We start from the raw sequence: 1,136,599 nt of genomic DNA, 5'->3' as shown, positions 1-1,136,599 counted from the left end.
CATCGTCCTTCATTGGGCAGCATGAAGGGCTCTTTGGATATTTCCTAGTCTGCCATCTGCAACCATGCTGTGAGGCAAAAGCCTTTAATTTTGTCTCCATACCCAAAATGCAATAGAAGGATTATCCAGAAGGCATCCTCCTGGGTCTCCTTCACTGATCCAGACAGTAGTTTCATAAACAGTCAAAAGACTGCAAGGTTTTCTAATTCATATTCTTCACCTGTCCACCCTGTTACATTACAGTACCTTCTTCAAAAATGCTTCTCACACTGTCTGTTTAGACCTCCCAACACCTTGAAAACATTACCTAAAGTCAGATACGTGGAAAACTTCCAGACTTCTTCCAAGGTTTTGAAGGTGAGGAGGAACCGATCCTCCTGTGCTTGCATACAGACCAGCCTGGCTGACAGCTCCTACACAGGGGAGACAAAGCAGGATTCAGGGACAGTCTGGGACTCTGACAGGGGGTCTAATGATATTAGACCCTGGAATGAGACTAGCACTCATGTATCAGCATAGTTGAGACTGAAGCTGTGTGAGCTGTTTGCCAGGGGCTAAGGTTGTTCCAGGCACTGAGTCCTTCCTAGTTCACTCCAGGGCAATCTGCATGATCCCTCAGGCAGCTCAGAGCCCCCAATACAAGGCTCCTACCATGAGGATCAGATCTGCCTCTCACCTGTTACCAGCTCATTCCCCCCATCCTTCCAATCCCCTCCAGAGTCCCCGTGTGCAGGCACACACCCTGCAGTGGCTTTGGAGAAACTTCTCTTTCTCAGCTAGGTTTGGTATCCCATCACACATCCCATCCTGCCAGGAGCATCCCAGGACATGCTCTGCTCTGCCAGGCTGGGGTTTCTACCTTGAACAGGGCACAGACACCTCTGTCGTCACTCTCCAGGGCCCACAGCTTCTTTCTGGCTGCTTCCTGGAGCTGGGAATTGAGGCAGCCGGAGGAGCGACTCTCAACGGAGAAGAAGAGTGATATCTCTTGAAACAAAAAAGTTAAGGGGGTTAAGGGGTAGAAGGAGCTCTGTGGCACCCAGAGCTGCCTGTGCCAGATCCAGCAGTGCCTCCAGCCTGGCTGTGATGCTCAAAGAACACAAACCCAGCTCGTCCTCCCCCTTCAGCCACCCAGATAAGAGACTCGAGGGATGGCAGGGGCTCTGCTACGTCTGGGAGATTCCACAGGCATCTTACCTGGTGGAAAGCCCTCTCTGACAGCCAGCAGCACCAAGGAGGTGTCCGGGGAGCCATCTCCTGCCTCAGCAGTGGGGTTGCTTGGCTCTGATGCCCCAGCCTTACCTGGCGAGGAGGGAACACACAGAAGAGCTGCTGACAAATGTTGTGGCAGAGGTTTAGGATAACCTGCCTAACCTGAGAGCACCTGAGGGCTCAGCCCAGGGGTTGCACTGCAGATCTGGCTGGGATTAGGTGAATCTGGTACCACTCTACAATCATGCTCAAGGTTGGAGGCAAGATCCATGGGATTGATGTGTCTTAACTACATGATATCCTTGATGATGGGCTTCTTTCCAGCGCTGGAGGGGCTTTGGAATGTCCAAGAGCTTTCCCTCCTTGCTCTTGGACAGACCCTCACTGAGCAGATCTGTTAGAAGGATGTTTTAGAGGAGACCTCAGAGCAAGAGCAATTCCCCAGCAGAGGAGAGTCAAGGCCTTGCAAAATTCTTTACTCATCAACTTTGACAGTCAAAATGAGATTTTCTCCCCTGCCTGGTTGGTAACTGATATCCAAGATGCATTCTCTCTGCTTCACACATTGTCAACTATTGCCATAAAGGATTCAGGAACTGAAACTTTAGCTGTTAATTATGTTAATGAAAGCTGAGGCACACAAAAATCCAGCTTGCTCTTCCACAGCTGTATTGGCTGTGGAGGGATAACAAGATTAAAACCCAATTTTTGTCAGTAATCAGATTGGACTTGTAAGACAAACAAGGACCCAGAGATCTGGAGTTGGAACACGCAGCAATTTCTCTAAATCACTTCTGTGACCATAACTATACTCCACAGTTCTTTTAATTCAGCCAGCTTTGCAAGCTAGTCAAATAAACTGTTATTTGCATGCAGAATTATAATCCTTATTTATAGTTAGCAAGTAAAAAAGAATGGCCCAAGGCTGCACATGTCATGAATGAGCTTTTCTTTGAAAGAAAAGGCTCTACATTTCTCAGCAGTTGATTTGAACACTCTTAACAAAGGACCTCATCTAGCAGCTCCATCCTCTTCCACATGTGGGGGAAACAGAGAAGGGGAAGTGAAAGGAGACACAGGCAGAACTAAATCCAAACTGGCTCCTGCCAGGCTGGGCTCGCCTACCCGTTGCCACTCCTCCCTCTCCTCCTCCCCTCCCTGTGTCCCAGCAGACCCTGCCAGGCTCCACTGGGCAGGGCTGGGTCCCAGTTCCCTGGGCATGGGTACCTGATGCCATGGTCCTCTCCTGACACCATTTTCCCTGGTGTTCAGCTGCTGTTTGGTGCAGATGGTCCCAGCAGGGCAGGAGCACAGGCGAGTGGGGACAGCAGGAGTCACACTCTTCACCTGGGGAAGACGGAGGGTGGGCAGAGGCATTCGGATCCCCAGCAAGATGCTCCCTGCCTGAGAGGTCTCTGTAGGATGTGCCAGTGGATGTGGCAGATTGGACATTGCTCTTGCCACCTCCATCAGTGGCAGGACAGAACATGACTGTGGGTCTCCAGAGCCGAGCAGGGATGAGGACTTACTCGGGTGAGCAGAGAAATGGGTTTGCTCTCACGGATTCAGTGTTTATTTTTGTTTGGGCCAGGCTCAGAAAAGGAACTGGGAACTGTTTTCAAGAGACCAATTGAAACTGCTGGTGAGGAGTCCTTCCCAGTCGTGCCAATGAGTCATTTACCTCCCTGGTGCTGAAATATTTTGTAACAGTGGGCAGGAAACAGCCCCAGCCCAGAGCTGAGTGCAGGTCCCAGTACTTGGGGCTGCACTCCTGGCAGCCACGGCTGAGTGCTCATGGCACCCTCTGGCACTGGCTCTCCTGGGGGACACGTGGCCACAGAAGCTGGCCCTGAGCCACCTCCCTCCTCCAGCCCTTTAGCACAGCCCCATGACCTCATTTGGACACACTGGTACAGGAATCATGTCTTGGAGGCTGGCAGCACCCCTTGGGCTCTGCAAACCTTGCAGTGCTTGGGGGACTCCTGGGCAGCAGTGGCAGCCAGACAGGGGTAGCAAGGGGCTCCTGAAAAGCCAACAGCGTGGGAACCTCCTCAGTTGTTCTCTCCCCTCCCCGGCCAAAATGTCCTGCCTCATTCCCCCCACACCCTAATCCAGTGGGCAAGAGGAGGTGGCACCAGAAGCCGCCTCAGGAAAGGCAGACAAGTAGCCAAAGGGGCCCGTGCTCAGCACTGGTGTCTCCCCAGAGGCCCCGTCCAGCAGGACAAGCTCCGCAGCCACAGGTCTCGCAGCCCAGCTCGGACAGAGCAGGGCTGTGGCATCCCCATGGACAGCTTACCTGTGCATCCCAGGGACAGATCCTGATGCCAGGGGGTCCCCAGGCAGCAGCCCATGTGTCCAGTGGCACTGCCAGCCCCGGGGCAGTGGGCTGCTGCTGCTGCTGCTGCTCCTGCCTGGCCAGCACCGCGGCCCGGCCACAATGCACAATGCGCCTTTTGACCGGGCACTGGCTGCCAGCACAGCGGGGGCGACGGGCACGGAGTCAGGGAATGGTTTGGGTTGGAGTCATAGAGTCAGAGCATCATTTAGGGTAGAAAAGGCCTTTAAAATCATCCAGTCTGACCCTAAGCCTAACAGTGCCAAGTTCACCACCAAATCATGTCCCTACGTGCCACATGTACGTGTCTTCTAAATCCTTTCAGTGATGGTGACTCCACCACTCCCCTGGGCATCCTGTTTTAATGCTTGACAACCCTTTCCATGAAGAAATTTTTTTTAGTATCCAATCTAAACCTCCCCTGGTACAACTTGAGGCCATTTCCTCTCGTTCTCTTGTTCCCTGGGAGCAGAGCCTGACCCCCATCAGCCTCCCTTCTCCTGTCAGGGAGTTGCAGAGAGCGAAAAGATCCCCCCTTGAGCCTCCTTTTCTCTAGGCTGAGACCCCCCCCAGCTCTCTCAGCTCTCCTTATAGGACTGACTCTCCAGACCCTTCCCCAGCTCTGTTCCCATCTCTGGACACACTCCATCCTCTCAATGTCTTTCTTGCTATGAGGGGCCCAGAACTGGACACAGCACTTGAGGTGCTTCACCAGTGCCCAATACAGAGGGACAATCACTGCCCTGGTCAGAATACTGCTGCTACAAGCCAGGATGGCATTAATCTTCTTGCCCACCTGGGCACACTGCTTCATCCTTCTTATTAGCCCCCTTTAGCTATTAAAAGGCTGCAATAAGGTCTCCCCAGAGCCTTATTAGCCTTTCTTCCTAGGAGAGAGGTTCCAGCCCTCCAGTCATTTTCATGGCTCTGGTCTGGATCCCCTCTGACAGGTACATGTCTTTCTTGTGCTGGGGGCCACAGAGCTGGATGCAGCACTCTGGGGGGCTCTTACCCCATCCACTGGCACTGCTGCCCTGTCCTGGCCCCCAGTTACCCTGGGCTCCACTCTGGCCCTTGGCTTTGGGATCCCATTGCCCAGCCCACATGGCACATTCCTCTCATTCCTCCCACAAGCTGCAGCATTGAGAGCCCCTCAGTCTGCCAAGCCTGATCGAGCTTCCAGCTGGTGCCAGCTTCCAAAGGAAATCTTATTACTCACACCACTGCAAGCATCTGCCTCACCTGCATGGATGCCCCACTGAGGCCCATCCAGCATCCTCCATCCAGAGCTGGCTGTGTTCCTGGGCCACCTTCCTGCCCGATGCTTTCCCTGTTTCACTGTGGGGGCAGCTGGCAGCACTGCCCACTCCTCACCAACCTCAGCAGAGCAGAGCTACATCCAGGCAAGCCACAGGTGGGTTGTCTGCAAGCCCAGACGCTGTGAGCTCCGATGGGGCTGGCAGGGCTCACCTCACCTCCAAGATCAGGGCTGTCTGAACCCTGGATCCAAACACCAGGAGGGACTGGTTTGGCTGCTGTGCAGGATCCCCTGGGCTACACAGGATGAGTCTCATTCCCTTCTCGCTCACATGCTTTGACCTTCCCCCTTTTCAGGACCAGGACTCAGTGCTGGCTGTGCTGTCTCACTGTGCTGTGGGTGGCAGATGTCTGCAGAGCATCTCTGGGGAAGAGCAACACAGCTCCTGCAAAATAAAACCCAAAAGGTCTAGGGAGAGAAGTTGCAGGTGGGGAGGTCTTTTACTGATGGACTTATACGTCAGCAACCAGCCAGTGCCACCACAGCAGTGATTTGTTTCCCATCCTTCTCCAGGAGCATTGATGGCTTTCCAGATCGCCAGGCTTCATCCCAATGCATGACAATGCCTTGAGTTTATCCAGAGTAGTGAGTAATTACTCCAGTGAGTAATTTAGCCAGATTGGATGCATCTCTGAGCAACCTGGTCTAGTGGAAGGTGTCCCTGCCCGTGGCAGAGGGGTGGAACGAGATGAGATTTAACGTCCCATCCCCTAAACCATTCTGTGATTCTATAATCCAGAGAGGGTATTTCTCACCACATTTCCGTGCTGTGACAGGGGCTCCCTGGCACCACTGTGATATCCCTTTAGGGTGTGCAAAGCATGAGGAGTACCCAGCTGTGGGACAGCTGTGGCAGGATGGAGTCCATCTTCATGGAGCTGGCTGGGAAATTTCAAACAGAAGTGAAGTCAAACCAAAAGGCTCTGCAGGGAAGGTTGCACTGAGTGATGCTCCTGTGCAGCCCTGGCCACCATATGCCTGCCCAGGAGAAGACTGAAAGAGTGGGGATTCCTAGTCCTTAACAGGAGAAACTAGATGTCAAAATATTGGGGTTGCCTGGAGAAGGGACCATCCTCTTGACCCTCCTCCTGAGCCCAGGGTGTCAGGGAGCTGCAGTGCTCTTCTGGCTCAACTGCAAAGCTGTGCAGCTGCCGGGACCTGCACGAAGGTGAGTGCTGGGACGGGCCAGCTCTGCTCTCCCTGTGGCAAAGACACTGTCTGTTCCCATTGCTCACTGGCCCTGGAAAGCTCCACATTTAGAAAACTCCCCCAGCTGACCTAGGCATGCTCTGAAGGTGCAGAACTGGAGGGGGAATTCAGATACAGATGCAGGTGTCAGCCTGCTTGTGCTCAGAGCACACAGTTGGAGTTTTGTGACGGAGTCAGTCACATCTTTACACAAAAGATGTTGCGGTTCTGGGCCCAGGTTGTCAAAGTGGTCAGTGCCTGAGCAGGGCAGCGTGCTTTCAAACAAAGCTTTTTGCTTCCTTCAGAAGGCTCTTGTGTTTAGCAATACCTACTCACCAATTAGCAGCAAATTCTCCTACACAGGAGAAAATATTATTTTACATAACCAGAATTTTTGTTTTCATTTTCTAAACAAAAATGTCTTCCTTTGTGGTTTTGAAATTTCTTTTTGCTTTAAAGTTTACCTTAATAACCTAGCAACCAAACCCATCCTTATACAAGCAAAGGTATCACCTCCTGTTTGACTTGAACTGGAATTTGCCTTTTGGCCAGTAACCTGAAAACCTCCTGTTCTGCTTCCTACCTCTCACCACAGCAATCCTGGATCTACTCTGGAGAGCCCCCACTGCTGCTGCTGAAAACTGTCAGCCTGGCCTCCCTGGAAATACTTCCTGATAAGTATGGAAGCAGTTTGCTGGGGTCTCAGCCTGTTCCAGCTGTGGGTCTCTGCCTGTGCCAGCTCTCCAGGGTCTCTGCTCCCTTTGTAAACCTGGGCAGGCTCTGCAGGCAGAGTGCCAGCCGGCCACACTTCCCTACCCATGGCATGAAACAGGAGGAGTGTGACTGTTCGGGCACCCTTTGGCTGGGGGACAGAGCTGCCACAGACACAGCAGGTCTCCAGGCCTGTCACACAGCACCACCCATCCCTGGGACCAAATCCACGTTCCTAAATCCAGCATGTCTGCTCTGATTTCTCCTGTCAGTTCCTGGGTACAAGGGACCCAAACCAAACCTGTCCTTCCCCAGTGTGCTCATCACCGTTGCACCCAAGCCTCAAATTCAGCCGGGACAAAAACACAAACTCTCTGCCCCAACCTGGATTTCCGCAGCCGTGTCCCTGCACTGGATCTCTCCGGACATCTGCAACCTCCGCGTCCCGGCTGTGTTTGCTCAGCTGGGGACGAAGGGCCCGGGCAGGCGACCAGCACCCAGCGAGAGACCCGGCACGGCGGCTGTACTGACCTGCTCCTGCACACACGCCCCTTGCTCTGCTTCCCAGCACCGCTTCCCTCATGGAGAACTCTTGGCCACGAAACTCCAGCCTCTCCAAGCCGGTTTCCCCAGGGGAATGCTGCCGGTGCCGGGACGCAGCGCGCACCCGTGCGAGTGCACAGGGCTGTGTACGTGTTTGCGAGGCGGGCGAGCGTGCCCTGCACCGCCACTCCCTCACACGAGGAAAGGAATTTCTTCCAAGAGCGGCTTATCATCTTGGGAACCTCCGCTTCCCAGCAGAGCTGCCGGCGCGGAGGTCAATGAGTTACCCAGAGTTATGCTATAAACAGCCCGGCGCTCCGGCAGACTGCCGGCTCCCGAAGGGAAGCACGAACGCCAAGGCACCACCTTCGCCCTGGCTCTGCAGTAAACAAGGGCTGGCGAGGGGGATGCCCGTGGGCACAGCGTCAGGGCACGGTGTCAGCGCTTGGCTCAGCCCCGGCGTGACCACCTCGGACACAGCTCTCTCCCACTCTCAGCAGCTGCTTTGCATGAGCAGCCTCTCCTGGACTCACCTGTCCGCTGCTCCCAGCCCCGGCGCCGCGTCCTTGGGGCTGGTGACCTTCCGTCCTCGCTGTGCTCCGACTGCCTCTGCGACAGCAAAGTCCGGGGAGAGGCATTCCCGGGTGATCCTGGCGAGGTGGCAGAGGCGGCCAGCTCTGAACCCCCCTTCTTCCCTGACAGAATGCAAATACAGGCACACTGAACAAGGGATCTGTGGACCCAGCAGTATTTGTGCTTCCTGGCTAAACTCCCCAACAGAGGAAAATACAGGGATTTTTTTTTTTCTGTTGGAAACAATTAGTTAATATCAAGCTTTCCCAATATTTCTGTTTCTTTCTGGGAATGCTCAGAAGCTGGCCGTTCCTTGGCAGGTTCAAAACGCAGCCTCGCTGCTTTTCAGCTTGTTATTTAAAAATGAACCTGAAAGAAAAGGAAGTCAGCCTAAACTCGACTTTGCTCAAGGAAAAAAAGCAAACAAACAAGATGAAACATTTTATTTCAGGCCAAAACCCCTCCTGTTTCATGGGTTTGATTCTCTGGTATGGGTGGGGGGACCCATTTTGGTGTGAAATGGAGCAGAGCTTTCCTTCCCTCCACGTCTGAAAGCCCACCCACAGCCCAGCACCCACTGCAGTGGGGGGGTTGGTGGGGGGCACTGGGACACTGGGAGGAATATGAGGGCCAGTGGGGACATTTCCTTGTGGACATTTCCTCGGGGACATTTCCTCATTCCTGCACTCTCTGCTTTTACTTTCACCCTCTGCAAAAGGACAGAGCAATGATAAGCACCTGCCTACCCCATGCTTCCAACTCTCTGGCAATCCAGGACCCCTCAGGCTGGGGTCATATCTTGGGGACAGGAGCATGGGGGACAGAGACCTGTCCCACGTACCTCCATTCACATCTTTGCATACCCAAGGGTAGCCTTGGGACAGCATCTTCCCTGCTGTGCTGGCAGCTTGGGGCAGCTGTAGAAGGGGAGTTCACGCATGGCTGCAGGACACGGGAAGCTCAAGGGTTTTGCAGCCAAACTGGTGTGGTGAGTCCCTGAATGCAGCCAGACTGGCCTGGCTTTAAGATATTTCTTTGCATTGATGGCCCTCACTCAGGAATTTTCTCCCACCTCCAAGACTTCTGTTGCTTTCCTCCACACATGGCAATCCAAAGCTGCAGCTGCAGCGGGAAATTTGGTCCATCCTGCAACTAAAGGGTTAAAAGGGCTCCGGGGCTGAACTAAGCTGAACTCAGCGCTTCATTTTCAGAAATGCTGAGGCCTGCTCCTCTTGCATTGTTTTCAGCCAGAGCTGGAGGAAGTAAGCGCTCTTGGAAAACTGGAAAACTGGCCGTGTGTGTCAGCTGTGCCCGGGTGGGTCAGGAGGCTGAGACCACCCTTCGGACACCGGGAGCTGTGTAGGAGCACCCAGGCTGGTGCTGTGAGGTCTCCTCCCTGGCACTTCGGTGTGAACCCCAAGCATCCTCCCGCTCCTGCCTCCAACCTGCCTTCAAAGGGAGCAGCACAGTGTCACCACCCAGGGGAGCCTCCAGACTGTATGGAGACAGAGCCAGGGAAGTGGAAGCCACAGATAAGGCATGGGAAGGAAGAAGGAAGGACCAGAGCCAGTCAGCTGAGCTCCAGGGTTGGAAGATCGCTACAGTCCCTGCCTGGAACTATATTGCTGAAAGGAGCCTTCTAGTTCACTCCTGTGCAAACAGCTGTGTTTTTTCCAGTTCAGCTTGCAGGAAGGTTTGAAAGTGTCAGGGAAAGCCCCACTGTGATACTCCATGTACAGCTGTCTCAGAGGCACTGATTTCACTGTAGAGAGCTTACTGATCATAGAATCGTGAAATGGTTTGGGTTGGAAGGGACCTTAAGGATCATCTATTTCCAACCCCTTGCCATGGGCAGGGACACCTCCCACTAGTGCAGGTTGCTCCAAGCCCCATCCAACCTGGCCTTTAACACTCACAGGGATGGGACAGCCACAGCTTCTCCGGGCAACCTCCGGGCAACCTGTACCAGTGCCTTACCACCCTCACAAGGGAGAATTTCTTCCCAATATCCAATCTAAACTTACTCTCTTTCACTTTTAAGCCATTCCCCTTTGTCCTGTCATTACATGCTTATGATAAGGTGTAGGAGAACAGCAAGGAATAGCAGTCACAAGCCTCTTACAGGCTTTTTGAGTTCTCCTGATCATTGTATAGTCACTGCTTCAGCACTGCTGCCTTCCTTGGATACCCTCACCCAGGCACAGGCAGAGCTACAACCCCATCCAGCACCACCACTGCTTTGGTAATGGTTGCAGGGGGAACAGCCACAGCATCACATGTCACGGCAGGTTTTAGGAACAGGACTACCAGTGAAAATCTTTCTGCCTCTAGAACAGCTTCTTCCAAGGTCGCAGAGCTAGCTGTCCTCTGCAAGATCTGAGCTAACAGATCATGAAACTGCTGTGCACCCTCAGGATACTCCTCCCAGCTCCTTCTGATTCCTGTCAGCTCTCTCCTGCCTGCACTATGACAAGGTTGCAGGGATGAGGGGTGGGCTGCCAGGCTCTCTGCCCCACAGCAACTCCATCCTGCTCAAGGATGCCTGAGCCCTGGCAGAAGGCACGAAGGGACACAAGAAGATGTGTCATGAGCTTCTGATGCTCACAGCTTGTCTAAGAACATCACACATCCCCAGGCAGCCCAGTCCCAGCCCCTGACTCTCCTGGGATGGAGCAGTGGCTGCTTTCTACATCACCTGCAGAAGAGGAGCCCTTTCCATCATCCCTCTAACCAGTGCCTTCCCTTTTACCCCCAATGCCACTTTCTCAGCTCTCCCACTGCCATGGAGCCTGGCCCTGTTGTGCACCCTGAGTAGATGCCCACCCATCCCAGGAATCAGCCCCACATGAGTGGACTCACAGCTGGCAGCCAGCTCCACTCGGTCTTCAAAGCAGAGGAGGGTCCCCCGGTGATGAAAAGTGTCTCCTGGCCACCTGATCTCTCTTGGCTGATGGAAGAGCTGATGTAAAAAGGTCCCTCAGCTCCACCCTTCCTGCTTCCCTATCCTTGGCTTCTCTCCTTGGCCTCTCATCCTTGCTTTTCTCCCAGACTGGAAGTATTGCTGCCCAGCACTGGCCAGAACACTGAATGTCCTTAAGTATATCAATAATGCAGGAGAATTGATGGCAGGCAGCTTGTAGGCAGCTACCAGCCTCTAAGGGCACTGAATGTGGCCAGGCAGGAGACTCCCACTGCATCCCCCAAGGTGAGTTTGGGATGCAGACCTTCATGCAAATTCTGCTGCTTCCATAGACAGCCTGATGCAGCATGAAGGGCAGGGTTAGGCCGGATATGAGGAAAAGGTTCTTCCCTCAGAGGGTGGTCAGGCGCTGAACAGGCTCCCCAGGGCAGTGGTCACGGCCCCAAGGCTGACAGAGCTTAAGGAGTGTTTGGACAATGCTCTTGGGCACATGGTGGGATTGTTGGGGTGTCCTGTGCAGGGCCATGAGTTGGACTGGATGATCCCTGTAGTCCCTTCCAACTCAGGATATTCTCTGTTTCATGGGTTTGCAGGGTGTGATGGTGCATTCATCCTCCACCAGGAAGGGCAGAGCTGCTGAGACCAGCAAACATCACCTCTGAGGAGCTTGTCCTAAGCTTTGCAATAGGAATGCCTGACTCCTGCTCTCCCCTCTATGCCCAGTGTCGCCATAGGGACGTCATGCTGTGTTTTGGGCTCGGTGTTCCCTCCAGCAGCCCTGGGGAGAGCTCATGGGCTGACACTACCCTGCCGGGAGTGCACAATGCAGCCGGACTCTCCCTCCTGGATATTAACTGTCAGAGCCATTAGATGGCAGCAGGAACCGTGCCACCAGCATCCCAACATCGCAAAAACGGGTTTGGAGCCAGTTCCCAGCCCTGCTGCCCCCAATCCTCCGCACCAGCAGCTGCACCTGCTCCGCAGGCTGGAGCATGGGGTGGAAAAACAACCCCAAGCGCTGTGGGGCTGCCGAGCTGGGCTTGCCAGGAAAAACGAGGGCAGGCTCCGAAATAGGGGACCAACATCTGAAGCAGCAACGGGGACACAAGAGCCAGGTCAGGAGGACATCTCCAGTGAAGATGACTTTGTGGAGCCCATCTGCAAAGGACTGCTGGGAGCTCACAGCTGGGAGCTGCTGGTTGCTGACTCGGTAGTGAGCAGTCAGTGAGGCCACGCGCAATTCCAGAGGTGATTTTATTGTTCCTGTATTAATGACACCCTGGGTCAGGTAACACGTCAGGCAAAGCCTGCCAGGAACATGCAGCCAAGGTTCATTCAGGTGCTGCCTCGGATAGAGCTGATTGAAAATCAGAAGGAAAAACTGCTCAAAACATCAAAGTTGTTCTCCTCAGAGAGGTTTCCAAAGGAAATGCGTTTCGCTTGGAAATGTCTCTAGAAAATGAGACTTTCAAAGTATTTCATTTTAATTTTCGATTTCCCTGTATTTCTCCCTTCTAGTCTCTCTTTGCCTTTATTATCCTCCCCTGACTCTGCTTTTACCCTGTTCCCATCTTGCCATTGAAACAGAAATAAACAGGACAAGGAAGGAGAGTGAAACATGACAAAGTGAATTCACATGAACCACTACATCTAATTCCCACAGCTCAAGCTCAAGCTTAACCATACAGTGAGGAGATCGTATTTAAAGAAATCTTTTGATAAATTGGAAAAAAACCCAATATTTTTAGACTTCCCTCTGGAAGAAAACGAGAAAAACTAATTAAGAAATTAATTGCTTATGCTGATCTAGGGGTTTTTCTGAAGCTCTTAATGATCCAAGCTGCTTGTAAAGGTGTTGGTCTTGATGCCATTTCCTTTCAGAAAGCAACAAAGCAGCTCAGTAAGGCTAAGTATCTTGTTTTGATATTTTCAGAGTGGAACATTTTGATTTTTCAACTTTCAAAGCTTTGCTGCTTTAATTTTTTGTTCATAAAGCTGAGGCTGAAATCAGAATGAAAGCTTTCAGTTTAAGCTAATTAATCCAAACACTTTGATTCAAAGCCTGTTGTGTTTGCTCAGTGGTGTTCTCCGGGAATTTATTTTAAGTGTCTGCATTCCATTTTTAGGCCGTGGAGAAAAAAAAAAAAGAGATATTTCCTAGAAAAGAGATAACCTGCTGCTTACCTGGGGCAAGCCATTCTGCAGCTTAGAATTGCAAAAAGAAATTATCTCTCCTTAATTACATCGTTTGGTCTCCTCCAAGGTCTGGAGACCTGGCCAGTCCCTAGAGCAAGGAGTACCATGTTCCAGGCTGAAGGTCCCCTAAATTCTCCTGGAACTAACCCAATTCTCAGTTTTCCCATGAAAAAAATATGAGGAACAAAAGGAAAACCAAACTATTGTGATAATGCTACTCCAGCAATAAGAAAGAAACAGCATTTGCCAATGTGAATTGCTACTTCTGAGCTCCCCAGGGAGCTCTGGGAAGATGGGAGGTGTGCCAGGAAGCTTCCATGAGTGCCAAGGTCCCAGGGCTGGGCTTCTCACAGGTGGCTCATGATGGGCAAGGCTGTCCATTAACAACATCTCGTGATCCTGACCAAACTGCTGACTGAAGGGAGGAAATTTCTTCTTCCATCAGTTCTTGCTGCTTCAGGGCAACTTAAAAGGGAAAACTAAAAATAACCCCAACTTCCCATGACCTTTAATGGGTTGAAACATAGTTGGCAATGGGAAAGCAGGTCAGGTACCTCGGGGCCAGAGCTGCAGCTGGTATAGAACTCCCTTTGCATTGCTTTGCTGATGCCGCTTGGCAGGAGCTGCCAGCTGGGCTTTACAGGGTGGCCGTCCCTGGTGTGTCCCCTCAGTGCACACAGACTCAGCTTCCCATGCGAAAGGGAAAACAACCCATGCAGAGTGTGAAAGGGAACCAAAGCAGCCCTGAGATGCCCAGCCTCAGGCAATAAGCCCAGATATTGCCTAGGAGCCTCAGCCTTGCTGCATGCCACAACAGCCTGCTCCTTGACTTTTCCTGTGCAGGAACATGAGCTCTTCCAAAGGGCTGGAGGGTGAAAGACTTGCAGGTTTTAGGACAGACACCAACTTTCAATGCCCTGAGGCCTTTGCCATCACTCCGTTAGTCTAGGTCATGCAGCACCTCCCCTCTCCTGCTGTCCTGATTTCCAGGAGGGGAGGAAAACACTCCTAACGTGCAGGGCGAGTCACTCTAGAGCTTCTTCAGCACTTGTTTTCAGTCATCTGCTGTTGGTTTGGGAAATTTGTTGCATTTGATCTAGAGACTCAGCCTTCGTGATGATAAGATGGATAATGCCAGAGGGCCTGTAGGCCCTCATGTGCAGGAAGATGTAGCCAAAGGATGTGGCCATCCCTTCCTGGCTTTGCAGGATTGCTACAGGTTACAGACGGGCTGAGGTGCATCAGCGTTGCCTGGACCAGATCCAGATCCCAACCATTCTCCACTGTCTGGGTATTTATTTTTTTTGCTGAAACTATTTGCACAGCACTAAAATTAATGACTGAAAATGTGAGTTTGCTTGAAAATAATCTATCATTTGATTATCACTTTAATGCAGGCAGCCTGGGGAACATCTGCCTCTGCCAGTCTGTGTCTCCTCCTGCCGATGCAGGGAATTGCTGGGAAGGGCTGTTTTGCTGCTTTGTAAACTGGAAGAAAGCCAAACTACTGGCAAATGACTTGGTGGTTGTTGTGACTGAGAAGGAGGAGTGGGGTCCTATACTGGATGAGGCATCAGGGTCCCCTCTTAAAACACTCACTGCCTAGTTCACTGCCTCTGGTCCCAGTTACTATGTGGTCCAGGGACTCATAAAGTAAAATGCTCATCTCCATCATGTGGAAAGTAATTCTGTCATCACCAGAAGAGTGAGGCTGGCTTTGCACTGGGGCACTGGGCAGCAGCATCTGACCACTCCTGACTTTACCTCTGCCAGATCTCACCTCATGGGGGATGCAGGAGAGAAGAGAAATATGGATGGGGATCTGCCCAGCGAGGCAGAATTGCCTCCATCCCTTGACACAGACCATACCCATTATGCTGTGCTATAATGGGGTCTCCAGACCCCTTAGGCTTCTCTGCTGCCTTCTGGGAACATTACAGCCCTGGACTTAAAGGTTGTTTTTGGAAAATGTCACCAGCTTGTGATGAGTCAGAGTCCTTCTTCTCTGCAGCCTGCCCACTGCTTCGTGCGAGGCGTTGGGCTGTGCCGCGCCGGGGTCCCCACGGGCGTCTCACTGCTGTTGTTTGGACTTAAATCTTCTTGCTGAGAAAGGAGAGCCTTTTGCTGCCAGTGCACGTGCAGGAGGTCTGCCGGGGGCTCAGGCTGGCAGGGATGTGTTTGGCCAGCTGGTGCTTCAGGGACAGACAGACACATTTGTGCTGCAGCACCCCGGGGCAAGGGCTGCAGCTGGGACCTCTGGCCAAGGCATTTCCACTCCTCCAGTGATTCTCAGTGCCCAGCAGCAAAGCTTGTGCACCAAAATGACTTCCAGTTGAAGGAGAAAGAAAGTGGGTGGAAAGCCTGGGGCTCCTACAGGTAGATCTCTGAAAGCTGGTCTATGTTTGCAAACATGTATGTGAGTGTGTCTGTACCCGGGTGTGCTGGAAGGGATGCTACGGCTTCAAATGAACCAGAAAAGCCAGAGCTAAGGCTGCTGATGGACCATCCCCCCGTGCACCTTGAGGACAGAGATCTTATGTGATTTTTTAACACTCTGACCTCTCCTAACCCTGTCTCTCCTGGCCTTGGGACCTGCTATCCGATATTTCCCTTGTAGCCTCACCATTCCTCACCTGGTCCCCAAGTCACACAGGAGTGAGGAGAGAGCCCCTTCCTTGGGGGTTTTCTTCAGATACCTTGCTCTGAGGGGGCAGGACAGGGGCTGCCCTCCAGCCCTGGGGACCAACATCCCCTCACGGGGACAGTGGCTGAGCACAGCCTCACGTGGGAACACACAGGTGGTGGCTTCCCAAGCCTCCAGCGGGACAGGCGGTGAGTCTGATTTCTCAGAATTCCTGCTGCTGGTGTAGCAAAAGATACATTTTGAGCCCAACTCCTGGTGATTCCCCATGCAGTCAGATACTTCCACCTCTTCCAGCTGGTGTTCCAGTCAGGCATCAGGGAAAGAAGGAACAGAGTTTCCCCCCCCGGGGGGGGAATGTTTGGTTCAGATGACTCTCAGTATCTCACAAGAGCACGGAGGCAGGGATAAGAAACCCAGTGCCCAGGGAAGCCATCAGCAAAATGAAATGAAATTAGCACTTTTTTTCCTTCTGTCCTCTTACTCTCATCACTACTGTATCTGTTTTCACTGAATGATGTGGGGTCCTGCAGGCAGCACCTTCCTCTTCCCAGCCTGAGCTCTGTGGGACATGCCAGGTGCTGAATGAAGCAGGCGCTTTGTGGGAAAAATACGCATCTAATAATTGCTGTGAAAAAGTGTGTTGCAGTGCACAGACACAAAGGGATGAAAGGAGGCTGCGTTAACATCCTGACATTTCCTCGCTTCTGAATTCTTGTCTCAGGCATCCCTAACATCCTTTTATGGCAGCTTTTGCAGCCAGTTTCCTCAAACAAAGAAAAGGAAATGGGATTTCCAAAACACCCTGGGACAGTGTTGGTGGTGAGGGGCTCCAGCCGTTGCCCCACAGCATGGACACGGCCAACTCCCTTCTCAGGAACTGCTGGCTGAGGTGGGGAGGTGATGAGGATTAGAGCTCCTTGTTGCCATCTCACCAGTACCAAAACTCAAAGATCCCACCATGGGGAGCACCTGAGACCCTGCCCACTGGCCTCGTTGGCAGTGCCCACTCCCCCTTCCCCACGGTGCAGCTCTGCAGAGCCAGGACCACCCAGCTGGGAGGGGACAAAGGAGAAGAGGTTCTGCACTGCCCCCTGAGCAATCCCAGCCTGTCTGTGCTTGAAATTTCAAGTTGTTCTGAAGGCAGCAAGTTAACAAGATTTGGAAACCAGGTCAGTGGAAGAAGCTCAATTAGTTTGCTGAACCGTGGGGACCAGCTCACATTGTGTCTGCTTTATTGACTCCTCGAATGGGCGTTATTGATACGAGACACATGAGCAGGGGGTCCTGAGCTCTCCCCTTGAGAAGGGGACACCTGGACAGTCCTCAGGCACAGGGAAACTGCACAAAGGGCTCCAAATCAGCACTGTGGGACAGCTCAAGCCATCCCACTGGACTGTATCATAGAATCATCATAGAATTATAGACTGGCATGGGTTGGAAGGGACTTACAGATCATCTCATTCCAACCCCTCTGCCATGGGCAAGGACATCTTTCACTATCCAAGGTTGGTCCTAGCCCCATCCAACCCAGTCTTGCACACTCACAGGGATGGGGCAGCCACAGCTTCTCTGGGCAACCTGTGCCAGTGCCTCACCACCCTCACAGGGAAGAATTTCTTCCCAATATCTAATCTAAAACTACTCTTTCAGTTTGAAGCCATTCCCCCTTGTCCTGTCACTACATGCTCCACCCTTCTTGTATCAGCAGCTCCGTTCCCCCCAGCCCTACAGGAACTTCCAGGCTCCCACCCCCACTGTTAGTCCTGCTCTTCTCAGCCACCTGACACCACTGGGGAGGGGACAGCCAAAGGGGACAGGCAGCAGGGCTTGCAGAGAGCAGGCTGTATCACTGGCAGCACAGGCGTAGCTCACACGACCAGCTACCTGTCTTGTCACGTCACCGCGAACATCTGCTGCCGCAAATAAAACAGCAAGAGAAAGGGAAAGCAAAAGGCCCTCTCTGAGCGGCATTCCAGCCCCAGGAGCGGGAGAGATGCGGCGCCTGTCATGCTGCATGAAAAACCTCTTTCATTAGCTCACATCTTGGAATCACAGCACAGCTTCTCGGGGGCTCCACAGGCAGGCGGGCACAGCCCCATCTCCGCAGGCGCCTGGGGAGCAGCCTGGGTACGGCTTTATACTGATAGAGAGCCGTCTCACCGACAAAACAAGGAGCTGAGGGCTTTGAAGCCCTTCCAGGAATCCTGATGCCAGCAGAGAAGGCTGCTTGCTGATATCGAGAGGAAAGCCCCCTCTCCATCCTGCAGCCATGCAGACACCCACAGCTCCCTCTCTGGTCCTGGCGTGGGACAGACACTCAGGCTGCCAGGAGAGCCATGAGTGCCAGCCTGGACAGCTGCGGGAGGGAACCCTTGCACTAGAGGAAATTCAGTTTTCTTCATAAACTGTATCCCTCCGCCTCCCCCCGCCTCTATCCTGGAACGGAATTTCTTGGATGCTGAGGCACTGCAGGGCCAAGAGGGAGAGTGAGCAGTGTGGTGCCGGCAGCAGGTGTCACCCAGGGCTGGGTGAGAGCCCTGTGACATGGAGGGACCAGCCAAGGGGCTTAAGAGCTGCAGGCAAAGGCACAGGCAGAACTACAGGCAGCGCTGATGGCAGGATTGAAAACAGGGCAAATGGAAGGGCAGGGAAGCAGGCAGGGCAGCAGGCAGGGCTGGACTGTGGGCCGGACAGAGCAGGGCAGGGCAGGGCAGCGGGCAGAACTGCAGGCAGGACTGCGGGCAGGGCAGTGGGCAGGACTGCAGGAAGGGCAAGGCAGCAGGCAGGGCATCAGGCAGGGCATGGCAGAGCATAGCAGTGGGCAGGACTGCAGGTAGGGCAGCAAGCAGGGCAACAGGCAGGATTGCAGGCAGGGTAGCGGGCAGGGCATGGCAGAGCAAGGCAAAACACGGCAGTGGGCAGGACTGCAGGCAGGACAGGGCAGGACATTGGGCAGGGCAGCGGGCAAGACTGCAGGCAGGACAGGCAGTGCGATCCCGGGTCCGCGCTCGGCTCCGTGTCCCGGTCCGTGTCCCGGTCCGTGTCCCGGTCCGTGTCCCGGCAGCCGCCGCCTCCGCAGTGCCCCGGTCCCCGGCCCGGTCTCGGCCGCGGGCGGTGCCGCCGGGGCGGGGCGGGGCGGGGCGGGGCGGGGCGGTGCCGGCGCTGCGCTGCTCCACACCCGCTATAAGCGGAGCGGCCGCGGCCGCGCTCCGCAGTGCATGGCCGAGCCTCGCCCGGCACCCGCGGCTCTGCCGGGGCTCCCGCCCGGGCCGGTCCCGGGCGCCCCCTCCCTCCCCGCCGCGCCCCCGCCCTGCCGCCGGCAGCCGTGACCTTGTCATCCCGCAGCCTTGGGGACAGCCCTGGGGACAGCCGCGCTGCATCGGGGAGCCGCCGTGGGATGTGATAGCCGGCGGATCGCACGGAAATATTTCTTCTGGGAAAGGAGAGAGGCAGCCTCCTCCCGCGGTCGGGGGCCGTCAAGAAAAGCGGATTTAAAGAGCATCTTTGCCCCTTTGTTGGATGAGAAGGACAGGGGAGGACCGGCAGGATGAGCACTAGCAGTGAGTACGGCTTCCTCTTGCCTTCGCTGTGGGAATGGGGCTGATACTGCGCCGATCTGGCTGGGAGGAATTGGAAAGAAAATGTCATAACAGCGTTGACAAGCCTAGTGGGATGGAATTTTGGTTTATTTTCCTGCCTGCGTTTTGCTTTCTGACAGGGTCTGGCTTTCCTGGCCTGTCTTTCATGTGGGCTGAGCCGTGGTGCTTATCTCCACTGAGTACTTTTCTTGGCTTGTATTTCTGGGGTTTGGAGGGCAGATCATCGACTAAAATGTCGATACGCAACATGGTGAGAGGGAGCCAGGAGCGCTCTGACAGGCAGCAGGCTCACTTGCTGCTGCCAGTGCCTGTGGACAAACGGACATGCGGGAAGGAGCCGAAGGGGAGGAGGAGCAGGGTAAGGAGGGACCCAGAAACCAGGGACCTGAGCAAAGCACAGGTGCAATACTGAAAAACATGAACCTTCTGCAGCTGGGGATGTGGGTGTTTCTATTGTGCGTGTGAGACAGGGACAGAGGCACTCATGCGCTATGTATGAATTTCTAAAGAAGCAGAGCTTGGAAATGTGCTGCATAAGATGAGAACTGGCACCTGGTACTAGTCTGGTCACTTCTGGTTTTGTGTCCTTGTTGCAAAGTCTGGAAGGATTGATCAGGTTTGATCAAGTCACAATCAATTTCTCTTTCCTCACTGATGTGATGTGTGACAGCTGTACCCACCTCGCTGGCACAGCTTTGATCCCTTCCTTTAAAAGCAGTGAGCCCATAGGCAAAGCAGTTGATGTTGATGGCCACCTGAGGGGCTTCATCCTGGGATAACTTGTTCAGGGAAGCCCCCCTCCCCTCTCCTGTGGGTCCTGGAGGCTGTGTGAAGAGAACAGCACTCCCCCAGGCAGAAAGCAGCAGAGCAGCAACTTCTCTATTGCACTGGCGTGTTGAGGTTTCTCAATCCGAGGGCTTGGGGTGGTTCCCAAGCAAAACACCGTGAAAAATGCCTTGGCACGCTGCAAGGCAACAGAACAGGTGATTCCAGCTCTGTTGGGCTGTGTCAGAGGCAAGAAAACTTTCCAGGTGCCCTTTGCACAAGCCACACCTGGGACAGGAGCAAGCCCCCTTCCCGGGGGACCAGGGCTGGCGCTGCCCAGGTAGGAAACAATAGGGACTGATTCTTTCTGAGCCTGCAGGATGCCTGATAACAAAGGGTCCTCCCTTTGCTCCTCTGGGTGATGAGCTCTGGTCCGCTGCTGAGAGGGCTGTGGTGTCAGTGTCGTGACCACTGTGGTCAGGTGGGACTGTTAAGCTTCCTCTAAGCCAATTTTGACAAATGCGTGTTGGTTCCTTTTGGGATTCCTTTCCAGCTCTTAATAGCTGGCTTAGCTGCTGATGGAGATAAGGGCTGTTTATGGCACTGGTGTGTTATAACTATCTGATTGTGCTGCAAAACTCCTTCAGCTGGGTCCTCCCACACACAGCAAGATGCCAGGGAACTAAAAGTGCTGCCTGCCCGTTGCTCTGACGTGACTCACGGGAGGAGGCCACTGGGCAGGCCGTGAGCACAGGGCTGGGAGTCCCTTGGGAGCTGCTCCTCCTTCTGCTGCTGCCTTGCTCTGTGGCCTTGGGCACCTCACTCAGCTGTGCCTCAGCTTCTGGATTTACCAGCAGCAGGCTGCTCCCATGGCTGTTGCCCAGCCCTTTGGATGGCTTTGCAGTCTTTACTTAAATATTGCCATTACCTCGTTCTAAGTAGCCATGTATTTTAGTAAACGTTTGGCAACTCTGTGGCATCTGATCACTTACTGTGCCGTGGGCTGATTATTTATGGATTATTCCTTGTCCCTTTGGGACCACACTAGGTAGAAGGGGTGTGCAAACCCTGCAAGGCAGTGGGCATTGCCCCGTTAGGCTTCCAGACATTTTCCCAGTAGCTGAGGTTCTCAAAGCAGGGCTTGCCATACCCAAATGCTGGCTCATTTCTTCTTAGCAATGGCACGATCTTCTCCCAGCTGGTTCTGTGAGCAGGGGTGTGGGGCCACCTCTTCCCGTCAGCATGTTCTGTGGCTGGTGTGAACATTGCTAAAAGCTGTCTCTCCCCTCTTGATGCTGCCTCGCCGAGCTCTGCACATCCCTTCCCAGCCTGCATCCCTCAAATCTGTCTCTCCATGAGTAAAAAAAACAAAGCCCAGGATCCTTGTGTCAGTGTTCTCTGTGCCATCTCTGTTCCACTCCACTGATGCTCCCTGGCTGTGACCTGCCATGCCTTTTGTACCCCTTTGGTACAAAAAGTGTCCAGTGGCTCAGGTGAGCTTGGTGCCACTTGTTGTCAGAGGCTTGCCAGCCCTCCCAGGCATTGCCAGCTCTGCTGCTCTGTTCTTTGACTTTTTATGTTTTTTACCCCCATCCCCTGTGGTGACTGAGGGCTCAGATGTGGTGGGATCCACCAGCAGGCTCAGGGACACTCCAGCCTCCCCAGTCTGGTCTCCCTCTGGTGCACAGGACCCTGCCTGTGCAGATGGGAGGAGAGAGGGAGGCACTGGAAGAGGAAGAGGATAGATGATGAAGCCAGACTGTGCAAGGCCTGATGATGTACAGATGTACCTGTGGCTGCAGCACTAAAATTTTGGGGCTGGCAAATTGATGAGATGCTGCAGCTGAGGATAAAATGCCACCATCTGATCTGTGAATTCCCACCACTCCTTTCCATTTTGCTTGGTGCATTTTCTTAACACTTCTCTCCTGTCTGAGGTTGATGTGAGGCAGGAAACCTGTGGCTGTGGGCCATGGCTGGCCTCAAGCCATGCTCTTGAGCAAAGCTATCTGTGAAGCCTCCAGGAGCCTTGGGCAGGATTTGCTGGGCTACAGATGTATCTCTGGAGATGCTCCATGCACAGCACACTTGCTGAGTGGACAGAGGTTTGCTTTTCACCTTGGTATGGGGCCCAGGGTTGGAGGCCCCATGTCATCATCTCTCCCATAATGAAGGCTAAGCCATATAGAAATCTTGCTTTTAAGATGAAGAGGAAAAAGCCCTTGATCTCAGGCATAAACTCATATCCCGAGGCTGCAGAGCAGATCAGATGGCCCTGAGGGTGCAAGGGGGTGCTGGCTGGGTGTGCAGTGAGCATTTGGAGGGCACAGTGCTGGTATGTACATTAGCTATGCTACCACTGCCTCTCACTCTGGTTAGCACTACTAATTGGTTGCAAATTAATTCATATGTTAGTAAACAGTCCTATCAGTGCTGCTTGGCATTTCCAGTGAAGCTGGAGCTTGTAGTACAAACCCTTGCCCAAGAGAACATCCCTTAAAATCACCCCCTAAAATCTCCTATGTCTGCATTCAACACCTCCCTTGGAATCTGTGCAGAGAGTTTAACAGGACTGATGCTGTGTTTGTGCTCATTAAAAGGCAAAGGGTTGAAGCTGTCATTGCCCAGAGGATTTAAGACTCTCTGAAGTGAGTGTGAATAATCCCTTTTGCTGTTTTGGAGGGAGCCATCAGTTTTGGGTGCTGCAGGTCCACGAAGTGACTGGTGTCTGTGAGAAGGGGTCATCCCGGTGGGCCCCATGGGATTTACACATCATCTCTTTTTTTTTTTTTTGCTCCAACTCTGTTGGGGTGGGAGAGGGGCTGCTGAAAGTCTTGGCACTGATCTTGTCAGGAGCAAGGTGCCCCTTTTTGTTCTGGGCCACACTGGTCTGAGCAACAGCATCACAACTCCTGGGGACATGAAACCCTGGAGAGCTCCTGGGTCAAACCAGGTTTGGCAGGATCTAGATCAGTGTGGCAGTGGGTGATTGGGACTGGCTCACAAACCAGAGATCTTCCAGATTCCTTTTTGTGTCCAGCATGCACCCTTGGAAAGGAAGGCCAGAATCTGTCTCTGTGGCAAACTAAGTCAGGGTGGGGTGAGCCAATACTGTTTATCCTCCATCCTTCTTCCTCTGAGCAGCTGACAGCCTGTCAGAGCGTGGAGAGCTCTTGCAGGGGATTTGGAATGCCAAGTGGAAAGTTTCCCCAGACCATCCCAATCCCTGGCACCTCTCAAATTCCTGCCGAGGGGCTCCCCTACTCTCAGAAAGCCAGGGAAGGAGACGTGAAGAAAGGCTGGACAGCTAAGCATTGGGGCAGGAAGGCTGCATGACAGCTACTGACGAATGTAGTGTGTTTGCCTGGTTATTTCTGTCTTTCCTAAATCATGCTCCCTGTTACATCGTGATCCACTAAGCATAATTACCCAGTAATCTCCAGGCACATGTGGTTACAAGGTGTTTACCAGCAAACTCTATTAAGTCCCTGTGTAATTAAAGAGGAATCACGTGGTGCTGCACATCTCTGGGAGCTCCAGCTCTGCTCAGCAGGTGGGTGATTCACCAGGTCTCCCCACCCTGTGGGGCTGGACCTGCTGAGGAGGACACGGAGGTTTTTTTTCTGTGCTCAGAAGTGCAGTGAATCCAGAGGGATCAGCCTGTTGATGTGATGAGTAGTGTGTTTTGCAGAATTTGGGCACCAAGGGAAACTCCCAAACTCTCTGCCCACATTTTGGTCCTCTCAATTAATGCCCAAGCCTGACTCTGCCGCCACAAACAATCAGATACAAATTGTCCCCTTGGTTCTCTTAGGCAGCCTAGCAAAGGGACAATCATCCATTGCATTTGCTTAGGTGCCAGAAAATTCAGATCCCAGGCAGCATCTCTTTGTCCTCGGGCTGGTGGATGGACTCTGTTCTCTCCCCAAGCTTCGTTCAGGCTCTCCTGCAAACCCTTTTTCTTGGCAGCTTGCCCTTTGAAGAGCAGAAGCCATGGAAAGTGGCCCTGCAGGCCAGTGGAGTGCGTGCTGTAAGATCAGTTGAAGCAATTGAATTATTTCAAGGGCCTACCATGCTCTTATAAAATAAACAGCACATTTTCTAGTGATAAAGTGATGATTGGTTTAGCCAGATAATGGTATTTGTGATGCCAGCAGGCTGGACTAATGACAGGCTGTCCTGGTATCAGCAAGGAGTCCGTGTGGTGCTGCCTTTGCTCTCTGCAAAGCTGAGAAGGAGGGAAGGCAAACCCGCCAAGTTGCTGCCAGTCCCTGCAGTCCTGTCATAATGGTGCCATAAGGAAGTGGTTGGAATGTATAATTAGATATTTTTAGTCTAAATACATCAGTGCCTCAGTTGTGAGCACTGCAGGACCTCCAGAAAGTATCCTGGGGATAAACTGGTGATGGCAAGAACTTGGGTGGGAGAAGGACATCTTTGAAAGATGAAAGGGATTGAGGAGTGACCACAGTGGGTATAGGGAAGGCAGAGCCCAAGTCCAGATGCCTCAGGCTCAGGGAGTTTGGTTGTGAGCCATTCAGGGCAAGGCTGGCAGGGTGACTGGCAGCCTGCAGCAGGGAAGGTGGTTCTTGCTTGGAGGACAGACTGTCCCAAGTTCTCCTGTGCCCAGCAACTCTGCTTCTGGAGTCTGTGGGCTCAGTACATCACTGGGGAAGTAGAAGAGCTGGAGTGCACTGCTGCACAGCCCCAGTGGACATGTCCTGCTTTCTAGGAAAGGGCTGTCTTAAAGATTAAGAGGACCAAGCTGATCTATGCACAGTTCCCGTTTATTTGGTGGTGGCTCAGGTGTTTGATAGCCCACAGTTTATATGTGCATTTTTCAGCTCAGGTATAGTTTTTCTGAGTGCTTTATCAGTATCAGCCATAAGCCCTGGCCTGGGAATTGATGTGCTTTCTCCATTGCCTGAGGCAGAGATCGGGGTAAAAAAAAAAGGAGCTGGTACTCTGGTTTCCTTACGCAGCCCGTCTGACCTTCCTTTCTTCTTGCCCTTTCTGTCCTGGCAAGGTCCTCTGAGCCCCAGGCATCATTTGCTTTTCTGTTCATGGACATTTTACTCCATTTCCATTTTGAATCATCTTCTTTCTGAGACTTGAACAAATGGACAACTTGGACAAGGACAATTCCTTGGGGAAATGTTTCTCTAAGGAACAGGACAGTGTAAGAGGGGAGCAGGTGCTTGAGGCTTTGAAGCCATCCCGTTGGCTTCTGTTCTTTCTTGGCAACAAATGGCACATCTTGGAGAGCACTACAGTGCTCTGGGGCAAGAAGGGCTTTGCTGGTACAATGCCAGTCCCAGAGCCCAGCTTGAGTCCGTTGCAATCAAAGTTTAAGTTTCAGGTTTTGACCTGTTCTCACAGCAGTGAGTTATGTGACTGTTTCTCAGGCACACATGGCCAGGCTGCAGAGATCAGACAGGCATAATGTAAACCAGGACTCAGTGTGAGCTTCCAAAGTCCACGTGCCAGGCCCTGTGGTACAGCCCCCTTCAGAAACACTTTTGTAGCATCTTGCTTGTGAAAGGCACGTTGCAAGGCCCTGCCTGTCCTTCCCAGCACCCCAATTGTACTACCTGGAGATCATAAATCACAGAATGGAAAGGACCTTAAAGATCATCCTATTCCAAGCCCCTGCCATGGGCAGGAACACCTTCCATGAGACCAGGTGGCTCCAAGCCCCATCCAGCCTGGCCTTAAACACTTCCAGGGATGGGACAGCCACAGTTTCTCTGGGCAACCGGGGCCAGGGCCTCAACAGTGTCACAAGGAGGAATTTCTTCCTAATACCTAACTTAAACCTACTGTCTTTCAGTTTGAAACCATCCCCCTTGTCCTGTCACTATGTGCTCTTGTAAATCGTCACTCTCCGAGATCTTGCTGCTTCTCTGCTGACATCCACCCCCTGCACCCCAGGGACCCTGTTGTGCAGAGGTGTCCCAGGGAGCCCTACCCAGCCCAGATGCACTTGGTGGTGAAGGGGAGCTGTTTTTAAAGTTAGTAGAAGACTGGGTGGGTCACTCTCTGGCTCAGCAGCAGCTGCTGGGACTTGTTGAGCACTGTGGTGGGAATCTCCCAGGCACAGCTGCTCCCCAGCCTGGATTCTCAGTGAAGGCAGAGAGGGTCCCCAGCAGGGTGGATGGCCCAAGGCTGTACTTCACCTCCTGCCAAGGACCTTTCCCTGCTAAAAGCATTAGAAAAGGAGGAGGGAAGGAAGCTGCCTGTGAAACTTGTTTCTATTGTGCTTTGGGAGCTGCAGCCCATCCGTGCCCCAGAGCTGCATGAGAGGCAGCTGCCTCCCACCAGCAACCCCTCTCTGAAAAAAGGGGCTTCCTTGCCTTGACCAAGAGGGAGAGCTGGGTCAGGGCTCGTCTGGCAGCTGCTGCTGCTGCCCTGCCTGTCTCCTGCTGCACTGGATCACTGGGGGCTCTTCTTGGTAAAATAACCTCTGGCTGCACTGGCTGCAGCAGTGCTTGGCTGGGGCAGTGAGTGACTTTCTCAGCAGGCTTTGGTGGCTGCAAGGTCTGCACCATCCAGGATGCTTGTGTGTGACTACAGGAGCAAAGAGATCTCTGGGCTCCCAGAAGGACCTACAGCAGGTACCCACAGTGAACCAGAGATCAGTGGTCAGGTGCTGAGTACAGCTAAGGCATGGGAAGGCTCTCCTTGAAGCCAAAGCCCACAGAAGTGGGGGCTGGAGCAAGCAGAGGTCCCAGAGCCACTCCAGGGGTGGTGCAGACCCCACTTGCTCTCATCACCCAGCCCAAATGCAGCCCACGTGGGGCAGAAACCTGTGCAGGGCCACGGGAGACAGGTCATGGCTATGCAGCTCGGCACCGGCTTCTGCTGCCTCCTGAGCAGGAGCTCTGCTCCGGATTTTCTCTCTCTCTGCTCGTATCGCAGCAGCCCTCGAGTGTGATAGAGTACAGGCTTCCCTGGCGCTCCTCTGCACTCGGATCACGGCTCGGCGCTGGTCCCTGCAGACCCTCCTTTCCTGTGCTGTGCCCTGGGGTGTCCCTCCCCATCTCCCGCTTTCCCCCTCTGCCTCCGCACCTTCCGCATCAGCTCCCGCTGCTCGGAGGATGAAGAAGGTGGAGCAAGGTAAGATGAGCTCCCTCTAACTTCCCGTGTGCTATAAATAGCCACGTCACCCGAGCATCGTCTGGGAGGGATGTGACCAAGTTCAGGCTCCTGGGGACCCGGTGCCTCCGTCGCGGGCACACCCAGCCCGTGGTGAGAAGTGCTCCCGCGGGTCCCGCCGGTGACACCGAGCGTGTCATCGCATTAGCGCGCCGCGGGACGCCTCTCAGGTTATGCACAGCCTAATCTCAGCTGGCAGCCGCCGAGGCTGTGTCCTGAGGCTGGGTCAGTGTGCCCACACCTCGCTGGCAGTGGCAGTGTGACAGCTTGCGCCGGGGAGCCTTCCTTCCCCTGCGGCAGAGATGCAGCAACCTGCTTTTGGCTCCTGCCAGGCTGCGCTGGGGTGCAGGTGGTGTGGATGGGGCAGGGTAAGGGGGTGTCTTTGGCATGTGTGTCAAGTTTCTGGCCAGAGTTTTAGGACAGAAGGGGAAGGCAGCTATTCTACAGGGAATGACCAGATCAAGGAGAGAAAAGAGGGATTCGTGATGTTGGTGTGGTGCTTGTATGGATCAGGAAAACCTTGGTCCTCCCTATCTGTCCAGACTCTGTGGCCAGAGACTTGGTAGTTGGGGCAGGCTGTGCCTTTGGAGACAGTTTTGCTGACATTTCCCTCAGCTCTTGACCATGAACCAAGCAGTAGAGCAGCTTCCATGTATGTGGGCATACAGGGAGAACCACAACCATCATTTCAGCGAGGAGGCTCTCCTTCATCTGGTGGCAGATGCTGAGGCATGAAGCTGGATGATCCCCAGCTTGGAGCCTCTTACCAGTAAGCAAAACCATCCCTTCATACACCCAGGTGCTACTTGAGAGAACTTGCACTGTTGCCACACCATCTGGCCCAGCTGCCACCTTGGGAGTGGAGTGAGCTGGACCTGATCCTTTCCTTCTGGAACAGGAGGTGCCTGGCAGAGCTGCTCTGGGTGAGCTGGCCAGGGAGAGCTGAGGAACTGAGTGGGGCTGTTCTCCCCTCCCCTGCTTTTGAAAAAAGAAAAGTCACTGCCTGCATGGTGAGTTATGTGGTGATGGCTCCTTGTGATGGGCTACATATAAAATCCCTTTCATCCCTGAGGATGCTACTCGTTGAAAGCTTTTATGGCATCTTAAAAATAGCCACGGAGGGGGAGAGAATGAGAAGATGGATAGGTAGGTGGATCCCTAATAAGGAGAGAAGAGGAAACAGCTAGAGAGGGAATGGAAAGACTTTAGTGAACGGCATGTGAGTGATTACTGAGGGAGGGGGTGGTGTGGTCATACCGAGCCGCTGAGCTGCGTGCCCAGCGGGAGCAGGAAACCCTATAAAAAGCCTGGCTGTGAGATATGTGCCTTGCACGTGCTGGGGAGAGGGATGGGGTGAGCATCAGCTTGGGCTGTCTCTCCTGCAGGCACTCACTACATTCTACAAGTAGCTGTTAAAAATAATCTGTGACTCTTGAATGGCTGGCCAGGGCTGGCTGCAGCTGCTGCTCCTGCGTGATTCCCCAAACAGCTCCAGGCTCATCTGTGCTCCTTTCTTGCCTCGAGGCTCAGACCGAGAGCCTTGCCTGGGAGCTGATGGATGAGGTCGGTCCTGGCCCTGGATTTCCCTGCAGTGGCCTTTCCCACCTGGGCTGTGCTCCAGGAAAGATGCTGAGAGCTGCCTCTCTGCTCTGTCTCCTGGCTTTCTGTTGCCTGACAGCTTGCAGGGCCCAGAGGGGAGATCTGATGGTGGTGGGACTGGGGCTGGAGCTCAGTGAGGGCACAGTTCCCCAGTGCCTGGCTGGAGCAGCAGTCCCAGAGCTGCTGGCAGGAGTCCCCTGGAGTGGGACAGCCCAGCTCTGCTGTGCGTCACTGCCAGCACAGCGTCTCCCAGGTCCTGGGAAGTGGCTCCAGGCCCTTTGCTGTGCTTGTGGCAGCTCTACCCATCACTCAGGGAAGATTACACAGAGTGTCTCCAAGAAATGCTAATTGTTTTGGCTTGCAGTTGGTACAGCAGAGCCACTGGGCACTCAGAGCTCTTAGTCAGCTTAGAGATCTGCCAGATTCTTCCCCCCTTCCCCTGGAGAGCTGGTGGAGGTCTGAGGTGGCCCTTGCTGATCCCCACATCCCTGGGCCCCTTCTTGTCCCCTGGCTGGCCCAGACCTGTGTCCCAATATCCAGTGGCACAAGGCAGTGTGAACTCTCTTCAGGATGCTGCAGCCTCAGGATGAAACACCCCAAGCTCAGCCTTTGGCAGGCACAGTGTGGAGTCAGATGCACCCCTTGTGCTGCAGGAAAGGTATCTGGAGAGATAACAAGAGCTTCCCATCCTGGGGGATGAGGATTGAGCTTGTCCTGTGGCAGGAGCCATCAGCACTGCTCCATCTGTCCTCCTGGGCCCCTGGAGTGCTGCTGCCCACCCCTGTTCTACCACTGGCAATAAAAGAGCCCTGTGCAAATGAACTCATTGGTGGAGGCTCTTGGGAAGCATTCCTTGGCTTTGCCACTGCTTGAACTGCAGGGAAAAATGCTGCTAACAAGACTCCTCTGTCAGACTCGCCAGTCTGTCATATCCAGGCTGTCTCCCTCTTGCTTTCCTGTCTTTTTTATTTTTTCCCCTTCCTCATCAGCTAGGCAAGAACCTAGGGAAGCAGAGGCTGGGTTGGGTTGGCCCTGCCTGGCTCCAGTCTGGGCAATGGTGAAGCTGGAGATTGTGTGCTGCCTGATCCTTGCATTGACCTCTCGCAAAGGGTGGATCAGCATGCTGCTGTGTGTGCTCATCTCGCTGTGTTTCTCAAGCCCACAGCTTTTTTAACACTGTGGCATGGGAGCTGAAGTCCAAGTCCAACCCCCCTCTGTGGATGCTGAGGTCTCTTCCTATCTCCTTTGCCAAACTCTGGGGCAGCCTCCTCCTTGGGAAGGGTGCAAAGGTGTCTCTTGCCCTGGTTGGCTTCTGTGGACTCTGAGGAGCTTTTCACCTGGTCTGAAATAACTTCTAGGGGAGCAGTGGGTGGTTTTGAACCAGCAGCACAGTCCTTGCTGGCGAGTGCCTGTCACCCTCCCCACCATGAGTGCTGTGCCCAGCTCTGGAGTCCTCAGCACAGGGAGGACCTGGTGCAGTGAGTCCAGAGGAGGCCACCAAGATGATTAGAGGGATGAAGCAACTGTGCTGTGAGGAAAGGATGGAGAATTGAGGTTATTCAGCCTGGAAAAGAGAAGCTTTGGGGAGACCTAATTGTGTCCTTCCAGTACCTGTAGGACCCTTCAGTAAAGATGGAGAGAGACTATTTACAAAGGCCTGGAGTGACAGGACAAGGGGGAATGGTTTCAAACTGACAGAGACTAGGTTTAGATTAGATATCAGGAAGAAATTCTGGCCGTGAGGGTGGTGAGGCCCTGGCACAGGTTGCCCAGAGAAGCTGTGGCTGTCGCATCCCTGGAAGTGTTCAAGGCCAGGTTGGATGGGGCTTGGAGCAACCTGGTCTAGTGGAAGGTCTTCTCCATGGCAGGGAGATTGGAATGAGATGATATTTAAGGTCCCTTTCAACCCAAACCATTCTATGTCTACCCCTGGTCCCTGCTTCCACCTCGCCTGCCCTTTACTGGGCTGCTGAGAGCATCCTGCAGGTCTCCAGAGTGAGGGGACTGGCCAGGAGAGGAAACTTGCAGCTGTCCCAGCCCTCACTGCCCGCTTGGCTGGTCAGGTGGCATAAAGGGTCCAGTTTGGGAGATAATTCTGTTCCTTGGCAGGCAGGTTTTGGCTCATTTAACCAAAAGCGTGCACAACAAAGCACGTGTTCATTTTCCCCTGTTGAAAAGAGACTTGTTCCCTGGAAAGTGCCAGCTCTGCTGGGCCCACTGATTGCCTGTTAATTGTCGCTAATGAGGAGCTGGGAGAAGTGGCTTCCAGAGGCTGTTGGGGACAGACTGTCGCTTCGGCTTGGGAGGGACATCTCAGCAGGGAAGGGAGCCGTGACCTCGGTGTGGGTGAGTTGAGCTGCATGAATGGGTTTGTTAACGAGGAATGCTCCAATTCCTGTGCCTACAGCACGGGAGGACAGCGCTTAGCCCTGACTCCGGAACGGAGAGCGTGGAGGGTTAAGAGGATCTCTGGTGCTTACTGTACACAGATGGATTTATTTATGCTTGTAGAGCAGGGAGGTGGGATGGGGAAGGCTAAACCCACCCTGTCCAGGAGGGAGTGTTAAATCTCTGGTCCGTGTCGGGGGCAAAGGGCTGCTGGGCAGCCGGACCTGATGCCAGGGCTTGGCCACTTGCCTCCAGCCTGACGGCTGAAGGCTGGTTTTTCCCCCAGCCCTGATGAAAGGCACCAAAGGCTTTTAGCAGGAGACAGCCGTGTCTGCCTGCCTGACGCTTCCCGCGCTGGCAGCCCCCCCCTCCTTTTGAAGTCGGGTTTCTGGGCGTGTGCAGGAGCCAAGGAGAGCACGAGTGCGGGAAGGAGGAGGGGAGAGGATTACGTGTGCCAAACCCCTCGCGCGCTCATGGGAGTTTATTGTTCTGGATGTACCTCGTCCTGCCACATCCCCCACTGCCCCCAGACTGGTTTTTCCTTGCCCGGCACCAAGACCTGACTGGCATCTCTTGACCCTGTTGCTACTCAACCCCATGTCCCACCAGCTGAGGCTCAGAATGTGGCTGAGGGGGATATTAAGCCCTCTTGGGAGTGTCACTCTGGTGCAGAGGTGTGCTTTTACCTGTGGAGACATCCCCATGCCTCAGTAGGGATAGGGCCTCCTCTCCCACAGCAACAGCTTTCTGGGTGCCCATCACCTGCACCAGCAGCTCCTGTGGCATCTGTGTCAATCACTTCAGTGGTTCCTCTCATTTTCCCATCGCTAAAATGGCTGAGCTGGTTTACCCAGTGCTTTTCCTGAGAGTTTTCTCATCTTTCTCCTATTCCTGCCAGGTTTCCATGTACAGCAAACCCCACTGACCACTTCCTGCTCCCTGGGTACCCACTCTTGTCCCCATGACTGGTGGGCTGAGGCACCACCTCAGCAATTGCTCTCTGCCTGCAAGTGGCTGTGTTTACCATTCAGGGCAGCTCAGCAGAGGGGGAGCTTCCCTCTGGGATTTGTTATTTCATTAGAATAAACAGCCAAGTGGGATGTTATTTTCCATTCCTGCTGAGAGAGGTTGTAGTTGCTGCTTTTGGACCCAAACTCTGATGTCTGTTTTTAAATTCTCTGCTTTTGAAGTGGGGCAGAGAAAGGAGAGTGGAGCATGTGGATGCAGCTCGTGTTCTTGCAGCACAAGGGCCAATGTCAATGTCTTTGTGGTTGCACCCCTGCCTTCTACTCTGACCTTGGGTTAGGGGGTCAGGTGAGTCCCAAGCCATGCAATTAAGTGTCCTGTACTTTGCCCTCCAGTGCCTCCAGGCTCCTTTCACAACCAGCCATGGAGATGGCCCACTGTTGTAGGCTTGGAACTGGCTGTTACTCTGAAGGGTCTTGGTATTCTGACACCTAAAATGCCTTCTTGGGGGCTCAGGAGATGCAGGCAACCCTGCTCCAGTTGGAAGGCAGCAGGACAAAGAGCTGGCACAGCTGGGCTGAGAAATGTGCCTGGACCTTAAAACCAGGGCAGAGTGGGAGAGCCCTGAACTAGCATGATGTATGTGGTGTGCTGTGGCCCAAAAGCTGAGCCAATCCATCTGTGCTGCTAGAAGAAGAAAGGTGCTGAATAACCTGGCCCTGGCATCCACCCATCCATCACCTTAAGAATCTCTTAAGTTTGAGGCTTGAGAGTTGCCTCAGGGTGTGGAAGGGCTCCTGACAGCCTCCTGGGTCTCTAGCAGGTGCCACCTCCTGCACTGTAGCAGGACCTCCACAGCACAGCCTCAGAACTGGGAACTGGCAGGGGGACATGCCATGTCCTGGAGGAATCCTTTGCTGGGACAGTGGGGCCAACAGAAAATGTCTCAGTCACATGGTCACCTGGGTCACTTGGCTGGAGGTCACCCCAAGGTGAGCAGCCTGAAGGCATGTCTCCATCTCCCACAACAGTTGTTTTCCCACTCCATCGCTCCCTCCTGCCCCAACCTTTGCTCCATGACTTTAGACTATTTGCTTTTCTTCCTTTTTTTTTTTTTCCCCCCTCCACCCCACCTTCCTTTTCTCTTCCCTTTCTCTGTTTCTCTGCTGTCAGCTTTGTTCGCCTGGCTGTGTACTGTGGTTGCCATGGTGACTGCCAGAGCATCTCTGCATCCCAGAGCAGTGGTCCTGCGCTAGCCCTGGCCATGGGGAGTGGCAAGACACCTTCCTGCCCCTCAGAGGGGCTGTCTTGCAACCTCCTTCCTGGGATGGAGGTCCTTGGGGACATCCCTGTGACATGTCCTCATGGAGAGGAAAGCATAGGGCATAGGGTGGCCCCCAGCAGCTCAGAATGGGGCTGTGCAGCACCTTGTGCAGGGGTTGGAGGAGGAACTAGCAGGGCTGGCTCCATGGCACAGCTTTATTAGCCTCTTTCTACCAGAGATGTTTCAATAAAATGAGTGATAAATATTTTTTAATGAACAAACACTACTTAAGGAAAATAGAGGAGCTGCTGCAGCACAGAGAGTCCCTTTGGGTTGAACAGGGCACTACCACCTCCAGCAGTGAGTTTAAAACTGTAGGAATCGTAGAATCACAGAATGGATTGGGTTGGAAGGGACCTTAAAGATCATTTCATTCCAATCCCCAGCCATGGGCAGGGACATCTTCCAGTACACCAGGTTGCTCCAAGCTCTGTCCAACGTGGCCTTGAACACTTCCAGGGATGAGGCAGCCTCAGCTTCTCTGGGCAACCTGTGCCAGGGTCTCACCACCCTCACAGCCAAGAATTTCTTCCCAATACTCAATCTAAACCTGCTCTCTTTCACTTTGAAGCCATCCCCCTTGTCCTGTCACTACGTGCTCATGTAAACAATCTCTCTCCAAATACAAATACAGAGCTGTATTTTGTTGCATGATATGTACATTTCCTTTGGGGAATAAGCTTCCTCTTCCATCCTAGGAGCTGTGCTGTTTCTTCTCTTGAGATTCTCACCTGTCATCATGCAAGTGACTGTGGTGACTTGGCTGGGCTCAGGCCCCTGGGGTGAAAACCTCCCTGTGCCTTTGGGCAAAGTCTGGATCCTGGATCTTGTCTTTGCCCATGACATGTAGAGGACTAAGGCTATATCCCCTGCCCATGGTCTGGTGTGGGAAGACACCAGTGGAGCTGTGGTTTGGAGGCAGAGTGCAGCTTGTGGCCTTCTGGTGCCAGTTTGCAGATGACAATGTATCTTTTCAGTATTTGTCAGAATTTCTGTGTCCCTTTCATGAGATAATTAGGATGACGTGTTATTAGCTGATTACTGGGGAAACATACATTTACTGAGGATTTATTCTGGAAACAACATTAATCTCCTGTATAGCTGCTAAACCCCCATAAATAATCTGATTTTGATAATCAATTGCTATTGCAACCCCCACTATAAATCTCAATTAAAAGCACATTTAATTCACATAAACTTGCCAAATTTGCTTGTTCATTTCTGTCCTGCTGTTTGCCTCAGGCAGATGTCTGTGTATGTGCAAGCTCAAGTCTGTTTATCAGACAGCCTGAAACCAGAATATGGTTTGCCAAGGCAGAGCAGTTACAGGAACAGCGACGTTCCCATCCTGTGGTCCCATGTGGACAACCCGGCACATCGTGGCTTCCTGCTGCCGGTGCTGCTCAGACACAAGTGCTTCAGAAACAGTGCTGTGCCTGGCCATTCCCAGCCCTTGTCTTTGTGCTGGGGGTGGCAATGAGGGCAGCAGGAGCAGCTGTAGGAGGCTGTGCCTCTGGAGCATCCTGGGCTGCCCAAGGCACAGGGCTGTGGGTGTGCAAAGAGGAGAGAAGCAGTTGCCAAAAACCCATGTGAGGGCTTTTAACAGTGTGTGCCTGGGATTGAAACCGAGGTTGTCTTGGGCTTGGTTGAGTCTTGACCACCCCTGGGCCAGCTGCCCTGACTTTCCAAGCCTTAGTGTTAGTGGAAGGGGAAAGGGAAGGTGGAGACATGCTGCAGAGAGGATGTGGCTGGCCCTAGACCAGTGGGGCATGGTGCTACCATCTTCCTTCAGAGCTGGAGGGAGATTCCAGACATCAGCTGGGCTTTGTTTGGTTTTGGGGCCACACTGATTTATCTTCTTGTTTTTGCAACTAGTATGCAGCTAGGGCACTCCAGGGAGGGCAGAGAGAGCTGGATCAGTGTGGCAGAGCTCTGGTGATGTGGGTCCCTGCTGGAGAGCTGGTGGGAGCATGGAAAACCTCCCAGTACCTTTCATGGAAAGGGGTTTTGGTCCTCACCTGTGCTGCTAGGGTGCTGGCCCTCACAGCTGCCAAGGCTGATGCTGTTTGGAATACAGCAGTCCCATCCCTGCTGCCTGTGCTGGGGAGCTGGGGGTGTCAGTTTGGGCTGTGATGATCCTGGTGATGGGACTGCACTAGGGGAGCCATAAAAGAAACGATGAAGCTGTTCAAATTGCTGGGAAGACATCTACTAAGATCTCCCCCTGAGCCTGGCTGGAGCCCAGCTGCTAATTATGGTGGTAGGGGAAATACACAAACATACAGATGGCAAGAAGAACAAAAACTGCTGTCTTTTAATAGCGAGAGCTTTTGTTTCCGGCCAACTGAAACCCACACATGGCAGAAGCTAAACATTAATGGCTTTGGGTGAGATCAGCCTCTGCGGGAGCTCTCGCAGAGCTCAGGAGGGATCTGCCCCTTCCAGGGCAGCAGGATGGACCCGAGCCTGCGGCAGCTGCCAGTGGAGGAATGGGGGTGCCTGTCTGCAGTGGTGGCTGGCTGTGCACACCTACGTGTGCTAGAGACACTGGCGGGGCTTGCAGGTACAGGCTGCCAGGAGCCCCACACTGGCTCTGCACTGAGGTGGGCTGTAACTACTCCAGTCTTCTCTGTCCCAGGGACTGCTTAGTGCATCCTTGCATGGCAGGGAGGGAGTTTCCTCCCTCTGAACCCACCTTTTACCTCTGGTAGATGGGTTGGGGCAGTGGCTCTCAGAGAGGCCTTGGATGGTGCTGCTGCAAGGAGAGTATCCCCTCTGAGGTACCCTTCTGTTGGCCCTCACAGTGTGTGCTTTTCAGAGGTTGTAGAAGATTCTCTGTCCCACGGGGTTTTACCGCAACCACCAGCACTAAGGATGGGGTAGGTGAGATGGACATTGGGCAGCAAAGGGGCTGGGGATGTGATGTTTTCTAGTACTGTCCTGAGAGTCAGCATCTCTCTCTGATGCCTTGTGCTGTCCTGCAGTGTTTGTGGTGCCTGAAACACCACAAGGACTGCCAAAGGGGGTGGTGGAGTCACCGTCCCCAGAGGTATTAAAGAAACGACTGAACATGGCACTCAGTGTTCTGGTCTAGTTGACAAGGTGATGATTGGTCAAAGGTTGGACTCTGATGATCTTGGAGGTCTTTTCCAACCTAAGTGATTCTGTGAAACTTATTGGTGGCCATTGGGCTCTCCCTGGCACAGGGCTGTCCCCCACTGCACCCCACCACCGGCAGAGCCCTGGTGCCTGCTCTGTTCCCCTCTCTGCCACCCATATGCCTGGCCAGGTGTCTCAAATAAGCTCCATGGGGGGTGAATACAATCTTTTTATGACCACTTAGAGGCTCCATTTGCTACCTTTAACATAATTAGAGTGGGGATCACAATAGATTAAGGAAAGCAGTAAACACACTCTGTGCCACAGGGACTCCCCAGGGGCAGTGCTGAGCACTGCTCTGGAAGGGGTTTGCACAGTTTTTGTGGGATGCTCTGTATTAGTGCACTGCAGGAGTATGTTTGCAAACCCCGTGGTTTGCAGGGGGTTTGATGGTTCAGCAGGGCTCCAGGGGGATGTGAAAGTGCCCTTCCTGCTGCAGCCCTGGGCAGTGTTGCCCCCGCTACCAGGAGCACAGCTGAAAGAGATCCCAGTTGTTTTAGAAATCACCTTCCCAGGATATAAGAGTTGATAGAGGAATTTGGAGCCTGCTAGCGAAGCTCCTGATGGTGTTTTACCACCAGCCCTGAGCTGTAATTCATCCTCTGGAATGGGACTGGCTGGGGGGCGGCTGGTCTGGAGCCTCCCATCCCTCTGAGCACGTGCTGATGGCATTGAAATTGCACTGTAATATATATCCCTTCCATGCATCCTATTTATGGGGAGATTGTCCCCTCTGTGACGCCAGGGCTCGCTTTGCCAGCTGCCACCCCTAGTCCAAATTCCCATTTCATTGCATTAATATCTATGCAGTGTCTCTGGATGGAGATCTGATTTCAGTTCACTCCCTGGAGTAGAAAGGGTTAAAAATAGCAAATCCAACACCCCTCATTCCCTGGCTATGACGCAGTCTCCCAGGTTGGAGTTACAATGCCAGCATGAATATGGTTTAAAATAAAACAAGTGAGTGTTCTGCACTCTGTAGAATAGGAGAAACAAGCCCCAGCCTGGAGAAATGACATGGAGAAGCCTCTGCTCTTCTAACCTGTGCTTGCAAAAGGCATGAATTTTTCTCCCTTGCAGTGCTTGTGTTGGCCAGATAAATGATGCTGCACACAGAGCGATTAGTGGGGTAATGCAGGAGGTTCTCAGCCCATCAGGGAATCAACCGATCTCAGAAGAAACCAGTAAGAAATGAGCTCAGTGCATTATGGTTTGGGGCTGTCTTTCCAGAGCATCACGTGCAGACCACTTTGCCAAGTATCGGCTGGACATTAAACTCAACAATCAGGGCAGGGATGTGCTGGACTCAGCAGCACTGAGGCCCCTTGGAAGTACCAGGGTGCAGGCACAGACTGACCGGGTGGATCCTCTCCCAAAAGTGGTACCAGACTATGTAAGCAACAGTCTGCTGCAAGGTGGCGGGTTGCCAACCTGGCTCTGTCTCATCGAATGGGGCTGTCTCTCTGATCTGGCATAGAAAATCCTAAATCCCCACATTTTTCACTCTCAGACGCTGCCCTAGTTTAAAAATGTCAGCTCCTGGCTCTCTTTGTAATATTTTAAATATAGCATCCTTTATGTTTTTGATGTATGCACCATATGTTTTGGAAACTGCAACAAAATCCACTGGGCTCATGGGTGGACGTTAAAGGGAAAAAGCATTTCCATACGGGAAGCTGCAAATACAAAACACAGCAGCAAACAGAAAATCCCTCCACGCATCAGCCAGAAATAAGCTCCTTTCTGTCCCGGCTGTCTCCGGCGCGTTCGTGTGCGTGCGAGGAACGAGCTTGAATGTTTCCATTGTGTCGGCTCCTGTCCCGGACACCCTGGCACTGACTCCACAGCCCCCTCCAGGGCCCGGCAGGGGATGCCACCGTGTCGGAGACCATCTGACAACTCCTTTGCCCTTTCCCTTCCTCAGAAAGCCCCTTTGCTGCTTTCTGTTTGGGGTTTTTTGGGTGTTTTTTTTCAGCTGGGATGAGTCCCTCCTGCTAAAGCTCGCCCAGGCTACTGCCTCTCTGACTGGTGGCAGTGGGTGGGCTTTGGCAGCGAGGGGAGAGTCCCCTGGGCTCCCAGCACTCCCACACAGCCCGGACTGTCTCCCAGCACTAAACACAGACTCTATTTAGCAGGAAATCTGGCCTCAGCAAAACGATGAGCTCAGGATTTTCATCTTTTGGCCACGACCTCAAGTTTAGACTCTTCTGCTACACACATCTGGCACCCCTCAACACTAGGACTCGAGAGTATCCCTTGCATGGACCCCCCAAACCTGTCCAGCCCAGTTAGAGCCAAAAATAGCATTGTGTGGGCTGGGGCTGGGTCCAGCCCACAGTCAAGGTCGCTCCTCCTGTGTTCTCACAGGCTGAGGCTGCTGGGTGAGTTGTTTGGCTGTGGCTCACCCACTTGTCACGCCTCATGAATAAAATCCGGGGGAGGAGATGGGCTTTGGCCGGTGCCTGGCTGCCAAGTGAGCTGTCTCCCTCGAGACCACCCTGCCAGGTCCTCTCCCTAGGTGGGCAGGAGAGAAGCTGGGGTGGCCAAGGGCAGCAGTAGAACTGCTGGGACTCATGGGTGGCCCAGAGTTCCTACTGGGAGTGGCAGCTCAAGTTTGGTCCCACGCTCAGAGGATGGGTGGGATACAGTGGCTGTGTGTACTGAGGCAGGGGGATGTCAAAAAATCATGGAATGATTTGGGTTGGAAGGGACCTTAAAAATCATCTAGTTCCAACTCCCTGCCATGGGCAGGGACACCTTCCACTAGACCAGGTTGCTCAAAACCCTGTCCAACCTGGCCACTGGGTGACCTCAGTGGAGGAGGGGACATGGGGAAGCCTTTCATATTTGCTCTTGCTCTGCAGCACTGAAGATTTGGGACTGGGACTGTGTCACCCCACTGGACATGTGTGCCCTGGGTATGGCAGGGTCCAGCAGCATGGACAGAGGGAAGCTGCTACCTAGGGCTTGGCTGTACACTGCAGTGTGGTGTCCTCCAGAGTGTGTCCTCAGGTGGTCCTGCTCCACCTGGGATTCACAGAGGGCTGCCAAGTGCAGCCATTCGTCTCTGTGACTGCTCAGGTGGATTTGTGCTCACCCAGATCCCTCTCCCAGGGTGGGTATCTCTATTCCCACCTCAGCCCTGCTTTGAGACATAGGCAGAGCTGAAGCCCATGGATGTGCAACGTGCCTGTGTACATCATCCGCCTCACGCCCCCTCGCTTGTACACTGTTTGTTGCATCTATAACAGCTCAGGCAAGACTTTTTAAGCTGAACCAGATGTAAGGATGAAATCCTATCTTCAGCCTCTCAGCAGGGTTTTCTCCTCACCCGTCTCAAATAAACCTTTTTGCAGCCCAAAATGCTGAGCTCAGAGAGTGCTGCACATCTGCTGGGCAGCAGCAGCCAGTAGGAGCAGTGGCAAATGCTGGCAGTGGGAGCAGCCCTGGCACAGTGCCCGCCTGCACACGGCAGGCTTGGGATACCTCTGGCTGCAGGTTGGGGTTGGGATGTTCCAGGGGGATGCGTGTGGGGTGAGAGGGCAGGAGTGTGTTTTTGGGCTCTCGCTGTGTTCCTGGCCATGTTGTCCTTGGCTTTGTGTGTAAAAGGCTGGGTTTTGTGCAGTGCCACAGGAGCCCAGTCTGTCCTCTCCTGGCAGGTGCTGTGAGGGTTCTGGACCTGGAGGGCTGTGACCCCCCCCTGCCCAGTGCAGGGCTGGGATAAACAGCACGTGGCTGGGGGTTCTTGGCAGCTCCCTGCTGGGTCCTGCATCTCTGTGTCACTCTGGGCTTTGCCCCTGCTGCTTATTGTTTCATCAGACTTCCTAATTTGCAGCTGACCCTTTGAATCAAGAGGCAGCCCTTCAAGAGGGACCTGTTCTGGCTTTCTGGGCCCAGATCCAGCATCTCAGCAGCCTCCTGAGTGCTGAGCTGATGTGCTTGTGTGCAGGTATCTGCTCAGGGTGTACAAGTGTGTGTGTCTTCCACCATGGTGCAGCATCTCCATCATCTCCTGCTGGGATGAGGGAGAGAGAGAAGAGCTCTGGGCAGTGCATGTGCTGTGGATTTGTCCCCTGGGGACACTGGTTTGCTGTCTGCATCCTCCATCTCTCCTTCAGCTTTCACACATACCTCTCACTCCCTCTCCCCCATGGTTTCACTGTTCCTTTTTTATTGAAAGCAAAGCAAATGGACAGCTGCCTGTGCTCTTGTGCTGTGCAGCCTGGTGTGCCACCACGGTGTCCACTCCCCAGCCTCACCACCGAGGCAGCTCCCCCATCACTGGGCTATTCTGGGACTCCTCTGTGAGCCTGACCTTGTGTCAGAGCAGGATGTGAGCGGCAGGGCTGGGACCAGCTAAAGTCCTAAAGCAGAGATTTCAAGAGGAAGAAGGAGAGTGGCCTCTTGACTTGCAGAGGTGCAGAGCATCCTTGTTCCAGCCTGGGAAAGTGGCACAGGGGGCTGCTCTCAGCTGTCCTGCTGGAGACACACTGGGGCAGGACCTGGCACCAGCCCTCTGGCACCTGAGGTCTGTCATGCCATCTCCTTCTGTTTGGCATAGCTCTCTGCTCTGGGCTCACTGTGGCTCCTGCCCTGGCCAGCCATGCATTTCAGCAATTATTAATTAAAATGCAATCTATCCTTTCTCTTCCTCTCCCCAAGACACCAAGAACTACTAAAATATTCTCAGGGATAATAGGGAGGGGAATTAAATAGTTGCTCTGAAATTTGAGCTGTGCCTTTTGGAGATTTACTGCTGTTCCTAGAGCCTGTGATTCCCTGTCGAGCACTACATCTCCAGCCCCACACTCAGTGGAAATACCACACCTGCTGGGAAGCCTGGGCTCTCCAGGTAGGATATGCAGGCAGCTGTGGCATGTTCAGTCTATGTACCCTATGGATAGGGTACACCAGGTACTGGGGGCTCTCTTTTCCACAAGCTTTCAGAGGGGCTGAACCCCTCATCCCTCCGTGGTTGTATGCAGCACTTGGTGTGTTTGGGATGCAGCCTGGGATCCCAGGAAGACAGGCACTCTGGATGTGTGTTAGGATATTGTGTTAGGATGAGGATGTGTGTGTCATATAAGGAGTGGCTGAGGGAGCTGGAAGGGCTCATCCTGGAGAAAAGGAGACTGAGAGGAGACTTTTTCACTCTCTACAACCACCTGAATGGAGGTTATAGACAGGTGAGTGTTGGCCTCTTCTCCCAGGGAACAAGGGACAGGACAAGAGGAAATGGCCTGAAGCTCTGCTAGGGCAGGTTCAGGTTGGACATCAGGAAGAATTTATTCACAGAAGGGGTTGTCAGGCATTGGAGGGGGCTGCCCAGGAAGGTGGTGGAGTCACCATCCCTGAAGTTGTCCAAGAAACAACTGGACATGGCACTCAGTGCTGTGTTTAGTTGACAAGCTGGTGACCAGTCACAGGTTGAACTCGATGATCTCAGAGGTCTTTTCCAACATAAATGATTCTGTGATTCTGTAAACATGGAGAGCAGATCCTGGTGCAAGCACTGTGTCAGGAGCAGCAGTCATGATTTTAGCTGCAGCACAGAGTGCTGTGCCCAGTAGGGTGACCATGGGAGGAGCAGCCCCAGCCCCTGTCCTGCCTGCAGGGAACACGGCTGGATCACAGCCTTCCTTCCCCTGCATCACCCAGTTCTTTCATGCTTCCTGCAAATGCTGCTGGGGGGACAGACACGACAAGGTGGGGAGCAGCTGGCCCAGCACAGCAGAGCTGAGCATCCCACAGACCCTTCTTGGAGGGGATCAAATGGGAGGAATTGCCTGGTGCTGTCTGTTAGTTGTTGCAAAAAATCCCCAAATCCCAGTTCCATCCTGGCTGAGGGGCAGCTTGGGCCTGGCATGGGAAGGCAGGCAGCAGCCTCCCTTGGGGGTCCCAGTTGCACCCAGTCTGGGGGTCTGTGGAGCCTAGAGCTCTGCTGGAAGGGGCTTCCATGATGCCTGCAGACAGGCCAGTGTGAGCACCAGGCATCCTGGCTGCAATTGCAGTTCAAGGAGATCTCGTTGCCATGACAAGCTGTACAAGTATTATGTGGGAAAAAAGATCCCAGCAGCACTTGTTGGAGATGGGAGAAAAGCAGCCGGTGTGGAGGGCACATGTCATGCCATGGGGGCCGTGCACTGATGTGGCTGCAAGCACAGGTATTCAAACACACACCTGAACTTCTTATCTTCCAGTGTTATACCTGCAATGCCTCCTCCCTTGCTTCAGCCCCCTCCTGAGCTCTGTGCCCCTGAGCTCCCACACGTGGGGTGCACAGCCTCACTCCTGGCCCTTCGCCCTCCTCCAGTCTCCATGCAGCCATCCTGGTAGGGTCCTTTCAGGAAAGGGAAGGTGTTAGTTCTCCCAGGCAAATAGTGACAGGACAAGAGGAAATGGCCTGAAGCTCTGCCAGGGCAGGTTCAGGTTGGACATCAGGAGGGATTTCTTCACAGAAAGTGTTGTCAGGAATTGGAAGGGGCTGCCCCGGGAGGTGGTGGAGCCACTGTCCCTGGACGTGTTCAGGGAAAGACTGGATGTGGCACTGAGTGCTGTGGTCTAGTTGACAAGGAGGTGTTTGGTCATAGGTTGATGGTCTTGGAGGTCTTTTCCAACCTAAATGATTCTGTGAAGGTCCCAGGTGATGCCACAGCACTTGCCAGGCAGGGGAGGCTTGTGCCATAAAGCCCTCCACTTCTTCATTTATTTAGTTTCTGTGACTGGTGAGTGACAATTTAGCTTTAAAGGATGGTTCTGCAATAGGAGGTGAATGCTGGTGAAAACCCTGGTGCCTCTGAGCAGGCACTGCTGGTGGAATGAGAGCAGAGATAACAAGGGATGCAACCCAGCTCTGGGCACCCTCCCATGGTATGGATCAGTGTGAGGCTGAGGATACTGTTGAGCCTGTGGCAGGGCACTCACTCTCCTCCTTTGCCTGGTGAGTGGCAAAAGGACCTCTTTCCCTAGAGGAATGCTCTGGGTGTGAGTGTTGCTGCAGCCCCGTGTGTGAGGATGCCATGTGTGGGCTGGTTCCTGTGGTGGCCACTGCCGAGGAGGGTGGTTGGGAATTGTTGGGACACAGTGTGCTTCCTGACTCACCGGCTCTGGGCAGCCCAGGGCGTAGCTGTCAGGCTGGGGAAGCTCGTGAACTCTACACAAGGTTTTCTGTTGTCAGGCTGCTCTGCACTGAGCTTGTCAAATTTCCCTGCAGCTCCAAGAACTAGAAGAGGCAACTTTTTCCTCTTTTTGTTGAGAATCTGGAAAAAATCACAGCTGCAGCAGTCAGTACTTTGAGCAAACCAGGCAGATCCCAGGGCCCCTTTCTCAGGACAGGCCATGGTGCTGCTGGAATTGGGACTGGGGGTTCCAGAGGGCTTGCAGGTTCCTGCAGGGGAGGAGGTGAAACCTGCTGCAGCCTCAGTCAGCAGTGGGGTCTTTGGGTTTTCCTGGCACGTTCTAGCCCTGACTGTGCTGCCCATGCTGGGAAGTAAACATCCTGCAGGCAGGCACAGGCAGCTGCCTGTGGCCAGGTCAGCCTGAGGAGACAATCAGTGCTTCCTCCATGCTCACATTTGGAGGATAATTTCCATGAACGCAGCCAGAAATGAATTCTGCTGTGCAGACAGGGCCCTCACTATTCACTGCTCCATCTTTTTTCCTTTTTCCTTCTATCCTCTTTATTTTTCTCCTTCTCTGTTTCTATTTACCCTTCTCCTTTGTCTCTCCCAGCTGTGTTTTTGACCTCCCTCCTCAGTGTTTTTGCAGTGGTAGCAGTGTGGCCCCCTGCAAAGCAGCTCCCACCCTGGTACATTGTCCTGCCATGCCCATGTACAAAGCTTTGGCATCCCTTTGGGCACCTTCCCATGTCACTGGCCAGCCACAGAGTCTGTGCAACAGTGACAGTTGCCTTGTCCCAGTTCCAGTTGGACATGAGCTCTGGGGAGCACCCCAGCACTGGTTATTTTGCTTCCAGAGCAGTGCTGGGAGCTTGGGTAGCAGAGCAGAGAAGCTGGTTCTGCTCACTCTGCTGCTCTGCCTGGGCAGCACTGCCCATGTGGTGCAGAGCACAGTGCTGCCAGCTCTTGGGGCCATGCCCACCTCCACATCCCCATCCTTCCCACCCACTGTCCTGACAAGTCAGGGAGTGAGCCTGTGAGCATCCTGAGGTCCAAATCTGCGGTGTGCCCAAGAGTTGGGGGCTAGAGTGGGATCGGAGCAAACATCTGAGCTCCTCAGAAGCCTGTGGCAGGGGTTTTGCCCAGCTGATGGCCCTCCCAGAAGAGGAAGTGGGCCAGCTGTGGCACATGGGGTGCAGTGAGGGTACTGTGGGATGGGAATGCAGGGCTGGCACCACTGCCCTGCATCCTTGACCTACCTCTGCAAAGGAAGGACTTGCACAAGCTTAGCTGCCTTTGTCCCCTGTGATATCCAGCCCCACTCATTCAGGTCCTCCCTGCAACACCCAGCTAAAGAGAGTTCCCTCCCTCATATGATGCCGGTACTGGCCCAGCATCCCCATCCCAGCCTTGTCCTGCTGCTGGCAGCCCTGTGCCCTTGCCTGTGCTGGCATCTGGCTCTCCAGCTCACTGGTGGCGTCCTCGCAGCACCCACAGCTTGTTTGTGTCCTGTGTCATGCCAAGGAAGATGCACAGTGCAGGAGTGACAGCGGTGGAGGGGGGGCAAGAGGACAGCGTGAGGCAGGTGGGAGCAATAATTGGTCATGATCTAATTAGGGAAGCCTACGGCTGGATTAGGAGCTGCGACACGCTGGAGGTTTTTAGCCATAAGCCGCAGATGGCTTTGCCTGTGAGCCAGGAGAGGAGAGGAGAGGCTGGCGTGGACTTGACGGGGGTTTGTAATCCCGCCTGCACGACACTCCGAGCTGACTAACAGAGCTGTTTTCTGATGGCTTGGAAATATCTCAGTGCCTGCTCTGCGTGAGGTCCCCACTGCTCCCAGCCCACGCTCCCTGCACTGCCCCACTCCCTGCCAGTGCCTGTCCCAGCCCACTCCTGTGCCACACACGTGGGAACAGCAATGGGTGCAATGTAAATGTTCAGAGCAGCAGCTGGAGCTGCTCCAGGCTCAAACTATCCCACAGCAGATCCATGGTACCTGTCCTCAACCTGTGCCTTTATTGGAAGAACTTGGCCTGCTTAAAAATGTAAATATTAAGTATGGAGCCATGCAATGCTTCTGGATTTTACTTAGGGGAAGGATCAGAAGAGAAAATATTTTGTGCAAAGGTAAATATATCATTCTCTCCTTGATCAAAATGACTTTTATCTGTGGAAGCTCAATGGGAAGCGTTTGCCTGAGCACCGAGATGGCCATGCAGATGTCACAGGAGGTGTCAGATTCACCACCAGAGCTGAGCATCCCAACTGCTGGACTCTTCACTTATTCCAGGCTGATCCTTCAACTGAGCCCCTTACCCAGCTCTCAACTATTCCCCACCATCACCTTCTCAGCAGGGAACTGTGGTGGACAAGCAGCCACGGTGGTTGGAGCAGACACATTTCCGCATGCCAGGGTCAAGGGCAGCCCCCCAGGACCCAGGCTGAGGCTCTGCCCATGCCTGCCTGAAGGACCAGCATCATTTGGCTCCAAGCCTATCTTTCTCTTCCTCCCAAGGCATTTTTATGGCTGTGGCCAAGCTCTCTGGCTGCTGCAGGACAGCAGGCAGGAGCCCTCAGCCCCGCTGCTGATGAGAAACCCATATCCCGTGGCTGCTGGAGGTCCCACCCTTCCTCCCTGGCCACCCCTGGGACGAAGCATAGCTCCTGCCTGGAGGGGAAATCCTCCCCCTCGCCCTCATCTCCCGTGGGGCTTGGAGCCAGCCAGGTCACCCTCAATCCCTGCTGCAGCAAGAGGATTTGAGGTGCAGGCTCCCAGAGTTCTCATATCCCAGCGGAGGTTTCTTTTACAGCCCCCTCGCTCTCTGCCCCCAGCCCAGCACACTGTGTCCCATCACCAGTGCTTCACCCCAGCCTCTCCCTCAGCCTCCAGTGCTTCCAGCAAAATTCCATTCTGACCAGTCATTGCCGCCCCTCAGCCTTGACGCCTGTGGGACTGGTGTGCTGGCAGGGCTGGGCTTCCTCTTCCTGAGCCGCCCCAGCCCCGCCACACTCCCGACCCCCTCCTCGCCTTCACCCAGTGCCATGGCACTGGCCCTTTCCTGGGGGCACGAGGGCACAGGGCCTGCCAGCTGTGCCCACCCCAGGGTTCAGGCACCCAGTAGGGGTGCCCAGCTTCCCTCACCCTCCCCGGGGCAGCCGCATCCCACACGGAGCCTGTGCCACGGTGGTCCCACCACCCCCAGTGGGTTTCTGTGAGAGGATGATTTACAGCCCCAGTTTGGGCAGGGAGCGTGCAGAGGATGACTGTGGGGAATCGCTCACTGCAAGGCAGCTGGGAGGAGTGGGAAGCAGCAGGGACGAGTGGAAGGCAGTGGCTTCTGGAAGGGAGCTCAGCCCCGTGGAGGTGTGAGGACTCCTGCCAACATCATCTGCCTAGCAGCACTGCTGCTGCTGCTCCCCCTCCCCTCCCAGCATCCATCCCAACTCAGGTCTCACATCCAGCATTTCTGGAGCTGGACCCCATGCTGACACCCACATCTTCCCTGCACACAGCCAACACCCACTCGTTCACCCCTCACTGCATGTGCCAACGCTCAGCCCCAGCATCGCCCCCTGGCACCCACAGTTCCCCTCAGTTTCCCACAGTGGCACTGCCTCTCCTTATTAATTTCAGGATGAATGCTTTGCTTTTCCACAGTCCCCTTCACCTGTGGCTCTCCCAGCATTGTGCAGATATTAATTACTGATAATTAATTAAGTCAGGCATCCCCATTCCCCTGTGGAGATGCTGTCTCATAAACAGGCTGACAGCAAACACAGTGTCAGGGCAGGCAGAGCTGGGTGGGAGCTTCCAGTTCCTGTTGCTAATGATCCAAACCCCACCTGCAGGAGCTTCTACCTGATAGACCTTCCTGGAGGGCTAATGGGCTGGGAGGGGGAGATAGGTGGGAAACCAGCAGCACCTGGTTTGGTCTCAGCAAGGTAGGATGGATGGATCTTTTTTGCCTCTGGCTGTCTCTGTGCAGCTTCTGCTCCTGGATTGCTACTAGTTTGCTGTGGCTGTGGGACATGGGGCTGCCTGGGTAGGAGGGAGGGGGGCCAAACTGCTGATGGAGCTTGTTTTGAGCCACCTTGTTATTTGCATTGGTGTTGAGCTGCAAACCCTCCAAGATAGATGGGAATTATCCTCTGTCAACCCTGAATGGTTCAGAGCGTTCCAGAGGCAGCATAAGGGTTCAGCATTTCCCCATCCCACTGCTCCTTAGTGGAGGGCTGGGACTCGGTGCAGGAAGAGGACAGGAAGACAAACAAGGTTGTTGACCCTTCTGAAGTGAAGGAGGGGGATTGCCCAGGGATGCACAGCAGGAACTTGCAGTTTGCTCACTGCAGAGTGGCTTGGAGGATCCCTTGGGCAGGGTCCCTCTGCTCTCCTGGGTGACAGGGCTCCTCTGGGCAGCCATGGGTGTTGTTTGGGGGTCTCTCCCCTGCCCAGGTCACCCACTCCCTCACTTGTGTGCGGCTGCCACTGCCTGACCCTGAGGCTGCACGGGGCACCAATCCCTGACCGGAGGTGCCACCTTAATCCGGATCAGTGGGAAATCTGTCGAGTGCCCACGCAGCCCCGTGGCAGCTCACTGCCATTCCTGGGGCTCTGCAGATCAAGAGCCAGCTGGGACATGGGCACAGCCCTGCGGGAGCCTGGCCCTGGGCAGCCTTTCTGTATGAGTGTGGAGCACAAATGCATTAACTGTTGGAGGGAGCCAGCTCGCCCAGCAGCCGCTCCATAAGCAAAAGCAGGAGCAAACCGGGGTGAGATTAAGGCATTCCTTGGGCAGCTCCCACCCCCTTGCCCTGGCCACTGCATCTCGGCCTGCAAGGCCACTAATGCTACTTACATTATTACTGGATTATTTGGATGTAATGAGCTTTGCCCCGCTCAGCTGTCCCTCTGCTCAGGGCTGTAGTGATGTGTAATACTTCCTGCGCGAGGCCACGAGGCGGGCAGCTGCCGGCTGGAAAACAAGCAGAGCCCCAACAACACAATGCGTTAATGTTCCCGGACAAAATTCCAGCATGGGCTGGAGGTTAATCACAAATCAGGGAGCTTTGGGTGTAGTGCTGAACAAAGCCAGCGGGCGGGAGGGAGATGGTTCCCTAAGCTGGGTCCTTCCCCGCCGCCATGGGCACAGGCGGGAGCGACCATATCAGTTCCATCTCCTTCTGTGGTGTAACACAGCTATAACCATCTCTTCCATCCTTGGCTCCTTTTCCTCTGCCGTCCTCCCATCAGACCTGCCGATGCAGGGGCTTGGCAATGTGTTGCTATGGACACCAGGAAGTTTTTCCCTAGAGACCAGAAGCCCGGAATAAGTGATGCCTGCATTTTCTGACATAGGTTATTATTTTTTTTTTGTTCCCCTTTTTTTATTATCAATGTTTGTTTAAATGTTAATTCCCAGCTTTTCCTCCCACCTCTGTCATGCTTTTCTCACTGAGCTTTGTGGATTTCCGTGGCTGTGTCCAGGGCTTGGCTTCTGCTTCATTCTGGGCCAGGGCGTGAGCACTGGGTGCGTGGGAGGAAGTTTCAGTGCTGTAACTCTTGCTCTGCTGGAGACCCTCACAGAAAAGATCCCCCATTTATTCCAGCCTCAGGAGATCCTGTTGGTCTCCCCAGGCTACTGCAGAGCTCATGGACACACACTACCACCAGCAGCTGCCACAGGAGGTCCTGGATTCCTGTTCCCAGGGCTTGTGCCTCTTGGGAAAACATGCTTGCGAAAGCGTGGGTAGAGGTACCCTGCTCCCTTCATTGTGTTTGGGAGCTTAAAGTGATTAGGTTTAGACTAGTTAGTGTCTCTACTGGTCTGAGCTCCAGGCCTGACTCCCATTTCATCGCTTCTCTGTTGGCACTTGGTATCCTTTAGTGCCTGTATTGGTCTCTGAGAGCTCTTCGCCTGCAAAAGCACGATCAGGAGGGAAGTCCCAGCAGCTTTTGGAAGGATGGAGCTTGAACTTTGCAGCAGGGCACTCACAGGAATGTACCTCAGCTTCCCTTGCAGCCCTCAGGTTGAGCTTGGTGAGGCAGCCTCTCCCCAGCAGCTCCACAGACCTGGGGATGGAGCAGTGGTCAGGGAGGGTCAGCCCATTTCCCAGAGGGAAGCAGTGGTGCATGTCTGCAGAGTGTATCTCTGGGCAGTTGGCATACAGAATGGGATTTTACTGTGAGACAGTCTCAATGTCATTTTGACTTCTCATTCTTTGCTTTTGAAGCCAATAATGGGCCGCTTCTGTTCCCGGTCACTTGATCTGCCCCTCAGTGACTGAGGAGCCTCTGATGAGTGATCTTCTCTGTCCTGCGCCCCTTATTCCCAGCTCTGGAGGGACTTCACAGACTGGCTTTCAATCAGCTCCTTCTCTTGTTCCTGGGAATGCAGTTCAGCACTGGGTCAGAAAATCTCTGACCCATTGAAATGCTGCCTTTTGCTGCTCAAGTTGCCCAAGTCGTGACTCCCTCTCGGAAATCTTACAGCAAATAAGCCCTGTGCTGCTTGGCCCCTGCCTGCAGGGGCTGGCATGGTGTCAGCCTGCCCAGACCTCCTGCACAGCCCAGGCACTTGCAGGTGAGGCAGGGAAAGCAGGAACTGCTCAGTACAATGTTTTCTGTGTGTGTTTGGGGGTTTTGTTGAGGCAGCAGAAAGATCCCCTGCTCCATATGGATCCTACCCTGGGTCATGGGGTGAGGCTGCTGAGCATCACCTTCATGGTGTTCTGCAGAGCTGCTGGAGGGGGATGAGGAGTGGAGGTGAGTCTCTGGACTCTCTGAAGCAGGAGAAAGATGGCTCTTGCCCACAGTTCTTTGGGAGCCATGCCACCCTCACCTCCCCTGTGGCCCCCAGCTCAGCACAGAGCCTGCACGTGCCACGGTGCCGCTCCGGAAGGAGCAGCGGGGCTGGGATGCTGCTCCTTGCTGAGGAGGTGAGAGTCCCACCAGGGCCAAACACTCAATTGCCGTGATGTTTGAAAGCTCCTTGAAAAATTACTTCTTCTTCCAGTTCCTAACCAAACAAATGGAAGCTCCAAAAAAACAGCAGTTCCTTCCCCTGCTGCTGCCAAATCGGTGCTCGCTGGGCTGTTTCTGAACGGGTCAGCAGCAAGCCAGGGCTGCCTGAGGGCTGAACAGAGCAGTGGGTAGCTGGTCCCTGTGTTGTCCTTCTGCACCTGCTTAGGAGACAGGAGAGCATCCAGGGAGGCATGCTTGGCTTTGGGGCAATGCTGCAGGTGACCTGGCTGTCCATGCAGGGACAGGGAGCAGTGCTTGGGCGCTTGCACTGCAGACCAGTGAGCCAGATATGGGACGTGGCTCTTTTGTGGGGCAGGGAAATCCCAAATCCAGACAGGAATGGGCACCCAGCTCAGAGTCGCTGGGTGCTGTCCTTTGCCTTTAGTGATGTCCTGATGTCCGGCAGCTGTGTCGCTGTCACCAGAGGGCTCTTTGGCAGCTGCCCAGCAGAGGTCAGTGCAGTGACACCCAGCTGTGTCCCAAATGCTAACAGACCCCTTCCCTCTCTTGTTTTCCCCTCCCTCTTTTCTGCCAGCAGTTCCCTATCAACAAAACCCCTACACCCCTGGGAGCAGCTCCTCCGTGATCCAGTGCTACCGCTGTGGGGACACATGCAAGGGCGAGGTGGTGCGTGTCCAGAGCAATCACTTCCACATCCGCTGCTTCACCTGCCAAGGTAGGTGGCCAGCTTGCCCCACAACCCTGGATGCAGTTTGGAAAGCAAAATTCTGGGGACTGACTAACCTGGCCCTCTGAGATGTGGTCACATGCCCAGGGGTGGCAGCTTCCTGCAGGGTGTAAGTGGCATGGCACAGGTGGGAGGTAACGGCACGGTGCCCCTGCCTGATGCCAGAGCCTATGAAGGGATGGCCAAGACCTGAGCAATGTCACTACCCTTGAGCAGCCTCAATGCCAGCAGTGTGCGGGTACAAACGTGCCCATGGCCCATCTGTGATGTGGCTGGGCCACCACCTCCTTCAGCTGCCTGCCCCCAGATCAGGAGGAGGAGGAGGGAGGTATTGCCAGCCTGGCTGAGAGGCAGTGAGGTGATACTTGGAGTGGCTCCTGGTGGGGTTGGAGCTGGGTGACAGAGCACTGCCACCCGCCCAGGAGACGCGACTGAGGTGTTGTGGGATGTCATGGGATGCAACTGGGACTCAGTGGCCCTCAGGGCTGCCAGAAAGGGAGGAGGGAGGTTGTTTGAATCCTCCCTGAGCGCCAGAGGAGAGCTGCAGAGCTGTAAAGCTAATGGTGCAGAGCTGTTGTGAAGGGCTCCTCAGCACCTTTATTAGAGCAGCTGCTCTCAGCCAGGCCAGTAGCTGCTTCTGTAGGCTGTAAAACATCCCATTTCAGGCCTTTTTAAAGGTCTCTGGTCTTCCATGCTCCCAACACTTTGTACTAAGCAGGATATAAATCCCCATCCCCGTGGCCATACTTTGCTGCTCTTTCCCAGAGAACAGCTGGTTTGGCTGCAGGGGACACTTCCCTGGATGGTCCCCACTCCTGCTGCAGCCCTGTCCCCAGTGGCATGGGCAGCCCTGGATCTCTGGGAGAGATGTGGGTCCCAGACTGCCCTCGGGGCTGACCTACACCTGCAGGGCACCGTGCTGAGCATCCTGCCCTTACCCAGCTCAGACATGGAGGATCCAGCAGGAGCTGAGCATCCAGACAAAGAGCTCAGACAGCTGCCAGCTTCAAAGGACCCAGGAGCCAGCAGGGAGAGCCTGGCAGTGCTCGCTGCCCGATTTCCAAGTGAAAGGGAATATATAATGAGAGGAAATCCTCCTGTCTCACCTTCCCTCACCTCCTGCCACCTCTGGCTGGCTGCTGCCAGCTCCCACAACTGCCTGTCCCTGCCATGTCTGCCGGAGCCTGGCATGGGAGTGCAGCCCTGGGACGTGCTGTGGGTCCCAAAGCAAACAGGGCATAAACCAGCTTCATTTTATCTTGCTGCTGCTTCCTAATGCTGTCCCAGAGCTGGTGACCTGTCCCTTGTTGCTGACAGGCTGTTTTGGAGAGCAGTGGGTGCTGGCCCTATGCCCCTCAGGTGGGTACTCACAGCACCAGGGAGCAGCTTGGCCAAGGGATGCTCCAAAGGAGAGGAGCTGCATCTCTGCCCCCATGGGCCCTGCAGCAGTGGGTCCAGCTGTCCCCTGCCACTCTGGGGAGGGTGGCTGCTGTGTGGGCTGGCCTGCAGGTGCAGGCAGGGTGTGCAAGGACAGGACAGAGAGGTGCTCAGGCCTGAAGGGTAAAACAGAGACCAAGGTGGGCTGTGCCAGCAGGTGCTCAGTCGCTCTGTAGTCCCCCCTCCACCCCATCACCCTGCAGGACGGGTGATGGGCATTGTGCAAAGGCTCCAGGACCTGGTCCCTGTGCCAGGCCAGATGTGCCCTCAGGGTCTGATGCTCTCGAGGTCTCTCTGGATGGAGAACTCGTGGGAGGGAAATGAGGCTGGGGCTGGCCACATCTCCTTGGATTACTGTGATGGGCTGTGCACCACCCACGGTTCCCACAGCAGGGAAGGAAGCGAGGTTGGGCTGGACACCTATGGAAAAACAAGCACTGAGATCTCCAACCCCAGTGTGTCCCAGGACCTGTACCCATTAGGGCACAGCTTCATGTCCAGGCCAGGGAATGGGGATGGCTCATCACAGAGGCAGCCATGCCCCAGCGCATGGAGAAGACCTCTCCCTAGTTGTCCCTAGGGCATTCCCAACTCTTTGCTAGTCCTGTTCTCAGCTTCCTGACACAATGAGAATGTCAAAAGGAGGGGCTGAGCCTCAGCCAGGTGCAGTGGGTCCAGGAGGGGATGCCACTGGCCCCTGCCAAGCTGTTTGTTCATGGTGTAGGGGGGGCTGCAGAGGTTCCCTCCAAGCCCTGGGATTTCCTCTGGGAGCACCCAGCCCTGCTGTCCAGGCAGTACCATCCTGCACCCCGCCACAGCCCAACACTGACATCTTGTGGTGCTGGGAGAAGGCCCCAGCCCTCTGGTGGGAAGGGAAACCCTCTGAGATACCTGCAGGAAGCTGTGTCCCCAGGGATGCCCTGGGACTGCTGCTGGAGAGGCAGCAGAAGTGGGCTCAGGGATCCTGGGCTGGACCTGCCCACTGTCCCCGTGACGGGTGCGTGTCCTCCCCTCCAGTGTGCGGCTGCGACCTGGCACAGTCGGGCTTCTTCTTTAAGAACCAGGAGTACATCTGCACCCACGACTACCAGCAGCTCTACGGGACCCGCTGCGACAGCTGTGGGGACTTCATCACTGGAGAGGTCATCTCCGCCCTGGGGAGGACCTACCACCCCAAGTGCTTTGTCTGCAGCACCTGCAGGTGAGTGGAAATCATCACCAAACATTCATGATCCCCTGGAGAAGCCTTGAGCAGCTCTTGGCTGTGCACCAGACAGAGGGGTCTTCGTTAGCCTGCAGCCCCTTGTGCCCCGTTCAGCATCACAGCAGGCACTTCCTCTGTGTTCTCTAAGTGGAAACCCTTGGGAGGCAATGAAATGGTTCCAGCCATTCCCTTTGCAGCCTGGAGACCTCCCTTGGTCCTCCCACCCCAGCACATGTGCACCCTCGCTGCCTCCTCTCGTAGCCCTTGCCTGGAGCCCCTCTGCTCCCTGGCACCGAGGGTCCCGCTGGCCCCTGGGGTGGGAGCTCCCGGGCAGCCCCAAGCACTGCATGCAGGGGAATGAGCAGCTCACACCTCCCCCCCTCTCCTTGGCCACAGGAAGCCCTTCCCCATCGGAGACAAGGTCACATTCAGTGGGAAGGACTGCGTCTGCCAAAACTGCTCCCACTCTCTCATCAGCACCAAACCCATCAAGATCCACGGGCCGAGCCGTAAGTTGACTGCTCTCCTGTTACGTGATGGCTACAAGGAGCGGGACCTCATGTCTGTGGACTGTGCTTGGGGAGGGTGACAAAACAGGCTTAGGGGCCACGGGTGTTCACAGAGGTTTCGGAGGAGGAGGAACAGGGTAGTCCTGTGGCTCCACCCAGGATTGCAGGTCACTGCTGGTTTCGGAAACTCCCTTGGCCTGTTTGTGACCTGGGCAGGTGCCGCCACCCTGGCGGGCGCTGTCTGAGGTCATGGAGAGGTTTTGGAGCTGAGTTTGCTCTGAGTCAGTTGCTTTGTGCTCAGCTGCACCAAGGTCTGTGTCCAAGTGCAGACCCTGGGACTACTCACCCGGCTGTCCTAGCGCTGGCATTCCTTGCTGCCTCTACAAGTACTGAAAGGCTTTTGACACTCATCCCCTTGCCGTGATGAACCCCTGCTAAAACTCTGCTTCAGGCACTGATCTCCAGGGCTTGCCAAGCATGGCATGAAGGGAAGGTAATCCCAACCTGAGGTCAAAAGCAAGGCCAAATCCACCCAAAAGAGCTTGTCCATTGCTGCAGCTGAGTCCTGCAGCCAGGGCCAGAACCAGGACTGTGGTCACTCTGTCACCATGGCAGCACTGCTGGTGGCTGTGTGGGTTGACTTACAAGTTGGTGCCCCTGGGAGCCCCCCCGTCAAGCTGCCTCCCCCCAGTTCTCACCATGGCCTTGATGGAATTAAGAGATGTGGCAGGGTTCAAATGAGCCTCAGCCAGAGGACAGGGATTTCTCCACCTTCCTCCATCACACCCTGAGCTGCCCAGAGCCAGGCTGTGCCTGACCCACAGCAGCCACTGTCTCCTGTAGCAGTGCCAGGGGAAGGGCAGCCACACGCTCTGCCTCTCGCCTTCCTCTCCCTTCCCATCCCACCCCCTTCCCACCAGTGCTCCTCCCTGCCGGGGTTACCTGAGGGCACCATGCTTTATTCATGGACAGCTGCAGGCAGATGTAGCCTGCCTACTGCATGTGTCACTCACAGCCCCAGTCGCCCTGGTAGTGCCACCCAGAAGGGTGGCAGGGGAGGTGTGTGGGCTGGAGCCCATGCTGGTGCATTCTGCAGGGATGGCATCCCTAGGAGGATGTTGAGCCTCTCTCTGCAGCTCCAATCCTATGAGCAACTCCAAACCAGAGAGAGGAAATGGATCTTGGCTCAGCTTGCTTTTTTCTAGGGGTCACAAGTCCTCCTCACTTAGCTTTGTCCAGTGGGTGGGAACTTGGCCCAGAGTAGCTTGGGATGGGCTGAGTGGAACAGCCTATCTGCTCCCACTGTGCAGTGCCATGGCAGGGAGGGGGTTAAGGAGAAATCCCATCCGGGCAGACCTGCTGCCCAGGGGGAGAAGAGGACAAGGAAGAGTCAAGGTCAGGCTCCGAGGCCCATGTGCTTCCTGCTCCCAGCCTTGATGGGAGCCAGGGGAAGCAGGGAAGGAAGGGAGTCTGGTAAATACTGCAGCGGGGCCGGACGTGGCTGCCGGAGAGCACAGCCCTTCCTCTGCTGCGCTCGTTGCCGGACACTTCCCACTGCTCCTGCCTCGAGGCAGCCCTGGGGACCTGCCAGGACAGCATAGCCCCTGGCCCTGGCTCAAACTTGTCACCCAGCAGGGAGACCCAGCTCTGTGCTGTGGCGGGTGCGTGGCTGGGTGCCAGCTGTACCGCAGAGGTGCCAGCTCCAGCCTTCCTCCTGGTTCATATGCTGGGAACAAGCACAGGTGGTGTATTTCCATAAAGAAATGATCCCCAAGAGGCTACCCCTGGAGTGGTCTCAGGAGCTGGGTGTTTATAACAGCATCATCCTTAGTGAAGTCCTCTGGGGCAGGGTTTTCCTCTGGGTGTGAGGGGTGTGCCAGGTTGGATGACTGGGGTGCCTTGGTGTGGGCCAGCAGATTTGGGTGTTCCTGCTGTGTCCCACACTCCCCCCCTCTTCTGTGCCCCCAGACTGTGCTGGCTGTAAGGAGGAGATCAAGCAAGGCCAGTCCCTCCTGGCCCTGGAGAAGCAGTGGCACGTCAGCTGCTTCAAGTGCCAAACGTGTGGGATCATCCTCACTGGCGAGTACATCAGCAAGTGAGTGCCACCTTCCTGGCAGCACTGCCAGGCTCTGCCCTGAGGGGCTGGGGCTGCAGCAAGGGACTGTCCACTCACCCACTGCTAACCCCTTCTCCTCCCTCTCCCACAGGGATGGCATCCCATACTGTGAGTCTGACTACCATGCCCAGTTCGGCATCAAGTGCGAGACCTGTGACCGGTACATCAGTGGCCGGGTCCTGGAGGTGAGTTCTGGGGCCACAGCCACCCCATCCCGGTCTGTAATAGGGACATGCCTTGGGGAGGTGTGGGAGTTGCCTAATCCTGCCCCCCTGTCATGCTACCCTCCATCTCTGGGGGCCATGGCTCGTCCTGCAGCAGGTGTGTGGACACACCTTCTCTGGAGAGTGGGAGTGGGGAAGGAGCACCAGAGCTTAAGAGAGGTGGCTTGGATGCCTGAGCTCTGGAAACAGCCAGAGTGGCCTGGATGTGATGAGATGTTTCTGGAGTCCAAGATGTGGGGACATTAGCCTTAAACAGCTGCTGCCATGCCTGGCTCTGGATGTCCCCAGCACACTCACCCCAGCCTGCCTTCTGAACCCATCCATGTGCCGGCAGCCTGCCTGTTGCCTTGGAAACATATCCAGCACGGCTGCCCGCTGCAGAGCCTGGGTGAGGGGCTGCAGCACCCTACCCATGGGCAGCGGTCCCCATGGCACACTCCTTTGCAGGGCAGCAATTGGAGCAGGGGGTCTCCTTCAGTGGTCCAAATCAGAGGGGGCTTTGCTCATTGCATTGCTGGACAGTAGGAGCTGCTCTGGCAGAGCCACGGAGAGATGCAGGGATTCCACAGGGATCCCACAGCAAGGCAGCTGTGGAGTGTGTTTTGGGTGATGATGGGGCTGCACAGCCGGTGAGGGGAGTAAGAGTTGCTGTTGGGGAGGGACAGAGAGGTCCATCAGGGCTGGTCCTTTCTGGCAGCCAGGTGGTCACCTTCTGCCTGTGGCTCCTGCTCCTGGAAGTGGCATGTCCTGTCATGCTTTCTGTTTATACCGCAATGTGTGCAGGGGGAAAAGAAATCCAGTCTGAGGGTAACCCAAAGGCTCAGGAGGCACAGAGAAAGATGTCAGAAGGATAACACTATGGAGCTGGGCTGTGGTGACACAGAGGCAGCAGTGCTGAAAGCATTCTCAATCACTCCTGCAACCTCCCCTTCTGCAAAGCTGAGCGGGAGGGAAGGGCTCCCATATCTCTGTCATCCCCAGATTGCAGCAGTAGGAAGCTGTATCCCAAAATCAGAGGTACCGTGACTCCACAATGAGGCCACAGGTGCTGTGGGCTGGGTGACTGACTGTGTTGGTCTCCAACCTGCTGAGGGTTGTTCCAGGACATCTCCAGCCTGTTTCACTCACAGTCTACCAAGAAACCATCACCCTCTCTGGTCCTGCCGGCTGGGCTGGCCTGGGAACACCCAGCCTTCCAAGGAACCTCTCTGAAGCTGGAGCCAGTTGCCAGGAACATTTCAGCATCTTCCCCCTCTCTGGGGGGCTGCCTCTACCTGGGAAGGCTTTCTGCTGACTCCAGGCTTCAGCAGCAGTCCCAGCACTGGCTGCTGGGAACATGAGCTCAGCACTGCAGCAGCTGCCAGGGGCCGGCTGCCCATCACAGGGTCACTTCATCAGCAAGTGTCTGAATGGAGCAGGGCAAAGCCAGAGGTTCCCCAGACATCAAATCCCTGCTGCTGCTCCCCTGGGAAGTCTGGTCCCTGATAGCCCCGTGCCGGGATAGAGCACCCTCAGCCACCCAGAAGTGTGAGCAGGGAGGGTGTTACGTGGTACGGGATGTTCAGTGTGTGAGGGTAGTGAGAGGAGTCAGAGGGGAACTGAGACCCCTGTCATAGAATCATAGAATGGTTTGGGTTGGAAGGGGCCTTAAAGATCATCTCGTTCCAACCCCCTGCCATGGGCAGGGGCACCTTCCACTAGGCCTGGTTGCTCCAACCCCTGTCCAACCTGACCTTGAACTCTTCCAGGGTTGGGGCATCTGTTCCAGGTTCAGGGGCCTTGCAGCCCACTCTCCCTACCCTCCCTAGTATGTGCTTGCTCACAGTATTGAATCATCTATAAATCCAGAGGCTTTAATTGTCTTTTCTGTCAGAGTGTGAAATGGAAAGGGTGCCTTTAAATAATTTTAGGCATTAAGGAGGCTCCTCATGCTATCCCAGCAGCCTTCAGGCATTCCCAACTGCTCCAAGCTGTGCAGCCAGGCTTGGATGATTAATGAGTCTTTAAGGGACCCAAGTGATAACAAGCAGTTATCCCTTGCAGCCTCTACCAGCCTTGTACAAGCTGTAGCATTAAACAATGCAAAAGGAACAAGGTTTGTGCATGGTTTGGAGGGTTGCTGCTCCGGAGGAGTGCGGGTGTTGAGATGTTGGGTGGCTTTTGGAGAGATTTATGATGAAAAGCAATTTGGGACTGGGGCTGGTACACACCACAGGGGAGCAGCCAGTCTCCCTCCACATGGCATCTTAGAATCATAGAATGGTTTATGTTGGAAAAGACTTTAAAGCTCATCTCATTCCAACACTCTGCCATGGGCAGGGACACCTTCCAGTAGACCCATCCAACCTGGCCTTGAACACCCACATCCTGATCTGTAAAGCATCCCCTTTTAGCACAATCTGACCTGTGACAGCAGATAGGAAAAGGTGGATATATATGGGGTTTTTTTTCCTTACTGTCAGCACAGCAAGCTGTTGAGGGTACTGATAGAGTCCAAGAGCACTAAACCCTTCCCAGATTCAGAGAGGGATGGGGGAAGGAGGAAAGGAGGAGGAGTCCAAACTCATTTCCTCTGCCTGCACTGAAACCTTCCACTCATTTTTGTTATAAACTGGAGGGGGAAGGCCACTGGCTGCCATTTGCACCCCAAGGACACTGAATTCCAGGCTGATTTCTATGGGCAACCCATGAGCAGGTTCTCAGTTATCCTCACAGCAGATTTCCCTGTTGATTCTCCCTGTTTCAAACTGGCTCCAGCCCCCTCTATCATAACCCCCCTTCTTTGTCTGTGAGAGCCTCATCTTCCCTCTGCCACCTTCAATTCTTCTTCTTCTTCTTTTGGATTAATATGGGAGTAAAAAGTTCTTTTCTGGGCTCCCAGCCCAGAAAGCGAACCTATAATTGAAATGCTAGGAGACACTTTGAGGGGGAGCAAGCTCCCAATTTAAGCTGTTATCCCTGTCAAAGAGCAAAAGGAGCAGCCTAGCTTCCTCTCAGCTGGGGAAGAGCATGTCACTAGCACTGAAGTTTGGGCATCGCTCCACCGAAGGAGAAAAGTGTCTTTCGGGAGGAGCTGGCAGTGGTAGCCAGGGATGGTCTGGCAGCAAGAAGAAACCTTTGCTTTGCGAGGTTTATCTTTGGAGTCCTTCTTCTCCCTTTACTGCTTCCCTGTTGTGGCATCCTGGGCCAAATTTGCTGGTTTTTTTCAAAGCTGTAGAGGAGGAGCTGGTGCAAAGCATGGCTGCTTAGCTGAGTGCTGCTGCAGAGGGCCTTGGCTATTTGCAGAGTGCAGGGATGATTGATTAGGGTTTGTAGGGTACCTTCTCTGGGGGTTTGGGATCTCCTGGTTCTGCTTTCCTGTGTGTTGGAGATCTCAAGGAGATCAGAAAATTCACAGTCTGACTTGTAGTCCAGCAGGTCAGAAACACTCGTGATGAAGAGGTCTCTGGTTTTCTCCATGTGATGTGAAGGTCTCCAAGGCCACTGCGGGCAGTTTTGTCCCATTCACCTTGTCATTGTCTGCAGCAGCGAGGGCTGTCAGGGTCACTCACCCTCAGGGACATGAGCAGGTCACCATGTCCTGCCTTGCTCAGGGGTCCCTGTTCTCTGCTCACCCCTGCAGGCAGGAGGGAAGCACTACCACCCCACCTGTGCCAGATGTGTCCGCTGCCACCAGATGTTCACAGAAGGAGAGGAGATGTACCTCACAGGTAGGGGTGAGGAGGGACCCCTGGCCCTGTGTTGGGGTGTGGACCAGAATGGCTGTGTGTGGGTGTCCTGGCTGGGGGGACTTTGGGGTTTGGGTCACTATGGCACTGAAAGGGCCTCTTTGTGCAGCAATACCCCCTCCACTGCTCCCCAGCACCTGCACTCTTCCTGGTTAGGGTGGCAATCATTTCTCTCCGTGAAACCTTCCTTGCCACTGAGCTGGAGGAGACTGTTCCTCATCAGAAGCTTTTTGTTCCCTGCGAGTCTCCCTGCACAGCTGGGGAGCACTGCTGGGCATGCCTGGATGTGTCCCTGGCCTTCTCCCAGTGAACAGAGCCTGGGGTGGGTGCAGGGTGCTTATCTCCCTGCTCTCCCCAGCCCCAGGGGAGGGTGGTCCATCCCCAGCTCCCCCAGTCCAGGTTAGCTGGCAAGCAGCACTGGAGGGGTAAGGCTTTCACTCAGCACAGATGGATGGTTTGGGTTTGGTTTTGGCAGGAGCTTATGCCCTTAGAGCTGTTTTAGGGGCTGTTTCCAGCACAGAGGGAGGGTTTCTTTTCTCTCAGTAACCCCTGCTTGCCTGTCACAGTTTAGTAGGTTTGGCCACTGTTCCTCAGTGCTTGGGAGCTGTTTCATTCCTTAGTACAGACAAACAGTCCCCAGTGTCTTGAGTCTTCCCACCAGGCATGTTCCTATGGCACTGCTGGAGATGGCAGGGACAGGATGGGATTCTCCCATGGCAGGGGAACCTGGATGATCCCTGGCAGTGGGGGTGAGCTGTGTGTGGAGCTGAAACACTTTCCCTTTGCTGCATTGCAGGCTCTGAAGTGTGGCACCCAATCTGCAAGCAGGCGGCCAGAGCAGAGAAGAAGCTGAAGGTAGGCAGCAGGGTGAGGGGCATCTTAAGAGGTGGCACATCCCAGGGGATGCCCCCAGGTCCCTCTGCAGGAGGGGAACTGTTGTGGCAGGGTCTAAGCTTGGAGTGGCTTCCCGAGGCTGCCCAGAGGATGGTGGGTGGCTATTAATGGACACCTGGTGGTGCCCCCAAACCAACTATTTGGCTTCTGTACCCAGCATGTGCCTGCTCAGGGGTCCCTCCTTGCCATGCTCTCACCTGCCTTCCACCTTTCTGCCTCCACAGCACAGAAGGACGTCGGAAACCTCCATCTCCCCTCCTGGTTCCAGCATTGGCTCCCCAAACCGTGTCATCTGTGTAAGTACAGCTCTGCCCCTCATCCAGGGCCACAAGGAGGGGATCAGCAGTTTCCAGAGCTGCTCTTCAGTGTGAGGTGTCCCCCAGGGACAAGCCCAGCATTTGGGGACAGCACTGACAAGCCGTGTCCCCTTGCCCCAGTGCCGTGCTGTGCCACCAGTGCAATTGGCACGGATCAGGAGCACTCAGAGGGGCACAGTCCTACCCTCCCAGCTCCTATGCCCCTACGCACTGCTGCCTCTCAGGCATCTCCTCTTACCTCTTCTGCTGCTGGGGTGATGGTGGGCTCTGCCTGCTCCACACTGTGCGTTCCAGCCTTCCCTTCCTTCTCTCCTCCTCTTCCTTTCTGTCTCTCTGTCTCTGTCTCTCCCTCTCCCTAGGCTAAAGTGGATAATGAGATCCTTAATTACAAAGACCTGGCAGCTCTTCCCAAGATTAAAGCCATCTATGAAGTGCAGCGTCCTGACCTCATTTCCTACGAGCCCTATCACAGATACACGTCGGATGAGACACTGGAGAGATATAGCTATGGGGAGGTACTGAGTGTTGATATGCCCAGTGCTGGGATGCACAGGGACCAGGCCCCAGTCTGGGGGAGAATTGTGTGTGGGTTTGCTCACTCCAGTGGGAATACTGCAGGGAGGCAGGAGTGGGGATAGGATCTCTCCCGGAGGCTCATCGCCACCAGGAAGAGGGCCTGGGCTGAAAATAAAGTGTTGGTGCTGCTGCTGTAGAGTAAGAAAGAAACCAGTGAGCTTACCAGTCACCAGTGAGCTTACCAGTCACCAGTGACCTTACCAGTCACCAGTGACCTTACCAGTCACAGACCCGACTGCAGGGATAGCACTGCGTGGGAGGAGTGATGTGGCAGGGGAGGAGCCCATCACAGCCCACAGCGGGGGAGGAGGAGGTCACACAGCAGCACATGTGCATCCCTCCAGGGTGGAGGCACAGACGATTCCCAGGCTCAGCCCAGAGCCTGGCCCCTGGCACACAATCCTCCTGGCCACCCAGCCCAGCACAGCACCCTTGGAGCACGGCAGGGCTGCCCTGTTTGGTGCCAGCCCTGCAGGCAGGAGCAGGGGCTTGGTCAGTGCGTTTCCACAAGACTGTGATGAGATGATGCCCCAGCAGCATGTGGCATGGGACTGTCCTGCCTGCCTAGGCAGGCTGGGACTGCTGGATGAGTTCAGTAAGTCCACGGAAGAGAAGGTCTGAGCAGCTCACACAGAGATGGGGCACCTGAGGTAGTCTTGGAAGGGGACTTGATGGCCAGCAGGAAGAGCATCTCTTACATCAGCAACCCCAAGGTTTTGCCCAAAGCCTGGCTTCCTCCAGCCCCCCAGGCTTGGTGCAGGCAGCATGGCCATGGCCCACTGTGGAGCACCCAGGAGCAAACAGCTGCCTTCCCCCCTTGCAGCTGCTCCACTGAGGTTTCTGAGAAGGGTTCTGCTGGTTCCTCATGCTAGTTCCCCTCTTGGCCAGGGGCTTCCTGCCCAGTGTCCTGTACCACCAGCCACCCTAAATGCCTGGCAGCTGTAACTTGGAGAAAATGAGCTGCTGTGGAATCCTGGTCTGTCACTGCTCCTCTTAACCATGTGCTGTCTCTCTCTCTCTTTTCCTTCCCACTTTGCCTCCTGCTGCCTCCAGTCCCTGGGGACCCTCTCCCCATACTCGCAGGTAATGCCCCTGCGGGCACTGGGAGGTCTGTCACCTACTGCTGCTGCAGGATGTCCCTCTGCCCAGGACAGCTGGGGCTTTGCTGATCATCCCCCCCACAGCTGTTGACTGCCCCAGGGTGGGACCCCAGGAGAGTCCTGTCCTTCAGGCCCTGAGGAGAACAGGGTGCAATCCCTCCCTGGCAGAATGGACCCAGGGTGCAGAACCAAGCACAGGGCAAGGAGACAATCTCCAGGGAAAGAGCCTCTGGCTGGACATGTCACCTGGTCTCAAACTCTAGGCTTTGCTGCCTGTGCTTTGGCAGCAGGGGAGGCAGAGCAGGGTGGGGACCCCCTCTAGCCAAGACATGCACTGCCCATAGTGTCACACTGCAGAGCACCCTCCCGGGCTGCCCCAGGCACAGGGATCCCTATCCGTGGGACACCTCCTGCCAGCTCTAACACCACTCTCTCCACACCTTCCCCATCCCCAGGACATCTATGAGAGCTTTGACACGCGGCAGAGGCGAGCCTCCAGCCCTGGCTACATCGACTCCCCCACCTACAGCCGCCAGGGCATGTCCCCCACCATCCCCAGGTCCCCCCACCATTTCTACCGCTCAGGTGAGGATTTCAGCTGCAACCCCAGGCTGAGCTAAGCTCAGACCCCCAGGTGGAGTGGGGATCACCAAAATGCCACTGAGACTTCTGTGGTCTCTCCTCTGGCAAGCAGGAGGGCTGGGGGGGGCATCCACCAGGGAGGCTGTGACCAACTCTGATCTGTGCATCCTCTGGTTCCCCCGACTCTTGTCTTGTGAGCAGCAAGGAAAGGCTGAGAAGGCTTTGTGGCTCAGACCTGAGCTGGGGCTCATGCAGGATGGGGTGGGGAGGCAGGTGACCTCCAGATCTGGTAAAGAGCCCCTCAGCTGCCTTGGTAGCTCTGGAATGGGTGTGCACGAGTGTGCTTGTGCCCAACCAGTGCTGTAAGGGAGGTCCTTACACGTGCACACGTGCATGCACGCACACCCCGGAGCATGTCGGGGGGAAGCAGAGTGTGTCTGTGCCATATCTCCTGTCCTTTGGAGCTGGGAAGGAATGACCAGGAAAACCTGAGGTCAGTAAGTCCAGAGGTCCTGCAAACCCCAGCGCTTCACCGCCAAGGGTCCGTCACCGTTTGTCTCTGCAGCACACTCGGCTTTCCTGTCACCAGCGGTGGGGCAGCTGGCTGTCCTGTACCAGCACCTGCACACGGGGTTTCCTCTGCATCCCATCTTCCTCCGGAGATGCGGGAAACCTCCCCCTGCTCCATCACTCCCTATCCTGGATCACGGCCCGGCTCACATCCCTGTGGGTTGCCCACAACCACATGGGTTGCCCCTGCTCTTCTAACACTGCTGCATTTAACACCCATTTTCTTCTGCCTCTTGTTCTCTCTCTCGGTCACTTATGGCTGCTTCTGCTCGGCACCGCGTAGGCACCGAGAGTGGGCGCAGCTCCCCCTACTATAGCCAGTTAGATGTGAGGTCCTCCACTCCAACCTCATACCAAGCACCCAAGCATTTCCACATCCCAGGTAGGCTCTGGAGCACCCCGGTCCCTGGGGAAGCGCCGTGTCTGTGGCATGCCCGCATGTGCCGTCCCCGCTGTGTCGCATGCGTAGCTCCGCCGCCTGCCTAGAGCCAGCTGGCAGCAGGATCTACCCTTGTTAGAGGCCATCCATAAACAGGACCTGCAGCTTGAACCCTCCTCCCTCCCCATCACCACCCGGAGGTCCCAGAGCCGCCCGGAGTCTGCTTGATCCTTGCAACATCCCTCTTCTCCCTCTTCCCTGACCTTCCTCCACTCCCCACACGAAGATGAGTCCCCTGGTGAGAGCCTGCCCCCTCCCCTGCCTCCCCCCAGGATCACCAGCCGAAGCGTGTCTGCCGGAGACCTTTCCGCACCCACCCGCTACAGATGACTATTTTATACTCCCCCTAGGGCCCGCTGCTCCCTCCCCCCAGATCTTCTGGGCTTGCCAGATGCCTGCTCCCCTTCTGCAGGGATTGCAGGGGGCCACCAGGTAAGGGCCACCACCCGCTCCCAGCCACGCAGAGTCCACGGGAACGGGGACGGAGCGGGCAGAAACGGAGAGTGGGGTGGGAAGCAGGCAGAGCTGCTCATCATCCTTCAGCACATGCAGGGGGGTCAGAACCACAGACAACCCCACTCAGCTGTAAGCATCTCCCACTGCCCTTGTCCTCCTTCAAAGCACGGGACTCTCCACTGTGCATAGCTGATGCCCTGGGATAGCACCATGAGGACACCCAGAGGCTCCCCACCATGTCCCCAGCTCCCATCCCATCCCTGCCAGGGTTTGGCCCCGCTGCCCGCCCTGCCCTGCCCTCCCGCTGCCGGTCAGTGGTTTATGGATGGCCCCCTCCCTGCTCCGCCAGCTCTGCTGCCTGGCCCCTGCGCGGGGGCTGCAGCTCTCGGCGCCAGGCTCCAGTTCGCTTTCCCTCCCAACTCGCTCTTTTCTCTCTCTGCTGCGGAAAGAGGCTTTGGCTGATGTTGTCTCACCCCAGGTAGCTCACAGGCGGTTCTTCTAGGTGCTGGCACCCCGAGAAACCGCCGCAGGGTGAGCGGTGATGCCTCGCTGCCGGCTGGCAGGGGCGGCCGGCGGCTCTGGCTGTGCCCGCCGCACCCGTGCATGCTGACGCTGGGTGCTCACTGCATGGCCTCTGCTCACCACTGCCCGCAGGCAGCCCGGGACCGCGCTCCTGCTGCCCGGCACGCCGGCCTGGAGCCGCGCTCCCTTGGGACACGTGGGCCCGGAGGCGGTTGTGTGATGGAAATGTGGTTGTGGGGGTAGTGTCTCCTGCAGGACCTCTGTCCTGCCCACTCTCGGCACGCCCACACTGACCTCTCCTTTCCCCTTCTTCCCTTCTTTCTTCCTTTTCTTTCTCTCTTCTTCCACCAGCCGCCGGCGAGAGTAACATCTACCGGAAGCCCCCCATCTACAAGCGCCATGGTACGATCTGCCTGCTGTGTGTCCATCCCCATGTCCCCGTGGGGACAGGACCAGCATGGGGCTCAGTCCAGCTGAGTCATGTCCAGGGGCAGGGTGGGAGGTGAGGGCAGGCGTCAGGACAAGATGTTTGGGCACTGGACTTTGGTGGTCTGATGTTCCTGCCTCCCCTCTGGGCAGCAGAGTGCAAGGTTCAGTGGGAGAAAGATGCTGCTTTGGACCACATCCCTACTATGAGGGATGGAGGAGAAAGCTGTCAGCAACACCAGGGTAGCTGTGGGAGGGTGAGCAAGGCAATGATGGGGTGGCAGAAGGTTCAAGGGTGGCCGTTGATTTCTGAGGCCGGGAGCCAGAGCAGCCTCAGAAAAGTGATGAAGAAGGTAATTTGTAGTTTCACATGGAGCCCTGGAGAAAAGTCACAGCCCATCCTGGATAGATGCTCCAGGGTGAAACAGGCCTGGCAGGTGTTGCAGGGTGGGGAGGGTGTTTGGTGTCTCTCAGTGGGGATGGATTGCACTGTCCTCACTTGCTTCTGCACATAGAGGGACACCAGCTCCCCCCAGCAGTAACTGTGTTTCCTCTCTCTCCCTGGACTTTCCCTTCCCTCCTGCCCAACTCCCACTGCCCCGCTGCTGGCTGCTCCTCCTGCTGTAAGTACCTGCTGTTGGCTGGGTCCCCTGTGCCTGCTGGAGGTGGTGGGATGGCCCTGCTACACCTCCTGTCCTTGATGTTCCTTCCCCTGTGAGTCTCCCGGCCTCTGGTGCAGCAGAACTCCCCTCTGGGTTTCTCATCTATGCTGCTGAGGCTCAATCTGTGTGTGTCCCTGCCATGGGGGCCAAACCCCTGCCAGAGCCCCTCTGCTCCCTCCCTCCTGCACAGCCCACTGCCACCTTCCCTTTGGCAGTAACCCGAAGAGCCCTTTCCCTGCTGGGACTGAGCTTTCCTCCATCCCCTCTCTCACTTACAGGTGACAGGAGAGCACAGGGAGGTTGGTGGCACTGGTGGGACTGGGATTGGGGTGAGCACTATGCAGGAGCCAGTGCTTGTGGTGCCGTGGGCTCTCAGCTATTTGGGTCCCTTCCCAACCACATCAGCGACAGCCCCTCTGCTTGTCACTGTCCCCACCATCTGCCTCAGCACCCTTGTCTCGAGGAGATGTCAGCAGTTTGATTATTCCCAGCTCTGCTACAGGCTGTCCCAGCCTTGAGTTGCTGGCAGTCACTGGCGGCGGGAGAGGATTTGCCTTCATCCCTGAGTGGATTTTTGCAGGCCCTCACTGTAGCTCTACCTGCTCCTTTTGCAGACAACCCCTCTGCAGCCACAAAAAGCAAAACCAGTGAAGACATCGCGCAGTCATCCAAGTACAGCCCTGCCTACTCCCCGGATCCGTACTACCACTCCGAGTCAGAGTACTGGCCCTTCCAAGGCTCGCCCAAAGGTAATAAATGCCTGCTGGACTGCGAGAAAGGGAAACCCATTCCTGCCCCCAAACCCAGCCACTTCCTAGGAGGGAACCTTGCTCTGAGTTGTGTCTGGACCCGAAGGTGGTGTTGGGCTGAGGTACCTGCCAAAGTGACCCTAAAATCCTGGGAGCCCCTGGGACTCAACTGTCCCCATGTGGTTGGGAATGTCTCCTCCCTACCTGCCTTCACTTTTGGCCCCATCTGACTCCCTCACATGTCTCCTTGCAGCACCCCGGGCCCGGAGGTTCTCGTCAGGTGGTGAGGAGGATGGGTACGACCGGGGCATGCACAAGGTGAGTGATGTCCCTGCCCACAGCCCAGTGATGGAGAGCTGACAGCAAACTGCCCCTGGTTGGCTTTGGGGAGGAGGCTCAGCCTAGTTCTCCCACCCAAGAAGGGGCCACCACTGTCCCTGCTGTCCTGTGCCATCTCTCCCCACCTTGGCCACCCCCGGCACAGGGTCTGAAGGAGGGGGAGCAGATGGGAGGTGCTGAGCCCATGCCAGGAGATGCCATGCCCTGTCATGATGTGCCAGGGGGCAGGGAGGGCTGGGCAGGGAAAGGAGGGGTGCGAGGTGGCTTTCCCTCCTCTGTCCAGATCCAGAGTGGCATTGGCAGGCTGATCCTGAGGGAGGAGATGAAGGCTCGGTCCAACTCCTACGCAGACCCCTGGACACCCCCTCGCAGCTCGGCCAGCAGCAGAGAAGCCCTGCACACAACTGGCTATGAGGGCTCCCTCAATGGCTGTAAGGATGATCCTGTCTGTCTGTCTGTCCCACCCAGTATGGCCCTGCCCCTCTGGGAAGTTTGCTGGGGTGGAGAGGGAAGAACAAGACTAGGAAGGGGAGGGGAGAGGAGAGGTGCTGGGCACAGAGTTGGCCTAGGAAAGCTCTTTTCGTTTCTGGAGAGCTCCATTCTTTCCCTGTGTCCCAGCTGGGAAGGGGCATCACCCAGTGGGTGTCCAGGCAACCTGGTGAAGTGCCTCGTGGGGTGGCTGAAGGGTCCCTTGAGAATCTGGCATCGCAACCACGCTGGGGTTGCTCTGACCTGTTTGGGCTGGCTGCACGTGTGCTTCACTCATGGCACCTCTGGGACCTCCTGGCACCCCAGACCTGCTGAGCAGCCTCAGGGCTGCCTTGTTTGCACTGCTGCTACCACACAGCACCCAGGGCACCCATCTCCTCCATCCCTGGGGCTATGATGGGGCTGGGGGTGCTTGAGAGCCTGGCAGCACAGATGGCCCTGCCTGCTCCATGGTCTCCATCTTCATGGCACGTCTGCCCTCATGGAGCTGGGACTGTTTGGAGGTGCTCAGGGAGCCCCTCAGCCCTGCGGGACTCCAGGGAGCCCCAAGGAGGACCCATGGGGTTGGGAACAGGCAGCACTGCATGGCATGGGGTGCTTGGTCCTCCCTGACAACTGGCTCTGCTCTCCTTGCAGCTCCCAGAACCCACTACCTGGCCGACAGCGGTGAGTGTGTGACCCTACAGCCCTCCACGGCTGGTCCCCCATGGCTGGGGGGTCCGGAACCCAAGCTGGAGGAGGTGCTGGGACCAGGGAGGGAAGAAGGGAAGCAAAAAAGGAGCCCTTGAAAGCCTGTGCAAGGGTAGAGCTGAACCAGGGCAGAGCTGATGGCAGCACTGGGAGAGGATAAGTCAGAGAAACTGAGAGAGGAGAATGTGTTGTGCTGAAGAGTGAAGAGGGAAGGCTGCCATGGGAAAGGCATTTTCAGGAGAGGAATATCAGCACAGGAGGAAGCCAGGCTGGAAATGAGTCGGAGCTGGAAGGAGACAGAGCTGGGTGACTGTGGAGCTGGGTAGTGACAGCTCTGTGGGAGCACAGAGGTAGGGTGGCCCAGTGGGTGCTGTCCTGGGATGTGAGGCTCATCCCTGCATTTTCTCTTACACATCTTGCTGGCTTCTTTGCAGATCCCCTCATTTCTAAGTCGGCCTCCCTTCCTGCCTACAGGAGGAATGGGCTGCACAGGGTAAGTGCCTCCTGCTCACATCCAGCTGCTGCCAGGCCTCTCTGTGCTGTTTGTCATTCTTCCCAGGCTCCTTAAAGCCCCCAGTGCTGCCCTTCCAAGACTAGGGTGTCCTGCTTCTCCCTTCTCTGCATCCCTGCTGTCCTTGCTGCCCTGTGCCAATCCAAAATGACCTTTATTGGTGTCCAAAGTGCCTTGTTCAGGCAGTGCCTGCCCTGAACCTTCCACAGGCATGTTTCAGAGAGATACTGGTGTTGCTTTCCAGCACAAGAGCTTTGCTTCGTATCCTGGGCTAGTGATTGCTTGGGACCAGGAGCTCTGGTCCTGCCTCTGTATGACTTGGGCTTGTCACTTCACCTCCTTCTGCCTCAGTTTCCCCTCTGCCAGGTGTGGGGAGCAGGTCCTGCTTTGGCATGGTGGGGTGCCTTCTCTCCTGGGAACATGGGAGATGCCATGCTGACTGTCTGGAGGAGAGCCCCTCTTACTCCTCCTCCCTCTGTTCCTCCCACAGCCTCCCAGTGCTGAGCTTTTCCACTACGACAGCACGAATGCCGTCAACTGGGGGATGCGAGGTAAGGGGCCACGGGGCCAGGGACCCTGAAGGCATTCCAGAGCCAAATCCTGTGGGGCTGCCACCTGCAGGCAGTTCTGGAAAATGAGGCTGGAGGGAGGATGGTGGGAGATCTTGGCAGCGGAGGGGTCAGCATGGCTCATGTCTCTCTTTTCTCTCTCCCCACAGAGTACAAGGTAAGATGCTTCTGCTGCAAGGTTTGGCTGTCAGCCAGAGGTGGGAGTCCCGGAGATGTGTCTGTGTGTCCCCAGGCTCTTCAGAGGGAAGTTTTGCCCTCTTCCTGCAATGCCCTGCCTTTGTCCCCCTCCATCCCCTACATGACAGCCCCATCCCAGGACTGTGGGGCTCGGACCAGAGTCCATCCCCTCCTGCCAGGGTCCCAAGCACTCGGATGAGCAGAATTGTCTCCTGGGTGAGGAACAGAGAAAGGTGGTTGTGGTGTGATTTCCTACTCACACTTGTACCTGGGTCACTCCTGGTTTCGCAGAGTGAGCAGGCTATTCCAGAGCCACCAAGGGGATTTAAGGTGGATCAGGATCACCCTGAGAGCAAGTCCCTCCTATGCATTGTCCCAACCAGTCGCTGGAGTCAGTTGTGCCACCCAAACACTGCTAGACTTGGCAGGAGGAGGTTTTGCCCTGGTGGTCCCCATGGCCTCATTCCCAAGTGTATCTCAGTTGTCTTCCTCTGTCTCTGGAGCTGCCTCATGGTCTTCCTGTCACTGTGCAGATATACCCCTATGAGCTGCTCCTGGTGAAGACAAGGGGGAGGAACCAGCTGCCCAAAGATGTGGACAGGACTCGGTTAGAGGTGAGAAGAGCCTTTTCCACTGGGGACATTCTCCTCAGGGCACGGAGGGACCTGATCCCGTGGGGTGTCCCTTTAGCCCCAGCAGGCAGCGTGTGGCTGTGAGGGGCTCATGGGTGTGTAGAAGCATCTCTATGTCTCCCCAGGAGCACTGTCACGGTGGTCCTGCTGCTCTACTGGCCGAGCAGAGCTGTTCCTCATGCCCACAGCACGATTGTGTTTGGCAGGGGCAGGAGGGAGGCAGGTTCTCCCCCTCTCCAGAGTGAGAAGTGCTGAGAGTTGTGGCACCCCATTGCCCCAAGCGGGCAGGAGATGCCCTCAGAGCCCCTCCAGCCTGGGTGGTTGCTGTTGGCCCTGGGTGGTGGCCAGAGTCCCCAGCTCTGGCCCAGCATCCTGTCTCTCCCCAGCGGCACCTTTCCCAGGAGGAATTCTACCAGATCTTCGGCATGACCATTGCTGAGTTCGACCGCCTGGCCCTGTGGAAGAGGAATGAGCTGAAGAAGCAGGCCCGGCTGTTTTAAATGCAGTGCACTATAAATATATACATACCTATAAATATATACATAGAGAGATCTCTATATTGCAGCTCTACATGATTCTCGGTGCTGTATGGGGCAGAGGTGCCCTCTGCGCCCCTGAGAGTGAATTGGAGTCTTGCAGATCATTTTATGCTCTGTGTTTCCTTTACTTTTCCAACCTTGTTTCTGTATCAGTCTGTGGGTTCTCCCGGGAGCTAAAGCCACATGGTTCCTGAAGCACTTGGCGTCTGTCACTGCTGCCCCACAGGCACATGATGGAGGGGGGGAGGATTTTCTTGCTGCAGCCACAGCACCCAGGGCTGGGGGAGAGCAGGGCTCTGGGATGGGTTTGGGATAGGGGTGTCCCATCCCCCTCTGCTCAGCTGCTCTGTGTATTTACTTATGGGTTGGAAAAGGCCCCGGGCACAATTGCAGGAAAGTGGGATCTCAGTAGGAGCTCCTTAAAGCCCTTCCTGCCTTTACATGCCATGACTGGGGGCACCTTCAGGATCAGAAATGCAGAGCTTGGGGCATGGGACAGAGAAGTGTTGAGGACCCCATGGGGAGCTGGGTGCACCCCCATGTCCAAGGTGAGAGCCTGAGCTCCGATGCCTCCAGGGCTGTTGGCTTTCCCTGCAAACCCCATATGACCAGTTTATCCTCCCAAGGTGCCGGAACGGCAGCTTTCCAGGCCATCCCAAAACCAAGCTCTTCTTAAATGAAATAGCCAAAGCCACCTCCTGCCTTCTGCAGTTTCTTGCTGTTCTTGAGGTTTATCCAGAGTCGAGAGGGGACACCCTGGGGTACCCAGTCCTGGGCCCCAGCTCCGTGGCTCTGAGGCCTCAGCACTCATGGGGGAGTGGTGGGGGTATTCCAGCTGGGAGCTGGGGGAAAGATCAGAGACAGGGAGGTGGGGATGCCAGTCCCACTAACTGCTGGACCTCTCCTGGGTTTACCTGAATTACCCCATCATGGATGCCTGAGTCCCTGATGAATCCCTCTGCAAGCCTCTGGGAATGACGGACATTCCCAGGGCCATTCAGCATTCCCTCCACTGCAAACTATTGGGTTGGGGGGGAGGTTGGGCTTATTTTTTTCATAAAACTAATAAGGTTGTTTCCACACAAACATTTTTCCTGGTGTCTGTGGTGCTCTGGTTTCCTATTTGCTTGTCCATCACAATTTTCAGGCATGTGACAGGACTGAACCGTTACAAACAGGCCAGGAAGCTGTAGGATATCTCTGCAGGAGCCAGGTCAGCAGGGTCCTCCGAGGGTACAGCAAGGGTTTTGCCTTCACTGTGCCAAGGGCCAGCTCTGCTTCTGCCTGTTCTGGTCCCCCCTCCTGTCCTGGTGTCTCCCATCGAGTGGATTGAATGCTCTCCTTGCCATCAAATGTTGCCCAGCTTGTTGCCCAAAAAGCCATCACAAGGTTCCTGTGTGAGGCAGCAGAGAGATGTGGGGCCCCTTGCAGGGGTTTGCCAGGGTGCAGGGGGCTCAAGACAGGAGATCTCCCTTAGGAGCAACCCCAGCTCTGGGAGCTTTACACCAACATGGAAGGGGCTGGGGACTGAGGTGGAGATGGCACCATTTCCCTGGTAACCACTCCTGTCTGCTTTAGAGCAGCACTAACTGAACCAATTTTATTTATAATTGTTTTACTTATATAAACTAGGGCTCCCTAAATCAAGCTTAACTGTTTGTGGCTACAGGAAACTTCCATCTCCAGCAGCAGTTTCAGTGATAAAGCCTGGAGGATATTATTAATAACAATAATAACAGAACAGCAGGAGTCTTTTCATTTTCAAATAATTTTATGGACAGTAACTAACTGTTCTCCTGCATGGCAAAGGTGGGAAAACTGAGGCAGGACACAGTGCTCCCTCCCAGAGCCAAGGCAGCCTCTCTGGCTCATACCATTCTGGGGCAGCAAACCTCATGGGTCACTCATGGGCTGTGCAGAAGGTACCCAGGTGTCAGCACCTGCCCTGGAAGCAATTCCTGCCTGAGCCCATCCTCTCATTTGGCTGCTCTGCAATTCCCAGCCACAAAGCAGCCCGAGCCTGCTGGTGTTGCCAGCCCTGGCTTATGAGCACCTCTGACCACAGATGACCCCATGTTATGAGAGAAAATCAGGGCTTGATCCAGACAGGAGGGACCAACAAACACCATCCAGGCAGGGAGCAGTGTCTGGGCAGGAGCTGGCTCTCAGCCAGCCATGGAGAGGTGAGAGAGGCTGCTGCCTCACAGCAATCCTGGGCTGTGTGCGCCCCAAATGGGGAATTTCTTGAGGCCAGTTGCTAATGCCCATCTAATATTTCAATTATTGCTTTCCCAAGCGATAACAGGGTATGTGTGATTTACATATTTCTGTCACAACCTGCTGTCCCCAGAGGGGTGCCAGGAGATGCTGTCCTTGCTGCCACATGTGAGGCACTCTCTCACACACCCCACAAGTCTCCCAAGCCCAGATCTCCCTTGAGGGGAGAGGGACAGTGACAGTGGCATGAGCACCGTGGCCCAGCAGATGCCGGGCACATGAGGGGCACCAGGAAGGAGCAGATATGGAAGGGGTTTTGAGGTAGCTGTGTTTGCTCACAGCATGTGTGTTTGGGTGTGGGAATTCGGTATTTTTTCCCCAAACCGAAGTTGCCCAACCCAACAACCCCCTCGGGCAGGTGAAGGTGCCCCACTCTAGACCCCCGCCCTTCCCAGGGGGGTCTCTGGGTGCTGCGGGGGATGATCAACGCCCGGTGTGCGGCAGCACCTGGTGGGGATGTAGGGATGAGGGAACCCGGGACACCCCCAGCCGCGCAAGGGGGGTCGTGGGAGGTGGGCGCTGCAGGGCTGCACACGGAGGGTCCCTGTCTCTGGGGACAACCCTTCCGCCCGTGCTGCCGGCGGGGAACCCCCCCCGGGCTGTGTCCCGGTGCCGTGCCGGGCCGTGCCGGTGCTCGGCGCTGCCGTGCACCGAGGGAGGGGCGGACGAAGGGATTGGCCGCTCCGAACCGAGACCCGGCCCCGCCGGGCGGCTGCTGCCCGTGACACTCGCCCGCCTGCGCCTCCCGGGGCGGCCGGTGCTGCCCGCGGCTCCGGGACCATGGACCGGCTCAGTGGTAAGAGGGGACGGGACGGGACGGGACGGGACGAGAAGGGAAGGGACGAGCATCCCCTTTCCCGGGAGCACGGCGCGGAGGAGAGAAGGGTTTCCCATCCCAGTTCCAGGCTGGGGATCGCGCATCCCATCCCAACCAAGCGGGTGCGTCTCACCGGCTCGATGTGGGACCCTACTCCCAGGGTGCCTTTACCCCTTACCAGTCTTGCGGCAGAGCCAGTTGGGGCACAAACTGGTGCCAGTTTCCCTTTGCTGGTCAGATGGGTAAAAAGCTATCAGCCTGCAAGGAAGTCTATAGGGTGTAAGCACTTGTTAGGGGAAATTGTGGTCGTAGAAAGGGAGGTGACATTTTGAGATAGAGCTGATCAGATTTAGAGGGTTTCCTTATCTGGGGAAGATACCAGTGGTCTCATAAAGCCATGGAGGGCCTGATCCCCACCCTGTTGGGAAGTGGCTGCGTTCCCACATGTGTGTGATTCCTGCTTGCAGCTTGTGGCATTGGGCTCACGTAGCTGTTAGGCTTTGATCTGGGATATGTATAAACCTGCCAGGGGCTTTGGGCCAACTTTGTAGAGAAGGTCCTGGCTTTCTGCTAGGGCTGGCAGGTCCCTGGAGGGAGCGGAGGAAAACTTTCAGGGGGCTTGCTGTTTGCTGCCGCTGAGCAGGGGCCTGAGGCTGCAGAGGAGGAGCAGGTGGTGACATGATGTAGTACGGGGGTCCTGGCCCTTGACCTGTCCTTGGAGGTGCTACAGAAGCACCAGCCAAAAACGATAACAGGGAGGCCAGGGGCCTCAATCTTGCTCTGCAGGCTGGGACCACGCTGAAATCCCAGGGTAGTTCAGGCACTGCTGTGTCTGCAGCTGTGGGTCAGCACCAGAAAGACCCAAGGGTCAAGAGTTCCCCTTCCCGATGTAAAAGGATGGGGTGGCGTTTCCGCAGTGGAAACACAGTTATGAGGAGTGTGAGACTTGTGGAAACACAGCTCATGGTGCTCAGAGAGCAGTGTCAGTGCCCTGCAGCCTGGGAGGGGACAGGGCTGGTGACAGGGACAGCCTTCCTCCACCTTCCCCTGTGGTTGCAGCTCGCCCTGCCTGCCAGCCTGGGTGCCTTTGCCAGCTCTGAAGGAGGGTGCTGTTGCAGGAGGAGTGTTGTCAAATGACGTGATGCCAGAAGTGCAGGATCCCAGAGTACATCACTAATGGGAGAGCAGAGGGTCTTGGCTTCCCTATTCTCCTGCTGTGCAAGCTGATGGGAGGTTACCCCGCTTGCATCACAGTCCACCCCAAAAATCAATCTTGGGACCTCGTGGCAGAGGATGCCCAGCATACTGTGGAAGCATGATGTCTGGGCATGATTTGGCCTCTCCACAGGTTGGCCTTGCCAGGGAAGAGCCTCTCTGCTGTTTCATCCCCCTCACTGGTGCCTGGTATGGTAGCAGCAGCAGCGCCTGCCTGCTTTGTTTTGAGTGCTTGTGATGAATTGTTGTTGGCACCTGGATGGCTCTTTGCTAATGTAAACCTCCTCCAGACCCTCCTGCTCGTCATCCAGAGCCACTGGATCCCTCTGGTGGGCTGTGACACATGGAGAGAAAGCAGAGGGTTCTCTCCGGGCTTCCTTCCCTAGTACAAAGGGTGGTGAGTCTGGTGGTGGGCAGGAGCTCTGTGCCCCATTCCCAGCTGTCTGGCAGCCCCTTTCTTCACCTGGAGCTCTGCTCAGGCCCTGGTATCCTGACTTTATGATCTGCCAGCTTCTGGTTGGTGTATCCTGACTTTATGATCTGCCAACTTCTTCAGTGCTTTCCATGTGCCAGCTGAGCCTGCTGCCTTCCCCAGCAGGCTGGGCAGCACCCAATGCAAGGCTCAGCTCTACACCAGTGGCTAACTGGGGGAAATGGTGCTGTGGGCTGTTGGGGGAGTTGTTTCAGGTTGTGCTGATGGAGAACACAGCTCACAGTGTGTGATTTGGGAGGTAATCTGTGCCAGAGCCTTTGCTCTAACAGGCTTGTGCTCACACATGGCTTCTCCTCATTAGTGCCTCTTCCATGACCTTTTGTGCCACCAGAATTTAGGTCCTGCACCAAACTTATCTGGGGTCTAAATCCAGCAAAGCCAGTGGAGATGTGTCAGGGATAAACTTGGCTCCAGCTCGCCCACAGGAATGGGGAGGTTGCAGGACTGGTGGGAGGGAGCCCGGATCATTCCTGACCTGCCTCCTCAAGCTGGCAACAGGAATCCCGCCGGCCCCGCGCCGGTGGAAGGGGAGCGGAGTGGGTGAGAAACACTGACCGGGCCAGCTGTTAGCGAGCCAGGCAAGTGCCGAGCTCTCCTCCGCATTGCAGCCATTCCTTCCGCTGGAAACTCAGCTGCCCGGGGCCACCGCCTGTTTATAGCCCGGCAGCGCGTGGGGAAGGGGCTGAGCCCCCCTCGGGCTGCCCCTTCCCCTTAGTGCTGGGCAAAGCGGGGTGGGAGGGCGGCCCCGGGGATGCTGATGCAAGTGGAACTGGGAAGCGCTGGAGTTGTTTGCCCCTCTGGTTCTTCCAGTATCCTTTGTGCAGCCTTGGTTTAACCAGGGAAATAGGTCTCGCTGGAGGTACTGGATCCCTGCTGAAGCCAGCCTGGCTGCTCTGGAGGGGCACAGACCTGCCTGCCCTGCACGGGCGCCTACTGCGGAGGAGCTGCTGGAGAGGGGAAGGAGGCTGCTGAGGGAGTAGCGTCCTCCATCCAGGAGCCCTGGGGACTGTCCTATCTGCCTGGGCTGTCTGGAAAACCTGCCTCTTTCCCGCGTTTGCTCTTGACCTGGAAATGCTGTTTTCCGGAGCAAATGTGCTGAGCTGCGAGGCTGACGTGCCCTTTGCTACGGAGCAGAACTGAGCTCCGATGTGCCTGCAGCTGGCAGGAGGTCCTTATCCCTGCCCAGGAAAACTTTGTTTAAGGTTTTTAAGAAGCTGTCTCATTCCAAACAGTGGGAAGCCTTCTCAGAGGAGGACAGAGAGAGAACACAGGGTTTGACCCAAGATGTGCCTGGTTTTCAGTAGCCAGATAACTTGCTGGGGACAGAAGATAACAGCAGAGTGGAGGCTTGAAGTGGTTTCTGGCATCCCAGACTTATGTCCTAACCCCTTAACCCTTCCCTACTATGTAGACTGGCACAGCTAAAGCTCTCTCCTGAGGAACACACATCTCCTGCATATAAGGAACCTTAAAATTAATGGCATAACTCTCCATCCTGTAAAATATCTATTAAATATCACTCTTTCAGGGCAGCAGCAGGACAATTGGGTTGGAAACCTCCCAAAGAGCTCAGCATAGTCTCTGCCCGCTCTGCACAAACAAGGAGCTGGCACCCCTGCCAGGGCACCCACGAGGTGAAGAGAGCAGGGAGGGCACCCTGGCAGCCAGCAGCAGCCTGTCATCACCCTAAGGCACTAAAAGCAGTGGCATTTGGGGATCTCAGGTCCCTGTGTGGATGCTGGGTTGACGATCTGCAGCCTCTGCAGTGGGAAAGGATGAAAATAACCTCTTTGGGCCTCCCCCCACGGCATGGCTGCTGCAGACCCTTCCCTTTCTGCTGCTGATATGCCTCCCATCGCATCAAAGCCGGCTCTTTGGCAGGCAAAGGAAAACACTGACATTTCGTAACAGTTTGGAACAAAAACAGAGCTTTGCTGCAAGGGGTTTCCATGCTCAAAATACTTTTTTTTTTTTTTTTTGAAGTGGGTTTCATGTGCATGTGATCCTGGAAGTGATAAGAGGGAGCTCTGGGCAACGCTGGTATGCTCTGATCACTGGCAATTAGTAGGAGATGTGAAAGGAGCAGTTTGAAGAATGGCTTTGGCTTTCTTCTGGGGTTTTTTGAACATTAAACCTACCCAACTTTGTGAGAGGGGAACAGCTCCATTTTGGCTCCTTGTCCGCTGTATTCAAGTGCCCATTTTATGTGGTCCAAAGTTTTGGGAAACACTTTGGGAATCCAAGATTGTGAAGGACAGAGTCAGGAACAGAAGTTATGTAGCAACAGGTTTGATAGCTGGCTGTGTGTCCTGGAGTTACAAACAGGTATGGGTGAACCAGTCCCAGCACTGGTGGAGCCATCGGCAACGACCAGAGCAGTCAGTCTCACCTTCCCCTGTGCTCAAGCTCGTCAGCATTCCCGCCGGGATAAACCGGCTTTCCTGCCCCTGCAGCCCTGCCCCGCAGGGGTTAAGCGGGTAGGAAGTGCTGTCGGATGGTGGCCTTGCTGCTGCACCTGATGCTCCCGGCGGAGCTTGGCAAGGGAAGGAAACGGAAGGGCTGTTCTCGGCTGAGAAAATACGCTTATCCTGCTCTCTGAGGGTCCTCCGGAGCAGCACGGCCCTGGCCCCCAAACAGTGACACCCTCTGCTGTGCCCTGCCTGGGAACATTGGGACAGGGCTGAGGTGGCCACTGAGAGGGTCCCAATCCCCATGCCATGCAGGGAGGACTCGTGCCCAGCACAGCTCCAGAACTCCTGGGCATTATTGAGGTCAGGGCAGGGATGCCAACATTGGGGGCTGAGTGCTGGATTTATATCTCCCTCCTCCCAGGTCCCCAGAGATATTTCCCCCACAGGAAGTCTATGGTTTCTCCTCCCACCACCTCTGAAAATAAGTGTCCATATCGTGCAATGCTGTTGAAATCATTTGGGAAAGTGGAGGTGGATGATGATTGATCCACCAGCTCCTTTCTGCAAATCCCACACCTGGCCTGCCCATCAAGCTGCTTGGTGAGGGTCCTGGACCCTCCTCTCCTTCTGAGGGTCCAGCCACAACCTCCTCATATGACTCTTCCTCCTAGGAAGATGTGTCAGCCCTGCTGGCCTTCCTGTGTCTCACTCCCGCAGGTTGGGTATTGCATCCGAGGCATTTTGGATCTTGGCTTTGGGGAAGAGGGATGTATGGGACACAAAGAGGTGTCTTTTGGGTTGCAGAAATCTTTCCATCGTCACCAGAGGGGCTGAGGTGCCCATTTTGGAGATATGGGGGCTGGATCTGGCCCTGGGTGGTGGCATGGCCATACCTGCCTGGGTGCAGGGCAGTGGGAAGGACATGCCAGCATCAGCCCCAGGGTGCTGAGTCACAGGGTTTCCCACCACGATGCCTACAACCAGCTGTAATTCCAGCTGTCCTGGAGGCTCAGGTTTGGTGGAGACCAAGGACTACACAGAGGTGAGAGCTTCAGGTCCCCGCAGCTCCGAGACAGCCACAGGCAAGAAGGTGTGACCCAGGGAGGCTTCCCAGTGCTCTGCCTGCTATGGAGGATGGTCACAGGGGTGGGCAAATGGTTGTGGCACCCATCCCAGGGCCTCTCCCAGTGTTGGAGGGGAGCCCAGGCCAACCTGCTGCTCCTTGCGCTGCGGAGTTTGTTTGGAAAAGGCCGACACCAAAATTTTGGTTGGAGAAAACACAGTTTATTCTGGGTTCTGAGTAATCCTAACATCTCTCCTTTGCCTGAAGCTTGTTTTTTATACATTACTCAGCAGGTCTTGCCCCTGCCTGACTATTCCTTTAAAGGGCATCTCAAACCTTTCTTTTTCATTCATTATTTAAATGTGTTTTCCAGCCAGGAGCCTCCGAGGTCTGCTCCCAGGCTGGCTGGGTGAGTGTCCTGCCATGTGCCTGCTGAGCCTGGCACCGAGTTTTGAAATGTAGTCTGGAGGTACTGAATCTGGTCTATGTGAATTTGCACAGCTGATTATGTTGAGCTGTGGCTAGAAACAGCTTGTATCTGGGGTTAGGAGCCCCCCAGGGCTCAGGGGTCTGGGGCAGAGCAGGCAGAGGGAGGAAGCTGCCCATGCCCTGCCTATGGACGCAGCAGGGTCACTCCAAGATATCTCACCTTGGTGCTTTTATTTGCTCACCGTCTTGCAGTGCTCAGCAGTAAGAAGGGGGCCACCCAGAAACCACCCACTCCTCCTCTGGGGTGGGGGCAGCTGCAGCCTCTTCGGGTCAGTGGGATAAAGTTTGCTTTTGGTGAGCTAAAGCAAACAGCCACTGACTTCTCCAGGAGGCAGAGAAAGGGCTGACAACCTGGGGGAACAGCCCCTGGAGAAGGGGTCCTGCTACAGCACAGGGCACTGGGGGATCATTACCTGCCTGGGTTTCAGGAGATGCTTGTGGGTAATTTAATCAGCCTGTTAATTATTACCTGCACCATTTGTGAAGCACCTGTGAGGAAGGACATACCCTGCAGCCCAACAAGGATTTCTCCCAGCAGCGATTCCATGCAGAGAGCCTCAGTCCCTCTGACGTCCCACGGCTCTGCTGGTGAGTCACTGCCCAAGGACTGGGGTGCCAAGTGGAGTGTGCAGGGTGAGGTGCTGCTGCTGAGGGGGAGATTTTCCTCTCGCAGCCATGCTCTGAGTGTGGGCATCACCAGGAGAGCCTGGGCTCATCCTGGGGGTCCACTTGCAGTCCACAACCCTCCCCTTGGGACATCCTGCAAGGGGTGTGCTGCTGGGCTGGGTGGGAAGGGAAGTGCCAGGATCCCCTTGTTTTTCAGTCTCTTTATTAATCCAGTTACATAGAGAAGAGGCTTGTCGGGCCCCACAGAGTGAGTGATGGTTCCTGCAGTGTGTGAGCTGGCAGGGGCATGAATGCAGGCGATAATCTTTGCCCTTTGCAAGCTCTGTCAGCCTGTAATTACATTTCCCTCTATTCAGGACTCCTGTTTCCTAGTTTAAGACTCTGGAGGGTGTGAAACTGTCTCTACTCCAGGAAAAAGTGCACTCAAATGGGGATGTTTGAAGTCTTGCTTCTGTGTCCAATTCCCTTGTGCCTGGCTGGGTGCTCTGGGCAGAGCCACAGCTCTCCTTGCTCTTCTCCCTCTTTTGGGAGGTGGTGAGGACTCTGAGAAACCCCTCTGCACAGAGGGCCAGGGAAGCAGAAGGGCTTGGGAAGAGCCTGGCTGAGAGGGCAGCTCTGCCACTTGGCCTGGGCTGGACTTGCTGCTCGTCTGGTCTCTGCTGGGGTGAGCAAGTGGCTGGAGCGAGGCCATGAGATAAGGGCTTGTGCATGGCTATTTATACTGGGGAGGTGAGCTGCTGCTGGCAAAGGCACTGGGACTGCTGAAAGCAGCTAAACTGGTGCCACTGGAGCTGTGCTGGGAAAGGAATACCCCCAAAGCTGCTGTCAGTGCTGAGGAGTGCATCTGGAGCAGATGGGGCCACCAATGAAGGAGGCTCTGGAGGCACAGCCAGACCACCCCTTGTGCTGTCTAACCTCTCTGGTTGCTCATCCACCCCTCTCCCAGGACTAGAGTGGGATGGAGGGGCCCTGAAACCCCTGTGGGCTCCTCTGTCTAAAAAGAGAATCCAGCATGCAATTGCACAGGGAGGCAGAGCCGGCAGGAGACCTTCTGCCCCCTCGAGCAAGCAGGTTTCATGTTCATCTCCCAAGACTGATTTTCCAAGGTTATCAGCTAAGGGTATGAGTTACTGTGAGGTCACGATGACGAGGTCCCCAGGAGATGTGTGTTGCTGCTCTGCCTGCTGCAGCCTGGGGGGGTGTGGGGGGTGCCCCACCCATGGCAGGGAAGGGAGTGGGGAGGCAGCAAGGAGGTGCCGAGAGTTTGGGGAACAAAATTTGAGCTTGCCTTGTGCTCCACAATGCTCAGGGATGCGTGGCACCCAAGCTGAGACCTGCTGGGGGAGCAGGGATGGCTGTCAGAATCCAGGGAGTTATCACAGCAAGGGGTGGGAAGAGGCACCAGCTGGGGCAGTTGGAGAGCCAGGGAGGGTGGAGGGCTCCTGGCCTTGGAGGAGCCAGTCCCAAGTGCTCAGCTCATGCTGACATTGTCGGATGCTGAGTCGGAGGCGCTCCCCCCATCCGCCCCACTCAAGGGGCCCTTGTTTCCAGGGAGGAGATGATTCATGAGCACAGAGTGGCCCCTTAGCAAATCTTCCACTGTTACAGGATGTTGCCAGAGCTCAAGTGTGATCATTAATGGTTGGCTTTTCCCTAAAACCCCTCCGGCCAAGTTGTTCCATAGCAGCACAGACTGGGAGGAGGAGGTACTTTCCAGGCTGCTGTTCCTGGCCCCAGCCAGCCCATCCCAGTCTGCCCCACACCCAGCAGGTGATGGCTGGCAGGGAAGCAGAGATGGATGGCAAGGGTGCCCTGCTCAGCCCTGCCATCTCCAGGGGCTGAATGCTGCCCCTCTTCTGCCCACTCGGCAGGGCACTCCTGTACACACCAGAGGAGCAGTGGCCACGGACAGGGTGCAGGCAGTGCTCTGTCCTCCTGTCTCCTGCACAAAGGAACAATTCTGGGAGCGCCATGACGCTCCCACCAAGGCACTTCCTTGCTGACTGTGCACCTGCCTCCTCCCTGTTGGAAAGAAAACCTCCTTGGGAATGGGAATGGGAACAGGAAGTGCCCTGAGAGCTCAGCAAAATGCTCAGGAGGCCATGGGCTTCCTCAGAGAGCAGCAGTAGGGGACAGCTGGCTCTGCAGGGATGGGAAGTTGCATGATGGGGCTGGAGGGGGCTGTCAGCACCCACTTTGGGCAACACCCCCCTGGTGATGCCCGTGCTGGGGCAGGCAGTGAGACATGGAGGCATGTCCTGGCGTTGGGTGTCTCTTGCAGGTGACTCAACATCAGCCCTTGGAGAGGTCAGCGTGGTTTGTGTGCTACAAACAGCTCCTTTGGCAGTGCTGGGTCTGTTTGTCCCACAGGGACCTCCTGCAGGGCTCTTCCTGGGGCGTCAGTGGGTGCTGGGACAGACCCTTCCTCAGCCCACACCCCACCTATTTATGGCATCCCAGGAGCTATAAACATTTGTTTACTGCCGGTGGCAGCTGTAAGGAGCCCTGTGCAGGCAGGCAGAGCGTCCCAGGGCCCTGCCTATGCCAACAGGAAGGATTTATTTGTGCTTGGTTTTTATTTTAGCTACAAACAATGGCTGTTACTCCCAGCATCCGATTTCCCCCCAGGCCTCCTCAACCCCAGCCATCACCTGGTGTGGGAGGAAGCCTGGCCAGGGGCAGGTCCCTGTGCACCTCCCACTGCATTACAGTGGTGTGATTCAGCATCTCCTCCAGCATCTCCCCTCCCCGGGGTTTTCTCAGGCTGCAGACTGGCTTTTCTTGGGATGAAAACTCCATGTGATTGTCTTATCTCTCCCCCTGCAAAAGCTGAGTCTGTACACCAGGAAACTCCTGCTTTGGCTTGGCTGGAGACTCTTCCTCCTCTTCCTCTTCCTCCTCTCTGCAGGTTGCTGGAGCAAGACCTAATTTTTGCTTCTGTGATGGAGCAGAGGCCAGGGAGGGGGTGACAGGCTTTGCAACTGCAGGCTATGTCCAAACCCTTATCTCTGTGCTGTGAAAACAGGTCCCTGAGGAGGGGGAGCACTTGTGGAGTCTAAAAATAGAGCTGGCCTGGGTGTAGGGTGGAGAGAGGTGGTGGGATGATGGACGGGATGCAGCTCCTCTGCCAGCACTGTGCTTGGTGCTGCTTCTAGGGCAGGATTTAGCAGCAGAGGAAATACTGTCCCATTGTCCTAAATGGCAGCAGTGTCCTAGTGCTGGTCCCCTGGCTCACCCTCTCCCAGCAAAGCTGCCCTGGGTCCCCCCAGCCCATCCAGCCCTCTTAGCTGATGTTAAAGCCATCTGCTGCCATGGCTCCTGGCCTTCCCAGGCTCAGAGATCTCATGGGCATCTCCCCATTCTGGCAGTGGGACAGGCTGCAAACGTGGAGAGGAGTGGGTTTCTGGGAGGGCAGGCTCCTCCAGGAGACATCCTGACATGGCTGTGCCCAAAGCCTGAGTGCAGAGAAGCGGTGTGATCCCACATGATTTCAGTTGAAAAGAAACCCCAGCAGAAAGCAGCAGGTGGGAGCCATTTGTCAGCACCAGAGGCAGGCATGGGGCAGGAGGTGTCCCCAGGCTCAGGGGGCGGGGGACACGAGGTCCCTTTTCGGCTGTGTCACCTGCTCAGTGCCTGTGGCTGATCTGGTATCCCACCGCCTCCTCCTCCTCCAGGAGCCCTTTGATGTCCCGCTGCCGCCTCTGTCCCCAAGCTCAGAGCCCCCAAGGCCAGAGTTGTGCACTGACACCAGCGCCCACTCTCAGCTCAGGATCCAGGTCCCCTGCCCACTGTGGCGTGGGCTCAGATGCCATTTGTGCAGGGTCTGTGCTCACTCCCACCAGCTATTGCAGGAATGATGTTCTGGTCCTTGCTTGCCAGGCTTGAGTTAGTCACATCATCCACTGCTGCACCCCTTGCTTCCTGCAGGCACCCCCTTGACCTTCTTTAGAGTGGAAGCCTAAAGAGCATAGGAAATTAATTCCTTCCCTCCCTCCGCTCCCCCAGGCAGAGGCTCGGCTCAGCAGGCCGTGTGCCCTCCTGGGATCACAGGCCTCTTTGAATACCCCCTCCCTCCCCCTTGTATTTTGGAGGATGTTTAACAAGGGAGACGGAGGGGACAGCTCAGCTGGGGGGAAACAAAGGCGCCTTCAGAGCTCGCTCCATGCCTGCCGTGCCGCGTGTGCCCGGCTCAGCGCAGCGCTTGGGGCAGTGCTGGTGAGCTCACCCCCCTGCCATGCCGGGCCACAGGCCTGGCTTATTGGGCACCCTCGGCTCCTGTGTGCTGTGGGGTCTCCTCACCCCCCTCACAGCCTGCTTTGAGACTATTAATAGAAACCCGCCTGCCCTTCTGCCCCCGGCTGGCCCAGAGCCCTGACACAAGAGCTGGTGGCCGTGATGGCAGATGTCCTACATGTGGCAGGGGATGGGAATGATGGTGAACATCCCTGCCTGGGCTTTTGTGTGCAGTGGGAATGGAGATGCTGGTGATCATCCCTGCTGGGCTTCAGTGTGCTGTGTGAAGCCAATGTAGGGAGTGTGCATGGCCCCCATCCCCTCTGTGGGAGCTCATGGCCAGGTGAGAGCCTGCTGAGCTGGGGCAGCAGGAAGATGGGTGACTCCCTAGATGGTTGCAGGTGCTGGGTGGACAGGGGATATATTGCTTTTTATCCCAGCTGCTTCCTTACTGGTCCTCTGCCTCTCCAAGCCCTGCAGAGGAGGATGTCCCACCCAGCCTAGAGACAACCACTGCATCGTCTATCAGGAGCCTGCTCCCATCCTGCCTGTGCAGCACTCTGCAAACCTCCCAGGGAAGATCTGCCCCTTTTCCCTCCCTTCCTACCTCTGCACAGGGGCCATGGGAGCTGGGTCCTCACCCTTGTACATTAAGCACAAGGCTCTCACATAGTTAGAGTGGGTCCCCACCGTGGGAGGTGTGTGCTGGAGAGGGCCAGTGAGCAGAGCATCAGCAGGACCTGGGTCTTGTGGCTGCCTGTCAGCTGTGGGATGTTATTCCAGCTCAAGGAGCTGGAGTCCCACTTCTCGTGGTTGCCCTCTCCTTCCCCACAGTCTGGGGGATGCTTACAGCTCCCCAGGCTTGCTTGTTCCTCCTGGAGCTTGGGAGGCTACCTGTCCTGGATTGGCCTGCCCTTGGGAGATGGGCACTGGCAAGGCTGCTCTGGCCAAAAGGGTGAGGCTGCTGTTTAGCTTGGCACTGGGGAGGGAGGAGGAAGCAGAAGGTCTGTGGAGATAGAAGCTGGGGAGGCAGGAAGAGACTTGTGAGGCACATCCTGCCTCCCATCCTGGGAAGGTGACAATTTGGGGCTGGACATACTGTCTCCTTGCCTGGGGGCTCATCTTGGCTGGGCACTGATCCACCTCAACCCATTCATGCTGGGCTCCTCTTCAGCCAAAACCCTTTGAATCACTAGTTGGTTTTACTTCACTGTCCCTGCTTTGGGCAGCAATGCCAGACTCGCTCCATACTCCTTACATGAGTATGGGGAATCCCATCAGCAACACAGCATCCTTCCCTTCCCCTGGGGAATATACCCCATGCCAGCCCTCTCTGCTGCCCATCTCTGCTCTGCCAAGGCCCTCCTGCTGGCAGAGCCTGGAGGGGAGTGGTGGGGACAGGTACAGCCCAGGCAGGGTGTCCCCAATGCTCTGTGCTTCTGGGGCACATGCTTTCCCCTCCCTGCAAGCCATCCCCATAAGTCAGCACATCCGAGCTGCCTCTGTGGTGATCCCTGGCCTCTCCTTGTGTCCCTGGAGACCCAAATCCAGCTGTGTGCCACCTCAGCTGTGCTGTGAGGACTTTCAGTTGCTGCTAAGAAGGGATCCTGCACTGGAAGAAACCACAGCTCCTTTTTCTGCCCTCAGTAGCCTCCAGAGCTCCAGGTTTGCTCGTGTCCCTGGGCTTGGCCTCCCCAATTCAGGCCATCTCAGGTGCTGGATCCTGCTGGAGCTGCCCTGGAGGCCAGTGGAGCTGTGTGGGTGTGTGGTCCTGGGTAGAACAGAGGCTTGGCTTTGGATCCAGCTCAGTTTTGTCTTATCCTGCTTGGAGGAGATAAGGTACAGGAAAAGACCTGGGATGAGGATGTTGATGCACGTGCAGAAATGAGGGTGTGGGAGCTCAGGAGTGATTTGGAGTCCAGAGCTTGCCTTGTCAAATCCTTCCCACCCTTGGCCAACATATTTTCCCAAAGCTGTTGGTCAGCTGCTGCCATCACTGTAAATTTTGCCTTCAGTGATGAATATTTTTGTACCCTGCTCTGACATTGAAACATCCAAGTGTTTTTGGGAGCCTTGACACATGGGTATCCCGAGCTGCAGTGTGTTTTGCTTTGTAAAAACTGATGGTTTGAGCACAGCAGGGGAATACGAACATCCCCCAGCAGATGGGGGAGAACATCTCTGGGTGGCACTGCCAGTTGGCTCTGGAGATGGCACCTGGCTTTGCTTTCCTTCCTTTCCCTCTGTGACCTCCCAGCGAAGGGGCACCAGCAGCAACGATACCTGGTGAGGAAGACAGGGGTGTAGTTTTATCTGCATGGAAAAAAATGTGTGCTAAGCCCTTTGACAGAGGTCCAGTAGCCTGTGGAGCTGGTGTTTCCATTCACAGACTGCATCCTGGACTCTGCGTGCAGGTGGAAGAGCTTGTGCATGGAAAGAGCATGTGTGCACTTAACTGGGAAAAACCCTCATCCTGGTCATACTTCCGCCTTGTCTTAATGCCAGCACCCTGATATCCCTTTGTTGATGGGCTTTTTCCTGCTCTCCCCAGTGCTGGACCAGCTGCTGCCAGAGCTCAGCATCTTGCTCAAACTGCTGGACCATGAGTACCTGAGTGCCACCACGCAGGAGCAGAAGCTGGCTGTCTCCACCATCCTGCAGAAGTTACAGCCATCTGCAGGTCTGTGTCCCTGTGCTGTGGTGCCCAGTGGCTGTTCCCAGGGGCAGGTCCTGACCACAACTCCAGCAGGGCAGGGAAAATTTTCTTAAGGGGGGATGAGCCCAGCGCCTGCTCAGCACCCTCAGGGCACTTTGCTCCCTGCTTTCACTTCCCAGCTCCCCCGTGCCCCAGGAGCGGGGCCTGGCATCAGCCCTGCCGTGGCTGCAGGGGGGGCTGCTCCCTGCAGAAACACCGCCCTGCAGAGCTCTTCCTGCCACAGCTTCTGCTGAGCACAGGGGTTTCCTCGGGAAGGCCAGGAGGACTGTGCACCGGGGGCTTCACAGCCTTCCCCCCTTCCTGTTCTCCTGCAGGGGCAGCAGCATCCCTGGGGGCTCCTCCACTCCCTGGGTGCCTGCACTGGAGGAGTGCCCGTGGCCTGTGTCCTTGGGCTGGTGTTTGTGGGGAGGAGGGTGCCAGTGCTTGCCCTGGCCACCCTGCCTGCCCCAGGCTCAGAGCATCCCCCTTGTTTCCAGGGAAGGATGTGGACTACATGTATGTCAACACAGCATCCCTGAGCAATGGCACCAGCTTCGTGGAGTCTCTCTTTGAGGAGTTTGGTATGTGTGGCTGACCTGGAGTAATGCCCCGGGGGGTCATGGTGGGTGGATGTAGTGCTGGTCCTGGGGTTCCTCTTGAAGTCCCTTCCCCCCAGGAAAGAAGAGTGAAAGCTGCATCCTTGTATCTAGGGTGGGCATCATCATCCCAGGCTCTTGCTCCCACTCCCATCTAGCTGTCTAGGGGCTGACCACAGGGAACCCATGCACCAGCTGTGTTTACCAGTGATGCCCATCTCGCAGCACCTTCCCAGTGAAAGGCCATGAGTGATTGCCTTGGGGATCCCTGGAGGGCACGGCTGGGGAGGCCAGCTCTGTTTTCCTGCTCCCTTCACCCTCTCCATTTACCCTGGGCAGACTGTAACCTGCAGGACCTCCAGGACATGCAGGAGGAGGAGGGGGATGCCAGCGATGGTGTTGGCTTGGAGCTGTCAAGGAGCCAGACAGCAAAAACTGTAAGTCCCTGAGTGCCCACCTGCAAGGTCTGCTCTGCACCTGCATGGGGACGTGGTGGTGGCCAGGGCTGGGATTCGTGACCCTCTCCACTGCCTAGATAATGTTGGTGGTGTTTCTGCTGTAGGTTCCTGTGGATCCTGCTCCACCACTGCCCACCACTCCCCCACCTGAGGATTACTACGAGGAAGCCCTTCCCCTGGGCCCTGGCAAGGCCCCTGAGTACATCACCTCCCGCAGTAAGTTCTGCTCCGTGCTGAGGCAGCAGGAGGGTAGGGGAAGCCCCACAAGCTGCCTACTGCATCCCCACACCTGCCTGCCTCCCTGGAAAACCAGGCAGCCTTTAGTGGGCTTGACAGCTCATCTTGGGGAAGGAATAGTCGCTGCTCCCACCAGCATTGCTCCTGTCCCATTCCCTTCCCGTCCCACTCCTTTCCTATCCCACTGCACTGTTATTGCAAGGAATTTTTTGCTTCAGCTCCACTGGGAATGGGGTGGTGGGGAGACGTCAGACCCACAGGGGACTGAGATGACCTGGGAGGGTGTGCTTGGCTCTGCCCCAGCTCACAGGCTCACTGCTTGGAGCATCGATGATGGGAAACCAGTGTAACAGCCCCAGCTCCCTCTGCTTCCTCTGCAGACAGCTCCAGCCCCCCCAACTCCATCGAGGATGGCTATTACGAGGATGCAGACAGCAACTACCCCGTCACCAGGATAAATGGGGAGCAAAAAAATTCCTGTAGGTATCTGGGTGCCCTTGACAGGGAGGGGAGAGCTTTGACAAATCCAGCCCTGAGGTGGGGCTTGAGCACTGGTGGGGTTGAGGCTGAAGAGTCACTCACATGTTAGAGACTGCTGGGCAAAAAGCAAGGAGTGTGAAGTGCTGTTTGTCACACAGGCCAGAGCCCTCGTGCTGATGCAATGGGTGCTGTGTCTGTCACCAGCACTGGGAGGGATGTCCCTGCCTGTGCAGCTCTTGTGCCCTGCGTGAGGAGCCTCTGCCATGGCAGAGGAGGGTTGGGGAAGGACAGCTCAGTTCCTCCGTGCCCTGTGTGGGACATGTGGGGCAGAAGGCCCACGTCAGCCTCCATTGCAGGTAGAAGTTTAATCCAGGCTTTCAAAGTCTGAGCCTCTGAAAAAAATAAGCCAGCCAAGGAGTCTGGGTAGACGCACCTGGGACTGGCGCTTGGCCCACGAGCATCCTGCCAAGATTCAAGGGGAAATGGAGATGTCTGGGGCCAAACGCTGCTGTTTCCAGAAGTTGACATGGAATCCATCTATCCTAGCACCCAGCCCAGGCTCTGTGCTGGAGTCCACCGAATGCAGGGAGCCCTGGCAGTGTGCTGGCAGTGCCCTGGCAGTGCCTGTGCCTGGCAGGCAGGGTCCCAGAGTGCCTTTTGGGGTGACTCCCCTGTTTCCTTCCAGACAATGACTCGGATGCCATGAGCAGCTCTTACGAGTCCTACGATGAGGAGGAGGAGGAGGGGAAGAGCCAGCAGCTGACACACCAGTGGCCATCAGAGGAAGCCTCCATGAACCTGGTGAAGGATTGCAGGATTTGTGCTTTCCTGTTGCGCAAGAAGCGCTTCGGACAGTGGGCCAAGCAACTCACCATCATACGGGACAGCAAACTGCTGGTGAGCTTGAGCTGGTGGGGGACAGAAACCCCCTTGGTGGGTTATGACAGTGGTTGGGCTGAAGAAAAATAGCACTTTCCAAGCCAAGACCCTTCCCCAAGGCTGCCACTGCCCTGCAACACGGGCAGCAGGCTGCCCTCACTTCCCTTGGAGGGCTCACAGTTTTGGGACACCATGGAGTGGGAGGGCACCCTGCAGTCCTCCACCACTGAGGCTGTTGCATAGCCTGAGCCACCTTCATCTGTGCCACCTGTGAGGGACCAGGAGGGACCCCCGGCATGACAGCCAGACAGACAGGTTTTAGCTGAGCCCTGTTCTGAGCTAAGCAGTTCTCTTTGCTTCCCCTAGTGCTACAAAAGCTCCAAGGACCGGCAGCCACATGTGGAGGTGCCCCTGGGCACCTGCAATGTCATTTACGTCCCCAAGGACGGGCGGCGCAAGAAGCACGAGCTGCGGTTCTCGCTGCCGGGGGCCGAGGCGCTGGTGCTGGCTGTGCAGAGCAAGGAGCAGGCTGAGGAGTGGCTGAAGGTACCACGGCTGCCCCCTGCTTCTCCCCAGGGGCCACTGACTCCCCTTGGCATCCTCCCTGGCTGAAGTGGGGAGGGGGTTTCCCTGGGAAAGGTCTTACCCCCTGGAATGGGAAGGGGGCTTTGCTCCTGTGTCTTATCGGCTGGAGGGGCTGACCGGCTGCTTCCCAGGGCCTGGGCGTCTCCAGCACTGATAGCCCCCGCGGGTGGGGATGTTTGCTCTCCCCCTCCTCTTCCCTGTGGCCCTTTCCTGCCTTTGTTCAGGGGCGGGAAGCGGGGGCTGCGGGGAAGGGGCCGCGGGTGGGAAAGGAGCCTCTGAGCACACCACAAATCCAGCTGTTACCCCAAATGTGAGAGAACAGGGTTATTTTACACAGCAGGGACAAGCCATGCTGTGTCTGCCTGTAAAACAAGGGGCTCTCTAAGTGTCCTGTGCTGGCAGAATGACTCTGGTTTGGGACCCAAGTCTCTCACCTCTGACATTTCCAAAATCCCTGACAAAATCCACAAAACTGGTTGCAGTTTTGAAGGGGGCAAAGTGTGTGCAATCCCACAGGCAAGCCAGGCTTGTGCCCTGAGCAGGGCTCTCTGCCCTGTACGGTGGAGATCAGGATCTAACCCCACAGCTCAGCCTGGCTCTGGCAGTGAAGAAGTTGAGCCAGGGAGGGCAGCCCTGGCCCTCGGGTCCATTTTCAATGACTGCTGGAGCTGTCTCTGCAGGTGATAAAGGAAGCCAGCAGCCCCTCAACAGGCGGGATGGAAGCCCCCACCTCCCCAGTGATGCCGTGCAAGATGGACCTGGATAAGGTGATGGTTTCTAAGGGCCCTACCAAGATGTTGCATGGGGCTGCTGCAGCCAAGCCTGGGGAACACAGGGCTGGGGGAGCCCCAAACTCCTGGGGAACACAGGGCTGGGGGAGCCCCAAACTCCCGGGGCTGCACAAGGAGAACTTCCCATTCTCACAGCAACTCTGTGGGGCTTCCCGTGCTGGGGAAGGGGGGCGAGAAGGGGGCTTGGTGATATCTCAGCCCTGTGCAGGGGGGCGAAAGGCTAACAGTGACCATTGCTGGGGTCTGCACAGGGGGCATGGCTGACAGGGTTCTGCTCCATTTCCCCCACAGCGGCTGTCTCAGGAGAAGCACACCTCGGACTCGGACAGCGCGGCCATGGGTGACACCAGCTCCCCGGCAGCCCGCAGGGAGCACAGCGAGCACGGTACAGCCCCCACCCCAGCCGGGGGCACCACAGCTGGGAGCACCCTCTCCAGTGAGGGGGGAGGCCAGGACATGCACCAGGGGCACACAGCTACCCTGTCCTTTCCTTCCAGGGAAAGGCAAAAAGAGCGGCTTGGCTGACCTGAAGGGCTCGATGAGCCGAGCAGCAGGGAAAAAGATCACCAGGATCATCAGCTTCTCCAAGAAGAAGCCTTCTGCTGAGGACACACAGACCTCCTCCACTGAGGAGGACATCCCCTGCTGTGGTTCGTGTGGGCCAGGGACAAAGATGGGGCTCGGGTCAGGTGGGAGTGGGAGCAGTGGGGAGTGACGTCCTTCTCCCCCACATGGCTGTAGAGGGTTAGGGGGTAGTGGGGTAGGAACAAGTCACCAATCTGCTGGAGGGCTGTGACAGTACCACAGGCTGTGAAATGCTGCCCAGTCCTGCTGTGCAAATTCCTGTGGTGAGTGGGGAAGGGGTGAGTGGTCACCCATGTCCCAGAGAGCAGGCTTGTGGGACTGTGTGGTACCAAGCTGGCACCTCACCTGGGCTCAGGGTGTCCCAGCTGGTTCTCTGTGGGGAAACTGAGGCACAGAAGGACTGAATGAGAAGGGAGCCATGCTGTAATCTCTGGGCAGCTATGTCTCATTAAAGCCTGCCTGAGGTCCAGCCAAGCAGGCCCTGATACCCTTCCCTCCCCCTGCCACTCTCAGGCTACCTCAGTGTCCTGGTTAACCAGTGCTGGAAGGAGCGCTGGTGTCGCCTCAAGGGCAACACCCTCTACTTCCACAAGGACCGCACCGACCTACGGACCCACGTGAACGCCATCGTGCTGCGGGGCTGCGAGGTGGTCCCTGGGCTGGGCCCCAAACATCCCTTCGCCTTCCGCATCCTGCGCAACGGGCAGGAGGTGACAGCGCTGGAGGTGAGTGACAGCGGGATGGGCAGGGTGTGCCAGGCCTGTGAGGAGGGGAGTGCCAAGCTGGGGGAGCATCCCTTCTGATGATCAACACTCCCATGTAAGCACTGCCTTGTTTTCCCCCGTCCTGTATGTTAAAGAGTCTCAGGGTATCATTTAGGTGAGCTCAGAGCAGCCACGCAGGTACTTGCAGGCTAGAGCAGGGAGGAGGCTGGCAGGGCTGAAGCAGGCAGGTTGCAGGGGCTGGCTGGGGGTTTGGGATTCCTGCATATGCCTGTGGGCTTTCTCTTGAACCCTCCCAAGTCTTGCACATACTCTTTGCGTGTGGAGGCTGACTCGTGCACAGCAAGGCTTTTTGTCAGGAGGCAGGAGCGAGGACAAGAGTCTGGGAGCTGGGGATGCACCCCAACCCTTTCTCTCTCTTGCAGGCAAGCTGTTCCGAAGACCTGGGTCGCTGGCTGGGTCTTCTCTTGGTGGAGACAGGCTCCAAGACAGCACCAGAGGCCTTACACTATGACTACGTGGATGTGGAGACGATTGCCAACATAGTGACAGCTGTGAGGCACTCCTACCTGTAAGGCTGTCCTCCTGCTGTGCCTGGGGCTGAGTGTTGGGCTGGGGATAGCGATCCTTAGCCCTATGGGCTCCCTAGAAAGAGGACAGGCTGGAATGTGGTTTGTGCTGTCATCTTGGGGACAGCCAATGTCCCAGGGGTTGTTTCTCTTAGGTGGTTTCCCCTTGGGCAGGATGGAAAGCAGAAAGTCTTTCATTAAAGCTGATGAAGGACTTGGGATGGGATGGGTAGGGTAGGGTAGAGTGCTCATGAATGAAGCTGGGAGAGCAATGCAGGAATCCCTCTGAGATAGAAGGGCTACCTGAAGGGCTGGCAAGGACATCCTGGAAAGGAAGACCCCATCTCTCCTTCTGCAGGTGGGCCAGCTCCTCCCAGGATCACCAGCCAGACTCCTCCCGTGTGGTGTATGATGACGTCCCGTATGAGAAGGTTCAGGTGAGCATGACTTCATGTCTCTCCCTCTCCCACTGCTGAAAGTGTCCTAGGGAGCCTCGGCCAGGCTGTGATGGCCCCATGGGTCTTTCAGCACGCTCTCCCTCCTGTCCCCACACAGGCGGAGGAGGAGCCAGGGCGGCCAGCGGGAGCCCAGGTGAAGCGCCACGCCTCCTCCTGCAGCGAGAAGTCACGGCGGGTGGACCCGCAAGTGAAAGTGAAGAGGCACGCCTCGAGTGAGTGGAGTCCTCGGCCACAAACCTCCCGGGGGGGCCTGGCCGGTGTGGGAGGGGGCTGTTTCCCAGGGGGGTCTGCAGCCAAGTTGGGGCCAGCTGACCCCAGCACACTGGTGATGGGTTTTGCCGTGCCAGCTCAGCTGGACTGTGGATGGCACTGGTGCATTCGGGGTCACAGCCCTCACTATGGGCTCCCCTTGTGCGTGCAGGTGCCAACCAGTACAGGTATGGGAAGAACCGGGCTGAGGAGGATGCCCGGCGATTCCTGACAGAGAAGGAGAAACTGGAGAAGGAGAAGGCATCGATCCGCAGCGAGCTGATGTTGCTGCGGAAAGAGAAGCGAGAGCTGCGGGAAGCCATGAAGGGCAGCGCGGGTAGGTTGGTGCCGCCCGAGCACTGCGGCTGCTCGAAGGGGCTCGGGCAGAGCGGGGAGGGGCAGAGCTGGGGTGGCACGGGCACACTGGGCTGGTGGTGACTATGTGGCTGTGAGCTGGGCTGGCTGCAGCACACTGCTGGGCTGGCAGCCCCATCTAGTGTCCCCATCCAGGAGGATGGGTGGATTCTCCATCCCCATAGCCTCATCCCCAGGCCAAGGCACTGAGCTGCGTGCGTTGTGCCAGCAGGGACAAAGCTGCAGGAGCTGGAGCAGCGAGTGGCCGCACTGGAGGAGCAGTGCCGGCAGAAGGAGGAGCGCCGCGTCGACCTGGAGCTCAAGCTGACTGAAGTAAAGGAGCAGCTGAAGCAGTCGCTGGCAGGAGGGCCGGCCCTCGGACTGGCTGTGACCACCAAGGCTGAGAATGGGGTATGCATCCCTTTTTCCCTCTCTGTCACGGCTCCAACTTCCACCAGCAACAGCGTGTCAGGGGAGCAGCATTTGGGGAAGAGGGGATATCCCTGTGGCTTTGTCCCATTGTGGACAGAAGTGTGTCAATAAGGTTTGGCCACAGCAGTTTTGACCTCATGACAGTCTGTGCTTTTTTTTTTATCTGGTTGTCCTTGCTTTCTGGGTCTCCTAAACCCTTCTCCTTCTTGAACTCCCTCCTTTCAACAGGAAGCTACAAACAAGCCAAACGGGAGCCCCCCTGAGCACTTGGTCCCTGTTAACTGTGCAGCTGAGCTGAGGAAGAGAAGTCCCTCCATCATCCCTGCCAACAAGGGAAACGTGCTGCGGAAGGCCAAGGTCCTGCTTTACTCTCCCTCTCCTCCCTGGCCCCACCGGAATTCTCAGTCTTTGTCCCATCCCCATTGCTTTGGCGACTGGGAGTGCTCCCTGCCTCAAAGCTGCCAGGGTCCCCTGCAGGCAGGCTGACTCAGTACAGCACACTCACTGCTGGCATGGGCCCGGATTGCAGGGAAATTTGGGAGGTGCAGGGCTGGGTGAGCACTGGGAAAGCATTGCTTCAAAAATGCCCGGGGCAGCAGCAGCAACCCCAGCACTGGAAAATGCTGGGATGGTCTAAAGCCCCCAGCAGGGAGACGTGACTTTGAAGGGCTCTGTGTTTCCTTCTCCAGCAATGTCTCCTCATCCCCTGCTTTTATTTTATCTTTCTCTGCAGGAATGGGAAAAGAAGCAGACTTAAGCCAGCCTGCCAAGCCCCTGATGGACACTGGAGCTCAAGGAGGAGCTACAAGCCCCCTTTCTCCAAGACACTGGGAGGGTGCTGGGAAGGCATGGTGGGAAGAGACATTCTCCCAGACCCCACCGCTGTGGCACTGTCTGCCTTGTGGGCAACACTACAAACCAGGGAATAGAGGGCGGGAGTGGGATTTGGGAGGCGGGTGGGGAAAGGGAGAGTCCCTTGTGGATCAGGGTCACATACTACTGGGAAACCCATCTCTGGGGAGAGCCTGCCCCAGGGCCAGGAGTTCGACATAAGGTGTGTGTGCCCATGGTGGTGCATAAGGAAGGAGGGGAGAGCCTGAGAGCTGGCAGTTGGCACTGCCCAGCGGGCTCTCTGATTTATCAGGATCAGCATGTGTCCAGGCTAACACTTTCCAAAGCAACCACGGACTCAGTGGGGATTTTTAGCTCCCTTAGTATTGGGATTCATGAGCTGCTCAGGACCAGACACTTCAGAGATGCTGATCATTCACCCTGCTCACTGCTCCCAGCTCTGCAGGGTCTCATCTCAGGGTTCCTCATGTCTCGAGCTTGCTGTGCCTCAACCAAGTGCCTTCGTCCAATATTTCCTTCTTGTCTTCCAGGCAGTAAAGGCGAGGGTGTGCTGCCTTCCCTTGGGAATGAAGGAAGCTCAAGTGTCAGCATTTGAAAGCAAATTAACAGTGGACACCTCTCACCCTTGCTAAACAGCTTAGAAGTGCTGCAAAGGGCTGAGGCTGGAGGCAGCCCTGCTCTCTGCCCTAGTCCTGTGGTTTTCAGGGGAGTGGGAAGGGAGCAGGGCTCTGTCCTGGCCAACAGTGCATTCACACTATTGCTGCCGCAGTCAAGACACAGGTTGCCAAGGCATGTGGTCAAAATGGAGCGATGGGAAGTTTAAAAAAAAAAAACAAAAACACAGAAGTGCTATCAAACGGGGGGATTGGAACAGAACAGAGAAATACAAGAAGGTCATTCAGCACAGGCAGAAACAAGGGACAGGAATGAAAAGGAAAGGCCCAGGCTTTTGCACTGGGAACAAGGGAGTCGGACCATCACCCACTCATGCTGTCACTGCCACAATTAACCTCTGGAGCTCGCTCTTTCAAAGCCCTGTGTTAGTAACTAGGTAAGCAGCTTTTAATAAAAAAACTGGCACTGGCCCGCTGGTTTCTCTGGCTGAGGGAGCATGGCAGGAAAGCTACTCCTGCTCACAGGGAAACAGGCCAGGGTGGGTCTGGGGTGAGTTCAGCACTCCTGCGGCAGCTTGGATGGGCAGGTTGGGGGAATCTTGTACACAGGATTAGTGATTGCTGTTAGCTCAGAACCCTGTGCTCAGCTGCCTGCTACCACAGCCTATGAAAGCATACCAGAGAATCTCAGAGTGATTTGGGCTGGAAGAGACCTTGAAGACCATCTCATTCCACCCCTGCCATGGGCAGGGACACCTTCCACTAGACTAGGTTGCTCCAAGCCCTGTCCAACCTGGCCTTGAACACTTCCAGGGACGGGGCAGCCACAGCTTCTCTGGGCAACCTGTGCCAGGACCTCACCACCCTCATAGGGAAGAATTCCTTCCCCGTATCCCATCCATCCCTGCTCTCTCAGTAGGAAGCCGTTCCCCCTTGTCCTGTCACTCCGAGCCCTTGTAAAAAGTCTCCCCCCATCGTTCATGGTGGCTCCCCGCGGGGTAGCCCCCAGTTGTGAGGCAGCCTTGGCCAAGGCTTTGGGGTTTGGTTAATGTTTATTCACCAGCAAGTGAGGACCACTCGCTGCCTCCTCCACCTCAGCTCGGCCTGGTCTCACCGAGCCTCTCGTAGTCCTTTACTGAAGAGGTGAAACCTGTCCCATTATCACCCCTTACACCGCGCAGCCAGTGGCGGGAGCCGCGTGTCCAGGGCCGGGGGGACCGGAGCTGTGTCTGGAGCCGAGCCCCGGGCTGCCGAAGCCGTGTCCAGGAGCCGTGTCCAGGCCCAGGGCCGAGTCCAGAGGGACAAGTGTTGTATGCCCCGACTCCACTCCCGGCATCCCGGAGCGGCGCCTCCGGGGCCGGGCGGGGCATCCCCGGCCCGTCGGGCCGCGGCACCGCCCGCCGCTCCCGCAGGGCCCTCTGGGATCTGTAGTTGTCGGCGGCGCCGGCGCATCGCGGCCGCCTCATCCCTCCATCCCGCCCGGCGCTCGGCGGGGCCATGGCCGCCCGCGCCCTGCGGCGCTTCGGGACCCTCCTGCCGGTCTGCGGCTCGGCGAGGCAGGGCAGGTACGTGGGGCGGAATGGGGCGGAGTGGGGCGGGCGGAGGGGGACCCGAGAGGTCCCGCTCCCGTGGAGGGCTCGGGGCGAGACGTGGCAGCGCCGCGGGGCCGGGCCCGGGCAGGCGCCGCGCCGGGGGAGGGAGCGGACCCGGACCCAGACTCAGACCCGGATCTGGACCCGGACCCGGACCCGGACCCGCATCCGCACCTGCATCCGCACCTGGACCCCGCCGCTCGAGCATCATCCCCCGGGAGGTCCCCGCATCACCGCCCGGACCCGCACGCTGCCGACCCCCGGCTACTCAGCAGGGCCTGGAGTAAAATTAGGCTCCAATAACCGAGTCCTTTCCTGTAAAAATATGACTTTTTGAGTAAAAAAAAAATTAATTTCTATGGGAGAGGGTTTCCGTGCTCGGTGAGTCACGTTGTGTGGTGGTTTCCTGCCACTGCGCGTGGTTTCTGTGTCTCGCCCATCTGAACCATTTATTCGTGAACTACATGTTTAATGCTCTCCCTGGTTTTTATTTTCGGTGGTGAGGCAGCACCCGTGCTATCAACGTGTTTTGGGTGGTCACAGGAAGAGAATCCATTTAATCGTGTCAATATTTAGGCAGAAAAACAGTGCCCGGTCATGTTTTTGGACATCGTGGTATATGGCTTATTAGAGGGAAATTCATAAAGGTGCCTTGGGTATTTGGGTGAAATGTGGACAGGCAAAAAGGAAGAAAGTCAAAATGCTTATTAGATTTTTTTTTTCTCCAGAAAAGAAACACCACCAAAAGACCATTTAAATGCAATAAAATAATTCTGCAGCATGTAATAGAAGTAAATGTGTTTGGGGCTAAATGGAAAGATGTGTGTCAGAAAATTCTTCCTCTTTTATGTTCCGTCATATGTGTGAAAACTGCTTTGCCCCTCCTAAAATGTGCACTGAGTGTGAAATAGGTGACTGATGGAGCTCAGCAGGCTTCTGTTGTGGAGGATCCTGGGACGTGCTGTTGGTGTGAAGCTTCTCTTTGTACACAAAATTTTTTGTGGCCCTGCCTGGGTCGCTCCCAATGGGAACAGCTCTGTGAGCAAGGCAGGGGTGATGGGGCCCAGGCTCCCAACCTGGGACTCCTTACCCTGGACTTGCTTAGGCTGGCTTAGGGAACCTCCTGCCCAATTTACAGCCATCCTGTGTGGAGGTGCACTGCACAAGCTTGTTCACCAGCTTCATTGAAGAAGAATCCACATAGTGTTATAGAATCAGAGAATATCCTGAGTTGCAAGGGACCCACAGGGATCATTGAGTCCAACTGCTGGCTCTGCAGAGGACACCCCAGCAATCCCACCATGTGCCTGAGAGCATTGCCCAAACACTCCTTGAGCTCTGTCAGCTTTGGGGCCGTGACCACTGCCCTGAGGAGCCTGTTCAGTGCCCAACCACCCTCTGGGGGAAGAACCTTTTCCTGATATCCAACCTAACCCTTTCCTGACACAGCTCCAGCTGTTCCCTTGGGTCCTGTCGTGGGTCACAGAGAGCAGAGATAGATGAGGAAGCTGCAGACCGTGGTGGGGTCTCCCCTCAGTCTCCTCTTCTCCAGCTGAACAAGCCAAGTACCCTCAGTTGCTCCTCATATGGCCCCTCCAGACCATTCATCATCTTCATGTCCCTCCTTTGGACGCTCTCTAACAGCTTTCTTACTTTGTGGGGCCCAAAACTGCCCCCAGGACTCTGAGGCCACCCCAGTGCAGAGCAGAGCAGGACAATCCCTGCTTGACTTGGTTAATCTCTGGTATCACTCCCTGATGAAACAGAGCAAAGGAATTGGGAGTAATTAGATTTCCTTCCAAAGCAAGCTCATCAGAGAAGAAACACTGATGCAGATGTTTCTATGTGTCTCAGCAGTTGTGTGCTTTGTCATGCTGATTTGGGAGGAGGAAGGAGTGTTTTAGGAGGGGTGGGGAAGGACCCTTGTGTTTAGAGGGAGCATGACAGTCACTTTGGGATGTTCGGGAATGGTGCTATCCTGCCTGTGCTCCAGAAAGAGGTGATACTATTTTATATCTGACCAGAGACCTGTTCTCATCATTTAAATTCTAATCTTTAGGGCCAAGTGGCTTAAACCATATGGCTGCAATCAACTTCTCTGCTACATCTGATCTGTTTGGCTTTCTGTGACATCCCTTTGTAAATCTTTTGGTATCACCAGCTTACTTGTGTAACCCCTTCACACGCCCTGAGACTTCCACGTGTCTGTCACTTAAGGATGTGTCAACTTCCTCCCGTGGGATTTCTGCCTACTTTTAGGGCAGCTGTGATCAAGACAGTGTTTAGGAGATGGAGCAGAGTCAGAGGACAGGCTGTAAATAGCACTTGTCCTTTTCCATGGAGTATTTTTTTTCATCCTGAAGGAAGAAGTAAATTGAGTGGCATTTTCAGTCCTCCATAAGAATCCTTCCTAGGAACTCCCTTTGGAGGCAGTCTGTGGCTCTGGTTTCTTGCCTACAACTTTTAAGGCAGGCTCATCTGAGCAGCATGTGATACCCGGGGCACGGCCCTGCACGGGGGAGTGTTCTCTAAGTTGGTTTCACAGGCTGGAGAGAGGAGTCCATGCAGGGAGCTCCCTGCTCCACGTAGGCAAGTCCCTGGAGCTGAGGCACCGGCTCATCCATGCCCCTCTCCTCCTACGCTCCAAAACACACCCATTCCTGTAGAGTAACTCTCTTACGGAAGAAAATGTCTCACTAACCTTTGCTTCTTGGGTGCAAAAGAGTTAACTGAGTTGCACAGCCTATTTTTAAGACTAATCTGTGAGAGGCCCAGCAAGATTTCTCAGCTGCATTTCAGGTTGCTTGGTTCATCTGTGGTGTGGCTGATTTCCTTCCCTGCAGCTCTTTAAATGAAATGTGAGACGATAAAGGACAAAGCTTGTAGTTGGTGCTCAGCGTGGACACACCTTTATGTGCAAAGAAAGCTTCACAGACTGATTTTGAAGGCTTGGTGAAGGGGGTCCTGCTCTCTCCTCCCCTCCAGTCTAGTCTACTTTTTGTAAATTTGAGAAAGTGCTGTGTTAATCAGTCAACAAAGTAAGTTGACATGCATTTTAAAAATCATTCAAGATGGGGTCTTGTGCCCCAAACAGATCTATCTGCAGCCAGGGATAAAATGTGGGGTTTTTTTCCTGTGTTAGCATTCCTGGAGCCCACAATAGCTGGGCAGCTTTTTGAAAGGAGCCCAGGGACAGCCCCTTACCTGGTTCTTTAAAGATTAATCTGAGGAAGGTCCTATCCTAGAGCAAGTGTAAGTAGCAGAAGCACTTTCAAACTTGTATTTGGCATGTAATTTGTTGAAAAGGAGTGAGCGGTTTAACATACAGATCATATTTTAAGTACCCACTTAATAAAAAATGCATATGCAGATGTCTTCAGGTGGGAAAAGGAAGTTTGTCATTAGTGTTGTGGGACTTTCAGCAACCTGGTGTTAAAGATTAAATGAGGGAGCATCTGGGCTGCTAAACACTGGGTGGTAGGAGGTACTTGGTGGTCTTTGGGCAGATACAGATCTCTTGAATTGTGCTTTGGTCCTATAGATGAGCCAGTCTGAACCACCTGCCGGCCACCCCAAGGGGGACACCTCATCCATTCCCCACATCTCACCAGGCTTCACATGTTTGTCTCCTCTGGTACTGGCACTTGCACTCATCTATCTGATCTGTCAGCAGACCTATTCAGGGACACAGAGAGAAAAGTCTTTTTGTTTGTAGGGTTAGTTTTCATCTGGTTTAACTCCCTGAAACTTAATTCTGCTCGACTCCAGTACTGGAATAAGAGGAGCAAACTGTAAGCTCAGCTGGACTGCTGAACAACACTGAGGTCTCTTGACTGGTTTGATAGACCCCAAAATAAACTCTGCACTTCTGTTACACCATACATGAGCAATATAGCCTTGCTAAAATGTAAAAAAGCTTAATGGAACAGGCCTGGTAATGTGAACTCAGCTGTATCGATTCTGGGACCTCACTTAGTGTCTGTGTGGTGTGGAATTGTGCTGTATAACCACAGGGGTGGAGTCAGTACCAGTGCAGGGATTTCTGGGCTTTGCTGAATTTCACAGACTGGATGTGCACTTAATGTTTGCAAAACATTCCATACAGGGGCTATAGGACATTGCATAAAGAGGATGTTGAAAGCCCTGCTGAGAGGAAGAGCCCAGGTGTTCCCAAAAAAGGAGACACCCTTGTAATATGTATGCTGAAATGTTTCCTGAGTGGAGGTGGTTTGGCAGTAAATTGTACTTTGTTCTGCAGACTCTTCCTGGTGTAAGGTGTGAGAGGGAGGCGTGGCTGAGGCTTTGGCCTCATGCTGGCAGGAATGGGCCCTGTCTAGGTCAGTTTGTAAAAGCAAGTGCAGTAGGAGGGAGAGTGAAACAGAATCAAGGAATCACGGAATCATTTAGTTTGAAAAAGATCAGAGAGGTGGTGGAGTCTCCATCCCTGAAGGTGTTCAAGGAATGACTGGATGTGGCACTCAGTGCTCTGGTCTGGTTGACAAGGTGGAAATCAGTCACAGGTTGGACTCGATGACCTTGGAGGTCTTTTCCAACCTCAGTGATTCTGTGATTCTGTGAGAATCTGACTCTTTTCAAGGTATGCCAGAGAAGTGGTGTACAGCCTCTGTAGTGCCATGTGAGTCTAAAATAAAAGAATTTAAAAACACCAGTCTGCTTTGTGTTTCTTTGCTAATTGTCTGTATTTTCTGAAAAGAGCTAAAATTGTGTCTAGAATCCTATGTATCTTCTTTAAGGGAGCCTGTTTTTAGTACCAGCACTAAACTAGAATTCTCAATGACCCTGATGATATTAACTTTCCTTCTTTGTCACTAGTTTGCATTTCAGAGGGTCCCCCTGTGTTTTCAGCACTGCAGCTCAGCAGAGAAGTACAGGAGATGAGTGTGGCCCAGAAGATCCCCATGACGAGCCCAAGCATCCCCTTTCTGACTGTGCCTTGGAGCACAAAGCCATCAAATTGGAAGAACAAGTCCGAGATTTGACTGTGAGTGTGGTGCTGGTGGCACCATGATGTCTTTGGTTCAGTCCCCTTGACTTGGTCTGTCTTTCAGCCCTGGACTTCTCCATAAATGCTGTAACACACACAAACAGTGTTGCTGTGCTGTGACAGCCTTCAGGGCAGCTGTGCTCTGAGTGTGAGAGGGGGAAACTCCAGTCTGCATTCCCCAAAAACACCATCTGTCAGTAGTACCAGCAGCAGGACACTGATAGCACAATCCTGGCAGGCAAAGCTGTGTGTTGGAGCTGGTCTGGTCAGTTCTTTCACAGCATTGTACAGAGCCAGTGGCAGTACTTTTGTGCTGATCAGGATTGTGTATTGTCATAGAACCACAGAATTGGTTGGAAGGGACCCACAGGAATCATCCAAGTCCCACTCCGGGCACAGGCCACCCCAACAATCCCACTGTGTGCCTGAGTGTTGTCCAAACATTCCTTGAGCTCTGTCAGCTTTGGGGCCGTGACCACTGCCCTGGGGAGCCTGTTCAGTGCCCAACCACCCTTTGGGGGAAGAACCTTTTCCTAATATCCAACCTAACTCTGCCCTGATACAGCTCCAGCTGCTCCCTCAGCTCCTGTCGTGGGTCACACGGAGCAGAGATCGGAGCTGCCCTTCTTGAGGAAGCTGCAAACCCTGGTGAGGTCTGACCTCAGCCTCCTCCAGCTGAACAAGCCAAGTGCCCTCAACTGCTCCTCACATGGCCCCTCTATACCCTTCACCATTTTCATGTTCCTCCTTTGGATGCTCTCTAACAGCTTTGTGTCCCACTGCGTCCAGATTGTCCAAGAAGGAATGTCCTTTTCAGTGACAGTGATGTGAGGGAAATAGTAGGGATCACATTACATATTGAAGAGCACATGTGACTAAGGAGAGAATTAAATACTGCTTCACTGGGCAATTCTTGACATAATCACCCTGAGAATCCTGCACTGAGTGATAAATCATGTGGTCACCGATCTGTGGCTGAGACCATCAGCTGCCTGCTGCAGAAAAAGGTGTCTCAATAGCCACAGTGAGTCACAAAAAAAGCAGCAACCTGAGAGCTGATGTTCAGTTGAATTCAGTCATTCAGTGCCCAGAATACTTCTGGCCTTCGCCTGCATCTTTTGAGGGAGTTGCAGGTTTTGGTTAATCAGTAGAAGGACTTGGTTTTGCATGTTATAAAAATGCAGGAGCCTGGCACAACCTTCTGACGTGAAGAGGGCTCTTTTTAAAGCATTTCTGAGGGGTTCACCACTGTCAGGAAATGGGTTTTACTTCCTTGTTTGATGTCTCCCCTTGCTGTTGTGGTTACAGGAGCGATACCGGAAAGCTTTGGCAGATTCCGAGAATGTCCGGAGGAGAACACAGAAGTTTGTGGAAGATGCCAAGCTCTTTGGTAAGCAAAAGAGCTGTGTTTACTGCAGTGGCCTGCCTGCCTGAGCATAAATTGCTGATCAACAGCTTTTCTCTCCCCCAGTCCTGCTCTCCTTTGTTCATTGTGAAGTCTGGCATGACGTTTGGCCTGGGCTCTTGGTGTCTGGGCTTACTCGCTATTCTCTCTGTATGTCCAGCTGTGTCCTGTCTATCAGGTTTACCTCAGGGACTGTTTTGTGACTATTTAAAAAAAAAAATAGTCCCAGTGCAGCTGAGTGTAGTTCTGCTGACTTGGTTGAAATTACAGGCTTGGCTGTATGCTGAGGATTGGCTCCAGCAGGGTGTGTTTCATACTCAGCTGTGTCATCAGGTTGTGATCTCCTTTGCTATATTAACAGCCTCTTCCCTTCTGCTCTAGCTTTTGGGGAGGTAGATCCTGCCTGGGACAACAATTGTCAATCCCTGTATCAAATATTTAAAATTTCTAAAAGAAGTATTTTGTTGTTGGTGAAATGAGCTGAATTTGTGGCTTTGGCAACAGAGGCAGGTGAAGGGGTAAAAGGTTCTGTTTAATCACTGGACTCTGTCAGGACCATCTCTGAGAATGAGAAACTGTTTTTCTCCATAATGCATGACTCTCATGGGGTTTATTGGTAGTTAACTCTAGTAACCTTGAAATTAGAGCTGCTGTATTTTCTTACCTTCTACCGGTGGAGCTACAAAATGGCTCATGAGTTTGGCATAATCGGTGGGATAATTGATATTGAGAGGGGTTTTTTGAGCCACAGTGCTTTTAACTTATAAATAAAATTGGGGATGTACTTTTGAATAGACATTTATTGTTTTTACTTCCCCACATTGTGTTTGTTCCCCGTGGCATTTGTGTGAGCTGCTTGGCAAAACAGTGAAGTCAGTGGGACTGTATGAGAGGGTGTAGAGCAGAGTCCTAAATGACAAGTGTTAGTTGCAAAAAACTGTTTGGAGTGAAATACTAATTTTCTACTTTGTCAGGAATACCTGGCATATAGATATCTGTATGTTAATATGTATAGGTGTACATTTCCTGCATATGTCTTGATTTGGAGAGTCTTTAGATTACTATTAATGTTAAAGCTTTGGTTACAGAAGACACCGTCTGCTCTCACTAAATTAACAGTTCAAATCAATTAACAGCTTTAGAGATGCTTTCCAGCTGCTGTGACTTTATGTCTGTCATTGGTACTGTAGCTCTGTATGTTCTGTAAACTGTCCTCCATTTACTTAGTGCTTCTTTGTGCCCGTAGGGATCCAGAGTTTCTGCAGGGACCTCGTGGAGGTAGCAGATATCTTGGAGAAGACCGCCGAGAGCGCCGCGGGAGAAGCGGAGCCCAGTAACCCAAACCCAGCCCTGAAGAAGATCTACGAAGGCCTCTCCCTCATAGAGGCCAAGTTGCAAAGCGTGTTTGCCAAGCACGGCCTTCAGAAGATGAACCCTGTTGGTGGCAGATATGACCCCTACGACCACGAGATCGTCTGCCACGTCCCGGCCGAGGGGATGCAGCCGGGCACGATCGCGCTGGTGACGCAGGACGGCTACAAACTCCACGGCCGCACCATCAGACACGCGCTCGTCGGCGTGGCAGTGGAGTCACAGGAGTGACCTGGGCTCCCCCACTGCCATCTGGGACCTTCCTGAGCTGGGGACTACCCCCAACACTCGGAGCTGCAGCTGCATGTATTTACTTATTTATTGAGCTAGGTTTGTATCGTACGATGGCTTCTTGATAGTGTGTGCGGTCGTTTTGCCATTGATTGGAAGGTACTTGTGTATTTAATAATACTTTCTGGGGTCCATGGAGTAGTAGGAGGAGTCCTAGTATTTGTCAGAAACGTGGCACTGTAGACCCTTTCTCCTTTGCTCATTTCTCCATTAAGATTTGTATGGGGAAGAGATATGGGAGAGAAAGGGAAATTCCCTGAGAGCTAAGGAATCTTGTCTCCCGGCTCCATCTCTGAGACAGACTCCTACAGTGGCCTTCAGGGAAGTAACTTCTCTGCCTTGGTTCCCATAGCTATATTAAGGGACTATAATAATACTTACTGACCTACCTCACAGGGATGTGGTGAGGCTTTTCCTTTGTAAAGCACTTGGAAAAGTCCAAAGGGACAAGTATTATTATCAGCTGGTTTTGGTGTCTTCCCTTGTCCCCAGGCCCCTCGGATGGGGATGAAGATGATCACTTGAAATGACATTTAGGGGCAGCTTTTTCTTATGTCGCTTCAGGAAAACAATCCTGAATTCATGGAATCTCTGTCATACAGCAGTTGAATAGAGATGAGTGTTTAAAGAGAATTCTGTTGTTAGGTCAGACTAACGTGTTAGTATTTCTTCTCCAGGTAAAATTTCACCTTGCCTCCTTGCCCAAAAGTAAAACAGGGAATAGTGATTTGTGGTGGGGGCAAAAAACTGTTCTCAAATCTCTTATTCTCCAACCAAAATGTATATTTTAGAGGAGAGTAATTTCTCTTCCCTGATGGGTATTTGTGCAGCTTTCAAGCATGATAAACTATGTGCTCTTTGTTGCAGCTGCTGGCAAAATGGAGATGTGCCCTTAAGCAGGAAATCTGGACTGCTCTATTTTCTCAGCTCTCCAGTAATGATCCTCAGATAACACTAACTTCCAGTTAGATTCTAACTTCCATTCAGATTCTACTTTTGCTTGGTCACAGTAAATATTAAACCTTTTGGGTTTTGGTGCCAGGAGGAAAATCTTCTCTGCTAAAAGTCTCAAGTGCCCTTGAACCAATTTTAGCAGCGGTGACAAGGAAGCAAGAGAAGCAGAAGGCTGAGGAAGCGAAAGCTGACCTCGAGCTGTCCTCTTAGTTGGAGGCACGTTGTTGTCACAGCATATGTATTTCCCAGTGGCCCTATTGCCTGGGAGTCCATTTGTCTCAGCTGAAAGGATGCAGTCACTGAGGAAGATCAGAGTTTTAACCCTTTGCAGAGCAGCGAGCAGTCAAATGACAGAAGAACAGATGAGCCAGCTATGGTCTGCACTACACAAAACCAGGAATGGTGGTTTTCAGGTTGTTTCTGCCTGATTTGTTAATTGCTGCCTTTTGACTTTTTGGAATTGGATCCATGGCCCGACAGATCCACTTCCAAAAAAGCTTTATTTATAGTGGATGCCATCACTGGTTTGGAAGAAAGCTTGTTCTTCTCCCATTCTTTGCAGGCTTTGGTTGCAAAACCCTTTTGTGGTGGACTTCAAGATTACTGCAGCTATCAACAGTCTTTGATCTAGGAGACTGTGTGCAGCTAGTGGGTTGTCATTCCAGAAATTTAAGGAAGATGCAGATTTCTAACATGCTCCATGCAACCTGTTTTAGTGCCAAGTGTGGAGTGACTTGGTAGTGGATACCTTTTGGAGTGTGGGTTTCTGCCTCTGCATAGTATGTTCTCAGGGTGGTACTTGAGATTTCAACCCTGAAACTGCTTCCTGGCAGCATTAGCTCACTTTGAACTAACTTCTTGTTTTAACACATTGTTGGGAATTTCAGAGATAAACAGAACTTCCTGTTCATTGTTTTGCTGGTGTCTGTGCTGACCAGGTCACCAGGGTACGCTGTTTCTCCAGAAAAGCATAGAAAAAATATGAAATGTGGCAATGCAAGTCTTGCTTTTCTCTCTCAAAACTGTCTCCAGCCTGTTCTGAGGAAACTCTGTCCTCAGCTGGAAGAAGCAATTGGGTTCTCTGCTGCCTCTTCAGCCTGTGGTATATCAGTTGAGTCTTTTTGCAATATGAGGGGAGAGCTGGTTATGGAAACTAACTTTGAATGTGAAACTTTAGTTATAAGGAACCAAACAAAACAAAGGCATTTTACACAACAGGTAGGTTTCAGTCATAGAAAGGCTGCAGCTTACCTGAGCCAGATTTAAAAGTAGTGTGTGACCAGAAGTGATGGGATCCAAATCTTCCTTAAACTCATCCATGAAGCCACTAGACTCTGAAATTATTGTGCAGCTACTCTGTCCAACGTGGGACTGTTTGCAAGTCCTGCCTGTCTCCTCAGCCAGTATCCATCCATTTTTGCCTTAAAGAAATATCCTAAAATGCACTCCAGACCTTCTGTCTGTACTAAGAGGATATTGATTCAGCTTGTATATCTGGGATCCACTTTCACCGAGGCACTGTTGTGGGGTGGAGCAGGCATCTGAGGGATCCAGTTCCTGTGCAGTCTTTCCTACCCTCACAGAAGCCCTGTTTAATTTTGGGCAAGCTGTTTTCCCAGTTGAACCTCTGGAACTTCTACAGGATCCTATCAGGCTTTTATGATTTCCATGAAATGTACCCATTGCTGAGAGACTCTTTCAGAGATATTACCAAAGAGATAAATCCTGTAGCTGTTATTGGTCCTAGTTTCTGCTTCCTTTGGATGGTGAAGTGAAAATGAAATAACCAAACCCGGATTCCATCACAGAATCCAGATTTCCTAGGCAAAATTTGATTCTCTTGCCTTTCAAGCACACTTAATGATCTCTTCTGTCATGGATGAGATTGTGTAAGGGTGGGTGTAAGAATTTCTCCTCTGTAGGTCGTTGCTGCCTTGTCTGCCCTGTTTGTGTAACTCTTGCAGAGAGGAGATTGATGCATGAGCTGCTTCTCTCCAGTCACTTTATCCAATGACTGATTGTTTAATAAAACACAGGAATACATTAGCAGGGAGGGAATATCAGAGGAGAGAAAGTGTCATGTTCTTCTTAGTAATTTCTGCTCAGTTTGCCCAGCCACGAAGAGCTGGAGCTGGGAATGCAGACTACTAGACAAGATGTGGTGGTGTGTGGACCTGCATTTCCACCCTTGGGAAGTGGGCAGCCACCCTGAACATGGGCATTTGCCACCTTCTGTGGCCTTGCCATGCCCTGTTGGCAGGACCTGTTTGAGTGGATCCCCTGGACAAGTCTCCAGCGCCACTGTCATGATTATGGCAATGTCTCAACTGACCAGAAGCAGTGCAGAATGTGAATGTCACTTTGTGAACCTTGACTTCTCAGTGCTTCAGCAGCAGAGCTTCTGTTGAAAGAGCTGTGATCAGTCAATAGCTATTAGCAGTCCCTTAATTAAAAAAAAAAAAAAAAGTATTTAAGTTTTATATTGTGAATATTGTAGTATTTTTTTATTTTAAAACTTTAGGTGTTTTGATATTACTTGCAAAGTCAAATGAACAAAGCGTTGCTAATCTCCAAAAATCTAAATCCATTTAGTTGGTGGGAAACCTGTAAATATTGTAATTTTTTTGTGTATTTCTGTGCTCTTTTTTTACCCAAAGGTTCTGGCTGCATGAAAGACAGAGACCGACATGTGGGAGAGGTGCAAGTAGTTGACAACAACATTTGAGTTAATGTTGGAAAGGGCTGATTTCCTTTAGATGTCCAGATACTGTCCATTTGCAAATAAAACAAAGGAATTGCAGTTGCTTCTCTTTCCTTTTTCCCTGTCCCAAACTGCTGCTAGTTCCAACTCCAACCATCTGGGGCTGCGCATTGGAAGGTTTCTCTCTATTCCTGATCCAGTTGTGATAAGGGCTGTGGTCCATGGCAGCACTTAGAATCATAGAATGGTTTGGGTTGGAAGGGACCTTAAAGATCATCTCCTTCCACCCCCCCCACCATGTTCAGGGACACCTTCCACTAGAGCAGGTTGCTCCAAGCCCTGTCCAGCCTGACACTTCCAGGGATGGGACAGCCACAGCTTCTCTGGGCAACCTGTGCCAGGGCCTCACCACCCTCACAACCAAGAATTTCTTTATAATATCTAATCTAAGCCTACTCTCAGTTTGAAGCCATTACTCACTATAGTTCCCAATGAAGAGCCTCTCTCTGGGGGGATTTGTTGGAGAAAAGAAGAGGCTTTCTCTGTAGGGTGTAACAGATCTCATTCTCCCTTCCTACATCCTCTGCAAAATAGCTGGGCCTCAGTTCCTGGCTTTGCCTTGAAAGTTGGTGCCATGTGGGTGGGTCTTGTTCTCCCAGAGCTCTGAATGCCCCTGGGCACTTCTCACTAGTACAAAAGCATCTGCAAAAGGTCATTTAAAAATGGCCTTTACAAGGTGAGATCTATATTTCTGTGCCAGCAAAGTCAGATGTGATGCAGAGGTGATGTCCCATTATAGGGTCTTTTCTTCATTCTGCCTGAAATACTCAGTGTTCTCCATGATGGCATTGCTTGTTGCAACCAGACTAGACCAGGAAATCCTGCTGCTGCGTTAGGTAATTTCTGGCTCTGCTGGTTTTTGTCTGCAGCAAGTGAGAGTTGGGAGTTCTCAAACCGCAACCACTGCCATCTGCAGAAAAGCATCACAGCTTGTGAGCGAGGGGCAGAGCATTTTGCTTATGGCACAGTATTCCAGAACGCCTGCAAGCAGGGCATGGGCTGCCATGAGAGGGAGGGGACTGGGAGCAGTGCTGACCCGGCTCCTCAGAGCCCTGCTGTGTGCACAGCAGATTTCTTGTCGCCCACAGCCATGGTGAAATCAGGCTGCTTAAGTAAGAGCTTGTTAAAACCTGAGGCATGCTGCAAAGATATTTGTGTGTTGCGTTTTAAGCTGCTTTGGGAGCATCATCTCCCCATCCTGGTGGGTCAATTCTGCCAGTTGTAATGACTCAGGTGAGCTGAGCAATGGTAGTTTCTGTCTCTGCTCCCCCAAAATGTTCATGCCCGAGTTTCAGGGTTGTATGTGTTCCCCCATGCAGGAACTCTGAAGTGGTTCCTGGCTGGGGAAAAGAGGGGGCCTGTGCTTGTGTTGTGTTTTCCTGAGACAAAGTTCAGGTGGTGTATTCTCAAACAAAATTTTGTTCCTTAGCAGGGAGCCAATTCTGGGTTACAGTAGGCTCTGGGTTTGTGATTACATGTCCAACCTGTTCTGGAGTTTTTGCTCAGCCTTTGCTATCCTTTGAAATCTGAGTAGCAGCAGGCTCCCGTGGGATCCCCTTGGCACAAACTGCTTGCTGTCAGGCTCCTTGTTTTGCCCAGGGCAGAAAGTACAAGCAAAAGCTTGAAATGCCCTTGCTGATGCATGAGCCATGCAGGCTCCAGCCTGCTCCGGGTACTGAGAACTGTATGCATCGTCCATGTGCAGATGGAGCACATGGAAAACGTGCTCCGGCAGCAGCGTTGCCTAAACACTGCCCTATGGTGCATGCCCAGCACACCGGCATCAGGAGAGAGGTGGTGCCGGGGCAGCTCCTGGGCTTGGGCCCTCGATGGCGAGCGGGACGCTGCCGAGCATCCCGGAGCGTAGGGAAGGGAGGATGCTCGCCGCGGCTGTGCCTGGGGTTATCCGTGTGCCACAACAGGCGGTTTGGGATGCGAGGGTTCTCTGCCCCTCAGTGCCGGTCTGCCGGGGGGATTAGTCATCCCAAGGCCCGCAGGGATGCCGTGCCCCGCATCCCCCCCTCCTCGGGCACACCGCCCGCCCCGCCTCCCCCGGCCGGGCTCCGAGCTCCGGGCTCCGAGCTCCGGGCCGGGCCGGGCCGAGCCGTGCCCGGGAGGGCGGGGCTGGGCGGTGGCAGGGGGGCGCGGGGGCCGAGCCTGCGGTGAGGGGCGGGCCGGGGCGGGCGCTGCCGGGCCCCGCTCTCCGCGCCATGGCCCCGCCGCCCGCCGCGCTGCTCCTGCCGGCCCTGGCCGCGCTCCTGGCCGCGCTCCTGGCCGCGCCCGCCGCCGCCCGCGCCGCGCCGAGATCCATCGGTAACGAGGGGAGCGGGGCAATGGCACGGGGTGGGGAGGGGGGCGCCCGGCCCGGGTACCGGCAGCAGCACCGGGCCACCTCCCGCCCGCCTGCCCCGCCGGGGCCGGGAGAGGGGGTTCCGCACCCCTGCGCGGCGGGCGCGGGGCGCGCTGCCCTGCATCCCTGTCCCCGCTGCATCCCTGTCCCCGCTGCATCCCAGCGCATCCCAGCGGCATCCCCGCCCTCGCAGGCGGTGCTGGTCCCTTCCCCCCGCGGCCGGAGAGCGCGGCCGGGGGCAGCGGCGGGTCCCCCGGGGCCCTGCTGACCCGGCCCCCTCGCCGCTCTCTGCCCGCAGCCGTGGTGGGCGCCGGGCTGGGGGGCTCGGCCGCCGCTTACTTCCTGCAGCAGCACTTCGGGCCGCAGGTGCAGCTGGACGTGTACGAGGCGGCGGGCGTGGGCGGAAGGCTGGCCACCGTCACCGTCAACAAGCAGCAGTATGAGAGCCGGGGAGCCTCCATCCACGCCCTCAGCCTCCACATGCAGGACTTCGTCAAGATCCTGGGTGAGCATGGGCATCCCAGCACTTGCGTGGCCTCCCTGAGCTGGGGGGCTGCAGGACCCCTGGGCTCTGTGCTTGGGGCAGTGGGGAGGGTTTCTGCCAGTCCCCCCCAGCACCCCAGGCATGCAGTGATCCCCCTGTTGTCCGTGCACCCCAGCCCTGTTGTGCCCTGAGGAGAAAGGGATCGGGTGGCCCAGCAGACTGTCAGGGTGAAGGGTCTGGTGGAATTAGTGTGGAGGGGGTTGTTCAAAAAATCCCACCAGTTTGTCCCAGTAGGCAGCAGCAACTCCATGGGACCCTCTAATGTACAGGATCCGGCTGGGGTCCCAATGCCCTGGGGTCTCGCACTCCCTGATGCTCCTCCAAGAGCATCTTTGCCCATATCCCTGCTGTGGAGGTGTTGGGCACTGGCCTTTCCCAGCAGCCAGCCAGCCCCAGGGAGCTGTATGAGCCCAGTGGGGCCGGGGTCCCTCTGCTCCTGGCAGGCCTCAAGCACCGGCGCGAGGTGGCCGGGAAGAGTGCCATATTCAGCGGGGAGCACTTCGTCCTGGAGGAGACCGACTGGTACCTGCTCAACCTCTTCCGGCTCTGGTGGCACTATGGCATCAGTTTCCTGCGCCTGCAGATGTGGGTGGAGGAGGTGATGGAGAAGTTCATGAGGTAGGAGAGCCTGCGGGGCTGGGGAGACACAGCGGGTTTTTCCCAGCACTGGCACATCACCGGTTGCCCTGTGCTCCTGTCCCCTCCAGGATTTACAAGTACCAGGCTCATGGCTACGCCTTCTCCAGCCTGGAGGAGCTGCTGCGCTCGCTGGGGGGTGATGCCTTCGTCAACATGACGCAGCGCTCGGTGGCCGAGTCCTTGCTGGAGGTGGGCGTCACACAGCGCTTCGTGGACGACGTCATCGCGGCCGTCCTGCGCTCCAGCTACGGGCAGTCCGTGCTGGTGCCCGCCTTCGCAGGTGAAGCCAGGGACCCCTCTCCTCCCTGTGTGACTCTCCTCAGCAACCCCTCTGCGGGCAGGCTGTTGAGCCGCCCTCCTCTTCCTCTTCACAGGAGCCATGTCCCTGGCAGGAGCCCAGGGCAGCACCTGGGCAGTGGAAGGAGGGAATAAGCTGGTGTGTTCAGGTCTGCTGAAGGTGACCAAAGCCAACGTCATCCCAGCCAGGGTGACGGGCATCTCCCTGCACAGCTCGGGTGAGCCTGGACACGGGCTCTGCTCTGGGTCCCGCCAGCCTGGGTGTGGGTCTGGGTGAGGGTCTGGGTGCACCAAGATGGGAGGTTGGTGGTGGCAGCATGGAGATGCTGGGACTGGAGGGCATCCTGGTCCTGGTAAGGCATTTGGGCGAGGGTGAAGGGGTCTGTCAGTCTCATCTCCTTGTCTGACCCAGTGAGGACCCTGTAGTGCAGAAATCAACCCTGAGGTTCCCCTCCCTCCCTCCCTCATCATGTCCTTCAGGTCTCCCTATGTCACCATCCTTGTTGCAGACTTGCTCCCCCATCAAGCACAAAAGAAGAGTGGGATAGCTGGGATCTGGGAGGTGGGCTGGCCTTCTCTGGAAACTTTCTCCCACAGTCTTGATCAAGTTTTTCTGGTGCCCTAAAGTGTCAGCAACTCATCCATAACCATCAGGTGCTATGGTCAAGCACTGGTGTGTACTGGAAAACCAGTAGCATGGAGGCCATGCTAGAAAAGAGAGGGCCAGGGCAATACCACTGGAGTCTCAGGGCCACTCCTAACTGTCCACTGTCTCTTTTCAGAGGGGAGAGCCCTGTACCAGGTACACTATGAGACCAGCGAAGGCCAGGGCTCAGCTTTCTACGACATGGTGGTTGTGACGACGCCCCTGCATCCCAGCAGGAGCAACTTTACCTTTGAGAACTTTGAGCCACCCATTGCTGACTTCCCTGGAGCCTTCCAGCCCTCCGTCACCTCTGTGGTGCACGGCTACCTCAACTCCTCCTACTTTGGCTTCCCCGACCCCAAGCTCTTCCCTTTCACCAGCATCCTCACCACCGACACCCCCGACCTCTTCTTCAACGCCATGGATAACATCTGTCCCGTCAACATCTCGGCAGCGTTCCGGCGCAAGCAGCCCCAGGAGGCTGCGGTGTGGCGTGTCCTCTCCCAGCAACCACTGGACAAGCACCAGCTGAAGACCCTCTTCAGGTCCTACTACTCGGTGCAGGTGACAGAGTGGCAGACGTATCCCCGCTACGACGCCGCCAAGTCCCTCCCGCCCATCGTGCTCCATGAAAACCTCTTCTACCTCAGCGGCGTGGAGTGGGTGGCCAGCTCCATGGAGATGATAGCAGTGGCGGCCAAAAACGTGGCCCTGCTGGCTTATAACCGCTGGCATCAGGACCTGGAGAAAATCGACCAGAAGGACTTGATGCACAAAGTGAAAACGGAGCTGTGACGCCCGGAGGGCGGTGGACCGGGAGCTTCGGTGCGGGGCAGCCTGGGGAGTATTTATTGCCTTGGGGAGACCAGAGGTTTGGGGCTGGGGGACAAGGGACAGGCTGTGTCCCAGATGACTGGAATGTGCATCACCTTCAGGAATACAGTTCCTGCCCAGTGTTGCTGTGTCTGTGCCATGTGCCTCAGTTTCCCTGTTCCCCCTCCACAGGCTTTACTGGAGAGGAGGCTGTGCCTTCTCCTGTGAAAAAGGGTCACTGTGCATCTGTGTTTAGGAGGTATCTCAGGGGGCTTCCAGGGGAGAGGCTGGCTGGCATTGGCAGCAGATGGGGGCCTCCTATGAGCTGCCTGGCTCCCACTGCAGTCCTTCCTGCCTTCCTGGCTTTGCCCCTGTGGAACTCAGTGGCAGGGCTGGCCCTGGCTGGAGCAGGAGGTCCCACAGCCTCTGCCATGCCATGTGTGCATGGAACTTAACCCTGCTCATGGGCTTGGTGCCCCGGGAATGGGCTGCAGGGTGGGCTGTCTCAGGTCCTGATGGGTGCTCTCTGTTTCTGGGGGTGTTCAGGCTTCCCTGAGCTCTGGGGGAGGCAGAAGAGTCTCGGTGGGAGAAGCTGGGCACCCCAACCCTGGGCGGGCAGGGCAGAGGGGCAGCATGAAGGGCCGAGACAGGGGCCAGCAATGCACTTTATTGAAGACCTCAGAAGCTGCCCAAACCACTGGCCACTCACCCTGGACTGCCTGGCTTGGGGCAGAGGAACTTGTGGGAGGACTGGGGAGGGCTGGGTCCTACCAGAGCTGTGGCACCAATGAAAGGAACGAAGGCAAGTGGGGACTTTGGGAAGGGAGGAGGCCTGATCCTGCCCAGCCAGAGGGACCAGCAGGCAGCTGCCTCCCTCTGTCCCCCAGCCCATCCTGCTGAGCCCTGGAGGCTCAGTGGCTTGGGGCAGTGGATGTCTCGCTGCAAGGCCACAGGACTGCATAGCTGGGGGACTTGCAGGGGATCCCTCTTCACTAGGTGTCCCCAAAGTGGCTGCTTGGGCTCAGGCTTATGGAGTCTGCAGGGGAATTTCAGGGAGCTCCTGGAGCTGCCATGGCTTTGTGCAGGGGCTCCCCCACCCTGATGCTCAGCCAGGTGACCCTCTCCCAGAGGGCTGGGCAAGCTCGGGAAGCACGAGCAAGCTGGTTAGATGCCTATGGGTAGCTGCAGGGGTTAGCTTTGCAACCTCAGAAGATGCAGGTGCAGCCCACGGCGATGGTCTCCATGACCATCTGGTACTTCTTGTGGCACTTCTTCCCAGAGGGCTTGTGCCCCACCTCTCCTGGCACCTGGCAGAGCAGCCGGCGGACAGGGAGCCGGCTGTAGATGGGAATGCTGGCCATGGTGCGGTCCTCCTGCATCGTGAAGGGGTTGATGCAGCCGGTGCAGAGGCATCGGGCCTCGGGGATGTCTGCTGGGATCCGTGTTGCATCATGGTTTATGCTGGAGGAAATGGAAAATGAGATGAAGTTGGAGAAACTGTGAGATGGGAGCAGTGGGTGGCTGGAGAGGGCAATGCCTCCCCAGGGTGAAGTGGGGTTCTGCATCACATCCTATTGCACCCTCCAGCAGCCACCACAGACTCGTGATGCTGGACCGGTGGCTGCTGCAGTGCTTTCTGGCACAGAAAGCATGCATGTCCCCAGGGTCCCTGCCCCAAGCTCACCTGTATGCCCAGGGGGACAGGCTCCTCCGGTTGGACCTCCAGAGCCTCAGGTTGACCTGGCACTTGGTGTCCCCTGGCTCAGAGCTGTTCCTCAGCTGGCGCACCATGTCCTGGATGCTGTGCTCGTAGTCTGCCATGGTGGTGTAAGGGTCATCCGGGGCCCAGGCAAGGGCAGGGGTGGCTGTTGGGGGCCGTGCCAGACCCCTTCTCCTGCCCTTCGCTGCCTTGCTTTGGTCCTTTGCCTCGGGGACCAGTACCATGGCAAAGGTGAAGATGCAGAGGAGAAGCTGAGGAAGAAGGAGGATGGTGTGTGGCTGCAGGACTGGCATGGAAGGGGAGCTCTCCCACTTCCCAGGGGTCAGCAGGTGATGGCAGGACTGCATTGACTTTGGGATAGTACGTGCAACCCCTAAAGGAGTGCTGGCCTGCAGGTGAGACCCATGGAAACATTGAGTGCAGTTTGCAGGGATGGTGAGCACAGGGTCATGATAACCCCAGCTGATGCATGTGGCTGTGAAGACCCTCGCCCTGCAGCTGGCAATTTGTGTTGCCAAAAGTGTCCCTGTGCTGTCCAAGATGTGCCCAGTCCCTTCGCTGCCCACCCAGCAGCTGCATGCTAGGAGGGATGGGTACACCCTCAACTCAGGCTGTACCTGGGCAGCCTTTAGTTTAAAAGGAGCTTTAGAGATGAGACAGTCAAGAATGGGATCTTTATCCAAACCTTCCTCTCCCTCCCTCTGTGCTCTGAGGACGGTGAGAGAGAAAAGATGCTTTTTCCTTCCCTTCTCCCTCCGGCTCGCGGGGCCGAGCTGCCGTGTGCTGACACCCGGCAGGCTGCCCAGCAGTGAACAAAGTTGCTTTCTGTAGTCCTGCTCCCTGCTATTTGTGTCCCTGCAGTCAGCCGAGGCAGCCCCACACCCTGCCCATGGGTGTGCAGTGCCCTGGGGCAAGGACCACTTGGCCAGGGCTGTTTTCCCCCTCCGGTGCCGGACGGTCCGATCGGACTGTCCCAGCTTTGCTCTCCGAGGCTGTTGCATCTTCACCATGCCAGGCATGGGAGCGATGGCCCTGGCGGGCTGCAGCAGGCATCTCCAAAGCAAACAAACCCAGGTAGCCACCCGTAAACAACCATGCAAATAATTATATTAAGGAAGGAAAATGAGGAGCAAGCCCTGAACCACTGTGGAGTCACCTACCAGGTTTGGAGCCCGCTCCATGGCCGCGGAGGGGCTGCCGGCCGCTGTCCTGCAGTGTGGCTGGCACCAGAGAGCTGGGGAGCTAAAAAGGGAAAGCCCCAGCCCCTGGCTGTGCCCCGCCAGAGGTGTGTCCGGTCCCCAAGGTGCCAGGGAGGCTCGGTGCCGGCAGGGCAAGGGGCCAGTGTGGTCTGGGACTTGGCCACCCTCCGCTGCTCTGGGCACTGGCTCCACGGTGGTGGTAGTGGCTGTGGTTGGTGGTGAGTCCCCCCTGGACCAGGCAGCCCAGAAGGGCTCCCTGGGCAATAACCTGCCCTGGGGAGGGGGTTTGGGCTCTGCCTTCCATGTGTCACCACCAGCAGCTCTGTCCTCAGGAACCCCCAGACTCTTCTGCCCAGCAGTGAGGCGATGACACCCATCATTCTCTGCATTCCTGGTCTGTCTGTCCCCAAACCCTTCCCCTCCTGCTGTCCTCACACCCGTTCTCAACTCCTGCCCCTGCGAACACAGCAGCTGTGCCCACAGCTGGCCGTGGGTCGGGTCCCCAGAGCTGCAGGGCAGTGGGTGTTAGTGGTGGGTGATGCTCTGGCTTCTGGGGTCAAGCATCAGGGTGCAGGGTGCTGCGGGGGAAGAAAGTGAGGCACAGGGGTGCCGGCTATAATGCCCCGTCCCCAGGGACGGGGGAGAGGGGGCTACCCTGGGCTGTCGCTGTCCCTGCGGTCAGGTACCACGCGATGGTGCTGTCCGCCACCCAACAGCATCCCAGTCTGCATCCCTCCTCCTCTCCATCCCTTCCTGCATTCCTCCGCCCCTCCATCCCGCCCTCCATCCCTCCCTGCATCCCGGTCTCCTCCCCTCCCAGCCCCAGCCGCAGGCGGGGGACCCGGCGCTGTTCCCCACGCTCCCGGGCAGCAGGCTCTGCCCTGCTCCTTTGGTGGCAGCACTAGGTGATGAGTTTCCCTCCTTCTCCCGACTCACTGCACATCCCCAGGGATTTGAAGGCCCTTGAGCTTTGTAGGGCAGTGGGAAATTTCCACCTCCTTTTCCCAGTCCATGAACTGGGCCTCCAGAAAACTCTGCAAATGGGGTAAAAGCCACTGTCCCTCTCCCCCTACCAGCCCCAGGAAACAGCCCAGCTGCTCCCATCCACCCCAGCCCATGTTAACATCCCCAAGGACAGCCCCAGCACAGCATTTTGCAGGCTTTGCTGTCCCCTGGGGTGAAGTCTGATGCTGTGCACTGAGCACAGTGTCCCGTTTGTCACCTTGGGACCTGGCAGAGGTGACCTGGCTGTCGCAGGAGCCCTGCAACCACCTGCCTGTGCTTCACCAGGCATACAGCAGCGCCCGGCCCTCTGCCACCAGCCTTTTCTGGGGTGCTGAGCCAGCCCCTGCCTGCACCCAGCGACTTCCCCCCCTATTCTGTGACCCCCAGAAGGGCTGGTGAAGCAGCCCCAGGCCGGGGGCGCCTGCGTGTGCCGTGGCCGCCTGCGTTGTGTCAGCGCTCGGCAATGCTGTTTACACATGAGAGAGGCGCAGAGGCATCTGTGCCGGCAGCCAATTACCCAGTTTTGATCTTTTTTGGTGAAAAGGAAACCAGGGCTTTTCAGACATGGCCAAATTTGATAAGCTGGGGGAGGCAGGGGCGGGCGCGGGAGGCTTTTCCCCACCGGCCTCGCGCGCGGGAAGGGGTTGGGATGCGCGGGCGGCTGGGTCATGGCCAGCCTCTGCCTCCAGGCTGGGACAGGCTGGCTGGAGCACTCTGTGTGCCCGTGCTGGCTGCAATGCCATCCCTGTGGGAGCAGAATGTGCTGGGGTTGGATGGCTGGGAAGGGCTGGAAACCCCACAAGGCTTCCCTGGGAGGGTGTTGCCTGGAGGGGAGAGATGTGCTTTTGGTTTTGTTGTGGGTGCTCACCCCTCCTACCTCCCTACCACATTGCCCTACTGCTATGGGAAACAGGTGGAAAGCAGAGCCTGGAGAGTGGGAACAGGCCCCCCAAAATGGGGCAGGAGGGGTCATGAAGATAGGGTCTACCTACCCCAAGGAAACACAGGTGCTTGTTTGCCAGGGTAACCATCATGGAACCCACAGCTGTGTCCCAGCCCAGCCGGAGGTCCTGGGGTAGAGGGATGCAGGACAGCTGTGTCCTGCCGTGCTCAGTGGGAGGGATGCACTGGACAGGGAGCATGTGGCAGAGCACACGACAGGGGACCATGGGTAAGGGAAAGGGGAGAAATCAGACCACAGTTCCACACTAGCAGAAAATAGTCTTTTGCCTTTTTCCATAAGCAGCAATGCCCCTGCCTGGGCAGGAGCCGCTGGTGTGGGGTCTGTGGTCCCACAGTGGGCAGCATCACTGCTGGTGCCACTCTGCAGGGCATAGCAGCTTCTCCGGGCACCAGGCTGCTCCCAAGCCTGGCTCCTCATGGGGTTTGTGAGGCCCCAGCACAGCCGAGCACACACCCACACCTGGGCCAGACGGATGGGTCTGGCGGGAGGCTCCGGCACGGCCACGGCACATCCTATCTCCACGTGAGCAACATTTTCCACTCATCAAAGGAAAGCGTGTTCCAGCAAGCTGTCCTGGCCAGAGCCAGCCCTGTGAGGAGGGCCAGAGCCGGGGGCCTCCTGCATCCCCCCACTCCCCCCGGCAGGTAGAGCCGGCCCAGCGCGGAGCTCACATCCATATTTGCACAACGGCCCACTCGGCGCGTGAGTGGCTCCGGAGACGCCCGAGCCAAAAGGGCTTATTTTAAGCTTGCTGGAAAAAGAACATTGTTTGGTGGGAATTAAAACTCCCTGTCCTCAAAAAAGGGAAAAAAAACGAAAAGTGCTTAATTCTGCCAGCTCCTGCCATCGCATAAACACAGAGACACGGCACGGCTGGACAGGGTGGCCAGGAATTCATCATTCCTCTCCTCCCGGCAGCTGTTGTGAGACAAGGACCCATGCCCTTCTGTGTCCCCACGATGCCAGCACTCTTCCCAGAGACCTCATCCTGGCAGGAAGGGCTTTCCCATGGCAGGAAAGGGGCATTGCCCAATGCAGTGCTGAGGTGCTGCGGGCAGGAGGGTGACCGTGTTGGCAGCCCGGGGTCTCGCCGTGCCAGGGCTCTGCATCAGTGGACAATATTATTTATATAGCCCTAATCCAGCTGTCCCGGCAGCCCTTCTGCCTCCCCGGGCGGGGAGCTGGGTGATGCTCTGGGCTGGCTGTAAATCACGCCCTTTGGATCACACTCCGGAGATAACAGCCAAGCTTCGGCGTCGGGAGGCAGAGCTGAGCAGGGTTGTCCTCTGGGGATGGGGCCAGGGGGCCAGCAGCACCCCAAGCTGCCCACCCCCCGGACAGGAGGTTCTCGGGGGTCCGGAGGCGTCGGGAAAGCGGCTGCAGGCAGCGCCGGGACGGCGAGGAGGGAGGGAAGATGCGTATCCAGCACATCCTGCCGCTCCCCGCCGGCACATCCATCAGCCGCCCAGCGTTTACAGCACGTCGCTGGTTACACGATCCAGACGCGCAGGTTCCTCCTGCCCCGCTCCTCTCCTGCCTTTTGTTTTCTTTTGCCTTCTGCTCCTGGAGACAGAGTACCTGATGGAAAAAGCCTGTTCTCCTGCTCCCCGTGCTGGAAACACCCTCTTCCTTCCGCCTCTGCCCCAGCTCAGCTCCCGGAGCGGGGCCGGCAGCGGCTCCCTGCCCTGGTGTCCCACGTGTGGCTCCCCGATGGTGGCACTGGGGCAGGACTGGAGAGGCTGGTGTGAGTGCAAGGCACGGACAGACCCTGGTCCCTGCGAGACCCTTTGGGTACTCTCTGTGAGGCAGCCCCAGCCCCTCATAGGACGGAGTGGGGCAAAGCCACAGTCTCCTCCGGGGCAGGGAGGCTGCAAGGACCACCGAGGCTACCCAGGCACATATCCCATCAGCCTGCTGAGCCCAACGGGCACCTGGCCCCATGCCTTGCTCCCTCCATGACCCCTGTGCTTGCCCTCCTGCCTTCCCTAGCCTTTTGGGCTCATGGGCTCAGTGCAGAGCAGGGACGGGCAATGCAGGGTTTCCAAATAGCTCAGTTTTCCTTTCTCCTGCACCTAAGCCAGGGATTTGGACACCAAACCCTGAGTGCTCTGAAGGGGTGGCTGCACTTTGTGCTGGATTGCAAAGGGGAGACATAATCTTGTCAGGATGCTCTCTGCATCCCAGCTCCTGGCTGCAGGAAGGGCTGACCCTCCAGCCCCATGTCGGATACACAGAGCAGCCTGGAACCATCCCCATGGCCTTCCCCCCAAGGCCACTGGGCTGGAGGATGCTCCCAGGCACATGCTTCCAGGGCAGTGATGCCCTCTGGGTTTATGAGGAGAAAGCCTCTTATTTTTAGGGCTTTGGTGACTTTTACTTGTGGGCAGGCATCCCAGCTCCCAGTTTCCCAGGGCAAGGCAAAAGGCGGAGGTAAATGGAAAGCTTGGCACTGATGACTGTCCTGGTGGGTTGTGCTCATGTTAAACTTCTCCCTGTGTCCTTGGGCATGGGACCACTGCAGCACATGCAGGGTCTCCTGAGCTTCTGGGTAATCATCATTAGACGGGAGCTGGTTGTTTGAAGTAAGGGCAGACAGTCTTCTGCTCTGGTCCACATTCCCTGCTCCTCCATGTTGCTGTTTTAGCAGTCTAGGGTGGGCAGGGATTCACAGAGCAGCACAGGCCAGTCCTGAAGGTCACCTTCAGAGCCGCTCCAGCCCAGCTCACCCATAAATCACAGAGTCTTGCCCTACATGGGGGTGAGGGAGGCAGTGGCTGTAATAATATACAGGCCGAGAAATGTCCTCCTGCCCCCCAGCAGCCTCCTCTGACGTCAGGCAGCAGATGAATAGGCTGTAAATTTGTTGGGTTTGGGTCTTAGCAGGGCTTGTAGGAGAAGGGTTTCTCTTATTGCTTGTAGGTGGGAGCAGCCATGCAGAGCCTGCCCAGGGGCTCCCTCTCCATCACTGCTCCGTGGCATCACTGCGTGTGCAGCTGGCAGCCAGTGTTCCCTCTCGGCCTGCCTGAGACCTGCTGCTTGACCCATGCCCTCACACCCAGCCAGGGGGCCTGGAGGTCAGTGGGAAGTGGGAAAAAAAGTCACTTTCCTGGAGATACTGAAACTGAATCTGTGGTGAGGAGGGATGGCTGGGCAGCATCTTAGCGAAGGAGTAACAAAAACAAACTCATGCCAAGGAATCCTGCTTTGCCCCAAATGTTTTTCTTATGGAGTTGTAATAAGACAAGAGCTGTAAAGATAGTAACCTCCTAAACATTACCTTATTAAGGCTTCTCAGAAACCACAGGGCACGACCCCTCTGGGTCATGGAACAAGAGAGCAGCATCCAGCGAACAAACAGAGGCTAACATTACATTTTTCACTTCATTTAGGAAACCTGCTTTCTAATTATAGGGTTTGTTTAATGACAGCCGTTAGTTGTGCCTCACTCAAAGCCAGCCCACTGAGAGGAGATGGGAGAGGGGCTGGAGGGTGGCGGAGCTGGGAGATCTCTATGCCGGCTCCTGAGGAGGCTGCTGGGCTTTCAGGGCATGGGATGGGGATGAGCTTGATACCCCTTGCCTGACACAGCAAGGGGTATGGGGTATGGGGACTGGAAGTGGTGTGGGAGGGCTCTGTGCCCATGGACAGCCCCACTGTGGCCTGGGGACATGCCACACACGCTGTCCTAGCTCTGTGCTGTGCACCAAGGTTATCTACAGCAGAGGGAGGAGGATAACCCTGCTGTGGGCTGTGTTCTGTGCAGTTCCCACTGCATGTCCAGCCTAGCCCAGGCTTGTTCCTGTGCTCTGGTGACAGTGGACAGACCTGCTGGGGACTGGCTGTCCCTGGGCCCTGGCAAAACCAAGGCTTGTCCTGCCAGGAGGCCACGGGACCTGTGTGTGTGCAGCACTCAAAACAAGGATTGGGTTTTTTCCCCCAGTCTGCTGCCAGCAGCCCTCAGAAAGTGCTTCATATTCCTGGCCAGGTCCCTGGATGGTGTCCCTTGCTCTTTGGAGGACACCTGCTGCCTCTCCCCCCTGCATCTGGCCATGCTGCTGGCAGGTCCAAGCACTGCCACTCCCGTTCCTGCTCTCCTGACAGGCACTGGGCATCCCTCGGGGCTGCTTTCTGGTGCCTTGTCCAGCACAGTCTGGTTCGCTGCTTCTCCTTTACTGCAGCTGGCAGAGTAGCACCCTCTGGGATGAGGGATGTCCCAGGTACACACACAGAGGTGCTGTGTTCAGCTCCTGTAGCAGTGGCTCTGATGGTGTGTAAGTCCAGAAGCGAGCTGGGGAGATGCCAAACACTCCACACCATCCCTGTACAAAGCCTGGTATGATGGCAGAGGGGCCCTGGCCCTGGCTTTGGGGCTGTCCCAACAAACTCAGGGGCCTGGAAATAGTAGGACCCCTCTCTTTTCCCAGCACCTCTGGGATGTGTTACTGGTGGAAGTCCTGCCCTGCCAGACTCTTACTGCACATTTGTCCCCACTGAGGTTGTGACAACACGTGCACATCCCCCTGGCACCAGGAGCACTCAGGAGCTGCCACTGTGCCTGTGCATGGCTCAGGATCAAGCTCCTTCTCAGGAACCAGGATCCTCCCAGGACATGAGACCCCAGAGGCCAGCTCTTTGCTTCTTCCCTCAGGGAGTGTCACCACCCTGCAGACACAGAGGAGAAGCTGGCAGTGCCTCCCCTTGCTCCCTGACACTCCCTCAGTTATTGTGTGCTGCTCTGCTCTGGATTCCCTGCCTGGGGTGTCCCAGCACAGCTCTGTATTGCCTGGAGGGGCTCATGCAGAGCAGCGGTGTCCGGAGCAGAGACATCCCTTCCTTGCCGTGCACCGATGGCCAGAGCAGGAGGATGAAGGCGCTTTGGTGCTGGGTGTTTCCCGCCTGAACTGCCAACTGGCTGCTCATTAAGGGGCCCCCAGTGCCGGCTGGAAGCCATACATGGACTCGTGGTCCACACAGGGCCGGGAGGGGCCAGGACCAACGCAGCCCCGCGGTGACGGAGCTCCCACACAGGCTCCCTGCACCACTGAAACCTGGGAAAGGTGCCACGTGCATCCAGCCCTGCAGCCCTGGCCTTGCCACCACCATCCCATGGGGGTCCCAGCCCTGCCAGCACTCGAGGATCTCACCCTGCACACACGGGCAGCCCTGCGAGAGCCCTGTGGCTGCTGAAACGCCTTTTTTTCCCAGGCCAGATGGAGCTTTTCAAAGTAATGGGAGTCACGAGCCACCTCCAGCCGGGCCAGGGAGCATCTCCGCTTCCTTCCCCCGGCCGGCAGGACGGACTCCAGCGCCGCCCCGGCCCCACAGCCAGCCCTGCTGGACCCCCGCCCCACCGGTGGTGGGATGCGCGTTCCCTCCGTGCACCGTCCCCGGAGGAAGTCGGTTATTGCAAACAACTTTCTCCGGGCGGGACAGCCCGGGTTCCCAGGCGCGTCGCTGGCAGCCAGCGCAGCCCTGGCCGCTCTCCTCCTCCCCCCTCTCCCCCCAGCCCTCCTTCCCTCGCTCCCCCTCTCCGACTTAATGACTTCCACATGGGCCTCTGGCATCCCAAGCCAAGCCTCCCAGCATTGTCTGAAATCTCCAAATTTAGAAGAAATATGAAAATTGTCAAGCGGCCCTTCCTTAGGGGGTAAAAGCAACACTGGGCCGAGCGGCGGCGGGTCACGGCGGAGGGGCCACGTGACGGCCCCCCAGCCAATGGATCCCCTCGGCGCCCCTGACAGCGGTGCCCGTCGGCGGCCTGGCCTCCTCCGGCAGCTCATATAAGGTAAAAAGAAAAAGGTTTTCCAGCTTCCGAGCAGCCTGGAAGGAGTTTTTCACCGAGGGCTCCCATGCCAGCCGCTTAAAACACCCCGGCTGGCAGCGGCGGGGTGCCAGTGGCGGGTTATGATGTGCCGGGAGGAGGTGTCGGGCACGTGGCCGTGTCCCCGCGGTGCCCGCCGCGGGCGCGGGGCTGCAGGTGGGTGCCCGCGGATGGAGGGAGCGGGAGGGTGCACGGGAGGGTGCGTGGGGTGGCGGGAATGGGGGGCGCTTGGTGCTGAGGCTCCCCGGCAGCCTGGGAACTCCTACTCTGTCTGCTGCCTGCCCTGGGCGTGGGCAGGGACAGGCAGGGCTCCTCCAGCATCTCCCTCTGCCAGCCCATTCTGGCGCTCTCAGCCCAGCTGGCTTCGGGGAGGTGGGCTGAGGTGCCCCCACTCCGGGAGGAGAGTGGAGCTCCTGCTGGGCACGGAGCTGGTGAGGAATGGCCGAAGCCACCTCAGAGCTAGGTGATCCGAGGCAAAGGGTTCCTCAGAGTCTGTCCCTACAGATCCATCCTGGCTTGGTGGGTCTCATCCAGCTTTTCAGATGTGGGGAAGGGCCCTCCCAGGTCTGGAGAAGGAATTGCTTTCTGCTCTGTGTATGTCTAGGATGGAAAAAAACGGGAAGCCGGAGGCAAGCCCAGGCGGGTGGGCTCCCCACACTGTGGGGAAACAGGCTGCTCGCTTACCTCCTCTGGATGGTTGTGCTGCTGCTGCTTTCTGAGGAAAACAAGCTGGGATGGGGCTGGGACTCAGTGCCAGAGGTTTGCAGGGTGTTGCCCTACCCAGCACCCTCACACTGACTGAGAGCATCCCATGGTCTGCAGCTTTTGGGACCCCAACTGCAGCCCAGCCTGTGCCACTGCCCTGCTCTGTCCTCCTGGCCATGGCCCCAGCTGGCCCCACTGGTGTTATTCCAGCTGCTGGTGTTTCTCTGGGTCCATCACACACCGGGGGAATGGTGGCCACATCCTCAAACACCTGGAGCTGCAGCAGCAGCTGGTGTGACCCTGTAGGAGCCAGTCCCTGAGCCCTGGCCTGGACACTGGGCGGGAGGGAAGGGCAGGGGGAGGGCAGCAGGTGATGGCAGGACAGCAGTAGCTGTTTCAGCAGTGGGTCACCTGGGGACACTGTGCCATTCCAGCAAGCTGCCGTGTCCCCCTGCCTCCTTCCTCTGCAGGGACAACCACCAGCTTATATTCAGGTTGAGCTCGAGGACACTGGGTCCAACCAGGGTGTGATGCCATCCCTAGGGGGGCATGTGTCCCTCTGCAAAGGGGCAGTGACAGTAACCAGGGCACTGCAACCTCTCGGGGCAGACATGGCCACCATGGTCCCAGTCTGTCCCCATCCCGCTGTGCTTCAAGGGCTTCCTGTTGTTGCTGGCTGCTCCTGGGGAAGTTGTGGCATCTTGACACTGGGATGCTGCACATGGGGTTGGGGAGCCACTGGTGTGACATGACCTGTGTCCCCGTCCCAGTGGCAATGTCCCAGGCACAGGACTACCCCCCCTGTGCCTGCCCTCGCTCCCCATCCCCTGTGTAGCATCCAGGGAGCCCTCAGAAGGGCAATGGCATGGCCTCCCTGCCGCTGGCCGATGGGAGAGAAGTTAACTTCCAACAAACACAGGCAGACGCTTCCGCCAAAGATTTCCCAAGCAGTTATCAGTAGGAATTTGGGGAAGGCTGTGTCTAGACAGGCTGCAGCTCTGGGTGGCTGCTGGATAGAGTGGCATTTCCCTCCACACTTGTCAAGAAGAAGTCTGCAGATAATTAAGGGCCCTTTTTTTACTCTTGGTCTCCTTTTCTGTCCGAAAACCAGCCTTGTTCTTGATCAGGCTTTTCCAAGGCTTGTTCCTCCAAAGCCCTTTGCTCATCCCTGGCATCCTGCTGCTGCTCCTTGCCCAGGGCTGAGTGGGGAGAGCTGGTGCACAGTGGTGTATCCTGATGCAGCTCCTGGTGAGCAGGGCCATAGTGAATCGCATCCTCAGCCCACGGCACTGCTGCCTCCTGGCCGGTGAGGGCTCTGGCTGGGGTGGGCACTGCTCTGTTGGTCACTGCCACGCCATGGCAGGGTGCTGGGCAGTGGCATGGCACAGCCATCCCACAGGCAGGAGCACAGGCAGTGCTGGACTGGGGACCCAGTGCTCCCCACGGTGGCCCCAGCACCTGAGCCTGTGCGCGGCAGAGGCAGGGAAAGCTTAGTGATGAGGCAAGAGGCTGGAAATCTGAGCTCTGGAGCTGTTTCACCATCCTCTGACCTTGGCCAGGAGCATAGAGGAGGCAACTGGAGCAGATCCTGCACAGGGGAAAGCTCCAGCTGGGAGGGATGAAGCCCAATGCATGTCCTGTGGCTGAAGGCCAGTGGGTGCTGGGGACTGCTTGCTGCTGCTGAATCCCAAATCCCTTTGCCTGCCCAGGACAATGTACATTCACAGGGTTCAGCTCAACCCTGCTCCATGCCTGGCTCTGGCCTCCCTAGGGCAGTGGGGACATCCTGCCAGCCTGCCCTGGGGATTTTGGGGGAGCTGGGACAGTGTGTGCCCACCAGCAGCACCCACCAGCTGGGCTGACGGAGGGTGCAGAGGAGTGGGGTCTCCTCTACCTCCTCCTCTAATAGCCACCAAGGGGGTCACTGGCCAGGAGGTGCTGGTGCTCCCCCAGCCCCCGGGGTACCCCAGCCCTTTGGCTTAGGGCAGGGACAGCAGGGACAGAAGCTGGCATGGTCAGGGAGACAAAGGACAGAGGCTGGAGTCGGACCCCATGCAGAGCCAGGGAGATAGTTACCTGGGGGGATCAGGGCTTTTCTGTCCCACACCACAGTAACACCAGACTGGGCAATGAAAGGGGCCAGTGGGTGACCTGGGCTGCTGCAGGGATGTAGGTATGGGCAGGGACCCTTCCCAGCAGTGACATCCAAATCCTCACTGCACACTCAGCCTGTGCAGCTGAGTGTGGAGCTGATGTGGCTGTGCCAGCACCATCCAGGGGCAGGGGGAAGCAGAGCTGGGCTCTGCAGAGCAGCATGGGGGGAGCCCATTGCAGGGCTGGTGCTCCAGGGATGAGCCCCCTCGGGGGTGGCTGCTGTGAGTGAGCGTTTTCCTACTGCTGGGTCAAGGTGAAGGATGAAGCTGCTTTGTGCTGGTGAACAAGCTGGGACAGCCTCACTGCCTGTGGGGATAGGGATGGGGCTTTTGGAGGGCCAGCAGGCCCCCAGGCCAGCCCTGTGTCGGCACTGGGTGCACACTGTGTGGCTGTCAGCTGGGCAGGTGACAGACTTGTGTGGGGTTGGGCTGAGCCAGCCTGCCCAGGCTCTGCTTCATGTGAGACATATGGGAGCTTCTGAGCTCCAGCATCTTCCCTGTCCTACTGTCACCAAAATTGAGAAGCCCAGTGCCATACAGTGCCAGAGCTGCAGGAGATGGTCAGGGTGAAGGAGGTAGCATCCTGGTGGGGCTGCCCAGGCCACAGCCAGCCCTGCAGGGTACCAGTGGCACCTGCCCCAGAGTGGATCTTGGGAGGCTTGGCCCCAGCTGGGTCTGTGATGGGATGTGATGGGAGTACACCAGCACTCTTAAGCCCCTTTCCCAGTGGATGCAGGGAGGTGAGATGTGCTGGAAATGCTGGAGGCTTCCCACCCTGTGGCAGCAGGATATGTGGGTGCTGGTTGGTGGTGTGGTCTTTGCCCTGAGACCTCTGAGAGGGAGCACATCTCCCCACTCTGCAGGGACATCCCTGGCATGGTGGGCAGTACAGGGCTGTGGGCAGCGCTGCTTCTCCCTGGGAGGTGCTGGGAGGTGGGTGAGCAGCTTCACTGGGACAAGGAATAGCAGCAGACAGGGCCTGGGGACGGGGCTGTGACATCCAATGTGCCATATGTGGGGCAGATGCTCTGTGGTGGCCAACAGGCCACCCTGGTGCTCACTGTGGGACCAGCTCACTGGTACATAGGGCAACGTCTCTCTCTCTCAACCTGGCCTTCTTACCTGAGATCCCTCACTGCAGATTTGTCCTTCCTTTTATTCCTCTCCCTTTTCAATCTTATTTTTTAAATGTCATGTTTACTACTCCCCACCTCCAGTGTCCATGGGCTCTGCCAGAGGCTCTGCTGGCACGGGGCAGCCCGGCTGCACGGGCATTGCAGGGCTACAGTGCCTGTTACATCAATCCCAATGTAACTTTGTGCTCCATCTTTTCCCACATCTCATCTCCTGTGTCATGGGAACTCGAACCATTTAGGGCATTTTATTTTAGTGTCTTTAACTGCTCAGCTGGGTGGGCAGAAGGCAGGGCTGGGAAAGCTGGGGCCTGTGGGGGACATGAATTACAAACTGGGCTCCTCTCATGTCCAGGCAATGCTGCACACACACCCCCACTCCCCCTCTCCCTTGCTGGAGCAGAGATAAGATGATAGAATTGGGATAAGCAGCCAAAGTTCTGGCAGCTTAATGAGCTCCAGCCACACCATGGCTGTGCCTCTGCCAGAGGAGAGGGAGTCTGGCTGCTCCCCGCCCGCTCCAGCTCCAGGTTCTTTGCTGGCCTGTGAGCTCCTGCATGCTCTCCATGCCTAGCGTCCCCTCAGCCAGCTCCATCTGGGAGCCATGCAAGAGTGAGGTGAGGAGCACACTCAGGAGCAAGGAGGATGCTGGAGCAGCCATCCCACACTGCTTGGGAACAGTGTCCACAGGGAGCTCTCCCTGCAGCGCTCTGGGTTCCCACCAGCCCTTTCCAGCGAGGGCTGGAGGCTTGTGACGTGCTGGCCTGTCCCCGCTGGGACTTCACCCCTGCACCACTTCCTCCAGACCGGGAATGTGACGTGTAAACAAAGCAGGAGGGCTGGTGCCGGCACCCGCTCCCACGCTCCGTGTGCCCCGGGGCCGGCACCAGGCTCCAGCCCTCACCAGCAGGGCTCCCCACACCCCCAAAACACCTTCCAGCACGGGAGGGGTGGGGGGCTCAGGGCTGTGCTGCCCTGGTGTGGGAGAGGCAGCTCTGGGAGGAGGAAACCAGCTAAGGATGGGGAGATGGTGCTCTGAGGGCTGGCGGCAGCAGGGAAGAGCTGAGGCCATGAGAAAAGAGGTGACCTGTGTGCCTTAGCTCTTCCTTAGCTTCCATGGCTTCTGCCAACCATCAGTCCCCATTCTGCTGCTCCTGCCCCTTTGGAGGCTCATCATCCAAAAGCCAGGCTCTGTTGCTGGAGGGTTTCAGCCTCTCATCACAGTGCTGGCACCAGTGGCTTTGCAAGAACCAGTGGGTTCTACGTGGCAGCACAGGACTGGGCACAGTGGTGGTCCCACAGAGACAGCAAGGTCAGTCCCCTGCCCTGGGGAGACAAACAGGGAGGTGTCAACAAGGAGGTGACAGAGGGTTGTTTGTCCCTGGGCTCTCTCCATCCATCCATTCCATGCCACCACCCTGTGCCTCAAACGGGGTGTGGAGGATCTCAGCTCTTCAGAGACACCAAATTAGGTGATTTCTCCCTCGCTCCGGCCCCAAGAAGAAGGAGCACAAACCAGATGCGCTCTCTCCTCTGCACCCATCCCCTGCTCTCAGCCCCCCAAACCTGCTTCTTTGTTCTTGGCATTATAATTTATCCCAGCAAAACCCAGAGAGAAAGAGCAGCATCCCCCTGGGCCCCCTTGGCTCTCCCCCAGCATGGGAGATGGGGGCCGCTCGGTCTCCAAATCTGCCTTTTTGACCATAAAAGGGCAGGCACGCAGCCCCGGCAGGAGGATGGGAAAGGGAAGGCAGAGCTATTTATAGCTGAGCATCAGGACCTCAGCCTGAACTCGGGGTTAATCAGCCTGTGACCAGATTAGGATCTCCCCTGGCCCCTCCATTTTCTCATAAACCTTTGATTTAATACCAGTGCTGGCAAGGGAGGGAGGGAGGGAGGAAGGGAGAGAGGAGGCACCTCTCCTCCACAGAGGCCACCATGGTCTGTGGGGGACGGGATGGAGATGCTGGGAGAGCTGGAAGGCCACAGTGCCCATTGGAAAGAGCATTGGAGCTGTTCTGCCACCAGCTTGTGCTGCAAAGTGCCAGGGAGCAGCATCCCTGTGTGATCGCTGCCTGCAAGGGACCCAACAGGCAGCAGGAGCTGCCCTGGGGTCAGTTCCTTAAATTTCTCCTTAAGTCAAATCCTTCCAGCAACGGCATGTTCCCCTACATCATTCCAGGCCTCCTCACCCTGGAAGGGGCACCCAAGGGGGTCCTAGGGCAGGATTTACGTTGCCTGGTGCTACCTCAGCCAACCGGAGGTGGCATCAGGGCTCTTTGGGAATCTGATGACCAGAGATGGGTCAAAGCTCATCTGGGGCAGGGATGGAGTTCTGATGGCTGGTGGAGATCACGATTTTGGGTGCTGAGAGGAGGGAAAAGGGGCTGAGCATCACCCAGTGCCTTCTTCCAGCCAGCGAGCCGGGAGCAGAGCCCTCCTGGCTGGGGGCTCCTGAGTCCCTCAAAAGGCCCAGTCTGGCCTTGCAGGGCTGGGGAATTTCGAGGAGGAAACAAATCCCAACTGCTATTAAAAAAGGACATTTCCTGCAGCCACAGCCTGCCTGGAGAGGGGAAAGGGCGCTGTGTTGTAACCGCGGGGAGGGCCGAGCTCTGACTCAGCCCAGTGCTGCCGGGGAGGCAGCTCGTGGCCACGGAGCACTCGCCTGCTCCCATCCTCCCAGCACCCACCGGCAGCGGCAGGGCGGGCACACAGGGACACGGCTCGGCAGAGGCAAAGGCTGGAGGTGAGCAGAGGGCTGGGGCACGGGCAGTGCCAGCTGAGCTGGGCTGACCGAGGAAGGAGCGGGGGGATGGCCTGGGCACGCACACCATGCCTTGGGCACCCTCTGGACAGGCTCGGTCCAGGGATGTGTGGTGGCTGGTGGACCCCCAGCACTGGCAGGACCACGATCCAGCCATTTGTTATTCCGGATTCTTCCGAACCCATGTGGCGTGTTCGCACCCACACGAGCGAGGGGATGAGCAACCTGGGGCTGTAGCTCTCCCCGCAGGCTCTGCTCAGGGGGCATTGGTGTCCCCCAAGGTGGTGGTGCCCAGTGTGAGTGTGGTGACCACGTGGCATGTTTGTGGCAGCTGTCCTTCATTGGGAAATTGGGAGAAAACCACAAGTAGAGACAAGGGGGAAAGCACAGGCCCAGCAGTGATGGCTTTTTTGCCCCACCTGGGGGAGATTGGAGGGGAGATAGGGGTGCCTCTCTGCCCTGAGACCTACTCTCAGGCAGGGGTGGGTGAGCTACGGCAGATGTTTTGCCTCCAACCCAGCGGGATGTGCAGCCCAGCACATTCCTCCAGCCTCTCTCGGCATTCCTTCCCCCACCGCCACCTCCCCAGGGACAGCAGCTGAGCTCTCCCAGCCCTACACCATGGGGGCTTTGTCCTGTCTTTTCCCACCAGGGCTGGGACAGTGGCAGGGAGAGGACAGGGCCCATCCCCAGGCCCACTGCGGGGCTCCCCACACACCTGGGGACCAGCCACCCACCCCAGGAAAGGAGGACGTGCTCCACGCCCATGGGCTTTGAGCAACAAAGGGAGGACTTTGAGTGTCTGTTGTAGGGTTTGTTGTGTGCACAGAGCTGTTGGCATTGCTCTCCTCAGTACCATGGGGTTGCTGGGCACCCAAAAGTGACCCACAGCAGCTGCCCAGGGTGGGACCCAAAGGCTTGTGGCTCCACACTCAGCTCTGTACTGCCGTGCTGACTGATATCCTCTGTGTCTTACAGGCTCAGCTGTGGGGGTCCCTGAGGACACTGAAGCTGCTGAACACACAAGAGGACTGTACAGCTCCAGAAACATGGCCAGCGGCGAGAGATGGGCAGAGCCAGCATGCCAGCACAGGCATCACCACGGGCCTTTCCCTGGGAAAACCTGCCCAGCCATACAAAGGGGGCTGAATCCCAGGGACTGGCTCCCAGGGTCTGGATCTCAGGGTTGGATCCCAGGGGCTAGTTCCCAGGGGTTGGCTCCCAGGGCCTGGTTCCCAGGCGTTGGATCCCAAGGCTGGCTCCCAGGGGCTGGCTCCCAGGGCACACTGCAGCGCTGCACATTGCTCCTGCTGATAGCACAGCTACCCCTTCCTGAGGGCTTGCACGGGGCTGGGAAGCGGCTCTGCAAAGGCACAGGGTGTCAGGAAGGTCCCTGCAGCACCTCCCCTGGTTCTGGGTCCCTGTGGCTGTTCTCACACTTGGCCGGGGCTCAGGGCTGGCCTGGCTGTGGCTGGTACAGAGACAACCCCGTGCTGGACAAGGCTGCTTCCAACCCTCGTTCCTGAGCAATGGATGCCACAAGCGTGGGGCTTCACGGGGCTCTTTCCCCCAAAGGACAAGAGGCATCAGACGGGAGAGCCCATCCCATTGCACGGGGTGGTTTGTGCCCCGGGTCCCAGCCGGGTGCACCCGGCAGGGGGGCCGGTCCGGATGCAGGGGCTCACGGCAGAGAGGCACCATCTGCTTCTCATCAGGCCGCTGGGAGCGCCGCGGCTGCCGGGGCCGCGGCTGTGATAGATGGTCTGTTTATCACGTTCCGGCTCTGCTCAGGATGTTAGTGTTCGCCTGCAAAGGACGTTTCTGGGCTCAGCTGCTCCCTCCAGCCTCCCTCGCCTCCTGCTTCCCCCCGGATCCTCGCCCTTGAGGCCAGATGATGGGCTGAAGCCTGTCCAGACCCGGGGGTGAAGGTTCAGGGTGTTTCCATCCCACAGCACCTGGTCCTTGCCCAGGGAAAGGGGTGGGCTCAGCTCTGCCACCCTGGGAACGGCTGAGGCCTGAGCCTGGGAGGCTGAGGTGCTGGCCAGCTGCAGGCTCTCCTGGGGACAGGGACAAGGACAAGGGTGGGGAGGGACAGCAGGAGTTACCACACGCTCCTCATCCTCCAAGGTGGAGAAGGGGCAGAGGGCAGGGATGAATGTGCTACGCGATACCCAAAGTCCTGTTCTCCCCTCCATGGGGGGACTCCCATCACCCTCACCCTCTTGCTCTCTGCACTGGCCCCATGTCCCTATCCCTGTCTGTTCCTGCACAGCTGGGGCCAGGCTGAGCTACCAAGCCCAAGTCTGTCCTGCCATCATGTTGAGATTGGGCACAGAACGGGCACTCAGCTCTGGAGGCAGGGACACCCAGCCGGGCAGGCAGACACACAGCCTTGCTGCGTCCCGACCTACGGACACACGTCGGCCGCAGCGAGGGTGACCACGGACACCTCCATGTCTCCCAGCCCAAGGTGCAGTGCTGCATCTCTGGTCAATTGGGAGTCTGAGATGAAGCACTGTAGCTCGGGAAGGGAGGAACTGCGCACCCTGGGGACCACCGGGACCCCCCACCCAGCGGGACAAGTGACACAAGGAGAGCTGAGCCCTGGCTACAGAAAGGGCTCATCCCAAAGCTCCAGTTCCCTGCAGAAAGCAAGGAGGGAGAGGAGGGTGAGGAGGTTTCTCCTCACAGCAGAGGAACCCCTGTGTCTGCTTGGGACTGGGCACAGTGGGAAGGGTCACACAGAAATGTGGGGGCACAGCAGGGATGTGGCAGAGGTTTCTCCCCGTCAGCCACATGCGGAGCCTGGACAGCGATGAGGATGCACAGGGCTGGCAAGGAGTCTGGGTTGCCGTGTCCTCAGGGTCCAGTTTTCCCAGGAATCCCTTAGGTGCTACGTTGGGGATTCCTGGAAATACTGTTCTTGGGGCCACGGCTCGGCAGCCCATCCCATGGGGAGCCACAGCCTGCAGAAGAGCCAGCAATGGAGGTACAGGGCCACCACAGGGGGGGCTGGGAGGGGGATTCTCTGGGTATCCCAAACATGGGGAGGTGGGTAACCCAGCCCCCCACACCGAGGGGTGATGGATGTCCCCGTTGGTCATCCTGCAGGAGGATGTGGCCCAGCCACACACACCCCTCCTGCCCTGCCCAGGCCACCCCAGGTCAATAAAGGTCTCAAATCCTGAGTGACTCTGTCCCAGCTGGTCCTTTGGGGCTTGGAAAAGGGTGGGAGGCAAAGGGCTGGTGCCAGCACAGTTTGGGGCAGAAAAGAGGGACAAGAGCCACCTGCAGAGCACAGCCTTGGGGACTGCTCTCTCCCTCTGTGCTGTCCATCAGCACATCCCTGCCATTCCCACCCCTGCTGAGCTCCTACAAAAGGAACTGATGTGTTGCCTGTTGGGCAATGACAGTAACCCAGACAGCAGCTGCCAGGGCTGGGGTATCTCCCTGCAGCCCCCAGGCACCCTGCACTGATCATGCCCTGCCAGCACCGGGCCCCACTGCCTGCACCAGGCCATGCCTGCATCGGGCCCTGCCTGCACAGGGCTGGGTGTGGGCAGGCACAGGCCAGAGAAGGAAGGAGAAGACAGGTGCAGCAGGCATGTACAGGCAGCAGGCAGACCCAGGTTCAGAGAAGCACAGGCAGCAGGCAGGCACAGGCAGATACAGGCAGCAGACGGCACAGGCAGATACAGGCAGCAGGCCGCTCAGGCGACCGGCAGGTGGCGCTGCTGCCCAGATGGGAGCAGGCAGGCCCATCCCTGCCCATCCCTGCCCTGCCCGTCCCTGCCTATCCCTGGGCCAGCCTTGGTCCTCCTGCCACCCCCATCCGCCTCGAGGTGGGCAGACACCCACCCCAGAGACAGGACCCCGGGGACAGCCCTGGGATGCCGACACAACCCCCACCATGCCGCCGGCCTGGCACACCCCGCAGCCCTGTTCCCACCCAGCCTGTTCCCGGCTCCAGCGGGGCCAACTGCCTCCACACCCGTCCCGCTGACTCAGCGGGCGCAGGCGGCACCCAGCCCGCCCCGGGGGATGCTGACGCAGGTGGGACACGATGCCCGCGCTGCCCGTGCCCAGCACCTCCCCACGGGCACCATTCCATCCATTCCCACATCCCACGGCTGCGGCGCTCACTGCCTGTTCTGCCGGGACCCAGAAACCGGCAGCTCCTTTGGGAAGATAGAATGGGCACCCCAGTGGGGTTTAGGAGAACCCACCCAAGACGCCACCCCAAACCCAGCCAAGAGAGGGGCAGGGATGGGGAAAGTCCTTTCCACCCCACATGAGAAGGAAAAGTGGAATTCACAAAAGCGCTCTGGAAATGGCAAGGCAAAATCCACACCCCGCTCCTCCCCCTGACAGCTCTGTCGGTTTGCCATGGCTCCAACCGCTCTGTTTCAACCCCTTCCAAGCAGTTTGTTTTGATTTTGGTTGTTGGGGGGTTACACGACATGCCGGTGCAGGAGGGAAAGCCATGTCTCTCACACACACCCAAATTAAAAAAATACGGCACTTAGTTCAGGAAATGCCAGCTCAGAGAGCTTTGATTGTTTCCTTCTTTCTTTTCCCCCCTTTATTTTCAGCCAGAAAATTTGTCAAGGGTGACCCTGTCCCTGAGAGAGATTTAGGCTTGGACAATATTAGCAATTTCTGGCCAAAAAAGTCCCTTTAATCAAAGAATTCCTGACCTGCCCCCAGCTTGCCTGTGAATCAGCTGCCCCAGACGCTGCAGGGACACACCAGTCTCCTCCCAGGCACCAAAGTAGGGCTGGGGCTTAGCTCCCCACCTCTACCAGCTTCCAGCTGGGTGGTTTCAGCCCCACTCCTTGCTATCTGCTGGGTGCATCCCCAGCTCCAAGCACAGGGGTTATGCACAGCTCCAGCAGCTCTGGGCATAAAGCCTGGAGTGCTGACCCAGATACCTGATAGGGAAACTGAGGCACACATCTCCTGCCTGTCCTTTGCCTCCAGAACAACCTAGCCAGGGCTCTGGTGGGGGTGAGGATGGCAGGGCAGTGTGGGATGGGAGAGCAAAGCCTCATCCCTCTCCATGGTTCAGCTGGGGTTGGCAGAGTCCAAAGCTGAGCTAGGGTGGGCACAGCAAGGGGAGCCCCACTGCCCTGGGAAAGATGCCACCCCGGCACCCGTCACAGGCACCACATGCTCCCTGCCTCAGTTTCCCCAGTGGTGAGACGACGTTGGCACAGGTCCCTGGGGAGGGCTCAGACACTCAGCACAGCTCAGCTCAGCCTCCCCAGCTGGCCCGGGACCAGCCACCCCGTGCCGCGGGCCTGCTGTGCCGGGAAGGGTGTTGTCCTGACTCAGCCGGCAAAACCTGCACCACCTGGGAGCAGCAGCACCCCCTGGCACAGCCCCTGCCTGAACACGGAGGAGGGAGCAGGGAAACGGCAGCAATGGCAGAGCAGGGCTGCTTTCCCCGCTCTTGCAGGCAGATGTGCTCATTCTTCCCCTTTTCCTGGCAGGATGAGCCCCTCATGTTCCCTGCTCTCTGCAAAGCACCAAAGACAGGAGGCCAAGCAGCCACATTCCCTTTTTTGGGAAGATTTTCCCCTTCCACCCCTCCAAGAGTCCTGCATAGTCTTTGCAAAAACTCAGCAGCCATAAATCCTCCTCTACTCACAGGGACTGCCTGCTTGTGCTTCCCTGCCTGCACTCCATCTCCTCCCAGATCTGTGTGGTGTTCCACATCCCTCCAAAAAAACTATTGGGGGTCTCTTACTGCCTAATTAAAGAGAGCACCGTGCTGGCAGCCAAACCCCAGCATCCACAGCCTTCCCTGTGCCAGGAAGGGAGCTTTGTCACTGTGGGTGCCCAGGGTGGAGGTGGGCAGGATGGTCCTGAGTGTCCCCCCTGAGCTGGGGCAGGACAGAGGAGGGTTACCCTCACTCCCAGAGGCACCAGGGCAATGTTTGCCAAAACAAATGGATTGGGGAAGGGGGAAATCCTCCCCCAGGCCCATGGTGGCTGTGCTCCCCCCGTGAGCCACCAGCCCACAGCCCAGTGAGTACCTCAGTGCTTCGTCAACGGCTGCAGCAATCGGCTTAAAACTAATCCCTGTGTCCTGCGCTGGCCTCGGCACAGGGCCCCGGGGGGGCCAGCAATGTCCCCCTGCCAGGGCCTGCAGGGAAACACAGGCATTTTAAGTAAGGGGGTGGTAGGTGCTGGTGTGCCAGCCCTTGGATGACCACTGGCATCCACATGCCTGGAACCCATCAGCTCACACTGGTACCCACAGCAGGGCACTCCATGCCCCTTCTCCAAGCTCCAAGGCATGGGTGAAATGTGCCTGGGTGCCAGCTGGAGTATCCAGCACACTCAGCATCGTGGCCCTCACAGCACTGTGCTTCAGTGCAGGGCTCCAAGGTGGTTTGGAGTGCCCCAGCTTGTCCCCTGCCAAGGGCTGGGGAAAGGCTCCTAGATTAGGGCTTTTTGCACACGCAGGTTTTCCAAGGGCTCTGCAGGGCTGGGAGCAGAGTGAGGGCATGCACACACACATGCACACAGCAGAGCAGCAGCCGAGCCCACCTGCATCCCCAGGGCCTTCCTGTGCATCCCTGCTGCTGCCTGCTACCCACGGCCCTCCCAGGGGCCCTCTGCAGTGCATCGCCCTGCCCCACACCTATCACTGGCTCCAGAGACCAGTCCCCCAGCTCCCTGAGCTATAATGGAAACGTGGGGATCTGGGCTTGGGCTGCTCCATCCTAGCAGGATTGTGTTGTTCAGACCCTGGGGGTCTTCCAGCACCCCAGGGCCCCCAGGACAGGAGCTGCCCCACAAACCCAGCCCTGCAGAGCTGAGCTGCTCTGGCTGCCGCAGTGGTATGGGATTAGCGAGTGCGTGGGAAGGTGGAGGGGGAGAGGGAGGAGACAGACACGGCCCCCCCCAGGAGCCCTGGAGTCACAGAGAGGGGGGGAAGTGTGGCAGTGGCTGCTAGCCCCTGCACAGGGCTGGGGATGTGGGTGGCTGTGCCTGCCACGGGGCTCATCCTTCCCAGCACCCAGGAGCTCCCAGCCTGGGCTCGCAGCCACCCACCCTGCTGAGTCAGCTCCCGGGAAGGTCGTGTCCCAGCCAGTGCTTGCCAGGCCTGCCCGGCGCGCCCCATCCCTGCGGTGCCAAACCCGCTGGGGCAGGAACTCGGTAGCCTTGTCCTGGCTGAGCAAAGCATGGGCAGGGCACTGCCAGCACCCGCCCTGCCAGCCGGGGCAGCACGAAGGGTCTCGGTGGGAGCCCCCCACAGCACAGCCCCGTGTACCCAGCCCATCCCCGGGGAGGGAGGCACAGCCCTGCACGCTCATCCCACACCAAAAGCCCCTCCATCAGCAGCTCTCGGCTCTCCCTGCGTGGTGAGCAGCTCCAAACCTGCTGGGCCTGGCCCAGCACCCCGGCAGGCCGGCTCGCCTGGCCCCACTCCCTCCTGGCAGCCCAGGAAAGCTGAACGCACCCAGCGAGGGATGAGGCAGCGCCAGCCCATCACCAACAGGGCAGTTTCCCACGTGTTTCCCTCCTCCCCGCATCCCCTTGGGGCCTGGAACCAGGACTGCCTTTGATCCTCCTCTGGCTGGCCCTGCCCTGAGAGCAGAGACCGCACACAGCTCTGCACAGGCTCAGCCCCAGAGGGCAGCCGTCAGCCCTGCTCCCCTCGTCGCCATCCCCCAGGGGTTGTCACGAACCAATATGGATTCAAGGCACACCCCCACCTCAGCACCACGGGCCTGGCTCCAGCTTTATCCCTCCTCCTCCTCTGGGGAAGCAGCCCAAGTGCTTGCACTGGGTCCCCAAACTGTGTTAACCCCTACCCCAGGTCTGGGGATCAGCTCCTGTGCAGCTTGAGGCTGGTGTTCTGCCACCCCAGACCATCCAGAGCAGGGTAATGACATGCCCAAGGTGGTGGGACCCTGTCCATGCCTTGTCCTGCTCCAGCAGACCCCTCCCTGGGCAGCAAAAAGTCCCATAGATACAAGATGGCTGTGACTGTGCTCCCAGCTGGACTTTGGTCCATGGAGCAGGGAAGGAGAGGCTGCAGTTGGCTCCCTCGATCCACACTTGTTTGCATGGAAACAAGCAAGGAAAGCTAAACACACACAGATAAAGAGCTGGGAGTCAGAGCCTGCACAGGGCAGGAGCTGCTGGGATGGGCCCTGTGAGATCCCCTTACAGCTGGGGCACCCCTGGGGTCTGCACAGCCCAGTAATGGCACGTTCTGAGGGTGGGGATGGCAAAGTTCACAATGCTCCCTGTTGCCAGCACTGAGTCTTTGCTGGGGTCTGCACCCCCGCTGCCACCTCCCCCAGCACCTGGTCAGGCACAAGTAGCCCTGAGCTGAGCAGTTCTCAGGGGCAGGAACACACACAGCACTTGCCTCCCCTCCACCATGGAGGATACAACCCCATCCTGCCAGACCAGGACTGCTCCCTTCCTCCCAACAGCCACAACCCAGACTTTTACTGTCCTCTTCCTGCAAACAAGCCAGGGTTGGGCTTTCACAGGGCCTTTGAGAGAGAGTCAGCCCCAACCTGCCCTGCCCAGCTTCGCACACCAGCGACCAAAGTCCTGCAGCTGCTGAATCCAGCCAGAGCTGCAGCAGCCAGCGGGGATTGCACCACTCAGCTTTGCCCCAGGTCTGGCAGCTCCCAAAGTGGGTCTGTCCGGCTTTGGAGAACTAGGAGTAACAGAGCAACTTTGTACTTGCCCTCAATTAATGAGTGACCTATATAGAAGAAAATCTGGGCTAAGTGGGATGAAGGAGCTGGAACTGGCTGCTTGGGGGTAGCAATGCACAAACCAGGCTGAGCCCAGCAGCTCCAGAGTTCAGAGCTTTTTAGGAACTGCCCTGAAAGTTTTTATTGCTGGGGGAAGAGAAGCCCAGTCTGGAAAGAACCTCACACTGCACATTGTTTCCTGAGCCCACGGGCCAGGGGACATTCTCTGCCACCAGCCAGGGCTCAACCAGCCTCAGGCCCCCAAAAGCAGGTGAAGGGACCAGGAAAGAGGTGCGGGGTGGGCACAAGGGAAGGGGCAGCAATGGTCAGGGAGCTCCCAGCCCCTCTCCTGCCAGGGCCACGATGATCTTCTGAGCTGGAAGGCGGGAGCAGTGCAAGAGGGGACCTTTCCCAGGGGGTGAAGAGCCAAAGACACGTTTGCCTTACGAAATCCTGCTGACAGCAGGAGCAGTGGTTCAGCTCCATGGCAGCTTTGAAAAGAAGGCGCTGGTCCTACCCAGCGAGCATGTTAAAAGGAGAAGTGCTTATCTGACAGGACGTGCAAGTCAGAGGCGTATCTCTCCTCCCAGGGAGCACTGCCTCCCGGAGCTGGCAGCCTCCTCTCCTGCTCCAGAGCCTGGGAAAGCCAGCTGTCCCGGACCAACCCCAGCAGGAGCTGACACTGCACCTGGAGGCCTCTCTGCAGGAAGGAGACGGGGTGGCAGCTCACACGTTTTAAGCCAAAGCACTTCCCACACTGAGCTGAGCTGCACTCAGCTTTCCATCAGCAACACCTCCATACTCCAGCTATCAGGCACAGCCAGACTAGACGCTACTGATTTATCACGCTCCTCCTGATGGGAGCTGGAGGAAGGAGTAGCTTATTCTCTCCCCCTCTGAAAGAAAAGTTTCTTTTTTCTGGAGCTGAACAGTGGGGGCCCAGAAAGTGGGTAGATGGGTTTGAGAGGGCAGCCAGGCTGAGCTGTGTTATTGAGCAATAACTTCCAATACTCCATTTAAAACTGACATGCACAGCACCACAGGCACTTGCCTACACCCCAAACAGCAGCCACAGGTTAGTCAGGCAGGCACACAGCTGACCCTGAGAGGATACAAGCCCTGACCTGGTCCTGCCATGTTCTGCCCATGCTGCCACCCACTTCCTTCAGGGGCTCTTGCAGTGGAGCTGTTAAGTCACTTCAGCAGCTGTAGCCTGGCACAGCTGCCCCTCCAGATCCACCTCTGCACTCAAAGTGCTGCAGAAAACCTTTTTCTTGGGGGCAAAAAAAGATATGGCAGGTTCCTCAGCAACTGTACCTCTAGGGGTGCAGCTCCATGGGCTGTCACAGCCCTGGCAGCCAGGCACAAGGATGACCTCAAGGCTTCAGCTGCTTTGTGTTCACCTAAGATCATCCATGGGGGTTTTAGCAGAACCAGACCTTTTCCCAGAGGCTGCTGGCACAGAGCTGCAGGTCCAAGGACGGCAGGGTAAGCCCTGCCAGGGATATCCCCAGCTTTCCCACTTACCTGAGCATGCTGGCAGGCAGGCTGGGAGCAGAAAGAGCTGCCACACCAGGTCCAGTGCCATCTCCACAGCAGCTGCCCACACAGAGCCAGGGTGCTCCCTGCTAGTCCCCTGCTTCAGGGTGAGGACCCACCCAGGGCAGAAGGGAGTAAGATGCAGCTGGGACCAAGCTCTGGGCTGGACCAACACTTTTGAACCCCCTCTAGAGCAGACATGCAGGTGTCCAGACCAGGGCAACACCTTCAAGTTGCCAGCAGTCAGCTCCAGGGCAGCTGGAGAGCTGTGGGAACAGGCAGGGAGCTGGGTCAGCCTTTAGCTCCCAGGATGTTGGCAGAATGGCTGAGGTCACAATTTCAGCCCCAGCTCTCAATTACCACAGCAAAAATAAAAGCAGCCATAGATCCATAGAGGAGGCTGCCCTGCCCTTCCAGAAATGGGATTTGGGCATAAACACTTCTTTCCTGGAAAGTGTATCCTGGTATATGGGATTCCTTCCCATCCCACAAAGCTCCCCTTGCAACACTGATCCGGGAGTACCTCACATTCCTGCAGGAACTCGGCTCAGCCATGTTAACAAACATCAGCAGCTGGCAAGCTATTTAGAGCAGCAGGATTGCTCCAAGCACCACTTCCCTCTCCCATTACCTGCCAGCAGCACAGCCTGCCAGCACTGGGGGTGATGATCCCACTGCAGCCCCACACACACCAGATCCACACAGGCTCACCATCACTCCCCATGCAAGCCTGGGAAGTGGCCTGGGAAGAGCTGAATGGGCAACAGGCTTGTTTGTGTCCTGCTTGCTCCAGTATCTTGTATTTAAACCTCTCCCTAGAGGTTACAGGGAAGCTGCTGGAACTGAGTGTTTGACAGCCACCACGGGGATGCTGCAGCTCTGGGACCCTCTGGCCATCCTCAGGGAGCCTCAGCACACAGCTGCTCCAGCAGCAGAGCTCCTTTGGGCAGCCAAAACGAAGGCTGGGATCAGAAACAAGCCACCTTCCACAGCCACAGCCCCCTGGGCTGGGGAAGGACTCCTGCAGAGGGTCACCAGCATGTCCCACACACCGGGCTGGGGCAAGGCAGGCCGAGGCTGTTCTCACCTGACTGGGGCTCACTGTGCCCAGGCACTGGGCCATCTGCCCTTCAAGGAGGGTCCCTCAGTGCCACCCCAGCTGCCAGGCTCCCCTGGCACAGCTGTGCCTGGTTCCAGGCAGGGGGTGAAGGGCACCCAGCCCCCTCAGAACTGCCTCTGCTGTGTTTACCAGTCACTCAGCAACCGAGGAGAGGAAAGCGGCACCGGCTCCGCTTTCATGGCCTGCCCAGCTGCTGAACCCTCGGGGAACAGCAAGGCAGGGGAGGCGGTGGGAGGAGAGCAGGAGGGGGGCACCAGGCTTTCCCTCACCAGTGGACAGGGGCTTCCCAAAGAGGGACACAAACCAGAATGCTCCAGGAAAGAAGAGGCAGATGCCTGCACAATCGTGGCACAGGGACAGAGGTTGTGCTGGATCAACTGCTTCCTCCCCCTCCTCCCCACCCAAGAAGGGCCATAAATACATTTAAACACACCCTGTGCTGCGTGTCCCATTGACGCCCAGGTGTTCCCTGTCACACATGATGAACTCCCTCCTTGGAAAAGCCAGCCCAGGAAAGAGCTGCCTGGCCACAACTGAGCCAGTCTGTCCAGTGCCATGATTGCACCTCTCCACGGCCACCAACAGCATCCTGCCGGCACAAGAGCTGGAATTTTGGAAGACACAGAACAGGAGTGGGAACAGCAGGCTGACAAACCCTGAGAGCCTTTCACTAGGAAAGGCTGAGTGCAGTCAGATCAGACCCGAGCTGTTTGCATGTTGGGAAGCAAAAACAAGCCACTTCCAATCAGCATCAAGTTCCCAAGCCTGCATTTCATCTCCTGGGAACTCACTGGCAGAGCCTGCTGGTTGCTGGCACGCGATCCAGCCCCATGCCCAGCTCACACCCACCTTGCTGCCCGCGGCCAGGACCCCCCGCCAGCAGCACAGGGAGGGTCAGGAGGCACAATGTTAAAAGCTGACAGTGAGAGGGAGAAAAGTCACTGAGCATCAGAGACTTACGGCCATAATCAGTTTATGGGATTTGTTAACAGCTCCAGGCAAAGCAGGCGGGAACGCGCTCCGACCGCGTCAGCCCAGCCCCGGCACTGCAGCACCTTCCCACGCCAGGGGTGCGGCACAGACAGGGGTTATCGACCAGGCTCCCCAGGCACAAACAGCACAGCACGGGCCCATCTGGTAAAAGCCATCAGTGAACACTTCCTGGGCAGCCCAAAGGAAGAATGGCCACAGCTGGATTCCTTACCTTTCCTTCCCAAAGAAGGGGGTCTTGGGAAGGCAGGCCGGCACCTCCAGAGCATGAGTCAGCAGGGATTTCTGGCCATACCTGCTCTTCCAACAGTGCTGTGCAGCAGGACCTACCTGAGGTTTGACTGGCACAATGGGAGTGCCAGCCCCAAAAGGAACTTTAACACACACACTCCACTGCGCCCACACTCCCGGTGCTGTTCACAGCCTTTGTCCCCTCAGGTGACCCTGACCCAGTGGCACCTGCTGCAAACAGCCCTGGCCCAACACCAGCCAGCGAGGAGGAGGAGGATCCCAGAGCTCAGCACAAGTCAGGGCTGTGCCGGGGGGAAGCCATCAGTGCACAAGAACAAATCTATCTGCTGCCTAAGTGATTTTTCTCAGCTCAGAGGACTTGCACCAGTTTCTAGGCTTACCTCTCTGCTCTCCTCCCCCACCCTCTGACTGTAGCTGGCAAGGCAGGAAAACCATTCCTGCTTCTCTCTGCCCGACCAGGGCAAAGCCCTGCCTGCAGCTCCACCAGATGAGGATCTGGCAGACATCAGCAGAGGTGACATAGCCTGGTCCAGCTGCTGAACACCAGAGCCAGCTGCAATCCCCAGGCTGTTCCCAGGGTCAGCCCACTGTGTGCACTTGGAGACAGTGGATTTGTGAAGCATCCTTGCAGAAATGGGCTCAGGGATCTTTAATTCCCCCATGGTGGTAAGAAGCACTTACCAGTTGGTACATAAACCTGTGAGAAGGAAGTGCAGCAGCTCAGGGGAGCCAGACACATCAAGGTAAGCTCTGCCCAGGAGCCCAGTCTTAAGCCCTGGGGATTCCCAGTTAAACACATGATGGAAAAGTCCCACCACACTGCTTTGGCATTGGTGTGTGCCACAGCTACATACGAAGGACTCAGCTGAGGTACAAGGAAGGGAAAGGGAGGATTTGCTCATCTGGTGGATGATGACGTCCCACAAAGCACAGCTGAGTCATCCAAGTACCACTGCCCCACCTTTGCTGGGGACCAGGTTATGCTGAGCCAGGCACTTGCCCTGGGCACTCACAGGGCTGTAAAGGGGAAGGCACGGATTTATCATGCACACAGGAGCTTTGACTGCAACAAGGAAAGCTCAAAAGCCAGTCTACCCTGTATGACAGCATGTACATTTCTTCAAGGTCTTCCAACCTTCTCAAATTGCTTTTATTCAAAAAAAGTTCAGAAAGTCTGCCACCTGCAAAATAGCTCAAGGCTGACTCTTTATTTCAAGGGTGACCAGGGAGCAGCACAAGGAGCTAAGAGTCCTGTGGCTGTTGGAAGATGACCACTGAGTTCTATAGCTTGACCTGCACCTCGGAAACAGCTTTTCTGCCAGCCATGCCCACCAATGGACTCCTAAACTCAGAGGGGGAAAGAAATAAGTTAAATAAGTTAATCAGCTATGTTTACAAAAAACAACCCACATTATCAACAGGAACAAAAGGCTCCTGGGTAGGGAAGACACAACAGTGAGGACTGACTGTGCTCAGGTACATTCAGCAGCAGTCCTTGGTATCAAAATGCCAAGCTGTTCTCTGAGAAAGGAGCTACATCACACCTTCACAGTTATTTATGGACAGAAATGCTTAGAAACCCAATCCCTTGAGTCCGGTGCAGGAATACTCCCTGGCTTCTTCCCCTTTCTAGCTACCAAAATTCAGCATTATCACATAATGTAAAAAGTCAAGTTAGCATCTTAAATTAGTCAATTTTACACCTTTGGTACTAAGCTTTGCAAAGCAGTTGAGCCCACTGTGGTTCATTTAAAACCAGGGACACAGCCCCGGGTCTGTTCTGAAAGGCTTCATTAACGCAGCTGGGAAGGACGAAGGACCTGTGTCCCAGCACAACCTTCCATCTCAATTCTTCACAGACAGACCCGGCACCACCCTCCCCCCCTTCCTGTTTAGCCCTGGCTAACAAGGATTACATTAAGAGCCATTTCCACATTAGAACACACCACGGACACAGTCCTTCCACTCAGGCTCTATTAGGAGGGTGGGCACTTCCTCTGTGTCATCTTTCCAGAGGCATTAGTGCTCGGAGCAGACAGCTCTTCCTCCCAGCCCACTTTTCCTTTTTGTCTGGAGCCTGCCCTGCTCACAAACGTGTATTATGACATCAAGCTGATATGAAATCATGATGATTTCACTGCAATTAAGTCAGGAGCAGATGGGGCTGACGGAGCTGGCTAAGCAACAAATCTTCTAAATTGGAGAACTCTGTCAAGAGAAATTAAAGCCTTATGCAAAAAGCCAACTCGGGATCACAGAAAAAATCCAGATGGAAAGGACTGCAGGGAGCCAACCAGCCCAAGCTCCTGCTCCTACGACTGAAGCAACTCCACCTCTGCCACAGTCCATTGCAGGAAAATCACAGCACAAAGCACCAAGTTCCCAACAAGTAACACATGAAAAAGCCAACAGACAGAAGAGGCATAACACTGTAAGAGCAGAGCAAGGCAACAGTTAAGCTTGAAAAATAACACCCAGACAGACAGAATTCCATAGAAATTAGCCAACCCCCCCCCCAAACTTAGGGTGGCACACGCTGGACAGACTTGAGACCTATCAGAAACATATCTAGTGTTTTCAACAGCCAGGGTGTGAGTTTGTCACTTGTTACCAACACCACACAGAACAGCAGGCAAGGCACAGAGTCTCATTACTAATAACTGAGACCCAGAGTAACCTGTTCTTTTCAGAGCCTTTGTGGGAGAAGAGAAAAAGGCTCTCAATTGCTTCTAATAAGGAATGGCTTAAATAGGTTAAAAATAATGAACCAGTATGCTGCACATGGGCACTCCGTGCTCCTAATTAAGCAATCCTTTAAAAGGTGGCCTTAGGAAGCCTCTCAGAGTTGGTATAAGGAGGTTAATAAATTGCTTTGAAACCCTGTACGCAGCTTAGTGAGATGACTCAGAACCTGTTGTCACAGCCTAATGTCATTACCCGAATTCTGGCACTTTCCAGGGAGCACGAGGACGCAGTTCTTTGCTTTACAGCCTCTGTTCCAACAATAATTCCTTGTAAAGGGCCTGTGACTGCTTGAAGAAGTTTTTCACTTTGCAGGTAAACCTCCCGACACCAAAAACCTTTGCAGAGTTGCGACTAGGAGTCAAGATCCACATAGTTTTTAATGCTTTCAGGTTGAAGTCTTTGTGACAAACCAGAGAACACACAGCAAATGGGTGTCTGGTACCACAGCGTCTTGTTCAGGAAGGCGGGCATCTCATTCACCACTCACAATGTCTGGCACAGCCTGTTGCTGCAAAACACAACAGCTGACACTAAGCCCACACTTCTGTGCAGAAGTAAACTCTACTAACATCTGAAAGGCAGACTGGACTTCACACTCCTCCCACAGGACTTGCAGCTCCAAGAACTACAAACCAAGGCATTTTGACACCCCAAGTAGACTGAATATTCTCGCTTACAGAGCTCATCAAGGGGAGTTTTGTTTCTAAAACCCTCCTCAGAGTCATGAGCAAATTTAGCGGACAGAGAAAATTATTTATTCTCCTGAAACCAAGTGATTTTCTCCAACTTTTAAGTATCTCATGTCAAAGCAAGAAAAGCAATGCCAAAACAATTCCAAGCAGCCACTCTGCTGCCAAGAAGGCATTTCATTGAAGCTTCTTCCCCTCCTGCCAAGGCGTGTTGTCAGACACGTTGCCTAGACAGCAGCAATCATGGATAAGGACATCGCAGAGTACTCCAGATACCAGTTCTTAGAAACATACCAGTTGTTATAGGAGGTATTGCTTGAAAACCATCCTTATTTGGATGGGGCTGTACCCAGCCTAGAAAATCATCCTAGCCAGGGGAACAAGCTACATTTCCTCTTCCACCTTCCAGGTAACACAGAGCCCACTGTGCCTCTGAAGTTTCCAAGTGTGCCGAGATATCTCTGAAGTCCGGCAGACTCTCTGCCTCCCTCTACTCTCAGATTATCTATACAAACGTTTATTAGCACATAATGTTCTCCACCTAAAGTTTCACATCTCGGAGCACCTCCTTCTCCTAAAGGAAGCACACAGTGACCACAGGGAACCTTGATCCAGATCACCACTCCGGGATGGCTGAGAGTGCATGGTGTGTTAAGATCCTGAAGAAATGGTTTCCAAAATGAAAGAAAGACCTTTTCAAACACTAAAAATATGAACTGTGAGCAGGAACTCTGCTACATGCGTGAAAACTGTCTAAAAAGCAAACATACAAACAACATTTACACAATAGGCATCTGGCAGCATCATTTTCAGACATTTTTTTAATTTATTCTGACATGCTATAAAGGAATAAATTACACTGTTAAAGAATTACCAGCAATAAAAGTATTTCTTTCTTTCAGCTGGGCTAGAATAGGAGTGAGAAGGAAGACAGCCTGGGGCAGTAACCAATGTGAACTCTGCATGGTGCGAGGCTGCCCCCAAGAACAAGAGTAAATCTGGTCATATCCACTTCACAAGAACTTGAAAGAAAATGCCTTGGTTTAAAACCATCCAAATTTTCAAACCATTCAAATTTTTCTCAAAACTAGCAATCACAAGTCAGTCCAGCCGATGCATGACATGGCGATGCTCGGGGGCTGCCAATACCGGGTCTGCAAAAGATGCCACTTCATTTTAAAAAAATCCAATCTTAGAATAGAGGGCTGGTCTCGAACAACAAGTTATAAAAATGCAAGACTGCCCCTTCCCCCTCAAGGAAAAAATACAAAATTTATTTAAAAACAAAATGAGGAAGAGTTACAACACTAAATCTAAAATGATTTAGAAAGAAATATGACTTCTTTTGCTTAACAAATGGCCTCAAAACTTGGTTTAAAAACAGGGTAATGTAAATTTCTTAAACTGAATTAACAAGGCAAATTAAAAAAATTTCATTTCCTTACAGAAACAGTTTTTTAGTTTTTAATGAACTTGTAAACAAAAAAGCTCCCGCTTCAAAATAAAAACAAAATCCCAGATCATATAGATGTTTACAGTGATTACATTTATCTAAGCAACTTACATACAGGTTCAGTTGTAAGATGTTAACTAAATTTCGTGACAAATATGCTGTTTTTCCTTTTACCAAGAACATTATAGAGTTAATGCAGAGTCCTAAAGATTATCTAGTAGTCGCTAAGTTTCTCTTAAGTCTTCACTTTAGATGCTGTTATTTCTAGCACAGGTAAGCAGGCAGAGTCTTTCATATGCTTAAAAACTGGAATCTTTGGTTACTACCATGTCAGCTGGCTTGGTATGTTGCACATAGAAGCCAACAACTTTAAGAATGTTTTAAGTGTACAACTTTCAAAACCCAGGGAGGAATAACCAGAAAAGAGTGCACAATTGTGAGCATTTACAATTATCACAACTGTTGCCGAAGACTGTTCATGCCATTCTTCCAAAACAATGAGATCTCATAAGCAGTGTAGTTCAAAGTAAAAAGGTAACAAAAATTGGCATATGCACAATTTTCTCCACTTGTGTGTCAACCATTAGTTAACTTTTCCACTTGAAAAAAATGCAATAGAAAACTGGACACCATGTTTCACTATCTCAGTAATATTCACAATTACAGCTGCTACAACTCAAAGTGCAGCATCACTGACACTGCCCAGAGCCAGTTTATACTGATATTAAGTTCTTTACACCAAGTAAATGGTTGCCCACAGCCACTGGCAAGTGTACGTATGAACTAAAATTTCTAGGATTTGGGGAGTGACAAGTCCTGCTCCAATCTGCTCTGCTTTGTCCCATCCTCGCCATGCTCAGAAACCTGCAAGATAAAGACAAGGGCAACTTACTGATACGGGATGAAAACGAGAAACAGCCTTCACAGCAGGAGAACTAAACATCAGTTATGGTCATTCAAAGGGGAAAATGCTGCTCCATCTTGGAATTGCAGAGTTCCTGGCGTCCATTTCCGAAGGTAATGATGTTTACCAACACCCTTTAGTTCAAACAAGCACCTCTCGCTCACACCTACTGCTGGCACTGGAAAACAGGCTTATGCGCCAGCTGGATGCCACATTCCTCAAGCGGGAATTCAGACCAACAGTTTGAAAACAAGACGTGTTATTGCCACTAGGAAACGGGATGTAATTTCATAGGATTGTTTTCTACTTGTCTGCAGTGTCTCATGTTTATATCCCTGAATGTCAAGCTGTCATCTGACTGCAGCGTGCTCTTCGGAGACACAGCACGGCCCTGTCACACGGACAGAAGGGAGAGGCATGGGAATGACTTACCTTACAGTAACTGGTGTCACCACATGCCCACATGCACCATTCTCTGGGCAGACGAAACAGAAGCCAGAACCTGTGACAGTGACCAGGGACCCAGCACACCTCTGTCCTTGGAAGGACATGTGAAAACTCACATGACAGGGTAGGTGGGGCATCAACAACAATTCTCTTAATGTGCAGCACTCCAAATGACAAATTCAAGACATTGTGGGATACGGAGAGTGAAGGAATACACACGAATCTCCAAGAACCAGTTACTGCAAGCTAAGCCAGTCTTCCCTTCGTGCTCATTCCTGGTGACTCAGGTGGCAGCACTGTGCTTTACAGAGGTAACAGGAGTCTCAACCGAAGATCACTTTGCCAAGCGAGTTTCCGTTTTGGATGCCCTCCAAAAAGGATGGTCTGTCCACGGATGAATTCAGCTGAGCAACAGCTCCTGAGTTTTTGCAACAGAAATCTCTTCACAGTGAAATACAGACAAAGCTGACCTCAGCTATAGCTTGTGCTGTCATCCAGAGAGGAGCAAGTGCAAACAAGTCTTAATAGCCTGACATTCTATCCCAAATGTATCTGGACAGCACTCAAAAAACAGCTTTAACTCTTCCAGAACAGGCTACAGGTCATTTAGAAGAGGCTCAATAGCTTTGCTTGCATCTTAATGCACTGAAGGACAATTCTCTTGATCCAGCAGTAGTCATATAAAAAAAAAAAAATCCTGCACCAGAATTAAGACAGCCATTCCCATTTGACAGCAAATTTGCACAAAAACCCCAGAGATTCCTTAGTTCCCTAACCCTTACTCGATGCATACAACCAAGAGTTACGCTGTTTTTCCATTTAGTGTGCTCAGCAGTGAACACTGATTCATCATTTGAACCACTTTCTCCATCCGAGCAGCCAAAACTAAGTGAACAAAGGAGGAGTGTGGGAAGAAACAGATCAACTCATTGCTTTAGAAACCTGAACGTTTCAAATGAAAAATGGGACCCTGAACCTGAGGACAAAGGATGTGCTAACAAACTATACGCTGCTATTTGTTAGAATACCTCAAATCCAAGGTATTACAGGCAAGAGAACATCCATCTACAGCTAGAGAAAGTAACAGGGAACTGGAATCAACTCACAACATCCCTTCCAAGTCGTGTTAAGACACAGCCCAACCACATCTGTCATATGAAATAGAGACACTCATGGAGCGCATGCATCACTGCTGGTATGAAGAACGTGCTGAAGAGTTTGTTGGCATCTCTTTAACAGATCTTCACTATATACAAAGCCAGCTCAAACCTGCACATTCATCACTGCTTGTCCCTCTCTGGGCTGTTACCCAAAACTTTGATAATCTCTGTGCTACGTGAGGGATACTCAAATTGCTTTATTACCATCAGAGCTGCAGATCTGATCGATGGGGAAAAGCAACTGTCCTGTCATACCCTAACAAGCTCCTCAACTTGAAGCTCTCAAGCTTTGTCTGTTCTGTTTCTCTAGACAAGCAGTGCAGTGAAAAATACTTAGTTGTCAACTGGCTAATTCTCAAGTAGAGAACCAACAGTCTGTGCTGAGAAATCCTGCCACGACCACGGGCGTCCAGCGAATGTTAATGACAGGCTCACAGAACTCTCCACTGACACGAACTAAAAACACTTCTCACAATGGAACTGGTAGACTTTATCCTGCAGATTGACTGCCTGAGTCAGTTTTATGATTGAGAAAAGCTGACTGTAAGCACTGTTACAAATCACACCTGAACAACGCTGTCAAGAGAGCAAGAGCCAAACTTCGAGTCAGCAAAGAAGCTGAGCCTATTCAAACAGTTCACCTCTCCCAAGTTCAAAACCAGCTGATCTTGCTGTTACAAAAGACACGGCACTGAGTTCCAGAGAGGGACAGGGAAAAAACAGAAGAGAAAAACGCCATGGACAGAACAGGTTACTCTGGAACCAGACAGAATATTCATCCTGAATAACCTACAGGACTCAGAAATTATTTAACATGGATCTGAGTTAAGGAAGCCAGGAGTACTTGCAAATGAGTAAACATCTGGAGATTGTCTGCTCACCATTCCCAGATGCACATCTTGAATAGTACTTGCACTTTATAAAGAAATGCATCTGTAAATTGCTATTTCTAGGACTTGTTGAACTGGATTTGGTTATCAGAGGGGTAGAATCTGACATCATGAAGCCTTTTAAGCCACTTCCACGCAGGCTTTGCTACAGCAACTAAAAGAGAATTTAACTGAACTCTGGAAAATAACCAGGTATTTCATTAATCTTCAATGTGATAGGAACACAAAAGCCACGCAGATTCCTCCGTAAGCTTAGGTTTTTTGGGTTCAAAACAGTCTTCTTTAATAGACAACATTCCATACAAAATGGCATGTAGGATTTTAGAAATCTGGAATCTTTACTTTGATGAAGAGATTAAGCATCTGAAGAGAAGTCTTCAGATGTTTGCCAAGTGATAATGCTTTGCTGACATTACAGCTTGATCGATTCAAAGGCCACAAGCCTTTCTTTAGGATGGGGAGGAAAAAAGGAGAAATACCCTTAAAAGGCTGCTACTCCACGCAAGAGCCAATGAAATTCTGCTAAAAAACCAGGAACTTCACCGTAGCTACAGCAATGGGTCTCGTTCCCGAAGGACACTGTGATAAGGAATGTCCATGAGGAAACAGAAAAGATCTCTAAGGCTCCATGGCAAGGCAGCTTCCCTGTTCCTCCTGCCTGTCACTCAGCTCAGCTTTGCACTCTGGCACCAAAGCACCACTACAAGGTGGAGGCAGATAATCATTTTAATGACCTTGCACTTACAGCACTCGGTCAGAGACAGCCTGAGCCAAGAGAGCAGCACATTAAACCTCAGAATACGTGAGTGAAACAGTATTTCACGAGGGCCCAACTTCATTTTCAGGGCAGCTTCTGCTTACAGATCATCACCTCCTGCAAGCCCTTCACTTTAAGCTCGAGCTGTTGTGAAGAATGTGCATTTTTTCTCAGATTATCTTCTGCTCTAACAGCCAACCTCTCCACAGCCCAAATTGGGTTGTGTTCTGGACTTCAGTCAGAGCTTCTGTATTGCAGCAAGCAACCTAAACCCAGATGCTTAATCACCCAGTCTGCTACATCCTGGTGTTTCAGCTGAAGGAACTGGTTTACAGCCTTCAGTGATGGATCATCTGTCAGCTGCAGCCAAACAACCTGGACTCTTTATGCTGAAAGTCTGACATTTAATGCAGCCTATGAATTTATTTTTTTTTTTGACCTCGGAAAGAGCAGTAGGTATTTTACTACATTTTTTTCTGGATGAAGTGTTACATTTTTGGATAGCTACTTTGACTAAAGACACCTGATAAGGTTTGAATGCTGCCACGATACATGAAAAACAATGTTTTGATACATTTATTGCAAACACTCCTGCGTTTCTTTGACTTCCAAGTCTGTCATGTTAGCTGAATATATAATTTTAATATATATAAATATGATAGACAAGATGTACTGAAGAGCAGCAAGTACTAGCAATACCTCAGTACAGAACTTAGACCTTGCTTTTCTAGTCTCACTCGTACAATCTCATCAGCTTTAATTTTATCTGCAGCTCAGCTTGAGGAATTGGTTTCATTATAAGACTGTAGCAGTCACTAGCTGTGGCAGTTTCATCTCAGTGACTTACCAGCACTAGCAGATTTACATCACAAAAAAAAAGTATTTTAAAAGCTTCTAGACTGCGTGGAAAAAAATTGTATGTGCCTTTTCAGAACTCAGTTTTCAGTTATTACACAATTACATCCTGAACATGTCACAACATTTCCCTTTGAAACCATAACCTAGAAAAATTTCAAATCATCAAGAAACCTGAAGCCCCACCCCAGAGCACCCAGATACCTCAGAAAATTGTGACTTGGCAGTCCACAGCAGTTTGGGGTTACTGCTTGATTTAGGCAAGACATTTTGAGCTCACTGGTCCCTGCTTTTAACTCTGGACCAAATGTCTCAACGTAAACCCACTGGAGGAAGCCAGATCACTCACAATTTTCTGTTTCCCACGTTTGATGCATACAGAACAGAAGCAAACCCACAGCATTATACCAGTTGCCACAGAGCAGAACCCAAAGTCTCTAGATCCTTGCCTAGTTAATGAGAATTATCCCTTAAGAAGTGTTAGGTCTAGGATTTTGGATTGCATTATATATTTATATATATATAAATATATATATATGTATATATAAATAAAATAAATTAAAATGTCACATTCCCAACACCAAGTCAGTTTCTTGTTTTTGGAAAGTGGTTAATGCGGGAGCAAAAGATGCAGTGGTTAAAATGACCCAAAAATCCCCAGAAGAAATGATATGAATAACAAGGACATTTTGGTATAAAGTTAGTAGTCAAATTCTCCAAGGACGTCTTTTGGTTTTGCTTTTTAATTTAACAGCCAAATGTGTTTTTTAAACCACCTCCTTGATCTAACACTTAAATTGCCGACATTGTCCAAATTAGTGTAATTTTTTTTTCCTGTAACGTCACTTGGTTCTTGGCTACTAACCTTTCATGTTACTCTTGGATTTGTCAGTTTGCTTGCCTGTGGGGGTTTGGGCCTGCTGCCCCTGCCCACTGGAAGAGGCTGCCTGCTGTGCTGCTTTCTGCTTTAACATTGTCCAGTCGAATGTGTAGTCATATTGGTGGTTCAAGGTCCTAAAAAAAAGGGAAATATTTTACTGTAACACGTCATATTGCTAATACCAAGCCTTCCCTGAAATACCAGAACTAGAGGATAACTCTTCCTATAAGCTGCTTTAGAGATTATGAATAGTATAGAAATGCTAAGTATTAGTAACTTAAAGGGATTCTTGCAGTAAGACCGAAAACCATCCAGCAGCGTTTCCTCACTGGTTACACAAAGGTCTGCACTTGTGGAAGCAGCACTTCCTCCCAACCCACCTTACCCACTGCCTGCACTGAGTTTCTGAGCTTTTTTTAATATATGTAATTTTAAGGGAGAGAATGCAGTATTGTACATTGCTGAATAGAAATTGCTTTGGATTCCAGACACCTAGAGGGAGACCTGAGAGATCAGTACCAGCACTTCTTTTGACAGACGCTCTTCACTCCAGAAGGCTGAGTTTATGTTCTGGTTGCTCTAACAAGCTCAATGAAGCAGCACTATTCCTCTCCACTGAAATCCATCTCCTGGGCACCACTGCTAGTCCCACCACCAATTTCCAAACATAAAAACCTTCAAACTTTTACAAGGGGTCAATTTTTTAAGCTACTTGCAACAGAATTTAAAGCATGGGCTCAACCCTCTACCATTAGTGGTTACATCACATAATGCAAAACCCAGAGAATCTTTCTCCTTTATGTTTAACACTGAATATTTAACATTGAACATATTTTTCAGGTCATTTAAACAGCTTTTCAAACTCTGAAAAAAAGGACCAGAAGAACTCCCTACACTACACACATACAGAGCTGCTCTCTACAGTGCAAGTCCCACAGAGCAGTTCCCAACTATTAAAGCCCTGACAAATTTCTGTACTTTTCCACCTTGAGACTGACCTGAAAAGAATACGGAATAATTGCCTCAGATACATGTAATCTGGTGCCTCTTCAAAGCGCAGGCCACGACAGTAGTTCAGATACATGGCAAATTCTGCAGGGAATCCCTGTAAATCAACAGTGTTAATCAAGCCATGGCTTGCAGAAAAAAGCTTCTAACAACCCTATAAGAAGGCAAAAAGATGTGCTTCTTTATGTAACAGCAGAGAAAAACTGGCTGAAGATTTGTAAAGTAATACCACTTTGCCCCTAGTTATTAATTTAATTCTGTATTTCAGAAAGTGGATTTGATCAGCAAGACCCCCAGGTACACATTCCTTCCCCAGAACTGTTACCTGATGCATGTTTTGCAGTCACAACTTCTCTGCTACCAAAACCTTCAACATACTTACTTATAAAGCACTTAGTTCATCCTAATTAAACCTCGTTCTTGTTAACGAAGTCTCTAAAATAATAAGAGGCAATCATCTCTTAAGAGATTCCAGTTGTTTCCTTGATAATCTACCTGAGCATACTAGAGGCAAGATCAGTTAATGGCACTAAGTGTGAAAACTTAAATCATGAAAACCTTTTTCAAAGATTTCCTGTCTTATATTTTTATACATTTAATGCTATATTAAAGCCTACCTGAAAACAGGTAATAGGATGCAAAGAAAATATGGGTATAGCATCCCTGGAAGTGTTTAAGGCCAGTTTAGAGGGGGCTTAGAACAACCTGGCCTAGTGGAAGGTGTCCCTGTCCCAGCAGCGGGGTGGAAGAAAGTGATCTTTAAAGGTGCCTTCCAACCCAAACCATTCTATGGTTCTAGGAACAGTTCAACACTTTGAAAGATACTGTCAGACTAAGGGTATAGATATGTGCAGAAGTAGAAAGTGCAATCCCTGGTGCTGCTGTTTGATGTGCAGAAACTACTTCACGTTCTCAAGGACCTTTGTTAACAAGCAGGTAGCTGCCACAGTGCAAGAAAAATCTGAAGACCCAAAGGACAATACTGGAAAAACATCATTCTGCAGCAGGGCTCTAAAAGCTCACTTGAATCCAATTCCACTACAGCCTCTACCTGAGTTAGAGTAGACAATATGAACAATCTTGAGGCAGAAACAACTGTATGTGGGCAAGCCAGAGAGCTCCACCCTGGTTATTTATTTACATCTACATGTAAAGCTTCCACTGTAGAAGGTGAAGAACTGAACAAGCCTGACTTAAGAGAGTTGGACAGCTTGCACAGCCAACAGTCAGCAAGAGCTGAATGATGGTGGCACGAACTACGCCAAGAAGCGGCAGCAAATGCCTGCCCTGTTACACTTATTCACAGTCTAGCTGGGTGGCCAAACACGAGGCACCCAGTGCCTGCCAGAGAATATTATTCAGCAGCAAATGCCATGTGAGACTATCTAATACTTTGGCTTTAGTTTACAAAAAAAATCCACAAACAACAAAACAAACAATAAAGGAATTTCCATTTCACAGTATGACATCACTTGGAAACTCTTACCTTACACAAAACCTCAACAGGAGTGGACATTTTCTTTTCACTAATCTTTTCATACTTTTGCTTCTTTGTTGCAGCCTGTGGAACATGTAGGTCACAATATAAGAGATATTGTGCAACACTGGATTAACAAGGACAGCAGTAAAAACAAAAAAATGACAAAAATCCTTTGGTCAACCATAAGTATTTTATGTGAAATCTCCAAGTCCCACACACTTATTGCAAAGAGAATGAAGGTCAATCTGGTATTAAGATTTGGACACAGTTTAATACCATTTGTCGCAGTCTAATGCTTCCATCACATGGCACAGCTCGTGTAGTTCTAGCTGCTGCTTTTGTCCATTAAACAGACCAGACTTGCATTTACATTTGCCAAATTTGTATTAATTCCCACTCAGTGCCCCATTCAGGGCTGCCTGGTGTTTCAGTAAGCACCCGTTATATTCATTTGCAGCTGAAGAGTTCCAGTGTCTCACAAGCTGCTGCCTTTTTAGAAAACTTGCAGCTGCAACACCACTGGAGCTACAAAACTCTCATATGGAGGAAGAAAAACAATTAAAACAAGGAAATAAATCACTGAAGTCTATGTAACAGAAATATCTGCCATGCCTGTAGTTGGCTCCCATACATGGAAATACTGGAACAAGCCTGTTGCAGCCAATAATCACTCAGTGGTGCCATAACCTGGACTGAAGATACCACTGAGGCTGAACTTGCCACGCAAGAGATTATTTCCATGCTCTCTACAGCAATTCAAAAAGCCACTAACAAATGTTATTTTCTATTTCCCAGAAGGGCCACAGACTACAACAGGACAATAATAATTGGCAAAGATGACGTAAGCTATTGTTTAGCATAAATTTTGAGACAATCAAACAATGCACATTTTGCCTGCTGCGCAAGAGGCAGAATCCACATTCTATAAATATCATGCTTTGGGAAAAGCTGCTTTGTATAACTGAAGCTAAACATTATATAAACCCACCTATCCTGATCAGCAGACAGAAGCATGATACCCAAACATGAAAAAAAAAAGAAAATCAAAAAGCAGGGTGGGGGAGAAAAGAAAAAGCAACACAACCTACCTTTAATCCTTGCCAAGGCAGACTGGTTCTGTTAAAGTACATCAATACATAGCCTAGAGACTCCATGTCATCCCGACGACTGCAGAAAAGAGGAAAAACACAATGAATTACAAATTCTGGCATTTCACACTTTACTCCAAATAGTGCAAGCGTTCAAAAATTTAAATTAAAAAATAATTGAGGGATAAAATTTAAGCTTTGATGCAAAGGTCTCTTTCTAGTACAGCTAAAAAACTGATGTGCTCACGATTCCACTGTAAAAAGTCTTCCCCAGCAGAAGGGGATCCTATTCATTTTTCAAGCAAGGAATACTCAGTAAGTATTGTGTGTTCTTTTCATCTGCAGTTACATTAATTTGGGAAAGAAAACCTTTGGAAAATTAAAGAAAAAGAAACATTAAATGTCTTTCCTGCTTTATAAAGTAGCTTAGATAGAAATGGAAGTTTTTCTTGTATGGAATGCATGGAACCATGGAATGCATTACTTCCTTAATGAAGATTTTTCCCTGAACCTTGTCTCTGGGATCAATTCTGAACATCCAGCCCCAAAAGGGCACAGGCTCCTTCCTTCACTTCCGTGAAAAAACTCTGAATTGTCTCTGTTTTTTTTAAATACAAGCAATATTGAAAGTGCATGCATCAATCTGAGAGGTGCCTTTGCTTTCTTCCCATAAGAGGCCTGTTTTGGGGCAGCTGGAGAACTCCAAAGTGACCCATCCACAGACTTCACTGAGAACTTGCACACCAACTCTCACGTAAAGGTTTCAAATGTTTTCTGCACATGCTCCAGATCCCCACGTCAGCCCCGCGAATACCACTGTACTTCACTACACAGCTTTCATGAGTGCTAAGACTAGTACAGCTCACTGAAGTGGAAAACACACTCCATGACTTTTTTTCCTCTTGGCAAAGTTGCCTCTTCCCAGCTGTGGTAAAATCAGATTCCTCCTGACTGCCCCTCTGCAGCTGACATCCATTTAACATGAGACAGAAAAATAACTTATTTTTCTCCTCCCAGCTCCCTTATGGAGAGAATCTGGTGGATATTGCTGCTGCTCTGCCATCCAGATCTGTGATAAAAGGATTTAAATGGTGAGTCAACTCTCTAACCCTTTGGGGAACGAGTTCAGGAAGCTATCCCAGAAGAAGATCACCTTGACTCTCTAAAGCTTTTACCACAAGGCCAAAAAAGCACTAATGGGTCAGGGAAGAGAGGATTGGTTCTCTCCCCTCGACAGCAGCTCGCTCTGAGATCATCTCAGCTGCAACATGAAACCACAAAGACAGAGGGACAAAAAATTATACTGAGACCACAAACTCCAGCCTGCAAAACTTGCTAATTCTATTAGAATTGCAGATTTTAGTCATCAACAGGATTCAGGGAACCTGTATGGGGCCATGACATAAAATTACGTTTCCTTAGGAGGCAGTGATAAATTCAGAAACAAAGGCATGAATAGTTTCCATCCCCCATCCAGCTCATTGTTTCAAGGTTTAATGTCATGATTCTGTTGCAGGAAACATTTAGTTTTGCACATCGCTAAGGGGTACATTAAATTTGAGCATATACTGATAAAAGTGATTTTCAGGCTTTGGAAAACAGGATAACACTCTCCATTACTAAAACAGATAACATTGCAAACAGCTCCTTGAGCACAGCTGTCACTACCTACAGGAAAACATGTTCTGCAACAGATAAAAGCACAGGACGAACAGCTGAAATATTCTGCCATGAACTTGAGAACTGGTTTCTCCTGACTGCAGGAATTTATTACTTGTCTCACCACTGGCTTGATCTAGATAGTTTAGCAGCTTTTAGCACGTACCAAGTCAGGTTTCTAATCATAACAGATTTCCCATTACCAGCAGATATGCTGTAAGACTCCAATTAAATTCAAAAGCAACAATCCTTTGCAAATCCCTCCTTCAGTCTCAGGTGCTTGCACAGCTATTCCCTTACCAGAGCTGCTTGAGATCTATGAAATGCACTTACTTCAGAAATTATACCTGTCATTTACTCTCCTTGACCCACATGTCAAGTAGGCTTAAATAATGACACTGACAGGTAATAAAATACCCTTAAGGAAATTAAAGCAAAAAAGAACATGGAACATTTTAAAGCACCAAGTATTTGTGGGTTGCATGCTCTGTTGAAGTTGACCACTAGAAATTCTGTTGTTCCCATCTTGATTAACATGAAGGTCAGAGTCACAGACATTCATGAAGTTTTAACCAACCAAGTGACATCAGCATCACGTGGTAAAGCAACACTATTACACTTTTATATTAGAATATTTAGGCACATAGGTAAGGAGGAGAAGAGAGCCATTTCTTTAATATCTCTTGAGTATCTAACACTTCCAACCAACTCAGAGAGCTCTCTCCACTGAACCACTGCTGGGATACTGAAGGAGCAGTATGTTTTTGATCTAGATGATAAAAATGTGTTTATGATTAAGCAAAGCTCAAACATATATATACACACACACACACACACATGTATACATACATTTAGACACATGACTATGACTATACCAGAAACTAAAATACAGCACGAATGGAGATATTTAAGTCTTGCTTTCAGGCAAAAGGAGAAATAATAGTTAACTGACTTGAAGAGAGTGAGAAAACAAGATATCAGCTTTAGAACACTAGTTACAAAAGCCATCTCAAGCCAGGCAACAGTGGTGTCAACAGGTACCAACACATCAGCAAAGCGCACCTTTGTGAAGGTCCTCCAACATATCCACATCAAAGTATGCCTTAGCCTTTAAAAAGCCAAAACAGTATGCACAACATCCACCTCATGTCTGCAAGACAGAGTCTCTTCAAGAAGCAAATTAGGTGCTTGGATTTTTCCCCGACCCTTGCACAGGCAGCCAAAAAGAAAAGCACTTGCAAAAGGGTGGATAAGCTTATTTATATAAAATTTTTTCAGACACTTGAGAAGCTTACAGAGATCACCTTGCAGCCTCCAAAGCACAGCATGAACACTGCACTCACCTCTGCTCAATGCCAAGATGTGCATTGATGCTGGCATATCGAGCTGTGCCAGTGAGATTTTTGTCTTCTCTGTATGGTATGTGTTGCCTTGTCCTGTTGTCCCGGTACTTTTTGGCCAAACCAAAGTCAATAAGGAATAACTTAAAGAAAAATGAAAATAGGTTATATTCCTATACAATTCAAGAAATTCCCAATTTCTTTCAGTGAGCATTAGCTACATTTTAAGACACCCAGACAATGTAACAGCCTACAGTTAAAAGAAGCAAAGTAACAGTGCAGAGGCACAACCAGCTTTAACTAGTCAGTTAAAAACTTAATAGTGAATTAGTTTAAGCCTTTTCTCAATCCACTGGAATAGATTAGATTGTGCTACTCAGCATCTGCAGCTTAGTTCTACAACTACTTTATGTTACTACTGCAGTTCCTATCACATGAGCTCGATGACTACAGTGCACAGTTGAGGAAGGAACTGGCACGGTGAAAGCACACCAGGAACCCCACTGGCACTGGAGCAGGTCACACACACAGAGTTAATGGCAGCTCAGCAGCTTAATGCACATGATGCACATCCTGCAACCTTCTGTCTCAAGGAACAGTGACCATTTTGCAGAGCACCAAGGTCAAAACCTTCAATAGCAAACAAGACATCTTGCTCTCAGCTCTTTGCTCAGTAAGACTGCCAAGACACTATCACAGTAGTGTGACAGTCACTAACGATTTTGTAACAGCCAGGAAGCTGAAGCCTCATAATTGAAGCTTGCTCAATGATTTGATATTTAGCAACACCTGAGTGTGTGCTACCAGTGAGCTGACAGCCAGCCCACATAAAAGGGTTAATCCAGACAGTACCTTCTCACAAGATTTCAGGACTAGGCAAAAAAAAGCTGAGGCAGAAGTACCTAAGGAACGTTTCAAACTCTAGCATTAGTCTTCAAGCTCCACATCATGAGCTCCTGAATCCAAGTCTGGATTAATGCTACAGGATCAAGGACTACAACCCCTACAGATTGATGAATGCTGCAAAAAGTAACTTGAGTGGGGGAAGGATGTGAGGGGAAAAAAGACATTTAAGGTTCGATAAAGTCTAGTAAAAAGCAACTCAGTATCAGCTTAAAGCTGATTAGAGAACAGAAGATGCAGCTTTAAAAGCAAACTGGAGACTATATGCAGGTGTACCAAGGCTGCAACAAAGAGTTACTCTGACACACTGGAAGTGCTGTGAATTATAAAGTGACACTCAACACGGAAGTATCAAAGATACTGAAAGTTTCTGAACTGCACAGTAGCTATGTTTTAGAATTCTGGTGTAAGAAGATAGTAGTCTAGACAGGGAGAAGAGAAGCTAAAAACCTTTTAACTATTGGTGTTGGAGCAGAAAACCTGGGGTTGAAGTCTTGCCATGATTTATATGAAAACACAAGGCACAGCAGTTCTACCTGTGCTGTTCTGGTGCAAGTCACTTTGGAAGCCCAGAATGCTTTGAGCGAGAGGCCATAAACCCAAGTTTTTCGAACAACTACACTGCTCAGACAGCTCAGCAAAGTGGGGGTCTTGGCTTTGTTGCACTCGCCACAGCTGCCACTACAGGTGAGCAGGGACATGATCTCGAGCTACCAGGAAATGATTTGATATACCAAGAAATACTTGATACGGAACTCCCAAAGCAGACAGTGCAAAGCTTTATGTGATTACAACACTGCAAATGTGACTTCTGTAGAAGCAAAGCCTGAACTCGAACACAATCCCTTATTTACTGATTTGGTCCAGAACACAGACCTGGTTTATGCTAGTCAAATAACTGGGTATTATTTTACAGCACCAATTTCCCTGGGGAGGTTTAATCTGTTCCCCCGCTTAAGATGATTCTGTATTTCCCTCTAGATGGGTGGAAGGCAAAAGAGTAAGAATTAAGTCAGAAGACACAGCCCGGTTTGGAGGAGCACAGAACATCCTGATGCCAGTCAGCAGAAACAGACGTGTTCCCGCAGATAACCTCATACCACCTTAACTCTGTTTGTTGCACTATCAGCAGGAAACTGGAGAAGTAGGGCACAATTTTTGCCAAGAGCAACTAGAGAAGTAGATCAAAGTCTCTGCCTCTGATAAGAAAGTTTCAGAAGCAGACAACAGAAGGCTGTCAGCTTGTGTACAGCAGCTATCTGCCTGGGATTTAATCCATGGAGACTATTGTGGAAAGCTACGGAACAATTCTATGGCCAAACTCCTCAGCTATGATTCACATTCAGCAATTTCCAGCTGTCCTGCTACCAACTGGCGTATGTCTTCCTTTCTCTCCAATTCATCTTCTCTTAAAGAGAAGAAATACCACATTTAACACTACAAGATAAGCTCATGCTTCTCTAAGACACAACTTGTTGGAGCAGTTTCATTTTAGAAGCACAATGGATGAAAATATTAGTCTTCATTACACATTTGGGGAGATTTTGAACAAACACTGTACAGGAAGGAGTCTGGCTGAAGCAATAACAGAATTTCTCCACGTGCATCCACAGACATTGCAGGAACCCTTTGGGAAGGCAAGCAGGAGCCCTGATATTTTACCAGGGTGGCATGTCTATCCTTCAGCACATTCAGTAGATTGCCTTTGAGTTTTAAAGGCCAAATATCAAACCTGCACCTGAAATCAAGCACGTACATTTAGCCCTATCAAAGTTCAGAAACAATTCCACAATTTAAACAAGCGCCACAGGAAAACATCTTAGTAATGTTACATGTTTGCCAAGTATGTCTGAATAATGCCAACATAAGAGGTGCTTTTGCAAGATCTACATTCTCCAGAAAAACAAAAACCAAAACAAAAAAATGAAAAAAAAAAACCAAAACCAAAATAAAGCACATGAATTTGGGGTTGAGGTTGGAATAGGAGACAGTTCAGACCTGGTTTAATCCTGAGAAAGATGGGTCCTGAGAAGTACTAACAGTCATGCTTCTTTTCCTCTTCCCCACTGGAGATTCTAAACACTGAACAAACAATAGAGGGTGGCAGTGCATCAAACAGTATTGCTTACATTGCAACATTGGCCGGCGCAGACAGGCAACACCGAGGCGTTCGAGAAAGAACAGGGTAGCCAAATGCCATCCTTCTTCCACCAAGCACTGTAGTTTTCAAAAAAACTATGTATATTTCCATCTTTTTTTATTATCATTATTATTATTATTTTTTTTCCAAGGAGAAAATTTGAAAGATGTGACAAAGTAAATTTCAACTGTGAGCCGCTCCAAAATGGCACTGCCTTGACCAGGGATAGCAATGGTGACATTTGGCTCTATTAAAAAAGGAAATTAAAGTTTTGCTTACAAAAGCAGCCTTTGGTTCCACAAACTGCCCTTCCCCCAAAAGACATTTAGAAAAAGTAAATCTTCAGTAAGGAAGAGGTAGAAGGCATTTAGTCACCTTAAAGTTTACTTTCATAAGCATGCAGGGCTTATTACTAGCAGAGCTGGAAATTCATCTTTTAACGTGGGAGCAAAATTTCTCCCAATCACCAAATTGGAATTTGGAAAAAAATCAATATAATTTTTTTAAAATATAACTGACAGGAAGCTACTGGAACAAGATTACCATGCTATTCTAACTCTGTGGCTGATTTTCTTTAACTGTGTATAGTCATCTCTAAAAACTCCAAAACTGTACTGAGTTAGAAAAAGAAACATTAAATACTGTATGGTGGCAACTGTTTCTTAGATAAAGCACTTGTTTCCAAACTGAAGTAACCTATTCCTAATTTTGCTCTGTAAAACTATCAATTTGCACTTGGATCAGGAACTATCTCCCTAATTTCTAACCCCCTGAAACATAAATGAAGCCCATGCCCACAGACAGTGTTTTACCACCATATCATTGTGTGACTCCCTAACTAAGCTACTAACGGGGAAAAAAAATATAATGGTTTACAGGTAATTTTGTATTTTGTTTCAGTTGATGCAAATCTAATGTGTTCCTCCTCTAAAGTAAGCACAGCAGCAATTTCTAGGCCATTAATCCACACAAAGATAAACTACAGTGCAGCAATGCCAACCTAGCATGACTGTGCAAAAGTATAGAAAAATGGCCCAAAAAAGAACAACTGGAAATCAGAAAACTAGAAAACTAGGAAAAAACAAAAAAAAAAAGTTTTCAAGTTATACTAGAAGTCATGCCAGAAAACTAAGGAGCCTAACTGCTCAACACAGCAGAGAAAAATAGAGCTGTACAGAGTGAAAGTATGAAACTTGGGAACAAGCAAAGTTTAACAGCAACAAGATTACATAAAGACTGTCTTTCAGCTGGAATTACAAACTTTTCCAACAATGGTTGTATCTAAACACTCAGTGCATTGCACCTCTTCAGACAAAAGCTGTTATCTCATGTTATTCAAGCTTTCCCCTTCTAATGTTCATGGCCCTGAAGTTGGCATTCATACAGGCAAACAAAGGTAAACATTTTTAATACTAGTAGTGCCTAAAGAGATGAGACATTCTCAGATGGCATATAGAGAAGATAAGTGGGAATCTTGCTTCCAATAAACAGCTTGATCACATACATTTGTCCTGAAGTTAATTGCTATTCAGTAGCATGCTTAATGCATTGCCAATGCTGCCTGTCTGCCCGAGCTCGACATATCAATTGCAGGGTTAAGCATATTTCACTCAAGAAAACTAAAAATAAAAAGTAGTCCTCAATGTAAGATTTTCAACAGGAAACATGCACTTCTGACTATGTTTAACCCAGCCCAAAAAGTGCAACAACCTCAGCCCACGCCCCCAGCTTTTTTTTCCCCACAAAGTAAATTTTAAAAAACTTTGTCGTACAACACATTCAAGTATTTTATAGCTTAACAGTTTTCCATCAACATATTTGCATAATTTCTTTTATTTATAAAGGCATCTAAATGTTGAGTCTTAACCTTATCCACAATTCTGATGGATGAAGTGTTCTCTTTACCAGTCTGTCACTGCAAGATTTAATGCCTTGATGAGTGGTGGGTCAGGAGCTCCCACGTTTGCACAAATTGTTTTCATCCCAGGAAGTCAGGCCCAAAGCCAAAGATAAGATTTGACTTTATCATTGAGGAAAAAAATTCTATTACAACAGTCATGTCAATAACAAAACTCCAGCAGTGAAAGGAGTAGCTAAGTATTCTATAGGGTTAGTTTACAGTCTTGTTGCAAGTCTAGAAATCATCTAGATGAGTCAAGAGACCCACATGTATGCCACTGCATTTAGAAGTGGGTATCAAAAAAACCAAGTTCTCACCTCAAAGAACTGTGGTTTAGCATCCAAAACATCAGCTGTAGCAATCAATTTTACAAAAGTTGCGCAGCTTGAATCAAATCACACAGGCATTCTCTTTGGACTTTTAAACAAAGAGCTTTAGACTAACCTTATTACAGTGACGCCCAATACCCATTAGGAAGTTATCTGGTTTAATGTCTCTGTGTATAAAATTCTTTGTGTGCACATATTCAATTCTACTGATCATCTGTAAAAAAAACCAGCAACAAAACACATAAGATTTCAATGAGAGAACACAATTCACTTAAACCTTTAATGAAAACATGAATTTTTAGTGTTACCTTCCTGTGCAACTTCAGTTTATGTATTTGCTTAATGAAAACCATTTTTTTAAAAAATATTGTTCAAATAAGTTTATCTTTCTTATATGTTAAAATTCCATAACCTTGGTTAGGAACTGGCAGATGAAATATCTGAACTATTTCCCAGATACCGAGGTTCATGTTTCTAACTATAGCATCCCATTAAAGAACCATTTCTTTCTCTTACTTCAAACACAAGACAATTTTAAAGCTCATTCCCTCCCCCACCCCAGTTACTCATTCATCTGGTTATTCATTCATCATCAAACGTCACTTTTCCAGGTAAGTTTTCATGGAGCAAGTAACAACTTGATTGTGGCCCATCCTGTCATATCTAGGCTACTGTGATCCCGGAATATCTGTCAGCAGTGGAGCCGCAGGGAAACTCTGGAACATCTGCATCATCAGACGAGGTCACACCACCTCCTGCCGTGAGAGCCCAGTACATGGGTCACATGGGTTATGTGGCACAGCTTCCCAGCTCCTCACACACTCCTCATGCAGCCTTTAACCATCTGAATTGCTACATAGTACCCCTGACAGTTGCTCTACTGGACTATGCCCTAAAAACCAGCTGTAAGCACCGACAGCACACATTCCCTCTCTGTTTCCCAGGTGACAAAGAATTAGTGTTTGTCGCCCGAAGGAATACTGCACAAAGTCCTTACAGATTCCCTGGAGATGCTGTAACCCCCAGACTAGAGCTAAGCGAGCAGGCAAGTGGCTCTCCAAAGCAAGCACACCACTCTCTTAGGGCAGCTGAGAACAGGGACAGCTGACCCCTTGTCTCCATACAAATGCCATGAGCTTCCTTGGCCAAGAGCCTGGGATTCTACGAGCATCTGGCCAAGTGACAGCTTGGTACTGACATCAATTACGTAATATTAGATGAAATTTAAACTACCATTGAAAATTCAACTCCAGAAACACTCATTGCTTTTCAAGGAGCTGAAGCAGCACAATCAAGCTACTCATTAAGTAGTAAGAAATAAATATGGCTGCCCATTTGAAATGCTGTATTCTCATGGAGAAGTTGGAAAAATATCAACTGCTAGAAAAAAAGGCTTAAGACTTCAGTTTTAGAAGCCTTGATTAAGTCTGAGAAGTGGCATCTCCACTAACAGCTTTAAGAACTGGTCTTTGAGGACCAAACAAGCAAGACAGTATTTATTAGCTCATGGTCTGGTCCTAGAAGTTACAGGAGAGTGTGAGTGCACAGGGACAGTCAGTAAGAACAAACCCCACATGTCCCCACAGCTGGCCAACACGTAACAGGTCCCACTGAATCAGACCATAACTGGAGACTGCTTCAGACCTTCCACCTCCATGGCTGATACTGGGAGTTAATCCGCCCTTATTAGTCTTGATACCTTAACGAAGTTACCCTTGTTAGGTCTGCAGATGAAGGAGCTGGTAGCTGCACTGTCCTCCCACTATGCACATTTTGTAGGCCAGAGCTCACAGAAACCACCATTATTTGGTCCTATATAAGTCAAGTGTTCACTTAGATGTATGAAACTCTGCATTAAACATTATTTAACCCATTTAAAAAGAACAACATTGCACAAAATCCCTTGGGGTTTTTGTCTTCCTCCCACCAAGGCTGTACATACCTGGTCTGCTAGCATAAGTACTGTTTTCATCGTAAACCTGCGAGAACAGAAGTTGAAGAGGTCTTCCAGGCTGGGCCCAAGAAGATCCATGACTAGAACATTGTAGTCCTTTTCTTGACCATACCACCTGCAACAAAGAAAATGATCCAGGATTAGCAGGAATCCTAATGCAGCCCAGGATACCACCAGCCCTCCTGGTTGCAAGGGCACATGGCTCACTAAAGTTCAGTCTTGAAAAGCTATGAGAAACTAAGGCCAGCAGTGTCTTATTTTTCCTGGAAACAGAAGTCTGAGCACAAACCAGAATACACAAGTTGGCAAGTGTGTGTATGCACATTTAATTTGCCCTTAAGAAAAACCACTACTAGGCTTCAGCAACCGAAATACCAAACAGCAGAACCAAAAGGCAAGCAAAGCAGCAGCCATTACGTGTCAGTGTCGTGAGGTGTATGTACAACATCTGGACTGAAACTCATCTGCAGGACGCCTTACACTCATTGTTTCCTGCATTCATTTCACTTCACAGAACCATCTTTACATGCTTTGTTTTCAGGTTTCAGTTCTCTGTTCAGACCAAAGCAGTTCGTGCTGTTAACTCATATACTATGCCTTAATTTATTTCCGAATTAAAAAAATGGCAATCAAGTTCTACTGTCCAATTAAGTAGAATATAAAGGCTCTTCATTATACTTTCAACATGATAAAGGCAAAAGCACTTAAGTGCCATAAAAGCAAAATACATATGTAACAAAACACTAATTGCAGCCAGACTCCGATATTCACCTTTAAGTGCCTGAGATATCAATTTTGGGCATAAAATAAAGGTTACCAATGCTGTGAGGACAAGCAGAAGTCCTTCCATGTGTATTTTTCTTCGCAATCCATGTCTAGCATTTCCATCATAGCATTGCTTTGTATCTGCAACTGGGGGGTCCTGGAGTTACAGCCTTCACTCCAGCCCATCTCAGCTGTGAATTTCCATATTTTAAATGGGCACTGAAAGACAGAACTTGAACATTCTCCTCTCCAGTCCTTCTGCATGTTCCAAATACCCAGTTAAGTGACAGCTGTATGTGAAAAGCTGTTTATAATGCTGACATGACACCTTATTGATCAAAGGTTGCAATTTTGCCTTTGCTAAGCACCTAGTCCTTATAACAAGGGTCTAGTGCCAGTAGCCCAGGGATAAGACACTGATTAGCTCCCTCCTGGAAGAGAACTGAAGTTTCCAACAACAGTGGCACAGACAAGATACATCAAGACTGTACCTCATAATAAGAGCATTCAGATTAAAAAAAAAAAAAAATAAAAAAATCAGGATTCAGCTCAAAGTAGCATCTGTGACTTAAATATCTGTATGGACACTGTATTTCCACTTTAGGCAACGACTCCGGTAGACTAATGCATAGATGTCTGGAAAATAGTTACCACTGATAAAGTCAACAAATTCCTTGGTACCCATAGGATTCCAAGCTTAGTTGGGGTAGTAAAGTAAAATGTTTACAAAGCACAGAGAAAAGATTCTATATTTGGATTTGTTTCAGGCCTGTATCTTCCCACTGTCAGGATTCTAGCAGAAACCATGCACTTCATGCTGCATTGTTATAAACTTGATAAAAGTTATATATGTGGTTCACACTCCTTGTTTTACAGATCAATCTAGGATCTTTATTCATTCCCTACATCAAAATGAGAGGCAGAAAATACATATTTTGCAAGCACTCATTCAAACTGAATGTCAACAGAACAGTTTTCCTCCAACATGTTAATGACCACACCAAGGCTGTAAGTGCTATTTATCAGTTTTTGCCTTCTAAAAATTCACTGAAAGTACAACAATGCACAAAAAGACCCCAAACTTACCAGTGACTCAACTAGGAACAAATGCTGATGGTATTATTTGATGAAGTTTGTAATATCAAAAAAAAGGTTAATATTTACACTGCAACCTGATACCAAGCCATGAAATGTATGTGTTTTAAGAAGACCTGCCTGCCTAGGCCCTTCTAAGGAGTGATCAGTAGCTACTTTCAACTGCAAGAGCAACCAAGTAGAGAATTTAAAATATGGAAAATGAAGCGTCAAAATGAGATACTGTGGAGAGAAGTTCTTAATGACCAGCTTCAGTTCAAGAATTGTTAATGAGGCCTACAAATCTACTTCTTGGTTCCTATCAAAGTCACCAATGTAAAAAGCTTTTGACACTGCCCTCCAAACAGCTCCACAGGTCACAGCTGCAAACAAAACATTATGGTCAGCTGGAATAATAAAACCTGGACCAAGTTACCTGCCTAGAGAGTCTGTCCCATGAAATTTAGGTTTGTTTAGGAAAAAGTCTAGAGAGTAAAGAGCTAAATTGAAGCATTCCAAGTAGTAAATCAAGATCTAAATAAAATTTTTTTTCAAGAAATGGAAATCCAAGTCAGATGCTGAGTGTAATTGTTCAGCACAGTAATGGTTCAGGGCCCAAGAGATGCAGTGTAAGGGAAAAGGATCAAAGATCAGCTTTCAACTGAGCTAAGAAAATTTAGTTACAGCATCACAGAAAAAGTGGAGCTGATTCAAAGTAAGCCCACCCTGGGAGGTACAGTTTAAAAAGCCTTTGGTTCCTCTACAGGGAGCTGTCTGCTGAGTTAAGTGCAGTAATTCAGGTTGATTGCACAACCTCCATTTGTCCTACTTCTACATAGGCACAAGAAAATTTTAATCTCCTGATCATTCTGCACTGGTGGAAAGCACATTCAGCTCTGCAAGATAAAGAAATAAGACAGAAGAGTTTAACATGTCATTTTCATTATTACCTGCCTGTGGTTCCTCACAGAAGACTGTGGCACCTATTCATTTCACTACTGGCAACTGGAACTTCTTCCAGAGTATTGGAGTAACTTCGTTGTATTTACTTTGCTAACGCTCCAAGTAAGTTTTCATTTCCCTTGGAACATTTCCAGGGAAAATGGGATTAAAAAGTAAGGCTACATCATGTCCATTCAAAATCTAGGAACTGCTACTACTGGCAGCTGTGAGTGTAAAAATAGTGGAAGTCTTGTCTCTTCTTGGGAAAAGCTGGATATTACGATATGTAAAAGCTGGTGTCCCAAAGAGAAATCTTTCAACTCCTAATACTGCATCAGGAAGGAAACTTGCAGTGAACTACCAAGGGAATGATCCATACAAAGCCCTGGGCAATTATTAGATGACACTGGCATTTCAGAACACACATGTCCCTATAAGGGACTCCATGGACCTTTGTTTTCCCCACACACACTTGGAAGTCCACCCTCTCATACTGAAGTTGAGGAAGCAACAGCAGCAATACATTTAAACAGGGAGAGTTTCGGAGGGGAGAGAAAAGCAGCAGCAAGAGACTTAACTACTTGAGAGCTCACTTTGGGTTTGGCAGACTTACATAAAATGGATTATTTCAAAAAGAGAAGCTAATTTATTAGACTAGGAAAATTCATTATTTCTCTAATTGATTCTCACAGTGCTTTACATCCCATTAGGAATATTTCCTTTACACAAAACATTCACGGGACAGAATTATGAGGAATAGTTCAGTTTACCCTTTAACTGGCAGTGTCACACTGAACACCTGACACAGCTGTTAGGAACCCTGGTCCACACTCATCTGCCAAGGTGTGCCCAAGCTCACAGGCAGGAAAATGCTTCGTCACTCTCCCTTCCCTCCTCTGTTTAAAGCTACTTATCAAATGACTCCAGATCACTCAGAATGCAGTAAATACCCTTTATGAAGCTTTCTATCAGAGCATGGTTCAAGGCTGAGCACAGAGACCTTCATTTGACTTCAGTGACTCCTCTGATGTGAAAGACCAACATTTGCCACGTCAACAAGCTTCCAAATCATGTGGTTTCAGAGGCTGATCTATGGCCCCAGCACATGCAGCAGCAGAAATTCTCTAACCTCCTGCATTTCAGTACTGTAGTCCTAGTGAACAACGAAGTCACGTGACACAGTGGTTTGCTCGGTTTCCAAATAATATACAACAGGTATGATGCCAGATCACATAAGTGGATGTTCACTTTAACTCATGGGGGTGGTTTTTTTGATTCTCTTGACTAATCCTGGGACAAGCAAGTGAAGTCATCTACTACTTGGTGGCAAATACTTTCATCAGGTCTCCCCAAACTTAAAATCCTTCTGCGCTTTCAGAGCTGCATCTTTCAAAAATACCATAATGTCCATTTCGGCAACTGCTTATTTGGTAAATAATGTCAAGAACAAAAGAAATGTTTGAGAAAGTGTTTGTTAATAGCTTGGTTTGGGTTTTTTATTTAACTACAGAAATACTTCATTTGGCTATTATAGTATTTTCTTCACATCTAGTGTATCCTCCTTTGGAAGGGTCAGAAATAGGTCAACAAGCAAAGAAAGGTGGGTGAAGGGCAAACAGAATGCAGGCACAGGCTCGATGTTACTACTGTGCCACCTACACAATTTTAGTTGATAACCAGCAGTTTCATCCACTACACTGACACTAGTAATTAAAACAAGGTAACAAACCCAGCACAATTACCAAAGATACGTGACAGGTCTAGCGATAAATAAAAGGATTCAGAAGATTCACATAAAAAAAAATCAAATTCAGACCAAGATGAACTAAATTAACTGACTTGCTAAATGACAGCTGTTAGTCACTGGTGAAGAAACCCCAATTCCCAGCATTCAAAAACCATGAAGGCAGTAAAGGCACTATGAGCATAATGGCACCTCACTTTGCCTACAGGTTATAATATAAAATATAAAAAAATCAATATATGATGTTGTGTATTAATATATGTAATATATTATAGCATATCATATAAAAAACCAATAGAACATGAGTTCAGTGTCAAGAAACTCTTCTCACCACCAGAGCAAGTGTGACAAGACTATTTTGTTCCAACTCAATAAAAGTTCTCCTCAATCAGCACCTGCTTTGCCAGGCAGCCCATCCTCCACTAAAGGCTTCTGTCAACTCCATCACTGACTATTCCACTGGAGGCTGTGGCAACCTGGAATTACAAACAGAACTGCAGGAGGTCATGCTTTTGTGAGACAAGAAATATCCCCTGGTGCCTCACTGCAGGGAAGTACAATGCTTCCAACACTTGAATATTTAAACTCAAACCTTTACACTTCCAGAAACCTTGATACTCACATTACAAAAAGGGTGATTTTGACTTCTTTGACACCACATAAACTTTTGCCACTTTCATAAATTATGGTATGTGACCCTATGATTACTCTGTGTAGTCCTATGTAATTAGTTTCCCAGCAACAAGTGGAAGAGTTCATGTGACAAAAACGGAGATTATCAGAAGAACTAAGGTGGATAAAAAAAGCTGTTAGAACAAAAATGTACAGTGAACAGGAAAGCTGGAAAGAACTTACTACTAGAATTACCTGAGATCACCTAATTAGCAAGTTTGACAAGTCAGCAGGCACATGAGGGGAACATGCCAGTCTGGAAGGCCTCATGAACACAAAGGATTCAGACATCCTACAGAAAACCAAATGACACTGAACTGATGAACACTCTGGAACTGTATCCCAGTTCTGCAAGCCATAAGTCATTTATACAAAAGTCTCTGAACAAGGCATTAGTCAGATGGTGTGACTAAAGAGACAACACTGACCTCCCTATAATCACAGAGCTCTGATATCACCGAAAAATACCAAGTAATCCCGAGCAGTAAAAGTGCAGCTGTTCTAAGCAGAAACTGAAGTAATTGGGATCAGTGCTGCAAACTCTGTCACAAATATTGAGGAAAGGAAACCCAAATCTCAACAAGGACAGAAAAGAGACCTCAAGAAAAATGAGAAGGTGGTGACCTCTGCAATCATGTATTTAAACAGCTCAGCAAGGCAGCTACAGAGTTATGCAACTATTCTTTATACATACAGGAGGACAGGAAGAGGGAGAAGGTTATTAACAAATAAAACCATTATGTTTAGGCACAGCAGCTCTCTCTGCCCAACAACACAATCATGAGCACTGCCCTGCTGGCCTAGAAAGTTTTGATGTTGCACCTGACTGATTCACAGAAAGAACAGCCCACTGTCCAAAACAGGTGCTGGATTTGGACCAAAGTGGTCCTTTCTGCTCTCATGTTCTAGACTGCTCAGCACAGACATCTCCTGACAAATAAAGACGTTGCAGACAAACTGGAAAGTATATCATGTCTGTAAAAATACACTAACTTCAGTCTTCAACAGACACTGAAGCAACACATAAAAGAAAGGTAATCCATCAAAGACTCATGTCTAAATTGACACATATTTTATATTTCTAACTTATCTCCCCTGAAACTGGAAAAGCACTTAACTGTTAGCCAGTTAGGAGTAATATAAATGAGCATAATATGGCATGACTGAAATACTGAAGTGGAATATTTAGCAGATGTCACCTAACGTTAGTTGCCATGGAGAGCATGAATTAGGCCACCCAAGTACTAAATAAAGACACAGCCATGAACACCCTACGCTATGGAGTTGGATACACTCTATAAATAAAATTCTGTATCACTTTTTGTACAGTTCTGAGAGCAATACGAACACGTCAAGTATGTCAGCACAACTCCTCTCCTCAGCAATAAGGTGGTTTCATCTGCCCAGTGTTATGTTGCAAACATGCAGCTGACTCGCTGTTTTGCAAAGCTCTTTAATAAGGTACATTAACACCTGGTAGGAAGTGAGGAGTCAAGTTTCTCCTGCAAAAGTCAGAAGTTTCAATTCAGTTCAGGAGGTGAGCCATTAATCCACAGTGGGGACAAGACACACTGCTGAGGAAAAAGAGTGTTTTAGTATTACCTCTGCTGTTTCAAACAGGAGTAACACTGACCTGAAACTGCAAAGGCTGATTTAAGGCAAGGAGAAAAAATAAAAATAAAATAAGACAGCTCCATTTCCTTTCAAACTGTGACCTCTCCTGGATGCTTCTACAGAGTCCACAAAGGCCAATTAAGACAGAAGATTGTTAGAAAACAGGAAATAGATTTTTTTTAAAATACATTTACTTGCCTCTACTTAGTAGAGGCACTTTAGGTATTCATTTAAAATACTAGCTTCCATTTTATTTCAAGCTACAAGACCAAGAGGCTTCTCCTTATCTACCAGAGTGGTTCTGCCCTTCAACATGCAGCCTTTAGTAATATTAGAAAGTTAATAGGAGGCTGTACTGATAGAACCTTCCTTCTTATTTCTGTTTGAGGGGTGGGGTTGTCTGTGGGTTTCATGGGTATTTTTCTGTTTTTCTGGTGGTGGTTTGGGGCTTTTTTTGGTGGCTTGCTCTGGGTTTTTTTATGCTGTAGGAAGTTACTGTGAAAACACTTCAAAATTAATGTGTTTGAGAGGTATATTTACAGGCTTTTAAGCACTGCTAAAAGATCAAAATTACAAGTGCTTAAAGCAAAATCGGTTGTGAGAACATCTCTTAAGATTACCAAACTTGACCACAGTTTTCCATTACATGTACTATTTAGTGAAGATGAATAAGGGACGATTCTGTTATTAATAATTATGCAGCAGCATGGCAGTAAGCAACCAGAAGCACAAAAACTGTAGATTCTTTTATACATTTTTTTGCTAGAAACTTTAAGATTTCTCAACTCAATTGAGAACTTCACAACATCAAAATATTTATAAGTACTGCACTGAAAAATTCAGAAATGTGGAGAATAATTTGTTCAGTTTGCAAGAGAATATTTGGAAAAAAACACCACTAAGTATTTTTTTTTTGTTTTTAAACTTACAAATAACTAAAGTCAAATATCACCTCGATTAGCTTTCAAGCAAAACCACATGCAATCTCTTTTTCACAGTCACTAGTCTCTCTTCCTGTTAAGTGCAACAATTCTAATGCCTCACCAGCCACAACTGGTTCCAGCAGAGCTGTTTTCCATTTAAAACTGATAACAAAAACAAGTTATCCCATGATATTGTCAGAAGTCTGAAGCCCACTTCTTAAATGCACATCTGAAAGAGTATTTAAAGCTAATCTTCCTGGAGGATGGGAGAAATAGCTGATAAACACCATAAATGGCAAAAAAATCAAGGGTGGCTGTCAAAAGTAATTTGAATAATTGCTTTTGTCAAGAGTGTTTTACAGTTACACTGTGAACAAACATCCAAAATCAAAACACACTCTGCTGCATTCCTCCAAGCCAGAACTAGGAATTCGGGAATAAAGGTAGATAGTCCAAACTAATAGGATCAGTGCCCAGTTAACAAGATTACAGCTCAAAATGCTTTGTCACTGAAAAAGAGAGGAAAAAAGCAAAGGACAGCTGATGAGTGAGAACAATAAGAGTAAGCCCAGCAGAATGCTGGGGCTGTGCATTGTGTCCTAAAGGCAGATCAGATTGTTACAACGTTAAGCTTGGCTCAAGAGTCTTTTGTGAAAAATTAAGGTAATAATTAACCAAAATTTGTACATCAAGAACAATACACAGCTTTAAAAATCTGTGGAGTATTTATGGAAGATTTTGTGACACTTCAGAGACGAGTTCAGAAACTTTGCTACTCTTCCAGGACACAACAATAAGCAACAAACTCAAAAGATTAGCAAATCTAAGAGGGTTTGGAATATTCAGAGAATATTCAGAGAACATTCCAATCTCATTTATAGTTATTTTCTGTGCAAACAACATGTTCTGTTACAGTGGAATTAAGTACCAAGGCCCCCTGTTCATCCCCCACGGGTGAAGGTTCACCCCTGACCCCACAGAAGCAATATAAAACTTTTAACTCCAAAACTCAGATGTTTTTTCATTAACTGTTTTCAAATCTGCCAGAAAGTCTATCAAATCAACCTTAAAGGCTATAAAAAAATGGCTTGGTTCCAGATAACTTGTGATCTTATAATTTCTAAGAACTTCTAATGACATCTAAAGGGCAGAACTCAGTTTTAAGAACAGCAGCCCAAAATGAATGAGCAATGCACAACTCACCTATTATTTCAGCTTCGTGAGTCACAAAACCACAGCAGAGACCACTCGAGTGAGGCAAAGTCACATAATGCAACTTCCAGGAAGCTGATCTTGGCCACTTCATCACTTAAGTACGTGAAAAATACAGAAGTCCCTCATTCCTAACTGAGGAATAGAAAACTCTGCCTCTGTGTCCAAGATGTGCAGCGCTGAGGTAAAAGTACTGCTGAGTTCATTTATAAAGTAAATGGTAATGGGAAAAGCTTAGAATGATTTGTTAATTTGCTATCAAATTATCTCTTTGTGCTGCTTTTGTTTAAAGGTGTCACATTACAGAAATTTTAACAAATGTATTGGTTTTCCTTCAGCTTGATTCATCCTTCTGAATACACTGAGGCAGGAACAGCTTATTCCAAGGTGACAGCATATTATTATAAAACAATGGTGGCACATGGATTATCAATGACATATGCAAAGTGACCTAAGTACCAAGTAAAACACTGACTTGGATACAGAGCACCACGGATTCTATTTCTACTAAACACAGAACATTTTAACACTTGACACAAGAACTGTGCTGAGTCCCTTCCTCAGCTTCCTCTTACAGAAAGTAAACCCAGGAATACTGGTTTAGATTTCCTCAAACATCACCAGCTGTCATACAGCAAGAAGACAACTAGGAACAGCAGCCCAAAGAAGCTGTCAAGCAGCATCTGGCACATACAGATTTAAAATTAATGCTGCTTCTGAAAACAAAAAGGGCATTTTCAAAAATTTCCTAAAAAAAACTTTTTTAGAAAAATATTACAAAGATTAACACTGTGAGAACCTGAAAGGCACTGACTGCCATTATCCAATACATCACACACCTTCAGCACAATGAGTCTATGAATCAATTTGAGTGCTGCCTCAGTGGTTCATTCTTATTAATTTTTTGTAACCTTGTATTACTTCTGGGAGTTACAAGAACATCAAATACAAATGAAAGAAAACTAGCTTCAACTACAGCAGTCATCTTAAGAAGCAAGTTTTTCAGCATGTAAGATTACCTTCAGTATTTCAAAGGCCATTTCAACCAAATACAAGGAAATAAATAGCATTTCACTTCTGTTACATGGAAAAGTCAAAAAATTTGCAAATTAGGCCTCATTATAACGCCAAAAAGTCATTTAGTTTTAAAAAGAGTAGTTTAAGGATGCCTGTTTTTCCAGTTTTGCAATGAAACACCTGATATCTGCTTGCTCTGGCTGTTTTCCCAGTTATCCCTGTTTTGGCGTGTAACTATACTGTGAGAGCTTTCCAAAATGTGATTCCTATTCTTCCAGTTGTGAAATAAAAGCACCCACGTCTGAGAAAAGAAGGGAATTGTAGTCTAAAAGAAAGACTGCATCTGTTTTCACATCACCAACTCTGCTGAAGCTGCAAGTATTCTGTTTAATTCAGGTATGTTTATTGTATCCCTGAGAAAGGCTGTAGTAAATGAGGACAGATGGCCTGGACAACAGAGTCTCCTCTGGCTCAGGATCAGAGCCAGTTGTGTTTTAGGGGAAGGAGGAGGGAGCTATTAACCTCAGAAATGCACATTTGTTCTATGCTTTGTTGAAAATAATAATACAGAATCTTGACTATGTCATCTTTATAACTTTAAAATAGCCACAAATGCCACGATTGATCCAGGTGCACATCCGAAGTCAGGAAGGGTTAAATTTAAATGGAATCCATAGTTTGACACAAAACATGAACTGAAATAGTTTCTGCAGCTCAACGAACAAAAGTCCTTTATGCCGTTGTGCAAAAGGAAGAAATACTAACTTTGAAAACAATTATTAACAAAGATTCAAAAAAAGAACAACTTGTACAAAGTCTTTCTGGAGAAAACTGAAGTTTCATGTAACTATTCTGATGTCCAGATCCAGGCGTTGGGCACTAACCCAGGGTAACACCTCAATAATCTCACGAGGAATAACTCCTCCTGGAGTCCTGAGCCAGAGTTTTTCTCCCAGATCAGGGAATTATTAAACCCTACTGAAAGTTTCTGATGGAATAGGAAATGAGGAGCCGCATAATGACCAATTGGGACAGATTAATCCTGGCACTTTAACCGTGCGGGAAACCCTGGTGACGCATCTGTTGCGGGCACCAGAAAGGAGCTGCCATTTCATTCCTGCTCCAGGTTCTCCGCAGCCTCAAGGCTCGCGGCTCATAACTATGAAAGGAAAAGACACAAGCCCGAGCACGTCCCTTGTCCCAACAGGAGAAGGGGGAGGGTTAATCACGTCCATCCGCCATTTTCTGAGCAGAGCAGGAAGACATGTTGGAACAAAAAAAAAAAAAAAAAAAAAAAAAAAAAAAAAAAAAAAAAGGCAACAAAAGAAAGCAGCCATTTCCAGGGCCGGCTCCCAACTCCCGGCCTCAGCTGGAACACGGAGTCTCGGAGAAACAGCCTCCTCATACTTTGTTCTAATCACTATAAGAATTTCTCACAGCTCAGGGACTGCTGGATATCTCACTTTCAAAGCACAGTACGTACGATAAAGACAGCGGCCTGTGGGGAGGAACCAGCGAGTTGGAGAGCTTGGAACGGAGCATTTTCCTCCCCATCAGCCCAATCCCTCACAGACAAATTTCCTTTTCATGAAGCTGCCCTACCTCACACTAAAAAGTATGTAACTACTAACTATACACCCTGAAAGGCAAGACAAAAAAAAAAAAAAAAAGTCGTACTAACACAGAGAAAAGTCACTGGCATATATGGACGATTCCTACCGTATATGTGGGATGCCAACTCCTCCCTGCAGGATCTTGTACAGTTTGCTTTCATACAGCAGCTGGGGATGCCGAGCCTTCTGAGACTCTAACTTCACAGCAACTTCCTGCAGTGAGAGGGAACAAGGAGTCAGAGCAGTGTCCACCAAGCACTGAGGTTTAAGGGCCACAGCACTTCAACACTCCCCACACAACGCTCTGAGGTATATATTTATTTATTTTTTTGCGGAGCTCGACGTGCTGCATTTTGTCGCGTCTTCAAATAAAATCCATATCGCGATGAGTTGTAACATAAATATCCATCCCAGGTCATGCAATTGAGCTGGAGATGTGGAGTCTTCAGAACCATTTAAGTGAGGAAGAACATACGTGGGTGTTTCTTCTTTACAGCTTAGAGTCGTGAGGGGGAGGAAGAAAAGAAAAAAAAAAAAACAACAAAGGAAAAGCTGGAGAAACAGGGGGATCTTCTTTGTTTCTATTCGTGTTGATGAAACCAGATACAAAGTGTTCCCCAGCTAAGGCAGATGGGGAGTAGATCAATGGCGGGCGAGGGACGACTGTGGCCGTTCACAAAGCACAAAATTCGTTTAAATATGTTTTCCTACAATGGATTAGTGTGTTTTCCTCTCCCTATGCTCCCGAGGGCGAGTAGACCCTCGGGGGTGGGTGAAGACCCAAGGGAGAGGGTGAGGACCCTCGGGGGGGTGGGGGTTGGTCCCCCAACGGCGGGTCCGCACCTCGCCCCCTTCCCCGAGGACATGGGGGGGCACAGCCGGGGGCAGGGGGAGCTCGGAGAGGCCGGGGCTGGTCCCCGGCTCGCCCCGAGCGGCTGAGGAATGCGAGCGGCCCTTACCTCCCCGTTGGTGATGTTGATCGCCAGGTAGATGTCCCCGAAGGAGCCTGACCCGATCTTCCGCACCAGCTTGTATTTGCCTCCGACAATGAACTCGGCCTTGGAGCCGCTGCTGCTCGCCATAGCGAGAGGCGGCTCTCAGGCCCTCCCGGCCGGCTCGGCGGGACAATGAGGCCTCTACAGCTGCCCCCTTTACAGGGGAAAGGGGCCAGGGAGGGGAGGGAGGGGAGAGCGGCGCAGCCAAGGACGGTCCTTGCGCTCAGCTCCAGCCGGGCCCCTCTGGCGGGCGCCCCCCCTGCGCGGCTCTGCCCCGCTCCCCGGCTCTCGGCGCCCTCCAGAAAGACGAAAAGCGGCCCGCGAGGTGCTTTGTAAAGGCGGGGGGAGTAGCGGGGGAGAAGGGGGCACTCTCGGGGTCGCGGCGGCCGCCGGCCCCTCACTCGGCCGCCGCCGCCATCTTGTGCCTGAGCCGCCGCCGCCGACACAAAATGCCCCCAGCGCGCGGCCGCCGCTTCTTCACCGCGCGGGGCGCGCTGGGAGCGGGGCGAGGCGGGGCCTCGCAAACCACGCCCCCCTCCCTGCGCTGCGCCAATCACAGCCCTCGCTCCGTGACCCCCTCACCAACCGGGCGCGGCGATTGGGCGCTCGGCGGGTGCGCGCGTGCGCACAGCCCCACACCCAGAGTCCGGGCGGAAGAGGGAGGGGAGGAGCAGACGTGCCCTCACTCGGCCTTAAAGGAGCAGGCGGTGGGATGGGGCAGGGGGCCGGGGGGGTGAGGTGTCTGAGGAGTCAGCGCTGCTCACCCAGGCACAGGTCCCTCAGCGCTTGGGGATCCTGGGCAGGGAGTGCGGGTGGCCCTGGGTCAGCCACCACTGTGACATACTGTCCACCTCTCCTATGGGGCTGTTCTTCTTGAGCCCTGGACCCCAACCTCTGTGTGCGTTAATGGGCTGGCTTGTGTATAAATAAATGTGTCTAAATAAATAAATGTATATAAATAAATGATTGTGTGTAAATAAATACAGAATAGTTTCTTTCCATGGAGGTGTTTAGGGAAAGGCTGGACATGGTGCCACGGTCTGGTCGACAAAGTGGTGATCGGTGGTGATCTCAGAGGTCTTTTCCAACCTCAGTGATTCTGAGATTCTTTCCATGAGGGTGGCAGAGCACTGGAACAGCTGCTCAGGGAGGTCATGGACTCTCCCTCTCCAGAGACATTCAACACCCACCTGGACATGTTCCTGTGCCACCTGCTCCAGGTGACCCTGGCTGGGCAGGCGGGTTGGACGGGGTGACCTCCAGAGGCCCCTTTCAACCCCAACCGTTCTGTGACTCTGTGAAATCCACAACCTGACTCCTCAGCCCGTATCCTCAGCCTGGCAGGTCGTGGGGCTGAGCCATCCGTGCTCCTGTGCACACACAACATCTGCTTCATTACCCTTCCCTGCTCCGCCTGCCATGGCTGGTTCATCCCTCGGCCCTCCAGCCTGTGCCGGCTTGGGTGCTGCACGACCTGGGGTTTATCAGTCCAGGTGAGGATCCAGGAGGAGCTTGAGGAGGCTGTGACACTCAGACAAGGATGACACTGTGATCAGAACCACCTGTCACAGCCACATCTCCTGGCCCCGCAGCCCCCACCCTCACGTGGCCATGACACCCATCTCCTCTCCTTCCCCAGGTCCCTCTGACCCAGCAGCTCGTGCTGCAGGAGCTGTTCCATGCTGACTGTCAGAAGCGAGATCTCCTCCGTTGCCCCCTCGCTCTGCGCTGTGAGTTTTCCCTTTTGCAGGAACACCAAACTGTGATTTCCCGGTGACTCATCGTCACTCCCTGTCACAGCAGCGACTTCTGCTGTGCAAGTCTACGTTTGGGAAATGATTCAGTCCTGCAGGAGAGAGAAAGCTCCTCCAGCAATGTGGCTCATGGATGTAGAAGGAAAGCCTACTCAGGGTGTCTGCTTTTAACGGAGGCAGTCAAAAACTGCTTTCCAGCTTGTCTGGTGCACCTGAAGCCATGCAAATAGTAGAAATATTGATTTTAAGGCCTGTCTGTGCACAGATTTTTTTTTTAATAGTTCACTGCTTTGGAGAGAAATGAGATTGAGAGGTCTAAGTTAGGATATATCAGTAGGAAGCTGTTCATATAAAGGTGGAGGAGTCCTCTCATAGAACAGCATCCACACAGTGGTAGAGGCTTTTCTTGTGCTCACCATGCTGCTTTCTAGCTCAGCAAAGGCACTGTGGTAAAAGCCCTTCTTGTCTGCACAAGTGCAAAAAAGTCCTGGCTTGTGTCCCTTTGGCTGTGAGGCAGTGAGGGAAATCTGTGATCTGCTTGTGTTTCTTCCTGTGGTGGACTCAGTCAGCTCCAGACGATTCCGTGCTGAGAGACTGGGAGGACTGGAGAGGAAAGATCGGCAGCCAGCAATGCCCTGCACAGCAAATATCATCTCCAAGTTCCTCTGGTGTTTCAGGGAGCTTAGATCCAAGGTTTTACTACAGCTCTCTCCATATCCCTGATAAAAAATGACTCAAAATCAGCCCGGGCTGTGCCAGATACACCAGAATGAAAACAATGCTCTGAGAACAAGCTGGGCTCCAACTCATTCCCACCTCGGTTCTGTCAAGGAGCATTTGTGCAGGCAAGAATATCCGCACTCCTGTCACTCACAGGGACTGTGGATCTTGTGCGGAGGATCTCGGATGCATCACACACTAGTTAAGGGGGCTGGAGTTTCAAGGGCAAATGAGGTATCTTTAAACATCACACCCGTTTCTAAAAGCAGAGCCCTGTGTCCTCAGTTGCCCTCTGTGATTTGCAGACAGCTTAGTACTGATGTGCTTCTATCGGCCTTTGGGGTTTGGTTGTTTTTAATGGCTGCTCTGGATGAGATTTGAGCAGTTTGGAGGCGTGGGACTTGAGTCACGTATCCTTGGAGGAGCTGGAAAAACAGGTCTGGAGCTCCTGGCCAATAAATAGCCCCATGCCTGAGTATGCAGGAGAACAGGATCTCCTGGGCTAGGCAATGCTGCCACCTCCTGCCTGCCGGGGGACAGTTCTGTGTCCGGGGGACATCTCTGTGTCCAGGGGACATTTCTGTGTCTGGAAGACGGCTCTGTATCCAGGAGATATCACTGTGTCCAGGGAACAGCTCTGTGTCTCAGGGACATCTATGTGCCCAGGGAACAGCTCTTCTGTCCAGGGGATATCTCTGTGTCCAGGGAACAGCTCTTCTGTCCAGGGGACATCTCTGTGTCCAGGGGACACTGCCAGAGGCATGGGCCAGACAACATCCCACAGGGATGCAGAGCCATGCAGTGCAAACACATCTCATCTTCCCCCAAACATTTTCAGGCCAGTTGGATGTTGTGCAAAATGATGACCATCATCATCATTCAGTGGCTTTTGTGTTGATTATTTTTAACATGCATTCAACTGATGTGTCCCTCAGGCAGGTGGGAATGGGGGAAGATCAGTGTAGGCAATGTGGGAAGGGCTGGAGGACAGGCTGGAGGACAGCACAGAGGCGGCAGAAGTCAGCCAACATAAACCAGGTAAAACCAGGACACAGAAGAGAAGAAAAACCTACCAGCACAGCTGCAGCTCCACCACCCCGTCCAGGAGCAGTGAGTATAGCTGTGAACAGCCTCCTGCACTGGAACCAGTGCATGGGGAACATTTACACCCCATCTCCAGCTCTGGAGCTCTGTAAGGGAGGAGCTGGAAGCCCCGTGTGCCTGTGTCACCCCGAGTGCCACATCGAGGTGACCTCAACCTGCTTCCCGTTTCCTCACTCCCGTGGTTGCAGACCACGTCTGTTCGTGGGCTGGGGACAACCACGTCGGATCCCACGTTCTGACTGTACATCCCAGCCCCTCTGGGCTCTGTTCATGTCTCCACAGCAGCCTGGAGAGCTTTATTCCATTCAGAGGACAGGGAAGGTGCATTTGTATTTCTGGGTGGGCAGAATTCAACCCATCGAACCAACAGCACTATTCAGAGCATGAGGGTGGAGGAGATTCATAGCCTGGTGGATCCAAAATGTCCAGAAGCTGATCAGATCTGGAGGTGGGTCTCACCTGGTGTGTTGTCCCCTCCTGTGTCAGGACAAAGTCCACTTGTGCAGGAGCTTTTGCTGGTTTTCACTTTGGCCAACTGATCTGTTCTGTCTTCATGTCACAGTGCAGGAAAATTCCACTCTGAGCCCTTTGTGAGAAACCACATCCTGTGACACCATTTTTGGGGTTCTCCTTGCTGAGCAATGAAGGTACTGATGGTTTGAAAGCAGTCCTGGCCTTGGGAAAATCCTACCATGGCCTCTTCCTTGGGGTCCACGACCTGAGTCTTTAGGAAAGCACAGAAATTGGTGAGGACAAACATGAACAATATGAGATCTACACAAACATAAAACTCACAGAGACACCGATTGGATTTGAAATTATATCAGTGAAAATCACTGAAAAATGTAACTGGGGGGAATTTTAGGCTGTGGTTGCTCAGCAGCTGACCTGACCTAAGGCCTCACTGCTGCTCATACAGGATAATCTCACTTCTGCATCCTTTTTCCCTCCTACTCACCCCACTCAATTCCCAGCTCTGGCAGCTCATCAGACCCTGCATGGTCGGCTCAACTCTTCAAAGCTACAGAAAATTGCTCAAGTGGTTTCTCTTGGTGTTTTCTCTGGGTTAATATTCTGTTAGACTGGTGATCCTAGTGGCTCAAAGAACTCCAGAGGACAGTGCAAGAGTTGTTCCCAGGTTGGCAAAACACCAGACAGGAGGGGTCAGATGGGAAAAATGAAGGAACATCCTCCGCTGCCTGGAAAGGTGCTCTGCAGACTACCGGGAGAGAGCATGAGAATCCATGAATTCCCTGCTAACAGGGAGAACACCAACCTCAGTACCACCACCGAAGGGGATGGGGTGAACTGCACAGCTAAAACACCCACAGGCTATTCTTTAGCTCTTGTAGAATCACAGAATCATAGAATATGTTGAGTTGGAAGGGACCCATCAGGTTCATCGAGTCCAGCTCCTGTTCGCTTCTTTCAGGGTCACTGAGACAAAGAAAACATCTTTATATCTGCATCACTTGATAGAGTGAAAGGAATAAATCCTCTCTCTTCTCTTTCCAAAAGGCAGGCCAGAAGTCCTGTTGCATGACCAAGCCTCCAGTGTGAGCAGCTACCTTGATGCCACTGTTGATCATCCTTTATTTGTGCCTGCTTTGCAACTGAGCATCCCCAAACCTCTCCATTTGATCCCAGCAAAGGAGAGAAGTGTTTTCAGCCTAAGAAATCAGCTGTTAGATGCAACACTGATAGAGCAGCATCCTTTGCATGTCACTGTGTCAGCAAATATGTACTGCTGTGAAGTTGGAGAGGGAGGGAACTGCTCATCCTTCTGGGCAGCAGGAATGTCCTGGGATCCTGTCTAAAAGCTCCTGGGGAGGGAGGAATGGTGAAATGACAAGCTGAGTAAAGTCATGATTGAAAAAGTCAAAAGGCAGAGAGTGCCTGCTCACACTCAGGTCAGGTTATAATCACAGAGCCTCTGTGGAGTGGAGATCCCATCTCCCAGGGCCTCCCTCCTGCTGCTGTGGGGAGGGCCTGGGAGCACCAGGGATGCACATGCTGAGTGACTTTGAAAAACAAACAAAGGGCAAAGTGACACGTCACAGCTGAGCTGAGCTGACAAATCCCATCCCCTGCCTGCTCCTGGCTCCAGCTCTGGCCCTAAGCCAAGCCCATGTACCTCCTGACCAGACAATTCCCTTGTTTTGCCAAGCCAATTTTCTGATGGTTTAGGGAATCAGACTGTCTCATGGCAAAGTCCAACAAAGCTGGAGTTGATGCAAAGGAAAAACAAAAATGGTATCAGAAGAAGCCCAAGACCTTGCTATCAAGCAATCTGGTCTAGTGGGAGGTGTCCCTGCCCATGGCAGAGAGGACTGGGACTAGATGAGCTTTAAGGTCCCTTCCAACCCTTAATATTCTATGATTCTGCAATCTTGAGAAATCAAACTCTTGTCTTCTGTATTTTGGCTCATCCCTGCAGCCACCCAGCATCAGCCCCTCTCCAGAGGGGCACATTCACCTTGTTTGTGTAGCCAAGAAAAAGCAAAATCTCTATCTTCAGCCCAAGGTCCAGTCTTCTCTCTGAAGTGTTTATTGTCTCAGAAAGATGGAGAACCCAAGGCAGTTTTGTCCTCAGTTTTCTCTATACGTTGGCAGAACAAGGGTGCAGATGAACACACTGAGACACCACCAATGGTTGTCACTGAGTCCTGGGCAGCCAAAATCATCTCAGAATTCCTTTGCTCTTTGGCAGGAAGGAAAAATGAGCTTCTGGCATGACCTAGGGATGTGTGCTTTCAATCAGATGTGGGTCACAGGTCTGCAGACACAGCAGGTCCTTGCCTGGGACACCCTCTCTACTCTGGCATCTCCTCACAGGCCCCGTGCCCACACCTTACACCAGCAGCATGTCCTTCACTCAGGGGCCTCTGCCCTCTATCCTGAGCCCCTGGTTCAGCTTTGAGCTGATCTCAGCTCATTCTCCATCCAGCTATTTTTAGCAGAGCTTATGGTGTTTGGGAAAATGGCTGCAGGGGAGCAGATTGTGCCAGTAGGAACCAAACCAAGTTTGTTCTGGGACCCCACTTGAGGTGGCTCACCTTGGGATGCTCCTGCTCAAGGACAGGTGACTTTGCCATCCATCTGGCCAAACCCTCCTACCCTCTCAGGTGCCTCTGGCAGAGCAGGCTGATGTGGGGCTCACTAGGACATTGCAGTGTGGCAGGAGGGATCCAGTCCCTCCACATTCCTTGGGCAGTGTCCTGCCTGACACCCACCCACGCCAAGGGCATCCACTGGCAGCAAAGAGGTGCTGTTGGCCATCCCTGCCAGGGCCACTTGTCCCTGCCCTCACATCACTCCCTCCCCTGCACTGCCACAGGGCTGTGGGGAGCCAGCCCAGGGATCTGCTCCAGACTGAAAATAACTCTGTTTTTCCGGAACAGTCTGACACTGGCTGCATTTGCCAGGCTGGCTCTCAGCTCAAAGCTTCAATGCCAGTGCTGGCACAAAGGCAAGAGGCACCCATTATTTTTGGCAAGAGTGACTGCTTTAAGTGTTTGCACACAACCCTCAGAGAGTTGTCATCCTTTGGAGTTACAGCCAGCACAGGCGATGCCTTTTTGCATCAGCAAAGATATGAGCAGCCATCCCATGTCTGCCCCAGAGCCTGGGATTTCATCTCCAGTGCTGCTCCAGGAGAAGGATGGCAGAGAAAAGCAAGGTTGGGATGAGCCTGCTCCACCTATGCCAAAACCTTATACTTGACCACATCATGTCTCCAGACAGATCCCACCATCCACAGCCATGGAGCATCGTGCCTTGCTCATCCTCAGGCAGGGAAGGGACATGGTGGGCCCTGGAGCTGGGGTGTGGCTTTGGGACAGAGCTTGGATCAGGGTTGGGGCAGTGGGACGAATCTCACTCTCACAGTGCTTGAATTGAACCAAAGGTGTCTGTGTCCAGGAAAAGGTGTCCATGAGCTAACAGTGCCATTTCCAAGCTTGAAAGAAGTTTGAGGGGAATTCTGCAGTCTGGGACATTCTTGGCTGTTTGGAGAGAGAGGTTTTTTCAAGTACTGCAGGAAAAGGGGGATTTTCAAGTAATTTGGATGATTCATAGGAAATGTTGTTAGTATACAGCTGAAGCTCTACCAGTGAACTTGTTCCCTGGAAGACTCTGTCCTGCAGTGTGTGAAGTTGAGGTGCAAACTTTCCAGTGATGTCAGACTTGAAATTGCTTTGAGTGCTTGAGTGGATGCACTGGGAGGTGAGGTAAGAGAGTCTGAAGGAGCTATGGGCCAGAAAAAGATGTAAATGGCAGCACAGCTGATTCACTGCATGTCAAGTGCTGTGGATAAGTCTTCAGCAGCAGTTTCTCTGGTGCTTTTGAATTAATTACCCTGCTGGTGCAGAGTTCTGGTATTTGGCATCCAAGGCACATTTCCTCTGTGACTGCTTAAATCAGTCAGGTTCAAATCACTGAGGTGAGTCTGCTCTAACACAAAGTAATTCAGCCTGTGGATGACAGCTGATACACCTGGGAGTAAATCTTCCTCCTAAGTATAATTTCTTGAACCATTTCAGGGAACATGGGTTTTATACATGTCATGTGCTGTGGTTTAGGATGCCAGGGAGGATAGAAGGAAAAAAAGTAGCTGTTGCAGAGTGTCTGCTGCAGCAGCAAAAGAAGAGCCTGGAGTGCAGGATGCGGCCAGCTGGGTCCTGTCTGTCCACTGCAGGTTTTGGCTGTGCAGGGTGGATATTGCTGCTCTCCAGTGGCAAGAGCCAACTGAGCTCAGTCTGTCCCAGAGAGCCCATCACCCTCTTCTCAGAGTGCTCTGAATTTCTTGAGACATTGGGGGAGAAATGACTTGGAGATGGAGCAGAGGCCCTTTCCACTGCCCCCAAGCCCCTTCACAGCAGGGATGCTCCCTCTGCTTCCCACCTCCTGAATCTCAAAGCACTCAGAGACTGCCCTGGGGAGAGGATCAGCAGTCCAGCAAATTGTAGATGAGGGGCCCAATCAAAGCACTGCTGAGGCCAGTGATGTTATCACTAACAGCTCTTCATGCTGTGGCTTTTATCAGCACCTCCTCAGGGGTCATGGAGTGAGTCCTGTGGAGTCAGGACATTACAGTCCCTTCCATTTTTTTAAAGCAAGTTTCTTCCTCCCAAGACTGGAAAGAAAAACATCTTTGAGAGCACCTCTGAGAACCTGGAGAGCACAGCACAGTGGAAAGGAGCCCTTTGCCTCATGGGGCTGTTTTGTAAATGTCCCTGTGATTTTTTAAACATGATATTTCCTAATCCATCCTCCTGATTTCTAAATCCAGGGGGAGAGTCACAGAAGACAAGCTCTGCTGGATGCTATGTGCTGGCCTACCTCCCAGAAGCCTTGCACAAGGGCTAGGAAGCTACTGGCAAGCTACTGGGCAAAGTATTCCAGGACTTGGACTCAGGCTGGACCACCTGATTCCAGACAAATTGTGTCTGGAAACCTGGGGCTCCAGCCCCTTTGTAAGCGAGTCCTCCCAGGTGTAAGATCCACCTGTACCTTGTCCCTCCCAACAGTCACCTGCAGGCCTAAGTATCTTCTCTACTCAGTGGATCAGCTTTTCGTGTCATTCAAAAGCTGGTAGTTGTTGAGATTAAAAAAAAACCCACAACACAATGGGCTGAGTGATGCTGTTTGATTATGCCTGAATGTTTTCTCTCCCCTCCTCCAAAGATCATCACGAGCTCCGGTTCATCAGCATTTGGGAAAAGCATAGGGAGGAAAGTGCCAGATAAGGGGAAAGGCTCATCACATGTTATTGTTACCACAGCACTGGAAATATCACTAACAAATCAATCAGGCCCTTGATGAACAAGGCCCTGCCCCACGTCCCCTCTGGAGCAGCAGTCACGGACACGTGGGTCCCACTCCATCATCTGAGGAGCAGAGCGAGCAGATGAAAAGGGTACGAGCTGTCCTGGTTGGGTGCACTTGAGAATGAGCTCTGTCAAGGGCTCCTTCACTGATGGGCCTTCAACTAATTTTAGCACCAATGATCAGCAGCTCAGCACAGCACAGGGGAGCCATGGTTTGCAAAAGCAGGAGTCCGTGTTGGACACACCAGCCAATATTTAGGCAGACACAGGAATGGCTCTACGGGGTCTCCTGGACAACTCTAAGCTTGCCATGACCACGCTCTGAACCAGACAGGGACACTCCAACTTCATCCCCAGAGCTGGGTGGCAGTGAGACCCTGTGGGGACAGCTGAACTGGGGCTCGGTGACACAAGGCAGCTTGTGGCCACGGTGCTTTCTGGCAGCAGATCGAGTTGCTCCTGTTGCTCAGAGGCACAACGACAGCCATTTGAGCACCCTGGGAAGCAGCTGGGTGCCCTGAAGAGCAGGGTGCTTCACTGATGCCCATGATGCAAATTTGGGAGCAGCACCAGCTAGGGACAAGCCTCCCTTCTCCTCTGCACTGACTGTAGCTCCAGCACACATGGCATAAGCTCCCTCTGCAGAGTCCTCTGCGAGGGGGAATGGGTCCTGGCAGGGACTGGTCTCTGCTACTGAACTGGAGGGCAGCTCCAACAACCCAGGATCAGATGCAGCTGCAAAGGGGATTCATGATGGGAGCACAGCTCTGCAGGTCGCTGCCCTGTGCCTGCTCTTGTTGGCTCTGAAACTGAGTGAAAATACAGATACTGTTATTTGTCACTGTGTGAGGCTCCAGGTGCAGAGCTCTTGTACCCATGCTCCTTTCTGAGCCACCTCCTTTGGGTCTGGGTGGTGGTGACTGATGCCTGGCACAGGAATGTCACACAGCAAGGACACCTCACCCTGATTACAGGTCCAAATCCCATTAGTACCTGCAGAGCAGATGGAAATCTCATGTGACTTAGGCACAAGGCTCATCACCTCTCTCCTAAGTGAGGAAGTTCCCATGCTGTCCCAAGGTCTCTTGTGATCCTGCCTCCAGAGGGACACAGTGCCCCAGGTCCCCAGAGCAGGGGAGGGTGTGTGGAGGCTGAGCAGTGGCTCCCCACAGCAAATCTGTGTCACCTGGGCTGATGGAGCTGGGCCCCAGGTCTGGGATCCAACCTGCCACCTGAGACAGGCTATTTTTCACTTTAAAGCTTCTCAAGAGAATTCAGATATGGGACCTGCCTCCGCTCTGTAGAGAGAAAAAAAAAAAGATCTGAGGCCAGCGAGGAAGAAAGGAGTGTTTTACGTTCACACAAGGGTGGACCTGTTGCAGCCGTGGGGTGCAGCAGTTGGCAGCATTCCTCAGGTGAGGAAGTGGTGTGCCATGTTCCCAGGAAGCTCCTGGTCTGTGGTTCCTTCTTAGGACAACACGTAAGAGCCACGTGGCAGCTCACCTGGGCCAATACTCTGGCTCCTGCCGTGGCCCAGGGCAGATGTTTACAGAGGCACAGAGTAAGGGCACAGGAAGGCTTCCCAAGAATAGTCCCTGAGCTCCCCCCAGTCCCCTAGCCTTAGGGAAGAGGTGGTGGTTCTTTGTGTTTAAGAACCCAAAGGATTTTTCTTCCATGAATTCATCCAGTTCCTGTTTAAATGCTTTGCATCTGTCACATCCTGTGGAGAGGAGCTCCACAGTTTAACTATACGTTACACCAAGAACCACTTCCTTCTCCTGGTTTCAAACTTCCCTCCAGGTAGTTTCATTTGGAGCTTGTATTCCTCTACTGGAAGAGATGGTGAGTAATCACCCCTCCATGCCCTCACATGCCTCCCAAGACAGTGCAGATCTGTATCACACCCATCACTGTCATCCCTTCTCCTGGCCATGATGCTATTCCTCACACAGAGGCAGCTCCAGAGCTTAGTGAATTCCTGCTTGCCTTCTCTGAGCCTCTTCCATATATCCCTCTTGAGCCAAGGCAATGGGGAGAGCTGGACACAGCATCCTTAGTGTGGGCACATCACCGGCTCACGCAGTGGCAATGCTTCCTTTCTCATCCTCTGTTTCTTTCCTACTCACTTCCACCATTCAATTTTCTGCCTTCTCTGCCCCAGATGATTTGGAAACACCATTTAGCATGACCCCCAGGATCCCTTCCTGCGAGGAGACACACCAGTCAGAGCCCATTGCTGGGCTACTGGTTTGTGTTTGCTCTGCCTTTGTCTGAGTTTCCTTGGCTGCCTGTCCCACCACACAGGGACACAGACCCAGCAGCTCCTTGCAGCCTGCCCTTGCCTGCTGTGCTCTGAAGAGCTCAGTGCTGGTGGCAAACATGATCACTTTGGCCCTTTTCCAGATAATTTGTGGGCACACTCAATGGTTCCCCACAGGTAACATCCCTTTCTTCAGTCCTTCCTTTCCTGCCTGTAACAACTGCTCTGTCTGGCAGGTCTTTCCTCTTTTTCTCCTGAACAACACCATGTCCCTGAGGAGTTGTGGTGGGAGGCCTGGCCGGACATGTCACAAACCAGGTTTCCTTCCCTGCATCCTTGCAGGATGGCCCCATGATCCCCCTCGGCCAAGAGCAGGACCCAGGCTTGGCAGAGAGGTCTCTGACTGGAAGATGTCAAGGCTGGTGACTCTCACCGTCAGGGCCTGGGGAGGAGACTTGGAGCTGGGGTGTAGGCTGGTGAGTCAGGGTGAGTGGAAGAGCTGGAGCTGGAACCTCATTAATAATGGAAACACATTAATAATGGAGACGTCCCTCTGATGCTGCAGTCATCCTGTGGCTGGAGGGAAGAAGGTGAAGCAATGGCTGCTGATCCACAGGGGAGCTCTGCTTTCAGCAGAAGCAGTTGATGGGCAGAGCACACCTTGGTCAGGTGCTGCCACGTTGGCAGGAAGTCCCGTGTTGCCAGAGCTGGGATAACCTGACAAGTACAGGGGATACTGAGCTGTATGGGGTCTCTGGCACCCAGGCTGAGCTGCCACACCTCAGTACCACCAGCACCTGCAATTCCTGCCCATCATCTTATATTCCATGGAATGAGCTGCTGTTTTTTTTCCACAACAAACTCCTGCCCAGTAAAACACCCTCCTTGCTAAGATGTGAAGTGGCAGGTAGCGGAGGATGTGGGCAATGCCATAAGCAGGCCCTGCAGCCTTTCTGCTGCTGCTGGGGCTCCAGGGACTTCTACACCTCTCCTTCCACCTCAGCCTCTTTTCATCTCTTCTGGGTTTGTTTAGCTTCATATCTCTGTCTTCTCAGCCTTGGCATCTGGCAGCCCCACCAGGGACCTTCATTACTGCCAGGCAGCTGCCCACACCCAGCCCTCTGAAGCCTCCAGCGATTATTTTTCCCACAATGAAGGGGGACCCAGGCATTAGGCTGCTCCCCTGAAAAAGCTCTTGGCCAGGGGCTTGCCCAGCCCATTGCACAAAGCTCAGGGCTGCCCACCCCTGCCCTCCTTCCCAGCAGGGCATAGAGCTGGTGACCTGCAAGGTCTTTGCTTCAGGTGTCCTTTCTGTGCTGTGAGACTCCTGGGATGGGTTTTTGCCTTTAGTAGTGAAACAGGCACCCAATGATCCCCTCAAGGGGCAGCTGATACACCTGCTGGTGGCAGAGACACAAGCCCTGTCGTGGCAGAGGCACTCCTGGGCGTGTCTGTGGAGCCAGGGAGGGAGAGATTGCACATGGACTGGCTTGGCAGCTTCAAGGGGCTCTCACCTCTCTCCCACCCTTCATTTGTCTCTGAAGCAAGAGAACTCAGCTCCTGCAACATCTCCTGTGCAGGCAGCACCTACTCTCAGAGAAATTTGCCTGGAGGAGCGGGTGCTGGTGGGACTCCAGAGGTGCCCAATCCCAAAGGAGAAGGTGATTCTCGAGGGGATGTGCCTCTGCTCATCTTCTTGTGCCCTCACCTTTCTCAGGAGAGCAACTACACCCAAGGGTGGGGTGTGGGCAGGGGGTACCCTGGTCCCCAGGTGTGTGGGGTGCCAGGGGGAGGAGGTGGTGCTCGTGTGGAGCTCCAGCTCCGTGGGTGGGTGGTTGTGATGACACAGCAGAAGCAGAAATTGTACAAACTCAGACAGGGAGAAGATGTTGGTTTGATCAGTGGAAACGACTAATCAGCAGAAACCACCAGAATTTTCTGAACTCTTCTTACCTTTCTCATGTCTCCTTTCCTCCTTGCTGCAGGCAGATGGTACTTGGTGGGGTGGTGTGCCCACGCTGTGGGATGCTTTGGGCAATGAGTGTTGTCGCTGGCACTGCCCCATGATGAGTGTTGATGGCCCCATCTCAGGCTGGACTGTCCTGAAGACATTTGTTCTTCCTCCCAGAGCTGCGGGATGCTGTAGACACCTCTCTCTCTCTCCCTGCATCCCGGCCCAGACGCCCATGGACTCTGGGCAGACCTCTGCATTCTGTTAATCCATGGCTTTCCAGGACAGAGTAGAGCAGAGGCAGGGACTAAGTGCCTGTCCTACTCATGGGTTTGGAGACACCACCCCTCAGGAAAGGCCTGGGGTATGTTCTTGATGGGCAGGGATGGGAGGTCATGCAGCCCACAGCCCTTATGAAACAGCCTGTTTGCTAACTGGGTAATGGTGCTCTCCAGCAAACTCTTATCCTTCACCAGCAGAGACACCAGCAAGAAAAGCAGCCACCAGTATTCCTCATTAAGGGGAGAAAGAAAGTGCTAAATACCACTACTGCTTGGTTAGCAGAGTGAGGGATGGCAGAGGGCTCTGAGCAGAGCACTTCTCCATGCTGGTCCTGAGAGAGCAGGCACCGCTGTCAGGGCAGAAAGATGGATACCTCGGAATTCGGTGCCCTCACACCAGCCTCTGGCTTTCTTCTTGAGTTGTCATCACCATCAGCTGGCTCAGCTGGTAACAGGGACTTGGGACAGACTGGTAAAAGGCCCAGAGTCACCAGCCCTGGGAGAGAAATGGGAATCTTGGGATAGGAAAAGCAAGGCAAGGCAGTAGAGTGGAGAGAGAAGGACCACAGAGGCTGGTGTACAGGAAACTTTAACCACTAAAACCACTAAATACACGAGACTTGGGCTGCTATAGCCTCAGAGAGGCCAAGAGTGGCTGAAGCCTCCTCCATGAAGGAGGTCTGCACAGGGCCCATAAATAACCCTCTTGGAAATAAAGAACTGACTCTTAATTTATTCTGCTTGGATCAAATCCTATCTGCTTATTTTTAGCCTGTGCCTCGTGGTGCAGGCATGTGGCTGACACCATTTCTACCTGCCTGGGAGCCCTCTCTGGACACAGCCATGGTCAAGTACGTGGATGGGATTACCCTGAGAAGGGATGCACAGCCCTCCTTCCCTCCCACGGGGGATTTAAGCACGTTAAATGGGAAGGGAAGAAGGAAGAGAAAGGAATGACATCTATGTGGTTTTTCTGGAGTTGCCCATGCTGATGGCAAGCTCAGCAGAATGAAGACCTTTCATTTCACAGGTTCCTTCCTCCTTTCCCGCAGCTCAAATTGCCCTGCCTTGCACAGCACACACAAACACTGAGGTTGCAGGCAAAGTCCACTTCCGAGCCCAGCAGTGTGGGAGGAAGTTTTGTGATTAGGATGCACCTGTGAGCACATTCTTAAGCTCCTGGGTTTTTTCCCTGTGTTTTCATTTCCACCATGAATGGCCGATAGCGGCGTGTGGTCACCAAGCCCTTTCAAGACGGGAAAGAAATCCAAAGAACAGTAATAATGGAAAAGATTAAATAGAGGAAATGTAACTTTCCTGTGCAAACCTGCTGCTGGGAGAGGAACCCCCGCCTGCTGTTGTTATTTGGCAGAGCCTGAACTGTCGTGCTTTGCATGGCTGGAGGCCTTGCTTGCTTTCTGAGCAAGCCCTGTCTAACTCAAAGCTTGTCTGGTGCGTTCCCACAGAGCCCCCTGATGGCTTTAGCTTTCATTCCAACAGCCTGCACGTTAATGTTTGGAGTAGCAGGAAAAGTCCCTGTCAACAGCAAAAAGCTTTCCTGGAGCCAGCAGAAGCTCGGGATGAGATGTAGGGGGGCAATAACCACCTCCTAGGTACCTCCTGGTGCCTTCTGCCTGGATGGTTGCTGGGCAGCCACAAGTTCCTGCTTCCCATCTGCCTCTCTCTTCCTGAGGCTTTCACCATGATGCCTATTTTTAGCTGGAGCCCAGGACTGTCAGGTGTTTCTCCAGCCTCTGGACTGAGCCTGTGGTCATTCACACAAGGAGTGTCATGGGGGATCTAGCCCCACCAGCCACACGGGGTTGATTTTTTTCTTAAATACTGCCAGAAGAGGGCTGGCAGAGCACTCCTGCTGTGGCAGTGGGTATGAGGAGGGCTGGGCAGTGCTGTGGAGGTGGCTCATCCCTGCTCTGTGAGAAGCATCCTGTGAAAACACTTTTGCAATGAGGTTGCACAAAGCTGGCTCTGTTGCAGGTGAAGCCAGTCCTGCCTCCCTCGGCGGCTGTGCAGTCCCACGTGTGATCCCACACACAGCCCCACTCCCTGACATTGCTTGCTGGGTTTCGTGTTGTCAGGCTGGGGGCACACCCACAAGGGAGCTGATGCCAAGACTGCCAGGGGACAGCCCACCCCGCTGGAACACTTTAACCTGGCTTTGCCTGAGCACAACACCTCACGCTGGGACACAAACACCTGTGCTCAACCAGCCAGTGCCTATTTGCTTTCCTTGTGTAAGGAGAGCCAGGCCAGGGCAGCCAGCCTACTTCCACACCTGCCTGGGGAGCCCTGGAGTGGTGACAGCATTGTCACACTGCTCCTGGTCCCTGAGCCACCCAGGTGAGGTGAGTGCAGCCACAGCCTCAGTCCAGGGCTGGATGAGAGGTGTGTGGGGCCAGCGGCACAGCAGGAAGGAAACGACTTGCACTGGGGGGAAGGAGGTGTCAGGAAGGAGGACGGCGAGGCCATCCTGCAAGGAACTCGTTGGAGCCAGGTTACACAGCCTCTGAAAAACCAGACTGCAATGGGAAATATGCCTGAGGTAACACCCACAGTGTGAGCTGGCGGGGTGGAGCTGGGCCTGGTGGGTCAGGGTGCTGACCAAGGAGGGAGCACTGCCCTGCTGGGACTCCCTCAGCAGCTCCCTTGGAGCATGGTTCCTGCCCTGGCGTGATCATCCACAATATGCCGATGAGAGCAAAGCAGTGGTGATGTGTCTCGAGGGCTGATGGCTTCGTTGGACATGGCAGTAAGAGCACCTGCCCAAGGACAGAGCTGGAGAACTCCTGTGTCAGTGTGATGACAGCCCAAAGGCTGCCTGGCCAGGCCTTTCGCTGCTTCAGAAAGCACCTGGTCATGGACTGAATCCCTGCTGCCACCTGTAAGGGAGGAAGGACATCTGTGTTCCCAAGGCCACAGCCAGGTAATGCCCTCACTCCCCAGCCACATGCGGGTCTCTCCCATGGCCACATGGGTTTCCCTAAGCCCATACAGCATGGATCAGCCTGGGAACAATTCTCCTGGGGTGGCTTTACCCTGATCACCCACTCAGCCAGGGGACATTGCTGTATGTTCGTTGGCCTCTCCCCCAAAGACCAGTTTGGGCTTCTTCTGTTGCTTGGCTGCCCAGCTTATCCACCCACAACTGCTCCTGTGTGCTCCAGCACCCCTTCAGTGCAGGGATGAAGGAGAGCAGTTTCACAGTCATTGCTTGGGGCCCCATGAGCTGCACCCAGCCTCTCCACGGGCAGTATGGGATGCAGGCAGGGCAGGCAGGGTAGGCAGGGGGGTAGGATGGCCCTCCTGGCACCAGCACTGGGTGGGAGCCAGTGGAGCAGGTGCATGTGGGTCCCCATGCTGCCCTGCCCAGCTCATATCAAAAATGGTCCCAGAAAGGGACCCAGAAGGGCTGGAGGTGCCAAAAAGCTTGTCCTGGCTCATGGGGAGTTTTGGATCTAGACACAGATGCTGCCTGTGACCTGTGTGAGTCACTGAAGGGCTCGGAGTCCTTTTTAACATGATGCTTTTTGCACACTGCGGGTCAGCGTGGAAAAACCCAGGTGCTGCTGTCCCCTCCCTGCGGTTGGGATGAATTTGAGCTCCCAGCTACGGGAGTTGGCTAAGGAACAGCCTCACTTCTCAATAGCTTGTTTATGAGGATGCAAACACCTCACCAGCATAAAAACAACTTCATGCCAAGTAGCCACTGTCTCCCAGTGCCCTAATCCTGGCAACCACTTCCTTGGTTATATTTTCATTTCTGTTTTCTCTGCCCCCTTTTCCGTGGCTGAGCAGCTGCTGAGCAATGGCAGAGCCGAGGGGCAGTGGCGGGGGGTACCATGGCATCAACGAAGGCGGCACACCGGAGCTGCAGCAAGGCCATGGAGACACCGGGGGCCTGGCCGTGTTATTTATGGCAGAGGCGAGGCGGTGTGTCCCCTGCTCTCCAGCCGCAGCTGCTGCCAGGGCACCGCGTTTCGAGGATGGACCAGGGGGCAGGGGGGCCTGGGGCAAGGGGGGCCAATACAGAGCCGGGCCCGGCGCTGGGGGCTCGGCTGCTATCGCAGAGCGGAGCCCCCCCGCCGCTGTGCCGCGGTCCGGTGCCGGCGGGGGCGGTGCGCTCCGGGGCAGCCGCTGCCACCCGGGCCGGCCGCCAACCCCCCGCCCCGCCGGGCGTGCGCAGGGACCGCCCCGCCGAGCCTCCCTCCGACCGGCTGCGGCTGCCGGGGCCGGGACCGGCGGGGCCGGCACCCCCCGGGAGCGATCACCCCCTGCTCGGGATCGATCAGCCCCCGCTCGGGATCAGCCCCCGCTCGGGATCGCCCCGTGCCGCGGACTCCGCCCGGTGCCAGCCCGGCTGCGGCTGCGGTGTCACCGCCCGCAGCAGCGCGACAGCGGCCGCGGCCGGGCACGGCGACCTGCGCCGCAGGTGAGAGCCGGGGCCTGGGGTTTCGGGGCGCGGAGGGGACGCCGGGGCTGAGCGGGGAGCGAGGGTGGCACTCCCGGGCCGCGGTGGGATCTGCGGGCCCGGAGCTGGGGATCCCTGCGCTCGGATCTTGGGGAGGGCCGGGGGGCGGCCGTGTCCGCGATACGGACTGGGATGCCCGGAGCCCCCTGGTTACAGACAGGGATGCTGGGAGCCCCTTCGTTACAGACAGGGATGCTGGAAGCCCTCTGGTTACAAACAGGGATGCTGGGAGCCCCCTGGTTACAGACAGGCGTGCTCGGAGCCCCGTGGTTACAAACAGGGATGCTCAGAGCCCCCCCCCCGTTACGGACAGGGATGCTGGGAGCCCGTTCGTTACGGACAGGGATGCTGGGATGGGACCCACTGAGGTGGCAGTCACAGCTCAAACGCGGGCAGTTGCCCGGGAGGAAGGGCTGGGGAAACGAAAGCCGCTCCTTCGTTCTCCAGCTGCTCCAACGCTGCCCAGAAATGCTGCGTTTTAATTTTGCACAGTTCCTTTACCCCTCCGATGCCTCAGGCCAGGGGGGTGAGCAGAGAGAAGAAGGTTTCCGCAGCCTGGGGAAAACCCCCCAAAGCAGCTGCGTGCTCTGGGGATGCTGCTGCGGGGATCAATGCTGGCATGCCCTGAGCTGCAGGACATCCCTCCAGAGCTGGGGGGGTGTCTCAGGTCAGGGCTTTCCACCTGCCTCCACCACAGCCCTTCCTCTGTGCAAGGGTTTTGCCTGGGCAGAGGACACTGAGCTTGTCCAACAGTCCTTGATGGAAATCCTTCTGCCTGGACACCTTGGAAGCATCCAGAGGGGTGCAGAAAAGTGCCTTCTACTTCCCATGTCATATAGGAGCCAGTGCCATGCCACAGGCAGGGGAGGCAGCCAAATTGCAGAGGGCAGGGATGACAGCTGGCAGGGTGACGTACCCCTGTCAGGCAGGTGGAGGTCCAATGCCCTCTCACTTGTGTTTGCTTGCTGTGCCAAACCCAGCTCTCCTCCAGCACAGCAGTGGGCGTATGCCAGGAGGGGACATTCGCCCTGCTTATTAACTGGACCCTCCCCAGCAGAGGCTTGGGCTGTCCTACCAGCCCCTCTCCCTGCTCCCACTGCAGGGGCCCGGGGCTGCAGCTTCCAAAGTGGGCACCTGGCTTGTTGCAATCTGGCTGTGGAGGTTGGCACTGGCTGGGCAGGCAGCAGAGAGCAGGGACAGAGCCGGCCTTCATGTGCTGCTGCTTGTGCCATCTTGCTTTTACTCTGCCAAGCCACCTCTGCTTTGCCTTTGCTCTTCACCTCCTCCACAGGCAGGTGGAAAGCCTGGCAGAATTCCTTCCCCTGGCTGGGATCTGGATCCAGCCAAGCTGTGCACTGTGCTGGTGTGGGCCGTGCCACATCTTTCTCCCTCAAGGCCTCCTGCCAGGAATCAACCACTATCTGTGATGCTTTGGGAGCTGCTCCATCCTGCTCGGTATCAGTTAGAGCAGAGCATGTTTCCTGAGAAGAAAACAGTCATGAATCAGCTCTGATTTTCCACACTCTCTGCAGGCAGACACAAGGCAGTGCCCCGTGCCAGGCAGGGCACAGGCATTGCATACCAGGGGCTGCCAGTGCATCTGGCAGAGGCGTCAGCAGTTTTGCCCACTTCTCCCCCCCGTCCCAGTGGCTTTTAAACCAGCTCTCGCTGTCACAGAAGCATCTCTTGTTCAAGCACTGCAGAAACACTCTTTGTACTTTGAACAGGGCCCTTAAAGACAAGGCAAGGTGCCAGGCGCCGACAGCCAGGGCAGGGAGGGAACAACTGGCCCTGGCAGCAAGGAGCTGGAGCAGAGGTGGCAAACCCCACTCTGCCCTCGAGGACAGCCCCAGCACAGTCCCAGAGCTGTGTGGGAGCTGCCAGGCCCCTGCCTGCACCTGGAGGCCTCTCTTGCCTGTACCCTGGCCCTGCATATGGTCCCTGGAGTTTGGGCACATGCATGTGTGTGTGTGTGTGTGTGGCAAGTCCCTGCCTGCCACATGTGGGTGTCTGCCCACGGCAGCCAGACTGTTCCTGCCTTGCAGCACTTCATGCTTTTATGGAGTGTCATCCATGCCTTGCTTGTAAATGCAGATGGATTGAGTGTCCCTGGGGATGTGCCGTGTGGTGCCCCTGGCACAGGGGAGGGAGCACGGCCACTGCTCTGGGTTGTGCACCAGAGCACCAGCCTGCCCTTGCCACAGCCTGTTCCTACCTCCTGCCACCCCTGCAGAGTGCCCTGCCGAGATGGCGAGTGCCAGTGGGGCGGAGCCTGACGCTGAGGATGCAGAGGAGGCTGAAGAGGCCATCTACGAGGAGGTGCTGCCCTGTGACAGGATGGAGCTGAGCCAGCGGCTGGCTGTAGAGGAGCTCATCACTACCGAGGCCAGCTATGTCCACAACATCCAGCTCTGTGTGTCGGACATCCGGGCACACCTCCAGAAGAAGCAGGTGACGTGGGGTACATCCCCCTGCCCAGGGGCTGGGCACTGTGGGGTGAATCTGTTGAGAGCCGCAAGATGCCCAAATCCCTGCAGGGAGGTTACCATGTGCTCACCTTCCACCTTCCTGCCTGGGCTCCCCCTGACCAGGCAAGGTATGGGGTTGGATGGGCGTTGGGTCTGACCAAGTACAGATATCCTACAACTGTAACCCTGTGTCTGTAACGTGAAAAGACCTCACTGCCCCACTTTGGAGCACAGACAGGTCTCAGCATTCCCAAAACCTCCTGAAACAGAGCATTGCTCCAGGTCCTGGGGTGTCACATGGGGCAGACGAGTGCTCAGGGGGGCGTGAGTGCCTCTGGAACACACAGCCCATCTCTGACATATTTGGCTTAGCCTGGGGCATCTTTGTTCCCTTCAGCTGCCTGATCTGGACCTGGAAGGGCTCTTCTCTAACACCGACGACATCCTCCATGTCTCCAGACGGTTTCTGAAGGGTCTTGAGGCCACGGCCACCCAGGGGCAGGAGCAGCTGCTCTGCATCAGTAAGTGGTGCACTGCCAATAGCTGACCTGTGCCCACCCATGCCTTTGCTGGTGCTGGAAGTGCCACTGCCCAGCGCTGGGCATGTGTAGATTCCATCCCCATCCCACCTGCCCTGACACCTCCTGCACCTCCCCTGGCTCTGGGAAGTGCTGCTGCCAGCACATCGGTGTCCGCAGGGAGCCTGCCCCACAGAGGCAAGGCAGACCTGCCCAGCCTGCAAACAGTGGAGGGGGAAGATCATCAGGCCCAGCTAGGCAGAGGTGCCTGGGTGCAGAGCACTGCTCTGTCACCCTCGGCTGGCACTGCTTTGCTGGCTTCACCCTTCCAGTAGGCTAGGGAAAACCCCCCACTCTCTGAGGGGTTTTCTCTGAGGCCATAGGAAAGGACCAAACTTTCCAGCCTCACTCTCCTTCCCCAGGCACCCTGTTCCATGAGTTCAAGGAAGAGATGGAGACTGTCTACAAGATCTACTGTGCCAGCTACGACCATGCCCTCCAGCTGGTGGAGAGCTACCGCAAGGACCCCAGGCTGCAGGAGGAGATCTTGGAGACTCTGAATGCCACAGTGTAGGTACCTGCTGCTGAGGCCACCACCTTCCTCTCCCTGTTTTACCTACTGGCTTTGCCCTTCACCTCTCTGGACAAGCTACCTGTATGGATATGTGTCCCCAGTCTGGGTGTAATATCATGGCCACTGCCTTTGTGGCATTTCCTGGTGTAATCCCTGGCAGCCCATCCTGGATCCTTGGGGCCACTTGCCAAAGGGCCACTACAGTTGGTGATTTTTTATGGTGGACCCCAAAATAAAGGATGGGTGTCATGGGCAGCTGCTGCCTCCCCCACTGTGCCCCATGAAGGGCACATGTTCCCCAGCTTGACCAGAGAGACAGGCTGCCCCTGTAGGACCTTCCAAACCCGTCCTGAACTATCAGGTGGGTCACAAACACTGTTAGAGCCAGGAGATGCAGGAGTGGCAGTGGAGAAGCTCCTGGGATTTGCTGCTTAGAGCATGGGTGATGTGATTCCTGAATGAGATATGCCTTGCCTTTGGGTCAAAGGGGAGTCTTGCCTGCACTTTGCTCACTCTCTCCCTCCCTGTTGCTCACAGAGCGAGCACAGATCCTGTGTCTCATAGCTAGACAAGCACAGCACTGTTCAGGGAGGCAGGGTGCCCATGTGGGGCTGGCACTGCCCTTGGGGCTGACGGGGACAGCAGTGGCCCCGCAGCTGGAAAGGAGCAAGGGTTCACAACCAGAAATCTCCTATGACTTTTGGGCTGCTGTCTCCCCAAAACACTTGCAGAGAAGCTGGCAGGAGCAGCGGGGCAGGAAGGCAGCTCTCCACACCAGCCTTGAGCAATTCCCCTCTCCATCAGGCCTCACACAGGCGCATCAGACCTCAGCTTCTTCCTGGTGATGCCGGTGCAGAGAGTCACCAAGTACCCACTGCTGCTGGAGAAGATCCTGAAGAACACCCCAGCCAGTTCCAGTGCCCACTCAGCCCTGCAGGCAGCTGCTCGTGCCATGGCCCAGGTCAATGCCAACATCAACGAGTACAAACGGCGCAGGGAAGTAGGTGAGCGGTCGGGGGGGCTCAGTGCAGGCAGGGGGCACAGCCCCTGGGAACCCTCAGCCCAACCCCAGTTGTCTCCCCTTGGTGTTGCACTAATTACCACTTAAATCAGTTCAAAGCTCTCCTGCTCTCCACCCATCCTGCCTGGTGGAGCCACACACTCTGTGCAGGCAGCTCCTGGAACTGCTCTGGTCCTGTAAATGCCACTCTGGGCAAGACCTGAAGGCTGCAGGAGCAGAGTGGCATGGGCAGGGGGGCTGAGGATAAAACCAGTCTGTCTGCATTCCTGGGTCTGGGGAACTGAAAAGAACACTCCTGCCCTTGAGACAGGAGAAATCAGGCTCTCCACAGATGGGAGCTTGGCTTCTTTCTGGTTTTCCTAGTACTTTCCTTCTTTGATGTGGGTTGTGCTTATCCTGTTGATCAGCCCCAGCCCCTGTGCTGTTCACCCTTGTTGCCTGCTCAGGCTGCTGAGGATGTTGCCATGAAGTCTCCTCTTCTGATCTTTTCCCCCCCCACTTTGTGTCGCCCCCACCCGAGGCAGCAACCAAATACAACAAGGCCGAGCACCTGACGCTGCGGGATCGCCTGGCGCGCCTCAACACCCACTCCATCGCCAAGAAAACCACGCGGCTGAGCCGGCTCCTCATGCACGAGGCCGGCATCGTGGCCAAGGTGGGCAGCCCACACCCCTCTGCCTGCACCCAGGGACCTGCTGCCTCTCCTCAGGTCAATTCTGGGGCTTTCTGCTGCTCCCGAGGTGCCTCCCCCAAGGAATGGGGAGTGTGGGGCCAGGGTGGGGTGGCTGATGCTGACACAGGAGCCACAGTCCCATTGTGGAGCAGCCTAAGGATGCCTCCTGGTCCTCCATCCCAAGGACCAGCAGGGCAGGAGGGATGCAGGGACACACCTCGCTCCCTTCCTCGGAACATTGCAGGGCAGAACTTTGGCCCCAAAGGACCTACAGGATCCTTGAGCATCCTAACAAAAGCAAAGACACCCTGTGTCCCCCAGCACCACGACCACACCAAAAGCCTTGTTGCTGCTTGCACCCCAAGCAACCCATGTCTTGTCCCCTCTCCAGATTTCTGGAGCCCCTCAGAGTCTCCCCTGCCTGTCCCCAGCCCTGTCAGCTTCAGGCAAGTGCCTGGCTTCTGTGTTAGCCCCCTACAATGGGAACCTGGCTGGTAATAAGCTGCCTCTTGCCTTGCAGACAGAGGATAAGGAGTATGATGACCTGGAAGAGAAATTCCAGTGTGTGGTGTCCAGTGTGGCCACCCTGAAGGAGAACGTAGCATCCTACCTGGGCCATTTAGAGGTAAAACCTTGACCACTGGCAAGGAGTTGGCCCTGTTCAGGCTTCAGGACCTGTTTGTTGGGATTGTAGAACACTTAGGAAAGCAATAGCTGCTGGGGATGTTCAGGGATTTGCAGCTCAGCTAAAGTGTCCTGTTGTGTCGGGGAGTTGCACAACATCCAAGGATTGCTCAGGTCCAGGGGAGCTTAAACCAAAGCTGAGGCTTTGACAACACAGTCTGAGCTGATGCCATTTGAGAATAATCTGTCCTTAAACTTATCATTATTTCAAGGTCTTAAATGACTGAAAAGGCCAAGTGTTGTTCAGCCTGGGGATTCTTGCTTTAATAACGGATGTAAGGCAGAAATGTCCCCATATCAGTCCTGACAACAAATTTCCCTTCTGAAATCACCTGGGTCAGCAGCTACTGTGATTTTCTCATAGAAATTCCTTGGGGCATCTGAGGGAAATGAAAGTATGAGCGATGGCAAAACATGCAATCCCCAGACAGTATTATCAGGAAAGCCTCAGGAAATGGCAGAGGGTTCAGAAAGCAGCAGTTCATGGGCTGGAAAGACCTTGTCATAAAAATATTGAGAAGGGCTCCCCATATAGGATTGGGCAGGAGGTAAGGGAGTCTGATGCTTTCTCCCTTTCAGGCATTCCTGTTGCCCACCCCACACCAGCGTGACCTGCAGATGGATGAAGGACCTGCCCAGCAGTATCGGCACTTCGCAGAATGCCTCCAGTACACTGTCTTCCCAGAGTTTGTGAGTGCTCCTTGCCTGCACATCTCCTTCAGCCAAGCATTGCTCTCCCCACCTTCTGCCAGGGCACAGTGGGGGCTGGCTGCTCACACAAGGCAGGGCAGCCAGGAGCTGAGGGGGACCCCAGAGCAGTGTCCTCACAGTCCCCTGAGGCCTCAAATTTGCAGCAGAGCCAGGAGCAAGGAACAGGATCCACCAGCAGTCCCAGACACATGAAGTGAGGAACCAGCTTCAGGGTCTATCCAGAAGAGAAGGGAGGGCCTGGACAGAGTCACAACTACAGCACAGCTCCAGAGCCCATCCAGGACTGGAGACAAGCTGCACTGTCTCTCTGATGGGTGCATCCAGGAGCTGGCCTACCTATAGCAGAGATCCAAGGACACAGAAACCAGCACACCCACAGTAACAGGCAGGGGCAGAGGGCCCTTAAATGGGCTGTGGGCAGGAGTATGGAGGGAGGCCCAGGTAAAACTGGTCCCGGCCATTAAGGGCTCCTACCTGGTCATTTGCATGGAGCACAAGTTAGGAATTGTGGCAGGCATGACTGCTCTCTACCAAGGGTTTGCTTTGCTTGGCATCCTATGTGCCTTCAGGAAAAGATGCCTCAGATGCTTCCCACTCCACACAAAGCCCCTCAACAGGTCCCCAAGCCTTTTACGCCCCATAAGACAGTGCCCCGTGCAGGCAGCTGGTCCCGTTTGGGGAGCTCACTTTGGGGTTTGGGTTCTCTCACCTCACAGAAGCGACGGCTGGACAGGCTGGTCTGCCAGCCCCTCAGCAGCCTCTCAGACATGCTGGTGGGGCCACAGCAGCTGGTCAAGAAGCGCCTGGACAAGCTGCTGGACTACGAGGAGATCCAGGAGCGGAAGAGCGAGATGGGCAGCGTGACATATGACGAGGAGGCAGCCATGAACACCTACCTCGCCATCAATGACCTGCTCATGGCAGAGCTCCCGCAGTTCAACCAGGTGGCTGTGCAGCTCCTGAGGCAGATCCTGTGCTCCTTCAGCACCCTGCAGCGGGACTTGGCTGCCCAGGTCCTGCAACAGGCAGACAAGGAGCTGGAGCAGGTGAGTGTGACCCATCGGCGTGTGTGCCCAAACAGGCACATGAGCTGAGCCAGATCTTCTGCAGGCTTGGGACATCTTAGACATCCAGGCTCTGAAGGTTTGCTGTGGCCCAAGCCCACCCTTGCAGACAGGATTTGTAAGCAATCTCTCCTCCTCCCTGCCTGGGGAAAGCCAAATTTTCTCTTCTGCACTGCCAGAAACTGTTGCTTTCTCTTTGCGGACACTACTGGTAATTTATTGGTGTGCTGCTGCCTGAGAGATCAGTGTTAACTCTGAGCTCCTGAGAGCTCTGTGCTAGGAAGGCAAGGAGGAGAAAGGCAGCTTCTGGCTTGAGGAACAAGGATCCCTCAACACCCATCACCTGGGAGATGTCTCCCAGAACTCCTCCCTGTGGTACTCTTGAGCCTGATGCAAACATGGAGGGTCAGGGCAGTGGAAAGCCCTGGGGCAGAGCATGGCTCTGGACTGATCCATGATCAGGATGAGAACAAGGTGCAGCCAGGTGCAGGTGTCCTCTCTGACACTGCTCATACCTAGTCAGGAGAGTGGGTTACCCTTGCTGAGTCTGGGCTGCTTATGCTGCAGACGTCTACCCTGGAGCTACACCTACCTGTCTCCCTTTATAGTCATTTGGGACAGGCTGTGAGGTCAGGGCTGGACAACAGGAGTGAGGGACTGCTCTGGTTGGCTGAATACAACCCAAGAGCCCCATGTGTGATGGTCCTGCCCAGAGAAAGTGGCTCACAGTCAGAGAGGTGCATCTTTATTAGCCAGGTCTGTTCTCTTGCTTTCTCAACCCTTTTCTTCTTGCTCCTTCTCTTCTGACCCTACCCACAGCTCTTCCTCTCCCTAGGGCCCTCTCTGATCTCAGAGTTTGTCTCCACAGATGCCCCATGGCCACATGCCTCTGCCCAGTTTCTGGAAGGTGGTGGAAGACACCTTGCAGCAGTCAGGTGCTCAGATCCGGACCTTCTGCCAGACCTTTGAGACCGTCATGCCGAGCCCTGTGACACAGGTAGGGGTTGGGAAGGGGATGTCTCAGGCCAGCTGGATAAAGAGATAGAACTCTGACCCCCCAGTGCAGGACATCCCCTCGGCAGGGAGGCTGGCTGAGAAAGTGACCCAGACGGTTGCCATGGCCACAGTATTTCCCGCTGACAGCAGCTGGCTGGAAATAACCAGGGATGAAGCAGCTCAGCAATTCTGGTTCTGGGCACTCATCTCCAAACCATGGGGTAGAGCAGATAGTGTGAAGGAGGCTAGGGGTCCTCTAACCTCTCACTGGGATGTGATCCTGCAGAAGGGAGGGCATGTGTACACGGAGGGCCTCAGTCTCCTGTGTGTTTCATCAAGTGCTCCCATGTCTCCTGCTCCCCGCCAGCCTCTGAACCCTGCTGAGGAGCGAAAGGTCCTCTCCCTTGTGAGCAAGCACGGCCCAGACAAACTTTACCAAGTGACAAGCAACATCAGTGGCAGCAAAGACTTGGACCTGACCTTGCTGAGGGGACAGATTGTAGCTCTTCTGCAAAGTGCCGACACGAAGGGGAACACGAGCAGATGGCTGGTGGATGCTGGAGGTACCGTGAGCACGATGGGCAGCCTCCCCCTGCCTTGGCACCGGGGTCAGGAACCAAACCCACACCACTTCCTCATCCTGAATGAAACAGCAGGCCATGGCCTCCTGGGTCCTCCCTTCCAGGCTTTGTTCAGCCCAAACCCACCTCAGCTTTACCAGCTACACCCGTTGCCATTAGCTGTGAGGTTCAGGCGTCCCGATTCATTCCCCGAGGGAACACTCATGAAGTGTTGTGGCTGAGAAAGGAGAATCCATGCACACAGAAACACATGGAATTCCTCTTTTGTGGGAGGGGGTTTCTGCTGGATATTCCCTAGTGATGGACTAGTTTGAGCAGGGCCACTGTGCCAAGCCAAGCAACAACCAAAGTGTCATTCCTCTCTCCTCTGACCAGTCCTACATGTGTCAGGTAGTGGGGCCCCATGACCTGTGTGTGTCCATGTCCTCCAGGTCCCCGAGGGTTTGTGCCTGCTGCAAAACTCCAGCCGTATTCCCCGGTACAAAGCCAGCAACGCGGGATGGATTTGCTAACCCCGGAGAGTGGCACAGAGAGAAGGAGACATTCCTATGCATTACCTGAAGCTCCCAAGCCCCAGGTGGCCACCTTCACCCCAACATTCCAGGTGAGAGTGGGGGACACCCCCAGGGCCATTCCTAGCAACACCACCAGCTCCATGCTAGTTCTTGTGTGGGTGGGAAGGTGGACCTGCTTTTCCAGCACACACATGGTCATACATGTGCAGCCACGTGCCCAGCAGGGAGTGTCACACCCCCGTGTGAGTGTCACATGAAGCTGATGTCCTCCTTGCTGGCACCAGGGGGAACAGAGCAAGACAACTGTGCTTGGTGGGTCCCCAGTGTCCCTCCATGCGTGTCACTGCAGCGCTGCCCTCTCAGAATGACCTGCCCTGCCATGTGTGTCCATCTCCCTTTGACTCTCATGTCCAGCAATGGCTTCCTCCCTCCTTCCCTGCCTTTCACAGGTGGTCGCTGGCTTCTCCTTCGCAGCCAGGAGTCCGCAGGAGGTGAATCTCCAGGCAGGGCAGCCCGTGGTGGTGCTGGAGCCACACGACAAGAAGGGGAGCAAGGAGTGGAGCCTGGTGGAGGTGAACGGCCAGAGGGGCTATGTACCCTCCAGCTACCTGGTGACTGTCCCCGTGCAGGAGCCCATGGGCTGGAGCTTGCCCGTGTGAGCATGGCCAGCCCACACCCAAGGGCACGGGCTTCATCAGATGGGAGCAGTCGGCTTGGTACCGGAGGACTCCTCACTGGAGATGCTGGAGGGAGGCAGCCCCAGTCTGGGAAGGGTGGGCAGAATATGGCCCGGGGGACAGGGGTGCGAGGATGGCGTGGAGGAGTGGTGGTGGGAGGCGTGAGGGTGCAGGAGTGGTGGCAGGAGGCGTGAGGGTGCCCCGTGTGTGTGTTTGCACAACGCAAAGCAGCACTGAGGGAGTGAGGGCAGGTGGCTGCAGTTATCCAGGGATTTGCTGAATTCTTTGTCAGTGACAAATGTGCCCCAGGGGATGATGAGGCAGCATCGTCCCTGGTTAGATCAGGACTGAGTTGCAAAGGTGCAGTGCTGCAGAGAGGCCCTAAGCCGGGCATGGGGCACCTGGGCACTGAGCACTTGGGCATCTGGGCATCTGCACAGCTGGACACCTGGGCAACTGGACACCGGGGCACTCGGGCACTTGAGCACCGGGGCACTTGGGCACCTGAGTGCCCGCGGCAGCGCTGGCCCCGCCCGGAGCGGCCACCAGAGGGAGCCCCGAACCAGCGCCCAGTGCCCGCTTGGCGCGTACTGGGAGCACTGGTGCGGGGGCCGTGGGGTGCGGGGGCACAGCCCGGTATGGGACGGACATCCCGGTTCCCAAGGCTCCCTGAGCGCCCCATCCCCCTACGACCCGGCGGTTGACGGAGGTCCCGTGGAAGAGGTTTTTGGGAGAATCAGTAAGTGCCAGTCAGTCCCTGACCTAAGGCTCGGTCTGAGGATGGAGACAGCACTCCCTCCTTCCTCTGCCACCACTCCTGAGGCTCCCCAGCTCCGTGCCTCAGCTTCTCTGCCGTCGTGCTGACACTGTTTGGAGATGCCGATGGGGCTGCGGGTTGGCAGCCGTGCCCACGGCAGCACTGCCATGGTGTCAGAGCCCCCAGGGCACCGCGGGAGAGCTCAGACCATGGGACCACGCTGACCACCCCTCGCCCACCGTGGGCAGTGCAGGCACCCACCGGTGCGGCAGCCTGGCGTCGTCCCGGCTGCCCTGGGCACCCGCATCAAAGGGGCGGTGTCCCGGCTGGCGAGCGCCGGCACGCCGGGCCCCGTGCCCTGCCGACGGACAGGCAGCACGCCCGGCCACCCACGGGCTCCCCGGGGGATGTGGGGACTGCATGCGTGTTCCCACGCTGCAGGCTGGGCAGGGGGGCAGAGGTGGTATGTCCTCACCCAAGCCTTGTGCCATGTGGGGAGGGATGGGGTGGATGCCAGGCAGGTGAGGACAGGCCCCAGACACTGTTGTGTGCACCCCACATGTGGGTCCATGTGCCTGGTTTGAGGCAGAACTCTGTGGGGTTCACTCTCTGCAGGGTCCTGGGGTTATCTGGGGGGCAGCTGCCTCTGCTCAGGAGCCATTGGAAGCCCCGAGCTCACCCACATGCAGGACGTAGTGAGGTGTCCCAAATCCCTGCTGCCTCTCTTGGGTCCTCACTCTATCTGCCTACCCAAGCCCATCTACTAGCACTTGCCAGGCTGACAGGCTTGCAGGGCAAGGTGGAAACAGTCCCTGCACATCCCACAAGCAGATGTACAGGAGCCACCCTCCAGTGCTCTGCAGGCGACACTGCACTGGGGACATGCTGCTTGTGTCAGGCAGCAGCTGCCTGTCCTCTGTCCCTTGTCAGATAAGGCAGTTGTGCTCCAAGCGAGGTGCAGCCCAAGCACCAAGAGGGTCCTGAGCCAGCCAGCACCAGCACCCTGCCCAGCAGCAGTGGGACTGGTGTCCTGCCCACCCCAAGGTCCTGGTGGCGGATGGTCCCAGCTAGGAAGAGGGAATCAGCTCATGGGGCTCCTCTGGTCTTTGGATCCAAAGGGGTGAGCTGGGCTCTGCAGTTGCCACCAGCCCTGCTGCCAGCCTGGATGCCCATGGGACCTTCACCATGTCCTCAGGACATGGCCTAGTACTTGACTGCAGGATGCAGGTGCCAACATCCCTCACTTCTCTCATGATTTCACCCAAACTCACTGCACTGCTGCTGCCCTGAGTCTGGAAGTGCCCTCTTGGAGTCCCTGGTGGGTACAGGGCTCTTCCAGCCTAAACATGACGGGGATAAAGGGCACAAGCGTGCCTTTAAATAGCCCGTCAAGGACAGGCTCTCCCAGGAGGAATGCTCTGGCTGGTCCGGTGGAACATGCCTGTGGCCAGGGGCATGGGGTGACAGCTGGGCAGGGATGGCTGCTCAGGAGGTCAGGTCAAGGTCAGGCATTGCCCTGACTGGGCACCACGGCGCCGTGGCTTGGCACCACGGAGGCAGAGCCATGCAAGGGGGAGGGAAACACATGACAGGCCAGTGTTTTGCCATGCCCAGGGGCTGATCTGTGAGGTGGCAGCAGAGCCAGGCAGGCACTGCTGCCTGCAACCTGCCTGCCAGCCTGCAAGGAATTTGGCACCGACACAGCCTGGCTGCCAGAGCAGCCTCTGAGGCGACTCCGGTTATCCAGGAGCGGCTGTTGCACTCCTGTCCGGGCTGATTCATATCCTGGACGTGAAGGCATTTGGACAGCGTCCACCTGTGGGGTGTGACAGTGCACGGCCATGTCCCCAGGGCATGGGGCGCCAGCACGGTGGCAGCTCAGACTCTGCTCTCTCCTGCTCTGTGGGGCGTGCTGGGCCCTGGGGACACAGGGTAGAGGGCCACAAAGCACATCTCCAGGTGAAGACACCTGGATTGCAGGAGGATGGCTGTGCCCAGGTGTCGATGTGCCCGATGGCTCTGCTGGGGCACCCAGGAAGCAGAGGGGGGCAAGAGGAAAGCAGCTGCCAGGGAAGCCCCAAGCCCAGGCTCCCAAACCCAGACCATCCCTTCACCACAGAAGTGCAGAATAGGAGTAGGGGAACAACAGAGCAATGGAGGGTGGGGAAGGAAAGGAGAGAGGGGACCCAGAAGGAGCAGGGCGGTTGCCCTGGGCTGAAGGGCACAGCCAGCCCAAGCGGGGCTGTGACTGTGGGCATGGAGCTTGAGTTCACCCTCTCTGTGAGGCTGAGCTGGCTCTGAGCAGAGCTAGCCTATGCTCCACTGTTGCCAGGCCCATAAGGAGCAGCCCTGGCCCCCATCAGCCCCCACTGGCCCCTCGTGCACCAACCATGACCAGCATGGCCTGAGGGAGGGCTGAGCCCCACAGAGAGTGGCCCTGGGGCTGCAAAGCAGGAGTGGAGGTGTGAGCAGCAGTGCTCGCTCCAGGCTGGTGCAGCTGGCACCTGAATTGTCTAATAAAGTGTGAAATTGCTTTCATGCTCTGCTACCTTTGCTGAGATGGACCGTCATTACGGCCCCCCCTTCCCAGCCCGCAGCCGGCTGTGCCGATGTCCTGCTGTCGCTGCGCTGCCAGATGAGCCCCGGGCTGGAGCTGTGCCTGGCACAGCCCCGCGGGACGGCTGTGCCGGGGGCTGCCCGTAGTCCCTCCCCTCCCTCTCAGCCCCTCTGCTGTGCCTGCCCCATGTAAAAGCACAAGCTGCTGCTGCTGCATCACCCTGGATGGGGGCAGATCTCTGCCGTGGGACTGGGGGCTGCCCTCCCACTTCCTTACCCCTATCAGATGCCCTCGGGGTGCTGGGATCAGCTCAGGTTCGAGCCCTGCCCTGGGGCTGTACCGCTGCCAAAGCCCTGCCCTTGCCCATCAGATACAGCCCTTGAGGAGACAGGGCTCCATTCGGAGATAGGGCTCCATCCTGCTGTGCCAGGAGCCGCCTCAGACCCTCGCTCAGGCAGCAGAGAGCTCCCACCTTGGCAGGGACAGAGGGTCAGCCTGGTTCCCCCTCACCGGTGGGTGACTAATTGCTGCTGAACCACCTGGATGTGCACAGAAACTGTTCTCCAGCTCTAATAACAATAATCAATCATCCTGCTCTGTGCAGGGGTTGTGGGAGGTTTTCCAGAGCTGGGGAGCTGGCGGGGCTGGTGGGGAGATTGTGGTGCCAGTGGTGGGGCTCCCCTGAGGGGACACGGAAGTCTCAGCTCCCGTGGTGGCTTTCCTCCTGCACTGCCTGCTGGGAGGGCAATCCATACCCAGGTACACCCCGCAAGGGGAAGTGCCATCTCCTACTGCTGGTGCTCCTGGGTCTGTGCAAGCTGTGATTTTGGAGGGAAGACCAGCTGGGAGCCCAGGTTGGGCATGGGACACAGGATGCTCCCTGCTCCAGAGTATCCTGCGAGTCCCTGTGCCAAAGGGGCAGACACGAGTGCCATGGAGCTGCTGAGTGAGAGCAGTCTGGGATTTTTGCAGGGATTAAGATACTTTGCCCCGGGGAAATGGTGCCACGTTTTCCCAGCCACTGATAAAGTTAAACCCTTGATCTGGTTTAAGATTTAGCCCACAAGGCAAGCCTGGGTAGGACAGCAACGCCGTTAGTGCCACTGGCTTGCTGACACTTGCCCAGGGGTCTGGCCCCACTGCCTGTAGCTTAGCTCAGCTGTTGGAGCACGTTTCTGCAGCCAAACCCCCCTAGCAGATCACATTCCCAGAGTCAGACCCCACTATTAGAGCACATCCTGGCAACCAGGCCCCGCTATCCCTGGGCTGCATCCAGGCTTCTGCATGAGGAATGGAGCTGGAGCATCCCCAGAGGCTGAGCTGAGGCTGGGCAGGCAGATGGCACATGGCCAGGGAGAGGAGCATCCCGCCTGGAGCTGCTCTTTCTTTGGTGTAACTTTATAACCCATGTCCTGCAGCCGCCTGCCCTGTCTGCAGTACCACCCCTCTGGGGGAGGCTTCATGCCTTTGGGAAGCCAGCCGGGTCCTGACATGAGTCAGCTGGAACAGCCAGGCAACACTATCCATCACAAATAGCTCATCCAGTCCCTACCCCCTGCCCCTGCCCCACCGTGACCCGGGGGGACCCCAGGCAGGATCTCAAGCTGGTGGTCCTGAGGCAATGCAGCCTTTCCCCTGGGGCTTCCTTGGCCCCATGGCACAAGGGCTTCATCTGCTGTGGCAGAAAAAGGCAGATCTCTGAGCGCTTGTCTTGTCCCCAAGGTCACCCTGCTGGCTGGAGAGCACCTCAGGGCTTTCCAGAGGCCACAGGAGGTAAGGAATGAGTGTGGTGGGGAGGAGGTGCAGAATATTCTCATGCCCTCCCTCCAGCCCCTGTGACAGCTGCCCTGTCCTGTTACCCAGCTCAGCAAAGGGGATAGATACCCATGGCCACAGCTCCCCTCAAATGGGCCACCAACTCAGAGTCAAGAGCCATTCCAAAGCCCTCTCCTCACATCAGGCATGAGAGGCAGAAAGGCTGCCTCATTCCCGCCTCACGTTCCCACTGCCAGAGCCATCCCATAGAATCATGGAATTATAGAATGGCCTGGGTTGGAAGGAAGCACAAAGATCATCTACCTCCAACCCCCTACCATGATCAGAGACACCTTCCACCAGTCCAGGTTGCTCCAAGCCCCATCTAACCTGGCCTTGAACACTTCCAGGCATGGGGCAGCCACAGCTTCTCTGGGCAACTCGTGCCAGGGCCTTGCCACCCTCACAGGGAAGAATTTCTTCTTAATAGGTAATCTAACTCTACTCTCTTTCGGTTTGAAACCATTCCCCCTTGTCCTGTCACTACTGGAGAAAACCAGTCACTGGGAGCAGCCAGGCGAGTGCACTCTAACCCAGCAGCATTCCCAAGCCCTCCTTCATTAGCATTCCTTCTCTCCCAGCCTGCACAGCCTGTTCCCAACGCCCCTAGTGTTAATTGAATTACTTCCCCCAGAACTGCCAATGCTTTAGGGACTCTGAGCATCTGCATACACCACCGGCAGCCTGCTCTGTGCCTGCCCAGCCCTTCCCGTGGGATGAGCCAGCTGCGGGGAAGAAAAACAGATCCAGCAATGGCAGGTCCAGGTTGGTGCGAAGGTGCAAATGGTTCCATTGAAAGGACTCACGGAACGAAGGGAATGGAGTAAAAGTGCAAATCAGGAGCCCCAAGGTTTGGGGAAGACCCCTGGTAACATCTGTAAGCATCCAGAGGGGCTGGAAAATACCCTGCTGCCACTCCAGCCCTCGCTGTGCCGGCTGCCAGGCAGTCCGTGCAGTTATCAAGCCGTCAACCCAAGGCTGTTCCTGCATCTCTACCCGAAGGAGAGGATTTGTGGATCTAAAATTTGCATTCGTTGGGCTGCACCCGACTATAGGTACAAGCTGCAGACACGAAGCCTTTTGTGTGCCCGGCCGCATCCTGGCTGGGATTTACCTAAAACAGCCCCAGGGAGGAACGGCTGGGCGGGGATGGGGGGGGAAAGGGAGGGAGGCTGCCTGGTGTTTGTTTTTACTAATGAAGCCCCATAATCAAATCATTTCAATTTTAATTGTAAAGCCAGCAGGCAGATTTCTGTCTCCAGATGGGACGTGATAGGAATAGTTGAAGGCTGGGCACGTTCTGCTGCTCACCTTAACATTTGGAGCAAGGCAGATGGGAGCAGTGCTGGGGAAGCTCCCACCCTGCCTGGGAACAGCCTGGACCCCCAGGGATCAGGATTTGAGGTGGGATCATACCCAAAGCCTCTTCTGCTTCTTTGGCCCAGGAAAGCTAACCCCATGGAGGATGTGCTGCACCATACCCAGATCTGAGCAGGGGAGGCAGGAGTCCTTTTCCCTGCTTTTTATCTCCCAGCTCTGCCAGGATACACGAAATCTATTTGTGGTTTCCACTTGCCATCTCATTTTTTGGGTTCTTGGACTTTGGGAAAGGAGAAAAATAAAGAAACTGGGTCATTTTCTATTTATTTGGAAGAGCTGAGATGTTAACCCTCCAGATGCAGAGAGCTCTGTTCATGTCTATGTGGGACTGACAAACTTGGAAGCAAGGGATGGGGAGAGGAGAAACCTCCTTCTCACCAAAGAAAAAGTGCCTTTTGCCCTTCTTAAGGCTGGGGGGAACTGGGTGCAGTGGGGTTGGGATTGCCCTCCCAATCTAAACCCGCTCACTCAGCCAAAACACACTGTTTGTATTCTCATGATGGAGAAATGGAGGTGGGAGAGGCTGGGTTGCTCTGGGACTGATTAACTCCCCCAGGCTGGGGGCATTCCCAGCTGCCTACCAGGCCTCAGCAGTCACCCAGGGGCAAGGGGTGGGCATAGAGGTTTCAGCTGGGGGTGGCGGGAAGGAGAATGTTTCCCATCCTCCCCATCAGAGAGGTTTGTTCCTCCCAGAACAGGACGTGGGGGGGTCCAGCATGACTGGGGCAGGTCACACCAAGTATAGAATACCTTGTGCTTCTGTGCCTTCACCACAGCCATAAAGGGGCAGAGCCCCTCTCTTATCGGGGGTGGCTGCTGCTGCTGCTTTCACCACCCCGAGCTGCTGCCCTCCCTGTCCCGCTCTCAAAGTTGATAGCATTTCTGGAATCCCCTGGAAGGAATCCAGGTGGGGGACACCAGGCACAGAGCAGCCACCAGCATCCCTCTGGCTGGGCCTCTTTGCTCTTATCAGCTCTCCCTTTTCGTGCCTGAGTCATCAGGGACAAGAGCATCAAATCAGAAATAAAGTCATTAACTCACTAAGCAAATGCAGATGAAAACCTCACTTTATTTTTTGAAATCAGAGCCCTGGCTCCTGGGGGCTTTACATGGCACCTCTCCTCCTCCAGCCTTCCCTCGGCCAGGTTTGCTCCAGCCCCACACACATCCCGGGATGAGGAGAGGAGGGAGACATAGGCATTCACCCCACAGGGCTTGGCTTGGCCCCCAGCAGCCCAGACACTTGCCATCGGTCTGGGTTTCCTGCTGGGACATGGGAGCCCTATGCCTGGTGCTGATGGGCTCCAGCTGCATGAACTGGGCACATCCATCAAGAGCAACATGTCCCTCTCGTCCCCCTGTGGCACCCATCCCTCCTGCCAGCACAGCACCCTCTGCCCAGGGCTCAGCACATCCCTGGAGCTCGTGCCTCCCACGTGGCTGCGGCTGGCGCATACCCATCCCAGCCAGTCCGTGATTTCGCTCTTCTTCCACTTTTTCGTTTTTTTCCACCATGTACAAATGGGAATTAAATTGAGGCCACTAAACTCATTTGCGCTCGCAGCCGTAATGGGGCTGCAGGCAGCATTTCACCACCAGCTCTTCAGAGCAGCTGCCAGTCTCTGGCTGGGAGCTGCCGTGTGCTGGCTCCTGCTGCCGGGCCCGGCGTGTCGCTGCCTGCTCGTGGCTGGGCCCCCACAGCAAGGCAGGACTGGGGTTAAACCCAACCGGACCTAAACATGTGCAAGAGCAATTTCTTCCTCATGTGAGCCGTGCTTGGGGCTGAAAGGCTCCGCTGAGCTCCTGCTCGGGCTCCTGTGGCTACGTCTGGCCTGAAGCCCCATCCCACTGGGTTCTCCCTGTGTCCCGGGGTGCACGCCAGCCTGCGCCCCTGCCCCGGGGAGTTCTCCCACTGAAGCCACGTGGTGAGGTGCTGGAGACAGGCTGGGCAGCCGCCCCCACAGCATGGCTCAGCCTCAGGGGGCCAGGCACCATCATGAGGAAATGGGAATGAGCTGGAGCCAGGGAGGCAGCTGTGGGGCACTGGGAACTGGTGTAGAGGTCAGGGGTGCCAGTGAGCACGGGGGGTTCCAGGGGAGAGCAGCTGGGTGACCCTACAGGACGCACTGCACCGGGGCAGGGAGGAGGCACCTTGAGGTGCTGAAGCCCTGGTGGATGCAGACTCCCAGCTGCTGCCCCAACAGATGCTTATTTTTATCAGGCAGGAGGAGGAGGAGGAGGAGGAAGGATGCTGGTCATGGGTGAACTTGCTGGAAGACCAGCTCCCATAGCACCCAGGGAAAAAGTCTCTGAAAGTGCCTGGGGACAGCAAAGGAGGGCAGACATGAGTGTGCTGGGAGGGAACAGCTGCTGGGAATTTAAATGACCGCCCGTGAATGCTGGTTTTGTTTTGTCCCCCATAGCTGTGCTCTGCTTTGGCCAGGCAGCATTCAAATCCCATTGCTCAGGGGGCTATGTGGATAAAGCTAGTTTGGAAAACACAGGGAGAAACCCTTTGTTCCCATCTGCCTAAAGGAAGAGCAATGGAAGGAGAAGAGAAGCTCAGGAATTGAACGAGATGTGCTTCCTGCTTGCTTCCTGCATACTTCCTGCTCCCCCTGCCTGATGGGACACTGCTGTGGGAATAGAGGCAGACTTTTCCATGGATTACCTCGGGATGAAGATCTCAGCCTGTCCGCCAGCTTGGACTACGGAATGCTGCCCCATGACCCTCCACGGCTCCCTGGGCAAATGGGGATGCCACCAGGCACCGTGGTTTAGGGCCTCAGCCATGCTATGACTTGGTGCGTGCTGCCAGATCCATGCCCTGAAAATCTAGTTTCATATGGATAAACAGGATTTCTTATTACTGTTGCTAATATGATATCAGCACATTGCAACACAGATATTTTAATAATACATAGTTCTTTTAATGAAGGGACTTAATAAACTAATTTGTTTCCCAACATTTGTATATGTCATATTTGCTCATTTAATCATGCAGTAAATGAAATTAAAGTTACTAAACATTTAGAAAATTACGAGTATACTGAAGAAGTGTGCCTGTGTATTAAAATAAAAAGCAGGAGCTGCTTTCCCTGGCACAGAGGCTGCCCAAGCCACATGCTGCCAGCTGCTTCCTCCCCTGCCCATGCAGCAGCACAGGCTGGAGGGGAGTGCAGCCGGGCACTGCCAGACCCCATTCCCAGGGATGCTGACAGTTGTGACAACCACTGCATTTTTATTTTTATCATCCCGGCAACGTCACTCTGTAGATCAGCTTTTATTAAAAATAAATAATGCTTTTAAAGCTGGTGCTGGGGCACCAAACTGTGACAAAGGCCAGGGAGGCAGTGCCGAGGATGATTAATGTGATTTTTCCAGCAAAATACTATAGCAGTTCTCTCTCCCATGTCAAGGGCTCTGCTGAGGGGTGTGAGAAGGACGAAGGCACTCAATGCCTCTTGCAGCCCAGTACCTGGTCTGCAGGGGCACAGCCCACCCTGGTGAGAGATCTGGCTGTGGTCTCACATGCTCCCAGGGCCGGCTTGGTGGGCACATGTCAGGCAAGGCAGGAGGTTGAGGCACAGAGCCCTCCATAGGGACTGGGCTGCATCTGCTGCCCTGGTGGGCCAGCCCCAGCGGTAAACCCCTGCCATGATCCAGGCATGAGGCTGGAGCCCTGGAGCCCTTGCTTGGATGTGCTCAACCCCTGAGCTTTCCCCCGCTACCCGCTCGCAGCAACCAGCGGGAGAAGTAACAAGCAAAATATTAGGCAAACATTTTGGGGATCCAAAAATCTCACTCTCTGAGCGCAGCTTGATGGAGGATGGTGGGCACTGGATGTACAGAACGAGGGACAGAGCCTCTGACCCACGGAGCTTGCAATTATCTGCTCCATCAGGGAAGGGGGAAGGCGCTGCCGCACATTGCTGCGCTCCTTTTATCCTGGTTCCCTCCCCTGCCTTTCCAGGCCAGAGCATTTTTCAAACTCTGCTTTATCCCATCCTTGCTGCTTCTTTTCTAGCGCTACCAGCACCGCTGATAATGACGGCTCTAAATCCTGCCCGCCTGGCGCGGAGCCGCTGCGACGGGCGCTGTGCAGCGCGGCCGCATCGCTCCCTCATCTCCGGCCGGGCCGGGGCTGTGCCTGCGCCCTTAAATACATGGAACGCGTGGGCAATGCCACACCGCTCTCTCCTCCCCCCAGTTGTGCAATTCGGGTGTTTGGATGCAATATCCAATCCCCCCGGCTCGCCGCTCCTGGGAATCTCGTGCCCGTCCCTGTGGCAGGCGGAGGAGCGAGGCGGTTGTGTTCCTTACCTCTCCACGGAGCTGGGAGTGCGGAGAGAGAGCTGGAAATAGCCCTGGCTGACACAGATACCTGTGCGGAACAGCAGGGGCCTGCACTTGCCGTGGTAATTGCATACTGCATGGAGATGAGTCACCCGGAGCCCGCTCCGGCGGGCAGCACGCGGCCGCCCTGCCTCCCGCACGGTGCGGGCAGCGCTCGCCGTGCTCAAACGGGCACCCGTTGCCTGGGAAATTGATACCCCCCTCCAGTCCCCGGGAAGGGGGGCCCAAAGCACAAGGCAAGGGGAGCGGGGAGAGGATGGGAATGAGAGCGTCTTGCAGCTTTTTAAGCTCTCGAGATGCTTTCAAGTGCTAGGAAGACTGTGTGAGCTGTGATTTGCTGCATTATTTCTGTTGCCATCCCTGCACGGGGAGCTCCTGTGTGCAGAAGAGCTGCTCACAGCAAGTCAGCATCCACGCACTGCCTGGGCTGGGGGCCTGAGCCCCTCAGCTGACAGCACCCTCAAGGGACGAGAGACCACCCTGGGATTAGCCCTCTGCAGTTTCCAGGGTTCCTGGGATGGGCCAACCTTACCCCTTTTGTGGTACAACTGCAACCAGAGCAGCCAGAGACAGATGTGATGTGTCGGTTCACCCTGAGCTCCTTGGCCACAGCAAGAAAGCCCCACCAGGAGAGCTCTCCACCCTCCTCATCCCCCTTCCCACGGTGTGGGGCTCAGAGGCTGCCTTGCTGCTGGAGATTGCACTGTCAGGAGATTAATAAATAATTAGCCAGCAAACTTCCACCGGGGAGCTTCGTTTCTTCTCCTGCAGCAGTGCCGCCTTTTCAGAGAGTGAAAACCAGGGGAGAGCAGCTATTTCTGGGAAGAGGGGCTGGAGGGGGTGGCATTTTCCCCACCAAGCTTGTGGCTCCCCAAGCTCCTCCACAGCTGACTTCACACACCAAAGGGATACAGGGGGGAGGAGGAATAGGTAAAATCAATGAGAACCTATTTGATGGGATAAAAGAACGTGGGTTTATTTATAGCGCTGGCTGGAGCTGGAGTGTCTCCTGCCCAGAGACACAGTGCTGAGATGCTGCGGAGCAGCAGAGTGGTGTCTGCACGGGGCTGGGAGATGCACCAGTGCCTGCTGCAGCCCGGCATCCAGCCCCACTGAACCCCCAGACCCCCACTCCCCAAAGTCCTGTGGGTGGCTTTGTTCACCAGCCTGCTAAGGCAGTAACACCTGTGAAGGGGTTTCTGCTCTAACGCCAGTGCCTGTGGTCAGGAGGTGCCAGGACCTGACCACCAGCCCCTTCCCAACACTAGTGCCCAGCCAGGGGTGTGGTAGGTGGGGACAGTGATGTCCAGTTATCATGGGAGATGCTCAGAGGAGAGCTGGTGAGGAGAGCAAGGGTGGTGAGGAGAGGGTGCTGCAGGATAAGGGCCCGGGGACAGACAGGGCCAGCCTGGCAGGCTGGCAGTCATGAGACAGGGAGATGCCCACAGATCCCTGCCAGCAACGGTTGCTTGAGGAACAGCAAGTCCTTGCTCAGCAGTGCTGGACATTCAAAACGTCTCCCTTCACTGCTCACCCCCTTGGACAGCTCTGCTGGTGCAGGGGGATCAGGACCTGCTCTGATGATCATGGCATGTCTCCAGGATAAGGCAGTTCAACAGAAAGAGGAAGAGATGCACCCAGACTCTGAGCAGCCCCCAGGGAGAGGCAGGAGGAGTTGCCCTGCTTGGAGCCAGGGTGAGCAGAGGAGGATGAGGTCAGACTGGGTCTCAGCCAGCCTTTCCCTGCCCCTCGCTTCTCCCAGGGAGCAGAACAGAGGAGTACCTGGCAGCAGGATGATGGGGATTGAGGAGATATCCCAGCTCCTGGTGCTGTCCTGCCAGGTAGGGATGGGCAGCGAAGGAAGCCCAAGCAGTACTACCAGGACAAGAGGCAACTTGTCAGGCAGGGATGAGGCAGGCGGGCCAGCAAAAGGCCAGTGGGGTGACATGGATGGGCTGTGACAGATGCTGTCAGTGCAGTGTGAGAGCCACCAGTGCTGTGGGAAAGCAGAGTTCAGCCAGAGTGAAGGAGTGAGCACGAGGGACACGTGCCATATGGTGCAGTTCCCTGTGGTCCCCACTGGTGATGGTGGCTGGTGCCTGTGTGCCAGGCTGCCCCTGGGGCAGCACGTGGGGACAGTGCCACAGAAACTGCTTGGGCTCCATCGTGGGATGTCAGGCACTGCAGAAAGAGCAGGGCAAGGTCTCTGATAGCACGTTCCTTCTCCTAGATGAAGTGAGGTACAGGATGAGCTGAGTGCCCTGGGCTGCTGCCAGGCTCTCGTCCCCAGGCAGAAGGGGCCGGCTGGCCCCGCTGTGCTGGAGCAGCTTGGGGAGGAGGACAGGCTGCTTCAGCTGCTGCGGGTGTACTGCTTCCATGGACAAATGAGTCACTGAAAACGCCATAAGGAGTCAATGGGCATCCTGGTCTCCTGCTCAGCCCACACAGCTGGTGGGTAGCATGAGCCATCGCGCAGGAGCCTTCCCAACCCTCCACTGTGCTGCCTGGCCTCTGCCGTTTGCTCTGGGAAATTCCCATCTGTTTCACAGTGCATCCACAGCCCTCTTCTTGCTCCTTTGCCATCACATTTCTCTCTTCATAGGCTTTCTCTGCAATAACTGTGAGGCTTTAGCTCCACAGCACGTGCAAGGCTGCCAGTTTTGAAGATGAGCAGGCTGCAGGATCGGGCAGGCTGGAGCCCTGTACTTCATCCTGAGTGTCGCTCAGTGCTGGCCATGGGCTCCTCTGACAGAGCTGGAGCAGCCCAAGGGCCTGTCTCTGCTCCAGGTGAAGAAAGCTGCAGCAAGCTTGGTTGGTGGCACAGGGAGGGGAGGGAGCCTCTGCCATCAGCACTCAAGAAAGGGGTCTGTGGGTCTCTGCCACAGCACAAGCACAGTGTCCATGGTTTCCATGTGTGACTGCATGAGGGGCTTTGCTGGCACAGTGGAATATCGCTCCTCAATGATGCCCAGGGATGGTGGAACAGGAACAGCAACCTCTGAATTGGCACATCCTCAGCCCTGCCCCCTGGACAAGCTGGATCTCAGAGCCAGGAGCTCAGCCAGCACCCACTGGTCCTCTGAAGTCACTCTCTTGTCTCCCAGGTCCGCTCCAGCCCCAGAGGCTGTGTCCTCAGCCCTGTGGCAAAGAGGACATCAGACTGAGAGTGGAGGGGCAATTTCCACCTGGGCTTGTGGGGAGAAAGGGACCATGTCACCCAGTGGAGCATTTCCAGAGGTCCAGTCCTGGATGACCAGTAAGCATAACAGAGCCCTCATGTCACAAACTGAGGAGAAGGAGGAGGAGGAGGTGGAGGAGGAAGGACCTTCCAGGTGAACATGGCTGATCAGGAGCCACCAGACATAGAAAGTGTAGAAGAAAAGTGACACTATGTCCCTGTGCTCGGTGACTTCAGGTGAAGGATAAGGCTGAGCTGAGTGCCGAGCAGGGCTGAGGGGAAGGAAAAGCAGAGCTTGTGGAAAGGAGCCAAGCACAGAAACTCAGTGAACCCCAGGGCATGGCACTGCCAACCACTGCTGGCCCGTGGGGAGTGGGGCCCCAGTGAGCAGGCTGCGTGAACGAAGATTGCTTTAGGGGAGGGCTCTGGGAGAGCCTCAGGGACACCTTCCCCTTCGGCTGCCCCCAGCTTACCCAGCTGCTGACTCAGAGAGCTCCTGCCAGCACAGAGCGCCTTTCCCCCGCGTCCCCATGGGAGCGGCACCCTTGGGGCTGCATTTAATTTTAGTGCCAAGGAGAAAGTGTCACATGGCGGGGGGCTGGCCAGGACCCACCGGAGGCTGGGGATGTTGTCACCCGGAGGAGCCCCATTTGCCGCTGCCTCTCACTGCCTGGTCCTTACCACATTTTGCCATCCACAAACAGAGGCAGCTGCAACGTGAGAGCGAAGGCGGGAGGTTGCCCGGCGCGGGGTGTCTCCTGCTCAGCCGCCGCTCATTGGCTCCTGCCCCTGTCCCACGCTTGGCCTTTGGCAGGCTAAGGGTACCTTCAAACCCTGTCCCCTCCTGACCGCTGGCCCAATGACATTACTCACTCGCTGTTGTTTTGAAAGGACATTTGCAAGCTTTTCCTGTTATATTTTACCTTGGTAATATTATCCCCAGCCCCTCCGGGCTTAGCATCGAGTTGCTGCAGCGCCGGCGCAGTGTCATGGGGCGCTCCAGCTCAGCCAGGGCTGGCAGCAAGGGTGGGCACAGGGGCTTATTTCAACTCGACTGTGGCTGACACCTCTATGAGTACATAAATACAGAGAGCAGCAGAAGCCAGAGCTCTGGCAGCTCCCCTGCTGACAGAGCTCAGGGTCTGCTTCAGGAGGAAAGCAGTGAGCACATGGTGAAGCCGGCCAGTCACTTTGTGAGCAGAGCAGGATGTGTGCACAGGGAATATGATGTCCCATTCACACCATAGCGCTCAAGTGCTGTGGATCAGACACCATCTCTACCCAGTGTGGATGTTTCTGAGGCTGCCGCATGACTGACTCCTAAGGAGGTGGAGACAACACCAGTTATAACATCTTGTCCTCCTTCACCTCTCTCCTGGTGCTTTCGAAGCCCTTTTTAGGAGTGTTATTCAACCAACCCTCCCAGAAGTTCCAGGGCACAGGGAAGTGATGTTATCTCCATTCTGTGGGTGAAAAAACCCAAAAGGCACAGAAAAACACCTGGACTGTGCAAAAATCCAGGGCAGTCAGGGGCTGAAGTTGGGCATGTTAACATAAGCCTGCAGCCACGTGAGCAACTGTACTTCATCCTCTGAGATCCCACTGGAACCCAGAAGCAGTGGAAAGTCCACTCCTCCAAGATGCCCCCATTTCTCTCCATCTCTTCTGTCCCCTGTCCCCCTCTCTGCACAAGGGCAGCCTGACCCCAATGTCCCATCCAGTTTTGCCCACAGGGCTGGAAGAACCCCTAACCCATCTCTATCCAGAGGAGAAACAAGCAGCACAGGCTGGGCTTTGCTTTCTTCACACTCTTCAGTGCCGGGGGGCTGCCTGGGTGAGCTGCATTCTATGGGTGGCTGCTGCCAGGGTGGGTGTCCTGCAGGCTGTGACTGCTGGGGACTGGGAAAGGCTCATCTCCTTGGGTTAGAAAGGAAGGGGAGAGGAACTGTGCTTGCACAAAGACCAGAAAGAAAAAGTTATTTTTGAAACACACAGCTATGCATAACTTGATTTTACAATGAACATTCACAAGTAATTCCCACGAATTGTTACTTCCTATTTGAGTACAGCTGGTTTAAAGGAAATCATGAGATACTCGAGTGAGAACCTTGCCTTTTGTGCAACAAATTCATCCCAAAAGACCACTTTAGTGGTGAGGCCTTCCAGTCCTGCTTTTTCCCTTGACAGGGCAAACATCCCTCTAGTTCTCAGCTCATCTTCATCACTCTGTCACTTTCATCACTTGCATATTCTGCAAAGGAGGGATGGGGGGAATGGACATCTGATCAGGTCAGCAGAATCAACTGGGAATTTGAGTCTTAATCTGCATGGAACTGCGTGTGCCCCAGAGCAAGGCAATTTCCTTCCCTGGCCCTTCCGTGCCAGCGCTGTGCTCTGCGCTGTGCTGGCTGTGAGCTGCAGCTGTGAATCCTGGAAGTGCATTTCTGGGCCTAGACCTCTCACCCACGGGAAGAGAAGTTTCATTGCTGGCAGGGCAGCTGGAAAAACACCTTGGGTAACTTTTTGGCACTTCGTAACAGTAATTAGTAATAGAGTGCACAGCAATGAGGAAGAGTTGCTTTGTCCCATCCCGGCAGCCAAACCACCCTGGCCCCAGCTCTCATCAGTATGACATAACACAAGCTGCACAAGCTGTTTGTGGACATCTCCCTTTGGTGCAAGGCTTGGGATCATCAGGGAAAACCCAGTGTTGCTACATTGCATGGTGTTCACAGCATGCCATGAACCAAAGGGAGGCCAGAGGGAATTAAAGACTGCCTGGAAACAGCTCTGCCTTTGAAACAACAGCAAGGTGAGAATGTGGACAGGCAGTGGGCCTTTCCAGCCAGAGGAAGAAGCACCTTCTGTTCACCTTCCAGAGCCTGATGCAGAGCTCCCCACCCAGATCCCTCCACTTCCTTTTGCTCTGTCAGCTCTTTACAATGACCCTGCAGGCCTGTCTGGACCGTCTGAGGGGATTCAAGGATCCAGAGCCATTAGGCTGCAGGTGTTGCCACTCAGTTGTGTATCAGCTAATTCAGGTTGCAGTGCCAAGCCCTGCTCTTTCCCACGTAATTGCTACGGGTAAGTAAATAGAACATTCATGAGATTTTTGGTCCCGTCATTAATTATTTCTGAAAGGGCTTTTAGTATACGCCTCAAAAGCCCAGACAGAAAGATGACGTGCGTGACATCAAGATGCTCGCAGCAGCAGCAGGATGAGCGCTGAGATGAAAACACGGGAAATCTGAAGATCTTTCACTCCTTGTTACTCTTTGCTCTCAGTCACCTGACCCCACTTCAGTGCAGATTCACCAAGCCTGGAAGTGGCCCTCAGCCCAAGACGCTGCTCTCAGGGTTTATGTATCTCAACATGGGGACTGTTGAGAGGTGCCTGGTGGTGCTGGGTGCCCACACTTTTAATAGCTGGTACCTTAAAGGTGTGCACAGGGGTGCTTAAATTGGGTTCCCTGGCTGGATGAGTGTCCCTGGGGAAGGTGCTTGTGTCCCAATGCATGGCTGCAAGCCCCTCAGGACACTCTGCAACTGCAGATGTGTGTCCTCCCAACCAACTAAGCCTGGATGTGAACCTCAGCCCAACACTCAGGCTGGGTATTAAACTCAGGGTTTATACATCTCAATATGAGGTGATCTGAGAAGGGCCTGGTGGTGTTGGGTGACCCCACTTTCAAGGTGTGCACTGCATTGCTTAAAGTCGGTTCCCTGGGCTGGTGTGTGTCCCTAGGGAAGGTGCTTGCATCCCATGTATGTCTGCAAGAACCATGGGGCACTCTGCAACCTTGGGTGAACCCCCAGAGAGTCTGGATGCGACACCCCAGTCTGACACACTGCACCCAGTGTTCATATATCTCAGCTCGGAGTGACCTTGGGGCCGTGGAGTGGCACTCGGTGACACTGGCAGCCCTGGCTACCCCCAGTTTTAAGGGCTGGCACTTCTAAGGAGTGTGCATGGCATTGCCTAAAGTGAGTTCCCTGGGTGGGTGTCTGTCCCCGGGGAAGGGGCTTGAGCCCCACACGTGTCTGCAAGCACCACACATCACTCTGCAACCGTGGGCGAACTCCCCTAGAGCCTGGGTGTGACCCCTCCTGTCTGACGCTGTACCCGGTGATGCTGGCAGCCCCTGAGTCCCTCCGCTTCTAAGGGCTGGCACTCTAAGGTGTGCATGGCACCGCTCACAGTAGGTTCCCTGGGTGCGCGCGTGTGTGTGTCCCTGGGGAAGCCTGGATGTGGGCACCCCCAACCTGACACGCTGCACCCAGCGTTTACATATCTCAACTCGGAGTGACCTGGAGAGTGTGGAGCGGAGCCCGGCCGTGCTGGGCACCCCCGCTCCTGAACGCCGGCGCTTCCACGGGACACACACACACACACACAGCGGTGCTCGGAGCGGGTGCGCGCCCCGCGGGACGGTGCTGGTGCCCCACGCGTGTGTGCGAACCCCACGGGGCGCTCAGCACCCGCTCCCTGGCGCTGCCCTCCCCGTGCCCGGCTCCCGCAGCCGGCGGGCGGGGGCTGCGGGCGCTCCGCCCCGGCGCTCCCCGCCCCGCCGGCCGCCCGGCTCCCGCCGCCGCGCCTGCTGCATGCTCGCTGCCGCCTCAGCCCCAGCCGGAGGTGGTGGAAGATGGCGGAGCCGGGGCCGGATTGCAGCTCTCTGCTCGATGAGGATCTTTCCTCCTTCGTCTTCAGTTACCTCGCTGACAGCCAGGTAGGGAGCGCGCGGGGGGGGCTCTGCTGGACGGGGCCCCAGCGCGCTGCAACTGGGCGGGGGGGGGGGGGTGAAGCCGGCAGACCCCCCCGTCTCTTCCCGAGCACCTGGGGGAAGAGCCGGTTCCGCCGGAGCGGGGGGTGCGGGGAATGGCTCCTCCGCCGGGTGCCCCGAGGGTCTGCGGGGGTCCCGTTTGCTCCGCGGATGCGGAGCGCTGCCGCCCACCCGCGGTTCCCTGCGCGCCCCTCCCCGCGGCTTTCCCCGCAGCCCCGCCGGCGCTTTCAGCACCACTCGCACGTGGACTCCCGCCCCCCCTCCACCCGCCACCCCCGCCATCTGCAGGGAGTTTGGGGGTGAAGGGGGGAGAAGTCGATGGGTTGATGGGTTTCGGCGCAGACAGCCCCCCCCCCCAGTTTGTTACAGTCCCCCCAAAGGTGGGGAGGGGGCGGCGCGGTGCAGGCGGCGGGGGACTGGGGGGGGCTCCGCAGGGGGCTGCGCGGTGGGGGCTGATAAGAGCCGGGCTGTGGGATGAGTCATTCCAAGCGTCAATTCCACGCATACGGGCTGGGATCTTGGGGGATGGAGGTTTGGGGAGGGGGGGTAGTGCGACAAGGGAGAGGGGTCTCGGTGCTGCGAGTCACTCGCTGCATAATGTGGATGGGTTGTCTTTTGGACGGAGCTGGGTATTAAAATCAGATTAAGGCTCCTTGGCAGCGCCGGCGGGATCACGAGAGTGAGCCGTGCTGGCTATAGGGCTCGCATGCTTTTCCATTTTGGGGGCTGGAAGAGAGGCGCTATACAATAAACCGGGCAGGAGCCGGAGCCGTGACTGATCCGGAGCACGGCCGCGCATTTTGCAGCCGGATTGATGAAGCTAGTGCAAGTGGGAAGAGTTTTCAGTAGTTATATGTCATCCCCCGACCCTTCACTTTCATAACCACGGATTACAAAATAGCTCCGATTGTGAAGCGAGCACATTCATCCCAACCCTTGCTCTCTCACCAGTTTAGCTCCGGGATTGCAAACAGCGTGTGTGTGGGGAACGGGACGAGGACTAATCCTGCCGTTTGGGTTCAAAACAAACAAGGTCTCGAGACTTGGTAAATCAGATTTGCCCCCGGTGCATGTGCCAGACAGAACCAGGCAGGTCTTGCCACCAGCCAGATTGATGTAGTCCCAGCACCTCTCCTCGAATGCACCAGCTCCAGAGCGCTCCGGCTTGGCACGGGACCCAGGCGGCTTGCTGGGGGCAGATCAGGGGGGAGGCAGCAGCTTGGGTTGTTAACGAAGAGCTGCTGACAGGTTGATTACAGCAGAAGGGTCAGGAAGGGTGAGAAGTGGGCCGAGAAGATTTTGTAAGCGGTCTGTGTTTTCTAGTTTGATTTGTTTTATTATTGCTGAGGGAGCCGTCGACTTATAGGAGAGGAGGCTGGTGGCATGGGATGCTGTCCCTCGGAGGAGGCTGGTTGTGAGGGATGTCATCCCTCGGAAGTACAGCAGAAAGGCTGCAGCTCCCGCCAGCCCCACTGCTCCCTGGGCAGGTGAAAGTTCCTGGCTCCACTTCCCTGCAATAATCCTCCTGCTCTCTGCATGCTTCCGTGAAAAGCCCGTATGATTGCAGCACGCGTCTGAAGCCTTGCTTCTTTTTTTCTTTTGCTTTTTGGTCAGCATTTGATGTGCCAGTTCAGGAATCCTATTCCAAAAGAGACTGCTACTGGGGGGAAAAAATCCTGTGAATTGTCATTGTTCTCTGGCGCAAACCCACCATGTTGTGAACATTCCCTGCAAAATTTGGGGCTGTGAAATGGCCTATGCTGAAATAAGACCATGTTTATGGCATCTCCTGAAATGCGGTTTGCTGTGCCCCTTTTTTTTTCCCTCTCCCCTACATGCACTCTGTTGGAGGGAGCTGTGCAGGGACGTACACAGGTAGTGCTGGTCTGAAGTCTGCAGGTGCAGAAAGTGAGGAGCAGCGAGGGGACTCTGCAGCCTGTGTGTGCCCTCCCCGTCCGGCGCCTGCTTTCGATAATTCCATTTCCTCTCTGTCCCCACGTGCGCAGAGGGGCTCAAGGCTGGGATGAAAAGAATAGAGAAAAAGGAAAAAGGAAGGAAAAAAGCCCCCCCCCAGCTATGATTTGCATGCATTTGCTTAAGAACTGCCTGAAGTTGTAAGCATGTGTTGTGCTTGTGCCTTAACCTCTGATGAAACTGCAGGGAAGGCTCCAGCCCTGGCTCTGTCACATGCTGCCTTCTAACTGGGAGCGGGAGGCGGGCCGGGCTGGCGCTGACGTTTCTCCCCATTACTACTGTACGAGCTTCTGCTTACAACTGGGTTACTGACTTCTCAATGGAGCCCGAAAGCTGCTTCTGCAAAGACCCCAGGGCTCCAGCACGAGATCAGATTATCCTGAGAGGCTACAATGTCAGGAGGCCATGAGATCATGAATATTAGCCATTTCCTTCGTGGAAATTTTGAGGAACTCTGACTCTCCCCCTCTCTCTGCCCCGTGCTCCTCCCCAGTCCTTGCTTTTGCAGTAGGTATAGAGAAAGGCGCAGTTGGGTGCATGCAGGTACCAGGTGGTCCATTCCTCTCCATGGAAGGAATCCTGAGGAAGGCTCTTGGGGAGATGCATGGTGAAGGTTTGACATGGATATTTGCATTAGTCCCTTAATTGTTAGGTTTTGAGCTGAGGGTGCCTGCTAACCTCTATTTACATATTGAGGACAGCGATGATTCACGTGGTACCTGCATTGCTACAGAAAGAAAATCAGGGTTTTTCACTTGATATGTACCTTTCTCCGGCCAACTCCTTTTCCCCTTTTTTGCAACAAAAAAAAGTGGTTTTGTTTTGCTGCGACTCAAAATGTGTCATTTGTGGGCCTGCTTAATCCATTTTGTGCAACTCTGCTGCTCAGAGGTGGGAAGCTGGTTGTAGCTGGTTTGTCTGCTGGCACCAGGCTCTAGGAAGTGCCAGCCAGGCAGCTCTGCCGAGAGCACCACGGAGCAGCCAGCAGCTCTCGGCATCCCTGCAAGAGGCAGGAGCACTGTGACTCTTACAGCTTCAATTTGTTTAAAAACTCCAAACTGCAGCAGGGGGGAAAAGAATTAAAAAAAAACCCAGGCTGCTTCTCGGAGAGATGCTTAAAGATCACATGAAACTGAAATACAATATTCCCTCTTTTAACTTCCCAGCCTCCTGCTAACAGCTTAATCCATCGGTGAGTGCAGGAGGCACAGGGAGCCCTCGGTGGGTTGGCACTGCAAGTAACGAAGTAGGGATGCATCCCTAATTTCTGATAGTCCTCACTGAGCAGACCAATATCCTGCTTTTTCTGCATGTTTTCTCTAAAAGATTTGGGGAGGGGGGGTGTTTGGGTGACTGAGACAGCCCAAGGGCCTGTGCAGAATGTGTCCTCAGCCTGGCTGCATTGCTGCAGCCTGTATCCAAGGGCTGCTGCATTGCCGGGGCTGGAGACCCCCTCGCTCCCTGGGAAGGGGTGGCTGTGTCCCAGTGGCTGTCACCGACGGAGGCCGTGCTGGCGGAGTGGGAGCGGCGAGTGCTGGGGATGCCGGTGCCGTCCCCGCCGCAGCGGAGGCTGCAGAGTCTGGGAGCACAGCCTGCTGCTGATCCCGCTGCTCGTAGCTGGGAGCGAGCAGCCGCTGGGAGCAGCTGAGAGGGAAGGGAGGGCTGGCCTGAGATCTGCCCCCTCAGAGAGCCCCTCTGCACACCTGCCTGCTTGTGACTGGTGTCCCAGGGGTGCCCCACGCCGTGGGCTTTCCTGCTGCCTGCCTGCACATCCCTGCCCCGATCTCATGCCGTAATGGAAAGGCACCTCTCCAACAGGTGAATAATTAAGATCTCAACCTAAGGCCTCCAGCAAAGGGAGCTTTGTGAGGGAGAGGGACCTCTCTCCCATTAACCTTTCCAATGTCAAAAGCCTCTTTGTAGTTAGAAACTCCACTTGCACCAGCTTATCAGCACGGTTGGGTTGTCCAATGAAAAATGCCCAGGGGATGCCACTTTCAGCCTCAAACCTCTGGTTTTGAGGAGTGGGTCCCATGGTCCCTGGTGCAGGCCTGGGGACAGGGATGTCACAGGCTGGCTCTTGGCAGATGGTTTGCTGTGCAGCCAGGCACTGCTGCCCACTGGTGCTGGGGCAGGAGCCCACCAGGCTCTGAGATCCTCTTTGGTGGGACTGGGGAACTGGCAGAGCATGGGAGCTGTAATACTGTAGTGACAGGACCATGGGGAATGGATTTAAACTGAAAGGAGTAGGTTTAGATTGGATGTTTGGAAGAAGTTCTTCCCTGTGGGGGTGGTAAGGCCCTGGCACAGGTTGCCCCATCTCTGGAAGTGTTCAAGGCTAGGTTGGAAGAGGCTCAGAGCAACCCGGTCTGGTGGAAGGTGTCCCTGCCCATGGCAGGGGGTTGGAGGTAGATGATCTTTAACCTCCCTCCCAACCCAGACTGTTCTGTGATTCTATGAAGGGCACAATTCCCCCTGGCTGGGGGGGAATTCCCCCCCAGCACTATGGAGGCTTGGAGACATCATCCTGCTGGGGCAGAGGCATTGTGGGTGTCTGTGCTATTGCTGCCCAGTGCCTGCAGGGCAAATGCCACCACTGAAGCCACATGTGCTCATGGCCTCAGGGAGGGGCAGCATCCCTGCAGTGTTCTCAGAGCTCGACCACCCTGTGGGGCTCTGCAGCACTGGCTCTGTGGGAGGAGGGAAGTGCTGTCCCCAGAGATAAGGCTCCACCGGGACCACGCACGTGGCACTCGCTCCCTGCCACCGAGGAGCCGGGACACGAGGTGCTGGCAGGGCCTCGGCCGCACACACGTCTGCCGGAGGAATCGGCTCCGGTCTCCCGCAGCTGAGCCCCGCTCCATGGCAACCCCTCGCGGGCTTATATTTCTCGTGACTGCTTGGCAGCCTGGAGTGATTTAGCAGGGGGGGAACTTTGTACGTGCCGGAGCCGCCGCCAGTGCAGCCATGCCAGGCTGACCACCACGATCCCGGCCCTGCAGGTCTCCTGCTGCTGGGGGCATGTGAGCTGGGCAGCCCTTTCCTGCACCCCAAGAGTGGGCAGCCGGCTCCCCTGCCTGGAAGGGCAGATTCCCACCACCTGCCTGATGCCTTCAGGCATCAGAACCACCTTCCCTGGAGCTCCTGAGCTCCTGGGAGAGGATGTTTTAAGCTGCCTCTGCTTGTAGTAATGAGCCAGAGACTAAAGGTTGAAGTTAATGGGGCGGATGGTCAGGTGAGGTAGTGACCTACTTCCAGGGGCACCGGCACCGTAGGCACTGGGTGATGGTCCAACCAATGTGTTTCCCTTCCCTTATCGCTTGGCTGTTCTGCTTTTCAGCACTTTTCCTGAACTCTGGCTCACAAATTATTATTTATTTATTTATGGCAGTTGGTTTTTTATTTTTTTTTTCCTAATGATGGGAACTTCCAAGAAATGCCGAAGGACTTTGCACAGATCTGGCTGTGCTCAGGGTCTTGTCAGCTCTGTCCTTATCCAGCCCCGTGTCGCTGCACTTCCCCAGGCAGAGGCAACAACCAGGGCTGAGCTGCTGCAAGCTGCTGTGTTAAACCAGTTCACTTCTGAATTAAGAAGACAGGGAAAAGTAAAAGCTGGAAATCTCTGGCGCTGAAGGATCTGGAGACCCCCCGGGGAGGGGCTCTCCATGTGGCAAGTCTGGTATCTGCTGGTGGGGGATGTGGAGACCGCTGTGGCTGCCCTGGGGACATGGCCCCATCCAGTAGCCAGACTAACCTTTGATCTCTGCCGGCTCCGGGCAGCAAAGTGGGGCTTAGGGAAAATACTTCACTTATCTCACATCCCGGCTGTCCCGAGGCAAAGCCTGGGTGCTGGATGGGCACCCCAGTACCAGGAGCTCCGAGCACAATGAGGGTCCTGCTGGAACGTTACAGGACCTTTTTACATCAGCTCACGTGTCCCCACTGTCCCCATGGCCCCCTGCCCATCCAGCGACGCCCCCCCCCTTGGCGAGGGCAGCCTGGTGATGGGGGCCGAGGCGGGGGAGCCCCCCGTGCGCCGCAGGGCTGATGTGACACTTCTCCCCTCCCCTGGGATGAGCAGTACATGCTTTATATGGATGTTTTTGTGCTGAGGTGGCGCCTCAGGCTCTTGCAGCGACTACAGTTGCAGGGCAGCAGAGTATCTTTACTGAGATGCATTTTCTAAATTCTTCCTCTGCGCCCTGTGGTCGCGGCCAGGGCAGCACCGCAGCCCCTCTGCTGAGCCAGCGCCACCGGCCAGGCTCCCCGGTTCCTGTTTCAGTTTGCAGCGAGTTAGAATCATAGAATCACAGAATAGAAGTTAACCAGAAAATAGAAGTTCATCACTCCTGTCCCTTCTGCTCCCCAGCCTTTGTGTGGGGAGGCTGCAGGACCCCGTTCGATCCCGGCACGTGTGGTGGCGGGCGAGGGGTGTGGGAGGTGTCCTCCTTTCCCCCCAACCCCCGCCAAAAGCTGCCTTCCCCACCTATTCCCCGAGGAACCCTCATTTCCTAACTTCCATGCACGTCAAGAGCAAGGAAATCCTGTGTCGAGTGGAGAGGGCAGAGCGTCCCGTGCGGGTGGGGGGCTGAGCCGGGCTTTGCTGAGCCGAGCTTTGCTGAGCCGGGCTGGGCTGAGCCGGGATGTGCCGCAGTGGAGCCGCGGGCTGGGGCAGCCGCCTGTGCCTTGCGGACGGAAGGAAGCCCAGCTGCCTCTAATCATGTTCCTTCTCCTCCCTCCTGCACAGATGAGGGGGGAGGGATGCAGATTTCGCAAATGACAGCTGGGGACCTAGTTGTCCTGCCACGAGGTGACCCACAGCTGGAGCAGCCCCAGATGTCACAGAGCTGGGGTGCAGGGGAGGTGCTGCTGGGAGCAGGCAGTGTGATCTCCATCCCCCAGCCTCAGCAGCATTTTTGCTGAGACCTTCTTCTTTCATTTTTAGCCAAGTTCTTAGGTAGGAGTGAGTTGTGTTATTTTATTATTTTATTTTTTTATGAAGAAAGTGCATCTGTAGCTGTGGGGTGTTTCAGGAGACATCCCCTTTGTGTGCACACAGGACTGACGGGGCTGAGCTGCAGCCAGGCTGGGTTAGAGCAGAGAGCAGCACTGGTCACACCGGGCCACAGCTGTGCATGTACCTGGGTAACAGTGAGGAGCTGGAGGTGTCAAACATGGCACTTGTGCAGCTCCTCTGGAAGGCTGAAGCAGGGACAGGCTCTGGCTCTCTTTCCCTTGCAGTTGCCAGTCCCTGTGCCAGCCCCTCTCCAGCACAGTGTGTGGACGCCGGTGGGCGCAGAGCTGGGGTGGCCATGGTCCTTTGGCTCCATGCACAGTGCTCGGGCAGAGCACACACTTCCCTGGGCTTGGAGCAGGGGGAGAACCACTGTCCGTGTGCTGGGATCGGGGCTTGCAGGCAGCGCTGGCAGAGGGCAGGGCAGGGCAGGGCAGGGGCTGCACGGTGGTTCATGCCAGGTGAGCTGGCAGCACCCGCTCCTGCCACACAGAGGTTGCTCACCTGGCACCCAGCACAGCGTGGCTGAACTTTGTCCAGCTCCAGTCCCTCTGTCCTGATTTCCTGGCGCTTTCACTGCCTCGTGCCTCGGTGCAACTGTTTGCAACTTTGGCTTCAAGCTAATTAAACTTTGCATTCCTGTTGGCTCCCTGCAAATGTGGGCTGCTGAGCTGCTTCCCTTTGCCCCGGGCTCTGGGACCTGCAGCCCTGCCTGTGCCAGGTGTGTGTGGCTCAGAGCCACCCTCCCACATCTTAATGCCGAGAGGATTTTTAAACCTTGCCTGGAACAGCATAAACCCCAGAGCTCTGCAGAGCTGGAGATTTAAACCACCACCACTATTTCTCCTTTCGAGCTAGCTTGCACACAGTCACGACCAAGCCATCCTGATAATGAAAAGAAAAAAATTGCAATTTTTTTTTCTTAAAAAGGAAGTTTCTGTTTCTGTGTGGGCCCCGCTGGGAGACTGGTGCATGCGGGCTTTGAGTTCTAGAACCCATTTCCCAGGTAACAGAGCTCAAGCCTGTGAGAACTGTGTGGTTTTCTCAGGCTGAAAGGTTGAATGGTATTTGAGCTGCTTTTTTTATTTTTTCTTGTGGCCATGTCCTTTTAGGAAGGAATAAATATGTCTATTTATATATATATTTTGAAAATGAAAGCACGTGGTCTGTGTCCCCAGAAACCCTCATGGTGCAAGTTGTCACCCAGCTCTGCTGGGGACGCTGCTGTGCCCACGACTGGCATCCAGCTCTGCCCGGCAGCTGAACTGGGGAGCAGGGGCAGCCCCTGCCCTGCAGCCCCAGCACTCCGGGGTGAGCCATGGTGGGTATGCAGGACATGCTGGTGCATGCGTGTCTGCTCTTCTCATGGGACCAGAGGCTTTGGGATGTGGAAGTGGATGCAGGAGGAAGGAAGTCGGCAGCTGACTGGAGGGGGATGTTGCGGGGGACTGTTGGGACAGGCACGGATGGGAAGGGCTGGAGCTGCTCAGTTTATTTACTTCTGTTGACTCCTCCTGCCTGTGCTGTGGGCCATGCTGCCTGGTCTGCCTGCAGTGCTCCATTCCTCTGTTAGTCCATCCGGATACCAGGGACTGCCCATGATGGTCTGCTTGCCCTGCTTGCCTCTTCTCAGCTCCCACCTCTTGCCTGCTGCCTGTCTGCCCCAGAGGAGCTGGAAACCCATCTGCACATCCAGCTGAGTCAAAAAGAAATGAAAGGAAGATTATCATGGGGAGATTTTTGTCCTCATCTCTGCTGCTCGCTTATGGCAGTGCAAGGACCTGGAAATACAGCTTTCAAGTTTCTCTCTGTATTTATGTAACCCAAACGAACTCTTTTTTGGAAAGAGCCACTCTGTCTCATTTAGATACCTAAATATAGCAGCCGTTCTGGAGGGAGGATTAGCCTGCGAGTGCCCTGGCGGGTATAGGACCTTTGTGGACGGGTGTTATGGGGAGTTTAAACCTCATTCAGTTGGGCCTGGGGTTATTATTCCCCTGCCATTAGCAGGATGGGTTTGTGGCCGTCCCGGGGCAGTGGGGAGCTCACAGCAGTGACTGAGCTGGGAAGCACGAACCTGTGGAGATGTGGACTGCAGGTCATCTAAATGTCTCGATGCCATTTGAGGCCAGAGCCCATCTATACCCAAACATGCTGTTTGCTAACATGCCATCACCTCCCCTTGGAGGGAGGATCCATGCTCCAAAGCACAGAAGCAGAGCTGAGCTATAGGGTGAAACCTCCACATCCAGCCCTCCCAAAGCCCTGCAGCACCTCGGCGTGATCAGTCAGAGCTGCTGGAGTGGAATCAGCCCTGCAGTGTGGGGTTGGGTGGAAAGGCAAAGGAAGGGCAAAGGTCCTTCTGCTCATAGGTGCACCACAGGCATCAAACCCTTTGAGTTCCTTTAGGGAAAGTTGCAGGACTGAGCCTCTGAAATGCCAAGCTGCAGGACACCCCACAGGTGCCATTTCCCCTTGCCAGGGGACATTCACTCCCCATCCTCATGGGCATCAGTACCTGTACACATCTCCGAGATGCGGGGGTTGGCATGATCAGGGCACTGTGCACATCCCATGGACACGCTTCTGCTTCTTCATACACACAAGATGCCTTGTTGCCTTTGGACAGAGCACAGGAGATGGGTTTGCCTGAGTGGTCTGACCACACGGTGTGGTGGTTCTCTCATATACCCCCTGGGATCAGCCAGGCTTGCACCTTGAACCAAGTGTTGATGGAAACTGAGTTTCTTGGAAGTGCACAAGGTGACCTTTGCTTTTGTCGCTTGTTATCTCCAACTGCCCTGCACCGAGGGTGCCATGAGTCCCTTCCAAGGAAGTGGGGAGCGGCTGTTTGTGTCCATATATGCTGGTGTTCCTGGGACTTGGGGACCCATGCTCCTTGATTCTTTGTAGCTGGCTCTTTATAAGTGCATGGAAATGACACTCTTGTGTTCCCTCTGGTCCCACCTGCTTTGCTGACAAGAGCAGCTCCCTGGCCTGGCGCTGCTGCAGGGGCTCCCTGATCTGTTTTGTGATTCGGGCCCTGATGGAGACATGCAGGAGCTGCCTTGGGTTTTCTACAGAAATGCAGAGGGTCCCTCAGCTGTTTGAGCCTTCATCTCTGTGCTTTTCATGCTGTTTCCTTTGCACACAGTGGCTCTGCCTCCCTGCACACCTCACCCCCCCCCCGCCCATCCCTGCCCCTCACTGTGCCCTCTGCCCAGCTCAGAGCTGTGCAGCCTCATGCCAGCACTCACCCTCACACAGTCCTCTGCCATCCCCCTGGGGCAGGAGCCATCTGGCTAAAGGGTGGGACCCTGGGGATGTGTGGGTGAACACCTGCACGCTGGCTTCACATGGTGCCCTTGTACAACCTTGCAAACCCCAGTGCGATGCCCCCTCAGCTCCCATTGCACAGGCAGGGACCAGGCAGGTGCTGCCCTGCTGGGGAGGTGGCCTGAGCCTGACGGAAGGACTGTGTTTTGGTGATGTGCTCCTCAGGTCTGTGTTATTTGGCCCTAACAAGGTGGAGGTGAAACACAGAAGGTAAAGGCTGTGCAGCGGAGTGGGAGGAGGCAGCGCAGTGGAGATCCATCCGGAGGGCTCGCAGTGTCCCCAGGATCCCCGAGCCGCTCTGGCAGATGGCTGCAGCCCTCCCGCCCCGCTCTAAGGAATACAAATGTGCGGCAGATACGGTTACCCGGCCTCGAGAGCGGTGTTGGCTTTCATCTAGATCGATATCCCTGCCAGCCTGTGTCTGAGGGAGCACTCAGCTGGCAACCCAAGCCTGGCTGGGAGGAGACACCCGCCGAGGCTCTGCTGCCCGCTGCAGACCCTGCCTGTCCGTCTGTCTGTCTGCCTCGGTGAGGATGCAGAGCCGCAGCGCCGTTTCCGTGCTGTCGGACTCCGTCATGCGTAAAATGTAATAAATAGGGCCATAAGCCTTTTACAAAGTCTATTTCCACTCTTGGATCCGGGATTTAATGCATGGCTGCTTAGAGAGGCTGAGGATTTCAGGGGTCAGCAAGGCTAATTGCACTGCTGGAATAAAAGGGCGCACGGGAAGGATCCTGCGCACGGGTGGGAGGGGGTGCCGGGGGTCCCGGCTGCCCCCAGCTCTGCCTTGGCCCTGTGAGCTCCCTGCCAGCAGCCTGGGAATGCAGCAGCCACGTGTGGCAGCTTGGCAAGGGATGGGGTCCCCAGGGAGTGCTCTTTAGGGGCTGGGGGGGCCGTGCCAGCTAGGGAGTCATATGCTGCAGGTGTTCGGTTCCCCACTGCTCTGCAGTGTCTCTGTGCATCTGACTGAGCACGTCTGGCTGGAGCACTTGATCTTAGATTACCTGTAAGCCAGGGAAAGCCTCTGTGGGGCCAAGGCCAGTGAGGATCAGGGCTGTCCCGGTGCCAGCTCGGCCCCAGCCTGCAGCATCTCCTTGAGCTGCAGAGGGGAGCTGGGTACCACTCTGCCGAGCTGCCTGTTGTGCTGGAGGGCCCTGATGCCACAAACTGGGATGTGCGCTCAGAGGTGGTGCTGCCGAGGTGACAGCCCCATCAGGAGTGGAAATGCAGTGCAGAGGCAAGAGCCCAGGGCAGAGCCGGGGCACAGACTGGCTGGATGCTCCAGTGCTGGGTGGCCAGCACAGGGCTGGGAGTTAGGACCTGGACTGCACTTTCCTGGAGAGAGACTGGGAGAGACTGATGGGATGGGCAGGCTCTGCTTCACGGGGACAACCAGCAGCCGACATGCGCCCTGCAATGAGAGGGGGACCCAGATGCCCTGAGGCTCCCGGGGCTTCGCCCTGTGCCAGCCGCTCACGCGGGGCTGGCAGGGCTGTGCCGCCGGCCACGGCAGACGGAGGACGCCAGCTCCGCTCAGTTACTTCCCTGGCTGATCCCGTCATCTCCATCTCGCGCCAAGCGCTGAAGTCGTCATGGAAACTGGCAGCAGCCTCGCCAGCAGCTCGGTGCGGGATCCTCGGCCTGAGTGCCGGGTCAGTGCTGGTCAGACGTGGCAGTGGCGGGTGGCTCAGTGAGCCACCGCTGCTGGCCCCTGTTCCTCGATGGCACCGCCGTGCTGTGGGCTCGGCCATGCGCGCGCACGGTCCTTCCCTGGCGCTGTGGCAGGGCCTGATCCATTAGCGCTCATCAATCCCGCAGAGCCTCGCAGGAAGCACAAAGAAAAAGCCCAATAGTATTGCTATTAATAGCACCTGCTCACAAAGTTATCTTTAGCAGCAACGCTCTCACCTTCATTCATAACAGCCATTGCATGGGCCTGACTCTTCTCCCTGCTGCTGGAGTGGCTTTGAGGTAACCCCGGCCTCCCAGGGTGCCCCAGTTGTCCACACTTCCACCAGTCACCAGTGTTTCCTTTGGCTGTAGAAAGGGATGATCTGCAAACCATGTGATGTAGTGGGAAATTGAGCTGTTTCTTTTTCCAGGGTTCATTTTTCTCTGGTGACCATAATTCTGAACTCTGTTTGCTTTTGCCTCTCCTCCCACTTCGCTCCTGTCCAGCGGGGCTGTGTCGTGCCAAAGGCTTTGTCCCTGGAGCATCCCTGCTGGAAGTCCATGCTGGTGCTGGGATTTTGCTTGATGAGTGGAGGAGGCAGTGCCTGAACTTGACTATTGGGGATGAAGTATTTTCCACTTGTATTTCAGTGGGTGTTTTCATAGGTTTCGAATTATGGTCCACCCTTCCCAGCATCTTTCATCTCCAGAGCTCACACAGCTCCTGGGAGGGTGCAGGGCTTTGAAAGGGCTTTGAGGATTCATGGGCTCAGCCCACCACTTTGAGGCATCATCTCCCACTGCTGCCAGGGAAATGCCTATTTTTCCTATTCTTGAGCTCTGCAGTTGCTGAGTTCCTCAGGTTCCTGGGTTAATCTGTTCCTGCCTTTAATGAGCTGCCTCATTAAAGTGTTTTTCCCTAATAACCAACCCTCCGGGCTGGGTGATGTTCTGCTGTAGACAACTGAAGACCTGCAGGCTGCAAAAGGCTTTTCCGACTGCGTGTGGGGTGCAGGATGAGCACCATCCCTCTTGTGTGTGGTGCCAATGAGGCTGTGAAGGGAGCAGCAGCCCAAAGCACCCCAAACCAAACTCCTAGGTTCCAGCACCCATATTACTGCACCCACAAACTGTAAAAGTGGGGATGGCATCTGGTTTTGGGGTGCAGCAAACTGGAGATACTGGGACTAAACCACACTGCTGCATAATCTTCCTACACAACGTCCTTACCCAGTGATGTGCAGCAGTGGGGCTGCTCGACAGCACCCTGTGTGCCAAACCTGTGGGTGCATGCTGCGGGCATGTCTGTGTGCCTCGGGCCAGGAGGTGTCTGCCCAGCCTTAATGAGGGGGTTTGAGCTCGTTGCTTTGGTGCCTGGGAGCTGATCCGGCTGGTTTCAATAAATGGAAGCAGAAATCTCCCTCCTGGGGGCTTGCTCTGTGTGGAGGAGTGCGCACACAGCTTGCAGCCGTGGCCTCCCGGGTGTATCGTCCAGCAGGCACTGGTCACACCTGGCCCCCCTGTCCATTTGGCATCAGTCCCACCTGGTCCCCCCACTCTGTGATGGCTGTCCTGGGCGAGCAGGGCAAAAGGTGTGGGCCCTCAGGGTGATGGTTGTGAAGGAGCAGATTCAGCAGAGCCTCTGGCGAGCGGCAGCGCTTCACGGCTGCCACAGCCCCTGTCTCCAGGCCGTGGTTTTTAGGGTGGCAATGATGCAAGGCAGGAAGGTGCCTGGTACCAGCACTGCTGGGGCTGTTTATATATAGCTGACCCACTTGCTGAGCGGGGGCTGCCGGCCCCTCCTGGTGCTGCACTTGGGGGTGCTGCGAGGGGATGCACCAGAATCCATCTGGGAGCGCGGGGCTGGGCTGCATCCTGCATCACCTGCTCTGTGGAAGGGCTGGGCTGTGCTGCTTGCCATTCTGGGGGTGCAGGGTCTGTAGCCCTCCTGCCCCTCATCACCCCTCCCAACCTCCCCTATCCACCAGCACCCCAGCTCCCACAGGGAAAGAGGAGCTGCTGCTGCCCCAGCAGAGATGGAAAGGCAGGAATTGCTGCTGGAGGGACCAGCCTGAGGCTTGCCTGGCTGTGCCTGGACTCAGGCAGGATCAGGCAGTGCTCAAGCCCCATACCAAGAGGCCTTCCATGGGGTTATCCTGCCCCTCCTACTACTGGTGGGGCAGTCCTGATGTCCAGCACTCCCCCAGCCCCAGCTCACCCCTCCAGCTTCCTGCTTCTGTCTGTGGGGGGTGCTGCCAGTGTATGAGGGGTTTGGGGGAACTCTTGGAAAGTGTTCAGCTGCCAAAACAGTTCACCTCAGTGCCAAGCACCAGGGACCCAGCAACTTTCCCGGGGCAGGAGATAAAAAGAAAATCTGTTAGGAAGGCAGGGTGGCCCTGGAGTGACCACGGGACTCAACTCTGCTAACCCTGCAGCTTCCTCCCCAGGATCAGGGCATCTGGCCAGGATGCTTTCCCGAAAAGAGCCACTATCCATGTGTAGTTGCTTGTGACAGGCTAGAGGGGACACGGTGTTCCCATTTGATGGCCTCCTGAGGTCCCTGTGGCTGGGTGTTTCCAGAGCTGTTGTGGTTGGCACACCTGGAGAAAGGCGAGTCCCCAAGGCAGGTCAGAGCAGAACACTTGCTGCGGAAAGGGAAATTAATTATGGGCACTTTGCTGCACTCCAAGTGACTGCAAAGGCTGATGTTTCTCCTGTTGGCCGATAAACTAATTGTAATGGCAAAACCTCAACAAAAGCCAGGCTCTTAAATGCTTTCTTAATTAATAATGCTCAATAATTACTTGACGTCAATGACCAATTAAAATTTCGGAGAAGGGAAGTTGCTGTTAAGTGCATGATACCTTTACTCCTCCAGTTGCTGCGTCTGGGTTCCTGCAGCTTTGATGAATCCCGCAGAAAAGCACCGGGAAGGCCAAGCCCGATGTTTTTAAAGGAAAACATTAGGCAGGAAGAACATGAATATTCACGTGCATGTCCACAGGGAAAAGAGGAGGGAAGCTCAGCCCTGCTGCTCCCTTTGAGGGATGGCAATGCAGGTGCCCAGAGGGGTGGCATCCATGGGTGTCCCTCTCCTGCCCCTACAGTGTGCTAAGTGGGGTCTTAGCACCCTGTGGGGTGCTTTCCCAGCATGAGTGGAAGGGCACCATCCCAGGGAGTCCATGGTCAAGCAGTCTTAGAGATCCTGCTGAGTGTCCTGCACCCATGGGGGTCACCTGCCTCATGCAGGCATCTGCTCTGTGCCTCTTCCCCCCCCCTCCCTCCTCCTCTTCCTTCTCCTCCTTCTTCTCCTCCTCCTTCCAACTACCTATCTGAGGACAGCATCTCCCAACTTGGCGCTGCCAGGCCTCAAAGCGTCACCAGTTGTATTTTTTGGGCTGGGAGTTGGGGGTATCCCAATCCATCTGCTGTTAAGCAGAGTCTCAGGAAACCTGCCATTCATCCTCCCCACAGTGCTCCTGGCTGCAGTGCAGTGCCGGGAGGGTTAATGTCCTCCTCCTCCTCCTCCTCCTCCTCCTCCTCCTCCTCCTCCTCCTTCTCCTCCTTCTCCTCCTTCTCCTCTCAGCTTCTCAGCCATCTTAAAACCGCTGGAGCTGGAGCTGTGCAGTCCCTGTTCCCACTCCTTTTACAGTATGGGCTGGCTGGCCAGGGAGCCCAGCCGGCTCCTCCATCCGTCCAACTCCTTTCCTTCTTTGGATGTCCCCTGTGCTGGCTGCCCAGGCACTGCCTCCCTCCCACGGGACCAGTGCCCCTGGTGAGGGGTGATGGCCGGGGCGAGGGGCTGCCCGGGGCTGGGGCCAGCAGTCACAGGGTGAGATTTTTGCAGAGGTTTCTCCAGGACAGCACTGGGTGTCTGCCAAGATGGATGCCAGCCGGCTCCCGGGCACCGTTAGCACTTTGTGAGCCCTTTATACCTGCAAATCCCTTGGCGGGCGTTAGGAAAATCCTTCTGCGGGAAAGGTGGGAGAGGGTCACAGTCAGTAGCTGGAGAAGGGTGAGGAGAGTGGACGAGGGGTGAAGGAGCCTGGTGCAAAATATCCCATCAAGTATGGGCACAGGACTCCTTCCAGTAGGACAGCAGCAAAGCCTCACTCGGCACATGTCACCATCCCAAATGAGCTGTGGTCCTGGAGTGGGGAAAAAGCAGTAGGAATTCCCCCAGCCCAGAAAGCTGAAGGCAGGGAGGGCAGAACTGCAGGCAGGGAGGGCAGAACTGTAGGCAGGAAGGACAGAGCTGTAGGCAGGCAGGCTCTGCTCCCCACTGAGCTCTTCCCCCATCTGCCACCCCTCACATCTGGCCTTGGGGGTCCCAGGGGTGTTGCTGGCAACCGTGGGAGAGTTGTTGGAGCATGCGCTGTCCAGACGGATGGACAGCCACAGCCACAGCCACAGCCACGGCTGTCTGTCTGTCAGGACAGCAACAGCACGTGCTCCCAGCTCTGCACCCCCAGTGCTCTGTGGCCTGTTACCCAAATACCAGCTACTGCCCAAGGGTTTATGCCCCTCGTGAACCTGGGGAAAGCAGGGGAAAGGCCTCTGGGGCTGAGGGGGGAGGCAGAAGGAGGGCGTCCCTGTGGCCCCTCTCTGCTGCTTCAGCAGATGTCAGCCCAGGGAGGAGGAGGAGGTCATCCAGAGATCACATTTGGAGATTTTTTTGGTTTCTGTAAGTCTTTGTGCATAGGATGGTGCCTGAAAAGAGAATGAGGGGAGAAGGGGGAGCAGGCCCCAAAGGCACAGGGAGGTTTTAGACATGCTCCCCCCCCATGCTGCTGCATGTCCCCATGGGCCACTGGCAGAAACAGCCTCACTGCAGCCCCCATGGACACTCCATGGGGGTCAAGGACCTGTTAGTTGGAGGATGGCTTTTTCAGCTGCCCTGCAGTGACCCCCATGTCTTGTCCTGCCTGTCCCCTATGGGGACACCAACCTGGGGTCTGAGACCCCTTATACCTGCGGACACTGAGCTGCTTCTGAAGCTACCCAGCTCAGCTTCCAGCCAGTGGCTGAGATGCTCAGAGCAGGCACAGTCACCTCTGCCCCTGCCTGGGGGATGCTCAGGGTGTCTGTGTTGCACCCTCCCTGTGCCAGCAGTGGGTGTGTGTGGTGGGTGGGTGTGCGAGGGTGGGTGTGCAGCAGGAGTGCCAGCAGATTCCCAGTCCCCACCTGAGCATTGGGTGGCACAGGCACAATGGGCACCACGTTGCTGCTCCCACCACTTGATCCCATTCTCCCCAAGGAGTGTTTGCTGCCAGCCCAGCTGCTGGCGGGATGAGGCAGCTCCCCACAACTTGTGAGACCCTTGAGTGGTCCCAGTACCAGGGTGTGTGGGGTGCAGGACTGCTGCTCCTGTGGGTGCCATGGGTCCATCCGCTCTCCAGCAGGGATGATTAATGCCTTAACCCCTCCTCTCCTGCTGCTTCCCAGCCTCCCACTTGGACAGCAGGGTGGCTGGAGGGGAAATGCCAGTGGACTGTGGAGCTGGAGGGCTGTGTCCTTTGGCCGTTGTTGTGGTGGTGGGGCAGGGTGTCCAGCAGTGCTGGCAGCAGGGTGCCCTGGCCACCCAGGGAGCAGGTGTCCCAGCGTGAACCCGCCAGCCGAGAGCCCCGGCAGCAGGAGGCAGGATGCCTGGAGTTCCCATCCTGCTTGGCCCTGTCTCAATGGGACTGAGCGCCAGGAGTGGGGGGATGGCTTCTGTGAGCAGCCAGCAGCGCCACAGCCCAGGCTGGCTGGCCTGGAGTGCATCCCTCTGTTTTACCCATTTTTCTCAGATGTGGTGATGGAGGCAGCAAGCACACAGCCCAGAGCTTGATGGCACCCAAGGTAGCATGGCTCCCTGCCCCTCCTGCCTCTCACACAGGCCCTACTGCAATATCTCCACTGGAGAGCAGCAGGAAAGGTCCTGGGAGCCTTCTGTGCCTGGGCAGGAGGCTTTGCAGGCCTACCAGTTCATGCCAGCCCTCATCTCCCAGAACGGCTCTGACAGCTTCACCCCGCTTGCTCCTGCCTGTGCCTTGGCCCCATGGCAACCACCTTCACACCAGGGCCCTGAGCTGAGCCTGGCAGGATTTTGTGCATTCCCAGGCATCCCACTCCATCCTCTCCTGCCTGCCCTGCTCTGCCCTGAGCATCAACTTCTTCCCCAGCACCTCATTTCCCATCTGTGAACAGGGTCTCTCAGAAGAACCTTGGCAAAGTGTCGCAGAGGCTGCAGGTCCCCAGCAAATTTTGGGGTATGTCTCCTTCCCTCCAGGATGTGCAACAGAGGGATAAATCCTGGTGTTACCCTAAGTGCTTGGCAGAAATGGTCCCTTGCCTGTAGTGCCAGTAAGTGCAGCCAGATCAAGCACTGGCTGGTTTGGGTGAGGAAGCATCCCTGCATTTTGACAGCAGGGAAGCCATAGGAAAGCCACTCATCCTTTGTCAGGAGGCCTGGGTGCTGCTGCTCCTCTCACCAGGAGCAGGGGGAATCCCATCCCACCCAGGCAGGACCTGCTCATGGCAGTGCATCTCTACACCCCTCTGGGATGCAGAGTGAGGGATTTGCACTCACGGCATTCCACCAGCAAACCAGCCCCATTTGTCAGGAGCCGCACAGAGAGAAGGCTCGTGGTTTTTCTATGCTTTGCACGCTTTTTGGGCCATTATGAGCCTCTGGATGTGTCCAGGCAGTGCCCAGCCATGGGCAAGGGGAGCATCAGTGCATCCCCTCGGCTCCTCTCACACCGAATCCAGCAGCTGCAGGATAATAAATGAGGAGTCTATATTTAGACGCAGCGTCTGGAGAAGCGTCACGGTGTTGCCAGCGGGTTTTACCATTCACCACAGGCAGGTTTTCCCGCTCCTCCCGCTTGATGCCACCTTTGCAGAAAAGCTCATCAAAGACATCCAGCACCAGCTGGAAAAGCATCCCAAACAGAAGAACCAATAACTACACAAGATCTCAGCACCTGCCGAGGGATGACAGAGCGGAGCATCCCAGGAAGCCTTGGAAGGAGCTGGCTTGGGCCCTGCTGCGTTTGGCAAAGGCCTTATTTTGTTGCACAAAAGTTTGTAGTAAAGAAACAGGAATGAAGCCATCCCTTGTGCCCCTCCTGGTACTGCTGTGGGTGCATCCTGGACGGCGTCTCTTTTCCATGTGCTGGACTGGCTGATTCCCGTCCATTTCCCAATGAGTGGAACAAAGGCTGCTCTGCAGCACTTCCCCCTCTCTACATTCCCACCCGGGCTCCCTGGGTTGGACACCAGCCGTGGCAGAAGCCCCACAGCCCTGGTGCAGGCGGGCAGCTGGCTTCATCCCACTTCATCCTGCCTGTCAGCACAGCTGCAGGTCTCATCCCACAGAGCTGCTGATCCATCTGGTGCCTAAACTTCCATGGCATCCCGGCTGCCCTGGCTGTGCCACTGCAGCTGCTGGGAGCAGCCGGGGGTGGTGAGGGAACATTTCCCTGATGGAGCCAGGGCTGCCGGGCGTCCGCTGACTCAATTGGTGGCATACGAAGTTCCCTGTAATCCATGTTGAAATTTAAGGAGAGGCCAGAGTGTTGTGCAAAGGCTGAAGAGCCCTGTGCAAAGCCAAGCTGCAGGTTTCCTGGCATTCCAGAGTGTGAGGTTGGTGCTGGCTTGGGAGTGCTGAGATTTGCATGAAGATTCCCGGTGCTTGGATCTGGGTTTTTTCCCTTGTTTTGCAATGTCAGAGGCTGTTTGGAGCAGATGCTGGCTCCTCCCCTCCTAGCCTGGGGAGAGTTTCTCCAGGCAAAGCCAAACACTGGCCATTGCCATGAGGTGTGAGTGTGGCAGAGCCAGCTGGTGATAGACATGGTGACCAGCTCTGGCAGAGCCCTCCTTTGAGGCTCACAACACTGTGACTTTTTTCCTGCATCCTTCCAAATTTTGATTGCAGCAGGTCACAGGAAGTCTTTTGCTTGGGTTCTTGCACTCCCCCAAGGATACAGACAGGGTGGGAAATGCCAATGTGGCCACAGTGCTGGGCAAAACTCACCAGCAGTGGGGCAAACAGCCCCTTCCCCCCTGCTGCACTGTGGGTCTTCCCTTCTTACAGCCGAGTGTGATGGAAACTGTGGCTGCCCCATCCCTGGAAGTGTTTAAGACCAGATTGGATGAGCTCTGAGCAACCTGGTTTAGTGGAAGATGTCCCTGCCCATGGCAGGAGGGTTGGAATGAGATGATCTTTAGGGTCCCTTCCAACCCAAAGCATTCTAGGATTCTATGGTGGGTATCATGTGGGCACGAGCTGCACATGGACAACATTCCCCCTGACTGCCTGTGGCGCCAGGACACTTGAGGACACCTCAAGGACTGTGAAAAGCTCGTTCACAGTTGAGCTGGGGGATAACAGCACATCATGCTGGAGGATGGCGAGCCCTGCCTGCCCCCACCCCCTGGGGCACCCTGGGGAAGGAGAGCCCCTTGCTCACAGCAGCTGTGGTGTGTTCAGCATGGGGACGGAGCCCAGGCAGCTGCCTGCAGGGGACTGGCAGCTGTTTCGGGAGGAGGAGGAGGAGGAAGGCACCTGACTAGCAGGCAGCCGTCCAAGTAGTTGAAACAGCTCCCGTTGTGGTTTGCATAAGCAAGCACGGCTCAGCCGGGTCTGGGTACACACGGCTCCACCTGCTCACCCAGGGCTGGGAATGGCACTCGATGGAGGCACCGAGGTGGCTGCTTGCTGTGGTGACGTGCCCACTGTGTCCTCTGTGCCCTCCACGCTGCCAGGGGCTGGGAGGTGTGGAGTGGCTGTTTGCAGCCAGCAGTGGTGGGAGGGTGCTTGCTCGGGCTGTGTGTCCCAGCAGGATCCCTGCCAGTCCCCCAACGGTGCCGTGCCGAGCGCAGCCATGGGCCCTGGTGCCCTGCCTCCTGCCAGACCCCTCCAAGGTGACATTGGAGCCTCTGCCCAAGGACACCTGGCCATGATCCCACATGGCAGCGTCTGACACAGGGAGCAGAGGCAGCCAAGACGGATGGCCTCTGTGGAGGGGAGATGGATGGATAAAAGCAAGGCACAGAAGGTGGTGGTGGGGCTGCTGACTGGAGCTGCTCACGTGACTGGGGAGCTGCTGCCAGGCATTGGGGCCATGCAGTGTATGAAGGTGGCACAACAAGCAGGAGCCTTAACTCCCACCAGCCTTGCACAGGGATTGGGGCCGTCTGGGACATGGCACTGCCAGGACAGAGATGGCTTCCTGCACACCAGAGGGGACCCCCAGCTCTGATGCTCCCAACCTGGAGGCAGCCAGTTCCTGGGCAGGTTGTCAGATCCAGATTTCGAGTCTGGATTTCAGGCCAGCCTGCCCTGGCTTTATCTGATCCCTGGTTTAGCTAGGGTCAAAAATAGGGGGGACAAGGCTTGGGAGCAGGCAAGCTCAGGGCAGGGTCACGAGGGAGCAGGCACAGCACATGGAGTGGGTAAAAGAGTCTGATTTAAATTAAGAAGTAATGCTTGTAGGCTTCACCCCAACTGGTTTGGGAGGAGGAGGAGAGGGGCCCCAGCCCTCAGATGCTGCAGCAGGGAGCGGCCAGACCCCTCCTCTCCTGCCCTGTTGGAGCCTGTCTGTGGGGGTTTTGAGGAAGGCAAAGGTGTGGTCCCCAGCAGGTGGGAATTTGAAACAGCACAAAGCTTTGTGTATGTGGGTTTGCATGTGCTCCTGAAGGAGCCTTTTGCCCTTGTAGCAATTTTTCTATCTGGAGATCTTGGAGCAGTTTCTTTCCAGAGTGAGTCAGTTGTTTGCAGAGCAGGAAGACCGGGCAAAGTGGGTTGGCAGCACCAGCTCCAGGCTGCGGCTCCCAGAAATGCTTCCTGCCGAGCCAAAAAGCAGGGACAGAGCCCTGGGCCCCTGAGGGCAGGTGGCCTGGCTGGGACGTCCCTGAATGCTCCGGTGTGGACCCGGACACAGCAAAGCCTTGTGCTGGCTGGTGCAGCACCAGGAAATCCCCAGGCCAAACAGGTTGTGCTGGTGAAAGCCCAGCGGGCGCAGGAGCACCAGCCTGGCTGGCCCAGAGGTGCTGCTCAGGGATCATACCTCCACCATCCATCCAACTGTGAGAGTGTACACAGCCTGTGGTCACAGACCTGCTGGGACCTGCTCTTGTCTCACCTTCCCTTGGCTCGGTTTTCCCACACAATTGGAATGGTATCAATACTGCCAATCAGCTCATATTAGTGGCATCCTAGCACGGATGATGCCTACCTGGAAAATACCCACCTGTCAGCATTCCCCTTCCTCATCGGCTTTCTGGGCAGAGTCGAGTTGGAGCAGAGGCATGGGGTGACCACACCAGGTGGTGACAGGTCTCCTCTGACCAGGACACCTCCAGGCACTGTGCAGAAAATGGGCAATAATTTAATTGGGTGAAGCAGGAGCAAGGAGAAGAGGGAGCCCCCAGTTCAGGGGACAGGGCGGGGGGACCCACTTCTTGGTCCCTTCTCAGGGGGCCCTGGTGATGGAGAGCAGTGAGGTGCAGACAGTATGGCCATGCCATGGGGTGCCAGGCCTTGTGCAGGGCAGCAGGCAGCAGCTGGAGCGGGCAGTGCCGCCTGTTCCCTGCAGCAGTGGATGGATGCAGAGAGGGGCAGCCGGCAGTGCTTGCTTGGCAGGGCTGGTGCTTCCACCCCTGCTGGGATATGGGTCTGGGCAAGCATGGACAGGCTGGGTGGGAGGGTACGGACAGATCCACGTGGTTTTGCCCTTTCCACAGTGGTTTTCACCCTTTGAGATCTCGTGCCTCCAGCTAAAAATTTCATTTTTCATGTGGGAGCTGGGCACAGCGTGGGGTCCTGCAGACCCCCCTGGCAGAAGGGCCAATGCAGGATGAAGGGTCTGTGGAGGATCGTGGTGGGTCGGGTTTGGTGGTGGTGCCCTGACCCCCAGCAGGGTATGGCGTGTCACCGGAGCATGCTTGTGGCGGCAGAGTGTCAGGGCTGGACTCACTGAGAGGTCAAGTTAATGCAGGAAGATCCTCCTTACGCCTTCTTAACCCCAGCTTGAACCTTCCCCGTCTCCTGCCTCGTCCTGATTAGCACTAAGAGGCTGCTTTGCTGCCGGTGGCACAGGCAGCTCTCAACAGTGCAGGGCACTGCGCTGTCTTCCATGGCAGGGAAGGCCTGAGCACCTCTCTGAGCTTTGGTACCAGACCTGCAGGCGGGAAGGCAGGCAGGAGACATGCTTCCCTTCCTCCCCTGCTGCCACCTCCCTGGCAAAAGGGACTGGGAGTGCTCCTGGCAGGGGCCCAGACAGTCCCTCCTCCTCACAAGGTCTGAAAAGGCACGGGAGGCTTGGAGAGGTGAAGGGCATCCTGCAGATGATGGTGACAGACCTGTCAGGGGGATGACATTGGATTGGAGTGTCTGGCAGGCAGAAGGTTCTTTCCACCCGCTCGTCAGATGTGTATGTAAAGGGGCAGGATTCAGGCAGGACATGGACTGGCTTTAACCTCAGCTCCTGTTTCACAGCCGTGGATAACACCGAGTGCCAGAATGCGCTGGGAATTATAGCTCCCACCAGGCTGCCTGCCGAGCCACTGCCACCCGGAGAGCCCTGTGTGTGGTGTCCCAAGCCAGGGAGGAGGGTATGTCAGTGATGACAGTTCTCTCTTCCCCGTCATTTCACAGCCTCCAGTCAGCAGCCCCAGAGCTGGTCACACTGTGGGGTGAGCAGATCCAGCCCAACTGAGATCCTGCCCCTCCAGTTGCTCACTCCCTGCTGCCAGCCCACGGGTCCCAAAAGCCTCCCGGCTTCCCGACATTGACTCTGCCAGTGCCTGGGAGTAGCTCAGGGATTCCCAGGATTACAGGCTGCGGCCGTGGCTCCTGGAAAGCCAGGGTGAGCTTTCCAAGCAGTGGAACATCCCAAGGTTGTGGCTGTGAGTAGGGAGCATGGCTGTGGCCGGGCTTGATGGTACAGTTGGAGTGGGACACAATGTGGCATGACGTGGTGATGTCCACCACGCTCCCTGCGGGCAGTGGCTCTGCCTTCTCTGAGGCTACAGCAGGTCTGACCTCACTCGTGCTGTTGGGAGCTGGAGGGACAGTTACTGCCTCAGACAGGGATTTGCTCTTGGAGCCAGCTGAGAGGGGTGAAGAGCTGTCAGTGCCAGGGTGAACAGTGCCCATGGAGCTAAGCTGGGTGTATAGGGGTAGGTCTGCTCCTCCTCTGGTCCTGGAGAAGGCTCCTTGCTGGCGTCCCTGTGCCCACAGCAATCATGTGGCTGCTGGCTGCAGGGACATGAGAAGAGGAAGGTCTGAAAATAATCACCCCCTCATGTTTTCCTTTCAAAGGGGGGAGTTGCCATCATGGGGAATTTTTGTGACCAGCAGAGCTGGCTAACAGTCAGCTCCTCAGTGAGTCAGGCACTTATTCCCTCCCATGGTGCAGCCTGGCCCCCTGTGCTGCCAGCCTGCCTGGAGCTCAGGGTACCCCCACTCATGGGGGTCCCCAGCTTGTCTCATGGAACCACAGCATTTCCTACCACCTCCAGCTGTGGGTCTGTGAGTGGAAGCAATCCCAAGAGTTTCAGGGTCTCGATGCCCCACTGGTCTCGGCCACGGTCCCCACTGCTCCCTGTCCTGTAGGGCATCTGTGCAGAGCCTCTCGAGCTTGTGGGGCTTGTGCCGCCCCTTGCTCTGTCCTTGCCCCACACAGGCTGTGCTGCCTCACTGGAGAAAGGCTACAGCGAGGTGAGCATTGTATAACCCCTGCCTGCTCCTGCCCTGCCTCTCTCCCCATGGCCAGGGGGTCACATGCCAGGGCTGGAGCCCTCCGAGCTGATGGGACATTTCAGTTCCCACTGTGCTTTGCTGGCTGCTGGCTGTTGGTCCTGCCTTTGGTTTTGGGGAGATTACAAGGCATTTCTTAGAAAACACCATCAGTGTTCTGGCCCAGGCGGGTGCCCTGCCTGGCTGATGCCATTGAGTGGTGCCAGCCCCACTGCCTGCGGAGCACCCGTCGGTGACGGGGACAAGGCTGGCAGCAGCCACTGGCAGTGCATATTTGGTGGTGCCAGGATCAGCGAGCAGTGGGTGGTGTTTGCCAGGCTGGCTGCTGGCAGGGTTGGCATGGGGTGCTTCTGTTTGGATCGAGGGATGCAAGATGAAGCTGTCACACTTGGGGAGACAAGTTACCAGCATGCTCTGTGTGCCCAGGTGTGCTGACACTGCCTGGACAGCCCTTTGCCTGGCAGATCGTATCCCAGGACACAGCAGCAGCAGCCTCTGGCACGGGGTTGTTTCCATTAGGTCGTGTTGAGAGAGGAGCATGGCTCTTTGGGAACAGCCCGTTCCCTGCTGTGTCTGCTCCTTGCATGGAGCACAACAACCACTTGCCCTTGCTTGTTCCTGGTGTTGGCAGTGTGAGGGTGCTGGATTTGGGGGGTGCTCTGAGCTCTATGCAGGGGCTGCAAGGTCTCCATGGGTCTGTTGTGGCATCAGTAGGTTTTGCAGTCCTGGGCTGGTCTGTCCTGGAGCTCAGGCAGAAAGAAAGTGGACTCTCTAGTTTAAAGCCCAAATAAATGGCTGCTGGGTACAGTGTAGACATGCAGCTTTGTAACCCGTGATATACTTTGCTGCTGCCCTTCTTCTTAATCCCGACACACCTTTGTTTAAAGTGTTCCAGTAGAATGTTGTTTATCCAGGCCATTACTACCAGTATCTCAGGCTCCTTTTTTCTATCCTGTGACTCAGGGACACTTTAGTGCAATTTCTTCCATCTTTCCTCCATATCAAAGATACTCCTGGCAAGTTCATGTTTATTGTTTGCAGTTAATGTTTAATATTTCCTATTACTGGCATCTCGTGGTTGATCTTAATTACACCCTTCTAAATGTAAGACAAAAGTCAGCAAGTGAGACTGTGTTCAGGCTGAGGTTGTGGCTCAGAGCCTCATCCTGCTGGTGCCTGGGGCTGGGTGCCCAGTGCACCCCCTGTGCCCTCTCGGCACGTCGCAGGCCATATTGGGAAGGTGGCTGCTCCATGTGTGCCACAGAACCACAGAATCGTTTACATTGGAAAAGGCCTCTAAGATCATCAACTCCAATCTTTGAGTCCAACCTTTGAGTCCAGCCTGTGTTGGCACAGTGTCCGGCGTGGGGCCCGGCACCGCCACGGCGGCTCCCACGTGCTGCACCAATGTGGACAAACAGAAGCTGGTTCCGAGTAGCTGCAGTGGAAGAAAGGATCAAGCTTCTGTTTGCTTTGCCCAGGCTTTAAATGTGGATGCTGGTTTTGCCTCTTGCTGGCTGGGCTGAATTGTTAAAATGGATTAGTAGAAATTTAAAAAAAAAATAAAAATTAAAAATTAACAGAGTGCAGAGGGCAAAATGCCCTGCTCCTGGAAGGACAGCGAGGTGTCACGTGCCTCTGTGCAACCCAGGAGCCTGGGAGATTCCTGTGTGCCTTTCCCCTCAGACCTGGGGAGCTGGATGAGGGAGCAGTCTGCCCCCCTCCACCGTGTCAGTTGGTGGGTTTGCAGGCAGGGTCCCCTCGCCTCCACTGCCCCTCAAGGAGGTACCACTCACCCTTCACTTTGGGGCTCTCTGGCTATAAATATCGTGGGGTGTCAAGGGGCAGCGGGGCCAAGTCACAACCTGACACCACCTCTCCCCCATTCACAGTGACATTTTATCAAATGCCACTCGGGAGGGGGGGGGGTTGCTTATCTGCTGGCACACACTGGTGACCTTCAGAGCTCTGGCCAGGTGGCTCCTTGCTGTATTTACACTTATTTATAGCTCTCTCCTCCATTCTCACCTCTGCCCTCCTCCCCAGTACTGGAGTGGGGCTGCCTGCCTCACATGGATCCCTCTGGGCTGGAATGGAGCTGACGCATCCCTGAGGGTGACGAGGGGCTGGCAGCACCCAACTTTGCCCCCTCAGGGTGCTGGTAGCCTGACTGCACAGGGACCGTGTCCCACGGGTGGCAGCTGCAGGAACAGCAGGGTGCACCCCAGGGCGGGTGGGGCTGGGTTTGGTCCCAGTGTGGGTCATGCCCCCAGTGCCTTCCCACTCCGGTGCTGGGACAGCCCGGGAAGGTGCCAGGGGTCTGCAGGAACCAATCCCGGCCTGCCCAAGTGGGGCTCCCCCTGCCCGAAGCAGCTAACTGGGTGAGCGGCTGTGCCCACCGTTGCACTGCCTGGCGAGAGCTCATCCCGGTGAAGCAGCCTGGCGGTGCCCGTCTCCCTGCACGGCTGTAATCCCCATTTCAAGCAGTCTGTGATTGCGGATTTCCCTGATAAGCCCAGACGGCTCTCTCCAAAACCCCTGCCCAAGGATTTTCTTTCCTTTTTAGAGCCAAGCCTGGGGTGAGGGCAAGGAGGGAGAAACTCCCCGTCCGGGCGCTGGGATCCGACACTGCCAGTGGGGCTGAGGGAGGGCTGGCGGGAGCTGGCACTTCATGTTCTCGGCATTTCTCACCTTCTGCTCGTTTGGGTCCCAGCCTAAATGCTACTGGCTAATTTGGGGCTCTGTCTCCAGCACGTGTGGATGTATATTTATCTCTTAATGCTTTGAGTAGGCTCTTGGCTGTGGGGAGGGAGGAGGCTCCGTGTGCGGCTGAGTCAGTGCTGCGCTCCTCAGGAGGAGGTGGGCTGCCTGTTTCTGGCTGGTTCCTTTGGCCCCTCCGAGGAGCTGCCACTTTCTTTCCTTTTTTTCCATACAGCAAAGTGGCACGTGAATGACAAGGCAATTGCAAAGCATCCTGGGGCTGTGTCTGCAGGCAGCAATGCAGAGCTGCCCTCCCAGGCTTAGGCAGGATTAGGATCCCGCGAAGGTGCTACTTGTGTCCAGCAGCACTTTCACGCCGGCAGACTTCAGAGGCTGAAACTTTTGCAGCCTGACTAAGCATGAGCACAGTGTGTGTGCCATCACAGTGTGCTCAGAGCTCACTCCAAAATACTTGGCCACAACTTCAAGGGATTGGACCCAAGTGTTTTGCAGATAAGGGAAATTTCTACTGGTGTTGTTGTCAGGGTGTGACAGAGGAGAGGACCTGCAAGTCTCTTTGTCACGGTCACTGCCCTGTCCCCAGCTCCCTGAGCCAGTTAAGCACAGCAGACAATGAGCTGAGCTCTCATGCTTGCCTGGCAGCAGGGCTGTGGTTCCTGCTCTCCGTGGGCTCAAGGATATGGCTGCTCCTGGGAGCCAGCAGCCCATCCCCAGCCAGCCTCTCCAGTCCTTCTGACTGGGGGATTTAGTTTGAGCAGCCCAAGTTGACACTGAAAAAGAGGAAAACATTCTCTGTCTCGTTAATCCAATATTTGAATTAGAGTTGGGCTTGGAGAGGAGCTTCATGTCTCTGCAGCGATAAGACCTCACATGCTCCCACACCAGAATTAACACTGCTCCAAAACAGGGGGAAGAACTGAAAGGGAAATGCCCCACCTGCTGTCCCCACAGCGTCAGGAGCCAGCACTGAGCTGTGCTCAATGGGGCATCCTTGGATGTGCCTCCAGCCAGGGACTGCCCACGTACCAGAGCTGCTGGGGACATTAGAGACAGTGGCCCACGCTGACCACCCTCAGAGTCAGGCAGGGAGATGGAGCTAACCCCCGGGCCAGCTCCTTGTCCTGCCTTGCCTTGCCACTGCCCCGGGAAGGACAAAAACTGGGGGCTTTGCAAAGGGGCGGAGAGTCAGAGCAGCTGGGAGTTCTTCCATTCCCTCCCGGGGATGACCAAGGAGACACCAGAAACTCTCAGGCTGATTTGCTCACACAGGGTTTCCAGGAGAAGATGGAACACAGGCTGGGGGGAACCAGCCCCTCCTCACCCGCAGTGCTCAGGCAGAGGCCCCACTGGCGCTTTATCTGGGAGCATTTAGGTGCAGTTGAGGCTCCCGGGGACAGGAGTGACCTCTGGATGTCCTTGTCTGCCAGTTTGGAGATGTCCCTTGTGCTTTCTCACTGCTGCCAGTGGTGAGCATGGACAGGGGCCTGGCAGTAGGGTGGCACAGCCATAGTGGCACGGAGCCCTCCTGCTCACCTGGTTGTCCTGGGCATGCACAGCATAGCTGCTGCCAGGTCCAGCAGCCTCTGCAGGGGCGCAAAGTGAGCACAGACCCTCTGTGTGAGGGTCCCTGGGGAACCCCTTCTTCCACAATTGGAGTGACAAACCCCTCACAACAGGCAGGACTATCCAAGCTCAGTAGCAGATAAATAAGTGTTGCTGCTCTGTCAAGCAAAGCCTCTGCAGAGGGAAGCTCTGTGCAACATGTGAGCGAGTATCAGCTGCCTCTCTGTCCTAGAATTGCAAATGCATCTCAGTTGGGGCTGAGGTCGGAGTTGGTTCATACTTTAAGGAAAGCAGAGGAGGATGTCTCTGAATGGAGGCTGTTCCTCAAATGTCCTTCACCTTCCAGCTTTGGCTGCCAGGTGCAACTGCCAGCACAGCATTGCTTCCAGAGAGGATGCCCAGGGTTGGGCTCCTGCTCCCTCAAAGGATGGAGGTGTGTGGCATGGGGGCACCTGTGTAGGGCATCTCTCCCCCCCGGAGCAGGGATTCATCAGACACGTCACAGTGAGCTGCCGGCAGCTTTCTGGTCGCAGCCTTGCTGCAGCACACACAGGCCAGGTGTCTGGGCTGGAGGATGCCTCCAAATTTTTGAGCATGTCTCCATGGGTGTTTGCTGGCTGCACACCAAGAACCCATGGCTGATCTTCCTACAAACTCCCGAGTAAAATTAGAACAAAAGTTCACTCCTCTCCCAAGGCAGCAGGAAATGCAAAGGGTGGGAAAAGGGAAAGTCAGAGCAGATGAGGTCCTGTGCCCGCAGGCAGCCTCCCCACTGCTGCTGCCACCCCCGACTCCGGGTGGGGGGCTGGGTCCTCCCCCACCCCCCGTGGCCAGCCCAGAGGGACTTCACTCTCAGCGCTCTGTGCTGGGCAAGCGGTGCTTGGAGTGATGGATTCCAAGCTCAGAGTGACGTATTCCCTCTGGAGATTCAGGTCCTTGGTGGCTGGGTGGGTTAAATGGCACTGTCTAGCAGAGGGGGCTGGCTGGAGCTGTGACCATGTGCCGGGGTGCCCATCCATGTACTCATGTGAGTGATCGCACTGGGCAAATGCTCTCCCCATGGTTTTTTTTGAGGAGGGGGCTCATCACAGGCCAAGCTGAGTTTTTAGGCATTCCTGACCTGTGCTAGCTGGGAGCATCCACAGAGTGGCAGTGCCGGGGCAATCCTGCCCCTGTGGTGCCCAGAGAGGGCAGCTCAGCAACATTAGATTGCAGGAGTTTATTTTTACCCAGCCCTGTTGCCAATGGGGACATGTCACATCTGTGGAGTTGATCAAAAGACATCCCGAGCACTGGTGTCAGCTGCTCCTTGTGATCTCAGCACCAGGATCTTTTCCCTTGTGGCATATCAAAAGGAGCAGGAGAATTTGACTGCTCTGCTATTTTTAATTGAACGCACACACGCACACACAGAGACACACGTATATATATGTATGTATGGCTTTTCTAAAAATAAAAGCCTTTGCCTGTGTTCCCATGGGAAGATTTGGGGAGAAGGGGGAGCCAAAGTTGTTGCAAGACTTTTTTTGGAGCAGGTGCTAGAGCAGAGGGAGGAAGGCAGGGACGGGCCACAGCAGGTAAGGGACACACCTGAAAGGCCAAAGGACATCTGATCCCAGAGCAGTCCAGGCTGCACCTGAGCAGAGGAGGAAGGAGAACAAGGGGAAAGGTCGCATCTGTGTCCCCCAGAGCTGGCAGGGATGAGAATAGGGACCAAAGATTTTTGCAGGGCAGGTTAGGAAAGCCCCAGCCTTGGGGGGCTGTGAGGAGTATCAGATCCTGGAGCCACTCAGGGGTGCCTGATATACTTTGTGGCACCACACTTGCATAATCTACCTGATCCACATCTCTCCAGCAGCAGGATGAAGGGAGGATACTGGGGAGAGCATCCCCCACCATGGGGCAGCTCCCAGGCCCTTGCAGAGCTTGGACTGGGGCAGTATCAGCAGCCCCAGCTGCCGTGACATGGCACTGGCTCACCATTGGGCCATGAAAATGCTCTCCCCCCTGTCCTTGCCTGTGCTTTCCCTGTCTCCCACCTCCCCTGGGACTGGTTGGGGCGGAAGGCAGGTGAGAAATGTAAAATGGGAGTGAGTGTGTGCATGGGAGTGCCCTTTGGGGTGCCCTAAACACAGTGGGGAGCACAGTAGACAGGCTTCTCAGCCTGTGGGAACACAATCAATAATCCCAGATTATCCCAATTTGACCAAAAAAAAAAAAAAAAAGAGAGAGAAAAGCTGTATTTTCCATTCCTCCAGCTGTGTTTGAAATCCCTTTTCCTTCCCGTTGAGTGAAGGAGGAGACCCTTCCAGGGAGCTTCAGGAGGAGGAGCCCCCGCATTCCCCTGCCCATGCAGCCTCGCTCACATGCTCAGATGTTTGCCTGCTCCAAAATCCATTTGCTCTGTAAATAAACTTGCTTCTCTCACTGCCAGAAAACTCCCCCTGGGCAGCCAATGCTGGGAGGAGTCGCACCAGACCTTTCCCCTGTGCGGTTGAACCTGGACATAGGCACAAAACCAGGCACCGTCCAAATGCCGGCACAGGCAGTGGGTGCCAGTGCCAGCCCTCACTCCGGGGGTGCTGGGTGCAGCCGTGGGGTTTTGTGGGAGGGCAGTGGCTGGAAGCCAGGCTGAAGCAGGGCAGGTGCCAGCTCCTTTCTGTAGTTGAATGGAGATTTTTAGCTGGGTTCCTAGAGCTCGCATCACCCTGTGTGCACCCGGACATCCATTCATTTCCATGCTGTTTTCTCATCCTGTACAACGCAGGGAGCGGGGTCTGGATTGCACTGGTGGTGCTCCTTCCCCAGGGTGACTGTCCCTGAGTGGTTCAGTGCCGTGTGGCAGGGATGGGAACAGGGTAGGGACCAGGTGTGAGGCCAATCACAGGAGTTGCTGTCCCATGTGCACGCAAGACTCTTGCCTTGACTTCCAGCTAGATAACCTGGATGTCACCCTTAGGTGGCACCAAAGGCAGGAATGGCCCCTAAGAGCTCCAGCAGCTGCTTTGCTACAGCTTGGGTGGCTGTGCTCTGCCCCGAGCGTTTGCTCACTGCAGGAGATGAGGCTCTTTGAATGCAGATGCTGCTGTTCTGACTCCTGCCACAGCTGGGACACAAGAGGGGGTTTGATGGAAGTTGTGGGGGTGTTCTCAGTAACCAGCAGTGCCAGTGTCAGGCTGTGCAAACCAATCTGGCAGGTGTGCAGTGAAGAGTTGCTCACCATGCTCCACACTGCCATGAAATTGCTCCTGGAGCCATGTGGAAAGTGGGTCTGAGAAACGGGCCTGAGCGGAGGTGGGAGCGCACCAGGAGACCGTCCGTCTCTGCAGGTGGATGCTGCTGCCCCTTGCTTCCTGTTCCCCTGGCACAGCAGTGGGTTCACCCCCTTTCTCTTCTCTGTGCAGTACGAGGTGTCTGGCGAGGAGCACCTCTACTCTGACTTCCCGGAGATCGATCTGTCTCAGCTGGATGCCAGCGACTTCGACTCGGCCAGCTGCTTCAGCGAGCTGCAGTGGTGCGGGGAGCACTCGGAGACAGACTCCAGCCAGTACAGCACTGATGACTCCGAGCTCTTCCAGGTACCCCCATCCTCCTGGCACAGGGCACGCGAGGATGGAGGCAGGGGGAGGAGGGAGGGAGGAGGGAACACGCACAGCTATTAATATCTCCTCCCCAGCTGATTAGTGCTCCATTAATTTGTGCACTGGCTCTAAATGGGGCAAGCGGAGTAAGGCTAATGAGGAGGTGGAGGAGCAGAGGAGGCTGCTGAGCCAGCCCTCCTGTGGTGTATTATTCACAGGGAATTACAGCCGGGGTGCAGTGCGTCCCGTTCGATTCCCGGAATGGCAGGATGTGCCAGGGCGGCAGTGCAGGGGTCTCAGTGCTGTGGTGTGGGGCAGGATTATTCCTTTCTCAGGAGCAGAAAGCAGCCCCACCCACGCTGGCTTCCCAGTTTTGGCAGCTCCCTCTGTTTGGGTCTCGGGTCCTTTTGGCAGAGGTGGCTGGTTTCTGTGCTTGGCTTTGTGCTGAGATGGATCCATGTGCCAGCATGGACTGCACAGTGAAAAGGGGTGCTGGGACAGAGGGTGCTCCTGGGCACAGGCAGGGCTGGTCCATAACCCTCAGCACTGTTCCTGTCTCTCCTTGGAGAAGAGCTGAGCATCTCGTGGAGCTGTGAGGCCAGGGCAGGGCTGTGAGCACAGCAGAGGCACGTTTGGAGACAGGGAGGTGCAGAAGCTGCCTGGGGATCGGGCACTTTGCCTTTATCACATTTCCTAAAGCTCATGCCATGCCCTGGATGTGCCTATCCTTGGGGGCTGGAGTTTCTCTGCCCTCCTGAGCAGCACCCAGGCCCTTACCCCTCGGACGAGGAGGTTGTGACCCACTAGTGTCAACTAGTAACCAACTCTGGGTTACATTTTGGGAGGGAGCAGGATTTATATTTAAACAAGGGGAAAAAAAACCAAAAAGCCCCAATATTTTCTAACCTGGCCGTAATAACAACCCTGTGGCTTTTATGCTGTGCTGATGCTGTGCTTGAAAATGGTCCAGTCCAGCTGAGGGACCTTCATCACGAGATGCATATTTTCCGCTGAACTTCCTGGGGAAAAGATAAACAGAAAAGAAATGCAAAAGACAGGCCCATTAGGAGCAGTGGAGTATGATGAAATGTATCCCACTGAACTTATATGCACAGTGCTCTCGTGCCAATAACAGGAGGAAAAGAAACGGAGCCAAAAATGGAGCATCCTGCTGCCTTTCCCTCGAGCCTGCTCTAGTAACTGAGAGCAAGGTTAGGGCAGGGAACAAAAGATATTTAATTTTCAAACAAGATGAGAGAAATACAGGAGGGTGTGTGCAGGCAACAGTCCTGCTTGCGAGCCTGAATTTACCCTCGTGCTAATTTTATCACTGATGGTAGCCTGCTTCTTGTTGGACATGGTTTACATTCAGAATGTGATGGAGGAGGACCAAAAAGAAGGAACTCCTGACTCACTCCAGCCATTCCTCAGCTTCTCTGTCCTCTCTTGGGCTTCTGCAGTGTACTGCCAGATTGGAGGGGAATTCGTGGGGCTGGGAGGGCACTGGGAAGAATGGAGGTGCATCAGCCAAGCCGAAGCCTAGATGGAAAGAGGGAGGGACCCAAGAGGTCGGGTCAGGGCAGCAAGAAGGGAGGAGGCAGGAGCAGCCCCTGGTCCTGACTGGCCCAGTGCAGCCACAGACACTCACAAATCTCCCATCAGCATCCCCACATCATGCTGTTCACCCAAAGAATAGGTCAGGGGAGCTGTAATGCAAGGCCTGTCACTCTGAGGGCTGTGCTCCGTGGACACAGTCCCTTGCAGAGCACTGGGTGCAGCCAGCTTTAAGTGTGAGGGCTTAGAATCCCTGTCGAGCTAGAGGTGCCTGAGTTTAGGGGCTTTTAGTGAAAACAAAACTCATACTGGTTGTTGTTACAAGCTATGGTGTTTGGCCAGCAGTGCAGCCCAGGCTGAGCTTCCCCTGTGCCCTCCCAACGGGCTGTGCCCTCTTGTCCACTGGGCAGCCCTGGGCTGAGCTCCCAGCTCCTCACATTTTCTCTGTCTTCCCTGTCAGGAGAGCTGCAGATTAACCAGCCATGACCTCTTAGGCCTCCCCAGCCCGTGGAGGGCAGGGGGCTGTGCCTGCCCCCTCCCTGGGCTCCCATCCCAGCTGGGGCACTTGCAGCCCGGAGTCAGGAGGATTTGGGCAAGGAGCCTTTTAATCACAGATCTTTTATCTTCTGCTGTTTGCATGATGGTGGGGGGGAGACAGCTGTTGGGAGAGAAGATGCTCTGATTCATTATTTTCTGTTAGAGGTGCAGGTGGACAGATTGATGCTCCTTTTCCAGTTGGGTCTCTCCTCCTCATCCCATCCCGGTGGTGTGCTGGGGAAGAGCTCTCACAGGTTGCCCTGCGGGATCACTGGGAAGTGGGAGCTGCTCAGTGAGAGCTGCTGTTGCACTGCTGGTCCCTCTTCCCCCACCCAGCATCTCACAGACCCTCTGCCCAGCCTAACTCCCCCTCTCTTCTCTGCCTGCTCATTTCAGATAATAGACAGCGAGAACGAAGCGCTGCTGGCAGCTCTCACGGAGACATTGGATGATATACAGGGAGATGACATGGGCCTGGCTGCCTTCCGAACTATGGAAGAGGGGGACACGCTCAACCATGCCTACACCTCACCTGCCCCCTCCCCCAAACCCACCGCCCCGGTCACGGGGGGGCCGTCCCCGGCCCCCGAGTTTGATGAGCTGTCTCTAGTAAGAACCCACTTCCTACTGTTTAAGGTGGATTTGGATGAGCCCCTGATAAGCCGGCTGCATGGGTATGATAGGAAGCAAAGGTCTGAATTTTTTCATTCTAGGCTTAAAACTCTCTTTAACCGTCAATACCAAAGCATATACTTGTATTGTATACGTATACATGTTCTGCATCATTGCTGTCACCTCCATCACCATCCTCACGGGAACAAGCTGTGTGTATACAAATATGTATATGAACGGGGTGGGGGTGGGTGTCAAAGGGGTGGGGGCTGCTTTGGCAGGACCCACACTTGCTTTTAATCGGACATGCAGATGTGGGGCTGCCTGGGGGTCTCTCTGGCTCATCCCAGCCCTGTGTCCATGGGCAACAGTGGCTGTTCCCACCCACCTCTGCCCCGGGCTGAGCTCCCTGCTGCTCTCGCAAGAGGGACACAGGAGCTTGGCCCGTATGTCATCCTGTGCCCTCAGCTTTCAGTGGGAGGGTTTGACCCTCCCTGTCCCTTCCACCAAAACCCCTCAGGGTCTGTGTGGCCTGCAGTCCCTACAGATTTGGTGACTGGAGTATCCCTCTTGGTTCTCTGCCATATTGGGGCTCCAGCCCCGCTCCCCATCCTGCCCAGGACTAACTGGGAGCATTTACTGCCATCCTGAGGAGATCCTCTGGAACATGGTACCCAGCCTGCTCCGTCCTGAGGCTCACAGTCCCCCTCAGGGACCCCTCAGCCTAGTCCCGGGGTCTCCCCAAAAACCCAAAAGGGGAGGAGTGACATCCAGTGGTGACAGCGTGCATTTCCACCGCCCACGCCCCTGCGCAGGGGTATATATCACACACGATATGTCTGTGTATATATAGGATGTATACGTTGCAGGGGTGGGGGGGAAAGGGTGCTGGTTGCTTCCACCAACAGGAGCTGCACACCTAAAGCTGTGGGTGCCCCGGTTGACATTTCCTGGCAGACCCTGACCTGGGCACCCCCTGTTTCTATCACCCCTGTACCCCCCCAGGGCTCTGTGCCCACCGACCAGCACGGGAGCCCCAGATCTGTCTCCTCCGTGCAGTCCCCCAGTGCCTACGCAGTCGTCTTGCTGTTGAGCTGTTGTCGCCTTCGGTTGTTAGCGCGACATGGGTGGAATATGAAATGTTGTTGCTGGGTGTGGGGTTGGTGTTTTTCCTCCCCCTGAGCAAAACTGGGTTTGAGTAGAAGAAAAATGTTATGCTGACCTTGCCATCAGAAGAGATGGCTCTGTGGGTGACCCAGGGAAAACCCCACTCCCACCACCCATGGGCTTTGGGGAGATCCTCGACAGGTCCCACAGGGGTTTGCATCTGCAAAATGCCTTGAAAGCTCATTGATGAGTCCAGGCCCTCTCTGGATGTTTTGGCTAAATGAGCCTTGCACGGGGGCACAAGTGAGTTGTCCAAACCTGTCACTCACATCAGCACAAAGCCTCTGTCACCTAAGGGCAGAATTGTTGGAGTAAGAAGTTTGGATGCCACAGCAGCTCCTGTGTATCTGACAGGAGTGGGGTTGCCCCTGGGAAGTAAAGTCTCTCACGTCTGCACTGCCCCGACCTGCTTGAGGGTCCCTGGGGACATGGGTGAGTGCTGTGGAGACAGCCCTGACCCCCTCAGGGCTGCACATGGCCAGGCACCTTCCTCCACAGCCATGGTGGGGTGGGAAATTCCTCCCTGCCTTAGATTTTTCTTGCCCCATTTTTGGGCACGTGTGAGCCAAGGGCTGCGGCCCTGCTGGCGCTTTCTCTTGCCCTCGCTGCCATGCCGACTCTTTTTCTTGCCACTTCTCTTTGCAGCTGAAGAAGTTGCTCCTCTCTCCATCGCATGTGCCTCCGAGCTGTGAGGCTCAGCGGGACGGGACCGCCCGGCGCCCGGGGACCCCAAAATCCCGACCAGCACGGCCCTGCACGAAGGTACTTCCTCATGGGCAGAGCTCGAGCCCGTGCACTGCCCACCTCTTGGGAGCTAAGAAAGGCACTGAAGGATGGTGTCAGGGAGCATGGGCAGCCTCTGAGCTGGGCAAGGGGCTGGGGACGGGCAGAGGCCATCACCTGTGGTGTAAAGTAAGGTATTCACAGGTATTTTCCCCAAAAACGCCAAGGCAGTGGAAAGGATTCAAAAATGTTTATTTTGGAGGCAAAGACACTGAAAACTTATGAAGAAAAATTCTGCACCAGCAGTGAGAGCGCTGGGCCTGAGAAAGTAACTCCTCCAGATCTTTTCCAGCTTTCTTATCTTCTCTGGCCTCCCTCTCCCAGCCTCAAGACAGGCGCAGCCTGTAACATCCTGAGAGTTTATCTCTCCTCAGACCAGAGAGACACAAGAGGGACACAGGAGGGAAAGAAACACTTCCCCCATCCTTGAAAAAATGTTTGTTCTTAGGCAGGTCTCCTTAAGAAACAAGTTAATTAAGCTTTAACCTTCCCGTTACAAATTCTTCCAAAAAGAATTCCTACATGTGGCGTTCCCATCCCTCTCTGCGTTGGGCTGAGAAATGCCTCAATCTCATTTGGACCCCGGGTGGTTCAGCCTCTCCCAGCTTCCCTGGGTGCCCATTTGTGAAAGCCCCATGTGCTCCCTTGTCACCCTCTCTGCTGACTCTCAGCCCAAGCCAGGGGCCATCACCAAGGAGAGCTGCATGCCATGCTGCAGAACCCACCCCTCACTTAAGCTGATCTGAAACCCAGCAGAAGTTGCCACCAAAGATTTTTCTACTTTTCTGATGGTTATTGTGCAGTGCATCAGGCCTGGCAAATTAGATTGCCTGGGAAGAGCAGCAGATCCCTCCCTGGAAGAAGGAGCATCATTGTGTGCGGCGCTTGGGGCAGGGGGCTGACCTCCACACAGGTTGGGGTGTTTCTAAGCCAGAACTGGGGGGTTTGAGGATGTGGGTTGGCGCTGTCAACATGGAGGGCTTCTCCCCCCATGCCAGGTACTTGTGTCTGATTTTCTCCTCTCTCTTCTCCAAAGGTGGAGGGTCCCCGGGACAGGAGGGCGAGTGTCCCGCAGGCACAGAGCCGCAGCTGCACTGAACTGCACAGGCACCTCACCTCTACCACCCCCTGCTCCCAGACCAAAGCCCCCCAGGCACCCGAGGAGTGCTCCAGTGGTGGCCACCACCCATCCCCGGGTGACTGCGCCCATCACGAGGACGACAGTGACTCCAGCGAGGACTCACTGAGCTCTGGTGACTCGGTGACGCCGCTCTCCTCAGCAGAGGATGGCTCTGGCAGCCAGTTGTCCTGTGAGGGGGAGATGCACTCCATGGTGGAGCTCATCCGCTACATGCACACCTACTGCCTGCCGCCGCGGAAGCTGCCCACCCGTGACCCCGCTGACACCAAGCCCCAGCCCTGCAGCAGCCCCTTCAAGAGAGCCAAACCGGACTGTCCCGCACAGCCGGGCCCCCCTGGCAGTGCCCAGAGCCGGCCGGGCTGTGCCTGGCAGGCAGCAGGGGGCTGCAAGAAGCCTGGAGCATCCTTCTCCATCCTGAAGGAGCTGCTGGCGCGGGACCTGCTGTGTGACGTGAGCAAGCCATACCGCCTGGGCAAGCCCGTGTACGCTGCCCTGGCACGGCCGCCTGGCTCCTGCTCCCCTGTGCCGCCGGCCCGCGATGGGGAGGATGCCAGTGGGACTTGCACCTCCAGAGTGAAAACAGCACCAGAGAAGGCTGAGCCACGGCAGAGCCCTGGAGCTGAGGCAGAGGCACTGCAGGAGCTGAGTGGCCATGAGGACAATGGTGGGAAGCAAGAGGGGACCTCAGGCACAGCAGTGGGGAAGGTGGCCCGCAAGCAGGACAACACTGTTTACGCCGTCCGCCGGTCCAAGAGACTCAACCCCGAGCTCGGGCACTGGCTATCCTTCCTTGATGGGCCACCCCCCGAGCCCTCCGTGCCCCTGGCCTGCAGAGAGGCTGCACCATGCCCAGTGCTGGAGGGATTCTCTACTGAAGAGCCTGCGGCTGAAGTGGAGGTGGGGGGCACAGCAGCATCGGCGGAGCCCCAGCCCCTCTCCCTGGGTTCCCCAGTGGATGGTGAGGTGGGAAACGGGGCTGAGAGCCGGCGCTGTGCCCTCCTGGAGCAAACAGGTGAGGAGGCCGTGGGCTGTCACTCTGTTCAGCCCTCCGTTGTACATCCATGCTGCCTGTGCCATCCCTGCTGTGGCCAAGCAATACTGGCCAGGCGCTGGACACTCAGCTGGCAGTAAAGCTGTGAGCAGCCCCAAGTACAGCCCCATGTGCTGGCTGGTTTGGGGTCCCATGCATGGGGAGCTGGGGGCCTGTTCTGATTTTGGGGTGCTGTTTCAATCCATGGGGGCCTTCTACTCCCGTTTCTCCATCCTTATATTGAGAGAAGCTGATGTAGGGTTCACCCAGCATGGACCAGGTTGCCCCATCCCTCCAGGTCCCTCTTACCCACAGGCTCACACTGTGCCTGGGCTCTGGGGTTCATTATGAGCCATGAATGGCTCAGCCCTGGCAGCATGAGCCCTCTCCTTCAGGGGGGCAAAGCCCAGCCCCTGCCAGACCTCGGGCGCTGCAGGGAGTACAATTCCACTGGTAACCGGCTTCTCTCCTGCCTTTCAGAAACACCCAGATGTCTCACGCTGTCCTTGGCACAGACGTAAGTGCAGACGGGGTTGAAGGAACTGTGCTGGGGCTGGAAACCACCTTGGTTTGTGTAGCTGGGCCAAGCCTCTGCTGCAAGCACACAAAGCTGCTTTTGCAGAGGAGACTGAGCCACCCAGCTGGGCACAAGGCTGTGGGGAGCCACAGCCATCACTAGGGTGCAAGGAGCCAGGATAGCCTCATCCTGAGGGCAGGGCATTTCTGTGTGTGCCCCAGAGCACTCGCTGGGACGGGAAGGGCACACTGCTCAGCCCACTGCCCTCACACCCCTCTGTCAGGCACTAGCCATAGTGGGAGGGCTCACTTGTAGGCAGCATTTTCTCAGCTTCCTTTCAGGTTTTGGGACTGTGGTTCACCTAAACACTTCCTCCCTCCTGATTTTCTGCTCTTCTCCAGTGACCCAGCCTTTGGGAAGAGAAACTTTGAGTCAATGCTGACTGTGGAGCTGTGTGGGACAGCAGGTAGGACAGGCTTTTAAGTTTTGGGTTTTGCAAAATTCCTCCATAGGAGAGGACAGATTTACCCTAAATTCAGTCTGGAGTCATCAGCTCCAGCCTACCCAGCCAAGGGAGTACACTGAGCTCTCTTCACACTATGAACACGGGAGACTCCCCTCCACATCTGAGCACTACGGTCACTTCAGGGGGATGTGTTTGGGGTGGTGGGAGCTGTTCAGAAGTCCCCTGAAGGAGCCAGGACGGAAGGGAGAGTCCTCTGGTCCCTGCTGGGATCAGGCATCCTTCTTTTTCCCCAAGTGCCACTGGATGGATGAGGCTGTGGGGCTGAGCAGTCTCCTCCCCTGCAATACCTGGTGCAGCCCAGGCACTGGGGTGGGACAGGGCAGGATGGCAGGGGCAGAGCTGACTCCTGCCCTTTGTTGGGGGGGGTCCAGGTCTCACACCACCCACCACTCCGCCATACAAGCCTGCTGAGGAGGACCTGTACAAGCCAGACATCCCCCAGGAACCAGGGAAGGAGGACGGGATGGCCCCCAGCCCTGGGGGTGCAGGGGATGTGGCAGCCTCCCGGAAAGCCCCCAGGAAGCACCCCGAGAGGACGGAGCTCTTTGCCCACCTGAGCCGAGCTGCCACCACACGCCCTGTGCTCCCTGAGCAGCAGGGCCTGCTCAAGAGGCCCTTCTCCCGCTCCTTCGGGGACCACGACTACTGCCAGGTGCTCAAACCCGAGGCTGCCCTGCAGAGAAAGGTGCTCAAGTCGTGGGAGCCCACGAGCCAAGTGGAGACGGAGCACAAGAGGAAGGTCCCAGCTGCCCACTACCAGGGACTGGACCTCGGCAAGGAGGCGGGCAGCGAGATGCTGTGGAAGGATGAGGTCAAGCAGCTGAGAGACCAGGAGATCAGAGCCAGCTTAACAAAGCACTTTGGCTTCCTGGACACTGCTCTCGATGACGAGGACATGGTCTTCTGCAAGACCCCCGAGTATGACACCGTCTTTGAAGACAGCTGCAGTGAGAGTGGCTCCCCTGTGGAGGAGGAGGATGAGGAGGAAGAGGAGGAGGAGGAGGAGCATGGCAACACCAAGCTGTGCCTGCGGAGAAACCCCCTCTCCAGGACCAGTTTGCATTACTGTTCCCGGAGCAGGTCCAGCTCGGGGTCTTCGTGCTGCCGGTCGCGATCGCCTGCCAGCAGACGCACCTTCAGGTACGGGGGCACGGGGACCTTGGGATCATTCTTGCCTGCTGTGTTTTTCCATGGTGCAGGGTAGCCCCAGTCCTCTCTGCTCTGCTGGCCCAAGTAGTAAAGATGTTAATTAATGAAAGAAAAGCTATAAAAATAATTGGTTCTACATCAGCCACTGCTGCAAAAATCAGCCATGGCCAGAGGAAGCAGCAGCGGGGTGAAGCAGCCAAGGGCTTCCGTGGCTGACAGGGCATGGGCAGGGACCTGAACCCGGCCTGGGAAGGGGTGCCTGCTGGAGACACCCCCTGGCATCTATCAGAAAAAGCTTTCCAGTGTCATTTCCAGTGTTTCTAGACCCCCATCTCTCCTTGGCTGCCAGTGCTCTGGAGTGTCCACCTGCTGCTGCAGCCACCACGTGCCTCGGCTTATCACTGATGTTTGAAGCTTTCCTCACCAGCTCCCCCCATCCTGGGCTGATCTCCTCTCCCTCGCTTCCCAGGTGTGAGAACGGCGAGCAGTGTCAGGGCGGGAGCGGGCACCGGGGCCAGCTGGAGAAGAGACGGGAAAAGGCCATCGTAAGTGGGGGGACCCCACGCTGGGACAAAGCAATCCCCAGCACTCAGTTCATCTCCCGCTCCAGAAAAGCAGCAGTGGAGCCCATTAGCCCTGGCTTCAGCATCCCTTGGTGCGAGGCCAATGTTAAACAAGGACATGGGGGTGGAGGAGGGAGAGAAAAACCCAACCTGGAGCGGAAGCCACCAGCAATTGGCAACACATGGAGTCCTTGGCACAGAAATGCCCAGAGCATCCTACGCTGGTGCTTCAGCACACTTGGCATCGGCAGTTTGGGGGGTGAGCTGGGGAATCCCTGAAGCTGCTCAGCCATTACAGATGTGGCCCTGCTGCATCCTTATGCACCAGGAAATGAGCATGTGCCCACGGGTGGGAGCTGGGACAGGGGTGGGGATGTGGGAAAGTAACTTGGTGCTCCGTACTGTCGTGCACACACACAGTGCACTCACACACAGACACACACAGACACACACACAGACACACACACACACGCCGCTTTGGCATTTTTCCCTGCAATACAATTGAATTTTGCCCCTAGCAGTTCTTGGGAATATTTCCCATGTCTTCAGGAGAAGCTGAAAGAGCTGCAAGAATGCAGCAGAATTTTAAAAGAGAAGAAGGGAGTGTGGCTGCTCCAGCCTGGCTATGGCTGTCCCTTGCAGCAGGGGTGTCCTGGGGATGACACCATGAGGGGGCTGGAGTGGAAACAACCAGATGCTAGAGATGTCAGGCCATGCCCACAGCAGTGTATCCCAGTGCTGGCTTACAGGGGCTCCTCAACAGGCCCACATTTCTAGTGCCCATCAGCACAGAGGTGTGAGGTCCTGGAGCTTGAAACCTTTCTCTTGCTTTGCCAGGGGGAAGGCCGAGTTGTGTACATCAGAAACCTCTCCAGCAGCATGAGCTCCAGCGAACTGAAGAAACGCTTCGAGGTGTTTGGTGAAATCGTGGAGTGTCAGGTCCTGTCCAGGACTAACAGGTGGGTAGCCAGTGAGCTGTGGTCCAGGGCTCCAGCAGCTACAAGCAGCCCCTCTCCCCAGTCCCCATCAGCACTGCCAGGAGGTGCCAGACCAACCTCCTTGGTCAACTGAGCCCATGGTCTTGGTGCTTTTGGCAAGGAGATGTGGTGTGTCCACAGATCCAAGGGTGCAGGGAGGTCTGCTGGGATGGAGGGACAGCAGGATGGAGGGACAGGGGCACGGTGCTGGGCACAACTGTGTCAGAAGGGCTGTGGGGCCCATCACATCTTGAATTCTTTCTCTGGTTGCTCAGGGGGGATAAATATGGCTTTATCACCTACCGGTATTCAGAGCATGCCGCCTTATCTCTGAAGAATGGCCCCTCCCTAAGGAAGAGGAATGAGCCTTCCTTCCAGCTCAGCTCTGGTGGCCTTGGGCGCTTCTTCTGGACCAGATATGCTGACTTGGGTAAGAAAACAGGAGTTTTATCAGCACAGAATGTAACAGCACTGCTGAGCCCTGGTCACACAAGGATCCTAGACATGTTTACAGCCTGCAGGAAAAGCCCACTGGCTTTCCTGTGTCTCACATAGCTGTTCGTAGCTCAGTCAGGTGGCTTGGGAAACTGGGGAGAGGGAAGAACAACTGGCATGAGGCCCCAGAGTGTGTTGGCTGCAAAATGTAGCATCACACCCCAGGGCTGCTGGGTCTCAGCTGACCACAGCCCATCTCTGCTGCGCTTCTGCACAGCCCTGGAGGCTTTCCAGCAGAAAACTCTCATCCCAGTTGTTAGAGAAGGCAGTCAGCAGCATTTCATTAGCCCAAGAGGTGATCTGGGTGGTTTGCTCACCACACTGCACATGCACTTTTGAATCGTTTGATGGCACTGAAATGTGCTGTGGTCACATTACCCCTTTCAGTGCTGTCTGAGCTTTGGCAAGGCCAAATGCTTTACTCAGTGACCATGTCTCCCAGGGTCTCACTGGACCCTGTCCCTCTGTGGGGTATAGGGCTGCAGCCTGAGCTGAGGGGCAGGAGCCAAACCCTGTGCTAGTCCTACAAGAGAAATGTGTCCCAGGCTTCGCCCAGCACTCCTTGCTGTGATCTTCAGGTGTTTCACCAACACTGCATGTTTATTTCTGTACCCTCTGTAGGGGCTGAAGGGTTCTAGGATTCCACTTCATGAGTGAGAGGCTGAGGCCCAGAAAATAAAGCCCCAAGTCTTACCTCCAGACACCCAGTCTGACACAAGCACTGACCAATCTTTCATCACATTGCAATATCTCCTCTGCTCCCTCCAACTTCAGTTGTGGGTACAAATGCCTGTTACTCATCTAAATAAATCCCAGAGCCTCTCATTTTGGGCACAGAGAATCTAGGAAGCAGACAGCAGCCCATGATGAAGGTGTTGACTGTGCAGTGCTGTAGGAAGGGAAGCCAGAGCTGCCCCTAAGCCTTGGAGAAGCCCCCTCATTGCTCTTCACCTGCTGATTTCTGCAAAGCCACCAGTCACCCCCTTCCTGCGCAGCTTGGCTTGTTCCTAAAATCCTGCTTGTCCTAGTACAGGACACATGAGATGCAGACCCCACAGGCAGAGGTGAATACAACCATGCCATTCAAAAATATACTCTTAAAAAGTTAAGCTGCTGTTAAATTAGGCAGCCTTATTTCTGGCATGTGCTGAATTCCCCAGGCTTTCCAGGGACTCTGTGTGTTCAGCTTCTGGCAGGGGCCTGGGAGCAGGGCAGGCAGGCACTCCCCTCCCTGCAAGCTGTTTCAGCACCTGCAAATTTGGCTGCATCCGGTAGATTTTTGCACACCTGGAAGATGAGGCCCAGCTGGGCCCTGCTGCAGCCCCTCTGCCCACAGCTCTCTTCAATGGGGAAGAGACAACACCATCCCAATCCCTTCTACCATCACTGCTGCATCCAGGCTGGCTCTGCGGTAGCAGGGCAATGAGCAGTGCCCTGCTGTGCCTCAGTTTCCCTCCCAACCAGACAGAGAGCACGTTGGTGCCCCACTCCCTGACCTGGCTGCCTTCTGTCCCTGCCATTCCCAGATTGCGGCACGGAGGAATCCTCCCCAGCTCCAGTGAAAAGCAAGTACGAGACCATGGATTTCGACAGCTTGCTGCAGGAGGCCCAGCTAAGCCTGCATCGGTAACAGCCTTAACCTTGGAGGAATACCTCAATACCTCAGTCAAGGCACTTCCAATATGTTTACGTTTTCAAAGAAATTATTCAGTCTATGGAAAGCGAGAGAGCGAGAGAGCGAGAGCACGCACGCGCGAGAGAGAGACTGCTGTCCCTTCTGATCGATGTTTACATTGAACAAAGCTGCTTCTGTCTGTGAGTCCCCATGGTGTTGATGTCTCACTGCCACACGTTAGTCCCTCCGCTTCTGACTGGTTGTTTTAGGGTGAGCCTAGGAGCCCCCCGGCCCCTCTCCCCCTCCCGGCCCTCCCCGTGCTCCCGCCGTGGAGTTGCAGCTGTGTTCACCATAACATTTTTTTGTCTGTAGTGTGTGATGATGAAATTGTTAATTGTGAATAGAATCAGGATTATAAACTAATTTTTAATAGAAGAAGAGAAAAAAAAAAGTATATACTTAAAAAAATGTATTTATGGCTCAGATGTACTGTAATTCAGATTTATTGTACCGCTTCCTTGATTTTTAACTATGCACTGTAATGAGGCACTTGCCACTCAGCAAATGGGGGGTCAGAGCAGAGTCCCGGAGCTGACATTCACCCACCTGCCCCGCTGGCAAACCGGGGTGCTCGATGGTTGTGCTGGGGTCATCCACTCTGCTGTCAAAGCCATTCTTCTTGCTCACGTGGCCTGAGCTCCGCAGCAGCACCCAGATGCTGAGCTGGGTCCTGGCAGCTTTGCAGGTGGGAAGGAGAGGGGTGGAAGAAGGATGCACTACTTCCAACCAGCACTGCTCCAGCCCTCTGCTGCCTTTGGAGCCAGGAGAGAGGGGTTGGGGGGCTGGAGCCAGCCAGGCTTGAATCCAGCGGGTCCTGCTGGCACAGCCTGAGGGGTGGGTATCTCCAGGTCAGTATGAGGGATCTGGCTTCTCTCCAGCCCCTCAGATGGCTGGGAGACTGGCTGGGCCAAACGGTTTGCTCTGCACTTGCTTCCAGCCCCTGCAAAGCAAGTGGGGTGAGAAGACCCATCTGTGACCCATCTGTGATCTCCACTGGGCAGCCAGGTCAAAATCCAGAGAGGCGGAAGGGGGCACAGCATCCTCACCAAGCGTCTGCCCACCCAGCACCCTGCCCGCCCTCCGCCCACTGCCTGATAAGCCATACACTTCCCAGCACCCACTTGGCACCCAGGATCCGTCCCCATGCCCGCCAGTGCCCCACGGCACGTTTGCCTGCTCTGCCTCTGGCCAGGGGCCTTCAGGACTGGATTTAAGGAATGCTCAAGCATGAAATTTGCTTGCGGACTTGCCCTTCACCTCTGGGTGAGGTGCGATGGGGAGAGAGCCCACCTCTGCCTGGAGCAAACCCCACCACCAGCTGGCCAGAGGCACTGTTTCCTGAGGGAGTGGGATTCTCGCTGCTCCTCAAGCCATTACCATTGTCTCCTTTTATTTTTCCCCCCAAAGACCACTAGGGATTCAGCCATCCTATGTAGATAGAATATTATAGCCTTAACTATGCCAATAGATAGATTAGAATCTCCTGGGGTCTCCCCTCGACATGACTTAGGGGTTTTATTCTCATTTCCTTGGCGTGGATATATTTCATCTTGCAGGGAGAATGACCAAAACCTTCGAAATTGCACAAGGTGCGATGCCAAGAGCCTGAGCCCTGCCGGGATGGCCCCTGGCTCTGGGGCTGTGAGTGCAGCTGGTCTCTGGTGGGAGTAGGAATGCCGGCAGCGCTGACACCAGCACAGTTCCCTGGCTATTTCTTTCGGGAAAGCCGTGGTTCTGACAACAACCAGCCCGGCAGCGCGAGGGCCCAGAGGCCACCGCGGGGTCCCCAATCCACCACCAGTGACGATCACTGCCAGGGAACAGTCCTTGTGCCATTTCAGCCTCACAGCAAGGTTTGGTGTCTCTCCTGCCACAAAATCCCCCCACTTCTCATCCCACCTTAGTGAACACGAGCAGCTCTGGCCGAGACTGAGCATCTGCTATTGGCAATTGCCTCATTGTAGCTTTGCCTTTTTCTGTCCTAGTATTTCCTCACGATGATGATGTTTACATGTGATTGCTATAGAGCTTATGTAGAATGTATATAGCGACACATTTAGGGTGGGTAGTACTGTCCTGTGCTGTGCTGATGTTTTTCAGAAAACGATCAATCCAAAAAAAAAAGCCAACAAAACAAAACAAAACAAAAAAACCACAAAAACAAAAACAAAATAGCTAAGTAAGTGGAATTCTTCCATCTCCCGCTCAGCCAGGGGCACCCATGGCCGGGCCCCTCTGGGGATGCATCAAGCGTGGTGGAGGGGAAGGGTTAGTGCAGAGCCGGGGGGACTCCAGCCCACTCCTGGAGGATCACTCAGTTGCTTCCCAAGCGTTGGTTTTGGTGTATCCAGATAAAAAATTTCACATTGTTTTCCTGCAGCTGGGCACCCCAGGTTGGCCCACAGCCCCTGCCTGTGCCCAGCTGCTGGATCCTGAGAGCAGTGCTTGGGAAGGGGAGGGCTGGTCCTGCACAGAGCTGATCAGTACTGCAGCCGTAGGGTAGGAAGAGATGCAATAAGTGGTCTTCGAGGTGCCTGAAGCCTATAAGTGGGGTTGGTTTTTTTTTTTCTTTGGGTTTTTACTTTTTTTTTTCATTAAATTGGGATGGTTTTCCCTCCTCCCCAAGAAATTTTTTCTAGATCTTATGCACTATGCTTAGAGCCCCATGGGCTGTGTGCTGCCTGCTCTGGTGGCTTCCTCCAAATTTTAGGATTGGGTGAGAGTGGAGAGAGCAGCTTTTCTGGGTTTAGAGTCCCTCATGCAGGGTTTGTGGTAAAAAGTAAGTTTCCACTTGATTTTTTTTGGGGGGGGGGGGGTGGTTCTTTTTACTATAAAGGTGTCTTTAACTCACAGTGCTCAAGTCTGCACAGGGGCAGGTAGGTGAGCTTGGGCACAGGGGCAGGTGAGAGCTCTGTCCCTTAGCAGCCTGTGACTGTTTTGGATGCTGACAGGGAAGTGGGGTGGGAGCAAAGCAATGCGTGGGCACTGTGTGGGGGGAGGCAGACAGTGCTACCAGGCAAGCCAGGGGCACACAATTTTGCAGGAACTGCCAGAGAGTGGGGATCCCCCTCTCTCCAAGGATTGCCTTTATGTCCCACCCAGCTTGTGGCATCGATGTGGGTGCCCCAGGGAGGATGCAGCTCGGAGCTGGGCACCCCAAAAAGGGAACCCTAACACCCCAGTCCCTTTGAGGGGGCTGTGGGACAGGTAGGAATACAGCTTCAAAGAGAAACTGGGAGCAGAAGGGTTTACTTTGGTAGGCAATAAGTCAGGAGGAGATTTATTTTTTTAAAAATATGTAATTATAGAATGTCCCTCAGTCACTTCCTGTGGCTGCTGTGGGGAAATGCTGAATGTGAAGAGTTTCGTGATAAAATGCCCCTTTGCTTGTTTTGCACAGGTTTGCCCCAGAAAAGCTAATTGTTCAGGGTGGGATATTGGATTTCTGGCTGGAATCCAGTGGGTCCCTGAGGCTCCGCAGGAAGGAGCAAATGTTTCTGAGTGTGTGGGCTGAATGCAGAGGACAATCCCAGGTTTTAGGTTTGATGCTGCCCCAAAGAAAATGTTTATCCCGATTCCTCAGCGCAGCTGGCTGGGCTGCACATCTTGAATGAAGCAGCTCAGTCACCATGTTACAGTCCTGTCTGATTTCAGCTCTGGTCCATGCAAAGGAGTATTGCAATTGCAGATCAACACGGTTTTATCCTTTCTTTTTGATTTTTTTTTTCCTTCTTCCTGGAGGTATGCTGAATCCTAAGATACATCGGTGTTCAACCCGACACCCTTTCTGTTCTAAGCATTGTAGTCCATCCCCGACAATCTCAAGCAATATAGAGCCCAAACACAGCCTTGGGGTTTCATTCCTCTTCCCTCACCCTCCCTGGGGTCAGGGACAGCAGCAGCTTGGCTGCAACACAAGAGTCGGGGAGGGAGTGTGTGTATGCATGCGAGAAACAGAGAGAACAGTTAAATTGATGCATTTCTTGAGAAAGGTGTAAGAATTTCACCAAAAAAGGGGCACATCTGCTTTGTTATTTATGAAAAAAAAAGGCTAAATTCTGTCTTTTTCTTCTTTATTCTCTTTTTTTTAAGTAAAAGGACACTGCTCATAATTATTAGGGGCCAATTCTGCCTCCCTTGCTCATGCTGAGTAAGTACTACTTAACTGCAATTTTCTACTTGCAGAGTAAGTAAAAGTAGCAGAATTGATCCCACTGTGCTAAAGAATCAAGTTTTTAGTATGTTTTTTTTTCAATTGGTAGTGGTTTTTTTATATTTCACTTAATTTTTTCCCCAGTTCCTTTCTGTTGTGTCCTTATTTATGTAATATACTTTAACCTTAAAAGATGGCATGGATTCTTATGCCTTTCCTTTATTATTATTGTTATTATTTTTAAAAAAAAGAGATTTATTTCTAGTGTGATTTAACTGTCTACCTTCTAAAATGAGAGAACGTTTTCTTGTATTTTTACATTGTCAGATTCTATAGTTTCATAGATAATTTAACCAAATCGCTCAATGTATTCTCTATATCTATCCAGTGGGTATAAAAGTTCTATTTTAAATTGTGTAAATACTTCAGAACTGGCTTCTTTTTCCAGACTCCCCTGCCGTGGAGTTAATTGTTTACATCAAAAAGACTGTAGAATCTCTACGCTCATGTACTGTAAATAGTGAAGTGATCTGCCTATAAATAAACGATAACATATATACTATAAAGTGGGAAAAAAAAATCAAAAGAACAAGTTTGTGCTGCAATATTTTAATTTGTTAGTGCAAGGCTGTTCGGGGAGGAGGTGTTTTGCTCTGCTGAAGGTGCTCTCCTGCATCTGCCTGGGCAGTTGGACTGTGGGGGCATGTCTGGGGCCATGGGGGTGGCAGAACCCCCCAGCTGGCTCACACCAGGGGTGCCAGGGATGCAGCTCCTGTGGGAGAATATCCCTGTATATTGCTATTTTAAGTGTGGCTTCTTCCAGTTTAATTCGTGCAGGAAAAGCCTGGGCTCCGTATTCTGGACTTTGGAGCAGTGCCGATGTCACAAGACCCATTGCAGAAGAAACCCTCCAGACTGGGGAGGGTTAAAGATGAAGTGGGGCATGCACCTCAAATTTGCTTGAGTGGGAGTAAGAGAGCAAGAAAAAGTATGGAAAAGACTCCAGATGGTGATGCAGCAACTGTACAGCTCAGGATGGCACCTGGACAGTCCCTTGGAAGCAGGAGAGCAGTCCCCTGGGAACCAGCCTGCTCTCCCAGGGGCACAGCCATTGTGTCCCAGCACAGGGTGTCCTGGTGTCCTGGTCATCAGGGGATTCCAGGCTGTGGAAGCACTGGGATGGAAGGCAGCTGCCCTGGAGCACCTGGCACACGGGAGCCTCGTGCCAGCTGTTACCCCTGTGAGGGCTCGCCAGGTCAGAGAGGCTGTACTGGATTTATCAAGAACGTGGCTCGGTGATGTGGCCGAGTAGGAAGATCCCAGCAGCCTGAGAGGAGCAGGTCTGCATGGTGCTGAGCTGTCCCAGCTGGTTTTTTGTGGGTGTGCACCAATTTAGGCAGCAGCTCTACACCTGTCTGTCTCCAGCACAGCTGGTAGGAGCCCAGTGTGGGTCCCCCAGCCCACCACAAAGCCAGAACCAGCTTCCCACCCCAAACCCAGCCCCTCATCCCTGTAACTGCTGCAACCTGAGTGGAGAACTGATCAGAAGCCCATTCCCTGCTGCTTTTCAAATCCAGCAGGCTTCAGGACCACCAAACCAGAAGTATTTTTCTGAAATACATCAGGCACAGTAACAGTGCCAGGATAGATGAAAACATGAACTTGCAGGGGGGAAACGTGGGGATGCTGCTGAGGCAGCTGGTGTTGGTGTGCCTAGGGTGGGTTCATGTGGGAGCAGAGGCATGGAAGTGGGTTCCCAGGCTGCAGCACATGAAGGAAAGGTCTGCAGGGAGAGAGAGACCCACAGTTTAGGTTTGTCCTCCCAGCCTGACCTGCGCCTCCTAGGCAGCTTCCTGGAAAATAAACAACTGATATTGTTTATCAAGCATAATTGCAAATTGGGATAATTTCTGAGAGCAGACCTAGAGACTGAAGGGAGCTGTTGCTGAACGTCAACATCATTTCAGCAGCTCTGTTAGTCCCAGCAATTAGTTCCAACCATTTGGAAAAAGCCAGTGGGAAAGTTTTCATTTTGGCATAACTTACTGATAAAAGTTAGTGATAAACTCATTTTCACACAGACAGGCACTGCTTCTGTAGTCACTTACAAGGCTCCTCTCCAGCTGCTGGAGGGGAGGGAGGCAGTGTTATTTATCTCCTGGACTAGGCACAGTGTGCCTTGTGAGAGGGGAAAATCAGTCAGTCAGGAGCTTTTGTGGATAGGACAGCTTTGGTCACTGCCATGGGCTGGCTAGCACCTGGCAGGCAGTGTGGGCAGCAGGTAGTGTGGGCAGCACACCCCAGGCTCCTGCTCCTGACCAGTGTGAAACACCTGCTGCTTGGACTTCATTTCACTGCCCAGTGAGCTGTCCTGGGCTGCTCTTCGGAGCTGCAGCTCCCACCTGTGCCTTGAGCTGCAGCTCCCCACTCCCTGACACAGACCTCAGCTTTGGGCCACTCAAAGTCTGTACAGGGGCTCTGGAGGCTGCACTTTAAGTAATGGATGCATTTGCCCACTCTCAGCATTTATCAGTCCCAGTTTGTCGTCCAGGTCCATCCAGGTGTCTTTGCAGAGGCGAACAGGGGCAGGTTTGGTTCTTTTCCTCCCTGCCAGCTTGGGGACCTCTCTCCCTGCTGGTCCAGCTCTCTGGACCTCCCTGCCCGCAGCAGCTGCCCCATGCCCGCAGGGACTCCTCCCAGCTTTCCTTCCCGCTCCGAGTCCTGGCTGCTGCATCCCCGTGTAAGCAGGGGTGGACTCTTTGCCCCGTTACCCTTGAAGCACCCAAGCTCCCAGCTCTGAGCTGCTAAATGGAATTCAGCTGTGACGAATTCACGTGGCAGGCGAGACGCAGGAAGCTCGGCGGAGGAGAGGGAAGACCCTCCCTTTAAAGGGGGAGGAGGCAGCAGCTTTTTGCCCGCAGAGCAAACGAGAGGTTTGTTCCACTCCTGCTTTCAGTTTCATTTCCCACCAGTGCCCTCCTCCTTGCTCTCAGCCCTCTCTCGAGGCTCAGGCGCCATGGCCGAGGCGGGTGCTGCGGCCAGGCTGAAGGACGAGCTGACCTGCCCCATCTGCCTGGACATTTACAGGAACCCCCTGTCCCTGGGGTGCGGTCACAGCTTCTGCGAGGAGTGCATCCAGAAGGATCAGAAATGCCAGCAGGGCCCTTCCAAGTGCCCGCTCTGCCTTTCCCCCACAGGCCCCATCGGGGAGCTGAAGCCCAACTTCCATCTCCGCAACATAGTGCAGAACTTTTTGGATGCTTGTATTCATCAAGAGGAAGAAAAGCAGAAAGTGCAATGCAAAGAGAAAGAGGAAAGGTCGGACCAGCAAGAGGAGGTGATCCTGTGTGATTTCTGCCTTCAGGAGCCCTATCCAGCCGTGAAGACTTGCCTGACCTGCGAGGCCTCCCTGTGCCAAGCCCACCTGAGCAAGCACAGCACAAAGAACACCCAGAACCACGTCCTGGTGGAGCCCTGTGGTGCCCAGGTTTTGGCTGAGAGGAAATGCCCCCAGCACGGCAAATTGCTGGAATGCTACTGCGAGATGGACAAGGTCTGCATCTGCATGCTGTGCTCTGTCCTCAGCTCCCACAGGGAGCACAAGATCATCAGCTTAGAGGAGGCTTTTGGCCAAGCACAGGTAAGAGGCTGCCGGGACAGCGGCTCGGGCATGGATTGCATTAGGAAAACCACGGGGGGCTGCGGCGCGGAGAGCTGCCCGCAGTACAGGGCTGGAGCTCCTCCCATGTTTCAGAACTGCAGACCCAGCGTGGGGTTAAATTCCCATTTTGGGCTTTTATTCTCAGTTTAGTCCCAGGTTCCCTCTGGGCTTAGCCCCTGGGATGTAAACCGAGATGTTGTAAATACTTTCTTCCCATCCTGAGGGGAGGGTTTGGGGAGAGTGGGACCAAGTGCTCGTGGCTTTGGTGCACTTCCAAGCCAAAGATTAGCCTGAGCCGCAGTTATGCAAAGAAAATTAATGAGAGAGTAACAGAAAGGAAGCTGCCAGCAGCAGAAGTAGCTTTATGTGTGGCTATTACACATGAACAGTTTTCAGTTTCAAATTGTTGTTCTTGTGCTAGTAATTGAAGCATTTGTTCAGGGATAAAATCTTGCAGTAAACCTTTCTGTATTGATTTGTCCTGAGAGCATGTAGTGAGCAAACCTTTGGCAAGTCTAGCTTAGCCCATGTCTATAAAATTGCTGGTTTCATGCATGTATGTGAGTCCTATCCTGATATCTCCCACTGGTTATATTTGTAGCGTGTTTTTCCCGAAACTGTAAAAGAGGTGAAAAACTATGAAGCTGCACTGGATCGAAGCATAGCAAACCTGCTGGAACAAGCGGAGGAAGTAAAGGTTTGTTCCAAGACCCATATCACTTTGGGGATGGTTGCATGCTGGCAACTGTTGAGATAAGGTTTTCTTTTGCGCTTTCCCAGATTATGGATTCTGAAGCTTTTTTTTAGATCCTGGGCGGTTTGTAGTGTATTTTTGAGGTTTCTTCTTTGAGGGAGGATTATGAACAGCTTTCTTATCAATCTGGGAGGTACATTCTTAGTTAAGCTTGAAAGTTGTTGTTAAATCCGTGCCTCCTGATGAGTGATTGGTGTGTGGCTTTTTTATTTTTCCAACCTTATTCAATTTTTAGTTACTTCTGTCATCCCAGAACAGAACAGGCCCTTTTCTGAGTGAGAGCTCGTGTGGAAAATGTCCCTACACAGTCCCTTACAGCTTTAAAAGTGTTTTCTTAATAGGTTAAGGAGGGTCTGCAGTGGCAACGGCTGGAGAGCCTATTCAAAGAGATCAGTCTGCAGCTAGAGAAAAAAAAACGTGAGATCCTGAAAGCTCTCAGTGACTATGAGAACCAACAAATTTCTCGGATTCATATGGAGTTAAAGAACCACAGAGAGCAGAAGCGTTCAGCCAGCCATGATGTTCAGGAGCTGGAGGCTCTGAGAAATCAGACAGATATACTTCTTTTCACCAGGGTACCTAACAGCATCCCCCTTCCCAGAGATACACAGCTCTTGGGCTGGCCTGAGCCTGTGCTATGCTAATTCTACTTTCAAAATGTCTTTACAGGCTTTTACAGCAATTCAAGCCAGGTAAGATCTTCCCAAGGTTTAATATTTTTACTGATGATCTGGACGAGGGGATCACATGCACCCTCAGTAAGCTGGGCGGGAGTGTTGATCTGCTGGAGGGCACGAAGGCTCTGCAGAGGGATCTGGACGGGCTGGATCGACGGGCCGAGGACAACTGCATGAGGTTCAATAAGGCAAAATGCCAGGTCCTGCACGTGGGTCACAACAACCCCAGCTACAGGTGGGGGAAGAGTGGCTGGAAAGCTGCCTGGTGGGAAAGGACCTGGGGGTGCTGGTCAACAGCAGCTGAACATGAGCCAGCGTGTGCCCAGGTGGACAAGAAGCCAGACCTGTACCAAAAATAGTGTGGCCATCAGGCCCAGGGAAGTGATTGTCCTTCTGCACTGGGCACTGGTGAGGCCACACCTCGAGTGCTGTGTCCACTTCTGGGCCCCTCATGGCAAGAAAGACATTTGGGACTGGAGCGTGTCCAGAGAAGGAAACAGATTTGGGGAAGGGTCTGGAGAGTCAGTCATGTGAGGACTGTGAGGAGTGGCTGAGGGAGCTGGAGGGGCTCAGCCTGGAGAAAAGGAGACTCAAGGAGGACCTTCTCACTCTCTCCAAATCCCTGACAGGAGTGTGGAGCCAGGTGGGGGTTGGGCTCTGCTCCCAGGGAACAAGGGACAGGATGAGAGGACATAGTGTCATGCTGTGCCAAGGGAGATTGAGTTGGACATTAGGAGGAATTTCTTCACAGAAAGGGTGATTAAACATTGGAAGGGGCTGCCCAGGGAGGTGGTGGAGTCACCATCCCTGGAGATGTTCAAGGAATAACTGGACTTGAGACTCAGTGCTCTGGTCTGGTTGACAAGGTGGGAATGGGTCACAGGTTTGACTCAATGATCTTGGAGGTCTTTTCCAACCTTAATGATTCTATGGTTCTATGATTCTTTCTGCATGTATTAGGGAACGGAAGCCTGTTCCTATCACGGATGGTGTGAAAGTGCCAAACCCACCTATTGCTTTGGATGAATCAAAAACACGCAATGTTCTCTCCCTTTTCCAGCAATTCCTTTCAAACATGGAGTCCTCAATTAAACCACCACCTGGTAAGTGATCATTTCACTATAGCAAAAGCAAGATGGAAAAGTCAACAAAACATCTTTAAGACAGGGTTGTAATACAAGACACCAAGTACACGAAGTACCCCTAGAAGTGTTGATTCCTAACTTTGCGTGCTTATTTGCATACAAATGTAAATGTGTGTACAGAAAGGGAAATTTGTCCTGGGTTTCAGTGTTTTGGGGCATGCCTTGGATAGACCCTGTTAAAACAGGCTCTGGGCAAAGAGGTGTGGAATTTCTAGGAGTTTTTTGTGAGGATTAAGAGAAGATAATGGCAACTCCTCCCCTGTCTGTGGCATGCCTTTGATTCAAGGGGAGAGTTGAGAACTCATCACAGCAGCAGCAGGTGGAGTTTGTTTACGACATAAATACTCTGCTCTTTCTGTGCAAATAATTCTGCTTTTTGGTAATGCTTGGTATGCTCAGCCTACAATCCCAGAGCTCTACGTGGTGGGGCATTTGTCCAACTGAATCGAAAAAATCAGGGTTCCCTTGTTACTGCTGTCTTGATGGTGCTTCAGCCCTCACTGACAGTGAGAGTGAGCCGTGGGTCAAGGCTGAGACAGCTGGGGTTGGAGCGTGTGTGACAGTGAGTGATGTGCACTCCTAACTGGCCACCATCTGTACAGCCTTGGGTACACTAAGAAGCACACTGTGCTAAAACTGAAAGAGCAGCATTTCCCAAAACGTGCTGTCCACCCACCTCAGAATTACATAGGAGCAGCTAAGAGAGTGCAGAAGGTGTTTCAGTTAACATATGTTTTGGGTGGGTTTGCGTTGGATGACTTGGATGAGTTGGATTGGGAAGTCCAGCTTTCATCAATGCACAATTATCTGTTAATCATAATGTGTTTTTTCTCTTTCTTTATGTTTTAAAGATGTGCGGTTTTCAACTCCTCACAGCGGTACAGGTGGACCCCAGCATCCACATTACCCACCTAGTTTTATCCCTGCCTCTGGCTTCTCTTTTGGCTGTAACTCCTTCCAAGGCAGCTCTTCAGATCCTAGTTTTTCCTCTGGCCCTGTCTTCTCCTTTGGCCATAGCTCTTCAAATTCTGCTTTTTCCTCTGCCACTGGCTTTTCCTTTGGCTCTAGCTCTTCAAATCCTGCTTCTTCCTCTACCACTGGCCTATTTGGCTCTAGCTTTTCAAATACTAGCTTTGGTGGGTTTCCTCAGAAATTCTGAAAAATTTGTAAAACCTGTGGGTTGAGATAAGAGCAGTTTTGATAACTGAAACAAAGCAAAATATAATAATAAAGATACTACTACTAATGATAACAGTAATAGAAAGGAGCAAAGAGACTGAGAAAAGCCAACTAAAACAAGTGATGCACAATAAAATTGCTCCCCACCTGCCCATTCCCAGCCAAAACCAGGACAGAACTCAAATATGTGCAGTGCTGTCCCAGACATGCAGAGTGTCCAGAGTTTCTGGGAGGTGAACACCAACAATGAGAGCTGCTGGAAGCTTGGAGTCATTTGTGCCCTGTCTGAGTGCTGCCTGCAAGTGCCTCACGATTACCTCTGCATGTTCCTAGACCAACAACCTGGAAGTGATGTGAGCAGATGTAGACTGCTGAAGAAACACCCTGCCTCAGGCTTATAGAGACAGTAAGCATCCCTTTGAAGTATCCAGTCCATGCTGGCATCATTGTGCCTGATGGCTCTTTGAAGCTCCTATTTTGATGTGGGGAGAAGGTGTTGCTTTGTATTTCCAGGCCTAGGAATTGGGACTGTTGCTGTAGGGGGAGGGTTGTTAAGCTGGCATATCGGAAAAGGGATTGTGGGTTGCTGTGAGGGCCTCTGTGGGGTACGTCACTGCCTCTTACTACAAGAGCTTCTCTCTTATTTGTTCTGTTAACCATGGTGGAAATACTATTAAGTTGCTCATTTTTGCTCAGCTGTATCAAATAAGGTGTTGGCAGCATGTTATTAAAGTAATTCAGTTTGCAAAAGTCAGTGGCAATTGATTTTGTCCTAAAGTTGAGAGCACAATAGGAACTGCAACAAAACTAAGCAGCAGCAATGCTGATCTTGGCTCTAAGGCAGCAGCTTTTGCCTGTGCCCATCCTGCCCAATCAAAGGTATCTGATGCAGAAGCAAAACCGCCTGTGCCATATGTGGTCTGGATTAGTAAATTTTTATGCTTGTCCAAACACCTTGGGGAGGAAGAGATGATATTCCTGCTGGTTGCTTGTGGTTCTGTTGCCTTCAGACACAGTTATTTGCATGAAGCAGCTGAAGCAGAAGCTCTTCACCCCAGCAGGGACAGTGAAAGACCTTGAGGGACGCTACAGGTTTGCATATGCTAAAATACATTCATGTTCCGTTTTGACAGCTCAAGGTTCCACCTGGAATGCAAATATTGTGCAATGTTTGATTTCAGATCAAATGCCTGCTTTTCTCTGCAAACGGTGAAGGAAAGGCAGACGAGGCTGGGCATGGCCCCTCCAGCCTAGAGATAAAATCAGAGTACCGAACAAAAACCTGGTGTTTTTAATACCGACATTGTCAGGGATCTTCTGTCCGTCCAGCTGGAATTACCTCCCAGACACACCCGGACACCAAAACAAACATCACGGAGGGATTTTGAAAGTCTAATTTTTTATGAATCCTTGTGGTACCTCAGAGGAAAAAGGGGCCCTGTCCTCTGTCAGAAACTGTTGCAGTTTCCCTATCTGCGGAAAGTTTAAGCTCACTTTTATCTCGCGTTACCAACCCTAATCAATCTTTCAACTTAGAAGCGTGAATGCGACTTCCCCGCCTGAAACGTGGGTTCCTCAACAACGGAGCGGGTTCCTCGCTGCAGGGCGGGTTTTTTCCCCGGCTACAGGAACAGGAACAGAACCGGGGAGCCACTCTCTGCAGCAGCCATCCCGCGGGCCCCTCCTAACTCGGACCACACGCGGCATCCATTCGGCAGCGGGGCAGGGCGGGCTGAGGGGCGCGGCCCTGCCCGTCCTCCCTGCCCGCCGCTCCCGGCCCCTCGCGGGGCGGTGCCGCCGGCAGCCGCCGCGCTCGGCCCGCCCGTCCGTCGGTCCGTCTGTCCGTCGGTCCCACCCGCCCGAGGTCTGCAGGAGCCGCCGGCGGCCCCGCGGTGAGTGGCGAGGGAGGGGAGGCGGGCCGGGCCGGGCAGGGGGTCGGGGCGGCAGCGGCGTCCGGCTGCGGACCCTCCTCGGCTGCTGCTCACAGCCCCCCTGGGAGCCGCTCCGCAGGGTAGGAGGAGGAAAGCGGCAGATGGAAGCCGCGGGTCCATAGGGAGAGCTCCTGCCGAGGCGGGAGCGGAGGGGCTGGATGTGAAGGCAGTGAAAGTGAATGTTGTATTCGGGACCCTGCGGGTGAAAGTGAATGTTGCTTTACAAACTAAAATGCTGCTGTGTCTTACTTCCCTTTCGCCCTCCCGGCAGCGTAAGTTGCTGGTTGGTTGGCTCCCAGAGCGACACGCGAGCTCTCAGCAAAACTTCGCAGTTTCAGGAGTGTAAACAGCGCGTGGGGTTCTTCTTGGTGTCTCTTCTTCTAGCAGGGTTTTGTTAACATAAAAAAAACCCCAGCCAGCTCAACAAACAGCATTCTTGTCAGCACGCCGTTACCCGGCACAGTCCCAGTGCGTGGGTTTCCGCTGGGAGCCGGGCGGGCTCTCTCCCTGCTGCCCTGCGGATGGAGCTGGTCTGGGGCCGTGGTGGGCAGCTGAGCTGGCGGCCACTGCCCCAGGAAATACCTTTGGGCAGCTCTCCCACCGCCCATCCTCCTCGCCGCCCAACACAGCAGCTCTTCAGTGCTTCACCTCTGCTTGCCAACGGTAAGGGCGGGAGGAGGGCCCTGACTTGGTGGAAGTACTTCTTAGCAAAGTCTCCGTAAAAAATCCAGTTCGGATGGAGCCTGCCGGAGCACTGTGCGAGGCTGTGGCTGGTCTGCAGGAGGGATCTGCTTCACACAGGGCAGGGCAGAGCAGCCAACACACTCGTACAGCTGCTCTCGGAGGTGAGATGACCTTCCTGGAAAGGCTGGCTGCCAGCGGGGCTGCTGATTCCGTGGGATCTTCCCCAGAGATGCTGGTGAGCAGCTTCGCTGCTGCTGCTGCTCAGGAGAACCGACATTTGAAGCAGGAGGAGATTACATATTTCACACAAGCGAGGTTTTGTTGTCCGGCTTTGCAGGTTTTCCCGCATGATTGAACGGCTGGTGGTTATTGTGCCAAAAGTAAGGTCGCTCTGCTCCCAAATGTATTGCTTAAACACGGTATGTCTTTTTTTGGTACTCACATTATTTTAAGTCCTTTGTTGAAGTAAATGTTCGTGGCTTGAATGTTTTGTTGGAGGATGTTAAGTGTTTTGTCAAATTCCAAGGTGCATACAGTGCTGTTCCAGTGCTTATCTCGGTGTTATCATGGCAGTATTGAATTTCCTTGTTGCTCCACAAGAGTTAAGACATTATTTGAAAAAGGCTGTTGTCCAACAAAAGTAAGGTCAAAGCTTTACTTGTCAAAATACTGTGATATGCTCTCCTTTTATACTCTTAGGGGGAGATTTTCCAAGGATCCAGAGGTAGTAGCCCAGCTCTGGTTCAGTTCATTGATTTCTGATTCACCTGCTTCTCCTTTACAGCTCTTTAAGGAATTGCTCATGTCTCTTTAGATCATGTGTTTATACATTCGTTTTTAACTTTTCATGTCTAGCAAAACAGGTACCTGAAAGTGGGTAGTGATCACATACAGTGTCAACTCGTGCACATGAAATGTAGAAAAATAATCTGGAAAACTGAGATGAGTGTAATAGAAGGAATACTTCTGATTAACCTTTGATTTAGTTTCTACTCTTAGATGCTCACATCTTCAGTTTAAGCTTGTAGTACATTATTTCAGTAGGTGAATGAGCTTCACAATCAATTTTTCCCTTACTGCCAAGTGACTGTGATCTGTGACAGAGGATTGTAGAAGCCAGCCCTGTGCTGCAGGTTGTGTTCCCCCAAAGACAGATGCCAGGCAGGTGGTAGCTCACCTCTGCTATGTCATGGGATCAGAAAGAAAGGCCCAGATGGGCTCCAAAAAGAGTCTGTAAAAGTCATCAGATCTCCAGAACTGCAGAACCTCCCCATATCTTTAGTCACTGATAAGTGACTGGCAGTCACTTATAACAGAGAGATACTGGAAAATCCCTCAGTTCTGTGTTGTAGTCTTTTTCTTTTTATCTTGAGTAAAGTTTGTGGCAAACAGACACACCCTGAAGACCTTACTCAAGCCAAAAGGAACTGATAAAAGTGAATTCTAGGCATACGAAGTTGTACATAAATAGCAGCTTTCAAAATAAAAAACACAGTGGCTCCTTTTCCCATCTAAATATACAGAATATCCTTCAGTGTCCTATCCATTAAACCAATGGGGTTTTCTATTTTTTTTTTTTATGTTTAGGAATAAAATCCAGTTTTCTTAGGCAAGCTTGGGCTAACGGTTATAAAAATAACACAGAGCAACACTGAGGGTGAAAAGGGGGGTTAGAAATTGTGTCATTTCCTTTTATCCTGACATGAGGAGAGGCAGGGACTGTGTGATGAAAGGCCCTTTTCATGCCACGTAGAGAAAGCCGTCATGCAAGTCAGCACAAAGACTCAGTATGTGCTCAGAGGTTCGTAGCCAAAGAGATTTTTACTTGGAACATTTCTCTGCTTTTTGGACATGACCAAAACCCAGGCATCATCTACCACACAAATGTTTTACAGCAGAACTAATCCAAGCTGTCTGGGTTTTGTGTTGGAGTTCCCTGGCACATTAGAAAACACCAGGTTTAAAAGAGCTGTCTACAAGTCCTGCATGAGGGAGAGTGCAATCAGGAGGATTTTCATCACTAAAATCTAGAAATCAAACTCATCCAAATAATTTGCTACACATAAAAGGTAGTGTGAGGTGATTTTTTCCCCCCCCTCAGCTTTTACAGTATTGATTTGCTGAGCTTTGAGTGAGTGAAAAGCTTTTTGATTTGTAACTCTGTGCTTGTAAAATGAATAAAACTTCTTGAGCAAATACAACTCTAGAATGTGTTTAAGCAGAGTAGAGCAGGCTTTTGTAATACTTCATTCTCACTGTGTGGTATTTGGGGGCAGTTTTGTGAGTGCTGTAAATTATCCCTGAGCACACTCTGGAGTCCTGTAAAGGTGGGTGAGATTAGATACCTGAAAGGTGGGGGGGATCTCCTCCAAGCATGATCATTGTGTCATTTTGAGCACGTAACATCTTACAGTGCATGTTTCCTCCTTGTAAAGATCCTGATTCTTCATATGGGTCTTCTGAGCCCCTGATTATTCTAAAACACATTTAAGATACTGAATTGGAAAGCATTAGACAAGGGAAGTTAGCTTAAGCATCACACAAATTCACTTCTGTCACTTCTCCCCTCCCATGTTTTTGAGAGACTCGCTGAAGTGATAGTAGCAGTGAGTGTTAGGAAAAATTTCTTCACTGAGGGGGTTGTCCAGCCCTAGCACAGGCTGCCCAGGGAACTGGTGGAGTCACCATCCCTGGAGAGATTTAAAAGATGTGTAATGTAGTACTTGGGGACATGGGTTATTGGGACTTGGCAGTGCTGGAGGAATGGTTGGACTCGGTGATCTTAGAGGGATTTTCCAACCTGAGTGACTCTACAATTCTGTGATTTTATGTCTAGTTGTGAAATAGTGATTAAGTGAACATATTTCGAGGCAGACTCTTTGTGGCATCCTCAGCACTGTTACTTCCAGTAGCAATTTGGTAATTAATTCAGTGATAAACACTGCACAGACAGTAGTTTGTTTGATGTTTGCACTGCACAGAGGAGACATAAGTAGCACATAAGAGGTAGGTTGCTACTGGCACTCTGGGACTGCAGTGGTTGAAAGGGAAGCCTGGCAGTGAGACTTTTCAGGGTTCTCCTGCTGTCTCTCACCTTGACTCCACTGTAGCACCAGCCCAGTGGGTTTCTGGCTGAAAGTTATCAACCTCAGAATGCTGGTTGTAGCAGGTATTGTGGCTGAAAGAGTTTTCTGGAGGATTCTGAATGCTTTCTGGAAATGGGAGTGCTGTATAAATGCTGACAATCACTTGTTACTGTCAACTTTCATTATAGCTTATCAAGACTGTGCTCTTTCACAGTCAGGCAATATGTTTCCAGTATTAAATGTGCTTTGGTATAAACACCCTCTTTTACTGTTTGTGGACAGCTTGGACAGAGCACAAGTTCTAGTGGTAGTGTTCCACTTATCTTTCCTTGTGCCCACTAATATGTTTTCCACTGGTGTGTGTTGTTTTAGTCGGTTGTAATTTACTTGAAAAACCAGCTTTTAAAAGGCGTGAAGAACATGTTTTCCTTCCAGTGTGTCCCTGGCTGAAATAATGCCACTTCTCAGGTAACAAGTCTTTACAGTATTTGGCAGGTGCAATCACTGCATTAAAAAAAAAAAAAAATCCACAAGAGATTTAGACCAAGCTGTACATTGCTAGCAATATACCATTTTTAGTTAATTTTCAGCAACTGTATTGAAATATCTGTTGGACTACAATAAACCCTGTGTCTGTCTTTGCATGGTGAAACAGGCTGCAGATAAAGATTTTCTCAAGGAAGACTCCCAGAGGAGCAGTGCTGCTGCATTCCTTTCCATTTCACAACATTGCCAGCAGCAGGTGTATTCTAGGGGATATCAGCTTCCCTCCTAGGAAAGGTCATTCTTTGATTAACAGGGATAAGATGGGGAGGATCTTTCCCAAATTGCTTGGAGATTGCTTTCTCTCTGCTGAACTAACACTTTCAGCCCTTACTTTCCATAAATAGTGTTCACTCTCTAAAAAATGTCTCACAGGGTACATTCATTTATGGTTTAATGCAGGTGGTCCTTCTTTGTGTTTTCAGTAAGTAAGTCCTTGCGATGGCAGCAGTGACAGAAACCAACAACATCCATGCAGTGACTGAGGGGCCGGAAGCAGATGATGCCAAATGCAGTTTCCATCACGGAATGTTCCTGGAACCCCAAGAGAAGAAGAGGAGCGTGAAGGCTCTGGTGGTTAAGCAAGCAAAGAAAACCTGCAGCTGCACTCCAGCCAAAGTTAAAGACTGGGTTTTCGGTTTCTTTCCCATCTTACAGTGGCTTCCTAAATACAAAGTAAGGGAGGATCTCCTGGGAGATTTAATGTCCGGGGTGATCGTGGGGGTCTTACTAGTCCCACAGTCAATTGCCTATTCTCTCTTGGCTGGAGTGGAGCCTATTTATGGCCTCTATACGTCCTTTTTTGCGAGCCTTATTTATTGCATATTTGGAACCTCCCGCCACATCTCAGTTAGCATCTTCGGAGTGACCTGCCTGATGATGGGGCAAGTGGTGGATCGTGAAATGGAGAGAGCTGGCTATGACGTGGAGCCAGCTGTGCTCAGCGTCCCCCCAGGTGCAGCAGCACGTGTGAACACCACCCTTTCACCAGTGAATGGCACATGGCAGGAGCTGCTCTGTGACAGGAGCTGCCACGCGATTACAGTGGCAGTCACCGTGAGCTTCTTAGCTGGAGTTTATCAGGTAAGAGGAGGTGGACAAACAGGTATGATGTGGAAACAGTTATAATTCTTCTTTAGGTGGTTGTGCCCGTGAACACCCTGCTGGGTTTGCACGTGTCCTCAGTCTGTGTCTCAGGGCAGTGGATGTGGGGAGGGCTGGAGTTACTGTGGTGCAGGAAACTCCTCTGGGTGCTTTCCATTTTTTAACAGCATTTTGGGCTTTCATTCCTTCTCTATTGTGGACTGCAAGGACTTGCACACCCCACCTACTGCTCTCACAATCTGCTCACCACCTTCTTTGCTGTGGCCTGAAATTTTATTTTTTTTTTTCTAGCTTATAGCTTATCCCCCCATTTCATTGGACCAAAACGTGCATCAGCTCTTAATTCCAGACTTCAATCATTTGCCTTTTAACAAAAAAAAAAAAAAGTGGATCTCCAGTTTCTTTTTATTTATCACTGTACTTATAAAACTTTGCTGTTTGCCCAGTTAAATCCAAAACAATGGCATTGTGTGGAAAGGACACTACTGAGAGGATACAATGTATTTGAAATGAAACTTTAAATTATTACCATATAAAAATATATTACTCAACAATATTTTACCAGTCTATCTCTACTTACTTCCTAAAATTCACTGCTTGCTGAAATAAAAGCAGGTATGTTTGTTTTAGAGTGTCATGCATTAACCAGAATGGGATTAGTTTTAATGGTACTGTAGAGCTGTGGTATTTGAGTTTATGAGTTCACATTCATTTGTTCTTAAATGTCCAGGGTGATAGCTAATTAAACTGTATGGGAGGGGAAAAGAAACACAGCTGTGATACTCTAAAACACTGGTTTTAGACACAACCTGGAACTTTTTCTTTTACTGCAAGTTCAAGTTGAGCAATTTCAGAAATATCCTGGACCTCCTGATCTGCACTGGCTTTTGTTTTTCATCACATAGATGAAGTTTTGGAGTTGTGAATTGCACTTAATATTCTTTGCAAGTATAAGTACAATTAGGTTTCTTTATATGAAGAAGTTAGATAACTTTATCTTCAGTCCCTCTGAATGTCAGGCATATTCTACTTGCTGTCTCCCTGAAGACCAACCAATAGGTCTTCACACCCTCAAATTTTTTTTTGAAGCTCCAACCGAAATCACATGTTCTTTGTAGCAGAAATTGTACAATCAAATCATAAAAAGCAAGTCTTCTCATACCAGTTGCCTACAGCATAATTAGGTTATGCCAATTATTGTTAATGTTTTACACTTAGAAAAACCTTGAATTAATTTCATTACCAAGGTTGTAAGGGAGTTGTGGTTTGGGTTTTTTTGTTTTGTTTTGTTTTGTTTTGTTTTTTTGTTTTTGTTTTGGGGTTTTTTTGTTTGTTTTGTTTTGTTTTGTTTTTTAGAGCTTGGCTCTGAGCTGATTTCCTGTCAGTACAGGTCCTACCTTCTCTTCAGTAGTACTTTATGGTTCTCATGGAAATCCCAGCCTTCTTTATTTTTTGCCTTAACTACCTAAGGGGATATATCAAGTTAACACCTCTGAAAGTTTAATACCTGTAAGTTCTGGCCTACAGTCTTGAGATAACAGTGTAGACAGCCCCATTGGCCAGCACAGGGAATTAAAATTGCTGTGAGAAGGTCCTTTCTCCATTTGGCATGAAGTGTGATGGGGAGGAAGGGACATTTACCAGGTGTGAAGAGGCATGTGTAGAGTAGGTATCCATAAAACCAGTCATTCCAATGAAAGACATTTGTCCATTCAAATAGCATTAATAAAGATTAATGGCAAGACACTTAAAAAATTATCTCTGTTTATATGATCTGCATCACAGGAGTTTGCAGCTCATATACTGAGTCAGATGCACTAAACCTTATGCAGTGCAAAGGACAACTGTTACACCATAAGCTGTGGTTTTATTGCAGGCTGTGAACTCCAGTGTAAGAGAGACAAAGACCACTAGAAAAGTTTTTAGATCCCTGCAGAGTTCACAGAGGTTAAAAGAACTGAGAGAGAAATGGAAAAAGCAGTCAGTATTTCAAACGTGGCGGTTTTTGCCAGGCTATCTTTTTTCCCCACCAGGATAACCAGCAGTTACTGCTGGACCCATGAGCAAACAATAAACACAGGTCCAGAGTGTGAAGACCCCCCCAAAAAAAGCCTGCTTTGGTTGCTGGAGACTCTTTTCTCCATGCTCAGACTACGCCTTGTCTTCCAGGGCTGTGCACAGTAGGTTTATTTTACTGCAGCTCCCTCCAGAGCCCCACACGGACAAAATCCACAAGATTTGTGTCCTAATCTGTTGTGTGTGATTGACTCCTTCCAGGTGGCCATGGGTTTCTTTCAAGTGGGCTTTGTCTCAGTGTACCTCTCCGATTCGTTGCTGAGTGGATTTGTCACGGGCGCCTCCTACACCGTCCTAACCTCACAAGTCAAGTATCTCCTGGGCCTGGACATCCCACGGAGCGGAGGCGTCGGCTCTCTCATAGTCACCTGGATAAACATCTTCAAAAACATACACAAGACCAACATCTGTGATCTCATCACCAGCTTCTTGTGCTTTCTTGTGCTTGTCCCAGCCAAAGAGCTTAATGAACGTTTTAAATCCAAGCTCAAGGCTCCGATACCAGTTGAACTGGTTGTGGTTGTGGCAGCTACTCTGGCATCTCACTTTGGGAAACTGAAAGAGACTTATGGCTCGAGCATTTCTGGGCACATCCCAACTGGGTTTCTGCCACCTCGCTCTCCAGATTGGACCCTCATTCCCAATTTGGCTTTGGATGCTGTTGCCATCGCTGTCATTGGCTTTGCCATCACGGTCTCCCTCTCGGAGATGTTTGCCAAGAAGCATGGTTACTCTGTGAGGGCCAACCAGGAAATGTATGCCATTGGCTTCTGCAACATCATTCCCTCCTTCTTCCATTGCTTCACAACCAGCGCAGCTCTTGCCAAGACTCTTGTCAAGGAGTCCACAGGCTGTAGGACGCAAGTCTCTGGCATGGTGACTAGTTTGGTAATCCTGTTAGTCCTCCTTGTGATTGCACCTTTATTTTACTCCCTTCAGAAATGTGTCCTTGCTGTCATAACCATCGTGAACCTCAGAGGAGCCCTGCGGAAGTTCAGGGACCTGCCGAAAATGTGGCACTTGAGCAGAGTGGACACAGTGATCTGGGGAGTTACCATGGCAGCCACAGCACTCATCAGCACCGAGATCGGTCTTTTGGTTGGCGTTTGCTTCTCCATGCTCTGCGTCATCTTCCGAACTCAGAGGCCAGAGGCACCTCTGCTTGGCTGGGTGGCAGAGTCCGAGACCTACGAGTCCCTGTCTGCTTACAAGAACCTGCAAACCAAGCCAGGGATCGTGGTGTTCCGTTTCGAAGCCCCGCTCTACTACATCAACAAGGAGTGCTTCAAATCCACCCTGTACAAGCAAACTGGGGTCAACCCAGTCTGGGTGAAGGCAGCAAAGAAAAAGGCAGCAAAAAGAATGCTTAGGGAGAAAAAGATGGGTTCTGGTGACAACCAGACCAGCATCTCCATGGATTTTGTGTCTGAACCTCTGGAGTTTCACACAATAGTGATTGACTGTTGTGCAGTGCAGTTTTTGGACACGGCAGGAATATGCACGCTCAAGGAGGTCTGCAAGGACTACAAGGAGATAGATGTCCATGTGCTCCTGGCCCAGTGCAATCCTTCAGTGAGGAGTTCCCTGATCCGAGGGGAATTCTTTAAAGAGGGGGAGGACCACCTTCTCTTCCACAGTGTGCACCAGGCTGTGGACTTTGCATTGGGCACCCAGGGACACGGTGGGACCAGTGCTTCTAAGGACTAGCTGTGAAAAGACAGCAAGTTGGAACAAAACCTGGGGAAAAAGTGTCTGTGGGTCTGTATATCTATGCAATCAATATATGTGCACTCAGATAAAAAGGGCAGGGTGGTTCTTAGCATGCTGGTTGCTGTGCAGTCTGCTTACATGCTTTAAATTTGCCTGCCAGGTGTAGTGATCCAATGAGCGGTACTGAACAAAGGCAATTCTTAGCTTGAATGTGGCTAATCTGTGACTCTAAGAGTTTTCATACGGTTGTTCATCTCATCTTTCTCTTCTCTCTTGAACTTTCGGTGTCTCAGTTCCCCTCTAAGGTTTAATCATCAGCATTGAAGTCTTTATTGCAACCCTTTCTTTATGGATGGGGCAGGATTCTAAAGTAGCCTGGTCATCCTGTCCAGCTGAAGAACGAGGCAGCTCATTTCTTGTCCCTCCTTCTGGCTTTGCTTTTCCATCTCCACACCCTTATGTTTGCTAAGGAATGACTGACAGGGACTTTTTGGTCTGGTCTTTACTGTGCAGTGTTTGATTTTTTTACCTGTTATTTACCTTCAGGAAGGTTAGATAAATCAAATCTAAACATGCATGAAAAGATCTTCATGAATAGCTTCTAACCACCTATCACCTCCAGAGGCTTTGGCACTGTCTCCTAATGCAGCCAGGCCACGGGGGCATGGTTATCTTATTTTTCCAGGCCTTTATGTACCTGTGCCTATGGAAATGTTACCTCTCCAGTTTGATTTTAATGATTTTTATTCAGAGGTGACTGCTTAGAAGTCTGGTTCATCTTTATGGTCAGTCAGTTGTTTTCCTAATATTTAGGAGCTCTTTAGGATTGTGGACATTAGATATGGAAAATATCTAGTTCTTGAGTTTCAACAGAAAACAGTCCCTTATAGGCAGTTTTATATGCCAGGCAAACAGCAGCACAGGCACCAAAATGGAAAGGGCCAAATAGATGATCCAACATCTATCCAAATGTGTTCATGTCACACAGGCTTCGTGTGAATGCAGGTTTTATTGGCCATAGACCCTTTGCACGTGCTCTGCCAGGGACTTTATGCAAGGGGAATACACAGACCAAGAAATACAGTCATTGGAAAAGGAGCCAAAAAGAGTCTTTACTGAACTTTGTTTCACCAGGTCAGTGTAAATAGAACTTTTTACTTGGATTTTAAATTATTCAGAACAGAGAACAGTGCCTGTTCTTCATGCTGAAATACAAGCACTGGGTAGGAAGAGGTTCTCTTTCCTTACAGTGATAGAATACAATTATGAAGGCAGAATGGAGAGATTAACAGTTTTTGCTGAGTACCAGTTATACACAGCACACAGTACATCTTTGGAAGATGGTACTTTCTCCCAGGGGAGTTTACAGTCTGAATTGTAGGTGCTTCACAGCTTTCAAAAGGGAAAGGTGCTGTTTACCAACGATATTCTCATCCTTAATCATTCCAAAATAATAAGTCAGGAGTCAAAAAAGGCATAAAATGCAATGTGAATTGTGAAACGTTTACTAAATAGGAATATATTTTGAGTTTAGACTGTTTTCTTCTTTTTTTTTCTGATCAAGGACCAGTAACTATTCTCTTCTTTCTATGAAAGCTGAATGTCATGTAACACTCTACTCTAGGAGGTGGGACCTCAAGAGAAGGACGAGACAGCAGGAAGATGAGTCCTCTATATGTTAACTGAACATGCTACATTTTTTTAGGACATCATCACAGCCTATAGAAATACTGGGGGAGGTGGGGGGTGGCTGTAGCACATATTGAAAAGGAGCATATAACTGAGATCTGTGCACTCCATGTCCTGGAACTGGCACTGTTAAGGAAAGAAGCCTCTGTGTATCAGAGAGAAAATCCTAAAGCTTCTGCAGTATTCAAACCCCACAATTATTGTTCTGTTCGAGGCTTGTTTATAAGGGGATGAATCCCAAATTCTGCTGAATTTTTTCCTTTTCTGTGTGAACTTTTTTATTCTGGGCTAAAAATCCTTTATGCAGCTTGGGTAATTGTAATTACTGAATTGGCATTACCAGAGCAGATTGGCCTGAGCTGTATAAAAGCAGTGAGTGCAGTTAGTGCTGGATGGAAGTTATGCTTTAGTTCCTAACCAAACCTGGTTTGTGTTGAGTTCTTAATCAGAGACCCTGGGTGGGAAGGTTTGTGCCCACAGGGGGCCATGGCCTGGGGGGGGAGTCCCTTTTCAACACAGTTTGTTCACAGAATCTCTGGAACTTTGAACAAAAGCCTCAGTATAATTTCTAAATGCTGATTTTAACTACTATATTGCCAGAGGGCAGAGCAGTGCTAGAAACACTTAAAGCCCTGATGAAAAATTACAGCATGTTGTTATTGTAATTTTCCTGCCTACCTGCAGCTACTTGTTCTCACTCCTTTTTCTCTCAGGCATGGGCAGGAGAGAGGGAGAGGAGGAAGGAGCCGCTGGCCAGGAGACTTCAAGGCAGGTCAGCCACAAGTGGGACAGAAGTCAAGTAAAAATTTCTCTGGGTGATTCTTTCCTCTTTCCCTCTCTCCCATACTCCTTCCATGCTGCCCAGGTGGAAATCTTCTGATCTGTGACCATGCACAGGTTTGTGTAGCCAAATTCTAACTGAGAAGGGGAAAACCTTTATTTATTAAGTGATGTTTTTTCAAATCCATTTCTACCTGTGTCAGGAAGGGAGGAATAGCAGTGTTAATTTTAATGTTAATACTTTCCACATCTAGCAGAATGGGTATTTGTAGCTCCTAGGTATTTATTTACATAGAAGCACAATAAAACAGCTGTGAATTGATTTTCCCAACAATTAAATTACATTATAGGTAAAAGATACACTGAAGTGATTTATGTTTAACTAGAGCACATTGTATTTGTCCTCAGTGCTGTTTGCACAGCCATAACTGGCAATGCAGCTTCCAAATTCCATAAAGGAACTAAAATGCAACAGCAAAACCAGCCAGGCAACCCAAAGAAAAACTTCTAATGTTCTTATTTAAGATAACATCCAGAGGTCATAGTATTAATAAGTCTATATTAATGCACACTACCCTGTTTAAAAGGGAACCAAAATAAATGCCATTTGCCAGACGGTTCAGTGTAATAGAATCCTTTGGAATTAACTGAAGATTAGAGCTTATTATGGCTGGAATTTCTTAGAACAGTGGATTTCAGCCATTTCCTTTTAGGCCTAGAATAACTTTCTAGCAGTGACATGAATCTGATTTAAGCCTGCTGGCAAGAAGCACATTTTGCTTGAATATGTTTATGGACCATTTAAAGTAATCCAATTTCATCTTTAGGAATCAGGGACCACTGATTAAAAGCTATTGCCCTAAAGAATTTGTTTTATAAAGGAATTTCGTATATATCCATACACACATCTGTATTTGTATGTATATATTTGTGTGGGTACATATATATATATGTATATATATATATATGTATCTTTTGCTGCTGTGTGATGGTTGCAGCAGCTGTATATATCCAGTTATGCTTTTGTGATACTCCTTCTTCTGTCCTGGAAAGGGCTCTTCTGCCTTCTGCTGTTCTAAATGAACAGTGGAGAACATGTACCAGATTTTTTAAGGGGAAATCTCACTGCCTTCTCTCCTATGCCTTCTCTCGTCCCTACCTCACAGCTGAATGTAAACTATGGGAAGAGGGACTCTCAGAACAATTGGTTTTGGGTTTATGCATCTGTCCAGAACTGGAATGTTCCTCCCAGGTGCAAACTTCAGAACCCCAAGCTAGACTGGAAGATGGTATAAATCATTTTATCTCCATTCCCAAAGGTACTAATCAGCAATTATCACTCTAAATGAAGAATTACAAGATCATTAGCACATTCATTAATGACAACAACATGGCATTATGGAAATTAACACTCCCAGCCTCAGCTGTACTAAAGACTCCTAGAAATGTCTTTAGCAATCTCCTGCTAAATGTCAGGCTCTTTTTTCCTCGTGTGTTGCTGCTATAGATAGTAGTGTCAGTTCCTCTTAACGTGGCAGCTGCACTAATAAATGTTTCACTTGTGTGAGTGTTTTGACATGAAAACCATTTTAGGTCCACTTCACAAAACAGGGAAAGGCATTGCAGTGGTGCTTATTTTTGGATTCATAATGACATTGTCAACCTTAGTCTTGTGTGATTTAGTGATCCTGATTTCCTTGTGAGCCATTGCAGTTCCACCTGCTCCTAATTCACTGCAAGACCCACCTCCAACTTCTTGATGCTTCTGTGTTTTGCTGCAAGACATTGCATATAGTTGACTGTAAATAGAAGAATCATTGTTTTTGTGTGTGTTGCTGTTACATGTGACCTGCTGCTCAGTTTTCATGGCAGATCTTTTGATAAGGCTAAAGCTCCTGAACAGAGAGAGGAAAACAACCCCAGAACCCCACGAATCCTGTGGGTGCTGGGACTGGAAGATAGGGGGCTGTGGGCAGCTGATAGGGGAGCACTTCTGTGTGTGTCCCCAGGCTGGAGCCTCAGCCTGGTTTGGGACTGGGGGAGGGTTTGTGTAACTGTTGGTGCTGTCCAGGAATGATAAATTAACCTTTAATGTCTTTATTATGGGGCTGCTGGGACACGGTGTTGTGCAGCCCTGTGCCTTTCTCCACAGGGAGTGTAATAACAACACGGGACCTGGTTCCTCAGTGCTCTGCTCAGTTCCTCCTCAGTCACTGTCCTGAGATACACATGTAAGGGATTTCTGGTTTCATGGTTATTTTTTTCGGTCTCATTTTGATCTCAGTCTCTCCCAGGCAGGGCAGCAGAGCTGCCACGACTGCTCCATGCCCATGGAAGGGTGTCTCTCTTGGGAGAAAGCTCACAGCCACGCTTTTGTCTCTGCTCACTCCTGCTGGCTTTTGTCAAGAGACATTAAAATCCACTGATGATGGGTTTGAAAAGCAGAGGTGAGGTACTGCAGGCAGGAAAACATCCTGGCTGCCACACTGGGGTTTTAAGCTCCTCCATACCCAACTGCCTCCCACAGCCTTGTGCTGAGGTTGGCCCTGAACCCTGCCTGTGCTTGGTCCTAGATCTGTTTGAGGGTGAAACTCTTCAGGCAAATAGTCTCTTTCAGGGCATTATCTTCTGTTGTGGGGTTTTTTTTTCACGTGCTTTAGAAAAGTGATTTAAATGCTTGAGGTGATTTACATTTTTAATTTTTTTTTTTCATTGACATGGCTAAGCCAGTGAAGCTGTGATGCAAATATTCATCTTCTGCTCGTGCCATACAAGGTACTTTGTGTAGCTTAGTTGGTTCTGCTGAGTCTCAGTGTAGGATGCTGTTGTGAGAATTCAATATTGATATAACTCTCCACATGAGAAGGGCATTCCATTTCTCTGCTGGCATAACCAAAGGGAGTCATGTCTTTAGTGCAGACTTTGCACTGTGAATGACCTTGGTAAATCCCAAGAATTACTTGCACTGGGTCATCATGTTCATAAGCCTTTGTAGGATCAACTGCTCATGTGAAAATCAACCTGATCTTTACCATTTCAGTCAAATTCTACCTGAAGTGCAAATAATTCTGAGTCTTGCTTTTTCATTTGAGATCCTTGCAATGCTAAAAATGAGGCCTCTCATTAGGTAAAATGGCAAATATTTAATATATATATATATTTAGTTCATAGTATAATTAGTGCCTTTCTATTTTATTTTCTAGAGATCTATAAGCTGAGGCATATTGGTATTCTTTAATATGCAAATGCACAAAATATTTCAGCATTGAATGGAGAATCAAATCTCCATTGAGGTAAATTTACTGCTAAAAATATTTGAATTGCAGCTCTCTCCAGCTCTGAAAGCACTTAGCTCTTAGTCCAGCTCCCAAATGATCCCAATATTCCACAAGAAGATAGGAAACAAACTTTGCTGAACTTGGGTCCAAGTTTTTGATATCTGATTTTTTACCTAAAGAAGTAAATTTTATGTATATTTGAAATGCAGCTGAAACATGGTTAAGGAGAGGTAAAATGTCACTTTTTCTGAAAAGCACGAGTCATCAGTCTTCTGTCCCTGACCATCATCTCTAGTACCTTGGTATATTCTGGGGTATGATTTGTTGAATTATTTTAAATTCAGAATAATTTTAGATATTTGTGATGTAATCTTTTACAGAACAAACGAAATGGCAAACTTTGCCAACAGGACCTCAGAACTGGAACAGATCACATTGGTCAGCTGACCAGTTTACAAAATAGTTTATGTGTTATTTGAATAAAATGTGGGAAAGTCATATAATATCTATAAAAAGTACCCTTATTTGGTGGTATCAGTTTTATTTTTTCAGTAGTCATCTGTGTTCTGCTGTCGTTTCTGGTGTCTGTCCTCTGCGTGGTGTTGACTCTCCTTTACAGTGTCTCTGTCTGAGCTGTATCAGTTGTTATTTTTAAATGCTAATGTGCCTTATTGCCATTGTAGAAGATTTGTTAGCATGAGAATTTTCTATCGAATATGGTAAAATCATTGGGTTTCTTTAGCACAATTAAAATATGGTATTTATGTTTTTTTCTGTTGTTGGATGTGTGCTTGATCACAGAATCACAGGATGGGTAAAGGTTGGGAGGGACCACAGTGGATCACCTGGTCCTACCTCCCTGCTCCAGCAGGGTCATCCCAGAGCACATGGCCCAGGATTGTCTCCTGATGGTTCTGGAATATCCCCAGTGAGGGAGACTTCACACCCTCTCTGGGCAATCTGTCACTTGCACAGAAAGAAGCTCTTTCTCATGTTCAGGTGGAACTTCCTGGGCACCAGTTCCTGCCCGTTGCCTCCTGTCCCATTGCTGGGCACCCCCGAGCAGAGCCTGGTCCATCCTCTGACCCCTCCCTGCAGACACTGACAGACATTGTTCAGGTCCCCTCTCAGTGTCTCCTCTCGAGGCTGAACAGCCCCAGCTCCCTCAGCCTTTCCTTGTGAGGGAGATGCTCCATCCCTTCATCATCTCCACAGCCTCTGCTCTGCCTGCTCCAGGAGCTCCATGTCCCTGCTGCCCTGAGGAGCCCAGACCCGGACACAGCACTGCAGATGTGCCTCACCAGGGCTCAGCAGAGGGGCAGGATCACCTCCCTGACTTGCTGGCAGTGCTCGTCCTAATGCACCCCAGGATACCATTGGCCTTGGCCCCCAGGACACACTGCTGGTCATGGACAACTTGTTATCCAGCAGGACCCCCAGGTCCTTCCCTGCAGAGCTGCTCTCCAGCAGGTCAGCTCCCAACTTGTACGGGTGCCCAGGGTTGTTCCTCCCCAGGTGCAGGTGTTTGCCCTTGTTGAATTTCAGAGGGCTGCTCTCTGCCTGTCTCTGCCTCTCCAACCTCTCGAGGTCCCTTGAAGGGCTGCAACAGCCCTCTGGGGGATCAGCCACTCCTCCAGCTTCGTGGCAGTGAACTTGCTGAGGAGGTGCTGACCCCTTCATCTGAGTCATTGATGAGTAAGTTAAACAATGCTGGGCCCAGTACTGAACCCTGATGGACACCACTAGTGACAGGCCTCCAAACTAGACCCTGATTACAGTCCTCTGGGATCTGCCATTCAGCCAGGTCTCAATCCACCTCGCTGTCCGCTTATCCCGCCCACACTACCTGAGTTTGCTGAGAGAAGGTGTCAGAAGCCTCCCTGAAGCTCATTAGACAATATCCACTGCTCTGCCTCAGAAGATGCTGCAGCTATAACTTTTGGAAAGAAGAGCCACACGTGTTTGGTGAGTCCTCAGTCCCTGTTTCCCCTGACAGGGTCCCTGTTGCAATGCACAGTGTACACACAGCTGTGTGCTCTGTTCTCCCACACCATGTTGCACACACACAGGCACTCAGGGAGGTTCCCTGCCCACGTAAACCAGGGCACTGATTGATGATTCGTGGCTTTCACCTTGTTCTGACCCTGCTGCTCTGTGCAACCCAGCTGTGGTTTGTTTCAGGATTAATAACAGGTAATCAGCACTGTGGTGACAGTGATGTGCCATGTACCAGGGAGCAGCATCCTCCTGTGGGTCAGGACCATATTCCTAAAATGAAAGAAATGACAGAGTTGGTCAAGTTTGATGCTACTTGTACTTTACAATATGTGTAGTTACAGGGCCTGGTATTACATACTCAGCCTTATGAAATTGCTGTCATGTATTTCACTGTTACTTGACATAATATGAAGCTGTCTCAGGGGAGGGTTAGGCTGGATATTGGGAAAAGGTTCTTCCCCCACAGGGTGGTCAGGCACTGAACAGGCTCCCCAGGGCAGTGGTTATGGCCCCAAGGCTACCAGAACTCAAGGAATGTTTGGACAATGCTCTCAGGGACATGGTGGAATTGTTGGGGTGTCCTGTGCAGGGCCAGGAGCTGGATTTTGATGATCCTTGTGGGTCCCTTCCCTTTGATTCTGTGATTGTATACCAGGTTATATACCTTGTTCAGGTCATGGCCAGTAAGAGTCAGAGCAAAACTGAGAGCAGCTCTGCATGCAGTTCTGAGCAGTTACTGTGAACATTATGTCTTGCATACTATGTGTCCTTGAATTATGGAAAAGACCCAGCATGGCTCAGCTTTTACCTGAGGATACCTTTTACCTTAGGAGACCTCAGAGCACATGCTGCAATTTTTGTGTTGCCAACATAGTAGGAGCACTCAATTCTGGGGAATGCCTGCAGGAGCTTTCTCTTGAAAAGCACAGGACAGGCATTGCCTTGAGCAAAATGAGTCTGGTTCCTGCTGATACAGAGCTGAGATGACCAGATTCAGTCAGCAGCACCCTTTACCTGTGCTGTTTAAAGCTCTGCCTTACCTGAGAATAACAAATTCTTGCCATACATGCTCCTGTACTAGATGGGACCTCTCCAGCCCCATCTTCAAGGTCACAGCCTGATTGGAGTCTCCTTGGGAAAAGTGTCCAGGAGCCCAGCTCATGCAAAGCCCTCCCAGCACCTGGAAAGCAGCGGGTTAGAAACCTCCTGAGCACTGAGACCTTTGTTAGAGCTTTTTCAGCACTTCTTCATGAAGCTTCCCAACCCCTTTTCTTGAACCTGTTGACTCCCACCACACCTTGTGACAGTCTGTCCCGACCTCTGAGCTGTGGGAAAAAGCTTCTCCTTCTGTTTGAAGTATCATAGCAGATCCAGTATTGTCACACAGCAGGTAGCTGGAGATTAGATCAGGTATTAGGAAAGAATTCTTTACTGGGTTGGAAGGGACTTTAAAGATCATCCAGTCCCACCCCCTGCCATGGGCAGGGACACCTTCCTCTAGACCAGGTGGCTGAGTTCAGTCCAGCCTGGCCTTGAACACTTCCAGGAATGGAGCAGCCACAACTTTTCCAGGCAACCTGTGCCAGGGCCTCACCACCCTAAATAATGCCAAATAGCCTGGGCTGAATGCCAGTTCAGTATGAGAGAGAAATGTGTCTCCAGTTTTTATTGCACTGTATTTATCTGTAATCAATTTAATCTGTTTGCAGATCCTTTATAGCATTCAATGATTAGTTTGATAACTTGGAAAAGAGTCAAAAGCACTGGACATTTGTTGTGCAGGGAAAAACATGGAGACAGCAACAAAGTGTTGCAGAAGTTGCCAAGGAATGTATTTCGTCCTTGTTACATAAATGGGGAGTGCTCCTTGAATCCTCTAGCTGATGTGGTTGGAAGTGATCTTTTTTTCCATCTTCTAGGAGCGAAGATGCTCTTTATCAGTGTTTATTTGTAGGTTCCTTGGTCCCTCTCAAATCTCAGAGTGGTGTGACTGCATTTCCACGTGCAATCAAAGGGTCAGTGACACTTTTGGCCTCACAGTATTTGTGTTTTCTTTGTCCTGCAAGCTCTGCTGTGCCCCCTGCATGGTAGCACAAACTGCCCTGCCAAATAACAGGTGGCTGCAAAAGCTGTTCTGTTTTCTGGGACGTGTTGTCTCTTGCAGAAATGTGAATAATCGCTTCCCAAGAAACTACTGGAGAGGTTCTCTTCAGCTTTTTTGTCCTCAGGTGCCTTTGTTGCATTTTGCCATATCTCAGCAGTGGGACCAATTCTGAGCTTGTTTCCTTTTCCTTGTTTTTTTCCTTAAAAAGGATGATGTTTTGCAGATGTCTACGTATTGAAAATACATTTCCAAGCAGAACTGAACCAACAGCCATCTGAAAATACTGTCAAGTCCCAAATCTGAAGGTAAGGAAAAGCATCAGTCTTAGATACCTGGCACCATTATTGTTTTTATTTAAATAAAGTTGCATGTGATCTGAATACTAGGGAGCAGTGGGGTGCATCCATGTACTACCAGTTTATGGCCTCTTTATGAAGCCAAGACATGTAGGATGTTACTCCAAAGGCTTTCAGAAGCCAAATAGTCATAGGGATATTTACAAACCTTAAATCAAATCAAAAATCCTTGTGCAGTGCAGTTAGCTCTGTTCCAAAGAAAACGAGATGCCAGCTTGTCCTGTAAAACAAAAGCGATGCATTGGCACACCAGGAGAGACTTGAATTTGGTACATTTGCCCACTGCAAAATGCCTGAATAACAATCACAGACCCAGAAAATTTCTTTCTTTTTTTTTTTTTTTTTAAGTTGAGGATAGAAAACTGCAACAGGCCACTACTACATTTTCCTTATACCTGGAGCTTGTTTCCACTGCTCGGTGTCCAACTGGCTGCAGTGGCTGTGGCATAGATGGGTGTTAAATTGGTCACATACCATGCCAGGAATGAAAACATGGATTTCATGATTCCTGTTTGAAAACCAGAGAGTGCCAGGCAACGTCCTGTCTGCACTTGCATTGTTCGAGATAAAACCACTTGTCCAGCCCAGCCTTGCCCAGGATGAAGCCAAACAGTTAGATGAGTTTATAGTGGCAACAAAGAATAACCCTGAAAGATGCATTTGCAAACAAACAGTTTCAGCAGTCAGCTGTAGTGACCTTACTTTGGAAGGCAGCACAACCTTGGCCAGCTCAAGGTCACCTGAAGTTCTGTTGTGGGTTTCTTTTTTTAAGCTTTCTGCTACACATTTTCCAGAGCAAATGTGAAGTGTTTGCAGTTTCTGCCCTTGCCTCACCTCATACAGTAAAAGTGATTTCAGGGATGTGCACAGTGTCACCAAGTGTGTTCTTACATCCTCTCTGCCAGGATGGATAACAGAGAGTGGCCTCTCCTCGGTGCCCACAGCTGGAATTTCCAGCACAGAGAGAACCATGCAGAGAGCCAAACACATTGGAAAACCAGCTGGGACAAGGAGCTTGAGAACTGCAGGGAAAATATGGAATATTTTAAAGCTAAGTATACAAAAGCAATGGGAAATTTACACGTAAGAAAAGGGAGAAAAAAATTTTAAAGAAGGATGGCTGGGGAGGTTTGGAGACAGAAGGAATGGGAAAAAGAACTGCTTACAAAAGCCTCTACCTTGGAGATGTGGAAGACCATGGCTATATCAAGGCTTACCAAGCTATATGAAAGGATCATCTTTTAAGGACAGGAGGAAAGACAAGGCCAAGGAAAGATACAGTCTGTTACTGGGAGAAGCAAAAGGGAGTTATCAACAATGCACCTTAAAATATGTGAGCTGTGGAGGAATGACAGAGAATAAAGAATTTGTATAAATAGGTAAATACATTGAGCAGCTGCCTCCTTGCCATGTGCTCTCATTTTCTCTGCTGCCAGAGAGCATGGATGTTTCTTATTTGTTTACTTCTAATTAGAGATACAGACTGCCACTGATGAGATAAATGTAGCTCAGAATGCTGGTCTTCCCCTTCTCTTCCCTCAGGGTGTCTCCCCAGCATCTCTATAAAAACCTTGTGAAAATGCCACTTCTCCAGACCCCACACCATCTCTCCAATGCCCTGGGCTCTCAGCCCTCTCCCCAGTCCCAGAACAGTCAGTGCCAGGAGCAGAGGCAGAGGCCAAGCTGCCTGACTTCCAGGCATTTATCCAGCTACATGGGGCAATGGCATATCCAACAAAATCTAAGAGACTAGGTTGGTGAAAAAGAGATGGAAAAGAAGGAGGGGAGCATGAGAGGAATGGGTGTGGATCTGATGTAGGTTGTTGGCAGGGATCATAAGGGCAGAACAGTCACAGCTGGTATTTATGAGGCTGCTGTTTCCACTCAGGATGATGGGACGTTCCCTTTTTTCCTGGCTGCAAGTGCAGTTGTTCACCTTTACATACAAAAAAAATCCAACCCTGCACTTTGCTGAATTGTGCTTATTTTGTGCAGTAAAATCCCTTGTTATCCATGCTGGTCTCTAAAAGGCATGAGAAAAATGTGGATTGTGCAAATTTCACACATACTGAGTCCTCCTGTCTGCCTAGAAATAACCTGTGTCACCACACCTTTGCTGTCTGTGCAGACAAACCTCTGTTTTACAGAGCCTCTGTGGTGGGTGCTGCGGAAGAACTACAAGGACAGAAAAGTCATTCTGGAACAAGTTTTGCTTTTTGGCACAAAAGCTTGTCCAGAATAGATGAAAACCTGAGTGGAGAAGCCCAGCAGGACTTGTGTTCATTCAGTTCATACAGAGCCAGAGCAGGAAGGTTTCTTTTCATTGTTCCCCTTGTTTAGCAAACACTTCTCCAGATACCAGCAATACTTTTAATCTGGCAGAAGCAATTTTGTCAACCCCTTCAATTATTCTTCATGACCAGAGTAAGTTTCTATCAAAAATACTATCTCATAATAATGTTTGTTTTCAAAATACAGCTCTCTTTGTCCCGCTGCACTGTCTTCATTGGCTGGAGCGAGATAAAAGGGCTTGGCTGACTAACTCAGACCTCAAGGGAAGCAGCACATGGTCCAGGTTCACAGTTGTCAGCCTTGTGCCTCCTCTGTTCAGGGTGTGCTGCAAGGTGGAGATAGGTCTGTCCACAGGGGGAGAAGCTCCGGGTAGTAAGAAAACTACCAGTGTGTCTCCTGGTAGCCAGAGGTAAGAGATTTGGGCTGGGACTAGTGGTGTGAAATGAATGTGTAGGGCAGGGGAATGAGATTTCTCATCATCCCAGTTCAATTTCCGAACTACAGTCACTCTGGGTCTCCTCTCAGGAGCATTTTTCTCTGTGTGTACCGTTCAGTTTTGACAAAAAGGTACATTTTGTTGCAGGTGCATTTTGGCTGGAAAGCTTGGATGAGCTCTGGAAAGTGTCTCTGTTACTTAACCAGACAGAAAAAGTAGGATGGTTTCATTCTGCAGATGGGAGCCCCTGTGATGTGCATGTTTGGTGCAAGCCAGCAATGTAATTTACAATTTTGTAATGTTGAAGGAAAAAATATTTTGCAAATTACCTCCCTTATTCACATGCTGCATTCCTGAAAGTATCACTTGGAATATCTCAACATTTTCAAAATAGTTTTTGCTTAAGTAGAAGTGCCACTAAGAAACACAGACTTCCTGAAGGAGTTTTAGTTTCAGTGAAATAATATTGTCTGATTTTAACCCATTCTGCTGTCCTGTTTCAAAACAAGAGGTATGTTAGGAAGGAGCACAGGGGTCTCTGTAGTTCTGCCCCTGATGTGGGCACCTGTGCCAGCATGAATGTATTTAAACCATAGGCTCAAGGTTGTGGTTAATCAGGTAAATGACTACAAATAAATCAACCAGAACTATGGGAAAGTGCTTTTCTGTTTGGTTTGTCTGAGGTTATTTTCCTTTATTTATTTATTTATTTATCTATCTATCCGTGCAATCTGCATGAGGTCTGGAGCTAAGCAAAGCAAACTGTGTACATGACTGCAGCCCTTCCTGACTGCCTGCTCTCCTGCCTAGCTCTCCTGGTGCCATGGAGGACACGTCCAGCCAGAAGTCCGGACCAAGCAAAGACACACTGGGCTCCCCAGTGCCACAGGAGACTCCTGCCCATTTCATCCATGTCAAGTTGGAGGAGTATGAGCCCACAGACTTCAGCACCAAGGAACTCATCCTAAAGAAAGCCAGAGAGGTCTGTACATGCAATCATCAAACCATCATCACCTTCCTGTGCCGGTTGTTCCCAGTGCTGGACTGGCTCCCTCGCTACAACATCAAGACACAGTTGCTTGGGGACGTCATATCCGGGCTCCTGGTGGGGATAGTCACCATCCCTCAGTCTGTCTCCTACTCCCTCTTAGCCAGCCAGGATCCCATCTACGGGCTCTACACCAACTTCTTCTGCAGCATCATCTACGTCGCCGTGGCCACTTCGCGGCACAACTGCGTGGGCTCCTTCGGGGTGCTGTGCCTGCTGGTGGGGCAGAGCGTGAACCGGCACCTGCGGCTGGCGGGGTACGGCGACGACAGCTCCGACAGCTCCCCACTGCCGGGCAACACCACCTCTGCTGGCAACGGGACGGGCGCCTGCGACAGGAGCTGCTACGCCATCACCGTGGCCCTTTCCTTATGCTTTCTGGTTGGCATTTACCAGGTACGAATGTTTGCTCCTGTGCTGTTTCCTCCCTGTCCTTTCCCTGCTAGGAATTTCTCTGAGGTTAAGATCTCTAAGCTCCAGTCTTGGTTTGGACTAGTAAGTTGTGAGAAACATTTCCTGGTGTGACTAGACCCCAACATCCTTGACTCCCTGTGAATGTAGTGATTTTAAAATGTGCAAACACGGCCGAGTGGGGAGTTTTGTTTCCCCCATGTGATAGCCCAGATCCTTGAATGTGTCTGAAACATCCTCATGATCAGACACAGCAAGGGAGAAGAGGAACTGTGAACCACCTTCCCACCACCCCAGTCCTGGACCTGGGCAGCTTAGAGCAGATTTGGGGCTGACAAGAACCACCCTCAAGGACCCTGCCATGCTCCCTGTCAGTGTCCCCACTGCCTGGGCTTAGCTGTCACTGAACAACTCCAGGCTTTTTCACTGGGACAGCTAAAATTTAGAGCATCACAATGGTTTTATGCCACTGAGTGATACTCAGAGCTGCTTTGGTGGGGCTTCTGCCTGGAATTTCAGTGTTAACCATGTACCCTTATTGCTTCTAAGGAGGAAGTAGCAGGGACCTCATAGGCTTCTTTGTATGGCATCCCTATAGCCACAGACAGGTGTTAGAGGTAGGTCTCTTTAATTTTTCATATGCCAGATTAACTACTGAAGACAAAGTCCTCTGCCTCACACTGAATGCTCATCAGACAGAGTAGCCAAAGCTGCTAAACTGGAAGCAAACTGACCTCTTCCAGCCCTTCTCATCCATGCTAAAGGTACGGCTGGTTTGCTTTTCAGATCCTGCTGGGGGTTTTACAGCTGGGATTTGTTGCTGTCTACCTGTCAGAACCTCTCCTTGGTGGCTTTGTGACCGGCTCCAGCCTCACCATTATCACCTCCCAGATGAAGTATCTCCTGGGACTGAAAATCCCTCGTCACGAAGGGGTGGGATCATTCATCCTGACCTGGGTTGACCTTTTCAGATACATTCAGAACACCAACATCTGTGACCTGGTCACCAGCCTGGTTGCTTTGGCCATCATAGTGCCTGTCAAGGAGATCAATGACCGGTACAAGGAGAAGATGAAGGCCCCGTTCCCCATAGAGCTGCTGGTGGTCATTGTGGCCACAGTCATATCTCACTACTTCAACTTTGAAACGCGATACAAGTCTGATGTTTGTGGGGATATCCCCACTGGTTTCAGGAAACCCACTCTACCAGATATAAGCCTGTTTCCCAGCCTGGCAATTGATGCTCTGCCCATTGCTGTTATTGGCTTTGCCATGACCATCTCCCTGGCAGAAATCTTTGGCAAAAAGCATGGCTACACTGTCCGTGCCAACCAGGAGATGATCGCCATTGGCATGTGCAACCTGATCCCTTCCTTCTTCTACTGCTTCGCCAGCTCTGCAGCCCTGACCAAGACTCTGCTGAAGGAGTCCACGGGGACCCAGACCCAGGTCTCTGGCCTGGTCACCTCCCTGGTGCTGCTGCTGGTGCTGCTGTGGATTGCCCCGCTCTTCTACTCGCTGCAGACCTCCGTCCTGGGGGTGGTCACCATCGTCAACCTGCGGGGGGGCCTGAGGAAGTTCCGTGACACCCCCCGGATGTGGCGGCTCAGCAGGCTGGACACGGTGGTGTGGTGGGTGACCATGCTGAGCTCCACCCTGATCAGCACAGAGATCGGGCTCCTCGTGGGCGTCTGCTTCGCTCTGCTCTGCATCATCTTCCGCACGCAGAGACCCAGGGCCGCGCTCCTGGGCAAGGTCAGCAACACGGAGATCTACGAGGACCAGGCCACCTACAAGCAGCTCAGCAGCATCGCCAACATCAAAATCTTCCGCTTCGAGTCGTCCCTCTACTACGCCAACAAGGACTATTTCAAGACTGTTCTGTACCAGAGAACTGGGGTAAATCCTGTTCTGCTGGCTGCTAAACACCAAAAGGTGCGGGCCCAGGCAAACACAGAGACAGGCAACAGCAAGAGCTTTTTGGGCACTGGGTTTGACTGCCTGAAACAGGCCAAGAAAAGGGCTGAGAAACCTCCAGCAGATGCCTCTCCTCCCTCCATAGATATGCACACCTTAATCCTTGACTGTGGGGCAATGCAGTTCATAGATACTGTGGGTCTCTCTGTGCTAAAGGAGACATATCATGACTATAAGAAGATTGATGTCCAGGTGCTCCTGGCCAACTGCAACCCCTCCATCCGCCACCGGCTCCGGGAGGGAGGCTGGGCTGGCGAGACAGGCAGTGAGGGTCAGCTGGCTTTCCACAGCGTCCACGATGCAGTGCAGTTTGCTGAGCGGTGGTACCATGTGCACCAGGAGGAAAGCAAGGAGAAACAGGATGCTCTCCTGGACCCCGAAGACCTGAACTTCCAGGTGTCTTTGTAGACCTGTGTGTGGGGAATGATTCCTAACGGGGAAGGGCTTGGTACGTACTCGAGAGCAGTTTCAGTCTTTGTGCAGTCAGAGCGCGCAGGAGAGACTGGTGATGATCTGCCAGCAGCGGCATGGGGCAGAAGGATGGGAGGAGAGATTTGAGGAGGGATTGGCAACAGGTAAATCGTCCGGGAGGCGTTTTTTGGGGTCCGTCGTGCCGGTGAGAGCCGGGGCGGCGTTTGAGGCGCTCCCGCCCTGCACTGCCCCGCGGGGGCGCGGGGGGGCGCGAGTGAGACGCGCTCGGGGCCGCCTCCCGCAACCCCGGCGGGCTCGGGGAATCCCGGGGTGGTTTGGGGGGGACAGAGCTAAAGGTCATCCCCTTCCAGCCCCCTGCCATGGGCAGCGACACCTTCCACTAGACCAGGTTTCTCCAAGCCCCGTCCAACCTGGCCTTGAACACTTCCAGGGATGGGGCAGCCACAGGGTCAAGATGGGACACTAAGACAAAGGAAAGAGGAGCTGCAGGCAAGGTCAGGAGAGACATGGAGCTCCTGGAGCGGGTCCAGTCGAGGCTGCGGAGATGATGAAGGGACTGGAGCATCTCTCTTACAAGAAAAGGCTGAGGAAGCTGGGGCTGTTCAGCCTCGAGAAGAGACACTGAGAGGGGACATCATCACTCTCTGTCAGTATTCCACAGTTGAAATTACAGATTTTCTCCCCCCCAAAAAAGGTACCGGAGATCACCAGCTGCTCTTCATAAACTGTAAATCAGGAGACCTGTACCACAGCCTGCAAGAGCCACAGTTCTCCCAGTGCCTGGCAGGATCTGTGCTACCTGCACTGCACATCCACATGTGTAGCTGGATCCTGCCTGCAGCAGGAGACGTGGAGCTGTCACTCCCAGCAGTGGGTCAGGGCTTTCTGACACCTCCAGCACTTCCAGGTGTACAACTGGAGGAGCTTCAGCTCCACATTGGACACGGGTACCTGTCCTTTCTGCTGGGCTGGGACAGGGACAGGCAGCATCCTGCTGGCCCTGATGCTGCACCCCAGGGGTGAGTGTGTGCTCTAAGCTCTGAAGGCTCCACAGCACTGCCAAGTCACAGAATAGCTTTTCTTCCACTAGCTCCATCTGTAAAAACACCTTCTATGTTGAATATTTCTTTGTGACTATTCCCCTGGCCTCATCCAAGCAATGCAGCACCTTCCTCTGAAGGGAACTGTAGCTTGGAAGCCCAGGGACAGGAGACTGTTGTAAATAAAGTATATGGAAAAGGAATCCTATGTCTCTGCTCAGGAATATGTCTTGTTATGCTCAAAAGATTATTTTGAATGTATTAAAGAGCATGGTGTGCCCAGCTGCTTGCAGGTCCTTGGGAAAAAGCTGTGTCAGGTGGAGCTGGATTGACTGAAGATCTCGGTGCAGGACCTTGCAGGGCTGGATGTACTCAATGAGCTCTAGGTGTGGGTGCAAGCAGGGTGCAGCCCTCAAGAGCTGCAGCATCTCTCGCCAACAGTCCTCTCAGGCCATCACAGCATGAGGCAACTCCCCAGGGAGTTTGCATTAGCCATGACTAATGGGGCAGTTTTGTAGCTGAACAGCAAGTTAGTAAAGAAGTCTTGTTACCTGCAAGGATTATGACTATCCTTCCCCTTTGGAATAGCATTGCCATAATTTTCTTTATAAGACTCTTTATGGAGAAAATGAATTTGTTTTAGTTAGACTTTAGATGCATTTATGGTCTCAGTGGGGTCATAAAGCCACAGCAGGGAATAAAATCAGTGCTGATGATTCCTGGGCACAGCCTGGTACAGTTCAGAGCAGATGAGATTACGGTAAGAGCAGCAGGTCCTGCAGCCCCCTGCAATGGGACACAGCTGTTTTATGTGAGCAGTTCCTGCTCCCAGCCTGCTCAGGGCTGGGAGAGCTGTGAAAATGACAAAGAGATACACAGCAGTTTTTATGGGATGCCTTCCCTTGGAAAGGAGAGCTGGGCTGACAACCTCCTTCCCTCTCCTTTCCAGCCCAGAGTAGCCAGGATCTTGCTGGCAGACCTTGCCCTGTCTGCTCGCCCATATCTTCCATCCCGTCAACTCCAGCATCTCCTTCCAGCCTACAGTTCAAACATCCCAGGACCAAGCATTACTTCATTCCCCACAGATTGCCAAGGGAGTTCAAGGATAATTGCTGTTTTTATATCAATGAAGAGACACAGGGTTGTACACGACACAGAGGAGAGACGAGGAGGGACGAACGACACAGTCCAAGGTCAGTTTATAGTCAGTGTTGTGGAAGATCAGGCTGCTTTCTCATCACCTGCAGCTCTTGGTGGAGGCAGATGTGAGCAGGAAGGTGAGCAGGTGGTGGCATTGGCCAAGTCCCAGTAAGGAAAGGGCTCCTGGTGAGGGGACAGGGCACTTGTGTGCCCCAGAACCCTGCTGCAACAGCCCAAGTCCCTCTGTTTGCCAAAGGGCCTCAGTGTCTCAGCTGGGGATGGACCCCCCACATGTCCCACCCGAGGACCTGCCTCTGTGTCCCACTGGGAACAGGCTGCACTCCAGGCATCCTGCTTGCCTGTCCCTCCTAAAGCTTCACCAGGGGCCAAGGAAATGCCATGCAGCTGAAAGCAAATGTTATCCCCCCCAGTAAGCAGCTCACCTTGCTGTGGATCTATAAATACTCCAGGAGTGTGATAAACAGAGGATTGCTGCTAAGGCTTTGTCAGCTGCAGTTGGAGCTGACTGTGCAACTGTTAATTATGCCTCAGCAGCATCTGGACAGGTTTAAATCCTTTTGATGCTTTGAAATGTTCCCTCTGGGGAAGTTTAAGGAGTAAAGATTGTGGCTGGTGCTGATTGCTTTCCCTTCTAGAAAGTGTTGGAGACACTGATTGCTGCATGGAGGGCTGTTCTCCTTGCTCCCAGTGCCCGTTCCTGGAAACACACACTCTGTATAATGGCAAGAAGTTGCTTCTGCAGATCCCTAACTGCAGTAAAGCAGTTACTGTGCTGCCAGCACGTGCTTATCTACCCATGTATGCTTTCCCTAGCAGACAAAACTGAGCTGGAAAGAGAAAGCAGTGAGCTGCAGGTGATGACACTGGATTTTCTGGGATAAAAATAAAGATTAGGGCCAGCATTAATGCATCACTGGAGATAGCCTGGTGATGGAGGAATCAGCAGGCAGTGGCTTGGGATAACCTAGTCCGGGTGGGGGTGAAGAGCTCCTGGAGAATTTAGCACGGGTCCCCTTCTCCCCCAGCTGCCGGGGGAACTTGTCACGCTTGTTGCACAGTCCAGGCTGGCTGCAGGTAGGGAGAGGGTGTCCTTGTACATCCCTGAAAGGGAAAACTGTGACATCACCCCACCACCTGCTCTGCTCCTCTGGGAACAGTCACATCACAGCCTGGTTCCCATAGGGAAAACAACAGCGCTCCAAAGGGAGAAGCTGTCAGCTCTCACAGAGGGAAGGAAAAAGAGAAAGGACAGGGATGAAATTATCTGAAGAGGAAAATTACTCTGGGCAAAATTCTTGCAATATCCAGGATCCTCACAAACAGCAGTAGCTGCTGGTCTCTGTGATCTCCTACAAAATAGTGGAGTCAGCCCAGTGCCTGGGAAATCTTAGTGCAATTGGTGTTTTGCTACTGAAGCAGCTCTACTCTTTGCCCTTTTTTCATCCTTATCTGGATGGAGACGATTTGCTCCACTTTGTGTCTGATCATTTTCTGACTTTTATTCAGAAAGTCTGTCAGGGAGAGGAGGCAGATCAAAGTCCCTCCTTTTCACTGCAGGCCGAGGGCCATGTGCTGCCCAGCCAAGGCTCTTGTGCCACAAATCCTGCTGCCCCCAGTCACTGCCCGGGAACAGCTGCTGCCCTTGCAATCTATGGCAAAATCCTGCAGTTTTGTCATGTTTCACAGTTTTAGGGCTCTTTGGTGGGTACCTGAACAACCCTGCCTCCTGGGAAGTTCATGGAGAGAGCTGTTGCATCTTTAAAAAAAAAAAAAAGTACATAGTCTGCATAGCTACGGGAAAAAAAGGTACAGGAAAGGTGCTTTTTTGAGTCTAAAGGCTGAAAAAAAGAGAGTCCAACGAGAAGAAAATGTTTCTTTTGTTTTCTTTCTTTAGTGACTGGGAAGTGTGTTTCAGCAGGTACAATTGTGGTTTCTATATAGAGACAAGATTAAATGTATTGTAAAAGATCTGCCAAACCAGACCACAGTTGAGACTGACAAGGCAGGCAATGGATAGCAGATACTAAAGTTCACTAAAGCAAAGGAGAAATAACAGTGGTGAATGCTGACAGCTCAAAGTTGTTTCTATTTCAGACCATTCTTGCCAAGGAATCTGTTCATCACTTTTCTGTGTTAAATTACTTTATTATTTTTAAAGAAAAGAACATTTAATTGAATGTTTGAACTTGCAATAAATGCTGGCCCTCTCTTCTAAGTCCCTATTTACTCTAAATGTGAGAGCTGGCAGTGTCATGTCTCCTGCCACCACTGCTCTGCCCTGTGAGCCAGTGGGCAGAGCGTGGGTGCTGGGCAGCTCGTGGGGACGGGGTCATGCAGGGACAGGGCAGCTCTGTTCGTGTCAAAAAATAAACAAAAAGCCACACCTAAGGCAGGTAGAGATTGTGTGGATGTGCCAAGGGGAGTGCGGGGCTCACCAGCCACTGGATGGCATCGTTGTTTCACATGGATCCGAGCTCTCGGGCTGCCCTGGCCCCTGCCCTGGAGCCGCTGCTGGAGGCTGGGCACCAGCTGGTTTTTGGGAGACTGTGGTTCCCCGGACGGTGGTGTGACAGTTCATGGCCTGAGTGATGCCGTGCGTTGGCAGATCTGCAGGGCAGAGGGCACTGGAAGATCGTGGTCTGTGCCACGCTCAGCTGTCCCCGTGGGTGCCACCACTCCGGTTCCAGCTCCCTGACCTTGGAGACCGGCTGGATGGTGACACAGCCTGGGGTCCCCTTCAGTCGGGGTGACAGGGGTGCCACCTTCCTGTGTGCCCTCTGCCATCCTGACACAGACCTCAGGGAGCTCACGCCACTGCTGAATTCCCCCCCGCCATGTGGTGCCTTTGCAAGAGGGAGGACTTGAGACTTGGCAGCTGAGCAGCCATGGCTTAGGTCAGTCAGGGCCCAGGGGCCAGTGGCATTCATGTGAAATATAGACACACTGGAGCCCTCCGTGTTTACTCAGGGCCTGTACTCACCTCATTCTACCTTTCCTTCCACCCACACCTGTCCAAACCACTGTGCCCAAAAAGCACAGTCCATGTGCAGGAAGGGAACATCTCCGTGGGGAAGAGTCAGCTCAGGCAGTGCAGAAGGAAGAGCCCAGCGGGTGGGAAAGTGCCTGCAGTGGGTGGGAACGTCCTTGCAGTGGGTGGGAAGGTACCTGCAGGGGTGGGAATGTCCTTGCAGTGGGTGGGAAGGTGCCTGCAGCAGTAGTTGCAGCAGAGGATGCCAAACAGGTAACAACTAAAGGAAGAGAGACCTGCTCCTCTCAGTGCATTGCAGAGGACAGAGGCACACAGCTCACACCTTCACATGCAGATTGGGAGAAATTAATATTTAAAAAGATGTTAGACTGGAGGGGTTGGTGATGCTTCCTTGGAGCGTGTAGGCAGCCCTACTGCTAATGCTGCTTTTTAACTACCTGCACAAGCAACTCCTGCCTCTCCAATTAAGACTTACACCTGTTTATAGGCTCTTAGAGCTGTCAAGCTCCCCACATTGAGTGCAGATGAAAAGAGGAGCATTTAGTGCCTCTATGCGTGTGCAAGCAGGGAAGGACCATTCCCACTTCTTTCCAACAAGGAGCAGAAAGCAGCAGCTGAAACAGGCTCCAGATATGCAAAAGGGCACATCACAGAGGAGAATTAATGCAGGAACCCCTTCCCCCAGATGCCAAAAATGTGTTTGTAATGCAGCAGGAGCAATTAATGGAAGAACAATGAATTGAGGCGGCACCATCCTCTCTGGCTGAGGGATTTGTTTAACTGCACATCACTGGAGGCTCGGAGGGTGTCCCAGGGATGCCTCTGCTTGCCTGACCCTAAATGACTCCCTCTTAACCTTTTCCTTAGATATTGACTAGTAGCCATTATAGGGATAAGATATGGGATTAGACAGAGCACTTTTATTCCCCAAGCACTACAATAACTGGGCTGACTCCTGTTGGGATGCCTCAGGCTCCTGTGGCCAGACCACAGGCAGCCAATTCTTTCTTTTCTTCTAATTTTTCCTCTTTTTTTTTCCCCCTAGAAGCCTTGTTCGTGCAAATAGCTGTGTGTGGCCTCGAAGAGGAAGCCCTGCTGATAAAAGGTGATTTCCTCTTGCTGAACCCTCCCACCCCTGTGCCCAGCCTGCCCTTCTGCCCCTTATTTAGCTATAAATATCTGCTGAGTTTGGGAAGCTGCAGAATGAATTTTCCTTCAAGGCTTTGCACACATTGCAATGCATTTTTCCAAAACCAGCGTGGAAACTGTAGAAAGGAGATGTGAAAGTGGCTGAAGGTTAAACGTGGCGCAACGACAGAATTAAATTTGAGTGGAGAATTTCTGGTGTTCATTTCTTGGAAGGAAAAAAAAAATTGTTGTCTTCTGCATTTATTAGACACCAGGCTAGTTCTGCAAATCCCAGCTGTGCCTTTCAGTCCCAGCCATGGAGAAGGACAAGCCACGTGTCTGTCTTGTCAAAGCCCAGCCCAAACACGGGGGGTATCACAGCTCAACTTTTGTTCTGCTGAGCTGCTGCAGGTCACTGAGTGTCATCCTGGAAACGTAAAAGGAATGTTTGAAAGCACCATTTTGGGAAGTGCCAGCCCAAACACAGGGTGCTGGAGGACAGGAAGCCCAAGGGGCTCAGCCACTTACTACCCTTGGGCACAGGTTGGTTGTACCTGTGTGCTGATTGAGCATGAGATGGCCAGAAAGGGTTTACAAACCACTTGCAGGCTCCAATCTGTTCCTGTGTCCGTGAAGAGCTCTGAATACAGAATTTTCTTCTTTTTCCTTTTGTACTTTAAGATTTTTTGATGGGGAATTAATGGTCAGAAATAAAGTTGCTCCACTAAGCAGGTAGTGCTTAAGAACTTAGGAACTTAAGAAATCAGTTTTGCATCTCCACGAAGAGCCTCAGTTTTCCTTCTTGAGTAGCCAAGAGCATCCTAGGGTCTCACTCTCTCCACTGGGACCAGCCTCCACTTGCTAAATGGCCTTGGCTCCAGCGGGCTCCTGTCTCATGCTGACCTGAGCTGACCTGGCTGTGTGGCTGAGGCTGTGCAGTGCCCCAAACACCACTGCCACTGCTCACACAACTCCAGCAGCTCCAGGGGAAAGCCACAGAGTCAGCCTGTGGTTTTCAGCATGGAGCAAAGGGTGAAGGCTCCCCAAAGGAGCAGGACAGAAGAACTCACTCTCAATCTTTATTTTTGTATTTTAGTAGTTGTGCCGCTCATAAGTGGAATCGTCTATGTGCTGCCATGGAAACAGCAGCTTTGGTCCCCAGCATGGTTTGCAGCCATCCACAAGGAACAATGGTTGGTCTGTTTGTGTAAAATCATCCAGGGTGGTGCCGGGTGGCCGAGGAAAAGCCGCGCTCAGACAGGACAGGATGTGCTTGTCACACCGAGTGATGGGACATACAAGTGCCCGCAGACAGGAGCGGGAATGTCCTGTCTAGAGATGTGCAAAACCAGTGGGAATCCAATGGTTTTGAGTGTTTGATTCCCAGGGGCTGCAGCACTTTGCCTGGGACGCTCACTGACATTCATGCTGCCAGCTTTTCGGTTCATGGGGCTCTCTGTGCAGGAGGATGTTTTCCTTCCTCTGCTAGGAACAGGTGAGGGTAGACCTGTGTCCAGTTCTGGGCTCCCTAGTACAAGAGAGACATGGAGTTCTTGGAGCAGGTCCAGTGGAGATGATGAAGGGATGGAGCATCTCCCTGACGAGGAAAGGCTGAGGGAGCTGGGGCTGTTCAGCCTCGAGAGGAGACACTGAGAGGGGACCTGAACAATGTCTGTCAGTGTCTGCAGGGAGGGGTCAGAGCATGGACCAGGCTCTGCTCGGGGGTGCCCAGCAATGGGACAGGAGGCAACGGGCAGGAACTGGTGCCCAGGAAGTTCCACCTGAACATGAGGAAGAGCTTCTTTCTGTGCAGTGATGGAGCACTGGAACTGATTGCCCAGAGAGGGTGTGGAGTCTCCCTCACAGGGGATATTCCAGAACCATCTGGGCACAGTCCTGTGCCATGTGCTCTGGGATGGCCCTTCTTGAGCAGGCAGGTGGGACCAGATGAGCCTCTGTGATCCGTTCTCCAACCTGACCCATTTTGTGACCTGCTGGCTGCCAGCAGAGGCCAACCTTTCCACCCTTTAGAGACCCTTCAAGCACCATCTGAGGAGATTTGGGCTTCTTCATCCTTGGGATCTGCCTGGAAGGCCCACAAAGGCAGTGTAGAAGCTCGGGACTTTGCCTGATTAGTCCATGGAGAAGCTGAATTCTCCTTGTCGGCAGAAAAATCAGCTCAAACAGCCTCCTAACACATGTGTGCATTGAACCTGCTGAGCTGAGCTTGTACACCCGTAGTCCCTCTCCCAACACTCCCCCAGCCAAGCACAGCCCTGTCTGAGCCCTGTCCAAGTCCTGTCTGGCAGGGCTGACAGTCATTCATTTGAGCAAACTGGTGAAACCCCTTAATTTCTGCTTGTGCCCCTGTCTTGAGCTCATTTTCCTCTGAGATCCCCATGATTACACTTCATATGTGTGAACATTCAGGAGAAAGGATTTTGAAGCTCCTGAGCTCAGATGCCAGAAAAGAAGGCACTCACTTTCTGGGAGAGTTTGCAAGGGTTAACCTGATTGCAAACACCTCATTCAGCCAAGCAAAGAAGAGAAAAATTACTTGGCTTTAATTTACTTTGTCTTCAGAAATATTTCATAAAAGAGGGGAAAATAATTTCAGGGGGGCTTGTGGGCATCCTGAGAGCAGAAAAAGAGGTAAAATTAATCCTATCAATAATCCATGATGAATGATTCACTCAGCTTTCTTATTCAGAGTTGCATATATTTATCCTTATTCACGCGGAGATGCAGAACTCATGGAATTACATACAGGCTCATATGCATATAAATGAGGAAGCCCAGCGAGGGCTCCATATCCCAGCAATTCATCCATGTGCTCTGTCGGGGTAAGGAAGGGAAGGGGCCTGTGTTGCCCTCCCTCCTGGCAAGGAACAGTGATAAGGAGAAGGGTTCCAAAGCCAGCCTGTCCTGGTGTCCGATGTGCTCCTTGCTGCCTGCAGGAGAGGTGACACCCATGTCCCCAGCCCTCAGCTGCCTCCACACAGCTCCCCTGCACTGAGGCTTTCCTCCCTTTTGCAGGTTTTTACCGGAATCTTGTCTCTGGTTTCAGTGGTGTGGTCCCAGCCTCCTGGCAACAGCAGCAAATGTCTCCTGCAGCGCAGAAGGACAAACCCCCGCTGGCCCTTCTCAGCACGGGGCCATGGCAGGAGGCAGGAGATGGATTTCTACCTGCTAGGCAGGTCTTTTTCTTCTAAAATTTCTTTGCAGGAGAAAAGAACCAAGTGGAAAATTTTCATTAGAAATAGGACTTTTAAAAAGCAGTTAAAAGAAAATTATGCTGTTCTGTCACATTTCTGTGGCCTACGGAGAGAGGATTGAAATGGCCTCTCCCAGGAGGAGTCTCATCCTTAAATTTCTGATGGATTGTTTAGTAGTTTCCAGCTCATGGACTGTAAATGTGTAATTTGCCTCCAGCTCTACCTCTCCAGCTGTGCTGATATGGTTACCCCTTTCTCTGGTTTCATCTTTGGTCCCAAGATAATAAATATCTCAAAGATTCACTCTGAGAGAGTGTTTCAATGCCTGCAAAATAATTTTGTGACCCTCAGATGAAACCTGAACTATGTCAGTATTATGAACAGTGGGAGTTACACTGTTAAAAATGAATGCAAATATTCTCCTTTAAGGCTAAAAGTCAGACCTGCCTTAAACTGGATTTTAGATCGTGTATCCAGGTAGTGTTATAAATAACATATGTTGAATAGATCAAAGGGCTCTGCAAATAGTGATATTTCATACCATAGGTGTCAGAGTTTGATTATTTGGAGGCCTGTCTGTTTCAGTATTATCAGTGTGACCCTCTTTTTGAGTGCTTCAGATTTGACCTGCTTCTCACCTTTGCTCAGCTGAGCACTTTTACCAGGAGTCTGGGAACCTGGATTCATGGCAATGCTGTGGCATCCAGGACGCTCTCTTGGCTGAATAATGTGCAGAAAGGAGCTGGTGACAACAGAGAGACATAACTCTATGTAAGGATGAGCATCAACTCGGCTGATGCTGTAAATCAGATGCAGACCGGAATTTTCCTCCTGCCTCACCTCTTCACAACGGTTTCCCTTGCAAAATGGACTGGGATCCAAACCACTGGGAAATCCCAGGTGTTTAGTGCTGCATCCAGCTTAGCTCTGGGTACCAGTAAGTGCCGTGGCCCAGGCAGAGTGCCTGTTTCGGGGGCAACCTCCCAGTGAGAGGGGGTAAGCTTGCATTTAAAATGCAATAGAAAGAAGGAAGTTCTTTCCTCATGGAGTGGGAGGGCTGTGTGATCTAACGGCGGGTATAACCCTAAGAAACTTAATTTATTCAAGCTCTCTTCTTAATAAAATCCATCCCACGCAGCTGGGCAAAGGAGACCATGCCGTGTTCACAGGGAACACACCGTGCACACCAAAAAGCTTCTCTGTTGAGTTGGTTTTATCTCCCTCTCAGTGCCTGAAAGTGCAGCTAGTGATCTAAAGCAGACACGGAGTTATACCCGCAGAAGTGAAAGCAGCAAATTCCACTGCAGAGTGACTGTGATTCAGTCCTGATGAATCACTCAGCCACCTTTTTTCTCAACTAGATCTTTGGATTTATCATTGTTACAGATGGAAAAAAAGGAAGAGGGGGAAAAAAGAGAGAAGAAAAACCCCACTGCTTTATCTCCCTCTTTAATCCTTTCTAATTTTCCTTTCTAAAAATTTAATTACATTTTTTTAGGCATCCCATTCAGGTTGAATAAACCTTTGATAATCCTGGAGTGGAATCTGCATTAAAGGGAGTAGGGATGGAATATGACCAAAAGTGATGACAGCACTGGGGTTTAGCATGACCTGTTCTCAGGTTCAGAACACCCAGCAGTGGAAGGGCCTGGAACTCTGCCTCCTTCACACTCCAAAATCCCTTCTCTACTTCCCGATTTGCACCTGTTAAAGCAAAGAGAGTGCCTGGATCCTGAGGCCAGGACTGCAGAGGTGCAGTGCCAGGCAACCTCACTGTGCTCAGGCACTGCCCAGTCTTGGGGATCTTTATGCAAAAGGCTCCCTTTTGTTCCAGCTTCTGCCTTGGCTCTCGATCCACCCAGACCACGTTGCAGACAGCAACAACACTCTGCTGCTCTAGGTTTTGCCTGGATGGAGACATGGCTCTGTTTACATCTTGTACTTGTGGTGTACAATATTGGCAATACAGACACCTCAAAGGGTCAGGAGGGAGGAACTGGGTGGGACCTGATGCTGGTGCAATGGGTGGGCACAGGCTGGGGTTGCTGCCCTGTCTTCCAGCAGGACATGGCCAGAGCCCTGCCAGCACAGTGTGGTTTAACCCTGGGGCTGGGGAGGTGAGTGCCTAAGATGTCAAGACCCTCCTCCAACTGCAAGTTTGGAATCTGCCTCCTGGCATCCAGGTTGCAAGAGTGTATTTCTCCAAGACTGCTGTAAGCACAGCAAAGCTGGGGCAGGGGATCACTGCAGTCCCAGCAGGAAGGGGATGCTCATTTGTCTTTTCTGTCACTCTCAAACATGACAGATGCAGGTGAGCAGCTTTAATCCTGACCCACAATGCTGCTGGTCCTCAATCCAGTGAAGCATTTAAACACCTGACAGGAAAGCACATAAACCCATTTGACTTCAGTTCACCCACTCATGCAAACTGCAGGATGTGCTTGGCTTAGGGCTCCACACTCTGGTGTTTCCCCTTTTGTGCCATGAGACTCCAGCTGCTGCTGGAGATCCCAACTGAGAACACCCATGAAGGTGAGTGGCTGCTCTGAGGACTCAAATCTTGTCAGAAAGAGCTACAACTGCTTGCTCCATGAAGAGACATCAGGCCACCTATATATAAACTCAGCATTAAAGCTGGAGGATATACTTATGAGTAGATACTACTAGTGTCTGCTATTAGTAGATACCAATAATGTCCAGAAAGCTCACAGTAATATGGAGGAGAAAATGAAGGCAAAACACAATTGTTTCAGGAATCCTTTAACTGCCAGTTTTAAAATGACCCATCTCAGTTCCACCCAGACCAGCTTCATCCCCTTTGTCCTCTGTTGTGCAAGTCTGAGAAATTCCAAACTATGGCAAGGTGTTTCTTCATGGATTTGATATGTTTTACTTTTTCTTAATGTTATTCTTTCTCCATCTTTCAGTTACTATAGTGATGGACAAACACATGAGCAAACACGAGGCCTGGCAGCCTGGGAGGGTGTGTTTGCCTGCAATGGCTGAAAATATCACCAATTTTTTGATAAATCCGCTGAAAAATCTTTGCCCAAAGCCCACAGATCTTCGAAAAATGGGTCCTATCAAACAAGTTGATAATAAGATGTGTTTAATATACTTTTCTTTTTTTTGAAACTTGATAAACTTCATGTATTTTGTCAGCAAGCAACATATATTGCAGTTCTGTGAGTGCTCTCATTTCTCCTCCATCTACACACCATTGGAGATGTCCCTTTTCCAGGTGCAAGGACCTTGGTTGTGGTTAAAGAGGATGGAACGAATAGCTACAAACCAAATTACTTCTCTTGTGTGTACTCTGGATCACCCTGTTCCACTGCAGTTCTGCTCTGACAAATCCCAGCCTGAAGATCTCGCAGTGACATCCCTCAGAGTGACCCCCAAAGCCCCAGAGGTGTTGTATGAGTGCAGAAATCTGCCTGAATCCATGACATGGAACTCAACAGACTCAGCCTCTTGGAGTCAAATCAGCCCACATTTGCAACCAGAAGCTCCATCAGGATGGAGAGGCCAAGCTGAAGAGCTTTGCCCTGTGAGTTGGGTTTCAGTTTGTGATTTACCCATCCCTGCAGTGGCTTTTGGGCACAGCATGGAGCCCAAACAGTGACAGAGAGGGAGGGAGGACCCAAGGCTCACGTGGACCTGGAGGTACTGGTGATCAAGGGAATCCAGCAAGACCCTGGAGCTGAAGCTGACTCTGAGTGCTGGGGGTTGGAAAAATATCCCTGCATTTCCAAAAGCAGGGCTGGTCAGAAACCCTCCCTGCAGCTTGAGTATCAGGCCTCATGTTTACGTGGGATGTTCACAGGCACTTTCCAAAGGAGAAATGGCACAAAGGCACTGTAGTTTGACACCCCAGACCCCCAAAATGCAGGTCTAGAAGTGAAAGGTGAGCAAACCTGGAGATGGAGCTGCTCAGATCCCTCGTTTATGCTCAGTCTAATATTGCAATGGGTATTTACAAAATCTAGATAATGAGCTGGTTGTAGTGTCCTCCTCTGCCAAGAGTGAGGTTTGTTAGGGGTCTCAGGGCCAGATTTCAGCTGCCAGAGCTCTAATAGTGTCAAAGGGGCTGGGCTGACACTGTAAGTGAAAAAGCACTTGCAGTATGTTTGGAAATATTGCCAATGTTGGTTTGTTGTTTTTTTTTTTTTTTGAGAAATACATTGAAAGAACTTTGCCAAAAACCCTGCAGGTCTTTAAAAATTGGTCCTATCAAACAAGTTGATAATAAGATGGGCTTGCTCCACTTCCCTTGTGCACACGAGCAAAATCACAGATCCCTGAAGTTGCTTTAAAAGCGGGAGAGCAAACCGTCAGTATTTGCCGGGGTGAAGGAAGATGTGCCCTGCCCACAGCGCTCACACGAAACCTGGGGGACACGGGCCGAGGGAGAAGCGAAGGGATTCGGCTGCCGGGGGGACGGACCCGACTTTCCCCAGGCGGGGCGGGCAGGGGGCCGGGCATCCCCCTCTCTCCGCGCGGGGCGGGCCGGGGGCGGGCGCTGCCCGCGGCCGCGGAGCGCCGGGGCGGGAGCGCAGCCCCGCACCTGGGCACGGCACCGCCACAGCCCCGCACCTGGGCAGCGCTCACCTGAGCCCCGCACCCGGGCAGGATTCACCTCGGCTCCGCCCCCGGGCGGGAACCATCACAGCCCCGCACCCGGGCAGGACCCGGCGCAGCCCCGCGGGCGGACAGCGCGGACCCCGCGTCCTGCCCCGCCGCCGCGATGAGGAGCCGCGCCGGGGGAACCGCGTCGGGCGCCGCGGGGCTCTGGCCCGGCCATGGTAAGGAGGAGGGGGAGCAGGCGGCGAGAGGGGGCAAAGCGGGGGCTCCGCTGAGATCGGTGACAAACTCGACCGGGCTCCGCTCCGGTGCGGGTTCGCCGTCCGTGTGCGCCCATGGGCATCGCCCCGGGGCTGCGCGGGGGGCGCGGGTGCGGGTGTAGTGCCCGGCATCCCGCGGGTACGGGCGTGCGGCGGCGCCAGAGCTGTGGGTGCCCTTGGAGGCAGCCCGAGGGAAGGTTGGTGCGGGTGTGATGTACAGACAGGTACAGGTGGAGCGGTTTTGGGCGGGTGTGAGCGAGCAGCATCTGAGACCGTCGGCTGCGGTGCCGCTGGGCTGCGCGACTCGGCGAAGTGCTGGAATGATCAGTACTGACCCGCGGGAAGGAGAGAAACGTGATTGCAGCTGGGAGGGAGCAACAGCCCGGTGGCATGGGAAAAGTCACCGGGCGGAGAGGCTCGTCGGGCTCTGCAGGAGTAGGAAACTTTGCTTAAGTGAGGATGAATGGCTGTCCCTGGAAGTGTTCAAAAAACAGTGTAGCTGTGGCACTTGGGGAACATGGTTAGTGGTGGCCTTGGCAGTGCTGGGGGAATGGTTGGACTCGATGATCCTAGAGGTCTTTTCCAACCTTAGCAATTCTATGATGACAGAAGGTGTTTTCCAGGACTGGAGCTATGGGGATTCAGGCAGCTCTGTGCTCTGACACTCGTGTCCCAGCGTCCATAGTGCAAAGCCTTCCGGTCATATCTGAGCTCTCCAAGCTCTGTATCCGTTCCAAGTTCGCTGAGGTCAAGCATTTTGTTGCTGCTGAGCCTTGCTCAGACTTACTCCAAAGCTGAGGGAAGTTTGCAGGAGTCCAGCTCATGTCTATGTGCTTTGATTCAGATGCTGGGAGTGGAGCAAGTTTGTGGATCCGATGGCAGGAGAGACAGAGATGTGTCTGTGAGTGAGAAACTAGTGTCACTTCCTCAAACCCCTGAGGCATCTTTCCTTGCTCCAAAACAAACTTCACACATAGAAACTTGATGGGAGGGTGAGTAATTAAACCATTACACAGCTGCAGTTTCTGCTGCTTCAGGGAGGCAAGGAAGGAGTCAGGTCCTGGTTTGCCAGGTTTAAGCTCCTAGGCAGTGGTGGTAGTTGGCCAGGACTGTGCTTTGATGTGTGTGATGTCATTATGACTTCATTTCTTCTTAAAAATAAAATACTTTTAATGGGAGTATTTCCATGTGTTTCTTGAAGGAGAACCATTTTCTCTTATCCCTGTTACTGCAGTTGACTGTTTTCACTTGGCAATGGCAAGGTGGAGTTTTTTAGAAGATTAGGTGGATTTTGTCATTGTAGTGGCTGAGGTCAGTCTCTGGGGAGATATCTTGGGCTGTACAGCAGTCTGTGCAGCACCACTCTTTGGGGGAAGAGCAGTAGTGCAGGAGCCATAGGTTCCTCCCCCCCTGCTTCCAGGCAACAGGGACCCCCGGACCCTGTGTCGTTCCCCACCAGGAAGGGGGACTGCTGCGATGGGCAAGGAGCAGCAGCAGCATTCCTCTCCTCTGAAGAGATCTTCACTGCTGCTTTTTTCCTCTCCCAGCCTGACCTTGGCACTGTCAGCACTGTCCAATAATGCCGTTGAAAAACAAACATATGAGTCAACCTGTGTGCTTGCTTAAATACTAAGTACTTACACACCAAGGTATGTTTAACTTATTTCCTTAAACAGGCTCTGACTGGGGATAGACATAAATACTTTAGTTTCCTCGGGACTTTGTAAACATTGATTTAAAAGTGAGAGGAGCAAGTGCTCTGACAGTGCTTCTTGGCTCATTAAAGCCTTCTAGGAAGTCTCCAAATTGTACATGCAGCTCCTCTGCACCAACTGTGTTCCTGTGAGTACCATCAGTGGTTCTCCCCCACCTCCTCCTCCCAGTCTTCTGGAGCCAGCTGGCATGTCTTGAGTTTTCCCCGTTTGCTCCCCTTTTCCAGGTATTTCCTATCTCCAGGAAATCTGGAGACAGGCAGAACAAAGAAAAAGTGCCTGCCAGCATAAGTCTAAGCCCCTTGGGTGACAACTGTCTAGACCTGGTGGAAGGGGTTGCCAGGTGAATGCAGGGGAGATACAGCTTGACATGGGACAGAGCAGGCAGAGGCTGTGTTATGAGTGGGGCTGAAGAGGAGGAACTGGGAATTCCTCACCTCTCCTATAAGGACACCTCAGGTCTGTCCTGCTTTCCACTGGAAACAGCAAGACACAGTGCCTGGGGGATGTAGAGGGCAGGGTGAGGACCACAGTGTCCTTTGTGGGGACTGACTGTGCTTCCTGCTGACTCCCACACTGTAGAAGCAGCAAACGAAGGGTGTGGAATGTGTGCCAAGAAGGTGCGAGGAGGTAAAGTATTGCCTTGCACATCCAACTGTCACACTACACAATATGGAAATATTCCTTGTGGGTTTGTGTTTGAAACCACAGCTGTCATTTGAGGGAAAAGCAGGAAAGTGCCGTCCTTCCAACACTTGCTGGTGTGCAGGAACAGAGAAGCAGAGTAGGGTTTAGGGCTGCTCTGTGCTTGGGTTGGTTCACAGAGGCACGAGTAGAAGTAATCTGAGTCATTTCACTGAGGAGCCGCGCTGGTTTCAGCTGCCTGGGGATTTAGCACAAGGGCTCAGGTTGTGTAAGGGGAGGTACAAGTTGGACATAGGAGGAATTCCTGCACAGAAAAGGTTGTCAAGCATTGGAAGGGGCTGCCCAGGAGTCACCATCCCTGGAGGTGTTCAAGGAATGACTGGACGTGGCACTCAGTGCTCTGGTCTGGTTGACAAGGTCGGACTTGATTATCTTGGAGGTCTCTCCCAACCTAAATGATTCTGTGATTTTTGATTCTATGACTGTAGTGCACGTTGGTATAAACAGTGAGAACTCTGTGGCTGAACATCGGGGATGACGGTGTGCCAAGTTGATAGAGCTCCTGTGTCAGGGCATGACGATCACTAAGCTCCTGAGGGTTAAAGAAAATCTTCCCTCATAGGAAAACTACTCATTAATTATCCACTTAGGGCTTCCCCAGCCCATTTGCTGAAAAAGACAGTAGTGAGTGTCAAGTTAGAGACCATCTTCTGTTCTGATGTTGTCATTCCTGTGCTTCATTCCTCACATAGCCTCTCAAAACCAATTTCCAAATCTAAAAAGACCTGTGCATCAAATTAAATGGTATTGATGTTTCTTTGTTGGCCTGGTTGGTTGCTCTAGGAAGCTGAATTTGTTTTACACTGACTGTAAGGTTGCTGACTAGCAGGGGGACCTTTTCTACGTGCCCTACACTGACCCCTAAAATTTTCACCCTCAGCCAGTAATGGCAACTGCTACCTTCAGGCCTGAACTTGTGGTCTGCACTTGCCCTCAGCTGTTGTAACATGTCATTCCTGCGCTGATCTAGGAAAAAAAAAAAAGTGTTGCATCATTTCTTGTCATGAATGAATGAGCTCTGGGGTGGGAAAGCAGGGCAGTTCCCTCAGGTCTCCAGAGGACTGAATGCCAGCGTATTTTCTGCTCCTGTCTCCCATGTGTAGGTAGGAATAAAGCCACAGGAAAGGTAAAATGCACATGTAGCTTAGGGCCAGCTGTGTGCGTGGGCATGTGTGGCTGCAGGTATTTGTTGGGGCAGGTGGCATTTAGTTGTGAAGAACCTCGTTGTGGTGCAGTTTATGGGCAAGAGGGGGACAGGGCTTCGTGGCTTTTGCATTTAGCCTCCTTACACTTCTGTTTCCTGGGATTCCCTGCTGCATTGTTTTGTGGGCTGCATTTATTCTGGAAGAGCTGATGGTTGTCTGCATGATCTAACCTATGCCTCAGCTGGGGCAGAGTGTGGGTTACCTCCCACTGAAGCCTTGATGATGAGGTCAGGAGATGGGAGAGGGATGAGCCAGATGCTTGTTCTCTCAGCTAACATGAAACTGAACCCAGTATTTTCGAAGCAGCTGACTTTAATCTGGTCTTGTTGTGTAATTCCATTTACTAGAACAAATAATCTAATTCGAGCCCCCCTCAACCCTGATGCGTTCGAGTGGCTGCAGACACAGGGGTTACAGGGAGAGACACAGCCAGCAGTGCACAGGGGAAAACAAATGACTCTGTAGGAAGGCAAATGGAACTTTGGCAATTTTACGTGATTAGGGAAACAATTAGAGAAAATAGCTGGAGGTGCATTTGCCCAGTGGATTTATGTGCTGGTGGAGATGGGTCGTGTGGTGGTACTTGCTCTCCAGGGTAAGAGTCATCCCTGAGCACAGGGCACAGTGGTGTCATGGTGCAGCAAAAGCTCAGCTGAGTCCTGTCACCGGACTGGGATGGGGAGATAAGGGTGAAAAGCTGCTTTCTTCCCTCTCCCCATGCACAGGGGATGCTGAGGTGTTATTCCCATGTCCTGGTGCAGATAGGAGGGTTTGCTTATTCACAGATGGTTTTACAGAGCCATGACTTGGTATTGTCTAATGCAGCAGGGGTTGAGTCTGGACCTGTTGCACAAAGTTGAGCAGGGAGATCGTTTTCTTCTGTATTCTCCCCTTTGCTCCCAAGATGCCTGGATCTGTATTTCACAGAGCTGAGGCAGCAGTTCAGAGCCCTGCCTTCTGTGTATCTCATCCCCACCTACTCCACCTTGCCCTCATCCCTTCCATCTGTAAAGGTTCTCACCCCCACAGTATTGTTTGAAGTCAGTGAGTTTGCGTAGGCTCAACGCCTCTGACAATCAGGCCTGCATGGTCCCTCTCACGCCCATTCCCACTGCCCCCCACGCTGCCACTGCCTTCTTCCCTAACTTGGTTCCTGCCTTCTGGTCCTGGCTGGGTGAGAGCCGAGTTCCACCACACGCTGTGGAGCCGAAGCCGTGTCGGTGGCTCCGTTCAGCAGCAGTGACTCAACTTACAGCACAGGCACAGGGCTGCTGCTGGGGACAGCACAGCAGCAGGGTCAGGGCTCTGTCCCAGCCCAGGGCCAGCATGGGGTGAGGGCAGGGCACCCACTCATCCATCTGCTCAGAATCACGTTGCTGTGAGGGTTGTTATTTGCTTTGACTTCCAACCCCCCCCGCCTTTGGTTTGAGATGGCACAGACAAGTTCTGCCCTTATTATAGTTCCCATGGAGACAGATTGGATGCCGTACATTAAAGGGGGGTGAGGCACAGTCATCTCTTGCCTGGGCCAGCAGCTCCCCCCATTCATCTGCACAGCATCTTTCCCAGTGAGAACCCAGGCACAGGTCCCTTTGTCTTGTGAAACCCTAAACCACTTCTCTCCTCACTTTGTCTGTGGAGCATCTGATTCTGGCTGCTGTTGGGCTCTGGGGATACCTGTGCTGTGGATAGTCCTGCCTGAGGGACTTTCCACCTTTATGCTTGAAAGTCCTCCAAATGAGTAATATTTGTCATTTTCCTGTTCACCATCTGAGCAGCAACTCTCAGAGCATCCAGGAAAACTTGCAATACCATCTTCAAGCACAGAAGGGTTAATTTGAACTGATGAATCCATCTATTTTATGGTGTGCCATGGCTGCTTTAACATGAAGAAGGTCACAGGTGCCACCACTAAAGCCTTTCTCAGAGGTCTCCCTGAGAGGACTTGAAGGACGTGGCTGAACATTTGGATGCAGGAAATGAACTTTTCCATGCATGAGTCCTTCCTCATTGGAGAAGGTTTTGAGGTGTCCTGGCTCTTGTGTGGCACCTCAGCTGAACAAGAGTGTCTATGGCTGGCACCTGGTAGTGAAGTGATTGGCAAGGTGAGATCCAGGCTGGTTTCATATGGACCAGAAATTTTTGAGGAGAATATTTGTGGTGATCTGTCTCTTTTATGGTGGCCATGACTGCTTTAACATCAGTGAAGTCAAAGCTGCCACCACTAAAGCTCTTGTCAGAGGTCTGTCTGAGAGACCTGGAAGGCTGCAGCTGATTTTAGATGAGCCAAAGCAGTGGAACATTCTTCCTTTTCATGGGCCCTCCATGGGCTTGTTACAAAAACATGTTTGTCCCTAACAGGAAAACCTGCCAAGCAAAATTTTTATCATCCAGCAGAGAAAGGAAAAAAAGAAATAAAACAGAAACCCAAAACCAGTCAACACTGTCCCCAGAAAAATAAGGGAAGGTTGTAGCAATGAATATAAATTAGGAGTTGGAACATGTAGGTGTCTGATAAGGGAGGCTAAAGGAATCGGTGAAATAGTAATGAGCAGGAGGGTTAAGGATGAAGGGAAAGCATCTTCCAAGGACATTAGGGATCAACAGAATGTTATGTTCAGTGTAACTGCTTTGCTGGGTTCAAATGGTAGAGTCATAACAGCAAAAGACAGAGTTAAACTCAACTCCAGCATAAAGGTTATTCTCCAAATCTCCCTGGCAAGAAGTACCATCTGCCATTGCTATCACCAGACTTCCAGGTGAGAAAAAGCACTGGCCATGTATTCAGGGGACAAAATTGTCATTATTAGAATACCTTGATCTTAACCTAGTGCATTTTTACTCAGTACACTTTACTGAAGGCAGCAATGTCATTATTTCATCCTTTTACACAGAGAGAGGATTTATCTAAATCAGTCTGTGATAGGACCAGGTATAACCCCCTGTTCTGCAGAGCCCCAGCTGCTTGTCTGTGCTTTAACCGTGTCCATGGCACAGGTCATGTGCCCTGTGTTACTGTGGCACTGATTTGTGCCAGTGAAAGGAGACTCATGTGGAAAAACAGATTCCAACAGTTGAAAATCTAGCCCACCCTGAAGCTGACAGTAATATTATCACTTATTTAATCTGTGTATTTTTAAAGCCAGGAAAGGGCTTCTCTGATTGTCTCGTCTGCTCTCCTAGCTACAGAAGAAAGACACAGACAAAAGAAAAACCACAGCTTCATGATCAATTCCAGAAATATCAGATGGGGAATAATAAAAAAGAAATAAGCCAGTTGTTTTCTTTAATAATGAAAGAAGACAAAAAAATACCCACAAATCCTGTTTAAATCCTCACTTGACTGCGTGGATTTGGAAGGTCTATAAGGACAAAATAAAAGGAAATTATTCCAGGCAGTGGTTTGACCCCCTCAATGGGGGATGATGGCTGCTGGAGACATGACCTTCATGCCACAGGAGGATATCTCAGATCTGTCCTGCTTGAACTTAGGTAAATAACTGGTGTCCTGCTACTGCCAGTGAGAAGAAATAGAACTTTGGTGCTTCAGTTTCTTGCTTGAAATGTGGCAGGAAGAGCAAAGTAGCCCTCTGGGAGTGGTGGGAGCTGCTTGTCCTGAAAGGACTCTGATGTGCACAACCTTCATGCCTGGAGGGGCAGAAGAGGGATGAAGTCAGAGGCTGAACAGGGCAGGTGACTGAATATTTGGGGCTTGTAGTACCCTTCTTAATTTTAGGAGATTTCTAGGAAAAGAAAAGTGGCTCGAGATTTTTTGAGAAGGGAAAATACAGTCAACACTCCGTGGGACTGTACAAGAGAGTCTTTAGGGCTGGATTTGCTTGTGGTGTGCACTGCTGTGGGTCTGGATGTCGCCCCTCTGCCCTTGTGCTGAGGAGAGCTGGTGAGAATTCAAAAGTAAAACATGACCTGTGGCAAGCATGTAAGAGCCAGTTGCTGCTGGTGGATGATGAAGTTCCCTTTCCCTCCTCCTCTTTGCCTTCATCCACTTTCCATTCTGGAGTTATCCATATTCTTGGATCTGACTTTCAGGTCATGCAGCACATGGACCCCCTCTCAGAGACTCAGGGAATTCAGCATCTGCAGCTTCCAAACTCTTTCAGCAGGAACCAGGCTAAATAATCCAGCCTGTCTTGTACCATAGGGGCATGTCAGAGAAGTGCAGAGTAAGCATCTCGTTGCTGGTGTAAGTTTAGGAGCCTTGTTGGTCAGCAGAAAATCACAGGAGCCGATAAAAACTAATTGCAAAGATGCCTTTTATGAGTGCCTGATTTTCCATGTGCTCTGCTTGGCTGTGTTATTTGATCGATCAGATCCCTTCTTTCATGGAAGAAAACAACCAGCCCTTCTGCACTTCTGTTTACACTTAATAAAATACAGCAAGCGAAACTTGCGCTGTGATGATTAAAACACAACCAGGAAAGCTGGGAATTGGAGGAAGAGGGGGATTTCCTCTCTTCTGCCCATTAAGTTCAGGATTTCCCTGATCCACTGAATAACCATTACCACTGCAGGAAGTAACTGCTGAAAGAGAGGAGAGAGCTGGGTTCTTCATGAGACACCACCCCGTGTCAGGGGGTGACAGTCTGTTGTGAAGTTAGGGCAATGTGAGCAAAAATATCTGTGAAGGTGGAAGCGCAAAGGAAATTCTTAGAGAAGAAAAGCATGTGAGCCAGACAGCACAGAAGGGTGAGGGAAAGGTTTGGGGCAGATGAAGGGTTTCCAGGAGCCAAGCATTCCTGCTGTTTCCCAGTCAGTTCCTATCTTTTCCACTACCACATTCCTCTTCTTTAGCAAACATCTGATCCTTCACTACTCTTTGGACCCCCAGACATTTATTATTACAGCTTTTGTTTATTTAAAAACAAACACACAGAAAATTAACAACGAGAGCCCAGATCAAGGATCCAAAAATGGGAAACCAGGAGAGACTGAAAACTCTAATCTTGGCACACAAACACATTTTTAGGTGATGAAGACTTAACAAAGCCCAGCTAAAAGCAACAAGAGCAGGAAAAGCACCCCAAAGATGTCTACAAAGAGAAATGGCAAACACAGTGGCACTGATTACCATCCTTCACTGGAGCTCAAACCCCAGACCAAACAGTGCCAGGCTGGAATGCTGTGGCACAGCTGGCACTGCACGAGGCAGCTCATGGCAAGACATCCCAGTCATGCATCCAGGCTTGATTATAAATACAGACAGTTTTCCTAAACAGATTTTAAGATCACATTGCCTCAGGGAGTCTGCTGAGCATTCCCTAACATGAGGCAGGGCTTTCCTCTGGGAAGTCAACAGTGTCTGCAGGAATCTGTCACTTCCACTGGTGTGTTGGCTGTGCAATGGCCTCTACTGTGGGATCCACTCTGCTGGAATTCAGTCATCGACCATGAAAATTTGCAGGAAGGCTCTTGGTGACAAGTTTTCACACCCCAGTTGCAGAGACACTGGTGTCCAATGTCAGGAACTGGGTGCAGAGGGTCTGCTTCCTCCAGGTGGGAGTCAACCTTATCCCACCCGAATGCCCACATCTCCTGAGTTGTTAGGAAGATGGATCAAGTGCAAAACAGGAAAGATGGAGAGAGACTAATTACAAGGGCCTGGAGTGACAGGACAAGGGTGAATGGGTTCAAACTGACGGAGAGTAGGTTTGGATTAGATATTAGGAAGAAATTCCAGAGAAGCTATGGCTGCCCCATCCCTGGAAGTGTCCAAGGCCAGGTTGGACAGGGCTCTGAGCAACCTGGTCTAGTGGAAGGTGTCCCTGCCCATGGCAGGGGGGTGGAACTGGATGATCTTTAAGGTCCCTTCCAACCCAAACCATTTTGTGGTTCTGTGATCGGTAATGAAGGTATTGCATGGGAAAGGACATGGATGTTATACACAGGAAACAGTGAATCAACAAACCCCACCAACTAATGCTGAAAAGGAGCAAATACAGCAGCTGTGCTTATACAGGGGAGTGTGATGTTGAAGGCAGGGGATGGAGTCCTTCCTCTCTGTGCTCTTTTCAGGTTTGGTAATTGCACTTCAGGAAAGCCATGGGAGAGATCAGGGTGTGCTCTCAGGAATCAGCAGGAGGGAGGAGCAGAGCTGGACAGGCTGGGCTCTGTGTCAGTGACAGTGTGGCCAGGGCTGATTCGTGGTGCAGCTCTTCAGATGCAGCAGGAAATGCAGAAAGGAGAGTAATAAATAGATTTCGGAGTCTGCAGGGGTTAGGAAAAGAAATCACAGCAATAAAATGCAGCAAGAAAGATTTAGGATAGACCCTAGAAAAATCCCTACATGTACTTCCCCTGGGAGACTGCATAAAGAGAATACGGAATCTCCATCTCCAAATGTCATCTACAGCAGGTTAAAATATAGTTGGGTCTGATGAAACAGCTCCTCAGAGTCTCTGCCAGCCCTTTTTCTCCATCTGATTTTTCTCTTCATGGCCTGAGAATCTGTTTTGCAGTCTGAAAAAAACCTGAGAGCTGAAACAACTAAATGACAGATCTAGCAGATTTTCTTCGTAGAGGGTTGTTTTTTTTAAGTGACAAATGGAAACTTCCCGTGGGAAAAGTTTGATTTCAGTGTAATCTGATTTTTCAGTGAAAAAGCGAAGATCACAAAGAAAACTTGTTTACTACCTGGATTTGCTGCCTTGATGGTGTTCAGAGGTTTTATTGGATTTGCAAAGTTGGTGCTGACAAAAGAGTTTGATGCTGTTTTCTGTTAGAATGTTCTTCCTTCAGATCAAAAGCACGGTTAAATGTAATAAACCAAAGGTACAGATAACAGGGGAGGAGATTGTCTCAGTCCAGCGTTTCCTGCTTCCCTGTAATCAGCCACTTCATGCTTGTTGCCACTGCTGTTTTTGAAAGGTATATTGTAAGCACAGGTACTCCTGCCCTCTTCCCGAGTGCATCCAGGATGCACATCCAGATATTTCTTGGTTTCCTGGCATCTTCCCCCTTCCTATGAACCCAGACCCACCTGTCAGGTAGAGAAACGAGGACAACCTCAGCACATGACAAGGGTTAATCTGAAGGGAGCCCATAAGAAAGATGGAGACTAATTGCAAGGGCCTGGAGTGACAGGACAAGGGGGAATGGCTTCCCACTGACAGAGAGTAGGCTTAGATTAGATGTTAGGAAAAAATTCTTCCCTGTGAAGGTGGTGAGGCCCTGGCACAGGTTGCCGAGAGAAACTGTGGCTGCCCCATCCCTGGAAGTGTCCAAGGCCAGGTTGGATGGGGCTTGGAGCAACCTGGTCTAGTGGAAGGTGTCCCTGCCCATGGCAGGGGGTGGGACAAGATGAGCTTTAAGGTCCCTTCCCACTCAAACCAGTCTGGGATTCTGTGCTTCTGGGATTCTGTGCTTCTGGGATTCTGGGATTTGTGCTGCTCCTCTCCATAGTGGGCTTTGGCAAAGCCATTCCTCATCCTGTGCTTAGCTGGCTCCAATCCCAAGGCCGGTGGAGACACTGGCTCCTGTGGGAGCAGGCAGCTGAGGAGAGCTGTGGGCTGCACTGCACATGGGACTGATGCAGGGAAAAGCTGGGGAGCAGAACCTGGGCACTATCTCTTCATCCCAGAGAAATGCCATGACAAATTACTTTCCTTTTTCTATTTCCCTGTAATTTTTTACTTTATGTTCACCATCGTTCACTAAATGGGGGATTTTTAGAACACATCTCTAATTTCTATCCTTAGCAACATATGTGCAGATGGAAGGTTTTGGGCAGTCACTAATCACACCACTTACTGCTCATTGTGATGCCTCCACACTTTCCCTCCTCCCTCACCGTCCCAGAGTAATTAAGAGGAAATTCAGCTGCTGCCTGAATGGACACATTTTCAGCAATCTTCCTTAATTCTTTATTTACTGTAAAATAAGCAGGAAAAAAAATGCAACATCAGTTCCTCTTCCAGGGATGGATTAGTTCTCTCGTCACATCTCAGACTCTCTCCCTTGCCCTTTCCCAGCTCTATCCCAATTTCTGATGAGCTGTGATGAAAAGCAGTGGGGAAAACATCTGATTGCTGCCCGTGAATTCCTCGAGTGAACACATTTCCGAGGTAACTAGTGTGACAAAAGCTGAGCTATTCTGGACCAGCACTTGGAGCTGAGTGTCCCTTCCTGCATTAGACAAGGACTTGTACTAAGTGAGCTGAAACTTCACTTCTGGATCATTCATAGCAGGACCTGATGTCATTTCCTGCCAAGCAAAAAGAAAATTAAATGTCTGTTGCTTTTAATAAGGAAGGTTTTTAACAATGGGGATTGAATATGGTGAAGAAGCAGAGGGACTGGCTGAAGCAGGAAGAAAGGATATTGGAGAGGGTGAAATGAGTTGGTGTCTGACCTGTACCTCCCTCTTTCAACAGAGCCTTGAACAACTGCTTCAGGAATAAAGTACTCTCTGCTGTGAGCACAGACATCAAACTCTGGCCTCGCAGTGAGGGGATCTCAGAGATCCCACTGACATTTCCTTTTGATGCTCTGCACAGTTGAACAAACAGTTCACAGGTCTGTGCAGCCTCAGAGTTACACCTGAGGGAGCACCTTCCCCTGCTTTTGGAAAACAAAGGAGGAGGGAAGGAAGATGTCTGTGTTGCTGAAAAGCTTTAAGCCAGCTCTGGATAAATGAAAGGCCCAGAGGGCTCTCCCAGACTTTCATCCTGACCTTGTCCCCCTCCACCAGTTGGAGCCCAGGTTGGAGCAGGAGCAGAAGGAAAAGGAGGGGAAAGAAAAGGAGGAGGAGGGCTGCACCACTGCACAGGGATGCACCAGAGTTGGGCTGCAGGTGGCACTGAGGGCTTCCCAAGGGCTCCTGGGGGAAAACTGGGGCCGTGCTTGTAATTCAGGCACCTCTGGCTGTCTCTGCTGAACAGAGGAGAGCATCAGCTCAAAATGTCATCTGTCAGTTTGAATCAGAATTATACAGAAATTATTTAAAAAAACAGTGATGAAAGCATGATGCACTGCCTGGGGTACAGCCCACCAGTGCTTCAGCCCATAACTGGAGTCTTCTTCACTTCCTTCCCCTCTTCCTTGCTCATTTTATATTTGCTTTTAGACATGAAGAAAGTTAGGTTCTTATTCCTGAGGCAGGAAAGAGTTGTTTTTCTAAACAAAGTATGAAATTTGGAGTTAAGCAGCTCTGATTTATCCCCCTAACTCTGTCTCAGCCTCCTTCTCTGAAACACACACACTCCTGGCTGCCCTTGTCCTCCCTGTTTGGCCAGTTCAGCAGAGTGCTCTGAGCTGTACTGTCCTAGTCAGGGGTTGCTGTTATCACTTACAGCTGACTAAAACCCTTCCAAAAGAATATTTCTTTTGTTACAGAAATGCAAACAGGCAGGACTTTTGAATAGCTGTTCTCTGCTCACTGGTGGCTGTTTAACAGGGTTGTCTTGGCTAGAGCTTTGTGTTTTTTCTGACCTATGTAACAGGTCCATGTGGGACTTCCCAAGAAGAGAGTTATTCCCTGGCATATTCTCATTTACTCTGAGGGTTGTGAGGCCCTGGCACAGGTTCCCCAGGGAATCTGTGGCTGCCCCAAGCCTGGAAGTGTTCAAGGCCAGGTTGAATGGGCCTTGGAGCAACCTGTTCTAGAGGAAGGTGTCCCTGCCCATGGCAGGGAGCTTGAAAGGAGATGATCCTTAAGATCCCTTCCAACCCAAACCATTCTATGATTCTGTATTCCTAACTCTCTACCAAATCAAATTCGTGTCCCCATAATTGGAGCAGCTGAGAGAACAGTGTGAAAAAAGAGGTAAATGGACCAAAAAAAGAGACAGCACAGAATTCTGAAGCTCAGACCATTCATATCTTTGACATCATTTAGGTCACAGATGTAAAACAGCTGGATAACTTACTGTGTATGAACACTTTAAGGATCCTATGTTCTGTGTCTCATGGTCCCCATGTAAAGACTGGGGGAGTAATTACCCAAAGCTTGTTACCTGTATGGCTTTTACCTGTGAACAAGAGCCACACAAACCTCCAGAGGTGCTGCAGAAGTGGAACTAGTTTGGGAAAGTTAGTTCAAATTATGCAAACACATCTGGGATCTCCAAGGTCAAGGATAGGGTGGATGTGGGCTAAGGTCCAAAATCCCAGTGAGACACATGCCCAGACTGTGATTTTTATAAATTCACAGTCCATGTGGCTCTCGGTCACAGTGAAAAGCCCTACCCATAACAAACTGCTCTGCAAGTCATGTAGTGACCTTGATGAGCCACTGTAGTAACAAATCCTGCAAAAATGCTTTTGTGCATCAGTATGGATGTTAGAAAAGATCTTGGAAGTCAGGTGTGCAGGCAGGTTTATTACAGAAGATCCAATCAGTTATAAATCCACATTTAACTTTAACAGCAAAGTGCAGACAGTGTGACCTTGCCTGTCCCTTCCCAGCCTCTGCTGTAAACCATATGCTCCACAGACTTTCTTTATTCTTTTTTTTTTATGATTATTTGTCCTTTATCACAGTTGTTTTAAAGTGTATTGTGTCTGTAGGAGCTTCCAGAGGTAGAGGAGAATGGCAGGATTGTACCAAGGCAGCACCATCGTGCAGCAATGTGCCAGGAGGGCAATTTTCTGTACCCTGGGCAGGAGGCAGCTGGTGGGCAGGGCAGCTCTGAGATGGCAAAGGGCCAAAGACTGCACCAGGGAGATGTCCCTAAGGCAGCTGAGAGCAACATCCCTGTCTTTTCCTCATCCCGAAAGTCAGTGAAGAACAATTTTGCTTATAGAATAAACAGGAGCATCTGATTCAGTTCACTGTAGTTACAGGGGCTGTTCTTCATGAGCATCTTCCAAAAATCTGGAAGTTTTATGTATTTGGAAGGATCTGAAAGGATTAGGTGTAGCAAATAGCTCATGTGCTGCTCAGGGACAGAGGTGATGGGAGATTTCAGAGAAGCATAATTAAACTTTAGTTGGCTCCATCTGGAGAAAAAGACAAGTCTCATCCTGAAGAGTTTTTCCAAGAATGACAAGTAGGAATGAAAAAAAGAGCAAAATGACAAATCATTAGTTTTGAGTGACTGTGAAGGTTTCCTTGGCTTGGGAGGCTGCCAGATCACTTTGGGGACCAGCAGCCTCCACTGATTTGCCTCCCAGCCCTGGGAAACATTTCCAGGGAGCGTGAAAGAAATGTCTCTCAAGCAGTCATCACTTTTTGTTTCAAGAGCAGTGACAATTCTTTTCTCATATCCAGGCTGCTTTGTGGACCCTTAAGTGCTGCAGTTTTGGGTGGAAATGGTCTGAGACACATCTGAAACTTATTTCCCAACAAGAACATTTACTTTTGGCTAATTTAGTACTTTGCAACTTCTTAGGGTAATTATTTTTTTTTTCATTTAATTTATGATGGACTGTGTAAGTATGAGTAAAAGTTGGATGTTTCACTAGCAGGGAAGAAAATAAAATATATTAAAAAAAAAGATCCTTTGGGAAACACCCACATCAAACTTTCAAAAAGCAGTCTCAAAATACTAAACTGCATATGTAGGCTGCAACTACTCCTTCCCCACCGTGTATCCCTGTATTCTGTAAAGGGAATACAAAATGACAGGAAATCACAATAGCAACTTTTAAAGCCACTTTTTGGTTTTTTATAAATAGCTACACTTAGACCCCAGCTGATGAATATTCATTGCAACAAGGGTTTGGCATAAGTACTGAGACCATGAAATAAAGGAGCTTAAACAGGTGAAAGTAAGGGAATATTAGTGAAAAATGCCTCAAAGTAGCTTGTGGATTAAGGGGATTTACAACCCTTCTGGCCAGCTCTTGCCCTGTGTCAGATTTCTGTCCCAAAATGAACCCCTGAAGGATGTGTTCTATTACATATTTTTCAGAGACAAAAGCTGAGAAATTTGAGGTCTTTCCTAAGCTGGTTTATCTGTTTAAAACTACAGAATTTCAAAATAAAGACCTTCATTGATGCTGCTTGTGCCCTGATGCCAAACTCCCTTTCCTGTGTCACAGACCATCCCATCCAAATATCCCATCGAGTCCAACCTATAACCAATCACCATCTTGTCATCTAGACCAGAGCACTGAGTCCTCTTGTTTTTTAAGCACCTCCAGGATGGTGACTCCACTGCCTCCCTGGGCAGCCCCTTCCAATTCCTGACAACCCTTTCCACAAAAAAATTCTTCCTGATGTCTAGGTGCAGGGGTCTGGCTAGAGCAGCTGGTGACACTGGGGACTGCTCACAGATTTGAGTCAAGGCTGAATGGGAAATCAGTTCTGTAAACACTGCCAGAGGAGAGTGGATATTATTTATTTAGTGCGATAATGCAACAGCAGTGGGTTAATCCAACAGTCATTAGCAACAGGTCATGCTATAATTAGGGAGTCTGGTGCAGTTGGCTACCTCTTACTGAATGCCACCAGTAAGACATCAAGTGTCTGGGGTAAGTAGGGGATTAATTTGGGAAGCAAGTGCTTTCAGGCACAGTTAGGACTGCATGCAGATCTTTTTCTTTGCCTCCCTTCATCCCAGCAATTAACATAACACAGGGCTCTGAAGTGGCACTCACTGCTCTCTTAGTTGCATGAAATCTTGAACAAAAGCTCTAAACAGCTCTCTTGAGTAATTAAATCTCATCTGAAAGAGCTTGACGTCTCAGGGGGTACAGAGGAGTAGTTCTTTTTTCTACTCTTACAGAAAGGGGAAAGTTCTGCTCCTCAAGCACAGGTTTATATTTTCAATGGGTGTTTTTTTCCTTCTTCGTGCTATTTTAAGAAACAAGTTTCCACAATTCTATTGTCTGAACATCAGAAGTTTCTCTTCCTTAGACAGGCAGTGAGATTCTGACACCTCATATGTGAAAGGGAAGAAAATACCTTGATCAGATAACTGCATTCAAGGGGTTTTGCTGAATCTTCCATTGAATGACTTACTCTCTTTAAAGAATTAAGGACTGAAATCAGTGACTAGAGGTGTCAGGTAACTACTGGAAAAATGCCACACATATCACTCTGGATACAGTACTCAACCTTCACACTCTTGGATGCTTCTGCAATGCCTTCACATTGCAATTCATCTTTTCAGTCATAACTTTCTCCTCCATCAGCCTGACTGTCTGAAGAGACTCCCAGTTCTGCTCTCTGTTCATCAGATCAGCTCACAGATCATCAAATCAGGGAATCACAGAATCACGGAATGGTTTCTCTCACTACAGTGGGTTTAACTAACCAAGAGTCCTATATGGAGTTGGTATAGTCCTGTATCAAAACCTCACGTAATAGCAAATCAAATGCTTTTCTGAAATCAGGGAATACAGCTACTTATTACAACAGTATTGTTGTTATCACTGAAAATATCAAGGTGGCAAACTCCTCTAATTCCCACTGATTTGCCAAATTCTATTCCCCTTCTTTAATTCCTGATGAATTTTATTTTTTATGAGCTATTTTATTATTGTGCTGGATTCAATCTTGGATTGATAGGCTTATAATTACCTAGATTATCCTCTTTATTCTTTCAAATTATTGTCAAAGGTTGGACTTGATGATTTTGGAGGTCTTTTCCAACTTAAATCATTCTGTGATGTCCACATAGAAGCCTTGGCTAAATGCACTCACACTAATTCTTTCCCCTACGTGATACATCTGATGAGGGAATAACCCTCAACCTGTAGAGATGATGCCTGGTCCAGTGTAACTACTGCTTCAACAATCTCATCCTCAGTGGGATGCACATCCAAGGGTCCCTCCAGTATCACCAGAAATGATGGGTGAAGCCTTCTGCATTCAAGTCCTGCTGTAACTTCAGTTCCTTCCTTCATTTGGGGAGCTGCTGATTCCCTGCAGAGCTGAAGTAAGCAGGGGAATTAGGGAACTTGCACTTCCCAGCAGTACAAAGCAGGATGCCATTACCATCCTTTCCCCACGAGGGAAGCAATGGCACTTGGTACATCAAAGACAGCCTGACAGAAACCAGCCTACAGACATTATTCAGGGAGTAGCGGCCTCCTGAAATGATCAGAATTTGAAAAATGCACTTGTTCAATGCATGTGTGCTGTTAGAAAGAACTGTTCTCTGTGAAACCATTGAAAATGAGCCACATGGCGTCTCATTGCTGCCAGGTGCCTGGTGCCAGGCACAGTTAGTGTCTGGACAGCTTGTTTTACCTGGAGAGTCTGGCTGATGAGAACTCACAGCCCACCTAAGCATGTCCTGTCATTCTTGCTTTGGAAATAACAGTTTGCAAGCAGCTTATCCTATGAGCTCATTTGCCCTTTCGCCCCTTCCCATCAGGAGCTCTGTAAGGCTCACAGGCTCAGCCCACCAAAACACAACCTTCAGGGTCGCAGCTCCAAGTTTATTTTGGTTCCTTCACTTTTAATGACCCGATAAGGATTCAGTAATTTGGTAATTTGATTTAAAATAACTTGAAAACATCAGCAGCATCTTGGAAGGTGCTGAGCTCAGCATAGTTTGGCAGGGAAAGACAACTCCTCCACATCCATGTGTCTTAAACAGGGAAGGACTGGACCCAGTTTCTGCTCAACCCCTGCCCCTACAGCTGCCCTGACTTACAAATACCTGCTCTGTGGTGGGGTCACTTATTGCTTCCACTTGGGATGATGAACTGGCAAAGCCTGCAGCAGGGGCACAGGCACTTGCCCTGAATTTAACTGCTTTCTCTCAGTAAAAGTTGTGTGTTCCAGTTGATCCCCTCTGACCATCACCAGAGCAAGTCATTGCTTTATTGCTGCAATTTGTAAGTATCTACAGTCATCTTTTAAATTCTTCCCTGGGAGGGTGATGAGCCCTGGCACAGGTTCCCCCAGGAAGCTGTGGCTGCCCCATCCCTTTGTGTCCAAGGCCAGGTTGGACAGGACTTGGAGCAACCTCATCTAGAGGAAGGTGTCCCTGCCCATGGCAGGGGGTGGAACAAGATGATCTTTAAGGTCCCTTCCAACTGAAACCATTCTGTGATTATATGATTTCAAAGTAGTTCTGTTACTGTCATGAAATATTTGGAGTGAACTCTTCTGTAACGTCAGAGCCTGTGTGGAGGGAATGTTTTATAGCACATTTCCTCTTGCATCATCTCAATCTTTTTAAAAAGTAATTCATTAATTAGCCTTTTGACTTTCCCTGATGGCATCAGCTTCTTAAGCAGAAAAGATGATGGCTGTGCACTTTATGTATTTTGTGTGGAACTGGAGGATCACATGGTCTCTTGGGGACTGTGATTATTTTAGCTTGATGCTCAACTAACTGATTTTTTAAGTGAGCCAGAGGCAGCTCAGGTTTAAGATGAACACTCTCAGCCAGTTTTCTCCTCAGGAGCTGTCATCCTTTAATGGAGTGTGAAGAAATGGCAGCAGAGGCATGAGTCAGTTGGGTTGGTTACAAGTATGTGCAGCTCAGAGCTCTGGCAATTTTGTCTCTGCTTCCTTTTCTAAAATGTCCTGTGGATCCACAGCATTTCCATCCCAGCACAGGGGCAGCAGAAACCTCCTGGCTCTGGTCTGCCTGTGGCAGCCAGGAAAGGGGATGAGACAAGTGGAATGTGATGCAATGTGTTAGACCACGTGGGACCAGCACCCTCGCTCAGGGATGGGTCTGCTGGCAGCAGCTTCACACGTGTGTGAGTTTATTTGGCTTAACCTCCCAGTGTAGAGAGTTTTGGGGGGGTTGTGTGTTTCTTTGTGCTCATGACAGCCTTGACAACGCTCATGTGGGAGCGGGTCTGTTGGCACACTTGGGCAGGAGCGGGGAAGGTCTGTGCCTGGAGGCTTTCACACAATGGGTTATAAATTTCCAGCTAAGCCTCTGTGACAAGTTCTCTGCTGCAAAGGTGTTCAGGCAGATGCACCCCAAAGCTTCCCATCAACAGTGAGTTTGGTCAGACAACAGTAACAAAGAATCTTTAATGCTTGAGATTTAAAGCTTCACCTAAACCTCTGGCACAGCTGAAAGCACAGAAGGTGTAATTCAGCACAACCCAACTGATTTCTTAGTCACAGTTACACAGCAAAGCAAGATACCCAGGCCAGGAGATACTGTTGTTTCTGCTGAAGTCCAGGTGTTGCAGAACTATGAACACACTGACTAGTGTGACTTGGCACCAGGCTTCAAACAGGAGCTTATTTCCTGCTTACATTTCACCACCATAAAACCAGCTTATGGCAGCAATAAAAATAAAACAGAAGAGTTTTATTCCAACACAATAAAGTTATAGTTATGCATGACCTGCAGATGGGGAGTGGAACGTATCCACCACACAATAACCTGTGTAGGAAATCGGGCAGGAGCTGCAGGTAGTGCAGAAGGTGGGTTATACTTGAGTCCTCCCATTGCCCTGTGGGTGAATCCCAGAGCCTGCAGTGCAGTGGCAGCCACAGAGGGCCCCTCTGCAGTGAGGAATCTTTCCTGGCTCGCTCATCCACTGTGACTCACATTCCTCTCCTGGGCCTGGGTGATGCAGTGCTACCCAAGTGGCTTTGCAGCAGGAAAGGGACCCAAACGAGGGACAGAAAGAGGTGAGAAAGGCCCCTCTGCACAGCTGGCAAAGCAAGGAATTCCTGTATTGAAACGTGGTCGCTGGGGGTGACTCCAGGCTCTCCCTGAGACGTTTCAGCTCTCTGCCCAGGAGGGAGATGGATCCTTTCCGTGCTCTTTCCCTCAGCTGTCCCAAGGTGGCAAGTGCTGGCTTTTGCTGATCAGCAGAGCCCAGAATAGCACAGCAGTGTATCTCTGTGATAAGATGGATGTCCATGGCAATGTGCATCTTCCACAGCTCATTTTCTGCTTGCTTTGGAGCAGGGAAGCTTTTAAACAAGAAGCTGGAGCCTGAGGCTGCTGAAACCAGAGGGTTGCCATTGAGTGTTCTGGTCTAGTTGGCAAGGTTGTGACTTGATGATCTTGGAGGCATTTTCCAATCTAAGTAATTCTGAGTGCCACGATCACTGCCCATCACTGCCTGTGACAGTCTTGCTGGGGTATGAGCTGACCACTGCCAGGGGAGCATCAGGACTTGTGCCTAAAATTTGTTTGCAGTAGGATGGCACTATTCTGGCTAGTGATTTATTATAGACTTGGTAAAAGCACAGATCCTGGATCAAGTGTAGACCTGCTCTCAGGGTGTGTGCAGCTGTCTGCAGAGGCAGAGCTGAGTCAGGGATGGTGCTGAGCATCCCATAGCTCTCCAGTGAGCTGTGAGTTACTGTCAGTACCACCACACCATGTCAAAGCTGAAGGATTTCCATATTTACTAGCATTTATAGTCCACGATCCTCTGCTGTGTAAACAACAGCGGTTTATTTGACTGCAGGCACAGAAAGCACAGCTGGTGCCTTTCTGGGGCAGTAGTTTCCATACCCTGTCCTGCTGTTAGAAGAAGAGAAACTGGAGAGTGTGTTTTTAGGAAGGGAAAATCTACAGTGAGTTATGGGGAAGTTTTATGACATGTGAACAAGAAAGCGACATGGTAGCCCTGCACAAATCCCCATCAAACACAGATGGTGACAAAGGATTCAACAATCCCTCTTGCCTTCAGTTGTTAAGTGATATCTCTTACTGTATTATGTCTCTTTTAAGAGACCCAGGATTCCGTGTGGGATGTTTCTCTTGGCTTCCTATGCTGAGATTTGATAGTACAGTTGAAGACTTGCAGTGTTTTGGTTACCAACTGGCAGTAATTGCTAAAGGTGAGAGCAGCGAGCTGTGAAATTTCATAACACCACTGTCACAGCAAATAACCCCTCAGGTTTTATGGCTGCTTTCTCTCCTCAGACCTCTTACACAAACATAGCATAGTATAGTCAAGGATCTTGTACAGATGTCTCTGCTTTGGAACAAAGTCACCCTTGAGCAACCCACAGAAACTTTACTGCTGTAAATATTTGATCCAGGAGAACAGGCAGGCATTGCTGCTTCCCCATGCCCTGGCAAAGGGAACAGCCCTTAGACTGTGTGGTCTGTTAATATTTTTTTGGTACTCAGAGATGGAATTTAAACTCTAACATTTGACAGCATAGAATACCTTGGTGCAAAGCTGAAAAGGCACAGAGGTTACAGCTCAGAGCTGTGAGGGCCAGACTGGCAGGAGGAAAAGCCCTTCTGTCTGCACACAAGGTCCTGGCTGCTGCTGTGACCCAGGTGCCACCCACTACTTCTGCATCCCTTGGAATCATGAACCCACTGAGCTCAGTGCCTGTGGTTTGGGTTGTCAAGCCAGAGACTTTGAGTTTAAAGAGCTGTTTTGAAAAATAACCCTTCAGCGAAAAGATATTTCTTCTGTATTTGCTATTTAAAGCTGGACTCCATTTTATTTTTTCAGGAGATGTGTCATGTCTATCTTTTAATTTTTCTGTTTAAGTAAAGTGCTACATTTTAACCTCCTAGAATGATGTTTGATTAAAATCAGACCAGTAATCTGTCTCTGCTGACAACTGAGGGACTTCTTATCAGCTTTGTCCTTCATGGAGAGAAAAGAGACAGCAGTGACAGAGGACAGAGAATGCCAGAAGTGCTGTGGGAGGGGGCAGTGCCTTGCCAGAAACGGGTGGTGGAAACGAAGCCATTTTATCTGGGAGAGAATAAAATTAATCACTCTGGTATTTCTTATTCCTCAAGTGTTGTCTTGGGCAGGATATTCTCTTACAACACTTGGAGGGTTTTGGGCTGCTCTGCAGTGATGATCAAGAAATTAGCTTTGGATTGAGGTGACTGTCACTTCATAGCATCAGTTTAATGTGGCCTGGGAAAATCTTTCCCAGATAGTCTCTGTTAACAACTTCTTTTTCTCTGATAATGGTGAAGATTGAGCAACGAGAAAAAACCACATCCCCAAATGTGAAATGTGGTGGGAATCAAGCAACAGCTTTTTTTATTCAGTCCCAGCTTCAAATTGGCAGATGTTCACTACAGAAAGTGAGGAGCCTCCTGAAATCACAGATTTAGATAGTAGTAGTAGTAGTCTTTATTTATGTTAGAGTGATTCTTCTTGCCTCAATCAGGAAATCACAGATAGTGGATGAGAGCTAAATGATTCCCTGTACTTCCAAGAACTTACACTCTGAGATGTGGAGGATGGCAATTTCCAGGGGAAGGCTAAACAAGCTTTCTAAATGTCTGCAACATCTTTTGCTCTGTGTTATTCAACAATGTGTGTCTGCCAGGCTGAAGTCAGAGGCTGCACCAAGTCATCATCACTGCACTCCACGCTCTGCTCTAAAAAGAAAAAGCTGGCAAAGGAGGGTGGGAATTTTTTTTTTTTTTCATTTTACACTTATAAAGAGAAGAGTGAAGTCAGAGAACTTTTCTTCACAGTCCAGTTCTTCACAGAGAGCATGAGACACTCAGAAACTTAGTTTATTTTTATATCCCCCTCCCTCCTCTGTGGTGCAGCAGAGCATGCACAAATGGGTAATTTAGATCACTTAAAAAGTCATCATACCAAAGGTATTAGCAGAAGTGGGTTTAATATGGTGTTGTAGAAGTACAACTCAACAAAATTTGATGGCAAGGTTCACTCTATTCTTTACTACCGGGATGAAACAGCCAAAGGAAAATCAAATTAAAATTGAGCTAGAATGATTCACACAGTGACCAGAGACACAGAAGGGTAAGGGAGACCCTTCCATGGAGTTGGGAGGTTCAGGGTGGATCCCCTTGCTCTTTAAACATCTGATGGAGCTTAGATGTGGCTGTGTCCAATCTTAGTCTCATACTTGGACAAAGGTTTATGTCTAATGGAATTGGCTACATGAGTTTCATTAGTATTAATTCAGCAACTGCCAGTCACTCACTGCCAGTCTGTGATGAATAAGGGGATCTCTCAGCCTTGGGTTAGGAAGGATCTCTTAGTCTCAGGTAAGGAATCTCAAGCCTTGAGAGGTATCCCAGCTCAAGGGGAGATCACCTCAAGGGAGGGCTCAGACAAGCCTCACTTAAGCTGTTGTATTTAAGGAATAATTTTGGCTTCTAGTCAAATTGCATACAATGGGAAAGGTAGGCATGAGACTCCGTGTACCCACAACCTTCTTTGTTCCTTGATATATGAGTCTTGGTAAAGCCACCCCGCTGTTCATGTGTTAATTGCACGATTGGTGTTCCAGGCTGAGATGCATCAATGCTCTGACATATGCTCATATGTCACTGTTCTCCATCGTGGGTTTCCTGGAGGAGTTCTTGGCCCAGCTCCTGCTCAGGCCTTTTACCTCCTGTGGAGCCTGTACCAACCTGCTGCTGGTTTGCTTAAGGGTTAGAACTCATCTGTCACAGAGCAGAAGGGACAGTGTGATATCTGTAGGTGAAAGGAAATGGGCTTTTCAGAGTGCTCAGTCCACCTTAGATGTGGCTTCATTTAGGGTGTCAGAAGTGGTGAAGCAGCACAATCCAGCACTGCAGGAAATGGGGGTGTTAAGTTTTCCAGAATGACTCAACGCTTCTGTTGTCACCAACTCAGCAGTGACAGAAAGTGGAACTTGATGGGGGTTGAGTGGGATGGAAATAAATTGGATTAAGAATGTGTCAGTGTCTCAGTTAATTGGTGCTTGCAAGGAAGATGGTTTGGCCACTGCTGTCATCTGATGGGACATTTTCATCTCTACAGAGCAGACCAAGGCCACCACATAGAGCAGGTGAGTTTGTGGTCCCTTAAGAGAGAGGGTTACCTGCTGGCCACCAGGTAACTCCTTATGGTCTCTGACAAGTGAATTTTTTCTCGGTACCTTAAAGCCACTGAGTGGCCTTGAGACCATCTTCCAGGATGTTCTTCCTACCTGTTTGATAGGCAGCTGTCACAGTAGCTTGTGGGGCATTTTGTACTATGGAAGAGCTCCAGAGCAGGAGCACAGGAGAGAGTGGGGTTTTTCCCCCAAATTAAAGTTGGAGGTCAGGTGTTAGGGACACAGAGGTGACTTGATCAGAATCTCTAGACCTCTCACCCTTGTATTTGCAATATACAGCAGTAGTCTTTAAGTCACCAGATTCCAGAGTGCCCTTAGAAACACCAGTTGAAGGCTGAAACTGCACATAGTGGCCAAATTCTGTGTGTTTCCACCCTCTGATAAAAATATCCCTTAGACTTGAGTAGGTTTTGCTGGCAAAACAATGCATAGTCTATACCTCCTGAATTACTGCTCGTGGTAAACACTGAGCCAGGTCTGGAGAGTGGGGGTTCATTTGCATTGCAAACCTGGCATGGTGTCTAGGAAGGCTGAGGCAGTGTTATTACAGGCTTCTCTTTGAAGCCAAGTAACCACAATGGCATTATTGCATCTGAGTTGATATTAATAGTGTCCTGGTGGTGGCATTATCCTTGGCTCTCTAGAGACTCAACACAAGGGGCAATCAACAGCCTGAAGTGAGCCTGTTTTTTTCCACTGGATTAACAGCAGCAAATGCACAAACTCATTATTAAGATGGTGCATTCATTTCTTTGGAGTTATGATGGAATCTTGATACAGTTAAAAACCCCATTAATATTTACATCACTTAGTGTTACTGTAAGTAAGTACATTTATTTTAACTAGAGCTGCAAATTGTTTAGTTCTTTGTAATTACAGTACTGCTATTAATTATTCATAAGGTTGTACAATATAGTGTCACAGGAAACCCGTTTTAATTTAGTGGTAAATCAATGTTTTAGTTTTGTGTAAAAACAGAAACTAATTTACCAGCCCTTCTTGCTTGTGTTTTCCCAGATGGGCTTTGCAAACCTTCCTCAGCTGCTTCTATTTAAACTACTTTTTGTAGTTTTGAAAGTTTAGAAGTTACTGGGAAAGTCTTAGGTGCAGTTTACATGGGTGCAGGTGATTTTGAATGGTCACAACAACCCTCTGCAGTGCCCAGGCTTCTCCAGGGAAGAGTGGCTGGAAAACTGCCTGGTGGAAAAAGCTGCTGGTTGACAGCTGGGGTCTGTGAGAGATCCTGTAACTTATACCTCTCCTTTCTAACTCTCTCCTCTGCAGGATGAGGTCTCTTCTGTGGACATTGAACTCCCAGCTACCTATGCCTATTGCCTGTGATGGAAGAACTGGATGTTAATGTGAGGTAGGATAAATGACACGGCTCCTTTTGTACCACATCTTGTAAAGCTGCTGAGCTGCAGAGGGGCAGAGGCCCCACGGTGTGTTTGTAAAGCTGCAGGATGGTATTTTCTGTTTGCTTGGAGATGAAGGTCTCTGCTCATGCAGCAATGCCTGGTTTGGGGATTCTTGGAACTTCTATGAGGATGTGGTGTCACCCTGGTATGTGTTTAAGTGTCAGATGGGACATAGACAAGTCAAGGATTTCCTTGTGGTAGGAAATGTTAGGAATTTTGCAAAGGCTGCAGTGTGAGGTTAGAGAAACATTCCTGGAAATTTTTGACAGTTCAGTTTGGGACTTGTATTTATCACAGCCAAGGGGGGTGGCAGACCTCATTTTCTCTAATTCTAGAGTAGAAAAATAAATGACCCGCAAGTATTTAATCTTTATATTTTATTGAATTTTTTAATTTCATGTGACTTGGTGATTACTATTGGGCACATTTATTTTAGGCAGTAGGTTAATGAGATGCTGTCAAGTGGTTTGAAATGAAAACTTGAAACCTTAAATTGGTTAGAGCAATCTGGAGAGGCCAAACTCTGCTTGTCCTGGGCGCTTGCCAGCGTAGGTTGCAATGGTACCATGCACAAGGTGTAAACAATGGCCTTGTGCAAGACTAGTAAAGCCTTCTTAGACCTTTGGTAAGACTTTCACTGTATTCCTACAGAGCATTTCCTGTAGCCAGGAATAAAGTAGAGCTCCCAACAGCATGAGAGCCCCTCCTTATCTTATAGCAGCTAAATCTGACTCCCTTACACTGTTGGAGCACAGGTGACTCTTATCTACACCAGTTCTGAATGGCATTGTTGGCTATTCTTGTGCATTTTGCCATTCCTTTCTTGCCTTTCCTTCCCATTTACTGCAGTGCATCATGTTGGGAAGTTGCAGTTTGATGAGTCTGAACATTGCTCAGAAGCTCTGGGCTGGTTTTCACGGGCTGGCTGGTGTTTCCATTGGACAAGCACCTTACTTAAGAAGTAGACTTTGAGAACTAGGTAGTTTTCCAATTCTCTCACTTACCTCTTTGTAGGTCCTTGGGCAAATTCACAAGGCTGATGGGTTCTCCCCACTCTGACACCTGCAGTCCAGCACTGGCAGCTCTTGTTGCTCTTCAGGTCCATAGCTGGGAGGGGAGAAGTGGCAGAGCAGCTGCCTGGCATTTACAGCCAGGACTGGGTGGACAGAGCTGTGGTTCTGCACCTGGAGCTCTTCTCATGCTCTTGGGCAACAAGGGGAAACCTCTGCTACGTGAGTAGGTACTTCTGAGTGTGGTCAGAGCTGTCCTGAGTACTTCACACTGTATGAAGGGTTTTTGCTTCCTTAGATGTTTGGGAGAGGTTATGCTCTTGAGAAACAAGCTTTTGAAAAAAATCACCAGCACATTCAGTGCAGGTAAATAGCTTTTATAAAACCCTCTTTATTGTAGCTGCTGGTGAAGGCAGAATCCCTTTGCTATATCAACTATGGAGAAACGATGTATTATTTGATTTTGTCACAGCAGTAATTGCTTTTTATTTTTAAGCTGAGCCCCTAAACCAGCTGAATTTTAGATTGATGTTAATTGCTTCCAAACTTGGCTTTATCAGCTTTAGTTTTCTCAGTTTGTTGCTGGAAGTATTTTTGTGGCTTGGAAACCTCTGAAAAGCGCAGAGCCCTCCAGCAGTACTGTGTGGGGCTCATTAATCTTACCTTGACTTTGAGAAATGAGAAGCAAGGTGAGGGAACAAGGAATCAAATTGGTTGAATTAGTTGTGTTTGTTTTGAAGCAAAGAAAAGATCCCATTTTTTAACCCAGCCACTGTTCTCAAAGCCCTTGTACAGAGGCACAGTGAACACTAGTTCTGACCACAGACGTTCTTGATCATATGCCCTCCTGAGTCAAGTTGCATGCTTGAGTGAGTCCTGAATCTGGAACCTTGCTGTGTTGGTCCAAGAGGCTCCTTTCCCTGTGGATTGCAAGAAGTGGAGCTGTTAGTGGCTGTCTCTAAGATGGATTTATTGCCTGTAGGTGGTACAGTGGCAGGAGGGCTGATGGCAGAAAGGGGCAAAGAAATTCTTGGGTATGCTCTCTCTATCCAAAGCTGGGGAGAAACAGGAGCAATAGTCATAGTGGGAGAGAGAGAGAACCAAAGACTCATCTGGAGCCCCAGGGATGTCCTAGGACAGGAGTCTGTGTGTGCCCTCGGTCTCCCCTTCACTGGGACACTGGCAGCCAGTCATGAGCCCAGAGCTGGGCTGGGAGGCAGGACAGGCAGAAAACTGGGCTGAAAGCAGATGTGACTGTTTGGACAAGGAAGAAGCTGTGCTGAGTGGTTGCAACAAAATACGCATCATATTTAATGACCCAAAGCATAGAAAATGGAAGGAGTTTAAGAAAAACCTTGTATGCTCCGAGTGCCTTGTCAGTGAGGACTCATGGATAGCAAACAGCTTAAGATTCCTCCACCAGGTTCCAATAGAAGTGTTTATTCTTAGATATACACAGGCTCTTTTCAAAACCTCTCCAACTTCTACACTTTAAGTCATTAAATCATTGTTTATCTCAAGTTCTTTAATCACATTCTTGTTTAGGTGAGAAATAGCAGGCTATCAAATGTCATTTAGCAGGCAAAGAATCAGCCTAGAGCTCTCTTCCTAGTCCCCTTTCGAAGGGAAGATCAACTCTAATCCTCCTGTAATACCTGCAGCATCCGTCCAGAAAGGGATTTGCTCTTGCATTTCTGCAGAGACAAATGTGCTGATTGAGAAGATTTTTGAGCCCTGTCTCCTCCACCTGGTCTCCCCAGCAGGGACAGTGCAGTGATCAGAGGAGCACGTAGGTGAGAGCTGAGTGCTTTCATCCCTTGGTGCACAAGTGATACAAAATTCTGATTCACTTACTGAGCTGATGTGGTTGAGTGCACCTGCTCCTGAGGATAATGGCAGGCAGTGCCAGAAAAGACCAAAGTAAAACGCTACAGATCCCTTATGAGGCAAGATTTAACAGTACTGATTTACATCAGCTGTAGATATGACCATGTATAAGCTGAATGAAATAGGGCACAGCTCTGGGCTCCTCACAGCAAGAAGGACATTGAGGGGCTGGAGCGTGTCCAGGGAGGGAAAGGAGCTGGGGAAGAGTCTGGAGAGTCAGTCCTATGAGGAGCAGCTGAGGACATTGGGGGTCTCAGCCTGGAGAAAAGGAGTCTCAAGGGGGACCTTCTCACTCTCTACAACTCCCTGACAGGAGGGGGGAGCCAGGTGGGGGTCAGGCTCTACTTCCAGGGGACAAGGGACAGGACAAGAGTTTTCCTCTTACTGGAAAGAGTTTTCCTCAAACTGTGCCAGGGGAAGTTCAGGTTGGACATCAGGAAGAATTTCTTCCTGGAAAGGGCTGTCAGGCATTGGAAGGGGCTGCCCAGGGAGGTAGTGGAGTCCCCCTCTCTGGAGGTGTCTAAGGAACAACTGGATGTGGCACTCAGTGCTCTGGTCTGGTTGACAAGGTGGGAATTGTGCACAGGGTGGACCTGATGATCTTGGAGGTCTTTTCCAACCTAAATGATTCTGTGATATGTTATAAGGAGCCAGTTGAAAGGTAATTGCTGGGTTTGCCAGGTTTATCCTCTCTGTGCCTGGGCGTGCTGGGATAGTCAGGTACAGCAGGGACACTTTGGAAGGAATCCACAAGCTGGGAGCACTAAAACACACAGGGTGTTTCTGAATCTGGAGCCATAGACTTTACAGAGCATTTCCCACCAGCCAACTCTGGGTGCAAGGAGAGAGGCAGAGCAGGGGGACACAGGGAAGCAAGGCACAGTAAAGATCCTCACTTTCACGTTTTTGGGCTATCAGCCAAAAATCCTCAGCAGCCAGAAGATCCTTGGAAAAGAAGTTTGCTTTGCTGAATGCCTGCTATAGCCCAGGCACTGCTCCACCAGAGCAAAAGCCGTTATCAGCCTGGGTTCATATTGTTCAACTTTTTCTCAGTTTCTAGGGAAACACTTTAAAGCACTATATTTATCGGAACGTCTTTCCAAACACCTCCGCCAACACTTAATTAATGGAATTTTTAAGCCTGGCTCCAGCTTCTGCAAATTAATAGCGTGCTCCCTTACGGCAGCTGGGGAGCAAGTGAGACACGGATACTCCCATAAATAAGTTGGAGGGTGCAGAGGCAGAGGGGCAGCTCCTATTTGTCTGCATGTGCTCAGCCCCTCAGGGAGGTAAGGCCGTCATACACTTCTGTGATGTCTCATCTGCTTTTATTACTGTGCCCTGAGGAATCTGTGCAGATGAAAATGTCCTGGATAAAAAGCTGGGCCATAAAAATGAGCTTTTTGGTGTCTTTCATCACACCTTTAGCGTCAGTGTCTCTGCACAGAGTGGCAGGTAGTGAAGAACTGGAAAAGGCTGTGGAAGGGTGTGAAAACCATCCTAAAAGACTGGGATATCCTGGAGCAGACATGGCTCTAGCACTTGGGAAAACAGGGCACCTGCCTTAGAAAGCAGCAGGTTACCCAGAGCAGGAAAATGGGCTGGACCTCATTGCCAGCTTTTCCCATGCCAGCTGCCTCAAAGGGCAAAACTGGCAACTGCAGTGCCAGGGCTTTCCAGGACACCCTCCTGGACTTCTGAGGGCTGACCCTCAGCATTAAGCAGGCAAAACTCAGTTTGTCTCCATGTTTGGGAACTCTTGAACCAGCAGTGCTCAGAGGTGGTGAGTAAGGAAGCTGGGAAGGGGGTATTAGGGTGTCTTGAGAGACAGGACTGCAGCAAAACTGGAGCTGTGCAGGAGATGCTGGACCAGATGTGTGGGGGTTCATAGGGCACCGTGAGTCACATCGACAGAGCTGGGGTTCCTTCAAGAACAAACATGATTTTATGTCTCAGAACCAAAGGGGATTGGATGTAGGGGGAAATCTAGTGGCTCTGCTCTCCTCTCAGTGAGTTAAAATTCCATGAGCTGCTTTTGGAGAAGTGCAGAAAGACAGTCCTGAGGTCCTGGTGAGATGTCTTTTCTGAGAATGTGGTCTGGGGAACAGGGCTGTGGTACTGAGTGCTCTGGTGAGCTGTCACCTGGTCCAGGTGGAATAGTATGTGCAGCTCCAGAATGAGACCACTAGCAGGGAAAATCATAGACCTATGGCACCCAGAAAATGAGGGTGTAATTTATTTGCAAGTGATCAATTTTCAAACCTAAACAGATTTTTAGAATCGGCCTGTGCTGAGACAGCTGGGAGAGGCAGAGTCAGTTCCCAGTTGTGGACTGGACTTCAAGCTCACAGAACCTGTGAGTGGAGTGTCCACAGCTGATGCCACCAAGAAACCTCTAAGTCATTTCACTCCTCTGTGGGGAAGAACTCTTCTCCCTTTGCATTGCTCTCTTCTCCAGGAACGACTGTTTCTAGAAATCTTTGTCAAGGGCTTCTGCAGATGAGCACAACAAGACATTCCTCCTGGAAGCTCTTGCACTTGTTTGCCACAAGCTAAACACAATGAACAAACACTTCCAGAGCTTCTTAGGCTGCCCTGAGAGAAATGTGCTGGTAGTGACTCCTGGGTGGGATCTGGGTTCCGTCTGGGCTGAGTGTCTGCACTTAACATCCTCAAAGCAGTCCTTTTTCCTATTGCTTTCCCAGGTTGACCTCCTTTCTTGTTTATTTGAAGTGAGAAATGTGATAAGGCTTTTGTGGAGAGTATTCAGAACATGCACTTAGCTGGAGTTGTGAAAGGAGGTTTAAATAAAACAAGAAATTTAAGTGCTCTGTTCTTGAATCAAGGACTTTCCGTGTCCTTGCTTGGAAAGGACACCTACCTGGAGCCTAAATACATGAGCAATGGTCATACAAAATGAGCTGGTGAACACATCCTCGGGGGCTGGAAGATTTCTGGCTGCCACCTCTGGAATTAGCTTTCAAAACTTTAGTCTTTATGGCAGAGCTCAAATTGAAGTAGCAGAGTTGGAAATACATAACATCTCAAAGATGACTTCTGTCCCTCCTGACTGATGTGTTTTGTGTCAGGGTACAGTGTTGGGCAGTTCAGAAACTGTTGCACTGAAGTGGTTGAGGAGACACAGCATTCCCTGGGGACACGAGGCAGCCACTCAGTCAAGTATTCAAGGGGCACACACTGTGGGAGCTGAACCCATGAACCCCACCATGAACCCCCAAAACTCCTTGGGACATACAGTTCTGTGTTGCCTTCAAAAAAGGAGTGAAAGTACCTCCTGCTACTATCTGATAACAAATGAGCTGGGAACTGGTTTCGTGTGGGGTGTCTCAAATAAAATGTGTTCCAGAAATCAATGTATTAATTTGGCAATGTCTGTGCCAAGTCTTCCATTAGCAGGGGTAACAGCAAGAAACTCTCTCATTCCTCTAGAGTCTTGAAACTGGGAAACTGTCCAGGAAATATTAGAAGTTAGACAGCCAATAGCTGTATTTGTCTTTTATTGTCCAGGGTGTAAACAAGCAGTGGGAAAAGTGCACAGCCTGCATATTTTAATATACAGCCTGATGCCAGGACTCTTCAATTGGCCTAAACTAAATGCCTCTCATTTAACAATATTTCCCTAACTGCAAATATTGCTTGGAAAAGCAGAGCAGGACCTTCATGCTTTCAGATTTGAAAATCTTGCAACTGCCGTGGCTTTTGGCAAAGATGGCACCAAAGGTTTTTCCTGGTTGGAAAATGAGACCTCAGTACAGGAATGCTGATAAAGAATTGCCATTATGGCATTTTGATAAAATGTTTTCATTAGGGAAACAAATCTGTGGACATGGGGTGGAATTTTTGGGGTTTTTATTACAGGAAAAGTTATAATAAGACAGGACAACAAATGCTTAAAAGCAGCAATCCCTTGAAGATTTGTGAGCTTTGAGATCAGTCTCAGTGCACCCCAATTTTGCAACTGGTTTTTGCAGGAGGTGTCACACAGATTTCTATGAGAAAATCTGGGCACTTGGAGTATGTTTAACATGAGTCTAAACCTTGATTTTTTCACAATTTTCTGCATCAAGTTACTCCCTGTTTCTAAACTACTGAGGTAAAGCTTGAGACTGTCTTGTGTGTAACACTGATGTTTCTTATACCTCTGTGAAGTAAAATTCTTTTGTACAGTAATCAAATTACAAATATTCTTGTTCAAAAGTACATACTAAACCCTGCCTTCAACATCCCTATAGAATAGGGAGATGAATGACAATTAATGAGAATACTGCTGGGAAATAAGGTGTTTCATTACATCAGCTCTTCTGAGTGTTCCTATGTGGTGTTTGTCATTGAACATGCAGCCTTCTGAATGACACGAGATAGGCAAGAGCCACTTAGAAAATAGAAGATAATCACATTATAATTATAGAATATACACCAAAAGTCAGGATTATTTTTGTGCTTCTTTCATCATCCTCTGTTTGTCACTAAACTGACATGTAGTTTGGTAGATGCAGTGGGTTTACTTCTGAGGAGCAATTCTAATTAGGAACTGATCAAGACATTTCTGATTAAAGGCATGTTTGATCTTTGGTTTTATTCTGCATTTACAAAGGAGAAATGATTGTTACAACATCACTGCTGCGCTTTGTAGTGTGTCTAAATCCCCAGCTATGCCTAAGTCAGAGATTTGCGTTTTTCGTCATTGCAGAGTATTTGAAATAATACTCTGTCCATTAAAATACTCTGGCCCTGAAGACAATCACAGAATCCAGGAATGGTTTGGGCTAGAAGGGACCTTAAAGCTTATCTTGTTCTACCTCCTGCCAGGGGCAGGGACACCTTCCACTAGACCAGGTTGCTCTTGAAAGTATATTATAAGGAACAAAGCATAGTGCCAAGGTGCTGCAGACTCCAGGTGGATGTGAAAGGGTGTGATCTGTGATTGCAGAACAGCTCTCCTTGGTAGTCGTTTAGTGGATACAAAACAAAGTAGTTGCAGCAGGGGCCCTTCGCCCATGTAAATACTATGCTCTTAATCTAATGCTAATTTCAGAAGTTAATTTTAGCTTATATTTAAGGTGACAGTCTAATGGGTTTTTAGGATTGTACTTACATACATCAGCCCCGCAGCGATATCTGTTCATATGTGGGTGTAAATTATGTAACTCTTGATCTGCTGCCTGGGAAAGAGCAGAGCCAGGGTTTTATCCTTCCCTGTAGGAAAAGTAGAGACAGACCTGTCTGCTGAACTGCCTAACTTCCCTGCAAGGGGAGAGGCCCAAAGGCTTAGGCAGCACCCAGAGGCTCACCAGGGCTGGGTTTATTTCCCACGTAACTGTGCAAACTACTATCTTGCTCTCTCTGTCTCAGACGTTCATCTGTATGAAAATCATGATAAAGCGTCACATTGTCCAGGATCAGTTTTCAGCCCCAAATGGAGTTTCCATCCAGCAAAGGCAAAAACTGCTGCTGCTGTCAGCTAAGGAGAGTGCATGAAGCAGTTGAAAACTCATTTATTTCTGGGTTTGTTACTTGGAGCCCTCATGCCCTGTGTGTCAGCCTGTCTCTGGGCTCTGCTCTGCTCTAGTGTGGCCTCAGAGTCCTGGGGGCAGTTTTTGGCACCACAATATAAAAAATATCTAAAGCAGTTAGAGAGCATCCAAAGGAGGGGCAGGAAGATGATGAAAAGGGTCAGGAGGGGAAGCCATAGGAGGAGTGGCTGAGGGCACTTGGCTTGTTCAGCTGGAGGAGACTGAGGGGAGACCTCACCAGGGTCTGCAGCTTCCTCACAAGGGGCAGTGGAGGGGCAGCTCTGATCTCTGCTCTGTGTGACCAGTGACAGGACCTCAGGGAATGGCTGGAGCTGTGCCAGGGGAGGGTTAGGTTGGATATCAGGAAAAGGCTTTTCTGCAAGAGGGCACTTGGGCGCTGAACAGGTTCCCCAGGGCAGTGGTTATGACCCCAAGGCTGACAGAGCTCAAGGACAACGCTCTCAGGGACTTGGTGGGATTGTTGGGGTGTCCTGTGCAGGACTAAGAGTTGGATTGAATGATCCTTGTGGGTCCCTTCCAGCTCAGGATATCCCCTGATTCAGTCTCAGAGCCTGAGGTACATGCAGAGATGGAGCCATCGCTCTGGTCCCCATGTCCCTGAGGTCCCACAGTTTTTGGCAGCTCCAGCACACACCTGCTCCCAAATGGGAGAGCTCCAAGCATGTACTGATTGACTGCACAGCCCCCACACAGCAATTTTTAAAACATTTAAATAGCCTGTCTTCTTTGCTTCATCTTGACAATTGGTTTTAATCAGTATTATCAGCTGCTTAAAACACTTAATTCTCTCAAGCACTATAACATTCAGCCTCCAGCAGATACTTGGAGTGGAGGTGCAGGATTGGGGATGTTATCAGGAGTTTTGTTTCAAACCAGCATAAAAGGAGAAGAAAACTCATCCTTTCCACCCCCCCCCCAATTTATTTGGTTTAAAAAAAAAAAAAAGGCACTCAAATAAACTAATCATATGACTGAGTTATTTTGATACATGGAATGCTGTTTATTTCTGGCTTGTCAATACTTTAATTAATTTCAATCTGTTTCTAAAACAGAAGTGAAGTGCATAATTGACTTGAATCCTTTAGGAGTTGTCCTGCCATCTGCACGGTCTGAAGCGAAGCAGCACAGGCAGTGTAGCATTTAAAGGCATTAGAGGAAATTATATGCTTCTGGATTAATGCTGACTTCTGATTAATATTTTTAGGTGGCAGTAGAAAAGAATATGGTAACAGCTGGAAAGCCATAGATCAAATAATATCTTCCCTATTGTCATGTTTCTATACTGAGACACACATTGTCAGGTTTACTCATAAAATAGCTTATCTTGATTTTTAAGTGTTTAAGACTCAGCCTCCAATTTTATGCCTAGGAACAATCAGTGGAGTAGAAAAGAGGAGAGGCAAATGACAGCTTATTTGTGGTTAAAGACCTCCATGAAATATCACGTCAGCTTGAGTTACAGAGGGAAATGCCATGGCTTGGTTGAAAACAAAGCAAAGCAACTCTTCCATGTATTGCCTGTACACTGAGGGCACTGTTAAATCAAGAAGAAAGCTCTTTCCTAGGCTACCCCTGCTCTCAGCTTTTAATCTTCTTCAGTGAGAACTGTGCACATCCCTTGTTAGAAAGTGCTCTCTGCAGTCCCTGGTTCCCTCCAGGAGATGCCCCAGGTTACCTGTGCAGGCAGAGTCATTGCCCTCCGGTTCGGAAAAGGGCCATCCAGCCACCTTTTCATCAGCTGTGCTCCTCTGCCCCCAAAAGCAGAGCATTATTTATCCAACCCTGACTCTCTTTCCCATCTCTCACTCCTGCAGGAGTATCTGTGCAGTGCCCGAGGTGCTCCCAGCACTGAGCTGGTTGTCAGTGCTTTTTCCTGCTGCAGTGGTGGGGAGGTCAGGGTGTGATGTGTGATGGAAACCAGAGCAATGTGCATGGTCTGACCAACATGACTTATCTATGCAGTTTAATTGCTTCACAAAATATGCAAAAGCACTTGAGTTCATTTAAGAAAGCTGGAGTGTTTACAGGAAAGTGGAAATTGAGCTTGAAAAAATAATTATCCCTTTTTTTCCCTTCACATTAATGGCTATGCAGAAGAGCCTTTTAAATATGTCCATATGTGTGTTTTAAGCATTCATTCCACATCAGTATTTCACCTTTTTCCTTAAGTGATTTCTATATTCCTACTAACCAACAATCATTTTGCCTGAAGCTCATTTCCTCGTAATAGCAAACCCATCAATCTCTGCTTTATTAAACAGGGAAGCAAGCTTGGAAACCAGAGCACTCAGATTTGATAAAAGATGTTATGCAAACCATTGATTTTAATTTACAGCAATATCCACTTCTTCCATTATTAACAACTTCGAATTACTAAGACTGAATAATTAACAAGTATTTCTACTTGATGATAGATTATCCAAAAGGCAGATGTACAGCAACACAGCCCAGATGAACATCCCTCCTGCACCCCCAGTGATGCATATGCCTATTTAATGTTCCCCAGGGGAGCAATGCAACATGGCATGAGAGAAATACTCTCTCTGCTTCCAAAACTATTATCAGAACACTGATAAGAGTGCCAGTGTGTTCCTGATCTGCTGGTCTCTGCTCAGAGCCCTGGGCTGTGGCCAGCCAAGGCAAGTGATGCCACTAGGATGCCACCACCCCCAGGGCAGGATCACTTGTGTGCACAGGATGGGAAATGTGGGCTTAAAACATGGCCCTGTTCCTGGCTGAAGTCAAAGAACACATCAGTCTCCAAGCAGGGCAACATCTGGTGAGATTTGGCTCAGGGCTAGGTATTTCCAGACATTGTTTTGATGAGTAAAGACTCAAAATCTGTGCACCAAAGAAGACCCAAGGGGGGTAATTCTCTTCAGTGTCTGTTCATGTGCACAGCTCTTGGCAGCTGACGAGGCTGGAAGGGAGGGAGGTCTCTGTACAAGGCAATAGGCTTTTTCCCTGGAGAGGATTTTCCCTTCCAGGGCACTGCCTGCTGGAGTGAGAAGCCCCATCCACACCTGATGGCCAGCTCCCCCCCAGCGTGGCTCAGGGATGAGGGAGCTGTCTCTCCCGTCTGTACACGCTGCAGATACAGATACAAGGTGCTCAAATAACACAGCGATAGGAATTGTTTAGGAACAGCAGAAGGACGGGCAAAGCTAGATAAGACAAAATATAAATCTAACTCAGCCTGGCTCTGTATAAACTAAGCCCTCATCATCCTCTTTGCTGCTGTGCCAGCATGTGCGTGCTGCCACGCTCACCTGGGAGGAAGAGGAACATCTTTTGTGGGTGCTATTCAACGTGGTTTGACATTTTGTTTCACAAATGCAGCCAGGCAGCAGTGTCAGCCTATTGTGAAGGTTATTTGGGCAGGTACAATTACAGCTCTCCGTGAAGGTGCCTTTGATCCCACCATCCTCATTGTTCCTGAGGCTTTTCATCCCATCTGGTACCCAGCTAGAAGGGCTGTGGCTGAGACCTGACTTTGAAATTGTTTCTTTTCCATTTCCCTTCAGTTTTCACAGTGTCTTTTTCAGCTGATGAACATCATTAATGAAGGCTCTGGCATTCAGCTGTGCCCAAAATACTGATGCTTGTCCAGTGTCTGGCCCTCCCCAGCTGTGCAGCAGCCCCTTGCAGAGGAGAGCACACAGTGGGCCCTGAGTAGTCTGTGTGTCCTGCTGTGCATGGTGCCCACCAGCTGCTCAACCTTTTCCAAAGGACTTTGCTGCAGTGCAGGTTCATGTGTCAGCAGCTCCCATCTTCCTCCCTCCCCAAACCTCCAGTGAAGGACTGAGGAAAATGAGATCTTTCAGATCAGATGTATGTGGAGATGGATGAGAGAGAAAGTGATTTCTAGAGAGGGGAAGGAGTGACATCCTATTCCAGGAGCAGCTGTGTGGCCAGTGGCCAGTTCTATTGGGTGACAACCTTGTAGAGAGGTGGGATACATCCAACTGTCCACTCTACGTGACATTTATTAATCTCTTAATTTTAACACAGGAGATTATCTGGAATTAAAAGGTACCTATGCTCTCACAGGTGAGAAAGCCTGACAGTTAAAGGTGCTTGGACAATGCTGTCAGGCACATGGTGGGATTCCTGGGGCTGTTCTGTGCAGGGACAGGAGCTGAACTTCCATGATCTTTGTGGGTCCTTTCCAACTCAGGATATTCTATGATTCTCTTTCTTATTATACCCATATAATTGCACATGGTTTGGATCCTGCACATATCTGCATAGTGCTGGGTTTTTCTGTGAAACTGGTGTGAATCCAGGGCCTCTCCTTTCCTCTTCTTTTTTTTTCCTCATAAACATCCTCACCTACCTGGATGAACCTATACCCAGTAATGTACTGCCTTGTAAAACATCAAAAAATAAGGAATTCCTACGATATTATTCATATTCCATATGAAGAATCCAACATCAGCAGGCTGCAGTCTGCCCCACTGGGGCAACTGGCAGTGGGAGGAGAAGTCATACTCTGAGTGGCTTTTAGGGACAAAAATGGGGATTAAGTGGGTGTTCTGCAATGCAGGCTCAGGGTAAAGTCATTCTCTAGAACCTTCTTAACATAGCACAGGCAGGACTTCAGCAGTCTCTAATCATTTTTAGCTTTGCCCAGATCAGGAGAATTCAGTGAGATAAAGTGTAAAAGCCTGGAATGTTATTTAGTAAATAAAAAGTGACCCCAGAGGCAGTTAAAGTAAAACAGAATAACAGTTCAATTTTTCAATTACCTGAACAATCTCTCAGCATTAATCCTGGGTGTCGAATATCAGCTCCGTATGCTGAGAAGAAATTTCCCTGCTGAATTAGTGTCAAGTGCTGCTCTTAATGCCAGTTTATTTCCAGCCACACTTGATAAGACGAACAAACACCCATTCTCACCTGGGTAATGTAATGGGGAAAGTTACACAAGCAGGTGAAGGTCTAGGATGCATTTCTTTCTGAATACATAATTACAAATAGTTTTAAGGGAAAAGTGGCTCAAACGTTTATAATAAAACCAGTTTTATGGGGAATTGGACACTTTTTATTGCATGCTGTGTATTACCTTCCTGCTTTGCAGGCTCTGAAAAAAACTCCACCAGTAATTTCTTTGAAACATTTAGCAAACTATTTCTAGAAATGCAGACTTAAAATATGTGTTTTAATGTTATCCTTCCTTTTTATTTTCATCATTAACTGAAAGAAATTTTTGATCTCAGGGTAGGGGGAAATTTGGCATGCATTGATAAAACATTTTATTTCCTTTCTCTTCTGGAAAAGTTACCAAGTGAAAAAGAGAAAAAAGATGCGGGGCTGCCTCTTCTTTTGTGGCAGAGTGAAGGAAGGAGAGAACAAGGGAAAATATTATGTAGAAGATTTCAAAATTTAAGATGTAAAATGCTCACTTGAGGAAAGTTTGAACCCAGTAGTTCTTGTCCTATCAACTCAGGAACTGTAGCGACAGAAGAAGGAGTGATGGGTTCAAACTGAAAGAGGGGAAATTCAGGTGAGATATATAGAAGAAATTCTCCCCTGTGAGGGTGGTGAGGCCCTGGCACAGGTTGCCCAGAGAAGCTGTGGCTGCCCCATCCTTGGAAGTGTTCAAGACCGGGTTGGATGTGGCTTGGAGCAACCTGGGATAGTGGAAGGTGTCCCTGCCCGTGGCAGGGGGTGGAATGAGATGGTCTTTAAGGTCCCTCCCAAGCCAAACTATTTTGTGATGCTATGATACTAAGACCTTGGGGACAAAAATGGAAAAACAACAGAAAAGAAAACCAGAATACTTCTACATGGAAAATAACATTATTTATTGGGGTGAAAAGAGAATGAAAACATTCTTGTCCAGAGGCTCTGAATTGGACTGCCAAAGATCAGGCACAGCTCACTCCAGATCTCATAAATGGGCTCCTCCACTGTGGTGGCTCATCCAGCTCTGGGAGCCATGGGCACTGCAGGCATCCTCCACCTGTAGCCTTTGTGCTGATGGATGGAAATGGATAGAAGTGGACATGGATAGAAATGCTTTTTGTTCAGGATCTTGGTGGGAAGGTCTCGCTGTGACAGGCGCGGGAGGCTGCTCTCACCCTCACCAACACCGGTGCCTGTGGCTGGCACCGCCTGGGCCATCCCCTCCCAGTGCTGCTGCAGCTTCTTTTCTTTTCTCTTTTATCTCTGTGTGCTCCCCAGTTCGAGTGAGGGCTTCGGCATAGCGGAGAAGATCGTGCTGCTCACCTTCATCTCCGCCGTCATTCTGATGGCCATCCTGGGGAACCTGCTGGTGATGGTGGCCGTGTGCCGGGACAGGCAGCTCAGGTGAGCCCACCCAGCCGGCCACCACCTGCCCTCCCACGGGGAGGAATGGGAAAATCCCCCACTAAAATGCCCTGTGCCTGCAGCTGAGGGCATAAACTGCAACGACAAAGGGTTTCTGGCCATTCGTTGCACCACGGCAGTGTCAGACTCACACTGGCCTTGCACGTCCCCCCTCGCACCTGCACTGTGGTGGTGGGATCATTTTAGTATCCATCCTCGGCATTTTTAACACTCTCAGTGTAGAAAACCAGATAAATCAGTGGAAACTGAGCTAAGCAGCAATTCCTTGGAGAAGCAGGTTGGCCTCTACCCCTTTTTTCCATCTCATAGTTCCCAACACGCCCATCAGAAAACCACGAAGATCAAGGTCCGGTTGCAGTTGTGCTGCACTGCCTCAGCTTGGCAAATGTTGCCCATGATTTTGGGGGGTCACAGACAAAATTCCTGTTTTCCTGTTTTGAGGTTACTTCTAACCCTGGGAATTGTCAGACCAACCTCAGGAGCAGAGTGAGATATTTAACAGCCTCTGTTCGTGTTCTGCGTGGGATTTTTAATGGATTTAATTCTATTTTATTGTTGTGATTTAAAAAGTACTCTTCAAGTTAAAATTACAGCTTCAGTCTAGATTATTCTCAGTGCTTTCTGGAAGGATTTTATCAATTTACAAGTTAAAATAAAATCCCCCTCTTCTACCCCAAACTCCAGCGCAAGCTGTGGGGCTGAGCCACATGCAGAGACCTGTGAGCATCTATTTGCCTCCTCTGTGTGAGCAGAAATATGTGTTTATACAGCGAACACGGTGGATATTTAGCTGTAAAGACCAGCAACAACCTAGAGGCGACTGTATAAAGTGAGGGCATGTTAGGGATGACCTTTTAGTGTGATGGAGCAAATTAGGCCCAAACTCTGTCTGAAGTCTCGGTGCAGATCAAATCTTCAGCTGCTGCACTGAAGTTATCCCACTCTAATTTTGTGATCTCTCTTACAGGAAAATCAAGACCAATTATTTCATTGTTTCCCTTGCCTTTGCGGACCTGCTGGTGTCAGTGCTGGTGATGCCCTTCGGAGCCATTGAGTTGGTTCAGGACAACTGGATCTATGGAGAGATGTTCTGCCTGGTCCGGACGTCCCTCGATGTCCTGCTCACCACGGCATCAATCCTGCACCTGTGCTGTATCTCGCTGGACAGGTACGAACAGGAGGGCACAGGGAATAGTTGTAGTGCTTTAGTTCTCTGCAGTGCCTTGGGTTAGCTGGAGTAGCCAAAGGGCAAAGATGAACCTATCTGGCACCACAGAGCAACAAATCTCTCCCAGTGGCTGATTTTGGAGAGAGCTGTCTGAATCCTGTGAGTGCAGAAAAACTTGGAAAGGAATGAGATATATGCTGAGATCAAGCTAGGGGCTTGGTTCCTCTTTTACTGTTGTCTGCAGTTTTCCAGGTTAAAGGGCAGAACTTCCCATACAGAATAGCAAGAATTTTTCACAAGATAAATAGTAGAAAACATTCTGACCAGCTATTCTAACAATATTTACAGCTTTTGTTTGAGTTCTGTGTGGGGATTTCAATATTATTAAAAATACTGTTACTGAGTATCACTAATATGGCTGAAATAACCGTAATCATTCTCATCATTGTGACAACTGATATTTAAAGAGCATCTTTCATCCAGAGAGTCTGTGTGGAGCCAGACTTCAAAAGATAGTTGATTAACCTCCTGTTGATGGGCAGCACAGCTCTGTGGTGGGAGAGGGGGCACCAGCACGGGCAGTTTTGTATCCAGAGGAAAGCTGATGTCAAACAGCTACGGCTTCTTCCCTTATCTGGATGTTTAGATGGCTGGAACACAAATAGGAAGCTTGTTATCTCAAAAATGTTGACAAATTGCCACTTTGAGCCAATTACCAGGAAAGCAGATGTTGGGCACTGTGCTCTGGATGTGACCTTGCTCTATAAAATGTTGGACTTTGATTCTCCAGGCTCTTAATTAGCTACAGGGGGTTGTGTAAAGAAGGGGGCATGAAGGGAAAATGTTATTTCACCCCCTGATCTCCAACACCTGCAGGGGATGAGGAATATCCCATGTGGGGTGCACAGAAAGGAGGCTGTCCTGTTTCTCCTGCCCTCTTGCAGACCCCCACCACGTCATGAGCTCTTGCTCCTGCTGCCTGTACCCACTGGTCCACCATCCTGAGACAGCTTTGTCTGGGGTGGCAAAGGGGTTGGAACAGCCTTGCCAATCAGAATGTGTGGCTCAGAGTTAATGCATTAGGGATACAGACTCCAGACTTGGGCTTTAAAGGTTGCTGGTAGAAACTTCAATTTCTTCCACAGTTTTTAGTTGTTTTGGGGTTGTTTTCTTCCTCAGTAAGAACCCAAAAAGTGCTAAGAGGACAGAATAGATGAGGAGGTAGAAGTGGATGGCCCTGAGAAGAGCAGAACAGGTAGATGAATGACTAGGTTTCTGTGAAGGGAAGGATGACTCAGCCCATTACTGATCTGTTCTCCAACCCCAGTGCTTCTCTGGTCCTGGCAGGTGGAGGAGCATTGGCAGCTCTGCTTCCTTCACAGGGTTTGATTTAATTTTTGCTGGCTGTTGCTCTCGTGTTCATTCAGACTTTATGGCAGTGTGCTGCTTCTAGTTGGTATTTTTTCCATGATTCATCTATTTCCTGCCTTCTGTTTTGTTTCAGGGCATACAACTGTGAGTTTTGAGGGGTTTTTTAAGAAAACTGGGTGGTTAATCTAATCCTCAGGACTCAGTTGGGAAGTCATTCCCTTTAACATTTTCACAAAGTTAAAAATACTTTTCACAAGTTGAAAATACTTTTATCTGATAATATCTTGTATCTATTTCCACTGCTGCTTCCGTAAAAGAAAGAAACAAGCCAGCATTCCAGCTTTAATTCTCAAAGGCATTTGAGAAAATCTGGAGAAATCACCACAGGATAAACTGATTTTACTGCTCAGGGAGCCAAGTACTGCAGAGACTTAGAGCCACTTTCAGTCTCAGCTGAAAAAGGGTTTTTCCAATGTAGCAGGGGTGTCTCAGGGCTCACTGAATCCAGAGTTTCCAGCCACTGTGTTATGCTCTTTCATCATCTCTTTGATATTCTAACATAATAGAAAGATTTATCCTTGAATTATTTATTTATTGCATGTTTTATGCATACACGTCCATTCTTTGTGCCTGTGCAATAAAAATAATTGCACTGCATATAAGCAGACCAAGAAGCTCTGATAGTCTCCAATACAGTTAACCCGTCAGGAAAGGCAATTTTCTTCTCCAATATTTGCAGTACAATTTGCAATAAGTTACTTCTCGAAGTCTTGGGTGGGAGGGGGAAGCAACAGAGAAACAAACAGAGAAACAAAAATGTCTGTGTTGGGCTCTCTGCTTCATCTACCCCCCTGGCTGTATCCCAGCCTGGGAAGCTTCCCCCAAAGGCTGTGTCTCTGCTGGGCACTGTTTGCCTGGTGTGTTCCAAACATTTGCCCTGACTGTGTGTGTTTGTACATCCAACGCTCGTCTTACCGGAATTCAAACATCCCCCATAATCACTGCTAAATAAGGGCTAAAGCAAAGCAGATGTATCCAAAGAGTGTTGGAGCACCAGAGTGACAGATGCTTGTTGCGCCGTTTACAAACATTAATTAACATTAATGTACTGTTCAGACATCAAATTAGCACAATCCCTTGAGAGAGATGATGTTTTAGAGACTCCCAAGCCCCGATGCTTTGCAGTGGCAGTCCCTGTGCAGAAGGAGCCCTCTCCCTGTGCCAGGGGGAAAGGAGCGTGGTCGGAGGAGCACGTCCAGGGGCATGGGGTGGTCACTCCCTTTGCCTGCTGTGCCTGCCCCTCCTGCTCCCAGGGCTCCAGCACATCACTCCATACTCATCTCTTCTGCACCGTGTCACAGACAAGGCACAAGGGATTGATCTCATAGAATCACAGAATATGCTGAGTTGGAAGGGACCCACAAGGATCATCGAGTCCAACTCTTAGCCCTGCATAGGACCATTCCCAAGAGCCTTTTGCTCCCCAAAGCATGCCCGGGCCATGGTGGGGCTTAAGGCTGGGAGCACAATGTCTTTTTCCAGGACAGGGAGAAGCAGCTGTACCAGCAGAACATCTACTGGCTGTCCAGGGGGACAGGGTGGTTGTTAGTGGGGAGACTTATTAGGCTTTAAATAGCTGTCAGTAAGTAACGATTAGGCAGTCGGCAATCTGATTATCTGACACAAATTCCAGCTAAAGTTCTGAGACTATAAATCCCTGTGCCTGTTTGGGTAAAAAGGCATCTGATCTTGTGCAGCTCCCAGATGCTCAGGTGGAGGAACAAAGAGGCAGCACGGGAAGGGGCTGAGCCCGGGCACATGGGGACTGTCCACGAGGCTGTGAGAGGTGACACGTAACTGCAGAGTTATCCCTGTTGGCCAGAAAACTGACCCAGGGTTTGCAGAATTCAGGTCCGAGAGCATTAAGAAAAATACCAGAGCAGATGGCCATGGCACAGTCTGAGGGATGCACTGTCCTTTATTAATCTTTACAAACCCTCTAGAAATCTGGTAATTTATTTTGCCACTGTTGCTGCCAATAACCCTCCACACACACCAGCCACACAGGGACCACGGAGGAGTCCTCTGTCTCCATTTGGCAACATACGTTTGTTTGTATTCCTGGCTAAATTTATCCAGTTCCAATTAACTGTTCTCTTTAGCATTTTTCTCAGTGTAATTATCTCAACACCAGCAGGCCGTTGTTTTTCTAATAAGAATTTAATTTTGTTAGATATAATCATTTTAGGACATTTTCTTCTTCTGGACCGGTGGTGCATAACTTTGTTTTATTTGGCGCAGTGAGAGCCCAAAGCTTATTTGCTCTGTGGGAAAAAGGAAAATAGAAAGAGCTGTTCTTTCCAAAAAAATGTTAAAATGTGGTTGTACAGAGGCCAGAACCTGGTTTCACTGAAATATCAGCAGCACCAGTAGTGCTGTTTTAATTTCACACAGGCACAAATAAATTGAGATTGTGGCTCCTTAGGTTCATCACTTGGTCAGGGTTCAGCTGGAGAGTTTGTCCCAGTCTGGATGCCCGTGTGGGCATGGCTGTTGTACCATAACTTTGGGAGAGAGCCAATAGCACCCACAGTTTTCCCATTCTTTTGTCTTCTTTTTCCTAGGCTATTTAAGGAGGGTAAACTAATATTCAGTATGAGTGTTCAGTAAATGTTCTCATTTTGGTCCCAGTGATGATATAGCATATGGTATGTATATAATTTTATATATACACATGACACCAAATGGTTTTAAATGTGGGCCACCCCCAGAGCCAGTCTGTTTAGTAAAAGTGGGGGCGTATTTGTCTGTCTGTGATATCTGAAGAGCTTCTTGCAGGGTAGTGTCTACATGCCCGTAGCTCAAACAAAATTGCACTGCAAACCAGGGAGATACTTAAATTTTTCTCCCAGGGCAAGGAATTATCTAATGCAGCTCAGTAATTATATTTCTGTAATGCCCAGAAGGCAAAGAAAGAGCGGTGTTGTGGTTGGAGCATCACTGGTCCTGAGGCAGAACCCGAACACTCCAAGACTGCTCTCTGGAGAGGTGCCCAGGGCAGCTTTTCCACTGACATGGGATTGAGGAGGTGCTTGGATAAATAAATAACCATCCTTGCTAGGGACCACAGCTGAATTATGCTGCTGTCAGTCAGATCCAGGTCACCAGTGTGTTGGACTGCAGTGCTGTTTCTAATTGTGGCCTGGAGGGAGCCTACAAAAAAGATGGAGAGAGACTGTTTACAAGAGCCTGGAGTGACAGGACAAGGGGGAATGGCTTCAAACTGATAGAGAGGAGGTTTGCTTTAGATATTAGGAAAAAAATACTTCCCCTCAGGGTGGTGAGGCACAAGTTGCCCAGAGAAGCTGGGCAACTTCCATCCCTGGAAGTGTTCAAGGCCAGGTTGGAAGGTGCTTCCAGGAGCAACCTAGTCTAAGGGAAGGTGTCCCTGTGCATGGCAGGATGGTCTTTAAGGTCCCTTCCAAAGTTTCTGCCCTCTGATTCTATGATTCTGTGATATCTGCAGTGGCCATGACAGCCATAAGTAAGGCCATCGGAGCCACGGATTTCTTCTTTTAAGGCATCTGTGAAATGTTAGCACTTGATTCATTCCTGTGGCAAATGTCTGATAGAGGAAAGGAGAAGTATTATAATAACCTTTGCTTTATGGTGCTACTTGGAAGATCCACAGCTCCAGGAAGGGATTCTTGTATTTCCCCTTCAGCAAAGAATGCTATTGCAGAGGCAAAGGAGAGGATGTGTTTCACATCATACACTCTACTGTAGGTAACAGGGAAGTTAACATTTTCAAGGAACTGCAGAAACATGGATCTTGACTGATAATAGTAAGAATTAATATTTAATTGAACCTGGGCATTGTATTAATCATGTGTATGTATTGCATTTTATATTCATCCATCACACTGTCATACCAACACATAATAGACATTCTTTATGAACCCAGGAAAACAGCTGTAGCTTGAAAGGAAGCAGAAATATAGAGTATGTCTTTATTTCAGCCTTTGACTGAAACTATTGATAATCCTAAAGTCATAATTACTTTTCTCCCAGTGAATAAATAGCTGCTTAAATGCTCAAACCATCACATACATCAAATCACCAGCTACTGCAAAAACTGGTGTGACTTCAGAGACTTCTATTGGCATACAAAGATTAATATCCGACTCCCCGGGCTGTTGGAGGGAAATCCTGCTGGGCTCTGGAGAAGTGGACATTGTCCTTCTCTGCTTCCCTCCCCATCAGCAAAATTGTCACCCACACTCTGATCACGGCACCTCGTTACCCCTAACAGTGACACTTGCTGAACACAGGGAAGCTCTGATGGCAGCACTAGCAGAAATGAAATAAAATAAAATCTTTTGACATGTAAGTGGAGGAAAATTGCTGCTGAATCACTGGGAGGGAAGAAATATGAGAGCTTAAGATGTCATTTTTACAGGCATAATTTTTACTCTAATGGCCTTTAATAGCGTGAACAATTCAGTGTAAGGCTGTCAGCTGCAGAAGAGAGAGAGGTACAGAAATGTGATAACTCAAACTGCCTGGAAGAATTGTTTTCCTGCTGTAGTTAATTAGCAATGTATTGTGGTTTTCCTTTTCTGTTTGCTTATCCAACTTGCGAGAGGGTAACTGGTGTCTTGGCTGTTCTTATCCTTTTATTGGATTTCTTTTTTTGCCCTTTCTGCAAATAAATAGAGTACCTTGTGACTTGCAATAACTTGCCTTTGATGTCCAGCGCTGGGCAGCACTTTCCAGTAGGTGACTTTCAGATAATAAACAATTAAATATGCCAGATGTAATTCCCTTGTGTTGAGAGAGGAGCAGCTGCATGTAATGCCAAGGGAAGCACCATCTGTCCTAATAAACATTGCTGAAAATACCTGTTTGAATTCAAAGGTCAGTTTATTTCCTGGGAAAAGGAAATCAGGGGTGCAGGGGGAAATCCAAATGCAATAAGCTGCAGTGACAGAGGGCAAGGTCACACAAACACGTTGTGGCTTTTATAGGGAGGGTCCTTATCCCAGGAACAAAGGAAAGGTTTATTCTGTCCTCTGAAATCATTTACATATTGTAATCTGACCGTAATGGTCCTCACTGTCTGATAGACTCAGAAAAATGTAGGTTGGAAAGGACCTGTGGAGGTCTCTGATCCAGCCCCTCTTCTCAATGCAGGGCCAAACTCAAATGCATCTTCCTTCAGTGAGGTCACTCAGGGCTGTGCCCAGTTTAATTTGGAAATCTTCGAACTCATGAGCCAGTGAAGTCAAGCTCCAAAACTAAATCCTGTAAATTATCCAACCTCTCCATGTCCCCCATGGGAGGGATGTGAGGGATGAGCCTCACTGGCTGCCGTAGCCAAGTTCCACAGGAGGAACATTTCACCCACTGATCTAAAAGAACAGTTCCTGTCAAACACACCATTTCTTTGGAAGTGAAACTTTTCAGAGGAACAGGCTGATTTTCATGCACGCACGAAAGCAGAAGAGAATGTAGGAATTATCAAATTGCAATAGTTGAATGCTTGTTTCAACATTTTTCCCCTGTGACACTTCGAATCTTGTTTCAAAGTGACTTTTAAAAAATGTTTTCTTTTGACACTTTGATATTATTTCAACCCTTTGTGTGGAATATATCACCTGATTTTATCAAAATAAAGCAAGTCAGCTGACTCCACATGACTTTAAAAAAAAAAGTCTCAGAAAAAAATGGAAATTCTTGTATTTTTGTGCCTGTTTAGGACAAAACTCTTGGTTCCCACTCAAATCTTGATTAAATAAATTGCAGATCTCAAAGGGCACCTCTCTAATAAACACACATAAACTGTGTGTATGTGTGCATTCACATATGTCTTATTTTAATGTGCTGCTAGCACTTAGAAAATCTCACAGGCATTTCCTGAGGTTCATAGTCCAGCTTTAGTATGCAGTTAATTTAATTTCTCTAATTCATGATTCTACTGACCTCATAAAATTGACTTTTATGGCCATTGAGCAGTGAGCCTCCCTCTATATACACATTATACCTTATGTTGAGGCTTGACTCAAAAAAAATCTCTGACAGATCATTCATTCCCTTTAGAAACAGTTATTGAAACTGTGGCTACTTCCTCAATGCAGGGCTCATTTCCTATGAGGCACCATATTGCATCATTTTTATGCTTCCCAAATGTGGAAAGTATATTTTCCAGCAGGTGACTTTCAGATAATAAACAATTACATCTGCCAGATATAGCTCCCTTGTGTTGAGATGATGATCATCTCTGGGATGATCATTATTCGTCTGCTAAGAAGATGTGTTCCTCTGGCATAGAGCTGAGTGATATGTTCAGTTATTTAGAAAGTCTGAGAATTTGTGGGCTCATCTTGTGTCTCTGGACCCAAGTCCTGTGGCAGGTCTGGGGACATCGAAAATCTAAATATCAAAAAAATTTCATTGGGAACCTGAGAGAGACTGTCTGGTCAGGACCACCAAAAGTCTGCAACAGGATGGTATTTGCTGATCTGCTCTGCTTATAAATATATAAGATTTTCAGAGCAAAGAGATTTCCAGTTTTAGGTTAGCTGCACCTTCCTGATGCAGAAATCCACCTGCAGGTGGGTGGCAGAGGGACCAAACAAACAGAAGAGTTGGTTTCTTACCTCTTTCAGAAAACATTTTTAGTTCATAGCTAGTTGTTATTTTAGGAGCGGGGACCTGTTGTACTTTGAATATGAATGGATCTGGAGGAGGAAGGAGAGTGCAAGGCACATCCCCCTGATGATGCAAAGACTAGAAGCCCCATGCAGATATTTCCCTGTCCTTGTGGCAGAAGGTTAAAGCCCAGCCAGACAAGACGTAGATTTCTGGGAGGCAGAAAGGGAGCTTGGTTATGGAAAAACACATTTCATTTTACTGACATTTTCACAGCTTTGAAAGACTTTGCAGTAACAGCTTTTAAAGCCTTGTCAAAATAAATGTCCACTGCAGTTAGGAAAGCCCCAACGCTGGCTCAGTAAAGGCTGAATGGAAGGAAGGGAAATTCCTCCATTGCAGTACAGAGGGTGAGGACTCAGTGACTCAGTGCAGGGAGTGAGGGGGGCTGAGTATGGACTCACTCCCTTGCCCTGCAATCTCAGACAAACCACAGCATTAACCTATGCCTCATCTTCCCTGGCTGGAAAACAGAAAACACTGTTTTTTCCTTGTAAGTCACTCCGAAACCTTATTTACTCATGCTGTGGAAATTTCCTGAGTTCCTTGTGTAAGAGGGAATCAACAGAAATAGGCTATAGACTCCTTTTTTCCCCTGTTTTGAAAGGCAGGAGAAAGAAGCTGGAGAAAAGGCTTTACAATTCTATTTTTAGAAGACTTGGAAGGCTCTTTTGATGGCAGTGGCTCTCTCCCTTTTCTCCTTGCAGGTACTATGCTATCTGCTGCCAGCCTCTGGTGTACAGGAACAAGATGACCCCACTGCGCATCGCTGTAATGCTCGGAGGGTGCTGGGTAATCCCAACATTTATTTCTTTCCTCCCTATCATGCAAGGCTGGAATAGCATTGGCATCATTGATCTGGTGAGTAGCTAAGGAGATACACCATTCAGATATCTTTGGTACTGTGTATTCTTCTTTAAAAAGCAATATTCAGGGAAAGGAAGGAAAAGGATGCTGGAAGAGAAACCTTGTTATCAATGCAGTGGGGCTGTTGTGTCTTTGGAGGATACCTTTAAGGGGGTTTGAAATTATTCTGTCTGAAAGGACTGACACAGGGACAGTGGTGACTCTGGGAGAGGATTTTACCCACCTCTACGAATCAGTTCAGTGAGTAGTCCCTTGAAAACATGCCAACCCCCAGCTGGCTCCTGATAAACACCTCAGGAGTCCTTGGTTCCCCCTGGCCTCTGCAGCTCTCAGGAAGTTCTGGCCCCTGCCATCACAACCCAAGGGTCCCTCCTTGATGTGCAAGGGATGTATGGAGAGCCAGGAATCCCAGACTGCCCCAGAAGGGATAGTGCTTTGGACCAGTCCTGCCAATATTCCCTGTCTTGGTGTAAGCCTCAGCAGGGGAAGAAGATGAAGTAAGAAGAAGACCTGTGTAAGTAATTCCAGCAGGAATCAATTTTCCCCACTGCACTCTGGCTTCACTTGCAGGTTCCTGCCTACAGAGAAAGGATTTCAGTTGCACATCTGCTCTTCTTCCAATGTAGAGTTGTAGGAATTAAAAATGGTTAACTGTGAAAACACCTTATTTAGAAGAGCTTGTTTAAAGAGATGTGGCACCTTCTCTACCAAGTGAAGGACCTATGAATACTTTTTGGCTCATGGAGAGTAAGAGGTGCAAGCTGCTGTCACAAGGTGACAAAGCAAAAATTGCTTCCCATCAAGCACCTTTAGGATGGGCAGCTGGTAGGAAAGGGAGGTGCATTTTGCTTATTTTACAAGCCATGCTAGGTATCTGATTTCGTTCACTGATATCTTACCCCACCTTTCCAGAAAAGACACTCAGCTGTCTGTACCAGCTTTTCTGAACCCCAATGCAAGCCCTGCCCTTCCTTCTAACTTGCTGGTGTTCACAGATATCAGTAGCTGCATGTTAAGAGGGAGTGCAGGGTTCCAACACCAACTGGTGTTTACTTCAGGTAAACTTCCTTACACGCCCAATTAAATAATTTTGATATTATAGTTTTGAAGAGGAGAAAGGATTATTCTCTTGTTAGAATAAACAAGAGCATGTAGTGACAGGACAAGGGGGAATGGCTTCAAATTGACAGAGTGGGTTTAGATTAGATGTTAGGAAGAAATTCTTTGCTGGGAGGGTGGTACAGAACTGGGACAGGTTGCCCAGAGAAGCTGTGGCTGCCCCATCCCTGGAAGTGTTCAAGGCCAGGTTGGATGAGGCTTGGAGCAACCTGGTCTAGTGGAAGGTGTCCCCAAGGCAGGGGGATTGGAACTGGATGATCTATAAGGTCCCTTCCAACCCAAACCATTCTCTGATTCCATGATTCTAAGTTCTTCCCTTCTTCCTTCTCCTTGTCCTTCCTCCTGCCACCCCAGATTCAGCAAAGACAGTTCAACAAGGCTTCCAACTCCACCTACTGCATATTCATGGTCAACAAGCCATACGCCATTACCTGCTCCGTGGTGGCCTTCTACATCCCCTTCTTCCTGATGGTGCTGGCCTACTACCGCATCTACATCACGGCGCGGGAGCACGCCCGGCAGATCCAGGTGCTGCAGCGCGCGGGGGCCCCCACGGACGACCGGCAGCACCCCCCGGACCAGCACAGCACCCACCGCATGAAGACTGAGACCAAAGCTGCCAAGACCCTGTGCATCATCATGGGGTGCTTCTGCCTGTGCTGGGCCCCCTTCTTTGTCACAAACATAGTGGACCCTTTCATAAACTACACGGTGCCGGGGAAGCTGTGGACGGCTTTCCTGTGGCTGGGCTATATCAATTCAGGGTTGAACCCTTTCCTCTACGCCTTCCTGAACAAGTCTTTCAGACGTGCCTTCCTCATCATCCTGTGCTGTGGGGATGAGCGATACCGAAGACCTTCCATCCTGGGGCAGACGGTGCCCTGTTCCACCACCACGATAAATGGATCGACGCACGTGCTAAGGTGAGTGTTTTTTGGATGCTGCAAGATGCCTGGAGTCACTAGAAAGAGGATTTTTCCAGAGTTTTTGTACTGAATTGGTTTTGCTTTGAAAGGTCTTGATCGATTAAATGTTTAGAAAGGGAGGGGGCAAGAGAAATCCTTAGGGTGCTCAGGCAATCTGGGTTTGTAGATAACAGGTACGTGCTGGCACGTGCACTTTCTCCAGGGGTGTGCTCAGGAAAGAGTTGGGAAAATGCAGGAGTCGTGTGTGCATTTTGGTGGTGTTGTTTTGTCAGAGGGGAAAACTTGACCCTACATGGAGCACCCTGGGGAGGCTGCCTACTTCATCTTCTCTAGGAAAGGGATCACAACCCTCCTATAGCCCCTTCTCAGGTTCTGCCTTTGTAGGCCCTCCAGCCACTGCTGCGTCCTCTGAACTGATAAAAGGCAAAGGATGAACTTCTGCAAGCACCCTGACTGTGAGCCATTCATTCCATGGCTCTATGCAAGGAGGGGTGTTACCACTTTGTCTTAGCAGCTTGGAAAATGCCTTTTACTGTAGCTCAGCCCCAGCTCACCCAGCCCTGTAGGAGCCCAGGGTGCCTTGTGTGGGCCATGGTACACAGTCCTGAGGGTTGGCAGTTTTGGGTTCCAGGGAATTTGAACCCCCCACCTCACATCCCCTCCCTTCTCTGATTACCTCAGTGTGTTCACTGCAAGAGCAGAGGGTGTGGGCTGTGCACTGGGTGGGTACAGAGGGGCTTGGAGGACTCTGGGATGGGACACTGCTGCCTTCCCACCGAGCACAGAGGTGGGAGGCAGAGCACAGGAGGAAGGGAGGGAAGTACAGTTAACTCCTGTAATATCAGAACAAACTGCAGTCTCTGAATAGAACCAGAGGTGTTTCTATACCACTGTCTAGAGGAGATTTTGTTCTTTTGGTAGATGGGTACTTGAGTCTTCACACCCGGATAAGGACTTGGTAACTGTCTTAGTGTTCAGAGCTGAACCCTCCCGGAGACTAAATCAGTCACAGAGCACTTCCCAGCTGGGTCTGATCTGCTGGTTTGCCCAAGCTCCCTTCTGCAGTGATCTCTGAAGTTTTAGAAAGAGTCCTGAGCCATATAATGGATGGGGGATGTGGCAGGGCTTGTCACAACCTTGAGACAGACCTCTCAAGCTTTCTAAGTCATGAAGGACATTACAACGTATTTATCTCCTGCTGATTAAAAACTGTTTGGTGACCATGATCCCATGGTCCCAGAGCTCTCTGTCAGTGATGGATGTGTGGCACTGTGCCGTGCTCAGCCTGTATTTCTGTCAGATGCTCCTCTGCTGCAGTTAGGAGTGAGAGAGCAGCCCTTGTTGGGGACAGCTCTCCATCCCACAGTGAGTGAGCTGGTCCCCGTGGCTGGGGAGGTGCAGGTGTGAAGGCTGAAAACACATCCCTGCAGGGGAAGAGAGCTCTTGCTCCCATCCCTGGTTCACCAGGGTAGCTCTGTGCTCTCAGGACTGCACCCAGTGGATGCAGGGACCAGCACAGTGGCTTAGGCACAGAGAAGGAGAGAGTGGTGTCTCTTTTGGATGGCAAACACAGCAACAGGATGGTTTTTGCTAAGTAGACAAGGCAGAGAGAGGGCAGGCAGCCTCTCTCCTGTGAGGGTTGGAGATGTAGAGGGCAGGGAGCACATCAGCCCAGAAACTGAATTGCTTTGGTCTGTGCAGGTGTTTGACGTCTGAGTGTTGCAGATGGCAATGCAGGTGACTCCTCAAGCCTCCAAGCTTTTGCACTGTTACCTCTCTGTGAGACTTCATTTTCCTGCCTTTGTCCCGGGAACAGGAAAGCTCAGGCCAGCAGAGAGCTGGGCTCCAGAAAGAGTGATCAAGCAGTCTCTGAACACCTCCAGGAGGGCTGAGCTGCTGCTGGTTTCCTTCATTCTCTGCTGAGTGTTCCTTAGCTGACAAAATCCTCATTTTGAAACTTTTTAAACACATTGAGGTCCCTGTGGTGGCCAAAGCAAATGTGAGGAGTTTCCTCTAAACCCAGGGGTGCCAGTGGTCTCAGCCATCCTGGCTGGCTGGGGAGGCTCTGGTGTGCTGCAGGGAATAGTGGATCCCACTATGGAGCTGACAGCACGCTTTCCTCTTTTCCAGCTTCTCCCTCCCACTTGTACCCCTTTATTCCCACATAGAATTTATCCATGGAAGTGTAGACAATCCTGCCAATCCAGGTGTGACACCCATTGCAAAGACTCAGTAAGAACCAAACCCACACAGGGCATTGTCCACTTGCAGCTTTTAAAAGTCTCATTACATATAGGAGGGTGTCAACTCTCTCCAACATACTCATGCTTGACTTAGATTATGTCCTGCCTTTCCATATCACTCCAGCCCTGCAGAAGGCACTCAGTTCCCACTGCTGCACTCCCTCCTCCCTCCGTGTGCTGGAGGGAGGCAGCTCTGCACATCAGCACTTCAGAGAGCAATTATGTTCTGTTTTCCTCAGCTTTGTAACTGATGAGAAAAGTGTGACTTCTTTTCCCAGTGCAGATTCTGCACTGATGATGGTGGAGGTATGGGGATTAAAGCCAAACCAACTAATTGTAGTCTGTGGATAGTTAATCTCACTTGAGAAATTTTTATTTCTTCAGTGCTTCTCTCTTAAATGCCAAAAAGGTTGGATCCAGCACGAATGGTGGAGGAATTTAGTAAGGCAGGTTCTCTCAAGACATAAGATACATTTCTTTGCTAGCTTTGAAATACAAGGGGTTTGTGCCCAGCAGCTGAAATATTGAAACCTTCCTGTATGGGCTGGCTTCCTACCAATCCCACTGAGGAGCTGCACTGGGGACCTGACTCACACACTTCTTTTCTAACCTCAAGTTGTTTCTTCCCAACCAAGAGCTTCTGCAGCTGGGAAGTTGTGCAAGTGGGATTTTACAGCTGCTTTTTGTACCCTGGCAGAGGGTGCAGTGCCAAGAAGGACAGACCTTGTGGGCAGAGTTCCTGTCCCAAAAGCCACAGAGATTTGCCATTTATATTAAGCTGACATGAGCCATTTATCCTGAGAGGGAGTCAGGAGTGCTTGACTGTAAGTCTGGGATTTCTGACTCCACTTCCAATCTTGAGAGGATCTAAACTTTCCTTCAGCTCTGCACCATTCTGTCCTTGCTCACACCCATCTCACTGGTGCATTTGCAAGTGCAGGAGTGTGTTTGTCACTGACAAAATTGAGGCTCTTGCTCTGGGATGTCTCTGACCTGGGAGTGCCTTCCAGGCAGAGAAAGCCTTTCTTCTTTTTTTCTTCTGATAACTTTAGTGTCAAAATTTTCTGACATTCCCATTTTGGGATTTTTCACATTTGTATTAGAATGGGGGGGGGGGGGGAGGGAAGGAGGAGCAGAGCTCAATAAAACACAGCAGTGAGAAGAGGCAGATGCCCTGACCACACACAGATTTTGACTACTAGGGAAGCAGTTCTCATTCCTTCTTTTGTTTTAATTTATTTTTAAGTAGTCTGTGAAGATTGTGATGTTCTGGCTGACCCAGGCAGAGAGAGACTTTTTACAGCACAGCTGGGGCCAGTCACAGCCCCAGTGGTGATGGGGCTGAGGAGCAGAGACTGCACAGTGGCTTGACCATGATATGAGGGTAATTACAGCTTTCTTAATGCCATGGCAACCACCCCACTTTATCCCTAAATTATGAACCAGAAGATGGGGAAAGAATTTCCTGTCAGTCACCCGTGTTGTTCTTGAACTCTCCACCAACTAGTGTGAGACATCCATTCCTTGAACAGGGCAAGACATGGTGCAAAATGTGTTTTGAGGATGTCACGAACAGTCAGGAGACAGATCTTGGTTAGAGCAGTATCTGTGTGTACAGTGGGAAAGTGTATAAGAACTAAATATTCAGCTTCAACGGAAGATTTTGATTTGCCTGTTTTCCAGGTTTGCTTTCTGAAAGTGTAGGAATTGCCAGAACCCCTATTTTTATCCCTGGATACTCATCTATTTCAACTCTGATCTGTACCATCAGAATTCAGGCAAGACACGTGCAAATGTTGAATTGAAATCTGCAGGGGTGGGTACAATCTGAAATTCATGCCCAATTCATTTTTCAATGGCTGAGATTGCAACTCACATGTCACAAAGGTTTATTTCTCTGGCTGCGGCACAAATTGCATAATTCATTTTAAATATTTGCAATTCATAGTTATAATAACCTATGGTTTGGAATGTCGTTCACTGAAAAGACTTGGGAATCATTCTGGAAAAATGAGTGAATAGGAGAATTTACAATGAGCACTCAGCTAATGTATGGCAGAAATTAGTACAGTAATGAACTGCAGTAGATGCAGTTTCTGGGTGGCTGTACCATGTGTTCAGAAGTTCTGTGCACCATGAGACTGAAAGAAAAATTCCAGAATCATCTGAAAAATGTTGTCTTGCCCTTTAAACAGATTGTTTGTGTATTGTTTGTCATGCGTAGATATTTATGCAACACAAACCAACAAACTCGTGCCTTCATGAATCATTGAACCCCGTTCTGCACAAGTGGGTGGGAACCCAGGCCAGCATTGCTTGAATTCTTGGATAAAACAAGTTTTGAAATTTTGCCGCAGCAAAGAGGATGACTTTGGGTGAAATGTATTTGAGCAATGATCAGAGTAGACAAACTCTGGAACATTTGGGTCAAGGAGGTCACTTTGGTGTGTTCCCTATTTCCTCTCAGAACTGCACTGCTCAGCACAGAGCACTGTATTAGTCTCTTCAGGGAAAGCTCTAGTGAGAGGTTTATTTACCACTCATTTTCCTCACAGAGAGGTCATCTCAAAATGTCTATTTTATTTCTCCAAAGTAAAACACATCCTGATTTTTCTCTTAAAAAAGCCCAAACTAACAAAGCTGGGAAAAAAAGAAACATGCACCTTGGGGCTGGAAGTTCATTGTCTGCATAAATACAAAATCAGATAAATAACCCCCTCGGCCCACACTCGTGTCAACACTCTGGAGGGGCAAAAACCCTGGGAGAAGTGTGCAGTAAATCCTGGTGTGCAGCTGGAGCACTGCTGTGCAGGGTTATTGGTCACTATAGGGATCAGGAGTAATTGTGCCAGTAAATCTCCCGAACTTCAGCCAGCTCTGGTGTTTCCCTGCTCTGTTTTAACAGGCACCTCAGCAACTCAGGTCTCTGGTTTTTAGAAATTTAGCAACTCCACACAGATCTGTGGGAATAAAAATAAATCCATGCTGGTTGTAGGGAAGAGAAGGTCAGAGCTGCTGTGGAGCAAAAGGATAACTGATTATAGAATCATAGAATGGTTTGTGATTTGTGGCTCTCAGCCACTCTTCCCCAGCAGCTGTGCACAGGGGTGGTCCTGGGGATGGAGCAGTGATCCCTTCCCACCTGCCATGGTGGGATTTCTTGGGCTCCAGTTGTGGCTTAACTCAGAAAACACACAGGTTGTTTATTCAGAGCTGCTTTCTGATGGCCCTGGCAAGTCTATTTCCAGGATTTGGGTTTTCAGGTAAAATATCTCCTCCTGTTCCTGTTCTCTCTGGTCCTTCTTTAGGCCCTAAGACAGAGATCACAGAGCTTCCCGAGGCAGAATAACCACTTGTCCTCCTCTTCCTCCTCCACAGCCTTGGGTGGTGCCAGTGAGGGGGTTTTCCCCTCCAGCCAAGCCCAGCCCAGTCAAGCCCAGTCCAGTGTAGTCCAGCCCAGCCCAGCTGAGCCTCCAAACCAGCCTGTCCTCTGCTCTCCTGCCTCTCTTCCATGTCTCCCGAGGCAGAGCCATCCCATGGTGTTTGACAAGCCCCAAGCTCTCCCAGCACAGATGTTTTTTGGCGAAGGTGCATGCCAATTGTTTGCATTCCTCATTCACTCTGCCAGGCTGCCTGGAGACTCCTCCAAATTAGTTGAAAGGGTAAAATCCAATATTTATTGGTTCTTCCAGAGTTTCTGAAAGGTTTTTTTTGTTTTGTTTTGCTCTTAAGGAGAAATAGGGAAGCAGCAGGTGGGCACCTGGGTGTACAAAACTCACAAACATGCCCAGCAAGGGAACAAAACCCATCAATAACAAACATGTTATTTGAGCTTGGTTTGACCAAATTTGAAATTGGAAGTGAATCTTCACTGTGACTCAATTTTTAAACACAAAGGATGCACATCTTCAATTTAATTTGTTTCTTTACTTTAGCTATAATTGCCAGATAAATGTACTTCCAATGGGTTTTCCCCCTTTACACAAACTGTAGATGTATGATTTTTTTTTTTTCTTATCACTAAGGTATCATTTAGAAAAGAATTTCATTGACAGGATGCTACTGCCCTAAACTATAAAGATCTTTAGTACAAAGCCATTCCATTAGGGTTAAACTTTCTGACTGGCTGGAACTGCCTGGGAATTTTAATGATCCTGCAAGATGGATCAGAGCTTTGATATATGTTAATGTCTTCTTTACTACAAGTTTGTTAGCCCCAAGACAGATCATTTGGACTTGGTCTGCTCTTCCCTTCATTGCCTCAGCCCTTGGTGGTTCACACTGGATTTGCACAGGTCATTTTTGGAGGCATTTTGGACTTGCTCTGCTTGTGGGACTTGGAGCAGGTCCAGGTTGCCAAGGTTTAGGGTCTGTGATGTCCTTTCTCCAGCAGTTGCCTTATTAATGGGACTGATAGGCAAGAACTGGCCCCCCTTTGTGAAGGTGCTGATAAAGCACATGCCCACTAAGTTCTTTTTGGGCAGTTTCTGAGCAAAACCTTGAGAAACACAGCAAATTATGCGCATTTGAAAATGGGAACTTCAGTGTTATTTCACCCATTTTGCCACAGCCCCAGGGCTGAGCCCTCTGGGCAGTGCAACAAGAGGCTGCTCAAGATATGTTTTCGGTTCAAGTATCAGTTCCTTGTGCCAGGAGAAGCAGCTCAGGACCACAGGCCCAGCACAGCTGTCTGTTTTCACCTGGCAAATGCAGGCTGGGAGGAGATCTGATTGCTGTCTGTAAATGCTAATATTGTTAACCTTATTCAGGAGATAATTTGGTTTTCACTTAAATTTCATTAGCTGCAAACCTGAGAAGGGATTCTGTAAAATATAGGAGATAATTAGACTCAAGAACAACTAAAAAAAGAGTTTTGTCCTTTTTTGACGGAGCTTTCTTGTAATTTTTGTGTGAAGCATTGCCAATATTTACAATCAAACTTATGTTCCAACTTCCCTGGCATGATTTTACAACTTGGCACCAGCCTTCTCCACAGTCACAGCCTTCTAATATTCACAAACACCATGACTGGAAGTTGTGAGGGATTGTAAGCAGGGCACAGAGAGCTATAAATATCAGTAGGTACATGATAGCTCAGACAGAAGATATGGGCTGAGTCAGGGAGTGCAGGGGAACATTATACAACCTGCTGTGCAGGATCCACGAGCAGAGGAGCCCTTGGGTCCAGCAGTGTAGATGTTCCACAACAGCTCAAGTTATCACTGTAAAATAGTTGCTCGTGTGGCAAAGGGCTTTGGCTGTGTGTTGTTCTGTGCAGCATCAACCAACCTACAAACTAAAAGATGATACATGACCCCTTCTGCACAGCTGTCTTCTTCCTTTCCCCTCTCCCTCATCCAAAGAAAGCTGTGTGTGTTTCTGTGTCTCCTGACTCCTACCAGTATGTGACTGCACAGGGCACTCTGTGGCAGTTGGTGGCACAGGAAACTCCTCCAGGTAGCTGATGTGGTGCCCACAGAGGCTGAATCCACCCTAGTCGAAAGCATTAGCAATGGTCAGGACATACTTGCAGCCTGGCAGCGCACATGGGGATGTGCAGAGAGCCGAGCAGCCACAGCTGGGTGGGTGGGAAGCTGCAGGGAGGGTCCTTTCCCTTCCCTTCCCTGATTTCCTGTGCCCACCTTCCACGTCCAGTCATTCCTTGAACACCTCCAGGGATGGGGACTCTACCACCTCCCTGGGCAGCCCCTTCCAATGCCTGACAACAATTTTCAGTGAACAAATTCCTCCTGATGTCCAACCTGAACCTCCCCTGGCACAGCTTGAGGCCATTTCCTCTTGTCCTGTCCCCTGTTCCCTGGGAGCAGAGCTCGACCCCCACCTGGCTCCCCCCTTCTGTCAGGGAGTTGGAGAGAGTGAGAAGGTCCCCCCTGAGCCTCCTTTTCTCCAGGCTGAGCCCCCCCAACTCCCTCAGCCACTCCTCTTAGGACTTATAAAGAAGGGAGGCTCCAGCAGAGTCTGGAAAATAACAAGCAGGATTTACACTGTGAATTGAAGGCAGAGAAGCTGTGAGGGGGTGGGAGCTGATGGCAAGACATGGCAGTGGGGAGCTGCTGCCAAGCTGTTCTCGCTGCCTGAGATGCAGCCCCTGCTCTGCCCCTGTTGTGGCTCTGGGAAGGCAGAGCCTGTCTATGCTCACAGAACCAACCACGACCATTCCTACATGCTGCACCTCCAGCTCGTGTGTGGGAGGACTGTTTTTTTTTTTTATTGTGGGTGTTTGCTGAAAGTATTGCTGAAGCCTTTCTTTGTATTTGTAAATGCAGTAGGCTCGTCGTTGAGGTGGGATTATCCCCCGGGCAGAAGTCGAGACACTAATTATTTGTCTCTCATCTGCCATCTGAGAGGTTTGGGGTAAGGTTCTTCCTCCTGCCCCTTCCCTGCTTTTTCTTTCCTAGGGATCTGTGCTGTATTTGGTAGCTGAACAGTTTTAAATTTTTTTTTTCTTTTGACACTTCAAAATTCTTCTGAAAAAAAGGTTGAAGAGTGGAGAAAGGGCACAGGGTAACCTTGGCTCCCCTGCCCTGCTCAGCATCCCTTTGGCTCCCTGGGATGGTGAGGCATTGCTGGCACCTCGCTGGGCTGTGTGTCTGTGCTGCACCCTGTGTCAGAGGAGCCTGGTACCTTTCTTCACCCAAAACCTGTCTGCCAATAACCAGGACACTGCTGAAGCCTTGTACACTGCTCAAAAGGTGCCTCACCAGAGGAAACCGAGAACTTCTGATAGGAGAAAAGCTTCTTGTAATTGTACTGAGTGAAATCAAGATATTTATCTTATCTGCTACAAAGGAAAGAGGGGATTAGGGTTTTAAAATGCCAGAGTTTCCTTCAATTTTAGTAAGATAATCTCTTTCAATATGTCTGTATATTGGAAAAAGAGATTAGAGTTAAGCTAAACCCCTTTTTGTTATTTGGCCTAATACAAGATTCAAGATCAGGACTTCTCTTCTGCATCAGTTTGTTTCTGGTAGGGAAGCCAAGGCACTGAAGGGCACCTTGAGCTTGGAAGCAACTGAAATATCAACTGATTTTTGTCTATTTTTTACTGCACGATTTGTGCTTTGGTAACAAAAACAAGGGTTTTTTTTCTGGTCTGAGATTTACTTTTGCTGTTGGTTGCTGTGGTTTCACTCTCCCTGTGGAATGGCTGACCCCTGGTTTGGTACTTCTCTGTTTGTGGTATAATTCTGGAGGTTTCCATAAAAGCCCTTTCTGCAGGAAGCAGTGGGGATTCTGTACTCCATGGGCTGTCCAGGGAAGCTGGGCTCAGTCCAACTGCCCCGGTAGCTGCCTGCCCACGCCACCCTGTGTCCTGCTCAGTCTTTGTATTACTGCTTACAGAAAATGGAGAGCAATCTGGTTTACAGAAGTTAGAGATGATCCAGCTCCTGGTAGCCCCTCCCATGCTGTCAGAGGATAATGCTGGAAGGAAGGATTCTGTTAGAAAAAGCAGAGAGAAGAAACCACAAGGATGGGATGACTAGTCCTGCTGCAGGCCAGCATTCCTTCTTTGTGCAATTATTGTTGGGTTTCACTTCACTTCACTGTCTTTCTGATTCAAATGGAAACTTTAAGTAACTTACATTAATTGTTGTCTTTTCCAATTAAACCTCTTCGGTCTCTGACATGCACGACTGTTTCTTATTTCCCTCTGCTTTGCATAAAGAACAGCATGTCCCCAGCTCTGTGCTGGCCTGGAACAGGAACAAGGTTCCCACAGGCAGCTCTGGAGAGCTCGCACTGTGCTCTCAAGGGCTTCAGAAACACCTCCCTTGCTGTGATGCCTCGGCACCTACTGCCCTTCTGCTTCCCTCTGCTCCAGCATCTGCTGCTCTCCTCAAAGTTTCCCTTCCTCATCCCTGCAAAAGGTAGTGCAGGGAAACAGCAAAGGGAGTGTGTGACAAAAGCAGGGAATTCATCTGCCCCGTGGGTCTCATTCAGTAAGGATGGGTTTGGTTTCCACATGTACTTTTTCATCCTTCCAGGTCTCCTGACAGTAAAAGCAAACAACTCCTGTGCTGCACAGAGTGATCTGAATGCTATTTTTCATTGCTTTGGAGGCCTTGATGAAAAAGCAGGACATTATCTGTTGGGAAAAGCTCTAATCTGATTTCACTCGAGTCCTTATCGATATGGAGCACCTTTATTGGACTGGCTAATCTAATCCCAACTTCCTGAATCAATGATATGATGCCAGATATTTACTCAGGTTCATACACCTAAAGTGGAAAGTGTCTGCTGAAAAATTAATTCTCTCTCATGGAATGATATTTGGCTCAGCTTCTCAACGTGTCCTGTGTTGGGAATATGGGACATGCTGCAATAGCTGGTGCTGGGAGTGGTGTGATGAGATGGACAAATAAGTGAGTCGATTCTCTGCCTTCCAGCTGTAATTAGGAGTCCACTGGCCAGAGCAGAGCACTGCTGGCCATAGTGCCATGCTCCCTGCAGCTGGAATGCCTGACATCTCCCCCGTCATGTGACAAAGCCCAGACCTGTTGGAAACATATCACGTAAATAATGGAATGCAACTGAAACAATGGCATTTAGATAAATACACACATCCCTCAGAATACATGTCAACATGCAGAATCTGATTCCAAGTCCTTTGGGACTTTCTCCATTCATTCCAGAGATACAGAATAGGGTTTAAAACTAATTTTGGTACCTGAATAAATTCTATTATGGATAGCAATTTGCTATCCACCTACTTCTCTTCTGTTCCAGCTGACCTTTGCACAGCTTTGATGAATGTGTTGGGCTGTTTTTCTCCTCTCCAGAGATAATATGTTTTATCAGTCAGAGTGTTTTCAGACAATGCAAATCAGCATTTGCAGAGAGCTCCACATGCCTTAAGGCCAGAAATGCTATATAAACCTAAGCAATTATTGTCATGTTCTATTATTCGTTGTGGCAGCAGACATCTCCAACTCAGAGCTAATTGTTTAAGTGCATTTTAATTTTAGGTTAACTTCTTTGTTCTTTTTCCTTTTTCAATAACCCTCTTCCTTTCTTATTGCTGTAGGAGAGTTTATTTAAGCATTATATGCACCACCTCTTCCTCTGTAAACTCACACTGTGTAAAAGCTTCCCCATTGCAGTAGTTAATTTTTTTTTCTAAGGCTTTTGGGGTGTCTGTGTCAGAGAAGAGCCAGTTTTTCTCAAGAAATTTTGGTCAGCTGTTTGGGATTTCCAGGAAAGAGTCAAGGACTTTCAGTACATCTGCTGGGATTTGATTGTCTTTTACCAATTTGCCACTTTTTGGATCCTTTTTTCCAATTGCTGTGTGTCTGCTGGTGCCATCCTGCCTGGGTCATGGGCTTCAGCAAATGTGGGTACCTGCTAACCCTGCTGTGACCGTGTCTGCAGTGCTCACCCATCTGGGATTTCAGTCCTTAGTCAGCTCTAAGCATCTTTTCATTTTAAACTGCCCATTTCAAAACAGAAAATTGGCCATTTTGAGGTTTTCGGTTTTATTTATTTGGCATAGCAAAGGTTATCCTTGCAAACATCTGCTGCTCAGTAAATATGTGCATCTTAAGGAGATGACCTGACCTGGGAATTGATACAGACACAGTAAAGATGCACTATTGCTTTAGGGATGCCTTTGGGAGCACATCCTGCCTTGCAAATGCTCCATCCCCCGTTACATCTGGCTGAGTGAGGCTATTCCTGCATTAGCTGGTGATTTCCAGGCCTTACTTCTGCATTACTCTGTCTGTTCTCTGGCCATGACAGGCAACTTCAGCCTTACTATCACCCGGCACACAACAAAGCAGCTTTAAAATTCAGGGAGCCAGATTTTGGAACCCTCCAGGGACTCCTTCCATGGTCTTCTGCTGGACTGCCTTTAAATTTGATTTCAGAAAATACAGATACATAGAGACACAGGCTTAGAAATGAGATTTGCACAACATAGCACTCCTTAGGATACAGCTTGACCAAATTACTTTTCCTTGCTCCGACAGTACTGTGTTGGGAAGGAGGAACAGCAATGTTCCACGTCCATCCTGCATTCTTCCTTTTCTCTGATGCTGCTTTCACTCATGGGAAGTAAAAATAACCACTTTGCTTTATTACATCTTTCTCAGCAGTGACTGAACCAGTAGTTTCAGAGTCAGTCATGTCCCTGAAGGAAGTGTGTGGATTCTGTCTGACACTTGGTGAGTGTCACTTGTCACGAACAGACTTTGCAGAGACATCCTTGCAGGCTTAGCAGAAGGGATGTCAATTAGGCTGTTGATTTGTGTTGTTCCATAGGCCCATCAAAGCACAGCACTTCAATAACTGAAGAGGCACAAGGTACTAAAGAGCATTTAGCCTTATCTCTCAAGTGCTTATGTTGTCATAGAATCACTTAGGTTGGAAAAGACCTCCAAGACCACTTAGTTCAACCTGTGACAGATCCCCACCTTGTCAAGCAGGCCAGAGCACTGAGTGCCACGTCCAGTCATTCCTTGAACATCTCCAGGGATGGTGACTCCACCACCTCCCATTTTTTATGCTTTACCTTGGTATTTATCACACACCAAATAATCTGACATCCACACAGGAGCATTATAATGCTCTGAAATCCTTACCTCTCTCAAAAGGAAGTATAGCAAGTCCTTTAGCCTTCAAGTCTTCCAAGGTCTGAGTCCTGGCAGCACTTTTTCCTCTGCTGAAGTGAATCCACCTCTGAAAAGTCGTGGTACAGCTGTTTAAGAGTCATGATTTTGGGCTTTTTTGTTAAAGAATTGAAGGAAACACAATATGTATTTGTCATTTTGGAAGGCTGCAGTGTTGCTCCATGAAACAGAGAGGAGCCAAACAGGCAAACTCAAGTACTAGTACCAAAGAAAAGAAAAATCAAGAAGCTGGTCATGTCTTATGTTAATAGTATGTATGAGTAATTTTATCACTGATTGATCTGTCATCTGCCTGGCAGTGCACAGAAACAGTCACAGTTTGCATTGATATATTAAAGGCACATGTCATGTGTTCAGTGAGATTCATGCCCTGTGGTGCTTTTTTGACAAGTTTTTATAGCACCGTAGTTAGTATTTATTAACAGTGGAAGCACTTTATAACATTTTGATATAACATTTGAGACAAGAACTGCACAGAGCAACTACTTCATAGGCAAGAAAGCAATTAGGAATGACACACTTCCAGAAGTGTTACCAAGAGATCTTCAAAGAGCTCCATTCTGAACCATTGGCAGCACGGTGCTTTAGCAGGGGGTATGGGAAGACTCGCTTGGCTTCATCCCAGCAGGAGTGGCACATCCACCTCCCCAGCAAGGAGATGCACCTTCTGCAGCACCTCAGCATCCCCAGAGCTCCCTCATTAGGCACAGCCCATTCAGCTCCATATGGGAGGAGGAAAACCAGGCACCTATCTCTGCTCAGTGTGACCAGTGACAGGACCCCAGGGAATGGCTGAAGCTGTGTCAAGAGAAGTTTAGGTTGGATATTAGGAAAACTTTCTTCCCCAGAGGGTGGTTGGGCACTGAACAGGCTCCCCAGGGCAGTGGGCACAGCACCAAGGCTGACAGAGCTCAAGGAGTGTTTGGACATCACCCTCAGGCATATGGTGGGATTGTTGGGGTGTCCTGTGCAGGGCCAGGAGTTGGACTCAGTGATCTTCTGCATCCCTTCCAGCTCAGGATATTCTGTGATTCTATAAAAACAGGATGCAAGAGAGTAGTTCATAAAAAAAAATCTCAAAGAACTCAGGGAAATGATGCACTTCAATGACATACCATTTCTTTTTCTGTTTTTGAAAGAATCTTTGTCCTTGATAAATTTTAAAACAAGCCCATAAACATCCTTTAAAATAAGCTGTAGGCTAAACTAATTTCCTTAAAAGCCTCTTACCCCTATGCATGGGTTCACATGGGTTTGCCTGGGAAGGTTTGGCTGTAAAACTGTCTATGCTCACCTTGGGCTTCTTATTGTCAGATAATTAATGGTTGAGCAGTACAGGCTTCTAGGCTCTCCTGGAGTTACCTGCTCCTCTGTCTTACCTTATGGGCATATCTTGTTTGCAGTCACAGGGCACACACAGACACACACACACGAGTTTTACATGTACACATGTCAGAGCACCTCAGACTCAACAGAAGGGCTTTGATTTTTCAACAGTGCTCCTCCCCTTGGCTTCCAGTGCAGACCTGCAGCACCTGCAGTGCTGAGAATTTTGGAGGCAATTAGATTCTCACAATCCACAAAATACATATATGAATGTATTGGGAAGCAGCAAAGAGGTGGTTAGACAGAGGCTGGTCTATGGAATATCACTCAGAAATATCAGGCACATTAAAGGACAGTTCTAATTTATACTCTCGTGACATATGGAAAGTTGTCTAACTCAGATGAATTTTTAGATGCCTGAAACTTGATTTCTTCACCAATCCAAATTCTCAGTTGTTGTTGCCAGGGTTTTTGTCCAGCTATGACAGAGATCGCACGAGCTCAGAGACAGCCCGTGTGGTTCAATTAGCCTTACAAAGCTTTCATGCTCAAGCAGGCCAATTTTCAGCTATTAATTATGTTGTCACTGCCATGATGCTACGTCACACCACTTCTGCAGTCTCCACAGCCAATTCAGTGGCTTTTAGTAGAGGAAAAATGGCCTCCACATCGGAAAATTTTCTTTTTCATTTACTGTATCAGGCTCTTGTTGGCTGGTCAGGAAAAAAGTCAGGACAAGGAAGGGGGTTATGGCTGGTCAGTGCATTAAGAGACGCTGGCAATTGTCTGTTACACTTCAGAGGGTTGATGAGAGACCAGTAGCACCTTGTTCACAGCCAACAGTGATATATTTTTAAAGTTCATACCAGGTGCTGGCTTGCAGCCAGGTACAGTTCCAACTTTACTAAAGATTAAATAGGAACTGCTGTACTCCTGCACTGCAGTCTGACAAAGTCAGAGAGCTCAACTATTGCTCCCCATTCTGTACTTAAAAACCCAAACTAACATTTCCAGCACACTAGGGCTGTCAAAAGGTTCAAAGATCACCAGCCAGGGATCTACAGCAGCTCTGCATTGCCTCTGTAAATCAGATTTCTTAGCAGTGACATGTCAGTTATCACATTTAGAAATTAAGTGGCCCAGGTGCTACTCCCTGGATTTTTCTTTAAGAGGTACAGGTGTCTTCCTCAAAAGAGGATCCTCAATCAGACTAAAGGGGCTTGTTGGTACTCATTAAATTAGCAGGAGGAAGGCAATATCTAGGTACCAAATCCCTTCCTAGAGCAATTCTGAAGAGGTTGTGGAAAATAGGCTTAACAGAGCATTCCTGCCTAAAACCATATCAGTGAGACAGGAAAGGGATATTCTTGAAAAGCAGAATGATTCCCAAAAGGACTGCACCTGATGCCTCATACAGTTCAAACACAGTTACCACCACTCCTCTAGAAATCAGCTTTCCTCTTTAGTGGGAGGTTTGGGGATGTAGCTCTGACACTATTGGAATACAACTGCTCAGTGTTTGATGTTGGGCTAGTGGCAAAGCATTTTCCGATTAACCATCTCTGTGTTTTTTCCTTTCCCCCCCTTAACTACCTCACTGTGTCTGTCTTTCCTCCTTTCTGCACTAAAAGTGGCTGTTCCTCTGTCTCCAAGCTCCTCCTGCTCTTCTGCAGCAGACCAGCTCCTGTCTAACCATGAACATGCTCTGTAAGTCCTTTCTTTTATTACTGCAGCTCTGTGTCTGTTCGCTATTTACTGCAATGCAATTTGAAGCCTCATTTGATTTATAGCTGAAGATTTGTGGGGTAGAGGCAGAAGCCCCAGCTGAATGGGGATGTTTCACCCCAGGACATGGAAGGTGGGCTCCTGGCTGCAGGATGCTGTGGACAGCAGGGATGCTGCTTTTTGGGGATGGTTGTTCTCACTCCAAAGACAATGGTATAGCACTGCAGGGTCCCATCAGTGGGCACCACACAGAGTAAAACAAGAGAGAGGGAGTAGGTTTAGATTAGATATTAGGAAGAAATTCTTCCCTGTGAGGGTGGGGAGGCCCTGGCACAGGTTGCCCAGAGAAGCTGTGGCTGCCCCATGGAATGTGTCCAAGGCCAGGTTAGACGGGGCTTGGAGCAACCTGGTCTAGTGGAAGGTGTCCCTGCTCGGGGCAGGGGGTGGAACGAGATTTAAGGTCCTTCCAACCCAAACCAGTCTGTGATTCTATGACAATAACAAGCTGGGATTAATTTCACATTAGAGCAGCACAACCTCCTCCTTATGTCACAGACTGTGCTCAGGGTAGGAGAGCTCTCTGTGGCCCTTGACTGGACCAAGTCTGATCCATGCATAAAGCATACAGGACTTGTAATAATTCACAGAATCACAGAATATTCTGAGTTGAAAGAGACTCACAAGGATCATTCAATACAGCTCTTAGTCCTGCACAGGACACCCCAGCAATCCCACCATGTCCCTGAGAGCGTTGTCCAAACACTCCTTGAGCTCTGTCAGCCTTGGGGCTGTGCCCACTGCTCTGGGGAGGGGAGCCTGTTGAGTGCCCAACCACCCTCTGTTTTGTCTCAACCACCCCCTGCTATTCTTAGAGTTTAGATACAGTCATGGGATGTGGAAAATTCCAGTACCTGTCTTTAGTCAGTTAAGCCTTGTGACAGCTCTGAGGCTTCCTCTTCCCTCAGGTGGTGTGCAGAGCTCCAGCTGGGTTCCTGCCACCATGGGACAAGCATCATGGGAATGCTCCAGGGGCCAGGCACTTGCAGACATGCAGCCCCAACATTAAAAAGATAAACAGAATATGTGTGAAATTGGCTTCCTGCTCAAGATGTTTCTGGAAAGAGGGCAGGAAAAAGGAGCAGTGCTCATTCGAGCCCTGAGAATTCTAGATCTGTTTCTGCTCACTAAGCTGCTGTCACCAGTGCCAGCCTGTGTGAGCTGATGGGATGGGGCTGCACAGCTCAGAGTCACTCAGACCCAGGTTAGGAGGCTTCTGAGGATTTTGCATGAGGCAGGTTCACAGCTCTTCTGGAGTCTAAGAGGCTTCACTGAGCCCTCTGAGCACAAAGGTCTAAATTGCAGCTGTAGATGTCTAACGTGCCTGTTATTCCTTCAGTTCTTTGTGTCAGGTGTTTGTGAAATGTCCTCGTGTGAGTGTTTCTGTCTGCTTTCATCCCTCTGGCAATTTCTCCAGTGTCATTTCCCATCATATGCCCACATGTTGTTAGCCCTACAACATCCCTATGTCCGTCACTTTATTGTAACCCTATCTTGGTTGCAGTTTTTCCAAAAAGCCCAGCTGAAGAGAGGAAGCAGATGTGCTCTACAGTCTCCATCTTTGTGTGCTGCTATCTCTGCTTTTCAGTGAAATTATTACCTCTGCCTGGAACAGTCCAAGCTGAGGTGCTGCCAAATCCTGTGACCCACTAACCCTTGAACATAACACTGTTCTCCTTGTTCTGCTAATCACAGGGAGAAACTTCTTGATTTTCCACTATATCTGTGCTAAAAAGTTACAAAAACCAGTCTGATCTGGTAAGACTTTTACATGATCTAGAGATAGAATTGGGGTGATAAAACTGCTGTTCTTCTGCTTCTCTCTTCATCCTTGTTTCTGTCCCTCAGTTGATTTTGTCACAGTTGTTATTGATGAGATACTCAGTGTGGCTGCAGGAAAGTTATTTGAGATCATGCTGAGGATTTTTTAAGGCTAAAAAGCACTGAGAGAAAAGCTGTCAGTACCTGTCATAGGAACACAGCTGATTCAAACACTCCAGGCATCAGAAAAAGTATTTTCAACTTGTAACTCAAACCTTTTCCCAAAATCATCCTTGGATACTGCAAGACGTCACTGCCAAGGAGAAGGAAAAGCTCCTTTTTGTCTTTCTTCCTACATTAACAATGCATTAGTGAGATGAGGATAATCTCTGGTGGGAATTATGGCTGTAGTCATACAATAGTTGTCTTGGAAAGATGTTTCAGCAACAGAAATGAGGGGCTGCACAATTTTCCAAAGCAGTGTTGAAGAATGGTCTCAAAGAACAACTGGAAATACTGAGCCTAGAACAGGCTTCCAGCTGGAAAGGGCAAGAGGAATGATCAGTCCTTCCTTGTAAGCCTGACACCAGGATTGACTGGGAAGTGTATGGCTGGCAATTTGCTCGGTAGGTGCTGCACGTCCTCCCCTGCGAATGCCATGTGCTTTTCTCCAAGAGAAATGAACTCCAGTGCTGGGCAGTATATCCAAGCTGACCCTGGAGGGGAGGGCAGTGCAACAGCTCAGCTTGAATCCAAAGGGAAGGAAAGTAAATGTGCCATGGGGGGAATCAGGAAAGAGAGGAAGACCTCCCTTTTTCTCCTGGGTAAAAGAGGAAACCGGCACATGAGTGTGTGTGCTCGTGTCACTGGATTCCCCTTGCACCACTGCAGCAGCTTCCTTGGCCCCTGCAGAGAATATCGTGCTGGGCTGATGCTTCCCCAACTGCCAGAAGCAGAAAACTGTGGAGCCAGCACCTCTGAAGGCTTCTCCTCCAGACAACATCCATGGGACCTCCAAGGATGCTCTTCCTTAGGATGGCAGGGATTTCTCAACCAAAGTCACACCTCCATCCTCATTTATTCCAGCCAATGACCCCGGAGTTGTGCTGTGTTTTAGCAGGACACTTGGAGACACAGGGCAGGGACAGGCCCTGCAGAGCCACGTCCTGGGATGAGCCGCTGCACCGTGGTGCAGATGGCAGCGCCATTTCCAGAGCTATAAACAGTATCATTGTCATAGCTCTTTGAATGGTACTGCCATATGTACTGGACAACCAGCATTTATGCTTGTGAGGGCTTTGGGCCAGCTGGATTTTCCCTCCATGGGATGAAGCCAATTCCTGAAGTATGAATGAAAGTTGCGTGCTTCTCTGGAGCAATTCCCCCTCAGTACTTATGTTTGAGTCTCCAAGGATCATCACACACTCATCAGTCTCCTAACTCACAAATTCCAAGTGTCCTGCCCGTGGAGAGATTGCTGATCCATCTGAACCTCCCTGATTGGTCCAAGAAGAAGCAGAAAGTTCATGGGAATTTTGAGAGCAAACCAGTCAGGCTCTGTATGTTTGCCTTTAGCAAGTATTGTACTTAAAAGTGAAGTGGATTTGACTGTGTTTGTCTGGGTGGGTGAGTGGAAAGTGTTCATCTCAAACAGTCGATCTTGGGGGTTGTGTACCTCACTGTGCTGCCCTCTGTTTGTATTGCTGAAGGAACAACAGCCATTTGCAGCAAAGAGAGAAGATCATTACGACACAAGTCACCACAAGTCAAGTTGACAAGCAGAGCAGAGCTCAAGGAGCATCAGGGCCATGCTGCCCTGGGAGCTTGGGGGCCACAGGAGGCTCAGGGCAGCCCCTGCCTTTGCTCTCCTCTGTCCTTGCTGCAAGAGTTTTGCTGCAATGTCCCATTTTATGCCATCCCAGCTTCTTTTTTTGGCAAAGAAGAGGGGGAGGCCAGCAGCTCTGAGCTTTGTTGGGCAAAGAAACCAGTATGGACACGTGAAGACACACAGGCATGTGTTAGGGGAGGGAGTGTCCTGTTTCCCATGGAGCCTTCACAAATACCGAGATGCTTTTCCAGGAGCAGTGGTCCTGCTGGTGTGCCCATTTTCCTGGAGTGTCAGTCCCTTTGGAGGGCTGGCTCAGACCTCAGACCTCAGGCTGTGGATGCAGAGAAGGGCCAGGTCAGAGGGGGTAAATGCTTATGGAACCACAGCAGAGCTGTAAACTCTGCTGGGCTGTGGCTGAGCCTCTCAGCGGACAGATGCCAGATACTCAACATTAGTCTGATTTCTACTTCAGAAGAGACCACAGAGATCTGGAAACCCAGGACCAGAAAATGTGTTTCTGAGTCTATGTGTGCAATATCAGTAATAGATTCCGATGACTAACGAGTCCAGGCATTTGTGACAAATATTCCATTTACTTGGCCACCGGTTTGGAGACATATTCTACGAACTAATTAATTCTTTCAGCTTCTGGATTAAACTATTGTGCAAAACATCCTATCAAACAGAGAACATTATATGGTATGTTACTGTAATTAAATAAAGAGATAACTGAGCTCGAGAGATGCCCACAACACTTAATTAAGATTAATTAAGCAACATGATTTACAGCTGGAGAAGATGAAACTGAGCAATTCAAAACTGGCTCGGCAAAGTGGCTGTGACGTGCTGGATTCATGAAAGCACATACTTTGTTTTTCAGAAGCACTGCAATGGCAGCCTCCCCAAGCAAGTTTGCTTAAAGAGGTTGGGTTTAGCCCCTGGAACACACCCATTCTCCTGACCAAACACAGGCATGTCTGTGAAACAGGGAGGAGTTCATACCTGGATGGCTGGAGGCTCAGTAGCACACCAAAATATACACAAGATTTCTCTTACAAGCCCTCTCCGAGACAACAGCTAGATTAGTGTGTTCTTAATTTCTTAGTCATAGAATCATAGGATGATTTGGGTTGGAAGGGACCTTAAAACTCATCCAGTTCCACACCCTTGCCATGGGCAGGGACACCTTCCACTAGACCAGGTTGCTCCAGGCCCCATCTAACCTGGCCTTGGACACTTCCAGGGATGGGGCAGCCACAGCTTTTCTGGGCAACCTGTGCCAGGGCCTCACCACCCTCACAGGGAAGAATTTCTTCCTAATATCTAGTCTAAACCTACCCTCAGTTTGAAGCCATTTGCTAAATCATTGGGCAAAGTGCATCTTAGGTTGCCTCAACTAACACACAGGATTGTAGGTAAAAATTGGGTTGATTTTTTAAGAGAATGGACCCCTGATTGTTGCAGTAGAGCCAAAATTAAGTCAGTTACATTTGAAACTTGATGGCTGAAAAGCAATTTTCTGTTCCATTTGCTACATGTATCATTGCTTTTCTTTTCCTCAAGAAGGAACAAACATAAATTTGAGCAGCATTTATTTACCAAAGCAGAGGCTGAGGTGGAGATTTATAGACTATGTTGTCTCCTCTGAAGCAGAAAATAGAGAGGCCCAGGGGCAACTGAGGAAAGGGGATGGCACAACCTTCAGAAGTTTGAACCTATTTGTTTGCTTCTGCACTTCAGATTTGAAGGCAATATATAAAACAATGGACAGGGAGGGTCTGCCAGCTGTTGTGGCCCTGAAAGATATTCATATCTGCAGAAGGACTAGAAGAAAGCACAAAAAACCAGAAATAGCCTCATGTTAACAGCAGGTATATACAAATAAGGGTTTTACATGCACGGGTACAAACACAAAGAGACACAGAGTGCTGGGTTCAGTGGTGTATCTGAGTTACTACACAGTGTAGGACTGTGGTGCTGTGGGCATTGGGTCCATAGGTTGAAGGCCTGGGGCCACCAGTGAGAGATTCATTATGTGAGAGGGAAAAGAAGCTACTTCTGTGATCAGCCTGGCCCAGGAAAACAGCTCTGCCTGAAAGAATCGACCTCCCAGGCAGCACATGCAGATATTCTCAACTGCAAACAGAACAAAAAGGCACCACCTGATCTCGGAAAAAAAAGTTGAGGTCCTTACCGGAATATGCCCAGCATGTTTTCACAGCTGTGTTTGACTGTCAGAGCAGCATTTTTCTCTTTAAACATCCTCCTTCAGCCTGGGAATCCCTTGGGCAGCCACAGGCTCTGAGATGCCATTAGTTACAGACGGGCAGAGCTCAGCCAGGTGAGCAAATGTTGTCAGGGAAAATGCTGCATGGACATGGGCCAGGTCCCGCCCTGTAAAGCAAACCTGACCAAGACAACCTTGTTGACTAAGGCTGAGGGACCTAAACCAGCATAAAATGAGGAAAAGCACAGCTGGGGTTTTGCTTTCTTTATGTCTGTTTTCGGTTTTACATTTTAAATATTCTTTGTTTAAATCAAATACCGATATTTCTTGTGCTAGGTAAACTCTAAAGAAATTCTAATAACAATTCTTGTGTAGGGAGAAGTTTTATCTGTGGATCCAAGGGAGATTCTGTACCTGAGGCTTGCTGGGACAGCCCCTCTTCTTTCCAGGCATGTTCTGGGTTCATGGGCTTTCTGAACTGCTTGTGCTGTGAGAGTGGTTGTACCTGTGCTTAGGAGTGAAACCTTGATAAAGCTGATCTTACAGAACAGAATTTGGCATAAGATTTGGTGACTTTGTGCTTATTTGTCCCATCTGAGCATATTGCTCTCTTGATTCTGAATTGTGATATTTAAATCATACAGTAACTGTTGCCACAGCACAAACGACAAGGATATTTATGATCTGTCTTGCCAGCATTCAGATTTAGGTGCCCACTGTTGGGGTTGTTCTCTGTCACTTGCAGGTGTAACTATGATATGTGACTTGAATGCCAGTGAAAATATGTATTCCACAGTCCCATTCCAACAAACTTCAGAGCTTCACATATGCTTAAAGGACTCAAACTTGGCTGAGTCAACCCAAAGACTCAATATTCATAAAATATTTTTGATTGTTTTCTGGCAGCATTTCATTTTATGTCAAGTAGAATAAATGACTGGTTTCACCTGAAACTTAATTTTCCCACCCTGTATTTCTGCAAGGAAACTGCAAACTTAATTGTGTCAGCAGGGGAAGGAATATGACTTGATCAGTGATTATTGTGTGCATTTCTCCCAGGTGATTGCCAGATATTTTGATTGCACAAGTTACCTCCTCCTGTGATCAAATTCAATACATCGATCAATGCAGCTCTAGAGTGTCATGTTCCAGTCTACAAGGCATTTCTCTGAGGAACAATCTCAAAAAGAATTGCTGAGGGCTGTTTTTACTCTATGAATCCCACCAGAGAATAAATATCTGCTTGATTATGATCCTTCATTTCTTGGGTTTCTCTCATCCTCCCCCCAAAAATATAAGCTGTTTGCAGCTGTGCAAATCCTCAGATTTTTCCTCTCCCGACACCTGGAGAAGCATCCTTGGACATGGTGTATTCAAATGTTCAGACTGAGCTTGACATTTTTCTTCTGCACATCTTCAGGAGAGATGAAGTTCTGCTCATTAGGATGCTCTGATGAGAAAATGTTTTCCTTAGGTCCTTGTTGCACACAGAAGTTCAGAGGGTCCCTGGGCCTAGAGGGGAGCAGTAATTGGCATCTCTTATATGAGATCCTCACAAGCAGATGTCCGGGAACAACTCCTGTTGAGATTGGAAAGGCTGAAGTCAGATAACAGGCTACGAGCACAGGATGTTTGGGGATAGAGCTGACAGAAAATGGGGACTTAGCAACCTCTGAATCACATCAAAATGAAGAAGCTGTCAAAGGCACCTCCTGTCCTCCCCAGTACACTCCTTAAGATGATCCATCCTGACTGTGAAATAGCTCTTGGCAGGGAAGGTGGATGAGCAAAGGAAGCATCATCCTTCCTGAAGAACAGGGGAATGAACACACAGCCAGCCAGCAATATGTACTTACTGGCTTGGCTTGGGACCTGGTTTAACCAAGCTAAAAATGAGAAGAAACTGTCTGTGAAAGTGATGAAGGGAATTAATGTTTGCAAGTGGAGTCAATATGGGGGAGCAGAGTAGGATGGGGGGAGCATGGAGGGTCTGCTGCCCTCAGTGCACCGACAGGAAACCTGGTGTGCATCGATCCCACCAGGGCTGTACGGAGGAGAATATGGAGATTTTACTCAAATTAAGCACCCACTTCCCATGCCCCCATCTGTGGTATGACTTTTATTCTTAATAGAATGCTTGCAAAATATGACTAGTTAAGTTTTTGCCATGTTAATATTTTTCATGATATGACGTGTAAAGTTTTATGAATTCGTACCCAGAGGAGAGGAACAGTCTGAAGTCAGGAATGTGCTACTTAATGTGTATCATAGAAATATTAATTGAAAAACCTGGAGTCAGAAGGAAAGAGGAGAGGAAACTTCCATTCAACACAGTATGGTTCTTGCTCTCTGAGCTGTCCTTCCCTGGGAGCATGATGGAAAGCTAAGGAAAGGCAGCCAAATAAACTTTACTTTAAGTTTGTACGACTTACTACAACTTAACCTACAACATCTCAACTAATTGAGATGTTAAAGGCACCAACAAGAATCTTTATTATTAATTTTGGTCTGGGTTTTTTTTGTTATTTGCTTTCACTGTGATTAAAGTAACTGTTATTTAACTGGGGGTTTTATTATTTAGTTTTTGTGCCATTACTACATTACCAGAAAATATATTTTTCAGCTTTTCCCCTTAGGTGCCTTAAGATATGAACACTGCACAAGGAAACAGCCCCAAGTGGTTTTTTCACTATTTCATTCCACAGTCTTGACAAATGGCTTGTGGGTTTTTTTCCTAGCAGATGAAAGGTCTTATTATACCAGTGGTGAGACCTCCATTTAAAAAAAAAATCATTATCTTCCATTTGAATATTATTAATTGATCCTGCTTGTATTTCAGTAATTGAAACACCTTACTTAAAACCAGAAGCCTATTATGAGCCATCCCATCTGTGGGTAGTTATGAACTGCTCTTAATGTGCTGCTGTGTATTTCTAATGTGTCTGAACACTTCCAAGTGCTCTCCTAATTATCAGATTTGAGCCTCTTATGAATGTTGCATTAATTACGGTGCAAAAAATGAACTGTAGGCCAAAATCTGTAGCTAATTAGAGCATATAATGTAGTGCCAAGCTTAACATTAACAAGAGAGAAATGGAAATACAGAGTTAATGTGAGAAAACGGGGAAAGTGCTCATTTTCCACAATGTGACACTGAATGGCCTCTCTCATGTGCTTACTTGTTTACCCTGGTGTTTATAATTAGCAAATGGATTTTGCTCACCGAAAACAAATAGCTCCTTAACTGATTTTAAAGTTAGCTTAATTTCTGTCCTTCAGTGCCCAAGTTGCTTTTTCTCATGTGGAAACACCAACTTTTACAACATTAACAAGGAAATCTATAATGGAAGAAGTTAGCAGCTCTGGACTGATTCCATCAGCTTGGTTGCTGTGTGGATCTGATGTTTTTCATCACCAGTTGTTGTCACATAATACCCAAGTCCAAGGCCTTTAGCTAAAGCTGAGCAGGACATCCTGCAGTGGGAAATAGGAAAATTATAAACATCATCCGGGTCAAGAAGAAGCATAAGGAGACTGGGAAAAGAGAAAACAGTGGTCAAATTCAGCAATCAAAGTGAGGGAGTTGGAAAGGACCACAGTGGATAATCTGAGAAATTCATTAATAGAGCCTGGCAATAAAAGGAATTAAAAAAAGAAAGATGAAAATGAGCACTTGCCGTTCCAGGGAAACAAACTGATCGGGTCAAATGCAGCAAATGTTTTCAGCAGGAGAAAACAAAAAGGAAACAAGATGCTGAAGTGTTTTGACATTTCATTTCAAAATCGTATTTCAGGTTCTTATTCGCCTGCACATTTAAACATGCTCCTTAAAAAAGATCTGCATCTACTTAAATACAAAACCAAAGGAACTGGAGGGGATTTCAGTCTTGGTTTGCCAGAAAGAAAAAGATGAACATTAGTTTTGTACATCAGCCTAAAGCAGCAGTGCTGGTGTGTCAGTGCAGTCACATACCCAGCAGGCACTGTTGCAGTAATCCCTTGTGTAGCTCCAGTGACTTCCCTGGATCTGTGTGGGAATGCTGTGGCCATGTGTGACTGGGATGGTCTGGGAACATGTCCTGGAGCTGCAGGTCATTAAAGCAAGTGGCAGCCAGAGCTGGTTTGTCAGAGTGGGAGAACAGGTGAGCTTCATCCTTCAGGGATGATGGAACAATGGAAAAAGAAAGGAGAGAAACAAACATATTGATAGGTGCTTTCTGTGTTTCCTGTGACTTGTCAGAGACAAAGAAAGTCTTTTTTTTTTTTTTTTTTTTTAATCCCAGTGTTATGTTTCTCTCATTCAAGGGCTTTGCCTACTTGGAGAACTGGCTGCTAATTTTAAATCTGAGGAGGCACGTAGAAGTTTTACAAAATATAGGGGAGGCTGCATTATGTAGGCTGGAGACAGATGTTTCTAAAACCTCAAACTGAAACTTAGTAAAAAATGATGAGGGCTTAATTCCAGCTCACAAGGTCTGAACAGCATTATTTGACTTAAAAATAATTAAGATATTCAGCATAGCTGCTCAAGAGTGGGAAAAAACCCCACTTGTCATGAGACAGAGACAAATTTGTATTTAGATTTGACTACAAAGGACTTTAAATCAACACTGCTGTCAGAGCCATATAAATAATTTAGCAATCCAAATGTTTTCCCAAGATCTGGATTTTTACCATTCAGCTGCAATGGGAAAATTGAATTTTGATGGTATTTCTGTGCATTTTACCCATGTTTTCTCCAAGGACTGCAGAGGTCCACTGATATTTGCTTCTCTTTATGACTTGTTGGTCACCTCTGGGTTGCAGGTTAATCCGATGCAGCACGAGGAAGGGACACGATGAGTTTAAACCTTATTGCTAAGAAATCTTGGAAGCACCTTGCTCATCTCAGAATAAGCGAGAAACCCACAAACAAACAACAGGAGCTCTTCATCCTCAAAGGATTAGATCTGTTGCTAATTTTGCAGCATGGCATATCAAATTGGTTTATGTTGTTCAGCGATGTTGATACACATTCAACCAAAAGAGTTTCTAATTTCTGGCCTATTTTGCCCCAGGAATGATGGTGAGTAGGTAGGGGCTATTCTTCTTATTCTGCTATAATGATTTTCTACTGATGGCCAAATGCAGAAGTTCACTTTAGTGGCTGGAATCATGACTCATTCAGCCCAGACTTTACAGAGTTACTGGAAAGCTTTTAATTTTATGGAGTCTATGAACCTGGTAATTGAGATAGAGGGAAAATTCTACACTCCTCTCATGAAAATTTAATATGCAGCTGTATTAAAAGCAAATGTTTTGTGAAATTACATTTGATTTGGCCTATGTGTATTCATTTTTTTCAACAGAAAATGAAAATAGAACAACGTATTTTATTCACTTTTCCTTTTGACATTTTGTGTATCTCAGGTTTTAAAATTTTGTTTTCTTCTTTTAAAGTGAAAAAATATCATAGATTAAAAGAGTGAATTCCAGAGATTCCTGGATTTTATGTTTACACTCTTCTCAATTTTCTGACTGTTTCTCAAGATTTCACAGTTTCCCCAAATGTCAAAAGTATCTTTTCAGGGAGACAATAGGATTGTTGTCTTTACCTGGAGCTCCTGTATCCCTGGAAACCACTCCAGGCTCTTTCCTGAGTTCTGAAAAACATGCTCACATTTTATTCCTGGACCATTGGGATTCAGTCTGTGTGATCTGCCCTGTGTGGTTCCATCACAGACATGGGGAAATAATGATGCCAACCAGACACTGTCCTGCACTGAGCAGCACCTCCATCATCTACAGGCAATAGTTTACCAGTTAGTGACTGCCATAAAATACAGAAATAAAAGACTCTTTTCTGCCTGCTGCTGAAACAGGAATAAAGTAAGCAGATGCATCACTGTCTGGGATAACTAACAAACAGTCATCTTAAGCCGTTCTCTCTTCCCCTCTCTTTTACAGTACATTTATGAATTGTGTTGTTTGCATTTGTAATTATGGAACTGAACAGATGGTGAAAGGCTTATTTCAGAGTGATGTGTTCATTAAAATAACCTGCTCTCCTCTGCCAAGCGATTGTTAACCCTAATCCCAATTTGATATCAAAGAGAGTTATTTGTTCTTTCTCTTCTAAGTTTGTCTGAAAGAAACGGAGCTTTGAGAAACAGACACGATATTGAGTGTGGAGCCACAATAGTGGTGCTGAATATATTCCAGAGGGGAAACCACTGAGGAGCTTTGCAGCTGTGAAAGAAAGATGCAGGGAAGGATAAATTGTGAACCAATGCAATGTCAAATCTAAGAAAAGTTTAAATTGGAAGCTCAGTTCCATGTAAAACGTGCCCCCAGCCAGTTTCTGCCTATGTGCAAACTCTAAGTTCTACCATATTAGGTGGTTGAGCATAATAATGGTAAATCCCATTATTAAAAATGGGACTCTCTTCTTTCTTCACAGGTTATCACATCTTACAAAATAACATCTTACCTCCTTCTATTCCCAACAAGTGTTTACTGGGTGCTCCTGCAAATAACAAGAGTTGCAAATAGCACCTGGCACAAACTTGGGAAAAGTTTCAATGCCATGAAACCTGCAGAATTATTTCTTTTCTTATTAGTTTAGATTTTTAAGAATGCCACAGTTGAAATTTGCTCCTTGCCTGACTCTGCCACGCCCAGATTCCTTCCATCAGTCCTGTAAGGTGTCACCAATGAATTGGCAACAACAAACCCCAAATCCCAGGACGGGGATGTCCAAGGATCACAGTTTCATTTCAGTTAGGTGTAATTTTCCTGCACTGTGTGAACATGGGACCAGGAGGAGACTCTCATAGTCCAGCTCATCCATGAGGTCACTGCTGCAGCCAGTAGTGAAGTGTGTTACAGGCTTCAAACAGTGTAATGGGAACAACTAAGAACAGCACAGAATTTGATACAAGGATTTTCTCTTCTATTCTTGCATTACCAGGGGTATTTATAAACTCTAGCAGTAATTAATTTGCATTTATAATATAAAATTATAAAAAAAAATTTGCAAACATAATGAAACTTGGTGCTTATCAGCTTCTTGCACAGTTCATGTCTAAACTTCCCCAGACTTTGCAGCCATTTGTGCACCCAGCTGAGACCCAAGATACCCTGGCAGTACCAGTAACAGACATATACACCATAAATTCACCCACCCATCCCTGCTTCTGCAGAAACACTGACTTCTCAGTGTCTGGACATGTCTGCAAAATCTCTTCTCTACCTATTGACAATGGGACCTTCATTTTTTGATCAGAATGGGAATGGGTTTAGTGGCAAAAGTCCCAGGGAGCAGAGAGTTAACAGCTCTTGTACCTCCCCTGCATAAAACCCAGCCCAGGGCCAACTGCAAGACCTCACCTCAGTCTTCAGTGAATGTCAGGACAACAGGAACCACCTTTTGCCTGTCCAAAAAAGGAAGCAATTAATAATGGAAACTGCTCTCTGTTTAAAAATCCTTTCCCTGTACACCAAAGGCAGCTGTGCACCTACAGCAGGTTTGGGATGGCTGTGGCTTCCTCCCATCACCCTCCTTCAGTGCAGCTGAAAGCTTTGCCCTGCTGGGGCAGTTGTGGGCATTCAGTTTATTTGTGATGGTGAGATCTTCCCACTGTCTACAACTCCCACAAAGGAGGTTGGAGCTGGGCGGGGTCGGCTCTTCTCCCACATAACCAGCTCATCGGGAGACCCCAGGCTCTGGGAAAGCAGTGAGTGGTTTTCATTACAGTTCAGGGAGCCAGAGACCAGCAATTTTTTGGCTTTGCTTTCTTAGTAAATTGTCCAAGTTGGTGTGAGAGAGAGCTCTGCAGGGAATGAAAGTAAGCAGCCACTGCACCCCCTTGGTGTTTTCTTCTTGGCTTTTGCTGAGTTCCCATAATAATGCTGGAGCTCCCTGTTCTGGTCAGGGGCTGTAAAATCTCCTGTGTTGAGAGCTAATCCAACCAGTTAATTAAAGAGTCCATTGGACTTTCAGAAACAGTGGGAGATGCAGAAGCAATTATCTCCAAATTGGCCATCATCACAAAGTGCCATTTGGCGAGTAGGGAATAGTCTCCAGCAGGTCCCTTTAGGGGTGGCAATTCCTATCCATTATTGGGTTTTACTGCTGGGTGGTGGTTGTGATCTGAGTAAAGCCTTGGGGGAAATGATTGGAACACTGTCCCCAGTTCTGGGAGGAGTCAGATGCAGAGGGCAGGGGCCGCAATTGGTAATTGAGCTTGGTGGTTTAATGTGCCAGCATGTAGAAATCCCATTGAAGGAGCCCATTAGAGGCAGGAAAGCTGAGCAACTAATTTGCTGCTGATAATTTATTTAACATATTTAAACCTTTTAACGTTTTTTTTTCCCTGCTCGCATACTATGGCTTCCTCAGATGTATTCATTACTCAAACCTACCTCGTTGTTTCTCTTGAAACATTCAGGTCACACATGGAGGGTTCGAGTGCTGTTTTCTCCTTGCATTGTGAGATAAATCCTTGGTGTCTCCATGGGGTGGGGGCTGAGGCATATCAAGTGTGTGTTTCTGGAGCGAGGCAACACTGAGTTTCAGGTGTAGCTGTGCCTTTTCTCTGAAACTTGCTTGCAGTAAGTCTGATGCCTGAAAAATGAATTGTATTTTCAGGGAGCAGATCAGTTAAGTCGTGGGGGTGTGAACAAAAGCAGGGCTGTTATAATCCCAACTTTTATCCAACACTAAGTTGGTGCTCTGCAACTGGCAGGTAGCTTTGAACTTCCATTTGAAGGGCAAAACTGCAGTATGAGAAAACAACCCGAGTAACACAAAAGCTCATCAGCAGAGGACTCCTTTAACAGATTCCTGGAGATTTTGGTAATGTTTTTACAAATGATGTGCCAGAACCTGAGCAAGCCATCACCCTGCAGAGCAGCTTTTCCACCCTGTGTAGGAATGCTCTTTCCTCCTCTCCTACCAGTCCTCTTTCCCCACAGGGTAAACAGCTGGAAGTGTTGAGCTAACAACTGCCAGAGGCTTCAGACAGACACTTTGTGCCACATGAGATCCCGGGACACCTTAATGACTTCTCTTTAGCTTAATGCATCTCTGTAACAAACGGCATCACCTGCTATTGCTGATCTTGCACCACTTTCTGACTGCTGCAGAAGAACAAGGAAGGTTTGGCTCTTTGGATATCCTGTATGAAGTGAGCTTTCAGTCTCTGTTACGCTGCTGAGCAAGTCCTGAGTTGCTCCGAGCTATGTCTGCCCTGTTGATGGAGCAGGGGGTCTCCTGGCTCTCATCCTCTGTATCCCCATTAGTAGCAGAGACTTTGCCATGCCAGAGGTCTCCTTGGTGGATCATCTCACACAGTGTCCCGTGTCTGACTTGGTATATCAAATTAAAACTACATTATGGCTTGTATTCTTCATGGTCATCTCATCGGAGTGTCTGTTCAGTGTTAGGCGCAAAATGTCTTTTCTTGTTTCTTGCATCAAGTCTGTAATTTGTTGGGAGAACGAGCACATTTTTAAAATTTATTATCCTTATTTAAAGTTGATTTCTAAATTTATTATCCTTATTAAAACTGGAGTGTTAAGGGTGCATGTTCAGTGGATACATTTGCACATACAGTGACTTGCAATAAATCAACCAAGCCTGGCTGTGTTGAAAACCAGCATCTAGTACATTAAAGGGTGAATTTCTGCAGGAATAATCACCAGAGCAAACACAGACAGGCAGTACAGTTCATACCCTGGCTTTCATTTTGAGGCCATGCCTGATCTCCTGGAGCTAATGGATACATAATTGGTAGGATATTCAAATCATCTACTTCAGACATTTCAGTGGCATTCCAAGCACCTCAGTTAGGAGCCTAAGTCCCAAAAATGCTCAGTGATTGAGAAAGAGATGCATCCTGAGTAATAACACCAAGTAAACTGATGTCACAGTATCAGTTTATGAACATGTAGAAAAAGTTCCTGGCTGCTTTTAGTGATTATTCAGACAAACCCTAAGGCTGATAGTACTTCACTCTGCTAACAAGAAGAGAACTGATATATTCCTCTATTTTCTTGGGCTTTTTTCTTTTTTATCTTTATTGTGATACAGATGTTTCAGGTATGTCTTGGATGTTTGTTACTAAGAGAAATAACATATCTACATGTCTAAACATTCAGGAGAAAAGTCTTAACAGAGACCTGATTTCCCTGATATGCATTTGAACAAGGGAAAAATATGTTTGTACAGTTATTTTTGCAGCTTTTTCCTTCTAGACCTACTCAGAGGATGGTTTAGTTCAGCTTTAGTTTAAATTAAACAGACTGCCAAGGGAAGATACTTGGCTTGCTCTGTACCCTTCAGAGGGGTTGAAAGCAAGAATGATTAGATGTAAAATTCAAGAAACATGTGCTAAATTAGTTTTACTCCAGTTAGCCAACAGTTTTGCTATCACCTCAGATCTGCTTATTCCTCCAAAGCACTGCACACCATTTAGGGAAAACAGTTGCATGTCACCAGCAGATTCAATCCACAGTCCTGTTCAGAGAGCCACATTGGGATGAGCAGCAGGAGATGGGCTGGTAGATGAGGCACAGGGTAAGAGATAACATGGAATTCTTACAGCACAATTCTGGTTTTCCATATCTGGCCCAAAGCCTGGAGAAATATCATAAAGGTCATGATACCTCCAAAGGACATAACACCCGAACAGCACTGGTTTGATAAGACATGCTAGAATTGGCCCTAGACTGAGATGACTGTCTTTTTTAAGTGGAAATGCCCTGGAATGTTGGTCTTGGTTTCATTTTAAGCAGCATTCCCTTCCCAAGCAAGTCTCAAATGATTCCTTAAATGCTTGAACTGAAGACATTAACTGAAGTGCCTTCAGCTCAGTCCACCCACAGGTGATCAGTGTTTTTTAGTTCCTTTGTCTGGATTCCTCTCATCCAGCTCACCTTAGACACATGAAACCCAGCAGGTTCTTGGTTTTCAGGGTTTGCCTGGACTGCTTCAAACCAAAGATTTGGTTTCCTGTCCTGGAACAAAGAAGGGATTTGCTTTGCTTTATGTGGGATCTGCATATTTGGAAGATGCTCTGTCTTAAGATGTACTTTGGGGTTTTCAAGAACTCATTTTACATAAGCAGGTAATCAGGTCCTTTTAATTGGCACTAACCAATTTCTGTGTCTCTCCACTTCCAGGTACACTGTTTTACGCAATGGGCATCATCAGGAACATGAGAAGCTTCCCATCCACAACGACCCTGAATCCCAAGAGTCCTGTTTCTAGTCATGGTCCTAACAGAGGAATGGTCCAGCTGAAAGAACTTTTTAGGATATCCAAAGGATTCACGGACAGCAGGACTTGTTGAAAAATCATTCATCTGCATTGTCATGGTGCCTCCTACACTGACTTCACATGGGTGTCCAGCTGTGAGATGGATGGAAGGTACAGGACTCCTGTACCTGCAGGGATGGCTGGACCATGGCTATGCCACAGCTTTATTCCAGGAGGGGGTGATTCCTGTCAACGTAAGGACACAAAACAAATACAAACCACTCAGTGAAAGGACTTCTGCTCTCCTTTTCCAGCTGCCCTCTGTGTACAAGTCATCTCTCTGTCCTGCAGTCTTAGAGATCACAAGGTCTGGCTGAAGCCCTATCAGGATGTGAGACTAAAGCCCTGCTTTATCTGTGCGAGATCCTGCCCGTGGTGACTGGATGGTCGGGGGAGAAACAGCACTATGTTTTCTTCAGCAAAATAAGGGGGAACATTTGCCCTTTGATTATAGCTACTGGTGAAGGGTCAGCACGAGCTGCTGGTTCACCCAAATCTGCAGAGCTTTGTAAATGCTTTTATTGTGTTTCCTGGCCACATTCACTGGTGGAAGCCTGACAAGCTGGAATGGGACCTACAGAGACATCTCACCTCTGACAGGGCCCTGCCAGCACTGCTCCAGTCCAGCCCATGGGCCCAAAGCCTTATCCATCCTCTGCCATTTGGAGGCCAGTGGACAGGATATGGCCCTCAAACCCAGGCAAGCTGCCAGTGCTGTGCTCACTTGAGCAAACTTTAGGCATTCCGACCCAAAAGAAAGGTTGGCCAAGAGACAGTCAGTCTGTAATAGATCACTAAGTGCCATCTTGAAAACTACACCATCTAATAAACTTTTCTAGCTACATTAGGGAGAGAGACTTCCACTTCCATTTTCCACCTTTATTTTTGTATTTGTTTCGGTTCCCTTCCAGTTGAGGCAAGAAGTTTCAAGATTTTCAAATATCACCATATGCACATCTGCTTGCAAAGATCTCAGTCCTCAGCTGCTTCCTGCATGTAGATGTTGCCATATTCCTTGTGAGCTGCTTCCACCTTTGCATGGAAAGGGTGAGCAAGGCTGTAGACTTCACAACTTTGGGAGAATGATCTTCATGCAGTAGGAAATATGCAGGATCAAGACTATGAGCCTCTACCCTTTTTAGATGAAGATCGAACCCAGAGATGCCACCCTGAGCCTAGAAAATAAACTTGTACTTTGTTATATTGTGTAATCATGTACAGCTATTTTTAATGTAAATAGAAAAGGTGACATTATTTATTATTTTTTATCAGGAACATGTGTTTTTTTCATTAAAAGCTTCTAGACCCAGGAGCTTAACATTATATGTATTATTATTTAGTAATATTTCTGTTGCTATGTGACAGGTATTTACTATAAACAGACAAATCCTGCTTTGAACAAACAAAAATGTTGCTCAGTAGGAAAAAAATTGTGCATGATAAAAACAAGTGGCTTCCCTGCCATGGTGTCTGACTTCTTTAAATACTTCTTCCACATAAAACTCACTGACAAAACTTCACAGCATTTTCCTTTAGGTTTCAAAAGGACTCGGGGGAGAAATAGCCCTAATTAGAAGACCAGACACTTACCAAAGTAGAGAAGTGCTGGCAGTTAGAAAGAGACAAACTGTTGGTGTTTTCATGGAAAGTGCTCCTGGTTCATCATTAGGACTTGTTTGGCAATTACCTGTTTTTACAGGGCTTTGTTTCCAAAACAACTCTACTGTGGACACCAAAACAGAGCAGAGAGTGAAAAAAGAAAGGTCAATATTTAAAGTTTGGAAAAAAATCCATCCAGGGCTGCTTGAGTCCTGTGATCCTCACCCTCTGTGGGACTGCTCACTTTGGTTATGTCGGGATTTGGGTACATGAGTCTGCAGAACAGGTTGTCTTGGTTTCAACTCAAGTGTCAAATTTCTTAGAGAAATCCTAAGCTTTTCTCTGTCCCCATTAAAAGGCATCAAAATATTGGTGTGAAATTTCTTGGAGTGATCTGGAATCAGCAGCATGGGGATGCTACAGTAATGGTGTTTTTTGTTTCTGCTGTTGTCCTTGAAGTGTTGTTTTCTCCTATGTTTTTATGTGCATTAGTAATATATCTCTTCTTAATTTAAAATTAACTCCTCAACAGGGCAATTTCCTCACAGGCAACATTCTATCAATGGGCTCTGTCAATGGGAGCAGTAGCTCACTAGCCAAAATGGTCAACAGCTGTGATGGGAAAAAAATTCCAAACACTGTATTTGAATGAAAAACCAAACACAAAATGTCCACGTTCTTGCGTCATTTCTGACAAACTGTTTGTTGGACTCAGCAAACCTGTCATGAACCACCTGGCAGCTCCTGCTTAGTAAGTCAATAATCTCAGCAAAGCTTCTGTGAACCCAGCAAATGACGTTGTCTGTCATCAGTAATGGTAGAATTTCTCTAGGAAAGGAGCTGTCTCACAGAAAGGACCCAGACTCAATTTCCTTTGCTAAAGGTGGCTGCTCCTTCAGCCTCTCAGTTTAGCTTCCCATTGACCCTCTTGGCTGGTGGTGTCAGAGCCTTTGCCTGTGCTGAATAATGTGTAATGCATTGGCTGTTTCTAAAAATAAAAAATCTTCTGTGTGCACTGAAGTGAACTCCAGCTCATACTCATTTCTTGGCTGTTTTCACTCAAAACACATGATGTGACCAAGTTACACTTTCTTGCCTTCCAAGACACTCTAACAGCCAGAACAGGGAGGGAGAATCCGGCCCTTCTTTGCTTTTTCTACAACTCCCTGACAGGAGGGTGGAGCCAGGTGGGGGTCAGGCTCTGCTTCCAGTGAACAAGTAAGACGACTAGAGGAACAGCCTCAAGTTGTGCCAGGGGAGGTTTGGGTTGGACATCAGGAGGAATTTCTTCACTGAAAGGGCTCCCACACATTAGAATGGGCTGCCCAGGGAGCTGGTGGAATCCCCATCCCTGGAGGTGTTCAGGGAATGGCTGGATGTGGCACCCAGTGCTCTGGTCTGGTTGGCAAGGTGGGGATCAGTCAGGTTGGACTCGATGGTCTTGGAGGTCTTTTTTAACCTTAATGACTCTGTGAAAATACTGATGAGCCCTTGGGCTGTAATACCCATTCCTAATTGTTATCTACCAGAACAATCCTGCCTCCTGCACCAAGTTCTCATGCACTGGCTCTTTCTCCCTACTGATTGTTTCTGAGCCCTCCCTCTCTCTTCTTTACCTGTGCTGTGCCCACCTGATCTCTCACATCAGCCCTGAGAGCTCTCACTGCTCTGGGCACCACGCTCAAGACAGGCATTTACAAACAGGGAGTGAAACATTATTTTGTGCAGCTGTTTCTCTGAGTTTCCCAGTGAATCTGACTAAAAAAGGAAGCTTCTTTCTTCCTTCCTTTCCATCTCTTTCCAGCCACCTTTCACAGATTCACTCTAATAACCATGTATTTATTTCTTCACATAAATATGCTAGTACTCATCAGTGAGTGATCACACCAGCACTTTATGGTCTGGGAACACTTTACATGTTTTGGAATGCAGCAAGCCTTGGAAGCATTAAGGATGGTGCCTGATGGAGCTGTTTTCTTGGATTACAACTCCTGACACTTCTCCTTGCCAGAGGTAATGTGCTGGCAGAACAGAGAGCTAATGAGAAATTGGCTGGGTCTTTGCTAAACTATCTTCAGGAGGCAGATCTGTCAACACAGTTGTATTCCCATATTTCTGCATTTTTGTAGGCTCCAGAAGCATTTCTAGGATCTTGCATGACTTTTGATAGCAGGGCATGGGCTCAGACAAGGAAATTCAAAGATGCATTTGGATTGCTTGTGCTGTAAGAGGGAAGCAGAGCAACAGGCTGGCTCCTTCCAAAGGCAAACTAAAAACATAGCCTAAGGCTAAATCTGTGTGCCAGTAGGCCCTGGGCAGTGTCAGGGTGCATATCCCCATGAGCTGAGCCATTCTTTCTAATGCCCAGCTTCCCCTGTTTCCAATACTCAGTTTACTCAGACAGAAAGAGTCATGCTGCAAAGTAAAATTCAGAGCTGTAATAAACAAGACACCAATGGGAAGCAGCGTTCACCAAACAGAAGCTCCCAGGAAGGGTGCAGAAGAGGCCATACATTTAATTAGCTGATGTTTAAGACTGTCTGGAGGGATGTGAAGCAATAACTGGATGATACACGCTCTGTAAATGTCAGTGCTTGAGGCAGGCAGCAGCTGTGTTGCTTAGTGAGATGTATGGAGATATGGCTGCAGCCCAAGAGTACCAGCAGGTCATGCTCATAAACACCATGCAGACAGCTGAATCCTTATGGGGAAACGTCCCTTCCACATTTATCCTTCAGTTTTTTCAACACTGAATATATCTTCAGTTTTTAATCTTGGAGAGGTCAATGGAAAAAAAAGTAGAAACTATCTCAGTAGAACAATTTGCAAAATGTTTTCAGTAAATTCTCAAAACCCTTTTAATTTAATGCAGAAGTGTACAATGTGACCTGCTCCTATTGCAGGATCTGATGCCTGTATACACACAGGAAAAAGTGAAAACATTTACCACAGTGGCTTAAAAATGAAGGCAACAGCTTCCATCTGCATTACACCCCAGTACGTCGTAGCGCAGTGTGTGAGCAGAGCTGAGAAGGGGCTCACAGTGGGATCTGAGGGATAGTTGTAGAGGTGTGTGGGAAGCCCTTATTCGGAATCACAGAATCATTAATGTTGTAAAAGACCTCCAAGGTCATCGAGTCCAACCTGTGCCTGATCCCCACCTTGTCAACCAGCCCAGAGCACTGAGTGCCACATCCAGTCATTCCTTGAACACCTCCAGGGATGGGGACTCCACCACCTCCGGGACAGCCTTGACAGCCTTTTCAGTGAAGAAATTCCTCCCGATGTCCAACCTGAACCTCCCCTGGCACAGCTTGAGACCATTTCCTCTTGTCCTGTCCCTTGTTCCCTGAAAGCAGAGCCTGACCCCCACCTGGCTCCACCCTCCTGTCAGGAAGTTGTAGGGAGTGAGGTCCCCCCTGAGTCTCCTTTTCTCCAGGCTGAGCTCCCCCAGCTCCCTCAGCCGCTCCTGGTGCTCCAGACCCTTCCCCAGCTCCTTTCTCTTCTCTGGACACGGACCAGCATCTCAGTGTTTCTCTTGCTGTGAGGGGCCACAGAACTGGACACAGCACGTGAGGTGTGGCCTCACCAGTGCCAAGCACAGGGGGACAGTCACTGCCCTGGTCCTGACTGTCCCTCTGCTCTTGCTTACAGAGGTTCTGTCCTATTAAGCTTATTTAATTTCTACTTACGATTTATTTGCAGTCACAGGAGCCCTACCTTGGCCTGGCACGTTACCTGAAGGAGGCCCAGGTTGGAGGGGGCACTGTGGTGCTGGTCTGGTTTGCAGGAACAGTGCAATCCAAATGGACTCATTTGAGCCATGAAAACCATTGTTAGAGTCACCTTGATGCTGAATAGCACAAATCCCTTGCTGCAGAGATCCTCTTTTGGCAAACTCTGGTCCTCCATGAGTCTCTGTTATAACAAAGGACACTTGGGGGAGAATGTATATTGGAAATGTGTTAGGTAACCACAAAAACCCTGAACATGAGTCAGAGCTGAGAGAGCTAAATTATACTCACCTTGCCTTTGACTTCAGCACACTTCAAAATGGTTTTTATTTTACCCTACATTCCCCCACTGTCCCTAAATGGGATCTGTGAATAATCAGTAACAGCATATTCATTGTACTTAGATGTTTTTGCACAACTCAAAATACCTCCCAATTTAGGTATTACTAACAAATATCTTCATCCTAAAGATCATCTCAGCAAAGGATTGTGGCTCTCAGAGTGGAATACACTCTAAAATGTCTTTGCTCAGCAAAGATAATGAAGAATCAAAAGATATTTAAGGCATTTATTGACGTCAGCCTGACTTAATAGTGTGCAACAGAACCAACCCATTGTGTCCAAATCGTGTCCATTTAATTCTTAGCACAGATGAAAAATACAGAACAGCTCCAGCCAAATGATGGTTTCTTGGAGCAGGCAGCCCACACACGGCAGACTCTGAGTCATTCTGAAGAGTTTTCCTCACCCATCTTTGTAAATGCTGAAGCCAAGGAGAGCATTTTCATTCTGTAACTGTCAGCTGTAAATCCCTCCATAGTTTAAGATCCCATCTTTTTCTCCACATTTGATTTCCTGAGCCCTCTCTGAGTACTACCATGACAAAAGGCGAGAAATCTGTTGCTTTCTTCTACTAATATGAACTCAATAAAAATATACAAAAGCTGTTAGTTTTTTCAATTTTTGTATAGATTAAATCTTCCTGAATAAAAAAAAAAACAAAACCAAAAGCCAGTTAATCTCCTCTCAGCACCCAGTGACTGTTAATGAGCTGATGGAAACCCTGCAGTGGATGGGCACTTGTTTTGGCTGTCCTGTTATCACATGCAGTGCACACATGTCCATACAATTTCCCTGTCGTCCCCCTGACAAGGGATTAAATTTGAATGGCTTGAACTAGCAGGAATCATGGTCAAGGTATGGAGTTTGTAGTTGCTTCTAACACACCGAAAAGCTCAGAGACCAGAGTGAGGGTAGAGGCAACATTCCTGTCTCTGCCATCAACTCCTTATAGCTTTTTCTTGAATAAAAACACACTTTCAAAATCCTTTAAAAGACCCAAACAGTGATTTTGTCTTTCTCCTAAATCAGAGAAAAAAAGCAAGAACCAGCATAGTGCCCACCTCTGAACACGGTGTTTCATGCTCCTCTCTACCCTCCCAAGCTCACTTTCTCCTTTATCTATTTACCTTCTGTACTCTCTGTTTAGATAACATTTCTCAGGCACTTGAGCATCTCCCAGCTGGGATCACTGCATCCTCTGTCAGGAGGAGCTGTTAACCCTCCTTGCTGTGGGCAAAGCAGTTCCAGCACTTGCCTGCAGTGGCACAAGCCACCTCAGACTCATTTCCCAATTAGTGGAGAGCTAATCAATACCTACCTTTGCCCAGCTGAATTAGGCCCTCTAAGTGCTCATTTCTCTTCACTGACTGTAAGAGGACACCTCTCTGACTGGTTCATCTGCACTAGAGGCATATAAATCCAACAAAGATATAACCTACCCAGGAAATGTGTTGTTGAGTCAGACCTAACCTAGGGAAGATAATCCTTCCTATTTAATCCTTTCCCTGAAGGCACATGAATGTGAAGCACATGTCAAGGAAGCAGGGGACAGAAGTGATACAGCCATATCAGAGTTTCCTTTATCATTTTCCATACCTATCAGATTCAATGTTTGCAAAGCTGCCTTTGAACTCTAGCAAACAGCTTCCTTATATGTCCAGATGCAAATATCACTGTTTGTTAAGTGGGCTCTAAATGGATTTCATAGTTCAGCCCAAAGCTGCCACACAGGAGCACAGCAAAGCTAAAAGCCCCAGCTGGAGTTTTCTGTGTTGCAGAAAGAAGAGCAGAGCAGGATCACTCAGTCACCTTATGTGCAGTGACAGCAGCCTGACCTCCTGCCAGAGAAAAACGAGAGGAGTCAGGCCAGACTGCAGTGTGAAGAGGGAAGCCTGTCACGCAGAGAGAAGACATCTGGGATGCTCCCTGAGAAACGTTAACAACTGGGCAGGCCCACGGAAAACCTCCCTTGCCATGGCAATTGAGCAACACACTGCCCAAAACAATCAAAATGCATTGACGGAGGAGCTCAGACACAAAATATCAAATCCCCTTATGACCTGGAAGCTGTACCCCCCGGGGTGTCCCCGTGTCCCCTGGGCTGGGGGCGGTCAGGCACAGCCGGGCCGGTGTGTCGGGACCACCTCTGTCCCCCCGGGGTGTCCCCGTGTCCCCTGGGCTGGGGGCGGTCAGGCACAGCCGGGCCGGTGTGTCGGGACCACCTCTGTCCCCCCGGGGTGTCCCCAGGACGCCCGGCCCGGGGGTCCCGCACGGCCGGGGCGGGAGCTCCCCCTGCCGCCCACCGAGGGGTTCGCATCCAGCCCCGCATCCCTGTGCGGACCCTTCCAGAGGGATCGCACCGGAGAACGAGCTGGAAACTCAAATCCGAGGGCCCCAGTCCCGCACAGAAGGGACGCGCGTGGCAAGTGACGGGGTGCTATGAAAAAATCCGAGAGAAGCACGTGGTCGGTACCTGGTTTCTCTGCCCTCACTCTTTGCTGACAGCTCTCTGATGTAGTTAAGCCTCTGCAGGTGACAAAATCAAGAAGTCCAGAGCAGGCCACTAAAATCATAAGAGGATCGAGAACTCTCCTGCCTCTGGAGACAGGCTAGGAGAGTTGGGGCTGTTCAGCCTGGAGAAGGGAAGGTTGTGTGGAGACCTCACAGCCCCTTCGAGTATCTGAAGGGGCTACAGGGAAGCTGGAGAGGGACTGTTCATCAGGAACTGCAGTGACAGGACAAGGGGGAATGGCTTCACACTGAAAGAGTAGGCTTAGATTAGATATTAGGAAGAAATTTTTCCCTGTGAGAGTGGTGAGGCCCTGGCACAGGTTGCCCAGAGAAGCTGTGGCTGCCCCATCCCTGGAAATGTTTAAGATCAGGTTAGATGGAGCTTGGAGCAACCTGGACTAGTGGAAGGTGTCCCTACCTGTGGCAGGGGGTGGAACTGGATGAGCTTCAATGTCCCTTCCAACCCAAACTATTCTATAGTTCTATAAGAACCTGCAAGAGAAAACACTCATAACACCCCCGCCCCACCAGCAAACTGGGGCTGATGTCAGCTCTTGGTGCAGGATCCACAGACCAACAAACCAGAAACCCAAATGGCAACTGCAACTCTTTGCTCTTCAGGGTGGAAAACAACTGAAGGCATTTGCAGCCCTTAGCCCTGGGGCAGCATTTCATCTGGAGCTGGCAGAGCCCTGAGGACATGCTCACACCCAGCACATCACCCCTGAAGCCAAACTGGTGAGCAAATTATAGTTTGTGCAGCAGCTCCTGCTCAGTCCAACTATACCCATCCAGGTCCCAGTAATAATTACTTATATATTTAACTAACAAAGGTTGTGCAGGAAAATAATTATTTTCCTCTGCTTTGCTCCTTTCCTCAATTTCAGATACTGAAGAAAGCAGATTCCTCGGTCTTATCTGAGATCCTCAAGCACCCCTAGATCTCAGGACACACAGTGAATTAAGTCACTACATCACCACTATGTGTAAAATGGGAGTAATGTTTTAAGAAGCTAAAACTACTGCAAGGTTCAACTGCTTACAGAAATATTGAATATAAATAAACATTATTTGTATAAATACTTCTTCAAAATGCTGAAGTTAAGAGATACCAGATGGAGATCTGGTGCAATACTCTAGAAACTCTGTAACATTTTCCTGTATTAAAATGGTAAACATGACTGAATCAATGACTCACATTACTTGAAACACTCCTAGAAAGGGTCACAATTATGTTTTGTCTGAATGTCATTGAATATATTATCTATGGCTAAATATGTTATAACTAAATCATTAACTCTGATCCTGCATTAAAGCAAACTGAACAACATTCACTCATCTGGTATTTAGTGCTCCACCTCCAGTTAGAGTAGGAAGCAGGTGTGAGAAAATGCTATACCAAATCTCTTGCTGCTCCCACCATTCTCTTCCTCTTATTCCATATATTTCAAGTTCCACATTACCTCAAGAACTTCCACAGAGGGACAGATGCAGAGAAAACCAACACTGGTTTTGCTGTGTTGAGCAGTTTTGCCTCTTCAGTTCTACAGAGCTAAATGTCATAGAAATCCCCATTAATCACATTTACACCAAAGTTCAGAGAATCACAATCATTATGATGTGCAAAATTATATAATGGTATAAACCAACCTGCTCTAGGGCTTTTACCACAGGAAGTGTCATTTTTTAGGCTGGTAACTCTGCAACTTTAAAAAAACATGGATGAGAGATCCAGCCAGAGTTGATGGCCTGGCAGAGCTGAGCTGCCTTTGTGTAGCCACAGCTGGGAATTCAAGGAGACACTTCCACAGGGAAGCAAATTGGCCTTTCAGGGGTTTCCCACCCCCTGGACACACTGCTAACAGCACAGCACAGCTAGTTCAACACTAATTTGTGCATTTTTATACCTGGACTCACAGCAAATTCTGGACATACACAGAAAACACCTATGGGACTGTGGGAACCAGAGGCATTTTCAATACACAACAAACACACATAATCAGGGGCAAATAGCAGCAGTTTTTTACTGACCATATGGAAAATCTGCATTCATGAGTGAGCACGACCCAGCCCGAGAGCTCACTGGTTGTGTCAGATGGATCCTGTGCTGATACAGCTGTAACCAAGCAATTACACACCCCTTTTTTCTGCCTGCCTGAAGCAAAAATTCAGCTTACAGCCAGCTAGTATGTGCAAATTCATGTTAAAGAGAGTGGAACCAACAATTAGCAACTTACTTTTCATAGTACAGAGTCAAATACACTATTAAAATGAAACTGAACAGTACAAAATGCTTTAGAACATATCTTCTGTTTCCAAGGTGCTAAACATGGGGGTTTTCCTTTCCCCCAAAATGTATTTGATAATTCTAGAAACTACCACAGATCACCAACTTTGCTACATTTTTTCCTGCTTTAGCCTTCTTTGCAACAGCTGTAGAATATTCTGTCCCTTTGAAAAATGCACACAAGACACAAAGATTGTGCTCAACAGGTTTACTCAGACTGGACTCTTAAATGCTCAAGAAAAAGGCACAGATTAAAAGAGACTCTGATGACTCTTTTGAACACAGCAAATGGAATTCTGTTTATAAGGAAAAAAAATACTGCTATGAATTGTATGGGCTGAAAAGTTCTGAAATATTCTTCCCTGTTCCTAATTATTGGCCTTCATTAAAATGGAATTTAAATTAAATTGTATAAACATATGAAATAAAGTCTCAGTATTAGGAAGGTTTTTTTTCTTTTGCTTCCTCTATGTACAAATCTTAGTATACAATTTTTACTTTTCATTATACATTTAACTACATAATCTTTTTTTCCAAAAATGAGTGAGAGCAACTGCAAAGTATGTGTTTCAAGAAAATGCTTTGCATTCGGAAAGGATCCACCTGCTTTCTTGGCCAGCAGTGCCAATGAGAACTGAGGGGGGGTGCCAGGCTGGGGGACACCCCTCAGATGTAGTCGTCCTCCACGGGCTCCCCGTTGACGTCACAGTAGTGGATGAAAATGGCCACGACGCGCTGGAACACCCCTTTCTTCATCTGCCGCAGCTCCGAGATCTCCTCCCCGATGGTCTCCATGCAGATGTCTGCAGACAGCTGGCCCTTCCTCCGGGGGGCATAGATAGTAGCTGGGAAGGCACACAAGAATAAAAGCTAGAATGTTTCCTGCAGAGAAGTTCACAAGCCAATCTGCTTTGCGTTAAGTCTTGGAAAGCAAAGCAAACGGAAAAATCTTCCATTGAGGAGCTATGTTTAAGGGATATTATTCAAGCAGAAGAGGTATTCTGCCTTCCCTATACTGAAACCTTTCAATAGCTCCCATACTCATTTAATGTATGTCAACTTCATGTTTGTGAGTGAAGGGAATCTCAGAGCAACACAAACCGTTCCCTGAGGCCTCTCTGACACGCTTCCATGTTACCCATTCCACTGATCACTTAAATGTTTTATAAACAAAAGCAATTAAGGATAAAGCAAAAGTCTCATCTTTATTTTTAGGGTTTTAACATCATGTTTAATCTAATTACTCCTTTAAATCAAACATATTTAATTTTTTTTGGTAACTCAGCCTACATACTGATGTACAAGCATTAAGTCTATGAATCAATCTAAAATAAAATTTAAAAAAGAAAACCAGAGAAAGGTATAGCAGAGAAAATCTCTTCCTCATCCTCTTGAGATTCATGCCCTTGAAACAGAGCTAGATAAGAATATCCAAAACAATGTCAATTAAAAATACCTCTAACGAAGGAGATTCCAAGATGTTCCTAATTAAGTAGTGGAGGAACATACTTTTCTCTGCTACCATTTGAGCCCTAGGAACTGCCTACTATAATATTTGAGAAGACAAGCTCCTAAATAGAAGGAGGCATATCTATAACAAAAACTAATCCACATCACCTGTTCCAGAGTTTTCAAGTCCAGTTCTTTCCTCTTTAATGCCAAGTTTGAGTTTTCACATTTTCTCTGCTAGACTCTCTTCAGCCTACCTTAACAACCTTTGCAAAGCAAAGCCAGAGGCAGCAGTTCAGCTGAGCCTTCAGCAGCAATGCCAGTAAACTCTACAGAACATAAATTGCTGGGACTACACACCACAGAATTAACTTTGTATATGTTTTAAATGCACCCAGATGTGACAAACCCATCACACTTTCAGGCTGAGCACCAGATGGGCTCTGCTTCTGTCAGTATTAGGGGCCCCAGCTGCTCCTTACACTGCTGTAGCACTGTTGCCCTCTCCTTTGCTGGACTCATCCAGCTCCCAACAGAGTCTATCAAAAATAGCCCAAGAACTAGAAAACTGAAAAATAAAGGTCAGCCTGGGACAAGCAACAAGTTATTTGAACACATCAAACCAGATTACGCACTTCTTTCATCATCCTCAAAGTCATATCTGGCATAGCTGTTGGGCTCTGCTGTTCTCAGGGACCTCAGCCACGGGAAGTCAGTGATCATGGAGTAAGGAGCACCATCCACAATGCCTAGGAGACAGACAGGATGAGGATCCAAAGAGCACAACGTCACTCCTGCAGCATCATCACTCTTCATCAAGTAAACTTGATTATCACACAGACTGGTCGCTCTAATGCAGGAGAAGCATCTCCTCATTTCATTCCCCCACTGTGCCAAGGTTCCTCCACTTTCCTCCCAAGAATTATTACCCATGTCTCTTGTAATGATGCAAAGCTACTTATCTCAACAAGAGACTTGTCACCAGCTTTCAGCTGTCTATGAACACTCACCTTCTAGAGTGTAAATATCTCGGCCCCAAGGGTACTTAGTGTATTTCTTCAGGTCTTCTTCAGTTCGTGTAGCTTCAGGGAAGAACTCATATTTAATAAGCTCTCTAGAGAGAAGGAAGAGATTATAGCCAGGAGTGATAGGAAATGGGAAGGTGGGGGGGGAAGGAAAACAAAATGGGAAATCCTATTGCACAACCTTTCCTTTAATGAGCCTGAATCCATAGAAGCACTTCTCCAAGACCCTCACACCAACTCAGAATCAATCCCTTCCCTTTGGAGAGCAACCACAGCCAGCAGGTACAGTTTGGGTGAGAAACCAGTGAAGGTATCTTTGAGCACACCTTTCTATCTGATTGAGGAACAATCCAACAGAGCTGCAACTAAACCAAACTTCAGAAGTAAATTTGCTCTCTTAGTAATTTTAGTGAAAAGCCAGCACAACAAAAACACTGGTTAAAAACAGCTGGATGAGAGCCACTCTATACAATCTCCTGTTGATGGGAATTCTAAGGAGTTCATACTGATGGAACATCACCTTCCACAGAAACTAGTTCTTGGAGTAAATCACTCTTTTTTAAAGGTAACTTGTTTTCAGATTTGAAGGTATTTATCAGTCTTCCTGACTACTTCAATGTACAATTGCATTATTGCTGCATGACTTATATGATGAATTCTATGGTTATTGTAGGAGAATTTGTAGTATTTTCCACATGGAAAGGTTTATAGTCTGTGTTTTGTATGAGTTGCATCTTGACACTGAAATTCTACATTGCACCATCTAGAATTCAAATTTCCCTAGTCACCAAAGCTTTTTTCTTTGATTTGGCTGACAGAATCCAGCAGGTCTGACTGAAGCTGCAGCTGCTCCCTGAGCAGTGAACACCTTTTCTGCACAGTCCCTGAAGGGCAGGTACTCACTGGTTGATATTTGCTATTGTGTCCATCCAGCTCCGAACTCGCACCTTGTTGCGGACATTGGGGGGGTTACTGAACTCATGAATGATGCAGATGTGGTAGGGATAAGGGCCACTAAAGATCTTCTGCTCCAGAGTCAATGTGTCAACCTGGGAAGAGCAGGAAACAAAGACTTGTGACCAACAGAAACAAAGAGGTGTGATTGTAGAGTCAAGAGCACACAGACATCCAAACACCCCAAATTCTAGGAGAATGTGTCCAGTAAAACGAAATTTTAACAACATACATAATTAAATACACAATTAAAACTTTCCTAGTACAGTTTTGTCAATGAATCTTCTCAAGCAGTGGAACTGGATAGGAAATGTCTATTTCCTGATGTGTTTCACAATTCCAATATGTAAGCAAACTTCATAAAATTACATAACGGTCTAAAACTACATTCACATCTCAGAATTTGTCTCTGGCTTAGGAGGAGGGCATTGGTGGTTTGGTTTTGGGTTTTTATTACCCCTTCATCCCTCATTGGGAGACCAAGCCAGAAAGCAGGAGAGAAGCAGCACCACAAGTACAATACGGAATGCTCTGGTAAGAGTGATAAAGTTAAAAACCCCCAACATTCCAGATCTTAAATTAAACCCTCTTAAATACATGTGAAATGACCTAAACTCACTAAATCACACAGCAGCTACAGGATGGACAAGGGATCAGACCCAGCTAACATGGGTTTAGGAGGGGCAGATGCTGTTTGACCAACCTGATCTCCTTTTACGATCAGGTGACCCACCTGGTGGATGAGGGAAAGGCTGTGGATGTGGTCTATCTGGACTGCAGCAAAGCCTTTGACACTGTTTCCCATAGCATACTCCTGGAAAAGCTGGCAGCCCATGGCTTGGACAGGGGCACTCTGTGCTGGGTCAGGAACTGGCTCGAGGGCCGGGCCCAGAGAGTGCTGGTGAACGGGGCTGCATCCAGTTGGCAGCCAGTCACCAGTGGTGTTCCCCAGGGGTCAGTGCTGGGCCCAGTCCCTTTTAACATCTTTATCTATGATTTAGATGAGGGGATTGAGTCCATCATCAGCAAATTTGCAGATGACACCAAGCTGGGGGGGAGTGTCGACCTACCGGAAGGCAGGAGGGCTCTGCAGAGGGATCTGGATAGACTGGAGAGATGGGCTGACTCCAATGGAATGAAGTTCAACAAGGCCGAGTGCCGGGTCCTGCACTTTGGCCACAACAACCCCCTGCAGCGCTACAGGCTGGAGACAGAGTGGCTGGAGAGCAGCCAGGCGGAAAGGGACTTGGGGGTGCTGATGGACAGGAGGCTGAACATGAGCCAGCAGTGTGCCCAGGTGGCCAAGAAGGCCAATGGCATCCTGGCCTGCATCAGGAACAGTGTGGCCAGCAGGAGCAGGGAAGTGATCCTTCCCCTGTACTCTGCATTGGTGAGGCCACACCTTGAGTATTGTGTTCAGCTCTGGGCCCCTCAGTTCAGGAAGGATATTGAGGTGCTGGAGTGGGTCCAGAGAAGAGCAACGAGGCTGGTGAAGGGACTTGAGCACAAGTCCTATGAGGAGAGGCTGAGGGAGCTGGGGTTGTTTAGTCTGGAGAAGAGAAGGCTTAGAGGTGACCTCATCACTCTCTTCAACTACCTGAAGGGAGGTTATAGCCAGGCAGGGGTTGGTCTCTTCTCCCAGGCAACCAGCAACAGGACAAGGGGACATGGGCTCAAGCTCTGCCAGGGGAGGTTTAGGTTAGATGTTAGGAAGAAATTCTTTACAGAGAGGGTTATCAGGCATTGGAACGGCCTACCCAGAGAGGTGGTGGATTCACCATCCCTGGAGGTTTTTAAAAAGAGACTGGACGTGGCCCTTAGTGCCATGATATAGTAATTGGAGTTGGATCAGGGGTTGGACTTGATGATCTTGGAGGTCTTTTCCAACCCAATCTATTCTATGATTCTATGATAAATGTCACTTCTTACAGCTCCCAGTAGCACAACTGTCTTAAAACACTGTTCAGCATCACAAGAGGATGCTGCCTTCAGCAGAGTTGTCTATTCCAAACTCTAACTGCTGTTACTAAAACTAATAGAATAGACTTAGATCAAAGATTTCAGATACCTGTGCCTATGTCATGCTTCTGCTTATATATAGCTATAAGCTGGTTTATAGTATCACTTAGCAGCTTATAGTAGCACTTAGGTTCTTACAGTTCCTTTGAGTTCTCACGGTTTCTTTTAGTTATTCAGTTTGAAATTAGTTCAGTGCATCACAATATCTTACAGTATCTTCTGATGCAATGAATACTGGAGGCAGTAAGATTAAGTCTTAAAACTCAGTACCATCCAAGTTCCAGATTCTGCAATAAAAGCCTTGATGGTCTAAAGTTTTAATAAGCAAGTTTCTCAGAGTTGTGTTACTGTAACATTTACATTTGTCGCATCAATTGAAAACCACAGGCAGAACTTCAGGTGTGTTCACAATGAAATCCAGGCTGGTTGTGTACCTGCTGCATTGGACGAAGATAAATGATCCTGTTTCTTTCTGGTGGCATCCTGAGAATCTGATCCAGAACCTGATCCATGTTTAACTTCTTGCACTGGGCATAGTCAAACCGATTGACAACTGGTGCATTTTCTACTTTCAAGTGTTTCAACACACGGCACCTTGTAGCTATAAAAGAGCAAACCAAATTATTAAAAGAAACAATACTGAAAAGACCTTAGGAGCCTCCTGTCAGAGATTTTCAAGGCTGACAGTTTCTAAAGAAGGCAAACAAGTAATGTAAGTACCAGAGAATAACTGAAGTTAAGGTGGCAATTTAAGTATATCAGAGAAATACACCAGCTGTTCATTTCTTCCATATTATGATCAAACTTGTAATTCTTGAACTTGAAAGAAGGATCCTTTTAAAAGGCCATGTCAAATTTCTTCTAACAATAACCTTTTTCTCCCTTTGTTTCCTTTCACAAAGCCTCCTGAAATGGTCTGTGGACTGCCACAATTGAAAACCACTGACTTCAAAATCAGATCAAATATAGAGTATTGTGAAGCCACACAATGGAAAATAAAGCTATTTCCTTTCTAGCAACACTGCTCATTTAACCAAAATTTGGTTCAAAATCAATGTATGTTCTGAGACGTACTCTGGAATAAAGAAATCATTTCTTTATTCTCTGCTAAGTAGATATATGTCATGTCAGAAGAAAAGGTCTTAAGTGTAGATGTTGCAGAAAACAGTAAATGATCCAGTACAGGAACAGTCACACGCCCTGGCATGTGAATGTAATGCAACCTAAGTGCTATAATTGAAAACAGATTTTTATCATGTCAAGGAGGAAAGTATCATCATGTCAGCTAAATAATCTATGGAAGCATGAAGAAATGAGAGAATAAAAACAAGCTACTCTGAAACTCATTTCATCAACTTCCAATTATTGTATTATCACTCTCCAATAAACTACTCATCTTCCTAATTGTCAGATAATTTCATCTGTTGATTTGCAGATATTAATCTTTATTAAACCTGTTATAAGGAAAGGCACTCAAACTGAGAAGCAGCAATATTTGGTGTTCTAAGCACCAGCCTGACAAGCAGCAATGCAGCTGATGAATACAAAATAAGCAATGGACTGACTTGAATTGTTTCAAGAATTCCTAATAATGCCAGATGGAGGAGACAAGCAAAACATGAACTACATACCATGTATGAACATCATTTTGGGGCAGTCTTTCAGTACCAAATCTGTTATTCCACAATTGGTCAATGTGATTCCTACAAGGTTTTTGGATTTCAAAGTCAGTACCTGGTGAAAATTTAACCAAAAAAAAAAAGAAAAAAATGTATGACAGGGTAAAAACACAAATAAACACACTGAATTTTAAAAGATACTGCCAGATGTGGAAAGATATTAACTGCATACTACTCAATATGATACAGCTTCAGTTCACAATGGGTATTTGAAGTTACAGAGTAGGTTACTGGTGATTTATCAGCTATAGCTGATAAACCTGTAGGAAGTGAAGAAAAAGCCCTTACTTGAACATGATCATCTTCAATAACTGGGTCACTTGTACTTGTGGATTTGTCAGCTGTCCTTTTCCGCTTGGTAGTTTGCCGTGGCTTTGGCTTGGCTACTTCTGGAAACAAAAATATGGAAAAATCTTTCCTCTGTTACATTTCAGGATAACAGTGGAGGCATTCCCTGGCTGAAAATGGTCAATCAGAACATACATTTCTTACAGATCAAAACATCTGTGTGGCTTGAAAACAACTTTATATCTTCTTGCACAAAACCTGCTTTCAGGTTTGTGCTCAGAATCATTCACACTAAATAACTTGGGGCAGGGGGGTGGGTTGTTTATAGATGAAAACACAGGAATGCTGAACCTACAAGTTCAACATCACTGAAAGATGTGGAGCCAAGAAGAGAACAGAAGATTAATTGTTAGGTTACTGCAGTAAACAGAACAACCTTGACAAATATGAGAACCAAAATAGCTTTAATGTTTGAATAGTAGAAATAATCTCAAACTACTTGAAAGTCTGCTCTTCATAACTGTCACTAAGTTTTTCATAATATTGCAAAGGATACCCAGGTATAAAATACTTAACATTCCCAAGTTGCTTCTTACTCCATTTCATGCACCAATGACATGAAATTCCTGCTTGATTTGAAGGATAAGTCTTCAAAAAGAAATGACCACTACCATTACTTCCAACAGCAAGAGAAAAAAAATGCCCTACAATTAATTTTCTGTGATTAACAGATCAAAATTAGAAGTTATTTTACTAACAATAAGCTTCCTTTGACTTTTTTGTTAAAACATATGTCATGTCCACAAAGATTCCCAGTCAAGAAAGATGTGCAAAATATTAAAGTCTATATACAAACTACTCATAGAAACATGGAATGGTCTGGGTTGGAATGAAACTTAAAGCCTAAATTCCACCCCCCTGCCATGGGTAGGGACACATTCCACTATCCCAGGTTGCTCCAAACCCTGTCCAAGCTGGCCTTGAACACTTCCAGGGATGGGACAGCCACAGCTTCTCTGGACAACCTGGAATGTACCTCACAACCTTCATATACTTCATGCTAAACTACCATTAACATTAAAAAATACCTCTTTTCTTACTTATAATAAAATTCCATCTCTCTATATATAAGCTATTATGTGGCATCCAGTGGGCTGTGAGCTCCAGAATTCTGGCCACTGCTTTAGGGGATCAGGTGGAGAGATGGAATATTAATGCTCGACTTGTGGCACCTGTGAATCATCATCCCCAGGGAACTTTCTGACAGTTCCTGGAGTATGTTCAGACAGTGAAATACCTCCCAGCCTGATTCTAGGAAAAATTTTCCCAATTTTGTGTAGAATTGTTTGAGATGCAGCCTTGGGCCAAGAAATCTTTACAGAAGGTTTAAAGTAACATGAGGTTTAAAATGTGAAAAGTTTCACTACAAATACAAACTAAAACAAGTTTAAAAAAAACCAAACAGTACAAGTGTGGCTTACATTTTGATTAAAGTAAAAATCAAAATTACACAAGTCATCCTCTAGCCAGTTAGTCTGTGGTGATAATGCTTTTAAAATTTCACAGTCTTTAATATTTGGCTTAAAGCACTGTTTAGAATGAGTAAATCATTTAAGAGAAAGAAAAAAATCTTTCTAATATTAAACACAGTTTGTTACAGAAGCTGAAAACCACAATGTCCTTTATGTTAGAATAGTAGAAAGCTGTCATATTCAAGGCACATTTTTAGACCATTTATGGAAAAAACATTTCCAACTGTGCAACAAAGCATTTTCAGGTTATACTCCAAGGAGCTGTATGTTCTGTCCTAGTAATGAAAAGCCCTGTAACACCAGGCAGAAACAGCCTCACTGTCCTATGTGTAAAATACAGATTTAAAAAATAAAAATGGCATATCAAGTCTCATATTCTGCCTCAGGCATCAGCTAACACCTCATGCTTCAAAGAGGAAAAGTGCATAAAGACATACACGTAACTGTATGGAGCTAGGAAAGCAATTCTTCTTATATATGCTAAATATAGCAAATACTCAACCATTTTTCTCCACAAGCAGAACAGATCTTTTTTCCTGACTAACAGCTGAAACCTGAAAACAGAGATACTCTCAGAAAGATACCCTAATTTAATACTGAGATCTGACTGACTTAGCTTCATGCATTGGTAATGGCTGAGGATAGAGAGGAAATATTTTCTTTTGATTTTTGCAGATTAATTATTACTCATAATGGGCAAGGTAGAAAACTGACATTTTAATTTAACAGGAAGCTCATCTCCCCAATCTGAGATGTGCCTAGCTGCAGAACAGCATCCCAGGTGATTCAGGTTTCATTAACACTTGGGAACATGAAGACAAACTGGAAAAACACCAGGACATACTGTGTTTGAATCATTCCATGTTAACAGAGGTACGAATTTGCTATCAGTCTTTTCTACCTCCAACACACACAGATTTTTCAGTTTCATTTTACTTGCCAGATATTCTCAACAAAGAATCCTGGATATATGAGGTGGTGCCAGACTAAGATCACTATTTTGGAAACCAAGTATATTTGAAAGAAACAGCAAGTTCCCTTCTCACATCTGTTCTTTTCTCCCTTCGTTCCAGCCCTTCAGGAGTTTTATTTTATTTTATGTAAAATATACAAACCAATAATGTGAAGCACAAACCTATTTAACAAAAGGACTATTTTGAACAAGTTTGATCACCGTGCCTTATACACTTGGAAGCAGAACCCAATATGCAGGTCCACAAGCTTGGCCCAACTATAATTACTGGTTGATAAAGTACCAGTTATTAACCTTTGCCTTCTTGCCAAGATGTAAGTGTACCTGCTGTCTTCCTCCTTTTGAAGGGAGGATCTTAATAGGGGAGACAGTCTTATGTTCCAATGAATAACAGCCTTCACAGAAACTCAGAGCTATCAACAGAAGTTGCAACTGCTTTTCAAATGAGTAAATCAAATACTGTTTAGAATGTATGGATAACACATACAGAAAGACTTGCATGGAGAAAAAAAGTCACTGGTGTTTTCAGAGAAATCTCTTATTTTACCTAGTCATGGCAGTGACATCAAGTAATTTCTGTTCCATCAGTATTCAGACCCTTTGACAAGCCACTTGGTTTTAAATTATTAACTAACAAATTTCATGTTTACCACCAGTACTACCTGTGGGTGTTGCAGCTGTTCAGCGCCGTCTCATGGCAGCACTGCAGCTTACTCAGACGTTACTATCTGTATGTAAGTCATACCTGGCTCTGACACCAGAGGGACGTGGGACAGCTTGCTCCTGGCTCTGGTTAGTGGTCGGCGAGGATACTCCTCCTTGTCCTCCAGCTCACAGCTCCTGGGCTGTGTGCCCGTGCTCTGCTCCTTGCTGGTAGCCCCGCAGGCACTCCCACTAGTCCTCTCCTCCCCTGTGTCTCCTGCAGCCCCACAGTTTGGCCGTGTCCTAAGTGCAAAATCTGCCCCAGCGCTGCTTGGTCCGTTCCTGCAGGCTCCGCTCGTGGATGGACATTCCCCATCACAACCCCCACTAGTCCTCTGCTGTGTGTCCTGAGGCTTGTAGGAGGAACACCTGGAACAAACAGAGCTCTCCTCAGTCTCTCTCTCACTGGAACCTTCCCGTTTACAAGGCGAGCAGACACACTGCCTGGATTCCTCTCCAGCTGCTGGGCTGGTGCCAGCACAGTGGCCATGAGCTGTCTGTGCACAGTCAGGGCTAGGAGAAGCAGCACTGCAGGAGCTGGATGTTCCCGTTGATCCTGTAGCATTACTGCAGCTTGCATAAGGATCTTTGCTTTTGTTCCTTTCAGGCATGTCACTTGCTGCTTTCATGTCTGCTTTAATCTGCTCACTGGTTACTTGACAGCCTTTTTCACAGCTGCTTTCCTCCGTGTGGAACTGCTTTGTCTGGCCCCCTTGGCTGGCACTGCATCTTTTCCGCAGGGGTGTCTTGCCTTTACCACTCACTGTGAGAACCAAGGAAGGGAGAACAATGAGACAAACCACAACACAGCTTAAATAAATGCTGAGTGCTACTCTGTTAAAGACTACTTAAAACAGAAGGCAGCCTAGAGGCCAATGACAAATCTCATCAGGACCATGCTATGTTATGGGAATTAATATTTCTAGCAGTTGCTGACTCTCGGTGATGTCCTGCAGCTATTTTTGTAGTGATGTGCTGGGGTGTTTGTCAGTAAATGAGATACAAATCTGCCAGAGAGGCTCATATTGTCACAGAGCAGCTCACTGTTTAAATAGGCCAAAGCACAAAAATATGAATGACACACTAAGAATAGAATCACAGAATGGCTCTAAGGGACCTTAAAGATCATCTATTTCCAATCCCTCTGCCATGGACAGGGACACCTTCCACCAGACCACATTGCTCCAAGCCCCATCCAACCTGGCCTTGAACACTTTCAGGGATGGGGCAGCCACAGCTTCTCTGGGCAACCTGTGCCAGGGCCTCACCACTCTCACAGGGAAGAATTTTTTTCTAGTATCCAATCTAAATAGGCTTTTCTTTTCCTAAATAGGAGGAATACAAATGAGGAATCAAATAGTTACAGAGAGTACTAAAGTTCTGCTTTCAGTTGCAATCTTCAGCTCCCTCTCCTGGGTATGGGGTGTGGTGTCAGTAGGTAACGGCACTCTCAGTTCACAGATGAATAAAAAAGCCACACCAAACAATGTACACATCACAACAGGAACTTAATCACAGAATCATTTAGGTTGGAAAAAACCTCCAAGACCATCGAGTCCAACTTGTGCCCAATCACCACCTTGTCAACCAGACCAGAGCACTGAGTGCCACGTCCAGTCATTCCCTGAACATCTCCAGGGGTGGTGACTCCACCACTGCCCTGGACAGCCTCTTCCAATGCCTGACAAACCTTTCTGGGAAGAAACTCTTCCTGAATGTCTACTGTCTTAATCCTCTCTGCTAATTACAGTAATCCAAGCACCAAATCCTCATAATTGACAGTACAAAAGTTTATGCAAATTCTGTCCAAACACAGGTTATTTCATCCTCAAACCAGAACTGACATTCACACTATAGGCACAGCACTCTACATGTTCTCAAGCTGGAACTGCCAGTCTTGTTAAAATAAATGCACTAAACGGGAGAGGGACTGATGTGTAGGGAGTATGCCAGTTACAGTAGGAAGAGCCATTACTGCTTTGCTAAGTCCTAGGCTTTGCAGAAATTAAACTAGTACTAGACCAGTATATTTCTCAGTTCTTCACAATGCCAGATTTTTCTGTTAACTGCTTAGCTAAATATTCCTTAAGGTTTAACACTATATTTACTTCATCTGACAACACAGCTGCAAATTTAGCTTCACAGACATGATAAATTCTGGCCACTTGGAAATCCAAAAGAGGAGCTGCATGTTTCTGATCAGTGCAGCACCACTATTTCTTTGTTCCCATACAGTATCTGTGATTGAAGCTCAGAGAAATAAATATGTCCTTCTAGATTCATAACAAAGCTAGACATAAAACTGAACAAGATGGAAAGACTGAAGCTCAAAAATAAATGTTGCTTAACAGTGCCCAAGAACCCCTCCATTCCACACCTGAAGGTTCTCTAGTTTCCACTGGATCTCTGCTTTTCTCTTCTCCATCTGAGTAATTCTGTGCAATGCTGTTGGAGATGCAGGCTCTTGAAGTCCCCATGTTTTCCTCCTCATCCTCACTGTCTGAATCGTGGATAGTAATAGGTGTTGCTTTTACAACAGGCTGAATGCCACTTGGTCCTGAAAAGTAGAATACCAACACTTCATGTAAAAAATAAGCCAAACATGGATTAAAGTGCTGAAGAACTTCTAAAAATGCTTGAAAAAATGGTAAGAAATTAATTTAATTAAATGAGCCAACCATTCTGTGGTTCCTCCATTAAAATCTAAAGAGAAGAAGAGTATTTCAGTACTAAAGCATTCTAGTTTGGAAGGGGAAGAGTGTCACAATGGAAAACAAAACACAAGTTTTCCGTAATGTTTCTCTGCTTCAGAACAGCTTAAAGGTTCTTCCACAACTGTATGAGTAAACTACATATTATAAACAATCCTTGAAACCTCCACCACAACGACAGAAATGTTGGCCAGAACATTGGCATTTATCCTTCTAAATCTTGAAAAACTGAGCAGATCCAGCATACAAGGATGTTACTTCGTGTTGTTGGCATATTCAGTAGAAAATTATGTTGTCCAGCAAATAGTGGCTATAAAAGAGATCAAGACTGCTTTGTGTCACTAACACAAATAAAATTAACACTGGAACAAGTTGTTCTGGCTTGAAAAAAAAAAAGGCAAAAAAGAATCCACATGTTGCAGTGAAATAAGTAAGGCCATCAACACCAGAGGCACAAGACAAGTTCACTGAGAACTCCTGTGCTCTTATTATACTGAGCACAAAAATAAGGCTTTAAGATCAAGGTATTTCACTCTATATGCAGAGAACTCTGGACTGTAAAACAGACTTTAAAACAGAATAAATTTCTTCACAGAATTGAGCTGTGCTAGCATCATTCCAAACACAACAGACAACGCAGCTAAAGAAAAGCATCCAAAACCAGACTCATATTGAAATATTTACCCCCTCGAGAAGGAGATACCAAAAGGTCATTTCTTTCCAAAGATGGAGTTACCTGCTTGCTCTTCATCCACCTCCATAGGAACAACAGCTTGGCTGTGAGCCGGGAGCTCATTCTGGCCCTGCCCAGCAGCAAACTCCTCTTCCTGTGCCACCTCCTCCATCTCATTCAGTGCTGAAAAGATGAAGACGAGGTCAAGAATAGGAAACAGAACAAACAAAGCCCACAAGCACCCACAGAGAGTCAGAATCACCAAGAAATAAGTAACAGCTGCCTTGATTCCCTCAGAGAGTCTCTGGGTTGCATAAAGTCGCTCACATATTTGCTCTACATCTCTTTAGCCAAAGCCCCAGCCTAACTTTTAGAGTTTAGTTAACCCAAATCTTCCACTCCTCCTCAGAAGTCTTGTTCTACCACAGTGAGCAGCATAACCAGGATTTGCATATTCATTCCCTCCAATGACTTTTGCCTTTGCTGGGAAATTTTAAAAATATACCATTTGACACTGTGATATTCTCCCAGCTCTGACCAGAGGAGTCTAGAAAACACTTGGCACTTCCCCAGAGGAGTCACACAGACTGTCCCTTGCTAACACCCATACTGACACACATCACTGCCCTGCAATGTGCCTGTAACAGCCATCAGACACCACACAATGACAGTTTTTATCACACAGGTATCAGAGACATGCAGACAGCCCCCACGAAGGATTAAAGCTACCAGGAACTGAAAGAGCAACAAGCTTTCCATATATATCTTCTCTATCACCCTATCTATGTCAGAGCAAATAAAATCACTTCCTACACAGGTTCACAAAGATTACCCTCAGCTGCAATCTGCTGCTCCTCAGCTTGACCATCTTGCCGCAGCTCATTCTCCTCATTCTGGTCATTTGGGTGTTGGTGATTGTTGTGGTGGATGTTTGGGTTATTGTTATTCTGGTGGTTATTGTTGTTATCATTGTCGTTGTTAGAGTTCTGATTGCTGACTAGGGCAGAGGAGACCCCAATTCCTGTGCCTGCACTTAGGCCCACACGAGCACAGCCCTGAGAACAAAAAGCAGCTATTAAGATTTGAAAAAACTGATAAGTTATCTCAACAACATTCCCTAACACCAACAGAAAAAGCATTCTGTTGGTAATGTCTGGGATAGCACAACACTAACAGGGAGACTGTCCCTCATATTTCCTTATGCATTGCAGAGGTCCATGTTCAGGTTGGTAACCCAGAAAACTTACACTCTGTTAAATTCCTACTGAAAGGGAATTCCACAAAGCACATAATTTTACTTTATTGTTTTCCATTTGCTAAAGGATCATATTACATTAATACAAACAGCAGATTATATATATAGCCTTCCCAGAACACAGCAGCCTCAAGATAGAACTAGTGACTGAAGAAAGCAGTTTTCTACGTAGGCAGTTTCCATTGCATTACAGCAGCTTAACAAGGATTTATGTTACAGTGTGGGAGGGGACAACACGAAGAAATAAAATTCCTAAGCTTTGAAACCACTCCAAGAGTGGAACAGTACCCTTATTTCACCCACTACAAAACCATAAAAACCTCTTAGCATTGTAAACAGATCCCCAAGTGTGAAAGAAATCGTATAAAAAGCAGCAGCAAAATGAAGTATCCACAAAGACCTCAACAGAATCAACATGAGTCTTATTTTCTGGTCACATATTCATACAAGATCATACCTTACCACTGCTCCCATTTGCAGAAGTATCATCATTCTCCCCAGTATATCATAATAACAACAGCAAACCAGAATAATTTTATTAGCAATCTACTTAATTACAACTTTCAAAAGAATGCATAGCAGCTGGAACACACTGTATTTCCAATGAGCTAGCAACAATAAAAAGCAAAACCATTCCCTGAAACTCACCTTAGGAGGTTCTCTAAACATCTGGTCCAGAGAAATGAATTCTAAGCTTGGCAATAACTCGATGAACTGACTAAAAGAATCCAGCTTTATGGCGTGGCAGCGCACCAGGGTGAGGTCAACCAAGCGGGTCCACCTCGAATGATCTGTGGGAGAGAAGGGAAGCATTTCCTGAAGGATTCCCCTCTCACTTGTTTGTCATTATACCCCTTTCAGATTTGAGAGGAGCATCCTCTGTATCTCCATTCTGACTGTTACCAGCACCATTATGGCTCCAAACCAAGCATCATCTACTGTACTTACTAAGAAATAGAACAAGCAGTACTACGAGCAGAGAAATTCTGGTTTACTAGCACAGTAATTCATATAATAGCTCCAAAATTTCAAAGGTGTGCAATACCTGTGATCCAATTATTTGGGTTATGTAGATGTGGGCAGTTGTAAATGACCAGATACTTGATGAAAGAAAAAACTTCATTTACAGCTTTCATACCAATATCTGTAATAATTCCTGGATTTTCAACCACATCAGCCAAGCCGTACCTCACCAAGTCCGTACTCGTCATTTTACCTAAGAAAAAGATAGTAGCAGACACAGCAGTAAATTTGCCTTTTATAGCATGATTTTCTAACTCCCTATTTTAGCCCCTTTTCATAAAACTGATCAGATTATTCCTTCAGTTCAGTAAAGCTGGGACTTTCCCAATTTCACTAAGAGTTTCAGGAAGTGAGGAAAAACATATATGGCTGTATGAAATCAGCACCCTCCATATGGGCAACGTTAATATTCTTTTTAATCACTCTTAGCACATGACTGAAAACACATAATTCACATAATCCTTATGTTTGTCAAATAATTTATGTATATAAAAAAATGTCATACACTGTAGTAAAAACTCATCAACGTATCCTAGATGAAGAGTTTCAAACTGTGGAAATTCCAGTTCAGCCATCTTCAAAGCAGAAAAAACACCATCTTTGGTCAAGGAAGGCTGGATCCGCACTTCGTGCAACCTGAATGTAATTAAGAATTGTTAATTGTAATTAAGAATTTCTCCTATTAAAATGCATGCCAAAAGACAATTGCCACAGAAAACACTCAAGGAGATGACCTCTCAAAATGAAAGAATTCTTTCAATCGTGGCAGGATTCAGAGGCTATCTGCTGTATCTTTATGGCAGTATTTGACAGTTACATATATTTTTGTATATATAAAATATATAGTATATATAATATTTATTATTTATAATATGATTTATGATGATATATTATTTATCGTTAATATATAAGAATATATTGTGAGACCAACAGCACCACACTTTTCAGATACAAGTCTTATGACACAAACAGACATATTCCAGTTGTTTGAACCACAGAACACTCCTGTTGAATAAACTTTAAATGTGCATTCCATAAACTTTTGACAGTTGTACTGCTTCTTGGACTGCATTACTAAGTCATTTATTTTGAAAAAGGAGAAGGGAGGCAAAGAGAGATCTGAAGACCAGTACCTTCGTGCAGCAGTTATGATGAGGTAGCCAAGATCCACTTCAAGTGCATTCTTGCAAGCTCCCAGAACTATAGTGTGCAAATTCCTAAAACCACCTGGCAAATAAAAAACAACCTTCTTTCACTTCACTCACAGATCAGAACCTTAAGCCTTATACATTTCCATCAGTGTTGTCTTGACAAGTGAATGAACAAAACACATCTTTTTTAGCAAATCAATAAAACCAATATTTGCACCCAGCTCTCCTCCAATCTTGGTGGTTCTGCTCACCAACAATTGCAACTGAAGGCAGGTCATCAGTCAAGAATTAACTGCAGTTAGAATATCAAAACAATACCAGATAAAAAGTGTATTTAGCACCATAACCATGGTGCTAACCATTCCAAACTTCAAAATAAGGATCAAGAAAAGATATGCTACAGACAAAAAAAGCTAAGCTTCACATGCCTCCAGTATTTGCTAATACTTTTATTTATTTACTTATTTTTGTTTAAGTATGAGGGACAAAAACTTTCATACCTGATCTCCAGCTATCTTCTACCACGTGCTGGATAAGTCCTCCAAGAAATGGAACACGAACCAGTTCTAAGTGCTCCAAATTTCGAGCAGAAGCCAGGCCTGTCACCAGGGGAACGTACTTCAGAGAATTTGTGGGTCCTACACAGAAAAGGCCAAAGACAAAGCAGGTTGCTCACTTGACATCATTGAACTGATGCTTTCAATGACTGTCACATGGAAGAATTAAAAAATATCCACATATATCCATCTAGATCAGGAAGTCAAGAGAACCACAAAGCACCAAATAACGTACAGGACAGGGGTACATTTCTGTCCAACACCACGAATAAAACAACAACTGCTTTCAGAATCTTGAATTCCAAGACTTCCATTTACACTTGGTGCCTGAGTAACTTTAACAGAATCAGATTTCCTACATGCTCTAACATCCCCTTCACATATGAATCCCTCTTACCAGCACAGTTCCTCATGACAAAAGCACGTAAGCTGATACAAAGGAAATCTTTAAAAGGCTGTGGTTTGGTGAGTCTCACCCACTTCAAATAAAGGTGCCTCAGCATTGGAATACAAGGAATCTCAGGGACATTCACCCCTAGTAATACATAAACAAAACAAACAAATATTTTAAACAAGCTTGAAACCACAAACTGTATGACAAATTTCTGGCTTTAAAAAGGAAGTTTTTCTTTACTATGTGGCACGTGAGAAAAGCTGTAAACACTTTAAATACAAGTTCTTCACCTCAGTTTGTCAATACAGTTTTTTAGAACTTGCCTTTTGAACCTGCTATCACATATACGGCAACTAATATCTCAAAGATACCACAACCCAAAGTCCCTTTCTTAAAAAGAATTACAATCTTGCAGAGTTTCAAAGCCTTTAAGTTCACCTGTGTTGAAGCCAACTACTTCATCATTACCACACTCACCTACTAAGTGCAAAGTCTGAATTTTAGCTCCTATAGGTATTTTCAGCTTGTTCTCAGGAGGAATTGGAAAAGCACCATTACGATTACGAAACTTCCCTAAAATGTGAACTTGTGGCATGTATGTCCAAATAGCTTCCACCAGCTCTAAATGAGAGGTCTCAACACCCTGGATAAAAGGAAGCAAAGCAAATGCTCTAACACCAGTTCAAGTAACAACATCCTCTTAACTACATAAACTTCTCAGTAGCACACTATACATAATGCGTTATCTCACTTTTAATTTCTAGCAAGACTTGTCCTTTTAAAAGCAGAGGGATCAGTTTTAATTCATTTCTGGACTTAAGAGCATCTGTGACTCCCACTGGTGCAACTAAAAATAGTACTAATTAGAAAATAGGGTCACAATTAGCTGCTCCTCTCTACAGCCAGGTCTGAAAACAAAGCCCTGTAAGCAGTAAGTCTCCATCACATTTCTTCTGCTCTGTTAACATGCACCATCTCTGCTGCTGAAGGAGGTTGTCTCTCGAGTCCAACCACTCACCAGCAAATTTGGACAGGCCTGCAAAGCCTCTAAAACTCCAGGAATGCTGAAAGCTTCATGGCCACGGACTCTGCGTCTTTCAAGATACCTGGGATGAAGACCATAAAGTTGTTCAATGTCTGGCATCTTCCTCAGCAGCGTTAGGAAACTGGAATCAGTGAAACCTAAGATGACAACAACAGATTTGGTATTTGTGTGACAGCAGACACTCAGCTGTAAAGGGAAAGCCAAATACACTGTTCTCTTTATGTGGCAGTATAAATTCTGTGGTGTTGAAAGCTGTACTCAGTGAAGCAACAGCTTGTCTTTTACTTCCACGTTTTAGAAACCATGGTCTACGTATTCTTGGCCTAGAATTTTGCAGGTTTGCTACAGTTTTCCTCCAGTAGAATACAAGGTAAACTATACTCTCTCCTTTCTCAGATGAAGGGCCTTTGCAGACTGTCAAGCTTTGTGTCTCTATTTTTCGTGGAATTCCATTTATCAACTACATGGCTCAAAAAAGCCCCAGCTGGATCAGTTGTATCTGTTCATCACTATTCACCACAGCTCACATTTCTCAAAGAAACAAGATGGTTTCTTTAAGCAAAGATTTATTTTAATCTAATGTAAGAGAACACATAAAAAGGATTTTAAACAGGTAAGTCACCTTAGGCTAGGTCTAACCACCTGCCTGGTATCAGCTCTTATAAATCTCAATTTGGAACTCCTCTAACTTTCAAATTCACTTGTTTAGTCTCTCCCCCAACAAATCCCAGCAGTGTGATTTAAATCCAACAGAAACCCTAATACTAGGTGAACAGGGTTCACCTAGACTGAGAAATTTATCTATTGATCTGAAGATGACTTGAGGTGTGACATCAAAACTTATTCTTACATTGTTAAGTGTTGGCAGATGAGTTGCTCTCTCATTCCATTGTATATTTTCCTGCCTGCATGCAAACAGCCTCTTCATGGAATAACCCTTGGATAAACTCCCTTACAACAATCAGACAAACACAGATTGTATTTACAGATGGCTACAGAGAATCCCCATTTCTGCTACAGTAATACCCAATATTTGTATTATACACAGAGACACAAACTTTCCAAACCACATACTCAAGGAAGCCACCCAAATAAGCCAAAAGGAACAAAACATCCAAGTACTTTTACTGCTTTTGCAAATTTACTTTGCATGTACAAATGTCCCTCCAAGTGGCAGCAGAGCAGCCAGTGATGCTCGGGGTGTCTCTCACCTGTGGGCATGTACTCCCACCAGCGGCCTGCACACAGATCCACAACCTTCACCACCCGCAGGTACAGCGTCACCGCTTCCTTCAGCTTCCGGGACAGGCATTCCATGCACATGATATCCTGCAAGGGAAGGTACCTTTGGGGGAGGAAAAAACACCCCTCTGATTTATCCAAGCTGGATCCTTTTTGATTTTTATTTTTTTTTAACTAAAGCATATCCCAAGCCTGACTGCACAAACTCATGTATTTCTAGCGTGTAATAACAGTCATTCAAACAGAATTTTCAGACTGTGCTCAAATAAAATGTGAAATTTTGCTAAGCAGAATGACTCATCAATTTTTGACACTGACTTTAGACTATTGAAGGTACACATATAATATTAAAACAGAGAGATGCTTTAGTTCTCTAATAAATTATAGAATTATAAAATGGTTTGGGTTGGGAGGGACCTTAAAGCCCATCCAGTTCCACCCCATGCCATGGACAAGGACACCTTCCACTAGCCCAGGTTGCTCTAAGCCCCACCCAACCTGGCCCTGGACACCTCCAGGGATGGGGCAGCCACAGCTTCTCTGGGCAACCTGTGCCAGGGCCTCCCCACCCTCACAGGGAGAATTTCTTCCTGATATGTAATTTAAACCAAACCAGATACTGCTGACCAAGCCATTTGCCACAGTACTCGCTACATGGTTTAATTAAACCTACTTTCATTTTTTAGTACATTCTACATGCTCAATTTACAAATATTTTGGAATGCTGTTGTTTTCAAAGAACTTGTTGGGAAAGCATTATGTTTTGGACACAATAGGGATGAGTAAACATTTTGGAGAAGGATTTTATTGTAGGAAAGATTAAATACTCATCCCAGTTCCCTTCTGCACACTGTGAAGCAGATGCAACAATTTCAAAACAAGCATCTCAGCTATGCACTACCTGAGATGTATCTCTGTTCTAAAAATCAATGTCTATACACTAGTGAACAGGATTATATCAATGATTTATTTCTTCTTTGTTCTACATTCATGACACTCACATAAATTAATTTTCTAAGTATCTAAATGAACTCTGGAACTGAAAAAAATAACATTTACCATCCCTTTTTATGCACCAGTTCCCTTGTGGTACAGCCACACTTTCTGAATACTATGTGTCACCAGCATCAATGCAGGTAAGACTAAAGAAATAACAGAAAACTGCATAACAATAAACAATAAATTGACTTCTAAAGAGCTGCTCACCTAAAGATGTGGCAAAGCACTTCATGAGAGAGTTGGTTCATGTAATCTTTTGGCTCATCAGCTTTGGTAGACTCAGAACCTTCCCTGTTTACTGAGCTTGGTTTCACATTTTTCCGCCGGGGACCCATGTTTGCACCAATGTCTGATGGAAGGAAATGTTCACAATGTTATGAAATTCAGTGCAACTGAAAGAGAAAAGGGACAGAGTAGAGGAGGACACACCAGTTAAGCTGCAAAAAACAAGTTGTAGTTTGTTTAGCACAGGTCTCAGACACAACCTGACAATGATTAGACAAATCAGACAGTTCCCCTAAGCAAAGGGAAATGGACAAAGAGGAAAATCACCTCAGGTTCAACTAGAGATCAATTCTTTTGCATGAATAAAAGGTCTTCAGAGATACCACCCTGTGGTCAAGACAAATCACGGGAAAGCTGTGCAGAGACTACAGATGTCACCAAGTCAACACCAACTCGAACACTCCAGTGAAAAGAAAACCCAAAGTCTCTGTCTAGCAGAAAAATTATTTATTTTTAATTCTTAAAAAAAAAAGGGCTCCTAAAATGCCTCCTCTCAAAAAATGCCCTATTACAAGTCCTCAAACTATCTCCTCTTCAAGGTTAGAACACCAAATAAAATATTCAGGTTGCTTACTTAAAGATCAAAGCTGCAGAAAAACTGAAAGTCATTGCCTCAGCAGCAACATGCAGGAAATCCTGTCCTCCTTCCCTTCACTGAACTAACATGTTCATGTCTACACTGCTCCTGCAGCACACATGGGCTGAAACAACAGTAATGTTCCATTTAAAAACACACAAAATTATCAAGAGAAATAACAAATAAGTAATTAAATATGAACTCAGTGCTAATATGAGAATAACATCTTATACAGATGTTGAGAGACATTTTCACAACTGTATCTAGCAAACACTTATTTTATACTAACATAAGACAATGTAAAACAACGTTAAGACGAGAACAAAAATGCTCTCTGGTGAAGAGGGCAAAGCACCACTAACTCAGTAAACCTGTTTAAGAGGTTGAATGCCAAAATTCAGTGGATGAGGAAAAACAACTTGTAAAGAAAAGACAGATTTTGGAAAACTTACAAGCAGAGACTGTGGTACAGCCTTCAATGTGATGTAAACACACCTCAGTGTTTGTACCACATTATGTGGAAGTGGCAACTGAGGAGAAAAACAAAATATCTCATGGAAATAGAAAAGAAAAAGTTTAGCCTTCTCCAACACAAATGATTTATACGCTGGCACAAAATTTGAAACCTTGACAGCCTCCCTGTGATCTAATTGTAGAAAGAACACATGACTTTACACATTTTTGTATGCATTTTAAGTTAACAACTGTATGCTGTCATGAATTTTAAACAGTGATATTAAAATAAATAAATTACCACCTTCTGCACGTGAATACCATGAAATATATCTCTGCTCCTTTGGATTGGTGGGAATTCTCCAGCCAGAAGTAAAGACACTGAGTTTGTTGCCTGTTCTTATACTGCCCTTCTTTTTGGTGCTCGCTGGAAGGGGTCAATTTGTTTGTAATTCTCTGTTGTAATGTTGATCAACTTCATGAAGCCCAAACCTGACTACTTATGACACTGGATTCCAAAGAAAACAAGCATTACATGGATTCCCAGTCACCTGGGATAATTCAATTTGAACAGAGAGCAGGATATAACCTAAAAAATTCCAGACTGCTGCAGCCACGTGCTGGGGTGCAATATAGCATTACAGAACAGTAAAAGGACTGTGACACAAGACAGGGAAATAAAGATAATATCCAACAGGGCAGGAAGAATCCTGTAAGACACAATTTCAAGGAGTAATACCTGCCCCAGGTTTGGCCCCTGTCATTAAGTAAAGGGGGAAAAGAACGACCTCATCCCTATGAGAACGCAGTTTGTGCACAATAAATGCTCCTCCCGGTAATATTTTGAGCTAACGAGCACAGCTTTAACATCTAAAGCTACATTACCAAGCTGATCCCACTTAAAAATTAAATAAAAGTTAAAAAACCGCACAATAAAAATCCCTTATATATGCAATCCAGCTGGCAAACGGAATTTTGCTGCCCCCACCTCAGTTAATTCACGAGAATGAATGCTGTAGGAAACAGCAGCTCGACGTGCAGTGTTCTTGATCAGTAGCTACCACACTGAACTTAAAAAGCTTAAAAAACCATGGGCAGACCGCACAGAAAAGAAAAATGTGGAGAGAGCAGCCAGGGACGGCCTGGCAAGCATGAGATAAGTAGGGGCGCTCCTTATGGGGAGGGGAAAAGAGAGGACAGGCTTGTTCTTGCTGAGATAAGCGATACAAAAGCAGGTTTCCCCGCAGACCAGGCGCCGCCGCTCCCTCAGCGCTGGTGGCTCCCTCCCGGCTCTGCCCCCGTCCCTCAGGGCCTGTCACAGCGGGCACGGCGCGAGGCCGCGGGGACGGGCAGCGGCGGCCGCGAAGAGGGCGGCAGCCTCCGGGTCACCGCCCGCCGCGCCCCGGGAGCTCAGCCCGGTTCGTCCCCCCCCACACCGCCCCGCAGCCCCTCACCTGCCCCGCGCAGCCCCGGTGTTGTGGCCGCGGGTGAGCCCCGGCCGCCGCTTCCTGCGCGGCCCTTTCCGCCTCCGCCTCGCCCCGCTCCCACCGCCCCTTCCGGGGGCCGCGACACCCGCCCCGCCGCCATCTTGAGCGTGGCGGCGCGGGCCGCGCCCCCGCCGCCATCTTGGGGGTGGTGCCGCCTCGGCGCGTCCCGCTCGGCGCCGCCATGTCGGTGGTGGCTGAGCCCTGAGGGCGGTGAACGCCCGCTGGGGCTCCGGGACGCGGGCTGGGCGCCCTGAGAGGAACTAATGAAACCCACTAAAGAGCTTGGTGGGGAGCTGTGGTACGGCAGCAGGAGCGCCCGCGCGTGGCGGCGTGCCCTTGGCGTGCTGTGGGTTAAAGCAGTTTGTAGGCTGAGGTTGCTCAGCACACACAGAGAAAGGAATGTGATTTATAAAAATAATATTCCAAACCACTGCTGTAGAATCATAGTATGTCCTGAGTTTGGAGGGACCCACAAGAATCACAGGCGATCGAGCTCCGAGCAACCTGGTCTAGTGGGAGGTGTCCCTTCCTATGACAAGGGTGGAATGGCATGGGCTTTAATGTCCCTTCCAACCCAAACTGTTCTGGAATTCTGTGATCATCTAGGTCCAACTCCTGGTCCTGCAGAGGACACACCAACAATCCCACCATGTCACTGAGAGCCTTGTCCAAACACTCCTTGAGCTCTGGCAGCTTTGGGGCCGTGACCACTGCCCTGGGGAGCCTGTTCAGTACCCAACCACCCTCTGGGGAAAGAATCTTTTCCTAATATCCAACCTAACCCTTCCCTGACACAGCTCCAGCCATTCCCTGGGGTCCTGTCACTGCTCACACAGAGCAGAGATTGGAGCTGCCCCTTGTGAGGAAGCTGCAGAGCCCGATGGGGTCTGACCTCAGCATCCTCCCAGAACAAGCCAAGTGCCCTCAGCTGCTTCTTGAGGGCCCCTCCAGACCCTTCACCATCCTCCTGTCTCTCCTTGGACACTCTCTAATAACTTTATAAGTGATACATTACCTGAAGAGGCTTTAACCTGCCCCAAGAGCTCTGAGAGTTGCCTTTGCCACAGTGTATTGAGCATTATATGGTTCTATTATTTAGGCCATTTATCTTCTGCTAAACAAAGAGGAAATTTTGCTACTTTCATGATTTTTTGCAAGGAAATTCATAATATTTGAAACTGAAGAAAGAGGAAAACAGTGGCCAAAAATCGATTTGTTAAATCTGTTCAGGTATGAGCCCAAAAGACCAGAAGTCATTAGGTGCATTAGCACAAGTAAGGAAGGTGTCATGATTTAACCCCAGCCAAATTTATTATAGCACTGGCATTTCTATTTTTTTTTAGGAACTCAACTATCTGATTTTCAGGCCTGTGTCTCATTCCTTGTCTTAGAAAGGAAAACAAAAAAAATTTAAAACCTTACTATGAAAACTCTGTCCTCCACATATAAATGCATCAGGTATATACATCACATATACAGATATATCAATGATATCAGTATCTTTTTGATGCAAAGTTTTGAAAACTCTAATCCTCCATGAGTGCAAGATCTTTTCTATTTTCCATTCAACACCAATATCTGGCTCCCTCTATTTTATTTTCTAGCAAGCAGGACCCGAGCTTGTTTTACCAGCTCACTAAAGCTACGTACATTTTTCCTTCCCCTCATTTCCATGTCATTGCTCCATCACACAAACTCGACTGTCCAGATTGTCCAGCCACTTCAGCATTTACTTCAAGTGTCATTTGCAGCAATTTGCAAATGGTGTTCTTTGTGCTGGTATGCGGCAGAAGCTGCTTTTCATTATCTGCAGCTATGGGCCAGCAGGAGCTCATAAAAAGCACTCAGTGTGGGAAAGTCTTGATCTCCAGCTGCCCTTGTCTCAGATAAATCACGTCAGAAATTATCAAAAACAAATTAGAGTCCCAGAAGTGTGGTTTAGACCTCTGACTTACAGCTTCTTGAATCATTCTGGAGGATGTGCGTAGGAAATTTTGCATCTTAGGTTTGGCCCAGAAGCACAATCAGTTAAATATCTCAACATACTAAAGCAGAGGGTGTGAATATCCACTTAGGCTCTAACTAGCTGAGCTAGAGGGCAGAAAGTATTCACAAATAGTCTGCTGGATTTTCTGACATCATGAGGAAAGCCCAGAGTTTGCCTTTGTTTTCTCAATTTGATCTTTCTTTTCTTATTTTTATCTTTTTTTCAGTCAAGATGAACTGTTGTGAGAACCTCTTTAGGTAGACTGTCCAGAGCCACAAGCCTCTGAGCTATGAGAAACTTTTACAATATTACCTTTCTCATTGCATTCCTGCTGCCTAATTGCTGGGACCTGGTTTCCATATAAACAGAATTCATGATAGGGATGGATTTATTCTGTGTTCAGCAGTTCCAAAATTTTCCTCCTGTGTAAGCCCAGTGAAGTCAGTCATTCATCAGTTTTAATTCTGGGAAAATGGATTCCCATGACAAACTATTCAAATGTAAAAGACACAAACTGGCTTAATAATGAAGAAAATAAGGATGTAAGGCAGAACAGAAATTTCTTTAGGTCTAAAAGCCACCAACTTATCAGAAGTGAAAGGAATCATTAATGATCACATTTAAATGACAGGATTTAACAGAGATACTACTCTGAAGCTTATACAGTCTTACAGTGTACTGGATTTGATTCATTTAAAGGAAAAAAAGAGGCAGATTGAAGGGTAAATTTCAGTAACATGAGGCCATCTAGTGGAATACAACTTTTGTCTTGCAGACTTGATTTTTTTACCTCTGGACTTAGTCCCTGCTCCACAATAGTTTTCTATAACTTGGGAAATACTTGTTACTAAAGGATGCAATAAACTTATTCTCTAGGAAGTTCACCATGGACAAAAGCAAAAGAGTTAATGTTTATTTTAATAAACATGCTAAACAACATAAATGAATCAGAATTGCACAAAGGTAAAGGAAAAATAAGCATTTAAAATTTAGCTACAAAACTGGAAGAGTCAAAGCACTACCTAAGAAAGCTGAAACCTTTGGAAAAAGGTATCTGCTAAAATTTCTGGATAAACGGAAGAAAACATTTTATCAACAAGGGGAAGAGAGGCCATGCCTGCACTGACTTGTGTCCACTCAGATGGGGTGGCGTCGTCAGAAGATTTGAACTTCAGCTTTGTAGACCAATGTATAATGAAGGGCTCATGTAAAATCAACTTTCCTGCTACAGGAACAGGAATGCTCCTGAGAATCCCAAGGAAGTGCTTTTCAGGGAGGACAGAAGCGTCAATCTCAGCACTTTGGAGTGGAGCAAAGCAGCAAATGAGAGAACACAGGTGAAAAGCAGACTTTATGCTTTGTTTGCCACCATCAGCACAGACAGGATGAATGAAATCCAATTAAGAGACTGTGGTAGGGCAGTGTGAAGCTGTTCTCAGCACTCCTCTGTCATGCAGAGCTCCTTCAGCAGACCCCTGCTTGCTTCACGCGTAAGGCACCTCTACTTCTCCTGTAAAGGAAGGGAAGAACATCAATATTGCAGATGGAAAGCTCAACATCATGCACTGAAACCTCTCCAAAGCCCTTTGCTAACAACTTGCTAACAGAGAAGACACCATAAACATTTGTAGCAGATGTGAGGGCATTGATCTGTAAACAACTTTCCTTTGAAAATTATATATTTTATCCATAAATAGCAAGGTATTTCCAGAACCACTTTTGAATTATATGACTCAAGCTAGGTCCAGGTACCATGTTCAGCCTGTGTTGCTCATTGGACTCTTCTCCTTACTGTCCAACTTCTACAGTTCCTGCTACAATAGGAATTTGCTCACACAGATATCAAAGTCATTTGTTTAGACCAGTTGGACCTTATAGGCAGGAGAGGTAATTAATCTGTAAAGATTAAGCAAAGGAACAGAGAAGTAGCGACCCTGAAAAAAAAAATGATAGCACTTAGGTGGAATGGAAATCCCAGATAATTCAGCTAACCTCAGATTTTGGCTAATTCAGGAGTAATTAGGTAGAGTTGTACTTACAGGACTGCTTTGCAGAAAGAACATTTGTTGTTATATGTTTTTCCATCAGAGCCGCAGAAGGGTTGATAGAGCCTTTCGCAGTAAATGGGTTTTCCTCTCTCTAACCTCCTGTATTCACTGCAGTCCACCTGCAAATAGAGTGTCATTTTTCTTTGAATCCATCTTTCTCACATTTTCCGTTCACCTACAGAAATAATGAATATATGACATTTTTGGACGCACTTGTCAGCTGCTCTAGAGCAGCACAGTCAATGAGGCTTCGCCATTTGTATTAGCTGAGCCTAAGCCTCAAAATAGAAATGTTCCTTATCACAGAGATGCGTGTGATGATGCCTGTGACACACACTGAGCACCTTTAAGGACTGTGCTCTCCATCTGAATAGCATTACAGTCACTGGAAAAAATATAGTTACAGAAAAGTTGAGTATTAGTTGAGTATTAGTACTTTTTTCTAGCTGATTGCAGGTGAGATTACTTCTTGAGGCTTTCTTTATTGCACAATATCAGCTCTTGATGCTTTTTACACTGGGGGAAACTTCTACCCAGGTGAAATTAAAGTCCTTTTCAAGTATTAGCATGAAAAGGAATTGTTGGAGGCCTCATCTGATAGCGGGACTGTATTCATTACAGACTCAGACATGAGAATAGGACTACAAATGTCCAGTCGTTTCTTGAACACCTCCTAGGATGGTGACTCCACCACCTCCCAGGGCACCCCCTTCCAATGTTTGACATCCCTTTCCATGAAGGAAATCCTCCTGAATTGTGCTAATATGGACCCAGCTCTGTGTGAGGGTGATTTTTCATTCCCCACTATTCATCACTGGGCTCTGAAAGGTCTTGTCCCTGCTCATCCGAGTAAGGATTTTTTTTCTTGGTGTCTCATTTCTTTCAGAGGTTGACCCCAGGATGACTCCAGCATAACCAGAGAGAAATTAAAACCTCCAAGTGCCAGACTTAGGACCTGAAAGTCATTAAGAAAGACTTGCAGCATCATAATCAGATAAATATTTTTAAAAATCTAGATTTCTCTGACTTAAAATTTGTCCTTGCCCAGCTTCTTGCCCAGAATATATAACAGGTAAAAGCATCTGGAAGTTGTCAGGGCAACTGTATGAAAACCACATATCTCAGAGTTGGGGATTTCTCACTGAAATCTCAATACATGGCTAGCAATTAATTAAAGTTTAACACGTTTGGTTTTTTCCTGACCTCATGTTGTTACAAGCTATATAGTTTTATCCAGAAATAAAGAAAATTACTCACTTCGTTCTCTTTGTCAGCATCTGCAATAAAACAGAATCACAAAGGATAAAATAAAAACCACAGTTAATGAACACTCAGTTTCAAATCAGGATGATTTCATTAGTCTCAGCCCTTCCAGCAACACCAAGTCTTTTAACTCCTTGAAATAAATACTGACAGAGCTTTTCAGTGTTTAATAAGACACAGGTGTCAGAACCTATTAAACAAGTGGACATTATTCTAGTATTTACCTCAGAAACCTCTATCAGCTGCTAGCACAGCCTCTGTTGTAGAAGCAACTGGAGCTATTGCTCCCCCTTTCACCACAAAAAGATTGAAGCCCGAGAAGTCAATATTATATTCAATGGCCAGTCTGTTCAGGATAAACTGGTTGTTGAACATGACTGGGTTTTAATTCCTAAGTTTGTAAAAAAAGTTGCATGTGGTTGTAAAAAAAATCACATGTTCCTTTTATGCTTTGATTTTCTGTCAGTAATGAGGATAAAACTTCATTAAACTATAATATTAAATATATATAATAATGATAATCCAATTTGGATCATAATACCACTTTAAAAAGTGACTTCCTTTGCTGGTCAGTACAGATTCTAAACTGATTGGCTCCTATTTTGTACACACATGGCATCTGATAGAATGGAACCCTGTTCCGAGGTGGGGCTTCAAGGAGCTGCTTCAAACAATGCTAATTACACCTCCCACAAAGTAATCAAGTGCCATTGGCATGTCTCCATTATGGTGACACATTTGTTACTTTCTTTAGGAATGTGTTTGTTCTCCTGTCCTGTAATCATCATCCTTGGGGATTCCAAGGGGTAAAAGTTATCAGGCAGAGACTTCTGTGCAGAAGGAGCAGGAGGAAAATTTGTTATGGCAATACAGCTCTAGTACTTTGGACTAAATGTGGCTTTTCCTGATCTTTAAAGCCATTAAACTTTCCACTGGAAGTTCCTTTCATGGAGCTGTTTACATTGTCTCATCAAATAAAGTTGTTCAACATAAAGAAAACTATCATAAATAGTGCTCCATGTCAAATTTCAGTTTGTGTCACCAGAGGTTTGACAGTTTTCATTATTCTGGAATTGGATTAGATTTAATCCACTTCCCCCAAAACATTAGGATGTTATTTTTTCTCCAGCTCCCTATTTTATCACAGAGCAATCTGCCCCTCAAAGCTCTCTGCAGCCTGGCAAACTAACAGTATAAAGAGGTGGTTTACAGCTGTGTTATGTGTCCAGTGCATAATCAACTGTCCCCTGCGTGGTCAGTTTGGCAGGAGAAGGACCTCATCAGCTCCAACCTCCCTTCTCAGTTAAAATTTAGAAATAAGTAGGTAAAACCAGCTGTAGTTCTGAGGCTTTGCAGTTCTTTTTAGTCACAGTGCAGAATGCAGCTCTGATTCACACCACCACCAAGGAATAGGTTTCATCCACTCAACTAGGCAACTGTACAGCTGGCACAATAGTGTTTGATAAATAGAACACAAGCCTAAAATTTCACTTTCTGTCTCCCACCCAGCTCCAGGAACCATTGCTCGCTGTCCCAATACAGTGAGAAACTTGCAGTCTTTAGACATAAGAACTATAATATATTATCAGGAAATACAGGAGGGTTACTCACTTGCCAAGCAAAGAACTGCCAGAGCGAGGAGCACAAAGACTCCTGTTGTCTTCATGGCCAGCAGGGGTTCTTGACCTGTTCCACAGCCGGTCTGCCCTTCAAGTATTCCAGCACGTTTAGCTCCAGTGTGTGTCCATGTGTCTGTGGGAGCAGATATTTATATACACACGCACAAGGTGCAGGAACCCTGGTGATGAAATCCTCTCACACAGAACATAATTAGAAGAAGGTGTTGCCCGTGTAGTGTCAATAGGATGTCTTCTGTATAAGGTGAAGGTCATGAGTGTCCTAGCATGGATTGTGTTGATAGAGCAGATGTATTGTTCCTTGGCTAAGCCCCTTGCCTAATTAACTGTTCCATCTCTATCAGCAAGTCCAATGAGTGACTCAGTATTGTGGTTACTTGTTGCTGTTGTGGTCTGTTATTGTTTGTTGACTCTTAAAGATGAACATAATTCCCAGGGGAAAAATAATTCTTACTGGGTGTGTTCTAAAAGATTCATCCCAGTGGAGCTGAAGTCCTTAATTCCTGTTGTCTTGATGCTTTGGAGCTGCCTGTAACCTCTGTTTAAGGGCAATGCTGATTACTATGGCTGTGCACTGAGCCCCTCTAGGCTGCTCTGGAAAAGAATGTTTCATTTGAACACCCTAAACTTCACAAAAAGCCCAGAGAATCCTTCAGTGTTCCAGTGTTCTCCTTCCTTTAAAATTCTGCCACTTTAGAGATGAGAACCAACGCTCTGTGAGAGAAAGAGCAAAGATACCACATGGCACTGCCTGGCAAAGAGCAGAGATGAGTTCAGAGCCACTGGGTATCCTGCTGAGTTACTGCCTGGTCTGCTGTCGTGGAGGAGATTCCTCTACCTACCCCTCTTCTCCTATTTTCCTATTTCCAGCACAGTAGGAGGGATTCTTTAAAAAAATCCAACATACCATTGTATTAGTGACTTAATCAATAGACATCATTTTCTGTCTTTTATAATATAGGTCAGGTCAGGGGGAGAATCACATCTGAGGCTTAATTTTCATAAAGTTCAAAGTAATGTGGAGTTTTGAGCCGATAGTTTGGTTTGAATCCATTCCTCCAAAATCGTCTTGTCTTAGTGCAGTTGTGCAAATTGTCTCGATAGGAAAGATCCCTGCACACTACTACAATTCACAGCATTTCAGTGATCACCTTCCCTCACTGCAAGGAATTGGGGCCATATGTGCTAATTCCAGGAAGACAGAGAGGACTGAAAGTTCTTACAGAAAAGGTTGTAATAGGTCAAATAGACCTTGGGCCCCACTAATATATCCCAAGAAGGATAAATATCATCTTGTCTTTAAGGATTATAGGTAGTTATTAAATGGCTAATTTCTCATCACTTCATGGGATGAAAAATATAAATGTCATCAAATTCAAGTTCCAGGATAGGTAAAGATCTAGTTTGAGCTGGAGCCCTGTAATTCAATACCTTTACTTCAGTGATTTAATATTTAATTTTCCTTTGTTCTTAACTTGGACACCTGTGCACGTTCCTTTGAAGTTGAGATCACAAGAGACAGGCTGTCTGGGACAGGCTGACTGGGGTCAGTCTGGATTCTGCTTTGGGATGTCAGTGAAGTTTTTGTACTGTAGAGTCCAAAACCTTTCTGAAGAGCCTGGCAAAGAGCATGTACAAACTCGTGGAGAGTATTCAGGACATGTTCATTGGTTGATGGACAATTACCAGCATTAGGCAATAAGAGCAAAACTCAAAGCAAGCCGGAAGTTACTCCTAATCTGAATAGTTTTGAGCAAACAAGACTCTTGAGGAAATCTTGAAACCGTGAAACTGCAGCTTGACAGAACACACCGGTTCCTTGACACCGGAATGAGGAAATCTGCCACTCTGGTTATGCTCTCTTGTTCTAATGCAGTGCTCCACAGTGTCCTGTCTGATGCAACCTCAATATCCATCCCATCCCGCCAGCAGAAGAGTATAAACATCTGCTTCAGGTCTGCTAAGTTGATGTAGGAATCTTTTCTGAGGCTAGTGCAGGAAGAGATGACTTTTGGAGGTGGGAGGGGACCAAAACCGGAGGCAGATTTTAAATGAGATTTTTCTTAGCATTTGAAAGTTCCCTTTCTATTGGAAGGCTTCCTAATGCTTATTCAGTGCCCCATATCAGGAAAGCCATGGGGTGAATGTTTTTTTCTGGTAATGTTTAGGTGTATTGTTAGAGCTTTTGAATCAAATAAAGATTTGTTTCCTGAACAGTGGACCTTAAGCTTTGTAGGGCTTGCCTAGACCACTCAGATAGGAGGGACATAGTTGTGATGAGAGGCTGTGATATATTGTAGGGTGTGCAAACAGCAGCTCACTCACAGCAGGGGCTCAGCTGAAATTCTGAAGATTTTTGTGTTTTGAAATATCAAAGCTGTCTTAGAGCTCTGAGAAGAAAAATGCCCTACTGAGAGAGCAACAGTCTGTTTCACTTTCTGCAGTGAGGTGTTACTCACATGCAGAATCTCAAACTGAAGCTTGGTAAATAGTAATGGCACAGAACACTTACTGCAACTTCAGTTTAAAAGGAGACCAAAGCCCCTGGATCTCTATTCCTCGCTTTGAGAATGGGCAGAATTCACATCAGCCAGCTAGAGAAAATAGTCACTATTTGACTGAAAAAATGCTTTATCTGAGGCATCTTTCTTGTCCAAACTTGTTGTTTGCCCTGGTAGCTCTTTACATGGAGCTGGTCTGACAACCTGAGGCCTGTCATCCTCAGGCAGACTGAAGGTTCACTTATATCAGAGTGCTGTGCTCAAGAACTTCCAGTGGCATAATGGGAAGAGACCAGTTTCCATGGTGTGCAAGTTGGACATGAGTCAACAGTTTGCCCCTGTACTGAACAAGTCCAGCTCTGCATGCTGGGCTGTATTAGTAAGAGTGCAATTATCAAGTTCAGCACTGGTGAGGCTGTATCTGGCATTCTAGGTACAGTTCTGGGCTCCCTGGCAGAAAAAAGGCACTGAAATACTGGATCAGAACCAGTGAAGGACCAACAAGGTGTTTAGAGGGATCAAGCATGTGTCATGCTAGACAAGCTTGAGAGAAGTGGTTTGACAAGGTTGGAGAAAGACAGCAAAGTCTCATTTTCAGCTGCTCTTTCAGGATGTGCAGAGAAGACAGGAGCCAGAGTCTTCTTGGAGGTGCACAATGAAAGGAAGAGAGAGAACAGTGCAAATTGCAGCAAGAGAAATTCTAATTAGATATGAGGAAAACAAATTTCACAATGAGAATAGTCAAGAATAGGAACAAGTTATCCAGAGATCATTGGAGATACTAAAAAATGGATCTGTTCTGAACTGGCCATAGTCTAGTGATGGGTGTGGGGTGTGGGGAACCAGGTGACCTCCAATGGTCCATTCCAAGGGAACTGATGCTGTGATTCCCACAGGAGAATGTCAAGTGTTGCTGACAGGCAGCTGCTCAGGGACTTTGTGGCATATTTGTCCTTAGGAGTTAACATTTGACAAAGCAGACACTGACAGTAGATTAGCACAATGGATTGATTTTATCTACTTGGAAAACATGTTGTTTGTTGGAAAACAAGTGTTCAGATCTGTTTAGGAATAGCTGCTTCCCAAAGCTGTGTCAGTAAGGCCTCTTCATCACACCTAAAACTAATTTAGAAATTTATAGGAAACACTCTGTATCTAAGATTAGTGAGTGAAATTTTGACCTAGTCAGCAAACTCATGAATACTTCTAGGTTAATTGTGGGCCTCTCATATTTTTCTACCTTTATCTTTTCCTACCTTTAGCTTCATATCTTGTCTTTTTATCTCTTCAAGTTGATCTTTAGAAGAAGAAAAAGTAATTACATGGTGTTACATCTGGTAAAATATTAGTGCATATTTTTCCGAGAGTAGGACAATTCTTCACAATTATTCATATATTGCTTTTAGATTTGGAGTGCTGAGTGGAGCACGAATGGGATGCCAAATATGCTGCTGCAGCACGTCATTAGTTAAGTGCCTGCTTTATTCTGCATGGGAGGGTGTTCTGTGGCTGCATTCCAGAACAGTAACCTGTTCCCATTCATCTGATGGAGTGCCTCCCATTGAGGACACCAACAATGGTGAAAAAATGGCACGTGGAACAGCTAATAAAAATATTCTCACGCACACCACATAAACCCCTGAAGAATGTACAAGCCAAGATAGACCCTGCCATGGTCACCCGCGTCGGTGATTCCAGCGCGTGTTTACTCGGGACGCGGCTCGCGGGCTCCCTCAATCCTGCTCTGGGTGGGTGGTTTGGGTTGTCCGCCCATGTGCAATTAACATATCAGACTTTTGAAGTCTTGCTCAATGGAAGGTTTGAGAATCAAGTGATGTGTTTGTTAAGGCATCAAACTGGGCCAAAACAGTATTTGCCTGAAGGAAGGTGAGTTTCCCATTTTCCACACCTTAAGAGAGATCAAAGGAGCCTTTCTTTAACACTGCAGGTGTCAAGGCAGGACAGATCCCTGCTGAAGGTTTTAGGTGTTATTTCAGAAAGTAAAAAATAAACCCAACACCTCTCTGCAAAGGCTGATGCTGAGCTTTACATTTTTCTTTGTATCTTCTGATATCTCTAAGATACAATACAAGGCTGTGATCCTGTTATCCTGCAAGGAACTTGTGGATCCTTAGAGTTACTTAGTGCCATACCACTGATGGTTCTGAATGGATTCTTCACAGGTAAAACAAAACAAGCATTAACACCTTAACACTTACACTGAATGTATTGAATAGGACTTATTTTAAATTGCCTTAAGATGCAATTCCCAGGTGTTCAGCCCTTTGAAGTTTGGTCACACTGAACTCAGTCAAAGTGACATGTTTGAAGCAAGGTTTCTTTTAAGGTTTTTCATGTCTCAGAACAAGGTTGGAGGATATACACTGGGTTTGCCTGTATTAAAAATACCATTACTTTTATAAAAGAGAATATACAACTTACCAAGAAAAGGGATAGGATGAAGGTCAGCATGGAAGAAGGGATGGATACCAAGCATTTGGACCTGAAATCTGTATTCTCCCACAGAACACTTAATTAGACATAAGCCTTTTTTCCCCCTTTTGCTGCTAGCAAGTGCCTGCCTGCCCAGCTGAAGCACTTAGAGGATAGCAAGTTCCTACTGTAACCAATTAGTGCCTCATTAAGGACACCAACTATTTGTCAAGCATTCCTTAAGATGAGGAGCTCCCACAAAAAGCCCTGAAGGGAATTAGTCAGTCTCTGTTCAGTGCAGATTTAGGGAGGTGTGGTAGGCAAAACCTAAAGCCACAGGTTGAGTGATGAGTATGAATAGAAAGCTGGAGGAGCTGCCCCTTCCCAGAAAATGGTGGGACACAGAGTCAGGAGTAGGTCCAGTATAAGACTGTTATCTATTTATACAGTTAATGACTCTCATACCTCAGGAACCTCAGGAATAAACTTAGTTCTATAATTTTATTTCAGAAGCTTTGATTTTGCAATCTAAAGTTTTGGGGGCAATTTTGTACATTGTGCAGCCTGACTGAGTCTGTGCATTGTGACATTTATCAGAAGGTGTCCAGATTATTTGCAGTGCAACAAGGAGAGGAATTAAGAAAGAGAAGTCCAAGGACTAACTGACACATCAACTATTGTGTTCCTAAATGGATGGAGTATGTTTGAAAATTGTCTCCAGTATATGGAGCCACCATAGGGAATATTTGAGCTGTGATAGTAACACCTTTTTATACAGTCTAGACAGTCCCTCAGAGATAGGAGACTGACAATTTTTAGAGGAGATATTCACAGGCACTTGGGTCCATATGAGGCCTAGGAAATCGATAATTAAGGATTAAAGCCAACTTTATGTCTTAGAGTGCAGCCATCTTATAATTAACCTGATTTCTGCAGAAAAAGAGGTAGTTTCAAGCTGCACTTTGTTATTTTCCGGAAGAATCTTAGCCAATTACTTCCCTCCCTGGCTCCTGATTCCCCTATAATCCATGCCAGAAAAGCTTCCTGTAGGAAGGTTCAACTCACCTTATGGCATTGTGGCACAGAAAGGCAAATTCCTCTGAAGGCAATAGATCAATGTAATCTTTGTCAGGATACTCGTAAATTTAGCCTGAGTATTCCAGAGAACGGAAACTGGGCTGGACCCAAGTTAATGAGAGGTTGCAGTGATGGGTTTCAGTGGTGCCAAGGTTTCAACCCAGTTGTCTGAAGAACAGGAAGGTCGGTCCTATGAATTCTGAGCACTGCACCGACAGGATCAGAGAGAAACCTCAAAGACCTCAAGATCTATTTCAAGTGGTTTCAGTTACAAACCTCCTGACCACAAAGGCCAGAGAACCTCAGTGTTTTCTTTGCCTGCAGAAGAGGGTTTAGGGGATCTGGCTAACTCACTGTTACCACTTTGCTGGATGGTCCTGCACACTTTTACAGGCCACGGATTTGTTAGTATTAATCAGTAATAATTACTTTGCCCTACAGACATTTTTGCAGGAGTAGTGTATAACATTCTGGTAGAAAAGTGAACAGTGACACAAACCATTCTTAAAAAATCACAAGTAAACCAAATTTTCTTGTTTTCAGATGTATTTATTATTAGCTCATTAAAAAAGCACAATAAATTGCATTTATAGTGGAAATAAGACACATAAACTTAATATATTACTAGCATTTGTAGCTAGATTGTCAGCAGTTTTCTGAAATATCAGATATCTCACACATTTCAATCTATAAATATCTGAAATTACCACCATGGCTAAGACTGGGAAAAAAGGAAGCATGGTTGCAATGAAAGTCTTTCTTTAATTTCACTGATTCTTTATCAGGGCTTAAAGTCTGAATCATCGGATATTTTACTCTTTTGCCTTCCTGTAAGTCAGGACTCAGGTGTTTTGACAAATGTTGCCCCATCTCTGGAAGTGTTCAAGGCCAGGTTGGACAGGGCTTGGAGCAACCTGGTCTAGTGGAAGGTGTCCCTGCCCATGGCAGGGGGTGGAACTGGATGGCCTTTTAAGGTCCTTTCCAACCCAAACCATTCCATGATTCTATGAAAAATACAGAGGCTTCAACACATGTTTCTGCTTTTTTCCAGACCTGGGGACTTACTCTGTGAGCAGTTCAGAGCCAGGACTTGAGGTGTTTTACTTAAGGTTCTGTGAAGACAACAACTCATGATACAGTAGTAGGGAGATACTTTCAAAATGAACTATAAAAATCTGTATTCAAAAACTCTAACTTTAATTAGATGCTTAACACCCATATATAAAACCTGTTAACAATTGGCCTCTGAGGTATCAGATACAGTACAAGTGTAATTTCAGCTGCCTTGGTTGTAGCTGCAGATTTCTGACTCCTGTGCCCAGTGCCTGTGGCACAGCAGGTTGGAATTCATTTTATTGTCAGTAAATTCCACTGCAGGACATGCACTGGATACACATGGGTCACTGAATAAAGGGCCTCCAGTGACCACAAACGTGGAGGAAAAGGAGGTTGTTTAGGAGGGGTTAAATTCAGGCACTGGCTACCAGTTCCTTTCATGTTCATGAGTGGTGGTAATAGGAATTAACCACAGCACTCATGCAGCCAAGGCTTTCTATGCTTACACATTCCAACAAAAATAAATAAAAATAAATAATTAAATAGACACATAATCAAACCATTAAATAATGGAATATTGAAACAGTTCTTTCTGGAATTTACTTTACAAATAACTTAACATATGAAATGGTTCGAATAGTAACTGCTATCAACTGCCCCAGCAAGTCATGTCAATAAATAAATAAATAAATAAATGAATGAATAAATAAATAAATAAATACATAAATAATGCATAAATAAATAAATATTAAATAAATAAATGAAATGTAATAATGTGAACCTACAATAATAGCTGACAGCAACGCATCAAATTCATGTTAATATAACATGATGTATGCTAAAGGTGTTACTCATATCTGGGGAATTTAAGAGCTGCCAAAATCAGGAACATATTCATATCTTACAAAAAAAGATGTTATGACTTCTTAATAATCTCAAATGCAGATTTTTCTTCAAATTGTGCTTATATTCTTGTGCTGGTTCATTCTTTGCTTTCTTTAAGAGTATTGTGCCATCCTCCTGGAATCTCTTATTAGTTATCTGTAACATAAGAGAAAGGAAATTTATGTAAGAATTATCTTAATTCTCCTCAGACCCAGATTTTTAGTCCACAGGCCCACACCATGCAAGGCTCAGGAGGCTCTGTGTCTGATGGGGATCAGGGATTCAGTTCAGCTGATGCATGTGAGGCACTGTAACCCAACCCATGTCCATGAACCTACACCCATTGTTTCCTCTCTGATTTAAATGGATTCTAATTGTTTCCTCGATTATTTTTGTAAGAGAATCACCATTTAGGCGGCCCAACACATTTATTCTCTTACAGATGTTTAATGAAAAAGAATATTCAGGAGACAAAAATGATTCCAAGGAAATGTAAAATCAATGATCGTTTAAGAATTAGAAAAAAAAATCATAGACTCCATACTCTTCTAGGTAAGGAATCATCCCTGCTTCTCTAGTAGAAGGTTCTTTAAGCCTTACCTGCAGAGTGAAGACCAGTCACTCCAGGATGAGTGGTAGTAACGATCCCTGGCCTGCACGGAAATCTCATCCTTTGGCCCAGTGTTTGGAAGGTGGAATGACTGTTCATCAGTAACATAGACGACCTGTGAACAGGGCACAGCTCCTTCAGTGGATTGTAAAGGTTGAGAACACAGCACCAGAAATGTTCCAACAAGCTCATGTCACTTAACCCCCCACTGGCAATCTAGTGTTTCACAGGCACCAGTACCACCCACAGGCAGCAAAGGCTTGTGAGAACTTGAGTCACAGCAGAAAACAACTGAACAGCTCATGTTCCACTGAAGTTGGTGCTCTAAAGTGATCCAAACTCCAGACTGAAACACGCATTAAGACAAAGGGGTTATTTATTTATCTGGGTTTTTCTCTTTTTATTTCTTCTCTCATAGTGAGAACCATAAAAGACAGAGGTTACTCCTTTTCAGTGTCATTGAAGTTCCCACTGAGGACCTGTGGCTGATACAAGAAGCCTCTGGAGACTCTCCAGTTTCTCCCCTGAAGGGACTGTAGGAGCCAACACTACTAAAATCAATGGGGGAATGGCCCCATCTGCTGGTACGGGCGAGTGGATTCTGTCCACAGAGGAAAACACATCCTCTTTGGATGTGTCTCTGGATTAATCCTCTGACAAGCTGGGATGATCACTACATTTGTTTGCTTTTCTGATTGCTGGACCAAGGCAGAGCAGCACTGCAGTTCAGGTCCTGCTCTGTGGTCAGCTGGTCTTCCCAGTTCTCTGCCAACCCAGGCAAGTCACCATCACCACTGTGTGCCCATGAGCATCAGCAATAGAAGCAAAACCATTTGTGATTTAAAACTGACACAGAGGAACAATGTTTAGATAATAATTAACTAACAAGGAATAGAGTGGCAAAGACCACAGACTGAACAGGAATGCTTCCAAATGAATCGGTGATTCCTTATTTCTTGTTCTCCTATAAAGTCTGAGCTGCCCAGGTACGAACAACACATGAGGAAAAATCCATGTAACAGATCTGAGACTTCTTGATTTGGAAAATGGGATTTTCACACATTAGGACCCACACAGCCTACTAATGAGTTGGTAAATACTTTTCTCATGCTGGTACAGCTATGCAATACTGGGCAGGATTTTCTCTCCTCAGTAACATCAGGGATCTTACTGCTCATAGAACTGGGAAGGTGTTTTCCTGCCAAGGCAGAACTTGCCACATTCGGGTCTGAGCACCCGTTTTTTTAATTTTAGTTCATGATTCTTACATACAAAGCTTATATTATTTATACTATCTGTTCAAGCAATAAAATTGTGTTTCAAATGTTGTGTTTTTACCTGGTTTTTGCGTTTCTTCGGGCTTTTAACTTTGACCTTAAAAGTCAAAGGGAAGTAGGACTTTGGGGTGCTCCATGTTTTGGGATATTCCCAGGTCACCATTCCATTTGTGGCCACATACTGACATTGGGGTGGGTCAGGTTTTACTGCAAGAGAAAATATAGAGGTAATTAATTCATATTAGCAACATAATATCGGATGTTGGTGTCCTACTGTTGATAATTTTATTGGAATGAGCACTGGGAGACTCTAGGAGATTAAGAGAGGAGTAGATATTATGTATAAGAACTGCCTTTTGTGCTTCTCACAGAAAATAAAGCACACTCCCATAATATCTCTGGGTAAGATCCTGGGGGTTTTTTCACCTGAAGGGTTGCAGAGGGCTATATTGGACATGGAGGAATATCTTCAACCTCTGCTGACTATTAGGGCATTTAACAAACACCTGTTTCTTTAGGATGCTGCCTCATTTTCACGTGCCCTGTGGCATCATGATCACAATTTACATCCTCTTATTCCTATCCATTTCTATTAATCTGCCCTGGATGCCCATCTGTAGGAATGGATCAGGAGGGAAGCATCCATAGCCTTAACCAGCTCTCAGAGAAAAGCCTGCTGGGTTATTGGTTGTTCTCTGACTTCTTCCACATACCCCTTCTGAAACATGCCCATCTACTAGAGGAGGCTACAGAACTTCTGGGACGTGGGTGTGAGAGGGTTGAGGTCACAAGCCAGGAAGATATTGCTTCTTCACTTCCTCATCCTCTTCCAGGCTGCTGCTATGTCATGTTTTCCCCTGTTCCTGTAACTGGGGGCTTGATGCAGCTTTACAGTATACTAGGGAGGGATTCCCAAGGCTGGTATGATCACCTACCCTCAGTTCCACTGTCGGCAGCAAGAATAAAGCTAAGAATTGATCATGATTCCTGGTCTACTCACTGATATCTCTGATGAAGAAGCTGCTGGTGTAGTTCTCATATTCCACCTCATCGATGACCTCCAGGAACATGTCAATGGGCTGGTGCTCTTCAGCAAAGGGACAGTAGTTTTCTTTGCGGCACTGGGACGTGTATTTGGTCACTGATCCATCGGTGTGAGCCACAGGGCTGCTGCAGGTCACATCTCCCTGAGGGCTGGACACAGAACAGAGTAAAGGAGTGGGGATGCTGGTTGGTTCTGAGAATGTGTTGCCACAACAACAACAACATGTAGTGTTGTAAGGTTAGGTAAGGTAATATTTTGATGTTGTTTGTATCATTTCATGGCTGCCCTTCATCTGCTGCAGAAAAAGCTCAGTGGGAGTTCCTACATTTTCAGTGCTGTAGGACATATTAATGTAAAATCACAACCACACCACAGCCCCTGCCTTAGCAGAAGGAATCAGTGTTTAACCCTAAAGCAGGGTATCACTGTTTTTATTACTAGTATCCCATGGCAAGCTCTAGTATCTTACTTCGTTCCTTCACCCTCTCCAAAGGAGGGAAGGTGGAGAAGTATCTACTGGGAAATAAATACCAAAACTCATCTATAAAATACTACCTGAATCTGGTTCTGTTTTTGCTTTCAGCTAAATAAAACTTGTTTCTTGTTGTTTCTTCTTTAATGAACTGAAGTGACTTTTGCTGAAGTACTCTATGCTTTGGAGAAACTCCCAGGAGTGGTGGGAGGCAGGAAATCCCCCCAAGGTTCCCATCACACATTTCCCTCACAGGTTTCTGCTGTGTTCCTCAGCAGAGACTTGTCAGTGGGCATGTGGCCTCTGCCGTGGGTGCAGCCTCCCACTCCCTTCATTCTGTCCCCTCTCGGGACTCGGAGCTGTGGTTGTTTCTGCTTTTGGCTCAACTTCCTCTCTTCCCTCCACAAACTGTTCTGCTATTGCTTAAGTTATTCTGTGGCTGAAACAGTCCACTGGGTGTCATTCCATTTTCATGTCTTTATTAATTTCTGAGCTATTTCCATGCTGTTATCAGTTAACTTATTCCCTGTGATGCCTCAAAATATTTTGCAGATATTCTGGCTCTGCAAGAGAAATTTCTTCCTTTCTACGTGTTCTAAACAGCCTAAAATCCAGGATCTCCTAGACAGAGTAACACAAAGGGCTGCTCTGGCCTTACTATGAGTTTGCTAAGGAAAGTACAAGCTCTTACCCTTTTAGACTTTTGATGGTGAACTTCACATTTGGATTCTCATTTTCTGTCATCCATGAACACATGAAAATTCCAGAGTAGTTCTTTGCCTCACATTTTAAAAATGTCCACTTTGGCTCTAGATGGAAAAAGAAAGAAAACATGATTTATTTATTATTCTTGCTGAAATGGTCAAAGCAGAGACAAAACAGTAGTTCGATGGACTTATATCTATTTTGGCAGGTGGGTTCATAGGCAGACACAGTCTGAGGCTGTCCCGTGGGCAGCCACGTGTAGTTACAGAGCCAAATAACAGGTAGTGGCCAAAGCCTACTTCACGTGGCACCACATCAACGTAGTATTGACAGAAGCCAGAGCACACCCAGGCTGTGGCAAAGAGCTGTCAGGAAGAGATTTACATGCACAAATCCACTGTTCCTTCCACAAAGAAATCCTGCAGCTGTGCAGTTGGCAAATGCCTGTGTTTGTTACCACAGAGCCACTGAAGGAATTATTTGCATTCCACTGTCAGTAAGGCCTTCAAGAGAACCCATTTTAAAGTGGGTATTTCTCACACATTTCCAGAAAGCTCCCTCTGGCCCTCAGTGGCCAAAGCTAAGCAAGGAACATCCCATCTTCCATACCTTTAAAGCTTTTCAGAATCGACCTTATCATCTGCCCGTTGGAGTCGATTTTGCTTATGAGGAAGAAATTATAGCTGAGGATTTCATGGGTATTCTCCGCCAGACAGGTGTAGTTTCCAGCATCTGGGAACTCCTTCACTTCAGCAATCAGAGTCTTTCCTTTTCCTTTCCATTCAGAGTCCTTTTTCCAGTAAACTGCTTCATTGGGTGAGTTACAGGTGAGCTCCACTCTCGTAGCTGGTGTCTCAGCATTCCACTCAGACTCTATGACATACACTGGACATAGCAAAGAAAAAAATTAGCAGCTACTCCTATGTGCCAGTGGGAAGGTTGGACTGAGTCCTTTTCCCTCAGCTCTACTGTCCAGGAGCTCAACACTCCAGTGAGATGTAAGTTCCAGTGAGTTCTAGGACCTTCTCACCAGAGCATTTCACTACCAGAATAAGAGCTTTAAGGCTTTACCACAAAGGAGAAACACTAAAAAATACCTGTCAAGCACAGAATCTTAACTGGCGGAAAACATTCAGCTCTAGGAAGTTTGGAAGTTTCCCAAACTGCTTATGGACTTGTGAAACACAGGCAAGGTGAGTCTTACAGACTTCAAACACAAAGTTTACTCCCAATGCTGACAAACAGATTTGCAGTTTTCAGCACTGTGGTATTGCCCAGAGAACCCACAGGATAAATATTTTTTTTTAAATGTAAATATATGGGGAAAAGTAATTTAATCCCTTTTTAGAAATGGAACACAATCGAGGATATTTTTTTCATGTTGACTTGGGTCCTTCTTTTTGGACAATTGCCTTGAAGGCAGCTTGGATTATGGAGCTACACTGAGTGAATAAGAACAACAAATTTTATTATCTGAATTTAGCCAAATTTTCTGGTAAATTATTCAAAAGAATTGTTTGTTTATTACCCTGTATTTTTACAAATGTATTTACATTTGACTTATTTGCCAGAAAAGTTGATAAACTATTTCTAGGTTTTAAGTTTTACTTAGAAATATTTTTTTCCACAATTAATTCTTCACTTGTTTGATTTTGGGCTGTTACCTAAGTCACAAGAGGCTGTTTCTGCCTCCAGGCTGCATGACTGAAACTTTTGAAACACGAGGAGAAGGAATAGGAAATAAGACAGTTGCTAATGCAAATATAGCAAATATGCTATTGTATGACATTTTAGGACTTCTAAATATTTCTTCCAATAACTTCAATTAATTGGCTAATTATTGACAAAGACATAGGAAGAACCTTGGCCTAAGATACTATAATTAACAAGTTCTGTGCATGTGGCCACAATTATAATTCAGAAATGGCCATGTTCTGAAGGCACCTGAAGGTCTCAGGAGGTGAAGACTTGCTTACCATTTTCCTGAAGTTTCCACTGCACAGCTTCCAGTAGGGCAGCAAAGGAAAACAGTGAAAGTAAGGCACAGAGCAGGTGAGGCATCTGGAAGGAAAAAATAAATTGCTGAACTTCATTGAGGTTGGCTGAGTGTGCATTGAAATCAGGCTCATGCTGGACAGAGTGACAAGACAGGGTCAGTCCCAGTGAACTAAGAGACATTCTCCTGTTCTAAAAGCTCTTGGACTATGTAAAAACTGAGTTTGTAACACTATTTTGATCCACTTGTTACTTTCACCACAAGCCAGACTAGAGAAGCAATCATGGACCTCAGAGGAAATTGTTGTGTGCATTGATCTGTCGGGAGCTCAGAAGCATTCTCAGATTCCTTGGTTAAATATTCCTCATGCAAGAAAAGTCTTTCTGATGGCAGTGAGGCCAGTTGTACGAACAAGGCACTGGACTAAAGGATTAGTGGACATTAAATTTCATTCATACAAAGCTTGTGAGCTAAACACATCAGCAGTCCTATTAAAACAAAAGATTGTCAGTAAAGGGAAGGGCCTGCTGAAGGGTTTTGCTGGACTGTTGTCTCCATCACGTCTGTGAGAACAAGTGACAGCAGGGTCAATAACGCAGTGTAGAGCTGGAGCCAACACTGACCATTGCCTAACTGTTCTAGTGTCCACCTCAGTTTGCACACACTAATTAAATTTTCAAGCAATTTCAGGCAAAATTCCTCCTGGATTCAGTGGCACAGCTCTATTTGCAGAAAGGGCTGGATACGTAGATCATTGTTGCTGTGTGTGTAGCTGTATTTACAATATATAAATGCATATTTATCCTGAACTTATTCAAAATACTGCCAGAGCTCTTTATGAAACACCAAACACCTTTATCAAATATTGTAGTAATCACTGGGTGCATAAAAAACTTTAACAACAGTTATTTAGATACACTTCCAGACCTTTTTTAGCTGTAGATTAAGCCAAATGAATAGGAAAATGGCTTAGAAAAAAGAGACTGGTGAATATAGCTTTCAAAGCCTATTCTGACTACAATATGAGTCCAAACGCACATGAAAAACACAAAATTAAGTGTTTGGGGAGTTTTTCCTCCCAAACCAGTCTTTTTTTAATAAAAGGGGAGTAGCCCTCCTGATTTCTTGAGAGTGTGTGTTCCTATGTGTGCCGAATCTGTTCCTTGCTGGCAGGTCCTGCTGTTATGAACCATCCTTAACCTTGGTCAGAAATCAGCTGTCCCTGGTCCAGTGCCCTTTGGATTTGTGCACAGCTAATAATAGGACCAGAAGCTACCAGCAAAGTATCTGGAGGGTGTTTAGGAGAGGAACCAGCTCCTGTTGCAGTTGCACTGAGAGCGGCACAAACCCCAGTGAAAAGCTGGTTACCATCAAGCAGCCAAATACAGAATCATTTAGGCTGGAAAAGACCTCTAAGACATACAATATCCTATTAGTAGTGTATTGCTTCATTACAAGGCAAACCCTCTTTGCTGATGATTTCATGTGCAGGCAAGACTAGCTGGAATTTCCAAAAGAAAACTACATTTTGCAACTTTCTGAAAAAATGTCGATTTCTGTCATTGAAACATGACATTCATCACTACACTTCATAAACCCAAAACTAAACATCAAAACACCAACTAAAACTGGAGGAGTGTGATACATGCCTTTCCTTCCATAGCAACCTTTTGGCAAAAGTAAAACCTCCAAAACATAAAAGTTTTTCTTGCTTTTGGAGGGAAGCTTCACATGTTTGTGATGAAAGAAGTTAACAATTTTAATGGAAATTATTCCATTTTTGAGATGGGGGGAGAACACTCCCTCCCCCATCTCAAAATTTTATTGAAAAATTAATCAGAAATAAACTCAGTTTCTGAACATCATTAATCAGTGCAGTTGCCTGAGCACTTCATAGATGAGGAGGGCATTCCAACATCATATGTTCAGAGAATCACAGAATTATGGAAAGGTTTGGGTTGGAAAGGACCTTAAAGATCATCCAGTTCCACCTCCTGCCAGGGGCAGGGACACCTTCCACTATCCCAGGTTGCTCCAAGCCCTGTCCAACCTGGCCTTGAACACTTCCAGGGATGAGGAAGCCACAGCTTCTCTGGGCAACCTGTGCCAGGGGCTCACCACGCTCATAGGGGAGAATTTGTTCACATACATTCAACCTAAACCTGCTCTCTTTCAGTTTGAAGCCACTCCCCCTTGTTTTGTCACTCCAGACCCTTGTCCAAAATCCCTCTCCAGCTCTCTTGGAGTCCCTTTAGGCACTGGAAGGGGCTCTAAGGTCTCCCCAAAGCCTTCTCTCCTCCAGTTTGACACCCTCGGCTCTTCCAGCCTGGCTCCAGACCAGAGGAGCTCCAGCCCTTGTAGCATCTCTGTGGCTTTCTCTGGACTTGCTCCAGCAGCTCCATGTCCTTTTGCGGGGACCTCAGAGCTGGAGGCAGCACTGCAGGTGGGGTCTCATGAGAGAAGAGGAGAGGGGCAGAATCCCCTCCCTTGGTGTTCCCTCCGTGTTCCCTGTGATATGCAGCACAAGGTGCTGTAAATCAGCACAGATTCCTTTGCTGAGAATCACAGAATAATTTCTGTCAGCAAGGACCTCTGGGCCTCATCTGGCCCAATCTCAGCTCTAGTCAATGGAACAGTCTGACCATAAGTACATATTTGTCACCGTTCACACCCCAGCAACACCAGTACAGTGAGATAAAGAGATTATTACCTGATAGCATAGATAACAATTCTGTGAGCTTTGTACATACGCACATTATATGCTAAACTTCAGGGAGATGAGTATAGAAATACTATCCTGAGAAAAATGTCACAAAAACTATTTAAATACACTTTAAAATAAATAATTATAAGTTCTCATTAGTTTTATCTGAAGCAGTTGGTACCAGAGTAAGAGAAGAAAAGAATTCTCACCTTTTCCTGTGACGGCGCCTTTAGTGAAGTTGTCAGGCAGGTTTGATTTGTGATCTGAAGGAAGCAAAGTGCTGGCTCCCTTATAAATACTCCTAAACTCTGAAAGGAAAGGGATGCTCTGTTTCACCGCAATACCACAGAATTGCAACACGTGGTTTGAGTTCCTTTTTTACATAGTGGCACAGCTAAAGCAAAAAAAAAAAAAGCTTGGGACTCCCAGGTAAACTTGAATGAGGAAATGAAATTATAAGATTGTTAAAATGACCTTTATAGTTTGAGCATTTCTTTTTCCTGTTTGATTCTCTGTCTCTCTCATACAGCCTGTTCATTATCTGAGGAAGAGTAAATACAGGCCAAATAAACTTCCAGAACTCTCTGATGGGAAATACATTATAAAGACAGAAAGAGAAAGTTAAATAAACTAAAACCATTTCTATCTGATAAGCATGAAAGAGATAATTACATGGAATACAATCCCAGCTACCACATCAATCAGAGGTAAAGGGAACATATATATTTTTTAATTAGTACTTTAGAATTGAGTTTGTTCTAAGAATTGAGACTTAGGTCAACCAAAAAATAAACAATTAGTTCCAGCTTAGAAATAAAAACCTGGTATTCACGCATTATTTTACGTTGCAGTTTTTAAATATAATCTAATAAACCTGATGTTCCTTTTAGACCTTAGGTATAAGAAGAGCTCTGTGCTCAATATGGGGTTTGAAAATTAGGAAAAAGTTTTCATTTTTTTTTTATTATTTGTGAAATAATAGAATACAATTCTCATTGTTTGTCAGGCAAACCAAAATACACGGATTATAAAAGCAAAAAAAAGTTTTGAAATTCAACCTGCTTAGGAAGGGACCTGACTCTATCCCATGTACTTTCCAGTGACAGTATTCCTACAGCCCAGCAGTCAAAGCCATAGAGCCGCAATCCAGCAGTAAAAAGATGGTGCCTGTAGAATCATGGAATAGTTTGGATAGGAAGAGACCTTAAAGCCTGTCCAGTTCCATCTCTCTTCCATGGGCAGGGACACCTTCCACTGGACCAGGTTGCTCCAAGCCTGTCCCAACACGGCCTTGAACACTTCCAGGGATGGGGCAGCCACAGCTTCTCTGGGCAACCTGTGCCAGGGCCTCACCACCCTCACAGGGAGAATTTCTTCCCAATATCACATCTAACCCTGCCCTCTGCCAGTGTGAAGCCATTCCCCCTTGTCCTGTCACACCAGGCCCTTGTAAATAATCCCTCACCATCTCTCTTGTTGGCTCCCTTCAGGTACTGGAAGGCCACAGTTAGGTCACCCTGAAGCTTCTCTTCTCCAGGCTGAACAATCCCAATTCTCTTGGCCTTTCCTCACAGCAGAGCTGCTCCATCCCTCAGATCATCTTGGTGCCTCCTCTGGACTTGCTCCAACAGGTTCATGTCCTTCCTGTGCTGGGGACCCCAAAGCTGGAGGCAGCACTCGAATGGTCTTTCAGAAGTCCTTCACATGGATGAAACCACACAAGCATCCTCAATATGTTGCATATTTGGTGCCCCCAAATATGGCAAGTACATAAAACAAGAGGAGGAGCAACCCAAATTAGCAGGGAGATAAACTTATCAGCAGGTGCAGTGCATGGGGTTCCTGTTTATTGCCACACACCTGGGAAGCAAACAGCAGAGGGGGTGGAATCCCCCGACTGGAGAGAGGGTAGTCTTGGGATTCTGGATTAACTGTGCTGAAAGCTTTACACAAAAGTACATAGTGCCAGTGGACTCCTTTCCCCTCCCCTATTCCAAGAAGTGTGGCTTCAGTAGGATCACATACACCTTTGGCAACTGAGCTGGAACTCCCTCCCATCTGACAGGACACAAAACTCAGGCACTGCAATCTCAGGTGGCCCTGATGAGTCCCTGCCAATCCCAAAGTGCCCAACCTGCTCCTCAAACATTGGCCTCAGAATTCCCTTTGCCAGAGCTCATAGCCAGAGCTGGGCAGGTGGAGCATGAGGGCTCCAGGTGGGAGGGCAGCCCTTGGAAGCCGGTTTGAAATGGTGCCTCTGACACAGAGAAAAACTGTTCCCTTCATGTCCCAAATGCTGAATCTGGATCAAAGTGGTTTATGGATTTATTCCTGAAACAGAATTGACCAGCAATCACTGAACCGTTCATTTGAGATCCGTATCAGTAATATAACAGAGAAGCCAGGGTTCTCGACACTTCCAAAATGTTATTAATAACTACAGAGCTCCACCCTCCACTTACCCCAGAGAGCTCTAATGTCCCTCTCCCACACGTACACACGGTCTTACCTGCACACACTGAGGGCCTGTGTGGGTTATGGGCCCATGTACCATCTGTGATCTGACTGGTGTTCGTCTTCCTTTCTCCCATGATCATTTGGGACCAATGTCTTCTCAGGCAGTTCTGGATCCTCCCTCCACATGGACTGTTTGTATTCCCACTCCTGTCTGAATGGCTGCTGTTATCCAGGACATTTGCAGAAGATGGGCCATGGGGACACTGACACTGCTCCTGCCATTGTTTTTCCCTGTTCAGAAAGAGAAAACGTCATCTGGAAAGTGTGTGGAGAAAGATGGGGCAGGAGCAGCTGGGGCACATGTGAGTGAAAGGTATCCAACCCATTCCAGGTGAGAAAATTGTCTCCTCCTGATCCTGGTGCCTGACTACCTTTGAATGCAAGTCAGCAGGAGCCTGGGCTGGGCACCACTGTCCCATTCATTGGCTTCTCCCTGGGGACACCTTGGAATGAGGGCTGGGAGGAAGCCTCAGGGAACAGTGACGCTCCTTCCCCTCATGGCCTCAGCCTGTTGTAACTGCAGCCTCAGTCAGCACTTGGGGCAGCTCTCCTTGCACAAGGGGCAAAGAGCCCAGCCTGAATCAAGGTTCAAAAAAAATTTGTTCCCATTTAAGTCCATTTCCAATTTCCAAAACTTCCTTTTGTTATAACACACAAGTTTAACAGCAAGTCAGCTGTGACCAGGAAAACTGGAGAGCTGCATTAATTGATATAAATAAATACATATTTTCAGAGTGTGTGCTTGCAGAAACACTTAATTCCCTTAGCTCAGTTCTTGTCACAGGACAAATGGAGTAATATGGTACCCAAGTTTTATGCCAAGAATCCTAGATATCAGCTATGGAGCACAGACATATTTCTGTGGAACTTCCACGATGGGATAGTTTGCTATGATCCATCAGAGGAATTTTTAAATATTAAAACATAGAGATTGTGAAAATATCTTCGATGACAGTCTGGTTTTCCATTATGAGCTCATATATTCTAAAGGGGAAATTCAGAGGAGAGCAGCTTCTCTCCCATCTTTTTATTCTACTTCCCCTATGACACTGAAAGAGAATGGTGGAAACTCTCTGGTCATGTTTTGCTTTCCTCTAATGCCAAGGAAATATTCCTTTTTGGTAGAAATGGGAGAAATGGCAGAAAACCTCCCCTTTGAAAATGGGGTTACTTTCTTATGAAGGACAGATGATTTTTGCTTCATGGAATGACAAAAGTTATTTTACCTCAATACTGGAAAAAATGCATAACATTAGGAGAAGGACAATTTATATAAAATGTATAATCAGTATTATTGCTTTATATGGAATTTCCTTCAGCATCTGTCTAGTTTTTCTGGATAGCAAAGATCAAGTTTTATTACTGCTCTTTCTGCTGCAATAGCAGTGAAAATGGAACTCTGTTCTTTATAATTCACTAAACAGTGACTTATGTGACTTCATTGGGAAACACTGTCATATTAGTATAGCAATGAATTTTCCTAAAAAATCCCTGTTGCAAGCTACTACATGGAATCATTGAACCAAGATCCAACCTTGAGAGAAATGTAAAACAACACAGGGGAAAAATACTTCTGTTAAAAGTCAAAAGTGATTCATTTGCATTCTGGTACAACCAGAGCAGCTGGCCGAGATGGGGACATTGGGTATCTCTCCCTCCTTAGGTGGAGAGGACAAGAAGATGGTTACCTCATTTACAGTAGGATTACTGAGGCCTGAACTAATTAATTGGCCAATACCATGCAAATGTAATTACTCAACTTTCAGTTAGAGCTGAGTGTTGTTCAGTGTAGGGCTGGATGTGAATTCAGTGCAGACATGGAGCATAAGCTGGTGCTATCCAAGAGAAGTGGAAAGGAAGGGGTTCATCTCTTAGTCTTACTCCTTTCTCCTCCAGTAAATCCACATCTGCCCAGTCAACTTGTAACTCACTGTGTGTTGGGTGTGTCAAACCTGCAGCCTGTGTTTACAGACAATATAGGAAATGTAAAAAGAATGTGATAGTACTATCCTGCCTAAGGATTTTTAAAAAGCCAAAAGAAGGTATGACGTTTCCAAAGAGTTTTAAGAACCAGATCACATTTTCTACAGCAAATGGCTCTCTAGAGTAAATGGCATTTGGGTACCTAAGTCCATGATACACTTTTGCAAATCTTTATAGGTGCTCAGAGAATATGGGGCAGAGATACAAAAGAAACTGGTATCTCTGTTAGATTTATCACAGAACTATAAAGACACCAATCCTCTGACACAGGAAGCACAGAAGTTCCTCCCCCAGGGCATGAGTGTGAAGAGGGTTCATTGCTATTTTAAAATGCACTGCAAATCAATGTTCCCTATGACATCAACCCTCTGTTTCCATCACAAATCTGACATACAGTTGATAAATCTGACAGACTACACCCAACTGCAGGAGCTAAATGCAAGTTTACTTGAAGTTCACTCATTTCTTGAGTGTGATGTTGCAACTATTTAAAATCCAACTATTTAAAGCCTAGAGACTCACACTGAGAATGGGACCCCATCTTATGAGGGATACCAGCAGTACACAGTAAGATTCAATGCCCAGCTCTGATCCAGGCATCTTGTTGCATCATTTTTTACCTGTCAGAAAATTCCAGTTTCCTGAAGGTGGTGAAAAGATATTTTAAATTATGTAATAAGAACTTTGACACCTCCCATGACTGTCATGGAGGAATGAGGTCATATTTGGAAAGCAAAGTTGTTTCACAAATAAACCACTGAAGCGTCCTTGAACTCCTGAAAGTCAAAGGAAACTCCTGAAATTACTCCAGTGGTTGCTTTTGGGACATGACAGTCACTCCTGTAACTTCTTTGCTGAAGTCACATTGTAATAAGTGGGACTACATGTTGGTAACCAACCCTGAATGCTTAAAATTCAGGACCTCTGATGTGGGAGGGTTTCCAGCAACCACAGTAGAAGAGAGGGACCGTGGACTGGCAAATCCTCCTGGCTGTGGCACCAGGTGACCTTTGGAATAACTGTGCCCAGAAGGGGCTGTAGCCCTGCCAGCCTTGCACAGTCCCAGATATTATCTACTTTTGTAAACAGTATTTCCTGTCACCTGCTGGTCTTTAGGATTCAGGGTGGAGCCAGGCCCCATTCCTCAGCTATTCTTTGCACCCACAATATCTAGAAGCTGATTGCAGGAAAAAATGTAAGCTGAGAATTCAACCTCGTGTGTTGTCATGTAAATCCAAGCTTTAACAGTTACGTGAAGAAAAGATGTGTCCCTGTAAAATGATGAATGTTATTAATACTATCATTAGAAAAATAATAAGGTTGTTTGATACTAATCTAGGACTAATGAAAACCAATTAAAACTATGTAATTCAAAACTTTATGTAGGTTTTTTGTCAATAAACTGCAAAAGGGAATCTGGGAGTGGCTTCTGGAGCTTTGCAGCACGCTCCTAAACGAAAGGTGAAAGAAAAGCCCTTTTTTTTTTGCTTTAATTTTCTATTCCTAATAGAACACAAACTTGAATTACTGCAAATTTTAAATATATTCTGTGCAACAGAGGTTTGCAAACTGGCCCAGAGCCAATTCTGAGATGCTTCTAAATGAGCTTTTAAGAGAGTAAGGCCACCTCAGTAGTCTAAAATTTTTAAACACACATTTGAAATTCCACTGGAAAATTTGAAGAAAAGTGAAACTCAGGTTTTTAATATCCACTTGAGTCATATATCACAGAATTTCAAGGACAGAAAACGAATATATTCTTCTCTCTCTCTTTAGTTGGTTTCATACAGGGAATTGTGCAGCAAACCTCAGGGGCCAGCAGCACATGAGCTTCAGCTGGAAATATGCCACGGAATTCACCTTCTTGAACTTTGTCCATTGAAAAGGTGTTCAGAGTAGATCTGAGCTCTAATAGGGAGCAAATAAAATATTTTAACAATTTCTTTGCAATTTAAAAAATGGAAGCACAAAAAGTTAACTTTGCAGTGCAACTTTTTTCAGTGCAACCCCACATTTTCTGTAGGACTGAAGTTTTTTCGTAGTGTTGTCAGTCTGTATTACCTTTTTGTACTTTTAAAAATTATTGTCCTTGTCCTTTATTTCAGTTACTAATTGTAGCCATAGAACACGAGATCCACATAGAATTTTTTTCTTTTTTCACCAAGAATGAGCTTTCTTGGTCAATTTTTAAACTGCTGGACAGTTGTTGTTACAGTGTTTGTGATATGAAGCAGTTCACTGAATTTATCTTGGAAGGGTTGAAGTCTTTAAGAAATTTATTTTATCAGTAATAAGATGTTTCTGCAGCCAAAAAGCATTAAACAAGTGGAGGAAAGAGACATAAGAGAGAGTCTTTGATTTTTAACTGTATTTTGGTTGTCTCATTCCCAGCTGCATTGACATATGGACTGTTGCAAAATTAATGGGAATTAATTTATAAGTAGGAATTGCTTCCTACTTAACCACAGCGATTCAATTTCTTACCACCACCCATTTCTGACTGAGATCTTTGCAGAAGGCTCCTTGTTCAAGGACAGGGGCAGGTTAAGGTGCTGATACACCATATCCTGAATGGAATAGCAGTGACAATCAGTCTCCTGAGCTCTCCCAGTGCCCTCCCACGTCTGTTCCTGACCAGGAGCACGTACATGTTCATGCAAACTCAGTGGCAGTTTGGTAAATAAATAACTGCCTTACACTAAACAATTCAGATGTCAGAGTCAAGAGAAAGCCCTACATGAGGAAACTTCCCAAGGACTTTCCCAAAAGAATGATGAAACTGCTTGCCTGGGGTGAACACATTTGTTTCTGCTTACCATCACACCATGGAGGATGAGGATGTGCCTTGAGTTGCTCATACTGGGAATTGTGTTCCCCTGCTCCTCCCTTGGCTCTGACATCATCCTGATTAAAAGCATCACAACAGGCCCATAGAAAAAGCATCTGTCACCCAGGTGAAATAATTGACTAATGTCAGTAAATTCCTAGACCTGAGCAAGGATGAGATCTCTCTTAAATTTGCCTAAGGAGATATAGGGACCAAAAAAAAAAAAAAAAGGAAAGGAAATGTTTCACATTTAAGATGCCCATGGATTGTACTTAGGGTTGGTTTTTTGCTGAAAACAGAACAGGAGACCTTTTTTGGGGATGATCCTCTACACAGAGCTCTTCAGAGCTGTGAGTGGGCAATGGATACTCCGTTTAAGTTAAAATTACTGGGTTTTGTACATATCAGAGCTCATTTAATCCTGTGTCAAAAGAGGAGAGTCTTTGCTGGGTTCTGCTCTCGTTATGGACAGAAAGTATGAAGGTATGAAACCAGAACCTTCCGGTTTACAGGGAGGAGAGGATGTTATCCTGGTCAGTAAATAAATCACCCCTGCAGCTCTCACACAGTGATTGTTGACTCTTCCGTGTCACTTCCTTACTCTGCTCTCTGGAGTTCACTGTGATTTTGGGGGGCAATCCTCACTCTGTGTAGTGATTTTGGGGGACAATCCTCACTCTGTGTAGCTGGAGACTGAATGAACAGGGTGGAAATTAAAGTCAGTCTCCAACACCGCAGGGCAGAGCTGCAGACCATAAAGATTCCTTGGCACCCAAATTCTACTTGACTTTGTAAACAATTTTAGCCAAGAGCACATCACTCCTTTTTTTACTTTACATTTTAATTGGCATTTCCTGTTGCCTCTTTCTATAGGCAAAATCCCCTAGGACACTCCTGAGAGTGGTGGAAATGAGAATTCAATTTCTCTGTGCAAAGCCCAGTGAGGTTACACAACAGGCACTGACGTAACCAACACACTGTGGAGTTTCTTCCTATCTCCACCAAACCTTTCCCCAGCACTAGAGAGTCAATCAAATGTGGTTCCAGCCACAAATGGAATTACTTCCTTGCCGTGGTAAGAGCGACTGCAGGGAAGCCCATCTGAAAACAGAACACCTGACACTCTTATCTCTGACTTCAGGGGCTGACAAAGGGTTTGCTTGCACATGTGACTTCCCACAACTGTGTAGCAAGGCTAACTTCAATTAGTTAAGGAATTTCAAAGGCAAGTCAGAAACGGCAGGAGAAATTCCTGTATTGCGGAATCTCTTCCATATTCATACATCTGACTACCTCAGACGTTAAACATTAATATTCCCATGCAACACCAGTTGTAATTATAATAATATCAATTTTAGATGTTCTGTTTCAATTTCCTCCACCTATAATTAATATCTGAGAGCAAGAATCACTTGAATGCTTTAGTCTAACAATCATAAGTCCCTTTGTCAAAGGAACTGTTGTTTGCCCAAAGCAAACAAGCTGTCAGTTGTAATTTCATAGAATCATAGAATATCCTGAGTTGAAAGGGACCCACAAGGATCATCGAAGCCCTGCTCCTGGCCCTGCATAGGACACCCACAGCAATCCCACCATGTCTGGCACTTCTGAGAGGTTTTTAAAAAAAGAGAGTATTTTACTAGTACTAATTAAAACAACCCAGTCTGAGGTGCTAATTTTGAGAATAAAACATCTGCTGGCATCAATTAACGATCCATATTTGTAATTAATTTGTCTCTGATGTGTTGACTAGGACTAGCATTTGTGTGCTTATTTTCTTGTAAAGAAATAGGTCTCAAAGGAACGATCTGCTAAAGATTTAGAGAGTTCAGCAGAAAACCACTTCCATCAGAGAGAGCAGCCCAGAATATGCCACTTAATGGTGTACAGAGATGGGATGGAGAGAAATCTTGCAGTGGCACACCATTTTTTTTTCTCAACCTGCTGAATTTAATGACCAAACTACTGAAGTGTTCCAAGCATCCTCATGGAAGGACACTTCCATCCGGATCTGCAGAGAACTTCCTGCTGGCTGAAAGGGCCGGTCACGTTGCAGGTTGTGGTCAGCACCGTGGGCCTGGCACTGCTCCATGGGCCTGGCACTGCTTTGTGTGCCTGGCACTGCTCCACGGGCAGCTGGCAGGAACGCCGCAGACACAGGATGTGGTCTGAAGTCCCTGGAGTCACACAAAGCTCTCCACAGAACTCTGCAACAAAGGGCGTCATTCTAAGAAAACAGGAACCTCCCAATCTGCAGCACAACTCTAAATAACTAAAAGCAAAGTTTATTCACAGCTGGTAGAGGGGAGGTGGCTGGGCACAGACGTGGTTTAGGAACAGTCGTCGGAGCTAAAATCCTGAGCAGCTGTGAGTTTCCACTGCACTGTCATTACCATTCCATTACAGGAGACTGCATTTGCATTGCCCTTTCCTTACAGTTAATTGTTCATGAAGAGGAAGAAATAGAAATGAGGAGAAAAGAACCCCATAAACATTGTAATACCTTAGGCACAAATGTCTCTTGAACACCTGTGGCTGAGCAGGTGAGATGGAACTTCACCATTTACATTGCAGTTTTACTTATATACAATAAATCCAAAGGAAAGGAAAGATGGGGAGAAAAATGCAAATTCTACTAAATAGCCTTGATTTCTGTTGAGAGGGTGAAAGTTATGCTACCTCACACTGCACTGCTCAGTAGTGAGCCAGAGGCATCTTTGTTGAGAAAGGTCCCATCTGACATGTTCAGTTGCTATGACTTGAATCAGAACTCCTGGCAGGGCAGGCAGAAATGTGGCAGAAAAGACATAGGTACATTCCCATTAACAGCACATATAAAACCATGTGGTGTGGATGAGGCTTCAGCAGAAAACACTGTGTGTAGCTGTATGTAGCTTTTGTCTGTTATAACCAATCCTTGCACAAACACTGAGCCATGAGGGTTTGTCCTGCAGACTCTTTATCTCCACTTCTCATTTTATATAAAAAAACCCCAACACTACTAGTGTTGACATCCAGCAGAATGCAAGGAAGTCTAATATTCCTCACAGACCACGTTAGCACATCAGCATTTGGGAAGGAGAATTTAAAAGCCGCTTCTCTTAAAAGAACCGAGTTTCTCAGTTGGTCAAAGTTAAAGGAAAAAAAAATAAAAGAAGAAAAATCCCCTTTGCTTAATCTTAGGGCAGTGTTGGAGTCACCATCCCTGGAGGTGTCCAAGGAACACCTGGATGTGGCACTTGGGGCTCTTGACCCAAATCCCAACAAAAGCCATTCCAGCTGGTGCCACTGCTGCTCTTTGAGGAGGCTGAGAAGCTGAAATCCCTCTAGGATTTCACTGCTATTGCTCACTGCTGGAGCACATAGGCAGAAAAATAGGCAATATCCCAGTAGTTACTTTGAAATTCCAAATGATACTCAGGCTGCTTACAAATTTCTAATCACTATCAATACCAGCAGGTGGATGTACAAATGCCCATGAGAACACTGTCCTTTCTAAAGGTTTGTGCTATGCTAAAAGGGAAAAGGGGCTAAAATCTATTCAAGTCAGTTTAGGTTTGGGCAGCTTGTGGGAGATGGATTGACCATGAAGAGATAAGAAGGTTTTTAGTTTTCTTTGGAAGTTTAAAGTCTTACTGTAATTATTAGGAAAGCATTAGGCACTCAGAAATTTGTCTTGATAGATTTGGGGAAGAAGGGTGGCAGGAAGAGAGAAAAACAACAAAACTGGTGAAACTAAGAAGGAAATGGAAAGTCAAGTGGAAGCATTTAAAGTGAAATTTCAAAATCTAGTTCTAGGCAATCTTAGTGTTGGAGACTTAAAAGAAAAACACTAGTACAACCCACTAAGTCTATTTTGCCTGTGGTCTCAGCCTTTTTCATTTAGTTTTGATTAAAAATTCTTCCCAAATTTTTGGATGTCTTTCCTCCTTACTGATGACTTTTTGAGGTAATGGCACATATGGCAAAAAAGAAAATTCCACCTTCATTCACAATTTCACTTAGAAGAAACTCACTCACTTTGAGTTTCGGCAACGTTTTCTTTTGTTTGTACAAACCTGTTATAGATGTAAGAATTGTGGTATAACCACAGAGGGAAAGAGGAAGGCTGGGAGCCCAGTATTTCCCAGGTAACTCCAGCATTTTCTCATTAAGAAACAGCTGAAAATTTTCTATGGCTTGGCAGTGTAAATGGTGTCAGTAATCACAGAATCATTAGGGCTGGAAAAGACCTCCAAGATCAGAGTCCAAACTGTGACTGCCCCCCACCTCGTCAACCAGACCAGAGCACTGAGTTCCACATCCAGTCATTCCTTGAACACCTCCAGGGATGGGGACTCCACCACCTCCCTGGGCAGTCCCTTCCAATGCCTGACAACCCTTTCACTGAAGAAATTCCTCCTGAATAATAAATACATGTTGCTGCACAAGGGCTGGAGGGTGGGACTGGAAGGTGGGCAAGGAGATGTATGGGTTCTATGTGGTGCACAGTGGATTTGTTTGCATGAGACACTCTCCTCAGCACAGCTCTCCCCTGTACAAACTCAGGCCTCCCTCTTTCCAGACTTTCAGTTTTGAAATACTGAGATAGTTTTCTATGTTAAAACTTTGCTGTTTCCTTCTGAGCCGGCTGTGGTGGAGTTCAAACTCCTTCATTTGCATAACCTCCTCCTTTGGCAAAGCTTCCAGTTGCTGAAGTGGTTGTCGAGGGATGTAAAAACCAGCTCCAGTCAAAACAACTCTGTGGTTTCATCTACATATTAGGGGAAATAGAAAAATACGATGAGTCAGAGGTGGTGCTCTCTATTATGTAATGCAATAGTGAGCCTTCCAAAGAAGACGTGGGTCTGTGTTCGCTGTAGTACTTCCCCCAGAACTGGCTGTAAGACCCAACTTGACCTCAAAACCCAGAAGCCTGAAACTGGCTCTTTGTTGTGACAGGAAAGTTAAGTGCCGTCACCCACCTGTGAGTATCAAGAGAATTCAGAGGAGGCCACCAAGAATAGAGCACCTCTGCTATCACAGAATCAGTTAGGTTGGAAAAGTCCTCCAAGATCACCAAGTCCAAATGGTGACTGATCCCCGCCTTGTCAACCAGACCAGAGCACTGAGTGCCATGTCCAGTCATTCTTGGACACCTCCAGGGATGGTGATTCCACCACCACCCTGGGCAGCCCCTTCCAATGCTTGACAACCCTTTCCATGAAGAAATTCTTCCTCATGTCCAACCTAGGCCATATTCTACATAGAAAAGCCAGTTTCATCTATTGCAGATCATGATAAAGGAGCTGGTTTTCTTCATTTGCTAAGGAAACCTTTTCAAATACAAATTTCTAATGCTTTTCTTTGATATAAAATCCTACCACATTACACTGGACATTAACCAATCAATTCTTGTGTCACATATTTTCCACGTCAATACACAGTCCTGTAGCTATGGATGGTGACTTCACACAATTTAGGAGTCAGGATTTGGCTGATGGTTTCAAGGTGCTTAAAAAACTGCAGTTATATCTCTGCTCATTTAAATAACAGAATATTTAACTCGAAAAAAACCCAAACTTGTGTTCAGTTCCCTGAGTCAGGATTTCACTCCTGGTATTTATAGCTGGGAAATGGACATAGGAATTAAAGTGGAGATCAAATAGAAACAAGGAGCATTTTAGTTTCATACTCTAGGTGCTGCCAAATAAGAAGAAAAGCTAAATGGACACAACTCAAAAATACTAATCAGCATTTAGCTGTTGGCAAAGTAAAACAACAGAATAAAGTATGAAGATAATTTTTGTCAATTGAGTTTCTGACTTGACAGAAAGACAGCGATTCTTTGATGAAAATTCCTTATGCAGCACCCACATCAGCTGTAAAGCTGTTTGACTGTCATGCCCCCATATCCACCCCATATCCCTTTGAATGGAAGTAATTAGTAATTGACCTGTGATTTCAGTAATTTTTTGGGGGCTATTCTGTCAGTACTTTTCAGTACTTACAAAGAGCAAAACCAAACTCAAAATATGGAAGTCCCACCGTGTCATGTCACGTTGTCACTGTGAAGGTCAACAGGAGCCTTCGGACACCCACAATCGAGGTAAAGCTGGACGTGGGGAGAGGAGGAAGGGCAAGAAGGAAACGTGACACACAATTTGAGTAACAGGTTTTGTCCCTGTTTGGGACAAATAAGGAGTCACATTGACCATCAGAGGCCTCAAGTTCCTTGTTTACTCCTGACAAGAGCCTGCTCCGACAACTGGACCATGGTTGGCATCATTCCTTCTCGACATTCTGCCCCACACTCCCCACCCTGTCCCCCTCCTCTCTCCTCTGCAGTGTCCCAGCTGCCTTCTCTGCCTGCCAGTTCCTGTGATTCCCTCTCCTCCACACACCTCTCATCACAGACAAGCTGAATTTCATTCTCCAGTCACACTGTGGAATATCCCAAATTCCCAACCACACTGAATCTCTTTTTCATTCCCTTCATACTCTCTTCCCTTTGGTGCATTTCAGCAGAATCTCTTGTGCTTTGAAGGTAATAAAAATAAAGTTGCATGAAATGCTTGACTTGAGTCATGTATATTGCCTGGAGTTTACACATTCCAGTTTATATGTTATACTCAACTCTAGCTTTTCCTTGTGTTTAATTCCAGGCTTTGGTTTGCTCATTTTTTTTATCAAGGAGTCATCTACAGAGTACATCTAAATTCTCAAAACTCAGTGATTTTCAAAAAAAATCCAATAGAAACTGAAGTTTATTTGGACTTCACAAACATTTTGCCTGAAGTCACACCTTGTTAACACTTTTGAAAGCACATCAGAAACTTCACTTGTATTGGTGACATTCAAATTGGGCAACTAATGTATTTTCCAATGTGACTACAAGTCTCACTTCTGGTGTGCCAACAAAGTTCATATGACCTATGCAAGTATGCAATGCCATGAAATGACATCAAAACAAAATCTTGCCAATGGCTTTTTTGGGAAATGAAAAATTGTTCAAGCTGAAAGCTTGGCCAGCTTCAGAACAGAAGAACTGCTGCAAACTGAACTGGTAAATTAAAAACCAGGAACCTGTCCTGAATATTCACTTTGGACAACCCTGCAAAGGGCACACAGTCGTTTATATTATGAGTTACACTGATCTCTGCATCACACTTCTCCTTATGCCACTACTCAGCTGCAAGACGGACCCGCCGCTGGCCGGGGCCAAACCCATCAGTGATGGTGGAGGTGCCCCTGGGATAACAGATTTAAAGGGGGAAAAAAACCTGCTGCAGAACAGCAGACAGAGAGAAAGACAGTGTGAGATAAACAATTCTGCAGACACCAAGATCAGTGCAGAAGGAGGGGCAGGGCATGCTCCAAGTGCTGGAACTGAGAATCCCCTGCAGCCCACGGAGAGGCAGCTGCAGCCCTGCCCCACATCCAAGGGGAGCAGAGACCCTGTTGGGGAATGTTATTCCCCCGGAAACAACTACCACGTTGTAAAAACAGAATTAGATTTTGTCTCATTGTTGCATACGTGTTGTTTTGGAAGAAAAGGCAAAAATGGTGAGAGGAATGGAGAGGACAGGAGAAAGGAAAGGGGAGAAGGAAACTAAAAGGAAAAGGTAAGGAAAAGGAGGATCTTACACAAGAACCATGGGACAGGTATTTTAAGGAGAAAATAAAAAAGATAATGTGATTTTGAGCTGTATGAGATAATGTGAAAGCAAATGACAGTGTGAAAGTTGGTTTTTTAAGTGAAATACTGTGCTGTAATCCACACGCTTTAAAACTGGAGTCTGATGTTCAGATATGCCCAAAGCAACTGCACTGTCAAAGTTCAATCCACCAAGAATTAGTTCATGACAGAAAATGTTACTCTGATACAACTTCTCCTTTCAATTTAGGATTTTGAAACTGCCTTAATTATTTTAATAATATTCAAGGATTTTCACTTTCCCTCTAATAATTTCACACACATTGATAGTTTTGACTGTTTCTATGGAACTCCTGCAGTATCAGGGGGGATTTACCATGGTGTCTGATACTGCAGAATTAATATACTGAAAGATTAAATTACCTGATTAAACTAACACAAACACACATGATTTGTTTCTGCCACATGTTTCAATTACAAGGTCAGTTTTCTTCTCCTTTTAGACAAACGACTTAAAAAGGGGAAAGAAATTGTATAAAGAATTTCCAACATAGAGAATGACAATGTGTCTTTTAACTATGAGTCAGAAATTCACTTCCAACCTTAATCTGCAGTGGCTGAGCTGCCTTGGGGAGCTTCATAGAAAGTTGAGTAGTTTCAGTCCACTTTCTGAGAGATAAATCCCCATTAAAGACTCATACCAGGGGTGATCTCACTTGCAAGACTTATGCTCACAATTCATCTCAGAATTAACAAACTCAAAAAAGATTCCTTAAAAAATGTACAGTCAATGATTTTCTTCAGTCTACTTCCTTTTTGTTATTTCTCCCTATACTCAGTTCATGTTTTTGGCTGAATCAGACCCCTCAGATGAGCTGTGCCCATTGGCAAGGTTCTGCTGTTCTACCACCCTGCTTCTCCTCCATGCCCAGAGCCAAAGGGCTACCAGGGCCCAGAGCCAAAACATGAGAGCCTTTGCTTTTCTCTTCCTCCCAGATATTAATCCTGTTAATTAAGGGAGGTTCAGGTTGAACATCAAGAAGAATTTCTTCACTGAAAGGGCTGTCAGGCATTGGAAGGGGCTGCCCAGGGAGGCAGGGAGTCACCATCTCTGGAGGTGTTCAAGGAATGACTGGATGTGGCACTCAGTGCTCTGGTCTGGGTGACAAGGTGGTGGTCAGGCACAGGTTGCACTTGATGATCTTGGAGGACTTTTCCAACCATAATGATTCTGCTTAACACAAAATATGTGAGCAAAATATGGTCCTAACTTAGTTTCTGTAAGAGAAACCAAGGGAACAAATCAAAAGGTCAGGCAACACCAGCACCTCCTCATTCTTCCAAAGACTTTTCTTATTAACTGGGATGGTACAAGGGCAAAGCAAGCACTATAATCTCCTGTTGAGAGAGGGGTTGGGTGGGGGGTTGCTGAAAGCAGGTTTTGAGGTCAGAGTACACTGGCCAAGGTACTCTGTGTGGTGTTTGCTGGGGATGGCTGCCCCCACCCAGGGTGGGTTGGATAAAGGACTGCTCCTACAGCAGGTCAGACATATTCCAGGCAGATCAGGCCCAGCATAAAAAAATTGCAGGCTCAGACCTTTGAATTACCTCTCACTGCTGCTACTCCCAGCATTAAACTGTGTCCCATGGACACGAAGTTCTTTGTCTGCAAGGGCTTGCACTGAAAATACTGAAGTCTGCATGGTGGTACAACTCTGCTGCCTGTTCACAGATAATTTATCACTTCTGCTAAAAAAATACCAAAAAAAATCCCAAACCCTGGCCTTTATTTGCAAACCCCTGTGTCAGGAGTTGTTTGTTTTTTCTAATCACCCCAGCAGCAACAGTAGCTTATCACAAACAAACATGCCTGAGGCATATCACCAACTCTGCAATCTTCTTACCCTGAATCTCAACCTTTATCTCTCATCTTGGCAAACAGGAACCCGCAAGTTTCCCTGGAGGTTTCACGGCTCCTGGAGAGGAGCTGGTTTGTGGATCCCCTTGTTAAAGCACTGTCAGAACAGCGCTGACACAGTATTCCCAAATCACACTCTCAGTTCTGCAATATTTTCTCTGTAGTTTTTCACAGTCAGACAGTTTTGACAACATCAGTGTAGTTTGAGAAAAAAACCACACACACGTATGCAAACCCTTATTTGGGATTGAGGAATGGCATCATCTTCTTGAGGTAAACAAAAATTCCATATTTGCTGCTAAGAATTTATGAGAAAGAGACCCTTTTCACTGAAAAAGGCTTCTTTGTTCTTGTGGAGACTTGTTTCAAATACAGATAGTGAAATAAGCTCTCAGTTTCTTAACACTCAGAACTGGGATTTTATCCCATAAAATTTCCACCTTGGAGATGATTCTCCAAGGCACAGCATGTCCTAAACCACAGCCTTCAGTCTCAGTATTGCTTTCTTTGGGGATCCCACAGGGTTCAAACATTGGCATTACACATCCTCTGTGCCCCTAACAACCTTTGATTATTAGGTATAACAACCAAAAGTGCCTTTAAAATATCAGAATAGTTTATTTAACAGGTTATTTTTAAAGCCTAATTTTCTTTACATTATTGGCATGACTATCTTGCCACTAAGTGGATAAATGAGGAAAGAGGGCGTTGCTGATGGGTGAATCTTTTCACTTAAATCTTTGTTTGCTTCTTACCATATTTAAATCCAGCCAGGCTTACCTGTTTCACATACCCAATTTGGAAGTACAGCTTAAAAAATCCCCAACTGGTACACTTTAAAGTGAACAAACCCAGGAAAGGAACAAGCCCCACTATTGCCTCTGTTCCTTAGGATTTCTCAAAGGGTTGAGGGATATTCCCAGCCCCAGGCAGTACCTTGTTTCCCTTTATCTTTCACAGGAGCTCTGACAAGTTTCCTTTTGGTAGATTCTGAGAACTGAGGGTGGCAATCAAATAAGAGGCTTTCTTTAGAAAAATGGCCAAGATTAGGTCCAACAGGAAGAGTTAGTTACACACAGTTGCAAACAGACCCAATCCTTTTTGGTGCTGTCTTACTGGACAAGAACAACCAGCACACAGAGCCTTGTAAGAGGTACATGGGAGTCTAGAAGTGGTGTTTTTCCAAAACAGCTTCCCTCCTGCCCCTCACCAGCTCAGGGCCAGAAATAAAGTGATTTCTATTTGATAAGAGAGATGAGGGGTAAAGAAGAACATCACCATTTTGATGGTGAAAGAAAAGCTGCAGTTTTAGCAGTGGTAGGTCATATTACCCTGTCTGGATGCCCAAAATTATCCCTTTCGTGAGTGAAGCACTCACATTTATCAAGGAAAACACTGCTTCTGTTAATGTGCCCAAATCTGTCTGCAGGACAAGCCACTAAAGCACAAACTAATTGCATTTTAAGGGCTTTGATTAAAGATATCTGGGAGACATCATTAGCTTTACTCCATGTTTGGTTAATCGAGTTGGTAAAAAGGCCAAAGGTCCACAAAGCACCATCCAAGTGTTTCTGAAATCTCATCTGAAAGACACTTTGCAACACTAAATGGAGTGGTGAGACCCAAAACTGTGAATTTGGGTCTTAATGACACCTCAAAAAATCAGACAGAAAAAAAAGAAAAAACAGAACATGCACACGATTCTCCTCAGGCTCCCAAAGGATCAACCTCCTCTTATCCCTGACTAAATTCTGCAGTTTCTAATTATTGAATTTTGCCTTTGAAACCCATGGGAGTTTGTAATTAAAGATTATAGAATTTGGGACCTTACAGGAGCATTTTCAAGGAAACAGAAACTATTTGCTCAGAAAGTTCCTAACTAATTATTTCTGGGCTCAAGTAGCAATCTTTTATTTATGAACTTTTAATTTGATGGAGTGACAAACTTAGTTATATATGTACATATATACCAGAGGTTGCAGAAGGAGGTAGGTTGCCAAGAAACAAATATATATTTCTTTAATCAGATTAGAAAATTAAAGGGAAGCATAATAACTTCACAGTATAAAAATATGGTGCGCTGAGGATTAATATTCTGAAAACAAGGTAATTGTCTATAAAGATGGACTTCACAGACTTTATATATAAAGTAGAACTACTACCACAGCCAGAAACAAATTCAGGTTGCCTTTACTGAGGCCTATACAACCAGAACAACAACATTTATGGGTCTGTGCACATCTCAGTGTCCCAGGAGAGCCTTACTCCTCTTCACACTCCCTCTCAATCTCTCCTTTGCCTACAAAACTGGGCATCACAGTAATTTATACCTTCTAAAAGAAAGGATGTGCTTAGGAAGGTGTGAGCACCTGTGTCCTGTTATCTCTGAACCTTAGAAGGAGGATTAGCAAAGCAAGGCAAGCAGGATACAATGACATTAAAGTGAAATATTTTACTAAAAAAATTCCATTTCTAAGAAATATTAGTCTGCACTGAAGTTGAATCAAGGGGATCAAAATCATTTCATAATCGGAATCTGAACTCAAGGAACATCAGGGCAACAGATCATGCAGCTCTCGTGGATTACTGGTAATTCCCTCACTGGCTCTAAGGCCAAAATCAAAAGGAATGGTAAAATCAGAGTTCAGGCCTCTTCTATACTGGCACTGTCTGACCTTATCGTGGGTAGAAAAGTTTGAACCTTGTGGTGACATTCTCAGCAATTTCATGTTCTCAACAGCCCTGCTTTATGTGCCTTTAACATATGAAAGGGCTTCAGGTATTCCTGTGTTCAAAATGTGATGTGATCATTCTCTGCAGTGAGAAATCGAAACACATGTTCACATGCTTGGAGTTCCAAGCTCTGTTAAATCTTGAATGAATTTCTAGTAATATGTGTTTATTTGAAAAGCCTTTGTCAAGAATGCCTGAGTTTGCTTTGCTGTGTAATTTTTTTGGAAAGATTTCCTAGAGGAAAATAGTGGTGTTAAATAGATCACATGGCAGGTCTAACTGTTGGGCAGTTATGTAAATGTGATTGAATTGTTTCTGTGAGTTACAATAAACAATACAACCACACTGAAGCAATGTCATTTCAAACTGAATAATCTGTTCTTATGTTCCCAACTAGCATAATGGTTATTTACACAAGTCCTCCTGCCAGCACAGAGCTGTTATCCCATTACCATGGCACTGCAAGCAACACATCATCTGTTCACTGAGCATTCCTAGTGCAACCACTGCCTGAGAAATATGAAATTTCAGGTAATTGTTCTGCAGGAAATACATGTCTGAATCTCTCTGTTCCTTTGTACTTTGCAGAAGTACTCTGTACTTTGAAAGGTTACCCCACTGCTTTAAGACTTTTTTTATTTCTTTGAGTGGAATGAAGCTAATAAGAGTCTGTTGATTTGCTACAGAGCAGACACACTGTTCTGACTGTTTGATAAATTTAGAATAAGAATTAAGAATGAACAAATGGAACAATGCAAGATGTTTTAGTGATTATCTTGGCTAATCCCTTGAGATCAAAATATGGATCAGTTTATGTTATATAAATCACAGAATCACAGAATCATTTAGGTTGGAAAAGACCTCCAAGATCATCAAGTCCAATCTGTGACCGATTCCCACTTTGGCAACCAGACCAGAGCACTGAGTGCCACATCCAGTTGTTCCTTGAACAACTCCAGGGATGGGGACTCCACCTCCCTGGGCAGCCCCTTCCAATGCCTGACAACCATCTCAGTGAAGAAATTCTTCCTGAAATCCTTTCAAACCCTTGAAAGAATTTGAAATTAGGAACAGAAGCTGAAATTTAAAGCCATTTTATTCCCCAGGAACCTTGAATGATTGTTCCTGCGTGACAGCCACAAGTGAAAATGGAAGTTTTTAATATATTCCTCTTTTCCTTAGTATTTAATATTTAAATCCATTGCCTTTGACATTCCTTACCTAGTCTGGAAAGATATTAGGGAAGATAAAAAAGGACCTCTAGCCATTTTTAGGGTCTATTTTTATCTGCACACTGTGTGTTCAGTGTTGAAGAGCATTTTTTCTGATTTGACAGGAAGATACTGTTTCTCACATCCATTTCCTTCAAAGATAAAAGGATTTGGATTGTTTTTTCAAGTGTTCTATTATTTTGATTTTTTTTTAAATAAAAGATAAAATGTATTATAAATGTAGAGCTCGAGTAATTTAACTTTGCCCACAGTTAAAGGGCAAAGCAAGAAAACCTCTAAATTTCCTCACTTTAGACGCTGATGCTCAAGGACTCAGCCACTAGAGGGTAATGTAAGATAAGAAAACAGGAAACTTAACACCCTCCAACTTGAGCTATGGCTTGTTTCAAAAACTTCAAAGAGCAGATTTCAGTAACAAAATTTATTCAGTTATTTTCTAGGACTGCTTGGTCGCAGTAAAGAGCTGCTGCTGCCCACACTGAGGTGACATGAGGAGCCACTGGTGCAAAGGGAGAAGGAGCATGACCTGGCAGTTTCTCTGCTTAAAAAGTTGCACTGATGAAGGAAATGCTTTGTAAATTCGAATGAATGTGGAAGTCTTAAATACGACTGCGGAAAGTTAACTCCAATGTTGCTCTCAGGCAGGTGAGCCCAAATTCCCCCGAAGCTGCTTTTTTTTCCAAAGTTAAATTTGGCCTAATGGAAATCTGGCCTGATGGATGATAAATGAGGTTTTCTAATGGAATCTAGAAAGTAAAGTTAGAAAACTCCATCCTATTTGGGCCTAAATAAATGCATCCAAAAGCCCTGGGAACTTTTCTGTGACCTTTAGAGGCAGATGGAAGGGCCACTGAATGTTTCCCAGACACCAAGGACCAGGTCAGGACTGAAGCCCCCACTGCAGAACTTACTGACAGAGTTTGTGACCTGAAGTGTGTCGTCCTCTCCTCTTTCAAGGTCTTAATTAAGGTTTCTCTGAGTTCCTTGGGGATAAATCCCCTGCACTGACTCACATAGGAAAATGCTGAGTGACACACTCTTACATTCTCACTCTTAATGCACAAGGCCAACAAAACATGTTCTGGGCACTGTACCATGCAAGCTCTTTGATTTTGGAGGGATTTAATTTCTCCATCTTTTCCTTCCTTTCATTTATTCAGTGCAAATGATTTTAGAGGTGTGGCAGATGTCAATAGGGTCAGCACTGAGAGCTGTGAGCTGATCAAGAATGTCTGTGAGCACCACACCTGACTGGCCTGCGTTGGATTCAGATCAAAGGCACTGGCAAGAAAAAAATCCATATATTGTAGCCATGGGCAGGGACACCTTCCACTATCCCAGGTTGCTCCAGGCCCCATCCAACCTGGCCTTGAACACTTCCAGGGATGGGACAGTCACAGCTCCTCTGGACAACCTGTGCCAGGGCCTTACCATCATCACAAAGAATTTTTTCCCAATATCCCATCCAACCCCACCATCTGTCAGTGGGAAGCCATTCCCCCCTGTCCTGGCACTGCAGGCCCTTAAATCTGGCTCTGGCCAGAGATCTGGCTTGAGATGTGGCTCTCCAGAGTGCATCATGTGTTTTATGTCATTTTTACCATGGTTTCTCCCAAAAAACCCCAACACGGTTATAACCAGATTCCACTAAATTTGTGAAACAAATGGAAAGATGATCCCTTTGATTTGCAGATCCTAGCAAAATGAAGAAAAGATAGACTTGGAAAAGCAATTTCGAAACTGGAAGTAAGGCAGAAAGGAAAAGCTAGAGGGGAAAGATGTAGTATAGTCAGAGCAATTTAAATTTTGCCTTTTAAAGTGGAGAAAGGGGAAGGATTTGCATTATATTAATCTTGCCAAACCCTGACAAGATTTAAAACAGTTGCAGAGATTGTCCAGCAAAACCCTTTGGATGATCTAATAAGTAAATTTTCTTGGCAGAATTAGGAAATAATTAACTGAAGAGAATCAGTGGAGACAGAGAAGGGGAAAAAATCTATTCAGTGACAGGTCTCAGTCACAATGTAGGAATTAATCAAAAGAGACAAGCAGTGTAGTTACCTGGGTCTCAGTAACTAAAGATGGCACTGTAAAAAAGACAGCACGTAGGATGACCTTTTCTCAGCTGTCTACATGAGAAGGACAACAATCCAAACTCCAAAGGACCTTTTTCCTCTCTGTGGTATGATTCAATAAATAGCTTTTAATAACTTGTTTTAACGTCACTAATGATACCAATCTAGGAGCTTCGCGTCACTGGTGTTTATTTGCATACCAGCCTTCATCTGAATTTGGCACAATTCCTATTGCTCTGACAAAACACCAAAAAAAGTGTGTGCTGATGAGGATGCACATTTTTGGGATGACTTCAGAACAGCTTTCTCCCCCAGTCACCACTGAATCCACAGCATCAGCATTGCTCCAGCTGCACTTCCAGCACTGCTACAGAACATATCCTGGTGCTGCACATCAGAATTTCAGATACCGCAAAACTGATGACACAATTAGCAACCACCTAAGGGAGTTTGATTTCAGGGGACTTGCTCAGCAACTCTCCCTTCTGTCCCTCAGGGCAGATTGCTGACTGACTCAGTCCATGACTCTCCCTGCCTCCAAACCAGTGCCTTGCTGTGGCAACCAAGTAATTAAGGACTGTATTGTAATGCATAAACGTAAGATGGCTGATTTAATGTTCATCAGACAAGAGTAGCTGTAGGGTTGCCTTGCTTTTGACACTCTTATGAATAACCACGTTGCTTCCAGTAGTTTCACATAAAATATACTCACCCATCCCAAATATTGTGGTCCAGGGTTCCTGCAGACCATCTCCAGAAGCTGTGTTCCATCACAGTTCTCTCCCCTGCGGGTGGCTCATGACCCCAGTTTCAGCCCTGAGAAGGTTTCTGATGGAACGCTGCTCCTCCATCTGTTGAACTTCCACAAATGACAGCATGACATGTTGATTCACCAATCCTGGGTTAGAAAATTGCAAAATTTGTGTTTTAAAACCACAAAAATATTATTTTTACATTTTCGGGATGGTATCTCCTGTATATAACAGCTGCCATGGGGAGGCTATTAGATGTTGTTCCAGCTCCTCTATTTGGAGAACTGGTTTGGGTCTAATATGGATTCCAAATCAACCACAGGGGAACATAATCTTTATGCTGCCCCTGTAGTGCCAGGACCTTTGAAGTTATTGTGTTTTCTCTATATCCCTCCTGGACCTGTCATATTCATATACTGGAACTAATAATATAAAGGAGCATATGGGGAGCACTCCTTCCTGTGTCACCCACAGCAGTGACTCAGCCTCTTACCAAAGCCATCTGCTTCTGGCAGTGAGGGCTTTGTACGCAAATGCAGTTTGCAGGTGGTCTCATCCAATGCTAAGAAGTGAAGTTTTGCTGCCTAATTTCGCCCATGAAGCCACATTTTCCTTAAGAAGAAGCCCTCCACATAAAGGGTGATTAGGTATTGGAATGGCCTGCTCTGGGAGGTGGTGGAGTCACCATCCCTGGAGCTGTTCAAGGAACAACCAGACATAGCACTCAGTGCTCTGGTTTAGTTGCCAAAATCAGGCTCTCCAAGTTGTCTTTCAGAGGAGCTTTTTTCCAGCACAGCCTGTGGAGGGAAACTTGAAAGCCACTCACCATAACCAAGACATTTAAAGCATTTAACTCCCCAAAGTACCTTTCACATAAAATCAATATAGCAAAGTCCCTACTGAATGGTACAAAGCTTCCAAGCTGTTCCTTTTAGGATAACATTTCTGCTCAGAATTGCATTGTATTCTTGATCAAATTTATTTTTGATCTCCTGGAGGGCTGCAAAAGAAAATCCGAGGGCAATTTCTACCCCAGAGAGTGTTTGCAGTGAACACTGAATAAGTGCAATGCCAGAATTCCCTGGATGGCTCTCTGTGGGCTCACAGGATGGGCTCAAGAAGATTGCTCTGAACGTACCATCCCTAAGACAAGAAAAATCCCCACAGAAAATGACATTATTTTTAGTTACCTGATTATTGTGTGCAACCAAAACACAATGAAAATCCATCTTTAAGACTGCAACAATTAAAACCCTAAATAGGCACAGTGTTGATGAGCTGACTCAGCCCTCCACTTTCCCATGTATGTATTCTGGAGTGGGTAACCTACAATTTCAGCTCTCCCTTAGTCCCACTGAGAGTCTCACTGTGTAAGAACCATGCTCAGTACCACACTGAGGCCCTCCAGAACCTCAGTCCCTGTCAGGTGTGAGCACAACCTGCCTCAAAAGCGGTGGCGGTGGCTCACACTGAATCACAAGGGGAAGTTATTTTTAGAACACTTTTTCACATTTTGGAAGAAAAACAAGAGAAATGCTTATGGCACTGAGGCTGTGATCAGCTCATGAAGCTTCATCCCATGGAAATTACTTCTTCACTAGAGCAGGAGAGGTATGGGCATGGATACCCCACAGTAGCCAGGTCCAGCAGCTCCAGATGGTTGTACCCACCAGGGTGAGAGGATAAAGCCATGCCAGGTGGGATGATGCATGGATAATGGTGAGAAACAGGAACTCCTGTTTACAGGAGCTCTAGGTTTACAGGAAAAGCTTCCTTCTCTCCCTGAGCTATGCAGTCCTGGGCTAGGGGAAGCACCTTGGGCAGCAGTGGTTGGTGGAGTAGGAAGAGGAGTGTGCTGGAGTTCAGGTGCTTTTCTATGGTCTCTTTTCACTATCACAAGCCCAAAGTTGGGAGAAGAGGCTTCAGGACCCACGTGGAGAAAGGACACCTCTAATTTGTGTGAAATACAGACTCTCTGTGCCTCAGCCTCCTTCTCCCTTGGAGTGGCAGTGAGGTGGAAATGAAGACAGGTGACACCTCACACATTGATATATCAAGGAAATTATCCTCCTGTGGACCTGAGGTAGGGCTGAGATGTGTTTGATGGGACCAGTAGTGTGCCTGACACCTCCAGACATGCCACACACATTTAACAAACAGAGCTTTAAGTAGAAAAATTTTTTCTTTAAGTTACGAAGAAAATTGTGCAGATACCCACCCTGTCACCTTCAGAGCTGACTCCATCAGGAGTGTGTTGGGACAGATAAGAAGTCATTTCCTATGTGTTCAATCCACTTATATAGCACTGCAGGCAGAAAATTCAACTTAATAAGCCTAAAAATATAATTTCTTTCCTCAAACAAGTTAAATCAGAAGATGAAATTGGAGACTGTAAATGGTGGCTGTTTAAAGTACAGTTTTGAGTTTGTTGGATCTCTACAACCCCAGGCCTCAAAGCAATGTGAGGGGTTTGCCATGACTGAGATCCCCCAGAACTTCTACCCCCAAAGCTGCTCTGCCAGCACATAGCTGGAAGTGATGTTTGATGTATAATCCTAATGTCAATTAGGAATTTCTTGACCTCTGGGTCAACCTTCATTAAAAGAAGGTCTCAGCAAGAGATTGAAGTTCTGGGGAAATGGTTCATTACTGGATTGCTATTTAGATTCTCTTCTGCTCAGTTTTTTCTCAGCAGTCTCAGGGAGAGCTCCAATAGGACATGGTACCTCAGGGATCTCACCTTCATGTCAGTTAATGTCCTGACTAACAGCAAAGACTGTTCCAGCTCAAATGGCTTCATCTGCAAAGTACAAACAAGCTCCTCAAACCCCACAGGCTGTTCCTCACCCTGCAGCTTCCTGAGCCAAGCTGTTAAACAATTTGCACATTACACAGTGAATGTCCAAAATGTAATCACCACTAGAAGGGAACTAGTCAGCTGGACAGAAATTTGGATCATTTGTTTTGCAAATGTGATCTCACTTGCCATTTTTTAATCAAAATCTTCAGAATGATCTGTTGCAAGATTAGGGGTTGGGTCAGGATGTTCAATAATTCTCACAAGGGGAGAGATAAGGTTGTTGGTGACTGCAGACATATTGGGTGCAGGAAAGGAGAAATCACAATTCTCTGTTCATACATTTTGTGCCACAGCCCCAAGCAGCAAAGGCTGTCCCAGTATTGAAGAGCCAGGTACACTTCAGCTCTGGAGTTTGTATCTTCATCCCCTTCCCATAGTTTACTGATGTTTTCACTGAACTTTCCCTGGAATATCAATGGCTTAAGTTGAGGAACACCTTGCTGTGGACTTATTATTCCCCTGCATAGACAGGTTCTTCCTTTTAACTGTGACTACAACACTGTTCACTGTTGTTACTACGGGTTGGTACTCAGCTGATACTCAAAACCCTTTTCGGCTGAAGAAGTTTTTAAAGTCTGTGCACCTGCTCCTTCTTAGAAGGCCAGAATAACATATGAGCCTCTGAAAAAATTTGTCTCTGTTGGTCAAAAGGGAGTAAGATATAAATCCTGAGCTCATTTCCCTGACTGAGGTCAGAAGAAAGGAAAAGTTTTGGCACCAAGCTCAAGACCCTTCAAGTCCATCCTCAGCACTTTTTATCACAGGGATGCAGCTCCATAGGGTGGAAATGTTTAGTTAAATATGTATGGAGAGAAACCTGGCCTTGTTTCTCAAGACACAAAAGAGTTACAACTTCAGCAGAGCTGCACCATCTCTCCCCGTACACCCTTCCCTTTGTGCTTGGCAGAGCCCCTGTTAGGAGGGACTCCTGGGGTGTGGTGGGACTTTATAAAAGAAAACTGATGTCCAAGAGCACAGAGTATCCAAAATAATGCTACTTGCTCCATGACAGTTTCCCTTTGAAGGAAACCTCTTTGGTCAAACTGTGAGTGACCCATGACTGAGCAGAGCGGAATGAATGTCTTGTTTCCTCATGCTCCCCAGAGAGCCTGTGTGCAGACAATTTCTGCCAAAATCTCACAGCCATCTGTTTTGTCTGAACATCAATTGCTGTGCTTTTCAAAGTCCCAGGAGTAGGGTGGAGTGATACAATTTGAATTGTCCTCAGTGCTGCCACTGGGAATGCTAAGGCATCCTATCCACCTGTCTGAATTTCAGAGGGAATAAACATAAAATTCCCATGGATACAATTAAAACCTCAGGTTTCATTAATGCAGAACCAGTTCTCTCACTTAATGACAGTTTATGGCTTGGCACTGCCCCACAAAGTTTTTCAGGAGTTTTGTCTCAGTCTCCCTTCCACTGCTCTCTAGAAAGTTATAAATAAATGTATGAAAGTGTTTCTCTTCTGCTTTGCTTCACACAAGAAAGACGTAGGAGCAAGGATGTTTCTTCACGTGGCTCCCTGGGTAAGACAGAGAGCCTTAAAGCTGTTTTGTTTGCAAAAAGCTGGCCAAGAACAGGCAAAACACAACCTCAGCCTCTGCACTGAAAACACCCTGGGGGAGCAAAAAATGCCGTGGGGAATATTTTCTGGTCTTATTGTGATGAGCAGAAAGTGCTGGGGCATTCCCTGGGAGGAATTTCCACCAGGTTAGGTGTGAAATGAAGTTGTATATGAATCGGAGTTCCAGAGTGTTCCCTCATTAATCTTTAGTCAAATGCACAAAGCTCCGAGGATGACATGTTAAGGCACGTGTGTTTTCTGCCTTGCTCATAGTGCTCTGTGAAGAATTCCTCTGTCAGAAAGCAGCACTGGTCCATTTCCCTGGGAAGCATTAAAGCCCTGGATAAATAGCCCACCATGAGCCTGGTACTCTCTTCTCTTTTCTTGAAAGCAGAGAACTAGATCAGAACCGGCAGCTGGCTCTGTAGGAAAGGGAGGGACCTGCAGCAGGAAAGAACTAATTTGCATTATCTGAACTGGAGGAATAGTCTCAGATGGATTAGTTAGATCCAGCAGTTGCTGTCCCCACAGGGCAGAACTGCTGAAATGTCTCTCCCCTGCTGGTCCCCTGCCAAAGATCCAAAGTACTTTTCACGCAGTGCAGTTCAACAAAACTGACAGTGCAGAGTGTGGGAAGACCAAAGATGAATGATAATGTCACAAGATCTAAAACCCACTTGGAGCTGTTGAATTCTCCCACAAGGAAACCTGGAAAAGCTGCTTCTGCTTATTCTAGTTGATTTGGTTCTGTATTTCATCTTCTTTTCCCCAAAAAAGCTGCATTTTACTTCAAGGCAAAACTGCAGAAATGGGAGGTGGTGATAAGCAATTCCTCTGCACTCCTTCTCCTTGGGCTCATTTCACTTGCTTATTGTTATCTCCCTTAGCCTGTGTCAGCCTCAAAGGGAGAAAATGCATTGTCATTTTTTAATTTCCTCACATGTGTACACAGGCACAGGGACTCACTCTCCTCTTCCAAAACAACAAAAAGCAGCTTGGATTTTAGAGACAGAAATGGCAGAAAGGGAGTTCTGCCTGTATGCAGTTGGGGTGGCTCAGCAGAGCCCAAATATGTTGTGGGTTCTGCTTTTGTACCATCCCTAAAGTGACCTATTTCTGACTAGGAGTGGTTATTACATGCTGTAACATTCTCCCTAATAGTCCCCTCACCCTTCACCAGCCCCTGCAGACTATTTTTCCTTGTCCTATTTTATTGGAAAGGCTTTATACTATTCCTAGTCACTTGAGAAAATAGTTGTTTGTGTATTTTGGGCATTGAAGTAAAAAGTGATGTACATTTTCCATCTCTCCGTTAACCCATACCCTTATCTTAGAGTTGTACAAGGGTTGCTGGTTCTGTCCTTTCTTCCTCTGCTGTTTATGGGATAGTCTAAAATTTTTATTTCGGTGAAGGCTGGTGATACCACTCCAAAAGCATAATTAAGTAGCAGATCTTGAACTTGTCTGCCACAGCCTCAGCAATCCTTGGGCATCTCTGCCCCCTTAAAGCCTTCGTAGTCACGGTTTAGTGAGTGCAGACTCCACACCCAGAAAGTTTTATACACATTTGTATGAGAAGGATCATGAAACTGAAACCTACTGGGTTTTTGTTTATCATGCAGGAGCAGAGCACATGTCATGTCGTGGCAAAGAAATTGTCCAAAGAAAGGCTGGGGATGATAAGTGGGATCTTCAACCTGGAAAGACTCCTATTAGATCCCTATTAGATTTCAGGGAAACAGTTTTAGCAGAGATCTTGTCAACGGATGCAAATTGTTACATCTTTCTATGCAGCCTCATTGCCTCTTTGTTTCATTTCCTCAACACAAACTCCTTATTAACTACAAATGCCCAGAAACATCCCTGCACAAGGAAATGAATCCCATCAAAGCAGCAGACAGGAAGTTTAAAAACATACAAAGTCCTGAGATCCAGGGCAGCTCTTGGCACAGATGGGCAGCAGCAGCAGGGGAAGGTAGAGATGGAAACTGAAGCTGAAGGTGGAGAAGGAACCGGCAGCGGTTGGAACACCAGTGTGAACTGATGGGAAGGGCATGCAAGGAGGACAATGAGAGGAGACAATGTCCATAGAGCAGATTTACAGCAACAATCCTTACTGGAAGCACTGACATACCCAGCACCAGCTGCCATCCTTTGCAGCCAGGGCAGGACATGCAACTGGATATTCTCTGAACAGACACATCCAGCTGGATGCAGCTGTGCTTTTGAGTTATGGTTTTCTTCATAGCTTCAACAAGATTTTTGCAGTCAAGTTGCTCAAGTCCATTAATAACTCCTTCTCTTTACCAGAACCTCTCCCCTCCTGCAGTAAAGTGACATTTTGCTGCAAAGTTTTATCAAGCAAATGCCACTTTGGTCTGACAATATGATTTATTTGTTCTGTTCATTTGCAGCAAACACATGCAGTGCTTGTCTCTCTACAAGAGATGCTTTTCCAAGCTATCTGTGGAGTTTCTCACTAGTCAACCACAGGTTACTAAACACTTTTTATTCAAAGGACTTTCTGTTTGATAGACTCCCAGTTCCACATCTCTTCCTTGTGTCAGTGCTTCCACACACAAAGGATCACCATTTGACAAAGCCTAAGAAGTGATTTTCTGTCAAGAAATGAGACAGAACTGAAGTTTTTTCAGGTTTACTCAGAACCAGAAACATTTTTTCTACTCAATAAAATTGTGCACAAATGACGTTAGAATAATTTCTGTTCATGATTAATGTGCTCTAAATAAAAAGAACTGTACCCAGGGCTCTGGACCAAGTGACATGGCCCTGCCAGTGTTACTGCAGTTCCTCCTGCCATTGGACTGGAATGGCTGGGATTGTACCAAGTGGGACACAGACCATGGTTCAATATAAACACAGACCATCTATCTACATCAAAGGGTTGGGATTAGACCTGCTCAGCAGTTTCTCTCTATTCAAGGATTTCTGTGGACTGAGCCATATTCAGAGCAACTCATAAAATGCAGGGTAACCCTCACACTCAAAGTTTTACAAAACAGCAAAGAAAAAAAAATACTGTTTTGCCTAACACGCTCCTTACCAAAAAGATTGATTTCTCTCTCTACAGGAACTAAAAAATACTAGGATATTGTGATAAAACCCAAAGTGTTTGTTCACAGCCACAGCAGTCAGCCTGTAGAGAAGGGGATCACCCACCTTGGCTCAGCCTGATCACACTCCAGGCACTCCAACTTTCCACTCCAGAAGTGCCTCCTCTTCACCTCAACACAGGCAATATCATCCTTCACCCCTAAAACCTGCTTTTGCTCTCCTCCAACCAGAACTAAAAGCAACAATCAAAGAAATATGTATTTAAATATATATATATATGTACTTAATACAGCAGGAATTGAAATTCTGCTTGTGCTGCTGGAATGGCTTTACTGTGACCACCATGAAAGTGCTGTTCAGGTCTGGTAAAACTCTCTGAGGGCAGAAACCAGTCAGTGCTACACATCATTTTACTCATGTATAAAAGCTGTCCATGCTGAAGCACAAATTGGAGTTCTGCTGTCACTGGAGGTTGGAGTCAGTAACTAAAGTCCTGCTGCTGTCAGCTGGAATTACATCCTGTGGGGAATAATCTCACACTCCATTACTCTGTTCTACATGGCAGCAATGTTGGCAAAGGCTGATGGAACAGGATTAAAAGTGCTGGCTGAGCAATTCCTCATCAAGCAGCTAAACCAGCACCTTCCTGGGATCTGTCACACTGCCTTTTACCCTGATGATAAAGCTGTTATTATTAAAAGAAATAAAAGGATTTAAAAAACGATGTGTTTTCTTTGCACACCTGAAAGATAATGCTCTGCTACTGTGTGTCTCTGTAGCTCCAAATACAATGGTATTTCCTTCTCAACAACAGCCAGCAAGATAATAAAACCCAAACTGAACCTTTCTGCTACAAATTCACCAACACATCCTTTTTTAGTGGATGCTGTACTCTTTCTGTGCCTAATTGAGGCTATTAAATTCCCACTCTCCCGCTCTGACTGGAATTTATGCAAGTGTTCCGCTATGGGATATGAGTTTCAAAGTCAAAAGTAGGAAAAGTATCTGATTTTTTTTTTCCCACTGGGAAGTATCTTGTCAAATCCAATGTTATTTTGATGGGATAGAACTTCATAGAGTGAAAGTGGCACTTCCTTCTCTTTTTAAATTTTCTCGTTCAATTTTCCCACGTCTCATGAAATATTCACTTATTCACAAAGTGTGGAGAGATGAAAAATGCTTTAAAAATTGAGAGATATGAAGCATTTTGAACCTTCTTTTAAAATCTGCTGTATACTGAGGTCTCATAGCCCCAGCTGAATTTAGAGAAAATTGAGATCTCTGAAAATTAAGCCTGTTTATATTCCAGTTGTTTCTTCTACCTTGCCTTTCAGTTCAGAAACAAAGAAAAGGTTGAACACTTTTAATCACCAGTGGAATGGGAATGTCCCATTTCAACCAATTTTAATCATATTTAACTATGTAAAGCATATACCAAAATTCAGTCTGTTCTTACATCAGACTCAATGATGTCTGATTGAAGTCTTAAATGCTTAAGTGCTTAAATGCTTTGCTGGATCAAGGTGTATCTCAGGATATTATTTGGCTGTGTGGTCAAACCAGTTGACTCTCTTGCACTCACTGGGACTCATATTCATAATCCCTCCAAAACACCCTTCAGTGAAACTTCAGTGTTCAGCTGCTGTTCCTACTCCTTTTACAAAGATTTCAATATTGTGCATTAGACTTTAAGTTTAATTGATAATTTCTCATTTCAGGACATCATTTTGTGTGGAAAAACAGAACACCAAAATCAGAGAGTTTGACATGTTCAAAGAACACGTGACTCAGCATGGGATTAAACCTGGATGGTAATCCCTCATCTCAACCCACTGCACTGGCCCTAAGGGCTGTTTGCTAATTTCTAATTACTTATTGGTCTTTGAAATGAAGAGCACTTGGAGACTGGATGGGATGCAGGGGTTCCCACTTTGCAAGTGGCCCTAGGAAACCACATTAATGCTGCTGATGGGAAAGCCTGATTCCCCTCTCTTTTCTCATTGTTAACTTGGAAAACCACTGTCTCAGTCCTCTCTGCTCCAAGCCCTCTGCACACTCTGAGTGGTGCCTCTGTAATCCAGAGCATCCAAGGGGAGAGAGGCCAAACACTCTCTGGTCTCAAACTGGTGCCTCAGGCTCATTGTAAAATGACACTGTCAGGGGAGGGTCAAGAGCAAAACATTTTCTCTTACAAAATCAAGAAGTCACTTGACCTCTATGACAGATTCCTTTTCTCTCAATTTGGCAATAGTCCACTGTAGCTAAAAATAACAGTCAGAAAAAAGAAAGAAAAATCAATAAGTAAATGTGCCTGGCCTCAGTGGCAGTGCTGTACAGCCCCTAAATACAGATGAGACCTGCAATGCAGCCAGGAGTGCTGGAATGTTTTTCTATTAAATTGAGAAGTGCAAAATGCTCACTGAGGAGGAAAAGCTGAATTGCTTTGCCTGTGTTGGGGCATTCATCCAATCATATACAAAAATACAAAAATATGACAACATGTAAAATCACAAGGGAACATTACATGTGAAACGTATTTTCACATATACAAAAATCAAATTAATCTGTTTCACTTCTTTTTTTTGACAGCATTCATAATTTCTGAAAAGAAAACTCTTATTGTTTCTCATTTTTAAATAGATGGTAATTTCACGGCTCTGCCTACAAAGATTATCTCTGAAGATCCTCAAAACGCCTTATGCACTACACTGGAAATTAGAAATAGCTCTGAACACTGGATCATTAGAAACAGTGGGGCTTGAGAAAATGCCAGAGGAATTCTTCTCTGCCTTCTCTTCATGCTCCAAGTTAAAGATGTATTTGATGGCAGTGCCCCTTCCATTAGCTTTGCCTGTTTGCAGGCAGCAATTTTGTCAAAGGGGGGTCTCCAGAGAATACTTGGGTCACACTCTTTTAGCACAGAAAAAATGTGCTTCAGAGGGAGAGAATATTTGAAAAGAACTTGTGTCTAATGGAAAGTTAGAGGAAATGCAAGGATATCTTTGCCAGCTTTGGAGTCAGGAGGAGATAGTGTTAATAGCAAACTTTTTGATTCTTCATTTAGAAAAGATGATGGATGAGCTGCTAAAAAATCTGAGCATCTGAATTTAGAGGTTATTAAGTAGTTTACCTACAATGGCACTGCAAGGAACTGAACCAGAGGTATGTCAAAAAAGAAGAAAAAAAAACATTAAAGAGAAAAAACATCTTTATCTCTGACAAAAGGTTTGTAGTGTCCTCCAAAAATCTATCATTTGTCCTCAGCCTGCATCATGGGCACATTCAGCAGAGGAAGGCACATCACAGCACCAACAGGAACAACTGTATCAGTCCAGATCAGCATCCTGCTTCAGTGATGAGCCACTACAAGTAACTAGAGAAAAGAACACAAGCAATCTCCAAGCTCATCTTTGCACCTTGCTGTCCATTTAGATGTTGCAGATCACCCTTTGAAAGTAAGGAACTTCATTTTGAGCCTGAGATGCTCAATCATTCCTCTTTACCTCCCTGTCTGTATTTGCAAGGCATTGACCATTCACCCTGTTTGAAGGTCACTTCCAAACTCCCTGCTATGATGTATAAAATAGGCTATTAACAATATTTCTGAATATGCTCAGACAGTCTCAGTATGTCTGAGATATAATACTAAAGCATCCTGACTCTTTACTCCTTCTGTTGTCTTGTGCTCACTGTAATCAAAATGTAGTTACTCAGTGCTTTCCTCCAGGGAGACGAGATGCCAACAGAGAGAAGGTGATTTATAGAAGAAAAATGAGAAAAGTGGAATAAATGTCTCATTTAGGGCTTGATTGTGCTATTGTTATTCATGAAGAATCGCTGTTTACTCCCACCAGGACCTACTCTTGGATTAGCCTTGGCCCTAGCAAAGGCTGCAAAAAAAGGCCTTAAAAAGTCACGGATTTTTGGCAAAAGAGCTGACCCAGCACAATGGCCCTGTCTGCAGTGCGGCAGAGCCTCCCTGAGCACTGCCAGAAGCTTCTGCACAGGGCACAGGACAAGCCTGGGCTCTCAGAATCGGGCTGAGAGCTCACTGCATGGCCTGGCACCTCCAGGAGCAATATAACAACTCAAAAACTCAAAAGGAAAATTAGAGGAGTTGATCAACCTACCATTTCTCCTAATGCAGCCTGAGTCATTATTGCAGTTACTAAGCCATATCTTCCTGCTTCAGTCAAACGATTGCTACCATCATCTATTACCTTAAAATCTATCACTATTAGGGGATGAAAGTTGGAAATTCAGGCTTCTCATTATCCTCAAATGCCTCTGCACTAAGTCAAAAGAGAAACATTTCTTTTTTTTTCTGAGCATGAAAGTGGGAAAGTTTATCTAGTAGCAAAGGCTGTTGCAGAGGCTCTCATAGAGCCCAGCCAGGCACCCATTCCATGGTTTTCCTGAAATCAAGGAAGCTGTGAAATACTCAAGGAAATGTAAAGCCCACCTTGCAAACACATCAACCCCAGTGTTAGTAGACCTCATGCACGTGGAAGGTGGAGCCAGGTGGAGGTCAGGCTCTGCTCCCAGGGAACAAGGGACAGAACAAGAGGAAATGGCCTCAAACTGTGCCAGGAGAGGTTTAGATTGGACATGAGGAAGAATTTCTTCATGGAAAGGGTTGTCAGGCATTGGAATGGGCTGCCCAGGGAGGTGGTGGAGTCCCCATCCCTGGAGGTGTTCAAGGAATGACTGGACGTGGCACTCAGTGATCTGGTCTGGTTGACAAGGTGGTGGTCAGGCACAGGTTGGATTTGATGACCTTGGAGGTCTTTTCCAACCTCAGTGATTCTGGGATTTTGTGATTCAGTGAAAACAAAGAGAAGTTTACATTGAGCAAAAATTCCTGGAAAATATGTGTGTGTGTGTGATCCCATGTGCTATCCCTGAACCATGGGTACTGACTCATCACTGGCTCATCCATAACAACACTTTGCCAGTACATCCCAGGATTGCTTTAAGACCTATTGGGTGTGGACAGTCTTTGACTGCTGCTGTGAAATCTCAGTAAGGAACTTGGAAGAGATGCCCCCAAGACCTTACACTGCCTCTGTAGAATTTAATCAGCTGTGTGGAGTCTCCCTCACTGGAGATATCCTTGAACTGTCTGGGCACAGTCCTGTGCCCATGTGCCCTGGGATGCCCCTGCTTGAGCAGGGAGGCTGGACGAGGTGACCCACAGTGATCCCTTCCAACCCGAAGCATTGTGTGATTCTGTGATTTTGTGGCTAGAGAGAAACATACTGATGTACAAAATGTTTTGGAGGTGATTTGAGCAGGTAAGGCTCAAGACAGGGACCACAGACCGAGTCAACAAGCTGTTGAAAGGGTTTTCAATTTATCACAGACTTAAAAAAACAAAACAAAACAAACAAAAAACAACAAAAAAGAAGTTTTTCATAGTGTGATTTCTTTGTTTCCTCTGCTGCTGCTCTGCTGTGACTTAAGAAGTTTTTAATCTCATCTCCTCAGTCTTCTCAGAGCCCCAGCAGTGGCCTATGACAAAACCAATCTGTTCCCATGAAAATACCTGTGACTGGAATGCAGAGTCAGTCCAGCCCCAGAAGGAGCAGGAAAGGACTCAGAAAGGCCGTGAGAGAAATCCCTGGTTAATGATTTGCTATTTCATTGCACTTTCATATTCTAATTAGCAAGAGGGATGGAAAAAAGAAAAGCCAACACCAGCTAAGACTCTGACCCTTGGTTCTCCAAGGGAAAAGATACTTCTTTGCTGTTTGGTTTGATATAAGTAGCAATTACTCTGTGATTACTGAGCTGAATTTTAGAGTTATGGGTCAAATTACTTGAGTAGGTGCATTCTAAATTATCCATCATGCAAAATCCCTTATGCAGGGCTGCAAAGTTATCACTAACTGTGCATTAAAATATTCCTTTCATTTTAGTCAGACTCCACCAACTACAGGTACACTTTCCCTCTTGTGAGGCAATTCTGCTTTCCTGGGAGATGGGCTGCTCAAGGAACCTCAATAGCCCCAGCCCTGGGGAGACCAAAGAGCACCCTGAATCATTCCTTAAGGAGAAAAAATGAGCTAATTTGCAGATCAAAAAGAGAACACAGATCACAACTAATAATCTCTGTATGCTAATAAGGAAATTCTAGTCCTGTTGGCGTTCAGAGGTAACTGGCTCCAAGTGAACTCTGTTCCTTCCAACCAGAGCCTTTGCTGAGCTGGACAAGACAAGCAGGAGGTGCTTTTTCCCCTATAACTGGTCAGTGCTTTGTGCAGTCACTGTGAAAACCCACTGTGTGGCTGAGCCATCTGGACATGTGTTTCCAAACTCACTTCAGAGGAATACTCATGCAGGTTTTGTTTTTCCAAATCTGTCTAGAGCTCATCTAAAGGGACAAACTTTGTGCAAAGGAGGAGGCTGGACTGCAATCAGAGCACCCTTGTTTACTGGTAAATTCAACACAGGGACCAGTGTAGGAACATCTCTTTGAAGGATAAAGGACTAATCTTTGTCAGTACTCCTTGCCAATAAAATTAGGAATGAGTTACTTATTGACTTAGTCACTAAGCAGACTGAGGATTTGAAATGCTTTCCTATTCTTAGATGGAAACTGCCTTAAAAATTCAAAATATTTTTTACTTAGGTGACAAAATACGTTTTCATAATAATTAGTCTAGTAGAGTTACCTTTATGCTATCACTCATAAGTCTAGGGGGCTTGAACTTTTCTTAAAAATTGCTATTTCCAGTAAAGGAGAGAATTTAAAGATGAACCACACAATTTTGACTATTTTAATCCTAAGAAAAAAAATACAGGGCCACATCGTGACATTGATGGAACTGTGCTGGTGATGCCATGGCAGAATGTGATTCATGGTTTCATTTTTTATCCTTTCATTCCCACTGTGCTTGTTTATTGACATTAAAATGTAGACTGGTTTAGATAAAAATGCAGCTGAAACACACGACTGAGGCAGTGGCCATTTTCCTAACTCCAGCAGAAGAGCTGTTCCTGGCTGAGCTGTGTGGAGCTGAATGTCCTGCCTGGCACCCAAGATATGACACAAGTCATCAGAAAAGCGATGTTGTCCTTTGGACATGGTCATAAATTAAACACGGGGTATTGTGACTGAAGGTAAGGGGAGGCAGAATTATTACAACAATTAAGCCCTGGATCATGTTGCCCAGAGAGGTTGTAGAGTGTCTGTCCTTGGAGGCTGCTTGGTCTTGTCTGAACAAAACCCTGAGCAACCTGAAGTCCATATTGACCCCACTGTGAGCAGGAGGCTGGACCTGAGAGCTTGGGAGGTCCCTTCCCACCACAGGAATTCTCTAATGCTGTCAGGCATGGTCAGGCTTTGCTGTTTATATTTGTGTTTAAAAATAAAGCCAGAGAAAATGGGTAAATCCTCCACTGAGAATTTAGAGCATCTTAATATAGTTCTTAAAATTTGAATTCAATCATTTTGACATTTTACCTAGATGAGAGCAAACACAGTGAGGATATTCAGGATATTCTATAGTGAACCCATTTAAGGGTGGGTTTTTTCCTCATAGGCTGTTGCCTTGAGGAAGGAAAAGGAACATCTGTTCTCTTGGCTCCAGTTAAGGATTTAAGTCTTCCCAGTCTTGAGGAGAGCTTCATAAACAAAGCCTGGGATCACTGGATGTTCCCACAAAGCTGTTTGTGTAATCAGGCTGTGATGGTTGCACAAGCAGCAGCTCCGACCCTGCCATGGTAACAAAATCCTCAGCAGAGTGCAGCCAGTCACTCAGAGATTTACCTTTTAGCTCCTGTGGACACTCAGGACTATAAATCAGCCCTAGATTAATTTTTTTCTTCAAAAAGTAAATTCCAAATTTCAGACACAATCACAAATGCACAAGAATTGCCACTCTCCAGTGGTAAACCTCCTATACTTAATCTAATAGTAATAAGTAAAATATTAACAATTAAGAAGAGAGGCATTGGAAGAGAAAAACTTTCTAACATTCCAAAAGAAACTAACAGTTTTATTTTCATTTGAGTATTGCACTTTTCTCCCACACACTATTCAGCCTGATTTCCTCTAGGACAAATTTTGTAGACAGTTGCAAGTTTTCAAGGCTGGGAAGATCCATTTCAGTTGCAACAACTAGTAGCCAATTAATTATAAAGTGATCCTGTCTGGGAGAAAACCCAAGTGCAAGTTCATAACCAAAAAACATTATTTCCTCAGCGTGTGCCAGAACAACACTGCTGGACTCTGTAACTAAAAGACCACCCATCCTTCCTGAAAAAGTAACAAACAGCAAAAGCCACCCTGCATCTCACTGTGAGCTGGCAATTGAGAGATGATAATGACACACTTCAGTACATCAACAACAACAGTTTAATGCTTGTTACTTCCAACATTTTCATTTAGGATACCCCTGTCCCTGGGGAACAGCAGGAGATGGTGTCCCAACTTCTGCTGTCTTTGAGATGGTGGACCACAGAATGTGATATAGAAAGCCCTTGGTTCTGTTTTCACTCCTGTATCACCCAGTTTCTCTGATTCAGAGACAGACTCACCTCTTGTGGCTCTGAGTTTCTGCTCCAAAGAATGTTCCTCCCCTTCCCAGAAGAGTCGGGCACCTCTTGGCTGTGGCAGAGTTAAGAAAGTCCCTCTCTTGGTGGTGACTGTGAGCAACCATGAGCCACATACTTTCCTTCTCCAGCAAACAACTCTCCACTCTGAGATGAGCCTGTGGGTGCAAGGATAACTCAGAATTACTCTAATGTGCACCCAAAGACAGACACTGCCCTTGTATTGAGTTCCTTGGAAATAAAACCAAGCTGAGTTCACAGCTTTGGTACCAAGGGAAAGAAATTTGTGCTCCAGATAAAGAAGAAAGGGAGGGGAGTAGATTCAATGGAACATTATTAAACTCCCATTTTTAACTAGCAATGTTTGAAATTGAATTAACGATTCTTCTGCTGTTCTAATTTTAAATATTTCCTTTACATCACTGAAAAGAATTCAAGGCTTCCATTTAGTAAATCCAGTATGTGAAAGGTCCTCTGGGCTGGTAATAAGACTTTTGAAGCTACAGAAATCAGCCTGTGAAAAGACAGTCCCTGGCTCCATTAACGTGTAGTGTATCTTCAAAAGGGAAGGCTGACTTGGCTGCAGGAAAGTAATTCCTTCTCTTGCTCAGATGAGACTTTGATCTTTTTATTCCAACCATAACCTTACAAAGCCATTTGTAGTAATTGCAATCCTTGAACTGTACACTGGCCTTTCATAATTTAAAGATGTAGCCCTAAAAATAACTTCAATTTTAGAAGTAGAATCACTGTTTGCAGTGCTGTGGCACTAACAATGTGTTTTGTTGCTTTGTAGTTCAAAATGTTTCCAGGATGAAGATGGCTTCACTGAGGAGGATGTTTGTTTCTCTTGTTTTACTCCATATCTTTTTTCTCTAGCAGCCTATCAAATCCACCATGATCATTTTTTCCTGCCTTCAAAGACACCCTACACTTGCAATTTTGGATAAGCATTAAGTGAAGGCTTTGAGAGCAGCTATTTTAGAAGAGAAATGCGTGGAATAAAAAAAAAAAAAAAATAAAAAGCTCAAAAGCCATAGAAGTCATCTTTTTTTTTAATTTGGGAAGGTATTAGATATGTCCTGACTATTGTTCATAGTGTTCAAAGAGCTCTCAGATGGGCTGGAGGGACATGGAGGGATGTCAGGAGGGATGTCAGAAGGGACATTGTCCCAGTGCTACCACTTTCACTGCAGGGAAATGTCCTTTGCCAGTGAAGGTCTGATCATGGTGGAGCTGATCTCCTTCAAAGCTCCTTTATCCAGCTTGTTTCCCCCAGAGCCCAAATATGACCTGGGTGGTAGAGGCTGAGGTCCAGACGGTGTCAGCTGGTCTGGCTGTTACACTAACTAATTTTAAAACTTTTCCACCATTCCCTGAAATACCTTATTCCAAGTGAACACCTCTGCCATGGGGTCATCTTCCTCTTTCCAGTCTAGGGGCTGGCAGCACCCCTGCCAAGTTTCCAAGCCTCCCTTCTATATATTAATGGTTGAAATGAAAACTGACAACGGGCTAATACTGAAATACAAGGCTAATACAAGGCTTTGTTTGAAACTCAGATGAATTTCACTCTTTGGAGTGGGACTTAGTTTTGGAAACTGAAAAACCATGTTTTCAAAAGCCCAGACTCCTTGTAAAATTGTATCAATTTCAATATTCATTAGCACCTTGCAAGCTCTGCAGATCCTCTTTGAACAGCTGTGATCACTAAAGGAAGTTTCAAGTATTTTCAGTAAAACTGTGTGGGGTTTCAAAAAGGCTGTGAACAATGGTAGTTGTAAATACTTTACAGTCACAGCAATGAACAAATAATAATAGTGTTGAACAAAAATGTCCCTTTCTGGAAGGAACCACACAGCAATTTTTTGTAGTGGCAATCATTTATCCAGCTGATGAAATGAAGTAGGTTTGGACAGGGAAAAGGAGGAGAAACAGCTTCATGTTTTGTGTGTAACCCAAAGCCAAGAGGTATTTTGGCAAAAGCCTGTGTATTTGTGTATAAAAAGCTTTCTGAGAGAAGGTCTGTATCAAATTCTCAAGGACTTTTTGCCTGGAGATAATACTGATTGCATTTATGGCTGTTACTGTCAAGAAATAAAATCATTTGAACACAAGGAGGAGGAGTTGAACTGAGCCCAGATGAAAGAAGGGCTGTTTTCAGTGCAAGGCACAGCCTCATCTGTCCTGGGGGACTGACATCCTGATGGGATGGGGAGACTGCACAGACCTCATAGAGACAAAGAAATGCTGAATGGAGACTAATTTCCCTCAGGCACTTCCAGAAGGAAAAGCTTCACATCACTTGCCACAAACTGAACGTGTCAGAGCCATCAGTGACCTCCAGCTGTGCTTAGTAAGGGAGGGCCAACCCCTCCTGCTGCAGCTGGATCTGTGCCACTGCACAGCCTGTCTGCTCTCACCCACTTCCCGGGAAACCTGCTGCATGTCCTCAGCCTGCTCCTTCTGTTCCTCTCTATAGCAGCCTTTGCTGAGGGCCCTGTCAAATGTTTTACATAAGTACAATTGGGAGAAAACAACTGCTGCAATAAAAGGACACATGAAGGGATGAGAGGCTGGGGAAGAAAGCAGGGACATGGAAACCACCAGGTCAGCTCCTGACTCAGAGAACTGCTGGATCCAGGCTGTGACAACCCTGATGCTCCAGGAGTCCAGGAGCACAAGACTGCAGCTCTCACCCCTCTGCCTGAGGCCCCATCCATAGCAAACACTGCTGCTTCTGGGGGGGATTTAACACAACAGCCATAAGCCGCTCTTATCAAAAAGCCACTATAGTGAGACTATGTGACAAGAAAACAAGGCATGAAATAGAAGCAGACACTGGTGTCAGGTTTTTCCCTGCATCTGAAACAGAACAACTGAAATAAGCTGTTTCTGGTACTTTCCAGTGGCTTAGATGGTTTAAACAACCTTCCCCCCCAAAAAATGAGAAACACGAAGTCCATTGGTCTCGTGGTCCAAAAACTTGTGGTGTTGCTGAAGATCTTCCTTTCTCTTGGTCTCTTTGGGTGCCCTGCTGTTTCCTACAGATGCCCATGTCACTGGGAAAAGATACAAACACATCTGGAACAGTCTCTTTTTCTGCAGATTAACAAGATTTACTTGCTGTCTCATAAAGCAGCCTGTAATAACGAGACTTGAACCACAGCCTTATCAGAATGACAATATATGGCTTTTCCAGATATATTTTGATATCCCCAGATGAACTCTACCTAAGCCTTGGTGTTACAGGATTAAGCCATTTCTTCTATACAGAATGACCTGCCTGCCTTAGGTTAGTTTATGTGTTGACTCTGTTGCCAGGAGACACAGTTCAGTAATGCTTCTATGGAAGTAATAATTCTAGTTTTCATCATTTGGTACTTGTTATAACTGTGACTGAGTTTCACTCAGGAGCTCTGTCATAAACCACAGCTAAAATATCCCCTGTATTTTCAAAGAAACATACCTTGCCCCGAATAGTTTTCCTGTTACCAATGTGCAAACAATTACTGTAGAATATTTAGTGTTGATAGTGCAGCATAAAGGCTGACCTGACTGTTCAGTGTGGAAAGACAAAATTGCCCTTTCTGTGTTCATTTTCACCAGTTTGTTCTTTCTTTTCCTTTATATGAACCAAATAACATTCAAAAGTCCATTGACATTTTACAGTCTCCTGCTTTGATTCTACCCCCAGTGTGAGATGACTCTGAGGGCTCTGATTTTAGCATACAAAGAATCATCTTAAAGCAAACAAATCTGGGACTTGAAAGAACACACAAGACTGAGAGAAAAGGTTGCCTTGGAAAAAAAAGCAGTAAACTAAACTGATTTTATGCACAATTAAAACCACCCTTCCCCATGACTACACCAGAAAGAAAATGCCATGTAAGAAAAACAACTTACAGAAAGATGGAAAAACATATCACCATGTGGCTGACAGCAATATCAATTATCCCTAAACAGTGATAATTCAGATGGTGACAACAGCCTGTGTGAGTCAGAAGAGTTTTATCTGAATACATCTAAATTAGAAAAAAACCCAATTAAATACAATAACAGGGAACTTAAGAGACTGAGCAAAGTCATCTGATCATATCCAAACTTTGGGGATATTTAAACTAGTTACAAAACTCTGGACACCATCTAGTTTCACACTTATATCATAAATCTTCACAGGACCAGAAGAAAAGAAAATTACAACATTCTGAAATTTTGGGGCAGAATATAAAACCAGTGTAACTGACTTGAAGGAAAGTTCAAAAGTCCAAATCTTAACTGTCAGCCAGACAAGAAAATAATTGTAGGGTACCAGATAATCAGAAAGGATTAGGATTATAGAAATGCCATCTGTTGACACCATCCTTTCCCTTGTACCAGAAGACAAAAATTATCATTGAACTCTAATCCCAAAATAGTAAAACCATTGCAACTAAAAAATCCTTTCTGATTGACACATTTCAAGCATAAGAATGGTTTTAGTTTGAAGAACTTCACTGAAGGTTCTCACACAATCAGCCACACAAGACATATTTCATTCAAAAAGGGTTAAGTTTTGTTCCCTGGGTGAGCAGCTCAAAGTCACCATCACTGTGGATTTGGGATTCCTGAGGTCACAGCACAGGAGAAGACAAATTGCATAGATCAGTTAGGAAGTTCTTTAATCATTTGAATTAATTTTAAGTTATTTGTAAGAATGAAACCATCTGCAGGAGAATCACACTCACAAACCAGGGACAAGTCAGCAGGGAATTGTTTTGAGCCCCACACTTCCCACAAAGTCTTTTTGGATGACAATTGTAACAGACCTTTAAAGATTTTTAAAGCCTAATAAATACCAACCATTTAGCTCCAAACATTTAGGATTCTTCCAGGATTAGTGACAGCTTAAGGCACAACAGTGAAGCTGCCTACAAGCTGATCTTTTCTAGGACAGTAGATCTTCATTAATGCAGCCAATTATCCTCGTCTGACTTTCATTTCAACATTTTTTACCTGCTTTTGCTACCCTCTCATTTCTTCTGGCCCAGAGTCTGTGGCAGCTCATACACATGGGTATGAAAATACCATGGAGAACTTTTGAAAGGTTTCTCACTGCTCTGTCTGCCCTTTAGGGATGGGGGCAACCGACTGGGTTGTAACAGTTTTTAATTACTAAGTAATGAATATAATTTCCAGATAATTTGTTCCACTCAGGTGTGCTTTGAGATCCTCTTAAACACACAATTATTAGCACACTGGACAACCCAGTCAGAGAAAGCTGGTGGGTACAATGTGAGCCTTAATCCCTAATTAGAGACATAATTTCTTTCTGTAAAAGAGTCCTTCTCTAACCTTCAGCAACCAAATTAGAATTTCTTTGTTCCCATATGTAAGGAGAACACAATAGCACTTCCCTACCTCAGAGGGGTGCTCTAAGTATCCAAACATTAAATAGTAGAGCTACACTGTAAAGTACAGTTAAGTGAGTATCATCCACTTTATATTCCCATCACTCATAACCATTGCAACTGCTATAAATTATAAAGTTACAAATTCTCTCTGCAGAGAGAGGGAAGCAATTTTCTGTCAATTATGTAGATTTAGTTTACTGTTTTTTGCTCTTCTGATATTCCCTTTTTTCCTAGTATGTCCAAATAACATGTCCAAAATAACAAAAGTTATTTGACTGTAAGATATTTCCATAGTTTGAGACCACATGACAGATGTAACTTGAGCAATTTCCTAAAAGTGCCAAAATATTTTAACCTTCACTTTCTACAAGAAAAACACATAAAATATTATCTCTTTCTGCATAAAAATCTACTCATGCACTCTCAGTGAAAATTACTATTTTTTCTCAAGGTCACAGAATAAAAGAAAACAAAACAACACAAGTTTTCATATTAGTGCAGTGCAGGCTTCTGTGAACTAATTAAGAAAGAGGGATTTTAAAATGTAGGTGACAATACAGAGAAAGTGAAATCTCAGACACAGCTACTCTTTTTCCACCCTATGAAAGCAGACAGACAGTCACAGCTCAGGCAGTCAAGGTGTCAAGATGATGGTGATGCTCAGCAGAAGCCAAAGGAGCTCCTTAACCCAAGTGACAGCCCTGCCCTGAGCCCCAGACAATTGCAGGAGTCCCTCCATGGCCAGCCCAGGACTCAGGGACCAGGGGATGACATGCAGTTGTTGATGCCACTGCCTTTTTTTATAATCATCATCTGCTTTGGAACAAGCTCATGGAAGCCCAAGGTAGGGTTGGAACTGGATGAGTTTCGAGGTCCCTTCCAACCCAAACCATTCCATGATTCTATGATATGGAAAGACTGATCAGGTACAAATATGCCTTTTTGAAGCCCACTTTGGCCAGAATGGAAAAGAGGATATTTAGTTCATTTTTCCCTTCTTCCCTGTGAATTTTTAACACCATCCCCACATTCATCTGCTCCCCTTAAAGCTGGGAACTCCAGCCTACAACATCCAAAGGGTGGTCTGGCACTGGAACAGGCTCCCCAGGACCGTGGGTTGGGGTGTCCTGTGCAGGGACATTGAATCCAGGAGCAGGATTCAATGATCCTTTGGGTCCCTTCCAAATCAGGTTATTCCATGATTCTGTGATAACATGGCAGTAGAAGAGCAGCACCCTCAGTGCCCCATGTGAAGGAGATGCTGCAGAATTCATTGACTCTAAGAACAAGAAACATTCAGTAAAGATATAAAAAAAAAACCATATAAAACTTTTCTAGCTGGTTTGGACAATGAAAACAGACTAAAAATAGTTTCAAGATGTTCTTAAAATGTACTTATTTCTTTAGTTGTAACTGCAAAAAGCTCTCAATAGATGAAAATTGGATACAGGTTAATGAAACAAGTCAGAGACAAGGAATTCTAGAGACAATATAGACATGTCTGCTTATTCCAGTCAGAAATAATTTTCTTGTTTTACTTTGATTGATTGAGGGTTTTTTTCCCCCGATCACAATTGAAGTATAGAATATGTTAGGCTGGAATTAGAATATATTGGCTTTAAACATCCATCAGTTCATTGTCAGTGAATGAGACTGTTAGCCACTTATTCAGATTGATGGGTTTGCAGCAGAACCTACAGTAGAAGGATAGAAAGAGGGAAAATAAGAAACAATTTTAAAGAGGAAGCATTTCTTCTAAGCAGCACAGCAGACAATACAGAAATAATTTAAATTGTTCCATATTTTGGAACTTATATTCCCTTGTAATGCTATTAAGAAAAACTGACAAGAAGAGCTAAATTGATTTTAATTATTTAAAGTTTCCCTTTGAGGATGTCATCTTTGCAAAGCACACAGCCAACACTCAGACAACGAGACATTGCCATGAGCCTTCTGTGAATGACAATCCTGAGGCAAACATTTTTTGAAAGTGGATTTTCTTGAGCCAAGTTTTCTTCCAGTGTCCCACAGTTTGGTGTGTTTCTGTTTCTCATCTCAGTGATAAAAAAGAGCAATAAATTAAAAATAAACACCACTTCCCTCGATCTCTGTTCCAATGTTGTTTAACAAACACTTCCCAGTATTCCTTCCAGTATTTCTTTATGCCAGTCCTGTGGATGCAGTTCCATTTTGTTTCACTTCCTGAATGACAGAATTTACATTATATGCCTTGTTTGTTCCTTTGCTCTTCCCTACATGTGGTACTAATTGGGCCAGCACATGTTCATCAGCCAGTGAGCACAGGACACAGCACATCCCAAACACCCCAGGCTCTTGGCACAAAAGAACAAAATCAGAAACCCCATTTATTGCACCCCACAGCCAAACCCAGAGCAAATACCACCATGAAGGCTGGTAGTGCTCATGGTTGCAAACAGATTAGCTGAACACAAGCTGTCCTTGTATTGTTGTTACATGTGCTGCAGCTTCAAAGTTCACTGAGCCGTAATTCGATCAAGATTGAAAGGTCATTCTCCTGGAAGTGAACTTGGCCGGGATTTGAGCAGCGTGTACTTGGATTTAACAGCACCCATCAGTCAGTCTGGCTCTGGGGAGACACCAGCATGCTCAGAACTGTAGAATGAGAGAAACAGCACTGCTTCAAGAAGAGAAAAAACTCCCAGTAGCTGATCACTCAAACACAGACTCTGCAGCTTCACCACAACCACTCTCTGTTTGGAAGTTGTGTATCAGCAGTCAGACAAACTCTCTTCTTTTAGGAAAACCAAAATCCCCACTTTTTTTTTTTTTTCCTTTATAGAGAGTACAGCCAGAAAACCCCCAAAGCAGTTCCCATCCAGGTTTTCAAGCTGTCATAATTAAAAAGTGTTGATGTGTGAACAATCACATATTTTGGTTTTATCATGTCTTGGCAGCCTCTTCCTCACATGGATGTTCTCTGTGGTGAGGGCAAGGCACTGACATCTGCATGTGTGTGGGACTTCAGCAGGAAAACAGCAGTGATATCCAGAGCACAGGGGCACTATTCCAGCTCCTACAGCTCCACGTCATTAATTCAACTTCATACATTTTAAGGGCAGTATTCTTTCCCATGCACAGTCTTGTGATTATACATTATACATATAGACTCGAAAAAAATCTATGCTCCCTTTCCTTTCCACTTCCTTCATGGTGGAGCTGATACAAAACAGAGGGTGAGGAAAAGATCAGGGCAGATAAGTTTGAATTTCCAGCTTTAGTCGCTGGAAAACAGCAGAGGGAAGCCAAACTAAAGCAAAGGGTTAGCTATGAAGATGATGAAGGGTTCTGGGATGATTTCATGAAGATTTTGCACACCTGGGAAATTTTCTGATATCAAACATTCCAGGACTCCTTAAGGACTCATGGTAAGGAAAGGTCTAAGCCTTTCAACTTCCAAGATACCGAAGGATTTTAAAATCAGCACTTTGCTTCCACATTGTCTTCATCTGAATTTCTAAAACACTCTCTAAACAGCCAGTGAGAAACCTCTGGGAAAACGCCATTTCCACTCCTCTTCAAGCTGTTGACTCAATATGAGTCTATCCTACATTTTCACTTAAAAATAAAGCTTCTGGGGCTTCCAGCAAAGAACAGTGTGTTTGTGCCAGTTTTTCATGCTGTAAGATCCCCACATAAGTGAGGAGGTGAGAGACTTGAGCTCAGCCTTTATATCTCTTCTCAACATTAATCTGTGGAAGGCATGGAGAGGGTTTTACAGCCCAGCCAAGTACTTGACAAATCAGCTGCCTGAGTGCAGTGCTAATGTGTGACCTGGCTCTGGTTCTGTTTTCTCCTTTGTCAAAGGCCACACACAACTATCACTGCTTGCAAAATGCCACAGAAAACTCTCAGTTGGAGGAGCTTTGGTTTAGATAGTTGGATTACTCAGGTCACCAGAGTATGTCTTGTTTTGAAAGTAGAATCTCCAAGCTGTGTATGTCCAGGAAATGTTAAAAGTTATCACATTCACACTCTCACTCTGACCCAGTGTTTCACCACTGAGAATTCGTGTGCTGTCTGTTGCTGTTGCAGTTTTGCCTCATTTGGGTTTTGCTTTTTTCTTTTACTTCCAGTAGCAAAGATGACAATTCCCTGTCCAGGCACAGAACCACCCAGCACACTGAAATGGGAAGATGGCATAAAATTTCCTCCGTGTGCCTTCCCTGCATTTTCTTCTGCTCCCTAAAGAATCATTCCCACTGGAATTTGATACATTTGTGCTAAGACATACTTTGAGTGGTACAGAAAAGGCCCAGACAGCACAAGATGTTGAGGCACTTTAATTCAATATACACCAACCTTCAACAGCTGCTCCACAGGACAGGATCTTAGATAAGTGCCAGTGGGCAGCTCAAAGAGGTATCAACATACTTCTGTCTTTTCAAATCAACACTTTGGATGGGCAGATATTTCCTTAATTTTAATTATTTTATGTTTGTCTGGCATGAATTTTACTGTTTATGTTACATATAGCATATTTCTCTTATTAATGCAGCATGGGGCTTTTTTATTTATAGAACTGTACTTTTCAGTGTGCTCCAACAAATATTTGTGGCAGTGAGTTCTCAGAGTTAATCACATGTTGTGCAACAAGTGTTTTTTTTGTTTCCTTTTTAAATTCAGTTAACGTTTCATTCCACTGACTGTCCTGTGACTGTCCCATCATTCCTATGCTACTGTTGTCTGTAAAAATATACACTTCTAGTATTTTTAAATCCTTCTAAAGAAATTTGTTCTACTCTCTCCTTCCAGCTGTTGTGAAGCTCAGACAAAGGTGGGAAGAGGGACAGACCTGTGTCAGAAGAGCCAGACCCTATGGGGATTGTTTCTTAGAAAAAAAATAAAAATAAAAATGGCTGTGCTGAGCTACCTTTGCCCTTTGTTTAATAAAATATTTCCTAGAGCCAGAAAAGTAGAACAAAAAAAATCCCAAAACAAAATGCAAACTATAAAAGCCCTAAGAAAGCTTGTTTGAGAAATGTTCTACCTTAGGAAATGTATTAAAAATTAATTTATTCAGTCATTCCTCTTGTGTTTTTTAAAAGCAGCCCAAGAATTGTAGTGCACAGACACAGCTCCAACCTGTGGTTCTGCCTACACCTGTTTCTATGTACAACCTATGGAGTGAGTTAATAGAAAAGAAGCACTTTTTCCACGTGGTTGTGGCACAACTCAATGCCTGGTGTCGTGCATCTTATCTTGTATTTCACTTCATTCATTCAACAGGCACAAATCTGTTTTTAACAGATACACATAAATAACCTTAATAACCAAACTAAAAAATGGAAGACATTCCCTAGAGTGAATTGGTTTGGCTGCTTTGTACTACTTGATCCTCCTTTCAAAACTACCAAAACTGACTGAAAACCTCACACTGGTTTTGCTTTTCCATCTGCCCTTCTAGTGAGTGTTGTTAGTATGCTCTGCAGCAAAAATAACATGCCTGGGCTACCTGATCCCATTGAAATTGCAAAGCTACTTGCCCAAAATGACCGACCTGTGATTGTCAAATTGTGTACAGCTTTTGCAGTTCTGCTGTACCTGATCCAAACTATTCACTGCATTTCAACACAGAAAAGAGGGAAGGGCATTGCCATGGAACTGGGGCTGACACAGAAACATGGTTTAACCTCTACAACCCTTGGGCACGGCAGAAGAGCAGGAAGGGACAGCTGAGTACAGCACCCTGTCTCTCTCTCTGCTTGTTCCATTGGTGGGGATACACAGAAAACCAAATGTGGAATGGGATCCACAGATAACTAGAAGGTGGAAAAGCTACAGGGAACACAATGTTGTGTGTAAAGTTTCACAGAACTGCTCCAGTCCGAGTTTGTCTAATTCAAGACAGTCCTTGATGACTCAGGATCTAGAGCTAAAAAGAAAACATCTGCTCCAGTCAAAGGACAAACCTCAGATTCACTTTTGCTGTGAACTACAGTGGAAACAGACCTGAGACCTTCTTTTTGGAATGAGGAAGGGATGTTAATGCCAGTGCATTACCACAACTGTGGTACCATTCATGTCCCTGTTGTCCTACCCAATCCTAGTCCCTGTTATCACTACAAAATTGAAGAAATTAGCACATCCAAATCTAATTTTCCAGGTTCCTAAGCAACTTTGGCATAGTGTTGCTGATGTTTTGCCATAGATTTTGGTAGTGGGAGGGGTAATTCCAAAACCATCTGGATGAATCTGGCAAAACCTTTTGAAAACACTGATCTGGCTAAAAGCCAAAATATTTGGCTCCATTTAGTGGACCAAAGAATGAATCTGAATTGTTGGGGTTTTCTTTTTCAACAATTTATGTGGAGACTCTTACCATTGAAAATGTTGACCTATATACTTCTTAAGTTAAACCTAAAAACCAAAAACTTTTGTAAAGTTAGGCTGGCAATCTATCCTTGCATGTCCAACTATGGGTTCAAAAGCCAGTTTCAGATCTGTTTCAAAGGGAAAGCAGACAGACCTTCTAGAACAGAACGAGCAGCTTTGCTTACAAACAAACACCACATGAGAGGCTTGTACATCCAGTTGTTCCCCCTCACTCCTACCTCTTTGACCTCTCGGTCACTCATTAATGAAATGCAGGAAGAAAGGAAAAATTACCCTTATCCAAATAGTAAACATCTGTTTTGCTTATTGCCTTAGCAATTCTCACTAGAGTTATACAGTAACAGTTCCCAGAAGAATAAGATTTAAAATGTTTTTCTTCCTTATAATCTTTTATTTTCCATCTAAAAATTGTGTTAATGGATTAAAGGCTAATAAATAAACTCTTCTGAAAGCAATGATTAATTAGTTACTCAGACCTTTTGGCTAAGCAACATTTGCTGAAGTGAAATCAAAGTCCTGTGGTGTCTGTGCTGATTTCTGTTACAGAATCTGAGTTACAAGAGGCTCTTCTGGCAGAACTGCTCATGGCAGACTGCAATTCCAACAACAGGAAAGCTGCAAAGTCCACAGAACCATAGAATAATGGAATCAATTAGATTGGAAAAGACCTCCAAGATCATGGAGTTCAACCTGTGACCAATTCCCACCTTGTCACCCAGCCCAGAGCACTGAGTGCCATGTCCACTCATTCCTTGAACACCTCCAGGGATGGGGACTCCACCAGCTCCCTGGGCAGCTCCTTCCAATGCCTGACAACCCTTTCCATGAAGAAATTCTCCCTAGAAAACCAGTATTTTTCTTATTCCTTTTCTGCAGAGTGGTTCAGCATCAGCCCGGGTGAGCTGAGTTTACAATTTCCATACCAACTGTGGTCACTTAGCAATAGTTTTCTTGATCTCTACCACACCTGGGATACGAGCACGAAAAAGAAAGGGATTTCTATGTAGGAACTAGTAGCAAAATGTGGGAACAAGCTCCTGGCACAGGTCCAGCTGACTTGGGAAGACACCTTGGAACCAGGATGGCTCGTGCTGTGGCTGGAAAATGCTACAACTGCATGAAGTTGGACCTTATTTCTTCCTCTAGAGTAGCCAGCAGCATGTGACACATCTTCCCCCCTCTATCAGGAGTTGAGGTGTCTCCAAATCCGAAATAGTGCTGACCCTCATCTTTACCACCTCCAGCAGACTGTTCTGCCTCCATCCCTTCTCCACTACCTCACAACTTTCTTATGGTGCTGATAACAGCTGTCAATATTTTGGGCCGACAGTTATATAAGGACAGGCAGGCTGTCCCAAAATGCATCAGAAAGCAATCCATAAAAGTCTATTTCAGAGGCAAAATCTCTGAAAGACGAGCATCACACAACTTTACAGAGGTATGAGCTGGACACAGGCACTCAGGGTCTCTCACAGAAAAGCCACTTTGGACAGGTGAAGCACATAACTTAGTTCACATGTCAAGCCTTAGTAATGTATGACTGCCCATCTATCAGTAAATATATCTTAAATATTAGGTGAAGTCCATGACCATGTGTAAAAAAAAAACCCCACAAACATATGCACAAAGTCACCTTTCTAAGTTATTGCATTCCTTTTCTGATCAGCAGTGAAAGGGGCTGATTAAAGTTATTGAACAGAATATACCACGTAAATGCACCAAGTTCTGCCAAAGGCAGAATGATTGGCTCATCCCCATGACTTGCTTTACAGGATAAACTTCCATGACTTACAGAATTCACTCTCTGTTTTCCATTCAACACAGGAGTCACAGTAGTTATGTATTTTCTATTGCTTTTAGATGTTTTGCCATTATACATCTATATATTCACAGAATACAGGAATTACTTTGATCAACAGAAACATTTACTAAAGATTATAAAAATGCAGTTTTCATTGTGTTATCTGTCACTCTCCTTGTTGCATAGAAATTACAGTTGGAAAGAACTTTAAAGCCAATGAGCTTCTCTCGTTTATGTCAATTAATCGAGACTTGCCCTTGCAAGATTTTTTTCAGCATTGTATTTACTATTATTTTATCCACAAATGAGATAAAGGCATCATAAATTACAGAGTCCCAGCACTTAGTCTGGTGCATAATTGCTGAAGTCTCCTATTGTTGGGAAGGTTTTCACAGATCCTGTGCCGAAATGTCTGTGGAATTAATCATTTATCAGCAGAGTAAATACTAGAAATGGAAACATACCAAGCAGCTTTGTTCCTTCTTTTACTACTTCTGTTGATGCTGCAAATGAATTGAGATCAGACTATTTTACAGACACTGATTCTTCCATAACCCCTTAGGGTTTTTATGGATCAATATTCCCAGTGAATAACTCTAAGACAAATATGAAGGCTGAATCTCTTAGGAAAGGCCTCACATCCTTCCCAATTGCCTCTGGCTTCTCTCTATCTATATCAGCAGTAAATATATTAGATTTCCTTAGTGCACACTGAAAACAAGCAATCCTGGGATTTTAAAAGACAATTTGATTTCTGTTTGTGATCCAAACATCCAAATGCTCTATTGAAAAACTCAGTGCATATGAACTCCTTACTGATCCAACCTAAAATAGAGAGGAAAAAGAACCCTAAGGGAGAAATATTTAGCAGAAAATGGAAGTTCAAACCCAGCAGAAGACTGGTTTGTGGAAATTACAATGAAGTTTATCTCTTACTGTTCCATTTAAAATCTTTGCCTTTTACTAATAAAACCTGGAAAATAAATTGTTTAGCAGAAAGGGGGAGGAAGGTGATTCCACAGAAAGCCAGGGTTTGTAGAACAGCTCAAGTGTGCTGTTGTATTGTCCACCTAAGCTGTGCTGACACTTCTGTGCTGTGATCACAGCCATACTGAGAAGGTTGAAATCTCTACTACAGCCATCCCAAACCATAAATGACCTTCAGGGCTTTCCTTCACAGTGGGATGTGGCCCAAATCACAGAATCACAGAATATGCTGAGTTGGAAGGGACCCACAAGGATCATCAAGTGCAACTCTTAGCCCTGCACAGGACCATCCCCCAGAGTCACACCATGTGCCTGAGGGTATTATCCAAACACTACAGCTCCCAGCTCTTCTTGTCAGATCCTTTGCACCTGAGGCCTGAGGAACAGGAGAGAAACTTTATCAGAAGACCTACAGTAACTTCAGGTGATTGTATTCAACCTGAACTACACAGCTATTCCTCTACCCCTGGCTCAAAACTGCATTAATCCTTGAACAGTGAAGGCCCCCTGTCACACGTGCATCCAAGTTTTCCACACATGGCCCAGCTTTGCTCTTTGCTAAGCTGATAAAACCTCAAGTTTGATCTCTCTTGAAGCAACAAGATGGGGGCAAACAGCAAGGGAAGGTTGAGGCTTGAGAAGGGACATTCTGGTGGGTGTTCAGTTCCATCTCACTGAGACAAACATCCCCTCACTGTTGTCCTGGCAACGCGGCGACAGCAACGAGCCCCGAACGGAGCCCTCTAAACTCTAAGGGAAGAGGCTTATCATCATGTCTAATGTGTAATTACACCACTCTGGAATAAAGCAATTCTTTATGTTTGAATAAAATGCATAATCAATAACAATCAGTCTTTGAGCTCGCAGCTCTCCACTTCCTACACTGTGCTAGTGAATAACAATGATGTGTCACTGCAGCAGCTCCAGGCAACGTGCTGAAATGCAGTTCAATAACATAAATTGTTCTGTTAAGTTTATTTTTTGGAGGATTAGTATGTTTGCAGGTTTTCCTCAATATGAAATTAACTATACTTATTGTCTGTACTCAGGTTTCATACGCAGGGTCTTACCAAGTGTTAAATCTTGGAACATTTACAGATGCAAAAATAGGGTAAAAGTTATACTAAACACTTATCCTCCCTTGTACTGTGAGATTAGACATAATTAGTCTCATAAACCAGGATTATTTCAAAGCTAGAAAATTTTAACCGTCCCTCTAGTAAGTAAAAACACATTTATTTGCTGATATTTCAAAGTATGTAACACCCTTTATTTTCATCACTAAAGGAATGAAAATTCAAAATTTGATAAGTTGTAATCTAGACTGTTAAAGCACAGCTGACATTGTTTGGCATCAAGTGCCTGATGAAACAATGCACAGTCAAGCTGAATAAATCCTGGAATCAGTAATAATACTAGAGAGTGCCTTTTGAAATTCACATTTTGTGTTTTGTATGTATTGATTTCTGGAGTGCTCTGGGCATAAAACGAGCTACAGCTCACTTATTTAAATTTTATATCACTGCTGCTTTTTTAGTAATTTTAAAATTTTTATTATAGTATACAAAATAAAAGTTATGATAAATTAAGCACAGTAAATAGTTTAAAACTAGTTCAGTTTTGGGCTCAGTGATCCTGGAGGTCTATTCCAAACTGAATGACCCTGTGATAAAATAGAACTGTTGAAGCATATGCATCCTGTATGCATAGAAGGAATAGCATAAAAAAGAAGCCTGAATAATGCTCTTGCTCAAATAAATGCAAAACAGTTCTCATCTATTTTGCAAATCTCTGTCAGGAACACTCACTCCCGACAGTTTCTCCATTTTTATGTATTTGACCTTGGAGCTTGGGATGAGAGCTCCTGACTCTCCGATTCCACAGCAGTTCATCTGTCTTTTTCATTGCACCACTTTAGGAAATGGATGGATCTGTGCAGGAGCAATATGTTACTAGAAATTCTGCAGGAGAAATCTTGTTCTGATTCCAAGGCAATCAGTTTGAAGCCATTCCCACTGGGGAGCTCAGGCCCCCAGTTCTCTCTGTGTTACCTGACCATGTCCCACGTTTTAGGAATGTGACTATTTCTGCTTTCCCCACTGAATTCATACATAAACACACTGCTGAGTAAATAAAAAGTGCCCATAGGGTGTCTATGCTGTCATATGTCATCACTTGAATATTATTAGCGTCAGGTTTGCTTTTTGTGAGCATTCCTAAGTATAAGCAGCTGGGAAAGGAAGAGATCAGAACAGCCAATAGAAAGAGCTGAATAAACTACATTTGTTGTGTTGGCCAGAGTATTGGATTGAGTGGCTGAGCTTCCTAAAGTGAGGCAGCTCGTTGTCACACCACCAGCAGTTCTCTTGCTACACCTGCAGAGCAGCTCCACAGAGGACCATCCCATACTTCCATCTCATGCTTGAAAGTTTTAAACTTTTCATGTTAAATTAAATGTCTTACAAAATCTGCAGAGTACAGGTAACCCCCCAGTATCCCCCAAGTAAAGCAGGATGAGAGACCTCACAGCTGACTGGGCTCTCAGCAGTGGATTCTGATGTAATAATTCTGAGTAAAATACCTACATAGTATCTCATCTCTAGGCTGAAACAAAAATCTAATGCATTTAAGAAATTGTATCTTTTTTTTTTCTTTAAAGGTGCATATTCACCCCATTAATTGAAGAGCAGACACGGGAAATAAAGAGGTAAATTGTTTCTGGCTGTAAATGATTTATCGAGCATTGTAATAAATGTAACAGCTCTTTCTGCTCTCAGGCCACTGCTTTCCTCACCCAGCTGCTGCTGCTAGACTAATTGGCCTTGCTTGCAAATATATTTGTACTGTATGAGGCTTTCTCTTAATGCTCTGAGATTAAATGTCATAAAATTAGATGTGTTTTTCAGTAACACTTGAAAATGTAGTACCTGAAGTGCTGCAGTGGCGCAGCTGTAAACATGAGATGTTGCCCTGAAGAGAGAGTCTGGAATTCTTTTATTGATCCTAAAAGCTTCCATGTGGTTTAAAGTTAAGTGTTATGACAGCAAGATCCTGCAAAGAATTTCGCCCCAAATCACTTCAGCATCTACAGGTTGTGCCAGAAAATGACCACAAACATATGGTTACCTTGACCAGGGTGAGCCATAGTGCACATATAAACATACATAAATATAAATGCTCACACAAAACAGCTTCTCAATTTTAAATTGCCGGTTTTCAACCGCACTACTTTTTACTGTCTTAAGAAAACAGAAAGGAGAGATGAAAATGTATCATGTCTCGAGAATGCATTTAGAAAATGTCTTTGCAGCTGAAAAACTGCAGCGTTATCTGCAAAATTCAGTGAGGCTCTTTCGGGGAGACAGGCGACTTCCAGGTGCTGGAGAAAAGGGACATTTATCCAAGAGAGAAAAGAAGGGGTGAAAATATGTATATTGTATTATCCAGCACATTTTTGACTCATCATTTCATGTGTTTTCATGAGTTCCTAGTAAGCTGTTGGGAAGTAGAGCACAGAGTGACACAAAAAGCCCACACAGCCCAGAGAGAAACATCCAAGAGGAGACTGAGGCCTCCATGGGCCAATATTCCTATAAATACCATCTGCCACACAAATCCCAGTGCCCAGTATGACTTGAGGGAGCCCAAGTCCTCGACAGGGACTTGGAGGTTGTCTGAACCTGCTCTCCCACACGGTGTCCTGAACAGTTCCCCTGTGCACTGCCTGACCACAACTCCCCAGAACAGTTTTCCAACTGTTCTAAAACTTTTTGGTTGTGTAACTTCAGATAAAAGATTAACGGTTGTCATTAAAAAAAGAGCAGGAAACTCATAAACACTGTTATGAATCAGTAATTCTGGGAGGACAAACCACAAGCCCCGACCAAACCTCTGTTGGAGAAGGACCTGGTTTCTCAGCCCAAGAAACGGTATTTGTCAGCTGAGTTATTTCATAGGAAACAGGAATACAAATATGCCATTAGCCAGGCAAGCAGATGTGTTTGGTGTATTTGCTGACAATCTTACAGCTGTAAAGGACAGTCCTGTAATGTGACACTTTTACAGTTCCTCCAGTTATCGCTTCCAGATATTGAAAACTGCAGGTTTGCACCTGGAAAATCACCAAAGCTGAAAGACTTTATTACCAAACTGTCTTTTTTTTTGCCTCTTTAATTTTTAGAATATGTTTAAGGATTTAGATCAGTCATAGTGAAAACCAAATCCTTCTGAGTCCCCCAAAAGCCACAGATGCAGCAACACTACTCAAGGGCACATATCTGCCCTGAGGGAATAAAATACTTTATCCTGGTCGTGGAGCTCCATGTCAATGGAGACTCCTGCAAGACCTATGAGTGTTGCTCTGCTGGTAGTCCCAAAAAAGGTCCTAAATTTGCAGGTTTTTTTCATGGACTGAATCACACAACTCAAATCATCTCTTCCTTCTCTTTCTCTGCCAGCTAGAGAAAACACCTTGAGGCCATCTATCCCTAATCTGACTGATTATAAATCAGTTCCAAATTAGTGAAATAAAAAACAACAAGAGGACAGGAACAGGACAGGATGCTGGCCCAGAAAACTATAAATCTATGAAAACCAGCACTGTTTAACAGCTGCCCGGATTTAATTTTAGAATAAAGAGTAGAACACATCACCTCTTGTTCTGCTTAGCATTGATTTAATACTCACAGTACTAATTTCAATCCTTTAATTTACAGAACTTTTAGGTCCATCATCTGTTCCCACAGCTCAGTCAATAGTGAGGCTCAGCTCACATAGGAATTGATCTGAGGCCACTCTGCAAAACAGATTAATTTTTGACAATTGATCGATTGGCCTCTGTCTGCTACACATACTAATTCTGGACCATTTAAAGCTCATAAGGCTTTATATTGAGATTCATTGATTTCACAGAGTAATAAAATGATGACTGAGTGTTCAGCCAAGAGGAGACAACAGATGCAAGCAAGGAGAGAGACCGAAATAATGGCAAGAGTGGGAAGTGCAGAGTTGCAATACCCCCTCTGCTTCTGCTTAAGTTTTCCCTAGGTTTCCTTCAGCTTACACTGTTAAAATGTGTGAATTATGTCTTCAGTTTGGTCTTGTGGCTGGGCAGTATCTGTGTCTTACAAACTGAAACATAGTAATGACCATTCTCTTTTCAGCTTTCCATAGTATCTTAAATTACAAAATCTGGATGCCTAGAAAACAAGCACCATCACAATTAAATAATAAACATATGAATCTGGAATATCAACCAGCCCTTGGACACAGGAATTTTGTCAAGCAGAGGGAAACCATCCATCTCTCTCTCTGTTGGAATCTATGGAATTATTTTGTTTCAGGGAACCTGAATCCAAGCCTCTCTTTGATCTCTGCTGCAGGTTGTAGTGTCAGGGTTGATTTTCAGAGAGCCTGTTAAACACTTGGTCTGCTCCTCACAGAAACCTCTTTGGAGGGTGATTTCTCTCTCTACACAGTTCTTAAGAGCATGACTGATTCACACAGCTCTCCACAACACGCTGCTTCAATTTCAGCTTCCTGTACCACATGGTTTTTGAACTACCACTCCAAATCCCATCAAATGGCTTCAAAGGAGATGATAAATGGCCAAGGAGAAAAAGCACTTCTGTTCTGAGCTACAGTTTGTAAATTATTCTGATTTCCTTGCAATTACTACGATTTCTGCACCAATATAATATCTGGCTCTTCATTTTCCTCTTCCATCAGAAAGTTTTGTATTTATAGATTGTGTCATGCTGAAAAACTTCTTCCACAAAACTTCCTGCTGGTTGGAATTTATTTTAAATGGAACTTATTAACTGGCACACCACTGGACTGCAGCCTTTCTAATTAAACAGTCATTGCTACTCCAGTTAAACTGTTAATTGATGTCATGGCCCTCAAATCACCAGCTTTTCTGGATACAAATGAAAAGCAAAAATACAGAAGATTCAGAATTAATAAAAAATAGCAGCAGGTTTCAATTTTCAGCCTGATGCTGGTATCTTTTTAGGACAACTATACTATATTGAGTCCCCAAGAACATATGTACTTATTCATTTTATTAATGCTTCCATGCTCTGAAATTAAGATATTTTCTCAAACAAAGGCTGTACAACCAAGTATTAACAAGACTCCTGAGTCTGCCTCAGAATCTGAAGCTAGAATTTCTTAAAGCCTGACATAAAGGAATGTTTCTCAACCTTTTCCCATAAAAAACTACCTCTTTAAAGGAAAAAAAAAAAATTTCATTTTCCTGTGCAGCATCAGCTTCAGAGTACTCATTTAGAAGAAAGTAAAAATTAATTTTTTTGTCTAGTTTATTTTTACCCATCTTGTTTCTCTGCTGGCTGCATGTCCAGAAATGTAGGGAATACCAAGAATGAGGTGGACAATGGATATGGATCATAAAAGAAGGTTCAAGATTGTGAAGACTTCTTTAATTGCATATATGTGCTATAAAGATAAGTTTCAAGAAAACATTAAAATTAATTTAGCACAAAGACTCTACTTGTGCATCAGGGTGTGTACAAATAGCTCAGGATCCTGCTGGGAAACTGTCCGAAGAGATTGGAGCAAAGGCAATATTGTGGTTCCCACCACAGGGCTCGGAGAAAGCTCTGCTCTCCCACCCTGGCTTTGCCTCTTGGCCTCTCCAATCCTGTGAGTACAGCTCCCTACTTTAAAAGGAGGATATTTAATTATAGCTGGATATTTTAAGTTCAGGAGAGAGGAAGAAGGGGAGAAGCAAACAGTTTTAAAGATAAAACAATGCCCTTCTGTTTATTTTTTTTATGAGGGAATTCTACTGCTTTGCTCTTAGTTACTCTTACTCTAATTTGAAGTCACATCTGTATTTAAAGCACACAAGCTAAAAAGAATCTGTAAACCAAACACTGAGGAAATAGAAAAGATGCAGACTAATAGGACCTTCTCGAAGTTCTGTCACAGACTGGGAAGTTGCTGGGACCCAGAGATTGTGATTTGCATCCACTTACACCACTGCTTTCCCCAATGGGACACATGGAAGCTGACTTATTTAGTGGATTACTTGGAGACCAATGGATGAAAATCAGATGAGAGCAAGAATATAATTAAACAAGGCTCCAGCATTTTCCTTGTTCCCTTCCCCAGCTCTCACACGAGGATGATTTGGCACTAGGCAAAGAGTGTCTCTCACTTGAAAACCCTGGTTAAACAGAATAAACCAACAGCTGCAAACCCTGTGATAAACCCACATCCTGTGTCACCAGCATTACCCTTGAGACAGAGGAGTGGTTCTAGTTGGAGATTTGCTGCCTGCAGCCCCTTCCTCAGCAGGGTGGGCTCCCTGCAGACCACTCCAGGCAACAATTACTGGTATATGATCCACAGAAACACAGAAACCCAGAATCATTTAGGAAAAGACCTCCAAGACCATCGAGTCCAATTCGTAACCAATCCCCACCTTGTCAACCAGCCCAGAGCACTGAGTGCCACATCCAGTCATTCCTTGAACACCTCCAGGGATGGGGACTCCACCACCTCCCTGGGCAGCTCCTTCCAGTGCCTGACAACCCTTTCAGTGAAGAAATTCTTCCTGATGTCCAACCTGAACCTCCCCTGGCCCAGCCTGAGGCCACATCCTCTCGTTCTGTTGCTGGTTTGCAGAGAACATCCTGGGACCCCACTGGTCTTGTTCATGCCATGGGAAATAATGGATTGACATGGAGTCTGACTGAAAGCAAAAATCCCATTATCTGTGGTGTGCTGGGGGTTAGGGGCTGTGACCACAGGCACAGGATGTGTGGTCTGGGAAGAGCAAAACAAACTCTCTCCATGGAAACCTCCCCAGTTCCTAGAGCAGAGCACATCAATCTGTGCTACTCCACTGCAACACTCCCAAAACATCCGTCCTTCACACAGGCGTGTGTAGAAAAACCTGCAGGGGCCTGGGGATTCCTTTTAGAAGGGACTGAGTTTCAGATTGAACACTTTAATTTCAAGATCTCTAAAAGTGCTATCATGGAAACATATGTATTGCAGTATCAGAGTGGAAATCACCCAAAGTTCACACTTCCTTTCCCTTTTCTAATCAAATTACTCTGGGGAGTTGCCTGTTTGAGACCTTCCTCAATCATCTCAATAGCACCCCTCAACAGAAGTTACTCTGTTGAAATCCACAAAACTGTCCTTGGGTTTGCATGCTGTTTAATAAACAGCATGACCTGAAGTTAAACAACTTTCTAACTGGTAAAAATGCTTTTCTTAGGTACAAACCTGTAGCACTGGGGAGTTACAGGCTGGGAACACAACAAGGACTATTTCACAATAGAGTTGCTGTTGCAGAATCATAACACTATTATTAAAATTTTATCTGGATGGTTTTATTCTACTCTCCTTTCACCTCTCCAACAAATGCATTCAATAAACCAGGAAAAATATTTATCACCTCCATTCATTTAACAAGATCTGGACATCACTCTTTTCTAATAAAATTACAATATAAATGTGATTAAGACTCAAGATAAAAAATTATGGAAACAGTGAGTGATATGTGCACAATGCTGGACCAGATAAGATGAGGAGAACTTAAGGTCTCGGAAGTTAAACCTGCGTTTTATCCAGGATTAATTTCCTCTAATCACACTCTCAGCAAGTACAGTTTGGTTTCTCTACAGCTGGGAGGCTTTGCTAGTCAGCTACAACTGTCTCTTGTATTGAAAGAGTGCAAATGGGCAGCTTCCCACACCAATAACAGAGCAAATAACTGAAAAAGCTGTTCATCAGGCTTTTTATAGTCAGAAATGCCACCAGCCTAACATCAAAAGCTGGTCTGAATAAAAATTACAATTAAGGAAACAGGTGAACCAAAATACACTGCAGTCATATTAAAAAGTACCTTCAGGATTGCAATTTTCAAAGATATTTACAAGACTGTGGGATGGAAGCTAAATTTTGAAAATACACTATTAAATAGGAGCAGTAATAAAAGGGTTGTTTATCTTGAAAACATAAAAAAATCTTATATATCGGGGTGTTCAAGTAAAAAGAAGAATACAGTATAACTATCATTAGATTGGAATTTCTTTCTTATTGAAATATAGTATGTCTAGCTTATCACAACCTCTAAAAATGAGATTAACAGAGACTGAGTACGTATGAAAGAAGGTTAAATTCTTGGGTGTCTTTAGTTGTGCCAGTAACAGCTGGTTTATCTCCACACTGAAAGCCCATTCATCTGGTCTGCATTTAGAAGCTGGCAAACAGATGTCAACATCTGAGTGAGTTATCCAGGCTCCCTTCAGTATCACAGGGGAGAAACTGGCATTCCTAGAGGGAAATTCATTCCATTTTATATTTCTGCTTTAGGAGAGGAATCATCCCCTAAAGGTGCTGCTTTGCCAGGGAGGATAACTTGGACAAAGAGCTCAGAGCTGATAACACATGACAGATATCTCAAGTTAGAGGAGATGGATTCTGCCATAAACCTCCATGTCCAACGTCTTCCTAGTACAGAAGATTAATTCTCTTTAAGGGGAGCAGTTGCAGTAGCAAGGGGTCCAACACAGGGTTTATGTACAGACATTGCTCTCAGAGAGAGAAGGAAGCAGAGCAAAGATCAGCTCTGTACATTACACAATTCCCTGTTCTGTGCTGTTCCTATGTAACATTTCACAAAACTTCTTCCAGGGTCTCCTGGGACCACAGTCTTCATTTTGGGTTGAAATAGTTCAATAAGAGAGGAGGCATCTGTGATTCTGAGCAAATATATGCTTTGGTTCAGAAACACTGGAGTTCTGGGATGCTGAGAAGCAGCACATCATTGCCTTTGGAGTCTGGCAGGTGTCACTCAGGAAGGAAACAAAGAAATGCTCAGGGCCTGTTGGCTTTGACAGGCAGAGGATTCAACAGAGCTGCCCCTTGGGCTCAGCTTATAGCAGGTTACAAATAGTAAAGTGCAGCCTAAGATGAGCGAAGTCTTCTTTGGGAAAAGCCTTCTGAGAACACTTTCATCAACACAGAACGTGGCTCTTCTCTACGTTTCAGTCCCACTGCTTATTATTCTATGGAACTTTGTAGCCAAAAATAACTACAAAAGGGTCAGAAGTTAAGCCAAAGGTCCATTTAAGCATGACTAACGTTTACTTGTTCACAACGTTTTCAAAAACATGCACATCACCAATCAGGCTTTGACAGTAAAACTTTACCATATGGAAAAGAAAATCCATTTTTCTGACCTAAAAATAAACACGAGATGTTTTGCTGCTTAATTTAACTGCCTGACTCTTTCCTTTTGCATCCTGTAAACACATATCTTAAATTTAGAACAAGGGTGACAGATAGATCAGGCTGGAGAAAAGGGAGGTCCCACGTCTCCTCCTTAACTTTGCCTCACATAATTCCAGAAAGCAGCACCAGCCAGCTGTTCCTGTGGGTAAATACAGGATGCAGGCAGCACTACCCCGATATGAAGTGTCCCTGCAGGCACATGGCCAGCTTCCTGCACTGAGGAGAGTGGAAAAATAATGAATTTCCCCTAGAAGACCTGGGACCTTCATAAACCTCACCTGAAGTACAAGGGATGAGTGTGGTAAAAGTCCTATTACAGTCTTTGTCTTCACAACACGTTCTTCCAGCAGGAAAAAAAGCCAAAACCAACTAATAGAGGAAGGCAGTAGAAAATACTAAAGCTGTCAATTTTGAAACAATCTGTATGGAAAAGGACACCTTTCTCCTGTGCTGCAGTTTGCCTCTACCAGAACAAAAGGTTATTTTACAGATGGATGGACTTGCCAAATGCAGTTGAACCTGATGGTCTTGGAGGTTTTCTCCAACCTAAATGATTCTGTAACCAAGAAAGCAGCACATTCCATATTGTTCTACAACAAAGGACATTCTCTAGTCACACATTTTGTCTCGCTGCCTGGAAGACGAAAGTAAGTTTTCTGATAGTGAAATCTTTGAATGGGGACATTTTTTACCCAGTCAATGAAATTACAGTGCCCATAATGAAATTACAGAATGGGAAAGTTTTGAGATGTAAAATTCAGTTCAGAATACTGGTCATATTCGAACAGCAAAAATAGAATGGAAAAAAAGTTATACTTTCTGAAACATTACCTGTATTTATAACACTCATCCCACTGTGATGGGACTGTGGCCAAAAGAGTTTTCACAGCAACTCCTATTGCCTCAGAGACAGTAGCATCAGAAAAGTAAAGTTAGATCCCTCTAAAATTCATGGAATTATTTTACTTCTTGTCCCCTTAAAGCAATCTTGAACTATTTAACCCTGAAATGTCTCAAAGTAGCTAGAAAATCTACACTTGCATATTTTGACAGTGCAATTATATTTATATTTAAAAGTCATTATTAATAATGCTTCTGATTGTTTAAGTATTATGTCAAATGGAAACTAAATTATTGCTATCTCAATTTTAATGGTATAAACTAAGAAAAATGCAGTATCTCTAAGAAATTGTTCTGGAAATAATTTTGGCAACAATTAATTAACTATGAAAGATTGTCTTCATCAACTTTGAAGTAGGGAACGAGTCTGTCCCAGTAGACTATTTTATGTTAAATACTCATGCACACACAAATCTAATTCCAACAGAAGATAATTTCAGCCTTTCTCAGTATTCAGAGTAATACAGAATTTCTACAGAAACATATGAAGCATCTAATGAAGAGCAGGGCATACTTTGCTTTTATCCAAAACATTTTATAACTGTCACTTGCAAATATTCAAACCCGTTCTGAGAGTGGGAGGGGGAAATTCTTTCACTGCTGTAATGGTGGATGAAAAATGTACGTGGTTCAGGGCAAAGGAAATAGTTCCAAAATGAACTAAGGCGCCTGAGGACAAGGGCAGGGGACTGTTTGTGGTCAAGCATTTCCTAGAAGACAACATCTATAAAAAATCTGTGTCTAAAACCACAAAAAGTAAGGTTGGAAAGAGTAGAAAAAACCCTCTGGTATTCAGATACAGAGTTCATCCGATATTTGGCAAATGCAACCAACTGAGACTTTTGTGCCAGAGATATTTTCAAAAACGTACCACATGGCATTGCAGTGAATTCAGGACCCTCAAAACCTACAAAAGGCCTCTCCAGCAGAACATAAATATGGTATTTCAAAGGGAGATGAGACTACCCAGGAGAAAACACATTCTTTAAAGCAACAGTCATCCATGTCGTAAGATCAACGTCCCCAGGCACAGAACAAACCCGGATGGGCCACATTTTGGGTTGAGAAGAAGCTCTGATTGTCCCTGGCCCAACCCCACCGCTCCAAGCAGGACCAGTCTTGGCTTTGAGGTCAGAATACAACTTCCAGGGCTGTGCCTGTTTTGGGTGTGATTCTCCTTCCTCTCTGGGCAACGAGTTCTGATTTAAATGCCAGTTATATGAAGTTGTATCTATCTGCACACCTCAGTAAAAGAGAAAATACAGCACTGCTGGATGAGTGGAGCAGTTTCACAGTTGTAACTATAAATGGAGAGAAGCTCAAGAGCTGGGATGTCCTAGCACGCATCTGTAGGAGAGGAATTGCCAACTGTGGCCTACCTTGGCAATGGAAGGCTCTGGCTTTATTCAGTCCTTGCATCTTCCAGATCCATTTGTGTCAGGAGACCTGGGAAAAATAGACTACTATTAGATAGGCAGACTTAGGAATTAATGAATAGGCAGCATCTTTTAATTAATGTAATATTAATTCTATTAATATTCTTTTAATTAATGTAGTATTAATGTGCAAAAAAAAAATCCAAATGAAGATCAATCCAAATTAAATGAAGATTAATCCAAATGAAGATTAATCGGCTTGTATCGTAAATAACTTCATATTTTACGGTCTACCCAGTCCTTGAAGGTTAAAGTTAAACAAAGGGAGAGGTCCCTGCACTATCCCTAAACTGACAGGTCCTTTGAGCCCCAGGTACCACAGATTCACTCTTATTTTATGCTCTCCTGTTGAAAACCAGGAAGGTTAGTCCAAAGGACAAACAGAAAGATTTATGAAGACAAGCCAAATAATAAACTTTTATCATAAGAGCAGGTAAAGAAACAGTTACAATGACTGGCAAGTTCATTTCAACTCCATTTATTTTTTTTTACTTCATTAGACAATAGGGAAGCAGAGTAAGTGGTGTGTAAATTAAGTACATTTATTTTAGAAAATTAATTACAAAAATCATTTTCAAATGGGATTATAGGTAGGTGGAGGTTTATCTGATTGAGACAGAGGAGACAAAAGCATTGGGATCATTCATGAATCCCCTTAGATTTAATTAAATTAAGACTGTGAACAAATATGCCAGGAAGAATGTAGAGATTTTGGCTTTTGTCCCAGTAATTTTCCTGGGGGCTTTCCTCTAAGGCAGTGTTTTTGCTTCTCTTCTGTTGACTGAATTTTTCAAAGTCAAGTTTTTTAGTGACCCTACACCCTAACATTTACTATAAAAGAAAAAAATAAGCTCATGTGAAGCTGATAAAAACGATAAAGCCACGGCATTTATTTTTGTGTCTGACTTCAGAGGTTAACAGAAAATAGTTAACCTGGAGACAAACAGTGGGAGGATGAAGGAGGAGATTTTTTTCTGCTCCAGAGTAAAGCACAATTTATGGTGACTCCTTCTTCCAGGGCCAGTCCCTCTTTATCCCACCCTTCCGGAGTTACCTCACACACTCGTTGTAAAACAACTTCAGTGGAAATTTTGTCAATATGTAAACTCTTTCGGGTATGTGTTGCCTCAAAAATTTTAAAAATCGAAAATAGAATTCAGCTCATACTCCAGGCCAAGTTCATTGTATTTTGTCCAATAATTCTTAAACAAAACTCCACAGATGGGGCTGAATTCAAGGCTATAAACAAACTGCAATTTGTAATTAACAGCCTACAAGGATGAAGAAACCACTAGATCTCTCAGAAGCTGTTTCAGCATCTCCTTACTCTCACTGATAACATTATTTGCATTTCTTCACTTCTTGATCCTTTATTACACAAGTGAGGAGGGGAAAAACAACATTTGATTTGAGCCAAAGGTTACACAAGTTGTTCTGGATTCACTGGCAAAGTTCTATCTCAGATTTCTGCCATGCTTGTAGAGAATGAATCATGGTCTGTGAGCCTCCAGTTGGCTTTTACTTTCTAGATAACACTTACTGTCTGACAGAGCAACCCAAGAGGTGCTGAGGGAGAAGGCTTTGTTCTAAAAATAGGTTTTTAATAATCTGTGAGCTGATAAAACTCCCATGTTACTATAGAGAAAGATGCAAGAAATCTTAATATGAAAAATTTTCTTCTTCCCAAGATAATTTACACCATGAAGCATGAGGGTTAACTGCTTTTTTGGACTTATAATAATTTTTTTAGTACGATGATATCATTAGTAACATCAAATACATTAATACAAGTCAAACCTTTGGATGCTGTATCTGATAGCACTAAAATTCTGAGGCAGCTGTATGGGCTGTGGGGAATAAAACAACCCATCAAGTCCAAACTTTTTCCATTAGATAACCAGAATAATATGTGCACAATATGCTTCTTTTATCAAAAACAATGACATGATGATCTTGTTTTTAACTCTGTGCTGAGCCAGATGTGAGCACACAATAAAGGATGATATGGAAAACTCTTTATGTTCCCTTTTATGAGCTCAGCTTTGTATCTAACTGAGTGATGCTATCCCAGGGGGGAACAAAGATACAAACATCATCAGGCCTCCTGAAATCCCCAGAATGCAGCTCTTTACTGGATAGCAGCTTATTCTGCCTTTACTGGCTTGTAAAGAGCAGCAGTACAGGCTGTCCTAATTGAGTCAGTGAGCCTCAGTTTAAATTAAGAAGTGTTAGTCTTTCCTGGGTTTTAGATTTAAGCTGGAAACTTTAGAATGAGCTGCAGCTTTGTGTGTAGGATGTGTCATAAACGTGTTTGGGGTCTGAACCCTTCAGCAATGATACACACCCATTTCTCCTACCCTGCTCCTGACACCCCAACACAGTGACCCCAAAGAGCTCCTGAGGGAGGTGGAAGAGGTGGAGCATCTCTCTGAAAATTTTTTTATTAGAGACAGCCATGATGAGGTGGCAGAGATTTCCATGACACCTGCTGGTACCACTTAGATCTTTAAAATCTATAAAAACCACAATAAATATTTCATAATGCTTAGTTTGCAGAGGCATTTTCATGGAAAGTGATGATATTTGAGTACCTTACCCTGCAGCTTTGTAAACAGTTCAAGGTACAATCAGATTAACTTCACAGGATGTCTGGAACTCACTTTGTACTCACATAGCAGATTTTTTTTGCCTTCAAAATGCATGTTCTTTCCCTCATTGATTATTTTAGGGCACCAATCTGGAATATTCTCAGGGTCCTTCTTTGCCACTGAGCACAACTAAAGTTGATTTATTCTTCCACCTTTGATCTACTTCTGTAGATAATTTTTCTGTGCTTGTTCTGTGCTCCTGACAGGAAAATGACTTGTTTGTACCTAGTGTACAGTGGCACAGGGACACCAGGCCAATTAAGCACTGGGTAAAGCTGCATATTTAAAATGTTTTTGGTCAATAATGTCTTATATGCAGGGTTAGGAAATAAAAAAAAAAAAAAAAAAAAAGGGAAGAATTAGACTAGTGCCAGCATCCCATATTAAATACAGAATATTTCAATTAGATCAAACGCTGGAGCTCAGGTGAGGCTGGTGTTTCACAAGACAAATTTATTCTTGTCTAGTGTCCACATGGGGCCTAACAGTGACAGGTTGGTGACTGCAGGCAGGATGGAGGGTGGGAGACAGCTTTGGAAACAGGGTTCAGGAATTCATCCCCTGCTTCTCACATTGCCGGGAAACAGAAAGTGCAGCTCAGTGCAAACATCCCAACCAGTGTCACAGATCTTCCAGGCTGCAGCTGACAGTACAAAACTGCACTCTGAAATGGCTTAGAAATGTGGCAAAACACGTGCTGGAGGTCACCACTTCCATTATATGGGAAAGTTCACAGGGTGCTTCGAGCACAGAACTGGGAAAACTGAACTGCTCAGCCTCCTTTGAACAACCACCAAACAAATAAGTCCTCACCTGCCCAGAGGCATTATTACCACAAGCAGTTCCAAACTATTAGATTTTGGAGCATATTTCTGACTCCCTGTAACATTCAGCTTTACAGTAAAAACTGATGCATGGATACAGTCACAGCTTTCATGACACTTGTTTCCTCTTTTTCAATTGGAGTCCACATGTACAGTGTTTAGTTTGCCATAAATGCCACAAAAACTGGTACTTCTAATTTTTCGTTAGAAAATACAGCATGGGCCTCAATTTGCCAGGTTTTTGTGTTTCTGTGACTGTGGCAGGAGATTAATCCAACAAAGCAGTGTTAGGGCTTCATAAAGATCAAGTTGATTTTAATGGCATCAACTCCCTTTCCTGTCACCAGCTCCAAATACTCAGAAACATCTTCAGAGGAGAGAAAAATGCTAGATGTTTCCTAAAGAGCAGCACTCAAGCCTCTGCTGTTCATGACGATAAATATTTATGATTTTTGAAATATTTACTGGAAAATAATAGTTGTTGTATATTTTAGTCACTCAACTTTAGGCGGGGGACTGTTTCATAAATCACTGATTTAGGCTTGAGGCTGGCTGGTAAAACATGATTTTCCAGACATTATTTGTTCTCTAGAGATACAAGAGCAACTGAAGAGGTGTTGAAAGACACTGATTAAATGGCAAAAATTTGTGTTTGGTCCTGCATATTCCCAAGTTGTTCGTGAGGTGCTGTATCAGCACAGGAAGGGCTTACCCAGAGCAGCACATGATCCCAGCTCTTGGATGGGCTCTCCAGCTCCTGGTTTTACTGCTCCAGCACAGATTTGCCTGAAAAATGAAAACAAAAGTGAAAAACCCACTTGATCCAGGAATATTTAACCCTCATTGCCTTAACATTTAGTTACTAATCGATCTTGCTTTAAAAGCAAAAAACTCATCAGTATTTTAGCAGTAGATAATGTCCTGGGATTGGACCATGGGAGGATAAAAATAAAGCAAGGGGATGACCATTTAAAAATATATTAATAACACTATAAACACCCAGTACACCGGAATCAGAGTGGAGAAAGCACTCATAAGCAGAGAAAAAAAAAGGGATTTAAAAGAGATATCAACTTGCTATGAAATCAAAGAATGCAATGTCTAGCAGTGGTGTTATTTCATTTTTGTAGTTTATATTTTACATATTTTAAAAATATAGTTTATCTGTATTAGTGTACTCAGTTTTGAGGCTGTAAACATTTTTCAGCTAAACTTTATTAATAATTTATTATTTTAAAAAAAACCTCTACAATTTCCAAAGCCACCTCCACAGTTGAGATGCTTAGTGACACCAATTTTAATGAAAAAAGAAAAACTCCAGCCCTACAAAATACAGCTTTACTTCAAACACAGATTGTGAAATTGAACATATTGTTAAATTAAGCCGCAGTTTTATGGAAACCTTAATAAGTTGCAGCAATATTTTTATTTTGTTCACAGCACCAATAACTGTAGCTCAGGCTCAGTTGGCACCTCCACACAGAGTGCTTGTGGTGTTCACCTTTAGGGAGTCATTACATTTGGATTGATTTTTTTTCTTCCCCCCCCCCCCCTGCAAATTTTTCACCAAAATTGATTTTTTAAATCATTTAGAGCATTGTGCATTTTAACAGACTTGCATTTTCTGGTCGAGTATGTCACCTGTGCCAGTTATTTCTCAATCAGGAAAATAAAATAAGAACAATTGAATTCGTAAGAACTTTGTAGGGCCCATATTGAACACTGCAGGGTATGAAATGCTAATGACATCTGTTTCTACACTTATGATCTGCTGGAAAACGTGCATGTTCTCTTAAGTTTTGGGGGTATTTGTTTTCTCCTGAAAAAAACGTGAAATAAAAAGCAGAAAATCTTCTACCATTTTTGTGTCCATGTTCAGCCTCAAATTCCTGTATTATTAAACTTGATATTTGTGACGTCTTTCTGAATCCCTATGCAGTTCAGGTCCTTGACCAGTCAAAACATTTTGGTAGGTTTCTATTCCTGCTCCAGACAAGCTCACAGCACTACCAAATTTCCCCCCCCCCAATTTATTTTATGTCCAGAACCTGATAAGCACAAACAGGAAGAGACAGTAAGGGAATGGAAGAAATTAATAAAAAAAAAATTTAAATTGCTTACTAGTGATTATTTATCAGTAATTATCATGTCTATGCTGTCATTCACACAGACCTGGCTATAAGTTTGAGGAATGAAAATGGAATTCCAGGGTGGATTTAAGAGAACAGGACGGTGTTACCATCAGATCAGAAGGATGTGTTGACTGAGAACACATTCAACTGTTGCTTACAGTATCTCCAGCCCAAACTGACATTCAAAGAACCTGTGGAAGTTCTCCAGGGGTTATTTTCCATCATCCCTGTGCCCATATTCACACATAGCCACCTCTTATCCCACCTCCCCAGGATGTTTAAAAGGCAGTAAAAAGGAAATACAGCTGGCCCCTGGGTGTTACTGGCACAACTGGTTCTCAGCTCCCCTGGATTAATGAGGTGCCTTGGCTGTGGAGCCAGATCAAGTTATTCTCTCACAACCTGCATGTTCCTCCTTAAAGCCCCAGTTGGGTAACTGTGCAAGAAAACCAGCAGCAGCTGAAAAGAAAGTTTCTAGGCTTCGTGTTTGTGGTGAAAAGTTTTAAAGACATGACGAGCTTATACCCTAAGGCTCAAAAAAAAGTCAGAGCAAAAAGACATCCTATGTTGTTTTCTTTTTGCTTCATGACTTAAGTTCATTTGCTGAATTTTCTGGGCTCTGAACTCACTTTTCAATGCATGGTTTTGGCATTGCTAATGTAAATACTCAGTAATTAGCACAAAGTGTCCCTTTATTTTGGGATCCAGTAAGTCACTAAGTTATGAGAAGTATTTCCCCATGTGAAAGTCTTCGTGTGTTATCACACTTGATGCTCCACCACTATTTCAGGCTCTCAAATAAGATCAATGTTATAAATTTTCAGTTTAAGGCACTATATTAAAATAATGACATAAAACCAGATAATGCTTAAAGGTCCATCATGGGCAAGAGTTTTTTCTAATTCCTAGAAAATAGTCTCAAACATGGATGCACTGTTGTTGTCCATATTTTGTTTGTTATATTGCATTAATAAGGAGAGAAATTGCAATTCACATTACCATGTAATTGTAATTCTAAGATATGAACTGCTTTTTATTGCAGACTGAGCCAAAATAATTGAACTGATTCCACACAGGCTGGTCTTTTGCAAGCTGGAAATAGTCTTTTTCTACTTTATCTCCTCTGCATGGTAGGACGAACACTGCTGCTGACTGATAGCATACACAGAGAGCCTCAGAGAGAAATCTCTCCTCTCAGTTTATACCCCATGTTATCTTACATCTGCCAAACATTATCCTTCCTGGATTTATCCTGAAAAATGCATAATAACTCAAATCACAATTTCCAGGCTGCTTTTTGGCACCCTGGTACATAATTTTGTGTATGGGTTTGAGCAAAAAAGTCAAATATGTGCATAGTTGTGTCTAGAAGTTTCCAGTTGGTGGGCACTGCAGACTGGGGATTTAGCATTTTGAAATCTGGATCCATTTTGTTGCATTGGATCATATTGATTTTTTGTACACAGCCACCCTTCCTGTACCAGTGAACTTTGTGCCTAAGCACAGCAAGAGAGAGAAGTTCATTGAGCAGTGGCAGAACACAGTCCCCCTCACCAGGGTCTCTGAACATTTAACCATAACACAAGTGAGATACCACAAACACACACCTGAATTACACAAAAAACTAGTCCTTTGACCTGCTTGAATTACACGTTTCTGAAATCATAGAAGACCGAGGAGGTTAAACTCAGCTTGTGAGTTGCCACATCAAACCAGCCTGATGTGACACACGGGAGCACATGGAAACACTGGGTAAATTAATTTGTCCCTAGGAATTTCCACATAACACCCAGGATGAAAAACCCCTTGCTATACAGCACATCCTGGTCATGCCCAGGAGATGCTCATGAAGTTGCACTTAATAATAACAGATTTTAGCCAATATCTCCATTAATTAGGCTGTCTTAACTAATTATTGATTTGTTTACTGTTTCTCCCCTGAGACACAGCTCCTTATGCCTGGAATACAGCCACTCCTATAAAATCAATTGATATGTGGAAATTTAAGCGTGGCTCCTGTACCATGACTGACCAACAGCAGCAAACAGAGCCACTTAAAAACAAGCCTTCAGCTCCAGTCCACTTTAGAGGGCAGATTTAACCACTTAAAGTTGGCTATCTGAATTTCTAAAATGAGCTTATTATCTGGACTCAGTGGAAAGGACACCTCTCCTCCTGGAAGTCAGAAGGGGCTGACTCTAAACCCAGTGCCTGCTCTCCAAGTTACAGCTCTTCAGTGGGCAAATGCTCTTCCCAAGGTAAAAGCTATGGATTGCATGACTTCAGTCAGAGAGAGGTCGCTCTGACTCCAGTTAAACTTCACTTAATGAAAATAGAAATATTAATTTTGTGGTAATGTCAATTCTTTGCACATAAAACACCAAAGAGGGATTTTACATGAAGTAGAAATCCCATCCATTTCAGCTGAGACAGTAATTTGGGTTCAGCATCACACTTCATACTGAAATTGAAACCACTGTGCTTTTACAGATATCCACTTGAATTACGAGCTGCAACTGAAAGGTCCCTTTGCATTCACGGAATTGATTACATTTAATCCACTCACATCCCATTACACGTTCACCAGCTATTCCCTTCCTTCAGGGGTCTTTCCCTAAGACAGATGGAGACCTGGGCAGGTGAGGGCAAGGCAGAACAAACTGTCACAGAGAAGAGCATGAGAATCTTTCTGGGATATCTCAATGTGCCAGTACAGATCCAGCCACTGAGGCAGAGTGAAGAGTCATGTTCATGGCAGAAAGCAGGAACACAATACAGAGGAAAGTTTACCCAGGAATACTGAACTCAGATGGGGGTGGTCTGTGCCAAGAGGAATATCTTTTATTCCACCATTGCAAGGCAGTCACAGAAGATATTCTTATTCAAATAGCAAATTTTAGAAAAAAGCTATTATTGCTATTTATGGCTTGTATATATGAACAGTAGAGTTTCGATTCTGGACCTTTATCTCTGGGAATTTCTTACCTGGTTCCACAGGATTTATAGAAAGGAAAATGTGCACCCTTCTAAATGTACAAAAGCACATTCTCTGCTATCCTCTGCTCCTTAATGAAATTGCGACTCTGACAGTCATCCCAAAGCAAAATGTGACCCTCTGGTTATGAACAGTATCTACAAGGCCTCAGGTAACTCCAAGACAAGATATGTTTGTTGAATGTGAAAGGATAAGCTGTCAGGGTGGGTTGTTGAAGGTCTTTTGCACAGTGTGGTGTAACAGCACTCGCCAGTTTCAAAGCAATTTGCATCACTTAAAGAAACCAATTTACAGTGCTGCAAACAGAGCCTTTCCCTGCCTTACAGGAGGTGGTTGGTCCCCTCAAGCAGACAGGCTCAAGGCAGTTTTTTAAAGTTGTTTCATTCAGAGTACATCATGTCTCTGCTTTATGCCAATGGCAGTAAAATACCCCCCTCATTTCTGAGAGTCCTCCACTCCAATTTACCCTCCCTTCTTCCTTATGTCCAGCTGTCCCTCAGTTCAAATGACATTGTTATTCTAGTTGTTTTAGAAGGTTTTCTAGTTATTTTAGAAGGGCAATACCAAAAAAGGTATTTGGTTTGGAAAATATGTTATGTGTTCTTGGAACTGCGTATAAGTGGTGACCTCATGACTTTAAATACAGACTCTGAAACCTAAGAACTTGTGCAAAGAAATCCTAAGATTCCATACTAATTTTATTAATCCTGCTCATTTAGAGGGATTTGAGGAGGTTTCTCATTTTGTTCCTATTTTCTTAGAATTTGTTTCTGGTCAGGGTTGAAGGCAGTGGGCAAATACCCACAGCATTCCCTGCTGAGCCTCTGACCCAGCCCCACCTCAGAGCAGCTCTGCCAAAGTGCTTCACTCTCCACCTGCAGCTCCTGACTCCAACTCTCTCCTCCTCTACCTTAGGCCTTGGCACTCACTCTGCTGCTGGGACACCATCCAGGACCACAAAACAGAACTGTAGCAGGGACACGGGTGACTTGTCCAGGAGAATTTCCACACTGAGCAAGATCAAAGGTCTCCCACATCCAGCATCTCCCAATGACAGCCTGCAGCACAGCTTAGAAAAGGAATATTAGCAAGACAGGCAGAGGAAGACTCTTCCTAGTCCCAAGGCCACTATCAGCATGTCTTTAACTCCTGTGCAGCTACACATTTCCTTATATCCATATTCTTAGTACAAGTGGGATCAGAAAAAAATTGTGACAGGGGACTTTTCTATTACACCTATTCCAAGATGGTCACTACCTGCATCAGCAGACATGGAGAGGAGAAGGAATAGATTTCACTTTATTTGAACTGAGTGGAGGAGGTTTTCTTGTCTCATCAGTGCTGGATGAAATAAATCCCTGCTGTCCCTATGCTGACACATCCCATCCCATAAATATCACAATAAAGGGTTTCCTGCTTCTTCCAGTAACCACTGTGTGGTTTAAAATATTTAATAGCTCCTTGTGTTTCCTAACTAGATTATTCTCTCTCTTTTCAGTTTGCAGTTGTTCAGTAAGTGTAATATGCTCCTTTAAAGAAATCTGGCTCCTTATAGACAATTTTTTTTAATTGCTTGGTCTCTTTGGTTCCTCTGGTCTTTTTTTTTTAACTTGTAATTTCATTTCCCATTTCTTGTTTATGTTGTTTAGTACACAGTCCCTGAACTATGCTTTGCCTTTTGATGAACATTCCCTCTGGTAAAAACAGTGGGACAACAGCCCGAGCAGCCACTCTCAGCCAGACTGATTCCTGTGGCTGGAAGCAGAGCCTCTCTTACTGGTGTAATTAACTTTTGTAGCTTAAAAGAACACGCACCCTCAGTGATCTACAGTATGCAGCTGGTGATTAAATTCTAAAAAATTCATTTCACTAAGACATTTTGTTCTATTTAATTCTCCAGGGATGATCACATGGTCATCAAAAAATTGTTGATGTGCACTGTTCTGTCACTAAAAGGAGCTGAGAAAACTCCTAATACAGAGACCCAGATTATTTCTTTTGAAGCAGACTGCAACAGACATTGTAAAAATAGCTGAGGAGAAAACAAGTGTTTTAACAGCCAAAAAAGTAAACAATAGATAAACCTAGCAGAGCAGCAAACACAACACATGCAAAAAAAAAATTCAAACAATCCCCTCAAACGATCAAAAAATCCAATCAAAGACTGGGAAATAGAATTTCAAAGTGTCACTGGAGACGGTCGTGAGGGATGGTGAAGTCAGAAGAGCACAACAACACAAACAGAACAATATCTTGAGCTCTCTGCAGTGCCTTCACTACAGGCTTTTTGACAGTTCACTCCAGGCCTTCAACTGCAAATCTTTCTTTTGCCTCTGTGCCTCTTACATTTTAATTTTTTTAACAGAAAAAACTGATGTTCCTGTGCTAAAGAACACTCTTACTCTACTTCATCCATGGCAGATTTCTGCATGTGTACTGAGATTTATGGCACAAAAATACTGAGTAACTGTAAATTGTAATTACAGCTCATGGTATATTCCCTGTTTCATTACAGTATCAATATAATCACATTACACTATCAATGAAATATCTGTCTTGCTGAACTTAAATACTACATGTTTTTGGAAACTTTCACCTCTAGCCAAATGTCAGTCATTGTGGAATGCTGGCTTGGAAGAGGGAAAGACCAGAGAAGCCAACAGAAATATTCTGCCCATTGGTGAGAGGTAAAATAAAAGAGCTGGTTGCCTTAAAACTGAAACTAGTAAATAAATTTTCTACACCCCCAAACTCTGCCTAAAACTGAAAATATCCTTTTCTTCATGTGTTAAGAGGGTTATTTATGACACTGCAGTACATTCTGTCCCTTTGCTAAAATACTGTAAATTCATGAATGATGAGTAAAAGTCTTAATTTGGCTGAAATATCTATATTTATCTGAAAAAGGAAATTATCAGCTTGCTTCAATGCTGAGACAGTCTTTCACTGACTAGCAGTACGAAGTATACTGCACTCCCCCCTGTGCCAGGGCTCCAGTTTGTAGCAAACTGTTAGTTCACTAGAGGATTTCAGTTCAGCTGAAGCAGATTTTCTTCCCTAACAGCTTCAAATATCTCTTCTCATATTCAATCTCCAGGCCTTGTTTTCTGATGCTTCAGCTTGTGAACTGTTCATATCCTCCTGCAGGGAGAGCTGGGTGTTAAACCCGCTCTCACCATCTGAGATAGAAGAGAGCTTCCTGCCCAAAGTGGTGGTTTTTCAGTGGACCAGGATGATTTGTGCCAAATTTATGACTCTCCATGAGCTACAAGGTGGATGGTGTCTGGGAGACAACAGGAACTGTGAATAAGCTCCATAAACCTGCCTCACAAATAAACCAGTCACACAAGATGCTTTTACTAACCCAAAGCATGTTTTGTTTCCTTCTCCAAGTCATAAAACAAGCATTTTATTGTTTAGGGGACTGATGATCTGACACCAGATGAATTTCTACAGCCAGTGCTACACCGGAGACTGCAAAGATCTCGTTGTCCATCTGCCTGTTAAAGCTACAACTCCATGAAACACTAAATGTTTACCAAGAGAGAGAGTGAACAACTCACACATGAGGGGTAACTGATCTCTGCTCTCTGAGATCAGTGACAGGACCCAAGTGAACAGCTGGAGCTGTGTCAGGGGAGGGTTAGGTTGGATATCAGGAAAAGGTTCTTCCCCCAGAAAGTGGTTGGGCACTGAACAGGCTCCCCAGGGCAGTGGGCACAGCCCCAAGGCTGACAGAGCTCAAGGAGTGCTTGGACAACGCTCTGGTGGGATTGTTGGGGTGTCTGTGCAGGGTCAGGAATTTGACTCTATGATCCCTGTGGGTCCTTTCCAGCTCAGGATATTCCATGGTTCTATAAAACAGCTGCTGTTTGAAAGGGCTCTCCTCATATCATTCTGAAGAGATCAAACAGAAGGAACAAAAGGACACCTTTAAGCTGCATCCCAAACACCTTCCGAGGTGCAGCAGAGCCCAGAGCCAACTTCTCCACAACAAACCTCCCTTGCATTTCAGAGATATCAGAACTGGACCCTAATTTTCTCCATTTTTGTTTTAAATCAGAGCATAAGAGCAGCACTTGGTGTTCATAAAAGCTAAATTACAAAATACTTCAGCAGTTCACCCTGAGGGGCAGATCCTCCTGGGCTCCCACAGACCCAGAGCCATCACAAAAAAAGCTGCCTTCATGAAGGTCCAATACTCCCTGTCCCAGAGAGTGGGGTCCAACCAGGAAGATTTTCCTGAAATCCCTTGTGACCAAACTGTTGTACACTTGAGAATGGAATGAGAAAAAGTTGATATAACTGAGTTTCCATTAATGGAATGTTAACCTCCTTGCTCATCAGAAAGAATGTGGATCGTGACTTTATAAATACATGTCTGTAATTATAATCATGATGTTTTATGAAAAAGAACAACCATTCTGGCTGGAAATTAGCTGTAAATTTCCACACAAACCTGAAATCTATTTTAAGCAAAGTGCACTATGTGACTCAACAAATGTTGATTTGATACATGGTTGCAAGAAATCAGATATAAATTTGGGTAATGCCTTCAAATAGTCACTTACTAGCAATTAATAAAATATAAAAAAAAATGGGGGGGAAAGCTCTCCCTGTGACTGACCACAATTCCAGCTCATTAAATTCTTCTTTTTTTCCTTAATGCAATGTTTGTCCTCATTATTTATCTTCAATTCATAACAGAACACTTGTTCTCATGAAAACATAACTCTGTTCTCACACCATTTCATAGTATGTGCCAAACTTTGTTTCTGACATATTTAGTTTTGCTGGTGTTCCACTACAACTTGGAAAAACTAGTTCCTGAATGACATGGGGGAGCCATAAAATTGAGCACAAGATGCTCATGATGCCAACAAGTTTTTTGTAGGATCTGTTACAAAGTCAGCTGAGCTTCCAAGCCTCTGAAAAACAACCATGGGTGAAATCTTCATACCCACACAGCAAATATTTACTGTTATTAGAAAGTCTTCACTGGTTAGACAGGGAAACAACTTCAAATTTATAAACATTTTCTCACAGTGCAGACCTTCAATTTTTACAAAATCAGGTACAGCCATATCTGTAACTTAGAACAGGTCTATCTGTAGTCATAATTTACACCAACCACAATTTATACCAATCAGAACAACTATTTGTTCATGAAACCACCATTAAAAGATGATGTGCATTGGCAGAGAGGAGGATTAAACCTCACTGATCATTTCCAAACAGAGAACTGCTGCTGTGCTTATCCAACTCTGAGTTTTGTAGGTCAGTATGAAGAGCACCTTTTTCAGCACTCCCAAGGCCAAATCCTAAGCAGGAATCTCTGAGAAGCTCAGTTTTCACTGCTCTTCCCAGTGTTGTTGCTTCTTCTTTTTACAGTTTGACAAATTTAGCCTTTTTTTACTTATTTATGGATTTTAAGCAAACAAGATTTCACCCACGCAAAGTGCAATACCCAGGAGATACAACTGAGACTAGTGATTAAGATAAGCAAGTCTAACCAATATATCATTCCTGACCTCCCATACATTAAACAAAACAAACAGAAAAACCTACATACAAACTAAAACAAACCCCTGCAACTTTCAGAGACTTTCACAGAGCCTTAATTTGCCACTTCAGAGCTCATTCTAAATATATTTTTAAGTCACTTCATAGCACCAAAAGGAAAAGCAACAACAAAGGTACCTCAAGAATTATCCCAAATGTTCTTATGTACCTGTAGAATTGCTTTTCTCTGCTGCCCTAATTCCACACAACAGGGATGCAGAGCAGTTGTGCAACTGGAGAAACATCAGTTATTTCTTCTATTCAGAAATAAACACAGTGGGGCTGAGCCAAGCTCATACTGCCAAGTGCCGCTGCTCCACACTCAAAATTGAATTCCTCACTGCCCTTTTTCCTCCCCCTCTTTATCTGAATCCAGAAGATGAATAAAAACTCTTCGTTCCCTAAAATTTGACATGTTTAAAATTCAAGTCTCATTCTTGTGTCTCAGCCCATTTCTAATTAATTTCTGGTTTGCTGTTTTCATGTTTTCCATTTCACTGAGCAAAACAGGCTGCTGAGCTGTCCATCTCCTCCTGAAACAGATATGAAGCTGAAAAACAATATGATCTCCTCATTTATTCAATCACCTGAAAAAATATGGCTCTGCACCCTATATTTAAGCTATCATTGAATTTTTTTCTGGTTGGAACTTTTTAATAATAAAAGATATTGAGATTTCTATAATCAGTGAATATTCATTAATGCAAAATCCCATAGCAATTCCTTGTAATTATATGAAGCATCCAAAGCATTGACCACTGAAGAAAATTATAAGTTATTAAAATTAATTTTAAAAGGAGATAGTAATTAAACTCCAGTTGCTAGAATGTAAAACTGCTCTGAAATAAAATAATATGGATGGATCCTCCATCAGACACACAACAACGTGAAAAATAAAATGTTATTATGTTCCCTACCATAAGCAGTGAGCCCTCTCCCTGAAGGGAGATGCCACTGGGTCCAAGAAACAGCATTTAGTCAATGAACTCCCACAAAGGTCATGAGATATCTGTGGGTTTACAGGCCAAGACCTGCTTCTCTTGCAATTAAGTGAGGGTTGAGGAAATCTCAAAGGAAATGACTGACATGTGCTCCCTGCAGCTATTTACTTGTACTGTTAATCCACCTCTAGTTGTATCCTTTCTCCCACAAAGCCTCCCAATTTTAGACAGAATTTTTATAGTATTTTAATCTCTAGGGATTTAATTCATTCAAATAAAGCCAGACTGAAGGCAGACAGCTCTGCTGGATAAGGAAGAAACATCCAGTAACTTGTAGCCACAAACAGGAGCAGAGTTAGGAGTTTTCCTTTCTTCCACTTACATTTCTCTTAAAAACCAAGGCATGGCTGGACCCTGGCATTTTGTCATTTTAGGCAGAGGTTTTTGGGTCTCATGGCAAGCATACAGAGGAAAGGCAGACACACATAAAAGGTGCTGGCAAAGTAGCAACAAATCAGTCAAAAAAAGTCACCCTTTTTGTATTCCTTGGTAACTTCAGAAATATATTCTTTGGTAACTCTAACAAACTGCAGCAAGTTTGTCCTGCCCAGGTCAGCTCAGGCCCCCCAAACCAATAAGTCTCTCTCTTGCCTGCAGGAAACATTACAGGAGCCCCTAATCACCCTCTCCAGCATCCATTATTCCAGGGGTATCCCAGTCCTTCTGCACACAGCTCATACAGAAAACGAAGTCAGCCTTGCAAAACCTACAGCAGGAACATGTAAAATACTTTGAATACACGCCACGCACTCAAATCAAAGAGAGACAAGACTTACCCTTCCCCATAAGAGAAGGCACACACAGCCCCAAAGCTGGACAACAACCTCAGGTACCAGACTTTCAACTGACTCCCCAGGTGAAGTGAATGTGAGGAAAATATTGCCAGACTTTAATTGACTCCTCAGGTGAAGTGAATGTGAGGAAAACAGTGCCAGACTTTCAATTGACTCCTCAGGTGGAATTAATATGAGGAAAATCTTTCATAATCCTCACTTGGGTTGTGATGAGCTGGAAGGGGAGGGGGGAAGTGGTGTTGTAGCATTCTAAATTTCTGCTTTTTCTTTCCAGTGTTTACTACCACTTTCTCATTTCCTATTTTCATTATACTCCATGTGTAAACATTGGCTAAAATCTCATCCATGGTGCTCTCATGTGTTTTGAAGATGTGAAAACTGCATGTGGGAACAACAGTGTGTGTCTGCTCTCAGCCCTCTCCTCAGTTTCTTGTTACATCTAGAAGAGAATCCCATTTCTTCTTGTCACTCTTGGCCCTTTATCTTGGTTGCCAGTGGAGTCAGTGCAAAACACGAGGAGGTTCTCACACCCCGAGAGCTTCACTTCACGTCCTTTGACACAGATGCTGTTCTGTGAAAAGCTCAATATCTACTAAACTGAAGTAGGGAGAAATGTGGGGACTTTCCTCACAGCTGCAAACAGCTTGTTTGATCCCAAACCTGACTCAAGTCCATCACAGCAATTGTTAGTCTGCTTTTCCTCAGCTTATCATAGATACACTTGAAAACTGAAGTAGATGAGGGTATATGCTAAAAGAAAATGTAGTTGCTGCCACAGAATTATGATACACATGATAACTTCCACTAGGACTGCAGGAACTGCATGTGGAGATACATTAAAGAGAAAAATCATCCCACCTCACCCTCCTTAATTTGTTCTTCCTAGGAACCCCTACTTTTTGTTTGCAGTGATCAGCCTGCCAATATTGTCCTGGAAACTTTAAGTGTCAGAAGGGAATTTGTGGGCTTTTTTACTGTTAGTAACACAGAACTGCCTGAAAGGTGGAAAGGTGCAAGGGCTCTCCACCCCGTTCAATGTCAAACATCATCTGCAAACAATGGAGATGTAAGAAAAGCTTTTAAAAAGAAATCAAATCAATCTGAAAGAAAATTTCTCTAATCAGCACTGTGAGAGTCCCCACAATGAGGGGCAGTGTAGCTGCCACTTGGATCAGTTTCTTTGGGAGCTCCAGTCCAGCTTGGACAGGGGAAAAAGTTTGGTTATAACCCAGGCACTTCTCTTCAGAGAGAGCAAAACACACCCTCTCTCCCAAACTGCAGTCCTGCATCCCCAATAAACTATCTCCCTGTAACACCGAATTGTACTTGGGTCATTTTCTTAAAGTCTCAAAATCCTGGAATCTTTTCCACTCGTCTCAGACACTGTCTTGGCATCAGCACAAGACTTCAGTGTGCTGAAATTTAATTTATCATTCTCAACTGATCAACAGTAGATACCAAATGTTATTCCTCACAATTGGCTAAAATTGTGCACTATATTCTCACTTGTAGAACAAACATTCAACTACATATGTGTCCTGCTGGCCTTATGTCATGGTGCTGAGAAAGAAAATCCTTTTCTAGGAAAAGGAAATTTGCAATGAACTTTAAGATATCCTGGCCACAACTCTGTAGACAGTTACTGCTCCACACAGCCACAAAACATTAGCTAAGTTTATTTTAATGAAATGTTCATTAAATTGCTATTGGATATAACCCAGAACATCCATACCTCTGTCAAAATACATGTCATAAGTCTGCTGAAAACTCATCTAAGTAAAAACCCATCGTACCCATTACTCAATCCATAAATGTCTGGATAAAAAGTGGAGGAGAATGATGACTCAGAACCAGAAGTGTGCAGAAATAGCAGTGCTCTAGCTGTGAGTTGCAGCAGCAGTCTCCTCATCAAACGTAAATCACTGCTGTGTTAAACCAGCTTGATGCAGCCACGACTTGACTGAAGTCATAGGAAAGAAAACAGGAGTCATTAGAGCACAGAGTGGGTAAAACACACAAATGAAACAATGTCTGGAGAAGTTCAACCTCGGGGGGATAATAAACTTGAACTAATTTCATTAGAGTTTGAAGTTTTAGGAAAGGAAGCAAGAGGCAGTTTATGAGTTACAAGAACAGAGGGCTGAAATTACACTGTCGTGGTGTTTTTCTGGCAGCAGTTCTTAAATAACCTCTGTTTGTGCCAACCTTTCATGGCCTCACAACTGCTCACTCCAGCACCAGCACTCCCAGCTCTGCTGGTTCTAGGACCTGTTGAGTCTCTTTGATGATTTCACCCAGAGTGCATCTGATTTTGTCAGCTGCCACAACCCCAGTGTGATCACAGATGCACAGAGGGGCCCAGGGCTCCGACGTTTTCCTCAGGAGCTGTGGAGTTTGGCACACCATGGTCTGACCTACACATACAGAGGCAGGTCATGGGAATGAGCACAACTTAGGAGGAGACATGGGTGGCATTTTCAGAGGATCACATCCTTCAGGGTACTGACCTGTGCAGATGCCAAGCTCTTCTCCAGCCCAATGTTCTGTGTCAGAAGTGCTACATTAATATCTTACAACCCTGTGAACCAGAAATACGAGTGCCTTTGCAGGGCACCTCTCCCAGCAGCATTGGCAAAGCTCTGGAAAATAACTCTCATTTTTGGCTGCCTTCCTCTGCAGTTCTAGGGGTCAATCAGCTGAAATCCCCAGCTTAGCAAAACCCTTGACATGTGAGGTGGCCCATAGACCAAACAAGCCCAGAGCAGCCTGCATCATATCCTTTGAACACAAATGAAACGAACCATTTTGGAGATATCCAATCCATAATTTCTCTTTCTGTCAAACCAAGTGAGATCAACAGCATGGCCACAGGTGACACAGTATGTTAGCACTGAAATGAGTGTAATGAACATTGCAGGAACAACAGAATAGCTGATAAAACATTCTGCAGTGAAGAGCTAAAGGGTTCACTTATTTCTGACCCTTTTAGTTCTTTTTGTTCAATAATTTAATACATTAATTCCACTAGATTTCCATGTACTTACAGGGCCAATATTTTACAAGTAAAACTGGAGTTAGACTCTGTAGTTTGAAAAGTCCTAGGAAAGACAAAGAATATATTTAAGGCTGGCTATCCATAACCATGAGATTAAGGAATATACAGGCTCTGACATAAATTCTCTAAATACAACTCTACATCTCAAAGCAAAATTAACACTGTGGAATTGTCCTGGTATCTGTGGGAATGTGAGGAACTGAATACACATTTTTGGAAAATCATTTTGGGCCAGACTGCTCTAAAGCATCACTGCCACAACTCTGGACTGCCATGTCCACATGACTTATCCAGCTGATAAACAAACAGCAGCAACCTTTGAGCTAAACCTTCACTCACCAAACAGGGAAGAGCAGTAATTTTTAACTGGACTGACAACTCCAGCATCATCTTAGCAGTTAAATCAGTCCAATTCTGAATATCTGCCAACACGGAGAGTTTACTTTCACCTGAACAGAATAAATAGCAAGCCAATCATAACAAGTTCACAATTCTCTCCTATGAGCCTCTATTCTTGTCTGTGTCCCAGAGTATTATTTCCTTTCTAAGCCTGTATTAACTTCAGGCTAATGCAGTCCTGTGTATTCACAATATGCTTAGTTTAGCTATTTTCACTTGTGTGAATTAAAAAACCCTCTCTCAAAAATATGTATTAAAGATAATATTTTGTGAATATATTCTTATTAATGTTTGCAAAGTAGTTTTCAACTCTTCATTAATAATGGCAAATAAGAACTTGGGAGATGCAAAGCTTCAGAAAATGGAATATGCTTTAAGTCATGAAAACTTAATGAGGTTCCTAATTACCACTTACAAAAATCTCTAAGTCAATGTGCAATATTTAATTATCTTTTATGTTACTGTTATTTAATGTAAGTTCTGACGTAGATCTGCAAATAATACAGTTTCTTCAGTCTAAAAGGAAAACAAAACCCTACTTTTCACCCCTAAATGTTGAACTAACCCGTATCAACTTGTGACTCCAACACTTATCTCAGGCTTCTGTTGGAAGGTGCATCTACCAGCCAGGCACTTGGCTGAAACTATTCAAAGAACAAAGCCAGCCAAGAAAAGGCAGGGAAAAGAGAAAACTGATGGATGGAAAAATCTCTTGACAACTATGGGAAAGGAGTGAAATATGAGTCATATGGGTGAGTAGTTGGGTGACCCATCTTGAGACAGGTAAAAGAGGAATCGGAATGGTTGTGACCCAGAATTCAGACGAATAACTTTGTCATGGAGCTGTCTCATGATGGGCCTTTACTTCCCTGATATTAATAACAACTTCCATCCTGCCACATAACAGTAAGAGAGACTACGGAAAAATCTTCAAGGTCCCATGGAAAGTCTGGATTACAAAATTCTGTACAAATTCATTTAAATCAAAAATTTGTAAAGATTTCAGAGAAATCAATGAAAATCTGTTTTACCAGAAAATTTTGATCCACATCTCTAAAATATTTGCTTACTGAGACACAGTTTAATTTCAGGCATTTGGAAGCCTCTTATGGTACAATCCAGCAACAAACAGTGAAAAAATCATTATTAGAGCCTACTTGGGAGGTACCTTCATTCCTTCTATGGCACTTTACATTCACCATGCAGCTGCTGCAAGCCAGGCTTGCAGTTGGAGATGCATCACATATTCGGCAGCACTGAGATCACAGTGACGTGCAAGGCAAGGCAAGGCAGGAGAATCACCCCTTCCAAATGATCCTTTCCAAAAATACTCCTGTCACAGCCAGCAGAGCACGCGCTGCAGCCGCTCGGCCACCACCAAGAGCACCCAACTTGTAATTCCCACCGCTCCGTTTTTCCAGGGCCGAAGGACATCCCAGCACCAGGTACATCACTGAAGTTCTCAGTGGCTCGTTTATTTGTAAGCTTTGCTGTTTCTTCTCTCTGTAACAGCCTCAGTCACACCCCAGCCGAGCTCACCCTGTTAGTATGCGTAAGAGGCTACAGAGGCTCTGTGAAAAATTCACTCCAGCAGGAGCACAGACACAGGAATCATGATTGTAAGTATGAACAGAAGAAAATCACACTTGTACTGAAGTGGCTCTGAATATATCAATATATATGTATGCATGTGGGAAGGGGGAAAGCTTGGCTGTTCACAATATTATATTTGTCTCACAGCTAGTAATAATATTTTTCTGATACATTGCTTTTCAGCTAAATGTCTGAAGGTGTTTTATTTAAAGGACAGGCATCATCATTTCATTGAAAGGTAGAGAAACTCAGGCACTGGGAGAGTGCATGATTTGCCTAAATTCACTCAGCAGCCCATTAGAGGAGCTCAGATTCCAATTCCCATCTCCTCAGGCTCAGGACAGTGCCCTGCCCAGTGCCAGCACTGCAGCTCACACTGGACCTGAGGTGAGCAGGGAATTAATCTGAGCAGAGGAGATCACAGCCCAAGGGCTGAGCAATGTGGTGGCATTTGGGATATTCTCCATGTACACTGTACTGGTCTTACCTTGACAGTGCCTTTCTGTTACATGTAGACACAGACAAATCACTCACATAAATCATGTGAGTCTCTGTTTTCATTAAATAATATGCATGACAGGAACTTTTCCCTTTTCCATCAGCTCTGGAGAAGTCCAGTACCTATTTTCTGCAGTTACTTAAGATTACAGTTCAGATGAGAGTGACAGACACCACATTAAGTCAGTCCGATTTTATCCTTGCAATTGTAAATACTTTTTGTCCCTGAATATATTTCATATATGAATATATTTCATTTATGGCAATATCACACCTTGGAGTGGGAGCACTTCAGACACAAAGGTGAGATGCAGACCATATTTGAATATTCTCCAGATTTGTAGCAGTTTTTGTCCTAGACAAAACCCACTGCATTGTTTAGATGGGGATAAAGAAAACACATTAAATTAAACTTTTCTGCAACAGATATTCCAAAAAGTCTTTCAGTGCTCCCCAGAATCAAAACTGTCTGAGCTCTTTTGCAGATTTACTTCCATAATGTGCTCACTTAACTTGTGATGGAAATGGCATGTTCAAGTTATCATTATCCATTACTTCAGCTTCTTCTACAGTTTCATTTGTCCTCCTGCAACTCTGTTGAGTTTGTTTAGGCTATAAATAAAAGTCTCTTGAGATCCTGGATCTTGCCTTCTGAACAAAAATTTCAGTGACTCATTCTCATACATATTTTCTTCCATTATCTTCATCATGGGTGAATGTTCCTGCTCATTCCACAGGGTCAGAAGGAATGAAGCTGTGACTGGCTTCTTGTCAGAAGTAGGTCAGGATGCTCTTTCCTTAGATGCCCTTAAAGGTGAGTTATTTTTTAACCAGCTACTGTTGGAGTAGTTTCTCATTTCAACCAAATCCCCTTAAGCCACAGAGATGTTGTGTGATTCCTGCCCAGAAAAGGAAAGTTTCTAACCAGAAGACTGGTGCCAGACTGACTGACAAGTCTAATGACTTCATTTGGCATCACTTACTTGTGAGCCAGTGCTGCCTTCCTGAGTTGTTTTTTCTGATGGATGTGTGTGGTGCCGGAGTCACAAATGTCGTTCTTAATTACAACAAATTACCATCAGTAATGGACTTGGAATGGACAAAGTCTGCAGAAGCACTGCCTGGTGGGGTCACAAATTATCCAGACAACACCCCATATATCAGCTCATCAACAGGTTCTTTCTAAAGGATCATTTCCTATTTGTTTGAAACATGTGTTTTGTGTAATTAAAAAACTCAGGGACCACAAATCATTTGCAATATCTCAAAACATTAATTTCTGAGGGTGCCTCGTCCTTCCTTATACACTGCAATGCACCACACCCATTGGTGTATCCAGCTTTTCCAAAGGATTGTCCCTCCCTGTGATTCTGACAGATCTATGCACAATTGCACTCATGGAGCTCTCAGGTATTTCTCTGCTCTTCCTCTGGACAGTTACTCACAGTATCCTTAGTCATTTAGTCCTTTATGCCACAGACAAGCAAGAGAGAAGATTTTCTCCAGGACAGGTGCTTATGACTGGCCATGGATCATGCACTGCCTGGTGCTGGTGGGGAACAGCTTGTTAAATGATCTTGCAAAACCTCTCTGAAAGAGAAACTATTCCTGATGGGCCAAAACTGCTGCCTTTTATTTCTGCTCACTTTTATTTCTGACTCAGGGTGACCTTCGACACTTTTAAGAATATCTCTTGCAATGAGTGTGTAAAAAATGTGAATTCCATCAAAATCCCATTCGCTTTCTCAGTTGAGCCAAGGCTTGGAGCAGCTCCATTCCACAGCACCACTGTGCTTTGCTTTTGGCCAAGGACTCCAAGGGTGGACACACTCAGTGGGGTTACAGGCTTTTTCAGGAAAAACCTTATCTTGTATGCCTGGAGCTACAGCTCAGTTGTTTGTGTAAGAAAATGACCAATCAATAGCTGTGTTTGATAAATCCCTGATAGCCCCGGGAGGGCTCTGTCCTGGAGTGCTCCCAGACTGCGCAATCCCTCCTTACTCTGCTGCCAGCAAACCTCCAGGTCAGAGCCAAGGTGCTGGTTACAGACTATAAAGTTCCTAATAGCTTGAATTCCATCAGCTTCCCTCCCCTGTCTTGCTGCACACTCTGAAGCTACCACCAAAATCCATAATGAACACTCAGACTGCTTAGGCACCTGCCAGAGCAGTTAAATAATCGAAGTGGGACCTGCAGAGGTGGTTTGCAGGTTTTCTGCTTTCTGTCTTTTGCAATAGGCAGGGATCAGGTGATTTCCCTGGCTTGAACCCTTTTATGCAGTGATTCCACAACCACCTGCACTCTCCTGCTTTGGACTGCCATAGCAGTCCAGCAGACACATCTCACATGTCCCTCTGTTGAACCACAGGAACATGGAAAGCAGCAGAGATCATTTTAGTTCTACAAAATAAGGCTGTTCTCATTGTTCTCTTACACTGCCATCAGCTCTCAGGCAACACACAATGCAATTCACTTTCATATCTAATGCACATAATTAGAATTAAATAGAATTAGGTCTTTTCCATCTTTAATAGTTGATATAATTATTCCAAATCTTGACAGGAAAAAGACAGAAACAGATGTTTCCTTTCACCTAATTTTCCCTGGAGAAATAAAGACTGGTTGTAGATTTTTATGGCTTCTCACAAGAAAAAAAAATATGGAAATAATAACAGATTCATGGATATTTAACATTATTCAAAGAAGAATTCAGTGTTCATTTTAACAGAAAATACAAATGAAACTCCAATTCTTTTCTTTGATGTTCTCACAATTCCACCTGTAGGAATGTGTTCTGGCTGATGAACTGATTAATATTGAAAAATTAAATTCAATTTTGAATTAAAAATTAAAAAAAAATTATTTTTTCTCTTGCACTTGTCTCTAAAAGACAGAGTAGCATGAGCCTCTTTAATTTACTCTGGGTAGTGTGAAAGCACTAGTGCATAATTTAAAGTATTATGAGATGTTTACATGCATTCCAAACACTGCTGTGGAGGAGAAGGATCAGTAACTCCTAAATACCTGGCTCAAAAGCTAAGTCCCAATAAAGTCCTATGGAAGAGGGAATATCTTGGTTCCCTCCTTAAACAGGAGGCTCAAGTTGTCCTCAGAAGAAAAGACACAAAAGGGACAGTTCCTCCCATCAAGTTCCAGACTTCAGGATCGTGCCAAATGTTTTCCCTCCTGTTTTGATTAACAGACCATTAGAACAGGCACATTTGGAGATATGACAGAAGTCACTGTTTCAGTTCTTTTTGCTGTGTTTTTCAAAAAGTTCTCTTTCTTTCATTCCTTTCTTGTACAGCAAAGAGCTCCTCTTGGTCCTCTGCTTTTTTATTATCTTAATGTTTTCAACCGTGCACAAAAAGCAGCTTCCTATCCAATTGCAAACCTTCTCCAAGGAATTCTGCCCTTTAACATTATTCTTATTTTTACTGCAATTTAGCAAAGGAATGACTGGATAATGACTGAGATATGGAGGAGAAATACAAGTTTCCAGCTTCTCTAGAAGCAGGGAAGCAATAAGACAGGAAGTCTAGACTTGCTTCCTTTTCTCAGAGATACCAACATTTTATCAAAACCAGTTATCAAAAACACTTCAAGATTAGAAAATTGCTTGATTCCAATAAAGATATCCTGAAATATATCCTGAAATATATTTAAATACAGATTTATGAAAAGGAACAAATGAAATTAGGTGATAGATTGACATCAATCTCTTTGAAAGAAAATCTAGGACCATATTTTAAGGCCTGTATTATTGCATGTATAAAACTCAGTCATTGCCTCTCCCAGGCATTTTCATCAAGGCAAAACCATCAGAATGGCTTTGTATATCACCCCAGCAAGATGCCTTTCAGTGTTTATCAGCAGTGAGTCCCCATCCATTTACTGGTAATAAGATATTTATGCTGCAATTCCAAATTCTAAATGTCATAAAGATGAAATTAAGTGCTGTGCACACCATGATCAGAACTTAGTTACAGGGAGAGAGGCGAAAAATAAGTTTATATTAACTTTTTTAGAGAAAATACTGGTCTTTCACAAAAATGTCCAACCTGGGAAACTAAAGTTTCAGTTTAAATGTCCCATTACTTTGGGGCGCAAATCGCTGTGACTGCTAGAGGCAGAATAAACCATCCAGGTACTTAAAATAAAGGAAGGGCTGTCATTAGGTACAGAAATAATCCTTGCTCTAGTGGACAGATCAGAGGGGGGTTTGCAGAAGTTTCCAAGGGCCAATAAGGTATTTGGTGCCTAAAGATGAAGGTCAAAAATATCAAGACAGCAAAATTCCCAATAAGTGCAACTACAGCTCTGAGCCAGCCCAGATAACTTTGAAAAATCCCTTTCCCAGCCACATTTCTGTTCTGTTAAAAACATTACTGTAGGCTCAATCCCTAATTCTTAGAGTGAAGGAATGATTCAGAAGGTGGCACAGAAATGAAACTAATTACTTATGACATCATCTACCAGTATGAGGAGCTTCTATCCAGCCTGAATTTACCTTCAAGTTTATTTCTTGAGGCGTGGAGATTTATAACACTGTGGTCACCTCAGCCAGTTTATCAGTGATTGTTTCATTAGCCACATAAACCTCTAATCTACTTCTAATCTCGCACAGCCCTTGGCACAATGTTATTTTATGACAGTGAGTAACATGAGTTATGTGCTGTTTAAAATGTTTTTCTTTTTTCAGCAGTTAATTACTGTCCTTTTAATGTCACAATAAATATTTTCAATCAAGAGGAACTTATTTAATGTAAATAAATACATCCAGCCGTGTGCCTTTTTTAAAAAAGACAGTGCTATCTGTATTAATTTGAATTTCTGTGATCTAGAACAGACCATAATATGCAAATTAAAGCCTCAAGTTCATTCCTTTGTAAATCTATTCTAAAAGAGTCATGTTATGAGATAGTTTAAATGCATAGGGAAGGAAAGGATCTTTTCAGGAGAGCCTGGTATCCTCCTCCTGCCTCGCCACCCACAATTCAACTGTTTTACCTTATCTGGTTCCCTTAAAAGTCCCCTATTTGGATTTGAATTCTGAAAGATTGCACAGTCAAAGATTTCACCCAGGCTTAGGACTCATCTCCATGTGGGATCAGGAAGAAATCCTCTTTCCTCAGTGCAGTTTAGCACAGCATTACAAGGGTGTTACAGTGTTATCTTGGACAGCTCCTGTCCGGGTTATCCCAGCCAGGACAACCAACACTTTCCAAGCTGAAAACTCCACCTGGAGACCTGCTCTCCTTCCTCTTGCTGAGGGGGGCTGTGCTGTTTCCTCTCTCCTTAAGGCAGGGACAGACTTTTCCCAGATTTCCAAATACTGATTTTTCTACCCCACCTAAATACATAGTCCATTATCCTCTGTCCAAAATAATGAGCCGGCATCATCCTCATGTTCCTGGCCTGTATCAGTAACTGCTCATTTTGGGGGTCTCTAGCACAGCTTTAGCAGAAATGCACAGATAAAGGAGTGTGAGAAAAAACATGGTTTAATGTGGGCAATGGGCCCACAAAACCTAAATATGAAAAAGGATTTAAGAGCCAGTGACAACACAAAAACAATAGTATTTTATTTAATTAACTACATTTTACTAGAAAATGGTCTTCAAATTCTATTTACATAGAAACAACAAGCACTGAATCACCACAGAAAAAAAAGATTATTCAAGACTGCAAGTGTTTGCAATCTTGTTTTGGCAAGTTCAAGCTAATAACCTAAGCTGTTAATACGAACCCATGAGATATTTTTCTTACTCTGAAAATAAACCCACGAGGCTTTAAATATCATTATTGGACAACTGAAAATTTGCAGTTTAAATGCATTTTTCTCCCCTCATCATGGAAATTCCCTTTCCTGAGGTTCAGGGCTTGTGTGTACACATTCAAAGGAAACATGTTTCTGCTTAATCATGAAATGTAAAGAAACTATAATCCTGTGTATTTCCAGTGCCTGTGGAAAGTTTTTACAACTCTGGCTAAGCCAAAGAGATCTTCCCTGAAGAACAAAAGTCTGCTCAGCAGCAGGAATGGAAATCAAATGTATATTTTCTGGATCACACTGTGATTTTTAATGTTGTCCAGTGGTGCTTAGAGAAAGAACAACTTCAGAAAGGGCACTTGTACCAACAGTACAATGGTGTAGTAGCAATTTCTTGCATCATCTGTAATTAATAAAACAAGCAATAAAGTGCAGCTCTGTAACTAACACTGGAGTTCCTAAAAAAGCAGAGAAGAGTTTCATCTTTTTATCAGTATGTTTTTAACGGCCCCATCAACAGAGAAGCCCTGTTATGAAGAAGATGATCTAGTGCCACACAGTCTCACATTTTCTCTGAGCTGCAGATACACTCTTTGTCACAGGAGTCTACATACCCACCACAGTCATACGAAAATACCTTCCTCAAGCCCACCTCCTCATTCTACTTCTTGGTAATGTTTTAGTTATCAGACACAGCAGCAGACAAGCGAGACAGAAATAATTAAGAGGAATTATATAAAACTGTATGTAGATATACTCATTTAAATCCTATATCAAGCTCATACTTCCATGCCCAATTAGGAGCAGCGTTGCAAAAGTGCCCTGGAAGTTTCTCTGCTGTGTGTCAGAAATGAAATCAAAATGCCAGCACGTATTTTTAACACTGCTTTGTAAATGAAGGAGAGAGAAGAGCACAGATCTGTACAAAACTGAGCCGTGCAAAAGGACTCCTTTTGCATTTATCAGCTTTCACAAAATACATCTTTAAAGTTCGGCATATTTGAAAATTTGAACTTATCTGAGAACACATGAAGGTCTTCTCCACATTTCCTCTATTGCATACTCCATATGCAGACTTTTGCTGTTCAGCAGGCTATCTGCAGATGCACATTGAACCATCCTGCCTTTCTATACATCATTATTGGAATATTATTGAGTAGAATCTTCAGGCTATTAAATTTACTTTCTCATTGAAAACTATGATTATCTGAAGGAAAGCAGCTCTGCAATGAATACAATCCACACTGCTCTGAGCAGGTGCTTTTAATTGCACTACCTTGAACTTGGCAGAAAGGGGAGCCTATTTCTCACAGTGCCTATTTAATCACTCATCCCAAGGCAGGTGAATAGTTAATGTTCATGGCCAGGTTTCAATATACTTGACTTTATTATGGCACCTGCTGCTGAAGATCTCAAAGCAATTTGTGAACATTATTCAGCTGAGTCTCATGACTATTCAGCCAGTATGTCATTACACAGACTGGTAAACAGGGATGTGAAAACACATCAGAATTCTCAGTAGGGCTGTGAGAGATGAGCAGTAGCTTTGTCTTCCTTTGACCCCTGGAATAGGATTTTTCTGTCTGTGGTTTCATCCAAATGGGCACAGAAAGCAACACTAGTAAGGGATGCAGATTGGTCCCATAATAAAGAAATATGTTTTAGTCTGACCACTAGCAGTTAGAATCTGTGTTCCCTTCCCTTCTGCTTTCCTGTCACTGCTTTTGGCACAGTGTCCCAGACCTTGCCAGAGAGCTGAAACCAGCTGACTCCTGGAAGTGGCTGTTGAAAGATTATTGAAAGATCTGGTTCCTTGGCTCTACAAAGCCTTCTTGTAGTGTGGCCAAAGCCAGGGAGTATTTCCAGGCCACTCTGTTACTCTTTGCAAACTGGGCATGTCCCACATGATGCCAGCTGCAAAATCAAAGCAGAGTAGATTACACCCTCACTGACCGTTTCTTATCCAAGCTCTCCCCATTTTGAAGTGATCGTATTTTCCTATGTGCCAAAGGCTCAAACATCATTATGTCTAGACCTAATGGTCTAATTAAATGAGCTTTAACGAATGTAGCTCAAACACCAAGAGGGGAAGATGCAGCAACTCTCTGTGCGCTCTGTGATACCCCAGTTCCACTGAGAGAAGTGTCAAGTCATTGCCTTGGCCAGGCACAGTTTTATCACACCTCTGGCAGCTGGGTCAGCACCTTCACAGCAGGACAGAGCTCCCAGCCTGAGGAATTCACAGCTAAAACAGACAAGGCAGAGAAACAAAATCAGAAAACACAAACAGAACTGAGTGGTTCCGTGGAGTCCAGCAGGAATGGCGAGTGTGAAGGGTAAATACCTGAAGTCACAGGCTGGTAGCTGCTTTTATTAGCAGTGGAAACTCTGCCTTGGAGAGAGCAGAGGCAGAAAAGCTGAGGTTAAGTTCATAAACTGAGTGTTTGTTCCTCTTCCCTTCAGTGACTCCGTGACATGTTATGGTGTCATTCTTGTAAATGTTTCAAAGTAAAGTTTCTGAACAACAGTGCTGTGCCATAGTCCTGTGTGGGGAGGGCTGCACAAACATCTCCTCGAGGAAAATCCAACCAGAGCTTGTGTTTACTTGGTTTGTCCTTAAAACCAGCAGTCAGCTGCAACTTTCAGCCATAACTCCCTTATTAAAAATGAACTTTTTACTTTAAACACAGTACATCTTGTAAAAGGCAAATCAGTAGAGTAACCCAGAGTACTGCAGGCAACAGCTGTAGGACACAATCTGACGGCAGAAAGTTGAGAACAGTATTTTGGCAGTTATATGATCAGCAAATCCTTCACTTTTTGTTACTAATGGCCCTGAGCTTTAAAGACTTGAGACTTCCCACCACCAGGTAACACAAAATTAAGAAATCAAGGAACCACTGCTTTCGACATTAAAGGCTATTACCTAAAAAATAAATAAGCTGTTTCATATTATTTTTTAAAGGCTACAGTAATAGGATAACTCTTCTCAGAGTTACAATGAGTTAACAATAGTCTCAGTGACCTCACAGCTCTTACTAAAGATATAGGAATATGGTTAAGCATAAAGAGTACCTGGAAAAGGTACTAAATATTTATCTCTGCCTTCCCTTGGGCTGTGGGTTGGGGTGCTCAGCTCTGTTCCAGGCTGGGATTCATAAAGCACCCATGCTTAGAAAGGTTACAGAGGGAGAAAAGAGGAGATGAAGCCACAGATGCTTCTGTTACACAGGGGTATAGAACAAACATAAAGATTTTGCTAATCTGTTACTATTTTTTATTAACAGAATTTTTACAGTTAGGAACAAACTTTATGCAATCACTAAGTACTGAATTTACAAATAAACCAGAGATTTTTGGAACCAACCTATTTGTCCTTATAAGATGACTAGTTCTCTAAAATGATGATCAGTTCTCTAAAATGACACGTGATTCACTTCAATTACAAAATAAACTAAAATATATTTTCTTAGCGGACAAAAGGGCAACAGATAATTTAGTACTGAAATTGCTGCTTTCACCACAGCCTGCCAAGTATATTTTCCCTCAGACAGTGCAAGTGGTTTTTTTAAAGGTTTTCCACTCCGGATTTGTGTGGCAAATGCTTTAATTAAGACTGATACATCGCATTTGTTTGGCGGTGACTGGTGGGAGCTGTAGGTTGGCCTGCATTGCCCTCTAGCGCTGCCGGCCCCACCGCAGTGATGTCACTGCACAGGCACGGTGACATCGGAGCCAGCTCACGCAGAGCTGGAAATGCTGACAAACCTTCCTGGAGCCTCACAGGGACATCCCTCCAACACAGCCACACACACGCTCCAGGGAAAACTCTAAAACCTGTCCTGTCTTCCAGGGGCGCCGTGATCGAAAGCGCTGCCTTCAGCTCCAGCCAAGATTTCTGCCTGCTCATTTGAGTTTCAACGAGTCCGTATGAGAAATTAAGCAAGTTTGAACAGCCTGCTGCTTCTGACAGGCTCCCGAGGACTCCACGCTGGGCAGCTTTTACGTGCTCAGAGCTGACAGCCCTCAGGGGAGATGAGTTCTCCACCTCTCACAGGCCAGGGCTCTGCAGCAACTTCTTGGGTCAAGAGATGACTTTGAACTGACTCAAACCATCGGCGTGTTGAGTGAGGGACCCAATCATAACTTGCTATGGAGGATGATTTTTAAGATGAATACCTACTTTGGCGATAAATCCAATACATCGATACCTGGATATTTGAAAGTGTCTGCACTAAATAATGGCAATTTTTCTGCCAACAACTCCAATGAGACAGCAACTAACCTGGATTCACCTGCCTTGGCTACCAGTAGGGCAATAATTGTGGGGCTGATCCTCGGTGCCTTTATCCTCTTTGCTATCATAGGTAATATCTTGGTAATTCTCTCTGTTGCTTGCAATAGACATTTAAGAATCCCTACAAACTATTTCATCATTAACCTCGCAATAGCAGATTTGCTGCTGAGTTTTACAGTCCTTCCGTTCTCTGCTACACTGGAAGTCCTCGGCTACTGGGTTTTGGGGAGGATATTTTGTGATATCTGGGCAGCAGTTGATGTGCTGTGCTGCACAGCCTCCATTTTAAGTTTATGTGCAATTTCTATTGATAGATATATAGGGGTACGTTATTCTCTGCAGTACCCAACACTGGTAACAAGAAGAAGGGCAATTTTAGCTCTCCTGGGTGTCTGGATCCTTTCCATGGTGATTTCCATTGGGCCTCTTCTGGGCTGGAAGGAACCAGCTCCCAAGGACGACAAGGAGTGCCGCATCACCGAGGAACCCTTCTATGCTTTGTTTTCTTCCTTGGGGTCATTTTATATTCCTTTAATTGTCATCCTCGTGATGTACTGTCGGGTCTACATAGTGGCCAAAAGGACTACTAAAAACCTGGAAGCCGGGGTGATGAAAGAAATGTCCAATTCCAAAGAGCTGACTTTACGGATTCATTACAAGAATGTTCATGAGGACACCCTAAACAACACCAAATCCAAGGGTCACAATCCCAGGAACTCCTTAGCTTTCAAACTTTTAAAATTCTCTAGAGAAAAGAAGGCAGCCAAGACGTTGGGAATTGTGGTTGGCATGTTTATCCTGTGCTGGCTACCTTTCTTCATTGTTCTGCCACTAGGTAAGTTGGAAATCAGGGGGTTGTGAGGGGAGGGGGAGGAAAGTGGGTTAGTTGGGTACTACAGAAATATCATCGAAAAAAGATCAAATGAATGAGAAGTAGATAGTGTTGTGGGAACTTCGGTGAACAGAGGAAAGGAAGGGAACTCCTAATGTGGGCTTTTGCAGAGTCCTGCTGAAGCTTTGTGAAGTGTGCAGAAAGCTGCTCACCTGGAGTCCTCAGTGATGGGCAGATGTCAAATCAGGGTACAATACCAACAGAGTTTATATGTTAAATCCCCCTTTTTTCATTTGAATTAGGTTTCAGAAACATTATCATAGGATGCTTTGCCAAAAATCCTACATAAGAACAGAGAGAGTTTCAGCACTGAAATGTTCTTGGTTCAGTTCACTGCTCAGTGTCTGGGACTTCTGGCATTATTAGGAGCCTTAAATGAAAATTAACCTGATCTAATGATGAGATGAAAAACTTCCCTGAGCTTTGGGAAGCTGAAAAATTCTAGTTCTCAGTTCAAACATTACGGATCAAATCCCAAAAGCAAAGACAAAGATCCCCACAGATCCCCACAGATCCCCGCAGGAAAGTTCTCATCGGTTTCTACAGGTCTTAGCTGAGGCACTTTGGGACATTGCCATGTGAGCTTTTGGCAGCTACTTTATGCACTTTCATCTTCAAAATATTATTAAAGTATTTGATGTGGCCTTAACACATTGCTCTGTGCTCCCAAATCCTTGTGACATTTCCTTGCATTGTTTTTAATGCTAACACTGCCCCTGAAGTGGAGAATCTCAAGACATTCAGTTCCTACACTCTCAGAAATATCTGTCCAAAATTCATTTCTCTGAGACAGTCTGACAGCCTAAATATGGAAAGAGCTGGGAAAAGAAAAGGGAGAGAAAGCCTTTATTAATGTTCTATGTTTGTGTTTACTTAGTTACCCTACCAAAACATTTCTGATTGAGTGGTAAGCGAATATTTTTAGAGACACTTTTAGAAAATTGAATTGAGTTCAGCAACGTGTTCCTGGTGAAGTGTTACAGAATGATAATTTCAGTGAACGTGTAACGTCATTTAGACTAAAATCTTTACTGCAGGACAACTAATTCAGCTACTGCAGTACAACTTCTCTAACTTATTGTACTATAGACTTTAAAATCTTTACAATTCAAGATCTGCATAAAGGTAATGTTAAGGATGTGAAAAATTCTGAAGAAGGAAAACTGTGAGCAAAGTTCTCTTTGGCTACTGACGTTTAAGTCCTTGTGCTGGCTCTTAAAGCAAGTTTATAACACAGAGCAAGTTTCCAATTATTGCAAAAATACTTACCTGTGGATAGAAACATATTTCCACCATATGGTACCAGTGGTAGTACTAGATATGCAGCTAGTAGGTTGTGATCCGATAAAGTAGATTCCCTCCTTGATTTTGAATATTTGAAGAAATAAAAAAGCAAATGTGAACTCAGCAGAGCATGTCTGTAGCTATCAGGAGCCAGTATAGCTTCTGAGACTCCTCACCCAACACAGATGCAGAGCAGTCCACTAGAAACATTATGGTCACAGGGCAGAAGCAATGTGAGACACAAACAAGTTTCTTTCTGAAAGAGCATCAGTTTTCCCTTTGAGAAGTTTCCAAAACTCCTGGGTTTCCCTGGCAGATTTAGTGAGTCATTGTTTAAGACACCTGAGGGGAGAATTTATTGCTTGACAGAATACAGTTTAATCTCCCTCACAAATTGTGCCCCATGGGGTGCCAGGCTGGGAGCCTCCAGCACAGCAGAGCATGTCTGGCAGAAGGGCTGGGTGGGCTGGGGGTTAAAGCCACTGCTGGGGGCTCTGACCCAACCCAGAGCGAGTGCTGCAACCCCAACACCCCCAGGTCAGTGCTGGGAGCACTTGGTACTCACAGAGCTGGGGGGCAGAGGGGGCTGAGGAGTGTGTGTCAGTTAGAGGAGTGAAAAAAACCAACATCTTAGCGTTGCAATACAGACTGCTGCCTTTCCCGGCCCCTGTCCAGAAATCCTCTGTCTAAAAAAAGGGGGGAAAGTATCCATAGTATCCAATGCAGCATAAAAATGCATTTAAATAGGAGATACTTCGCCTTTGTTCTGCGGACTAGGAACAGGGATGGTTTTGTTCCTTGTCCCTGATCTCTCTTTTTTTTTTTTTTTAATTTATTACCCAGCACACTCCAGAATCCAGTATTTTTTATCTCTGTGTCTCAGTGCAGAGTTAATTAACGATGTTAGACATGACTAAAGCATTGCTCACTAAAACAGGTAGGGAAAAGCCCTTTTCTTCACTTGCATAATGCAGCTGTCCTTACCTGCAGGAGAGGGTAAAGCAGTGCAGAAAGAATCCTTAAAGAGCTCTCTGTGTGCTGCACTCTTCTTACCAGAAACGTTTTGCTTTATGTCTTGAAGACACACAATTAAATGAAATGCTATTAAAGACTCTTTCAGAAAGCACCCAAGGGTATGAAATCAATTTCTGTGATAGGAAACTGTAGAAATCAAAAGGCACTGATGGTGTCCCAAGGTGTCTCCATAGGTGTCCGGGACTGTCCAGACTAGATACTCACCTCCACTCACTGCAAGCATAAGCTTCTTTCTTAGCCTCCACTTCTCACACCTTATATTTGCACCATTATCCCAAATCATACTCTCACACCTGCATCTTTCCTATTTATTTTTCTGCCCCTTGTTTCCCTCAGTAATGTCATGACTCTGCAGAATGATGTTAAAGAGCAGCTCTGGATTTCTGGGGATCCAACCACAAAACATTTGACAAGTTGGTGACTTAGTTTGCAGCATCCCAGACCCATGTATTACCAAATCTGCTTACATGCAGTGGAGTTTCCTTCGTGTTAAGAGTGTTCTCAGCTCTTCTTTGCCAGACAAAATTTTATTCTTCCATTCTGGCATTTCAATATACTCTACAGCTGCCCATTTTGATATTCCAGACAAAGGATTATTGCATCAGGTGGCAGATATGCACTGGGAACAGATGTGGTGCTGAAAGCAGCCGCATTGCTTGAATAAATATTCTGTGACAAATGAAAAGAAATAATATTAACGCTTACAGAGTGTTTTTCAAGCAAAAATCCAAAGGTTTTGCAGGGAAAGATCTGGCAGAGCCCTGTACACACTGCAGGGAGGAATTACAGCACTGACACCATGATGGACTGAGCACCATTAAACCATCAGCACGAAGAATTACCACCGTCTGGTTTTGTAGCACTGAACCATTCCATCTTCAGTGTTAAGCAACTGATGATGCAGCAAAACTGGTATCAAAGAGAGTCATGTGAGAAATTTTTTATTCCTGTAGCTACTGGATATTCTTTCCAGATAGCAGTGGAGCTGCAGAACATCCTTGTTGCACACATTCATAAACACTCCGTGGCTTTGTAAACAGTTATCCTGCCACTCAAAATTATTTGTGACACAACATAAAAAAATAAACTAAAGACATACGTGTCTTTGAGAGAACTTCTTATGCCATAAATTCAGTGACTCAGCTTTGAAAAGTAAATATCTTGCTTCTTTAAAATAAATGTTTCTTTTCATCCCCCTTATACAAACCCTTCCTTCGGCATCAGGACTACATTAAACATGCATTGCTGAAAAACACTGAGCAAAATAGATTCTTTTAATGACTAAAGCCCTGCAGAAATAAGCTAACACTCATTAAAACACTGGCCTTTAAACAGGGGAGTATCCAATTTTATTACAATACCTTTATTAAAAAAATTAATCCAAAATGAAGGATCATATGTTTCCCTCTGGCTACTAAGTACAGGTTTAGTCTCATTCCTGTCGAGATATGGGCTTGTCGGTCTTCTCTCAGACACATCCCACACACACAAAGGGAAAATTTCCCATCTCCACCACTTTCACCAGAGTACATTAACTTCCCCAGATACTGCTTAACTCCAGTGGAAATCAGCAGAGCAGTATTCACTTCCCATTTTAGAGCTTAAGTCCTCCTGCTCCCACAAAACCTGGAGTCTTATCCACTGGAGTTAGAAACAAAATTCATGTAACTTAACTGACAGTGGGATAAGGTCCCAGGAGCCCCAGGATGAAGGCACAATTGGTATGACCATTTTTAGGTATTAAGCTTTTGAAACCTTTTTATAAAATAATAAAAAAGAACATAAAAACATCTGCATGCTACAGGTCAGCCCACACAAAATTATTCTTAAAATGTTATTGAAGTACAAAATGTAGATTTATGTTACATGAGGCCAACCTCTGCATCTCTGTATCAAGAATACCAAATTAGGTCCCTTACTTTCCCATGGGAAGCACTTGCAGGCATTAGGTCTGTCAATGCTACTGGGTTCTGCTTTCTGAAAGGCTTTAGGCCTGGTTTGTCTTCCACCTCGTTTCAGTCTTCTCTCCTTTTGCCCTGCCTAACTGGTCCAGCTCTCTAGACTTGATGTCCTGAAGTTAATAGTTACACAGAATTCATATAAATCACTGCTATATGTGGCAATCTGCCCCTCTGCCCACTGGCAGGTCAATCTTTGTGCAAAGTTCAATGGCACGGGTGACAGCAGGGAATGTACAATTAAACATCATAAGGGCATTTACTGACCAGTACAGTGTGTTTTGCCACGTGGGGAGGACCAGATTATTTCAAGGTGATTCATTTTCCTACTGAAAAAGCCTCCCTTAAGCCCTGGTTTAATCCTTTTGCTTTACAAAGGGTGTCCATTACCAGTCACTTACAGACTTCTGGATTTTAGAACAAAGTTGTTTGTTATCAAAGCAGGTGAAACCACACAAATTCCTGTGTACTTCCTCTGTAAGGTTTTGATTTGCATGTCAGGGGAACAAAGGGAAATCTCACAGTGTACTGTCTTGCAAAAACAAACACACAAAGCAATACACACAAAAAAATACGGTGCAATCAACTCGAGTTGACTTCTCAGCCTCAGAGATTGCAGTAACTCTGTCTCAGGTGGTCAGAGAGCTCCAAGGAAAATCCAATTCAGGACTGAGCCACTGGGCAGCAATAGGAAATCTCAAAACTATTGAAATCAAAGACAAGAGAGAAGGGATAATTTCAGGGGAAACACTACTTTCAGCAAGGCAGTTGGAACACAAGGTCCTTGTGCCAGAGGCGTTGGCAAACACTTGTGCTATTGCTTGAGCTGGTGCTAATGAGGAAAGTCCTGAGCAAAGTTACACAGGTCCTAAAGCATCGAGGCCACACCTCAGGGTCTCAGGGGCTTTAGGGCACCTACCTGTGAAATACTGACATGAGCAAGAAGTGAGGAGTTTTTTCACATCTTTACTGAAGTGCTTCTCCACTGACCACTGCAAGATTTTGAGATATTTTGACAGGCTTTTGGATGATCCTTAGAAACCAGACAGCAATAACCATCTATGTCTGAGTGACAAAAGAGAAAAACTGCACTGGAAGTTCATACAGTACCTATGCAGTTGTGTTATTCAATTCCATGCTACAGGCTGTTATCTACTAACAATGGCCAAGAGAGATGTCTCTGTTATAAGTCAGAAGAGGAGAAAACACCAAAACATGTTTAGTAATTGTAGATATTTAAGTGTAATAAATGAAATGTCAGCAGACTTAGATTAGCTTTTCTAGACTCTCTCAATCATCTAATTTTTTGCAAAACAAGAATAAGCTTGGCCTGTGTTCTGTCTAGTTTGGAAGCTGCAGAAGTTTCTAATTCTTTTGGACAAAATAATAACAACATTAGTGCCATGTTTCTGTCCCTTACTACTGTCAGTTTTAGGTACCAAACAAGATTCTTATCAAAACTGATCTTGATTTCACACTGTTTGTGTGAGGGCAACACAATTTAAGCACAAGTGAGCTCTCTCAATGGTGAAAGTCAGCACAGCTATTCTGGACTGAGAAGTGGTGCCCATGTTAGTTTTGGGGTTAAATACACAGGCACTGTCCCCGTAAAAATGCAAATATTGCTGCTCTGCCTTGCAATTGCTTGTAATATAAGAAGGTGTAGCAAGTCTGGGGTTTAGTAAAAAGACCTGATCCCTCCCTGTACTCCTTGAAGGGAGGTAAAGTCCTGATTTTATTTTTGACATTCTAGATAAGTTTCTATTTTTTGGAGCCTTTAAAAAGCTCTCAAATGTGAATGAAGTTCCTGCTGGTCTGATACAAGTGATTTGTTCATCTGCAATATGAGGGCACTGCTGTAGGTACTCAGTTCTAGGACAGAAATTCCTCACAACCAGGACACTTTGGAGCAATGACCAACCTCGCCCAGTGGAAGGTGTCCCTGCCCACAGCAGTTATTCCTTATTTGATATTTCCCCTTCCTCAGAAGCAAAGTGCTACACATGCACACACACACACAAGATACCCACAAGCACAGGAGTAGTGTGTTGGTGACTGCTGGGTTCCTGGGACTGTCCTCCAGCCTGGCAGCCCAGGTACTGCTGGGATGTGCAGCACAAGGCATCCCACAGAGACACCAACATGCCAAATAACCACAACCAAACACTACCCATTGTTATTTATTTGTATTAGTTATAATTTAACCATCTTTCATCTTCTTTATTGAATTTTATTCTGTTGATTTTGGACGCTTTCCTATTTCTCAAGATCTATTTTCTCTGTTTTCTAACTGTTTTCACTGTTATCCTAATCCTCTTCTCCAGAAGGCCTGCACTTCATCCCAGCTTGATCAACTCGTAATTTTATAACCATACTCTCTATTTCATCCTCTACTGTTTGTAAACTGTGGGGTATTTTTCCTATATTAAATAAGTCCAGGGGAATGTAAACAAACACTGAATGCTGGAAGGGAAGGAATCAGGAGCTCTAGAAATCCAATTAGCTTTAAAACCTTGGCACGCTGACTTGGCGAAGCATGTGGTGAAAGGGACCACAAAAGCTTAAATAAAGGACAACCACATCCTTTCTCTAAATTTGTAATAACTCTGGGCAGAGGCAGATTATTACTTCTAGAGGGAGAATTTTACTAGCGGTGCACATGGTGGCTGTAACTCAGCCATGAGCAGCTTCCAGCAGTCCCGGCTGCTGCAGGAATCACAGCAGGAACACGGGGAAGAAGAGGAGGTTCCCAGACAGACCCTCAGCAGCCACCCAGAGCCAAGCACTGAGAATGTCTCTTGTTGGTCACAGCAAAAATCTGATCAGGTCACTTTCCATAGGAAGGCCAAGTTCCATCATAAAACAGATTTCTTGCAAAGCAATACTCATTTTTGCACAAGCTGTGTTCTGGAGGACAGATTGAGACAGGGTTTGATATTGGTGAAGCTTCCTGGTTTTCATGTTTCAGAACTCATCTGTTATCACTTGGTATTTTGCAATGCTTTTCCTCATTACAGCAATTTTTAAAACATTGGAATTTTTTCTTGTGGAGAACGTTGAAAAGCTCATATTTAACTCCAGTCAGAATGGCTCCAATCCGCACCAGAATGAAATCTCCCCTGAAATAAGAGGATGTGTTTGCCTTCCAAGGTTACCTTAACTATTTGAGTCTGATTAGACTCTGTAACTGAACTTCCAAATACTCCTTACCAATTCTCAAACTATTTCTATTTCATGGTGTTCAAACAAGAGGGGGATTTTCTCCAGAGTGGGAATATCCCCCCTCAGTGTTTCAAGTATGGAAACATTTCATTTTCTACCTGTTATCAGTGGGGACAAGAAGTTTCAAATTTTGTGGCTTTTCTTTAGTCTTCAGACAATGACAAAGCCGTGCAGTGGAGCTCTCTTGTCACCATCACTGGCATATCCACTGACACACAGCAAAGCACTCAAACAACTCCAGGCCATTGTATTGCAATAAAACCAGATGTTGTGTTTGTTCCAGGAAACAGAACACACACTCCCCCAGGTTGGCTCTCATCTAAGAAAAACTGGATTTAGAAAATTTTGAAATGTGACTCTTTTGTAACATGCAGAAAACAGCACCTGACTGCCCCAAACTCATCCATATCCATTTTTTCTCCTTAAATCCAGAGAATTCACAGTACTCCTGATCAACTATTATCTAGCCTAAGTATAAAATACTTGATTCTGAAGAAAACTGATGATTCTATGAGTAATTATAGGTCTCTTCCCAGGTCCACCGAAGTCCTTACGAGCCTTTCAAGGACTTCCACTGACTCCAGTGGAGTCTGAATTTTAATGTCTCAGTGATGCTCTGGGCAGATATTCTGCAGAATATGTGAGGACAATTAATATGCCAAATTGCTTCCCACAATGTTCCCTAATTTCATTAGGATGCTTTACTTACTTTCTCTGTAATAAAATATTCATTATAAAGAACCAGTCAGACTCGAAATGCAATTAGCTTCTACTAAATAAAATACTTCTTAATTTCTCTTTATGATATTTGCTATTGCTCAGTGTATTTCCAAACTGAACAGCTCTATGAAGTCTGGTGAGTGTGGTCAAAAAACTGATCAATCAAAACTCATCAAGTCAATTGATTTTCTGATATATTTCCTTTTCTCCATTTATTCTCCATGAGTAAAAGTCAGTAAAGTGCAGGAGTCATGAAGAACTGCTCTGAACCTTGTGATTTAAACCCTCCATTTTAACCCTAAAGGCCAGTGTGTTCCTTAGCTCCGAGGCAATGGGCAGACCCAGTTCTAGCTGGCACCATTCCCAAACACTGCCAGGGAAAAATCTATAGTTCTGGATTCACGGGACCTTCCCTGACTGTTAGTAGTGAGGAAGAGTCTTTCCGGAGAGCTGATACCAGCTCAGCATCTTATTTTCTCTCCTGAGCCACCTCAGGGAGCAGCTGGCACCCTGGGGAGGGCAGTGGATGTATGAGGAATGGCACAGACTCCCCTCTGGATTCCTGTGGAATGAGGAGGCTCCCAGCCCAGCTTTGCCATGCAGACACACTGTGCCGTGGCACGGAAGAGCTGTTTACCCAAGAGGATAGGAAGTGCTTTTGCATAGTTTTGAGGCCCAAGCCATGACCTCCACATTGCTGTGAGATGGGAAATATGCCCAGAATCACATCCCTCCCCACTCAGGCATCTGACAGCCACAACTGACTCAGCTGCTTTCACAGCCCAGTGAATCTGAAACCACTCCAGTGGAAAAGGTCAGGATGTGACATCCAGGCTGGGGTGTTGACTTCCATTTGAAAAAAATCTTCAAATCAAACTCCAGTTCTTGACATAAGAATTCTCCCCTGAATCCCCATTCCTTGATATACTTGAGCTAGACACAAAGGTGTTTACCCAGCTGGATAAATCCTGAATGCCTGTTTTGCTTTAAAAATGTCACACATTCTTTTCTACAGCCCCATTTGCTAAATTTAGCTGATCAATTGCCCCTGCTTTTAACACTAAAACTACAGGAAATGGATTTCCCAGTAGGGGTTTTTCATTTGGGCAGTCTCATTAGGAAAGTTATTTGGTTGTGAACAGAAGAGGAAGAACTCATAAAACAACCTCTTATTTTGGGTTACACCACTTTTATGAACACCTGAGATATGGGAAGTTCCACAACTAACTTCAGGTTTCAAGAGGTTTGTACTATGACAATAATCTGGATAAATGGAGGGATGTTTGAGGGCTGCCAGAGAGTATATTAGAAGCTATAAAGTATGTCTGGACACGCTCCTGGGAACATTTAGATATTTTCCTTCAAAAATGACCCTTGAAAGTCCTTTGCGGAATTATTCCATGTGTGTCTTGTACAACAGCTTGGATGGTGGAGTTTGATCTGTCATTGGGATCAGTACATGTTAGTGCAGCAGATGTGTACCCATAAACTGCATTTTAGTTTTTAATTCTACAGTAATTATGTGCTCCTTTGACTTTCGGATGATGAAGAGCATTTCATTATTAGCTTTAGAAATAACAAAAGTAACATTTTAGTAGCCAAAGACCAAAACTGAAAGCAACATGCATGAAAGATTTTTAATACACAGGTTCTAACAGCGATCTGATGTAACATTTGCCCTTCCTAGAGGCAGATAAACCAATTATCTCAGATGTTGTTTCTGCTTGTTTCCTGTGGACAGGATCTCTGTTTTCAGCTCTGAAGCCACCCGAAACAATTTTCAAGGTGATTTTTTGGCTTGGCTACTTCAACAGCTGCTTGAATCCCATCATCTACCCTTGCTCAAGCAAAGAGTTCAAGAGGGCTTTTATACAGATCCTGAAATGTCAGTGCCACCGTCGAAAGCAGCTGGGGTGGTGGCCCTACAGCTACAGAAACTGGAATCGGTGCTCCTTTGAACACCACAGGAAAGACTCTCTGGAGGACAGCACGAGTTTCCTGAGTGGCAGCCAGAGGACATTATCCTCGGCATCTCCCAGCCCCGGGTACGTGAGCAAAATCACTCACCCACAGCTGGAGATGTGCACATTCCAGGAATGGAAAAACTCCAGCTCCCTCCTGAGCCCTTTGCAGGATGGCAGTGGACAGAAGGAGCCGTGCCAGTTCTTCACCTTCAGCCTCTTCTCGGAGTGGAACGGACACGTCCCTGCCGGCAGCCAAGGCTCCAGCAACAGGGACTGTGAGGCCACCTGTGACACACTGAACTGCAAAGCTGCCTGTAGAGCAAACACCACATTGGAATGAACAGATCCCAACCAGTCTGTTCCCTTGGGACACCGACCTGTCTGACATTAGGCCCAGGTGAAGATGTGGACCTGTGCATGATTTCTCAGGATAGCACGGGAAGGACACCAGGGAGGAACAGGCAGATTTAAGTCACAGGAGTGGCCAAGTGCAGGGCCTAACCATATTCCCAGGCAGTTTCCAGAGAAACTACTGAAGCATGAAGAGAATGCAGGGAAAGTGCTGCATAAACCCAGGGAAGTGCACATCCAATTATTGAGCTGTCGTGGAAGTGCTGTGGAACGGCGAAACACATCTGTACATAGAAAGAATCCATAAACAGGGGGGTGGGCAGGGGCCATGTGTGAGTGGGTGGGTGTCCAGGTGTGCCAGCTGTGTGGATGGATGTCTGGAAGTGGCAGTGAGCAGTGCAGTCCTGATTGTTCCTCTCCAGGTCGCCCCTGACTTTGCCTGTAGTTCCGTATCGTTGCTGTACGTCACTGTACATTTGCACTTTAGAAACTGAAAACAATGTCAACCATTAAAGGAATTTCTCAACAATTTAAACACTTGCACCTATTACTGTAGGACTGGAATTCAGCCAAGTTTCCTTATCACCATTTTCACTTCAAAATAAAACACTCATAGCCTTTAAGTTTGCCATTGTGACTCCTAGGATGCAGTTGCTTCCCTGATCACCAGCATTTATAACTCCTCTATCCTTTACCAAGCTCTTCTTCGAAAGTCTGAAAATACCAGCAATGTGAGAGCTCACAATCTACATTTGAGCTCATCAGTAAGCATCCTCTAAACATACAGGCTGCCAAAGGATCTGATTTCTAAAAGCAACACTCATAAATCACTCCAAATACCTCATAAACAGTGTCGTGGGCACAGCACAAAAGAGCAGTGACCGCTGGAGGCCCAAAACAAGCTCCAGGACAAATATGCTCAGCCCTTGGTTCTTTTAGCAGGCTTTGAAAACAGTACTGGACATTTAGAGGCTTTACTTTACCTCTCAGATAAGAAGAGTCAAAACAATGGAGTAGTGTAAGTATCACTTCATTAATATTTTCCAGCTCAGTAATACAGTTCTTTAAGAGAATTCCTGACAATATCTTCTGGGACTTTTTAGGTCATGTTTGGAAGCTATTTTTATGCTTTGCAATTAAGTGTGAATCACATAACTGACTGATTTTTTTCACATGAAGTGGTACAAACTGTGACAATTAGTATTTACTCCTTTCTCCAACCGAGCCTTTCCTTACTAGGAATTGTAGTGACCTTTTTTAAAACTTGAAACAGGGAACAAACCATAAACTGATGTACTAAAAGTGCTTGGGGACAATTTAACAATGCTACATCCCAAGGGAGAGCCATTTCCTTAGTTTTTGTTTCCTTTCATGTGTATTCTTTCATCAAACAGCCAGGGGTGGATGTGGTGTGTGGTTAGATGATACATCCCCCAGCCCAGTGATAGGAAAGTCATGTTCCAGCATCTTCCCATGGTCCTATGCTATAGTAAGAACCACATAAGTATATTTTAAGTCCTATCTTGTTGCAGTATGGCCAATTTCCTACTTTAATAATTTCATTTTGATTGTGGAAAATGCAGTAATTTCCTCTTAAAAGGACAATGCTTATTAAATTTAAAAGTATTATAAAACAGTTAACAAACTCTTGTTGCTCACAGACTGATGTTGCCATAAGGAATATCACACCCAGCTGTGGTACACCAGTAGGAAGCTGTGCCCTTTGTGGCTCTGAAAGGCAGAGAACTGTGTTTCTGACCCACTGGTACACTTTTGGAGGGAATATACAATTGTCTGTCAAACACTTTCAGGTTTTGTAAAACTTCTTCCAAACTACAGAGAACTGGAAATGAATTTGTTTAATCTGACAGCACACTTCAGGTAAATTTTGAGTCACACAACTTGTATAGTGTAAAGTAAATTCAATATCTGTATTTGAGAAAGAAGTGATACTGCAAGGTTTGAGAATGAACAGCATTCTATTACTTTAAATACTTTAACTACATAGCTCTGAGAGACTGATAATTATTTTAATTAGCTTCTAGTCTTAACAAAGGCTGTGTGATCTCTGATCATCATTTAAGCTCCTTAAACAATGCTATAATTCTCTAATATAGATGAAATCAGAGAGGCTTTTATCCCATACTGAAGTACTTTAAGTACTTATCATCTTTGTGGATTTTTACACAAATGTTACAAAATGTAATGTTACAAAAACCACAAGGAAAGTTCCCTTACTGCTTCTTTCAAATGTATAAAAAGAGAATTTCAGCCATTTTAGCACTGGAAAAACCAGCATTCTGTAAACCTTGTAACTGATCAGGAGAAGACATGCATTAACAACACATTCAGTTCCTCAAAACACACAAATCAGATACCAAAATCGTCAGAGAGCAAAAGACCCAAAGACACATGTCCTGCAATACCTAATATATACTTCAAATAGAATTTTAATAAACTGTGTCTCGTTCTTAAAATTAAATTTCAATACTAGAGAGCCTACAGCTTGTAGGTGTAGCAAACATAAGATGGGAAGATTCCTAATATTTCTCTAAAATACATTTCTCCAAGCTCTTTATAGCCATGTGTGATACTACATGTCTTCTCTCTTCTTTTAAGCTCTTTACTTTTTGTCTCACGAATTCCCCTTTTGGTACAGCAACACTGTACCAGTGGGGTCCCATCCATACAAATATGTAAACTATGGAAGATTTCAAAAGTCCCATCACATTTGCTCATAAGTTGCCGACAATACCTGCTTCGCTGGAGGTACAGGCAATAAAATTGATTGTATAAAATGGGAAAAAAAACCCACATGGATCTGAAGGAGGGACTATGAAGGTTACAGAGGAGAAAGTCTCATATGCCACCTTAAAATATGAAACTTTCGCAGGACCACCTGACTTCTCCAGAACAAATCTATTCTAAATATCTTTATTTTTACCACTGGAATATTTTACGACCTCCACCAGGCAAGGCTAGCCCAAATGAGGCCATACAAAATCACCCTCTTCCTTTTGTTAGTCCTTCATTTGTTGCAATGTTTTCCTTTAAAGGAAAAACTATTTGGACCAGGGCATGATCATAAACCCTTGTGGGACAAGCCCATATTAGCCCATATTTTAGTACAGCCAAAATTATTTTGCCAAGCAGAACATCCAGGATCCAGTGCAGTGGCACATGATGATGGTCTGCCCAATGCAACTACACTCCATCATGGGTATTTTTTATGCTTATTAACAGGCCTTCTGATGAACCCCAAATAGATTTGCCTCCAAATAGGAGCTTTTGCCATTTAACACAGAAGGGGTTCATAAAACACTGTGAATTTCTCCAGGCTAAGCTACTGTGTGGAGCTTAATCCCTACCTAGGGGCTTGTCCAAAGCCATTCAGGGGAGAGCCACAGCTGTAATGGCTCAGGGAGCTTTGGTACAGCCCAGCTGCACACAAATTAAACCCATTAGGCTTCAGTGCACTTAGCTATCACAAAAGTGCTGCTTATTTTTGAAAAGTGTTATGGTAAAATCAATCCAGCTGAATGAGACTGACACTGTAAAGCATTCTACATTCTTTACTCTCTGGGAATGTAGTTTTCTATTATCTTTTCAAATGTGCCAGGGAGAGAAGAGGGGACATTAATATTATAAAGTACAGTTCTAGTTTGAAAAAATGTCAAAACAGCAACTTCTTATTCAACAGATGAGCTCTGAGCTCTCAGTTTCTGTGCTTGACTTTCCCCTCACAGAAATGAGCATAAAATTGCACAGCACAGTAGATAATCATCCACAGAACTATTGGTATACTGGCATCCACTTATTCCTTATCCCACAAATTTACCAGCTCATTCCCACGAGAATACACTGGATTCTGCTTTGATACATCCAACAACAGATTTGCTCACCTCCTTCCCAACCCCCCTGCAGTGCTCTGGCTCATCACTCCATAGGGCAGAACATGGTCCTGTGGGGATGGTGCATCCCACAAACACCAGTTTTACCCTGAAGTGCTCAGAAAGAAACACTTCAGAATAAGGACACACACTGCACTGGTTTATCTCACTTTAAAGGAACCCAAAAATGTTTCCACCCACTACATTTTTTTTGGGACTGGGAGTGGTCCTAGCTACTTGTGCAAAAGCTAAGTCATGATTCCAAGGAGCAGTGAGAACACTTGAAGTGGTGACATAGGGGTCAAGGCACCAACCTGGGAAAATCCTGCCTCTGCCTTAATGGTTTTGTGTTTCACTTCCCTAAATAGAGGGAAGAGAACCCAATTAGAGCCTTTTCTCAGGAGACCTTTCTAAAGCTGTCCCTTGATCAATCTCAAAGCCTGCTGGCTTCTAACTTGCACATTCTGACTGGTGAGTCAGCACACACAGCCCAGGGCCAATCAAGTCACATGGGCTTGTTTACCTACTAAGATTTGGCAATGTGGAACAGGACATGTGGGAGGATAATGTGGGAGACAAATGAGAGTGCTGAAAACACCAAGAGAAAGGGAGAAGTGCTGAAAGATAAAGGTTGTAAATCCATAAATCAGCGTTTATTCATCTTAATGACATGATAACTTGTTGTATTGTGTTTATCTGGTTGGTCTGTCACTAAAATGAGGAGAAAAACAAAGTGTCTCTGCAGGAAAAAGCAGGGTTATTATGTCAATTTATGTCACCACAACATGGACAGATGCCCCTGCACCCCTCTGTTCTCCTGCCTGGGCTGTAAACAGCAGAAAGGTAGGTTCCATTTCTACTCAGTTATAATCTATGGCTTTGTTTTTTTCCTAGAATAGCCAAAATTTCATTAATTAAAGTTAGTTTAAAATTAAAGTTGCATTTTTTATTTATTCCTCCACGGAGATTGCAAACATTAGTCACTTCACGTTTCCATCAGCACCACTGAGGGTATAAGAGGCAGCAAGGCCCAAATCAAAGCCACAGGTAGGGCACAAAATCCCACCAGATGAGTCAGTGACAACACCATGGCAAATCCTGCTTTAGAAACTCTAATGATGTGATTGGCACAGTTTTGAGCTCAAATGAGGCAAATTCATTTACACCTGCTGAATAATGAGCATCTTGCCTCTGCAAAATATGTAAAGAGTGATAAAGGCAAAGAATTGTCTTCATAAAATAAGGCTGGATCCTTATTTTATACTCTGTGAAGTTGAGTCAAACCAGAGAAAATAATGGAAAGCTTGACAAAAATTGTGGGATATGGTTGTTCCAACAAGTGGAAGGTGATAGGGAAAGGAAGTCTGGAGTTGTTACTGGAAATTTTTTATATCAAAACATCTTAGCTTGACCAGTGAAGAATATGCTCCCTGTCTAGTAATTCTCACAATCTTTATAGGACTACAGCCAAGACTTAGAGAGAAAGAGAAAGGATGTTCAACATTAATAAGAATCGTTCACAATTTCTTTAATAAGCCAGCCTAAAAGGCGGATGTAGTAAAACTTTAATTTATAGCTGCGATTAAAAAGCCTTTAATTGCCTATTTCACAACTTCCTTTCAAATGTTCTTTGGGAAGCACAATAATCTGATTCCACTGAGACTTGTGTGCAAATGTTTAATTCTAGTGAAGAACCTGAACTTTCTACGACCTCTGGAAAATGGTAATTATTTTTTCTCTGCTTGATTTGTTGAGCTTTGGTTTCTGCACTGTGAAGATCAAAAAAGCTGTCCCAAGAAGTAAATTTAACATATGGTCTGGAGCCTGAGGTAATTGTGCAACAGTTCATCCCTCTCCTGGTCAGCTCAGAGTCCAGTCTGACAGTACTGTAACACAGTGGAGGTTCAGCCCTGATTTCACTAAACTGGATCCGTTTTACAGGGAAATTGGAAAATCCAACATCGCCATCTATTGGATTTGTATTGCGCGGGAGAGTCACAAATACTCTAATCCAGCAAAGAGTTCCCTGGATTTTACACACCACAAATCCAACCTCTTAAGCAGTAAGACTTTTCCCTAAGGCAGAAAGATAACTTGGATCTCCTGGGATTTCTACTGTCTCTTCCAGAAGTGACGAGTCCCCAAAGCTCCGTTTGCTTTATCAAAACATTGTTTTTTTACAATAAAGCCAACTGGCAAGTTTACAGAAAAGCAGGTTAAGTAACTGTATTCTGCTGCTGCCGCCTTTAAAAATCCCCTCCATAAACTTGTAAATGCTTAAAGTGGTAATTTGATTTCCACTGAAATTCATGTGTCTTGAAGTTTTGTTCTGCTTTATTTTTAAAAAAGAAGAGAGGAAATGCTGTTCAGGCAACTCAGGACTAGAATCTGTTAAAAAAAGCTCCTTCTTTGACTGAGAGCTTTCAGATACAATGCGTATTCTCTAAGTAGAAACTCTTTCACCTACTCTTCATTTCTAAAATAATTCACCTCTTCTGCAAAACACAAGTTTAATAATAATAATAGAAGCTATTTTCCAGAACGCTGAGTTTTAGCAACACAAATTGTTACACAGCTCAGTCCATGGGCCTCATGTTGGCTCTACCTTATGAATTTTCTGCTGTAAATATTTAAGTATTTAATTATTTTAGTATTTAAGAACGTCTAAAGTGCAAAACTCAAGTGCATAACCTCCTAAGTCTCTGGCTGTTTGAATCTAAGTTTTATTCCATTTACTGGCAAAATTTAAGCCTCCCTTCATGGTCTGATTTGAAACAAAGAAATTAACGTTGACTGATTCTAAGTTACACAATTCTCATAATTTAATTCATAATTTAATAATTCATCTAATTCATTTAATTGCTCCATTATTTATTGGTTAGTCTGGTCCCCATTCGTTTGTTCTCTTATTATTCTTCCTTAGACAGAGAGTGTCCAACTTTCAGGCTGTCAATCCCCTCTGTATCTTTTGGTTATGCCTTTGAAGGACCGTACATTTAAGATCCCAGCTGTCCAACACTCATCTCCCTCAAGCTTCGTTTACCGAAGCTCATTAGAACCAGTCCAGAGAAACTCAAAGCTTCGGTGGCTTAAAGATCAAACTGACAAGGGAAACCCAGCCACCTGTTGCTATTAATTAAAAATACAGGCAAGTTATATCACTTCCGCCACCCTCCCCTGCGCTCCCCTCACGCCCCCTCAGCCTGTTCCTGCCCTCCGCCTGAGGCAGGCGCGCGCCCCACCCCTCTGGACTACAATTCCCGGCAGCCTCCGCGCGCCGCCTCCTCGCCCATTGGTTGTTCCGGCGGAAGCGGCGGCCGCGGGCGCAGGGGGCGGGGCGGCCGCCGGAAGCCGGAAGCGCGGCCGGCGCAGGTGAGTGCGGGGCCTGGGGCTCGGGGGTACCGGCGGGTGTTTGGGGGGTCTGGCGGTGTCTGGAGCGATGGCCGCGGGTCCGCCCAGTGCCCCAGCGCCGGGACAGCGCTGCGGTGCACCTGGGAGCCGCGCACGGCACCCCCCGGGGGGTGGTGGTGCGGCGGAGGGACCGTGGGGCGGTTGGGGTGGGCGAGGAGCGCTGGGGGCTGTGTATGGGCTCAGCCTCTCGGTGCTGGGCCGGGCTTGGGAATCTGAGCTCGGGAATTCACTTACTCATGGCCGCAGTGTCCTGGACGCGTGTCGCTGCAGTGCTTAGAGTCGTGAATAAGTTGTTCCCTCCCTGAAGGGTCACAGTTTCCCTCAGCGGATGCCGAAAGTATTTTTAAGTACTTTAGAGGCTTATAAACGTGTATAAAATAAATAATTGAGTTAAATAAGTTTATATGTGTATAAATATCTAAAGGGGAGGTGTCAGGATGGACCAGGCTCTGCTCGGGGGTGCCCAGCAATGGGACCGGAGGCAACGGGCAGGAACTGATGCCCAGGAAGATCCACCTGACCATGAGGAAGAGCTTTTTTCCTGTGCAGTGACCGAGCACTGGAACACATTGCCCAGAGAGGGTGTGAGGTCTCCCCCACTGGAGATATTCCAGAACCTTTTTGATGCAATCCCATGCCATGTGCTCTGAGATGGCCTTGCTTGAGCAGGGAGGTGGGACCAGATGAGCCTCTGTGGTCCCTTCCAACCTGACCCACACTGTGATTTGTTTGCTGACAAGTGTTTTATATGATCCTTATTGAGAGTTATTTCTTTCTCATTTCTAAACCCCCTCCCAGGCGTCCAGCATGGAAGAATTTAAAGATGCAAGTCCACCTGAAGAGTTGCTCAGTCACTTAAAGCTTTCTGACCAGAAATCTGGAGAGACTGGCACCAGAGATGCCCAGAACCCCCAGACCACTGGGAGTGGATGTGCCCCATCCCCAGGCCAAGATCCCACAACAGATGAGTGTTTCCATGACTGTCAGGACTCCTTTGAGGCAAAGGAAGCTGTGCTGGATGATGAAGGGAATGTACAGAACGGTGGGAGTAGCTCAAGGAAGCAGACAGAACTAGATGAAGAATACTTACTAGAACTAGAGAAAGATATGCCAGAGGAAGAGAAACAGGTAATCCAAAGCACCAGTGCTGAATGTAAACAGAGAGATTTTCAGTGCAGAGTTTTCAAATGGTCTGTGACTGACACAAAAATGGACCTTTAGAGCCCTCATGGGTCTGCTTTAACTGTTCTTAATTTCCTCTTTTAGGTAACAAGTATTTCTGTAGCTTTCCTTGCTGCTCTTAATCATCACATTCCATTGCAGATTTTTGTCTGCTTTGAGCAGTGAGAGAAGTGACTGTGACTCAGAGATTACAAGAAACAAAAATCTCCCTGTTCCATGTTACTTCGTGTGTGTGCATCCATTGTTTCCCCCGATCAGCTGCAAGGTGCTCTTCTAAAACTCACAGCAGGTTTGAGGATAGTTTTCCTGGAAGGCTGGTTTATATAATCCAGCTAACTGGGATTAAATTTTAATGTATCCCTATGGATTACTTGAGCTTTAATCAAACAAAACAAAATGTGTGGGTTTGTTTACTTTCAGTGCAGTTACATTGGACAAAATGTTTGGGTAATATGTTGTGGGGAGTAAGGAATTGGGTCTTAGGGGAAGTCCAACAGCCTTTGGAATGGTGTTTACTCTCCTGTGAGTCTGTGTGAACCAATTTTTTGACTCTCAGTCAGTGGTGTCACTTGACAGCAGTTGGTTTTCAGGATTCTAAGATACTATGGTCATCAAGTAGTTAGAAAAAAACTTTTGTTGTTCTGACTTTGATAAAACTTGTTAAATCACTTTCAGGATTAGACTGTTCACGTGAGTAATCCAGTGAATTTCTGCTGGTTGTTATTCTTGTGGCAGATAGTGGAAGGCTTTCTACTGATTTATGTATTTTTTTTCTGTTTTTTTTTTTCAACTTTAGTTGGCAAATATTGGGAGAGTAAAGATGCTGCATTAAAACCTGCCTCCCAACATAAAACTCTTCTCTGGCTCCCCGTCCTGGTGTTTAACTACACTCATACTGGAAACATTTGTCCTGTATTTGATTAGAATTTCTTTTATTGCAACTCCAGGGTCCTGACCATCTTAGGACCCTCTGGGAAGTCAGTGTCTTGTTATTGTTGTAGGAGGGAGTTTGTTTAATTTTGGGATTTTTTTTTGCACAGGGGGGACACACCAAAGCAGGGCACTCTCCACATGCAGCTCTCAGGTGTTGAACAGGGGGCAATAATCACTGTCTTTGACCTGCTCATCACACAAAAACATCTCCTTGCCCTTGTGTCTTTTCCAGTTTAGACTGAACAGTCCCCTTTTTCTCCTTGTATTTATTGCTTGCACAAGGAGCACTGTCATCATGAGTCACGCTGAGGCTGCTGCAGTAGCCTGGAACTTGAAGGCAACTTGAGAGTTTCAAGAAAAAATGCTAAAAATGGAGGGAAATTATGTCATAGAATTAAACCCCAGAAATTCTAGAGCAGCAGGCCTGGAAATTGGGTATCTTAATTTTCATGTTGCTCTTGTTTCCATTGTATTGTTGCATAATCATTTAATTTTACACCTTGATCTTTGCCTTCTGTCAAATGAGCAAAAGAATTGGGACTGTTAAATCTTTGCATTCAGCTTTGTGGAACTCCACTTAAAGGTGCTATGAGAGTGCAAAATAGTAACTGATGAAAGCTGGAAAGATTTCTTTAGAGAAAGTATTGAGGCAGCTGCAGCTCTCATCTTTCTGTAGGTTTTTTTCCAGTGGTATTGAGCAATTCTGCCCTTCAGCTTGGCTTGTGATTATATCTGACCAAACAGAAGGATTCTGTCTCTCACTGTCACCATAAGTATTAGATTGGCAATTCTTTGTTTATGTTCCATAAAGAGCTTTCTGATTATATGAACAGTCTTTCAAATGTAGCTATTGTTTACAGCAAAATATTGTTGGTATCTCTTAAAAGCAGAGCTTGAGGAATCCTGAATCCAGAGAAGAACTAGAAGCTTACACAGCTGTTACAACTATCTTGCCCTGCACCACCTTGCATCTCTGTAGTAAAACTATGGGGATGGGCCATTCCTGAATTGCTGCTCCAACTCTTCTCACTGTACTTGGTGTTCATGGCTCCAAATTTATTTTTAAAAGTGAAACATTCTGATTATTAAAAGAATCTGTTAAATGATGCAGCTTTTAAGAAAAAATACTGCAGTCACAGTCTGCAAACAGTGCTGTACATTTATTTATTCAGAGCTTTTAAAACTCCAAGTTACTCAAAAGATTATTTTTTTGGGGGGGAAAAAAGGCAATGTGATTGTTTTCTTTAAATTGCAGCTGCAGAAAATGAGGCAGAAATATTCAGGAGTGTTTATTTGGCTGCTGAGGTTGTGAGCAGACACTCAGCAGTGCTGTGTTTGCTCCTCAGGCAGTCCTTGATGGGTTATTCTCATCCCTCCACAGCCTCCTGTGTTGTGCTGGCCCACCTCTGTGTGAATGTGCACTGAACCACTCAGGGGAGTGATTCACATGAAAAATAAAGCTGTATTTTTAGATCAAGGGCAGTGCTGGTAAAAGCAGACATCAAACAGCAGCCTCGTGTTGGCACAGGGGGAGATGGATTCCATTAGAGTGCTTGTCTAAATAAGAAAAACTCCCTATGAACTGTTGTTGCAGCCCCAGCCATAAACTGTGGGCTCGGGTCATAAGGAGAGCTGGATGTTGGCCCTGCTCTGATCAAATTTATGGAGCTACACCTTAATAGATTGTTGGGCTTTTTATAAACTAAGACCAATGCTGTGTTTCTGCAGCTTTAATAAACGAGTTCTATCGAGTGTTGTTCCCCAGTAATAGGCTGTAGAAAAAGTCTCTAATTTATGCTGGAAGTGCAAAGGCAGATTCTAGTCCTTGTTCTGTGTATTTATGTGTATCCTGGTGTGCAAACTTCCACAGCAGCAGCTCTGAGTAGAAATACTCACTTGTGCAGAAGCTGCTGCAGAGTGAAGGAACAATTGTTTGTGTATTTTCTTCAGTTATATTTCAGGACCCCTTACAGTGAGATTTCTAATTTTAAGCACCGGGAATTCCTCCCAGGGAAAACAGTACCGATACCATAGGAAATCTTCTCTGCACAATGAAGAATAAGAGCTTGAAACGATATTAAGACACAAACCTGCAAGAAATATTCTGAAAAACAGATGCAGCATTGAGCCTGGTTATTTGGCTGGGCTTGCAACTCTGAGCTTTTTAAGAATTAAAACCAAAATTGACTTTTATAAGGTTTTGTTGCTGTTTCCAAAGCATTCTGATTGCTGCCTCAGCAGAGGCACTGAGCAGTAAATTGCTTTTGATGCATTATAAACAGATTTTTCTGGTTAGTTGTCACTGACAGTGATGGCTTTGACGTTGGTCTGGTCTGCAGGATTAATCCAAGGACACCCAACAGCTGTTCCATGGTAATTGTTCCAGCCTGCCCCATCCTCTTCTGGAGGGACACCCATTAATTAGGAGTTTATCCAGTGCAACATTCTGAATCCTTCATCCTGAATCCTTCATTCTAAATCCCTCGTGCTCTTCCATCGTGACAGATGTTGTCTTGTTCTTTGGGCCTTGTCTGGCAAGGACTTATGCACCTGGCCTAGGAAGCTCTTTTTTTTGGATGTAGTACACTGCAATAAATATCTAATATTCCTCCAAAGCAGTTCCCTTCTCTGGGCTGTTCCATGTCCATTGACATACAGCTGGCTGGAATCACAGTCCTTGTCTGTTCTAACAGTGGGAAATGTGTGAGCAGGACAAGGAACACAGCTCTGGTAGAGGAGATTCTTCATTAGTGTCTTGTCAGCTGCTCTGTTCCAATTAAGTGAAACTGATTTTGAGAAGTAGTATTTTTGAGTTAACCCTGAGATTTTTTCTGAGCTAAGCAGTAAAATTTCTTTCTTTTTTCCCCTGTTTTGTGCAGAAGCTCAAGGATACATAAGAGAATATTGTCTTAAGAAATTTCCTTTAAGCTGCCCCCCTCCTCACCCTTCCTTTCTTCCCTGTGCCTTCAAGTTGATCCCATTGTTCTCCATAAATAAAAGCTTATCTATAGAATTGGCTTTTCCAGGGGTTGAACAAGTGCCCTGGGATTTCTTCTCCAATATAGGTGTAGTCATTCATTTCAGCATTTGGTGTTTTCCTAGTTTCATCTGTCCAATATAATATGTTTGATTGTGTTAGAGTTGCTGGTTTTTTTCTGTAGTGTTTACAAAATAAAAGCCAAGGTTGCAAGCAAAGCACTGCAAGTTGTATTTTGGAACAGTCTTTTGGTGTTGATCACCTGGAGATGGTCTCAGAGCTCTTTCCAGGAAGAATTATGTGGCTGGACCAAAAAAACCCAGATTATTAATACATAAGATAATCCAAGCGACTATGTAAAACTTATTACATAAATTAATGATAAATACCAATAGGGAATATATATTTTGTTAACAATTCTCATCAGCACTCACAATTATTTTGTATAGCAATAAAACTTGCAAGACAGGTTTCGAAGGTGTCACAGTGCAATCTTCTGAAATATAATAAAAGGTGATCCCCTTATTCAAATTACCTGCTTTAATAACCTGAATCCAGTAGACAGTACAGCACCTACACTAAATATTTATTGTTTTGGTCAAATTGGAAGAAAAGATGGATTGCTGGACTAAACCTGCCTTGTTTTATGGCTTGCAAAATAGAATAAAACATCCTGTTATATTTTCTGAGTTAATCCAAGCTTGGAGAAGAACATTTGAGAAGTATATCTGTATCTGCTAGAGTAATTAATTCCAAGAGCTGGTAAGAAGAATTTTAATAAAATCTGGAATTATAATCTCCCCGTGTGATTTATAACTCTTTGAGTTACGTTGTTAAGCAAACACAGAGGTCTTTTGCTGGATGGCAATTTAATACAAAGAGTGAAGAACTATATAATTATCTTCCTTTGAGTGCTGCTATCTGATTTAAATGCTGTATTCAGTTTTGCATTTTCCTGTCAAATTGAGACCTTTTCCACTTGAGGTGATGGATTCAGTGGTCAGCTCCACTTTTTCTCCCCAAGGCTGTTGCCTCTGGAGCCTGATGAGTGAATGGCACATATTGTCACTCAGGAATAGTCAGCTAGTCTGGCATGTTAACTTAAGCTGTCAGAGAGGGCTCTGACCTCCATCCTTATGTCTGGAAGTGCTGATTCCAATTTTGGGAAAAGATGGTGATTTGGCAGTAGAAAGGCTGATGTGTCTTGCCCACGGATTACAGGGAGCAGGGATAGGCCAGGTCTTGCCAGGGCTCGTTGCTCTGTGACCTCTGAACTGTCCAGGGCAGGTTTGGCTCTTTTCAAGATGTGAAAAAATTGGGTTTTTTGGGGGACTCCAACCTTAAATTGAAATTCAAGTCCTTGAATGCAGGATACAGCAGTAGCTTCCCAAAACTGCAGGGGGAAGCAGATGACTGCTAATGAATGACTTAGAATTGGTATTTGAAGCTGAAAAGTATATTCCTTATCTGCTTAAATTCCTTGTTTCTGTGCCCCACTTGAACTCCAGTAATTTAAATTCACTGCTTCTTGGCGACCTTCCAGAGGGGAGTGTGAGGGGCAGGTGTGCATTGTCACTGTGAAAATAAAGGAGAGAGAGCAGAGTTTGCTGCTCCTGCCAGATTTGGAGCCAAGAACGGTTCCCTGGCAAAGGTGAATCAATTGATCAAACACAATGCATAGGAACAGCCAGAGGAAGGATAGTTGGAATCGTTACAACCTGAGGGTGTTTGTCCTTCAGCTCCCACTGGCTCTGGTTAAGGATTTCACTTCCAGCACTTTTATTGTATTGGTTATTTCCCATCCAAACAGGGAAAATGTGTAGGTTGCTCTCTTCTCTCATAGCAGAATAATGCTTTAAATGCTTTTGGTTTTAACCCTGTCAGAGTAGCTGAGGTGCAGGGACTATATGTGATGGCCTTACTTTGGAATTGCACTTTATTGTCACTAGGCCAAGGTGTCCTTTGTCATGACTTCAGATCAGACCTTTCTTCAGTACCACTGACTTGCCAGGCAGGTTTGTGTTAAAAAAACTAATTTCTTCTGAGTCTGGGATTGTAATTCAGTATCCAAATCTAAACATTTCTAATTAGATCCTTTAAAAATCATTTTACTAGTTACAGGTAGTTAATTCCTTCTGGACTTTAAAAAATTGTTGTTTTTTTTTTACTTTGTACTAACTGCCACTTGGAATTTGTCATCTTTGCATTAACAAAATTTGGAAAAAAACCCCAAACCTTAAGATTTTACTGATTTTTAATAGCAGAAAATCATAGAATGGAGTGTAAATTGGGGAAGTTGTGCCTGACCCCAATGTTGTACATGAGCAGCCTCAGGGAATGGAGTAGGGAGATGGCTTTTCCTTAGGCAGAGCATTCCAGGAGTTCAGGCTGACCTACTTCCCTGCTGAGGAAAGGGCAGCCTGCCCTGCAGCTACTGAAATCTTCTCCTGAAAAATGAGTGGGTGGGGACACTGAAGTGACATTGTGCAAAATTTGTCCCAGGGACAAGTCACTTGCAATTTTTTCCCTCTGGACTGATGTGATCACAGTAAACTGATGACCAGTCACTCTGCAGTTGTCCATGGAAGCTGGAAATTTAACATCCTGAGTGAAGAGTTGTGTCTTCTCACAGTGGTTTAGTTTTTTGGGGTTTTTACCCTGAATTTAAATAGAACACAAGTTCTCCCCTGAGCAGCCCTTTCAGCTTAAATGTAAATTCAGCAGAATAATTGACTTTCTACTGTTTTGTGTTAGGATTTTCTGTAAAAGAAATGTATATGTGGAGGAATAAATAATGTATATTTCACAGTCACACAACCTGCCTTTGAGGGCAATGCCTTTAGGATGTGAGGGGCTGATATATGTTTTTTTATGCTTTTACATTTTGTGGAAAAGCCAGAGAAATTTGCTTTTATATATTGCTTATTGGTCAGTCATACTTTAAATGCAAACCCAGAGTGGTGTATGAGGTACCCTACAGACGTCACCTTTTTTAAGAATACTTTGAAAACTTAAACAGTTTGGAACTGAAACTCATAAAACAGGAATACCTTGAAAATGTTGTTCAGGCTCTAACAGAAATACAGGTTTTGAGCTAGGACTGCATTGCTGCTTTGCAGGGAGCTGAGTAGGTTGCAAAACCATACATGGTGCTCTTAAAAATGCTGCTTTGTTTCTTTGTTGTTGTTCCTTTTACTCTTCTTTTTTAATATAAAGCTTATTCTTCTGAACCTTTCTTGCTGCAAATCACTGTTTATATTAGCATTTAATACATAACTAGGGTGAAAATTTTGTAGTAATTTTAATAAAAAGAAACAAAATACTGATAACACAGGTAAAACTTTTCATCCAGTATTCCTTGGTTTTAGGCTTTCTGCCTCAGGAATAGCGTGACCACGCTGTAACTGTGTTTATAAAAAAAATTCTTTCGTTCTTGTAGAGCTGTAACTCAACCCTGTGCTGCAGTGAATCAGCTAATGGCACTGAAAGGCCACTTCTAAATAGGTCATGAGCAATGAAGTCAGTAGGGCTTGTGTTTCAGGCATTTCTTTTCTTGAATGAGGGTTGTCTATGGAGATCTTTCCAGTAGGATCATCATCTCCAGACCTGTTCTGTGCTGGGATCTGGCTGCTTTGTTCACTGGTATGAAAATGTTGTGCCAACTTTCACTTTGTGTGCACTGAAGATGTTTTAAAAACCCCTTTCTGTGCAGGCCCAGCTGTGTGTGACAGTGACTTTGCTGCAGCTCTTCTGTCTGTTCTTTGAAAATTTAGATGTAGCAGTTCCATATTCCCTTTGCTGAACAGCAGAGTCCTGCATATATACAAAGAATTCAGGATTTTAATGCACCCTGAGCCTGAAGTGTTTAATTTGTATGCTCATATTTAGAAAGCCCATGGACATTGGTGCATTGTGGAAGGGTTTGGGTGGATTTGTCGGCCCACCCCAAGGAAAGGCATTTTCTAAATAGTGGGGCATGTTTTTGTCTGCTCTTTGGTTTGTGTTGTTTTTTTTTTTTTTTAAATGCGAGGAGCAATGAGTATTAGAAAACATATTTAATGGGCAATAGGAACAAATTTTATGATCTGGGCACCTATGGAAAGGGTGAGAAGAGATTTTGCTGTTAATTTTGTGTGTCACAACTGAGTGCTCTTCCACTGAGCCTGGTTTGCAGAGCGTTGTGATCAGTTACTACCAAGGTGGTGACAATGGTCAGCTGAATTAATTCCCCAAACCAATAAAAGCTGGAGGAGAGAAGCTCTGCTTTTGCATTGTTTGTCAGCTCCTTGGCATAGCTGTGAGTGGTGCAGTGCTCCACACACAGGACTATATTTAGCTGTTTCCAAGGAGATGTTCTGTGCGATATTGATAATTGCATTAATCCTTGATTCACACAATCTGCAGGAAAGGAAACTGCTCCTTTCCCTAGTGCTGGCTTTTTAATTGCTCAGTGATCTGTAATTTACAGACACCTTGATTTAAGTCCTTTGTGTGTTGGGAGGAAAATCAGTGGTTAAATGATCGGTTTTCTACCATAGAAACGACTCACGAACTCAAGCATCGCTTTTTGATGTTCCTGAGTCTTAAAAACAACTGCTTTGTTTTCACTGGTGAGAGGAATGTCTGCCCATGAAACACTTCCACTGTCAGTAGGTTGAAGGGGTGGCTCCATGACATCCTGTGTTTTCTGTGTCAAAGGCAAAGAGCCCCCATGTCAACTCCACTTGTGCCAAGATATTCATGGTTGAAAACACAACTCTGCTCAGCATGTGCAGTACTCACTGTACAACAGAACAGTCCTCCTGTCTCTGGTTCTGATGGGTCAGTCACTCTCTGCCTAAGAAATCTTTCAGGGCAGTATCAACCATGGGCCTTTTCTAATGCAGCCAGCTCAACGTGCTTTGTACATCCCTGAAAGTAACTGGGGATTGCTGAGGTGGAATTATTTCAAGCAAAACTTTACATTTAAAAGATATTCTATATAGTTGACCTGCAGTGACTGAATTAAATTCAGTTGGAAAGGAGAACCAAACAGTCAGCTAAAATGCTACCAGATTGGTTTAAGCCATGTAATTCACTGTGGATGCTCTGCCTGCACACTGGTGCCCGTGAACTGGAGCTTTTTAATTGCCTTGTTGTTACACTCCAGTGTTTCATGGATATATAAAGTATATCATGTCACAGTGGCTACAAGCAAGCAAGCTTGGTAGTACTTAAAATTCTTCAGGTTATGTTTTATTCTGATTTTCATTCATACTTTATTTGGAACTACAGCTGACCTACTTGTTCATTTCAATTAAATACTTTGAGACATTGTCTTTTCTTTTGTAGAGAAGAAGAAAGGAGAGCACAATGCTGAAGGAGAAAGGAAATGAGCAGTTCAAGAAAGGAGGTGGGTTGATAATCTTTTAACACCTCATGGATGTTAGAGAAGCTTAGATTAATAGTCAGCCATCATGGTGATGTTGCAGGAAACCCATAGGAAGATTTCACACCTATCCTTGTTCATTTTTATCACATAATTCATTTTTCATCCAGCTCTAGAGAAAAGAAAGAGATACCAGACCTCCTTTAGAGTTGTTTAAATCGCAAAGACTTGAATTACTAAAGGAGGATTCCCATGAAAGCTGAGTGTTTGATCCAGGAACGTGGTACAGAACTGCCTTCCAAGTGCTGGGGTTTCTTACACTAATCAGGAAAGGCTTCCCCTGAGCTCTGAGTTCAGCTAATGCACGTGCTTGGAAATGGTGCAGGACTTGAGGGTCTGTAGCTCTCTTGTACCTTTGTACATTGCTTTTTATTAAAAAGCATAATGGGGGGAGTGGTTCTGACACCAGCCTTCTATGGGTGGAGGATTCACAAAGAAACCAGGAAATGCAGATTCCTATTTTCCTCAGTCAGCAGGGATGCAACCAAGGAACTGTTGTACCCTGATAACCAGACAGTGGCCTTCCTGCTGGAGGTCTCTTATTGTGTGCTGAGAGAAAAGGATTCCTGGGGAATGATTTACCAGTTCTGGGAAGCATCAGAGCAGCAGAAGGAAACTGCCCAGCCCATGAAGGCCACAAGCCTGCTCTGTTGGCTGAGTCATCCTGTGAAGGCTCATCCACAGCCTCTGCTTGATAAATTCTTTGGCAGATCTTTTCAGTGTGCCTGTGTCTGCCAAAGTGCTTCCTCATCACAAACACACAGCCTTTGAAGCACCTGTGTGGCAGTAAAATCTCTCTGCAGTTGCTTTGAACAGGTATCAGTGCAGTGACATGTTTCAGCACACACTTCCCTTCGGATCAAGGATACACTTAATGTAAGGAGATTCTGCCTGTAAGGCTGGTACTCAAATAGAAGGAAACAATTTCAGGGATGAGAATTACACACACATCATGCTGCACTTGTCATACTGAGCTCAGGACTATATTACTGCTTTTATAAGGGTGTGAATTTCAAAATAATTGTGTTTGATCTATGTACTACTTAGTAATGTACTTAGAGAGCTGCTGCTGATTCTGGTTTAATACTGCATCATACATGGAGAAATGTTTCCAAAGAAATCTCAGCCATGTGGTTCATGAATTTGAAATAAATGGTTTGGTTTGGGGTTTGTTTTTTTTTTTTTCTATTGCATCTGCAGATTATGGAGAGGCAGAAGACTCTTACACAAAGGCTCTGCAGATTTGTCCAGCCTGCTTCCAGAAGGACAGGGCTGTTCTGTTTTCAAACAGAGCTGCTGCAAAAATGAAACAGGTGAGTGTTCTTTTTATTCTGTGCAACCCTGTGTATTGATTCTATGACAAATGCAATAATGAAGTGATTAGGGGTGCAGAAAGGAGGGCAAAGGATAAAGCTGTTTGCAGGTTTTGCTCAGCCTGTCCTCCTCCCAGTAGAATTCCTGGTACACTTGTTTTTACTGCAGATGAATACAAACCTGGAAGTTGCACTTGAAACAGAAAAATAGCACAGTAACTCCTGTTCTCAGTTTACCATCCTGGAAAAGCAGCTTTCTTGCAGTGTTCCTCCAGGACTGAGAGGTGCAGCTCTGTTTAGAAATGTACCTTGCAGCCATACTTAGGCATAAATAAATAAATTCTTACTCAGCATAGAGTATTCCTGTTTGGCTGGAATTATCTGATTTGCTGTTGGGATACTGAGCTGTTTGAGCAGGCAAGAAAAAAATAGAATAGAATCTGTATTAAAAGATGCGAGTGTATATTTCAAATATGAAAGCTGTAAACTGAAAAACTGATCCAAATGTTAACTATTTAAATCCATGGGAAGCTAATCCAGTGGTCTCCAAAGGAGCCCAAGATGATACAAGGACTAGTGTATCTCACCAGTATAGATTGGTGGAACCCAACAGACCAACACCTTACTCTGAAAACTGATTCATATTTTTAATAACTTCCCCATAAATTTGTTCTTCCATACCTGCTGCTCCCATTTTAGTTTGTGAGGCATTCTTCCCTGAGACAGCTTCTGGTCATGGAGGAGAAAATATTGAGAGTAGAAAGATTCCTACTGCTCAGATCAACAGTACAAGCTCAGAAAAGCCTGATTTATTTTCTTTAAAACCTTTTAGTCTAGATGAAAACAGGATCCCCGATTACACAAATATCCCAGTTCCTTGGAATGCCACACAAACCTGTTTATTTGCAGTTGTAAATAATCTGTTTCCCAAGAATCAGAGAATCACTCCAAGATCATCGAGTCCAACCTGTGACCCATCACCAAGTTGCCAACCGGCCCAAAGCACTGAGTGCCACATCCAGTCATTCCTTGAACACCTCCAGGGATGGGGACTCCATCACCATCATGAAGAAATATGACTTAAATCTAACAAAATTGTGTTGTGTTCTTTGTAGGACAAGACAGAAGCTGCTCTGAGTGACTGCACCAAAGGTACCATTTTTTTTCTCCTCTGTGTGCTGCACTTCTGCCAGATCTCTCCTGCATAAATTATGCCAGTTAGTGCCTTATTGCAGAGCTGTAATTTTGGGCACAAGGGTGTTTAAAGAATTTAATGGAAAGCTGTGATGGAACACACCTGATTTGTATTATTTCTTTTTTAAATGTCTATCAAATTTTTCCTGTCTGGAATAATTGTCTTGTACCAATAATGCTGCTCTTTGTACTTCTTTTTAAGAGGAAAGTCTTTTTACTATGGAAACTGTTTCCTTACACCTACTATTTTAAACCCACTTCCACCTGCCATTCTCTGCCAAATTTTGGTTTAATCCCAGATTCCAAAGAACTGTGAGGCCTTATAGAGTTAAAAGCATAATCAAGTCCCTTTTCTGCACAGCTTTTGCTTTGTCACAAGGGCTTGTGCTCTCCCATTCTTGCCCTGCATAGTTTTCTCTCTGCACCTTCTGGTGGAATCATTTCAGCTGTGCTTTGCTTTATTGCTCCCACCCACTCACCCACACTCGAATATTTGTTAAACTCCCCATGACAGCTGGGGAAAAAAAGCCCAAATTACCAATCAGAAAACTAATCCAGTGGCTGTGTGCCAGTACTGCTTGTACAGTAAATATGAGTTTGTACATGCTAAAAGTACTCTTGAAGGTACCAAATCCCAGCTGGCCTCTGTCACTGGGGGGTTTGACTTGCTTTGGTGGTGGTGCAGTTTGAAAAACAGTTCTAATTTTGTAGTGGCTGAAGGGGAATCAATCTGCTCTGCAGCAGAGAGACTTAAAACTGCCAGTGCCTGACACTCCCCAGGGACTTACAGACTGCAGTGCAACACTTGGAGCACAGCAGAGCAATTCACACTAGCCTGCACTTGCTGACTGTAGCATTGCCTTTGTCCTTCCAGAGGAAATAAGCTGGAATGTTTAGTTAGATAATCCTGGATTTAATTGTCCCTAGAACCATTTTAATGGGTAGTAATCACAAAATGGACAGACCTTTCATATTCCCTCTTTCTGTGATGGAAAATCTTTCATATGCCCTCTTTTTTGTGATGAAGAATGGATTCAGGAGTTCTTGAGGAATTACCATTTGGAGGTTCCTGTTAAGTTTAGCATTCAGTCTGAACTGCTACTGAAAACAGTCATGGCTGCCAAGGGAACGAGGAGAGGAAGAGCTTAAATGCAGTTAGGATGCCCCTCTGCTGACTTGTAAAGCTAAAATAACTGTTTGTGGATTCCCAACCCAATTTTGACAGTTTGATACTAAATTCAGAACAGCACCAGTTATTCTCCTGGAGTTTGTCTCAACTTGAACTGAGATAAGCATGGAAATGCTTATTTTCCCTGCTATGTGTATCTTCAGGTATATTTAACTTTATCTGTGATCAAATAATATACACTTGTTAAATACACAGAAGCTGAAACATCTTACAGGTCCTTTAACTTTCTGAAGCATCACTTAGAATCTCTGCATATATAGTATTGCAAAATTAAATGTTTGTACATTATAAATCACTTCCATCTGTGATAGATTATGGACATTAAGTGAAATATGATCATTTGCATGAGACTTTCCCAGGCAGCTGTTTGCCTTTCTGAATTCTGACTTAGCTTTTAAGCTCTGCTTGATTCTAAGTTACATTATAAAGGTAACTTAAGAATTTAATACACACTTAAGAATTCGTTTAAGGGGTGTAGAAATGTCTCAAGTAAAATACTGTGCTTTGGTTTTGTTTTCCAGCTGTGGAATTAGACCCTCACTATATTAGAGCTTTGCTGAGGAGAGCAGAACTATATGAAAAAACAGAAAAACTAGATGAAGCTCTGGAAGATTATAAGGCAATCCTAGAAAAAGACCCATCAGTTCATCAAGCCAGAGAAGCTTGCATGGTAAGCCTTTGGCCTAACTTTACATCTAATTTTGACTTCCTTTCCTATTCTAAATATTCAATGCTGTTTGTTTAAGCAGCTTCCTATGCAGTGGTATAACTGTTTTTTTCAAGTCTTAACAAGTAGTGGTTTTCTCACCTGGTTTTACATAAGGAAGACTGAATGATCTGCCACAAATTCCATGACAGGTCTCTGGTCCATAAAGCAGAATCCTCCTTTTACCTTTGTAAAATGAGTAAAAGTAAATGTGTGTTCTGAGCTCTGAGCATCTAATGACCTGTTGAGCTGTTGAACAGCTCACACACACACACTTCCCAGTTCTCTGATCAAGGCTGTTAATTGTATTTCTGCATGTGCTAGAAGAGGTTGCCTGAACCTGCTGCATATTAGTGCCATCATTTCAATACAGATCTGCAATTTGGAGGTCAGAGTAGAAGTACCCTGTAATGCAGCTCTTACTGGCTGGTTCATAACTGAGTGTCTGTCTTTCAGGAGAATTATTTTTCTGACTGGTTAATTTGCATAACTTTTTTTTTTTGATGATTTGATTATATAATTTTGAGAATGGAAAAAAGACAGGATTCTCTCAGTCTGTATGTTTGTACCTACTTTAAAATGTTGATATTTTCTTTCTCGATTTAGCTGTTCTCCCTTCTTGTTCTCTGCTGTGCCTTCTGTGTGGATTGGGCAGTTTGAGTTATTTTACTAATGGTGACTGAAGTCTGCCATTTATCTTCAAAACCTCAGCCTTTTCCTGCAGGGAAAGGCACTTTGTGACTAGCAAACAGCCTCTTCTGATTCAGTTACTTTCTTCTAATATAAAAAAAATCTGCAGCTTAGTAATTCTTCAGCTCAGTCCTGTGTTCCAGTGTCCACTTTCACCACTATCAATCAAATTACAAATACTTCAGAATGAAACATTTCTTGCAAAATCTTGGCCATATCTTTGTACGTGTAAGGAAGTGCTTTAAAAGCTTCCTTGGCTTTTAGGATGTGTCAGCTTGGATGAAAAAAGATCAACCCCTAGCACTTCCTGAAAGCCCAGCCTAACATGTAAATAATCCCTCCTCAGTGGGGATTTGAAGTCACTGCCACAACCTGCTGATCTGAGCTTTAAGTAACTCTTTGTGCAAAGCACAGCAGGAAGTGATTTTTCTGGTGATATTTAGTGTGTTAATGCTCAGTGTGGAAGTAGCTCTGGATTTGACAAGTTCAGAGAGGCTTTTCACAAAGGTAGCAAGAAGGGAAGTCTGTTTTCTGCAAACTCCTCTTAGAGGCTGCTGCTCTTGTTTTTGGAAAGAGGTTATGGAGGCTCTGTTGAAAGGGCAAATGTGGTAGAGGTGCAGCCAGACAGGTGTGGTTTTGAAGGAACATGTGCTGATGAAAGGCAGCCACTCTGAAAAATGCAGGGGTTGCCACTTTTTATCCAAGTGGGAGCTGCAAGGCATGGCAGGGGAATGGTTTGTGGACACCAGAGAGCCTGGGAAGAGCTGAGCAGGGAAAACAACAACCAAACTATTCCTTACTTATGTAAATGTAAATGTAAAAAAAGAAAAAAAAACAGTAAAGATAAATGGCTGCAATTTGAAAATATAATTCTTAGTTGGGCACCCAAATCTGTGCCAATACTTTATTTATAGCTGGTTAAATTTTCAAAGGGCACCATTATTTTAGTTCAGCTTCACATCAGTGAACCTGCAACAGATTCTACCCCAGAAAGAAACAAAATTATTTGCATCACCTGCAAATTTGACTCTAAAACCCCTTTGAATGTGTTGTTACAAAAATATTTTTGAAAGGCTTAATTGTTTTAACTCTCCAATTGGGAAAATAAATCATTAGTAGTGATTCTCCCTCACCCTTTCCCCATACTGTGGTGTTGTAAGTGACAGATTAGAAACGGCCTTTATGGCATATTAGGCAAGAAATCTTGCCTGAAATGATTTCCTTTGGGACTGGATCAGTTGCACTGATGGTGGAAAAATATGCTGCTTAACTGTGTAACTCCTGTTATGGGTAAGGGTGTGATTCCACAGAGCAGCTGAGCTGACCTGCAAACCTTTGCTGCCTGCAGGGCTGTGCAGGGGCTTCCCTTGTGCCAGGGTGGGACCAGCTCAAGGCTGGACAGGCTCCCCAGGGCAGTGGGCACGGCCCCAAGGCTGCCAGAGCTCAAGGAGTGTTTGGACAATGCTCTCAGGCTCCTGGTGGGATTGCTGGGGTATTCTGTGCCAGGCCAGGAGTTGGACTTGATCCCTGTGGATCCCTTCCAGCTCAGGATACTCTGTGATTCTCAGTCTGACCCTCGGGAATGGCTGGATCTGTTTAGGCTGGTTGGGAACCCCCTGAAAGTACAGTCACTGCCCTTTATACCTCAAGCAAAACCATCATTTTCTCTCAGAGACTGTGCCTCTTAATAATCTCACAAAAGAGCCCTTGCTCAGTCCCCAGTGAATCATAAGTGCTGCTGTTCCTCCTGGCCATCTTCCAGGAATATTTTAGAATAATCAGTGATTTATTCTTCATTTTCGTGGCTGGAAGTGCAGAGGTTGACTGATACACGTACCTTCTGCTCCTTGACCTCATTTTTCCAGGCAGAGGCTTTGGGCTCACATGTGGTGCAGAACACTTTGTACAAAATGCCCTCAATTTACACTGCAGTGGGATTTAGGATGTTCTGCCCCGAGTTGGTCCTGCTCTTTGTCAAGTTTCAGGGGAGAATAAATCTATCGAGGCTGAAGCTTAAAACTTCTCTCTTGAAAAATCATTAGGGAAATCCTGACAGTTTTATACCTCTGAAAGTATTCATCATAAATCTCTAAATTTCACCATAAACCAATTTCAGCTGTAATGTTGACACCACATATGTGGTTAATGTATCTGACATGTAGGAGCTTTGCTTTATTGGAAGGTAAAAGTGCCTCTGCTTTGCAGAAATATCACAGCAGTTTTTCCCCCCTCACTGGCAATGAAAATGATGCAGCAAGAGAATCTGCAAATTTGCCCCACTCACTGTTACAGCAAATCTTCCTCCTTTCTGTACCTAGAAATGATTTCATATCCTGCTTTAGGGAGTGTCATGACCTTGTTAAATGACAGATTTAAAATAATAAATACACAGTAGTTCTTTGCTTTGACTCCTGATTTGGTACCTGCTCTGGTATTTCAGCTCTGTTTATATTTCAGGAGTGCAGGACTGGTTTTCTGATTTAAACCCTGGTGTCACCACTTCAGTTACTTTTGAACCTTCAATGCCAAACTAACCAGTTTGAAATGATCATGTTTCGTGGTCAAATAATCCCTATTGCTGCTTTCCTGAAGGTTTAATTATATGGAGTCGATGTTTAGGTTTTGTTTTTAACAGGTGTGTAAATGTGATGTGAATTTTTAGCTTCCACACAGTTTTTGAGGGATTGGCAGGGCAGATAAACTGCTTTACCAGAAGCTGTGCTTTGAGATAAGTATCACAGGCACCAGACAAACAGGTGTCCATAAGCACATACAAATACATTTCTGGAGTGAGAAATGTATCCTGGATATGTGTATAAAAATCCCATCATCTTACCTTACAGCATTATTGAAAGCATGGGTCTGATTCCAGTTTTTCTCTCTCTCCACAGCGATTGCCGAGACAAATTGAAGAAAGGAATGAAAAGTTAAAGAAAGAAATGTTGGGTAAGTAGCATGTAAATATAACTTCCATAATAACCTTCATAGACTACTGGAAAAAAAAAGATAAAAAAGCATGAATAGAATCTCTTGTGTAAAATTTAAGAAGGTAAATCTTAAAGGAAATATTTGCGTCAAACAAAACTCCTGATTTCTTTGTAATTCTCTGTTTCTTGGTGTCACCTACAGTAAGTGCTGGCCAAAATAATTCTCCCAGAAAGAAAATTACATTTAAAGAAAGGATACTTAAGACCTTCTAAAACAATTTAATACTGAAGTATGTAAAAGCTGGGGAAAATGGTTTGAAACAGACCAACTGCTCTGCCCTTTCCCTGCAATAAACCTTCAAAGCAAACATTCCCGTGGAAGGGATAAACCAGGGCTTTCACCAAACCTTTATGTAAAAGAAGTCACCCAGCTGTAATAACTGAGGGTGTTTGATCTTGTGTCTGAAGAAATAAATTTGATTCTTTCTGTGGCACTTCCAACCTACAGACCTCCAAGTCTTCATGTTTACCTTGTTTTATACAGTATTTCATTACTGTTTGTTTGGAGACTGAATTAGACCTACCCAGGCCTTGTGTGATTACATTTCCTAATGGCACAGTTCATTGTGTCTTGATTCTTTACAATTCTACAACAAAGGACGTGTTTGTAGAAAAGATAATTTAATTAATACAACTCATCTGAATGTCTGTGCCCCCCTCACCACGTTGTGTGGTATTGCTTGGATAACAACTGGGTTGATGTATTTGAAAAGGATAAATACTTAGAGTGCCCAAGCAAGGTTGGTTTTCCTGTGTAACATTAAGTATAAATCAAATAAATAAATAAATGAATAAATATAATAATTATATGGTTAAACTAACACTTTTGAAGGGAATCTCTTGCCAAAACAAGGCTGCTGTCAACGTTGTCTCCTCATTAACAGGGTTAGTTAATTCTTACAGGTTCAGGTATCCTTGTGCTTTTTCAAGTGAGGGGTTTTTTTAATATAGATTTTTCATTTGCACTGTTTAGAAAAGCCACACAAAAGAGCAAAGACCAGTGACAGTGTAAGAGAGACTGCCCTGCCCTGCTTCAGAAACAGCTCTCAGGAGCTCTCTGCTCATTCTGGGTGTGACAGGCAGGAGATGAAATGCTGTTTCAAGATGAGTAGGCTTGGAGGGTTTGTGATGGGAAGGGGAAGGCAGGGTTTTGCTGTTCTGCAGAGAATCAGGTTAAATAAACTCAGCCTGTCTAACTCTGACACTGATTCTTAATATATTTAGGAAGAAGAGACTGTTTCAAGGGCTTGTGCTGAAGCTGATATTTTTCTGTAATTTCTTTTCTTGATCTGCAGACACTGATTTGCTCTTGCTTTGTACCTGCTCTGACCTGGCAAAGTGTCAGTGAGGCTTTCTAAGGCTTTAAGGATCAGATTTTGTTTCCACCATTGTATTTAGAACAAGCCATAAATAAAGAAGGTTGATAGTGCTATAAATAAATGAGAAATGTAGAAAATCTCCAGAAGGATCAGGCCCATTTGTAGGAGATGGGATGGGTCTCAGCACAAAATAATATGAAAATTCCTGATCTTTTTTGAACTTTAAAGGGCCTCACCAATCAGAAAGGATGAAACAATAAATTCAAACCTGGTTCTATACCACTATTTTTTGCCTAGATTTCAGACTATATGTGATCTTTTTTAGAAGGGTTAAAACTTTAAAAGTGGCAGTTAGCATTGCAGAAATGAACTGGTCGTTTGGCAACCAGTTCAAAAATTTTAATTGGGTTCTTGAGAAATAAATTCCTTCTCAATGATGTTACAAACATACAAGGAGTTACAAACAGCCAAGAGAACCAGACTAAGAGTGGACAGTACAACATATAACCTTGTGTTCATCCACAACCGTTGTGTGTGACAGGATTCATCTAAATTGTCACATGTGTTGTTAAATTAGATGGTGTCAGTGAGGCAGGTGATATTATATTCTTAGCACTGCTTGTGGTCCCCAATGTAACACAAACTGAGGGGGTTTCTATAATTTATTCTCTGAATAGAACACTTGAAATTAAGTCAGGAATATGGGCAGCTCATTTTCTTAAGTGTTGTGAGATTCCCTATATCTTGTTGGTAAGAGAGACAGTGGTGAGGTCATGGAGCTACCCATGGGGGCCTGGGAATGAAATACTTCCTAAGGTTTACAAATTGCTCCTATTCTGTCTGAGGTCAGGGAAAAACCCTTACAATGAAGAAGGAGGGTTAGATGGGAATTCTGGAAGACAACAGACTTGATATAGTGTGGTGGTTATGAGATTCCTTTGGACTGTTTTTGTTGTACATTGTATTTGTTCTGAGCTGTTTCCGCTTGTCTTTTTCCAGACCTTTGTTAATGCTGTTTCCCAAGGGAGTTCTGTGTCAGGATAGACAATGGCTTGTGGCAATCTGTCAGGGGATGCTCTGACTGAGGGTTCAACAGTGCTGGGTGCCTTCTTGACTTCTCACAGGGTCAGCTCAGGTATCTAGGTTGTACTCCAGATATTTTGGTTCCAGGAGACCGAGTCAGATGCATCCTAATAGTTCCAGGCTAGGCCTGCTCCAAGAGCACTGATACTAAATTGAACTTACCAACAAAATCTTTAGAAAGAATGTCCCAGTTCATGCTTTGGCTCCTTTGAAGTTTGGATATTGAGTTGGTCCTTGTCTTAGTCAATGAATCAGCCAAATAAATGGTAAGCTTTTATTCTTTCACTAAAACAAATCCAGAGGTACCCAATTAACTCCCACTGTCCTGAAAACTGGAGCTGTATATAAACAAACCAAAATAAATAGAGTGCATCTTCCTCCCTCCCCAAGTGTGTTTCCTGTTTTCCAGTGCTACAGCTCATTACCACATAGTTTGTCAGAAGCTGAAACCACTTCTGAAGTGATTGTGTGTAAATAAGTCAGAGTACACATTCTTGGCTAGATTTTTCCTTCCTGACTACCTAAGGAGGAATTCTTGTGTGCAAGTGGTGCTGCATGTGACTGACGAAGTCAATGTCACTAGAAAAATCCTGTTTTGTGGCCAAACCAAGTCCGTTTGAGCTGTGTGTTCTGCAAGGATCTTACTTTTCCAAAGCTGACGTTTGTATGTGTACGTTATTTTCATGTTTTCCATTCAGCCTTTGCAGGTCAATTCTTTTGTCACTGAAGTTTGCTCAGGCTGAAGTGACCTCTGAGTTCCACATCAAAGAAAGCTTACCTTAGAGCACATTTGGGAAGTAGCTTTGAAATCCATTTGGATCTTTCCCTTTGTGCTTTCATAGAATGAGTATCCTCTGCCTCAGTGTCTGTCCAAGGATGTGAACACACAGTGACCATTTTCTCTCTTCTTTTGTATTTCTCTTCTGACCTCAAAGCCAATGATTTCCAGCTCTTGTGCAACAAGCAAGTCTTGTTTAGAGATACTATAATTATTGTGATAACTAGGACCACTCCTTTGAGGAGAGGGTGTGAGGAGAGGGGAAGTTTGGATAGTTAGAAGAGCTTGGGGGGTGTGACAACAATACAGCTACAGGGGAACCAAAGATATTGGATACAAAAACCTGGGATTGAACTTGCCAATGTGTGTAGCCCATCTTACACACACAGAGTTCATCAAATCAAATTAAAAACTGGATAAATGAGTGCCTTGCAGAAAATAGGGAACTGTACTGGATTATCAGTGTATTGCTGGGAAGGCTCTCAGAGCACATCACTGGGCCTTCCTGACAAAAAGAGATTTTCCAGCTACCTGAGATCAGCAAAAATATTTATAAGGCTTCATACCTAGAGAATTATGTTTTCTGGGGCTTTTTTGGATACTGAAGGTTATGTTGTATTTGCAACTAAGCTGCTAAATCCCAATAGTGCATATAGGGAGGTCACTTTAAATAGTTAAACCAGAGCTAATATACAGTTTCCTACAGTTCAGTCCTCAGCATTTTGGGGAAAGGAGAAAGATTTGCCCTTGCTGTTTTTATTGCTTTAAAAATGTTGGTAGTACAGAAAGTTACACAGAGAGGAGACCTCATCAGGAAATCTGTCGTTTATCCAAAAAAGAATCTTAACACAAACAATATGTAGCTTTTCAACTTCCAAACACCACATTAATACCAGCAAATAAACTAGAACTATTGCCAGAAAGACTGAATAGCAATAATTTTGGCTGTTAATGTAAATTGTGAGGAATCTTTTCCCACATTTGCCTTTTTCAATGGGGTGTTGAATTGCAGTTTAGGTGAGTGATGAATCACAGACTTCTGAGGCCTAAATTGATTTTTACCAATGAGTTTTCTCTTTAACCCCTGAATATTGCTTTGTTGAAGAAACTTAATGTGCTGGAGTTGCAGATGAAAAGGAGGCATGGTCTCTCTAAAATAAAAAGAACAAAATCTATGAAAATAAGGTCTCAGAGAGGAGAGTGTGACCCTGCCTGGGGACAAGGAGTGTGTGATGGCTGGGGACTCTCTGCAGCTGAGTTCCAGCCCCACGTGCCTTTTCCTTCCTCCAAGCACAGGCTCTGTGCTAAGAGAGCTTTTCTTAACTACAGATCCTAATTTAGGGATGAAAGGAGGTGGGGGAGGAGGAAACACTGCTTCTCTACAATGATGGGTTTATGTGTGCCAGGAGCAGCTCTGGGCTGGAGTTCCCGGAAAAGCCAAGGCTTTCTTCTGCCTCATTAACAATTTATATTCAGTGTGGCTGCCCCAGAGCCATTGCTGTCTGTGGAATGAAGTGATAGAACAGGAAGGTGACCTGTGACTGTGTTGTTTGAATTATTCAGTCGCAGGGAGATGAAGAATAAAGTACTAAATCTATCATATGGTCTCGGTTCTCCCAGAGAGCTGCCCCAGCTGCAGGATCCCGAGGCATCTGGGATGTGTTTATTGGCTCTGGAGTGCCTGGAAAAGAGCATCGTGCTCCCTGCAATTAGAAAAGACCTTTCACAGTTTCCTGACACAGGCAAGCCAGCTGCAGGGCCTGGGGGACTCCAGCCATGCCAGACTCTGCCAGGCTTCTCCCACCACACAAAGACACGTCTCACCCCAAACCTGAAGCTCAGCAATGACCAAATGTTTGCCCAGAAGTACAATAGCAACTATTCCTGTCACTCACAGAGATGCTACCAAACAACTTCATGGTTTTATAACCGAAATGCTTTTAGAGTGCAGCATAAAGGTATGAGGTTAATAGTTAACTTACCTTAAACAGGGTGTATCTTAAAAAAAACCCACCACCAGTACAAAGAAGTTAATCCTACCTGAGCTGCTCCCTGGAGTGACTTTGGCCGGATCCCTGAACCGCCTCCTGTTAATCCTCACATTAAAAAACAATCAAAGTGAAGAAAAATTGTCTCACCACTCAGCTGCTTTGGTAGGGTCAGGGGTAAGGTTGGCTTTTTTTGAGGCTTGGATATGTTCTGTTTTGAGCACAGTCACAGGCAAAGCACACATCTTGATCTTGCTGTGAAGTTCAGAGGAGGCCACAAAGTTGATAAGGGGATAGAGCACCTCCCCTGGGCTGTTCAGCCCAGAGAAGGTTGTGTGGAGACCCCAGAGCCCCTTCCAGTATCTGAAGGAGCTACAAGGAAGCTGGAGAGGGACTGTTCATCAGGAACTGCAGTGACAGGACAAGAGGGAATGGCTTCAAACTGACAGAGAGTAGGTTTAGATTAGATATTGGGAAGAAATTCTTCCCTGTGAGGGCGGTGAGGCCCTGGCACAGGTTACCCAGAGAAGCTGTGGCTGCCCCATCCCTGGAAGTGTTCAAGGCCAGGTTGAGTGGGGCTTGGAGCAACCTGGTCTAGTGGAAGGTGTCCCTGCCCATGGCAGGGGGACTGGAACGAGATGAACTTAAAGATCCCTTCCAACCCAAACTATTCCATGATTCTACTGCTCCAGTCTGGCCTAGCACCAAACAGAACCCAGGTGAAGTGACCACAGTGACAGGTGTTTCCCATGACTGGAAGCACCTCAGGTAGGAATAGGTGTGGCATTTGCATGTTTTCTTACAGGACTGTGGCTGCTGCAGCTGCTCAGGTGGATTTTCTGTGTCAGCTATTGCTGCTGTCACATTCAACTCCCAGCAAAACAAAATCCATTCACTGCCCTGAGGGATCAGTGCAGGTGGAAGGCTTTGGGGAGGTGATGTGTAGTCTGGGGATGCAAACCCAGGTTAGGCTTCAATTTGTCCAGACTTCTCTTGTTTATTCTTTGGGAAATCAGTCTCCAGTTCACCAGTGAAGCCAGGAGGAAAATAATGTTTTTCTTGGAAAACTGACCATCTTCTTCCTTTGTCTTGTCATGCCAGGGGCTCAGTCACCCTGTGTTCAGCCAACAGTGAAGTTGTTACCTCTGCTTCTTTTTTCATTTCATCTATTCTATCATTTCTATATATGATTTTTTTTAAAATATGTCCTTTTGTTGTTCTTCTCCTCTTATAGGTGTAGCAAGATTAATTTTCTAGAGTGAGAAAGCCTGTATGATACATATACATTGACAGAAGTCTTTAGATTTTATTAACTGTCATACCCTCTGAATATTTAACAATGATTTCTAATTCCTGCTAAGAGCCTAAATACTACCAAAATGCAGAAATTTCCATAGCATTACCTGAAATTAACAGGTAAATCAGTAGAGCTGGACTGTAGTTGGACATAATTCAATGGGAGTTTTCTTTTTGCTCAGTTCTCACCGTGTTCTCTTGGATTTTCATTGTAGGCAAACTGAAGGATCTTGGGAATTTAGTTCTCCGCCCCTTTGGCCTGTCAACAGAAAACTTCCAGATAAAACAGGATTCATCAACTGGCTCATACTCCATCAATTTTGTTCAAAACCCAAACAACAACAGATAACATGGATTCAGTCTGGCTCTGCCCGTGTTCTTGCACGTCCCAGCGACAGGATCCCGAACACCCTTCACCCTCCCCAGGGGATGAGACTCAGTATATTCATTTTCCTGCTTGTGAAATTATTTGCAATGTGGATGTAAAGCAAGTCATTTGACTTCTCGTAGTGATAACTGTGTCCAGTGTGTGATTTATTATTTTTTAAAGTATTTTTTTCCCTTCCCATGTGGTGTTTGGCTCATCCAAAAGGGAGGTTCCTTGTTTTAGCCCACTCAGTGCTGGCAACAAAATTCTAGGAAGCAGTTCAGGTGAATCCAAACACTCACCCACCTGAGGCCAGGAACAAAGGCTCGTGGTGTTCTGGGAATTAGGGAATCCACTCAGCAGGTGGTTGTGACTGGCAGCACCATGGACACAAGCTCTGGAATCCTGGTTCTTTGTAATAAAGGCTTGGTGGCTGTTTGGTTTGTGAGGTTCTTGCCTTGTTTGAGTCCTCTCAGGGTGGTTTTGTTGTTATAAGTGCTTCCAGCCACCCACAAATAACACACTTGCAAGACAATAATAATTGGAAGCATTTGATTTTTTGGCCTTGCTTAGAGCAATATTAGTAATTTAACCTGAGGCCACCCTCACAGCACAGTTTGTGTACTCGTTATTAATTTTTCTGAAGGCAACAATGAAATTTTGTGCCTCTTTACACCTACACACTTTGTCATGGTACCATCAAATTAAATTTGCTTGTGTGAGATTCATTCATGTTGCAGATATCCACAGTGGCAAACATGAGCTGATTGCAAAAGGTCTTTACAGTATCCTGGACCTTGAAGAGTTTGAAATATTTATAGAACGAGGTCCCCTTTGAGGTCCCTCCAACCCAAACCAGTCTGTGATATATAAATGGGTTCTGCTGAGGTGGTTCATTCAGATTTTGGAGAAGGTGCCTTTTGTAATTCCTGCTTTCTGGTTTTTATCAATGCTGAAGTGTTTACATTGGAGACAGATTCTTCAGTTGTCTCCATGCAGGTTTCAATACATGATGTAATTAAATAATTAGCAGTGGCTGTCTTGGCTATTGGGTGTCATCTTGAATTCATTTCAGGAAGTCTCTGTATGTGTCTGAAATTAAGGAGCTCCAGCCTTTCACTAATAAGCCTGAAAGGAAAAGCCTTTCCAGCCACAGTGGGTTTGGTGCTTTATTTTCATTTTTGTCTCTGCAGCTCTGGAGGGTTTTTTTCATCATTTAACTCTGTCCTGCTGCATTTTTAGTTTAGTACCTGCTTGTGAACTGTCTCAAGTCTGCAGTGAGTATTAAGTCTATGGGAATTAAAATATCATTGTCAGAAGAGGAGAGAAGCCCTAATTTGCAGCCTGTGCATCCTCCAACATCTTCTGCATAATTAAAATGTCACTTAAGTAAATAACAACCACCAGCCTCTGGGATTTCCCTGTGCTGCAACTGAGACTGAGACTTTACTGGAGTAAAGTTTCTGTGCAAGGCTGAATTTCCTGCAGTGGTGAAGTTGGGGCAAATGGTTTGGTGTGTGGATGGGAGGATGTATAGAAAGATTTTGCCCCTCAGAGCTGCTGGAGAAGGGGTTGCCAGGCAGAGGCTGACCTAGCCCAGGCCTGTGCAGGACTGGGGGGCTGATCAGCTGTGGAAGCACTGCTGTGGAACCTGAACTGAGCTCTTCAGCTTCAGGAAAGGCTTAGAGGCTTGGGATCAGTATAAATGTTAATAATCTTCCCTAAAACCTGGAACACCACAGAGCAAAGGTGTCCAAGCTGCTGCAGGGGAGCCCTGGGCAGAGCTGGGCTGGGCTGAAACTCCTAAACTTGGCTTGTGCCCAGACTGAGGCACTCAGGGATGTGTGAATGAGCTTCCCCCGAGCTCCTGGTGCAGCAAGGCTGGGCAGGGGGGGCTGTTCCTGCTTTCCCCACAGTGGGAAAGCAGCTGGCCCTGGAAGCAGCTCAGTCTGTCCCTGGAGCCCAGCAGCCCACAGGACTGGAGAGGGGCAGAGGGGTCAGCTGGGCTTTGCCAGGTGCCAACCCCAGTCCTGCATCACTGACTGAGCAGGGCAAGTTTGGGCCCTGGGTTTCATCCCCTACAACATCTGTACACACCTTTGGAACAAACAAAAATGGAACCACTTTGGAACTACTCTGGATGCTTCAAATTTTTTATATCTCGTTATGACCAATGAATTTCTATCTTTACCCACACTGTGTGTGCAGCTGTTACTCACCCCTGTGTGGCTGCTGTGCCAAGTTACAAGATGGCTTTTAGCAACCTCCTGCTTACAAACGAGTTCAGTGACAGATTCTGTTCCTTCCATCCTGTTCCTGCTTCACTTTCTTAAAGGGCTGGAGGGCTGCAAATACCCCTTCTTGGCTGGAGGCTGGGTAACTTCTGGAAATTAAAAGCACAACAAAACTTTTGAAATTCCTACCTGCTATACAAACACAGCCTCAATCAGTGCAACTTCCCTGCCTGACATGTCCCTGTAGTTTTGCAATGAAACAGGATTGCAGCTAATTTGCTTCCACACTTGTGTTTGTAGTTAATTGGATTGTGTGAAAGACTCACTGGGAATTGGGCACATGGTTACTGAGGGCTCAAACCTCCAGGTCATCCCTGCTCAGTGCCACTCTCCAGCTGGACCAGAAACCTCTGACATGTTATCTACCACCACAGCAAGTTCTCCCCTAGGTAAAATTCCAGTTAATTGCCTGAAAGTCCTCTTGCATTGTCCAAATCCTGAACAAGTGCATGTATTTTGCTTTTGCTTTTTAAGGGTTTTTTTAATGTCTAAACTAGTCCTCACAGCTGCCTCCAGTAAGGTAACTGGTACTTCCTCCTGGTGCCACTGGCCACAGCTCCAGCGCAGTGCCAGGGAGTTGTGAGTCGCACATGTTGGACTTATAACCTCTAATAGGAAAAAAATGTTTTACGAAATGTAATCTTTTAAATACAAGCGCTCTTAAACCAACAAGTCCCTTGTTAATTTGTTCCAGTAGTTACTCACCCTCATTGTAACCAGCATGTGCCTCTTTTCCACTTGGAGTTGTCCGTGCTCAGCTCCCGCTTTTGTTCCTTCTTCCTTTGCCTGCCAAATACAAAACCTTTTAGTACCCAGGCTCTTCCCCCTGAACATGGTTGCATAGAAATAAAGAAACCTGTTGGTCTTGTCCATCTTACAATCTGTCTCCCAAAACACCAGCCCAAAGTGAGGCAGCAGGAGGCCACAATCCAGCACTTGGGAAGAGGCCTGGGACTGACACTGCTGATTCTCTCCCACTCACCAGGATCCAAAATCCCCCTCAGCTCATCCCACTGGGATATTTAGGATTTGACAGAGCACCAAGCTCTGAAGCTGAATCCTTCGCTCCTTGATTAGCACATTTCAGCACAAAATGTCCAGGAGATCTCCCTACCTCTGATTAGCACAGACACAGCCAGGGAGAAAGGAGAAGCTGCTGGTCACCAGTTCCTAGGCTTTAATTAGCTGTGTTATTCCCAAGGGATTACTGTACCAGCCAAGCTCTGCTGCAGCCAAGAACCAATTATATCCAAGTGCCTCCTCTCTTTAACAGGGGGTAAAGATGCGTCGGGGCACATTTAATGTGCAGCATTAATACGTTGCTCTTTCACAAGCTTTCCCTGTTTGGAAGAATCCCAGCATTTTCTTGTTCAACAACTTCATTCTTTCAAACCTGTGCAAGGCTGTAACTGCTGGGGAGTCCCTGCTGTCAGGGGGCCCTGGGCAGCCCTTGGCTGCTGAGGCATTAAGGCAGAGTCATCACCACCTACCCTGACAGATTAAAGGTCCTAAATCAACTGAAAACTAAAATAAACCACATTTTTCCTGATTCTGCATGTTCAGTAGGAATCTCCCAGGTGGAAACCATCTGCAGCTCCAGCCTGGAGTCCCAAGAACTGTGTGCTTCTCGCCCACCAGTTCTGAAGAGGACAATTTACAAATCCAGCATTCCCTGAGCGGTCACAGCAGAAATGGATTTGCCTTTCCCAGCCTGCCTGGGAGCAGTGCTCTGGTCCTGGCTCCCAGGACTGCCTTCCTGGCATCCATTGGCTCCGGGCAGTGATTGAGTGGGTGCTGGTCTCTGGGAGCACACGTGGAGTCCCCACAGTGGCCCAGGAACCTGACCCCCCCCAGTCACAGCACAGGAGCCTGGCAGGATCCAGGCATGAGCTGTGCCTGTTCCTCTGGGATAAGCACACACTGGCCACAGGATTTTCTGTTTCTACCTCTGGTGTATGAACTGCAGCCAGTTCCTGGCAGAGCCCCGAGAGAGGCTGGTGCTCCTGGACAACACCCTCCCTGCAGACACATCAGGGAAGAGCGAGGTCAGGAAGACAGATGTCAGGAAGAGGGGGGAAGTGTTGTTATCTAGTCTGAGCGGTGGCTGCTGGAATAGCTTCCTAAATGTATTCCTGAGTGCTGCTGGCAAGTGCCCAGCCATGCAGCAGGTCCCTGGAGAGGTGGGGGTGCTGGGAGCTCAGCTCACCTAATTGCATTTGTCATATTTCCATGAGCTCGTTTGGCTGTGACCCTCCATCGTGGGGCTGTTCTCTGTCTGAGGAAGGAAGCATTGCAGTATTTGGGAACTTTGGGAAAGGAGGAGGCTAGAAGCTCACAGATTTACTGCTTATGGCTTCAGCCCTGACCTGCGCTTGAAGTGACAGTTCTTGCTGTGGCCCAAAGCACATGTCCCTGCTCCAAGCTGGAATGCAGCTGGGGCCATGGAACCTGCAGCCAGCAGCAGGTTTTCTAAGCCAAGATGCAGCTGATGGCTCCTGATTTGATTTTGCAGTGTTAATGCAGAGGTGGGTGAGGTCTGGCCACCCCAGTCCTACTCTCACAGCCCATCTCTAGTATTGTCCTTTTAAAGGCAAACAGAGCAAAGTGAGTGTATCACAGAAGGATTATCCACATCAGAGTAGTACTAGTATTTCTGGGATCTTATCCTTAGCGTGGTCTAGTATTATCCCTGTACACACTGGAGCCCCCAGCCCCTTCCTCTGACAGCTCAGAGTCTTCAGTGTTTGGCTGAGCCCTCCAGCAGGCACAGCCTCACTTTAATATTTAATGACCAAGACAACCACAGTTGCAAATTCCATTCCCTAAGCTCAGCTGAAAATCTGGATTTCAAAATTAGAACTACCCCTCCTGGGGCATGAAATATTTACCCCAAATTCAGCACAAGCCAAAAATATCTGCAGGGGTGTCCAATCTGCCCCACATGGAGCACCCACGGCTTGTGCTCCAAACCCAACAAGGGAGGAAGAACAAAGAGCACAGAAGAAAAGCAGAACCATGAAAACCAGGTACAGAATATGAATAAAACCCACTGTATGAACCAGCAAACAACAAGATCCTTTTCCTACTGCCACCCTGCACTCCCTGCAGAACACGTGGCCTCCGCGTTCCCGGCACCGACAAGGAGAACAACAAATCCACTGCAACAACCTGAGCAAGGACCAAGGACGAGTGAGGAAGAGAAAAGAAATTATGGCAGTGAGTGGTGGTTGATGCCAAGGCCACATGCACAGGGTTTGTTTCTGCCCTGGCCCCTCCCTGTGCTTGGCCCTGGCACTGCTTCACTTGGAGCAGAGGGACGAGCTCTTCCCAAAACCCTCAGGGTCTCTGAGCACACGGGTGCTCCTCACAGGGCTCAACCACAGCTCACACGTCGAAGAACCATCCCAGGCAGGGGCATTCCCAGCTTTCCATAAAGTGCTAAAGCAGAAGGGCCTCTCCATGCAAACCTCAGCAGCCCCTGACACTTTCGGCAGTCTTGGAGGACACGTGAGGCGGGAGATGATCCCAGGGAGCACAGAGGGAATGGGGGAGTCCCTTCTGTGATTCCCTTAACCACAACTGAGGCCTCAGGCCCAGCAGCCTCACACATAATGCCTCAAAATAACAAGTGTGACAGTGCCTGAATTCACATCTGTCACTGACCCACAATTTCCTTCAGAAATGGGCCTGTTGGTCTCCCCTCAAAAGATCTAAACTCTCCATACCCATCCCTCACACTTCAGCTGGGAATCTCTCCAAACCTCCCACACCAGAGCTGCTCCAGGCACTTTTGCCCTCATTAAGTGTCACCCTTTTGATGCTCCAGGGCAGCAGCAAACACCATTAGCAGGGCATTGTGTGGGCTTGGCTTCACCACTGAAGGCTGGGTCACCTTTATCCTTTTGCCACTGAACCACTGGAGTGAAGATTAATCCAGGGAGTAATTGCAGAGCTCTGAAATTTGCCTGGCCAACCTCTCCTGGGCTCCCCAGCAAACCCAGCAGCCTCCACTGCTGCCAACACCAGTCACAAAGGAAAAGCCATTAGTGAGCAATTACACTGCAGCAGGATTTCCCCTCCACCACAGCCTAATGAGGATCACCAATTCAAGAGGAACTGCTGCAAGGATGAATGAATAATGAGAGAAAAGGGATGGGAGTTTCTGTAACCCCAACAGAATAAGAAACAACCCTGTGAAGGAAAAGAAAAACATATGCTGGAGCTGTGCTCCGAGCTATGGCCAGATGTGGGTGTTTTTCACAGTGACAGGAGGCACCAGTGGGTTTCAAATGCATCCCAGAGGCCCAGAGCCAAGCCAAGTCCCTACAGGCACTGTCCTCCTACACCAGCACTTCACTCCAGAAGTTAATTCAATTTGGGGGGAAAACTTCTGACTATTGACAACAGGTCACTGGAACAAAACACCTCCCAGCAGGGTCAGTGCTCTGTGTCACCCACAGCTCCTGGCAGGCTGTGCCAGAAAGAAATTGCTTCCTTGAAATAAGAACAGCCTAAAAACCAAGTCTACTCAAGCAGTGTATTTCTTGTTTAACCCAGGAGCTCAACTCAAATTATACTGTCTTTCTTTACAGTAACAAAAATGCAAGTGGAAAAAATGTGTATAAATGCTGCCTTCTATTTAATGGGAGGGTAGAATTCTACAAAGTCTGACATTTAATAGAATCATGGAATCACTATGACTGGAAAAGACCTTTAGGATCATCAAGTCCAACCATCAACCCAACACTATCAGATATTTTGAAGAAATACTTGCTGGTGTGTCCCTCCTTTGGCCGCAGTGCCGAGATGGAGCTCTGGAACAGGAATTACCTGCTCCAGCACCACCTGCTCCAGGGCAGCACGGCAGAGAAACACAGCTCAGGGCAAGGCAATTCCTCCCTGGATGGAGAAATACCCTGTTACACTTACCTCAGAAGGCCAGACTTGTCTGAAACTGAGAGTAATCCATAAAAATCAGCCCAAGGACCGTGTGTGCCAGGGCAGGAACCCCTTCTCATGGCATCCCCCTCCTCCTCCACCTGGGACATGACCTGGGGTGCACCTTGGTCACAGCCATGGAACAGAGCCAGCAGGGCTTCTTTGGATCTGTCTGTACCACATACAATCGTCTTTTCTTGCTAAGTACAATTTTTTCTATTGCTTGTGGGAATCTTCCAATTGGCTGAGCATGACTTGGAATCTTTTAGCCACTGTGGTCAGAGGAGACTTGTCCACATGATGGACTTTCAGCATGGACCAGCAACCTCAGTTTAATCATCATTTAATCCAGAAAAACCACTTTTAACATAAATCAAAGGCTTTAGGGTCAATGACTAATAAAGCAAGAAAGTTAAGACATCAAAACATTATTTCCCTTTAAAAGAGCACTGAAAAAAATCAAGGCTTTATTTGAATAAATGTTACACAACATTCTTTATCATTTACTTCTCAGCAAACCTTAAAGGGTGAATCATATTTTCCTCATTCAAGTCTACAAAATGAAAGAGGCATAGTGACCATTCAATATACAGACAAGAAGGTAGCACGGAGCAAAGCTTAAATATTAAGCAACTAAAGCAAAAAAGTGAAAAGCAATACATTACTGTAATTCTCTATCATTAGAATATCCCTGACAATTTCATTTCCAAATGAAAATCTGGTTTCAAACGCAATGGCTGCGATTCTTGCTGTGAAAACCAACGCAGACACATCAGCTACCTTGTCTATTTGATGCTATTTCTATATACCCATATTCTCCAATGCAGACCTGCATCTCTCTCAAGTGAATTTCTTCTATTTCAGCTGCTGTGCCCAAGTGCTCCCGGAGGGGAGGAAACGAGAGCCCTGGTGAGATCAGGTGTCACACAGACAGGCACTACTGGCTTCCACTTACAACACCAATCACTTCTCCGTCCAATGTGCAATACCCCTGCTGGGACAGTCCTGGGCCTTTTTCCTGAGCAGAAACTGGTTTGTGCCATGTTTGGTGGCTTCTTTTCTGTTTGGTTTTTGTGGGGGTGGGTAAAAATGTACCTGATTAGGCCAAGGCCCCCGTTCCTTGTCAATCCAATCGGGGTTGGGTCTCTGGAGGTGAAAGGCTGGCACATACCTGGCACCAAATCTCCCGTTTCCTCATGTCACATGTCTTATTTTTTCGGCTGTAGCCAAATCTCAGGCCTTGAACAGGAACAGAACCTGATCCTCTTCAACTGGTAAAAAGGAAAAGTACTGTAGGAGAAACATTCACCTCAAATTAAAAAACAAATTTATGGTTTATGATGAAATTATTATGAAAAATGGTACACTTTGAACCTACTGTACAGCACTATGCAGCCAGTTTTTAAAAAGTAGGTAGCGAGTACCCAATTTCTGGATTTGTAAATAAAGAATTTACCTCTGAAAAGCAGAAACTGAACCAGCTTGAGGCAAGAGCTGACACACACTCAGTGTGTGGATCCCTGCTGGGCCTGCCGGGGATTTGGGTGCCTGTCCCAGCCTCTCACTTTCCCCTCTCTGATTGTTTAACAAGTATAAACCTGTTGCCAATGATAGAGTTATCCTAACTTCAAATTCCATGTGATTAATTCAGGCTCCAGACACAAAGAAACTGTCTTTGTGCTGACCCAGAGGCCTCTCAAAAAGGTCTCTCTGGTTTTAAACGATCAAGACAAAGAGACTTTATTTTCTCCAATTGAATCAGGATATTAGTAAGGAGGAAAAGAATTTACTACAAGTCTTTTCATCTCTATAGAAACAAAAATTTGACTTTTAGTAGATTATGTGCACATTTTCATTTCTTCAAAACAAATATTTTCCCAGGTTACACAATAAACCCCCTGCTAAGAACTTTAAAGAAATGATTCTGCCGAGGCAGTGTGCACACAATGGAAATAATTAGTGACAAATAAATTAATATTTAATAACTCAAGATTTCAGCAGCGTGTCCAGCATTCCCAAGCTCCACTGAAGTAAGCCTTACCAAAGACATTTGGGGGAGGGGAATAAAATGGATAAAACCCACTGGGTTTCTTTTTTTTGATTTACAGCTTTTCAAAGAAGTCAACGCAACTCAGATCAACAACCATCAGAAACACTAATAAAACCTTTGCTCTCTACTAGTTACCTATCTGAAAAATATTTATGTCAAAAGGAAAAAATAACCCATGATCTGAAATAGAAATGTCATCCCATTTAATCACTCTCCATTCATTTTTCCCATCCTGTTTTAGGATTATAGGCTGCTCTCTGCCTCGTAGCCCCTCTCAACATTATTCCACAATCCTCAATTCCCTAAGTGTTAAAATAGCATAAATAAAATGCAACCATATTCACACAGAAGGAGCTTTCCCATAAAACAGAGATCCATGGAGTTTGTGGTCACTGTCCTTTCCATCAGGTCTATGGGAAATGTTGGTCTCAAATAGCAGGACTGTTCATATTTCACAATACAACTGGGTTTGGACATGCTTTGATCACAGATCACAGCTCTGCTAACACCTGCACTAAATACTAACTAAGCCTCAGAGAATGGAAAATTGCAATGCTAAAGTCAAGAATTAAAAGAAAAAAGTTCAAAAGTTACAGTCAACTTCCCAGGCAATTGGCTCCGTCACTGGCACCTCTCAAAACATACAAACGTGACTGTCACATTACAAAAAACCCAGTTATCTGCAGTGAGTCTTCATACTAAGAATTCAAGTGGTTCCTTGCATGTAAGTGTCATATAGTCTTTAATAATTTCATGCGTCATTTATTGCAAAAAAGTTTTATAAAATATTTCCTAACATCTTTTTAAACTTTAAGGAAAATGTACATTAGGTACAGGTGCCCTAACAGGGTGTGAGGGGGAGCTTTAACATCTTTACCCCCTTTCCCCTTCAAAAAATGTTTACTACTTGGTGAAGATTTCAGAGGAAAAATAGGACAACTCAGTCTCAGATTTCTTTCAGTCCTGATGAGCTGGTGCTCTTCGTGGCAGTGTAGTGAGGTTCCATAAAAACAGCGGATGATTAGTGTCTCTGAGCTGAAAAGGGGAGAGAAAGGGAAAATGGTTAAATGTCTTCCAGTACATATTGCAAAAGTAGGTAAAGCAAAATCTGAGGTGGCCAGAAAAGCTACTGGTTCACCTGCTTTGTGCATTGTGTGCAGAAGACAAAAAAATAGATTTACATTATCACCAGACATACACAAGTGAACAAACTCCTCCGTTGGCCGGAGTTTGGGGGGGAGCAACCGTACCAATCTGTGTTAAATCTCACCCCGTTTCAGCATCCAGAGAGAATTCCAATTGTAAAGACATTGAAAGACAGCTCAGGAGGGAAGGAGATTAATTCACCAAATCTATACATTGATGTTTAGTTCACAACACAAAGCTAAACCTGACTCTGCAGTGCCCTGCCAGACCCAAGTGCGTGTGGGAGCACTGAAGTATAAACCTGATAACAGTGTTTCTTTTCCATGATTGCTTATGTTTTCCCATTTATTCCACAGAACTGGAATAAATGACGACAAAGCAGATGGGAACAGTCCAGTTAACATGTACTGCATGAGACCACCACCAGTCAGCCATCACTTCTTACTGGGAGAGTGGTGAGCCCCTGGCACAGGTTGCCCAGAGAAGCCGTGGCTACCCCAGCCCTGGAAGTGTCCAAGGCCAGGTTGGGTGGGGCTTGGAGCAACCTGAGATAGTGGAAGGTGTCCCTGCCCATGGTAGGGGGGTGAAGCAAGATGGGCTTTAAGGTCCTTCCCAATCCAAACCATTCTGATTTTATGAAGATTATACTCCTCAGATATAATAACTAAAAACCAAGTTGCCCGTGTGCAGTTTTGTGTCTTGTTCTCCTGGTATTGTGGAGGGACATTTCTTACCCTGCAGATATTCCTGGTGGGAACCACATGGAGCAGGGACTGGCAACCCAGAGACCAATAGGTACAAAGAGCAGAATTGCCACAAAAGCTGGAGAGTCCCTGAGTCCTCACAGTCTGTGCTGCTGCATTTGCAAAGCTGCTGGTGTCAGCTCAGGATCTGTGTCACTAAATTCCCTGACCCTTGTGAATGCAGCACATTGTTTTATCAATCAATCCATGGGGTCATTCACTCTCCATCATGTAATCCTGGGTTTGTAGGGCAGTGACAGCTAAGCCTGACTCTGAGGGCACAGCTCTGCTGTGATGTACAATGAGCTCACAGCAGTCTGGACTCTGGTTTGAAGCAGTGTCATTCAATTGCTGGAGACAGAATCACAGAATCATTTACGTTGGAAAAGACCTCCAAGATCAGAGTCTAACCTGTGCCTGATCCCCACCTTTTCAACCAGAGCAGAGCACTGAGTGCCACGTCCAGTCGTTCCTTGAACACCTCCAGAGATGGAGACTCCACCACCTCCCTGGGCAGCCACTTCCAATGCCTGGCAACCCTTTCCATGAAGAAATTCTGCCTGATGTCCAACCTGAACCTCTCCTGTCACAGCTTGAGGCCATTTCCTCTTGTCCAGTTCCTTGTTCCCTGGGAGCAGAGCTCGACCCCCAACTGGCTCCACCCTCCTGTCAGGGGGTTGGAAAGAATGAGAATGCCCCTCCTGAGCCTCCTCTTCTCCAGGCTGAGCCCCCTCAGCTCCCTCATAGGACTGACTCTCCAGACCCTTCCCTATGGAATCATCATAAGAACAACCTTCAGGAATAGAGGCAAAAATATGTGTGTCAGGACAAGCCCCGACGTGACTTACAGCCTTTCCCCGCGATGTCCCACTGAACTCATTTCACAGCCACTTCCCTGGGAGCCAGCACTGGAACTGGGATTCTGATTTTTTAATGTGAAAATTTTCTCAATCCTGTGTATCTACTGCTGTCCAAAGAGAAGAACTGTCTTTGAAAGCATTAGCTTTTCTCTCCAAAGGAAAAGCAGAAGGACAACAGGCAGTCCTGAAGAGGGAGAAAGCGCAGCCCAGAGGGACAAGGGAAGCAAAAATAGCAGTACGACCCCATCACATCCTGTGAGGAAAACAGAGCTGACAGCCACGAACCAATTTAAATAGTTACAGTAACACCTGTGTATCTTTCTATGGGACTAATGCTGTGTTTGCATCAAAACTATGGAACACAAGAAGCACCAACTGCTATTTCAGTGCTACAGATTCCATTTGTAACCAGTGGAGAGGAGTTAAACCAGGCTTCTCTTTCAGATAATGAGCTACTAAAAGCAACCAGAACTGTTGCATTCTTTTACAGCCCCAGACAACCTTCAACAGCCTCAACTACAAGGAAAACCAAGAGCAGCAACACATTCTTCTGTGTATATGCCCAATTCTCTGAAATATAAATATATTACACAGCATCAAGAATTTCTAAAATGTGGCCAAACCCAGGTTTTTTTTCATATAAATGTATCAGAAGAGATTATCCCTAAATACCTCAACACTTGAGAAATCTCAAGGAAAAAAAGTTTGGATTTTTTTTTCATTAACTAAACTTCTAACTAAACTAACTAAAATTCTTTGAAAAATCCAGTTTTCATGGATTTAGTTCTTTTTCACCAGAGCTACTAATTACCAAAACTGGCACCACATGCTTTAAAGTGCTGAACCACTGCAGAGGTACAATTAAAGAAGAGTGTTTCCTAAAGCCAAACAAACCTCCTACATGTTGCTAAATAAAAAATGATGCAAAATTAGCACTTAAGTAAATATTTGCTCAGAATTGTATCTCCTCACTTTGCCGACAAAGCCAGTACCCTCTTTCCCTTTTTTGCACATGTTAAAAGAAGGCAAGGACAATTCTGTCACCTGAATTGTGCTGTGCTTCATTACAGAATCTCTTAGTACTGGTAACAAGCTCGTGAGCACCAGTTTGCCTTCCAAATCACAGATCCACAGCACATGCCTGGCATGTATGAGGATATTTCCTATTCATATTGTATATTTGACATCAAAACCATCACTAAACAATATGAAAACTGACTTAGATCTATTTCTTTAAAAAAACAACCTAATTTAAAGTTGCTCTGTTATGTAAATTCCATCATCCAAGCAGGAGTTTGCACAGAGGCCCCTGGCAGGAGGTGCAGTGCACGTTCCCTGCACGGGGAAGCTCAGACTCCAATTTACATTACACCAAGTGTGATTCCTGCAGGACTGTGATCAGGGCAGGGCACAATCCTTCATTACAGGCATAATTCTACAAAGATTCTGGTTTTCCAAAACCAGGATTGCTAATAACAAAATGACAGGGTCACACAGATCGTTTGTTTTCTCCCATTCCGAGATGCTGGCTGCATTTAGCCTGTTCCTGACAGAGCTTAGCCTGATCTATTGTTTTTGAAAATCTGGAATTACAGAAACAGCACTCAGGGTTTCCCTACAACAAATGCAATAAATATTCAGTGCTTAATTTTAACTCCCTGTCTTATTTTTAGTAATATTTCCTGTTCCAGCTGCGACTCACCAGAAGTGTGTTTTCCCTCTGCACTGATCCCACAGGTATTTACACACCTGGAATATTCTCAGTTCCCAGCGTCCCCTCTTCCTCCTCTGGACTGAGAAATGAAATCACTGGTATAGAAACTGAGTTACAGTTGTTCAAAATATGTTTGGTCCTGATTTGGGAAATAACTTGTCAAACACAGCCCAAATAAATCCCACGGATCCGTTTGTCTTCACGCACTGAACGAGCAAAGCCCGAATTTAAACTCGCTCCAGGGGATCCTGATTTGTTCCCTGAGCCAACTCCTACCTGCAGACTGCTGTTAACATTATCCCCTCGGGCCATGGCAGGAAGTGAAGATCAAAGATGACACATCCCATCAGCACAAGCACAGAAGTCACAGTTCCCAGCTCTGGGTAGGTTGTTTCACACTCACGACCGTCTCTTGCTCCCATTTGCCTCTCTCTTGGATGTGCTCAGGTCTTCTGAAGTATGAAAGCCCTGAGCTATCAAAAAACATCCATTTTCCAGCTCCTGCTATTCCTACCCCACACCAAGAACACCAATTGCTTTTTCTTAGGGAAGACATGGAGCTGTGGATCAGAGTTCCCTTCAGTAATTAGTACCTGACACTAAGTGCTGCTCCAGTGAGTTATCCCAAACTGCCCAATCTGGGAGCAACAACAAGGCTGTGCAGGGAAAAAGCATGACATGTCAGTCATCAATTCACTGTCACCACAGCCATGCCTGGGAACTGCTATTTTGCCTTGTATTCACACAAGGGCAGTTTTGTCACAGTTAAATTTAAGGGAAAAAAATCATAAATTAATTTAAATTACAGTCTGGATTGGTATCCACATCCCAGGTAATACAGGAGACTGAAATGTATGAGTACATCATAGGAAACTATAACCTGCTATCAGGATCTAACAATTAAAACCCAACATTTAGAGATATTTCTGACCAAGGGAGGAATTGCTTCTGTTTGGTAAAACCTATTTACAATACCATGAACAGTTCTTGCCACTGAGGTCAGAAACAGCTGAGTTCAGACTAGAACAAGTGCCTAGAAATGCCAGGAGGATGAGCAGGGAAAAGCCACTTTACAGAGGGATCTTATTTATCTAAACAGCCACACTATAAATGCACTGACAGGGTGACACTGTGGGAGGGATCTATTTAAACTAAAATACAAAGCTGTAACAAGGAACAGCAGCTGAGGGGGTTTAAATATTCACTAGGAATTTGCCATCATAATTGTTAAGGACACGGATCATAACAGAGGTTCTTTCCTTTAGGGATTAAGAATAATTTGAAGGTGGGTATTACATTCCCATCTCACAAGCCTGGATCTCATGGATCTTTAGGTGACTTGCAGCTACAGAAGCTCCCAGTGTTACAGGCCTGTCCTGATGTTAAAGGCCTGTGATCCCTGACCAGTCCAGCCATTTCAGAAGCTTTGTTAGTTATGTAAAACTTTCCTTTTTTCAGTGGTCATAGCCATTTTACCAAATGGATTATGACACAACACACTGTCATCCCTTTAACCATGAGCTCACTCCACTTACCTTCCAGCTCAGTCTGTACCTACAGATCAGAGTAGTGATCCCACTGCACTGACTGAATTTGATCATTCCTGTAGGCATTTATTGGAATACAATTATAATGAAAAAGATGGACTGAAATAGCCTTTCTCTGATTATCAGTCTCCCCCTTTCCAGAACTCCTCAGTCAAGGAGGCAGCTCTATTTTTTCACAGTACTTCACAGAACAGGCATAAGGACAGATGATAATACTGAGAAGCAGGTACTGAGACTTATTTTCCAAAATTCATGTTCTTATTCTGCTCTGAGAGCTTAGAAGACACGAATGGAAATCAGTTTCAGGATTTAAGAGAGTTAACTAGAACCAAGCCTAAGGCTAGCAATGCAAAAAAGCAACCCTTACCTCTTCCTCGCTTGTGCTATTCTGAATCCTAATCACATTTAGAAACTACTTGGAAAAAAGTATTTTACAACATACTCTGAAAATAAAAAAAAAAGCCTTTTCGGCCTTGCACAGACCTAAATCACCCCCAATAAACCTCCCTCCCAGGGAGGGAGTTGGTGGTTCTGTAGGTTTCAAACTAAACATCATCAGAGATGATTATCTCACTGAAGTGTTGACATAAAATTACAACTCCAATTAGAAAAATAACAAATATTTGTTCGATTTCCTGCATGACTCCACTTCAGAGACATACAAACATCTCCCATTGCTTCCAGCTTCACTCCTGAAGCACTCACACCTTCAAACACTCCTGGGAAAGGAAATCTGCCTAAGTTTCAAAATAACTACTCTGTCCCAAAGCATTTTAACTGAAGCTAAAGATCTTCAGAAGAACAGAACTCTTGTACTAGGAACTCATCACCCCCTGTCATATTTTCCCCCTAAATTGAAAGGCCATACATATTCAACAGCTCCACTGAGGAATTTCATTAAGTCAAAAAGGCATCATGTGCAATTTATTCTATTAAGCTGATAGAAAAGTAACAGTCGCCCTTTCTACTGCTGTTTGCCTTCTGAAGGCAGAATCATGGAATCATTTAGATTGGAAAAGACCTCCAAGATCATCGAGTCCAACCTGTGACTGATCCCCACCTTGTCAACCAGACCAGAGCACTGAGTGCCACATCCAGTTGTTCCCTGAACACCCCCAGGGATGGGGACTTCACCACCTTCCTGGGCAGCCACTTCCAATACCTGACCACCTTTTCCATGAGGAAATTCTTCCTGATGTTCAGCCTGAACCTCTCCTGGCAGAGCTTGAGGCTGTTTGTACCCTTTGCTTCCTCACAAAGATGCCCTATCCCAGCACAGGGCAGCTCCTGGCGGGAATTATGGATAAGTTATTGCTAAGTCACTTAAAGCATCACTCCAACTCAGAACTGTGTCCCAGCTCCAGGAGCAGCATTCCACAGTGGGCACTGCTTTGAGCACACAGGCACATAAAAGCAGGGGTTTTTTTTCCACAGTTTGTAGCTACACCAGCACGTCTTGTCTAAGCCTTCAAGGCTCCATCTCACCTGCCACAACCACAGTCACAAACTGCAACCAGGCTTTACATTAAACCCAACACCTCATCCCCTGGAAACTTTGTTACCTCACAGGATTTGCTAATTCGGAGTGAGAGGAAAATCATGGATGAGTATGAAGAGGATATTTTCAACCTAACGTAACATGATGTTGTAAAAAAAGGTAATTTTTTTCAACAAAACAAATCTTTTTTTTTTTGATACCTGATAAGTCTGAAGCGACACAGCACGTTCCCTATAAAACTTAAGAAAGACTACTTAAAACTGATCAAGCACAAATCAAAGCTTACTCTTTAAATGCCTTTCATAAACAGTTCTTTTGAACACGAAACAATCTAAAGAAAGTCCTCTCATGCCTATTGCTACCCCAGTGAACACCTGAGCAAACTTTGCCTACGTAAGCTCTTAGCGCTATTCTAATTTTATAGAAATTAAGAGGTAAGAGTACAAAGCTTCCAGGTCTTCTAAAGAAAAAAATAACAATATCAATATTGATTTCACCACTACTTGGTTCAGAACAGCTAAATTAAAACCAGTTCACTTGAGCTTCTAAACCTCAAGGAACTGGTGTAGACATCTGACCCACCTTGCATGGGCTCTTGATCCAAAAAGCAGTTTGCTTTAAAAACAAAATACGGTTTCTTTACTTAAATAAACTGTTTCTGTTTGCAGGAGAGAATACATAAAAGTGAAACAGATCTTTTTTTTCCAATTTTTTTTTTGACATTATGAAATTTACTGTGTGTTTATCACATTCAAAAAGCATTGACCAGTGGGGCTTTTTGGGAACTGTTAGAATGCCAAGGTAGATTTGGAAGCTTAATTAGTACCTAATGACTGTCTCCTTGAGGAAAATTTGAACAGTCATGAGTTTAACACTTTAGACTTCCAATAGTTCTATGGGCACAAAAGAATAATTAAAAAAGGTAAAAAGAAAATTAATAATTTGGGAAGACCAGACAGTATCATTAACATATGAAATTAAAAATGTTTAAGGGTTTGATGATTAAATCCTTACCCCCATTTTCATGTCCATTTAAAATCTAATTTCAGCCTAAGCTTAAATTTTTACATCTGTCATGATTGCCTACATGGGCAGTTATGGAAAAACCAGGATGAAAACTGCTTTGGGATGAAGGGTGGGAGATTCTTCAGGAGGCTGAGGCAGGAGTGGGTTGGAGGAGAGATAGGAATTCACATGGTCAGGTAAGGACCAGAACTCAAAGAAAAAAAAAAGTCAAGTCAGTTGCATGAAAATGCCCCAATATCGAGCAAAAAAACATGCAAGAAAAGCTGAGGTGGCCGTGGAGAGTGGGTCTGACTGGGCTGGAAAGATGGAAAACTGAAAATATTTCCCCACTGTACGAGTGACCTTATCCAGAGTCTCTGTCCAAACAAACGGACCAAAAGCTAATTAAGGGAGAAATTTGATAAACTTTACAGAAAGCCCTCTACAGAGCTGGTTCTGAAACAATAGGGACAGATGATTGCTCAATCTCCAAATTAAGACTGAAGTATATCAATAGTATTTACATCAAGCAGTTATCTTTAAGAATGCATGAAAAAGGACAATTTACTTTTTTAAGAGTGTCCTCTAAATCCGGCATACAGATAAAGTACTCTGACATCCTGGATTTGTTTCAAAGCTTTTTGAGAAACACACACAAATAATTGAGATTTAGTCAATTTTATTTACAGTTTGTTTTTTTACATTTCAGAGCATTACACAATTACATATTCTCATTTTCTGACCTGCAAACAGATACCTTAAACGGAAATATTAAAAAAAAAAAAAATGAAGTTAGATACATCCAAAATGCAACAATTACACATCTGACAATTCACAAAGTGTAATTTACTAGGACGTATCCTAAGAATTTAGGAACAACCAGTCAGGAGAAAATCTGACCAATTTCAGCAATTGATTATTTACACATTCAAAACAAAGCCTCTCTTAAGCTAAACCTCCAGGCAAATGGCCTGAAAGATTTCTTCAGGAAGAAAGACCAGTATGATTCACACCTATGCAGCATTAACAGCCCTTGATCCCAAACACTGAGCGACTCCTCAGCTTTGTCTTAGAGCTACAGGCATCCCTCGACTTCTCAGACCCTGAAGTGATATAGTTGTGCCCCCATGTGCATAGAAAGGTTGAGTGTTTAAGTGGTCACTACAATAAAACCCCATTTAATCTGGTCTTTAAGTCACATGAATTCTTCTTCCTTAAAAATTTCAGCACATCTCTAACGCCATTTAACCCTGCCTGTGCAGATCAGGACACGCCTCCGGATGTTTAAGCAGGCTTTGAACCCCTTTGGAGCGGCCAGACTAAATCCATTAGAGACTAGTTAAAATAATCTTTAAAGACCATTTAGACAAGGCTTACATTTCTACACTTCCCTGATGGGCCACCTAATAAAACAAAAAAGTCACAGCTACTACTTTCATCCCTTGTGTCAACCCTTTGCCACAAAGCAACTAGTTATATACTGGGTAGAAACTACTAAAAAATTCCCTGCAAATCAGCTGCCTTTCAGCTGAGGCTATGGCTCCTATGCATCGGGTGGTTGAGGAGGTGGGTTTTTTTTTTTTTCATTCTTTAAAAAAAATTCTCACTTGAAAAATACTGAAGTCCTCACTTTAGGCTAATTTTGATTGCATGTTCAATTTGTTTAAACTGTCAAGAAACCGCTACAAATGGAACGAGTTTAGTATAAAAAGAGCAGTCAACCGAGTGCAACTTCTGACTCGCCAAGTCCTTCATGGTAGTTCTCTAACTAGGCTATGGATTTTGTGGAGCCTCCAGGTTTCTTGCCTACCTTACTTTCCATGTTCACGTTTCAAACTGCGTCAGCAGGGCCCGAACCTCGGGGGTGAGCTGCTTAGCAGCCTTGGCTGCCTCTGTGACGGCCTTGCGGTACAGACCCTTTCTCTTCTTATTAAAGCGCAACTGGAAGCTTTCTAAAAAGGGGGAGAGCTGTGCAAGAGCAAGGAAAGATGTTGTAGTGGAGCCGAACCACGAGATACGAGCCTCCTGCCGAACTAAAAGGCCGTTATCTTTCCGGCTCACAGTTATGGTAAGGATACGGGCTGGCCACCAAGGGAAGCCATAAATCTTGGCCCAAACAATGTCCCCTACACATACGGTCCTGCCATCTGGTGTGACACATTTAGAGACGTTTTTGGAAAAGACTTCCGTTTTCAAGGAATTACTGAGCTTTTTCTCTTCCTTCGAAGAGGAGGAGGAGGAGGAAGGTGCATGCATGCTGCCTGGAGGAAAATCAAAGCTTTCAGTAGAGCTACACTCAGAGTTGGTGGATTTCAAATCATCTGTGCTATCACTACTACAAACTGATGCACTGGAAGAGTCAGATTTCTTTTGATTAAGGGTCATGTAAACCGTTATATTGCTTTTGCTGCCTCTCTTGCCCAGTGTCTGGTGTTCATCCTGATCAACAGTTACATGCACTTCACTCGTGTCCTGAACCTCACTGCTGGCCTCTTCGGGGCCTTCTGAGGGGCTCTGATTTTCTGAAGGGGCCTCACCTGCTGAGCGGGTGGAGGAGCAGCGAGACTGGGGCTTAGTTGCCATCTTGCCACTCCGTATTTTCTCAAGTCCTGTCTTGAGAGAAGAGTCATTTTCTTCATTCCGATACCTTTGTGGCTTTAAACGCAATCGGGGCGGGAGGGAACCTGAGCTGGTGTTCTGGAGACGCCGTGTGAAGTGGACCTTAGAATGTGCATTTTTGGAAGAGGAGGTTGCACTCTGCTTCTTTTGTGCCTTTTCTTTGGCCATTTTCAAGACTTCCCGAGCTTTTGCATGATCCATGTTTTTGCTCTGGAGAACTTTTTTTGTATTTAACTGCGCTTTTGAAGTATTTGCTTGTGCGGAAACTTTAACTACTCTGCTTCTGCCGTGGGCAATATTTGAAACCTTGACCACAGCGTTCCTTTTCTGGCTTTCATTTTGGCTTTTTCCATCCACCTTATGGTCAGTCTTAAGTTTTTTATTCACAGTAGTCACGCTCTCATTTCTTCGCTTTTTACTATCCTCGTATTTTGAAGAGTCACTTGCATTGCCACCTTTTTTGATTTCCTTTTTTTCTGCAACAACACTGTTTTTGCACTTGTCACACAAGACCTGCCGGGGCCGTAGTTTGATCGCGTTCATGATCGAAGTGGGTTCCTCCCTGTACATTTTACGCTTGGGCCGCTTGATTTTCCGGGGTGGAGGTTGAGGTATTGACTGGTTATACGTGTCCCTGATAAACAAAGGAGGAGGGTACGGTGCTCCCTCGTGAAAGAGAGGAGGTGGTTTAGAAGTCCATAGGCTTTTAGCTATGCTGGGCTCTGATGGCTGTGTGAGGGGAGAGTCATCAGGGACTGCAGCGTCAGACTCACACTTCACCTGTGCCTCGTCTTGGAATGGTTTACTTTGGAGCTGCATGGCTTCAGGTTTATCCTTGTATTCCCTTTTAGGAAATATGGTCACAGGGATTCCGTGGGGTCCGAACCTTAAAGAGAGGGAAAAAAATAAAACTGAATGTTTTGAGGGAACTTTTGCTGCATTTGTTACAAAGTATTTGAAAACCTGTCTGCATTAGGTAAGCCAGCATTTGAAAGACATGAATCCCAGGAAAATTAAAAGCTTCATATCCACCCTTATGGGAAGCTTTGAAAAAACAGGACACCAAAGCAAAGTCAGTAGAGAACTAGAAATACACAACCTCACTTATCATCAGTTCCTCTTGCATCAATGAGATGCCCTGAAAATGTAACAAAAATATCCCCTTGACAGTAGTAAAAGAATTAACTTTATACCTTTGGAAAACACTTACAAAGATACAAACTCATCCCATCAACTCCAAATCTACCCAAGATTATTTTCCATAGAGAGTCAATTTTATGTGAAGGCATCTTCAGTGACTTTTACAAAATCCTTCCATTTTTAGCATATCAGAAAAGGATGAATGTTTCAGATTTAACTGAGACAAATCTGCACTGCATAAATCCTTGCACTGAACAGAGTGCCATCACTCTTCATCCACAAAAGCTCAGCACTTGATCATCTGATGCACAACAGCTCAAAACTCGCCAGCCTACCAGTTTTGAGTTTTTCCCAGCAAAAGCATCCTTATTGCAACTCAGTACAAACTATTCCTCTCTGTTCTGTGAGCAGACAAGATTTTAAACCTTTCCCTGTTTTTCTCCAGACTAGAATCACTCCTGATCCAGATCTCTCCTGCCCCATTTGACTAACACAGAACTTGTCTCCACCCTGATCTGAGGAGAATAAAAAATCCCAGCAGGAATTAGGCATTGGCTTAACTTTCCTCTAGTGACAAAGGTAGCACATGGCCCAACAGGTACCAACCCTTCTGCAAAGGGTTGTGCCAGGGGAGAAATTCCAGGGGAAGCCAATGCATTTCACCCATTTGCATGGCATCATGCTGGTCTTCTCCTGAGAGGAAACCAAAAATACATTCCTTTTGCAGCATTGTAACTTTCAATCCACAGAACCGGGCAGGGGGGATTATAAAAGGTTATTTCACCTCCCTTGTGTTCACTCTCCATCCTCCAGTGAGGTCCCAGCCTCACACAGAGCTGTCCCTGGGCTGCTCCGAGCACTGCCCGACTCTTACTCCCACTCATGCACTGGTGTGTGGCTCCGATTAGTTGGTATTTTAATACTCTGAGCTTAGTGCAGTAACATGGTGGACAAGGAATTGCAATTCAAATGCCAAATCTTCCATTTTAAAAATCACTAAAACACCATAATGTTTATCCCACCCCACGTGACAGGAGAATGAAGTTATTCCCCAAGATGTGTCCTCAGTGTTGCACTGTGGCTGCTCAACTGCAACTGATTGAGTTGAAGTTTATTTAAAATCTTTTCTGTCCAAGTTGCCTCCCTCAAAACTGGTTTTGAAAAAAGTCATCATATGTGTTAGAAGGTTATTTACACTGTCCCTAACCAAAGCCATCACTTGTTTGTCCTTCTGCTTAACTGTTAAGCCTCTTTTTACATCTAAAAGTTGTAACTGAAACAAACAACTCACCCAAGGTTGAATTATCCACCCAGTTTGCACTTCATTACAGAAGGAGAACAGAAATAGCAGAGTCCTAAGCAAAGGACACCCAAACAAAGAAGGTTCAACACGTGACAATTTACATGCCCATGCTTTTCCATGTTACATTTCCACCTTTGAACCCTGGAGACAGAAGCAGGAGCCCAGGGGATAGATAGAGCAGCTCTGTCCTGGCCCATGGGCTGAGTAGTGCTCTTTACCTCAACAACTCATTTCTGAGGTTGGGACCCACTCCAGTAGAATTCCACACGTCTCCCAGAAAGGAGCAGCAGAACTAAACAGAGTCCACTGCAGTAGTGAGGGCTACAGTGACTTATAAACATTCAGCAGCTCATACAGACATTTTTCCAGCCTTAAGTCTGGCATTAAACCACCAGGGACTCACTCATAACTAAGCTTTAAGTTCCCTAAAGTCCCACAAGTCCATCAAGTGTAAAGAAGTTGCTTTTCCACAAACACTTTTCCTTCCACTAAGGATTGTGAGCAAGTTATTCAATTGCAAGTAGGGATTTAAAAGAAACTATCAGCTGACAATAATTAGATTAGCAATATTTTCAGTGTTCCCTGCATCAAGACCTTCAGCTTCCAAGAGGAAATAAGATCAGATCCAGATCCTATCTTTCATCACCTGATAAAGATTACAGGATTTGGGAAAAAGTTAATCTATGATAAGAGTTGAAAACAAGGTAGGGAAAGACCTCTGCTGTGCCCAGACAAACATCTCAAGAGTAGAACTAGACAGGAGTGGGACATCAAATGTGCAAACCCCACACAGAGAAACATCCCTTACAACTCTTCTCACTGCCTCAGGAACTGCATTTCCAAGCCCTCACAAGACATTTCCAGAGTCCAGTGCACAAGCCTTTCTCCCAGAGGACATTTATGCTAACTCTGACTTAGGAAATTAAGCATTATTAGCAGTGACTAGGAAGAAGTGGATGACGAGGGTTGCAAGTTCTCCAGAAGGATCCCATTTAAGTACTTCATCTCTCTTTTCCCAAGTTTTTGTTCTACTGCCTCACAAGCCAAGTCAGCACAATTACCACTCCAGAGGCATAAAAAACAGCCTGATGGAAAGCTCAGCATATGACTGATACTATGAAGTCAAAGATTAATACTGCACTGTAGACTCTCCTTTCCTTCAAGCACCTGCACAATACACAGGCCAAAGCTGAGGAACAGGACAGCCAAAGTGGAATTTCTACCTAAGATGCAAAGCTGCTTTAGTCAGACACAAAACCAATCCAGACTGAATCTCTGAAGGCAGAGTCTGCCTCACAAAAGGTACTGTTTTAACAGATGAACTCTAATCTCCCACCTCTGTCTACCTAAAAATGAATTAATTGGGGAATTCAAGACCATTAATGGATGTTGTTTAGTGCCAGTTATGCACAACCCTATTCCTGTAAAGGGTGTGTCAATACATACAGACATGACTAGTCAAGACAGTCCACCTGTAGTACAAGACAAATGTGGCAAAAGCCAAGAGACTGAGTATTATTTCCAACAGCTCAGTGTGTGGTGCCCTCTCTTTGCCTCATCCAACAGCAGATTGCATCCATAAACATGCAGTTTCTAGATTATCTCTGTTTCCTTCTTGGAGAATCAAGTTCTCCAATTATGCAACTTGGAAGAATGACATGAAAATTAAGAAGAGAAAACAATGGCAGAAAAACTTACAAATGAAACAGTAAATGATACAGGGGAGAATGAAGACAAAGAACAAGGTAAGAAAAGAAGAATTTGTTTTTCTTAAGAGAAACAGCAGAATGAAGACATGATCTTAAACCTGCTCAAGACAAAGCATGACACAGCATCCAACTACTCCAACAGCAAACAAAAGTATTTATTGCATGTACTAGGATTTCAAGTCCTATTTTCACATGTCTAGTACGTGGACCTTGAAGACAAATGCTTCTCATACAACCACAATAATAAATTTTGCTACACCAGCTACAAGGTTGAAATAGTCAGTAGTGACACGTGTAGGCAGGTTAGACACAAAACTGCAAAAGTATTTGGCTCATCTGCTACAGAGATGAAAAATGACTAAAAAGCTACTGTATAAAAAAAAATGTTAAAAAAAATCCAAGCAACACAACTCAGTTGTGCCATAACTTCACATCAGTCAATGACTGGGCTGTAGATCACCTCTGAAGAGAAACCATTTCAGTTATTACATCACTGAGATGACCCACATATTTTATTTGTCACCTGTTGCACGTTTAAGTACTGTAAAGAATTGCTTTGTCTTTATTCTAAAACAAACTAATTTTTTTTAATATATTGATCCCAAGTCTCATCTGTTCCCATAATATTATTTTCATCCAGAAAAGCTACTCTTGGAAATATATACTTAATTACTGTTTGCTTAAAAAAAAAAAAAATCCCTCAGTGCCCAGGTTCCAGCTGCCCCCTGAACAGCCCCACTCCTGACTAACTCACTTGTACCTCAGAGCATCACACTTGAGGGAAGGATTCATTGACAGGGGATCTAAAACTGAAGTGTTAAAAGAAAAAACAAACTAAGAAATAGGTATTTCAACCTAATTCAAGGCAGTTGTGGAAAGCAGTGCACTGCTGCCTTGTACCTGTGCAAAATCAGAACCAGTTTTCTCTGTTGCCAGTTCCTCTCCTGTATAAGGGTCCTGGCTCTTTTTTGCTTTGAAAATGCACCTCTTAAGAGAGGATGGTGTAAAAGAAACTTATCTCTAAGAGGTTTTTCAGGTAACCAGGGCAATCAGTAGGATCTAATCATATTTCTGCTATAGATATCCCTTTAATATACATATTCATTAAAGACATAAATAGCAACAGGAATACCAGGACCGATATTTAAGTAAGGGACTAATGGGGTAGACGAGATCCATTCTGGCAGTTCAATGATATTTACAATGAAAAGAGTTTTCAACTGATCGGGATGTGCAGAGACAGAAATACAATAAAATGAGGCTTTATTTCCACAGCTTACCAAGTGCAAGTTAATTAACAGGTAGCCATGGCATCTAAAAGCCAGTTTGGGTACCAAAACTAGAAATCATACAGTTTTGTGTTACAGGCATTAAAACTTAAGTACTTCAAGGAAAGTAAAACTACTTTTTTCAAATCTAAATCCTACAAAATTGCTACAATGAATACACATTATTACTCAATTTGTATGCAAAACAGCACAGTTAAACAGTATTTTTTGAGAAATAAACATGACATAAGGAACAAATTCCATCTAAACCTGTATGTACATAAACATCCAAACAGTACACCCTGGGGCAAAGTGTTTTTACATTACTACATGTAAGTCTTAAGTTCTCATCTTTAGCCTCCAATGTCTTTTACTTCTCTATTAAAAGAAACAGAAATGAAAAAGCACCTTGTTCTGCCAAGAAGAGCCAAAGGAGAGAACCCACTGAACCAGTTCAGAACTATTTCCCATTTGTCTGTGGACACACTGAATTAAGGCCAACAAAGCACAGTAACTTCCAGTGTTCAAGTGTTAAATGAAGTCTGTTGTAAATGACTATGATCAAAACTCATCTTCACCACTAAGTCAGAACTGCAGCAATCTCCTATTGCCTATTTCTGCATTGCTCTTGTACTCAGTATCATCCTTAGTGTTCTGCAAAAGCCAAGACAAGCAACAACAGAGGCCATTTTTATTGCATGGATCAAAGTTCTAAGACCCTGAATGCTGGGAGTATAACAATATGCTGAAATAATGTAGAGCTAAGGATATATATTTCAGGTATCTAAACTGAGGGTTTAAATTGTAATATTCAATGTAATATACAGTTAGATCATAGCTCTTTGAACACTAAGTATTGCAGAACTCCTCAAAGTAATCTGTATCCAAACCACAGATTATCCAACAATTTTTAATGAAGGATCTACTTGGTGTGATGAAGCACAACAATGGAACACATTGCTTTAAGAGGCAGTTTCCTGAAAAAACCACTCCCACAAGCCAAACAATCAACCCCACATTTTACTCACCTCCTGAGCACTGTAACACCAGATTAAATAGATTAGAAAATGTATATTTCTCTTAGAGCTCTAAAAACATGGCAAAGGGATGAGGGACTCTCAGAAACAGCAAAACACTAAGATGTTGCCTCAGCACCAAGGAAAATTTGGTCAAAGATATGACAGTTCAAATTATGTGATGTGTGACAATCCACATCTAAACACACCAGTGGGAAGCTCACCTATGGAAAAACAGGTGTTTTTCAAGCAGGTGCTCTGGCCTGAAATCCAAGCTCTTGTTTCTGGCACTTTTCAGGACAAAGGAAAGACAAGAACAGGGCATGCACAGAACTTGAGTTTGAGAAGTATCCCAAGAAAGCTGGTGAGAAGTATCTAAGGCAGCAGGTGACTTGAATTACTCCTGATTGCTGTAACCTGGGTCTCTGCTGCAACCCCTGCCCAAGCAGAAACCTAATAATGGCCACCAATGTGCAAACAGCCTCAGAGCTGCATTAGCTCACAGTGCACCTCTCCATGGAGTTAGAAGCCCTTTGAAAGACTTCAGCTTCCAAGGAAGTGACTCCCAGAAGCCCCTGGAGTCAGGATGCTGATGCAGGCTCTGAAGAATTACCCAGTGTGGAGACAGAAGCTCTGAGTTGATAAGGCTGAAGATAACAGAGGTAGTCCTCATAGGGTGGGGAGGCAACACAAACCTTTCCATCAGAAAGGATTTACAAGTGCACTCACAGAATTTCCTTCAGTTTTTTGTAACCCAGAGTTCTATCAAGGACGTAAAAGTAAACTTCAGAAGATAAAATGCTTTGAGTTTAGGCTTTCCATTAACTACTGCAATTTTACTGGCATTTCTATAAAGCTGAAGGTCTGTTTAAACTGAGAGTATCTTTTAACGTCTACTGCACTTTAGAGTAGACACTTTGCTGAGAAATTTGTTGATATATTTTGAAGTGTTGCACAACTGCAAAACATTATTAGTGAGAGAAAATACCTTGAATATATACTTCAATATACACCTTGAATACACACCTCATCCACATACCAGTCAGATCCAAGACACACGGAAGAGAATGACACCAGTGACTAACGGATGAACTTCAAGCCAATTCAGTGCCAAAATTCATCAGTCCCACAAAAGAAAATAAAAATGAAAGCAGATTGAAAATTTCATCTCTGACCTGTCTCTCAACACTTTGAGCCAAGTCAATCAAGGAACCCTTAGAAAGCCAGGATAAGCCATGCTGCTGAAATCCAGAGAGGAACACTGTATTACATCCCAGTCCAACAAAGAACAGCTGTAGACTACAGATGATATTTCAGGAAAGAAGTCTGAGACACAATCCAGACACCCAATTTACCAGTAAGAGCTTCCTGGTTTGAGAAAGGGAAAAGTCACACTCCTTGTACTGGCTCAAAATCAGAAGCAGACTGGCAAGTGTTTGCAGTATTAATGTGCTTTATAACTATATTAGCAAAATACTACAAGCTAGGCCAGTTTTGTCAGCTATTTCCACTTCCCAAGAGGAAACTTGAAAATGAGAAAGCCTTTCAAAAAGCACTTGATAAGACACCACAAATAACACTTAAAGTTTTGGATGTTGATAGAGACACTGTTTTCATAGAGAAACTGAAAAGCTACAAAATCATAGAAAATGATAGGATGAAAGACATGTCACAAAGTCTTCTGATCCAACACTTCATGGAGCCATGAAGTTGCTGAGGGGCTGGATCTCCTCCCCTATGGAGACAGGCTGGGAAAGTTGGGGCTGTTCAGCTGGAGAGGAGAAGGTTGTGTAGAGACCTCAGAGCCCCTTCCAGTGTCTGAAGGGGCTACAGGGAAGCTGGAGAGGGACTGTTCATCAGGAACTGGAGTGACAGGACACAGGGAAATGGCTTCAAACTGACAGAGAGGTTTAGATGGGATACTGGGAAGAAATTCTTTACTGGGAGGGTGGTAGAGAACTGGCACAGGTTGCCCAGAGAAGCTGTGGCTGTCCCATCCCTGGAAGTGTCCAAGGCCAGGCTGGACAGGGCTTGAAGCAACCTGGGGTAGTGGAAGGTGTCCTTGCCCATGGCAGGGGGTTGGAATTGGATGAGCTTAAAGATCCCTTTAAGATCTCTTTCAACCCCAACCATTCTATGGTTCACTCTAACACCATCCTCTAAGTGAGGCTACCTTTGTCATTCAATAAAACCTCTGTCAGTCACAAGCAAAATACATGTAAATCACTCTGTTAACCCCCCCACACACACACACTCACATCACACCTATGCTTCTGGTGCCCTGGGGATAATGAAAACAAATGTCAAAGAAGTGCTATGGATGTCCCTTAAATGCCAGAATGTCACCCAGCTCCTTTAGGCTCCTGAGAAGCTACAAAAGAGAGCAGGTGGTGAGTTGTAGGAACACTTTGCAAACAGGATTCAAGAGTCATCAAGAAAGAATGCTGTAACTGAAAACTGCTTCTAGGACTTTAAGAATTGGAAGCTGCCTATAAAAGTTTATTTTCATCATACAGTTCATGTACACCTTGCTGCAGGAAATCCTTATCTTCCACAACCAAACCCCAATAAACATAATTTCAAACACCTGCCTACTAGGAATACACTGGACATCTTTTAGATATCTAAGACTTTTAGGTCACAAAACAACTTTTTGCTCTTTCTTTCTCCCTCAAGAGCTATTATGAGCACACAAAAGTCAGATGGGAACTTGCTTAAAGAAAAAGACAAGAAACTTGTCCATCACCTCTTTAGAATTAGAAGGAATATTTTAGTCAAATGATAAAGCAATAAAAAGTCCAAATCCTGACTGTTGCCAAAGCAACAGAATATAAATTTAATCCCCCTCCTCCCCTAATCTTTAGGAAGGAAAAAAAAAACATGCAGAAACAATTATCTTCTCTCCAGAAAAACAAACAAAACCAAAACTAAATCCTACATTTTAAGATTTACAAATGCTACGCTCATCAGGTATTTTCATACCACCTACTTCCTCCAGGTGCAGAGCAGGATTTGCACTAATTCCGAGCCAGCAGGTGGGATGAACATCTCCTGTCCCCTCAGCAAACAGTGTCAGGCAAATGCCAGATACAGGCAGGTTACAAGGACTTTTAAATCCCATAAAAACATGGAATGATTTGGGTTGGAAGGGACCTTAAAGATCATCTTGTTCCAACTTGAACACCTTCCAGCAGACCAGGTTGCTCCAAGCCCCGTCCAACCTGGCCTTGAACACTTCCAGGGATGGGGCAGCCACAGCTTCTCTGGGCAACCTGTGCCAGGGCCTCACCACCCTCACAGCCAAGAATTTCCTCCCAGTATCCCATCTAAACCCACTCTTTCAGTTTGAAGCCCTGTGTCCTGTCACTCCAGTTCCTGATGAAAGATCCCTCTCCAGCTTCCTTGTAGCCCCTTCAGATACTGGAAGGGGCTGTGAGGTCTCCACTCAACCTTCTCTTCTCTTCCTTTCTGCTGATTTTCAAAACTTCCTGTGCACCAGGATCACAAGACTGCCATTAGTACAGGCAGAGAAAATACCTCCTTAATTCAAATACATGTAGGAATAAAGTCCACTGAACACCAAGGTGCTTGTGTTATAAACTCCTACATGGACATCCTATTTATAGGGGGTAGGAGGAAAATCAGGCCTTTGATACAAATATCACTGACTTCATATCAAAGTCCACAAGAATGAAATGCAAAGTCAATGCATCATCTCAACAATGGAAAAGGAATTAAGGAGAAAAAAAACCAACAAAACCCATAAACAGACAAAAAACTTTAAAACCGGTAATATATGGGGATAATTTTGCTTTCCTTTCACTGTGAAGTTCAAGTAATTCAGAACGTGACCAAAAAAGACTAAAAAGAGTCCAGTGAACAGGTTTACAAAACAGTCATTAAAACTTGCTCTTCTTAGTACTGTATGGAAGTAGCACCTTCACTGCTCTGGAGGGGAAGGAGAAAGTAAAATCCAAATAGGAGTAGGAATTATTTTCTTCTGAGTATACAAACATTACTAGTATGTGCAGTGAACACATCAGCCACTTTTTCAAGCTACTGAATGAGTAAATTCTAATACAAATTTTCACTTTTACTTAATAAGAGCTGTCGATCTTAAAATATTGATCTCTTTGATATTAGGAAAGTTTGTAAGATTATTCCCAAGCATTTGAATGAGATGGATTTCAGGAACCACCTATCTTCCCTGCTGGAACTCCCAGTGCTGTCAGGTAAATGCATGCTGGAATTTAGCTGGTTTTCATTTAACCCTGGCCTTCTTTTTAGTTTTTGGTCCAGGGGAAAAACTTGTTACAAGACTTCCAGGACCTGCCACAGATACAGAAGGACGTTCCTGGAATATGTTCATGTTCTACAGGTCCAGGTGCTGAATCACAAAACAAAACTAAAGAGATATAATAAAAAGCTGACCTAAACAGTAATACCCTTTAGTCACCACTGATGTGGTAAGACTGAAATTTGGTCATTCATGTAACACCTTTGTTTTTCATAATGTTTCAATTTATTACAGGCAGCAAGTTCTTGGACCATAGAAACAGTCCTGTAGAAACAGAGCTCGTTTTCCACTGCATTTCCTGCTTGAGGCACCTGAACAGAGACTCCTGTTATCTACCAATATTTACTTGTCACCAGCCAAACACTACAGACCTTATGTCTCAAAACTCAGTTCTTCTTGTCCAGTCCCCCTGCAGAGCTTGGCCTTTAGAGTTTATGTTTCACCTCCTGAATTCCCATGTAACAAGCACCTCTGTTACACGGGAAGATCATATGAATGGAGAGGAAGGAATAAGTGGTTCCACTGCAAAGAGAATCTGGGAGGAATAGCCCAAGCCTTTCCTCATGGCTTTTACACAGTTCCCACTGCAAAGGTTTGTCCCGGGGCTGTGTTTGGCACCAGGGAGAATGGAGATGCTTTCACCAAGGCACAAGAGCAGCAGCCACCCTGCAAACTGACTTTTGCTGCAAAGAGTTGCAGATCTACTACATGACAGAAGGACCCTCAGTGCACAAGAACCTCAGAAAAACAAGAGGATGTTTGTGGTCAACGTGTGTTTAGGAAGGTCCAATCCCTCTCAGGAGTAAGGGAGAAGCTGGTATTTCCCTTCACCCCTGGAAGCACAGAACCAAGTGCCTCACCCTCCTGACCAAGGCAACAATGTCATTTTGCTGCTACAACTTCAAACCTACAAAAGAATCAATGTTACCCAGGATTACAACTTAATTTTCATCACCTTCTGCCCCGCCTTGACACACTATTTCACGCTCCAAGTGAGTGCAGTTAGCAGACCAGATTTTAGTACTTGGCTTCAAAAGACAAATTGGTAGCTTAGCATTTTATACCTCAACAACTGACAAATTTAAAACTTAATTCCATGGTATTATCCAAAACCCGGGTTTCAGAAAAGGCCTTGTGTGACAAGACCCAACCATATAGCGAGGCCCAGGCCAAAACTGCTGGTCTCAAACACTTTCCTTCCAGGAAGTAATGACAATTTTGATATTATAGGAAGTTATTAAACATGTAAAAGGAGTGTAAAAATACATATGCCCACACATGCAGCTTAAATTTGGGGGAGAAAAGCACTGCATGTTTTGCATACCGATTATTTTAAATTTATTTTAAATAATAATTTAAATAATAATCTTTCACTCTTCTCTCATGTATTTGCATAGTCCTTATAAGTCTACAAAACAAACTCTAAGATGAAGAGGTATTTTCACCTGTAAACAGCAGTTAAATTGTTTATAAGATACAACGATTTCTAGTCTCCCAAGAATCCCTTGCTATAGGAAGGCAATGAAAAGAAGCAAACCCTAAAGCTCAGTCTGATAAGGCTGTCTGATAAGTTATTTGGTGATACATAACAATCCTCCCCATCCAAAAGGATATTTAAGAACCAATAAACGTCAACTCATTCCTTGCATACAAGGAGCAATTAGTACTAATTAATAACTGCACTGATAACTGCAACAGCCTGGCTTGAAAACCATTATTCTGAAAAAAGTAAGTACTGAAAAATAAGGTTACCTAGGCAATGTAAGCCAGAACGAACAGGGAAAAGAGATCTCTGGGTCTGTTTCGTACATCTGTAGCTCGGGTCCTTTTCCCAGGCACACAGGGATGATGCTGCAGGCGCCGTGGAAACCCAGCCAAGCCCAAAGGCTGTGCCCATGTGCTCGCGCCTCTCCCATCTTCCCATTCCCATTCCCCGGGCCCTTCCCACCCTCGGCTGGAAGGGTCGAGGAGGAGGAGGAGGATGCCCGGGAACTGATGCTCCGCTCCTCGGGGAATAGCAGCCACTCGGTCCCAGGTGGACCGGGGCCAAGGAGGGAATGGGATGGGAGGGGAAGGGAGTGCAGTGCAGGGGGGGCTGCAGCCGCCGTGCCCCTCCGCCCCTGCCCGGGCAGCGCCCCCGAGGGTCCCGGGGGCCGCCCCCCATCCCGCCCCGGGGGGCTCCGGGCGGGCTCCCGGCCCCGGCGCTGGGTGGGGGGCTCAGCCGGCTCCCCCCCGAGCTCTCACCTTTTCGAGAGGTCCATGAGGACCCCGGAAAAAAGCTTCTCTCCCAGCCGGAACGAGACCACCAGGGCGTCCTCGATGATGTGGTCCAGGGTGACCCGCACCTCGGAGCCGGGCAGCAGCGCCGGCGCCTCCGCCTCCCCCGCGCCCGGGGTCGCGGGCACCGGCGGATCGGGCTCCACGGCGGCGGCAGCATCCGGCTCCTCCTCCTCCGGCCGGGACGGCTCCTCCCCGGGCCCCGCGGAGCCCCCGGCAGCCGGCGGGCAGGGCTGCGGCGGCTCCCGGGCGGGCTCGGGCGGCGGGCAGGGCTGCGGCGGCTCCGAGCACCCCGGGCTGGGCGCCGCGCGGGGCTCGGACCGCGGCGATTCCACTGCGGGGCTGCGGGGCGACGGCGGCGGCTCCTCCGTCCTCCCCGCGTCCGGCTCCCGCGTCCCGCCGGGGCTCCGGGCGCGCTGCACCGGCGGCGGCTCCTCGGCCTTGCCGCCGTCGGCCTCCTCGCCATCCGGCACCGCCGACTCCACGGCCTCGCTGACGGCAGGCGGAGGGTCCGCACCGGCCTCGCTGCCCGGGATCGGCTCCATCTCGGGCTCAGCCTCGCCGGCACCGCCGTCCCCCGGCACCGCCGCAGTCGCCGCCGCCTCCGCAGCCATGGCCGCCATTTTCTCCGCCGCCTCCCTCCAGCCGCGGGAGCGACGGCCACGGCCCGCGGGGAGGGAGGGCCCGCCCCCCGCGCCCGCAGGCGGCGTCCGATTGGCGCGCGCGCCGCAACGCTGCTCTTCTACTGGACGGCGCAGCGGTCCGTCAAACCCCGCGGGAACTTCCCGTTGGCCAGCGGGGGCTTCATTCAGCGCCGAGTCGGGAAGGGGAAGAGGGGGCGCGGCTTATCCCTTTATAGGCCTCCGCGGAGTGAGGGGGCGGGGCTTGCGGGGCTGCTGCGACATCTCATTGGCGGAGGGAGGCGCCGCTCCCGAGGGAGGGCGGTGATTGGCGGCGCCAGGTGTCTGTCGCGGGGCGGGAACTGGGGAGCGCGCGGGGGAAGATGGCGAGGGCGGGTGGCCATGAGGGGTGGAGCGCGCCCGTCAGGGGCATCGGAGCGCCCTTTACGGGCATCACTTCGCTCCTCAGGGGGGTGAACTTGCCTCTCGGGGTGTCCAGTTCGCCGCTTAAAGGGGTTAGCTCGCCCCTCAGGGGGATCCAGTCTGGTGCCTTTCGAGGGATAATAAATCAGCACTTTAAGGTGCTGCATGACTTAGGAACATCGGGTAAAGTGGAAAACGCAGTCTTGAAAAGGGGAGGAAAGGAGTTAGTGTTTTCCCTTAAGGTCTTGGAATGGTTGGATGGGAAAGGACCTTAAAGCCCACTTCGTTCCAACCCCCTGCCATGGGCAGAGACACCTTCCACTATCCCAGGTTGCTCCAAGCCCCGTCCAACCTGGCCTTGGACGCTTCCGGGGGGGAGCAGCCACAGCCGCTCTCTGATTCTGTTTCAAAAGATTGCAAACAGTCGCACTCAGAAGTTCGCAGAAACAAAGTTGCCAGACACCTTTGAGGCAGGGGAGGCCGGAGGGGTCACGGTCCTTGCTACAAACCACAAAGGTTTTATCTCTTGTGGATATTCTGTACCTTTGGCGTTTAACTGCAGACAGCTGGGGCTGCTGAGCCCGCCAGACAACAGGGGCAATAAATCCTGAACCTACAAGAAATTACCAACTAACACAAAGAAACTACTCAGCCCTTGAGCTGATTGGACTTTCAGATCCAACAGCTCAGCCCAGCAGGCTCTTTGTTATGTTAAGCTCAGATTTATGTAAAGGATGGGCATAAAATGGAAGATTTGCTCTTGCAAGTCCTACTGGATTCCACCTTTTCAGCAGGTGTTGCTTGCCGCAGACACGGGCCATTAAAATGCAAACTGATGTCTTTTTACACTTACTGGAGTCCCCAGCAACCTCCATGCTCCACATACGAAACAAATGTGGGTGTATGGCTTGTTCAAACTGCTCTATTGCAGTAACAGAGGAGATTATGTGCTCGACCCTACTGTGGGGTCTTAAAATACAACACGAGCAGCTCATTTGAATGTTGGAAGGTACTATATGTGCTTTTCAAAAGAGGTGAATAAGGGCATTTATGTACCAGTCTAATGGCCCACAGAAATATGATACCATAGGCAACCCTTAAATCCAAGCATGCTAACAGCAGTCATGTGGATGCAGGATGAAACTTGTAAATTTAACAAAAAAAGCCCTCACTATATAATTTTTTTTCCCATCCCAAATTCCTTTGACCACCATTTGATTTCTATTTATTTTAAATCTAACCTGTAATCTCCTTAGGATGGGATTTGTCTTACAATGGCTGGTCTGCATAGTGATTGGCATAGCTGGAGTCTTGTTTCTATCCTGGAACCTTTAGAAACTGCCAAAACACAATGAATTAAATTAATGAAACAGATTGCACTAACACACTCCCTGTAAATTAAAACAAATCTGTGTTCAGCAAGTGGCAGGAAGGACAGAAGTGGAAAGAAGAAACTATAAATTAGAGAGAGGAACTGAGACAATTGGAGGGAATAAAACAAAATGAATGCAGGAAAAATGTAAAGCTCTACAAAGATGTGTTACAGCAAATTGGCAGGATGGGAAGCTGAGGAAGGTGTAATTTTGGGTGGGGAGAGTGAAGGGATGTGATGTGGTTACAGGCATGAGGCCTGTAAGCAGCAGGTCTGAGTGGATCTCTCTGCACGGGGAAAGAATGGTTTGTGTGGGCAAGATGGGATGTGATGAGGATCTGGGACACAGAAATCTTTAAACTTGACAGTTTAAAGACCTGTGTGCTCAGTATTAGTGATATTGATTTGTTCTGTCTTGAAACTCAGATCTGGAGGTCTGTGAACAGTCACAGCATGTCTGTTAATTAAGTGCAATGGGTGGGGTGGGTGTAGTTTTAAGATGCTGCATAGATTCAGATGCCCATCATTCTCTGAGCATCACATTCCCTGGACATGCACTGCCAGGAAAGAGCCAACACAAAATGCAAGGTTTTAAGGAACAATATTCATAAATGAAGAATAATCAGGGTTACAGTGAAGCCAAAATGCGGCTTCCCTCAGCTTCCTTGGAGCTGATTTAGTTGCCACAGCAGTAAAGCTGTGTTAGTCTCCAGAAGGAGCTGCACCCTGGAATTTGTGGTGTTACTGGTATCCAAGGTAGCTGGGTATGTATAAATTCCTTATGCCTGCTCTTGCTGCAGCTGATCTCAGTGTGAGCACACAACAGCTCTAAAGGTGTGTGTGGATGTATAGGGAGACTTTATAGCAGGTAGGACAGGAGATACCTCTCCTAATATCTAGGCTGGGGTGTAAGAATTTTAGAGAGGAGGTTTTCAAACAAGAGCCTTGCTGAGACTTTGGGACTGCACACATTCAAGAGGTTGTGGTTTATGTAAGTGCAGTAGCTGCAGCCTTTGCTGGCTCTTTGCAAACACAGAAACACTGTGCCACAGGAAGCATCGTGCTTTGCTCCCCTGCTCAGTCTGAATTACAGTGACAATGGCTTCCTGTGGCTGTGACAGTGACAGCAATTTCCTGTGACCCTGGGGAAGGCCTGAGGCTCTCACAAAAAGCTCCACCGAATTTAGTGTTCACAGTTTTATGCAGTGTTAATAAATCCATTATTCAGCGTTTGCAAGGCACGATCTGCTGTTGTGAAATTTTCAAGGCTTTCCTACTTAAAAACAAGGAAAGCAATGTGTGTAAGCAATGCAGAGGAATCCAGGCAAATAAATTGAAAGCAAAGACTGGGTCTTGATTGTATGTAGCAAACTTGCTGCTTCTATAGCATGCTCTTAAAAGAATTGTTAAGTATAATTAAGCAGGTTTGAAACTTTGTTAGTGACTTATTACAGAAAATTGATATGGGGTGAAAAAAAAATCAGTCATTCCTGTAATGTTTGATAACTGAATTCTGTAGACATAAAGCTCACTCTGTTGGGCTTATGAATGACTGTTAAAGGATTTGTGAAATCTCACATGACCCAGAAGTCTACTCTGCAATTTGAAAAGTTAATTATGTGCTAAATTTCTTGCCAACAAGACATGAAGTCAAAGACTGGGGCTTTACCCTACGTCCATATGGAGAGTTGATTTAAATGCATTTCCATAGCTGGGGTGCTGTAAGTGAGCCTTTGGGGTGAAGTGCTGGCATTGGCTCATTGCTGACATGTTTCAGACTCTATAATTTTAAATGTGAATCTGAAGCTACTTCCTGTCTTACCTTATAGTCTGACTGGTTTCTGCTTTCTTCTGCAGTCTGAGCAGCCTCAGGTACTGATGGTATCCAATTGCATCTCCATGGATTTTTCCATTGAATAAAACGACTTTGAAGGTGCAAAATTCCTAACACAGCTACTGTTTCATATTTTGAAACAGTATCACCTTATATCTAGTTTTCCACACATACAATGTAACTGTCTTTTACTGAAATAATGAAATATCTTTCATTTAAAAACTTAATTTGGAAAGTTATTTCTTAACTGATTCAAGTCAAGAAATATCCTGGTTACTGCAGCATCTTTATAAGAAGTAACTTCTGTAGTGTTTCAAAAGTTGAAAGGATAAAAAATATGCCTAAGGCAGGACTGGAATTTGGAGTAAAAGAGCCTTTTGGGGTTTCTGAGTATTTTCCAACTTTGTTTGGTTTTTTCCTGACCTGTTTCCTCATCCCATTATTTCTAGGTGCATGCTGGTTAATATCGCCAATGACTGAAGGAGAAGAAACTTGTACTCCAGCCTTTCTTTTATCTGTAAACTTGTTCCTAAGTGTTTTCTGCAGTATTTTCTATGTACTTGTGTAGGAATTACATGATGGAAATACTTTTTTGGGCAGTGCATTGTCCGAGTTGGAGTTTTTGTGGTTTGGGGTTTTTTTGTTGTTGTCGTCATTTATTTTATTTTTTTGTTTTTCTTCTGATTAAACTTCTTTCAAAATGTAGATTTCAAGTTGCATGGGGGTCTCTGTGTGTTTGTATAGAGCACAAAACAATTGGGTAAAACACCCACCACCACCACCTCAAAACAACTGGGTCCAACCCTGGCTGTAACTTTTACCTGCCACCCCAATATAAATAACTCTGCAGCTTTTCCTGCAGTACCACGAGGACTATTTGTATCCCACTGAAGTGTGTTGCATTTATTCCCAGCCCATATTATAACTGCTGTGTTGTTCCTGTCCTGATCCCTGCCTGCCTGCTGTGAAAGTACTCATCTCAAATTCCTGGCTATTTTGTTAAGAATTACTTGTTTTGGCATTATCACTGAAACTAAAATAAATTGGGGACCTAACTCAACTGTAGGTAAGGCAGCATGGTGATTAATTTACAATTTCTCACAGAACTCCTCTGAGCAAATTACAGAAGTCTCTCTAGCCATAAATAATATGTCAAAGCAATTTTTTGTTCTTTGTAGTGTTTCTGGGGTTATTCTACATCTGCAGACAAGCTCTGTTCACATCAGAGAACGTACAACTGTGGAGCTGTGGCTTTTCCTTACCTGTGGTCCCTGCAGATAAATCTTATGTCAAATAGGAAAAACAGGGACTGTAAAATACTGACCTTAGTTACTTACAGAAGTGGGAATCCTACATAGTCTGTTCTCATTTAGGTTTTGTGCTGACAGAGCCCAAGGAGATGGGACAATAGAGGAAACAGAATTGACTGGTAATCATTTGGATCCATTGTACTTCCCGAGCTGAAGCAGCTGCCAGCGTGTCTGTGACACTGTGTCCTTCTCCTTGTCACTTATTTGTAGCCTCAGCTCTGCTGGCTGTGAAAAATGAACAATAACTTTTCACTCACAGAAGTCTAATGTGTTTTAATTATAGTGAATGTTTAAAAACAACTTGAGGATGAAGTGTTGTGTGAGTGCTAAATGTCATCCTTGACAATGACACAGCAACCAGATCATTAGTATTTCAGATGCATCTAGTTATTCCATAAATTACAAATTAATTTATCTCCTTCAACGAAGAGTTACTGATACATTCATCTTTCTTGCTAATTGTTTTACTTAACCAGTTGGATGTATTTCAGTAAAGTGTCTGGTGGAGACAAATGTGTTTCCCATCTAGACATTGTCTTACATGCAACAATTATATATGGATTGGCTGCAAATCAGAGCTAGGCACTGCAGTGTGGTCACCAAAATAGAACAAATATTGGGATTTTCTGGGTAGATTTCCAAAGGCTGTGCCTCCTGAAGCCAACTTGCCTTCCTGCTTTACCTGAATAAGACCAAGTAACTCTTGTCTCACATCCTTGCAGGAATTTCCACATGTCATTCATAGCTGGTATGTTTTGTAACTGGATCTTCCTTTGAGTTCACTCTCTCCAGTGTTTTGAAAGTCATAAAATAGAGACACTTTGGAGCCTGGGATCCCACACTAATGTGATTCCTTCTGCCTCTCTCGTGATAGTTTTGAAATGTTCAAAAGGGAGGGGTGGGGCATAAATGACAATGCATTCAAGTTTTTCAAGCCTTTCCCCGTGCTTGAAAAAGCCAAACAAAGGTATTGAAAGCTTACCCTTGCCATGCAGTTGAATTCTCAGTTAAAAAACAAACAAAACAAACCTAACCAAACCCAAAAATAAATCCCAGCTTGCCCTGAGCTCTGCAACTCTCCTGTGAGCAGTGGGAGGAAAGCCACACTGAGCTGGTAACTTCCCCCACCATATAATCACATCAATATAAAGATATTTGGGGTAATAATAATTTCTGATGTAATTCCACTGACTTTTTAATCCAATTACACTGAGGATTAATTTGTCCCTCCTGATGGCTGCAAACACACACACACAAAGGCACTAACAACAGTTGGAGAGGTCATGGCCCATTTGTGTATGTTAATGTCTCTGTGCCCGAGCACATTTCATCTCTTTATCAGATGCTCTGTTCTCTGACAAAATTAGAATAAAAACTTGCAGTTAGCAATTTTCAATGCCAGACTTTTTTTTTCCTTCCCTGACATTTTTTTTTGGTAACATTTTGCTGGATGATTGGTTCCCATTCCTGCTTTGTCTATCTGTTTCATTTTTCTTTCTGTCTTTCCACAGGGTTCCCTTTTATCCACCCTCTTACTTCCTCAGGCCACATCTGACGTGCTCAGTTTACCAACTCAAGAGCTGCTGTCATCACAGACAAGTATTTTCAGCTCTTCTGATTTTGAAAGTAAATCTTGGACTGTGTCTGTCCCTGTCTGCTTTGTGTATTTTTCCATTCTTGATAAAAATAACGAATGAACCCTCATGTGTAATAAAAATGGAAAGTTATTATTCATTTTAAAATATCTCAGGTGTCGAGGAGGAATATATAAGGAAATAAACTACAGAGCTTGCCCTCAATCAGCCTTTTTTTTTGGCGGGGCAGAGGGGGGGGAGAGGGAAGAGTGGTTGTGTCCTTATGTCCCTACTTTAAAAGACAGTACAAATTTTTAGCTCTTTAAGGTCCTTCCACCACACCTCTTACAGATTTTTGTTCTTCTCAGTGTCTCTTGTTGTGATTTCTTGTGGACTTTCAGTTGTGGAACCTGCTGTCCCAAGTGTATTTCAAAACAAGGAAAAGTGTATCCCTGTGTTCTATGCATATCTGTCAGGCATGTTTTCTTACCCTTACCTAATCTAATTCCAGGTAGGATCAATTTATGGAGTCATCAGGCTTATATTCCTGTCAGAGCTCATCAGCAATACCCAGCATGGTCCTTTGCAATACAATTCATTTGACAGAGTTAGATCACTTCTTAATTACTCTTACCATATAATCTTGTAACTTCTGGCTCTGGGGAAACACTGTTTGGAATGGGTTTGCACATTAAGAGAAATAATCCATCATGTTAAGAACTTGCTCTTGTACCTTTCAAGTATGTGCTTGATTGGCAATGGTTGGGAAATTGCATGGTCTTCATTCAGAGACTCTTTAACTCAAGACTTACAGCCATGTAAAAAACATTCCACCATCTCCAGAACAAAACAGGCTGTGGCCCTGATACTGTAATCAATAAACTCCTCTGTTTGTTTTGCAAGGGTTGGTCATCAGCAGCTGGTTCACTAAACCATATTAGAGATGGTTGACATGAGACATTTGATGAGGACACGTGGGGATCTGAGGGAAAAGATGGTAAATGTTGCTTGTCCGAAAGTTTTGGGGAGTGTAGAGTTGGAGTGATGCAGTCAGTGCTAAGAAATCCATTTCCTTGGTCCTGTCATAGACAAGTCCATAGAGTGACAAGTGCCAAGGTACAATAACAGCTCTGTCACAGTGTCACTCAGCCTGTGACTTCTGCATATCTGTTTGTTAGCGACTCTAAAAGCAGAAGACTAATGTAATTAAACTAATCTTGATAATTTGAAAAACACTGTGCCTTTTAACTGCATTCCCTGGGATCAGAGTGGCTGGATCTTGCCTTTTTGCTCCTGTGTTTTTTGTTTGTCACAATCATTGTCTGTGACCCACCTGCCAGTTGAAGTCCATGCAAGTTTTGCCACAGCACAATGTGGAGCACTGGATGCTTGTTTATATTCAGAGCATTGTTTTGTTACCAGGAAGCCATGAAGAGCTTTAACAGGTGATTTTGAGACATGGAGCAGGGGTTTAGAGCATTTCAATGCAATTTGAACTGTTGTGTTACAGAGGTGGACTGTTCAAAGCCCTAAGCAGGAAGGCAGTGCTGTCTCACAGAATGTTTTTACCCACGTCACAACTGCACGGCCCGTGGAGTCTGGCTGAACCCAGGACTTTGTGAATGTGCCTCTGTCAGAAAGCTGGAATGGGGTGGTTCAGATTTTTGCAATTCTTCCATTTGTCAAGTGACTTCTGAAGCTGCAAAAGCCCAGTTTTTATATTCCTGAGGTTAGCAGGAATGCTCGCAGATTTGTCACATACCAGGGTCCTGACTTTTTCTATCTGGTTAGTATCAACAGTTATATCAGTTTTGGGTGCCACAAAATAAGAAAGATCTAAAGCTCTTAGAGAGTGTCCAAAGGAGTGATGTGGGGATAGTGAAGGGTCTGGAGGGGAAGTTGTAGGAGGAGTAGCTGAGGGCACTTGGCTTGTTGATTTGGAGAAGAGGAGACTGAGGTCAGACCTCACGGGGATCTGCAGCTTCCTCACGAGGGGCAGTGGAGGGGCAGCTCCGATCTCTGCTCTGTGTGACCAGTGACAGGACCCCAGGGAATGGCTGAAGCTGTGTCAGGGCAGGGTTAGGTTGGATATTAGGAAAAAGTTCTTCCCCCAGAGGGTGGTTGGGCACTGAACAGGCTCCCCAGGGCAGTGGTCACAGCCCAAGGCTGACAGAGCTCAAGGAGCGTTTGGACAACACTCTCAGGAACATGGTGGGACTGTTGGGGTGTCCTGTGCAGGGCCAGCAGTTGGACTGGATGATCCCTGTTGGTCCCTTCCAGCTCAGGATATTCTATGATTCTATGATACTGTTGAACCTACTGAGGCTGTACAGTATTTTCTACAAAGCATCTTGTGTTATCTGTAGGCCAGGAGTTTCAATGTTGTAATTAAATATAGAATGTATTTTCTAGGCAAATGTTCAATGTCACCACACACTTTATTTGTTTTGCTACCAACTAATTTAAATACTAGAGAATAGGTTGTGAAGTAAAGTAATATGTCTGCCTCAGGGAAGGGAACTTGAATAGTGGTGCTCAGCAGGTACTGCAGATTCTTAAAAGGTAAAATGCATGAAAATAGTTCAGAATGTTTAAACACTGTTATTTCACTGGTGTAACAGCAGTAATGTCTGATCTTGAATTGCATGTGAAGGACGATGCAGTATCAGTATCTTTCATAACACAAATTCTGTTCTTTCTAGAGCTGTCCAACTGAAACTCTCCCCACTCACCCCTCAGCAAATAATAAAAAGAAAAATGCCAGCCTTCCACAACTGTTTCACCAGCCTTTTGAGGAAATATGTTGGTGTACCCACGTTGCATTTCTCTATAGCTGTACTAATCTAATTCCCCATATGGGGCTTATCACAGAACAAGGGCCAAGCCTGCAGCACCAAGGATATGCTGATGTAGCTGGACAGCACTTTATTTTTTAACAGATGGAGTTCTTTCCCCACTACAGCTGAAACCACCATGCTGAGCAGCACAAACTCTCCTGGGAAAAGACAACTTTGCCAGTTTAAATACATTTCTGTTCACTGGAACAATTGGTTAGAAGTGTGTGGTTTTTTCTCTTCGGGCTTGTAGTTGGCATTTTTAGGCTTCTAAAAAAATCGAGAAATGCTTTAAAAATGCATTTTCCAGGAATAGTTCATACTAGTTTAAAAATACAGAAATTAAACTACAACAGAGATACTTCATGCTGAAAAGGAAGGACCCAGTAATGACTGATTTGTTGCTAGATTATAGAGTTCCTCTATTAGGCTCAACCTAACTTCTGGAGTAAAAAGAGATGGAAAACTGCTGGAAAAACAAATGAACTGTACCATGTAATTGTATTTATTATGGGGAAAAGATTGAGAATTATTTAAAACTGCTTCCAAGCAATCTGCCCATCATACAGGATTTGTTCCTTGTGGTTTTGAGGTCTGCACTTTGGATAATTCATGTCAGAGCATCACTGGCACCTGGAATTGCTTTCACCCCCTTGTCATTGATTACAGTGTCACTTGGATGTTTACTGAATGTTCCATCACCAGTTCTGTACTTTGGTCTAGTACATATCTGGGGGTGGTCAGTTTGTTCTGTTTTGGCATCCATTGGAATGACAAAAATGTTCTGAAATCTGGAATTTCATGATGTGCCTGTCAAGTGACACATTTCTGTAGTAAATGAGTATGGTGAGTCGTACAGTGTAAGGGTCTGGGTCCCAAAAGAATTAACAGAATTCAATCATGTTATCTCTTAATGAGAATGCAGTTGGGATTCTGCATAAAAGCTGAAGCAGCCAAACATCTCCCCAGTGCAGGGGAAGGAACAGAAGGAGAAAGGAGAAAATGTCTTATCCTCTCTGAGATGAAGAATGAAAGATGTAAAAGTCAGTAGGGTTTAAAATTTGATAAATGTAATATAATCAGTCATCACAAAGCATCCTCTATACCTCATCTGTGCTTTCAGGCACAGAACAGACTTTGCAGCTGCCTCCTGTATGAAATTTGAAAGGCTTAAATGCTTGTGTAAACCACTCAAAACAAAGTGCATTTTAGAGTTCAAAACACTGTTCTCTAATACATTGTAATTGTGGAAATGTGATATTATTTCTCTGTTTTTTCATCATGTTTTCATATATGAGTGGATTTTTTGTAACTGTAAGAGGGTTTTCCTCTATGGCATAAATTTAATATAAAAGGGATTCATGGTACTCAGGATGTTTTTCCCTCAGAATAAAATCAAATTGGCTGGCTGGTGCAGACTTGGACCAGTGATAGAGCAGATAAATCCTGCCTCTGCCTGCAGACTGGAGGCCAGGAATTCCTTGTCACATCAGCAGAGAGGCTGTAGTTACAATTTGACTATAATTGTGTTTTTTCTACACCAATCTCAATTTGATTCTAATTCCTGAAATTGCCTAGAATGAGTCAGATCTGGTCAGGCCAAAGGAAGTTCTTGAATCATTCCCAAATGGTGGAAAATATGAGTCAATTCAGAGGGTTAAGCACATAGAGACAGTCTTCATAGGCATAAAGCACCCACAAAGCTTTATATGGTGGGAGAGAGGGTCCCCCACAGTGAGCCAAGGCTGGATATTCTGGATTTCAGGGCCCTTGTAGCAGCAGAGCTGGTGAATGGCTGGAGGAGAGGAACGACAGCAATGGATGGGGAGGGAAAATGGACCAATATTTCAGTTACACAACTGGTTTGGGATTAATGCAAAGCAATATGCTCAGAAGGGAATAGATTTGAGCCATGGCTTGGACTTGTACCTTCTTTTGAGGGGAAACCAGGAAAATTAACACCATGGAAATAGGCAGAGGAGTTAGAACTGTGAAGGCAGGAGATGAGCCTGTGACATGTTTTACACAGTGAGGACACAGTTCCTTGCATTCATTAGCATTTCTGTCACCAGCTGTATCAGCCTGGGTGCACATATTGCAATTAATAACTGTGCTTCCTCAGTAGTTCTGGGGAAATCTGTGCTCCTGTCATGGACCACAGGGAATAGCTGCTATTTAGCACCAACGGCTGTTACGCTGTGGGAAAGCCTCTCATGCAGAGACCCAGGAAACAGGAGAACTTGATACAACACAGTGACACATCAAAGGTCCTGTTCAAATATGCTTTAGTTTTGGATGGTGGTGCTTCCTGGCTGTTCATCCTCACAGGCAAAACCCAGTGCATGTGCTGAGTCAAGAGTCAAGAGGAGCTGTTATCATACAGAGTGGGGCTACAAAATTTGGTGAAAATTCCCTATAAAAAGGCAGGACCTCAATGATAATTTACAGTCAGATAGGTATCATAAACAAAATCCTTTTCTTTTAGCTCTTTTCTCCCCATTTGTAGCCTCTTGCATCTACCTCATTACTACATTGCTCTTTGTTAGTGCAGTAAATCTGGAGACCTAACAGTGCACAAGCTCCTTGGAGGACAGCACTGGCTTTTAAAATATTCATTTTTATGCGGATCAGGGATATCCCAGTCTGGCTGTAATCAGAGGAAGCAGGAAGGAGACAAATAATCACTGAACATGACTGTTTAGGGAGCAATTCCTGTCAAAAAAACAATCAGCAGCAAAGGTGATACAAGCTGGCCTTGCACCCCCAAGCACAAGTAAGAGTGATGTGGGCTTGTTTGATACCCATAAGAGTATAATTGCTTCTGTCTCTTCCTTCATCCCCTCACCAGCTGCTTCTCCTTCTCTGTGCTGAAATGCCTGTTGTTCTCTCAAACTGCTGAGCAATGTGGGGCTGCTGGAAGGTGCCAGACTGTGGGAGTTGCACTTCTTTGTGCAGGTATTTCAGAGCCCTGACCTGCAGGGACAAGCCACAAAGCAGAGGAACCTTCAGGACACTTCAGTCCTTAGTTATTTTTTTTGTTTGCCCAAATGGTACAACTTCACTTGCAGGCAGACATTGACCCAGAGCCTGGATTATTCTAAATGGAACATATGCTATGAAGCCAGTTTGCAGCAAGTTTCCAGCCATGGGAGTTGAACTGATACCAAATTTATCTTATCCAGGCTTAACAAGTAGTCATGGTCCCACCAATCTTGATTTAAATGGAACTTATAGCAGGGGTTGGATTTCATATCCCCAGAGTAATTTCTTGTGCCATCCAAACCTCATTGAAGTGTCTTGGTGAAAATTATTTAAACTCACCTATGTTGGCACAGGAAGCTGTGTCTCAGTCACTGGGGCTCAGTGGGAACTCCCAGGACCTTCACTTTGTGCTCAGTCCTGTGTTTTATTAAGAGATATAACTCCAGACTTTTTTTCTTTATAGTATCAAGATAACAGCACTAGCAAGGGTGAGTCCATCACTGCCACCTTCAGTGGGTAAACTCTATGTTTTTCTTGAAGATAGATTTTTAAACATTTATATGATAATGAAGAAAACAAAACAACCAAACAAAATTTGTATAAACTCTTTGATGACCCTGTGTGAGAAAATAATACAGAGGCCACAGCAGCTCCAGGGCTGGCTCAGCCAAGCAATGTCACATAGAGCTCTCTTTCTCTTTAATTTTTTATTTGGATCATGTCTGTATGTAGGTCACAAAGACTTAAATGTGAAGGCACTGACCAGACAAAACCAAACCTCTCAAAAAAATACCATTGTTGTAGGAGAAGGATTCTTTCTCAAACAAGACCATAAATTAGTACCGAAGGATTTCAGTGTTCCCTGTGTTTGGGTTCCCTGTGATTCCCATCCCCAGCATGGGAGAGGCAGAGCTGCAGCACTGTGTGCTCAGCTGGGCTGTAACTGCACAGCCCGAGAGGCCACGGAGCTGCTTCAGGCCATTTCTCTTCCTGGCCTTTTGTGCTGTGATGACCCCATACAAATCAATCCCAGTTTGATCATCCCTCCTCAGGAATAAAGAAGGGATGTGAAACCTCTCGTTGCAGTTCCCCATCCAGTACCTTTCTGCTTTCCTCCAGTCCTTAATCACAGGGGCTGGACAAACATCTCTCCTGCTGCCTCCACCCTTGTGAGCATCGCTCTGTGGCCAGTTGCCACCGCAGGGATTCCCTGTTTCTCTGCAGGGATTCCTCCTTCCTGCAGGGACATCCACGCTCCACAGTCAGCCCTGAGCAATCCACTCTGCAGCTCTGAGGAGCCCGAGGAGGGGAGGGAGAGCAGACCTTCTGTTCATCCCTCTGGTCAGCCTTGTGCAAGCACAGGAACAGCAGCGTGGAACAACCATCTCACAGGCTTTTCTTCTTGGAGAGGAAGGGGGAGGCTGTGGAGCTTTGGGGCACAGAAGGTCTCAGTGCTTCTGAACAGAAAGCTCTTGGTGTTGCTTGGGTTGCAAATAGTAATTCTGGGTGGCAACAGTGCAGATAAAAAGCCCCACAAAAACTAAGGTATAAACTGGGCCCGAGAGTACAAATTGGTAGAAAAGCTCTGTAGAAATGCAGGTTGATGGTTTTAAGATCAAAGAATGGTGATCAGAGAAACCACTAGATCCCCCTTGGCTTTAAAATCCACATTATGCACCCAGACTTTGCATCACAGTCTGTGTATGTGTGATGGACTAGTGGAAGGTGTCCCTGCCCACTGCAGGGTGTTGGAAATAAATCATCTTTAAGGTCCCTCCCAACCCAAACCAGTCTCTGATTCTGTCATTCTGTGATTCTGTGATCTTGAATTTTATAAGTACAACAAAAATTCCAGTCTGATGCAGGAAGAGCTGAACTATTTTGGTTTCTTTACACCTTCTGTCTTTTAGGACACGAGCTGCAGCTGTGGATTTACAAACCACAGATTTTGGCCCCAGCTCAGAGGCAGCACAAAGCTCTGTCGCTGGATGGTGCTGTGGGCCAGGCACAGGTGAGCTCACCTGGATGGCAGACAGGGCCTGGATGAGGAAACACTCACAGGAATCCTGGCTGCTTCTGAAATCACCAGGGGAGTCACAGCAATAATCCTGGCCACTGGAATCCTGCATTAATGATGGATGCAACTGCTTTTTAAACTGCAAATTTTGTCAGAGCCTTTTCTGCCTGAGGAACCAGAATATTGTGAAGTTGATTCTCCAGTCACTAAACTAAGCATTTTAAGCACCCTGAGAATAAGTGATCTGTGTATGTTACCAATCTGAGCCATTCAAAAATGGCTTAGATTAAAAATCAAGTTTTAAAAAATAAACAAATTTGTCACTGTTTAGGTTTTTTCCCCCTCTGATGCTTTCCTGCTATTTAGGATGGAAACAGCTGTTGTTTGGTACTACAGAGTAAAGAAACTTCAAGTGGAATTTCAGATTTTGAAGTGTTTTCCAGATTTTTCTTCTGATTCTGGAAGGAATCTTGAAGAAAAGTATGGCTTATTCCAGGGTTTGAGAAAATCACAGCTGTTAGCAACATAGTCTCATTTTCCCACTTTTACATCAATGTTGTTTGATTAATAACAGCCAATTTATTGCTGAGGAACTCAAGAATAAATAAAACCACTGAAGACAGACTCTAGATGTAATAAAAGCAGTTAGTGACTAGAACATGCAGTTGCAAAGATCTACTTGTTTTGGAGATGGGGAAGAAATGGCACGTGAAATGTATGTGTTTCTCTGCCACAAAAGTATATTTATTTCTCCTTTTGCATGTATCTAAGGCAATATAAACAATTTCAAATACTTGTAAAATATGCAGTGAGATGTTACTGTGAATCACACACATCAAAGCGTAGCTGAAGCTCAAAAAGTTCTTTTGTGCAAAGAAAACTGGCTTTTCTTGTATTTCAAGAAAAGAAGTGGATCTTTCTCTGCTTCTCACATTTTCAAACCCTCTCTGTTCCTGCATGGTTGAATTGCATCAGTATTTTCAACAGGGCACTTTGTAAACACTGCACTAACATAAGAAAAATTCACCCAAACACTGGTTTTTCTTGTCTGCCTTTGAGATTCTTTTAAGACAAAATCCTTCTTTGGGTGGTTTCCTGTTGTAGAAATAACTTCTCCCATCACCAGGCAGGTGTCTGTCCCATAGTAGTATCTAAATGTGATATTCCCTTTGATAGAGCTTCAGGAACTGCAGCTGAAGGAATGCCCTGGATAGCAGGATTTCACTGTGTGGGGTTGATGTGCACAAATAAAACATCAGGTTTTACAAGTGCAATAGATGGAGCAATATTTTTGTACCAGCCAAAGTCTGGCAGCAGGACCAGGGCAGGGATTGTCCCTCTGTGCTGGGCACTGCTGTGGCCCCTCTAGTCTGTTCCAATTCTGGGCCCCTCAATTTAAGGACACTGAGGGGCTGGAGCATTTCCAGAGAAGGGAACAGAGCTGGGGAAGGGTCTGGAGCACCAGGAGCAGCTGAGGGAGCTGGGAGGACTGAGCATGGAGAAAAGGAGGCTCAGGGAGAACCTTCTCACTCTCCCCAAATCCCTGACAGGAGGGGGGAGCCAGGTGGGGGTCAGGCTCTGCTCCCAGGGAACAAGAGACAGGACAAGAGGAAATGGCCTCAAGTTGTGCCAAGGGAGGTTCAGGCTGGACATCAGGAGGAATTTCTTCATGGAAGGGGCTGTCAGGTGTTGGAAGGGGCTGCCCAGGGAGGTGGTGGAGTCCCCATCCCTGGAGGTGTTCAGGGAATGACTGAATGTGGCACTCAGTGCTCTGGTCTGGGTGACAAGATGGGGATCAGTCACAGGTTGGACTTGATGACCTTGGAGGTCTTTTCCAAACTGAATGATTCTGTGATTCTGGGGAGGTCCTGGTTTCACTTCGATAAAGATACAGGGCCATGTTCTGGAGAAACAATTGTGTCTGAAAGGTGGGGAGGTGTCTATTGATATTTTAACAGGCAGCCTTGAGTCAGGATTTCTGGCTGTTCATCCCATCTCTCATGAGCTGGGACAAACTACTTATTATGTATTTAAAGTACAGGACTGGTGCTGTATTGAGTGAGGCTGGGAAGCAGCATGATAATGTGTGTGTTTGTTCCATCCATTCTGAACTCTGACTAACCCTCACAGTGGAAGATGTTCCTCTGGCAGCCAAGTGGGAGATCTGGCCTTTCTTTAGCTCTGCAGCTTTGTGTATTCACTTCAATAACCATTGATAGTCCAGACACAGAGATGGTGACATTACATAAGTAAACATGCATGAAAATAAAGAAGTTGTGAAATAGCAATATCTTTAAATTTTTTTTTTTTTGATGCCTTCCACTTTGGGAATAAGAAAACCTTGTGTTGACATTTGCAGTAGAAGGAGTCTGGTTCAAAATCAAAAGATGTATTTCCATGTATTGAATGACCTAGAAAGTTTTCTTTGGAGACATACAAAATGCATATCTGTGTTTTTAAATGGGGATTTGTGTTATTGAAGCTGAAGGGTAACCCCTTGCTTGCCTGAATTTCTCACTGTAGGTATCATGGAGTAAACTGTGCAATATATTAAAGAAAATGCTCTTGAGTATCCCATATATCTTGAGTATTCCATGAAGAAATTCCTCCTGATATCCAGCACTCCCATGTGGTGCACATTCATTCGGTATTGGAACATAGATTTTCTCCCCTTTTTGTGGCGGCTGAGGATGGTTAGGAGGCCACAGCCATGTGAGGGAAGACTCCAAATGAGATTACCTTGAAGATAAGTTCCCATTTGGAGCTGTGTTGTCCTGGTGTGTCAGCAAGTACAATCATATAGATGTTATCAAGTAATAAAATCTTTACAACACATCGCATGAACTGTGTAGATAACGGGGAGATTGTTATTGGGGTTTGAACAGAAAAGTCCAGAGGAGTAGTTGTAATGATTTGTATCTTTAGGGTTGTCAGTTATTAACTTCATTAGAACTATAGGTACTTTCAAAATAAGACATCTATAGAGGGTGTATCTTTATCTCAGTTTTTTAGTCAGGAGACTCTGCAGATAAGGTTGAATTATGTCTTCCATTTTAACAACCTTTTAAATGTTGTCTGTATTAGACTAAAACCATTGAGCTTCAAAATATTCCATAGTGGTTCTTAATCCAAAGATGACATTTCAAAGAAACCGGGCCAGTTTTGTGGGAACTAAATTGAGAGTAGCCCAAATCAGTTTTACTGTGCATTTTCAGGTTACCTGAGCAGAAACTGGTATAAAAAAATTCAAGTCTTCTGTTGCAGTTGTTGTTAAACTTAAAAATCAATAGAGCCTCCAATTTCTGCTATCTGTCCCCATTCCATGTCATTGGATAGAACTGATAACATTTGGTATGGGATAACTAATTAAAGGGAAGAATCGTAAAGAAAGACAAGAAGACTTAAATCCACAAGAAGTTGCTGGTATCAGGTATGTTTTTCCTTAGGTTTAGCTCTCTGTTTTCAGTTGCCCAGCCCAGACCCCAACATTCCCACCGAGGTACCACTCGGAGACCAGGAACACCGGTCAGAACTGAACACTTCCTACAGGAGCTCTGCCAGCTAGTACAGCTTCAATGAATCACTTGGTTGGGTTCCTTTCTGGAAAATCCCTTTCTGGAGATCCAAACAGACAGAAGGTTTTCCCAACAGACTGTTTTAGCAGGAAATAATTGAATTTTCTTTTAGGGAGTCCCTCAAAAATCCAGTATTTTCGGCAGATCTGTGTCTTCCTCCCCTGTAAATATTTCTATCTCTAATAGGATCCTTTTTCTCCTGTTTTTGTTGGGCAGATCCATGTCCCACCTGGGACAAGGACAGGGTCTAGGCTGTGTCACCTGTAGAGCTGGCAGGTGGATTTCTGTTAAATATTTGAACTCTGTACAAGCTGTTCAATAATTCAGCCACATGTTGTTGGTAATTACTTCTCTCTGCTTATGGCTTAAGAATAGTAACACCTCGGACTAGACTGAATGGGTACTTAATAAGGCAGCAGTGTAACAGGACTCCCCTGGAATTACACATTACATTAACACCAAAAGAGTTCATTCTGAATTCATTATGAATGATTGCTCTGAGTACCAGAGGAATTAATAATCATTAGTCATTTACTACAGAGGGTTGCTCAATAATGGCCAGATAGAGCTGGTTTAAGCCTTTACAAGCTTTCCTGAGCAAGTTTCATTCTGAAAGAATCATTAAATGTAACTTTCTGTTCACTGGAGTGTTCCTACCTATATTTTGAATGTGTACTCCCAGTTCAGTTGCATTCCAGCTCTAAAAGCACTTCAAAGACACACAGCCCAGTTCATTCACTGTTGGAATTACTTCCCTTATCTCCACAGTCTCCCAGTGTATCTCATTGGCTTTATGCAGCACATCTGAGAGGTTAATAAACTTTAAAGGATGCTGGAAGGCATTCAAGGGCAGGGAGATTCTGACAGACAAAAGGAATGTAAAAGCATTATATTTATGACTTTGTGGCAAGTAAATTCTCAAAGTAAAGATATTCGAGGCCTTTGATTTGGTTCCTTAAAGCTCCCTCTGTTCCCAGCAGCATTTGAAGACTCAACTGTTTTGCATATCAGAGGTAGATGACTTGGGAGACACAGGGAATTAACTGCTCACTTTAGACGACCTTTTCCTTCAGGAATGAGCTTCCACACAAGTTTTACTTCTTTGACAACTTATACATAACTGTCTACAGCAGCAGCACATTTGGAATTTACATCATCCCAGTAAATTCAAATACAATGTCAAGCTTTTCTGCAGAACCTCTCATTGTAATCAGTGAATTATATCACAGTATATCACAGAATATCCTGAGCTGGAAGGGATCACAGGAATCATCCAGTCCAACTCCTGTCCCTGCACAGGACACCCCAACAATCCCACCATGTTCCTGAGAGCCTTGTCCAAACACTCCTTGAGCTCTGTCAGCTTTGAGGCCGTGCCCACCGCCCTGGGGAGCCTGTTCAGTGCCCAACAACCCTCTGGGGGAAAAACCTTTTCCTGATATCCAACCTAACCCTGCCCTGACACAGCTCCAGCCATTCCCTGGGGTCCTGTCACTGGTCTCAGAGAGCTGCCCCTCATGAGGAAGCTGCACATCCCCATCAGGTCTGACCTGTCTCCTCTCCTCTTCTCCAGGATGAACAAGTGTGGGACACGTTCCCTGCCCCACAGGCACTGGCAGGTGCCCACCAGATGGACCAGGATGCTATGGAATAAGGAGTTTTGGTTTGCCCTACACAAGGTACCCCTGGGAATGAAATGGATGGGTAGTCCCAGTGTTCTGAAGACAATGGCCCGTTTCTGAAAGCTCTTTTCAGCTTTTACACCTGAAGCTTTTTATTCCTTTGCCTTTCTCTATTACTCACCTTGTTCCAGGGAAATATCCTTATTTTTTCACTGGACTCAATTACAGCTGTTAATTCAGTAGGATTTGAACTGAGTTCTGTAAAGCAGAAGTAGGACATAACCAGGGTTGTTTGCAGCATGCATGCAGGCTCTACACTGTAGTAGCTGGAATGGGTTTAATGTACATACTGTATTTAAAATGCCTGTGTAACTAGATAATTCTGTTTTAATTCTTTTCAAGTGGTAATTCTGGAGTTCTCTGCACCGGTTAGCTCAATGCCCAGCCCACCTGCTGTACAGGTGTGTAAAAGCCACATCACATGCTCACAGCTCTGAAGAGGCAAGAAAATTAGGAATACTGTAAATACAATGTGGAAGATCATTAAATGGATACTGGTTTTAGTTGCAACTGAAGAGACAGAACTGTGAGTAACCTGATCAATTGTGCAACTGACTGTAACTTTAGTACAGTCAGAGGGACTCAATTTCATTTATTCTTGGAGTAAACATTGTCCTGACTCAGTATTTGTAGACTGCTTAATGACACTTTTCAATCTGCAATATTAAAAAATGAAAATAGGAAAAATAGGCTGCCCAGTTTTTGAAGTAATTCTGGTAGGAGATGTGCAATGACAAGATTTCAGGTTTGAGATTTGAATAGGAAAACATTTCCTGCTTCAGGAAAATTTTTGCAGTTTCTAAACTTATTCACTACTTAATTCCATTTCATTTTGTAGCAAAAAAAGCAGGAATGAAAATACAGATTTATTTCAAAATGAGTGTGAAGAAACATGGGTGCAAATTCACAATGCACATTAAAAATGCCCCTGAACAGACAGGAAGAGGTGATGGCATCATTACCAAACCCTGCTGTAGACTGATGCTGACCCTGGGCAGCCTGGCAGAGCAGCACATTCATTAACACTTTCCCTTTATGGTTTGGATGGATGTTTGTAACCTGCTCTGGAACTCCCATGCACAGCGCAGTGTACAGCTCCTTGGAGGTGAATAAACTCATACTCAGTGTGTGGCAAGAGCAACCCACCCAGTCAAATAGTGATTCATTGATAATTTCCTGTACTCCAGACGTGCACAGTGGCTCTGTGCCCACCACGCTCCCACAGCTCTCCGTGTCGTAGAGTTGCATAGATGTCAGCACTTTTATATCACAGCACAAACAGTTTGTCCATAACATCTGATCTTTATAGGGAGAGAATATAAAAGCTCAAGTACTGTTCATATAATCTGATTATCTCTTTCCTTTTACACGGAACTGGTTTATTTTCCTTATCCAGTCTGATCTATCTCCCAAGGTCCATGTGGTGTAACCACCTCAGTGGCATTGTCCCCCGGGAAGTTTTATGTGAACAGAAGACTTTATGACTTGAGTTCATGGACCTGCTTCCCAGGGTTGTGCAGGTCCCTTTGGAACACTCAGAGTCCAGTGCAAGAGGGTTTTGGTGCTCACCTGAGGACAATCTCCTCAGTCACCCTCTCTCCAGCTGGGGCTGGACACTGGGGAGCTTTGGTGAGCTTTTGGTATACACAGGGGGAGCTCAGGAATCTTAGCTAGGGACTTGTTCAGCCAGTTGTGCTGAGCTACTGGAAAGTCCCATTAGAAGTTCCCTTCTTGCTGGATTCAGGCTCTTCACTCATCAGTCAGTGTATTAGTCTTGAAATTGTCTTATTTTTCCCCTGTAAGAATAAGTTTAGAAACTGCAAAAATTTTCCTGAGGCGGGAAATGTTTTCCTGTTCAAATCTCAAACCCAGAATCTTGTCATTGCCCATATCCTACCAGAATTACTTTGAAAATTGGGCAGCTTGTTTCTCATTTTCATATTTCAATTATATAGAGTATGCTTCCAAACAGAAAAAGGCTTTGATCCCAGGACACTGCTTTGAAGCCATTTTCTCCCTGTTTCATTAAAACTTATTTTACCTTTATTCCATCCTGAACACAAAACCAGTGGAATCTTGAAAGTAAAATTGTATCACTTTGTTTAAATATACACTAAAAGGAAAACTGAGCTTTTGGCCTTGATTTCTGCTGATCTCCAGATTATTCTCCAGGATGTTTCATTGCATGATAACCTTGATTTTCACACAAGTCAATGGCATTGATGCCAATGACTCACATGGGTCATAAAAGTATATCTCCAAGGGGTGTGGGCACAGGTGGGCTGAGCAGCTTGAGCTGGTTTATAAAACCCAGGGCCTCAGCTCATCTGCACTGATCCATTCCGGTCATTCCAGCTGCTATTTCGCTCTCCCAGCCACTTCCCAAGGGAAACATGGCATTTGCAGGCAAATACGAATTTGAAGGCGATGAGAACTATGATGAATTTGTGAAGAAGATTGGTAAGTCTGGCTTGGGGTGTCAGGTACAGGTCTTATATTAGTTGAAGTATCTTTTTTTTTTTTTTTTAAAGAAGGGGGTTTTTAACTGAAATTATTAGAAGGATGGGGCACATCTCCTATGAGGAAAGGCTGAGAGAATTGGGATTATTCAGCCTGGAAAAGAGAAGCTTCAGGGTGAACTAATTGTGGCCTTCAAGTACCTGAAGGGAACTGACAAGAAAGGTGGAGAGAGACTATTTCCAAAGGTCTGGAGAGACAGGACAAGGGGGAACGGCTTCAAGCTGACAGAGGGCAGGGTTAGCTTGGATATTGGGAAGAAATTCTCCCCTGTGAGGGTGGTGAGGCCCTGGCACAGGTTGCCCAGAGAAGCTGTGGCTGCCCCATCCCTGGAAGTGTCCAAGGCCAGGTTGGATGGGGCTTGGAGCAACCTGGTCTAGTGGAAGGTGTCCCTGCCCATGGCAGGGGGTGGAACTGGGTGATCTTTAAGATCTCTTCCATCCCAAACCATTCCACGACTATGATTCATGTCCTGAGATCAGCTGGCTCTAAGCCTGCTCTTCCACAAGGAAAGCTCTTCCACAAGGAGATGCAGTTTTTTTTGTCAGTTGCAGGAAATAGTCCTGTTCCACAGAAGGAATATTCCTTTTCAGTGGCAGCAGAATGAAGGGCCAAGATGTTTGAAATATGATGATTGTGAAGGTCACTTTTCCTGTCTCTAATATTCATTGGTGGGGGTATAAATTCAGTATGACTATACCTGTCAGAATCTTACATGGGAACAGGTCTTGGTGCTTTTAGAGCCTGTCCCAGAGGTTACTCTGAAAAAGTTCTTTGGGACACTGTGAGCTGTGCAAACAAGCTCAGTGCTTCTGTTCATTTATTTAAAGAGCAATAGCAAACATAAAAATAGGTATGTGCAGCTAATTAGCAAAGGTACAAAGTTCACACATATTAAATTCCATCTTCATGTGTAGGTTAAGTAGAAGGGATTATTTATATGTACCTTTTATCTATACATTTATCCTGTGTATTTTTTCTCAGGGAAAAGAATGCAAGGTTACTATTTTAAAAAATGCATTGATGTCCCAGTATCTTCCTTTATACCAATTTCAACTCAGAGCTTTGATATTGTAAAAAAAAACAACAAAGAAAAAGAATTCAACAGCAAATCAGATGCTCAGACATCAGTGTCTGAGAACAAACACACCTCTACCATGCTTCAGTTCAAGTTCAGCTGGTAGGCTATTAGGTTTGATAAACTGGATGCTTTTATTGATTAAGGTCTTCCCAGTGACAAGATTGAATTGGGAAGGAATTGCAAAATAGTGACTGAGGTGGTGCAGAATGGAAATGACTTCACCTGGACACAGCGTTTCCCAGGAGGCCACACCACAACCAACACATTCACAGTTGGCAAGGAAGCAGACATGGAGACCTTTGGTGGTAAAAAGTTCAAGGTAAATTCATTTGGCTTTTAAGTCCTACAGCCTCGGTTGTTTTTGAATTTAGGGTGAAAAGCAAATCTGTCTCAGGACTAGTGGAAGGTGTCCCTGTCCATGGCAGGGGGTGGAACGAGATGGGCTTTAAGGTCCCTTCCAACCCAAACCATTCTGGGATTCCCTGATTTTGTGATCACCCATCCACACTCATTTCTGGGCTGTTTGCTGGGAGGTTATTGCTATCTGAGATTGCCACTTCAGAATTAACTCCTATCATCCTGCCTTTTACTTCGCTGTCAAAGCACCACATAAATCCCTGAGGATGGAATGAGAAGCACAGCCTGTAGTTCAATCGTTTTCAGAGCTATTAATGAATAGTGTGTAGATTTGGAACATGCAGGTATTGTTAGAGAAACATTTTTCTACTTAAATTGTGAACATTTAAGAACGAAAGCACAAGGATTTCAGTCCTGTTCATGAGGCTGAACGTGCAACACACAACTTCTACCTTTTTAAAAGTAAAAACTTTCAGCATCAGGGGTACAGATGTTTACAGAGTATCTGATAATAGAAATTCCTGCAATCCCAGGAACATTAACCCTTTCTCTATTACAGGCAACTGTTAAAATTGAAGATGGAAAGCTGGTAGCTGAGTTTCCCAACTACCGTCACACTGCAGAGATCAGTGGAGGAAAACTGGTAGAGGTGAGTGCTCAAATATCCAGGATAGTTTATAAAAAACAAAAACCTCAACAGCACCAGGCCTAAAATTTTAAGCTTAGAAAAAATCTTTAGAAAGTAAAGCAAAACTTTTAAATAACTTTCTCATTCTCTCTAGATAACCTTCTACAATTTTGTCCAGGTTTAATCCAAAAATTAAATGAACAAACTTTTCATCTTACATTTTTTATCAACTTGAAATGTAGACCTTGCATCTAAGGCACAGTTTTATAGCTGGAAGAGTGGAATGTTCAGACTGAAATATTCCCAAGCCACCATGACTTTGATTGTATTCACTGTGCCTATGCCTCAAGAATAGAAAATAGAACATACAGAACTATGCACCTTCATATTTCTATGAAGTTATTGACTTTGCTTCATTCTTAGAAAACTATCTACCTGCAACTCCTCACAGAATTTCTGTAGAACCCTATTTTCTTAGTCTTATCAAAGGAAAAAACAAACCCACAAACAAAACAACAAAGAGGTTGGATTTCAAGTATTATCTTATTTTGGAAACAAAATGGCAATGCAGCTTTGGAAGATTACTGAAACCCCAATACTAATAGTAAAGCTTGTTAGACAGATTGGTTTGCCAAATATCACAATTTCTGATTCTCATGAATTATCCTGAATGGACTTGTGTCTGTGCCAGTTACAAATGTCTGAGTGTACCTTCAACAGGGGTGAGTCATTCTGGGAAACAGGAAAGGACACTCACCCTCCCCAAGAGTGATTGTGTTGGTCATTTACTGCTTTTGGAGAACAATTATCTGACTTGTCTAAAACCCTGACAGCTTGGAGTTGTGAAGCCACATCCAGCCCAAGAGACATTGAAGTTACCCCTAAGCCCCTGTCTAGAAGTTGTGCCTTTTGTATAAGGATATTTTTGCACTGTGTATCTCAGACCTGACAAGGATGTTCAGCTTATTTTCTAGATATGTCTCCTACCCAAGGGTAAATGATGTGTCAGTAAAGAGCAGGCTCTGAGCCCGTCCCCAGGACTGCTCACCTGCCACACTGCAACTCTAATTACACTGTTCAACTTAACTTTTGATTCGTTCTTTGTTCCAGATTTCTACTTCCTCTGGTGTAGTCTACAAAAGAACCAGCAAAAAGATTGCATAAGCCAGCAAAGCCTGTCTCTTCCAGTGCACTGAAAATCAACAATAAAATCAATATAATAAAGTGGTGATTGTCTTTCTCTCTTTCTGTGCATTACAAGCATGAAGAATTTTCAGTGATGTTATCCTCATGTTAACACTCACTCATTCCTAAATATCTGACAATTACTCAGAAAATCAGAACACAAAAATTAGAAGATGCAGCAAAGCACTTAATGATGTTGTCCAGGTATTTCAAGATATGATACAGCCTTGGCATATTCCAGTATTTCCCACCTACCACCTACTTAACAGAAGCTCTATTCAGCTTCTGCCTAGAGAATGGGACAATCCTTTGTGTGACCTGTACGTCAAAATGCAAGACTTGATGAAAATATTTTGCCTCACTGCTGTTTGGAGGGCAGAAGTTTAGGGGCTTAAAAGCAAGAGAAAATCAATTTTCACTCATCAGAAGACAAGTTTCATAGTGCCAGCATGGTTTTCTCATTCTATCGGTATCTGCTCTTGACCCAAACTCTAAGAAGACATTTAAGGTTTCACTCACAGACTCCTGTGGGAAGACTTGGAGCTGTATTTTCTCATTGCAATCCTGGTGTTTACCCGGGGTGCCTGTTTCTGGAGGGAAGGTTTGTGTTTCAGCACTTGAGTCTCATTTGTGAGGCTCATCCTAACCTGTAGCTCAGCAGCCCAGGATGTTTGTTTAAGCCCAGCCAAGCCCCTCACAGCTGCTCACTCACTCCCCCACCAGTGGGATCAGGGAGGTAATTGAAAGGGTAAAAGTGAGAAAACTTGTGGGTTGAGATAGAAACAGTTTAACAAGTAAAGCAAAAGCCATGCACACAAGCAAAGCAAACCAAAGAATGAATTCAGCCCTTCCCACGCAGGTGTTCAGCCATCACCAGGAAAGCTGGATTCCATCACACATAACACAAATCACCCCAAACATCTCCCTTTTCCTCCTTCTTCCCTCCACTTTATACACTGAGTATGATCTCATATGGTCTGGAATATCCCTTTGGTCAGCTGGGATCACCTGTCCCGGGTGTGTCCCCTCCCAACATCCCATTCACACCCAGTCCCCTCCGGAGCATGGCCTTATGAGGGGCAGGAAAGGCCTTGGCTCTGTGTAAGCTCAGCAATAACAAAAACATCATCACTGTGTTCATCCCAAACCCAAACCACAGCCCCATTCCAGCCACGGGGAAGAAAACTAACACTACCTCTGCCCAAACCAGCAGACTTGCACAGTCCAGCTTAGGCTTTGGTTTTGTTGGTTTCCATGCTTTATTGTAATAAATGTAATAATCAAAGTATTCTGCACCAGTATTTGAGTTACATGTCAAAGGCATGTTGGAATAATCATGGAAAACATAACGGATGGCTTTGAGATGGAGAGATTCATCATGAGGCTGCTTAAAGAAGTCCTGGTGCCCTGTGGACTTGATGACATCAAGTAAATATCTAAATAGCCAATACAGGCTGTTAGAGCCAAAGTTGTGGCATTCTCTGGTAATCCCAGACATGTCCATGTACAGGCCACACTTTGCTGGATTGAGGCCTCACCATATTTACTACTTTTTACCCCAGACCATTTTCTCATCCTATATTTCATTGAGATAATCTTGATCGGGATATATCAGGAATCCAGTAAACAAGCTGTCTGTCCAGTAGGGATCATAAAAGAGCCCGTTCTGTTCTGAGTAAAAGATTTGCAGCCATACCTCATCCTCCTGCTTCAGAGAAAGGATGGTTGATCCAGAGGCAACATCGTGGTTCCCAGTGTTGGCATCAAAAGTCTTGATCCGGTACTGCCCGTTGTGGACCAAGCCAATGGCCAAGTGTTTGTTGGCCAAAGTGATGTCATAGGTGAAGTAGTAAATACCTGGGATGCTGCATACGAATTTCCCACTGGAAGCATTGTAATGTCCTCCCTCATTCATCAGGATCCTGTCAAATTTGATGGGCAGCCTTTCCCTCGGGTAGCTCTTGGAGACTGCCACAGAGAAGGCAGATTTGGCTTTGTTGGCATTACAGGTGCAGGGGCCCGGCATCCCAGCCTCGCCCTTGTTCCCTTTGGGTCCCTTCTTTCCTGGTGCCCCGTTTTTCCCAGGATTACCCTTTAAACCCTTGGGCCCTCGTGGGCCTGCCTTGCCAATAGCTCCTGCTTTCCCCTTTGGTCCTGGCTTGCCAGGGTTTCCTGTTCTGCCTTGTGGACCTAGAAGAAAAATAACCTCAGTTTTTCAGTGAAAGAGTTGACATGGCAGGTGGAAATGCATTATATCATTGCAGTAGAGTAATTCTTTAAGGAGGAAAACCTTGCTGGTGTGAGAGTCCTGATGAAATACTACCTGGAGCTGGACATCTGCCTGGACTGACTATCCAGGGTTGTTGGTGTGATAACAGTGGAACTCAGGAGCAGAACAGTCTGCCCCTTTAAGGACCAAAAGGCTGGTTCTATTATCTGTCTCTCTTGAGAAAAAGGAGGAACTAAAGAAGAAGCTTTAAATATTTGGGGTTTACAGGAGTGAAGCAGGTTTGTGAAGCTTTTGGAACCTCACTTTGAGCAGGTAGAGTATTTTTAATCATGTGTCTTTTTTTTTTCTTTTCTTTTTTTTTGCATTTAGCATGAAAGTGTTAAAAAAAAAATTAAAAATAAATCTAGGTGTAGTAAAAGACCAGCCCAGCCCAGCTGGGGGATGAACCAGCAAACACTCAGGGCCAGGACTGGCTTGAGATGTGAAATGGGAAGTGAGTTGGGCTGTCACAGTGATTCTGATGTAGTAGTATCTGATATAAGCAGATTCATGAGGATTTATGCACTGTCTCTTAACCTGCTGTAGCAAGACTGGATTTAAGTGCAGCTGTGGTTGGAAATCTGTTTTCCAGATTCCCGGTTTTGGGGGTGGGAGAAGGGAGTAAGACGCATGTTGGGCTCGCTGGTGTTGGCTGAGGCAGGAGTGCACTCTAGTGTGGCAACAGGAAATCACTGGCTCTCCACCACAGCTGATCTCAGCACCTCCTGACTCCAAGGCTGGATCCAAAGGGCAGCCCCACCTCAGGATTAAAGAAGGGATGTTGTTTGCTTTGATTTAGGTCCAGCACTGCCAGAGCAGGGCTTGTCCCCTGGTGCTATGGGCAGTAAGTACTTCATTTTTTCAACTGGCTCTGTTTTGCCTGAGAGCAGGAGTCAGAGACCAGCACTTTATCAGAACAGAGCAAACCTCACTTTGTAACAAAGTGAAGCCAATAGGAATTGCACACAGTGGGACATGATGTGTGTCTGGAACCCGTCTGACAAGTGGGACAAGTTGGAGAGGGGAGAGTGGAAATTTCTGGAAGAGTTTCCTCTGAGATGTTGCCTGTCCTTGGGCTCAGATTTGGGTGACAGGTTGCTGTGAACTGGGCTGTTGCACTATGACCTTTACACGGTCCCTTGCTCTGCTGAGCACTTTCCCCTTACCTTCATCGCCGTGCTCGCCTTTATCCCCGTCCTTGCCATCCTTGCCATCTTTTCCTGGGAAGCCCATCCTGCCAACTGTCCCTGGAGTGCCGGGCACGCCGGGGGGGCCGGGAGGCCCAGGGGGTCCTGGTAGGCTGCAGGCCAGCTGGGGACCTTCCTGCAGCTCTCTCTTGGCAAAGCCCCCGAGGATGTGGTTTGCCACACAGGGCACAGTCCAGAGGAGGAGCACAGCAGAGATCATGGCACAGCCTGTGAGGAGGAGACGGGATGTGGTGGCAGCATGTGGGGTATGGCACCAGTGGGATGGGTGAGAGACTTGCATGAAATTGGGAGGGAACTGAGCTTTTTTTGGCAGGATGGGGGAGCTGTTTGCTTTGTGACATGTGTGACATGAATTCAAGGATTGGCTCATGGAGTTTTCTAGGCCAGACAAAATTTTTTTTCAAGCTTACTCTTCTCTAAGTCTGTATCTGTGGCCACTGCTCATTTTGTTCTGCTACCTGGGCCTCTTTTCCCCAAAAACACAAGGAGCAGTGGCAGAGGGGTGCAGAAATCAGCTGCCTGGGATGAGGGGAGTGGAGGAAGGGGTTTGGTATGGCTGTGCCCAGTATGACCTGCCCTGCAGTTGTGTCACTGGGGTTTCTTCCCAAGCACAAACCCATTGTGTGATGCAGGGCAGGATTCAGGAGACAGGCTGGGGAGGCTTTGGCCAGTCCTTACTGCCATTTGCCTGTCAGAACAAGCCAAGCCTCATAGTTAACATCCCGTTCCCCATTGCAGCTTGGCTGATCAGGAGGCTTTAGCAACTCCCCAGTAGTCTTATGTTTAACTCCTGCACTGGAAAGAAGATGTTTAAAGTACTGGATAAATTCCATGTTGGCATTAGTGTTCTCATCCTGGTATTGGCTTCTGAGGGGGTGGAAATGCATATTTAGATGCTCCAAATCCAGCGAGCTGATCCTACATATTTATGCTCAGTGGGAGCCCCCAGTTCTGCAATATTATAGTTAAGAACATGCAGAGGAGTGGGAAATGCAAACCAGATCTCCAGGCTGGCTTTGGCTGCTAAACCATTTTGTTCTTAAGCTCTCTCTTGCTATTCTTATACATAAATTTATTTGCTGCTGGTGAAAGGTGTCAGTTTAACAGACTTGTGAGATGGAAAACACCAACCAGTGTTCATATGGAGAGTTGAACAAAGGCTTCTCAGCTCATGGAAAGGGAAACAAAATGTTAAAATTCCTGTGAAGTGGGGAGATCACAAGGAAAGCTATATCCCTGCTTCCCAAGAACCACCTCTAACAGGGCAGAAGAGAAGCAGGAGTCATCTGGAGGTGGATGACACTAATAAGTTGTGGCAAGAAAAAATGTCACTGTGGAGCATAACCTGGAAAAAAGCTGGGAATGTTTCATGTAGAGAAGAAACGTGTGAGAGGGAGCACAGGGTGGGAGGGCAGCTCCTTCTCTGAAAGTTTCTTATCGTAAGTGCTTTTATTACCTTGAGACAACCCAGGTCTTGACCTGATGGGATGAAAAGTGGCAAACAAAATACCCTGAGGCTGCAAGGTCAGTAGTATCAGTACTTGGATAGATGGGGAATATCCAGCTACCTGGAGCCGTGCTCTGGCACAGCTCCTGAGTTGGTGTTAATTAAGGACTCCAGGAGAACGTTTCATCCCATATCACAGCAACGTGTGTGGGATGCAAAGCACAATCACATTCACAAAGAGGATCTATAAATAACCTCTTAAAGAAATCTTTTTGAAAGAGAACAAACCTCATTCTGTTCCACCTTAAAAGGAGAATTGTTCCTCGATGTAGAACCTACTATGAGCTCCAAAAAGCAAATTGGAAACAGATCAGCATCTTTTCCCTCCACAGTACGGGCAGCTGGCCCGGCAATGGAGGCCATGCAGCATGAGGATTTCTTTTTCTAATGACATTTTAATTAATGTTTTTGTTAATGGGGTTAGAGACCCTTTGGCCATGACCAATGCCTCTTGTGCATAAAAGAGGCATTTCTGTAAGAAAAGATTTTGCCTGTAAGAGTGAGGACCAGTTGTACTTTCTGATGCTTCTGGCTGAAATCCCAGAGGGAAAATCCCTGAGGGTTGCCAGGTGTGGGGTGGTTTGGTGGCACGTGCACTGGCTGGATGGTGATTTTTGGCCAGGGAAGCCACCCTGTGCCATGTGGTGGTGAGAAGAGGAGAGTCTGCAGGAATTGCTGCTCGGAGGGAGGGAGGAAGGAGCAGGATGGTCTGAGTGGGGAGCCAGCAGCCAACAAACACCATGATTTTCTACTCTGTTTGCCTTCAATACTTGAGGCTTTCTCAAACAGAACAACCATCTTTCTGCTTCACAACTTCCTAGTGCACCTCAAGGTGTCTTAATTAATCTTTAAAATAATCAGCCACCACGAGCCCAGTTCTCAGCTCTGGTGGCTGTCCTGCACCATCCCCAGGGTGGAAGCAAAAGAAGCCTATGGGTGTGCAGGGCTAATTTAGGTAAAACAAGGTGTGTCACCAGTGACAGACAGCAGCTGAAATGGGTGGATTTAACCTCTGATATAAACCAGTGAAGCAGTTATACCAACAGGAGCATGATCTGTTCTCTGCTGCTGCACAAGCAATGTCAAAGGAGGGTGATGCACCTTCTGTCCTGAACCTGTACTGCCGTCTCAGCTTTAGGCAGCCAGGGATTCCTGTGGCAAACCTTTCCCAGCTTTGAGCTAAAACCCCCTCACAGAAGCTGCCGAGGTGGGTGCTCTCAGCAAAAGGCTGAGGAGTGTTTCCCTCATGGTATAGTTCTTTAACTGGCAACTGTTGCCTTCAGGGATTTCTGTGCAGGCTTTGGAAACCTGAGTGCTCAGTGACTTAGACCTTTTTTGGGAAGTTTTCAAAGTTAAGGTTAAGAGGAGGGAGAGGGGAAAAAAAAGGAAAAGTACATCTACTCACCACGACTAATCTCCTCAGTGAGATCTTGACGGGCGCTGGCAACCAACACCTCAGGCAGATGTTTTGCTGCAAATCCCTTTCACACACAGAGCCCCGGCCCCGTCCTGCTGCAGCAGCGTCCCGAGGGCTGGGCAGGATTGACTTTTGTCCTTCTTTTAATTATTGTTTTACTCCTTTTCGTGCGTATTTTTAGCTTCCTGCAGCAGCTCTCCTTTGGCTCCACGTTGCCAAAGGCATATTTTTATTATTGTGTAATGGATCTGCGCCTCTTCCTCGGTCACGTGGCACAGGAAGAAATTTTTACACACATATGGCTGGAAAGCTCTTGAGGCTGGGGGAGCTTTTCCCTCTCTCTCTCACCCTTGCAGTCTTGTAGGAAAGGCTCAGGAGCTGACTGGAGCATTTCTGACTGGTGTTGCCCCTCTCTGATGTAGTTGCTGCCCAGGAAAGCAGGGGATGGGTAATGAAGATCCAGCTAGGGAACAACTTTGGCACTTTATCCTGGAGCATTAGCAAGGGAAGAAAATCTTGTCCTAAGGGTGGAAAATCATTTCTAGTTGCTCCAGGTTTGAATTAAAGACAGTCATGAAGCAGCAGCTTTGCAAATGCAAATTTTGAGAGGAAACTGCTTGTACTTCAGCACTTCTTCAGGTGGATGTGCAAGACTAAACATGATTTTGTCATAGAGATGGCATGGCAGGAACGCTTCTGTTTGGAGAAAGGGTTGGGGTTTTGTTTTAAGCTTGCAAAGTTATTACAACCCCCCAGCAACTGCTTCAGGCAAAGCAGGAACACTAGAAGCAGTGGCTGAAGCCTAAGCAGGATGCTCTGGGATGCTGCCAGGGTTGGTATCAACCAGATTGATCTTTTTATTGTGGATTCCTGTTCTGGCCCAGCCAGGATCCTGCACAGGGCCTGGGACAGGCATGTCCTTGATGGCAGGGCTCCAGATCCTGCCCTGCAGCTCTCCAACCAGTGAATAATTTCTGCTCAGTGTAGACTATTAGCTGATTAGGAGCACACTGGAATTGTCATTCCTTACTCTGCCTGAATTCATCCTTCTCAGAGCTGTTATGGTTTATTTTTAAGCTTTCCCCTGTGCTTGCTTTTGGAACATGGTGGGAACGGATATAACGTAAAAATGAAGTATGTGCACAGTTTGCTTTGTGAGGTGGGACCAGTTCAGATGCTCATGGGAGGAGTGGGAATGTTTGGCTGAGGAAGCACAGGGTTGTTTTTGTGCTGTGCCAATACTCTTGCAGAGCTCCTGCTGAGCCAGTGCCTCAGCTCTCTGACACTCTGTGATGTTCCCTGCCATTAAACAACCTCCAGGAGAGCAAGCCCCCTTCCCAAACCCACACAGTCATCACCTGAAATTTCACTGGGGAAAGGGTTGTTTTCAGAAAAGCTGCCATAGGTAGGGACAGATCCAGACACTGCTCCAATGGCTGCTTTTCCCTGAGGCAGCTCTGGTGATGAGTCAAATAAGAATCATCACTTTTTGCCTGTTTTGATAAGGTTTGGAGGAATCCAGCTCTTGTGGAGGGCCTCTCCTGCCTGGGTGTGGACCAAAAGGCTCCAGGCACTGCAGGTGCAGAGGTCTTGCCTCAGATTTCTTATGAAATCAGATGAAAACCTCCTGTGAGCTTTACCATGGTGCCAGTCAGATTGGCCTGGGAAGCCACGCTGTTTTACTCAGACACCAATGGCATTGGTAAGAAAAATACCATTATCTTCTGCTTATCCTGCCCCATGACAGCTGTGCTGGGGCACCAGGGCTTTGGGATGGGTGTGAAACAGGCCAGGGATGACATGATTCTTGAACACACAGCAGTCCTGCCAGGAAACTCCAAGTGTGACAGGAAATTCACAGTTATGGGTGATTCTGAGCCCAGATCTGCAGCATGTTGAAGGCAGCAAGAGCCTGACCTAGTTCGTCAGCGTGGGGAGAGGCAGTGCTGGGAAGCTCCTGCCAGGCAGATGGAAAATATGTCTGTGCTGCACAGCCAAGCCAAGCTGCTCTGGGGTCCCAGGCAGCTCTGCTGGAGAACATGCTTGGCAGCACACTGTGTTAAACAAATAAACTGCCCGTGCACAGAGAATCAGAGCAGACCTGAGACTTGTTTCTCAGTGCATTTTGTTTCAGAGAGACATTGCAGGGAAGCACTAGGAGAGATCATGTCCAATCTGTGCTGCTCTTCAGCAGAAGTCTCCCTGCCGTGGGTCTCTCCAGGATCTCAGGGAAGGCTCATTGCTGCAGTACAGGATGCTGGCTCAGGCTGAGACAGCCCTACTTGCATAGCTCTCAGTGGGGAATGGAGAAGGGGCTGAACAATGCTGAAACCAGCCCTACTCGTCAATCCCAAAGTCGAACACCCTGAGAGTGAGGTGAATATGTAGCAGATGGTAAAGCACCTGATAAAGGAACAAAAAAGTGAAAGTACTGACAACTTATCCAAAGCTGCAGAGCAGGTACAGCTGGCCTGGACACATCTGGCTGACAGTCCAGCACTTTATACCATAAAAGCCCAGTCCCAGTTTTTAACAGAGGATCACACCCCTTCTTGAAGTGTACGTGGAGATTCCTCCCTGGAGTGGGGACACCCCTCACTCCTCAAGGCTAAGCCAAAGAGATTTGCCCATGGTCATTGGTCTGGGTCAGTAACATCAATCTCTACTTAAGAATGGTTTTTGCTAGCTTAGTATAATTGATTCAATATAATTGCTTCAACTTCACTTCAAAAATAGTGCACTATACTATATAGTAGTTATAGCTACCTATACTATATAGTAAACAATTCTGATTAAGATCTTTTAGTCTAAACATTATCTTAATAAATCACTTATTTTTATTTAAGTATATATATAGTTTACCATCCTTAATCCTATGTGACAAAGTGGTATAGGGGTTCAATTACACTTGTATAATCCTTTGGCACAAACCTTAGACCAAGTCCAGAGCTAAGATTGGATCCAGCTGCACCCAGGCTCCTCTCTGAGGGGGAGATTAGGAAGACAGGGTGCCCTTTCTGCACGTCATGGCTCATTGAGGTCTTCCCTAATAAACTTTGTGCCCATTGTGGATGGGCTGCCTAAAAGGTGGGCTGTCCTTCCCCAGGACAGCAGGTCTATGTCCAGCGAGGGAGGATTTTCCCTTGTTTACTTTCTGAGCACTAACACATTTCATTGTTAGGTACTGACCTTGCAGCAACGACTTTGTAACCAAATAATTCAGCAAATGCCAAAACAGCTGCAGTTCACCCAGAGGCTGCAGGCAGCTGAAAATCCAGCCTTCCCATGGCACTGGGCAATAGCAATGGAAATGTGCTCCTCATCAAAGATGAGTGTCAGTGCTTTGGGGATTTTTTGGGAGATACTAATTGGAGGGAAGAAGTGTTTTTTCTACCCAACAGGCCTCCAGTCCTAGTGTGGGATGGTGATTTGAGTAGTTTTTATTGCCCTGCCTAAAAGGAGTTTGGAAGTCTGTAATCAGTCTACAGAGAATGATTGCCCCTCTCCAAAAGCCCCCATAAAAATGAGTCAAATCTCTGTTCAAACTTCAAGGATGCCCTTGAGACCATTAGCTCTGCTTCGGATCTGCAGCCCTAACCCATTAAGATAAAAATAAATAGAGCTTATTTTAGGAAGACGGAAGTGGGAACCAACCCAAGCACCAGTGAGCCACCGCCAGCACAGAGCAGATGATGTGTAAAAGTTGGGGGTTTTTCTTCTGTTTCAAGCATCTTCTAATTCAAAGTGAAATTTAGTAACCTTTTTGACTCGCCATAAATGGCACCTGTCCAGGTGTCGAGTAACAGAGTTAAACAAGAAAAGACTTCTGAAAATGCCTTGTATTTCCCAAAAATACAGAAAACTCCAGATCTGCTCTGGAGTCTGTAGCATCAGCAGCAGCAATCCCAGTCCATGGGGACATGAGCAGCACTTGCCAAGGCCAGGAAAGCCAGTGACAAATGTCTGAGAAAATAACTCACATCTGGTGTAGAGCAGGTTACCTGCCCTATTTGCTGCTTGAGGTAACAGCAGCAGGCTCTCCATTTTTCTCAGGTCTTATTCTTCAGGGCTTTCTTTGCTCTCCAGCTCATAAACAAGAGCTTGCCATGCAGGAAAATACCCCAGGAAAGCTGAAAGAGACAATAACAAGTTTGGCAAACTCATTTTTCCACACCAGCACACCAAGGCAAGAGGAAGAACATCCAATATGGGATTCCAGTTTCCTAGTTTTTAAAATAGTTTGCTCCAAACGTTTTCTTCCTCCCTTCTGAAAAAAAGGGAAGGGAGAACTGCAATCCTGCCTCCGTGTTTCTGAAGAGGAGGGGGGAAAAAACCCCAACAAAACAAACAAAAATCCCAACTAAGTTCTACCTACTCATCTCCTTTTTTTCACTGAATCTTCCTAGACATCTACAGTATCTGAAACATATTTGACTATACTATTGTATAACTTCAAATTATACCTAAATTAAGCTAACTATAAGATGTTCTCAAAGCACCAGGTCACTACCTTCAACCTTCTTTGTAAACAAAAAGCACATTCAAGGCTTCACCACAATTTCATATTGAGTGAGCAGCTAGAGAATGGGTCCTTCAGCTCAGAGCAGGTGAAAGCTATTCCACCAGCACATGAGGAGAGGCCAAAGGTCAAGAGGAGGAATATTTAGCTTTATATATTCCTACAAATAAACAAGGATTGATTAGACCAGGCAACACTGAGGCCTCTCTGACTCCCTCTGTGGGCTGGCACTCACTCCCATCCTGTAATTTCCCATGTGAAAAAGGTTAACTCAGAATTAGGGTCTCGTTTATAATAAGCCAAGGCTCATGCCCAACTGCAAAGGAGCTCTGGGAGCCAGCTGCAGATCTTTCTCTTTGCTTTCTAATCAGAAAGAAACCTCCCTCCTATTCCACACCTGCAACATATATAAGGGATTGGGCTCAGGCACTCTTGTTTTTCCTTGGGTATTTTAGGGGAGATATATTTTTGGCTGCAGCTCTAAAGAGCATGGAGAGCACTTGGAGAATTTGTGTTTGTTTCTACTGCTGCCTGCCCTGGCTCTCTGCTGGCACCCAGTGCTCCCCCCACTTCAGGGGCCGTGGGGATTCAGACAAGGCCCCTGCCTTTTTGGAAGCTCCTGAGGGTGCTGCCAGTGAACTCAATCCAGTGTTGCAGCTGCCCCAAGGTGCAAGGCGAGGCTATGCCCCCCTGCCTCCCCTCCTGAAGGTGCTGTCTGATCAGGGCCCCCAGAGCTGGGCTAGTGAGGTCCCCAGGCTGCAGCCAGACTCCAGGGCCCTCCGGTACATGAAGAGGCTCTATAAGATGTCAGCCACCAAGGAGGGGATCCCCAAGGCCCACAAAGGCCACCTCTATAACACTGTCCGACTTTTCACTCCGTGTTTGGAATGCAGGCACCGCCACAGGGACCTGGTGAGAGGTAGGTGTGAAGTGGCCTGGGTTGTAAAGGTTAAATGGGGTTTTTCTGTGTGTTCAGCTCTTGCAGTATGATATAAAAATAGCTTTCTTCTTTAGAGCTGTTGCTATTTTAATCCTCAGGGCTGTTCTTTAAACTGTAGGAGTTTTTCATAACCTACTTCTCCTTGAATGGCATTAGGTACAGACTTCACAGTTTGGGAAACACCACACAAATGGTATGTGCAAGACGATACTGGTGTTTTGGGCTGACTCATCTCATCATGAGTCAGAGAAAGCCACAATCAGGTTTAAGTAAAGTAGGAAAAATGGAAAAAATGCCTAGGCATAGCGGGCAGCACACTTCCTTTTACTGCCTGTCTTGGTATTGCTTCTTTTCAAAAAACCCACAGCACTGGAATGAGACTTGTATCAAACTGCCAGAACCCATTGCCAGAGGATTCCTCTCCATGTCTTGTACATTTGCTAGGGAAGAATCACAACCAAAATCTGTGAATAACCTGAAGGGAAGAGTAGAATTACTTGTAAATCAGGCTCAGGACTGAAACTAGGTTGGCCGGGCATCCTGTAACTTAGGGTTTTCTTAAATGAGGGCTGGTGACAAGAACAGCACCCAGAAGTCATTGGCCTTTAATTCTACTTAAGTGACTGCTGATAGGTGATCTGAGTTCTTCTGACTTGAAATTTTCGCTAAAAAGACAGATAACCACAGAAAGAGAGATAAACACAAACATTGTACTCATTGTACTTCTGTACAGGAAACAGCAATTTCAGATGGAGTTTGTGGTTTGTATCATTTGCAGTGCCTTGCTCCTGTTTCTTCATACCAGCACTAAATAGACAACTGTTGAATTATTCCTGTACTGTTTCTTTTAATGAAAGGAATCATAATAGCTCTTAAAACCATGGGTTTCCTTGGGTCTGTTGAAATTTCTTGACTTTTATGTCCCTGCCCAAAGTAGATATTCCAAGTAATAAATGTAAGGGAGGGCATCTAAATTGGTTTCTTTTGCTGCTGAATCATTTCTACTTATCCACTAGTATAGTATTTATGTTTAGTGGAAAATTAAGACACTCTTAACTCTACAGCATTCTGTTTCCCTTCCCAGGAGATGTTCACTCGGTGGATTTACTCTTCAACCTGGATCGTGTTACTGCTCTGGAGCACTTACTCAAGTCTGTCTTGCTTTATTCCTTTGACACATCTGTTCCCATTTCCTCTTCCATCACTTTCATATGCCATTTATCCATTAAGGAACATGATTCTGCCAGCCAAATTTGTCCCAGCATTTCCCACTCTCTAGCTTTTAGCCTGCACTTTGAAGTTAGAAAACGCAAGTGGGTGGAGATCGACGTGACTTCTTTCCTCCAGCCTCTAATTGCTATGAACAGGAGGAATATCCATATGGCTGTGAACTTCACTTGCCTGATGGGTGACCCACAAAGGAGCACAAAACTGGAAAACCCTGTTAATGTGACACTGGTTCCCCCTTCCCTTCTTCTGTATCTGAATGACACCAGTGAACAAGCTTATCATGGGTGGAACTCACTTAGGCACGGGAGGAAGAGCCCAGTGAGGGCCAGGCAAAGGAACAGCCCACCTGTGGATCCTATGGGTGACAAAGGAAAAGGGAATTCCCAGGGCAGAAGGGCCTCTCGACAGCGAAGGAATGAGAATCTGAAAGCAGCACCAGCAACTTCACCCAATAACTTGAGTGAATATTTCAAACAGTTTGTGTTCCCTCAAAATGAATGTGAGCTTCACAACTTCCGCCTCAGCTTTAGCCAGCTAAAATGGGACAAATGGATCATCGCCCCGCACAGGTACAGCCCCCAGTACTGCCAGGGGGACTGTCCCCGGGCCGTGGGGCACAAGTACGGGTCTCCTGTGCACACCATGGTGCAGAACCTCATCTATGAGAAGCTGGACCCCTCTGTCCCCAAGCCCTCCTGTGTCCCAGCCGAGTACAGCCCGCTCAGCGTCCTCACCATCGAGCCTGATGGCTCCATTGTCTACAAGGAGTACGAGGACATGATCGCCACCAAGTGCACCTGTCGGTAGTGCTGTGCTCTGCTTTCACTCCAGCTTTGGGTATTTCTGCGTTCTCAAAGTATCTGTAGCTATAATCCACTGAAGAACATTGGTGTAACCTGATTGGGATTTAGCACAGAGTTAGCAGAAGGTGTTTACACCATACACTTATTTTTGTCGTCACTCAGCCTTTCTAGAATGTGCAATTAAATGTAAATAGTATCTTTTTATTGGAATAATTATGCATTTAAAATGTGGAAAAGGTTTCAACTATTAAATGTATATTTTAAACTGCTTTCTTGTAGATTTAAAAGAAGAAATAAATGCCTGTCACCCATCCCTTGACACCCAGTGCCTTCTAGTCTGCCTCTCTACAGAAATCTTGTGTGTGTCATCTCCAACATATGTCTAGGAAGAGAAGAAACTCTTTAATGTTAAAATTACTTCCTAAGGTTTATATTCTTTTTCCCTACCACATTCCAGCTCTTCCAAGCAAGAAGATATAAATTTTCCACACAGTTCTGTAGAGTTACCGAGTGGTTTCTTGCTTTTCTTTTGTTGCACTCTTTAGGCTTTCTCAACAAAAAGGAGGGCAAGAGTTTAAGGACAGCTGTGGGGTGACTTGTGAACACTTAAATCACTGAACTATATCAGTAAGAACTGGCACCAGCTGACAGGTGAGCTGCTAAAACCAGGAAGGCTTCATCTCTTTCAAGAACAAGAAACAGCTGTTCATGGGGTGAGGGCACAGGATTGTTCAGGAGGAACCACAGCACCACTGGCTTCTCAACTATGAAGAAATGTTTAAAAAGCTTAAAAACACCCTGAAGGCTTCTAAAAGCCCTAAATGAGTTTCTGTAAATGCTGTTCAATTGGTTTAGTGTTCTGAAATGTGGGGCCACAATTTCATTTCCTCTTGCAATGAAACTGTAGGTAACAGTGCCTCGATTCTAGATGCTTTCACATCAAATTTTTGCTGTGATTGTTTTATTTTCTCCTCCTAGGCTTCTTCTAGTTTTAAGAATTGCATCAAAAAAGCTGGTTTCATGCAGGGAACCCAAGCTAGGAGATATTTAGTTGGGGTCCACACACAAGCACCCCCAGCTTTGGTTTGGTGGTGGGTTTGTTTGTTTGTTTGTTGGGTTTGGGGTGGTGTTGTTTGGTTTTTGTTGTTTTTTTTTTTTTTTAAGGCTGCGGAGCAGAACTGTCCTGTAAAATTTTTTCAGAACAGCCTTTAAATTTGGCTTGCTAAAACACTGATACGTAAATGCTATAATTTTCTCTGCTAAGCCATCCAAACAGCCCCTAGCCTTAGATCCTGAGCTGTGCAATTCCAGAGGTCTGGGAATTCAGCCTGACAAGGAAGGAATGTCCCTGAAGGGGACAGTGTGTGGTGTTACATTGCTGTGATGGTTCACCGGGTTGCTGTGATCTGATCGATGTCGGAGTGCTGGAGTGCTCTGGGGAGGTGCAACAGGCATAAATCTGCTGCAAAAGTGAGGTTCCTGCTGCAGGTTTCAGCCTGCAACTGCTGAAATCAAAGTTGGGTTAAATACCAAAAGCTCAAAGCAAATATCTTGATGTCACACAAAAGACATCCTGGCCCCAAACAGCACTGTGGGTGGTTGGGTGAATTCAGGTTGTGTCACTCCCCCTGATCCCTTCAAACTCTGGGAATTCAGCTTTGCCGGCCTGCCAGGGTGGTAAATAAATTGAGTTATTTCCTGACACCAATGGAAAAGGCTAGTTCAGAGGGAGAAACCCTGGATTTGAGTTAGTGATAGGCAGCTGTAGAAAATTAGGACCTCAGCAACAGGGTAAAGGTCAAGGTCTACTCCCTAGAGAGGATTTAGGGAGATGCAGCACTTCTAGATTTCAGGGATACACATGCTGATAATTCCACTGTCTAATATATTCCAATAATTCCATTAATGTGGAAATGTTTAACGTATTCTAATAATAAGCATGTAGCATGTATAATATATTCTAATTAATCTAATATCTTCCAATAATGTTGAAGATGTCTAACATATTCTGTGATATATATTCTAACCATTTTAAAATATTCTAATATTAGTTCAAATAATGTTAAATATGTCTAATAGTCTAATAATTCTAATATATTCTAATAATAAATTAGTGACGTGGAAGATGTTTAATATATTCTAATAATTCTTCCAATAATGTGTAGGATGACTAATATATCGTAATAATCCTAATATGTTATAATAATCACTCTAATAATGTTGAATATATGTATTATATTCTAATAATAATTTCAATATTATGGAAGATGTCTAATATATTTTAATAATTCTAATAATATCTATAATTATGATGTCTAATATACTCTATTAGTAATTCAAATATTAAAGATATCTAATATAGTCTAATAATTCTAATAATTAGTCCACTAATGTGGAAGCTAATATGTTCTTATAATTCTAATATATTCTAGTAATAATTTCAGTAAGGTTGATATCCAATCTATTCTATTAATAATTCTAATAATAATATTAAATAAGTCTAATATAGTCTAATAATTCTAATACATTCGATTGATAATTCCAATAGTGTTGAAGATGTCTCATATAGTTTAATAGTAATTTCAGTGATGTAGAATATGTCTCATATATTCTAATAATGATTCCAATCGTGTTTATGATGTTCATTGTGGGGTGTATGTGGGGAGGGGGACTATTTAACCTTTAAAAGCCTTTTCTGCCCCAAACTATTCCATGATTTTACTATGTTAAGCCTCAAACCCTCTCGCTGTAGCACTAGACCACCACAACCCCCACACAAAAGTGGCTTTTTCTCCGACATTTACTTAATTTTGGTACTTAGGCGAATTTTCACGCCCTGAGGCGCCGCCGCTCCCCCACTCCCCTCACAGCGCGGGTGCCGCGTTTGACCCCCTCCCTCAGGGCAGGACCCGTTCGTTACACACAGAATTTACTGCAAGCATCGCTTATTACACGCGTAATTCATTGCAAGCACCTCTTATCACAAACATACTTTGTTACAAATATAATTTATCACAAATATAGCGCGCAACCCGCGGTTGCACAGCGGCGCCAGGGGGCGGCGCAGCGCTGAGGGAGCGCCATGGCCCCTGCCCGCCCCGGAAGGCGAAGCGGCGCCGAGGCCGTTCCGGGTCGGGCGGCGGCCATTGCCTGGTGACCGAGGTGACACTGCGGCCATGGGGAAGCACTTCGGGAACCTGGCCCGGGTGCGACATGTCATCACCTACAGCCTCTCGCCCTTCGAGCAGCGCGCCATCCCCAACATCTTCTCGCATGGCCTCCCCAACGTGATGCGCCGCTTCTCCTCCCAGGTGTTGAAGGTGGTGCCCCGTGAGTACAGCGGGGGATTCCCCCCCTTTTTGTGCCCCCTCGGCGGCGTAAATTTGGGGAGGGGGGATGTGGGGCTGGCGGGGAAGATGGCGGGTTCGTGGGACGCTGTGTTTTGTCGCAGGAGGTCTGTGCAGTGCGCAGTGCAGTGTCCCCTCACTGCGGTGACCCCGTATTGTGAATATCCCCTTATTCCAGTGTCCCCTTACTGCAATGTCCCTATATGGCGAATATCCCTTTATTCCAATGCTCCCATATAGCAGTGTCCCGTTACAGAAGTGTCCCCTCGTTGCATCGAATGTCCCCTTGTTGTGAATGTCCCTCTATTGCAGTGTCCTCTCATTCCTGTGTCCCCTCATTGCAGTCTCCCCAATACTGCAGTGTCCTGTTATTGCACTGACCTCTCCTTTTAGTGTCCCCTTATTTCAGTGTCCTCTCATTGCAGTGTCCTTATATTGAAAGCGTCTCCTTATTCCAGTGTCCCTTTATTGTGATGGCCCCGTTATAGCAGTGTCCCCTCATTCCCATGTCCTCTGATTGTGCCTGCCCTCTCTCCCTCCCAGCCTTTGCAGTCGGATACCTCATTTATTCCTGGGGGACGGAGGAGTTTGAGCGGCTGAAGAGGAAGAACCCGGCTGACTATGAGCACGACCAGTGACCACATGGCCCCGGAGCTCCTTCCCGCACTGTTACGGACCTGCTGTGCTTGTTCCCATGGCCAAAAGGGATTAACAGGGAGATAAGTCTTGTCTAATAAATTGTAACTTTGCCCCATGACTTTGTGTGAAATCTCTGTCTTAAGCTGTTTAAGGTGAGGAGCATCAAATCCCTTGTCTGGTTCTCTCTGTACAGGCAGATAATCAGGCTTAAGTTCCATGTGCTCGGATGTTTTTATTGTACAGCACTTCCAGCTTTTGTGATTCCCGTTTCTTTGAAATATTCCTCAATATAAAGTGCAGCGAGGGCTGTTTTGAAATGACAGTTCCTTGTTCTATTTATTTTCCCATCACTGGCTGGTATTTTTCCTCCAGCCTTGAGATCTGTGAAAAACAAACATTGCCTGATTTGGCATTGATTAAAGCTGAATGAGCTAGACAGTGGCTCGGGATTGGGGATGGACCCTGACCTCTCTCTTCACTGGAGCCCTGGCCAGAAGATGAGAGGGAACAGGAACAAGCTGCACCAGGAGAGGTTTCATCTCCATGTAACAAAGGGATTTTTTCCAGTGAGAACAATCAGTCCCTGGAACACCCTGCCCAGGATGAGGGGGAGGCCCAGGGAAAGATTTCAGGAGGTGACTGGCTGGGGTGCCAGGTAACCTCATATGGGCTCCTTTCCCACAAAATGCTGGACTAGCTGATCTTTCAAGGTCCCTTCCAACCTGGGCTGTTCTATGATCCTGTGATTCTAATTACCTAGTTATATTAATGTTAATTGGGTGATTAACTACACTGATATCTGATCATTGTTAATGGGCTGCATTAGAACCTTCTTGAGCACTACAGGGAGAAACATAACTGATAAACGCCTGAAGATGATTAAAAATCAGCTGCAAGTAATGAAGTCACTTAAATAGGTGACAAATTCACCCCGTGGCTCTGGGGATAGAAACAAGCTCCACTGTTTGAAGTCCAGAACACTTGGCTGGTTCCTTTGTCGGAATTTTTTCCTTCCAGTGTTCTGCTGACTGCCTCAAGCACCTGCCCTACACAGAGCAACACAGAGCAACACGTTGGTCTCCCTGCTGTGCTATTCCTGTACCTGTACTGGGAGTTTATCTTATCTGCAGGGCAGCAGTGACGTTTACCTGGGTGAGTTTCTCCACGTGCTCAGGGCTGGGAGACAAAGATGCTCAGGCTCTCACTTCAGGAAGCTGGGGGGCAAGCAGTTTTAAGAGGTCAGTGCTTGAGTATTTTGGGGCTCATAACATATACTTAAAAAGCACGAGACTAAGCTCAGTCTCTTATTTATCTTCCGAGCACAGCCTGAGGTTGGCATAAACTGCAGGAAAAGCAGTTGGCCAGTGCTGCAAGTGTTGGCAAAAATATTCTGTGCTTAAATGTACCTGCATTTTGGTTCACTGGTATTTTCTAGGCTGCTTAAGCAAGCAGGGAGCAACATCTGGCTGTGAGAGCTGGCAGAAGTGTCTAGAGGCAGATTTATAGGATCATAGAATTGCCTGGGTTGGAAAGGACCTTAAAGCTCATCTCATTCCAACACCCTGCCATGGGCAGGAACACCCTGCACTAGACCAGGCTGCTCCAAGCCCCATCCAGCCTTGTCTTGAACACTTCCTGGGATGGGGCAGCCACAGCTTCTCTGGGCAACCTGTGCCAGGGCCTCACCACCCTCATAGAGAAGCATTTCTTCCTAACATCCAATCTAACCCTGCCCTCTGTCAATGTGAAGCCATTTCCCCTTGTCCTGTCAGTGTCTGTGTAAAATATTTCTCCCCCTCGTTTTTACAAGCCCCCTTAAAGCACTGGAAGGAGACACTTAATTCAGAACTTTCTATCCTGCCCATTGAGCCTCCGAGAGCCCCGGAGCAGCTGCTGGGTGGTCTCAGTGACAGCCCCTGTGAAGTTCTGCTCAGTAAACACTTGGTTTTCACTGTGTTGTCTCACAGCTCTGCTGAAGGCCAGCACTCCCTGGGGCTCTCACGAAGTCCCTGCCCCTGCTGAACTGTGTCTGGACCAGGTGCCAGACAAATGTAAACGGGGGCAGCGGCACGGCGGCCACGTGCTGGCCCCGGGGTGGCTCAGCCCCGTGCCAGGGTCAGCCCTGAGCTGCGGGGTCAGCCCACAGCTCCAGTCCAGGCCTCTGCCCCTGCTGCTCCTCCACCTGTTGCTACCCTGCCCAGCCATCCTCTGACCCCTCCAAGCCAACCTCCCCCTCGGACACAGGCCCTGTTCCCTGCGGGGATGGTTCCCCCTGGACCCGCAGCATTGGCAGTTCTGTCCCTGGGCATTTCAGAATCTGAACAAGGCACTCAAAAATTTTTCGGTTGTTGGTTTATTTTCATCCTCCCTTTGGTAACTATTAGAAGTGGCAACAGAGCAACATCTCTTTTCTCACATCTCTGCTGTGGGTTCTTACCAGCCTCCAGGACTTGTGGGCATGGAAACAACTGACTCAGTTTTGTCCTTTTGTCACTAGTTTCTTGCACAGTTTGCTGCCTGACAGGCACATGTTGATGCTATTAGTGACCCAAAAGGACACACAACAATTTTGATGTATCATCACAAAGTACCAGCCTTACCCAGCCAAAAAAGCTGAGAGATGATGACTTACAGGGGGGTCTGCTGTCCTTCCAAATCCTGTGCTTCCATGGATGAACTCAGGGCTACTGCTGCTGTGTTGTTCTCCTTTCTCTGTTCTACACTAGTGCCTAGTGGAAATAGCAGAAATTAGAACTCAGATGCATGTAAAGGAAGGATTTAATGGGGAAAATAATTGGGAAATTCCCAGCTAAATGTAAAAGGAACTTTTAAATTCAGCTACTTGACATGCTATGATTTACTGTCCCACTTCCTTCTCGTCATAAAATCCAGGAAGGACAAATAATGAAAAATTTTGCTTCCTCCTTCCAGAGAAGCAACACAAACCAGGCAAAGGAAGGAGTGCAAGAACCACCTTAGGAAAGGAAGAGATAATCCAGTATTGGTTGTAGACAGTATACTGGTTTTAAATAAAAAAGGGGGGGGTATTATTTATTTATTTATTTATTTATTCATAAAAAACTGGGAAGGTTTTTTATTTAATCCCAGTGAAATTTGGGCTAAGGGGTAATCATCTGACAGCATGGCATTATCTTAATCTAAGTCACTTGCCTTCCACGCTGGCACTTGTGCCTTCATATTAAGCAATCACAGAAATAGAGCCTGTGACATCCAGATCTGTATTTACAATTTAGCTAAAGGATAGTTCACTATTTTATACAATATCTTCCACCTTGAAGTAATTTAAGACATAATGTATTCCAAAAATCCCATACACTGACACAATTAAGTTGGAATTCTTTTTATGTCACCCTGCAGTCACAAATGTCTTGACCTGACAGATTCGGGGCACATGGGACAGATGTGGGAGCCAGACAGAACCACAGACTGGTTTGGGTTGGAAGGGACCTTAAAGCTCATCCAGTTCCACCCCCTGCCATGAGCAGGGACACCTTCCACTAGACCTGGTTGCTCTGAGCCCAATCCAACAAGATACACAAGATCTCACAGATGAGGAGACACAAACACTGGGACAAGTGGGAGAACTGTGTAAGCAGATGACAGAGGAGATGAGAGGTAACAGCTCTGCTCAAACACTCTTTTCTCTGCTGCTGCAATCTCAGTCCACAATGGAAAAAAATGAAATTCCTCTTAATGACAAACAGCCCATCCACATCCATGGGAGCTGCTGACACCGTTTGGAAGCCCGATGGTGAGTGACAGGAACAGAGACAGAGACAGCTCATCTAAGGAACCGCAGTCCTGCCACATGGAGCACCTCAGCTCCAGACAGCCTTGAGCAGCTTCTTCCAGTATCTGTTTGGAGATGATTATCTTTAACACACCTTAGGACTCCTCAGAGAAGAACTCTATGAGTTACTGCGCATTTTACATTCCCAGACCCATCTGAGAAGTGTTACACCTGCTTTTTGAGCACCATATGCCTGGAAAGGAAGGTTAAGCAATTTTCTTACGGTTCTTTCCTGTACCAAGAGTGAGAAGCAGAATCAAAAGCACAATCCTCTGCTCCAAATAACCCTGGCAAGACAACACTTGCCCCTGGCTGGCAAACTCAGAGCAGCACACACTGTGAGTGGCACAGATGTTAAATAAGGTTATGGCTTTCAGTCTTGACCATAATAATTTGGGCCAACCCCCCTTTTGGATGCAAATAGACTATGGAGTTCTGGTAACATATTAGGTAGGCTTTAAAAAAAGGAACAGTTGGCACAATGGGTAAGGTGACCAGACAAAGTACAAGTGGAAGGGGAGTAAATTATTAGCTCAAGAGACAGGCCTTGAACCAGATCACTTCAGCAGATGTAGACTTAGCAATTCCCTCTTGCTCCAAACCGAACTTTGTTCCTGTAATAACTGGCAGCTGATGTAATGATAAGAGAATGAAGTCTATAAAAATCTAGCTGAAAGCCTGGGAAGTTCTCATAGAGTTCTTCCTGCCTCCTCCGCCCACGGCTGGTCGAAGTGACAACTCACGCTGGGAAGATGCACTGGTGGAAAATGATGGCAGTCCTTTTGCTCTGCTCACTGCTGCTCAGCCAGGTAAAGAGAGACAACTATTGAAATATAGCTACTGAAATAAATAATTAGAAATATACTATTTAAAGAGCTAATTCAAATGGACGGGTAGTTAACGAAAGCTGCTGTGATTTGGATGGAGAGCTGGCTGGAGTTAGAGGTGACAGTAGAGCTTTTTTAGAGGATTCAATGTCATAAAATGAAGAGTAACTGCCTAGTGAATATTGGACTACTCTGAGCCATAACTTAGCAAGCGATTCTGCCTTCCCTCCCAAGATTAAAAAACATTGTTAATTTTGGTACTTAGTTCTTTGGGGTCGGGCTACAAGCAATACTTTGACAGAGTACGCTATGTTCTGAAAACCAGAAACATTTCAAGTGCTTCAATTAAGACAACTGACCTCAGCATCAGAGCAACCATCCGCAGGTGCCTCATGTGCTGACAGTCCCCCTGGCTCTGTTTCAGGCACACGGTGCATCCCTGCCCCAGACCCGGGTGCCACGGCAGCGGCGGATGACGCCCTTCTGGAGAGGAGTGTCCCTGAGACCCATCGGAGCCTCCTGCAGGGACAACAGCGAGTGCATCACCATGCTCTGCAGGTAACTCAGCAACCCTTAATACTGTGTGATGGAAAGGAAGTTCACACTTAGTCTCACCCAAACGGGATCCAGAGTTCACAAAAAAAGATACCAGGAACAGGGATGGGGCAACAGACTCAGACTCTTTTGTAAGCAGTGCAAACAGAGCAGAGTCCAAGTTCCTTGACTGCCAGTCTTAGTCCTTTCACTGCAACCCCAAATAACCTGGCTTTGCAAAAAGGAACAGAGGACTCCAGACAGCTTTTAGGTAACCACAGACCTTAAAATTAATCCTTCCTAAAGCCAATGCTGTTCACTTTAAAGCATGTATTAATTAAAAGTAAAAAACCATGTATTACATCTTACCCTAAATTAACCACTTTAAGGTGCTTACTGAGCTCATAGTTTAAAAGACAACAATATCAAACACCATTGAGTTCTCATGAACACTAGATGTAAGCAAATTGTCCAACTGCATATAGTTGAATACATAAATAGAATAGTTAAAATTTCTACTTAGTGACTGAAAGGTGATTTTGTGTGGCACCTGCTGTGCATATATACCAGAAATCACAAACAATGTAGAACATAACCACTTTCTACTATATGTAAATAGGAAAAATGGATAAATGTATCCTATTATTAATAAATATGATTATAAATAAGATTATTTCATATTCTATTATAAATAAATAGGATAAAAAAATAAACAGTACAGGGTGGTTAGGCTGTATGCTGTGTTTGAAATGAATCATTAGGTTCTGCTGATTCCCAGAACTGAGCTGGACCAGCAACTACAGGAAGGTACAGACAGAACAGGACCCTGTGGACAGGACTGCAGTTCTGTACCATTTCTACACTGCACCTGATCCTATAGCCCTGGGCAACACACATTTTGGAGTTACGATGTAAAGCTAAGAACAGAAAATGAATCAAGACAAACTGAGCAGAGTTAGAGGTGAACACAGTGTGCAGGGCTACCTGAGCTGGACCACTGCTGGAACACCTGGGCGTGGGGAGCGCTGCTGAGGACGTACCTGGGATACCTGTCTGAGCCCAGCTCAGTGGCAGCCCCAGCTCTCAGTGCCTCATGATGGTTTTTTTCCAGGAAGAACCGCTGTCTCCTCACCACGGCCTCGGCATGAGCTCATGATGACAACACCCCTCACTGTTACTGCTGACGATGCTCCACACACTTGGGACATATTTATTGACTGCTCAGGAGCTGGACAGTGATTCAAGCAATCAAATATAAACCATATTTAATATTTCTGTCACATGTGCTGATAAAAGGACTTCAAGAGCTCAAGACCATCTCCTGCCGTGGCTGCGCTCTGGGCCTCAGGATGCCTCTGGCCAAGCTCAATAAAAGGGCTCTGCCTCTCCTGCTCGTTTGGGTTTTTTGTAACGGTTCATATTATTTATTTGAAGGTGTGAATTAAATTATATATTCAGCAAACCACCTTGGTTTTCCTTGTATCCTGTGAGCAGAGTGGACGGTGAGTGCAGAGCTGGTGCTCAAATCCAGCTGGACCTTTATCCTTCCACCTGGCAGGAGCATAAAGTAGATCAGGCTCCATCTCCTCAGTCTGACAAATGAACTCTTATCAGTGCTCAGATAAAGGCCTGTTAGAAAGAGGGAGCCAAACTGATAATACTGATACCAATTTCAATATCCCAAATATATCCAGTGATAACTGGAAGGAAAACTATTTACTCTTAATTACTTCTAATCAAATTTACTTAAATACATGTCCTAGACTGACTTTTGCCACTGACCTTACCTTCTATTTTAAAATAAATTGATCAAAATGCTGTTTTGAGCTGCTGGACGTTAATTCAGAGGGCTGAAACACAAAGCAAAGCACTTTGGGTTAAATAAGAACATACTGGATGCTGCTCTCCTTTTGTTACACAGAGCACTAGGATCAGAAAAAGAGAGAAGTCTGCCTAAAAATGCACTTCCAGGGAAAACACCCAGAAAACAGATACAAGCACAGGGGATTGGAAGTTTAATACAGAAAATCTATTTGATATTTATTAAACTTAGTTTCTCCAGTTACAGTTTTGCATTGTACAAAGCATTTTAATGACACAGTAGTTAAAAAGATCTTTACAAATTGAAATGTGATACCCTTTTCTCCAAATATTTTAATTGCCATAAATTTGTTTAAAAATACACATTAAACGCATGTTTCAGACACTAAACTTTCTATAATCTCAATACCACAAAATACATAGAATATACTATACAGATGTGGAAAAAATCTAGTTAGTATATAATACTTTGCTCACCATTAACAGCTTTATTACGTGAAATGCACATACTGACTTAGAAATCCTAATTTTGAGCCCCAAAGTACCCTTTGAAATTTCAAATGTATTGCAACAAATAAAATCACAGTTTGTTTATTTTTTCAGGTTTTGGTTGAAGACAGATACCCAAATCTTTTGATAGAAAACAAAATGTAACACATGGACTTGTCATGTACAAAGCATAAAACAGAGACATCCCATTAGTTACTAACAGTACCTTTCTGTAGGATTAATCAGGGCTTCATTTATAAGTGACAGGTTAAAAGTTACCTCCCCCCCCAGCCCTCCCCCAAAAGAAAAACCCCTTCTTCACCAAATAATAATTTCAAATAAGATAAAGGATTTTTAATAAATATATAAGCACTTTATCCTCCATATACAAAATTTTTTTAAAACAATTTAAAAGGGGGACCAGATACAAATGTCAGGAACTGTGCTTGAAGAGTCATTCCTGGTCCTTAGAGTTGAGTTTGGGATGTGGAATGCCAAGGCAGCCCCAAGGAGCTGCTGCAGCAGCACTGTGCCCCCAGCTCCACCACAGGAGGGTTGCATATAAAACTGAAGACAGGGAACACTGCATTGCCATTTTCCTACATTGGCTGGAGTTACACCAGGAATGGGCACATTTCCATGAAGTTTCCAGGTGAAATAAAACAGGTGAAGCATGGACATACAGACAGCCCAGCTCACTCCATGCTGCAGCACAGCAGCTGGAATTGCTCAGACAGTGGACTGAGGGACACTCGGCTGAGCCAGTGGCTCTGGAAGGTCCAAGGGGAACCCAGCTCTGCCACACTCCCCCTGAGAGCAATTCCTGATGGCACAGGTGCCCCTTCCTTCCCTGCCTTCCCCTCCCAAACGGCACCACAGACCGAGTCCTCAAACAGCATCGGAGCTGGACACACCACGATTCCCCAGTGACAACCTTCCTACCCGGGAAACCCTCTCCTGGAATAGCTCTGGCTCTGCATGAGTTGGCGAGCAAAAGCTCTGGCTTCTCTCTGTACTTTAAGATGTCTGGCACTAACTTTGTTGATTGGAAACACGGGGTTTTCCGTAACACTGACACATCAGATGGAGAAATTTAAACCCTGACCGAAGGATTTGTCGGAAAGGTAAGGATTTGGAAGTTGTTTACTCCCCAATGGGTAATTCAAACTCGACTTGCTCAGGCCCTTGTGGATCTGCCTCAATACAAACACTGCAGTGACAGCAAAGATCTGTTCAGAAAATTACATTAAATACAACAAAGGTAGTTTCTCTCTCTCTTTCCAGCAGTTTGCCATTTGGGCAAACTCCATAATTCTCTGCCTACGGCCTTATTTTACTTGCCCCAGGCAAGTGCTACATCATTCCCATAAATTCTGACTCTCTGTGTGTAGGGGCCATTCATAAATACATTTCAGGGCATTTTTTGTTACCACAGCAATCAAGCCTCAGCAATCTAAAGGAATATACATTGCACTCCTGGATAATATGCAATATTTATCACCAATAAGATGGTGACTCAGCACTCAATAAATAATATATCAATATAGTCAGTTGCACCATAATCTAAAAACAAGTATAACATATACTTTGGACAGACTGAGTCATATATATATACATACATATTAAAAGACACATACAATACAAATTGCATACTGCCATCGAAAGCCAAGGAGAGCCATCCGCCCGCTCTGCTTTATGGCTACGAGATTCAAATCAAAACAAAACTCTCGGGCTGGTTTACTCTGGTGTCCTGAAGATTTGTTTGGAATTATAAATGGTTGCACCTTATCACCTGGAACCTGCAAGTCTGAGAGCAAAGTCAAACAGCTGAGCAAGCCTAGTCTGATTAAGCCATTCTTAAGATTCACCAACTGGGACCATGATCAGCGAGGGAATTAAGATTACGGTGTTGATATGTATTAATACACACCTGTCCAGGGAATGATTTGGGAAGCCAGAAGCTGGGGAGTCCCTCCTTAGTCACCACTGAGATGAGTGTTGGTGCTGCAGTGACCTGCACTCCCACTGTGGTGCTGGAGGTGCGGAAGGACAGGAACAGACCCTCCTCTCACCTGGGCAGAGGGATTGAAACCTAGGACATACTTGCTTATTTTTTTTGGCTATGAGATCTGACTAAGTTCATAACTTTCCTCTTGGAAACAATGGTGGATCCCAAATTAACATACGCTTTTGGAATTGTGAAGGCTAAACTGATCTGTTTGCAACAGTCCCAGATGCACAAGGCATTTCTGATCCATTACCAAGCCCACTGCAGATCTCCTGCACCAACAGGACACATGGGACAGCACTCCAGAGGATATTCCACCACAGAGCACCCTGTTCAGCTGGGACACTTCCAACCAGCTCAGGTCCACATTTTGACATGATGCAAAAAGCCTCCTGTCCATTTGAAGACAATTTCTAAGATCCAATGATCTGGGGATAAGCGATGCATTTTTAGGAGACCAATTTAGCGTGACACCAAAAGGTATTTGTGGGACTCTAGTTAAGGAAAAAAAATTCCCAGAGATGAGACCATTCCTGCTGAGAGCAATGGTGACTGTGCACAAAGGAGCAAGCCAAGAACAGCCATGCTGGCTAGTGCAGCACTACACACAAAACCAACCATGAATGCAACTTCTACAAAGGTATTTCTACAGCGTCAGAGGTGTGCGAGGCACTTCAGAGTAGGAAAGGAAACACAGCTGACAGTGTCCCATGCCCACGACAGGGAGTTTGAGGGTACAGAGTTCTGTCTCCAACAGCAAAGACTAACAGAAACGTGACCTTGCACAGTGATTCCATAAAAAGGATGCTCCAACAGACCTGAAGAGTCAATTCAGCGACCAGGGAAAACCACAGGTCTGTTACTCAATGTATCAATCCGGACGTAGCAAAGCTTTTCTGGAAGTACAAAACACGCTGGGACGCAAAGGAAGCTCTACGAATATGCAGCTACCTTGTAGTAGGTTACTAATTTGCAAAACTTCTAAACTCTTAAAGCCCATAGGACATACTGCAGTACTAAGGAGCGTAGAATTCTATTCCTTCTCTCGAGGTTGCCGTGATTTTGGCACTTAACTACACCTACACAAAAAATTTAGTGCAATAATTTTCCTGAACATGCACGTTCATATCTGGTACAGAATAAAGGGTTCAATGGGAGAGAAAACAAAGCAGCATTCCACAATCTCACTCCAAAGGATTCAGAGTTGGACTCTTGGAAAGGAGACCACCACGATGAGTCAGTTTGTGTGACAGACACTGGGACTTGGAAAAAGGAAATGGAATTTTACCCAAGTACTGCAGAAGACCACTGCATACAGTATACCTGGTCCTGCTGTAAAACATCTTGTAAACAGTTCATAAAATCTTCATCTAAAAGTAAGGCATAAGGCACACCAGACATGTTGGGGGCACTAAGCAATACTGAAAGCAGTAGCATTTGAAACCTTTTACTCAGACAAGCACCTCATGTGAAAGGTACTTTGGTTTGCACTCTGAGAGCAGCCAACTGCAACTCCAGAACCATTTGTGTTGCACCGAGCAAATGTTACGCTCCATCAAATGTTAACAGGACCTTCATTACCACGGGGTAAAGCCAAGTTTTAGATCCATTCTGCACCAGAACAGTCGTTTCCCTGCAGGAGCAGGTGAGCTTCCACCCCACGGTGGCTGCAGCACTGCCAGCCTGTAGTGTCCATCACCCAGCAGACCCCAAGAAGACAAAATGGACCTCGAGTTCTACTAAAGACTCCTGGTTTCTCAGTCAATGGAAAAGATGCAAATGACAGTTCTGGTAGGAATTTAACTACTGTTGAGTTTTAACCACAAAGTTCACCCATTTTGTAAGTGTCAAAAAGTGACAAGCACGGAAACAAAAGGTATTTTAAATGAAGAGATGCAAAAAAGCACAAGATTGTCCTTTTCCAAAGCCTTTCCTGTTTGCATCGCACCCATCGGACTGAAGGTCATTCCTACACCATTACTTGGATGTTACATTAAATGCAAATTACTGTAATGTTTTGTGATTGTTATAGTGTTAATCGATGGCTTGAAACTGCCTTGAAAACAATCCAAGTCAGATCCAGCTAAATATTTCTCCATATAAATTTCTTTATAATTCATTTAAATGAAGTATCTCAATACGTAGAAGAATATCTGGAACTTTTCTATTTAGTACAAATTCTGCAATAATAAATCTGTAGTTGTCATTTATTAGTCGACTCATAGGCATTAGGCATGAGAAGTATGGTGTCCCTACACGTTAGAACCTATCAACCCTAGTTCCTTTTACAGGCTCTATCACCACAAGACATTACAGAGTAACAAAGCTCACAAAGTACTTAAATAAAGTGTCTAGGTTTAATTTCTAAGTACTCAAAAGGGAAAATTTAGGGAAGAAGAAATAGCTAAAACCGGCCCCCAATGGGGCTTTTCAAAATTAAAATTACAAAAATTAAAATAAATAGGATTTAAACTGACTATTTGTGTATTGTGACTGGAATTCCAATGATCTATCCATGACAGATCAGTAAAACTACAACTTTCATGTAGCAAATTTTAAAATATTTAAATAACTTAAACCGGGAATACTGAAGAAGTCCATGAACCAGCTGATTTGGGGTTAAACACAAAACACAAATGAGGATGGGAGACATGGGAAAGCATTCCTTGCTCTTAGTGTCAACTAAGCAATGTGTTATGGCAGTCTTCCTTATTGACATGACACAGTGTTGTGGAGAGAAATCAGAGGCAGCGAGAAAAATGGGTTTGATTTTGGGTTCCTTCAGTTCCAGCCTCACTTGGCATCGAGGCGAAGCCAGTGCAGGCCCTGCCGGGTGTAACGCACCAGCTCGGTCATGATGCTCGTGTTAAAAACCAGAGGGCCCATAACTTTATCCAGTTCAGCAAAGAACTCTAAAACAACAGAAACACGAGTTAAATAAGCACATTTGGGAATATGGGAAATACAACACCCGATCGCCCTGTATTTTCAGCGTGAAGCTTTTGGATTAAGAGAAACAGGAATGATGAGAGATGGTTGAGTGGTGGAAGAGTAAAAGAAAAAAGATTTTTCCTAATAAATTTCTTTACTCTTTTGCAGAAGACTGGTTGGAAATGATAAGACTATTCAACTATTGCCAAACTTCCTTGGCTTTCCCCCTCAAACATGTACTTCACTTTAGAATTTCAAAACGGGAAATACACCAAGTTCCTCTTCCTACACTGAACAATTTACAGGAAATGCAACTAAGATTTTTACATCTCCAACACCACCTTGACAACCACAATACCCAGCTCAGGTAATCCCTTCAATCCAAGGTGTAACTTTCTACCTTATTTTGCAGAGGACCTGGTTCAGCATCCTGGACACCATTAACTGCCTCTCCGAAATCGAAAGCCCAGGAGTGTTTGTACCCTCTGGAATGCCTGAGGTTATAAAGCACCTGTGCCAGTCCTTACCTTTCTGTTCTCTTGCCAGCTGTTCAGCTTGTTCCCAAATTTCAGTGGCATAGAGGAAGTTGGACGTGACCTGGACGTAGCTGGCAGCCATCTGATGGATCCTCTGCGGGATCGTCACCGAGGACCCGCTCCCTGAAGGATTGGCTGCCCCAGAAGAGTAATTTCCTGAATTCCCTGGAGACAGCTTTGGAGACACTGGAGACGGCATCCCGACAGGTTTGCTGTTCACCCAAAGGGAAAGATTAAATTGGAAATGCATGAATACACGAACTTTCAACACCTCATGCTGTGAGACACCCTCCAAGACCCCTCTGCCCACACTGAGGGTGTGGGATGATCGAGCACTCCCACTTTACACATCAAAAATCAGGATCTGCCCTACAACAAATTAAATGCTCAAGGTAGTAACTGCTGAGGATCCTTCAGCTCTTACTTGTAGCTTACAAAACCCAATTACCAAACATCTTCACCTCTTAATTCAATAAAATCTTCAATTCATTGTTTGAATAAATTGAACCTTAAAGAATGAAAAAAATTACAACTACCTGGTAACCACACTGCCATAATATTACATATATAATTACATTATATAATATTACTGCACATAACACAATGGAAATCTGAAATGCCCTCCTAAAACTCATTGAAAGATTTATCAAAAGTCCATTTTTGGGTTTAAAAGAACAGAAGTAAATTGCAAAACTAGGGGACAGACAGTGCTGCAAGTACTTGTAACCATTTGGACTTGTAGCACTGATAAAGCTCTTGTTTTGGGGGGAAAAGTACTAAAGTAAACAACAAAACTCAGTGAGATAAGTAACTTGTGGGTTAATGACCCTTTTTTTGCCTGACAAAGCCTGCACAGCAACATCACCAGCAGCAGTCTCTGTTCTCAGAATAATTACACAAAAAATAAATCAAAATCCACACCCTTAGAACTATTACCCCAAAAGCTGCTCTCTGAGCACCTCAGGCACGCAGGGAATACAGAAAATGTGCCAGAAGTTGAGAAATACAGGTAACAGCTTTTACTACTCACCTTCCCATACCAGGTGATGGTGCTTGAGAATTATTGTAGCAATTCTGTTTGGAGAAAAAGACATTTGTCACCTGATTTATGTTTATAATTTATCTAGTTACATTTTATCTGGTTATTTACTTGGTTATTTTTGACCAAATTGATTTTTGTAGTTTTTCTTTTAAGCAACATTCTCAATAATATCACAGTATTTATCAACTGAAATTTGGGAAAAGATCCTTTTTTCCTAATGACTTAAGACATGAATTAAGGGGTTATTTTAGCAACACAAAGAAGGACTGGAGTGGTCCTCTGCTCTAACCATTAGATACCACTGTCCCTTACGGGAACATTTTGTTTTTTTCAGCCTTTTAATAGAATGAAATCTGTTACTACTGGCATTCAACAATTAAAAGATCTCCCGAATTTATTAAAGAAGACAAAATTAACAGAGAGTTGACATGCCCAGACTAGCAGGGTTATGACATCCAAGCTGTCTCTGCCCAGCTTTAAACTACTCAACCTTAATATACTTTCAAGGTTCAGTTCTAAATGGGTATATTCCAAGTTCACATGTAGAGGTCTGAAAATTGGATCTGGGAATTTTAAATGATGTAGAGCTTTAATATCATTAGGTTTTAATGTTCTAAGTAAATACACCTGCAATTACCTTCAGATGTTCAGTCAGAGTTTTTGAGTATTTCAATGCACTTTCCTTTTTCAGTTTGAAAAGCCTCAGGTACAGCAGAGCTTGGCACCGAAGGCTGACCACAGACAGGACAAAAAACAGTCAAGGTCAGGTTTAGCATAACTCAGTGGGTTTCAAAAATCTAACAGCTGTGCTCTTAAAGTTTTCTCTACCAGCTCAACCAAGAAAATCCACAACCACCTTTAAATTCTCAAGGAAACTGAAACAGCTTCATAAGCCTCAAGCTGAAACTTTACCTTTCAGTGATTTTGCTGATATAATGAGCTTGGGAGACAATACAGTGATTTCCTAGACAAGGGTTTCCTCTATTTTTCACCTGTGTCAGGACATTCTGAGCACTCTGCCTTTCCCTTTCCCTTCCCCCTGAACCAAGGGGTTCCTGTCCTCCATACCTGTTGCAGACATTCCATTAAAACCTACAGGGCTACTGACAGTTCTTACAGCCAGTCCAAATGGTGACTTATCCCTGGAAGTGCACAGGATGGACCCCCATCCTCTCTGCTGTTACTCCTTAGTGTTTCAAAGACTTAATCTTCATGAACACCCCCCTCTGCCCCATTTACAGCAATCAGATATACAGCATAAATCTTTATGTACAGCCAAGCGAAAACCTCATGTATTTGGTTCAGAAACACCCCAGAGCTCAGTGGAACACAGCACTTCATGCAGATAAAACATGTGAAATCCATCAGGGCACTGTAAGAAGTGCAGAACACACGTACCAAAGCACTGCCAGCCTTTTGTCCGCAGCCGTCGCATCCGGTGCCAAGTAATTCTTCAGTTTCATAGTGTATCTGCAAACAAAGGCATCAAGTGAACCACAAAGTAAAAATTACAGTTTCATTTATCAATCACAAAACGCTGACACGCTTATGAATCTCTGATTTCAATTGTCTTCACCATTTTAGGAACCTCTCTCAGACTCTAAACAAAACACTAACTGGGCAGTAAACGGAATTATTTTGCTTCTCATGGGTTACTCTTTGTAGAGAGGCTTCAAGAGCCTTAGCAGAAACCATCTCAACCTTCATGGAAACACTTGAAACCTCAGCAACTGGAACAAACTGGTCAGTGATCCAGTTTTAGCGGGGAATGACAACAGATCTCAAAAGCTGGTGGCCAAACCTCAGTCCATCTGACAGCTCTGATTCCCAGGCCCCTTCCCCACCCACTTGCCTTTGTATGTGCTTCGCAATGCTTACTTGATTAATTCCACAGTTTCTGAATACATAGGGAACGGGGACTTGGATTCCTGAGCATTTTTCTCCAATGCATTCCCACACTCAATGAAGGACACGACAGCATCCAGGTAGTACACGGCCTTCTCAAACCTGTCCGACTGCGGAGAGGGGAGAGACACTTTTAGGGATGAAAAGCAAAGAGAAGTACAGGAAAGTTCCAGTACAGAAGGGTAGCAAAATGGCAAAGGCAGCAAACCAGCCCCAGGAAAATGTGCAAACACTGGGTAATGTTGGAGATTAACTTACCAAAGCATCTGCATTGTGTTTCAGCTTCTTTGCTTCTTGCAAATAATGATCAGCTGAGTAAGTCCTGTAAGAGAGGACATGGATTTAGGGACTCAGCCCCACCCATATTTCATGGCCTTTTATTACTGAAGCTTCTTGGCGTTGCCAAATTTCAGATTTTTTTCTGTTCCTAACTCAAGAAACACTATGATAAAACTGTTTACATAGTTTCAAATTAGTTCTCTAGTTTCAGGTAATTCAAAAAGTATTTCAAGCAAGTTGATTACCACACACGAATTAGTTCAATTTACCGCATTTGATAGCCAAGCAAACCAAACACTTGACCAACAACAAGGGCATGGAAAGGAAAAAACCCACAAAATTTGAGGGCAAATTAAACCAGCACCGTCAGGACTTACATTGCTAAGGGTGTGAAATATATTAAAATTATGACAGAATAAATCAAGATGCATTCAGGTGTTAATTGCCTTTGCTTTGCCACCTGGGACAATCAATGCTAAACGATTTCCTCAACTAGATGAGCACAAGGAGTCATAAAAGTGTAATGATTCATTTCAATGCATTAACATATTCCGTACAAGTTGATTAAAGTTTGCAATAAATTATCCCATCCATCCTATCTTACTTGTCAAAGAATTAAAGATATTTGAAATTAATATTTTTACCAGACCCCTTACAGGAAATTGATGTCATTACAAAGCAACAGTTAATATTAACAAGATTCTATAACTGTAAAATTGTTTCAATCAGTTCTAATCTGATGAAATCCTAAAATGGCTCCGTTATAACCACAAGGTTAGAACATGTCACAATTACTGTTCCTTGCAGTAGGCTCTCTTATACTTCCATACAATTTCAGGTTTTAATTTTTTAATAAGTTTGATCTTATCTCAATTTCTTGGCTCTGTTTTATCTTGGGATAATCACAAAATCCCCATAAACTGTTTTGTCCTAAATGATTGTGTATCCTAACCATCATATGTGCTCAACTTTTTTCTATTTCTAAAGAGCTTTTAACCAGAAAGCTACTATTATATTTGGTCCAAACATAATTTCATCTGCAGAATGAATTTAAAGAAGTGCTTTCAGAGTAAACCTTGTGCTGAGATCTGAGTTGGCACAAATGAAACCTAAAGTCTGCACAAGACGAAGAAGTATTTGTTTTATTTTCCATTCAAGGTATTTTCTTTGACAAAGAGCTTTCATGTCAGATCTTTTGTGAAGCAAAATGACAACTCTTCTCCATGAGGAGCTGGCTGTGCTTGAGATCTGCAGCCACAGAGAGGGAAAGGCAATTTTCTGTTCTTACCTATCATCAAAAACGAGCTTTGCTCTCCTTGACTTTGCACTTTCCGTAGCCTGAGCAGAGGCAGGAGGGCAGCTGGAGGAATTGTTCACAATCTTTTCCTGAAAGGGAAATCAATGCCAAATAATACATTTAAAGAACAGTTAAATTTCCTCTGCCTTCAAGAGAAGCATTTGTTGTGTAAATTTCTCCCCTGACTTCACACATTCTATGCAACAAGGACAGTTTGCAGCTGCCTGAGCTGCCACTGAGCACAGGGAATAAATAATCAACTTCCAGGAGGCTCCCACCTAATGCTGGCACAGAGCAGACACCAGGCTGGGATGGAGCTCCTCACTCCAACCCTCTCCATCAGAGGGAAGGACGCAGCCAAGGCTTTCTAAACACACTTAGATCCAGGAAATTCCTCCCTCAATCTCCCATGTCACTGTTTCTAAATTTTGTTCTTCCACTCTAACAAAGAGATGATGAGGATTTTAATTTCTCATTTCTATAAACAACACACTCTGCTGAATGCATTTGCCTTGAAAAAAAACCCCACAGGAGTAGGTACTACTCTGAGAAAGGTATGAGTAAGCACAGCTGAAGTATAAAATGACAAACATATCACAAACATACAACTGGCTTTGGGACATTTATATTTTTAAATTCCATCACATCTAAACATCTTCTCAACCTAAATCTCTTAAAAACCATTTTCTGCACCATCTTCATAACCATGTTTTTTCCCCCCAACCACAGAGAGCACTGTAAATTCCTGAGCTGGAGTTAAAATTATCTTTCTGAGCTCTTACAATGTCATAAAATGAGAGCTACAGCTTCCCAGCCCAGCACTGAGCATGGACCAAGTTCCTGCTCTCCTGCAAAACCAGGACAAGTTCTATATCTGCTCTGAGGAGACAGGAGCAACTTCATTGTTCCATTTACCAGTGTGTAGACAGCTTTTTAGCGATATTTCTCATTAACCAATTAATACACAGGCAGCATCAGTCACCAGGAGATGACTAAGACTAAACTAATTTAATCAATTAACAGAAGAATTTGCAGGATAATCATTAGTATTCCACCTCTCCCCCAAAGTGTTTTCTAACTTATGGATTTCCAAGGCACCTAAGCACTGTGACACGAAACAATGCATACCTAATATTAATTACATTTTAACTTGAACTAAAAACTGTTTAGATCAAACTGCAGAGCAAAGGAGGAGGTTTAAGGCATGTACAGAGTCAGCCCTTTACCTTGGCTTCCTTGGCACTACTGGAACCCTTCCCCTCTGTCTTCTTCTGTTTGGAAGAGGAGCTGCTTTTGCTGCCACTGCTGCTTTCCTTGCCTGGGTTGCTGCTGGATTTTAAGGATGATGACTGACTGACCGTCCTCTTCCGGGACCCGTGTTCCTGCTTGGAATCTTTCTGTAGGACTGGGGCAGCAGGAGATGGCAGTAAATCCTTCTCTTTAACAGCACTTGGCTTTGAAGACCTGCACAAAAGGAACAAATTCAGGGTTAGGGTTTCTTTCCTTAAAAAACCAAACCCAAAACCAACCCAACAAAAACAACCCAAGAAAACCCAACACACAAAACTTCGATTTTTAACTTTTAAACTGAAAAACCCTTGGTTTTTAAACAAGACTTGGCAAACCAGCTATGGAGAAAAGGAGAATAATTTTGGAGAATAAATTTCTTCAAAGCCAGATTGAACTCGTTTTCACCATTTTATTTGTTCTGACCTGAAAACACAGGCAAAACTAGACAAGTTCTAACCATAAAACCACACCCCTACACCAGTTCTTAAAAAAAACACCCTAAACACTCACAATTTCAGCACTGCAAGCCAATGTCAGCGCCAGGCTGTCTGTGCAGACCAGCCAGCCAACAGCTCCAGGGAAAGATGCTCCAGATAAATCACTGGAACCCAGGGAATGGGAAAACTTCCTCAGTGCAGCCTTTCAGGACAGTCTTACTTTGGCTGCTGAGGGATGCTGTTGGCTATTCCTGGCTTCCCATAATTATTATTTCTACACATTATTCCTATAAAATCATAGAGTTTCATTTAATTAAGTGTCCTTCAGAGAACTGCACTGGCAATCAAGGAAATATCAGAAATAGCAGGTGAAAAAGCAAAATCAAGCTAGAAATGTGTGCCTTCATTCCACATCTGCTTCCTAACAAACACTAAGACACTGTTTAATTCAGGAGGGGCAAAGAAGAGTTGTAACATTTGATGTGCTGCAGCTTCTCACATATTTGTAATTTGGCAATTACTCACTAGAAATATTATCCATGGCACAATTACACCAGTTTTCAATTGCCTGAACTGAAACAGCAGTTTTCAAAAGGCAGTGGAAAAAATTTACTCTTTTCTGTGAATTAACACTGATCAAGAAATAAATCAAATAAATCAATTGCAAAAAGCACGGGAAATTCAGAAATAACATATTAAACAGTGTTGCTGATTTGCTATTTCCGTATTACTTTGCTTTTGGGTCACTCTCTCTTTTCTTTAGCTAAAGTTCCAAGCTAAATTGATAGAGGCTAAATCCATGGATCCAAAGCTCAGTGCCATCAGCTTCCAAGACAAAGTCAGTTGTGCAATTTACTCCCAGTTTACAAACTTGCTAAATGAAGAATTACCAGATTGAGTTAATTTAAAAGCACAGATTTTGCAAGATCAAAAAGCCAGCTGCAGAGCTGCTTTCTAAACCAAAACCAACTCCACTGTGTATTAGAGAAAACCAGGAAGCAATCACCTGACTTCTGTTAAGTAACACAATTGTCTTTGGCCAATGTTTTTGGGTATGAAAATTAATTTCCACCAACTAATATTAGAAACTCTGAAATAAATTTTTTTGAAGGTAAGAAATAATGAAATTTTACTAAATGATTAAGGAAACACTTGTGGTAGGGGAGTGGAGAAGAGGGTGCAGGCAGGCACCATCCTCTCTGTGACAACCCTGAGCCTTCAGTGTTGGGAACAGCCAAGATACTCACTCCCTACTGCTGGAAGTCTTGTGTCCTGATGGAGCTTTTTCTTCCAGTTTCGTTTTCTTGCTTTCACTGGCTCTGTTTTCATCCTCATTCTGAGTAAAGCAAACAAGAAATACATCCAGGAAATATCCACTTTTACAGCTTCACTGACAGTGGCAATATTTCACATTAAGAGACCCTATTTAGCAGGTGTTTTACAGTGTACAGAGTAAAATACACACAGACCACAAAAACATGACCTACAGCATCTAATCCTTATCAAATATTTGACCAGACCCTGATATTGGAACAAAATGAAAAACCAAGTCTGGCTACTAAACTACAACCTGCATAAAAGCAGTAGCAGCCAAGTTGTTCATTTTAGCACAAATATATTATCATCATGAAATACAAGAAAAATCTGCCAAAGGCTTTGGCAAAGATCAGGAGACAGATTTTATGTTGTAGGGTTTAAAGAGTGTCTTATGAATGCCAGGAAAGGGTAAAAATCTAATCAGTCTATTAAATTAAGCTCAGAGATGTTGAAGACTATATATTTATATACATTTTAATCCTGAAGTCAAAGGATCTTGAAGATGAATTTCTCAAGTGTCTTCATGGAGCACTTGAGGGATCAATACAGTGAATAAACGGAAAATGAGGCCACAGAGGAAATCCCCTGGTAACACATCCCACATTCAGACCCAAAAGGTTTCTGTTTTGTGACACTGATGCTGCAACCCTGAGCCTTGTGACCAAGGAAACACAAGAACAAACAATGAGTAGACCTGTGGTACCAGTTGTGTTTGGAGCACTCAAACCTGAAACTGGAGGGACGGGGAAAAGGGGAGTTCTTTATTTGCCTCACACAGGATTCCATCCTCTCTGGTGGCACCAGGAAGCCTCACAGTAATCAGAGGCTTCCCAAAAATGAAACATCAGACTGTTTTCTGGGATAAAGCCTAAATTAATTGGTCTTACCAAAGCTTTCTGGTTTAGATGTGAGAGCACAGATCTTTAATGCTCTAACTCCAAATGTGTACTGAAAGGTGTAACTGATCAAAGAAAGAGAAGTCAGTGAATTCAGACCCATTGGAGCATGCAAGTGCATTCTCAGGAACATCAGGAATTATACAGCAACACTTGCAAAATTATTCACTGTGCTGGTCAGTGTGATCCCCTTTTTACAAAAAAACCTCTTTTTCTGACTTCATTTCTTCAACTAGAGAAAACAGGAAACTTAGTTAGGAAAATAGAGGACAAACCTCTGTTTGTGGTTACATGTCAAGTCTCCCAGATGACATTAATTTCAGCAAGTGATCAAGTTTACTTTGGTTACTCAGTGGGAAAACTGGTTTAACTGAAACTATCCATCCCCTCAAATGACTCTCTCAATGATTTCACAGAATCCTTGGATTGCAGATGTCAACAAAGTCTCACAACCACTGCCAAATCCCTGTCAAAATCAGAGTAAAATCCAGAGTAGCACAGGGATTTCTGAATCCCCGATCCAGGGTTTCATGGCCCTAAATTCACAGACACCAGATGTTTATAAAAACTGAAAGTGGATCACTCAGTCCATCTGACAGTCCCACGTTTGCTCTGTCCGTGTGCTGAGGTTTCTAAAAGCAGTTTAAAATTACACCATCAACTACTTCTGACATATTCCTCCCAAGAGTACTATTCCTCCACTGATTCCTCTCCATTTTACTGCCTCCAGCCACCCTTGCTTTTTACTTATAGTTGAAGACATTAAATGCTTTTTCTGAAAAAGACTGAATATTATTATGGAGAGATCCCCTGCTCCCAGTGAAGCAGCACCCCAAGATGATGTTTTCTGCTGCTGCCACGCCCAAGGTGCAGTCCTGCCTCATCCCTTATCCTGGCAGTAGCCAACTCCATAGTTCAGGGAGCTGACTGAGATGAAAACTGACTTTTTGGGGGGTTTTTACCCAGGTGGATTTTCCACTGGATCAGCTGCCTATGCTGGCCTGCAGGGCACGAGGAGCTGGTGCCAGGTCAAGGGGAAGCAGGAGAGGGCTGGATGCAGAGCTCAGAGGCACAGAATGTGTGCCACCTCCATGACCTCTGGGTACAGGGCTAACAAACACTGCTACAGGGATGTCCTTCCTCCAAAAGAAAATCCCAACAGTCTCGTCCATAAGAGCACAGGGATGATCCATGTGTTCTACACAAACAGGTAGCAAAGCCATTCCTAAATCGCTCAGTTGCTACACTGAGGTGTGATCTGGGTTCTGGGATACACACAATCCACTGTGGGCTGAGGTAACAGGCAAATCTCTCTACAAAATTATCACCTGTTTGTGTTTCCTTTTGCCTTTTGTAGAACTTTTGTCCGACGGCTGTTTCTGGGATTCCCTGGGGTGCTTCTCCGGGGCGCTTTTCTTCTCCACTTTGGGTGCATCATCCTTGTAAGGCTTCCCTGGTATTCGGGATAAGAGGCTCAGGTCAATCTTCACAATGAGTGGGTACCTTTCATCAGGATCACTGAGTGGTGAAAGAAGCTCTTTCTCTTCCATAGGAGAGAACATTCTTTGCCGAAAAAAGCTGTCATCCTCCTCCATGGAAGATTTAACAGGAGTCCTATTGCTCTCAGAGTATTTGGGTGTTTGTGATGAAGGAGGCAGACTCTCATTTTCATCTGAATCAGAGGATGAGGTATCTGTTTCGATGAATTCCCTGGATTTCTGGGCAGATTTGCTTGAAGCCTTGTATTTCTTTTTCTCTGTCGTAGGTCGAGGGGAAGACTTGGGCTCTTTCTTTATATTGGGTTTCCTGGAGCCTTTTGTGGCCGCCTTATGCCTGTTTGAAGGGATATTTGTTGCCATATCTACTGGGGTTTCACTTTCTATTTTAAGACCTCCTCTAGGCTCTTCCACAGATGTCTTTTCTGCTTTCTTGGGCTGTTTTTTCCCCACAGTCCTCCTCTGTGCCGAGCTGTCACTCTGGGCAGGCGATTTCTGCCTGCCCCGACTGCTCTCCGAGCCCTTCTGGGTGGGTTTGGAATCTCTCCCTGGTGTAGAAGAAATGGAATCCTTGGATCCACCTTGATCAGTGTACCCACTCCCTGTGCCCTGATCCCGTCCCTCTTTTTTGTAGCCTTGGGAGGATGGAATATTGCTGTCCACGGAAGAAGCTGGTGACACTTTATGGGAATTGACTTTGTTCAACCAGTTATCCAGTTGCCACTTGTTTGTCGGTGGTGGCTCTGGCTAAAAACAAATTAAAAAACAGAGTTAGAGAAGATATTTCATTTTTCATTGCATTTCTTCCATCTTTTCCATGGGATAGCTGTATGATGCTGCACACCAAAGCAAGAGGTGCACCCAAACACCTGAGATAAATAACAAATGAAATACCGGTATAAATAACAGCTCAACTTTCCCTTCATCTGGAGCAGCTGCTATCAACAGGCAGTATTTGATGTCATAGTTTTTTAAGGTACTGTTATTTAACTTCTGCTTTCCAACAGACAACTGGTGGTACAGACCACCTCAAATTTAAACACCAGGTGTCTGTTTATATAGAGAATTGTCATACCCAACTACAGGTCCTTCGGCAGAAGAACAGTCCAGCCTGAAAAAGAATCCACGTTGGTCTATTTTTTTTTTCCAACAGTTTGAGAATTTATTCATCTTTCCTGTGTTAAAGCTGAGCATTAATGCCAAGCATGGGCAAAACCCTACCTCGGGGGATGCACTCTGGGATGGTTCATTAGCTTCACTGTCACTGGAACTGCTTTCACTCTCCGAGTCAGATCCTGAGCTGCTTTCAGAGCCACTGTGGCTGCTCGAGTCATCCCTGGAGTTATCTGCTCCTTCACTGTTATGCTGGGAAGGTTCAGAATTACTGAAAGAAAAATGGTGAAAAACAAACATTACCCAAGCCCCAGATACATCCTAGAACTCCTTTCATTAGAAATTACAAAATATAAAATTTTAATTAACATTTACTAGAAAATGCAACATAACTGAACACAGTTCATTGTGGAAACAACCAAACTTTGGTTTTTCCCTGCTTCCCAAAGTGGTCAGTGTAATTTGCAGGATAGACACTATTTAATCACCGATTAAATTCTAATCACCTTTTGCTTTAATACAAGACAAAGAACAAATATGAATTTTGGAAATGAGCTCAAGCCAAGACTGCTGACTAGGCTGAATATCTTTCCTCTCTTTCCTATGCTGCAATCCCCCAGGAATTCCTACCTTCCAGGTGTGCTCCTTGGCACTGTCTTATCGCAGTCCTGCAATTAAGAAAAACAGCATGAAGCTTCTAGAAGTCATTTTAGGCTTGTATATACAATTAAGTTGCAAGACATCAATTTAGAGCCTTTCATTTTTTTAATATAGCATCTTCATTCAGTATTTGCAGCAGCTTAAATTTATCTGCTTTTTCCTTACACAGAAAGAAAAGCAAGAGTTATTTTCTCCAGGTTTTCACCACAAATTTCTATATTCTTTGTGAGAATTCCCATTTCTACCACTAATTAATAACACGTTTCCATCTTTTTGAATCAGATGATTCAGCATTTCACAATGCTGAAATCCCAAAATGCCCAGGGTACTTGGAGTTCACTGACTAAATGCATTATCTCCAAGTTTTCCACATGAATAAAGTCAAGTACTAGAACTGGGAACATGAAGAAAAGAAACACCAGAGGAGTGAAGTTACTGCTAGGCAGCACAGACATACAGGTATTTTTATTTCACATGCTAAGGGCCATTTCTGGTAGAAGTTGCATAAAGTTAATACCAAAAAGAGTAAAAAAGAGATTTATTTTTATAAAAATAAAGGTGCTGCTGTACTCCCACTGACATATAGAGCACCTCTTATCATCCCAAACACAGTCCCAAGGTACCAATGCACAGAGATGTTTACACCATGAACTCTTTAGCTGGAATGGCAGAACATGAGGGCTCCATCCTAAATAATGAGCCATTATTTATGTTCTAAAGTACGCTGTTGCCATTTGGTGTTCAGAGAAAGCCCACGTGAAATCAGTAAACAAGAATTTCTAGATAAAAGCATAATGTTTTCACAAAACAATTTCCCCCCAAGATTACATTTAGGAATACCTGAGGTTTGCCTAAAAACATTCCACTAGATTTTAGTTTCTTAATCCCAAATCTCCTGTTAAACTGCCCAGTTTGCTGCTGGGACCTGATCCTGCTGCAGGACTGAACCATGAATGAATTCAGTGTTTTTCTGGAACTCTGATTTAAGGCACATACCTGCTCTCCATCGCTGTCTTCGCTACTGCTGAGTTTTAAGTCATCTTTCAACATACTAAGTAAAAGGGAGAAAGTGAGACAAGTTTTTCCAGGTACTTTAATTACTTTCAAAGCATTCTTCTAGATTTCAACATGCCACTGTTTATCCTACAGAGAGGCTGCGTGGGTGAAAGCCACCAGATACTATTCAAACATTTCATGTTTAAGAATGGTGAGCTGAGTCATTCTTTAGAGAAGAATAAGGATTCAGGTACTTTGACTCCTTAGTCCATTCTGCTAAATTTAGAAAGGAAATTTGACACAATTTACTGATGTGGGAGGAGGTAACTTGTATATGTTCAACTTCTTACACACAATGGCCAAGAACAGTGTTTTAAATGGAATAAAGAAAGCCAACACCAGTGGCTGCTTCCTGTCTTGTGGCAACAGTGCAACTGTCCTAAGCCATAATTAATTATTATTATTCAAAGCAATAATTACTTATGGTAGTCATACATACACTATTTCACAAGACTGAAAATACACGAGCACACTGAAAACATATTAACAGGGATTAGGGAGAAATATATTTGATTATAAAAATAAAACATCTTACTCTGTCTGGTTTGATTCGCATCTGCAGAAAGAAAATGAGAAAGGATTAAAAAGTCTGACACTTCTGAGTTTCACAGTAGAGCTGTTCCTACTGATGATCTGGAAAGGAATACCCGCCTCTAGGATCGTGTTCCTGAAATATTTGTCACTGCTATCCTTTTCCAAAAGATGCAGTTATCTCCTTTTTAGAGGCTTTTTTTACCAGATCATAATCACTTTTTAAAAAAAAAAAAATCATTTAAAGCTGAATTGTCACAGTAAACATCATCTAAACTTTCTTCCCATGCATCCCAGCTCAGCATGTGTCCAATCTTGCCTCTTGTTCTCAGATGTCCTCATGTTTCCCATCTTTGGAAACAGCAAAGTTCCTCTCAGCATCTTCTTAAACTGCATGTTTTGGGGAAACTTACTGTAAATCTACATTAATTGAGGGGGGTTTCTTTTTGTTCTATTTCTTTTCCATAGGTCATGTGCTTTTTAACCTTGCCAATTCAGTGGCAGAAGAACCAGACTTAATTCTGTGACTGCATCCCAACAAATGGTAACTGAGAGTAAGTTTTCAGATTCTACTTTCATTAACATACAATCAGCCAGTAAATATTTATTTTTATGGGCATATGTGTTTGGAAACAATCTTTTAACTGCATATAATTGATTTTTAGGTATGAGAAAGGTGGACTACAGCCATCTAAAATATTCCAGTTGCTTTTAAATTTTTCTGTGTTGCTGTGTCCGTGTCCATAACTAATGGAAACATTCGTCAGTGAATTAATAGACTGAGCAGAACAAACCTCACAAGATCCCAGACACAGTTTTCTGTCTCCTCCAATCCAAAACCTTTCCTTATCCTGTATTTGTGACACCTACAAGCTGCTTCCAGCTGACAGCTCTGCAAGGCACATGTTTGGTAAGTCCTGTCCTGCCCACTCTCACATGCTGATCCCCTTCTCCTGCCAGCCAAGGAGAGGATGCTGAAGTGTCTGTGCAAGAGCTGACACATTCTACTAACAGCTATTTTCCAAATCTCTTAAAATATGACTGTTGTTTGTGAAATGTTTTCTCAACAGCTACTTACGATTTGGATTGATGACCATTGGATGTTTTGGACGAAGGATTGTATCGTTCTAGAGAAAGAGAAAAAGAAATGCACAGTTGAAAACTCTGGCAGTAAAAGAAGCCACTCCAAAGCTGTCACAAGGATACAGTCATGGATAAACCATGAACAGCTGAGGGGACAGGAAGGAGCAGTAACCAGGTGACACAAGGTACAACCTCCCACAGACTGAAGGAGGGAGGGAACGCCAAGGCAAAGTACTAAATACAGCCAATAAATTAATCAAGAAAATCATTTAAATCATTGTTGTCTAAATGAATACACAGTTTGTTACTAATGTTGTGAAATCTGTTTTGCTTCTACTAAGATTAAACTATTGCTTTCTACATGGAGGATATGGGATATAGATCTGTCTATTGAGCTCTGACTGTTTCAGCATCCCCACACAGCTTTTGAGTGGATGAGCAACTTCCACATCCCAAAATCTTTCTGAAACACCAATTCTGACAACAGGAATACACACTGATATCATCTGCTTTTCAGTTTGGTTTTTTTCCCCCTTCCCTCTTCTTTAATCCTGGCAAATAACTGAGTGTAGCTCAACAGAAACAAGAACTGAGACTGTTTAAAGCTTTCCAGAAAATCCAAACTGGAGCTGAAAACTGGCTCTGTGTTTTAATTAACCTTCCTCTTCCTTTACACACCTAAAGATCAGCTGCTCCTATAACGTGAGCCTATGGTTTAGCATTATGGAATTAAGCTTTAATTTGTTTCCTTAAATCCCCACTGTATCAGGTGTTCACATTAAGCTGCTTGTGAATATCTAAGAATAAACCATTCTTCTTTTACTATTTAAGCTGTTTAATCACTTCAAGAAGGAGTGGAAAGACTTTTGGAAGGTAACAGAACAAATGGATTTCAACTTTAGCTGGTATGTTACCTGCATTAAGTGTTACTTTCAGCAATATTCAAAATAATTACACAGTTAAAAGAAATAAAACTGCTTTTGTCTAAAATCCAAAAATGCATTCTGGGACAAGAAGTTCAAGGATATTACTAAGCATATTATATGAGTTCTTGACCAGTTCTCTCTCCTGATTTTAAAATGTCGAAGTGAAAACCAAGAGTGAAACTGCAACGTCCTTTTTCTACTGAATATAAGCAAAAGCACTATTTCAGTTTCCAATATGTCCCCAAGCAGGGAGTTGGGTTTTGTAAAAGTGTTTTGGTTTAATACTCAGCTATTTTCAATTCAATCAACCAAGGAAGCATTTTTTTAAAGAATTAGAAAATGTGATCAATTAAAAATAGTTATTTTTTCCTAGAACACAACACCCTTGCAACTCAGTGATAACTTTCTATATCAGAACAAAGAAACACAAAAGGAAATCAAGCAATTGTTTTATAGCTTAAAACATGAGAAAGTAGACTCCAACTTATGACCAGTCTGGAAAATCTCATTCCCTAAAAAACATGACATCTTAGGAGATGCTGAGAATCATGGATGTCAACAATAGCATTAAACATATTCCAAGGAGTTTAATATACTCACTCTGTTCTCCAGTGCCAAAACTGGACTGCTGAGATTCCTAAAGGAAGAAAAGATCACAAATGTTGGGTTTTTTCCACTGGGAATTTTAACATACTAAAAACCAGGCTGTAAGGAAGATATTCTTTCTACTTCAAGGATGGCGTCTAACCTCTGAAAAATGGGAAAAAACTATCAACAACCAGAAAGAGGGATTCATTGTCCAGGCCCCAGAGCAGCCCAGGTGAAGAGCTTCCCACTCCTCTTCCTCAGCCCAGCTCACCCACGTCCTTGCTGGGCAGTTGCACTGCATCATAGCTGGAACTCCAGAATCCCTCTGTAACTTCCATAAATCCCAGCTCCCTGTATGTTTAGCATAGAGAGGAACCATTCAGAATGTTTGTTTATCCTCCTTATACACAAACTTTGCTGCTTGTTTGAAGTATTTTCCTTCAAACCCTTTTCTCCTCATTTTCCTTTTCCAGGCACACACAGCACCCTGAGGGACAAGCAATGAGGACACGAAAAACCTCCCAACAAAAAAATTTATCTCAGCCACAAAGGACCCTAAGGGACAATCTGAGATTTAAATCGTGACCAGTTCTGCACACTCTGCCCAGAATACTCCATGTGGGTCCCTGGTAAATCCAGCCAGGCTTGGGTAGCCAACACAGCGTTCCCAGAATAGCCAAATCTCCATGAAATCACACAATTCCCTTGTGCAAAAGCCAATACACAATGATACCATAGATTTACAGAAAGGTTTGGGTTGGAAGGGACCTTAAAGCTCATCTTGTTCTGCCCCTCTGCCATGGGCAGGGACACCTTCCACTATCCCAGCTTGCTCCAAGACCCATCCAACTTGGCCTTGGACACTTCCAGGGATGGGGCAGCCACAGCTTCTCTGGGCAACCTGTGCCAGGGCCTCACCACCCTCACAGCCAAGAATTTCTTCCTAATATCATATAAAACTAGCTGTGAGAGATGAAGCCTTGCAAATTTTAGCACTTTTATCATCTTCAGTATTCCCATTCCACAGAAATATCAGTTCTGACTCCCAAGACACAGCAGATTATAAACTTTTTTGAAACCCTAAAACACTGCTTTAACAAACAAATACACAGAGGCTACTGAGCTACTGAAAACCCACTTCCAGGTTGGAGTATCTTTTTAAAATAGGACCTTCCTGACCTCATTTTAAAATGAGGACAACTGCCAGTCCCAGAAATACAAATTGAGTCAAATATTTCCAATTTTTTAGCTACATACATACGTTTTACCTAAATGGTCTGGCAGTATCCTACCAAAATTACAATAAAATGAATTCCACTTTTTCTGGTACACCTGTGAACCAGTTTTGCCACACAGCCAAGTCGGTGCCAGGCAATTTATAAAATGGAGGTTTTTAAACACACAAAAGCTTTACACAGCAAAGCAGACTTAAAATGTTTCAATTTCCCTTAACTTTGTATTTCTCAAGTGGAGCAGTTGCAATAATGCACTGAACAAGTATTTTGTGCATGGGGAACTTGATGGGGAACCTGATAAGGAACTCTCCTTGGAAGGTGTTTCTGATCTTTACTAACTGAAAGAAAGGAAGGGACAATAAAATAAAATTAACCTCTGTTTAAAGTGCAAAGCAAAGATGGAGAGAAGTCTTGTGACTTCAACAGAAAGCAACAGTCACACTTCCTTCAAAATAAAACCTGTTTTTTTATCTTTTACACAGGTAGGAGGAGGGCAGGTGTGATTCCCTGAATCTCTTTTGCCACTGGCAGCTCAGACGCCAACAGACTAAGTCAAAAAAGAAGTAACGACCACACAGTAATCAAACACCACACCTCCAGAGGCACTGCACTGAAGGGAGCATGGGATGGGGAACTGGCACCCCTTTACCAGCACACGGATGAGGAATTTGCAGAACACACCTGCCTAATTCCTTGCTTTAGTCAGCTTCCTACTTGGAAGGCAAAGCACAGGCTCTCAGCTAAGTGCATTTTAATGAGGTGTTATGGTTAAATGCGCAACTTTTTCCAACTCTCTTGCCATCTATTGAATACATATTTCTTTAAGAAACTCAGAGATCAAAAAAAAAAAAACAGCTCTACTTTCAACTCCAAAGATATTTACAGCAGCAGCTTCTAAAGGTCTGCTTCAGAAAGAAATTCAAAACAACTGAAAGGAAGGAAACCCTTTTAACCAAAATATAATAGACTGCTACGGTTACACAGGGAAGACACTTAAGCAGGAAACAAAAAGTATGACAAAAAAACGTGGAGAGAGGAACTCTCCAGCTGGACAGGACGGCATCGGGGGCTGGATTCCCCCCTCACAGACCTGGCTGTGGTGAACGGGACCCATTTCTATTTAATAGCTGAAATCTCAGGTCAGATCTCATTTTCATTTCTCAAAAGGAAGTTTCCATATTGCTGCAGATCAAGGGATCCGACTGCTGGCCTTGGTCACTCTGGCACAGGGCAGGAATGGAGGAACCTGGAGGCAGAATCCACCTCTCCATGGCCTTCAGGCCCCGGCGCAGGTACAAACAGTGCCAAGCCTCCCGTGGTGCTGGGAAACAAAAACCTTCCCCTCCCCAGCAAACAGCTGGAGTTTTTTAATATATTTTATAAACATGCCAGTATTTTTGGCGGTTTTGACTGTGAGCCCATGGATAAAATTACAGAGTGTTAGGTCACGGGATAACATTTTTTATCAAGTCTCAGGAATCTACATATTTTTCATAGCATCCATAAAACTTTCCCTGACCTATTTTCATGGAGTTTTATCTTCTGATTCAAAGACTTCCTGGTAACTGTTAGATATATTTATAGTAATCAGAGAGGCCCCAGTCAGGAGTTTGGGTTCCTTCAAGTTACTCACTCTCTACACATGAGGAAAGCAATCCCATCCCAACAGTTTGACAAATAAAATCAAGTGGTCCACCAAAGGGAGCTTAATTCTGTGTGAACAGGAGAAACATACCAACTTTTGCACACAGGAGAAATGCTGTGAAACACTTCAGCATATGACTTGTAATAAATGGAGCACAGTATTAAAGAGGAGGAGCTTTCCTGCAACAGAACTGCTTGATTAAAGTAAACCACTGTTTTGTTTTGTTTGGTGAATTCTGCTCTGGGCCCAGACTGCACAAACCTATGGCTCACTAACTCACTGGAATTCTGCATAGCTGCTGCTGCCAAGAATGACAGAGGGGAGAAGGCAGAGGAAATTATAGGCTTTGGATGCAGAGAGAGAATTTGACAGAGTTCCACGGCTAAGATGTGCAGCCACAAAATAAAAAAGCTGGCAAAAAGTCAAGAGAGTCAGAGCAGCCATAAATGGAATTTTTTGCAAACTGGGTGAAGAAACACAATCCTGGTTGAGAGGTTCAGAAAGCCCCACAAGCCACCTTTTTTGTTCAAACGTTAACACAACTGTGCAGTCCTAGGAAGTTTCTCTCTGTGTCATAGACGTGGATTTCTGCACACTTCTCCTCAGATTGAGTCAAATGCCAGGGATACACAGAAACAAGCAGCATTCAAAGTATTTAAGTATTCAAAGTAGTGGAATAAGGACCTTTGTTGATGAGAAAAGGTGTGGGATTTCTTTCTCTATAATAAAAGGTACGAATTATTTCCAGGCTGACAGTTTTATATAACACAGCAAATAAACCCTGACTAAGAGTAGTATATGCAAGATTAATATTGATCTAATGCTAAGAAAATAGACGACAGGATTTACTTTCTAGATATGCCTTCCAAAGTAAAGCTGAGAACTGAATGGCATGTTCTGAATTTTCTGATCACTGGAGAGAAACAAAATGCAGTGAAACAGGAACATGCCACACAAAGGGTGGAGACAGCAGGACTGCCCATGGCTCTGAGATATCCAGCCAGGATGAGAAGCTCAACTCATACCAGTCTGGGGTAGTTTTGTGGATATGCCCTTCCAACATGGACCTGGAACCTTTGGCTGAAGGAAGGCGATGTCAAATCATTCACATAAGACGACGGGTTTAGACATATCACATCAGAAACCTCAGTGAGAAACTTTTCTTAAAATTATTCTCTCAACTGTTCTGGTTTGGGGAGCAATTTGGATCAAACAGGAAATTAAGAGCAGCAAATGATGCTCTAAAACAGCAGTAGGTCAAATAAAACATAGTCTTAATCATTACAAAGGTAACTTTTAAAAGATAGTCTGATTTCTATAGTCTGAAGCTATGCCAAGTTAGGGGTGGGGCACCCCAATTCCTCACAGAGATATGTTGAGTCTGAAGAAAAATCCTATTGTTGAGTTGAATCTTTTATTGGTAATCAGCAGATACAGGAAACAAACCATGAATTCCTGGATGAGTCAGGAATCTCCAAGCTGGGTTTTACCCACAGTTATCTCTCCTGCCTACCCATGGGCTCCCAGGATCCTGCAGGCTGCAGAGCTGCTCTTCAAGGTAAACAATTCCCAGTGACAGTGTGCCCCAAAACCCTGCAGCTGGGGCTGCCAGACCCGACCCCAGGGAAGGAGAGAGATCTCCTTCCTCAGAGGTGTCAGCTCCAGCAGGTCTCCTGGAAATGTGCCCAGAGCTGTCAACAGCAGCAAAGAGGTGGTTTTCTCTTTAGAATTAACAGCTTAAACCCTTCATAGTTATTAAGCACACAAGAGGCTGGGAAAAGGACCTTTTGAAACAAGTGATCTGAACATTTCCAATTTTTAAAAGGTTTTAATTTTTTGTAATTGAAAATGTAAAAATCTCTTAGAAATGGACTTCAAAATAAGGAGGAAATTTCAGTTTAAGCAGATAAATACATTTAAATTTCTCAGCATTTATCAGCCAGACTCTGATCCTTTGCTACATGGAGGGAAACTCACTTGGTTCTACATAAGTGGTGCAAACCATTTTTCTAATAGGGAAAAGGCTCAAAGGCATTTTCAAGCTTCAAAAGTATCCTGAAGGTTTGAATTTATGAAACAAAAGTTAAAAAAGAAAGTTTATGAAACAAAAGTTAAAAAAGAAAGTTTGACTATAGACAACCTTGCAGACTTCTGTCTGTGCAAAACAGAGGAAAACTTTGGACATTCCTCATAAGGCCACTGCTGACAAGTGGTTTTGAAGCAAAATAAAGAGACATAAAGCACTGAAATAAACCCAGATTATACAGAATTGAATGTAAGAGTTCCAAAATCCTGATCTTTAACAGGAGTTACTTTTACAACATTCAGTATTTGAATACAGCACTGACCTTTGTTGGAAAGGGGAATTTGGAGGGTTCAGTTTTGCATGGTGTATGGATTGCAGTCAGTGGAGGGGGCCAGGAGTGGGTCATCTCCTACAACAACAAGAAGAAAAATTAACAAAATTAAAGCAAAGATTTCATTACAATCTGAATTTGAATGGTGACTGTCTCTCAATTTTCAGCTCATTGTTCACCCTTCACTAAGATTTATATTCAAAACCTTAATTTCCCCAATGTGCAAAGATTTTGCATATAAACAGTTTAAAATTCAGGTTATCCATGAGAACAGATATTGCACGTAAACCTGAATTTTAAATTTTTATCCCTGAGAACAGATAGTTAAGACATAACAACAAGCAGAAAGGCATAAATCAATAAACTTGGTTGGCCTGAATGTAAACTGCAGTACAGGTCAGAGTCTGATCATTTCAGACCATGAAGAACACGTGTGGGACACAGGGGCAGAAGGAAGAAGGGAAAGGGAAACCTACAGAGTTTAAGGAAAAAGGGGAAAATCAAATGCCTGAAGCTTCAAAGAAAGTGCCTTGTATTCTTTCAGAGCATCTCTCAGGACCATGCAGTACTGAAGGTCAGAGGAGATGGCAAGCCATGGAAATGCTCAAGGGGGGCCTGATGATCCTTTTCTGGGAGCAGACATAGGACAGGGAATCGCAGGAAAATTGGGGAAAATAACCCAGGTAGGAGACCGGGAAAATTCTGCCACGGGGTAGCAAAATGCCTACTATACTCTAGAAAGGTATCAGAATGAAGGACTGTATTCTGGTGGAAGAAATGGGTAGTTTTGATTACCAGGGAGGAGGCATAAAAGAGCAAGAATGCAGTGAGGATATTCAGGAGACTGTGTGCACACCCACAACACCCAGTGCCCACTCTGCTCCCAGTTTTCCCAAGTCTCCTTGTGCTAGAGGAGCACCTGAAGAGCCCTCCTGTAAATGACTTCCAGCCAAGGCAGTTTGAAAGGCACTAATAACTGCAGAGTCCTTCCACCTCCTTAGGAATGTTTGAATTTTCAACAAATAAATGATGAAGAAGAGCACAGGGAACTTACTTTGAGGATTTCATCCACACAGCTCACCTCGCCAGATGCTGATGCCTACAAATCAAAACTTAAGGTTAACATCTCCCAAAGCAAATCTTCCAGGGACTAGAAACACTTAAAAACAAACTTCAATCCTTATCATGACTCATATGGACTCTACACAGATACAAACAGCCCTTGCTAATTCCTTTCATCAGTTTTAATATCAGATAGATCCACGTTTTTATGGCATGAGTCACATCCAGTTATGAAAAGCAAATACATGAGATCTATAAAACTGTGACAATGATCTCTTACTTCTCACTCGACAGTTAAAATGATCACAGGCACTCAGTGACATTAAAAACTTCAAGAGAGGGGAATGAGGATTGCAGCTTTCAATCATTTCCTGGAAGAAGCCACAGGATAATATCTTGAATTCAAGTGCAGGACCGTGAATTCACAGAAATGACAAACTGCATTCCCAAGTAAAACACACGTTATAGAGTGATTCCAGAAACAGCAATAATTACCAGACTATGAATCTTCTGCATCCCTGACTGCCACAAGCAGAAAGAAGCAAAGCTACTACAGGATTCACTGCCTCAGCACTGACATGGCAAGTCTTGACAAATAAAATCATTCCTAATTTCCTTACCTGTGTCCTGAATATTATTTTGCTATTTGCTGAAATCCCAGGAACAAAGGCTTTTCTCTGGCTACCATGATTCAAGGAGTTAGAGAGGAGATGCAATGAGATCTTATTACTAGGAAAGGCTCTCTCCTTGCCAGTGAGCTGGAGTCAGTCTGTGCCTTAGCGAGTCAAGAATTACCAAACTCCTAAAAGTTGTTAACCCAATAGTATTTTATATCCAGCATGACTTACAGAAGTCCTTAACCCCGTTCAATTTGGTGAGTTAGGGTGAGCTTCTTTTCCCTAGGTATATATAATAATCACATTTAGTAATTGCTACACACTTCAAAAGAAAATCTGATATAAGCAGATATGATCAAGGCTAAGTCAACTGGGCTCCCAGTAACAATGTCAGTATCCAGGTTGTCAAAATATTTGTGTGTCCTTCTATTTCATTAACTTCTAACTACAGAAATACTCCATGAAAATTAGCCTCTCTGGGTTATCTCACCCTGCCTGAATGTCTCAGCCTTTACTTAATTAAAATCTCAGTACCCACATGGAAGAAGCAGAAGAAAAAAAAACTATTACTTTTGCACGTTCCCCACTGAAAATACAGCCTTCACTGCTTATGGTTAAGGTGCTTTGTGTAACAAAAAACACGGTGTTTACTAAAAACTCACTTTTGGTTAGGCAGATTGGGATTTTAAAGAAGCTGGAAAATCCCAGCCCAAATGGATTTACATTTCAGAAGCCAGGAAACAGCCAGCAACTTACATCCAGTGGCTGAGAGGGAATTTTCAGCTTGGTTAGGTGTGCTTTGCTGCTGGGCTTCAGCTCGTTCACGGCGCTGCTGTGGGTCTGACTGCTGTAGTGTTCCGAGGATAACTTTGGTTCCATGGATTCCTGCCCATCCATCGGCCTGACGTATGCAGTGGGTTTCTGTAACATTGAACTGGACTTGGACATTAGTGAAGGTGGAAAAGACTGATTAGAGTGTTGTCCACTTGAAAATGAGGGTACACGGGAGGGAGAGTCCCAGCTGGGATCAGGATCCCGGGGCGACTTTGACCGTTGATGTTCTTTGCTGTGGTGATCATTCCCATGAGATCTCGAATGGCTGGAGCTCAATGAGGAGACAGCAGGTGGTTTTCCAGGGCTGGAAGAACGGGGTTTGGAGTGTTCAGACCCATGCTGGCTTTTTTTCCTGCTGCTGCTGCCGTAGGAATCGCGGTCGTGCCTCTGGCCGGCGCTGCCCGTGCCGGTGCCGCCGGAGCGCTGCCCATGCCCTGCCAGGCCCGAGGAGCGCTTCTGGGACTGGGAGGAGGTGCTGGGAGCCGGCCCCACTGGAGTCCATTTGCTGCTCTGGTGGGAGCCTGTGCTGTGTCTCTGATCACCAAAGAAGCTTTGGTTTGATTTCTCGTCGGGTGCTGATGGAACGGTCGGTTTGGGAATTGCAACAAGCTTTTGGAGCGGTCTGTCTCCTATGAGATCCGTCATTTCATCATAGTTACCAAGCATGCTCTGGATACGACTGGACAACTTGTCTTCTTTGCTGGTCTAAGAAAACAATTTTTAAAAAATAATGATTTGAAACCAATCACAATTTCACTTTCACTTAATTGATTTGATAAGTACTGCACTTCATCTAAATTTCAGGTCTAAGTTCATGGCTAGAATTCATGTCACTTTTGCCATTGTTTCCAATTCCCAATTTTAGTTCTTAAAGCAGTAATTTAACAACCTAAAACATAAGAAAAAGATGTACTTCAGCAGCAGGAAGAGCTGAAAGAGCATTAATCAGTGCTTCAAATAATGCAATGGTGAGCTGGATGAAGGTTTAAAAGCAGTAGATGCCTACTGTCACCTTAAACATTATTTCTCTAACACAGAATGCATGAGTCCTAAAAAGTTTTAATTAGCAGTAAAATAAAATCAGCTTAACCTCACCCCTGTATGTAATTTTTAATTGGTATTTATATTGGCACAATGTTTGTTGCCCAGAGTTAAAAGGGTTCTTTCTTCTATAACCATTTCGTTTTCCAAATTAGGTCTATTAGATCATTCCCCATGCATCCCAATCAGCTCCAGTTAACTTCATAAAGGTGGGATTTGGTTATCAAGCACAGGAAAGTAATGGGAGGACATGAATAAAAAAAAAAAATCACCAAATATTCCTCAACTTTCCTCCTGCAGGAAGTCAGTTTTTAGTAACAATGTTTTACTTCTTACAAACCAGTTGAAATTGTAATAAGGGAAGAGGTTTGCTTTCAAAGTGAGTTCTGAGCTACATAATTAAAATCTTAAATGGTGTTTTATTAGTTATCCCAGAATTAGGTTATTTTTTCCAATTCTGCTCAGTAAAGCAAACCTGGCAGGAAACCCAACACAGGCTTAAAGCTGTGCAAGATCATAAACAAAATCAAGTCCTTCAAAACAAACTAAAAAAATCAGATACAAAATACTGGAGTACTAGTTAGAGCTTATAATTCCATCCTATCAGGGATTTCAGCATTTAAAATTAACTTCCTATTTAAACATTTTCTTTCTGAACTTGTCCAGATCTGGATTACACTGATTAAAGGTTAGAAAATTTAGCAACCAGCATTCATTCACCCCAAAAATGGCAACTTGGCATCACACAATGGACAGTTTAAGTGTTTTGAGTCACCGTACAGAAAGTGAAGGAAGGAAAAAAATTTTATGATTTTATTTTTCCTCTTTCTCATTCCCTTCAAAGCTTCTCCTCCTTCCTAAGCACTGTAAATCTGCCAGTGGAGCTGGTTAGTGACTGCCCAGCCTTATTTTCAAGCCCTGCTTAAATACTCGGTTGCCGTAAGAGCTTTGGATCTAAAAAGAATGCAGACAAAAATACATTTAAAACATGATTTCTGTTATGAAACCTGCATTTTCAAGCACTGCAGAAACTCACCACTTTGTAAGGTTCAGCAAAGAGAGGGGAGTTGGGTGGAAAGGCTTCGTCACCCTGCTGAATTTCTTGATTTCGCCTTTCCCTTTCTTTCATACGCAGCACATTCCGGTCTTCACGGTTCATGTTGCTACGGGCAAAACAGATAATTTCTGATCACAGAAGGAAACAAGGAGAGATGTGAGCGCACAGAGTCAGCCCCTGGTCCTGTTTGGCCAAAGAATGAGGATCATAACTCCTCAAACCCAGATGTTTGTCCAAATTCAGCCACTTCCCCCTCCAAAGAGCTGTAACCCCCAATCCACAGCTGCTCTAACAGGGAAACTTTATGCAGTATTAAAAAAAAATTGAAAAAAATCCACAAAGTCCTCAGGCAAGTAACTATTTCAAACCATTTCACCGCTCGACTCATTTCGCTGTCTCAGCCCACGCTGCACATCTCCCATTCATTTCTAAAATACTTTTTCTCCCCCACATCCCCCAGATGTTCTGTAACCCCCCACCCATTCAGTGCCTGGCTTTTCCTGTAGGTTTGGGTTTATTTTTGGTGCTGACATACCTTTTTTTGGCACCCATCCTCCAACATATTCTAACCTCAAGCTTTGATGTGGTTTCCAGGTCTCCCTTCCTCCCCTGACTCCCAAAGGCATTTCTACTCAGAGCAGTAATTTCAGGGAAGTTCTGGCAATATTGCACCTTCTGCCTTGGACCATATTCTCCTACTGCAAAAATTCAGATTAAAAACTTGCTAATACCCCTTCTTACAAATTTTACTTTGCAGTTTGGTTGTGCTGCTGGTGTTAACAGAAATATGTCAAATTGTTCCAACACACACAAAAGCTGGAAAAGATTCCCTCAGAACTTTATAAAGCATTGGGACTTAAAGGAGTAAACAAAGTAAGATGAGAAATAAGGTGGTACTAATTCCTTTAACATTTAATCCCAGCATGGTTTGGGTTGGAAGGGACCTTAAAGTTCATCCATTCCATCCCCTGCCATGGGCAGGGACACCTTCCATTAGACCAGGTTGCTCTAAGCCCCATCCAACTTGGCCTTGAACACTTCCAGGGATAGGGCAGTCAAAACATGTGCTAAACTTTCTATCAAGTGATTTAGAAATGTGCTTTACTGATCTGCACAAAGTACAGTAGGTGTTCCCAAGAAAAAGTTATGCTCTTCCACATAATTTGCAGTCTAAAACGAAAATGTTGGTTGCTTAGAAAACCATTATTTCATGTTTTTAGACAGCTGCCTATTAAAAAGAAAAAAAACTTGCTGCAGTATGACCCTGAAATCTGTGTAAACCCAGCTATCCCATTCTAAACAGGAAAACTTCAACCCATCACTCAGTTTTTAAAATACCAATCTCTTCACCTCAATAATATTACAGCCTCTTGCATTTATTTCTTTTATTCATTTGGTTTCATTTTGTCTGTTACTCTGAAAACAGTGAAGTCTAAGAGGACACCTAAACCAGAATAAAGCCAAGGTATAAGTTTAGATCTTTAATGCTTTTCAAGGCAACAGGTTTGTTGTATTTCCCTGCACCATAAAAAGGTATGAGCATCAGCTTAATTCATGCAATGATGATATCAAGCCTATGAACACAATACATTTGAAACTTTATGTGAAAAATCACTTTTTTCTCCAGTTCCCCTGTAATCAGTTGAACTCATGTAACTGCAGGTGACCATCAAGGCTGAGAGAGGGATCTATGCACTGGAATGTGGCCAGCAAATCCCTTGGATTATTTTGGCATTCATGACAAACTTGTTTTAAAAGTTTGAGGCTTAAAAAGCTCATTCTTCAGACTGCAGCCCAATTTCTTACACATGCAGGATTTAAACACAGACAAATAACAGATTTAATTATAGACACTGATCAGTTAAAGCCAATTAGAACAGTCTGAGTCTCCGGCATTTACTATTGAAGGCAAATTTTGAGGTAGAGAATAGAAGTGCCCTGGTTTTGGGAGGTTCATTCACATTAAAGGGATGGGATTGGGAATGATATACAGCTGTACATTCAGAATATTATAATTCTAAAGAATTTTACATCTATAATTTTCAAATAGAGGGTTAAATATTAACAAAGACTTTCCCTATTTTTTACGGAGTCAAGGATCATCTTTTAAAATTTTATCAACATTTACTATAACTCTTGGGACTGCAGAAAAACCAGCATTTTTACCAACACAAAGGAAAATTACAGCAAAGATTCATTCGAGATATGAGCTGGAGCAAATCCAGAACTGATCTGGCTATACCTGCCCAGGTCTATGTAAAATTAGTCATCAGAAATACAGCAGTTAATCACACTTTTAATCACTCCTCCCCAGTCTTTTGTAATGTAGTAAATGATAAAACACCCTCATGGGTAGTCATGTTAAGGGGATTGGGTTTAGTTTTCTTGAATTCTTTTACATTTTTTATTAGAGTAAATAGTTTGAATGGGATTCAAGTTAGACCTGTTTGTATCTAATCACCTAATCTCTACACAGAGCTATTTTAAGTTCCTCTAATGTGTACGAAGCTATTAAAATCACACTACCACTAAATGTGTAAATAAAGGAAGTTAGTGAGTGAGGCTTCCTTAGTTCTGAACTTCAGACAACTTCCCAATTAACTTCCTATCTTGCACAGCCACGAGATGTACCAGAAAATAAGCTGCCCATGTAGAGGAAAGCAAGGAGAGGTACTTTGAAAGCAGATGACCAAGGCCTGTCTACTGATCAACGTTGCCAGCAGCTACCTTCAGTGTCAAGGAAATTGCAAAACTAAGTTTTCAGACCACTTGAATTACACCAACCCTGTAAAATCCACTACATAACATTTACTGGTATGACCAAAGTTCTGTACTGTTTGCCAGTCCTCAGGTTTTTTTCCAATTTGGAGTGGACACCAGTCCCATCTCCTGCTGGCACTCTGTTCTCTCTCAGTTTGGATTCTGGCTGGGGGAAGGAGCTCTGCCCCATCACTGCTCCCACCAGCAGTGCAGGCTGCTCAGAGGCAGAATTGCTTCTCCCTCTCCCACATTTAAACCTTTTCCCACAGGATGGAAGAGCTGGGAGCAGTTGGGGGCAGCCAAGCTCCCATCACTCCTACGCCATCCTCTGGGCAAGAGGACAGCTCCTCTGCTCCTGTCTCTCTGCACACCAGGCCTGCAAGCAGAAAATGAAGATCTTGTTGCCTTGTACCTGCTGCTACCAAGAGGATGTTGCAACAATTTCCCTTTTCCCAGGAGTCCTGAGCAAAGTGTGAAGGAGAAGCAGAGCCAGGCTAAGGGAGACAAAACAGGTCCCTGCAGCAAGGACCAAAGTCGCCTTAATTTCCATATCTGGGAAAAGAGAAGTTCAAAAATTAAAAGAAATTAGAAAACAGGCCTAAAGCACAGCACAGTATTTTCATTTTTAGGAAGTTTAACTCTACGTGTTTTGAGTCATTACTTGTGCTCAGTGTGCCCTGCTGAACTCCACAGTCTGTGTGTATGTGACTGCACAACTGACTGTTCAGATCTCACGCCTCTGCTCCAGCTCAATAGGAAGAGTTGAAAGAAAGCAGGAAAACCAGCAGGGAACTTACAGAAACTTCTGACACAACATTCTCTTGTGTATATTCTTTAATCATCATTAATTGCTGCTCCAGGTCCACCAAGCACATCAATTGCTCGAGTATCGCTCAAATCACCCGTACTAGAAACACAATCTTAACTTCTCCTTCCAACATCTTCCTAAATCCTATTTGGTATTTCTGTTCATCCTTAATCCAACAAGGGCATGGCTTTGGCTTGAGCTTCCTCAAGCCATCATCATCTTGGATTTTATAACTAGTGTTATGAAATGGCAGCACCGGTGCCACCTTCTCCTGCTTCCCACCTCCCACTCCCCTAGCTCCAGGCAGGGGGGGCACATCCCAGGTCTGGGACTTTTGGACCACAGTTTCAGACTAAAAATAAACCCCAATCAACACACCCACAATTGTCAAAGTTTTCCTGGCAATGCTGTTAAAGAGGACCTTGGCCAAACCCTGGGTACAGGCATAGGTCTGGCAGCCTCTTCTCACCCCCTTGAACCACATCAGGCATCCCAGCTCCTGCCCTCACCCCAGTTCACCACCAGCACTATCTCTCCATCTTCCCAGGCACCATAAGGTAAAACCATCAAAGGTGAAGGTTGGTCAGAGGAACCCTCCAAGTGCAGCCCCTTAAAAGGGATCCAAACCCACCACATCTCAACCAGGCACTCGTGGATCTTCAAAGCCTGTTTACAACACCTCCACTTCCTTCAAGACATCCTCATTTAACTCCAAGGTTTCTTCCATCTCAATTGGTTTCGCAAGCAAGAGGAATCAAACAGTTCATTTATCCAGTGCTGGTTAACTGGCAGTGCTGAAACACAAATTTTGTTTGACAACATTTGGCCATAAACGATCAACACCTTCAGAGAACACAGAGTAGCTCGGGCTCTGTGCGGGGCACACCCAGCTCTGGGGACACACACAGCTCCCATGATTGTATTCTTTTTTCTTAAAAGGAGGGGGGAAAAAAGCTAGAAAGCCTGTTTGTAATAAGGAATGATGTTTTAAGAAGGCATTTAAAAATACCTGAAGCTGCCTTAATGCTGCACCCAACTCCCTCCCAAAGATGCCTGTTAATTATTTCAAATACTTTTCTTACTTGTACCATGAACAGCAAGGGGCATCTCAGGAGTCGGCACAGCAAGCTTCTCCCAGTTTGTGCATGGAGTATGGCATTGCCACAAATCCTGCACTAAAATGCCTGTGTCAGCTTTTAAAACGCGCTCACAGAAAAGCTGTTTAAAAAGGGAGAAACTGAAAAATAACAACAAACCCCCACTGCTACACAAAGAGGAACGTGTCACCAAGAGCTACTTGATACTTAACAATAAAAGTGAATGTGTAATCTTAACTTCCAGATTTCTATGTTATGGTAAAGGAGAAAAATGCAGAAAAAACATAACATTTCCTACTAAAATGATACAACTTTACCCAAAAGAGAACAAACAGGAGGATTATCCAGGATAAATTTAAAGAATAATCACAATGCTGCAAATACAGAAGCAGCACAGAGTCATCTTCAGAGTTTTATAACTGAAATAAGGAACAAAATTAAAACAAGAGCTTACAGAGAATTTGAATAATATTCATATGTGTTCAGAAACAGGCAAAACCCAACTTGTCAAAAGGATGAAGCTTTCTGTTTCTCTCCCTCACACCTTCTGATACTGCTGCAGCACTCTGTGCCAAGGGAGGGGGATTTGGTTTGGGAGGACTCCACATGGGATTTTCTCCAGCAAGGAAAAGACTGGTGATACCAGTAGTACTCCAAAATTATAACTCTAACTCCGTATCACACAGTAAGGCTGCACAGCTGAACACAGGACAGCTTGAGCCGTAATTCCATTTGGGTATTTTGATAAGAACAAACTCTTCCACAGCTCCATCTCCAGAAGAGAGCTGTCCCTCTTTCCAAGGCTTCGTTTGAGTTCTTGGAAATAGGATTCAAATACAACTGTATTGCTAATACGATACAAATATAAATCAGTGATTCACCACTAACTGAAACATAAAGGTTTCTCATTTCTATAACACAAACACAACTGTTTGTATCCCACCCTTCAGATTAGGGATTCCTGCTGCACATTCCGTGGGGGAACATAAAGTGCCGTAAGAGCCAGACGGGAACACCTTTGTACATATTGTGAGGGTGGGAGAGCTTTAAATATAAATAATTAAAAAAGTGAGTTGGCCTAGGTCAGGTTAATGTTTGACAGAACTCCCAGGGAGGGCAGAGCCAGCAGTTTGCTGCAGGCACTTCTCCTTCCCACTCAGCTCCAAAGCACCACAAAAATCCCCACAGAGCACAATGTGCCTGGACTTGCCGCTGCTCCTCAGACAAATGAGCACAAATCCCTCACCACCGTTAGCTGAGAAAAATCCCACAGCACTTTCTGTAGGAGCACGTTGTTAATTCCAGCGTCTCAGTCAAGTGATGATGCAAGTAATTACATCCTGCTCTTGAGTTTTATCTGCCAGAGTCCCCCTCCATCCATCAAATATCAGGTTACCCAAGGAGCAGTCAGCATCTTCTACCTGAGGAGCCAACACAGGGCAATGATGGATAATATAAAAGAATTACAGGGATCATTTGTAACTCAACACTAACCACTGGAAAAGGATTTGGGGATCCTTTAGAAACAGACTGCAATTGTTTCATTAAACCAGCTCAGATGAGAGCTGGTATATCATTCATTATATGTGAGATCCAGCACACAAAAGCAAGGTAGAATCACAGGATGGTTTGGGTTGGAAGGGACCTTAAAGATCATCTAGTTCCACTCTTCTTTCCAAGGTAAAGTAAAAGAACTAAGGTAAAAGTGCACACCCAGCAAATGGATTTTAGAAGTCAAGTTAAGGAAGAAAGTTCTATTTTCAGCACTAGCAATACAGCTCATTCAAACCTAAGTTTTAAGTCAATTTCTAAAACATACTGATAAGACAGCCTAACACTGTTTATATCTAAGAAAAATTTGATGTAATTCACTCAGAGGACCTGAAAAAATGCACAACCATCCATCCTTTAAAATGTCTCATTTTTGTGCAGAAGTATTACACGATAGGTAAAACATCCCTCCTCCCTGATGAGCCTTACACAGAAATAAATTCCCAACTCTTTTCTTGCATAGAGAACAGACCTCCTCACATCAACTTCAGTCCCTCCTTTCTGTCCTGTCTCTTCAGAAATGGTAGAGAAACAAGGGAAGTGGCAGGAAAGTCTGGGAAGTGACAGGACAGCTTCACACTCCCTCCTCCTCTCCTGGTGCACAGAGAGCAGAGGAAGGTTCATTTCCCCATCCACTGTCCCTCTCCATCACAAAGCTCCATCCTAGCTGATGGCACAGATCCCACAGAGGAGGGACCCAACAGTGCAGTTACTCACTCAGGGGAGGAGGAAGTCTGTAGGACTGAACAATGTCATACAACAAAGCTACCACCTACCACAATGGTCATTTTCTGCACCTACCACAACACCCAGTCAGATAAGACACAGGAGCCTCAATAAACTCCTGTCACAAGAACCAAGTCTGAGCCAGGAGAGGGAAGTGAAGCTGCTACTGTTCAGCAAAGCTCAACTTTGACTTTGCCTTCTCCAGCTTTTGCATTTCTGTTTGCCTCATCCTGCAATATCAAAACTACTTTCAGGAACAGGAGACTTTCTTAACCAGGCAATGATATTCTCTTTATCAGCATCTGCAGCTCAAGCCCTGACATCCTACAGCTCAGATCACAAAACCAACAGCCTAACAGCACAGATCGAACTCAGAGCTTGACCAGTCACAGTTTTGTTTCTCACTCTTGGCAAACTTCAGCCCAATTTTATCTCCCAGTCAACAAATAACATCCTTCCCATCTTTGCTGTTCTCCATTGCTGCCAAAGTCAATAATTCACCCAGTGCACAGATGGACCATCCTGAACACAAGGTTTTTACATGCACTCCTTTCATGTCCACACAGGCAAACCAAAGCATATTCCAATACTGTTTCTCAACAAATTTCTGCCCTCTAATTGGGCAGAAACTTAATAACCCAATTCCTGTGCCTACATGTTCTTCTGCTTAAACTTTGAAGCCAAGACAACTGCCGTTTAAATTTTATTAAGCAATAGTTATTCAGACATCTAACATTAATCTGGCTATTATCATTCTGACTTCCTCACATTAATTTACTTTCATAAAAGATATCATTACATTTGAGTGTTATGAACTCTGTGGCATTAGGATTAAGAAAGGATTCACTGACAGAAATTCTTTGATAAATCTGCTCTGTGTCAGATTTGAAACAGCAGACAAGGTTTTAATGAGGTGCCATCTAAATCAGGAGTGAAAAGGCAAAAGGGAAAATCACATTCAAGGTTCACATCCTTCTCCCATCTTAACTACTTAAAAAGGAAGGAGAGAAAAAGTTTATCAAATACTTTACCCTGGTTTAACTGTCATTTCCTCCAGCTTTACTCAAAGATCATCTGTCTGCACTGTCTCACAAGACATTTATCTTGGACTTCCTATCATGACCAAGGCTCACACATTCTGCTGCATCACACATTGAAATGAACATCAGGGTTTGAGATAATGAATTCTGCCACTCTCCAAACCACTTGGGTCTTGTGTAACTGCTTGCAGTAGCAAGGTCTCCTCAGCCCAACACCGTGTAACCACTGATAGTGTCTCTGTCTCCTCCCTTGCTGCCTCAACACGGCTTGTTTTCTGAACACAGCTTTTATTTGATGCATCTTCACAACACAAGTGCAAGTAATAAAATATTTTAGGGCTGTTAATGCATCCTGTGCCCAGCTCTACTTGGTTCTTACAGCAGAAGGGAATTTTTAAAATTTGAGAGTTTGGTTTGGGTGTTGGTCCAAGCCCCCATCCAGGGCAGATGTCCACAGCAGCTCCCAGGCCCTGTTCACCCCACTATCCTGGTTGTGCTCACACAGAAATTTATTGGAACTGGTTATGCTGAATTTGGGAAATCTGTGCAGGTTCAAAATAGGTATTTTGGGAGCAGGGTTATTTTTAAATACAAAGAAGATTGAACACTCCACAACCCCAAAACAGAGAGTAGGAATAACCAACCTGTTTAAAACCCATTTAATAACAAAACCCAACGAAATTCCCCAAGTCTCATTAAATTACTGTTTTTTGCATCACACTGTCATGGGTGAACTTTACCTGTAACAGGCAACAAGCAATGTTGTTATGAGGGATGGAAGACCAGAAGGATGCTGGGGAGCACGTCAGCAGAGCAGCCAGAGTTAAAAACTTCATCATTTTATGATTTAACTCTCCTCAGAACCATGGGAAAACACTCAGGGTGTGACACAGAAAGATTCAGAGACTCAAAGTGAATTATGTTTCCAGGTTGTTCCCAGAACAACTGAAGGGGGTGGAAGGGAAACATCAAAACCACCTGAGTTGATGCACATCAGCATCAATATATTTTCAAAATTATTATCAATACATTATTATCAATATATTTTCAAAAGTGGTGGCTTGAACACTCCCAGCACCGGTGCTCTCCACTGGCAGCTGCAGCAGTTCCACGATTGCTTTAGAGCTTGAAGGAGCCTTTGTAAAATCCACAGTTTTGAGTACCAAAAAAGAGAGAATACAGATTCTCCCTCCTGGTTTTCAGCCCTGACTTGCATGCAAAGAGTTTACCAAAGAGTATATCAGTATATCATCACCATTTCCTACCTGTCTAAAATGTACGTGAATGATGTGACAGCTCCGAGACCTGGGATGCTTTCTGCTAACTTACAACTTTATTTTTAAATTTAAATACACTGAAGATGAGAGCCCATAGTAGTTAAACTCTGGAAAAACCCACTAGGGAAGAGAAGTATTTAAGATTTGTAGACAAAGCAAAAAAAATTTGGAAGCGAGAGGAAGGGACCAGAACTATCTACAGAGGGAAGCTGAAATGCAGCAGGAAAGCCACAGCTTTGATGTGTTGTGCTTCCAAACAAACACTGCTTAAAAAAGTTGGAAAGTTCTAACCTTTCATCCTACCTACTAAATGCCACCTGTACTTTATAACCCCCTTAAGCAGATTGAGAAAATCGTTAATACTTCAGCCACCACTGAGCATCAAGGCATTCAGTGTAGTATCTATTACCCCAGGAAAACAGTTGATAAATGTTAATTTATCACAGAATATAGAGTTAAGTATTCTATTTATTGTAGAAAATAGGGCTATACAAAGTCTTTTAATAAAATGACACAACCTCATTTTTCCCATGATGATAACGTTTGGGGTTTTTTTCCCCAAAGTTCTTGCAGTTGTTTGCACTTTTCTGGATGTGGCCTTAAAACAAAAGTCATGCTGTTAACAGAGATTTAAGTACCAAAAGGAAACTGAGCCACCTGCACAGAAGAAGCCTCATGTCCCAGGAGGGCAGTGTGGGCACAATGTAACTCTGTGCCATTACACCACAGAGGGCATCATTATCAATAATCATTATTATGAACTCTTGTCCCCAGAACAGTTTTTGGTCTGCCTAAACCAACAACGTAACTTCTGCACTTGATACACTAGCAAAGGACTTGTGCAAGCTGCTGTGGAACTGCTGCTCCCAATGGGCTTTGTTAAATATGAGCCTGAAGACCCGACAGGTGTGAAACTGCAAAGCACAGGATCCTAACAACACCTTTAATTTACAGCCACAGAAACTCTCTGAGTTTTGCCACTAGAGAAGGACGTTCAGCTTTTTGTCACATGAAGTTAAAGACAAACACAAGGGACATTGCAAAAGCAGTGTCAAAATCCAGCTGAATTTCAAAACCCTTCATGCAAGAGCCCAGTTCAGCTCACACCGAGCGTGTGCTTGGGTCAGGGCTGGAGCCTGGAAAGAGCTCTGGAACAGCCCAAACTGCTTCAAGTGCCACAGAAATTACATGGCAAGAAATGCTTCTCATTCCTCCAGCTCCCAGGCATGTGTCAGACAAACCAGCTCTAGTTAAACAGTTCTGGTGCCCTTCTGGGGCACCTGGCACTGTTGGCAACCTCTCTTTGTGGGCTGATTTAACTGAATTCTACTAAGCACAAACTAATATTAATTATTAAGGTATGACTCACTATTTAGAGTGAGAGTCACATGTAATAATGTTTTTGATTGCATAACTTCATATTTATAATTGAATAGCAAGAAATCAGCCCATTAGACCAGCCAACAAGATCCAAATTTTGTACTCTTAAATAAAAATGAAGATTAGACCACACCCATTCCGATCATTTATAGCTTTTGAGTCTGTCAGTAAATCATGACTGGATGTATTTTAACATTCCTCTGAATAAATAATGAAAAAAAACAACAAACAAAAAAAAAAAAATAAACCAAAGAAAAAAATTCTCCCCCCCCAAAAATCAACACAAGCTATTTGGGCCAATTAGGTATGTGAAGAGGCTGCTGCAAAAACATCTTCAAATGTCAATTCAGCATGGATCTTGCTTCATGTGGCCAGGAAATAATGCAACTTTTTCCATTAAAAAAAAGAGAAAACTGAAGAAAAAAAAAAAACTAAGCAAAAAAACTGAAGGGGAAAAAAAAACCGAAGGAAAAACCACCAAAGAAAAAACCACTGAAGAAAAAAAATTAAGAAAGGTGGATTTTAGAGGGTTATTAGTGATTAACAAATTTAAGCTGAAGACTACTTGTTAAAACTCTCTCCTATTAAAACATATTTCTGGTAATTATTGGCTAAGAATGTGTCACAGTGCAAACTCCTTACTTGTATTTTTTGCTCATTAAATATAATTAGTGCAGCTCTTTCAGCACAAGTAATCATTGCTTCAGGAAAAACCTTTTCACCCTTTATCTTTTAGAGGCTGGTTTACACCAAACCCCAGAGTTTTCATCGTGTTAGATCAACGCTTTAATATGATGCTAATTTACCCTATCAGCAACAGAAGGATAAAATTAAATATCAATTAATTAAATTAAAATATATTAATTAAATATAAATCCAAAACTTCACAATTTAAAACAATGTTCCAAGCAGGCACAGTGTAAAAAAGAGTCACAAACCACAGGTGAGGTGGAGAGTTTAATGGTAAATCTCAAACAAACACAACACCCCAGCCACCCAAAAATACAAAAACCTCCTGGAAACACGCAAACAACACTATCAGTAACCTCTGTTCCACATAGGACCACCCAGAACATCAAAAAAACCCCCATGAGACAGGAAAAATATCAGTATATCACTCCATTTTATCTCCTCTTGGGCAATCTTTGTGCTTCAAGGCTCGTGAAGTTACAAGAATAAAATAGTATTAAGACATCTTCGTAAAATCAAGCATTTTTGACTCCCAGCAACTTCCACTGCGTTAATTTTCTTATTTGTTCCAAAGCACAGAACAACTTGCTAAAGTTAAAACATGTAAGGTAAGTCCTTTAACTTGTCCATTAACCTGTTTCCCATATTCAATTTTTCTGAAATTTTCACCTTAATGGCTCAGTTTCTCAAATTTGGACTTTGACCTAATATTTTCTTAATTAAGTAAGGAAGTGCTTATGCCAGCAGTAATGCAGCACTGAAAAATGAAATTGGAAGATCTCTTTTTTTTTTCCCCCCAGAAACTCTGGTCACTCCTCTGCCCACAAAATACACAACATCAAACAAACTAAATTCCCATTTTGATGTAGCTTTTTTGGTTTGCTGCTACCCCTCCCTGTAAGAAAAAACAACATTTTAGAATGGTTTAGGTTGGAAAAGCCCTCCAAGACCATCAAGTCCAATCATTCCCAAGGCCAAGGCCAACACTGCCCATGTCCCCAGGTGCCACATCCACATGGCTTTTAAATCCCTCAGGGATGGGGACTCCAGCACTGCCCTGGGCAACCTGTGCTAGGGCTGGAAAGCCCTTTCCATGACAGAATTTTTCCAATGTCCAACCTAAACCTCCCCTGGCACAACTTAAGGCTGTTTCCTCTTGTCCTGCCCCTTGTTCCCTGGGACAACCTGCTCCGCTCCTGCTCCTTTAGGATTTCCTTCTTAACATTTCCTTCCTACTCCATTAGTTCCTCTGCAGACAAACTGTACAAAGAGAATTGTGGACTCTTATCTCTTCATCCTCCTCGCTTTAATGATTTGTGCACATCAAAGCCTGATTAAAACCATTTAAGCACTTCCATCACTGAAATCTCTTTAACGTCTTTTGGAAATTAAATTAAATGCAGAATCAAAAAAACCCTCCATGTCAATGTACAAAGCTGGACAATTATGATCAGGTTTGAACTTCTATAGTAATGTCAACACAGATGAAGACCCTCATGGAAATACAAAGTATTTTTAAGCATAATTTATATTTAAAATATAGCAGACAACCTGTAAATACTAAATATTCCTTTAAAACCAGACACTTGAAACAGTATTACACTAAGTCAATACTAGGAATTTCAGAGGAAAATGAAGTGAAAAAGTGAATGACTGTTCAATGATGTGAGATTTCCACAGGAACCAACTGTTGAGAAAAGTATCTACTATGGAGCAATTTACTTCAGTGAAATCTTAGAATCCAAGCTAAGGACAACTGTAAACAATTTTCCCTTTCTCAAGAGTTTAACTTGAGACAAGTTTTTAACTGGTCACTGGTTAGAAACAATATTTTCCCAATGCTTGGTTCTGAAAATTAGGAACATACTACTATTTTTCCTTAAAACTGGAAAATGTATGTAAATAAAAGGATGTTTGATCCAACTACAGTGAGACACCAAGTAGAGCCTCCTCTTCCAGATCCCAAAGCAACACCAAAACCTGGGTGCAGAATCATTTTAACACCACATACAGCAAAAGTTACAGAGTTTTAAAATCTCTTAAGTTTTTATCCAACCTTTGGATCCCCTTTGTTTTGACACATTCTGTGACATTCTTCCCAACCCAGGAGCCACCCCTGGGAGCTTCAGGAGGGGCACAACCATTCCAGGGCTCATTTCTGCCTTTCCATGAAGAACCCACTAAACTGAAAAGCTGGGGAAAGTCTACAGTCCAAAGACAAATAACTTAAAGCTGCTCTTGGAAACTGCAGATAATGAGGGAACATCAATCCTTTAAAAACAAACACACTGAAGAGAATCACACCATTATCCTGCCTCTTGTCTCCTACCTCTAGTTTTTATGTTCCCAGTGTAGTACTGGGAATAAATAGAGAGAAACTGTTGTGGGGCTGCAGAGGAGCACACGTATCCACAGGGAGAGATTTGGAAAAATAAAACAGTCTCTCCTGGAAAACATGATCACTACAGGATTATAACATTAGTTAAAGTACACTCCATATTTGTTTAATTATAAAACATGAAAGCAGCATGTTCAAGTGATTTATCAATAAATGTTATGACATGAATAAAAACTAAGATGAACTATTAAAAAAAAAAACCAATAAAAAGGGGTTTTAAGCTGCATCGTGAGGGGTTGTTTTCCATAGAAAGGAGTGCTGGAAAATTTCTTTTAATGAGCTGTTAACAGAAGAAAATTAGTTCAAGACTTCAGGGCAAGAACTTCCCTTATTCTATGTTTGCAAAGTACAAGAGCACAAGATTTTTTTTTTTCCTGCTGGTACCTGGTGCTAGTGGCAGTTCATAACCTGGGTTTTACATTCATCAGCAAGAATTAATGAACCAAGTAAGAATAAGAGACAGAACAACCTGAAGAATACAAACACTTGGGCAGAAAAGACAGAGCACTGCGCTAGGGGAAAGAGAGGCTTGAAAACACCAAGCTGGAGAAGGAAACTTGGGAAGTGGTAAGAATCCGAGAGCCTGGAGAGGTGGCAGACACCAAATCAGACACGAGTGCATGAGGGAAACATGCTCAGAGCTCCGGGGAACATGGAATTTTGGCCGGCACATCCAAGGCTGGCACAGCCCCAGCGCAGGAAGCCCCGGCGGTGCCACACTGAGCTCGGCAGGGACCACGGTCTGGGGTCACTGCAGAGAGCACCAGCTTACCCAAAACGGGAAGTGTTAATTCAGCTGGAATATGTACATCTAGTTCAAGGACCTAAGGAAAGAATAAACGTGGATTCCCGCAGGAGAAAGCTCCACAGCCAGAACAGCACAGCTTTAACCGTTCAGGGTGACTGCGCTCACGAGAAAAGCTCCGTGACAGGAAGGAGCAGGAGCCTGTGCAGTTGAATTTCCTAAGCAGTGACAGAAGCCCTGTCATTTCACAACCTGGAGTACATCTCCTTAGTCATTAGTGACTGCAGAGAAGGAATGATCCTGCAAGAGAAGAATAACTGCCAGAGAAGTTCTTTCATCTCGAGCTTTGCAATTCTATGAACTTGATTCCTTATTTTCTTACTTTAACACAGTTAGCAAGAGATTTTACATATATCTAACCCTGCTCTATCTAAATGTAATCTGTTAAACTTTCCTGACTTGTTTCCAGACACTCCCTCTTCATCCTAGGCCTTTCCATCTCCCAGCTCAGGGTGTTCTGCTCTCACAGATGACACCAACATCGCCTCGTCCCTGGTACAAACTCAGACAGACAGAGAAATCAAGTGACAAGGAACACAAGTGGTCTCACAGAATGGTCTGGGTCTGAAGGGACCTTCAAGATCACCCAGTTCCACCCCCCTGCCACGGGCAGGAACACCTTCCACAGCTTCTCTGGGCAACCTGTGCCAGGGCCTCACTACCGTCACGGGGAAGAATTTCGTGTTAATCTCTGATCTAAACTCAAATTTAGATATCTGATCTCCAGCTTAGTTATTTCTTAGCCTCTGCTGAAGGTAACTGTGAGCCTGTAGTAATGTGATGGAAAGGAAATACGCCTGTAGAACAAACCACATGTGAGTAACAAACTGAAATTATGTGGCTGAGAACAATTATTGCCACAGAAAAGAGACCTCAGAGTCACCAAAATCTCCAGACTTTTCTTACATCCTCACACAAGCAGACCCCAAACACGACACGCCAACAAACAACTCCCAGCTCTACACACATGTTGCTGCAGCCTCTTGGAAGCTGCTCATATTCTCTCCACGTGCCCACGAAAGGCCAAATCTCCCTATGGGAGAGGTGCTGCTTTCACGTCTCAGCTCTCAAGATTCAACTCTTAATATATCCACCCTCCACACTTAAATTTCTCTTGATCTGGAGCAAAGAATAAGAGCAGCAATGATTATAAAATTCACTAACCAAGAGGATGAGCAGGAAGGAAGGGAGGTACCAGAAACAGTCACAGGCAGTTGTGTCACCTCTTATAGAATGTGAAAATGAACATATGAGAGGGGACACCACGACAGCAGTTTCACCATCACCTCATCACAGGTGCTTAGAAGATGCTGAGAGCTGCTCTCTCAGTCAGTAAGGGCACAAGTCACATCTGCCCTTAGTCACCTCTGACATCCAGGAGCACCCACGGTGGAAAATGACGTGTGGCAGAATGTCCCTGCCAGCAGCTACAGAAGGAAGGAGGAAGTGGTGTGCACATGCCAACTTATCACAGACCACCTGGAACCTCAGGACAGATTTCTGCTGCAGCTATTTATCTCCAAACCCCCCAAAAATGTGAACTCTATGGTTTGTGCAGATAAAAACATATGGCATCTTCTCATTAAAGTGATGGGTAATAATCACGCAAAAGCATCTGCACATTCCAGCTTCCTCAAAAGACATCCTCAAAGTCCAAGTAATATTTTACTGGGGTTTTATCATGTTTTATCAAGTTCAGATAGTTAGAACGGGGAAGAATGCAAAAGGTACAAATTACTTTGTTTGGGTTTCTGTGTGGCATCTTGCACAAAACCTCACCCCAGGGGCTCAGTCTCACTCTCTCAATATTTGAGACAAGGAGAAAAGTCATAAAACTTTTATGATGTTTAAAGGAAGTATCAGGGACCTGAGAAAGTTTTGAGACTAGAGTTGAAATTTGCTCTTTTCTTTCACCACTGTTAAAACTGTACTGAAATCACAGGGGCAGATTCAGGTGTTACAGTATCAGAAATATTTAAAGTTATTACAGAGTGTCCAAAGGAGGGACACAAAGATGGTGAAGGGTCTGGCGAGGAAGCTGTAGGAGGAGCAGCTGAGGGCACTTGGCTTCTTGGGCTGGAGGACACTGAGGACAGACCTCACCAGGGTTTGCAGCTTCCTCACTGGGGCAGTGAAGGCCCAGCTCCGACTGTGAGACCAGTGACAGGACCCAAGGGAGTGGCTGGAGCTGTGTCAGGGCAGGGTTAGGTTGGATATCAGGAAAAGGTTCTTCCTCCAGAGGGTGGTTGGGCACTGAACAGGCTCCCCAGAGAAATGGTCACAGCCCCAAGGCTGACAGAGTTGGGCAATGCTCTTGGAGACAGGGTGGGATTGTTGGGGTGTCCTGTGCAGGGCCATGAGGTGGATTTGATCCCTGTGGGTCCCATCCAACTCGGGATATTCCATGGTTCTATGACTCTAACCGCTGAACAGAGGAGAGTTTGCTCTCTCACAGAGCTGCAAATACACTGTACAGCAGCCAGGAAATGATAAAAACTGACATTCGTACATTAATAAAGGCAAGATATTGGTAACATTTTTTGTTCCTCACCAACAAGACCTGCCCCAGTCCCAGTCCAACCACTGTGTAACTCCAGTGTGACCCCCCCCTTTGCTGGGACTGTCTCACACCTCCCACAACAGCAGCCCAGGAAGTTTAATCACATTTGCCTCATTAGAGAAGACAACAAAATGACAAATCCAGTGCACAAACACTCCCACAAAGCACTTCACTAGACCTCGTTCTGCAGTAACACCCCCAGGCTGCAAATCCCCTGTGCCAGGGACCTGGGAGAATTCAGGAGTTTTAAAGGAATGTCAAGACCTGGAAATACACCCGAGAAAAGTTCAGCTGGGAGGGAGCAGGCAATAAGGTAACAAATAAATGCACACACTGAGGCAGAACAAGTTCATTTTAAGGAGTGATGTTGAGAAAGGGCCTGGTCAGTCCCACAGGGACAGGTGGGGGGTCTGATGCCATCACTGGAAACAGGGGAATGTTTAAAGCCACCAAGTCTTCCAAAGAAAATGACCAGAAAAGGCTGTAATAAGGCAAGGAGATGGGATGGTCGTACAGGGTTTCCCACACCTGTCCCTTTCCAGGCTGCCTTTCCATTGTACATCAATTTCCCAGGCTGTACATGAGATATGGGTACAAACACTCAGTAGTCCCCCAAAATTAAGTTATTTATTTGCTCATGTCAAGAAGAGAATCAAAGTCAGAGCACTGAAAGCACCAACACCTAGGTTACACGTTTCAACACTTTCTTGCTTTGTTTTGTTCACTGGGAAAGGGAAAAGAGTCAGTCCAGGCTCAAGGGATGTCAAGCGACTGCTCTTCTATCACCAAGTACAACACAACCCCCACCAGGGACGAGGCTTTACATAACAACCCTCCACTCATCCGCTCACGGGATGCGACTGTGTCCATAACCCCGAGTCTCCCCTGCCCCGACCTTCGGCAGCACCTGCCCGGACGCACCTCCCGTGACCGCGGCAGCCCCCAGACACCCCCCAGAACCCCTCCAGCCTCTCCCGGTCCCGCCCGCTCCATCCACGGGCCCCGAACCGCGGAGAGCAAAGGGGAAGGAACAAAGCCCTGACGTCAATTACCGGAACAGGCTCAGACTCATCGCTGGGCCGGGAGCGCAGCGGCCCCGCCGCACCGGGACCCCCCGAGCCCCCCGTTCCAGGGGTACCCCGGGCTGCGCCCCGCGGGGAAGGGCACGACGGAACCCCCTCGACTCCCCGGGGTGTCACCGCGGGGCTCGAGCGCGGGGAAACCCGCGGCTCCCGGCGGGAGATGCGCCGCGGAGCGGCTGCTCCCATCCCCGGTCCCGCCGGGGGGATCCCGGGAGCGCCTGGGGCTGCGCGGGGCGGGGGCGGCGCTGCCCCGGGGCGGCGGGAGGCCCGGCCCGGCCGCGCTCACCTGCGCGGGCCGCTCCGCTAGGCCCGGACCATCTCCTGGCTGCCGCCACCGGCGAACGAAGAGGCCCGAGGAGCCGCCGGCGAATCCCGGAGCGCCTGGGGCGGGCCCGGCCCGGCGGGGGGGGCGGCTCACAGCCGGGCGGCGGCTCCGCAGGGGTCCCGGCGGTCCATGGCGGGCCGGGGCCGTGCTGGCGGCTCGCAGGGGTCGGGCAGGGCCGCGGCGCGGGCGGGGCTTTGCTGGGTCGGGCCTGGGCCTGGTCCCGGTCCCGATCCCGATCCCGGTCCCGCCTGGCGCTTCCCGGCGGCCCCCGCGCGCCGCCGCCGCCCCGATCACGTGACACGCGGGGGACCCCACGTGACCTCGGCGGAGCGCGCGCGTATGAAGGCGGGGCCTCCTGCACGGCCACGCCCCCTCGCGCGCCGGCGGCGGGAGGGTCACGTGGCGCAGCGCGCGCGCGCGGGGAGCGCTCCCGCATGTGCTGGCGCCCCCTGGCGGCGGTCGGAGGGACCGCGGGACCCCCGGGACTGTCCCGGGACCCCCCCGGGACTGGGCGGGATATCGGGAATCAATTCTGCCCTGGGAGGCGGCTGAGGCCCTGGCACAGGTTGCCCAGAGAAGCTGTGGATGCCCCACCTCTGGAAGTGTCCAAGGCCAGGTTGGACGGGACTGGAGCAACCTGGTCTAGTGGAAGGTGTCCCTGCCCACGGCAGGGGGTTGGTCTTAATGACCTTAAAAGGTCCCTTTCAACCCAATACATTCTGGGATTCTCTGATATTCTGGTGTATCACACACATCTGGATGGACAAACAAGACTGTGATGATCCACCTCACACAGAAGCCACATTTCAGTGTCCCTTAAAGGCACAGCTTGGACAAATACCTGTTCATAAAGCAAATTAAACCCAGGGGTTAAGTCATGTTGAATCATTTCTTTATCAACCAAATCCATTTGATAGTGAAACTCCTATTTATTAAGGACTCTTCTCTAAGAAAATAAATCAATCCACTAATCCACATGAAACTGTATAATGCACTTTTCCTTGTGAGCACCCAAAACCTGTTTCTGAGTAGCAGATGTTTGGTTTAATAAAGCCCTGGATTCAAAGATCGGGTTGTCTCCCCTTCTCCTGCTCTGCCCTCCGTTCCCAGTGTTTCTCCTTGAAAGGTGATGCCTTTTCCCGAGGCTGTTTTCCTGCCAGGCTGCATCAATTGCTCCTCTCCAATGAGCAATGGCAGCTTTGCCTGGAATTGCAGGGATTAAAAGGGCTGTTCAGAGCTGTGCAGGGCCTGTAACTGCTGAGTTAATGCAGTAATTTCTAGTTAGCAGGGGTTTAATAAAATTAATGATCTTTTGCAGCTTTGGGAGACAGTCCTGAAAGAAGTACCTTTCCCTTGTTAAAAAAAATTGAATCAAAGCATCCAGCAGGAGATCAGGAAACTATCTAGTGGCACATGAACCACAGTAAGGCCCTGGCCAGGCTGGGGGAGTTTACTCTGTAAAATAAGAACAGGTAGAGAGAAAGTAAACAGAAAGGGTAAGTAAAAAAAATATTGTATATTAAACATTTCTTTAAAAAGACTGAGTAGAGAGAGGGACTTATGGTTGGACAAGTTACTGGGGAGCAGTGCTACCCTTCTGAGGCAATGCAAAAGCAACTTCAGATGAAACCATCTGCACACAAACACCACAAATATTTTATATATTTGCAGTAATCATCAACTTAGCAACTACTGTTTAATAATTTATTAACTTTTCCCATTAAATGGTACATTCACTCAACAAGACTTAAACAATTTTCTGGTAGTTTTATTTACAGTCTGCAGCTTGTTCTGTAAAACACAGGAGTGGTCACAGAGACACACAACGTACGCGTTTCCAAACATTTAAATAAGTACAGTTTATTCCAAAGTAATTGTACACACTACTTTTCCCCATAAAAATATAAAAAATAGTTTAGTTACTATATTTTACCTAAACCAAGATATTTAAGAATTCTTCCACATGTGATGCCCCCTCCCCAGTAAGAGCACTCCAACAATAACAAATTTAGGAGACTGCATCACAAAATAAAATACTAATACCAACTGCTTCAATCCACCAGAAAAAACAAGTAACTCCCAATCTGCAACCAATCCTTGTTCTGCAGCGTGTTTGGATTCTGCTTCTGTTAGTTTTGTGGGGTTTTTGCACTACTTTGCTTCTCCCGTGGCAGTTCTCAGACATGTACAAAGTGTTACAAAGAGTGATTGATTTTACTGCAGATTGTAATTCACCATGTGCCCAACAGCATGGCCTGGTGATCCTGCATTACACACATTTCTCGGAAAAAATATCAAAAGGGGAACACTTTCCTTTGGGAACTTAATTTCTTTTCTGCTTTTCTTACTGAGCATCCAGTGAAACAGCCTTTCCCCCCATCTCCTTGAAAACAGCACCCAGTTTTGTTACTATTTCTCTGGTTTACTGACTATATTCTGTATGAGAAGCTGATGGAGTCCTGAAAAACACCCACTCTCAAGCCCTTGTCTCACTGGGATACGTTTAATTTACAAAAAAAGGCACAAGGATGAAACTCCAAAGCAGCATCAGCTCTAATTCACTGCACTGCTGCTTTCTGACAGACTCTGTGTCTCAGAAAACACTACAAATACATGAGCCAAGGACACAGGGAGTGGAAAGCCCAAAGCCTCTGGGCAGGACAAGCACTACATTGATCAGTAACAACTCAACACTAGTTAAATTGGATGTTGTAGTTAAGACTTGACCTGGAAGCATCAGGAAAAGCCATCAGAACACAAGCTCAGCAGCACAGAATCCATTTGTCACCAGCGAGATGGAAGGCCCTGTGTGTGACACATTGTGCATTCAGGTTCAACAATGCCAGAGCTCCACAGCAGCACTGTAAAACTTCTGCTTTTAACAATTTAGAGGATTTTCTCAATGGAACTGAAGCTGTCATTAAGAGAGGAACAGCACATGATGCACAGCATAATCTGCAATAAAAAGCTCTTGCTTTCTAGCATGTAAACATCCAGGTTACTGGACCTTAGCTCATATAAACAAATCTGATGATAGATTTTTTTTTTTAGAACTAAAAAAGTAAAGTCTTCCATAAAAGGATAAACCACAAAAATACTCTTTCAGTAAGTCTCACGTGCCCTTTGATACCTCCCCTGTGGTATGAACAACTATGCAAAAAACACTTAAGAAAGTTTTAGCAGTAGAAATGTTGACCATTGAACTGTTTGGCAACAGTGTGCTCCAGACACCTCTGAGTGGTGTCACTCCCTCCACACCAGTCCTGCCCCACTCCAGGCTATTTCTTCTTCTTCTTCTTTGGGGGCTCATCATCAGAGCTGCTGTCACTGCTGCTGCTGCTGCTGCTGGAGGAGCTGGAATCTGAGTCGAACTCTGAAGAGGAGGAAGTGCTACTGGAGGATGGGGAAGATGAGGAAGAAGAGGAGCTCTCATCACTGTCACTGTCATCGGAGGAGGAGGAGGTAGAAGAGTCCTCGCTGTCAGAGGAGGAGTCGCTGGTTGAGCTGTCGCTGCTGCTGCTGCTGGAACTGGTCACACTTTTGGATCTGGGAGAGAACAACCAGCTGAGAACAGCCCTGCCAGCACCCCCACATCACACAGTGTTCTTTCTGCTGTGTTGTAACCCAAAGATCAATTATCTGGCCTGAACATTTCCAATCTCAGACAAATTCCTGTGCCCTCCCCTCCCCTTTTCCAACCCTGAACGAATGGATCTTGCCCAATACAGCAATGGCAGAGGGACACCACATAATCCAGCAGGACTGCAGAGAGAGGGTAAGTGGGAAAGCTGGCCAGGATCTTGTCCCTAGCAATGACCACAGGCTTTACAGACCTGGCTGCAGGAGAATTCTGAATGTCCTGTACTACGAAAGCCTCAGGGAAAATTAGCCAAGCTCGGTTCCCTGCTCCCCTCTGCAACACAGTGAAGTTCTGGCAGTGTAAGATTTGGGGGAGGTTTAATCAGTGATTTCACCAAGGTCAGAACTGTTCCCAATGAAAACTGTTCTTAGATTACTCCTGGCAAAAGAACCCAAATTATCTGCCACTACAGGATGCCTACGTTTTCCAGGTAGAGAAGGGGTGGAAACAATCCAAGATACAGACAGAATGATGAACACAGCAAAGAGGATTTCTGTATGCTCTGCACATTTTTTTCCATGTTTAGCCCTTACTGAGGACATTGCTCTCAAGATCAACATCTCTGATTAAGTGAGGCAACATCAATTTCAAGAAAGTACAATTCAATTCTCCCATAGATCTTCCTCCCAACAAAGTGTAATGGCACTGATTCACCTCCCTTCCCAAAGTCAACCAAAGAACATGCAAAACTGTAAATTATAATAATGCAGAATCTCCTTTCCATTAGAAAATTAAAGTAGTATTTTTTATCAGAAGGGTTGTTTCAATACAACTCATGAAATGCCTGTGTTAAGGTTATTAAAGAGAGACTGATTTTGTATCAGCCATGTCAGCTGGCAAATGTGGGAGTGTGTGTTGAGCTATGAACCACAGAAGTTTTTATAATACATCTGTAATCTGTTATCTCTGTGTGTGCAGACACAACAGCTCTTTATTACAGATAAATCCACAAGGGCTGGTTAAATACTTGTTGTCTGGGAAAAACTACTTTTAAGATGAGGAAAACAAAACACACAAAAAAAAAATGGGACAAGTTTCAGTCTAACCAGTTCCATTAGATGTGCAGAATCCTTGACATGGGCAGGAATCAGTCAGAGGATCCCCTGAGCGGTAACTCTTAACATCCTTTTCCAGATCACCTCTCACACAATCCACAGCAGCAGTCCAGTGTTTAGGTTATAATCCAAAACCCACTCATACAAACATCAGAATATTGTACTGCTTCTCCTGGAGGAAAGCAATAGCTGCATTTGGGAGAGGAAACAGGCAGGGACTTGTTTTCAGGTGATGCAACATGGAGCCTGTTGGTACTTCCAGGAGGAGGATGGAGATGGCAGCGAGTAAAATTCAAATACAAAACGTAATGTGAAGGAGGTAACGTGACAGTGCAGATGTTGTAGGTTGGTAGATGTAAGATTTTGGGTCTACCACACCACTGTCAAAGTACAGAATTTCTCCAGCAGATAACATTTCTTCTCCTCAAAACAAGTTTCTAAAAGTTAATCTCCTGTGTGATCCTGTGCCCCAGCTGTGGCACAAGTGCTGGTATCACCCAGGCTGTCACCCTCCTCTGCTCCAACCCCCCCAGGGGTTTTAAACCCTCACAGGTGCCACTCACATCCAACCTACAATTCTGGGCACAGTAACAGCTGGGGCCTGAAGAAACAAGTGAATTAGAACACAATTCCACCCTTTAGAGAGGTGTGATGTGATATAAAGTGGGCTTTCCATGGATAACCAAAGCATGGCAGGTGGGAATGCTGAAGGACACGTGCACCTGGAAGGCAGCTCTCTGTCACCTGAGGTCACAAGACTCTGCAGCAGCTGCTTTGCCTGAGCCTGTTTTTCTGGTTGAACCTGAGATCATTTATTACTGTTTATATCAAAACAAACATACTCTGTGTAAAAGGTTCGTGCTCCTACTGCCAGAACCTGAACTTTTGCATAGTTTTATTTTAAATCTGGAACTTATATACCCAGTGGTAACCCTCTGCTGAATTGTTCACATTTAATTCCTCCCGTATAATAAAAATATAAACAGCAAACTATCTGAAAAGGAGTTTATATTGATGGATTTGGTGCTTGCATAAAAACAGGAGAATAGCTCAAATCTACAAGAGTTTTAAAATGTCAAGGAAAAAGTGACCAAACCACCCAATCCCCCGAGGACCCTTTTGCTCTGTTCATTTTTGCATTGGTTTGGAGCTCAAATACTCTGAAAATAATTCTGCCAGTAAAGGCTGCAGCATCTGAGAAAGCTGAGACAAGAAGGGGCCTGTGTTATACTGTTTCGAAATTAGTTAATTTATGATCTCACGGGTCCCAAGTAACTCCAACAATAAATGGGCACTACTGGGAAAGGAGCCTTTGATAAAACACACACTGATAGCCAAGCATTCCAATAAAGTCACATTCCACAAGATAACCTGAAATAGAGGCATGTTTTAAAGACCTGCTGTGCCTTATTCACTGACTGCCACACAAGGCAACAGGCCTGGTCTTTAAACACCTCCTGAAAACTGGTTTTAGATCAGATTTAGAGAACTGACAACTAAATGAGAAGAGATACTGAGGCTGTTACAGGACAGACATTCCCCCCTGGAGTAAAACTCCCAACACGATCACCAGGAGTGTTACAGCCTCAGTTCTGGCTGCTCCTCTGCTAATAAAGCAAATTCCCAAGCAAACATTAATGCAAAGTCAAGTACAAACAATGTCAAAAGAGTTCTTGGCTCCAACTAGTACTTGGAGTGGGGGAAGGTTTAGTTCCTGGATTTTGGTTTGGGATTGAGGTGGTTCTGTTTGGTTTTGGGGTTGGATTTTTGGTTTTTAGGTGCTTTATTTCATTCTCTAGACAAAGCTTCAGAGAGAGAGAGCAAGCTGGCAGGAGGGAATGAAAACAACAAAAGACAGAGCAGGATGAACAGGTGGAACAATGTCAGACCAGAAAACAGTGTGCCAGTATTGCACAACTGTTTCAGAGACACTTGATGGACTTTGAGGCAGAAATACAAACCTTTTTTATCATTAAAGCAAGATCATGCAGAAGTAGGATGATCAGGAGGGAGAAAAGTAGAGAACCAGGAATTTAGAGTTTTTGGATAAGGAGGACTAGAAATTCTCCAAATATCTGTCAGACAAAAGCCTGCAACAGGCTCAGAGCAGTAAAGCCAAAACTTATTTGCAATGTTGACTTTTCCCACCCCCTCTCAAACTCCTGCAACACCCAGTGCAGGATCCCAGCCAGGATCAGCTGCACCATTTGCCACCCATCTCACATACCTTTTTTTCTTGGTCTTCTTTTCTGCAGCACTTTCTCCAGCACTAATTAAGGGAGGAAAAATAATGGCTTTGATTAATGTGGTAGGAAAATTAAATAAATAGCAGCACAGTGAGTTTAATATGAGCACACAGAGAGCCATAAGGGCACCAGGCAGCTCTTCTCAGTCCTGAGCAGACCAGAGCACAACAACTACAAGGCAGGAGAATTAAAAAAAATCACAGCAATTCACCTCTAATTTTCTATGTTATGGATGCCTTACTCTCATCTTTGCTTCATTTTATATGGACAACAGCATTTTGAGATGGGAAGGCACAGGAGAAAAGGACACAAAAAATTGTATAGAACTATATTTAGCAATAACTGAATTGATGGAAGCAAAGAGTAAAACACTGAATTAGCCTGTAGCTTTCACATTTCTTTTGAGTGCAAAAAGAAACAGAAAAATCTATTTATAGTGATGCTTTCAAGGTATGTCTTTCAGATTCCCATGCGACCATCCAGTCACACAAAGTTTTAGTGGTAAGTGACACAGAAGAAAGTTTCTTTTAACAGAACACTGAGGGAGATGTACTTTTTCAAAGAAGTCTTCACTGCTGGATTCTCTTTTCAAAAAGAAATCAAAATTCCTTCAGTCAAACGTGCCAGTCACGTGCTGTTTTCAATCCACTGCAGACACACAGCACATAATTCAACCTGGAATGTACCTGTGTGATTCAAGTATTCCCTCATCAAATCCTTACAACACAACGTGCCACTGATCTATGAGGAAGTTGTACATTTTCATGATCCAGGATACCTTTTTTGCTCAACTGAAACTTATTATTAGAAGCCATTTTGAATACATAAAAATGGAAGTGAAAACTGCAAATATATTTCATTCAGGCATTAGAAAACAGTATGTGTTGATAAAGACTACAGAAAGGGTAGAAAGAAGAAAGTGTTAAGTGTAACCTGCACTGTATTTCAGTAAAAGTTCAATGCTCTTTTTAAGCCAGAAAAATGAGATTTTTCCAATTTTTTATTTTCACACATACGGTATGGAAACATTATCATCATACAGAGGAGTTTTTCACACTCCCCCACACTCTCCTGTGGGCAAGAGGAAGATTCACTGATATTCAAATTCCAACCCAAGTTATAATCCCTCCTGTTCAGATTTACATTCCTAAGGCCTTACACCCTCCGAGGGTCATCAGGTGTTCACAGGTAAGATGAGTCACTGTGAGAAACAGAATTAAACCCCAAAGTACCTTTGAGAAGACAGGACCTCACTGAGTGTGTGAGGAACCCGGGCACAGGGCTGTGCCTCCCTCTAGTGTGTAAGGTGTAGGTTACTACAGGAGTTACTCCAGGCCCTGCAGTCAGACCTGCTCTGGGCACTCCCTCGCTCTCCCTGTGGCCCCACCGTGCCTTCAGAGCCATAAATCACACTCTGTGTTGGGTTCAGTGCAGTAACATCACTCAGGAATGAGCATTCTCTCACCTTTCCTCCCCTCCCAACTCCTGCCCCAGGCTGGGCAGGCAGTGAGGGTTTTACTGACACCTCCAGAGTGTCCATCAGAATCGTGGGGTCAGCACCGGGCCAACAGAGGGATCCTGGAACAACTGTGACATGAGTTCATGCTGAAATAGCTTGGATGTGGTTGTCAGAAGTAAATATTGACCTTATTAGGCTGTGTTTGCCTTCTGGTTAATGATTCCTGCCTGGATCTTTAAAGGTGGTGATACAAGCACTCCAAAGCAGAGCTGTGGGAGACCCAGCTCCTCTGTGACAAGGAAGAACCCTCCAATACAAGTGATACAAAAAGCAAAAGTGTGCTCTAGGAAGCTGTTTTTCCACAAAGGAAAAGCTTCATCCTTGGAAGTGTAACACTGGCATCTAAGGAATAGGATCCCTTATGGCACAGCTAAGGAGCTTATGATTATATAACCCCTGTGAATCCAGCCCAATTTAACCAGGATTAAACACTGCTCCTACCTAAGGATTACTCAGTCTTCCATTCACAAGATGACTTTTCACAGCACATGCCCCTCACACTGAGGACTGTTACAGCCCAAAAACCTCCATTTGTGACAGACTGGACAGTCCTGGAATTCCTACATAAAATTATCCCATCCTCAGACTCAAGCACAAGGACTAGGCTTCAAGGAATTTCACCCTCAGTTGGCAATTCTCCAACATGAACCTGCAGAATTCACCAGAAATGCGGCAGAAAAGAAACAAGGGAAAAATCTGAGTCTCAAACTCTGCCTAAAAACCTCGAGTTTCTAAAGAACCCATCCAAACTCTGTCTCCAAGCCGAGCAAGTTTCAGAGGCCCAAGCACTCCTGATGTCTATCTGCAATACTGGGTGACTGTAATTACTTCAGGATTACTCATTGGATCAAAATTAATTTCAAAATCAAACATTTTACGTGGCTCTTATCACAAGCTAATGAGCCTCCACTTCAGTCAGTGTTTCAGGCCTGTGACTCATAATTGCTGCCTGAGCTGCAACAGCTGCCGGAGCCACAGGAGCCCTGTCTGCCAGAGGTACCACCCTTCTCTCTCCCACTAGGATAACAGCAAAAGGTGGGAATGCTCTCCATAACTCACATCCTGGCAGTGTGATGACCCACAGCCAACACACTGAGCTGGAAGTGGCAGTGACTGAGGGCACGTGTCCAAATCCTCAGTAATTCCAGCTGCAAGGGCTGGGAGGGACCTCACACGGTCCCTCCTTGGGGCTGAGGCAGCACCTCCCCAGCTGCCAAAATCAAACTGCAGTTGCAATGGCAGAGATAACCCTCACACATACAGGAATTTTATGGAAAACTGACGTGTTGCATTGTTTTTTGCTCTAGAGCTGCTTGTTAAAACAATTATTAACCTTGGGGGAAGAACACAAAGTGTACTGAAAGCAAAGCAGAAAGGAAATCACACACCACATGCAGAGTTTCATTTAGATTTCTCTGTTAAGATGCATCTTTCACTTTCTCAGATGTCAAAACAGGAAATAATTATGCAATTCAGTGAGGTGTTGTTACTTTATGCTTGAGAGTTGAAACCACCTGATAACTCCACTCCCATTCACCTGTTTAACCAGTGCAGCTCCCAGGGAGCAGCAGGGGCTGGGCTGGCACAGACACTGTCAGGTCGTGCCCAGAACACCAGGTTTAACTCCACATTCTACCAGCAAACCTGAACAGAAGGGCAAGAGTTGCCTCTTTGTTATAAACACATTTGCAGTCCTCACACCCACCTGCTTGTACCAGCACATAAACATGAAATCAAGTAACCAAGGAATTCAGGAAACTGCTCCATTAAGAAATGGCTCCAAGTGTTTTAACTTTGGCTTCGTGGATTTTTTTTTGTTACAGACAGGCCAAAATGCTTTTAAAGTGTATTTCAGAGGAGCAGGTGTTAATGAGAGACTTAAATTAAATTAATTTAAATGTTATTTTTAATTCTGTGGGACCTGAGTATACATATTCCACCTAATATGCAAATCATCTCTAACATTAGGCAAACATCACACAGTCTGGAGGAAAAGATCCCAGAAAATGGTCTGGGACACCATCTTTGCTTTTATTTCATTGATAAACCAGGCATTTCATCCTGCCAATCTTACCTCTGTTGCAGTAATAGTTGTTTTTCTTTCTCTTTCAGGATTTTGGCCAGTTGAGCTGTCCTTGAAGGCCTGTGCAGGTATTTTCTCTTCCCTGTACATTCATATGTCCAATGGCCAAACTCTAAACACTTCTGACATCTCACATGCTGCTTGTTTGCCTCTCTAGAAAAATGCAGAATTGCTTAAGTGACTCAATCCAAGTCTGTTTAACCTAGTAAAAAATTATTAATTTTTTTATCATGCAGATTTTTAACCACATCAAGTCATGATTAGACCAGATATTCACAGGTGCTTCAGCTTTTCTCTTAAATCAGGACACAAACAGTAATAATCAGGTACATACAGAATTTAAGCAAACAGATTTTCAGTTACTAATACATTTTCACATGGGAACAACTACACTGCATACAATTTGCAGGTGGTTGTAGATTACTTCAGGTAAATAATTGAAATTAGGGTTTAGAACACAGTTAGCAAAAAGCAGCAGCTATATTTCAAAACCCCAGAATTTAACACTCAGGCACCAAACTGCCCAATTCTCACAAACAGCCTAGGACTCCCAGAGATGCTCCTGGTTGTACCTTATTTGAATTTACTAAGATTCCTGAGAGCCTGGCAGAAGGTTTATCACAGGAACAATCGGATTCCTGCTCACTTTGTGCACAGTAAATCCAGCCAGACTCCCCTGATTCCCCTGTGCCCCCAAACACCTGCAGTGTCAGTAAGAGTTCACATCCATGTTTCAGTTCTTGCACCGTGTAAAATTCTGTGAGCATTTTTAGAAAACAGGGAAGGGAAAACACTCCTACTTCCACACTCAAGCTCTTAAGCTGCTGTAGGGAAGCTTTGCAAAGCTGTTTTCCCTTCTCCTTTACAAATAAGGAAACTCACACACAGCCAAGGGACTGCTCAAGGTCAGGATCAAAATTAGTTCAGAGCCAGGACTGAACTCGGGACTGTGTCACTCCTTTCAGTGCCCTGTGACTCCTGTCACCTCTTCCCACCTTCTGTTTTTTTTCCAAGCACCAAAATACAAATTTTTCAAGGCCAGCCCATCTAAACTGTCTGTAATTACCAGCCTGGCTGAACTAGGAGGCTTCCAGACTGTTCATTAGTGAGAATAAAGTGACAGACCAGCAGTGAGCACTTTACCTCAAAATGAGCATTGCACTTCTAGGCAAGGTAGGAATTGCTTCTCCCTCAGCTTCAGCCACCTTTTGTGGCAGTTCTTGAAGGGAATCTTGTATTGAATATCCATCACTCATTCAATGCAGAGGCCATTTGGCTTCATATTCAAGCCTTAGAAATATTCAACTGAATCAGCACTAAAAAACTAATTAAACTTAAGCCTGCACAGCACAAGGAACTGGGACTGGAGCAGGAATCAGAATGTCTGGGAAGGAACAAAACTCAATGGCTTGGAGAGGTTTGTTTGTCTTTCTCTTGCACTTCAGGCTCTGCCACAGCAGTTACACAGAAGCTCAGGGATGACTCTCCCTCCTCTTCATCGACATAAAACCCCCAAAGTTGATGTTTTTCTCTCTCAAACCAGCCCAGACTTTTGTCCACAGGAACAACGTGGAAGTGTAAAGTAACAACAATATAACTCAGTGTTTCCAGGGCTTTAGTTCTACTCACATGAGTGGAGCAGATAATTCCATGCAAGCTAAAAAGACAAGGATTAAGTCCTAAAACCAATATAATGACCAGAACATCAGATCTGCTCACCAGCCACAGATCTGCAAACACCACATCAGCACCAACGAGTTTAACACTAATGAAAAGCACAAAACTGAAGCAAACTTTTAGCAGGGATCAGTGATCCCAACCCTGGAGCAAAGGCCGGCAGAGGGACAGCTCAGCACAGACCCACCAAGCACATAAGACATATCAAACCTAAGAAATAAGTCCTTGACTCAAATAAAATAGCAACTGAAAAGAAGTCTTTTAAAATGAGTCTTTTAAAATCCCAAATTACTTTCCACTAGAAAACAGGAAAGAGATTACTACTAAACCATGGAAAAGGCAGGAGAATGCAGAAACCATCCACATTCTGCCCAAGTAGTGTGATCAGGAAAAGAAAACCCAAAACACAGTCAAAGAACTGAAACATGAGAAATAAATTAATCTAAGGAAAAAACCACCATCCAAATCTACAAACAACTGCAAAAACAATGTCAGCAGCACGTGGGGGTGGGACACATACACACCTGCTGCACTTCCCAAACAAGCAAAAACATGGTTTTCCTCATTTCAGTGTTTGCAATCAGATCTTTATGGTGCTGAGGGGATTATTTGATTGCAATACCTACATCTAGCAAAGCTCGTTTGTGTTTTGGGGGTATTTTTTGCGGTTTTTTCGTTCTGTAAATGTACCACAACACGAAGCTGGAGATCACTTTTTTCTTAGTTGGGCTGTCGAGCGCCTGCGACGCGGTTCAGTAACCCGCCCGCACCACGAGACGCTCCTCGCTGTCCTGAGCGCACGGCTCCCGCTCCCTGGGTGCCGCTTCCCAGCGCCGGCTCCGAGCGCCAAAATCCAACAACTTCCTCTCCTTCCCCACCCGCCGCTCTCGCTCCCACCGTTTATGGAACCACGGAACACGCCAAGCCGGGCAGGACGCACAGGGATTCTCGAGCCCAGCGCCAGGCCGTGCACAGGACACCCCAATGCCATCGTCTCGTAGTCACCGCGGCTCACCCCAGCATTTTGGGGGGGTTCCCCTCCGCCGAGCAGCGCCCTCCCGGGACACAGCGCGTCGGCCAGGAGGGACCTGAGCGCCGGGGAAGGGCTCGGCCCCGCCGCTCTGCAGCCCCGTCCTCGCCCGGCACGACCCCCCTAGACCCTTCCCCCGGCCCCACTCACGCCTGTCTGCGAGCGATCAGCCGGTGCATGGGCGTCGCCATCTTAGCGCCCGGGCCGGAAGTGAGCGCGCCGCGAGGTGTGCCGGGAAGTGTGGCGGGCGCGGTGCATGCCGGGACAGGCCGCTGGCCACCGCCCGCTGGGGAAGCAGCGGCCGCCATAGAGAGCAGGTCCTCCGGCGGCCAGAGCGGCTGCGCCCGCGGGACTGCGCTCCCCAGCGCCCCCTGCCGCGCCCGCGCTGTCATTGCATCTGTGTTCAACTTCACAAACGGGCAACGGTTCATTTATTTCACTAAATGCCCATTTATTGCCTCTCGCTTGTGCCTATGGCAGGATAGTTCTATATTAATACTGAAAATGGTGGGATATAAAGTGTTTCCAGGATAGTACTAGGATGTTAAGTAGTTCCAGGATACTAATAGGAGGAGTAATCACAATTCAGCATTAAAAAATGCTTTCTTGGTGATTTCTGTCACAAAATTTCAGATATCCTTTTAAAACTGATCCCGTGAGAGAACAATGAGTTTTGATAAAGCCAATACATGAAGCCACATTCCTTTTGTCCTCTTCCTTGGCTGCCCTGCTCGTTCCAGCTGGCACAGATTCCCAAGGACCTGCCTGCCGGGTGTCAGAAAGCTCCCGCTGCCCCTCCTCTTCTTTGTCGTGCCAAAATCTCTCCTGCCCTGCCAGAGACATGAGGAGATGATGTGAGAGACAGAAATACTGCTGCTGGAATAGCTGGGGGCTGCAGCCCTGGCCGATGGATGGACGAAAGATTTGCCTTACAATTCCCAGATCCATCTGAACTGTATTTCCTAATGGAAGTTGCTATCTCACCTACAGAGCTTTCCTTAAAACCGGCCAGCTTAAAAACATTAAAATCCAAATGCTTCTCTTCATCACAAAGCAAACCTAGAACAGCCAAGTGAAATGAGCACTTGCTGCAGTGAACCTGAGCATGGACACGGTCCCTGCTGGGCCCTGACAAGTGCCATGAAGAGGAAAACTCCCATTTCCTGCCAGAGCATGGCCTGGACACCATTTCTGTGATGGTTTTCCCACGTTGTGATGGTGATTTCAGGGACCAGCCTCATCACAGCATGTTTTAGCACATCAGAGGAGAGAACACCAGGTGAGATCCCGTCTGTTGGGATATTTCAGATGACTTGCTTATGAGAATCAGAAATATGGGAATCCCTTCCTAGGCAAAAAATAAAGCAACATAAGCTCAAAATCTTTATGTTTCTCTGTTTCTTAACTTCCCAAGCAAGATGGGTTCCCTCATTCCTTCTTCTGCACATTTTCCTCGCAGCAAAAATTGCTGAACACAGTTTTCATGTGTTCATTGCTGGCATGATGTTTGTGTGATAGAAAGGGTCTCCTCTTCCAGCAGAGTCACAAAAAGGATTTGTTTCAACTACTCAACAGATAAGGAAATATCTGGGGGTAAAAAAAGTATTTATAATATATCTAAACTTAATGCCAGTATGGATGTCAGTCTGTTCTAGTAAAATCAATGCAGACACTCAGTGTTTGTATCAGTAACTAAGAGCAGACCCAGCTCTATGTTTTAGAATTCCAGGCTTGCATAATTCCAGACTCCATTGGTATCCACCATATAAACAGACAGTTAAAGGATGGTACAGCTGAAAGAAAAAAGATAGAACTGGTTTGAATTGTTCCTTCACATGAAGGAACCTTCTGGAGCCTCAAATCAGAATAGTCTTCATTAGGTCAGCTATTGTCAAAGTTTGCTGAAAGGGACAATGCATCCCAAAAATCTATGATCTATACGGACACTCAACCACGGTTCCCTTCAAAATAAAAAGTAAAAAACAGGCTTTGTTATTAGAATACATGAAAATGAACTAAATTGATGAGCTGTGAGGTCGGGATGAACTCCCCTGTCCAAGAGGGGGGAGTGTTGCTATGAGACTGTTATCCTGACTGTGCCCTTAGCCAGTGCCTGCTGGGGACTGTTCCCTGCACCAGCCTAGAAATCTCTGCCCTATTTTTGGATTCTCAGCTCACATTTTGGCAAACACTGAGCACATCCCTGTGTCACCAGATCCCAGATGTCTCCCGGTGGAGCGTGAAGCACGTCGACGAAGCGGGGACGTCACCCGTGTGTGCGGTTTGTGGGATCTCACATCATTAGCTGTGTCAGTGGAATGGATGACGTGGATCCAGAACAAATTCCAATGTTTTCCTCTCCTGGGCAGAGGGCCAGCAGCCTGGTGCACTCAAAGGAGCCTCAGCGGCAGGCGGAGGGTGCGGGATGGGGCAGCGCTCCCAACCCACACAGGGTGAGAGGGGAAGGCTTCACCCACACCATGTGTGGGCACAGCACACAAAATTCCGGAACTTTTAGGAGGCTTGTGGATAGTCTGGGTGGAGAAAATCTGGGCTGAGCTCCTGTCCACAGGGTTTCACCCATCCGGGATGGGCTCATGGCCCAGCTCCCAGTCCATGAGCAGCACAAGCACTGGCCCCATGGAAAAGGGCATGGCAAGGACAGACTGTGGCCTCAATCCTCCCTCTATTAGGATCTGTATGTTTTGGGATGACAGAGCTCAAAGTTACCCAGCAGGTACTCCTGCTGCTTCCAGTTATGTGGGAACTGTTTCACAGAATCCCATCTCTACACTTGGGCTGAGCCGTATTTAACAGTTTTCTTCCCCCAGCTCTCCTTAGCAGACTTTCCAGAGCTGGGTTGCTCCAATTGCTCCAGGATCCCCTTGCTTTCTGGTTTAATTTATGGGTGATCAGTTGATTTATCCATTTGTTGTTAGCTATTCCTTGATTTAATTACTTATTCCCATCCCCATGTGCTTACTTTCCACCCCCTGACCAGCCAGGTCAGATGCAGGTCACTCTCCTCTGCTATTATTTCCTACTGAAGTGCTTCCAGGTTTTTTGCTCTTAGTTCATGTGCCCATGACCTTAATCTTTGTACCATTGAACTTAATTCCAGTCTTACTACTCCAGTCACTGGGATCATGCGGTGTTTCACTGATACTGTTTTTATCACATCGAGAAATTTAATCACAATTTAAAAATTTCTCTCCTAAACTCTTGCATTCTGTGAAGGGACGTACACTCATATGGAGCATTTATAATTTTATTTTCTTTAACATACCCACTGTTTCATATTTTGAAATCAGATGACCCCACCCTTACTTTATCAATAAGTTACAAATTCTGTCTGCTGGACTCGCAGCTCTGTTCAGTGCCCCAGAATTCCATAGGGAGGCTGACACACTAACTGCACGGTGTCCAAATGAAGCCTCTTGCATTTTTCTGCCACGTTCCGCGGTCCAACAGGCTGAGAAGTATCTTACATGCTTAAAACCCATTCAGAAAGACTGCTCCAGGGCACTAATTTCCAGTGTTAAGAAATACATGCAAAATTATGAACTAGCCTTAATTATCCAATGATGATGTATGTGCAATACACAGCATCCAGGAACAAATAATTGTTTCAAATAATTTATATATTCCTTAGACTTATGCCTTTGTTGCTACAGTGCCCATCACTTTCCAATACTGGTTTTGTAGCTGCTTTCCTCCTTTTTTTCTGTTTGCATTTATTATGTTTCTGTGGGAATGTCCAGTTGGGATTTGTTTGGTGTGGGGTCTGTTTGGCTTGGTTTAATTTATAAACACAGGAAATCTAATTATCTTCCAAGTTTGATGGAAAACTATGGAAACCAGAATAAAAGGGAAATTTATCTTTTTCACATCTATTTCTCTGAAAATTCTTGAGATAACAGAACTGGTAGAACCCGGCTCCCATGTAACCTTTGGAAGCACAGACAGGCAGGATTTCAGAGAACTGGGTTATATGTGGTATGAGTCAGAACAGAGTTCTGGGCAACCTGATATCCCAGATCCCTCAGCTGAGGGGATCACAAAGCCCATTTCTATTTGAATATCCCAGAATAGGCTGATGACCCATACATTGGGTGACGTGCACAGCTATTTCCAGCAGCCCAAAGAATAGCCTGTGACAGATACCAGCCAGGGGTTATTTTAAGCCCACATTCGTGGTCGTGTTTGGCCGGCGTTAATGAATTGCAAGACTGACTTGGAGGTGCAATGAACTGTAAACTGAGGCTGGAGGTTCTGGAAGAACACTGGGATACACTGTGGGGGTGGATTTGCAGTATGCAGGCACTGAAATCATGTATCTGTTTTGCTTATAGATCATAAAGGATCATGTGAAATATGCCAGGCAAGGATTTATATGTGAAGCTCCCCAGAGGAGTAGGTTTTAAGAAAGTCTTGGGGCTGCAGACTGAGATCAGGACTGACCAAGGCACAGATTGAGTAAAGCACTGAATGAAGCACAGTATGGATACTCTGAAAAACAGACAAAATCACTCCTAGCATGCAAATTAACATCAGTATTTTCCCCATTTTTTATCCCCCTGGTTTTTGAGGGTCACACATCTGTAACACCTGCCAGGCCACAGGACACCCCTTTGCAGCTCCGAGCAGAGGGATGGTAGCACGTACATCACCAGCAACTTATTCCTTCTGTTAAAAATAGCCGTGAGTTTTGGGCCATGTTATCATCACATTTTGAATACTTTCTCTTAGCTGAGTTACCCCATCAGGCACTTCACTGTTCCATTCATTGTTCTCTCTCTGCAAATCACTCTTCACCAGGGAAGAAAAGATAAAGCCTTATTAAAGAATATATATTACAGGAGTTCAAGATAAGCTGCGTGTCTTTCAGCTGTCATCAAATCCTAATTATTGCTTAGAAATAGGTACAACAGTCTGTTCATGTTTTGTACATTAGAAGTCTCACTTCTTACAAGAAAAAACATTCAGAAAATAGAGGAGAGCGGGGAGAATTGTGGAATCTGTTCCACTTAGATGACTGCATCGCGACTCCTCAGGTTTTGGGTTGATTTATTTATTTTTTGCCTGGCTGGGGGCTGTATGTGGTGACCAGAACTGTCTGTTTGGGCTGGCAGGGCCCCTCTCCCCCACCTCCCTTCGGTCCCCACAGGCAGCAGCCCTGGCAAAGTCCCAGGGCCGTGTCCTGGCCCAGGGTCAGCGGTCACATCAGGGCACTCGGACACAGATCCCCTCTGACACCAGACTCTGCTCCCTGTCTCTCCTTTTCAAAGGGAAAGCGACAAATACAAGAGGAAACTGTTTTCCCGGTACTGTGGGTTGTACAATATTCCCACACGGACCAACGGCTGGTTCCGTTCCTTGGCACCTCGCTCTGCACTCAAGGATGTCGAAGGTCAAACACTTCATTAATATTCTGTCATTAGCACCGTGATGCAATTTCCAGCCCACTGGCAGCTGCCAGAGTGGCTCTGGGGCAAGAGTCCTTCCTTCCTGGAATATTGAATTTCTCCACCACGTGTTTTCTGTGTCACTAAAACAAGGAGCAGGGATGTAAATACAGTCCTGGGAACTTGGTAACGAGCGTACTGTTTATAACACATTACACTGATGTATTTTTGGTGTGTTTTATCTCAGAACTGAAAGCATTCCCAAGCATTCAGTTTCACCAAATCCATGGATATAACTATCAGAATTAGGTTTGTGGTCGGATGAATCCACCAATCCCTTGTGTTTTCATCCCAAAGCGTTCCCCTCAGCAGAACCCTCCCTGACCTCTGCTCTGCCAGGGGAAGCAGCACCACTGCTGGGTGTCCATTTCTCCCTTACCCCACTCCCACCACCACCGGGACCATGGAATGTGCTGGAACTATGAGGGATTCTTTGTATATTTTATTTTATTTTGTCTTTTAGGAATCCTTGATCCCTGAAAAGACTTTTCTCCAGCAAACCCACAAAACAGTAGTTGGCCAAATGTTGCCCTGAAAAACACATGTCCAAACTACAGTGAGAATGGTCCAATGAGATATAATAATATTAAAATTTTATGTGTTGATTACAGGCCGACTGTACTGTAAATGCTACTGCATATAAAGCAATCATGAGCTAAATTTTATTGGGAGCATAGCCGGAACCACATAGGTGGAACCACAACGTCTTTTAACCACATTCTCAAGTATAAAACTATGAACCCAGCCTTGGATTTTCTTCTGTAATTCAGGAAAAATCAGAACACGGAATCCCAGAATGGTTTGGGTTGGAAGGACCTGAAAGCTCATCTCATTCCAACCCCCTGCTATGGGCAGGGACACCTTCCACTAAACTAGGTTGCTCCAAGCCCATCAAACCCGGCCCATCCAACTCATCTAAACCACAAAACATAATTGCTAAGGAGGAGTTTAAGTGCTTTTCTGCAAAACCTGTTTCTATAAATTGTAATTTAACTACTATAAAATCACATGGCGAGCTGTTTCCATTCATCCCCATCCGTCACCCCTCAGGTCGTTACATCATATGGGCAAAAAAGTTTCATTAAACGGCTTTTCTGCAGCACCAACAGCCTCTAACCCAGAGGGAAATAACTCAGCAACCTCTGCAGTGCTGCCAAGTTGTGACTTAATCGCCTTTTTTCTCCCATTCCTGGAATATTTTGAGAGAAAAGAACTTCTTGGAAAGGAAAAAGACGCCCCTCCCTCAGCCCCCTCAGACATTCGCTCCCGCCCCCTCAGAGCCCCTCCCGCCCGCTCAGCCCCCGGCGCGCTTCCCGCGGTCTCGCGAGATCTGCACCGCCCTCAGCGCCGGCGCGGCCGCGGCCCGACGGGATCTTTCGAGAATTGCCGGCCCCGCGCTCCCCCCTCAGCGCCGCCGCCATGTCCGTGGTGGGCATCGACCTGGGCTTCCAGAGCTGCTACGTGGCCGTCGCCCGCGCCGGCGGCATCGAGACCGTCGCCAACGAGTACAGCGACCGCAGCACGCCGTGAGTGAAGCCGGGGAGCCGCGCTGAGGCGGCGGGAAGGCGCCCGCGGGGCCCGGCGTGGCGGGGCCGGGGAGGGAGGGAAGCGGCGGGGCCGTGAGGAGCGGAGGGATAAAGTGCTTAGAGACAAGCGGTAAAGCGCGGCGGACGCAGGGAACCCGCTTTGTTCCCTGCCTTTTGTAGAATCACAGAATCGTAGAAGATTATGGGATTGGAATGGACCTTAAAACTCATCCAGTTCCACTCCCTGCCATGGGCAGAGACACCTTCCACCAGAGGAGAGGCTGAGAGAGTTGGGGTTGTTCAGCCTGGAGAAGAGAGGGTTGTGTGGAGACCTCAGAGCCCCTTCCAGTGTCTGAAGGGACCTGCAGGGAAGCCGGGGGGGGTACTCTGCATCCAGGATAAGGTTCAAACTGACAGAAGGGAAATATAGGTTAGATATACGAAGAAATTCTCCCCCGTGAGGGTGGAGAGGCCCTGGCACAGGTTGCCCGGAGAAGCAGTGGCTTAGAGCAACCTGGGATAGTGTCTTAGGAGTGTTCCTGTAGCTTCCCCTGTGTTGTAGTATGGCCTTGTTTAAGCACTGAAGTAAATTGCTGTCTTGGTGAGACAACAGCATCTTCTTGGATGTTTGGGGTTTTTTTTAGATCCCTCACATCACTTCAAAAAGCCCAGAGGCAGAGAATGACCTTGCTTCTCATTAGACAATACCTCACTCTGTTTGCTTGCTCTTGTCTCTAAGCAATGAATAAACGGAGAAGGAAATTTTGAATTCAGAACGTGTGCTTGAGTATCTGGAAATCTCTTAAGTGTTCTCAATAATATGGAAGCTTAAAGTTGGATGTGCTGGGAAAACTTTAATGTAGAGAATGTCAAAGCTGTCCTCTAATAGATCCAGGTATTTGGCTCTCAGGGATTTCTGCTGATAAATATATATATATTTGAGATATGAGCACAAATCTCCCTCATTGAAGGAGATAAGCTAAATAAAATATCTGACATAAAGTGTCTCTTGGGAAATAATGCAGTTATGGGAGGCTGAAGCGAAATTGGAAGAAATGAGCATAATGAAAATGAGAGGATTTTTGTCAGGATTTAATCTCCAGGTACTGTTTTGAGGAAGACAGAGAACCATCCTGCAAGCAGACCTTTATGTTAAAAGAAATTCTGAATGATATTTTAAGTGCTGTGGAAACAGAAACCTGGTTCAAAAAGTCAGTGCTGAGCAGTTTTTAGAGTAGGGAAAATCATGCAAGGTGTTGTGACAGGTTTCCCCAGGAATTGGCTCATGGTCAGGGTTAAACACTGTGTTTTCTATGGTGACATCCAAACTTTGGGAAGGCTTGCCAGATGTGTGTTACTGTAATAATCTGTATTATTAAAATAAACCTCACTGAGTGCATTGTACTGAGTTCAGTGGCACAGATGACACTCTCATGGAATCTGCTCTCAGCTCTGTACTTGGATTCTTCCAGAATCCTGCAAAATTTGAACTTGTACATCCCAAAGCTGAGCAAAACATGTTTGTCTTTGAGTATGGAGAAGTGGTAGAGAGAAAGCTAGTGAAAACAGAGAGGAGAAAATAAGATAGTTTAATTATTTCCATAAGGATGAAGGGACTTGGATTAAATGAAATCATTGTGACTGACCCTTATGGAACTGGTGCTGATTGTCAGTGCAGAGGAAACGAGCTGTCAGGGGACAGGGAATCTTCCCAGGAAGTGACAGTGGATGGCAGGGTGAGGTAGTGCCTGCAGGTCTGTTTAAGCAGAGATTTTTAGCTTTCTGAAGTTGTTTCGTTAGACCTCTGACGATCTTCACTGTGATTGTTTCTACTTGTAATGCAATGGTTAGTTATTCAGCTTCCAGAAGTTGTGTAATAGTGCAATTTGTATTTAATGAGTTAACTCTGGTTCCTGTGAACTGATTTGAGGAATAAGACTGTCTGTAAATTCTTCCCTCCCTCCCTCCCTCCCAGTTTCACTCACCTCTGTGCTGGGTCCCTGCACAGCTCCCCAAGGCTCATCTGAAGTGATGGATTTGTGTTGGTGAAACGCCTTTGGTTTGTGAATTTAGCAGTGCAGTAGCTGTGTGGAGCTTTTTTTTTTGTCCAAGAGAAAGGCAATACGTTATGTTCATGTCTTAATTCCTTTCAGGAGACCAGAGTAAATTAGTAATCAGCTTCCTGCTCCAGGGCTCCTGAGGTTTTCAGCTCCTGTTCCCTTGTTGTGGGTCTGCAGAGCATAAACTTTCCACTTTTTATTGACTTGAATAGTTGTTTCAAACAACAACAGATTTATTCAGAAATGTTAATTCTATTGCAATATATGCTTTAGGGTAGGCCTTGCTTCATTTATTATGTTATTAATAAATTGGAAGAAGATATAAATCCAGTGCAATTATATCACCCCAGTCTTCAGTTCTGGTTTTGACAGTTTCTGCTTAGAACACCTAATTCCAAACCTCAGGCTGAGCTGGAATGTGTTTCTTGTGGCAGCCCTATGGCATCACCCTGCTGTAAAGCAGATTCTTGACCTGCTGCATGGAGAGCAGCTTAATTACACTGTTAGGATGTTGTGTGAATAGGAAAGATCTGCTTGCTTAATGGCAGGTTTCCCCCCACTAAGTTTACCCCAGTGGTATGAGGAACTTGGATTAGAGGGCTGGGTTTCACTTTGTTAGAGCTCCTACAGTTTGTTAAATATGTAAATCGAGAGGCTTAATTGGCCTAGGAATTTCTCCCAAAAGGAAGATTTCTTTATTCAGAACTGCAACTGCCACAAAGCACTGGGAGTAAAGCATGATTTCCCTTTCGGTAATCCACATCATTTCAGTGGGTACAGATCAAACTCTCAAACACCAATCTTTCTCTGCAGGTTTTTCCTTCCTGCCCTTGAAGGGTTTGCCTTAAAACTGGAAAGCTTAGTTAGCATCTGGAACAGACATGTAGGAATGATTTCCTTAATATCTGATTTTCCTCCTGTTTATCTTCTGCAGTCGAATGTTTCCTGTGTTATTAGCAACCAACTTACCTTTGGGTGGCTCAGATACACAGGTAATTAGTGAGATAAAGGCTGTCTGCCCAGTCAGTACTCAGGTGGAAAACTTGAATGAGCATAAATAATTTGGGTTTAGTGCTGTTCTACAGTGTTGTTCTTGTGACTGGAATTAGACTGCCTGATTTTTCCAGAATCCACAGAATACTCCATGCATATATTGCAGTGAGGGACCAACTTTCTAATCGGACCAGCGATATTCTAAACAGTATCAACACTTTTTGCCAAAAAGATGTGCAGTGCAGCTGTACCAATCACTGACTGAACTCTTTCTTCTCCTTGTAGATCCTGTATATCCTTTGGCCCCAAGAATCGCTCGATTGGTGCTGCAGCCAAAAGCCAGGTGAGCGGATGGTTTGGGGAAAAGCAGCGTCAGTGGCCAAGAATCAGCTCAGCAGAGTGTGGGTTTTATCACTGCAGATAACAGATGTCTCTGAGCCGGTGTCCTGGTGTCTCCATACTAACGAACAGCTGACCTTCCTTCAGCTGTTCAGCATGTACTGCTGCTTTGTCATCTGGGATAGCAATCTCGGGGTTGATCCTTGCACATCATGAAATGTACAAAATAAATCTGTACCTCTTAAGAAATTCTGATAAATACTAGTTAATTTTTTTTTAAGTTGCAAATGTAAATTCTAAAGCTAAGCAGTAATGTTTCAGCCTGCCTTAGCTTCTTCCAGTTCCTGTGCATTATGTTGGCTTTTAATTATGTGACTACATTCTGTAGAATTCCATTAAGTGCACAATTTTGGCAGAAAAGGAACATACTTGAATGTAAATAAATACAGCTTTCTTGACTCTTTGTGGTTGAATTACAACCTAAATTACACCTCTTGGGTGTTCTTGCCCATAGCTTGAGTTTCTGTTGCTGTAGGTAGGTAAACATGATTTAAGGGCTGAGAAGAAGCTAAGCTGATTGGATTTGCTTGTGATATTTAGGTCCTGCTGTACCATATTTTATGTTGCTGTGAAACCCCTATAAAAATGATTTATTTTTTTTAAGTCTCCTACAGGAAGTGACTAGTTAAACAATTGGGTTTTCTTAGCCTAAAAGCCTAGAGATACATCAAGATTCATTATCTAGAATACAAAAATCACTGGACACAACCATGTTATTCAAGAACAGCACAACTGTACTAGAACCAAACACAACTGTTTTTTCTGGAATTGAGTGTCTGCTTAGCTTAACGAAATCCATTGGCACAGAGCACAGTAGAGGTGAGGTATGTCCTGCAGAAACTAAACCTAGAGAACATCCAGCCCAGGTTACTTAGGAAATAGACACCTGACTGGAACCCAATCCCAGGTAAATGCTGTATGGAACGGTGCTTGTCTGCTCTCTCAGTTACTGTGGTTTTCAGTACGTACCTTGCTCTGATGTCAGTGAAAGAATTCAGTTTATTTGCACTACGTGAAACAAGCTGTGACGAATTTTCAGTTCTCCATTTGTGCTGATCTCTGCTGTTCATAAAAGACAATCTACCTTTTGTCAGTTAAATCAAGTTGACAGTACCATCTTGGGGCTCTCCTGACTTTTTAAAGCTTCATGCCAAGGTCCTTGAGCTGTTTTGTGAGAGTGTCTGTGTTAATTGTTGTGTGCACGTGATGAACCTGAGCTGGAGTTTACACCCATGTGCTTGTTATGTTTGGGAAATAACTGACTGCAGCGCACTAGAAAGGTAGGGGTAGGAAACAGGTAAATGGGAAAGAGGCATTGCTAACAGTTCTACAGAGTGAACCACATGTACACTGTGAAAATTGAGTGCTACTGTAATCAATATTTCATAGACTCTTGGCTCAGTTTTTAGCATACATTTATTTTACATCTCAAATTTCTGTAGGTTCCCTGAGCAACCAGAGGGAAGTTGCCTCCCAGCACCTGCCCTGACACTGTTAAGATACAAATGACAAAAATATTCTGGCGAGAGAAGCATGAGAACAAAACTCTTGTCTTCTGTTTGAAATTCAGATGTTCCTCTGCCACGTTGTATTAAAGATTTCTTTTCCTCTAGGTTATTTCAAATGCAAAGAATACAGTACAAAGTTTTAAAAGATTTCATGGTCGTGCATTCTCAGATCCCTTTGTTCAAGCTGAAAAAGCAAGCCTTGCCTATGAACTTGTCCAGCTGCCAACAGGCTCAACTGGCATCAAGGTAAGTCTGGCATGCTTGAGAGAGAGCCAGAGGAAGAAACTGATAAAGTTTCCTTTTATCTCTTTATTTTAAATCTGCTCACTGTAGTTTCTGTTCTCTTTTGAATGAAAAGTCTTAATAGGGAATGAAAGGCTAGTAATGGGGATGGTGCATGGGTTTTACTGCAGTGTAATGTGTGTGCACAATTTTTATTTGAAGGCCATGTATATGGAAGAAGAAAGAAACTTTACTATTGAGCAGGTGACAGGAATGCTTCTTACCAAATTAAAGGAGACTGCTGAGAATGCGCTTAAGAAGCCTGTGGTTGACTGTGTTGTTTCTGTAAGTATGTGATACAACAAAATATGTAAGACTTATTTACTATCATAAACTGAAATGATTGCAGCATTAAATGTGATTAAATTGCCCATTAAATTTGAATATCTGGGTATCTGCCTTTTCTGTTTTAACTGAATCTTACATCTCTTCTTCAAAACTAGACTTACTTCATTAATGGTCTTATTTATGCTGCTAATTAGCAGCATAAATACTATTTGTTACCTGTTTCTGGTTCTTTGCTCCAAATGCGAGCAGCTTGTGATATAGAATAGAAGAAGATTCAGAAAAAGTAACTTTGTCTTCATGTAATATTTCTTTTTCTTTTTTCTCTATTGCAAGTGAAATGAACGCTTAATTTGAACGATGCCTCAGCTCTGCTCTACCAACTCACTGTCCACACTTGTAACTGTTTACTAAAATTGGCTCTGGTAAATGTTAATATTGACACTCTGATCACCTTGCAGGTTCCTTCTTTCTACACAGATGCAGAAAGGAGGTCTGTGATGGATGCTACACAGATTGCTGGTCTCAACTGTCTGAGACTAATAAATGAAACAACTGCAGGTAATTCTTTTATTTCCCTCACTCAGTGTTGTAGTTTTATTAGATAAAAGGGCTTTTTCTCTGCCTGTGATCCTTGCTCTCTGGAATTACAGTTCATTTTATAAGCTTAAAATAGATGAGTTGATCATAAATTTTCTTAACCTCTGGTCTGTTTTTTTTCATTGTTTTACAGAGGCTTAAAGATATTTCTTGAATATCTGTTTTAATGCAGCCGAAGGAAGGGCTGATACTGTTTAATGTTCTTCCATGTTTCTTTAGCACTGGGAATTTTGTTTAATAAGATCAATGTCTGTAGCTTGAGAATTACATCAGTAAACAGCATTAGTATTTCCTTGTACCACTTACTTCTTGAGTAATTACAAAACTGAATGTCCTAACTATACTTTTATTTCTGTAGTTGCCCTTGCATATGGGATCTATAAGCAAGACCTGCCTGCCTTGGAAGAGAAGCCACGGAACGTTGTTTTTGTGGATATGGGGCATTCTGCATATCAAGTTTCTGTTTGTGCATTCAACAAAGGCAAACTGAAAGTAAACAATCTGTTACACATGCATTTTAATTACCTGTAGCACATTCATCAGCACATCCAGGGACTGTGGCAGGCAAGCCTGCCTGGCTTCACAGAAGTGTGTCCAGACAGCTCAATTCATGTTCTTAAAATTGCACTTTGTCTGGAGCGAAAGTAGGGCAGGGAACTAGAAAGCTTTTGAGCAGTGTGTGGAGGAAGCAAACATGCCTTAATCAGCAGACTTTGGCAAAGAATAAAAAAACTGGATTAAATGGTTTATTCAGAAATTACCATATCTAACTGCATGCTGCTTTCAAAAAAATACTCCATTTCAGTCATAAGATCGAGCATTAAAGCAGGAATTCTTACAATGAGGTATGAGAGACATTTTTTTAACCTCATGTAGAAGAGTAAAAACATTCTTAATTACTTTAAGCTGCCCATGGAAGCTAAGGAAGTGACAGTGTACTCCTGAGTGTACATCGCCAAAGCATCAGTGTTTTCCAGCAAATACTGACATTTCTTAATGGCTTTTCTGAACTTTACAGTTCCAGTAAATCCTCTTGATTGGCTAGAGAAACAGATGCAAATTTTAAAGCATGGGGTAGTGAAATGCAGAGAAATGTTCTGAGAACATTAGTTTTGTAGTAGTTCTGTTTAGTAAGGAAACGTAACCTACTTTATGTTTCTCTCAGATTTGTTTTTTAAACGTATGAAAGGGATGCTTTTGGGTCTAGATTGGAGAGCTGGGCAGCAGGGCAATCAGACAGTGTAGAGACCAAACCCAGTCTGAGGGTGTATTGAGGGTAATGTGATACTTCACTGATTTCTGTTCCTTAAAATATAAGTTCCAAGTATGTTCCCAGATCAGAATTAGGTCAGGTGGATGGGCTACAGGTGTTCTTTGCAAATAACTCCTCCGTCAAAAACAAGCACCTATTTGCAAGAGTTAATATCATTTATTCTCCTGCTTTATTTTTAGCTTGGTGTAAGCATGTTCCACCCTTATGAGGCATCAAATATTAAACTGGGATATGATTCAAACTGACAGTGGCTAAGCAGAATTTGGAAACGGATGGTCTGCTCACAGCAATAGTTACTGAACAGATTGTGTTGTTAAGCCTTGCGCTGCCTTCCTAAATTTCTTTTAGAAGCAATTGTCACCTCACTCCAAGAGTGGGAGGAGGCCCAGGGGGCCAGGGCTGCTGTTTAGCATTTGAGATAGCAATGTTGTGATCCTTGCTTTGCTTTAGAGTTGAACTATATTTGAAACAAAGCAGTGCTTTGATGTTAGCTGCTAATTGGTTTCACTGAGTAATGACTCATTATACTATTACTGAAGGGTTCCATTTCTTTAAGGTTCTTGCTACAGCGTTTGATACAACACTTGGAGGCAGGAAGTTTGATCAGGTGTTAGTTGAATACTTTTGTGAAGAATTCGGAAAGAAATATAAACTAGACATAAAGTCCAAGATCCGGGCGCTGCTGAGGCTGTACCAGGAGTGTGAGAAGCTGAAAAAACTGATGAGTGCCAACGCCTCTGATCTGCCCATGAACATTGAGTGCTTCATGAACGACATAGATGTCTCTGGAATGATGAACAGGTAACGTTTGAACCTTTACAAGGGCGAACTTTACAGTGCCCTTCAGTCAGGAAAGAAACTTGGTACTAAGTAGCTCTTGGAACTGAAGGGAGGTGGGAAATCAACGTACAGCATGTGCAGGAATGCTGCTCAAAATGGAAATGTTTAGAGACTGGTCAGTGGCCTTGAGTTAGGAGGGAGGGCTGCAAATGTTGCAAAGGTGCCTGGATTATTGGAACCAGCTTGGTGTGGGAGAATATACTAAAGTATAAAACTAGGGTTGGGAGAGAGAAAAATCTGCAGTACACAGTTCAAGTGGCATTCCTTCAGTTTTGCATCCTGTTGTGTTTGCAGCATTGCTTATGGTGTGTTACAGCTTTGTTTTATGGCTTCTTCCAACAGAAGCAAATTTTTAGAGATGTGTGACGGACTCCTTGCAAGAGTCGAGCCGCCCCTTCGCAGTGTCCTGGAGCAGGCCAGTAAGTGTGTGTGCCTCGTGTTCTGCATGCAGAACAGAGACAGCCAGAGCACAGACTTCCTTTGGGTGTGGGGCAGATGGATTTAGCACAAACAACAGTTTCTTGCTTAGTAGTTAAAAGTTTTAAAAAACTTTCACGCGAGCTAAGATCTTATGTTCTTACTGCTTAGAAGCTTAGAGAACATACTTAAAGTAATGGTTGGTCTAATAAAACTTACAGTTTGTTCATGTGAAACAGAAACGTGTAATCTATAAAAACTATTGTCTGACTCCTTCCTAGAGTTAAAGAAGGAGGATATTTATGCCGTAGAGATAGTTGGTGGTACCACAAGAATCCCTGCTGTAAAAGAGAAGATCAGTAAATTTTTTGGCAAAGAAGTCAGTACGACTTTGAATGCAGATGAGGCTGTGGCACGAGGTTGTGCACTGCAGGTAAAAAGTGGTTTGTTTTAGTTGTATTTTTATTGAAATCCATAAATATTTGAGCCAGAGTCTACAAGTAACATGAAATATACTTCATGTGTGATGTAGAATAGATGCAAATAAGCTTTAGGAGGGCAGCTGGGAGAATGAGAACAGCAGCGTAAAGTGATTCCTCTGTGCTGTTTGTCTGAGCCAAATCAGTGGATCAGTGATGCTTGTTGAAATGTCTTTTTCTTCTGCTGTGTCTGGGAACCAGGAATCTGATAAAGCTCATCCAGGGTTCTCTCTTCCAGAGTCCTTTTCAGGGGCCTGGGTTAGAAGGCAAATTAGTTTTTTACAGCACTGCTGATAAACTTGAGATATGGCAATTGCTTAATTACGTGGGTGGGAGTCAAAGCTTAGGTTCTTACTAATGGAAATCTGTGTCCTAAGCTGAACTTGGTCACTGTTGAATGGCTTAAGCAGTAGTAAATACTCCGTAGTTACTAGTGCTGCCATCTTTTGAATGTACCTGAAGTTTGCTCTCATCATCTCTAATATGTGCTCACAGTTCTTTTCCATCAGGGATATGAACTAGCTGTTGGAATCTGCTTAAGAAGAGAACTTTGTGTTCTAGTATGCAGAAGTCCTCATCCTATGTCGCTCTAGAAAAGTAACTTTAATTAAATTTAATTTCTGATTTCTTATGTTGGCACTGAAAATTCAGTAGCCCAATGATAGCAAACCAAACACAATGACTCTAAAGTAAAACTTGTGTATTTCCATTTTCAGAGTGAGCAGATTGTAACAGCTACCTGAGAAGGAAAGGTTCTTAGTGCTTCCAGTGCTTGTTATGCAGGTCCTAAGTCCATCAGTATTAGTCTCCCTTAACAAAGTAAATCTACATATTAAGCAGCATAAATAACTACTTGCTGAATTAAATTACTGTTCATCTGAAGTCTGAGTGTTTGTAATGTGGCTCTTGTGCTCTTGCAGTGTGCTATTCTATCCCCGGCTTTCAAAGTGAGAGAGTTTTCTATCACAGATTTGATACCGTATCCTATTTCTTTGCGATGGAATTCCCCAGCAGAGGAAGGGTTAAGGTAAAAATAGTTCAATCTTCTTGCATTTACAGCTTAAAACTAAATGGTGATGACTAGATTAAATAACACAGTAGGAGTAAATACCCTTAGAACAGTGACCATTTAACACTTCAAATTTTGATACTTATGATGTTAATGACAGTAGAAAACAAAATCAAGGTCAAGTGGCAGTTTGGCACTTCCTTACATGGCTGTTGGTCTTACTTGACCTGGAAGGTCAGGACAGTCTTTTGTTACTTCATAAGGAAGCTTTTCCTTAAGATATGAGTTTCTAGAAATGTGTTGTTGACTTACCAGCTGCACTGTCCCACATACTGAAAAGGTGCTCTGTTTTCTCTTGCAGTGACTGTGAGGTCTTTCCCAAGAACCATCCTGCTCCGTTTTCCAAGGTCCTCACGTTCTACAGAAAGGAGCCCTTTACTCTGGAGGCGTACTACAGTTCCCCCAAGGACCTGCCTTACCCAGATAGTGCTATAGGTTAGGACCATTCTGTGGCTTTCAGCTTTATTCATAATCTTGTCCATGTTTCAGGACTTTTCTGTCTAATTATATAATCTGGAAGTGCATCCTACTACAAATTCTGTAGGGACAGGTTTCCAAATGGATCTACAGTAAAATAAGTGGAGTAACATGAAGTTTATGGACAAGAAGAGCATCCTAATATTGGAGCAAACCTGAAAGGGAAACACTGAGAGTTGTGCAGTCTTTTGCTGTGTTACAAGTAACACCAGCTTTTACAGCACACCTTAGAGAATTCCTAAAAGCTGTGTGTCCCAGCATTGCTGAGTAAAAACTGGATTGTCTGACTTTAGTAGGATTTGATATCCCCTGAGCGCGTTGCAGTGAGCTGTGTCAGCAACAGGCAGGTTTTACTTTGCCTTCAGCACTTATGTTTATCAAATCTGTTTGGCTTTTTTCTCTCTGGGATTGTTTAGCTCACTTCTTGGTTCAGAAGGTCACTCCTCAAACAGATGGATCAAGTTCCAAAGTGAAAGTCAAAGTCAGAGTAAATATCCATGGCATCTTCAGTGTTTCGAGCGCATCTTTAGTGGAGGTTCATAAATCTGATGAGAACGAAGAACCTATGGAGACAGATCAGCACGCAAAGGAGGAAGAGGTAACAGACTTCATTGCTCTTAGCTTTTTAAAATCTTGGTGAAACACAACTGGCTAAGTTCTGGGAAGGGTCTGAGACTTGTGTAATGATTTAGTAGACATGTCCAGCAACTAAAGTATGAGATTAAGTACTAATTGTAGCATGTTACACCAGTGACAGATCTCTTTAAATCAGGACTGTGAGGCATGGATGAAACTGTTAATCACGGAGATGTTGCTTGCCTAAACAAAGACTGGGAGCTTATCATTTGTGCCTTAAGACTCTACTTCAGTTTTCAGTCTGTTTCTTTTGCCCAGAAGAGCATTAGAGGTGTAAGTGAAGTGATCACCCTAGGAACTGACTGAAGCAATGATGTGCGTTTGTTTAATGTCTGAAATTGGATCTCTCTGAATTTCAGAAGATGCAAGTAGATGAGGAGCAACAAAAAACTGAAGAACAACAGCAGACCCAACCTGAAAATAAGGCAGAGTCTGAAGAAATGGAGGTAACGTGAGCATTTGAGACTTTATTTTCATGAGATTCCTGAGAATATGCAGAGTGTGAACATATCTGCTGCCTTTGTCATAGTTCTGGAAGCTGAACTTTTATTTCAGTGCACTGGTAGTCTATTGTGATTAGAGCTTTAGAAAGGACATAAATGGCACTGATAACTGCAGACCTGTCAGGTGACCTGGTACTGATAAAATGAGGGAACTCTCCTGTTCATAGAAGAACTAATCATCTAGTTTTCAATAATTTAAAAACTAGAAAAGTGTTATACTATGGGCACCGTGACCCATGAATGTAGACAGTATGCCCAGAAAAGGTCAGTGGTTGCATTAATTATCTCAGACTTTAGCAGCTGAGGTGTCAGAATGATAGGGAGTGTTTAGTTCTGATGCTGAGGTGCACTAACTCAGTCACAGTTTTTTGAATATAAGTCTTGACTGGTCACCTTGAACTGCCTGATGATGTTGTTTTTACTGTGAATATATTTTTTTCATTGCAGACTTGTCAGGCTGACTCAAAAGACAAGAAGGTGGATCAACCACCTCAAGCCAAGAAGGCCAAAGTGAAGACGACCACAGTGGACCTTCCCATTGAGAACCAGTTGGTGTGGCAGATAGGGAAGGATATGCTCAACTTATTCATTGAGAATGAGGTAAACTCTTACTTGACCAAGCTAAAAATGTTACTAGTTGGTCTCCAGAAATGTTGGTGTTCATTAAACAAGGTTAAGGCTGATCAAGAAAAGGAAAAGGAATAAAACATGCAGTTAAAATTCTGATGTGAACAGCACTGCCCCATGGAGGCAAAATACATTCCTCCTGTTCAGTGATGCTGTAACTCTCACTGAAGAGCTGTTCTGCAGGAAACCTCCAAAATCACCTGCAGTTACAAGGTGCAGGTGGCCCGTCAGGTGAAGGTTTCTCAGCTGGAGCAAGATTGTTCGGTTCTGTTTTGGATATTGCACCAAAACTCAAATTGATTTTTATTCATGTACTGTGTTAGAACAGTTCTGTAAATTACAATATTGCAAAATCTTTTTCAAACTTAAGCCTTTTCTCGCAAGGTGTCCTGACAATAAATATTAAATAATTAGCTTTTTAGCCAACTAATTTGACAACTTGTTCACAGGGTAAGATGATAATGCAGGACAAGCTGGAGAAGGAGAGGAATGATGCCAAGAATGCAGTGGAAGAGTATGTGTATGAAATGAGAGACAAACTCTGCAGTGTTTATGAGAAATTTATTGGTGAAGATGTGAGTACTGCTGCTGGATTGTCCTTTGATATGTTGTGTTACAATGAGCAGTTGTAGTTAATAACTTTTGACCTGTATCACACACTGTGCTTACTTATATATTCAGACTTTTAAATTTGAAGAAATAACTTGTAACCTTTCTGGCTCTGAAGATAATCTGCTAAATGGGGCTCAGGCACAAACCACTGGTTCTCTTCCAAAACAGTTGCAGCAATTAAGATGGTATCAGGGTGTGTTTCCAGACTAGGAGCCCTTGCACAATCATTTTAGGACAACCTGTTCTATTTTGGCTCTTTGTCAGTATTTAGGATAGTTTAAAAAAATTAAGACAGAGCAGCCCTACCCAGGAACATAATAGGTGGGATTAGTCTGACTAAATGTGGGCATTTGTATCTGGACTGGTTGCCTAAAAACCTCTTGGCATTATTAATCAGCTTTCCCTGTTGTACCGAAGAGCTGGGTGTGTAATTAATATAATTCCAGCAGGATGAATCACTGGACTCCTGACTGGATCTCCACTGATTGCAGTGGAGCCTTGCCAGCCAGGTGTCTGCAGAGCCCAATACCCACATCAGAGCCCAAACTGGGACATGTCAGGTGACATTTATGGCATCTTAGCTAAAGATAAGTTTCACTCTGTTTTCAGACTTGCTCATATAGTGATGATGAAAATGGGAAGGGGAAAAAAAAGCCTTCTATATAACAGTATTGATCTAAACTGTCGGTATCACAGATGGTTCTTTCTTGAGCCTGGTCTTCACCACAAAGCCATACAGAAGAGTATTTTGTTTCTTTAGGATAAAGAGTTTCAGACAGAGTTTTTTGGGTTCTAAAAATATAACTCTTCCAGAAAGGTTCCAAGTATCATTTAGTGTCATCTGTCATCTAATAAATTATCTCACCATCTATTTTGTATGGGTTGCTTCAGGATCGGAATAGCTTCACACTGAAGCTGGAAGATACAGAAAATTGGCTTTATGAAGATGGTGAAGACCAGCCCAAACAAATATACATTGATAAATTGACAGAATTGAAGGTAAGTGGTTCTTACATTCCCATGGGAATTTACTGAAGCTGGAGAACTTTGTTGCAGTGAGGAGCTGTTGGATCTGCTGGTTTGGAGGTGAGCACTGGTGACAAACTGCTTGGTTTGCTTTTTAATTATGCAAGGAGCAGCTCTCAACAGACCTGTAACAACACAGGGTTGAGGGAGGATCAGTCTTCCCTGTAATTGTAGAGAAGAGTCAAGAGTTCCAAGGAATTTAGAAACATTGGTGTATCCTGTCAAACCTTGCAGGATCCCATAGTAATGCTCTATGGATTTTGATACCTTTTGTGCTTTGTTTCAGACTCTGGGTCAGCCTATTCAGGCAAGATTCCAAGAATCGGAGGAAAGACCAAAAGCATTTGAGGAGCTGGGGAAGCAAATCCAACAGTACATGAAAGCTGTTCACGCATACAAAGCAAAGGTATTTCCACACTTAATTTCTGGAAAATGTAAGGAAATGGTACAGATCTTGCCTGAATTTTAGGTAAGCTGCTTCAGACAAAAAGCTGGTGCAACTTCCTGGCGAGCTTATGAGTGTTTAATAGTTTTTTCATAAGTGGATGTTGGCTTGCAAGCCTGAGTCTCTTTTTTTTTTAATTAGGTGTTGATTTCCTCTTGGAGGGAGAATGCCAGCAGCATTAGAACTTCAGGTCTCTGGTTACAGAGCTGTGGGTGATCAGCTCAGTTCCTCTGCTAACCAGAACAGCCTCCTGGCTCAATGGTCTTTAATATTTTGAAGCTAAAAGTCTGAAGAAATAAGGGTGCAGTTTGTGCTCAAACATTCACAGAGCTGCTCCTGCTTTGGCTGTTTCAGGATGAACAGTACGAGCACCTCGATGAAGCCGACATGGCAAAGGTGGAGAAGAATGCAAATGAAGCCATGGAGTGGATGAACAATAACCTCAATCTGCAGAACAAGAGAAGTCTTACTTTGGACCCAGTTATAAAAGCGAAAGACATCCAGGCTAAAACTAAAGTAAGTTTTTCTACATAAATCACTGTATCTCCATGAATTTTTCTGCTTACTTGTCTAGGTTTTGTGCTCAGAAAATACTGAGGTAAGAAATCTCAAATGTATTGGGGAACATCAACCCTCAACTTGAATATCCCACTGGTGCTGTCAAAAGTTAAAAGTACAACTGTGCGAAGGTAAAAACATTTCTAACAATGTTTTATTTCTGTGTTTTGTAGGAATTGGCAAATATTTGTAATCCCATAGTCAGCAAACCCAAACCCAAGGTGGAACTGCCGAAGGAGGAGCAGAAGCCGACAGAACCCAACGGACCAGTGGACGGGCAGGGAGATGCCAGGAGCGGGGCCCAGGCCCCCGAGCAGGGCACTGCCCCCACAGCCACCGAGAAGAAGCTTCCAGAAATGGACATTGACTGAATTTCAGCACTTGTTTATATTATTGCAAACTACAATAAAGCTTTAAGTTGTCAACTTTGTATGTTCTGAATCCAAACTGAAGCAAGCGAATCCCACAGCGCTCTTGGTAACTCCTGGAGAGGTTTGGGCAGGGCAGCAGGTCAGAACACAGAGGTAGCAAAGGACTCGCTCAGCTCAGCAGTGTTTGCCGTTATTGATTGTATTTAGAAGTTTTGGTAGTTTAACTAGCCCTATAGGAACAGCCATAACCTGCTTCTCCATTTTTAATGTCCAGGGTGTCTCAACCTTCCTTTGAAGGACAGCGACAGCAACGCCTGGAGTCTGATGTTCACATTGCTCTTCCCTTTCCCTGGGGATTGCAGGAGCTGGGACTGCAGGGAGGGAAGGGGAGAGCCCGAGGTGGAGTCTTCCATTGCCTGTGTTTTAGTGTTCATGCCTGCTCTGGACTCACTCTGATTTGCACTGGAACAGTTGATGGTTACAGGAGGTTTGCAGAGCAGTGGGTGGTTCATCGGCACCTTTATTCCTTAGCCCAGACTTCGGATCAGACTCTGAATGTGCTCCTGGACATGGAATTGGGTTTCTGGCAAACTCCCCAGCTAATTAGGCCCTGTAAACTCTTTGTCTCTAGTTAAATTAGCCGCTTTTAGAAAGAGTGAATTCTTGTATTTCAGCTGCCTACGCTGATAGTTGATTCTGACTTGTTCCTAATTTTTTCTGGCAGGGGTATGCTTGCTTCCACGAGGCCTTCATTTGGAATGCTTGGTTTTTTGGTTTGGGGTTTTTTTTCCAGGAAAACCAAGAAGTGATGGATTTGGCTTTTTTTTTTTTCTATGAGCTTTATACAATGATTTGCTTCTAGTACTGATTGTTATTAAACTTGCAAACATTAATTTGTATGTGTTAAAATCCAAAGCTGAAAAAACACTCATTCAGTTATTGCAAGAAATAAATGCACTGGATTCTACTGGATCACCTTCTCCAGCTGTTGATTCCAATAGAGAGAGGATGGGGTCGGGGTGGATGGAAGGGCTGTGTCCCTCCTTACTGGAGCGCGCAGGGAGCTCTCCCGGGCTGCACCGGGGCTTTAAGGCTTCCATGCCCCCGGGGATTTGGCGGGGTGTCTGTAATCACAGAACCACGGAATGACTGGGGTTGGGAGGGACTTCTGGAGTCCAACCCCCCCTGCCCAGGCAGGGTAACCTGGAACAGGAGCCACAGGAACGAGTCCAGGTGGGTTTGGAATGTCTCCCGAGAAGGAGACTCAACGCCCCCCTCCTGGGTAGCTGTTCCAGTGCTCTGTTACCCTCCACGGGAAGAAATTTTTCTTCGTGTTGAACTTGAATGTATGAATGTAAAGAAGTATCGCTGATGGATCGGGGGGGGCTCGGTACCCGTTCTGTGCCTGTTTGGGGCAGGGAGGGGGCGGCCGTTCCCTGAGCACCTCCGGGCTGGGCCGGCCCGGCCCTCCCGGCCGCCGGGGGAGCTGCGGGGCTGGGCCGGGCCGGCGCCTCCTCCGCCCGGCAGCGCTTCCCGTCCTTTCCCGTTCCTTCCCTTCCCTCCCTTTCCCTCCCCGCCGCCGCTCCGCCAGCGGCTGAGCCGGGCCCTCCTCGCCGTCCCGGGGCTCGCACGGCCGCGGCTGCCCTGGGTGAGGGACCGGGTGGGGCGGGGCCGGGCCGGGGCAGCGGGGCCGGGCCGGGCTCCCTCCGCCCCGGGGGCCGCGGCTGCTCCGGCTGCTCCCGCGGGGCTCCCGGCGTCAGGCGGAGCGGTGGGAACGGCGGTAACCGCCATAACAGCGGCGGGGCCGCCGGCGCCAGGCTCGGCCTGGAATTTGGGGGTTATTCCTGAACTCCTCCCGTCCCCCCCATCCCCGTGGGGTCGTGCCCGCCCCGTGCTGGGGCCCCCGGGTCTGTCCGGGACGCGCAACGCGGCCACTGCTCCTCAAGCTGGGAATAAACGTCCAGCTGGGAATAAACATCCCCCGCTCGGATGCGGTGCTGTGGGTGTTGGGGATGGGAGCGCGGAGGGGCCTCTAACCCCTGAGCGTGTGTTTGTCCGCCCGCAGCCCCAGAGCCGCTGCCAGAACCGCTGGTTCCTCCCACAAACAACACCGACGTGTTCGTGCCTTACATGAGAAGTGCCCGACCCCGGCCCCAAACAGGAATGGTCACGGACCGGCACCTCGGCCCTCCCACCGCACTGCTGTGAGTCTGAAGGTAATCTATCCAATGTGGCTTTATTTTCCCAAATGTAGGACTGAGAGATACTCTAGGGGCTCATCTACAAGATACCTGTGCAGGATTTGAACCTTTTTACTGACATCTTCAATAACTAATTGCAAATAGGGCTGTTTCCTTGTTTGCCTTAGAACATTGGACAAGGGCTACTGTTACTAATTCCTTTTTCATGTGTTTTTTGGGGTCTGTTTTCTACTTCAAACATCAGTGAAATGTCCCTGTATCACTTGTGCTATCTCTGTATTTCATTATTTCCTCCCTTACATCAGTCTAACACACGGTTTGCTTTCTGCCTTTTCAATATTCTGGTGTGGAGGGGAGTTTTTTCTTTTATAAAGCTACCATTTTTTTTTCAGCCTGTAAAAAACCTTTAATTATATTTCACATTGATTAAGACCAGTTGCTTGGGTTTCTAACTCTTATAGTAGTATAACATAGATATCCCAAATTAATCACTGGAATAGGACGTGTTAACTCAGTTCATGTTGCAGAGTGGTGGTAACTCCACAGGAAAGTTAAATGTCTTCAGAGGACAAGGAAGCTCAGGAGGACGAGCTGTTGGCTCTGGCCAGCATCTATGATGAAGATGAGTTTAAGAGAGCCGAGTCTGCCCAAGGAGGAGAAACAAGAATTTGTCTGGAGTTGCCTCAAGACTTCAAAATTTTTGTGAGTGGTGAGTTGAGATGTTTTGTGTTATCCCCAGGGAGGTTTTACCAAGCTCATTTGCTGGTTGTGGAGTGTCCTGCAGGAGCAGTGACTGGACAAACCATGGCTCAGCCTTTGCTGTGCTTGTGGTAGTGTTGGGGTTTGTATTTGAGTAGTTTAACCCTTTAGTAAACTTTACAGATGAGTAATAGTATTTCTTCAGAATAATTAAGTTCATTTATTATTTTTTTATTCCCTTGAGGATATGTCTTTCCATGTTCCTGGTTTGAGCAGGATCTGACATTTCACAGTTGTTGGTGTTCTGCTTTAATCACAGAGCTACAACCCCATGATATTTTACCGCACTGAGTTTAGTTATTTAGGGTCAAACAGATAATTTTAACCCCAGAAACGTATCAAGTTAAAAGAGATTGGGTGCTGTCATAAACAGTGACAGTTCATTAGTTTTCATTTTCCTGTTATTTCTCAACCTGCCTTGGTTGTCTCAGGTTCAGGCAGTTCCACAGAAAGCCTCCAGAGCAGTGGGTTCGAGTACTCCGTGTGCTTCCTGCCTCCCCTCGTGCTGAATTTTGAGCTCCCACCCGACTACCCATCGACATCACCACCTGTGTTCACCCTCAGTGGGAAATGGCTCTCCCAGGCCCAGGTTTGCAGAAGATTTTTAACATTTTGATAGAGCTGTTAATAATTAACAGCGTTCTGGGGAATGGTAATGAAATTAAATAAAAATAATGACATTGCTGTTCAGTTGGCTCTTCTTTTGTCTCCTTCTTGTTTTCACTTGGTCACTGTTCCGAGGAAGAAGAGTTTGCATCAAGGCGAACTATTTTATATGTATTTTATGGATAGATTAAAAACTGGTGAATCTGTAATCAAAGTGTGCACTATGGACCTTGGGAGGAGAGGAACCCAGTAAGGAGCTGTCAGAACTTAACCAAAATCAGGAATTGTTTGTTCTTTTCCAGCTCAGCGCTCTTTGCAAACACTTGGACAATGTGTGGGAAGAGAATCGAGGCTGTGTGGTCCTATTTGCCTGGATGCAGTTTCTGAAGGAAGAAACACTGAGTTACCTGAATATTTCATCCCCGTATGAGTTAAAAATGTGCCCTCAAGGGCAAACACAGAGTCGGACGCCTCTCGACCCTGGGAAGGACTGTGGGGGTGCAGCAGGCTCTGCCACAGCTGAGGAGGAAATCATGGATGCCAGAGCTGTGCAGGACGTGGAGTCGTTGTCGAGTCTGATCAGGGAAATCTTGGACTTTGACCAGGCCCAGAGGAGGAAGTGCTTTAACAGTAAGATGTATTTGTGCAATATCTGCTTCTGTGAGAAGCTGGGCAGCGAGTGCATGCACTTCACCGACTGCAGCCACGTGTACTGCAAAGCCTGCCTGAAGGACTACTTTGAGATTCAGATCAGGGACGGGCAGGTCCACTGCCTGAACTGCCCCGAGCCCAAGTGTTCTTCTGTCGCCACTCCTGGCCAGGTAATACACGTGTGCACACAGGGCTGGAGAGTCCTGCTAACTCACCCCCAATTACAGGGACAGAGTGTGGCTCTGCGTAGTGAGCATTGGGAATCTCAGAGTCCCTGAGGCTGGAAAAGATCTCTGAGATCACAGAGTCTAACCTGTGACCGATCCTCACTTTGTCAAATGGAACAGAGCATTGAGTGCCAGTCATTCCCTGAACACCTCCAGGGGTGGGGACTCCACGACCTCCCTGGGCAGCCCCTTCCAATGCCTGACAACCCTTTCCAAGATGAAACTTCTCCTGGTGTCCAACCTGAACCTTCCCCGGCACAACTTGTGGCCATTTCCTCTTGTCCTGTCCCTTGTTCCCTGGGAGCAGAGCCCAACTCCCACCTGGCTCCACGCTCCTGTCAGGGATTTGGGGAGAGTGAGAAGGTCCCCCCTGAGCCTCCTTTTCTCCATGCTGAGCCCCCCCAGCTCCCTCAGCTGCTCCTTGTGCTCCAGACCCTTCCCCAGCTCTGTTGCCCTTCCCTGGACACACTCCAGCCCCTTGATGTCTTTCTTGTTGTGAGGGGCCCAGAACTGACCCCAGGACTGGAGGTGCTTCAGTAGTGCCCAGCACAGAGGGAGGATTCCTGGGGTCATTTTCCAGGGAATATACCTGGGGACATTTTCTTCATGCTCTGAGCCACACAGACACAGAGTCATTGGAGTTAAAACTGGATGCCTTGGCACCTATTTTGCCCAGTTTATTAGTACTGGCATTGATCAGCAGCCTCCCATTCTATTTGACACTGCATGCACATTCCATTTAACACTGCATGCTTTTCCTTTTCCTAATTATTATTAGAATAGCATTTCTAGGAATATTTTCATGACCTGTTGGAGAATAAAGTGGATTCATTCCAACTGTAGGGATTTTTTCATTGCCTTACTGTGTTTTGCTGATGGTAGCAGGCTCAGAATTTCAGATGCAAGGAATCATAGAATCCCAGGATGGTTTGGATTGGAAGGGACCTTAAAGCTCATCTTGTTCCACCCCCCTGCCATGAGCAGGGACACTTTCCACTAGACCAAGGTGCTCCAAGCCCCATCCAACCTGGCCTTGAACATTTCCAAGGATGGGGCAGGCACAGCTTCTCTGGGCAACCTGTGCCAGGGCCTCACCACCCTCACAGGAAAGAATTTTTTCCTAACACCTCTCTGTGGCCTTTAGGTGAAGGAGCTGGTTGGAGAGGAGCTCTTTGCCCGCTATGACCGGCTGCTCCTGCAGTCCAGCCTGGACCTGATGGCCGATGTGGTGTATTGCCCCCGCCCGGGCTGCCAGACCCCCGTGATGCAGGAGCCCGGCTGCACCATGGCCATCTGCTCCTGCTGCAACTACGCCTTCTGCACCCTCTGCAAGATGACCTACCACGGGGTGTCTCCGTGCAAGGTCACCGCAGGTGAGCCACCTCCACCCTGTGTTCCAAAGACGCATCGAGGTGCAGTTAAATCTTGTGTGAAATAGTCAGAAATTGGGCAAGCAAACTCCTCCCCGTGAGCTTTCTAAAAGACCAGACACATTTCATTTGGAGTAGGTCTGTTGCTGGCAGTTAAATATTATTCCTTTGGTGACAGTCCACAGCTTAGGAGGTCCCCAGACTGCTGGTTGTCAAATGCTGAGAGGCCATAGCAGGGGAAGAATAATTTTATATATGTATTTTTTTTTTACCTTTTCATGTGAATCAACTACTTTGTGTAGTCAGAGTTAATACTGAAATCAGGTGGAAGCTTCTCTCTCTGTTTGGCCTCAAAATCCTGTGACCAAGTTTCATTAAATATATGTTCGGAGAAAATTCCATTTTCAGAACTTTACTTTACATTGTAGACTTGTCCTGATGCCATTGACAAGTCGCTGTTATAATGAGAAGTGTAAAACTCTTGAATTTTGGGGCAGAGGGGTTTTAATATTTTACGTTTTTTAATATTTTTCTTGATTTTTAATGAATTATGTTAGTTTCCTTTGAAAATCTTTATGCTGCAATTAGCTGGACTTCTTTATATGATATATTACAAAAGCTGTTTGGTTTGCTTTGGTTTTGTTCCCCAGAGAAATTAATGGATTTACGAAACAGCTATTTGGAAGCAGATGAGGCAACTAAAAGATTTTTGGAACAACGTTATGGCAAGCGAGTGATTCAGAAAGCCCTTGAGGAGATGGAGAGTAAGGAATGGCTGGAAAAGAACTCTAAGTCTTGTCCTTGCTGCGGGACTCATATAGAGGTAAGAATGGAGGGAAAGGATGGAAAATCATGGGAACAGAAATTAAGGCAGTTCTGTGTTTAGGCTGGGACAGAGGTGTGTTTGTAGCCTCCAGCTTCACCAAGGAAGGGGAATTTCTAGGAAATATTAAGAGAACTTTCCATTTCTGTCTGTGTTACATGGAAAAGGAGGCGAGGTGATGTTTGTGGAGCTCAGGGATTTGAGATCATCCAGCAATTGGTGGTGTTCAGGCTCCAGGACTAAACAGATCCAGGCTGACTATGGATCTGTATGAATCCTTTCATTTCCTGTGTGGTTCAGGTTACTGCTGCTTCACACTATAGCCAGGAAATAAAACCAGCTTCAGAAAAATATTAATTTCCAGTATTTTTAGTAGTATAGCCAATTTACAATGCTGGGATTCCAGCTCCCAGTTCTGTTGAACAGTGAAAAAAAAATCAGTGTGTGATGGAGTCGGGGTCGAATGTGTTAATTGGCTGGTTTAGATTTGAGGGCTGTTGTCATAGAGAGACTGAAGCCTGACACAGTAAGATTCTGATGTTGCTGTTTCTTGTTTTTTTCCCCCCAGAAGCTCGATGGCTGTAACAAAATGACGTGCACAGGGTGCATGCAGTACTTCTGCTGGCTCTGCATGGGCTCTCTGTCCAGGGCCAACCCCTACCGGCACTTCAATGACCCTTCTTCCCCCTGCTTTAACAGGTTGGTGCTTACAGGTATTTCCTCTAGTGCTGGAACACTTATTTTCTACTTTTTCTAACAGTCTCTCCCAGATTCTTACCTTGAAATTCGTAGCTATAGTTTAAGACATATTTTTTTCTCCCTTACAAGGACCCAATACTAACAGTAAAAATCAGGAGTGATTCAAGATGTGCTTTTACTTTTTAAGAATTTTTTTTTTTTTTTTCAAAATTCTGGAGGAGACTTGTGGGCCTATTCCTGATTTTTTTTTTGGTCAGGGTCATGACCTCATCCTTTCTGTGCTGCCTCTGCCTGACACACAGCCTGCAGGGAAGTGTTTCCATGAAGATGCTCAGGTGCAGCATAAGGCTTTGGATCAGAAAGCTGCTTTTAAACAGCTGCAGACTTGCCTCACATCATCACTGCTGGGGAAGGATCAAGGAAAATAGGGTGCTGCTGCTGTCAGGACAGGTGAAAAGGCAGCTCAGAGGGATGTGACAGTGGCAGCCTCTCGGCTTTGTGTATTCCATAGGGATATGTGCCCATCACTGCAATAGTAGTGCCTGGATCCAAAGTCAAAATCCCAACAAATTTCTCAATCCACCATCCATTCTGCTGTAATAGATGTGGCTGACAGGATTTTTCTTGTTCTTGACCCTTTTTCAGCATTTTGTCTTCTCCCAACAGTATTTTTTCACTTCCTACTCTGTTTTCCTTTTTCTTCTGTTGTCTTTTTTTATTTTAGTGTAACGTAACCTCCCCTTGTCTTGACTAAGCTCCTGTGCTTTATAAAGAATAATTTAGAATCAGGGAATCACAGAACCATTTAGGTTGGAAAAGACCTAAAACCATCTAGTCCAGCCATTACCCCAGCACTGCCAAGTGCCTTTTTGTCCCCCCTGTGCCTCTCTGATGCTCATATGTTTTATTTGCCCAATTCCATGTGTCCAATGAGATTGTGAGTTGTCTGGAGCAGGCAGGTTTGGCTGCTGATTATATCCTGCCTAAAGACCACCCAGGAACAGCAGCTTGCTGGGTAACTTTAATATGGTTTGGATGATTAATATTTTCAGGAATTTCTTGGGATATGATGTGTGTAAGGTACCATCAAACCTGCTGGTGTAACGAGCTGTAGAAGTGCAGAGTCTTTTACTTAATTTGACATTGATATCATGAGTGGTTTGTGATACTGAAAAAAACAGTGAAACTTACTGCTTTTGTACTTTTTGTTGCATTTAGATTGTTTTAAACATATTTAGCATTATTACCACTAATTTTCTGTCTTGCAGATTGTTTCAAGCCATGCACATTGATGATGGGGAGTACTGGGGAGTTGAAGATGATGACCAGTAGCTTTCTCCAGCAACAAAAGGTGAACAAACCAGAGACAGATGCTTTTTTTTTTTGGTGTCCTTTGTTTGCTTTTCACTTCCATTGTGTGATAGAAGAGTGGTAACTACCCTGCACTGCAGGATACTCACACCTCAGAGCCTGTTGCCAAAGCCAAAGGAGACCACTTTACCCATCCTGGGGTCAGGATCATCATGGAATGCATTAACAATCACATGGATTATTAAAGACATACCATATTAAATACAACCAGTCAGAAGTTGGAAAAATATATACCAAGAGATGCCCCTTTTTTAAAAGCAAACAGAAGCCTCAAATCACGGAGAGATTTGGGGGTTTTTATCGATGGAAGGGTATGGACAGATTGCTCCAGGATCAATATGATCAGGCAAATGTCGGATTTATTAGGAGAAAGACAGATTATGTAGTGCTCATGACGCTCAGCTTCTTGTTCACACAACATTGGTTACATAAGGAAAACATACTCTGCTGTTCACTGCTAATTGGACCACAACAGGTGGTCATAGGAGATGAGAAAACTTTATTCACCTGCCAAAACTCCTCCTTGGCATCTTGGCACAAGGCCTGCAGCCATATTAGTGGCGCAGCATTTTTTACTATCAGCACCCAGCCATGCTAAGGTGAAACACACAGAAATGTAAAGAAAATTGTTCACACAATTTTTGCCTTACGACAGGTTTCTTTAGGGACACCAACATTTGGAGACTCTTGGATCATGAATATTGTGGGGGTTTGGGCAGTTTGTTAGAGCTGTAGAGCTCTTTCTGGAGCTGTTCAGTGGTGCTGCTTGGACTGGGGAAGTTTAGCAACAAAGTTTGTTGCTTTTATGAATTTCCTGACGTGTTTCTCTGAAAAACAGCTCATGGTTTTGTCACTGGTACTTTCTAATGACATTAAAGCTGATTGTCCCCAACCTCCTTCTCACTGGCTGTTGTGCCTGGGCCTTTGCATCCCTGAGTGCTTGGGCAGAAAATGACCAACAGCCTTTTCCAGAAATTTCTGTCAGGTTGGTGACTCAACCCGGTGTTCCTATTGGATTCACTCCCATTGCCTCTCCTTGTTTCTCCAGTGATGAGTGCTAAGGCAGTGAGCTGAGGATGTGAGAGGGTGAAAAGTACCAGGCAAAGATGATTCTTCAAGATACTGACAATTACCTTGTATTCTCAGATGACGAAGTAATTTATTTTTATTAACTCTTCACATAAGAAATTTGATTAGTTGATACTTTTGCTTCTGGACTAGATCCCTTACTTCCACTAGTTTTGGACTTCAAATTATTCAGAAAGCAAATTGTTTTCCCTAAAATCTCAGCAAGTAGTTTTATAAACATGAAGGTAATTACTGGAGGGAACCACTAACTTTTTACAAGTTTTTCCACTTGCAGAACAGTCTAAAAGTTTATTTGGAAATTAAAGCTATGTGTGCTGTGTTCAAAAGTAGTAGGGCATGGAGGGATAGGTCAGGAGATGGAAGACTCTTCAGAAACTCAAAGTGATCACCTCTCACTCAGTTTTTACTGATAGTTCATAAATTTATACTGGGATATGTGGCCAAAATGAGTGCTGCTTCAGTTCTTTTCCTAGAGGATGAGAGTCTATCCTGTCAGAAGAGGCAGAGATTAAAAAGATGAGATGGTGAGATTGAATCTCACCTCAGTTTAGGCTATAGATCAGCGTGTAGGAGAAGTTTACATTGTGTATGATTTGAATTGCATTTCCTGCACCTTTCACATGCACTAAATTCACTTTAAGATGGTAAACACAGTTGTCTCTCTGTTTGTCTTCATTCTGGTATGGATTTGGCAGCACAGGTCAGTGTCCAGGTGGCCATTGGCTCCAGTGTTCATGTGCCATGGGGCTGTGGAATGGGACAGCCCAGAGCTGGGCTCAGAGCTCCCAAGTGAAGCTGGCACAGCACGTGTTCTGCTCATGGAATTTTGGACATTTATGTATGCAAAGTGCCCTCCCACCCAAAGGGCCCTGGTTTTCCCTTGGAGGTACAAGCCCCTGACTGAGACAGGGTGGCTGTTGGGACACTGCTCTGGGATCACCATGTTGGATGCAGCTCTGTTTCCCCTCTGGCCAGTTTTTAACTCTCCAGGCTGAATCACAAAGCTGCCTGCCTTTGGAGGGGACTTTCTTCCTGCTGAGCTGTGTATGTGGGCATGGAGAATGTTTGTGACAAGGAGAAACATATGCATAAACCTCCTTATCCTGCCTGGATGGAGGAGATGGCACTGGATCCCCTAAACCAGGACAGAGGTGGGCTGAGGGCAGGGCTGGGATGCCAAAGGGTACATGGGGATGAAAATCCATGGCTGGGGATGTACCAGATCACAAATAGTGAAGTACTGGAAGATGCAGCAATGAACCACCTCAGCTTTCAAGGGCTTTGTGTGGAGGGAGGAGGAGGAGCGATGTAGCCACCACCCTTGTCTATAAATTCGGGGACACCTGGACTGGAGTTTCCAGATTCTGCAGCAAGGCAGAGGAGGACAGACCCTCTGGGGAAGGGACAAGCAGATGACTGCATATGTAGGACAATCAGCTGGTGTTGCAAAGGCAGGACAGCTAAAACCAGCATCTGCCTGTAGAGAGAGCAAAGCAGCAGCTCTGGCAACAGAGTGCAGATTTTCTCCCTCAGTCTTTTCCCCTCTTGAAAACCTCACTTTCACCATTTCTATGTACGCAATTAAATTATTTATAAACACTTTGTGGTACCAGGTAGAGCTGTGGCCTCCTTCTTTCTCCTTTAAAGGCTCCCACATTTCATGTGGCATGCCTGCTGCCTGGCAGGACAGAACCATAGCAGGTGTCTGGTGGAAACCTGCCAGCAAATACTGGGCAAGGAAGTAGGGAGCTATTCCTACCAAACTGCTTCCAGGACAGCTTTGGTTTCACAAGCACAGATACAGTCAATGCCACCATTTAGAAAAAATTAAAGATGTTTAGTCTAGAAAGTTGCATTACAGATCAACAGCTTACAAAATTTCTACATAAAGAAAATAAACATTGGTCAGTTTTCTTGCCCCTCCTGTGGTAGAATTGGATGGAATCACATATCAGAATTAGTGGGGTCTTGCTAGTACAGGCTGTTGTCCACCCATGTGGGACTTCTGTTATTAAAGAGAGGCTGAAGCCAATGGGAACAGAGCATTTCCTTGGAGGCTGGTTTGGCATTTACTCAGAGCAATGGAAGGTTCTGCAGTGAGGAGAAAGAACGTATTGCTTCAGGTTCTGCCCTGTTACAGTGAACAGTGCTGAGCACAGAGTGGTCACTTCTGCTTCATCTGAACAAATCTACCCTTCTGAGTACTTCATAAAGCACCAGGGCATAGAAAGTTATACCCTGGGACTGAACATGAAGGGCTTCTTGTGTGACATCAGTAACATCCTCAGATGCCCAAACTGCATGATTAACCCTGTGTGGGTGAATGCTGCTGTAGCCTCCTGTGCTGAGGTGATCGCAAGTCCAACATCTGGCTCAAAGCAGGGCTCAGCCAGGGCTTTATCCAGTCAGATTTTGGAAACCTCCTAAGGACAGAGCCTGCACAGCTTCTGGGGAATCTGCCCCATTGCTTGGCTGTCCCCATGGGGAGGTTTTATCTTTCTATCCAGTCTGAGCATTGTGTCTCCACTCAGGTCCCACTGTCTCTTCTCATCTTCCTCCTGGCTCCATCTTCTCACTGACCCCCTCCTGGCTCTGGGGCTGCTCATGTGAAGCTTTCCCTTCTCCACCTGGACAAGTTTGCTTCCCATTTTCCATTATTCTAATGCAGGAGTGTTTCATGGAGAAAGAATGACACACGAGGTACTTGTCCTAATTACAAGGAATACACCCCAAAGTGATTACCCACTTGGTTTGTGTTGTACTTTCACTTATCCTCACATTTCAGTTTTGCAGCCTTCAGTCCAAGATTACAGTCAGTTCATAGATCAAACAACTCATCCTTCACTGACTTCACCTTCAGAGAATGAGTTAGTGACAGAAGTTTGTGGAACACAGTGCACTGGATCCATCCATTTGGCTAATTAAGGCAGGTGTTTGGCATCTGTCTCTTTAATGGAGAGAAGCAACCATATGACCATTCTGCTAATTTAAGAACAAATATGAGATCAGTTTTTGCAGAAATTCCCCTTTTTTCCCAGCTATTTTCAACAGCTGGTTCAGCACTGCCCCAAGCAGATCAGTCACTGTATGGCTTCTTAGACTGGCTCCTCTCTGCTCCTGTTTCCTTCATGCTGTACAAGGGCTCCACGAGCTTGTTGTGAACCAGCATTAAACCTGATGGAGAAAGTAAAAAGATGATTTAAGTAGATATAATAAAGCAAAATTGTCATTCATTGGATGCTGATGAAATTAGACATTACTGGTGTCCTTGTTCCTTTGCCCTTACACCTGAGCACTTACACATTTACCTTCACACTCATTACTGTGGTATATTTAAGGAATATACTCCTTTGGGAGGTGAATACACAGAAACATCTAATGCAAAGCATGGCTTGTACCACTTAAAAACTACCAAAAGAGCTGCCTGGCCTGGTCAAACACTCACCTTTAAAGTATTTCACTGTCTTGACTCTGAGCTCCAGCGTGGCATCCTCGTCACACACGAACACGGTGTTGGGGTGCTGCTGGAAGGCAGACACTGTCCACATGTGATTGATACCTTCCTCGATGGCTTTGTACAAAGCAAAGGCTTTGTGGGCTCCTGTGATCAGAATCATCACCTGCACCCCAAGACAGAGAAGGGCAGTCAGGGTTGTTGCTTCAAAACAGGATAACTTTTAGCTGCTCCAGAGCTACTGTAGGAACCACTGCTTTTCTCCTAACCTCTCTGGCATCCATGACAGTGCCTACTCCGACTGTCAAGGCCATTGTGGGGACTTTGGAGAGGTCACCATCAAAGAACCTGGCATTAGCCAATATGGTGTCCATGGCCAAGGTCTTCACTCGTGTCCTGGACACCAAACTTGATCCCGGCTCGTTGAAGGCAATGTGACCATCCGGGCCAATACCTGGGACAGAGATAGCGGGAGAAGAGGGTCAGCTGCAGGAACAGAGCTAACAGCTCTCCCACAAGAAGGACAGTCAGTGCTTCCAGAAACACAGATCTGAAAAAAACACCTGCAATTCTTCTGGTCAAGCTCAAATTTGTGTCTGGTAGAATGACAGCAAAAGGCCCCTCTGAAGTCAACAGACTCTTCCCTAACTGTGCTGGGACAACAATAAAGCAAAGTAGGTGGCAGAATCTCAAGGCAAACTGATGGGAGAAGTTTGTGCTCCTGCTGGCTCAGAGGATTCTACTCCCAGGAGTTTCCTGTCAGCACTGACAACTATAATACATTTTGCATTTGTATCATTCTAGCTCTTTCCATTTCTTCTGCTAATCATTTCCTGAACAATTCACTGACTAGATTGAAAAACAGAAAACTGTGGGAGCAGTACAATGGGAGACAAGGCTGCCAGCACACATCAGTGCCCAGGGTGGTGGACTGTGGGGTGCCTTTCACTGCAAATCCACTGAAAGACACTGGAAGTGAACAATCCTGACAATTCTCACCTCCAACAAAGAGTTCAATTCCTCCAGCTGCTTTGATTTTCTCCTCAAATGCGTCACACTCTGCCTGGAGATCAGGTGCATTTCCATCCAAAATGTGGACGTTCTCTGGTGAGATGTCAATGTGCTTGAAGAAGTTTTTCCACATGAAGGAATGGTAACTTTCTGGGTGATCCCTCGGGAGACCTGGTAACAGAGCATGCAAAGGACTAAGACAAACTGTAAAAACATCATAACATAAAGCACTTCCATACCCTTGGAGTGGCTTTGGTAACAGAGCACTGATCTGTCTGTCCTTTGTCACTCCCTCAGCTTTCACGAGTTGTTTTTATTTTCCTAAATAGCAGAATTAAGGTCAATCACAACAGCTCCTGTAAGACATATGCCCATACTAACACGCAGCAGATTTTCAGAAAAGCAGGTATGTACCATGCCTCATCTGTCTACCTTTTCAGCCTTCCTCCCACTTCATATTAGCAAGAGTGATTAAAAAAAAGTGCAAAAACCTGAGAAATAATAATAATTATATCATTATTGCATATTTTTCCCCTCAAATGCTATAAACCCACACTGGACTGCTTATTCCCTAATGCTGCTTGATTAGGATTGTTCACAGAAAAAATTCTTGACCAGGGTAAAATTAGCATTAGCAAATATTTAGCCCGTACGTTTTTCACCTTTGGATCTCTCTTTCTTCCAAAGAGGCTCTTTCATCACAGCTTCAGAAAAGAAACAGTCCCCTGCTATCTTAGCAGGAGTTACTGAAGGGCATTCAGGGAACACATTGAGTAAGGGACCTGAGCTACAGTGACCTTTATAATCCCAGAGCAAAGGTGGTAGTTAACACTGCACACTATCTGAGCCTGCAATCACAAGCTGGTTCCTTACCTGGTCAGCACGTCAGTGCAGATAAAATACAGCAGTGTCTGTAATAGTGTGTGTGATACAGTCAACATCCAATACCCTTCAGTATCTGGGGTTTTTTCCATAGGTTTTCAAACCTATGGAAAAAATTTCAAATTTCTTCCACAGGTTTTTAAATTGTCCCCATCATTACCTTGGCTAATTCCCTGGAGGTGTTTAAGAAAAGACTGGACGTGGCACTTCAGTGCTACAGTCTGGTTGATAAGATGGTGTTTGGTCATAGGTTGGACTCAGTGATCTCAGAAGTCTTTTCCATCCTAACTGATTCTGTGATCCTGTCTCTCTGTGAAATGTTGTTCCATCTTACCTGGAGCCCTTTGCAGGTGGAATTTCTTGCCCCACCACGCACTGCTGTGGTGTCCGGCTGCGGCACCAGGCGCAAGGGCAGAGACAAACACACCCGGCAGGGCAGGGAAGGAGAGCCGGGAGCGCTGGCTGCGGGCACTCACCCACGTACTCGTCCATGTTGAAGGTCTTCACGTACTTGAAGGAGAGGTCCCCGTTCTGGTAATACTCCACCAGCTTCTTGTAGCATCCCAGCGGGGTGCTGCCTGCGGGGAGCCGCCGCCTCAGCCGGGGCAGGGCTGGACCCCGGCCCCGCTCCCACCCCCCGGCACCCACCTGTGGGCAGCCCCAGCGTGAAGAACCGCCCGGGGCCCGGCCCGAACTGGACGATGCGGTTGCGGATGTACTTGGCCGCCCACTCGCTGGCCTGGGAGTACGTCTCCAGGATGATGAGCTTCATGGTGGGGCCGCCCGGAATCGATTCCTCCGCCCGGGATCACCCGCCCGGGGTCGCCTCTGCCCCGGGATCGCCGCCTCTGCCCGGGGATCGCTTCCGCCCGGGATCACCCGCCCGCCGCCCGGGACCGCCGCCTCCTCCCCGGATCGCTTCCGCGGGCCGCCCCCCGCACCGCCCCGTCGGTGGGCGGTGAGAGCCCGGCCCGGCCCCCGCGGCCCTGACGGGCCCGGCCCCGGGGAGCCGGGAGGTGGCAGGGCCGAGGTTTGGTGGTAGAATTCGGGGAGGCGGTTAAATCCACCCAGGAATGATGCGCCGCGGCTGCCTCCCGGCTGTTCGGATGAAGCAGTCACCAGCGCTGCAAGAGGGCCCGTTGGCCTGATAAAGCTTTGGGAACCAAATACATTATTAAAACGTTATTAAAAAGGCAGTAAATATTTCAGTGCGGTTCTGCTGGGGTGCCCCCGTCACAGCAGGGATCCACCCGGCTCCGTCCTTCAGCCTTTCATCCCTAAATCAAAGCCTTGTCACATCATAACAAGCTGCTCTCACACCTGAACTGTCCTGTAGGGACACAGTTCAGGGCATGTTGGGGGTGTTCTGCGGGATGCAGAGACCACGACCTGCAGGTGTCCACGCTGCTCCTGGCACAATGGTATTCCCAAAACATCCTCCTGCTGTTGCTCTGGTTGCCTTTAAGCTCTGATGGAAACGTGCCTGACCTCTCCTTGCACAGGTTTGGATCGTTGTTGGGATGCAAAGCCCTTACTTCAAAGTTAGAAAGCTTTTAACTTTCATTAGAAGAAAGAATAAGATACAAATTGCTTTGCTGGGATCCAGCCCAAGCGGTTCCTTCTCATTTTAATAATTTAAATGACCTGGCTAGAACTAGCGCTCCTGGTATTGTCTCATCGTGGAGAGACCGCGGTTTGCATTTGGATAGGGAATGATGGGTGTGACAGGCTGTAGCCAGATGGCTGTGGTCAGACACGGGAAGGGTTTTAAGCCACAGAGACTAAATAAGTTCCAAGCCCCATGTGTTTCCATGAGCAGTGGTCAGCCAGCAGGCAGGCAGGTCTCTTGGTGGCTGGTGCTGGGTGAGGAGCTCACAGCAGCAGCATTCCCGGCTGTCCTGCAGTGCAGGGCAGCCTGGGCTTTGGCTCTGTGTGAAACAGCTCTTCCAGTTGTCCCATTGGGATCGTATCAGTGTGACAGACCCATTGGTCCTGTGGACACTGGCAGGAATCACGTTATCAGTGGGTTCAGAGGCACAGGATCAAGGTGCTGGGCTAAGCAGGGGCTGTGTCTCTGCTGAGATGGAGAGGAGGAGGGGACCTGGCTGAGGTCTGAACGATTCCCATCCTGGGGCTGCTTCAGTCCATTCTCCAGGTGCTGCTGGCCCGAAGGTGAGTGCACACCTGACCTGCACACACACATGGGAGTTTCCACATCACCACTATTGCAGCACAACAGCAGCTTCTGGTGTACAAAGCCAAAACTGCTGCAGGGCTCAGCAGAGAGAGATGCTCTCTCTCTACCAGAACCTCGAGTCTCCAAATAACCCACATCGGATCCCTTAGCGTTACCATGGAAACGCAGCGAGGGCTCGGAGATTTAGGAAAAGCAAATACTGGAGGCACAGCCCGCGTAGGAATTGATTGAAGGAGACACCACAGACTTCCCACAGCGGTAGCTGTAGGGCAAGAACCGTGTCCCCCCTGGGGTGACTTGCGGGCTGTGTGGTTTGTCTGCCATCAGAGCAGCCTGTGGGCAGTGCCACCCTATCCTGCCTCCCACCTCACCTGCCCTGCGCCCCCTCGGAGGTGTGGAGAGCTGCTGCCTTTGAGGATTGGCCTGAAACAATCCCATTGTAGGGATGGGCTCGGTTTAAATCCAAGAGCTGTGGGGCTCTGCCTGTAGAGGATCTGGCTTTCACCTCCCGTGCGAGCGGTTTGAGCAGATACAGGGCACAAAGACACAGGAGGCAGCCGGCAGCTCCCAGTAAAAGCAAAACATGCTTTGGTGAGAGAAAAAGCTGCAATGGTCAGGAGAGCCAGGCACGTGCCCCTGTGCTGCCCACATTCCACGGATCCACTCCCTGCCGTCTGCATTATCTGAGTTGCTCTGGGGCTGGGTCATGCTTGTGACTCGCATGCAGAGTATTTTTAGGTATGATAATTTCGGCCCGTTATTGTTTCTGCGTTTCTAGCTTGCTGTTGCAATGCTGAAGAACTTCCTGGTGTCTGAACAGGCTGATTTTCCTTCCTTGCAAAAGCAGCAGATGGAAGGAAACAAACACTTCTCTGCAGGAGAAGTTGAACAGGAGAGTTCTAACAAGCACAGCATTTTCTTTTGCCCCATCTTGAAGGGATCAGAGTCAACAATGCTCAGAAGACCAGGGCTTTTGCTACTGGGAACTCCTTGGGAGCACTGGGATTTTTTTCCAAAAAAAAAAAAACCAAACAAACCAATTTAAAAATATCTCCATGAAGGACTCAGTCTTCAGATCCTGAAATTAAAGAATCTTTTTAATATCCACCATCGGTCACTTCTTCCTGCTCCAGCATGTTCCACTTACCTTCTCAACCCACTTTATAAGAAAAGGAGAAACAACATCCCATATTGGATAGATCTGGAGGGGAGCTGCTCTTTTCTGCAAGCCCTGCTCACAGCTTAGGTCTCCCAGCAGCAACTCAAATCCCAGTTAGGAGGTTTTTGGGAGGGTCACAACAAGCCAGTGTGTAGGGCAGTGCATGAGCAGGCAGCTCCAGAGAGCACACATGCCAGTCCCTTCCCATATTGCAGACAAGGCTCCCATGGGAAAGCTGGCAGGGCTTCACTCCTCACCAGGTTAAAAACTGCCAGCCTAAGCAGTAAGGGATTTAATCTGGACAGTAAGATTAAATTAACCAGTGGTTAATTGTGATTTCTCCAGTAGGCTGAAGAAATAATGGAGCGACAAAGGACACTGGTGAAATCAGTGAGTTGGGGCTCCAAAAACCATGCTTGACTGAGCTGGCTGTGCCAGGTGGAGGCAATTTGGAGCTCAGCTCTGCCTTGCCCTGTGCACCATCCGTCATGTTGGCACAACTCAGCTGGATCACTCCGTATCTGCCCCTCGGTTCTGCTGCTGGATCTCAGGAGAAAAGTCCCGTTGGGAAAGTCTTCCACCTCAGTGCTGCTGTTGTTTTCATTCCTCCTCCTTACAATACTCGGGGCTTATTGGGGCATAATTTTCTGCACCAGTAAACCACGCTCCGCTTACGCCTGACTCTGCCTGGGCTGGAGGATGTGTGGCTGTGCTTGCTGGGGCTCTCCTCGTTCCAGCAGACCCGATGTGACCGAGTGGCTTTTGTTGTTACAACAAGCACTCACCGAAAATTTCAGCTCTGTGTGTGTCTAAAGCTGTGTATGGAACCCACACCTGTGTCTGCCATGCCAGGAACCTGCCACTGCCGAGGCTGGTCGAGGTGTGGGGCATCTTCCTTGGGCAGGGGCTGTCACAGAATCCCAGGATGGTTTGGGCTAGAAGGGACCTTAAAGATCATCCAATTCCAACTGCTCTCCCCTGGGCAGGAACACCTTCCACTAGACCAGGTTTCTCCAAGCCCCATCCAACCTGGCCTTGAACACTTCCAAGGATTGAGCAGCCACAGCTTCTCTGGGCAACCTGTGCCAGGGCCTCACCACCCTCACAGGGAAGAATTTATTCTGTATATCTCATCTAAATCCACCTCCTGTTCCCTGTCCTGCTTTTATCTTTTCACTGTTCCAGAAGTCTTCTGTGATGTTTTGGGGAGGAACATCTATTATACAGCATTTATTAATCCTTAACAAATCTCTCCAGCCTAATTATACAGCTCCAATTCAGGATATTATTCCACAATGGAAAAACAAGACATGGCATCTATGTATATTCAATGCCTGTGATTCCATTTCTTGCACATGAAGTGCTTCTGCCTTCAGGGACACAGGAATACTTTATAGTGCTGACAAAAAAGTTTTTATCATATGAATATTTTGTCTTGTCTTTTTTCTTAATTGGGTAATTTAGCACTAAAAGATTAAAAGAAAGATCTAGTTTTAATGTCCTGCTTATGTCTTACCGATCTAGCTTTAACCCACCCTGCCTTTGAGTTTTATTATTTAGCTTTTAATGTTCAATATTTATTACAAAGTGAGATTAAAAGTTTTCCTTTATTGCTCAGTCCTACACAATAATTAAAGGAACACACATACAGTGCCAGGATTTCAGAGGACTCACTCCACTGCAATTCTGTCATATTTTCAATTGCTTTCAAATGCTTTCACAGCACATCCCATGCGGAAGTCACTAAAAGCAATGACTTTGAGCTTCAAGTGTCTCTTGGGAGAAAAGACATTTTGCACTGGAGGAAAAGTCAAAAAACAGAGGCATGAAGCGATTTGCCTAAAACCAAGAGGGAAATGAAAGCAGAACCAGTCATGTGCTGTAACCACAGCATTATCTTTCTACAGAGCTTCCCCACCTAAGAAAATAAAATATAACAGGGAAAGCAGCTGGAAGAAATTCCCATTACCCCTCCGGAATCAGTCGTGCTGAGACTAGACGGACTAATTAGGCCGTGATTTGCCTCCACTGGCCCCAAAATGGCTTTGACACAAACAGTTTCACCAGTTCTCCACGATACATCCCAGCATCTTCTCTGGGGGTGTGTACAGGTTGCATCTTATTTTAGTCTCTACATTGTCCAAGTCAATCACTGTGCAGCTAATTACCACTGTGGCTACAGCCTTACTTAGGGATGTAATCCCACCTCAGTGGCAAGTAAATCCATGCATGTCATCCGGACAGCTCCTTACTCCAGCGAAATTCTCAGTGCAAATTGTGAATCTGATGGAAAGGTGAAACCAGATTCTGGTCTGTCAGTGCCTGCAGCTCCTGTTCCATCTCCTTCAAAGGCACCTGTGTTGCAGGAAACTTGCCTTCTCCTTGTATCTCCAGTATGACTCCTCAAAGAAGAGTCACTCTTTGAGGTTATTCCTGGCTAAAATCCCTCACGGTCCCTTCAGCATGAGAACTGGGATGTTCATTCATCTCACTAAGACATCGATGAACTACCTATGCCTCAAAGGCAAAATACAGGGAAAAAAGAATCCAACCTGATTATGGTACGGAATAATGAGCACTGAGGCATGTATTTATGACTGAGTTGCAGTTCAAAACCATGTCCTCAGGCTTAAACGCCTGTAACTCTGAATCTGCAGCTTGGAATCCCAGAGGGGCTGATTCAGCCTTCCTCATCCTAAAGCTGATATATTTAAATCTCATCAACCTTAGGGATTGATGTGGGTAATTTTGTGCAAGCCTGACTACAGCTGAACTGTGCACGTAGAAAATAAAGGTTACACAAGCTGGAAAGTCTCTTAGCCAATGTAACAGCACAAAAACTCTCTGAATAAACCAGCCTCTCTCGCTGCGTGGTTTCCTACACGTGCTCCTTCTGGAAAGAAATTTCTGAGCTGCAACACCATCTGCTTCATGTGGATATGCAAGAGCTGATGGCGCTTTTGGAAGAGTTGGCCAACATCTTGTGTTTGGCTCAGCTGTGGTGCAGCAGTCGCTGCCTCTTCCCTGCCTGCATGGGCATACATTGGCCCTGCAATGTGGTGGTGGGACAGGGTAGGACCAAGGCTTGGTCAGCATGGCTCATATAGTGCTGGTTTCTGAGCCCTGGCCCTGGTGCGTTGCTGCTGAGGCGGCAGTGTTTGTCAGCATGAGTTTACATCAATTTTCTGACTCCCTATGTTTCGCTAACACGTCCTGTGGCAGCTTCCACTCTGAATAATTATACTTGAATTCCACAATGTACATTTTGTGTAGTGCATGGAGCTCATGGGGTCACTCCTGCAGCTCCCGCAGTGCTGGGGCCATGCTGCTGGCCTGTAGCATCCCCATGGGCAGTGACACACCAGGTCCCTCTGGCAATCCAGGCTGGCTCCAAGGGCTTCTGGTTGCCCTCTGGGCCCCAGTGGAGCTGCCCTGGAGCCACCCTGGTTAGAGTGAACTGCTTGGAAAGTAGCCCAGCAGAGAAGGACCTCGGTGTGCTGGTTGACAGTGGCTGAACATGAGCCCAGGTGTGTCCGGGTGGCCAAGGGGCCAATGGCACCTGGCCTGTATCAGGATTAGTGTGGCAGCAGGACCAGAGAAGTGATTCTTCCCCTGTACTTGGCACTGGTGAGGCACCTCAAGTGCTATGTCCAGTTCTGGGCCCCTCACAGAAAACGGACATTAAGGAGCTGGAGCCTGTCCAGGGAAGGGCAATGGAGCTGCGGAAGGGGCTGGAGAGTCAGTCATGTGAGGAGCATATGAGGGAGCTGGGGGGGCTCAGCCTGGAGAAAAGGAGGCTCAGGGGGGACCTTCTCACTCTCCAATCCCTGACAGGAGCGTGGAGCCAGGTGGGAGTCGGGCTCTGCTCCCAGGGAACAAGGGACAAGAGAAAATGGCCACAAGTTGTGCCGGGGAAGGTTCAAGTTGGACATCGGGAGGAGTTTCGTCTTGGAAGGGGTTGTCAGGCATTGGAAGGGGCTGCCCAGGGAGGTGGAGGAGCCACCAGCCCTGGAGGTGTCCAAGGAACGACTGGACGTGGCACTCAATGCTCTGGTCCGGTTGACAAGGTGGGGGTCGGTCACACGTTGGACTCTGTGATCTCAGAGGTCTTTTCCAACCTCAAAGATTCCGTGATTCCGTAACTCCGTTCCCCCACGAGCGCTGCCCGCGGCCCCGGGCGGCTCCGGCGGGCGGGGCGGGAGGCGGCGCGGCCGAGCGTGACGGGGAGGGCGGGAGCGAGCGGAGCCCGCAGCGAGCAGCGACCGGGCCGCCGCCGCCTCCGCCTGCGCAGCGCCCGCACCGAGCCCGGAGCGCCATGGCGGCCGCGGCCGCCGAGCCCAGCACCGGCCGCTACCAGCAGGTGAGGGGCGGCGGGGCCGGGCCGGGGCCGGGCGGCTCCCGGGGCGGCGGGGCCGGGAGCGGGGCTGGGCCCGCGGCCTGTGCTGGCGGCGGCGCCCGGGGCGGAGGCCGCGGGTCCCCGTGGGGCCGGGCCGGGCTCGGCCGCGGAGCCGCTTCCCGCAGGCTCGGGGCCGGGTGTGCCCGGGGCCGGCTGTCCCTGTCTCAGGGCCGGTGTGTGCGCCGGGCCGGGTGTTTGTCCTGTCCCGGGCGGGTCCCGACCTTGGCGCAGGGCGCTGTCCCCGCCGGTCGTTTCCCCCTGCGGGTCAGCGAACCCCGCGGGGAACGGGCTCGTTCCGTATCGGTCTGAGGTCACCGTTAGTTTTATTCCACCTTTGATGTGTAGGCTCCTCTGAAACCCCTCCGGCCAGGGGCTGGCCTTGCAGAGTTCCCTCGGGAATTCGGGGTAGTCCTTCCGTCCCGTTTGTCAGCAGTGCCCGCCCCTCGGGAAGGGTCGGGGCTCAGCTGGGCCCCCCGGTGTGACCCAGTTCTGGCCGGCGCCTTTCTGACATGGAGAATTCCTTACTTCAAGTGAGGGAGAAATCCTTCAAAGCAGCACACACAGCTCGCTCTTGCTGAACCGAGGCTCTCACAGTAAATCGCTGTGTTGTGACTTTTCCTCGGTAGCATTTCCAGCGTGGGTAGGCTCGCTCTCGTCAAGAGTTCGAGATACACCCTCCCATGGGATGGAATACTTGTCTCTTCTGACAGCTGGAGGTCTCTGTGTTTTTACATGCTGGAAATGTGAAATTAAGTAAAACTCAGGCTATTTTTTTTGGTTGTTCTGTGCTAAACAGATGTGTTCACTTACTATGGCAAATCTCTTTGTGTTGTTCTTGGAACTGGTAGGGACAAATAACCGGGTCTCTGCACTAATTGCCTTTCTCGGTGCAGTCCTGCCGTTGTTGTCGACCCTGACAAGTGTCTTCACAAAAGCCTTTTCCCAAGGGATCTAGCAGTGTGTCCCATCGCCTGGAGTTTGTGGGGATAGGTGATAGAATTGCTGAAGGACCCTGTTGCCTTGGTCTTTGGTCACCCTGTTCCTGGCTGATATACTCCTGGTTTCCTTAAAGACAGCTGTGTAAAGCTGTTGTTTGCCCAGCTCCTGCTCACACCTCACAGACACAGAGCAGACTCATCTGTGGAGCGTAGCCGTGCGTGGTGCTGCGGAGATTAGGGAGCCAGGCTGTGCCAGAGGATTTGCACTGCTAAAGACAAGCAGATAATGGAGGCCTGTGAAGCGACTGGTGTAACTGGAGCACAGAGTCAGATTTTCACATGTAAATGTATTCACTTTTGTGTAGCTCTTTAGAAGTTGCTTTTCTTTCCTTGCCCTCTGCCAGAACCCAGGTATTCTTGTTGTGAGGTGTCTTATTGCTGAACTGGCTCCTAATGTTTGTGTTGCTCTGAAAAACCCTGCGAGCTGTAAAAATGCAGAGTTGGGGTTTAGATGAAGAGGAGATGAGAGTGTGGGAGTGTCTCTCTCTAGCATTGAATGTATCTGTTTTTCTTCCGTAGTTTGAAACTTATTGTGTGTGTGAATGTACGATAATGAATGTTGACAGACTAATAGTGAAGTGATAACTGTAAGGGCTAGAGGTGAATTCAGGACCCAGTAAGTAGGGGTAACCTGGAGAAATTCAGAACAAACTCATTAAATCCTTTAAATTATTGGATTCTGAGGCAGTGGAAGAATTTTAGAACTTGGGTTTGTTGGGTTTTTTTTGAGTGATGGATGTAATGGATTAGTGGGTTTGGTTACACTCATAGGTGGTTCCTGTACAGGTAAATGTCCAAACATGCTGGGAACTTGTATCCTCGCTCCAGGAAGGGTTACTGGTGTGTCCATGTGTGTGTAGGAGCAGCACTGGGGAGAAGTGGGCACTATTTGAACATGTACAAATATGTAAGATTCTTCAAGTGCCTGTATTTTCAGGGAAAAAAGGCGATAGTTAATGAGTATGATCTGAGAACAACAGAAATAGATAAACGAGTTTGAAACCTGTGTGTTTCCTCACCCACCCCTTCCTCAGCCTGTGCTGCCCTGTGGATGGGGTTGGGAAGGTGGAAGTGTGGGCTGTGCCCCTCAGGAGCCCCTTCCCCACAAACTTACAACCTGTGTCCGTTCCCCAACGCGGGCAGTGCTCGAGGGCCGCTCACTGATTTATTTTCCAAAGCCAACTTTCTAACCTTGGGCTTTGTTCAGGCATTAGATAATCTGATAAAAAATAGCCTGCGATGGTGGCTTTGGGCGATGCGAGTCTGAGCTCACGAACTGAGGAAGTGCAGCTTGATGTACAATAAAGCTAAAACTCGGGAGAAGGGATTTCAGCTTCCCTGACCCCTTCCATGTGGAGCAGGGCTGGGGCAGGGTGACAGGGGCAGACAGCAGGATGGATGCCAGGGCTGTGCTTGTGGAGGTGGGAGTGAGAGAGGTTTGGGAGGAAGGAGGGCTGCAGCCTGCCCTGGAAGTGTTGTCCCAGGCAGTGCTGTGTCCCAAAAAGGTACACTGTGTCCCACAAAGGGACACTGGGAGGCTGTTGTCATTTTGACCTGCCTTTGGGAAAGTTATACAGGGATTTTGTTGGAATTAGGGGTTTAAGGCCTTTTGAGCATAGCCCCTGGATTGTGAGTTCAGTGGCAGAACTGTATTTCATCCTCGGAATAGAAATTACCCTCCATTCTGGAAAAAATAGCCTGGCTTTAACAGGTTTATTTACACTCTGTGTTAGCCAGGCCTGCTTTTCACTTGAAGCATTCGAAAATAAATGCGAGGTGTATGAGTAATGTAAACCCACCTAGGAAATGGTGGGAGTGTTAAATAATGAAGACACATTCCTTTTTAAGTGCCATTTCTTCCTGTTCCACTTGTTGAAGGCTTACATAGATCATGAATCATTCCATAAAGGGAGGTGGCTATGGGAAAAATAGGGAAGAAAGATATTTCCATTTGTTTGTTTTTCTTTCAGTAATACTGTAGAAGATAGAATTCCTGAAGATAGAATGGGAATAGAGTTTAAATCCATGAAGGACCATAATGCTTCCTTACTATCTGGGAAGGCTGGAGTAGAACAGGGAGGCAGGTGTTAGTTGCTGCTTTGTGGCTACCTTAAGCTTGTATTTAAGTTTTTAACTAGGTGGGCACACAAATCAAAGCTAAAAAATAAGAATGTACCAAATCTTTTAATGTCAGCGGTTAGAATTAGAGGTGTCAGTGACTGTTTCCTCAGTGAGGTACTTTTAGTGTGCAGATCTGCTGGCTAAAGATAAGGATGGTAAGAAGACTTCCAGGGTAGGTTGTTTACACTGTTATTTATTAATTTATTTTAAATAGAAAAGGAGGTGTCCATTGACATAAAAAACAGTAAAGATTAAAAAAAAATTGTAGCATAAAATCGCTTGCGGAGCTGCTGCTTTGGGGTTGTGATGAAGCTGTCCTGTGTCCAGCCTGGGCTGTGCTCAGGTGACTAAAGTCTGGTTGTTTTTTTTCTGAAACACTCACCTCTGTAGGCAATAGTACCTGTCAGGTGAGTTCACAAGGTTTTAGTGATTCTATGTGAAGAAGTAATTATAGAATTAAAACAAATTCTATCGCTAAAACTCAAAGGATGTGGGAAAGGCAGGGAAACAGTAGCAGTCCAGTGTCATCTCACAGCTTGTGTATGAGGAGTAAATAGCTTTGCATGCACACTTTTAAATAAAATATTATCTCAGGCGTCAGGATTGTGTTGCACTCTGAGTTGGGCTTATTTGGTGCCTTTTCACTCTTCACTAAAATTCAGTGGGACTCAGTAAACCCATTGGGAAGCGGCTGTAGGAGCAATCTCTGAGGGCTTTGGGTTGTTAAGTGGCTCCCAGAGGATGCTGTACCTCTTTAGGTGGGCTTGGCATCATGTCTTAAAAGCAGCCATACAGAAAGCAAGTATGAAAAGTTCTGTGTGTGTGAATTCTGATCCTTTGTCATTGGGACTACTGAGAAAAATTCAGTAATAAGATGTATCCAAGCATTCTGTTCCTTCCTCTTGTGAAATATTAAAATTTGGTAGATGATGGCACAATCAGATTTTTTTAACTTTCTTCATATGACAGTTTTTAAAAATGTGATATTTTAAAATGTTTAAAAGATCCAGAATTCTTTCTGTGATGCCTTAATGTCCAGAAAAATATTAATCTGATCCTGAATGTTGTCAGAAGGCCTTATGCTTTGTTAAGTGTGAGAAATTTAATTACAGCTATCTAAGATTAAAAGTTACTTCTTCCATATTAAGACCTTGAACACTCAAGTCTAAGACCAGTCTGAGTGCAGGTTTGTGCTGGCCCAAGTGCTTGTTTACAGTCTGTCCAGACCGGTCTAATTCCCCGTTTGAACAGAAAGGAGGGAATTACATTAGCGTGTTTCCCAGGACTGAGGAGTATTTCTTTGTTGTCAGGCCCTTGGCTGCAGTGAGTCAGAGAAGAACAGCATCCTTGTGAGCACAGGTTGTATTCTGACGGATGTAAAGTATGTTTTGGTTTGTGTTTTTACCTTGGTGGCTCCCAGGGTCATTGCAAACGTCCCCTCAGGTGGGTGTTCCTGCTGGTTTCTGCTCCATGTGTTCTCACTGTGCGCCAGGGAGCTGGTCCAGCTGGGGGAAAAAAAAGGTGGCTTTTTGGGGAAAAAAGTGAAGGCACAGTTTTCAGTCCTTTATTAAAATGGAGGAGTATTTCAGAATCACAGAATCATCGAGGTTGGAAAACTCTTCCAAGATCGAGTCCAACCTGTGACTGATCCCCACCTTGTCAACCAGACCAGAGCACTGAGTGCCACGTCCAGTCATTCCTTGAACACCTCCAGGGATGATGAATCCACCACCTCCCTGGGCAGCCCCTTCCAATGCCTGACAGCACTTTCCATGAAGAAAATCTCAGGTTGGCACAGGCCTTGGAGGCCACTTGCCAGAGCCAGGCTCTGCTCAGGGCCGTGGGGAGAAGCGGTTTCCCAGCACGGCTCAGACAGGAGCATTGGCATCTCCCCGGGGCAGGGAGAAGCCTGGGGAGGGTTGGCTTAGCACAGCTGCCAAATGTGTCACCTAAGAAGTGCTCAGCACACCTCGTGCTGGGTGCAGGGAGCTGGGGCAGACACGCTCCTCAGGGCTGGCACTGCTCCAGGAGATCAGCTGGAAGTGCCTATGGGAGAAAACAGTTATTTGCTCATCAAGGAGAGGGCTGATGGGTGTGGGTTGGCTTGTCTAGTAGCTTATCATTATTCCTGCTGATTAATAAGCTGATACTACGTTATAGGAATCTGCAACAGCATTGGGCAAAAGTCAGGATTTCGAAGTGGGGTGCATTTAAAGTGAAGCATAAGTCAATAAAAGTAGTTCTCTTCAGAGTTGACAGCAACTTTAATTTGCTTCCAAAAGGCCAGGGATATGGAAGGAGAAGAGTCAGGAGTGTTGTGATGGGAATGAGTGTAACCCTTTTTGTGGGCAGGCTGGTGCCTTGCTGGAATACTGTCAAGTTTAGTAGCAATACACATTTCTAGATATTTATTTATTTTAACATTTGGCTTGCAAAGGTTATGATTTCATAGTTCTGGAAAAAATCAGTCCTGTCACCTTGTAAAAAAAAATATTGATTTTCTTTCTGTCATTAGCCTAAATATCTGCCTTTTTAATAATCTTGGAGAAACCATAGTAACAACAGAACTGAGATCTGGTGAGGGTTGTCTTCACTCTAGAAATCCTCTGTGGGATTTTTGTGCAGTTCTGTCCAGTGTGCCAGAGCGTAAAGTAAGAACTGGAACACAGTAAACATTGATGATAAATGGCTAACTTAACACATTACTGTGATATATTGCTAAGGCCAAGCTTGTAGAAATGCTGATTTAAAGTAAAAATATTTACATGCAGACTAAGGACTTGGGGAAGGGGAATTTAAAGATCCAAAACTGTGTCAGCAGCCCATATGCTGACTTTAGGAAATTTGGAAGAATTAACCAGTGTATTTATTGGAAATGCTTTCTTCAAAGTTTACATGGAAATATTTCCAAACAGTTTGAACTTTCATGCTCCTGTGCTATGTGTATTTACATGGGATATGTCTCACTCTGGGGGAAGTGGCAGCCAGAGGTGATGTCCTGCTCAGTACCAGGCTTCTGATGCTGGTTTTTGGAAAATAAATATCTGTGGATGTTCTGTCAGGCAGCTTTCTGTTGTTTTAGCAATCACAGCCAAATTGTTTTTAATAACTGTATGCATGGCTGTAAAGACTGTTGTATTGCCACAAATATCAGAATCTTGCTTTAAAAGCTAAAAAGATTCCATCAGTGAATCAAGGAAAGAATGACCCCACAGCCTCAGCTGAACAGACTGAAATCAAACACTGCTTTAACCAGGTTTTCCAGATTCTGAAGCCTCAGGAGTGGCCCAAAGGGGAATTCCTGGGAGCCGAGACTGGACCTGGAGCTGCACAGGGCAGGTGGGACACAGGAGGCCAGGGCAGCACAGCACTGCTGGCCCTGCAAGGCCTCATGAGTCATTCTTCCTGTCACATGAACCCTCCCTGCTCTGCTAAGAGGCACTTAGTTGAATTTTAGATGCCTGGAATCATTAAAACGGCTGGAAGGCATTTGTGTACCTTGTCCATTAGAAGAAAAATCTGTTTTTTATAACTGTAACCTCCTACAGCCTCAAGCTCAACTTTAGAAAGTAGCTACATTTTTTGTGTCATTACCTGAATAGTGATGTTTGAAGCCAGCAGTGAATTCAGCTGCTTTCTCCCACATGACATTGGTGGAAGAACATGTATTTTTACTATTGAAAGAAGAACCAGTGGTAGGAGTTAATATTCCGCTCAGTTATCTGTGTCCTCTTTTGTTTCATCTCAGTGTTGTCACATGTAGTGCTTTCCTTCCCCCTCCTCGGTGACTGTGCTCTCAGGTTGTACATGTCTTCTTTCTTACAGACATGAGGGGTTTAATTTCTGCCACCCCCTCGCCTGCAGAGCAGGTAACACAGGGCATGTGGTATCCAGAGTGTCCCAGGTGTGCCAGAGCCTTTCCTTCTCTGTTAACAGACTGGGTCTTGCATAGGCAGAAGGAAGAAAGGCGAGAAGTGTGGGATTTTCATGGATAGACTGACAATAAGCATAGCGGAACGTTTTCTGTAAATTCATAGACTGCAAAGCTGGAAGAGTCACAGAATGGTTGGAGTAGGAAGGGACCTTAAAGCTCATCTTGTTCCACCCTGTGCCATGGGCAAGGACACCTCCCACTATCCCAGGTTGCTCTAAGCCCCATCCAGCCTGGCCTTGAACACTTCCAGGGATGGGGCACTCGCAGCTTCTCTGGGGAGAGACTGAACCAAGTAGTTTGACTGTGTGTTTCTCTGTCCCTTTGGTTGCCCCTCGTGCTCTATGCAGGCTGCAGTAGTGCTGTCTCTTTTTTTAATTTTTAAAGCATATTTTAATAGACAATTACTTCACAAGTTAGTTTGCATTTTCTTCTAATGGCTGAGTGCCATGGGTTTATAAAATACGGCATTTTTGTTTCCTGGAAAGGGCTCATGCTGAGTGAGCTGGTTTGAGAAGACAAAGATGCGTTGCTGTGGTGGGAGTTGCTGCAGCTACTCCTGTCATTGCTTCGTGCCCTGAGGCTCATTAAAGCTGCAGGTGAGGCAGGTCCTGCCACCTCCACACCCATGTCCTCATTGCCAGGGCACAGGGAGGGATTATTTGCTGTGGTTCACATCTGGCCAGGGACCAGTGTTTCGGATGTCTCCCACTGGCAGCCACAGCTGCTCCTGGCGTAACACGGATTAAATTTTCATCCGGATCACTGAATTTCTCCTTCTTCAAGGAAGTGGCTCAGCTTTGTGTCATGTGAGGAACTCTTATCCAGAAAGCTTGGGGCTGATCAGTACCCTTATTTTTTCTTACCTCTTCTGTTTGGAAAACGTGAATGGGGAGAGGCTGGCGGCTTGTTGTCACACGAGCAGGGTGAGCTCCAGCTGATGGTGAATCAGAGTGCAGGGCTGTGATGCTCTGTTGATTTGATACAGCTGGACAACGCTCCTGATTTTTTTCCAGCACTTCCCAGTGTTGTTTCCTCCCCTTTTCTCCTCTCAGGCAACCTCTTGGACCTGCCAGGAGAATCACTCGTATTGTCACCTGCTAAGCCCAGTCAAGACTTTCACAGAGGATGTGGATATGGTCTGATCTGGAACAGGCTATAGATTATAGACTTTCACTGGCACAGGTTGCCCAGAGAAGTGTGCCTGCCCTATCCCTGGAGGTGTTCAAGGCCAGGCCGGACAGGGCTTGGAACATCCTGGTCAAGTGGAAGGTGTCCCTGCCCATGGCAGGGGGTTGAAATGAGATGAGCTTTAATGTCCCTTCCAACCCAAACAATCCTGGGATTCTGTAACCTTTGATCTTAGGCAGCAAAAGGAATGGAAACCCAAAACACAGTTGTATATCCAAAGTCTGCCTTTAGAAGTGTGAGCTGCTTGGGGTTTTTTCCCCTGATAAGATGTACAAGTGAAATAAGAACATAGCTCCACTCCCTCAACCCCTGAGTTAGGTCTGGAAGGACTTGAATGGCAACATGTCTTTCCAAAGGAAAGAAGGCAAAATGTCATGGATGGCTTCAGGAGCATTGGCTGGATGTGCAGGAGGGAAAGCTCAAGAAGATGTTGTTCAGTGGTGATTGCAAACAAGGGCGGTACCTCCTGCTCAGGGCAGTGGTTCAGTCCTAGGATGCTTTTTTGAGGTGAGTTGTTGTTCTGCAGACAACCTCAGCAACTTTGCTGCTGAGATGATGGAAAATGGAGAGAAGTTAAAAACGAGATGGCAGCTGTAGCCTCATTTCTGGTGTGTTCTGCTTTGAATTGTTGGCCTGGTACTGCTGCTTCCCTGATCAAAGCCAGCCTGGCACACCTGCCTCGTGCAAGTGACACTGTACCCGTGATAGCTCCGTGGTTATTTATACAGAGCCTGTGGGAAGCACAGTGCACAAAATAAACCATCTTCTTTTCAGTCATGCAGTGTGAAAGGTTGAAGGGAAATGGCAAGATTCATACTTACGTGCATCATTATGTAATGTATCCATGGAAAAACACTTCCTTAGCAAAGCCACAGGCAGCAATGGAGTCTTTTGTTGGGTATCTCACAGTATTTCTTTGACTAAAACACATGCAACTGCAGCTCCTAAGCAGTGGGAGCTTAGGAAGTGCCAGGGAAATGGAAAGGTACTGGAAAGCTGTGTGCTGTGCTTTATTGGAGTCCAGGTGTGTGATGAGAGGATTTAAAAACACATTAAAACCTAGATGGCATATTGATCATTCCAAGTGGGAGTGCTTCGGAGGGAGGCCGAGCAGCTGCTCAGTGTCCCGTGGTGCTGCAGAACAGTCTCCTTCCAGAAGAGTCTGTTGTGTGCAATTAAAGCTGCAGGGGTGACGTGACAGCACTCAAGAACCCCCCTTAACCTCCTGTGTGTGGGTCTGTTCAGCTGCAGAATGAAGAGGAGCCAGGTGAGACTGCGCCGGTGGTGAGCGATGCCCCTCCGCCCTACAGCAGCATTTCTGCGGAGAACACAGGTAATTTACCTGCCAGGGAAGGGCTGGGCTTGCTCTGCTGTTGTTCATTGCTCTCCTCGTCGATGGCTGGCACTTCCCAAGCTGCAGGAATCAGAATTGATCCAGAGAGCCTTGTTGGTACTTGTGGTTTAGGAGATGCATTTTGGCTGTGTTCGTCTGATGTCATCCCATCAAGTGGTGTTCAAGTTACAGTTCACAGTGTTCTCAGTAAATTGAAGACAGTTAAAAATCAAAGTGCTATGAGGATTTGTGGTTCTCCTCTCATTATTTGGTGTTTGGATGATGCTGTGTCCCTTCCCAAAAGGACTTGTTACTTAAAAGCATTTAAAGAATTCACTCTTCCTGCACTTTCCACTAACTAAGGACTTGGTCATAAGAACTGTACTTCTGATTCATCCTCCTGTCGTGTCACTAATAACTTTAATAACCACTTTATAACTACTTGGATCTGGAAATACAACTATTTCTGAGTATCCGAATCAGGAGAGACACAGCAAGTGGTGTTGTTTTAAACATAAGTACAACCAGGCATGTTCAGGTAGTGTTCTGTGGATTGCTTGACATCAGATAAGGTGCTCCCGTCCTTTTCACTTAATGTTTTAGGATGGCAAGAGGCTGGAAGGGTGGGGAGGGGACAGGAGAGGCATTGAGTTGTTTGAAGTCACCTGGAACACTTCTCGTTCACAACACGGTGTTTTTAAGGAACTGACAAGTTGCCTTCTCTGTAACTGTTTTTTGTGCAGCTTATTTTGACTACAAGGATGAGTCAGGATTCCCGAAGCCGCCGTCGTACAACGTGGCCACCACGCTGCCCACTTACGACGAGGCAGAGAGAACCAAGGCTGAGGCCACCATTCCCTTGGTTCCTGGGAGGGTGAGTGCACCTGCCTGCCTGGCTGTCCCAGCTTTTCTAGGGTAGAATTTCTTGTTTAACTCCTGCCCATCCCATGCCATGACTTTTTTTCTTTTGTGTTGGGGTTTTTTTTGTGTGTTTTTTAAACTTTCTGGGGCAGTGATATTACACACTCCTGAGAGCTCTGTGGCTATTTTTTTTTCTTTTTAATTTTCCTCTGAGCACTGTGATGATGTCAAACATCTCAGTAATACCAGCATGTGCTATCCAGATTAGCTTGGCAAGCTGACAGAGGGACTGTGCTGTAGTCCTATGCTCTGTCACTGGTTTTTGGGTTTTGGTTTTCTGTTTTTAAAAAGATTTAGGATTAATTCTTCAGCTGTCTGGCATGTCTACCCTTGATACTCCTGCTGTTTACTTAGTTGACTTTTCTGGAGGTCAGTGTAGCTGATACAAGGATGATAAAACCATTCTGTCAGAATTATTTCTTTTTGCTTTTTCAACATTATCTCTTGTTCAGCCCTTTTGTCCATCCCTGCTAGCATTAGGTGTCCACTGCTCATTGTACTTCTTCACAGAAGCCAAATTCCTTGCTGAGATGATAATTTTTTGATGAGTAGAGGAATTCTTTACAGTGAGAAGGACATGCTGGATCTTGACTATGTTAAAAATAAATTTCATATTATGTAGATAAGATTTCATCCCCTGCATCATCTGAGGATGAGAAGCAGGAATTTTTTCCTGCTTGCATTTGTAGCCTTTTAGATTTAGAATTCCAGCCCTTTCTTGAAGAGCCACATGCAGATTGCTGTATGGACTGGACTGACTTAAATCTCCCCATGTGGTGTTTCCCTCTGATTTGCAGGATGATGACTTTGTGACACGGGATGACTTTGATGACACTGACCAGCTGAGGATAGGAAATGATGGCATTTTCATGCTCACCTTCTTCAGTAAGTACATTATGGAATGAATTTCTTTTGAAGCAGTGACACAAAATAGTTTGGTTCACACTTATGTTTATATAGCACCAGGAAAAAACTGTGTGCAAGGTGTTTATGATTTTTTTTCTCTTGGAATATAAAGGTGGCTTGACCTGCTGCTTTTCTCCTGCTTTTTCAGTGGCATTCCTCTTCAACTGGATTGGATTTTTCTTGTCTTTCTGTCTGACTACTTCAGCTGCAGGACGATATGGGGCCATTTCTGGGTTTGGTCTGTCTCTTATTAAGTGGATCCTTATTGTCAGGGTAAGTTGTGTGGTGCAAAACAAGGTGCACAGACACCGATACTCTTTTCAGCCAGCTTGTTTTTATCTCCTTTATGTTGAAGTTAGTGATAAATTTAGTTTTTAAAAATGAAATAATTTTTGAACCACTTATTCTCTAAGAACAGAGCTTTTTCATAATTCTTTCCTGTTTCTGTGCTGAAAGTATTATTATAGTAAAAGAAAATACAGATTGCACGCTCAGGTATGTGTTGTGGATGCTCCATCCCTGGAAGTGTTTAAGGTCAGGCTGAAGAGGGCTTGGAGTGACCTGATCTAATGGAATGTGTCCCTGCCCGTGGCAGGGAGGTGGGAAGAGATGAGCTTTAAGGTCCCTTCCAACCCAAACCATTCTGAGGTTCGTTCTAAATGTGGCTTTCTCTGACAGAGCTGCTGTGTTGGATGTGGTTGTGTGTTGAGCAGCAGCAATGATCTGATCTGTGTAAGACCTTTACCCAGGTAAAGCCAGCCCTGCCATCAGCACAGGGATGTGCCTCTCTAGTCTCATTTCCTTAGGCTTTCCTGTGGAAATAAATGAATTCTGTAAAATGTGGGATAGCTGATGAGGAGAGTCGCAGTGGGAGAAGCCCTCTGGTGCCCTCTGGTGCGGAGTCCCTGCGGCACAAGAGGAGGGAACCAGGACGGAGCTGCTGTTCTGTTCAACTGTGTATTTTTGGAGGGATTGTGAGAAAATATTTCCATCAGGAAGTTACTTGGAGTCCGTGAAATGATGGCACACAGACATCCCAGGCTGAAAGGCTGAATTTCAGGCAAAGAACGTTGTTAGCTGTGCATAAGTAGAAGTAGAGAGCATTAGTGTTAGGCTGTCACTTCATACCTAATGTTTTGGGGCTGAGAATTCTAATTTGTAAATACAGTATCTGTTAACTTTTTCTGTAGACAGTGAAGCTTTTTGGGGCCATCATGTCAGAGGGTTCCACATATCTGGGATTTCATTTTCAATGGCTATACCATCCAACCTTACAGTGTAATGAACATGGTGCACTGCTGCAAGCCTGGTCTTCCCTGTCAGAAATTGCAACTGTGGTTTATGAGCATCAAGGACACAAGTTAAAATAGGAATATTTGCCCAGTAGTGCCCTTGAGCTCCACTGATTGCCAGAGTTTATGGCTGAGTATTGAATCTGTCCCGTTCCCCTTGTTAGAGTTGGTGTGATGTGTATAGAAAACCAATAAATAACAGTTTGTGGAGGTAACTCGTTCCCTGCAGTCTGTGCAGCTGGTGAAATGCAGCATTCCATGTGGTCTCCTGTGTGCAGTGTTGGTCTGGTTATTGCTGAAATAAGTGGGAATAGATTTGGATTCAGAAATTTCCATGTACTCTAACCTTTATCTTTTTTGTTTGGTTGGTTTTCAGTTCTCCACCTATTTTCCCGGTTACTTTGATGGTCAGTATTGGCTTTGGTGGGTCTTCCTTGTACTAGGTGAGTGTTTGCAGGGGAAGATGCTTAAAAACTCTGTAAGTGCAGTTAGGATTTTGTGAGCACAGCTTTCCTGGCTGTTAAATATGTGTGTGTGTAGATGTACAGCTGAATTGTCACCCTCATCTTACTAAATGCCTTCAGGTTTTAAAGGCAAGTAAGCACTGTCCTTCTGCTGCCATTTCTTGGTGGCAGCATCCTGATTACCATCCAGAAGAGGTAAAGAAAAGAACAGTGCTTGTAACTGATGCTGTATCTGTTTTATATCTTAAATGGAAGTGTAGGTTGTTGTTTTCCTGGTTTTAATTTCTTTATCCTGCTTTGGGAATGACTGGATCTCATTTGTAGTCAAAAATTTTGTGATTGCCCAAGGGAAGTTTGGTTTTGAAATTGCCTGAAATGGAAAGATTAGATGCCATTGCTACCAACAATAATTATTGTATGTAATCAGCTCTTGTGCATCCCAGGGATGAGGTCCCTCTATACTAGTAATGGGGAGTTCAACTGTTCCCTCTCTCACTGAAGAAGCAACACTATGTTAACTGGACAAATGTCTTTTCCCTCCAGGTTTTCTGCTGTTTCTCAGAGGATTTATTAATTATGCAAAGGTTAGGAAGATGCCAGACACTTTTTCCACTCTCCCCAGAACCAGAGTTCTCTTTATTTACTAAAGGTAAACTTTCTACTTTCCTGAATTTGTTCTGCTTTGTTTTTAACTCTATGTAGAAACATTTTTAGGCTAGACTTTTCTTTGCTTTAATATTTTTAGAACACAAGGCAGCAGGGAATAATTGTTTCCTGGTATCCCATACCCAGCTCTTGTGTCTGTGACTTGATGGGGAGCAGAGGAATACTTGACATTTCTCCCTGAGTTTTTACTGTGAGGAATTGTATATTCATTTAATTCCATGACTAGATATTGCAAGAGCAGTCTTTCCCCTTGGTATTACACTGTGTTTGGCAAATGTGTCTTTCAGAATTAATCACATGCTTGAAACATGTGATGTGTCCTAAACATGAGGAAAGGTCACAAAATGTTGTTAGAGGGAGGTGCCAGTGCCTTTGGCTTTTGGCACAGAAAGAGCAATTTGTCTGAATTCTGCCTGCTGTTTGAAATTGCTGCCAAGTTCCTGAAGAAATTACACTCTTGCACATCTTTGCTCTCCAAAAACCCCTCCCACCTGAACACACTGTCCTGCCTGAGCATCTTTCAGAAACCTGAGTGCCTGCAAGTCTTTTGCTTTAATGCTGAACTTCAGCCTTGCTGCCTTAATGGGGCTTTAAAGGAGGAGGCTTAAGTAGCTGAACCCTTGTAGCATAATTTCCTGCTCACAGCAGATAATGGCCTGGCATTAACTGTCCCTCCCTGAGGGGAAGGAAATCCTGGAATAAGTTGCTTCCCAGCTGGGGAATGCAACACGATGCTCCCTTTAGAAATATGGTAATAACACTCCCATTTCCCCAAGACAGAAGAAATTGCAGCTGGGCCAGTGGTATAAAGAAACCAAACCAACCCCCGCTTCAAATTGGGGGTCATTAAATTGTTCAGATTTTAAAACTGAGCCTTGATTTTCCAAATGCGCTTTCCTTTTATTAGGAACTGCAAATTGCCTAAGATTCTGCTTAATTTCTAGTCTGTAAGGAGAACCTGCAGCACAAAACAGTCTTTGTGCAGTGTTTTCCACTGGTGATAGTGTGTAAAAATAGTTCAGTCAATTTATTTACGGGTTTGAGTTCTGTTTAACAAAGTTCTGGTTTATGACCTCCTCCAGGATTTGTAATATCCTCTCTGATTCCTGCTGAGTCACCAGAGGGTTTATTTGCCCCAGTTGTATGGTCACGTAGTGTGAGCGTTTAAAATCAGCTTTATCATCTGTAGTTTGCCTCACTGAACATTTTTTTTAAGTTTTGCTTCTTTACCAAAACTTTATTTTCCATTTATTGAGGGAACTGTATGATTTCTTGTTGCACGGACTTTTCCTGTGTTTGGAATTTGAAATTACAATTTTAGAGACCTTGCTTCACTCCTTGCTACTGAGGATGGAGGTGTAAAGTGTTTAAATTCTTATTTATGTGTCATTTTAGAGCTTTCAAAAAGCACTTTCTCTTTTTGATATACTGAGATAAATGTCCAGAATAATTAATAAATATTACAACTTTAGCAATTCCCCTGAAAATAAATCTTTAATCCTAAATTCTGAGTGAGGAAACCGCAAAAGACTTGGATTTTTAGTGTATTCTTGTTCTGAAGATGAGATTTCTTCTGCGGGGCACGATGAGAAGGGGACGGTGAATGATCATTTTAATGTTAGAGCAGGAATCATTTTTAGAAAATTAGGAGGGGAGTAATTAGTGCAAACCATAAAATACAGCCTGGTGAAATGAATCCAATGGGAAGCTGGTGTTCACTGTTCCACCTGTGTGTGCAATAATGGACATGATCCTGGCATTATCCCATAAAATATGCACAGACTCCTGAGCACTTTGCTGGAGTCATGCCATTGTGTGCTGAGATACTTCATAAGTCTTTAGACATCCTGTGCTCTGTGTGAACGACATCCTTCTGTTTTCCAAAATAACACTCTGACTATAGTTTCGGTGTTCAATATCCTTCTCCGACAGATGTTTTCTGGCAAATGTCTTCCTGCATTAGTGAATTCCCCCCCCAAGAAGCAGCAGGACACCTGCAGGAAGTGAATCAAGGCTCTGGAGCAGAAGAAAAAATAATCACCTGCTTTAAAATAAATAAATAAAAGTACTGTTGGAAAAAGAAAAAAGGAGAAGCATTTCTTTCTATTTGTTTTTAGGTGTACAATTTTAATAATTAACGCAGAATTCTGTAATTGTTGAATCATTAGTGGCTAATGTTTGAAACAGCTATTGCAGTCGAGTCTGTGACGTGCTAATAAAGCCTTACAGCGATAGTTTGTTGTGATTTGGTAGCATGAGCCGTCCCCGGAGCCAGCAGGGGCCAGGCTTGCTTTATTTCCTCCTCCAGCCTGGGAGCTGCTTGGGCTCTGTGTGTGCTGTACAGCCCATGTGTGCCATGTGTCACATCCTGTACAGCCTGTGTAACACCGTGTCCTGTACAGTCTGTGTAACACCGTGTCCTGTACAGCCTGTGTAACACTATGTCCTGTACAGCCTGTGTAACACTATGTCCTGTACAGCCTGTGTAACACCGTGTCCTGCACAGCCTGTGTAACACTATGTCCTGTACAGCCTGTGTGCACTGCATCCTGTACAGCCTGTGTAACACCACAGGCTGTGTAACATCACGTCCTGTACAGCCCATGTACACCGTGTCCTGTACAGGCTGTGTCACACCGTGTCCTTTACAGCCCATGTACAGTGTCCTGTGTAACACTGTGTCCTGTACAATCCAGTTATGCCTCAGCCTGTACAGCCCATGTACACCATGTCCTGTACAGCCTGTGTGCTCTGTGTCCTGTACAGCCCACATGTCCTGTACAGCCTGTGTGCAGTGTATCCTCTACAGCCCGTGTACACCATGTCCTGTACAGCCCGTGTGCTCTGTGTCCTGTACAGCCAACGTAAACCATGTCCTGTACAGTCCCGTTATGTCACAGCCTGCACAGGCCGTGTGTGCCATGTCCTGTACAACCCACATAAGGCCATGTGCTGTACAGCCCATGTACACTGTGTCCTGTGCATCCCCTGTATGCAGTGTCCTGTACAGCCCACATAACACCATGTGCTGTACAGCCCATGTACACTGTGTCCTGTACATCCCCTGTATGCAGTGTCCTGTACAGCCCACATAACACCATGTGCTGTACAGCCCGTGTAACACCACATCCTGTACAGCCTGTGTGCGCAGTGTCCTGTCCTGTACAGTCCGTGTACCCTGCCTACACCCTGTCCTGTCCAGCCCCTGTACACCATGTCTGTACAGCCCCCACACACCAGGTCCTGTCCAGCCCACATCCACTCTGTCCTGTCCTGTCCTGTCCAGCCGCGCGCGCCGGCGGCGAAGGGATGATCTCAAAAGCTGAAGCGACAGCACCGCGGTGGCTGCACACCTGCCATCCAGCAGCACCTGTGCTGCCTTTGGAGGAAAAGGCATCGCTGTGGTCCGGGTTCCAAGGTGTCAGAGGAGGGAGGATTACTTAGAGGTGGCACAAGTATTAATTTTTAACTGTGTATATTCTCGGTGTTGTCCTAAACTTTCCTTTCGCACTACCTACTTTTTTGGGCTATCCGGGGGTTTTCATGGAACACTTTGGTAGTGTAAAACTGAAAGATCACGTTGCAACTTTGTATAAAAAATTATCTTGCAAAGGCCTTTTTTTTTTCCTTTGGCTTGGGACTTTTGAGACAATTCCTAACATACCTGTAATTCCTGCTTTTATAATTTGTGTTAGCAGAGACTGATGCGTCCGAAATGTAGATTTAATGTGCACTCCTGTGCTTTCTGCCAAGTGGTAATTCACTTTGGAATTTTACTATGTTCAACCTGTAAATACAGCAGAACGTTAATAAATGTCACTTCTGTAGCAATTTTTGCCGTAGGACAGTGTTTAATTGACTTTTGATTCGTTATTGTACCTGGTTATCAATGACAAGTGCAGATTGTCTGGGGAATTCCATCACTTTTCCACAGGAGATGTAATACAGACTTCCACTTCAATGTGTCCATTTTCTTTTTTGTAACCAAGCAATGCCAGCCTCTCAGGAAATGGTGACTCAATTTTGGGGGGGGTTCTTGGATTTTTTGGTAGTTTCATGACTTACCTGCCTTGTGAAACTCTGGTTTTGGTTCATGGCTGAACATCTCAAATGCACAGTCCCCACAAACAAGCAGTTGGGGCTGACAGAGACAGATGGAGGTTCCACAGATTTCTCTTCAAACAGGAGTAAGTGAATACAGAATTAGGAATTTTATCCTGCAAGGCAAAATCTGCAGCATTGGGGAGCTCTGGATCACATTTGCCCAAACTTGGTCGATCAGCCTTGTGTTTGCTCTCCTGGCATCTGGGCCTTATTTGGGCTTGTATATTCAGAGAACTGGAATATTTGGCATTCCTATTTCTCCTCCTTCAGTGGCCTGAAGCTGCAGACACCTACAGCTCCATGTTCCTCCGCAGACAGCGGTTCTGGATGCACGTGGAGGGATGGGTGGGTGGCGGGGTCTGGAGAAGCCACGTTTGGTTTGGTATGTGTTGACACCAACTCCAAACTCAAGTAGTTATTTTGGGTCTGTGACAGCTCAGCCACTTTACACGACCTACATGGCAGGTCTGTGGTCACCGGTCACCGGTCACCTGTGCAGTGACCATGCCTTTGGCCTTCTTGCTGGCACCTTGTCAGCCAGGTGGGGGGATGGAGGCTTTGAGGGCAGACACACCTGTGGAGTGTCTGTGCCATGGTGGGAAGAGAGCTCAGACAGCCACGAGGCTATTGACAAAGCCCTGGAGTGACAGGAAAAGGGGGAATTGCTTTAAACTGACAGAGGGCAGATGGGATACTGGGTAGAAATTCTTCCCTGTGAGAGTGGTGAGGCACTGGCACAGGTTGCCCAGAGAAGCTGTGGCTGCCACATCTCTGGAAGTGTTCAAGGCCACTTGGATGGGACTTGGAGCAACTTGGGATAGTGGAAGGTGTCCCTGCAGGGGTTTGAAACTGGATGAGCTTTAAGGTAATTTCCAAGCCAAATCAGTAGGAAGCACATCTTAAGATCTTATTTCCAGTTCCCATGAAAGAAAAAACAGAACCCAAGGGGAGAAGGCTCAGCTAAAGGGAGAACAGCATGTTCTGGAGGAAATCAAATGTGCCTAAGGAGAAGGTAGGAGCACCACAGAGGAAAGGAGTGGGATCTGCCCATTGTTGGTGCTCTTCTGCCTGTTCCAGTGGGAGCTCCAGAGGAAAGATTGGTGATAATTGTCCAGGTCATCCATGTGAAAAGAGAGGATTATACTGAGAAATAAAACCAGTCCATGGGAGACTTCCCAGTTACTTAAAACAGATGTTTCCCCCTCTCCTCTTGCTCTAGCTAATACAGTTATATTTCCAAGAAGTTGATAAATATTGCTGGATTTAGGAATGATTTCTCTAAACCATTAGGCTTTACTGCAGAAGTCGTTTCTCACAAGAGAAACGCTCCAATGAATTAAACACTTTGGCCACACAAAGCCAAGGACTGACTCATGTTCAGTGGCTTCATTAGTGGAAGTGATTCACGGGCTGGATTGCTGTGACCTCTCCTTGGGGTTGGTGCACTCTGCTCCTCTCACATCTATGTGATGGCCAAGGGGACAGCCGGAGATCCTGGAGCAGGGGCTGGTGGGAAACACCTGAGAGGGCCAGAAAACATAACTCGGTCAGAAGCTCAGCGTATGCCCAGGGGGGTTGTGGGAACTGGTGCTGTCTTTTCAAGTTACAGAGTTAAGTTTTCATAGTACCTACTGTTGTTTTCATTGCCTCGTGTTTAAAAGATGGCATTGCTTTCATGGGAAGGAAAGAGAAACAAATGTGTTTGAAAATACATACAATATTCCAAAACCAGTAGCAGTTGGATTAAGGAACCTATTTAAAAACTCCTTGAACATGGAACATTTACAAGGGCTGTTTTAGTGGTGATACCTGTTATTAATCAAATAAAACACAACACAGTAGGTACTGGCAGGGTTGTTGTGCTCCCCCCTGAATGGGGGTCCTCTGAATGCCCGAATCCATTGCTCAGCTGGTCTGTCACCCCATCCCATTTCAGCTCAGGATGGAGATGCTGTGCTGATCAGGATGAGGATTTCCATTCTACCTTTTTTTTTCTGAAATTTCTGTGGAATAAACAAAAGCCCATCAGGGAAGGGAATTACCATAACACAAGGGCTTAGTCACCATACGTAATAAATCAATCACAGAATGTATCCTAGAAACTGATTTCGAGTCATAGGACTTACATGGACACAAGTCCCATTTTGCTGAACTTAAAATATGTTAATAAAACGTCATAGCAATGGATATAACAATAAAGCAAAAGGCAGGGATCTCTGCCCAGGCTTTGGAGTGTAAGGAAGGGTCTGTGCCAGGAGTCAAAGTGCACCATGTCCCAGGGAGTGAAACACAGTCCATGTCCCAGGGCCAAGTGCAGCGAAGTACAACAGTGCTGTGGACTTGCTTTTAAAAAAAATTGACTTAATAGAAGCTATGCCAAGTAGGAAATCGGTGTTTCCAAAATATCCATCACCCCTCAGTGAGCTCTAATGGGCCACTGAACTGTAACCTCAGGTGTTTTTCACTGGAGCCATCTGGGCACCAGGAGATGGTCCTTGGAGCATCCTTTGGGCACTGGTGGGTGGTGTGTGAGGTGGTGGGTGAGGGCAGTGTGACTCCTGCCTGGGGGCATCGTCCTGGAGCACTGTCACTGCTGGGTCTGGAGGCAGCACTAGGGGCTTAGTGGACCAAAATGCCCCATACCACAGTCACACAGCACATGGACAAAGTAGGTGGCAGATTGGAGAACAATGGGAAGAAAAACCCATCTTTGACCAGATTTTGTGTTTGTTTTTGTTGTTGCTTTAACTGAAGTGGTCGGAGCGCGGTAATTAAAGGCTCAGTGGCTCTAATTGGAATAGGTTTAAACTCGAGGTCAAAATCCCTTCTGGCACTTCCTCTGCCTAATAACCATCAACAGAAATCAAACAAATCCAACCGGCTCCAGCCCCTAATCTGCGACCAGCAAAGGTCGTGGTGGTGATAAGGGAGCGAGGCAGCCACAGACAGCCCTGAGTGGGAACACGGTCCCATGGGCCCAACAGCCAGTGCTGAGGCACAACTGGGACACAATGGACACATGCTGGTGCTGGGGGATGACTCATGGTGGGGCAGTTCCTGGCTGCGGGTGATGGGTTGTCACTGGTGCTGCCCAGCTGGGGATGGAGGGAGGATGGGACATCCTGTGAGCGAGTGATGCTGGTGCAGCCTGTGGGATGGGTGCTCAGCATCACAATTGCACCAAAATGCCCGTTTTCTTTGAGCAGATGAAGGCATTGAGGCTGCTATGGGGGTTGGAGAAGGAGCTTTTAACAACCCAGTGCTGATTCCTGGGCGCCCGGTGGGTGTTGTGCCCCCCCAGCCCACCCACCGCTGCTGCTTCCTGCCACCGCCGGAGGTCACTGCCCTCGCCAGGTCGCCACTTTAACTGCTTTGCTAATTATGCCCTAAGCTGGACCTTTAAAGTGATCTGGGAAGAGAAAAAAAAAAAAAAAGAAAAAGAAAAAAGGAAAGCAAAGGGGCTGCAGATGTGCAACAGCCCCGGGATGCAGCGGGTGTGGGGCCGTCCCTCCCTGCCACAGGCTGCCTGTCTTTGTCGCAATGCCTCCAGTAACTTTTGCCTACAGATTGTGCCATTTTAGTATTTTTGGGATCTTTGTTCCTGCTCCTCTCTCTGCCATCCCACTCTCACACATTGTACCGATTCAAGGAGTCTGGGTGGGTTACTGTGCTGTGCCCTGAGTTTCATTTGAAGGGTTTGTTTCCATGCCAAGACAGCCCCTGTGCTGTGGCCAGCTGGAAGTTGGGGCTGCCCCGAGGTTGCTGCAGTGGTTATTTGCCAAACACTCCTGCATGGGATGGACACACCAGGTCCTGGGCTGGCAGTGAGGCAGCTGCTGCCCAACTGCTCCGTCAGGTTTGTGACATGTGGCTCCCCCTGTGCAGCATCATCCTGCCCCAAAACAGCTATCCTGCCGTGGGTGTCAGGGGATGGAGGAGCTGAGGGTGCCTCTTTGAGGGAGGTTCTGGTGCCAAAAGGAGAACGGTGTGGTGCAAGGGCTGGTGGGCAGCTGCAGATGTGACTCTTCCCACTGGCTTTGACACTTCCAATGGAAACATGAAGCAGCTAAAAATTCATGGAATCCCAGAATGATTTGGGTTGGAAGGGATGTTAAAGCTCATCTCGTTCCACCCCCTGCCATGGGCAGGGACACCTTCCACTAGACCAGGTTGTTCCAAGCCTCGTCCAACCTCTCTTGAACACTTCCAGGGATGAGATGAAAATGGAAACAGTGTAAGAGTGGTGCTGCCACATGAGGCCACACAGTGCCATGGGGGACTGTGCCGTGCTGCAGGATGCTATGCTGTGCCATAGGATGCTATGCTGTGCCATACTGTGCTATGCCCTGCCATGCCATGCTGCAGGATGCCCTGTGAGGCCATGCTGTGTCACAGCTGAAAGGCATCAGCTGCAGCCACTGCACCTGAGCCCCACAGTGCTCCCAGGGCAGCAGCTCTGGCTGGAGCCCGTGGGCAGGTGTGATGTATCTGCAATCACCCCTCCCACAGGGGTCTTTAAAAGCCCTGGCCACAGCTGGGTGTTGTTTGTTCTGGGGCTTCTGTGCTTGCAACAGGTCGTGGGAGCCTTACCTGGGAGAAAACCGTCTCCTCTACATCTTGCTCCAGGACTCCAAATAAGCTGAAACCTGCAGCAGCATCATCCTTTGCCACAAGATGTGCTCCTGGTTCGTGTAAGGATGTGCCTGAGTTACTGCTTGATTTCTGCACCTCACACAGAGGTAGGTGGGAGCAGCACAAAATCCTCTAGCTGATGTGGAACGTTGTGAGATTTGTCCCTTTGTGTGGGAACTGGTTTAGGTGGTGTAGCTTTTGATGGGACTGGACTGGTCCCTCCTCAAACTGGCCCCTGGCTTCAGGGTCAGGCCTGGGGCTGGGCACAGGAGAGTAGGAAAGTCTGGAAGGGTAAATTCTCTTCCAGTTCTCAGAGGAGAGAGATAAGTTGGATCTTGCAGTGATTAGGTAAAGTGACTTAGTGCAATATGTTGGAGCACTTTTATCAGAGTGGGAAGCACATTTCAGGGAATTGTATCCTTGCTGTTCCCTAGGACAAGGAGCTGAGGCACAAGCAGAAGTGCTGGCATAGTGAGGCAGTGACAGTCCCACCTTGTCCAGCCACTGTTTCCATGGCCCAGGACTTATAGGGCATTGGGGTTGGAGAGCAGAGACCCTGGTGCTGTTTGTTGGTGCCAGGGTGGTTTGGTGGTTGGGCAGTGAGCCCTGGGCAGGGGCTGCCCAGTCCCAAAGGGGTTACCTAGTTGCCACGGGGCTGCTGCTTGGCATGGGCAGGTGTTTTGGTTTTAAATGTCTCCTAGGGGATGGTTTCTCATGATGTGGGATGCAAAACTCTGTACTGGGGCTTTTGGATGAGCTCCTTGTGCTTAATTCCTACATTTTGTGGGTGTTTATGTTGGTGTCATCATCTTGTTGGTTTTAGTTTGTTTAGAGAAAAAGGTCCTGATTTCTTGGAGGAATTTTACAGCCTTCTCAATCTGCAGCTCAAAGGACATAAAGTGGCCCCAAAGCACCCAGGATAAACCTGGGGCCAGGTTGTCTCACAGGGCAGAGTTGTGGGGAGCAGGTGGGGGTGGGTGTCAGAGCCCCTTGTCCTTGGCACTGCTGGTTTATAGACAGGCTTTGATCAGATGATCCGGATCTATCACCCCAAACCTCCCAGCTGGAAACAGGGAGGAAGAAGCACTTTACAGGCCCAAACTTCCCAAAGCTGCTGGGAATGACTCATCCATACGTTAGCAGAGCCTGAGCCAGCTGACAGCAGGAGAGAGCAGGCAGGGCTCTGCTGGGAGGAGGAGGAGGCAGAGAAAGGCTCTTCCTGCTGCCTTTCCCCTCGACCATCTTCTCTTTGGCCCAGCATGTGTCCTCCTCATTGGGACAGGGCTCAGATCCCAGGAGATTTGAAAAGAAAGGACCAAGGGGTTCTTTCACCTCATCTCTCCTAAAATGAGCTGTGGAAGCACAGAAATGCCAAGGGATGCAATTAGGGAAGCTGCTTTTTTTTGGAGATGCAATACTCCTATTAAGCAAGTGCTCTGGTTATGTCTCTGCTAATTGAAGTAAATTGCTTTCTGCCATCAAATTGGGAAGTTCCCCTTCCGATCTTAATGTGAGTTGTGCTTTAGAACATCATTTCCAGTCTTTAGTCTGCTTTTAGTGCTCTCCCTTTAATTAATTCTGCATATCCTGCTGATTCTTGCCATCCTGCAGCAGTGGTGTTTGGAGGAGACTGTTGCCTTTCGGAACCATAGGGAACAGGAGGGATTTCTTTGCTGTGCTTTCCTTTTCCCTGTCCCTAGCCTGTGTTCCCAGTGCATGGCTGAGGCAGAGCTGGGATAATTTTGAGGCTGGTTTCACCCAGGCAGTGGTTGGCCATGGGTTCAGTTGGAGGAGAAATATATTTAATCTGGTCCAGCGGAAAATTACTATTCCAGATTAGAAATGAAGACCATGGAGTGGGCATGAGTCACTCTATTTGCTGTGGTCACAGTTTTTCCTCTCATTAATCTTCCCTCCTGTTCTTGCTGCCGTGTTCTGAATGGAAGGGAAGACTGGGAACTGGAATGTCAATGCCATCCCCTCATTCAGTAGCTCTCACTGTCCACAGCTCCTTGGGCCTTGCACAACTACCAGGATATTTTCTTTTTAATTATTTCCATTCTGTAGGGTATCTCAGGATTGTCCCATGTTTTGCAATAACTGTGTTGAAAATCAAGGCCTCATCTATGAGAAAACAAACACCACTTTAATTTAACTAGTGCAAAGCCATGTTTCATGATGTATAGAATCACAGATTGGCTGGGGCTGGAAGGGACTTTAAATCTCATCTTGTTCCACCCTCATGCTATGGGCAGGGACACCCTCCACTAGACCAGGTTGCTCAGAGCTCCATCCCACCTGACCTTGAACACTTCCAGGGATGGGGCAGCCACAGCTTCTTTGTGCAACCTGTGCCAGGGCCTCACCACTCTCACAGGGAAGAATTTCTTCCTAACACCTCATCTAAATCTACCTTATTTTCTTTCATTTTAAGGTCATTCCCCTTTCTCTTGTCATTACTAAAGCTGATTTATTTTGGTTAGGTCTAAATTGATTTCTAATGTACATAAAACTTCAGGGAAACAAGCACGTGAAATAACAAAATGCTCAAATGATGCTTGCAGAGTCAGGTGAGCTCTTGGTCTGCTTAGGGAGAGGATTGTGTGACTTGAGTTGTTTTGCTTTGTCCTGAATTTTTGAAGTCTGAAGCTCAATCTGTCCCTGGGACAAGCCCACTGCAGGCATTGGTGGTGAACAGGCACATCCCAGGTTTTTGCTTTCTGTTGTGTTATGGGCAGATTTGGGTCGTTCACGGTGACTTGAATTCCTGTCTCTGTGGCCAGGAGAGAGGAGCCAGTTGTGTTCTGAGCTGTAGCTCTGTACTGTGATGACATGATCAAAACGTTAAGGATCCTGCTTCTTGGGGAAATGCAGGAATCCAAAACATCTGGGCAGCTTGTTTGTGCGTGTGTTGCCTTCCTTCATGCCTTTGTTCATCCCTTCCAATTACTGCTGCTAAGTATAAACTTAAAACAGAGATGATGCTGAGCTTGTGGGGAACATATGGACAAATGGAAAATAAACAGCATGAGGAATTCCTTGCTAATGAGCTCTTGGATGATAAGATACTAGCAAAAAAAAAAAAAAAAAGCAAAAGACAGAGGTCTGAGCTTTGCTTCTGTTGCAGCATGAGAAGAAAATTTCCCTAATGATGCCCAACATCACTTTGATGCTGCACTGCAGGATCTTCCTTATGATTTACTGGGGCCCCAGCCTGATGGGGATTTGATGGTCCATTGTCCACACTGGATCCATGCTTGGAGGCTCATTCCTGCTGTACTGGGCTTCACAGATGGATTTGGGCCATAGCCATGGTCTGCAGCCACCAGCTCTGCTTGGTGATGGAGGGGATGGAGTCATCTCCTCTCTCTAAGGCTGTCCCACCAATTCCAGCCAGTGGCACTGGCTCTGTACTGGCTTTCCATGACCAGCACGTGTGTGTTTCCCTGTTTGACCTCTCTTGGTACACATGCAATTAATTGCTCCAGCTGAACAACAGGAACCTGGTCCTTCCTCCTCAAGTTCAAGGTTCATGTCTCTTGTTCTTCCTGGCAGAAGAATAGATGTTTCCTTGCACTTGAGGCAAGAGTTACCCTACCAGCTTTGCAGTTTTTGTGGTTAAGAGGCTGCCAGAATTATTTTTGGTGGAAGAGTTTGTGATTAGCAGCTATATTCTCTGTGAGTCAAGGTAGAATCATGGAATCATTTAGGATGGAAAGGCCCTCTGACATCATAAAGTTCAACTGTTATCCCAGCGCTGCCAAGGCCATGACTAATCCATGTCCCCAAGAGCCACACCTACATATTTTTTTGAACACTTTAGGTGTTCATCCCTGATCAGCTTTGGCACCTGGATCTGTCTCCTGGTGCTGCTTAAACTCCTTTGATGTTCTCTAGTGGCCATCAGGAAATCCTGGAGCATCCTGCAGGATAGAGCTTCACCTTGGAACCTGTATCTTGTTTTTCAGTGCAGTGATTTATACTGACAGATCCTTTGTAAGTTCAAGGAAATGGTATTTTCCATCCAAACACCCCTGGGGACAGTGGAGGGGACAAACAGTGGGGCCATGTGGGGACCAACCATGTCTGAGTGCATCGCCCTGTGTCCCTGCAGGGTGAGCAGGGACCCTGGCCTTGCTGTGTGCCACTGGCTTAATTCCAGCTCCTTCTGCTGGTGCCCAGACCTTCCATGGCAGGTGGTCATGGACACTGGTGGAGGTGGCTGTCCCTGTGCTGGATGTCCCACCACTCCTCAGGGGATGGCCTGGACACTGCCCACAGGCAGAGGAGCTGTGGGACAGTGAGGAAGGCAGTGAGCTGTGGGATCAGTGGGTAGAGAATGTGGACAGGGATGCGAGGTGGAATCCAGCAACAGGCAGAGAGTTGGGCAGGGAGAGCGGGGTCTTGGGGCACGGCAAGGGAAGACTCAGGCAGCAGGGATCAGGATGGGTGGCACAGCACATGGAAAAGGCAAATCCACTGAAAATATAAGTGAATAAAATAAAAAAGAAATAGAATTTTTATGGATGTGGAAAAATATATATAAAATAACCATAGAAGTGTTTCCAAGGAGGGTGACAGTGCTGGGGAGTTTCTGCCCTGGCAGCTGGTGGGGCACTGTTGGACTGTGCTGGCACTGGTGGGGCCTGATTGTGGTTTTGGGGTGGGGGTGTTTATATTTCAAGCTGCTCCTGCGATCCCAAATAGCCATGTTAAATAAATGCAGCACTGCACTGCTTCCTTCCAGAGGGCAGAAGTGTAGTTGCAAATGCCTCTATCATGCTCATCTCTCTGGCCAAAATGGTATTTAAGCATCAAACCACATGGACCCGAATGAGGTGGCAGGTTTTACTTCAACTCAAAAACAATTAGTTGAAAATCAAAGAAGCAAATGCATTGTTTGTTACCGGTGTGTGCTTTTTTTCCAAGGGAAATTGGGATTCTTTAATTGGCTCAGTTGGAGCAAAAAACCCAGATCAAACAGTGAGTGAGCTGGAACAACAAAGGAATGTCCTGGTATTTCTTTTTCCAAGTTTAGAAATGGAAGTCAGGGCAGCTTTGGGATTTGTGGAAATTCCTCTGTGCATTGTTGGGAGGTAGAGGAAGTGGTTTCAAGTTGAGCTACTGGATTCTGCATCGCAAAGCGGGGGCCAGTTTCCACTTGCCCAGCTCCAGTTGTCCTGGCTCTGCCGGTGGCTGCTCTTTGCAGCAAGATGCCTTAAACATTTACCCCTGACCACTGCAAACACCTGTGGGGGGGCTCACTGTGCCCCTGTGCCGGGCTCTGCCATGGCAGCTGGCCTAGGAAAACACATGGAAACATTTTTCCATTCCTGCCGGTATTTCTTTCTTGCAGCTGCTTGGCACAATCACAGTTGGAAAAGGTTGTTTTCAGTCCACTATCAGCTTCTGGAAGAGCTGTTCCCATTTCTATACGAAGCTGTTCGTGTATAGATCACAATTTTAAATTTTGATGCCTGTTTCCCACAGCCATCGGGGTAATTTGATAATAAAAAGCCTGCAAGACCCACAGGTAGATCATCAGTATATACGAGGGGGAAGAGAAGAGCACTCCTGGTTTAAAGTGCGTGTGCTGTTTGTGTTCCCTTTACAGTAGAGATGTTTTGTTGGCAGTTTTTGGTAGTTTTTGGGGTTTTTTGTTTTTTTGGACAGCACGCCCATGCAGCTGGAGGGTAGAGCCTGTTCTCCTCCGGCTGGGCTGGAGTCGAGTGAGGCCGAGAGGCAGGACATGAATGGGATGTTCCGTCCCCGCAGCCTCGGGGTCCCTGGGGGGGGATGTCCCCCCGCCGGGCAGGAAGCGAGAGCCCCATCACTCCTGCCAAGAAAAACCTCTCCAGAACATCCTCTCTGCTCTGCTGAGGCCGGATGGTTTTCACCCCACTGTGGCCCCGCTCTCCCTCACAGCACTGGGGTTATTTTTCAGCAAGGGCTGGCCCCAGACTGGGGACAAGGATGGCTCCTGCTGCTCAAGGCTGTGCTGCTGCTCTGTGTTGGTGGGGTTACAGCTGTAACAGCCTCTTGCTGCTGGTAACTGGTGAGCTGATGCCCTGGGAAGCAGCTCCTGAAAACTGACCTCTCTGATGGGTCACAGTGACAGGCTGTGGGTCAGGAAGGGGTGATGGCCTCGGCTGTGGGTCAGGAAGGGATGAGCCACAGAGGGTTCAATGGGATGTGCAGGGCTATGCTGGAAGGACCCATTTCATCATCACTGCCCAGTACCTGGTAGGCACTCCAGGATGGGGAGGGACAGCCACAGGCCCCATCACGGGGACCTTTTGCCTTTCCAGGGTCCTGTCATGGTGGTTTCAAAGGCAGGGATAGATCTCAGATGTGCTGAACTGGCTGGGGCTGAAGCTGCAGCATCTGGCTGCTGATCATGGGGATGTCCACATGGAGCAGCCCTGGCAGTACCATGTTATCCTACCACATGTATATAATCCCCCTTTAGTATATGTTTTTTACATGCATGGTTTATCTTTAAAATTCTTTTTGAATTTTTTTGTTCTGATGTTTTAATGCAGTTCCTTCCTACAGTCACTGAAGTGCTTTGGACGTTAATAGGAAACAGTATCACATTTTTGTGTTTTGGGTTATTTGTCTCTGCTTTTATTAGGCTTGTCATGCAAATCATCAGGCAAAAATGTAAAAGAAACTGTGTGTGTGTGTGTGTGTGTGTTCGTACTGGGGACCAAATCCAAGACCCATCAATACATGATGCAGGGAATTGTTCTTTGTTTTCCAGGGAAATTAGGTCCCGGTATGAGGAAGCCCTCAGGGCGATGAGTGGTACCTATTGTTTTATTCATGGTCTCTGTCAGCACTGCCTTTCCAGTGCCTGCCACATGCTCTGGAGGTACTGACATGAGGATGTGTCTGATGCTGTGACTTCAGGACACCAGCAGATCCCAGGGGTCCCACACCAGGGTTTTTCCACTGGGTCTTATGTAAATCTGGGACTTAGGAGCCAGTTTGGCAGAGCCAGCACAGCCTGGAGGCATTGCCCTGGCTTGGATTTCAGGCTTGCTCAAGGATGGGATAACAGCACAAGCTCAACACCCTGGGTGAGGGTCCCCAGCAATGTCACCCTTGTGTCTGTCCCATCCTCTTGTTTGCCAAGGAAACAGGAGATGTGTTTTCCGATGGATGAGTTTCCAGGCACTGAACAACATATGATCAGCTTTGTAGGAAATAAGAAGAAGCAAAGGAAAACTAGAAGAGGAGGAAGAGGGTTGTTTTGTGTATGAGCAGTGCTCCAGCATCCCTGCCTCTGGCTGAGGCAGAAAAGGGAGTCATTTTGTTACTCCAGTTTAAATGTAGGTGAAGGTGAGAGGAGCTGCTGCTGAGGCTGGTGCTGGGTGCCAGGCAGGAGGTGCAGAGCCCCTGCCCCAGTGCTGTTCCTATGTCTGATGCATGTGGCCACAGCCAGGGCTTCTGAGCGTGGCTGGCTCACCATGGGCATGAGTGCTGGGGGCAGCTGGAGTTGGGGGCAGGGTAACAGGATCAGGCTCCCTGGCTCTGTTCTCAGCTGTGTACAAGTGAATCATATATTGAAAGAACCTGATATTGAAATGTGCCTGTTACAGCACCCCGAACCCTCAGCTCCTGGAAGCTGAAAAAATTTACTTTGTGGTTTTACTTATCTCTTTAATATTCCTGAGGAAATGGGGAGGTTTCCATAACATTTCCAAATGACTGACATGCTCTGTGAAGCAGAACATTCCAAGCAGGGTTGCTGGCTCTTGGCTAGATGTGTGTCCATAGCTGCGGTGCCTCTTGGACTGTTTGGACATCAGTTGATGCTGAGGCTGCCTCTGTAGGCAATGGTACCCACCAAGGAGCTTTACAGTGCAAATAGGAGTGAAAAAGACTTTCAGAAAGTTGTTCTCTTTATGTCAAGAATGATTCAATCTGAACAGGAAAATCCATCTCCAGGCCCCTGTCTTCTCTTTGGGTGTGCCCACGAGGTGCTCTGCTCCTGTTGCAGCCACTTGCAGCAGTACGAAGTAGCTGTAAAATCCTTCTTTGGTTCCACTCCATGTCTCAATTTTTTTAGTCCTGAATTCTCTTTTTTGTTGGTGTTTTTAGCTTTGTTGGCAGCAGGATCCCTGCCTGTCCCCCGGCTTGGGGCTGCTCCGGCAGGGAGAGGTTATTGGTGCTGAAAGGGGCTGCTGAGACATGTCCTCTAGTTAGTGCAAACATAAAATTACAACACTTGCAGCTGACATTTCAGGGTTTTTAACTCCCTTGTTTCTTCCAAAGTATGTAATTTTGGGGGTAACCTTTTTGTTGTAGCATAATCATTATTATAATAATTTTATTTCCAATGCTCGTGGTGTGGAAACCAAGGAATCCAGAGGGAGAAGAAGTATTTTCTGAGCTGACAGAAGGGATCATGTGCACTGATCAGTGCACATGTCAGTGGAGGTGTGTTGCTGAGCACTCCTAACACCTTCCACTAGACCAGGTTGCTCCAAGCTCCATCCAACCGGGCCTTGAACACTTCCAGGGAAGCATCCACAGCTTCTCTGGGCAACCTGTGCCAGTGTCTTGCCACCTTCACAGGGAAGAATTTCTTCCTAATCTTACAGTCCTGTTTTTATTTCATATCTACACGTGAAGTTGGTACTGAGAGTCCCTAAATGTGCCCATGTGTGTTCTACTTGCAGCTTGAATGAGCTGTTCGAGGCTGGCCCCAGTTTGAGTGAGCCTGGGTGGCTTCTCTTGAAGCTGTCTGAGATCCTGTTTTGTGAGGTTTTCACATAAAAATCCCCAAAAGCTAGCTGTTCCTGGTTCCAGTTTGTGCATTCCAGTTTTAACCAGGAAGCACAGGCTGAGCATCCTTCCCTCAGGATACAAAAAGTGTTTGCACAGCCTCTGCCTGACTGAGATGTGATGGTCTTTCCTTCTGGGAACATGTGGGTGCTTGAGCACCTGCCCCGCACAAGGGTGGGACTGTTCCCTCTTGCAACCCCCCAGCAGGGAAATCTCAGGTCTGAAGTCAGAGCACAACTCAGGGTGATCAAAGTAGCACAGAATGGTTTGGGTTGGAAGAGACCTTAAAAATCCTCCAGCTCCAACCCCCTGCCACAGACAGGGACACCTTCCACTACATGATGATGGTGGCCATGAATGTGTGATGCAGTGGTTCGTTGGCATCCCAGCATCCCATCATGGTGGGCCAGCCTGGGTGGAGCAGGACAGACATTCTGGGAGAGGTTAAAAATGCCAAGATTAAAAAAAAAATAGACTTAAGAAAGAAAATCCTCATCTGCTGAAGGGAGAAAGGAAGAAGGACGGGGAGAAGCTGTTTGTTAATAATAAAGAATGAGCTTTTACAAAGACCTTGTGTCCAAAGCTCTTTAACTTTTCCTGGCATTTCCCATCCATTCCATTGTTAAGCCCTTTGCTGTCGGAAAACAGCGCCGGGCCAAGGCGCTCGATGATCTCATCGCCGAGGCTTCTGCAGTCGCCTCTGTTTACGCGCCTTGCAGCATTTGCTCCTCAGATTTGCTTTCCTACTTTGAAGAAAAAAAAAAAAAGAAGGCAAAAGAAAAAAAAAAAAATCTTTCATTTGTGCGGCTGCTCCCCCTGCCCCCAGTGCTGGGCTGTGAGGAAAATAGCACCTCCGTGGTTTTCAAGGAGAGGATGGACCACAGCGGATTCCCACAATTTATAAGAGGAGACAGGAAGGCCTTAGTGACTCATAAACACTAACAGATTCTGTGTATGAGTTTCTCTTTGTTGTTTGTTATCCTTAATTTCATGGTTTTCCTTCTTTTGAGCATGTTTGTGTATTTTAGACGATGCCATCATTTTGTCAGGACACTTTGTGTGTGGTTCCCACACAGGAGCAGCGTTGTCTGCCTGACGGCTGGGCTCAGAAAAATAAAAAAGCAGCCAGTGGAAAGCCTTCAGGGCTCCCTTTGGTGCCACATCCTGACATGTGGATCATGGGACAGCAAGGATGGGCAGGAGGGATGTTTCCCTGGCGTGTGTCAGTTGTTGCTTTGCATGGAAGAAGGTCGAGACCTCAGGAATGGAAGCAGCTCCTAAGGTTGCGCTCAAAGCTTCCCAGCTGAATGACCCTAAATCCATCACTTGTGGTCATCCATGTGGTGCTGGCAGGGTCAGGGCACTGTGGCCAACGTGACCTGGGCATTGAACTGCCCCTCCTAGGATGGCTGTGCTCCATCCTGGCTCCTGCTGCTGCCCTGTGGGCTCTCAGCCCTGATTCTCTGAAAGTTCAATGCATCTCCATGTGCTGGTTGTCCCACCAAAGGCAGGACAGTCTCCTAATTTATTTAAAGGCAATTATTTGTCAGAGAGATGAGTTTCTCTTGAGCAAGGAGGTCTTTAGTGCTTTGTATGGATCCTTGTGTCATGGGGTGCATCCTATTTACATGAAATGCTATTTCCCTTTTCCCTTTGATATCCCACCAAAACCTCCCCCTCTTCTGCTATTGCACTGGGTATGAGTTGGTACCTGTTCTTTGCCTCAGAGGTAGAGGTGGTTTTAATCCTGCTGGGAAGCCAACATGTTATTAGGCACACAGAAACTCCTTTTCAGACAAGGCATTTCATTCATGTAAGGTAATTCTAATCAGTCACAGAACCACAGAATGGTTTGGGTTGGAAGGGACCTTCAAGATCATCCATTTCCATACTCCCTGCTATGGGCAGGGACACCTTCCACTAGACCAGGTTGCTCCAAGTCCCGTCCAACCTGGACTTTTAAATTGATGAAGTGATGTAGCCATCAGCTGTTAGGATCTGAGTGGGGATGGTTGGATCCCTCTGTGCCAGGAGCAGTCCTTGGATGTTGGTGTGTCCCTGTGTATGCTGTGATCTCAAAGCCCTCTTCCTGCTCCCCTCTGGATTTGGGGACAATAACAATGCAGCTGTTTAAATATGCTTAAAAATTCAGAAACACACAAGTAAGCACTAAAATTTCCCAAGGTGGCTGAGTAATCTTGTTTGCTTTAGCATTTTAGTCCCCCAATTACCCAAGCGAAGGATATTGCCTCTCTAAACAGAGTTCAAAAAGCCCAAGAATTTTTTATAAATAGCTCACATCCTCTTGATAACAACCCGGCTGCTATTTATTGCCCACTTCCCCTCAGACAGACAGGTCGGAGGATTTAAAATCTCACTTCCCATGAAATACAGAGGAACTTGGTTTTTCAGGTTCCTACAATTGTTTGTCATTCTGGGTTTCCTTTGCAGTTTACAGTGTTCAGACAGGCTCACCCTGAAAAGGAGCTGACCCAGGAATCATTAGGATACATCGTTGCCTCCCTGGAGTTCTAAACTACATTTTGCACTCCCATCTTTGGGACCTGAAGGAAAGCCCGTTGCTTCCCAGCAGCACGGGATCCTTCCAAGCAATTTTATTTTTTATCTCCACACCTCAGTGAGCACTCTCTGGCCTTATTTTACACCCTCACCTCCTATTCACTCTGATAATGTGCGGCCAAATTCTCTCCTGCTTGAGAGCAGGTGAGTTCTGCTTCCCAATGCAACCTGGCTCTGTTGAGGAGAGGGTGCTGTGGGCAGCAGGTGTCTTGCTGGGGGCACCCTGGTTCTTCCCTGATAAGCTGGAAATTCTCCTGTTCATAACTCATTGTAACTCAGTCCCACCCGGCTAGGCATGAGCTTTCTGCTGTGCTTCAGTCACTCTGAAATCATGGAATCACAGAATGGAGGGGGAGACCTTAAAGACCACCTAGTTCCAACCCCCAGTATGGCTGAAGGTTTCTTAGCAGTGGATATACAGACACCTGTGTAAAGGAAGAAATAAATATAGTTGAATTCCCAGGGATTATTACAGGAATATCAGGAGAGCTGGTTCGTGCCAACCTTGAAGTTATTTGTGACAGGGCAGCAAGGTGATGAAGCTGCTGCTGAGGGAAGGGGCAGATGGGGAAAACAGAATCCACATCCTCAAACACAAGAGATAATAAAAATTTGGCTTTGGTGGGGCCCCAGACATGTTAGACCACAGAACCCTGTAGGGTTGAAAGTGGAGGTTCTGTGCTAATAGCTCACCCTCTCCATGAAAAGTAATTATGCAACCTAAGAGCTGGACTTCATGATCCCTTTGTGTCCCTTCCAACTCAGCATATTCTGTGATTCTGTGATATCCTCTACCAACAGGGATGGATTTTTTACTTATATATTCATGTTTCAGCATCTCTTTGGACAAAACAACTCCACTGAAGGGGGAACGTAAACCATTTCCTTCCCAGCTCAGAGCAGGATGTTTCTTGCTGGAGGATTTTGCTGCTCTGCACGTGTTTGGAGGCTCCAGTGCCATAACAGGAGTGAAGGGATGTGGTGCAGAATGTCCCAGTTTCGTGCTCCGAGAATATTGTGTTTGTGATTAGGAAAACCCAGTTACATAATGGCATCCCATAATCACAAACATACCTGGCACTGAGCAGAATGGGGTTGTATGATTTATTCATAAGAGTTTCTTCATGCACAAACTTCTATTTATTCCCCTGCTGTAAGGGGAGAGAAATGTCAATGGAAGCTGCAATGGTGTGACATAAATGGGGAGCACAGGGGTCAGCCTTCCCTCTATTCAGGGATACTGAGAAGTAAATTTTTTTAGGCTTTTTATGGAGAAATTCATAGACCTTTGTGCTTGGGAGCACAAATCCTCCTTGGGTTTGCAGAGCCCAGCTGGACTGGGAAAGGAAAAGGAGATGCCAGGGAGATGCCTGCCCTGGCCAGTCTCTCACTCCTGGCAGAGTTTGGTGGGGCAAGGGTCTGGCAGTGTGAACAAAAACCTTAGAAATTTGAAATCCTGTTTGGTTCTTGGCTGTTTTTGGGGTTTGATAGGTAGGGGTGGGGTGCTGGGAGAGGTGAGCTCTGGGTCCAGAGCCCTCATCCAGCTCAGTCTACTGCTGGGGGCTGCTGAGCCCATGTGGAAAAAATGCAGCTACTTGCACCAGGAGACCCAAAGTTAGTAGTTTGTTTTCTATTTTTACCAACATCATTTAAAGAATATCTCCTCCAGTCACACCTTTGCCTGCTGATTGTTTTCTTACCTGCCATAACAACCCCGAGCAGCAGCAGCAGCAGGGGTTGTGTCCAAGCTGGATGCCCAGGGCTATGACGGGCTCCAGGTAGCCTGGGCAAGGTCAGAAACTTCTGTGAACCTCCTTCCCCTCCTCTTCTGCCTCAAAACCTGGTGTCCCTGGAGTCTGTTTAGGATGGCTCTGTCCTGAAGCCTGTTGAGGCTCAGCCTGGCACTAGTGTGAGGTGCAAGAGGAGGGCTGAGATCTGCCTCTCCCAGCTGAAAGGCTTTGCCTTGACCTCTGTAGCCACCTCCTTTTTTCCCTGAAAAGGGAGTGCTCACTCAGTGTGGGAGCACAGGTCCTCTCTGAAGGGTCTTGGCTGTTCCCACCTCTCTGAGGACATCCCTAAATTTTATGGTGCTTGCTGGGGGCCAGAGGGGCAACCCAGTGATTCACTGCCTCAGTGGGAGGTTATTGTCAGTAGGAAGTAAAACGAAGTGCAAAGGCAATTTATCCTGGCCATTTGTCTCCTGTTCACAAGAGGACAAAATTTATCCCTGGGTGACATGTGGGTCCCTCTGAGGAACCAGCTCTGCATCTGACTGGGGCATGGGGCTCTCCCTCCTGTTTTAGCCATCATCACCCCACTCAGACACCACTAATCCCAGTGAGAGAAACTATTTATTACTGGGAAGGGCTCTGTAAGTACCTGGAAGGTGGTACTTGTGTGGGAGCAGTGCAGCCTTCCTGTGCCACAGCAGCACCTTGCCACGCTCACCCCAGCATCACCCCTGGAAATTCAAGAAATGAAAGCCCCTGGATCAGCAGCATGATCATGGATACAGATCTGCTGAGTTTTAATAACTTTTTTTTTTTTTGTTAAAGACAGACCAGACCTTGAATCTCTTACCTACTTTCCATGTAAACAGCAGAGGTGCTTGCTAAGGGGAACAGCACCAAATAATCCCACTCTGGCTCTGTTTGTGCACCTGTACACATAGTAGGAAAGCATTTGTGTAACTGCAAAGAGTTAAAAAAAATCCCTTTACTGGAGCAGCTTGGGCAGGTTGGTGTTATGGGCTTTGAACCATGTGTGGGGCATGTGTTTGTGCCTTGGTCCAGGGTTGAGAGCCAGTGGTGCCATGCACGTGGCCTGGGGGGTCCCATCCTGCTGAGTCCCTCTTCAGGGTGCTGAGCTCACCCTGAGCTGCCAGAGCCCCAGCTTTTGAGTTGAGCATCACTGCCTGCTGCCGTTACTGCCTTTCCCTGGCTCATGTCATGTCTATTGTTCCGCTTGCTCTTGCAGAGGCGTCTCACTAGGGAAGAATGTTTCCTGCTCTCTGGCCAAAACACCCACCTCGGAGCTGTCAGGGAAGGACAAATTAGGTTTTATTTTATTTTAATTGGTTTAAAATTTATTTTTCATGTGAAGCCATATTATCACAGTGTTTGCCTTCGAGGGTGGATGCAACTTCTGCCCAGTGTTGCTTGTTTGCTCTCCCCATATCCTCCTCCAGCTGCTGGCAGCGCTGGCAAATCTCACATCTCATCAAGGGTGTTTCTTAAACCCTTGGGAAAATCTCAACATGTTTATTAAGTACATATTTGAGCAAAATAATTTTAAAAGAAACTTCAGAATTAGGTTTTCATCTCATTTCATAGACTCACAGAGTGGTTTGAGTTGGAAGGGGCTTTAAAGCTCATCTCGTTCCAACCCCCTGCCATGGGCATGGATGCCACCCGCTAGATCAGGTCACTCATTTCTGTAAGTTTCAGCCTATTATCTCAGAATTAACATGCTGCTTAAAGGGTATTTTTGAGGTTTGGATTCCCTAGAAATTCCCTCTTAGGTCTGATATCCAAGAGCTGAGATTGCTTTGGAACTTGGGAAGTTTGTTGTACTCTTAGCATCTCTTTGGTATCCTATAACCTGTGCTTGTGATGTTAGAGTTGGTTTCCTTTGATGGTCAATTATTGAAAATGTTGTAAAAGAGGTTTAAAAAAAGGCTAATAATTCTGATTGATTGAAAAAATATTACTTTAACATCTACTAGTGAAATCAACCAGAGTGCTCTGGTTCACTTCCAGCAGAGAGACGTTGATATTTTTAAAGCTTTATGTGCAAGACATCACTCGGTGTTGCCAAACTCTGATTTAAATTTATACATCCTGGCTCAGCTTGTTTCTTAAAAAAAAAAAAAAAAAAAATCACCACCAGCATAACAAATTCAGTATCTTTTCCTTATTGAAAATTTTTTGGCATCAGACGTCGTGATCTGCACAGTGTAGTTATTGTCTCTTTATCTGATCCAGTGACTAACTCGACATTATTGTTTCAATAATATTATTTCAGGCCAGGTAACATGCTCAGGTTACCTCTGTGATGACACAAAGTATGGCACTGCTTCCAGTGAGTCACAGCTCCACAGTGCGTGCAAATAAATAACAGGAATGGTGAAAAATAACCCGGATCCTTTATTTTTAGCAGCCTAATGTGATACTGGTGGCACACGAGGCAGCAGATGAAGGCAGAGGGGAAGGAAGGGTGGTGGGTGCTGGTGGGTGGGAGCCCCAGGATGTGGCTCAAAGGCTGGGCAGGGTGAGCAGAAAGCCAGAGAGCTGGACCTTGCCAGCTTCTTACCCTTTTCAAGGAGGTGAGAGAGTTTTGGCTGCTCTGGTGTGTGGGGTCTCAGAGGGACCTTGGGGTGGGCTGGCCAGGGTTAGAGGATGCTTTGCATCCAGCCAGGGCCTCAGTGGTGCCTGTTCTGGTGTCGGCAGCACAGCCTCACCAGGGTAAATCGTGCTGTAGGAGCAGCTCCAGCTTCCTATCTCTCAAATAACTGTGGAGGAAACCATTCCCCACTCTTTGGTGAGGTGCCTGTGAGTGGCCATCCGTGTTCACAGTGTCCTTGGTGTGCTGTGTGCTCGGTCTGGCAACTGTGTCCTGCTCTGTGCTGTTGGTAAACGGGGTTGGCGTTCACACCCTGCTGCCCCTTGCCCTCCCCCCAAGAAATTTGGATCATGGCCGTGTCTGCAGAGAACCAACACTGGTGTCAGCACAGGGAGAGTTTCTGATGACTTGGGGAACTGAGGAGGGGTTCAGTCCCCTCCTGCTCCCCGTGTGCAGGGACACCCCTCACGAGGGGTGGCAGGGGTGGGTGGGGATATGCTGCTGTGGGATGTGGAGCCCTGTGCAGGCAGCCCAAATGTGTGTAAAGCCTGGAGTTCCCCTCGTGTCCTGGAGACTCATAAATGGTGGAAATTATACCTGTTGGAAGCCACTACTTGTGTTAACACCTGTATGAGCACAGGAGAAGGCAGTGTGGGGGGAAGAGCTCTCCCAGCCTCTCCCCTCCATCCCCATCCCGCTTGCTCACCCTGTGGGGGTGGTGATGGTGTTGGAGCAGACCCCATTGCCAAATGCTCTGTGTACAAATAGCACAGGCTCTGCTCCTGGAAAGGAGAAGCAGGAGAGCAGGCAGTGGGTCTGAAATGTTAAGGGAGGCTCTGTGGGATGGAGATTGGCAAAATCCCTCTGTGTGGTGGGGGCTGCTGACTTTGGGGTTGGTTTTCTTTAATGTCAGCCCAAATTTTCACACTGAGGGTTGAGCTTTAGCCCTGTGGAAGAAGCAGCCTGACTTCCAGGCAAGTCTTTCTGACATATTTAAGAGGTGGAGGGAAGGAAGGAATTATTCCTACAAGTGGACAGAGAAGGATATTTCACCTCACTGAGGAGCCGGCTCTTCCCATTGCAGGTGATTTGTGGGATAATTGGAGGATGAGCCCCTGACATGCCAGGTCGTGGGGCAGAGCAATCCCAGCATCACCCTCAGTTCCTTGGCAAGTCTGGAGAGCATCAAATAACCAATTCTGGGCTACTCTTAGTTTGTATTTTTAGAATAATTGCTATAAACATTCTTTGGGATTTTTTTTTTAAAGAACCACAACAGCCATTTATATATTTAACAATATATATTTATATATATATATAATTTCTAGATCAGTACATTCATCAGTACTTGTTTTTCTTCACAAACAGAAGAACTCTTACAATAGTAGACTTTCTAAAATAAATACTATTAAAATAGAGCTTCAAAATAAATATTCTATACAAAGAAAAACCTTCTGTGGTAACGTTTCAGGTGTACATGTGGTGGGGTGGTAAGAGGAGAAGGGGGAAACATTTCTCAGCGTGTCTGAGCATGGGAGGGGAAGGGAATACCCAGTGCTGAGGAAGGGTGAGGGCTCATCTGGGTGGCAAAGCTGGTGCCTGGGGAGCCACAAATTTGGTGAGTGCTCCTTGTGCCCAGTGGGTGCAGTGAGGGTGTATTTGTCTGTTGAAACTGCTCTGCTGGTGCTGAGCTCCAGCTGGGGCTGTGGTGTGGCATTGCCAGCACCGTCTGGTCACCCCTTCTTGCTTTCTGGGCTGTTGTGTGCGGGCAGAGGACAAACCCTGGCATGAACCTGCTGCAGCAATTAGCAGTGCTGCAGTAATTAGCAGTGCAGGTGCCCTGCCATCCCCCTCCTCCTCCAGCACCGTGCTGCGGTGCCACAGCACCTCTCCTGGGGAAAACCTGCCCTCACCTCCACTCTTGCCTTTATGGTCACCCCACCACAGTGATGTGGCTGGAGAGCCAACATCACTCCCGAGGTTTGTGCTGATTAGCAGCTGTCCCTCTGTTAGTGGGGGGACCCAGCTCGTGGGAGGGTGGTAGAGCTGCCACACTGTGCTCGCACCGGGGTGAGGTGAAAGGGCACCGTGACCAAAGGACATCTCAGGGGTGGCAGGAGACCCGAGTACCTTCAAAGGGGATGGGGGAATGGAGGCGTTGGGGTGGGGAAAGAGAGGGGAATAAGGACATTATTGACAGGAGCTGTACCCTCTGTACCCTCCGCCAGTGCTGCTGGCAGAGCCCCAGTTGTGGCCGAGCCTGCCCCTTTCCAGGTGCTCCATACAGGGCTCAGCACCTTCTTGCCACCCCTTGGGCTGGGAGCTGATGGAGCAGAGTCTGATGGCTGTGCCAGGAGCTGAGGAGAAGAGGGAGGGTTGCTCTGCTACATTGACCACTGCTCTAACACATCCACTAACGCTTTACAGCCTTCCAGCATGGGATCAGCTAACAGGGTTTATATATTAAAACAAACCAACAGACAAATAGTTTACAGCTATGTACAATGAAAGGAAATCCATCTGGGATTGCTGGGTGTATGTACATGAGTGTAGATTGGCACAGTGGCAACCACTCCAGCGTTGTCTTTGCTCACAAGGACCATGCAGCCAAGCCATGGGCTTTGCTAGTGCAGATTTTCAGCACAAATCCCCCAGGAACAGCCAGGGACAGAGGGTCAAAAAAGCAAAACAACTTTGGGTGGAGGCCATTTGGACATGTGTGGTCCCAACAGAGGAGGGCAGCAGGTAAATACCTCTTCTGCTGTGTTTTCTAGTCTGTTTGCATCATAGGAAAATGATTTCTCTTATTAAATACAATACCTTATACATTCAACCAACAGTTCAGCTAGTTTGGGGTTGGTTTTCCTGTTATCTTTTCCCCTCCAATTTGTGCAAGATAATAAACACAGCTCTGGATCCCTACCTGCTTCCTGGTGTCCCCATACAGCTAACATGAGGCTAAATTATAGGAACTGTTATCTGGGAACAGACATCATATCCCTTTTTCTATGATTTATCACGTACAAGCTAACAAATGTTATAAATATAGAAAGTTTGTTGGTTTTTTTTTCCAAATCTCCCCTTCAATAAATATCTACAATTAAACTTAACTAAACCCCAAGTCATCCAGGTGAGCTGAAAACCAAAGACACCAGAGTCCCATCAGTGCACTCCTGCCAACCCCTCACAGTGGCTGTATCACAACCAAGCCAACGGGATTCCTGGAAATGCTACATGAGCTCTGCCTATTGCTTATCTAATTAGAGATGACATTTCACTGTCACTGCTGTGCATTTACTGAGGAAATCTCCTCTAATTAAGAACGCAAAAAGAGACTAGATCAGTTTTCTGCATGCAACAAGTACCTACCTACTCATTAGAGTGTTGCATGTTTGGACAAAGATTTTTTGTTTAGCACCTTGTAGTTGTCAAGAGAGAGGGGTTATGGCATCCTTGGGAGGGGGTTGCTGCATCCTAAGAGAAGGTAGAACCAGCCCTAGGATGAGTGCATGGACACAGCCAATGATATTTGTATGCTGAAAACCATGGGCACATTTGTTAACTTTGCTCTCTTCCCTCCCCTGGCTTTCCCTAGGGTGTGTTAACACTAAAATAAACATTAAAAGCATTCTTTACATTTAAAAAGACACTTTTGTACAGAGGAGGCAAAAGTCCAACAGCAGCAATAGGGATGGGGGAATGGGCTGTACTTCAAGCAAATGCCATTCATCCCTAAGACAAAACCAAATAAAAATCTTAATATTTAATGAGCAAAGAAGAGCTTGTTCCAGGAGAGGAGGTACTGGATTGAAATCCCTAGAAAAATACACCTATGTGCACTGTACACTTCAGGTTTTGTGATTTCTTACCAGAGCTTAAGAGATTTAGAGAAACAAACACTGACCATCTTTGCTCTGTGGTGTGAGTTAAGATTCCCTTTGCTCCAGCATTGGGGAAACGAGCGCACACCTCGGAGAAATGGGATTTGGCAAACATCCTCCTGGAGCGGGTCTGTACAGTTGATGGAAAATTCATATTCCATTGAGTGAAACCTGATGCTATAGATCAGCTTACAGGCAGGAGGACCTGATGTTGATACAACTGCCTGAACACATCCTGCTGCTATTCCTCCCAGGAGGGAGCAGATCTGCTACCATCTTGCTTTAAAGAGAGGGTCCAAATCAACGTGGCCAGGTGGGATATGCCTAAAGGGTAAAAGACCTTTCGACAAACAAAATGTATCTTCACTTCTGGTTCAAAAAATCTTTGAGGGACACAGAAACCTTTTGAGAAACACGTACTGTGTGTGCAACCAGCCCTTCCAGTGGTGTGCAGGAGGGGAAGGAAGGTGGAGGGAGTTACCCCGCCACCTTCAACAGGCTGCTGGTAGCAAGTTGGAGTTTGGAAGGAAAGCGGAAACAAGAAGCCCGCCCTGAATATGAATCCAAAGCAGCTTTCTGCAGCTGGGAATGGGTATTGCTTGTGCGGCCGTGCCTGCCAAGCGAGCAGTTAATGGTTCCTGCGGTGCACAGGCACCGTGAGCAGCCGTCCGTCCAAACCGGGAGATTTTAAGCAGCTGTACTTCATGATGTACGTAGGTTTTCAGCCTTCACTCTGCATTATTAACATTCCTCCTTTGGCCCCATCTATTTAAATTGTGACCAGTTCCAGAAACCCTGAATAACCCAAAGTGCTTCAGTTCGTGGAAATAGTTGCTTCTGCTTTCTCCAAAGGCGAGAGGCTAACATTCTCCTCAGAACACAGGTTATTAAAAAAACCAACACCACCTGGCTCCGTGGAGCCTCCTCCCACTCCCCGTCCTCCCAAACTATCAAAAGGGCTTTTCTGGCCCTTTGCTCTCTGGCAATGCCTTGCAAATGACACTGTTTGTGTTTTTGCATCTGCATCCGGGCCGGCTCACTTGGTCGTAGCATCTCTGGGACAGCTTGACGCAGCCGGTGGCTGGCAGGTAGCAGAGCAAGCAGGGGAGCACCAGGGACAGGGCGCTCATGAAGGACCAGCGGGCACAGCAGTTTGAGTGGGAGCAGGAGCAGGGGTGGTCGGCGCAGGTGCCCTCATCGTCCTCGTTGGTGCAGTGGTAGAAGACGCCCTTGACGAGACACATGCAGGTGGAGTAGTTGACCAGGTTCTGTGCCGAGCAGAGACACTCTTGGTTGCACACCCAGCACGACGGCAGAGTCCGGGGCAGCGCACACTCCTTGCACTTGCATTTCCCACAGGCTTCGCACAGCAGAAAGTGCTTGTCCAGTTCCTGAGACACGGGTCCCTTCAGGTCCAGGGGTTTGCAGTTAATCACCTTGGGCTGAATGCGAACTGCTCGGGGGGAGGACTGCTCTGCCACAGGCACTGGGGCCATGTGGTCCAGGAGCCTTTGGTCTGAGGATGTGCTGCTGCTGCTGCTGATGGAGCTGGGGCGCCCACTGAACGAAATCCAGGGATGGGTGACATCCTGCTCACAGCGCTGCAGGTGCTGGTTGGTCAAGACCAGTTCATGGGGGCCTCGAGGACGCTTTTGGGCTGCCAGGTGGGAGGCGGTGGGGTTGTCGGTGTAGTCGTTCTCGATGTGGGTTGTCTTCATCTGGTCGATCGGCAGGATGGTGAGCGGGTGCTGCAGCCGCCCATAGGGGATCCGACTGTCCAGCAGGGGCTGGACCATCACAGAGTTGGGGACGACGGTGATGTTGTGGGGGATCCGGGGCTCCATTGAGAAAGCAGTCTGGCTACTGGTGAAAAATCTGTGCTTAAGTATCCTGGGGGAAGGAAAGGAGAAAGAAAAGGGGTGGGGAGAGAGAAGGACCACATGGTTATTGAGGTATCCTGCAAGCCCAGCCCATTGGGGATCTTCACCGAGACTGGTTGTTATGTAGAAGGTCTTACAAGGTAGAGTCCAAGGGAGTCAGAACACTTGCCCAGGTATAAAATGCCTCCCTCTTCCTTTGCTACTGTGTTTCTCTCCCTAACCTTGGCTTCTGGTCCTGGCAGGGTTGCAGTCACAGCAGGCTCCTGAACTGCCCACTCAGGGGTTTTGCTGAGGCAAAGCACATCTCAGGGCTACTGGTGTATATACACATGTGGGTTTGCCAGCAAACTCCCTGAAATGACTTATCTAAGCTTTGGGGGTTTTTCCCAGTTGACCCTGATCCCTAAAAAGGATCCTTGCATCCCTGATGCAAGATTGTGGCTTGCGAGAGCATTGGCGTGGTACAAAGGTGCTTCGGAGCGTGGGGCTGAACACCTGTCCTTGCTCACCCAGAATCTGCCTGTGGGAAGATGACTTGGTTTTGGTAAGGAAGTGTCCCATCTCCATTGGGAGCTGCTGATTCCAAAGGCTGCTTCATCTCTCCCGCGGGAGGTGGAAGCGCTTGCTCAGCATCTCGTCCGGTGGCAAACCACGGTGGGAGCCAATGGCGCAGCACCCAGAAGAGCACCCACATGGGCCTGGCTTGACCCATCACCTCACACAGGTAATGAGACACTCTTCTTCAGCCCACTAAGTGCACTAATATTTAGCTGAAGTGCTGTTTACCAGCCGTTCTGGCTGAGCCGTCTATTGCCGCAGTTTCTAATTTCATTGAAAGAGTGCAATTTATCCTGGAGTCGATCCAAAGATTCAGCAGCGGCGTAGGACAAGAAACCACAGGAAGTAACTAAACTTAAATCAAAGAACGGAAACGACTCGGTTCAAATTTAGAAAGTGCACATTGTTTTCTAGTAGATGTGCCATTTCCTCACGGGGTGACCTTTATTCATAAATAATATAATGCTGGAGATCAGTTGAAAGAAGGGGTGAGTAAAGCTTCAGAGCAAGTCACAGGAGGGGAAAAGCTGCTGGTATCAAGAAAAAGGGAGTAGTGAACAGCTTAAGGCATTGCCAGTTGTTTGTGTTCAACAAATTAACCTTCTCCAATAGCGTGAAAGATTTGGACTTGGCAGTGCTGGGTTAACAGCTGGACTCAATGATCCTAAAGGTCTTTTCCAACTGAAATGATTCTGTGATTTTAATATCACGGCAATCTGAAAAAATGTCAGGAAAAAATTGCATCCAACTACAACAAGTTATACACGAGAAGTGTGTGTGTGTGTGAGTAAACGTGTGCACTGCTGCAAGAGGACGTCCCCCCTAAAATTAACACAACACTTCAAAAATTGGAGTGTGAACTAATTCTGCATTTTTGCAAGGAGGAAGGGAAGCGCTTTTTTTACCCGCTGAAAAATGCTACGAGGGTCCGCGGTTTTATTTGCAAATCCTTGCTTTGATGGATCACTTGGCGTTTGGGGTTGAAAATGTGCTGCTTTTCCCGGGATCAATAGGAGGGAGGGAGGGCTGACGCCGGATGGGCCGGAGCGTGGGCAGGACGGCACATGCCTCCTGGGGATGCCGGCACCGCGTCCGGCCTGCCGCGCTCCTTTTGTCCGCTGCACAAGACCAGCAGGAAGAAGCGCTTTATCGAGCAGTAACGATGATTATTGTCATGCAGCCCTTATGCTGTTTCTCTTCCCCCAGTTAAAATTCTCTGCTGGGTCTTAGCCATTCATTTGAATTTTTTTTTCTTTTTTATTTCATTATTCATAGCTCGTTGACATCCTGACTGGAGGAACAAGAGAGTTTTTAAAGCATCTATTCCTAGTTACTGTATGTAAAAGAACAAAAGCAACCAATGATTCTGACAACTGTGGGACACGCAGAGGGAAAAGAATTTGATTTTCTTTTGTGCATCAAAATCCAGTGTCATGATCTAAAAAGTATTTGCTGCAAGTCAGAGTTTAGCAAAATCATCAGTTCTGTGTCAGTTACATTTGCAGAGATATTTTGATTTCACAGGTTTTTTGGGTTTTTTTTTTTTTTTTTTTTAAGGAGAAAGATGCAGCTGTTTTGGCTGCCAAGAGTAAGTGCAGCAGAGCTGATCTTAGATGGAAGGTAGCTGTAGGAAATGGTGGCTCACTGCACAGTGTTACCAGCCTGTCTGATCCTTCATGTCCCTGCCAGCACTGCCTTCGTGGCCTCTCCAGAATTTTTAAATCACCTCTAGCATAGGGCTCTATGTGCTCACTTCCACTTGTTACCAACTCTCTGGAATCTGCTCCACTCACCAGGTTTCAACTGTATCCATGGAGCATCATTTATTTTAAGGTGCCCTGTGTGACAGCACACAGAAGAGCTGCTCTGCCCAGGCATTGACCTGGTTGTCCCCAGGACAGCACCTCTGTCCCAGGGTGGCACATTAAGGGTGTTCTGCACTGCTGTGGGGAGCCCCTCGCCCTGGCATGGGAGAGCAACACCCTTGGAGTTGGAATTTAGGCTTTAGATTAACTCTATAGTCACCCAGCCTGCGATGGTCCAGAGCCAGCAATGCCATCACATGGAAGTCATGTCCCTCTCCATTAATTTGGAGAGGGATTATAGCCACAGGCACTCTTAAAACACCCAACCCCCAGCACACAGACATGGCCATATGCAGGCAGACGTTAAAGATGGCTTATCTGAGATAATGCTAATCAAGATTTCAGAGTTAATTACCACAGAAAGGAGAGGCACCCTGCACTAAACACCACACTTGAGGATAGTTAATGTTAGAAGTTACTAATCAACTTATTTCAATATAAACCAGTTCCAAATTGTCTTTTTACCAGGCAAACTATTTCTGAAGGGCAAGGGAAGCCTGACACTGTGAACTCAAAGACCCTGCAGGTGTCTGGGCACAGGGTCGACTTGGATAAAAACCTCTGGCATGAAGACAGACAAATAAGATCCAAGCCTCCCAATTCCCAGAGCCTTGCTCTGGACACAATGTCTCTCTGGCTGAAGATTGCCTTAAAACACCACAGATAGGCACCCTACTAGTTTCTGGTGCTTGGACACATGGTCCTTCAACTTCTGCCCTGCCCTCTTGTTCCTGTGTGGAGGGTTTCCACAGTTAAATGCCCTCCCCTTTCAAGCTACTCTTGACAGACAAATATTTCTGATGTTTATGGAATTTTCTAAAGACCATGACTACGTTGCTGCTGCTGGTCTTGTCACCAGAAATTCCAGCAGTGCAGTGAGATCACTGGTGACAGATCCAGATCAAACACCTCGAGTGCTGAACTCGAGAGTGAGCTGAGTGGTGTTCATCCTGCAAGGAGGCTCTTCTCCCCTGGGATCTGCCCAGATGACAACAATGGCAATATTTTACGGTGTGGTTGCTTCAGTTTTTTGTCTGTGTGTGTCCACTGGCACGTGCCATGAGCACACCTTTCCATCAGCTGTTTGTGCTTTCAGCCTTATATCTGCATCCCACAAAAGGAAAGATTTCAGCAAAGGGCACTGGGCACACAGGGCTCCATCTCTCATGGCAAAGGAGGAATCCAGTCAGGTTAAGGATTTGTGCTGGAGCAGAAGGAAATCAAGAAGCCAGACAATTCCTGTGGAGTCTCACATGCTGCGATGTGCCTGCCTGGATACCTGCATGGGCCCTGGTGACTGCTGTGGACAATCCTCCAAGACATTATAACTTGACCTTTTCTGGTTGTTGTACATCCAGAAGCAATACACCACTCCCTTCACCTCCCCACCAGGAACGACTGTGCATGTGGGGTGTTTGCCAGCAAGGACAAGGTTCCCTCGAGCAGCAACACTGGTAATGTTTGGGATGACCTGGCAGAACTTTAGACCTTGAAAAAGGGCAAGAGCTGAAGGGGCGTAATTTTGAGGCTTCTTGCTCTGAAGGCAGTTGAGCAAGGAGGGGGTTCAGAGTGGTCAGTGGTGTCTTGTAGTTGCTGTTGTTATGTCAGATGTTGGAGTGACCTAATTGAGCATCTGGCTGGAGCTGGTGTGTGGAGCATCCCCGGGTAGATGTGGTGACAAACATGAGCCACTTGGTTTGGGAGGGAAGAAAGAACAGGCTGGGCTGTCCATCTCCCTCTCTCTTCAACTAGAGTGCCTGAATCTGGCTGTGGAGCCAGCCTGGCTCACAAAGACAGGGACAGTTACCAGAGATGAACTGCCAATGTCAAACCCCCCAGGGAAGAACATTTCTGCTGTGGGGGCTCATTGGCTGTGCTAAGAAAGGACTGAGATTCATGATGGCAAGGGCAGCTGGGTATTGCTTGCAGATATTGAATTCATTGCTCAGATTGAATAGATTTAATATAACAAGATGTGTCATCTACAGAGGATTGCGGATAAAAAGAAAGAGAAGGGATAGTAAAATAGAATAGGAGATGTAAGATACTTAAGCACCATAACTTAGCAAAAGCTATGAAACTTTATGCAGTGCCTTTGTCATCCACTGCACTAGACCAGCCTGGCTGTAAACTGTATTTCAATTGAGAAAAAAAGCCATACTGAATACAAAATTAATTAATTTTTCATAATTGGTAATTACAGATACAGCATTAACACAGGCATGAATTCACTGGTTGCAATTGTACAGGTAGTGTTCTTAAAGTAGACAATAGGAAGAAAAATTCAAGAGTATGTTCTTACATTGGTAATTTTTCATTCTTTATAGGTTAATGAAACAATGAATTTCTTTTCAAAGCAGACATGTCAACAAACTCCCATGCAGAGAGAAATTTCTCTTCCGCCATGCCATCCAGGGACTCACCACATACAATTTTCAAGTCAAAATATACTTCCTTCTAAGGGAGTAAAATTGGACTCAAAAGTCAAGTTCGTACACGTGCTGCAGTGTTTGTTTCATCACTTCATCAAGATATTGCCAATTTAAAATTACTGTTGTACTGGGTAATTACAAGTCCTAAAGTTGTAGGAAAGCAACTGTTATTGTAAAGTGTTTTGGTATTATTTTAGACTTGAAAGTTTTGTAAGATTCTTTAATCACATGAAATTAAAACAAAAGGCATCTCATGTTTTAATAGGTTTTCAGACTTGCCTACATAATTTTAGAGAAAGCTACATCCTTGTAGGCAATTCCATGAGAAGTCATATAAACCCCTGGGAAAGTTTGTTCTCATTAATGTCTTCAGAACAATTTTTGAAGCAATAAGGTTCTAACATCTTTATTTTCAAAGTAGAGTTGCACAACACATCTTCCAATTACTGGAAAACAAAATGGATCTTGACGTAAAAATCCAGTGAGTGCAGAAATGTATAACGTTTATAATTGTCTCAGTTACCCATTAGTTAATTTCATTAAGTTCTTTCTCACGTGTTTAACAACATTCCAGATGTTTGTGGTAACGAAAGAATCATGAGAATAATGGACTCGAGTCCAGAGGTGGGTCCCATGTGGAAGCAATCCTGGACAACCTGGCTGCTGTGACTGATACCTCCTCAGTGCCCACAGTGAAGTCAACAGGAAAATGGGAAAATGTGCTTCCACAACCACCTCCTCTCCACCTAGCTCCAGGCACAATGCACCACAGTTTTACCCAACCCACTTTTGTTAAAGATGTGGAGAATTTCAATGCGGGTTGCTGACATAAAAATGTCTAAAGTGAACCTTAAATGTCATAGAAAAAAAACCCCAGAAGCCCCAAATGTGCTGCTTGGTGCGTGTTTGCTGAGAGAGAGACCACCAGTACGGTCAGGGAAGTGATGCAGCCACCAAAAACCCCTTCTGTCCCTAGTAATCTGTGAGCACCAGATCAGGGGCCACTTTATCTCTTTCTAATTAATTACACCTTAATTACACCTCGTAAGCAACCCATCCTTTCTGCTGTGTCTGAACAGCACCAGTGGCAGGGAAGAGGTGTTTGCCTCAGCAAACCAAGATTTCTCCTGGGGTTGCTGGTGCTGGATTGTCCTCTCCATGTCCTGTAACATCACTGCTGGCTCCTTTCTTGAGCCTGGACCTGTGCCCTGTAACATCAGGGAGCTGCTGAACCTGCTGGTTTGCCATGCTGCCCTTTGCCAGGGCAGTGGTGGCCAGTTTATATATATTATAAATTATATTGTTTATAACAGTGCTAGGGAGATGGAGAGTAGTGGTGTGCAACGAGCCACCTTCTTAACATAGAATCCTTAGGGTTGGAAAAGACCTTTGAGATCCTCAAGTCCAACATACCATAAGCAGAGTAAAGCAAAACTGAGTTTTCAATAAGAATTTCCAATTACAGGTTTCCAAGAATTTTCCAGCTATTGAAGAATCACAAGCTTTTGTGAAGAAGGGACAGAAAAGTTACCGTGGATTGATGAAAGGCTGAGCCCTGCCTGATGGAGCCCTGCACTGGGATGGTGGTAAGACATCAGCTGCTCATTTAGGGATCTGCTGTGGGTCAGTGATGGTGAGTCAGACCACAGAGCTCTGAGTCTTGGTACCTAACAGCCAGATATCACACCTCCTCTTGGTTACTATGATACTAGACCTGTATTAGATCAGATATCAGGAAGAAATTCTTCCTTGTGAGGGGGCTGAGGCACAGGTTGCCCAGGGCAGCTGTAGCTGCCTTATCCCTGGAAGTGTTCAAGGTCAGGTTGGATGGGCTTGGAGCAACCTGGTCTAGTGGAAAGTGTCCCTGCCTCGGGCAGGGGGGTGGAACTTGATGAGCTTTGAGGTCCCTCCCAACACAAACCATTCTATGATCCTTTTATCAATGAAAAAGCTGGATTACAGTCTCTGGAAGAGGCATTACAGTCACCTCATTAACATACAGGCAGCAATAGCTGCAGTAAATGTACTGCAGAAATCCATCTATTTTCTCTCTGTATGGGACACACAAATTTCTGAAACAATAGTGCCACAGGAAGAAAACAGGAAAAGCAACAGAATATCTAGTCTTAATGGAAGAAATTAGCATAATTGAAAACAATATACTTTGAAGAAGTATAATTCCAAGGGCAGGCATATATATTTCAAGGTCTGTGCAAGCCAAGACAGTTTAGAATTGATGGTAACCAGTGCAAAACCAGAATGATCACGACTAGTCTCTCTCCTCCAGTGATTTGGTTAAAAATCTTCTCTAGAACCTTGGTCACAGCTGCACCTGAGCTTTGGGAAGTGCACAAACCCCTTTGCTGGCTCTGCACAGTGCTTGGAGGCCAGGACCCAGCAGTGGTCCACAGCTCCTCCCCACAGCTGTTTGGAAATGAGGGAATAGCCAGGATGGGCACTGGAAATGAAGCCAGGGTGTCTGGTATCAGGGCAATCCTTGCTGTCAAAAATTACCAGCAAGGGGAAGATCCACAGGGCTTTGGAGAGTGGATGCATCAAGTAGGGCAGCTGGGGCTGGGGCTGGAGCTGGGGCAGGGCATGGACTGGGCAGGATGGTGAGGGACAGTGAGCTGAGGGACAGGGCTCACTCCCACCCAAGTGATCAATAATGGATTCGTTTCCTGAGGCCCAGCAGAGGAAGAGCTGGTGATAAGGGAGCAAATTCTATGATTGCCTTTGTTTGGAATTAGGGACATCCTCTTGTGACAAGGGACACTCTGCTCCTGATGCAAGTCAAAGGCTTCAATAAAAGCTTTTATTGAGGGAGACAACACTTGGAGTTAAAGGAGACCTTGCAGCAAGCACATGTTTTTAATGTGGGATTAAGAATAATTCATAAGGTTGGAGTTCATTAAGACTGAGTTAGGCTGTCTGGATTTTGAGTTGAACTGTAAAAGCTTTAAAAAAATGGAAAAAAAAAAGCTTTTTTTCCTGTAAAGTGTGTATTAATATTAACAAAATATTGACATGCATTCTTTTTGTTCCCCTCCTTAGCAGCCTTATCTAGCTAGGGCCAGCTAGAATTTTCTCTACAAGTAATAAGGGGAAAAAAAAAATTAGAAAGCTTATTAGGGAAACCTGCCATTTTTAAAACGAGACACTAAATTCTTGCCAGAGCATGGAAATTCAGAAGCTGGGAAATGAGACCTGTAGACTTCCAAGAAGCTGTCTCTGTCCAGCTGAAATCTGTTCCTATGGTGCGAGTGAATAAAGCACATTTTGGCCCACTGACGTTCAGAACTCTGGGCACTCAAGTTTCTTAGTCAAAGCTTTTTATTGGATAAGAACATTTCTTCTAAGGTCAGAAAATTAAGTTCAGATATGATGCATTAAGCTAATAGTACTAAATGATAACCATATTAGTTGGATTTTGTATTTCCTTAAGGAAATATGTTGTATTGCATTTAAAAGGGATAAAACCCAAACATTTGTGCAACTGTTTGCCTATAAAAAGGTAGTTTTTAGTACTGGGCTGAATTTGAAAAGTTGTATGGCAATATGATTAATGAGTTTTTTGCTTTTACGGTTAGTTTTTTTTTTTTCCCAAAACTGTCAGAACTGCAAATTAATTATTACTGTAGTGTTGCAAGGGTTGTGCATTTGATTTCACCAGAAATTTTTTTTTTGGCCGGGGGGGGAGGGGATGGGAATTGCTCTTTGAGGTGTTGCATTTCCCAGTGTGATTTGGGAATTAGTCATGATTCCAGGAAAACAGCTTTTGTTTTGCTGTTTCGGGAGGAGAGCAAATAATTTCTCCCCTGCACATACCTCATGGAGAATTTCAAAAGGACTGCAGTATTCAGAAATGGTCCTTTTAATTTTATAATCCCAATACAGAGTCCCTTCCAGCAACAGAAAACACAGTAGCCCATGGAAAACGGCACATTTATCAACGAGACATCCCCAGTGGGGTTCCAATAACTGAGAACAACCCCTCCTCCTGCTATCATTCATTTTTATATGGAGAAGGGGGAAGCCAGTCCTCAGGATCATTGTGATTCCGTGCACAAATTGTAGCTTTATTCTTTAACCCAAAATAAAGGGAGAGAGGGGAAGCTTTAATATTGGGAAAGCTGAGGTTCTCTTTACCCAATTAAAAAGCAATTTCTGAGCTGATTCTTGCCATACTCTCCCCTTGGCATGGTATGGAAGAAAGGCAGCAGCTGGAGAAGTTTTAAACAATCTAGAACATGCCTTTTCCACTCTGGATAATGCAGGGATGCTTTTCCTTTTCTCTTCCTTTCTCTCCTTCACCCTTTAAGGAAAAACTTTGGGCTATAAAAGATTTAAATCATGAAATCAGACCCTTGGTCACTCGAAGAAAAAGAGTGAAACCTTTCTCCCCGTGATTAACACTGATATTCATTTGCACTTCCATTTCCAAGGTCTGCATTCCCAGTCCCGCTTTCCTCTAAGACCTTAGTGCCTTTTATATGCCCCTTTCTGTTTTTTCCATTCCCCTCCTGATAATGAATTTTCAGAACATGTCGTCTCTAGGCTTGTCTTTCTCCTGTGACACCAGGACTGGTACCAGAAAATAAAATCCTGTCTTATCTTTGCTACGCAGTTGGTAGAGAAGAGTAGCCAGGACAGGTTTTTCCTCCACATATAGTATGTTTCATATATTATATGAAATTATTCCAGGTACACATTTTTATTACTCACCTAGCCTCTAAAATACATCACCCATCCAGATTTTAAACAAGTGTACAGCAAGGCAGGGGAGACAACAGTGATGGAATAAGGCACTGAGGCCAAAAAAAGGAAAAAAGACTTGTATGAAATAAAATGCTGAAGAGCAAAGGTCATGCAGGAAAGGACTGACACACGAGTGGCTGATCTCTGAAGTGTCCTATTATGGAGACAGCTCAGAACTACTTGACACTAACAAGACAGGGCTTTGGAAAAGAGAGGAAATGCGTATAATCCATTTTCATATTCCATAGCAAGAAATATCCAATTCTGACCTGTCAGACCAGGTGATCATATATTTATGCTCCTTTTTGGGGAAGGAAGAAGGGATGAAGGACACCCCATCAGCAGAAAAAAGACCCTTATTCTGCTGTAAAACCCTGCAAACAAACCCGACACAAGTGTGGTGAAACCTGCCTGCCATATATGTACAGCAAATGCAGATGTTGATGGGAGAACGCAGAAAAGAGGTATAAATCAGAGACACAGGGACACAAATGGAAATTCTGCAAGAAAGAGGATATTTCTCCAGAATGCCAAGTCTCCTTTAGGTTGGGAAGCACCAGGCAGCTCTCCACTGTACATAATTATAGATAATCACTGTTAGAAAAGTCATAGCCAGAAACATGCTCATGATCAGTGATCTGTAAGGAGCAGCCAAACACATCTAGAACGAGCGCAGGATTTTCCCTCGGGGAGCCGGCTTGGCTTTTTCTACTTAAAACATTTTAACAATCGCTCGCAAGCGCCGATCTCGTACTTACTTTAAATAATTCAGCTAAGACCATCTCTCCATAGGCGAGTTAATCCCAAATGCGAGGCGGGCGAAGGGGGGCCGGACCCGGGAGAATCCTGGCAGGAGCGGCAGGGACCTGCGAGCGCGGCGCTGTCAGCGGCGGCCGCGGCGCTGCACCCGCCGCCTGCCTGGGAAAATGGCTAGTTTATGAATGGGAGGGCAGCGGCCGCTCCTGCGCACGCGCGGCCGCCCGACTCTATGAATGGGTGGGCACCGCGGCGGCACCGCGCATGCTCCGCTGCCTTTTATGAATGGGGGCTGGAGGGGAGCGCGGATGCGGCTCCCGAGGTTTTGTGGTTTTTTTTTTTTCTTTCTTTTTTTTCCTCCCCCCCCTTTTTTTTTTTTTTTTTTTTTTTTTTTTTTAATGAATGAAGGGCAGCGGCAGCTGCGCATGCACCGCGCCCCCCGCCCGGGGCTGGAGGTAACGGCGGGGGTGGGGGGCACCGCGCTCCCTGCCGCCGGGGGGGTACCGCCGACACCCACCCCCCCCCACCCTCTGGCCCTTTCCCGGGGAACAGCCGTGAGGGTGCCCCCGGCCCCTCGGGCACCCCCAGCCTCCTCAGCCGCCCCCCCGGCCGGCCACATCCCCGCCGGCAGCGGGGCGAGGGGCGGCAGCCCGGGCAGCGCTTCCCGGCGGGAGCCGGGGGTGTCCCGCGCTTGTGCGGCCGCGGGGGACAGGGACGCGTTGGGCTGGAGGACCTGGCGATCCCCGATTTAAGGGTGTGCGACCGTGAATGAGGAGATGAGAATGATTCTCCCTTAGCGTTCGGCTTCGTTTCCCTGTTCGTTCCTTTCACTGCAGCATCGTCACACACCCCGGTCCATCCCCTGTGCCTTGCGGCTTGTGGCAATACCTAGATGAAAATGCAAGCACAAACCCCAACTGCGTGTTGTGTGTGCAACCTGTAGGTTTATTTTATGGCTCTTATCTCTTGAGAAGGAGAGGAGGGGGCTTAGAGCTGTGTAGGTTACGCAAAAGCATCGAGAGGGAGAATCTGTTTCATGGACGTGAGGCCATTTATGTGCCGTTCTCAGCTTTGCAATTTTGCCCAATGTTTAGCTTTTTGTACATCCTGTCGGACCTCACCCCAGCGCTCCGCAGGCTGTGGGAGGCAGGTCCTCGGGGCCAGATTTTCTAATGATCCTTAGCAAACCACTGCTATTCTGCTGCTCCATGTTGAGCTCCCCTGAAAACCCTGCCCGAGGCGTGTGCCGAGAGCTCCGAAATGTCTTTACGTGCTCCAGTTCCGTTCAGCAAAAGGAGATCTCAGTTCCCAGCTGGCGCGGAAGCAGCTGCAGGTGGGGCCTCGGGGCGTGCAGTCCCTCAGGATCCTCAGAGACAGGTTGCTTTACGCTGAAAATGCATTAATGATGCATTTTTAATATATTTGAAGAGTCATCTGCAGAGTACAAACCGAGACCCTGCTCATTTCCTGCCATATTTATGGCATGTATATTTGAAACCTTGCACAACGCTGAAAAAATACCTTTTATTTTTTTCGTTCTAATGTGAACAATGTATCTTACTGCAGGTACGAAACAAGGAAGATTTCTTTCTCCAAGAAAGATTTCTCCCTCTAAGAGTGTGTGCTTTAGGGCTGATCATTTCGTTACATGTGCATTTGTCTCTGAGGGCAGAGATATTTCCAAGTGGAAGCCGTGTTATGGGTCATGGGCAAATACAATTTAACAAGGAAAGGACAGAAGATGGAGACTCTCTAAAGAACAGCTTTTCCAGAGGGGTACATAAAATGTTACTAGCCTTCAAATCCACTAGATGGGTAGAAAATAAAATAGAATGTGGTTGGTAAAAATGTTGCTTTGTTACTGGTTATGTTCTTTGCTGGAAGGACAGCCAGGCATAGAAATTCGATGTCTGTGATTTTGGAAACTGGCAAATAAATAGATAATGGAAGAAAATACAATTTAAAAAAAAGCTTATACAGAGAAAAAAAATTAAAAAATAGCATCTCGCTATATTTAGTGCTGGAAACCAGCTCAAAGATGAGAGAATCGAATTCCTAAGCACAAAAAAAAAAAAAAATAAAAAAATATCTCATCCCATCATTTTACACCACTGGCACAGGATAAATTCTGCACCTTGATTTGAGTGCTGCCAGCGTGCAGTAACATTGCAGCAGTGGGAGAGTCAAGCATCTCTGAACCAAAGGCTTTTATCTCTGAATGCTGAGTTCTGTATTCCAGGGCCAGATGCACAATACACGGGGGGAAGTCCTTTGTTGCAGTACACTGAGCATCTCCCCACGAGACCCGGCCGCCTGCGTGGCGACGGCAAACGGCTCCGTGGTAGCAGGGAAGGCTGACGCTGTAATTACACAGCAGCTCCAGGCACAGCCCAGCCAGACCCTGCCCTCCTGACAGAAAACCCCAGCAATAAAACTGAAAAAAGGAAATCAAAATTATTATTCGTGTGTGGAGGGGTGAGGAGGAAATGGGGTCTGGCTGTATGGTTCTAGGGAGAGAAAACTTGGAATATTGCTGGTATCACTGCAGCTTGATGGAACCTTTTTAAGCATGGAATTGTGAGATTGTAATTCTTGGAGTTAATTCACCTCTTCCCTCTCCCTCTATCCTTAACATACATTTAAAATATTTGATTAACTGTGCCCTATGGACAGAGGTTTTTCTTGCTAGATCTTACTCTGGTTGATACGCTCAGGCTTTGGAATTGCATGTGGATTCCTCCAATTCCTGTTTGTACCAGCGGACTTGGGTCTGGGTCAAGATTCTGAAGCTGAGCTGTGGGTCACTGAAGCAGAAGCCCGGCGTGAGGGTGGTGGATAATCTGCACTCTGGAGCCTCCTGGCTCCTCTGACTTCCCTCTGCAAACAGGAGGATCTGGAAATGCCTGAACTGCAGTGCTGGGAGGGCTGATGTCTCCCCACCTCTGCTGCACACCTGGTGCTCTGCTCTGCTTCCCAAATCTCCCCAGTTCTTCTGTGCCTGTAGGGAGGAGACTGTCCTTGTAACAAGGGTTCTGGGGCTGATAGAGTGCCAGGGAGGAGCACTGTGTTATCATTGTGGGATTCTGGAAGCTGAGGCTGTAAGAGGAATAAGACTTATCCTGGGACATGTAATATGCTTATACATGTTGGCAGTGCTCATGATACCAAACTCTACACTCCTTTCTCATGCAGGAAATGAATTGCTCACTCATTTCATGCACATTTAAACCCTGAAATGGCTGTAGATTTTTTTAACATGATTTCTTCCCTGGGATGAATTGTGGCACTGCCACACTTGCCTTGCCCCCTCTGAAGTTCTTTAATTTTGTTCTTGTATATCCATGGAAAAGCCCGAGTGGCCTGGGAGAGCTGGGTCTGTGTGAGTGCCTGGCAGCCACCGGCAGCCGGCTCCTGGGCTCCCTTCGGAGCAGCTCACGTTGGAACGTGGTTCTCCAGATCTGGCTGTGCGAGTGTGGGCTGGCAGAGCTCCAGGCAGGGCGTGTGTGTCTTGGCCCAAAGCTGGCGGTTTAAGGAAATGCAGGGTTCCTAATCTGCCATCAGAAAAAAGCAAATATGCAGGCAATTTAGGAAAGTGAAAGTGCAACCCCCCGGGGAACGCGTAACTCTGGCTTTGGAGGCGTTCTGAATGTGTAGCCATGTTCTGTCTTAAATCTTTGGCCACTTGGCATTTTACTGTCTTTAAGCTGGATCAGGAGCAGATGTGTAGACTTTATCTGCTGAGGTTTTCGTGTTCCTCCAAATCCTTTCTGGCTGGTGTTGGGAGGCTTACGGTAAGTCGGCGTGGAAGCAGCACTCCTGCGTGAGGAAGTAGCTAATTCCCTGTCTCAACTGATACTGCATATGGAATTTTCTAATTTGCTGGCACTGTGTACAAGTTATTATGGAAAAGTGGTTTGTAACCTTGGAACCAAAGGGTGCCCATATGGATGGTTTTGCCCTCTGTTGGTGATACAAGGAGAAGAACTTTTTCCTTCTCGTTATTTGTTAATCATTTCTGTGTAAATTTTAGCGTTGGAAACTGTAGATTAAAATTTCCTATTAGCAATGAAAAAAGAGAATTTCAGTTTTTTATCACCTAACTCTCAGAAATACTTGACAAAACCTGGAAAACTGAATGTTTATCTCTTAATCCACTGACACAATATGTACCTTACATGGAAAAGCATTGCTGCAAAATCCATCTGGGGCAGCAGCACCTATTCCTGATGTGTTAGATGCTTGTGATGCCTCTAGCCATAGGGAGAGTAGGAAAGATTATCCTACTGATAATGTACTGATGTATTGTGCCAAATATTTGTCATACATAAGTCAGATAAGTAGTTTGGATGTTGCTATAGGAATTCCCCTCCCCTTGTACATTGCTACCAGCAGTTACTGTGCTGGTCTGTCATGCCTGGAGATAAATAAGAGGGGGTTGGTGTGGAATGACAAAAATGTTGGGAAAACGGTGGCTGCTGTTGGCAATGGTATCGTGGGCTCTTGGTTGCAACCTGAACTGGGTCTGTGCTGAGATGCCAAACAGAACTCAGGTGCTACAAAAGAGATGCCAAACAGAAAACAGAAGTGCCTGTTTAGCTGTGGAGATATTGGGCTGAGTGTGGGTCTCACAGGGCTGCGTGTGAGCTGAAGATTGGAGGAATCTGGGAGGATGGGAAATGATTGAGCCTTTTGCTCCCCCAGGAGATGCCACTTCTCATGAGCTTCCTTCTGGATTCCCCCAGCCTCTGCAGGAAGTAAGCCCACCATTGTAACCCAGAAAGGATGGATGTCACAGTATCTGTATGTGTTGGGTAGAGAGAAGTGCTGGGCTCATCTGCACAGCAATACATCATGGAAGTGTTCCTGTGGTTTATCTTGCTGCCTTGAAATGCCCTGGAACAGAGCAGGGGCCTCTCCCCCACAGCCAGGCTCCCCAGCACAGGGCAATACATCCCCTCTCGTTATGAAATCACCTCATAAACTCTGTAAACTGCCCTGGGGGTGACTAAGAATCGTTATCTCTGTTCCAAATGAAGCTCTCGCAGCCATCCGCTTCTGCGGCACAGATGAAAGGTCTGGCCTTCCTCCTCTCTTATCAGGCACCTGTTGTTGTATCCAGACATTACTCACATCCTTGGAGTCACATCTTGTTTTGCATAATTAACGCCAACTGTTTCATTTCCTTCCTTCCCTTGTAGTTCTGCTCTGTGGCCTTACCTGGCTGTGGAGACGTTCAGTGTTATTTTGAGTTTTAACACAAGGAATGGAAACTGGCTTCGGTTTTCTTTTCAGGGAAGACGTGAATGTTTTACTCAGGTATAAGGGATGGTTTTTATCTTGAACTGGTGCTGCAGCTACACTCTGTGGTGGGAAATTCCGTACCAATTCCTTAGGAGTGGTATAAAAAGACCTGAAGTAAACCTAAACAAAAGTCTGTGCAGCAAAGTTGGACTCAAAAAGTGGTAAATCATAGAATCCTAAAACGGTTTGGGTTGGAAGGGAAAGCTCATCTCATTCCAACCCCTGCCATGGGCAGGGACTCCTTCCACTAGACCAGGTTGCTCCAAGCCCTGTCCAACCTGGCCTTGAACATATAAGGTATATAAGGGGGTTTTTTTGAGGGTTTGGGTGTTAAACTTCTTTATTTTTTATGAGTGTATCTGACTTGTCTGGCAACTTTAATTCCACCTGAGTGCACTATCTTTTGCTTTTGTTTTTTTTGAGTTTTGCTGTTTTGAAGATGTTTTCTGATTTATGTTTGCCGTGTGGTGGCTGTTTTTTTGTCTCAAAATCTGAACTCAGTATATCAGAGCAATTTGCCATTCACTGAGATCAAAAAATCCATTGAGATAAATGCAAGTTCTGCAGCTGGTACCTGACCAGGATGTGGATTTTGGACTGGCTGCTCTGCGGAGCTGCAGTTTGCACAAATCCTCAGGGCAGAGAGCAGGTACAACCTGGTTGTAATGGATAAACAGGACTCTGAGACTGCTGTGATCCTTCCTGCTGTCCAGCTGGCAGAACAGCAGCGCTTGTTATCAGGCAGAGATTCTAAGTCTGAGATATGGATTTTCCCATCTTAGGCTCCAGGTCTGAAACTGGACCTGCTGCTCAATCTTCTTGGAAGGGCTGTTCGTTATTTTCCAACCTACAGGACTCAGGCATTTGATAGTACATCAGTGAGGGAAATATTTCAGCCACTTCTGATTGACTAGATCATCTCAAGGACCATAAGCTGGGAATATGTCTATTTTTTTTTTTCTGAATATTTATTTACAGTTCAGGTCAATAGTCTCCAGAAACACAATTCTGCTTACAAACGAAATTCCTGGGCTGCATTCCCAGGCGTTCCCATGTGACTCGAGCATTTTTAGCAACTAAGTGAACAAATGCAAACATATTTTCAGGGCAGGGGAAGTGTTGCTATCCACATTCTCTGTGAGTGCCTGGGAGCCCTGGCCCCAGATCTCCTGAGATGTGACAAGTCAAAGGTCCCTTCTGTGAAGCTTCCCGTGTCTGGGGACCCTGGCAGGTCTGCCAGGGGAGCTTGGCTGTCCTGCAACTGAGTAATGCAAATGGAATAATTCCTCTGTCCCATGTCCCCACTGGACATGTGGAGCTTTATGGGGATGCAGGAGCTCGATGGGTGGGGGACATGGGCAGCCCAGCTCCTCTCTCCCATAGCCCAGTCTGTGAGTGCTCAGCCCTGCAAGTTTTAACAAACCTGCTCCTGAAATACCCTAAATTGTGGGAACCCCCTTGGGCCCGCCAGAGGCTTCACTCTTGTCCCTTTTGTCACCACCTCTTTGGGCAAATCTGCCCAGCTGCTGCCAGATGTGGCCAATGGCCTTGATGGAGGCAAGTGGTCCCCTGGCAGGGCACAGCCTGTCTCTGCTGGATCTGGAACAGCTGGGGATTGTCTTTCTGAATGGGTTGATGGGCTTGGGATAGGTGTATATTTGCTTTTTAAATGCCAGGGAAGAACTGATGCCACCAGCTGGTACCTGCTGGCTCAGCGCTCTCAGCACCCGGTCACTTCACCTGTGACCAAGAAATGAATTTTCATATGGAGGAAATTATGTTCTCTGGAAAACAAAGCAACACTATGGAAAAGTCCTGACCTTAAAAGTCATGTTGACCATGCAGCAGTGCTTCACAGGCCTCTTGGTGTCTGTATTGCTATAGCAGGCCAGTCTGAGCCTGAAAAATCTGAGTATTGGGATTGTTCTCACTTCTCCAGTCCGTGAAGAGAGCTACAAATTATTGACAGCAGCCTGAGAAAATGCTGCATCCTTTCCTGAAACCCTTGCTAGTACCCAGATACGTTTTGAATATGAAACCCTCTAATTCCTTCCTAAGAAGTCACATAACTTTTCACTGCAGGTTCCATGATGTAACTAATGAACAGCAAAGCAAACACTTAGATATCAATTGGCTTTTTGCACATATATTGAAGTGATCAAAAACAGACAGCAACTCAATCTTTGTTTTGACAGGGATAAGGCCTACCTTCCACGTGATATAGACAGGGATGCTGATCACAAACAGCCACACTGAATTAATGTATCTGCACAAAAGATCAAATAAGTTACTGTTATATTCTTGCTTTTCCCCCCTTCTGCAGAATTGAGCTTTTCCCAAAAATGAACTACATCAAAACGATCTCTGAGGTCTCTTCAGTTAAATAATCTATTGCCAGCTTTAAAATATTTTTTGCGACCAATTAGTTTTGATTTGTTGGGTAAGTTGTTGGGGCTGTTTCTTTTAAAAGAGCTGAAGTCCTGCAATGCAAATGGCTAAATCACTGGATCTGACAGCCAGATTGCCCAGGCATCGTGAATGTCTCTTTCCTCTTTCATTTCTGGCCTGCAGTTTATGGAACTTGGAGCAGAAAGGCACATATGTAATCCCAGTGTAGCTGCTGCAATAGTTAATGGTATTACTGTGGAGTAATTTCTGTTATTTCTGAGGTTAAAGTTTAAAATGCAAGGACTTTGCTGAGGTGGTTGTCTGCGTGCTGTGGGTAGCAGGGGCTGTGTGAAAAACAATTGGGTTGGGGTTTTTTAATACCATAAAATCATTCAGTACTGTAGCTCTTTGCTGGTTCCCCAGGACTGGTGATTATTAACTAACTGCATATTTTAACTAAACTCCTTTGAGCCCTATAACATCAATATGGTTTGTGTGGCTCCCATTTTCAGTCCCACACAGTCATTTTTAACTCGTTTTGGTTTTTGGAGTCAAGTGTCTCTGTAACACATATCACAAAGGAAAAGGGTGAAATGTAACATTTCATTTGTGATTTATAACTGCTGAAATAAGTTGCAAGTGGAAATATTCCTTCAAGTTAAAGCTCCTTCAGGAAAGTACTGTTCTTTGGGGAACTGGTGCAAATTTGTTCCAAATTAAGGTTTAGTGTGAATGCTCCAGTGGGTTGATAGTGTGTTTTCCCCCCAACATCGCCTTGATGGACATAGGTGAGGGGGATCTCCCCCTCCCTGCAGGATCAGCTCTGATCCCCCTGTTTTTCCATCCCTCATATGTTTACTCCTCCACAGGCTATGGCAGTAGAACAAAATCAACCCGGCCCTTCCCTCTTTGAAGTATCGTTGGGTATTACAGAGTCACATAATTGTATATAATTACCATATTCTAACACTTAAATATTTTCCTGACTAATTTCCTCCTGTCCCTGCTTTGAAAATACCCAGATTATATCCATTAAAAACTTACAGAAGGAAAATTTGGGATTTCAAAGGAAATTATTTTTTTTTTTTGCACTTAAACCCCACTTTTCATTGTGACCTTAACCTGTTGCCTTTGACAAAATTACTGGGGTTTAGTGTTCCGTAGTGGTTTATTTTTTTCTTTAAAAACCCCATCAGCCCACAGCACCCTCATGTTGTATATCAGGATGTTATGACAGCTTTGCTGGGCCGAGTCCAACACTTGATGCTCTGTCAAAATACCCATCGTTTCCTGTAGTTTTGCCTAATTAATGGTGCAGTAATGTGGAAACTTAGAACAGCACCAGAAGGAAAAGTAAATGTAAATGATTTGCCTTTAATGGATCTCAAAAGCTTTTTTTTTTCTTGCTTTGTTACTTATGAGCTCTTTATTGGGCATCTTCTTGTTCTTCCTTTCTGCTGTTCCTGGTTCTCTTCAGAGTTTTTCTTTATTCCTACAAGTCAGTGACTTACCAATGCCAGGGACATGCAGCATGAAGATGAACAGCTCAACACCTTTCAGGTGATGGATTTACTCAGCACAGTAATTACCCTGGCTGCTGATGAACGAAAGCAGATAGTATTTGAAATTATTAAGAGTTTGCTTTTCAAAGATCTGGTTTTTTGGCCTCGTGGGGGGCAGCTGGGAAAGCACCATGTCAGTTCTGGGGTTTGGCAGGAGAATTCAGGCTCAGGACCCCTGTGCTGTTCTGAGAAGCCCCAGTACAACATGGGGAGATGTATGGGAAGCTCTTCTGCAAACTGGTGCCATGTGGGGGTAGGAAGTGGTCAGCTTTGTGTCACTTTATCCAAGCAAACTGTTCAGTATTTGAATGTAGTGTTGACTTTAAGGTACAGAAAGGCAAAAACATGGGACCTGGGTGAGTGGTGTGGGTAGTTCAGGGCTTGCTGCACCCCCTCTCTGCAGGGTCCAGGTCCTTCTTGGCCCTTCCCAGCAGTGGCATGTCCAGGCCAGCCTTGGACAACCCTCTTGAAGCTGGCTTGCCTCCTTCCTCCTCTCCTTGCCACACACTCTTGGTTATCAGGATTTTCCCACACCTCGAAGCCTGTGTCCTCTGCTGCATTTTAGCACTGTTACAGTGTTGTTCATTTAATACCATCCTTTTGTTTGTGCCCCTCCTCAGCTTCCTACTCTTTGAGTAGAATACTGGTAGCTTGGGTAAAGCATTTCCAGAGCCTTTTTTTCCTGCTGGGATTGGTGGGGGTGAAGTGAGTCTCAGAGCAGTCGGAAAGGTGGACATGGAGTGACAGGGCAAGGGGAATCGATTCACATTGACAGAGGACAGGGTTAGATGGGATGTTGGGAAGAAATGCTTCCCTGTGAGGGTGGGGAGGCCCTGGCACAGGTTGCCCAGAGAAGCTGTGGCTGCCCCATCCCTGGAAGTGTTCAAGGCCAGGTTGGGCAGGGGCTTGGAGCAACCTGGGATAGTGGAAGGGGGTGTAATGAGATGAGCTTTAAGATCCCTTCCAACCCATTCTGTGATTGAACAGGATCTAATTGGTTAAGAAAAGGCCTGTGTAGCCCCCAAGTCAAAGAATCCTCACTCAGGTGCCCTGCAGAGCCACGCTGGCATCAACAGGAGCCTCCACCCTCCCCAAGCCCAAGGTCAAGGGCACCAGCTCTGCTGCGAGGCCGGTGCTGTGTGTGCCAAGACCTGGGAGGACGCAGGGACGAGCAAGCAGAGTTTGCTGATCCTGTTTTACGGTGTTTTGGTTAGCTTAAAAATATTTTGTTGTGAGAAACTCCAGATGGATGTGGATGTTCTCAGGGGTGGAGGGAACAAGTGAAGGGAGAAAGTTAGTCATCGTCCTGGCAGGCGAGAGGCAGCGAGGACAAGCACTGAATGATGCACAGGGCAAAAATAGCCCGAGTTCCAAATGTAATGGGATGTGACGGTCGAGTTCCTCTGAGGGAAAATACTCTGAAGTCCTTGTGCACGTCTCGCAGGCGTTTCGGTGCACGGCGCAGTGCAGGGGCTTTTCTTATCTGTGGGACAAACAGGAAATGGTTGAGAAATGGAAAACTAGACAGGAGGAACTGGTGTAAAAATATGTAACAGCTTTCTGGTCCAGAATTTTTGGAATGATGAGATTTACGTTTCAGTCCCACCTCAAACCCCACTTTTTCAGTTTAAAAGCAAAGTCCTCTGTCCACCTAATGGATGCTAATGCTTTCCAAGACCATTGAGTTATGTCTGGTATCCTTTGAAATGGTTAAAGTTAGAAGGGAAAAGTTATTTGTAAAAATTTTGACCTATTTATCCGTTGGTTTTGTGAATTTCTTTTCATTAAAGCATGTGTTGCAAGAGATTGGAGATTTCACCTCAAAATTTGTCTCAGTTATCAAAGTAATTAGAAACAGGATGGATCAAGTCTAGAAATAACCCTGAATTTTCATAGTCAAATCAAATCTTGGCCTCCAGCATTGTTAGGAATGTTAAATTCTCATAGTTGATCTGTGAATTGACATCCCTGACAGGAGCTTGGCAGCTAAAGGGGCAGGGAACCCTCGAAATTTTTTGTCATATCTAGACAAATTCAGTGATATGAATAATAAAATTATGTGGATTTGTCCTACTGAAAGATCCTGAGGGTATTTTAGGTAGGAGGCCCTGGTCCAACTGCTCCATGGGCTCAGCTGAAGGGCTTTGATGTTGGAAGCTCTGAAGGGTGTGGGGAAGGTTTTGCTGTTGCTCTTCAGCAATTTATAGTGAGATTTGTAGAGTAGTGAAACCAGAGGTAGAATGGAAACGACCACCTCTCCTGGTTTTCACATCTTGTGCAGGACCTTACCACACAACCACATATTTTTCCAAAAACATGCATTTTAGGGGGATGTTACTTGTTTCTTTTCTGTCCCAGGCTCTCTGATGAAGCCCAAAGTAACTTCAGCATCTTTGACAAGTCAGTTTTGATTTGTCCAGCAGGAACCCCGTAAGATTGTTTAAGGACAACCCTAAAGAGGGGCTGTCCAGCATTTGCATGCTCTGCCAATCCTCCCTCTGTCTGTGTTAGTGACGGAATTTCTTTTTTTTACTCTATATTTGATTATCTTTGTGCTTTTAAACAGAAAGTATTTAGTGTCAGTGCTGCAGCATCCCCAAAGTGCCCAATGTTTTGCCGGTTGGATATTTGTGATCGGCGTGTTCCGGACGTGGCTTATCCCCATTTAAGGTTTTCATGCCTCAGGGATTGGATCGACTTTTTTAATGGAACAGTGTGTATCTCCAGTGGAAGTGTTTTTGTTTTCAAAGTCAAGCAGCACATTGTGGACACATGGAAGTGTGTGGCTTTCAAAAAACCAACCACTATTTATGGATGGTTAAAGAGCTGGCGTCTGCCAGTTTGGAGTATTTTTAGCACCAGAGAGTTGACCATTTGATATGGGAGGATTAGGGTTTGATGAACTGGAGGCTGGAGATTCCAGCTTCAGGTGTTGTCATTTGTTCCTTGGAGATGGAAAAGCCCTGGACTATTAAAGTACTGTCTCTCTAGCTCAGGAATAGCAAGTTAAAGTGTCCCAGGAGAAATTAGGATCTCATGCCACTCAGACAGGCTCAAGGTATTGCACAGTAAGCTGATCCTATGCTTGATCTTAGCCCAAAACAAAACCAAGTCCTAGTCTTTGGCCTTGTCAGTTACTTGTGGGCTACAAAAGAGGACTGTTGTGGTTGACAATTTGTCTATTAACATGTTACTGCTCATAGGCATATGAGTAGTCAGAGCACGACAATAGTCTGGGATTTAATGTATGCACAGGTTACACTAATCTGTAACTTTTAGAAGAGCAGTGAGCCAAGTCAGAGGATGAGCAGACAATTTCCTTCGTGCTGTTGTGCTCTGGTTCTAGGACAACGTGTTGGTCCCGTGTGAGCCGCTGTGAGCACAACACCGTGTGTGACAATGGGATTCCTGCACAAACAGTGCCGGGTTCTTCACACAAAAAAAATGCAGCAAGGAATTTTTAGCACGTTGTCATGCAGCACTCTCTGTTTCCTGGCTTCTACATTCAAGCTGTGTAATAATATTTATATACAAATGCTGACTGTGATTTTCCACCCCGGAAAAAGGAGATGTCATTTAAAAGGGCCGTGCGTGATGTAAAGCAGAGATTTGACTCGCCTCCTTGCATATGGTGTGGGCGTGTATTTTAATTGTTTGAAAAGAGATCACTTAAAAAAATATGACATTCTTGCTACATAAGCACAATCTCCTGAAGTAAAGGTCATTTTGCTCTTTAGAAGTTGCTTTTGGAAAGGAGGGGAGGGTCCTGCTTTTGTCTTTCCCCACTCCTACCTTTTGAAACTCCCTGAAGAACATTAAATCATTCGCTGTTGGGCTGAGGCAGCTCTTAGACCCCGTTTAAGCTGGGATCCAGTAACAGGGGAAGTGTAGTCATGACTGAGTGTACATTGGCACATGGAAGATTGTTTTTGCCCCTGAAGATCCACGCTGTTCCATCACCCCGGAACTGGCACCTGTGTCCTGCAAACACAAGGACTGGTTTTACTGTGTCAATGGTCACACTGAGCCTCTTAAGCTTTTCTGGAGCTGGGATTTATAAACAGTTCCAGGGCAAAATTGCTGCTTTTTGGCTCCAGCCAAGGAAACTGTTCATCTTGCCAGTTGCCAGCACATTTCTAATCCTGGTGTCCTGGGGCCCTAGTTTTCATATTGAAATCTCTGCTCCTAACAGGCTCTTAGTGGACTGAACTCACAGAAAACAACGACCCGCCGAGCTGTGTACACTCATCTTCTGATCCACACTTGACCAAAGAAGGTTGGATTACGGCTTTGTTTTATCCTGCTACAGTGACAGAATCCAGATGTGAGGATCCTAAATCTTCAGTGTTGCTGGTTTTCTCCTTCATAAACCCTTTGAAGCCAGGGTTGTCATTCTGGCTCCTGGTCTAGCAGGGTCCTACATCTCTCTGACTCTGTAATAACGGAGTTATTGGGTTACAGGTGTACCTATGCCAAGTTTCATTTCCAGATGATCTCTTTGTTGACAACAAATCTGAGGGGTCCAGAGAATAACAAGGTATTGGAATAAACAATGGGTGGCTTAAAACCCATCTACCAACATAATGTGAGAAACTGCCATGGGAAAGATGTTGCAGCTACAGTTTGGTCAACAATCATTGCACTAGTTTTTTTTGCTGCTTGCTGGATATTGATTCCCTTTGAGATGGTATTTTTAAAAGAAAAGTATAAATTGTCTTGTGTGCTAAGTTCAACCTATGTTAAAAAATACTCATCTGTATCCACATCCCATAAATGCTTTTTAGGAGACTTGGGTTGAAAGCTGCTCTTTGGTGTTGGGATGGGTTGTGCTCTCAGCAGAGTCTGTCGCAGCAAAGCCAGGCCTGCCCAGGCTTTGCCCAGGATGAGAATTCCTTGGTAGCTCTGGTACCTGCTGTGGCATGTTGGGATCCATATTCCATGAGATGAGATGCGTGTTCATGTGTTGGTGCCCGTGTGGTGCTCAGGGTTCCTGGGCATCAGGGGAATAACTTTGTGTTAAACACCTCTCCAACTTGCCTTGTTAGGTGTGTATTTTAGTGACTGCCAGCACAGAGTCAGCTTCTCTCTCTTGCTTGAACTGTGTTCCCCTGCTTTATACAGTTGAGAACTGAGTTACTGGGGAGCTGCACAGAGCTTTCTACAGGGAGCAGAATGGTGCCCACACGAAGAGATGTATTCACTTCCAGTTTGAATGAGCTTTATCTCGAGGTGGGTGTTTTTGGCAGAAGCAACAGCTGCCCGGGAGGGGGATCCTGGCTTTGCACAGGCAGAGTAACACAGCTTTAAAACCCTGGGCTGAATGAGACAGTGAGAGCCAGCACTTCCTCCCCTAAAGCATTCAAAAGCAGTTTTAAATCGGATTAGGATTTAACAAACACTTCATGGTTTACTCTCTGCAGGGAGGATCAAAGCCCAGGGAAGACTCCTCAGCTGTTTGCTTTTCCTTTATGTAGAAACTTCTCCGTGGCTGATGTAAAAAACCCACTAAATACAATAAAAAAAATCCCTTCTTAGCAAAGCAAATTACTTGACCACAGCCTAAAAAAAGGTGCTCATTATCTGCTAATTTTTTTTTTAATTTGCTGATTTACTGAGCTCCCATTCAGAGGTGGTGCTGGGAGCAAGTCTATTCCAGCTGGACTGGTCCTGGGAGATCCCAAAACTGGACCATGGATTTACTTAAACATGTTCTTGTCATCATAGCACCTGGGCAAAAAGAAGGTTCAGCATTTACTTTATTGAATAACATCATAAGGTGGTGTCTCAGTAGAACAAGGACTGCTGCAGTGCTGCACAGATTGTGTAGGGACTTTTCTTTGCTATTTGGTGGAAATGTTTTTAAAATCCTAGAGGTTTGTGTGCATATGCCTGTTCTAGATGACCAGGGCTTTATCCTGCTGGGGGGAGACTCAGAACTGAGCAGCATGGTTTAAAAAAATAGTGAGAATGAGAGACGAAAAATAGTTTTGTGGCTAAAATAGAGCATGTATCTGACCCTCTGACTTCTTCCTACTGTCATGACACAGGTTTGTCTGAAGGAAATCACCTTGGCAACTTGAATATGTAGATGGGGCACTTGGGGACTTAGTTTAGAGGTGGGTTAACAGTTGGACTCAACGGTCTTAGAGGTATTTTTCAATATAAATGATTCCATGATTCTATGGCATGTCAGAGATCTGCACCCTGGGGTGCTGAGCCAGTAATGCCCACGGTTTATCTGCAGGCTAATGCCTGTTTTCTCCTCCCATGTAATGTGGTTTAGCTCAGAAAGGGAACTAAATGCAGAATGAGGATTAAACTGTGTAAGCCTGATGGATGTTTTGTAGGTGATGCTTTGCAGAAAATCATTACTTTGAAATGTTGGAATAGAAAGGAACATTTTTCAGGCTTTTCAGACATAACATGTTGTGGAAAAGAGGCTTGGAACAGATGTACTCATAGTTTATTCCATTTATCATATTAAAAATAAAGAAAAGACAATTTCAGCTCATTTACTGCTTTATTAGTTCAAATAAACAGCTTTTCTAATCAATGTGTATGGCAAACACAATGCTTTCGTAATTGGCAGTGGTGGTTCCAAAATTAATGAGACTGTCCTTGTTTATTGTCTGTAACAAGTCAGACAGTCGATACGTTGGTCTAATCCATCTGTTATTTTATGTTCATTTTAGCATAAGAAAAATCATAATCTTATTTTTAAATTTTAAAGCATTTGAGGGTTGTTTTTTCCCCCCCCATCCTTTTGAGAAAGCACAGCTAGAAATGAGGAGGGCTGCACAGGAAACAGTCACGAGGTAGGAGGCTCAACTACATCTAGGGGAGTCTTTTGCTCTTATTTATCTAGAGGTATTTATTGATTTTTCCTTCCTTTCCAAAAATACTGGTTTAATTTATGAGGTGATAGAAGAGGTTGGGAGAATAATTTTACCTATAAGAGTACAGAATTGTCCAACTAATTGCCCAGGAAAAAGAGAAAAGATCTGCTGATCTACCCCTGCAGATGTTTCTCATCTGGAATTACAGACCAATTCCAGCCATTTATTTTTTCGATTACTGTTTATTTTGATGCTTTATTACACTGCCATTACCAGGAAGGAAATGGTACACAGAAATCCAACAAGATATTATTTCTACTTTGGTAATATTTATTCAGTAACAATTTGGGATTGAACCCCTTCCTCCCCCTTTTTTTTTTTTTTGTATAATTGTGAGCTCTCATTTCTATCCTTCACTGGGAACAATAAAAAATGCTGGTGGGATATGAGCTGATGCCCATCACGGTTGTTATTAAAGTACCTGAAATTTTATACAGACATTAGTGCTCATTTCCAGAGTGTAACTAATAAGGACCTGTTGGCTTTTTTTGCCACCTAGTGCTTCTGTCCCTGCATTACTGTGGAGGGCTGTGTGAGTGAGGAGTGAGGAACCATATGCTGCAGCTCCTCAGCCTGTTGGATTTGTCAGTGGAGTTTCCTTGCACAAGTGAAATAAACTCAAACCTTCCCTGTTTTCCTTGAGAGCCACCAAGGGCTGTGGCAAACCTTGCATGTGCTGAGTGGGAGGAAGCAGGTTGAGAGAGCACCTATTGCTTCTGGAATCCCCGTGATCTGGATTTTAAACCTGGTGAATCCTCCTTCATGGAAGATGCTGAGCTTGTTGATGTTCTATGTGTTTGATAGGATGGTGCATGTTCCTACTGTGGACAGATTTTCAGATCTTTTAGCTGGGCACACAGAGCACATTTATCCTCTGGGTTAGCAGCCAGTGATGCTCCAACACACCTAAGCTATGGTTCTGTATGATTAAAAAGGGCTGGAAAATTAAATACAGGCAGAGCCAACAATCCTGTGCCACTTTATTTCTCCATATTTCTACTGTAGCTTTTGGTGTGCTACATCTGCCTCACACTCTTGCATTTACACCCACAGGAACATGTAATTTGTAATTTAAGGTGTTGCTGAGCGCTACAGCTGGAAATGGGCAGAGTTGCACTTGTATCTAAACTGGGTTGTTGCAAAAGTCCTGGTTGGATTTGGGGGGGGGTGTGTTCATACCAAGGGATGGTGCAAGACCTCCTTTCCCTGCACAGGCTCTGCCTTGAGCAAACCCTGCAGTACAATGGAGCCGTTCTGCTCCAAAGGGGAGCAGGAAGGTGGGTGGATTAGGAAATATTTTATATTAGTGATTTTTTTTTTTCCACTGAGCCATGTCACATTCAAGTCCCACCATAGCTTTATGGCTACTTGCCTGCCCCTCCCTGTGAGCAGCAGACCTGATGTCCATCACCCATCCATGTGTCGAAGGCAAGCTCAGGGTAAGTGCTTAAAAATGCCCTGCAGTGACGATGACTGTGGGATACAGAAGCACTGACAGACTCTTGCAGTGGGTAATATATTGCTTTTTGGTCCCTGGTGATGGCATCCAGACCTCCCAACCTTTCATAATCCACAAATGGAAAAGTGGCACTTAAAATGAATTTATTCAGGTGGGAGCACTGTAAAACATGAAAATAAGGCTTTTGACTTGCTGCACCTACACTTGAGTGTCAATGAAAAGCTTTTTATTTGGTTTTAGAACCAGACTTCCAGAAGTCAATGTGCCTTGTGGTCTGGAACTGTGTGTTATGGGAGGCAAATCGGAGCAGGGCACGGACAGCAAGGAAGGGATTGGTAATGAAGCTGCACAGTGAAAGACCAGAAAACCTTTGGGCATCTGATAGGAAAATGTTTGCCTGGGGAAGGCTGGAAATGGGAGATGAGCGGTGGGAGAGACAAAACCCTAAATGAAATTCCTTTGGGATTAATAAGTAAGTCTTCATTTGCATGCCACCATTTTTTCCCCCGCTTTGGGCAGTGGGATCACTCAGCACGCTCTGCCTGCTGCCTCCCTGCTGGGCAGCACAGGGGCGTCTGCTGATGGAGCTTTTGGCTCTGCTGAACCCGAGGAGCTGCCAGTACCCTGAAGAGAAAGAAGAGAACAGAAAACCAACGGTGGCGATGCAGGGAAGGCGAGCAGGCGCGGTTTTCCCTTGACCGCTTATTTGATTTGACACTGTCCTTAAACACAAGGTCATTTACAGCCTGCCCGAGGGCTGCCAGACGAGGAAGTTACCTTGCAAAGGAAGGAACTAGCCCATACTGTCTAAATATTGTCAATTGTGTGCTGAATGGAGGCCACAGCTTGAGGAACCTCAATAGTAGCTCTTTGTGCCCCGGCCGCCTCCTGCCAAAGTACTTTCCATAATTAGGCGTAAAACATATTTACGTTCCTGCTGTCCTTGGTCCCGGGCACACCTGTACATGTGTCTGTGTGTACATGTATGAGGTGCAAGCATATATATTCCTGTGCATTTACAGTGTGTGTTCCTGCCTGGCGCTCATGGGAACGGCTGCAGCAACCAATGGAGGTAACTGGGACGTGTGGGACAGTCAGGGGGGTGTAACAGCGAGAGGAGGAGAAATCCATTGGATTCCTCCCCCTGCCAAGCAAGAGTATAATCCTGATATAGAGAGATACTGTGTTTTGTCTGAATCAGAAGGTCTGGGCTGAATGCTCCCTTTTAAAATTCATTGACGTTTGCATGGAAACCAGAAAAATGGGCTTAAGTCAAGAATGCAATAACCTCACTCAGAACTGCTCTCCATGGCAGGCACTCATCCGCTTACAGCCGTTCTGCTCGCGGGGAGATAAATGGAGGAGTAAAATACTGTGTATGGCTGCATCGCCTGCGTATTTATAACACAGCGGTTGATGTACAACAGCTTTTCCGTGCACGTTTCTCCCCTTCCCTCCATGATAACTTGCAGCCAGACATTGATTAGTTCAGTTTGGGGGGAAAAAGAGTCGTGCAGGACAACTGGATACTTCAGCAAAGGGATTCCTGAAACGTGTCCAAGGGAGAACTGAGTGGTCACGTGGCACTGGCTCCGTGCCTGCTTCCAGCTGCCGAGTTTCATTAGAAGACAGCCAAAATACATTAATTAGTTTTCTAACATAACTTTCCTGTGCAGGCAGTGCTATGGCTTTCACAGCCATGCACGGGGGCAGAGGAGATAGTCTGTGCAATGTGTGAATGATGGCCATGATGTAACTGCTGTGTCAAGATGTGTCCCCTTCCTGAGGCTCCCAATTGCCCACCTTGGTGGTGGGATCATGCTGGAGGGACAGGGGCAGGGAAGGCAGCCTGGTCTAGTTTTGGGCTTTCCCCAAGTTCAGTGTGGCTCCAGACCTAGAGCTCTTTCCAAATTGTTTTCTATAGAAGGTTGTGGAGAAGTGAGGATGCGTCTTGTCTTCCAAGTAACAAGGAATAGAACAAGAGAAAAGTGCCACAAGTTGTGCCAGAGAAGGTTTATTTTGGATATTAGGAAAAAATTCTTCACCAAAAGAGCTGTCAAGCATTGAGTCAGGCTGCCCAGGGAAGTGGAGGAGTCGCATGTTAAAAGACATGTAGATGTGGCACTTGGGGACATGGGTTAGTGGTGGCCTTGGCAGTGCTGGGGGAATGGTTGGACTTGGTGGTCTGAGAGATCTTTTCCAACCTGAATAATTCTGTGATTTCTTCCTCTATGATTCTAACTGTATATGAAGTTTCCTCTGACAGATCTTCCCAACAATGATTTCAGACAAATACCCCAAAATGGCTACATTTGTGTTCTTATCTCTAGGGCAGTCAGAAGAGATACCCACAAAAGGACCAGGGTAATCTCTGCTCCTGTTGCAAAACTACTTGTAATAATTCTGCAGAAATTCAAGGAAAAAGTTGTGCTCAGTCTAATCATGAGTTTACTTTTTCTCCGGATGCTTTCTGAGCTCTCAGGCACTTAATGGAAACACCAGTGCTCACACTTGGAGGGCAGGCTGGAAAGTTTGCGTGGGCTTGTGCGTGTGCCAGGGAGTCAATTTTTGTCCGTCAGAAGCCTCTTTCCATTATGCTTTTGTCAGACTTTGCCTCTGTAAAGGGGAATTCAGGCTTTCCATGTCAAAGCCCTCTGCAAGTGTTACCCAAGACCTCTTGTCAGTGCTGTATTTTGTACCAGGAACACCTACCAGTGCTACCAGGAGCAGGGAGGGCAGGACTAACACTCCTGCCCTTTGAGGGAAATGACTGGTATTTGGGATTTTTCATTCTTTCCTCCCTTGGCATTCACCATTTCGGATGCAGGCTCATGCTCCTGCTCTCTTTAACAGCCTGTTTTTCCTCTAACCGCTTCCAGCTCCAAAACCTCTCTACATCTTCTCAATGTAAATACACTTTAGCTTGCCCAGCACAGGCTGTGGAGACAGTAGTGACCTTCAGATGAGTGCAAAGCATTTCAATTTGACCTACTTTGCTGCAAAATGGGTTTGGCCATGGCAGGGCAGCTCTCTCTTTCTTCCTCTCCTCTTGGTGAAGGTCCTTGGGAAGCCCCGGGCACAACATGGAGGAGATGCCCCATGTGAATGGGGGAGCAGGGCTTAAGGAGGATAAAAACCTCAGGGCCTGAGTTTTGGCTGCTGTTTGGGTAGCCTGATGCAGACAGGCTGAGTGCTGGGTTTCTCTGTAGTGCCAGGTTTTATATTTGCAGCTTTCGTTTTTTGAATGTGTCTTTAAAAAAATCTACTGTAACACAAAATGTCCTTCACTGAATACTCCTTTTTCATTTACTACCTAAATTTTTTCTCTTTGGTTGCTTTCCTCAAGGATGCTTGTGTGAAGGGAGCAGCTGCAGGAGGAACCAGGCTACCATGGTGCTTCCCAAGGCTACTTGGCTGTACCAAGAAGAACCCTGGTAGTTTTGTCAGATTTCCCTTGTCTTCTGTAAGATCTTCAGGGCAGTGCAGGTATTGCTTTGCTTGGGTGTTGATAAAAAGGGCTGGCCTTTCTTCTGGACATCTCAAGAAGACAATCCTAAATGTAGAGGGGTTGTAATGCCCCAAATCTCCTTATTTGACTTCATGTGTGTGTGTATATGTGTATATATATATATATATATATATGTATATATCATCTCTGTATATATGTGTATGTATATATATATATATATATATATATAATAGCAGCCTTCCAGTACCTAAAGGCTCCAGGAGAGCTGAACTTCGGACAAGGGCCTGGAGTGACAGGACAAGGGGGGAATAACTTTCAACTGAAAAAGGGCAGGTTTAGATTAGATATTAGGAAGAATTTCTTCCCTGTGAGAGTGGTGAGGCCCTGGCACAGGTTGCCCAGAGAAGCTGTGGCTGCCCCATCCCTGGAAGTGTTCAAGGCCAAGTCTGGAGCTTGGAGCAACCTAGTCTAGTGGAAAATGTCCCTGCCTATGGCAGGGGGCTGGAACTAGGTGATCTTTAAGGTTCCTTCCAACTCAAACCATTCTGTGTTGCCATGATTCTAGGAGTGTATTAAATGGGAATAATTTAATAAATATACACTAGAATTGCTTAGGCCTTTACATTTTGCTATTTTCTGCAGTACTTGTTCCTCAGGAGCACTGTGGGGTGACCTCTCTGGAAGTATAATTGTCTTTTGTTTGGGTACATGTGTCTTTAAAATAAAGTTCTCTCCTTATCTCAAGTTTAGAGTGCAAAATTCCCAGGTTGGAAGCAAGTTAAAATTTCCTATTCCAGCTGCATCTGCATTCAGTCTCAGGAGAAGATACTTGGCTGTAATTTGAAAAAAAGAATAGAAATTGATATTGCAGGTAAAAAGGAGCAACTGAGGAAAAATATCCTTTCAAAAGACCCTCAAGAAATTTTCAGGATAATTTTTACTTATTTCTGAATAATTCATATCACTGGTCAACCACTAAAAATTACAAAACTGACCCCAAACCCACGTCCCTGCTGATAAAAGCCATGGACTTGCTTGTAGCTTATCTAATGCCTGAACATCTGTTTCTCCCTTGCTTAGAGGTTCTCTTGGATGAGTTAATGCAATTCCCTATGCAAAGGTTAAATAAAGTTGAGAGGCTCCAACTGGTGGCATTGTGCCATGAAGGCCTGTGCTGCAAAACCAACTTTGCCATGGAAATGTCCAATTTTAGTTCAGAAAGACATTCAGGAGGAAAAAAAAGTCACCCAGCCTGAGCCTGGGCTGCAGTGAGGCTGGATTCAATGACCTTAGAGGGCTTTTCCTACCCTGATGACTCTGTGAGTCTGAGCTTTCTATATATTCCAGTATGGAAAGGGGGCTTTGGAACATGCACTTTCCTTGGGTCTGAAGAGCTAGTGCTGAGCTCTGCAGCCACTTCCTTCTGCTTGGGCAGCATCATTGTCTTCCAATGGGATGGGCTTGGAAGCTGAATGCCTGTTCTTGGTGATTGTGTAGTATGTGTGCACAGGATTATTTAATACTTTTTTGATTATTTAACAACATTTGGCATGTTTGACAGCAGAGCCTTTTATGACTGGAACAGCTGGAGGTGGGAAAGGCTGCAGGGTGATTCCAGCACCGAGTCCTGGAGCTGCTGGGCTGATCCCTGGGTGTTGGGTGGCAGCTCTGCGTGACATGGACGTGGCTGTTCCCGTGGGGATATCACACGTGTGTGTGTGTAACTGTCATATATGTGTAACCTTGCAGTGAGATCAGGATGGCCTTTGGGATGATGGATTCCAAGCCAGCTACCTCTCTCCTTCATTCCCATCACTTCCCCCTTGAGTCTGCCAGCCCACAGTGAGCTCAGAGGAGCACGATGAGTGTAACCACACCAGGTCCCTGTAGCCCAGAAGCACACGTGGGGTTGTGCCTGTGTCCATGAGCTGTTACAGAACGCTGTGTCCACACTTTCACTTTTCTGCCCTTTCCTTTCCATCTCGGCTTTGGGCTCCTCTGGCTCCACATCCTGCAGGGCCACACTTCACACGCGGCAGCAGGAGCATCAAAGAGGAGATCCTGAATAAACCCACTGCTTTATGACATCTCTTCAAAGTGCCTTTTTAAAAGTTCAAAGGACACAAGGGAAGGAGGGGATCAAAATCAAAGGAAGATGGGGGGGAGGGAAATTAAAGCCTCAGAGGAACTTTATGGCACATTTTCTGTAACACTTTCAATGCCAAATTCACAAGTGTTCCCAGCACCAGCTCCTCTCTTGCCATCAGACTCCCTGATGCAGCAGTTTCAGGGCAGCTCAGTACAGGGCACCCACAATGTCACTGTTTCATTCATTTTTTTGTAAGACCAAAACTTCCTGTTCTGCTGCCTCCAGGACGAGGGAGAGATCCTTGTTCTGTACCGGCTGGAAGTCCTGGAGCTGACAGCAGGGTTCACCTTTAATGAAAAGCTTTTTCTTTTTTTCCCCAGGAATGCATCTCACTCTTCTCTCTTTCTGTCTTCTACTGCAGGACCATTATTTTGTACGTGTTTGGGAAATTTCCGTTACTGTTTGGGAAAAGGGACTTCTCCCAAGTGAAGGGGATCTGACTTGAAGCAAGAGAAGAGAAACAAAACCTCTGTGTCAACACCCCAGAGACCATCTAGAGACTCAGCTTTACTTATGAAGACAGGAAAGAAATGCAAATAATTGAGGTATATGCTTCTTAATATTCAGTTAGCTCTCATAATTTTGTCATTTTCTGCTTCTCTGTGTCTGTTTTTAAACATATTAAGAAAAAAGTGATATATGAGCCAAGAGAAAAAAATCAGGCTGGTCTTGACCCAGGATCAAACTCTCTTTGCTGCTGGGCACGTGCCCACTGAGCTGGATCCACGTCCCTGCTGTGGGGAGCAGAGTGGGGCAGGGCAGGGCTGAAGCTGGAAAGGGCAGGGATGTACATTGCTAAATGGCTTTGCCAGTTTGTGTTACAGGTTTGGGAACTTTCAGGCTTGTGTATTTAAATGGAAAGACTGAGAAGACATTTGTCTCAGAAATATCTGAGAAAAAAAAATGGGTCTTTGTGGAAGGATGGAAGGCTGCTGCTCAAAGGAGCTGTGGAGAGTTTCCTCAGCATTCTGTGAGCTGTGGAGGAGCAGCCTGTGGATCCGGTTTGGTGCTCACCATGTTTACAACCATCAACCAGCAAATGCAATTCCTCCATAGGAGTGATTGTTTACTCATCCCATTGCTTTTCCAGAGTCCATGGAGCCAACATGTGTGTGTTCCTGCAGCAACACTCAGTCCTCATCCTGCCCAGGTAAGCTCACCTACAGAAAGTGCTTTTCCCACAGGTGCTTTCCAGGGCTGCTGCTTGGAGAATGGCAGAAAACTGTTGCTGAATTCCCTTCTCATTAATTCATTCTCTTGTTTTTAATATACTGAACTGCACACCTTGCCCTGTGTGCTCTGCCTTAGGCAGGCATCCAAAAATAGTCCACAGTGGTGCATATAGGGGAGATAGAACTCTGTGTGTGCTGTGCTGTGTGGGTGGTGGTCTGGAGGACAACTGCTGCCAAGAAAACAAATTAATTTGCTTGTTTTTCACCCAGAGAGGTCCCAGTTTCACTAAATAGCACTGAAAAGGACACCTCAAGGTGAAATTCAGTAAGTGTTTAATATATGTCTGCAAGAAGATAGTTTTATTCATTGGTAAGGGGGAATTTAAGGCACGTGGAGTAACTAATCAGATTGAGACTTGCCTTGGAGACTGGAGCTGGGACCTGTAAGGTTTGTTTACAAGAGGGGATTTGCATCGAAGCGAGACCCTTTAATATAAGCTCTTTATATTAATTGGTTTGAAGCAGGTCTGTCTCAATGAACAGATGGCTTTATTTCCCTCGCGGTCCTCCAGGCCACGTGGGGGGATTTCCTTTCCAAACACGCCGTCAGCAGTGGGGACAGGCACACAAAGTCACATCTTGTGCTGTGCCAGGGCTGGGGCACGGTGGGACCGTCCTGGCAGTGCCTGGTGGGCAGCGCGGGGGAAGGAGCCCCGTGGGCTTACCAACCCCATGGCTGCTCTCTCAGCATCCCATAATAGCACGATTGTTAAAGGATGTGGCAGTGTTTAGGAGGTTATTAATGGCTTCCCACGGGAACTGGGAGCCTGGTGATTTCCACCCATCCACCTCACCCAGGGTCCAGAAATAGAAAGGGGTTTTTTTGTGTTCCCCTACGTCTTGCTCAGCCACGGCTCCAGCAGCGGTGACACAGGCTGCTGTGGGAATGCTCCCGGTGCTTGGATGTTGTTCCTGCTGGGGGGAAGAGCAGTGAGTCAGCAGAGCTAAAGACGTCTATGGGTGATGTCAGTGCTTCCTCCTGGCTCTGGGACATGCAGTTCCTCTCTGCTGTCACTGCTGGTGATACCTTACATGGGGCATTTGGGTTGTAGGGCAGAGCTCTCGGAGCAGTAGCCCTTGGAGCATCTCCATGGCCTCCTCTGGGCTCGCTCCAGCAGGTCCACATCCTTCCTGTGCTGAGGGCCCCAGAGCTGGATGCGGTGCTCCAGGTGGGGTCTCACAAGAGTAGAATAGAGAGAGGAATCACCTCCCTAGATCTGCTGTCCACCCTTCTTTTGATGCAGCCTAGGGCATGGTTGGCTTTCAAGTGACAAAGGCTTTGGTGCTCAATGGCAGCTCAGTGGGGCTTTCACAAAACCAGAGGGTTGATGAGATGTTAATTGGATAGACTCGGAGTGCTCCTGTTGCAGGTGGGCTGCAGCATGGCCTCGGTCCCAGATCTGTGCCGAGTCTATTTTATTATTGTGAGTGTTGCTACGAGATGATTCCCCCTGGAAGTTTCCAGACGTACACAGATGTGAACGGGTGTAGCAGGGAGGAAGACTCCCTGAAACCCAAATGGCAAATGAAAATCTGTTTGGGAGTCCTCAGTCAGTTACACAGACACTCACAAAAAGTCAATGCTGGACACAGGGTATGGCCATTTCCCAGGAAGATCCAGCACTGCCTCCTGTCTGAAATGTCCTTTCCTAATGAAACTGTTTTTCTGTTGTTTTCTTAGGTTGCAAATGGTTATGCAAATTTTTAAATATTTTCCTACTTCCCTTTTCGGATGTCTAACATTATGTATTATTTTCTGATACTTACCTAACCTGGGAAATCTGTTTTCCATCTCATTTCAGCCAAGGTTTTCTTTTTAACCAGTCCTTCCCAGTATTTTCCTATAACACTTCTGGTTCACTGAGTGAACTTTGCAGTGTGAGGGTAAATGAAAGTGAAAATGTATTGCTTGTCACACACTGGCTGTTTAGAGAGGGTTTGGGTTTTTTTTTTCCCCTCTGGATTCGAAGAGGGAGATATAAATCATTGATTTAAAACCAGGGTAATTTAACAAGATTATAGGAGAGGGAAAATCCACTTCCTACCCAAAGTAACAGTCTCTTAGGTCTCTCCACCTACACAAGCCATATGCATCCTCCAAGCCGCCCGAGATCCTCTTTTGTGTTTTTCTGGCAGGACTGTGGTATAATAATTAAAGTCCATATGCAAAGCTTTCTCGGTGGGACTTTTAATTACTTTGTAATTGGTCAGAGTGTTACCATTCATCAGCCCCCAGCCTGCTCTGCTGGGTTTGGAAAGTCCCAGACATGGAGGGATATTAGAAGCTCAGAAACCCAGGTCAGAGGGATGTGATCAGGGATTGCCTTTTCATGCCATCTCCTTTTTTAACAAACATGACTGTGCTTTTCTTTGCCAGGAGCAAAGCTCTGGGATGGGGAGAGCAGTGGGATTTGTGCTGCAGTGATGTGTGTGGGATGCTGTATCTGGAGGGTTCCACACCGGTGCAGAGGGGTGGAGAGGGGACTGGCAAAGGGAGCGCTGATCCCTGGCTCGAATTGCTGGTTTTCAGTTGTGGGGAGCCTTTATGGTAACCCCTGGGTAGAGCATGGCATAACAAAGCTCCTCACTAGGAACACTGGAATGCCAAAACCTCAGGCATCGTTTGGTCTTGGTCACATTATCCAAATTTGTTTGGCCCTTGCCACGATGGTCCCCCTTCTCCCGAGGGATGGTGGCTCCCAGATTACACAGCACAGGGGGCAGAGGCTGTGTGTGTGCAGGTTGGTGTTTCTGGAGGCCAAATACTGAGTGTCCTAGAAGCAGGTACAGCAAGAGTTGTCAGCAGCTCTGCTACACCTGAGCAGAGGCACCGTCAAACGAGACACCGTCAAACTAATCCATATCCCGTTCCTGTTATTCCCATTCTTGTTGGGAGTCAGGACTCTCACGGTGCAGGGACTGGAGTCAACTGATATTTTTAATAGTTGTAGCAACCCACCCATAATGCTTTGATTCTGGGATCTGGAACTCAAAGCCCAGCTCTTGTAAAATAAACATGGGCGTCACTTTGGTTGTCAGTTCAGCAGGATCATGTCACAGAAAGAGGTGTCTTGGAGCCTGCCTAACTCCGACTGGCAGGACAGGCTTCCAGCAATGAATTTTCAATGAAACATTTTTCTAATTATAGCAAATTATTTTTACAAACATTTTCCTGGGAAGAGAGTCTGAAACTAGGGCCAAAAAGGAGAAGGCTGGGATTTAGGCAGTGCCTGACAAAAAAAAACAACCACAAAAAAACGGATTGTATGGTAGTTGTCTTTTATTATTAGGCCAACTTATAAACTTCAAATGAATGGATTCTAGTGAACTTCATTCCAGTATGACCAGTCTGTGTTGTTAAAAAATTGGAATGGCTTAGAATGGTGCCATCGAATCCAGCTCTTCCCCTCCCTCTCCCTGTATGGCCTCGGGACTCCCCAGCTGCAGGGCTGGATGGCAGAGGAGTGATGGGCAGAGGTGACAGACAGCAGCTGGTCATCAGCAACGCTGGTACAGCCTGAGCAGAACTTCATGTCCAATGGCCCCAGATGCAAATTATTTCATATTTATTCTCCTCTCCAGATGTTGCAGCAGACTTGTATTCTTTTTCCAGGTCAGAGCCACCTCTTCCAGTCGCAAACACTCTTGATTTTGGGGTAAATGAATGAGTAATCTTAAGTTATCACTAAGAGAAGTGTAACCACCTATCTCTGGATGTCCCATGCCCAACAACTGTGAAGGCAGTGCATGTTCATGGTGATGGAGATGGTTTGGCTGTGGGTAGGCTCGGTGTTGCCTGCTTTCTTTTCCAGGAGAGATTCTCACTGGAAGTGCAGGGGCTGGTGGTACTGTGCTGTTTGTGGGCTTGCCTATCATCCCACAGTTCTTGTACTCAGCTGGGGAATCTAATTAGAAGTTAACCATGGAAAACTCCATAATACTTACATAGAGGTGGTGTGGGCTGTGTGTAATCAAGGGATAATCTTAATGCAAACCTGAATATAGGTTATTGTTCATCAGGAAGGAGTTAGTTGATTATTTCTAAAACAAAAAAAAAAAAAAGAAAAAAAAGCCACCCCCAGCCAAAACCCTAACCACAAACCTCACAGAGTATTTTGAGTCACTAAACCTGGGCAGCTCCACAGCGGCGTGGGAAGACATGACGTGGTAGATGGTCCTTGGTTGAGGACTGTGCTGGGGTTTGCAGCGTGGGCTATCAGCACCCCAAGAGCCAAGATGGGCTCAGGGAGCCTAGGAGTAACACAGGTGATGGATATTTTATGGCATGTGCTTATTTGCTTGATGAGGAATTTGAGATAAAGCTGTTGCAGGTGGTAGAAACTCATCTAGAAGCCCACCGTGGGCACAGCCTCTGGCGAACCCAGTGGCATCTCGCTGGGATGGCTCTTATTAAAGCACCTAAGGGTTAAAGATGGACGGTTCCCTCCCCCCCCACCAGTAAAGGTAATTACCCACCATCTATTTAGCAGGGAAAGAATTTGCCATTGAGCAGATAGGGCCAGGCTTCACCAGAGCCCTTCAGCCGCCCAACAATATCGCATTACCCCGATTGCATAAAGAGCGCGAGCCATTTCCGCTGGCGGGGCCATAATGGAGGTATCTCTTTACAAAGCCCCCACTTCAGGCCAGCTGAATGCCTCCGCCGAGCCTCCGAAATCCCGCAGCCCTAATCCCTTTAGCAACAAAGATCTGTTTCTTTGCTTAGCATGAAGTAGACCTCAGAGGCCGGTGTGTGCCTTGGCCTGTAGGCCAAAAGCCTCCTGTTTACAATTTCCCTATTCCTGTTTTTAATGTTGTTCTGAGAGCAGCCACAAAGGGCCGGTTTTGTCCAGCAGGAACAAGGGAGCTATTAGAGAGGGACGGAGGAAGGAAGGAAGGGAGATCCAAAAGGAGCAGCCCAGGAGGGATTAGCATACACAGCTGTTCCCTCAGGGACAGGAGCTTTATGCTTTTTATAATTTCCCTCTCATTTACATTTTTTAATATCTGGTTTCCTTGTTTCCAGTCCCCCTTCCCCCCATGTCTCCAGGACCATCTGCCCATTTTATTGGATTTTTTGTTTTGTTTTTCAGGCGGGTGCATCCAGCCCAGTGTGTTCACTGGCTCCAGCTTAAATCCTGCAATCCCTATCAACTGTGGTTTCGCTCACGTTAAGCCCTCTCCCTTGCCTTGCCCATCTTATCCTGTGACCCTCCATCCAGCCCCATCACCTCTCCCTGGCGTGGTGGGAAGGCAACACTGAGCATCCCTGGGTTGGGATGCCCAAGGCAGAGGGTTTTCATCCCTGAATGCACATTGTTCTTGGCTCTGCCAAGACCAGAGGGGAGAATGGTTGAGCTGTTTACAATATTGTTTCATAGACTGCTCAAAAGCAACGTCTGTTTTCCAGAAGTGCAATGAAACATTTATGAGTATGGGACATCGTGCAGCTCCGGAGCTCTGCAGGGGACAAGGGACAGTTGCTTTTTTTATGTGCACCACATCCCAGCTTATGTGGGCTGTTGGCAAAGGAATTAGCAGGACACGTCTATCTCATTTTCATTTCCCTCTTCCACAGTGGTGATCCCTCAGGTACCCCAGTTTGTGAGGGTGACTGGAACCAGAACCCAGCTCCGGGATGTGCAGGGCAGGAGCTGGGTGAGGCGCTGCGCTGTGCTGTTCTCCAGATTTGCTTGGCTGAGACTTTCTCTCTCATGAGCTCTTTCTCTATTTCTATAAGGTACATGAATCCCGGTAAAGCTATGGAGCTACAAAAATCCTATCCCTTCCCATGCATCCCTCAGGATGAGATGAAATGGCCTCAAGTTGCACCATAAGGTTTAGATTGGACATTAGGAAAAATTTCTTCATGCAAGGGTTTGTCAAGCATTGGAACAGGCTGTCCAGAGACGTGGTGGAGTCACCATCCCTAGAAGTACTCAAAAAACATGGGGTAGTGGTACTTGAGGACATCGTGTGCATGATGGTGGTACTGGGTTGATGGTTGGGCTTGATTGTACAGGTCTTTTCCAGACTTAATTATTCCATGATTCTATACGATTCTATGATTTATGCCAGTGAAGAAAGAGGCAAAGCTGAATTCTAGGATTCTATACCTATGCCAATTCACATTAGCCATCTTAAATATGGACATTTATTGAAAAGAAATGAATAGCACAGCAGGTTTTTCCTTCAGTGCGGAGGAGAGGTTGTGTATCTGCCTCAGCGCTTGTACAGCTCCATTTTGGTTATTTCCAGTGCCCCAGCCTATTTCTCGTGTGGAAGTTACAGCAGGTCCTTCCAAATAATGACCTGTTCTTTTCCCAACACAGGACAGCTCCAAGGCCCCTTAAGGTAGTTAAAAATATATATTTTAGGCAAATGGACACTCTAACTGGAATTGTACCCTGACTGTAGCTAAATGTGGGGATAAATCAGAATTTGAGTTTTACTGTGACGTCTATGAATGTTTCACTGTCTCTCCAGCATAAGGGATCCCATTGTATGTATCAAGGATGTCTCAGCTTTTACGTGGTCTCAGCTACATTTCTCAGATTTAATATTTGAGGTTCCTTCTAGGGACGTATCAAAGGAAAAGCTGGATTTGAACTCCATTCAGAAAGCTTTCACATATTCAGAATTACTTAGTGCTCATAGAAGTAATTTGGTTCTGTGGAAGATGTTTAATGAATCTCCTGGCAATGGGGTGTTTTGTCCCGTTGAGCAGGAGCCTGGGCTGTGAATGGGACCCGAGCAGCAGAGCAGGGCTGTGGTTTAACATCCTCCCGACTCACCCGGGGACGTCCAGCCTAAACCCTTCCTTCCTGCCCAAAGTGGAATTATCATTAACTTGTAACTAGTTTTCAAGAAGAACATTTTATTTTTTGGTAGGCTGTGGAGTTCTTCCAAGAATTTTTCAATTTTTACAAATGAAAATATAGGCTCAGCCAGATGCCAACTAAAATGCAGTTACTTTATACCAACCAGCCCAGGCACTGCACCACAGGCTCAGCAGCACGACCTTTAAAACAGCCTTTTTAGAACAAGCTGGGAGAACACTTTCTAAAAAGCCACAATTGCAGCTGCTCTCATTACTTATAATATCCTTGATGGAGAGGAACTTAAAAATAATTCTTAAGGAACTTAAACTTCAACAACCCCCAGTAGACTTAGTTTATGTGCAGTGCAGGCTTCCTTCGTGGGATTATAGGCTCGGGACGGTGATTATAGTGTTGATGATAATGTACATTTTCTAAATCATTACTTGCTTAAGAATAAAATAAAAGGAGTGAAGCCTTTGCTTCACTTTTCTCATGCAGATGAATGGATCAGGGATTTAGCCACTTGTTTCTAAAAGCAGACGCACATTTCCATGTTCCCTCCACATATTTATTAAACTAACAAGTTTAATGTATATGTAAAACGCATTTGGACACTGTATTTCAAATCAATAGAATAATCTGAGTCATCAGCTCTGTAGATGAATAATTACATATTACTTCCTGGGATTTTTTTAATATTCTTATTTATAATAAGCTACTCTTTAATTAAAACTGGCGTTTGGGATCCAATTTCTTTAGGGTTTTGTGTATGGAAATCTGTGCCCTAATTTTTATGTATTCATTAATATCTTGCAGCTTTCCTGACTCCACACCCATCCTCTGCTCCAAAGCTGGTTTGAGGGTGCAGATCAGGACTGTGGCCCTGCTGAACTCAGAAGATCAAACCAACATTAAATCTAATTTATTTTAGTAGAACCAGTGAACGTTTTGCACCAACACTGTCAGGACACTTTAGTCTTGACTGAACGATATTTTTTCCATCTGTGAATTTTCTTTCTTAAATTAATTACAGTAAATATGTTGGGGTATGGATAAGAATTGTCCTGCCTCTTCAGCTTCTTTAAGATTGAAACAAGATACCTTTTCCTTAAACTCACTTATTTTTGCTTATTTTTCTATTCCTCTTTGAATAGCCAGCACTTTGGTATTCAAATTTGTCACCTCAGAAAGCTGTGGTTCTGCTGAGACCCTCTGGTCCCCCGACAGCAGCAGGATATTGAAGGATTTGAACTGTGATCTCCAAGCAGCCACAACCCCCTGCTCTAACCCCTTTCATTTCCACCCCAGATACGGCTCCTTCAGCCCTACATTTCCTCCAGGTAGGACTTGATTTCCGAAAGACCTGGTTTCTGACTGCTCAATCTCTTTCTTCAGTTTATTTTGCCCCAGCAAGGGCTGCAAGGCCAGCACTGGCTTGTCCTTTCCCATGGGATGTCCTTTCCCAGCCCTCAGCTCCTGGGACCACTGCTGATGCGTAACCTGCCAGCTGTGGGGACAGGGATGTTATTCCGGTGGGGAAGACGGGAACCACAGCTTTGCTCTCCCAGACAATGACTGCTGTCTCCTTCAGTGCATTGTTCTGTGCTGGCAGGAACAAATTAAGGCTTGGTCTTTGCTCCAGGAAATTCCCCGTCCTCCCTTGATGGGGTATCTGGCTACACCAAGAGCCTTTCTGCTCCCACAGCAGTGGATCTCAACACCCATGTACAGGACTGGTGTCCTGGGGCAGTTTTTTATTTTAGGGCTGACTTGGGAAGCTTGTCCATAGAAAATGAATAAGTAATTAAATAATTAATAATGAAATAATTTCCAGCTGGATAGCCGGAACACCTCCATGCTCTGGTCAGGGTTTGGAAAGTTGATGGGTGATGGGACATTAATCTATGTCTTCCTTCCTCTTAAAACTCTTCCTGAGCTTTGTGAAGCTATGGGCATTTGGCAAAAGATGCTGGTGGTGACTCTGGAATGAGCCTGCTCTGGTGTCCTGTGTCCTCCAAGTGCGACATCTGTATGAGCAGGACCAGACTCTACCAGTAAGGTTGTGGGGCCAGGGGGAGCCATGTCACGGGGCACCAGAGCTTTCTCTTTTTGGTGTTTGCTGAGACAGCTTGGAGGAAAAAGACAGAGCAGGGAATCAAATAGAAAATCTGGATGTTTGGTGGAGGAGGGAAAGCTGGAGTGAAGGCAGCCTGGAAAACCATGGGGTGTTCCGTAGCCTGAGAGGGGAAAGGGGGGTGATAAGGTCTGGGACAGTGCCAGGAGAACAGGAGGAGGCAGAGACCGTGGAAAGCAGCTGGGAAGAAGCCTGCTTTGCGGGAGGAAATGTTATTATTAGTGCTCAGTTTCCTGAACAAAAGATTCTTGTCTATTTAAATACTTCAGCTTCACGGAGCTGCAGTTCTCCAGACACAATAAAATTTGCCTTTTCTCCCTGTCATTGTCATTTTCCGCTTGCCGCAGGTGGTTAAGGCTCCTGTGCTGTGGAGTAAATAATTTCAGTCTGCTGTGCGGGCTTGCTATGGTCTGGAAACAGAGAGGGTAAACCCTGGGAACGAGAGGTTTGTCCCTTGTGTCCCCCTGCATCTGCTCTTGGAGATGCTGCTCTTCCACACCAGTGCAGATGCTGCTGGTTTAGAGACTAAGATCTATCAGATTTGAATAAAATTGGCAAAAGCAAAAAAATTCATTAAAAAGTTAAACATCTAGATATAAATTTATCTTAAGAAACCTCCTAGGCCACTCTCAGTCTTCCTCAGACAACTATGGCAGGTTTTATGCTCCAGCAGCAAGAAGCAGAACCTCACTAATTCCCAATAATCTCAGCTAATGGCTAATTTGAATTATTCTTTCCATCCAGGGATGTGCAAAGAACAGACAGAGGTTGGAGTTGCTGCTGTGTGAGAAAGAGACCCAGGTTCTGTGCAAGGTGGTGCTCACACTTGTGCTGGAGCTATCCTTTGGTGAGTGAGGTGCTGCCATCGTCCTGGTGTCTCCATGTGCTCTTCTCCGTGTGCTTCAGCAGGTCAGGCTGTTTTCTGCAGTTTTCCACAGAAATTCCAGATAATTTCATGTTATAGGGGAGACATGCTTTTTCTATCTGTCTTGAAATGTTAAAATCTGATAGCAATAGTATCAGATCCTTTTTGGGATCCTGACTTCTTTTTTTTCCTATATCCAGGTAGCTTGAGTTTAATGTCAGATCTATCCCTATAGTGATAGAAATGGAACTTTTATTCCATAAAAAGATGGGAGATGTCTCACTGCTCACTTCCTGATTATAATTGTTCCTTGTTCCAAGACCTGCAAGACTTTGAAAGTCAGGCTTCCTGAAAGTATGACAAATATATTTATATCAGGGAATCATGGTATATCCTGAGTTGGAAGGGACCCACAAGGATCATTGAGTCCAGCTCTTGGACTCGATATAAATATATATTTATATTGAAGTTACTACAAAAGTGCAGATGTATTCAGTGCAGTCTGACAGTGCTGCAGTGGGACTCGTGGCTGTCACGAAGGACACACAGGATGCACAGCTGCTAAACCACTAAAAGCACGTCCTGTCCATCTCAGTGGGGAGGGTTTCTGCATTGGGATTCTGGAAAACTGAATAATTCACTCGTGGTGAATGAATAAATGAAGGCAACCTACAGTCATGCCAGTTAGATATATTTTTTAATCAGAGAGTTTCGAAAGATGACAACAGTCATTCTTTGAACGCTGAGGATGTGGGGATGAGCCATCAGTGTTTTATGGGCATGAATTTGGTTAGGTAATTTCTTTCAGGGTAGGTAAACCCCAGCTGTGTGTGGCCTTCAGCCTCATCAGTGAGGTGTCAGCCCTAGCAATTAATACTTCTATTTCACAGGAGCTTGCACAGTTCTGTGCCTGACTCATGCTTCTCCAGCAGGCTCCATGCAGCACTGCCCCCAGCTCTGCAAAGCTCAGAGCACTGGTGCTGCTCCCCTTGCCCTGAGGGTCCTACTCCCAGCCAGGACTGATCTCTCTCCTGTGAGGATGAGTGAATGACTCTGCCTCCTTGTTCCAGCAGTCTCAACTTCGCCAGGAGGTAGGGAAGGAGTTACTTTTGACCATAGGAGTATGTTCTGTGAGCGCCGAGGTAACTCGGGGCAGACAGTAGCTGCTGTTGGAGCTGATGGCAGGGCTGGGAAGCAGAGGAGTGTTCAGGCTGTCAGCGGTTCCCTGCTTTCCCTCTGGCTGGGAGCACAGGAACTCAGTCTCCGGCCAAGGAACGCCACCCCCGGGTCCTTATCTCTCCGGAAAGTGCAGTGGTGAGATGTTCTGTGCAGCTTTGTAATTCTCCTGACACTCCTCAGACAGGGCTCTGGCACGCTCTGGTTTCCCTCCTGCTTCAGCTGAGCTTGCATGGCTGGAGCTATGGGAATGTGGAGGTGCCTGGGTGAGCTGCGCCTCTGTCCCTCACCTGGGGAGGTGACAACTGCCACGGCTGCCTGTCCTGGGGCAAGGACAGGCATTCAGGGACTCCTTCCAGGTTGTTTGGCTGTGGATAAAAACAGGCAGCAGGCTCAGTGTAGACAAGAACGTGTCCAGTGGCAGGAGAAGTGGCCAGATGAGTGGGAAAACTCATGCCAGAGCTTGCCCACGGTAGTAGGAGCCCAAGGAATAAAGGCATTTTGTTTGCCCTCCAGACCAGCTCTGCCTCTCGCTGCTCTGGGGCAGCTGGTGGCCATGGGGACAGCAGTGGCTCCTGAGTGACTGCTGAGTGCGTGTTGGCCCTGGTGATGTGCTGAACTGCTTGAGCAAATCATCCTAAAATAGACTTCATATGTGATGCAGAAGAACCCAAGCAAAACACAAAGCCCAGCCAAACCCAAATTTATGCTTGTGGTTACCGAGCTTGTGAGATCAATTTTTTGTTTACTTAAAACTGATTTCAAAGAGGTTTTTTTTTTTCTTTTAATTCTTATTTTTGATCACTGGGTTGGGGGATGGTCATGGCACTGCTTCAGCCAGGGCTGAACATCCTGCTGTCATCACAGAGATGCTCTGTCCCAAAACGCACAGAATTAAGGTCCTGGTGAGATGGTGAGGTGGGGAAGCACAGGGCCTGCAGTCGCTGCTACATTGGCACATCCCAGCAGTCACCCATAAAGAAAACCCACCAAAGAGATTCTCTTATTTTCATGAAAACCTGGAAAAGTAGATCTCAGCAGGTTTTTTTTTCTATTTCTAACTTTTTCAAAGATTAAAGCTATCAAGTGTTAAAAGCACCAGTTCAGTTAAAAAAAAAGGGAAAAAAAAAGCTGAGAAACAAAAAAACCCTCCAAAGCCCACAAAGCCTCTGTGGAGCTGGCAGAAGACAGAGCACAATAATAGCAGCACTGACTGATTCCATCTCCCGTGTCATCCCACATGTTGGGTTTATCCCAGTGGGACAGGAAAGCCTAGAAAGTCCAAACTGCCATATTTCAGGACGAACCATATAGAAAATAAACACATGAGATAAATAAAACACTGCCAGGAAGTGATGAATTCATGGGACAGAGACCTGAGGTGATGCTGGTCGCAGCCGCCCGGCTCATGATGCCGAGGACACTGCCCAGCCTGTCTGGGGCAGGGAAGCAAGGGAAACACACACCTACTTTATTTTTTCAGGAATCCCTGGCTGTGTGGCCCCCGTTTCAGCAGAGAATTCCTGCACCCTCAGAGTTTGAACTGGCTGAATCCCTGAGGGGTCAGAGCCAGAAGCTCTGTCGCTGGCCAGGACCCATCGTCCCTTTAGCAGTGATGCAGTGAGTGTGACTCTGTGCCAAGCCCAGATGGAGTTGTTCCCCAAGCAGATTCCTTCCTCCATGTCCTTTTATTTATTCTTTTCTTCTTCTTTTCAGCACTTACTTATTTGCAGATTTGTCAGCATAATGGGTGGCGTCCCAGTGGCAGTTTGTGTTGGCTTTCCAGGGCTGCTTGGGGTTCCTGTGCCGTGGGGGGACAACAACTGTGTGGGGATGGGGCCAGGCAGCACAAACTGTGAGGTGGGGGGAGCCTGGGCTGGGGGTTCAGCACTGGAAGCTTGAGGAAAGAAAATTGAATTCATGTTTGTGAATGGAAATGGCTTTGCAGGAAAAATCCTGGAGAGAATGGGGTGGCTGGTGCTGCTGCTGTCGCGTCATCTGTCCCTGCAGAACCTCACTGCTCCTGACCGGGGTTATTGTGCTGCCTAATTGCTTTTGGATGGTGTTCAGGCAGCAAAGTGGGGCAGCAGCAACTCTCCAGGCTGGTTTAACTCTTCTGTGGGGTGTAATTTCTGGTTGGTTACATGGGGAGGCGAGATGGGAGATAGGAGACGGGGTGGGCAGCAGTGGGGCTGGAGCCAAGGGGAGCAGGAGCTATAGCAACACTGTTCAGTAGGACCTTGGAGGTGGACAGGAGCTAAGTGAGCATTGAGTGCAACCAGAAAAAGGATTTTACTAAAAAGAAAGTGAGGTGTGGAAGGACAAGAGATGTCTTCAAAGGGTTTGGAATAATGGCATGGAGCAGCTCCTGGCTGGGGGAGCAGGATGGTCCATGAAGCTGTGCCGTGCACACTGGGACCCATCCCATGGGCACAGAATAAATTACTGTGTCACAAGTGTTATGAGGGAAGAAGGTCTGTTGCAGAACCCCAGTCCAGAGCAGGCTGGGGGAGTGCAGGGCGTTTAAGAGCTGTGGGACCTCTCTTTGCTCCGTGGTGGAGACAGCGTTAATCGTTTGGGCTTAGCGGTGTGCGGCGGATGATGGGGAGGAACAGGAGGGCTGTTAAGCAGGAGGAAATGGTTTGCTGTCTAGATGGGCTTAACACAATATAAACTACATGGTGCACAAGGAAAGTTAAATCCTGAAGTGGTGAAGGAGCTGGAGTCACCCAGCACAGCAGTGCAGGTGTGAGTGGGGTGAGGGGTTTCCTCATGGTGGTGGTTGGAGCTAATGCTGAAGCACAGTGCCCATGTGCCTTTTCCTTCAGCCACAAAGGCATCTGCAATGACAACTGTGAGGCAGTTGTGTTGTTTTTCCCTTCCTGATACTTTGACACCATCCTTTTTTTTACAGACTAAAATTTCAGAACCATCTAGAAAGGAGACTGGGAGCAGAGGTGATCCAAACCCAAGCTGGGGGCTTCCTGCTGGGTGCCATCAGGATCTGGCTCTGCCCAGCTCATCCATGTGACATGTCCCTCCATCTCTCCTTCCCTGCCTCCACATGGCATATGGAGGAACCTGGATGGGGTAAACTCAAGTTGCCTGGGTGCATTTTCCCAGACTGTTGATGTGGGCAGACAAGGTAAGGGCAGGGTCTGCCTTCCTTATAGATGCCCTTCACAAGCTCTTTCTTAGACAGGTTGTTTGGCTAGAAAAAACATAGGATTTTTTTGTGTTTGAGAAAACCTGTTCAGACTCTGAGAAAAATTGGTAAAACAGTATTTTAATTATAACTCATTATGCAGTGTCTTGTTCTGGAATTGCACCTTTGGCCAGGGTGCATCTCGCCAGAGATGCTGTGGTAGTGCCCCAAGCCTTCATCTTGGTTCTCATTTAGCCTAGAAATGTAATTAAAGGAGGGTAAAAAAGGAAGCAACAGTTACTGACTCTTGAAAAGTGAAGGGTTTAGGCCAGACTCCTGCTAGGAAAATAAACAGAATTTCATTTTCTTGTTTCAAGTTCTTCCCACATATTGAATTTCCATGCTCGGTGACAAGGGGGATCTGCCCGAGTGAGCAGCGATTGGATTCAGATGGCTTTGAGTTGCACTTGGATTTGCTTTGGAAAGCTTGACCTGTCCTTGGAGAGCAGGGTTTGGATCTGAGCTCGAGGCCTTGTTCTCTAAAGAGCACAGACCTTGCAGTCTGAGTTATCAAGCTGTAACTTTTCATGGCTGTGCCTGGAAATGGTTTTCCTGCCCAGTGTCCTGCCCAGCAGGGCTGTGACAGAGCCTTTCCTTCCTGAATTAGGCCAGCGTTTGCTGATCTGAGCCTAGAATCCCCTTTTAATTGAGGTCTGTTGCAGCAGTTGGCTCTTCTGGCACATGTAGGTGCGGGTGCCCACCCACCCTCCTTCCCAACTCCTCTCCTACAAAAGGAGGAAACCCATGTTGGGATAATTTCTGCAGCGAAACAGTAAATTTGGGATGGTGGGGAGTGGTTTGAGCTTGTCCTAAGTGTACCCACCACCAGGACCCCCTGATGTGGGGCTGTACTGGGCAGGGGTGAGCCCTGGCAATGTGGTGGGAGGTGTTTTGGTGGTCACCATGAGCACCAGGGTTCCTCTGGGCATTTGGTGGTGACAGCAGATGATCCCAGGGGAACCACTTTGGGAGCCAGGGGGGATTGAAGATGCTCTGTGCCTTGGGTGATAAATGTGTCGTGGCCCAGGTCCGGAAATAGGGCAGGGAAGGATGTGAGTGACAGAGGATTCATATCCCGGAAACGCCGTGGTGTAACAGCTCGGGAATTCAGCGGGATAAATGCATTTGCATGTCCTGCTGCAGACAATCTGCTTAATGTGGGAAGCAGAGCTTCCTGTAGCACCGAGTCAGTGGGGAAGGGAAAACCCTGAGAGCCAGGAAGGGCTGGGGAGAATTAAGCAGGTAAACCCATTAGCGGTGACCACCTCTTTGTGTGGGGATTACGCAGAGCTGCTGCTTTTGGATACTCAGTGTCTCTGGAGGAGTGAGGGCTGGGAGCTGGGGCCTCTTACCCCTCCTGAGGGGCTCAACCCCGGAGCTGGGATTAGCACTTGCCACAAGCCACCCTCACTAGCCAGAACAAATTGCTGCACGTGCTGAGGAAGAGCCAAACCTGCACGAACTGTGGCAATGCTGTGAGGTGGAGGTTTGGCAGACCTTGCTCTGGCAAATCCCCCCATTGTTCCCACTGGGACCTTCCCCATGGAAATCGCTCCTCTTTATTGAACGGATTTACACTGTCCCACTAGCCTGGCCGGAGATTTACCCCAGCTCCCTCCACAGCTCAGGAAATCCTCAGATATTGGCTCTAAAAATGGAGTCACAGCACAAATGGGAATAGCTGTGCTACCCCAAGAGCTTGTTTCAGTCAGCACATCCTGAAGTGGTTTGGCATAACCTGTGCTCAAGAAAGGCTTGGGACAGTGGGGGGGGAGGTCTGGGGTGCAGCGGGAGGTGCTGGAGATGGGTGTGTGGAGGTGGGGGCATGGGCAGTGCTGCTGCACCTCCCTTGCCAAGGGAGAGCTGCAAGGATGGGCATCATGAGGTGGCACGCTGGGGCTGTGACTGCAGGGGCTCTCTCAGTCTTTGCCAGAGCCTCTGAGGGGATGATGCTTCACGGCATCGTGGTGCCCAACACTGCATCCCACAGCTCCTGTCCTGAGACGTGTGTGTCCTCCAGCAGCCTTTCCAAAATGCGAACCACAGGAAAGCAGAAGAAACCCAAGCTTTCCTTTTGCTTGGATTCCCATCAGTTCCCCGAGTTTAATAACAGACTATTCCAGGCTCCCTTGCTCGGGTTGGTTTGGCTCACCAGGCTGGGGCCGAGCGCTGTCTCATGGGCAAAGCAGCAGTGGGGTGAGAGGATGGGGAAGGAGAAGCCACGTTAAGGGATGAGTGGTTTTGCCAGGAGTGTAACCCCACTCTACCCTTCCTGCTCCCCACGGGGGTCCCTGGACAGCCCCAGCCCCACTCGAGGGGCAGCAGGGGCTCCCTGGGGTGGGTGCAGCACCCTTGGGCAAGTGGGGGGACCCCACCGCTTCACGGGCCCCCTTCAGCTCCTCTCGCTCCATTTGTCCGCCAGATGCTGAGCCAGATGTTGGCGCTTCGATGTCCGCCCGCTGGCACCGGCAGCGCGGGGGGGGATGCCCGGTCTTCCCCTCGCTCCCGGCGCTCCCGGCGCCTCCGCACCGCCACCTCCCGGGCATCCCGCGGCTCGGGCGCGGCGGCGCTTCCAGAGCGAAAGCGGAATTCCCGTGTGCCGCCCCCCAGCAGCCTGGGGGGCAGAGTTTGTTTATTTTCTTTATTGTTCGGGGCCTCCCGCCCTCGTAGCTTGTCCCTGCCCGCTCCCGCCGGCTCCCGATCCGAAACCGAAGGCGAAATAGCAGCAGCCCTGGTGCTCCCTGCGCGGTCTCCCTTGGCTGAAAATCATAGAGTCGTGGAATAATTTAGTTGGGAAAAGCCCTCTAAGATCATCGAGTGCAACCGTTGCCCCAGAACTGCCAAGGCCACCACTAAAACGTGTCTCTAGGTGGCACATCCACATGGCTTTTAAATCCCCCCAGCGATGGGGACTCCACCACTGCCCTGGGCAGCCTGTGCCAGGGCTGGGCAGCCTGTGCCAGGGCTGGGCAGCCTGTGCCAGGGCTGGACAGTCTTTTCAGGGAGGAAATTTTCCCTAATCTCCAATCTAAACCTCACCTGGCACAGCTTGAGGCTGTTTCCTCTTGTCCTATCCCTTGTTCCCTGGGAGCAGAGCCTGACCCCCACCTGGCTCCACCCTCCTGTCAGGGAGTTTTAGGGAGTGAGAAGGTCCCTCCCAGCCTCCTTTTTCCAGGCTGAGCCTCCCCAGCTCCCTCAGATGCTCCTCACAAGACTTGTGCTCCAGACCCTTCCCCAGCTCTATTACCTGCCCTGGACATAATCCAGCCCCTCCATGTCCTTCTTGGAGTGAGGGCTCCAGAACTGGACACAAAGATGGGGAGTGCTGGGCAGGACATCTGCCCTGTATGTACAGGGAGCTCATGATGGACTGTCCCATGGAGCAGAGGTGTGTGTTCCCTCCCTCCAGCACACTCCACAGCCCAACCCAGCTGTGCAGCATGGCCCGACCCAGATTTTACCTTTCTCTGGCATTTTCTTGTCCCTCACTCCCTACCTCCCTGCCTTCTTTCTTTCCTTCCCTTTCCTTTCTTCCCTTCCCTTTCCTTCACATTCCAGAAAACCTCTCACAGCACACTTGGGCTCCCTGCACTTATTGGGAAAGATCTTCACTTGTAATGATTTTCTTAAATCTTATAATTTTCCTTCCCCCTTATCCCCCCTCACCTCTCACCCTGAGGACAAACTCCCTGAGGTAAGCATGGTTTCCCTGGGCAATGCCATCCTGGCTTGTCCATCTGTCTAAAGCAATTACTGTGGCTTCCCTGGGGATTATTTTTCAGCCCAAGTGTTGACATTTTTCCCCGGCTGGGCGTCGAGCGTGTACCTGCGGGGGCGGTTTCTGAGCGGCAGAAGCCTAACGAGAGGAGAGCCCTGGGTTAATGAGGTGTTGCAAGACAGCACAGCTAAATCCGGCATTACACGTTCCAACTTTCCAGTTTAATTAGAAACCTGCATCTCCCGCTCATGCATTCATTCACTTCTTGACTTGAGTGACAGCCCGGTCTTTCACAGGGAAAGCAACCACGGTGTTTAAGAAGAGTGTTGATGTTGTCAGCCTTCCACATCCCTCTGTCTTGCCCAGCTTTTTGTTTGCCATAGGAATATCGTGCTGGACCTGTGATAGCAGCTGAGCCAGGGTCCCTCTCTTGGCCTTTCTCCCCCGGCAGCTTGTTGGCTGAAATCCAGGATTTTGGCAGATATTCTGTCCTTACTGGGCACTGCCAGGTACTTCTCAACTCTTATCCACTGCAGTGAAGCGATTAGAAGTTCAGAGCAGCACTGATGCCAGAGGTGGAGGGGTCCAACCTGTTGAGGGATCCATGTCCCTGCAGATGTAGGATGAGGGAACGCATGAGGATGATGAAGACACCTCCATGGGGTAGTGCTTGCCAGCTGAAAGGTTGCAGGGAGCTGTGTCTGCTCTGGTGTGAGTTATATTAATGGGCTTAGATGTGAAAATAAGGCAACACTGCAAATCACAGGTGTTTGCCTGTTCAGGCTTACCTGGGACACAGGGATACTGAAAAACTCCAAAGTTATCCCACTGCTGTACCTAACCTTTTTGAGGGGGGAAGGCAACAATGCAGAGTAGATTTTTTGTAAGCATTATTGTTTTCTTCTAATTGAAATGTTTTAGTTGGTATGTAGAAATATATATATTAAAAATGTGCCTTTTTGGCTGTTGGGAATTCTAAGTAAAAACTGAAAATTTGTGTTTGTGGTCCCTCAAGCATTCAGTGTGCACAGAGTAAATACTTCCAAGACCACCCATCTGCCCTCCCTGTGGGCAGCTGTACAGGAATGTTGCTGTGTAGAAGACAAGAGGAGCAGCTGGTACCTACAGGATTAGCAAAATTCACCTTTCCACTCGATTTCCACGTGGATCTCACAGGTGAGAAGCAGCACTGAAGGGCCATGGCAATGAGAAGGTGCAAGGAGTTGGTGCAGGCTCCTTCACAGCCACAGTTCTGCCATTCCTATGCCAGCTCCCTGTTTGCCCAGGAGCACTGGGATTACCTGTGATGCTATCAGTGCTGGGGAGAAGGTTTCAGAGCCAGCAAGTGCAGAAGTGCAGTAATTAGAGCGATTGTAAAGTGCAGTAATTAGTGACTAATTGCTGTTGCAGAAATATGCAAGGCAGAGTGCTCTTTATTCCTCTCTTGTGTAGAGATGGTTGATCTGGATTTGTCGGGAGCAGGGAGCACTTCTTGTCCCTGTCCATGATGGCAGGATAAATCAAGGGAGAATGGCTTTAAACTGAAGAAGAGTAGATTTAGATTAGATATTAGGGAGAAATTCCTCCCTGTGAGGGTGAGTGGTGAGGCCCTGGCACAGGTTTTCCAGAGAAGCTGTGGATGCTCTGGGTACAGTGTGGCAGCTTGGTGCTCCTGTGATGCTCTCACATGGCAGGAGTGGCTCTTGAGCTGCTCTTGAGCTGCATCATGCCAGGTGAGGAGAAACAGCTTCTCACAGGGTTTGGGAGTCATCAAGGGGCTCCAGTGGCATTTTTAGAGCCCCATGTAGCCAGACACCAGAGCAGTGGGGGGAATACCCCTGGGAATGGGTGCGATGTGCTGCCACTGTCATGCAGCATCTTCCTGCTGTGCATCACACCTTCACACCAGTCACTGACTGCCACTGCCCCTTCCTCACTGGGACAGCATCAAGGGGCTTTGGTGCCTGGAATTACCTATGAACAGATTGTAGAAGAGACGTACTTACTTGATAAATAAATACTAATAATATATGGTAGGTACATGAAATACAGCACTACTGGTGTTGTGAGGGAGGCCAAGGTCTGGGACTGGAGCTTTGCCTGCTTGTTCAGCTTAACACACCAAGGATATTGGCCAGCATTCACCAGGCTGGCCCTGGATAACAGGACTGATGGTCCAATATGAGATTGTTTGAGGGTACGTTAGAAGCTGCATACTTAGATAGATAAATACATTAATACACAGTATCCAGGAAGGTTTTGCCTTAGAATGCCTGGGGACACAAAGCATGCACTTCTCTGGTAACTGGGGTGACCTTGGGGTGCCCTTTGGGCAGGTTTCTGGGTGCCTGTCCCCAGGAGCTGCAGCGTGGTCATGGCACACAACAGCAGACAGTGGGGGGCAGGGGGAGCCGGGGGGGGTTGGTGGCCCTTGGGAGGGTGTCAAGACTCTTCCCCTCATCTCTGCAAAGCTTTGTGCAGAGCTGAGGAGCTCTGCTTTGGCTAGTTTTGGTAAAGCCTTGACCTAAAGCTCGGAGCTCTAACGAGCTCTAAGGAGGCGGCAGCAGTTAGGTTTTGGTATTTGGGGTCGTCTCTGAGCTTCTGGGATGGGGCTTAGTCAGCCGAGACGGGCAGTGGGAGGAAGAGAATCGCCTTCTGGCCGTAGTGAGTCCGCGGCCCCAGCTTGCTGTTCCCATTCTTCTTCAGACCCACAAACCAGTTCTTATCCGCGTGCTTTTTGGAGATGTACGTGTTATAATGGTTTTCTTCGACCCTTTCCAGGAACAGGCACTCCTCACCCAGTAACTGCTGAAAGAGAGCCCGGGGGAACAAGAGTGAGCCGGGGTGATGCCATGGGGATGGGGATGTGTGTTCCTAACGTGGTAATCCCAGCTCAAGACCCACCTCCGAGATCTCCATGCCCCAGTAAAGCTCATATTAAAGCATGGAGGTAAGTAGCCTTGATTTTGTCCCCTGGGCCACTCCTGCAGCATCATGTCCATGGCCTGGGCATTTTATTCAGCAGTGATGGAGTCCGGCCCCATGCTCCATCATCTGGTCCTGGCCCTGGCTCCTGCTCTGGCACTAAGATGTGGGGTGGCAGCTACAAGCTCAGAGCACAAATCCACAGAATGGTTTGGGTTGGAAGGGACCTTAAAGATCATCTTGTTCCATCCCCCTTCCACTAGACCAGCTGTCAGCTACTGAAGGGCTGCAGAGCAGCTGCTGCTCCAGGTATGAAACACAATATTTATCAAGTGTCAGATAGGAAATCCAATAGTTGTTGGAGGCAGGGCAGTAATGGCGATATTTGGTTATTTATTTATTTCCCCCCAAAATAAAGCCAGATGCAGAGCGACTGTCCAGCTGCCAGAATCACAGACAGAGCCTAATTATTGCCTGTGGTTTGCATTACTCAGAGCTATGAGATTTCTGCAAACCTCAAACCCTCTCTGTGTCTGGTCCCACGGGATCCTCCCACTTACCGAGCCATAGAGCAGCCCGTTGGTGTCCATGGCCAGGTACTGCCCTGACTGGGTGCTCTTTATGTACACCACTCCCACGCTTTCTGCACTCAGTTGGAGCTGGACTGGAAGTAAAAATGAAATAATAACATTAAAATCAAAATAGGAAAAGGGGAAAAAAATAGCTGCTAGGAAGGTTAGCAGGGTGTTTTGTTCCAAAGCCTGGCTTATAAAGTGTTTATAGGAAACAGTACAGTGTGTAATAGAAGTGTCTCCTTGTACCCTCTCCTTCAAAGAAACCCCACAGCCATCCTTTAGGAACCAAAGACCAATTTTCCCCTTATTTTACATCAAAGGAAGGGCAGCCTTTTGGTTACGATGCTGGAATGGGACACAGGAGATTGGGGTTTTAATTCTGGCTCTAATTTACAAATTTCTCATGTGGTTTGACAAGACACTTAAGGAGTGACATATGAAGAAGTATTTTGAGAGCTAAACCAGCAATGGGCAGAGTGCAGATGCCTGCACTGCAAACTCCTGATCCAGCGTGTCCCATCCAGCCGTGCACTGTGGCTGGATTTATTCAGGGCACTGTAGGTGGAGAGTGGAGAAATGTCAAAGGCTGATCTTCATCTTAAAAAAATACCTCCTGTAGGTAGTCACACCTTAGATTTTCCGAATGTGCAATGCTAACACGGATTTGATGCTGAAGCAGGACCTGGGTCTGCCAGGGCACAGCCTGGGTGGGAGCAATGGGAGCTGCCTCAGGCCCTGCAGCCGCTGGACACCAGATTCCATCCCCATTCCCAACGCTGGACTGCAGCTAGAAACTCCAGGGCAAAAAAAGCTCTTTTCTGGTCTTGTGCTGAGGGAAGTGAGCCGGGGAGCTGCAGCATCCTGCTCTACTCAGCATCCTGTACCTCACCCAGCAGCTTTAAACTTTCCATTTGTCTGGTTTCTTTTTTCCTTACTTTGCTGATTACAGGAGTCTTGGAAAGTGATTAAAACTTGGCTCAAGTATTTGCTTAATATATTTATCAGGAAAAGGCTGTTTAGTTGGAGAGAAGCCTTGGGAGGACAGTTCTCCAGTGCTGTGTGTTCAGGGAGGAGCCCACGGGGCTCTCATGGGTGAGCAGGAACGCTGCAGCCAGAGCCATTAAAAGCCCCACCAGTGTGTGTGGAGACTGTGGCTCTGTGGCTGTAGTCAGTGTGACTTGCAAATTCCAGCTCTTCCAAGTGATCATTCCCATCTCCTAGACAGTTTTTTTCATGAGATTTATGACAGCAATATTTAGATTGGTTTGAATGAAGTATGAACGGATGCCTCGGCTCCAGTTCTTTCCTTCCTGTTTATATTTAATTTATTTATCATTATTTAGATGAGTTAAAAGGCAATGTTACCTCTTGGCCTGGCAGAACACTCTTCCCAGTGAAATCTTTGCTGTAATGGTTCACATTCTTCCTTCTTTTTTTTTTGCATGTCTTGCTTAGTAAATGATGGCTAATTAGGAAATTGTGTGGGTACAGATTTGCAGGAATACACAGTCCCAGTGCATGTCTGGTTTAGGCTGGGAATCTGCAGTGGGAAAGCCCCAGCCCACCTACATTCGCTGTGGTGCTGCAGCCCCAAGAGCAATCCAGGGGGAAAGAGGGGAATGGGATGAAAATGATGATACTGTCCTAAAAGCTGTCCCTGAGAGAGGGGAGTGAGAATCCTCCGGCTGCCAATTCAGCCATAGACGAAGGGAGAATGGTGGGTTCGGAGGAAGGAGCTTGTGCTTCTTGTGTCCTTTTACAGGCCTGATTTCCTTCCATGAAGTAATGGGATGAAACAGGAAAAATAAGGCTGTTTGTGGAAACAAGCTTCATCCTAAGTGGTCTGCAATGTCCTGGTAAGTTTTCTTCCCATTTCACAGTGCAAGCTTGGGATGCCCACACACAACAACAAAGGATGTGGGGAGGGAATCCTGACATCGGCCTGAATGACAAGGGCTTGGAAAGACTCTTGCACTCCTTAGAGATCCTCCCTGATTCCAGGGCTAGCAGCTGGCAAGGCCATTCAAGATAAAAATAAGAATTTTTGATATTTGTCAGGAGCAAAATGAGCTTGGGCAGTTTGCAGAGCATCAATGCAGACTATAATGCCTCTGTGTCCTTCTTCAGCTTCCCAATGAGCTGTGGGTGTTCCCATGTCTTGTCCCTCCCTGGGGCTGGCAGGTGCCTGTCCCAGCTGGGTGAGCAGTATCCCATGGTGCTGGTCACGGTCTGGGCTGCTCCTCTTGCACGCCAGGGGATGGTGCTGAGCAGCTCCAGCATTTCCCGGGCACAGGGGCAGGACCGTGGGCAGCTGCTGGTGCTCAGAGCAGGGCACCTCGTGGCAGGGCTGCTCTGCTGGCATGCAGCCCTTCCAGGAGTTTCCTCTGTAAATATTAGTACATTCCTGTATCCAAGTTTATGAGATCATTTACAGGAGGTTCCTTTCTGGCAGAGGTTTTCAAACACGTGGCCCCAGGCCAGCAGCCGGGGAGGTGTGAGCGTGCTGGGGTGCAGGACCTGCCTGCACTCACTGCCCGTGTGTGCGATGTGGCTGTGGGGAACAGCTCACTCCCAGGTGATAGATTTGTTTTTCTGGAGGGAAAAAGTCTGGGCTGTGTGGCAGCATCCATGCCATGCTGGGGCACAGAAGCTGGATGCTCAAGGCCTTGGTAGCTCCGCATGTTCCAGGAGATGCCATCTTGACTGTGACCTCCCCTTCAGACTCCAGCAAAACCTCTGAAAAATGCTGCAGAGACACTGGCTGAGCTCATATGACCTCTCCTTGTGGGTCTTGTGAGCCTGGTCCTGTCTCCTGAAGATCCTTCGGGTCACTGTCCTGTCTGTCTCTCCCAGGGGTTTGAGCAGGGTTAGGTGGTGCTGGGTTCATACCCAGCTGGAGGCTGGAGCCCCACTCTGTGTTCATCCAGCCTCAGGAGACTCATCCTCATCCATCCCCCAGCACTTGTGTTGGGCAAGTGATGGGAGACAGTGTTTGTAATTAGACTATAAACTGCCTGTCATTAAAACAACAATAGTGAGAGGAAAGGTTAAGTTTGGGGAAAAGCCACGTGTGCTTGCAGTTTAAAGTAAATAAAGGCTGACTTGGCTCCTCCCAGCCCTTCCTTCTAATCGGATAGGAGCCTGGCAGATCTCAGTCATATTCCAGTAAATGTCCAGGATATGGTGTACCCAGAGGTTTCTGCCGAGAGCCAAAGGGAAGAGCCTGGTCCTGCTGCCCACAGAGCCCCCAGGAACTTTGCTGTGTGGCTGGTCCAGCTCTCCTGGGCATCGGGTTAAAGAAACCCACTGAAGAGTTTTTGGCAATGCAAGAGCTCAAAAAGCATAAAACTTCCCAATGACTCCTTGGTAGGACAAATGGTGGCATCTGTGGGGGCAGTTCCTCCCAGCAGCAGGTCCCCAAAGTCCCATGGGCTGGAGCCACCAACATCACCGACTGCAGGGATGGGGACAGGTGAGATGAGACCCTGGCCATGGGTGACCTGTTAAATTGCTGTGGCAAACAGATGCAAATGCAGAGATAGCACAAGTGATAGCTTTGTGTGTGGGATGCCAGGCTGCCCTAAGCCCTTTCTGCCAGCTCCCTGTGAGACCCAGCCCTGCTGTGTCATTGCTGCCTCCCCTGTGTCTGCCTGCCTTTCATGAGGTAATGACCAGTGTCAGATTTAATACTTCATATATCTATTTATGTACTTTATATCTGTACTTTTATATCACACGTACTTTGCCTCCCCTGCTCTGCCTATGGGCTATAGATGTGTGACTCCTGGAAGGTGTGTTACCACCAGGATTAAAGAAACCTTGGTCCAGTGCCCGTCTTCCCCAGCTCCCCCCATCCTAGCTGATGAAATCATAGGAGCAAGGAGGTCACCAAGACCCATAGGGTTTGCTTACTGTGCTCGTCGCTTCGGTCCCTGGTCCCATCCACTGTGCCATCCGGGAGGATCCGTAGGAAGTGGCCCCCGTTGCTGCAGTACAGGAGTTTGGGTTTCTTGTAGTTCCCCGGGGGCAGGTTGAACTTCTCGGTCAGGGCGGTGAAGGTGGTGATTTCTCCCTCGGCCATCCCGCAGCCTCTCCCACAGCCGAGCTGCAAGAGATGTGGCAGCAAGGGTGGCACCAAGTGCTGGGCACACGCTGCTGCTCCTGGGCTTTAAAGGGAAGGGGGGGAGCCCAGGGGTCCCTGCTGGTCCCTGAGCTGGCTGCAGGGCAGGTGATTCACAGCGGTGATGGCTCAAAGTGACACAAAGTGACACAAAGGTGATGCTCCTCCAGCGTGGGAGGTGGCGGGGGGCTGTCTCCTCACTGGGAGGGACTCTGTCCTTTTAATTTTATCATAGTGAATTCTGTTTTTGTTCTGCTTTCTATTGACGTATGTACTAAAATTATACACTCAAAAACCAATTTGAAAAACACCCAGTGTCTGATTGGAACCCACAAGAGGCGGGAAGGGAGCCCAGGTAATAACTTTCTCCACTATTATGACTCTCAAACACAATTATGACCAGGAATTGCAACACCCACTGCATGCCAGGTAGTAAATATTGCTCATATCTTGGCACACTGGCTCACCTGACCCAGGAACACACACACAGAAAAGGTCAGAACAAACATTAGACGTGGTGGGAGATGAGCAGGGGGCAGGACTGTTCACTGCCTGGGGGTGAGTCTGAGGATTACCCAGACAGTGATTAAGACCATATGAAAACCAAGAACTGTGAGTCTAGATTATGCCATGAATATACCAGAAGCATTCCGGTGTTTAAAGGGGCTATAGGAGAGCTGGAGAGGAACTTGACAAGGGCCTGGAGTGACAGGATAAGGGGGAATGGCTTCCCACTGACAGAGGCAGGGTTAGATTGGATATTGAGAAGAAATTCTTCCCTGGCACAGGTTGCCCAGAGAAGCTGTGGCTGCCCCATCCCTGGAAGCGTTCAAGGCCAGGTTGGACAGGGATTAGAGCAACCTGGTCTAGTGGAAGATTATATTGAGACCTCATTTTGCAGGAGACTGTATGGTCATGATCCATGTTTCAGCAGACGCTGTGCAAAAACCTGAAGGCATCAGATTGATAAGAGGAAGATGCTGTGGATGTCTGAGGGTGAGAACTGCCCTCACAGCTGTGCCATCAGGAGATGACATGGGAGATGACTAGAGTCCCACACACATTCCAGGTACATTCACGTTCTAGCCTACAAACTACATTTAAAATCTCACGTGAATTCATTCTGTCTTTCCTATGCAGAGTTCTATAGTGCTTAGAGAGAAGTGGATTTATGAACGGAAAAAGGCATGCCACAGAATAAATCTAGATACAGGAAATTACTTTAAATGTCATGTATTCCCATAGCTGGATTATGGAAAATATTTTATAGTCACTGTTTATATGTGTTTATAGATTGTAAAAATGTCTCTTTAGCACTGAGATGTGCTACTGGTACATTGGGATGCAGCCAGTACCACACTGTGTGGGTTTGCTGTGGTGCTTTGAGTGCCCTGGGAGATATTAAGGACGGCAACTCTCTGCAATACAGACGCACACACACACGTATATATACATAGTATCTCTAAACATTTGGCCCTAAACTCTTTAGTAATTAAATCTGCAAATGCAGCTGCAAGAAGGGGAAACTAGTCATTGAAATGGATCCCAGAAGCCTGCAGAGGATAAAAACGTTTGCAAGTTGGACGTACAGACTTTATGGCTGTTGCTGAAAGCACTCCCAGCCATTGCACCAGCTTTGCTTCACACACAGACTTCATTCCTTGCTCTCAGATACCCCGCTCAACACAGATCAGGATTTTGGGAAGTGCTCTCTGGAGTGATAACATGGGCCAGCCCCCCCCTTCCCTGAGATTGGTGAAGCAACACACAAGAGCTCCTAATGGTTTTCAAAGCAGCCAAATACAAACTCAAAATCCTTTTTTAACACCATTGTCAGGTGAATCAGGTATTTCTCGGAGTGTTTGGTCCCTAAATTTATTTTCCTGTCAAGAGATTGTACTTTTCATGCAGTAGTTCAGTTTTTCTTGCCAACTCCTCCTCTGAAGGAAAGCCTCTAAGTCACCCAGTGCAGCCCACAGGGCTCTGGTGTGTTACTGAGCATTAATCAAGATCAGCACCGTTGTGTAATTTCCTGGAACCAAAGCTTTTCTTGAACCTTTATCTGAGTGCAAAAGGCACTCAGAAGTCTCTTGGGTTGATGATGGATGGTAATGAGAAAGAAATACCCCAGATCCAAGAGCTCCAATAAGGATCTCAGCAAACCCTGCAGCCAGCAGCAGCAAGGAATGGGCTGGATTCTCCCCATGGTCACCTGAAGGTCTGAGGGCATCTCTGGGTGGCTTGACCAGACCAGCTTCTTCATCATTACTTATTTCCTTTAAGGTTTTTTTGCTATTTTTAGAATGACTCTGGTGCTCACAGCTGCCTTAACTACCACAGAAAAGCTGAATGAACACTTTTCCACTCTTGTTGTCTCTCTGTGCTAAATACTATCGCTCTTCTCATACTTTATGACCACAGAGTCGTTCCTCTACACACACCACCACTCATGGCCCTACAATTATACTTTTGGCAGGAACATGTTAGGTTTTTATGGGAATTAAAAAGCACGAGTGAGAGAGAGAACCTGAACCAAAGACAACATAAAGGGCCTTATTTCTTTGGGTAGAAGCCCAACAGTGCTATTAAATAGCTCAAAGCAGAACAGAGCACTCTCTCCAAGAAGCAAAGCTGAGAGACACCACACTCCAGCAATTATTTGGTGCCCCATGGAGAAAGGAAAATATTCCAAGAGGAGATTGCTGTAGGAGATTGCTGCTGCTGAGCACTGACCCCGCCGACCACACTAGGACAGTGAGCTGGAGCTGAGTTGGACAGTGTTTGTTCAAGACCAGCTGTGTTTGTGGCTCCTCTTTCCTCCACCTCTGTGTAACAGTTTTCCTGTGCTGTGCTAAGAGAAAACCCCCACAGAGAATGAATCACTGGGAGCTGGACCCAGGGCACCTGCTCCAGGGCAGCCCCAGCTCTGTCTGTGGCACAGGGGGCAAAGGGTCCCACCAGGGTGCCTGGTGGCACCCAGCTCTTTCTCCTGGAAGGAGAGGTCAGCACCCCAAAGGATCAGAAATAGCCTTCTGAAGGACAAAATGGACTTAAAAAGAGAGTTAAATCCGAATGTTCACTTGATCCAGGTCCTGCTGAGCTGTGGTGGCTGGAGCGCTGCCACGTGCCTGCTCCTTGCAGCACTGAGGGGAGATGAGCCCGGCGTGGGACCGGAATAGCTGTGAAATTCTGAGAAGTTTGGCTTTGGTTCCAAACTTTATCACTGGCCAAACCAGTGGCTTTGATGTGAAATCCCAAACTCTGCAAGCATCCGAGTCTGAGCATCGAGGGCTGGTTGTGCTGCCAATAATGGGCGTGTGAGCTCTGAAATAACAGCGCAGGCTGGGAGCCATGGAAAAGGAGTGGGGTCGTTTTCCCTTCCTGTTTTAAAGTCGATGCACTAGATAGCACTGCTGTCTCGAGTGCTTGCATGACAAAGGTGGTGTTGATGGCAACTTGGAGGACTGCTAATGGTCCAAAAGTTTTTTGCACGTCTGGATTGCCAGGAACTTTTGTGACTCTTCTATGTCTCCTGTGGCACCAATTAAGTAGCCAGCAAAAATTCAAACTAGGAGGTGGCCAACTAAGGTGAGCCTGGCTTTTTTCCTTAGATATAAAATACCTGGCTACTATGTGGAGGAAAGCAGAAGTATCTCACATACTGGGTTAAACCGGATTGGAGGTTGACTCAAATACTCGTCCTTGGCTTTGGACACAAGCCTTTATATGGGGTTGGAAAGAAATGTTCTGTATGGTCTCTGTGTGGCTACAGTGATGAAGAGTGCAGTTAATCACAATTGTCATTTAGATGATCAGCTAAAGATCATGCAGAGAACTCCAAGGAGTACTCCAGAGAGGTGAGAGACTGCTAAATCCAGGAGTCTCCTAAGGTTCAGTTAATGAGATCAGCGTCCCCTGAACCCAGCTCTGGTGAGTTCAGTGGAAACACTCCAGTTGGTTTACTTTGGAAAGTGTTATTTTATCCATTAAAGTAGAAATCCTGTTTCTACCAGGGTATGTGACTCAGCTGGGATCAGACAGCAACACCTCCTGATAGGCTCCTTTCCCATTCCCACTTCTGACTACAGCCACCTGGATAGAACAGTAACTTCTCAGGCAGTTCAGACACTTCATATGGGAATCAAAAGCACTTAAAACAGGTAGAATATTTTTAAGGAATTCAGGCTGTGGCTTTCCTCCACCCACTGTCTGTCCTGAGGGTTCCCAAAGCAGCCTATGGGCTGCCCATTACGGCTTTGGGGCAATCTGAGAACACCTGGGCACGTGGAATAAACATCTCTTGGATAAACAATGATTTTATTAATCATAAGTTTTAGAGATCCACTGCATGGGATAGATTTCCTCACCCAGGAAAAGATTAGAGACCAGGCAGAGGTTTCCTCGTGCTCTGGTTGCTGCAGGAGAGGCAGCATGGTAGGTCTGGTGTTCCCATCCCAAGGGCTGGTGGTGCAAGGCACGACTTAAATTCCTTGGACTATGCATCCTCTTAGAGTGACTTAATAAATGATTAGGCAAAGTATACAATAAATATGTAATAGATCATTTTGTGTGTATCAGCAGAATGCATTGGCTCGTTTCTGGTCTTGCTTATGGCCAGGTGATTTTATCTCTAGCAATGTGATTAACTGCTCAATGAAATATTTATCAGCCAGGTTTTGCCCTTTGGAAGTGGAATATGTTGCATGAAGTGTGACCAAAAGTGTAGAAATCAATTTAACTAATGCCTGCTGTCATCATCTCCTGCTTTCTACCAGGAAACACGGTCATTCCACTCAGGTCACACTGGATTTGTGGCAGGTCAAACAGGTAGGAGTGAAACTTTTAGCATTTTACTGAGTTTGCATCACTAATGGCTGATGGCAAACACCAGGAGCATCATGGTAAAGATAGATTAGGTAAAGGTGGTATCCTGCCTGGGAGGTAGGGACAGGGGTCAACCCATCCCAGGTGAAGGGAGAAAATCCTGTGCCTGTAGGGATGCCCAGGGGAAAGCCTTGTATCCTGCCTTGGAGCCTGGTGTGACTTATGCAGGGCTGTGAGCCCGGGACAGCCCAGATGCTGCCTCACACTGGGACAGCCAGTACAACATCCCAGCAAACTGGTGGTGTCTGTGGGGAGACAGGAAAACCAAGAGATGACCCACTTTCTAATTACCTTCCCGCCTCTCCCACCTCCCCACCCACGGCCCTTTGCAATCCGGTGATTAACTTAATTGCAGTTCCAGCTCCAGGAGTCAGTCCAGCCTGGGAGCAGGAGCTTTGCCAGGAAGGTCTTGCCCCTCTGTTCTGTCTGGATTCAGACCAAGAGCACGGACACGTAGATGAGCAGCACTGGCTGCAGACACAAATCCCACCACCTCATGTTGGGGATTTAAGCCCAGACTCCCAGTGCAAGCCGGATGCGTGGGACCTGCTGGATTGAAAGAACATGCTGGACAGAGAATTGCCAAAGTTCAGCCCATCCTTGGCTGGAGGATGTGCAGCTCCCAGAGAATAAGGGGACACCTCCAGAAGAGGCAATGCCATTGCTCAGTTATGAGGAGGGGTGGCTGTGGCTCCTCTGTGAATGCTGGTATTGGTCCTCCCTCAGACCAGGGTCTGAGCAGAGATTGCTGTCCAGGGCTGGGCTGCCAGGGCTGGCACTGCAGCCGTGGCTGTGACTGTGACCACTGTGCAGGAAAGTGGCAGGAGGTGACAGCTGGGAGCAGCCCAGCTACACCCAGTGCTTCCCACCTCATCCTAGGGGATTTGCCGAGGGCGTGTCTGGCTCTGCTACACTGCAACAGGTGTCCTAGTTACAAAAGGCAATTAGTGGAGAAACTCCCAGGGTTCCTCCTTCCTCCAGGAGATGGCAGGTGCTGTCTGCCCTTTAAAAGTATCCTTTCCCTCTCGCAAGCTTGTGCTGAGACCATTGTAAAATGTTATCCCTGCTCCTATGCTTTGCTGCCTCCTAGCACCTCATTCTGGCACATGGAACTGGATGGGAGCAGCCACTGACATGTGCCGTGAGTTACACCATCGTCGTCGTCTCATCTCTGCCACCCGAGGAGGGTGGCTCTGCTGCCAAAGCTGCCAAGGACCCAGGGACGACACACCAGGTGCAGGTACCTTGTTTTGGGTGTTTGCTATCTTGGTTAAGGGCAGAGCTTTGGGCACCTTTCCTCCTTGGGTCTGCCTGTGCTTGGCTTCCCAGGGAAAAGTGTCTGGAGGGAGGGGAAACCACAGGAGATGCTGTAACACCTTATCAGTTGTTGGTTGTAATGTTTTGTGATGAGGTAGGAAGCCCCTGGGGGCAGGGGGCACTCAACGTGCCCCTTGGCTCCTGCTCAGCAGCCCTTAGGCTGGGGAGGTCCAAACAGTTGGGGTCCCTGCAGTAGGGTCCCAACCCACGCCCTGCCCAGAACCCACCACTCAGTTCCTGGCAGGCAGGAGGGATGTTAAGCTGGGTGACACTTCACAGGGCTTTTAAATGTCACCATCCCCCTGCCACCCACCCCCGGTGTCAGTGCAGGACACTGGGCACAGTGTCAGACCACAAAGCCCTGACTGTCCTGTCTGGGCCGGCCCTGCAGGTGTGGCTGCCCTGTGCGCCCACGGATGGACGGACAGAAGGATGGACAGATGACAGCAAATGTCAGACTCTAGCCCCAAAACTTCCCTCTATGCAGTACTCTTAATCCAAGGGGTGATCTGGTTCTCCTGTTGTACCACGTCCTGCCTGAGCCCTCCAGTCCCACCCCAAGCCAAGCCTCCTGCCGATGCCCCGCTCAGGTACGTGCCTGGTCACTGAGTCTCTGGGTCACCCTCCGTCAGCCGCGAGCCCTCGCCAACCCCTCGGCGCTCAGACGGGTCCGACACCTCCGTGTGCTGTTGCTTATACTCATGAGGATGGAATTAGGAGCGAAAAGGAGGAATGCTCATGTGGTGTCAGGCAGGACTTCCTGCAGCTGGCCATCTGAAGGGGGGCCAAGCCCAGCTGAGGGTTGGCTCCAGCTTCAAAACTGGGATTTGAGTTTGGGTTCAGCCTTTATACCGTGTCCTTCCCCAAAGAAGTAGAGGATGATGGAATCCAGGGTTTCATCTCCAGGCCAAGTGAAACCCCACATCCATCCTCGTGGTTAACCATCAGTAGACATATCATCGCTCAGAAATCCAACTTCCTTCAGCAGAGTCTCGGTCTGGGTTGTTCCAAGGAAAATCACTTGGTTCCTGGGTTCACCATAAGCTCAGCAGTGATTTACTATGATAATGTGCAGGGAGTTAATGATGTTCATCCTGCAATGTTTGTGTAAGGGCTGTACAGCTGCTCTTGTTAACTTCTAAGTAAGACTGGCTGGAAGAATCCTGTTCTTAATTCTGTTGCTCAATACCTTATTTTAAACTCAGTGTCTAGTACCCATGGATGCTACCTCCTGGGTTTTTTTCCTCCAAGCTGTATGAGTAAGGAGCTTGGGCTGTGTTTTCCTGTGCACACTGTTGCTCAATAACTTAACAGTGCAATAAAAGCTTGAGATAATAATTGCTATTACCAGGAAAATCCTCCAATAAATAATAATTTTCTTATCTGCATGACTTTGGGACTGGAGAAAATGCTTTCCAGCGGAAAGCTGCAGTGCATAAGAGCGTGCAAGGGGCATTTCAGATGAAAGATCAGAGCAAGGCAAGCTCAGAGCTGAATCTTGTTCAATGCAAATGAGTGGGTTAGCAAAAAACCTGGAATAATTAGTGTGGATAAGTAGCCACTGGAGTAAACTAGGGAGAGCAGCTGGGCGTCTCCACCTCTTATGGTCTATAGAGTCTGTAGAGACTCGTGGTCTTTAGGCAAAATTTGGGGAATTCTCAGTTCCAGTAGTGGGTGGTTCTGGAGGCCACGGACACTGAGCTCTATGTTTGTCACCCTCATCTCCAGCCTAGAAAGGAGTATGAGTCACACACCAGGACCTGCCAGACCTTGGTGGAAGGTACAGCCCTAATTCTGGTCCTCCTGTCCCAGACAGGGACACACCAAGGCACCTGTGTCTGTATAGAGATGGGCACCTATTTGGTCCTTGCTGTGACATCTGTGACCACAGGCTGTGTGACAGCAGGTAGAACTTCCACACTGCTCCAAGGAAAATAGTGCCCTGCCTTGGATGCTGCCACAGGTTTCCATTACAGAGTCCTCAGAGGGAAGGGGATATATTTTGAAGTGTCTTCTACCCTTTCTCATCTCTGTAAACAACAAACCACCACAAAGAGCACGGTGCAGGAGAGAAGGCTGCAATTTTAACTACCTGCTGAACCTCAGCCCCAGAGGTGACACCCACACTGGCTATTTCCAGCTCCTGAGTGGGCAGTCTAAAGACATCGGGATGTTTGTTGTGCCCAGTGTTTCCACAGCTGGTTTAGGGGAAAGCTGGGGGTCAGGCTGGCCCACAGGGATGCAGCCAAGGATCAGAGAATGATTTGGGTTGGAAGAGACTTCCAAGTTATCTCATTCCACCCCCCTGACATGGGCAGGGGCACCTTCCACTAGACCAGGTTGCTCCAAACCCTCACCTTGAACACTTCCAGGCATGGGGCAGCCACAACTTCTCTGCTGTGATGCTCACAATGATCGAGGCAGACAGATGCCCTGAATCGTCTAAGTGGGGAAAAAAGCCCCAAACTAACCCAAAATCTTTGGGACAACCAGGCAGTTTGGGGAACAGTTGTTGCTGTGCCCCCTGCCCAGCTGGGAGTGCTGTCACCAGGACCCCAATGAGTTTTTACCTTTTTCTCAGGTGTGAGCTGCACATTCAGCCCCACACTGGGATGCAGTATCCCCAGGGAGTCAGTGAGCATCCCCCAGCTGTGGTTTATGAACACCTACATGTGTGCACCTGGTAAGGATCACACCCACACCAAGTTAGGTGTGAACTCCAAAATCCCTTTTTGGAGTCTGGCAGCCAGTAAACTCTTCCCATCAGTCGGAAGCTTTTGTGAACACCCTGCAACAATGGGAATATTAAGCAAGGGGAGGGGAGAGTGTTTTATTTGATGTGAAATACTTGTATTTTATGTCCAAGATTTGACCTGTAATTGAGACTTAAGTACAAAAGGAGGTAGAAATTCTAGTGGAAAATGTTCCCAGTTGAGTAGTTTTGTGTACAACTCCCACATGCCCTGTGGGGGTGTGCAGGTGTTGGAGAAATAACAGTGGATCTCTCTGGGGTAAACGAGGAACCTCTCTGGGGAAAAACATAACTGGGTTAGGTAAAAGCAGGACAGCCTTGGGATCTACCAGTCACGGATACAGGGATGGCCCTGTGCCATGTCTGGGGGATTTGGAAACATGTGGAGGGGTGGATGGTGCTCCATCTTCTGCTTGGATGGTGCAGGGATGCAGAAGGTTGTGCCCTCAGTGACTGCTGCAGGCAGCATGTGGCAGGGAGATGGGCAGGAAGCAGCTGGGTTATCCAGCACTGAGCTCCCATGATCAGCATAATTTTCAGGGGCTTTATGGCGTGCAGAGAGTCTGGAGTATGCAAACAGCTGGGATCTGGAGTTCATCTTTGGACGCACGGAGCAGGTTTTGTCATGGTAAAGATCTCCCCCTCCTGTCCACCACAGCAGCAGGGATGAGAGTGAAGGAGGGAATCAGCTCCCATTCCTGCTCTTGTTCTGTGACTGAGCACAGGTCAGACAGCTCAGTGTGCAATTGGGGGCCACCCTGAGCAGATGAGGGTGACTGTGCCCCCAAGGTGGGCTTGCAGGCTGGGCGAGCTGCCTGCCTGGCCCCCTGGGCAGGGAGTGTCCGGTGGGACCTGCATCCTTCGGGGGGGTGCAGGACCATGACCCTCACATGGGTCACTGCCGGGCTGGCTCCACCTTGGAGGGATTGACAGATGTGTAGTTGTGGCACTTGGGGACATGGGCTAGGGATGCGCTTGGCAGTGCTGGGGGAATGGCTGGACTTGATGATCTTAGAGGGCTTTTCCCACCTGAATGATTCTGTCATTCTATGATTCTGCAGAAATAATGTCCCTGCACAGGTGAGAGCTGGTAAGGGTGGTCTGCAGGTGGGACAGGCGGATTTACCAACCCCAGAGATGTGGGAAGGAAAGATCTGAGATTTCAGCTCTTGAGGCACAGATCTAAATTAAGAGCCAGGACCAAGAACAGACTTTGTGAGTGCAAGTGGGTTGTGAGTCATGTATGAACTGTGTGTCCAGACCGTTGTGGGCAAAGGGCAAAGCCTCACAGCAGACAACAGTTCTGAAAGGAGTCTGTAGAGGACAAAAGGGTTTTGGATGTCACCCCGTGAGTCAGTGGCACCCTGGGCACAGCAGCCAGCCCAGCTTTTGCACCCTGTGAAACACTTCCCGCGGCAAACCTTTTTCTGCCTCTTTTCTGATCTTTATCCTCAGGGTTAGCTGCCAGGCTCAAGTATCCTGGGCTTGGGTGCTGTCTATGGGATCTTTGCTTGGTCCATCCCTGGGCAGCCTTCTTGGCCCAGTGTGTACCCTGGGCAAGGGAATGGGTTTGGGGATTTGGGTCAGCACAAACAGCAGGAGAAAGGGGGGTCCTTTCCAAGAGAATTCCCAAATATTAACCCTGGCACTGTGAGGGTCTGCCACATTCAACAGCTAGAAGTGAAGCATTTTATTATACTCTTTTCCTTAGCAAGCTTTTAGAGAGGAAAGCAAGGCTTGTGACAGCCAGAATTTTATCACCTGCAGGTACTGGGTGCTCTGCATGCTACAGACCTGCCTCTGCCTCCTCCCTGGGCTGGAGGCTACGGCTGCCTATGACCCAGGCATGAGGCATGAGTCCCTGTCCCTTGGTGGGCAGTGCCACCTTCCCTGTTAAACACCAACAGAATTTGAGGAATATAAAACCTGCAAGTCACCGACTGCTGCTGTGGCTGCTCTGTGCTTCAGTGTTTGCTTTGGTTCTTTAAACCAACAGACACCAATGTTGGAAACGAGGGGAAAAAATAGGAACTGCCATTGCTGAGAAACACCAAGTCAAGCACCTTTCTAAAACAAAGAGGGAGAGGGACGATTCCTGCATCCACAGCAGAGACTGTGACAAAGCCATAGTTCTCTCTTGCTGAACGGGTTTTCAAAAAATTCTTCTGCAAAGAGATTTCTATTGTGAGATTTCTATTTGAAAGGCAGGCCTCCAGCCCTCACAATAATCCCTGACAGCTCTGCACTGGCAGACAATGTATGCAGGATTCCTAAAAATGCCCCAGCCATGAGTCAGTGCCTGCTGTGCCCAGGAGGGAGATGTGCTGGTACTCAGGGGCAGCCCATTAGGTCAGGGCAGGGTTTACCTCCCTGGAATATACATTTTCCTTTAGGGAATATTTACCGAAAGAGTTGGAAGATATAATACAAGTGCTAATGTGTTTTGAGGCCAAAAAAGAAAGGGCAAAAAAGATTGGAGATGGAGTAAGCAAGGAAGACTGAAAGAGAAATGGAGGCTAAAGATGAGAAGCCTGCAAAAGAAGTGGAGTCACAAAGAAGGTTGGGGAGAAAAAAAAGTAGAGGAGTGTGCGAGAAAAAAAAGATTGATCAGAAGAGAAAATGAGGCCAGAAAAAATAGAGGCTGCAAAAAGGTAGAGGGCCAAGAAAGGGTGGGAGGGGGAAAGAAATGCAGAGGCTGAAAAGGGCAGGAGGCCAAAATAAAGAGGGAGGCCAAAGGAAAGGCAGAGACCAAAAAAAAGAGGAGGATGGAAAGGGGTGAGAGGTCGAAGAGGCACATGAGACATACGGGAAGGTCTGTGCAAAGAGGGGTCTAAAGTTTAATCGGTTCCTCGGGCCTGGACAGGGCTCAGTGGCGATAAGGCAGCACAATGTCCAATTGTTCTCCTTGCACACCGAGTCAGCCCAACTTCCTCTGGTTTCTGGGCTCGAGATGTGCAGGAACACAGACTTTGGATTTGGGCTGGACAGAGTTTGGGTCTGCCGAGGTCCCCAGCCAGACCTAGAACTCTGCATAGAGTTTTGGATAGAACTTTGGATAAACTTTCATTCCCAGCTCCACCTCAGCCCAGGGGATAAACTTTTCCTCCCAAGCTCCCTAAATTACCCTGGCCTTCCTCCCACTCCTGAGACCCTGATCTTACTCCCAGCTGAGGCAGCTCATCATGCATCTGGCTACAGCTCCTTGCCCTTACTCCTGATCAGCTGCACACTCAGCTCGAGAGCAGAAGCCCCATGGCACCCCGGACCCTCAACAAAGCAGGGATGGGGAGCTGTTGCTCTGTCAGGGAGTTTCCTCTTTGCTAAATGGCCCAAAGGGACCAAGAGGCTGCAGGTGGCGGAAAGTGGCAGTGGGGACATGTGACCCTGGGGGGGTGAGGAGGCTCAGCCCTGACACCACCTGCACCCCCAGCCAGGGTGATTCAAGCCTTGCAGCGATTTGTCTTTATATTTGGCATCTTTGGTTTGGCTGAGAGAACAGTTCTCAGCTTGGAGCACGGTGGTGATGAGGAGTCAGGGCTGACAGGCCCATCAGGATAATTGCTGCAGTAGTGTTATTTCAGCTATAAAACCTAGAAGGTTTGGGTTGGAAGGAACCTTCAAGATCTTCCAGTTCAACTCCCTGCCATGGGCAGGGGCACCTTCCACTAGACCAGGTTGCTCCAAACCCTGCCCAACCTGACCTTGAACACTTCCAGGGATGGAGCATCCCCAATCACCCTTAACTGTCCAGAGAAACTGTGGCTTCCCCAAACCCTTCTATGGTTCTGTGACTTTATTTTGGTTTTTGCATCAAAAATGAACCATTTATAGTGCTGTGTCACTGCACTATATCATTCTTTTTTGTTTGGGATTTTTTGTTTGTTTGGTTATTTTAACGGTCCAAATATTGTGTTTTGCCATTTAAAATGTTTTTAGTTTATTGTATGTCTGTTACATGTATATTTCAATTTAAATTCTGATCTGGGCTTCTGCTTCTGGCCGGAGCTTTAGGTGAATTTGCAGTAATTTGGAGAGTGTTATTTGGAATGATGCTCCTGGCTGCGGAACCACTCCTATCTCCCCGGGTCTGGGGGCACCTGCAGGGCTTGAGGGGGTTTGTCCCAGCTGGGGGGAGCAGCACACTGACTCCCTAAAACTGTCCCTGGAGAAGGGACCTGCTGCCTCCTCACTACCCACCCCACACCTGTGCTCTGGAACCTCCCTCTGCCCCCTCACTCCAAGCCTCCCATGGGGACCCATGGGGCTGGCAGAGCATCACATGGGCATCTGTGAGGGTGGCAGAGGACTCCCTGGGGATCCATGTGGCATGTACTAGCATCCCATGGGGATCCCAGAGACTCCTGTGCAGGTCCATGGGGCTGGCAGAGCACCCCATGGGGAACCCGAGCATCCTGTGAGGCTCCGTGGGGGTGGCAGAGGATCCCATAGGGATCCGTGAGGGTGTTAAAGCATCCCGTTGGGCTGGCAGAGCATCCAACTGGGATCTGTGAGTGTGTTAGAACACCCCATCGGGCTGGCAGAGCATCACATGAGGATCCGTGGGGGTGGCAGAGCAACCCTTAGGGATCCATGGGGCAGGTATGAGCATCCTGTGAGGATCCTATAGCCTCCCATAGGGATCCATAGGGCTCGCAGAGCATCCCAGGGGGAACCCAGAGCATCCCGTAGGGCTCGGTGCAGCATGTACGAGCATGCCCCGGCGATCCCAGAGCTGCCAGTGGGGATCCGTAGGGCTGGCAGAGCATGCATGGGGATCCGAGGGGTTCGTGTGAGTCTCCCGTGGGGCTGTCAGAGACCCCCGTGGGCTCAGCCCCGCCGCCCGCCGCGTCCCGGGTGCGGATCCCGCCGCTGCCCACCCCCGCCCCGCACCTACCGGCGGCTGCGCGGCGCTCCCGGCTGCGGCTCCGCAAGTGCGCGCGGGGAGAACCGGGATGGAACACAGGGAACGGGGATGAGGAGGATGAGGAGGAGCTGCCTCGGGGCGGGGGAGCGGCGGGAGGATGCGGGGGAGGGAAAGGGGGCGGCAGTGCGCGATCGCATCCACTCCCGCAGCGGAGCCGGGCACCTGCCTGCACTGCCCGACCACGGGTCAGACCAGCGGGCTGGGGCTGAGGCTCCCCGGCCAGCAGGATCGGCGAAAACCCCCCAAATGCTGGACGAGCATCAGCATTCCTGTCCTTCGCGTTTCCCTCTCCCATCATTGCGGCCAAGGACATTCCTGCAGTGCTGGGTGTCTCAGTACCCTCTGAGAAGGCGATGACCCTCCTCACCCTAATCAGCTCCGGGTGCCCCGGGCAGCGGGGACAGGGTCCCTGCCCTCCCCGTGGGAGCCTGTCCTGCTCACGGTGTCCCTGCCCTCCCCTTGGGCAGCCGCAGAGAAGGGGCCGGGGCAGGGGCGGCCGCAGGGCTACTCCGGCTGTGTTCCCGCTGGCACTGAGAGAGCCTGGCCTTAAAAGCCGAAGTGTTCCCGAGAGCGCTGTCAGCCAGATAAAATGCAGCTCTACGTCCCTGAGGACGGGAACTGGTGCCTGGTGCCGATGCCGGCTCTACCACAGGGCGGCTGTGCCGGGGCATCGGCTTCGCTGGGTTGCCAGGGCTGGACTTGTGGGGTGCCAGCCGTGGGCTAATGGGCTCACGGGATGTCAGGGTGGATTTGTGGGATGACAGCAGTGGGCTCTTGGGGTGCCAGTGGTGGGCTTGTGAGGTGCCAGCAGCGGGCTTGTGGGCTCCTGAGATGCCGGGGAGGTGGGCTCGTGAGGTGGCAGGAGTGAGCTCATGGGCTTACGGGGTGCCAGTGGCGAGCTCAAGGGGTACAGGCTGGGTACAGGTTGGGGTGCAGCTGTGCGAGGTGTGAGGCTGCGGGTCGCTGCGTGTTTGCTGCTGCTGCAGGGCTAATGAAGCCCAAGCGATGACTTCAGCGCTTGGCCGGGCTCCATGAGCACTTTGATGTGGTGTTTAGGCTGTGTTATCTAAGGCTCACCCAGAATAGGCTTTTAGTCCCAGCTCACGTGGAGCCAGTGTGTTTGGACAGGCATTCCGGGCTGGAAATGCTGTGAGCCCAGACGTTTGGATAAAACATTCCCGAGTTGACTGTGGTTACCAGTGGCTGGTGCAGATGGCTCCTAATGCACCCCACAGCACAGGTGGACTCTATGGCCTTTCCTGCTATAGCACTATTCTTTTTTTTTCCCAGTTTGAACAATCCCACACATTCCTCCTGCTATTTCAGGAAATAAAAAAAATTATAGCCAAACATTCCTGAATCTCACAGAATGGCAGTTCTGGCTTTGCCTCTGGCTGTCCTGGATGAAAGGCACTGGGGTTTTGAGTATATGAGGAAGATTAGGAAATGCTGCTCCTTCTCACTCAAGGGATCACCCCCCCTTGTTTTGGAGCTGCAGGGAGACTGGCCCCTCCCTGCAACCCAGCCTTCCCCACTTGCCTGGTCCCCCTTGCACCCTGGTTGTGGTTGGCATTCAGCAGCCCTGGTGTGACGCAGGGCACGGAGCGCTGCAGATGGTGTCCTGCCAAATGGTGTCCTTTCTGCCTGTCCTGAAGGCAGACGGCCCCGGGACAGAGCCAACAGCCAGAGTGAGGTATGGACGCGGAGCAAACACAGGCTTGGGCAGTGGGATCTGCACCAGGCACAAGGGGAGAGGAGACTTGGCCAAAATCCAGACACCGACAGTACTGCAGTGACCCCAGGCCCTGCACTGAGAGCTGGAGGGATGGGAGACAATGCAGGGATGGGGTCACTATGGAAACGGGGGGCACTGCAGTGATGGGGACACTGAGGAGATGGGGGTACTGAGGGGATGGGTGGTACTGTGGGGCACTGCCATGGCAGCAGCTCTGCCTCCCTCTGTCTGCCCTTCCCAGTCTGGCCCTGCCTGGGCAGCCCCAGCTGCAGCAGGTGCCCATGGTATTTGGGGGTACTGAGGGGATGGGTGGTACTCTGGGGCACTGCCATAGCAGCAGCTCTGCCTCCCTCTGCCCTTCCCAGTCTGGCCCTGCCTGGGCAGCCCCAGCTGCAGCAGGTGCCCATGGTATTTCCCAGGCTCTGGGGATGGATTTTGGCAGCTGGCTGCTGCTCCTGTTCCTCTCCTGCTCCTGCCTCTGTGTGGGGTAAGGAACCTCTTTACCTCACTGCCTCAAACGCCCACCAGTATCCTCGGCTCTGAGTCCCATAAATAATGCACACCTCCTGGGGTTGTTTGGAAGCACAGTGAATAATTAACTATGGAGCCCTGAGGAAGCTGTAGGTGCTTCTCTCTGCCTGGCACCAGCTCACGCAGGCAGTGCGTGTGTGGGCAGCTGAGCCCCAGCACCTACTGCCCCAGCAGCTTCTTATCCCCACAAACCATGGTCCTGCAGCAAAGACAACTTAGGCGAAACGTCCTGCATATTTAAAATGAGATCCATAAGATCCCCCAGCCTTTGGCTTTGGTTCCATCCCTTTTGGAGTGGTATTCCTGGAAGGACTCAGTGAGCACTGCTCAGCCCAGTACAAGCTGGGTACTTCACGATGGTAGAAAGCCACTCCTGCCAGAGCTGGAGGGAGGAAAAGGAAACCCCAGTTGTCCCCCAGTGCCACACGTGTGGCCGAGCTGGTGAGCTTGGCCAGGAGTTCCGGAACCAGGACCGTGCGGTGTAGACTCTTTGAGAAGGGGCTCCAAAGCCCCTGGGAGGCTGTGGCTCTGCAGGGTGCTCTGCCAGGGGGAAATGGGGAATGCTGGAAGAGGCACTCACCTGAGGGTCAGTCGGAGTGTGCAGGGCTGGGTGGCAGAGGTGGCTGGGAAGCTGGGGTCACCCTGCCCCTTGCCCCGCTTCCCGGAGCCAGCAGCTCCCACAGCGATCGTACCCACACCCCTCGCAGCACTCACGGGTATCCCAGAGCAAGGCAGGGTCCCTCAGATGGGCACAGGCACCGGGAATGTGCCAGGTCCTGGGCAGTGGCTGGTGTTGGCCGGCAGACACCAGAGCAACACTGTGGCTGGCAGTGCCGGCTGCCGCTCTGCACCCACATAGGACAAGGAAGTATGGATAATCCTTCGCCTTGCTATTTTTTTCCTCTCATGTGATCTTGTTTTTGGACAGCTATTTTGGGGCTGGACTCCAGCCCAGGTGAAAGACAAGGATTGAATCCAGCCTCCCCCTTTTCCGGAGGCCCTCCCAGGACCTCTGCCTGTCTGCTTGCAGGACGGGGTGAAACCCTGCCACCGGCTCATGGTCCGTGCCTGCTTCCAGCCCTTTCCCTCTCTTGCTGCAGAGCCCTTTCTGTTGTGTTCTGCTCTGTGCAGCTGAGGGGTGATGGAAGCAGGCTGTGGTGGGCACACCGTGCCTGGTCACCCCTCCATCCCATGGTCTCCCCCTGCCCTTTGGGACCAGGGCTCTCACTGGCACTGGCTCAACTGCAGAGTCGGAGTCTCCCCAGCACCATTTGCCTCTTTCTGCCCGTTTCCCCCCCAGACCAGCCTGGCAGGAAGCTGATGGGAGATAAATGCATTAAAAATATGCTTGGAGCTTTTAGCAGCCTTGGAATGAACCACTGAAAGCCCTGACTCTGTGTGCTGCCCATCATTCCCCTCCTTCTGGCTGGGAGCATCCCACCAGCACCTGGAGGAGATGGACAGGTGGAGACATGGGTGAGGGGGGGAACTCTGGGGGTCTGTGCTGTGTCCTGTCTGTCCCTGCCCTAGGGGCTCTGCTGGGGACATCCTTGGGCACATCCTGGTGTCAAACGCTCAGCAGTGTCAGGACTGACTATTTTAATCCCATTTATGTCTTTCAGCCCCATGGATGAAGTTGAGGGCGGCCAGTGGGGTGCTGGGGAAGGGCAGCCTGGCTCTGTGGCTCAGGGGATGCAGGAGTGACCTCTGCATGGGCAGGAGTGGGGCAGAACATGGATGTCTGGGATGTGACACTGGCTCTGGCTGTCCCCACGTGCAGGTGTCACTGCAGACACATCCGTGCCCTTTCACGGTGGATGGCGGGAGGAGTGGGTGCTGTCACGGCACGTTTGGCTGCCTAAATTGGGTCTTTGCATGACTGAAACTCGTTGATGAGTCTCAGAGAAACCTGAATTTCCCTCTCCCCAGCCTTCCCAGTTCAGCTATGAGAGAAGAGGGTTTCAGCACTGACTCCACAGCACTGTGGGCAGGAGGCACATGGCAGTACGGGACAAGCGAAGTACAGGACCCACCATGTGAGACTTCAGTCAGAGGTCAGTGTGATTTGTGTTACAGAGAAATGGGTTATTCCCATAGGTGTGTTACATGAGTGAAAAATTCAGGTTCAAAAATTTGAGGCCCATTTTTTTCAGCCTGTGTCCCAGTCTTTATTTTTTTTATATTCTATAGATTAAATATATATAAAATATAATAAATACATAAAATGTACATTAAATATATATAAAACTATAAAATTAAAATATATTATTTATATGTAAGAATATATGTAATTGTTTTCTTGTTACTACTGCCCATTAAGCAGTTTTAGGTCACATAAGGACTTAATAAGGAATTCCTCTCTGACACCTATTAAATGCTCTTTTCTCTTTTAGGGGGAATGGGAACTTTCACCATGAACTCCACCAAAGTTTTTCTGTTGCACTTGCTGCAAATTATGGTATTTATAATAACGAGGTGAATTTTGAAAACCATTAACTCCTAAGAAGGCAGTTTACCCCTTTGGAACAATCTCTGGGGAGGGCTCCGGGGGAAACCAATTACTTTGTAAAAGTAACAGAGGTTTTAGCAAAGGAAAAGATGAATAAAACGACTGAGAAGGGAAAACCCTGAAGAAGAGGGAGGTGCAGGGAGGCGTCGGGGCCGCCAGAGGGCGCAGCGGGGCCGCAGCTGGAGCATCTGGACACAGCTGGATGGGGAGGCGGGCACCGCTGGGGGTAAGGCACAGCTGGATGGGGCACCGCTGGGGAATGTGGCACATCTGGGGCACAGGGCAAAGGGGAGAGGGGGGCAATGGCACTGCAGAGGGGGCACGTCTGGAGCTGGGGCACAGCTGGGGCCCTGGCACAGCTGTGTTGGCTGTGGCACAACTGGCAGCCATGAGGCATCTGAAGCTCGTTTAGGTGCAGCATCCACAGCTGGGGCATATCTGGGTGGCAGCAAAGCTGGCAGTTCTGGCCGAGTGGCAGCAGGTACATCTGGCACTGTGCACATTTGGTGTCACATCCACGTGCACAGCTGGCAGTGCACCCACCTCTGGTACATCTGGCACTGTGCACATCTGGCACCTGCTGTCACACCCATGTATTCATCTTGTGGTGCATCCACCTCAGGTACGGCTGGCCCTGTGCACAGCTGGCAGCACACTCATGTGCACAGCTGGCAGTGCACTCACCTCTGGACCTGGGGCCCAGGTTACCTCTGCTGTCTTCCAAAAGCCACTGTGGGTGCTCCAGGCTTGGTTTTGCTTCCTGCATGAGCACAGGTGGGGATGAGGCTCTGCCCCTGTAAGCAAGGCAGGAGCTCCTCATTAAGATCCTCTTGCTCTGCCTGAGCTCTGCCAGAACCTGTCACTTACCCAGCCAGACACACAGGACTGTAATTTTGTTTGTCTTTGCCGTGGTCTCGCACATTGCTCTCAGTCCCAGCTCCTTCACCAGGATCCTTTTGGTCTTTCCCAGTCACCGTTTCCCAGGAGGGAGCACCCCATCCTGAGGAATGACTCCCAGCCTTTGTATTTTAACAAATTGAAACGAACATTGTTTACTCCCCTCGGCACTAGTTCAGAGTCAAGAGCTGATTCCCAAAGGACTCTCCTGGATACACTAACCAAACGAGGCCTCTTCTCTTGTAATTACATTTCAGAGACAACAGACATCTCCTGATTCATTTAATATGTGCCATGTCGTATTTAGATACCTAACAGAAGCCCTATTACCTTAAAAGTCCTACTGTTATCAAGTACTGACTTAATTACAGTTTTATCTAAAAATAGATCAAGTTAGCTTGACAGAAATCATTTGTCCTTCTCCCCTGCTTCCCGATGATGTTTCTTCCCTGCAGTTCCTGCTCCATCATGAACAGCATCAATCCACTGACACAGCTTTTTCCTGAGACCTGCCAAGAACCCACCAGCATGCTTGCTATTCCCTCATCCCAGCCTTGCAACATACAGAATCATAGAAATCATGGAACGATTTGGGTTGGAAGGGACTGTAAAGCTTGTCTAGTCCCACGCCCCTGGGCAGGGAGACCTTCTACCAGACCAGGTTTCTCCAGACCCTGTCCAACTTGGCCTTGAATACTTCCAGGGATGGGGCAGCTGCAGCTTCTCTGGGCAACCTGTGTCACATATATAAACACAAATCTATATTTATATCCATATTTAAAACCACGGACTGCCCAGGAGGCTCCTTGGGCTCAGTTTATCCAGCTCTGGCTGCCTTTAACCTTCCTGACTTTGGGAGCTGCTGCCACCCAGGTAATTCCTCTGAGCAGGAAGTGGTGCATCTCTGCTGCTCCTTCATCCACCCTTTGCCATAGCTGCTGTTGTTCCCAGCCCCCACCAAGGTGAGGCTCAGAGCCAGTATCTGCTCATCAGCATCACTTTCCTCTTTCCTCTGATTGTTGTGTGGTTTCCACAGCTTTTGTAGTTGCCCCTGCTTTCCTGGAAGCCAAGCCAAGGCAGTTTTCTTCCCACTTGGGAAAGAACTGGCTCCGTGAGCCAGGGCGGTGTCTGTCACCGGCAGTGGTGGCTCGGAAGGAAAGGTGGGAAAGTCCCTTCTGTGTAGGGCCCCCTCAGAGCTGTCCTGGCTGGTCCTTGTGCGGTGCTGGGCTTTCATTTGATTTCCCATGTGCTTGACAATGGAAACAGACTTTTTTCTCCTCATTTTGGCATAAGCAGGATGAAGCCCAGTGGGTGCTGGCACTGTGGGGCTGGACCTGGCAGGACTGAGGTCACAGAGATGGATGGACTTGAAGGATCCCAGCTCTCCCAATGTGTGCCACTGGTGGAACTTTCTTTGCCTTGCTGCATCAGAAGGATTTTGCTCCCTCACTGCGTGAGGGGAGGGCAAGGAGGGCAGCCCAGGACCCTGGAGCGTCAGCTCTCCCAGGAATGTCAGCTCTGCTCATTGCAGCATTGGATTTTCTGATCTGAACCCTTGATGAAAACTGGGACTTCTGTGTCTGAGAGCTGCTCCAGGAGATACCTCACTGCCCAAAATCTCCAAGAATTCCTGATTTTGTCTTTGTCAGCCCAGCCACTTGTGCAAACAGCGTCAAGCCAGGGCTGGGCACACAAAGCAAGGTCGGTTATAAGCCGTTCTCCTGGAACAGAGGCACTTGGAGCCGGCACAAAGGAATCTCTGTCTCTCCCCTGCACTGGCATCCTGGCAATTAACCCAGAAAATTGCAGTTTGGCCTTGTCCTGGGTGCTGAGTGTGGGGCTGTGCAGTGTGGGGGGTGTCTGGCCTGGCTGGGGGGTCTGACCGCGCTGTGGCCCCCGGATGCACAGGGAAACGGAGTGGTCAGGGTCCAGCTGGGAAGTACCAAATGAATGGGGAACTTGCCCACTTCTAGAAGAAGTGAAGGAAATAATTTGGGTTTTTACACTGAATTGCATTTAAGAGATTTTTGTCCAGAAAACAGCAAAATTAGGAGTCACCTGGATCATAAAATTGTGGAAGAGCCTGAGCTGGAAGGGACATACAAGGATCATCGAGTCCAATTCCTGGCCCTGCACAGGACAACTCCAAAAACCACACCATGGATCAAACATGGACAACCTGACAGAAGCACAGAGCTGAGCTTATCCCCGTGGAACAACGTGTCACACACTGACAGGGACATGGGAGCCCAGGGCAGAGCTCGGCTGGCAGAAACTGAGCCCTGCCCTGCCAGGCTCCTGCTGGAAACAACAGCCATCCAGAGCTAAACACAGCGCCGTGGGAAGTGCTGGTGAAGCAGATAATCCACAGGCAGAGGCTGTGACAGTCCACTCGAATATGTCACGGCACTGTCATCATTAAAAACACAGTAATTGGGTGCCTGGGCAGGGCCAATGTACGTGCAGGGGAAGTACTCTTGATTAATTAAAAAATATTCTGTATTCAGTTTGCCACTGCACTTCCTGCAGATCAAATTAGGAGAGATGGATTCAATTGCAAAGTAATCTTTTAAATCTTTGCATTTGTTCCTTTGAGAATTTTTTGTTTCATTTTTAACTATGTAAAGTCCCCAGCAAAGCCCACTACAGCCACTAAAAGAATGGAAAGTGAGGGTATTAATGGTAAAAAATGGAAGGCAGTGAGGAAGATAGTAAGTCATGCTTAAAGGGTATTGTAGAAACTGCAGTTCACCCAAGTCCAAGCCACTAGAAAACAAATATTTAATTGTACAGTAAATAACATATTTTTACGGTTCCAAACCATATCTCAGAAGCCAAGTGAATATAAACAGGCATATGAATGGATTGCAGAGCCCCTGGTCCTCCTGTGTCCTGCCACGGGATGGGGACAGCAAAGGGACCCAAACAGGACAGAATGAACAAGGCCAGATCACTTGACTGGGAATCATGATTGGTTTCTGGGGGACCCATTTCTGATTTTTGCATGGAAAGGGACCTCTGCTCTCTGAGAAGCAGGATTGGAAAGGAGAGTGCTGTGGGGGGAAAGGCATTTAGATGCTGACCCCAGGAAGCTGATGTGTGGCTGGGCATGGGCAGAGTGGGCAGCAATGCTCGTGTGATCCCCCGAGGCTGCTGTGGTGCCTGGAGCAGCCAGGGATGCCCATGGGCCCCCCTGGAGCTGCCGCAGTGCCCAGTGCAGGTGCAGTGCCCGCGGGACGTCCCAAGGCTGCCGCGGCGCCTGGCGTGCCCTTGCAGCAGGTATCAGATGAGGAGCTCTCCAGTCACTGGATGTTTTTAATAGCAAGTGGAATTGCTCCCCATCATCAGTATCTTATCTGCACGTTTCAAGGGCACGTCCTCTGCCAGCACCTCCATGAAAGCAAACATGGTGCAGCGCCTGCACCGGGGTTTGCTCGGCAAGGTGAGTGTGAGGAGCTGATCTGGTTACTGCACCCCTGCCTTGGGAGCTGCATGTGCCCAGACATACCCAGTGCTGGGAGGACACTTCACACCATAACCTTGAGCAGATGAAATATGTGCCTGGAAAATAATTGAGATGATGAGGATAATTTTGTTCTCCTGCTCCCACAGCTGCCGCCTCACGTGCTGTCTCAGTCACTGATCTGTGGGGACAGGCAGGTTTTCTGGCTGGGTGATGTGTTTTGGTGCTGACACGATAAAAATGGGTTAAAGAAGGCACCAAGATCTGGCTGTTGCTGGCATCACTGGAATGGCACTGTCCATCCTCATCCATCCCCTTGGAGAGCTCTGGGCTATAGTGGAATGTCACACCACTGAGCTGCAGGTACCAGCACTGTACTGAACTTCAACCCCCCCAACCAGTTTAACACCCACCTGATGTTTGTTGGGCCTGTGTCCCACCACATGCTGCTCCTTGGGGGATGCTGTACCACACAGCCCACTCGGTTTGCAGACAAACCCAGTCCTGGGAGGCAGTTTGCATGCCCCACTGCCACAGTCCAGTCTCTGCTCCCTACCCCCTACAAACCCCTGGACATGGGCAGGCTCTGCAGGACACTGAGTGGGAATGCTGAGCTCCAGCCTCTGATCCTCTGGGTTTGGAAGAAGCCACCTCCCTGGGGCAGGACAGAACTTCCTTGAATTCAAAGCCTTGGCTGCTCTCTGGCTGTGGGCTCGGCTGCTGGACACACGGATGGCTGGCACAGCTCCCCACAGGGCAGCTCCTTATCTTCCTTCTTACATTCGTTAATTGCAAATCTGTTTTCTGGTTCTTATTCCCTTTTCTTGTGAGCCAGTCTAGCTGCAGCCTGTCAGATCCTGCCCCTTCCAGGTCCTCTTGGCCAGCCGGCTCAGCACCCCTGAGGCCCCATCACACCCAGCCCCTTGGGGACCCTCACAGTCCCTCTGCTGCTCAGCCACCATTCCCTGTCTTCTGCTGAGAGATGGAAATGTCAACCCCTGAGGGGTCAGAGCAGGGGACAAATGATACTCACAGCTAAAAACAGGTGGAGGTGACTTGGGTGCAGGGTACGGTGACACCGGGGGGCTGCAACCTCTGGAGGGTTGGGCAGGGGGACCACGGTGACCAGCTCTTCCCAACTCCAGCCCTTTGTCTGGACTTCCAGGCATGGTTGGGATAGTTAGTGGGGAATTCCACAGGAATTTGGAGAAGCTGTTTGAAGATATTTTTATGCAGGAAAGGCAGTGGCCTTGCCTAATTATTAAAATTCAAACGATTTGTGCTTAAGCCAACAGTAGGGAGTTGCTGTAAAGTGGCACATGTGTAGGGGTGGTCACTGAGTGCTGGGGAGAGGAAAATCTCCATCCACATTCCAGAAGCAGAGACAGAAAAAGAGGGAACATCGAGGTCTGGGACCACTGAGCAGCACCAGGAGGAAATTACTATTTACACAGGGAGAGGCAGCGCTTACATCCCTCGTACGGGTCGTACCAGGGCTAATGCACAGCAGACATCTCTGGAGCCCCTCCAAAAAGGAAACTAGAGTTTGGTTTGGGAACTTCTGGTTCTAATTCCTGGAAACACAGCTTCAGCTCAATTTCACAGTGGTTTGTGACTTTTTTCCAGTGGTTATACAAATTTTGTGAAAACATTCCTCTCCTTGGAATTGTCTTGTGATAATATAACCCCACTTAAGTGGTCGGAGGTTTTGTACAGCTTCACACCCCTCCAGAGGTGCCTGTGAGAAGCAGCCCCCATCCTCCTGGCATGGATCCTGCCCCCTTAGGCACAGGAATCCTTAGGGATGGGTTATCCACTGCATGTCTGCAGTCTGATTCCAGGCTGCCACTGGACTTTGACACATGAAGAAGGCGAGCCCAGAGCGCCTGTGGGACTGGGAATTGAGCTCAGGGGGCAGGCTTGGTCCCAGCTGGATTCCTCTGGTCTGTGGAATGGGATGGCCTTTAAGTTCCCTTCTGTGATTCTATGACTCTGGTCTTCCAGGTGCTTCCTATGAAGGGCTGACCCTCCCCAGGTGTTGCTGGGAGAGGGATCAGCTGCAGGGAGTCAGTGCTGATGGGATACAGGGCGGAGCAGGGTTTAAGTACCGCTGCTCTGGGGGACTGTAGTCTTTTGGGGAGCTTTGCAGTGCTTGTGGTTGTGCTGAGCACCCAGCCTGGGAGCAGTGGCACCTGCTGGGATCCTCCTTGGATGCACTGGGACTTGCCTCCAGCTCCTCCAAAGGCAAGTGATTAAATGGGGCATAGGAGTGTTTAATACAGCTAATGGCCAAAACCTTTCCTGCTTTGGTTTTGGGCTTGGTGCAGGTTATGTCTCTGTGTGCTGCTTGCTGCTGTTCTGTCTCTAAGATGTACATCTAAGCTTTTCTAAGCATCTCTAGCTCCTTGGGGTTCTGCTCTCCTGCCTGTTGCTCCCTCTTCTTACCACAAGTCCCTGTGTAACACCTGTGGAATTCTTTTTCCATGGAGCATTATAAGACCAAAGCTCCCATGTAGAACATGGATAAAGCTGATATTTTGTGTTTGGAGAGGAAATGAGTGGCAGCTGCTTGGCTGGGGCTTTGAGGAGACTTTGTATTTCCCCAAAAAATAAAAGTAAGAATAGACAGACTGTTTGGCCTTTCCTGACAATGAAACTTTGTCATTTCTATAATTAACTCAGTTATTTAAATACTTCTTCCATAGATATCTTTGAAGATTTCATAGCCCTCGGTTCTCTTACTTTTCCATTTCAGCTTCCTGTACTGCAGTGACTCCCAGGGGCATGACTAATGACTAATTTCACTTTTCCATTTAATTGAGAGCTTGTTTCTGACTTTGCCTCTGTATGTTTAGCTGTACCTTGGGCAGCTGCTTGATGCCTTATCCCTGCCCAAAATGTACCTGTCAGGCCTTTTATCTTCTTCCTGCAGAATTTAGAGGACATCTATGACCAGCTCTTTCTTCCAAAAAATATTTTCATCACAGCAATGCATCCTGGGTTTTCCTTATTGTGTGCTGTGTGTACCCCTCCCCTCTTATGGGATTCACCAAAAAAATCCCAAGGTTGAAACTCTTCTTACTTATGTATCTCTTATTGTTTTCTGTTGGTAAGAACTTCCTTGAGGGCCTGTAGTAATGTTTCCTTTGCTACTTCTCTGGCACCTGCAGGGAGCAGATTCCCTTCTTCCCCCCACTTGCTAAATATCCACTACTCTGCTCTGCAGAATCCCTGGGCAGGTGAGGCCTGGATAGGAAAGGAGCTAGTGAAGCTTTTGGACAGCATGGTGAAAAACCACAGATGAAGGGAATGGTGATGCTGGAAGCCCACCCTTCCCTCAGGATGAGATGTAGCCTGGACCATGAGCAAGGGAACAGTGATGATCAGCAGCACTAACCCTGTCTTTGCCTGAAGGTAACTAAATATACAGATACGCTAGTAAACACTGGAATTGTGGCTGCCCCATCCCTGGAAGCATTCAAGGCCAGGTTGGATGGGGCTTGGAGCAGCCTGGTCTAGTGGAAGATGTCCGTGCCCATGGCAGGGAGTTGGAACTGGATAATCTTGCAGGTCCCTTTCAACCCACACAGTTGTATGAAATTCCCTTGTGTGATCTTCCTGCATCATGTTAAACGTGCTAAATGCCTCTAGACATCCCAGCTCCCTGACCCAGCAATATCCTACCCTCATCTTTGTGCTCGAACGACTGTCACATCTCCAGAAGCTGTGACCTTGCAGCCGCTGCCTTCGTGATCTGTAACACAGACGGGCTCACGCCGCGCCGGCGGGTGATAAAGCAGAGCTTTGTTCTGTCCCACATGTGTGCACAGCGCCGTTAACATTTACAGTGGGAATGCTGCTCCAAAGGGAGACAGAGAACGGGTCATTGTGGCTTGAGTCAAACAGGGACTTGTGCTGCCGGGAAAATGAGCCTCTGCAATCTCCCCATTAAGACATTACTCTTTAAAATAATGTTTCTGGTTTGTAAGTTATTTTATGTCCCATTCCTGGGCAGGGCAGTTATTTTATGTCCCACTCCTGTGACCACAGACCCATGCACGGTGATTCTAAAAGCTGCTTTTCATGGTGCTTCAGCATAAGGCTCCCATGGTGCCTTTGATCACCATCAATACCATCACCAGATTATGGAGAGACAAAAGAAACATTGAGTGTGGAAGCCTGACTGCAGCATCATGAAGATCATCCTGGAAACAAAAGTCAAAGCTTAACATCAGGCTAGGAAAAGCCACAGGGGTTTGTGAGTATCCCTTTGCTCTGGGGAGGATCCTGGTTTGGCATCCTGTCAGCAGGATGGGATGGGGTCACAAACTTGGACAGTGGGAGGGAAGTTTGCAGGGCTGGAGCAGAGTTTAAACCTTAATGAAGTAGTAAAAGTGTAAGTAAGCTGCCCCTGAAATTGGAGAAGGGAGAGGCAAGAAGCACTCTGGGGAATTGTGCCACAAATCAAGTGGCAAAGTGCCACCTCTGCAGTGTGAAAGGACAGACCTGGTTAGCAAAGATGAGGGGGTCAGGGATACACATGGCTGCTCAATGATTTGGCTGAAGAGTACTGAGAAGGTTTGCTTTTATTTTTAACAAGGAATCAAGGGAAACAACTTCCTAAACTGGCTAGGAAACTCTTGAGCCTGAGGAGTGTCCCTGTGCTTGCTGCACCAGGAGCTGGGTCTCAGTCTATCTGCTCTGACACCTGCCAGGAAGATGAAAGGGAATGGTGCATCTCCTGGAGACAGCTCCCCTCGGATGCACTGCCTGTGGGCTTTGTCCCTGAGATTCCTGCTGTCTCCTTGGTGTTCCCAGATGCCTCCCAGAGGCACGTGCCAGGCGAGTGGCTTGGCAAAGGCAGCACCGTAAGGAGCTGGCATGTCCTGGGCACGTCTGGACGGGTGCGAGCGCTGCAGAGCACGAGCAGGAGGCAAAGCCAATTAGCCTAAATAGACAACAGGCTCATAGCAGCTACGGTTACAGCACCATGCTCTCTGTGGGGAAGAGGAACTCATTGCCCAAGGCGTGAACACTGATTTAGGGACCTGGAAGGAGATAGATGTGGAGATCATTGTGGCAAGTAGGACACCGCAGGCTGACTAATAGTATATCGCATCAATATTCCCATTCAAAGGGAAACCAGCTTCCAAAACCAGTTACCAAACCTCTGGTGTCTGGGAAGACTTGGCAGCACAAGTGGCTACTGACGAGTATTGCAAAAAATTATTGGAGGTTAACAAGTGTGAGCTGAGGAGAGTTTGTAGATGGAGCAGGAACCCCAGCCTGGTTTGCCTTTCACTTCAGGGAGATCTGTCCCGCTGCAGAGGCTGAGCTGTGTCACTGCTGTTCCCATCTTCTGTCTTGTTTCGCCCACCCCTGCAAATCTGCCTGAAGGCCAGGAGGAGGGACTGTAAGGAGAAAAGTAAGCTAGAGAAGGGAGAAAAAGAACTGAGTAGGTGGAAATTCATGTGTGATTGCTAGACGTGCAATGCGGGAAGGAAAAGTACTGTTCCACTGTAATATATATATGTAAAATCATGATAGTTATATGTAAAGCTCATAAATGCTCAGTGGAGGGAGCACTCTGTTACACTGAAGGTGTCACTAAGGCTGTTTGCTGCATTCACATGGAAAAGTACCAAATAAGAACACCCAGAGCACACTTCCAGGATGACATGGGAGAAGGGGAAGGCCCTTGGTGTTGTATTGAACGCAACCCTGGAGTTGTATTCACAGCCAGCAAAAGGTCCATGGTCAAGGATCAGATCTCTTGGAAAGTTGTCAGTACAACAGGTCAATACATGCCCTTTGTATTACAACAGGGAATTCAGAGAGATTAATTGCAGTGGTCTAATGTGTTATCTGGAACAAGGTTGTTTTATTTTTGCCATATACAATGCCTCAACTGTGCCTAGCTCAATAAAAAAATCCTGGGAGCAAGGAAGATGTGTGATATACAGTCACATAATAAATAGACCTTGAACATTGCTGCCCGAGGGCAATTCCAAGAAACCTCTCGTTTAGCTCCTGGATTCTGACAGTCGGGATGCCTGTTGTTGTCTCCTGGGACTTGCTGAAATGCATTAGTGCCCAAGCCACTGGTGTTGTGAGACCCGGTTAGTGGGTTGTTTTCCACCCTCCTTTCCCCTGTAACAGTGGTTCTGATTTTCACAGCAGTGGGAATGCTGCTGGGACTGGGGGTCATCCCCAAGACAAGACAGTTGTAGGATGACCAGGTTTAAGGTCCCACAGCAGGGCTTGCAGTCCATGTGTGTGGATGCTGGTGCTCAGCACCGGCCTCCCTGCAGGGCTCTGTCGCTCCAGGACAGATGTGAGATGCTGTGAACTGACATGGGGACTCAGAGCTGCTGTGTGGGGATAGGGCTGGTTCCCCACCTCCCACTCCTGCTGTCACTCTGGCTTTACCTGACTAGTGCCACTTAACTGGCAGAAAGCTTTCCTGGAGGAGAAGTAGCTCCTCATTCCGTGTTAGCAATTGCTGCTTTATGGGGGACCATAACAACTGCAGCCAGCAGAAGGATGTGGCAGGAATGGGGAGGTGGGGAGATGCTGTGTTCAGGTGGGGAAGATGTTCCCAGTGGAAAACTCACCCTTAAAAAAGTTGCTGATTTTCAAACAAACCTGCTTAATTCAGCTGTGTGACCCATCCAGAGATAATGCTGGGACTGATCTGATGCTACTGCAGTCAAAGAATAATAGAGTGGTTTGGGTTGGAAGGGACCTTAAAGATCCTCTGGTTTCAACCTCCTGCTGTGGGCAGGGACACCTTCCACTACACCAGGTTGCTCCAAGTCTCATCCAACCTGGCCTTGAACACTTTCAGGGATGAGGCAGCTGCAGCTGCTCTGGGCAACCTGTGCCAGGGCCTCACCACCCTCACAGGGAAGAATTTTTTCCTAACATCTCCTCTAACCCTGCCCTCTGTCAGTCTCCCTTTTCCTCCTACTTGGCTGTGGCAGCCCCCACTCCTGCACCTGTGGTTACTTGATCCCAGAATCAGCTCATTTAGGTAGAAACTGCTCTTTTAAATTTTTTTTTCATTTTTTTTTTTTTTTTCAAGCTGGACTAGTTTTCTGCTGGTGTTGTTCCCTGAGCGAGTGAGCTGTGGGATGCGGGGTGGTGACTGAGCAAGGGAGAATGTGCTAATGTGTGGTCAAGGACGGGCTCGGGGGGTGGGAGTGTGGGATTACAGCGGCTGCAGCTTTCATCTGCAGGAAGGATGTGTGAGCACAGCCTTGGAGAGGCTCAGAGGAGTGCTTGCTGAGCTGGTGGGCCCAGTGCTGTGCCCCAGGGATCCGTGGGCAGGGTTCTGTTGGGATAATGGCAAAGCTACTGGATCCCTTCACAGTGTCCAGCTGACCTGGCTCGCTTGGGGTGAGACAATCCAGTTGCTTAAAAAAATAAAGCAAGTAAATATGGCAGGGATTGCAGAGGGTTGCAAGCTGCTGTTAGTTACAGGCAGGAGGATGTGGAATTTGGGGGTTTTGGTTGCTTGTTTTTCCCTTCAGGCATATAGTGGGATTCCTGTGCAGGGCCACCAGTTGGACTTGATGATCCCTGTTGGTCCCTCCAAACTCAGGGTATTTTATATTCTTTTACTGTTTGGAAGCACAGTCCTAGGAAAATGGAACTGGAAGCTGTTCATGGCTGTTTTTCCCCAGTGCAGCATGCTGCCCTGCTCTGCTCCCACACTTGGAGCTCAAACACAATGAGTGTCTCCAGGTGAATGAAGCCAGAAAAAGGGGAGAAAAGTCCTCACTGCCTTCCTGAGGCCTCAGTTCCGGTTCTGTGGTGTGTGTGGTGCTTCACGTGTGACAGAGCTTTGTAAGGCCTTGATTCTATCTTCATCAGAAAAGGACAGTCTAAGCATTGTCACTTTCTGTGGTTCTGGAAAAGTACTGAAATTTAATTTCCAGCCTCAGATATTCTGATCCTCTAAGGCAGTGTCCTATAAATCTAGTTACAGGTTCTTCTCTATTAGCAGTAAGTGCTGGAACACTTTTTAATATGAACGAGAACAATGGTGATGTAGAAGGATAAAACCAAAATAATGCTCCTGTGGCTTTGTACAGTGTAGAATTAAGGAATGTAATCCAAATAATAACATCTCGTGCTTTTATGGGGCTGTGTGCATATGGCGTAAATGACAGCTCATTAAACTTTATATCCTGCCTACAAGATAAGCATGTAATTAGTATTACATCCTTTTTTATAATTAGGAGGCCTCATCCAAAAAAATGTGGCTCGCAAACCATATTTGAAGGCGGTGACTCAGCCTGAATTAGGCTGTGGTGTGAAGCTTGAGAGAATCGTGCTTTAGTGGATAAAAAAAGCAGAGACAAAAGGTTGAGCTAGTGTCAGGTTCCTGTGCCTGGATCCACCCGCCGGAAAACACAGGTGGATTAACTTTTTGACATCAGGCATGGGCTGGAGCCCATCCTGTCAGCCCAAGCTTTGTGCAAGACCATCCCTTCTCCCCAGTTCGCAGAGAAGCACGAAGCTGGCACAGGCCCCGCGTTGCGTTTCATGGCTGAGTTGACAGGAATGCCGCGCTCGATCCGGAACGAGCGCCACGCTGGGGCTCGTGTTCGCCAGCCGCCCTCGCCCTCCTCCCGAGCCTGGATGGCTGGGGTGGAGAACGGGGGAATTCCAGTCATCTGGGGATTATCCACAAATGTGTCTGTTTGTCACAGTCTGGGGTGAGAGGTCACTGCTGGCTCCACTGTGCATGTCTCTGCCCGAGGGGTGGCTCAGGGTGGCTTGAGATGGCTGGGTCTTGACTTGGTGCCATTGTTTACATTAGAAATTGATTTTCTCAGCTCCATGGGGCTGGCACTGATAGTCTCTCCCGTTTTCGAGGTGAGTAGCTGCCACCATCCACCTCATGGCAGCCAGGAAGACTGACGAGGAGGATCAGTTGTTTGGTGGGCTGCAGTTTGCTCCTGGAGGCTCCCAGCCGAGGGAAGGAGGTGATGAGGCAGCTGCTGCGCCCGGGCCGAATTCCTGGCGTGTTCCTGAAGGAAACGGGCCGCAGGGCAAAGTGGCCGGGTGAGTGTGTGACGACAGCCATGGAGACAAGTGGACAGCCATCGTCCGTGGGACGATGCTCTTTTGGGGACGTCATGGCACTTGTCGGTGAGGTCGGGCCCCGCAGCCCCTCGGTGGTGCCGGCTGCTTCCGCCGCCCCTCCACGACCAGCCCTTCCAGGAGATTAAGGGTTTATTCTCTCAGCTCACACAGTAAACCCGGGCAATAATCTCCGCCACAGATGTGCGATGGGAGGAGAAACGTGCGAAGCCGCCACCCGGGCGGGCACGGGGCGGGCCGGAGCGGCGCTCCCGCAGGCCGGGGCGCGGCTTCCCCCACGGGCGGGCGGGGCCGGGTCGCGGGGACCGGGGCGGGAGCGGAGCAGGGCAGGGCCGGGCCGCCCCCGGGGCCGCCGCCGCGGTGCCGCCGCTGCCCGCGGGCGGGTCCGGCCCAGGTGCGGGAGCCGCGGGGCCGGGCCCCGCGCGGGCCCTTCCCCGCCCCCGCCGCCGATTGGCTGAGCGGGCGCGGAGGGGCGGTGCCGGGCCCGCCCATTGGCTGTCGGCGCGCGGGGGGCGTGGCGCGGCGGCGGCGCGGGCCCGGCCCGGGCGGCGGCCCCAGAGCGGCGGCAGCTCCGCCCCCGCCGCGGCTCCGCTCTCGCCGCTCCGCCCGGCCCCGCTCCGCCCGGCTCGGCCCGGCCTGGCCCGGCACCGCGCTCCCACCGGCTCCCCGCACGGCCGGCTGCGCGCCTCGCCTTAGCAAACCTTTGATTTTTTTCCCTTTTTTTCTGGTTTCTTGCCGGTTTCCCCCCGCGGTGCCCGGCAGCATGGGGCTGCCGGCGCTGGAGTTCAGCGAGTGCTGCTTAGACAGCCCGCAGTTCCGGGAGCGGCTGCGCTCCCACGAGGCCGAGCTGGACAAGACCAACAAGTTCATCAAGGAGCTCATCAAGGACGGGAAGTCGCTCGTCGCCGCCCTCAAAAGTAAGTGCGGGGCCGGGGCGGGATCCCGCGACCCCCGGCTGCTCCCCTAGCCCCGGCCCGCCCGCTGTGCCCCACGCTGCCCGGGCCGGGGGCTTCTGCTCCATCGGGGGCCACGTGCACCCACTCCTGTCCCCCCTGCATGTTGTGGTCTGGGTGGGCCACTGGGATGTGCCTGGTCCCGGTCCAGCGGGACGTGCGTGATCCACCAGGATGTGCCTGGCCGTGGTTGCTGGGGACACGTGTGGTCCTGAGTCCTGGTCCTAGTCTATCTGCATATGTGTAGTCCATCAGGATGGATCCTTCGGGATGTGCATGGTTCTGGTCCTGGTCCATGAGGATGTGCATGACCATGGTCCATTGGGACATGTTTGGTACCGGTCCTGGTCCACCGGGTTGTGCGTGGTCATGGGACATGTGTAGTCTGGTCTGCCAGCTCCCAGTCCATGGCCCTCAGCGGTGGCATCCTTTGGGAGTGGTTTGCCTGGGTGATGGGTTGGTGCTGTGCCCACCCCTCCAGTTGTCCTCCGTCCCCTCGATGCTCAGGGTGGGGGGTGCCCAGTGCCCCCACTGTGGCTCTGACCGGGCTGACCCCTCTATCCCCGATGGAGAAGTGTAGATGGTGGGGGGGGGCAAAGCTGCAGACTACTATGGTGGGGTCTGGGTGGGAGGGGGATGCAACAATTCAGGCTGTGGCTCCAGGGCTGGGGAGACCCTCACCTGTGGCTGGCAGCATCCTTGTTCCCCCTCATGCCCAGGCTGGGCTGGCTCCTGTTCCCACAGCTGCGGTTGGGGACACCTCTGCATGGCCACCCCCTGCCGTGGTGGGGTGGGCTGTACCTTTGGGGTACCCTGGTGGGTAGGCTGCTCCTTGAGCTGTGTCTCTGTTCCTGCTATTTCCCCCACAGGCTTATTTGGGGCTTTTCCTTTTTTTAAGTTTATTTGGCCTAAATCACAGGGCACTTCCCCAGCCAGGGGGTTTCAGGCCGGCAGCGCGCATGGTTACCTCGCCAGGCTCAGCCTGCCCTGGTTGGTGCCATGGGGAGACAGAGGGACACAGGACAGACACGTGTGCCATGGAGCCCCTGTGGCATCACCTGCGATGCCCCAGCCCGGCCTTGGGGACACAGCAGGGTCATTGTGGGGCTGTGAGGCAGGGGTGTTGCCCTGGGATGTGCAGGCAGGTGATGATCTGGCCAAGTCTACCACCCTGTCCATTCCTGGGAGAGCTGATTCTTGCTGCCTTCTCTTCTGATCTCACACTAAGCCCTGTGGGTGTAGTTCCCCTGCTCTGGAGTAGCAGCTGCTAACATCTGGGTTACATGGACTCCCATTGTACCAATTCTTGGCATTTTGGGTTAAAATAAACCCCAAATCTGACAGCTGTCGTCACTTTTATGGCTCTGGAGGTCTGAGATGCATTCTACTGTGAAGCGTTTGCCAAAGGCAGCCAGTACCTGGCCCTGCCTGGACTGTTCATTTTATCCCAGAACAAATCCTACAGCATTGTTCTTCACTGAAAATACATTTTAGGAGTTAACTGGTGGGTCCCAAAGGTGCTCAGCTCTGGGTTTAGTCACTGGGCACGTTTAGCAGGTGCTGGCCGAGGGGGCTGGCTGTGCCCTTGCCCCAGTCACTCTGTGTGCAGGTATTTTGGAGTGTTCTGTGAGCCCCTGTGGGCTCGTGGCTGTTGGTGGGCTCATGTCCCACTGGCCGTGGCCGTGCCGCACGGCCCCGCGCCCCAGGCTGCTGCACTGGGGCAGGAAGAATGCTCCCCGGCCTCCAGAGATAAGGATGTTTTTATGGTTGAATTGTTTTGTAGCCTCTATTGAATGCGTTCCTGGATTAGCCCTTAATTCCTGTACGGGGCCTGGGGGTTGTTCCACGGGTGCCCAGGCTGCAGGGACAGGAATAACACCGATTCTGCTGGAATGTGAATCAGCAACACATCCCCTGCACATGTGGCACAGTCTGCAGGGTGTTTTGGGGGAAGGTTTGGGGGTGTGTGGGGCAGGGCATTGCCCGGGAGGCTGGGGAGGGGTGTTCCCTTCCTGGCTGAGTGCTCGGCCACTCTGTACATCCTTCTGCTGCTGTAGGAGCGACTTCACTGGCGGAGCGGCTGCTCCGAGCTATGATGCCTCTGACTGCTTCAGTAGACCTGGCACTGGACAGGATCTTCCCAGCTTTCCCCATGTGTGTTGGGTCCAAGGTCTGATGTGTCTTATGAGCCCTTACGGATCATTCTGGCATCCATCAGCAGGGATGCAGATGCTGCAGGAGTAGGGAGCTGCTCTGCTGCCTGTTGCTTGGTGTTGCTCTCATGTTTGGGGATGGGGATGTCTCAGGGCTCAGGGCTGGGGATGTCACCCCTGGCAGTCAGTACAGGTGGTATCTGGGGCCATTCCTGGCCGTGACGGGATCTTGCATCTCTTACCCAGCTTTTATTTTTCTTTGGTGTCTCCAAATTGTTCATCTCCCCATTGCTGGGCATGGTGGCCTTTATCTGACTGTCTTTGTCTGCATGCTGCTCCTCAGCTGTCGTGGCATGTGGGTGTGGAGCCAGGCAGGCCCGGGGAGCAGCAGACCCCCGGCTCAAAGCACGCTACCCTCGGAACAAGCAGCTTGGAGGGTGTCTGGGCCCTTGGCACGGCATGGTGGCCTGCAATGAGAGTTATGTGAGGTCTTGGCAATATCCTTGCTCATTTTCCTTCCTCTTGCCTTTGCTGAACATTTCACATCCTCTTTGTTTTAAGACGGGCGTGATGGGAACGTAACTCCTTGCGTATCAGCGAGGGGTGGCTTGGACAGGCTGTGGTGGGGAGAAGGTGCTGGAGGGGGGAAGAGCCCTCGGCAGTGCTGGACAGGAGTGTTCTCCTGTTTGCTGCTTGGCCCCTTGCAGCTCCCATGCCAACACCAGTGTGCAGGGATGGTGAGACTGGATAAGAGCATGTAAGAGTGTCTCTGCCAGAGTTTGGTGAAGGGGCTGCTCTGCCCTGCTTTTGCCCTTCACGAGGTACGGAAGGAAATGGGACTGATTCACAGCTCTTTATCCTTCCCTTAGAGGAAAAAATAAATTTAGAAGATTGAAAATGATCCTCATTTGCCAAAGGGCTGGTCTTGCTAAATGTCTTCAGATGCCGATGGTATCTCTGGAGTGTGTGTGTATATGTATATAGATAAATGCTGTTGGATTTTTTTTCTCCCCAGTGAGTTTCTGTACCCGTTTCCATTGTCTCCCTTCGCTGCTTGGCTGGTATTTGGAGTGACCTGGTTTTCAGCAAAACATGTCCCTCTTCCTCCCTGATCCACCACCATAAATTATTCAGAAAGTTTTGCAGATGCAAAGATTTTGAGTGTGACATAAATAATGAACTCGAAGCCTGGGTGCCGTGAAACTCGTTCTCTAGTGAAGAAGCTGTGGTGACCAGTGGGAGCAGGGATGCTGAAGTATTTTGTCCCTTTGTGTGTCCCTGTGCTTGTGAAAGGGGCAGGCAGGGAGCTGTGTCCCAGCCAGCAGCTCGTCCCAGTCCCTTTGCTTCCATGGAGGGGGATATGGAGTCCAGGTGCCCAGATGGTGGTGCAGAGATGTCTGCAGCTTGCTTTGGAAGACAAGCAGCACATGTAAAGATGGAGGAGTGGGGGTGCAGGTGGCTGCCAGCCATCGCCTCCCCCACGCCTTGTCGAGGGGCTGAGCTGGGCACTCTCCTCCTCCCTGTCTCCCTGTCCTGCCAGGCACCATCCCCCGTGGCGATGGGGCTGTCACCCCCTTCAGGCACTGGGCACAGCCCAGTGCCCTGCCACGTTTCTGCTGGTTTGTTTTGCTTCTTCCAACTCCCAGGCACTAATTTGAAGCCACCGAACCCGTCCACGCCCCGGCTGCTGCCGCGCTCCCATGGCAGAGGCTGCAATTTCATTTATGTGGTGGGGCTGGGATGGGGCTGGCTCTGTGAACCCTCTCCCCACAAGGGGCACAAGGGCTGGACCCTGAGGGGCTGTACCATGCCCTGGGTTCCTATGGGAAGGGCGGAGGTGCCTGTGCCCCGAAAGGCAAAGTTGGGCTGGTTTGGTGTTTTGGATCACTTTTCCTTTGGCTGTTTTTTGTCTGGGTCACCACAGAGCTGTGACTGGCAGTGAGGAAGGGCAGGACCGAAGGGGGATGCAGGAAAGGGATGATGCTGGGGTGGACCTCGATCCTGCAGCAGCTTGGGACTTCTCTGGCCCCACTGGCTTCCCGGGGCAGATGCTGTGGTACCGTCTCACAGGTCTCATGCCGGCTCTGCCTTCCACCAGCCTGTCCCATGCTGGCTGCAGTGAGCAGCTGGGGTTTGCCCCTACTCCTGGCTGAGGTTTCCAGCTGGTGCATGTGGCTGACTGAGAGGTGTGGTCACCCTGCTGTGCCTGCAAGGTGTGATTTTAATGAGTTGCCCCCTGGGATGACCCCTGTGTGCCTGCACCATACCAGGGTGGTGGTGGTGGCCTGTGCTGCCAGGGGTGATGCCAGCAGGGCTTTTGCTGCAGCTGTGGGGTTTTTCCTGAGACATATCCAGTTCCGGGGTTGGCGTGCAGCTTAAAACGTGAAGTGGGGTGGTGGGGCAGTTCCTGGTGGTGCTGTTGGTGTGCTGGGCTCTGGGATGTTCTTGCACACGGGTTCTGTTCCACATCTCAGCAGCATCTTGGCAAAATCAACCCTTTATAAAACGTCTGTGCCCATGGCTGTGGGGTGGCAATGCTGTACCCAGAGCTGTGCCCATGGCTGTGGGGTGGCAATGCTGTACCCAGAGCTGTGCCCATGGCTGTGGGGCGGCAATGCTGTACCCAGAGCTGTGCCCATGGCTGTGGGGCAGCAGTGAATGGAGCTGGCACTGATTGTGCAACAGCCTGGAAACGAAAGTGAAACTTTTGCCCAGTGTTTACTTCGTTCCCTTTTGACACAAACAAGGCTTAGGCGGGTGATAAGGAACTGTTTCAGACTGGCCAATACCTTCAGTTGCCCAGTTTGCCACTGTCACTGCCTCTCCCTTCCTGCTCTGCATGGCCCCTGGCTCAGCACACTCGGTCTCCCTGGTGGGTGGGTCTGGGGGAGCCTTGACTCAAGTGGGCAGAGGACAGGTAGACTGTAACAGGGTGCCGTGCACTCAAAATGCCCTTGTGTGGCTCTGGAGGGGAAAAGCCCTCGAATGTATTGGGGGACATGCCCTGTCTTGTGCTGCTTTGTAATCCAGTTCCATCTGGAGTGTCTGGTCCTTGTGCCCCACTGGTGCTGGGGAGGAGGAACCCAAAGCCCATCGTAGGTTATTTTCATCCTTTTTGCCCTTCTGGTCCCCGAAGCCCAAACCTTCCCACCATGTTTGCACAGAGGAGTGGAGTGATCGAGGTTCAGAGGTTTAGGTCTGGCCTTCCCAGGAGCAGCTCCCTGTTTGTGCAGGTGCAAACGTGAGTGCTCAGAGCTGTGCTGCTGGCCAGGAGAGTCCTGGACTTTGCAGGCTCATGTTTGGAGGAAAAGGAGTGTTGTGCAAAAGTAACCCCCCCGCTGGGTTGCTGTGACCGCTGGCACTCGGTTCTGCTCCAGTTGTGCTGTGAGAATTGATGTTTGGCTGCTGCCATTGAGCGCTTGGTGCCAGCCGCCCACAAGCAGCATTGGGTGTGGGGTGGCCAAGGTGAGTCACCTGCGGCATCTTCCCAGAGCTGGGGAATTGCTGCCTTGCGGCACAGGAGGATTTCCCGGAGCGTCCATGCGGGAAGAGACTCTAGTCCCTTCCTGGGTGGTGGGAGGCAGTGTTGTCCAAAGAGCTTACCCTGTGCTCAGAAGGGTTTGGAGTCCCTGCCTGCACCCCCAGTGTGGTGGGTCACAGCCAGGCCCCCCTTGGTTTTCCCCCCACCTTGGCCAGGTGAGCAAACCACAGGGCTGGTCTGGGGGAAAGCACATGGGTTTGGGGTTTGATTGGTAAAATGATTTGCTGCTGATTTTTCCTGCTTTGTTCACCTAGCCAAGGTGTAACATGGCTCCCCTGTGGTGTCAGGATGTATTTTCTCCTCTTCCTTCCTGTGGGAAATGTTTGGTGTAGGGAATACTTTGGGCCATGGAGAGGGATGTGATTACAGCCCAGTAAGTCCTGCGCCAGCAGGGCCAAAGGCACGGAGGACGACTTCTTTGCATGACCTGTGTGGCTTGTGCAGCCACATCTTTAATAGCTTGCCTGGGATTTTATTCAAATGAGGAGTAGGACAGGTGATAATACTCTGCTTAATTTTCAGCACAAATTGAAAGCTCCTGCTCTTCCTCCCCAGTGGAAATTAGCAACAGGAATGTGTTCCTGCTTGGGAGATGCTCTTTTTTTGTGATGGTGGGTCTGCACTGTGATCCCTGAAGGGATTGTAGTGCTAGCAGTGCTGGCTCCAGAGGGCTGCATGCTTATCCTACCTGGCTCTGCCTGAGAGGGAAACTTGCCCTGCCTGGATGCTGCAGTGGCTCACCCATGTGCGCTGCTGTGGTTGTGATCCGTGTTGGAGGTTCCTCACAGCTGCCCTAGGGACCATTTGCCCATCTCCCAGGGGTACTCCTGCCCCAGCCACGACCCCTCAGTTTGGGAACTGATGGTGGGAGCCAAGCTCCCAGTTGGGGTGGACTTCTCGAATCCTGTGGTAGCCACCAAACAGATGCCATGAGCTGCTGAGCTGGAGCCAGATCCGGCCTCTTGGCAGTGCTAGAGAGGGAAGCTGGTTATCAAAAGGGTTTGGGTGTGCAGGAGAGGCTGTGTCGTGATTACATCTTTTAAATTATGCTGACAGAAGTCTCATTAACAGGGCTGGGAGATCTCCTTAGTTGGGAGTGTGCCACGGAGCACCTCTGGGCACATGTCTTGATATGCTGGTGTGGTGATGGAGCCCGGAGAAGCCGCAGGCTCCGTATGTGCTGCTACCTGGCCATGGCACCTGCACCGAGAGTGTGTCCCATGCCGGGTTAAACCCAGCCTTTTGGGCTGGAGGGGATGGACTGGAATAAACAGTAGCTCTGAGAGGCATGGGCTGGAACTGCCGCAGTGCCAGAGCTGGTGTAGCCTTATGTCACACCCCAGTGTCCAGGGAGTGAATCTGAGCTGGAGGTGGATGGTCCTGGGGAAGGGCATGCGAAGGGGCAGGTTGGATGTCCCAATGTCCCTCCAGCACCAGAAGCCAAGTACCTACTGCATCCTGCTCACACTTCCAGCGTGGAGCAGATTTGCCTGATTTGGGTCAAGAGACTGTTTTTCCAAGGCTGTGGGTGTGCCATCACAGCTGCATCTTCTGTCTCCATTTGTTCTCCCTGCAATGCTGCCAGACTGAGAGGTACATGCAGCGTGCATGGCATCACCTGTGTGCCCTGGACATGGGCTGGAAGCAGTGGGCTCTTTAGATTTCCTTTCTTTTTCTTTCCTTTGAGGGTAGCAGCTCACAGTGACGTTGGGAATCCATGTGAGGAAATGCCGTTCCCATGGTTGCTGCGGGGAGGGTGGGAGGCAGCGGCGGTGCCGGCTCTGTGTGTCCCTGTGCTTTCTGCAGGTTGGCACACGTGGTGCTTTCCTGGCTGATCCCAGCCCACAGGAGCCCTTAGCTGGGATGGAATGTCTGCCCTTGCTGTGCTGCCAGCCCCCTCCCTGGCTGGCAGAGTGGGACCATCAACTCCTTTGATTTCACCCTCTCTGCACAGGCACCCTAAAAAATTGTTGTGTGCTTCTCGCTTCTTCCTGAACCCCGTGACCAGGCATGGGCTTGCCATGGCCAGGCAGCATCCCTGCACAAAACAGGGCAGGGGTTGGCATCCCTCCATCTCAGCAGAGGGGCTTCAGTCCCCCCACCCTGTCTGAGAGGCAGCGGCATTGTGGCCAAGCGAACTCTACCTGTGCTGTGGTTCTGATTTGGGGTGTTCTGGGCCCCTTCTGCACCATTCAGCAGTGGGGCAGCAGGAGGATGGGCTGCTCCAGGGATCCATCGCCGGGTTCGGCCTTTTTTTTATCCATCACTTTTAAGGATCTGGGTTCAGCTGCGGTGTGATGAGTAGCTGTAGCGTGACCGAGGTGGGTGGGAGGGGAGGCAAAGCGAGGGGGAGCTCGTACCAAAACCCGCACAGCTTGTTCACTTCAGCGTGAATCATCCTCCTCCTCCCCCGGGCACGCGAGCGGCTGTCACCGCGGCCGGCGGAGACGAGGCTGTTTTGCCTGTTTTCCTGGCGTGCTCCCTGTGCCAAAGGTGGCTCCACCCGCTCTGTGCAAGCGGCTGGTGACCCTGGGCTTGTGGGCTCCTGACGAGGTGGGATCTTTAGGGCATCACCCAAGCTCTTAATAGCAAGGATGGTCCCAGGTGTGGCTTGGAGAAACTGGGAATTGCGCTGCTCTGCCTCCGCTCCCACGTGCTGATGGGAGCTGGGGAGTCATGGCATGTCTGGGGTGCAGGATGTACGCTGGGGAGGGATGGTAGCTGCAGGATGCTCTGTGGTGTGGGGACTGTGGCACCGAGAGGGAAGGGGATGTCTCTGCGGTGATGCCAAGATGGTTTCTAGCTGGAGTTTGTGGGAAGCACACCAGCCTCCGGACCATCTGGCTCCCGCACGTGGAGTGGCGGGTACAGCCATGCCATGTGGGGGCCGGGGCTGCCTGTGCCAGCGTGGGGACTGGGGGCCAACAAAGGGCCTGGGTGCTGCTTCCTCAGCCTTCCCTGCAGTTTGGACCCTCAGGCAGGGTTTGGAGCAACCTGGTCTAGTGGAAAGTGTCACTGCCCATGGCAGGGGGGTAGAATGAGACGAGCTTTAAGGTCCCTTCCAACCCAAACTGTTCTGTTATTCCATTATCCATAACGACGACAGAAGTGTGAAGGGTTCTCTGCACCAGCTGAGTGACCTGTAAAATGAGCTGGCATGTGCCTTTTCCATAATGCTGCCTGCCACAGCGTCCCTTTGCTGTTTTTATATTCTTTTTCTAGCTGAAACAGCGTCTGTCCACAGCGATGCCCTCACTGAGCGCTGGTTGCTTAGCAATGTTTCACAAAAAATCCAACCATTGCAGAGGAGAGCACTGGGTGTCTCTCCCGTGAATTCCGTAAGAAAGCCCAGGTTAAAGGCAGTGATTCCTTCCCAGAAAGAGTGATCAGGCACTGGAACAGGCTACCCAGGGCAGTGGTGGAGTCACCATCCCTGGAGTTATTTAAAAGATGTATGGATGTGGCACTTGGGAACATGGTCAGTGGTGACCTTGGCTGTGTTGGGGGAAACGACTGGATTTGAGGACTTAGAGGGCTTTTCCAACCTAAACTATTCCATGATTCTGTGATGCACTCTGGGCTGTGCATCCCTGTTCTCACCCTGCGTGCCTCCCTAGGCTCTGTTGGAGATTTTAATTTATATTTTTTTTCCTGCCAGAGCAGGAAAAATTGACTCACTTGCCAGTGATGTTCCTGTGAGCACGGTGGGATTTTTCCTGTTCTTACAGCTGACGTGGTGGAGCACTGGAGACAAAAGGATTTCCGCAGCCTCCTTGGGAGGAGAAGGAAGCTGGTTGTGCAGAACTGCTTCTGGAGGGGCTGGGAGCTGACCCCATTTCCCTGCCCGGGCTGTGGGCACAGCCCCTGGGATGGGGACCCGAGAGAGGGGGCACACTATGGGCCAACTGGGATGTGCTGGGATGTCCTGCCCTGCCTGCAGGGACAGGGTGTGGGTCCCCTCCCCACCTGGACCATGGGGGTCCTTCGACCCACTGTCCCCTGGGGACCCCTATGCTTTGGTGCCTGCCCCTTGAGAAATCAAGCTGGCTCCCTGCGGCCCACCTATTAACTAATTAGGTTTAATAACAGACTAATCCAAATGTGGGGCGGTGCCTGAGGCATCTGCTCCTGCCCTGCATGATGCCTGGTGGGGGGCTCTGCCATAGCCCCCCCGTCCCAGGACCCCCCTCCCAGCCAGACCCCCGCCTGGCCTTCTGCTCTGCTAATGGGCATTGCCTCGGTCAGGAGCAAATTTCTTCTGGATTAGTGTCCTCTAAATCGATTAGCTGTCTCGGGCAGGGCATTCTGTCCTAATGAAATGTGATTCCAGGCTCCAGTCGATGAAATATTGTGGCAACGAGGGTAAAGTCATCTGCAGCCTTCCTGTAGGTTGTGCCAGGGTTTGGAGAGGAATCACAGAATTACAGAATGATTTAGGTTGGAAATGTCCTCCAAGATGATCAGCTCCAACCTGTGACCCATCACCACCTTGTCACCCAGACCAGAACATTGAGTGCAACCTCCACGGTTGGTGACTCCACCACCTCCCTGGGCAGCCCCTTCCAGGGCCTGACCACCCTTTCCCTGAAGAAATTCTTCCTAATGTCCAGCCTGAACCTCCCCTGCCACAGTGAGGAAAAGGCTTAGAGGAGAAATTATAGTTATCAAGGCAGTGTTACACTAACACTAACCTGCCCTCCCCAGTGAGGGGACTAGGGGAAATGGGGAGCTCTGAGAAAAACATGGCATTTCCACCTGCTTTTGGAGGCACTTTACTTGCAGGTGTAAGGCTGAAGGCATTTACACAACCTGCCTGGAGCAGCAGCAGTGGGGCAGTGTGCAGGTGTGGGGTAAATGCAATATTCAAACCCCTTGCTTTGGGAATAGTGTTCAGGGATTGGGGTTTGCAGGTCAGGCAGCTTAGTGCAGTGAGACAGCTGCACTCCGCAGGTCTGCCATCTCTCTCTGTGAGCCAGTGCTGTGCCTAAATCCCTGGCCCTGGTTGGGATACAGGGATTTTCACTGCTGCTTCCTCACATTGTTCACTTGTGCAGTTGGCTGCCCATGGAAATGCCAGCTGGGGCAGTAGTTTTCCATTTCCATGTCCCTGATGTTTTCCAGGCACTTAAGCTGTTGCCCATGTTTGCTGTTTGGATGCATCCCTTCTCTGTCTTGGAGTGGTGAATATTTACATTTGATTTTATTCAGAGACCTTGCCTGCTCCCACCTGAGCTCCCGTTGCTCTGATGCTGGGCTGGGATGGGACGGGGGGCTCTGTCATAAAACAACACCAGGATGTGAACGAAAATAAGCACAGGGAAAAGTGCCAGACATGGAGTTGGGTGGGGAAGTGGAGAAATCCCGTTTTGTTTTGTTTTGCTGCTAAGTGCATGAAATGCTCCGTGTCCAGGGCCAGTTCAAGAGATCAGGGGTGGCACCTCGGTGATGCTACCCTGTCCCAGGGGGCAGATGGGCTGTGATCCACCGGGAACTGTGGGCAGTGATGCTCTGGAGGCTGTGGGAGGACTGGGGTGTTGCCATGTTCATGCAGAGCACCTGGAGGCCCCCTGGGCAGGGAGCATGGAGGGCTCTACTCGGTGCTGGGCAGTCAGAGGATGGCTGTGCTGATCCGATGTGCTGATTCCCGACACAGTGATGGTCAGCCTGGAAGCTGCCTGCCAGGTTGGCAGTACCTGGCTTCAGGCCCCTTATCTTCCAGGGCCATCCTGAGAATCTTGTAGGAGTTCCCAGTGTTGCTGGCAGGGTTCTGGCAGGTTCCTGCGTTTCTCCAAGTCTGGCTGCTCCTTGCTGGGAGCGAGGACCTGCGTTACGCTGTGCCTTCCTGCAGCTGCAGACATCTGTCTCCTCAGCCTCTCCAGGAATGGCAAGCCTTTCCGGGGTTAGTTTGCATCATTTATGGGTTTTATGTTCCTCCATGTCCTGACTGCAGGCAGGGCTGGCTTGCAGTGCTGTGTCGACCTGACACCTGCGCCGGGAGCTCCTGGGACATTTTGTCTTCCGTGGCTGTCCTTTATCCCCACTCGGCATCACCTCTGTCCACCCTCCCCCGTGTCCCTGAGCCGAGAGCTGCTGCAGCTCATCAAAATAACCTGATTAATGCAGAGCTGGGCCAGGGCCAGACTCTGCCGGGCACAAAACAGAGCACTTCACTTTGGAGTGGTTCCTGCTGAAAAATCCTGTTTGGGCAAGTAGAGAAAATCATCCAGAGTTTCCATGCAGGACAGATGGGAGTCTCCCCACGTCTTCCTTTCCTTGTGGGATAGAGAGGTTTGATGGTTCACATACCCAGTGCTGAAGTAAGGTTCCCTTCAGGTGGGACCCTTGGCAGTGGTCAGGAACACTTCATTTTGTTAACCTGTCCCTGCTGCCTGGGCCAGTTTCTCTCCCACCAGTGTCACAATCCTGGCAACACTGAGTGGGGAAAGGCAGAGCTGTTTGCATGAGCTGGGCTTCTGCAGCATCTCTGCCGCTGTGAGATAAGGATCTGAGTCACAAAGTGGCTGCTGGGGCTTTGTTGCAATAGGAAGTGATGGACAAGTGCTAAGAAAAGATGAACAGGAAGGATGGAGAGAAGCAGTGAGACCTTTGCCCTGGGTGTCTGAGGCAGAGCAGGCTCAGCACTGGGCTTGGGGCTCCAGAGCCTGAGGAAGTCCAGGGCTGGTGCAGGGTGGAGAAGTGGGGCAGAAGGGCGAGGGCTCTGACTGACCATCAGCTTCCTCAAATCATGGGGAAATGGAAGGGTGGCTGTAGCAGCGTGAGCCAAAGGGGACAGCTTCTCCCCTCTGTGCTGCCACAACCCCGGTTCCACTGCAGGATGTCACACTGGACATGCAGGACTGGCAGCTCAGGACCTGACAGTCCTTCTGGCTTCATTTCCTTTGGATCTTCAGTGCCTTTCATCAGGAATATTGGGAAGCTTTGCACAAACGTCCTGGCCTGGCAAAGCTCCCAAGATAACTCCAAACATTATTGATTTGAGGGTGGCACGCTGACGTGGCCGGGTGCTGGGCTGGTGGGCAGCAGGGGATAATTTTAACTGTGCAGCCAGGCAGTCCTTTCCAAGGGAGAACTTTGTTTTTCATGAAGCGCAGAACCTTTATCTCTTAAAATACCATGGAAATAATTCATGTCTTCAGCGTGTTACTCAAATCTGATCTGCTATTTGAGCCCGGTCAATGGTGCCATTCAGCCCACAAAGGGTTCTCTGTGCCTCTGGCAAACGTGTTCCCGTATGGAGCCACGTTGAGTGTTTGAAGGGAGGCATACGGGGATGCCTCGACCGGCAGCAGTGCCGGGCGCTCCCGTGGCTGCACGGAAAGGCTGGGCAGGAGCTCATCCTCCTGGATCTGCAGTCTTGGGGCATCTTGGACAGGTTGTTCAGTTTTTCTTGAACTTTAGCACATCTGAGCAGTTCTGGGTTTTTCCCTGGTTCGTAGAGTGTGTGTGTTTGTATACTTACTTTCCATGATACAAATTAGGTTTTGGGATTTGGGAAAGTGGGGTTTGGCCTCCCTGTGTGTGCCATTGAGCTGAGGCTTGGCGCTAGAGGTTGTGTGTGTGGAAGAGGCACCAAAATGGGGTCTGGGGGCGGTGTGGGGCCATGGCAGAGATGCTCTCCCCACCTTGGGGGTTCTGCCTGGGGTGAATGCAGGGACTGAGCTCATTGCACCGATCATTGGGGTCACCTCACTGCCTTTGGCACCCTCAGAGCTCCATGTCTGACGTGTGCTGAGCTAGTGCAGCCTCTTCATGGGCTTTTGTGTGGGAACATGACGGCAGAAGCTGCATTGGAGGTGGGGTAGGCTCTTCCCATCTGGGTTTATATATTTACTCAACGATGATTCAGAGGGGGAACCTGCCAGCAGCTGCCGTCCCATCCTAAATCACTGATTAACTCCAACCGCCTAGTGGAGTTGTTTAATAAACAAATCAGTGCTAATTCTCTATGGAAGAGACTTGGGGATTGGGCTGGGTCCAGAGGACTGCAGTGTCTCTTGGGACCAGGGCTTTGCTGACCTCGCTGGGAAGTGCAGAGAGGGGATTTAAACCTTCTGGAGCAAATGAAGCGTTTAACGATGCTGCCCTGATGTTTGGTGCCAACCCCTGCAGAGCACGGGCTGGGACTGGAGGGTAAAATTTGATGCTGGCAGCTGCAAATGCTGATTTTTAGGCATGAATTGCTTGTTGCTGGATTCCTGTGTGAACTACAGGGCCAGGTTTGGACAGTGTCCCATGCATCCATCGGTCAGGTCCAGTTGGCCATTCCCAGCTTCGACCTTTCCCAACCCCCATCCCTGTGTATCCCTGGGCACCAGGAGGTGTTGTGTGACCCCACAGTGGCTCACTCTGGCGTTGTGCCGGCAGCCCCGGCTCGCTGTGGGGATAGACACCATATTGCTGCTTTCTAAGCACCCTTGGCGGGCTGTAATCCGGCTGTTTTGGCTGCTGATTAGAGCAGCTGTTCCCTGGATTACCCATCCCGGCTGGCTCCTGCCTGCCATGGGGTTGCTCTGTGCTGGCTGCATGGCTGGGGAGCTGAGGGGCTGCAGAGGTGCCACGAGAGTGGCCAACTGTTGTGTCCTGTTTTCTCTGCATCCAAATGGGGGGTCTCCGGTGGTGACCCCCAGATCTGCTCTCTCAGGGCTCCTGCATTTGGGCTGTTTCCCAGGGCAGACACACTTGGGCCCATGGGGCTGCTGATGGGGATAGGCAGTATCACTGCTGGCAGGAGCAGGGGACTGGGGACCCTCCTGTCCCTCTGTGGGGGCTTGTAGGGGGCATGCAGCCTGAGCCTGCTGTTCCCGGCCACAGGGGAAGGAAGGGGCAGGAGTCCTGGTTCCTGTTGTCCACTTGAACATTAAATGCAGGCTATTAAGCAATTTTCTTTGCAGGAAGTGTAGAAATCCTGCTCTGTGTGAGCACAGCCTGTCAGAGCCCAGAGCCTGGAGCTTGCCTTGCAGCAGCATCCTCTGCTCCCCCTTTGCAGCAGCATTAACCCTTCATGGTCAGACCCAGCAGTAAGTTTATCTTTAACCTGAACCACCCATGGCATCGTGCTGCTCCTGCCCCTGTCCTGGGCCCAGCTGAGCCTTTTGCTTTTTCTAGCTTACATAGCAAACTGACTGCAGAGTCAGCTGTGGGGAGATCCCTGGCCTCTGAGCCAGCAGTTTCACTTTTCTCTGGCCAACCTGATCTTTCCAACACGGGACCAGGCATTTGTCTTCTCAACATCTCATTTTGCTGTGTTGCAGTTTCCCTCTGTGTCCTGGGTCACGTTTCCCAGCTGTCCATCTGGAGCATGCAGGTGGAGGAGTTCCAATCTCTTCTCTGCTCCTTATGAATTTTGGTTTAAGGGAACTGCTCCTGCTCTTTAGCTGTCCAGGCTCTCAGCACACTTTACCTCTGTTCCCTTTGGAAAGGCCTGAAAAAGTTTTAAACACTCAAAGAGAGGTGTGACGGGGTGTTGCACAGAGGTGAGGTGTCCAGCTGAGGAATAAAGCTGGGGAAGGAGCTGGAAGCCAGTGACCAGGAGAGAGTGGCTTGTGGCAAGGCTGTGGTGTAACTTACTCCTTCAAAGTGGTAGAGGCTCCATGTGCTGGGTCATCTGAACCAGGGACATGTTAGATCCAGCACCTGTGCCCTGGGGAGCAGAGCTGACCCATCTCACAGCAGTGTGTCCCTGGGGCTGCCCCACTGCAGCACCATCTGTAGACCTGGCTGGAATGGGGTCATCCCTGTTGTTCCCAGGGTGCTGGATGTGAACCTGGCTGGGATGGGGTCATCCCTGTAGTGCCCGGGGTGCTGTGCACATGAAGGAGTGTTGTGAAATCACATCTTCCTTCTAGAAACAGCCTTTTCCAGTAGTTACAAATTCCTTTGGAAGGGGCTTTTTATAAATACCAACCATGTCAAGCTCCTTGCCTGACATCCTCTTCCACAGCAACCACTTCCAAGAAAGATTTGACTCTCAGTAGCTGAGGAGGAGGGTCTGAGGGAGCACGAGGTGCTCCCTTGCTGCTGATCCCTTGCAGGGCTGCTGGGGCCTGGAGTAGCATTGGCTTCAACTGGGTTTGGAGGGAGCCTGGGAGTGTATGGCTGGAACAGGAATTCAGCCAGCAATTACCTGGCTCCCTGGCTGCAGAGGGAGGAGAAATGTGGGGTGACCCCTGAACTGGCTGTGAGAGAGGAGGGACAGACAAAGGGGTTAAATGAGGCTGCTGCCCTCTGTCCTGCTGGGAGCTGTCCTCCTTCCTGCTGTTCCTGTGGTGGATGTCGAGAATGGGATGCTGTGACTGTCGAGGATGCAGTGGCTAGGGAGGATGCATCACATTTAAAAGGACATTTTATTTAGGTTCTTGGTTGCCGTAGCTGTGCAGCTGGACCTCCGGCTTGTAGTGTGTGTGCCTGTTTCCTGTCAAGTGGACTTTCCCGAAGGGATCTTCCCATCCCCACCAACCCTGATGGGAAGGGGGAGCCATAGAAGGTGATGAAGATGAGGAGGAGAACTGTGACCTGAGCTGGTTGTGTTGCTCAGGCAGAATGATTTTTCAGGCTTTTTGTGGTGGTTTTCCCTGATGTTGCACTTGACTGATCAAGCCAGTGGAGAACTTGGAAGGAAAACTTCCAGAGCCCTTGGCACAGCCTGGCTGTGACTCATGTGCAGTGTCCGGGTGGTTTTACCCATGCATGAGAGGAAGCAGAAGTTTCTGTCAAGCGTTTGTAGGATTTTGGGTTTGCTTGTTCACAGCCCTGGGGAAGAAGAACCCACAGGAGCTGAGCTGGCCTGTGGGGGGGCTGCCTTGCTCTCACCATGCCTTCCAGCTTCCACTGGAGGGTTTTTTCCCCGAAATGTAGTTGAGAGGTTCCAGCTTTTAGGAAATGGGGATGCTGGGGTGTGGGTGGGTCTGACGGTGTCCCAGGGAGGACGACAGGGCCCCACAGGGCAGGCACGGGTGCCCCTCTCTCCATTTCTGACTGATCCTGCTGCTAATTTTATCCTTTATCGCTGTTGCACCAGGAGTTATCTCCATCTCCCCCTGCCTCTCCCTTGCCTATTTATAAGCACCCTGGGCCATTACTGTCAGTGCTGCTGGCTCCAAGGGCTTCTCGGCTTCGCTCTGGCTAATGCCTGGTCCCAGAGCCCCAACCTTGTCCTCACACTGAGCAGGAGGGATGGTTACCCTGCCCTGGGCTGTGGGAGCTTGACTCTGTCTGGGTGTTCATCCCTATGCTGGAGCAGCCTCCGGCTCTGGGGTCCTGCCCAGCTGGCAGTGGGCACAAGGGGTGTCATGTGGTCGGGTTCGTGTGGGGATGTGTCACATGTAACATGGCCAAGGGCTCAGGGAGGCCACAGTATATGTGGAGAGAGTGTGGCTGGTGGCTGCTGGTCAGCACGGGGCTGCGGGGGAGGAAGTGGCTCCTTGAGTCATTAACGTCATCTTCATTATTGTTCCAGAGGAGGCAGGAGGCCACTTGGCTCTGGGACCGGTGAAAGTCCCCAAGCCCCCAGCACCAACATTAGCCCGTGGTGGGGGGTGGAAAGAGCTGCCCAGGGCTGTCCCAGTGCCCTTCACTGAGCCCCAGAGCTGGAGCAAACCCTCTAACCCCCCGAGTCTCTCTTTTCAACCCTGGCAGGAGCACTTGGGGAAGCTGTCCCCGAAAAACACATGGCTTACATCTGTAGGTGCCGATGGAGATTCCTGGCAGCTCCAGGCACTGGCAGGGTGTAAGCCGTGCTCATTCCGTCCTCCAGGGAGCAAAGTGCAAATCCTGTTATGTGTGAACCTTCTTCTTGGAGAAGCCCCCCTCTGTACTTTTCCACTGGGAAAGCTCCCGGTGCCTTCCCTCTCCCTGCCTGCCATGGCTTGGTGGTTTTCTGCTGCCTTAGGAAGCAGTGGTGCAAAGGCAGCCGGGACTGAACTGGGCAGGATTAGCCCCAGGGCTGTCAGCAGGAATACTGGGAGAACAGCTTTAATGCTTGGAGAAAGCTGCCAACTCCCTTATCCCATGGGAAAAGCAAAACACTTGGATTCTATTGTGGTTATCTCTCGGCTGTTGGTGTCTGAGAAGAGGAAACGGCCTTTGTGTGCAGGCATGTTTTCCACCGGTGCTTGGAAAGGGGGGAAAAAACCACTGAATTTTGAATTTTGGGCTTTGAGTGAAGAAATGCACAGGGGACTGAGCATTGTGTCTTCCTAATGCCGGCAGCGCTGGCAGCCACAACTTCCCTTTGGAGCCAGTGGCCTCACGGTGCCCGGGACCGTGTCTGTGTGTGCTGGGTTACGGGGCAGGTTCGAAAAGCCAGTCCTGGATCCACTCAGGTCACTGCAAGTAAGAACTTAATAGGATCCAGATCGCAGAGAGAATCTGCAGCTTGGGAAGAATGAACCTCTGCATTATTGCATGTCTGTGGGGCCTTCCCTCAGCGGGACCGGGAGCCTGGCAGAAGTGCCATCTCTTGAAGGGCAGTGTCACTGTGTGTCACTATTTGCCATTGCCCCACGGCTCTGGGCCTAGGCTCCCATGGTGTTCTCATGGTGTTCCGAGGTTTTATCCACTATAGGGTATTTTGGGGGCTGCTGACAGGGACCCCAAAATGTCCTGGAGTGGGTGCAGAAGGGCAGTGCTCGGGAATTTCTGTGGTGCTGGGGGTCCCATTGAATGGGTCCCTCTGTGGGTGTTTGCCAGCTGGGATTACGTATCTGCCTGTATCCTGCTGTTGGGGTACTTTTCCATTTCTAACAGCCCTGTTTTCCCTGCTCCCCCTCTCCCACAGACCTGTCGGCCGCCAAGCGCAAGTTCGCGGATTCCCTCAATGAGTTCAAATTCCGCTGCATCGGCGACGCTGAAACGGATGATGAGATCTGCATAGGTGAGTCCTGGTGCCCTGGACCTCACTCCAGGTCCCTGAGCAGGGCACAGCGGGGGAAACACATGTGAGGACACCAAGGGGTCCAGGAGTTTCGGCGCTTTCCTGTTCTCTGAAAAGGGCATATTCCTCCTGGTTCAACATCAGCAAAGCCTTTCCCAGGGAATCACTTGTTGCTTTTTGGCCTAAATCTGTCACTACCAGATAAGAAACAGAGAAGATTGCCTGTATCTGAAACCGTCTTGGTTATCTGGGTGTTTTGCATTGGAGAGCAGGATCTGGATGTGGTTGTGGCTCGATATACTGCAAGGGGCTGTGACCTGAAGCAGAGGAGCAGCAGTCTCACTGCTGGCTGCAGGAGCACAGGGCCCTGTGCTGGTGGGAACCAGCAGTGCTGAGCCTGGCAGTGCTCCCTGAACTGGGCCTTGCTCCACCACAGAGCTTCTCCTGGCACAGGGCAACAGCTTCAGCTGCTTCCCTCCCCATTATCCTGCTCTTGCCCCAGCTGGACTTTTAGAGCTTATTGTGCACATCGTCTGGAGCCAGGAGAGCAAAGGAGCTTTAGCCCTGATTTAACTTCACTTGTTTATTTGTGCCCAGTCTCAGCAGAAATAGCTCCTCACTGGCTCCAGGTCCCTGTGTTGGTGAGCTGCCCCTTGTGCCCTGGGCGTAGCTGAGCCCAGTGCTGCACTATTGGGCTGGTCAGTGACCAGCTGTTGGCTAGGGCAGGTTTGAGGTGAGGGTGTTGCTCTCTGGAGGTGAGAACCTGGTCCTGGGGTTGCTCTGCTGCCAGTTGATTCCATAGGCAGCTGGAACCTTTTTAGGGAGAGAGCAAAGAGGATAAAAAAAAACCCAAACCAACAACCCCCAAAACACAGACAGACAAAAACCCCCTGTTCAGTTTCTCTCTTTCTTTAAAAATTGAATGTTAAATGCTGACTGTGTCCCTTCCAGCCAAGTCTCTGCAGGAGTTTGCCACGGTGCTGCGGAACCTGGAGGACGAGCGGATGCGCATGGTACGGCCCCATCTGTCCCTGGGAGCAGGGGGTCGTGGCACTGCTGCTGCCCACAGCTCTACTGTGGCACCCCGGGCACTGACGTGACAGTGGCTGCCACCCCAATGCTCCTTCCCTTACCCTTAGTGGAGCCACAGGGGAAGCAGAGGGAGGGGAGGGTGGCCTTGGCAGGAGAACACTTGAAAAGCATCAGAAATGGAGTCTCGCTGTTGGACAATGGCCAGTGCTGGTGCTGGGGGGGCTCACAGGTTTGGTACAAGCCCCTCAGCCAGTGCGGAGCCGGAGGGGTGAGGCCTGTGGGTGTCTGTGGGCTGTGGGAGGGTTTTTGTGGAAAGGCTGTTGAGCAGCACAGGTCAACAGAGCTGTGTCTGTCTTTGCCCACAGATCGAGAATGCCAGTGAGGTGCTGATCACGCCGCTGGAGAAGTTCCGCAAGGAGCAGATCGGGGCCGCCAAGGTAACCGACCCACTTGTCCCCTCTGGGAGCCCCAGCTCAGGCAGGGGAGCAGAGCCCAGAGCTGCACAGTGATAGCCACAGAGGTGGCCAGGACCTGGCACACTGCAGGGATGGGCACAGGCATGGGAGGAGGTGATGTGCTGCTGTGGGAGGGACACGGGGATGAACCAGCTCCCGGGAAGAACCTCAGTGTTCTGAGTTCACCCACAACCAAATAACATGCCAAGGGCCAAAAATCACATTCCAGTTGAAGTGAACTTTTTCCTTACTCCAAGCAAGAATTAGGATTTTCTTGGAGGGGTTCCCAATCACCCAAACCCCCTGGTCTGCACTCCCCACCCCGGTGTGTCGCACGGGAACTCAGACGGCTTCTGGCAGGACAGGGAAGCGCCAGTGTGGCTGAGAGTGGCTGTGAGACAGTCTGACCCCCCCACTTTCTTTCCTGCCTTTGTTCTGAAATGAAAACCACTGTCTGTGGCTCCCCTGTTGTTATAACAACCTGCTGCTGCCTGCAAGAAGCTCATGCCAGCGCCTGGGGCCGCGTTTGCATGGCAGCGGGGTGCCCAGCCCAGCAGTGCTGCCCTGCTTCATGCAGCTGAAAACAAAAGACAAAGAGGAGTCCTCCAGAAGGGAGCTGGTTATGAGCAGGTGCCAGCATGGATTTGGTACTGGTGTGTTGGGATTGCCTGGTTGGGATGGGGGTACAAAAGAAAGTGAAGTTGACATCCTTTTTTAATGCTCCTGCCATAAACAGCCATACTGTGTCATAGTCCTGAGTGACACGAAGGAGAAAGTCTTGCAAGGATTGGCAGGGGTGGGATATGAAATTGTGGTAATATTCTGGTTCAAAAGCACTTTCCTCACTGTTGTCTTTGGACCAGGCCTGGTCTGTGTGTTTTACCAAGCATTGGGCCCCAGGAGTAGAAGAGGGGTTCCCCCAACCCTTGGATTTTGGAAGCATAAGCTGCTTTCTTGTAGCTGCCTGATGCTGACAGATAAAAGCAGCTTCGCCTGCTTCCAGCTGATGCCCCCAGGCCATGGTCCTGTCTCATGTTAACTCCCACCTGGGATATGCTGTCCTGCCATGTGCTGCAGGGATGCTGTGGGTCCTCATGGCTAATCCGGTGCCATTGTGTTCAGCGTCACACATTTTGTTCTGTTTTGTAGGACGCCAAAAAGAAGTATGACAAGGAGACTGAGAAGTATTGTGGTGTCCTAGAAAAGCACTTGAACTTGTCTTCTAAGAAGAAAGAATCCCAGCTTCAGGAGGTGAGAGCAACCTCCGTGTTTCCATGTCTGGCTGTCACTGTGGAGAGCTTTTTGAATGCCTTACCCAGCTTATAACAATGGTTCTCCTGACTGTAAACTCATTTTTTCCATCATTCTGGCTGCGAGTGCTGGGTTTTCCCCTCTTCCTTAATGAAAGGGAATGGAGCTGTTTTGGTGAGTAAATCAGAGAGATCCCAAAATGGATAGCAATCAAAAAGGAGAGAGGGTTTATAATTAAAGAGTGTAACAGAGGGGAACTGGTTCTGCTGCAGGCTTCCCATGTGCCAGCACAAATCAGGGATGTCTGATCTCCTTCTCTGCAAGTGGCTGTGCTGCTTTGGGCTCCAGGGGAGGAGGGATCAGGCTTAGTGCCTTAAACTGCTTTAGGAGCCATCCCTGACTCAGGACGTGGTTTGCTGCGGTGCCAAATGCTCTTACTGGATGACTACACTGAGTTTTCAGTCACTTCTTCCAAGTTTGAAATTCCCTGTGCTGCAGTTGGTCCCCTCAGTATGCGTGTCCTTGCCTTTGGACATGGTGCTGGTGTGCTCCTGATCCCTTACTGGGGGCACTCATGGGCACAAGGCTCCTGCGCCAGGACAACACAGGTGATGGGACAACGCCCAGCAGAGGTGGGAACTTGAGAGCAGAAATACCTCTGGCATAGGTAATCATCTTCCACCAAATCAGGGCTGAGGAGGGGTCAGAATCCAGGCAGATACGCCTGTAAGCTGGCTTTGTCCTCTGGGCTTGTAAATAACTTCCCATATGGAAGCACCCCTGTGTCCCAGGGGATGATGGCTTTTAAATGACCCTCTGAACCCCTGGTTTAGTTCATGTTTGAGATACTGATGGGCACGGGAGTGGAAGGAATTCTGTCCAGCAAGGGAACGATCCACTCATGGCTGTCATGGCTGTACAACAGTTGCTTTTAGAGGTGTGATCCTGTGCCCTGGACAGAGCATGGCCCTGCGGGGCTGCCTGGAGATGCGGTATGGGATGCAGGCGGGATGTAGGTGGAGGCTGTGTGTGGGATGCGTAGGCTGTAGGCAGTGGCTGTGTGCGGGGTGTGTGCGGGATGCAGGCAGTGGCTGTGTGCGGGGTGTGTGCGGGCTGTAGGCAGTGACTGTGTGCGGGCTGTAGGCAGTGGCTGTGTGTGGGGTGTGTGCGGGATGTAGGCAGGGTGTAGGCAGTGGCTGTGTGCGGGGTGTAGGCAGTGGCTGTGTGCGGGGTGTGTGCGGGATGTAGGCAGTGGCTGTGTGCGGGCTGTAGGCGGGCTGTAGGCAGTGGCTGTGCGTGGGATGTGTGCAGGGTGTAGGCAGTGGCTGTGTGCGGGATGTAGGCAGTGGCTGTGTGCAGGGTGTAGGCAGTGGCTGTGTGCAGGGTGTAGGCAGTGGCTGTGTGCAGGGTGTAGGCAGTGGCTGTGTGCGGGCTGTAGGCAGTGGCTGTGTGCGGGATGCAGGCAGGCTGTAGGCAGTGGCTGTGCGTGGGATGCTGTGCAGGTGCATTGGAGCAGGGCTGGCTGCTGGTGCCATCTGGTGGCATCTCCCACCCCAGACACTGACTTGGACTGTTTCTGGGAAGGCAGGAGGAGGCTGGAGCCCGCTGGAACCAACTCCCTGTTGGGGTGCTGGGGCCTGCTTCCCCGAGGCACTGGGAAGTGTACATAGTTTTGATGGCTCAGGCCCCACCAATGGGGAGTGCCTTTGAAAGAGTGTCCAGCATGAGGGCTGTGAAACGTGGATGTGGCATTCATGACGTGGTGGAGCACTGGCCCCATCTGGCACCTCTCTGGGGGCTGCCCATCACCATCCCTGCTGGCTGTGGGGCTCTCAGGGGGCTGCAGGTGTGTGCACAGGAAAGGTGCTGGTGAGTGCAGCATTTCTGGGAATTAACACCACTCATTTCTGACAGTCTGGAGCTCCACTGGACTCCCCAATTTCCTGAGACAAGAGTGCTTGTATGCAGGAGATTTGGTGGTTTCTGTTTCCTAACCTCTAGCTGTCCACATCTGGAGGGTGATAGCAGCCACATGTGCAACTGCTGTGATGAGGCGGGAAGAGGAGGAGACCATGGGAATTCTCTGCTGCTTTGGCTGTTGACCAGTTAAACAACATGCAGAGTCTAATTTGCCATTTTACTTCTGGCAGACTTACACGATTGCATCATGTTTTCTGCTTTTCAGAACTCAGGTTGCTGACTCCCTCAGCCTGCACACTGTGAGCACAAAAGCTGGTGGCAGGTCAAGGAGGGGAAACGAGACATTTCATGGGCGTGTCACTCAGAGAAGCAGGAACGAGCTGCTTTTCACATCCAGGAGGGTGTTTGCCAGCTGGATTTTGTAAGGGCAAAACCCCAGTGACACTCTCGGTTGCTCTATGCAAAGTGTCACTTGCAAAATGTCACCTCAGCAACCTGGTCTGATGGAAGGTGTCCCTGCCCATAGAAGGGGCTTGGAACAAGATGATCTTTAAGGTCCCTTCCAACCTAAACCATTCTGGGATTCTGTGACACATTCCAGGGATGCTTGTGTCCCTCACACTGCTTTTGGTGCAGCGGCTCCACTCTGTGTGCGTGACTGGGTTATTTTTAGGCATTGGGATTGGGGCATGTCCCTATTTTTGCTCATTTGGGCTTTCAAAGCAGAGGGGATTTGCTGTCTGCTGATCCACCAAAGTGACATGCTGGTGGTGGGTGTATGTGCCACCTGCCTTTGCCCTGGGATGCTCTGGCAGATCCCATCATGGTGCTTTCCAGAGAGTGGAGGATTGCCTTTTCTTGTCAAGTATGCAGTGATTTCCCGTTTTCCTCGCCTCTCCTGCGTGTTTTCTGCACAGCTGTCGGGGAGGTGAGAACATGAGTCATAAAAACATTTTTATTGGCTGAAGGAAGATTCATGTGAAGCGTGTTCATGTGAATCAGGTTTATATTTATCACTGTGCCATCTGTCCAGTCCATGACTGGGGGCTGAAACTGAATTTGTCCTGCATGGCCATGTTGCCATCAGACCCAGGTGTGCTCTGGTCAGAAGGCCAAGTGTTTCCATTCAGTACTGAGCTCGAGTTTCCTCTCCAATCCATCTGCAGGCAGACAGCCAGGTGGACCAGGTTCGCCAGCATTTCTACGAAGTCTCTCTAGAATATGTCTTCAAGGTGCAAGAGGTCCAGGAGAGGAAGATGTTTGAGTTTGTGGAACCTGTAAGTGAACGCTTAAGCCCCTTCAGCCTGCAAAAACCAGGGGATTGTGTGGTGGAATGGGGAGTCATGGGGAGCTGGGCTGTGGTGTGGGTTGTCCTGCAGTGGGGAAGCTGGGGCCCTCCAGCCTCACCCCCACAACCCCTCTTAAAGAGGGAGGTTTGAAGGGGAAAACACTGTGGGAGCCTTGGGGCACAGAGCCATTGGCTTAGTGACCATGTGTGTGCTGGAAGCATTTCAACGTTTAATTTTTTAACTGTGGGGACAGTTATTGGGGTGGGCTAGGCTGAGGGGCCTGAGCAATTAAAAGAAAAACACTTTTGATTGGGAAAAAACCCCAAATTATAATTAACATTCACAAGGAAAGAAGAGTGCAGAAGTGACAGAAGTAAGGAAAAAAGTGTTTTCCAAGATGTACCTTTGCCCAGGCGTTAAATCCTTTAAAGCTGCTCTGGGAGGGGCCAGACCTTCCAGTTCTTTGCAAAGGTGATTCCTGCTGATCCAAAAGTAACTCAGAGTTGGAAGAGGTGCAGCATGCTGTGCCTGACCCCTCCTGGCTCTGCTCCTGGTGACTCCAGGGCCTGGGTAATGCAGAAAGGGGGACAGAGGTGTGTGGGGTCCTGGGATGGGGTCTTGCCTTGGCTCTGGGGGAAGGAAACACAGCCTCGCTTTGGGGTCCATTTGGGGAGGTGTGAAGGTGAAATGAGGAGCAGGGCATCTCCCCAGGGCCGACCAGTGAGCCCGGGGGGCTTCAGGGCCCCTTCCCCTCAGCAGCAGCGGCTCTGGGGGCAGCTGTGGGTCTCAACTGACCATCTCCATTCGTTTTGCCCCGGCACAGCTGCTGGCATTTCTGCAGGGGCTTTTCACGTTCTACCACCACGGCTACGAGCTTGCAAAGGACTTCAGCGATTTCAAGACAGAGCTGACAATCAGCATCCAGAACGTGAGTGTGCCTGTGCCACGTACCCATTGCTGTCACTGTCCAGCCAAGCTAACTCACCTTTTGGTGTATTTTAGTCATAGAACCACAGAATGGTTTGGGTTGGAAGGGACCTTAAAGCTTGTCTAGTCCCAACCCCCTGCCATGGTTCCGCTAGACCAGGTTGCTCCAGGCCCTGTCCAACCTGGCCTTGAACACTTCCAGGGATGGGGCAACCACAGCTTCTCTGGGCAACCTGTGCTAAGGCCTCACCACCCTCACAGGGAAGAATTTCTTTTTAACATCTAATCTAAATCTCTCCTCTTTTAGTTTAAATTCATTCCTCCTTGTCCTATCACTATTTCCTCATGTAAAAGGTCAATCTCCCTCTTTTTTGTAAGCCCACTTTAAGTACTGGATGCCCTTGCCAGTTATGATAATATTTTTCCCCTAGCTTAAATCCAGGCCCAGGAAGCAAGCCTGTCCTGTTGTTGTCAGTGGGCTCCCCTGTCCCATTTCCCACATGGCTGTAAGGACCCAGCTGAAGTCCCACCCCTTATGGTGCTTCTGTGCTGCAGAGCCCTCTGTGGGTCCATGCACTGGAGAAGACATTCCTGTTTTAATTTGCAGACAAGAAACCGTTTTGAAGGAACAAGATCAGAGGTTGAAGCTTTGATGAAGAAGATGAAGGAGAATCCTCACGAGCACAAAAACATCAGCCCTTACACGATGGAGGGTTATCTCTACGTGCAGGAGAAGCGTAGGTGTTGGGGTGGTGGAGCTGCCTGATGGGGAATGCGGTGGGTGGGAGTCTGGGGAAGGGGTTTGTCAGGGTGTAGGACACAAAGGCTGGTTCAGCAGGTACACAATCCCTGAAAGAAAGGGATTGGCCCAATGGGTGGGATATTGAGGTGGGAATGTGGGAGCCGGGTTCTCTCTGGTAGGGAGAATTACTGCCAGTGCCTCATAAAAGTCTTTCCCCTGACTAGAAGGAGGGTAATAACACTTAATCCAACTGGAAACTGTAGGTACAGGAATGTGTTATGTTAAATGATCATTAAGCATAGCAGGTTGTTAATGGGAGGGCACTGGTTCTGGGAATAAAACCTACATTTGCTCTGTAGGTCACTTTGGGACTTCCTGGGTGAAGCATTACTGCACGTACCAGAGGGAATCGAAGCGGATCACGATGGTACCGTTTGACCAGAAATCAGGAGGAAAAGGGGTGAGTGCTGGCATGGAGCAGGATGGTGTCCCGAGGCTCTGCTGGGAAACACACAGCACTGCTGGCTGCAGGCTCTCCTGGGAGCCAGACTCTGTCACCTTTATAGCAAATTGACACAATGCAGTGAAGTGGGGCATATTCATTCCAGACTGAACAGGTGCCACATAGGGAATTACCTTGTCACCTTGTTTGAGAAAGAAAAAAGACAGAAAGCCCCCCCAAAGCTCAGAGATCTTTGTTTGCCATGTGAAACCACCACACTACAGCACCATGAGTGCCTGCTTCTCAGTCCCACATTCCTTCTCTAAGACCTGGACAAGAGAACCTCTTCATTATTTTGCTCCTTCCCCAGTGCCTGTAACTTATTCAAGTCCAGGTTGGATAGAGCTCTGAACAACCTGGCCTAGTGGAACATGTCTCTGCCCATGGCAGGGGATTGGAATGAGATGAACTCTTAAGTTCCCTTCCCACCCAAACCATTCTGTGATTCTTTGATGATCCTATGACTTGGCCAATGAAGTTGTTTTGTTTTGGACAGAGCCACAGGAGAGTCTGGAGCTCCCTTCAGCCCTGAGGGAATGTGAGGAGCTGGGGGACCAGCAAACACCGTGTGCCCACTGCTCCTGGGGCTGTATCCAGGACTGGCTTTGCTCCTCTATGCTGCAGGAACAATAGACTCCTCCAGAGTATTCCCAGCTGGGACGGTTTGCAAACGCAATCCCCTTGCCAGGGAGCGCCTCGGGAACTGGACAGGCTCCCGCATGGCTTCCTGCTGGGGGGAGGGCAGCCTCTAAAATTAATTTCCTCTTGCCTTGGAGCATCTTCATTAGAGCTCAGCATTAACATATCCCAGCCCTGTAATCGTCAGCGGCTGCACAGTGTTTCATCTGGGCTCTTCCCATTTCAGGGCTCCCCCTGCACCTGGGGCACAGGCGCTGCGGGCGGCACCCTTAGCCTGTCTCACACCTTGCAGGAACCCCACTCCAGTGCTGTGCCAGGGCCCCACTCCAGTGCTGTGCCAGGGCCCCACTCCAGTGCTGTGCCAGGGCCCCACTCCAGTGCTGTGCCAGCCCCGCCAGTGTGGCTGCTCACCCAGGACTTGTGACTTGTGCCACCCTGGCATGGAACACTGCCTGTGCCAGGGCAGCTCTGGATGGGCCGCAGGGTCTGTTGGTGATGACTGGCATGAGCATCCAAGTGTGGAGCAACCCAGGGGCTTGGGGGCTGTGCTGCAGGGAGTTTCAGGATCTGACTGGAGCAGGCGCCAAGGTGCTGCAGGAGGAGACCCATGGGTCACACAGGACACTGCACGTGGTATCAACCACTCATGACTGTGCCTTGAGCTGTGGCTGGAGCTGGATATTAGTGGGATAGAAGCGGGGGCATTCCCTGAATACTGGACAGGGAGCTGGGCAACGTGGGAGCAAGCTGGTGCTGGCAGCAGGCCAGGCTGGGAGGACCAGGGGCAGGTGGCCTCTGCTGAACCCTGGGGAGATGCACTGCACAGAACTCTCAGGTCTGTGAGCTGGGTTTGTTCTGGGTTCCTTGTCTGGGACATGAGGCTTATTCATATGTTAGAAACCACAGAAGCACGTGAGAACGGTCACATAGGAGTTAGGGCTTCTTCCCCCAAAACGTGGTGTGTCCTGCAACATGGGCAAGGAACAGGAGGTGCTAGAAGCCAGCAGGAAAACTGTGGCATAGTTGCCATCACGGAGACATGCCAGGAGACTGGCACAACTGGATGGTTGCAAACTCTTTAGAAGGGATCAGCAAGGGGGAGGAGATGTTGAGGCAGGACTGTGTGTTGGAGAGTGTTTTGATTGTCTGATGGTGGGGTGGGATGTTTCTGTGTAAGAATCAGGGGGAGTCACCATCCCTAGTGGGTTTTAACAGATGTGTAGTTGTGGCATGTGTGGACATGGGTTACTGGAGGGCTTGGCTGTTCTGGAGGAACAGTTGAACTCAGTGATCTTAGTGGTCTTTTCCAACTTAAACGATTCCGTGATTATAAATATATTTCCTAGAAAAATGAGGATGTCAGGGAACAGGGTGGTCAGCCAAGGTGTCATCAGGAACAGCACAGAGAACACAGAAAAGTGTCCGTCTCCAGGAACTCCTTTAGAATTCATTTTCTCTTGAATCATCAGTGGAATTTAACAGTTGCAGGAGAAATGTCTGTGCTGGCAGGGGCTGAGCCAGGATTTCCTCCAGCAGAGGACAGCAGTGCACATGGATCCTGCAGGATTGCTGCTCAGCCTGTGGAAATCCAGTACAACTTGGACACAGAGAGGCATTCTCTGGATGAGAGAATGATTTTGTCGTTGCTTTGTTATATAATAAACATTTTAAGGCATGTTTGCTCCTGTTAAGAGTCCTTGTGTGCAGAATGCTGCCAAAAATGCAGCCTGGAGTGAAAACTGACAGCCAGGTCTATGGTGTGTCATTCAGCAATGGAAAATAAAGCTGACTTTGCCCAGAAGTTGTGGTTCAGCACTCCCTGCTTGCCTGAAGCATGGGCTGTGTGATGCTTAATGCACAGATTTGGTTGAGGGCATCCTGAAGGGAAGGCTCCTCCTGAAAGGTTTTGGGCCAAACAAGAGTGAAAAGACTACTCCTTATGTCAGAGGTATAAACAGATATTTCTAACAGGGTGATGTTCCCAAATCCCCCCTGGTTTGAACCTGTTCATTGACAGCGGTGGGTGCTGGGGACAGGCAGGTGTTCTTGGCCTCACCTGCGATTTTGTCTCTTCTCAGGGAGAAGATGAAGCTGTTACCCTGAAATCCTGCACACGGCGGAAAACAGACTCGATCGAGAAGAGGTTTTGCTTTGATGTGGAAGCTGTGGATCGGTGAGTGCCGAGAGGACACCCCCGGGGTTACGGTTACCGTGTGTAGGGAGGGGCTGTGCTCATCTGCACTTGGCTTTCCTGTGCAGTTCCCACGTCTCTCTTCTCCTTTAGTCATATCCTCTGTGAATGGAAAGCATTAATCCATGGAATCACACCTCTCTCTCAGCCAGGTGCTCTCCATATATTGAGTTGGTGCTTAAGTTTACAAGGTGCCGAGTTTACTCAAGTCTCTCTGATTTTTATGTTGCTTTAGCACTTCTGCAAGGCTCTGGCCACAGAAGGGAAATGCTTGTCAGTCTGGAAAAGATGCTCTGTGAGTGTTTTGGCAGGGATGTGATGCCTCTTTCCAGCTCTGGGTATGTGTTGGTCAGCTTTTGTGCTGGAGCACGGCTGTTGCTGGTCCACCAGATAATGGATGTCTGGCTCGTGCCTCTGGGCACTTTCGATTCACTTCTTTTTCCTGAAGGAGTAAAATGCTGCTGCTGTGAATTCTCACGTAGCAGCTGAACCAGAGATATGTGTGGATTCATTCTACAGCACCTAGGAATGGGAGCCTGTTACCATGTCTATTAGCATTGTGCATGGGTTATGTATATAAACAGGAAAGCCAGGCTGGCGTTTGTATTCCAAACGGAATTAGTCACTGCCTTGGATCTCCCTCGCTGCAGGAAGTTCACATAGTTCACAAAAGCCCACTCCAAAACCACTCAGTGTCTGTGTCCTCCCAGTTTTCTGCCTGTCAGTGGTCCAGCTGTCCTCCCCTCTGCAGGAATGCCCAGGAGGTCTTGGAAAAACCCCAACCCATGGAAATCCGAGGTGTTGAATAATGCTGGAAAAACCCACGGTGTCTTTCCAGCCTGTGCTTCGGCAGCATTTCGGTGCCAGCCCATGGCAGGGAGGGGTTGGGGTGATGGAGCTGTGCCTGTGTTGGCTGAGGGATAAGATAACCCGGGGCTGCCTCCCACTCTCTGGAGCTGTGCTTTCCTCCAGAAAGCTGCAGTATTTCAGCTGACACAGGGATTTTTTTTTTTCCTTTGCCCTGAGGATATTTTTTTATAATGTGAAAATCAAACTAAAAGTGGGAGGAGAAGAATAGAACTGCCACAATAGTTTTCTTCTGTAGCATGTTCAGAGGCAAATGAGCCTTCCCTTGATGTTTGGAGCCTGCCAGGCATGGGATCAGGAGCTTCTCCAGAAATCCGCCTGCTCCATGTAATCATGGCAGGGGAGTGGCACCTGAGGAATAGCTCCTTTCATGTACAAGTTCCTGCTGCAGGAATGTGCTCCTGTCCAAGAGGGCAGGGGAGCAGGATGCCTGAAAGAAAAGGCTGTTTCTCCCCAGTGTACAGGTAGCTCTGCATACTTTGGTTATCAGAATTTTTTATTAGATATCTAAAATATTGATTATTCCCAAGATAAACTAAGAAGAAGAGGAAACAACAGGCTTTGTCATGTCTAAAAGAGAGTGTGATGTGGGCAACCTGTCTCCCTCTTCCTGGGATGGATCTGGGTACCATCAGAGCATTGGGTGATGCTGTCAGTGCCAGGGTTTGCTGGAGATCACCTTCACCTTGCCTGGCACTCAGGGTTTGGCCTGTTTTACAGAACCCTGTGTGTCAAGGAATGGTTTCCTTGCCAGTCTAGGGTTATTGGGGCTTGGCAGTGTGTGGGTGCCACTGTGCAGCCACCCTGCCAGGCCTGGCCTGGCTTCACTGTGAGGCTCTGGGGACGTGGGGGACCTGGAGCTCATGGTGCAGAGGGGTCTGTTTGCAGCTGGAGGTGCTGGGGCTCACCTGGGAGAACCATCCTGCTGCTCCAGAGGGCAGCCAGGCTCAGACAGCAGGGAGTTTTCCTCTCTGGAAGCATCACTTTCTATTTCGTGCTGGAGATCATCTCCAGCATAAGGACCCGAGCAGAGGCAAAAACTTCAGCTCACACTGTCCACCCAAGTGTGGGACCACGAATGATGGAGTATCTTTGCCCAAGGACTGGCTGGAGCTGTGCCTGTGTTCGCAGAACGCAGAAGGCTGATCTGTGGGCTTTTTTTCCCTCAAGCTGGGTTTTTTTGGGATAGTTTGCTGCTTTTTTTGGTGGTTTATTATTGTCTGTACTATTAGAGAACTTAGAAAGTTGATGTCTTGTTCCTCAGCCCCATGCAGGAAGTCTGGATACAATGAAGGCAAACATGCCCAAGATGCTTCTCTGTCTCCCATATGCACTGGGTTTGACTTACAGCACTTCTCCCCTTTTGCAGGTGTGACTCAGTTACTCATCTCACTTGTTGCTGTGGGGACAACGTGAAGTCCATTTCCTTCCCAGACCCTCCTAAAGCCTATTCAGTCGTGTTTTAAGCTCTCTGTGCGTGGACTGGCTTAGTTCCAGTTTGTTTCGTTTTGGCCTGACAGGTTGTGTCCGAGGTTGTGTGTGTCTCACTGAGTGTCCGTGCTGACTTGCAGGGTGCTGTGGGACACAGTGCGATCCCGGTGCTATGCTGACACGGGCACAGGGGCCGGGAGCTGGAGCTCCTGGATCTCTGTACAGCCTGGAGGTGGCAGCCTCGGCCGGTCCTTCTCGAAAAAGGCATCGCACAGAAACGAGCTTGTTGTCAGTGTTGCATTTTGGGAAGCTGGTACTCAGGCATGGGGTGCAGGGCTGGAGTTTATAAATAACACCCTAAATAGCAACAGCTAAGCTTGTTAGGGGGGAAAAAATGTGGTTTTTTTTCTCCTGTAAAGATGATTCAGCATTGTTGAGATGAAAAACTGGAGTCTAATCTGTTATTACAGCATTGCTTCCTTGTCACAGAATTACAGAATCCCAGAATGGTTTGGGTTGGAAGGGACCTTAAAGCCCAACTTGTTCCACCCCCCTGCCATGGGCAGGGACACCTTCCACTAGACCAGGTTGCTCCAAGCCCCATCCAGCCTGGCCTTGGTGTTGGCAAATAGTTCTGTTGTTCACTGTAGCAAGTTTTTTATTGCTTTGTTACAGCAAAATTACCCCCAGAATGGTGTTCTAGTGTCTGGCTGAAATACACCCCCAGTGTGATGGATACTGTGTTTTACTCTTAATGCTCTTTTTTCATTAACTAAACTTATTTGCAGTCTCTGCCTATTAAATCAGGTTTGTAAACAAAGTAAACAGGGATGACAGCCAGTGTCTTACAAAATGAGCCTGAGGAGGAGGAGTATCTCATTTGACTGATGACAAAAGCTTTGTCATTTAGGATAATGTAGGTCACTGCTCTGGGCCAGAAGCGAAGTGCTTCTACGTGCCAGTTGGCTTTTATGGGAGCAGGAGGTTTTCAAAATGGGGAATTTGGTCTCCTGGTCGTTCATGAAGGCAGTGAGCTCTGCAGGTACCACCGTTCCCCTGGGCTGTTCCTGAGGGGTCTTGGCACTGTGCTCTGTGGGCAGTCTGATTGTAGAATAGAATCCCAGAATCACTGAAGTTGGAAAAGACCTCCAAAATCATTGAGTCCAGCCTGTGACCAATCCCTACCTTGTCAACCAGACCAGAGAGCACTGAGTGCCATGTCCAGTTGTTCCTTGAACATCTCCAGTGGTGGTGACTCCACCACCTCCCTGGGCAGCCCGTTCCAATGTTTGACAACCCTTTCCACAGAGAAACTGTTCCTGAGAGAAGAATTGGCATGGCAATGGCTACGTGGTTGCCTTGGGGTGAGTGAGCTGCCAGGCACCTGCCAAGCATTCCCCTGACCAGATGGTTTTCCCTAGGAAGACTGTTGGCCTTGCTCTGGGTAAGCACCTGACAGGTCTGCATGTCTCTGAGAGCCACCCTGACCGTGGCAGGACCTTGTCCCCACTTCCCTGTGCTGAGACTGGGTGGCTGGCAGGGACCCCACCTCTGCTGGTGTCCGCAGCTCTCGCCGGTGCTCTGGACAGCACGTGCAGTTCAACTTGTGCTTGTTCCTCTGCCAGTGTCGCCTTTCCAGTGACCTTTAAAACAAAGCGTTGGGGGGTTGTCACAGGCAGGCTGGTGATGAGGGATGAGGCTCCTTTCCTTGTCAGCGGCCACAGGGACCCACAGAACGTGCTGGTGGTTGTTGTACTGATGGTGCTTTAAGCTCTACGCGGACACTGAGACTTTCTGAATTCAGGAACACAGTCTTCCCCTTATTTCCATCTTTCCTCATCTGTGTTTTGGGTCCACATCTGCTGCCCTGGCCCATGGCTTTGGGGACTTGTCTGGGGTCCTTGCTCTGCTCAGATTGGGACTGTGAAGATCTGTGCACGTTCGGCTCTGCTCAGCCCTCAGCCCCTCTTATTAATCCGCTCTTACACGTTTTCATCCAGCAGTTTAGATTGTCTCACTGTGATAAGCTGCTATAAGAGTTGGAAGTTCTTATCTGTTTCTATTGCTTTCCTTATTTATTTGTTTTTCTGGAAGAAGGAAAAGCTATTGGACTTTCTCATTTTCTCGGCATGCTTAGTCACAACTCCTTAAGGCCAGGCTGTTTGTCACAAAAGCTGAGATATTGAGAAAATTCAAATTTCCTGTGTGGTCTCATATGGAAAAATCTTCCATTTTTAGATTGTTGCATATTGAAAATATACTTTCTTGTGAAGTGTTTGCCATGTTCTGCTGTGGTCTCACCCTCCTGCACTCACTCCATTTAGAAATGGGTTCCTTCTGATTCCAAATCTCCACCTTGCATCCCAGAAGAAGGCAAAGGGGTTTGGTGCCTGGAGGTGGAAATGCAGGATGCAGATCAGGAATGAATGAGCAGGTCCTTGATCTTGTTTGACACAAGAGCTCCTGTTTGTGCATCTTGGATGACAGATCCAAGAGGGCATCCTGCTGTCCCGATGCCACTGTTGTGGGCTGGCTGGGATTGGCAGGCTCCTCCGTGTGGATCTGGGTACATCCCACATAAGGTTTTGGGAGAGGATGGGAGCTGCCCAGCAGCAGAATGTGTATTTGCTGTGTATTACCTGTATAAATAATTATCTGTATAAATGACCCCCAATATTCAGGGTGATTTGTTGGGGGGGGGACAAGGACAGATCCATTTTGTTTATCTTTTGGAAAAGTCACAACAGGATATCTTCCCCATCGCTGGATAGCTGAGATATCCCTAATCTAACAAACACACTTTGGGAAGTAGTTGATCTTCCAGGAGACTCCATGAGGATGAGGCTGACTGCAGGCAGTATTTCAAGGCGGGCTGATGCTGACAGTGTTGGCAGGAGGCTGATCCAGCGCCAGCCATCAGACCTGGCTGTAAGCACAGGGTACTCCGTGGGCATGGGCCACATCAATTATGAATGAGGTGTAATGTGTGGGTGCATTTTAAATTTATCACAGCCAGGAAGATGGTTCTGCTCAGGAAAGTGATGCAATGGGTACCCTGGCAAATAAACACTGGGGGAGGAAATGCAGAGCTATTTGCAAGGGAAATTTGGCTTAATTCAATTTTGCGGCCCCTCCCCTCGTGCTGGTAAAGAAGTTTGACTTTGAAGTGAAGCCAGAGGAGTTGTTTGTTATCTGCTCAGACTCAGAACAAACATTTTCGTGTTATCACCTCTGCCCTGCTCTGAGGGAACCTGGCACGTCAGATACCAGCACTGCCACACCAGGACCAAACGCTGCTGGTACTCTGCTCTGGTGTACCCTAAATGGAGGGTTTAAAATTCTTTGTTTTAATGTCTTGGCTAAAGAGACAGAAATCCCAATATTTTATTTTCCGGTGTCTCCCTAGCTGAGCAAGAACCCTTCCAGGGCTTTCTGCCTGGGATATCTATGCCTTCAGCAGCAGTTTGGCTTAAACTCAGACTTAAGCCCTGATTTAAGTGACCATTCAGCTCCCCAGGTACCAGTTGCTTTGTACCTACACAACAAGGAGCTTTGTGCCGTATTTTGAACATATTTACTGTTGGATGTGGAGCATTTTCCCTGTCAGATGGGGCAATGGTTAAGTGGTTTCCTCTTCCCTTCAAAGTGAGTAAACTTCCAAACCACTAAACTGGTGAGTATTGACTGACTCACCAATGGGATTAACAGAGATCAAGCACATTATGTCTGGTTTTCTTGGACCCGGGCTTGGTGCAAGGCTGAGCACACGGCATCCACTGGTGGGACAATGCTGAGCTGCTGCACGTGCTGAAAGCCAATGGCTAGGTGGGTTGGATGGGGAGCTGAGTCAGGGAGAGGGTTTAATCCTCTGTTCCTTGCCTGTACGTGCCACAAAGCAATAGAAGACGGGCCAAACCCACCACTTGAAAGCCCCCGTTGTTGTTTACTCTTCTAACAGAGGACTGGCTCTTATCAAGGACCAAAGGGCTTCTGCAGACTGTTGGTGCTGCTCACGTTCTCCTCCTGAATCACCCTTGGGAAGTGCAAGTTGCAAATCACCCCTCTTCCCAGGCTTTATCAGTTTTTGAGGATTTAGTTCTGAACAGAGCCTACGTGCTCTGTGGAACACTCTGTGGAACACTCCTGCTCTCCGCAGGCGGTTGGCAGCTTCCAAGGTTTAATCACTCTTCCCACCTTGTGCCCTGGCATCCTGGTATCCCAGAGCAGTGATCCTGACTCGTCTGCCATTCTGGAGCCTTGTGTTTTGCCGTGAGTGGGAAGAGCAGTGTCAGAGGTGTGTCATAGTTCCCATGGATGAAACCCCAGGAGCAGAGAAGCACCAGCAGCCCCCCCGAGCCTGCTGAGCCACGCGACGCTCGGGCCGTGCCTGTGTCTCCCCGTTGCCAGGGATTCTGCCTGCTTTCCTCCAGCAGGAATAGCTGCTGTGCTCTGCTAATGCGTCTGAAAATAGCCCGTGAGGAAGCAGCAGGGCTGGAGCAGACACCCAGAACAGATCTCACTGTCTGGCTGAGCCTGGGGGCTCTGCCCAGCCCTGCTGGGGGGAACAGCAGTGGCGCGGGATGCAGCCACCCCTTAGGAGCTGGAGACCCAGTTCAAAGACATGATGCTGAGGAGGTACAGCAGTAGCCAGGCTGTGTGTGGGGATCAGCTAGCTGTGGGATGAGCTGGGATGTGGAGATGGAAATCCTGACAGCTTGCAGCCAAGCGAGGTGCAGTGAGTCGCCAGCCCACGACGTGGGAGCACAGCACTGGCTTCAGTGCAAACACACACCATAACTGAGGTTGTGCAAACACTCTCCAGAGTGTTAAATACATCCTGACCTTGCTGGTCGTGCTTATCAGAGCACGTAATTGAGGTTTAACTCCTTGCATGGAAAGGATGTAGCGTCCACTCCGAAGCGTGGAGGTGGCGTTGGCCCTCGGGCGAGGGCGGGACCAGTGCTGTCCTCTGGCTCCTGTGCTGTGTGTGCAGCACTCAGGCCTTTCCCCTTCTCATTACAATAAATGAGCCATCATTTTCTGGAGGCTGGATTTACAGGGCAGCTCAGGGCTGTTGTGTGTGTGTGATGGCAGGGGCAGGACCAGCACCCTGGGGCAACCAGGGCTCTTGCAGTGCTCCCTTGCTGCTGGAGGGGTGCACAGACCGGGATCACCTCGCTGCCACTGCTGCCTGTGACAGCAGGGTATGGGCAGAGTCAGGGCACTGGGACAGCCGTGCTGGCACCAACATTCTGGGGATGTAATGCTTCTCACAGCAGAAGGTCTCCCCCATGAGCTGGTGCATGGGGTGGTGGTGGGACATGGAGGGCTGGGATGTATGGGGCTCCTGCTTGCTTGGTTACCTTCCTTGCCTTCTTCTGTTGCTGGATGGACCTGCTTAGCCCGGGGCAGGCTGAGGGCCAGAGGAGGAATTTGGCATCCAGCTCTTACACTAAACCCACTGGAAAGGTGTGTCAGTCATTGGAGATGTCCTCTGCTTGCTGGCTGATCCTGGTCAGGACCTGCAGGGATGCCCATGGAGAGGTCAGGTTGGGCTCAGCCCCATTTGCTGGGACTTGGCTAGAAAGAAGCTTGTCCTCTTTCCCTCTTCTTCTCATGGGAAATTTATCTTTGCTTATTTTATTTTATTTTGCTTTCCATCCAGCAGTTTATTTACAGCGTCCCCTTTCTCTCTGCAGGCCGGGCGTCATCACCATGCAGGCGCTTTCGGAAGAAGACCGGAGGCTGTGGATGGAGGCAATGGATGGCCGGGAACCGGTGAGCAGAAATATTACCCCAAAAGCAGAGAAAATTGTGGAGAGCTTCTGGTAGCCCAGGGCAGATTGTTTGCTGCGGATCCCGCTGTCACGCAGCGCCTGGCAGCCGGTGTGAGAGCTGTATCTGTGGGGCAGCTCCTGCCTCCTGCCAAGAGAATAGTTTAATCCCTTGGTTAAATATTTGAGGTAATACTGTATCTCCTGTGCTTGGATTGCTTGAAGGTGCGGTGGAGAGGAGGAGGGTAGGCTTGGCCAGCACAAACACGCTGCTCTGCCGTGCTGAAAGGAAAACATGGCAAAAAGAGCAGTGGAAGGAAATGTGCTGTAGATTTCCAGGGCTTTTTTGAGTCCTGCGACTCCTTGGCAGCCGTTTCTCAGTCTGGTAGAGAATTGCACGTTTCGTGTGAGCGGAGGAGCGTGGCCCCTGTTCCCCGTGTTTGCTCTTGCCCTGCCAAAGGCTTTCTCACCTCTGGAAGGGATTCTGGAGTTTTGCAGGTTGTTAGTTTTTGTTTCTGAATGCGTTTTCAAACCTTCCTGCCGGCTCGAAAAGTTGGCCGGTTCCAAGCGGGTCCCTCGGAGGGTGCAGGTACTGGTGTGGCCCGTCCTGGCTCGGCATGGGGGCTCTCCCATGGCACACACAGCAACACTGAGCAGCCAAGACATCAGCCTGTGACCTTCATTCCTTGGCGTGGCCAAAAGCATATCAGGACACGGAAAGAAGCCGTACACAGAACCAGAGCAGCCCAGGCTGTTCCATGACAGCTCGTGTGGTTTGGAGTTGGGTGTCTGTGCTCCAGGCTCGAGTCAGGCTCTGGCAGTTGGAGTGGAGTCCATGTGGCAAGCAGGGTGTCAGATCCCAGCACAACCCACTGCCACAGACTGGTACTGGTTTGAGCAAATCCCCCCAAATCCATGGAAAGGTTCTTATTTACCACAGAAAATGTTCATTGAAGCCAGGTGAGGTGTGGATACGTGGGGTTGTTCAGAGAGTGCTGGAAACCACGTGCTGGGCTTAGTCAAGCACTTGCTTTTAGAACATGCAGCGGTTCAGAGATCAGGAGGCTAGGTGTGGGAGGCTGCTGCCCTGCATTTCAGGGAAAGGATTGCATTGTGGATTACAGCCAGGTCCCAAACTGGAATCGTAGATCCATCACGTAATTCAGGTAGGACGGGAGCTCATGAGGTTTCTAGTCCAACCTCCTGCTCAGAGCAGGTTGCTCGGGGTGTTACCTGGTTGGGACCTGAGAGCATCCAAGGGAGGAGAGGGCACAACCTGCCTGGTCTCAAGCCTGGCTGCTTTCCCGGCCTCCTCGTCCCCTGACTGAACCTCTTCTGTTTGAATTTTCACTTGCCCAGAGAACCTGTGGCTGCCCCATCTCTGGAAGTGTTCAAGGCCAGGTTGGACATGGCTCGGAGCAGCATTGTCTAGTGTAAGATATCTGCCAATGGCAGGGAGTTGGGATTGGATGAGCTTTAAGGCCCCTTCCAATCCAAACCATTCCATGATTCGATGAATCTGTGACAGCCTCTGCTCCCTTTTTCAATCACCTGTTGAAACCTTTGCTTGAGATGACCAGCCAGCTCCTCCACCTTGACTCTTGAGCCCTGGGAAAGCTGTACTGAGACAACCCTCTCCAGCTCCGGGTGCCAGCTGTCTTGATCCCTCTTAAATGAACCCCTGCTTTGATTCTGGTTGCACCCGGAGACCAAATAGATAATATTTTCCATTTCTTCAGAAGCAAAATGTACATTGTTGCTCCCAGTCTGAGTGGAGCCTTGTCCTCCTCCAGCCTGCTCACCTGCTTCCCACTGCCCACCTCTGCTGGGAGCTGCTGTTGCAGGGATGGGAAACCCAGTCACCTGCAGCAAGAGCTGCCAGAATATGGTCATCCAGTTGTGTGTTGACCTGCAGATGTTACCAGGATGTGACACAAGAGCAGAGCCACTCTGTAGAGGTGCAGACAGAGATTTTGGGTGCTTGCAAAATGCTGTGCATGTGAAAGGAGCTGTGGAGCAACCAGTACAGGACTGCCTGGATTATCCTGTTCCAGAATGTGGTTATGAGAATTCCTTCAAAGACACGCAGGTCTTCGTGCCGCCTGTGTGTTGCTGTTCCTCTCTATCGTGCCCATCAGCTGAGGGCAGCCTGCTCATCCAGCGTGTCAGGGGTTGTGGCTGCACATTAATGCAACACTTCATGGCACTTAAATGCTAATGGCTTAAACTGGCCTTCCAGGTGTGGAGTGGGAGCCATGGGAATGCAGCCCATATGGAAACAGATCCAAGAGGCACTTTACTGACGAAGGTGGTGCGTGTTGACAGATGAGGCACCTCCTTGTCCTTAGATATCCTCCTCCATCCATCAAAAATGGAGTTGTGGGCTGTTCTGTTTGGGTTCTTATCTCGCAACACCAGGGTGTGGTGTGTTACCTCTCCACAGAGATTTCCTTGAACAAGAGACAAGGATTTAACCTTTAAACTCCTAGAAATATCCATCCTATGCTTTCACTGTGTTTCTGTAACCAAAGAACCCTACTGGAAAGGATGTCTGGTTTTCCTTTGACTTGACTGTTGAGTGTGGGGAAGGCTTGGCGCAGTGGGGGCAGTAATTCCATGTGCAAATTCAGGCTGTGAAGAGATTAACGTGGACTGGAGTTCGTTTCCTAATTATAATGAAGAAAGTAAACCCAAATGTCAAATTACATCTTAGTGAGATCTAAACATAGAATGTGGCTGCATTAGCCAAGACATTTGTCACAACTTGAGAAGATTTATGCTGTATCTCACAGCCGGAGCAGCCTCCAGACAACTCTCATTGCGCCGTTAACTCTTACCACTTGTTATTAATTTGGATAAACCCCCTATGTTGACTTTGGGTTTTCTTTGGTATTACAGAAGCTGGAAATAGGAGAGACTGCTAACTCCCTGACGGGTCAGTGGTGTTTGGTTTTATTTAGATACTGAGGTCAGTTTCCTATGGATTTTCTCCTCTGGTGATGAAGTTTGCAAATACAGGTGGTGGAGGCCAGAGTAATTCTGAAACTTCCTTAGAACCTGAGTCAGGAATAAAAGCTATGTTGGCTGATGGTGGTTGTGGTAGGCTGCAAGATTAGGAGAGGCACAAATTAGACAGTGTGTTTTGTGGCAAAGAACAAGGTAAGCATTTTGGTAAGGTTGTGGCTTTCTTGCAAAGCCTGTAGCTAGAGTGGAAGAGGAGGCTCAAGGGAGACTTTGTCCCTATATACAACTCCCTGACAGGAGGGGGGAGCCAGCTGGGGGTCGGGCTTTGCTCCCAGGGAACGAGGGACAGGACAAGAGGAAATGAGCCAGGGGAGGTCCAGGAGAGGTCCAGGTTGGACATCAGGAAGAATTTCTTCCTAGAAAGGGCTGTCAGGCATTGGAAGGGGCTGCTGAGGGAGGTGATGGAGTCACCACCACTGGAGGTGTTAAAGGATTGACTGGGTGTGGCACTCAGTGCTCTGGTCTGGTTGACAAGGTGGGGATCTGTCACAGGTTGGGCTCGATGATCTTGGAGGTCTTTTCCAACGTAAATGATTCTGAGACTCTGTGCCAGCCCGGAGAGATGTTGGTGCCCTGCAGCTGCTCCCCACTAGATGGCAGCTGAGACCGGCCACTCATGGCACTTGTGACGTGGGGCTGGGCCAGGACCCCCCCACGCTCCCGGGCTCTGCGGCGTTGCTGGGGCTGCCCCTCACCCCTGTCCCGGGGACTGGCGGTCTGAGGGAGGGACGTGCCCCCTGAGCCTGCCCCCAGTTCCTGCATTTAGGCTGCTTGGGGTGGGGACAGCGCTTGCTTCCCAGCTTTATCCCTGAAACCCGGCACAACCCCAAATCAGAGCCACTTCTCCCTCCTGCCACTACACAAGAAGCCAATAGTTTTGGGATGGCAGCGTTTAATCTGGGTACACTGAGGGAAGGAGACCTTTAGAAGGGTACACAGACCTTCAGAACCTGTCAGGTCTCTGGACTTCTCCCTCCACAACTGTGGGTGTCTTTCCCCTCTCCCTGCCCCTCCATGTCCCCCTGGCCTGAGACTGAGTGTTTCCACGGTGACCACTGCCACCGTTCTGGGAGCCATGCTGTGGTGGTGGTGGTGGGTTTGGGTTGGTGAGAGGAGCAGAGGTGAAGCAGCAGCAATGTGGTCGCATCTCTCCACCCACTGCCAGCCTGGGACCATGGGGCAGGACTCCCTTCCCTGCGAGTTTCCCACTCAGGGTCTCCGTTGGTTCATCCACATGGGCTGGGTGCAGTGGCTCTCCAGGAGCTCTGACCATGCACTGAGGCTGGTGGTGATGGGTGGGATGATGCCTCTGGAGCTCCCCGTGCCGTGATCCTGTTCCCAGCCCCGCAGCCACGCTCCTGGTGGGACAGCAGGTCAGTGGTCCCGGAGCTCCTTCACCCCTGCCACTCTGAAGATGCTGTGTGGTGTTTGTGTGCCCAGACCAGTGACAGCAGAGCCCAGCCCCGCATTCCTGCCCAACGCACGTCCCGCCTCCTCCTTAGATATTGCTGCTGGGAATTCTTTCTGAAATTGTTTTTCATTTTCCTTGTCTAATTATACAAAATGGTGAGGGATTTATTTCCCAATGGAAATGATGTCTTTTGAACTCACTCCAGTGCTTTCAACCTCGGCATTCCTGTCATTTTGGCTCATTCAAAAAATAAATTAACTTGAAGGACTTTGGTTCCAGCGCCCGTGCGGCTGCTGGGGAACAACCTTGCACCCACCACACCCCTTCCCAACCCCCCTCACACTGGGCTGGGACTCACTGGAGCTGCAGATCTGCTTTACCCTTTTAATTCACTCCATCTAAGTTGTCAGAGAAAAATCCTCACCCAGAGCATCTTTTTGTACAGACGGTGTCTTTGGCTGAGTTCTCTTTGCACAGGGAGCCCATGGACAAGTGTTGGAGTGATCACCGTGTTCTCCCCCCCTGCTCTCCTCAGGGCTGGGTCCGTGTCTGTCTCTCCAGCTTGTTTCCTCACAACCTTTTCCATGCTGATCTTTGTACGCTCCCGATCCCACAGACGTGTGTTTTTGTCAGCTTTCTGGAGAAGATGTTTTTATTGTGTACGCTTTATCTTGCAGGTTTTCATGGCCTTCGTCCTGCCTGGGTTTGTTTTCTTATAGCAAATTTTTTTTTTTGTTCTCCATGACCTGAGTCATTCCCATTGTTGCTTTTTCATCTCCCTGTCTCTCTCTCTTTGCTGAACAGAACGTTTTTTCCCCGCTCTGCCTGCTCTTAATCTCTAAGTTCACCCAGTGAACTTTCCCTGAACTGGAGCTCAGTCTCTCCATGCTTTGGGAGCATCCGTGCTGCCTCCCAGTGCAGCACCACTGCCTCGGTGGAGCCGCGCTGGTGGTGAGTCCCACTGGGCCCCAACCTGGCCCAGGGGAGCTCCTGCTTGGCCTATTTTTGCATCCCAGACTTCAAGATTATTGCCCCAAAAAATGCTTAGTCTTTTTTGGAGACAAGGTGGTAGCAGAGGATCCTCAGAGAATCAGCTGGAGCTTTCAGATGGAATGATGCATCACATTCCGTGTTAGTTCTTGTATCACATGCTCTTCTCACTGTTCCCTCCCTCTCCCTCCCCTCTTTGGTAACTCATTTAAGCCTGTAATAGCAGTAACTTTACATGGAGTTCATAAGCTTTTATTTTGCTTCTAAAGCACTTAAGCCAGTGAGGTCTTAAGCCTTGACTTCAGGCTTTTATTCCTGGTTCCAACAACTGCTGCTTCACTGGCTGTCGTCTCGCCCAGCCACAGTCACCACTGGCTGCAGGCTGGCAGGTTTTGTCCTTTTCTTAAGCTGCTTGGCTGACAGAGAGAACAATACTGAGAGAAGCATTCTAGATGATTTTTAAAAGAGAAAAGAGCCCTCTGGATTGCTTTTACACACCTAAAAGTGCTGTGCCACCCAGTTTTGGCAAGTTTGTGACCTCTTCTTCCCGCTGTGTTGTTGGGGATGTGCAGGAGTAGAGCAGTAGCTCTCCTGTGAATACCTCATAATTTCTTTAATGCATTCCTTGCTCTTCCTTGGGGGTCTGTGCTGCAGAAATTGACTACGAACATTTGGCTTTGCCTGAAAATGGGTTCATTTGGTCCCAGGAGACCAGCTGGGTTTCACTCTCCCTTTGGCAGATGATGTTGGCTCTGCTGCACGTCTCCTCCCATGTTGTGTCACTGCTGATACCCCGCAAGGGAAACTTGCAGAGGGGTGAGAATGGGGATGTGAGTGTAGGTCCCATCAACGATCCACAGGACATCATACAACACTCATCTCCCCTGTGGGACACCCACCAACTTTGCTGCGCTATGGGTTTGTTGTTTTGGGGGTTCAGGCCAGAGGTGAGCGTGGTGGTGAGAGGTGGGTTGAGTTTGCAGAGTTCCTGGGGAATGGTGGTTAATTGAACCTGGATTGCAGCACAGTGTGTGGAACAGGACGGATCAGCTGCGTGTGGCAACTTGTTTGTGAGTCTGGGCCTGGAGAGGTGAACCAGCCTAAGGGAAGGGTGCAGAGGGGTTACATCCAGGGATTTCGTTGCATAGTTTGGTGAGAACTTGCTGTCCACCCTTTGGCTGTGCTGGCACCAATGTAGGGAGGCACAGAGCCTTGGCTGGAGTGACAGATCAAAGAGTGTGTGCTCGTTTTGCTTTCCTCTCTGCTCTTCATCACCTCTGCTTAGAATTATTTGATCAGGCAATTCAAGAAACACGTAGAAATTCAGGGAATAGCTTGTTTTTAGGAGAACAAACTCCCCTGCCAATTTGAATAGACTATTAAGAGTATTGTTTCCTACTTTAAATTAAAAATTAAAGTGAATGTTTCATTGTACAATGAGTTGCAAAACTGCCCTCTTCCTTTATTTCCTACTTTATTGGTTCTTACATTTGGTTTTAAGCAGTAATTTCCTGTCCTGCTGCAGCCCCACCACTGTCCGTGACCCAGGGGTTTTTCGTCTCCCAGCTGCAGCCCCAAGAGAAGGTCTGTCCTTTGAAACTCTGTTTTAATCATCTTATTTCTGTCCTTCTGGTCTCTCTGTTGTTCCACCCTTGATTTGCCATTTCTGGCAGATCCCTATGTGGAGCTGGGAAGCTGGGCTCTGGCAGGAGCAGGATTGGGATCAGGAGCCCGAGCCAGCAGGCAGCAGGCTCAGGCCACACCAGTGTGCAGGTGGACATGTCCCACGCTGTCCCTCAACCAGTGTTTGTTGGATGCCACATGGTAGAAATGCTGCTCACAAGTGCTGTGCAGCTGTGAGTGCTGGGTACGTGCTGGGGTGAGTGATTTCCCAGAAAGGTTATTAGTTTTGTAGAATTTCAGGTTCTGTCTGGAAGGGGGTAAACATCCTGCTGCAGTTTTGGAGAGGGACAACCACCATTTAAGCCTCCGTCGGGCTGGCTCCCAGCTCCAGGGAGGAACCCTGTGCTGTGTCCCAGGGCTGCTCTGAGAAACCCTCTGCAGCCACCCTGGGCTCACAGGGGTCTCCCTGGGAGCAGAAGGATGGAATTGTGTCCCCTTTCTGCTGCCTTTCCCAGAGCCTCAGCCACGTGGCTGACCCAGGTGTCCCCCACCAACAGCTGTGCAAACGGGGGACTGACAGTGGTCTCAGCTCAAGGACTGCACAGTGTTTAAACCAGCAGCCAGTGGTAGTTTAACCAGTGCTGGCACTAAGCCACCAGCGTTGTTCGGAACACCCGGGCAGTGTCAAACCTCTTTCACAGAGGAGGAGCGCCAGGCATGGCTGTGTTACAGTTATTTTAAAAATAAAGATGACACTGCCATTTAAAATTAGGCTGGTTTTGATGTGTTGAGAGCCTGTGTTTGTCAGCAGACGTTGGGAGGAGGAAGGGTGTGTGTGCTGGCTGGGGCTGGCTGGGCTCCAGGGCAGAGCTGCTGGAGGAGGATGTGCAAGTTGTTGCTCAAGCATCCTAGAAAACTTAGGGGAAGCTTAGACTAATAGAAGTTTTCAGTTTTAATCAGTCATTCGAGTGATCCCAACATATCTGCTCTTCTGGACTTGCCTAAAAATGCTGCTCTGGGAAACTTTAGGCGCTTTAGTTATTCCAAAAATGTATTTTACTGAAGCAGTTGACCTTTAGCTGCGTTATTCTGAGGCTGCCATAGATCTGGCATGCTCTGCTCTGTTGCTTCCACATAACCCCCAGAGTAGGTGCTGCTGGATTCCCTTTCTGCAGTTACACATGGGAAGTTGACAGTTTGACCCAGGTAATTTTTTCCCTTAGTTTGACCCAGGTAATTGTTTCCTTGGGTGACAAACGTGGTGGGTTATATAACTGAGCTGAGCTAAGCAGCCCAGCTGGCTGGCAGGGAGCCCGGCCGGCCTCGGCTCCGGAGGCCCTTGGGAATGCCTGCACTTGTAATAAAACGTGGGCTTGTTTTTAATTAGAACCATCCTTTAGTTCAGCTCCGAGAGACAGGAGAGCAAGACCCGTGTAGAGGATTCAAGCCCCCAGATGCTTCACTTCTGATAGACTTCTTTTCTTCGTCTTTTAATCAGGCCCAGAGTGTGAGTTATGAGCTGAAATTTATGTTGGAAGGAAGGAGGAGGAGACAGAAAGGGGGACACAAGGTGGGAGATGACTCTGACAGTGATGAACAGTAGGTTGTGAGAAAAGGAAGGAAGGAAGGAAGGAGCTGCCAGGGTCCCTGGCCACCCTCTTCCAAATGAACAGCCTCGTCTGAATGACATAAACCAGCATTTCACAGTGGGTTTCTGCTGCCCTGCCAAGTTCTCCACTTGGGAAGCAAGGCATATTTTTTCCTCCCCTGCCACTGCAGGGAGGTTTGCAGGGATGTGGGCTGGGAGAGATCATACTCCTATCGGTATCCTTCTGGCTCGCAGAGCAAGGAAGGTTATTTCTAACCACAACACAGTGTAGTCTAGCTCTGAAAATCCTGCTTGTACTACAAAAACCTGGCTGTCGGACAAAAATAGAACAGGGTTGATAAGGCAGAGCCAGAAACAAGGGCTGATTTCATCAAGGTTGCCAGGTGTCCTGCTTTTAATAAGGAAATAGGCTTTTTGTACATGATCTGCCCTGCTTTGCTGGGATCCTGCTACTGGGCTGTGTCCCAACGCAGCATCTCTGCAGTGCTGTGCCAAGCGCGGGTGTCAGGTGCAGAGGATCCTGGCGTGGCACATACCTGTGCCATCTCACTCTTCTCTTCTCCTTTATTCCTTTCTATCCTTCCTCTTTCCTCTTCCCTCTTCCCTGTTGCTGCGGGGACAGGATATAGGGTGTCCTCCCCTCCCCAGGCTTGTTTATGCCATCCTCTGAAGGTCTCCCTGGGTGGTCAGAGGCTCTGGCCCCACTCTGGGCATCCCTGTGTGCACCATGGATATGGCTCTCTGTGGGATATGCTCTGGAGTGCGGGGACACGATCAGGTGCATCGCTGGTGTCCGAGTGAGGAAGACATTAAGAGGAAAGATTTGTTCCAAGTGGATCTTCTGTTGTCGGGCAATTAACGGGTGGGAAAAGGGATGTATGAGAGTTCCATCCCGTGTTTCCCCATGCTGGGCTGAGTGAAGCCTTGTGCAGGGGCTCTGCTGGAGCTCCAGGGTACTTGGGGTGCTGCAGACACCCCCCAGCACCAGCTGAGTCAGTCAGAATGGCTGGACACCAGCCTGGTTTTCAACCCATTTTCCCTTTTCTTTTATAAAAGGGTTACAAAACACCCACATGGAATGTCTGTGCTACTCCTGCCCATATCTTCCCAGCCCATCCTGGGTGGCTGGGAAACCACTTGGGCTACCAAATCTGAGAGAATATCTATTTATACCCTTTTGGCTTGTGCATCTTCTGAGCTGAAAGTCGAAAGATTCGTTCCTGGTTGTTTTGAGGATTTCTGAATATGAATCACAAGGAAATTGCATAATACTGCAGCATTTCCTCCCATTGCTCTGGGCCTTGCAAACACTGTGCTTCTCCAGGGAGACCAGGGAATTCTGGCAGGACTGGCCCCTTCTGATAGTCCAAATGGAAAATCTGGATTGAAGGGAAGGTCCCGGCACAAGTGAAAGAAGTGTGAGGTCGAATCTTCCACTCCAGGGTATAGTGCTTGAAATCCTTCTCAGATGGAGGTTTCACTTCTTCCAAACCAGGTCTGCTGGCCTCTTGGTCTCCAAGGCTTTCCTTAAATCCCTGTTCCCTCTGAGAAACTGGACAATTCTTTCCTCTAGATTTTAGCCATTGTGCAGAATTTCATGCTGATGTTGGAACCTGAAGGATTTTTGGAACTCTGCTAAACACTGTGCAATCTCCAAGGGATGCAGCTTAGGTTGGGCCATTTTGGATTTTAAATTTTAAATGAGAACTTGCTTTTTGTATGAAATATGTGTTCACAGAAGGTTCATGGCACCCCTACAAGTGCCTTAAGAGAGCACAGTCTATGTCTTGTGGAGGTAAATGGACACCATGGGCAACAGTGTGACCCCTGAAATGAGGAAACAAACATTAAATTACCTAACATCATCTTTTCGTAGTTCCCCTTCCAACCCCCAGCTACTTCCTTTTCCTTTTCTTTTCCCACAATCCAGTTTCATCCCAAACCACCCACACACCCATTTGCCCTTTGCACACTCACATGTGTGATTTATTTAGGATCAGGTTGGAAAACTGATGGATCGGATTCTTCTTGGTTTATTTGTGCACAAGCAGAAGGTGCCATCAGATGATGAATAGTGGCTGTAGGACTATTTTAGGCTCTGGATGGTGGGCATCAGTGCCCGTGGAAGTATTTTAGGCTTTGTGTGGTCGCTCTTGGTGTCTATAGCGTATTTTAGGCTCTGGATGGTGTCTCTAGAGGTGTTTTAGGCTCCTGATGGTGACTGTCAGTGACTGTAAGGGTATTTTAAGCTCTGAATGATGGCTCTTAGAGCATTTGTGATTAGGAAAATCCACAGCTGATGTTTGAGTTACCCACAACTCCGGTGTTGTGTGTATGTGTGGTAATGGCAGGACTGAATTTGGAGGGGGCAGGAGCAGATGCAGTGTCTCCGTTGCTGTCTCTGCCCAAACTTTGGTGCACATGAAGTTGGGGACGTGGATTGAGGAGCAAGCACTTGGCTGTGGCTGTAGGTGGATGTGAGTGAGTTACCCTCTGGCTCAAATCACCGGCTCCGAGGGAGCAGGATGGCTGGTGGTGCTTCCCAGGCTATGTGTTCCTCTAGCACACCTTTGAACATTGCAGACCTCTTAATCATCCCTATAAAACCATTTCCTCATTTTATAGGAAGTGTATATTTGGTGAAATAATCTCACCAAAGGAAATAACTTGTTTTTTGATGAATTATCTTAAATATCAAGTTCATAATTGAGCATAGTGCAAGTGTCAAAGTAGTCATGAGTTGCAACTGCTGTTGTGCTCTTATAAAATTTATCCTTCTGGATTACTTAGAGATGCATCTTAGAATTTTTCAATAATAACTCATAAAGGCCTTGTTTAAACCTCCAAACAGCAGTGATCCTACAGGAATGAAACAACAGTCACTTCTTCTGATAAAAAAAGATACAATCTGGTTTTGTTCAGGATATTTGGCCATCTACAGTATGAATTTAGGAAACTAAATTCAAGTCATCAAGGTCTGCAGATTTTTCATTAGGTTAATATATATTTTTTCTATACACATCACTTCTGAAACTGCCTAGTAAAGATATTTTGACTCTGAAGATACACTCAAAATGGGAATAATTAGTGAGAGGGTGATGTTAAAGCATCGCAGTGCTGCAGGGCAGGGATTTGTCTGCACGTTAGTCACTAGCCCCAGTTCTGAGTTTTATAACCCAGCCTGTTCCCACACGTGTCTGTGGGACATGGACCCTTCACCTCTGACTGATGTTCTTTCCCTCAGATTTCCCACCCTTTGTCCGTGACTAATACTGAAAAGTGAAAGAAGCTTTTTATTCCACTGCAAGCTTCCTGGGTTTAGGTCTGTTTTCTCCAAAGTGTGTTAACAACAGGAAAACAGCGTGTGGGTATAAAAATACACTTATTTAATGGTATTTTATTGTCTGGCTCGACGCTGGGTGATGTGTGTGTCTGCAGAACTCCTGCCTGGCCTTTTCCTGTCCTTGGCAACCCTCCCACACTGGGTGTTTGTTGGGTGCTGTCACCCTGTGAGGTGTCACTGTGCCATCCCTTTGTGTTGGAGCCCCATGTCCCGGTGCTGTATCCTGTGTGAGGCAGCCTACAGCCAACATGAGCATGGGAATTGTATGCAGACATGCAAGAGAGAGGATGTTGGGTGGGAAAAAAATCAAATCCAGCCCTAGGCAGTTGTTTGGAAGAGGGTCCAGAAGAGGTTTTCCAGGACCATGTGTTCCCGGCTGGGTGCCCATCTCTCCTGGGACAAGAGGTGCTGCAGGCCCAGTCTTGGTGCTGTGTGTGTAGTGTAGGGAATAGAAGGAACCTCTTTAAAATTCCACACCCTTCCGCAGGGGGAGGTTGGTCCATCAACTGACTGTCTTATATGTGAGGCTTAATCTTCAGAAGCATCCTTGTGCTTTAAGCCTGTAAGCATGTAAGCATGTTATCAGAACTGTTTTGGAAAGAATAGAATATTAACATCCCGAGAGCCAAGCTGGGTGGGAGCCCAAGGGGTTGTCAAGGGGGCAGATGTGACCTTTGGGGCACTGGACAAGCCTCACTCTTGGACTTCTTGGACCTCTTACACAGCAGCCCCTTCCTCAAACTTGGAAACTTTCTCTTATCCTGAAAAATTGCTCTCCAAAAGATTTGAGGCAGTATAGGAAAAGTATTTATTTTAAAAAGTAATGCTTTTCTTGGAAAACAAAAGGATATTACAGATTTGGGGCTTGTTTAAAACCCTGATGATGTAGAGTAGTGTTAATGGATTAACACAGATGATGGATTAAAGGTTTGTCCTCAATAAGATGGATATAGGATCACAGTATCTCCTTGTTTTATGGTTGCACTTGACCTCTGCATGAAGCTTCCTTCTCGTTGTGTGCACACTTTGCAATTAATGGCATAAGCATGTTGTTTCCTTACCTGCCCTTTTCCCTTGTTTTAGGAGCAGTCTCTGGTGATTAACAATCTCTATTGTTTTATGGATCCAAACTGGAACAGTGAATGTGCAGGGTGATGATCTCCCTGTATCTGAGGTGCTGTGCACCATGACTCGAGCAGGATGGTTTGGGCTGGAAGGGACCTTAAAGTTTGTCTCATTCCACCCCCTGCCATATGCAAGGGCATCTTGCACTAGACCAGATTGCTCCAAGCCCCATCCTTCACTGTATATAGTGTTACCTGTATGTCTGGGGTGAGCCAGGGCACGAAGCCCGCTTGTGATCCCAAGGAAGGGCCATGTGTCTCCAAGCCTTTGAGTGGAGTCACCTCAGGCTTTGTCCCTGGTCCCTTCAACAGAGGCTGGAGAGAAAAACCTCCTTAGGGAAGGCTGACACCATGGCTGGGGCTGCTGGGCAGTACCATGGGCAGGGGAACCAACGAGTGGTTTCCTTCCCTCTTTTCACATATTTTATTTTCTTGATATAAACACTGTTCCTAGAGGAAAACTCACATGCTGACTGCAGCTGGTTTTGCTGCTGAATCATCCCCCGCTTGCCAGATGTGGCCTGATGGATTTTCTCCTGCAATTAATTGTCTCTACTTGGTCTTGCATTGCATAGCCAAGTGCCCTGAGAGGGAGGGGGGGGAAAGGTGTTCCTTGGAAATATCCTAGGAATTAGCGTTGAAGGGTCGGTCTCTGCCCAAACCCCTGGTTTTGAGCTATTCCATTAGATCTGTGCTTCCCAGAGCGTGTCCTGGGTGGCAGATCTGATCCAAGGTGTCCTGCTGCCCTCTGGCTGGTGCCCAGACAGGCAGGAGAGCACAGGAATAGCCTGCGTTTGAGTGACCTGCAAGGAAAGAATCTGTTTATGTGCCCAAATGGTGACATGCTGTGTGACACACAACCTTTTTGGGGTGTTTTTGGTTTGGGTGGTGGGGGTGTTGGGCTGGTTTTGGGGCACCACGGTGAGCTCTGCTGTGGTGAACAGCGCGTGCCCGGCTGCCGCTGGCACTGAACCTTTGAGGACACCACAGTCAGCTCCTCAGCCTCATCCTTCTGCTGGAGTTCCTAGGGGAGATCCCAGCAGCAGGGACACCGCTGGGAGCACAGACCCTCCCATTTTCAGTGTTAGTGTCAGGGATTGGGATCCCGTGGAGGGAATGCCGAGCCTGCAGCCCGGCGCCTCTCCCGTCCCCGCTGCCGAGGCTGTGCGGCTGTTGCTGCCGGTGTGTTGCTGTCAACACGGCCTTTGGAAACCTTCCTTCCCCCCCCGGCTATTTTGAGAGGAAGCATGTGATGCAGGCAGCTCCCTGTGCCGGGCTCCCTATGGAAGGGGGCTTCCAGCCCTGTTCCCAGCAGAGGAAGGGTGTGAGCGATGCAGCTCCAACAACCTGCATCGGCTTTTTGTCCTGTCCTATGGATGGTGCAGCGGTCAGCTCCAGCTGGGATGCTGCTGGAGCTCTGGGGGGGGATGTGTGTGTTCCTGTAGGGACTCTGAGTACTGAAGGATTATTTTAAGCCATTTTACTCTGTTGAGCTGGAGAAATACAACCTGTCTAAGGCTGATCTTCTTACAGCTGCTCTTGGCATTATGCTGGGCTTTTAAACCGCCCTCACACCATGATTAAAACCTTCTGCCTGTGTTTTTCCCCTTTTAGTTGTATCCACTGAAACATCACTTTTGTCTCAAGTAGCCAGGCTGTAGTAGTGATCAGGATGGGAGAAGGAGCACTGATATTTGAAGGCTGGAGAGGCTTGGGATGGAGTCCGGCGGTGGCTCTGCTGCGGGCAGTGCTGGATGCATTGCCTCATCCTGCTGCACTTCATGTCCTCTCTAAGTTAATGACATTTCTTTTCCTCTTGTACTCTTTGCCTGACTCATTTGCTCAGGCTGTAAGTACCTGAAGAGGGTGGCTGCTTGCTCAGTGTCTGAGCTGCACCTACCAGAGATTCCTGTAATGCCCGTAAGGGAATTGCCTGCTTTGCTCCAAGGTTATATCTCCTTAATGTGTGTCTTTTAGAAGAGGAGTCATAGAATCATGGAATAGTCTGGCTTGGATGGGATCTTTAAAGGTCATCTAGTCCAACCCCACCTTCATTTTGTTTAAAAAGCCCTGTAGTTCTGGTTTTACCTGGTCCATCCCATTTGCATTCTCTTGTTGTAAGTCCTGTCCTAGTTATTATTTTATGACAATTCCAGAGCTGCGGCCTTTGGGTGCAGAAAGTCATGGTGGTCTTTGGGGACCTCGTTGCTGGGGGAGGTGGAGGCAGGTCCTGGCAGCAGACACCATTGGGGTGACACCAGGCATGTCAGCAGGCCCTTCCCAGCTGGAGCCCAGGTCCTCATAATACTTTCCTCTTGTGTTTTCCAGGTGTACAACTCGAACAAGGACAACCAGAGCGAAGGCAGTAAGTATTTCTTCTCAAGCCTGACCCCTGAGAGGTGACTGAGCTATGTGGGGAGTCAGCAGGAGAAGCTGGTGACACTGGGCTGTACTGGGCTCCCCTGGGCCAGGGGGTGACAAGAATTGGCATGGGGACCACAGGGTGACCCAAGGAAAGCTGTGTCTGGCACCCAGCAGGGACCAGGGGCAGAAACCTGATGGTGGGACCTGGGGCCATGGGGAGCAATGTGAGGCAGTTCCCTCTGCCCCTTGGGATGTGTCCCCTCCTGCCCCAAACTGTGGTGTCTCAAGGACAGTGCAGGGGTGCTGGTGGCCTTGGGACCTGCTCCTGATGCTCAGCAGAGGGTTCAGGTGTCACCTGGGACCAACCAGCTTTCCTTTCTGAGCCAGAATGTACGGTGTGAATGTGCCTTTCCAGAGGGGAATTGGAGCACAAATACAGGAGTGAGGAGGTCCTGTCTCATCAGGATTGACAACAAGAGCCCTTAAAAATAAAAAAGCTGTTTTTATTGTAGTTCAGGCAATCAAAGCCTTGAGTCAAGAAAGCACTTGTTTTTCTTCTTAGAGGAACAGTCGCACCTGGTCCTGCCTCTTATGTCCTGTGTTTTAAAACCCTTAATTGAGCCATTTCCCAGTAGGTTTGATTTGCCATAATTGCAATACTCCAACCCTCAGTCCCTTCCCTCCTTCCCTCAAAACCGGTCACGTGGTGGCCTGGGCTGACGGTCAGTACATGGTTCATTTTTGTGCTGCCTCAGACACGGCATTTTCATCTTGAGCCGAAGCATTTTTCTCACAGTAATTGGTATAATTTGCAGCTAATGTTCCTCACACGCATTTCAGCCCTTGCACAAAGCAGTCTCTTCCCCCTCTCTGCCATGGTTTTTCGTTCCCTTTGGTCCTCCCTGGCATCAGCTGCACATCTATCCTTTCTTTCCTCTGTGTGTTCCACCTGGCTCTGTGCATCACAGGTCATCCTTGCAGAGCTCAGTGCTGTGCCTCACACTCAGGAAGGGCAGCATGGCCAATGCCCTGTGGGGTAGGAACTCTGCTAGAACAGCTCATCTTGTCTCAGTTTTCCAGAGGGGCAGAAGGGGTTTTTGAGACACAGAGACCAGGACTGGCTCAGCTGCATCCTACCTGGCCGTGAGCTGTCACCGCTCTGTGTTCCCTGCACACAGCCCCTGGCTCTGCCAGGACTGTACCTGGTGATTTGGCTTAAGAGACCATTTTGATGGTCTGTCTTAAAAGTGAGAAGGATCTTCCCTATCTGCTCCACAGACTGTCCTTCCTGGCTCTGGAAGAGGGTTGGAACCCTTGGCTGTGTACATAACAATGCTTCTGAACCCTCCAGTTGGGCTGGGCTGGTGTGGTCAGAGATCTGAACTGCCTCAGCCCTCATTAAATCCGTGTCTTGGATCTCTGCTTGCCTCACCAGCCACTCTAAAATTGATTCAGGGACTGGCTTTCTGCCAGCAGCCCTTGATACAGGAGCTTCCTATAAGGACTTGAAATGAGTGCAGTGATTGAGTGGGTCCGGATGCAATTCCTGACCCTGGAAACCTCTATACCTCTGCTTCCTGCTTGTACTTATGGGAGCATGACAGCACCTCGCAGTGCTGTAGTGGCACTTTTTGGCCACTGTCTAAATTTACAGAGCTTTTGGGTTTACATCCTGCTGAGTGGCCAGATGGCCATCGGCCCACAGGTGATTTATCTTAATCTGCTTTGGGAGGGGGGAGAAAGCCATGCTGAAGGGGTGAGTGGGTGTCACTGAACTGCACGAGCCAGGAGGATTTAGATGCACTAGTTTGCAAACCAGAAGGACTTGCCCTGCTCTGTGGAAACAAATCCTCCAGGCCATTTGTGCTTATTGCATGGAACAGCACAGAAGAACTCCTTTCCCTTCTCTCCCCATTTCCCTCTCCTTTTTCCCCTTCCACTTGGTTCCCCATTAGTTGAGGACCTCATCAAAACTTGTCTTTATTTTCACAAGCTCTTCACATACCTTGAGACCCTTGGCTGCCCTGTCTGCTGTGCCCTTAACTGTGTGGATCTGGCCACCCCAGCAGGCACAGTCACGGAATCTCAGAATGGTTTGGGTTGGAAGGGACATTTAAAGGTCATTTAGTCCAGCCCCCTGCCAAGGGCATGGGCACCTTCCACTAGAGCAGATTGCTCCAAGCTCTGTCCAACCTGACCTTGAACACTTCCAGAGATGGGGCAGCCACAGCTTCTCTGGGCAACCTGTGCCAGGGCCTCACCACCCTCGTTGTAAAAAACTTCTTCCTTTTATCTAACCTAAATTAACCCTCAATCTTCCTTTCCCAAACTTGGCAGCTCACTGGTAGTTTGAGACTTGAAAACTCATTTCTGGTAAGACTTGAAAACTCGTTTCTCTCTGGTCTCTGCTTCTTGGTTTCTCCCCACCTCTGTGGCTCTTATTTCCTTGAAGTCTTTGAAACAATTCAAGCCAGTGATCATTTCATGGCACAGAAATGTGTGGTGGGGAGGCAGAGGAGCTGCTTTGACCTTGCACTGCCACGACCGACACACAGCTGGAGCCAGCCAGGCTTCACAGAGCTGATTCAGTCCTGCCCCCTTCCTGATGCTCTGATATGCCACATCAGCGTAAAGTAAAGGAATTAATGGATTAAATAGAAATAATCTGCTAGGCAAAAATAGAATGGGATGAGACCAACTCACCAGCACTAGAGATGTGATGCTACTTGAAGGTCAGATGGGTGTGGGGGTGTGTCTGAGCAGCAGCTGCAATACAGGTGATGTGTATCACTCCTGCCAATGTAAAATGTTACTGTGATAGATTAATTACAGCCTGGCTAGTACATCTCCTTGGCACTGGAATGCTGCTGCTGTAGGAAGAGCCTGGAGCTGAGTCTCACATCCTTCCCTGTGGAAGGAGAGCCTCAAAGGGGGCTCTTTTACTTGCCCTTGGACAGGCAAACAGGGCCTGTTGGAAATTAGGGTTGTCCAGCCCTGGCTCAGGCTGCCCTGGGCAGTGATGGAGTCCCCATTCCTGGAGGGATTTAACAGATGTATGGATGTGGCCCTTGGGGACATGGGTTAGTGGTGGCCTTGGCAGTGCTGAGGCAACAGTTTGACTCTATGACCTTAGAGGGCTTTTCTAACCAAGATGATTCCATGATTCTGTGATGTGGACAGCAGTAGATCCAAATCTGCCTTTGATCTGGGCCATTGCTGAACTGAATCATTGGGTAAATGACTGAGATAAAGAGCAGCTGCTCTGTGAGAGGGGAAATCAAGCTTTTACAATGCTCATTAAAAGTTAAATTTAAGGATGAATAAAGGCACTTTGGATATTTAATCAGATATTATTTCTGGATGTAACTACTGCAAATAAATCCCCGACCTTTCCTGATCCAGAGCTCAGCAATGAGTGGAAGAGCTTATTCATCTGCTTAGGGGGATTATTCCAGGTCGCTTCCAGCCAGGGGGACTGCTGGGTTTCCTGCCCCTGCTATTGCTGCAGGGAGGTGGGATCCCAGCCCTGCTTGGCCATGAGGCAGTTGGCTCTGCAGGGTTATAGAATCATGGAATCAGAGAATGGTTTGGGTTGGGAGGGACCTTAAAGCTCATCTCGTTCTGCTCCCTGCCATGGGCAGGGATACCTTCCACTAGACCAAGTTTCTCCTAGCTCTGTCCAACCTGGCCTTGGGGGTTGGAGGTGTCTTTTGCTCAAGTCCAAACATGTGAGGGACAAAAGGAAAATTGTTGTTTTATGAAATCATTGACACTTCCATAAACCAGGCACTTCAGAGAGCCTGAAACAGTGATCTGTGTTGGCTGGACAGCACCATGCAGGGACACCCAAAGGTCAGGGTCATATCAGTGCCAAGCCAAGGCTGATCAGACCTGCTGAACCAGGTTTGCTGGTACAAGAGTGTTTCCACACTGTGGTTTTGTGCTTCTCAGGTACCCTTGTACCTGAGTGATCTGAGTTATGGCAGCTGTGCCCTGCTGATGCAGAAGGCACGTTGGTTTTATGCTGCATCTGTGTTTGGGGAGTGGCGCTTGGAGCCCTCCAGGTGCCCAGGAAAGGGCACTGCAGCTTCTGGATATCCACACGTCCTATGGCACAGGCATCCTGCAGCTTGTGTGCTTATGTTGGCTCGGCACGAAAGCCTGCTTGCCCAGAAAAACACAATAGAGCTGTTTTACTTTGCACTGTTTTGGGTCCTTGTGCCATTCATCAGACAAAGAACACCCCCAGCAGAGAACTCAAAACAAGGGATTAGGAAGGGACTGCTCCATGCAACCGTGAGCTGGCAGCTGGTCATGGAGCAGCAGTGGATCCATGTGTGAATAACAGTGTGAACAGGGGGAATGCAAAGGAGGGAAGTTGCACGTGCCTTTCTGTGAGGGCACTGCCAGCCCTGGGCACTGGTCCCTTTCTGCCCTGCTCTCCACAGAATGAGTTGTGTCTCTCACAACAGGGCATTCTCTGGAGTCTGGAGCCCAGGGAAGCTTTGCACGCTGTGGGTCTCCTTCCTATGGAAGGTTTCCCAAACCCTTCTGTAGGAAGGAAGTAATTTTCCATAACAAATAGCTGTGTGCAGTGTTTTCCAGGCAGTGGTGGAAAGCTGTCTGTGGGATGAATTTTTCCAGCAGGTGTTTGGATCCGTGTACAATTAATTCCTTGAAATTAGAAGTGAAAACCTGCATTGGCACGAATGAGTTGAGTTGTACATCCCATTAACTCCAATGTTTTAGCTCTCAGTCTCAGGCAGAGTCAACTGCCTTCGGGACACCCTAATTTGCTCCAAATAAATATTTCATTTGTGCTAATAAAAGAACCTGAACCGTGCACATCTGTGATGGGTGAGGCTGAGTGGGATGTGTGTGGTGGCTCACAGGACAATATTGTTCAGCTGGACTTTTGCCTTGCTGGGGGCAGGAGTGGCTGCCTGGGGTGTGCAGGAGTGGTTAGGGACAGTGCTGATGGGCACCCCAGGGGCAGTTCTCCTCCCACTGGGCATAGGAGGTGCTTCAGACAGAGATTTGACCCAAAATTTATTCCTGTCTCCCAGTTCATAATGCTCTTCCACTGTCATGTGCTGTCAGCTCTCTTCTCTTCATGTGATGTTTTTACCTCCACGTTTTCTTAGAATCACAGAACTGTTTGGTTTGGATTGCTCTCCAGCACATGTGTGGCTTGGTTAGCTGGATGCAGAGCAGAAAGGATGTATAGGAATTCCCTGGGACTCATCAAGAACGCTACCATTTTGGGGGATTTGTTGTGTCAAAAATATATGATTTCCTTTTTTCCAAGCAATCTCTTGTCAACTTTCCAGACAAGTTTGGGTTATCTCACCTTGATCCTAAAATAATTTTTGACCATCCACAGAGGTAGATGCCTGGCTGAGCCCAGGACTCTGCTTCTCAGTGGGTGTGGAGGGGCTAGTTCAGAGGGATGTGAAGTCTGGAATGACAGTCAGCGTCTGTGCTTGCCTGAGTTACACCTGGTACAAGCTGCTGTACTTAGGCTTTTCTGCCCTGAACACCTCATTTATCTCCTTCTCCTCCTCCCTGCCCCATCTGGGCAGTGGTGCAGCATTGCTGGGGATGGCAGGGATTCAGGAGCATTGTGCTCTGTCCCTCTGCCAGGTGTTCATCACTTCTCTCTTCTCTTCCCCTGCAGCTGCCCAGCTGGACAGTATCGGCTTCAGCATCATCAAGAAGTGCATCCATGCTGTGGAAACAAGAGGTAGGGCAGCTTTGGGGCAGCCCTGCAGCTGTTGGTAGTGGAGCAGTTGCTTTCCTGCTCTTTTCATGGACAAAAATGACTCATTAACCCTCAGATCCACATCAGATGAATGTGCTCGAGCCGATGCTATTGCCGAGACATGTGTTGGCCCTGTGGTTGGACTCAGCAAACATTGGGGCAGAGTTGGGCAGTAACACACTGGGTGTGCAAAAGAGGGGATGGGACCAAAGCCAGGGGTTCATTTGAGCGTCCTTGCTGCAGGAACACAGCAAAGCACGTCCTCTCACGTGGGATAACAAGAGGTGGGCATGGCAGTCCTTCCCCAAAGCCCCTTGTGAAGACTCCTTGTATACAGATAGGATTTTTGTGAGCCTCTTGGCCCTACATGAGGGAGTGAAGAAATGCAAAAGGCTCAGACCTCAACCTGAAGAATGTGGCACAGTAAAATTTTCCCAGACTTCCCTTGTTAAGTGCAGATCCTTCATGGGGCAAACTGTAGCTCCCCTGATGACTGTGGGGAGGAGGAAAGGTGTCCTTAGATCCTTATTCCTGAGCTAATTGAATGTAACACTTCTATTACATGAAATCCTTGATATCAAACCCAAATTTTACCCTCTTCTATAATTTCTTATGTAATTGATGAGAAGGTTTCAGTGGCTTTGCTATTCGAGAAGCCAAAGAAATGAAAGAAATATTAGCAGCTCTTGTGACCTTCTCCTAATAAACTCCTTGTTTTTCCTAGGGATCAATGAGCAGGGTCTCTACCGGATTGTTGGAGTAAACTCCAGAGTTCAAAAGCTGCTCAGTATATTAATGGGTGAGTATCTGGTATTTTGTTAAAGGCAAGCTGACTGTGCGGCTTTGAAGTCTTGCCAGCTGGGAGCAGAGGCTCTTGGTGGAGTCCCTAATTGTGGTGAATGTGCCCTTAGGAGCATGTGCTGGTAGAGGCCGGGAGGTCCCTGGGCACCGTTGGCAGGTCAGAAGGTAGGACTCGTGTAGGACGTTGCTTTATGAGGTCTCTGGTGCAGTCACTGGTGTCCTGCTCATATGCACTCTTGAGTTCTGGCAGCCTTCCCAAATGCAAAGCAAAATCTTCAAAGAAATAGCTGAAAGCTTTGGGTTTTCATCTCCTACCTGCCCCCCTGTTCCCAGCACACTTTGAAATTATTTTCTCCTGCGTGTTGCATGCTGCCTGTGACTCTTCTTGCTTTCCCTACGGACCTTCTTGTGCCTGTTTATCACGGTCTTGCCCAGACCTTTTCAGCATGTGTTTCCCTTGTGCCTGAGGCATTGGACCTTGCAGTTTTGGATGCTCAGGAGAGAAAAGCTGCTGGATCACACTGTGACAGAGCTTGGTGATGACATTTTGGGGCTCCCAATGTGCAGCCCCCTGTGTCTGCCTAGCAGCCTCAGAGCCTCTCACCTCTCACAGGGTGTGATGGCCAGAGAGAAGGAGGTGTTTGCTCCCAGTGCATTTGTGCTCTGAACCAGCATTTCTGTGGGCTGGATCTGAGCACTGGAATGTGTAGGAGCAAATAGGTCTGGTGTCAGAGAGCTGGTCTTTGTTCCTGACGCAGGTCTGGGGCACCATGGCTGACTTTTCCTGGACTGGTTCCTTTTTTGGAAGTATTGTGTTTCCATCACCCACCATGGTGCAGAGCCCTGTGTTGGGTCGCACTTTTTGGGATATACTGGAGAATTGTTATCCTGACTCCCAGCCCAGTTCTATGTCAGCTACAGCCTGGGGGTTATTCTTGACCCAGAGAGGAACTCAGCCCTCCCTCTCTCTGCTCTGTTTACTGCCCCTCCAGTAGCACCTTCCCTGCTCCCTGTGCCCTTCCTGTGGTCCAGGCTGGTGCTGAGATTGGCTCAGGCTGTGTGGGACAAAACCATTTCAGCCCCTGACCTTGCAGTTAGCATTTCCATCCCACAGCTGTAGCCCTAGGCAGTCTGTGTGTCTGTCCAGGCATGTCTTGGACACACAGTTGAAGAGAGAACACATCTGAGCTGGAGCAGGGCAGCTGCCTCTCAGCCAGTCCTGTCTGGTGCTGCTCAGACTTGGCAAAACCACCTATGAAATTGTTGTGGGAATGGGGAAACAAAAGCTTAATAATTTGTTAGCGCCCTATTAAATGTGTTTGTTACTCCTTGGGGGAAATAAGTGGCATTTCTGGTCTCTTTCGTCTTTCCCTTCACTTATTAGCACTTATTGCTACAAGACTTCATTTTCCTTGCCCTCACAAAACTCCAGTACTCCTTTCTCTACACATTTCTCCTCACAGGAAGTTTTAATCTGTTATGTTTCACTTTAAACATCTTTTCCTTCTCCTTTTCCAATTCCCCCTTCTTTTTACACCATTGAGGTGTTCACTGATCCAAGCCCATAGTGGCTGTTACTGCTGTCAGCATGAACCTATGGAAAATTGGTAATCCAGGGGTGATTGGAGCAGAAGGACACAGCACTAAATCCGGGCTCAGGGGACCTCTGCGTGCCAGCTTTGCTCTGGCATTTGGAAAGTTTGCTGCAGTCACAAGAGCTGGTGACTGATGCTTTTATTAGAGAAGTTTGGCACAGGCTGTGGGACACATGAAGGTGCCCTGTGGCCCCCCAGGTCCGATGGGGGAGCCAGCGCTCTCCCGTGGCACACGTTGGGCACGGTTGCTTTAGAGCATCAGATGAAGAACATTGCTCTGGGGTGGGTGCTCAGGGGTGCAGCAGGCCCACAGGCAGGTCCTCTAGTGGTGCTTGTTGTGCTGCTGCACCTCGTCCCGTGGGCTGGCAGAGCGATGGACCCCGAACTCTCCTCTAAGGGAGAAGGGTTGGTCTTGGTGAGTCCTGGGGCTGTGACAGATGGCAAAACTCACTTGGGTGAAGAGCTCTCAGGAGCTGGGAGGGATCCAGTTTTGGACGCCATCCAGCATCCATTATCTCCTCGGCGACTGAAGCCACTCAGCTGTCGACCTCGTGTCTCATAACACGGTGATATATTGCTGGTGGTTTTCCTTTGTCCTGGTGTGTCCTCGTTACTTGTTGGTGCTGGAAGCCCTGTTACAGGCGAGTGGAGGCTGGAAGCAGGACCCTCTTTGGGGATCCCCCGTGCCGTCAATCGTTGGGATGCTTTGCAAACCCATGACTCCATATCTTTCTCCGAATTGTGGGTGATCAAATCTTCATCAGCCCCAGTGTTTGGGCTGTCTGTGAAGTCAGTGTCACGCAGAAACATGCCCCTTGTCAAACCCCATCTGTTCTTGCTGCCCTCAGGGCTCCAATATCCTGCTGGCAGCAGCACCGCTCTGCTCGGACACTCCCGTTTGGATCCAACCCTTGTGAACAGAGGAACCAAATTGTGCTTACAACATCAGGTTTCCCTTATATTTAGAAATGAATGTGGGCAGCGTTACTGCTTCACATACAGTTTAAATGGCAAAAAGATCAAGTTTCCCTGAGCTGGTGTCAGTGACACTGCTGGGAAGGGCTTTGGCATGAGGTGTCCCTGCAGGAGGTCGGTGCAGGGACTGTGGAGCACCAGCTCCCCATGGGCAGCAGCTGGATCAGGGACAACCCCAGCCTGTGGGTTTCAGGTTGGGGCAGCAGAGCTTGTCACTGTCTGATCCAGTGTGAAGCAGTGAGGGGGTGCTTCCAGGGGCAGGTCATCTCCCCAGCCTTCACCAGCACCAGGTGCCATCAAAATGAGGACAAAACCCAGCACCTAAGCAAACTTTTATCAGTGGGAGCTCTTGTAAAAGGATTTATTGTGGTAGTGTGTCAGAGGACAGTGGGGGCACCAGCAGGTCTGAATTCAGCACTGGCATGAGTTACAGCATCTGATCTGCTCTTGCTCCTATTCCCTGTGGGCCATAAGGGTGGGGAGTGGGTTCCTTCATGCCCCTCACTGCTGGGATGAAACGTCCCTGTGGCTGTTTTGGAAGTCTCTTGGTGAGAATTACAACTGGGTGATGAGGTAGTGCCCCAGGTGATTCCCCTCGCCCTGGAGAAATTCGTGAGAGATATCAGATCAGTGATTGGCAGCAAAAAGCAGCTCCAGGGTTAATGCTGACTTTGGGCTAGGGGTGCTTTTCCAGCCCCTATCCCACATTGACCCCAGTTCCTGTGGAAGTGTGTCCTTGTGGGAGGCAGAGCTGCGGCTCTGGCTGCAGCATCGCTGCCTGGGGAGACAGATGCTGCAGCTGGAACCCACGGCACTCACTTTTTGCAGACTCATAAATTTGAAGGTCAAGGGGAACTGATTAACTGCTCTGAGCCTTTTCATGGGACCGACTGTGGAATTTCACCTCGTGTGCCATGATCCTGCCTAGAAACTGCTAGATGAAGTTTTGCAGAGACACACAGTCCAGACTTGTTTGTTCTACTTAGGTTAAAAAGTTTTGTTTAAAAAAAGGTGGAACTTTTGGGGGGTTTTGTTTTCTTGTGTTTTTTTTTTTTTTTTTTTACTTTGCCAAGCTTATTTTGACTCTATTAAAGTTTCCTCCTTATAAAGGCAGTGCAGTAGGAAGTTTCCTCAGCATTGACATGGGAGGATGGAGTTCATTTGCGTGATCATTGTGTGAGACACGCATGATCTTTGTGTGAATATACATTTCTCACATGTTTACTTTTCCAGGTGCACCTCTCGATATTGTTTTTGAATTAAAATAAACCCATTGCTCCAAGGGAAAGCCAAACTCTATTCAGGGCATTCTTTTAAGTAGGTTGAAAATTACCCAATGCTTACCTGGGGCTTTAAAATTCAAAAGTGCATTATTTGTGTCTGTGAAAAGGCAGAAATACCCCCTGAGCTGAGCCTGTAGGAGCAGATGGTGCGAGCAGCTGTGGCTGTGTCAGCCTTGGCCTTGGGCATGGTGGGAGCCCCCGCGCCTGCGCCGCTCCCCAGGGACGCTTGGCACTGATGGGATCCCGGGATCCCCGCAGAGGCTTCCCTGGGATTTTGCTGGGAGCAGGATCCTGACTGTGCTTCCAGCACTGACTTAGCAAAGCGTGTTCGTGGAGGAGCATCCACGTGGGAGAGATCAGCACATGGGACACATCCATGCCCTGCCTCTCCCTGGCCGTGCTCCTCACCCCGGCACGGAGCCATTGCCGTGTTGGGACTCAGTGCTGTGCCTGAGGTATCCATGGCCAGGCCACTCCTGCTGGCCTGATGGTGGCTGTGCAGGAGATGGGCTGTGATTGCCTCGGTGGGGAGGCAGATGCAGGATGACGTTTGGCATCAGTGGGAAGAGGGTCCCTGTGTCCTGGGTCTGTGTCCTGTCTGTGCCTGGCCATCACTGCTGTCACTGAGCACCACAGGCTGCTATGCCCTCTGTCCTGTCACCCTCAGAGCCAAACTGCCCATGTCCTCGCTTGGGATGGATGATTCCCTTTCCTTTCTCTCCTCCCATCCCAGTGAATGTGGCCCATCCCAGGTGATGGACCCCACTCCCCTGCCAACATGTCTGTGGGGATTGGCTGTGGTCCCTGGGCTGGGAATAGCGAATAAAATGGGACATGAGAGTCTCTCCACACAGCTGAGCTGGCACAAAATGGAATTGTTTCCACTTTGCTTCACTTTTGTCTTTTTTGTCTTTTTCCTTAGATCCCAAAACAGCCACAGAGACAGATACAGAGATCTGTGCAGAGTGGGAGATCAAGACCATTACTAGTGCACTGAAAACATACCTGAGGTAAGGAGAAAACCCTCACCTGGCTTCAGGAGGGGTTCAGTGGTGGTCTGGGACATTACTGCCCCTTATTGCAGACCTTTAGCAACAGCACTTGGATAGAAACAGCAGAAACTGCTCTTAGGTAATTTATTCTGGCTTTTCCCTGACCTTCCAGCATGTGTGAGTATCATCTGGGGAACACACTCATTTCTGACAGATGCACATATCATGCCAACATGATTTTAAAAGCTCATTCTTGCATCTCCTGCTTTGATTTAAGCTTTTCTCTGAGCTTTTCCCAATGGACTTCCACCTCCTGAGCTCGTGGCAGGAGCTGTGTGAAGGGCAGCGGCTGTAGAGCTTTTCCAGACGCGGTGCTGAGCTTTAGTGTAGTTATAATTTCTGTGTGTAAGTCGATGCCTTTATCGTCCTGGGTATCTTCCCACCGGGCTCGGGTGTTGGCAGCCAGCAGCATCTCATTATCCACAACATGCTTCTACCTGTTGTGACCACAGCTCCTTGCTCCCTGTGGCTGTTGTGTGCGTTGGGTTGTGTTTGACAGAGTGAGGGAGCACAAGAGAGAAGCTAAATCCAATTAGGCTGGTGAGGGTAATTAGCATGGTGGGTCTCAGCCTAGAAAATCACAGAACACTACAGAATTTTGCATGATTGGCAACATTTGCTCCAGAGTTTGAACTGTTGGCAAAGCAGAGGAATGTGGGCAGCACCAGTGTGACCCTCTGAAGGGATGCAGCAGTGGGAGGGGGCAAGGGGAATTGAATGGGAACAGGGATTGTGAAAGTTTTACAACTAGTCTTGTTTATCTTTTTAATTTATTTTTAAATTTACTTGAAAGTCAGGGGCTTGGTAATGCACTGAAACTCCATGTTACTGAAGGAATGCTAAAATTAAAGATTAATTTAGTGACGAATAAATCAAAGGTACTTGCATAGATCTTATTCTTTCTGATGAGGGGAATTAATTAGAGTTGCTGTTGCTTAATTCTGCACTTTTCAAAATGGAGCTGAATTTGTGGTAGAGGCAAAGCTTTCTGTGTGTGGACTGTGTTCCCCAGATGTGTTTTGTGCCTGTTTCCTTTTTATCTTCTAGAATGCTCCCAGGGCCCCTCATGATGTACCAGTTTCAAAGGAGCTTCATCAAAGCAGCGAGTGAGTTTGTTGATGTTTATGGCCCCGCTCCCAAAGTGGAGCCTCATTTGCAAGTTACTGAGATTCCCTCTGCCCTGCTGCCTCCCCACCGACCTCCCGGGCTCCCGTCCCAGAAAGTAGAATAAGAATGGAGAGCCACGGGGCAGGTTGTTGTTTGGGAGGTGACCAGATGAAGAGGAAGCACAGATGGTGCTGGGAGCGCAGAGCTGGCGGTGGCTCCCGCTTGTTGTGACCATCAGCTGCCAAGGCGGGGGAGGCTGTTGTTCAAACAATGCCCACGGGTGTTCGATGGCACCAGTGGTGGTTCAGATGTCTGTGCTGTGTTCCTGTCACTTTCCTGGGAGAAGGGGCTTTGCTGGGAGCAGGTAGCTCTCTTTTGGCAGCTGTACAAGGAGCCAGGGCCAGGAGGGCTCACATAGTCCATGGCCACAGTGGTGGTGGCCTCTCTCAGCACTCCCACTTAGTACCCGTGGATCCAACTGTGGATGCTCCCGCCTGACCTTTGCTGGGCACACTGAACATACAGAAGGGGAACGTGCTGATATTCCTGTTGCTGAAATCACTCTGGTTTACAGCCAACCCTGCCCTGCCCTGCTCACCACTGGCTGTTCACAGGCATCAGCTCTCAGCTCACAGTTTCAGCCCATTAAGTGTCTTCCTTTGGATTCAACTACTTGGAGATGGTAGGAAGGAGCAGTGCCATGGATAGTATCCACAGCATGCCTGGGTGTGAGCAGGTCCTTGGGATGTCTTATGGAGTTAGTGTTATGAGTCTTCCCATAACAAGCCCCCGATGCAGAGATAAATCATCTTCTATTTCCCATACAGAACTGGAGAATCAGGAGTCCAGAGTGTCAGAGATCCACAACCTCGTTCATCGGCTCCCGGAGAAAAACAGGCAGATGCTGCAGTTGCTCATGAACCACTTGGCAAAGTATGTTTATGACTGATGTGTTTTTCTCTCCTTTTTCCACTTCCTCTGAAAGTTAATAGTGGTGGAAAAGTTTCCTTGTGTGTGTGTGGTGTTGAGTCATATCTGGTTGGCGAGAAACTGGAAACCTGAGTCTGAGTGAACCAAGGGCTGAGCGACAGAGTGGAGTGGGAGGGAGGAATGAGAAGAGGAGGGATGAGGGAGGCAAGGATGAGGGAAAGGGGCTTCCCGACCAATCCCCAGCCCTGTGTTGGCACCAGGAACCCATAAGCTACTGGGAATCTCGTGTTGCTTTTAGTGACCTGGAGTGGGGTTTGGCTGCCCAGGAGGCAGAGCAGATGTGAAGCTCCTCTCGGGGTTTCCAGTCAAACCTGGCATTAAAGGACTAAAAGTGATTTCTTTGCCCAACAGACAACTGCTCTGGGGTGTATTTTCTGCTTTTATGCACCCCGATGAATCAGTATTTCTGGGTGACCTTGAAACTTTGCGAGGGCAAAGGAATGGAATAATTTTTTTTCTTTCAGTGATAGAGCTGACCTGTAATTTCCCATCTTCTTCCTGCTCCTGCAGGTTCCCATAGAAACCTTTGATTAGTGTTTTAAAAGTGAAAGCATCATCAGATGTTTGTGACAGCCTCAAGGCTGGGGGGTCAGACCTGCTCTTGCAGTTTGCACTGGTGCTGCAGGAGCAGCAGGGATGAGGCAGGACTGGGAAACCTGGGGAATGAGTTAATCGGGATGACTGCTTAGGAGAAGGTCTGGGAGAACCCAAGTTATCTGTTTAAGGGGAAAAAATAACAAACGGTACTTGAAATAGGCTTAAAACCAACTCCAGATGCTTTCTTGTGACATGGGTTTGTGTCTCCATGGACTCCCTGGCAAGGCTGTTTAAAAACCAAAGAGCTGGTTTAGGTGTTGGTTTCAAACCTTCTGTATTTACAGCCTGAAGCCAGAGCCAGGCTCTTTCGGGTGCTCCCCTTGGCCAGTTGAGATTGCCCAGAAAAGTTTTGGCTGCCCCATCCCTGAAAGAGGGGTGGAATGAGATGAGATTTAAGGTCCCTTCCAACCCAAACCATTCCAGGATGCTATGTGTGCGAAGAATCCAAAACTGTTTAAATGTTTTCCATTTAAAGGAAACCCTGGTGATGGAGTGAGACATGGAGGGGGAGGCAGGTGTACAGTGGGGTTTGTGCTGTTTTGGTGGGGAAGGAACTGAAACAAAACAAACAGCGAGTGTGGTGGTGTTGCTATTTTAGGAAAAGAAACAGCTCATAGTGTTATTTAATAGGAAAAAAATTGTCTCAGAGAAAGGCAGGAAGCTGAGGAGCAAGAGCCTGCTCTGCTGAACTCTCCCAGCCCTGGTGCTACTCCTGGGGGATCCTGGGCTGTGGAGGGAGAGGCTCAGCCAACCCCAGGCATGGACTCACAGCATCCCTTTAGTGTCGATCCTGCAGCCCCTGCTCCAGGAGCATCACCCTGATCTGGGAGCAGCACCCTGCTTCAAGGAGTACCTGGGGAGCAGCTGGAGACAGGGCTTGTTGCCACAGCTCTTCTAAATGAGCTGTTTGAGGCTGCAGTGCCATAAAGCCATATTAAAGGCATAAGTGGAGATAAATCTGCACATCTGCAGCAGATGTTTGGAGGGAGGGGCCGTGTTGCAGAAGGGATGAGGCCTGGCTGTCCCACAGGGATGCTCTGAGGGTGGGACCAGCCAGGGTCTGGGTGCTGCTGAGAGCAGGGCACCCACAGTTAACGTGGGCAAAGCCAGGGTCCACTGCCTGGCCCTGCCAAGCTGGGCCACGCTGCTTGGAGGGGATTGTCTCATCTGTTTCTGTTTGGGTTTTTTATTTTAAGTAACATATGAATAATCAAGATTTGCGTGTTTATCAGATGAGCTAAAAAATATTTCTCACAGTCTTGCTGCGGAGATTTCTGATACTAAAAACAGAACTTGGGCTGTATCAGTTGAATAGAAAAAGAGCCTGTTCTTGCTGGTCTATGGCTTCTGGGTTTTTGGGGTGTACGTGCACTGGTGCACTGCTGCACTGACGAGGGACGTGGGGCTCCTCATGTGATGGGGCTGCAGTTATTAACAGCAGTAAAACCGTGCTAAGAAAGCTGATACATTCAAAAATGGCAATTATTAACACCAGTATCAGACAGGATAAGTGCCTCTGAGGTAATTTAGCAGTGCCCTTCCTCCTGCAGAGCAGAGAAATGCAGTGGGTTCCCTGTGGCAGCTGGGTGCCCCCCAATATTGGAGTGCAGTGAGAGGGACTAGCAGAGGAAGGAGAGGACAGATCTCAGAAACAGGTACAGATAGGATGGAGAGAAAAGAGTATATCAATAGAAAGTGAACATGATTTCTGCCTCTTACTGCATTTCCAAGACTGTTTACACTATCTCATGTCTGTGTGTCCAGGCAGTTATCCATTAAGACACACAGAGCAGGAGTGATTCCTGTTCATGCTCTTTCATCAGGAATGTAATGCTGCAATTCCCTCCCCTGCTCTGCAGACCCTAGTTTCAGTGAAACTTGCTATTACAGTTTTATTCCTTGACCCATGAGTAGGTAAACCCTTTAATCTTCTTTGCTGGGACATGTTCACACTCTCAGGATCCCCATAATAAACCCAGCTGTGTTTTGCTGTTCCTGAGAGCAAGAAGATCTCTTTGTTCTGATATTTTTCTGAGGAGATCTCAGCAGGGAAACCTAAGCACCCACAACCCAGACCGTCCCCTGAGCCTGTGCCTGTATCCTGATGACAGTCAGTGAGACTGGATAACACTGGCGCAGGTTTCCCAGAGAAGCTGTGGCTGTCCCATCCCTGGAAGTGTTCAAGGCCAGGTTGGACGGGGCTTGGAGCAACCTGGTCTAGTGGAAGGTGTCCCTGCCCATGGCAGGGGGTGGAATGAGATGAGCTTTAAGGTCCCTTCCAACCCAAACCATTCTGGGATTCTATGATTAAACCAATTTTTTTTCTGTCCAGTAAGTCAAAGCTAAGCAAGGCTCCCACAGTGGTGCTGGGCTGGCAGAGGCACTGCCAGAGTTGAGCTGGTTGCAGAAAATTGCTATTTTTGTTTGTGGAGCTGCAATATCATCCTTGTCTCTTTCTTCTTTTTTTGTGCAGAACAGGAGGATTTCACTCTGTTTATATTTCAAGCATTTCAGGAGTTATTTTTTGTGCGTGGCCATAATTTGACACCTGAGCTTTGCTTTGTTCTCGTGGCAGTGAGTCCAGCTCTCCAATGAAGGTGGTGCTGGGCTCGTGCATCCTCCGCAGGGCCCCCAGACCCTCCCGTGGGTCAGCATTCCCCCAGCATCGCTGCCACTGCCCCAGGTGTCCCCTGACCTGCACACCCACTCCTCTCCTGGCCAAGGTCAGGACCGTGGAGCAGGCTGCAGCCAAGCTGTGTGTACGTGTATTTAGCAGAATTAATTATCTCTAATCTCTCCCAGCTGCAACCTGGCCAACACCGACTGGTTCCCTTTGGTTTTACTCCGGTGGTGTTTTCTAGTTTGCGTTTTTTAACCAAGAAGACAGTGATTGTTATCCCTAGCACAAATTGTTTGCCGCTGATCAGCACGATGGTTTCTGATGGTTTCCGTGGGCTCTGCAGGGCAGCTGCTGTTGGGGATCCAGCAAAACCCACGTTGGCGCGACAGGGCAGGGGCCGGGCACGGTGTGCGGTGTGTTCCGGAGGGCTCGCTGCTGTACGAGGGATTGTTGGCAAAGGAGAAGAAGAAAAAAATTCCTCCAGGTCTTCTGCCTAAAAATACAACCCGTGCTTGTTTTCCTCGGCGTGGAGCAGTCCCAGCCTTGGCAGCCCTGTGCCGCGCTCCCAGCCACGCTGCCCTGCAGAGCCCCCTGGAAACTGGTCCCCAGTGCTCACCACGGTGGGCTCTGTGCCCACAACTTCAGGAACCCACCGAGGCACCTGCATGGGACCAGGAGTGGCAGATCCCCCAGAAATGTGCTTTTCCTTGGTTTGTTTTCCTGGTTTCCCCCGAAGGTGCAGCCGGCAAGGAGGCTGACGCCTCTTGGCACAGCAGGTCTGATTTCATCCCCATGGCAGCTGTTTATGCTGCTGTCTGGTAACTATTCATTTGCTTGATTTATGTATTGCTTCCAGTAAGTCATTCTTGTCCCGGACATTCTGGAAATTTCCACTAGCCACTGAGGCCTCTGAGATGCTCCGCTCTCTTATGCTTCTCACTTGATTTGGCTGCCAAAAGCAAGCAGGGAGCATTCTCTGAGCTAGTGTGCCCCGGGCCAGGCAGTGGTCCACATTGCTGCCTTCGGGAATGCCATTTTTTTGCCCAGTGCCTGTTTTTGCTCCATTTGGATCACAGCACTGCTGGCTCCTGGGCAAAACCCTGGGAGTTCGGGTGACTCAGAGGATCTGGGTATTCCCATAGGTAGCAAAAGTCACATGGAAGGTGACTCCCTGTAGGCACGTCCTGCCTTGCTGGAGATGGGAGAGTCCTGTCTGGAGCTCGACTGTCCTGGTTCAGGCTCGTGTCAGTCTCCTGCCGTGCTTTCTTTGCCCGTTTTTCCTTTTTCCCTAGTTGGAAATAGGTGGGCTTTAAGGTCCCTTCCAACCCAACCCATTCTGTTGGTTCCATGATTGTATGATTTGTGCTTTGGAGCCAGAGGTGTCAGAGCCTCGTGGGGCACAGCAACACCTTTGGTTTCCCCTTTGCTCTCCTCTACCTCATGTGTTTTGGTGGAGGAGCCGGTGATGCTTCCACAGAGCCCAAACAGCACAGTGTGCCCTGCAGCACTCTGTGCATGCCTTCCCCTTGCCTGCTCTGCCTTCCTTTTACTTCTCTGGTTTTGTTTTTGAGATTCTGCAGAACTAAAAAGAAAAACCACGACAAAAAACCCTGTAGGTGTTCTCTGGGTTTTTGGGCTTGACTTCCTGTAATGTTTAAATTAGCTATCTGCTTCTGCAAATGAACTTTTAACCCCCTCAGCCTGGATTGTCCATGGAGCAACTGTGTGTGTGCTGGTAGCTTTTCCTTCCAAGCTTCTCCAAAAGGTCCTTATGTTTTCTGCAGTTTCCCCAGTTTTTGGCTGGAGAGGAATGAGCTCTGGAGCCTACAACACCTCTCTTTAGATTCTTCCCACACAAGACTCATGTCTGTAGGTATGATAATGGGGGTCTTGGACTAAAGCTGATGTCACCAACCTGGCATGAGGGTTTAGAAGCTCGTAATGCAGCACATGCCTGGTTAGCTGTGGAGTTTCTGTGGTTGAACATCTCTGCTGAGCTCCCACTTGATGCCTGGGATCTCCAGGAGCAGCACCAGGCATTTTGCATTCCTCAAGTGTGAATGCTTGTGGGCTTGTGTTTGAACTTGGTGTGGTGGGATAGAGGTTGTTGATAGCACATAATTATATCTGGATTCTTTTTGTTTATCACAGTGAAACTGAAACTGTGTATGGAAACAGATTGAAGTGAGAGTGAGCAAAAGATTTCCAATAACTGGCTGGTCTTTCCCTGGTGGTGTCTGTGCCGTTGCCTCAGACAGAGTGGGATGGAGACGTCTTAATGAGCACATCCCTTGATTGCTCTGTATGAATAGACCCAGCACATGGACCAAACTCAGTGATTTTTAGTCCAATCTTTTTTCAGCACGAGGAAGGAGACCAGAAATCATCAGCGCCAAGATGTCTTTGAGCAACAGTTTTCCCCGTGATCTCCAGCTCACAGAATCAAGAAAAGTTTGGGTTGAGAGGGACCTTTAAAGCCATCTTGTTCCAACCTATATGTGTGTGGCAGGGTACACAAGACTGGGGGAATGAGGGATGTTTTCAATCATTGGAAAAGGTGGGACAAGCATTTTTCCTGCTGTTTTTTGCCATGACTTATTCTGCAAAGCTGGTTATTCCTGTATTCTCTTTCTTCTAAAATTGTTGTTCTATGAAATTCAGTATTTTGGAGGAGTGGGCACTAACCTTTCCTTTGTGAAGCAAATGTGCTCCAAAACACCTCTAAGAGGAAAAAAAAAAGTCAAACCCCCTTTTTGTTCTCCTTTCCCATGGCCACTGTACTCGTGTGAATGTACAGGTGTGCACCAGGCACCTCCTGCATGTGGCCCCACGACCTGGCTCCAGCTGGGAATGATTCCCTGCAGGGATGGTGGGAGGTGCACTTGCTCACCCCAGTGCCAGTTCCTGACAGGAGGCTCCCAGGGAGCCCATTTACTTTGGCTGTTTTCCACGCAGCAGGTTGTAGACTTCGGCACAGCGCTTACCGTGGCGGCAGATCTTTCAAAGGATTGTTTGTAACTTATACCTCTCCTTGGGGCTTTCATTGCCCTGCTGGCCCTGTGGGTTTCTTATTGCAATGTGACAGCACCAGCGAGTTCTGTTTTTGAAGGAAAACCTGCCTGTTCAGCAGGGGCTTTGCCGGGGTGCTGGGGCTGGGGATGGCAGTGGCACAGGGGATGGTGTTTGTGGCCGTGGCAGCCCCCATTCCACCCTGTCCCTGGGGTTGTTTAAGGGTGAGGCCCCTTTGGCTGCTGTATTTGTGCAGGTGGAAACCACAGTGACATTTAACATCGTGGCTGTACCTGTGGCTTTCACCAGGGTGTCAATGGAAACCTGTAGTGCTGCTGATGCTGTGATGAGGTGCAGGGAATGTGACAGCCCGGCGCCACTCAGCCCTGGGCTGAGGGTCGGTGAGCAGATCTGAGATCCCTCTGAGATCCCCCATCAAGCTCAGCTTGCCCAAAGCCAGAGAGGACGGAGAGGATGGCTTTGGAAACCACATTGGCTTGGTCTGGGAAGCCTGAACCAGAGCAGCGTTGCAGGTCCCTGCGTGTTTTCCTTGCAAGTTGCAGCACGTTTGGAATTCGCACTGATCAGACTCGCTGATACTGAACCTCACATTTGGCCTCGGCATCTTCTCAGTGCAACATGAGCCCTTTTTTTTTTCCCTGGGAGTGAACCCAAGCATCCAGCTGTGGCCAGATTCACCCAGGAGAAAAAGAGTCTTGTTGGAGCAAGCCAAAGCACCCAGAATCAGTGCAGGCACAGTTTTGATCCTTGCCTGAGCAGGAAACTCGAGAGCAGCGTGGCTGCTTGCTGAGACCCCTTTAGTCCTCAGTGTTGCCTCTGAAGGTTTTTGCTTTCAGCAAGTTTCCCCTTGTCATTCCCTGGTGATCTGTCCTCCTTCTGGATCCGCTGGCCTCCATCTACATTCCTCAGGCTTGGCTCTCCTCTCCGGAATGGCGGGGCTGGGGAGGGTGCGGAGCTGTGAGCTTGTGGCCTGCGGAGCCTGGGCTGCCAGCAGCAGGGTTTGTCTGTATTCCAGATGTTCCCAATTCCCACAGATGTGGCTGACTGAGCCCAATGACCTCCTGCCACTCCAGACTCCTCTGGCCCTTGCAGAGCTCCCTGCATCCAAGAGCAGCCCAAAGAGTGCAGTCATGTCCAGAGCCTCAAGAGCAGGATAAAGAGGCAGTTGTGCAATTTGGAAGTGTGGCAGTTCTGTGCTTGTGTACTCCAGCTTGGGAATCATGGAATCATGAATGTTGGAAAAACTCTCTAAGGTCATTGAGTCCAGCCGTTACCCCAGCACTGCCAAGACCACCACTAACCCATGTCCCAGGTGCCTTTGGAACATGAGATGAAGCAGAGCTGACCAGGCTCCTTTGAGGTGCTATACTCCTTGGTTCTCCAGGGCTGTCTCCCAGCAGCCACTGCAGACCAGTGTCCCTGTCACCTCCTATGATGCACATAGCCTTTTTAGGAATGGTTTAGGAATGTGTGATTGACCAGTTTAGCTGCCTGGGACACCAGCGGGTGCTGCTACAGGTGGAATTGCCAGCCCCTCGGAGAGGGGTGAAGCTGAGTGGGGGCCAACCCAGTCCCTCAACTGCTCTCCACCTACACACTCATACACTGCAGCCCAATTAAACTCAATAATGTGCAGGGATGAGTTAAATGCACCCAGGAACATTTCCCAGAACTCATTAGATCGTATCTGATAAATACCAGCAATTGTGTGCGCTCACAGCCGCCTGTGTCCAATCGTCCATTCCGGGGTGAGATCCAGATTAAATGGCTGGAAGTGGGGGCAACTGGGAGCAGGGAGCTGTGGGGTTCCACCTGGACAAAGCTTGGCTGTGCTGAGCCTCCCCGAGCACAGGCTGTGCTGCCCCAGGAGGGATTTCTGGATCGTGTCCAGAGACAGGCAGCAGAGCTGGGGAAGGGTCTGGAGCACCAGGAGCAGCTGAGGGGCCTAAGGGAGGCTCAACCTGCAGAAAAGGAGGGTCAGGGAGGACCTTCTCATGTTCTACAACTCCCTGACAGGAGGATGGAGCGAGGTGGAGGTCTGGTCTTTTCTCAGAGAACAAGCGACAGGACAAGAGGAAATGGCCTCAAGTTGTGCCGGAGGAGTTTTGGGTTGGATATTAGGGAAATTTCTCTCATGGAAAGGATCGTCCAGCCCTGGCACAGGCTGCCCAGAGCAGTGGTGGAGTCACTGTCCCTGGAGGGATTTAAAAGCCATGTAGATGTGGCACTTGGGGACATGGGTTAGCGGCGGCCTTGGCAGTGCTGGGGGAATGGCTGGACTCAATGATCTTGGAGAGCTTTTCCCACCTGAATGATTCCATGATACTATGATTCTTTGGATGAACTGGGTGGGAACTTAGCTGCTGCCCTGGTGGGCTCTCACTAGCATGGGGTAAGTGCAGTTCTGCCACGCACCAACACCCCACCCAGGATGGTGGATCCACAGGCCCCCCTCAGATCCCAGCGTGCTGCCTGCACTCCCTCTGCTTTTTACCTCTCGTGCACATCCAGAGTCAAAGGTGAGTGTTTAATTTCTGTCAAACTACCCAAAGCAGCCTAAATAATTTTGGGAATTGCTGGCCTCTGTGTGACTGGCTTTTCACATTAAACAGCTCTATTGGTGATGGCAGACAGGAGATGGATTTTTACCTGTAGCAATAGGAATTAGCTGCATTATTTTCCATCCTCTAAGGACTTGCTAGGCCAGCCACAACAAGCACTTTGTTTTCAAAGGTTTGTCCCAGGCATAGAAATAGAAACACTCCAGACTTTGCCTTTGTTCCCTTCAAATGGTTGTTTGCTCAGAGATTTTTTTTCTGAATCAGGGAAGATATTTGAACTAATAATGGCACTTTGGGCTGATATGCAGATACATGTATTTTATATATAAAATACATACACAAAAATTTTTATATATATATAATTTTATACACATATATAAAATACATGCACAAAGTATGTATTCCAGACACAGGAAACAGGAGTTCCATGGGGAGCAGAGCCGGGTGCCCTCGTGGCATCCACTGGAGCAGCCCCCATGGAGCTCTGTGGCTCTTGGTGCCCAGTGTGCTGGGCAGGGGCTTGAACTGTGTCCACCAGTGTCAAGTGATCCCACTGGTGCCAGGTCAGAGCCCAGAAGTCTCATGCTGGTCTATTTTTTGTTGTCCTGGGCCCTGTGCATGATGTTCAGCTGCAGTGCTGGCTCTTACTGGGAGGACTGGAAGCACCTGTGTAGTTTGCTGGAGAAGCAAATGAATTCTTTAACTGGGTCTTAGTGAAAATGAGTCTGAGCCATTGAGCAGGGTGAAAAGACCAAATTCATTAATCTTGGTAAGAGGAGTGAGGGCCCACGCTGTGCTGCCTGCCCATGGCACCCGCTGCCATTCTCCTCTCCCACATAGTGCCGACCACGAGCCAGCGCAGCCAGGGAATATTTACTGTTCCTGCGCTTTCCCTGCACTGAACCTTGGCTACCAATTACCCTGTATTAAATTGTGTTTGGTCATGGCAGTGATTATACGGTATCCAGGCAATCTGGGCATAATCTAATTTAACACACAACATGGATTTACTCCGCTCCTGTTCTCCTTTGTTTTGCTGAAAGTGAGTGTAAAGTGAGCGGCATCCACAGACACCCTGGGGAATGACCTGCTGGGATGGAGCTCCCACAGGAGCGCTGGGCTCCTGGCCCAGGGTGTCCCAGGCTTGGTCTCAGTGCCGTTGGCTGGGTGCTGGCAGCATCCAGCACAGCTCCTGGGTCAGCACCAAGTGGGTCAGGCCTTCATGGAGCTGCGCATTGGTGAGGCACTGCTGAGCGCAGATATTCCCATGGCCAAGGACTGTCCCACACTGCCAGGCTGATCTCCCACTGATCCTGGAGGGAGGCATGTGGGAAGCATCATGTGTTGAGAGGAGGAGGCACAGCCCAGAGTCCAAAAGCCAGTGGTAGTTTGGCCTGTTGGGAGCCCCAAGCAGGAGTGAAGAGGTTCTGCACATTCCTCCATTAATTGTTGCTTCTTCCCTGTGCTGGATGTGACTCCTCCAAAGTGGGTATGGAGAGGGAGTGGGAAAAGGACCCATCAAAGTTAATGTTAGTGCAGTTCTTTCAAAGTGCACTGAGGACCGGAAAGAAACAGCAGGTTAAAAGGAAAATACAGTGAATGCTTGGAAACCTTCTAAAGGGCAGCTCAGGAATGGCACTGCCAGTCCCTGCTGAACAGCCCCAGCATTAAGCTCACTTTGGGCTGAGAACACCCCATCTTTAGAAACTGTGGCATTATTTCCTAGTACAAAAGATGATGAAGAGGTATAATTTAGAGTAGATTATCCTGTGGGTAATGGTTGTGGAATTTGAAGGATGTGAAAGGTGAATCATGTTTTGGAGCACAGCTGTGGTGACCCAGTGTGGGGAAGGCTATTGCTGGAAAAGTACCCAGGATGCAGATCAGTTCATGTACCACTAAGGTTTATTCCAGAAAGGAGCCAGATTGCATAGCTGCAGAATGGCTCCCACACTTCCAGAGGCAAAATAAAACACAGTGGAGTTTGGTGATGGAGGCAAGGGGCCACCCGTGTGGACATTGCTAGGGCAGGTCCGTGGCTGGTGCTGCAGGATCATGTCCTGCCTGGGAAGCCATTAATAGCTCAGTCTGAAATAATTACCAGGGCCACGCACAGCTGCCTCACCCTAATGAGCTGGTGACAGTGCAATTTATTAGAGTGATGTAGGACATGGTAACGGTAATGAGAAATGGAGGGACCTAATTTTGTATGACTTAGATCAATTAGATTGTTTTTTTTTAATAAATGAACATTGTTTTACTAACCGCAGAAGATCACTAAAATTATTATTTTATTAGTACTTTTCAAAACCATTTGAATTGCAGCTGTGTTTTTCCAAATCGAGTTAGGAGCACGTGAATGTGCGTTTGAAATGTAGATGTTGCAATGTGAAAATGTCTTTGGGGTTTGTAAGTGTCTTGGTGAGGAGATGGGTGGGAGTGAGAGGAAGGTTTGAATTCTCGTAGAAGTATTATATAGCATATAATGTTTCTTACTGGACTTCTGCCTTTCTCACTGTTGCATGGGGTTGTGACTCCCTAAGGAAAGTTTGCTCCCCCTCTCCCAGCTCTGCGGGTCATGGTGGGTGGTGCCAGTGTTGCAGTGCACAGCTTGGTGTACTCTTGGCTGTGGTGAGGATGGGGATGGGGATGGGGAGAGGCTCCGTGCCCATCTGGGGATGGGAATGTCCAACCTGGATGGGATGACAGCAGCCCTGTGGGCAGCACATCATCTCAGCACTGGCAAAGTTGTCATCTCTGTGCTGGAGCCTGTTTCCAGGGCAGCCCATCTCCCACAGCATTTACTGACACTGGAGATTTCCCGCACTTTTGTGATAAAATATTCAGAGCTTCCTGACAGTGGGGGGAGTTACGGGTAAGAGGGAGGTTCCACCAGCTCCTGAGGGGCTTTGGCCAGGACCTCCCACCTTTAAGCGCAGACTCGGTGGAGGTGACAGCTCTGCCTGTTCTCCAGGGATGTAACATGCACCGAAGTGAGGCTTCTTGCCTGGGCAGTAAGTAGGGCTGATGCTGCTGTTGGGAGAAGCTAGACCAGCAACCCTGAGCCCTACTCTGTGCTGAGGTCCCCATCTGCTGCCTGAGGAGCTGTATATAGAGATGAGGAATGAGTTCTTTCTGGTTCAAGTGAGATTTGGATGGAAAAGGATGGAAAACATCTTTTCTTTTAAGCCAACCTGTGCTTACAGTGTGCTGAAATACACTGAGTATGCCCACAAATATCTTGGCCCCAAGATCAATAGGCAATGAATTTTTGGGGCAGTCCAGCCTCACTCTGTGCTCCTCCGCTGCATTTATCCATGGAAACAGGAGAGAAAGAGTGAAGGGAAAAGACACTAAAACCCCCTTAGGCTAAAACTGTGTGAGCACACAGCCTGAAGCTGCCGTGTTTCCTGGTTGAAGAGGTGAGGAGAAAACCACAAGAAAGACTCGGGGAGATGGGGCTGCAGGGCTGCGCTGCAGGTCCCGGCTGCGCCGCCCGCACGCGTGTCCCCGCGTGACTCAGCAGATTCCATGGTACCCGGCGAGTTCTGTCCATGCCACAACCAGGCTTGTGCCACGGAGCAGCCGAGCACCTGGTCCCTGGCATCCGTGGTCTGACATGGATGGGGGCTGCTGGGCTGCCTCCTGCATGCAGTGTGTCCTCAGTGCACGGTATCCTCAGGGTGAGACAGAGCATAGGATGTGCCCCATTGGGACTGATGGGGATTTGCATCACTAAGACCAGGGACCAACTGGAGCTGCTCCAAGTTAACCCCTCAAACACACCGTGGCACGTCCTCAGCGTGAGCTGCTTCACTTCTCTGAACTGGTCTGTGCCCTCGTGAACAAAAAAGAGATGGAGGTGGCAGAGAGGAAGCTCGAATATTGGTGGGTCCCTGGGTGAGCGGGTGCTCATCTCAGGTGGGTTCCTCAGCAGGATGGAGAAGGGCAGACGTGGGCCATGGGGATCTGGGGGTAAAGACCCGTTGTCACCTCCCAGCCAGTCTGGATGACCTGGATGGGGCTGACCTCTGGTGCAGCCCAGCACTGGAATGGCTGAGAAGGAATTGGCCTTTGGAACATATGAGGTCACTCATTGAGTTGGAGAGCAGCGTGTGTCAGAGGTCCAACAATTTGTTTTCAGAAGGGTTTTAAGCATTAATGATTCAAGATGTTTTTCTGGGAGTGGTTTGCAGCATGAGGCTCGGTGGCCGGTGCGGGGTTGGGGTTTTGTGGGATTAGTCAATTCATGGAGGCTGAAAGGTCTCCAGGAACACAACAGTTAAATTTGTACTTTTCCACATGGCTGAGCCTTCAAGGAGCTCACCAGGAGCGTAAAAAACGTAAACAGGGTTGTAAGCCTTGTGCCAGCCACGAGTCAGGGAGAGCAGAGAGGGGGTTCCCTGCGGATTAGTTCCATCACCTACTTCATTTTCTTTCTCTTTTTGTTTTTTCCCAGAGTTGCAGATAATCACAAGCAGAACCTGATGACTGTTGCTAATCTGGGTGTGGTGTTTGGGCCGACGCTGCTTCGACCTCAAGAGGAAACAGTCGCTGCCATTATGGACATCAAATTCCAGAACATTGTGATTGAAATTTTAATAGAAAACCATGAGAAGGTAGTGGCTTCCCTGGCTTCTTTCAGTGTCAATTATTTATGGGAAGGAATTGGTCTCTCTTTCCCAATGGGAGCCCCCTCTCCCAGGGCCCCCCTCATTCCCTATAACCAGCAGCACTGGCAGCTTTGCTGCAGGTGGGGGGGCTGTGCCAGGGAAGGGACAGCTGGCACCTCCCTGGCACTGTCACTAGTGAGGGACACAGCTCAGGAGAGGGCACAGAGGTGCCAAAATTACCTGTTCCTGGGGTGCAGTTGGGTAACCAAGCTGTTCCTGGCATCCCAGTATGAGTCAGCATGTCTGTGCCTCCATCACAGAAATCCCCTTTCTCCCCCTTTTCCACTGTTTAGTAGAAATTTGTCCTTGGTTTCAAGACAGATGAGCACTAAAGGAAGCTAGTGCAAGATGTACACCTTGGCTGGCTCCTGCTTTGCTGACTAAATCTGGGTTTATCAAGTACTGGCTTTATCCATAGCATTGATCTCCTGAATCCTGATGCATTTGTGTTTGTTGACCATGAGGATGTTGTTTGTCAGTGGAGCAGTGGTGGCTCGGTGGGGCCATCGTGCTGGCTGTCCCTCCCAGTTGGCTGCATGGGGTGACTGCATGTGCTAAAATATACCATTTTCTTCTGAATTCATCCAGTTCCATGATTATGCTCTTTTGTTAGTCTGGTTTTGGTTGGAAAGAAGTAACTAATTTGTGCTGCAAAGGTAGAAGTAGAGACCAGCTTGCCCTGACCAGGGTGGTGGTGCAGGGTGGCATCACAGCTGTCACATGGGGCTTTGCTCACAGGCATCTTGGGGGACATCTTGGACAGGTTTGTCATGTGTTCACATGCAAGGCTGAACCTCTGCTCTGTGTGGTGTGGGCAGCAGTCCTGGGGCACAGCTGCATGGGGCTGCAGTGGGGCCTCAAACATGCAACCAGTGGGGTCAGGGAGACAGGATCTCTGATTCTTGGAGATATTGCTTCTGTGGGCACAGAAAGGCTGTGGTATTGGTTTGGGATGGAGGAGCTCAGGCATGTTCTCCTCAGGAAGATCCCTATGCATCAAGGTGTTGCATCCCTTGCATTTGTCTTTAAATTAGAGCTACCATTGGGAACTGCTGTCCTTTGGGCCAGTCTGACACCAGATCCTCTGGAAATGTGGAATAACCTTGGGATGGGAGTAGGATTAGGGCTTGGAGAGGAAGGGACGATGGCTCTGTTTGCCTGCCAGGTGTTGCAATGGAGCAAACAGGAGCCTAAGGAAGCTGAGCAGGAGCCACATGCCCTGCTCTGCTGCCCAGCACTTCCTAACAAACCCCAATGCCACTTTCCTTAACAGGATTTATCCATGAGCGATTCTTGGCCTTTCCTCCATGTGCTTGTGAATACAACACATTTATGTATTATAAAAGATATCCTAATTCTCTGTAATGCCTCCTGCGCTGCCCACACCTCTCCCTGCCTCCACAAGAGCAGCTGGAGAGCCTGTGTTGAGGGTGCAGTGCAGGCCATCGGCTTTTTGGGCTGACTGGGGGCTTTAACAGAAATGCAAAGTTATGGTAAGATCTCAGTGCTGAAGGTTTTAGCAAAATAGTTTCATAATGATGTTCCAGCTGCATTTGAAATGAGGCTGCTTTTAGTCACTGAGTTCCTCTCTAAAGAGCATTTTTATCTTCTCTTGTTATAAAAGACCAAAAAAAACCCCAAAAACCTGAAACAGAAACCTGGAAGTTTATTTTCAAGAGTGCTGTGGGAATTGTTGTGTAAAATGCAATTCATAAATCAATGCTTTTATCTTGCTTGGTTTATATATTTCATTATATTTCCCAAGGTGAATTTATTACTGAAAAGCAATTTGAAAGCAGGAGCACATTAAAGCAGGCAGTGGCCGTGCTGGGTGTGGGGAGTGGAGTCCAGGGCAGGCAGGGTGCCCTGGGACCGATTTCAACCCCTGTGCTGAGGATCCTGCCTCCCAGGAGCTGTATTTAGCCTGCTGAGCACAGGGCTCATGGTGAGGTCCCAGAGCCAGGGAAGGCACCTGAAGCATGTGCAGCTGTGTGAGCCACGAATAGCCCGGCTAACTGGGACTGTGAGATGTACTGGGCAGGGCTGGTGAGGTGCTAGGGTGGGCTGGTGAGCTGCTGGGGGCTGGGGAGGGCTGGTGGGATGCAGAGAACATGGTGCATCATCCATGCAAGAGGCTGGGGAGACACTGGCCCCCAGACTCCAGTGGGGAAACTGGGAACCAGCCATTGCGGAGTGGGAATGGCCGTGGGCAGGCGTGTGGGGTGACAACATTTGGTGCTTCTTGCAGAGAGTGTGACTGGGGCAGCCTCTCTCTCCACTAATCCCTGAGCCCATGAGGAATGTGTGAATGAGCACTGCAGAGCTCCCCAGGAAGGGCTCCATGATCTCTCCATCTGTCCCACTGTGCAGTCAGATCCAAGCGCTCACAGGACCGTGAGGGGTCCTGCTGTGCACACAGGAGCTGGACACAGGGATTCAGCTCCAATTCCTGTGCCTCACCCCAGCTGCTGGCTTCAGGGCTGATCCCGAGCCCAGACAGGGAGTCCCTATGGACAGAGAGGCTGGGGAGCAATGTCCTCAGAAAGGCCAGGGAGGGATGTCTTTGGCCATGTGGTGCTCGATCCACTGGGAGCGGGTCATCAGCTCCTCTCGAGGGCCGAGCACTGCCCTTCCCACTGCCCCTGTGCACTTTTGGGAGGGATAGGACATTGATATTTTTGACTGAGGCGTCCTGGCACTTTATCAGGGATTTGTAGGAATCATCGTGGAGGACTGGTGTGTGTGTGTGTGAAGATGATGTTGTTGTTTCATGAAACAAACCCATTAACTGCTGGCAGCGGCTCCGCTTGCTGGTGGCATGTGATGGCCATTGATTACTGTGGTAATGGCTGTTGGTGACCATGGCCATGGCTGTTGGTGGCCACTGTGATGGCTACCAGTGACTCTGGCAACAGCCATGTGCTCCAGAGGAGCCACCCCATGCTGCAGCGGGCAGTGAGCTGTGTCAAAATGCAGTTTTCCTGTTGGGAACCTCTGTCCGTGCTGGTTGACTGTCTGGCTGGGGCAGGTAGAGCAGGAAAGACACTGAGGGATGGGGTTTAATGAGCTCTAGCAATGAAGTGAGACCTTGAGAGAGCTGGTATGGAGGCTGCTGTTGTCTGAGCCTGGGGATCCAGAAGAGGAACAATAAAAAACCAAATATCAACAACCAACAAAACTGCTTCTCTTTGGGTTCATGCAGTTTTAAAATTCCATCCCCTTGAGAAAAATGTGATTACTCAGTTTTCTGACAGCTGTGGCTGAAAGTTGCAAAGACTTTCCCAAGCTGGCCTGCAGGCGTGGGAGCGTGGGCGCCGAGGCTGTGCTACAGGGGGCATGGGGAGAGTGATGGCTGGTCTGTCTGGGACACTCGCCATCATCTGCACCCCCAAAAATTCAGCAGAGTGCCAGAGTGTCAGGGTTCTTCCCATCCTGCAATGTGCATCTTGGGTGAAAAATAGAGAAGAGGAGTGCAGACAGAGCAGGAATGTAGAATTTAGGAAATTCTACCTAAAATATTGCCCTGTTGAACACATGTCTTCCTCAGAGGCTGCACTGCAGAGTGGTTGTAGAGTGGTGCAACCCAGGCAGGTGGGCAGCTGTCCTGTTCGAAGGATGATGCCAGAGAACAACTTGTTTATTATTTTTAACAGATATTTAACACGGTGCCAGAGACTCCGGCGTCGAACTCACAGCTGCTGTTATCCCGCAAGAAGAGCATGGACTCGAAGCCTCCCTCCTGCAGCGAGCGGCCGCTGACGCTCTTCCACACGCCCCAGCCCAACGAGAAGCGTAAGTGCCCAGCCGCCCTCTCAGCCCTCCATATTTGCCCTAATCATGCCTAACAGATTGTCATTCCCATGCCATTCCCATGCAGTTCTACTGCTGTCAGTGGAAGAGATGATTCCATAACAGGGTCAGGCTTCAGTTTCCTCCGCTGTTGCATCAGTGGGGAGTTTGAAGCTCTCCTGGCATCTGAGCCCTTAACCAGGGTTCGACACAAGGCTGCTGTAGCACGGGATAAAGTGTTGCTGTCCCTTCCCCACCTGACTGGCCCCTGCGTGTTCCCCTTCTCATGTTCCTCGCCCCCATCATCGCTGTCATCAGCTGCCGGGACGCGGGTGCCACACCTGTGCCGAGGGTGGCCACCCGCCGACATCCCCACAGGGCAACCCTTTTGGGATGCCCTCAGGCACTTTGCCTTTTACAGACAGGAAAACTTGGCCAGGAGGTTTGGCATTTTCCTGAGGATTATGTACCATGGCAGTTTAAAAATGTTGGAGCTCATCTTTCCATTTCTGTCACTAATTGATGCTCCAGATATCTGGGTGAAAGAGCCAAGGCCCCATCCCTGCTCATGGGGTGGCAGAAATGTGTCTGCTCAGGCTGTGGCTTCGCCTTACAGCATAAACCCAATTCCCAGCTCTCTGGTTCATCCAGGCCATGTGTTCCTGGAACCAACTGGGAGCTCTCCCAGTTTGATCAAAAAGCAAGAGAGTGCCCTGGTGAGCAGAACAAGCACGCATGGAGCAAGGAGCAGGGGAGGGCTGGAGAGAACCCAGCTTCCCAGGGTAGACAGAGTGGTCACTGTGGACTTTGCTGACTCTCAAAACATGTGGGTTTCTCTGATTGAGTTACTGTTAATTACCAGCCACTGTCATTTCCGAGGGTGTCGAAACAATCCGTGTGAGTTTGAGGAAGCAGTGGTGGCACCAGAGCGTGCTCTGGGAATGGTGTAGCACAGCTGTCGGAGGAGCCTCAAATATCAAAAGTTCCTTTTGAAAAATTCAGTCCTAGTGATTTATTTTCTGCTAACTAAGCAGTTGCTTGTCATACTCCAGGGTCAATGGGCTGCTGGAACCCTTGTGTGCCATCCTCCCCATGCCTGGAAGAGGAACTGAGCTCATGTGTTTATTTCTGCATTTATTTATTCCCAAATGAAGCAATGTTTTCCCAGTTTTCCTCCTGTATCTTTGGGAAGCCACTACCATTTTATTCGGTGTTTGCCATCCCTGCTGCACATGTCACTTGAGGAATAATGTGAGGTTTCTTTTTTCTTCATTTCTTCTTCCTTTCTTAGTCCTTTCTTCTTCTTCCTTTCTTCTTTGTTTTCTTTCTAACTGGTCCAGAGATGGGCCAAGGCTCAAAGTCAGGTTGAAGCACGAGGGCTTGGGCAGCAGCTCAAACACAACTGAGCACCACAGAAATTGAAAGCTGAAAATTGAAGCTAGAAATGTTCAAAAGGGGAACAAGGTGCACATTTTTTAAGACTGAGAATAATTTTACCATAAGAAGTGAAGTGGGACAGTGGATTTTCCATTACTTGAAATTTGTTTATCGAAGTCCAATATCTTTGTAAAATTTTCAGTAGAATTCATCATACAAAGCTGTGTGTAAGTCGAAAATTATCATGTTCAACAGACAGGGTAATGCAAGAGAGTGGATTAGATCATTATGTTTAATCTATGATTATAGTGATTATTTTGTTGTTAAACATTCCCATTTTTGCCCACAACTGACCCAGGGGGGGTCTAAGAGAGAAGTTGCAGGTTTGGTTTATTAACAGAAGCTCTTGCTCTTCTTCTTCTTTGCAAAGTGGCTCTTCTCCCTTCTGCACTCTGGAAGTGCTCTTTAGCTGAAAGGCAGTTCTGCTCTTGTAGCTGTAAGACCAAATTAAACCTCCCAGCAAAGAATCCTTCACATAAGCATTTAAAAACATGAAGCAAAACACAGTTTCAGCCTTTTAAAAAGGAGGAAATAAAATAAAGCAGGAGTTTCAGATTCTGCCATTCATCTCCCTTCCCCTTTAGCTGAAACACTTCCAGTTCTGTGGCTGACGGGGACTCTAATTTGATATTGGCTGGTGGCTGGTGTGGAGATTAGGCAGACAATCCACACTGATCTGTCAGGCTTATGGAGCTTATTCCTGGACTTCAGTCTTGGGTAGAAAATGTTTGGAAATAATAAGCTGTAGTGTTAGTCCACACTCCAGGGACTCAGGTCGGCCCTGGGTCCAGCCAGGCTCAGCGTGAGCAATCCCTGAGCTTGGTCATCTGTGTTTAGGTGGTCTGTCACAGGCTGCCCAAAACCTGCTCTAGCAGACACAAAAATAGAGGGATTTGGGGTTTTTAGGTCCTTAGGCAGCTTGATTTCTCTCTCATTTCATCTACTGGCTCCCATGTCTGCATGTCAATACTTGTGGAGCTCAGCATTCTGCTTTTCTTTACTTTTCCATCTTTGTCTTCTGCATGGATAATCTTTTTCATCACAAGGTGCTGGTGCCCTCTGAACCCAGAGGTTTCAACTTTCACAGAGTTGGGGACAGAGAGGTGTCTGTGCTGCTTGTCCCCATGGTGACTCATTGCAGATCAAGATCAGGGAAACCCAATTTCAGGAACATGTTGATGCGTATCAACATAATTAACACATCCTTGACCTTGGCTCATCTCTGGCAGATAAGCTCAACCTCAGATAAACCAAGGTTTAACCCTGTCCTGCTGCCATGTAGGTGCTGATTTTGTCCAGGTATCTGGGAAATGCAGCAGCTCCAGCAAAGGAGCAGGACAAGGATTATCGGACCCTGCTCTGGACATCCACAAACCTGTGGCTGATGTGGTTTTTCCCTTTAGAGCAGTGGCAGAGCTGCCCCAACACTCTGAGACAACGCTCCTGCCAGGCTGTTTTACAGGCAGTTCCTTTCTGCTGTGTGCTCAGGATTAACTTTTCACATATCCCAGGAGTTCCTCTTGCACTCTTATCCCTCTTTAAATGTGCGCAGGATACGGATGCATATTGCACGTTCTCCTTGCACAAGCAGAGATAGCAATTAAGGGAGATTGAGAATGAGGATTTCCATATTTCTTTGTGCTTTTTGGTTGTAGTTGGACCATATTATTGTGCACTGGAAAAATAATTTTGGAAAGATATATCCTTGAAGTAGGACTCTCTGTGTTTTCCAGCAGGTGCCTGTCTTTCAGGAAAGCATCATCCCAGAAGCAGCAGTTCTCTGCCTGGGGCTGCTGTCGTGCCATCAGTGTTGCTAATTGCTTCTCACAATTACAATTACTGCTCATATGGAAAAAGCTTCTCCTGGAAATGAGTTAATGGGATTTTAGGGGATCTGGGGCAGAGATGAGGAGGGGCCCATGCTGTGGTGTCAGCTTGAGATGCACAATATTGTCAGTGCTCACTGCTGAAGTTACACAAATAATGAGGAAATCTCTTAATGTGATTGAGAGAAACAGGAATCTCTGAGAAGCTCTGGACTGTCAGCAGAGCAATGATCCCAGCACCAGGGGATGCCCAACACATCCCATTCCTTTCCAGATCCAAAACCGGGTCTTTGTCCCACCATGGCTCTGCATTTTGAAAGAGCTGAGCTGAAATGGAGCAGAGACTCCATTCCCTTTCCCCTTTAGACCTGGACAGGAACAAGCAACAGTAGTGATGTCAAGTATGAGACTGAAGCATTTTTTGCTGAGATAAACTTAGGTCCTTAGGCAGCTTAGGGTGATCTGTCCTGTTCTTGATCTAAAGTGTTGTCTTGCTCTGTTGTCCAAACACTCCATCCCTTGGGAGCTGATTTCAGTAACACAAATCCATTCCTGTGCATAGTTTGCATTTTAATTTCTTTCAGGTTGGGGCATTTTAGATGTCTTTGGGAAAACAAAATGTTAATGCATTGAGAAAAGTGCGTATTTGCTTGCTAAAAATGGTGCTTATTTAAATGTACCTGCATCTTAAAACCAAAAGAACCAAAGAGTACCTGGTATTTTCTGTGGTTTAATGTATAATATCTCTGTAACTAACTCTGAGCTCTGGGTCGATGCTCCCAGTTTGCATTGGGGCAGGGTTTGCTGGGAACACTCGATGCCTTCGCAGTCATTTGCTCTTTACTTTGCCTTCAGTGGCAGCTGATGGTTCTTGGATTTTGGTGTTTTTTAGAGGAGAACAGGAACAGTATCATCAACTCCAGCCTGGAATCCGTCATCTCTTCAAATGTAAACAGCTTCCTCAACTCCAACAGCGCTCCCCAGCCCAGCCTGAACTCAAGTGATCTTGAACTAGAAGTAATTAAACCCAACAGGCCAAATTCCCTGTAAGTACAGTGGTAATTAGTGTTTTATGGACTCTCCATCCTTAATCTTTAATCAGGGTTGTTACTTACTCAATCCCAGCAGTTTGCTGAAGAATACAATTTAACATTTTAATTTTTAATGGGCACCAAGCATGTACCCTGCATTTTTAACTTGGTCTAAACGGTGGAATTTGTTACTGTGGGTTACATCTGCCAGTGAGTTCCAGCTCTGGGGGTTTTGCCCATGTGGAATATTTTTGAGCAGAACTTCCAGGGCTGCCCAGCCCATCTGGTGATAACTCCAACACACACAAAGGACTTTTCTTCTGAGTTCAATTCTCTGACTGTTGTCAGTACAGTTGATCTCCGGCCAAATCTGTGCTGTTGCTTCTGCTATTGCTTCCTTCATCTGGAAAGTTCAAGGGAAAAAACAGCGACCTTAGCAATGCCTCCCTGGGGATGGCCGAGTTATTTACGAAGTCCCTGAACTCGCCACAGCAGAGCCCTTGCGCGATGGCGGCTCCGCTGGGGGAATTTCCTTCCTGCCGTGGCTTGGCCAGGCCCGATAGCATTTTCCCACAGAACCTCCCCTCCTTGTCATGTGAAGATCTGCTCAGATCTTCAGGAGCTGAACCCAGTTTCCCCCTGGTGCTCCTCGGCACGCCCCTGCGCATCCCTGCGGATCGGCCGGCGGGAATGCTGCTCCCACCACGGCCGCTCATGGCCTCGCTGCACACAGCGACCTTCTCAGTTCAGGGAGACCTTCCTTCCCACCCCTCCAGTCCTCCCACAGGCCTCAAACACTTCCAGTTCCTGTTCATCCAGAGCAGCCCCCATCCCCTGAGAGCAGACAGGGACATTCCTGATTTAGCTGGATGCTGGTGGAGGGCTCGGCCAAGTGCCAGGGCAGGTGCTGCAGAGATGGTGAATCTCGTTGTTGTTGGCTTGGCTGGCACCGGGGTTGGGTTTGGAGGTCTGGGGTCCAGCCCTCACTCCAGCAGGTGGGATGCCTACGGGCCCTGCCCATCTGAGTACTCCCAACGGGAAGGTAAGTGTGGAGCAGCCAAGACAGGCTTCATCCAGCTTCATCATCTGCTCTGCCTCCCTCCTCATCATCGCTGCCACTAAACCCTCAGCTGCATGAGCACCACACCGACCTCTCCTCAGCATTCCTGGGAGCAGGACTGTGAGGCCCAGCCCCACGCCATGCCTGCTCCCTGTGGATTTTCCCACTGCGAGTGAGCTGCCTGGCAGAAGCGCTGTGGGGGCAGGATAGAACATCCAAAGGTAGGACACTTCCAAATCAAGATCGTGCTTTACATGTGTTATATGCAGAGTAAAGATGCATCTCTGTCTCATGCCTGCTTGAAGCTCTGGAGTCAGTCACGTCCCATTCCCCCAGTAGGATGGTTTTAATTTATTTATCCTTTAAGGGGAAAAAAATGATGTGGCTTATAGAGCAAGGTTTGTGAACCCAGGTCTTGCTGGGACCTGACAGGGATTGTTTGCCACATTCACAGTTTTTCAGATTTCAAGAGTTGCCTCTTCCTAATAATTTCTTTCTTAACAGAAGTTATAAAGAAATTCAGCAGGATAAATCAGTTAAAACTGTGTGACACTTTGGAGAGCGGAAGCACCATGCTGTTCCCAAGGGATTAGGTGAGCAGCCTGGCACTGAACCAGGTGCATGTGCCAGTTCAGGGGCCTCTAGTTCTGCAAAGTAAAACAGGGCCAAGCAGGGCAGCACTGGCAGCTTGTGGCTCTGACAGTGCTTGTGGCATTCAGTGTTTTTCCTCAAATCCAGTGATTATGGGATGATTTGTGCACATGCAGGAACACATGAGTTTTTGGTCCATGTTGAGCTGAAGTTTGAAAAGTAAGTGTTAAAGTGAATAGTACCACAAGGCAGATATTCTCTATGACCCCAAATATTTAAATCAAATGCCTTTAATCCAGTCTTCCAATGAGGCATCTGACTTAATTGTATTGTGATTAAACTGTGTGTACAGACGTCACTCACCCCTCTGTGCCTGCTTGCCCAGGAGCAAAGGCTGTGCTTGTGGTTTTGACAGCTCCGTGGGGTTCTGCCCTCCATGGGCAGTAATTGTGGGGGGGTGGCTTTGCAGTGGTGAGGATGAGGAGAGTGAGCAGGGCTGCCAGCAGTGGGTCTGTCCCCACCCCTGCCCTGTGGCTGTGGGCTGGGTCGGGGCAGGGTGTCTGAATGGTGCCAGTGTCCGGTGGCTCCGTCCCTGCTGCTCTGTGGGGCTGCCCAAATAATGTCTGTATAAAGCTGCTTCTGTTTTTCCAAGCAGCTGAGTAATCTGGGCTTTGCAGGAAGCCTCAGGCAGCCACACGCTCTGCCACAGGCTGTGGCATCTGGTGCTGCCATGTGAGGGTTTCTGGCGCTCCCCTGGAATTACCAGGCCCACAATTAGGGACTGTGGCCACAGGGAGGGTCTTGGGGTGCCTTGGCCTTTGAGCTCCTTCAAACACTCTGCCAAATTCTCTGCTGGTCCTGGGAGACTCATCTCTGGGCTCTGCTTCAGGACTTTGGGTTTTTTCTTGCACTCTTCAGTATTTTCTGTAATTTTTTAGCTGTGGACCAGGGTCATCGTGTTGAGGCCCCGTTCAGGAGGGGTTGGCTCTCCTGGCAGCCCCCACGAGCTGACTGACCACTGAGCTGGGAGCCTGCACTCACCCAGACTGGGGAACTGCAGGGAAAGGAATTGGGTCATTTTGGTATTCTTAGTTCTTACTAAGTTGAAAACCGGTGTTCTTGTGGAAATAACTCCTGTGGGTCTTAGTGGGAGGCTCCTTGGAGCACAAACGTTGAGGCCTGCAGGTCTGGGGGATTTCTTGTGCAGGGAGCACCGATGTGCCCAAGGTGGCCTTTAAATGTGCAATGCTGTAAATTGTGAGCACCATCTGTGAAATGAGAGATGTTTGTTTGAGCTTCTGTTTACAAAAGCCTCTTGGCTCCCTGCTAAATGCTCATGTATCCCCCAGGTCTGCTCCACCGGGAGCTGCGCCAGTTCCTAAATCCCCCTCATGAGCGTGTGTCGCTTCTTCCCTGGTCTCTGGGCACGATGGTGTTACAGCAGTGGCTGTGCTGGGGATGAGATCCCCCTGCCTCAGTGCTGGTACCCTTGTCCCCCTCCCCAGGGGAATGGGGTCCTTCTGACATGCCTTCTCTGGAGCACAGTCCTCCTTCACCAATCCAGAGGGAAATGGTTTTGCTGCAGGGCGCAGGCTCTTTCTTCCCAGCCACCAATCGGGCTTTTACGATGGGAATGCATTTATTTATTAGGGCTGGGTTTATTTTTATGGAAAAACTGCTCTGGGCAGGAGTTGTACTGGGTGAGTCAGCGGGACTGTCCTGTGCCAGGAGCTGTCACTGGGCTGTGGGTGCCTGGAGACCGCAGCTGGTTCCCGGGGCCACCAAACCCCAGGGAGGCATTTGTGTCCAAAGCAGCAGTGTTGGGTTTCTGTATCCCACTGGGTTTCTGTGTCCCGTCAGGTTTCTTTATCCCATCAGATTTCTTTATCCTGCCTGTGTAGAAAACATGGCAAAACCCGAAGGAGAAAGCACCGTGTAGCATAGACACATACTTCAGCTGAAGTGGAGGAAGTTTTCAAACTAAAATACATGATCATGAAAATCGAAATATTTAAGACTGTGGGTTTTAAACCTTTTAAGAGAAGCACAGTGCTGTGGCAGCTCTGCCTGGACAGCCTGTGGTGTGGAGGTATTGCTGTAGATAACCAACACCTTGATTGGAGTTTACTTGTGTTTTTTCTCCTCTGTTTTATTTGTCCATTGGTCTCATCTGTGTCCCCTGTATTGTTCAAAGCCTTCCCTGTGTGAGGGCCCTGCTGTGCTGGGGTTATGAGCAGCTGCTTGGCATGCTGAGGGCAGGTCAGAGGTGGGTGCTGCAAACACGGGCAGCAGTAGCTAGGTCGTGCTACACACACAACCTCCTTAAAATCACCTTCTAGTGCTTAAAATAACCATAATGCCTCAGTCTGAATTAGCTGTTGGGCAGTACTGGGTGCTCCTGGCTGGCCTCCTGTCCCGCTGTCTGCAAACTGAGCAACCTGTGTGTGCAGCTTGGGGAGTAAACAGCAGCCAAAACAGGCTGGAGGGGTCAGTGGAGTCACAGGAATTCAGTGTGCTCTCACAGTCATTTCTGGCTGTGCAGGGCTGGTGAAGGTGGGCTGGGGCCAGCTGAGGGTCAGCCAAGAACTCTATGTGCGAACGGTACCCACGGGCTGCTGCCTTGGCTTTTCGGATGGGAGGGAGTGCCAGAGCACACAGGGACGGCTGGGGTGGTGACAGAGCACTCAAGATTCCCAGCTGGCCCGTGGGATGCTTGCCTGGGTCCCAGGATGCCCCGTTTCAGGAGTAGCTGTGTACCCCTCTGTCAACTTGTCATGGGAGAGTGCCAGGATGAGCTGCTCCATCCACCCCTTCTTGCTGCTGCTCCACAGGAGGGGAAACAGCAGTTATTTTATGCCCAGCAAATGGGACTGTAGCAACTTGCAGTGTCTGAAGGGGCTCCAAGGGAGCTGGACAGGGCATGGAGTGACAGGACAAGGGGGAGTCACTTTGTACTGCCAGAGAGCAGGGGTAGATGGGATATTGGGAAAAAATTCTTCCCCACGAGGGTGGTAAGGCCTTGTCACAGGTTGCCCAGAGAAACTGTGGCTGCCCCATCCCTGAAAGTGTTCAAGGCCAATTTGGACGGGACTTGGAGCAACCTGGGATAGTGGAAGGTGTCCCTGCCTATGGCAGGGGGTAGAGAAGGAGATACAACACCACCCTAATGCCCCTGCCCGTGTTCAGCAGTGTCTCTTGCTCTCCACAGCTCTCAAGGCCCATCAGCATTCCCAGTGGTGATGTCCATTCTCACCCATGGGCTCAGGGCACTGGTGGCATAGGGACCAGGCTGAGCCCCTCGTACTGCCAGCCTGCCCCACCCCAGGCTGTTTGCTGCCCCTCCTTCACCGCAGGGACTTGGCATTTAGGGAAATAGTAACCTTGGGAAACTCAGATTTAGTCAGATCATGTCTATTTGCATTTAACTTTATTTTCTCACTGACCAAGTATGGCTATTTCTTACCCTCCATGGGTATGGAAAGAAATGAGCAGCAGATCTAAGGTCTAGTGGTCATGAAAAAATAACCCAGTTAATCCAAGGAAGAGCAGTTATTCCCACATGCTTTTGATTTACAGGACTGGAATAAATCTTCATTAAGCATCCCAGTTAAAATTGAACATTTCTCCTTCCGTGCCTGAAGATGAGAGAAATTTCAAATATTACTGTATTTGCAAAACAGCCTCCACCAGGGACTTACTCTAAGTGGTTGAGAGGGAGCTGTGGGGCAGTGGGAGAGGGAACAGCACGTCAGAGCTGTGGGACTGGGGCAATGCTGCACCATGTGAAAGGCAGCTCCTTCTTCCCATTGCCCCATCCCTCTGCTCTGCTGTGAAGTCCCTCATCATCCCAAATCCAAGTCCAGCAGGAAACAAACTGGTGCAGAATCATGGAATCCCAGGATGGTTTGAGTTGGAAGGAACCTTAAATCTCATCCAGTCCCAATACCCTCCATGGGCACAGACACCTTCCACTAGACCAGGTTACTCCAAGCCCTGTTCTGGCTTTGAACACTTCCTGGGATGGGGCAATGTATCAAACAGGATAGGGTAGGGTTGTTTGGTATAAATGATCCCTTGAAAATGCAAATAACTTTGTCAGTTATCAGCTGTGACATACAAAAGCATGTGAGGAGAAGTAAATAGACCTTTAAATGCTGCTGGTTCCTCCCTGGAAGAACTGGATGGAGCCTCAGGAGAGACCAAGCAGTGCCCACTGTGCTGTGTCTGCCCATCTGTCCTCATCCAGAGGGGCTGTGGTGTGCCAGAAATGAGCCCTTAACCTGCCTGACCTCCAGTTCCTTTCCCTTTGCTCCCAGGCCCTTGTTATGCTGAGGTTTCATGGCTCTCTGTTCTCTCATTCCTGTTGTTTATATTCCTGAAGAATAATGGCAATTAGAGGTGCAGAGGCGCAGGAGCAGGTCCCACCCTCATCCTGCCTTCCTGGCAGCCACTTTGGGAATGGCCCTCTGAAATGGTATCTCTGGGACTTCTGTTTAAGGAATCTGCTTATAAATCAAGTGCTCCTGTCCCCAAGGAACCTGGATTATCACCCGCTCTTTCCCACCCTGATATTCAGCCCCAGTTTTGATTTGGAAAAAGACCAGGAAAACACACTGGTGTTTTGTATTGCCATGTGTCATGATAAAAAATGGGATGTTTTGTCCTCAGAAGAGTCCAATTCAGGAAGAATTTCTTTGCAAAAGGGTTGTCAGGCATTGGAAGGGGCTGCCCAGGGAGGTGGTAGTCACTACTCCTGGAAGTGTTCAAGAAATGATTGGACATGCATGGCACTCAGAGCTCTGGTCTGATTGACAAGGTGGAGATCAGTCACAGGTTGGACTCAGTGATCTTGGAGGTCTTTTCCAACCTGAATGATTCTGTGATTGTGTGAATTCCTCCTGGGTGGGAGAGCAGGTGCCCAGGAGGGGATTTCAAGGGCCAGAGGCTGGCAGGGATGGGGCTGCCAGCCTGCCTGGAAGGGTCCTGTATTTCTCTGGACTCTAAATGCCACCCGGGTGGTGCCTGCCATAGTAAAGACATTTCTTTTTTACTTCGTTTTCTGTTTCTCTGACATGGGTGGAAGCTGCCTGGTGCATTTGGGGTGGAGAACATGGGACTGCGAGGAAATAGGAACTTGATTAATTGCAAGGCTTTGGGTAAAACAAAGCTGTTTCTTCTTCCTTCCACCGCATTGTGGCCGCCTGGCCGGGAGCCACGGTGGCTCCAGAGAAAGCCAAGAGCTGGAGAGGCGTGTCAGGGCCAGCAGCACAGGGCTGGGGTCCCCCTGGGACCCTCATCTGCCACTGTGTGTCCTCTGCTGCCCTTTGTCAGGGGAATTGATTCTCTGAGCACCCTTAGGTGAGGTACAGCGAACCCCAGATGGAAACTGGGGCTGGAGGGCTATCTAGCTCTGTGCAGACATGCAAAGCTCAATCCAGACCCCAAAACTCTGGGTTTCTGCCTAATCTGGGTTTGGATTGCTAAGGCCAGCCCCGAGGGGCGGATCTTTGGACTGCCAAACAATAAATGGCATTTTTTAGGGATTATGTGAAATCTTGTAATCAGAGCTGCTCCGGAAAAGCCTTATCTAAATTGCTTTATAAGAGGAGCAGACCTCTTTCCAGCTGCGGTCGTAGGCTGGGACTAGGGGCTTTACACCTGGAATCTGTGGTCCCAGTGGGGTGAGATGGCTGGAGCTGGTGCAAGAAGTGCCCCCAACCTTGGGTCAGCAACCCCGGCTCCTCAGCAAAGTTGCTGCTCACAGTGTTGCCTTCCAGGCAGTGTCACGATGCACAATTATTTTTTCTCCCCTCCCCTTGATACCTCCTCGTGTGGCTTTTTGGGATTTGCATCTTTCCCATCTTCTCACAGAGGTCTGAGGTGCTGTTGCTTTGCTCGTGGGAACAAGGAAATACCCTGGGACACCCCTAAAACCAGATCTGCTCATCATTTTGTCTGGAGGGCAGAGTGGTTGTGGCCAGGAACTGTCCCAGCAGCTGAAAGTCAGCCTGTGGCATTTGACACAGAGTGGACTGAAGTTACCCCAAATGTGTTTCCTCTCCTGTTTGGAGTGACAGGAAACATTAAAAGTTTATGAGAAAAGAATAGGGACAGCACAGCAAAAATGAGGTGTCAGGTTCTGCGTCCAAAAGAAAACCGGGTTTGCTGCGGTGGCTCATCATGAGCACAGTGAAGGATGGTTGGCAGCACTGCAGGGTGGGCTGGGGCCTGGGAGAGGAGAAAAGGCCAAATTTGGGGAAGAAAAAGGCAGATGCTCCAGCCAGCAAAGCCAACATCCTGCTCTGGGGATCTGATGGAGGACCTGGGCATTCCCAGGAGCAGGGATGTTGCAGGTATGGGGCAGGGATGGGACAGAGATGGGGTAGGGATGGAGCAGGTGGCACCAGGCAGTGGATTTTGTGTCTCAGACAAGGGTTGGTTTGAGCTCAGGAGGAGCAGAGATCATTGCCAGGTTAGAACAGAACCCGCCTATCTCCCAGTCCTCTTAGTTATGAAAAGCTCCTTAAATTCCCAGTCTGCTGCTTGGCTGATTCCAAATGACATAATATTCAAACTATCTTATGACTTATTTACTTTTTTTTTGGTGCAGACTGTTTCGAGGGTGTCTGCATGTTTGTTTCTTTTAAAACAGTTTTAGCTTGGGAGTCCTAGATCGTGCCTGTGGTGAGAAAGCTCAGTAAACCAGAGTGATTCAGGGCTCTGGCAAATGTCCTTAAACCTGGCTCATGGAAAACACAAGCAGCAAACTCAGTAAACTCCACAGATAAATATACCTGAGGCTTATTTGCTGATGGCCATATGTCTTAAATTTTCTATATATATACATATATATCATACAAAGTTTGATCTTGATCTTGGAGGTCTTTTGCCAGATCTTGATGATTCTATGAATTCCTTCCCATGTTGCATTTAAATAATCCAGAATTTATTTCCTGAGCATCTGTGTGCTTCCATGAGGTATTTTAAGATGTGTGGAAAAGAACGATGCTAGAGGGCCACAGGAACCAGGATTTGTTTTGAGAGGGGAGAGGGAAGTGACAAACTTCCATTCAAAGTGGGATATTTGGGCAAGAGAAGCCCTGTGCCGATGGGATGCCGCCTCCACCAGCCCCTCTGGGCTCGTAGGAGGAAAAGGTGGGATCTGTTCCTTTGCTGTGTGGGATTTTCACATGCCCTGGAGTTTGGCACAGCAACTGTGCAAAGCTTTGGCTCTTTTGCTTTTCAGTTGGCTCTTGGTCTAGAAACTTTCCACAAATTGAACTTGAAAATTAAGCCAAATATTCTCATAAAACAAGTCTCCAGCCCTGTGGCCAAGCCGATGTGATCCAGTGGTTGTATGTCAAAGTATTTTCTCCAGGCTCATCCATTAAAACAAAAATAATTTGTCAGACTGAGAGCCCTTCACCAATGGGGTCAGGTGCCCATTATTCCTTTCCCAGCTTTGAATCCACTGCCTTGCTGTGTCTGTGGGTGCTGTTTCCATGTGGGATGTGTGGGTGGCTGCAGGGGACAGACAGACCAATGGCCTCTTCAGAAGCTCCACACTCCCAGGTCATCCTGCAGCTCCTCCAGCCTGGCTGCCATCATCCACAGCTTTTCCCAATGCTGCCTCTCAGGAGACTTCTGAGAAGTTTCTGCCTTTGAAGAGAACTGTTCTATTTGGGTGATGCTCTGGGAACATCTAAGGGTGCTTCTCGAAAGCTGAATTAAATTAGATTTCCCTCCAAGAGATCTAAAAAAAGCACCTTAAATTTCAGCAGCACATGATGCTTAAAAGGCAGCTTTCTGGAAAACCCTGGAAAAAAAAAATACAGACCTTGCATTCCCATTGCTTTCCTAATTCCTGTAATTAGTGTGGAGATCACTGCATAGCAGCATCTTCTTCAAAGAAACTGCCTCAGACAAATATTGGCTACTAGAAATTTTACTTTCAAATGGAGCAGGATTTCAAATACATCCCAGTCATTGTGGGGGTCAAAGATGCTGCAACAAAGCCTTCCCCGGGGCACTTGCAGGCACTGTGTGTACTGAGTGCATGTGATGAGTGCTCTGCACTGGTGTGTGGAGCTCAGGATCATCATCCTGCCTTTCCTTTTCTCTCTCTCCTCTTCTGCCTGCCTGCCCCCTTTGATTTCAGAGTCCTGGGATGTTCTGTTTGGTCCGGTCTGCTCAGCCTCCTTACCCAACCTCGCTCCCAGCTCTTCTCTCAGTCGGCATCTGAGTTTCCCTTGGGCAGAATCTCAAGCGCAAGCCCAGCCAAAATTTTTATTGAGCCTGCTGAAAGCAAAATGATGGTACATTAGGTCTTCCTGCCACCTATAAATGTCACCTTGGATGAAATATTTTAGTGAAACGGCCGAACGCATTCTTTGGTTTCTCTTTCTGTGGGGAGATCGAATTCAAAATCGAGGATGTAGCCCAGACTCTGTCTTGTAAAAGTCTTTTGACGGCTGTGGGAGTGTTTTTGAGGCAGTGCTGGCCTCCAGCAGCACCACACAGGCACTAGAAGTGCTGAAAACGTCCCAAACCTCCCCAGTGGCCCGGCAGCTCCAGCTGCCAGGGCTGGGAAGGAGCTGGGCTGTGGAGCGGAGCGTGAGCAGGGTTCAGATGGGGACCACCCCCGCGGGGCGGCTGTCCCGGGGTGACCACCCCTCCTGAGCGATCCGATTTCCCAGCAAAGGGCTGACAATTCCCCCTGAAGGGGCCGAGGAGAACAGGGCTGCTCTCTCACAAAGACATCCTGTCTCCTCTGAAAGGAGATCCCTGTGCCTAATTAACTTTATAAATTAGCTGGAGCTGTAACAGCACCGCTTTATCTCACCTGGGGGTAACCCAATCCCCTGGCCGTGCTCACCCCGCTGTGCAGACACTGGTGACAGGGCTGTGCTAAGCTGGGACATTGTCAGGAGCGCAAGAACCGCTGCCAATTCCCTGCCTGCCCCCGCACACTGGCACTGATCCCACTCCCGGCTCAGCACCGTGGCTCTGGAGGGAGTGAGGGATCCACAGGCGTCCAGCAGGGAAGGTGTCCCGGACGGTGTAGCCAGCAGTGGGAAAGGAACTGACAGGAGAAAGGAGCAGTGTTTCATCTTTTGTTCTTGCCTGCACCAACACTTGCTAAAACATGAGCACCAGTGGCTGTGTCCCCTGCGGAGGAGAGGAAAATACCTCTGGATTCTGACCACACCAGGCTGAGGGCTGGGAGAGGGGAGAGGGGAGGGAGATGTGGGCACAGAAAGCGTTGCCTGCTTCAAACAATGCGTGGGGATTGCACTAGAGACTGACTCTGTGGGAACCCTGAGGAGCAGGGAAAGTTTATCCCCTTTTTTTTTTGCTGCAAAGATGCTCTGAAGGCTGGAGCCCCTCTGCTCTGGAGATAGGCTGGGAGAGCTGGGGCGTTCAGCCTGGAGAAGAGAAGGCTCTAGGGACACCTTAAAGCCCCTTCCAGTGCCTAAAGGGGCTCCAAGAGAGCTGGAGAGGGACTTTGGACAAGGGCTCGGAGTGACAGGATAAGGAGGAATGGCTTCCCACTGCCAGAGGGCAGGGTTAGATGGGATATTGGAAAGAAATTCTTCCCTATGAGGGTGGTGAGGCCCCTGACACAGATTGCCCAGAGAATCTGTGGCTGCCCCATCCCTGGAAGTGTTCAAGGCCAAGTTGAACAGGTCTTCTTGGAGCAATCTGTTCTAGTGGAAGGTGTCCCTGCCCATGACAGGGGGATGGAACTGGATGGTCTCTAAGGCCCCTTCCAACCCCTGCTTGAGGAGGAGGTTGTGTTGGAGACCTCTGGGGGGACTCTGGGCGCAGCAGTGGGTACAGCACAGGGAGATTTGGAAGAGCACGAGGAATAAGAAGTGGGAGAATAACCAACCGAAAGAAGTGAATTGAATGTAATAATCTTTGCTGTATTTTATTACTGGGAAGGGTTCTCCAAGGATACATGTCCAGCTTGGTGGTAGGGAGAGGAATTGAGGCTGGGCCAGTAAACTGGGAGGGTTGTGGTGCTCACACCTCCCAGCTGGGCTGCACTGGGAGGGGATGTGCGACTGGAGGAGGAGGAGGAGAGTTTTGCTGGTGAGAGATGCTGAGGCAAAAATGTTCTTACAAAGTTTGGTGTTTTCAAGTGAAAAAAGGATGAAAAAAGAAAGAACAGAAAAAAAATGGGATTTCTTTTGATAAATATGATAAAGCTGGATCATTTCAGTATTGTGTTTGTTGGGTTTTGCAGTGAAATGCCCTGCTCAGCTTTCGTAACTGATGTTTGCAGAAAGCTGCAAAACAAAGCAGCACGAGGCCAGATGAACAAAAGGAAATCAGGGAAATCAAGTAAATGCAGAAAATTATTACGCAGTGGCTTTACTCATCTGTTATTCTTGAATCACCTTCTCAGGCCCAAATAATCCCCATTGTTTTTCCCACTGCATGTGCCCTACGTGGGCAGGTGTTGGCTCCTTACGCTGCGGGGAGAATATTTGTATGGTAAAAAATGAGAGTTTGATGAGGCTTAAATAAACTGTCTTTGTTTTCTGTTAGGATTTGAGCCTGGAAATGGCCTCCTATCAAGTTATGCGAGGAATATTCCTTAGCCAGGAATGAGTTTTTTATGGTGGGGAGTAGCTGTTCTGGTCATTTCCAGAAATTACTTAAAAAGTAAAGGGAACTTCTCTCCCTTTGGAGAGCTGGCAGTACTAGCTCGTGGGGATGGTTGCTGCTGCCGTCCTGAAATCTCTGCTCTCCTTCATCCCAAAATCTCTGCCCTCCTTGGGTGCTTGCAGAGCATGGCTTTTCCTTTGGGGCTCCTGTGAGAGCCTGAGACCCCCTGGGACAGAGCAGTCAGTTCCCGGCATCACTTCCCTTGGGCAATCCCTCCTGGCTCCCTGCAGTGGAATGGCTCTGCCAGCAAAAGGGAGACTTGTTTTTGGCAAATAAAGACCAAATCCCCTTGCCCTGCACTCAAAGCTGGGCTCCCAGGGCGGTGCTGCAGGGCTGGTCCTGACAGAGCCTCAGGCAGGGGGTCGGGGCTGTCGTCCCCCAGTGCAGGGTGATGGTGGCTGGCAGCAAGGACAGCATCGTTCCATATCAGTCACCTTCCCTGCAGCTCCAGCTTCCCGAAACGAGGTCACCCTCAGCCACATACCTCAGGTCTGAGCTGCTTATGTCTGGCAAACCTGGCTCGGCATCGGAACAGGGCTGCCCAGTGCACAGGATATGTTTAGCTCAAATATTTGGTCCTACCAACCCCTCCTGGCTGATCTGGGAGCTGTGCTCCCACAGGGACTTTAATTTCCTTCATTTTCCAAGAATCCCATATGGTTGTTGGGGTGGCAGATGGGAGAGTTTTCTTTTCTGGGGGGTGTAAGATAGCAGTGCATTGAATGCCAGGGAGAATGAGAGATTTCTGGAGGACTGTTGAGCTCTCCTTAATTGTGAACACAATTTGTTGGTGACTAATGCACCCAGACTTGCAGAATTACCTCGTGTTAGAAGCTGCAGCACGATGGAGAAGCCGTGACTAAGATGCTGGCTCCTGATTTACCAACATTTCCCTTCTAAACTGCCAGTTTGGCTTCCTACTGCCACATTACGACTTTTCTATTAATAATTAAGAGCTTTAACACAGTTTGAAAGCACTCAGTTCAACATAAAACCCTCCAGCTTGATTTTGAGTCTGCTGAGAGCCTTTTGGGCAGAAAGGAAGAGTTAGGGGGGATATTGATGGAGCAGAAAATACAGCTGCTGAGCAAATGGTGGAGCGAGGCAGAACATGCCCCTCTGCCCCACTCAGGTGAAATGCCACCTGCAGAGCTGCCTCCAGCTCTGGGGTCTCAGCACAGGAAGGACATGGACCTGCTGGAGCGAGTCCAGAGGAGACCAGAAAGGAGATTAGAGGAATGGAGCACCTTTGCTGTGAGGAAAGGCTGAGAGAATTGGGATTGTTTCACCTGGAAAAGAGAAGGCTTCAGGGTAACCCAATTGCCCCTTCCAGTAACTGAAGGAAGCCAGCAGAAAAGATGGAGAGAGACTATTTACAAGGCCTGGAGTGACAGGACAAGGGGGACTGACTTCCCACTGCCAGAGGGCAGGGTTAGGTGGGATATTAGGAAAAAATTCGTCCCTGTGAAGGTGGTGAGGTACTGACACAGATTGCCCAGAGAATCTGTGGCTGCCCCATCCCTGGAAGTGTTCAAGGCCAGGTTGGACGGGGCTTGCAGCAACCTGTTCTGGTGGAAGGTGTCCCTGCCTATAGGAGGGGGATGGAAGTGGGTGATCTTTCACATCTCTTCCAACCCAGGCCGTTCTATGGCTCTCTGTCATGTCTAGGTTGGGTGCTGGGTAGGACCCAAAGCCCCATTAGTGTGGATCTGTGGTTGCCTCCATTCCCCTGCCCTGCCTGTCCCACTTCCAGTGCTGGTCCCACATAAGAGCAGTGACTGGTGGGTCGGTAACTTGCTGGTGATGCTGGTAATTCTCTGTTATAAATGAACTGTGTGACTATTAATGAAATACTGTTCCATGTTAAGATGGCACGATGCTCCCATCACCTGGATCTCACCTGCTGGGGAGGACACCTGTGCTGACACCACGCTGGTCCTGCAAACTTCCTTCCTGCAGTGCCTCCAACGCTTACTCATGCTGAAAACACATCTATTGCTTATTCACTCACTTTCTCCAGCATTAACAGCAGGCTGTAAGCTCCGTGCCAGAATTCTGTACCAAACCAGCACAGTCATCACATCCCTCTGCACCACTGAGCACCATCCGGCTCCGTTTGGAAATGGGAATGTCTATTAAGTGAGACAACAACTCCAGCTCTCCTTCCCAAAGTCAGAACTCATCTGGTCTCTCTCTTATTCCAGTAGAAAAGCTTTTAGATGGTTTATGAAATGACTAAAACAGGGAAATATTTCTACATGTGGGAACTCAGCCAAGCAGCAAAGTGACAAGACACACCCATGTGCTGGGTGTCACCAGGATTACAGAGGGACACGTCCGTGCTCTTGGAAAGAAGATCCTGTAGTCTGTGTTGATGGAGATGGGAATGGGGAACTGGTAAATGGAGATGTGGGGAAGGTCCATGCTGAAGAATTTGAGCTTTTTTTTTGACCAGTTTGGTCAAACAATGCTGACCACAGGGCATTTTGGCTGCTTATTTCCCTAAATGTGTCATTGTTTTCACCCAAATGACCATGCAGCAAGATAACTCCCGAGAGAATAACTCTGGAGAGAATTTATCAATTTTCTTGTGTTAAAGTACCAAACAGAGGAAGAACCCTGCCAGTCTGGAGCCCTGTGAGCTGGTGGTCAGGTATGGGGTGGTGTGTCACTGACCCACAGTGCAGCCAGTGCCCAGGAGCTGCTTCCTAGAGCCCATCCATCTACTCCAAGCTTTGCTAGGATCTGCAGCACTGCATGAGCTCCATGAGCTTCCCAACCCAAGGCTGCATCCCATTTCATTCAGGCAAAAGAGCCATGTCTGCTGGGGACCTGCAGTCTTGTCCTTGTTTCAGCAGAGTTGAAGTGCCCTGGCATTACGTAAAACTGTAATTTTCTTTTTTCTGGTTATCTTTGAGAAGAACCTTATGTTCTGCAGCTTTGTTCTAGAGGAATGGATCAGGGAGTAAAGGGCTGGATGATCCTTGATGTATTATGCTGCAGTCAGGTACTGATCATGTCAGAAAGGGAATATTGTTGTTTTTCTTGAGGTGATTTCATGAAAGGGCTTTAATCCCTCAGTGGGCTCTGCCCATCCATAGCTGTGAGATGTTCTGTGTCAGAAATAGCCCCAAGTTCCACAAAAATAAACAACAAGTTGTAAACATGTTTGAAGTGGAACCGATGTCCTCTCAGCCCAGAGAACAAAGCAACAGAAGTTGTCTGGAAACCCACTGAGAACAGTCCTTCAGAGCTGCACATGCCTGGAGGGCCTGAGCTGGGTGAGGAAAGCGAGGCAGCCGGGGCGGATTGCAGAGGAAGAGGAATGAAAGAGGCAGGTTATGAAAACAGGTTAGAAGAGAGATTTTTTAGCTCCAGCAACTCCAGCAGAGTTTTGAAGCAAGAGTTACTGCTTTTTTTAACATGTTTGGGCAGCAAATTAGACATCTGCATGGGAAAGGCAGTGTGTATGGCAGGCACGAGAAGCAGGGAGGAGGATTTAGCTCCTAAATTCATTTCTAAGTACACTGTTTGCTGGAAGAGTGGGATTGTCAGAGGGATTGCCACATGCAGTGGAAGGTGCAGGTGCCCCTGCAGAGGCTGTGGCACAACACCCTCCTCACCCTGCCTGTTCCTGGCAGAGGTCCCTCCCCACGGGGTCTCAGTCGCTGCTTCCGAGGGCACAGACGGACCAGCAGGAAAGGCGAGAGCCTCGGGATGCCTTGGGCTACAGAATCATGGAGTTCCCTTGGCTGCTTCTGCTGAGGAAATGTCCATTCCCACCTTGGAAGACTCTTAATTTGAGCCACTTCTTTGTTTGCTGCTTCTGGTGGTTTTGGTTCTTAGCAATTTTCTCTGTTTTGTTTCCACTGTGCACCCAACAGGAAGAGCCCCTCACAAAGCCCTCCCGAGTAAGAAGAAAGAAAAAAAAGGTCCAGATGACATTTGCTGCCTGCAGGCAGCAGCCAGCACTTCCCCCCAGCCTCTCACCACCTCTGCTCTTTTCATGAGAAACAAAGGAAATTGGATCCTACAAGAAAACTGTTTTCCAAAATGCCAGAGATGCTGGGATAGTCCGTTTGATCGCATGCACTGACATCTCCAACGAGACAGGACTCGGGTCTTGCACTTAGATAAGCTCAGAAAGGTGATATTCAAGCAGCATCTTGAAAATAAATACCTGTATTTCATGGAAGGGAGATGAACCCTTTGTGTGCCTCATACGCTGAGGTCTGTAAGTGCTGGGCTGCAGCTCAGGTGGGTCCTGAGGTATCCATGGGTTCTTCTTGAGGAAATGTTCTGGATGGACTTGCAGAGCTGCACAGGAGCAGCTTGGCCATTGTAAGACCATGTTCATCTCTTCTGTGAGCAACCTGATGGGAACAGAGTGGTCTGCACACCAATTAGTTAACAGTTCTCTCCACTGGTTTGGTGGGCGTGGAGAGTGTTTTCTTTGCCACCAAGGATCCAAAGACACCAAAATCCTACTCCAAATTATTGATAACTTCTTAGGCAGAGGCTGGCCTGAGTGCCAGTGCTTGCAGTCGAGCTTTTTTACCCACCACTGCAGAGACATCTAGAGTCCTGCTGATTGCATTCCCCACTGCCATTAGTGTAGCGGGTGCGCAGTTGTGGAGCGATGACAGAGCGACTTTAGGGGAAGTGAGAGCTGCATTCTTTTGACATGATTTCATCTCAGAAAGTGCATTGGGAATTTCTAGTCCCAGAGCCCTGTACAGTTGGATTTTCCTTCTGTCGTGCAGTGAGGACAACCAAGGTCAGTGGCGGAGGTGGTGGCTGTCCCATCGCTGGTGCACCCCGTGGGATGTCACAGTGCCCCATCCCACACTGACACACCCAGTGAGATGTCCTCTTGCACCCCAAGCCCTCTGCCTGGAGCCACGGTGGGTGCAGTGGCAAGAGGGCTGGTGGGTGTTGGTGGCCACTCTCAGTGGGTCAGGCCCAGCCACATTTTGGTCTCCAGCTCATCGCCCCTCCAAGTTCCACCTTGGCCAGGCTTCGTGCCATCTGTTCACAAGAACTGGTGCTTGAAGGGTTAATTTTGGCAATTTGGGATGACTTGGTGGTCTTGGTAGCACCTTTGGAGGTGGCAGTAGGTCGAGTATCTGGTAAGTACCAATGGCTGTCAGGTTCGCTAAAGACCAAGGCAAACAGTTAATTACTCATTTTTCAAATGACAGACAGTTTTATTGATAAAAAATGCAAAAAAATTGTTCTTAAATAACAATTATTATTAGCAGAACATTTTGAGGATCTCTGGTTGTAGCCTGCCTGTGAGCATTCCCTGTTTTCCAGCCTCTGGTGCTGCACTGTCGTATCCCATTTCTATACTCATATAATCCTCTGACATAATAAAGGTGTTGCCTGTAATTCATCAATGTCTGTTGAATCCAGTGACACAGCTCCTATGAGGAATAAAGCCAAGAGTTTGGCCTTAAGCAGGGGTGGTCCAATTTCCAGGGGGAAAGTGTCCATGTCATGAATATCCCTGTGCGGTGGCAGCCAGAGGACACTACAGAAGGTTAAATTGTTGGTCTGAACTGCTCCAGCAGGGCTGAGGTTCTCCCACATGTTCTGTATCCCTTCCCTCTCCCCTGGGAGGCCCCAGCTCAGGGACAGGGATGAGGACATCCTGGGGGTTGCTGGTGGGTTGTGCCCACCTCATCACAGACCTGTGTGATCAGAGGTACTGTCCCTCTCGCAAGGGAAAAAACATAAACCATGATGCTTTTACAAAACTTCTCACTTTTACAGAAGCATTTGCAGTGGGGAGAGGATTTTCTGTTGTTTTATCAGGGATAGAGTTTATAATCTGAATTGGACAGGGAATACCAATGAGTTCCTAAACATAGAAACAGTAGATGAATCAGAGTCAAATTGGTATTTTAGTACAATAATTGCTTTTCAGCGAACCAGAGAATGACCTGAATCGAACAGTTTTGAAGGAACCAAACACTTCTGCATGCATTTACCAGTTCAGTAAATTGATTCAGCTTCAGTTGACAGCTGTGTCTTGAAAGTGAAGAGCTGTTTGCGTGAGGGGGAAAAAAAAAGAGTTCTGCGATGTAAAACGTGGAAAACATAATCAATGACAGTTTTATAGCACCAACTGCATGAGCACTGCAACAAGTGACATACAGAGGGGGTGGAGGCTGGTCACAGGCATCATTAATGTCCAGAACTACCAGCAGCTATTTCTGGCAGCACTGGGGGAAATACAAGGCAGGTAAGTGGCTGGCTTGCCAGCAGTGAGACCCCTCCTTGGCAGAGGGGACGATGGATCAGGGGTTAATTGGAAGATCCAGCTCTTGTTGTCCACAGAAATGCAGATCCGGCCTTGAAACACTTCCCAAGGTCTTGGCACTTCATTTCGTAGCTGTGTCTCATGCTCTGAATATTCCCAAGGCACTTGCTATCGTCGGCTGTCGTCTCACTGTCTCTCGGTTGCTGTTTGTTGCTGTGGTTGCACGTTGATAAGGTCTCTGGTTATGTCTTGCAGCCCTCAGAATCCAAGCCCAACGTCACCCCTCTCACCGTCCTGGCCCATGTTCTCCGCGCCATCAAGTCCTATGCCCACCTCCTCTACGTCCAGCGACTCATCCCCCATCAGGTCTGTTGCACAATTCGCTTTGCTTTTTGTTGCTTTTGCTATTTCTGTTTAATTTCCCCGGTTTCTCCCACTTCACTTCCCTTTCCCTTTGCATCCTGCTCAAACCCCTGCAACACAGCTGTCTGCACTCAGCAAGAGAGGAGCTTTCAAACCCTTCTGCCCCAGGAGAGACTCTTTGAACCCCCCTGGGCCTCTGGGAATCTCCTGCCCAGGAGAGCAGGAGCTGGTGCTCACAAGGTCGTGGCCGCAGTGCCCGGTGTCGCTGCTGGTCTTGGTGGTTTTCTCTGGCCACTTCAGCTCCTGAGTTGGCTTTACTTTCTGCTCTGCAACAGGTAAGAAGTGTACTACAAGGAGTAAAGAGCCTTTGAAAAGCACAGTCATCCCCCATTTCTGGCCTCTGCTTCATCTGGGATCTGAGGAGGGTGAAGGACATGGGGCAGCACAGGTGTTTGCTGCTCTGTGCCCATGTCTGTGTGCTTGGGCATCTCTGGAGCAAATTGGTCCTGGAAGTTGCAGATGGACCAATGGAGGATTCCCAGTGGCCCCTGGAACAGTGGGTCAGGCTGTGCTGTGTGCCAGCCCTGTGGGGTCCCCCCGGGGTGCCAGGAGCTGGAACGGGTGCTGCAGTGCCATTGTGCCACATTGTGGACACAGGGCCTGCACTGCAGGTCCCAACAGACACTCAGTGTCACTGCTGGGCCATGTGCTGGGTGCCCTCCAATGGAGTTCCTCCTGTCTGAGCCCACCCTGGCACAGTGGAGCAAGAGGCTGTTTCCATTCCTGGCGGATCGTGGCTCCCAGTCCTTGGCAGGTGCAGAGCTGGGGCACCAATCCCTGCACTTGGGAGATGTGTCAAACCTCTTTGGTGGTGCCAGGCACAGGCCAAGCTCTTCCCCCACACCTGCAGCCACACAAATGCTGCTGCCCCTTGGCAGGGCATTGATTTGTTCTGCTGCACGTCCGCGGAGGCTGCCAGTGCGTGATGCCCTGCGAGCAGCCTTCCTCCTCAGGGACAGGCTCAGCATCCTCCAGGTGCCCACAGAAGGGCAGATGGGTGATGCTCTGGAGTGCCATGCTGGCCTTGGACCATGCCTGGAGGCAGGAACTGAACGAGAACAACCATCAGGGTCCCCAAAAGCCTCACAGGGCTTGGCTGGGCACAGTGGCAGTGAGAGAGCAGCCAGTGGGCAAGGGGCAGGTTGGGCCCAGGGACACCAGGCTGCAAGGGTTGTTTTTTGGGGAGAAAACCAACAACTTGAGTAATTCAAGGTAGTAAGCCCGAAAATACCTTTTGTTTTTCATCTGATGGTCTCTTAAGCACTCCACGTGAGTGGTGCCTCCCCGGCAGTGAAGGACCCTCTGGAGTGGGAGGACTGTTTACCCATCCTGGGTTTTAAGTGTTTGGGAGCTGCTTGTGTCAGGCAGCTGGAATTTTGAGAGGAGAGACCTTCATTTCAGGGCTCTCTTCACTGCAAAGCCAAAACCATTCACAGCTCCCCTGGTTTGGGGTTTGCTGTGAAAGGGAACTGGTTTTGCCACAAAGCACTGCCGATTCCCTGGGCTTGCTCAGAGGGAACTCTGAGGAAGTTCAAGTCCTTGGAAAGATAAAAGCTGGTGAAAGCACTGACCTGAGAATGGTGACGCCTTGTTCTCCACCCCAGCAGCTCCCAGGGGCACTTCCATCACTTCTCTTGGCCGTGTCCCAGCCAAGCAGCCTGCAGAGTGCTGGATGGAGCTGGCTGGTGGGGTGGCCCAGTGCCTGGGCAGGTTGGCACTGCCGCCGTCACCATAGCGTGGCAGTGTCCCAGCTTTGCACCAGCCTTGCTCCAGCCCAAAGCCATGAGGCTCCATGTGTGGGGACAGCTTTGTATGCCTGCACTTTGCTGGGGGGACCGTGAGGTCCCTCATTTTCCCTGCTCTGTCAGTGGATCGCTCCATTCCTGGCTCTCTGCACTCTGATTCCCTCCCCCGCAGCGTGGGCACGCTGACACTTCCAGCAAAATCTAATGGCTGTTAAATCATTTTTACCTTCAGGTACAGTCTCTAAAGAAGTGCAGCAAATTCTTCATGGACCTGCTTGGTTTTCTGTTTTGAAATACCTTTCCCCCAGTGCTGATTTTTCTTTGAGAAATCTTGTGGTTGCAGCTGCACTCGGGAGTGATGGGTTTGGCAGAGCAGGGCTGGTGACACCTTTACTCTGTGCCAGCCTCTGGTTGGTGATGGCCCCTCAGAGACTCACAGAACATTCCAGCTCCAGCCCAGTGCCTGGAGTTCTCCTGGGGACCTTGGCTTGGGCTGCTGCTGTGTGGGCACCAGTCTGGGCTCTAGTCCTCGTGGTGCCAGCTGGGGTCAGATTGGGATTTACCTTGTGGTGAAATGTGGCTCATCCCCAAGAACCTTCAGCCTCATCTGGTGTCTTCTTCATGCTTCCCCCAAGCGGTGTAGCCGTGGACCCTCACAGAGCAGCAGAGGCCTTTGGACCCCTCTTCAACAAGCACGTGGCTGCCCCTGGGCACAACAGGGGGTGCTGGTCTGTCTGGGTGGTTTTGTACCAACCTCTGCCCTCTCTTTGCAGCTCCCCACTGCGCAAAGCCCGCGCGCTCTACGCCTGCAAAGCCGAGCACGACTCGGAACTCTCCTTCACGGCTGGCACCGTGTTCGACAACGGTGAGTCCTGGGGGTACATGGGCTCATTTTTCAGTGCAATATTTAGGATGTTGTTCCTGGAGTGTTGGGAAGGCAGGATGGCGAGAGCTGTGCCCGGTGCCACCGGCAGAGCAAGGCTGTGTGACCGTGCCAGGTCCCTCCCATGGGTACAGACCCCTCTTCTGAGCCATTCCTGGAGGGCTTCTGGGTAGAAGAGATTAGATTCCACGTACCAGCACCAGAAATATTCTGTGCAGTTGCTGTCATGTTTCATGCAGAAGATGGAAAAGTATCATGTGCTTTGTCCCTCTGGATACTGAGCAGTGGAATAGGTGGGCTTTGCTTAGTGAAAGACAACATTAATGAACACAGATTTTTCTGTTTCCTGCACCAAGTATCTGTGCCCCATGGAACTGAGCAGCTCTGGCTTAGTTATAATCCCAGTGTAAAGAAAAGATTTTTTACTACTTTCCAAGTAGTTCTTGGCTTTTATATGTTATGCATTGTCATTTGGGAAGCTGCTACCATAGACACTGGTTTTGCCCTGGGATATAGAGGAGAATACAGCAGAAAGGGGAAGATAATGAGTCCATGTGAATTAAAGACAACCCCTCATCTAAGCAGCTCCATAGTCATCTAATAAATAAACATGGTCTCCCCTTTGAGAGCCCGTGGGAATCAGAGCAGCTCGGAGGGGAATTAGGAGGGGAACAAGTTTGAATTAAATACATTATGTTTGCTGATAAAAATCAATGGATTATTCAAGGGAAAAAGTACACAGTGTGTTCCAGTCACTCAGCAGCGCAGTCGGAGCTCATGTTGGCTGGAGTTAGAACCAGCACAGCTTGGTGGGAGTCTTGCTGTGATCAAGGGGCTTTACAAACCCCAGCAAAGGCAAACAGATCTCAGAAATACATGCAGACAGGTACCGGTTGGACTTTAAGCTTTGTGACCAAGCAGCAGCTTAATCCAATGGGGATACTGGGGTACTGCTGCCCACAGTGAGCAACACCCACATGGTCAATAATGGCACATTTGAGAGCTCTGGTTAAACTCGTGTCTTGTCCAGGTTGGTTCCAGACATGGCATGAACAGTCAGACCTGCAGAGTCACGGGAGGCTGGGGCAGCTCCGAAACGCTGCATCAGTGTAACCCTGGCCTGGCTCCTGCAAAATCAGCAAATTTGCAGGAGTTGATTGAATAAAGAAAGGCTTTTGAGGACTGATCAGGTTTCTGGTTGCACACAATCAGATTGCAGGGTTTGCTTTCCCGCCGGGAGCATTCACTAATGCAGTTTCCCTCCCAGACTGGGCCAAGGCCGAGCCGGGATGTGCAGGGTTACGATGTGACCATGCTCTCCAACCTCAGAGAGATTTTAGCCCAAATCTGGAGAAAGTTTTGAACCCCTGTTTTTATCCCAAATGCTTCACTTCCCTCAGCCCAGCAGCTCCAGATAGTATGTGGACACACCATCTGCAGCTGAGTGTGCGGGTCACTTGTTGGTGTGGTGAGATTCACTTGGGGAAGGAAAGGCCGAGGAGTCCCACGGGAGAGCAGGCACAGACAGAGCACTTCAGCTGTCTGAGCCCCTTGGTGTGTTCACAGAATCATCGAATGGTTTGGGTTGGAAGGGACCCCAAAGCTCATTTTTAACTCTGTTAGTTTTCCTTTCTTAAAAATAAACACAAATTAAAGGTCTCACTCTCTTCCAAGAGCAGCTTTGATGTGGTCAGCACACAAGGAGCAGCAGCCCCCGTCCCCTCCTGTAGTGACCTGCCCTTTCCTTCTCTCCACAGTTCACCCATCCCAGGAGCCTGGCTGGCTGGAAGGGACCCTCAATGGCAAGACAGGATTGATCCCTGAGAACTATGTGGAGTTCCTATAACTGTGGGTTTGTGCAGCGCCACTGCTGAGTGTTCCATGGTATCCATGGCAGAGTCCTGCAGGCCCCTGTGTGATGTGGGGTGAGGACATCCCTGTGCCCGCTGGATGGATGTTTGTGTGGATCATGACATGCTCCTCTCCTCCCGGTGTGCGCTCCAGGGCTGCATGGGAACAGTCCTGGGGAGATGGAGAGATGCCCGAAGCCTGCATCCCAGTGATGAGAAAACCAGGAAAGGGACAGCTCCACACTGCAACCAAGTGCTCCAAGGGGCCGAGCCTGCAGACTGTGAATGGCACAAGAGCCCCTGAGCAGGATGTTCCTCACAGCAGGACCGTTCACTGGCTGCATGGAGCATCAGTGGGAGCTGGGGGACCCCCACTCACCAGTGTTCCTGCCAAGGAGGAGCGACCAGCAGCGAGTCCTGTGCTCCCAGATCCTTCCCTGCGTTCCAGCTGGCCTGAGCGACACTCTCCATGCTGCCAGGGAGCACCCTGACCTTGGGGGCAGGGGAAGGGTTGGGGTGCTTTCGGCTGACACCAAACCCCAGGCTGGGGCTGCAGCAGCGCTTTGAGGGGGCCAAGCCCCCGTGGTGACTTGGGCAGCCCCCGTGGTGACTTGGGCAGCCCCCGTGGTGACTTGGGCAGCCCCGGTGAGGCGACCGCCCTCCTCGTGCCACCGCAGTGCCGGGTCTTGCAGGCGAGAGTGAGCCCTGGGTGGGCTCTGTGGGGGCTCAGGGCTGGTGGGGCTCAGCAGGTGCTGGCATGGCAGAGTAAGGAGATTTTGGACCAAACCTCTCAAGCTCTTTTTTTTTTTTTTTTTTAAGGATTTTGATTTTTGTGAGATAAACCTCAGTCTGGGCGAGGTGAGCAGCCCACGCTGCCTTCCTGGTGCAGCCCCAGACAAACCCTGCTCCTGTTTTTTGGCTATTTGGTACCTCCACTTCCTAATTCCCATTGCACAGACACATCCATGCTCCCACCAGTGCCCAGGCCGCTGATGTGCCGTGTTGAAGCTGTGTCTGCCACTCTCCAGCGCTGTTTTTTAGGCATCTCCTTGCTTGCAGCCTGGTGTGTTGTCTGTCCGTGCCAAGTCTGTGCAGTGCTGCTTGTACAAGGTGAATTATTTCCATCCTCACAGAGCATTTGCTGTTGATGTGGCCAACCTGGGATCTGTGGAGAGCAAAGGACGAGTCCTTCAGCTCCATCTGCCCTCAGAGGATGCTCCTGCCTCCGTGGACACACTGTGAGGGCTCGGCAGAGCGAGTGTGCAAGCCCCTCATCATTTCAGATCATTTTTACGGGGGAGGGTGGAAGAAGGAGCCCTGTTTGACTGCAGAGCCAGGATATTGAGAGCTGGAATTATTATATTTTATAAAAGAAAGTCTCAAAAGAACCCCCAGCCCACGGTGGTGAGTGCTGCACCAAAGCGCCGCTGCCACTGCCCTGGGGATGGATGTCGTGGCTTTTTGTAATAATTTTTAAGACTCTGAGTGACTGAATTGCTGTATGTGTCACTTTTTATTTTTGAAAGAATTAATGTATAAATAGAGTATCTTAAAATATTATGAGGGAAAGATCTATATTTGATATTTTTAGAAGAGCTGTAATGAGAGAAGTGAAGGACATTTGAAACCGGTCACAGAGACGCTCCCAAACATCCTGATCCCCCACCTCCCCCAGCTTTGGGCTGCTGCTTCGTTTGCTCTGTGGTGTCACTGAGAGAAGAGGGAGCTGAAATTTCAGCCTTGTTCACGTTTCTTCCACAGTAATTAAACTTCCTGGGCTTTTGTCTTGGGGAAAAAAAAAAAAGAGGAAAAAGTCAATCATTTTTTTTCTGCTTTCCGGGGCAGGCAGCACAGATTGTTCCCAGGGGATCACACCCTCTCCATAACACCCCAGTGCCTTGAGGGATGCTCTGGGCTCCTCACCTGCCTGGTGTTATTTCAGCAGGGGTGAAGTTCCCCACCTGCCTGGTGGTCTCTGCTCTGAGGTGTTGGAAGAAGAGGGTGAGAGGTTTGTGTAGTGTTTCAGTGTTTCAGTGGCACATTGCTGGTTCATGTCCATCCTTGGATTTAATAGTCAACATTTGTGCTGTTTCTTGGTTTTCCTGAAGCTGAGGATGGGGCCAGTCTTTATCCAGTCCTGGCATCAGATGGGGCTGGGCTTTATCCAGCCCTGGCATAAGATGAGGTCTGGCTTTATCCTGCCTCGGCATCACTCCATGGCTGCGGCTGGTGCTGGGACCTTGGGGCTGCTTGGAGCTGGCACTGGCCCTGCCTGGGGCAGGTGTAACAAAACACCTTCCCAGAGGGTTAGGAGAGGGATGGGAAGGACTAATGGAAAGGATTTTTTTTAAATGCTTAATATTTCCTGTCACCACTCTTTGCTTTTGTTTGGGACTGTCCCATCCAGAGCTGCTCCTCCATCATCACTCCTGCCTTCGCGGGATGCTGCCAGAGCAGAGAATGCTGTGGATGAATGGGAATTGCAAACACGCCAAAACCACTCCAAAAGGCATTATTTAGGGACATGGTATTTAAGGGCCTGTTTAGCGATGCTGTGTGAGCACCAGCACAGCCCACCCGGTGCCAGGAGGCTGTTGCCAGCCGTGTCCCCACAAAACCTTTCCATGCAGTGTCCCCCTTTGGCTCCTCAGATGCTCCCGTTACTCTGAGACGGGAGTAAGTTCCTTTTCCGAGGCACATGGGAGCTTTTGGATGTGCTACCTAGAGGGTTTCTGGGAACAAAAGTCCCATGCAGACATATTTACAAGACGTCTCCTGGAGGAAAGGGAAATCAAGCCTAAGTTATTGCTCTTACAGGAGAGCCAGTGGAATATTTTTTTTTAATTAAAACTTTCCAAAAAGAAAAATTTGGCTGGAACGCTTACTAAATGTTCCCTTTTTGGGCCAGCTTTAATAGTGTCGTAAACATCAGTTTATTCCAAGACAAATTAAAGATAGGAAATACTTTTTTAAACCAGCCTGACAGGGCATTTGATGCTTAATATTAAAGTCATCAGTCAAAGTGATATGAAAGCTGGGTGGTGGCATTGCCCATAGGCAGAGCCTCTCTCATGGTCCCTGGCCTGTCATTTTGGGCATTAAACCAAAAAAAAAAAGAGATGGTGCAATAATATCTGTTGGAACTGACATTGGACAAGTCTCACAGTGCAGCCCTGCCATGTTTCAGGTCAAGGACACAAGTCTCACAAGTTGGCCATGGCCAGGCCACCATGGTCCAGCCTTGGTCCCAGTGTCCCAGTGGCCACTGACACATGTGGTGTTTCTGTGCTCAGGCTCCCCTTGTCTCTTTACTGATTTTCAGGACTTTTGAATCAGCAAGTGAAGCAACTCAGATGGTTTGAGAGCGCCCAGACTACTGCCAGCGCTCCTGTCACACCTCCCAGTGCCCTGCTGGGCGCTTTGGGTGGGGTGGGTTGGATCAGGTTGGGTTTGGGATTGTGTTGGGTTGGGTTTGCATTGGATTTGGGTTGGATTTTACTTGGATTCGTTTTGGGTGTTGGGTTGCACTTGGATTGGGCTCGATTTGGGTTGGGATTAGGTTGGGTTGGATTGTGGTTGGATTAATTGGGTTGGGCTGGATTTGTTGGGTCGTGGTTGGGTTTGGGTTGGGATTAGGTTGAGTTGAATTGGGTTTGGTGTTGGCTTATGGTTGGACTGGGTTGTTTGGATTGGATTGGGTTGCAGTTGGACTGGGGTTCCAAAAAAAGCATCCAAACCCCCTGGTTCACTGACAGCAGTTCAGCACATCGAGGGATCAGGTGGGTCTGTAGCCAAGGGAAGACTTTACCTGCACAAACCCAGAGCCTGGTGGTGGAGGGACATGGTATTTTATCAGCGAGCGTGTGGTATTTTAATTATTCTAATGAACCATAAACCTCAAAGCAATTATAGTTTGTACATGTGGGCTAATTCAAAATTTTAGCTTTTGGGAAATAAAGATTAAAAGCAAAGGGGTTTTTTTAAGAAATAGCTGTTTAAGGCTCTATTCTCTGGGTGAGGAACTGATTGTTTGCAGATGAGCTCGGCAAAGCAGCTGGTAATTTAGCACAATGCTGACGGCTCACAAGGTAGCACCTACCTATTACTTATTGTAAATCCTCCCTCCTGCTAATGAAGCTTATTCTGCTTCTAAACCTCAGACAAAAGGGTCTAGAAAAATCACACCTGGGCTCTAAACTCACTGACGCATGCAGGAAGGGGGAAAAGTCTGCATCAGCCGGGTGTCCTGGAGACCAGCCGTGGGCTTGGATTAGGAGGGGATGGCAGAACAAGGTCTGGAGGTGGGAGCGAGGTGGAGTTTGAACAAACCCATCTCCACAGGGAGATTTCTGTGTCCCTGCTGCCGTGGGTCCATCTCTCTGGGAGACCCCGCAGCCCTCATTGCCTCCTGCCTGCTGCTCCCCCCTCCCTGCCCTGTGCTGGGGTTCAGCTGTTACCCGGGGCAATCAGATAATTAAATATCTGCAGGTTGGTCAGAGCTTTCCTTCACAACCACCTGTGAGAGAAGAGCGGTGGAGGAGTGATGGGTGGTGAGAGAGGCTCTGGGAATGAGCCCCAGAAGGGCCACAATGTAGGAGTGAAGAAACCCTCGATGAAAGCATCTCCCTGGCACAGGGGGCTGGAAGGGGCCTCAAAGACCATCTTGTGCCACCCCCTGCCATGGGCAGGGACGCCTTCCTCTAGACCAGGTTGCTCCAAGCCCTGTCCAACCTGGCCTTGAACACTTCTAGGGATGGGGCAGCCACAGCTTCTCTGGGAAACCTGTGCCAGGGCCTCGCCACACAGGGAAGAATTTCTTCCCAATATCCAACCTAACCCTACTCTGTCAGTGGGATGCCGTTCTCCCTTGTTCTGTGACTCCATGCCCTTGTCCAAAGCCCCTTTCCACAAACACACCTAAAGGTAAGTTCTCCTTTCCAGCTGATGGCACCGTGGGCTACCTGGGCTGGTTCCCGCTGCTCCAGCAGCCAGTGAGGATCTTTTCCCAAGGCTGCACTGGGAAGTGCTGCTGTGCCCGGCCCTGCTGCAGCGGGAGGTGCCCACGGCCAGCTGAGGGGTCGGGGCTGTGCCGGTGACATTCCATGGCCCCGCAGCCCATCCGGCCGGGATGCTCTGCTGCTGCGGCAGCTGCGGGTTGTGGGTTTGGTTGTAACTCGTCCTTCCAGCCGCTGCCGGAGCAGCTCTTGTGCAAACAAGCTCATTCTAATGCTGTTTACCTACAATGACTCCTGAGGGAGAGCTACCGGCCTGGACGGCAGCCAGCGCTGGGCTGAGCAGGGAGTGTCTGCCGTGTCCTCCTCACCCAGCTGAGCCGGACGGTGACACTTCCACCGGGATCCGGTTCCTGTGCAGGGCTGGGGGGCACCGGGGGCACTGCGAGACGGGGCCTTGGCTGCTCCTGCTTGGCCCTGGAGCTGCTCCTCGAGCCCCGTCTGCCTGATGTACAGCTGCCTTCCCCGTCCCGCTCCCATAGGTCCCGGAGATGTTATGTTGCTTTCTAAAGCTTATTAATTTTGCTGCAGCCATTACCTATAGTAAATATTTCTGGGTCTGGGAGATGCACGTGCTGCTTCTGCCTCTAGGGGTTTTTGTTGTTTGGGGGTTTTTTTCGGGGGGGGGGGGGATTGTTTTGGGGCTTTTGCGTGTGTGTGGGGGGGTTTGGGTTTTTGTTGGTTTGGGTTTTTTTTGTTTGTTTGTGTTTTTTTGTTGTTTTGGTTTGGTTTTTTTTGGGGGGGGGGGGGTGTTTCTTTTTTTTGTTTGTTTGTTCGGTTTTTTTTAATTTGGGGTTGGTTGGGTCTTTTGTTCATTAACTGTTGCTGTGTTGGTACCTGAAGTGCTGCTGCTCCGAGCGCCGGGGCTGCCCTCCAGCCACCCGGAGCAGAACCAATTACACCACCAGATCCTAATCGAGCCGCTGTTTATTATTTATTTCCCCAGCAACGACGATATATTTAGCCCAACAGCTCTGAGCTGTTTCAGCCCCATTATGCTCAGCAAATCCCAGCAGCGTGATGGGAGGGAGCGCTGCCCATGGAAGGGATAGCCGAGGGGCACCAGCACCGTGAGCCCCCCGGGACGCCAAGGGGGAACCCCCGACTTCCCCTTGCCCCGGAGAGGAGCTGCATTTGCCCCTGGGCAGTGGGTGTGGGTGGGCAAGGGACTGACCTACACGGGGGGAGAAGCATCTCTGCACAAGAGGAGGGTGTGAGAGCCTCGTCCCTCGGGTTTTCTTTGGCTTGCCAAGGGTTGGGTTGGGCTGGTTGGATTTTTTTTAATTATTTTTAGTAATTGCTCTGGTCTGAGCCTTGTAGGCCAGTCCTGTGTTTGTTTGGGGTAGGAACACGTGCAGCTTGGCTGCAGCTCGGCTGTGGAAGTTCTGCCTGCAAGCCAAAAAGGGAAAAAAAGAAAAGGGTGTGAGAGAAATGAGGAATTAAAAATGCTGGGGTTTAATTTTGGATGGGTTCGCTGGGGCCAAGGCAGTCACTCTGGGGGGATGGGGACAGCAGGCTCAGCCCCCTCCCCATGACCTGTGTCACTGCCTGTACCCCTGCTCTGCAGCAGTTCCCTGTGCTCAGCTCCTCAGGGACGCATTTCTCCCATGTCCAGTCCCTCAGAGATGCATCCCCCTTGTGCTCAGCTCCTTGGGGACACATTTCTCCCATGCTCAGCTCCTCTGGGCCACAGCCTCCCCTGTCCAGCCCCTTGGGAACACAGTCCCCCATGCTCCACTCCTTGGGAACACATCCCCTGTTCCCAATGCCCGTCACTGAGCTCACCAGGTCACTTTTCTCAGTCTCACTCTGTCCTCCTGCATCAGCCATGCAAATAGTGCCCACATGAGATGCTGCCTCAGCTGTTTTCCCCCTACCTTTTCATGTGGTTTGATCTCAAATCAGCAGATCCCATAATTAGAAGGACTCCACTTGTTATTTTTTAAACTCAGAAGTTCCCTGTTGTGACCTCGGAGAATATCCTTAATAATGCTTTGGAGCTGTGCCAGGCCTGTGATGGATTGGATAAGGATATTTACCCCTCCTCCAGGTTGATTTTTATCTGCTTTTCCATGGACTCGGGTGTTGGACATCAATGAACTTCTTATCCCTTCAGAGGGTTCCTCTCCCTGTGGCTCCTCCAGTCTCACTTTGACAAGTTCAATATTTACATGTTTTTATTTTAAAATGGACACGCAGTAGACATATTATTTTCAGGTCTGCCAATATCAAAATTATCTGTAACTCTGACAAGGAAATGAACCAAACTTGTTGACATGTGACCCCATTGCCCAGAGAAGCTGTGTCTGACTCATCCCTGAAGTGTTCAAGGTAGGTTGGACAGGGTTTGGAGTACCCTGGTCTAGTGGAAAGTGTCCCTGCCCATGGCACGGGGGTGGGAGAGATGAGCTTTGAGGTCCCTTCCAACCCAAATGAGTCTGTGGTTCAACGAAACGGATCTGACCAGTGCCTTTGTGCAGTTCAGCATCCAGCTGGTGCCAAGATGGGTACAGGTACCAGCAGAGACACCCCTGGAATGAATGTCAGCTGGGTCTGAAGGAATGACTACATCTTGGATTTAGGGACTTGAAATGGTTTGGATCCCTAAGGCAGCACTGCAGGACCTGAGCTTGCAGAGTCCTGGGTTCCCTCCCAGACTAGTTCCTGATGGTATCTTGATAAGAACACTGGCAATGTCTGGGTATAACCATAACTTACAGCCAAGGAGTCTTTTATTCTGTAGAATCCCAGTATTTGTGCATTATGTGGCACAGCTCTGTGAGCTCCCACTGCAGTGGGGAGACAGCCACGGACAAAACGGCCCATTGGGGACTGTCCCAGGGACAAACATGAACTCAAGAGCTCAAATCTTAAATGTCAAAATTGTAAAAATGGCATTTAATGGCATCTTTTCCAAACCAGTCTGAAATGCCATTGTTTTATTGGGATAATGTGAACACAACAGAAATCATGAGTTGCCATCTCATGCTGGGCTTCATCCGAATTTCTTGGAAGCTAAGGATAAAGCTCCAGAAAGCAAGTAATTGCAAAATAAGGCAGCAGGTGAGGGAGGGCTGCAGCCCCATGGCCCCCAATCCGCCCTCCCAGGGCAGGGCAGCACCATGGCCACGCTCCAGCCACAGCCAGTGTGGTGGGACAGAGCACAGGAGGGGCAGAAATCCTGCAAGGAATCAGAACCTGGTCCACAGATGTTTCTGATGTCAATGATTTTATAAATGGAATGGGACAAGTGGGATTTCATGTGGAACATGAACACATTGAGGACTTGATGCACTTGCCATGAAGCTGGAGCTCATGAGACACAGAGCAGTTATATTATCCTAATATCTGATGTCGCTCCTTAAAGAATCTTTCCACAATTGTTTCACAAATAAACGCGGTTATCATAAATCCCGTTCTTGTATTGCCTCTGACCCCCATCCACAGCCATCCAGCTTGGGAATTACCGAAGGGAAATTTATGTAAGCTTTGTTTTAATTGCAAACAATTCAAAGAAATCATTCCCTGCTGGGAACTCGGCCTTTTATGCTGCAGTTAAATGAGATTTTATTACAGCACGACTCGCTCTGCTGCTCAGGGGGTGAAGGCATGAGCTGTGCTGAGGTTTTAGTTACTGATGGGTTGGAGACATTGACATTCGAAAACTCCAGTGGCCACATGGCAGGGAAGGAACTTCATGACAGCATTTTCTGTTCTTTATGAAACCAAGTGCAATGTTGTCACAGCCAGACAGAGGCACCTTTCAGTGTTCCTTTTTCACAATTTGGGTTAAATCCTGCCTTTGGGAAGGTATGATCCTGCTGCACAGGACCCCTTAGGCTGGAATCCCATAGCCCATCCCCTGCCCAGGACTCCCACCCCAATCCACATCCTCCCCCCAGGTAATGCCCATGACTTTGTAGTACATTTTGTTTCTCTCTATCACTAACATTTGGCATCCAGTAGTTGCCTTGGGAAGGAGCTTTTATCACATTCTGACACGTATCAGATAGTTGAGAACCACTGCAGTGACAAAATACATTTTAAATCATAGAATTACAGAGTGACTTGGGTTGGAAGAAACCTTAAACTCCTCTTGTTCCACCCCCCCAGCATGGGCAGGGACATCTTGCTCTAGACCAGGTTGCTCCAAGCCCGGTCCAACCTGGCTGTTCAGGGAACCTAAATCAATTCTTTATTTAGTTACATAACATTTTGTGCTGTTTTCCTCAGTTGAACTGGCCCGGCAGCTTTAGCCTTTCTCTGAGGTGGGCACAGGTCAGGCTGCTCCAAGGCACGTTCCTGCTCTGGATTACATTAGAGAACCACAGTGCTGATTTTCCTCCAGAAAACGGACATTAGAATGCAAAGGCAAAACACAGGCAGCTGTGATTTTCAATTAAATTGTTAATTTGAACTTCATGATCAGAAATTCTCCTGCTCCAGAACTTCTACAGCAGCAATTCACTCCAGTACAAATAATTCCTGCATATAAGGTGAATAATGAGACCACCACAAATGAACCGACTCGCTGTTGGACCCAACCCTCTCCAGGATCACAGCAAAAAACTCCACAAAAGCATTTTGGAGCCATTTAATGAAAAAAGCAGAATTTTATTATATGGTTTCTGTCCATTATTCGGCATTGCTGTAAATGGCTCACATTTACTGCAACTTCTGTACAGATGTGTGGCTTTGTATTACCAGAACAGCAAATTTAAATGAAAAAATAAATGTTCAACAATTCCACACAAGCTTTTACAGTCCAACATTTCACTGAGTAGGTGAAAACTACAGACTTGTTACTACAGAATTATTCAGCATGAATAAAAAACTACAACTTTTATTTTTAAACAGGAGTCACTGGTTTAATTTTTTCTTTTATGCTGTTTAAAATTGCTGTGATAAAAATAATGATTTTTTAATAATGCCATACACCGGTATGATATAGGATTTGTCCCAGTATATATCTTTTTGTTTAATATACAAAATAGAGTAATGACCCATCGCTTGACTCTGCTGTTGTGCAGGTTGTTGGAGGTGGGATGTTTCCACACACACGCACACACACAGCCTTTCCTTGGATACGAGGCCTCTGGCTGAAGAGGCTCTCGACCTTCCTGGAAAATTTGGTTCCTATGTGATGTCGATGGCTCAGCAACCCCTGGTTGCAGACTGGGCTAACGATAGAGCGTGACTGGTATATAATCATGGAATCCCCGACTGGTTTGGGTTGGAAGGGACCTTAAAGACCATCTCATTACAACCCACGGGCAGGGACACCTTCCACTACACCAGGTTGCTCAGAGCTCCATCCAGCCTGGCGTTGAACACTTCCAGGGATATAAGAATACAATCTTTATAAAATCTCACTCTAAGTCATGTCCCTGAAGTCCTTCCTCGCTAAAACTCGACTACAGGATGCTCCCGCAGCCAACATTCATCCAGGCACTTCCTCCTCCTCCTCCTTCACCTTTCTCTGTGAAAATGGCGAGGTCATTTTTCGGCATCAATTGGCACCTATTCCCAGCCCCCCTCCCTCTGCCCTCCCTCGTGGCGGCCCCCCAGCGCCCCCCTGTCCCGGTGTCCCCCCGTAAGGCCATTGCGAGCGCCCGGCGCGTCCTGAGCTGCCCCCGCCGTCCCTGGGCGGATCCGTGCACTTTGTGATAAGGCACTGAAGAGTCAAAGTCAGAATTCTCCCTGCTTTATCCAGAGTGCAGGGACTACCCACTGCTACACGGACTACGGATAACAGGACATGGACTTCTCACTGCTGACTAAAGCACTATGTTTTCTCACTGGTGAAGTTTAGAACTGAACAGCACGTACAGGACGATTCTTTCTCTAACATCACAGTTTCCTTTGTTTTTCCTTAAATCCACAGACTAAAAATGAACATACAGGCAAACAGACACAAGGGGCAGAGAGCCTCTCCTCCTACATGACCAGTTCTCTCATGGGGGGATCACAGAATCCCAGAATTTGGGTTGGAAGGGACCTTAAAGCTCATCCAGTTCCAACCCCCAACTCCATCATCATCTGTTGGAGCTCACTGCAGTTGCTTCTGCTGGCAAAAATGCCAAGTTTGGGGTCCGTGCACCCCGACCCGCACACGCGCTGTGCCCCAGGCTCCGACTGAGGGCTCTGGGGATACAAGTTTATAAAACATTCTCCAAAGTAAGAGCAGGTTTCCTTTGAACCAAAAAGCCCCCCCAAAACCCAACAGCACCAAACTCCTATCTGTATCTGTATCTGTATCGCAACTGGGCGCGTGAGGATTCCCATGGAATTGGGCTGGATGTCATAATTAAAATCCTGACCTTTAATTGTTACAAAATGTACATATTCTGTACAGATCAAAGGAGAGAATGATTATTTATTTTTATTAAAGGTGCTATTTTACTCCAAAGTACTGAATATAGGATCTTTTTTAATAGGTATAACATTCAAAAAGAGATTTAAGAAAGGAGAATTGAGTTTCCTATTTCAGTTGGAAACCAATGTTTGCTGAAAGTAGAAATGTGCTGTGGACACCCCATGCTCTGTATTTACATATTGCTGGCACCTGGATGTGGATTATTGCCCAATTTTGAAGTTGTTTTTGCTGTGGGAGTGAGGCTGTGTATGAAATTCCCCCGGGAGGAGTTCAGAGCTGGGTGTCCTGGCTGACAGTTTTTGCAGTGGGGGTCTGGTTCAGCCATGCCTCGGGAGCAGTTCCCGACCATACAGATAGGAGCATCCCACCCAAAAGCCAACGGGAATTTTTACACAGTGATTCAATAAACACAAACCCAACCCTACAAACACCCACGGAGCACAGGTTTTCCCCTCTGAACAAAGCACTTCTTTGGATACGAACACCGATGCCTCCGGTGCTGCCTCCAGCCAAACCACACAGAACGGGTTCCCACTCATCATATTTGTGACCCCTACAAAAAATATAATTACATGTATCATGATAAAGCAATCTGTCATCTAAAAATCATCCTTATTATACACTATACAAGCTATTTTACAATCATTTAATAAATTGCTTTTAAAGCTGCAGTAGCCCTTCCCTTCTTTTCTTGTATCAGCGAATATACCGATTATACATATTTGAAACTATAACTAAATATAAAAATATATTAGGTTTTGTATTTTCTCAGATGATCTTTCTCATTTCTATTACACAAATAATCTGGCCACTTTGAGTAAAAATCAAATTTTAGAGTGGCTTAGTAAATATTTCAATTTTGAGATACAGAAAATTGTTAAGGTGCACGTAGAAAAGGCTACTACAGCTTCTAAACATCGGAAAATATCCTTATCAATGGCAACAAGGAGAAATCCACATGGCCTATGGGAATTTATGGCACGCCAGGAATTCAGTGTGAAGGGCTGCAGCCTTACAAAGACAGAAAGTTTGACGGACAACTCTAAGACCACGAACTCAGTAGCAGAGCTTTCCTGCTCTCCAGGAGAGAGGATGGAGCAGTCAGTGACGGGTGGAGATGTGGAATTGGGTCTCTAACCAGGCGAGTTTGGAGCTGGGATATCCAGTCACAGCCGTGTGGCCACTCGGACATCTCCCCGAAGAGGAGGACTCTGGAATCCGTCCAGGAGAACAAACCCAAACCACTGGGTGCAATCACACGTCCACCTCCTCTGTCCGTGGGGGTTTCCAGATATACTCGTGTGATGACAGGTTTAAGTGTATAGAAAATGTGAGTTTCTCCACACAGAAGTAAACTTTTCTGCAGCTATGCATATTTTCCTGAAAATTTCCTGATGGGCAGTCAGGACTGATCTTCTTGGCATCAATGCAGCCCATGACTCTTTGCGTTATGGCTGTTGCATCATATGCAAAAATCAGGCTTCTTTTTTTTTTTTTTTTTCAATATATAAAATAACCTGCTCATTTACATCCAGTGAGGACTGGGTTAATTTTCTATGAATCTGCATATCCAACACTTCTGCAATATACCAAAAGGATTTCATTCGGATCTACTGAAATGAGATTTGAGAGTGTTCTCCCACCCACCCTGGCCCTTAAAAAAAGCCAAATTTTTATAGCCGCTTTGACAGTTGAAAGCGATTAGGTTAGAAAAGCCCAACCCTTTTTCACATGAATCTACTCAAGGATTTACTGTCTAGAGGTCGTTTAGGAAAGCTACGAGCTGCCCCACCTTAAAAAACCAGCTGTACAATAGGCATCTTGAAGTATTACAAAAAAATTATGTAAGAAAAAATGAACAAGCCGAGTTCACGGTATATAAAGTTAAAGGAAATTGCTAAAACCAGACAGTAATAGCTATAAAAGGCACAACTTCCCTTTTCTGATATACACTTGTAAACTTTCTTCAGGTTACATGCATAAACCAAAATGCTACCTTAACTTTAAAAAAAAAAAAAAAATCCAAAACACTTTACTAAAATAAAAAAACAAAACGCCTAAAAAATTGTCTCCAGCCAACTGCAGCAATTAATTAATTAGCAGAATGTTCGTAACAGCCTCAGAGCTTGTCACTGGTGGTTTGATGCATCCGGGGATGGTGCACGAGGGGAGAGAGAAAATTTCTAACAAATAGGATTTACGATTTCTTTGCCTTTCCTTTCTCCCCAATTCTTTCCCAAATGGGAGAAATCCGCTGCTTCTCCAGCCTAACTCTTGGCCCTCTGTAAACCACATGTAGTGCATAATTACAAAAGAAACACCGCTGCGAGGACAAAAGGAACAAGTTCTGTAGGTTTTCTCTTTACAAAACAAAGCTATCGAGTGACGGTTTCTTAAGGCAACCCTTTGTGTTAAGGCAGTCACTTCTGATGAAACAAGAGCTTCTTGATATTTCCATTGGAATATTTTGGTATCTGATTGCTGATGATTTCTGCCAACATTTCTGGGAACTCAATACTCATGGATTTATCCAAAAATGTCTGGAAGCAAAAGCTCAGAAGATTTTCAACCACCTACAAGTGATAAGGCAAAGAATTACTTGCACATGAAGATGTATAGAAAAATCACTCACATCCACCCTCCTCCCACCCAACCCCTGCCTGTGGACGAGGCACATCCCAGCACCCCTCACCCCTGCTCCAACAGGACAGGCACAGGCATCCTCAATTAATTAATTCTTGTCAATGGCACTCCAATATAAACCAAACAAACAGTGAAGAGATTCGGTATCAATTCCCATTCCAGCAGATAAGTGACATACACATGTACAAGCTTAATTAGATCTTTCCAGGTGCCTGGTACAGTAACAAATAAAAAACAGTAGTTTTGAGGTCCCAAAGTTTCCCCTGTTTTAAACATTGCTGGGACTGCTTTGTGTAATTTAGAATTAAATTCCAAAGGAGACAGACTGAATTCTGAAATTCTTTGCCAAATGAATCCTGCTAACACCACACATAGCGCTGAGGAATTATTTCAATGCAATTCCAACTACTCCATAAATTCATAACAGGTTTTAAACTTCACATCTCTGCTACTACTGCAAATCATTTACAGTTTCTGAGTTCCTCCATTTTAAAGCAATATAATTTTTAAGAACTAAAGGGACTGAAAATTAGATGAATTATAAAATTAACTGCTGCGGATTCCACTGCAGAGGTAGCCTGAGAGCAGCATGTTCACGGTTGTCAATTCGCCTTTCGTTAGACAGGAGGGGGGCACGACCTCCTCCTCCCCCGCGATATTTATCCCTTTAAATAATAAAAGCCTAGAGGAGATCACTGTCACCGCCCCAATGTGTTTATCTGGAATGCCTACAGCATTCCTTTCAGGACTTACATCATGCATAGAGTCCAGCAGTTTAGTCAGTTGATAAAATCGCTGCCAGTTCTGGCTGGAGTTCCCTTCCCTCTTCACGATGGCCTTGCCCAGCTCCTTGATGTACGTCATCCGGATTTCTTCAAACAGAGACTGACTCTTCAGGCCTTCCTTGGGAACTGCAACATTGATACGAACCTTTAAGACATTATAAAGCTATGAACTGTGTCACTATTTAAGTTCTCGTACATCAGGAACTATAGTGATAGGACAAGGAGTAAGAGGGGAAATTTAGGTTAGAAATATGGAAGAAATTCCTCCCTGTGAGGTGGTGAGGCCCTGGCACAGGTAGCCCAGAGCAGCTGTGGCTGCCCCATCCCTGGAAGTGTTCAAGGCCAGGTTGGAATGAGATGAGCTTTACAGTCCCCTCCAAACCAAACCAGTCTGTGACTCTATGAAAATGACCAGAAGAAAAAGGACTTGGACTGACTGAAATGACAGCAGAGAGAGAAGGAAAGAGCAGGAACTGGGACTGATGACTAGCTGAACAAAAAGCACAAGACTGCTGCAAAATAAAACAAAGAAACAGAGGGAAGGGAATCAGTCCATGAAGGCAACAACATCCAGCCCTCAAAGTGCCTTGATGAAGAACCATCAGGGCTGGAACTCCCGTGTTCTCCATGTCTGGGAAAACGTGACATTAGAAAGATTCCATAAAAATTCTGCATGTCAGCAGAAGAGCAAGGGCAGAATCACAGGATGGCTTGGCTCGGAAAGGATCTTGAAAGATCATCTAGTTCCAAGCCTCCTGACATGGATCAAGTAACGCATCCAGGCAAGGACTGACAGATTGGACAACAACCCGACTGCCCTAGCCATGAAGGAATCGGGGCATGGACAGAGCTTTTTGGAATAGGGATGGGACATCGAGATAGTGCCAGGCAGATGAGGATCTGGGGGTCAGAAACCCAAGGTGTGGGGACTCAAATCCACGTTAAGTCCCTGTGCCTACATCCTCCTATGAGGATGGCCCTCCTTAAAGGCCAAGGACTAACCCGGACAAAGGAGAACATGGACTCCAGTGGCCCTTAACATCCTTCATTTGAAGCCTCTGATCACCTTGGTGAAGTGAATGGAAAGAGCTGAAGATAGGGAAGAGAAAGAGCTGAGACAAAGGCAACAGAAAGCAAGAGAGGAGGAGAGAGGCCATAAAGCACATTCCCTTCCTCAGAAAATTCAACCCTCACTGCACTGTCAGCATCTGAGAGATGCTGAAGTCTCTTGTCTGCCTTGCCTACACAGGAGATGAAACAAGTCAACTGTTGTTTCAATAATTCACATGTAAAAGGTCCGTGAGCTATGTCTGTGTGTGAGCCACATGTCCAGACCCGTGTGGGATTCCTGTTTTACTCCTCCTCCTCCTCTTCTCTTGGAAAACTTAACACAGAAACACAATAAACCAATTAAAATTGCAAAGTCGTGGATTAAAGAGCTATACAAATTTTAGCCATTCAATTTGCAGAAGTTCCACAATGTACCACTTACACAATGTATGTACTCAACAAAATATGAAGATATATTGTCTTTCACCGTAAATCGAATGGAGAGGCCTCTCTGGGCAGCACCAGCGCCTGCCTGGCCTGGCTCCTGAATGGGCTGAATTCTGCCAGTGCTGCCTTGTCACCACTTCTGCCATGGAAATTTCTCTAAGGAAATTTCCAATTCCTGTAAGGAAAGTTGGCCTACACCACACCCAAAACACTCAAGGAATTTCTGGGAGAGATTTCAGAATCAACCAGAAAATGTTCTAAATCTGCAGCTTTGGGGAAGTTTTAAGTTCCTACAAAGCCCATGGTTGTGAGAGGCTGAAAGTTTCCTGTGAAAAGAGCCCTTGTCCCAGTTCTGGGCTTGGCAGTGAGGCTGTGGCAGGTCTTGCCAGGCTGATGGGGCACTGGGCCCTGAGGGAATGGGCCATGGCAGCCCAGTGCCCCTGCCCACACCCATCACTCACTGCCCTGCAACGTGAACAGCGCTGGGGTGCACATTCCTCCTGCTCCTATCAGGGAAAAGCCCAAAGGGAACGAAGTTCTCATTTCTTTGTAAGAATTAATGCTGTTATTTACTGGAAATATTAAAGTTACGGAATGTTTACACCCTCTCTGTAATAAACTGTTTAAACTTAATAATATTTACTTTTCATCCTGTTCAAGGTCCCTTCCAACCCAAACCATCCGATGAAGATGATGAAGTGCTACGCTGAAAAATCCTGACTTGCACTGCTGCTCTTGCTACTTTCAGAGCACGCTGGTACCTGTCACTGCACTGAACTAAAACCAATCTGACAAGCAGAAGCAGGAGCATGTCAGCAGCTCCCTCGGCCCCGTGGGACTGCAGGAATCGCCATGATGGCCGTGGGATGGGATTTCCCAGGACACAGAGGCACAGGCTTTCCTGGTGTGAGGCGAGGTGCCCAGCTCACACCCACACCCAGCACACACACACGCTCCTTGCTGGGTGAGTCCCTGGACTGCAGCCAAGCCAGCCAAGCTGAGATCCTCAGGGAGCTACAGCCCCAAAGAGCACAGAGAAAACAAAGTCATTGGGTAACAGTGATGTCAACAGAGGGGAAAAATAACACTGTAAAAGTTATTTACATACAGTAACCAATATTACTTATGTTGTCTCATATTAGTTTATTTCTGTATGTTCTGAAAGGACTACTGTGACACCACATTTGACCTTTCATGCAGTACAGACAGAATTTTACTAAGCTGTGACTTAACTCCAGCATATCTTACTGAAAGATAAAAATCATCATGCAGCATATTATATAAATCTATCTTACAGTATTTATTGCAAATCCACCACATACTTTTGTAGATATAAATGCCAAAAGCTGGGAATTGAGCTGTTCACCTACTTGTAGAGAGGAGAAGCAATGTCTTCATGCAGAGATACTCCTCATAGGAGACTTGAAGCCGTGAGAGCTCTCGGGCGACCATAAGCATGTGTTTGCATTGTTCATACATACATGGGAGATTCATCCTCTGCCTGAGGAATAAAAGCATACAAATTAGTGACATGTCCAGGTATCTGAGAGTTCTACATCTCTGGGTTTCCAGGTTGCACTCAGAGCAGCGGGGGGTGCAGAGGCAGACGACAAGCTGTACGTGAGCCATCGCACAGCGAAATGACGCTCCCTTTTCTTGTGAGCCCACTGAGGTGATTGCCTTGGTTACACAGACAGACACCGGCCCAGCACTGCGGAACGAGGCAGCCTGACGTGCTGAATCCCAGCGCCACAAAGGGAGCCTGTCTCTACCAAGGACCGGCAGCAAGCTCCGTTATCAACAGACGTCAGCACAAACTCGACATAGAAATCGAGTTCATTCACTGTGCGACAGAGCTCTCCAAGCCTGGCAGTCCCAAAGTGTTTCATCTTTCTAAGGAAAGATGATGGTGTGCTACGCTAGAGATGAGATTTCTCTAATTCTTTCAGTACTTTTGCAAAGTGCACCTGATTTAACACATACTTCCTCACTACTGACAGCAGCAACTTTCTGTAACTTCTCAATTTCTTACACTTGTATCCTCTCACGTTCATAAAGCGATGACTAGCACTGCAATTAAATGTCATTACCTTTGTAGTCTAATAATCAAGTTTCTAACCATAAATGGAAAGTCATGTTGACAACCAAAGGAAAATCTTGCAATTAGAATAATACATTATGTTTTCATATACTCTTTTTGGGTTTTTTCCCTGTTTCAATGAAACCTTGCATCAAGATGGGAACTCTTCCTTTTATTTAGTAGTACCTCATCTGACATAACAATCCCCTTTTACAGCTGGGCACTGTGAATATTGTAGAATTAGTTTTGGGTGGGAAACGAAGAACAGATTAATTCTGAAGAGCGTACAACAGATTTATGCTTTTCCATGTTTTTGTTTTGGTAAAGACAGGCAAAATAATCTGTTTCCCATGCAGTGAGTACACAATCTCTCTGCAGTGATGTCAGCACTTTATTTTTCATTAACGATGTGTCACCTTTCCTAAGTCATCACCTATTCAATATTAAAATCTACACACAGACGAAATGGGATCCCTGTGAAAGTTAGAAGTAAGATTTGGTTATGAAACTACAGTTCCTTCAAAGCTGATCAGTTTTCTGTTCTCCCTTCCTTAGCCCTGCAGGAGGAGTATGTGATGCACCCTCACAAGCATCTTAAAAAACCCTGACTGGAAAGAAGAACCACACCTTTCTCAAGATGGAAAAAACAGAGAATAATAGGAATTCCAAGGGGGTTTGAAAGACAGAAATACAAGCTATGAAACAGTATTAAACTAGAACAAGCACAAGTGTAAAACCCCACTGCTTCCAAATGGAGCTGTTGGACAATTCCTTCTGAGTGGAACAGGACACTGCCCTGTACCTACAGCCACAGTCTGTGGGCTCGCACATGAACCCAGAAACACTGGATTTACGTTACATTCCATAATCAAGGAGTAGCAGCACAAATATAAAGTGCACACAAGGTAAAGCTGCATGAAACAGGAGTAAGTGCAATGCTGGGCTGTGGGATGTTTCTTAGGGCACTTGACACAAAGCCACCATCTGGCTGCTTGGCAAATGCTGTCCTGACCCCTCTGGGCTGTATCAAAGGGCATCTCAGAGATTTCAAATTGAGTAATTTAAACACATTCTCTGACAGGGCTCAGCAGTTTTCCTCACGTAAAACTATGCCCATTTCTGGGCAGAAGGTTAAAATAAACATTATGAAATGGGTCAGCCTGTCGTTTGTTTCTGTCTGCTGTAAATTCAACCATATCCACAAGGCTGAGAATCCATAGGAAGACACACAAACTCTGGGCAGTACCAGGGCTATGCGAACTGTAGTTCCCAAAAAATGAGAGCAGGCACAGCCCCCTCCCTTCAGCGAGGTCTGAGCACACAGATGAGCTCTGCCCTGTGCCCTAGAGGCTGCGGATCTGGTTGTGTCAGAGCACGAGGAGGCTGATTCACTGCCTCATCCTAAATGCTGGCAGATGCTCTGGGAAGAGGTCCCAGCCATTCCCATCTCAGATCTCCTGGCCAGGGCACATCAGATGATCTCAGCTGCCACAGGGAACCTGCCCGGGGACAGGGCTCAGGTCACGGACACAGACTCGGAGAAGGGCAGGGCTCAGGGCTCTCTCCCTGCCTGCCCAGGATCCTGGTTCCCCTCCCTGCACAGGCCATTTACCATCTCCATGGATTAATTTACCCACAAATAGACCAGATGTAACACTTCAACTCAATGCTATATTTAGTTAATTAAAATAGACATTGTACTCAGTGAGGACACCACAAGTGCCGCCTTCTTAGCTGAAACTACCCACAGAAACATGCTGGCTCTCAAGCAGAGCTTTGGGATACTCAGGACCAGCAATCCCAGGGAAGCTGCACCCCATGGCAGTTCAGGAGCTGCTGAGCTCGGACTGAGCCACAGGAGCTCCCCAGGGACACTGGCAGGGCCGCAGCAGCTGAAGGCTTCTGCAATTACTGCCAGGCACATAAAAAGACTCAAAGAGGTGACTGGCAGCATTTGATCACTGTGAAGGCATCCTGCTGTAATGACTGCACATTTGAGTCCACCCTGAATCACCCCCTTGCTCTGTTAAGTATCCAATACCCCTCTGCTTTAGGGACCAGCTTCTCAAGGGGCACTGGTGGTGTTCCAGCTCAGCCCAGATCACAGAACACATGGATATACGTGTGCTTGCTCTGGGGGACGTGTGTGGATGATAAAAGCACGTGATGAGTTTTCAACACTGCTGTGAGTCACTCAGTTCAGTCAAGTCTGTGAAAGACTAAAAACCCAGTAAACAGGACGCTGGTGTTCTGAACACCAGATGACACTGATTCCACAGAAGGAGTTACAAAAGAACCTTGGGGAAAAAATCTGGGGAATAAGAGAACTGACAAAACATTGCTTATAAAACTGTAATCACTGTTATTTTTCTAATCAAATACATCAATACAGCTATTCTGTATGGCAGATGAGATTGGAAGGACAAACAAGACCATGGAAGTGACCTCACACCTCAGAGCAAGGAGCTATGATGATGAACATGTAACTGGAGTCGAAATCCCAAGACCCAGAACTTCCAGGAACTTCTTTCTCAAGCTGGGCAACACTTCAATGGTATTTGCTACTTGATGAACACAACTGTGCACTGTCACTGTGCTCACTGTAATTTCGGGCACATTGTGACATACCCAGAGGCCAAAAGCTGATCCAGTACCAGTGCCCGTTCCAGCAGGGCATGTTTTGAATCACAGACTGAGGAAACAGTTATACAATACTGCAAAATCACAGGTTTAAACCATTTTCAAGTACTAAATAATGGCCTGAAGCCTAAGATTTATTCAGCTGCCACACGTTTCAACAACTGTTGAATATATGTGTTTTGTGTGTGAACACATATATTATCAGCTAGTATAGATATACCTCCATTAAAAAATAAATAAATTACAGGAGTACAGACATAAAAGTGAAATATTCAACACATATTCAATTTTTAGGAGAAGACTGAGCAAATGGTTAAGTTGCCATCCTAAGATTTAAGAAGAACAGAATTTAATCCTCTTTCCCGCCACAGACTGCATGAGCTACTCGATCTTGCTACTCCATGTAAGTAAACTGTGACTACACAGGATGATACTGGCCAGGGTTGGTACAATGATAAATGCATGAAAGACTGATGCTGTTCAGATGCTTGAGCGGATACATGAAGCTAAAGAAAGTCTAATTAATCCCATAAAAAAATCAATCTCAAAAAAGTATTCTGCAGTTAGGTCCAACTGAACTACTGTTTCGTTGGAGACCCTTCCAAGAGGGGAGTTTCTCTTCCTGAAGCGGAAGACACTGAATTGCACCAAATGTGAGGACAAGGTTTTAAAGTTCAGAAACTGAAAGAAACCCAAAAATTAAACCAGAAGTAACTGCACTTCTCTGCAACCATGGAAGTAATTCTGCATGCTCTGGTCTCTGTTATCCCCCTGTTCCATTGTCAGATACCAACTATTACCGAATCTATCCTATGTGGTCACATTTGATCATTCAAATCCAAGGGCATTTTTTTTCTTGCAGTAAAATCCAGGTGCATTTTTGCTTAATTGCCCATGATGCCTCTCCTGTCCTGCTCAACATGCCAGCCCCAGGTGCCCCTCCAGCTTTCCCTGCTCCGGAACCTTCTCACGACTCCTGCAGCGGTTTTATTGTTAGTCAGTGTTTGTCACACTGAGCTCCGAGGTGGCTCTCTTTTATTGAGGGATGGGACATAAAAAGTTACGACCAGAGAGTTTTATGGAGAACCTGTAGCCCACTGGAGAAGAAACTGCAGTTCTCTCAGTCAATGTGTTTTATTGAAAACAAATGTCATTGTGATCTACAATTTATGTACCAAACTGTAACTGGAAGGAATTTAAGAATTACTGTTTGCTATAACAGGGTTACCCTTGCAGCTTTGTGTTTTTCAAGAATATCAACACCTGGTTGTGAAGATCTGTGGTTTTGAGCCACTGATAAAACAGCAGGAAATCTCTGATGTAAGGCAAAGTAGATGTTGCTACACTTAGTGACATCAATTATTTCAATTCCACCACACAGAGATTATTCTGCTCCAGAGACACATTCTAAGCACTTTAATAAACATAAGTACACACATGGGCCCTCACCTGCCATCTCCTCCACACCTTTTTTCTGAAGTTATTATAAGGCAATGATTACAGTTTATAGAAGTCTGAATAAATATTTACACAGGGGAAAAAAAAAAGGGAATAAATAAACATGACAAAGGAATGTAAATGGCTGATCCCACAGAAAATGTAACAACTATTATGTTTTTTTTAAAACACGGCAAATATTTGGGAGATCTGAAGTGCAACAGAATCAAAAATACTGTGACTCTGTCAAAACATGCCAATTGTATTGCCTCCACTGCAAGGTCATGAAACAAGAGACATGAATTAGATGCAATCACTTCAACAATCCCAAATTCCCTCTTTCCCTCCCCTCTACAGTACAGTTGCTGCACAACACAAATTTGGAAAAATACAAGGATAATGATGTGTGGTGCAAGAAAAAAATACGTCCAAATATTCCACCAAATTCAACTTTGCTTGAAAATTGATAACAAAGTTCAACAAGAAAATATAAATCAGGAAGGCTGTTCCACTTGTAACCTTGTTTTTTCAGCCCTACTTTAATCAGGCTCAGAAAGAAATGTTTAAGGAATCGGGAACTCTGGGAAACTGGTAGGACCATATTGCCACTTTTATACACTAAACAGACAGAACATTATGCAATTTGCCAAAATTTTCTCTCCATCCCTAACATATTTTTAGCTCTGACTGTGTTGGCTCTGATAACATGAATGATTCTAGTGAATGGTGCTGGAACAGTCACAATATGGAACATTTAAGCACAAACACCTCCCACAAAAACTCCTGGATATAAATACACTTAATATCTCAATTACCTTTCTTTCATTTGACTTAGTTAAAAACCCTAAGCAAGCTCCTGAAAGAAAAACAAGTTGCAAATGACAGGCAGATCTGGGATCTCTGCAATGATTTGTTACCCAGTGATTCACCCCTTGAGTGCAAACCCCAGAAACGCTGTGGCAGGTCTTACTCACTCGTTAATGATCAGATCCGGTGCAAAGCACAGGAGATTGCCATTGGATTGCTTGTAGGATCTCCAGCCTAAAGCAAAAGCCATTAGGAACATCCAGGAGTACTGCAGAAGGGTCATTTGGTCATCCAGGTGCAAATTTCGGAAACCTAGAAAAATAAAAAATTGAGGGGGGGTGGTGTCAGTTGTGAAAAAAAAAAAAGAAAGGACAAAAAACTTGCATGACTTGGAAAAGGGCCAGGGTTATGAGCAGCACAACTGCTGTGCTATCAGTGCATAGGCACTACAGGGAGTAAAAGGGGATGTAATATTTAAAAGCCATAATATATGTGTATGTGCTTATCTGGAACTGATGGTCAGTCAGATAGATCACAAAAGGCAACAACTGTATTTCATATACACTATAATTCACTGGGCTGCCTTCCAAAAATAACAGGGTTTGCTACTTTTCACAAGAGCAGTCCACCAGACAATAAATGGCTTAATGTAAAATTTTGTTCTTATTCCACAACAACTGTACACAGAACTTAGAAAATAAGTACTGCATTAGTTACCAGCATTAACTGCTTCTGATCTCATATGCAGCATTAACACAGTCAAGTGAATAAGGAGGAAATGGGTAAAATCTGACAACTGGTCCCTCAAACAGTCTGAAAATGCTGGCAGCTTTGGATTTACAACACTAGTTCCTATCAGATCCTGCCCACATTTAGCAGGAATCTATCGTGCCACACTGAATCATTATTAGAGCCTGAATTCAAGTTGATTTTATCTAATTTTATTAAGCATCTGACATCTAAAGAGCTCAGAACATCTAAAAAGCTGCTTCCTGAAGATGTGCCAACAGCCAGCAGCCAGGAGATGAATACAGAACAAACTTGGTTTGTCTGACAGCTTCAAACACAGCTCCTGGCTTTGGAGACAGCAGGAACAACCAGGTACTGCTTCAAAAATACGAAGGGTTTCAAAGTGATTCCAATCTCATGGGGTCAAACCTTGAATCTGTGCTCAAACCCTCCTCAGGAAAAGGTTATTTTGAAATCCCAGTGAAAGGATTTGGCAAGGAATGCTGGCGTGCTGTCAGCATGGCTGATGGGCTACAACCAGGAGCAGGATATACAATTAAATACTCATGAGGAACCACCTCAGCAAACAAAAGAAAGGAGATAACAATGATAAGAACAGTTGCTATTAATGTAGTTATTAAAGAGAAGACTGGCATTTCCATCGAGAGCATATGCTCTAAACTGAAGGGCTTGGCTAATCAGGGAAACCGTTCAACAGAGACGATGAACACAGAAGTGTTTTATAAAATGGAATCTAAATTTGGATTTGGGAATACCAGATGGTCTCCCAAAGACCTGTCCCAGAAGGAAGTGCGTGCATGTGAATCTCTCCTAGAGCAGACTGAGCTAATCCCGTGTAACTTCCCAGTGTGAACAGCCCTGACACAGAATCACCAAAGTTGGAAAAGAACTCCAAGGGCATCGAGTCCAACTTGTGACCAATCACCACTAGAACAACTAGAACACACACAAACCTCTCCAGTCACATATCTGCTGGACACAGATATATTTGAGTTTTCCAGCCTTTCTTTCTCACTGTTAATTTATTTCCTCTGCTCAAAGAGGCACTATTATGATTCATAAATCTCATTATCAGACTCTTTTTCCTTTTTTTTTTTTTTTGGCAGACCTGTTCTGTGATGTTATTTTTGGGCAACACATGCGTCATGGAGGTGTTTCTGCCAGCGTTTCTGAGAACAGGTAGGTAACAGTACTGACACGACTGAGAGAGAGATAAACACTGGTCTTTGTTCTGTAGGAATAAACAGATCTTCAGCTACCCTTGGCCCTGGTCTCTCCCAAGACAGATGCCATGTGTTATGTCCTAGGCTGAGATCTGACATCACTTCTTCCGTGTCTAACTGTGTCTTCAGGTGGGAGCCAAAATAGCAACAAACCACCCCCGTTCCCCAGGGAAGAGTCAGTTTAACTGTGCTGCTACGGAGCTGGGGAGAAAATGAACACCTTGACTCTCACCCTGGAATTCGACAGTCAAACACCTATTCCCAAGAAAAGTCAAGAAAAAACTGCAGATACAGTGAAGGGGAGTGAAAAAAGAACCATCCATGAACGCAGACTCAGAGAAGCAGCACAGCAGTGCCAGTCTGTAAAAGTCAAGAGGACTTGCTAAAAATATTCAAGAAATAATTATTTATTGCCCAGAGAAGCTGTGGCTGCCCCATCCCTGGAAGTGTTCAAGGCCAGGTTGGATGAGGCTTGGAGCAACCTGGGATAGTGAAAGGTGTCCCTGCCCACAGCAGGGCATGGAGTTTTAAGGTCCCTCCTAACTCAATTCTGTGATTCTGTGACTCTAAAAGGTGGAGACAGAGTTAATAAAAATAGTTCTCTATATTACTTTTAAAATGAACATTAAGATCCACTGGTCAAAATGTTCAAGTAAAATGAGCTCATCTGCAGTAAATACATTTCTGCATCTGCATTTTTTTCTACTTTTCTACTCCAGAAGTACTTGAGGCATGAACAAGCCCAGTTATGACTAAAACTTCATCTGTACAGCTCTGAAGGAAAACAAACACGGAGTTTAAGTACAATAAGAAGACTGCACTCAGCAATTAACATATTTGTGTGTTACCTGGGATTGCCTTCGCCCACTTGACTGCAGCCACCACCTGCCGCCCTCCCAGCATGTTGAGGGTGGAGAGGATCCTCCAGCTGGAGTCGGGCAGGGTGCTGTCGTATCCCGAGTACAGCACCTCGGGCTCGATCACCTCCAGCAGCGACACCAGCGTCGGCGTCAGCTGCGGCAGCGACGCGGGGACGATGCTCTTGTTCCCGGATGCCTCGGGAGCGTCCCGTGTTCCCGTGGCACTTCCCTGCTGCAGTCCTTTGATCTTCTTCTTTGTTTTGCGAGCTAGGAAAGTTTGGGTAAGTCACAGGTGAGACGATGGAAAGTGACCGTGCCGCGATAAAAATGCAGCAGAGGAAGCGCTGCTTCCCTCCTCCCTGCAGCTGGGACCAGGCCACTGAAACCTTCACAGCATTTGTGTATAAAGTAAATAATTTCACATGAATTCTAATTAAGCCTCCACTGAAAGTAAGTTTGCTTTACATTTTAATAAAAGTCACATTTATGTTACTGTTTCCAACTGTTCAATAATGTCCGCAGGTACCTTACAAGGCTGATCCTAAAATACAAGGCCAAATCCTACCACTGGAAATATGTGCAGGACTTTAAAAGTTCCTGAAGATATTAAGTATAGGAACCAGGAAAAAGAAAGGAAAAAGTATATTTAATGGGTAAGGAATTACTGGATCTCTTGAGCCAGGGAAAACAGGGGGTTTTTTTTGAAAATGCTGGGCAGGAGGAGCTTTTCCTCTTGCCAGTTTCTCCTGCATATAAATCACTGCTGCGTAATTAAACCATAAAAACCATTCGCCAAATAAATAAAACATCACACAGAGATGTTAACTGTAAACTACAAAAACTTGGAGCAACAATTTTATTAGCATCTTGTCCATAATGGAGTCTCCTGCTTGGCTCTGGCTCTCCTGGATGGAGGCAGCCACACAGAACATGCTATTTAACGGAGACCAAATGAAACCAGTTCTTTCCCTGGGTGCCTCAGTTAATTAATTGATTTCTGCTCTGGAACTTCTGAGATAAATCAGTAGCCCATAAAAGCATCACGTAATGTGGTTTCACATTCAAAGTTCCCCCTGACCCATTCAGAATCTCTCAGCATCCAAAATGCACCAACCCTGCAGTGTAACAACACATGAAACTCCCTCCTGGACCCACTGACTGTGACATGGCCTTCAGAAACCAAATGCTAACCACAAGGAATTCTCTACAGATCTTGTATAAATTCAATTTTCCCAAATATTTGTAGACTGGCCACATGTGCCAAACCTGCTGTGGGGGAACAGCAACAGTTATTTCCTTGGAGCAAAGAGTTTTTTGTTATTGTCTTAATTTTGAAATGGCTGCTCCAAAATCCTTTCCACATTCTGGTGTTTTTTGCCCCATTATCCATGTTCTGAAGAGCAAATGAGCTGCTTTGACTTAAATTTAGAAGCACATGCCTTCAGCTTCCTGCAGACACCTGGATGGAGTATTTCCAGCCCAGAAAGCCTAATAAAATTATAATCAAAATAAATAGATCTGATAAGGCAAATTATTATGCAAGAATTTTTATTAGGCTGTGTTACTAGTCTTGACTTAGATATATAGCTGTAACTCAGAAAAAAAAAGGTTGAGATAATGTATTTCTGTATAATTTATTTTCAAATATAAAAAGACCACTAATTTAACCCCAGCTCCTTAGGGCACGTTACAGGAGATAACCCCCACAGATAAACTCAGCATGGAGAGAAAAGCATCCAAAATTTTCTGTTAAAAACAAACAAAACCCTCCCAACCTCCTACAGTCTGGCATCCACCCAGGCTGCACAGGCTTCCTATTCCCTGCCCCGTGGGCAGATGGTCCTGCACCTGAGCCAGGTGGGCAATGGACCTGCCACCACCACCCCAGACAGCCAGGCACTTTCCTGCTAAACTGGGATTTATAACAAGCCCACTGCAGTTAGAGCAGGGCAGGGAATGGGATTAGAAAAAAGAAACGATCCTTCAAAAATCTGAAATAAATTCCAAGTGAAGACTGCAGAAAAACCTCATAAATTGCCAAGTTTAGCTGTAAAAAGCAGCATGAAAAGCCAAAAAAATTATGAGACAACTTTTTACAGGCATAAAACCTAACAATAAATCTTTTCTTCCAACACATCACAAAGAGAAAGGGTGCCAAGGAACACCAATTAACGGTGGGAGCGGAAATGAGAACTCAAGGAAATAAAGGCTGGAGTACAAAATATCATTATTCTGCTGTGTAAATCTCTGGTACCTGCAGCTTCGTAGTTTGATTTTTTTTCCAGGCCCCTATGCCCAAAAAAACACGGAAAAGAAAAAAGAAATTTCTAGAAAAGGGTGATAAGCAGAGCCAAAGGGATGACTTGATGATCTTGGAGGTCTTTTTCAACCTTACTGACTCTATGATAAAAAAAGGCCAATAGAAAATTAGCAAGTAATATTTTACTAGGGTAGAAGGAGCCATTTTCATCTCAGGACAGGAGCAGGTCAGAATTCTTTTATTCATTTTAAAATAATTACTCTTCTACACAATACCTAACAGTGCAATGCACTGTAGGTATTAGAAACTGAGATACCCAAAATGTGCTGGGGCAGGTTCATAGAAGAAGTCCAGCAGCACATTAGGTGAGTGCAAGGGGCCAAAGGACTGACAGGCTGGATATTGGGATCTCTTTTGATCACTCACTGGTTTGCTATAACCATTATTTATGCACTGAGGATGCAGCAGGGGATTTGTCAAAAAGAAATTACTGTCTAAAAAGTATGCAAATTTAATTCTCTTTTAAACAACAGTAATTTCTGAACTGTGACCCTAAAATAGACAAGATAAAAGAAACTGCTTCTTAAGTCTCTGCTGCACTTTATGCTGCCTCCCCACTTGCTTTTCTGCATGACCTATTCCCCATCTGTTCAGATCTGTCCCATAAATCCTTGTTTTAGGGTGTTTTTCACCCTTTCACACTACTCCAAGTTCTTCCATTTTTGTGTTGCTGAGTTTCAAGACTCCTTTTCCCTCTCAGACATAAAAACTTCACCCCCCCCGCCTTCTCCAGCAACTTATATAACAATCTCCATCCTCCAAAACCTCACTATTCTCTAGGATTCTCTGTGCCAAAATTGAGACAAACTACACTGGAAGGCCTCCAACCTACATGCAGAGAAGTGGCAAATATCCGATGTCATTCCATTTGATTTTCTTTGCTGCAGAGGGGTCACTCAACATGTCAAGACTAGGCTGGACAGGGCTTGGAGCAACTGGAAGTGTCCCTGCCCATGGCAGGGAGTAGAACTGGATGAGCTTTAAGTCCCTCCCAACCCAAACCATTCTGTGATTCTCTGATTCTGTGTCCTGGAGCCTGACACAGCGATATTGGTGTCTACTTAAACTAATGCAGGAAGGGAAAGGCTTATTATGAGAGTACTATATCTTAGTATCAGAACACTATATCTAATAAAGAGAAAAATTAGAAACAAGCCTTAAACCAAAACTCATTCTTTTCCACCTCAAAGCAAAAACTCTGGGGTTTTGCATCATTTAAACTGTCTTCAGTCTTTGCTGTTCTCTGTCCTTGCTCCTGGTCACACCAGCCCCAGCAGGGCAGTGACCTGTCCCAAGTGGGTACCCAGAGTAGGCTCTGATCTCTGAAGTGTAAGGTCCAGCCCAATGGGAGTGCCCAAAACCTAAATCCAGCTCCTGGGAGACACTCACTGATGACTTCATGTGCTTTAGCGATTTATTTTAGAACCCACTACTGTAGATCTTGGTTGTACCTTCCCATCCTGCACACGGATCATGGTAACACCTCAACAAACAGAGCAGCAACATCCCTTCCTCCAGCAAATCTCCATCCCGAAGGAGAGGATGTGCCTGTAAGTGGGTCACAGAGCATTTCAGACCCTCAGCTTTGTTCCCTCTGCTCTGAAGGAAGGGGCAGGTAGAAGCACCTGCAGCACAGAAAACCTTCTGCTGTGTCCTGCTGAAGGAGGTTGGAAGCAGAGGAGGAAGAAAGGACGTGCTAACATGGACTCCAGTATGTGCTTCATCTATCTCTTTAACTTAATTCACCACTTACATCTTACCAAAGGATATTATCACTGACTGAAACGGAATTCTGTTCATCCTTGGGAGCTGACAAATATCTTTTTGACATTTTCATTTTATCTGACAATTTTCATTATACAAGTACCACACGGATAACTGTGTTAGGAAGTACTGTGTTAATCTCTGCTGCTCAGGGAAAAATAGCAAGCATAAAATGTAGCTGACACTAATAAAAAGTGTTTTATCCCATTTTACAACTGCTGCTAAATCCTTAGTTGACATGGCCTTCAGATTCTCATAAGCCATTGAGGACTCAGCAGAGAACAACTATGTACTGGTACGTTAAATTTATTTACTTAACTGACCTTTTCTAGAGAGATTTTGACAGGTATTGAGGAAGAATCCACAGCATCAACAAAAATACTCCCATTTTCTTCAGTTTGAAGATATAATCCCCACTTCTGCCCCTCTCCTCTGTGATTTCAGTGTCAAGTCACTCTCTCGAGTGAGGATGGGCAGACAGCATGTCTCCCTACAGGTGTTTAATTTCCCTCCAGGTGTTCCCCAAGAACTCTCCTGTCTCAGATTCCATGAAAAAGCAACGAGATATATATGTGCTGACAGGAACAAAAAATAACCCTAGCTTGTGTGTATGACTCACTTCTACTGAACACACCGACAGACAGAGCAACTGAGCACAGACAGGAGAAATAGCACAATAACCTCCTGCCTCTCATTAAAATGCTCATGAAATGCAGCCAGTTGCTTTTAACATATTAAAGTGCTGCTCCAATCGTTGCTTCATAAGCAGCCTGGCGTTTATAGGGTAGGATTCCAACCCAAAGCAGGGATGTGGACACATGGTTACCTTCAAGGTTCATGCCAGCCTGCAGACATTTCCGGTAGCGGCACGCCGGGCAGTTTTTCCTCCGGATTTTGTCAATAATGCAGTCGTTCCTCCCAGCACACAGGTAGTTGTGCTGCCCTGTGTGCACAAAACCAAAACAACCATAAGCTCCCCGAGTAGATCAGTAGCTGAAGCCATTCATCCTTTCAGTCATTAAGGGTCTGGAGACGATGTAAGACCTTTACCTACTGCACTGCATGTCTTGCAAAAATATCAATATACATCTGATTTCATGTATCCAAACAGATTTCTCATAATCAGACCCTGAAGCCAATAAATTTAGTTCAAAATCCTATTTTTAATTTGTTAGTATCAGGCAACTTCTATTTTTAAAACTGTTTTTCCCTTACATTTACTAAATCTTTCTTCAACAGCAGGTTTCCCATTTCTCTAAATAGTTTGACAAGAGATACAAATAACATTCACAAACACATCTTGAGAATACACTTGGAAAGATTTCTACAGAGAACAGACACAGCTTCATCAGTTTGAAAGTCATGAAACTTTCTCCTTGTTTAACTTTGCAGCCTGACCCAGACAAACCAAGTTCTCTGACATTTTTCCGGATTCACAGATTTAGAGCAAAAGTGACCCTAAAAACACAACTTGAACTACAGAAATTAAGTAACTATTTCTTAGCTGTTAAGAGCATGGTACCAGAAGAGTATACATTCTTAGTTATTTGAATTTTATGACCAAATTCCTCAATATAACTTATTAAGGGAAAGGTATTACTAAAAGATAGATCCTTCTCCCAGAGAGGGATCAGGAAATATGTTTCTTCAGAGGGCAGAAAGCTGCAGCCTGGGCTTTTACACCACATTGCAAAGTTGTGACAGTACAATATTGTGAGAAACATATTTTCCAAATACAGAGCTATTAACAACGGAGTTCAAGAGTCTTCTCACAGTAAAACAGCCTGGGTAAGGAATTTGTTTCAAGTCAGCTGTGAAAATTATGGGCACGCAGAGTCCATTCCTATGGCTTTGGTCAAACTTATCCCATGAAGTGTCTCACGTTGATATTCCAAGGAAGCTCTGAACATTTTTCTGAATGAACTCTCACACCTCTTCTGTTTGGGGAAGAGGAGCCTTCCTGACCCTTGTGTAATCTGTGTTTAATCAACTTAGACAACAGATCCAGGACTCACCATTCTGTTTGCCATTAGCACCCTAATACATATAAACAAATATATCTGTACACACACATGAAATATAAACTGATGACAATTTGTCAGCACTGCAGAGGAGCAGAGACCACAATTCCCTGTCTCTCAAAGATGTTTGATGAGACCACAGTTTCACCCAACAATACAGATACTTCAGGTGAAGATTTTCCTGAGCAGCTGTTCCATTTTATTCCGAACAAAGGGGCTCCTCTCCATGAAGGTTTGGTTTCTTCTGCTCACTTCTCACCTATTCTTGCCTTTTCTGGGGGCAAGCTACACTATTTCTTTGACTTACATTATATTAAAGCCTTCTTGCCACGTGAATATCTCGTGGGAAAATGAAGGGAAATTGATCTCCATGCCTGAGTGCTGCCCAGAGGACGTGCCAAAGGAACTCGCTTCGGTTCTCTTCATTGCTCAAAACCCAAAGATACTTCAAAAATACTCTGGTAAAAACCAGCAGTGAGCCAATGGAGATGTTTCCAAGGGGATTTGGGGCACGCTGGGGCATTTTACAGGGAGGTTGGCTATTCCACAATGTCGCACTGCCTGCAGTAGCCGTCGGTGTCGGGGGCTCTGATGCTCTATGGCACTGAACGACTCCTTGCTCGTTTGAGCACATCAGCCCTATAAAAAGGGTAGAAATTGCAGACAAAGGACTTTGGAAGATGGAATTAAAACTGCTGACGAACAGGGCTAATGTGGAGCACAGCAGGAAGGAGAGGTGTTGGGGGAATCTGCAGTGGAGGGAGGTGTGAGGATCTGCTCCAAGGCGAGGAAGCGGACGTGGGAGGAGCAGTGAAAATCCAGGTTGGTGTATTGGGATAACATGTTGGGAGGTGAACAGGGCTGGTTCTGCGACAGGAGAAACTCGATCACGAGGGCTCTAGACTCTGAAACACCATGAAAATCAGAGCTAAAACAAGATCTCTGGCCTCTCTGGGTTCCTGAAGGCCTGTTTGTGTGAAGAACTGTGCATAAATATACAGTTGCTGTCCCACCTTCATCCTCCCTCTTCTCTAGTTCTATTCTTTGCTGAAAGGAATACACTTTCCATGGACTTTCTAGACACTGACACTTTCAGTTTCTGTGATTATTTCTGTCACAGTCCACAGGCCTGGAGACAAAGGTGGAAAAAAGGGCTTTGGCTAAAGGCTGGATAACCAGTGTGCAGAGTCAGCTTGATCTGAATACTAACAGGTGCCTGGCAGCTACTAATAAAAAGGATATTGCAGAAACAAATTCCTTTCACATGTGTTCCTAATAAAAAAAATGCCTATAAAAGACAAGAGCAAATTATTTGTTCCTTAAAGTAAAGACTAAGACTAACAGATCCTGGAAGGGCTCCTGAAAATATCCATGTTATCTCATGGAATGATTAAGGGTGCTTAATCCTTCCCGCTATGGTCCAGTTCACAAGGTGGTAACCAGTAAAAGGTCGGACTCTATGATCTTGGAGGGCTTTTCCAACCTAAACGATTCTGTGATCCTGTGAAGGGTGGGATAATTTGTGGAACAATAAAAATGGAAGCAGAGTAAGCCTTGAGGATCTAATTGCCATTTTTCAGCCACAAGTTTGCTTACATTTTATACCAATACAGTTGATATATGATGAGTCAAGTTGCATCACTGATCAGAAGGAATCACTGCGTTGCTTCTTTCCTGTATCAATACTTTTCTGATTTATTTAAGCTTCAGAACAGGCAAAACCATGGCTATGCCACATATCCAGCTGCTATACAATATATCTCCTGAGGGATCTCCAGTGACCTGATTTTAATCAAAGGTACAGATGATTATTTGCCTTAAATAAAGTGCTTTGCACTTGAGCTCCCATTGCCTCGTTATACTTCAGAACAGCTTCATCTCCCCCAGGGCCGACACCCCTCCCCTTGTGACAGGCAAAAACTGTCATGTGAACTTGACTTTTCCGATCCCTCTGAGAGCTCCCCAGAGCTCCCCATGGCATCCACTGAGCTGGGAACTGGGGAAAAGTGCTGCTTCTAAAGACTGAATGATGTCTTGTCTTTATCAAACAGCCTTCTCTCTTTTCCAGACATCCCAGATAACCAAAATGTCAGCACAAAATGAGTCTGGTGCACGAGGAAGGCACAAGACATGAAACCCTGGAGGGTGTAACTAATAATGACACTCTTATTCAGAACTCAGGAATCACCATCCTTTAAGAGACACTGGGAATATGCTCCAACTTAACTGCCTCTGATATTGAAGCCAGGAGTCACACCCTGAGGTACAGCCTAGTCTGTTACAAAATAGCTACTGATGCAGCCCCAAAATCACTGAGCCCTTATTCACATTTAGTTTTCTATCATCTCTAGTTTCTACATTGATTTTCTCCCTGTGATTAGTCAGAAATCTTAATCCTCCAAAACCACACACACGTCCCTGTTACCCAGATACCTGCAACTCACACAGGGACATGGATGCAGTTCAACCAATAGTGCTTACAAGAAAAACTGCAAAATACCACAACCTCACACACAACAGATTTACCAATCTTCTATACAAATCAGCTAACCTTCAAATGAAAAATCACAAACTTTACAAATGCACACAGACAAATATCTGTATAAAAATGGGACAAATAAACAAAAACAACAGTGAAAGAACATGAAACAGACAAAAGCCAAGACAACAATAAATCCTTTTACATGGAGTGAATGGGAGCATTTTATCAGTGTGAATGGAATCCACGCTTCAGATAATGCACCATTATCAATGTGATTTACTATGACAAGATCAGTGATCTAATGGTTTGAACGTGGATGATACGTGCAGGGATTTCACATCTTTAAACAGCAAACTCATCAAAGCATGGCCTACCTTCCACTGCCCTTTTGAAGAACACTTTGCAGCTGCCACATGTCAGAACACCGTAATGGCACCCGGAGGCCTCGTCGGAGCACACCAGACAGAGCTTGGGAGGTGGTCCCGTAGTTGCTGAGGTTGCGGATGGAGAGGAGCTTACATCTGATCTCATTCCAGGGCTGAAACAAAGCAGAAAAGTACTTCATTAAGATCTATGGGATAGAGGCAAACACAACGTTGGTACCTGCAGAAATGGCTTGTCCTCACCCTCCAGTGGGACAGTTCTGCACACAAAGTGCACCAGACTCTGAATGAGTTAAACAAGAAATTATGTAAAACCTCAGGAAAACTGTATGGATTTTTCATGGCCTATTTGGCTGGGTCAAGATTCCTTCCCTTACACATTTCTGAAGCCAAGTTTCTTGCACAATTATCCCAGCCTTTAAAATTGACTCTTAAAACACGTTCTTACTCCATCTTGTTTCCATTACTGTCACATTCCCTGCAGTCTGCATAAGGGCTCCGCTTCCAGCACCATCACCGAGTTTTCTACTGGGATCCTGTTATGCAAGAAGCTGTGCAAGTTGGGCCATATACTGATAAATATTCACAGTAACAAGTGATCGCTTCACCCCAGCAATTTAGGAGAAGAATATATATACATTCCTAACATCAGGGCCTGGTTTTCCAATGTACACACAGCCCAGCTACAAACGAAGGGTTAGTTCGTTAAGAAAAAAAATAAATCCCCATTAGAACAACAAACATTCCACCGTAATCACCCTGGAGCTGCTCCTAATCCTCAGGGCTGAGCCAGCAGTGCTGGGCCAGAGTTCAGAGGTTGATCTTATGGAGCTACAGCCCCAACCACAGCACTGCCCGAGGGAGGCTGCCCCACACCTCCTGTAAAGCCCAGCTTGTTGAGTTTATCCACCTCAACGTGAGGAAGAGCTTCTTTCCATGGAGGGTGGCAAAGCACTGGAACAGCTGCCTAGGGAAGGAGTGGAGTCTCCCTCTCTGGAGGCATTCCAAACCCACCTGGACACATTCCTGTGTCACCTGCCCCAGGTGACCCTGCCTTGGCAGGGCTGTTGGTCTGGATAATCTCCAGAGGTCCCTTCCAACCCCAGCCATTCTGTGATTCTGTCATTTCCAACAGAGTTTTAAACTCCTAAAATGCAATTTCTATACCGTCTGCTTCACTTAAAATGCTTTTCACAGAAAATCCTGTTCCCCAGGGTTCCAGCCACTCTCCAGATGAAGCTAGAAAAATGACACTTTTTTAAAGACTTTGGTGCCTTTCCTTGGAAACTCTCCAGACCATCCACGTTCCCCAGTGTGGGCTTAACATTTGTATGTGGGCTAGCTTTTGCATGGAAAATTCCTTTTCCTCTCCTCAAGAAAGTCTGACCAGATTTGGTCACACATTTCAAAAACCCCACAGATCTCAAACATTCATGCAAACCTTAAATTCCAGCCCAAATTAGAACACTTCAACACCTGAGGGGCTTTGCTTTTGAAAAGGTCCATGTGTCCCATCCCCACAGTACCTGAGAAATGGCCCATCTAGCAATTTAAAGGACTTTGCCATCTTGTTTGTTCTTTCCAAGAGGGATTTAGGCAATAAAAAGACAAGGAAAAGGAATGCTCCCACTCAAATACAGAGGGATCAAAGTCAAACCAGAATAAACGTGTCAATGAAGTCCTCACTTTGACAAAAATGGAACCAGAGGGCAGAGAAAAGTGAAAATTACTTGGGTTAGGGGAAAAACTGTGAGAGCACTGGCAGGCAAAGACCTAGGGTACATACAGATCCCCCTAAAAAACAGTGTCTGAGCTGGGGGAGGAGCTGAGCTGTGTCTCAGCTGAGTAGAAAAGAAAACACTGGACAGGGACACAGCAACAGCTCCAATATCCTAGAAGAGCAGTGGGAAGAAGAGAGCAGGACAAGAGTGGTGCAAAGGCCTCAACAGGAAAGGTTGGCAGTGGGAATAAAGGAGAATGAGTGAGCCTTGAGGAAAAAGGGAAGAAAAAGGCCTCTCTTTTCCCAAAGGAAAGAAGGCTTCTTTCCAGAACTTGGAATGGAGCTCAGATCTGTCACATTGTTCCTCTGCATTCAGAAAATATTTGTGGAATGCTGCAGCACTTCTCCTCTATTACTCTACCAAGAGGCTGACAACCACCATCAGCATGTCTGTCAGCTCACTGATGGACTGTATCCCTGTTTATGAGCCATGGGATGGCGTTGCTGGGTTTTCCAATTAATTTGTCTTCTTTTAAAGAACAGAAAGACCTAATAAAACCCTACGGTTGCACAATCCAACCCTCAGCATCCAAGCCATGGTGGAATGTAATTCAACCCAGTTCCCTCTATTTGATGTCCTTACAAACATGCATCTTTAATTACACACTCATCCTGATTTGTACCCAGCACGTCTGCCTTCCTCAAGTGCAGAGACCTCTAGGAATGAACACTGTAAGGATGGAGGTTTGCTTTCTTTCACGTGATACATACACTTACTTGCTTCTTTCGTGTGTTTCCTCCCCCCCACCACTTACTGATCCATTTGGAAAAAGGAATTGAATTGTTTCTTCACTTTGTGGTGTCCTATGCAAAAAATCCCACCTAAAAAACCCCAACACCTACTCCAAAACCAAACAACCCCCCTTCCACAATCAGTAATCACTGGCCAGTCAAGAGCTACTCTAAGATGACTTATTTTCTCTTAAGTTTTAGGCCCAGTGGCTCCTTTTCTTAGAATAAAAATCTCAGACTAAGCATTGAAGTATAGGTTGGAAGCCTGTGAGTTTAAATAAGGAATATATAACTTGAAAACTTTGCTTCACTAAAACGATTAAAAGCAGAATAAGATGGAAACATCTTTCTAGGTATAATTTTGAAGACAGCTAATTTAGATACAAAAATAAAACCCTTTATACCTCTCAAATTTCTGACAAAAGCATTTTAAAGGAAACATTCATCAGCTGTCAGGGAAACCATGGCAGTGCCAAACATATTCCAATGAAACTTTTCAATCACCTTTAATTTTTAAACAGGGATTATTTTCTGTACCAGCACCAAAGAAAATGTAATATGAGAAAGAAAACAGATTATATGACTTAGAAAACTAAAAATAAATTATTACATTGATTAATAAAGCAGTAGCCAGCAATCTAATCCGGGCTCCTGGCATATCTTCCCAGCCTGGCTGTATCAGATAAGGGCAATATTTACTAACCATGTGGAGAACTGCCAGCCACCAACAGCCCCTGGTTGTAAAACACAACCAGGAGGAATTACAGTGCACAAGGGCTCCTGCAAGAGCCACAACTAACTAGAGCGACGTTTAATACAAGTATTTTACTAATAAAGTTATATGCAGTAAAAGACAAACAACCACTTCCTAAGGAAGAGGTAAGACAGGGAAATTACACTCTGAGATAATATAATAGAAAAGTTACCTTGCAGCATTTGCAGAAATGGTTTTAAATGCAACAAAAACCTACCAAACTATCAGTCTTATCTAAATTAAAATAGTCAAGCACGATAGATGAGAGAGGGGAAAAACCTCCCAATTTTAAGGGTTCCAAATTTGCAAAAACTTTGATGAAATTTTATTTTGAGAGGCAAGGTGTTTTTTGTGATGTGGGTTCCATTCCCACGTACTTTCAAAACTATTTATATACAATCTGATTTTATTTATTTGTATAGATGTAGTTATCATTTCCAGTCAAGGAAACATATGGGGGCAAAATGGAAAGCCTTAACAAAGTGGTTAAAATGGAAAACCTTAACGAAGATGCAGCCCTGGTAACCAGCTCTGCAGAAATCAAGTTGTTTAACTAAAGCCATTTTGGTGTTAATCATTCACCAGAGACTTTCAAACCCAGCTCAAGGGTCAAACTGCACTAAAGCCAGGTGTGGTAATGTTTATGGTGGTGGGAGGCTTTCCTGTCTCGGGGTCTCCATTCCCACAGGTCCCTCATCTTCCCCCATGGGACAGTCCCAGGGCCAGGCGAGTCGGTCACTCCAGCACCTCAGTCCCTGGCCAGGCTGTGACAGCCAAGACAGAAGGGACAGGGACCACCACACTCCCTTCCTGCTACTCTGCATTATTAAAAGGAAAGTCACAGAACTACTGAAGCTTCAAGATTAGGTTTAAATTAGATGTTGGGAAGATATTCTTCGCTGTGAGGGTGGTGAGGCCCTCCACAGGTTGCCCAGAGAAGCTGTGGCTGCCTCATCCCTGGAAGTGTTCAAGGCCAGGTTGGACGGGGCTCGGAGCAATGTGGTTCAATGGAAGATGTCCCTGATCACGGCAGGGGGTGAAACAGGATAAGGTTTAAGGTCCCTTCCATCCCAAACCATTCTGGGATTCCATGATTCTATGGAAAACAACTCCAGTGAGCTAGACCAAAATCACTGGTCATTTACAGTCTAGAACCTGCAACTCTTTTTACCACCACATGAAAGCTTGGGATAATCAGCCTGGATCACATTCTGCCCAAAATGTGCCCTGCCCGAGCACAGTTCTGGTGAAGGGTAAAGTCTTCTTAAAAATGTGAATTAAATTAGCACCACCACCAACTTATAAGTGTGCAACAGAAAGAGGACTTGGTTAAAAACTGTCTGCATTTAAGGAAAATGGCTGCAAGCTGCAGAGCAGGAGCAGCAGCAGCTCAGGAAATCTGGAGGCTGCCAGTCAGCTTAGCAATTGTCACCCTTAACAAAAAGAACTTCAGGGAAAATGCATAATGGAAGGTTTTTTCAGAGTTAGAGACTACTAAAATATACCCTGGTGCTGTCAGAAATTACAGACCTGGAATATCTGCAACTGGCTCCTACGCACCTGTAAGAAAATGCTGTTCATGCTCAAGTGCCACCTCCAAGGAAAACAATGAATGCAGCATGTCTAGGATGGGCAGAAACAGCTCAGAATTTTACTATATTTATTTTGACTAGGCTTTTGATACGGCTATTCATTTTACTCCTATTTCTAATCAAGTGTTTCAAATCTCTGAGTTTCCTTCAGTCCTAATACACCCAGACCCCAAAATACAGCCCACTGCACGTCCTGGTTCTGCAGCACAACTCACCTCAGGAGTGAACATACTCTTAAAAGGCAGTTACTTATCGGTGTAAGTGGTATCACCAAACTAAGAGTAAAGAAACCATTTTCAATGTCATTGCCAGCTGGGCCTCCTCCTTATCTTCCAGCAATGAGAACAATGTAAACACTCGGCTGCGGACACCAACTGATTACATTTTCTGAATTGCTTATTTATTTCTTCATTAACTAGAGAAACTATTAATTATTATTTATATCCACTTAGGCAGGAAAGTAGTTTTCAGTTCAAGCAGGAAAAAATTTTAAACCAAGGCTGTTGACACTAGACTTGTCATGACTATTAAAACAGAAGCGTGTTTGCCAATTGAAAATAATTCCAAAAATTCATTTTGCTGAGAAGCTGAACCACTGGTTTCTTCTGTCTCTTGCAATGTTCTACCTTCAGTTTAAATAGACTAAAAATTGGTAAGAACCCCCATTTTCCTCCCAGGCTGCCTGTGAGCTCTGCAGACACAGAGCCAGACCCCAGTGTGGCCAGGTGCCACTGAGGGGACACACAGTGACTGTCAGAGGCATTAAACACATGGTCATGGACTCCGAGCCAAGGCATTTTTGGGGTGCTAACAGCACTCAGCACCCATAAACCCACCCTCCAAACAACTTCCTTACGGACCCATCTACTCTTCAGTTTTCTCTCCTGTTTCATATTTAAAATGGAGACCTGGATTGCTTTGGTAGGAGTGCTGATCTTGATGACAAGCACGTCCTCCATGATGCTAAATAAATTAAAAATCTACTCTGGATTACAGTATTTAACCAAAGCCTGTAAATAAACCCCCCCAGCATGCCTGGTTTCCAGCCGCTCTGAGAGCCAGGACGATTAACACCGTTTCCTTTATCACACACCCAGATAAACACTGTATTAAAAAAACCCCGATAAGCCAGGAAACCAGATTTTGAACTAACGGTCTCATCTTGTGCAACATGTCTATGACACGGCCAAGATAAGGCCAACATGAGGCATGTGTCACTCTGGAAGGCCATGGCCAAATTTCCTTCGTTGTTGGAGACAGAAACTCGAGGCAGAAAAGCACCTGTTGGGCAGTTGGAGGGGCAGGTACTGTTGTGCCTCCTCCTGACACCGTCAGGGTAAATGATCCTGCCAATGAAGTACTGGGATTCTAACTCACGGAAGAAATTAAAATACGAGACATTCCTAAAGAAGCAAAGTCTCACAATTACCCTCCATCTGCACAACACACATTTCATCATCCCTTCATACAACTAAAGCTGTAGGACTCGTGGTTCTGTACAGTCACCTCAAACACCAACACGGTTCTGCTTGTTTCCAACAGCACAGGTACATCCTAACAAGGACCTTGACCAAAGTATCCAGACTGAGTTCGGGACAAAAAAGTGACTTCAGTTCACACAAAGAAAAGGCTTTACATCTATCCTTTATGTAGGATTTTATGTATAAAAATACACTATTGGCAAACAAAATGAATTGAAATTAATACCTTTCCTGTCAAACTAGTCACATCTTGGCACTGGTGGGGTTTGATCCCTGTACAATCCAGAGGTCTTAAGTACCTGTATTGCAAACATAAGCTCTGCTCTCCTTAAGTATGTGACTAAATGGTATTTAATTAGAAAACCCAGTACACACAGGCTCTGAATGCACAGGAAGTCCTGCCTTCCCCTTGCCAGTCCTGAGCCCAAGCCTCCACTCCCAAGGGCTCTCGGGAAGCTTTTGGGAGTATGGTGATCACATCAGGCTGGGGATGCTGGAGAAGGGACACACACACTCCCAGGACAGGAACACTGGACACACAGAGACCCCAACATGCAATGCCTGACACCACTGGTCACTCTGGAGAGGCAGAGACAGCAATTCCCTTAGTTTAGTGGTGCTTCAGTGCCAAACACATGTTGTTGGGAACAGGCTTCCCAGGGAGCTGATGTCTGTCCTGGTCAGCACAGGCTGCAGGGACTATTGTTCCGAGCACTGCCAGTTCATGTCTCATCAATCAATACTCTGTTAAATAAAAATAAATGGTGAGAGCACAGGCAAGTACCAACAGCACAGAATCAGAAATGGAGTTTGTGGAGATTCCCAACACAGTGCATGGAGCAAACCCACCGTGGGACACAGCGGGGCTCCCCACGGCCATTGGGCGCTTCCATCTCTCTCCAAGCCTGCACGATGTCTATTCCCAAACCTGCCGAGGAGACACAGGTGACTCAGAGCTCTCTGGAACCAACACAGCAGTGCCAGGCGGGCTCGGAGGAGTTGCTGGCAGCTCCAGAGCCACCGGCACCGAGGACCCACCATGAAATGGCGTCCGCTCCCATCTTGGAGCTGCTCAGGAGGAGAACGGAGCACGAACGAGCGGCGCGACGCCTTGTTCCCGTTTGGATACTCTCCAGAACGTAAAGGTTTCAAGGGCACAGGCAAAGCTTTCTTGGAATGGATAAATGGTAATTGATGTTGCAGCTGCAACCTCAGCCAGAACTCTTGGGATTTCAAATGTACTACAGACCTAAAGCATTTATGGCCAGAATATGATAATTAAATTATGTGTTCTAAACTTTTATATTTATTACAGTGCTCCAGTAAAGCAGCCAAAAAGTCTTACCTTCAAGGGTAGAATTCATTTCTATATGAATCAATTCAGGCATATTTTTCCAAAGCTTTGTGTTGTTTCTTTTTTTTTTTAAATTTCATTGTGCACCCTTGCTTCCTTAAATGAAGAGGAAGCAAAAATAGAGCCAGACAGAAGCCAGCACCTTTATACTTAAATAAAAACTTTACATAAGAATATGGAATAAAATCATCCCGGGTCTCTCAAATTCTTTATGTTTTGCTGGATGACACATGCATTTGATCTATACATATTTACAGGCAGGTTGTGAATCTTCTAAAACCGGCCCTTCAAGAACTCAATCCTGCAGACACATTCTGCTCCCTATGCTCAGGTACACACTCGGTGCTCACAGACTGAGGTGCACCCAAACTAGGATGGTTGGAAGACTAATGCACCCTGTAGAATACAGTGCAAAAATCTTGAGTAGAATCAGATTTTTTTTTTTATTTTAAGCGCACCCCATGAAACAGTTCCAGTCCACTCAGTCTGTGAATACAGAATGAGGAGCAGCTGAGGGAGCTGGGGGGGCTCAGCCTGGAGAAAAGGAGGCTCAGGGGGGACCTTCTCACTCTCTACAACTCCCCGACAGGAAGGTGGAGCCAGGTGGGGGTCAGGCTCTGTTCCCAGGGAACAAGGGACAGGACAAGAGAAAATGGTCTCAAGCTGTGCCAGAGGAGGTTTAGGTTGGACATCAGGAGGAATTTTTTCATGGAAAGGGTTGTCAGGCACTGGAAGGGGCTGCCCAGGGAGATGATGGAATTACTGTCCCTGGAGGTGTTCAAGGAACAACTGGACATGGCAGTCAGTGCTCTGGTCCAGTTGACAAGGTGGTGATTGGTCTTTTCCAACCTCAGTGTTTCTGTGATTTCTGTTTTGGACCTCAGCAGCCCCAGAGGTGTGTTTTACACTTATGACACTGTCTTGGAAGCAGTTTCTTAGTTTTCTGAACTAAGCAAGAGCCAATATACCCTTCAAAACTTTATTGTCTTAACACAGACCCTTTAACACACTAATTCCACATGCCAACACACTGAATTCAGCAACAGCAGAACTCCTGCACTGAGATATTCTGTGGTTATTAGAACAGACCCATGAGCTCACACCAGCCACAGCATTTTGGCTCATCCTACACAGTCAGCATATATCGGAAAAGGATCTGACCCCTTAACTCCAACACACATTAATGTTGTATCAGAGGAACTGAACTTAAAATATTTAACAGGACTTGTTCCATTAATGACCTCAGTGTGAGCCATGTATAGTGCTTGTGTCAATCACAGGACTGTATGCAGACTGCCAAAATGATGCTGCTGGAAAGGAGGAGAGACATCTGGAAAGCTGATTCTAATGTACATGGAAAAATATTAATGGTACTGAAAGAAAGGCAGTAAAAGAATAAACTAAACTGCAATAGAATCATATAATCACAGAAGGATTTGGGTTGGAAAGGACCTTAAAGATCATCTCATTCCACCCTCTGCCATGGGCAGGGACACCTTCCACTACACCAAGTTGCCCCAAGCCCCATCCAATCTGGCCTTGGACACTTCCAGGGATGGGGCAGCCACAGTTTCTCTGGGCAACCTGTGGAGGGCCTCACCACCCTCATGGGGAAAAATTTCTTCCCAATATCCCATCTAACCCTCCCTCTGGCAGTTGGAAGCCATTCTCCCTTGTCCTGTCACTCCAGGTCCTTTTCCAAAGTCCCTCTCCAGCTCTCTTGGAGCCTCTTTAGGCACTGGAAGGGGCTCCACGGTCTCCCTGGAACCTTTGCCACACTGAACAGCTCCAAATCTGCAGGATAATCCTTCCATAGTCAAGCAAATAGTCACAAAGCTATAAAATAAATTTAGACTGGTAACTAGAAAGTTCATTTCTGCTATTCTGAAAGAACAGAGCAAAATTGAAACTCCTCTGCTGCCAGTAGAACCCTCTAACAGAGGTCCAGACATGGATTTTTATGAATTTGTACACACACACTTACCCACAAGTTTGTGCTTTTAGCAGCACTGTAGAGCTAATTCCTGCTTTACAACAACAACAAAAATTAAATATAAAGAAAGAAATTAAAAGCAATACAATTCAATAAACACAAATAAATGAGTAGAAATAAAACCTTAATTCCAAAGAGGAGGAAGAACCGAGGAGAAAGGAAAGATGAAGAGAGGGCAAGAGAAGCAGAAAGGAACGTTCCTTCCTTAATTCCTTCTCCAGCCATTCCAGGAAGCCCTGCTCAGAGAGGAACTGATACTGAAGAAACTGAAGCTGGTGAATTCCACGGTGCACAAACCCCATTTCCTGGTCTGTCCAGGTGAGCCTTGCACAACATGCCCTCATGGTTTTTGTCAATGAGAAACATACATTTACACGTGGAGCAGTTTATTATGGAATATTAACCAGCACGTTGCACCCTGGGCTCTGCTTCAGTGGAGATCTATGGAGAAGAGGGACAGGGATGCATGCCAATTTTAGGGTTTGGCCTCAGTCCATTTGGTGCAGGTCCAGGATGACTCGGTTGACTGTTGAGTCATAGGTTGATTCAATTGACATTATTTTACATTTGACTGGTTATTGTTCTTTAAACTTTGAACAGGAGTCCAGAAGCTCAAAAAACACCAGTGAACCAAAAAGAAAGAGGCCAAACCAGAGTTTAAACAATGTTCTTAAGCAAGAAAAATACTCTCCTTAAATGACATTTGCTTTTAGCAGAGACAGCTAAAAAACCAAAACCTACCTCACAGTAAAAAATGTCTGTTATGTTCCCAATGTCTGTAGGAAGGAGAAGCAAACTTTTTCCCCTCCAAAATAAATCAACTGGTGAATGAGGATTGTATTTTTAACAATGACACATTCCTTAAATTTTGGATGGTCAACATTCCTTAAATTCCTTAAATTTTGGATGGATGTGCACACTGGTCATTCACTTCAGCCAATGCTCAACCTAAAACTGAAAATGAAAAAATGTAAACCCCAGAAGTTATTGTTTTGGTCCTGAAGACAGACTTCTGTTTGGGAGAAGAGATGCTCATAAATACTACTGGTGTATGTTTTAAAAACACAGGTGTGTTTCACATGGATGTGACCTGAAATGAACTCACACAGACATTCTGCATTTACCAATGGGAATAGTGGTGGTTCATTCCTGTTGGTTTCAATTTGACTCGTTGTTTTTCTACTTCATTCTACCCCAATTTTAGGTATGTTTTCAGTATGCTTTGATCCCCTGTGAGGGAAATTCAACATTATATCCACTTACTTTCAGCAACTCATGAGCAGCTAAAGACATGAGCCAAGGAGGAGCCTGAGCTGGCTTTAATGAGAGCAGTGCAGTGGGAAGGGAGATTGGGCTTCTGCAACAACAATCCAGTGAGGAGGGAATCAGCTTTCATGACAGCTTTCAAGAGCACAAAAAACAAACAAAAACCAATAAAATCATCATATCTTGGGTACTTTGCTGGAAGACAAAAATATTTCTGACAATTTTGAGATCTTAGTCACAGAGGATGATGACTGCAATATGTTCTCAGCACCAAAGGCCCAAATTGAGGTCCAGCACCAACTCATGTGGATTATGTTCCCCACTTAGTCATCAGTAACATCACTTGAAAGGGTAGATTCCTTTTTTACCTCCTAAGAGAGGGAACAGGAACGCTTGCAGAAAAGATAAGGAGAAAATTCAAAATTCCTGACGACTTAAAAATCAGAGAGTTGCTAACAGGCAAGCACTGTGATGGCTCAGGCCCCCGAGGGAAAGGTCAAGGTCTCGCCCCAAATGCTACCAAAAGGTTTTTCTTCATGATTCCCATTTCGTTTTCAGTGCATTTTATCTTTCATATACAGATCTTTGCGTGTACACAACAGAGCTTAAAACCAAGCAAACCTGTATAAAAGGCATTTCCCAAACTCTTATAACCACTTTTAACATTCTTCAGAACACCCTTTCACTTCATTTTAACTGGTCTCTGACACAGTGGATGCAAAGAACAAACATGAAACCACTCTTCCCCACATGAACAGAAAGAAAAGCATGTCATGAGTTTGTTTATTGACACAAAATCAAACACCTAAACTTGTGTAATATTCTCAGAAGGCCAACCAAGGAATAGCACACCACAGACCTGTATGACGTGTATATTGTATGTATTTTCCATGGCACCTTTAAGTCAACTTTATTGAATTATCTAGTAGAGGGCTGTAATTACTTTTGTCAACACTGTTAAGCAATTACAGATACAATTTCTGCTATAACATGCACACATAGTAGGTTATTACCTGCTTTTATTTCCACTTGGCAACCATGTCACACACTGAAGACTATAAAAATGTTTCACCACATCCCTCCTGTTGCACACGCCCGGACTTTACAAGCAATTCTTGCCTTGGTGGTTTGGGTTTTTTTGTGGTTTGTTGTTTTTTTTTTTTCCCCATGATACTTCTAGTTCTTGCCTTCTTTCTCTCTCTGGGGTTTCTCACATTATTTCACCCATTTTCCTCCGTCATCTTCCTCTCCCCCTCCCTGTCAGCTGAAGGAAGCTCTATTCCTTCCTCACTGAACCCCGCACCATTTCCTGGCCACATTGTTCATCTCTGCCTCTTTGTGTATTTTCTCTTCCTGAGCAGCACTGGAAACCCCTCCCAACTAAACTCCATCTGTAAACTTCATTAATGGGCTGTTTACCTCTCTCACACAACCCCCACCACAGTAATAGTCAGACAATCCTCGAGTCCTACACACCCACCTCCACTCCATCCCTCTCCTCCCAGAGCACCTTGTGTGTCCTTGTGGCTGCACTTACTGCAAGTGTCAAACAGTGGGAATTTCACCATTCTTTCAGAAAAGTATTAAAAACTTCCCTGCTGAGAAACTCTCTTTTCTTTTGGTGAATTTCAATTTTAATCACAACCAGCTGCACTCTTAGAAAGCTCCTGATGGCGGTGACAGATCTTTTATGACCCTTCACTATTCACCATAATCTTCCACTGACAATTTGGTCACTCAGATTTGCCACAGTGGAAGAGGCCACGGTATCTCAAATAGAACATTTTAACTATGGTCATTGGCCAGGATTTACTCAATGTAGGGTATATTGCATCCACAGCTCCTGTAAGTTTTTAAGTCATTCCTGTTCAGTTTAGAGACTCTCCTCCAGGCTATAAGAGAATAGGTGTGGCATTAGTTTTCCACACAATTGATGAAATCAAACAATATAAAGATACAAAAACCTGCTTCTTGAGCTGAAGCTACAAAGGGTTTAAGGCACAGACAGTGCTATGGGCACCTGAAAAGAGCATGCCAGAGACAAAATCTGGCAAAGCTAAAGATGTAGGATAGGGAGATAAAAAAATGAAGGTTTATCTGCCAATTCCTTCAATTCATCAGATGATCAGTCAATTCATCCATCAGTCAAATCCTACCTTTAAAAATATTAACATAAAGCAAAGAAGCAAAAAAGATCTATTTCAATCAGACATTACTGTGAAGACCCCACTGTGGTACATTTCATTTTCCTCAGTCCCAGCTTTAAAATCACCTTTTTCAGCAGCAAGTACCACAGAAACAAACCAAAGTAGCACTGAAAACTCCCAGGGTGCAAACCCGGCACAGGCACAATCATACACACGGAACAAGCTTTTCACTCCAAATAAGAGAAGCTTAGTGAAGCTTCAGAGGAATTAACCCAGTAACAAAACACCCTTAGGAAATGGGAAAGTGGTTAATCTTTCCTTATTTTAACGGCAGTTCAGACCAAAGCAGCATGTGAGATTCCAAACATGTCAACACAAACAAGGCTCTGACAGCAGAGGACACAGGACCAGGCTTGCTCCTCCAGCACTGCGCTCCCAGCCCAGCCTCTCAACAGTCCCTGGTAAACTCAGGAGTATTTTTAAGCTGCAACAAGAAGTGTATGACCAAGGCCTTGCAGTATTTCCAGGCTGCACTAAAATCTGTCAGATTATTTCTTAACTGCTCTTATGTCACTTACATGTTCCATCAGAGAAACATTAAACAAAGGTCACACCGACAAACACAACGTTTGCAACGGGAACAAACCCAGCACTGTTTGCACACTTAACTCTTTGTGTGGGGAAAGCTCTGCTTAAACCTGCAGATAAAGACGTGTTTGGAGAGGGATTCATCTGGTACAGGTTTGTGGCTGCATGTGCAGGACCAGTGGTGGTACCCACTGGGGTGTGAGATGGGGTTCTGCTGTGCTGGCCCGTCCCGTGAGAAAAGGAGCCCTTCATTTTTATGGAGTCATCCCACTGCCCTTCCCAGGAGACAAGGAACCCTTTGGGTTTATGGAGTCATCCCCATAGGGCTTCTCCTTTTCACCTTGCCTGGGGAAGCCTCCTCCATCTAAGCTACTCGTGACTATGCAATAAAGGATCTGGCTGAGAGACAAATCAGGTTAAGAGTTAAAGCAATATCTGGATCATACAGGATGGACACAGTCGTAATGTTTCAGTGTCTCAAACAACCCATTTTTAAAATACAACTGGGAGTATCAACAAATTAACCACCATCACAGAAAAGGAAAAATAAAAATAACTGAGAACTAACACATCCTAAGAATAATATACATATATATATATATATATATATATATGTGAAAAAGTATATGTAAATTTAGGGTCAGACTTACCATTCAAATTCATTCCACCCAACTTCAGGAACCAAAGGAGATACTACATAGGCAATACAGAGAGACACTGAACAGCAAAGAACAATCCCAGACTGTTTCTCCTCCCCAGTGCTTCATGCAGAAAACTAAACTTCAGATAATTATGCTCTTGAGTTTGAGACCTCAGTACATCTGAATTTAGATGTGATTAACCAAGGCCTGAATATAAATTATACTTAAATTGACAGGAAGGAACGTCTTAAGTTTTGTATTATCTTATTCCTGTGAACACATCATCATTAATACAGCTTTTCCTATCTGTAATATAGATTTTCCTGTCAACCCCTATTCTGTATGTGCAGCCTAAGAATTGATACTCCAAGGTGTGCCCTCTTGTCACTTCCCAGTGGTTTCTAAAGCTGTGGACACTGAGGGCTCCCTAGTTCCAAAAGAAAACCGGAGCAAGCACCACGAGAGAAATACAACACAACAGTAACAAACCCACCAACTTCCATTATTTATGCTACTTCTCTGCATTTTGGAAGCTGTGGTGCTTCAAAAAGCTTGGAACAGTCACAACTTAAGCCATTTGTCCCCTGCAATAATCCATAAAGAAGTAACAAATCAAGCCAAAGGGCTGTAGTTTTTCATCTCAGTTGCAGCCGGCGCGGGTGAGGCCAACGCCGGAGATAAGCCGGTCGGCCTTTCCAAGGAGACAATGATAAGTGTTTTCCTGGATTGCTTATTCTTGCAATTTTAATCATGAATCCTGCAGCATCTGGCACTTTTCCTTTAGCTTCGCTTAAGGGCTGACAATTAGGAGAATCTCTCTTTTCTCAGAAAATCTGTTCTGGGTTGAGAAATGCAAAAGCAGAAGGGTAAAAGAAGAAAAGTAGCACTTCTGACTTAGAAAATAGTGTTAAACTGCTCCACAAAAGAAAAGGAAAAGAAAGCAAAGGTGATTTCAAGCCCAGCTACTTCCAAGTCTGGTATGTGGGGTGTTCAGCCGGAAGAAAAGGATGCTCAGGGTGGACCTCCTCGCTCATTACAACTCCCTGACAGGAGGGTGGAACCAGGTGGGGATCAGGCTCTGCTCCCAGGGAACAAGAGACAGGACAAGAGGAAACAGCCTCAAGCTGTGCCAGGAGAGGTTCAGGTTGGATATCAGGAGGAATTTCTTCATGGAAAAGGTAGTCAGGCATTGGAAGGGGCTGCCCAGGGAGGTGCTGAGTCCCCATCCCTGGAGGTGTTCAAGGAATGACTGGACGTGGCACTCAGTGCTCTGGTCTGAGTGGCAAGGTGGGGATCAGTCACAGGTCGGACTTGATGGTCCTGGAGGTCTTTTCCAACCTCAATGATTCCAGGATTCTGTGATCTGCATGACTTTTGTTGAAGGCTTCTAAGCCAAGCTCAAAAGCTTCCTTCCAAATCGCCCGAGCCCCAATATCTGAGGAGCTCTTTCCCTAATTTTAATACTTAGGCCAGGAAAGCAATTTAATTGGAGAGAAAAAATATTTCAGGAAATTACCTACTAAATCTTATGATTAAGCTGAGCTTCAAACCATGACCTGGTAGCGTTTTCAAGCTTTAAAAGCAAAACTTGAAATATTTTAAGGACTTCGATGAAGGAGGAAACAAATTCCATGGCTCAGTGCTAACACCAGGTGAGAAATCCTGGCTCCAGAAAGAGAGAGTACACCATTAATGGGCTGTCAGAGGTTAATCACCAGCCATGGGGGTTGTACCTGTGGCTGTGTCCAACTGTACACATCCTACACATACAGGCACATATTTTCAAAATATTCTGCGTATTATGGGAATATAACGTGTTCAGATGCCTGAAGCCCTACAGGGTTTGCACATGGCACAGCCTGGCAAAGGACTAATTACAGCCTTAACTGCAGCCAGTAATGAGCTTCAGTTTTCTCCCCCCCCCCCAAACCTCTCAAGACACGGAATAAACCCATCCTTACTGCTCTCCTGCTGCAGCACCAGCTCCTTCCTTATCCCATCGAGAGCCACCTGAGAGCAGTGCAAAGTCAGAAATAACCAAATTCATTCCTTTCAGACTGACTTTTCCTGTTCAACGTTTTTTAATAACACCACCAAGTAAAAAACAGTGTTTTATAAATATCACAGGGGTTGTCATTTACAGAAACCAAGGCCTTGAGATCAGAGAAACCACCAAGTAATCTTAACACGATCGGGGAGATGGGAAATGGACTTGATATGCTTTAAAGTGTTCCAAATGGAAAATTAATAATGGAGAAAAGCATTCAAAATACTCAAAACCAGTTTCTACTAAGCGTTATTGCTTCCAAAATAGCCTTTAAATTCAATCCTGAATTACAATATGAAAAGAAAGTTTTCATACACTTTTTAAAGGCGAGCTCCCTCACAACTCTTCCTGTCTAAAATAAGCATTTTACTTCACTTACTGGAGGCAGCTGGAAAACAAGGTGGTTCCTACCATCAGTCTTCACTCTATTCTAAAAACCTCCACTACTTTGATTTCCCAGGTTACAGAATGTTGAGTCTCTTCCTTAGACTTTCTCAAGCCTTGCAAGAGGCTCAGAAGACATATCCATGTGCTCATATCCAAAATTTCCCCCTCACCATTGTCACACTGAGCACAACTGGCGGGGTGCAGAGGCAGCTCCTTCACCACCAAGGAGGCAAAACCAGCCCAGTAGTTGCCAGAAGTGCAACCGCTACTGCAAAACAGCATTAAACGGACAAAGAGTCTCCTTTTAAACAGATCAAATTAAGCTGGAAATATCGTTCTGTAGGAGAAGTAAATTAACCCCAAGAATACCTGTGCTGCTGTTTCAATTGCATTGCCAAGGCACCCTCTGATTTCTTTTTGACCTCAGACTAGAGGCCAAGAACAGAGATTATATCTAAGAGTGCTATTTAGGAAACAATTACTGTAAAGTTCCTTGTAAAAGCAGATTAACATTCAGTGATAAATTTCTTGGTATATGTAGCACTTGGCGAAATGAGGCCATCAAGAAAACAGATTCACAGAATCACTGAGGTTGGAAAAGACCTCTCAGATTATCGAGTACAACCTGTGATCAATCACCACCTTTTCAACCAGACCAGAGCACTCCGTGCCATGTCCAGTGGTTCCCTGAACACCTCCAGGGATAGTGACTCCACCTTCCTGGGCAGCCCATTCCAAACCTGCCCATACATTATCCCAGACTGAAGAATCCACAAGCTGGAAGGAATAATACACACATTGTGTTGGTACTCTTGAAAAAATCCCTCTCTGGTCAAAGAATGGAGCCACAACCATGACCCTCAATCCACGTGCTGAGGCTTTCCCAGCAGAAGGATTTTGTTTTGGAGTTTGTGAGCATGTTTTGAGGGGGAAGGAAAGGGACACAGGAAAGGAAGCAGATTTCCTGGCAGATCTTCAGTCTAATTACACCGGCAAAGAGATCAATTACAGGCACGCATTCAGTCTAATTATTCTCCAGCTTACAGCACAGATATTTTCAACTCAACATTACAGAAATTTGATCATTCAAATATTGGAAGAAAAGTAGTCACGGTGGTGCAAAATGCCAGGTTACTGTGGCCAGGTGTGTCCTGGTAACTTCATGTTACCAGAGAGCTTCATGCAACATTCTGCACCTTGGAGTTCAAAACATGCAGAAAATATTCTTGTGAAAGGTGATTTTCCAAGCAGAGTAAGCTCAGTGTCAGGAACACAGATAGCCTGTGGTCAGGAGCTGCGCCCGAGTTGGCCAAGGGGCAGGGGACTGGCCATCGAGGGCTGTGTGTGTCCCAACACCACCCACAAACAATGCAGGTCTCAACTAGGGAGAGAAGATCAGTGTTAAACTGCTCCACAAAGAAAAGATGAGAAAAAGATGAATTTCAAACCCAGCCCAGCATCTGCACAACTGCTTCACGAAGGCTTCTAAGCAAACTCAAAGGCTTCCTTCCAAATTGCCCAAGCCCCAATATCTAAGTGGCTCTTTCCTTGATTTTAATATTTAGGCCAGGAAAGCAATTTAATTGGAGGAAAAAAAGTTTTATTTTTTGTATTTGAAAGGAAAGGAAATGACCAAGCAAACAGGCATTCTTTGGGGCTGAGAGCAAGTCCCGAGCTGCAGGGGGACGGGGCCAGCTGGCCGCCAGCCCGCGTACAGTACGTGTTTACTTGTTGACTAACCACTGATAACTCCAGAGAGCATCCATGAATCCAAAAAAGAACCAAGTTTTCTGTTCAGAGAGGAAAGAAGAACAAAGCAGACAATGATAAAAGTATTCCCCGCTGATGTCTATTACAGCCACTTCTGATTTGGTACAGCTTCTATTTAAAAAATGATTAAAAATTTCATGTAAAATTAAAACTCTTACGTATCAAATAAGCAAAAGCATTTAGATACAAGCAGCAATTGTACTATTATAGAGAAATAATGCTGCTATGCACATGCTCCCCATTAAAAACTCCAGCTTTCAGGGCTCTGTGCTCCTTGAGCAAGCACAAGTACAGAGCACATTCAAACCCAAAACAGAGACATGTCACAGGCACTTGTTACCTTATTTAAGACCAGGTTTAATCTTACGATTCAAGAGAAAAAGACCCACTTATGGGTGCTGGTAAATATTCCAAAAGCTGAAAGCAAAGTGTTACACTGTACACAGAACACTGTCACAGCAGTTTTACTGCACAGGAAGTTTGGGAGCTGCAGTCCTGGTGCCCAGGTCCTGGCTTCACTGGATGGCACCTGCCATGTGCCAACACGAGCTGAAGCCTCAGGATGGCCTTGGGAAGTGCCTTTGCTCTTCCCAAACCGGGAAGCAGTGGCTTTTCCAAGCAGCTCCTCCTCGCTTCTACTTGTACAAAGCAGACGAAGCTTTGGGGCCTGCACCCCTCACTGACCTCAGGCACTGGGGGAGTGTCCAAGGGCTCCTTTGGGAGAAGCAGCTGTGGGAGGTCCATGGTGACTGACAGCACCCCAACCTTGGCAGGCCGAGCCAAACACAGTTACTGCATAAAACCACCACAGATTCCAAAAACCACTGCCAGCACATAGATATTCTGTTAATCAGCCTAAAAGGCATCGCAGATGTTCAGAGACAGCGAGAAGGTGTTTGGTCCTTGCTCTGTCCCTCACGCCCAGAGCAGCTGGGTTGGATTTGCACCTGCATGTGATGCCCATCGGCAAGTGCTAATCCTGCTCCCGTGATTCCAGCCGGAACCGGGCTGGGGGAGAGGTGATAAGGAGCTGGCCAGTGACAGCGGCTGAGATCCCTTCTTGCTTTAGATGAACAAAAATCGAAGTTTGTTAATGAGAAGACTTGATCCTCGACCATCTCTCATAACCAGACACCCTAATCTTGTCCCACAGGCTGGGACTGACCAACGGTCTTCAAACCCGTGACTCAAAGTGTTTGTCTTACATTTGCATGTCTACACTGAGACACCACTGGCCTGTTACTTCTCTAAAATATACTAAATACGGTCCTTCTATGTGGGCCTTTTAATCTAATTAAATAGAAGTTTTGTAATGAAGAATATACAGTTTACTTGCATGCAGTAAGTGATATAATCACAGCTGGTGATATAACAGAAACAAGCATCGCTAGGATGGGAAGAAGGAGCTTTTATCGGTGAAAAGGTTTCAGCAAGTCAATTCCATCACGCCTGTCCTGTCAAATGCAAACCCAGACATTGCTTATTTACCAAAGGCAATTACACAATTCACACTGACTGGCCTGAAAGCTGAAATTTGAAGTGGCAAAAGGTAATGTGGAAGGAGACAAAAGCCGCTTTCCTTTTCAACATGGGCATGGAGTGACAGGACAAAAGGGAAAGGCTTTAAACTGCCACAGCGAAGGGTTAGATGGGATATTGGGAAGAAATTCTTCCCCATGAGGGTGGTGAGGCCCTCCACAGGTTGCCCAGAGAAGCTGTGGCTGCCCCGTCCCTGGAAGAGTTCAAGGCCAGGTTGGATGGGGCTTTGAGCAACCTGGTGTAGTGGAAGGTGTCCCTGCCAATGGCAGGGGGCTGGACCAAGATGAGCTTTAAGGTCCCTTCCAACAAAACCCATTCTGGGATCCTGTCTTCACTGTGCCACTAATAATAAAAAAAGAAAGTAGAGACTTGACTAACTCAGGGATCCAAAATAAGAGGTGAATGCATCAATGTTAAGAGTGCTACAAAATTATAATCAAATATTTGACTCCAATTTTTGAGAAAGGGGATGGTAACATCTACAGCATCCCCCACCAAACATCACCATTTAGTGAGTGTGATGCTCTAAAGGCATTAATAAAGGCATGTGACAACTCAGTCACCAGAAGAAAGACAAAAGTAATAACATTCTCCTGTATTCTTCTGTAAATGGAAAATAATGGTGACAAACCAACATGAACATGTACTGTTGGAGGGTCAAAAGAAATTCAAATGCTCAGGCCAAGAGACAGGGCTGTGAGAAGGAGGATCTTGGGTAGCCCAGGGCAATGAGGATGGTAAAACAGCTCTTCCTCGAGAAACTGCCCCCATGTGCAGTCACACAGCTTTGCTTTTCCACTTCTGTGGCCCACTGTGACATATTCCAGCAAGGACATCATTGCCCGAAGATTGACTTCAAAAAAAAAAAAATACTTCTTTTGAAGTTATCTGAAAACACTGCTTGACTGAGCTCCAGAAATAAGAGCAAAGCAACATGCCCTGGAGCAGAGCAGCAGCCAGGGAGGATGGGGCCACTGGCTGCTCCTAGTCTGGTCTCACTTACAGGCATGAAAAAGTCTTCAAAGTACCAGCTGGAGAAGCCAATAATTCACATTTTAACAGCAGCCTCTACCAACGCAGCGTCTAGTCGTCAGCTTGTTTGTATTACTCTAAATTTTCACATGTTGTACAAGGGTAAGTCCAAGTAATTAATACTCTGCAGTATCTGCACAATGACTTTCTATTGGAAAGAACTGGAAAAACCCTCAACACCATTCCCTGCTTCAGCATCAAGAACAGCTTTACTAACTAAAATTACAATTCTGGGAAAACTTACAGATTCATCATCATGGGAAATGATGATGAATGTGTTACAGCAGTAACACAATGTACTGCACACAAGGAGAATGTATGAAAAGGGACCTGGTCAGGCCTCTCAGATCAGCTGGTGGGATCCCACAGATCTTCCCGACAGCACGGTCTGCACCTCCAGACTCAACAAGAGCATATTCCAAACACACACAACTGCACATGGGAAATAAGAACCAGCTCCTTCCCCACAGTCAATTTTCTCAGTTTGGAAACCCCCGACATTAATGCACCCATGAAATGAGGAGTTGGGAAGTACCAGAGCACACTGCTACCACAGGAACAACAAACTCGATCACCTTCCCTGGGAAAGGGTGATTAGAGATATGAGAGCACCGAGTTCTATCCTTTGTTGCCAGAAAAATCAAGAAAAATTAGCTAATGGAATGGCTAAAACATGGTCAATGTCTCATTTTTCTTGAAGGACAACGTATGCTGCATTTGGAAAAATCACTTCTTAAGATTACATTTAAATTAAAAATTTGTATTAATCCTATTAAACTTATATTTACACTATTTACTACAAATATATTGCAGTTAAGCTGGAGAGAAAGCAGAGATGTTAAGTGAGAAGAATTCTGATTTTTGTCAGACTGGGATTTGGCTGCTTTTGGTGGCAGATCCACAGCAGCAGCACAGGAGGGAAAACAATTCCTCAGTGCTGGTACAACAATCCAAAGTGTGTGGGGACGACAGGGACAGCCCAGGAAATTATTGACGATAATATGTATGACAGAGTAACCCATCTTTATAACAGAAGATTTTAATTTCCTAAATGTCTCTGGAACGATGACTACAGCGTGAAACAAGTGAAGGATGGCTTTCAAGCCCGTAGGAATTTTCCCCAGGCAGCAGCTGGAAGAGCTTGCTTCTCATAATCACCTTGATTTATTTGCAATTTTAAAGACAAAATGAAGTATGGAATATAAAACAAGGGGTAGGGGGAATACACACCCATGTATTAAAAATGAGGAAAGGAAAAAATGTTGTGCAGGAAGACATCACCGCAACCACCCCGGATTTCCCATTCTCTCCCCTCCATTTTGGCTGTTTATCTTGATGACATTTGGGGGCGATTTCTTAAGCACTGGAGACAAACATATCAACAAAACTGCTCTGGTAGCAAATTAAGAACATATCGGGCCCCCTCTCCCCCCACGACCAGGCAGTACTGAAGGGACAGCGCTCGGACACAAGCGCACCAAGGCTCGTGGAATACAGCCATGGGTTGTTCCCTTCATCCTTGGTAATAAAACCCTTCATCCTTTTGAGCTGCTCCTGCACAGTGAGGTAAGGGCTTCCCAAAACTATCGGTGACAACCCATAACCCCTCCCGAGTCCCAGCTGCCAGCTCCGAGTTCCATACTGTGCAAGCAATGCATAGATAATATTCCCCAGGCTCACAGCCTCACATTTTCCAGCTGGAGCTCCCCCTCCGCTCGACTCTGTGCTCCCGGTGCTTTCAGAGATTTCTAACCTGGCACTCACTACCCAAAATAGCTCCATATCAGCTAACCCAGAAATCTCTCCACATGCTCCCTTTCCAGGCCCCGGCTCAGCACTGACCCTCAGGGAACCAGGCAGGTGACTCCTCATCCTGAAAAGCCACCCCTAAATCCTGCCCTTCACTTCCGACTCTCTCTGGACAACAAAAGAACCGCTCTTCCAGTCCCATGACAACTTGGGTGAGGCGGGGGTTGTTGGGTTCTTTCTTTTTAAATGGCCTCTGGCAAGGAAGAGGGTCAAAGTCCCAAAGGAAAAAAAAATAAATCAAATCTATTCAGGTCGATTGGATTTACAGCTCACTGACAACCTCACAGCGACCCAGGACTGAGGTGGTGTTTTTCTTCCAGGAGCAAGGATGGCTCTTTCGCAAGAGACTCCACGTGCTCAGTGACTTACAGGTTTGTAACCTACCCTTCTGCCAAGGGCTGAAGTTGGGCTCACCAACCCACAGCGCTCCAGGTCCTATGGAACTTCAGGTCCCCCAGCAGCCCCATCACAGTGGCTGGTTCATCAAAGAGGACATCTTTGCAGGCTGGCAGATCCTTCAAGGCTGCTGGGCAAATGCCACCCAGATTCAGCAGATCCCTAACACTGCACTGACTCCTCGTAGATGTCCCTCAGCCCCATGGAGCTCTCCCTGCCCACACTGAAGGATCCCAGACCATCTGCCAGCAGCTGCATCAGGCTCCGGGTATCCTTTGCCCACTCACCACCCCATCTCCTTCCACTGCTTCCCACCCGGGTGGTCTGCACATCTGCCTGCTGGGTAAAAATAGAATGTTTTGGATGTTTTTGATAAAATTTGCAACTGTAACTTTGCTATTTGCATGAAGTTTTAGGGCTTCCCTTGTTCCCTCGGTTTCATTTTGAAATCAGGACAGCAGTTTTATGAGGTCCACGCCTTGAAATGCTGCATGCAGGAAGCCAGTGCTGGTAGCACTTCTGAATGCTTGGAAAGATTCAAAGAGCTGAATGCTGCATTTCCTTTAAAGCTCTTCCTCAGTTCCGAGGCTGGGGTCAGCCAGGAATAGAAACCCAGTCACTTCCTCCTCCCCACTGGTATGGTGTGTGACTGAACCAGAGCTTTGATCTGCAACACGGAACAAACTAAGGCACAAAAATAAATGGACTTAGCAACCTCTTGATTGTTATTTAATAAAATATCAGCTGTGCCAACCTTAAATGTGTTAAAAGAGCCTTTAAAAATTTATCTCTGAAGTGATAAAATAAGTCCAAGCTCATTTGTCAAACCAGTTGCTCTGGTTGGAAAGTAGCTGTCAAGTACCTCGATGACTCAGGATGTCGCCATGCAGGCATCCTAATATTAACTGCTCCCTTCAATAGGAACTGAAAAAGGAAAGTTCTGCTACCCAAAATACAGAACTCCGAGCACGCAGGATTTTACAACACTTACATTTTATAGGAGGGAGTTTGAGCATTAAATTCCATTTCTATTAAATCGTGCACACAACTTGCAAATCACCTGGTACCGCATTAGAACAGATTTGTCTTCTCCAGCTATGGAGACTAATTCAGCACAGAACTCGTTAGATGGGTTTTGTTAAAAAACGTGTCCAAGGAGCTTCCTTGGCAGTTCAGAAAATGGCAGATGTGCAGGGCTTAGCAGAAACACGTGGTCAGGAAGGGCAGAATTCATAAAGCGACACGAAAATGAAACCAAGGGACCTCAAACGACAGCAGGACTCAGATCCTACACCAGATAACCTCCCACACAGTCAGGGTGGCCAAACGACCTCTCAGAAACCTGGGCTAGGCTGGGACAAAGTAGGTCAGCAAAAAGGCTTTCGGTGAAAAACGGATTAAAGTAACAGCTCTATTCCAGCACCGAGGGAGAATGAGGGAGAATGTATTTGTGATCCAGGATCATGTCTATGCTTTGTGCTGCTTCAAATAACAGAGAGTATAAATTTAATGTTCCGTTTTCCTTTAAACCTGAAGCTTATCAGTATTGTTTTGTCAAAACAAATAACCCAAAAAGAATTACAAGTCTCCCCTTTCCCCCAAAAGGGATTACATAATTTATAAATCAAAAGGTAAAGATGTAAAATCATTCTCTACAAACTGATTTTAATCTATGTTTGAAAATCCCAGTAAGGTAGTGAAAACAACTTGCTTAATTTATTTTCATGTAAGTATTAACTTACAACCTTTCACTTTTTATTTTTTTATTTTATTCCCTTGTCAACCACTCTTTTCACATACAGCACATATTACTCTCTTCAATACAGTAATTTAGCATATTAGTAAGATCTAATCCTACTGAGTTGAATGAAAATACAGTAAATTAGTAATTTCTTTTACAGAAATTGAAGTATTAAGAAGAAGTGGTGTGAAACTTCAGCCTCATCACAGATGTTTTCTGCTGGAATCTAGAGATGAGATCATCTAACCAGAGCTGATCACAGAAATAAATAAATGAAAACAGCATACTAAAAATAATTTGTATCTCTTCTGGAGTTTCCTTATCAAGATCTTAAAACATTTTAACGTTTGAATTTTAAAGTTGAAATTTGGTAACGGTTTCTTGCATTCACGAAACAACTGTTTCACAGAGATGAATCTGTTTCTGACGGTACTTAAAGCAAAACCACCTAATTTCTTTAGGCCATTTTAAACCATCCCCCCACTGCCAGATATAACTCAGGATAGTCTTTAACTCCATCTCTTACCACCAAAATTTCTTTATCTTCTGGTTTTGAGCAGAAACTCCTCCCCTCATCCACCTTCTCCCACCCAGTCATTTCCCAGCCAGATGTGTCCATCTGGCAGATGTGTCCATCACCTCCATCAGGGCTGCAGCCCCTCTGACCCAGAAAAGGGCTGTACAGCCACATAGGGTCCTAAATCTGCAGCAACACAGCCCTGACACCACTGTCTGCTCTTCCCACTTTTAGTTTCCCTTCGAACACATGAGGTACAGCCCCATCTCTTACATATAACCTCTTGCCCTCCATTCTTGAGTCTCACTTGGGTTATGGAGGGGCGACACATCTGCCCAGAAACCGCCGAGTCGGCAGCTTGGCCAGACTTGGTTTGATGGGCTCCAACACGAACATCTTGCTGTGAGCGATGGCCCCACCACCTACACACACAGATCTCACCCCAGCACACCAGCAAGTGTCAGTCTCCCCCTGTTTACCCCACAGGGCCATGGCCATTTCAGTTTCTGTTTGGTGCAAGCTCTGCCTTGCCACTTGTTGACACAAAAAAGGTCAGCTAGGAGGAATTTCTTCACTGAAAGGGTTGTCAGGCATTGGAAGGGGCTGTCTAGGGAAGGTGGTGGAGTTACCATCCCTTGGAGGTGTTCAAGGAACGACTGGACGTGGCACTCTAGTCTGGTTGACGAGGTAGTGATTGTTCACAGGTTGGACTCCATGATCTTGGAGGTCTTTTCCAACCTCAATGACTCTTCGAGTCTTTTTGGAAGAGGTTTTTATTACAGGGTACAAAGACAGCACAGGCCAAGTTTGGGGGGCACCAAAGGCCCCTCTAATGCCCTCACTGGGGTCAATGCCAACGCTTACCAACATCCTTCTCTAGGTACCAGCTTACATGCTCTGTGTTGGCACTGTCTGGTTTCCACCTTTCCTGAAAACTCAGCTCCCTGCCCAACAGAGAGGGCTCCACAGTCCCCTCCCACCTCTCTCTTTTCCCACAGCCAACTTCTGACTTCAGCCAACTCACCTGCTGGTTTAACCCTTGTTCTAAGTAAAGTTTTTCCCACTGATTAAAGACCAATTTACAAAGAATTCTAGCACCCAGAAGGAATCTGATTTAGTCATTCATACATATTGTTATTATTTCAATAAACATTTTATTATCTTACTAAAATTAAACTGTGAAGTGAAATACCATATTCCTTCACACATATCCAGCATCCAAAACCTATTCTGGATACCAAGTTTGCAATCTCCAATTTTTAAAGCCTTTTAAATGCCTGTCATCAGATAAGACTTTTTCTTATATTGGCTTATATTCTAACCTGCTCCACGTTTTAAGAGAACCACAACGCAGAGTTCTTTATTAAAAAAAAAGTCTAATTATACCTACAAGTACACCACTTTCATAGGGAATAATGCATTTAATTTGGGAGAAATTCATACATAACACAATATTAACAGAAATTCAACAGGTAAAACAAACCATCAGAGGTCCCAGAAGCAAAGGTAAGCCACAGAAAACATTTAACAGAGAAAACAACATCCTGGTAATATGAAACTGCAATCAATATGCAGACTGAAATCAGACATGAAACTATCAAGTCTGCAGGTCCTTTTTTTTTTCTTTTTTTGAAGTTAACATGCCTGGACTGTGTTCTTGCACAACAAATCCCCACACGTGCATGCAGCATATGCACGTTTTCAGCACTGATTTATTCAAAGCCTTTGCTGATGGCTTTAGGAAGTTAATTACTTCAGAAAGGTAAGAGTAAACTCATAGAAAAAAATCCTAAAATAAGCAAAAGCTAAAAATATGCAGGTACACAGTAATGGACAGAGTGCCTGTGATAGGTCTGCTGTTTAAAAGATATGGTGTAAATATAATGCATTTATACTATCTTACCAAATGAAAAGCTACAGAAATCATAAATAAAATTAAGTGTTTAACACATTACAGCTGTATCCACATGTCTTGTTTTTAAGTGATGGGACAGACCCCACAACCCTTTCCTGACACTGCATCCATTGAAATGTCAAATTCCTCCACAGTCAAACCATGTACTCTCCTCTCTTAAAGGTGTCAGTAGATGAATTACAAGGAGTCTGGCACAGGAGCAGCTCCAGCACAGCCTCCTCAAGTCCAATGGCACCCTCTGTTCCCATTCCCCACCCCAAACACCCCAGAGAGGCTCCTGTTCTCCTGCTGATGCTCCATCATGAGGCCATTGGCACTCACACCATCGGACACGCTGGCAGTGCGGTCCTGGCACAGCTCCCCGTCGGCACAGAGTCGTACCAGACCCTATTACCACATCCCTACACACAATCACACCAGGCAAGCAGGTTCTCCAGGCCGTGACAGCAAAAATAAACCACATGAGCTGCTCTTTTCTGTCACTGATTCCAGGCTTGGCTCAGGGCAGAGCAGCCCGCAGCAGAGTGGACCTGCTGGAGTTTGGCAACAAAAATCACACAGGACCCCAAAACTTCACACTGGTGCTCTCAAAGTAGGTGGTAATGGCAGAGGAAGCCATGGAGATACCACGCAGAGCTTGGAGAGCTCCTGAAGGGTTGAAGTCCAAAGCAAGGCCAGGCGCGCACACGCCCTAAGCAGCTGTGTCCTTCCCAGATGGGAAAGAGGAGAGCCACCAAAGTCTTCTCTCGTCATACCCAATTCACACAGCTGGAAAGGAGCCATGTAATGGCTGGAGGATCCTCATCCAAGACCAAAACCTCATTTTCTAAAAATTTCACAGAATTTCTAACCACAGACATCCCGTTTTCACATTCCTTTCGTCAGCGAGACGCAGGCAAGCTACTGCCCACTTGTGAACAAAGAGGTCATCCCTGTTCCAACCCCTCTTCTCCATGAGTACAGCCAGGAGAAGCAGGTATTCAAATATTCAGAGACAGCAATACACACATTAAACTCCCCAAATCACCCTCGCCCCCAAGTTTCTAATAAGAAAAGACCAAAGTGCCCGATGCAGCCAGACCACAACAGATCTTTTGGATAAGGACAACAACAAGACCTTTCCCAGTTTTCCTTTGATCCTGAGATCAAAGTATCAGATCTCAGATCCTCCAAAAAAACCCAAACAAAACAAAAAAGAAAACCAAGCCACTCTTATTATTTGCTTACTTGAATCAACTACGTACCTCATTGATACTTCATTATTTGCTCTTCCCTGACACCACGGCACATTTCTGAGTTTCCCAGGCAGTATTTTGAGACAAACTACTCATTTGTGCCCTCATTTCTCTTTTAAACTCACATCCTGAGCAGTACTTTCTAACTTTAAACTTAGCTACACAAATAAAAGCAACCAGAAATAAGAAGTATCTGAATGAAGCAACACAAGAGTAAATGGTGCCCCGCTGCTCCCAAGTTTCACATTAAATCTTCTGGGACTGTGGTACAGAAATTTGATGATCTCCAGCTGTTTTCTGACACACAGTAACTGTACAAACATATTACAAATAGTATGAAGAATGTATTACTGTATAATCCAATATGAAACTCAGTTTCTTTACTAAATTACAGTAGCAGTGAACTGAATTCAAGAAAGATGTGATCATTATTTTAGAAATCGTTCCCCAGCAGTTTTGCCTTTGCAATCTCAAAAAAAAAAAAAAAAAAAAGAAAGATATTTGATGAAAAAGTGGAACTTGTGTATGATATTGCATCACCACAACAAAATATCAGTAGTTTGTTGGATATCAATTTTCAAAAGTGCCTCAGGATTGTCATTTTCTAGGACAATTTAGTATGGACTGAGAGCTCTTTAGGTACAGCTGGAATATGGATGTTTCATGGTGACCAACTGACACAAGAACATATTAAGAGGGCAGTTGGCTGGTACAGAAATGTTCTCCACACAAGATGTCGATATGACTTCTGAAGAGCACAATTTCCTCCAGAAATCCACACAATTGTGGTGATTATTGATTTAAGGCACTGGTATTATAAAACTCTACGTGATATCCTGGGTAAGTAACATCGTGTCCTGGAATCCAAACTCGTGTCTCACACATGAGCAACAAGCAAACCTGACATCATCTCCATTCCAAAACCCAACTCCAGGTGCTTGCCAGCATTACCTCTCCTGAAGGAAGAGCTTGGGAAGCTGCAGCTGCATGTCCCTGCTCCTGCCAAACGCACCTCTGGCACACGTGAGGCAGCCGGGTGATACACCTGGCAAGGCAGGCCACAGGCAGCAGAAGGAAAATCTTTTGTCATGGTATATATAATTCTATTTCAAGCCATACAGGGCATGGTTTGAGCAGAAGGAGACACTGCTTCAGCCAGGGATGGAATTCCAGCAGAAAACGTCACGGCAGAGGCAAGCGTGAGCTGAGTCAGGTCAGAATGCAGGAGGGACGGGCAGAATATCACACCTTTGGAGTGAAGGTGAGGTAAGAAGGTAAGTCTCTAGGAGAGACACAGTAATTGTGCTAAATTGTCTTCCCAACTCAACATGACACTTCTGGAGGCACAATTACTCACCCCTCCAGTAAGTACTAAGGCGCCGGGCTGGTTACACACGGGAAACCCACACGTCCGTGTTCTCCTGGCCAAAGGCACCAAGAGCTGCACATCCAGAGTCTCCCAGTTTCCTTTTAATTAAGTCTGTGATACCCAAACTCCTCCAACACACAGATGGGGCATACTTTGTGCAGATCACCCTCTGCTGACATCCTTTTGCAGGTGGACCAGCAATGCAACAGTCACAATTTGTCTCACCCTCACAACTGGGCAAAGAAACTGTAGATTTTGCGTTTCATTTTTTCCCACAGATACCCAAATGAGCTGCTCCAGAGTCGGTGCCAAGACAATGAGCTGAAATTACTTTTTTTGCATGTGTCATCTATTCCAGCTGTACTGGTTCACTCCTGTCCCAGGGGGATGAGGCCATCCACTGACAGCATCTGACCAGTATTTCCAGAACCCAGCACTGAGAACAGGATTAACTCCTGGTCTGCGAGTGCCTTGGCTATTTAAGCAAAGGCTGTATTATAAATGGGTATCAATGGATATCACACTACAGTGAATCAGCTAGAAAACCACTGGGATGAGAACAATAATCTGTACATGCCACAGTGCCACACACTAATACTTCAGTAAATAAGATTAAAGTTTGTGTATACTGGAGGCTCTGGGAGACAAAGGCTGGAAAACTAAAGACAGCTTAATCCAAGCTCCCTGAGCCTGGTGCACAGCATTCAGCACACTGAAATATTCTTCCCAGAAATTACATTGCTGCACACATGTTCATTCTGTGTTTCTATGAACAGTTCCAAGCTGATCACTTTCGGAAGGCATTTCCAAGTTCATTTTTGTACGACAGAGGTGACACACTTGCAGTTATTTTAACAGCATAAACCCAAGACAATTGTAACTACGGCTCTACAAAGCTCTCCCATTGCTCGTAACTTGGATTGAAAACAGGATTTATTGGAATGTTGTTTACCTCAAGACTAACGCCTTTAGAACTGTCTGAAGAACACATGTTATGCTAGACCAGCATATTAGGGTGGGACAGTGGCCCAGGCAGCATTCACCTACCCCAAAAATGAATAGAGTTGTGTCTCCAATACTTCACAAGCAAGAGTTTGGGGAGGAGAAGAGTTAGTACCCCGCTGAGCAGCAGCTCTAAAAGGGGATCCAGGAAGACAGAAGGACTTGGGAACCTTTTACATCATAAAAATAATTCCACTTTGCAGTTACTTATACATGTAGAAGAGGCACAGCTTGTTCATTTCCAAAATGAGCAACAACAATCAAAGAAGGAAAATTTGCTTCCCAAGGACAAATTGCTCTCACAGTGTAAAAATCATACAGGTAAATATACCAATAAAGTCATCATGGTAAATATATAATGTAGGAGTTGTGTAACACCTGTATTTCACATTTCTGAGAAGATTCGTGAGTACGGTTCGTTCAACTACAGCTCTGCCTTCACTGGCAGCAGGAGAGTACAAGAGGTTCAACCATGAAGATAGATTAAAAAACCTGAATGGACAACAACAAAAATCAGCTTATTTTATAAGCTAGAATTCAGTTTCAAATAGAGGTCATTATAAAGGGAAATAAATTAGCACCATTTAACAGTTTGGGTTCGACTACTCAGCAATCAGCTCAATGAGAGGATCAGCCAAAATTGGGAAAAGTGGGTCACATCTTACATGACCTCTCATTTACCTGGCTACCTTCTCACAGCACCTTAGAACACATTCTGCAGGACATTCCTGACTCACCCCTTTCTGCCAAAACAACTGGACTTTTTGCCATGCCTTTCCAGACTCAAACCCCAAGTACAGTATTACATTAAGCTGACAAATCACAACACAGACTGCTGGAACCCCAAGCACTCCAAATAACATGTCTGGGTTTCATATCAAAATAGAATTATTAAAAAAGACCCGATTCCGGATGTCCCATACATTATATACTGCTGAGTCAGGCAGCACTTAAAGCACTGCATCCAGCCCTGCCAAGCCACCAGCCTTGGCCACCAGCCGAGTGAAACAAAGCGGGAAGACAAACGGACAACTGACCTTTACCACTGCTGGCAAACAATCCCTTTTTTCCCCTTCCTTCTGGTACAACACCTGAGTCCAAGAAGAATCCCAGTTCAGGAGTGAGGACAGAAAAGTAACTTCTGGAAGCAAGGCTTTGGACCGTGACCGACCAGCAAAACTTCTCACCCTTCCAGACTCTCCTCCTCTTTAACGGCTTCTCTCAGCTCTTGCCCTTTCTTAAACTTCCTTAATGATCCTTATCCCCCACAAGCTTAAGTACTAGGAATGATTTCAACTGTAATAAGAGAAGCCGTAACACTGCCAGTGGGGCCCAGTTTCTGTGAATTCTGGCTACAGACTCAGAGCAAGAACACAGAGCAAACTCTGCATCGCTGGGCCAGTTTCCCCATGTCCTTCTCTCTCTCCGCAACAAGCCACATCTCCAGGAAACCAGAGGAATAGGAGCTGAGCAATGGATTTAATGTATATACCACGCAAGAGCCCTATGAGTGTGTGTTGCTAAAATCATTTCCTTAAAATTGAAGAATTTTACCTGCAATAAATCACTAGTAACATCCCATTGGAGACAGACCCCAGCAAACCCTCCAGTTATTCAGTGAAGCGTTTACCAAATGCTTTCAGTGTGATTTACTCCTCTCCCAGCTGCTGTCTCACGGCCATTAAAGAAAATCTAAGGCAAACTCCCTCCATTAGCCTACTTTTTTCCTCCCTTCTGTTCTATCCACCTTTTCTGTTCTCAACGCTTGGAGACCCCAAAGTGAGCCCAGACGAAGCCCTCCCGCCAGCCAGAGCCTCCCTGCTGCTCAAGATCTGGGGTTTCAGGAGCTGCACCTCAATGTTTTACCGTCAGAATCTGCACATCAGCACAAGCACTGGCTGACAATTCCACAGACAGCAATTTATTGATCATTGCCAATTCATTCCCATTAATCAAATTCCTGAAGTTTGCATTCTGCTTGTTAACTTTAGAATCCCTCCTGCTGCTCTCTAAAATTGATTAGTTTTCTCAGGCCTGATTATCGCTTGTCTCATTAAAGCCAGCATGCTGTGCTATCCTTAGAAGCAAAACCACTCAAAAATGGCATGACATCAATTCCAGCTTGTGTGGATATAAAGAGACATTCCAGGCTTCCCATTAAATAGGCAGATTAAATACAACCTGAACACCAGGACTGAACCGCAGCTTTTCTTCCCATATGCTCAGTCTATAATTATTATGTTATTAATAGCCAAATAATTCTCCCAACACCAAGAAATATTTCCTATTGGAACCTAAGCATCTCAAAATCCTGGCCTCCACCTCTCACAATTAGTACCTAAAAAAAACAGACCACGGGAACCTGGCAAGAGAGTCCTTCCTTTGTTTCTAAAACAAATGCCAATTTTGTTAAGTCTTCTGCAAGAAAAACAAGCAAACCCACAAAACATCACCTTAAACTAACCCAGTTTAGACCAAATATTTCTGACAAGGTTCAGGAAGAAAGAGAAATCCTGCATCAAACCCAGGGTTTATTAGTATCCCAAACATTGTGAAAAGAAAATGGAATTGCCTGAATGTTATGGAAGCAAACCCAAACAATGATGTTTTTAGAAGTGGACGTCACAGTTTCAGCGTATAAAAATCCTCGGGAAGGAAGAACAGCTTCCATAAAGCTGAGAATAATGAATTTTTATGCAAAACCCAACTAGAAGCCACCTCAAAATTCTTTACACATTCCATAAGGAAAAAAAAAAATCCATTATCTTACAGCAAAAAGGAAGCAATAAAATATAAGACGACCCTGCAGGAAGCAAGAACGTCAACACTTGAGGCCCAGCGTGGATAACACCCGGCAGCGGTGGAGGCAGCTGGTGCCGGTGCTGCCGGGACATTCCCAGGACGTTCCCTGGGCTGTCCCGGGAGCTCCTCCAGGCTCTGCCGGCCATCCCCACACTCCTGCCCATCGCCGCCTGCCCCCGCCAACACAAACACCCTCCCAAAATTGCTCCACAGAGCACTGATAACATCTCCTGCTGCTGGCCGTTTCCCTGCAGGATCAGCCCACGTTAGCAGCCTGAGTGGGATCTTCATCCCTCCAGGATCAGACATACGGGACAGAACACTGGTGTTTAAAATTCCCCAAAGCTGGACAAACATCTCTGTGTATGCTGGGCTCTGCCCACACAGTTCTGCAAAACATAACCAATGTAGCAACTCCCAGAATTATTCCCAAAACTGACATTTCCATTATCTCCAGGGAATCTGTTTAGTTAAACAGTCCCTGAAATCCTCCTCCCCAATGCAGAAATACTTCTTACTTTGATACAGAGTTTACGATTGTCATTAAAGATACAGCAAGAGCAGGGGAAAAAAATCCACCAAAAAACCCCCATGAAACAAACTAACCACAGAATTGCATTGATTATACAGAAGGTGAGCAGAAAGGATTTCTAATCTCTCAAAATAAATAAGGCATGTTCAGTATTCATATATCAAGGTGGAATCTATCCACTAATTTTGATTTTCTTTTCTGGATCCCTTACATTATAAATTGCTTTGAACACTTCAAAGAAAAAAAAGCACATACTGATGACAAAAATCAAAATCTATGAAAGAAATTGAGAATGAAAGCAAGCTCAAAGTTGCCCTCCTAAAACAAAGGGGAAATCTTCACCCACCTCATTCCAACCACGGGAAAAGGGAACAAATATCATGCAGGGAGAGCCCCGGGACTGGCAGGGAACACCCTGGGGATCAATTGCCAGCAGGGCAATAAAACCCAGAAAGTTAAACCAGATACTTCATTAAAAGCCTACAAATACTGGGTTTATGTATAGGGACTTGTAGAGCCATTTTCTAACAGACTCCAAAGCAAAATCCTCTGCCTCCATGGAGGCCAAACACTGCTCTTTCAAGTAGTTGTTCAAACACAGGACAGCTGAGGAAAACATACAAGTGGGTATTCATACTGAAAACTTAAAACTAGGAGTTCACACGGAAATCCTAAGGAAAACTTGCAACGGGGTACCCCTACTGAAAACATACAACTGGCTGTTCCCACTGGAATCAGAACAGAGACGGGCACAGCTGCCCACTGAGCTGCCACGGCCACGTTCACTCCTCAAGGAGTGTCCGACTGGCATATCTGCACCTCTGGATTACTTGTAGAAAACACAACTACCAAGGCACTTGCCACAGGTACTACTAATCAGGTCCCCTAATCCAACCTGCTCCCAAATCCCTCTCCCAGCAGCCCTTCTACCATTCTACTCAAGAGTTTAAATCTGACTGCAAATACTCTTATCTCTTTAAATGCAGTTATTGAACAAGCTGGTGAGTATTTCCCACTCGGAATCTTCTTGTCCATGTAAGGTAAATGTGATACTGAGCACAACAAAAACTCGAGTTCAGCTTAAATGTAATTCTAGAAATTTACCCGGCAACCAAGTTATTTTTGTGCATAACATTTAAGTAACACTAGGAAGGAAAAAAAGCCCACAGTGATTGATCCTCTAACCCTTGGGAACGAAGCAGCTTTTGTATACACTTAAATACTTCCTTCCATACTGTCTGCATATGGATCCTGCTACCACGTACTCAATTTTCCCTTCAGGCAGTATCATGGAAGTTTTATTTTTATTTATTTACTTTTTAAAGCATGCCAGCTCCCCTTCTCTCTTTATCCCTTTAATACCAATAGTTGAGTAGTTGGTCAAAGCTACTGTTGTACTGTGGCAACAAATAAATACTCCCCAGAGAAGTCTGATCAGCCACACGTACCAAACAGAAAAGGAAAAACAGGAAAAAAAGGAAAAAACCCAAACAACAAACCAGCATGCACAGAGCTGTGCTAAACACACTTGTAGCATTTTAATAAATAGCAACAAAAACTAATTACCTTGAATAGCCATTAGAGAAAGCAGGTCTGCCAGAAAGGTTGAGCGTTCCCAGAGGAGCCAACGCGTCGTCCCCCGATCCCTGGCACCTATTCCAATTTTCTGACCCGGCAGGAAGAGATGGAATGATATTAAAAATTGGTTTTTGATCCTGCTGCTGAGAGAGCGATGCAGTATTTAAATCATAGTGGTACATCTGTCCCCCAGAGGTGCTGACACCGTGGATGGAGATGGCCGAGACTTTCGTACCCAGCAGGTTTGACCCGGAGAAGTTGGCCTGGCAGTAAAGTGGGCCCATGTTTTCCTGCTTGATGCCAGGAGTACAGAGTTCAATGAAGTCTTCCTTTTCTGTTTTCACTTGAGGCATTGGCATTTTGGAACTGGGTAAAAGGTCACCATGGTCATTAATTTTAGGTTTAGTGTCAGATAAAATGGGAGGCTTGCAGTCTTCACTGAGATTTCCTTCCAGGAGAAAGGCATCATCTGCAGATATGGGGGACAGCAAACCACCATCATCGAGCAACGGGTCCAGCCGCCACGGGCTCCCGTTGGTCTCCTTGCCAGGCGATACCGGCGGCAATTCTAAATCCTGGAGAATATCCAGGGTGCTTTGGTCTTCAGAGAACAACTTCAAGTTGCCACCATTTGAGCCAACCTGGCTTTGGACTGCAGTTCCCGACTCTAAAGGGACGTTGCGGCCGGCCATGCCCGGGAAATCCGGCTCGAGCGGCACCTCAGAAGACGCGGATCCCTTCGCGTCCTCGGCCAGGCTCGAGGACTTGTTCAAGCTTGCAATACTTTCCTCCAAGAGCCTGAAGTCCGTTTCTCCAGAAGAGATGCCAATTTGGCCCTGGTGCGAAAATCCAAGGTCGTTTCCCATCACTTTTGTGTCTGTTTCACCCATGTACAGTCCCATCGAGAGCGACACTGCCTTGGAAAGGTCTGGCTGAGGCACATTGTTTCCTAATCCTTTCGAAAAGTCAGGCAAAGCAGGTTGCTGACTGGAATCTGACTGAGAAGACGCAGGGAGAGGAGATGTAGACACAGGGGCTTGGACAGTAGCTCCACCCCTGAAGGGTGGATGGAAGTCCATCACGATCCCTCCTTTGGTACTGATGAGAGCATTTTTCCTTGTTTCGTCTTGATCCGACGGGTTAAGCAATTCTTTGGAATCCATTACTTTACCATTAACTATAAAAAGATCAGAAGCAGTCAAAGTTAGCACAGCAAGGACACATTAATAACAGCTTAAAAATAAAAACTCTAAATCTTTCGCCTGGCGAGCCTGGTTCAGCTGCTCTGAGAAGGAAGGCAGGGCAGACTGCGCTATGAGCTGACACGTGCCACGTCCCTCAAACACAGTGCTTGTTTTCAGGGGTTTTAAATTTTTTTTTTCTGTCTTGTCAGGAGGAAGTACATATTTTAAAGTTTTGCTAAATCTGCACACAACTCAAAATCAGCCTACAGCACATGACACCTCTCTGCACGCACTATCCAGCTCTGCCACCCCTCCCTGCCTGAAGGAAGTGTAAGGATTGTTAAAGGACCTGGTTCACAAATTTTGCAAGGTAAATTTCCCTGGTATTTAATTACACCTTGAGCATGGGAGAAGTGCATTTATCACCTTTCCCAGTCAGCTCCCTCACTGCCTGCAGGTCCCTCACTCACAGCAGTACGGAGCCTCCGGAGCCAGCCAGACAGAACCTCCGTGGTTTATTACTCTCCAGAAGTCACACAATCCCCCCACCACAAAACAGCCTTTGCCACCTTCGCACGGGTTCGTTTTAAAATGCAACACACTAATCTTGCAAAAAAACCCGTGCACGATTCTTTAAACACATCTCCAATTTACAAATAAAAGCTAGTTGAAAACAAAGCGGGATTTTTCGTTAGCGTTCAACACTTCACCCGCTCACGGCTACTCTCCAACAAACACACCGAAAACAAATCTCCCAAGTTTCGTCTGTTTGTATTTACTACATTTTCTTCCAGCAGAGAGCATAAATATTTGGAGAACCACTGTAAATTCTTCGGCAAACTTCCTATACAGTACGGCCTCGCACTCAGCGCTCAGCCCGCACCGCCCAGCCCCAGCCCGCGGAGGGGCAATGCCCCAGTTCCAGCCCGGCCACGGCTGCACCCCCCGAGCGCAGTGACCCAACTCACGAGTTTGCAGTCGTCTTAATCATAAACCCGCAGCTCTGCCGCCCATTTTTTCCCCAGCCCCCGACACCGCTGCTATTTCTGTGTGCTAGAGTTAAGGCTCGATCAACAAAAAGGCCCCACGTGTAAAATTTTAAGGTGACCCCGGCGAGCTTTGGTTTGGGGAAATCGTCCCGAGCGGGGGAGGCTCAACGCCAAAACCCTTCGTGGGCCTTCGGCAGCACCTCGCGCGGCCCTGCCGTGTGCCGGGACGAGGGTCCCGGCTGTGTCGTGCCCCGGTTCCAGGGGCGATGGGTCTCCTGGTCGTGTCCAGGGAGCCGCTCTCCTGCCAGCCGGGACACCGACGGGAACGGGGCACCCCTAAACTGCTCGGCTGTTTAAGGTGGACGCCGCAACAGCGACTCGAAAATATATAACTATCTACCACCAGCTTCGCCTATTTCTTTTTCTTTTCTCTTTATTTTTTTTTTTAACACGAAGGGGAGGAAAAATATAGTTATTCCATCTGACAATTCCCCCAATGTCAAAAAAATCCCCAAGGCAGCGAACCATCCAGCGCAGGAAACGTGTCAAAAACCAGCTGCGAGAGTCTGCCCAAAGGAGGAAAACGCTGCAAACACTTAAAACCACCGGATTGCAATAAAATCGCCTTTACAAAGTACAGTTTTCAGAGAAATGTGTCGGGACCTGTTGAGCCGTCTCCTGGCACACCCACTTCTGCAAAACCAGCCCAGCCCGGGGCTCGGCTCCCGCTCCCCCTCCGCGCCCCCCGCTCCCCACGGACACACGCCGGGGCCAAGGGCCGGGGGTCCCCGCTCCCCGCCGCCGGCCCCTGCTCCCGTCCCGCCCCGGGATCCTCCAGGGGGCGGCTCGGCTGAGCTCGCCCCCGCCCCGGGCATTCCTGCGGGGGCGCCGCCGCCGCCGCCCCCCCCCTCCTCGCCTCCTCCCGGGAAGTTCCCGAGGGAGAAGCGCAGCCCCCCGCGGGACCCTCGCCGCCCTTACCTCGTCCGGGGGAGGGCGCTGGGGCTCCTTCAGCCGCCCACGGCCATCGCACCCGCGGCGGGGGGCGGCAGCCGGCTGGGGGGGGAGTCAATAGCTGCCCCTCCGGGGGCCACGGCGGCGACAGCACCGCTCCCCCCGCTGCTGCTCCTGCCGCTGCTCCTCCCGCCGGCCTCAGACCCTGACCCGACCCCGCCCGCCACCGCGGCGCCCCCTCCGTTAATTAGCGCTAATTGCCTCCGCGGACCTCGCCCCCCCCCGCGCTCCCCGCCCCGTCGCTCCGCGGGCAGCGCCGCACTCGGCGGTTCTGCCCCCGCCACAAAATGGAGGACGGCGGCGGCCGCCTCCTCCTCTTCCCCTCCTCCCTCCCTCCTTCCCTCCCTCCCTCCCTCCGCCTCCCCGACGTGCAGAGGGAGTGGAGACAGCCGGCTGCTAGAGGGGCGGCCACCGCCGCACGGCGGGGCTCGGCTGGGCTTAGCTCAGCCCGGCTGGGCTCGACTCGGCTCGGCTCAGCAGGGCTCGGCTCTGCCCGCCGCCGCCGCTCCTCGCTCGGCTCCGCGGGGCAGCGCCCGCCCGCCCCAGCCGAGGGGGAACGGTGCGACCTGTTGGCCGAGGAGCGAAAGTGCAGCCCGCGGCCCCGCACGCCCGGCTCTCCCCTGCCCGAGCCCCCGGGCCCGGCTGCGCCCGTGCCCCACGGAGCGGCTGCTGGAAGAGCGTGGCCAGCAGGTCAGGGGGGCGATGCTCCCCCTCTGCTCGGCCACATCGGGAGTGCTGTGTCCTGTTTTGGGCTCCTCAGCACAAGAGAGACAAGGAGCGGAAGCCACAAAGACGATGAGTGGTCTAGAGCATCTCTCTTATGAGGAGAGACTGTGGGAGCTGGACCTGGTTAGTCTGGAGAAGACAAGACAAGACTGAGAGGTGATCTAACTCATCAGTCCATAAAAATATCAGGAACAGGTGTCAGAGGATGGTGCCAGACTCTCTTTGTTGGTGCCCAGTGACAGAATGAGGAGCAATGGCCATAAACTAAAACATAAGAAGTTCTACCTCAACATGAGGGAGAACTTCTTTCCATGGGAAGTGGCAGAGCCCTGAACAGGTGCCCAGGGAGGGCATGGAGTCTCCCTCCCTGGAGACATTCCAAACCCATCTGGACAGGTTCCTGTGTCACCTGTTCCAGGGGCAGGGGAGTTGGACTGGATGATCTCCAGAGGTCCCTTCCAACCCGAGCTGTTCTGTGATTCCTTCCTCTTTTGCTTCGCCAACTGTCCCCACCACAATGGATGGATGAGGCCTCACGGGCCACCCACTTCCCCAGGGCAGCGCCTCAGTGCCCAGCACAGTTCATAGAATCCCAGAATGGTTTGGGTTGGAAGGGACTTTGAAGATCCTGTTTCAACACCCTGCTGTGGGCAGGGACACCTTCCACTACACTGGGTTCTGGTCTAGTGAACCGTGTGTTCTGGGAGTGGGGGTCTGCACTGGAGAGGGGCATGAAGCCATGGAGAAAGCACCTCAGGGCTCATGGGTAGCTTTGGAGGCAGGTGTCTGCTTGGATGGATGTTTTGGGGCAAATTCATGAAAAGAGACAAAAATCTCCCCACAAAAAAGCTGAGGGACTGAGACCCTGCAGGGCAGGGAGAGGCACTTGTTTGTCCCCTGCAAGCACTGGACATATGGATATTTGCATTAAGACAAATGAGTGAACACCACAAATTACGGCAGCATTTCACTAAGAGGTTTTACAAATTTTGACATTTTTCAAATAAAATAAAAAAGCGAATGTGTAGTGCACTGGCATAATGTTGGATGTGGACTGCAAACACCTGAAGAACAAGTGCTGGTGGACAAGTGCCCAGTGTCTGGGTCTGCCCACTCCAGGGACAGCTGTTTCCACTCACTATGCCTGAGGGACATGAGCTGGGCAACAAAAGACATGAAATTGTCAATACAGAAACTGACCGAGAGTTAAAAATGTCAATGAAGTAAAACAGCAAAGTAAAATATCCTGCTGCCTTGGAGAAGTAAGATAGAGGGGGAGGAGGTTGTCCTGCCTGTGTAGAATAAGCATCCTCTTGGCTTTGGCCGAAGCTCTGGTGACAGGGAAAGAGCAATGACAATTGTCCATCTGTGAAGATCTGTCATTCTGATTTGGGACCATAAATTGAGCTTAGAGATAGTGACTAGGTAATGCTGGCAATGGGACTGTGCTGACCAGCAATGGGTACCTAAAAATGGTTATTGTGGCACTCCCTAAATTACACAATATGGGTTCTGTCAGTGAAAGATGGTTTTGTCTTATCAGTTGTTTAAATGCAGACTTAGGGATTCTTTTACAAAAAAAGAAAAAGCCAAGTAAAAGAATGGATTTTACAGTACAATTATCTGCCCTTATTTTTTTTAAGTTTTAAGTTTTTTTCCAGTCCACATTGACTTTTGGAAGATGCTGTTTAAAATGCAAAACACATGCATGCAATGTTAGCTTAATATTATTTTTTTCCAAAAAATGTTATTAAAAATGGTTCTAAAAATTGTAACTCTTCCTCTGCAATCTCCTTATTCTAATACATTTTTGAAAGATGTTTTTAAAATAACCCTCGGAACTGTCTTGTGGTATATTTTGAATGATGCAATGGATTTACAGCTCTCAGGAAACACTTCTTCCCATGCAAGGGAACCGGAATAGCAGAAGTCAGTGTTCAGATACCGTGAAACCTCTGTCACCAGCATGGGGATGTTGCAGAGGTCCTGAGTGTTAAATAAAGGTAAGGATGTGTCTTGAAGCATGAAATACTAGTGTGCTCCTGGGAATATACCTGGAAATTTTACTCTGTTGGTGTGTGAATATTCTACTGCAGAAACTGTCTTGCATTTGGGGGCCCATCCTACCCCTGAAATTAGGTCAACTCAGATTTGAGGGTACATGTGGGAGAACATCAGCCTGCAGAGGAGAGCTGTAACTCTGCTCAGTGCCAGTGTCACATTGCTTTCTGTGGTTTGGGGGAGCTGGTATAACAAAGCTGTTTGTTTCTAAGACATTTAGATGAGAACATGTGTTTATAAACACCCGCTCAGATGCTTAATTACAGCTGGGTTTGCGCAGTTATGGGTTGGACATTCCTTCTCTAATGAATAGTTCCATATCTTAAATGTCA

At 47.6% G+C, this 1,136,599-nt stretch overlaps 34 protein-coding genes and 1 long non-coding RNA gene across 81 annotated transcripts in view; 21 read left to right on the top strand and 14 right to left on the bottom strand.

Annotated features, from left to right (window-relative positions):
- Positions 1–7,512, bottom strand: part of SH3TC2 (SH3 domain and tetratricopeptide repeats 2) — a 19,049-nt gene extending 11,537 nt beyond the window's left edge. The window contains exons 1-6 of one of the 3 annotated variants that reach the window (XM_051793548.1): positions 7,296–7,512; positions 5,018–5,250; positions 2,440–2,559; positions 1,198–1,302; positions 860–987; positions 308–413 (exon numbers count right to left, since the gene is read on the bottom strand). In XM_051793548.1, coding sequence (XP_051649508.1) covers positions 308–413; positions 860–987; positions 1,198–1,302; positions 2,440–2,449 — 349 coding nt within the window. In that variant the 5' untranslated portion in view covers positions 2,450–2,559; positions 5,018–5,250; positions 7,296–7,512. Of the gene's footprint in view, positions 1–307; positions 414–859; positions 988–1,197; positions 1,303–2,439; positions 3,475–5,017; positions 5,251–7,295 lie in introns of those variants that run through there. The other 2 variants (XM_051793547.1, XM_051793546.1) reach the window with 2 other exon arrangements.
- An 11,291-nt stretch (positions 7,513–18,803) lies between these two features.
- On the top strand, positions 18,804–72,081 carry ABLIM3 (actin binding LIM protein family member 3). Of its 6 annotated transcripts, XM_051793572.1 has the most exons (23): positions 18,806–19,200; positions 51,273–51,413; positions 53,880–54,063; positions 54,463–54,575; positions 56,544–56,670; positions 56,783–56,876; positions 60,538–60,625; positions 61,440–61,498; positions 61,762–61,833; positions 62,214–62,369; positions 63,484–63,513; positions 63,986–64,115; positions 64,966–65,064; positions 66,451–66,501; positions 67,802–67,936; positions 68,190–68,254; positions 68,559–68,706; positions 69,401–69,430; positions 69,889–69,947; positions 70,456–70,516; positions 70,684–70,691; positions 71,245–71,325; positions 71,730–72,081. In XM_051793572.1, the coding sequence occupies exons 1-23, from the start codon at positions 19,188–19,190 to the stop codon at positions 71,841–71,843; spliced, it is 2,058 nt and encodes a 685-aa protein (XP_051649532.1). In that variant the 5' UTR covers positions 18,806–19,187; the 3' UTR covers positions 71,844–72,081. The 6 variants fall into 6 exon arrangements, with proteins under 6 accessions (XP_051649529.1, XP_051649532.1, XP_051649527.1 ...); XM_051793567.1 differs by lacking the exons at positions 70,684–70,691; positions 71,245–71,325; positions 71,730–72,081 and having other exon boundaries at positions 51,276–51,413; positions 70,456–70,560; XM_051793568.1 differs by lacking the exons at positions 70,684–70,691; positions 71,245–71,325; positions 71,730–72,081 and having other exon boundaries at positions 18,807–19,200; positions 67,817–67,936; positions 70,456–70,560.
- Positions 72,082–74,892: 2,811 nt separating this feature from the next.
- Positions 74,893–98,346, top strand: AFAP1L1 (actin filament associated protein 1 like 1). Of its 2 annotated transcripts, none has more exons than XM_051793561.1 (19): positions 74,893–74,955; positions 88,059–88,187; positions 88,700–88,783; positions 89,138–89,235; positions 89,361–89,472; positions 89,874–89,972; positions 90,659–90,870; positions 91,219–91,398; positions 92,118–92,204; positions 92,520–92,613; positions 92,726–92,878; positions 93,327–93,538; positions 93,961–94,106; positions 94,463–94,541; positions 94,660–94,774; positions 94,984–95,148; positions 95,398–95,576; positions 95,826–95,954; positions 96,331–98,346. In XM_051793561.1, exons 1-19 carry the CDS (start codon positions 74,940–74,942, stop codon positions 96,352–96,354), a joined length of 2,313 nt encoding a protein of 770 aa, XP_051649521.1. In that variant the 5' UTR covers positions 74,893–74,939; the 3' UTR covers positions 96,355–98,346. The 2 variants fall into 2 exon arrangements, with proteins under 2 accessions (XP_051649521.1, XP_051649520.1); XM_051793560.1 differs by having other exon boundaries at positions 95,395–95,576.
- A 140-nt stretch (positions 98,347–98,486) lies between these two features.
- Positions 98,487–107,441, top strand: GRPEL2 (GrpE like 2, mitochondrial). The gene is made up of 4 exons (XM_051793624.1): positions 98,487–98,628; positions 103,489–103,657; positions 104,969–105,050; positions 106,312–107,441. Exons 1-4 carry the CDS (start codon positions 98,561–98,563, stop codon positions 106,665–106,667), a joined length of 675 nt encoding a protein of 224 aa, XP_051649584.1. The 5' UTR covers positions 98,487–98,560; the 3' UTR covers positions 106,668–107,441.
- A 5,186-nt stretch (positions 107,442–112,627) lies between these two features.
- Positions 112,628–115,874, top strand: PCYOX1L (prenylcysteine oxidase 1 like). Its single transcript, XM_051793609.1, has 6 exons — positions 112,628–112,755; positions 113,091–113,297; positions 113,780–113,954; positions 114,044–114,255; positions 114,350–114,490; positions 115,055–115,874. The coding sequence occupies exons 1-6, from the start codon at positions 112,653–112,655 to the stop codon at positions 115,711–115,713; spliced, it is 1,497 nt and encodes a 498-aa protein (XP_051649569.1). The 5' UTR covers positions 112,628–112,652; the 3' UTR covers positions 115,714–115,874.
- A 320-nt stretch (positions 115,875–116,194) lies between these two features.
- Positions 116,195–156,581, bottom strand: IL17B (interleukin 17B). 4 transcript variants are annotated; one of them, XM_051793627.1, is made up of 3 exons: positions 151,605–156,581; positions 117,416–117,702; positions 116,195–117,192 (listed from the first exon to the last, which is right to left on the bottom strand). In XM_051793627.1, the coding sequence occupies exons 1-3, from the start codon at positions 151,653–151,655 to the stop codon at positions 116,937–116,939; spliced, it is 594 nt and encodes a 197-aa protein (XP_051649587.1). In that variant the 5' UTR covers positions 151,656–156,581; the 3' UTR covers positions 116,195–116,936. The 4 variants fall into 4 exon arrangements, with proteins under 4 accessions (XP_051649587.1, XP_051649589.1, XP_051649588.1 ...); XM_051793629.1 differs by lacking the exon at positions 151,605–156,581 and adding an exon at positions 143,452–146,848 and having other exon boundaries at positions 117,416–117,545; XM_051793628.1 differs by lacking the exon at positions 151,605–156,581 and adding an exon at positions 143,452–143,536.
- On the bottom strand, positions 147,004–183,456 carry CSNK1A1 (casein kinase 1 alpha 1). Of its 8 annotated transcripts, none has more exons than XM_051793585.1 (11): positions 182,942–183,456; positions 182,089–182,195; positions 170,395–170,521; positions 168,568–168,666; positions 166,082–166,165; positions 163,184–163,323; positions 160,182–160,260; positions 159,100–159,174; positions 157,604–157,710; positions 156,591–156,739; positions 147,004–147,167 (listed from the first exon to the last, which is right to left on the bottom strand). In XM_051793585.1, the coding sequence occupies exons 1-11, from the start codon at positions 183,062–183,064 to the stop codon at positions 147,019–147,021; spliced, it is 1,239 nt and encodes a 412-aa protein (XP_051649545.1). In that variant the 5' UTR covers positions 183,065–183,456; the 3' UTR covers positions 147,004–147,018. The 8 variants fall into 8 exon arrangements, with proteins under 8 accessions (XP_051649545.1, XP_051649546.1, XP_051649547.1 ...); XM_051793586.1 differs by having other exon boundaries at positions 156,627–156,739; XM_051793588.1 differs by lacking the exon at positions 147,004–147,167 and adding an exon at positions 150,063–151,576.
- Positions 183,457–201,057: 17,601 nt separating this feature from the next.
- Positions 201,058–215,138, top strand: ARHGEF37 (Rho guanine nucleotide exchange factor 37). Its single transcript, XM_051793543.1, has 13 exons — positions 201,058–201,322; positions 203,595–203,812; positions 204,227–204,350; positions 204,770–204,917; positions 205,726–205,925; positions 206,467–206,597; positions 207,136–207,240; positions 207,879–207,989; positions 208,727–209,056; positions 209,943–210,071; positions 210,438–210,633; positions 211,083–211,255; positions 211,616–215,138. The coding sequence occupies exons 2-13, from the start codon at positions 203,609–203,611 to the stop codon at positions 211,823–211,825; spliced, it is 2,061 nt and encodes a 686-aa protein (XP_051649503.1). The 5' UTR covers positions 201,058–201,322; positions 203,595–203,608; the 3' UTR covers positions 211,826–215,138.
- A 15,256-nt stretch (positions 215,139–230,394) lies between these two features.
- On the top strand, positions 230,395–276,413 carry PPARGC1B (PPARG coactivator 1 beta). Its single transcript, XM_051793962.1, has 12 exons — positions 230,395–230,613; positions 263,099–263,272; positions 265,763–265,975; positions 267,791–267,907; positions 268,965–270,081; positions 270,580–270,616; positions 271,018–271,082; positions 271,514–272,282; positions 272,761–272,836; positions 273,692–273,813; positions 274,107–274,261; positions 275,853–276,413. The coding sequence occupies exons 1-12, from the start codon at positions 230,530–230,532 to the stop codon at positions 275,954–275,956; spliced, it is 3,033 nt and encodes a 1,010-aa protein (XP_051649922.1). The 5' UTR covers positions 230,395–230,529; the 3' UTR covers positions 275,957–276,413.
- Positions 276,414–280,892: 4,479 nt separating this feature from the next.
- LOC127473853 (probable E3 ubiquitin-protein ligase MID2) lies at positions 280,893–288,298 on the top strand. The gene is made up of 6 exons (XM_051793982.1): positions 280,893–283,794; positions 284,417–284,512; positions 284,911–285,144; positions 285,239–285,261; positions 286,207–286,349; positions 287,243–288,298. Exons 1-6 carry the CDS (start codon positions 283,171–283,173, stop codon positions 287,548–287,550), a joined length of 1,428 nt encoding a protein of 475 aa, XP_051649942.1. The 5' UTR covers positions 280,893–283,170; the 3' UTR covers positions 287,551–288,298.
- Positions 288,299–288,609: 311 nt separating this feature from the next.
- On the top strand, positions 288,610–305,222 carry SLC26A2 (solute carrier family 26 member 2). 4 transcript variants are annotated; one of them, XM_051793971.1, is made up of 5 exons: positions 288,610–289,462; positions 289,889–290,164; positions 290,303–290,604; positions 294,240–294,897; positions 297,196–305,222. In XM_051793971.1, the coding sequence occupies exons 4-5, from the start codon at positions 294,256–294,258 to the stop codon at positions 298,699–298,701; spliced, it is 2,148 nt and encodes a 715-aa protein (XP_051649931.1). In that variant the 5' UTR covers positions 288,610–289,462; positions 289,889–290,164; positions 290,303–290,604; positions 294,240–294,255; the 3' UTR covers positions 298,702–305,222. The 4 variants fall into 4 exon arrangements, with proteins under 4 accessions (XP_051649931.1, XP_051649932.1, XP_051649929.1 ...); XM_051793972.1 differs by lacking the exon at positions 289,889–290,164 and having other exon boundaries at positions 290,523–290,604; XM_051793970.1 differs by lacking the exon at positions 288,610–289,462 and having other exon boundaries at positions 289,503–290,164; positions 290,523–290,604.
- Positions 305,223–311,170: 5,948 nt separating this feature from the next.
- LOC127473848 (sulfate transporter-like) lies at positions 311,171–647,044 on the top strand. Of its 3 annotated transcripts, XR_007905610.1 has the most exons (4): positions 311,470–311,610; positions 312,378–313,081; positions 313,883–315,893; positions 646,970–647,044. XR_007905610.1 is itself a non-coding variant. In XM_051793968.1 (3 exons), exons 2-3 carry the CDS (start codon positions 312,461–312,463, stop codon positions 315,479–315,481), a joined length of 2,220 nt encoding a protein of 739 aa, XP_051649928.1. In that variant the 5' UTR covers positions 311,171–311,610; positions 312,448–312,460; the 3' UTR covers positions 315,482–317,600. The 3 variants fall into 3 exon arrangements, 2 of the variants coding, with proteins under 2 accessions (XP_051649928.1, XP_051649927.1); XM_051793968.1 differs by lacking the exon at positions 646,970–647,044 and having other exon boundaries at positions 311,171–311,610; positions 312,448–313,081; positions 313,883–317,600; XM_051793967.1 differs by lacking the exon at positions 646,970–647,044 and having other exon boundaries at positions 313,883–317,600.
- On the top strand, positions 329,453–418,274 carry HTR4 (5-hydroxytryptamine receptor 4). Of its 3 annotated transcripts, XM_051793985.1 has the most exons (8): positions 329,453–329,843; positions 330,727–330,874; positions 355,460–355,541; positions 370,232–370,357; positions 371,346–371,546; positions 380,336–380,489; positions 381,969–382,537; positions 415,520–418,274. In XM_051793985.1, the coding sequence occupies exons 3-8, from the start codon at positions 355,516–355,518 to the stop codon at positions 415,605–415,607; spliced, it is 1,164 nt and encodes a 387-aa protein (XP_051649945.1). In that variant the 5' UTR covers positions 329,453–329,843; positions 330,727–330,874; positions 355,460–355,515; the 3' UTR covers positions 415,608–418,274. The 3 variants fall into 3 exon arrangements, with proteins under 3 accessions (XP_051649945.1, XP_051649944.1, XP_051649946.1); XM_051793984.1 differs by lacking the exon at positions 330,727–330,874; XM_051793986.1 differs by lacking the exons at positions 330,727–330,874; positions 370,232–370,357.
- FBXO38 (F-box protein 38) lies at positions 425,843–450,652 on the bottom strand. 3 transcript variants are annotated; one of them, XM_051793959.1, is made up of 22 exons: positions 450,569–450,652; positions 448,007–448,191; positions 446,770–446,903; positions 445,532–445,695; positions 444,991–445,156; positions 444,517–444,654; positions 444,063–444,200; positions 443,545–443,638; positions 442,917–443,047; positions 442,434–442,604; positions 442,037–442,179; positions 440,966–441,188; positions 440,197–440,316; positions 439,127–439,306; positions 436,793–437,512; positions 433,543–433,643; positions 433,207–433,309; positions 432,010–432,176; positions 429,506–429,651; positions 428,588–428,691; positions 428,213–428,326; positions 425,843–426,973 (listed from the first exon to the last, which is right to left on the bottom strand). In XM_051793959.1, exons 2-22 carry the CDS (start codon positions 448,132–448,134, stop codon positions 426,795–426,797), a joined length of 3,564 nt encoding a protein of 1,187 aa, XP_051649919.1. In that variant the 5' UTR covers positions 448,135–448,191; positions 450,569–450,652; the 3' UTR covers positions 425,843–426,794. The 3 variants fall into 3 exon arrangements, with proteins under 3 accessions (XP_051649919.1, XP_051649920.1, XP_051649921.1); XM_051793960.1 differs by having other exon boundaries at positions 448,007–448,148; positions 450,569–450,646; XM_051793961.1 differs by lacking the exon at positions 450,569–450,652 and having other exon boundaries at positions 445,532–445,619; positions 448,007–448,142.
- On the bottom strand, positions 453,497–457,758 carry LOC127473865 (ovomucoid-like). Its single transcript, XM_051793997.1, has 4 exons — positions 457,511–457,758; positions 455,894–455,913; positions 454,628–454,755; positions 453,497–454,098 (listed from the first exon to the last, which is right to left on the bottom strand). Exons 1-4 carry the CDS (start codon positions 457,563–457,565, stop codon positions 454,053–454,055), a joined length of 249 nt encoding a protein of 82 aa, XP_051649957.1. The 5' UTR covers positions 457,566–457,758; the 3' UTR covers positions 453,497–454,052.
- IL12B (interleukin 12B) lies at positions 465,380–474,601 on the bottom strand. The gene is made up of 8 exons (XM_051793987.1): positions 474,507–474,601; positions 471,574–471,658; positions 470,207–470,482; positions 469,584–469,701; positions 468,376–468,569; positions 467,437–467,582; positions 466,089–466,213; positions 465,380–465,644 (listed from the first exon to the last, which is right to left on the bottom strand). Exons 2-8 carry the CDS (start codon positions 471,656–471,658, stop codon positions 465,641–465,643), a joined length of 948 nt encoding a protein of 315 aa, XP_051649947.1. The 5' UTR covers positions 474,507–474,601; the 3' UTR covers positions 465,380–465,640.
- Positions 572,013–584,724, top strand: ADRA1B (adrenoceptor alpha 1B). Its single transcript, XM_051793973.1, has 2 exons — positions 572,013–573,598; positions 583,616–584,724. The coding sequence occupies exons 1-2, from the start codon at positions 572,626–572,628 to the stop codon at positions 584,176–584,178; spliced, it is 1,536 nt and encodes a 511-aa protein (XP_051649933.1). The 5' UTR covers positions 572,013–572,625; the 3' UTR covers positions 584,179–584,724.
- On the top strand, positions 591,396–617,368 carry TTC1 (tetratricopeptide repeat domain 1). Its single transcript, XM_051793989.1, has 8 exons — positions 591,396–591,451; positions 592,289–592,618; positions 601,914–601,974; positions 603,211–603,323; positions 604,439–604,475; positions 606,228–606,376; positions 609,994–610,048; positions 616,769–617,368. The coding sequence occupies exons 2-8, from the start codon at positions 592,298–592,300 to the stop codon at positions 616,900–616,902; spliced, it is 870 nt and encodes a 289-aa protein (XP_051649949.1). The 5' UTR covers positions 591,396–591,451; positions 592,289–592,297; the 3' UTR covers positions 616,903–617,368.
- On the bottom strand, positions 594,747–651,166 carry PWWP2A (PWWP domain containing 2A). 5 transcript variants are annotated; one of them, XR_007905609.1, is made up of 7 exons: positions 650,312–651,163; positions 637,253–638,220; positions 619,920–620,000; positions 619,140–619,303; positions 616,661–616,812; positions 609,939–612,776; positions 594,747–596,886 (listed from the first exon to the last, which is right to left on the bottom strand). XR_007905609.1 is itself a non-coding variant. In XM_051793964.1 (3 exons), the coding sequence occupies exons 1-2, from the start codon at positions 650,965–650,967 to the stop codon at positions 636,540–636,542; spliced, it is 2,337 nt and encodes a 778-aa protein (XP_051649924.1). In that variant the 5' UTR covers positions 650,968–651,166; the 3' UTR covers positions 624,581–627,237; positions 636,526–636,539. The 5 variants fall into 5 exon arrangements, 2 of the variants coding, with proteins under 2 accessions (XP_051649924.1, XP_051649926.1); XR_007905608.1 differs by having other exon boundaries at positions 606,515–616,812; XR_007905607.1 differs by having other exon boundaries at positions 609,939–616,812.
- A 21,698-nt stretch (positions 651,167–672,864) lies between these two features.
- FABP6 (fatty acid binding protein 6) lies at positions 672,865–676,325 on the top strand. Its single transcript, XM_051793994.1, has 4 exons — positions 672,865–673,027; positions 674,309–674,484; positions 675,082–675,171; positions 676,261–676,325. Exons 1-4 carry the CDS (start codon positions 672,961–672,963, stop codon positions 676,312–676,314), a joined length of 387 nt encoding a protein of 128 aa, XP_051649954.1. The 5' UTR covers positions 672,865–672,960; the 3' UTR covers positions 676,315–676,325.
- A 1-nt stretch (position 676,326) lies between these two features.
- Positions 676,327–683,739, bottom strand: C1QTNF2 (C1q and TNF related 2). Its single transcript, XM_051793991.1, has 3 exons — positions 682,725–683,739; positions 679,771–680,019; positions 676,327–678,525 (listed from the first exon to the last, which is right to left on the bottom strand). Exons 2-3 carry the CDS (start codon positions 680,009–680,011, stop codon positions 677,912–677,914), a joined length of 855 nt encoding a protein of 284 aa, XP_051649951.1. The 5' UTR covers positions 680,012–680,019; positions 682,725–683,739; the 3' UTR covers positions 676,327–677,911.
- Positions 683,740–686,808: 3,069 nt separating this feature from the next.
- AFF4 (ALF transcription elongation factor 4) lies at positions 686,809–751,736 on the bottom strand. Of its 6 annotated transcripts, none has more exons than XM_051793955.1 (23): positions 751,396–751,736; positions 732,915–733,041; positions 730,760–731,542; positions 729,379–729,423; positions 728,316–728,402; positions 723,100–723,136; positions 721,569–721,617; positions 720,495–720,515; positions 719,900–719,954; positions 718,874–718,911; positions 718,352–718,514; positions 716,963–717,877; positions 714,669–714,757; positions 712,921–713,158; positions 711,686–711,783; positions 710,377–710,440; positions 710,092–710,228; positions 709,612–709,683; positions 708,851–708,944; positions 708,202–708,245; positions 707,163–707,383; positions 696,847–696,943; positions 686,809–686,866 (listed from the first exon to the last, which is right to left on the bottom strand). In XM_051793955.1, the coding sequence occupies exons 2-23, from the start codon at positions 733,035–733,037 to the stop codon at positions 686,824–686,826; spliced, it is 3,513 nt and encodes a 1,170-aa protein (XP_051649915.1). In that variant the 5' UTR covers positions 733,038–733,041; positions 751,396–751,736; the 3' UTR covers positions 686,809–686,823. The 6 variants fall into 6 exon arrangements, 4 of the variants coding, with proteins under 4 accessions (XP_051649915.1, XP_051649917.1, XP_051649914.1 ...); XM_051793957.1 differs by lacking the exon at positions 686,809–686,866 and adding an exon at positions 695,401–695,428; XM_051793954.1 differs by lacking the exon at positions 686,809–686,866 and adding an exon at positions 696,524–696,731.
- GDF9 (growth differentiation factor 9) lies at positions 687,683–692,073 on the top strand. The gene is made up of 2 exons (XM_051793983.1): positions 687,683–688,174; positions 689,280–692,073. The coding sequence occupies exons 1-2, from the start codon at positions 687,745–687,747 to the stop codon at positions 690,230–690,232; spliced, it is 1,383 nt and encodes a 460-aa protein (XP_051649943.1). The 5' UTR covers positions 687,683–687,744; the 3' UTR covers positions 690,233–692,073.
- On the top strand, positions 693,351–694,332 carry LOC127473864 (cytochrome b-c1 complex subunit 8). Its single transcript, XM_051793996.1, has 2 exons — positions 693,351–693,558; positions 694,119–694,332. Exons 1-2 carry the CDS (start codon positions 693,405–693,407, stop codon positions 694,211–694,213), a joined length of 249 nt encoding a protein of 82 aa, XP_051649956.1. The 5' UTR covers positions 693,351–693,404; the 3' UTR covers positions 694,214–694,332.
- LEAP2 (liver enriched antimicrobial peptide 2) lies at positions 698,697–700,773 on the top strand. The gene is made up of 3 exons (XM_051793998.1): positions 698,697–698,834; positions 699,277–699,410; positions 700,498–700,773. Exons 1-3 carry the CDS (start codon positions 698,778–698,780, stop codon positions 700,532–700,534), a joined length of 228 nt encoding a protein of 75 aa, XP_051649958.1. The 5' UTR covers positions 698,697–698,777; the 3' UTR covers positions 700,535–700,773.
- A 1,445-nt stretch (positions 751,737–753,181) lies between the features above and the next one.
- ZCCHC10 (zinc finger CCHC-type containing 10) lies at positions 753,182–764,956 on the bottom strand. The gene is made up of 4 exons (XM_051793992.1): positions 764,835–764,956; positions 761,969–762,130; positions 758,357–758,398; positions 753,182–754,980 (listed from the first exon to the last, which is right to left on the bottom strand). The coding sequence occupies exons 1-4, from the start codon at positions 764,873–764,875 to the stop codon at positions 754,713–754,715; spliced, it is 513 nt and encodes a 170-aa protein (XP_051649952.1). The 5' UTR covers positions 764,876–764,956; the 3' UTR covers positions 753,182–754,712.
- A 6,533-nt stretch (positions 764,957–771,489) lies between these two features.
- On the top strand, positions 771,490–788,107 carry HSPA4 (heat shock protein family A (Hsp70) member 4). Its single transcript, XM_051793963.1, has 19 exons — positions 771,490–771,675; positions 775,014–775,071; positions 776,741–776,881; positions 777,080–777,202; positions 777,664–777,763; positions 778,161–778,294; positions 779,632–779,876; positions 780,258–780,334; positions 780,614–780,765; positions 781,732–781,838; positions 782,182–782,315; positions 782,774–782,955; positions 783,353–783,439; positions 783,944–784,096; positions 784,573–784,698; positions 785,627–785,734; positions 786,048–786,167; positions 786,561–786,722; positions 786,938–788,107. Exons 1-19 carry the CDS (start codon positions 771,569–771,571, stop codon positions 787,133–787,135), a joined length of 2,514 nt encoding a protein of 837 aa, XP_051649923.1. The 5' UTR covers positions 771,490–771,568; the 3' UTR covers positions 787,136–788,107.
- A 518-nt stretch (positions 788,108–788,625) lies between these two features.
- On the top strand, positions 788,626–800,185 carry RNF14 (ring finger protein 14). 7 transcript variants are annotated; one of them, XR_007905611.1, is made up of 10 exons: positions 788,626–788,783; positions 789,201–789,351; positions 789,883–790,045; positions 790,527–790,684; positions 791,004–791,522; positions 792,724–792,952; positions 793,600–793,772; positions 794,341–794,471; positions 795,740–796,135; positions 796,498–796,734. XR_007905611.1 is itself a non-coding variant. In XM_051793980.1 (10 exons), the coding sequence occupies exons 3-9, from the start codon at positions 789,892–789,894 to the stop codon at positions 795,801–795,803; spliced, it is 1,428 nt and encodes a 475-aa protein (XP_051649940.1). In that variant the 5' UTR covers positions 788,626–788,783; positions 789,201–789,351; positions 789,883–789,891; the 3' UTR covers positions 795,804–795,822; positions 799,463–800,185. The 7 variants fall into 7 exon arrangements, 6 of the variants coding, with proteins under 6 accessions (XP_051649940.1, XP_051649936.1, XP_051649937.1 ...); XM_051793980.1 differs by lacking the exon at positions 796,498–796,734 and adding an exon at positions 799,463–800,185 and having other exon boundaries at positions 795,740–795,822; XM_051793976.1 differs by having other exon boundaries at positions 795,740–796,734.
- GNPDA1 (glucosamine-6-phosphate deaminase 1) lies at positions 799,973–803,186 on the bottom strand. The gene is made up of 6 exons (XM_051793990.1): positions 802,927–803,186; positions 802,755–802,856; positions 801,385–801,567; positions 800,655–800,839; positions 800,377–800,551; positions 799,973–800,105 (listed from the first exon to the last, which is right to left on the bottom strand). Exons 1-6 carry the CDS (start codon positions 803,048–803,050, stop codon positions 800,008–800,010), a joined length of 867 nt encoding a protein of 288 aa, XP_051649950.1. The 5' UTR covers positions 803,051–803,186; the 3' UTR covers positions 799,973–800,007.
- A 6,643-nt stretch (positions 803,187–809,829) lies between these two features.
- NDFIP1 (Nedd4 family interacting protein 1) lies at positions 809,830–825,940 on the top strand. Its single transcript, XM_051793993.1, has 8 exons — positions 809,830–809,994; positions 819,517–819,604; positions 820,348–820,478; positions 821,323–821,410; positions 821,580–821,704; positions 823,100–823,166; positions 823,731–823,836; positions 825,786–825,940. Exons 1-7 carry the CDS (start codon positions 809,950–809,952, stop codon positions 823,832–823,834), a joined length of 648 nt encoding a protein of 215 aa, XP_051649953.1. The 5' UTR covers positions 809,830–809,949; the 3' UTR covers positions 823,835–823,836; positions 825,786–825,940.
- Positions 825,941–849,159: 23,219 nt separating this feature from the next.
- SPRY4 (sprouty RTK signaling antagonist 4) lies at positions 849,160–864,663 on the bottom strand. Its single transcript, XM_051794230.1, has 2 exons — positions 864,436–864,663; positions 849,160–854,074 (listed from the first exon to the last, which is right to left on the bottom strand). Exon 2 carries the CDS (start codon positions 854,026–854,028, stop codon positions 853,135–853,137), a length of 894 nt encoding a protein of 297 aa, XP_051650190.1. The 5' UTR covers positions 854,029–854,074; positions 864,436–864,663; the 3' UTR covers positions 849,160–853,134.
- A 23,383-nt stretch (positions 864,664–888,046) lies between these two features.
- On the top strand, positions 888,047–898,697 carry LOC127473965 (uncharacterized). Its single transcript, XR_007905641.1, has 4 exons — positions 888,047–888,202; positions 888,748–888,807; positions 896,869–897,050; positions 898,589–898,697. It is a non-coding gene; the product is annotated as an uncharacterized LOC127473965 (long non-coding RNA).
- Positions 898,698–907,007: 8,310 nt separating this feature from the next.
- On the bottom strand, positions 907,008–931,456 carry FGF1 (fibroblast growth factor 1). 3 transcript variants are annotated; one of them, XM_051794236.1, is made up of 4 exons: positions 931,152–931,456; positions 914,221–914,413; positions 910,294–910,397; positions 907,008–909,613 (listed from the first exon to the last, which is right to left on the bottom strand). In XM_051794236.1, exons 2-4 carry the CDS (start codon positions 914,387–914,389, stop codon positions 909,422–909,424), a joined length of 465 nt encoding a protein of 154 aa, XP_051650196.1. In that variant the 5' UTR covers positions 914,390–914,413; positions 931,152–931,456; the 3' UTR covers positions 907,008–909,421. The 3 variants fall into 3 exon arrangements, with proteins under 3 accessions (XP_051650196.1, XP_051650194.1, XP_051650195.1); XM_051794234.1 differs by having other exon boundaries at positions 907,008–909,616; positions 931,152–931,447; XM_051794235.1 differs by lacking the exon at positions 931,152–931,456 and adding an exon at positions 928,276–928,590 and having other exon boundaries at positions 907,008–909,616.
- A 15,667-nt stretch (positions 931,457–947,123) lies between these two features.
- ARHGAP26 (Rho GTPase activating protein 26) lies at positions 947,124–1,064,815 on the top strand. Of its 3 annotated transcripts, XM_051794219.1 has the most exons (23): positions 947,124–947,468; positions 965,995–966,090; positions 967,042–967,103; positions 967,488–967,559; positions 968,727–968,828; positions 971,915–972,025; positions 972,861–972,965; positions 973,572–973,701; positions 974,066–974,166; positions 976,926–977,020; positions 985,036–985,114; positions 1,000,563–1,000,599; positions 1,006,276–1,006,341; positions 1,007,084–1,007,158; positions 1,011,936–1,012,023; positions 1,013,113–1,013,171; positions 1,014,000–1,014,105; positions 1,027,430–1,027,589; positions 1,031,297–1,031,435; positions 1,035,588–1,035,741; positions 1,054,572–1,054,682; positions 1,057,258–1,057,349; positions 1,059,125–1,064,815. In XM_051794219.1, the coding sequence occupies exons 1-23, from the start codon at positions 947,315–947,317 to the stop codon at positions 1,059,211–1,059,213; spliced, it is 2,283 nt and encodes a 760-aa protein (XP_051650179.1). In that variant the 5' UTR covers positions 947,124–947,314; the 3' UTR covers positions 1,059,214–1,064,815. The 3 variants fall into 3 exon arrangements, with proteins under 3 accessions (XP_051650179.1, XP_051650180.1, XP_051650181.1); XM_051794220.1 differs by lacking the exon at positions 1,054,572–1,054,682; XM_051794221.1 differs by lacking the exons at positions 1,054,572–1,054,682; positions 1,057,258–1,057,349; positions 1,059,125–1,064,815 and adding an exon at positions 1,051,936–1,054,005.
- A 7,238-nt stretch (positions 1,064,816–1,072,053) lies between these two features.
- NR3C1 (nuclear receptor subfamily 3 group C member 1) lies at positions 1,072,054–1,133,606 on the bottom strand. The gene is made up of 9 exons (XM_051794218.1): positions 1,133,448–1,133,606; positions 1,130,285–1,131,473; positions 1,094,289–1,094,452; positions 1,090,238–1,090,354; positions 1,085,316–1,085,594; positions 1,082,662–1,082,806; positions 1,076,901–1,077,031; positions 1,074,002–1,074,159; positions 1,072,054–1,073,178 (listed from the first exon to the last, which is right to left on the bottom strand). The coding sequence occupies exons 2-9, from the start codon at positions 1,131,457–1,131,459 to the stop codon at positions 1,073,026–1,073,028; spliced, it is 2,322 nt and encodes a 773-aa protein (XP_051650178.1). The 5' UTR covers positions 1,131,460–1,131,473; positions 1,133,448–1,133,606; the 3' UTR covers positions 1,072,054–1,073,025.
- Between the last annotated feature and the right edge of the window lie 2,993 nt (positions 1,133,607–1,136,599).

Source organism: Manacus candei, unplaced genomic scaffold (genome assembly GCF_025592945.1).
Source record: "Manacus candei isolate 608988 ecotype Guabito, Panama unplaced genomic scaffold, ASM2559294v1 h1tg000037l, whole genome shotgun sequence".
In the NCBI taxonomy this organism is placed as follows: Eukaryota; Metazoa; Chordata; class Aves; order Passeriformes; family Pipridae; genus Manacus; species Manacus candei.
Note: the sequence above shows the minus strand (reverse complement) of the source record. Positions and strands in the feature narration are given on the sequence as shown.

Coding starts and splice junctions, on each gene's coding strand:
- GRPEL2 (XM_051793624.1), top strand. CDS start 98,561: ATGGCCGCCCGCGCCCTGCGGCGCTTCGGGACCCTCCTGCCGGTCTGC. Junction 98,629..103,488: donor GGCTCGGCGAGGCAGGGCAG/GTACGTGGGGCG, acceptor CTTTGTCACTAG/TTTGCATTTCAGAGGGTCCC. Junction 105,051..106,311: donor GGAAGATGCCAAGCTCTTTG/GTAAGCAAAAGA, acceptor TTGTGCCCGTAG/GGATCCAGAGTTTCTGCAGG.
- RNF14 (XM_051793980.1), top strand. CDS start 789,892: ATGTCTTCAGAGGACAAGGAAGCTCAGGAGGACGAGCTGTTGGCTCTG. Junction 790,685..791,003: donor AATGGCTCTCCCAGGCCCAG/GTTTGCAGAAGA, acceptor GTTCTTTTCCAG/CTCAGCGCTCTTTGCAAACA. Junction 791,523..792,723: donor CTGTCGCCACTCCTGGCCAG/GTAATACACGTG, acceptor TGTGGCCTTTAG/GTGAAGGAGCTGGTTGGAGA.
- NR3C1 (XM_051794218.1), bottom strand. CDS start 1,131,459: ATGGATTCCAAAGAATTGCTTAACCCGTCGGATCAAGACGAAACAAGG. Junction 1,082,807..1,085,315: donor GTGGGCGAAGGCAATCCCAG/GTAACACACAAA, acceptor TTATTTTTCTAG/GTTTCCGAAATTTGCACCTG. Junction 1,073,179..1,074,001: donor TGCTGGACTCTATGCATGAT/GTAAGTCCTGAA, acceptor TATCACTTGTAG/GTGGTTGAAAATCTTCTGAG.
- AFF4 (XM_051793954.1), bottom strand. CDS start 733,037: ATGAACCGTGAAGACCGGAATGTGCTGCGTATGAAAGAAAGGGAAAGG. Junction 731,543..732,914: donor TTGCTGAACCTTACAAAGTG/GTGAGTTTCTGC, acceptor TTGTTTTCTTAG/ACCAGCAAAGAAGACAAGTT. Junction 710,441..711,685: donor AAGCTCGTTTTTGATGATAG/GTAAGAACAGAA, acceptor CCTCTCTTACAG/GACTTACTCAGCTGATCATT.
- ZCCHC10 (XM_051793992.1), bottom strand. CDS start 764,875: ATGGCGACGCCCATGCACCGGCTGATCGCTCGCAGACAGGC. Junction 762,131..764,834: donor CTGATCGCTCGCAGACAGGC/GTGAGTGGGGCC, acceptor GCATTTTTCTAG/AGAGGCAAACAAGCAGCATG. Junction 754,981..758,356: donor AAGAAGACCAAGAAAAAAAG/GTATGTGAGATG, acceptor GTTCTCTCCCAG/ATCCAAAAGTGTGACCAGTT.
- TTC1 (XM_051793989.1), top strand. CDS start 592,298: ATGGAAGAATTTAAAGATGCAAGTCCACCTGAAGAGTTGCTCAGTCAC. Junction 601,975..603,210: donor TGAGCAGTTCAAGAAAGGAG/GTGGGTTGATAA, acceptor TTGCATCTGCAG/ATTATGGAGAGGCAGAAGAC. Junction 610,049..616,768: donor GTTAAAGAAAGAAATGTTGG/GTAAGTAGCATG, acceptor TTTTCATTGTAG/GCAAACTGAAGGATCTTGGG.
- LOC127473865 (XM_051793997.1), bottom strand. CDS start 457,565: ATGAAGACAACAGGAGTCTTTGTGCTCCTCGCTCTGGCAGTTCTTTGC. Junction 455,914..457,510: donor GGCAGTTCTTTGCTTGGCAA/GTGAGTAACCCT, acceptor GTTTTATTGCAG/ATGCTGACAAAGAGAACGAA. Junction 454,099..454,627: donor TCTTTCTGCAAAGCAGTCCT/GTAAGTACAACT, acceptor CTTCCTTTACAG/GAGAAGTAGAGGTGCCTTAC.
- FABP6 (XM_051793994.1), top strand. CDS start 672,961: ATGGCATTTGCAGGCAAATACGAATTTGAAGGCGATGAGAACTATGAT. Junction 673,028..674,308: donor TGAATTTGTGAAGAAGATTG/GTAAGTCTGGCT, acceptor TTATTGATTAAG/GTCTTCCCAGTGACAAGATT. Junction 675,172..676,260: donor GTGGAGGAAAACTGGTAGAG/GTGAGTGCTCAA, acceptor TCTTTGTTCCAG/ATTTCTACTTCCTCTGGTGT.
- GNPDA1 (XM_051793990.1), bottom strand. CDS start 803,050: ATGAAGCTCATCATCCTGGAGACGTACTCCCAGGCCAGCGAGTGGGCG. Junction 802,857..802,926: donor CACGCTGGGGCTGCCCACAG/GTGGGTGCCGGG, acceptor GGCTCCCCGCAG/GCAGCACCCCGCTGGGATGC. Junction 800,840..801,384: donor AATTGAACTCTTTGTTGGAG/GTGAGAATTGTC, acceptor TCTCTGTCCCAG/GTATTGGCCCGGATGGTCAC.
- SLC26A2 (XM_051793969.1), top strand. CDS start 294,256: ATGGCAGCAGTGACAGAAACCAACAACATCCATGCAGTGACTGAGGGG. Junction 294,898..297,195: donor TCTTAGCTGGAGTTTATCAG/GTAAGAGGAGGT, acceptor GACTCCTTCCAG/GTGGCCATGGGTTTCTTTCA.
- C1QTNF2 (XM_051793991.1), bottom strand. CDS start 680,011: ATGATCTCTGCTGTGCTCCTCCTCTGGACTGTGCCCTGTGTGGCAAAC. Junction 678,526..679,770: donor AGGCGAGCACGGCGATGAAG/GTAAGGGGAAAG, acceptor TTTTTCTTCTAG/GTCCACAAGGCAGAACAGGA.
- PPARGC1B (XM_051793962.1), top strand. CDS start 230,530: ATGGCGGAGCCGGGGCCGGATTGCAGCTCTCTGCTCGATGAGGATCTT. Junction 265,976..267,790: donor AGTTTGATGAGCTGTCTCTA/GTAAGAACCCAC, acceptor TTCTCTTTGCAG/CTGAAGAAGTTGCTCCTCTC. Junction 267,908..268,964: donor CAGCACGGCCCTGCACGAAG/GTACTTCCTCAT, acceptor TCTTCTCCAAAG/GTGGAGGGTCCCCGGGACAG.
- IL12B (XM_051793987.1), bottom strand. CDS start 471,658: ATGCCTCACCTGCTCTGTGCCTTACTTTCACTGTTTTCCTTTGCTGCC. Junction 470,483..471,573: donor GTGGAAACTTCAGGAAAATG/GTAAGCAAGTCT, acceptor TGCTATGTCCAG/TGTATGTCATAGAGTCTGAG. Junction 466,214..467,436: donor CGAAGAAACGCAAAAACCAG/GTAAAAACACAA, acceptor CCCTGTTCACAG/GTCGTCTATGTTACTGATGA.
- PWWP2A (XM_051793964.1), bottom strand. CDS start 650,967: ATGGCGGCCATGGCTGCGGAGGCGGCGGCGACTGCGGCGGTGCCGGGG. Junction 638,221..650,311: donor CTCATGGACCTCTCGAAAAG/GTGAGAGCTCGG, acceptor CCTCTCTTTAAG/GTTCGGACCCCACGGAATCC.
- GDF9 (XM_051793983.1), top strand. CDS start 687,745: ATGGAGAGCACTTGGAGAATTTGTGTTTGTTTCTACTGCTGCCTGCCC. Junction 688,175..689,279: donor CCACAGGGACCTGGTGAGAG/GTAGGTGTGAAG, acceptor TTCCCTTCCCAG/GAGATGTTCACTCGGTGGAT.
- IL17B (XM_051793626.1), bottom strand. CDS start 117,798: ATGCAGTCCTGCCATCACCTGCTGACCCCTGGGAAGTGGGAGAGCTCC. Junction 117,193..117,415: donor CTGTCCCCCTGGGCATACAG/GTGAGCTTGGGG, acceptor CATTTCCTCCAG/CATAAACCATGATGCAACAC.
- HSPA4 (XM_051793963.1), top strand. CDS start 771,569: ATGTCCGTGGTGGGCATCGACCTGGGCTTCCAGAGCTGCTACGTGGCC. Junction 780,335..780,613: donor CAGTGTCCTGGAGCAGGCCA/GTAAGTGTGTGT, acceptor ACTCCTTCCTAG/AGTTAAAGAAGGAGGATATT. Junction 786,723..786,937: donor ACATCCAGGCTAAAACTAAA/GTAAGTTTTTCT, acceptor TGTGTTTTGTAG/GAATTGGCAAATATTTGTAA.
- LOC127473864 (XM_051793996.1), top strand. CDS start 693,405: ATGGGGAAGCACTTCGGGAACCTGGCCCGGGTGCGACATGTCATCACC. Junction 693,559..694,118: donor GGTGTTGAAGGTGGTGCCCC/GTGAGTACAGCG, acceptor TCTCCCTCCCAG/CCTTTGCAGTCGGATACCTC.
- ARHGAP26 (XM_051794219.1), top strand. CDS start 947,315: ATGGGGCTGCCGGCGCTGGAGTTCAGCGAGTGCTGCTTAGACAGCCCG. Junction 974,167..976,925: donor AGAAATCAGGAGGAAAAGGG/GTGAGTGCTGGC, acceptor GTCTCTTCTCAG/GGAGAAGATGAAGCTGTTAC. Junction 977,021..985,035: donor GATGTGGAAGCTGTGGATCG/GTGAGTGCCGAG, acceptor TTCTCTCTGCAG/GCCGGGCGTCATCACCATGC.
- FBXO38 (XM_051793959.1), bottom strand. CDS start 448,134: ATGGGTCCCCGGCGGAAAAATGTGAAACCAAGCTCAGTAAACAGGGAA. Junction 445,696..446,769: donor GTGGGAGTACATGCCCACAG/GTGAGAGACACC, acceptor TTGTCATCTTAG/GTTTCACTGATTCCAGTTTC. Junction 437,513..439,126: donor GGAAACTAGAGAACCTTCAG/GTGTGGAATGGA, acceptor TGGTTCTCACAG/TGAGTGGTAAAGGCAAGACA.
- PCYOX1L (XM_051793609.1), top strand. CDS start 112,653: ATGGCCCCGCCGCCCGCCGCGCTGCTCCTGCCGGCCCTGGCCGCGCTC. Junction 114,256..114,349: donor GCTGGTGCCCGCCTTCGCAG/GTGAAGCCAGGG, acceptor TCCTCTTCACAG/GAGCCATGTCCCTGGCAGGA. Junction 114,491..115,054: donor CATCTCCCTGCACAGCTCGG/GTGAGCCTGGAC, acceptor GTCTCTTTTCAG/AGGGGAGAGCCCTGTACCAG.
- FGF1 (XM_051794234.1), bottom strand. CDS start 914,389: ATGGCCGAGGGAGAAATCACCACCTTCACCGCCCTGACCGAGAAGTTC. Junction 910,398..914,220: donor GGACCGAAGCGACGAGCACA/GTAAGCAAACCC, acceptor TTTTACTTCCAG/TCCAGCTCCAACTGAGTGCA. Junction 909,617..910,293: donor ACGGGCTGCTCTATGGCTCG/GTAAGTGGGAGG, acceptor GCTCTCTTTCAG/CAGTTACTGGGTGAGGAGTG.
- NDFIP1 (XM_051793993.1), top strand. CDS start 809,950: ATGGCGGCCGCGGCCGCCGAGCCCAGCACCGGCCGCTACCAGCAG. Junction 819,605..820,347: donor CATTTCTGCGGAGAACACAG/GTAATTTACCTG, acceptor TTTTTTGTGCAG/CTTATTTTGACTACAAGGAT. Junction 820,479..821,322: donor TTCCCTTGGTTCCTGGGAGG/GTGAGTGCACCT, acceptor TCTGATTTGCAG/GATGATGACTTTGTGACACG.
- ADRA1B (XM_051793973.1), top strand. CDS start 572,626: ATGATTTTTAAGATGAATACCTACTTTGGCGATAAATCCAATACATCG. Junction 573,599..583,615: donor CTTCATTGTTCTGCCACTAG/GTAAGTTGGAAA, acceptor TCCTGTGGACAG/GATCTCTGTTTTCAGCTCTG.
- AFAP1L1 (XM_051793560.1), top strand. Junction 94,542..94,659: donor TCCCGTATGAGAAGGTTCAG/GTGAGCATGACT, acceptor GTCCCCACACAG/GCGGAGGAGGAGCCAGGGCG. Junction 95,149..95,394: donor AGCCATGAAGGGCAGCGCGG/GTAGGTTGGTGC, acceptor GCGTTGTGCCAG/CAGGGACAAAGCTGCAGGAG.
- SPRY4 (XM_051794230.1), bottom strand. CDS start 854,028: ATGGAGCCCCGGATCCCCCACAACATCACCGTCGTCCCCAACTCTGTG.
- LOC127473853 (XM_051793982.1), top strand. CDS start 283,171: ATGGCCGAGGCGGGTGCTGCGGCCAGGCTGAAGGACGAGCTGACCTGC. Junction 284,513..284,910: donor AACAAGCGGAGGAAGTAAAG/GTTTGTTCCAAG, acceptor TTTTCTTAATAG/GTTAAGGAGGGTCTGCAGTG. Junction 285,262..286,206: donor TTTACAGCAATTCAAGCCAG/GTAAGATCTTCC, acceptor TGCATGTATTAG/GGAACGGAAGCCTGTTCCTA.
- LEAP2 (XM_051793998.1), top strand. CDS start 698,778: ATGCACTGGTGGAAAATGATGGCAGTCCTTTTGCTCTGCTCACTGCTG. Junction 698,835..699,276: donor GCTCACTGCTGCTCAGCCAG/GTAAAGAGAGAC, acceptor GCTCTGTTTCAG/GCACACGGTGCATCCCTGCC. Junction 699,411..700,497: donor TGCATCACCATGCTCTGCAG/GTAACTCAGCAA, acceptor GTTTTTTTCCAG/GAAGAACCGCTGTCTCCTCA.
- CSNK1A1 (XM_051793585.1), bottom strand. CDS start 183,064: ATGGCGAGCAGCAGCGGCTCCAAGGCCGAGTTCATTGTCGGAGGCAAA. Junction 163,324..166,081: donor CTTTCTCAGGATTAAACCAG/GTCTGAACTGTC, acceptor TTTTTCTTTAAG/TTATTCCTTATTGACTTTGG. Junction 147,168..156,590: donor ATCCAAGAGTAACATGAAAG/GTTAGTAGCCAA, acceptor CTCTGAGTTTAG/GAGTCCATTGGTGGGCATGG.
- ABLIM3 (XM_051793572.1), top strand. Junction 60,626..61,439: donor AGAGGAGATGTACCTCACAG/GTAGGGGTGAGG, acceptor GCTGCATTGCAG/GCTCTGAAGTGTGGCACCCA. Junction 66,502..67,801: donor CCCCATCTACAAGCGCCATG/GTACGATCTGCC, acceptor CTCCTTTTGCAG/ACAACCCCTCTGCAGCCACA.
- HTR4 (XM_051793984.1), top strand. CDS start 355,516: ATGGAAGAACTGGATGTTAATGTGAG. Junction 371,547..380,335: donor TGCTGTATCTCGCTGGACAG/GTACGAACAGGA, acceptor TTCTCCTTGCAG/GTACTATGCTATCTGCTGCC. Junction 380,490..381,968: donor GCATTGGCATCATTGATCTG/GTGAGTAGCTAA, acceptor CTGCCACCCCAG/ATTCAGCAAAGACAGTTCAA.
- ARHGEF37 (XM_051793543.1), top strand. CDS start 203,609: ATGGCGAGTGCCAGTGGGGCGGAGCCTGACGCTGAGGATGCAGAGGAG. Junction 210,634..211,082: donor ATGGCTGGTGGATGCTGGAG/GTACCGTGAGCA, acceptor CATGTCCTCCAG/GTCCCCGAGGGTTTGTGCCT. Junction 211,256..211,615: donor CCTTCACCCCAACATTCCAG/GTGAGAGTGGGG, acceptor TGCCTTTCACAG/GTGGTCGCTGGCTTCTCCTT.
- LOC127473848 (XM_051793968.1), top strand. CDS start 312,461: ATGGAGGACACGTCCAGCCAGAAGTCCGGACCAAGCAAAGACACACTG. Junction 313,082..313,882: donor TTCTGGTTGGCATTTACCAG/GTACGAATGTTT, acceptor TTTGCTTTTCAG/ATCCTGCTGGGGGTTTTACA.